This window comes from Lycorma delicatula, chromosome 1 (assembly GCF_047948215.1).
Source record: "Lycorma delicatula isolate Av1 chromosome 1, ASM4794821v1, whole genome shotgun sequence".
NCBI classification, from domain to species: domain Eukaryota; kingdom Metazoa; phylum Arthropoda; class Insecta; order Hemiptera; family Fulgoridae; genus Lycorma; species Lycorma delicatula.
Genome location: NC_134455.1, coordinates 255,661,276 through 256,778,498, shown reverse-complemented (window position 1 = coordinate 256,778,498; position 1,117,223 = coordinate 255,661,276). Strand labels below are relative to the sequence as shown.

The 1,117,223-nt window shown below is 32.2% G+C and overlaps 6 protein-coding genes, 2 long non-coding RNA genes and 5 pseudogenes across 11 annotated transcripts in view; 6 read left to right on the top strand and 7 right to left on the bottom strand.

Moving 5' to 3' along the window:
- Nucleotides 1–67,952, top strand: part of MFS17 (Major Facilitator Superfamily Transporter 17) — a 334,641-nt gene extending 266,689 nt beyond the window's left edge. For 2 of the 3 annotated variants that reach the window (XM_075376088.1, XM_075376081.1), the window contains exons 8-11: nt 1–132; nt 53,572–53,727; nt 55,789–55,874; nt 64,992–67,952. The exon at nt 1–132 is cut by the window's left edge and continues 1 nt beyond it. In XM_075376088.1, the coding sequence (XP_075232203.1) occupies nt 1–132; nt 53,572–53,727; nt 55,789–55,874; nt 64,992–65,204 (587 nt within the window). In that variant the 3' untranslated portion in view covers nt 65,205–67,952. The remainder of the gene's footprint in view (nt 133–53,571; nt 53,728–55,788; nt 55,875–64,991) is intronic. The other variant, XM_075376071.1, reaches the window with a different exon arrangement.
- Nucleotides 67,953–102,134: 34,182 nt separating this feature from the next.
- LOC142330631 (uncharacterized) lies at nt 102,135–128,020 on the bottom strand. Its single transcript, XR_012757826.1, has 3 exons — nt 127,831–128,020; nt 123,610–123,706; nt 102,135–102,347 (listed from the first exon to the last, which is right to left on the bottom strand). It is a non-coding gene; the product is annotated as an uncharacterized LOC142330631 (long non-coding RNA).
- Nucleotides 109,718–213,147, top strand: LOC142330624 (ethanolaminephosphotransferase 1-like). Its single transcript, XM_075376051.1, has 8 exons — nt 109,718–109,957; nt 131,520–131,588; nt 162,127–162,319; nt 176,580–176,842; nt 180,166–180,323; nt 189,940–190,120; nt 197,629–197,811; nt 212,778–213,147. The coding sequence occupies exons 1-8, from the start codon at nt 109,904–109,906 to the stop codon at nt 212,847–212,849; spliced, it is 1,173 nt and encodes a 390-aa protein (XP_075232166.1). The 5' UTR covers nt 109,718–109,903; the 3' UTR covers nt 212,850–213,147.
- Nucleotides 213,148–244,661: 31,514 nt separating this feature from the next.
- BORCS7 (BLOC-1 related complex subunit 7) lies at nt 244,662–291,473 on the bottom strand. The gene is made up of 3 exons (XM_075376036.1): nt 291,069–291,473; nt 260,016–260,078; nt 244,662–245,285 (listed from the first exon to the last, which is right to left on the bottom strand). The coding sequence occupies exons 1-3, from the start codon at nt 291,204–291,206 to the stop codon at nt 245,166–245,168; spliced, it is 321 nt and encodes a 106-aa protein (XP_075232151.1). The 5' UTR covers nt 291,207–291,473; the 3' UTR covers nt 244,662–245,165.
- A 5,179-nt stretch (nt 291,474–296,652) lies between these two features.
- Nucleotides 296,653–339,118, top strand: LOC142330608 (venom allergen 5.01-like). Of its 2 annotated transcripts, none has more exons than XM_075376021.1 (7): nt 296,653–297,107; nt 305,408–305,559; nt 316,147–316,234; nt 325,123–325,289; nt 333,818–333,918; nt 336,814–336,902; nt 338,967–339,118. In XM_075376021.1, the coding sequence occupies exons 1-7, from the start codon at nt 297,035–297,037 to the stop codon at nt 338,969–338,971; spliced, it is 675 nt and encodes a 224-aa protein (XP_075232136.1). In that variant the 5' UTR covers nt 296,653–297,034; the 3' UTR covers nt 338,972–339,118. The 2 variants fall into 2 exon arrangements, with proteins under 2 accessions (XP_075232136.1, XP_075232130.1); XM_075376015.1 differs by having other exon boundaries at nt 296,658–297,107; nt 338,964–339,118.
- Nucleotides 339,119–342,892: 3,774 nt separating this feature from the next.
- kl-3 (dynein heavy chain 8, axonemal kl-3) lies at nt 342,893–1,087,184 on the bottom strand. The gene is made up of 41 exons (XM_075354364.1): nt 1,087,073–1,087,184; nt 1,082,465–1,082,670; nt 1,075,987–1,076,209; nt 1,069,263–1,069,420; nt 1,065,610–1,065,808; nt 1,043,826–1,043,986; nt 1,037,911–1,038,087; nt 1,022,343–1,022,564; nt 588,676–588,924; nt 575,130–575,404; nt 569,212–569,425; nt 562,244–562,369; nt 551,853–552,076; nt 542,411–542,579; nt 538,265–538,351; nt 536,322–537,012; nt 532,849–533,090; nt 522,782–522,965; nt 512,319–518,626; nt 500,942–501,109; nt 490,569–490,784; nt 477,139–477,276; nt 467,325–467,621; nt 452,195–452,350; nt 427,983–428,138; nt 421,256–421,391; nt 420,624–420,775; nt 408,820–409,073; nt 405,288–405,478; nt 403,034–403,155; nt 395,694–395,809; nt 391,116–391,392; nt 381,166–381,352; nt 370,017–370,278; nt 367,971–368,210; nt 366,534–366,701; nt 358,186–358,327; nt 355,623–355,812; nt 351,544–351,665; nt 344,868–345,029; nt 342,893–343,434 (listed from the first exon to the last, which is right to left on the bottom strand). The coding sequence occupies exons 1-41, from the start codon at nt 1,087,182–1,087,184 to the stop codon at nt 343,309–343,311; spliced, it is 14,205 nt and encodes a 4,734-aa protein (XP_075210479.1). The 3' UTR covers nt 342,893–343,308.
- LOC142330604 (uncharacterized) lies at nt 976,567–993,713 on the bottom strand. The gene is made up of 2 exons (XR_012757818.1): nt 993,556–993,713; nt 976,567–976,665 (listed from the first exon to the last, which is right to left on the bottom strand). It is a non-coding gene; the product is annotated as an uncharacterized LOC142330604 (long non-coding RNA).
- Nucleotides 977,580–978,685, bottom strand: LOC142330583 (cytochrome b-like; annotated as a pseudogene).
- Nucleotides 984,833–985,699, bottom strand: LOC142330598 (cytochrome c oxidase subunit 2-like; annotated as a pseudogene).
- LOC142318528 (NADH-ubiquinone oxidoreductase chain 1-like) lies at nt 993,742–996,335 on the top strand (annotated as a pseudogene).
- Nucleotides 1,000,929–1,009,843, top strand: LOC142318527 (NADH-ubiquinone oxidoreductase chain 1-like; annotated as a pseudogene).
- LOC142318526 (cytochrome c oxidase subunit 3-like) lies at nt 1,013,419–1,014,189 on the bottom strand. The gene is given in 2 exon segments (XM_075355090.1): nt 1,013,419–1,013,886; nt 1,014,100–1,014,189. Coding segments are annotated over 2 exon segments (558 nt in total).
- On the top strand, nt 1,014,441–1,022,169 carry LOC142318525 (NADH-ubiquinone oxidoreductase chain 1-like; annotated as a pseudogene).
- Nucleotides 1,087,185–1,117,223: the final 30,039 nt, after the last annotated feature.

Below are 1,117,223 nucleotides of genomic sequence, written 5' to 3'. Positions count from 1 at the left end.
ACGGTTTGATGAGTGGCATCCCATTCCTGTGCAGTTACTTCTCATCAGTAGTTTTCTGCTATGCAGCTGACTTCCTTGTTAACCGGGATATCATGGGCCTGACAAATGTCCGGAAGGTGTTCACAGCCATGTGTAAGTCTTCTTTTTCATTATTCATTAAATATAATGCTTTATAAGTAGATTGTGCAAGTAATTTGAATCATTGTGGTTGGATGGTGTCAAGTTTATGAAAATTGTATGCAGTAATTATCAGAAGATGAACACTAGAGCAAAAGTATTTTTTTAAATAATAAATACTAATATGTCAATATAATTATTTAATTTATAATTTTAAAAGAATTACCATTAACATATTTATTTAAATATTAGGTAGCTTGTAATTAGATTTTAAATCTATTCAGGAAAAAAATTATTATTTTAAATTTATTTACAATAAACTTTAATTACTATACTTTGCCCCTTACACATACTAATAAATATAATTGTTGTGTGAGATTCAAAGGTGCTATTATTTACAATTTTTTGTTTCTCCCTCAAGTTAGCTTGCAATCACTAGGTTATTGTCATTTACAGAACATAGATAGAAACCATAGATAGATAGACCTTGATGTACTTTAGTGTTTAAACATTGTGTTTCCTCAATAAAGTGCCTTTAGATAAATAAAATCAATACTTGGCAAATTCCTTTTGATTTTTTCTTAACACAGTTCATACTATTCCTAAAAAAAATTTCCTTTGATCCAGTTTACATCTAATTTAAATTACTTTTTTATATTAATTTTATTTTGATTGCTTTATTAAGTGATCTTTAATTTTTTTTTAATTTTTGTTAATTTTAGTATTATTATGATTTGTAGTAAGAATTAGTTATAAGATTTATACATATTACTCATGCATATTGTTGCAGAATCCTGTAGTTTCTAAAAAATGAAATGTGTACTTTTTAAAAATCTACTTCATTTGTACTTTATTTAATACTTCACTTGGTGGATTTCAATAATGGTGGATTTCAATAATATTTTTTTTTGTTTTGTTTTGGAGAAAAAAGCATTAATTTGTGTTCTTCAAAGATTACTTACTTAGTGTCACTCATGAGATGATGATGAACCAGTTCATACCTATTTTATGAAAAATAGTGCTGCCTTACAGGAATTATGACGGGACTAATGAACAAACTTAACATAAATACTAATGAAACTGATTACTGTTTTCCTGAGGTAGTTGGTAAAAAAAATGTCATCCTCCCATACATCATATATATTGTATGGAAGGTCTGCTAGAATTATTGTTAGTTTATGTGTGAATTGTTGAATGACTGAAGAAAGTAAAGTACTTATATTTTGTGTAAAAAAATAAGAAATAAGCTGCAATGATCAATTAATATTTTGTTTATTTTGATGCTAAATTTTCTTTAGAATCTTTTTCTTTAATGGTATTAAGAAAAATGTTAACTATGTTGGTATTTTTACCATTTCTTTTATAACATTTAACATTTTTTTTAATTCACTTTTTTCTGTATTAAAAATTTGGTTCCATTAATTTCAGATACATGTTTAAATAAGCACTTAATGCATAAGATTCATTATCTATATTCATAATTTTCTATGCCAATTATTTTTAAAATATGTTCAGTTAAAAAAGAACAAAAATTAGTTACCTCCTTAGATTGTTTTGTTGCCGATAATCCAAATAATATTTTGCAGAATAAATAAGATCTCTTGTTAAATGAATAAGGAAAAATTGTGAATAAAATTTCTTTCTCCTGTCAAAATTTGTAATTAAATACATTTATAGAATGTTACCTATTTAAAATCTTTTAGACTCATTGTTTATAATTTTTTATTAAAAGATGTATAAAAGAGATCTTTAATGTTAAATTATGTTATTTTTAATTATAATTTAACAGAAATATAATTCCATATGATAAGTTGTTTGCATCTTCATACATTGCCAGCACATGGGTTGCTATATTATTTTATTGAAGTTTAAAAAGTTTTAAATGGATGCAGACAGAGAATGAGAGCATACAGGAATATTAAAGTGTAATTTAATGAGTAATATTTCAGATCTACACACCAGGCATAGTGTATGATAAGAATTGAAAATGTAGGTAGGGTATGTTGTATAACTTTTTCAATGTTTTTAAATCTAAATAAATAAAAAATTAATATAATCCACCTTACCAGCATGTTTGAGAAATTAGTTTTTAAATCTTTTTTTAGATTTTGATCAGTTGTAAATCCGAGCCATTAACAACTGTTGACTGATCCTAGAAATTAAAAGCTTTGTTTTGTAAGTGGTCTAAAAGATTGCCTTAGAACTCTCTGAACAAGACACAAGAACAATGTTATGTTTTAAAAGGATGAGGCACAGTGATTTTCATTGCTGTCACATGAAACAGCTTTGTTCTTCTTTCTAACTGGTGCTGCAGAGAAACATAAAAGCTTTAATATTAAAGATCTGCTCTTTATAGGAATTTAATAAGAATAAGCAGCTGATAATGCCCAACCTGAGGGAGGTAAAGTACCACAGCTACCATACAATACAATCTACACTCATCACAGTTTAACATCTACAATAAAAATAGCACAAGTATGTACAGTGTGACTAAAAAAACATTTCAAATTTCCCTTCATTATACCATTTTTAGCTCATTCTCGTAACAGTAAAACACAGTTTGTGGATTGGGCAGGACTAATTTATAAATCTGATCCTACTAACAGACCCTAGTAAATTGAGGCAATGTATATAAAATTGTTTCACTATAAAAGGGTTACATTAGTTGTTTATTTTACTATCATGACTTGCTTTTATTACTATGACTTTCTTATGACCATTTGATTATGGTACCTTTAGAAATTGAATTGTATATTTTTTATTAATTAACTGTTCTAAGTGTTTTAAATTAATTTTTTGTGTTATTCAAAACTATTATTGGTGAATTACAAGGATATAGTGCTGTAATGTATTTAAATTACTGCGCAAAAATTGGTAAACTAAAGAAATTAATATTTCCATCACAACTAATAATTTCTTCTTGATTTTCTCTTTTCAAACTTGATACTACATTATCTCAAAAACTGTGTTAAGAATAATTAAAATTTTTAGTGTTGTTATTAACTATTTATTACAAAGATAACTAATCTAAAATCAGAATGTTGTGAGTGCTAGTTTGAACACCTTTAGATCTTATAACTTTAAAAACCAAGTGGTTCCTCTGGGTTGAGTATTTTTTAGAATTTTTTACCAGAATTTCTTTTCTTCAGTTCCATATTTAGAAGGAAAGGTATATTTATAAGAAATTAATATTTCTTCACTTCTCCCCTTAATTTATGCATTTTGCTGCTAGTTATTGTCTTCAAGTACACATTACTTTTTGGAATAAAGGATGTCTACTCTTATATTGTCAGAAATTTATACAATTAAAATAAATATTTATATAAATGTAAAAATTTGTCTGTCTGTTTGTATCATGTGAAAACCAACTGATCGATTGTTTTCAAATTTTCAGGGTGTATTTGTGTTATTTGAGGGAAGGTTTTAAGCCATAGATTAAGGCCATAATCTCCTTGGAGATGAAGATATTAAAGATATTCATTAAAGAAACAAATATTAATTCTTTTACTTCATTATATTTGTCACCATGGCAACAGAAATCAGTAAAATGACTAATACTTTTTTCTTTAATGAATATCTATAAACTATTTAATATTCTTACCCCCATGAGGATAAATAACATGTCAGAGGTCCAGGGGGTGGAGCCTCCTCCCTGTACAGTCGAGCAAGAGAGCCCTGACTGGCTATAAACATGTTTGTTAAAACATTATTTTTTAATTCAGTTGAATACTGTCAATGATAAATAAGGTTTCATATGAGATTTGTTTTAAAGGTTTATTACGGTAAATTGCAATAGTTGCCCTGTTTTGAAACGTTCATTCATGTGTATTCTTTAAATGGTGAATTTATGAGCATTAAATCAGAGGTAAAATTGATAAATTGTGTGATATAATTTTTACTTGCTTTATTGCATGTGTAGATTTTTTATGTGATCTTGAAAAGTTAAAATTACATGATCTTCTTTAAAATGTGATAAGCTTATGTAAATTTCTAGAAGAAAAAAAATTGAATTGCATATTTAAACTTAGTATTATATATATAATTTATAATATGTGATAATACCAAATTTGCAGTTCAATTGTGGATATAATTAATTTTGACTTTTAAATTTCCACATTTATAAACTTACAGATGCTCATTGTATCATTTTTTGAATTAATTGTAGTCATCTTGATATAAAATCAGTTATCTGGCCATCGGTAATTTTATAAATTTTCATAAAATTTTCTTTATTTGTGATAATAATGTCCTCATACAACCAACCACATGTACATAATTAAAACATTATAGTCTTGCAAAAAATGTTCAAAGCCACAATAATTTTATCAGATAATGTTAAACTAATAAACTTGTATCATATGAAAAATGGTTCTGAAATACTTAAAAACAAAATTTTTAAATTTCAAAATAATGAGTTAATGATGTCTTTAAATATTAGATATATTCATAATCATTCCATTAAATTATGGTATTACTTAAGTTAAAAAAAAGAAAAAGTTATTAAAACATTGATCAGCATATAATGATGAATTGTAATAACACTAAAAGTTTTAAACATTACAAACTGCTACTCTTTATATAAATAAAACTTGTTTTTCCAAAAGACCTTTTGGAATCAACACCTTCTGTCTATATGTAAAGGACAAAAACAAAGATCTCAACACATTTAATATGAACTTTACAAATACACTTAATTTTCAAAAAAAACCAATGCACAATAAACGAACAGGAACAACGTAGTTTACATGTGTCATTCAATTTTATGCTAAAGGATTTTAATATTTATGATCAGTATCAGTAACAACTGCGTGATTAATAATTCCATTGAAGAATTGCATAATGCTTAAGTTTGATGTGGTCTTCTTTGTGTATCAATAGAACGTTAAGGCTATTGTTAATGTTGGTAGTATTATAATTTGGTTGATAACATTGACGTTATGTTACTGTGGAGTACTTTTAACTGTTGACTAAGTGCAATATGAGATTACTAACTTTACTTAATAGCTGCATCCTGTTTTTTAGTGTAATAATTTCTGTAGTTGGATTAGTGGAAATACACATCTTACATAACATAAATGTTTTCTTATTGCACACACAATAGAAAACTTACTTCAAAAATGCTTGAAATATAATATAGGATAAGGTTTTTTGGTGATTTTGTTCTCTGTGTAATGGTTTGGTTTGTATTTGGAAATCTACAGTGCTCCAGGTTTTCTTTTTTTATATTTGTGAGCTATTTTCTCTGTAAGTTTCTTTTGTTTATTTGTATTCCTCTTTTTGGTTATTTTTATTAATGGTTTGGTTATTTCATTTTGGATAATTTTATTTAGTTTCTGTTTTATTATAATATGAGACAATGAGTGTGGTAAACACACAAAAATACATAGCGTTCAATCTTCAGATCATAAAACAAAGATTACAAAAGAACAAATGTCCCTGGAATATGAAACATTAGTTTTTTCCACTGCACAGTATTCTATGTTATGCAGCCACAAGAATGCAGCTTCATACTAAGATTAAATGAATACTGAAAGCTTGTCATAGCAATAGAGAGTCAACATTTGCCAACAATCTCATGTACCTAAATTTACATTGATAATAGCCTTAATAATCCACATATACACTAAATAGGATTCCATCTTACACACTAAAAACATGAAATATACAAAAAACATAAAAACATACATTGGATATTTTGGTTTGGTTTTATGCAATTTATTATTGGATTCAATACAAATCTAACACTGTTTTTGACCACGTTCTAAATATGAGTTAACTTAACTCAAAAAACCTTCCAGTAGTAATATCAGTTGTAAGAACATCAGCACTAGTTAACAAGGTGGTTGTAAAGATGACTGAAAATGCTTTGAATCAGTTACATACAAATATTTTATTACAAAGTTTGGTCCATTTTGTCATATTTAAATTAAGTTTTAATAAAATCTGCCTACAGTTTTCACTGATACCATCATAGACAAAAAATCGCAAAACTAGGCTACACAAAAAAAAAAATGGTTCCATAACACATCTATAATGCAATATTTTAGACAGCATCAGCATATTAATTGTAATTGAAGCTTGACCGTTAGTGGATGCAACTGATCAGTTATTGTATTTTTATTTTTTTTATAAGATCCAATTTTTTCAAGTAAATGAGATCTATTTTTGTTATTAATTTCTGGTATTCATATATATTTCTGATTTGAAAATTCATTTTTGTTTTTTTTTAACATCATTAGAATAAAGTTTTTGTTTTCAAAAAACTTATAAATACTTAAATATTTACTGAAGTTTCTATTTGTCACTCTAATCTAATTTTTTTTTACAATTTCCTCATATTTGATTATATATAATCCTATTCTAATATAAAGTATTTGAATTTTATAGGATTTTATTATTAATCATTTTAATTAATTCTTCATTATTGTTTTTGTATGCAAATTTATGATAGTTTTCATTGTTATTAGTCATTTTTTTAATGTGTTAGAGTAATGTTATACTTTTAGTGTTGTAAGTTTGTTTATTTTGTTTCATGTGTAATTTTATATTTAACTCATCTCTTTCATATTGTAATTGTTATAACACATCTTTGCTATTTATATTTTATTACATTTAATTTTTTTTATTATTTTTTCAATTTAGTTATTAATGCAGAACAGTGGCAGCAGTTATTACTGAATAATCCTGTTCTTAATAATAATAATAATAATTGAAATATTCATTTACATTTACTTAACTATATTACATTTTAGGTACAAAAGTTTTCAAGTTACTGATTAAAACTACACCCTTGATCTAAGCAGTGAGAAATAAAGTGATTTTATATGTTTATATTAATACAGGTGTCGCTATTAAATAATGAGACTAATGAACTGTGCATGTGCCAGATTTGTACGACCGACAGCTATGTAGTATGAAGCCTTCCTTGTCTTTCGATTGTTGCCACTCCAGTTTCTGAAGACATATTAGTCTGGCTATGGCCTTTGTTTAGATAAAACTTGTTTTTTTTTGTTTTGCCTAAAAATGATAAGTGTTTTATTAGAGCAAACAATTATCGTGAAATTTCATATGAAACTTGGAAAAACCACTACTGAAATTCATCTTTTATTAAAAAAAAGTATGTAGCAGTGATTCAAAAACCTATGTGCATGGGTTTTTGAGTGGTTTAAGTGTCCAAGATGGCTGAGAAGATGTTGAAGATCATGTTTGCCCAGGTCGCCCTTCCACGTAAAAATGGATAAAAACATTGAAAAAATTGATAATCTGATCCGATCTGACTGTCAGTTAACTATTAGTGCGATTGCTGAAACTGTAGGAATTAACAAAGAATGCGCAAGGCAAATATTACATAACAATTTTAACATGCAAAAAGTGTGTGTGAAAATGGTGCCTAAAATTCTCACAATTGAACAAAAAGAAGCTCGTGAAAATGTTTGTTCTGACACTTTGAATGTTATTGAATATGACCCAGACTTCTTCGAATGAGTGATAACATGTGATGAATCTTGGTTTTTCATTTATGATCCAGAAACTAAGCGCGAATCCATGCAGAGCTAAAAAAGCTCGAATGAGCAAATCTGAATTCAAAGTAATGATGATTGTTTTTTTCTACATTCATGGAATTGTGTACCTTTACTGGGTTCCTGAAAATCAACCTGTTAATTAACATTACTACCTTGAGGTCCTTGCTCAACTCTGAGAAAAAAATAAGAAAAAACAATCTGAATTGTGAAAGAACAAGTCATGGGTTTTTCATCAGGACATTACTAACCAAGCATAACATCCCAGTGTTAGACCATCTGCCTTATTCATCTGACCTGGCACCATGTGACCATTATCTATTCTCCAAGGTCAAATCTGCATTAAAAGGAACAAGATTTCAGACTGTTGAAGCTGTGAAAGAAAAAAGCGGGGCATGCTTCATGAAAGAACTCGCAGAAGACTTCCAGTACTGATTTGAATGAATGAAAATTCACATGGAGTGTTGTAGGGATAAAGGAGGGGTGTGTAAAGAAGGGGATAATAACTAAATATATTTAAATTTAAAATAAAATAGTTTACAGGATTAGTGTTGTTATTTAACAGCCACACCTCGTAACAAACCCTGCAAGCAGTAGGAAAACCAGAGCTGAGGTTCTGTGTGAAGAGTATCATTTGTAATATATTCATTTTGGGTGCAGCTCAACGAGTCAGCATTCTTTTATATCTAATCACCATGTTAGTCAATCCTACAGTGCAAAAGATTGTCTGATTAGCATGTTTTTAATATTTAAAATTGTCTTTTAAATTTACCTTAGAAAACATTACTGTCTCTTTATGAACATTATGACCCCAATTCATGAGCCCTGAACCCAAAAAACCATTTGTAATGTTTAAGTTGCTTATTATATTTGGAATCAGATTATTCTTTGCTCTTTTATTATAACTGAAGGTAAATAAATATTATGGTATTTTTCATTAAATGTCTCCCCAAGATTTTTTAAGTTTTTTACATTTTGAGATCTGTGAAAAGTTATTTATTTGGTTAGAAAATTCTATGTTTGGATTCATGTTCAGGCAGGTGGTGCATTTAGTTCAACCAAAATAATAAACAAGAATTTCATTAAAACCATTTTTTCTTCAGGTTGCCTTTCAAGGTGAATCTGAGAGTTAAAATTTTCTTTTTCTTTTGATCCTTGCTTATTCTAAAATAAAGTGAACTTTTAGAACACTTCACACCTCGCATTAAGGAAATTCTTATAGATTGAGATTACTGGAAGTTTGATTAAAATATTATGAAAGTTTTCTTTTTTGTAAAACTTATATCCTTTCTTGTGTATTTCATTGCCTTTTATTTTTTTCACATTTTTAATGCTTAATAGAGATGTAATAGAGTAACCCCTTTTGTCCTTGTACTGCCCATATGAAAACATAAAGAAAAAATTATGTACTTTAAATTTTTTCCTCAGTTATCTATTTATGTAATCCAGGAAATATATACAGATGTTAAAACCTAAGTATTTTAAAGAAGCACAATCACTTACAACTCATCAGAAGATTTTGGTTTATATTTGTAGTGTTATGCTTATATAAACTTCACTGGAAAAGTATCAATCTCCAAGTAATTGAATTTCATAGAACTTTATATGTCTGATTTTTATTTACAACTTTTTGATAGTGACTTTTGCAGTAGTCATTAAATAAAATCAGTTCATTAAATTACACTGGGGAACAAAAAAGAATTTTTTTGTCATGGGAAGAAAAGTATGTGATTCTGATAGTATTTTTTCTCCTGTATCCAAATATGGTATCAGTTTTTCCCCATCATGCAAGGTTTCCAAGAGGCAGGCATTTATAATTTCAAACATTTTAATACTTTCTGCATTCTTAAATACACAATACTCAAACATTTGATTCACCTCGAAAGTAAGAAATGATGATCTTCTGCTATATTTCACCTGTGGAGCATCCCTCTTGATGGTCCAACAAAAATTGGTCAACATATTTGGATTCCATTTGCTTTGATATCTCTTTTCTGTATCTGAAATTTCCTGATGAAAGTGGCCCCATGCTCATCACTCGCTGTACCAAGATTTTCCGGGAAGAAAACTAGTGCAAATGCAGGAAGTGTACTTTTAAGGACAACAACCCAAGTTTTTATAAGACGTCATAAGATTGTTGACAATGTCACGGTAATTTTCACAGTAAACAAGGTTCAGATGACCTGCTTTGTTCAAAAGTTGTATCACCAAAATCTGTTTCTCTTTCTTCCATCAGACTCTGAGCTCTCTTCATCTAATGTCACATGTTCTGGAGGCTTTGGTGTGTATGGGCAATTCTTTGCAGTGTGGAAGTAGTCTCATTGCAGATTGCAAGTTAGGGTACACCATTGTTTGTTTTGATTTTGACGTAATCCCTTTAATGTTTGTTAAACAGAAATAACAGTCAGAAGAGTGATCTTTGGGTTCCTTCCAAATCATTGGGATAGCAAATGACATGTGGCGTGTGCCATGTTTCCATGCAGTGAGAAGTCTGAAACACGATAAACAACAGATATGTGGTGCTCAGGCTCTTGACTTTACACCCAAAATAAAGTTCATAACACTTTTTTACCAATTGAATAATGCCTTTGAGACTTGAGCATCATTTCACCACTTGCATAACAAAAATTGTTAGGATGATTTAAACAAACTAGGAATTTTGTAACTAATGACTAATTAAAAGAAACAAAGTTGTAAATATGTAATACATAACAATTCAGACACACAAAGCACTCACAATGACCTGTTTCTGGTTCACTACTATCTCACAACTGACATCGTTCTGATGAATGTGTGCTACACTAGATCACATTTGTACATGTCTCTGCACGTCTGAACCTGCACAACAATAGCAACGCTACCCTTTGAGTACCCTTTGGAGAGCTGCATCAAACCAGTCAAATGACTGAAGACAAACAAAACCCTTTGAGTTAGCTCATTCGATTCCATCATATTTACAATACTCTAGGAGCATTTACTTGACAATGCACAAATGGACAAAAAAACATTTAAAAAAATGAAATTAAAAAAACTGTAGGTGATAGAGAAATTTATTTCTTTTATTTTGTGGTTGATGGAGTACATATTTGAGAATGGGATAAAAAACTGCATTAAGTACATCTATTGGTACTCGCGAAACAAAAATCATTTCAACCAGTGTTATCTATAATATAAAAAGTAAGCCATGTAATTCTAGAGCTTACTTTTATATTTGGGTAGAAAGCAAAGTTTTATTTTTGTTGTTTTATTTCTAGTTTGTTATTCCTTTAAACACTTTGATAAATTAAAATACTTCATAGGAATTTTTTAAATGTTTATTATTATTTTTCATAGGTAAGTAATTTTTTTGGATAATGTACTCTTAGTATAAGAATACTATGGTAATTCTTGAAAAAATATTTTTATTTTTACTGTATGATTGTATTAAGTTTGATTGATTTTATTAATTGATTATGAAACAATTCTTTTACAATAAAAGTCTACTTCACATTTAAAGATAAAGCAGATCTTTGATTTTTTTTAAGTATTGATTGATTGATTGGCATGGCATTTCTCCCGCCACCACCCCATTTGGTCACCCTAAAGCATAAGACCGAATGTCTGTGCCACAAACAGCTACTGAGCCGCAAATCAGTTTAGCGACCAGTGTCTTAACTAGCTCATAGAGCTAACCTAATTGCGTGAGCGAACTAAGCATGATGCCACACACCACTTGCTTCATATCCCACCGCTTACTTGTCTTATATTCTAAAATGGGGAGCCGCACTCCATCAACTACCACAATATATATGGCATTCAATAAATTAAATTTATCACGTCAAGACAGCAATTTGCTGCTACACCTTAGTCGCTGAATGCCAGCAAGTACCTGTCCACCAATATTAGAATGCTTGGAGTTCTAATTGGCTGATGGCCTGCCATAACTGTCGGGTAGCTTCCCACAGCAGTGAGGTAGGTATCTTTCCCTTAAATAAACTACTGATGCCGGTTGAACAAAGCAACGGCATCAAGGAACACCCACATGGTCCGACAATGCGGCTCACGCCACAATAACTCGCCGCTTATGAGTGGCCAATTTTCCTCTTGACCTCTAAGTTTCAGGGTGGCCTGAGTTCTGGCTTCCCCAAGAGCTGGGGAGTCAAACATCATATGTTCATTCGACTGGACTTCCCCGCAGATGCACAGCTCATCAGCTGCCAGGTGGAACTGAAACAAATATTGGTTCAAGTTCGCGTTGTTGGAGAGCACCTGGGCACCCGTTACCCTTAAAAACAAAGGAGAGCTATACCTTACCCCCAAGTCCTGTATAAATCAATACAAGGACCTTTTCTTTGTCATGGTGTGCCATTCTTGCTGCCATGCATCCATTGTGAGGCTGTAAAGCCTTCTCCTCAGGTGGGAGATGGGCAACTGAACGAAATTTAGAACTGGTGCATTGTAATCAACTTTCTGCTTCGGTACAGGCCTGGCTCGAAACCGCATCCCAAATACCTCGGTCTCCCTGCAACTTTGCAACTTCCACATGGCTGCCCGAACTTTCACCCATAAATCAATTGGGAGAGTCTTTCCCAATAGGGTGGTAGCCTCGTAGGAGGTTGTTTTAAAAACACCAGTGCATACTATTAATGCTCTGCACTGAGCACTCCTTAAATTCTGAATAAGTGCTCTATTTCTGTCCAACCTATGTGCCCAAACGGATGCAGCATAAGAGGCCATACTTTTGAAGACACCTTGGTACACCATGTACAAATGACGGCCTGACAGCATGTAATCCTTCCGAGCAATCCTCCTAAGTTTGTGCATCACAGAGACGGCGTCCGCCGCTACTTGCCTAATGTGGTTGCTAAACAGCAACTTCTCATCAAACAAAACACCTAGGTACTTATGAACCCTAACTCAGCTAATCACACAGCCTTTACACTTAATACTGGTATTATGACTGTATGATAATTTGTCTGTACCCTTGAGAAGCATGAACTTAGTCTTGGGCACAGAAATCTTTAAATTTTGAATGTCCATCTAGCCCTTTGCAGTTGACAAGGCTGGCTTCTTTTAAGTATTATTTAAAGAAGTCTATTTTGATTTCATTAATTTATTTTTTGTATGTATTATCAATTTCTATGGTCATAAGCCACTTTTGAATACCAGCAGAATGCTGGGAAATTTCATCCAATTTTTTTTTTTGACTTTGTGATATACAGAAACCAATTTACAAAAATTGGATAGAAACTTCTTACATTAAAACTGATTTTGACTGTTTGAGATTTTATATTACATCACACCTATCAATTTCCAGAATATTATATGCTGCTTTTCGAGATGTTCCACATATTGTAGTATAACGAGATTGTAAGTATGCCGTTTACAATGTTACTATGGTAGATGGAGGACCATGGGAGTTAGCTGTCATCCTGGCCCTTTCTATCTGTAGTTTCTTGCTGGCAGATTCAATTTTCTAATGAAGCTCAGAAGCTTCATTAGCTTTATTGGGATTCAGTGGGATGGCAATCTCCTTGTGGGACTGCCTAAAGACTTGGTTTTCCAATCAGGTGGTTTCACATATAACCAAACTGCTAGCGGGGTTGCTTTCTGAGTAATACCAGGTCTCCTATGTCTAAAATTTTAATTTAACTGAATTATAACATACATAATTTTTGTAAGCCATCAGTGCTCCATCAGTGTAGAATTTTTAGACATTACAAAACTTAAAATTCAACTTCAGAAAACATTCCATCAGTTAAAAAAGATACTTAAAATCTATACTTACTTTTACTATTGAATTGGTTAATTCAGTTGTGGTTCCTACCACCATTTTTTTCAGGAATTTTTCACAGATATATTTTTCTCTAATTCATGTAAGAATCTCTTCAAATTCTGTGACTTAATTTTTAACATTTTTCTGCAACACCATACTTCAAAATCTTCTACTTTTTGGCTTTCTGGCTTAATCATTTTCTATATTATGCTTAATTAACACTTTGCAATTTGATTTGATTTTTTGTATTTTGTTTGTATAGATTAAAAAAAGAATGCACATAGAAATGAAATTGTAGTTTTGACTTTCAGTCCACTTTTTATATCTTCCTTATAGGATTTGGGTTTCATAATTTTGCTTTGTAATAATATATTTCTATAACTTATTGTATAATGTATTATCCTATTTAATATTTACTTCTGCAAATTCATCTTTATCTCATTTTGTTTCAGTAGTCTGTTTACATTGAAATTGAATTTTTGCTCTAGCATTGAATCTGTACTACTTACTTTTACAAAAAAATATTAGAAATAAATGTTAATGAGATGTATGGTCAGTGAATTCTGATGAATTCACCATATGATGAAGTCATCATATTATTAAAGTCACATTCTCAGTATTGACATGATTGATGTGAAAGCTGGTTTTTACGCTTTTGGAGTTAAGAGATGTTATAATCAGCTTATTAAAGTAGGGTAGTAGTACAGGAGGATGATAGTGAGACATAGCCAAACATTTATTTATTCTTATATCTGCATATTACAGAAATTAGTATTTATATTTGTGTATAGTATTTTCATTTGTGTAGTATTTTTATTTTTAGTATTTGTGTATATATGTGCCCATATATATATATATATATAATACACACACACACACAAACAAAAAATATACATAAACATATGTGTGTGTGTGTATATGTACGTGTGCAGGATGGAGCAGAGGAAACAGATGTTTTTAAAACTGCTAGTACTCAGTGCTGATTGGGGTATTAACCTTCAGCGATCTCTGGCGGACAGCTCAGACTTCGCAGTTTTAGTCTCGCTATGGAGCACTGGAGCATAGAAAATTGTGTGTTTGCTGTCAAGCAGTTTTTTTTAGAAACAATGTTTCTGTAGTCCAGCAGCTAACTGAAAGGGATTTTGTGCAACGCAAAGAATTTTGTGGCATAATGAACGCCATTCTTATGGAAGATGCAAATGCCCTAATAATGATGAGTGATGAATCCCATTTCCATCTGAATGGCTTTGTTAATATACAGAACTGTCGGTACTGGGTGTCAGAGAACCCACGTGAACTACACAAAAAACCTCACCACAGCTCAAAAGTAACAGTGTGGTGCAGTGTCTCCAAGAGAGGGATTGTTGGTACTTACTTTTTTGAAGAAGGGAAAACCGCAGTTACAGTGAGATCAGCGTGCTAAACAACTTCCTGTGTCCAGAACTGGAAAGGCGTTGGGTGAACATGAGAGAAGTGTGCTTCCAACAGGATGATGCCACAACTCACATGGCGAGAGCATTAATTGAAGTGGTTTGACAAATGTTGCCTGGACTTATCATGTCATGATTCGGCGATGTTTCTTGACCCCACACTCTCCCAATCTATAGATTTATGACTTTTTGTGGACTACCTGAAATGAAGAGTTTATATGAATAAGCCACACACAATTGAAGACCTGAAAATTTTCATTCATCAGGAAATTGAAGCTGTGTCCAATGAAATATTGGAGAAAGCCATGCATAGCTTTTAGAGAGGATTCGAATTTCTGTCTGACAAAAAGGATCATATTGACATTATTTTTCAAACCTAATTAAGGTATGTTGATTTCAAAAATACAATAAAAATTATTTAATATAAAACATTTTTTTCTACAATTAAATCAAATGAAGTTATTTACCAGTGAAAAAGATGCGTTTCCTCTGCTCCACTCTTTATATATATTCCCATTTTTATTCAATTTTTATAATAAAAAATAAATTAATAAAATCAGACGAAGAGAAAAAATTTGTAAATAATATTATAACAATAATTAGAAATATATGTAAACAAAATTATTTTGAATTTAATGGAACATGTTATACACAAGAAAATGTTTTGCCCATGGGATTTCCCTTATCTGCAATATTAGAAATAACTGGAGTACATAAATAACCTACCTCAAATGAAATCATTATAAACAAAAATTCTAACCACCCTTGGTTCCAAAAAATTAATATTTTTTAAAACATCATAAATAGAGCAAAAAATACATAAACTATAAACAGGAATTGTGTATTGAAATAAATTGTATAAAAGATATAGCTATAAAAAATGGATATCATATGTCATTAATTGATAATGTACATAAAAATATAATTCAGGATTTTTCAATAACACAGACATTACTACATTAATACCCATAAATAAAAATAAAAATAGTGAAAATATTTGTATAAAATACTCTTATACAAATAAAATTATAGAAAATTTGATTGACGCATATAATGATAAAAAATATAAACCTGATAATTGTATAATAAAACATTTAAATTATTATAATAATAAAAAATAAATATGATTCTTCCGGTATTTATAAAATAAATTGCAACAATTGCGAAAAGATATATATTGATAAAACGAATAGGTTCTTTAAAGATAGATTTAATGAACATTTTAGATCATTTAAAAAGAGAAAAATAGGTTTCTAAAATGTAGCTGACTATTTAATAAATAATAATCATAACATAACTAATTTAAAAATAATCAAAAAAGTAAATATTGAACATGAAAATACGAGGTGTGTAAGAAAAGTAATGAGACTGACTTTTTACTTACCAAAGTTTTTATTTTTTTCAAACAATATTATCCCCTTCAAAATAGTTCCCTTGGGCAGCTATACACCGGCGGAGTCGTTCCAACTCCTAGTAGCAGTGCTGGAAGGCTTCAAATGGTAGGGCTTTTAACTGGTTGGTCACAGTCTTTTGAATGTTCTGCAGAGTTCCAAAATGACGTCCTTTTAAGACATGTTTCAATTTCAGGAAAAGGAAAAAGTCACAAGGACTCAAATCAGGTGAATGGGGTAGTTGAGGAACTGTAGAAATGTGTTTTGTGATAAAAAATTCCCTGATGGAAATGGCCGTGTGACATGGGGCATTGTCATGATTAAGCATCCACTTGTCTGCAATGTCTGGTCTCACGTGAATCACTCTTTTCCTGAGCCTTTCAAGGACACCTTTGTAAAACATTTGGATGACAGTTTGTCCTGGAGGAACAAATTCTTTATTCATGATACCCCTAATGTCAAAAAAGCAAATCGACTTGGTTTTGAACTTAGAATTTGCTCATTCTACATTTTTTCGGTCGAGGAGATGATGGAGTGTGTGCCACTCTTCACTTTGTCGCTTTGTTTTAGGATCGTACTCAAATATACAGAATTCATTACCTGTGATCACACGATTGAAGAATTCTTGGTCGTTGTCAATCCTCTCAAGAATATCAACGCACATGTTTCTTCGATTGTCCTTCTGTTCTGTTGTGAGGTTTTTCGGCACCAATTTCGCACAAAACTTTCACAAGTCCAAATTGTCTCAAAATTTGATGTATGGTGAAAGTGTTTAAATTTAACTGTTCACTCATCATCCTTATTGTTAAACGACAGTCTGATCTCACAAGAACCCTCACACGCTCAATGTTTTCACCAAATTTTAAAGTTGAAGGTCTCCCTGAATGTGGTTGATCTTCAACGTGTTCTCGGCCTTCCAAAAATGATTTGTGCCAGCGAAAAATATGTACTCTTGATAAGCAGTGTTCCCCATAGGCCTGTTTCACCTTCAAAGGTCAAACTCTTGGATTTCCCAAGTTTAATACATAACTTGATTGCACAATGTTGCTCTAAATTCCGATGTTCCATTTTCATAACGCACAACAAAAACACAACTTCACTGATGGTGCAGTCAAAAATAATGTGTTGGCTGAACGGAGTTGAAACTCGTACTGAGCATGTAGGGATAAACAAACCGGTCTAGCACATACCAATGGACACAGTGTTGCCAGATCGCTCGCAGTGTTACCAATCTCATTACTTTTCTCACACACCTCGTACAAATAAAAAATTAGAAATTTTAGAAAAAATTATATGTAAATAGATATAAACGTAAATTCAGCCTTATAAATCTGCAAACAGAATTTGATTGTGGACATTCTTATTAAAATTTTTTAAGTTGGCATACAATGATAAGATTGATGAATTAATAGTTATTGCAATACTTTTTCATTCTTGACTGAACAAATTTTGTTCAACAAATATTTGTTTCAAATATTAGTTGAAACAAAGAGAACTGATAGAAAACCTTGGCTATCAAAGTATATATTACAGATATTAACAAATATATTAATATACTTAATATATATTAAGTATATATTAACAAATATATACTTAATATATATTAAGTATATATTAACAAATATTTGTTCTGAAATATTTAAAATGTTTTACATTTTATTAATAAACAATTATTACAAAATAAAATGTAAAAAGCTAAAATTAATGTGTAAATGTAAACAAAGAAGAGTTTATTAAAATAAAAATTTTACTGAAGATGGGCTTAGGCCCGAAAATGTTTAATGAACTTAAAAAAGTAAAGGTAAGAGTGTTTTCTAATTCTATATTTTGCAAAGGCCGAAAAAATATTACACGCATGCACGCATATGTTTTTTATGTGCGTGTATCTAGTTATACACAGTAATTTACACTATTTCTTGTAAATAATTGTGTTTAATATTAATTATAAATATTCAGTTGGTTAAGTTCAATATCTTTCTCTGTGAATCATGAGACCTTGACGATGGTGAGGGGGCTTGAGTGCTTAGTGAACAGAGAAGCTGGATCGGAGAAACAAGGTGTCAGATATTTCAGTGAAATTTAGAGAAGCTTGAGGATGAAGAGGTAAAGAAGATTTTTGAGGAGGACGTCACAAGAGGTCTGAGTAAACAAGGTAAGGTAGAAAATTTAGAAGAATGGGAGAATGTTAAAAAGGAAATTCTTAAATCAGCAGAAGCTGATTTAAACAAGAAACTTAGTTGAAACAAAGAGAACTGATAGAAAACCTTGGCTATCAAAGTATATATTACAGCTGATGGATGAACGTAGAAAGTATAAGAATGCTAGTGATGAAGAAGGTAAAAGGAACTATCGACAGTTATAAACAGGTAGTGCAAATTGGCAAAAGAAGAGTGGATTAAAGAAACGTGTTCAGATTTGGTAAGAGAAATGATCATTGGTAAAATAGACGGAGTATACATGAAGGTGAAGGAGAATTTTGTGGTACATAAATTAAAATCTAATAATGTAGCAAAGATGGTACACCGATTTATAATATGAAAGTAAAGGTTGATAGGTGGATGAAATATTTTGAAGAGTAATATGGAGGAAATGAATTATTTATAAGGAGAATTTTTTTTAAAAATAAACAAGAACAAATGAAAGTAATGAAATGTAGAAATAATTTAGATGGACCACTAAAATTAAAAAAAAAGAGAAAAGATTACGGAGATAGAAGAATTTTTGTTATTTGGGAAGTAGAATTACTAATGGAAGAAGCAGGAGTGGTATAAAATGCCGAATAGCACTGGTGAAACAAGCATTCAGTCAGAAATATATAACTTGCTTACATCGGAAATTATTTTAAATGCCAGGAAAACATTTTTTCAAAAAAAATTGACAAAATAAAATGAAAAATAAAGAGGTTTAGCAGCAAATTGATGAAGAAAGAAGCATTTGGAAAAATATAGTTGAAAAGAGAGACAGAACTATAAGGCCACATATTAAGGCATCCTGGAATAGTCGTTTTAATACTGGAAAGACATGTAGATGGGAGAAATTATGCAGGCAGGCAATGCTTGGAATATGTAAAACAAATTGTTAGGGATGTAGGATGTAGTGGGTTTACCAAAATGAAATGACTGACGCTAGATAGGAAATCTTGTAAAGCTGCATCAAACCAGTCAAATGACTGAAGACAATTTTTTCAGTTTTTTTTACAGGTGTATAATCTCTTTTTGCATTTTTTTCAAAATTTATTGCCAGCAACGCCACATGTATAGAAAATTTTTCAAAAAATCTGTTAGTCAATCCCGAAATTAATCAAAATACAGGCCAACACATGTACATATGTCTTACAGAAATTTACTTTTTTTGGAGTTAGGAATCTTGAAATATCAACATTTGCAAAAGCCCTGGTATCCAACATTTTGGGTATTCGCTATACTCTCCCTTTATGCTACTACGACTCTGAGAAAGCTACACTCAGAAAAGTAAAGATTGGATTAGATTGTTTGACTCCCATTAAGGTTTAAATGAAACACCAAACAAGAGTATGTTTGGAGGGTAAATTCTGAATTTTTGCCCAATGAAACATATCTAGTGTCAAACTCAAACTTGTTGGGTGTAAATATGCCATGCCTGTCAGGCATGGCATATTTACACGCTACAAATCATCCATCTCATCCTCTGAAGCAATACCTGATGGTTGACCCAGAGGTTAAACACAAAAAAAAGTGAGACTTCACTTATTTTGATCAAATGCTGTAACAAAGTATTGTTTAAATTTGAGAATATCTTGTCAATAAAATAATATTAGTATTATTTCTGATGAAAAATGTAACAGTTTTCAATAAGCTATCTTTCAAAATTTCATTTTAGCACTTGCCTTTTAGTGAAAAAGAATATGTTTAAGAACAAAAAAAAATAATTGTTTGAATTACTAGAGAAATTGTAAAATCTATGTGTATCCCCTAAGAAGCCACTGTGATATGTCAGTTAACTTTTCTAATGGCTTTTAAAATTATTTGAAAAAGTATGGCATTTTTTCTTCTCGGAAGCAATTTTGATGAAAAATTATTGTTTAAAAATCACATGTTTTTGCTGTAAAGCTAAAAATAAAAGATTAAAAACTAATTGTTTATCATAAAAATCAAAATTTTTTAATATAATGAAATCAACATAAAAGTTAATATTGTAAGTAACTGTTATCTAATTCATAACATGTAGTCTTTTTTACAGACTTTTTGAAAAAAAGTATGGTATTATTTTCAGTTGCACGGTGGAACTGGGGTTGAAATAGAATTTTCTTTACATTTTGAGGTATGAGGAATATGAAAATACCATTCCCTGAAAATGTAATTTCCTTTTATTTATATATATAAAACGGATCAGTTTCATTGAAATTTAGATATATTGTAGTAGTGTATCTGAAGTTGTACTTGTAAAAATTTTATGAAGATTGGTTTAGTTTTTTCTGAGTTACGCTCAATTTAAAGTTGACAACAGACAGCAATGTGAGTAACCTCAATTTAAGGTACTTTTTTGCTTGGATGTTGAAATTGGGAGATGAAAATGAGTTTTCTTTAGGTTTTGAGTTATGAGGATTTTTCAAATTTTGTGGTTATAAATCTCCAAAATACCATTCATAAATAAAATTTGGTGTCTTGAAAATCTCCAAAACTACCAGATCAATTTCATTGAAATTTAAGTATGCTGTAGTAGTGTATCTGAAGTTGTGCATGTGAAAATTTAATGAAGATTGGTTTAGTTCTCGAGTTACAATTGTTCCAAAAATTTGAAAATTGTTTGGGCTGAAAATCTCTAAAACTAATTGAATAATTACATTGAAATATAGATATTTTGTAGTAGTGTGTCTGAAGTTCTGCACGTGAAAATTTTATGAAGGTTGGTCTAATTGTTCTTCAGTTATGGTGAATTTAAAGTCAAAAACAAACTTTGTATTGGTGTATCTTTCACATGTGAGTATGCAGTAAGACAGTAGTGAGTGAATTTAAACTTTATGCTTGCTTGTGTGTAGGGTCTAGTCATTATCTTTAATTATTTCATCAAATTACAGTAATAGTAATTAATTTTCTCATTAACAGAAAATATATTTTAATATTAAATAAAAAGAATAAATAAGAAAGAATAAAAAGTTGGTCTTGTGAGAAATTCCACAAGAAAATTTCTTTTTTAGTCCAAATTTAGTATTATTCTTAAATGAATTTCCAATTTTAAATTAAATTTAGTGTTTAAAAATAACTTTTAAACTAAACTAATGTAAATTATTTAATTGGATTAATTATTGTAAATTTATTTTTTTTTTGTAAAAAATTATGTAGTATTTTAATTTTCCAACCACTTGCAATTGCACAAGTACAGCCTTATTTTGTAAATAATCACCTTGATAAAGTTCAGATGGTTGTGGAATTGTGAGCCTGTGAAAATCATGATGACAACTTATGCTATATGTTTCATGAGAATTGCATTGTATTGCTTAAATAGCCCTCATTTTGAAATTACAAGACCCTAGCAAAAAAATATATAAACTTAAAAAGATACTTTGATCCGTTTTTTGTATATGTATTTAAGGATTAATGTTATGAAGAAGGAAGTAGCAGAAATAAAATCTGATCTACTGTACTTTGTCTATTACAGTCTGTAGAGTAGGTTTTGAGAAACAGCATATTGAATCAATATTGCTCACTCTCGCTGATTTTTTTGTCCTAATACTAATATACTATCAGATTTGTTAAAAAATTCAAAAGTTGAGTTTTCATAACAAAGGAACTTTTTTTTAATTACACCGTGGTTTGCCAGTTAAAATAAAAAAAAAAGTATTCTAGGCTGTATATACTTTTCAGTATCCCATATTTACTAGAGTAACCCCTTCACAATAACCATTCAAGCCTTGCACCTGATTTTGTTATGATGAGATATAAAATAAAAAATATTTTTATTTTATAAAACATTTTTGTTTAAAAAAATAATCATTTCACCATACAGTTGACAGTTTAAATTTTTGCTAAAGAAATGGAAAATGAAAATTGTTTCATTCTTGTCCTGATTGTTGACTAGTTTGACCTGTAAGGTGGTGTCTGTGCTATATATAATAAGCCCTAATATAACCCAGAAAGCAAAAAATGATATTATGATATTATTTCCAAAAGAAAAAAAGGTAAATTATTGAAAGATGAAGATAGGGGATAAGATGCTCAGGAAATTACTATAGTCACACATTTATGAATTATTTACTCTGCGCCCAATTCATACATAAATATTTTTTATAATAGCTATATATAAAGGATTTTAATGTTTAGTTAATAGTTATTAAACGATCATAAATTAAAATATCATTAAATAAATCTTTCCTTTGTTAAAATCTAATGAATGTTTTACAAGTCTGTATTTTGTATGGTTTTAAATAACATTTTATCTCATTTATTTAAATATAATTTAGGCATCCCTTGGAATGCATTTCTTATTTTAATTAAACTTAAAAGGTTAAAAGATAAATTAACATTGTTTCTAGTTAAAATTGCAGTGTTAATATTCTTGGTTCCAAATTTAAATGCTCAGTTTTTGCATGATTAATACATGTATTTTGTATTTTTTTGTCATAATCTTATTAAATTATTAGAAATTGAACAAGTCAAATCCTTCTACCTGAAAAGCTATGAAATTGCAATGATTGTTTGGCCATTATAGATATGATTTATTACTCTTATCATTTAAATTCTTTTAAAAGTCATGTTATTTTCTCTTTAATCGCTGATAATTGACGAAATAACGAGGAAATAAAAAGATAATTAAAGATAATAAAAAGATTTTAAAGATCACTATCTAAGAAGCTTTCTATAGAAGTAATAAAAGCTTTGCCCAATTTACATCCCACAGATCTGTTCGTCTTTTACTTAATGACACTAAATGTTACCAAAGTTTGTTCCTGTATGATATCATCCTTATAACACAAATGAACTTCACAGCGAATTTTTTTTTAATTTCACTGCAAATCCTTGTGATTGAATGGTTGCAGATAAAAAATAATTGCACAAAATTGACATGATTTTTTTTGCAATAAGACAGTAAAAAATTCAGTTTATTTAAAATCAACTAATTTTGCATTATTATGGTTATTTTTTTTGTAATTTATGATCATTGTTACCAAATAAAAATGGTGATGTTTGGAAAAAGTCCATTGTTTATTAAATAAACATTACCACTCAAATAAAATTTAAAATTAAAATAAAAGTTTTAATGTGAAGAAGGTGGATTATAAGATTCTACATTCACCGAATTTAATATTGTTTGTATAAAAGAATCTGAGTACTAAGACACGCAGTCTTGATGAATTAATTTTAAAGAAATTTGGGTTACTTAAAATTCATTCATTTCTAAATTTGATTAATAATATATATAAAAAATGTTCATTTACATAATTACACCGCCGATGATCATAGCAGAAAATGGTGTCTGGCTTATTTGTTAGTAGTTTCCTATTGGGAGTTTTTCTATTTATTAATAAAATTACATGTATTACGAGAAAAGTTGTGAATAAACATTTGCTGTATGACTTAGTGCCCTGAAAGTTTTCCTATGTATATTTTTCACACAAAGCATACTTCAATTAAGGAAAACAATTCTTTAACACAGGCTGGAAATTATGTTCATAATTTCTAGCCTGTGGACGTTATCAGTACAGTTTCAGTGTTCCTGGATGGTGGCAGATATAAAGATATTGTATGCTTAATTATTTTTTAATATCTTTATTAGAATCTAATAAACTTCTTCAAATAATGGGGTCTAATTAGCTATGTTTGGATAAGTAAATATGAAAAAGGAGGTACTTTTTTTGGTTTAACAGAAACTTATGATGCAATAAATTTATGTTTACTTTGTTACTTCACAAATTAAATGATGTATTCGATAGAAATGTATCATCTCATAAAATTTATTTTCATTCTTGTGTAATTTTTTTTTATAATGAACACAAAATAATTTCTAAAAATAATTTAAATTATGAAAATGGAAAAAACCAGTTATTAATTTCATTCTAATTAGTGCAAAGTTAAAATTATTATCTTTATAAAAGGTATTTTATAACTTTCATAAGCATATATAATCCTTATAATACAGTTTTGCAGTAGACAAGATAATTTTTTTTTTTTTAATTTGGTTTCTTAATGTACTTTAGAGGTTGTAGAACAATTTTTACAGTATGAGATGGGAAAATTCAGACTATTGAATTGGAGTAGCACTTAGAAAGACTGTTAGAAATTCTGGAAAGATGCTATAATAATTATTTATCCCAGTTGATTCCATTTTATAGCTTCAATGAAATTTAAATTAGTGAAACTGACAACTCTGAAACTTAAATTGGTTATCTTCTTGTATTTTTTGTGAACAGGCACATTAGATACCATGCAAATATCATTTCACATTTTGACTCTCCTCTCTTCTTTCTTCTTTTTCCATACGTTTTTCATTCTTTTAGATTGAAGTGCTTTCCTTTCAGGAAATTCAGGCCATTTATTACCAGCATGTTTTTTTCTTACCTCCAAAAAAAACCTTAATCTTGTTGATGAATTTTCTAAATTCTCTATTTAAGCAGTCTTGGTCATTAATCTTAAGTTTTTGGAATTATTTGATTTTTTTTTTTTGAACTTCCTATACTTTTCATTTTTAATAGTTTTTCAAAAATTTGTTTGTTGATTCTGAAAGGGATCATTCATTCTATTCATGTATCCATATGATATTAGTATTCTCTTTTGCACTGTGGTTTCCAAGTTTTCTAGTTTTTCTTTGTTCAGTTGTAAATTGTATCCTTTTTTTCTGATTCTGGGTTCATAGATTCTTCTTAATTTTGTTTTGATTTTTAGAAGATTTTCTAGAACTACATAGTTGCTTAACTACATAGTTGTAATGTTAGATCTTGCCATTGGTGGGTAGGTTTTTCTTGTTATAAATATTCTTGGTTCCAAAATTTAGTTTATCTAGTTTGAGTTTCCTTGATTTGATTGTTGGTTTGTTTCCTACATTAAAGTTTATGTTCTAAATATTTAAATTGGCTTACCATTTTGATTTTTTAAATCTTGTTTGCGCTGTTTCTGGGTGTTCTCTGTGGCTAGTCATCATTTTGATTTTTCAGAAAGAGATTTTCAAGCTTGTACTCTCAGCAATTTCTTTTAGTTTGAGCAATTGCTTCTTGTTAGGTTTCTGCTAGCAGAACTAAGTCATCTGCAAAGGCACATTTGACTTTAAGACCCTTATTTTGAGTTCCTGTTGTAGCACCTGAGTTATTTTTCTCCAGAAAGCCTTCATAATTTTGTCTAGGACAGCATTGAAGAGTGTTAGATTTAACTTCAGAACTGTTGTTGGTTGGAGTCAATTTAATCAGGGTGGGTGCTTTCTGATCTACCCCATACTCTACTAGTATCTTAAATAAAGATTTCTGTCAGCTGAATCATATGCTTTCTGGAAATTAATGAAAGAGCCGTATATTGGGTCTCATGACATAGTATTTGAGAATTAAGTTAAATATCTGCTCCAGAAAAAATTTTTTGTCGTTTTCAAAATCCTCTCTGATATTCCCCCAGTTTGGTTTTGATTTGTGGTTCTAGCTTATTAAGTAAAAGTTTGGAAAAAATCGTGTAAGTCACAGATAATAAACAAATATCTTGGTAATTGTCAATATCAGTTTTAGATCATTTCTTATGTAAAGGATATATTAATTTACCAATCAGTCTTCTGGTATTCTCTTTTCTTCCCAGATTTTTTGGAGGAGTTCAGTGGTTCTATCTGAATTTTGATTTACATAAAAATCAATCAGAAGATGGGGCGAGGGTTTTTTGCATTCCTCAAAGTCTCATGGCCCAGGGACCCCATAAAACAAAATAAGTGGCGGGTAATGTTTGTACATCTGTAGGTGCATTGGCATGTTTGAAGCTTAATAACTTTTCATAAAAATGCTTTTTTATGAAAAAAAAGCTTTTTTTTCATAAAAATCATTTTATCAACTGATTTTTATGAAATTTTGTTCAAAGATTCATTTATACGGGGTGATTTGTTTGTAAAATTTTGGGATCAATATCTCCAGTGGATAGGGGGTAAATTTTCTCAAAATTTTGCAGACAATCCCACTTAATATTAAGCTCAGTACATGCGGGAATGCTTGTACCATTTAAAAAAATTTGCTTAACTACAATAGCTGTACAAATGAAATATGTCTTGTTTAATGTATACTGTATAATATAAATCTTGTTTAAGGATTATTGTTCTACTGTCTACAGTATAAAAATACGTAGGCTGTCATAAAACAAAATGTACTTTATTTAGAGGTTATTTAGTCTGGGTCCCCTTCAAAGTACTGTCCTTCCCGATGCACACACTTATCCCAACGGTGTTTCCACTTTTGGAAACAGTCCTGGAACACTTCTTTTTTGATGTTCTTCAGTTCCTTCATCACATTTTCCTCAATCTCGGGAATCGTGTCAAATCTTCTTCCTTTCAAAGGTCTCTTGAGTTTGGAGAAGAAGTCACAAGGGGCGAGGTCAGGTGAGTAGTGTAGGTGGGGAAGAACAGTGATCGATTGTTTGGCCAAAACTCACGAGTTCTGAGAGTTGAATGGGCTGGAGAGTTGTCGTGATAAAAAAAAACAGTTATCCACATTTCTGGCCTTTTCCGCCGGATAGCGTCCCGCAGACGTTTGAGAACGTCAATGTAGTAAGTCTGGTTCACTGTGGAGCCTTAGGGGAGGTACTCGTGGTGGACTACGCCCTGAGCATAAAAAAAAACTGTCAACATCACCTTCACATTAGAACGAACCTGGCGAGCTTTTTTTGGTCTGGGAGATGTTTCACCCACCCACTGAGACGATTGAACTTTTGTTTCGATCACCAAAGTTTCATCACCTGGTATGATCCTCGACAACAACTTTTCATCTTCTGAACGTTCAAGCAATTCTTGACAAATCCTGAACGCGATGAGCTGTTTAGTCGTCCGTCATCAGGCGTGGAACAAATTTCGCAGCAACGCGGTGCATCTTCAATTTTTCGGTCAAAATCTCGTAACATGATCCAGCTGATACCCCACACTCTTCAGCAAGCTCTCTGATAGTCAGACGTCGATTTGCGCAAACCAGGGTGTTGATTTTGTCTACGTATGAGTCGTCAGTTGACGTGGAAGGATGCCCAGGACGCTCATCGCCTTCAATCGACTGACGACCATCTTTAAAACGTCCATGCCACTTAAAACATGTCGCACGCTTCATAGCAACGTCGCCGTAAGCCGTCTTGAACGTATCAAAAGTTTCACTCGCAGATTTTCCGAGTTTAACACAAAATTTCACAGCAACTCTTTGCTTGTTCAGGTCACTCGTTCTAAAATTGAAACAAAAAACACGTCACAAACAATCATGTAGCTAAGCAATCAATAATATTTGCAATCAAAAAACTGCGTTGTAATCAGCTGATCTGTACGAACATGGCGACGCCAAGTGGAGTTGCCTGGAACCAACTAAACCCGAGCAATTCAAACAGTCTACGTATTTCTTGAAAAGTATACAGTGATTATTTTTATAATGTTATTATTTACAATGAAATTTATTTGACATTTTCAGTACTTATCGTATGATGATTTATGTTGTTAATTTATTTAGCGTATAAGTAAAGTGGAGTTTTGAAATTTGTGAAGTCTTTAAATAATTATTGTGCAATGGGTATTAATGGGTTTGCCAATAAAGTAATTTCATGTTTCATAAAAAAGGTTTATCTTGAAGGATTTCTGTCAATGTTATTATTTTTTCTTTTAGCATTTGATATCTGTCACTTAGCATACTTTAGAAGCAAATCGTGTGTAATTTAGTTTGCACCTGTTAGTTTACGGTTAATTTTAACATGGAGTGCAAAAACAAAAAAAAATTTGATATGTTTTATTTATGTTATACATATTCCGTTAAGGCAAGAAAGCTGCTGAGGTTCACAAAGAGATACATGAAGTTTGTAGTGTTGATTGCTAAACAGAACTCATGTCGGAATTGATTAAAAAAATGTTGTTTATCACTCAAAGATGACCAACCTACTGAAGTTTATGAAGCTAAATGAAACCCATAATTGAATCGGATCATTATGTAACTGTGAGAGAGATTGCTGAGAGGTTAAATGTATCGCATAACAATTGAAAATCACATCAAATGTCTTGGACTCATTAAGAAGCTCGATATTTAGGTTCTGCATGAATTGAGATTCACTTAAGACAGTGAATCATATTTATGATGTGGATCTCAAATGCCATGAAGTCAACCCTTTGTTGAAATGAATTATTGGTAATGAAAAATGGGGATCGTTTACTATAACAGTCAAAAACGATCATGATCCAAGTGTGATGAACAGCACAAGCCACTTCGAAAAATTAATTGCATCAAAAAAAAAGTTCATGCTGTCAATTTGATACAACTATAAATGTGTTGTGTATTTTTATCTACTTCCAAATTATCAGATTAGATGTTAACCTTTTAATTTTTTTGTTGATGAGGTGGGAACACCATTTACGTACGCCCCTGAAGGGGCAGTGATGGTTTCACGACAGATTCAGCTAGATGTTTCTATAGTGCTTATCTATTACTTGCACTCAACCGACTAAACAACCACATTACCAATCCCCCTCTCGGGACCGGCCTCGCAATTAAACACCCCGCAACCTCGGGAGGTGCCTTCGAGCTCAGGGAGATTCAGAGTCCCCGTCCATCATCATCCACGCAAGCGCGGACGCGCGGTGATTCTGCAGGGGGTCCAAGACGAAGTACATGCTTCTCAAGGGTGCAGACAAATGATCTTACAGTTGTAAACTCCATATTAAATATAAAGGCTGTGTAATCAACCGTTAGAGTTCATAAGTTACCTATGAACTGGTAAAAAGTTTGTTTGTTTGATGAAATGTTGCTGTTTAGCAACCAAATTAGTAAGTAGCGGCGGACACCGTCTCAGTGATGCACAAACTTAGGAGGATTGCTTGGAAAGACTATGGCTTGTCGGGCCGTCAAGTGTACATGGTGCACCGAGGTGTCCTCGAAAGCATGATCTCATACGCGGCGCCCGTTTGGGCGCATAGGTTTGATATGAATAGAGCTCTTGTTCAAAATTTAATGAGTGCCCAGCGCAGAGACTTAATTGTATGCACTGGTGTTTTTAAAACAACCTCCTACGAGGCTACCACCGTATTGAGAAAGGCTCTCCCAATTGATTTAGGAATGAAAGTTCTCGCAGCCGTGTGGATATTGCGAAGAGGCCGGGAGGGCGAGGTATTTGGGATGTGGTTTCGAACCGGGCCAGTACCGGTGATCACAATGCACTGGATCTAAATTTCGATCAGTTGCCCATCTCCCGCCTGCGAAAGAGGCTGCAGAGCCTCGCGATGGAAGCACGGCCGCTGAAATTGGACACCACGACTAAGGGATGATCCTTGTATAAGTTAATACAGGATCTGGTGGGGATGGTGTGTCTCGAGCTCGTTTTTAAGGGCAAAGAGTGCCAGGTGCTCACCAACCATTTTAATATAAACCAATATCTGTTTCAGTTCCGCCTGGCAGCTGATGAGCTGTGCGTCTGCGGGGGGGTCCAGTCAAATGAACACCTGATATTTGCCTGCCCTGCTCTTGGGGGGGGGGGGGGGCAGAGACCGGACTACCCTGGAACTTAGAGGTCAAGGGGAAAATTGGCCATTCACCAGCGTCGAGTAACGTGGCGAGAGCCCCATTGTCGGACCGTGTGGGAGTCCCTTGATGCGGTTGCTTTATTCAACCGACATCAGTAGTTTACCTAAGGGAAAAGACTCCTACCGCACTACTGTGTGAAGCTGACCTAGAGGTATATGTGGCTGACCACTAGCCAGTTAAGGCTCCAAGCGCTTTAATATGGTGGACAGGTACTTGCTGGCATTCAGCGACCTAGGCGTGGCAGCCAATTGCTGTTTAGACGAAATAAATCTTAATTTATGGATGTCATATATATTTTTAGTAGTTTATTGGGTGTGCCTACCCATTTTAGCAAATATATGACAAGTGAGCGCTTGGGACACGTAAACCAATGGTGAATAGCACCGCGCTTAGTCCGCTCATGCTATTAGGTAAGCTGTAGGAGCTATTTAGGATACTGGTCGCTAAACTGTTCGAGGCTCAGTCGGTCTTGCGCTTTAGGGCGACCGAATAGGGTGGCGGCGGCAGAAATTCCAATTAAACCAACCAATCATGTTTACCAGTCTTGAAGACCTTCCTACATTTCTTCTCATAAGCAGTCTTATCCAAATTAGTGTTCTGCTCGTATGAGAGTCAGAACCTTCTCATCAGATCGACTGCGGTTAATGTCGTAGACAATGACCCGGAGCTTACGTTTTCTTTGGGGTCCACTTTTACGTCAAGCTTCTTGACGGCCGAAGAGCCCGTCATGACTCGGACTTTCTCTTGATTATCTGCGACCACTACCAGTCCTTTGCTGGTCTCTTTTGTATCGCGGATTCTATGGTCTTTTCGGTTGTCACGAAGGGTCTGCCTGAAAGTCCTTCGATTTCGTGGAGCCTTATTCACGAACAAAACCTCGCGTTTCCTAACCGCCTGGCTGGCTTCTCGCCTACTTTTTACTACCCCAGGTAGGTCCCATTGGGGACCACAGTAAAAAAGGACCAATAGGAGCATCGAAACAAAAGTAAATTTTGTCATACTGATTACACAAAAATACATTTATTATTACCTTTAATAAATTACCTATAAAATTATAAGTCCATACATTTATAAGACGTGTGTATGAAATAAAATAAGGCAAAATCCATTGGATTAAATTTTATGAGGGAATCTATAATAGCAATTTTAGAAAATGACATCCAGAAACATGCGCACATAAACACAATAAACAAAAATATAGCATTTTACTGTTTCCATGAGTTTTAATGATATTTTGAAGTAATCTTGTTTTTCATATCACTTGTAAATAAATTCTGAATATAATTAAAAATTGATTTTTATACTTTTTTTAAACTAAGAAGCCTTTTTAAAAAAAAAATCCGTGTTTGATGGTGAAAAACTGAGATCATATTTGGATTCATTTCCCAAAAATACATAAGAAACAGCTACCAAATTGAAAACAGTTTTTCAAATTTTATGAAACGCAGGCCTTTGTATCAGAAAATGGAAAATATATGTAATTGATTTGTATTTACAATTAGTTTGTTTTTTATTTTTTAGATTTATTTCTTATATTTAGTTTAAAGAAACAATGATCTTGTTAACCAGAATTTAAATAAATTCTATCTAAACATATATAATTTATTAAAGTTCTTTCTTTATAAAATGAAAACAATCTGACAGCAAAGTTTTAATATTTGTCCTGGCGTTGGTTATTTATTTATTCTTATACGAGAGGTTATCTCTAAAGAAAAGATCATTTCATTGTAAAAAAATTTGTTCTGAAAACTTCTTAAATATTTTTTATTTCTCTTAAATTACATACCTTATACTATTTCTCTATGTAATCGCCACATGAAATAAGACGTTTATCGTAGCGATACACCAGCTTCAATGAACCCTCGTCGTATTCTTCTGCCGCCAGTCCATTTAGCCACTGATTAACAACATTTTTAAGTTCATCGTCATCCGTGAACTGCTTACCACTCAAAAATTCTTTCAATTTCCCAAACAAATAGTAATCAGAAGGAGCTAAGTCCGGACTATATAGTGGGTGATCGTAAATTTCCCATCCAATTGTTCTCGGTAAATCACGTGTTTTTTTTTTCTCTCAGCTCCCCTGGGCCGGACCGATTTGTTGGTATTACGCCACCCAGGGGAGTGTCTTTATACTCAAATAAGCCTTCCCGCCTACCAGCTATATACTGGCATGGCAGGTCGGCCTACCGGTAGCTCTTTTTGGGAGTAATCTTTTATTTTATATGCCCCTTTCAGACACCACGCCATACCTGGAGTGTCGTGACGTGTTGTCGAGGTCTTTTCTCTATATCTTGTGTTTTATTATTAAATCACGTGTTGGACCCGCAACATGTGGACGTGCATTCGTGGAGAAGGACGACGCAGTCGGTCAGCCACCCACGTTGCCGGTCTTGAATGGCGCGCCTCGACTCGTTTAACAAGTCCTCGGTGATTATCGAGGGTCTCCCCGAACGTTCTTCATCGTGCACATTAATTCTGTTATTTCTAAACCTTATACACCATTTTCGGACGTTCCTTTCTTTCATTACATTAACACCGTACACAGCAACCAACTGCCTATGAATTTCAGCCGACTTAACGTTTTGATGGTTTATAAAACATATGACTTCACGTGTTTCACAGTCGGCGGCAACATCGATTTGATGACAGCGATGCAGTGTGTACATTACTAGCTTGACCACAAACTACACAGGTTCGCCAACTTTAAGGAGAGAAATTTCCCAGTAATCCCTTGTGCAATTTTCGAAGCTATAAACCTAGTTAATTAATTTGTATATTTCTCCAACCTTCTTTATAGAAAGTCAAATTTAGTAAAATGTGACTTAGATTGAAAATGACCACTGACTACTTCTGAAAGGTTCCTCAGAAGGACCAATTTATATTTAATTAAGTGCTTTCTTTTTATTTATTTAATTACCGTTTAATTATTAATCATTTTTAAATTTTGAGCCCCAGAATTCTTGAAATTGTTTTTATAAACACTCATATATGTATATTGTATATGATTCAGGAGGAAAGTGGAAGAACCTCGGAACTGATCCTAGAGCTTGAATTAAGGAAAAATGTTCATACGAACATTTGTCTGAAAATGCTTTGTTATATACTTGTGGCTAGCGAAAAATTTCACCTGGATTTCTGTTACCCCGGTGAAATGAGGTCATACTGAAATTTTTAACACATTATATAAGGGGGGTAAACTTCATGTTTTCTTATGTTTATTGATCTGAAAAATTGAATGAAACTGGTCCCACAACTGTATTCTGAAATTTTTCATCATATCCAGTGTAAAACAGAAAAATTCAGTGATAAAAACATCTTTTTTTTATGTTTATGGTGCAATAACCTTGTTAAATGTGTAAATTTCATTATCAAAACTTTTAAAGAATTTAATTCAGAGAAAATGGATGTAAATAAGGTCTGTGAAAGTAAAGATTGTTGATTTATTCGGATTTGAATACTAGATCATGAATACCGGTGATCTGTGGTGGTTGGGGTTCAATTTACCACATGTCTCAGGAAGGGTCGGCCTGAGTCTATTCAAGACTATACATTTACAGGTACTTTACAGTTACACTCCATTCAGTTAATTAAGGTCACTAAGGACTTTAATTGTTCATGTGACTAAATAAAAAAGTCCATGAAAAACAAAAAAAGAAAAATCAGCTTTTATTACTAAAAACAAATCTTAACAGAAAAGTGTTATGAAATTGTAAAAATTAAAAACAGCTCTTTTTAGGATAATAAATCTAGATTTAAAAAAAATAAATTTTAACCAACTATGCTTTGAAATTGTTTTCAAAAAAATGAGTAATACTACTCATTGTTATCATAAAATTGTGGCTACATGTTAATAGTAAACAATAGGCGGTTTTATTGTTTTAATTGTGTTAAATTGTCTTTGAGAATTTAAAGTGTCTTTTGTTTGTTGTACTCTAAACTGTAACTACATTTTTACTTGTATGAAATAAAGGAAGTACTGTGATCGCGAAAAATTTCTGATTTCAATGGAAATATCAATTTTGATAGTCCCTGAATCCATTTTGACTAGTTTTGACATGACATCCATATATATATGTATGTATCTATCTATCTTGCATAACTCAAAAACGATTAGTTGTAGATTGTTGAAATTTTGGATTTAGGACTGTTGTAACATCTGTTGTACTTCATACCGTTTGATTGCAATCGACTGGAACGAAAGTGTCCAAAAACCCTAAATAAAAAGAAAATTTTCATTTTGGAATTTTTCTTAACTGCAGTAATCGGCCTTCGTTGAGAGCTTTCCATCGACATTATTAATTACTATTAATAATTATTAGATTTCATTGGAAGTCTCGTAAAACAATTTTTATGATGAATAATAATTTTAAAAAATAAAAATAATATTAACAAAAAAAAAATAAAAAAATATTAGAATAAGTTATTAATGAAATAGAATTTTATGTATTTTTCATTTTAAAAAAAATGTGTATATATGTAATTTAATAGGCATAAAGGAAGTCCACATCAGATTTTTCCAATTGAATTTGAATTTAAAAAAGTGAAATTTTGTTGAAAAATGCTGCATCTCTTCACTCATGCAATATGCTGATATGAATTTTTTGTCCTTTCTTGAAATGGAAGTACTCCAGCTGCAGTAGAAGAATACTGATGTTGGTTTTCTGGATGAGTAGTTCCAAACCGTATAATATTGTGTAGAAGTTTTAATAATCTTCATTAGAATGGTACACTTCCCTGCACTCATGTTTCATCTGAATGTCAACTGGTGTAGTGTGATGAAAGGGAAAGCATTCAGCCTAGTACAGCTAGTTGTGATATAGGTTAGTCCTACAACCAGCACGCAAAGAATTTCTACATGACTCAACATTCTTCAAAGTACAGTATGGAAGACATTAAATGCACATGGACTGCGTCTTTATCATGTTCAGAAAGTTCAGCACCTCCTGCTTGGTGACCATGCCAAACTGCAGCTTTTTCCAATGGTTTAACAATTTTGGATGAACCTACTTTTACCTGTAATGGCATAAACATCACATGGAATTTACATCGATGGTCTGAATACGGAATTTTATTATCACTGAGCTAATAAAATTTAATATTAAATGAAATATAAACCAAAATGTTTAAAACTATCATGTTACATCATTGTATATTACTTCATTTCATTACTGGATATCAGAAATTGCATATTTGCCCATAATAAATTAAAAAATTTTCAAAAAACTATTTCAACAAATTAACAAATCAAAAATAAATATCTTTTAATATATTTATAGAATTTAATAACTCAAGATGCAGGGATCCCGCAAAAGTCAGTTCATGGAATTATTATGGTAATATTAACTTATCTAGTTACTGTGTTTGGTGATTTATATTTCATTTAACATATATATATATATATGTTTTTATTTTTTGTTCACGGTTTGACAAAGTTATTGAGAGACTAACAAATAAAAATTTCTTACAAATACAATTTATTCCCCTTAAAACATAAATAAAGTAATAATATGTATCTGTAACAAACAAAATAGTAATTCAAATAAAAAGGAAAAGGTTTGTTTAAAGACAGATTTTGTTTAAATTATAAAATTAGAATACAGTCTTAACTTATTAGAAACGTTATTATGACTACTAGAACCTGATATTGTATTAACAACAAGATAATATTAAAAAAAGTCGAAAGTTCATACAATTCAATTTCTGCAAATATTATTACTTATACTGTTTACAATAGAGCTACCTTACACTTTATGAATGAATATAATACCGTCACTTTCATTACTGTTTACCTCACTGATCAACTGCTTGCATTCATCCAGTGTCAATGCTGGAATACTTGTGACATACTCTTCACTTGCTTGTTACCACACGCTTACTGATATCACCCTCACTGTAACCACGTCGAACTCGGACTTGCAAAACTACTCTGTTATCGCTAGTTATCATGGTTGCACTGAGCATGGCCTCGCAGAACTCCTGACCCTCTTCAGTGGTCCCTGGAAGTATTTATATTTCATGGCCTGCAGAACCACAGTACTTGTCTCAATCCTTAATTATTGAAGTGCAATAATTTTCATCTTCTGTGCTCTTACATATTTCTATAAAATTTTATTCCTAGTACATTATTTACATTAATTTATAAATAAAAACAAAGATTATTACATTTTTTATTTTTCTAAAAGTACCAAGATAGTTGAAAGGTCATTATTTATTTGAAAGAGACTAAATGTTCTGATGTATTCGCATTTCTAAAAATTCCTGATCAGTTATTTAAGCAGCTGATAAAATGGATTTTATTCCTATCTTACTGATAATGTGGCAGTCTAGTCATTACAAAGGTAAACAAATGAAGTAGACAAAATTTTAAATGAATGTGACCATTCCATTTTGAGACTTGCTTTATACCATTCTGAGCTCAAATCCAATGTATGATGTGGGCTGAAGTAAAGTATAGATTGTTGCGAATAATATCAATTCTTATTTCAGTGATGCGAAAGACTGTTCAATGAATAGTCAAAGGTAGGTAGTTCGAAAGGATTTTATTCAATTACTCCAGTTAACTGGAAGAAAAATTGTAAGTATGTCCACATAATTAAAAACAAATGCAGAAAAACTGAACGATTAATGAATGGCTGACAATATATAAATGAGAGTTATTCATTTATACTGGAAGTTGATTAGATTAATTCTAATGATCTCTTCAGAAAATATGAATGTGAATCAGAAATTTCTGTACATTAGATCAGTTTAGGCTACCAGCAAAAGTAAGGAGACTAACGTACACTTTTATGTTTTGGTATAAGTTGATGTTTTTGCAGTTAATGTATTATAATATTTTTCCATGAAATTAATCTTGACTCAAGTTTATCATTTAATGATCTGTTTACATTTGAAGAATAACAATTCTATTATACATGATATAACAAAATAATATAAATCCATTGTATAAACATTTGGTAAAAATTCAAGAATTAGCTTTTAGTTAAATATGGTAATCATATCATTATATTGTTTAGTCTACCTGATGGAGACTAGCACTCTATTTGGTAACTGAGCTGTTACCAACAGCTAATACAAATTTAAATTTACGTTAAGATAATATTATTAACAATCAGATAAATATCAGAAATGATAAAATGATCATGGTTGTGCTTCTGTTTATTGTAATTTTGCTATAATTCTGAAGTAAATTAGTTTTAGTATTACTAACTTATGAGTAACATACATTTTTATACAGTAACATAACATATTTTTATACATTTTTATGTAAGTATTTTTAATTGAATATATAGTTCTGAAGAAGGGGTGAATCCAGTAAAAAGATTAAGCCAGAGTGTAAAAGGTCAGTTAGCAAATTAAAGTAAAAGTTTCTTTATTATAATAAATAAAATAACAGGATGTATTGTAAAGATTTCTTAACTGAATATTAGTTTTAATTGCATTTTTTTTTTTAATTTGTTTTATGTTCACTATGTTCATTAATGTTATGCAGGTTACGTTCTTAAATTTTGTTACATTAACATTAAAGTCTTATGGCATTTTTCTAAGATTTATTTTAAATTAAGTGGTTACATGGTCCATTATATTTTACCATTTTGTTAAGGGTTTTGTTTTTATTTTTTTTATAATGTTTAAACATATTACTTGATATTCTTAATTCTTTATTTAGTTATGTAGACAGCTCTAGTGTAGATTATTTTGAGATATTATTTTGTTTTATTATATATTAGTATATTGGTGAATTGGACTTTTCTTTTAATTCTGTTTAAGATTAATTTAGTAATTAAATAAAATAGTATGTATGAAAAGTATCCATGAATAGAATAATCTCTCAGTTGTTTAATAGCTATTTATTATTATTATTATTAGATTTTAATAACGATTAAGTGACATCATGTGGTATAATTATTAGCCACTAATAAAATTAATACCATGTAGTGAAACTGCACTTAACACTGTTTAACTTGTAACTTGGGATGATTGAATTTTGTTCACACCCTTCAATTCCAGCCTTTTACTTTGTAAGACAGTCATGATGTTCCAAAACCATCAGATTATAAGCAATTCAATCCACTACAGTACCTAGGATCTTTTACCATTACAAAGGTAATTGTTAAGCTTCAAACTGATCAGAAAACAAACAACAGAAATTTTTTAAGTATTACATAAATTAATAATGAAAATGCTGCTATACATTTTTGATTTTATTCTTATAAAAATAATATTTTACTTTTTCTATACATCCTACTTGAAGAAACAATGACAATTTATACCATTATAGCATTTCTTACAATTTTTGAAGTGGGAGCTAGCAATTAAATGTAGATTAATTGCTTTTTTATCTTTTTCACAGATTATTTTTATTATAAAAATATGTTTTCACTGCGTATGATTTGTGTATATTATTATCATTCTTTTATTTTACCACATTACCTGTAATTTCCTTTTTTCATCCATGCTATGATAAAGTATTAATACTTCCATCTACACATATATCGCTAACAAATCTTTTTCATATCTTTGTTACATGCTAGTGTAGTTTGTGATTTGTCTCTATGTGGATCATTTATTTATGTCAATTATGATACAAAGTTAGTTTGATACAAGCTAGAATTTCCCCATCCCATTAAATAAATTATCCAAATATGGATACAAGGGCATTTATGTGTTTCAATCTGTATAATAATGATTAGTTGTAGATATGAGCAGTAAGATCTCTATAGAGACCAACACTTTGTAGAGCAATTGTTCAGTTTTGTGTACATTTAAACAGTGGTTCATTACATGTTCATTAATGGTTAAAGTGAGAGGGATTCAACATTTCATTTTTTCTACTTTCACAGTACCTAATTTTCCAAAATATATGGCATATGAGATATGTTCAAAAAGTATCCAACCACAGACTGTAATAAAGATAGCTTGCATAGTGGTTTCTAGTTGTAGTATCCTTCAAACTAGGCTTCTTATTCCTCACATTTAATCCATTGTTAAAAGCCTCTTTTGGAATGGCTATCAGCTGTACAGTTGTGTTTGTCATTATGTCCTCCTGAAAATGCCTTTTTCCACCTTCAGCTTGGAATACAACCAGAAATCACAAGGAATCATGTCTGGTGGGTAAGGAACCTGGAAACCTTAGGTTTTCCTGATAATGAAAAAATTGGATTAGATCTGCCATATGGGTGGATGCATTATTGTTATGCAACTTCCACTTGCATGATTCTCACAGGTCTGATTTCTTACTCTGAACTGTATTATGAGGACAATGTAGAGCTTCCAGATAATACAGTTGACAGTTTGTCCTTCTGTTGCATATTTGTGTTGCAAAATTCTATAATATCAGGAAAAGATAAACACTTTCTATTTCACATCCACTTTCTGTTTGCTTTTCACTTGTCTTGCTTTTGTCAGTTTTCGTCAGAAGTTAGGATTACTAATAGCGAACTCCAGCATGTCAAAATTGTAATTGGTTCTATTGAAAGTATTATGAAACAGAGTAATGTGTTAATGATCTGATATTCTTCATAATATGTGTGTATATGTTGGTTGGGACCTTTATACACACACATATATATATATATATGTATATGTATGCATATATTTTATTAATAATTATATTAATGTAAAGGTCACAACAGATACACAAATATAATGAACATCAGATCATTAAAACATTACTCTGTTTCATAATACTTTCAATAAAACCAATTACAATTTTGTCATGCTGGAGTTTGCTATCCAATATATATATATATATATATCAGGTCACAGAATAATACAGCACCGTGTCATGATGTCAACAGTACTCTGCAAAAATGCCAAGGCAGTTGTACACAGCCTGGCATGTAAGTTTAAATATACCGTAAATATATAGTCTTGAACAGATTCAGGTCATCCATTCCTGAGATGTGTGGTCAATTGAACCCCAATCACCAAAGAACACAGGTATCCACGATCTAGTATCCAAATCCATATAAAATCAACTTTGGTAGCAACCTAGAAATCAGTTGATTTACAATGATGAGTTCACCACTAGTCCAAACTGGTGGATTTTCTTTATTTTTCTTTTGTCATCTGAATTTGAAGTTAAACGACGTAGACATACACATATGTAAAAAAAATCATGAACAGTAATTTTCATTAAAAAAAATAAACTATTACAATACGATACACAGCAACTAAAACGTTCTTTAGTCGTAAAAAAACCAGCAATTTCTGATTTGGCAAATATAAAACATGAATACACCCCAAACTACGCAGAAAATTTAAAAATGCAACTAAATTACATTGAATGAATAGCTAGAGATTATGCTTGTAAAAAAGTAATGATCAATTAGCTCAATAAAACATAAACATAAACGCTGTTTTAAAAAATGACCACATACAAAACCCACAAAAAAAATAAAGAAATGAACATCTGCACAACTTTTAAATGTTATAGCAGAATTAAAAGAATGACAAATCCCTTCAAGAAAGAGTGTTATAAAGTAGCCTACACTCTTAGTAACTCCACACAAGATAACTGCAATCATTTTAGGTAGAACTAACAGTTCATTTAATATCACATTTAAGGAGCAATATAAAGCCTTAATTAATAATAAATAAAATTTGTGTCATCTAGGTAAATGTGTTAAAACATGAACCCAATATAATTAAAATAAAAAAAATATTGGTGTTTTAGAATCAAGCAACAATAAATTAAAAACAATTCAATTAGAAATATTAAACATTTATATGAACCGCCAAAAAGTATCTGACAAAAATAATTATTTTGAATTTGAACCAAATATAATAACAATTTTATATCACTAATGTCTGTTTATCTCATAAAATTGTAAAAATAAATTCAGAAAAAATGCAAGTATGTTAGAAAAAACTTACTGAGGACATCAATTATAATACTAATAAAACAGTTTTTGCCCCATGAATGAATTATTATGTTTGTAATGTAACTTTTAATATTGAATTCAAAAATGCAGTCAGATTTTTCTCTTCACCCACAATTTTTGTGTGATAACATTTTTTTAAATATTTCTTTTAGCGGAATTCTACAACCTTTTTTTAGGGATAACTTATATACATAAAAGAATGTTTTACATGATTTCTATCAGAGGGTAGGGTACAAAGTTAACATTATGAAGACAACAGCTGTATATTCATGATGATTCATTTATTGTAGATGTAGACATTTCAGCACAGAGAAATCTATTATCTGATTCATACATTTAGCATACCAGTATTGTTTAAATGCTTGTTGTGTATTGTGTTTTCACTCTGTTTTATGTTTTATAGTTACTATCTCAAGTAAGTTGTGTTAGTGATTAAATATGTCAAGGAAATGTGCAAATAATATGGATAATGTTTTGTTACATGTGTGGGGGGATTTGATGTTTAAAGAACAATGACAAATTTGACTCCAGTAGTTAAAAAAATGTTTAAAAATGACTATATTTGGTTGTGAAGTTGGGATCAAGGTAAGAACTGGGCCCCTCACATCTGCTGTTCACCAATTGTATGAAACATCTGACAGACTGGTTGAGGGGTAATTGGCACATGATTTTTACCATACCAGTGGTGTGTCGTGAACCACAAGACTATTTATTTGACTGTTATTTCTGTATTACGAAGATAGAATTAGTAAATCGAAACTCACAGTCCATAACCAGTTCTCATCCTATATTGAATTTTACAGGCAATGTGTATTATAGATTTATTTTACACTTCTGATATATGTTGTTTCATTAACCAAATAATCTACATTCAAGAAATGTTTTGGACTTCATTAGATCATGACCCCATGAATTATAGATTTTATAATGATAGATTTACATCTATAAAAACAAATCTGTTTGCAAACATTTCCCAGCAAATTTTGTATTTTTTCATCTGTTGTTTCATCACTCTCATCCTTGTCGAAACATGTACATATAAGCAAGTCGCAGGTTGAAGTATAATAAAAAAAGTGTGTGCATGTAAAAATTAATTTTATCCACTATCTATGTACAGCATAATTGTATAACTATATGTCACACTAAGAATAATAAATAATAATAATAAATGAAACAAAGAAACCAAATGTATACATTGTATTATAGTATGTCCTTTAAAAAAATATTGCTAAGGTTTATTATATTGCACCTTAGCAATATAATAAATAAATATATTCCCTTCTATACTAAAAGCATTTAGGGATGAGAAGTGACATAATAATAAAAGCAATGAAGAAATTAATAAGAATCCAGTTAAAAGAATAAAAATAAGGGAGCTGCCAACTACATAATAGTATAAAATCATGTTGTTCTAAAATACAGTATTGAAATTCCTAAATAAAAATACATACAATATTCATATTTTTAACAAACCCAATTTATAAATGCTTGAGTATTTTAAATATCTATTATCACTAAATCATTGTAATGACCTTGCTACATAAAGTTATTTCTTTTTAACGAAGCTTGTGTTTCCAAAATTATTCAATGGAAGTAACTTTGTGAAAAAATGGTGTAAGAATATATGAATAGTAAATTAAATAATAAAATCAGATATGTCATGTCTTAGATGTAAGTTCCATATTCAGTGGAACTTTTCAATGTGGTAACTTTTGAACATGCTTAAAGAACACTTTCTCATTTCTAACCCCTTTCTTATTCCTCTCGTATAACAATGTAATATATAACAGTATTGTGGTATATATATAACATAACAACTGGTATAGTGGTATTTCTATTTAATTCGTATAAATACTGTAAAAAAAATTTATAGCCCTTATTTGCTGTACTGTAAACATAATCATTGGTGGTTACACTTACTAATTCTTTTTCATTCTGTCATTTCATTCCCAGTGGTTACAAGATGTTTATTTAATTAGTTTACATTTTGGTGTGTTATTGGCCTAACAATAACAGTTATTATAATCCTATTGTTCAGTACTTTGCATTCTTATTCAAAGGTTTTTTTTTAAACTTTTGCTTACTGATAACTGATAAGAATTCTGAAGCTTAAGGAGTTGTTCTTTGCTTTGACAAATGGATTTGAGGTGCTTCCTTCTAAGCCAACTGAAGTCAAGGAGGTTTTAGGTTAAAGTTATAGGCGCAGAACCAGCACTGTGCCTGTTAAGGTGGAACAGAAACGTTACGCCGAGGTGCTTAAAGGCAAGCAGGAGGCCAGCTTATCCTGTAAGCAGCCAGAAGTAATCTTCCTAAACAGCAAGGAGGGCTCCACAAAAACAATTAAAGAAATTAGGGAGGAATTTCAGACTGCCCTTCAAGGCAAGAGGTCAAATTTGAAAATTAGGAACATAAAAAATACTAGGAAAGGTGTGGTTGTTGTAGTAAATAACAAAGAGACAGTTGAGAGTCATCTCAGAATTTATTGTTTGTAAAAAGTTGGAGGTCAAGGTGGATTATATACGGGTCATTGTCTATGATATAGATCATTGCCTGTCCAAGGAGGAGGTTGTATCTCTCATATGGGAACAAAACACAACTTGAGGCGACATTCAAGTCAGGTTTTTGTTCAAAACTTGTAGATGTGATGCCCAAAGATATCACGGTATATTCAAAGTTGGGCATACTCTGATTAACAAGTTATTTGCTGAGGGTAAGTTGTTTGTGGATTTCTCTTGTTGAGTCAAAGAGTACATTGATGCTCAGAGATGTTTTAAGTGTTGTAGATTTGGGCGTAGGGCTAAATTCTGTCAATATGGTGCACTTAATTCACTTTTGTGTCCTTTGTGGTGATAAGGGTCACAAGCGTGAAAAGTGCCCTAAAAAGTAAGCACTATGTCAATAGTAAGGACTATGGTTATTATTTGACGGGTATTGAGATGTATTTAAATTCATTGCATGGTTAAGTTAGGACAGATAAATTCTCAAGGTGCTTACATTGCTCAGATTGAGTTAGGTGAAATTTTTATGGGGTTCCTTCTGCATATGATATTGGGCGATCTGCCAGGTTTTAATGGTTAACAAAGATTTTATACTGGAAGTAATAATATGTCTGCAGTTCAGTTCTGTATAGGAGGACATTGGATTGTTTCATTTTGAGGCAGGTTTTTGATACTCATCATGTTGCTGTTAAACGTGTTGATTGTCTTTATTTTTGTATTGTTAGTTTGTATTTTCAATATAGAGATCCCACTGAGGAACATTTAGAAAAGTGGGATCATATTCTTGGTCTTGTTGATAACTGTCCTGTAGTGCTAGGTGCTGATGTAAATGCTAAGCTGTTTCTTTGGCATTGTGAATTAGTTGAAGCCTTTGTTGTGTAGTATGGAGAGGTCTTTAATGTTTGATGATTTACAAACACATCCTGGAATGGCAAATAGAAGGAGATTGTTTGCTAGAACTAATATTGATATTACTGTTTGTAGGAATATTCCTGGTAGGGTTGATGCTTGATCTTTTTTGATATTGTTCCAGTGATCATCGAATACTTATCTTTGAGCTGGTTAGGGAGTTGGTGAGTCATGTATAGATTCAATGTTCCTGTACATCAGGGGTAATCCCTACACAGGAAGGCAGACTGCCCTAAATCTGTTATTATTCTCTCTGTGTCTTAGATTGAAGTTTGAATGATAGTCAGTTAGAAGACCTGACAGAAAGATTTTCTCTGGCTTTCATTGATGCTGCTGAGAATTCAATTCCCTGTAGTTCAGGTCAAGAGAGAATTGCCTCTTGGTAGACTAGTCTTTGTTGAAACAGTCTGTGAACCATCTCAGGAGAGCTGCTCAGAGGGAGAGTGATCCTGAATGATGAGCGGTTTTGGTAGATAACTATCGAAGGCAGAGGTCTGAATATATATATTTTCATTTGGTCAAGACATCAAAAGTAGATTCTTGGGATTCTTTTCTTAGAGAGTAAGGAAATAAGGATCTTTGGGTTGTGTGTAGAGTCCTAGGGCATAAGCATAAGAAAAATTATTTTGTCATCTTGTTTCTATTGAAACCAAGATTTTAAAAATTGTATTGAATGATTTATTCCCAGATGATGTTGTGACTAATGAAATCTATTTTCATCCGTCAATCTGAGAGGCTGCTTTTTGCTCTGATGTTTTATTTGTGGAAATTACAGAGGCAAAGGTACATCAGGTAATTTGCAGTTCTGGTAGTAATAAAGCCCCGGGTTTCAATGAAATCACGGTGGAGCTCCTTGTCCATTTTGTCAGAGTTTGTGTTGGTACTTTCACTAGAATTTTTAATAGGATGCTCTTTGCTGGCTACTTCCCTGCTCACTGGAAAAATGTTTTAAAATTGTTGTTTAAAGGTGGTGACAAGGACCCAACTGCAAGCATTTTTAATGCTCCTGCCAGTTATTGGAAAGGGTTTTGAGAAGGTACTGTATCTTCGTGAAACTGAGAGATTGAATTCTAGAAATATGTTGATGGATAATCAGTATGGTTTTCACCCAGGCAGGGGCATGGAAGATGTTATTCTTAAGATAATGAACATTATTTCTTCTAGTGAGCCTGGGTGTCTTTTTGGATATATTAGGTGCTTTTAATAATTTGTGATGGTCTTGTGCCCTCTTTTAGCTACAGAAGCGTGATTGTATGCAGATTGAGCTGAATGTGTTGCGTAGTTATTTCAGCAATCAAGACGTTTCTTAAGACAGCATCTCAGAAGTAGGAAAAACACTACTTAAAGATTGTCTGCAGGGTGGTGTTTTAGAACTCCTGCTCTGGGTTGTTAAATTCAGTTCTTTAATGCAGTTGAGGTTACCTTGTGGATGTTGTGTTACTTTTTAAATGCTGTCTCTGACTGACTCAGTTGGAGGCGTGATTAATTTGTTGGCTTCTAGATCAGTTGGTTTCAGGCACGGGTCTGGCATTTTTTCTTCATCGTTTCATCTACCTCACTTTCCTTTCTAATAGAAGTGTAGCATGTCCGAAATCATACTAAAGTAAAATTCCTTTTTTTATTCTTTTGTATTGTTATATTAAAATGCTGTGTCATCACGTATGCAGATGATAAGCTTTTGCTGGTTAAAGGAGATTCAAGCAGTGAGATTGAATTCAGGGCAGCCCAGATTTGCAAGATATACCAGTTTTGGAGTTTGAATATAAAATTTGTATAGCCCACAGAAAACTGCAAAGAGTTTGCTCAAAGGCATACTAGCTGTTAATGATGACTTTGTGTATCAATGGCTGGTCATCGAATTAGGTATGTCACACTGCAGAAATATCTAGGTGTTAGCTTTGATAAGAAAATTCAATTCAAGGAGCACTTTCAGTATGCCGCCAAAAAAGCTTGTTCTACTTTTTTGGTGAGCAGTTCACCCCGATTGAGGGTTTAATTTCAGAACCATTCGTGTTCTACATAAGGGTATATGTGAAGTTATATTGCTGTATCCTACACCTGTCTGGGCTTATCGAATGAGATACAGATGTTATAGGAATATTTTGTTGAGAGCCCAGTGTATCCTATTTTTATCTGTGATTGGTGCCTATATGACTGTCTCTTGAGAGGTGGTCCTTGTTATTTCTGGTATTAAGCCCACTGATATTCTTGCAACTGAGCGCCAACTATGTTATGATGCAAGAAGGTACTTACCTCTCAGTGCATATTAGAAATATATGATGTAAGTTTCTATTTATGGCAGGTCGGGTGGACTGATTCGTCTGTTGGCCATTACACACATGGTGTTTTTCATGATCTGAGAAGTATATAGGTAGTTTGTGAATTTCCCTCAATCGACTATTACACAGTTTCTTTCTGGACATGGTGCTTTATGAGTTCCGTTGGCCAGATTTGGCTTGATTAATAAAGGCTTGTGTCCTGAGTGAAGGGCCACTGATGATATGCACCATGTCTTATATTTCTGCCACAGGTACGAAGCTGAACTTACCAAAGTAGCTGGAGAGCTTTCAAGGATCAATAGTTGTTAGCAAGGATAGTAAGTTGTGTAAATAAACTTATGGAAATGATAAACTGAAAGGGAATAGAACATTGTTGCTGGCTTCCTTAGCCCTGCAGAGGATGGCTGAGGGGGTCTCATGCCATTGCAGATGTGTAGATAGAATAGCAGCTTGACTGGCTAGGGGCCCACCTGGGTGCTTACTTTGCCAAGTTTGATATTTTGGCATCGAGCCCTGGTTAGCTGAGATATTCACTGTTAGGATGAGATTGGAAGTGTGAAGAACTCTGTGATTGAGCTACAGTGTGGGAGGGTTGAGGCATTGACCTCACTCCTGAAAGTGAACCAAAGTAAAACGAGATAGGGAATGTTTTCATTATATTCTTATTAATTTTGAGAATCTGTTTCTTGATTTTTAAGTAAATCAAGAGGATTTTGAATAAATTGAATTATAAGACAAAATTGTTGTTTTTGTGATAAACACTTTTCTCAGTATGAGGATAGTATTTTTGGTGTTAGTCAAGTAATGATCCGAGTGCAGAGTCTAATTGAAGTTAGATATAGGAAGAGTTTTTTTTTAAACCTTCAGTGTTAGAGGTAGGTGTGGGATTGTGCTTCTGCAAATTGGTTAATTTGATAGATGGGGGTTGTAAATTATGGTAGGATGTCGTGGTTGGAGAGACTGTACAAAGGCGATATTAAGTTGTATCAACACAACTTATGGAAATGTCTGCCAAGGCATTTGCATCAGTGGTATCCTGACAGAAGCCAAATTGATGACTTGCGTTATCAAGTTTAGAGAGTCAAAAAGAGGACCCCCAGTAAAATCCATCAGGGCTAGAAATGGTAAAGGTGGTGTGGTGACCAGGATTGTGTCTTCTATGACGGTCAGGATCTATTGATAACCCACCTGGTTGGTCTAGTGGTAAACACGTCTTCCCAAATCAGCTGATTTGGAAGTCAAGAGTTCTAGCATTCAAGTTCTAGTAAAGACACTTCTTTTATACGAATTTGAATACTAGATCATGGATACCAATGTTCTTTAGTGATTGGGTTTCAATTAACCACACATCTCAGGAGCGGTTGAACTGAGCTATATAAGACTACACTTCATTTACACTCATACCTATCATCCTCTGAAGTAATACCTGAATGGTAATTTCCAGAGGCTAAACAGGAAAAAGAAAGAAAGTTTGTATAGATAAGATTAATAATATAAATTTCAAAATGTGGGTTTTCATAAAAGGAATGATTTATTACACCATTGCAATTAATTCAGTGTCTTTTTTTAAAAAACTGATGTAGGATTTTTTAAAGTTTGGTTTATGTAAGCTCTATGTTTATTGTAAAATGGAAAGCCCGTGGTTGTGATTCAGCCTTTAAATTATCCCAGGTATTGAATTTATCAGGTTAGTCATTTTTAAATGTCAAAAAATTTCATTTGGAAGCTTCAGATGTTAATTAGTTATTAAAAAAGTTATGTTACAGTTTTGTGTGAAATTCATCTTGTAGATTATAGTTAAATCTTATGTTGATGTATTTTTTTTTCGTAAAAAGAAGTTTGTTTTAATTTAAAGGTTTAATTCATCCTTATTTTATATCATTTTAATAAGAAGGGTTTTTTTGTATAGTTTTTTTTTTTTTTTTTTTTTTTTTTTTTTTTGTTAATGGTGTTAATTAATCTTCTTTATTTAAAATATATATATTTTTTGGACTGTTTCAGTGCAAATTACATTAACTTTTTAATTGCTGTCTCTGACTGACTCAGTTGGAGGAGTGAATAATTTGTTCAGTTGGTCTCAGGCATGGGTCTGGCATTTTTTGCCAGACCCGTTTCATCTACCTCATCTTCCTTTCTAATAGAAGTGTAGCATGTCCAAAAATATAATATTAAAATAAAATTCCTTTTTTTATTCTTTTGTATTGTTATATTAAAATTTTTGTATTGTGTATTTTTGTGAAATTTTACAGGGGCCAGTTTTAATTTGTTCTAATACCAGTAGACATCTATTAATAAATACCAGATATATATATATATTTGTACAATAAATTTGTATATACCATCAAGAAAAGGTTAGAAAATAAGATATTTGTGGAAAAATTTCTCAATGAAGCTGAATAAAATTCAAGATTTAATTACATTTTTGCCATGGTGTATTGAGTTAGAGAGGAAAATGTTCTGTCATTAGTTGCAGGTGTAGATTGGAATGATGGAATGAATCCGAAACCTGAGACGGGTGATAGATGTCATTGGTTTACTGGTTAAAAGGGTTATCTATCTGGTATCATAATTAATTAATTAAATCTGGAACTTATATAAGTTCCTCGATCTGTCATTAACATAAAGCATAACAATGCTTTATTATTACTATGCATAATTATACTTTGTTAGTTTATGGTACAGTCAAGCCTGATAGTGTTGTGACGCTTGACAAAATCCAACAGGAAAATTTACAAATTATACACCTCTTTTCAATAAAATTAACAAATTTATAAAAGGATGAGTGAAGTTTATGCAGCTCTCAAATTTTATATACTATTTTTGTTTTAATCATTGTTGCGTGTTGAACATTTTTCCTCTCTCTGTTCATATCTATTTTTAAGTAAACTTTTCCTTGATTATACTATTGCAAGTTTTTTTTAATATTATGTTTAATTATTTACCTTCACCTTTTATGAATATTAATGTATTTTCTTTAGTTACAGGATTTTACTCATCTTCAGTTTGCCGTTTTGACAAACAAAATCTTTGTTTTTCTGTGTCTGACTTGTCTCCATAATTTTTTTTCTTATCAAAGTATACTCTGTTTCTGTTGAAATTTATGTTTTTAAATATCAGTTTTACGGTATTTGTGGTATCAGTTTCATTATATTTGATAAATTATTGTTAATTTATCAAATATAATGCTTAATTATGTGTTCTGAAATTTCAAATTTTTAATTTTCTCTTTTGAAACTTATTTATTATCAGTAGTGGTACTGCATTTATATATTCAGTGTCTGTTCAATAATAATTTTACAGTTCAAAAATTCTGTAAATTTCTCACTGGATATAATATATGCGTACAAACTACTTTGTAATTAAATTACTTCTGTTAATGAAAAATATTATGTTTTTATGGGTCACCAAAATGTAGCTGCTTAAATTTACTCTTAATTGCATGTTTATTGTTTGTAACAGATTACAAACATATTACTTATGTGATAATGTAAACATTTGATCAAAACAGCAGTGCATTTGGCAGCAGGCAGCAGTTTGTTTTTTTATCTGATTTTAATCTGTATACTGTTCCTTCAAAGTCCATATATTTCCTACAATCTTCACATACCAGTATAAATATTATTGTATTGAATAATTTAGATACTGTTACTCGGGGGCTTTACTGATATACCATTTGGTATATGATTGTGTACCATTCTCTTAATTCATGATCTCTACTGCCTGCAGTTTTTCTTCACGTAATCTAAATTCAAGAAAACTGTTATTACTTATAACGTTTTTAAGATTTTTGGTTTGGATAAATTTCTTACAGAAAAGCTGTGTATCTGTGTGAGATTCTTTACATAGAGATTTATTATATGAGATGATCTTGTTTTATTCTACCTTTTTTTTGCTGCTAATGTTTTTGAATCTTATGGTTCATCAACAGTTGATGGAATTAAAATATAAGAAATTTTATATTTACATAAAGAATCTGGTTATGAGTATACCTATTGGAGTTTTGTAAAATGTTTTACATTTTACCTAGTAAAAAATATTTGTCATTTTAAAAAAAACATCTTATTTGTAAATGTTCTTTTTCATTTGATCAACATTTATTTTTGAATTTAAGTATGTAATATTTTTCAAGGTATTCGAGTGTTTTGAATCGTAAAATGTTTTCATAATTTCTAAATAATTTTATATACCTGTAATAATAGTTTTAAAATTTATTTATGTGTAACTGCTTCTGTTTTTTCTCCATGTTTAGATCTTAATGCAGAGATAGTTCTGGCTTCATTCAGGCTCCTTTTTTTTTTAAAGAAAATTTATTTAAAATATTAAAATTTTAGAGAGGCATGTTTACTATCTTAGCTACTGCAATAAAATAAACTGATCTGCTGCCTAATCCATTTTTTATCAGTGGATGAGAGTGTAAAAGCAGTATGTGAGGAAAATTTAATTGTATAAGTAATTGTATCATATTCTCCTGATAGGATAATTTTGGAAAAGTATTGTGATATCTTTATTTTTAATTAGATGTTCATTTGAGATAATTTTATAATTATTTTCTTTCTAATTTTTATTATTATTATTAAATGTTCTAAAAATTTGGCTTTATATTATTTGTCTAAACCATTGCATATTTTATCACATTTAGTTTTGTATATATCTCTACAGCTTTTTGTCTGAATTATATTATTATTATTATTATTTGTAAAGTGAATTTTTGTAGATATACATGAAAATGTATATGGATCTTAATCATTGCAGAGCTTAATCATCACATGGCTCAACCAAACAGTGAAATGAAAAAGGGGAAAAAATAAGCGTGAAAATATTATATTTCAGTTCAATTAGATTAGTAATAAAGAATACTTTCAAAAAACACCTTGAATTTTGTTAGACAACGGTTTTTTTTTCATTGGATGAATCACGGGACTTGAATATGTCATTTTATTCATTTTTTTACGGTGACTTTATAAATCTTGCCGCTAGATAGCAGTACTTGATAGTACTAGGTAGCGTACAAAAACTTGATAATGTACTTGAAATAATAAAATTTAAAATAAAATATACTACAGCTTGTTTTAATAGTAAATGCTGTTATATAAATGAAAGTACTGAAGATGAAACAATTCTATTGGTAAAATCAAATTTAACGATAAAAATCTAGTTACACTTACAAAGTAGTAATGTCACGTATTTTCAATTCGTAAAGGTCATTATACTAGTTATATTAAAAATGAAAAAAATACGGCATGAAGTGAATGATAAGACTATCAACAAAAGAATTGGCTGTGAAATTCAATTTGTTTGTTCTAAGGCAATAAATTTTAATAATAAATACATAAGATAACAGTAATTCATAAAGGAATAATCTAATAAAATACAGTGATATCCAAAAAAATTAAAATGAAATTGTAAAATGTATGGTAAGAATCTCACAGACATCATTTCTTCCATTCAAAAAACAAAAATTTCTTTAATATAAACAAAAATGTTTTTAACAAAACGATACTGATATCAAAAAAGGTAAGACACTACATTTCTATTATCAAAATCTATTATTAATTAAGAATTTTCGTTAAAAAAAAAACTTGTTTAATATATGTAATAAACAATAAATATAATAATAAAAAAAAGAATAATACTAGGAAAAAAAGAAAACTTTGGTACAAAACTCTTACCGGCCCGATTTCATTTATTAAACAACAAATAATACATATCACATTTACAGAAATAATATAATTCTTATGATTATTCATTGTTTAATAAATGAAATGGATCTGAATCATATGTATTTACTTACTATTTTGCTTAAATTTATTATGTATATAATTATAAGTAATAACATTTTTTATATTTTTATTGGTAATTGTTATAATTTATTTTTTTTTTAAATTGATTTATAAATATCACTCCTAATAAATAATGAAAAAACTCATGCCTAGATACGTATTTCATAAAATGTTCAGTGTAAACTATATTATATACTAGGATATAATATATTCTAAATTATAAATCGTTTGATAAAAATAATTATCAGTGGAAAATAGTATTATCAGTTTGCTTGACATCCAGTTGTATGGATTTTGGCTTTTTACAGACATTTTGATAATGTCCATAAAAGAGAATGTTGATATTTTTTAGAGCATGATAGTGTAATATTTGTATAACCAAACACTGGTACTCCTAAGAATTAAACTTTCCTTGAAAATCACTGGATCTCCAGTTTTCTAGTTTTATATCTGTTTAATTTTATTTATTTCTGGAATTTATGTTTAATTTTATCTACATTAAAGTTAACTACAGAGCGACTGAAAAATAGATCCTCACAAGAACAATATTTTATTGCCGAATGGGTACAACGGCACGTGGCATTTACTAACCTCATGTTGGCCCTGAAAAGGGCCGTTTTTGTCGTCGAATGGCTTCGACGGTTCATATTTCATAACTTTGTGGTGGCCCTGAAAAGGGTCTTTTTTTTTGTTAGCTCTGAGAAGAGATGTTGGGTCCGGAAGCTGGTCTCTGGCAAGGTTGGAGTTGCGGCTCGTTCATTGAAGTCCAACCGAGCTTTCCCTCAGTGGCAATTGTGTCCCCACTACAGCGTGGCTGTGGTGGCCTCAGGGCCCCGCAGGTTCGGGTACTTGGGCCTCCCTTTAAGCAGCTCATTCCCCTATATACCCTCTCTAAAGAAGCAGGTGCTATCCACAGTCCAGTAAGCCAATAATTAGTTCTGTTGTGTTTTGTACGGTTAAAAATAAACATTGTTTTACTTACATTGTAATTTATGTTACAGTACAGTTAAGCAGCTAACATTACGTAAAATGAATCTGTATGTAAGTAGAATTGTAAATAAAATATAATCACATTATTGCCTTTAAGAAAAAATTGGTTTGTGTTTATGTTTAAAATAATGTGAATTATAAATAATAATATATAAGATTTAAGAAAATCATAACTAAATAATTCTTTATTTAGTTTCATTTTCATAATGCCAGTATTTTGCTCTAGTAGTTTTTTTCTGATTAGTGGAAAATGTTAATATGAAATTTCTCATGAAAGTATGTAAATTTCAATAAACAGACAGTAATTTATTTTTTATCTGTTGCAGCACAAGTTATCCCTGGCATATTGGTTTTGGTTATTGGATATCTTGGCTGTGATATTGTCATGGTGTTAGTGCTGTGGTTCTTGGCTGTTACATTAATAACTGCATCATATGCAGGTGCCATGGCTAATGTGGTTGATATTGGTCCAAATTTAGCTGGTATGTGTAGTAATCTGTATATTCCATATTCTATGAATTTGGTTTGATGGTTTTGATGTTTAGTTATTGTACTATTTTATCAGTGTTAATGTTACTCATATTACCTATAAGATAAAATAAGATTGATTACCTTTTACTTTTTTAGTTCTAAAAATATTCATATAATATTAATATTCATATAAATTTGTTCTTTATTTAGATGTTTGTGATATTAAGATGTTAAGAAAGAAGATCCTGTATCAAGAGAGAGTGTGTGTATGTGTATGTGTGCATATATATTTATTTCTTTTATATATATATATATATATATATAATTCTTTTAGGAACTGGGTTTCTCTAATTTATCTGTTCATCTGATTAATAATAAAGTTACAATATCTGATATTAGGACAAATTAAAAATGTTGGAAATTAGAAAATGTAATATGAATACAAATAGTAAGGGATTAGACATCTTAGAAAGTAGATGTTTATATATATATATATATATATATAAACATAAAAATAAATTCTATATGGTCAGCCTTCAGACAGCATACGAGGGTGACAGTATTTTGAAGCTGCAGTAGATGACACCACCATCTATTTTATTGTGATGTATAATTTAATATATTTCAGTCAGTATAGTTCAGTTAAATGGACAACATGCATAATTGCTTTACTTAAAATTATTTTAATTTGAATTATTGATGTTAATTTTAATTTGATTTTATGCCTTGACATCATATTTTATGCAAAGATTTTTACAATTTAATTTTTAATGTTAATTTTAATTAATTTTTCATATTTTTAAATTTTGCTGTAATTTTTTATTTAACTGAATAAAAGCTTAAAATAAAAAAAATAAACACATTAAAGGTTTTAAACAACATAAATAAATGCATGATATGTTATTATATTTAACGAAGTTTATAATGTAATATGAGATGAAAATATAATGCAGCTGGTGATGCAAGTAAATCGCAAAAACGCTCCTGCATATATAGTGGAATAAGGTAAGTCATCCTACTTTATTTATTCTGTACTTTGGTTGATTTAATAAAATAAATAAATAAATAAATAAATGTGTGTATATACAGGGTCATTCACGGGAACCGGATGTTTTTAAAATAATCATAAAAAATTGAATATTTACTTTAAAAAAGTTTTATTGGTACTGAAACACTTGTTAAATCAAAGCATTTGTTACTTATTCATGAACGAAAAATTATGTCCGGCAAGTGATGTCCATTTTGGGCAATACATTGTTGTAGCCTTTCACGGTAACTGGCCTCAATTATTTGCAACATGTCTACATCAATCTGGGTGACGTGATGACGAATTGCGATCTTTAGGTCCTCCAATGTACGCGGTTTATTGCCATACACACGTGATTTCAGAAACCCCCCAGAAAAAAATCACAACTACTCAAGTCGGCTAAATAAAATTATCCTGCCACTATTTTGTTTACAGGCATAATACCAACTTTTTATTTATATCATTTTTCTTGTCTCAAAGAGATCTTTAAAATGGTGTGTCTCACAAAGGGTGTTACCATTTAAAATATATGTGTTACAACCTCTGGGCCAACTCCCAAGAAGGGTTGAAATTCTATGTCTTGTCAAAAGGTAAAGTAGTTAACTGACACCTTATCCTGAAAGTTTCAATACTCTATCTGGAACAGATTTAAAGTTGTTGAGGAGTTTCCATACTTTTGACTTGCTCTAGTATTAGTATTGAAATAATTGCAAATATATTTGATTGACCTCAGATTAATCTGCTATTACTACTGGTTAGAACATACATTAATGGTCAAATTTCATACTGGAAAAATAATAAGTTAAATTTACATTGGTGTGATTATGTTTAGCATGTTCACTTTCAGTACATATTTTACACTTTCTCATAGAATATTTTATTCTTTTTGAAAGCAAATTGTATTACTTTCAAGTAATACTTTTAGCGTACACTTTCTGGACTGATTATAGATTTGTATTAAAATGTTGGTTGTAAAGGCTTGTTTACTCTATCTTTTATTGATATTTCCTAAGTGAAAAACAATTTATAAATTGGTTTTTTCTAGGTCCAATTCTTGCTTTTGCCCAAACAATCCACATGACTGCTAGCTTCTTATCACCTATTGTTGCTGGATTCCTACTCAAAGAAAGTGTAAGTTGCATTTTTTTAAACCGATTATGGTAATTTTCTGTAATTAGAATACTTTTTTATTTAAGGAAACTTTTGAATATTATTGAAATAATAAAGTACTATTTAATAATAGTTTTAAAATAATTGAGCATCTTTTAAGAAATCAACCTTTGAACATTATTTTAGACACGGAATGTTATTGAAAACTTCTATTAGAGTTAGCTTTTACTGTAGTTAAGCTTCTTTTAAAGACTACTGTTGGATTGTTATAGTGTTAAAATGTTCAAAATATATTTGTTTTAAAAGTTTGTGTAATATAAGATTGTATTTCTTCATTTGTAATGCTTTTTTTATGTGATTGTATTAATGTAATTTATATATTATATGTTTGAATTATGTGGTAAGGAATCTGTAACATATTGAGAGTCTTTATGAAATAAATTTTCATTATATTACAGGTGTTAAACCAATCAAAAGCAAATCGGTCATTGACCAGTCACAAGTAGGGGTGTTGTTTAACATATCAGATGTTTTTTTACTTAGATTTTAATCTGATTTAGTAGTAGAGAGAAATGTTTTTTTATATCAGAAACGGACCTTATTACGTAACTAAAAAAAATTATGAGAAAGAAGACTTACTTTAGAGTTCAATAAAAACATTATTTTTACTATACCAAATACAATATAGCATTTTGTTACAATTGAAATTAATGATTGTTCTACTGTCAAGTTATTTTCTTCTTCAGTTAACGTATGACATCCATAAAATTTTGTAATCCATGCATACAAATGCAAGAGAATGTACTTGTAATTCATTTGAATATGATTCTGACTTCAAAAACAAATTTCAAGATTCTATTGAGAACATAGTGGAAAATAATTTTTTCCTTGTAAATGAAATATGTTTATTTTTTTTACATGACTGCCCAAAAAGGTGTATAATGTATTTAGGGTGTATGTATGTATGTTTGTTTGTTTGTTTGTTTGTTTATTTGTTTGTTCCACCACCATAGCAGCTCAATGGTTCAAGAGCAATGTTTTTTTTTTTTAATTTGTGTTAATCTCTTAATTAATCTCTTGTTAGTTTTTAACTTTGTTGAAGGAGAAATATGGCCTAACCTACTAAAGAGACTGCTCATAAGAGACAAGAATGTTCACTTGAAACAAAACAAGCTCATTTAAAACAACTTAAAGGTTAGAGGGAATGAATGTGATATAATCACAATGAGTATAATCTATCCATGTGTCTGCTTTACTAACATAAAAAACATAGCAAACCACTAACTTTTCAACATAATTTGTTTCCCAAGATTTCAAAATAGTCAGTTTTATCATTGGAGCAGATATCGGAGAAAACTTTTTCGCTACCTATGACTTGAAAATAAAGCATTTCTGAACCTACATTTACATTTACAATATATAAATATTTCCATTATTTAATTAGAGTATACCTATAAAGTTTTCAACATTCTGTTTGTGGAGCAACTGAAAATATATATATAAATTAAAGATACATTTCAATTGTATGTATTTAATCTTTCTCATTTCACTGATTTGTAAAATAATAGTATGTATGTCATATTGCACTTTTATCTAAGAATAAAGTGTTTATTTTAATGGATTTTGTTGTTTTGATCATATATGACAAAGTCATTTAAGTAATTATAACTGCCTAGATTAGAGGTTTTCACCCAATACCGTTTTTAATGGTTCAGAACCATTCTGTAATGGTGTGGGATCATTCTACATTGTTTTAAAAAATTCATACAAGTTGGCGCACTTGGTGATAAGTAATACCCAGGCAAACAAACAAACTGAAAATATGTACCAGTTGAATTATGATCCTTCTCCTTTTCGAAGTAGTTAAAATAATTATCTTATTGTCAGTATGGTACAAAATGCAGGGAATTTGTGCAGTTCATCTACATTAACGTACTGTCAGAACTGTAGATAGTTTTGAAAAATATTAAAAAAGCCGAAAGCCCTGAAATCAAATTATGTATACAAGGCCAATGAGTCTTGTACTGCACCACAAAGATCACCAATACATAATGATAGGACTTGTCTAAGGAAAAGACTGTTGCAGTCAATGTGTGTTTAGGTTATGTGAATGATTTGATTATTTATTGTAAATCGGAATGATTCAAGGTTAGTTGGTTTATGTGTTCATTAGAGTAGTATTTGTACTGGCCACCAGTTACACCTTTAACTGGTTTATGCATACACACATATACAGGTTTGGCTATATTTTTGATAATATCTATTTGTGAATCCCACTTGAGAAAAACTAACCATTTCATTAATGATATAGTTATTTCAGCTGAAGCTAGGAGTGAGTTATAAGTATTGAGTGCTATAGATTTTTATATCCAGTGTAAAATTCTATTTGAAATCAAACAAAATTAATGAAACACTAGAGAAAGGAGGTAATGAAAAGTTAACTATTTTGATAGGAAAAAAGATTGCAAGAGAAATGTAGAATTTTTTTATTTGGTGGTAAAATTTTCTTATTTGCTTATAAGTGGTAGTAAGAATACCGTATTATTGTGATAAAAATAACATTAAAATGTTAATTAGGGTCAGCATCTTGGTGTTCCATACAAGTACTTTAGTGATGCTTAATATCTCTGTCTGAATTCTCCCTTATTTTCAGGATCTGAATTCTATTTGTTTTTCTAAATATACTTAGATTCTTACTAATTAACCTTAGTCATACTCTATACACAAAAGTAATTTTAACTTGACATTTTCATGTGATTATATCATTAAAAATAAAATAAAAAATATGTTATAAGTACAAATTATTAATCATATTATGATGTGCCAGAAAATTCTATGGTATAATTCATTAAAACTTCTAGGGTGATTATCTGACTGATAGCTTCAGTAACTATAAAAAATGTCAGTGGCCTCCATTATTTCATCAGTTTAATAAAAATTATATTAATATTTTTATTTAATCTATTCATTAACAAAATGAATCTTTTGGGTACTTTTAGTCATTTTCATAAAACTCCATGAGAATTATTTGAATCTTATCTTTACATACGTTACACTCAGGAATTTATACTTATTAAATAATCATAATTAATGTGAAAAATTTAGTTTGCGTTTTTGAAAAATCTTTTCTTTCATAATCACATGTTCTATCTCATTTTAAACTTCTATACTAATATTTTTCATTTTTCTTTTGCTTGATATCTCCACTTAAGCTTGAAACTTGGGCCTGAATATGGAAATTGAATTTTGTTGCATATGAAAAATTATCTTATTGTCAATACGGTGTGGAATGCAGGGGAACTTGTGCAGTATAATATCTGCTTATGCCAGTATTGTAGATAGCCCTGATACAAATCATAGATACAATCAAAATATTATCTATCTGAGAAGACAGAAAGTACTGAAGTCAAATTATGTATACAAGTCCCACAAGTCTTTTCTGTACCACAAAGATCACAAATACATGACATAGTACTTGTACTTTGATTTTATTATTTACTTATGAATTGGAATGGTTAATGGTGAATTGGGTTGTGTACTCATTACAATAATATTTGTGCTGGCTACCAGTTACTTTTTATTTGATTTATTTTTTGTTCTGTTACACACATACTCATGTACAGGTTTGGCTAGATTTATGATAATATCTACAAGTGAAGTTCATTTGAGAACAACTAAACCTGAAAAATATCAAGATGGTGCAATAACATTTTTGTAGAGAAAAAAATTTTATTCCAATTTTGTAGTTTACAGAAATGTTTGTTTTTCTTTTTTTTTACTTTGTACAAAGTAAAGGAAGTATTGTGATCGCGAAGAAATTTCAATAGAAATATTCATTTTGACCATCCCTGAATCCATTTTGACTAGTTTCGGCATATAACTCAAAAACGGTTAGCTTTAGAATGTTAAAATTTTGGATTTAGGACTGTGAACATCTAATTGAACATCTCGATAATTGAACGACTCTGAACATCTAATTGTGCACCTCCCTTTTTGATTGCAATTGACTGGACCAAAAGTGTTCAAAAAAGCCCAAAATCCAAAAAAATTGGATTTTGGACTACTTAACTTCAGTAATAAGCCCTCATTGAGAGCTTTTCAACGATGCAATAAGTGGTACTTATTTTCATTAGTTCCAGAGTTATAGCCAAATAGTTTTAATTAATGAAATATTTGGATCTTAGGGGAAGACAAATTGGTTAGAATCAGACTTCATCTCCTTTTTTTTTTTTAATTTAAATATATTGATTTATTTACTTATCATTGTAAACAAATTTTACGATGAATAATAATTCAATAAAAAAAAAAATCAGAAGTTATTTATGAAATAAAATTTTATGTAATTTAATAGGCGTACAAGGAAGTTATGTGGTGTCCACATCAGTTTTTGATTTTCAAAATTGCATTACTTTTCACTATAACTTCTCCTTTCCAGTCTCTATAAATGTGTACTGCAATATGTTCCACTTTCCCTCAGTGTCACTTTCCTTCCAAACTTCCTCTGCCTCAGCAAATCTTCCCATCAGTTCTTTTTCATTTTCCAGTTTAACCTACTCATCATTGTTAAAAATTAGATTGAATCATTCTTTTCTTTTCCTTCGCTTCTTTCTAGCCAGGTCAGTTCTTTTACTATATCCTTTATGATTCAGTAGCCAAAGTCAGCATCTGCAGATCTTCAACTTCTTGCATCAGTCATATTAGAACCATGTCTTTCATCTACAAAATTATAAACACTTTTATTCTTAGTTACAACATTCAGTGAGCACCAAGTGATTTTATAACTGACAATTTTTCTGCTGCCATTTTTTCAATCATTTGTTGTTATTCGTAATATTGATCAATCTGTTTCTATTTTTATTCCCTAATGTGTGCCTATGCTACGTCTTACTAGCTTAGTGTTTAGGTCTCTCGGTAAGCTGTACATGTCTAGGCACTCTATCATGCTTCAGCTCCAAATGAAAGTACAAATCCCACTTTGGCACATTTGATTCTTCAGTTGGAGGAGATACACCCAAAAGTGAAATGTTACAATTATTAATCCTTGATTCTTAATGCCCGTTATTCTTTCACAAGTTAGATCAAAACCTAGAATGGCTGGCTTCAGTTGTTTCTGCCATCACAAATGTAACTTCAGAATCATCATCTCATTTCTATTATGACAGAAAATATAGTTTCCTATATCACCATCATTCCCTTAGCCACTCCACATCATCTCTTGCAATGCCATTACCTTTCCAACTCATCCTTTAACCCTAGAACAGTCAGGCTGGATCTCAGCAGTTTTCATTTTCAAATATTTTTCTATTAAAAGTTATTGTTTTGAATTGAGCACTTATCTATCTTTCCAAAACATTCCCAAGAGGATGCTGATGTGCAATCTGGCAACACACCATGTCAGTTTGAGAATAAAAATTCAGTAAATTGCATGTGAGGCTGTAAAGTAATTGTACTGTTCGGTAAATTGTATGTGTAATATTAGCCAGTTTTGTAATGTACTGGGATTAGTATAAACTCTATTGATGTTCTGATAAACTTTGAAAATAAAATTGTAGGTGAATGAGTTTCCAGTAGTGAAATTGACAAAATGTTATATGACAATTAGTTCATCAAGTTCATGACATATAATCATCAAGTTAATTTGATGATTCTGATGCTGATCTGGACTTTAAACTATTTAGTGACTATAATAGCATACTGAATGTGAGCTTAGTGATAGAGAAAAAGAAACTAGAACCGGAAGTGCCTTCCATTTCTAGTGTTCCCATACCCATTTCGATTAATGCTGCTGATGCAGATTAAGATACAATGTCATCTATCTGGGTAGAGATAAATAAACCAAATGGACAAATAGAGGAAATAAGTTTTCCCAGAATATGTCAGAACTAGGCAGTACAACATAGTCTCCCATGCACTTACCTGGCAGTGTGTGACATTCAGTGAATATACACACACACTACTAGAATCGTGGGAATTTTTTTTTAATGTACACTTGATTGACTTAGTAGTCGAATCTACGAATATTTTTATTGATTGTTAAAACAAAATTGCCAAAGTAATCTAAATATGGCTAGACCAACTAACATGAACAAAATAAAGGCCTATTTTGGCCTGTTATACATAGCTGGAGCTCTTTATGGGAATAAAATGAATATTGAAGAGTTTTGGAATTCTGATGGGAAGGAGTAAAATTTTTTAGAGCAATTATATCTTTGAAGATTTAGATTTTTGACATGTGTTGAATTTTATAACATAAATACCAGAGAGGAAAGAAAACCAACAGATGATCTTGCTACTTTGAGGAGCCTTCTTGATGTCAATATCTGAAATTGTAATAAATATTTCATTCCTTCAGAAAATATGACAAGATGAAATACTTGTTCCTCACTACAGAGGTCGATGCAGATTTAAGATATAAATCCCAAATAAGCCTGCAAAATATGGGTTAAAGGTCATTTTAGCTTGTTCTAAGACCTTTTATGTAAAGCATGTGGAAGTGTATGCAGGTGTTTAGCCAGATGGACCCTTCAAAGTCTTGTGGCTTATAGATCCTGCAAAAGGCTCCAGATGAAATCTGACAATTGATAATTGGTTTAGCTCCAACAGTGTACTAAAATGTTGAAAAATGACAACAAACTCACCATTTTGGGGCCGTTAAAAAATCTCAAGTTCAACCAGAATTTCTAGCAAAAAAACAAAAGAACAATATTCTAGTATGTTTACTTTTCAGGAAGACCTCACATTACTTTCATACGTATCTAAATGTAACAAGTGTGTGTTACTTTTTTGTCAATGCATGATGACAATGAAATTGATCCTGAAAATAGTGATGTGAAAAAGGCAAGCATAATAATGTATTTTAACAAAACTAAAGGCGGTGTTGACATTGGTGATGGTATGTATAATGAAAGTACAAAACCTGTACAAAACGCATAGAGAATGAAGTAATGCTCGTTTTATCCATTTTGAATTTTTGAACATTGTGGCACATAATTGTTATGTTATACTCAGTTCAAACTTTGAGACTATGAAGAGAAGAAAATATCTAAAAACCTTGCAAAAGTCCTAAATAATGTCCACTACATAACAGAATCTTACATATTAAAATCAACATCTTGCTTCAAGCCTTTCTGGTGTAGAAGAAGTATGGAAAGTTGATCCACAGCAAGGAAAAGAGGAAGATGTTGTAAATGTAAAGACAATAAAACAAAGTATTTCTGTAAAAAGTGCAATGTGTGGTTGTGCCTGATGCACGTAGAAGTGTTGTATGAAGACTGCTTTGAAAAGTAAAAAATTTACTGATAAGTATTTTATTTATTTATCTTGCATTTCTCTTCTAATCTATGTCTAATTAAACCTTACAGTGTTATTTTTGTAGATATGCACTTAAAAGACATTAGAATATGGGTTTTAATTTTTTAAACAATTTTTCAAAATATTTACATTTTTACTATAAAAAAATAATACTAAAAAATATAAAAATAATAATTTTTACCATAAAATTACTGATTTTTTTTTTAAATTCCTTAAAAATAGTTAAACATTTTCAAAATTAAATAATATTTCTTATGAAATCTTGTCTCACTAGATATTTAAGATTTTTTGTAATTAAATGAATTTGATATTGATGTATTAATTTTTATGTGTTTTATTTCTTGAGTCCAACAGATCCAGCCGACCATTCTAGTAACTTTTTCACACCTGACCACCCTAGGTTAAGGCCCTTTCTTTATTAAATCCATTTTCTGTTTCTCAATTCTTTTTTCCCCATTCCACTTCAAATTCTGTTCTGCCTGACTGATTTCGAAGCTGTGTTCCAGGATTCAATGCAAGTGTAAATTTTTGTAATCCAATGCTCAACATCAACCTGAAGGACTAGTCATCCTTCTATTTGGGATAACCATACTCTGGTTGAGAAACCCAGATTCTCAGCTCAAAGGCTGGAACTTAGATTCAGATGCCAGGTGCTTGCACCCATTCTATTCGGATATGATTTGCTGTCACATAAACAGATTAATCTGTCAATTTTGTATTTCTTAACATTAATGGAATGGAACAATTACTAAACATCAGTACCCCCAAAGGCTCAGGAACAACAGCAATTTACCCTTCTCCATTCTGAATATAGACCTAGAACCAGTTTTAGTAGAGTTTTGATAAAAACATGGACTCTGCAAATGAAAATGTACTTTTTTGTAAGTTGTTATAATGTTAACACACACACTCATATATACCAAATTGGTTCAAGTTGATTGTTTTGTCACAATGAGGCATTTGATTTATTGATCTATCATCAGTTGAGTTAATAACTGATTTACTTTAGAATGACAGATTACGGTTGTCATCCAACTGTTTTCATGAAAGAGAAACTTTTTTACAGTCAGATAGAATTGAAATATGCGTCTCTAGTCACTGAACTTATTAATTTTAAAATATTTCCACAAAGAAATGGTTTTGTTTCATTTTTGAATTTTTGTCTTGGTTTTTTTTGGAATTTCCAAAAAGATATTGCAGTACATCCCTTTTAGACAATGATTTTTGTTACACTTTCACTGCTTGTTTTGAATTCAGTCAGAAACTCTATAGGGACAAAGAATAACTGAAAGAGATGCATATAGAAAATTTAATATATGTATTTTTCAAATTATTTGTGTGAGAAAAATGTTCTACCCTTATCTCATGGAAGAGTTTATTTACAACCAAACTACATCCAAAAATAGAATTCAAGTAAATTTGTCTATCTTTTTTTGTTTCAGTCTGTCAGCCCAAAACATTTCCTAAATAAGTTGATGGCGGGTGGGTTTGAAACCTTTATTTCCCAGTGTTTGTGCGAAATAAAATTTTAAATAAATTTTTTATTCAAATTGCCATTTAGGTTATTTTTGCAGGATCATCATAAAAGGATAGTGGGGCTTCAGTAGCTCAGATCAAGTTATTAGGGAAATTTTGAGAAACTGTGTTTATAGCATTGAAAGCCTCCTGCTGAAAAGCTTGTGTAACAGCCATTTTAACCACTGTAATAAATGTAAATATTTTTGTTCTTTTTTTTACCTATAATTTGACTTCTTATTTGTAATGCAAATGGTTAAAATAAAATATTTGTTTGCTGTATTATATTAGATCTCTTCTTTTTTCCATTAGACAAGTTTGGAACAGTGGAGGAAAGTATTTGCAGTAACATCAGTTATTGCTGTCGGCACATATTTTTTTTATCAAGCATTTGGAACAGCAGATGTTCAAAGTTGGAACTTTCCTGATGGAAGAATACCACCAGCACAAGTAGAAAGTGATTTACGGCTGTTAAAAGCCAAGAAAAGTCGAAGAAGAGAAAGTGAAGATGTGGCAGAGGGTTAAACATTTTTGAGTGAAATTCAAAATACTTTACATCAGTATTGTATGTATAACACTAAAAATGTAAATGAGAAGTGTGATAATTATACCTTAAGTTAATTGTTATGGTAAAAGATATTATGATTGATGTAACATTATTTCTGGGTCCTTTAAAGTGGGTTCATATGTTGATAAAAAGTAGTTGGTGAATATTATTTTGTGATTATTATTGTTGCTTAAGTAAGTTTTTTTCAAGTAGATTTAAAAATGTTCTATTTTATGTGATTTAATATTGTTTTTTCATAAATTAATAGTTTGCAGAATTAAACATTTAGCTTATCCATTGTATCTGTTAGTTTATTTATGCTTGTCAATGCAAAAATTCAGTTAACTTAATGATGTTTTTCTATTTGATCAGTTTTTCTTTGCTAGAATTTCAGATTTATTTTTTTTCTTCAATTTATTTTGCTTTAAAGAAATCTGTAATTATAAGATGAAGAAATTTTTTTTGTACATTGAAGAAATATATATATGTATGTATGTATCTTTGTTTAAATTTAGTCTGGTTACATAATAATGAAGATTTATTTGTTTTCTAATGGAAAGAAATGAAATTACTCTTGTGTGGATTTTAATTTGCTGAAAACATGGCTGATGAATGTTATAACTATTTTAATTTTTAGTTACGTAACTTAAAAATTATTTTTGTATAGTTCTATGATTTTATTTTAATAGAATTCATATGAATACTTTTTGTTCAATGTTTTACTAAAATCTCAATATATATCTCTACATCAAATAATTAAATATCTATTTGATAACAAATGGATTGATTATTTGTAATATATGTACTAATTTATTAATTTTGATGTTATATAATTTCCTTGTATTTAAAGAGCTTGTTATGTTAAATATTACTTCAGTTTCTTATGCAAGTCGTTAATCTGATCAGTACAGTGTTATTAAAATAAATTAGGAATATATTTGTTATTTACAATAGTCATATTATTTTAAGTGTAAGTATTTTTATTGAGACAATAACCATTATTCTAGGAACATTTAAAAAAAATTCATCCATTCGATTGAGAAAAATAAAATAGTATGCTTTAGTATATTGTTAACACATTTAGTTTCATAACAGTTTTGGTTATATCATTTAATTATAAAATGTGATAAAAATTAATCTTATTAGAAAGTGTGGTTTTCTGTATCCCTTTTACTCTCATTTTAGAAAATAAAATTACACATCATGGCATGAATTGTCTGATTATATATGTATATCGGCCAGTAACGTCCACGTTCTGTGTATGGTACATCTGTGTAGAAAACTATTATAAGAAAACATTTAATACATTATTATATAAACATAGTACAAAAGATTTTCACATGGAAGCTTGTATTACTGAATTAATGCAAATAATTTTCTATAATCGATATCAGTGAGTGTTATGAACATTATTAATTGGTTCAAATCCTTTAGCATATATGCTCTTCATAGCTGAAATTTATATAAAATAAGGTAAATATTTAATTGTATTAAGTATTAATTAAAATTATGTAACTTTGAATTATATATGCTCTCAATAATATTTTACTACTGTAAACATTATTGTTTTAGAATAGAATTTTTCTCTTTAATAAATGAGCGAGTATTGCAATACCCTGGTTCTGCCCTGTTTAATTGAACTGTATATTTAATGATCATTTTATTGATTTTATAAATATTTTATCAATTATGGAACTAACCATCCAAATATAATTTTATTTTAGACATCCACATATCTGGATGGAAGTAAGTCGTTTTTTTTGTACCATTAAATGCTTTCATCATTAAATCATTGTTAAATTAGTGGGAGAGATATATACTGTTACATTCCCACATAACCAAATAGTTTTATATTAAGCAAAACAAAAATTTGAATTGTTGATATAAATAATAATATTCCTTGCAAGATATTACAATCGAGAAAAATCATTTGTGTCACTTTATTTTTTTGTGATTCACCGATAATACGGTTTGTAATTTCTCGTAAAAGAAAAAATTCCATGTCGTTTTTACCTAAATTTATATTAGTGAAAGATGCTTGAAAACTATCAAATGGCTTTTATTGTGTGAAATCCTAGTCATTTGATCTAATTCATTTGGAATCGGGTAAAAATATTTATTTTTAAAAGATCATTTAAAGACTATTTTTATTAATTTAGCAGTAAAAAGTATATGTTTAAGTATCATTCTGATAAATACTGGGAGGCTGAAAAGAACTTCATCTCCCACTAAATTTTTTTATAATTGAGTTACCTAAGGGTTACTTCAGTGAATGTATATTTCATTCTTTTTGATTTTTGGGCAGCAGACAGGACAAGTCAAAAATTTCAAATAGAACCAATGATATTTTAAAGAGCTCAGTGAGACCAGAAAAATGATAAAATTAAAATTAAATTCTGATAACCCAACCAACAATATGTTTCATATAGGTGGAACTACCGGTGAATGCGCTACCTTTTAATTTTTTTATTTGAGGTACCTTGATTCTTCTTTGGAAATCTTCTCCAGTAAGAGAGGCTAACTCAGTAAGCCTAAATTTAGAATATTTGGCCTTCACAAGGGGTCAGGGGCAGGGGTGGCTCAAAAATTTTAAATAGGACATATTGTCATGTGATACTTTATTTTAAAGGTCTTTGCAATATGAGCAAAATGGTATCAAAACAATTAAATTCTGATTATTTAAACCAAAATGGCTATCACAAATGTCATTAATTTAATTAAAAATAGAAAAAATTAATTACTTAATAATTCAATTTTTAAATTTTTCAAATACTTCTTTTAATTAAACTTACGATCTTGAAGAATTTTAAGTAAATAATAGTTTGCAATTTAATTTTTTCAATTTTTAATTAACATGACATTTGTGATCATGATCATAATTTAAATGGTCATAATTTTTTTAATACTGTTTTGCTTGTATTGCAAAGACCTGTAAAACAATGTATCACATGTCCATATCTCCCATTTAAAATTTTTGAGCCACCCCTGCCCCCCCACCACCCACGGCACCCTATGAAGGCCAAATCCTCTTAATTAGGGCTTACTGAGTTAACTTCTCTTATCAGAGAAGATTTCCAAAGAGAGAATCAAGATACTTCAAATAACAAAACAATTAAAGGGGAGTATTCAAGTATAGTTCAGCTATCCGAATCATACATATTGTTGGCTGCCATTTTTGATCGGGTGATTAGAATTTTCTGTGTACATCAAGCTCTTTAAAATTATGTTATTGGTATCATTTGAAATTTTTGAGTTGCACCTTTGCTGCCCAAAAATCAAAGAGTGAGATATATGTTCATTGAAGTACCCACTCAGTACAAGGAAGAATACCACAAACCGCATCCAGTTATCTCAATTATAAAAAAAATTAGAGGGGAGTGTAACTTATTTTTCAGCCACCTGGCATATATATATATATTATTTTTTAAAAAAATATTTAAATACATTAAATACAGTTCAAATAAAAGGTAAGTACACTCTCCTCTTTGTAGCGCTTTCAGATTTTTTATTCATCATCATCTGATAAATTCTAGAAATGGCACACTATTATAAATTAAAATATATAGTTAAAATTTAAACAAAATTATAGGATGTATATACTAATGTCATAGTTAAAACTTCTTTTATCTACCATGATAAGATAATGAGTAGTATTTATTAAAATTATTTTTATGAGAATTTCATTTATGAAAATACTATTCTTTGTCTTATGGTGGTAGATATAAGTAGTTTTAACTATACTAATATATATATATATATATATTAGTATATATATATATATATTAATATATATATATTTAATATATATTAATATATATATATTATATATTAATGAAATTTTTTTATTTTTAACACATTCACTGCTGAATTTTTTCTCTACGTACCCTGTTTATGATTTTTTTTTATAATTTATTGAAATTAACAAAAAATGTTTTTGTATATTTACATTGACATTTATTCTTTTCTAGTAATAGTTTTCTGATATGCAATAAAAATGATAAAAATATTAGAAGATAAATGGTAATTAATTTTCATCTACTACAGTATACCTAGACCTACCAATAGTTATAAGAAGATAACTTTTTTATTAGGACATGTAACTATGTTTATTAAGATTACAGTTTATGAAAATAGAGCATTTGACAAAAAATATACTAACTAATACATATTTTTAGTAGCTTGTATTGTAAAAATAGTGAATTAATATACTATATTCTAACAATTATTTTTCAGATTGTCAAAAAAAATTTTGTAACATTTAAAAATAATTGTAAAAAAAAATAATAAAAGTGCATAAAATGATAAGTTAAAAGAACGTAAATTCATATTGAAAGGGCTAATAATATATTTTCTTGTTTAATGTAACCTGCTAATTACAATAAAATTATTTTCTTACAATTTATTCGGAATCCCAGCAATCTTAATGTATGCGTCAGTTCTTCCTCAGATTTAATTTTTTCTAGTTTTCTTTTGTGCAAGCTGCTGATTCCAGAAGTGGAAGGTTGAAATTCCATTATGAAACAAATAAAAATCAAAAACTAAAATAAAAAATTACAATATTGTTATTTTTAATATAATTTAATTAATTTTTTTTAATTTTAAAAGTTCTCAAATGTAAAGAGAAACTAAACCAATTAGAATATAATTATTAATATTTCGATATGAAATGAAAATTTAAATAAAATAAACATAAAAAATGAAGGCATATTGTATTACACGAGGCAATATTTTTTTCAAGATGAAAAGTTAGAGTTATGAAGTAGGCCCTAAAAATAAATTATGTCAAAACAAATTTCACAAAACTATGATTGAGTAACTTTATAAGTAAACTGGGCTTTTTTGAACTTTAATACAATTTCAATACTAAAAAAATAATTTTTTAGTTTTGTTATTTTCAGAGAATTTTTAAAAAAGAAATAATATTTTTTAAATATTTTTTTTACTAATAAAATATAATATTAAGCATTTTTAAAATAATAAAAATATAATGAATAGAATTAGGACAGAAATTAAAAAAACAATAGAATGAACAGAATTAAGCCATAAAAGAGTAACACAACAAAAGAGTATCACTGAACTACGCAACCAAACTGAAGAATCCTTTCTCTGTGCTAATACACAATAACAAGACCCAGATTGGTTGCTGAAAAAGAGTGGGAGAGGATTGAAGAATGCCTTAGCCTTAACACATAGGTGGTGTCACATGCATGAAATTGCTTTGTGCACAATTCTTATGATGTGGTGTCACATGCATGAAATTGCTTTGTGCACAATTCTTATGATACTACTGTGGCGTCATCAGCAGTGAATGTGTTAACTATATATTTTAATTTATAATTGTGTGTAATTTATAAAATTTGTCTGCTGATAATGGAGTAAAACTTCTGAAATCTGTACAGATAGTTCTTACCTTTTATTTGAACTGTATCTGATGGATTTAAATATTTATTTTTAAAATATTTTTGATTTATTATATTTAATATAGCAGTATAATAATGTTTGAAAAAATATATGGATATTTACATGTTTATACTCATACCACCCAAACACATATTTTTTGAAGGAAATTTATCTTTCACATTTCTCACATTAGGAGCATTACTTTAGTGATTCAACATTAGCTTTACTGAGGCTTCTGTTTGCAAAAGAATTTACTATATCTCTTGTTAAGATTTTTGCACATTTATATATTTCTGATGGCTTACTGTATGTAAAGAAGGTTGAAGAATCATTAATAGTTATTGGAGTTATAGTTTTATGAAGTGTTCTTTTTTTTTCATTGTTGCATTACAAAAAATACAACAATTATTTTTTTAATAATTGTAAATTTTATTTTTAAAGAGGATGTTCTAGGAATTTTCAAGAGAATTGTGAAGAACCTTCCACATATTACATTCTTATATGCTTTAGTGAAATAATTTTTGATATTTTATAAACTTCATTTATCTGTAATAGTCAATTTAGAAATGATAAAAGTTAATTTAGTTGTAACAATTTTATTTTATTAAATTTCTGAAAATTGTAAAACAGTTGAATTTTGCTTTAAAAATATTATTACACTATCTTAGTCTTCTAATCTTCAGTACGTAATCATACTTGATTTTATAGAGTGTATGTATGTATGTATATATATATATATATATATATATTTCAGGAATCCTCCTTGGTTCCCTTTCTTCTTTGATTTGTCCTTCAATATCATTTGAACATGAAAAATACATTTTTCATGTAATAAGAAATCAAGCTTTTCTAGGTTTTTATGTGAAGCACACTATTTCAGATTTCCTTAAATTAAGAGGCATAATAATATTTAATTAATTATTTTATTTTGTACTTGATCGCTTTCTTTAGCCATCTTCAAGGTTGATTATTTTCTTTATTCTTACAATTATGATCATTAGAATTATTACAATCGTTACAATTTAACTCAAAATATGCTTTATGCAAAAAATTATCATATGTTTATAAAACGAGTTTTATAGTAAATATAAAATCATAATATTATAAAAAAAGAAGATTGTATTCAAATCAGAATACATTAGAGTGATAGTTTCAACAAGCCAGTAATTATATTAAAAATAAGGAAAAATTATCTGCAGTAGGCACCTAATATTCGGTAATTACACAGCTAATCTATGCTATGGTTACATCAAACAGAAGGTTAATAAAGAGTAGCACCATTGTCATTGCACTAAAAAAGTTAAGTATTCTGCATTCAGGTTAAAAGCTAACCTTTTATAAACTACTTCATTATTTAGGGTAGCATGCCTTGAATGTTATGCATCAACTGATACTGAGGAATAAATAAAAGAATGTTTAAAAGATAATTTATAGTTCTACTTGCATAATTGTTGTAAATAAGGTTGGTCAGTAAAAAATTTTAATGCCATTCTACATCACCTAGAAATAGTATAGGGGTACTCCCTGCAGTACTTTTTACTACTACTGCTATATTTAATAGCTCTTACACTGGATGTAGTATAGATTGAGTAAAGAGGGTAGTGTTCCATAAATCCATCATTTTGAATAAATGAACATTTATTCCATATGTTTCGTTGAGTTAAAATAGCCTGCTTAATTGTATACTTGTCAATATATTCCCGTAATATATAATATTTTATCTTCCTTGCTTTATAAATATAGTTATAATAAAAAAGCAACACATTATAATTTCATGAAGTAGTTTTTTTTTTATGAAATAGCCTTAACATTTAGTGAACCAGCACCCAGCACTTGAAAAATGCTGTGCCAGTTAGCAGAGCTATACAAATGTGGAATGCCAATTATTGAATTTTGCATCGTAAAACTTTTTCTTCTCCAAAATTGTACTTAATTTTTAAATTAATTTTACTATTCCAGATTACTAAAAATACATAATCCTCACTGAAACTGGTTTTTTCTTTATTTTCAAGTGAATACAATTTACGTGAATAATATATATATTTACCATAGTTCTTCGAATTTAAGGTACAACCTAAATTTAGTAGCTAATTTCGGGAAAGAATAAAAATATCAAATAGAAATATTAAATTACTGTGTAATTTATTTATTATAAATTATGGTAAGTCATATAAGTATTTTATATACATCAGTATTTTTCATTAAGTTCATCCTGTTTTGAAAAATGAATGTAAAATAATTAAATATAAGCTACTTACAACAGTTTATTCAATAATCCAAATATGCTGTAAAACAACTAAATTGAAAGCACTCAACACTATATTTTGTATTATGGTACATCAGATGTAATGTACAAGTAGTTAGGAACGTATGTATTTAGCTTTATAAGTACGGTATTTTATCACTAATCAGAGTAATTTTTTGTGACTAAACCGTGTGTCCTGTTAGTTTCCTATGTTGTTATCATCAGTTTCATCAGAAACAGATGTTGAGTTGGATTCATTTGTGTCACTGTGGTTCCAAAGTACATCATCTTCAGAACTATACAATACATTAGACAAGGAGTACTTCAACAATGACTTTTTGACTTTCCAAGCTTTTGAAATCTATTCTACAATCTTAGCTGCTTATGCTCATTTAATTTTGCCGCTTGGTGTAAGTGGATGAGCATTTTCAGTCAATCACTGATTGTATTGTGCACGAATATGATCTTTAAAAGATTTATTAACCCCGACATCCAGTATTTGTACTTGACTTGTCATATCTTCAGAAATTACAACCAAATCACACTTTCCATTTGTCAATTTTGTTATAATGTTGTCAGACAAATGACAATGAAAAGCATCCAGCACTAACATTCTGTTCCGTTTCAGAAGTCCACCTAGTCTATGTTCCCATACACATTCTAACCAATCTTGCATTAGATCTCTCGTCATCCAGTCATTCTGTTTAGCTCGAAAAATTACACCATCACAGATCCTTTCTTTTGGCACAGTTTTCCTGTTCAGAATTACATATGGCGATAATTTATTTCTGACGACAATAGCACTCAACATAACAACACTTATTTTTACTTTCTCATATCCAGTTGTTTTTATCATTACTTGTTTTCATCCCTTCTCACTTCTGTAATTTGGTGACACGTCAAAGAAATAATAACTTCATCAGCATTACCAATTTGACTGAAACAGTATTGTTTCTTTAATCACAGATTAATTACGTAACGATATTGCAGTAATTTATGCTCATAATCTGATGGTTACTTCTGACAGATGGAGCGACACAATGACAGACATTGACTTTTCATGAATTTCTCACACCATCCACAGCTAGCTTTTAATTGAAGACTATTCCTGGCAATATCCCTGGTCTTTAATCTCAGTCCATCTCTTGTCACTGGAAGACCTTTTATGCAGAGTTCCTTGAAATAGGCCAACAAAGTAGCATTGATTTCTGAATAGTTTCCTTGTTTTGGTCCCAAAAAAGATTTCTTCATTCATTTACATGCAAATAATTTCTATTTCATACTGCCCCACCGATGCATAATCGCTTCCTTTACTTATAACTGTTTACCGGCAGCAGATTTCTGATCTCTTCAGCGTGTAAAATAACCTTGCATTTAAAGTCTGTGTTGTATGTGAAATGCTTTTCTATGATGATGAAGAAATGGTTAGAAAAACACAATAAATAAGTTAGAAGGGAACGGTTATGAAAAACGGGACTGATTTAAAACTACAGTAGTACACCGTATACCTCTTCATCATTGAATAGAGGTTAGACAGGTAACATGAAAGGACGTTTGTCATCATCCATGGAGCACTGGACAAATTCCAGAACAATGACTCATCATTAAATTATGATGTCAATAGCGATAAAGCTTATGAGATGTAAAGCTCTTTGAGATAAGTCATCTTTTTAGAAATTTGTGTATGTTCTATGCATGATGACAAATGTTCTTTCACATTTCCATTCGATCCCCATTCAATGTTGAACATGCATATGGATTAACTATATATTATGTTAAACGGCATTAGATCTCTAATTGAAGACGCACCTGACATTTTGTCCCTTTAATATGTAAAGAAAAGGTGCATCTTAATTTCTAAGCAATACAGTTTATATATATATTTCAATTCAGTTTATATATTTAATCAAAATAGAGAAAAACAGTTTCAATGAGGAAACTACTTTTAGGAAATATACATTGAAAAAATATATATACACAGAAAGATAGATGATCAAACGAAGGTTTATTCACATAAATTGATTGTTTTGGCAGGCTACTTACAGTCAAAAAATAAATAGTGTTAATCATGCACTAGGAGTCTTACCATTTGGAGGAATATAATTCCGAATATTAAATATATTTCAATCATTAAAATTTATTAAGATTCATGTTAACACCTTTAGAACAAGTAGAACCAGAGCTGCATTGATTTAAATGATCTTGACAGAGAAACAGTAAATAAGCTCTATATGTTTCTTTGTTAAAAAGGTAAATACTTCTAACATTCCCTTTACCTGTAGTGAAATGTATACCATTTTAAAGAATTAATATTTATAAACAATATATACAGTTAAATAAATTAATTCTTTACAGTCATGTCTTTGGAACAGAGCAAAAGCAATGTATTTTATTTGTTTATTAGATATTTTATTATTGTCAGTCTACTGTTACCATATGAATCACATATTAGTCAGAAAAGCTTTATCTGTTATTTAAAGAATGTCATTTAAACCTATGTACCAAGTAAAATCAGTACTTTTCAAGAAGAGTGGACTTTTTTTGGCATTAATTAAAAGCACTTTGTTTAATGGAGTTTCTGGAAGCACTGTTGGTAAGGCCTTTTTGGTTTTTACAAACTGAAGGTTGTTAAGCTTTTTATTTAATATGTTTAAAGATTGTGAAAGGACATTAACAATACTAGAAATTCCTCTATGAAGCAATCTGATGATTAGCTTCAAATTGCTGAATGAAGACTTACATTAATTTTAAAGTTAGTAATACATCATTTTTAATAATTGTTAAGTAATATCTTTTTAAAATATAATTGTAAAAAAAATATGTTCTTATTCCGTATTATTTGATATATTTTTCTTGTATAATGTGTTATAGATTGAAAATATTAAGTTAATAATATTTGCAAGAGCATACTTTTAGAAGCATTCCAGTATTATTTGTTTAATCAAAGAAATAGAACATAAGCTAAATTAACATTAATAAAGTTTTTACAATAATCTTAGTTCATACTATTCATTCCTTTTTATAAGTATGTGTTTAAAAACACTGCTGTTTATGTTTTACAAAACAAAACATATATTTTTAATTATGATTTTTATATTTTATGAAGTTAGTAAGATGATAAAAGAATGCTAATCTATATAATTTTTTTCTGAACCTTTTTTAAAATTAAACTTAAGTAATAAGGCTCAGCTTGTCATTAAACTTAATTGCATATGTTATTTCAATTTAACAATTTTTTGCTTTTTAAAATATTTAATATTGATATATATGCCCTATCATATAAGGTTAAGAACTAACTATGTTAAAGAAGTAAATTATAATTTGGAACTACAGGCATTTTAAATGCTGAAACGTACATGTGCTATATATAAGTTAAGCCACATTGTAGTGTATAAATAATTGCTAGCTGCTCGTAGAAACTTTGAAGTGCATATTTTATTAAAAATAAAATTGCAGGTTGACTAATATGTAATATGATATGTAAACCCTAATATGTAAACCCTATGATTATGTCTTTACAGATACCTACTTTATCCAGGCAGTTATTTCCTATTTTGAAAACAAACCTGTTTTAAAATAATAGTAAAAATTAGTTATACTGTAAATTGTAATTTTTATTATTTTTTGTGCTGTAATTTACGATGAGATATTATTTAACATTCTAAACAAATTAAGGTTACTGACTGATTTAAAGAAACACAAAACAATACAGCACTCTCAACTTTTAATTTCTAATTAGTGATTTCTTTAAAAATTACAAAACATTTATTTTAAAACTGTAATTCAAGACTAAATTTTTGTTGTACTTAAATTACTCATAACTTATATCTTTCTTATTCAGAACAAAGCTGAGTGCCAGATTTACTTAATAAGATTAATGAGAAGTGTTTAAATTTCTTGAACTATTATGATATTTTATTGCTATATGACTTAACTAGTATAAACCTTTCTTAATGTTTCATGCTGATGGCTGATTGTATTTAATCTTTAACATACTCTCATACCTACATTGAGATGCTAACACATTATTGATTGACTGACTGAGATGCACTGTTTTAACTCATTTAGTTTTTATTACATATGCAATAGCATAAAATATAATAATGGCCAAAGCATAATCCACAAGTTCTATTTTTGGTAGGTCTTATTATAAAATAATGTGTTTAGTAATTTTCATTCCCATAACACATTTATTAAAAGAGCTGTTTCTTTAATTGATTAACCTACTTCAACTTTGTTATTAATTTGATTAACTCCTTTTTTAGCAGCTCTCAAACTAAAACTATGTGTATCTTATTTATATGTTAAACTGCTTTTTCAAGTTTATATTTCTCTAGTGTTTCTACTAGAAACATCAATTTTGTATGCTTGGTTTTGTTATACCTATTATTGTTATTGTTAATCTTTTTCCCCTATATGTTAATATTTAATTATGTTTTTAAAAAATTTATAGTTGATAATTTCTCTTAAGAGAAAGAAATTTTAGCATTGTTTATAGCTTAGTTTTTATTAGTACTTAAAGAAAAGTTTAAATAGTGCCAGAATATTTGTTGAAAAATAAGTATTATAAGCACTTTTGTATAATAAGTTAGTTACACTGATTGTAGAAGTAAACCTTACATTTATAAACTACTTAACAAAAAAGAGGAATCCATGAAGATGTATTTGTAATAAGTATTCAGCTCAGATCTGATGATCATTAAATACTTTCATCCTGTATGATTGCTGCAGTTTTAAATGCTAAAATTTATCAGCACATTCATATAACTAACACATGTATGTACTTTCAGTTATGTAGAAATAAACAGTAACTTATACATTAATTTTTTTTTTTTAATTCTGGTGACCATTCATAATATGAATAACTGTAGTATTTTTTAAATCATATCTTGAAAAAATTGAGAAACAGGCTACAGTATAATAATTTATTGGTATAATATGTAAGTGTATAATAATTTTTCTGAAAATTCTACCTTAAATATTATTACTACTGTTGTCAGTTTAACTACAAATTTTAAATTCTTCAAATATCTCTACTTTGATTATGATTTATTTTTTGTATTCAGTTTCCTGGTATTACATGACAGTGTGTATACTATTAATTTTTTAAAGAATCACTTTCATTAGGCAGTAATTGTTATGTTGTAACAGTTGCTGTTGATTAAGAACTGGAACATTTATCTGTGTTATTTTTCCATTTTATTACTTACAGTATATAACATTTGATTCTAAGTCCTAGTAGTTCTTTATTGTGGATTGTTTCTTTCATTATTCTGAAAGTAGAGCTGTAAAACCAAGCATTATATATAAATATAATTGTATTCACTCTTTATGTGAAATGAAAGTAACGAATGGTAAGGTGTATTAAACTGATGGTTAATTTTGGTTTTTATAGAATAATTAATTTTCTGAAGAACTTTGAGGAGTACTTAAATTTTGTATTTTGCTGATAATTATGTGTATTTTCATTCTTGTTTATTTGTAAAAGAACTTAGTATAAGATGAAAATCTTTTATGCATAATCATTGTTATTACTTCTTATACTGATACTGTAGATTGAAGTTAGCGTATATTTAACAAAATATTACATATGTATTTAACAATTAGCACTTTGGAGTCTGGTAGATGATCACAAAATCTGTCAGAAAAGTAACATTTTTGTATTTATTTACTTTTACAAATCTTATGATTGAATTAATATTATATATCTTTTGTAGTTCTCTTAATTTAATTTTTGAAAATAAATGCTCCGTTAACCTGGAATGGTCAGCATCTTTTTAACAAGCTGTATGTAAGTGATAACAGATTTTTTGTTTATATAATGTTGAAATCACAATCTAACTACTATGGTTTGTACAGCTAGACACAAATTTATTGATTTTTAAAAGCTGTTCAAAAGAGGGGTATTAATGTTTCAAGGTTTTCTGTTTTGGAAAGCAAGACGGAAGAAAACGTTTTTCTGCTAATAACAGTCTTCTACTTCTGTGAAGGCGGAAATACTTGCTGTATGAATTATGTCACTGAGGCTCATTAAGGTTTTATTTTTAAATAAAGTATTAAAAAATCATGAAGGTTCTTTAGTCAGCCAGTTTGCGATTATTTTAAGATCATTTTATTAGCATTAAAACACATTGGGATATTACTATGACAGTACTTTATTGTTTGCGTTTGGTTTCTTTTACTTAACTATTTAAGAGATAAGTATTAAAAAAAACACATTATTATTATTATTTTTAATATTTATAAACACTATAAATTATTACAATTCTTTCAATTGCAATTATTTGTCTTAAAATATTTCATTATAATCAATTTGACACGGAAATAAAATTCTACATTTGGAGGTAAGGTTTTTATTATATAGATTCAATGTTTTACCATGCTATCATGTACATGACCTCTGTTTACAATTATTTGTTAAAAATTTCAAAAAAGTATTTTTTTACTTTTAATGTTATGTTTTGACTTTTACTCACAATGTTATTATTTTAATGAGAATTAAAGTAATAATATAATAGTAATTAATACAACAACAAAAAATGGATAACTGTTATGTCAAATTTTACTATTGTGAACAAAAACTTGAAACTTCACACATTTTAAAATTTGACTTTAAACATTATAAAAAAACACCAAAATGTTATTTAAATGCAAACCCCCAATACTGCTTTGGCTATTTGGGTTAGTTATACTATCTTTTTTTTTACACTTCTGTCTTTTTTGATAATTTTCTTTTTCTAAATCACTGTACCATTTACCTTAAAAGTTTTCTTTTTTCTTATTCATTTACATCCCTTTCTGTATTCCAAAATTCCTTTGGCTTTTCAATTATCTTTATAATTTTGGTCAATTCCTTTTTTTCTAATATTTCATTGGTTAATTACTCATAATTGCTTTTTTACTTTTTCTTTCTGTAGTCTTAACCTGCTGTTAGTCACATGTAAAATTGTCATGCCATTAGTCAGGTGTAGAGAAATTTTTTCATGTGATATTTAAAAAAAAATTATTTATTTTGTCCCAAATATGTTTAGTACTTGCAAGATATGATCACAAATAAGGTGTTAGACAATGAAACATCATTAGTAAAAGAAAAGGAAATGTACTATAAAAATTAGGCTTATGTAAAAATAGTGTAGTAGAAGTTACATGTAATCAATATACTTCTTGTTACTTGTGTATTACGATGATAAAAATATTTGCTTTACTTTACTTAAAAAAAACAAACATAATTGCTTATAGAATTGTTTTTTATTTAGTTACTGTCTTTATTGGCACATTTAGAGCAGACATAGACTGTCGTAGATATATGCTCCTTACAAATAGAAGCTCTGCACTTGATAGTGTACCTATTCTTTCTTCTAGGGCAGTACTTCCACTTTAGAGGCTTTAGGTTCAACAGGCTGATCTTCAACATTGTTGACAAGGTCTTCAGCATTTTCAAGACAGTTTTTAATTTTTTGTTGTGTGGAAATAGTAAGGGTTTTGATTATATTGTTCTCAGCAGCTGATTTTTCACTAATTCTTTTCTGAGGTCCATTAAAAACATTCCTCTTGTTATATTCACATTGGTGTTAGTTTTAAAAATAATAAAATAATCAGAGCATTAATAGCACTGACATTCAGCATACCATTAAAAATAGTAAACTGCCATCTTTGACTAATTCGTGATATACAATATTATTCAGTTTTTAGATGGTTAAAACGGCATCTACACCACCTTTAGTAACATTATTTATTATTTTGGGTTTCACCGCATCTCCACTACTTTCATCAATTTTATCATTATCATGGAGTGTAGAAAGCATAAAACAAATTCTTCCTTTCATATCCAGAATGTAAGAAATGATGAAACAATTGGGGGATTTGAAAAAGAAAACAACGATAAACACCTGGGCCTTTCTGAAACTCTGAAAAGCTCTCCTAGAATTTCCTGTTTATCTTTTTAGAGAGTCCCAACTACCGTTAGTGTGTGGTTGGAATAGAAATCATTTGCTAAAGGTATGAAGGTAAAAAAATCATCCGTAGTCACGTTTCTTCCTGTACCATCAGTTACATTGACGCAGCACTTGACTACACTTGGTGCTTCATTTGATACAGAAAAAAGGCTGTCCCTAGCTTGTTGACCTACGTACATCCATGTGTGTTGTGTAGAATGTTCTTGAATCTTCGGTAGCATAGATTTTTATTCCATATCAACTCATATATACTCTATTTTTACAGTTTATTCTTCATATATACTCTAAATTTACAGCACCCTCTAAAGGCTTCCATCATCTCATCAACCATGACATTCTCTCCTAAACTGTAACTTTCTCTACATATTTTTACAAATCCATCAAAAATATTATGAATAGGGCCAAATTATCAATTTTCTTTCTTTCAGCACGTGTAGAAATATGTTTGAATGGGTTGACCTTCAGGAGCACATGCACAAACAGAAGCATGATCAGCCCGACCATGTACAGCACCACGACCCCGTACAGCGCAATGACCATGAGTACCTCTTTGATGTTTGATGAACAGGAGTCAAAGCATCATTTACAAATTTCAAATTGTCAGTATTTTCAACAGGATGAGTAGAAGGCCTACGTCCTATTTCTATATATTCACTTGCACCAATGTGGGATATTACTTGATTGAAGAGGCTCAACTGGTAGTACAGGAGGGAGATATTGTTATGCCCATTGGAGCATTTTTGCTCCAATAGTACCATTACAATGGTACTGTCAACGTCATAACTACTAGTTATACCTGATGTTTCTGTGTCAGAACAGGGCATTTTAGAATTCCAGTTGTCACTATTGTGCTCACTAGGAAGATCAGAATCATTCAAACTATTGTAATTATCTGTCTCATTTAACCAACACAGCACCTGGGTTTCTTGTTCTTTGTCCATTTTTGCACTGCTTACTCAAAATAAATAACTTGGTAAAAAAAGTTACAAAAAAAATAAAATAATAACATGATTAGTTGAGCTATGAGAAAAGCACTTAATAACAAAAGAAATGAGGTCACACGTCTAGATGGGTGTAGAGCTTTCTTCTCACTGATGCAACTTCCCTCACTTCTAATCCCTACATCTCAGTAGTGTGGGGGGTATCAACTTCCTGCCACGACTACAACGCTTCTATTATCATTCTTGATAAATTCCTAGGATGGTTTTGTCTGCTTTCCAGTAGAGCAGAAATGGCATATAAACAAGTAAAAACTGAAATTTTTCTTACCACTCGACTAATGGTGGATCCTAGATGTCTTGAGTCATATTCAAATTGTTTGCTGTTTCTTTATTCACGCTTTTTCTGGATGGTTTGCATTGCATAATATTTAATTAATTTTACATTTTCTAATTCCTTCATGTAACATATAAAATTATTTAAAATGTTCTTTGTTTATCTCCTAATTTAGAGTTGTTGAGTGATGCTATAATATTTCTTGTATTAGATTTTGAAACAATTATAAAATTCTGTCTTTGTATTACTTTGTTATTTTTGTTTTGCCTTTATCATTACGCTTCTCATTTTTGTAATCAAATTTCTTTTATGCAACAGGCAGCCTCTGAATTTAGTAAAATAAGATGTAGATAATACATTCAGTCATCTTTAATTATATGCTAATTTTCCATGGAAGTATTCTAAAACAAAATATTTTGTGTAGTAGTAATGATTATTATTTTAGTTATTAACTGCATTAGTTAATGCAGTGGCCTAAAATCAATAACTTATAAGAGATGTTATAAGTTGAACTGAAATTGTTCATAGGAATATGTTGCCTGTAAACCAACAGTAGATACAAGTATGTAATTTAAGTTATTGATTGTTAAAACGCATGATTATTTTGGTCCTTTCTTTCTTTTTCCTGTTTAGCCTCTGGGAGTTACTGTCAGGTATTACTTCAGAGGATAAATGAGGATCCGTTATTACCTATTTAAAGACTTCCTTTCATAAACAAGTGAATTTTAACATCTTATTTTACAAAAGTTGTTAATTCTCAAATCTTGTCAAATTTACTGAGTATAAAAAAATCAGTAACTTTTAAAATAGCTGTAGTTTTATTACTTTTGGTTATTGTAAGTTGTGGGAACTGAGAGAATCCCATCTGATGCCTATACCTGTATGATAATTAAATCCTGTTTTCTCTTCATTACTTACAACTTGTTTATTACAATGTGAAGTTTTTCATGTGACTTCAACCTAGTGACCTCTTGCCAAGATATATATATATATATATATTATACAACTTAACATCACTTCATCAGGGACAATGCATTACATAGTTGTGTTTTGCAAATAAGAAATAAAAGTAATAATGGTAGACCTTCACTTCCAAGAATATATAACTTACTTTTAGATTATTTTGGAAATTTATCTTTTCTGTTGCAAATGAAATAATGAAAACTTATACATCATACATCCTTTATGGAATGAATTTATTAAAGGTTTTCTTAGCTAGTGCCTAGAACCTAGCCCATTGGGTAGGGGATTAAGTGAAACCATCTGAAACATTTCAATTTCCAAGATCCTAGAATTTGAAAGATATTGTGATGTGTAGTGAGTAAAAGAATTATTTTTATATAGAAGTGATAAATTTTATTCACACAGGATGTATACATCCTGTAGATATAATCTGTCAGTTTATAAAAAAGGAAAAAGTTTTCTCAATAAAATTAATTTTAAGTTAGGCCTTTTGGTTTATTTCATTTGACATATTTTAAAGTTAAATCCCGAATGAATATACCACAAAAAAAATAATTTGTTGTAACGTAGGACTATGGTATTTGTGATTTCAATTTTCATTCATTAAAATAAGCGTGAGTCACTGCAGAACGAGAGACTGAAAACTTTTATGTCATACAGGTTGAACTTCTACTTATCATTGGCATAGACTTTACTTATTGAGGGTACAATGTGCTGTAAATACCAACTATGAAAATTTTTTACTTGTTTGGTGGAACATAGAACATGTTTTGTAAATGTGTGATGCTATAAGTATATATACCATCATACATACATGTATTTTATATGTTTATATTTCAATTTTTTTAAATTTATTGGAGAAGGCCAGGGGATATAATATGGGAATTTTAATTTTTGGCTTGTGGCTTAAAAGACTGAAAATAAAATATTGCGTTTTTTAATGATCCTTAGAAACCAATATCTTTTTTAAAAAAAAAATATGTATTGCAGTATCTCAAGTTTGTTAAGTCAGTGGGGAAGAAGTTCAGGTTCAGTTACTGTTAAGTTTTGTACTTGTCTGTGATGGTAAACACATTTTGAAAAATGATTCTTTATTACAGTTTGGAAGACCTAAAATAACTAGTTTCCTCACAGACTTTCATTATTTGTGTATTTTTTAATCAATTTATGATCAAGCGGGAAACATACTTATTGTGAGCTTGTTTGTTAGAATTGAGCAATTAAAAAGTGAAGGAATTTTACATTTTGATTAGCAGCTCCCTTACTTAGGTGTGTGAAAAGTTCTGGCATCATATTTTTCTAAATTTTTCTTCAGTTAAATGAATTTTAGCCTTCAACCAGTTGATAAGTTAAAAATTATGGGTATTTATTATAACAATTGAACATCTTTTATCTTCCTGTTCATGTGCATCCAATTTATCTCACCTGAGTGGTAAATGTAATAGATAATGTTTTACCATTTCTTCTCTGGTTGCTAAGGGGAGTAGGAAATGTAATGTGAATCAATAGTCAATTTAACACCTAATTATGATTGATACCACATCCATGTTAATGTTGTTTTCTAGGATCTGCGTTGAACTTCAGATTTCTTTCAGTCACTTGAAAAAAATGTGTGAGTGGTACTCAATGTTCAGAATATATAGAATCTATGTTTGTCTATATGAATGCCCTAAGCATTAGCAGGTTTTTAAAAAAATCCATGTTTGGTTTAAAAATGTTAAGTAATGAATGTAAACTTAATTAAAACTATTTTCATTGTTGAACTACAAAAAAAAAATAATAATTTGGTGTAAAGGATGTTATAGTGAGGTGTAAGATATTTATATTTTGAAGTTCAAAATAACTGTCAGTGTAACAATCAGGATATTTTAGTTTATCATAAGGTGTTACAGAGAGCCCACTATTTAAGAAATTCCTGATTTTATTATGATTTCGTATTTAAGTAGATAGCTTCACATCTTACAAATTGTGTAAACAGGATTAGTAAATTTTATTGTGAAAATGGATAATTGCAATAGCTCAATTAAATCTAATAAAATGATAATATTAGGAAATACTGAAATATATGTTACAAATTTACAAAAATGGAAGAATTGTGGTAAATTCTTTTAATGTTAGAAATAAAAATTCTTATGTATATTTGATATTTTACGCAGACAAAAATATGAGTAAAGTGGGAATTTTACCAACTTAAGTTATGTGGTATCTATACAAATTAAAATTAACTTTGACGTTTTAAGAAAAAACTAAATTTTTCCAGAAAACCATTCCTATCCTTATCACACTTTGAGACACCAAATCAAAAGTTAAATAATATCACTGCTCATATGTAAGGAAGTTCTTGCCAAATTAAAGAAATGTTTGGTTCACTCCTAAGTTATTAATCCAAGTAGATGCCAATTCACATGCACACATGCACATAATGAACAAAGGGATTTTACATCATTTTTTTTGCATTCATCCATGTTTTATGACCCCTTTGAGCCCAAACTGGAGTGATAAATTTTGTTTCACTTAAAAAGCAACTTTAAACTCTTCCCTTTAGCCTTTCCTTCTGTTAAAGTATACATACACTGTGCTATAATAACTAACAGTAAAGTAAACTATTGATGCATTTGATTTTTTTTTTTTTTTTTAGTTTTTAATTCAAATCTGTGATAAAACAAAAACCCTGTTGAAGCTACACGATTCAGAATTGTTCAGACGTCCAAATGTTAGAATTAATCTGAGTTGTTAATTATATGAAAAGTATTCATTAACAATTGAAATATTTTAAAAATTTATTGAACATTTTTATAAGGATCTGTATAAACTTAGCTTTATTACTTTTACCTTAACTTATTTTTTTTCATGTAAATAATACAGGACAAAGTGTAAGGAGCAATAATTTACCACAATTTTTTTTGGGTTTCCCTGAAAGTTAATGGTTGCATAAAATTGGTAATTCTAATTACATGAGACAATATATAACAATTATATAGGAATCATTCTTTTTACATTTCCCTATGGTATAAGGGAACTGTTCTTTTAAGTTTTTTCTTACACGTTTCAGTGTCTAATAAAAACGATTCCCCTCATGTGCGTGTCTGTTCAGACTTAAAAAATTCAATTGTAAATTATGTTTAAATTAGATTTTATAAATGATATTCCCTCCTAATTAGGGCATTCCTCCAAACCTGACATCCAAGTGATCACCTTTCTCATCACTCCTTAAAAGTGATTTTGAAGAAACAAAGGCTGCATGAAAAAATTAAAGAATCAAAAATTACCATCAAAAACTTAATAAAAAGGATAAAATAAAACTACGAACCCAGTAATTAAAAAAAAGACCTTTAAAAAATATTTACAGTATTTTTTTGTTAAGAGTTGGGTTACATTAGATTGATTCTAATTTAATCTTAATTATTTAACATTTCACTGTATTTAAAGCTTACAGTGTTTACATAGCAGTTTAAGATACTTAAATTTAATTATGCTCTGAGTAAACAGCATTTAAGATAAGCAACTACAGTGAATTTGTGAAATTTTGCTCAATTACGTATTTTAAGCATAATTTTTTAACAGTATACAATCGGTACTTTACTACAGCTTGCATATGACCCCAAAGTGTTAATTAGTATTGTTATCATTCCTGAAGGTGTAATTATGTATGCATTTTTTTTATTTATAATTGTTTTTTTCGTTTTTTGTATTAAAGTAGAGTGCCTAAAATGTGTTAAAGTAAGAAATATTTATGGTAACTATGATTGTATATACAAATAATAAATTTATTGTAAGAATTTAAATTTTACTCATATACATGAACATTTTCATTATATAATTATTTCTTGTTCATTAAATATATATTTTTAAAAGAATTATTCATTTTGGTTGTTTTGTCAGTCCTACTACTAAAATAAATTTGTCTGTTATATTTTCCATTCACTTGGCAATACCCAAGGGATGTGTCCAAAAAGTTTTAATAGAAACATATAACACACATGATCTGTGAAAATGTAAACTTATTTTAATGTTTCAAATATATATATTTTAATCGATCAAGAAAACTTAAATATCTTGACCAGCCTGAGTTTGTACCAAGAAAAAATAAGAGGAATTCTATAAAGATGAGCTTTCTTTAATTTAAAGAAGTTATTTAGGTACTGGAAGCTTGAACCCAAATGCAAGAAAAAGAACATCTTGTATCACAGCCAAAAAAAAAACAATGAGAGGAGTTAACATTACTAGTTGTGTGACATATACACACTGTGTTTATTCAGCAGCATAATCCATGGTGTGTTATGGCCGAATTATTTGAACAAATCATGTTGCTTTTGCAAATGTAAGTAGTATTTTTCCTCCTGCCTTTTTTAGGTTGGGGATTTTTTTCTGAGATTTAGCTTTCAATTGCACTTTTTAAAGTGTATTTAGTGTTCATAATGTTTGTATATCATTTTACTGGATTTCAAGCGTAACATTTTTAGAGAGAATGGGTGAGTATTTTGCCCTCTTTAATAAATTGTAGTAATTCTGACATATTTTTTCTTGAATTATGCAGTAAAATATATTGGCATTTTTGTTTTCAAAAATTGTATTGCAGATTAGTTGTTATATTTTATGGAAACTTTTTACATATGTTTGCAATTTTATGATTCATTTTGAGTTCACCTAGATTCAGTTTAGAAATTTCACCCCCTTTGAAAATGAGATGGGGTTTCTGCTGATTATCATACTATTCTGTGGGTGATGTTTATCAAAATAGCTATATTTTCAATGATGTAATAAATGATTGTTTATATTTGCATAGTTTCCTTAATTTTCTGCAGGCTCATTTTATATAGTTTTTCCTTTTCCTTGTTTATAGCATAATTTCTTCAGATTTATAATTTTAATATACCAATATTTATTTTTTTTTACATCGCATGGAAAAGAAACTAGAAATAATATTTTTGTAAGAATATTTTAAATTACAATATCTTACACAAATGCCAATATGCCGAGCTGAGGACAATTATAAAGATTCTCATTGCATATTATGTATATTCCAGATTTTTAAAATACAACTAACATTTATTATTCAGTTATTATTATTATTTTTTTTTTATTTCTCTTATTATTTTGCAAAAGTATGGAAGTGTAAAATTTGGGCCTTTTACCTCTTTTAAGTGATTTTCTTTAATTTTCTGGTTCATACGTTGTTCACGATGCCGGGCAGTGCGGATCGTTGTCCTCTATGTGATGAGATTTTCTTTGGAGAACAGAAGTATTTTCGTTGTGTGGTGTGCAAAATTTGGTATCAGAAATGTTTAGGACTTTCGGCGGAGGAGGTTAGATTGTTTTCTCAGAGCAAGAATTTTAAATGTGGCTCTTGCATAAAGAAGCATGTCATTATCGATGATAACACTTCTGTTGGACACAACGTTGAATCTGATAATGGTACTGTTAGTGGTTCTATTCGGAGAGATATGCTGTCTGTTAAGAGTGTTGAATGTATTTTGAATGATACAGGTCTTTCAATGAATCCACCCGAGGTGGTTTGTGATAGCTGTTATAAGCAGAGCGATATCGTTGCTGGTAAGGATTTGCTTCAATCTCTACGGTCTGCTGTTGACGAGGGAGTTCTGGAAATAATCCGTGCCCTCCGGTCTGAACTTAATGATATAAGGTTTGAACTTAAACGTCTTCAATATGAGAATTCTGAATTGAAGTCTTTGATTAGCGAAATAAGAGGTGTAGTTACAACATGACTGGCATGGTTGTTCAAGATGGAAATTTACACAAGGATGTTCTTTCCTCTGGTTCTTCTCTTTTGCCTACTAACCTTATTCCTGATCCAGTTAGACCTCGTTGTGGTGACGATAATATTAACCTCTCCTTGCCATCTCACTGTGCTGCTTCTGTAGTTAATGCAGCTAAGAGGAATGGCAACATGGCACGAGTGCGGAGTTTTGATACTGGGTGTATTCAGGATGCAGTGAGGTCCTCCGGAAACGCTTCGCATGTGGATTTCGAAAATACTGAGGGGGCTTACTATAGTTGACGCTGTAAATAAATCCGCTAACCCTGTGAATGATGCTTTGACTGCAGCCTCCCATGATGTGGCTAAGAAAACTGTTTGGACTGTTGTTGGCTCTGAGAAGCGTAATGGACTGTTGTTGGCTCTGAGAAGCGTAAAGGCCCCAAAGTGGTCTTTTCTTGAGGGTTCCATTGCTCCGTCTAACCCTAAGAAAAGGGTGAGGTCTCGGAATGCTGTTTTTGGGAAAGGCGACGTATGCTGCGATTTGGTTAAGCCCAAGACTAAAGCTCTTTTTGTTTCGAGGTTTAACTCTTCAACCGGGGTTGGTGATATCACCAAGTTGCTTGGGGAACACAACTTTCAACATCTTCATTGTATTCGTCTGAAGACTACGTACGAATCGTACAGCTCGTTTCGAATTGAAGTTTGTGCTTCGGATTTTGACAGCTTAGTTCGTCCTGAGATCTGGCCTGTTGGTACGCTGTTGGCTACATTTTATGGTCCGTTGAGGCCTGATGCAGTGTTTGTAGAAAAAGGTTCACGGGAGGATAGATTGCAGCTCGGTAGTGATGGATAAATTGAGGATGATCTACCAGAATGTTCGTGGTTTGAGGACTAAGCAGGATGAAATTTTCGCGTCCTTGATTGATTTTCACTTCGACGTGGTTGCCTTGACTGAGACTTGGCTTAGCGATGAGCATTGTGATGTCAGTCTGTTTCCAGACTGTTACCATGTTTTTCGGGGTGACCGGGATTATGCTGCTTCTTTACTTCAGCGTGGTGGTGGTTCAGCTATTCTTGTAAAATCAAGCATTAGGTGTACGAGGAGGAAGGACCTCGAGACGTTTCCTGAAGCTGTGTGGGTTGAGCTAATTCGGCCAGGCATGAAGAATTTGTTGGTTTGTGTTATGTATGTTGCTCCGTTTTTAGCTTCAAGTCTCCTCGACCAATATTTTGATTTTCTGTGTAGGCACGTAGATATTTTAAGTTTTGATATTTGTATTGTGGGCGATTTTAATGTATCTGGAGTGTGCTGGTCTATTAGAAGTCTTCCTGCAAATATTGGGTTTTATGCTAAATGTAAGGCACGATCGGTTTTTGATTTTGTTGACATGATGAACTTGGACGTTTTTACACACGAAACAACGGATCCTTCCTTCTGCAATAACTGCAGGATTTTCACTAGAGATGCTGAGGCTCTTGTTTGCCCTGATAAGTTCCATCCTCCGTTTGAAATTGGGTTCCTTGAAGTCGCAACCGTTGATGTGGCGGAAACGGGCCTGGTTTTTCGCTATGATCGTGGTGACTATCGTGCGTTGTATGACGATGTGAGGTTTGCTGATTGGTGTAATGTTCTCTTGACCGTCGATTTGGAGGAATCGGTTCTGGGTTTACAGAAAATAATTACTGCAGCGATTGATAAACATGTTCCTGCATTTCGTCCTAAGTCAACCAAATTTCCACCTTGGTTCAATAGGAACATTGTTAATCTTCTCAAGAGGAAGAAGGCTGCTCATCGCAGGTTTAAATCTTCTGGTCTGTCGGATGATTATTTCTTATTTTCTCGGCTGCGTAGAGATGTTAAGTACGCGATAGCGGATGCCAGAGTGGTTTGGTCTTGGAACTGTGATCTGATCTTTGTTCTAATCCGAGGAATTTTTGGAAGTATATTTCTCGACAGAAGTCTAACTGTGTGAGGACTCCAGCCCCTATTGTCGATGGACGGACTATTTCTGATCCTCGGTTAAGTTGTCAGTATTTTGGTGAATATTTTCAATCAGTATACCAGGACTTTCCTACGCAGACTACGTCTGGTGGCGCCTGTATCAACAACCATCAGATTCTTGACATTCCGATGGTATCATCTTCTGATGTATCCAGTGCTATAAACATTCTTAACTCTAGATCGGCGGTCGGCTTAGATCGGATTCCTGCGTTTGTTGTCAAAGCCAGGATAGGAGAAACAATCTCAATTAAACCTTTGACAACAAACGCAGGAATCCGTTCTAAGCCGACCGCCGATCTAGAGTTAAGAATGTTTATACCACTGGATACATCAGAAGATGATTGTTTCTCCTATCCTGGCTTCCCTGTTTAATTGGAGCTTGTCGTCTTCTTTTCCTTCTCTATGGAAACACGCAGTTGTTACTCCTATACCTAAGCCTGGTGTCCCTTCCTTGGATAATTTCAGGCCTATTTCTATCATCGGTACCTTTTCCAAAGTCTTCGAGAGGATTCTATTTGGACATATTTATGACCATGTTCTCCCGATGTTATCGTCATTTCAGCATGGATTTATTAAAGGTCGTTCGCCAGCTTCTAATTTGGCCGACTTTTTGCAGGATTCAGTTAATGCAATTGAGCATAAGGGTCAAGTGGATGTGATATATTTTGATTTTACCAAAGCTTTTGACAAGATGCTCCATCATTTGTTGTTATCAAAGACCAAGGGTTTCGGCTTCAGCCATCGTTTTAAAGATTGGCTGTCCTCTTATCTTCGTGACAGGCGTTTTTCGGTGCGTTTTGGTGGACAGATGTCTGAGGAATCCTTCTTGGCTAAGTCTGGAGTGCCCCAAGGCTCTGCTTTGGGTCCCCTTCTTTTTATTATTTTTATAAATGATATCGGGGATCTTTTGACGTGCAATTTTCAGATGTTTGCGGATGACGTCAAAATATATTGTCCGATCAGGAATAGTATGGATCACCTGTTGCTACAATTGAATATTAACAAGGTTGTTGAGTGGGCTGACCGCAATTGTATGCCCTTGAATTTTCGAAAGACCAAACATTTGACTTGTCTCGTAAGACGTCGAGCTCTGTTTTCAGCTATAGGATTGGTACGCACGCTATTGTCACTGAGACATTGGTTGAGGACCTCGGGATTTTATTTGACACGAAGTTGTATTTTCACGAATATGTTGCTCGGATTGTCAATAAAGCACGCCGGGACCTTGGTCTTGTCCTTTGGATTTGTGGACGGTTTAACAATATTTCCACTTGTAACCTGCTGTACAAATCTTTGGTGAGGAGTCGCTTGCAGTACTCGACCGTGGTGTGGAATAGTACACGAGTTTTTGCTTCTGATCTGGTTGAGGGTGTTCAGAATAGGTTCTTGAACTGGATGCGTTTTAAGTTTGGAGATTCTTTTGTTGGCGCTAGTAGAGAGGATATGTTGAGGTGATTGGACCTTTCCAGGTTATCTGATAGAAGAACGCACTTTGACTTGGTTTTCTTTTATAGAGCTCTGCACAATAAACTTCCGACGCGTTACCATGTTGTCTTGCGGAACCAGGCCAGGTCGATGATGTCTTTTAGGCAATTTGTGACGCCGGTTGGTTCCACCGTGTCTCCAATTGAGCGGTGTACCAGTGTTGCAGTGGAGTTCCAGGATAAGCTAAGCTTTTGGGAAGATGAGACAACCTTCATTAAAAATTTGAGAGGGTTACGTGGCGATGCATTATTGTCCTTGGTGTAATGCTCACTTTCATGATTTTAAAATTATTTTTGTTTTTTTAAGGATTATTGCTTATAACTTGTTTTATTTGGAATGTATTAGTAATATTGTGTTTTTGTTTTTGTATGTTTTCATCTATGTGTTTTTATTATCACTCCATAGGTACCGTTTTTAAAGTTCTAATTGTTATTTTTTTTTGTATTTGATTGTATAATTATTATTATTTTTATTCTTGTTATTATTATTGTGTTTTGAATATTGTATTTTTAATTTATATGTGGGTTGTTGACTTGTGGCTGTTCTTTTGTGACTTTATGTGATATTGTGCAACATACAAAGGATTTGTATGACTGTTCTGTTGCACAAACAAAGCAAATAAAAATAAAAAATAAAAATTATTATTCAGTTAATTTATTATTCAGTATAAAACTATAATATTCAATTTTTTTTAATAAAAAAAACAATTGGTTCAGTCAATAGTAATGAATGAAAATTATTTAGGCTATAATAATACAAATCTAAAAAAATTATAAAATTACTGAAATATAAAATTAAGATAATCAATATAAATTTAAGGTAAAATATTTAATATAAATTAAGGTAAGACATGTCTTATTTCAGTACTCTGTAGTAGGTAGATTATTTTAAAGGATTTAAATATAATCAATATTAATATATTAATTTTTTTTGTCAGATATCAGGCACATATTTATCTATCACCATCAACTACCAGAGCATCTTGATACTAATGCAGCTTTTTTTTTGGGGGCAGCTTCATGACCTTTTTTGCAGCTGACTCATAACATTACATCTAACTGAATGTGTTTAATAAGAGCTCAGAAACAGCTTTGTGTGGTACCATCTGATCTTTCATATTTCCAAGAGGACAAGTAGCTTGCTAATTCTCAGTTAATTCTGAAACAACCTTTTCAGCAGGACTAACATTCTTTATGATTCTTGTGCGTATAAAATATTGTTTGTAATGCACAGTGTCCATAAAGTCTTTCCATGATTACAAATAGAATATTACAGTTACAGCTGTGCGGTTTGTGGCAAAAGAGAAAAAAATAATCAATTTTTTTTTTATTGGTTTGTTGCAAGTAGAGGATACTGTCAATTTTTTTATAAAATGGCATCAATCCAGGAAAAAGTGCAATGTGTATTGTGGTATCACGACTCGAAATCACCAATCATCTCGTAAACTAGGGATTCCCTGGTCAACAGTGCACAAGATTTTACACAAGAAGCTAATGTTGCACATGTATGAAGTTCAGATATTACAAAATCTGCAGCCAGATGACAGCCCTCGTCATGCTGCCTTTGCAACCGAGATTTTTTAACAGATTGATAATGACATTGAGTACCTGCAGTATTTGTGTTTTTCAGACGAGGCTACTTTTCACATCTCAGGGAATGTAAACAGGAATAATGTGAGAATATGGGACTCAGAAAATCCTTACTTTACCACGGAAAAAATTAGAGATTCCCCTAAAGTGAATGCATGATAAAGTTTGATGCACAACAGAATCATTGGTCCCTTCTTTTTCATTGAGCAATCAATAACAGCTAAAATTTACCTGGATATGCTGCAATACTTTGCTATTTCTCTACTAAATTATTTACAACTTAGGGTGGTTTTCCAGCAGGATGGCACATCACCAAATTGGGGATCACTAGTTCAAGATCTTCTGAATGAATCATTTCATGGCAGATGGATTGGGCACAACAGTCCTACTCTCTGGCCACCACAATCACCAAACATAACTCCCTTAGACTTTTTCCTCTGGGGTTATGTTAAAGACAGTCTATGCAATACCTGCACCTGATCTGGACGCATTAAGGTGGAGAATAACTGAAGTTGTTGCTAGTGTTACCAAAGAAATGTTGACCAAAACATGGCGTGAAATTGATTATTGGTTGGACATTCTACAAGTGACATGTTGAAGTTTATTGGCATGATAAAAAAAACTTTATAGTTTTTACTTTTACCACAAACCGCACAGCTCTAACTGTAGTAGTTTTTTTTTGTAATCATGAAAAGACTTTATGGACACTTTATATATCTAGTAAGATTACACAATCTAAAAAGTTTTATTCCAAATATAGGTACTTTATTAGGGATATACTTCCCAAAGAATAAGCGTCCTCTGAAAGAAATCATCAACAAACACTTCAGCAGGTGTGTATTCAGCAGTAAATAAATTGCAGACTTTTTAGACTTAATCTTGAGTTCATTTATTTTCCCATGTTTCACCATTTATTTACAGCTATGCATTTTACCTAACTGTGAACCAGTTTTCTCATTATATCAATAATGAATACCGGCTATCTTTCTTGATCCACATTTTCTTTTCATCCTTCAGTTAATTATAAATGATAAAATGAATACTCTTAATACTATTTAATTGCAAAACAAAGTGATAATTGCAGGCTGCCAAATCTGGTGAGTATGGAGGATGTGAAATAGGTTCAAATTTCAACTTCATTAGAGCCTCAGCTACGTGTAGTAGAGTATTATTGTGTTGCAGAATTATCGGTTCCTTGGATTCAAAATGTTATTTTGAATCAATTCATCCACCACGTTTCGGTGTTCTTCGTCAGTCAAAGAAACTGGTAAACCACTGACTGAAAGGTTAATCCTCAATATTTGCTTTACCAACTTTTGATGCACCTACTCAAAGTACTTTGATCTACAGTTTTATCACCATAAACAACTTTTAATTGACAATGAATGTCACTAGCGTTTACTTTTCCTACATTAAAAATTCAAGTACAGCATGTTTTAGATACGTTGACATAGCAGGCACACTCAACTGCATTACAATGATGATTGATGGAAAATGAGAGAGCATGAATCAACGAGTTTTGGAAACGTAGGTGAATGAAACTACAAGATGGCAGCAACTTTTATATTTTGCAATATTTTCTTCACTTATTACGATCCATTGTTCATTATATTTCATCAATCCCTCATGCATATCATGATCATACATATGTTGATGAGAGCATAGGTGATGAGACAGAAAAAAGTCACTTATAAAACTTAAACTCACGTAATTATTAATAAGCATCTCATGCCATGATATCTAAGGATTGTAAGAAATGAATTTGCTTGGAATTGTGTATAAAATGAATTTGCTTGGAATTGCTGTTATCATTAAGATGAATTTACTGCTGCATATCAGCAGGTCAAGCCCACTGAAATACAAGTGACACGTTCACTCAGCTCATCACAGGACTGGCTGTTTTATAAAAATTAATACTATTGTATAAAAATTAATACAAATCTGAGATGCGTTACATGTGTCTCGGTCAAAGAAAGGCTGTGTACTGTATACTGTAAAGCAACACAATGTAATTCTCTCTACAGAAAACAATTACATTATTGTACACGTTATATGTAATAACTCATAAGAGTATATTCATGTGGTAGGAGACTTATTTATTAGAAGTATGTAATAACTGCTACCTTTCCTGTGTATATAATATGCATTATAGTAATTTGATTGAAAGATATATCACCAAAATACGTAAGATAAATATTAAAAAAAAAAAACATTCTTGCCAAAAAAAAATTGCTCTTCAATACAGGATAATTAAAGAGCATACAAGTGACAATTTTGTATATAGTATAATCCTATTTTTTTTCGAATTTGAACTTATATGTATATACATATTTATATAGGCTACGACCACTCCCCGTAACGTAAGGATTCCAACGCGGGATCATATATCTAAATCAGTTCTGCCGCTGAGCTGCTACATTGGAACGAAATACATACATCCCAAATACGACGGTTATCTCTAACTAAAGACCGCTGAGAAAATTTCTTTCCTTAAGGTTGGCCAATCCGTGTCGTTCATGACCACGCTAGTAATGTACACACTGCATTGTTGTCGCGTTGTAGAATCTTTGATTATGTATGAGTTATTAGGTTATAAAATGAATAGGAAAATAGATGTTGCCACCGACTGTAAAATACGTGTAGTCATAAGTTTTATAAACCATCAAAACGTGAAGTCGGCTGAAATTCATAGGCAGTTGGTTGCTGTGTACGGTGATAATGTAATGAATGAAAGATAAGTTCGAAAATGGTGTGAAAGGTTTATAAATAACTGTATTAATACGCATGAAGAAGAACATTCCGGGAGTCCCTCTATAATCACAGAGAACTTGTTGAAACGCGTCGATGATGAAATCAGAAAGATCGTCGCTCAACGATTTTCGACCTGATCTTTCTTTTTCCTGATGTTTCAACAAGAGCAGTTATTGGTCGCATTGTTCATGACAATTTAGGCTTCAGAAAGGTTTGTGCACGTTGGGTGTTGCACATCTTAAAGGAACGTCACAAAAAAATCAGAATGGGATCTGCACTGGAATTTTTGATGCGCTGCACAGAAATAGGTGATGAGTTGATTAATTTAATTGTTACCGGCGATGAAAATTGATTTCGTATTACACGCCAGAGAGAAAACAGCAGTCAAGTGAAGACGGCGTCATGCTCGATCACCAACCAGACCAACAAAGGTGGTCTGGTTGGTGGTTCTACACAACCATTTAGACGGAAACTGATGGCCACAGCCTTTTGGGATCAGTTTGGCATATTTATGATTGATTTTATGCCACGTGGAATGACTATCAATGCAGAAATCTACTGCGAAACTCTACGTAAGTTACGGCGCGCCATTCAAAATCGGCGACGTGAGTGGCTTACCGACGGCGTTGTCCTGCTGTACAATAATGCACGTTCACATGTTGCAGGTTCGACTCGTGATTTACTGAGAACACTCGCTTGGGAAATTTACGATCACCCACCATATAGTCCGGACTTAGCTCCTCCTGATTACCATTTGTTTGTGAAATTGAAAGAATTTTGGAGTGGTAAGCAATTCGAGGGTGACAATGAACTTAAAAATGCTGCTAATCAGTGGCTAAATGGACTGGCGGCAGAAGAATACGACAAGGGTTCATTAAAGCTGGTCTATCGCTAAGATAAATGTCTTAATTCATGTGGCGATTATATACAGAAGTAGTATAAGGTATGCAGTATAAGCGAAATAAAAAACATTTATAAAGTTTTCAGAATAAATTTTTTACAATGAAACGATCTTTACTTTAGAGATAACCTCTCATAGAAGAATAAATAAATAACCAATGCCAGGACAAGCATTAAAACTTTGTTGTCAAATTTTTTTCATTTTACAAAGAAAGAACTTTAATAAATTATATGTTTAGAAAGAATTTTTCTTCTAGAAATCCCTAGAAGAGAATAAAGAGTTTTCCTATAGAAGGAGCAAGCATGACTGCATGAGTATCTGCAATCTATGAAACTTTTTTGGTGATTACTTTTATTAAAGTTCTTTTGTCTGATTCTTCTTTATATTTTAACTACTCACCCCAATAGCCAGCTGATTGCTGATAGATTATGAAATTCATTTGTTGATGGCAAACATTAAAAACTGATGTCTGATCTATAGAAAAGTAATAAGATGGCATTTTTATTGAACTACTGGCCACAGATTGTATTTTTTACTCTTTTAGAAAGTAGTTTACTGACAAAAATGGTGGAAAAACACCAACTGGAGTTTCTTGTTGGTGTGCTACATCTATGATCCTTCTTCCCTTTATAACTTCATTATGCTCTCTTTGGAGCAACCTTTAAGAGTTTTCTTTGATCATACTCATTGATCCCTTCTGAAATATCATTCTCCTCCTCCTCAACTACGGGAAAGTCGAGATTTTCCAGGATCATATAACTCATGATTTTCAAATCATTCTTGCCATGAACTAAATTTGTGAAGAATTAATCATAGCTTCCTCTAAAAATGATTACAAGAACACATTACATTTTACAATGCTTTTAAAATTGATTTAAATAAAAGTTCCACTCATGATGCTGTTAAAATTTAAATTTCAATAGCACCATACCTAGAAATTTGAAATTGTTGAATATTATTAACAGAAAATATATCAGATGGTTTTTAAGATAAAAATAGCAAATAGATCAATGTTTTGGGAAATTAAACTTTTTAAATCCCTTCACAAGCTACTAAAATTTAAATGTAACTTTGAAATTGTACTGGCCCTTTTCAAAAGGCTTTTAAAAGTATTTAAATTAAAAGAATAATCAATAGGTGGCCAAGTACAGATGATAAAAATAAGGTAATGTTGAAACATATAACTAAGGAGTTGACAACGTAGTTTATTTAAGGTGTTTTGAACTGCTCAGACTAAACCCATAATGAGTTAACAAAAAACTAGTGGGTTTGTTTTGATAGTCTGATTATTAAAATTGTATTTTAATTAAATTAATCGCAGTACAACATGAACAATTTGGCTTTAAAAACAAATAAAATAACAATGACTTTTAAGCACTTTGGAAAGGAAAAACTTTGTAATAAAATAAACTATATTCCAGCTACTGAGGATAATTACTCATTATGCAATATGACTAATTTTTTTTTCTGTGGAATAATTTCACATCACCTATCCTAATGTGAAACATTTAATCTCATGTTTATTAATCAGTGGTATATAAAATTGTAAAAATATAGCTTTTATTTACTTTTTCATATTACCAATAATGATTTAATTTGCTTACTAGAAACAGAGGTTTACAAATGGTTACCATTTGAAAAAACTTATTTTTATTATTATTATAATAAATACTTTGTTATTCAGAATCTGAAAATGAATAAACCAGTATTTTAATTTTTAAAACATTCATTCTTTACTGAAAAAAAAAACCATTACTTGAAGAATATTTAATATTTACAATACTGTCCGTTGGCATTGCTGAATGGGGACAAGATCAATGATAAAATATCTGTAACTGGGCAGTTAATCCAATTTAAATTTGATTTATTACAAGATTGTCCAAAAAGGAGTGTAATGTATGCAGGGTATATGTTTGTTTCACAGTAGCAGCTCATCAGCTGAACCAATTTAGATGTATGGCCCCACATTGGAATCCTTACATTACCGCATTGATCTCTATATAACTGGATAGGAGATCCTTATGGTGTAAAATACAATTAAATGTTCAATACTGAAGCATATTCCAGTGCTGCAGAATGAGTTGCTGGGAATAAATAAAACCATTGTATGCTTGTGCAATCTTTACATAATTGTGATAGTAGGGATGTTTATTTTACTCAAGTTTATCTCTGCTCTTTCACTTACCTCTGTGCATGCGCAGTTTCATTTTATTTAGTTCTACCACTCATTTAGTTGCTCTAGTTTATGCTTCAAATTTTACCAGTTCCATTACATGGGATCTGTAATATCCCATAATGTCATATTATGATATTAACCCAGTTAATATCTGTAACTGGGATCCAGTTATATAGAGATCAGTGCGTTACTGGGAGTGTCATAGGCTGTATATATTTAATAGTGGAAATTTGCCGATTGAAGTGCACACTTTAATGAATTGAATTAATGAACTGTGAACCTCTTTCACTGTGCAAGCTGGGTTTGAGCTGGATGATTCGAATCAATCGAATGAATAATATTACAAAAATTATAAAATTAGATTTACATTAAATAAAATAAAATAGAATAATTTAAAAAAATTTCTGTTTAATAATAATGGGCTTCCCGTAGGAACTCTGCGTGTAAGGCTAGAGTGGTGAGGTGATGCGAGCACCTCGTGCGAGGCTAGACCAGTCATCACTATCAACTGGTAACAAATGAAAGCTATTTTGGGAAGTGCAATGGGGTGCTATTATAATGCAATCGTCCACTAGTTACAAGGTGCTATTATAACATCGTCCAATTTTCAAAATCTAAACAGGGTATTTGTTAGCAGGTTGAAGGCTAGCTTTTGCATGGATTAGGTATGCTCTCGATCTAACAGATCACGATTCAGAAATGTCATACCTCTGCAACCAATCTTCTGATTTCAAAATTCAAACGTGGTATTTGTTAGTGTAATACTAATCATTATGGAACCAAGCCATATTAAAAATTAACTGATATACTCACAAATGGACCTTATTACATGACTACCAAAAAGGAGTGTAATGTATGAAATGTTATCTCTAAAGTAAAGATCTTTTTAACTCTAAAGTAAAACAATTTTCAAAATTTTAGCCTTTGAATGGTGAAGGTTAAAACATATCCTTTACCACACTTAGAAAGAAATCACCTTTTTTTTTTCCTGTTTAGCCTCCGGTAACTACCGTTTAGATAATTCTTCAGAGGATGAATGAGGATGATATGTATGAGTGTAAATGAAGTGTAGTCTTGTACATTCTCAGTTCGACCATTCCTGAGATGTGTGGTTAATTGAAACCCAACCACCAAAGAACACTAGTATCCATGATCTAGTATTCAAATCCATGTAAAAATAACTGGCTTTACTAGGACTTGAACGCTGTAACTCTCGACTTCCAAATCAGCTGATTTGGGAAGACGCGTTAACCACTAGACCAACCCGGTGGGTTAGAAAGAAATCACCTGGTTTCAAATAAAAGAATCTGGTAAAATTCTTAATGATTCATGAAATGTCAATCATTGGAAGTGAGATACTTCATCAGAATATTATAATATTGGTGACCCATAGTCAGTTAATTTTTTTATTATAATTTATTTTTGAGATTACAGGCAGTTAGTTCCTTTTTTACACGGACTTGAATACTAGATTGTGGATACCGGTGTTCTTTGGTGGTTGGGTTTCAATTAACCACACATCTCAGGTATGGTCGAACTGAGAATGTACAAGACTACACTTCATTCACACTCATACATATCATCCTCATTCATCCTCTGAAGTAGTATCTAAAACGGTAGTTACCGGAGGCTAAACAGGAAAAAGAAAGGAAGGCAGTTAGTTCCTGTTGAAAAGTCTTGTATTCTTCTCCTTTCTCAAAGAACATGTCCATGACAAGTCATTTGAAGGATTTTTGAGTTGAAAAATTCCTAAATTCCCACTGACTAAGAAGAATGGACATTATATTTACAAATGAGACAAAATCGTTTTCAAATGCGTTATAATTACTCCTGATGAATGCAGAAGCTGAAAAGTTGTTTAATTATTGCAGGATAATCAACTGCTAGATTGGTTTTGTAAAATCTCCTAGCTGTAGCCGCAAGTGCTCATGAAAACATTGCTTTGGGATTGCATGCTGTGCTTAAACTGACTATTGGGTGTAGAGTTAAGCTACAATCTGATGTGTGAATAAAAGGTGCCTTAGTATTTACTATGACCCCTTGACTTCTTTCTTATATCTTGGTTGAAATCAAATGGTACAATGGCCCCTTTCTTTATGAGTCTCTCTTTCCAGGTATTCTATAACTCAAACATGAACTAAGGAGGAACTGTCTACAAGCAGTTTTTTGTACTACTCTTGCTCATGCAGTAACAATGCAGAAGTCTCAATGACTAACCTTATCAAAAGTTGCTAAAGATCTAGGCTCTAGAGAATCTGCAAAAGGACTTAAATTAGACTAAGTAGAGTAAGAAAGTGTCAGATTTGAAAGGAATGATATTGGAAGGAACATATCATAAGAAAGGAAATATTCAATTTTCACAAAACTACTTCATTCAAATATATTATTAAAAAATAAAACATCTGCTTTGCATTAATAAATAAATAACATTTGTTCACTATTTTTTTTTTTTTACGAAGATGTTGGTTCTTCTCAATAGCAGTTGCATATAATCATGAGATATATTTTCTTTCCAAGAGAATTTAAAAAAAAATGCAGATATTGCTTTGGGTGCCAATGTAAGTGTTTAACATGTAAAATTTGATGCTAATTCATTCACTTCTTCAGATTCCACATCAATTGCATTTTCTAATGTTTATTATGTCTATGTACATTCTTACCTAAAATACAGAAAATACAAAAAAGAATATCAGGGTTTTAAAGCTATTTAATATTTCTTAACTTCTGATTTACTGTAATGAATCACAAATAAAATGAAAGAGTAATTGTTACAGTTTTTCTCTAAAAGTGTTCAATGTGAGCACCTTTAGTCATGCAGCATGAATCTAACCAATAGAAGAGTTCATTCCATAATTTGCTCAGCATGTCTGAAGTAACGGAAGTAACATCTGCTTCAATTTGTTGCCTCAAACCTGGTAGATCAGTAGATAGCAGAAGCATATGAAAAAGATCCTTTATAAAACCCCAAAGGAAATAACCACATGGAGTCAGATTGCGTGACCTTGGAGGCCACCGCAAACAAGCTTTTTCATCACGTTCTTTGTGAACGATCCAGCCATGGTCATGGAAAATGTCATTCAACCAATCACGTACAGAGTTGTACCAGTAAAGAGGTGTACCATCTTGTTCCCAAATAAAATTCTGTGGTCCATCTTGCTGTTGAGGAAAAAGCCATGTACAATGAACATAGCATATTAAATAAGCAACTTCTATTGTCCTTGCTTTGATTGCGAAGTCAGCATGCACAGTGTAGTCAGTAGGCCTTAAATCTGTAACATCTAAATGGTATGGACTCAAATGTAACTATTCCTTAAAACATACCACGTTATTATTACCGGCAATGCTAGTTCACAGTTGGTCTTCCTAACACATTAACAAAGGAAAGATTCCTTCATACATTCAATAATATTTTCTTCAGACACTCTTGGTTGTCCTGAAAACTCTTCTTTTTACACAGGCATCTTGTCGTTTAAACTGATTATGCCATAGATGAACGTTATTATCACTTTGTGATAATGATAACAGTAATTACAGATTTACATTTACCAAACTGCAAAACACAGACTTTCTGTTCAGGAGGCGCCAGTTTTACTAGCATTGTACTAGGTAATCTTTGGCCATGTGCTTAACCAAAACTGTCGTTTTTTCTTTTTGATTCTAGCCTTAAATATTATTTATACTAAATTAAAAATTCTAATATTTCTAATATTTTCCATTTTAATAATTCCAATATTTGCTAACATGCAACAACTTTGTTAAAAAAGGACATTGTTAAAAAGAAATAAAAATTCACTTTTATCTTATCAAACAAAACTATTCCCATAATATTTTCATAACAAGATCCATAAGAGACCTCATTATGGTTCAGTTTCTATTTTTTTGTAAACTGCCTAACAATCTAAATGATCTGAAAAATTGATTTATAATTTAAATTCAAAGTTTTTTTTCAGTAACAGTAGTACTCTATGAGTTTTTAAACTGTACTATATAGCAGGAAACTAAGCAAGATTGAATAAATATAAGCTAGTGTGTGTGGATCAATCAGTTACAAGTTTTCATTAATTGACAAGATATATTGAATGATAAAACTGAATACTTAAGATGGAATATTCCATCTTAAGTTTGTTCAATTAACAAATATTCATATTTGTTAGTCGATCCCCGTAGTTTTTCTGTTTAATTTATTATTACATTCTTATTTTGGGCCATAAACTGTTATAATTTTTTTGAAATTATGAAAGTTTTACATATGATTCATTTTTCATATTATATTCAGTATAAGGAATTGACACTGTAAATTACAGTACAGCTATATTAGTACAAAGAGCCTTAGCAGGAAAAATGTTTAGAATCCTTCAAAGATATCTAACAAGGAAAAACACAGAGTGGATAAGCGATATTATCTTGAGTTATCTTTGCTTTGAACTTTCCTTAAAACTGAGATTGCGAGTTAAATTGTCAACCAATGGGATTCTGAGTTAATTGCAGTCTCAGTATTGGTAATCCTGAAACAAAAATAATTATAAAAAAAATAAAAAATTAACAAATGGTTTCATTTTCATCTGATCTGAATCCCTGCCTCATATATACGTATTCCAGTTCTTACAGATTCAACTTGACTCATCTGTATTGAAATAAAGTTGGACATGAATAATTAATAATTTATCATATCAGCATATAAATGATGTCAATTTAGTATGACATGTCTCCTTTCTGTGTTTGAAGTTGGCAATTTGAATAAAATGTGCTAAAAATAAAAGATCAATGTATGAGGTAACATGTAAGGAAAAAAAAATTATTTTAGTGTCTTTGAAGTTCATGGTAGGTTTCTGGACAGCACATACATGTAATATAATATCATGGGGAATATCATGGGAATAGCATACATCATAGCCACATATATAAAGAAAGCAGTGTGGGATTTTATTTCTGTCATTCATGATAGGATTACTTTATTGTTCACACAATATATTTTACATACTACATGTGTATATTTGCCTGTATATGGTCTTGCCATATGCATACAGTTAATCATTGCTCTTGTTAACATGCCAAAAACATGCAATGAAACTGTGTCCAAATTTGTTTTGAGATCACTGGAAACTGATTTATAATAATTTTATCAAACATAATAATGATATATATATCTAAACATAAAATTAAACAATTTTATTAACATGTTTACACAGCTTAATGTTTTAGAATCATTAGATTCTATACTGCTGCACAGGGATGCAATTATCATTTTACTTAGGATGATTTGTATTTTTGTTATCCTGTATGTTGTAAAACATTTATAAAAACTTCGTCAAAATGCGAGTGTCCAAATCAAAAGACAATTTAACAAAATGAATCATTCATTTAAATTTTGGGGTGAATGAGATTTGTGGATCTTGATAAGACTAATTTTTTGTGGAAAAAGATTTCTTTGTTTGATGGACCTCTGAGGAGTAAATTTCGTAACGTACATCAACTTCTTGTCAGTTTCCAGGTCAGAAAACTGATTTAAAAAGTTATTAAAAAAACATAATTGTTTTTCATTATTGTGGTTCTTTATTCCCTCATTCAGGTTTGTTCAGAGCAAATAAAAAATGTATTTGCTCTGTGTTATTTCAGTTTATTCCAAATTGCTCATAAATAGAAATAAATACATTAATTTTATCTCATAAAACAATTAAAACGTTATTGGTTTCTAAAAAAAATAAAGTGTTTTTTTATAATTAAAATTGTTTTTTTTAAATAAAATCTAATGCAGAGAAAAAGAATGCATTAACAATTTGATTTTTAAAGATTTTTTTTTTAATGTGTACTTTCTGTCTATACATATCAAATCTTGCAATCTGTTTTTCATCCATTTTCCATTATGCGATAGACTTGAAATTTTGCTCATAAATTCATTCCTACTGATAGTTTAATAATTAGTTTTTATTAACTTCAAACAGTGGAGGATTTAGTGAAACACTAATAAAATAAATGTTAATACAAAACAAACGGTAAAAAGAAGCAACTTTATAATACTGGAAGTGTGATGTCATTAGTGTGTTACTTTATAAGCAATCATACTATCACGGAGTTTGTCACAACTTCGTCGATAAGAGGTGTCGAAGTCAACGAACTACGTTTACAGTTCTAAACATGACCTAACCTCCTTAACAGTGAAATGATAAAGTGGATAAAATAGCGTGAAAACATATTTCAGTTAAGTCAGATTAGTAATAAAGAATACTTTCCAAAAATATTTCGGATTTTGATAGACAACTTTTTTTCCACTTGATGAACCGCGGGACTAAAATAGGTCATTTATTTTTTTTTACAGTGACTAAGAATCGTGCCGCTAGCAGTACTTGATAGTACTAAGTAGCTTACAAAAACTTGATAATGTTCTTGAAATAATAAATTTAAAAGAAAATATACTAAAGCTTGTTTTAATAGTAAATGCTGTTATGTAAATGAAAGTAATGAAGATGAAACAATTTTTTTAACTCCCATCACTTCTTTAAAAAAAATAAATGAAAGTATTAGTTTACAAGAGATTATAGTAGTTTTTTAAAAAAGGAATAAATAAAACAGAAATATATTGGATTGCTAAAATAGAATTTAAGGATAAAAATCGAGGGTTACACTTGCAAAGTAATGTGCAATATTACCTCGCGGATTTTCGATTTGCAAAGGTCATTATATACAAATTTTATTAGAAAGGAAAAAATATGGTATGAAGTGAATGATATGATTATCAACAAAAAAAATTTGCCGTGAAATTCAGTTTGTTTGTACTAAGGCAATAAATTTTAATAACAAATCCATAAGATAACAATCAGTAATTCATAAAAGAATAATATAACAAAACGAAGTGATATCCAAAAAAAAATTACAATGAAATTGTAAACGGTACGGTAAGAATCTCGCAGATGTCATTTCTTCCGCTCAAAAAACAGAATTCTGTAATATAAATAAAACTGTTTTTAACGAACCGATACTGATATCAAAAAAGTTAAGACACTAAATTTCTATTATCAAAATCTGTTATTAATTTAGAATTTTGTTAAAAAAAAAATACATGTTAAATGTATCTAATAGACAATAGATAAGCAATAATAGATAATAAACAGTGTTGAGGCATTCCATATATTAAGCAAAAAAAATAAAAAAATTGTTACAAAACTTTCATCGACCCGATTTCATTTACTAAACAACGAATTATCAATACAATAAGAATTGTATTATTTCTATAAATGAGATATGTATTACATATAATTGAAATCGGACTGGTATGTTTTGTACAAATTTTTCTTTTTTTTGCTTATTATATGGAACGCTTAAACATCTATTATTTTATATTTATTGTCTATTACATATATATTTAACGTATATTTTTTTTAAACAAAATTCTAAATTAATAACAGATTTTAATAATAGAAATGTAGTGTCTTACCTTGTTGAGTTGTTTTTTATACGTCGAGAGTATAAACTATCTGAGATAGTTTCAAATTAGGAAAGAGTTGCAATACTCTTGACTTACTCTACGTATATACTCACACTGTCATTAATATTTGCAAATAGCACATCACAATTAATTGAATACTATTTTCATCTACCAGGCGTGTTTTTAAAATAAGGTTCGTGTTGAATTCGTGTACATATACGGAATGTAAACAGATGGCGCTTGCGTAGCACAGTCAAACTTAACCTACGCTCGCTAGTCAAGGCGCCGTCTAAGAACTAACTGACGCGTTGCGGGCATATAACGGATTTTGACCCAAATTAGTAATGGGTGGATAAATAAGGTACACGACAGATAACAAAAGGTACTCTCCCAACACTTGCCTGGATAGATAAAAGGAAACTATGATAAAACCTTGATCAGAGCAGTATCACAAGATATACAATTAATTATAAAATAAAAACATTCTTGCGCAGTACTGAGAAAGAAGGTAGACTTTTCGTTATTTTGTTTCCTTCATTTATAATTTTATTTATTTTCTTATTTCAATATAGCGTTTTAGTGGCGCCATCTAAGGACTAATTAACGGAAGCGTTGTGGGCATATAACGGATTTTGACCGTTTATATGTAAATAAGTGTAGGTTTTATGCGTAAGTAATAAAGTTTATTGATATTTTTCCAGTTTTGTTTTTATTTTAAAACGGACCTCACTTTAAAAACACGTCTCGTATTTATATATGACACCCTTTCCTCCTAATTTACTTCAATTACCATAAAAAGCATCAAATTGGGTGGTATGGAATAGTTAAATGCAAAATATAACCATACCCCAGTGTAGTGTTTCTCAACGTGGGGCCGGCGCCCCACGTGGGGCAATTTGATTGTTAAGAGGTGGCAATTCGACAATGGACTCTAAATTGGCGACTTTTAGCGGTACTCGAGCTGGGTACGTCCAGTGTAGGTAACTTCGTAGCCGTAATTTCACTATTAGACGCTGGGGAAGGTCGCCTGTTGAGTGCAGAGTTAAAAGGAGAATTTAAATAAAAATTTATTTAATATAAAAGAAGTGAAGGCATAACTTTATGAGAAAACAGAAATCAAATATCCAAATTCAACCGAATGAACAAGAAAACTATTGTTACTGTTTCCATCTTTATATTTAGCTGAATGTGGATTTAGTACCATAAATAATTTGCTGCTAAAAAAAAGAGTTTTTTTTTAAACTCCGGAAGTATTACCGTTAGGTATTGCTTCAGAGGATGTAGCGTGTGTGAAAATGTCATGTCTGACCGGGATTCGAACCCGGGATTCTCACTAAACTTAAATAATAAATTATTACAATAATTAAAATATAGAAAAATCTTTCATTAAGATTATTTCGTAGTTGAATTTCAGTTTTCCATTATATGTTTTGAAAGTTTACTCGATGTGTTTCCTCAACAGTTTACTAGTGATTTCTTTCTAAAATCTATCATTTAAGTTTCTTCAGTCAACTCAATTTTAGAAGATTAAAAATTATGTAGTGTTACATAAGGGGCATAAGAATTTAAACTTGGTAAATAATGCCCTAGTGTATCTACAAACAAATTATCTAAACGAAATAGTAACAAATTAAAAGTGTTGTAGATAATTGTACGTGGGAAATATTTTGGAAAATTACAAAATAATTTCAATATTTGAAGAGTTAAAAGAAATTGCATTTAATTTTACAGTTCCGGTTGAAACAACTATTTCAAATTAATTAAATTATAATTAAATTAATTATATCGCAATATATAATAAATATAAAAAAGAAAAATATTAGGGAAGAAATATCAAGACAGGAAGCAGCGGGTTGGTCTAGTGGCGAACGCGTCTTCTCAAATTAGAAACTACCAAGAAATCTTTCCGAAACCGACAACTAGAAAAAAAAGTAATTTCCATGTTGGCCATACCAAAAAAAGATGTACAAACTCTGAAATTATAGCATTTTGCATTTTTGTAAAGAAATTGGCCTATAAGTTCACATACTATAGTGTTATAGTATGTGAACTTATAGGCCAACGTCATTGATTTGTCTTCCTTTAGTAATCAGTCAGTTATTTATTGTGATAAACATTTTATGTTTATACAAACATATCGGAAAAAACTATTTTATAATTGTAGGGTTTAGTAGAAAATATATTTTAGATATTTTGAATTCTAATTTTGGATCAGAATGAAGTTAGAATTTAAACTTCATGTTTTAGGATTATAATGGAACTGATATAATTGTTTTCGTATTTTAATAAATAACTAAACAAATCAAGTATAAATGAGTAGTATTATAAATTTATAATTTTATATTTTAAAATAAACAACTGTATTAAAAAAAGTCTTTGATAAGGATTCATTATAAAATACTGCAGTAAATATGAAAATATATTTAAAAAAATAAGCTTATCATTATGTAAAGACCAAATAAAACCACTAATATCGGGCTACGTTTTACTACGTTTGTACACCAGTGTGCGTGGCCCAGTTGTGTACGAAAATTCATGTTTCCCTATTACGGTTAACAGCTCTGTTTTAGAGATTACTACTGTTATCCGTTCATAAGTAATAAATCCTTCCGTGAATGAGTGTTAGTCGGCGGGTTATGCTATAGTCGTTCAATATGGCCGTCACTACTGTGCATGTGTTCTGATAAGACATTTTAGGTTTTTAGTAATTTACTGTGATCTGTTTCTAGCTTTAGATTTTGTATCTGTTAAGTTGAATAATAATCTCCTATCGTTAATTTTTACAAGGGAATCATGCAGTCTGAATATTTAACGCCAGAACATCTGTCCGGATTTGAAAATTATAAAGTAAGTTAGGCTATTTGATTTCTAAAGATGTACTATTTGATATTGAATATTTTCGTCTTTTTATTTTTGTTATATTTTGCCTTATGCGATTATATTATAAACCTTTGTATGGTTATGTGTTCTTTAAAAATCAGGTCAAAGCTTTGGTTTATTCTACCCGTTTATTTTTGTTGGTTTCTTATTTCCCTACGTTTATATAATTATGTAGATTTTTATTACTACTGTACTCGTATACCATGGCTGAATAATAATTTCTGTTCTGCATTGCTGGGAATGTTCGTTGAAAGATAACCTCAAAAATTTGTATCGCAACTATACGTGGATTACATAAACCAAATGAGATAATTTAGTTTTTTCCAGTTTGAAAACAAGAATTAGTCATTTCAATTCAGAATCTGACTTTTAATGTAATTGTTCAATGCTGCTCATTTATCATGCTTGTAAATCAGCTGATTTAAAATAATTATTATTAAAATACATACATTTTCTGCTAAGATTGTCATAATTTTTATATTGAGTACATTTATCTACTTTTCTTTATGGAATGTATCTGACATGTGTCAATGTGTGATTTAATTATGATGAAGCAAAGTAAGGTAGATAAATGTTCAGGTGATTTACTTATAATATTTGCTTCTGTTAACTAACTGCTTCATAATTATGCCACCACTTCTGTATCTGTAAAGTGTAAAGATGATATTAAATAAATGAAAGATATTAAACAATATGGTTTGGGTGTTAGGGTCCTCAGACCAATAATGTCTGCAGGGGATTGAAAGTTGTAAATAATTCTCTGTAAGCTTTCAGACATACAAGTCCGTAATTGCCCTTTGTCACTCGTGATTTAGAAAATAGACAAGCACCTTTGTAAAATCAATATTTTCTTGATTGGCATTTATTTATTTTTTAGTTGAGAGCAACTTACCAAAATTTCAAAAAATTCCAAAAATGATTTTACATAAAACTTTTCAAGATTTTTAAAAAGAATAGAGTTGTCATTAATAATTATAATGTGAAAAAATATAGAACAATAAAGTTTGATTTTAATTAGGGGTTTCTTTTATAGTTGGGCTTTTGTTAATTTTCACCATCCTTTTTATCTAAAACAAAAAAAAAATGATGTACTTTGTTTGCATAAGTTAAATTCCTTTCGACAAACTATAACTTTAAATCGCATACAAGCTATAATTTGAAACTTTCTTCAGAAAGTTTGTTGTTTTGTGGCGTTATACTATTTCAAGTTATGTAGAAGTGATTTTTGAGCTGTACTTGGCTATTTAAATTTAAAAAAATTCTACAAAATGGTTGGGCTAAAAAAATGACAAGATTAAATTTTATTTGTAATGGTAAAGTTACCATAAAAAAAAGTCATTCAGGAAATAATTACTTCCTGAATGACATTCCAGAGTCACCTGAACTTTTAAGGTAAACTAGAGACCCAAGTGAATTAGTATTTTTTAACATTTTTCAGAAGGTAGGACATTGTTTCAATTTTTTTAGTTTTTGTTGGTTGTAAGTCAAGGAGGGTAAAGGCCTGGAGCTCTTCGATTTTTTTTAAAGGTAGAACACATGTTTATAAAGAGTTTGAATTTCAACAATTTCAGTTTTTGTTACTTGAGAGTGCTTGGAGACTAGAGGATCAGAACTTCTTGGCCAACATTATTTTTCAAATTCTTTTCTGAAGGTAAAACGTGTTTTGAAAATACGACTGGATTTAATATTGCATTTTTTAATTTTTGTTAGTTAAGGGGGCTAGGGGACAGTATCCTTCCAAAAAGGTGTACAGGGAACAAGAAAGACTGAATATTTTTTTCCCTCTAATTTTTAATTTTTTTTTTAGGCAAAAAAAGAAAAGTTTGGCTATGACAGTAATATAAATTTTTGTTTCCTAGGAAGCCAGGGTGGTAGAGGTTGGTGGGGTAGAGCAAAGCCTGAAACCTTTGGCCAACGTTACGTATTTAAAATTTTTTCTTTTTCTTTTTGGCACAAAAACACTTTGATTTCGTAATTTTGCAAATTTCATCGGCTTGATGAGGCTAGGGAACATGACATCTTTGAGACAAGATGGTTTTAACATCTACTTCTCCTGTAAGATAACAAACATACTCCGTATGTATCTTTGCTGTTTATTATTTAATGAACAGAGTTTATTCTTATGTTTGCCCTGTTAAATGTCAGTAATTACAGAAATGGTATGAAAAATTCCTACACTTTTTTAAAGTTTACTCTTTTTGAGTGTCTCAAAAAGATACTCAAATGTAGTACTCAAACATAGTACATAATTATGTGTCTCCCTTGCACCCTAAATTATTCCCTTTCTGAATTACAGAAAACTGACACTCTAAAAATTGATACTCTGACGTACAGAAAATTGAAATATTAAAACCTTTAAAAATAAACTCTATTTAAAAAAAAAATTAAGTAATAAAGTCGTTTAGGAAAAGAAATTGAGGGGCTTTTCGCGCCCCAAATTCTCATATCTCTATTTCTTTTCATTTAACAAAACTTGTTCATTACAATATTCAGGATGGATATGCCATATTTTAGGTTGACTTGTTTCAAATAAGGTTGTCTATGATTGAGTTTTTTTAATAACTAACAGAATTATACTTTAGCTTAATTACTCTCATTTTCAGTCTTCAAAATATTCTTATTGAAAATAAATAGCTGTAGCTCAGCTAAATAAATAAAAATTAATTTATAGTTATTGATTAAGATCTCTTATTGTTTGCAGTAATAAACTAATATTATGTATTACTCTCGAGTAACAAAAACTGAAGTTGTTGAAATTCTAACTCTTTATAAACATGTGTTCTACCTTTAAAAAAATCTAAGAGCTCCAGCCAGGCCTTTACCCTCCTTGACTTACTTTTTTTTTTTTTTTTGTCTTCAGTCATTTGACTGGTTTGATGCAGCTCTCCAAGATTCCCTATCTAGTGCTAGTCGTTTCATTTCAGTATACCTTCTACATCCTACATCCCCAACAATTTGTTTTACATACTCCAAACGTGGCCTGCCTATACCATTTTTCCCTTCTACCTGTCCTTCCAATATTAAAGCGACTATTCCAGGATGCCTTAGTATGTGGCCTATAAGTCTGTCTCTTCTTTTAACTATATTTTTCCAAATGCTTCTTTCTTCATGTATTTGCCGCAATACCTCTTCATTTGTCACTTTATCCACCCATCTGATTTTTAACATTCTCCTATAGCACCACATTTCAAAAGCTTCTAATCTTTTCTTCTCAGATACTCCGATTGTCCAAGTTTCACTTCCATATAAAGCGACACTCCAAACATACACTTTCCTTGACTTACAACCAACAAAAACTAAAAAAATTGAAACTTTTTTTAATGTCCTACCTTCTGAAAAATGTTAAAAAATACTAATTCACCTGGGTCTCTAGTTTACCGTTAGACCTTTAGCTGGTCTTCTACCAGCTAAATGTTGTTAGTAGAAAGAGATGCTTAGTAGGCAGACATTTTTAAAATATTTAAAAGTGATTTACAGTGTCAAGATATGTTGAAATAAGGAGTTACGATTCAATACATTTGATTATATATTATACTGTGCAGGTAAAAGTATGTACTCGTGCAGGGAAAAATGTTTTAGTGCCTTGATCTAGTTTTTAAAAAATTAATTTAGTAATCTTGCTTTTATTGCTCTATCTAAATGTAACATAAGCCCCAGATTATTAATCGATGGTCATGTTGAAAAGTATGATATATTTATTTCTTAGAAGGTATGTTACTTAAACTATTGCAGGACTAGTTTACATGTGCAAACTGATTTTATGTAGGTCTGTGAAACCATTTGCTGACATTTTCTAACTGTCATGTTGAGTAAATTTTGAAATACATTTTATGTTACAATTGTGAATTATTATGTTATAGATTGTTTTTAGAATAGTATATGATAATGCAGAAGAGATTATAATTAGGCTATTATATTTATTATTTTATTTTGTAATTTTTGCTATTTCAATTTCAGTTCCTAGAAATCTATTTTTCTGAGAATCTAATCAAGGAGATTTTGAAAATAAATTTTAAGCGTGTGTTTTATGGATTCTTAAATATTTGACGTTACTTTGAAAGTTATTGATCCTGCCTGAACTGATGCCAAGTATATGCTGCTGCAGCATTTGTGTAGCTATTCATTATCATAGGTCACTTGTAATATTGGATTTTTTTGTTATGGTTTAACATTTGGAAATCTCATTTCTAATAATTAAAAAAGTGGAAAAATTTAATTATGATTTTTTTTTTCTATTACAAGAATTGTACTAAACTAAAACCTAAATTTATAATATGTTTGAATATTTTTTAAATGATCATTTATTATTATATAATTCCAAAAAAATTGTATAAAAAAAGAATAAAGTTAGAAACTAATTCAGCATTGTTTTACTGGTACTTTACTTACTAGTTTTATTTACTACAAAGTTGTAATTTACAAGTATTTGGAGTTTATTACAATAAAAGTATACATTGAAAACTTAAAACACTCCAAACTTTATGTTAAAAAGTGACTATAAAATAAAAGCGACTATTAAATATTAATAAAGTCTTCCTGTGCTGTGTAGGGCAAACTAGAAACACAGTTACCCTCAATTCAAAGAACACATATACAAACATCATATACTATAACAATTAACTTAAAAATACACCTCATAGAAATAGACATAAATTACACTATACAAATTTTATTTGTAGCACATTAAAGCCACTAAGTCAATGTGATGACAATATGAAATATATGTCTATTTTGCGTAGTATATTGTTTCTCAGTCGAAATTTAATTTAAAACATCAATTTTATAAAGCTAGGTGAAAGTTATTTATATATGAAGCATATATATATATATATATATATATATATACAAAATATTGTGTATATATATATTGTGTATATATATATGTACACATATATATGTACATACATACATACATAATAGCATCCCCATCGCGGCTTCGCCCGCGCTGTATGGTTACTCGCGTTTCCAGTTGCGGTCAGCGTATGTTTAATCAGTTAGGTTTCCGTCTGGCCAGGGGGCTCTGCTCTCTGGACCCCTGTGAGTTTAAAACTCAGTTTCATTAAATTCATACATGTAGGAATAATAATGATAAATAAAAATTAAAGCCTGTTTAAATATTAAAAAAATATCAGTGTATTGAAATTTATTCAGAGCAACAGTATGGTCAGTACGGTACCAGAAACTTTGAGTGATCTGAATAATGCGGGTTTCAAAATAGTCGGCCTCCATTTTAAAAATATTAGTTACAGCTGGTTACCGTCCACATACTGGTAAAAATGTATTTTTACTGGTTATTAGCGTTACCCGACAAACAGCATTAGGAGGTGACCGGTTTTATTTTTTTTTGTAGCGAAGCTTCTTATTAACGCACGCTTCGAGAAGGGGAGTCAACTTTGAAAAAACAAGTATCACGAAAAGAGTCAGGCGCTAGACCAATCATATGCAGTAGTAGTATTAGTGGAGATTTGTCGGTTGAAGCACAGACTTTAATGAATTGAATTAATGAACTGTAAACTGAGAGCCTCTCACTGTGTTAGCTGTGTTTAAACTCAACGGTTCAATTCAATCGAATGAATAATATTACAAAAATCATTGTGTTTGTTGCGTTGCGTTATTTTACATTATTAACTATTCATACAGTATTGCGTAAGAAGCTTCGCTCCCGTCGTGTGTCCACGCACCGACGCTTTTGTTTTAATTTTTATTTTATTTTATGTTTTTTAGCTAAGTAACCGGAGACAGGTGTGGCCAGTCGCTTCGCGCTACAGTAAAAGGGTCAGTGACTGTGTTGGTTGAGCCACCGCACCACATCGTTTTGTACTCTAGAAATATTATATTTGTAATCTAGTGAGGGCAAATTTAGATTATCTTTTTCGCGTATATATATATATTTTTTTTTTGGTTGATTTCGCCATATAAGCTTGAAGCTTGTGCTTAGGGTATGGAAGTGGAATTTTTTAACTTATGAAACCGTCGCACATCTTAAAAATCCGAAAATGGTTTTTAGATATTTGATTGAAGAGTGTTTGCATGCACGAATCTAGTGAATATAATATTTAGTATAATCGGAAATAGGAAAAATTTGGACATTCAAAAGTCTATCTTTGTTCATTCACTCTTTTTGAGGTTGAATTTCGAAAAATCTAATAACTTCAAAAAATGGAGAAGGTTCTCAGTTCCACCTGTTTAATATTAATTAGATATTAATCATGTATATATATATTTGTTTTTTCTATTTATTTCTGAATGTTCAATTCTTAATAAAACAGACCAATTTTGATGACCCTTTTTGTTTATTGGAAGTTCCTGTAGTTTTGCTATAAGCTTCATGTAATAAAAGATGAATTTTTACTTCATATAATTAAAGATTAATTTTAGTAAAAATTATACTGTCTACTTAGATGATTTAATGTATTTTTCATTGTCATTATTTTTTGCTGTCTTTATTGTAACTTAATGTGATTATTCCAACGATTTTCATGTAAAAATTCTAGAAAATTAATTGTAAAATATAGGCTAAAAAAATTATATGCATTCCTGTATTCTACAGAACCTTAGTTTGCTAGGTAGCAATCTCTTTGCTTTTTCAGTTCCTATTCTTATTTTTATGTAGGCTCAAGTTCCTCTTTTTTTCATTTTTCTTGTAAACCTTTTTCGTAAGAGTAGTATTTTTATGCCCTCTTCATATTTACAACAAAACTGTAAAAAGTAAAATGTAATTTAAAGAATTTTAATAAAACTTTTAAAATATTTTTTAATGGACTATAAATTAAAAAGATTTTCAGTTCTTTAAAGTTTGTTTTTATTGAAATGGATGCTGTTATTTGTTTTATTGTTATTGATAGCTGTTTTTTTAGCCTTCAGCTTTAAAAGTCAAGATTTAAAGAATTGCAAAAGTAATATTTTTTTATTATTTACTTATTACTTATTACTTCGTACAAGGAAGTAAAAAGGATTAAAATTAACAACCCAAATAATAAAAAAAATATTACTTTTGCAATTCTTTAAATCTTGACTTTTAAAGCTGAAGGCTAAAAAAACAGCTATCAATAACAATAAAACAAATAACAGCATCCATTTCAATAAATCCTTTTTTACTTCCTTGTACGAAGTAAAAAAAGTATTGTGATCGCGAAAAATTTCGGTTTTCAGATTTCAACGGAAATATCCATTTTGACCATCTCTGAATCTATTTTGCTTAGTTTCGGCGTGACGTCTGTACGTACGTACATACGTACATACGTATCTCGCGTAACTATAAAACGACTAGCCGTAGGATGTTGAAATTTTGAATTTAGGACTGTTGTAACATCTAGTTGTGCATATTCCCTTTTGATTGCAGTCGACTGAACCAAAAGTATAAAAAAAGCCCAAAATCCCCAAAAAATTGGATTTTGAACTTTTTCCTAACTGCAATAATAAGCCTTCATTGAGAGCTTTTTAATGACATATAGGTGGTACTTATTTTCGTTGGTTCCAGAGTTATGGTTGGTTGCCATGTCTATGTGAGTGTGTATATATATATATATAAAATTGTGTGTGGGGATGCTTGTAATTAAAAAAACTAAGGATCGCTAAAAATTTAAGTTTTATTTTTAATGATAGATTATTAAAATAAAAAATCTGATGTTTATATAACTCTGGAACCAATGAAAATTGGTACACATATTATAACGTTGAAAAACTCTCAATGAGGACTTGTAGTTAAGAAAAAGTCCAAAATCCAAAACAATTTGGATTTTGGGCTTTTTTGGATAATTTTGCTCCAGTTGATTGCAATCAGAAGGGGAGGTGCACAACGAGATTATTACAGTCCTAAATCCATAATTTCAACATTCTACAGCTAGCCGTTTTTGAGTTATGCGAGATACATACATACGTATGTAGACGTCACACCGAAACTAGTCAAAATGGATTCAGGGATGGTCAAAATGGATATTTCCGTTGAAATCTGAAAACCGAAATTTTTCGCTATCACAATACTTACTTTACTTCGTACAAGGAAGTAAAAATTAATTTTTAAAAGGTGGAAGGGCCAATGATAAATAATTTTTTGAAATTATGTTTCTCAGTTCATTAATTTTTGGTTTATGAATCCACAATAAATTATTTTAAATTTGTTTTTCCTAAAAAAAACTCAGATTTTGAAGAAATGTGTGTAGGCTTGACCATTTGAAACTTTTATGCATACATATACAGCATTACTTTCATTTAATGGAGTAAACTCTTTTCGTAAAAATAAATGAAAATGCAAAGTATAACTCAATTAATGGAATTCAAAAGTCAACTGTAAATGTGAATTGTTGAAAATATTACAAAAATTTTTCAAAATTTGTAAAAACTTGCTTTGTACTTTTTAGTTATACTTATTATACAAAGTTTTTAGTTATACTATACAAAGTAACGAAATAGTTTAGTTTTTACGTATTGAAGTTTTGGTGAATATTTAATCAATAGGGAATGTCAGGAAGTATGTTAAATTATTACACCTATATCCTTAACTTTCACTGTTAATTTACTCCCGTACGGGGGAGATGTTTGCAAAAGTATTGTTACCCGACCTTAGTATCTGTGCAGAGTTTCATCAATAGGTAATATCAGGAAATATGTTAAATTAAGGATACAAGATTTGAGACCAAACAAAAAAAAAAACATAATGAGTTAAAGATAAGCAAGTAAAAATATATTACAGTAGTACATTTGAGAACAGATATAAAGTGGACAAACATAACATAGATCAGTTATTTATCACTGTTTGTTTAATTACTAAATGGGTTTTGCAACTTCTTACTGAAGAGTGAGTTTGATCTTATGACAGTGGCCAAGGCAATGGGATATTAGTATATCTTATCACTCATCATTTTGTTAACATTATTTTGTTTACTTATTCTCAATGTTTAAAAATAGGAAATCTTGTTTTGCGGTTATTTTAATCTATTAGAATGTTAATATTAATTTACCCTGATTCTTGCCGGATGCCTGATAAACTTTTGTTTTATTGTACTTAGTTTTACTGTTTTACTTTTTTCATTCTAATAAATGGTGCATGAACAGTGAGGATTTAAATAAACCATGCAAGTTTAATAAAAACAAATAATTTAGAAAAATTGAATTCATGCTATAAATTTAAGAATCAACTTGATTATAGTTTTTAAAAATCTTTTTGTATTGATTTTTCTAGGTTTGAAGTGATACAAATTACACTCATCAACAATGATTTTGTTAAATGAGAGTGAATAACTGGTTCTTATAGTATTTTTCATGCTGATTTCAAATATGAAATCAGAATTCTTCTATCAGGCTTAGTTTTTATTGTAACTACCATTCTTATTTTCAGGTAGTATTATGCATGAACTCCGTAAGCATAGTATTTTGTGAACATATTTTATTTTATTATTTATCAGTAAATAGCTTTTGTTTATTTATTACAGTCCCTTAATTGTTGTCACATGATTTGTTAGACATGTTTATTATTTAGACACTAATTAAAATGAACAAGAATGAAACTCATCCTTCGTATTTTCATCTTGCTATAAACATATCCACTCAGTTATTTCTGTCATTATATTTACTTATAAACTGTCGCGCAGACTTGAGAAATGATATTCTCATTCAAATGCGAGTTCGTATTTGAGGGTTTTTCAGTAAAGTAAGTGTATGCTTATTAAATTAGGTGTTAATAAAGTGTTTCTTTTTTGAACAATGTCAGTTATTGTAATGTATTAACAATGCCTTGTAGTTGTATTAATCATCCAAACAGTTTCTGCTACATCTGTGGTGAGGTAAGGTTGAAGTCTCAGAAAAAAATGTAACTCCACTGATAAAGACGTATGAACTGTACTTAGGATGTAAATTAGGTGTTCAGGACAAATCTTGAGCTCCTCATATTTGCTGTGCTTCTTGTGTAACATTGTTGACTGGTTGGTTAATTGAACTCGTCACATGCCATGCAATTCCATTGGTTTGGAGAAAACCGAAGGATCACACCACAGATTGTTATTTTTGTGTAATAAATAAATGCGGTATAATAGCTAAAACTAGTTGTACTGTTAAATACCTTGATATTCCCTCTGCCATCCAGCCAATGCCACATAGCCAGGAGCTTTCAATTTCAGTACCACCAGAGATATGGAACTTAGATGAAGATGAAAATGTCAAATCTTGTGCTGACTTATCAGGCGATGAAGAAAGAGATCCAAACATTTTAGAAAATAGATATACTGAACCCCATTTAATTAGTCAGTAAGAATTAAATGATCTAAGTTTATCAAAGAATTGAGCAGAAATAATGGCATCAAGACCGAAAGGATGGCATCTTTCACAACCAAACACTAAAGCAAGTGCTTTCTGTGACAGACACTCAAAATTTGAACATTTCTTCTCTTATTACGAAAACTTAGTATACTGTAATGATGTGGACTGGAAGTTTTGGGACATGTGTACCATCCTGACAAGTGGTGACTTTTTGTTGACTTGTCAAAGCTTAGGTTGAAAGCTGTTCTACTTCACGTTGGAAATAAGTACTACCACTATCAATACCATTAGCATACGCTGTTCACATGATACAGTCTTATGAAAATATGAGACTTGTGGAGATATGAAAGTAATAGCGCTTTTACTTGGACTGCAACTTGGATACAATAAGTTTCTTTTGCCGTTGCGTTTTGTGCGAGTGGGACAGCAGGGAGGGAAAAAACCATTACATAAAAGAGCAGTGGCCAAACAGAGAAGTACTGACTGTAGGAGAGAAGAATGTTAGTCAGGAAAAACCAGAAAAAGTTTATCTTCCGCCACTACACATTATGCTAGGTTTATTCAGACGTTTTATTAAAGTAATGGATCGTAATGGTTCAGGGTTTCAGTTTCTAGAAAACAAATTCCCTAATATAAGCGATGCTAAAGTAAAGGATGGTGTATTTGTTGGACCACAAATAAGAAAACTAATGAGTAATCCAGTGTATGAAGAATGTTTGAATGACTGAAGTTGCTGCATGAAAATAATTTAAAAATGTGGTAAACAACTTCCTTGGAAACTATAAGGCCATTAACTACAGAGAACTTGTGAGTGAACTTCTTCAAAACTGCAAAGAACTTGTGTGTAGTTGTAGTTTTACAGCATTTTCACAGAAAATCCATTTCTTACATTTACATTTGGATTCTTTCCTTAACAATCTCGGCGCTGTCAGTGATAATCATGGAGAATGCTTTCACGAGGAGATATCTACAATAGAAACACGATACCAGCGAAAATGGAACCCAAAAATGTTAGCTGACTGTTGTTGGAATCTAAAGAGGGGTCTACCTACAGCAAATTACAGCAGAAAATCCAAAAGAAATAGATTTTAGGCGAGTGCAAAATGCATGTAATGTATTATTATATCACATTCACCATACATTTTTTGTTTCAAAAGAAATTTCAATTCCAAAAATCTGAGCCCGGTAGAAAAAATCTATTAACATATATGAAATCAGCATAAAAAATACTATAAGAATCGGCCGTTCACTCTCGTTTAACAAACAAAAAATAAAATTTTGTTGACCAGTGTTATTATGCACAAATATTTTTTAATTTTTAACTGTGTAATTACAAATGTGAGAATTAGTGAGAATTTAAAAAAAATAAATTTTTGGTAGTTACAAAAATTAAAATTAACTTTCAAATCTTACATATATTTATCAAAAAGGTTCATGAATAAACTTGATTTTAAAAAAAAAATATTTTTTATGATAGTTAACACATATGGTGAAAATAAAGCAATGTTGAAACAGAAACTTAGGCTTTGGATGAACACATGTGTGGATTTGAGATTGTTCATATCCCGTGATTAAAGAAATTATTTTTAGACCCCAGAAATTAATTCTTATTTATGTGAAGTGTATTAGAATAATTTTAAAACTGAGTGAATTTTTTTTCTATATGGATACTACTGACTTAGCCTTATTTTTATATCGTTTCATTTTTTAAAGAGTTAACAGGTGAAATTGAAAACGGTAAAATATGGAGCAATAATTTGTCAGAGATTTTTGGATATTCCCTGAAAGTTGACAAGTGTATAAAATGAATGTAATATTCTTACATTTTTTTGCCCTACTTTGGCTACATGGTGGAAAATATAATAAAATAATCTTGAAACTATCTGCTTTACAATATTTCTTCCTTATTTTTAAAAATAACTACATTATTTAAAATCCTTTTACATTTTTACTGCATGATAATATTGCCTTAATTCTTGGCTTTTGGCTTACCGATAATGCTTTACAATTTTTTATTTTTTCTAGCTCTAACATATTGCAATTTTATTTATATAAATTATCATCTTGGTGTCGAAAAGAAAAAGTAACCCGTGCGATGATCAGCTATGAAATTTTCAGTTAGTGAAGCTATCAGAAAGAGAAACTGAAAGAGACTTTCATCTTATAATTTTTCATAATTTTCTGTTTAGAATGACGGTCGTAGAAAAGATTGCTTTTGTCTGTTCGAGAGCTTTGCCCTTGAAAGCGTGGTGGCTGAGATGGAAAGTATAACTTTCAGAAGGAACATGACTGTGTCCTCCCATATTTTATAATCGGAAATGGATTGGACGGATGAAAAATAAGCTGAGGAAATTGAAATGATTTTCAATTAAAAAGTTAGAAAAATCGACTAATTTTAAACACTGAATTCTTTTTAACACATGTTCATGAATGCAGTTGTATTGTGAATGCAGATTCTGATTTTATCTGTGTTTTTAAAACCTGTTATTTTTTATATTGACAGAGTAGAAGGGATATGTTTTAGACACAGTTTGAATAACATATCATCTAATATGTTATTACGGATATAGATTTCACTTTAATTTCTTTTTGTATTGTCAATTTTTTTTGTAACCTTCTAAATAATTACTTGGGAGTGAAAAAATGTACGTTATGAAGAAAAGATTACGTAGTAAGAGAAGAACAAAGCTGATTTTCTTATCCCCGCATTCTTTTTATATAGTTTAATAATGTAACATTCTTAGAAAAGCCATAAGAATTTGTAATTGGTAAATGAAAATTTCATTGAAATTTATGCAGTAGTTTTTAGCTAGCTGATTATATACAAAATCGTAAATAACTTAATAACGTATGGACATTACTTTTGTATGTAATTTATTTATTTTTTATTACTAAAAAAAGAAGAGTTTTGACGTTTACTCTCAAGTCCAAAAGCCAATAAATTAATCCATTTTTTTGTTGTAAACTAATTTTATAAACTTTATTGCTCCAGATATCTGTTTTACTCCTTTTTTATGTGGTGACCTATGACTGTCAGATTTATATCATGAGTTCAGAGGACTTCTGTCCACGACTGTGTACTTCTGAGTTCTCGTACCGATATATTTTTTTAATTATAAGTAATTAATTCTTTTTCCATAATTTATTATAATAAATAGTATAATTAACCCTATTATATTATAAAATAAATATATTGTACTTATTAAAAAATAACTTTACATTTTACTCAACTGATTATGCGAGAAGCATCTGTTGTGAACAGATTCTCAGAAAAACAAACTTACAACTGCATTTATTAAAATTCTATAATTGTTTATTATATTAATTTTTTCTGATAATAATATAACATTTAAATGTTAGCTTACCATGAAGCCCTAGGGCCCGCAGAGGTGGGTTTACCCACCTCTGAGACATTCTGGCACTTTTGGTCGATATGTTGGTGGCAGTGGTGGATCTGGTTGTCTACAACAGTAGAAATTAGTTAAGCAATAGAATATTCGATTTAATATCTATAATCTTAAGCAGTAATCTAAGTTACAGGTAAAAAGAAACTAATTAAAAAATTAACTGTTTTTCAATATGGAAAACATCTCCAAAACTTTACGGTCATTTACACATTATTTTACTGAAAAACCAAGCCGTTTCAGGTAAGCTTTAATAGCCCTCTGCAATACAAGACAATATACTAATCATTAAACAAATTGTTTCATAACATAATTTTAACAGTCATTCTAATGGAATGATTTTATTATCTCTTTCACAGAGATTTGCCATCGTATTAAAATTTTTATAGATAAATTCTAAATAACATGAAATATTCATTAACATACAATTCTAAAATTACAAATTATTTATTATTAGTTTATGTACCTGCACACCCAAATAGTAAAGCCTAGAATTATTGTTGTTATAGTTATTAGAGTTAGCGTTCCTTTCATAATTACTCAAAAGGAACGCTAACTCTAATAACTATTTGAGTCTGGCGGTAATATTTATTTATTCAAAAGTAACTATGGAAATGTGTAAATTAAATTTTTATTTTTAATCGGTTACTACTTTGCATTTATTATTTTCATTGTTCTAATTTTTTCACTGAGATTTCACATCTTCCTGTAGTACGATAAAAAAATCTGTTTATTATTTTTTGTTACCTATTTTTATAGTACACTGTTAAACTATGCAGTTAATTAGACTTCATTAGAAGTAGGAGTCATGCTATACTTAATAGTTTTTTGTGCAACCCCCAGATAAGAGATATTTTGATAGTTCCAAGGGCACAAGCTTGGAACACCACATATGGAATCGGAGAATTGACATACTTGGCCCAACGAAGAAGGAAACAACTACAAGGAAAAGGTTGGGTAGAGTAAAGGGACAATCAAACAGACAGATGGACCACATCCAGATCAAGATAATTATAAGGGGAGGTTATGATTGGAATTTTATAAGAAACGCTATTTTTGTTAGGAATTTAGGCTTCCAAGAAATATTTTATTTATAATTAAATTAAAATTAACCTACTCATTTATGGTACAAATCATAAATTTACCGAATAGTTGGTGGACATGATTGAATTCCGCACCCACAAAAGACAACTTGTTATAGAATATTCAATTTAGCCATTTAAGTTTTAGAATTTAGATATCCTAAATATATACTTGCCATGTTAAAAGAAACCACAAACAATAACATCAACTCACACTAGGGTGAGAACAGCAGCTTAAAATTTCTGTTATACAATCATGTTATAACAATGTATATAATAATCTTAAAGCAGAGAACCTTTGAACCAATGTTTAATCCACAATGTACACTCCATGTGCAATTCTCAGCTGTATTTTAGTAATAAAAGGTAGGTAAATATGAACAAAATTATTAAGAGATGCAGCTGAGATTAACCATGCTGAACTGAACTCATGTTTAGAGTTTCTTTTTCTTGATGAGATTTTGAATATTTTATATACCAATCTTTTATAAGTCTGGATAAATGATGAAAATAGCTTTAGTTAATTTCACCTTATAATAAAAAATAGGTGATTTAAGCTTTAGGGAATTGAAATCGTTAAGATTTTATATTATTCCTAGGAACCAATGAAAAATATCACATAAATTACTACTACTAAATATCTTATAAGTTTGATTACAATTGTAAAAAATATTATAGCATATCTGAAAACGTAGTTATTGATGAAATGCTTGCTGCATTAAGATTGCAGTGTGGGGGGGGGAGTGTTTTTCATTTTTCCAGTGTCTGTGAAATATGCCACAAACACATGCCAAAGTGTAATAAATAAAATAGATGTTTTCAGAAGGGAAATCATCATTTACTGACAGACTGATATCTTTAATATTAGGAAGTGGGTGAAATATATGCAATAATTGGTTCTTAATAGTTTCACTTGGCAATGACTTACTGCATTAAACAATTGCACCCCATGGGGTTTCCCAGGGTGCGTGGTTTCTTTTACTGAAAAAAGGTGATCAAAAAGGTATTTATACGAAATTTGCTAAATTTAATTTTTCTATGTTTTACAGTATACGAGTTATTTAATGTTTTCCATACTCATGGAAATTCTATCTGCCATTGGATCATTTTATCCATCAATTGATAGAAAATGAAATTAAAATCTATTATGACAAGAAACCAAATGAAGAGATTAGAATTTTTTATTGTAAAAAAATGATCGCAAAAAAATTAAAAATCTAATCTGATAATGAAGAATTAACTTCATATTTAATTATTAGGATAAAATGTTAATATTTTTTATCTAATGGAATGAATTTGAATAATAACATTGTTACAAATGATTTATTTTTTATCATTTTTTTAATAGACATGTAACTGTTTAAATTACATCATTTTTAAAATAATATTTTCTAATTTTCACTTCTTGCAAAAAATAAAATAAGATTTTTTATTTAGTCCTATGAAGAATGTATAGATAAGATTAATAGTACAGGTAAGATTAATTAACAGTATGCATATGTTGGCCTCTGTGGAGCGAGTGGTAGCATCTTGGCCTTTCAACCGGGGGTCCCAGGCTCAAATCCTGGTCAGGCATGGCATTTTCACACTACAAAAATTGTCATTTATCTCATCCTCTGAAGCAATACCTAACGGTGGTCCCGGAGGTTAAAAAAAAGAAACAAAAAAACCTTTATGTATACATGAAATACAATTTTTTTTTAAACCAGATAATTTCACCGAAGACTTCACAAAAAAAAAGTTAACAGGCTAAAGCAGCTGACTTTCACTTTTTAATAAAATTTATTTATATTTTTAATTTTTACTTTCCCAGCTATAGCAGGAAATTACAGAATAATTGGTGTAAAAATGAATTGTTCTTTTTTAAGTTTTGTGCCTCAAGGATATAAAAAAATCAATAAATTATAAATAATGTGAGAAAAGTTTTTATTACATGCTCCCAAGCCCAAAAAACTTGTCAGACGGATGTTTGTGTATATGTACATATGAATAACCACCAAAAGCACCTACAAAGGTGCTTTTGGTGGTTAGAATAGAAAACCTTAAAATAATGAACAAAAATAAAACAATATATATATAACAATATAATTAAAAATATAAAAACCTTAAACAATACAAAAATTAAAAAACAGGTAAATAAGTCCTCCAACATAAATACATCAACTTACCGTAATGATATCAAGGGAAATAAATTTTCTTTTTTTTTGATAAACAATTGTTTTTATTGGTGATTTCTTTTTTATTTTTAAAAAAATCTTATTTGTATTTGGTTTTATAACTCTGGACCCTGCCGACCAATTTTTTTTAATCTTGTAGTCAGGTACTAACTTTGGGGGAAAGGAATGTAGTACAACTTTGCAAAAATTGGAAAAAGGGTGAGGGTGTTTTGGCCAAAATAAAATTTCAAATCTTTACTAGGAACTCTAGCAAAAGGTTTTTCTTAGAACTTTTTTTATCAAGATCATAAATTGCCAAAAATTTCACTTGATATTCATCCTCCTCCGGAAATTTTTAATTATTTTTTTTAAAATTATTTTTAAATTTAAATCCATCTCGCAATTTACCTATTGCATTTAAAATATGAAATTCTTAATTTTTTAATAGCCCTTACTCTTTCGTCTAATTTCTTGAAAAAAAAAAATTAGTCAAAAATGTTCACCTTCTTCCTAGAAAATTACAACTTGGTTACTTAGAATTATGGTTGTACCTTTGTATTTTCATAACACTTAAAAGTTCCTTTTTTTAAATTTTTTATCACTTATGGATTATTTTCTTAAAATCTAATTTTATCTCAATGCTTCCGCTTGAGTATGGGAATCCCCAAAATGAAAAAGAAAATTTTTTATTTTATCTTCTTTCAAGCAAGAAGATGAATTGCGTAGTTGACCAGCGTAGCCGAAAAAACTTAATTCATGATTTTTTTTTTACTGTCATGTCTTTTTTTTACTGTGTATTCATACAGCGACAGAAATAATTTTTTTTTGGAGATAAACAAAAAACTTTCCTTTTTTCTTCATAAAAAAAAAATTGGGTTATAAGCAGAGTGGTAACCACACTCTTTTTTCTACTTACAAACTAACAAATGTATAGTTTTACTTACCAAATTTAGTTGCATATTAATAGTAGGTGATCAATATTTTGGAATATTATCAAACAGGCTTATGTCTTTTATTAGCCACCACTACATGAATTCTGCAAAACAGCTGGGTGTTGACACCCATATCTGGATTTATGAAATATTTTGGCACTGTCTCATGACTAATACCTTGAAACAACTGTTAGGAGTAGCTTGTTCAGAATGGTATTTACAACTGGAGTTTCATCACTTTCATCTATTATAATTTCCCTGCCCATTAACAGTAGGACCTTGAGCAGCTTCAATACATATTTCTAGTATGTAGTTGTTATTATCTGTTACAGTATCTGTTGCTAGCTTGAGTTCATGATTACACCATTAAAAAGGAAACAACTTATGTATTCAATTGTAAATAAAACAAATAATAATGTGTGGTACTCATGTATTTTGTAACTGACTTATGATATGCACATATGGTTTTATTATGACACAAAACACAGTCAGTATAATGTAGTGTCATTAGATATTTTATGATATAAGAATTTGTTGGTCTTAGGTGAAATAAACAGCATCCTCTTCAGTTTGAAGCAAAAACCAAATTTTATATTCCAATTATTATTGTATAAAAAAAGGTAGTAATGAACATGTCAGTTGTCTTTTTTAATTAAAGGAGGCAACTAAACAGGCTATTTAGCCTGGTTTAGTTTTTAACCCTCAGGTTTAAAATAATAACCAATATTTTATTTAAAACATTTTATATATTTATTTATTCCTTTATATTACATTATTTTTTCAGGTGATTTCTTAAATATATTTATACATCTTTCTATATATGTGTATACGATTGGTGTGCCGTCCTTTAAACATTTAACATTACTGCTCCAACACATCAAAGGACCAGCCGTAACTGGATTTGGTTTCTTTTTATAGTTAGCTAAAAACTGACAGGGCTGCCATTCATATTTCCTGAACCTGATGGCAAATGCCCGGTCGTCAGGAAACACCGTCCTATTGCTTAATACAATAAGCGGTGTCTTTTCCAAAATTCGGGGCGGGTGATTTTTTCACCTGGACCTCTAACTGGTCGCCGGCCATAATTTGTTTTATGTCTTCGACATAATACGGGTCCAGTCGGGCCTCGTTCCAGATATTTATGCGACGGGCGAGTCCGCCCATAAAAGGGAACCTTTCGTGCCGGCTGGGGCTGATTATGTAGCCTGCGTTTAGGAAAAACGATGCTTCGCAATCAAAAAAGTAATTTTTACCAGAGTTTGGCGGCCCGTATATATACATTGTGTTGCATTTATTATAATCTGTGTCACATATTTTATATAGTGTTAAGAAACACTTTCATCTCGATTACGTTCATATTAAACTGAAACAATAACAATCCGACAAATGCGTAGACGCTGTCTACAGCGTCGTAATAGCATTTGTCGAACTCTCGTTTCGAGGGACAGTTAAATGGGACGTTCGGGCGGGGACATACTGCAATTTACGATAAAACTTACCAGCTCCTCGAGGGTTATTTTTTTCTTTTTCTATCATTTCTTCTATTCCGTCCATCACGGTGTTCAAGAAATGGGACATCATCTGGGTTCCCTCGTTCGAAATTATCTGGCCTCTCGCGGTGGCAGTCCGCCACCATTCCCGCGATGGTATCGACTGTATTCTGTCCATCGGATACAAGTGGAATTTTAGGAGGTGAGATCCAGTGATCGTCTTTGACGACCAAGAGTACGACTGTCCGGCCCTCTAAAAATAGATACTGGACGATATTAATCCAGTTCTTTGCTTCGAGCTGGCAGCACCGAACAGTGTGTCGATGTCTAACCGTCTTTTCATAATATTTGCGGATTGAACATCGACAACTGGATCTCTGAAAGCTGCAGGTATGGAGGATGTGGAGGTGGTCCGAGTCAGGATCATCTGCGACGCGCTTGCCGACGAGCATGAAGATATCGTCGCCGGGCCTGTACTTTCGGATACGGGCGAGCTGATTTCGAATTCCCGAAAGAATTCGATCGCACTCAGCATCGCTTCTTACCGGTACAATTTCTGAGTGCAGAAATGGCCTGGATGATCCTGAGGCAAGTCGTTCAATAACATTGTACCGGGGTACTGGTTTGATCGACTGACAGGAGGTCAATATTTGGTATAGGCCGGTCTCGAATGATATCTTCTTCATTCGGGCCACGTACACGTTTTTGATTTTTGTAATCAGTGAGTACGGTATTTGGGGCAGTAAAGTTATTATGGTTAGCAGGTCTAGAAGTTACTCCGGCGTCTTCCTTCTCTTGGATTGGTCTGCCGTCGACGGTCCTGCCGTATGTCTCTTCGAAGATTTTCTCGAGACTGATGTCGTCTTCTTGCTGCTCGATTTTGATTGTTGCTGTTGTTCCGCCGTCATCTCCATCATACGTTGTACGGCCTCCTGCGGCGGTTTCAGACATTGTAATCTGGCTAGATCGGCCGTCGGTGTGTCCTCCTCCGGTTCTGAATCCGTTTGATGTTCTATTATGTGTTGTGTAGGAATGATCGGTTGAGAATCCGGTAGCTTGGTGCACTCGTCGTCTTCGTCTGAGATCGGAGCCGTGATCGATTCCCGATCGGTGAGGTCTGCCAGGCAGTCTTGTATGTCTTGTGTTCCTGACGATTTAAAATGTACTGATTTTTTAACGGTCTTGTTATCCTCCTTACGTTGCTTGGTGATGTCGTCCGCTGTCCTCATGTTAATATAAGTATCGGTTGTTAAAGTGATTTTGTTGCTGCCAGGAACTACGGTCAAACGCAGTTGTTTCATGTGAAGATTAAGAACAGTATTTGAAGAACAGTAAGTATAGCATGCCGTCTCGCGGCTCGGTCATTTATAATGAGAGATTGACGTCAAAGAGGCGATAACAGAGATAAAAGAGAGCACGAATAAATTGTATAAAGATACAGAGTGGTAACGAACTATATACCAGATGGTAAAAACTGAAGATTTTACCATCTGGTATCATCCCTTTTATAAGAATATTCAATAATTATAGTGTGGAAGACTTACCTGAAGAACAAAATTATGAGACATGAACGTTGTATTTTTTCTTAAAAATTTCTGATTTGAGTCGGAAATAATTTAAATAGTTTTCATTATTATTATTATTATATTCTTTTTTTTTGTTAACTTATGCAACTTCAAATTTTTTATATTTAGTGTTATAGGAAATTAAATTCTTTAAATTGTGAATTAATTATATATATATATATATCATACTGATGAATTCACCACAGAAGTTTAGAGAGAAGCTTGTATGTGGGAATGTGAAAATGGAAATTTGTAGCGTATGAAAAATGGCATGCCTGACCAGGATTTGAACCTGAGACCTCAGATGAAAGCCCCTATTAATTAATTTTATTATTTTAATTCGTGGCTATAATAAATTTAACATTATTAAAACGCATATTAAGTTCTTAAAAAGAATGTGTTTACTTTCTGTTTTTGTTGTGCACTTTGAATTAAATAAAATTAAAATGATGTATTTAAATTTCTTATATATACGAGTACGAATCAATTTACATATGTATTTTTGTTTTTTTGATTATGAGTATAATACATGAACTAAACAATGACACAATAAAATATAACAAAATATTAAAATATTTTTTTATACTTAATTTTTTAAATTCTTTTTCCACATTCTGTTTAATTTATTTTAACCTTTTTTTTGCAGTACAGTTCCATAGACACAAGCCCGCTTAGTGTATATGTTATGCACCCATTTTGGGACAGAGTTGTTCAGGTATGTAAGTTTTTGTACATATTTTTATTGTTACTTGCTTCAAATACTAATTTTTGTGTTTTGTCATGTGCTAAATTGTACACTAATGTGTTAAATATTATAGTAAACGTTTTTACTGTAATATTTTATCATACATAATGGCAAGAGGAGGAAGAGGAAGAAGAGGTGAAAGAAAGGGATTATTAGTTAATATTTAGCAGTAAAAAAAGGGATTCCTTATTTAGCAGGAGAGAGTCATTGGTAAGCATTCGGCCGGCGTGTCACATGGTTCGCTGTATGCCAGCAGCAGCTGGACTGCCAACTAACAACCTCACACGAACACACACAAGAATAAATGAATAAGACGGCGTCTCCAAGCTAATTCCCTGTTATCAATATAGTTAGCGTTAAACATTATATTTTTATTAAAAACTATTAAATTCTATATGTACTCGCCCCTTAAGCCTATTTTAAATACAAAAACACCAAAATGATCGGAAAAATATTATCTACGTACTAATATTTCTGTTAAGTACTTAATGTTCTCACAAACATGAGGACACGAATGCGTTGAGGGTGTAGGGGGCAGAGCCCCCTGGCTAGACAGTCGGGCAAGCGAAGAGAGCCCTGAGTGAGTGACAGAAAAAAAAATAAGACCCATTATATGAAATTTATAGATAATTTATTCAATGTAAATAATTATTAAGAGGTATGTGTCTATTCAATAACAAGGCTGTTTCTATTTATTAGAGAAAGCATTAGTTCTATTAGAGAACTGATTGTGAGCTGTTGGGCATGAACATGTCTGAATCTGCATGACGTATTTCAGAACTCTGCCATTCAGTTGTTTGTGAGTGATTGTGTAGCGCAGTTGTATTTTATATTACGTAATGAAATAAAATCCTAAGTTCAAAAGTTGAACAAGATGTCAATTTGAAATTTTAGTGAAATTTAAGACCAACTGCTTTATTGCTAACTTCGGTTTATGGGGAAGACTGCATGTCTTGTACACATACGTTTGGCATAAAAATTTATTGAATGCCCTCAGAATATGGAAGAAGATGAACGTCCTTGGTAACCTTCCACTCCAAGAACCAAAGAAAATGTAGAAAAAAATCAGGTTTCATTTTTCATCAGGTCAGTGTGTCTGTTCACACAGTACGTTCTGTGACCATTTTTTGCCAGCAAACATTTCTTTTTGTTGTTTAGCCTCCGGGAATTACCGTTCAGGTATTATTTCAGAGGATGAATGAGGATGATATGTATGAGTGTAAATGAAGTGTGGTCTTGTACAGTCTCAATTCGACCATTCCTGAGATGTGTGGTTAATTGAAACCCATCCACGAAAGAACACCGGTATCCACGATCTAGTATTCAAATCCCTATAAAAGTACCTGCCTTTACTAGGACTGGGGACTCTCGACTTCCAAATCAGCTGATTTGGGAAGACTCGTTCATCACTACACCAACCCGGTGGATTCAGCATACATTACTGGACTGGAAAATTCTCCAGATTTCGCACCATGTGATCATTTTCTTTTCCCTAAGATGAAATGCTTGCTTAAAGAAACATAGTTGTTTTGAGTAAAATGATGCACTAAAGAAAAAGATTACATATATTAAAACCCCCGGAAAGAGATCTGTTCCATACCTTTTATCTGAAGAAAACAAACAATACTGCATCGGTATGCAAGTGCGAATAAGGACTGCATTGAAGGAAACGAGCATTAAAATTCTGATACGTTTAAAGAAACACGATTTATTGTACCACTCTGATTATTTAATAGAAACACCTCTTATAGTTGTCATTTTTTAATAATTTTTTTTAAATATTGTAACTGCTATAGAAGCTCCTAGTAATAGAGAATAAGAAAGACAGGAAATGAAGAATATAAATCGACATTTAAGTTTAAAAAGAGAAACTTTTACAAACAATAAAGAGGAACAGTGGAAAGAATTTCTAAAATATTGTAGAAGGTTCGGACATTAGATGTTTTGGAACCAATTTGCTTGAATGAAGAAAAGAATGGATCGGCTGCTGTTTCGTCGAGACAATCTGTAGGCCCGGAAGTACAAATACTGCCGTTCTTAGGGATGATTTTTGATGAATAGTTAACATGGGTTAAACAGTTAAAGGAGTTGAAAGTTAAATGTATGAAAACTTGTATTTGACTAAACCTGTTGGACTGATCGGGTGTGTATGTTATATTTCTATTGAACTGTAATTCAGTTCCGATTAGATTAAAGTTGTGTAATATATATTCTTCAGCACAAAGTACTTTAAAGATGTTTGACAGTAAAGATGTTTGACAGCATACATAACTTTTTCCTTTGCCTTCCTGGAGGTACCCTTTTCTCAAACCCTATGGCAAACTTATCGGTTGACTGCGGTGAGTTATTAGGTGTATGAGGCAGCAGTCATTGCCCTGCGAACCCGATTCAAACTCAACCAGAACATCCTAATTATGCCACTGTGTTGTCAAATGCTTTTTTTCACCTCTGAAGAGTATCCTAGATGCTCGGTCCTATTGATGTTAGGCTTTGCCGTCTGTTTCAGTTTTTAAATTTAAACTTGCAGTCAACTTTGCCTACGAATTAATATTCATTTCCACCTTGTGAGATATGCCCATTTAATATAAAGTCTACGTTAAGTTAATATAATAAATTTACAAATCAGTTGTTTACAATAGTAGTTTTATATAGGTTCAGCAGAAATGATTCCCCGATTTGAAATGAAATAAAAGTAAAATAGACATAACAACAAAATTATAGAAAAAATTAAATATATTTTGAAAGAATGGTGTTTGCCATATATTTCACGTACCTTTATTAAGTTTTAAAAATGATGTCGTTCGTATGTCGACCTTCACTATCTATACAGGTCTTTAACCTCTCCCTGAAATTCCGCATTACTTTTCATGTCATTTCCAACGGTATTGTAGCGATTTGTTGATGGATAACAGATTTTAAATGATCGAGGGTTCTTCGCTTCTGTTTAAAGATATTTCAGCCTTTAGATGTCCCCAGAGAAAAATTCACATGCTGCAAGATCGGATGACGTCCCATGACGTGCAGGCCATGGGATGTCTCGTTGTGAAGTAAAGACGTCCGGGAAATATTTCTCTGAGGAAATTCTTTGGTTCTCTTGCTGTGTGAGCAGTGGCTCCATCTTGTTGAAACCAGAAATTTTCGGCTTTATTTCTGAGTTCATTAAGTCTTGGTAGTAAGAAGTTGTGTAACATTTTTATATAACGTTCGGAAGTTACTGTAACCGATTGCCTTTTTTCTCAAAAATGTGTGGCCCTATTATTCCAAACTCGTCAACCGCGCACCGCGAGTTCAGAGGGTGCTCATGAAGTAGTAGGGGATTATTTTCTACCCAGTATCGAAAGTTGTGTTTGTTAACACAACCCGATAAATGAAAATGGCTTCGTCACTTGACAGCACGATCAAGTTCACCGGAACATTTTCCAGAATAGCCTGGCAAGAAGCAGTATGGCTAATCCAAACACGTTCATTTAGCCGCTGCACGACCATCATTTTGTAAGGATGAAACTGTAAGTCGGCGTGTAAAGTTCTCCTTATAGTCCGATTAAAAATTTGTAACGCAGCACCGTGTTTAAGAGCTGAGCGACGCGGAGTTTGTGAAACTGCTTATCTCACTGCTTCAATTTTTTCGGGTGCTCGAACGTGGCTTACCTTGCTGGTTTCTTCAAAGTTGAACTGGTAGCTCTAAAATTGGGCACCCATAACTCAATTGTCTTCTTAAGCTGGATTTACACTTGTATTATTCTACGCGAACTGTACCGCTACTGTGTCGTGACTATTTCAAATGAGAAACGGTCTAACCGATTTGAAATCCTTAGATAGGCTATTTTCAATTTACCCATGTAGGACCGTACGCATACCGTGCTCAGAGTGTACGCTCTTCGACTCGTTCGAAGAGGATTCGTCAAGGTCATGACAGATGACAGTAGTACATACAGTTAAATCGTTTTTTATGTCAGATTTATAACATTTCCGTTAATTTTTGCTTGAATTAGGGCCTCTTCTTGTCGCATCAGCTTGACATGGAACCATTCCTGGTCCTTCAAAATAATTACTGAATTTTCTACGAACTTCCACGGCTTCCGACATTTGGAATGAAAGTAGGTCAGATTCAAATCGTCAAACGAAAATTCAAAATTATTTTCGTGAAGGAAATTATGTAGAACACAAGCAGCGAGTGTAACTTTTCGTGTGAAGCCTTATTTCAGGCTTCATCTGAAAACGCCCGTAGAATACTCGGAATCTTTGCATCAGTTGGCCTAAAGCATTTTTTGAGCACAAGGATCTTGATAGACGATTATTAAATATTTTTTGATTTTCATTATTCTGCGAAGAAGATTTTGGGTAGGTCGCAGTAAATTTTTCTTAAGAGGAAAAACTTCGTCTCCCACCAACACAAAACGTAGTGGATTTGAAGTTCCTGTTAGTGGTTTTGGTGGAGGTAAGGTATATGCAGCGTCCCTTGTTCCAGATGTTGAACTAGATTTGAGGTTCTTAGAATACCGCCATCAATAGATTTCCCGTGTTCTCCTACATCCACGGCTACAAACTTGTAATTCGCATCAACTATAGCCAACAACACTATTGAAAATGAACCGTTGTAATTAAAGTACAGTGAACCGCTATTTGGAGGTGCTTGTATCACTGTGTGCTTCGTGTCAATTGCACCAATGCAGTTTGGGAATTGCCAGTAATAGTTCCAGTAATTCTTCTGCAATTTTCCTCTACATATTTTCTGATGCAGGTGGTAAAAATGATGGTGACAGTGACAGCGACAGCTTTGCCTAAATACAATTGCATGTTTCTACGATGATTTTATGAATGGTGCTAGGGAACATTCCGTAACTGTAACTTAAAGATACTTGATTATTTCCGGATGCTAAAAACCTGAAATTAATAAATATAAAAAATGAGTAATTTAGTGTTACCTGCACACAATACAATAAAATAATTCATTATTTTAATAAATAATTTCGCGATATAATTTCTATTCTCTAAAAATAATGTATTCGGCTACTTTAACTGTTCAAAGAACAATATATGGTCTAATCCTATAAATAAAGTGATAGGAAGAAACGTTTTTGTATTAAATTTAAAAAATCATGAAACCTCAATACTAATATTTCTTCTGGTGAAATGCACCGCCGCCATTTAGTGTTTTGCTTTGTAAGCTCAGGTCTTAATAACTCCACTAAAAATCAAATTTATGAACACATTCGAAAATAGTTTATAAACATAATAGAATCGTCTTTCAATTGATTAAATAACGTATGGAACTCTCCTTCCTCTTCTTTAGCACTGTATGAATTATGAACCCAGTAGGTTTTCCTTTTTTTTGTTTTCTTCCGTTGTTCTTGTACGAACTCATATAAGGAGCAGGCAGTCAGTGTACGTACTCTTCGCTCGATCCATGATACTACGTTTCCGTCTTCAAACGAGAGAGTACTGATGAGCTAAAAAAAAACAAGATGGAAGGAATATGCGCACAGTGTTTCAACAGTAATCGGAGTTTGGTACGAGCACAGTACCATATGTGTAAATTGAGACACGGTAGCGGTAAATTGAGACACGTGTATTTTATACACGGTAGCAGTACAGTACTACATGTGTAAATCCACCTTTATCGGGTATCGTGGGGTGTCGACCTAGCCGAAAGTGTGAACGAAATAATCGCTGCGTTTTAACAGAATCACCATTTTTAAAATACGTTTTAGTAACGATAGCACGACGCTCACCATTCCACATCATGGTTGTAACTGAAATGGCAAGACATCCGCTACAAATGGCGTGTAGACACCACGCCCTGAACTATTAGCGTTCCACCAGCAGCGGTGGGAAATGTTAGGGTTATTTCTGCTGAACTCTGTAGTATCATTAATGAAATTAAAACCAGCTATGCTGGTGATGTTCTTTTTCCCATCTCTTGGATTGTTACGTTTTGTTGCTATTTAATCTGTTTATTGTTTCTGTGTTTTTATTAACCGACTTCAACAAAAAAGGAGGTTATCAATTCGATAATTTCGACAATTCGAATTTTTTTTAATGTATGTTAACCAATATCTCCGACGTTAGTAAACCGATTTGATATATATATTTTTTTATTAATCGAAAGACTGTACTTTCGCAGTGATCCCATATAAATTTTAACCAAATCTGATGATAATTTTTGGAAAAATATCAAAACAACCGATCGGCTCGACACCCTTAGTCGCCGACCGCTCCACCAGTACAGTGTTGCTCTCTGTTCCCTGTATGACTAAGATATTAATAACAGTCTATATTATCGTTGTTGAGTCTCTGTGGAAATATTCATGGCATTTCTTTTTCTGTTTTCTTCCTTAAACTATCATTCCTCCTCTTTTCTTGGCTACTTTCCTCTTAACCCCATATAAACATTAAACTTACATTTAATATTTATATAAAATGGTGAAAAAGGGTATTATCCCTAATTGCAAAATTATAATATAAATATTTATATTTTGCAATAAAAAATCTGATTCTTAAATGTAAATAAATAGCTCCCAATTGACATCATCCTGTATGAAGCAAGTTAAATTATAATTTTGAAATAAGTAGTATTCTATAGGTTGTCGCCGAATCGCCTCGACGGCACGTAATTTATTACCTTCTGGTGGCTCTGAAAAGGGCAGTTATTTTGCGTTAGCTCTGAGAAGAGCTGTTGTTTCCGGAAACTGGTTTCCGGCGAAGTCGGGGAGTTGCGGCTCGTCCATTGAAGTCCGACCGGGCTTTTCCTGAGCGGCAGTTGGGTCCCCACTACAGCGTGGCAGTGGTTGCCCCTAGAGCTCCGCAGTGTCAGGTCGGCGTCAGTCGTCTTTCGCCGGCGCGGCGGTTCTCCCCGAGCGATCCCACGCTGGGGCGGCGAGCTGGAGGTGGAGCGGGAAGGTAGCGTCCGCCTCCAGCGACTCTCTAGGCGGGCCGGCTATGCCGGCTGCTTGGGCGGGGATGTTGGCATCCGCCGGGAGGTCCCACCTTGAACCGGCCAGGGAATTTCTATCATCTTCTTCTTGATCTTCCCCAGGTGGTGGTCGACGTTGAATTGCCAATTCATTCTCATGCACGCTATTTAATAGGAGCCTGAGAGTTGGGGGGCTGCAGCACCGCTATGGTTGGAGAAGTGTGTGGTGGGAGTGATGCTTGTATGAACGTGTCCATATACTGTGCACTTGCTCACATTGTTGCTACCGTTATCATCTGTCGATGTTAAATTAGGCATATATGTGGTAACAAGTTATTATAAACACTTTCTTAACTGGGTACTTGCAAATGTTGACCAGATGTCCACTTGCAATAGAAGCCTAAAAATTGGATAGATTATCCAATGATCTACTTTATAGAACCTTTATCATCATTTCTGTCAGAGGTTTCTTATCATGTTTTTTTTTTGTCTTCAGTCATTTAACTGGTTTGATGCAGCTCTCCAAGATTCCCTATCTAGTGCTAGTCGTTTCATTTCAGTATACCCCGTACATCCTACATCCCTAACAATTTGTTGTACATATTCAAAACGTGGCCTGCCTACACAATTTTTTCCTTCTACCTGTCCTTCCAATATTAAAGCGACTATTCCAGGATGCCTTAGTATGTGGCCTATAAGTCTGTCTCTTCTTTTAACTATATTTTTCCAAATGCTTCTTTCTTCATCTATTTGCCGCAATAACTCTTCATTTGTCACTTTATCCACCCATCTGATTTTTAACATTCTCCTATAGCACCATATTTCAAAAGCTTCTAATCTTTTCTTCTCAGATACTCCGATTGTCCAAGCTTCACTTCCATATAAAGCGACACTCCAAACATATACTTTCAAAAATTTTTTCCTGACATTTAAATTAATTTTTGATGTTAACAAATTATATTTCTGACTGAAGGCTCGTTTCGCTTGTGCTATTCGGCATTTTATATCGCTCCTGCTTCATCCATCTTTAGTAATTCTACTTCCCAAATAACAAAATTCTTCTACCTCCATAATCTTTTCTCCTCCTATTTTCACATTCATTGGTCCATCTTTGTTATTTCTAATACATTTCATTACTTTTGTTTTGTATTTATTTATTTTCATGTGATAGTTCTTGCGTAAGACTTCTTCATCTATGCCATTCATTGTTTCTTCTAAATCCTTTTTACTCTTGGCTAGAATTACTATATCATCAGCAAATCGTAGCATCTTTATCTTTTCACCTTGTACTGTTACTGCAAATCTAAATTGTTCTTTAACATCATTAACTGCTAGTTCCATGTAAAGATTAAAAAGTAACGGGGATAGGGAACATCCTTGTCGGACTCCCTTTCTTATTACGGCTTCTTTCTTATGTTCTTCAATTGTTACTGTTGCTGTTTGGTTCCTGTACATGTTAGCAATTGTTCTTCTATCTCTGTATTTGAACCCTAATTTTTTTAAAATGCTGAACATTTTATTCCAGTGTACGTTATCGAATGCCTTTTCTAGGTCTATAAACGCCAAGTATGTTGGTTTGTTTTTCTTTAATCTTCCTTCTACTATTAATCTGAGGCATAAAATTGCTTCCCTTGTCCCTATACTTTTCCTGAAACCAAATTGGTCTTCTCCTAATACTTCTTCCACTCTCCTCTCAATTCTTCTGTATAGAATTCTAGTAAAGATTTTTGATGCATGACTAGTTAAACTAATTGTTCTGTATTCTTCACATTTATCTGCCCCTGCTTTCTTTGGTATCATGACTATAACACTTTTTTTGAAGTCTGACAGAACTTACCCTTTTTCATAAATATTACACACCAGCTTGTATAATCTATCAATCGCTTCCTCACCTGCACTGCGCAGTAATTCTACAGGTATTCCGTCTATTCCAGGAGCCTTTCTGCCATTTAAATCTTTTAATGCTCTCTTAAATTCAGATCTCAGTATTGTTTCTCCCATTTCATCCTCCTCAACTTCCTCTTCTTCCTCTATAACACCATTTTCTAATTCATTTCCTCCGTATAACTCTTCAATATATTCCACCCAATTATCGACTTTACCTTTCGTATTACATATTGGTGTACCATCAACACATTATTAGATTTTAATTTATGTACCCCAAAATTTTCCTTAACTTTCCTGTATGCTCCGTCTATTTTACCAATGTTCATTTCTCTTTCCACTTCTGAACACTTTTCTTTAATCCACTCTTCTTTCGCTAGTTTGCACTTCCTGTTTATAGCATTTCTTAATTGTCGGTAGTTCCTTTTACTTTCTTCATCACTAGCATTCTTATATTTTCTACGTTCATCCATCAGCTGCAATATATCGTCTGAAACCCAAGGTTTTTTACCAGTTCTCTTTGTTCCACCTAAGTTCGCTTCTGCTGATTTAATAATTTCCTTTTTAACATTCTCCCATTCTTCTTCTACATTTTCTACCCTATCTTTTTTACTCAGACCTCTTGCGATGTCCTCCTCAAAAATGTTCTTTACCTCCTCTTCCTCAAGCTTCTCTAAATTTCACCGATTCATCTGACACCTTTTCTTCAGGTTTTTAAATACCAATTTACATTTCATTATCACCAAATTATGGTCGCTATCAATGTCTGCTCCAGGGTGTAAGTTTTGCAGTCAACGAGTTGATTCCTAAATCTTTGCTTAACCATGATATAATCTATCTGATACCTTGCAGTATCGCCTGGCTTTTTCCAAGTGTATATTCTTCTATTATGATTTTTAAATTGGGTGTTGACAATTACTAAATTATACTTTGTGCAAAACTCTATGTCTGTCCCCTCTTTCATTCCTTTTGCCCAGCCCGTATTCACCTACTATATTTCCTTCCTTGCCCTTTCCAATGCTTGCATTCCAATCTCCAACTATTATTAAATTTTCATCTCCTTTTACGTGTTTAATTGCTTCATCAATCTCTTCGTATACACACTCTACCTCATCATCATCATGGGCGCTTGTAGGCATATAGACGTTAACAATCATTGTCGGTTTAGGTTTTCATTTTATCCTTATTACAATGATTCTATCGCTATGCGTTTTGAAGTACTCTACTCTCTTCCCTATCTTCTTGTTCATTATGAAACCTACTCCTGCCTGCCCATTATTTGAAGCTGAGTTTATTATTCTAAAATCACCTGACCAAAAGTTGCCTTCCTCTTCCCACCGAACCTCACTAATTCCTACTACATCCACATTTATCCTATCCATTTCTCTTTTTAAATTTTCCAGCCTACCAACCTTTTTTAAACTTCTAACATTCCACGCTCTGACGTAGAATGTTATTTTTTAATTTTCTGGTGACCCCCTCCTTAGTAGTCCCCACCCGGAGATCCGAACGGGGGACTAGTTTACCTCTGGAATATTTTACCAAGAAGGCCTCCATCATTGCTATATGAAAATGCAGAGAGCCACATTTTCTTGGAAAAAAAGCAGCTGTAGTTTTCCATTGCTTTCAGCTGCGCAGTACTCAGAGGACTGAGTGTTGATATGGCCGTTAAGGTCGTTCTGACTCACGCCCCTACCAACTACTGAAAGAGCTGCTGCCCTCTTTCAGGAATCATTCCTTAGTCTGGCTCTCAACAGATACCTCTCCGATATGGTTGCACCTTCGGTCCAGCTACTCTGTATCACTGAGTACTCAAGCCTCCTCACCAACAACAAGGTCTCATGATTCATAGAGGAGGTCTTATCATGTAGTCTATGTAATTACTTATTTTGGTCCAAATCAGACAAGGCGATATCCTCTAAAGTTTTAACTTGACTAAGAGTGAAATAAATCTGCCCTTCTACAAATCTTTCTTGCCAAAGTCTACCATTGCCCTGTCAAGAGGTGTACCCTGCAGTTTGTGAACAGTTACAGTCCAGCTTAATATTAAAGGTAGCATTCTGCACTGCACATATCAGTATCCCTTTGTCGCTTGAATGCTGTACAAACTGTTGAAATGGTTACACAACCATCATTGTCTTTTATTCTAAGACCAATACTCTCATCATCAAATTTTATGAGTACAGCTTCTGGTAACTCTCCTTCCTCATGTATCAAGCTGAGTTGGTGAGATTGTTGCTCTTGCATTTTGTTTGATAAACATTTGTGTATTAAATTGACATGATGTGCACGACTCTAAACTATAATTCTGTAAGACTTTACTGTTGTCTGTTCTCATTTGTGAGAGTTAACATTCTTGTTGAGAAGTCTGTGTGAAAATATTCATGGCATTTCTTTCTCTGTTTTTCCTTAAACGATCATTCTTTTCTTGGTAACTTTCCTTTAAATGTTGCCTACCAATATTTTAATTATATATTTATATATTAAATAAAATATATATTATAATTGTGATGTGTTAAGTGTAAAATTTATACATAATGTGTAATGCTATACTTGTAATGTTATACAGAATATATATTTTGATACGTAAACATATATATATATATATATATATATATATATATTATATGTAAGTACTATATACTACTAAAAATTGTGAAATAAAATAATTTAAAAAATAAAAATAAAAACCAACTTCAAAAAATAATAGTACTAAAAAGTTATAAATATTTATATTATAATTTATTAACTGAAGTAAAAGTATTCATAACAAAAAACTATTTTTGAAGTTGTCAGCTAACACAAGTTGAAAAAAATCCTGTGATCTGTATAATACAAATCCTATTTCAAACAATGCAAAATTAGCAATAGAAATTTTACTACCATAAAATGAGATTATAGAAATATAGTATAACAATAAAATGTGACATACAAAAATATGTACCTCAACTGACTGCTAGGTGGCTAAAGTGGCTAAATGGGATTCCTTCACGTAAAATGGGATCTGAAGGGCATATAAGAGAGAGTATATCATGATCATACCTCATCTTGAGTTCACTTAGGTTTATGTACTTGGTGATAATATATGCACATAAGCATCTATTAAGTATTATTATATCATATAATTGTATGTTGTATTTTATTGTTTACTTTAGTTAATAAATAAAAATAAAATTTGTAAATCTTTTGTACTATTATTTTTTGAAGTCTGTTTTTATTTTTATTTTTAAAATTATTTTATATAGTTTATATTGGTTATGGGCCTCTACACCCTTACTATTCTTGTTATTTTATTTTAAGATCTTACCTGTGTTATTTTTTTCAGTTGCAGCTTTTATGTAGTGTTATTTATAATATTATGTATATGTACATGTAAATATGTATATTTATGTTTTATATATATTGATATGTATTTATTTTATATTTGTTATATTTGTATGTAACAAAATTCGTGTGTAAGCAATAATCTTATTTGTGTATTGTTTGCCATTATTGGTCTTTAATGGCTGCAATTTTTTACATTACTATATTGTTGCCAATTTATGAAGTTTGTTAGTTGTATTTATTGTTTAAAGTTCTGTATTTATGTTGCTAAAATAACAACATCTGTGTTTTATCATTTAAAGTTACTATTGTTGTTTTAGAATAGCATGACTAGATAATAATTACATTTAATGCTTTTATAAAATGATTTTTTTTTTAATTAATAAATACTCTTATTTTCATTCATATGATTTTATTATCTGAATTGAATTTCTTGATATTTGAATAACTGTATTCTGCTTTCTACTAGTTATAAATTAAAGAAAGAACAACTGAAAAATACATTCATAAAAAATGGATTTTTGTTGTATGATTGAATAGTGCAGCTAAGTCAACAAATTGCAATGATGCAATGATTTGGTCCAGAGACATACCTTTCATTTGTTTGATTGATTATCATAAACTTAAATTATTATAAAATACAGCCCTGGTGTGTATTTTTTAAAAATTTTAATAGATTATAACAGCAACAAGAATTATTAAATCTAATATACAAATGAATAATGTTGTGTATCCCCTCATTTGCTTAGTCTCAGTTATCACAACCAGAAATGTGAGTGTAGAAAAATTCAACTATTTTGTTGCTAATTGTATCAAGAGATATGTTTAAAAAAAAAACAGATTTAGTAATTTCTAATTTATATCAATAAAACTGACTTTATTTAGGATTTGAATATTTATTTTAAAAGAAGGTGAAGAATAATTCATACAATTTTTAATGATGAGAATTTCTTAGTTTGGATTTATCAGAGTAGTGTCATGGTCTGTTTTTTATTTTTGTTTTTTCATTGCCAGTTTGTACCCAATGTCACATTCAGGATTGGGATGAGAGTTCATATCGTATTTATTAATGTAATACTTATAATTATTTCAGAGTGTCCATACCATCATACATATTCTTAAACTATTGGTCTCCTTACAGTTGGGTAAACTTTGTTGGTACCATTGGCTGTATGTGTAGGATTGTCTTATTTTCGTAGATGCAGTCAGTTAACTTTGAATGGTTTCATTCTTTTTTACTATAAAAATATTTTTGCATTTTATTCATATCATTTGAACCATTTATATAAAAAAATTGACTAATTTTAAATTCTTGTAGTGGAACTGTTGCTATAGTGAGTTTACTAACCTGGAGATTGCATTAAGGGATTGGGAATATGAAAAAAAAACAAATTTAGTTGCATTTTATTTAGTTGCTTAAATATTCACTGTTCACCTGTTCAAAGGCTAGAACTAGAGCTAGTTACAAGATAATCATATTAAATACGGTAATATTATTGATAAAAATATCATTATTGTAAGTAAAGTGCAAAAAGTTTGTAATTTTATGTGTGGTCTGTAGCAAATTGTAGGATACACCTTTTTTTTGGGTAGAAAACAGAAATGGTTAAATATCTTCTGATGAATTAGAATGAATTGAAGTAAACTGTTGTTCAGACATTTAATACAGTTACTGAAAAGTAAATTCTTTGATGTGATCTTCAAACAGAAAATTAGTGGAGAAAAAGGTTTTTATTTTTTTTTTTGTCTTCAGTCATTTGACTGGTTTGATGCAGCTCTCCAAGATTCCCTATCTAGTGCTAGTCGTTTCATTTCAGTATACCCTCTACATCCTACATCCCTAACAATTTGTTTTACATATTCCAAACGTGGCCTGCCTACACAATTTTTCCCTTCTAAAAAGGTATTTACAACTAAAATAAACATATGTACAAGCAGAATATCAAAGTTATGACCTAGGTTTAACAAGGAAGACTTTATAGCGTAATACTCATAGCTAATTTTAACATGAGAATTTTATTGCTGATTTGAAAATTGATGATTTCATTTCAGTTGAATCCAGTTTCATCAGTGATTGTTTATCGGGGTGAAACATTGTTGATTATTTGTCAGTTATTTTGAGATTACCTCACAATATGTCCTTCTCAGCAGGTAGTTAACATTCTCATTAATTACATGCACTCTTGCTACATGAATTTAAAATTGTATTTGTCTTCTTGAAATCAGCAGCGTGCTTTTTCATTTGTATTTCTAGAAAGTGGTGGAATAGAGGGTTGGGAAATTAAGTTGACATAAGGTATCTGAACAGGATTGTAAATCCTGGATTTTATAAAGCAGAATACTCTAATATCAGATGGCCATCCGTACATTAGCTAATGACATTGCTAATACATTGCTAATGGCATTTAAAACTGATGACTTTACCAATTGCTTATTAATTCATAGTTCCAGATTGCTGAAAGGGCAAAGATATATAAAAAAGTAAGCTTAAAAATTCACTGTTCACCTGTTCAAAGACTAGAACTAGAGCTAGTTACAAGATAATCATATTAATTACAGTAATATTATTGATAAAAATATCATTATTGTTTATTTTGTATATTTTCAATATATAATAGTATATTTAAGCTAAGTTTATCATTTTATTCCATGTCTTATATACTTTTACATAGATTTACTAAAACATTGCAAAACCATTTTCATCTGCTATTTTCATTATTGTATTAATTTTCTTATTATTGAATGTAGTGCAGTTCTTATTGGTTTGATTTCTTAAAGAATAATTTTATACATAATTTAGAATAATAAATTTATCTTTGTGAATATTTAAAAATAAATTAATATTTAATTTTAATTAATTTAATCATTTATGTTTAATTTTATATTTAAAAAAACTTAAATTTACAAATAGATTGCTTATAAATTAACATTAATTAAATATAATATTGTATAATATTAAATATTATATTATTAATATAATATTGTATAATATTAAATATTATATTATTAATATAATACTATAAATATAATATTATAATTATATTGTTCCGTAACTTATACTTAATCATATAGGTATTCAATAATTCTGTACCAAAAAAGTATTATGAGAATGTTTATTTTTGATTCTATTTATTAAAATTAACAAAAATCTACAAAAAAAATTACAATTTTCTCATCAATTATGTAAATTTCATCAAAAATGTATTTTGAGATATTCATTTGAGATTGAGGAATCATTATTTGGTACACTCATTCACTGATTTTAAAAGGGGGTGGCCTTGCCAATTTTTTAATCTTATACGGGTGAGTAAAAAAAAAACGGGAAATTAAAAAAATTAAATAACATTAATGACAATTTTTTTGTAGAAAATGAATTTTATTTCATGTAATTGTACAAACGTTGCCATTTTAGGATACATACATTTTAGTTTATTTTTTAAAGATGACATCTTCCAGGTGACCTCCTCTTCTACGTAAACACTCACGAAGTTTCTTCGTTAAATTGTTCATGGTTCGACTAACATCTCAACTGGAATTTCCGCAATTGCTTCTCGGATCTTTGCCTTCAGTTCTTCCGTTGTAGCAGGTCTACTGTGGAACACTTTGCTTTTAAGGTGACCCCACAAAAAGTAATCGCAAACTGAGAGATCAGGTGATCTGGGAGGCCATCTAATGTCACCATTTCGTGAAATGACACGTTGTCCAAACAATCGGCGTAGAGCTGCCATCGATATTCGTGCAGTATGTGACGTTGCTCCGTCTTGTTGAAACCAGGCTGTGTTAAGAATCGGTGGAAATCTCTTTTGTTGTTCCACAACAAAGGTTTCAAGCATGGCTATGTAACGAGCTGACGTCACTGTAATCGCAAGACCGTTGTCATCTTAAAAAAAATAAGGGCCTATAACACCGTAAGATGACATAGCACACAACACGGTTACTTTCTGGCTGTGCAACGGACGCTGGTGTAGCTGCGTAGGATTTTCTTGTGCCTAGTATCGGAAATTTTGCTTGTTAACAAATCCACTGAGGTGGAAATGCGCTTCGTCTTCACAGTTCGTGAACAAACTCTTCGTTATCATTTATCTTCTGAAGCATTACATTGCAGAATTGTGCTCGCACAACTACATCGTTCGGTTTCAGTTCCTGGACGATCTGCAACGTGTATGGATGGTATTGCAAATCCTTCACTAACATTCTTCCAACACTTGAACTATGCAATTGTAAAGATGCTGAGAGACAACGGATTGACCGATGTGGACTTCGTGTGACAGCATCTTAAAGCTTGAACATTCTGTGGTGTACGGATGGTTCGCTCACGGCCTGGAGGTTTCTTTTTCATTGCCGAACCAGTTTCCTCAAATTTAGGTATCCATGTTTTAATTGCATATGCTGATGGAACACGGTTTAGTCCAGAAGACTCCCTGGGAAGTATTAGTGGTTGCCAGTTACGGTTTGGAGAGAATAGTTTTCCCCGCGTGTTGGAAAGAGGCCAGGGTGGTGCTCCTTCCTAAAGGTGCACCCATGGAGGAGGACGCCACTTACAGACCCCTGAGCCTATTGAATACCATGGGGAAACTCGTGGAAAAAATGCTGGCGGGCCGTATTATTCGGGAACTAGAACAGGGAGTCGGGATTAGCCCAAACCAGTCTGGTTTCTGGCGGGGGCGGTCCACTGTGAAGGCCATCTGTAGGATTTCGGACTGGGCTAATGAAGTCAGAAGAGGCACATGGTGCACAAGACGCATTCCATTAATGATTTCACTTGATATAAAGAATGCCTTTGGCTCAATCAGTTGGAGTCACATAAACAGGGCAATGGCTACAAAGGGATTGAGCCCTTATATATGTAGGCAAATCGAGGACTATCTTTCCGATAGAAGATGTTTGATTGAAGCCCAGGAAGGAAGAATTCATTTTGAGATGCAAGGTGGGGTGCCACAGGGATCGGTCCTAGGGCCACTGCTATGGTTGCTAGTTATAGATGATCTCCTGCACAGAATGTTCCCTGCTGGAGTTGAGGTTTTGGCATATGCAGATGATCTCGCTGTACTAGTTGAGGGCAGGATGGTAATTGAGGTCCAAGACAGGGCGAACGCGGCCACTCAGATCATTAATGAGTGGATGATTTCTAGGGGTCTGCAGTTGTCATTTGAAAAATGTAGGTGTATCGCTTTCACTGGAAGAAGAGTACTGGATCCTATTACTATTTTCATCAATGGCAAAGTTATAGAAGAGGTGCATAGTTTGAAATACTTAGCAGTTACCTTCCAGAGGAATTGTAGATACACTGACCATATAAGTAACATATGTAGGAAGGCTGAAGCAATGGTAAAGAGTCTTAACATTATAATGGCAACGCAGAATGGCCCTAGAGCATCAAAACGCAGATTGTTGGTGTCAACGATAGTATCCTCGTTGATGTATGCTGTTCCCGCATGGAGTCACGCTATAGATATCAGGCGTAACAAGGAGAAGTTAGCGAGGGTGCACAGGAGAGGGCTCCTAGGTGTGGTGGCCACGTATAGGACAGTGTCCTATGAAGCCCTTTGTGTTCTCGCTGGAGTACTGCCGATAGACCTCATCGCGAGATATAGAGTCGAAAGATCGAAGGGCAGAGCAGATCAAGAGGCCAAAGATGAAGTCAATACTACCTGGCAGGAGAGGTGGAATAATAGCGGTGTGGGTCGCTGGACAAGACAACTCATCCCGGAGATCGAACCATGGATAAGAAGAGGTGTTGGCGAGATGGATCACTTTTTAACGCAATTTTTCACCGGGCATGGCTCATTTAATAATTACTTAAATAAAGTAGGAAGGATAACAGAGGCAATCTGCATGTATTGCGAAGAGATCAACGTTGCAGAACATACAATTTTTTCATTACTTTGATACCAGATGACTTTTTCCTTTTTTTTTGCTTGATAATATTGCCGTATAAGTTTGATGCTCGTGTTTGGGTTACGGAAATAGAATTTTTGTTTCGCATGAAAAATGCCATGCCTGACTGAATTTAAACCCAGGAGCTCTGGATGAAAGACCAAGACAATACCATTCTGTCATGGAGATCAACTTGCTGTAAATAAATAACTTACTTACATTATAAAATGATAACTTTATTTATTTAAAAATAGATTAAAATACTAATTATTAAAAATGTAAACGCTTTCACCATTTTACAAGATCTACTTTTAACAATATCTAAGTGAGATTATTTATTGTTACATAAAAACAACAGGATTTAATGAATTTAAAAATTGCAATAAACAGTAGATTTATTTAGTAAAGTTTAGCTGATTTATTTAGGTAGATTTGAACAAACATAAATAAACAACATAGATATTAATTAGCCATCAATAATTGCACACCGTTTTTGGTTTCAGTTTCTCCAGAGCAAATGTTCAAAGGGATCAATATTGATGGCAATACACTTGTTGGCAACAATATAATGATTGCCCACACTTTAACACTGAAAATTGGAATTTTGTAAACCATACTTTTTAGTTGTCTGCTAAAGGTCAACCCCAAATCTATTTGGTTTAGATCAGGTGATCTTGTGGGCTGAGCTACTGGTCCTGCACGACTGACCTACTTTTTAGGCAGGGAATTAATCATCCAAATACTGGTGGAAATTGGTACTGAAGTCTGGTGAGTCACCAACCATGCATTAACCACATTCTCTTCTTAGTTACCAGATTTATTTACCCAAATAATTCAGTTGGAAGCTTTCTAGGAAATAATAATAATTTTTGGCAATTAAATTATGCTGGTAGTAAACATAAACCAATCAGTGGTATGCCATTGATACAACTCCAAAAATTTATTGTTTGAACTTAAAGTGATTGCTGAAACCTTGACTACATAATAGCATGAGGATTTTCTTGCCGATGTGAAAATTGATGATTCCATTTCAGTTGAATCTAGCTTCATCAGTGATTGTTTATAGGGGAGAGAAATTGTGGTTTAGTTGTTAGTTATTTTGAGATTACCTTACAAAATGGTGAAGTAATCTCAATGACCCTCTCAGAAGACAGTCATTTTCATTAATTGTTTACACTCTTTGTACATGGTAAGAATACAGCTGTATACCAACATTCTCTAATGAGAATGTTGGTGTAAACATATGTATCATATACTATAATGAATCCTCAATCCAATCATGAGATATAAGTTTCTCTTTAAAAAAACCTGAAACAGAATGTAAATGAAGGGAAAATCAGTATTTTTTTGTAGAATATTTTTTGTTCATTTTGTTAATTAGAGTTTGAAAGTGAGAGCCAGGTATACCACTTGTGCCAAGTGCTGTGGTGCAAGTGGTAGCATCTCGGCCTTTCATCCGGAGGTCCGTGGTTCAAATCCCAGTCAGGCATGGTATTTTTACATGCTACTTGTCATTCATCTCATCCTCTGAGGCATTACATATAACGGTGGCCCCGTGGTTAAAAAAAATTTTTTAAAATAAATAAAAAAAAATATTTTTTTTTCAGCCTGTATATATGTTATGTATTGTGTAAAATAAAATTTTATTATATACTCATACATATTACATATGATACAAAATTTTAAAGATTTCTATAGCAAATAAATAATTAGGTAATAACATCTATTCTTTAAAAACCTAATTAAGGTATAATTTCACAGTTTCTATATACAGACTTCATTGTTACAAGTGTTTAAAATTACATTGTTTAAAATATTTTTATTATTCTAAATACATATTAAGTTATAAAATTCTGTGAAAATAAAATAAAATAATTTTATGTACTATATAAACTAATTAATAAAAGTATTTTATCGTGTATTTTAGGTTGTATGAGCAAATTTAAATTCCATTGTTTGATGAAATAGAATAATTTAGATAAGACAGATAATTTGAAAAAGTAATTACTGGCACCATTTTATACACATACATATATTTGCATATACTACACTCACAATGACATAGTTATTATCAGTACTTATATTTTTTTTTACTGTGCTCCAGATTCTTCAGCCTTTAACTAGATTGAGTCTCCTCCTGTTCCCATCTATTTACCACATGCACTCATTCTTTTCCTCTTATTCTAATTCTACCTAACTTAATTCTAAAAAAAACGTTTTTCCTTCCACTCTAGATCTCTGCTGTACTATTTTTTAATCTGAAACTTTTTACTGAGTGGGAAAAGCTTTCAGTGACTTCTGCCCTTTTGCATCTTTCTTTTTTCAAGGTTCTATTTTTTCTAACTAATATTTTAAAGCCCCACTGTTATTAGACAATTTGATGAGTAGAGATTGTCTGCTTCTATTTATCTTTCCTACTTCTTTATTTTTCAAATTTAGGTCAGATATCTTATCTTGTGAAGCTGCAACAGGTTTAATGAGCTATCAGTGAATACAAAACATTACTTTGTACAAAGGTTAGTTAACAACAGTTATTAAAAAATAAAGCCCAGTAATCTTACTTAATAATCATATGAATGATAGCTCAACATTTGATTCACTCATTTCACGGTCAGAAAGAAAAATTAGATCTAAGGCAATCAAAGCAAACCAAATCCTAAGTTAAGTTTTGAATAGCGATTTTGAATATCATGGCTAATATTACGATTCGCAGAAATGAAAGGATGTGTACTAAATATAAATTTCAAACCAACCCAGCTCAAACTGTAGATTTTGTATTTGTTGAAGAGCAAGGTTAAAGCCATGTAAACTTTAGCCTAAAAGGGTTTTTGAATGCTGTCCTATTTGTCCTTTTTTATTCTTTTAGTTTTTAATTTGTTATAGAGCCTGATATACTGAATCTAAACTTTGCTTGGGAGAAATAGCACTCCAAATATTGTGTTTCTTTGATTCTGGAGCACCACTTCAGTGATAAATTTTGAGTCTTTTCAAAAAAGACCTAAAAAGACTGGGTATTCTAGTAATTGCTTAACACAATGTTAAGCAATGTTTATAATATTCTGTTTTTGCAATCTAAGTAAATCTAGTTAAATTTTTTATTGGATCCTTTAATGAAAACGGTGGAGTTAAGTTTTGGGAGTCAAGTTTATTTACTACCTCAGGGGATTTTTATTTGATTGTAATTTTAGTTTAATCCCAACTTAGCAGATCAGAGATAAAATGAATGGCTCTTTTGTTAAAAGTTTTAATGTAATGGACTGCAAACTGTCATATTAAAACTCATCCCTTGAAAATCTAATGGCAGTGAATTTGTTAAATAAGGAAAAGAGAAGTTTTTTCATTTCAAAACAATTAAAATGATTTAAACATGTACATTAACAACATTACTTTAAAGTTGAATGTTAACTCAAAATTTCTGACAAATCTTAGTTTTCGTAAACTATTTAGCTTCAGTAAACAATCTCAGCTTCAGTAAACATTTGTCATTGTACAGTGATGAATATCACTGACAAATCTCTGTTATTGGATCAGTGATTTATGTAGTAAATTGAAGTGTGGTATTATGTTCTTTAAAGCAGTTCTTTAGATTGATTGATCATAAATTAAATTAAATTATCATTGTGATGTTTTACATTCTATGTATGGAATTGATTTTTTTGGGATCTGATGTATCAAGAAGTTTCAAATCCCATTCATGTATGTGCCAAAAATACATGATTAATATGATCCATTTAATATGTGTATAGGATTTTGTTTCAGTTGATTAACGAACAGGAGTTGATTAACTAACAGTTCCCTGTTTAATATATGTATGTAAAATTTTGTACATTAAAAAAAATGAGGTGACTAATATAATACTAAGAATAAGAGAAAGTTACATTTGTGTTGTAATATGTTTTAAAAATTTTATTTAAAGGTCTTAATTATTGTGTATAAGTAAATTGTTTGTACTAAAGCTAATGCACATTTTTAAAAATGTGTTTTCAATTAAAAAAAAAAAAAAGATTAATTTTAGTATAAACAAATTTCAGCTTCATCCTGAATTTTGAAGAAATGGCCATTCAGTAGGACATTTTTTTCGTATTCTGTTCGTAACGAAATGAGTATATTACAACATTTTTTTTTACCTAATTCTTATTATGTAATTTTTTAAGTTAGTGTAAGTTAATTATATTTTTCTTTGAGATAAAAACAGGTGACGGAAGATAAACAAGGCTTACTGTTAATAATCATCACTGTTGTCTGTTTTGAAAAGAATAGGGGTCAGTACTGACTGTTTTGAAACAGCATATTATAAGGAGGTAGAATTCAATTAATTAATATTCTATGTGGTGTTATTAAATAATATTACATTGCATATTGTGATTTTGACTCCCAGTTCTACTTGTATTATTCTTAAGGTTTTTCAAACATCAACATATTTATCAAACATTTAGGAAGTTATATTGTCAACTGTAATCAGTTCAATGTTTAATCTAGCCAGAGAAAGTCATCTGAATTTGAAAATTAAAGTAAATTTTATTTTGGAAAGTATTGCATCTATCTTGGAACAAAGATATCCTGCCAATATATGCAAAATTCAAGCGTGAAATCCTGTAGTGATGAAGCTGTTATCTCAATAGTTGTACAGTAACATGATACAACGTCTGAATATTTAAAGTAGTTCTTAGTTGACTATTGTCAATTCATTGGCATTGGTCTGGATAAATAAAACTATAATGAATTGTGTGAAAAATGTACAAAAACTGACCTGGTTTGCTCTGAGAATGGCCACTCATTTTGTATATCAGTGCTTGGAAAGATTTTTTGTTTTGCGTCGGAGGAGGAAAAATCTGCATCCAGATGCCCAGCAGTCCGTACTGCTGGGTGTGCGGGGTTTCCCGCAGAAGGCGGTGACCCATTAAAAATCCTCCTCTATCCACGACATGATGACGGAAACCACCGAGTCAGGTATTCGTATAATGAATTGTGTGAGGTTGTTTCCCTATCCAATATGACGTTTTCAGTAGGCTAGTGAATTTAATCCATTACTACTATTCTTAATGTTATTCAGAAGCTAATGAAGTTTTCAATATGAATGTGTTTTTATAATCTTTTTCATTAAAAATACATAATCTAAATGATCTTCCATTGGATTTGAAAAAAACAAATATGTTGTATGTTTTGGCAACTCCTATTCATTTTAACTTGTTTAATAGGTTTTGTGAATTAAACAAATTTTATGACTGCAGTTTCAAAAATTGGAGTCTTATTTTTCAATTTTACTGAAGTTCAGAAAAATATTCTGTGTGGTGATTTCAGATTGATTTAATCTGAAGTTATCATTTAGTAATTGTGGATTTTTAAAATCTTCATATGCTGAATATTTAAAAAAATATCTGGTAACATGTGGCATAATTACAAGTAACTCTTTACCAATTAATTTAATGTTTAAATACAACCATGTTTTTAGTAATAAAAAGTACAGTGTTTGTGCGAGTTGTAACGAGTATTGCTTTTCCGTAATAAGTGTATTCTATCTTTATTTTAGCAATCATTTTATTAAAATGTATTTTTAATTATTGTAATTATGTTTGGAAACAATCTGTGAGTTATGAATTTTATGGAAATTTCTGGAATGACAGCTTTGCAAATTACTAATCCTGATCCCTGTGAATCTATGTTATAAAATGGAGTATAGACTAGAACTTGAAGAAAATTGTTACTGAACTGAAGTTAATATGCAGAAAACTTGCTATCTTACCACATCACTTTATAACAATTTATCAGAGGTTATGTGCAAAATTTGTATCAGACTTTCTTAAAGAAAATTGTTACATGAAGTATGAGGAATTACAACAAGCTAAGATTCTAGTAACAATAGTATTCCATATTTTGAAAAACAATTTATAGAAAAGAAAAATTTCAGCTCATAGGATCTGTTGCTGCTTGACTGCAGAACAGAAGAAGAATTGTCTGGACATTGGAAATTATTGAAACAAAGATTTGTCATTGAAGGTTACTTATTTTTGATAATTAAATGATACTTTGAATCTGGAATTGCAGTCAAACAAGTGGAGAAAACCATTCTCCTGAACTGAATCAAAGGTTAAGGAAATAATGTTTTGGTTATGATCACTGAGGAAAGAATCGTCATGAGAGATATGATTCTGTATGGAACAAATGTGGTAACATGTTACTTCAAGGAAAACAAACAGTGCCCAGAAAAATGTACAAAAACTGACCTGGTTTGCTCTGAGAATGGCCACTCATTTTGTATATCAGTGTTTGGAAAGATTTTTTGTTTTGCGTCGGAGGAGGAAAAATCTGCATCCAGACGCCCAGCAGTCCGTACTGCTGGGTGTGCGGGGTTTCCCGCAGAAGGCGGTGACCCATTAAAAATTCTCCTCCATCCACGACATGATGACGGAAACCACTGAGTCAGGTATTCGTCGCCATCACTCGTGTTAGCAGGTAAAAATATGTAGCCTTTGAGCCACAGCTTCAGGCGTTCCCCGAGGGCACCCAGCAGCGACAATCCCCGCTACCCACCCACGAAGGCTGCCCTTCTACCCCCGTTCTCCGGCAGATCACTACCTTATCGTTTCTCTTCCTCGATCATTTCCTTTGAAAGGACTTCTCGAAACCACTTGGAACACCGATCCCAGCTATCCTTAAAGAGAGCACACGTCTTCCGGGGTGATGCCCTCCCCAACCGGCCTCATAGCCTTCCAACGTGGGCAAGTCAGAAATGCATGCTCACATCATCCGTTAGATAACGTATTACCATCTCAGGCTCACCTGTGTTTCCTATGAGACACAGCTTCCAGTGTCCCCCGGGGGCCCAGCAGCAGCGATCCGGTAGGACCCCTATTACCCACCCCCCGAGCAGAGCACTACCCTGTCGATTCCCTTCCTTCATCATCTTCTGCGGAAGTACTTCTAGAAACCACCCGGAACACTGTTTCCAGCCTTCCCTGGAAGAGAGCATAGATTTTATTATGTCTTCTAGGGTGATCTCTTCCGCGAACGGCCTCATAGCCTCCCAACGTTGGCAAGCCAGAAATGTGTGTTCCACATCATTCAGAAGATCACATTATTGACATCTCGGGGTCGATCTTCTCCCTCTAGTTAGAGGTATTTGTTGAACGGTCCAACGGTTGGCAAGCCATTGGACCGTCCAGAAATCTATCTCCATATTTCCTATCAATCCATGTCTTGATGTTCGGGATCAACCTATCAGTCCAACTACCGGTGGATGCTCCATCCCATCTCTTGCCAGCGATGCAACAAAATCTTCCTTTCTTTCTTTCCTGTTTAGCCTCCGGTAACTACCGTTTAGATAATACTTCAGAGGATGAATGAGGATGTTATGTATGAGTGTAAATGAAGTGTAGTCTTGTACATTCTCAGTTCGACCATTTCTGAGATGTGTGGTTAATTGAAACCCAACCACCAAAGAACACCGGCATCCACGATCTAGTATTCAAATCTGGGTAAAAATAACTGGCTTTACTAGGACTTGAATGCTGGAACTCTCGACTTCCAAATCAGCTGATTTGGGAAGACGCGTTCACCACTAGACCAACCCGGTGGGTTAACAAAGTCTTCCTGGCCACCTCCCGCTCCACGTCATGATGTCGGTTACGTCTTTCTTCAGCAAGAAAATTAACAGGCAGCATCCCCGCAATCACCAACACTGCCTCAAGTGAGACTGCGACTGCGGTAAGCTTTCGCCACACGGAGCGCAAGTCGTCTGTAAATCCTCTTCATAATTCCACGGTTCCTTGCAATCCCTAGCGTCTCTACCCACACAGCGGCTGCATATAGCATGATCAAGGCCACAGTGGTGGCAGTGAGTCTTCTTTTAGAAACCTTGGGCTCCCCGACGTTCGCCATTACTCTGCAAACCGCCGAGGTAACCGTATCTGCCTTCTTCACCTCTCTTCTCAGTCAGATACCAAGATATTTTAGCCCGTCTCGAGAGGAGCACCTCCGTATCGTACAATTCAACAGAAAAGCGCGGGATCTGCCTCCGGCCCGTGATATGTACCATAACTGTCTTTTGGGCTGAGACTGTCAGCTCCTGACCTTCCCAAATATCGAGGCCCAGGGAGGAATTTCTGACTAGGATCTCGGATCAGAAAGATGGAGCTGAATTCGATTCATGGGGGGTATAGTAGAGGCCTGCGAAGGTCTTAGAAAACAGTGGTTACAGAACAAGAAGTAGGAGGGTATACTGTAGAGGAGTTGAGGAAAGTATGTATAGGATGCAGGAGGAGATTGGTACGCATCCGGAGACGGGACGTGGTGGGGTGTGAGATGGTGGCATCTAGCTTGAGACAAGCGAGAAAATCTCTCAGGAAGGCCATTGATAGGTCTAAAAGAGAAAAGTGGTTAGATTTATGTGATAAGCTAAACGAAAATCCCTTTGGAGATGCATATAAGATATTTATGGGTATGTTTGGGAGGGCTTTGCCCAGAATGCTTATGTCTCAGCTGGTGGAGGTTCTACGAGATCAGTTTCTAAAGGATTGAAATTGGAGGCGACGCGAGATGATTACGGAGGAGATCCTCGTTTTACGGTGGAGGAGCTGGAATACGCCGTGCGTAAACTCGGCCACACACTAGCCCGGGACCTGATAGGGTCACGGCCAAGTTCATGCGTGTTGTAGCGGATGCGTCCCCCCTGTCGTTGGAACCGTTCAATCAGGCCATATATCGTGAGAAGATTCCTAGGACGTGGGAAGAGGCCAAACTGATCATGGTTAAGATGGTCGGAGGGGGTTTTCGGCTGATTTTTCTAATCAATTCATTGGGGTAGTTGTTCGAGGTTCTCCTGACCAGGAGGCTGGAGGCGGAACTGGAGCGGAAAGGTGGGCTGTCTTGGAGACAGTATGGATTCAGGATAGATTGTGGACTGTGGACACGATTGGAAGAGGTAGTCAATACTGCGGTAGAGGGAACGCGATACACTAGACGGATACCGGTCGTGATTTTGGTCGACGTCTGAAATGCGTTTAATTCTATAACGTAGGATACGATTTTGGACAAGCTGATTGACAAGTAAGTGCCTCTTTACCTGTTCAGAATGATTCAGGAATACCTGACGGTAGGGAGATGAAGATTATGGCAGAGGATGGAGAAGAGTTCGTTGTGGCCATGGAGAGGGGGATCCCTCAGGGATCAATAATTGGCCCCTTGCTGTGGAATGTGGCCTACGACGGCCTCTTAGAGATTAAGGTTCCTTCCAGAGTTGACCTAGTCGCTTACAAGGACAACCTCGCCATTGTGGAGACAAGGAGAAATGTTCACAAGGTGAGGATCCATGCTAATGAAGCTGAGTTGTATAGTATGGTGGATTCTGACTCTTGACTCCTTGCACTCCCTCCTGTAACATTTTCATCATTTTCTCAGGGTCCTCGTCCTTGTCATTAACTCTGATCATAAATCCTCTCCTGGCCCCTTCCTGACAGAGAGAATCTCCCTCTTGCACACTCCCTTAACCTCCTTCAGTAGCTCTGCAAAGGTTTTCTTTCCTTGTTCCACCGCTCTGACCACAAGGGTTTTGGCCCTCTCTGCAGGAGCTTTGCTGGTGGATGTATCCCGTTTGGCTTTTTTTGCACCACTTTCTCCACATAAATACCAGTAGTTCAGTTGGTCCGCCTGCCCGCGTATTCTAAGATCTTCCTGGTTACTCCTGCCACTACTTCTTTCTCTACACCAAACACAACATTCATTTTGGCCTGGAGAAAGATTTCTTCTATGTTCTTTCTTAACTGGGTGATGTTCCCTTCTCCAATCGTGGAGTCTATCACCAATATGAATTTTCTTCTTTCATAGTTCTCCAGGTCTTCTCCCTAGAGGGTAGTTGCATTCTCTCTTCCACGCTAACAGGTAGCCCGTCCTCAACTAGCTCGCATCCATCAGATGTTTAACCCTCGGAACTGTTCTAAAAACCAATTCTGAGAACTTGCTGCTGTCTTGTTCAGGTCCAAAACAAAGGCAACATCCTTCTCACGCTCTCCAAAGATTGAGTCCCCCAATTCAACCGTCCGGATGAACCATTCTTTTTCCACCTGCTTCCCATGAGAGTATCAGTGTCTTTGTTCTTGACGGCCTCTTCCAGCTAGTGCAGCAGTTCATTTCCACTCAAATCAGTCATGGTTTGGCATGCCACCTCTTTCCGATCTGCTGTATTTTCAAATGGGTTTGTCTTAACAAATGCTCAAAAGGTGGTCACAACTTTAGCCATATCACCTGCTAACTCCTTCAGTTCTCTCGCCGTATGGCTTTTTTCAGCATGGTTAGACAGGATACCACTTACACTGATTAGTTCTCTAACATACTTCATCAGTTCCCCTTGCAGAGTACCTTCTAATACGTTATCTGTTCCCAGCCCAACTTCTGCCAAAACTGATCTAGCAGATCCGCTCCTCTTCCGATGTTCTTTTCTCATCTTGCTAGATGACCCACATCCGTGTCGACTCGCTTGCGTTCAATTCCCGCGATCTGTGTGCGAACTGTAGCACCTGCTGCTGCTGGCTTGGGCTTCTTTTGCTGATTGTGCTAGTCAGTCAGCTCTAATCAAAATTCAAACAACAAATTGAACTTCTCTGCCCAAAACCCTGTTCTTTGACACTCCACATGCTATATTTTTAAGTGATCAGGGGTGTCAGTGAGTAGGTAAAATGTATGGATCCAAATCCGGGGTTGGATTTATAGAAACACTAGTTAAAATAAAATATATATGTAAGTAAAAAAATAAAAGTGCATTATTTATGAATTCTTCATCATTTTACAAATCAAAACACAATACTATTTATTACAAATACACCTTCAGGAATAAATATTCTATTGTAATTTAAACATGTCAAAAATCTTCAACTTATTAGTTTTGAAGTGTTGAAGCTAATTTGTAAGTAAATATAAACTTCTTAATAATATTTTTTTATTTTAAACTTACAAGGGGGTACCCAAAAAAAAGCAATTATTTAATTTTTTTATTTAAGGTAACATCTTGAAAATATCAATCCCCTTCAAATTATTGCCCAATAAATGACGTGCACTTGTCCCAGTGGTTTTTCCACTGTTTGAAACATTTTTTTATATTCTTCTGAACTAATGCTGTTATATGGATCCAGCAATTTTTTCTTAACCTCTCCTATGTCCTGAAAATGCTTTCTTTTTAGGTTTCCTTCATTCTTGGGAATAAGAAGAAGTCACATGGGACTAGTAGGTCAGGCGAGTTAGGGGGTGTGAAAAACCATTGTCATGCTATTTTCATCAACAACTGGTTGATTTTCAATGCTATGTGGGCAGGAGCATTATCATGATGAAGCAGGCAGTCCCGCGATTGTCACAATTCAGGCTGCTTTTTTTCTCACTGTCTCATGCTATCTCCAGCACTTACAGCTAATAATGTTGGTTCACTGTGGTGCCCTGAGGAAGAAATTCAATGTGAATGACCCTTTTGTTGGTGAAACAAACCATCATTTCACTTTGATTTGACTTGCCTTGCTCTTTTTGTTCTGGGCAATGAAGTTGTCTTCCACTGGCTGGACAGCTGTTTTGTGTTTCAGGATCATAGTTGTAACACCAAGATTCATCTCTTGTTATACCTTTTGACAAAATATCCAAATCAGTTTGTGCTTGTTCTTTCAATTCCTGGCACACTTTAATAGTTCTGCCTCTAGTCATCAGAAAGCAGTCGTGGAACAGCTGCGATGTATCTGTGTTCAAATTTTCGGTTAGGATTCTTTGGCATGAATTCCAGGCAGTTATTTCCTCCAATTTATTGATTGTTCTGTACGATCAAACACAATGGCATTGCACACTTTTTGAACATTTCTATCTATTCTGGGAGTTAAGGGATGACCTAAATGGGGCTCATCTTCAGATAATGTTTGGTCACTTCTGAACTGGGAAAACCATTCATAAATTCTTGCCTGGCTTAGAGCTTCCTTCCCATAAGCTTCGCGAAGCATTAAATCTGTTTTTGCCGCTTAAGGTTTGCCATTGCAAATTCACTAAGAGCATTGAAAGGGGCTTAAGAAAACAATCACTCTTTTCGCTGCAATGATTTTGTGTAAACGCTGCTTGGCCAACTGAACAGGAAGAGTTGTCTAATAAATGTACCTAGTGGGAAAGGGCAGCAGTCAACCCATTTGCCTACAGAAAATAATTAAAGTTTTTATTTTAGGTTATTTACCCTCTCCATATGTAATGTTATGTGTTAAAAGTTGTTCAAAGCCCAAGCTGAGGAAATCAGAAAGTGTTGACAATGTTAATCTCATATTTTTTTTTAAAATAAATTAATAAAAATTTAAAGAAAACTTTATTTATTGGAGAATTTTTTTTATTTTCATTAGTTTGTTTCTTTGAAAATTATATTTTTTCCATTATAATTCATATTTCTATCCTCAGATGTGTTGTAATTCTATGGATTATAAGTTTTAAATTTAAGGTGTAGTATAATGTTTGGTAATATGTGGAACTTACGTTGATCTTTACATTTTTTATTTGTTACAGTATTGTCCAAGATGGGTAGCTCCCAATGTTTTGACATTTGTTGGATTCCTGTTTACTGCTGGTGCCTGTCTTCTGCTTTCTGTATATGATTATCAGTTTTATGCAAATAGCACTGATCATCTAGAATATCCTCCTATACCAAGATGGGTTTATTTAGCTACTGCTATCAGTATATTTGTTGCGTATACATTAGGTAGGTCTTACGTTTGTTATTATACTTAACATTGGGATGAGTTTCGTTGAATAAATTGTAAATAAAAATAGAAAAGTATATATATTTTAAAAAACAAAATTTTTAATTATTTCAGTTTGTAATCAAATTAATGCAGAGATTGTAAAAACAAATTTAATTGCTTTTAATGTGACAAGAGTAGAACTGTTTTTTAGTTGTACATAAAATAGTTGTATATTTTATTAGCAAATACTGTTCTTGGCTCATGACATAAACCTTAAATTCTATAAAAAAAATTTTTTAATTTAATATCTTTCAAAATTTTATTTTTATTCAGTTTTTCCCAGTTTTAATAAACATTATACATCTGTTTGATCAATTGTTTTTAAATTTTTTCAGAATTTAAAATTTTGTAATTTGTATTAAGAAAACCTTAAAATTTATACAGTTAATTATTTTCCAGGTAATTTACATTGGAATTGAGTTTTTTTTTTAGAAAACATCTAAATGAAATGTAAATAAATCTCACTGGAAAATTTGATTAATATGATTGAAAAGATTTTATTCACAATGAATGATACTGAACTAATTTATTTATTACATGCAGATAATTTCCAACATTCTTAATTTGTTTCAAATTACAGAACTACTTTTGCAGTGTGTTTCTTTTTGTATGTTGTAGTTTATGCACATCATTAAAGATACTAAATCTATTAAAAATGTAACAATGATAGAATGTTAGTAGTATTTAACCCTTTGGAGCCCAATTGGTTAGAAGTGCAGCTGAGAGAGTTTAAACGACAAAGGGCTGAAGCCCAGTTTACACATGACAGTAAGTCATGATAATTACAGTAACTACTCCATTTCAAAGAAAATAACTTTTGCCAAAATTCCATTATGCCAGTACTGTTACAGTCCTAATTGATTTAATGCATGATAGTGTGACAATAACACAATAGTCACATTATTACAACCATGTTAGCATACAAGTGGATGGCCCTGTTTTTGCAGTAGCAGATATGTTATGAGTTTGTTTTGAAGAGTTTTTTGTTGTCATTATTTGTATTGAAAAAGAATATCTGTGTTTTTAGTTCCAAACTATCATCTTATTCAACAGTTTTCTAATCTATTTTTGTTTAATTCCTCTTCTGAAAATGCTTAGAAATTGTAATAGTTGGAAGAGAGCTAGTAAAAGGTATTAACATTTTATGTAAATCTCAAAAATCAGAATCCTTACACATAAATACACTTATTATTTTTTAGAGTTAAGCAAACTACCAGTAGTGTGTAAGTACAGGTTGTTAAACAGTAAGGCCTACTGTTTATTGGCCTTAAAGGCTATAAGGAGGAACTGCTTGGTGACATCTGGTTTGTTTATACTGCTCATGTCAGAGGTTCTGTGAGGGTGTTAGAAGAGAGGTTAGATTTATCTAACTTATTTGGTTGTGGGTTAAGTTGTGTTTTGTACTTAACTTGTAGACTGAAAAATAAATAATGATGGGGTTTATGTACATACATGCACTTATGCGCACACATGATATACAGGTGTTTCACAAAGTTCTCTCGGGACCTATTGTACTGAACCTATTGTTCTAAAACTTATAGAGAATTTAATTCTGAACAGAATGGTAAGATAAGTTGAATAAAACAAAGAAATGTTAGAAAAATTTAAATTTTACTTACAAACTGTACAATAAACCAAAGTGCATTATACGTACCAGTTTTCAATAAATATTCAAAAATTAGACAACCATTTTCAACACTCACTTGCCGTACTTTTGTAGTTCAAGGTTTTCCTTCAGTTGCTCAGCTGCATCCATAATGCAGACAATTAATTCTTCATGAAAATGTGTTTTTGTTTTGTATACAATATTTATCTTCCATTTTCAGATGCAAAAATCTAAAGGTATTAATTAGGTGATCTTGGTGGCAGGAAATATGGACACCCACGACCAATCTATTTATCAGAGAAATATAGTTTAAGTGAGCGGCACAAGAGAAGTGGGGAGGCATCCCATTGTGCTGGAAGTATACTTTGCATCTCGGTGCTAAAGGAACATTTTCAAGCAGCTGCGACAATTCTTCTTGAAGAAAGTGAAACTAGACCTCAGTATTTATGTGGCGAGGTAATATGAATGGTCTAGACAGCTGAATGTGAAGATGGCTGCATTATACATAAATGCTAAATTGGTATTCCAATGAAATTGAAATTGCATTCCACATTTTCATGAGGATTTACTTCTGCCCATGTATGTTAATTATATAACTTGTTGACGCCATATTGAGTGAAATTTGTCACATTTGTAAACAAAACGTACTTGTAGAGGACCATCACGTGGGTGTAGATGTACTGGCTGTTTATGATACGGGTAAAACTTATTTTGGTTCTCCAAACCATCAAATGCAAAACTCCAATCCGCTTACAAAGACATGTGCTGATGTTTGGACTGCATTGATAATAATATCATCAATAACATTCTTACATTGAACATATAGTATCTAGCTGATACAGATACTAGGTAGTGAACTTGTTTCCCAAACAATGTAAAAAGTCACACTAATTGTTTTGGGATCTGGATTACTGCCATTTGGAAAATGTGTTTCGTACTCTACTGCAGCATTTACCATTACACACCCAAAATGAACACCATATCAGCGTATACCTCAGTTGTAAATAAGTAAAGCATTTCATCAATGGCAAACTGATAACAACAGCACAGTACTCTATATACTTGTGTACCTTACAGAATGAATTAAACACTAATACAGTATTGTGCAGTGTTGATCAGCTGTTGTTATTTTATTGCCAAATTTGGAATAAAAATTTTTCAAAATTATTGTTGTATTTCTGCTATTAATAAAAAAAATTTATCTAAGTAATTATTATTTATTTTAATTTTACAATTGTTGTGCAATTTCCATTTTTAAAATTTTTTAACAGCAATTTTTAACAATTGTAAAATTGTAAATTTTTTTTACAAATCTTTCACATCACCAAAAAGGAATTTGGTTTTTCTTTACATAAAAAAGTACTTTTCTGACAGATGTATTAGTGTACTGTTTCTAAATAGAATGTAGATTTTTCTAACTTTTCTGTTATATTCAACTTATCATACACATTTTGTTTAGAATTAAATTCTCTGCAAGTTTCTTTAAAACCTTCTTTTAATTTATTATCATTTAATAAAGTTATATGTCAAACATTAAAAAAAAAAAAAAAACAGCATTCTTTTTATCCCAGTTTATTGGTTTTCACCCGATTTCTCAAAAACTACACTGTAGATATGGTTCTGCAACCTATTTTATTCAATTTTTCAGATCGAAAACCATAAGAAGTCACTAATTCTGCCTCTTAATTAACATCCTAAAAATTTCAGTACAATCTAAACATTTTGTACTAAAATTTCAGTTCTAAAAATTTCAGCTTAAATCTGAGTGAAATCTTTCACTACCTGTAACCTGTAAACAAAGCATTTTAGAACATATGGTTGTATGAACCTTTTCTATTATTTTCATGAGTAGAAAGGTTATGAAGGACCTGGGAGAACTTTGTGGTATACGCACGTGCATGTGCACATGAGCGCACGTTTTTGTGTCTTGTGCAGTTGGAAAAAAATATTAAAATTGTCTTATTGCAGTTATTACTGGTAATAATTCAATTCTATTATGATACAATTATTTCAATATATTTTTAAATTTGTTTAAAAAAAAGAGTTTAGTCTGTTCAAGTTATTATAATTATCAAATCAAGTTTTTGTTTTTATATTTGAGTATATGAGGTATTTTTATATTTCATATATATATATGATATATTTCTTATTCCTTAACTAAATATATATATATATATATATATATATATGTGCCTTATACGTTTTTTTATTTTCTTTCAAGATTGGGTTGTTTCATTTAAAGTGTTTTTGACGTAATGAAATTAAACCTATTACAAAGTGTGTTTATTTGTTTATTTCAGTTGATATTTTATTCAAAGGAATTTGGCAGTGATACTTGATTTTTTCTGTGCTTTATTGTTGTTATTATTATTGGCATCATCTTTTTTATTGTACACATTTCAGTTTTGTTATTAAAATATTAAAGATTGTAAGTCAGTTTTTATAATATAATTTTACATTTGTAGATTGTAATTTTTATATTATTCTTTTGTCCAATTTATGGATTAATAGTTGCATTAATGGTAGCGAATTAATTGAGCGATACAATTTTTTCTGGTGATATTGACTGCTTCTGTGAATGATCAAGGGTGATATTGTTGTTGGTATTCCACTAAGGTATTGGATCAGAATTTTTTGTGGACATGTTCTTTGCTTACATAACATTTTGGATGTAGGTTTTCAATTAATAATGAAAATCTTTTCTGTGAAGATCTTTTCTTTACCAGCACCCCGTTTTTTTGTAATTCTTAATTATTCTCAATCTTTTCCGCTGATAGTAATAATATTTGTTAATTTAATAAGTTATAAATAATGTTAGTTGTTTTCTGCCTCTGAACATTTTTATTTTGTAAATGTTTTAAAAAATAAATATAATAGAGTTATGTTTACTATTGTCTTACCTATTTTTGTTCTTTATCTGTGTTTGTTTCATGACGCTCATGATTTCTTTCTGTTTATTTCATCTTGATTGTGTGTAGTTACTCTTATATGTTGATTGTAGAATTAGCTTGTATTGTTGATAGTTTAAAAAAAGGGCTTGATTTTCTTAGGAACCAAAAGATTTTACATTTTGTTCAATTGTGTGTGGATCAGCATGAAATACAGGTGTTTCTTTTTGAGAAGCAGGAGAGGTGCAGTTGCTGTAGGAGGCAGTGTAGATACGAAGTTGTTGGTCATTCATGAAAGGTGACATGGGTGGAGGGTAGTCATTTTTATTTGGTATATTTATTTATTTCAAGTAATCCTGGGTGAAAGAGTAGAGAACACATGTATGAAATTTTGTGCTGATAAATTTGAAATGATACAAGTGTTACTGATTGAAAAAATTATTTGCATGAGTATGGACTGATTCACCATTAAGTAATCAGAGAATTGGAGGTGTGAACAAAAATCAGGAAATATTGATGAATCTGTTTCAGTTGCAGAATATACGTCAACCATGTGTAAGCCATAACTATATATTTGGTGGTCTTTGCCAGGAGGATAAATAAAGTTTTTTTGGGTGTGGTTCCCAACTGTATGACTAATAAGTTGTTAAATGTGATTGGCATTGAACCTCTCGCTACTAAGTCTCGCATACGTGGAGAGGATTGGCAAGATAGATGTATTCCAAGTATGCATTTAAGGCATGAGGCAGGTAATCAGGTTTATTGTTGATTCAGTAAAATGTACTCGTACTCAAATTGTCAAGTCTTTGTGGACTTAGGCTATGTGGAGAAATTAGAAGGAATTTGGCATTAACAGCCAGCTATTAAACTTGTACTTGAGTGAGTTTTTGTGACGTATGCATTACTATGAGAATGACATGTTCAATCAAATTATGCAGAACATTGTGGTACTCTGGCCACTGTATAATAAACTTTTGAGAACATAAAATCAGGTTAGGTTTGGTGAAGTTTCTCTGTTGATGAGCAAATTAATGTACTGGAAGACTCTTTCAGAACATTTAACTTCCAGAATTAATCTTCTGGAAGACCGTTATGGAAGATAGTACTATGATGAGTGAAAGTTTTATGTTTTCATTTTTTTACTTTGTTTTTTCTTTTTGTCTTTTATTTTTTTATTAATTAGTGTTAAAAGTAAAGTTAAGAGGATTTTATGATAGTTAAGAATGTTGGGATATATTAGGGATGATGGAGAGCTACCATCTCTATTGTGGTAGAGTAACTGCAGTTGGTAAAAGTTGTCATCTTCTATGTTTTCAGTCATATACCCAGTTGTGTGGTAAAGTTTTGCTTTGTGTAAATGTGACCATAGATTCAGAACACAGCAATTCTTTAAAAAACAACTATTTATTGTAGAAACCAGGAAAAATCATGGTGTGAGGTTTTAGCAGAAAAGACCTAATAATCATTCTTATATACTGAAAGATAAAATTAGATATTAATCGTTTAGTAAGAGCCAAACACCAGAGGTTTAGAAAATTGCTGGGCCATGAGTTAAACAAAAGAAACAAACTGAATTTGCCCTGATAAGTTATGTTTAATTTTATTTTGATACTCGTAAATTAGGTATAATATGTTATTATGATTACTGTTACAATGTATATTGTAAAACATGTAAAAAAATTTTGAAATATATAAAAATACAAAACCTGCCGGGGTTTTGTAAAAAATAATTAACCCACCGGGGTAGTCTAGTGGTAAAACTTGTCATCGTATGTCAACTGATTTTGAAGTCGAGATTTCTAAGTTTCAAATCCTAATAAAGTAGTTGCTTTTATTTGGATTTGAATACTAGATCATGGATACTGGTATTCTTTAATGGTTGGGTTCCAATTAACTGCATGTCTCGAGAATGATTGGTCTGAGTTTGTTCAAGACTACATGTTTCCCAGTACATTCATGCAGATATTGATGAGTCGTTAATAACTTTAATTTTGATGCAACTATAAATAAAAATATTAAAAAAACAATTCAATTATTGAAAAAATATAATAGTTATTGTTTAAGAATAATAAACAGTATAATTGAATTTATAATTAATTAAATTAATATATATATATAAGTATATATGGAGTGTTCCAGGATGTATTTCTCCAACTTCAGGTACTGATTCAGGACACCAAACTGAGAAAAAATTTCATGTTGACATAAGTCTGACTTTGCTTTGTTTTCCTTCTGGACACCATTTTGTAATTAAAAAAAAAAATGATTTCTCAGGAACGGGTAAACCAACTTTAATTAAATTTGGCACATCTAAAACTATTGCCTGCCGTATTCTACAAAATAAAAAATCTTTGAAAACATCACCTTCAAAAATGTCAAAATGGTGGCCATCTTAATTTTTTAATCTTCAATATTTTTTTAATTATTTGTTTGATCAAATTTTTACTTATTACCAAATTTTTTAAGCCTTTTATTTTAAATAAAATGACATCTCCCGAATAAAATTAAATAACTTGATATGATCTCAACTGGAATAATTTTATTAATATTATCATATAATAAATTATAATAATTTAATAATATTGTAAATATTATAAAAGAATAAAAAAATTATTGAAATCATGAAAATATTATAATAATAAATAATGTAATATTGAAAATTAGTTTTCATTAAAACAGATGTAATTAACAAGTTGTAAATGTAAATAAAAAGTAATTTATTTTGTCTTTTGTTATTGACCGAGTGAATATATTGATCTTTGCTGTATGAGTTAATTAATTATTTTTTTTTACCTTTATTTTATTCACCATGGCAGGTATGTGAACTATATTTTTATCCTAACTTAGAAATGGCTGATGTGCATTTAATGTGTGGTCTCGCTCGTTGCAACACCTTTGAGGTCAGATAGCTGTATCAGGAACATTTTCCCAAGTGTTACCTTCTGACACAACGTTTTCATCCACTCATAGATGGCTCAGAGACGTAGTAAGTTTAAACCTGAAAAACATTATAAATCTGGGTGACCAGATTAATATATACATCCAAATTCGAAGAGGGTGTATTAGATGAAATACCAAACCATCCTGAAAAAAGTACTAGAGAGCTGGCCATGGAGTTCAATGAAAATAATGCAACAGTTTGGAAGGTTTTGCGTGAGCAGCAACTCCATGCCTATCACTAGTACAAGTAAGTACAAGCTACTTTACCTTGAGATTATACTCAACATGTTTTGCTATTCCAATGGCTTATTAAAAAATGTACTAATTGAATTTTTTGAATGATATTTTCTTTATTGATGAAACCAAATTTATAAGATTGACCATTCTTAACACTCATAATACGCACATGTGGTCAACTAAAAACCTTCATCCTTCATGCTATTTCACAGAACCATCACTAGTATCAGTTTTTGTAAACATATTGGCTGACATTCTGTATGACCTCTTTTTGTCTGTTTTCTACCTGAAACGCTCAATGGTGAAAGATATTTACATTTGTTGATGGTTAATCTACACTTTTACTTGAAGATTTATCATTAAACACATGTAACAAAATATGGTTCATGCTGGTTGGGGCTCCGACTTATTACAGATTACAAGTTTGAGATCACCTAAATGAAGCATATCCAAACAGATGGATTGGTTTATGAGACCCAATAGCATGGTCTGTAAGGTCTTCTGATCTCAATCCTCTTGACTTGTCTTATTTGGCCATGTAAATGACACTTCTATATGACATCCCCCATAGAAGAATTGCGCACAAGACTTCTAAATGGGATTGAGAGGATTCATTAGACACCTAGTATCTTTGAAGAATCAGGAAGTCAATGAAAAACCTCCTGGATGCTTGTATTTTGAATGAGAGCTTCCATTTTCAACAGCTATTGTAGTTTATTTTATTAATGTTTTATTATCTGATATAGTAATTTAATATTAAAGTAATAATAATTACATAATTTAGATAATACATTAATTAATTTAGTAAAATTTTAGTTGAAAAAAAAAACTGTTTAATAACCAATGTCTATTCATTAAACATAAAATGTAATGCAAATTATTTTTGAACATTAATATTGTTTATTATTATATTAGTTTCATGATTTCAATAACATTGTATTTTATTGTAATATTCTCAATATTATTAACTTTTTTATAATTTATTACATGGTAACATTAAGAAAATTATTCTGTTTGAGATCATTTCAAGTTATTTAGTTTTGTTTGGGAGAAAATGAAAACTGCTTTTTTTATCTAGAGTGTCTCATTATAAGAATTTTTGCCATAATTTTGTTATTTATAAATGGATTTGATTGAATAACATGTCATTTTCTTTGCCACAAAACACAACATTTTTGTAATTACATAATATCTAAATAAACCAGCGGTTGCAAAGATATTAACAATTAATTATTGTTATTATCTTAACAATAACTTATGATTATGTTTACATTGCCGTCATTTTGAAATTGGTTGAGAGATCAGATTCATCATTTTTATACAAGTAAAGCTCTAGGTACCCTAGCAGTATACAAAATTTCAGCTCAATATGATTAACCATTCCTGAGAAATAAACCTTTATGTTAAAAATACAAAGTGGCATGTAGCTGGTAAACTAAGCGTTTCTGGACAAATGTTCATATAAGGGGTTTTCTTTATATTTATGTGGGGAACCATCCCCTGAATTCTTGGAATGGATTTAATAAAAATTCTGTATATACAGGTGTATCATGTTCTTCTGGGACTTTTATAACCTATTCTACTCTTGAAAATAATGGAAAAAGTTCATATAAACGTATGTGCTAAAATGCTTTGTTTGTGAGTTATGGCTAGTGAAAGATTTCACTTAGATTTCAGCTACCCCAGTGAAATGAGATCAGACTGAAATTTTTGACCTGAAAAACTGATTAAAATAGGTAGCAGAACTGTATTTGCTATAGTTTTTGAGAAATCTGGGGTGAAAACCAATAAATTGGGGTTAAAAAATTGTTTTTTTTAAATGTTTGACATACAATAATTTTATTAAATGAATTACAAACACATAAAATTTTAAACAAACCTTGTAAAAATTTAACTCCCAAAAAAGTGGTATGATAAGTTGCAAACAAAGAAAAATTAGAAAAATTCAAATTTTATTTAGATGTAGTACATTATTAAATGTCAGAAAAGTACTATGTAATGTAAAAAAAAACAGATTATTTTATGATCATGTGAAAAATTTATAAAAACAGCTGTTAAAAATTTAAAAAAAATTGGAAATTGTACAATTCTAAAATAAAAATTATTAAAATTTACTTAGATAATGTTTTTTTTATTAATGCCAGAAATACAATAAATTATTTGAAAAATGATTATTTCTAAGTAAGCAATAGAATAACAACTCCTGGTCAATCATGTGCAATATTGTATTAGTGTTTGTCATTCTGTTTGGTAAATTAAGTATATCAGGTACTATGAACTTTGCTGTCGTTAGTGAAGGTTTTCTGTGAATTGCAGTTTGAATGTGATTGGTTTGCCATTGATGTAATGCTGTACTTATTTACAACTGAGGAATATGCAGATATGGTATTCAGTTTGGTGTGTAATGGTAATGCTATAGCTGCTGTCGTAGAGTATGAAATACATTTTCTTCGTAGGATTCCAGATCCCAAAACAATTAGTGCGACTTTTTACATTCTTTGAGAAACATGGACACTATATAATATTCGTACTAGCTACAATAATCTGTTCAGTATGACACTGTTATTGGTGAGATTATTATTGATGCAGTCCAGGAGTAAGTACACGATGTCTTTCTAAATGGATCTGTTTGATGGTTTGGAGAACACTTAAACAAAACAAATTTTGTCCTTATCATAAACAGCCAGTTCAACATCTACATCCATGTAACTGTCTGCTTCACATTGAGTTTTACAAGGGGTGGAATACAAATCGACAATTTTACAATTATATTTTGTTTACCAGTGAGATAAATTTCATGCGAGATGGCGTTAACAACTTACGCAATGAGTATACATGGGCAGGAGTAAATTTTCATGAAATGGTGCTAGGCAATTTTCAACACTAGTTTAGCATCAGTATATGGTGTAGCCTTTTTCACAGCTGTTTGGATTGTTCATATTACTTGACCACTTAAATGCTGACGTGTATTTGCACTTTCTTCAAGAAGAATTTTCTCAGCTGCTTGAAGATGTTTCTCTAGCATTGAGGTGCAAAGTATACTTTCAGCACTATGGTGCGCTTCCCCACTTCTCTTGTGCTATTTCCACTCACATAAACCACCACTTTCCTGAGAAATGATTGGTCATGGGGATCCACATTTCTGGCCATCAAGATCGTCTGATCTAATACCTTTAGATTTTTGCATCTGGGGATGGATGATAAATATTGTATACAAAACAAAAATACATTTTCGTGAAGAATTAATTGTCTGCATTATGGATGCAGCTGAGCAACTGAAGGAGAACTTTGAAGAACTAAAAAAAAGCAACAAAAGCAGTACAGAAATGTGCCAAGAGGAATGTTGAAAATGGCTGACTAATTTTTGAACATGTATTTAAGACTGGTATGTATAATGCACTTTGGTCTAGTGTACAATTTTTAAATAAGATTTTAATATTCCTAACTTTTCTTTGTTTTATTCAACTTATTCAATCATTTTCTTCAGAATTAAATTCTCTATAACTTTTGTTTAAACGTTTTTTTTTGTTTATTACCCATTTAACAAAGTTATTATACATCAAACATAAAAACAGGGTTTTTTTACACCAGTTTATTGATTTATACTACGTTTCTCAAAAACTACTGCAGATACGGTTCTGTAACCTATTTTATTCAATTTTTCAGGTAAATAACCATAAGAAATAACTAATTCTGGTTCTTAATTAATGTCCTAAAAATTTCAGTACACCCTCATTTCACCAGGGTAGCTGAAATCTGAGTGAAATCTTTCACTATCCGCTACTAGCAGATGAAGCATATGTCCTAAATGGACATATGTTTAAACATATTGATGTATGAATAATGTCCATTTAGTACATATGTTTAGAAACAAGTATCTTAAATAGACTCTTTCCATTATTTTCACAAGTAAAATCGGTTATGAAAGTCATGGGAGAACTTCGTGGTATATTTTATATATGATCTGAATATTAAAATGTATTAGTGTCATTTTCTGATTAAAAAATCTCCAACATCCATTGTAAACAAAAGAACTTAAGTGTGAGATCAACAGGACAACTTCCTTTACAAAATTAAAAAAAAAAAAAACAGTCATTTATTTGGTACATTGAGTGAAGATTAAGACTTGACCAAACACAAAAAAAATACATATACATTAGTAAAATTAGGAACCTCCTCCTCCTTTTTTGAAGTCCAAAAACTGTACAGTTGCGCCTATTCTAGCATTAACTTAAAACTTTTGCTATTTCTAGCAAAAACTTACTTTTTATTTAATTTTATTGTTTTCGTTACTTTGGATTTTTAATTATTAAGATAAAATGTTTACTGAAAAAATTTCAAACATTTATACAAATATATGTTTGTTATATCCATCCTGGCACATATTTTGTGCTATAATTTTAATTGGTCAGAATTTGTTTGTTTATCAGGCAAATTTTGAGTTATTATTCAATTGTACATTCTGTTAGTGTTATTCAAGTGTACATTCTGTTTTAAAATTAATTGTTGAGATGCATTGAGCTTTTAATCTTCTCAAAGTGGCTGGTCCCAAAAGATGTCATCATTTTTATAGAGTCTTCTATAATAAATTTTTTTTATCCTGCAATAACATTTTATAGATTTTTCTTGACTGCGATTACATAATTATATGTATAAAAATACTTTTTTTGTTAAAAATTCAGCAGCTGATATAGAAATTCAGTTTTTTAGTGTAGAAATATTATGCAGTCTTCTGTGTAGTTTGGAAGTAAATTTTATTTGTGATTCTGTTGAAATTGTTAACCTGCAGGTTGTATAATTGTGTTAAAAATTTTGTTTTGTTTGAACCTTCAGATAGAAAAGGAAGTATTAGGGTTTTTGAATTATAATTATTCTATCCAGAATTAAGTAATCAAAAAGAGACCAGATGTTAATCTTAATATGATTCTATAACATGATTTTTATAATGTAATTGACCAGAATTTTTTGAATTTTTTTTAAGTTATGCACTATAGTTTTTCAGTTAAGTCTTCAGTGATTACAAAATGTATAGAGGATTTTTTCTGTCATTTCATTGTTAGTAAAATCTTTTTGAATTGATTAATAGAAATTAAATTTTAGGAAAGAATATTTTGAACCATTTTTTTATATTTATGAGGTACAAATTTAAAATATTTACAATTTTTATTATTATAAAATGTTTTTTACTTTACATAGTTGGGTAAATTTCAAAATTTTATGATTTGTAAAATTCTAACTTGTTTCCATTTTATAATAATAATAAAAAAATTTTTTGGGCTCCTAATTCATGAAATTTTCTCCCAATTTTACATTAATTGATGATGGTGCAAGGGTGTTGACTAATGGAACTCTCAAAACCATTGATTACCTGAGTTTTCATGCATGTGACAGAAACATGAATTTTACCTTAGGACATATGCAAGAGGTTACATTTTAACAGATATGTGATGTACAAGGTCTGACAAAAAAATATGTGGAATTTTAGTTTTTCTCAAAAAATCTTAATTCATCAATATTAATTTTTTCACCTTCAAAGTACTTCTTTTCACCTTCAAAGTACTTCTTTTCAGAGACAGTACGTTTGGGCCAGCACTTTTTCCAATGTTTAAGGAACCTCTGGAATGCTATTTCGTATATGGCATTTAGCTCCCTCAGCAATTTTGTCTTTATCTCTTCAATGTTGGCAAAACATTGTCTTTCATGTTCCTTTTAGCTTGGGGAATAGGAAGAAGTCACATGGGGCAATGTCCGGCAAATATGGAGGCTGAGGCATCATAACAGCATTGGTTTTGGCCGAAAATTCATGAACAAGCAGTGAAGAGTGAGCAGGGTGCATTATTGTACTGGAATTGCCATGAATCCAGATGTTTTCTTTGGATTGTTTCATACAAACAACATAGAACTTCCAGTTAGTATTCCTTATTGACTTTCTGATACTGATTCGGCGATGTATTCATAATCATTTTCTTCACTGTTTTGACTTTTGTCATTGGATGATGTGCTGGGATGTCCAGGTGCTCATCATCTTCAATGTCTTCACAGCCATCTTGGAACCATTTGTTCCACTTGTAAATGGATGTTTCATTCATAGAAAAATTGCCAAAAGCAACATTCAAAATTTCCAATGTGGTGCTGCACTTTATTCCATTCTTAAATTAAAATTTAATGCAAATTCTTTGTTCTATTTTTTCCTCAAGTTAAAAACAATTGCTGACCATACCAAAACACGTGTAACCTTTTCAACAGCCAACAATAAACTAAGCATCCAATATGGCTACAAATGTAACCATATGTTAGGGACAAGTGTATCAAACAACAAAAAAAAGACTGCATATTTGGACTTATACAACCTGGGAAATTAAAAAATCCTGTGTATTTTTTTTATCAAACCTTGTGCATTATAACAAACTACTATTTTATGCTTGAAATATCTGGAATGAGTTTAAACTTGTGTGACATGTAAAATATTACAACTATGTTAAAGTCTTGAAAAAAGTTATAATTGCAGTTTATTATTACCTTAATTCTTGTTATTTATGTTTACAGATGGTATAGATGGAAAACAGGCTCGACGTACCAGTACCAGCGGTCCGTTAGGTGAATTGTTTGATCATGGTCTTGATTCATGGACTGCTGTTCTGATACCAGTTTGTCTTTATTCTGTATTTGGTAGAACAGATTTCTCCGTCCCGCCTATTCGATATTATTATATATGTTGGAATGTCTTCCTTACATTTTATCTTTCTCACTGGGAGAAATATAATACTGGTGTGCTTTATTTACCGTGGGGATATGATTTATCTATGTTGGTAAGTCATTTTGTTTTTTGCTGTAAATGTTTCATTTTTTACTATTCTGTGTATATAATTTTCATGTGATTAATGTTGCAGTCATATTGGGAAATAGTTAAAAAGTAGATTTTGTATAAACTAGAATATGAAATATTTCCAGGTATAACAATTATAAACTTTATTTATAACTAGTTAAATCTTATTATTATGTTTGTTGTAATAATGTGATATTTGAATGTTTCACTGAAAAATAAATGAATTCTATCGACAAGGACTAAAGTTCAACTTCATCATATTAAAGTGGTTTGGATTCGTTAGCATACAGGGCCTCAATTCTTTTTTAATTAAATAAATAAAAAAAGAAACTGAAATATCTTGTGTATTTGATATAGACTGGATATCATTTTTTTAGTGTTTTGCTTCTAGGGCCAGTAAAACACTGGTACCAGAAATTTGTAAGTTGTTTATGCCTGTATATAGGATTTCCCTTACCGTTTTCATTAATGAAAGTTGTAATTCTTTATTACTTAAGTTGACTTTCAAAATTCTCTTCATCAGGACAGTGTTTTCAATCCTCATACCACCCTTCAATTAATAGAGAAGTACTGAATTGGTTTAATATTTTTTTTTGTGAATTGTATAATTTTGGAACCATATTTAAATGTCAGTGGTGATAAATAGGTTTGGGCCCTTCTTGCCTCTCTGGGTCCCTGTAGTTATAAAAGTGTAATGGACCTTACAAGCAGCTTATGATTATAAATGTGAACAAATTAATTATTTTTTGAAATTTATACTAATAAAATAAAATTTTTTCTACTTATTCCTCTCAGTATTTTCTTTCCATTGTGTTTAAAAATATGCTGGAACCACCATTATATTTATATGTATTCACCCCATTAATTTTATTTGTTAGTTCTATGCTCATCATTTGAACAGTAGTACTGATTATAAAACATTTGATGTGGAACTTAATGTTAACCATGATTGATATATTCTATATTTTAACATTAAACATTTATGGGGATATTTCCAGATTTCATTATCTTTTTAAAATTAAATTTAATCCTTTGGAATATATTTTAGATAAACATTTATAACTGTAAAAACAAAGCACATAAAATTCATAGTAATAGTATTAGAAATATTGAAACAAGGTTTTGTTCTATCAGTTTAGTTAAACCTTTTTTTAATTTACATATTCAGAATTCGTTAAAAAAATGTGAAAAATAAAAAAAAATCTTAAATAATATTTTTGAAGGAAACTTATTTCACATCAAATTATTCCTCCTGTGCATAATGGTAATTAATATAAATTATGTTATGTAACTTTTTGATACTTTAAATTTTCTTTGTAGGAATAATATTAATCTCTTCAAGAGTTGGTAATTGTATTTATTATTGCGACTATTCTTACTACCATCATAATGGGACTCATGTTAATAAGAAAGTTTTAAATTTACTTGCTTTATTAATTGTGAATTCATGATGTGTGGAAAAAAAAATTTAACATGGTGATCACTTCCTGAAATCCTGTATATCAGAACTGTGCAGCAGGTTTTTACTGTAAAATTAGTTTGCTTCTATAAATCGATAAATATATGCTAAAAATTCTTGAAAAATTTGTCTGTTTAGAATACAAACCTGACAGCTAAGAGAGAGACCTGTTATGTTTAAAAATTCTTGAAAAATTTGTCTGTTTAGAATACAAACCTGACAGCTAAGAGAGAGACCTGTTATGTTAATATTGACTAATTGGTCTTTAGCAACTATCATGGGTCATATAAGAAAGGATGCAGGCAGAGAGGAATAATAGAGTTGAGATGTTGTAGCAGTCTTATTATTGACAATGATGTCGAGTGGGAACCTGAAATCAGATGCATGTTAGATTTTGATAGACTTTCCATAACACAGATATAATGTCATGACTGTGCAGTGAAGTCTGTTTACATTACCATTGCAGTCCTGATTAATTGCCAGTCCAAAACAATTCTTGTAAGAATCCTTTTAAGTTAGTCAGTGTGTGCCTAGCTCCAGCTGTGTCACTATCTGCTATATGTTGTTAGGCCTGCTTGATTATGATTGTTTGCTATTCTTTAAGGCAAGTCTTCAACACAGTAATCAGTCCACTGCTGCTACCACACAGCTCCCTATCTGGGACGGCAGTCTTAAATAATCAGGTTCTTCCTTAGCTGCACTATCAACTATTATGGGATTTGTTGTTAAATATCTTGAAAATTTTACTTACTAATTAATAATCCAATTAACTATTGCTAAAAACAGCAGTATTATTTCTTTGAAGCAGTCTTCTTTTGTTGTCTACCATCTCTGGGGTTAAGCATCTGACTGAATTGATGACTGCAGCAATTTGTGTAATGAATTTCATTTAAACAGGATGAACCAATCGCATAGGTTTGCTGCTGAAAGTAAAATTGCTTTGTTGCATTTTGCCTGTAAACAAATTGCCAGGGTTGCTTCAACATTTGTTATTACCCTATGTCTGTTTAACACTGGTTCTTGCCAAACAATATTTAATTTAACAATTTTAAATGCCCTCAGAAACGTTGGAAGTAATACAGTGGTTTATAATTATCTAAATTTATTTATTTCCATCATTTAACTAGCATTGTATCATCAACAGTAATTTTTGTTTAAAATTTAATTAGAAAGTAAGTAAATAAGAAATAAATATCATATAAGTATCAAAGTGGAACTCTTAATAAATTATGTTTCTTCAAATCATGTTTAAACAAATGAGTCATGTGCTGATTCAGTAAAATAATTGCATTTGTTTGATTTGTGTGTTCACACACACACACACACACACACACACACACACACACACACACACACACACACACACACACACACACACACACACACACACACACACACACACACACACACACACACACATACACACACACACACACACACACATACACATACACATACACATACACATACACATACACATACACATACACATACACATACACATACACACACACACACGCACATGCAGGGGGCATGTGCGTGCATGCATGTATGCATGCATTCACATACTATGCAATTGTATACATATCTTTTTTAACAATATTTGCTAAATTAGACCGTGAATGAAAAAGTTACTGAAAAATATTATTTTTTCAAGTGGGGCAGAGTCTTCAGATTATCTTCCAAGAAAAATATGTATCTCACAAAAGCAATCGTGCTTTGTTTCAAACCATTGTTAGTCATTTTTCTATGAAATCGTCATCAAAGAGACATATCAGCAGATCCACATGTTTATTATATATATTTGTATACTATCTTGACTGAAACGTAACTTTTTTTGTTAACAGGGTACAACTGGTGTATTTTTAATCACATTCTTTCTGGGTCATGAATGGTGGAAGTTCAATGTATATAACAATTTTTCCACTGGCCACCTTCTAGAAGTGTTATTTTATGTCAGTTCTTTATTCACTAGTTTACCTGTTGTAATATGGAATATTTACTTGTAAGTATGCTTATTACTAAACTGAACTTTTGGTTGTGTTTTGTTTATTTTTGGTCTGTCATTTAATTCATTTACTATAGCTGACTTAGTTCCTTTTCTGAAAGCTTGGAATTAATAAATGTTGTGTAAGGGCTTTGTTAACAGTTCCAAAATGAGTGATTTTAATGGTTTTACTTATTATTAGTTTTACTTCTTTTGCACTATTACATCATTATTAATGTTCATTCAGTGTCAAACTTGAAGTAAGAGTTGGACTAGGACACTCATAATTATAGATACCTTTTTTTTTGTAGTTAATGCTAATCTTGCACTATTTTGGCAGCTTTGTTTTGTTTTTAACGATATATTTTTTTGCACTGTTATTGAGATGGTTATCATACAAGGGTACAAATTTCTGAAAAAGCCACCTTTGAAGATAACCATTGCTGTCTTTTTTATGATTACTAAGCTATCAAAACGATGACAAGAAAAGAACTTCTGAAGAATAAACAGATAAAAGCCACTTGTGCTGAATCTTTATCCATTTAAGATGATCTGATTGTTCCTCACCAAAATGATGTTTTGGGAGCATGTGTTTGATTATTATTACATGGCTGAGTATTTCGTGAAGCAACAGTCATTCATGGCAGTTTGATTGAGATATGCCTTTATACATTGATTTGTATCACAACTGTTTTTCTTCTAGCAGTTTTGCCAATTGCTATGCTTTGAGAGGAGAGTCCAGTAAACAAAACGCATTTGTTTTGTTACTCTCCTTTAGTGGTGTGCTTTTGTACATGAATTTAACAAAGAGGATTAGGTAATTTAAATAAACCTGTGATGAAAACTGCCAACACTTTCCAGGAATTTGAAATCAGAGGTCAGCTTGTACAGAAACTGGTCAGCTAACTATTGCTCCAACTGGGTGGCTAGTTATCTTTTAACAAAATTTACACAAAATATCTGCTTGAGTACTTTTTTGATGATGATTTGTGCCTCCAATGAATAGACATAGTGATTCATATGATTTATGATTCCAGTCATGTATTCCATGCCTTATCACCAGTCAAGCAGTAAGGCTAAAGAACCTTGCTTTATGTATGTATGAGAAAGTTCAGAACTCTGCCGGCTTGTTCAGCTTTATGTTTTGAGAGTATCCAGCATAAGCCCAACATTTGGTGGTTCAAAAAATTCTATTTTCCTGATTACATAATTTCTGTTAGAGAAGTTCTGAGCATAAAATTGTGAACTTTTTCTGTGTGCCCTTATAAAGTTTTGGTTGACTTCATAGAGATAGCAATTAAACACAAGCACGTGACTTTTATCCCCATCTTACAGGTAGGTTTCATTACTTTTATTTAGTTATCTGACCCATTTCCTAACCATTCCACTACTCTTGATGTTTCCATTACAGATTTAATCTCTTTGATAGTGATTGTCAGCTGGTGGTATCACTTTATATGTTAAAGTATGAATAATGCTCTATATTTTACAGCAGCAGGTTGTTCAGAAGTCATGAACATTTGAAATAAGTAGAACTTGATGTAAACCAAAACTACTGTTCTTGTAATGGCATTTATGGTTTTCTACTAAATGATGGATTTGCGTCCTGTACTTCTGATATTGTGCAATGGTTCAATATTTGAGTGCAATATTTGATTGGTAGTTATCAATCAAACATGCTTTAACTTTTGTTATTTTTCAACTACCCTCAGAATTAGTAGCTACTGCCTCCTAAAAGAAAATACATTGAGATTATTAGTAATAGTCTTAAATAAAAAACGAGTTTTTTAACTAGTTAACATGGTCTGTATTTATTTTATGTTTGAAATCATATATATATATAAACAGTGTCCATTGAGGAAACTGACATACTTTGCTGGTGTATATCTCTCATAAAAATAATGAAAAAAGTTGACTTAACATGTTTGGAAATGCTTTGTTAGTGAGTTATGGCTAGCGAAATATTTCGCTTGGAATTCAGCACACCTGGTGAAATGAGGTTATACTGAAATTTTTAGGATGTTAATTGAGGAGTGAAATTAATGGTTACCTATGGTTTTTGACCTGAAAAATTGATAAAGTAGGTTCCAGAAATGTATCTCCAGTAATTTTCATGATATCCGAAGTAAGACTGAAAAGTGTATTGTTTGTAATACTTTTGTAATACTTTTTTAGGTTTGTAATACAGTAACTTTGTTAAATGACTAATAAATGCATAAATCATTATTAACAAAACTTGTAGAGAATTTAGTTCTAAAAATAATCAAGTAAAAAAAAAAATCATATTGGTCAAAAAAAAAACCAGAGTAAATAAACAGATAATTAAAAAAAAACAGTAAAACAGTAACAAACAAGTAAAGAAACAACTAAGGTAAATAAAAAAAAAAGATAACTACACTATCTAAAATGAAAATATATACATAACATGCACAAGTGAACATTAAGTAAGGGTAGTTCATATCACTTATCTCTTAGTATTGATATCATGAGCTCAATTATGATTACTTTAAAATTAATATCCATGCTTTGTGTTTGTAAGGATAAAGACAGAAAAAGATTGATTTATGAATAAAGGAAATTATCATCATAGATTGATAATTTTATCATTAATAGTTAATCCTTTCCTGTCAGCTGATGGGGATAAGTCTGTAATTGATCAATGATGACATATGGAAAGACATAAGTAATCATATAATTAAATATTGTCCAAATTGAAAAGTGTGGTTTGCAGTATTAAATGAATATTTTTTTTAATGTCAATAAAATAGTTGTTTAAAAAAATATTTATTTCTTGTTACTTATGGTAATATATCTCTAGATATTGATTTTGAAAAGAATGGAGTTTTTGTCATTATACAATGCTCATTGAAAAATACATTAACTCTTCAATCAATTCATCAATTAATTGATAAGAACAGTTAATTGAATTATTGTCATAACTCTGTAACTATAACTATAAATCAGTTTTTAAAGTCATGATTTGATGTTAAAAAAGTCACAACCCAGAGATTAAATAATAAAAAAAAAATTCATTAACAGAGATTAACTTTATAAAACAGCAGTGTTTTTCTTATAAATTCGTGTATGAAAAGCAGTTATATTTCATTTACTTTCTTATGTGTCTTTTTGTCTTTTAAATAATAGTAGTAATACAGTAACTTAAAACCAAGCACTTCTTATTTTGTAATTCTTTTTAATGAAAAATTAATTTTTACTTTTCATCAGTGGCAGTTGCTTTTTACTTGGTATCTATTTCTTATTTAGGTAATATTCATCAGAATTTTTTCAGTTAACTTCCAGTAATTTTTTGAAATATTCTCTTTATACTTTTGTTTAATATAGCCTAATGTATATAATAATACTTAGAAGAAAAATTATGTTTTAAGGTATGCAAAAGTATGCAACGTTTGATATTCTGAAATTTTGGTTAGCCCACTTTGAAAAGTTAGCTCTTCATTCAGTTTTTTCTTTTGAAAATATTATCTGATCTTTATAAATATCTTGTAATTTTCTTTTATTATTTTAGACGAATACTGCAGGAGAGGCTCACATGTTTACTGTAAAGTAAACAAGAAAATAATTAATACATCAATATAAAGGTTTAGTTCAAAATAAAATAAATCTTTTCTTTTCTTTTCCTAATGAGTATGTTGCATCAACTTGTGAACAATAAGCTACCCATGGCTCAACTAGATGAGGGTGGCATGCAAGATATGGAAATGATAGGCTTGTACAGTCTCAGGCCTATCACTCCTGAATATGTGGTTAATTGAATCTGACCACCATTGTGTACCAGAATCCACTGTCTAGTATTCAAATCTGTAAAAACGTAACTGAACCTATTGGGTTTTGAACATTAGAACCTTCGACTTCAAAAATTAGCTGTTACATTTATGACAACAATTTTACTGCTGGATCAACCAGTGAGCTATAAAACAAATAAATAAAAAATATAAATAAATATTTTGTTTGGCAAAATTTAATTAATTAAATTTAAAAAAAAAATTTATTTTAATTTTAATATCATTTTTTAGTATTTAGGATATCAATGTTTGATAATTAAGTTGAAAATTCCATTTTAAAAAGTCATTTTTAATAAACTTCTATAATTTATTCAGATTACTGATATTATGAGTGTTAGGTGCAGCCATCACTGCATGCTGTTAGTACTTATTGGTAAGACCAGTGACAACAACAGTCATTCCCACTTATTACAAAAAAATTAAAAAAGAAACATTAAGATTCACTTTTTAAATACCTGAAATTATCCTTCCAAAATATCTTTTCAGGACTGTAATTCTGTTTCAATCACATAAGATGATGAAATTATTAATTTTATTTATCTTAAAAGGGCAAGGAAACCTGTTTCATGTGTGGTTAAATGTTTATTTGGTCCGTTCTTTTTATTCATTAAGTATATTGTTTTAATAAAATTTATTGTGTGTAAATATAGTATTTTTCAAATGTTTTGAGTTCATGACTGACATGGTTTATAAAATTGTTATGTTTTGTATCAATGAGGTGATTTGCAGATGTCGATTTTAATAGTGGCTAGTACTTGCATGTTTTCTTTCTATGTGTGGGTTAATGTATATCCATTCTACACAGTATTTTGTTGTTATTACTGAAGTTAAATTTGAGTATTCCTTGGATGATGTGTTTACTGATATATGTTTATAATACAAAGTAATACAAAAATACAGGAATTTTTGAAATGCGTAGTGGCAGCCTTGTACAGTAGGCAGTACTGCTTTATGCAAAAGTAACCTTGCTACTCTGATACTCAGTTATCATGGAGCAGTGGAATTGTCAACAGCATGCATTCACTATAAAAATGTTTTACAAAACTTATGACAGTTTGGAAGATGTACAGAGGGAGTTCCAATGTCATTAAAATTTAGGGTATGTTCCATCAAAACACACAATAAAAACATGGATTAAAAACTTTGAAGAGAATGGATTGGCTCTGTAAAAGAAACTGACAGGATGACCAAGAAGTGCGAGTAGTGCACACAGTATTGAGGCTGTATGCATTTCAGTCGTACTCAGCCTGTGGCGTTCAATTCATAAACAAGCAGCTGTGGCTGGGTTGTCAAAGAGAGTGTTTGCTGACTTCTTCATTTTGACTTGAAATTTCATCTTTACAAGTTATAGATCATGCAAGAACTGAAGGAAGATGATCACCATTTCTGTTTTGATTTCTATCAAAAAATGATGGCAAATGTTAACAAAGACAACAAATTTCTGGACAAGCTATGGATGCCAGATGAGGCATATTTCTATCTCACAGGTTACATGAACAAGCAGAACTGTTGTTACTGGGTAGAGAGCAACTGCAATGAAGTTCACTAACACTCTTTACACAGCAGCAAGGTAACAGTATGGTGTGCAGTTTCATCATATGGGATCATCGGACCATGCTTTTTTGAAAATGAGGAGTGGATCACGACAACTGTCAGTTTGGATTGGTATGTTCACGTACTGCAACTTTTGCTGCACCTACATTGAACAATTTCCCACACCAGCTTGAAGCCTGGTTTCAACAGGATGGGGGCGATGTTGCACCCTGCTTGATAATCAATAGCAGCTGTCTTGAGAATTATTAGATAACCAAGTCATCTCATGATTAGGGGATATTCACAGTTCCCCTAGATCACCATATTTGCCAGTTTGTGATTTTTTCTTGTGGGGATACCTTAAAAATGTGGTCTGTAAGAGTCGGCCAAAGATATTGTGTGAACTGAAACAAGCAATTCAAGACAAAATTTGTGGCATCCCACCTGAGATGTTGCAGTGAGTAATGGGAAACCTCAACAGCAGATAGGCAGAGTCATACATAGAGGAAGATGTAATTTTCAGTAACTGATATTAGATATTTTGATATTTTATATATATATACATATATATTATACTTTTTAATTGTAATGGTTAGGTTTCTGTCATTAAGCTTTTTTGTTGTATCTCTCAAAAGTTCCTGTTTTTTTTGTGTCATCTGTATCTATTACTTGTATGTTATAAAAGGGTCATCAGAACATACCTTCATTTCTGAAAATGTTGGCATTTTGAATGAATGTTTATTAATATTTTTATTTTTGCTGATATTCGTTGTCTCATTTGTTGTTTAACGAAGAAATGGAAAGCATTTCAGGACTATGTATGAAAATAAAGAAAAAAGTTTTTATAAACATGGGTCCAAAATCCCATTGTTTTCAAGTTGTACCTTGTGAAAAATTTTACTTTTATTTCTGCTCCAAGAGTAAAATGAAGCCATAGTGAAATTCTTAGAACTTAAATAAAAATTTAAATTTGATTGTTTCATAAAATTTTCCATCTGAAAAATTGATTAAAAGTAGGTACCAGATGATTTTTTGTAGTTAACAAAATTATTGTAGAATACAAAAAATTGGTCTCTCAAAACACAATTTTTTAGATTTGACATACAATAAATAACTAGTTTGTATTGCCAATAAACAAATAAAATTTTGTATTGCAAACGACAGTTTTCCAGTATTTCAAACAAAATTTGCAGAAAGTAATTCTGAGAAAATTGTTTAATTACTGTCAACTAAATATGATAAAAGAGTTTAAAAAATTTTATTGAAAACAAAAGAGACTGAAACATGGGAGAAAAATACCATACTATTTGTTCTCCCTTGCAGTTTTTCATAAATCTTACATTCAAATAATTCCTAACTTTTTCTCAGAAATGAGGAGTACCATGCTGAAAAATCATTTCATTGCCTTGTTAGTAATGGAGTTTTTTCTAGAAGAATTGGTAGGAAATTATTTTCTAAGAAGTTGACACAATTCATATAAGGCAATCTAAAAAATAAAATGTAAAAATGACAAATATTAATGACAAGCAAAAATTTGCTTGTCAATAAATATCACACCAAACATTAATATAAAATCTGTGTTAGGAAATACTTTCTTTTATGGATTTAAAAAAAATTAATGATGATTATTTTGTGAATCATCTCCATATCTTGAAAAAAATGGCTTCATCAGTAAATAAAAAACTTTTGGTTGTCTTGAAGCCAGTGAGAAAAATTTAAATGCAGCAGAAACTTCTCTGGGCTGTAAGATTTGACTTTCCTGCAAATGGTGTGTGTAGAGATTATCTTTTTGAATTATTTATAATTCTGTATTGTGTGACAATTCAGTGCAATTTTTGAAGTTTATCTAATATTGAGCTCCAGGTTATGTCAAATTCTTCATTTGAAAACTGAAAAAAAACATTTTTAGAAAGTAGTATTCAAGTATTGTAATTTTCATTAAGCATACAAAACTATCGACATAATGCAATACCAAATTTCAGTTGTTCAACTGTGAATATTGTTAACTTAAACAATAAAATAATTCTTTTTTGCAAAGTTATTTCTAAATAATAGATTTTTATTTCTTAATATTTTTAATATAATACAATGACATTTAAATAATCATATCAAATTACATCTTACTTAGTATTTTAAAATTTATTTTTTATAATTGATTTTGTTTTTAGATGTTTTCCAATATTGAAATTATTCTTGTTTTAGTTTAAAATTATATTGCAGTATTCTGCTACATTTTAATCTATTTTGCTTTAATGAAAGTAAAATTTGTTAAATTCTTATTAAGTCGAGTTATTTATAGATTTTCTCATAGTTAAATTCTCTACAAATTTTTTTGCACAGTTTTATTTGTTTACTGGCAATTTAGTGAAGTTATTGTACTTCATACCTAAATAATTGTGTTTTGAAATATTAGTTTTTTGTTTTACAATAATTTTATCAGCAGTTTCTAAAGATATAGTTCAAGGTTCTGTTTTATTACATTTTTCAGGTCAAAGATTGTAATCTGAGTCAATCGGATTTGCCCCTTTATTTAAGTTCCTAGAATTTTAGTATGGCTTCATTTTAACCTTGGAGCCGAAATCAGGGTGAAATTTTTCACAAGTTACAAATTGAAAACAAAGTGTTTCTGGATGACCCTTGTTTATTTGAACCTTTTCTCAATTTCACTTGTAGTACATATCTTTAAATTCTTTCCATTTCTTCTTATATATATTTATATATAATAATTCATCAACATACTAATCACTGTGCCAAATAACCTCAAATAACAATGAAATAACCACCACCAAACACAGTAACAAATAAAATCACAGTAAATTTATTATCATTTCAATTGGCATTGAGTTATGTTGTTCAAGTTTTGTGGTTGTTAGGGTTTATGTTTTATAAATTTTTAAGTTTTTATTTATTTATTTTTTGTTTCTGTTTGGTGGAATTTTGTACTGACTGATGATGCAGATTAGTTTTGTACATTCTGTTACTGTGTTTGGTGATTATTTTATTGTTATTTGATAATATATATATATATATTTATACACAATATAATATTTTTTCAGCCTCCGAAAAGCACAGAGTTAGAGAAACACTCTTACCTTTACTTTTTTACTTTATCATAATGTTTTCAGGCCTAAGCCTATCTTCAGTGATATTTTTTATAAATTTATGGACAGTTTACATTTACACATTATTGCATTAGCTTGTTACAATTTGTAAAAATTGTTAGTTAAAATAAAAATGTTAAAAACTTTCTTAAAAACATTTAAAATAAATTAGAACAAATATTTGTTCAGTCAAGAATGAAAAAGAAATTTCTATAAAAACTAACTATACTAAGACTATACATGACTTTTTATAAGGACTATAAAAAATTTAACTTAAATATATATATATATATTATGTTGGGTTTACAAATTACTAAAATAACTTTATTTTTCACAAACTACTTATATGAAAATTGTTTAGTATACATTTCACTTTTTTGTCAGTTTATAGGATTTTTTTTTTATCCTATTTTGAGATATGGGCTATTTCACTGCATTTGGTCATCATATCGTTGATGCTTGTGTATCTTTCCCCTTCAGAGCATTTTTCAAACGAGGAAAAATGTAAAAAAAAAAGCTGATGTTAGGTTGGGAGAGAATTGTTTCTGCTTCTAAGTGTACTCTTTGACAAGCATGGTGGATTGATATGCCAGTGCATTTTCAAGCAAAAGAATTTAGTTCATTTGCTTCCCATTTCCAGGATACTTCTTTCTTACTGCATTCTTTTTATTTTTTTTATGTTTATATTTCTATTCTTTGAATACTTCTTTTTTACATTTTCATCAGTTGGTGAGTTAGGATATCCAACCCTTTCATTGTCTTCAGTATCTTTGTGGCCTTTTTGAAACTGTTTTTACCATTCATAAATCCTTAGTGTTGACCTATCAATCATTTTCAAATGAAATAAAGTATGTCCTAATTACTCAACTGTCAAATTTTAATTTCATGTCTAATATTGCTGAAAATATAGATATACATTATAAACAATGCTATCATCATTTGGGAAAAAGACAAACTGAGACAAAAAATACAGTGTCGAGAATTAAAAAATTCTTGTTATTTTTTGATCACACCTTCTTTGTGAAGGGGTGTGGTGTGTGTGTGTGTGTGTGTGTGTCTGTCTGTATACATTTATTTATATGTATAATATTTTATGTAGGGGAATTGCGTTTGAAATAGATATAAGCTTTATGTTTTCTTTCAGAGAAAAAAGTTATTTTTGTGTTTAATCTTTAATGATTTTTTTTTTGTTTACAGGTCATACAAAAACAAAACAGGAAAAATGAGGTCATTTACTGAAGCAAATCGACCTTTGGTACCACTTATAGTGTTAATACTTGTTTGTGGTCTGTGGGTCTACAATTCTCCATCTGATATCATATCTCGTGATCCAAGAGCATTTATTCTTTTCTCTGGAACTGTGTTTTCAAATATATGTGTCAGTTGAACTATTTCTTTTGAACAGAATGCATGATGTGACTAGTTTTAAGCATATAATAATCCCTTTTATCAGTGTAAGTAGTTGTTAGACATAAGGATGGTGTATAACATAGACTTTGCAAAAGAATTTTTTAGTCATTCGTAATTTAAGAAAAATACTGATATAAGATCTTCAAGAAGAAAATATTACCAGAAAATTGCTTAAATAAAATGAAAAAATCTTGCTTTCAGTGCTATGGATATAAATTAGATATAAATAAAGATAAATTACACGAGGGTTGTCTGAAAAGTTTTGAGCCTAACATAGAAAGACGTATTTTTTCTGTCAAATATAATTTTATTTTTCAACAAAGTCTTATTTCAAGTCAATACATGTTTTCATGTTCTAACCTCTTTAACCCTTCCAAATAGTAGCTGGCATCTTTCTCTGCAAAATAGGCGTTTATATATGCGATAACCTCCTCATCTGATGAAAATCTCTTTCGTCCAAGCAAAACTTAAGGTTAGGAAACAAGAAAAAGTTGCTTGGAGGCAGATCTGGTGAATAAAGTGAGTTGTCAACCAATTCAAAGTGCAGTATGTGAATTTTAGTCATGACAACTGTCAAAGTGTGAGCAGGCCCATTGTGTCCTGATGGAATAGCATCTTCTTCTTCAAATGTTATTTTTTTTGCAAATTCTGCCTTCAGCTTGTCAAGTAATGATGCATAATATTGCCCCATTATTGTTTTACTTTTTGTTCCTATCCCAAAAAAACAGTCGCCATCACCTTCCCGAGCGATGGAACTGTTTTCACCTTTTTTTGGAGCAGGTTCACTTTTTGCAGTGCACTGTTTTGACTGTTGTTTCATCTCATAAGTGTAGTGGTGGATCCATGTTTCATCTGCAGTTATGAATCGACCCATAAAATGTGACTTGTTTTGCTTAAACTGTTCCAGCAGGGCCTTGGAAATGTTCATTCGAATGCGTTTTTGGTCCAAAGTGAGCAAACGCAGGACCCAACGTGTGGATAGCTTTGCATATCCAATTCTTCAGTTAATATATGACAAACATGCTCTTTTGATATGCCCATAGCCTATGCTATCTCTCTAACTTTTAATTCATCAGTTGGCCAATACCATTTTGTGAACTTTTTTGATATCGGTGGTGATTGCAGTTTTTGGATGTCCCGAACACTCATCATCAACCAAGCTGGTAGCACCATGTTTAAATTCAGCTGCCCATCTTTTCACAGTGGCAATGATGGGACAGAGTCCCAGTAAATAGCGTCCAGCTTGGTTTTAATTTGTATAGGTGTATTGTGTTTCAAATGCATGTATTTAATTACGGCACAATATTCTATTTTTTCCATTTTCACAAAAATGCTAACAACGACTTACTCAAATGATTATCAAATAACATTTGAGCGTCCAAAGTGGCTGAAATTTTAATGACTACCTTTCAACACATGCGCAAATACATTCCCTAACTTTTGTTGACGAGTGCTACCATCTTCATGTTGAGGCTCAAAAGTTATCAGACAACCCTTGTATAACTGGATAAATACAAAATAAACTAAATTATAAAATAGATATGAATTAGACTTTTGTTAATGTTGTTTGTGTTAATGTTTTATTTGAAAGGATTCCAGGTAATTACAGTAGGATTTTGAAAATGATGAATGAATAGGTGGATGTGTTTCTACAAGTAATTAAAACAAGGTGGCCAAGTTGATAATTTATTTTTATAAACAAAAAGAATATAAACAAAAATAAACAAGTATTACAATTTATTGCTTAGATAATCATGTTATACTCACAAGGACAAATTATGTTTACAACAAATGTTGAAATATGTTGCACCATTAGCTAGAATATTCTATCATAATCATCATCTCTTTAAAATCTAAATTTTTTTTTTTGTTCAGAAAATTTATATATAGATTGTGGTAGTGAATCAGTTGATTAAAAGTACCCCATAAATAAGTAAAATTGTGTTATTACTTTAACTTTATTATATATATATATATTAAAAATGAAAAAAATATATATATATGAAATGAAAAAATTTATTTTTAAATTATTACTTAGTAACATCTCGAAGACAGCCATCACACATTCCAACAATTGTCTGTAGGTTACCGATGTCTGTAGGTTACATTTTGCAGCATATCCACATGAATTCCACCCACCTCTTCTCAGATTCTTTAAGGTCCTGGTTGCATGGTGGTGGTGGTGGTAGTGGTCTGAAAAGTAGAAATGAATCTCATCACATATTGGAAGGTTGTTTAGAAGGCCTGTATTAACATTTATCATATGTCCTTTAACCAAAGAATATATCTAGTGATGCTGTGTGCATCTGATTGATGTAGTTTCTTGTTGCTGTCTGGTAGGAGTTAGAGCAACCTCAACTTGCACAACAATTTCTGGTGCGTGCACAGTTTTAATGCTTCCAGTTACGAGGGCTGTCCAGAAAGTAAAATATGTAAAATGTGTAATGTATGATTTCAACCTCTAAAGAAAAAAATCATTTGCAGGCAGACTTAGTAATTTTGTGGGCCATAGATTATTCCCAATCTTTAAGGTGACGTGATTAGGAAAGAATTTCCTTCTATTATCATGGAAGCTGATGAAGTGTAGTACTTAATACCATCTTGTTGAAAGATCATGTAATTGTTAGCCAAATAAAGAGTTAATTCAGACTGAAGGAAGTTTTCTTACATGGTAACATAGTATTGTGAATTTATTGAAACTGCTTACTCGTCGTTGTTTTCAAAGAAATATGCCATATAATTCAAAATGATGAAATGGATACTAGTCTGTTACTTTGACACTATAGAGCAGCTTTTTGTGCACTTGATTTTCATTTGACTATTAACAAAGCTTTGGACATTGACAAAGTCTGAAAAGTAGAAATGAATCTCATCACATATTGGAAGGTTGTTTAGAAGGCCTGTATTAACATTTATCATATGTCCTTTAACCAAAGAATATATCTAGTGATGCTGTGTGCATCTGACTGATGGAGTTTCTTGTTGCTGTCTGGTAGGAGTTAGAGCAACCTCAACTTGCACAACAATTTCTGGTGCGTGCACAGTTTTAATGCTTCCAGTTACGAGGGCTGTCCAGAAAGTAACCTATATTTTGAAATAAAAAAAAAGAAATTTTATTATGTACATTTGAAAGGGACAATCTTAAACTATCTTTCTACATAGTCGCCATTTAAATTGAGGCATTTATCATAATGATGCACAAGGTTTTCAATTCCTTCTCTGTAGAAATCTGTTGCCTTAGATTTTTGGCACCCATCTTGTATAAAACTTGTGGTAACCAAGCTTTCTCGATACAGTTTCATGCAGTAAAATTCATGAAATTTGAGGGAAATGTAGCGATAGTTGTAATCGTGATGCGATGATTTTTGTGTTTTGATGCCAAGATGGCGGCACTATCCCTACCCATCTCCATGCTAGGCACAAATGTAACTTACTTTTTGGACCACTTACTTTTTGGTAGTCTTAGTGTGGAGCCGGTTTCTTCAAAGTTTTTAACTCATCTTTTAATGATACGGTCCGAAGGCCTGGATCCTCACAAGGAATATTGAAATGATTCTGAAACACCTGCTTTTTGGCCATGTAACTGTCATTGTTTTTATTGTCTGTTTTAAAAGCAAACAGTTTAGACATCCTTTAAACATACAGTCATACACACAACTATATGACTCTATATTTAGTGAGGTTTAAATCCAGAGCTAAAAGATAACAAAACTTTCATTCTCCATTCATAATGGGAGACTGTATCCAGTGTTGACAAATAGCCTGATTCACTGCCACACCTGTTATTTAATGTAGTTTAAATTCAGATGGATAGACTACATAGACATGTGTTAGATGGATAGACTCCATGGATAGACATGTGTATTACAATAACTTTCCAGGTGTACCATGATTCTCTTAGAACTTGGCAAGAGACAAAAGGGTCACTAATTGTTGGTTAATACTAATACTACTAATATAAAGTGTATTAATATAAAAAATAAATATAAAAAAAATAATTTAAAAAATCTGATGTAAACACCACATGACCTTCTTGTATGCCTATTAAATTACATATACACATTTTTTACTGCACTTCATGTAAACTTATTTCATTTGAAAGTGAGATACAATCCTCTCCAGTTCTTTAATAAAGTGGACAGTTTACACAGTTGCTTAAATATTAGTTTTTATTAACATCAAATGTTTGTACTATTAATTCAACAATCTTACATGAAATATTAGGATAGAGTAAAAGTCCCTTTATTACATATCTTTGTGAATTGCTGATTAACAAAAGTTTTAGATTTTTGGTTTGTCGTATATATAAAAGTTAATAATAATTAAACTCTTCTGTGTAGTGAACTCCTGCTTACTGGTTACAAATGTTAATTTTGACCTTACAGTGTCAGTTTTTAATACTGGATTATTTGGTGAATAATCAAAAATGAAAATGAAACAATCATATAGGAGAAAAAGGTAACATGAAGAGATATATCTCAAAAAAAACAACAAGGTAATGAATATGAAATGGAAGAAAATGTTAAGACCAAGGAAAGAGTAAAAAGATTAACAAAGGACGATGAATATAAAGAGAGAACATTTGAAAACTAGAGAACGTGTACATAAATTTAGATCAGAAGAATTATATCAAATCAGAGCGATTAAATGATTGACAACAAAAAACAAATAAACGAAATGATGATCAACTTCAACTTAGGGAGAATATTGTCTGACAATATCAGAGGAGTAATGAACTAAAAAATAAGAATTTTTTGCAATTTATTAAAGATCAGGCATGGATATCTCAGTGTATATGTTGCTCTTGTGAGGGTTTATTTTTCAGTCATTCTGTAGTTAACTTTAATGTAGATAAAATTGAACAGAAATTTCAGAATAATTAAACAGAAATTAAACAAGAAAACCCAAAAATAATACGTTTCTAAATTATAATTTTCAATTAATATTAAATAATCAGACGTTCACCAAATCTATTGCATATAAATGTATGTAATAATGCCTATTAAATTACATATACACATTTTTATAAGTACATAAAATTTTATTTCACTAATAATTTCTCATTTTTTTCATAATTTTATTTTTATTGTTAAATTATTATTTATTGTGAAACTTTTTTTACAATCATGGGTTAATAATTACTAAATCAATATATTTAAATTAAAAAAAAAAGAGTTAAAATATAAGTTTTAAAAAAAATTAAAAAAAGAAGTTGATGAAGTCTCTTTGAATTGATATGCCTTCCCTTGTAAGATACAAATATTTCAATATTTAAAATTTTATTTGGTTATAACTCTGGAACCAATGAAAATAAGTACCACTTATGATACGGTGTTGAAAAGCTCTCGATGAGGGCTTATTACTGCAGTTAAGAAAAAGTCCAAAATCCAAATTTTCAACATCCTACGGCATCTTTTTTGAGTTATGCGAGATACATATGTACATACATACAGACGTCACACTGAAACTAGTCAAACTGGATATTTCTGAAACCCGAAATTTTTTGTGATCATAATAGTTCCTTTACTTCGTACAAGGAAGTAAAAATTGATGTAATAGGAAGTAAAAAAATAAAACATTTCATCAATTTTCAAACTGAGTTTTAACCTATCACCTAATAGTATGTGCCTTTTCTCTCAAATTTTAACGTATTTAAAAAAAAAAAAAAAAAAAAAAAAAAAAAACATTTTAGAAGTATTATTAATGTATTATTTTTGTAAAATGTATTATAGTTAAAGGTTTTTGAGTGTATGTATGATCAAAAGAAAGCAACTGTCATGACCACTTTTTTTTGATTCACTAAAACCCCCCAATGGTTCTAAAATTTTATCATGCATTACAAGTGTCTAACCAGATGTTGAAGAGCATAACAGATCCATAAGTAAGCAAGTCTTGAGGAGCTCTTCCTTTATAAGGCTTATTGCGGTTTAGTTCACTCAACACCTTACCTGAAAATTTAAGCAGATAGTTTTCTCATTATTTCTCTCTTCATTACTAATGATGTGAGCAAACTGATTAGTTGTTTTACTACTTTAATTAAAAACTGGATTATTATAAAATCTCTTTGCAGAAGAATCATCATTCCATACTCTATAACATGAAAATTTCTCTCTAGTCTATTTTACTTCCTATGATACTGAATTTATATCCATCTTTGTTACTCAAATGGCTGTAAATATTTCTTCTTTTCTTTCCTTGATTCTCGTTTTTTTTTTAATATCATCACAAATTACCTATTTTCATTTATCACGCAGACATTCTTATCGTATACTATAGCCACGTAACAGAATATACAGAAAATTTTTTGCAACTCTCAGATTCATCACTCTTGTTGAACACTAATTGTCTTTTTTTATGAAAGTACTTCCACTACACCCAAATCTCAGGAGTTCAGAAGTATAGTAAGTACAACCAAATTACTTGTTCATTTAGTTGAATATTAAGAATTCTTTCATCTTAGACTTTTAATTAGTTAATATGGTAGCAAGTTTATTTTGTTATTAAATTTAAAATACCGAAGAGTCACCTGAGCATAAAAATCAATAATTCCAATATTTTATTTCTGTAACATTACATCATAATAGTAACATTATCTCATAACATTGCATTTGGTTTTAAAGTTCTCTTGTTTTTTTCTGTAGTTTATTACTCTTCTCAAACTTCATTAGTTCTAGACTACATAGCCAGCAAGTGCTCAAGATACACGGGTGATAAATGAAACAGAAACTAAAAAAATGTAATTGATGCTACATGAGTGGGTCCTAAACTCAGATCACATACCAAAGTTGAAAAAAAGAAGTTCTTATAGATTACGAAAACACAAATTTCCATATCAAACTGAAATTGAAAAATAAAGTATTTCACAAAAAATAAGGAACTAATTGTAGCTGTGTATACAAATTTAACAATTTACTTAAGTTTCTGCAAATTTGTTGCACGAAAGGATAGACTAAATTTTTTAAAGATCAGATTACAAAGTAAATTAATAGCTTTTTCTGAGCGTACAAATCATTGAAGCTAACTGTATCTAAAATATTAACCAAAAAATTTATTAACGTAAATGAACAGAGATACAAATTAGAAGGTGGGCTCATTAGAATTTAAAAAAAATTAACCTTTATTCAAAATTTTAATTTTATTTATTTTTCTATGCTAATCTTCTGAAGATTTTTAGAGATTTAGATTGAAAGATGCAGTATATATTTATATTAATGCCAAAAAAAATTAAAGAACATTTAATGGTTGGGTCTTCCAAAAATAAATGTTACTGGTTTATCTCCATACCAGTTAATGTCACTTACTTTATGATAAAGATTCTGATAGATAAAGATAATCTTACAGTTGTGAAACTAATTTAAATTCAACAGATCCTCTGTTCCCTTCTGTAATAATTCTGAAACAACTTACCACTCTTCAAAACTGTTTATTTCCAAATGTAAATTAAGTTAATTTTTCTTTTGTTTAATATTCATATAGTGTCGGCTGATAGTATCTCAAATGAGTGGTGTCAGGTGTGATGTGTGGAACTGGTTACTGGGTCCTTCACTTCTCTCTGTAGGATTGGCGATTTTATTACCATCCCAAAATTTAGAATTAATTTTGCTGTATTCTTTGTGGGCATTGTCAACTGCATCACATGTACATTATGGAACTACTGTTGTAAGTAAAAAAGTTAATGTTATTGTTTTAATTAACGATTAGGTTTATTATCTTTACTTGTTTTTTACTGTATATTTAACTACATCTAAATAAATTACATTTTTCTAAACTCTTTATGCTTTCGTTTCTGAAATCAAGCTTCTGAATCATATTTTGAAAAATGAACTTTGATATGACCATTAGTCTCTAAGTCTTAGCATTAAAAATAAAAGTGAGAATCTGAAGTGAAAGAACATACTTTGGATTCCAACTCTCTAATTTGTAAATAAATAAAATTTATATTATTGTATGTTTCAATATTTTTAGTATATCTTTCCTGTTAAACTAATTTGATCATTGTTTTTATTTATTTTACTTTCTTTGGAAATGTTTTTCCATTTTTCATTGAAATGTTTGGTAACTTGGTATTTCCAAGTAAATTATTAAAATTCCTTGAAGTGCATTTTCTAGGCACTTGTGTAAAATATTACATAAAGAACTGAAATATATACAAAATGAAAATGCACTGTAACACTGTCTCACCTGCATGATAATACTTAAGATAAATGAACACATAATTACAAAATTCAGTGTTAATTATCAGATAGGTTGGGGGGATGCCTCATCTATTTTATTAGTCTGTAATGACACACTACCCAACACCTGTTATTATTTGCTGAAAAATAAAAATTGCTAATAATGTTGGTGTAGATATTGTTGCCTTATGTAGATTGCTCGAATTTATATGTATTATTGATAAATAATAATATTTGATAAATACATTCAATTAAATGTAATATATAAATTAATTAAATATATATATATTCAATTATATTTTATAAATATAATTGATAAATTTGAGTCTTGTTCTGACAATTTGTGTCTGTAATGTAGTTAAGGAAATATATTTTTCTGATGTACATCTTTTTCAGTATCTAATTAATATAATAATGTAATTCTTCTGACTCCATCTACATGAATCTTAGATTCATATTTCATGGGTGATTAAATTAAAGTTCCGATCTCTGTGGTGAAGCGATAGTGTGTTTCAGCCTTTCATTTATATGTCCTGGATTTAAAGTCTGGTATGTCTTGGGTATCAAGCATGGGGTTTTTCATATGCTACAGAATTCCATATTCCGCAGACAAGCCTCAAGCTTTTTTGGCAAAATCATCAAGCAAAAAAAGTGGATATTAAAATGGCTAGCATGAAGCTTGAGTTGACTTATCTGTGATTTTAGTAACAACATATCTGTGTTCATGATTGATTATGTTTTTGTTAAGAATAATGTAAATATGATGATAAATTACAAACATTAGATGACTGCAGCAATTGCAAATAATCATAGAATGATTTTAGTCTAAGGTAATCATGATATAAAGAGCAGAAAAGTAAAACCATACAGCAAAAGTTTGTTTCCATTAAGAAACATTATTAATTAAAAATATGAACTAGAATCTACTTTATTATAAGTTGCTGGTTCAAGAACAACTTTGTCCTTTGACCTTTAATACAAATAGTTCAAGACTACTAAATTTTGACATTTAAATTATCAATTGTCAATCACATGAACATATTACAAATAATTAACATAATCTAATATTACTAAAAGAAGAACTAAGGGAACAAAAAGGGAATACATTGTACAATAAACATTTTGTTCAGTTGTTAAATACCATAAACTGGAAATGTGTACACTTGAAAAAAATATGCAGGATTAGTACACAAAAGAAAATAAACAAATAAGAAAAACAAAATTATATCCTAATATTTTGTTAATAATTTGACCAACTATAAGGTTTATTTCTTAATCATAGAACTTTAATAATTAAAAACAAATGATGTATGTATAAAACTGAAAGATTTATAATGTCAAAAAAAAGTTTAGTGAATTTATGCTTTTGCTTTACACGGATTAGCATCAAATTTTTTGAAATATATTGATCATGTTAGAAGATTTTTCAAAGAACAAAACCTACAGTTGGACATTACAAAGGTGTATACAAATAAAAGAAATGTCATTACTGAATCAAGATAAATTTTACAGTTAACCAAGGTTTACAATTATATGAAATACACTAACATTACTGAAGATTGAATATAGATTTTCAAAAATGGCCAGGATCATTTCTGCTGTCCAACTTTTAATGATAACAACAATTTATTAAAAACTGAAATTTTGTTACTTGTAAGTTTGTTTACAAACATTTAATCACTATCTCTTTACATGAGCACAGTCTGAGTACTACATTTTTTTTGGCACCAGAACTAACTTTTGATACTATATTTTTTAAAACTAGCATTTGGTTAAAATTTTTAACAGACATATGTACATGTCTATTGAATCTGGATGAGAAGCAGTGTGTCAGTCTGCGTTAAAAACATGTCATTACCAGCAAGTCAATTTATACGGAGTCACTATCCAGATCTATTTCAAAGTATTTATTCAGTTAACTTGTATAGTTGTGCTATGATTGCCAACAGTAATCAAGCTAGTGAAAATCACAGTGTTCACAAAAACTCTTTCTGCTAATAATCTTCTTCAGCCCTGTTATTTGAATCTGAGGATTTTAAATATGCGATATCATGCTCCTTGCATGTAGCATCCAGCAGATGTATTTCCTGGTTATCTCTTTCCACCTCTCTTCAAATTTGGTCGTGAACTACAATACTACTAGTTCTGTGGTATGTGTAGCTCTACAGGCAATAGATTGACATCTTTGTATATAATTGTTCCTACTGCTTTTTTTGCTAAATAATTCGTAGCAATTTTTGTAAGAACACTTAACAGACCGCTTCCTCTTCTTGAGCAGTACAATGGTACACTCATGCCATTTTGTACAACCTTCTCTACCAAGATAAGAATCGACAATGGTAATTTGTGATTAATCTTTTTTTTTAAATTATTTGTTTTCAGCTAATTTCTTAATACACTCACAAATTTATTTTGCCACTCATTGTAATTTTTAAATACTTTTTCTCCTCTCAACTGACAGTGTAAATAATAAAGATAATTAAATACTTACCCTTTGTTTACTGTTTCATGCAAACCATGACTATTGTCAACATTTATCAGTTTATAATTATGAAAATCACCCATGTGCTGTTGAGAATATTTTTATTAAAATGAATCACATCTTTATGTAACATATTTTTTTATATCACGCTCTCTTATTTTCATCGATAAGCTTCTTATAGTCATTCAACGTAACAGCATTTTTATTGTCTTCAGCACTGCCTAAGTTACAGATACAACGCTCTTTAACATTGATAAAATCCTCTAGAGTTTTGTCAAAGGGCATGCACCTGTGACAGGGCATCATCTGTTGACCCTCTCTGTTCAGAAGCATCATGAAAAATAAATACTTAGTTAAACGCATATCTCCTTTTATAATGCCTAGTTTTCACAGCTCTTTGACTTTTAAATTTATTTCATTCTGTTGACCAGTATGACTGGTGTCTTTTGAATCTATCGGCAATTTCAAACTTTCACCAAGCTCATTTGGATCATCAAAGTAGATGTAATCAGTTTTCACAATCTCATTAAAAAACCATCAGCATTCTTATCTCTCTACTAGTTTTTTCTGCGTTAGAAACAATTTTCTTATTATCTTCATTTATTTTAGACAAATATTCAATTTTATACTACTATATTCTTGAGTTTTGTGTTCTATGAGCATTAGCTCATAGAAAAAAGCAAATTGTATAATCCATTTGTGCCTTGGAAAATTGATATTTTCCAGGTCAGGATATATCTTGACCTGTTTCCTGTTGGTGTCTCAAGTGTTTTTTCAACTGTAAAGGATGAAATGTACTCTTCCGGTGAGAAGATAAGTCTTTTAGGTGTAAATCAGCAGATGATATAAATTCTGGTGGAACAGTCCCTTCAGTTTGCATCTACTTGTTCAACTCGGACTGCAAACGTTTACTTTCAACTGCATTGGTGGGTTCAATCATTTGTTTTTTTTTCTCATCATCCTAGCTCGATAATCATTCATGACGTCATCATCATTAATGCTTTTTGTTACACTGATTGACAAAAAAAAATTTTTTTATGTTTCTCTAAGTGTGATACCATTTCTTGAATTGATTTTTTGCGTACATTATAGATATGTAAATACAAATTTTCTATCACCCTTAGTTTTACATAAATAACGCATCAAAAATAATTAAGGGAAAATATAGTTAAAATCTGTAAAATTTATAATTTTGCATGGTCATACCACCTGTGTTAGAATGATTTTGCTGATGCTTTTCTTTTATAAATAGCCTCAGGCATATCTCGAATTAATATCCAACAGTAATCGGCTAGCAAATTAGTATTCCATTTCCCTTTATAGCGGCTTTCCATTACCAAAATGTCTTGGTGGTGGAAACGTTCACCATGTTGTTTGTCACTTATGTCTCCGAGGCTGTCCGGGAAAAAATTCAGATGTGAGTGGAGGAAATGTATTTTCAAAGACATGTTACATCCAGTAGTTCTGAAAGAAGTAAGAAGTTATGTTTGTGAGAAACGTTTTGCAGATGTCTTTAAATGAAGCCCAAGCTGCATTTTTTACATTATTTAACATTGACTTAAATACATCATCTTTGACCAACTTTCTTATTTGAGGACCAACAAATATTCCTTTCTGTCTAATGTTCATAAATCTGGGACTATCCTTCTTCATAGCTTTTACTGAATTTTTCATTAGTCCTAGCTTGATATGGAAAGGAGGTAAAAATATTTTTTTGGGTTCAACTAAGGGCTTCTGAATAATATTTTTCCTATTTGAAATTAATTTGTCTTGTTTCTTCCACTCTTTGGTAACATAATGTTTATCCCTAACTCGGCTGTCCCATTCGCAAAGAAAACACATGTATTTAGTATAGCCTAACTGCATGCCTAGCAAAGTAGCTATAACCACATATGTTAGCACATAATTACCATAATTACCACATATGTTACCACATAAGTAGCTATATCACCACATATGTTCCAGTTATGCTTTTATAATTTATTTTTTCAAGAACATCTTTCGTCACATTATATGTCTCTTTCAAATTAATACCATAAGTGATTGGTAGCAAAGGATATTTGTTACCGTTGTGTAATAAAACCACTTTTAAACTATACTTGACTGAATCTACGAAAAAATGCCAGTCCTCAGGTTTATGAATTTGTCCTAAGTGCATCATAAGCTCATCAATATTTGTGCAATAAACCAAATTATTTGTATCAAAAAACTATTGAGAAAGTTCTTTTTGTCGGCTTCGAAAGCCCAAAATTTTTGTATTATTTTGAAGTAAATTCCAACCTTGCATTCTTGATTCTAACAGTTAAGCTTGATTTTTTGATAAATTTAAATCCTTAACCAAATCATTTAATTCACCTTGTGATATAATATGTGGCTTACTAGAAGATAATTCAAAATCAAAATCATTGTTGTCTTCTTCAGTACTGCCCGATTCTTCATCGCTGCTTTTGAAACATACATTCACAGGCGGCTCAGGAACTGGAATAATTTCACTGTGAGGTACAGGCCTGATTGAAGATTGCAATGAAGAATATTTTACAGAATGTTTACATTTTTTAGAAATTCCAGACTTATTTGTTAAACAAAAGTAACTATTGTTACATGATCCTTTGATTCACGCCAAACCATAGGTACACCAAAAGGCAAAGCCCTTCGTGTACCTTTCAGCCATCCTCTTAAATATACAGAACAATTAGTGCATACTATATGAGGAGTCCACTTCTTATCCTGATCACCAACTTTACACTGAAAGTAGAAATGATGTGCCTTTTTAATTAAAGGTGTAATTTTTTTTCTATTTAATTTTATGGTAAACTGACCTCATACATAAGAAAAGGCATCCACATCATTTACACAATTTTGAGGCATTATGACACTGCACTGTTAACAAACTTAAGACAGCAATAAGACTGAACAAAATTAATTCATTCCTAAATCCAGTGCTTAATACAAACGACACAGCTGTGTTTTCAGCTACATGTTTTGACCTGTACAGACATGGTTAATCTTGTCCATGAAGGCTCACTCTTCAGTATTAGATATGATAACATAATATGTGACTATGATATGATTTAATTGTCCGTCTAGTATTGTTTATTCATAGCTTAAAAATTATGATAACAAAGTTAAACAATAAAAAAAATGAGCAAAAAAAAATACAATATAGGAACTATACTCAGAAAAAGGAAAAAATCCTTTAATTAAAATTTAAAAATTTTTCTAAAAATGGTGGTTGATAGAAAGATTCTTAGTTCAAATTCGTTTTCAGCATCAAAAAACAGATTAAAATAATGTATCGCATGTTAGGAAAAAAATTATGTTAATCAATGTAATTAGAGGATTGGAGACGAACAAAACACTGTGTTCAATTCAAAAGCAAACAAAATACTATTGATGTAATGGCAGGAGAGTACTGCTTAATGTAATGGTTGGAGGTGGCATTGATGCTTATGATGTTACAGACTGGCTACATGTTTTTTTAAAAATTTATATCTTAATTAAAATATTTTATATATTATTTTTTAAACTTAATTATATATTTTTTTTCCATTTGGATCTCAATGAATAGCATTCAATTTTATGCCCTTCCAATGTTTAATAACTCTTTCTTGGTGATACTTTCTTCTTTCTATTGGCCAGGCTAGGCTTTTTAAGATGCTCTTTTCCTCTGAAAAATTAACTTCTGAAATCAATGCTCTAACAGGAGATCTGTTCAGTACATTTCTTCTTTTGATATCTAAGGCAGTTTAAAATCTTTCTCAACTTCTTGAAACCATTTTGTTTTAGTTTTCATCTTTTCAGAAAAGTTCAATATTTGTTTTGTTAATCTATTGTTTTCCATTGCATACAGATGATTGTAAAATTTTAATCTTCGTTTCCTTAAAAGACGAGAAGTTCACTCTCAGTTTTTATAACGAACTTCCTCTTTTCAAAATTTATAGATTCCTTTCTCTAGAATTGGATCACAAAATTTTTCTTAATATCTTTTTTCTGTAAAGAAATTCAAGCATTCAGAACCATGAAGTTGCAGGTAAAATTACTGTCTTATAGTGCCTAAGTTTAGCATTTCTCATTGCTTTCTTATTATAAATTTATGCTGTTACATTATAGGCTTTTTCCATTTTTTGTACCATTGCGCTTTCATGCTTTCTACTTTTAGAACATTAGGAGAGATTACTTCTCCAAGGTATTTAAATTTAGGTTTTCTTTTAGTCATTTTATTAGGATATTTTAGTTATACTGATTGAGCTTTTTGTATTGGAAATCCATGGTTTTTTTTTGTATGGTATTAATAGGTATTAATTCAACCAGTTTAGTTTTTCCTTCTTTAGAGTTATTTTTAAAGATTACTAAATCATCCGCAGAAGTGAGATGATTGGTCGACTGATATTTATTTTTAGTACCAAATTTTACACTCTAAGCTTCTTGATCCATTCTCTCATAACATTTTCCAGATTACAATTAAACAATATTAAGACCATCTTCATGTTGTATATAGTTTTAATTTAAAAGGATCAGAAACTGCTTCTAGAAATTTTACTTCAGAAAAGGTTTTTGTTAACATTTGTTTAATAATATTTACAGTTCTTTGATTGACTAAATTTTTGGAGAACTTGGAAAAGTGTTTCATCATGAATTGAATTGTAAGCTTTTCTAAAGTCAATAAAGATTTCTACTAAATTTTGCTCCCTCTATGAATCATGAGACCTTGCTGATAGTGAGGGGGCTTGAGTGCTCAGTGATACAAAATAGCTGGACTGAAGGTGCAACCATATCGGAGAGGTATCTGTTGAGAGCCAGACTAAGGAATGATTCTTAAAAGAGGGCAGCAGCTCTTTCAGTAATTGTTAAGGGCGTAGGTCAGGACGACTTAAATGGCCATATCAACATCACTCAGTCCTCTGAGTACTGCGCAGCTGAAATCAATGGAAAACTACAGCTGCTTTTTTTTCAAGAAATTGTGGCTCTCTGCATTTTCATATAACAAATATGGAGGCGTCTTCCTTGGTAAAATATTCTGGAGGTAAAATTATCACCCAGGTGAGGACTGCTAAGGAAGGGGTCACCAGAAAATTAAAAAATAACATTCTATGAGTCTGAGCGTGGAATGTTAAAAGTCTAAAAAAGGTTGGTAGCTTAGAAAATATAAAGAGCAAAATGGTTAGGTTAAATGTAGATGTAGTAGGGATTAGCGAGGTTCGGTGGGAAGAGGAAAACGACTTTTGGTCAGTGATTTTAGAATAATTAACTCAGCTTCAAATAATGGGCAAGCAGGAGTAGGTTTCATAATGTACAAGAAGATAGGAAGAGAGTAGAGTATTTCAAAATGCATAGCGATTGAATCATTGTAATAAGGATAAAATCAAAACCTAAACCGACAACGATTGTTAACGTCTTTATGCCTACAAGCGCCCATGATGATGATGAGGTAGAGTGTGTATACAAAGAAATTGACGAAGCAATTAAACACATAAAAGGGGATGAAAATTTAATAATAGTTGGAGATTGGAATGCAAGCATTGGAAAAGGCAAGGAAGGAAATATAGTGAGTGAATGCGGGCAGGGCAAAAGGAATGAAAGAGGGGACCAACGTATAGAGTTTTGCACGAAGTATAATTTAGTAATTGCCAACACCCAATTTAAAAATTATAACAGAAGAATATACACTTGGAAAAAGCCAGGTGATACTGCTGGATACAATAATAAAGAGAACTGGTAGAAAACCTTGGATTTCAGACTATATATTGCAGTTGATGGATGAACGTAGAAAACAAGAATGCTAGTGATGAAGAAAGTAAAAGGAACTATCGACAATTAAGAAATACTATAAACAGGAAGTGAAAACAAGTGAAAGAAAAGTGGATTAAAGAAAAGTGTTTAGAAGTGTAAAGAGAAGTGAACATTGGTAAAATAGATGGAGCATACAGGAAAGTTAAGGAAAATTTTGGGGTACGTAAATTAAAATCTAATAATGTGTTAAACAAAGATGGTACACCGATTTGTAATATGAAAGGCAAACTCGATAGGTGGGTGGAATATAGGAATATATTGAAGTTATACGGAGGAAATAAATTAGAAAATGGTGTTGTACAGGAAGAAGAGGAAGTCGAAGAGGATGAAAGGGGAGAAACAATATTGAGATCTGAATTTAAGAGGGCATTAAACAATTTGAGTGCCAGAAAGGCTCCTGGAATAGACAGAATACCTGTATTACTGTGCGGTGCAGGTGAGGAAGCGATTGATAGATTATACAAACTGGTGTGTAATATTTATGAAAAAGGGGAAGTTCTGTCAGACTTCAAAAAAAGTGTTATAGTCATGATACCAAAGAAAGCAGGGGCAGATAAATGTGAAGAATACAGAACAATTAGTTTAACTAGTCATGCATCAAAAATCTTTACTAGAATTCTATACAGAAGAATTGAGAGGAGAGTGGAAGAAGTGTTAGAAGACCAATTTGGTTTCAGGAAAAGTATAGGGACAAGGGAAGCAATTTTATGCCCCAAATTAAAAGTATAAGAACGATTAAAGAAAAACATTCGAAAAGGCATTCGATAACGTAGACTGGAATAAAATGTTCAGCATTTTAAAAAAATTAGGGTTCAAATACAGAGATAGAAGAAAAATTGCTAACATTTACAGGAACCAAATAGTAATAACAGTAATAATTGAAGAACATAAGAAAGAAGCTATAATAAGAAAGGGAGTCTGACAAGGATGTTGCTTATCCCCGTTACTTTTTAATCTTTACTTAGAACTAGCTGTTAATGATGTTAGAGAACAATTTAGATCCGGAGTAACAGTTCAAGGTGAAAAGATAAAGATGCTACAATTTGCTGATGATATAGTAATTCTAGCTGAGAGTAAAAAGGATTTAGAACGTACAATTAACAGCATGGATGAAGTCCTATGCAAAAACTGCCACATGAAAATAAACAAGAACAAAACTAAAGTAATGAAATGTAGTAGAAATATCGGAGATAGACCACTGAATGTAAAAATAGGAAGAGAATAGATTATGGAGGTTGAAGAATTTTGCTATTTGGGAAGTAGAATTATTAAAGATGGATGAAGCAGGAGCGATATAAAATGCCGAATAACACAGGCGAAACAAGCCTTTAGTCAGAAATATAATTTGTTTACATCAAAAATTAATTTAAACGTCAGGAAAAGAGTTTTGAAAGTATATGTTTGGAGCATAGCTTTATATGGAAGTGAAACTCGGACAATCGGAGTACCTGAGAAGAAAAGATTAGAAGCTTTTGAAATGTGGTGCTGTAGGAGAATGTTAAAAATCAGATGGGTGGATAAAATGACAAATTATGAGGTGTTGCGAAAAATTGATGAAGAAGCAGCATTTAGAAAAATATAGTTAAAAGAAGAGACAGACTTATAGGCTACATATTAAGGCATCCTGGAATAGTTGCTTGAATATTGAAGGGACAGGTAAAAGGAAAAAATTGTGCAGGCAGGCAACGTTTGGAATATGTAAAATAAATTGTTAGGGATGTAGGATGTAGGGGGTATACCAAAATGAAATGACTAGCACTAGATAGGAAATCTTAGAGCTGCATCAAACCAGTCAAATGACTGAAGATAAAAAAAACTAAATTTTGGTTTTTAACTTTGTATTGGTTATTAACATGGTATTGCAGAATTGTTTTAAGACTGAACATTTATTTAGTACAACTTCTTCCTGGTTGAAAACCATTCTGATACTCTCCTAATTCATTATAAGGATTGGTTGACTTCTGTTTAATAGAACTTTGCTTAGAATTTTGAACGGTAGTGACAAAAAGAAGATCCCTCTATAGTTAATCAAATCTGCCTTACTGCCCATTTTATGAAGTGGATGTATTAGCACATTCTTCCAGTCATCTGATATTTTTCAGTAACCCAGATTTCTTTAAATATAGTTCTTAGTTTTCCACCTAAAGTATCAGGAGCAAATTTAAGCATCTCTGCAACAGTGTTGTCTTCTCTGCTTGCTTTGTTGTTTTTTGGAATTTTGATTACTTCCTTAATTTTTCTTTTGTTCACACTTGTTCCGAAAAGTGTCCTTTGTTCTTGGTTTTTAAATTAAATTTTTTCTGATGAATACAGGTAGTTGAATAGGGTTTCAAAATATTTTGCTTTGGCTTTAAACTTTTCTTCTGGATTCATTATTAGTTCTACTTTTTCATCTTAAAATTGCTACAATATGGTTGATATTCATTTATTTTAGATTTGAAAATCTGGTAGAAATCTCGAGAGTTGTTCTTTTAAAAGTTTTCCTCTAATTTAATTGATCATTATCATATTTTCATTTCTCATTTCAAATTATTTTAGACATTTCTTTTTTAATTTTGTTTCACCTTTCCGTATTAATTTTGGCTTTGAGTTGTATTCTTTCCATATTTTCTCTTTCTTTTAAAATTTCTTCACAGGTTTCATTCTATCAAACATGTTTCTTTTTTTTGTATTAGAAAGTATCTCTTCAGATACTTGTAAATTTCTGTTTTTTAAAAGGTCCCAATCATTTCTTTTATAGAAGCAAATTTGTTTTTAAATTCATTTAGAACATCTGTATTGTTCTACAGTTATTCTGTTTTATATTTCCTTATATTATTCTTCTGTTTTTTGAGTTGAAATTTTTATAAGGATCTGAATTTAATTTGCATTAGATAATGATCTTAATCAAAATCTGACTTTCTGACTATTACATTAAGAATTTCTTGCATTTTATTTTCTGAAATTGCCACATGTCTATTTGAAACTCCCCTAACAAATGGTTGAGTGATTTCCATGATTTTAATTTTCTTGGATGTTTTCGTAAATGTGTAGACATTAATTTTAATTTAAAAATTTTACACAAATTTATTTATCTTCTTCCATTTGCAATTGTCTTTCTATGAGCTAGATATTACCCCTTAATTTTATATCTTTTTTTTTTCTTTTCGATTTTGTGTATTAAAGTCACCCAGAAGGATTTTAATATGTTTAGGGTTTAGTTTAGAAATTTCATCTTTAACTGATGCCAACAGGTTTCCACTTTTTCCTTGTTTTTAGTGTTATCATGGATTATTGGTGCACGGCAGTCAATAAAATTGTTGCATTTATTTTTGCACTTAATTGTAAGGATTGAGATTCTATCTGAGAGAGATTTAATTCCTATAATGTTATTTTCATAAGATTTTTCCATTAGAAAATCTGTGGCAAACATTAGAAGGTTACTGGTAGACTTAATTATTTCTGCAGGTTTTCCTTTTAGAATTCTGAAGTTTTCATAAACAAAATTATTTTCACCACTAACTTAAATCTAGTTTCTTGTATAGTGAAAATTTTAATTTTAAATTTTCTTAAAAGTTTTGTTAGCTCTATAATTTTCCATTTTTAAAAGAATTAACACTTAGGGTGCCAGGAAATATTTTTTTAAATTTGAGTTTTGAAGTTAAGCTTCCAGAACGCTCTGATTGTTCTTTTTTTCAAATCCTGTCTCACAAAATCTGAGATGACAGGTGCATACTTTTAGCAGCTAACCTACCAACCTTTGAAATATTCTATTTGATATTTAATGTGTAAAAAATAATTAGGTTGGCTGTACCTTAAGGAAAGGGAATTTCCCACAGGGAAAGGGAATTTCCAAGATGAAAAATTATGACACTAGCACTTCCTGCAGTCAATCGGGGATACTAGTAATGCAGTACTGGCATTTAAGCACTATTAACTTGGATTGATTTTTAATTTCAATTGATATAAAATTATGCAATTTAGTGGTTGAATTACAATTGACTAAATTCTATGAATTGGGTTGAAACAATGCATCATCCCAACAGTTGTAATTTTATGTGATTCAGCTAAATGAAATAAAAAAAAATATTACTTTTATAAAAATGATTTTTATGTAGTGTTAAAAATTCATATTTGGTTTACATTATAGACCCCTATTCTGGATTCATATTCCAGTATGAACCTCCATGATTTTCTGTTTAAACCCACTTATGATATTTTCAATTCAGACGATCTTGAATCTGAATCTTTTTTTGTGGATGATAATTCTGTAAATTCTGAAGACTATAAGAATGGAAAAACTACACTTGTGTAGACCTATGATAAATATGATGGTTTGTTATGATAAATAGACTTAATGAAAATATAAATATTTATACCTAATAGAAATGATATGCATTATATTGTTAACTTTAAAAATGAAAATTTTATAAGATGTGGATAAGACGTTTTACAAAATTGACAAATGTAGATCATTACGTCATGTTTATGATAATGATAATCACGAGCTGTACACAGATCATTTATTGAATAAATTTTTAGGTTTCATACACTGGATCAAAGTAAAGTCTGAATAATGCAGTAAAAGATTTCATTAGATGGGATTTGGATTGAAGTTTGTGTTTTTATTGCTATCAAACTTTAAACATTTTTTTATCTAATAGAAATGTCATTGATAAAGGCAGTTATTACAAAGAAACAAGTTATTGAAACAAGAGGCTCATTCTAACTGTCCATCATGATGGACCAAATTTTATGAAGTTTTAATGATTTATATCAGGTGGATTTGGTGAAGATATTCTACGTGAATGTTAGAAGTGTTTGCAACACTTGTTGACAATCAACAGTTTTTTTCGATATTGTATTCATTGTTCAATTAGAGCCTAAAGCTAACTTTGAAATTTTGACCGTATAAGAAACAAAAATGAATTGAATCATACACAGACCATAATGGTAAAGTTTTATAACCATAATATTTTATAGTTATGTTAAAAGTTTGGTGAAAATATACATTACCATTCCTTATTTTATGAATACTGATAAAGCTGCTATTGTGTAGCATATTAATAGTACTGAAAAAAAATTCTGGATGAAATTTATGGAACAAGATTTATATGTGACCAAAATTAATGAATGAGCACAACACAATGCCCAGTACAATAAAAATAAAATTGAAAGATGTAAATAGAAATGTAATGCACATATAGTAATGTACAAGTTCAAATTATTGAGACCTACCAGTAAACCTGCAGTGTTTAGTGTTGATGACTGCATGTATATAATTAGATTCAAACAGTTGTTTGAAAAGTGTTATTTACTGAATTGGGTTTATGAGATAATGAATATATAGTGTTCATAACAACATCAGATCCCTGAGATCATTAGCATGCAAGATGAAGTTTTAAAGGATAAATTTTACAAAATTTGTCTAATTTGTCTATATTTACAATTTGCTTCTAAAATAAAACACAAAATGTGAATTTGATTTTTAAAAACCCCTGAAACAACAGTGATAAAACTTATGTAAACTAGTTAGGATTTGACTGCACATATGATTAATAATATTGACAATAATTAGTTTTTTCTTCTGTCCAATCGAGGATGTGATGGAAAAAAAGGCTTATACTAACTGTCCTAATCATGATAGCATTATAGTCTCTACTTTGGGTAGAGGCTTAATGCAATATCAGCGATCAAAAGTATAGTTTGCACTATGATATTTGTCATGCAGTAAGACAGACCTGCACAATTTTATGTGCATGAACTGTTGATGTATAAAAACCCAGATACAAAAAATATTCACAGAATTGATTTAAAAATTTGTAAGTACTTTAATAAAAAATGGTGCTCATCTAACATGATTTGGCACTATAATGATGTCATAAAAATTTTTAATTTTTTTAAAATTAATTATGTCAGGCTCTAAGTATACTGGTAAATTATTAGAGTTAGTTATGAAAGTAATAAGAAAACTAATATTTTACCTGATAAATGGATTTTGATTTTTTTAAAAGTACATGCATAAAAAATTATTTATTGATATTTTTATTCTCAACAAAAATTAATTAAAACATGGATAAACTAACTAGAGCATAACTCTAATATATATTGATGGTTTGAGTGCACGTTAGACTTCAACTGTGAAAAAGTGATACTTATTAGTCTTAAATACATTAATCTATGGTAATTTCTTGTTTCAGGTAAAGCAGATGTGTAAACATTTCCATATCAGTTGTTTCCGAATTAAACAAGCAACCCACCATAAAGAATGACTGCTGGAAGGTGGTGGTAACTTTTATTAAATAATCACTCCTATTTATGATCAGATTTAAAGTTTTCATTGTATATGAAAAAGAAGTTAAAAGTAGCTTTAAATTTCTTGTAAGAATTAATAACATTTATCTGTTATTATTTCTGTTTATTCTGAAATAATATTGTAGGTTGTGCATCATGTAATTTACAATTTATTATAGTTGGAACATGTAAAAGTTGGTCAGTTGGTTGATTGCATCACATGAATTATCATGTTTGTTCCTAAGGATAAAGGTAATTATATATATATATATATATATATATATATATATATATATATATGCTTGTAGAGTAGCCATTATTCATTATACATTCATGTATTCATTCCAGTCATTCAGACATTCATATGATTTGTTTAATTGCATTTTAAAGCATATGTATATTTGATATGTATGTTATATAGTTCATGTAGATAATTGAAACATTTGTTGGTCTATTAAGGGTTTTCCTACTTCAGGACACCAGATCTTATGAGCTCTCTTTTATTCATTTGTATTTTAGAAGATTTTTACAGGTAAAAGTAAATATTAGAATATTTTATTTAAGAAATTTTGGAGAGAAATTTCAAAGAGTATATATATTTCCTATTTAGTTTTTCTTCATTAGTAATTGCTTCAGATTATTAATTTTGTATATATATTTGCTGTTTTTTTTTGTATAATATTCATGCATGCTTTCAGGAAAGAATCTTTTATTCTGCTCAGTTTATCGTAAATAGGTAGAAAATGAATTATTAAACTTTTAAATAATTGTAATGTTTAAATAGTCATGTATATATACATTGTATTTATTATTTATTTATGAAGGAATGAATGAATGAAAGCAGTCTTTATTTAGTTTAGTGATATTTGTGAAGTTTGATTTTCATTTGAGATACTATTCATCTGTATATTGCGTTGATGCATTCTGTATTTAATAGAAATTATTTCTTAAATTAAAAACTAATTGTTACATATGATATAGTATAATAATTGCCTAATGTTTCTCATTACAATTCAGTAAAATGTGGTGTAAGGAGTACAGCTTTTGTAATGAAAACGGTTTAAAATAACATTGTTTTGGTACACTATCATTTTTTTTCAATTTTATGTGGAATTATTGTTTTGTAGATGAATGAAATAAAGCTATTTACATTTGCTGCTATCAGAGTTCTGGACAGCTGGTGTAATTTTTGGATTGTAAAAAAACAATTGAGAACAATTTTGAATCGACTTTAAACACTATGTACACATTTACACAGTGAAATGAAGTAAAGGTTCAGTGTGTGAAGAATATTTATGACACATATATGTGTGTATGTGTCCTGTAGATTAAGTTAATGTATGATATCATCCTTTAGTAGAGGAAAGATATTGGTAAAATCAGTTTCACTTATGAAAAAATATCTTGCATACAGTACCCCATATGAGTGAGTGATAAACACAGATTTATTCAGTATAAAAAGACATTTACCATTTCTTCCATTGCAAATTTTGCCTGTTGAAATATTTCTTATGCCATTCTGTTTGCTAGTATATATACTTGCTTTCTATTGGTATTGTTTGTGAACAGATTTTTTTTTGTTTACAGATATAAAAATTGTATAAATAATATTTTTACATTTCTTACTTTCACTTCCTCTGCATTTTTTCTTTCAAATCACCATTCACTGCATTTAGTCTGATATGAGGTTTTGTTTAGAAAGTATGATGACCATGCATGCCTATAATCAATAAAGGATAGTCAGTGATAAAAAGTTAAAAGTTTTTGTCTATTTCGTATTATCCAGTCATTTATAAATACTTATTATTTACTAACATGTCCAGTTTTATTTCATTGCCTAAATTTGGTACCAAAAAATTTAAGGAAAATTAAAGAAAAAATCCCCTCCATCCCCTATTAGAGTATTTTGGCTAGAACTTGATTTTGTTTTCTTAAAAACTCCTGAAAAAAATTCATTTATTTCCTTTTTCATAATTCTAGGACTCTTTCACATATATTTTATAAATTAAAAATACTATAACTTTTTTCCTGTGATCTAAATATTAAACCTTCTTAATCTGTTAACTTCCAGAACAAATTTTGTTTGGTGTTCATACTAACCACAAACAGCTCACCTATGACATAATTCACTAAATTTCATCAATACTCAGAGCATTACTTTTACCTACTTCTGCTCAAAAACAACTCAGTTTTTTTGTGAAATTATGCAAAATGAGTTTAATTAACAAATTAGATGAATTTCAGCTTGTTCTCATATATGATAACATAGGTAGTTCATAATTTTGTGCGCTCATATATGAAAACATGTGGGAAATACATGTAATTTTATAGTAATTTTAGTTTTTCTTCATACACTACCCACATGTATCAAATCTAATCACATTATGAAGTATTAGAAACAGTAAAGGTACAGTGAAATGAATAAGCAGAGCTGTGATAGTAAAAAAATGTAATAAGGTAATGTTTAATCATATAAAAGACAAAAAAAATTATTTATTGAGTATGATTCACAGAAGTTTTTTTACTTATTATAAAATATAGTTATAAAAAAATAACATAATTACTTTTTTGTAACTGTATTGAAAAAAGTCTTAACAGATTTTTTTTTATTACAATCTGAGCTGGTAGTTTTTTTTTGCTTTGTGTACATATGCTTTCTACAAGTTGTTTACATATGATTTCTTCCATATTTTTCTGCAAGTTTTTCATAACAAATATTGTATCTTGATCGGGTATGAGATCTAATTTGTGAATAACTGAACGGCATATTACTTCAGCAGGCACTGGATTAGCAATGTATTTTGCCCTTTAGTAAGTCCAATTGTAACCAGCTCTTGAAGAGTGGTGATTTTCATTTTTGGATAAATTTTATATTTATTCACAATACACACATTTGTAATTGTTTCAGTACCTACCTTTCTATACTATTTGAGTGATTTTCTGACAGGGGTTGTAAGATGCAGTCTGGTCTGTAAACCTGTTTAGTATTATTATAGTCAATTATGGTTGTCGGTATTATTACAGTACGTCCCCAACTTGTATCTACTTCAGTTAGTTCAGGTACTGATTCACTTGTAAGAAACAAGACGACGTCCCTCTTATCCTTCCATTTCCCAATTATCACATTTGTATCGCTTAATTACATTTTCATTTCCCCTTTTTTAGCTTTGCGCCAGTTACAGATTTTGGATTATGTTTTCTCTTTTTCCATAGAGTCCCAGTGAGATGAGTTTTCTTTATATTTAGTTCATGGGCTAGATTAACTGAACAGTAAAAAATCAGTTTAAAATGACCTACCAACTCCTAATAGTGCCGCCATTAGTTCCATCACTACATTTTTAGTTTTTTTTTTTTTTTAGGAGTGTTGTTTTTCCACTGTACATCATTCCTGTGTGTATGAAACCTTTCTCAATACAAACCTAGGCCTTTATACCTATGACGCTTGTTTGGTGTATACTGTTTATGCCCAAGCATTCTCTAAAAGAGATTATTGATTCATCAGTGCAAACCCTCTTGCCAACAGTACAAGCTCTATGAAAAATTTCATTAAGTTCGTCAATCAGATTATGTATTTTATGCAACCTGTCTCCAGGCCTGCAAGTTTCATTATCGGTAAAATGTAACATTGCCAACAGAATTTGAAATCGATTTTGGCTTATTTCACCAAAATTACTGAAAAAAATTTGTGTATAGAATGCTGTTGGACCAGTAATCTCTTATTGTTGGTTTGTTATCAAGGCCCATCCAGCAAAATATATGGCAAAATATGTAGCATTTCAGTGATACATGTATCAGACCATAATGTTAAATATGAATGCCATTTCCCAGTTTTTCTAATTATAATTGTTTGCAATATACACTGCTGTATGTATAGATTGGTTTTTTTTTACTATAAGTTCTAAAATGTCTTGGTTTATAAATAGTAATTAAGAGGATCCTTTCCCATAACCTCATGATGCAAATCTTTGTTGTATCCTCTCTCAATTATTAGATTTTCACTTAAGTCACAGAAATCATTGAGGTTTACAGTGACATCATTACAAATAACTTCGTCATCATCTACTGTTACATTAGAAATGATATCCCTTGTAGTTTTGTGTATTAGTACTTATACTATTACTGGATCTAGAATTATTCTGAGAAAATTTAGCTGGAGGACTGTTTAGGTAACCTTGGTTAAATTTGTTTGATGTACCTGGCTGACAGTTATGTGCAGCTGCTGTGTTGAGGTAGTCAGATTTATTTTGTAGTATATGGTTTGTTTTCTTGGTTATGTGGTCTTTTGATGTTTTGCTGATTGAACATTATCATCAAGAATTGTGCCTGGCTGTATAAGTGGTAGAGGTTGTAGTACTGTGTACATATTTTTGTGGCTATGATCTTTTGAAGTAACTGGCTGAAAATTATCTGCAACTGTTGTGTTTAAATTGTTTTGATTAATTTCCTGCAGTTTGTTTATTCAAACAATCTATTAATATAGTTCTTTATCAATAAGGTTTATTTTCAAACTATTAGTACTTTGTTTGAATAAAAGTATTTAGATTTTTGGATACACGTTCATTGTAGTTGCTAGAATCATCACTATCACTCAAACAAGATTCAGATTCAAAGGTTCTGTCTTCATCAGTATCATCTGTTTCTCTTTCACTTTTTTCATAAATGTCGTCTTCAGTTAATTGCTTTACTATAAAGGTATTGTATTTATTATGGTTTTTATTCCTTTCAGCTTGATCGGACAGTTATAAAGTTAATAATTTTGTTTATTAATATAAGTCCGTAAACTTATCTTAACACACAATATTCATTAATATTTAATTCATGAATTGTTGTTAAATATTTTGTTCATGAATTACTTGTATAAAAGTTTTAAATCAAATGTTCATAAACAGTGAAAGTGGGTAAATATAAGCTTATTTTTAATACAAACCAAATGGTTGTGGGGAAGAGTAATAGTAAACACTTTAGTGTTACTATTATTTTGAGTTCATAAACAACAAAAACCAATACACACAACATAAAACTAAATTTCTTTGTGAATAAAAATAATAAAAAAATAATGTGTATGGTTGATACAACTTATTTAGTTGTATCAACCATACAACTAAAATAACCCATATACGACACATAAAAATATCAGTGAGGAGTAGAGAAAGCATGCTGAAAATTCTCAGCTGACAATCAGTGTTGCCAAAACTGAAAAACCCAATGGTACTGCTTACTTATTCACAACCCAGAACACATATTGGAATAGAGGAAATCAGTGTATCTGTGTATTGTAAAGCAGTATGAACGTTAGAACTTGCCTTATGGTCATGCTCATATTGAATATACGCGAGTAGTGAAGTAAGACCAAGCAAGTATCAGAGATTATACATACGGGTCTGAGGAAATTATAAAACTGTTCTTATATGTGATACATGCGGCTGTAGAAGGAAATTTAAGTGCATTAAAAATGATGTACTTGTTAACATGTTCATTGCTGCCTCGAAATGACTTGATCATTCCAAAATAATCTATTAATGTTTTTTTGCTTGTTTAGATTTATTGGCATTAAAATGGTATTTTTATACACTATAGACAACATTAGAATAAAAAATAAATGTTATTTTAGAGATAAACTGAAAATGATGCATATGTGGTGCCAGGGGTCTGGTAAATGAGTTGTAATACTGAAGCAATGACTAGTGTATACATGACGGGCAGCTATTTTCACCAGCTGTCACTTATACAGCATTATTTTTTTGTTACAATATCATTTTAATTACATCACAGTTAATGATCGATGGATGCAACAAAACAAAGGAACATTTTATCTTAAAGAAAAACAACTTCATCAAAATACAGCTGTATAATTCATTTTTAAACTAAATCATAAACAACGAATGCTAAGTATGAACAACACTGATATACAGATAACATAAGTAACATTTTAATGAAATGAATAATTATAGGAAAACATAAATATGATAATGATATAAACTACTGATAAAAAAAAATCAGTTAATGACTTAAAATTAAATCAAAATATAAAATATACAAAGTTTTTATCATTTATCTTCAGCCAGTCTATTTATAAAAAATTATTTATACTGCTTGTAAATCAAAACTAAAAATACAGCTACCTTTTCCAACAAATTATCGATAAGAAATAATAAAATAAATTAAAATTAATATAATAATAATAATAATACTGTTCTCGCAGCCTTAAATGAAATAAAAAACTACAAAGCAAGCGGAGAAGACCAGCTTTTCGCAGAACTCTGGAAACTCTCATCAGTTTATTTAGTCAAAACTTCCCTACATCTATGCCTCGTGAAAATATGGAACGAAGAAACACTTCCAGAACACTGGACCACAGCCCTCATTCATCCATTGCATAAAAAAGGGGATAAAGCTAATCCAGAAAACTATAGAGGCATATCTCTCCTGGATTGCACATACAAAATCCTGTCGAGAATCATATACAACCGATGCAAAGACCAACTTGAACTGGAACTTGGGGAATACCAAGGGGGATTTAGGCCATGGAGAGGTTGCCCAGAGCAAATAATATCCCTAAAACTTATGATGGACTTATATAAAAGACAGAAAAAACAAATAATAATCACCTTCGTTGACTTTAAAAGGGCCTATGATTGTATACACCGACCATCCATGCTGACTATTCTGAGAAACCTGGGCCTTCACCCTAAACTCGTAAACATGATAAAATTAACTTTAACCAATACCCAATCCAGAGTGAAATTCAGAGGTGAACTCTCTCAACCCTTCTACATAAAAACTGGATTGAGGCAAGGAGACGGCCTCTCACCTCTCCTTTTTAACTGCGCCCTCGAATTTGTCATGAGAAAATGGTATGAAATAAATCCCAAAAATATAAAAATGGGTACTAAGAAAAACCCCATCATACTAAATTGCCTAGGATTTGAAGATGATCTTGCTCTTTTAGCAAATAATATTCAAGAAGCCAAAACACAAATCATGAGCCTTCAAAACCTAGCACAAAAGATAGGGCTTCACATTTCTTTCGAAAAAACTGAACTAATGGCCATAGATCCTCTGGTAATAGAGCACATTACGGTAAACAATCAGAAAATTAAAATAGTAAAACAATTTAAATATCTAGGGGAAATAATAACTTATAATTTAAATGAAAAAGTGACATGGCAAAACAGGACAAATAAAATGATTAAATCCCAAAAATTAACTTGGTCAACGTATAACAAAAAATTCCTTTCTGCTAAAATAAAACTTAAACATTATAAAACTGTAGTTCAGCCAGGAGTCACCTACAGAAGCGAGACCCTTTTCAAAATCACTCAGAAAAATCGAATTGATAAAATTCTGAAAATAGAGAGGAGAATTGTCGGAACGTGTATCAATAAAAAACACCAAAAAGAAGGCCAATGGTGGATTGTGCCAAATGAGGTGGTGTATCGAGAAATAGAGCCTGTTACTGATACTATGCGGAAAAAAAGAATCTCTTTCTTTGGTCATCTCATAAGGACACTGGAAACAAGACTGTCAAGAAATATAGTTGAAAAGCTCTGGTTCCAAAAGCTAGAAGTAGGATGGATCAAAGAAATTAGCGAAAATATGAAAGAATTGGGAATTTCCCTCACTGACCTACAGAATAAAACTGGAAAAATTAATATTACTGGGAAAGCTAAAAGACAAAAGCATTGGATTTAAACAAAGACAGACAAATGACAAAATACAACGAAGAGGGTGTTTACGGATGAAGAAAAGAAAGCAAGATCTGAACGGATGAAGAAATACTGGGCAGCTCGGAAGAGTAAAATAACACGCTTTTCTCAGAAAAGATCCAACTAAAATTGACTTAAGTGGTCCCATGTTGGCCGTAAAAGCATAATAATAATAATAATACTGTTAAAAAAGATTATTTATTCATACATAAATACCATCATTCATAAATAAGTAATATCAAATACAGTATTTATGTATGATAAAGTTCAAAACACAACCCAGGAGTGTCAGAACACATCTTGCAGTAGTACATTGTGTCCTTTCTTTTATTATTTTGAGCACATAGGTAACATTTTTTTCAGAGAATGCGACCTTTCTCAATAGCTTCACATTTACCCATAAAGTAATTTCCCACTACTGATGGACCTGGTTGTTTTTCTTCCTGTGAATCACTTTGTGGAAACAATTCTTCTATCACTGCTAATCTAAAATTATGGAAAGCTATTTTTTGTTTTCATTGTTTTATAATTAAGTTTATATGCATTGAATAGCATCATTTCAATAATATGAAATGCAAGCTTCTTGTATTAACAAATGGCTTTTCTAGTTATCGGGTAATAAGAAAGCATTTGTTCTTGTTGGAAAATACTGGACATATATTTATTATACTCAGCATTAGGCTTGGCTTTTCTTTAGTCAGCCCATTCCTGTTGATTACTTCCACATGCTCGTTTTCATGTTCAGTAGTAGTTATAAACATAATTTTTTTGTATCTTGCCACTTTCCAATTCCTATTCCTTCTGAATATTGGCAAACAGGTTGATCAGTTCTCAATTTTGTTTTAGGAACATGTTCAGGATTGTCTTTTCTGTTATTATGCAGAGTACCAGTTGTGTAAGTGTCAGGTTCTAATAACTTTTTAGATAAATGATAGGAGTTATAAAATTATCCATTTGTAGTGAAATGAATAATCCATGTTAATGAAATAAATAAACAGGTAAATATGAATGTGATAACAATGATATAAACTACTGATAAAAAAAATCAGTGAATGGCCTAAAATTAAATAAAAATATAAAATATACAAATTTTTATTGTTTATCTTCGGCCGGTCTATTTATAAAAAAAACACATGCTCGTTTTCATGTTCAGTAGTAGTTACATACATAACTTTTCTTTATCTCGCCACTTTCCAATTCCTATTCTTTCTGAATATTGGCTGTTTTTAAATTATTTATGTGAGAAGAATTCATTTGGTTTAGGAACAAGTAACTGGGATATTTTTCAAACCTGGTAGCTGGGATATTCATATAATGTATGCTTTTTTTATTAGTGTAGATTCAATTTTACTTTCATCAAGTGCAGAACAACATTAGCAGCATGACCTTTTCTGTCCATGTTATCCGAAACCCTGGTGTAACTTTTTCTTTTAAAATTATTCCTTCAGGTTCAGTAAGCAGATGCAACTTTATGCCGTATTTTTTTTTTTATTTTTGATATATTGCTGAAATATCAAACGACCATGCCACAAAATCATTGACTCATCAATGTAAAGTTCTTTATTCGGATAGTACAAGTTATTCATTTTTTATTGAATAACTTCAGTGAGGGTTTAATTTTGTACAGTCATTACAAGTTATTTCTTCTGGTTGATTTTGGCAAAAATGAAGACAATCAAAATAATCATGAATCTATTTCTTCCCATAAATTTGTGAAAACAAAGTATTTTATACAAGCGATGAGTGAACCAGTAATCTTTCAATCTATTTAGCTTAATGTTTCCCTTGTGTAGAACAAGTCCTAAAAATATTTGAAATTCATCCCTTTCTAGCGATTTCCACAGTGAAATTTGTGAGTGAGGAGAAATAATTTTTGTTTTTAAATTATTTGTGTAATTATTTCTTTCCACCAAAAGAAGCGAGAAGAATTCATTATCTGCTATTAGGGAAAAAAATCTATAGGCTTACCTTCATTTGGTAAAGGAATAAGTAAACCAGGATTTCCAGTAAATAGGATATTTTTCAAATCTGGTATCTGGGATGTCCATGTAATATTAGTTCGAGTAACTGGCGTGGTGTAGGATTTACTGTCAAGTTATCTGTGTCGTTGGTCGGGTTAATTCTGTTGTCTGGTTTGTTGTTTGTAATCAGATTATCACTGGTAAGAATAATGTCTTGTTTTTTCTTATATTATCAATATAAGAAAGTGTTTAAATTTAACTGTTCACTCATCATCCTTATTGTTAAACGACGGTCAGATCTCACAAGAACCCTCAACGTTTTCATCAGATTTTGAAGTTGAAGGTCTCCCTAGCGAGGTTGATCTTCAACGTGTTCTTGGCCTTCCAAAAATGGTTTGTGCCAGCAAAAAACTTGTGCTCTTGATAAGCAATGTCAACTTTTCAAAGGTCACACTCACAGATTCCCCAAGTTTAACACAAAACTTGATTGCATAACGTTGCTCTAAATTCCGATGCTCCATTTTCGTAACACACAACAAAAACACAACTTCACTGATGGCGCTGTCAAACATAATGTGTTGGCTAAACTGAATTGAAATATGTATTGAGCATGTGGAAGGCACATGCTCAGCATGTCATACCGGTCTAGCACAGACTGGTAGACACAGCGGTACCAGATTGCTCGCAGTGTTACCAATCTCATTACTTTTCTCACACACCTTGTATATCATCCTCTGAAGTAATGGTGGTTCCGGAGGCCAAAAAGAAAAGAAAAGAAACAGTTTATCAAAATCCGAAAACCATTTCATTTGTAATGTAATGAAATATAGGATTACTGAACTCGCACAACAATATTTCACTTGTACTAAGACCACCATTTGGTACTAAGACCATGACTCAGCAATGTACAGTGGAGTGATTAATGCATAAATCTCATTTTCATTAGTCTCTAATATACCACTGTATACTAGCGTAATGTTCTTACTGTTTTTTTAATTTCATTATTTATTTAACTTGCTATGGAACTTATTACCTGACGTAGAAGCAAAACATCCCAAGTTTCTTTTTCAGTTGTAATATTTTTTGCTTGACCAACATTTCCAGGTAGAAGAACTATTATGTTTCTTTTAGGAGTATGGCTTCGAACTGGTGGATCGGTGCTTCATCTATATTCATCCTTTCCTAATATTGATGCATCGCAAGGTGTTGGAATATCATCCTCATCACTAGAACATGAAATTTCAAATCTCTGTCAGACTGGATTTCTAAAACATCTTCATCATAACTGGCATTACCATCACTGTTGTATTCCTCATCCAATTCACTTTCGTCAAAACTTTCAAACTTACTTTTACTTAGATTCATAATAACAAATGAAAAAAATGCCAACGTTAACACAAAGAGAGGTGACACAGAACCCTGTATGATTACATTGTAACACATGTAACAAAACTGAAAGTGGAACTAGTGTACGTGAAGGTCAAACGAGCATAGAAGACTAGCTGGACATGCAGCAAAATTTATTGCACACTGTTTAAAATACAGACAAAAGAAGTTGTGGTGGGATGCTAAGAAAATCCATTTTGCATTCCAGGGTTAATGGCTGTATGGTGAAGATCACTGAAATCAATTCTAATCATTACCCTCATCACTTGAGTTTTACATACATCACAGCTATGAAAAAAGACTGACACAAATTGTGTAAAATACAAATTAATAGTATAATTTTATTGAAAAACAATACATTAAATTAATGTGTTTGGCTTCTACATGGTAGGAGGCGAAGTTGTATTATCTCATGACCTCCTTATGTGGTATTAGTCTGTCTGTTTGCTGATTTGATTACAGCATTATTTTAACTTTGCAATAATTTAAACAAGAAGATGTCATCAAGTTTTACAAAGAGCATATGGTTGCCTGGAGAATATAGTAGCAGCTTTCAATTGCATTCAGATGTGAAAACACTGTGAACCATATGCTTTACTTAATGTTTTAGTAATTAGCACCTTCAACAACTATTGAAAAGACTGTTGCTCCCTTTCTGGAATTATTTCAGTTTAGCCTTTCTATGGATACCTACATGTTATAGTAGCCATGGTGATTTCATTCAGCTTTTACGGATAATATTGCTGTTGTTGTAAGTTATAACTTTTATTCTTTACATCAGAATACATCAGTGCTGGGCTTTGAAGTCTTTACTGTGCAGTGTGTAAATTTAAATTTAAGTCTTTAATTTTGTGTTTGTTTGTATGTGTATAGTTTTAGGTCTCTTAAGTCCAATTTTAGTAATGTAATAGTTTCAGTAACATATAGAAATCATTTTGCTACACTGAATTTATTATGAATACCATGTTTTAAAATTAAACTTTTACAATTTTTTTTTTAGTATTATTATATTATAATAGTAAGTATTACTATTTTTTACATTCTTATTTAATTTTTTAACATTGATTGATAGAAGAAGTACAGTTTATTTCCTTCAATTTAATCTAATTATATAGCAGTTTACTCATTTTTCTATTGTAAGTAATATTATGAGAATTGATAATATCAAATTATTATTAAGTAATAATTAGTCAGTAGAAATTAGTTAAAATACTGACATTAGTTAATGGTCTTATTAATGACAATTAATGTAACTCAGTGTTATGTGTGCGCATGTGTGTATGTATGTGTGTGTGTGTACATTTTTTGCATGTTCATATGTGTCTTTTATTCTGTTAACTAATTCTTAGTAGTAGCTTGTAGCAATGGTAATAGTTGAAGAGGCAAGATTTGAAGGTAAGTGATGACCTTACTTTCAAGTGATTGAAAGTAAGTCCATCTTTTTTTAAAGTTGTGACATGAAATAATAAAGTTGGAGTGTGAAGAAATAATATGAAAGTATGCAAGGTAAAATTATATTTAGAAAACTACAAAAATTGTTTTAATTCTATTTGAAGAACAGCGTATGTAAACATAACAAATGTTGTAATGATGTTTTTTATTTAATTGTTCTTTTCCAAAGTAGTTTGGAACCATAACTTACTAAATAAATATATTTTAACCACTTATATTTATTTTTTAATTTATCAGTGTGATTTAATTCATAAAATTAATGGCAAGACTGTACTGGTAGTTCAGCTGAACGTTGAAACAGAGAAGTGTGTTAATTATGAAAAATATTTCATTACAAAGTTGTTAAGTCTGAGAAATGTAACTTAGGTATTAGATAATTTAAGTCATTGTGGGTAACCTGGCTATCAGCTAATACAGTTACTTCCAGTGTAGACTGGAATTTTTTCATGTATTTTCATTTTGCATTAGTATTATGGGTAAAATGTTATTATTAAGTCTCATTTTGTTTGTATCTGAGTGCACTTTCAAACCTATAATTTTTAGTTTTTGTTAGTTCTTATTTTAAATAACATTGAGAATTTTTTCATTTGTTCTGAGGAAAAACTGGTTTATAGTAATGTAGCAAATTGTGGCATGTTGATTTCATTTGTAAGAAAGTATGATTAATTGCCTCTTCATTTTCTTCAGCTTATTAGCTATGGTAACTCTAGTGCTAGTAAAAATTATCATAATGCTAACTATAATTTTAGTCACTTGTTATTTATTTATTAGGTTATTTTGTTTTTATTTATTATTTTTTTTAATTTTGTTTTATCATGATTTACCATTTTTATGTTTGTTTTTTATTGCTACTGTTTTCTGTTTTATTGTTATCAGGCAAATAAATACTTAAAAAAAATTATATTATTTTTATTTATTTATTAGAATATTTTACCAAAATTAGTTTAAACTTTTTATTAATTTGCTGAACAATCTTCTTGATATTTATGTAAATTAAAAATTGCACCCATGTCAATGTTTTTCAAGTGTTGTTACATTTAGTTTTTTTTAATTTACCTTATGAATTTTTACTGTATTCCTTTTTTTATTATCGTAACTTGTCATTAAATCTAATCTTAATGTTACATATTTATATTTTATAAAAAAAAATGTGTGTACAAATATATTGTATTAATTTTAATAATTTTTTTTTTAAATACAGTACAAAGCGGATTTAAATTTGGATGATAGAACTATTATCTGGAACACTTATTAAACGTAGTTTATTAAGTGAACAGTTCTATTCTTGTTTCTGTGTGTCCTTCCTTACCTTTCTATCAACTTAATTTATTTCTTTGGGCGAGCCTGATGCTGTCCAATATTTTTGTTACTATCGTTGCACTTCAATGAAGAAGTATAGATTATATTTCTGGATTTAACAACTAAGAAGGTTGGTTATTTCTGAACAGCTGACAACCAGATTATGTTTACAATTTGATAAATTTCATTATGTCAATTGAGTAGCAGTCTTGTTTCTTCATAGTCATTATATTTCATTAATTTATTTACATAAGAATTGGAATCATTAATTTTTTTAATTGAAATTCATCACTGGAGTTCATTGCTAGGATTTTACTTTGTTCTTTTATAATTTATGACTTATTTTCTAACAGATTAGCATGGTAAAATTTGGTTTAACCTATCATAAAAAAATAATTTATTAAGTAATTTTGGGAATTATTTCTTCTGTGTAGGGAACAAGTTGATTTTAAATTAATTTTGGCAAAAAAAATTTTGGCTATTGTGTGCAATGTAGAAGTTGAAATTTATCTACCAACTTAGTAAATTACAGAGCAAAGAGTTAATAGGAAAGTTTTGAAAAATTAGTTTTGAGAAGGATAGAAATAACAATTGACAAGAAAAATATAATGGATGTAAACCTAATTTTGGAATATATCTGTTGAATAAAGTTTAGTATTTAGATAGCAGTTCTTTATTTAATTTTCCTGAATTAAAACAATATTCAAATGAAGCTTGAAAGAATAGAGCTGGGGATAATAACAATCCTTTATTAACAAATTGAATGCTAAGTAACTTAACAGAAATTACAAATTTTTCAATTATTTGGTGAAAGATAGATATGCATTATCTTGTTTTTGAATTTAATAGTCATAAATAATTTATTCTAAAATTAGTAACAATGGAAGTAAATTTAAATAATTTAACGATGACATAAATGTTAGACACCAGTTAATGACACCTAAATAAAAATAAGAAAGTAAATTCTGCCACTTTATTAGTTATGATTTGTAAAATTTTCATTATAAATATTATATTAAAATAAGTTACAGTACTAAACAGTCATGCGTTTTATTAATATATAAAAAAATAACTACATAAAAACAAACACATTAGATTTATTTATGTTTAATTATCTGGTTCCTAAAATTTAATCTTTTGTCATATTCTTAAGGAGCACAGTTCCTTCTCAAATGCAATTCTGAGAGCTTGCTTATTACAATTCTACTATTAAATTACTGGATTGTCTCCTACTTGAATAGTGATGAATTCTACATGTGGTTGAATGTCCTTTTACATGAGTAGATTGATTAGTGATAAAATTTGTCTAGTGGTGTACTGGACAAAAAAAATGGGTGCCTTTTTTTTTACAATGCTGAAGATTAGATTTGACAGCAATTCTTGCTTAGTCTATCTTGTTCAGTAACCTTGACTGTAGAAGTAATATTAATTCTTCCCTTCTTATGTTTGCAATCTTTTTACCTTTGAGTAGCAAAAACCACTAGGTCACCCTTTAATTTCTTGCCCTATTTCAGATTAGCAGGAAGGTGTTTCTCCTCACAAAATTGTATACGTTAACAAAAGTAAGATTTTTCAAGTCAAATTGATAAGGAATCTATGTACTATATAACTTTTCCTGTCTTTTTACATTTATTCAATAACTTTTTTTAAAATCCTTGTCACTGAATCATTTTCAAGTACTTTTTCACTATTTTCTCTTGTGTAAGTAGAAAATTGCAATATAAACGTTTTTGAATCATAAAATGACCAACTTTTTAATCTCCAAATTAGAAAGTTTATAAGGTAGGAACTGTTTAATAAAACAGTATTAAATTTCACCATTGTTCCATGATACATAATGACTTCCTTAATTAAAAAATTCCACTTGTCTCATTTATCTTCTATTGGCGACTTAATTTTTTTTTTCAATACTTTGCTCCCATAATTTTTTTTCTTATACGCATTAGTAAAATGAGTAGGGATTCTCTCATTAGAAAATAACTTATTGGGTTTGTAATTGCCAAACTGTAATTTTAGTTTCAATCAGAATCCATTTTGCAAATACGAGGTAAGTTCACGTTGTATATAAGCCAGACATATATAAGTCTTTCATTTTTATGAAATTTTTGTTAACATCCCATAGATAATTATGAGAATGAGGGAGAAACCAAAGGTCTTGTACAAATATTGATTTGTTATAAAATGGTATATTCAGTGATATGGCTAAAAATATTCTCAGAGAAAACGTTTATAGGCATAATCTACAGGTTAAAAATAATTTGTCAATATTTAATGTCATTTTAAAATGTAGAATTTAAATCGGGTTTGATAGGATTCCCAAAGATCATTTATTTTTTTAATCATACTAAGAATTTTGTACTTCATTTAAATTATTAATTACATTGAGTTAAATTGTTTCAACTATGATGCCTTAATTATGAAATAAAAGAATAATTGCTTTCTTCTTATTACCCCTTTTAGAATAAGAATATTCATCCCTCAACATTTTCCAGTAGCAGTTTAAAAATTTATTACTTATAATTTGCAATATATTCCTAAATTTAAAAAATCTTATCTTATTAGATAATACTTATCTAATTATCTTATCTTGTTAGATAAGAGAATAACAGAATAATAAATTATATTTAAAGAAAGTGTCTTTAAATGCTACCACAACTGTTATTAATTGTATATGTGTGTATGCACACATATTCTTAGTTACTCTTTCTATGTAACCTCTTTATTCTTTTATATAAAGTTAAATAAAAATTTTCTTACTAAACAGACACGCAGCAAGTACTGAATTCTCTTCCTAGATGTTATCAGGTGTCCTGTGGAAGGCATTAAGAAAAAGAGGGAATTAAAATCAGTAGGAAGTGTAGGGAAACTCGAATTTCACAAATAATATCATATCTGGAGTTAATGACAATATAAGTAAGATCTCTTACTGAAATCTTGAATAGTGCATATTGAAAACATGGCATTGGAAAATTAATGAATATAACTAACTACTTTTAGCTGAACACAAATATTCTCTTTAAATTGTTAACATTATACACATTCAATAATATTACCTAATTACTTCAATAAATAGAATTTGAGTTTGTATTGATAATATATCCTATTAATAAGAGGAATTTGACAATTCACTCCCAAAATTGGTTAGTTACAGGGAAAAATAACAACTAGGTAAAAAAAGTATGAAATAAGATTAGTATAACAGATTCATCATACAATTTTGCTTCAGTTAGGTGTCATGCTTGCAAAATACAATTATTTGATGCTAATTATGAACAGGACTATAAAAAGACTAGTCAGATGACCGTAAACTATATGAAAAATTAAACCAATTTATATATTACTGTAAAATTTATATTAATCACTGCAAAATGTACCGTACAAACGTATTTTATTTCTATGTGAATATAATGTATTATGATATATATCATATTCAAATTCTCTGACGAAAGTAAATCTTATACTGATTTAGTGTTACACTTCATATTTTTCACTAGTATGCATTATAAACCTACTTTTGTTGGCTAGAGTTGATCTTTTAATAGACATGAAGTATTAATGTGTAATTTAATTAGTAAGCTTTTTTCTTGGTTATTCAATTTATTAAGCTATCCCCTTTCAGCACATATTATATCATGATTTATAATGAGCAGACATACGTACTATATTTTTGAGTCCATACTGGTCCAAAATTTCCACAGCTTTATATTTAATGGTTACCACTCTTACAAAGTGAGTAGTCACTTTAATAATTATTCTGTCTACATAAATCATTGTGTTACTTTTAATTTTATTTAATTGAAATTTGTAAACATAATTTAGTGAAAGAAATGAGTAAAAATAAATATAATTTCAGTAGAGTTAAAGTAAACATTTACTTATTAACTGTAATGCTATTTTCATTCAAAATACATTAATGTATTTTTTCAGCATTACCAAAGTATCATTGGTTTATTGTCATTATAACTATTATTGTAACAATTAAATGCTTAACACACTTGATGTATATGCTTAAATAGGTGGATGTGAATTTTATTGCAGCTGCATTTTAATTCAAATTGTTCATTTCAGAAAAATGCATTTGTAACAGTTTTTGTTTTATTTATTTTAGAATATTTCTTCTTGTGAAAATATTTTTTTTCTTATTAATGCCTGAATACTTTTTAATTGGATTTCATCTTTACTTTTTTAATCTGTGACAAAATAAATTTTGTTTGATCAATATGAAATAAAAAGTTTCTGCAAAAATAAATGTAATAAAATTTAATTATCAGTAATGTACAAAATGGGTTAAATCTCAAAAAGTAGTTTTGAGGTGAATTTTTTTACATCTACTAATTAACAGTTACATAGTGTTTAAAAAGTAGTTTTATGTATACACATACCATATTTTATTCTCTTTTACTTTTAATAATGATAAATTAAAAATAAATGACAACATGATGTGATGTTTGTGGCGGAAAGAAAATATTCATTAGCACTGAATGTAGAGAAATAAAAAACAATGAGCAATGCAAATTGTAAATATTTCATTTAATTATTAAAAAATTATTTTCAGTATACAATATGACCTTGCTATAGTGTGGCCAAAGTGATAAACTGAAAAAAAAAAAACAATCCCAATAGAGTTAATATTGTAACACAATTAAAAGATTACCAAATGTTAAAAATGAGATACTGGGATGAAATAAAATATTGAAAAATAAAAATACAATATGAGTATATATTTTATAGTACTTACATTTATGTACTGGATCTCATTTTAAAACTGTTTTTTTTTTTTGAGAATGTAAACTATGGTAATTGTACATTCTTATTATAAATATTTTCCCTTACAGTCTAATTGAAAATATAGTACTGAGTAATTGATTTGAATTCAAAAAACCATAAAGTAATATACATCACTGTTTTTATAACACATTACTATTCATACAATACATATGAATGTACATAACTTAACAATTAGATTTTAGACAGATATTTAAAATTGTAAAAACTTATTTTTATTTGCTTGGTGTTCATTTTTTTTTTTCTTATTTATATACTGTTTTATACTCTTAACTGTAATAGAGGAAGAGCATTACAACCGCTTTGTTGTTCCATCCACATCATAAGTGATTTATGCCTTTCAGAACTTGACTTATTTTGAGTGCATTAACTGTAACGACTTTATCAATGGCTTCCAGTTTGTCTTTAACTGGGTAGATTTTCATTTTGAAGACGTTTCAGAATTACAAAAAAATATAAAAACATAAAATTAAAATTGATTAAGAAACAGATCAACTAAATGTTGAAAACCGATACTGTATAGAATATTGTCATTTATACGTTTACTAAATTAATTTAAACAAAAATTAAAAAAACTTTAAAAATAGAACTTGAAAGAAAAACACAATAACATCAGCTGCAGATGTAAATGATTTACAAGTTTTACAAAACTGCACTTGTGGTAATGTAACTCTACAACTGTAGAATACGAAATGGTTATTAATTACATGTGGATATGTGAAAAATTTCTAATAAAATCAGATTACAAAATACTCCTATGTACTATATTGAATGTTGTCATGCTGTAACATAATTTAAAAAGTAAGTGCAGATACGGAGAAATGTGTCAAGATAAATTTAATGTCTTTGTCTTCCTATTTATGCAGTACAGCTATCTATAATTTCACAGAGCTAAATGTATTACTGTAATTATTTATTCTTTTCAATCTATTACTAAAATACATATGCACAATTGAAATACATTTCCGTGTACCTACTAAAAAGTAGAAAACATTTTTTTAAAGTTTTGGGTGAACATCCTTTTATCTGCATTATTAACATATCATCCTTTAAGTGGGGATGGTACTGTATTTTGCTATTATAAAAGTCAATTGAAGTTGTGCATAGTTTTATGTAAGTGAAATCGGTCTTTTCCTCAATAAAATACTGTTCTGTACTGCATCACAATTCAATTTTCTAATTATATTCATTTGACTGAATTTCTTAAACTTTAATGATTTAGCCAATCATTCAGTTATAGTAAACAGTCTTAATTCATCACTGTGTATGATTACATATAAATAATCAGGAACACTTTATTATCAAGGTTATGGTAAAGATTTTGTTTCAGTCTCATCCAATCCCTTCTGTACTGATATTTTTTCATATGGCTGGCTTCTAACCAGCTAAAACTGGTCATCCACTGTGCCATGCAACACATTTATTATACATTTCCAATACTACTTACACCATTTTCAAAGAAGTAGCTCCCAGGGAGTTTCTTGGAGAAGATTATTCTCCTCAAGTCTATAAGGAAAAAAAAATGTTAACCTTCGTAATGAATGTTCTTTGGCTTGATCTCTTTATCTGACCTTGGCAATTTAGTGTCTTCTGTACCTGCAGTGATTTTGGATAAAATCATACGTTAATTGTTTAATGAGCCTTCTGATTAGCCAAAGTACGTACAACATTCTGACTAGCTAAGACCAATGTACTTGATTATTCCTGTATAGGCAATTCTGTTTAAAAATGTTATGCTAGATAATAATTTTACAAACAAACCAGTTTACTTACAGTAGAATTATTTCAAGCTAAAAACCTATTTATTCTTTTTAAGATGTACAACATAAGGTGAAGCTGCTCTCTAAAGCAAGTAGAAAAGCTTATGTTTGTTTAAAAAGTAATCTATTGTTTATATTTTACATCACATCACAGCAATAAAATTAATTTTAAGGAAAAAAATGTTAATATTTTTTAAAAGTATTTATATATTATCAGTTTATTTAATTTAATAATACGACTTTGTGTATTATCAATGTATGAAATTAGATTAAGAGAATTGATTTTGATTAATTAAATTGTATTATTTGGTATTAATATAATCAGTGTGACTGGAAAATTTGATCTATATATATATATATATAAAAATTTACTTCAAAACATGTTGCTACATTTAAAAAACCATACATGTAATGCTTCAATCTATAGTAAGCCTATAGATTGAAGCCTTGCTATAGCTATAGTAAGCCTCTTTTGCATAGCATTAACATCTTGGGGCTTCATTTTTTGAGTGCTACTTAAAAATTTGCATAGGTTGCAAATTAAGAAGTCAAGGTGGCTTAACTAAAACTGATATGCTTCACTTAGTTTCTTAGAATAGAAAAATCAAATGAAAAACTATTATCCTTCTTTTTTAAAATATGATTTACATTAATGAAAACATGCAGAGCAGAATGGTTGCTTGAAAACTCTGTTTATTATGTATAAAAATTCAAGGTGATTTTTATGTCATTGATTTTCTAAAAAAAATCATTTTTGGTAAATACCGAATGAAAATGATGATATACTCAATACAAATTTTATGCATTATACTATATACATTTACTAGTATAATTCATATGCATTGCAAATGCTAGTATATATGAAATAAAATGAATACATTTTAATCAGAGAGATATTGATAAGAATAATATATTAATGAAAGCATAGTATGTTTAAACTTCCAGTCATATTATTAATAATGTATCATATTTATAGGAGATCATTTGAGTCAACTACTGGTATTTATAAATTAAAAATATATAATCAAAACTTGAAAATCATTGTATTTTATCTTAAATTCTTTTTCCACTTAAAAATGAACCGACTATTCCAAATAATATTTACAATTAAAGATATTATTAATTCTATTACATAGTTCTTAAATTTTTATTCAGTTTTTAGAAATTTGTTCTTCGGTTGTGTTTTTTATTTGTTCTTGTTTTTTAATGTACAATAAATACATTTGCTTATATACATATTCTGCCTATATTATTTAATATGCCAATTTTCTTCGCATTGTGATATGTTATCACAACTCAGCAGCCAGTTTAGATCTATTATATACATCTCCAGTGTTTGATCTGTTTTGCTGTTCCATTGCAGATTTTAAAAGTGGCAATTTTGATGTGATTTTACTAGGATGAATGTTGGTGTGATCAGGCAAATTCATTTTATTTCATCAAAGGATAAAACATTTTAATTATATCTCTGTAAATAATAATTTATCATAAAGTGATCACAACTTCCAAGGAAGTAAAAGAACAAAAGCACTGTATATTGTTGCTTTCATTCTGAAATACTCTCAATTTAATTGTAACTTGTAATTATATATTAATAAATAATATATTTTGAATAAAAAACTTTACAGGAGATAGAAGAATAACTGTTTCCATATAGTCTACAAAAACATTCTATATATTATTTTGTTTTGCAGAAATAGTTTAAGATTAGAAAGGCCAGTCATCATTTTGATGGTTTGCTAATTTAATATTCCTCATTCCTTAAATTTAGTCATTTATCATGACAGTCATTTTATGATATAAAAAATCTTGTAAAAATTTCATGAACAAAATATTTATTTAATAACCTACAAATTGTTTCACCCAATATTACTACGAACAGTCATTCTGATGCGTGACCATTCTTTATATAGTATTTCATTTCGTTCTGTTATGACAATATTTTTATATTACACAGAAATATAAGTTTACTACGAGGGTTATTTTTTTCAAGATCCGATCGGTCATGAAATTAAAACCACAGTGAAAATAAAATTTTTTTTTATTTGTAACAAGTACTTACATAGTTATGCTATTTCTCTACATAGTCGTCACTACGATTTAGACATTTGTCATAGCATGGTACCAACTTTCCAATACCCTCGTCATAGAACGGATCCGCCTGTGTTTTCAGCCATGTCTACGCTGGTCTGCAGCTCGATGTCTGTGCCAAAATGTTGTCCTCCTAGCCAGCGTTTCATGTGAGCAAAAAGGTGAAAATTGGATGGAGCCAAGTCCAGCCTGTGATCAAACACTTTCCAACGAAAACGCTGCAGGAGCTTCTTTGTTACAGCGGCAGTGTGCGGCTGAGCATTGTCATGGAGAAAGACAATGCCTGATAACAACATTCCTCTCCGCTTATTCTGAATTGCCCTTCGTAGACATTGAAGAGTCATGCAGTATGAGGCTGCACTGATGGTCGTGCCATGTTCCATGAATTCCACCAAGAGAACTCCATTCCGGTCCCAGAACACAGTAGCCATACACTTTTTTGATCCATGTCTCATCCCCTGTGACAATTTTGTTCAAAAAATCTTCTCCTTCATTGTGGTAGCACTGGAGAAATGTTAGGGAGGCGCCCATTCTCATTGTTTTGTGATGGTCAGATAGCATCTTGGGAACCCATCTCGCACACAGTTTGCGGTACTGAAGTCTCTCACCAACAACGGTGTAGAGAGCTGACCTTGAAATTTCAGGAAATTAATCACTCAATACAGAAATTGTGAACCAACAATTTTCTCGAATTGCCTCATCCACTTGCTCAACGAGATCATCGGTTGACACTCGCTTCCTTCCCTGACCGCCTGCATCATGAACATCTGCACATCCTGCTTTAAAGTTCCTGCACCATTGTCGCAATCTGCTGTCACTCATTGAAGTTTCACTGTATACATTATTTATTTGTCGATGAATTTCAGCTGCATTACAACCCTCAGCCTGAAGAAATCGAATTACCGCACGCACTTCACACTTGACAGGAGATGCTATTGTTGTAGACATGTTTACGTGCTAGCTGTGTGTTCAGAACTAAACGAAGTGACGCGGCGTGATTGAAGGCCATACTAGAGACGCTGCGGAAAGGATTATCCGATTTTTGTGTGGGTTTTTATTTCGCGACTGATCGGACCTTGAAAAAAAATAACCCTTGTATTATGTAAATAAAAAAACAGAAATAACATTTGTTTTTTATAAAGTCTTTTATTTATAAGAGTGTTATAACGTTATCAATAATCTAAAACAATCATTCTTAAAAATAAATTACTAGTAACTTAGCATTATTAATAATATTTTATTACTGCATTTACTAATATATTTATGAATATAATGATTTGATTATGTGCGAGTTGTAAAAGATACTGGAAGCCAGTTTTGAAAATCTTTTACTTTTTAGAAATGCTTATATCCATTCTGGTACATACGTTTAAATCTAATAATGTGTTAAATGAAGATGTTACACTGATTTATAATACGAAAGAAAAGGTTGGTAGGTGGGTGGAATATATTGAAGAGTTATAGAGATGAAATGAATTAGAAACTGGTGTTATAGAGGAAGACGAGGGCAGAAAGGGAGATACAATATTGAGATCTGAATCTAATAGAGCATTAACGGACTTGAATTGGAGAAAGGCTCCTGGGATAGATGAGATACCTGCAGAATTGCTGCGCACTGCAGGTGAGGATGCAATAGATCGATTACATAAACACGTGTGTAATATTTATGAAAAGGGGTAAGTTCTGTCAGACTTCAAAAAGAGTGTTATTGTCATGATACCAAAGAAAGCAGGAGCAGGTAAGTGAAGAATACAAAACAATTGGCTTAACTACTCATGCATCAAAAATTTTAACCAGAATTCTGTACAGAAGAATTTAGAGGAGAGTTGAAGAAGTGTTAGGAGAAGACCACTTTGGTTTCAGAAAAAGTATAGGAACAAGGGAAGCAACTTTAGCTCGTCACTTGTTAAAGAATGCGAAGGTCTGGCTATTTTTCAGGATCACTGCATTAAACTCTACTTTGAACTGATTAAATTCCCTTATAGTAACGATATTACCAAATTTCACTTTATTGAAAGGAAAAATGAAAGTTAGACACCTTCATAGATTATAAAACTAGAGAAAACCCTTAATACAAGCAACTATGCATTCCTAATAAAGCAATATACAGACACTAAAAGATGACATGAGCGCCAAGGATTAGGATTAGATATCTATAATGAATAATTTTTCAATAACAGAAGATTATGAGTTAAATCATAGATGGCAGTGTAGGTGTATGCTTCTGGCAACTGTCTGTGAAGGAATACAAACACACAGAATGTATATAGGTGCAGTTATTACAACTCTCTGCATGGAATGTATAGGTGTATGTCGCGCCGTCTTAAGAAAAGGAAAATGTCTAAAGAAAAAAAAACCAACATACATGGAATTTATAGAGTTAGAAAAGGCATTTTATAACTTAGACTGGAATAAAATGTTCAGCATTTAAAAAAATTTAGAGTTAAGGATAGAGATAAAACAATGTCTAATGTAATACAGAAACCAAACCGCAACAGTAATAATCGAACAGCACAAGAAAGAAGTTGTAATAATAAAGGGAGTAAGACAAGGATGTTCCCTATCCCTGTTACTTTTTAATCTTTTCATAGAACTAGCAGTTAATGGTGTTAAAGAACAGTTTAGATCCGAAGTAATTGTGCAAGGTGAAAAGATAAAGCTGCTACAATTTGCTGATGATATAGTAATTCTAGCTAAGAGTAAATAAGAACAGAAGAAAGTAATGAAATGTAGTACAAATAATGCAGGTGGACCACTGAATATAAAAATAGGATGAGAAAAGACTATGGAGATAAAGAATTTTGTTATTTGGGAAGTAGAATTACTAAAGATGGACATAGCAGGAGCGATATAAAATGCCGAATAGCATAGGCGAAATGAGCTTTCAGTCAGAAATATAATTTGCTTACATCAAAAATTAATTTAAACATCAGGAAAGCATTTTTGAAAATATATGTTTTAAGCGAAATATGGAAGTGAAACTTGGGTGATTGGAGTACGCGAGAAGAAAAGATGAGAAGCTTTTGAAATGTGGTGCTGTAGGAGAATGTTAAAAATCAGATGGGTGGATAAAATGACAAATTATGAGGCGTTGCGAAAAATTGATGAAGAAGCAGCATTTGGAAAAATATAGCTAAAAGAAGAGACAGACTTGTAGGCCACATCTTAAGGTATCCTGGAATAGTGGCATTGATATTCGAGGGACAGATAGATGGAAAAAATTGTGCAGGCAGGCTCTGTTTGGAAGCTTGACAAGTTTCATCAAAAGACTGAAGACAAAAAAAATATCCATTCTAAATTTGGAGTGTAATTACTGCTGCCAAGAAACAAACTCTGTGAAGTACAATTTGATTGGAAATCAGTAGTCAAACAGTTAATTTGTTCTGAATTTAGTAAATTCATTGAAAATTGCAAATTTACTATAGCAATTTGACAGTCTAACAGGTGAAGAAATATTCAATGTCTATAGACATTGAATATTGTCTATAGACTTAAGCTAAACAGCATTAACAATTAAATAGTTTAACTATATTTAGTTTCATATTAAGGTTTTTTTTTTTTTACAAAACAGTCTAGGATTTTTAATTATTTTTAACTATCAAATTACTTACTATGTTAATGACAGTATATGCAAAAGTGAATTATTACAATTTTCTTCAGCTTACAAATATATCCCAGCTTTGTGTACCTTAATGTAAAGTATCACATGTGAAATACATAACCTGTTAACAATGACTGCAAGCAATAATAAAAATGTCTAGCCTTTTTCTGTTATAAAAGTAGAGTTCCTTTATTCTTAACATAATTGTATAGATTCTTGCAGGACTTACAGCTTACAACAGTTAGTTTTGCTACATACAGTGTAGATGTGTAGGTGTCATTATGCCTCATTATTTTTGAACCCAGCTTGTTGGTTCAATTACTTTTAAAACCTTATGATGTAATTTTATAAATCAAACCTGCTAAATCATTACATTTGGTAAATTTGTGTTGACCAAAGTTTCAAACACATAAATACTAAATAGATTTTTTGTAGAAAAATCTGATTCTTGTGATAGCAGAACATCAAATTTTTTTATTAGAAAGTTATTTCTTCTTTTTGCTAATTAGGAATTTTTTTTTTAATTAATAGAAATACACAAAATCTAGAATTAAAAATAAAATATGTTCAATCAACAATAAAAATTATTTATTAACTTCACTAAACCAATAGGCAGAAAAATTATCAGACCTAAATTATTCCAGATTGGAAATTAAAGTAACTACATTGCATAAAAATAACAGAATAAAAGACTAAATAGAAAAATAAAAACCTGTATTTTTTACCATTCTGTAAGCTGTTTTTAAAAAAATGAAATAATTATATTTTAAAGGATTTCTTGCCAATCACAATACTGTGTATTGTGATTGGCAAGAAATTTAATATGACAGGCAGTTCAGTAATAATACAGACATTAACCTTAAGTAACAATGTATAATTTTTAAGCACATTCAATTTTGGTTTATTGTAGGAATTTAATTCCTTATATTATTATTAAACCTCAAAGTGCATATAAAAATTATGTTTCATATACCGGCTTAAAGAAGACGCATTACCTTCACCAAATTCGAAAGTTTTATCTTTATTTTTTGCCATGATTGAAATAAATAATACTCTGATTAATGGTGAAATTGATGTACTGGAACACTGATTTGCTAATCTAATTATCTGCATTAAAAAAAAAGTCATGAATATGGAGGGTACTCAAAGTTAGGCTGCTAAACAAACAAATCAATCACTTTGTTTACGATGTGTTGTTTTTCTATAATACCATATCAACTCAAATGAGATGTTATTATTGTTTTCCTCCTATATATCACTGCTTCTAATAGAAAGCTTTCAATTTTTTAATAATACTGAAAGTTGTATCATACTCAGAAATGTAGTGATTTCTTAGAGTTCAGTATGACGATTTTTTTATCATCAGTGCAATGTATTTTCTCATAAAAAAATAATTATTAAATTATTATTACCACTAATTCTAAGGAAAATGTAGTTTATTATTGTTAATTAATTTAAGGTGTAAACCGTACTTCTGTTAGTGCTATATGATTGTTATTGTTTTGGAAAAGAAAGAAACTGATTATTTTGACATTAATGAAAGTACATTACATTGTAAAATGGTAATACCTTGTAGAGCGAATAAACAACAGTAAGTTAAATAATTTATAGAGTTATTTATAGATAAAACTTTACTACTTTTTGAAAATAAAGATTCTAGGGACTTTAACCCATTATTTACCAAATTATTTTTTTCCCTCCAGATAAATAAAAAGTATGTATACTTGTTCAATTTTAATCCCAGATAAGAGATTTCAACATTAAAATTTAAAATGTTTACTCTAAGGCCCCTAGAATTGCTGTGCTATAAATAGGACAGTGGTTGATGAGTAATATTTAACTGAATTCAGTTCTTTACTTGTGATTTATAAATAATATCTATGATGTTTATAATTAAAACACGGAAGTAGCTTCATGAAACTTGCTCTTATATTCTTGTAAAAATTTATTACATAATACATTATAAAAACCATATAACACGCATTACAAAGAAGAAATTGTAGAACATTTTATATACAATGGAATTTTGATTTAAACATCACATACCGTATAACTAAATGTATTATTTATCAGTCAAGCTGAAAATGTTCAGTATTATTTCTACTTCGAATGGTATGGTCCAAAACATTTTGCACACAAGGTTACATTAAATTTTTTACAATAAGTCAGTGGTTTTGATTTGCATTGTTTCATCTGACATCTCCTTTGTTTATCCCTTTTAAATAGAAAATGATCTTTCCTGTCAAACCTTGAGTCATCAAATGGACTTGAAATCTGTGCACGTGGTGTAATTATTGGACGACCTACTGACAACCTAGTGTTCATTGATTTTAGATTGCTCACTGTGATACATATTCAAAAATTCAACAGAGTCATTGCATTTTCAGTTTGAATTTTTTTATGAATGATCCAGGCATTTACAATCGCCATATCTAGAATTCTAATTACTATCGGCCAATACCACTTTTTACGTTTAATATTAATTGAATATTTTGATGCCATCCAATCGTGCAACCCCCTCATTGACTGATTGTAGCTGTTAATTAATTTTGACATTGGCACTGGTATTTTCTTTTTTTCTTGCTTGCAATATCTATTTGCTGAACATAACGGTTCAATGGAATCATAGTTGGATGCTATAGTAACCACTGTTATCATGCCACCTTACTAAAATTATGTTATTTTTCACATCAGAACAATAATAGAAAACGCCCCTACCTTCCTTTTTTAAATCTTTGCTATTTGCTAATGGACAATTTTTCAAAAGCAAAGTTCCATCAGTACTACCAACATAAGATAAGCTTATTTACCACTGTCATATTTATAGGACAGGTAAATTTTATCAAATACTGTTAACAAAGGGAAAGATATTTGTTTACGATTTTATATTTATTAGATACCAGTATTATTAAGAAAAATGTAAACACAATAAATTTTCAATTTACTTATATAATTAAAGAGATATAATCTAGATTACGATTCATATACGGCAGGCTAAATTCCACATTTTTTGATATCATTAAAAAATTGTTTATACGCAAGAAAAAAGCCACTTTTTGGGGCCAACGTATAGAGTAGAATGTTTATAATTAATAGCAAAAAAAATTTTAGTCGCTTGTTAAAAACTTTTATTTTATTGCAAATTCCAAGTGTCCTATATATATGACTGTGGTAAAAAATGGGTTAAACAATTTTAGTATTGAAAAATCAAAGCCAATATGCAACAATACTCCCAAAATAGAATATAATCATATTACAAGGTCTTTCATCATTTTCAAATATATCTTAATGTATAATCTAGCAGCTCTTAATAAAAATTAACCTAGTTATATATAAAAAGGAATTCATCAACTGAACAGAAAACATTATTAGCTAAAAATGTCTGTTGATCTTTTTGATGACTTTTCATCCAACTTTTAGTTGGAAATTTTTGTAGTAATTTAGACATCAGCAATATCTAGTAAAGCAGACACCACCAATGCTTTTTTTCATTCTGTACAGCTTCTTGGACTCAAGATTAAAGCAAATATTCCAGAGATTAAAATAACAAATTCTTGACAAGTGAAAGTTTCATAGAAGAAATAATGTCTGCTCATATTGCTTCCCTAAAGAAATTGATCCCCATCCTTAAACACTGTAAAAATTAAAGTGGTGTAGCTTCTGTTCAACAACTAGAAAACTGCAATGTCTTTTGGGGATGCATCCTAGCATTGGTGGCCCTGCTACCCAGGAGAGAACTGGAGCTTTGTCTAAGAGCATTTTGATGAGTGAAAATGGACCACTCATATCACAGATGGACCCTGTGTCAAGCAAGAATTCCCAGCATTTATCAATGCTGCAATTAGTTGTAACTGAATACAGTTCTTGCTGAGGTTTTTTACTTCAAAAACAATAAAATGAAAGATCACAATAATAATCTTTAATTAAAGATATATAATGAAAATATTCTCTACTAAACTCAGAAACTCTTCAAGAACAGATTAGTTTTGGTGTTATTAGTTTATTTCTTCTTAGCATTAAGTATATTATTTTCTAAAAATAAACTTTAATACACAATTTGTGACACATCTTTTAAAATACTGATTTGCTTTACTTTAGAATAATATTTCTGTGGATTTTGGCTAAGTTGGTAAACTTCAACACCTTACAACCTGATTGTTCTGCAATACCTGGAACATCTACTACTCTCAAAGAGTAGCATATTGGAAACCGAAGGGTGTACAGTATATTACCACACAAGTTGAGAATGCTATATGCAGTTCTGTACATATTTTTTTTGCATTTTTTAGTGGCTCAGGACCAAATGGTGAAGACCATTTATAGGAAAGAATTGCTTTGATTTTGCACAAGTAAAATAACAAACCCTAGTGATATAAACATCTATACAATACTAATAGCTACTCAAATTCATATTCCATGAAGCACAATATGAAGAGTGTAGTACATGTACTGCAAGTTACACATGTATGCTAATGCTAATACTGCTTAAATATAAAAATTATTCAACTTTTGATTAATGCCTACAGGACTGGATTTCAATTTATCACCTCACTAATTTATTTACTGAACATTTCTTACTAAATTTAGTCTGCATTACAGAAACTATTACTACAAAGAAGGCTGTAGTAAAACATTACTAATAAAAACATACTGCCACTACTGTAATAACTTGTTTGTTACATAACTTCCAGCTATTCAGAACTGAACATATTAGTAGCCAACTAAAATTCTATCTACTAAAATTGAAATAAAAGTCTTAACTGGAAAAAACTCAATCTGTTTATAAAAAAAGTGTAGATGGCCAATTTTTTAAAAAATTTTCTAACATTACAGAAAAAAAGTTAAAACTTTGCACAACTAAGACATTGTTATTTCATAAAGTACTTCAAAAGTTTACACTTCACAATTTTAATTTCATCCAAAAATTATTGATATATTTTACTTTTTAGGATATTTTATTAAAAATCAAAAAATATAACTTTCTGTTATTTTATTTTCATGCTGCTGGAAACCGCAAATTTTTTTTCAACTATGGATGAAATGTTATCTATGCATAACTTAGCCAGTTGATAATTACTGTGAGTTCAAAAGCAGTAGGGCTGGACTAAAATAAAGCCCAATTATATTGAGGATATGAATTTTTATACTGAATCAGAAGAATTTCTGAAATAAAAAACTAATGACTTAATCTAGTGAAAAATGAGTGGTTTCCCACTCCCTTCTCTGAGTGGAATTTACTGGTGCATATCATCCCACCAAGGCCATAACAATGCGATGATATTCAGTCTTAAAGGCAACATCTTCACTATTCAACAGAGGCTGTGTAAAATACTACAATATTCTCAGGAGAACAGACTTGCATCTCAGATGCCTTACCTCATCATAGACATAAATTCAATCTTATTATGCATAATAAAGTCTGTAGTCATTTGCCACAGCCATTATTTTTTAATGCAATAGAAAGTAGAGTTTCATGTAAAACATCTTGAATCAATAGGAAATAAAATACAGACCAAATTTAGGAGATATCAGTAAAGAACAATGAAGACAAAAAGAGGTATTTTACAGATACTGTAAAGATTTCAAGATTTCATGACTCATCTTCATTTATTTCTTAATAAGTACATCAAGGAAATTTTTAACCTGAAGTAGTCAGGATGAAATTTTTATTTTGAATTAAAAGAACTTAAAATGTTTATGATAATTAAAAATAATGCAACAATTATTAAATAAAAAAATTACTTCAACATTTATAATAATTAAGCCAAAACGATTTACTTTATTAATGTAATATCTCATTTACTCTTCTGCGTTACATTCTAAATAACTCATCCACTTTAATGTTTACAGTCTCAGCTGTAATTTCAGTCTACTTGAGTTCCAATAATTTAATGACTGCAAATGTTTATCGTTTTAAAGTACATGTTAAGTAATTTTAAAAATTCTGTGAAATCTCATATTTGGACACCTCTTTCATCAGATCAATGGAATGAATTGAACCTGACTATCTAATTAACACCAATCAAGCAATTATCTACACACCACTCTACTTTCTGAAAGTGATGCAACAAATACTCATACACACAATATGTGCTCAAACATATCACTATTTAAAATGCTTGGTTGTGTAATAAAGGAGTTAAAAATTCTTCTAAAAAAGAATTATTTAAAATGAGAAATTTTAAACTTTTACAATCTTAACAGTTTTTTGATATTTTAATTTTCATAACTAGAAAATAAATAAGTACTAATTTCAACGTTGCATAGCTCTCACTTGTTCTTTTAGCTGTTCCAACATATAAGCATTACGAGCGTGTGATAAATCATGTTGATAGGCCAAATGTGTAGCAGTAACTTGCATTTTTTTAATATTCTGAAATAAGAAATAATTTAAAATCATGTAGTACAGTAAATAGAATATAATACTATTTATATCGAGAGAGATATCTTTCTTTATTCTACTACTCAGTATATAAAATGTTAATATTTTCAAAGTATATGAACATGTATGTGTATGAGTATATAAGATTTTAAATTCATTAAAATCTTTTTTAGAGATTTCTGTTTCTTCACAGCATTTTTTTACAATTAATACCATAATATAAAATATACAGTCAATCAAAAAATAACTATGCACCTGTCATGCACTACTACAATGTGTAATGTCGAGTTACCTTACAGTAATTCTTGGAAATGTTCCCCATGAACATCCAGACATATCTGCACACATTTCTTCTTGTTCTCAAAGAAAAATAGTTCATGAAGGCAAGTAGTTCATGTAAAATTACAAATAGCACTTTGAAGTTCCAGGAGGCTGTGGGGCTTTTTCGATAAAAATTACTTTTGCATAACCCTAGATGTAAAAATCCAGTGGGTTTGAGTCCAGAGAATGAGGGGTTTATGACCATCTCTTATGATTAACTTTAGAAATGATTCAATCTCTGAAAGCCTCTTGCACTAACTTCATTGACTGCCTGGCCATATGTGCGGCCGTACTGTCTTATTGAATCTAAGAATTATTAATTTTATTCTCCGTTAGCTCTCCCGTGAAGTGATAAATACTTTCATAAGTCCATCTGCGTGGACTTGTTAGGTTACCTGTATCTTAGGCTTCTGATGGGGACCTAATTTCTGAAGGATGCAATGCACTTCCTTCGCAGAGGGAGTTGCATCTGGTATATCAGTAGGATAATAATTTTAAAATGAAGGAAGGACAGTGAATCTAGATTGTGTAGCTTTTTCTATTTCTTCTTACATGGCCCAGTCCTGACTCAGCTGAGCCAAGGTAAAGTGAGCAATTTAAAACTGTTTTGACCAATCAAGTTAACAGTGAACAATCAAGTCATTCAACAATGATTTATAGAAGCATTCCATTAAAAAATGATAATTTTATCATTAGAAATCTATATCTATATGACTATACAGACAAAGAAACTGTTTCGTTCAAGGTAATCTTAAGAATTCCTAAACCAATATGAAATATCCCTGCATTATTTATAAAGCAAACACCTTCCAAAGTGCTGTAAGCTGTATACATAATTACATAAACTCCCTCATACAATCCAACTTCACTCCGTTTGGTACCCTTCATCATAATAAGATTAATAATGCATAGAAAAAAGTTAGTCTGATAGTAAGAAAACTATTACACATATAACTTTGGAATATCCTACTACAAGACCAGAAGCATACCATCATTATGGTTAAAAAGATTTTAAATGCCAATAATCTTCTTGCCTCCCTCCATTTACTCATATAAGAATAAAATTGAAATATTGCAATAATAACAAATTTCTTTATCAAAATGGTGCCCTATCTTCAGAAAACATAAAAATACTATTAAGGAGGAGATTTATTCTATCCTGCACTGATGGCTCTCTATCTGTAGCTATTAAATTAACAAAATTTTAATAAAACATAATATTTAAAAGATGAAACACATTTTCATCTTAAAAATAAGAAAAATTATAGGTGAACAAGAAGTTTACATTTCCTTGTTCCCATCCTACCAAAACTCTCATGGCTCCTAGCACTCCTCAATCAACAAAACTTCAAATAATAAAATCTTTTTTTAAAATGAGTTCTACCATAAGAAAAACTTAAAAATTAAGTGTCCAATAGGTTCTACCTACATTGCTTCGAGGGGCCTAGATATTTATCAATTAATAGAAAATGAAACTGGTGAAGTCCAAACTTCTCTTGAAAATAAATTTAAAAAGTCGGAAGAGGGGGTTTACAGCCTTCCCAAGAGCTCATGCCACTAATCCTTCTTGGTTAATTAATTTGAAACATTACACAGTATTCAAACTTCTTTTAAAATATTTTCTACCAAAAAAAAAAATTAAATTTGTGATATCTGAATCAATCTTTTTCAAAAATGTAATAAAAAAATTAAAACAAAACATGCATGTACATGTTAAAAACAAAGAGGTCATGGTTGCTTGCTCTCCAGAGAGCTACTTCAATTGATAATTAAATATTGCAAAATGGGATCCACTCTTTTTAAAAGATTTCTGGGAAAAAAATAATTCCATTAAATGCCATTTGCTGTCTACTTTGTGGTGAGGAGGAGAAAAAACCTAAACTGAACAACTGAAAATCCAAATGTGCCACCTAAGTGATAGTAGGTGGACCAGTCTTAATGAAGAAAGCTAACACTGGTATAAGATTTCAGACCTTGATGACTGTGATATAAAAACTGATGAAAATGTACATCTTTTTCACAACATTTATGATTTCACTTATACTTCTCAGATGTCCACTGAATCCCAACTTATTTGTCAAAATGAATTAAATGATCTGATGTGTGACTCAAGCCTAACAAAACAGCATGCTGAACTTTTCAGTTTTAGAGTGCAAGAATGGAATCTGTTGGCATATGGAACAAGCATTATATCCTTCAGAGAAAGAAATGCTGTTTCCTCAATGTTTTGTAAAATAAAGGGTTCTTTGTGTGAATGTTTTGATATTTCTGGGATAGTGAGGATCAATGAAAAATTTTGTAAAGGCCTTGCAAAGAAGGTGAAGGCTTGAAACATATGGGAGAAATTTTTCCACAAGTTCCACCAAACAACGGTATATATTGCAAGAGGGTATTAGAAAAAATTATTTAATTTCCTATTTTCAAAAAACATTTGTCAAAAGGAATTAGCAGCATGGAAATTGTATTTTGAAGTTGTAAAAGGATTTTTAGGCAACAAAAAAAGAAAATACTTCTCTTATTACGTCATAAGTTGTTGAATATTGCTAAAAATACATTCTCCACATTCATATTTCAGTTTCTTTTTCAGAAATTTTGGCAGTCAGTTAATGTGATAATGGTGATTTCACCATGACATTAGGACCATGGGGACCAAATCTTCCAGAAGACACAATGATGGGCGACTACTGCTGGTTTGTAAATAAATAATCTTTGATTCCACATTTGGGGTATTCCATTTTAATTCAACAAATTTTCCAAAAATTCATTGCATCAGTATTTTTCATTTTGATGATATTTGTTATATGATAATTACCCATCTTGTAGTGAACAAAAAATATTATTTCTTCAGTAATGGACTAATTTCTAACTAGTCAACAGGTAAAAACAGCCACTTTCGTCACTTTTCGTGAGCTGTAGCATTCTTATTTTACAACAAATAGAGGTCAAAAAGGCTTTTTGTAAAGAGTAAACATGGAACTTCATCTTAACACAAAATTCATTTTGTTTCATAACCAAATCTTGTAATGATTACTGAAGTTACATTTACAAACGGTTTTTTTTTTTTCAAATTTTGTGCCAAAAACAAATAATGAAGGGCTTAAGGTAACAGACTTGTTTTTTACCTTTTAACTCTAAGGTACTAGTAGTATTTATAAAAAAAAAAAATGAACTATTACCCAGTGTCCTTCATTTAAAAAAAAAATGGCCGCCAAATCATACGATTTTGAAAATGTCTCATTTTTGGAGCCCAAAAACCACATGTGTAACAAGTGGCGAAAATCTGAAATTTTTACAGCAGTAAGTACTTTTTATGTACTTTAAAACCATTTAAAACTTATTTTGTTCACAGCATGTATTTTTACGGATAATAATGTTGGCTTACTACAAAAAATATTTTGATATGTCTATAATGAGATAGCTTATATTCTACATAGTTTGTTACTTAAAGTATGGCTCATATACACAAACTCATGTTTAAATATGAAAGTGAATAGACATGCAAGGACAAGAATTTATGCGTAATCCTGAATGTAAACATTGTAGAAGACTCAGTTACTATTATGATTTCAATGTGATATGTTATATTGTTGCTAGTGTTAATACTGTGGTTAGGTAATGTATACGTGTTTATAAAGTAATTTTATTAGCAGTGAACTTCTCTTTTATGAGATATATTTTATTTTTCATTTTATTAATTAGAGAAATTTTTATTTTAGCTTTAGAGAAACTGGGATAAGACAAAGTGACGTGCAATTGGTAGTTTTATCATTTATACTAACTGCATTTTTATTGTAAGAACCCTTGTATTTTATAAAATCGGATTATGGAGTGTTCAATTGGCATTCACACTGAAACAGTATGTCACAAATTGAGTTACAATAGTTCTTCAGTATTGCAAGATATTTTAGAGTTTACAAAACAGCAAGTAACATTGATATCTTTAAGAAGTGAATGTACTAAAAACAAAAAATAACTGTAATTTTTCATAAAACTGAATACTTAGATAAATATTTTCATATTAATGGGAAAAGTTGCTCTGATCAATCTAGCTGTCACACTAAATTGGTTAAGAAATTCTTCGAGAAGTATCTTTGATACTTTCAACAAGCAATCCAAATTTAAAATAATTCCAGGCAGAGCACTGTGTACAAAATGCTCAAACAAAATACAAAAACGACAAGATGATACAGAAAGCAAACCAGAATGTTAAGATATATTTCAGCCTCAATGTGTTGTAGTCGAGTTGGTGAATAAAGCTTGTTCAGCATTTGGTATTTCCCCTGTTAATGTTCAAAAATTATTAAGCAGCGCAAAGGAACCAATTTTTAAAAATAAAGTTACAAAAATAGCCAAGTAATTTAACAGTAAATTAAATGATTGCTTTGATTTAAATACTTCTGCAGAAGAAACCAGTTTAGTACCACAAAATTATCCTGATTTAGGTAGGGAATACGAAGAATTATTCATTTAAATAAAGGATAAAATGAAATCAGTTACATCAACCCAGGAAAAAATTAATACTTTAAGTTTATTACCAAGCAGCTGGAGCGTTCAAAAAATTCAAAATGAGTAGTGTTAGTCAGTATTTAGCCCATCAATCCAGACAATTAGTTAAAACAAGTGGAATTTTGCCTCAAATTGGCAAAAAGAAACCCAGTCATGTAACTGATGAAAATGTTATTAAATATGTCCAAGATTTTTACCATAATGATGAGCACAGCCAAATGATGCCAGGCAAGAAAGATTGTGCCTCTGTAAGACAAGCTGACAGGAAGAAAAGTAATGTTAAAAAAAGGCTTATCTTATGTAACTTAAAAGAATTATACACAACCTTCAAAGAAAAACAGTGTTTAAAAATTGATTTTTCAAAATTTGCTGATTTAAGACCTAAATTTTGTGTTCTGGCTGGAGGGTCAGGTACTCACTATGTTTGTTTGTGTGTGTGTGTGTGTATGTATGTATGTGTGTGTCACCCACCAAAATGTATAACTCATGTTATCTGCTCTAAAAATGAAATTTGATTATAAAATTCTCCTTTCAACCATGTTATGTGTTATAGAAAATGAAACGTGCATGCTGTCACAGTGTGAAAAATGTCCAGATACTAATGAAGTGCTCATATTACTGTAAGGGAGCTGGGATAATTTTGATTCTGAAATTATCTTCAAATAATGGGTTTCTGTCGAACGTTGTGAACTAACTACTTAAATTTTCCATTTCAAGAGTACTTAGATAAACTTACTGCGAATTTAAATACTCTAAAAAGGCATCATTTTGTAGCAAAGAAACAAGCTAATTTCCTTAACATTAAAAAGGAAAACTTGTTGAAGGGTGAATGTATTGTAATGGGAGACTTCTCTCAAAATTTTCCTTTTTTGATAAGGATGAAGTCCAGTCATATCACTGGTCAAAAACTTACGCCACAGTACATCCATTTCTCATGTATTTTAAAAAAGAAGGAAAATTACATAGCCAAAGCTAGTATGTGATTAGTTGAGCACTTGAAGCGCAATACTACATTGTTCTGCTTCCAAAAGCAGGTTATAAATAAAGTAAAAACATTGTTACCACAAGTTAAACAATATTTTTATTTTTCTGATGGCTCCTCAGTCCAGTATAAAAACAAAGAAAGTTTGATAGATTTGTACTGCCATCAAGATTCTGAAATTGAAGCTGAATGGCACTTTTTGCCTCATACCATATGGAAAAGGACCATGTGATGATATTGGTGGAACTGTAAAAAGAACTGTACTAAAGCAAGCATCTTCTGAAATGTACAATTATTGCAAAGACAATATTAAAAATATAACATTTATTTTCTGCTCTAATAAAGATGTTCAAGACACTGAAGAATACCTCAGTTCTCATTATCAGGTAATCACAACAGTCACAAAAACAAGAACCTTTCACAGTTATGTTCCAACAAGTCAGAAATGTATTCTGAAAGTCTGGGAGATCTCTGAATCAGAAAAATGTACGTTGATATCAATTGATTTTGTTGATATATAAAATTTATGTCTGCTGCGATGGCAAGTGGTGGTTAGGTGAAGTCATTGAAGTCAAAATACATGAAAATGAAGAGGAATATCAAATACACTTTTTTCATCCACAGGGTCCTGGTATTTCATTCAAGAAATCATTGAGGGATAATCAAACATGGGTTCAACTAAAATTTTTTAAAGAATCTCATGCCTTTAGAGCTTTTTCTATCAACTACTGGAAGAGGTCACAACATTACACCAAAGATGAATGAGGACTTATCAGTTTTACTCAATAAAAAAATAGCAGGAACACAAGTTTTGTTAGTTAAGTTTGTTATCAAAAAGTGCAAGATTTATTCATAACTTCCATTAGCAGGAATAAAATAAGGTAAAAGTGAATTGAACAACTTGTTAATATATTTAAATTATCATTTTATAATTGACTATTTATTAATTATCAGTTTATTTATTCTATTGAGTTTAGCTGTAATTTTTATAATCTAAAAAAAATACATACATCAGTAGTTTTGGATACATTGTTTACGGTTAGAAGGAACAGTGTTTTTAACAGTTTTGCTGGCTTCATTACTCGTCAACCCCTTTGGGTAAAAAAATAAATTTTATTTGATTTTAAAGAACATAAAAAGTACTTACTGCTATAAAATTTCAGATATTTGCTACCTGTCCCACGTGGTTTTTGGGCTCCAAATATACAACATTTTCAAAATCGTACGATTTGGAGGCCTTTTTTTTTCAGTGAAGGACTCTCGATAACAGTCAAATTTTTTTTTTATAAGTACTTTTATTACCTAAAAGTTAAAAGGTAAAAAAACAGGCCTGTTTACAAACGCCCTTCATTATTTATTTATTTTGGGTTGAAAAAACAACAATTTGTTAATGTAACTTCAGTAAACGTTACAGGATTTGGTTATGTAAAAAAATGAATTTTGAGTACACTAAGATGAAGTTCCACCTTTACTCTTTCCAAAAAGCCATTTTTGACCCTCTCTACGATGTAAGATAAGAATGCTAATTAAAAAAGTGATGAAAATGGCTGTTTTTACCTGTTAGAGAATTAGAAAATAGTCTATTATTCACGAAAAAACTTTTTAAAAATATTTAAAAAAAATATTTTTTGGCCACTACAAGGTGGGTTAGTTATTATATACCAAATATCATAACAATCAAAAATAGTGATGCACTGATCATTTGTTGAATTAAAATGGAATACTTCATTCTCTTAAAATTTATCTTATAAAAAATTAGACAATGCTATTTTATTTAGGGTATGTTAATATATTTTCTTTTACTTTTGCACAGGGCTTTGAAGCGACCACTTTTTTCAGTTGCACCGCTCTGGCATCAAAGTATTTGCTCCAGCTCTGTTCCATGGTCTGGTTAAAATATTCTTATAGGAATTACATTAATTTTTTCTTTGATACGTAAGTACATATAAAAAAAACTTGTTTATTTACAATTAATTTATTTATTATTAAAAAAATTAACATACAACCTAAAATTTATTTGTTGTTAATTTTAATAAATAAAATGGCAGACAGCAAATCGTCCTTCATTGACTGCCTATTATCACCACCACATATACTAAATAATATCAGTGTTTTAAACTTATCAATGCAAAATATCAAATGAGCTGGTGAGAATGAAAGTGGCGTAAATCACTTTAAGGCTAATTGTTGAAATTTAATTTAATATTTAACGGTTTGTTAAAATTGTTATTGAAAAATCAAACGTAAAGAAATGAATATTAGTGCTGCTCCTAGTAGTGAATTTCTGTACTAATGACTAAGCCACCAATTTTTTAATTCTATGACTTATGCCACTTCCATTCTCACTGGCTCAAATATTAAAAAATATATATATATATATATATATATATATATATAGGAGCAGCAGATTAATACAAATTTCTGTGTTCCGGCTCTGCTCCTGCTTCGAGTAAAAATCCATTGCTTCACCTGCTCCAGCTCCACTCTAAAGCCCTTTTACATATCCTTAGTAGTTACATAAAATGTCAATTCATGATAAATAAAAATATATTCTTAATAAAATGAGTGTTATTATTCATAACAAAAACAAATATACATGTTACAGCTTTTTTACAGTTATTTTTAATTTTCCTCTGGAAAAACAAAATTAGAAATATACAATTACAATGATGTTAAAAGGTTTTTTTGAGCAGTGATTTTAGTAAAAAAAAAAAAAATCATTTTAAAAAAATTATTAAAATAAGTAAAAAAACATATTTGACAGTATTTTTGCCATTAATAACTGAAAGTAAAAATTGGAAAGTAAATGTAATTAAAAAAGTTAACTCTATTAAAAATTAGTAAATTTCTTCTACTGAATAGAAGAGAAATGTACTGTAATATTTCACCATCACTTTATTAAAATTATATTACTGAGCAAAGCTATGCTACATGTTGTTTTAATAAACAGAACATGCTCCAGAATCTTTATTTCCTTCTTACATGAAATAATTTTCTTATGTGGTCCTGTTTTTGGTTTACTGCTATTGTCATTTATTTGTTTCTTATTTACTGGTGTTCACTTTTTGACAAAGAAACCATTTCTACATCACTGTAATTCTGATGACTGAAATTTTCAGAATCATCTGTCAGTCATTTAATACCATGAACTTTACCTCCTCACAAACCAAAATTTGATGAATTGGCAGTAAAATACTGTTTTATTAAATGATTTATCTTGAGACAACTTTATATCACTGTAGTAAAATACCACAATTTTTGTAACATCAAATTTTATTCCTGTAATTCAGTTAAACAATAAATATCATCCTTTATCCTCACATTAAAAAATTTACTTAGTAAGATTAAATTCTGGTTTAGAAAATCATTTCAAAAAACAAACAATTTCTGAAACCACTTTTTACTTATTATATTAATCATTCAAACATTTCTGTGGTTTCTATAAAACACAGCAAGACATTTTTAGATTAATATAGAATTTAAGAATAATATCTTAAATGCTCTCAACCTGGTTTACTTAACAATAACTAAAGCCAGCTGGCTTTTTATTTGCACTCATAACATTACTGGACGTTGGAATGATTTTTTTTTGTCTTCAGCCATTTGACTGGCTAGTTGCAGCTCTCCAAGATTCCCTGTCTAGTGCCAGTCTTTTTTACTTCAGTACACCCCTTACATCCTACATCCCTAACAATTTATTTTACATATTCCAAACGTTGCCTGCCTGCACAGTTTTATCCTTCTACCTGTCCCTCCAATATTAAAGCGACTATTCCAGGATGCCATAATATATGACCTATAAGTCTGTCTCTTCTTTTAACTATATTTTTCTAAATGCTTCTTTCTTCATCGATTTGCCAAACCTCATAATTTGTCACTTTATCCACACATCTGATTTTTAACATTCTCCTATAGCACCAGATTTCAAAATCTTCTAATCTTTTCTTCTCAGGTACTCCGATTGTCCGAGTTTCACTTCCATGTAAAGCTATGCTCCAAACATATACTTTCAAAAATCTTTTCCTGATGTTTAAATTAATTTTTGATGTAAACAAATTATATTTCTGACTGAAGGCTTGTTTCGCTTGTGTTATTCGGCATTTTATATCGCTGCTGCTTTGTCCATCTTTAGTAATTCTACTTCCCAAATAACAAAATTCTTCTACCTCTGTAATCTTTTCTCTTCCTATTTTTACATTCAGTGGTCCATCTACATTTCATTACTTTCATTTTGTTCTTGTTTATTTTCATGCAGTAGTTCTTGTGTAGGACTTCATCCATTCAGTTGATTGTTTCTTCTAAGTCTTTTTTACTCGCAGCTAGAATTACTATATCATCAGCAAATTGTAACATCTTTATCTTTTCACCTTGTACTGTTACTCCAGATTTAAACTGTTCTTTATCATTTACTGCTAGTTCTATGTAAAGATTAAATAGTAATGGTGATAGGGAACATCCTTGTACGACTCCCTTTTTTATTATGGCTTCTTTCTTATGTTCTTCAATTATTACTGTTGTTGTTTCGTTCCTGTAAATTCTAGCAAATGTTCTTCAATCTCTGTACTTGAACCCTAATTTTTTTTAAATGCTGAACATTTTATTCCAGTCTACGTTATCGAATGCCTTTTCTAGATCTATAAACGCGAAGTATGTTGGTTTGTTTTTCTTTAATCTTCTTTCTACTATTAATCTGAGCCCTACAATTGCTTCCTTTGTCCCTATATTTTTCCTGAAACCAAATTGGTCTTCTCTTAACATTTCTTCCACTCTCCTCCCAATTTTTCTATACAGAATTCTAGTTAAGATTTTTGATGCACGACTAGTTAAGCTAATTATTCTGTATTCTTCACATTTATCTGCTCCTGCTTTCTTTGGTATCATGATTATAACACTGATTTTGAAGTCTTGACGGAACTTCCCTTTTTCAAAAATATTAAACACCAGTTTGTATAATCATAGATAGTTTCCTCCCCTGCACTGCGCAGTAATTTCTGCAGTTATTCAATCTATTCCAGGAGTCTTTCTGCCATTCAAATCTTTTAATGCTCTCTTAAATTCAGAACCCAGTATTGTTTCTACCCTTTCATCCTCTTCAACTTCCTCTTTTTCCTGTACGACATCATTTCCTTCGTGTAATCTTCAATATATTCCTATATTCTACCCACCTATCGACTTTGCCTTATAAATCTTTGTATTATAAATCAGTGTACCATTTATGTTTAACACATTATTAGATTTTAATTTATGTACCCCAAAATTTTCCTTAACTTTCCTGTATGCTCCGTCTATTTTACCAATGCTCATTTCTCTTTCCACTTCTGAACACTTTTCTTTAATCCACCACTCTTCTTTCACTAGTTTGCACTTCCTGTTTATAGTATTTCTTAATTGTTGATAATTCCTTTTACTTTGTTCATCACTAGCATTCTCATGTTTTCTACGTTCATCCATCAGCTGCAATATATAGTCTGAAATCCAAAGGTTTTCTGTCAGTTCTCTGTGTTCCGCCTAAGTTTGCTTCTGTTGATTAAACGTTTCCTTTTTAACATTTTACCACTCTTCTTCTACATTTTCTACTTTATCTTTTTTACTCAGACCTCTTACAATGTCCTCCTCAACAATTTTCTTTACCTCCTCTTTCTCAAGCTTCTCTAAATTCCATCGATTCATCTGACACCTTTTCTTCAGGTTTACTACTCAGTCTACAATTCATTATCAATGTCTGCTCCAAGGTAAGCTTTGCAGTCGACGAGTTAATTTCTAAATCTTTGCTTATGCTTAACCATGATATAATCTATCTGATACTTTGCAGTATCACCTGGCTTCTTCCATATGTATATTCTTCTACAGGGTGTCTCATATAAAATGCAACCCAACCTTATATTGGTAGGTATTGAAATAATAAAAAGCCATGTGTAAATGTAAATGTAATTTTTATTATTACCATCCATTACCTTACATTTAGAGTAAATGTTGGAAGTGGCCGCCATCTTCTTGAATACAAGCTTCAATTCTTTTTACAGCGTTTCTTGCAACTTTTTTCAAAGTTTGTGGCTGGATATTTAATACAGCTTGTTCAATATTGACTTTCAATTGTTCAAGTGTTCGTGGTTTATTGCTGTAGGCTTTTTCTTTGAGGTAACCCCATAGAAAAAAATCTGCCGCAGTCAAATCTGGAGATCTTGGTGGCCACAAGTCTCAATTAATAACATGATTACCAAAGAATTCCTCAACAAAATCAAAAGTTGAACCTGCGTAGTGCGATGTCGCACCATCATGTTGTAGCCAGCAGTGTCTGTCTTCCTCTTCCAAGAGTGCAATGAACTGAAATAAAATATTCTGATACCGTTCTACATTAATGGTATACTCGAATAAAATAGGACCAATTATTTTATTCTGCGATATCACGCACCACACGTCCAACTTCTGCGGGTGTAATTTTTTTTCGTGATAAACGTGGGGATTTTCAGCACTTCAAATTCTACTGTTTTGGCTGTTTACGCAGCCATCCAAATGAAACCGTGCTTCATCTGTGAAAAATAACGAATCCATAACATTAATTCCCTCACTCAGAAATCGACGGAACCATAGACAATATTGTAGCCGTTTTTCTTTGTCAGGCTCAAGAAGTTGATAAACCGTTTGAATGCGATAAGGTCGTAATTGTAATTGTTTGGTCGCCCGATGAACAGTTGATTTAGACAAATTAATTTCAGCAGACAAACATCTGATCGATTTATTTGGTGAGGCGAGTAATCCGTCCTTGATTTCAGTGACTGTATCTGTATTCAACACTGACGCATATCTTTTGTGTTCATTGTTATTAACAGAACCAGTCTCTCTAAATTTTGCAACTAACCTTAATACTGATGTTTTGTTAGGAGCTGGTTTATCTGGGTACTTATGGCGAAACAAATCTTGCACTGCAACCACTAATTTCGTACTGAAGTACGACTCAACAATGAAAACACGTTCATCTAGCGAAAATACCATCTTGTCTCTATCAATACACCGAACTTTATGATTGCATTGTTGTTACTATCGGTAGTGTTCTACTGCGTCGCCGCGATGTTCAGATGTTGGATGAGTCCATTTCAGTAACGAGTAGGGGAGTAAGCTTGACTTTTGAAATTTCATAGATGAATGATTGATGGGTTGCGTTTTATATGGGACACCCTGTATTATGATTTTTAAAATGGGTGTTGGCAAATTATACTTCATGCAAAACTATAGGTCCGTTACCTCTTTCATTCTTTTTGCCCAGCCCATATTCACCCACAATATTTCCTTCCTTGGCTTTTCCAATGCTTGCTTGCATTCCAATCTCCAACTATTATTAAATTTTCATCCCCTTTTATGTGTTTAATTGCTTCGGCAATTTCTTCATATACACATTACCCAATCATCATGAACACTTGTAGGCATATAGACGTTAACAATTGTTGTCAGCTTAGGTTTTGATTTTATCCTTATTACAATGATTCTATCGCTATGCATTCTGAAATTCTCTATTCTCTTCCCTATCTTCTTGTTCATTATGAAACCTACTCCTGTTTGCCCTCTATTTGAAGCTGAGTTAATTATTCTAAAATCACCTGAGTAATTTTCCTCTTCCTTCCGAATCTAGCTAATTCCTACTACATACATTTAATCTATTCATTTCCCCCTTTAAATTTTCCAACCTACCAACCTTTTTTAGACTTCTAATATTCCACGCTCCGACTCATAGAATGTTATTTTTTAATTTTCTGGTGACCCCTTCGTTAGTAGTCCCCACCCAGAGATCCAAAAGGGGAACTAGTTTATTCCCATTCTATACTAATTTTATTTTGTGTATTACATTTTTCACTATAATAATTACAGCCAAACCCTTGTATGGGAACATTTTCAAGTTTAGAACTGTTTCATCAACACTGTAACCTTGCTCTGAGAATAATTTTATTTTAAGGTTTCAAGATTTTAATTTACAATCAACAGTAACAATTTATCAAAAAATAAACTTTACTGTATATACCATGATCTTTCTTCCAGCAATCTGACTTGCCAATACTTGCAGTGAAGCTAGTATCTCTGTTTGGACAAGGATTAAACTCAAGATTCTTTGTTAAATAAGAGGCCAGCTTTATGAGGATTCCTTATTTTATTTTCCTCAGTAAACCACAGAACCCAGTGCCTTTTCTACTTTAATAAAATATGAAATTTTCACAGATTTTTCATGTTCTAAAGATTTAGTTGACTTAGATGCTGTAAATTATTCTATCCTGTTTTTTGCTTCTTCTAATTATTTCACCAATTCCAAACTCTGCTGCCAATTCAGTAGCATTCTGAATCAGTGTTTAATCAACACTTTTAATGGTCAAGGACTGTCTGTTTAACTTTTAAAAAATGATGTCTATGTTTTAAGACATTTTATAATATGGTAAAAAACGTTTCATAACAATAAGAGCAAAAACTGTATTTGGACTGAAAAATTATGAAATTAGAGAATTTACAAAGAAAATATTAACTGAATACTGCAACCAATAATTTCTTCATTCAATGGTACATATATGAAGTCTAAATAAAAAAAATAATTAAATAAAAAAAATAACAAGGCCATTTACACAAAAAAGAAGCTGATGAATGACCACTTCCACAAAACAATGACAGTGACTTCCATAAACATCCTGCTTAATCCAAATTTTTCATACTCTGAATACGCAAAAGTCTCAACTGGTCTGAATTAATAAGGTTATATGGAAGATTAACTATGAATTAAAATTATCAAAGTTTTACAAGGTTTTACAAGTTTTACAAAAGAATCAAATAATTATACTTTAATTTATAGAAAAAAAATTGACACTTGACACATCTTTTATCAGATGATTATTATTATTTTACCTTAAAATTTATTTGCATAATATAATACTCACACTTTCAGTGTTTTCCAAGGTATGTTCTTGAAGCGCAAAATTCCGTGCACAATGCATCAAAATCTAAAAAAAAAAACACATTACAAAATTCAGTTAGGTTTTGGGAAACTTAAACCAATTTAGTAACAGAACACATTAAATAAAAATATTAAATTTTACATAAATGCCCATTTAAGTTTATTAACATATTTATATTTTACAACTAAAATTACGAACAGAGAATAAATATTAAAAAAATGGAAAAATTTTTAAATTACACTTTTTTGAAAAATAATTTTTATGACAAATTTCACAGGTCTTATTTTAAGGGTGAAGGACTAATGAATGGCCTTGGTTTAAGCCATATAAATGCTGTACACAACACCTCAAATAACATATAAACACAATACACACTTTTCAAAATTAATCAGTACACTAAACAAATTAGATCACTTAAAATTTACATCAGTACTAAATTACATGTTACATTTCTTTCATCACATAAACATCTAAACAATTCCCAATAAGGGAATAATAGATTGCATAATCAGAGAGTTACAAACCAACCCCACTTCAAGGGTAGGTTTCCTTGAGCATTGCTTTTATGGATCCAAGCTTCAAATATTTAAATAAACAACAACTGACACAAATAATTACATGAGACTGAGATTATTCTTATAATCTCAATATATAAAGGTATAGAATTTTTATGCTAAATTATGACAGACAGCATGTAGAACTATACTGTAGCTGGTATAGAATTGTGACAAAAAGTGGTAGCACTACCATTCTGAAAAATATGTGAAAACTGAATGTTATACAATATTTGCCAAACATTTCCATGTCAGCCTTGCTATCAGTTCTAAACAAATCTAATATTGCAGTTAACAAGTGTTTTCATAAGACTGATCTAAAAATAAATATTCAAGGCAAACAACTATGAATGAAATTTTGACATAGGAGATGCACATCTAACTTGCTCCTAGTAAAATCTTTCAAGAAACAATTAAAATTAGGCTATCATGCTCTATGGTGAAGTATGCTTAAAAGAAACTGAATCTGCTAACTTATAGTAGTGCTGTTTTTCATTAACTCAGAAAACTATAAAGTAAAAACAGATTATGGTATTATCAATTGATGGTTTCTTGCACATGCTATAATAAACAACAATTTTAAATATAATTATATTTCACGGATCATCTGTTATACACATAATCTTTATGAATAACAATTTCCAAATTACATGTTTCATTTGGGTTGCAAATTAAGGAGTCAAACATCAGGATATTAAACTGCCAAAAATTCTCACACACAGTTTGATAGTCAAAAATTCAAATAAAATCACTGATGTGTGGTTTCTGTTTTATATTGTTCAACGTGGAACTATGAGTGAAGCTGATATATGGGAACAGTTTAGTGAACACGAAACTGTAGTAAAAAATCATACACAATGCTTTGTTTATTTTTCACAAACTAATACCTCAACACAGTGTATTACAATTAAACCTTATTTTAAAACACCTTGGGCATATTATCAAGCTGTGCTGTGGTAAGATTACATAAAGTAAGGTTCAAAAGATATGCCTTTTTTTTCTTCATCCATTTTGTCAGGAAGATATGCTTTTACTAAATCTTATTAAAAAATAACTTTTATACAACAGTTTTTCTTCTTAAGTCCTTTGGAATGGAACAGATATTTTTAAATAACAACTGAGTAAACAAACTTTGATTTTTTTGTCTGATCCTTTTTCTGCTCTAATAACACGGGATGCAAACAGCGTTCTTAACATTTTGCTAAAATTTAAAACTTAGCAGAAATATTACTGAATATAATCCATGCCATAATAACATGAAGAGATGCCTTCCAGTGAGTAACGTTGGCAATTGGCCAAAAAATACTAATGTATTCTTCAAATTTTTTTAAACTATCTTTCTTCCTAGAGTTCCTACATTTTTGTAACCCTTGCTTACTGTTATTGTTAATGGCTTACCTGATCCTCATCAAGTTTCTAAAATCTTGCATAATACCTTCTAGTGTCTTTTCTCTCAACACTGCATGTCACATTAACTACAACCACAGAGTAAATGAATCTGATTAAGATTTTCACTACATTATTTAAAATTTTCAGATATTCTCCTCACTAACTTTCCCTACCACCTGTATCGATCTCTTTCGTTTACCACCATATCACGTCTCCCTGAAAATTATGTATACGACAGTACTGTATACCAATCCTTATTAAATTTACAAAAAAAAAAAAAAATGCCAAACATAACTTTAACTCATTTTCTATCTCTTTCCCTCTCAGGTAGTAGAAAAAATAATATGTATTATATAGTAAGTTAGCATTCGACAGTAGAGGTATTACCAGTTTTAGAGTTAGTTGAAAGTTAGTTTTGATTTTATTTGTGAAAGAAATAAGGAGCAGATAAAATGGGGCTAATTTGCAACATAAAATAAATAAATCTTAAACATTTTATAAATTGTTTTAAAGAAAATAATTCTGGGTTGAACACCCGGTTTAGTAAAACAATATTGTTAGTAATACAACAAGAAAAATTCTACATATTTTTATTCTCCCATCATTATTTATAGTGGTAAATTCTATCCAATTTTTTATTACACTTTTTTACTATTTACATTATTGCAATGACTACTGTTTTAACTTGACATCTGTTTCCTTCATCCATTTTCTGTCTACATTGAGAACAGAATGAAACAGACTTACACCTGTGTTACCAGGAACAGACTTGTATTTTACAACTGGCTAGAAGTGTTGTTGAATTTCTAGATGATTACAACTCAATAAGAACACAACAGTACAGGGCGTTTCATAATGTTCTTCGGAGTTTCGAAAATTCATCAACAACTATTTCACTCATAAGAATAAAACAAGTACTGTACGAAAGAAAGGGTACTTCAAATAGTTTTTTTCCACATATACTATGCAGTTAGTAAACCATTTGCTTGCTAGGCATCGACAGTAGAGAAGGTGGTTGCCACGGGTAGGAGAAGTCATTTTGTGCATTAGAATTTCACTTGTCAAAGTCGGTAATTTCTGTGCAACGTGTGTTTTGGTTGAAATTTCATAAGAAGCCACCAAGTGACAATTCAATTTGTGCATGGTATAAACAATTTGGTGAAACTGGTTGCTTGTGCAAGCAAAAATCAACCGGTCGTCCATCAACCTCAGAAGTTAATGTTGAATGTGTGTGTGCAAGTTTCATTTGCAGCCTGTCAAAATCGACTGCAGCTGCAGGCAGAGAATTAGGAATTCTGAAAACAACAGTGTGGAGAGTTCTCTGTAAACGTTTATTATGCAAACCGTACCATCTTCAATTAATCCAGCGTCTTTCTGATTGAGATAAAACACGTAGGCTCGATATTTGTTTACAGTTACAGGAAAAGATGTTGTTATATGAAGGTTTTTTACACAAGATAATTTTCAGCAATGAAGCTACTTTCCATAACGTGCAAGTTTGGGGAACTGAAAACCCAGACGCTTAAGTGGAACACATTCGGGATTCTCCGAAAGTAAATGTTTTTTGTGCGATCTCTTGTGAGGCAGTGTATGGGCCATTCTTTTTTATGGAAACGACAGTAACCGACATGATATACCTGGATATGTTACAATTATGGCTTATGCCTCAGCTACTCGAAGACTTCATTTTCAAGCAAGATGGTTGTCCTGCCCATTTTCATAACAAGGTTCAACAGTACCTTAACACAACATTACCCCAGCGCTGGATAGGACGTGCGTCTGAAGAAGACCAACACATTATGCTGTGGCCACCAAGATTACCAGATCTCACGCCATGTGATTTCTTTCTCTGGGGTTACATGAAAGATGTTTATCCCACCAATGCCGCACGATATCGCTGAGCTAAAGGATCGCATAATCCATGCAATCAACTCTATCGAAAATGACATGTTAGAACGAGTTTGGCAAGAGACTTTCGTGTTGATGTGTGCCGTGTCACCAGAGGAGCACATATTGAACAATTATAGATTTTAACAAAAACTATTTTTTATAGTTATTTTTATAGTAGAGTCCCTGCATCACCTTGTACAACTTTTATTTAGGTAAGTGAAATACTTTTTTTGTACTGAATTTTTGTAACTCTTAAGAACATTATGAAACGCCCTGTATTTGCTTTTATGCAATTTTATGTGTAAACCAGTAAAGAGATAGGCTACAGATGTAAATATATCTTCATGTACACTTTGTCAGTGGATCAAAGGTACTAAATTCTTATTGGTTCACTTCTGAGGAGGTATGAAAGTGGAACCTGCACCATACTCTCAACATAAAGAAAAGTAGCATGAGATGGGGTCCTACAGCAGTGAAGGAGTTACTAAGGAAAGAAGCTTTTCCATTTACAGTTTCTGCAGCTTATTGATATTAATTCAGCAATTTCAGGAATAACATTTCTAAAGTGAGCCCATAATAAGCATTCTAATAAAATACTCAGAAATGTCTGAACAGGAGATTGATTCATAAAGGTCTTCATCAGAATCCCAAATTCAGTTGAGTAAAGCTGTTTAAAGATCCTGTTATTTATTAGTGATTTAAAAATACATTACCAGAGAATAGTAACAATCTATACACAACTACGGTTCTTATTAAAGCTACTATGACAATATTTATTTTAAAGTAATTTGATTTGTTAGTGCATACAGTAGTCTGGAGAATCATCTGAATGAAGTTTGCTTTAAGGTGTTAATAAATGACAGTCAACTGGTTCAAATAACTGGTTAACTGGTCCAAACTTGGAAGAGTGATATAAACAGAAAGGAAGGATATTTTTAATCAAATGAGACACCTATCAAATGTAAGTAATCAAATGAGAGTCAATGCTTGTGCCATCTTTAAAACAAGAGTTACAGAATGTTTTAAATTGTAGGAAATATCTCCAAAACTTCTGTTCCACGGTAAATTTCCTGGTACCACAGTAGTTGGGAATTGCTCGAAATCTTATAATTATCTAGAAAACCTGTTAGGGCAAAAAAATTTCCTTTAATGTATAGCTTACAATTAGTTAAATAAAAGTAATTAATTTAATATTGTCTATAAAGAAAAGGTTGAGGTTACAGGGAGAAAGTTCGAAGCTGAAATAATACATGTCTTCAATTTCCTTTAAGAAAGGCACAATAATAATAAATAAAGTTAACTGAAATCTGTGTTTTAACACTAAAATGAATAAATTCTAACAGCATTTTAAATAAATCTATCCTGAAACAATAACCTTCCAAGCTTATATACATAAACCAAAAGTCCCTACACACCCCATCATAAATTGATAGGATGTTCCTGTCCACAAAACTAGCCCAATTCAAGGAGGTCATCAGAAAAGACACATAAATATTAACAAATATATAAAAACACAAATTTTATAGACAAAATAAAAAACACCATTTCACTTAACAACCCTGTAAAAAATTCTCAAACACAACATAAGTACCAAAAAGGATATATTTCAGAAACAACTAAAGTATTACACATTATCACAAAACAAGTTACTTTACATTCCAAAACAGTATTATGCACAGTGTGAGTGATTTCCTATGAGTTCTCCATTTGTAGCACCCTATCTAAACTCTTTTTTCAATTCATAAACAAAAAAATTAATTTATAATTCTAATCAGTACATAATAATACATCAAACAGATCACTTCAGGAGTGAGTAGGTAGGTTCTATGGATAAACAAAGAAACTGTTCGAGCACTGTTCCAAGAATTTCATCAATGCAAAGTGAATGTTTGCTCTTTACATTTATTAATAAATTTTAACTTCCTAAGTAACAATGACTGATTCAAAAAAAGCATTCCAGTTGAAGAATAATTTTATTTCCAAATCTGGTTTCATCTTTAATAATTCTCTACACAATTGTAACTTTATTGTTTGAATTGCATATTACATTCGGTTGATTTAATGTTTTAGCATAACAAATCTTTTTAGGATAAATTTGTGAATACTTTTTGCAAACTCGAACTTTTATAAATGAATAATTTTAGAAGTTTTCTGACATTTTTTGGGATTCCTTAGCTAAGAACTAGATTTTGTGATTCCTTTAATAATCCATAATTTTTTTTTATATTTAAACTGTTTCTTTTCTACAAAAAAGTTAAAAAGGCCTTCTGAAAAACATTAAGAATATAGTTAAATTTTGTCAACTTTATTATTTTGACTATTTGTTTCTAACAATAAGGTTCTCAAATTTCTAAATGAATATTAACTGATCACTCTTTTAAAAAATAAAAGTAACTATTACCTTATTATATGCTTTCATTAATAAATGCTGCTGCTGCAGTTTAAACAAAGAAGTATTCACCAAAAACAAACAAGTTATTCACAAAATAATATGTAGTAGGGTTCATCTTGTGTACTAAGACAACAAGGACAGTGTAAATAACTATTAGCGTAGTCTACATTTATAAAATATACCACAAACTAAGTTTTTGCAGATGACTATGAACACAAACAAATAGATTTACTTGAGCTAGCCATGACAGATAACAATCACCAAAAACAAATTCAAAATTGATATAAAACCAACAATGGTAGAACATCTCATTCACAACACCTAAGGCCACCCAACCTTACTTAAACTACCTGCTTTTAATAGTTTGATCCAGACACAGTAATCATATTTTTTCAATCAAAATTCAGGACAGGTCATAATCGTGATTTGTATAAACATAGACATCAACCATGAGCCATTCCCCCTTACAGTTGGGTCTTAAGTACATTAGACATATTGTAATTATATTATCTTATATATAATTTACTATAACATTAAGTCTATAAAATTATTATATAAATATACTCTGTATTAATTACTATATTATTAAGACAAAAAGAATTATTAGGCCTAAATTAAAATCAGTAATAACATTTTTATAAAAAACACATTTTATTAATTTTTATTTTGATAATTAACATTATTTATATTAAAGTAACTATTCAATAAGAGTTTTATTCTTTGTTTTACATTAATTAATCTTTAAATAAAAGAGTCTTTCAAAGTTTATTACACTTTATTCCGAGGTTATTCTACTTAATTATTAGTTGACAATGTTTTGCTTGAATCATACTTTTCTGAAAAAGAAGTCAGTTTATTTATTAGTGTTTTATAATTTTTTTGTACACCACTGGAGAGAATTTAGAATTGTTCATCTGAATAATTAAAATGGACTGTACGCATTCGATTGTCACTGGACTTATTAAACCCCCAAAAATGATTAATTATTGAAAACGTCCTCTCAACGGAAGCACATCTCCAGAAATGCGAGCACGAATTCACAATTTTTTTAAGTTTGGAACAGTTATCTTACGTTTATTGAGGTCCTTAAGAACTTCTAACTATCTCTGTTCAGTTGTTAGTTTTTGCTTTGCCCAATGTGCCAAGTGATCACCAGACAGGTAAGATTTAAATACACAGAACTCACTGAACATATCGTCAAATGACACAAACACTAAAGCATTTTGAAACAGTTTCAAACTGTGCGCTAAATATCTTCCAACAACTTGAGCTGCTGTTTTAAGTTTACCCATGGCAGTTGATTAATGCTTTTCAGATAAGGTTTACCCAAATCAAAGTAACTGAAGCAATTTTCATAAAAAGTGCAGGCTGTTTTCTTTATAAGCTGCAAATCACAAACATTTTCTACTTCTGATATCTTTTTCTGGAGCTCTTTAACTATGAGAGGAAGAAAATATACCTTTTTTCATTCTAAGTTTGAAAACACATGCAAATATTTGTTAGCTGTCTCAGGGGCAGACACTTTGTCCTCTTCCATTCTCTTGACATTTTCATTGAAGATAACTGCAACACTGTGTAGAAACCATAACCAAAACTTTACATTTCGATCTTAAAAAACATTTTTGAGACTGCTGGGGGATTTTTCATAGACAAAAGTACGCTTTGGTTTAATCATTTGTAGTACTCATTCAGCAGGCAGAAGTTTAAGCCAACATGTGTTAAGGTATGAAAGAAGTTTTTTATACACAACCTCCACAGTATCACAAAATTCCTTCAACTGGGCCACACAAGCAGAGTAGAAGTGGATAATTAAAAAAGCTTCACAATTGTAACCACAGCATCAACTGAAAGGTTTTCTGCTTCATTATTGATGCAATCATTGAGAACATGGGTCATACAACTAATTCTAATTAAATTTTTTTGCAACTTAAAGATAATTTCAGAAAAAATTCTTCAACCCAATCCTTTTAGTGCCTCAAAAATTGGTTTTTATATTGTCTGCCGACAAGACAATAACTTTATCTACAAGACTTTATTTTTAAAAATTGAAAATGCATATTCATTTAATCAACTGCTATTCTCTCCTGATAACATTTCAAGCTGAACATTTTTATGTTAATGCCAGCAATCCATGAAAATATCTAGCTACCATGGTAATTAATTAATCAGCTCAATAATTCAAAGAGTTGATCATTATTTAAAAACATGAAATTTTTGCTAACTCTTCTAATGTTCTCCTCTGCGTTTCAGGAGCTAAAACATTTTTCACCGTTGTCTCACTTCTAGTGCTTGCCAAAGAAAATTTAGTTTGAATAATTTACAAAGAATTTTGGATATGCAAGCTAATGATCTAAAGCTACATTTGTGATTTATCATGTAATAGGCAATCACTGCTTCTTCTTCCACGAGCTTAGTTTTATGTGAATTATCTTTAATAATAAATTTACTCATTGAAGAACTTGAGGCTATACTGCTAACTGCCACTTGATGTTTCTTGGATCTGAAGTGGACCTTTTTACATCTTTGTGACTAAATATGAACAAGATTAATTTTGCTACTGCACCATGTGCAAAATACTGCGTGTAGATTATTATGTCTTTTAAGAAAGGGAAAGTCTTTTTGTACGGCATCATTATGTTCCTTGCCTTTGTTAACTTTGTTGGCCATTTTAAATAAAAACCACAGTAACATAATAATAACTTGCACAAGATAGTACACACACTAGTTAATTAAAATGACTAAAAAAACAACTGCACAACAAAGAGATACAGATGCAATTGATAAAACTAATGCGTGGAAATGAGACTTGTTGGATGTTTATTAGATAGCACTTCAGATCAGAATGAATTGCTGAAATAAATGCTAATGCTATGTAGTACTAGTTAAACAATTATATTAGTGTAGCTTGCAGTGGTGAGGACTGGCAAAGGCAATAAAACTTTCCTACCAAATTAGTTACGATTTAAAACATATAAAGGGCACTTTTCAATGAAATTCAGTTCTTTCAACAGTTTTTTGGGACATCAGAACAAACTCCTGAAATTCAGGACATATGGTTACCATATCCACAGATGACTCGAACACATCCATGTCACTTGAAAACCATAACACTACAAAATAACTACACATAACTGGAGATACAGCAACTCATTATACTCATATATATAAGAAATATAAATGTAAAACAATGATAAACAAAACAGAAAATATAACACATTTACATACATAAACAAAGAAAATAGCAGATACATCTTAAAAAGTCTGCATACAATGTAACCTTCAAACAATAAACAAAACAATGCCTCAGGAATATGTGAACTAAACTGTTCTGATTGTACAATGTTCTATATTGTTAAAGTGAGGCAGTTTCAAGCAAACATATAATGAATGAGTGCTTAAAATAACTTCACGGGTATATAAAGCCAATATTTGTTAACACTTCATGGCTATAAATCAATCAAAAACTTATTCCAAATAAATATACAAAAAAAGTACTCATCTTTATACTGCTCAATATTATGAATGAAATATATACATACAAATCAAATAGAAATGGCATATTAAATGAAGAAGCACAATTCTATCTACTTTCCTTTTAGATACCTGTTAGTAATATATTTTTTGTAGACTTTATATAATAAATAGTTGCTGTTGTGCCAAATTTATACGTTTCGACTTTAATCAATAATGGATTTTTAGTATGAACAAAAGGAGATCATATTTTTATGTGGTTTTTTTTATATGCAAAAAATAAAATAAAAAAAAACAATTAAGACTTTTAATAACTTTAATACGTTAAATATTAATCTGAATTCAGTATTATCCTTAATTCTGTTTTCAGGCATTTAAGTTTTTGAATTCAGGATTAAATGAGAGAAAATAAGTCTTAAATTCAGAAGAGTTTATATTTTTATAACCGTGTAAGAACAGCAAACCTCTCTAACGCCTTCGCATTCTCAAATGACAGTAAAAACTAAAGCTTTTTGATTTTACTAGTTGAATTTCATTTCAATCAAGATTTGGAAGTTTATATTAAGTTACTTTAAGGTAAAAAATATGGAATTTATTTTATGACCGTCATTTTTTTCTTAATAAATACTGTCTGAAATTAAAAAATAAAAACTAGAGGAAAAGTGAAGAAAATTACCAATTCTTATCACTTTTTAACTGTAATTCAACGTCGCCACATCCTACTGAAACGAGGAAAAATTTCTAAAAATATGTCTTATTAATTGCTAAAACAAAAACTTCCTCATTGACCTCGTCAAATTTAGCCGTTTTCGGACCAGTTGTTTTCCATTGTTGGTCATTTTTAAAGTAATCGCTATTTCAGATAGTACTGATTATTTTAAAACGATTAAAAAAAACATAAACATCTATACATATAAATATAAACATTCTTATTCAATTTATCACATTATTAATTTTTATTTTATTTTACGGGCATCGACTTTTAAGGTCATTAGCTGTTGCCACATTCTTAAAAAGAGGTTAATATCACCATTAGGGCTGTCATATATAAGGTTGTAAAGGGCCCTTACATTTTATTTAAAAGTACAAAGGTTCACGGAACATTTAATCACAAAACACTAAACCAACACTTACAACTGTGAGGGGCTTAAAATTTAAAAAATAAAACACAAGTATATATATATATATATAAATGGAAATGATACCAATATCTCCTTTTAACCTGTCTCGCAAATTTTATTTAAGCATCCTCGGTGGCGACCAGAACCGCCGTTAAGCAGCACATCTGTTGAGAGATTTTTTAACACAACTAGAATTTACTTATAGACTTTTAAGAGGTCCACTGGCGTGTAAATAAGCAACTATTTTTTCTTCACTTCTATTTTTCAAATCAGCAGCAATATTATTTCTTAGTGGGAACCTCTTTCCAAGGTCCTCATATATGGTACACTCTTCCATTAGATGCTTAACTGTAAGTGTTTTATTACAAATACCGCACATTGGTCTTTCTTCGCCAGTTAAAAAATATAAATTTGTTATTCGCGGGTGACCGATTCTAAGTCTGGTGACAACCAACAATCACTTGTTCTCGGCGAGTCAACTTCACGTCGCTTTTCCATTTATACGGAGAAGTTTTAACTGAGTTTAATTTTGTTTAAATCTTCTCCAATCAGTATTCCACCTGTTTCTTACTGTGTAAGACAATTTTTAACATCTGCCACCCGTGCAGGAATTATATCAAAGTTATCACAGACTGTCGCCTTTTTGGCAGCTTCGTCTGCGCTTTCATATCCTGCGATACCAGCATGCCCTGAGGTCCACACAAATATGCATCGCTTTCCTCGTTGATTTAAAACGTACAAAATGGACAGGATGTTTGCAATTAGGACGTTCTTAGTATTCTTGTTCCGATTTGTAACAAGTACACTTACAGTCGGATCATATTAGCACTCTCTTTTCGCAGTAGTGTTCCGTGTATCAAAGAACTTGCTGTATTACAGTAAATTCTGCCGTATAAACACTGGCATTATCTGGCAGTTTTTAATTTCCTAAGTAACAATGACTGATTCAACAAAAGCATTCCAGTTAAAGAATGGTTTTATTTCCAAATCAGGATTCATTTTTAATAATTCTCTACACAATTGTAACTTTATTGTTTGAATTGCATATTACATTCGGTTGATTTAATGTTTTAGCATAACAAATCTTTTTAGGATAAATTTGTGAATACTTTTTGCAAACTCGAACTTTTATAAATGAATAATTTTAGAAGTTTTCTGACATTTTTTGGGATTCCTTAGCTAAGAACTAGATTTTGTGATTCCTTTAATAATCCATAATTTTTTTTTTATATTTAAACTGTTTCTTTTCTACAAAAAAGTTAAAAAGGCCTTCTGAAAAACATTAAGAATATAGTTAAATTTTGTCAACTTTATTATTTTGACTATTTGTTTCTAACAATAAGGTTCTCAAATTTCTAAATGAATATTAACTGATCACTCTTTTAAAAAATAAAAGTAACTATTACCTTATTATATGCTTTCATTAATAAATGCTGCTGCTGCAGTTTAAACAAAGAAGTATTCACCAAAAACAAACAAGTTATTCACAAAATAATATGTAGTAGGGTTCATCTTGTGTACTAAGACAACAAGGACAGTGTAAATAACTATTAGCGTAGTCTACATTTATAAAATATACCACAAACTAAGTTTTTGCAGATGACTATGAACACAAACAAATAGATTTACTTGAGCTAGCCATGACAGATAACAATCACCAAAAACAAATTCAAAATTGATATAAAACCAACAATGGTAGAACATCTCATTCACAACACCTAAGGCCACCCAACCTTACTTAAACTACCTGCTTTTAATAGTTTGATCCAGACACAGTAATCATATTTTTTCAATCAAAATTCAGGACAGGTCATAATCGTGATTTGTATAAACATAGACATCAACCATGAGCCATTCCCCCTTACAGTTGGGTCTTAAGTACATTAGACATATTGTAATTATATTATCTTATATATAATTTACTATAACATTAAGTCTATAAAATTATTATATAAATATACTCTGTATTAATTACTATATTATTAAGACAAAAAGAATTATTAGGCCTAAATTAAAATCAGTAATAACATTTTTATAAAAAACACATTTTATTAATTTTTATTTTGATAATTAACATTATTTATATTAAAGTAACTATTCAATAAGAGTTTTATTCTTTGTTTTACATTAATTAATCTTTAAATAAAAGAGTCTTTCAAAGTTTATTACACTTTATTCCGAGGTTATTCTACTTAATTATTAGTTGACAATGTTTTGCTTGAATCATACTTTTCTGAAAAAGAAGTCAGTTTATTTATTAGTGTTTTATAATTTTTTTGTACACCACTGGAGAGAATTTAGAATTGTTCATCTGAATAATTAAAATGGACTGTACGCATTCGATTGTCACTGGACTTATTAAACCCCCAAAAATGATTAATTATTGAAAACGTCCTCTCAACGGAAGCACATCTCCAGAAATGCGAGCACGAATTCACAATTTTTTTAAGTTTGGAACAGTTATCTTACGTTTATTGAGGTCCTTAAGAACTTCTAACTATCTCTGTTCAGTTGTTAGTTTTTGCTTTGCCCAATGTGCCAAGTGATCACCAGACAGGTAAGATTTAAATACACAGAACTCACTGAACATATCGTCAAATGACACAAACACTAAAGCATTTTGAAACAGTTTCAAACTGTGCGCTAAATATCTTCCAACAACTTGAGCTGCTGTTTTAAGTTTACCCATGGCAGTTGATTAATGCTTTTCAGATAAGGTTTACCCAAATCAAAGTAACTGAAGCAATTTTCATAAAAAGTGCAGGCTGTTTTCTTTATAAGCTGCAAATCACAAACATTTTCTACTTCTGATATCTTTTTCTGGAGCTCTTTAACTATGAGAGGAAGAAAATATACCTTTTTTCATTCTAAGTTTGAAAACACATGCAAATATTTGTTAGCTGTCTCAGGGGCAGACACTTTGTCCTCTTCCATTCTCTTGACATTTTCATTGAAGATAACTGCAACACTGTGTAGAAACCATAACCAAAACTTTACATTTCGATCTTAAAAAACATTTTTGAGACTGCTGGGGGATTTTTCATAGACAAAAGTACGCTTTGGTTTAATCATTTGTAGTACTCATTCAGCAGGCAGAAGTTTAAGCCAACATGTGTTAAGGTATGAAAGAAGTTTTTTATACACAACCTCCACAGTATCACAAAATTCCTTCAACTGGGCCACACAAGCAGAGTAGAAGTGGATAATTAAAAAAGCTTCACAATTGTAACCACAGCATCAACTGAAAGGTTTTCTGCTTCATTATTGATGCAATCATTGAGAACATGGGTCATACAACTAATTCTAATTAAATTTTTTTGCAACTTAAAGATAATTTCAGAAAAAATTCTTCAACCCAATCCTTTTAGTGCCTCAAAAATTGGTTTTTATATTGTCTGCCGACAAGACAATAACTTTATCTACAAGACTTTATTTTTAAAAATTGAAAATGCATATTCATTTAATCAACTGCTATTCTCTCCTGATAACATTTCAAGCTGAACATTTTTATGTTAATGCCAGCAATCCATGAAAATATCTAGCTACCATGGTAATTAATTAATCAGCTCAATAATTCAAAGAGTTGATCATTATTTAAAAACATGAAATTTTTGCTAACTCTTCTAATGTTCTCCTCTGCGTTTCAGGAGCTAAAACATTTTTCACCGTTGTCTCACTTCTAGTGCTTGCCAAAGAAAATTTAGTTTGAATAATTTACAAAGAATTTTGGATATGCAAGCTAATGATCTAAAGCTACATTTGTGATTTATCATGTAATAGGCAATCACTGCTTCTTCTTCCACGAGCTTAGTTTTATGTGAATTATCTTTAATAATAAATTTACTCATTGAAGAACTTGAGGCTATACTGCTAACTGCCACTTGATGTTTCTTGGATCTGAAGTGGACCTTTTTACATCTTTGTGACTAAATATGAACAAGATTAATTTTGCTACTGCACCATGTGCAAAATACTGCGTGTAGATTATTATGTCTTTTAAGAAAGGGAAAGTCTTTTTGTACGGCATCATTATGTTCCTTGCCTTTGTTAACTTTGTTGGCCATTTTAAATAAAAACCACAGTAACATAATAATAACTTGCACAAGATAGTACACACACTAGTTAATTAAAATGACTAAAAAAACAACTGCACAACAAAGAGATACAGATGCAATTGATAAAACTAATGCGTGGAAATGAGACTTGTTGGATGTTTATTAGATAGCACTTCAGATCAGAATGAATTGCTGAAATAAATGCTAATGCTATGTAGTACTAGTTAAACAATTATATTAGTGTAGCTTGCAGTGGTGAGGACTGGCAAAGGCAATAAAACTTTCCTACCAAATTAGTTACGATTTAAAACATATAAAGGGCACTTTTCAATGAAATTCAGTTCTTTCAACAGTTTTTTGGGACATCAGAACAAACTCCTGAAATTCAGGACATATGGTTACCATATCCACAGATGACTCGAACACATCCATGTCACTTGAAAACCATAACACTACAAAATAACTACACATAACTGGAGATACAGCAACTCATTATACTCATATATATAAGAAATATAAATGTAAAACAATGATAAACAAAACAGAAAATATAACACATTTACATACATAAACAAAGAAAATAGCAGATACATCTTAAAAAGTCTGCATACAATGTAACCTTCAAACAATAAACAAAACAATGCCTCAGGAATATGTGAACTAAACTGTTCTGATTGTACAATGTTCTATATTGTTAAAGTGAGGCAGTTTCAAGCAAACATATAATGAATGAGTGCTTAAAATAACTTCACGGGTATATAAAGCCAATATTTGTTAACACTTCATGGCTATAAATCAATCAAAAACTTATTCCAAATAAATATACAAAAAAAGTACTCATCTTTATACTGCTCAATATTATGAATGAAATATATACATACAAATCAAATAGAAATGGCATATTAAATGAAGAAGCACAATTCTATCTACTTTCCTTTTAGATACCTGTTAGTAATATATTTTTTGTAGACTTTATATAATAAATAGTTGCTGTTGTGCCAAATTTATACGTTTCGACTTTAATCAATAATGGATTTTTAGTATGAACAAAAGGAGATCATATTTTTATGTGGTTTTTTTTATATGCAAAAAATAAAATAAAAAAAAACAATTAAGACTTTTAATAACTTTAATACGTTAAATATTAATCTGAATTCAGTATTATCCTTAATTCTGTTTTCAGGCATTTAAGTTTTTGAATTCAGGATTAAATGAGAGAAAATAAGTCTTAAATTCAGAAGAGTTTACATTTTTATAACCGTGTAAGAACAGCAAACCTCTCTAACGCCTTCGCATTCTCAAATGACAGTAAAAACTAAAGCTTTTTGATTTTACTAGTTGAATTTCATTTCAATCAAGATTTGGAAGTTTATATTAAGTTACTTTAAGGTAAAAAATATGGAATTTATTTTATGACCGTCATTTTTTTCTTAATAAATACTGTCTGAAATTAAAAAATAAAAACTAGAGGAAAAGTGAAGAAAATTACCAATTCTTATCACTTTTTAACTGTAATTCAATGTCGCCACATCCTACTGAAACGAGGAAAAATTTCTAAAAATATGTCTTATTAATTGCTAAAACAAAAACTTCCTCATTGACCTCGTCAAATTTAGCCGTTTTCGGACCAGTTGTTTTCCATTGTTGGTCATTTTTAAAGTAATCGCTATTTCAGATAGCAATGATTATTTTAAAACGATTAAAAAAAACATAAACATCTATACATATAAATATAAACATTCTTATTCAATTTATCACATTATTAATTTTTATTTTATTTTACGGGCATCGACTTTTAAGGTCATTAGCTGTTGCCACATTCTTAAAAAGAGGTTAATATCACCATTAGGGCTGTCATATATAAGGTTGTAAAGGGCCCTTACATTTTATTTAAAAGTACAAAGGTTCACGGAACATTTAATCGCAAAATACTAAACCAACACTTACAACTGTGAAGGGCTTAAAATTTAAAAAATAAAACACAAGTATATATATATATATATATAAATGGAAATGATACCAATATCTCCTTTTAACCTGTCTCGCAAATTTTATTTAAGCATCCTCGGTGGCGACCAGAACCGCCGTTAAGCAGCACATCTGTCGAGAGATTTTTTAACACAACTAGAATTTACTTATAGACTTTTAAGAGGTCCACTGGCGTGTAAATAAGCAACTATTTTTTCTTCACTTCTATTTTTCAAATCAGCAGCAATATTATTTCTTAGTGGGAACCTCTTTCCAAGGTCCTCATATATGGTACACTCTTCCATTAGATGCTTAACTGTAAGTGTTTTATTACAAATACCGCACATTGGTCTTTCTTCGCCAGTTAAAAAATATAAATTTGTTATTCGCGGGTGACCGATTCTAAGTCTGGTGACAACCAACAATCACTTGTTCTCGGCGAGTCAACTTCACGTCGCTTTTCCATTTATACGGAGAAGTTTTAACTGAGTTTAATTTTGTTTAAATCTTCTCCAATCAGTATTCCACCTGTTTCTTACTGTGTAAGACAATTTTTAACATCTGCCACCCGTGCAGGAATTATATCAAAGTTATCACAGACTGTCGCCTTTTTGGCAGCTTCGTCTGCGCTTTCATATCCTGCGATACCAGCATGCCCTGAGGTCCACACAAATATGCATCGCTTTCCTCGTTGATTTAAAACGTACAAAATGGACAGGATGTTTGCAATTAGGACGTTCTTAGTATTCTTGTTCCGATTTGTAACAAGTACACTTACAGTCGGATCATATTAGCACTCTCTTTTCGCAGTAGTGTTCCGTGTATCAAAGAACTTGCTGTATTACAGTAAATTCTGCCGTATAAACACTGGCATTATCTGGCAGTTTTTAATTTCCTAAGTAACAATGACTGATTCAACAAAAGCATTCCAGTTAAAGAATGGTTTTATTTCCAAATCAGGATTCATTTTTAATAATTCTCTACACAATTGTAACTTTATTGTTTGAATTGCATATTACATTCGGTTGATTTAATGTTTTAGCATAACAAATCTTTTTAGGATAAATTTGTGAATACTTTTTGCAAACTCGAACTTTTATAAATGAATAATTTTAGAAGTTTTCTGACATTTTTTGGGATTCCTTAGCTAAGAACTAGATTTTGTGATTCCTTTAATAATCCATAATTTTTTTTTTATATTTAAACTGTTTCTTTTCTACAAAAAAGTTAAAAAGGCCTTCTGAAAAACATTAAGAATATAGTTAAATTTTGTCAACTTTATTATTTTGACTATTTGTTTCTAACAATAAGGTTCTCAAATTTCTAAATGAATATTAACTGATCACTCTTTTAAAAAATAAAAGTAACTATTACCTTATTATATGCTTTCATTAATAAATGCTGCTGCTGCAGTTTAAACAAAGAAGTATTCACCAAAAACAAACAAGTTATTCACAAAATAATATGTAGTAGGGTTCATCTTGTGTACTAAGACAACAAGGACAGTGTAAATAACTATTAGCGTAGTCTACATTTATAAAATATACCACAAACTAAGTTTTTGCAGATGACTATGAACACAAACAAATAGATTTACTTGAGCTAGCCATGACAGATAACAATCACCAAAAACAAATTCAAAATTGATATAAAACCAACAATGGTAGAACATCTCATTCACAACACCTAAGGCCACCCAACCTTACTTAAACTACCTGCTTTTAATAGTTTGATCCAGACACAGTAATCATATTTTTTCAATCAAAATTCAGGACAGGTCATAATCGTGATTTGTATAAACGTAGACATCAACCATGAGCCATTCCCCCTTACAGTTGGGTCTTAAGTACATTAGACATATCGTAATTATATTATCTTATATATAATTTACTATAACATTAAGTCTATAAAATTATTATATAAATATACTCTGTATTAATTACTATATTATTAAGACAAAAAGAATTATTAGGCCTAAATTAAAATCAGTAATAACATTTTTATAAAAAACACATTTTATTAATTTTTATTTTGATAATTAACATTATTTATATTAAAGTAACTATTCAATAAGAGTTTTATTCTTTGTTTTACATTAATTAATCTTTAAATAAAAGAGTCTTTCAAAGTTTATTACACTTTATTCCGAGGTTATTCTACTTAATTATTAGTTGACAATGTTTTGCTTGAATCATACTTTTCTGAAAAAGAAGTCAGTTTATTTATTAGTGTTTTATAATTTTTTTGTACACCACTGGAGAGAATTTAGAATTGTTCATCTGAATAATTAAAATGGACTGTACGCATTCGATTGTCACTGGACTTATTAAACCCCCAAAAATGATTAATTATTGAAAACGTCCTCTCAACGGAAGCACATCTCCAGAAATGCGAGCACGAATTCACAATTTTTTTAAGTTTGGAACAGTTATCTTACGTTTATTGAGGTCCTTAAGAACTTCTAACTATCTCTGTTCAGTTGTTAGTTTTTGCTTTGCCCAATGTGCCAAGTGATCACCAGACAGGTAAGATTTAAATACACAGAACTCACTGAACATATCGTCAAATGACACAAACACTAAAGCATTTTGAAACAGTTTCAAACTGTGCGCTAAATATCTTCCAACAACTTGAGCTGCTGTTTTAAGTTTACCCATGGCAGTTGATTAATGCTTTTCAGATAAGGTTTACCCAAATCAAAGTAACTGAAGCAATTTTCATAAAAAGTGCAGGCTGTTTTCTTTATAAGCTGCAAATCACAAACATTTTCTACTTCTGATATCTTTTTCTGGAGCTCTTTAACTATGAGAGGAAGAAAACCATAACACTACAAAATAACTACACATAACTGGAGATACAGCAACTCATTATACTCATATATATAAGAAATATAAATGTAAAACAATGATAAACAAAACAGAAAATATAACACATTTACATACATAAACAAAGAAAATAGCAGATACATCTTAAAAAGTCTGCATACAATGTAACCTTCAAACAATAAACAAAATAATGCCTCAGGAATATGTGAACTAAACTGTTCTGATTGTACAATGTTCTATATTGTTAAAGTGAGGCAGTTTCAAGCAAACATATAATGAATGAGTGCTTAAAATAACTTCACGGGTATATAAAGCCAATATTTGTTAACACTTCATGGCTATAAATCAATCAAAAACTTATTCCAAATAAATATACAAAAAAAGTACTCATCTTTATACTGCTCAATATTATGAATGAAATATATACATACAAATCAAATAGAAATGGCATATTAAATGAAGAAGCACAATTCTATCTACTTTCCTTTTAGATACCTGTTAGTAATATATTTTTTGTAGACTTTATATAATAAATAGTTGCTGTTGTGCCAAATTTATACGTTTCGACTTTAATCAATAATGGATTTTTAGTATGAACAAAAGGAGATCATATTTTTATGTGGTTTTTTTTATATGCAAAAAATAAAATAAAAAAAAACAATTAAGACTTTTAATAACTTTAATACGTTAAATATTAATCTGAATTCAGTATTATCCTTAATTCTGTTTTCAGGCATTTAAGTTTTTGAATTCAGGATTAAATGAGAGAAAATAAGTCTTAAATTCAGAAGAGTTTATATTTTTATAACCGTGTAAGAACAGCAAACCTCTCTAACGCCTTCGCATTCTCAAATGACAGTAAAAACTAAAGCTTTTTGATTTTACTAGTTGAATTTCATTTCAATCAAGATTTGGAAGTTTATATTAAGTTACTTTAAGGTAAAAAATATGGAATTTATTTTATGACCGTCATTTTTTTCTTAATAAATACTGTCTGAAATTAAAAAATAAAAACTAGAGGAAAAGTGAAGAAAATTACCAATTCTTATCACTTTTTAACTGTAATTCAATGTCGCCACATCCTACTGAAACGAGGAAAAATTTCTAAAAATATGTCTTATTAATTGCTAAAACAAAAACTTCCTCATTGACCTCGTCAAATTTAGCCGTTTTCGGACCAGTTGTTTTCCATTGTTGGTCATTTTTAAAGTAATCGCTATTTCAGATAGCACTGATTATTTTAAAACGATTAAAAAAAACATAAACATCTATACATATAAATATAAACATTCTTATTCAATTTATCACATTATTAATTTTTATTTTATTTTACGGGCATCGACTTTTAAGGTCATTAGCTGTTGCCACATTCTTAAAAAGAGGTTAATATCACCATTAGGGCTGTCATATATAAGGTTGTAAAGGGCCCTTACATTTTATTTAAAAGTACAAAGGTTCACGGAACATTTAATCACAAAACACTAAACCAACACTTACAACTGTGAAGGGCTTAAAATTTAAAAAATAAAACACAAGTATATATATATATATATAAATGGAAATGATACCAATATCTCCTTTTAACCTGTCTCGCAAATTTTATTTAAGCATCCTCGGTGGCGACCAGAACCGCCGTTAAGCAGCACATCTGTCGAGAGATTTTTTAACACAACTAGAATTTACTTATAGACTTTTAAGAGGTCCACTGGCGTGTAAATAAGCAACTATTTTTTCTTCACTTCTATTTTTCAAATCAGCAGCAATATTATTTCTTAGTGGGAACCTCTTTCCAAGGTCCTCATATATGGTACACTCTTCCATTAGATGCTTAACTGTAAGTGTTTTATTACAAATACCGCACATTGGTCTTTCTTCGCCAGTTAAAAAATATAAATTTGTTATTCGCGGGTGACCGATTCTAAGTCTGGTGACAACCAACAATCACTTGTTCTCGGCGAGTCAACTTCACGTCGCTTTTCCATTTATACGGAGAAGTTTTAACTGAGTTTAATTTTGTTTAAATCTTCTCCAATCAGTATTCCACCTGTTTCTTACTGTGTAAGACAATTTTTAACATCTGCCACCCGTGCAGGAATTATATCAAAGTTATCACAGACTGTCGCCTTTTTGGCAGCTTCGTCTGCGCTTTCATATCCTGCGATACCAGCATGCCCTGAGGTCCACACAAATATGCATCGCTTTCCTCGTTGATTTAAAACGTACAAAATGGACAGGATGTTTGCAATTAGGACGTTCTTAGTATTCTTGTTCCGATTTGTAACAAGTACACTTACAGTCGGATCATATTAGCACTCTCTTTTCGCAGTAGTGTTCCGTGTATCAAAGAACTTGCTGTATTACAGTAAATTCTGCCGTATAAACACTGGCATTATCTGGCAGTTTTTAATTTCCTAAGTAACAATGACTGATTCAACAAAAGCATTCCAGTTAAAGAATGGTTTTATTTCCAAATCAGGATTCATTTTTAATAATTCTCTACACAATTGTAACTTTATTGTTTGAATTGCATATTACATTCGGTTGATTTAATGTTTTAGCATAACAAATCTTTTTAGGATAAATTTGTGAATACTTTTTGCAAACTCGAACTTTTATAAATGAATAATTTTAGAAGTTTTCTGACATTTTTTGGGATTCCTTAGCTAAGAACTAGATTTTGTGATTCCTTTAATAATCCATAATTTTTTTTTTATATTTAAACTGTTTCTTTTCTACAAAAAAGTTAAAAAGGCCTTCTGAAAAACATTAAGAATATAGTTAAATTTTGTCAACTTTATTATTTTGACTATTTGTTTCTAACAATAAGGTTCTCAAATTTCTAAATGAATATTAACTGATCACTCTTTTAAAAAATAAAAGTAACTATTACCTTATTATATGCTTTCATTAATAAATGCTGCTGCTGCAGTTTAAACAAAGAAGTATTCACCAAAAACAAACAAGTTATTCACAAAATAATATGTAGTAGGGTTCATCTTGTGTACTAAGACAACAAGGACAGTGTAAATAACTATTAGCGTAGTCTACATTTATAAAATATACCACAAACTAAGTTTTTGCAGATGACTATGAACACAAACAAATAGATTTACTTGAGCTAGCCATGACAGATAACAATCACCAAAAACAAATTCAAAATTGATATAAAACCAACAATGGTAGAACATCTCATTCACAACACCTAAGGCCACCCAACCTTACTTAAACTACCTGCTTTTAATAGTTTGATCCAGACACAGTAATCATATTTTTTCAATCAAAATTCAGGACAGGTCATAATCGTGATTTGTATAAACGTAGACATCAACCATGAGCCATTCCCCCTTACAGTTGGGTCTTAAGTACATTAGACATATCGTAATTATATTATCTTATATATAATTTACTATAACATTAAGTCTATAAAATTATTATATAAATATACTCTGTATTAATTACTATATTATTAAGACAAAAAGAATTATTAGGCCTAAATTAAAATCAGTAATAACATTTTTATAAAAAACACATTTTATTAATTTTTATTTTGATAATTAACATTATTTATATTAAAGTAACTATTCAATAAGAGTTTTATTCTTTGTTTTACATTAATTAATCTTTAAATAAAAGAGTCTTTCAAAGTTTATTACACTTTATTCCGAGGTTATTCTACTTAATTATTAGTTGACAATGTTTTGCTTGAATCATACTTTTCTGAAAAAGAAGTCAGTTTATTTATTAGTGTTTTATAATTTTTTTGTACACCACTGGAGAGAATTTAGAATTGTTCATCTGAATAATTAAAATGGACTGTACGCATTCGATTGTCACTGGACTTATTAAACCCCCAAAAATGATTAATTATTGAAAACGTCCTCTCAACGGAAGCACATCTCCAGAAATGCGAGCACGAATTCACAATTTTTTTAAGTTTGGAACAGTTATCTTACGTTTATTGAGGTCCTTAAGAACTTCTAACTATCTCTGTTCAGTTGTTAGTTTTTGCTTTGCCCAATGTGCCAAGTGATCACCAGACAGGTAAGATTTAAATACACAGAACTCACTGAACATATCGTCAAATGACACAAACACTAAAGCATTTTGAAACAGTTTCAAACTGTGCGCTAAATATCTTCCAACAACTTGAGCTGCTGTTTTAAGTTTACCCATGGCAGTTGATTAATGCTTTTCAGATAAGGTTTACCCAAATCAAAGTAACTGAAGCAATTTTCATAAAAAGTGCAGGCTGTTTTCTTTATAAGCTGCAAATCACAAACATTTTCTACTTCTGATATCTTTTTCTGGAGCTCTTTAACTATGAGAGGAAGAAAACCATAACACTACAAAATAACTACACATAACTGGAGATACAGCAACTCATTATACTCATATATATAAGAAATATAAATGTAAAACAATGATAAACAAAACAGAAAATATAACACATTTACATACATAAACAAAGAAAATAGCAGATACATCTTAAAAAGTCTGCATACAATGTAACCTTCAAACAATAAACAAAACAATGCCTCAGGAATATGTGAACTAAACTGTTCTGATTGTACAATGTTCTATATTGTTAAAGTGAGGCAGTTTCAAGCAAACATATAATGAATGAGTGCTTAAAATAACTTCACGGGTATATAAAGCCAATATTTGTTAACACTTCATGGCTATAAATCAATCAAAAACTTATTCCAAATAAATATACAAAAAAAGTACTCATCTTTATACTGCTCAATATTATGAATGAAATATATACATACAAATCAAATAGAAATGGCATATTAAATGAAGAAGCACAATTCTATCTACTTTCCTTTTAGATACCTGTTAGTAATATATTTTTTGTAGACTTTATATAATAAATAGTTGCTGTTGTGCCAAATTTATACGTTTCGACTTTAATCAATAATGGATTTTTAGTATGAACAAAAGGAGATCATATTTTTATGTGGTTTTTTTTATATGCAAAAAATAAAATAAAAAAAAACAATTAAGACTTTTAATAACTTTAATACGTTAAATATTAATCTGAATTCAGTATTATCCTTAATTCTGTTTTCAGGCATTTAAGTTTTTGAATTCAGGATTAAATGAGAGAAAATAAGTCTTAAATTCAGAAGAGTTTATATTTTTATAACCGTGTAAGAACAGCAAACCTCTCTAACGCCTTCGCATTCTCAAATGACAGTAAAAACTAAAGCTTTTTGATTTTACTAGTTGAATTTCATTTCAATCAAGATTTGGAAGTTTATATTAAGTTACTTTAAGGTAAAAAATATGGAATTTATTTTATGACCGTCATTTTTTTCTTAATAAATACTGTCTGAAATTAAAAAATAAAAACTAGAGGAAAAGTGAAGAAAATTACCAATTCTTATCACTTTTTAACTGTAATTCAATGTCGCCACATCCTACTGAAACGAGGAAAAATTTCTAAAAATATGTCTTATTAATTGCTAAAACAAAAACTTCCTCATTGACCTCGTCAAATTTAGCCGTTTTCGGACCAGTTGTTTTCCATTGTTGGTCATTTTTAAAGTAATCGCTATTTCAGATAGCACTGATTATTTTAAAACGATTAAAAAAAACATAAACATCTATACATATAAATATAAACATTCTTATTCAATTTATCACATTATTAATTTTTATTTTATTTTACGGGCATCGACTTTTAAGGTCATTAGCTGTTGCCACATTCTTAAAAAGAGGTTAATATCACCATTAGGGCTGTCATATATAAGGTTGTAAAGGGCCCTTACATTTTATTTAAAAGTACAAAGGTTCACGGAACATTTAATCAAACCAAAACAAACCAAAAACACTAAACCAACACTTACAACTGTGAAGGGCTTAAAATTTAAAAAATAAAACACAAGTATATATATATATATATAAATGGAAATGATACCAATATCTCCTTTTAACCTGTCTCGCAAATTTTATTTAAGCATCCTCGGTGGCGACCAGAACCGCCGTTAAGCAGCACATCTGTCGAGAGATTTTTTAACACAACTAGAATTTACTTATAGACTTTTAAGAGGTCCACTGGCGTGTAAATAAGCAACTATTTTTTCTTCACTTCTATTTTTCAAATCAGCAGCAATATTATTTCTTAGTGGGAACCTCTTTCCAAGGTCCTCATATATGGTACACTCTTCCATTAGATGCTTAACTGTAAGTGTTTTATTACAAATACCGCACATTGGTCTTTCTTCGCCAGTTAAAAAATATAAATTTGTTATTCGCGGGTGACCGATTCTAAGTCTGGTGACAACCAACAATCACTTGTTCTCGGCGAGTCAACTTCACGTCGCTTTTCCATTTATACGGAGAAGTTTTAACTGAGTTTAATTTTGTTTAAATCTTCTCCAATCAGTATTCCACCTGTTTCTTACTGTGTAAGACAATTTTTAACATCTGCCACCCGTGCAGGAATTATATCAAAGTTATCACAGACTGTCGCCTTTTTGGCAGCTTCGTCTGCGCTTTCATATCCTGCGATACCAGCATGCCCTGAGGTCCACACAAATATGCATCGCTTTCCTCGTTGATTTAAAACGTACAAAATGGACAGGATGTTTGCAATTAGGACGTTCTTAGTATTCTTGTTCCGATTTGTAACAAGTACACTTACAGTCGGATCATATTAGCACTCTCTTTTCGCAGTAGTGTTCCGTGTATCAAAGAACTTGCTGTATTACAGTAAATTCTGCCGTATAAACACTGGCATTATCTGGCAGTTTTTAATTTCCTAAGTAACAATGACTGATTCAACAAAAGCATTCCAGTTAAAGAATGGTTTTATTTCCAAATCAGGATTCATTTTTAATAATTCTCTACACAATTGTAACTTTATTGTTTGAATTGCATATTACATTCGGTTGATTTAATGTTTTAGCATAACAAATCTTTTTAGGATAAATTTGTGAATACTTTTTGCAAACTCGAACTTTTATAAATGAATAATTTTAGAAGTTTTCTGACATTTTTTGGGATTCCTTAGCTAAGAACTAGATTTTGTGATTCCTTTAATAATCCATAATTTTTTTTTTATATTTAAACTGTTTCTTTTCTACAAAAAAGTTAAAAAGGCCTTCTGAAAAACATTAAGAATATAGTTAAATTTTGTCAACTTTATTATTTTGACTATTTGTTTCTAACAATAAGGTTCTCAAATTTCTAAATGAATATTAACTGATCACTCTTTTAAAAAATAAAAGTAACTATTACCTTATTATATGCTTTCATTAATAAATGCTGCTGCTGCAGTTTAAACAAAGAAGTATTCACCAAAAACAAACAAGTTATTCACAAAATAATATGTAGTAGGGTTCATCTTGTGTACTAAGACAACAAGGACAGTGTAAATAACTATTAGCGTAGTCTACATTTATAAAATATACCACAAACTAAGTTTTTGCAGATGACTATGAACACAAACAAATAGATTTACTTGAGCTAGCCATGACAGATAACAATCACCAAAAACAAATTCAAAATTGATATAAAACCAACAATGGTAGAACATCTCATTCACAACACCTAAGGCCACCCAACCTTACTTAAACTACCTGCTTTTAATAGTTTGATCCAGACACAGTAATCATATTTTTTCAATCAAAATTCAGGACAGGTCATAATCGTGATTTGTATAAACGTAGACATCAACCATGAGCCATTCCCCCTTACAGTTGGGTCTTAAGTACATTAGACATATCGTAATTATATTATCTTATATATAATTTACTATAACATTAAGTCTATAAAATTATTATATAAATATACTCTGTATTAATTACTATATTATTAAGACAAAAAGAATTATTAGGCCTAAATTAAAATCAGTAATAACATTTTTATAAAAAACACATTTTATTAATTTTTATTTTGATAATTAACATTATTTATATTAAAGTAACTATTCAATAAGAGTTTTATTCTTTGTTTTACATTAATTAATCTTTAAATAAAAGAGTCTTTCAAAGTTTATTACACTTTATTCCGAGGTTATTCTACTTAATTATTAGTTGACAATGTTTTGCTTGAATCATACTTTTCTGAAAAAGAAGTCAGTTTATTTATTAGTGTTTTATAATTTTTTTGTACACCACTGGAGAGAATTTAGAATTGTTCATCTGAATAATTAAAATGGACTGTACGCATTCGATTGTCACTGGACTTATTCAACCCCCAAAAATGATTAATTATTGAAAACGTCCTCTCAACGGAAGCACATCTCCAGAAATGCGAGCACGAATTCACAATTTTTTTAAGTTTGGAACAGTTATCTTACGTTTATTGAGGTCCTTAAGAACTTCTAACTATCTCTGTTCAGTTGTTAGTTTTTGCTTTGCCCAATGTGCCAAGTGATCACCAGACAGGTAAGATTTAAATACACAGAACTCACTGAACATATCGTCAAATGACACAAACACTAAAGCATTTTGAAACAGTTTCAAACTGTGCGCTAAATATCTTCCAACAACTTGAGCTGCTGTTTTAAGTTTACCCATGGCAGTTGATTAATGCTTTTCAGATAAGGTTTACCCAAATCAAAGTAACTGAAGCAATTTTCATAAAAAGTGCAGGCTGTTTTCTTTATAAGCTGCAAATCACAAACATTTTCTACTTCTGATATCTTTTTCTGGAGCTCTTTAACTATGAGAGGAAGAAAATATACCTTTTTTCATTCTAAGTTTGAAAACACATGCAAATATTTGTTAGCTGTCTCAGGGGCAGACACTTTGTCCTCTTCCATTCTCTTGACATTTTCATTGAAGATAACTGCAACACTGTGTAGAAACCATAACCAAAACTTTACATTTCGATCTTAAAAAACATTTTTGAGACTGCTGGGGGATTTTTCATAGACAAAAGTACGCTTTGGTTTAATCATTTGTAGTACTCATTCAGCAGGCAGAAGTTTAAGCCAACATGTGTTAAGGTATGAAAGAAGTTTTTTATACACAACCTCCACAGTATCACAAAATTCCTTCAACTGGGCCACACAAGCAGAGTAGAAGTGGATAATTAAAAAAGCTTCACAATTGTAACCACAGCATCAACTGAAAGGTTTTCTGCTTCATTATTGATGCAATCATTGAGAACATGGGTCATACAACTAATTCTAATTAAATTTTTTTGCAACTTAAAGATAATTTCAGAAAAAATTCTTCAACCCAATCCTTTTAGTGCCTCAAAAATTGGTTTTTATATTGTCTGCCGACAAGACAATAACTTTATCTACAAGACTTTATTTTTAAAAATTGAAAATGCATATTCATTTAATCAACTGCTATTCTCTCCTGATAACATTTCAAGCTGAACATTTTTATGTTAATGCCAGCAATCCATGAAAATATCTAGCTACCATGGTAATTAATTAATCAGCTCAATAATTCAAAGAGTTGATCATTATTTAAAAACATGAAATTTTTGCTAACTCTTCTAATGTTCTCCTCTGCGTTTCAGGAGCTAAAACATTTTTCACCGTTGTCTCACTTCTAGTGCTTGCCAAAGAAAATTTAGTTTGAATAATTTACAAAGAATTTTGGATATGCAAGCTAATGATCTAAAGCTACATTTGTGATTTATCATGTAATAGGCAATCACTGCTTCTTCTTCCACGAGCTTAGTTTTATGTGAATTATCTTTAATAATAAATTTACTCATTGAAGAACTTGAGGCTATACTGCTAACTGCCACTTGATGTTTCTTGGATCTGAAGTGGACCTTTTTACATCTTTGTGACTAAATATGAACAAGATTAATTTTGCTACTGCACCATGTGCAAAATACTGCGTGTAGATTATTATGTCTTTTAAGAAAGGGAAAGTCTTTTTGTACGGCATCATTATGTTCCTTGCCTTTGTTAACTTTGTTGGCCATTTTAAATAAAAACCACAGTAACATAATAATAACTTGCACAAGATAGTACACACACTAGTTAATTAAAATGACTAAAAAAACAACTGCACAACAAAGAGATACAGATGCAATTGATAAAACTAATGCGTGGAAATGAGACTTGTTGGATGTTTATTAGATAGCACTTCAGATCAGAATGAATTGCTGAAATAAATGCTAATGCTATGTAGTACTAGTTAAACAATTATATTAGTGTAGCTTGCAGTGGTGAGGACTGGCAAAGGCAATAAAACTTTCCTACCAAATTAGTTACGATTTAAAACATATAAAGGGCACTTTTCAATGAAATTCAGTTCTTTCAACAGTTTTTTGGGACATCAGAACAAACTCCTGAAATTCAGGACATATGGTTACCATATCCACAGATGACTCGAACACATCCATGTCACTTGAAAACCATAACACTACAAAATAACTACACATAACTGGAGATACAGCAACTCATTATACTCATATATATAAGAAATATAAATGTAAAACAATGATAAACAAAACAGAAAATATAACACATTTACATACATAAACAAAGAAAATAGCAGATACATCTTAAAAAGTCTGCATACAATGTAACCTTCAAACAATAAACAAAACAATGCCTCAGGAATATGTGAACTAAACTGTTCTGATTGTACAATGTTCTATATTGTTAAAGTGAGGCAGTTTCAAGCAAACATATAATGAATGAGTGCTTAAAATAACTTCACGGGTATATAAAGCCAATATTTGTTAACACTTCATGGCTATAAATCAATCAAAAACTTATTCCAAATAAATATACAAAAAAAGTACTCATCTTTATACTGTTCAATATTATGAATGAAATATATACATACAAATCAAATAGAAATGGCATATTAAATGAAGAAGCACAATTCTACACACTTTTCTAGGAAACTACACAATTTTCAAATTCTAGGAATCTATACTCTTTTCACTAAGAATTAATTCAAACACAGCTGAAAACATATTGAAATACATCTTTAAAACTAATTACACTACACTTATATACACACTACTATACACTTACATATGATTTGTCTAATAACTGAATCTCAATAGAGTAAAAAAGAGAACACAAATCACTACTGGAAATAAAAATTAGAGCATATATGCTCTAACGTGGCAGTACAGTTATTAAAATTCTGTGAGCTCCTAATGTTATCCCAAAATAATTTATTGTTTGGATTAATATGCTAATAATATAATTAATATTATATTAAATTGGTATACAAATTATATATTAAATATATTTATTCAACTTAATTAAATAATATATTAGACAATTATTAATATTAAACGTCAGTTAATTGGCTTTTGGACGTTAACATCATTCAAATAATAAAACAATGCTTAAACTCACTTAATACGCTCAGTGAACAGAATCACGAAAATGAATAAAATCAGAATAGTAATAACGGTTTACGATACCTCATTCGATTTTGAACCTCTGTGAATTTGTCTTGCAACGGAGGCTATATTATTCACATTCACCTGCACTCTATCCGCCAGTCTTGACTTGGATTCATTGAAAAGAGATCTAGCACTAGTACTCGAGGCAGAAGCCATTATTCCAAATACCTTTACAATGAAATTATCAAATCAATATAAACCTCTTAATAACTGTTACTGTATTTAGTACATCAAGTATATTATCTCGGAGAAAACCCTTATAACATTAACTCAGGAAACGAAATATTTCTTAAAATAAACTGCATAACATCACAATAACTCATTTTTAATAAGTATATAGTTTCCAATAAATTGGTTTCAATAAAAATGTTAACTTAAAAATGCTGACTGCTGGCATTGATAAATAGTAAAAACATTGTTTTCGATAGGAATTTTTAAAAGAAATCATTTCGATTATCGATATAGATCCAGAAATGTTTTGTCAAACGAACATAATGATATTCAAAATAAAAGTCGTAAGCGGCATCGAGTTTAGAAATTCAGTTCGTGACCTTTATATCGATAAATATAAGAAGTAAATATATCGATTTTTTTCTTTCGATAAATTGATATTTTCAGTGACAAATTTTAGTAGGAGTAGCGCTGATAAATGTTATTTACTTTCTTTCTTTTTGTCACTAATTTACTTATCGGTTGTTGATAGAGGGTTTTTAGTTACTGCCTGTCTCTAAATAAACTTATTTTTTTAGACTTCCTACTATTAATTGACAAAAGCAAGTGTTAACCGCTATTTGTTAGTCAAATAGCGGTTTGACTAACATTAAAAGTTCAATATTTTCTATATTACTGCAAAAAAATGTTTTTGTTCAGGATGTTATTAAAAAACCATGCGGCTTTTAAATGCAAAACTTAGTATGCTTTACAAAAACGTTTCCTAAAATCTAAATGTCTAGTTTGTAAAACAATTATTACTGTATACTAACAAATTTATATAAAAAAGTGCAGATGACATAAATATTATTTTCTTTTTCTCTGTCATCGACTGACTACTGAAGTCCATTAGAACTCATCATCAAGTAATTTACAACAAAAATTCATACTTTAATAAGGGCTAGACCAACCAATCTTGTCATTATCAAATATAAAATGTATCTGCAAAAGCTTCATCAATTTAAAAATTTATCAACTATACATTCTGAAGAGACTGTAATAAGGGCCTTCAACATCAAGAAGACATCAATAAATATTCTTATAATGGAGTAACGTCACATAAATTCAAAACAGAAGTTACAGGTGTAAAGGGTCCGCAAAATACGCAACTATAAAATTAGCCATTACAACAAATGATTTTTCCTTGTAAAATTTGTATCAGACTTCCATCTAAATGGAATATCTTTTAATTCATTAATTTGTTTGCAAAATTCCTTCAGTCACCATGTCAGCCTCTTTTTACTATCGAAGTAAAAGTTTCGTTTCTTAATATTTTACATCCGAAGTGGTATTTGATCACCATTTTCTCCCACTGCTATCATTCTGGGTACCTCGTTTGTGGCTTCATTACCAGAGATACCACAGTGCCCAGGAATTCATATAAACGTGCATCTTTGCTCTATGTCATTTAAATGGTAAAGAGTGACTAACAGGTCTTTAATCAGAGTACCTGAGGGGAGAACATTTTTTTGTTGGATGAATTAAATTCATTAATTCAGAACAGAAGCTTTTGAAGTTTATACGTGGGAATAATGAAAATAGAATTTTGTAGCATATGAAAAATGTCATGCCTGACTGGAATTTGATTCCGGGACCCCCGGATGGAAGACCGAAACGCTACTACTCCGCTATGGGGATCAACGAATTTTGTAAGAAAATTATCACACTCGGCGAAACATAACAACTCTCCCTTCATTGTAATGTAGTATAAAACAAAGAGAGAGCTTGTCGGATAGCTATAACAGCTGTATAGACGCTACATCTATTATTAAATCTCCAAAAATGTGCATCGCCGTTTACTACTATGGAGCATCGAGTTCGATGTAAATAGGGTGTGATTCTGTATTTAGATACTAGCTCCATAAATTTATTCTGAACGATACGAGAATGCATCTAGATAGATGCATTCTCGTGTGTTCTTAGAAAGATCAGTTCTTACCATGACTTCAGAAATGAGCAATCGTGGTATTTTCGTTTTTGTAATATCTAATACGAGTAGAAGGACAATGTTGTATTTAATCATACTTTCAGCAACACGTATTCCTGCTGGCTGTGAATAGATCTTAAATATTTCATAAGCTTTGGCCAGTCTGTATTCAAAGTACAGTTTGAAATTTAGGTGAATTTTAAATGACCAAACATACGTTGCATATTTCAGTATAAGGATCTCTCTCATATAGCACAGAGGTGATACGCCTACTTCGGATAGGAGACTTAGTAATGGGCTTGTCGGAAACGCTTCCATGGCGTATCAAACTCCTGCTTGACAACGTCTAACTTTTTCAGATGACATAGATGAGTGGATGATAAACACCGCCACCATAGTCGACTTTAGTGTATTAGTGATTTGTATAAGTCTAGTAGAACTTGTCTGAGTCCCGATTAATATGTGATAGACATTTAACTACATTTAGGGCTTTCCGTCGTTTGGTCGCTTTTTCTTTGACATGAGTACGCCACAGTAGATATTTGTCGAAAGTAACACCTAAGAATCTCATATTATCTTTATACCTTATTTTATGCTACCTAAATAAAGTGTGACTTACGTGTGGTATCTTTTCTACAGAAGTGCACGCAAAATGAATTTTCTGGAGAAAAACGAAAACCATATCTTTTAGGTTCATTTACAAAGTTATTAATCGTTCACTCTAGTTTTCATCAACGCGGTGCGATTGCTCGCGTAGAACATTAATAAATTATCAAAATATAAACTTTTACAAACATCCACCGGTAAAGCGAGGATTAACTTATTTACGGCAATGGGGAACAGGGTGACACTTAACTGAACCCTGCGGGACTATCTTTTAAAACTTGAGAAGCGGATGTTTGATTATATTTCGTACTTTAAATATACAATTATTGCAAGTAATGATCAATGAAAATGGGTAATTCATCTGTGATTCCAATCGTATAACTGCTTCAATATGCTGAATCTCCAAGTCATATCAGAAGTGTTTTCTAGGTCGAAGAGATCGGCAACACAGTTTCTTTAATTTAAAACAATTTAGTGTATATTTTCTAAGTTCACAAGTTGGTTGGTGGTCGGAACTTTTTTTGATATGATGATAAACATCCATCTCGTTTTAGAATCAACGAGTCGTTAAATTATTAACCGCTCAAATATTTTAACGACAGTACATGTCAGCGATGTCGAAAGTAGTTCTGCGGATCTGTAACTGTTTTTCCTTTGTTATGCACCGGGACGGACGATAATGGCTTCTTTCCATTGATTAGGGTAACATCCACTTTGCCTTACTGTATAAAAGAGATCCAGAATACTGTATGCCGTCTGCATCCGCTGCTGAGTTGCCGACCTTTGCAAATGCCTAACTAAATCCTCTCATTGTAAAGATGGCAATATACGATAGATGACATTCGGTGTTACAATTTATCTCTGGTTTATTAGTAGGTTTTATGCTTGAAAATCATCATCATAATTATCAGTCAGACTTGATCTTTCAAACTGGCACAATAATACTTCAAGATCCATTCAACAAATTCATTAATATTATTTAATAGGATGGTCACAGGTTGGTAGTCAGACTACCCAGTTATACTTTCTTTTTTTTCCAGACATCACCGCAGTAGTTTTTATGTTAACAGATGAAAGATACGGTTGCGAAGATGTCTTTTTGACATTTAAGTTTGCTCTTCCACCTGAAGCTTTACATGTATTAAAGGTGATGAGATTTTTAACTGTCGGAGAACGTTTAAAGACGTTATATGGTTTCATCTTTATATTTATCGTTTCGTTTACGTCTGTATTCCAAAGGAACTGGTGGTCTATGCATTTTCCCCGATATTCTGGGAATGAAATTTGATGCCGAATCAAAAATGACTGAAGTCATCTGATCAATATGGTAATCGAGGTTTTCAGTTGGTTGCAGGATTTTAGCGTGTTTGGCGGAGTTTCTCAGTCAGCGTGATTATACAGCCATCTATTAGATGTTGTGTAGATGGTTCTGTGTATTTTCCTTGACACTTACATGAAAAAGTCAACCCATGCAAATGACTTCCCATGGAAAGTGACTTCCGTGTAAGTCATCAATCACTTTTCATTCCAGTCTGATGCTAACAATGGGGTAGACAATGCTATAAGTTAAATCAATGCAAGAAAATGACCCATCTCTGGCATTAAGATACATTTCTTTGTTTAATAATACTAAGTGTGAGCTCACAAGGAAATTTCCTATTACTCTGTCTTAGGATCGAGGCAATTTGTCCCTCAAAGAGGGTTATAAACTCCTCCGCTAGAATCGCTGGTTGAGGCTGATTAATGAGCTGCAATAAATCATTTATATTTCAGTCGTACTGCGGTAAATAAATATTACTGATAGTTACAGTAATTGGACGATGAATGCGGACTGCAACAGCTTGTATATTTATAATTATGAAAAGTGCTTCTATAACAAAATCAGGAGGATAACAAAACTATCGACATAAGTATAGCTACTTCTCCTGTAACTCTTATATTAGAAGGTTAGGAGGTTAAATACACTATACTCTTTCATTTGAAAGTTGTCATTTGCTTTTAAATGTGTCTTGTATGTAAACGCAAACCGGTACAGGACTTGTAAATTCTGCTTTGTGTCGTTCCACTGGACTGTGTTTAAAAACACCTTTTCCATAACTTTTATCAAACCTTTGTGCGCTATTTCACCGCACAAAGTATACGCAAAGAAAAGCAAATTACTGATGCTGATAACGGTAAGCACTATTTTTGAACTCGGAGAAAATATAAATGCCAAAAACTGTCACTAATTTAGATGGTTTTGGTGGTCGTGTAGTCAAGAAAAAGGAAATTGCAAGAGATTTTCAATTACTTGGGTAGCGTAACTAATTTGAGGACAGTATTATTGTACTCCTTAACGTTCAAAATAAGGATTAATAACAGAAAAGAAAATAATTATACTGTTGTAAGGATTACACAGCTGAAGTTTGTAAGTAAATATTTGTTTAATTTAATTGATGTTACTTATAAAGTACAACAAATTTCATTTTCTGAACCAAGACTGTTAATAATTAATTTACAGATGGCAGTAATAAAAACTAAATTTTTAGTTTTTATTACTAAAAAGAATTAAAAATTCTTAAGAATTTTTAAGAATTAAAAATTGCAAAAACATTAAATTTTTTAAATAAAAATGATTGTGGAGCTAGTCTTTTTAGGATGTATATATTATTGTGATAGGATATATATTATTATTATTATTATTATTATATATTCTTCTGCCTGCTGTATATTTGTAGAAGTTGGAGTGGGATGAAGATAAAGAAGAAAGGGGAAGTGTATTTTATTTTGTGGAAAATTACGTTTTTCTTATTACTATTTAAACGAGTTCATAATATAAATGGCTGCTTTACCCGCAATGTTATTGAGGATATTTATTATTTGCAGAAGATTTACCTCTTATTAGTTGGTATATGCTTATGAATGAATTGAAAATAAAATTCTTTTTCACGAACTTCTTTACCTTCGTTGTAGTAATATTATTTTTAACATACAGTACGTATTGTAAAAGGCTGTAATATATACGTAATGTAGTATGTGGTGTTATCAAATTAACAAATAATCCTGCACTAAAATAATTTTATTGTTACTGTAATTCACATTCAAGTGGAGGAAACCGCAATACTATAATCTTTTCCTTAGTGTGGAATATAAGTACCTATAGATAATTAAGATTTGATTTATACTTTATAAAGTATTGGGTCGTAGCATTTATAGTCTTTTATTCTCATCATTATCGTTCAGATTTTGCTGTTCGGTGAAAATGTATAAAGTTTTATTTCTCATATTTACTTTTCTGGCGGTTTCGTTTTGTTGCGAGGATGGCCAACTTATACGTAAGTAGATTTGTAATATTATAATTTTTGATACTTTTTTCATTATGACATCTTTCCAAGCATTTGTTATATTATATGTCGAATTACAGCTACGGCAGCAATAGCTTTCAGGTTAAAATATGTTCCAGTAAAAGTAGTAACTCCGTATAAGTATGTAATTGCACATAGAGACGATTCTCGTCTCTATGATTGACTGCTCGGTGAAACCAGACAACCGACTTAAAATAAATAAAATTCTATAATGCAACGCTGTTCTATTATTTACGGTTTGGGTATGACCGCTGTATTAGCACTGACGTTTTTAAGTGGCTTCCAATTTTTTCCATTCAGATACCCGTTAGTAATATATTTTTTGTAGCCTTTATATAATAAATAGTTGCTGTTGTGCCAAATTTATACGTTTCGACTTTAATCAATAATGGAATTTTAGTATGAACAAAGGGAGTTCATATTTTTATGTTTTTTTTTATATACAAAAAATAAAAAAAATAAACTAAAAAAAAAGAACAATTAAGACTTTTAATAACTTTAATAAGTTAAATATTAATCTGAATTCAGTATGATCCTTAATTCTGTTTTCAGGCATTTAAGTTTTTGAATTCAGGATTAAATGAGAGAAAATAAGTCTCAAATTCGGAGGAGTTTATATTTTTATAACCGTGTAAGAACAGCAAACCTCTCTAACGACTTCGCATTATCAAATGAGAGTAAAAACTAAAGCTTTCTGATTTTACTAGTTGAATTTCATTTCAATCAAGATTTGGAAGTTTATATTAACTTAATTTACGGTAAAAAATATGGAATTTATTTTATGACCGTCATTTTTTTCTTAATAAATACTGTCTGAAACTAAAAAATAAAAACTAGAGGAAAAGTGAAGAAAATTACCAATTCTTATCACTTTTTAACTGTAATTCAACGTCGTCACATCCTACTGAAACGAGGAAAAATTTCTAAAAATATGTCTTATTAATTGCTAAAACAAAAACTTCCTCATTGACCTCGTCAAATTTAGCCGTTTTCGGACCAATTGTTTTCCATTGTCGGTCATTTTTAAAGTAATCGCTATTTCAGATAGTACTGATTATTTTAAAACGATTAAAAAAAACATAAACATCTATACATATAAATACAAAAATTCTTATTCAATTTATCACATTATTAATTTTATTTTATTTTACGGGCATCGACTTTTAAGGTCATTAGCTGTTGCCACATTCTTAAAAAGAGGTTAATATCACCATTAGGGCTGTCATACATAAGGTTGTAAAGGGGCCTTACATTTTATTTAAAAGTACAAAGGTTCACGGAACATTGACTCACAAAACACTAAACCAACACTTATGGGTTGCTAATGTCTCTGGTAAAGCAATTTCATATTTTCTTGTTAATTCGTGATACCTTACTCCGGCTGGTCTGGAATAGGTAGCACGATGTTCATATAATGCAGCCAAAGGGTAATTTCTAAAGAGTTTGTTATTTATATGGGTAAGAAAGGCCCATATATTTGCTGCATATCTCTCTAGGATCTCTCTGTAGGATCTCTCTTCTATAATGCAATGGCATTATTCCGGCTTCGGACATTAGACTAGTCGCCGGACTTGTGCGAAATGCGCCTGTCGCGTATCTTATCCGCTGTTATGAATTACATCTAACTTTCTTAAATACGACTTCTTAGCTGATGAATACACAATATACCTGTAGTCGAGTTTCGATTGAACCAATACATTATACAGCCTTAATTGTATTTCTTTATCTGAGCCCCAATAATGTTTAGGCCTTTTTTGCATCTATCACTCAGGTCCTGTATATGTAATCCCCATGTAAGGGATTTATCCAATAACAGACCTAAAAATCTCACATTATCCTTATATTTTATGGATTGTGTCGGCAATCAAAACAGGACTATGGTGAGGAATTCTCTTCCTACAGAAGTCTACACAGCACGTTTTTTCTGGTGAAAATTGGAATCCATTATTCCTCACAACTTCATTAAGAGTTAATCGCTCGTTGTAATTTGTACTTCACCGTAGCTGTCTTGTTGCTGGCATACACAATTGCCAACTCATCAACATAGACACTTTTGCTGATTTCTACTGGAATAGCTAATATTAGTTTATTGAACTAATTTAGCTAGTCATACCTTGTTTGCCAGCAATCGTAAACAAGGTGCCGCGCTCAATGGCGAACCTTGTGGTATGCCATTTTCTAAGCTTTTAAGATGAATATTCTTTGTTGACGCGTACTTGGAAAGTACGGTCATTCACGTAGTTGCTGAGTAAAACTGGCAGATTGCCACGAATGCCCCATTTATGTATCTGGAGCATTATTCTATGTCGCCAGGTCATATCAAAAGCCTTCTGAAGATCGAAGAAGACTCCAACACAATGTTTTCTTGTAATAAAGCTGTGATATAAAATGTTCTCTAAGTTGATCATTTGATCAATGGTAGAGTGGTATTGCCGAAAACCAGCTTGATGTATGGATATGAGGTTTTCTTTTTCTAAAAACCAAACGAGTCGATTATTTATCATTTTTTCAAATATTTTCCCATAGCGCACGTCAAAGAAATAGGACGGTAACTATTGGGATCTGTCAAATTTTTACCTTTTTTTGGTACTGGAACAATATGTGCTTTTTCCACTGCTGCGGGTACATTCTATCCCACCATATCTGATTATATAATTCTAACAATCTACGTTTTGCAGCGGTATTCAGCTGTCTGATCATGTTATACTGAATTTCATCCGGACCAGCAGCTGTGTTATCTGCTTTCTCTAACGTTTTCACGAATTCTTCCATTTTAAAGGGTACATTATATGAGTAATTATACTCAGTTCTGAAATTTAGTAGACCTTCAAGTTCCTTTTTTTCGTCCGAAAATCTTCCTCGTCGTTAGCCGTTTTGCTGGCCTTCTCGAAGTGATTGGATAATAACTCTGCGATTTCGTTTGGAGTGTCCTTAATTTCATCTTCACTTGAAGGGTGGTTATAGGAGCAAAGTTTTTACGCCCACAAATCGCCTTCACTTTCCTCCAAACGTTTAATGAAGTAGTAGTTCTGTCAATGGATGAGACGTATTGCTGCCAGCATCGTTTCTTTGTATCTGTCATGAGTCGTTTTGCATACGGCCTGTATTTTTTAAAGGCAATCTGATTATCTATTGTAGGACTTTTCTTAAAGGCTTTATAGGCTCTTTTCTTCCTTTTTATAGCTTCACTTATTTCTTCGTTCCACCACGGAACGGGTCGCTTAGTAAGTTTCCCAGATATTTTGGGAATATATCTCGATGCTGAGTCAAGTATCGCATTTGTTATAGCGTCAACATCGTTTCCGATAACTTCAGTTGTTTCGGGGAATATCGTCTTGGCTGTGAAGCTCGTCCAATCTGCCTTATCAAACAACCATCTTTTAGAGATGGGGTATATGTTTCATGTAACATCAGTTACAATTTGCACCGGAAAATTATCGCTTCCATGTAGATCCTCTAAAACATGGAAGGTGTATCTCGGTGCTATCGATCCACTTATATGTGCTAGATCTATACAGGACGTCGATCCATCTCTGGCACTGAAAAAAGTTCCTGAACCATCGTTTAAAAGAATGAGATCAGAATTCAGCAGGAACTTTTCCAGTTCTCTTCTGCTGGAATCTTCTCGATCCGACCCCCAAAGAGAATTATGAGCATTGAAATCACCCACCAGTAATACTGGTGGGGAAAGCTGAGAAATTAATTCTGCTATGTCATATCTTTCCAATCAAAATTCGGGAAGTATATGCTGCAGACAGTGATCTGAAGCGGATGCTTCATTCTGATGGTGACCGCTTGTAGATTTGTGTTTAGATCAACAGCTTCGGCGGTAGCTCTAGTCGATGTTAATATGGCTACTCCACCTCTAACACTTATATTTGGCGGTTGATCTCGCCGAAATGTATCGTATCCTCTTAATTGAAAATTTTCATTTCGGCAGGAGTGTGTTTCTTACAGGCATATAGAAACTGGATCTACATCATGTACCAATCGTTGGAGTTCATGGATGTTTGATAAACATCCATTAATGTTCCACTAAAGAATCGACTAGCTAATTGTAAATTAATTTATGGCCTTGGTTTGCCTTTCGGCCAGTCTTTTTTTCTTTTTTTTCCATATTACGAACAGCTTTGTGATAGTTAAGAACAAGAATTATTATTATCATTATTCAATCATCCTTATCACATAAAGGATCATTCTTTATGTGATAAGGACAGTCTCTTACTTTAAAAGGAGACATTTAAAAAAATAACTTCAGAGTTATTTGATATAATGAGAGAGGGAAGTAGTACGTTAACTTATAAAAAAAGCATGTCTACAGAATAACAAAATAGCATCATAGTTTTAATAAAAGTAAGGAGTAATAAAACAAGAGTGTCTTAAAAAATTCCTTTGATTGCATGTACAGTCTGTGTTCGGAGGGCAACTTCCATTTCTAATACCACAGACAAATTATACAATCTGCGGGAAGCAACTTACTCAAAAAGATATTATTAGATATGATTTCAGTCACAGGTCTTACGTCAACTTTTTGCAGTAAGTGTGGTTACTGCCTTGCTATCTTCTTTTTTGTTACTAGCTGTGGATATTTTAGGTTTAATTTCATATGCTGCAGGTTATTTAAAAACCCGTTGAGAATGTAGAAACATTTTTGAAATGAAAATTTATTGTAAAAAAATATAAAAAAATAAGTGGAGTCAAGCTTGGACTCAGTTTGTTCATAAAATCTCAAGTTATAAGTATATTTTGTAAGTTTGTAATATGTGAAAAAGGTTTTTCATGAACTCTTGAATTATATTAATCAAAGAAGAGTATTTAATGTTGTTTGATAATGAATTTATTTTCATAGTATTAACAAAAATTCATTAGAAATGGAATGATGTTTTAGAAAGTGTTTTTATTATGTTATTTTATTTTTTGATTTTTTTTTTAAGTGGCAAGAGCCCTTTACATCATTGTCATGGTTTTTTTGGGGGGGGGTTTTGTAATTACAACTTGACAAGTCTATTTCTAGATGATCTGTTATGACAATACTACTCTATGGTCTATGTCGCTCATGCTTTTAACAGGGAGGGGAAAGTAATCTTTCTTTTTGATGTGAACCACAGCAGTTGATGCCTCTAAAACCTCAACAAAAAAAAATAAATAAAAAAATAATACTGATACTACTACCAATTCCAGCAACTAGTGCAATTAGCCACTGTACTGGATTGATTACAACAGGTTTTTTAATACTAAAACATGGAATGACCATAATGTGAAGAATATACATACACAAAAGGCTTTTTTTAAAAAAAAACAAAATATCGCTATAACTTTCTTAATTAGTAAAATATCGAATTCGCTTAATGTTTCTACTATTCTTTGGATAAGAGCCTAAAACATATGTAAAGAAAGTTTTTTGATATCACCAACCATTGGCCAAGAGGGTGGAAAATATTGGGTTTTGAAGACAATAATCATACTTCCCTTAATAGGCACAGTATCAAATCACTTTAAAATGGTTATTAGTCCTCTAAACATTAACTAACACTTTTGTCTGAAATAATTTTTTATATGATCAATCCTTACAGCAAGGGTTGGCCAAAATATTGCTGGAATTGTAAGAAAATAGAGGCTTGTCGTACGGTAAATATTTACATATTTAGCTTACGACAAGTGTTTGAAGAACGTGTATGATTTAGATTCTGTCTCATTTAGAATGATGCCTTTAAGTATTTCTGTACCCCTGTTTTTTTCACATGCAACCATTGTCATACTGAGTAAATTTTAAGTTTTTCTTAACTTTAAGGTGGAAATCTTTTTTATCCCCTACTATCACCGGTGAAATCTACCTCCACCTTCCGGCATGCTGAAAGGGAATTCTAATAACTGAAGGAGGCCTAGAAAGAATGGCCTGAACCTTAAGTATTTAGTGTCCTCTAACAACATTTTTAAAAAAAAAATTTGACAATATGTTTTGAAAATATCTCAGTACTATTTATTATTATTATTAATATATTTTTGAATAGTCAAAAAATCAGTTATTTTTTATAGATAGGCCAAAGAACCTATGGTATCTAGGTGGGCCAAAGGAGTTTTAAATTTGTATAGTATAAGGTTTTTAATTATTTCTACAAGCACAACACACTGAAGGATCAGACAATATATTTCAATATGTTAAATTACAGGGCTAGAGGCAAAGAATCCTAAACCACTTTAATATCAATTTGAGTTTGAATCTTACTTTTTCTTGAAAGTAAAAAAACAAATGTGAAAAAGTATAGTTTCAATAACACAATATTTATATTTACTTGAAGGTGCTAGGCAGCTGGAGGGGTAATGCAGTCTTGTAGTTATTTGATATCATTTTGTTTTTTATTTTTCTTTAAAATATTACTTTTTATAAAAAAAGGTTGGGTGGGGCAATTTTGTTTTTTATTATCTTAAGAGAGTTAAGAGGTTTAAGTGCCTAAGGTATTTCTGACAGAGTTTTTTACCAAATCTCCAAAAGTAAAAAGAACATTTAAATAGAATGGGTTCAAATGTGACTATGTTTGAATTTTTATACACTGAGGGCTAGGGAAGATAACAGGTCAACATTTTTGTCATAAAATGCTTAAAAATTTCTTTGAAATTAGAACACAATTTGATAATGAAATCTGAAGATCGCGTAATTAAAATATTTAAGTGAGGGAGCTAGAGGACCTGGAGAGTTAATTCATATGTAATGATAATTTTATATATTTAATAATTTCAAAAGAATATAAATTTTGTGATTCAAAAATTGATCTAAACTGGAATTTGTTTTATATCTTTGAGAAGTAATGGCAATTTCTAATACAATCAGTTTTAAAAATTTGTTGTAAATTAGAACAACCTTCTAATTACTTCATTTTTAATATGCGACATAATAAGAATATAAAAAAAAATTATTTAATTTTTCATCTTTAACTGAGCAATTTTTTTTAAGTATATGAATCTCATACTACTTTTCCTCATAAGTTATCTACATATTTAAACATGAAAGATATTTGTTGATGGTAACTCTCTAGATTCTAGAAATTTACAAATAACATTTTCATCTGGTGGATTATAATGGATTAGCCTGTTTAATTTTTGTAGTTGCTCATTACATTTATTTTCTAGGTTTGTATTTTTGTTATAGGTATGTATTTTCTTCATTTAATTTCAGTTAGTTTCTGCAGACATTTGCAGACAGTTTGTACTTAGGAATGGACAATTGATTTATTTTCTGCATGCACGACAACACTATCCTTCATTAAACTACTGCATAATTTATTGACGCAAATGAAAAATAAAATGAAACCTTAGGCTAAACTCTATGAAAGTTTCATTGCATAAAATATATGGTGACTAGGAAGTTAGTGATTTTTATAAAGCTAAAGGATAAATTATGCGTATGTTACATGCATGGAGCTCATTTACAGTGAAGTTAGTATCTTTTAAATATCAAATCCATTTTGTTGTGTATGTTCATTTTATTTTACATTTAAAGTTTTGCATGTTAACTGATAAAATCTAAAAACTCTCCAAGTAAATTTCATTAAGAAACAGTGACTTAATTATATAAAAACTGCTGTTATAAAAACTAGTAAAATTTATCATGTAATAAACTTGATCTATGAGAAATGTTTATGCAAAAATTATGGGTTAAAAATATGTTTATTTGAATGTAATTTTTAATACAGTGTAAAACTAAATACTACAAGTAAACTATGGTATTGATTTACAACTTTAGTTAACAGGATTGTTTGTTCATTGGAAGTTTGTTTTCTACATGTACATAAAAAATATACATGTTTTCATTCAAGTTTTAATTCAAATAGGATAAATATATTTTATTGTTTTTGTGTTTTCTGATTTTTGAGGTGAACCTTTTTTTATATTTTAAATGAAATTGACTGCTATGCCAGTAGTTACTACGATAAACTAGAATTGTGCAGGAAAGCAGCACTGTGAATTGTTGGATTTTTGTGATCGACAGAAATCAGTTTATTAATGACATTGATTACTAGCATTTTTCCTTATTCCACACACTTTTAACATTTGGCCTATTCCATTTCAGGTGTACAAAACTGTAGACTGAATGCAATTTATTGCCTTGTCCATAACTGACATGAATGTCTTGGCATGTTTTTTTACTAGTGCTTTTGTGAACTTCATTTGTTACTTAATTATTCAATTAAAATGAATTTTTTTTTGGTTGATAAATCCCAAGCTTGAAATCCTCATAAAATTAATATAATTAATTCTGTTTTACATTTTAGGGAAGGGTATGAGGAATGAAGATGCAGCTGCAGTAGTAAAATATCATAATCTGGCTCGATCATGTATTGCTCAAGGTCGCGGATCTACGGCTTGCAGGAAGTTAAATGCCAGCAACCAAATGCAGCCACAAGCAGCCAACTTAAGAGCAATGGTTTGATAGTAACTGTATTCATTTAATAAATGCATGTAAAATTAACTCAAAGCAAGATCGGTGACCCAGTGTATAAATGCTTAGGTATGTGAGAAAAAGGAGAACCTGAATGAGCCTTGATAGAAGATTGAGGAAGATAAATAAAATACCCTATTTTTATTTATATTCATTTTTCTGATGGATTACATTATTTTGAAATCTTTAAGTAGAAGGTTACATCAAGATAGTTCATCAAGACAGAACTGTTGATGTACCTACCTTGTGAAATGGTGTAAATTCTGCTGAAATTGATTAACTACATATAAACATTTTTAAAATAACTAATAAATTTTAATGCTAAGTGAAAGTTGTACAAATTTTACCTGAGTCAAGGCTTTTCTCTAAATTTACTTCTTCAGTGACAGGGGAGCTAGGAGTATTGGCTGTTATTATGCCTTTGGATACAGCATAGGAGTTTGGATTATGGTTGAAGCATCTTGGTAGTTTGTAACATGTTTGAAGAACGTGTATGAATTAGATTCTGTTTCCTTTAGAATGATGCCTTTAAGTATTTCTGTACCCCTGTTTATTATGAGTTGCTCTAATATATCTAGTTTGTTATATTAAACACTTATGTTTAAAAATTTCATCTTGTTTGATGAAACAACTTTGTTTCCAAGGTAGTTTGCAAATTCACATTCAGTCATAGAGTGAATGAATGCGAATTGCCATAATTTCATTGTAAAAAATGAACTAATTCTGCTTTCCATTATAGAAATTATTAGAGTTAGATTATTTCCAGATAAAAATGTAAAGCCCAGTTGAATTAAATTGTTAATTTGTCTGTGAGATTTTGTCTAAAGATTTGCATTTTCTTTCATTTTTATTTCTGTATGTGATGTGGAAGTCTTGCTTTTTGAATCTTTGGAAATTTTTTTTAGTATATTTGTTAATGTAAGTGAATTTTATTCTGAAATTTACATTGAATTATTCTGTTGCTGTTCTTTTCTAACTATTATCTTCAGCTAAATATTTTACAAAGTCTAGTTCATCTGGTTGATCTTTTGTGAACATTGAATGACTGTGTAATCTGTAACATTATTCTAATTAATAAAAGTCTATGTTGTCTGGGATCAAGGTTAAACTGTAAAAGTTTGTCTCAGTAAATCTTATTTCTGTTTACGATAACAGTGTGTGATGATGTCATGCAGTGATTGTATGATCAACTAAATAATTACTGAACATATAGTATGCCATGAAATATGACACTTGTCAGCTATAAACTCTTCTATCATTTTAAGAAAAAATTAAAAATATTAGAAGAATCTTCTATTTTCCTGCTTTAAAATAACTTTCATATTATATTAATGATGAGAAAATGATGAAACGGTATGGAAAAAAAATTATGGTTTTTAGCAGCACTCTGGAAATGTTAACTTTAATATTTACAAACAAAAATGGGTTTAAGATATTTAAGTATAATTTTGTGCATTCATTAAACATAATTTTTTTTACTTTTATTAAATATGTATTCAAATACTTTGATATTTGCAGCACTGTTAAGCATTTTACATGAACCTGTCAATGATAAGTTTACAATTACTAAGAGTCTTATTTATACCTTAGAAATCAACCATCATTAAAAAAAAAAAAATATCAATATGAATTTGTTAATATAAAATTGCTTTTTATATATGTAATCTAATATAATTATGTTTTCCTAAAAGCCTGTAGTTTAAATTTACAGTTTAAGTCCCAGCTTATTATTATTATATGAAGGTTTTTCTTAATCATAAGTTGGCTACACTATAAATGTATAAAATAGTAAATTAATAATTCTATATCTTTGGTCTAGCACATGCGACATATGCAGATCAGCATTGTACTTCAAAAATCACTTCTACAGTGTAGTCAAAAAGTCCCTTTACGTGTTAATAACATAGTACAGTTAGATATGTAGATAAACATTGTTATGAATACAGAAAAAAAAAAAATATATTTCAACATTTATGTCTGATTAACATAAATTTATACATTTACTGTGAGTAGTATTGTTACAAAGGTTCAAGTTTCATTTATTGGTTTGAAAACAGTTCATTTAGCCGTGTGCGGACACTCACAGCAAAATGTAGTGGAGCGCCATATTGTTGAAGTGTAAGCTGTTCTTCTTGCCGGTAATTTTGGAAGCAACCACATGTAAATCATGTAAAGATAGCTGTGCTGGTTTACAGAACCAACAAAGAAATATCTGCCCAAATCATATCATGCGCGGATTGCACTCGATTTCCTCATAAAAGTGCAGATTGTCTTTTGCCCAAAAAAAAGACGTTACGATTTAGTGAGCTACAATAAATCGCACAATAATCAAGAGAACATAAAGCTTTTTTGATCATTTGTATGTGGGAAGCGTACGAGCAGCATTTCACATGCATGCACGCGTTATTCCAAGTAACGATCACTCAACTCATTCACTGAGGATGGCCGAAACCAGGAAACATTCAAGTCTTTCGGCATGTGGTCTAGCATAGTTGATCGCGGGATATCTAATTCAGCAGTTCGCTTACGGGTTGACTTCATCGGCGATCGTTCAATTGATTCCGCCACAGCAACACAAGTTTCGGTGCGAGTAGTAGGGCTTCTGCTACGTGGTGCATTGAAAACACTTCCCGTCGCAAAGATTTTCTTCTCCCATGAGAATAACTTTGGTCGTGATGGCGGTGGTTTTCCAAACCGCATAGCGAAGTCCCTCAAAATGACTGTCACTGTCTTCTTTGTGTTCTGACGTTCGTGAACCCACACATAAGCTACCAAACGGTCCTCAACAGTAGTAATGGGAAGAATCGTGAACGAGTCGTTCCTTCGATTCGATTCTTTATACTGAACGAAAGAATCGAGAATCGGTTTGCAGGAGAAACCGATTCCTTTTACGATTCTTAACAATGAATTGGATAAGCGACAGGAAACCAAATCTTTCTCAATTACGATTCAATTCATAATAATCTTTCTTGTGCATAGCTTGTAGTGGGGGATCGTTTGTTTTCTTATAGCCACACTTGATGCATAACTTATTACATCACCATCACTAATGTTTATTGACATTCGGCAAATTTATTACTTCTGATTATAAAATATTTTCATTAACTGTGCTATTTAACTGAGTTAATCTTAAACTATTAAATTTTATCTGTAAGCCCCATAAAACATTTTTTGTTTATCATTAACTACAGCGAAATGAGAGACAAATATATATTTTTTCAACTCATTAAAAGTATTTATAACTTTTTTTCTTGTTAACTTTCGGAAGCACCATCAGAAATTACTTCAGAAGGTGAATAAGGGTGATATGTATGAGTGCAAATGAAGTGTAGCCATGTACAGTCTCAGGTCGACCAGTTCTGAAATATGTGGTTAATTGAAACCTAACCATCAGAGTTCACCGGTATCCACGATCTAGTGTTCAAATCCGTAAAAAAGTATCTGCCTTTACTAGGACTTGAACCTTAGAACTCTCGACTTCGAAATCAGCTGATTTGCTTAAACGCGTCCACCACTAGACCAACCCGGTGGGTAAAAGTATTTATAACTAGAAAATTTATCTTAAACTAATTTCTCTAAAGCTATAAATGACAAAATGAATAATTTAAAATAATATAGCTTGTACCGTACCTTATTTTTGAGCGAGCCATTGATTCCGTCTTAGTTTTTTTTATCACATCGATGTTACGATTTTATATTTACTTTGATGTTTTTACTAATACGCGCACAGTTACTTACACAGAGACACACAAACATTTTGTTTTTAAACATTTTTGGTTCTATTATCACAAAAAAATAATAATAAAAATTCATCAAAATAAATAATTAGTTAATACCTTTTAAATAAACTTTATAGTATTTTATATATTTACATGTAGAAATATAATTTTTTCGAAATTCTTTGATGCAAGTCTATTTCACCTTTTTGTTATTAACTATCCCGCTTTTGAAAAAATTCGTTCACAGGGAACAGAGGTTGCAGGAATGTAAAGTCTAGTTTGCATTATTTTGAATAATCTTGGATAAATTAACCGCCTTTCTTTCCATCAAGAGAGAGGATTTTGTGTTCTTGAGATGAGCAGTTAATTTATATATTAATCTAGCTCTAAAATTCCTGCTACTGTTGGGTTTGAATTAGTTAAAATTGGCGTTACTTTTTTATCAAAATCTTCCCGTGCGGTTGAAATGGAGGGTTCAATAATTTCTTGTTCGGTTTCAAACCTATCGCCTTGTTCGATCTACAGAAAGTTTTGTGTAAGTATTTTGGTAAGATGCCTCATCTTTAAAGCGTGGATCTAATAGCATGCTTTTAAGCATAATATTATTATTTTCAACATCTTAATATCTATGTTGCAGTTGGTCTAAGATCTTTTTACACACTTACTTTAACGATTTCAGAATTTTGAGTAGAAGATATAATCTTAAGTACATGTCTTATCGTCGCTCACCCCAATAAACAGATTTTTAAAATAGTGACAGTTTTTTTAGAACTTATTTCAATAGTTATCTCTTCAAACATTTACAATAATTTGCACATTTCAGCTGTAACTGTTCACTCATCAAATGTAATATTATTAAGAATAGGGTTCACCAAAGCGATAATCGAAATTAGTGGATCTTTTGTTTCTAATAATCTATTAAACATGGGCAGGAGTGAGTTCCATCGTGTAGGAACTTCCTGTTTTAATTTTAATTTTTTTAAATTCATTTGTCGCTGCATGTTTTGCAGTTTGGAGGCAGCGTGGAACTTCGTTTAAAAAATTTGACAATTGCCTTCGATTTTACCACAATTGTTTTACTTCAGCCACTGCTGTTTGGAGAATTAAATTAATTGTATGCGCTAAGCAAGGAATACGGTGTAGATGACAATTGCGAATAGCAGCTTTTAAATTTGCTGCATTGTCACTAACAACTGCTCCTATTTTGTCAATAATAGTCCATTCATTGAATTTACCTTGTAATTAAATGGCAATGTTTTCAGCGGAATGTTAACAACAGATTTCCATACAAGTAAGTAATTGGGTTTTTAAATTGGATCGTCGTCAATGAAATGGATAGTTATGGCCATATAATTATTATTTGAAACTTGTGTCCAACTGTCAATGGTTATTGCGCATGCTTCTATATTAATTATATGACTTGCGAATCTCACAAGAAATTCTATCATATAATTCTGGAATTAAACTAGTCGTAATTGTTTTCCGACAAGGAAGCGAATACCCAGGGTTTAACATGTGAACAAACTTCCTGAATTCTTCATCTCAACGAGTGAAATAGGTTGATATTCTTTAGTTATTAACCTTATTAATTGAATATCTATCGCTCGGCTTTTACTTTGAGGGACAGGTTTTATAACATAGTAAGGGAGAACTGTTCTGTTTTTTTGAGGACAAAGATGTTATTGGATGCACAGAAGAAGGATTAGGCGATTCAACAAGGTTTGTTAATTTAAGGGCTAATTGCTGCGATTCATTTGGTTCAGTTGCAATAGACGTAGTAGGATTTAAATTATAATGCATTTCTGAAACATAATCAGGTTTACTAAGAATAATTGTAAAATATATCTTGAGCATGACAGTATGCGCAAAAGAACGACAGTAATTAATATTGTGCAACATAGCTTCCCGCCCGAATGAAATTAAAAGAAAAAAGAATAATGATGTCATGTAGAATGTGTGCGTAACAGTTTAAAATTTCTCTTCTCTGTTTAGGGATGACGTTTGTTGATATAAGCTTGTTTTCGTAAAGGAATCGAGTAAGAGTTGAAATAAGGAGAATTGTTGGGTAGATGAATGGAATAAAGCATGAGTATTAGAAGTGATAAGCTACTAAATATCGTATTCAACCAAAAATGAATCAGATGCTTACTTAAGAGTCGAATAAAGTTGATAAGAGAAAAATCGAAGACATTTAGTAGGTATACATCAATTGAGTCGAACAGGAGTATGAAGAGAGATGAATCACTAAACATGGGTGAAGAGAAAGAGAGCATGCGCATTAGACGTGATAGGCTTCTAAATTTAACCCACCGGGTTGGTCTAGTGGTGAACGCATCTTCCCAAATCAGCTGATTTGGAAGTCGAGAGTTCCAGCGTTCAAGTCCTAGTAAAGTCAGTTATTTTAACACGGGTTTGAATACTAGATCGTGGATACCGGTGTTCTTTGGTGCTTGGGTTTCAATTAACCACACATCTCAGGAATGGTCGAACTGAGACTGTACAAGACTACACTTCATTTACACGCATACATATCATCCTCATTCATCCTCAAGTATTATCTGAAAGGTAGTTACCGGAGGCTAAACAGAAAAAGAAAAAGGCTTCTAAGTTTACTAAACATCGTATTGAATTGAAAAAGAATCAGATGTTTACTTAAGGAGTCGAATAAGAGTTGAAAAGAGAAGAATCGAAGGAGTCAAATAAGAGTTGAAAAGAGAAGAATCGAAGGAGTCGAATAAGAGCTGAAAAGAATCGAAGACATTTAGTATGTATGCATCAGTTGAGTCGAACAACAGTATGAAGAGATGAACCGCTAACTTGGCTGAAGAAGAGAAAGAGAACATGCGCATTACAGTTTACAGCTCTGGTGGTAGTGGGAAGGAAAAGAATCATTGAATCGGACGAACGATTATTTTTTACGAATCCTTTCTGAGAATCGAATCGATTCCTGAAAAAGAATCGTTTATTCCACCACTTCTCAACAGTGAAAGAATTTATATTATATCCGCTACGGTTTAACTCGAGACTGTCACGTCTTTCCCACACTAACCGAAGTGACATGCGCAGGATCAGCTTATGGTGGGAAACAATAATAAAGAGTCAATCTGCTCAACAATAGTAAAAAATAGACTGTCTTTTGTATCGTTTTGTATTCATAATAATGTTTATCTAATGTCTCTAACTGTACCATGCTATTAACATGTAAAGGGACTTTTCGCTCACACTGTTAGCAATAATATAATCACTGTTGTTACTATAATTTAGTTTTTCTCAATAACTACGTTTAATCTATGATTATAATTTATATAACATTTATAGTGTTCGAAAATATGGGTATCGTTTATAATTAAAAAAGATAAATAAATTCCACATATTTAACTGAATCAAAACTACTTCTCTGCCTGCAAGATTAGTTATGTTTACCTCAATATCTTTTCTCATATGATTATGCACATAATTTTGTCCCTGATCAAAACTTTCACTGTCTCGTGATCGGTTTCCATGTCGGGCGGATTACCGTCTTATATCAGCAAAATATTTTAGTTCATCTCAAAAATATTACATTCACGCTGTTATTTAATTATTATGTCACATCGTCATATGACTAACGGTTTATTAAGTGTATATTTTTCAAAACCCTTTTGCTGCTCACGAAGTGTCTCTGAGAGGACGTTTCTCAAATGCTTACTGTCACATCTGATTACTGCAAACATTCACAGTACAACTTTTTGTTTAAAATTCTGAATTCGGAACCGTCGAGCAGTAATCATCAATCTACCGCCTGATCTGAGATAGAATCGATGACCACTCTGAGACAGCTCTTAACATAGAAGCATCTTCTTTTCCATGTAACTAAAGTGTAGTTCGATTTCAGGAAGTAGTTCGAGGTGCCGAACTGGTCTAAACAAGTTGTTTAAGATTTAACAGATATGTTTGAAGCATAGGAAAAAGGGGTTGTTGAATTTAATTTTTGTGTGAAAAACCATAATGTCTGAGCAAGATATATTTTGACTTACTTTAGAATGGAATTTGGGTTTATGGTCCTTTTTTACGTATGTAAGTACTATTTTATTATCAGACGTTTAGGGATTCATTTACACTAATCCCTTGTTATTCTCGAGTTTGGCATTCACAGTTTTACTTATTCGCGGTTGCCTCATCAAATTTTGTAGAGTGACTTTTACTAGTATAACTGCAAATAAATAAAAAATAAAAATTTAGTACTTATCAAATGTTTTGTTATTACAGCACTACTTTTATCATTTGAAAATAATATTTTCATTCGTATTTGGGAAGAGGTTATCGGCATAGCAGGGTAATTTATAAATAGTAAATGTAACATTTATTTAATAACAAATAACATAACATATGTACACGACGCCTACGTGATGTGTATATTCTTTTGAAAATGTTTATTTTAATTGAAGCCTAATTATGACGAAAATACGGGTGCCGCCAGCTATTGTTCCGTTGCTGTTAACAATCTTGGCGTCAATGCTGAGAGTTATCTGCAAACTTCAGCAGTTGGCACGTGGGCTACTTATGTTGTGTGATGATTAGGTTGAAGATTGAATAAGTAAACGAATCCATATTGAGTTTATGTAGTATTTATTCATTTGTAGAATACATTTTTGATTAGATATATCTGGTAGTCTTGTTTGTTGTAGTTTGATTTCAGTTTAGTAATAACACATTGAATATTAATATTACACATAATATATTGAGTATTGAAGTATATTGAATCGAATTAACGTAAATGTATGTTATCGTCCCACTACATAACATCTTGCAATGTGTGTCCACACCCCGGACTGTGTAACAACGGAAGAGTGTACGCGTCTGGTCAGCCCTAGCGGCGTAACATGTAACTACAACAACAAGCTACTATTACAATATTTTGAATAAGAAGAAAACATGATATTAAAACTTAACATAACTGCCCGCCAAAATCGGCAGATTTTGAATATAAACGATTGAGTAATACATTAATAATTAAGTTATAAGAAAATTCATAGTATAATGTAATACAAATATGATACAGTTTTAAATATAATATATCTTTGACAAATAATACAATATTAGGTAATATCATATAATAGTTAATGAGATATACATAAGTAATAAAATGAATACATATATAAAAAAACATTGAATAAAAACCAATAAATTATTTATCTGATACAGGTAGCAGACACAATTTATGTATTGGTCTACATAATACACTATTTGATGTACGAATGTCAACAACTCTAACTAAATTATCAGAACCCATGAAAGCATGAGTAACAATTCCAGATTTCCAAAATAATGGAGAAGTATTGTCATCACAAATTAAAACTAAATCGCCTTCACACAGATTTCTATTGGAAAACGCCATTTATTGCGTTGTTGCAATTGATGCAAATAATCTTTAGACCATCTTTTCCAAATAACCTGAATAAATTTCTGCAATAATTGCCACCTACCTAAACGATTTTCTGGAATTTCGGAAAAGTCTGGGTCAGGAAATGAAGTAAGAGGAGAGCCGATTAAGAAATTGCCAGGAGTAAGTGATTCAGGATCTTTAGGGTCATTAGAAATAGCGAAAAGTGGGCGAGAATTAAGACATGCTTTGATTTGAGTTAAAATTGTATAAAATTCCTTGAAGGTAAGAATGGTTTGTCCAACGACACGGCGAAGATGAAATTTAACACTCTTGATTCCGCTTTCCCACAAGCCACCAAAGTGGGGCGCAGAAGGGGGGAATAAATGACCATTTGAAATTTTGAGAAAGATTGAATAGCCAAATTGAAGTCCTTTGATTCAAAGAATTGAAACAATTCATAAAGAGTGCACAACGAAAGTTAGTAGCGTTATCTGAATACATTTGATTACAAATACCCCTACAAGCAATAAATCGTTTTAAGGCAGCTATGAAGGATTCAGTTGTTAAATCTGAAACAATTTCTAAATGAATAGCTTTAGTAACTAAGCAAATAAAAAGCGCATATAGGCCTTTGAAAGAATTTTAGATTTCTGCCCGCCATGGCCATAATAGGGCCACCATAGTCAATAGCGCAACTAGAAAAGGCTTGCGAAGGAGTAATTCTAGAAGAGGGTAATTGACCAAGTTGCTGAGATTGCTTATCAGCATTAAAATGAAAACATTTTAGGCATTTTCAAACTATGGAACGAATAGCTAGTTTTGCATTTACAATCCAAAATCTTTGACGAAGAGAACTGTGAGTTAATTGCAGTCCAGCCTGTAAAAGACGTAAATGTTCACTGTGGATGATTAACCTTGTTATGTTTGCATGAGGATGTAGGATTAATACAAACAACACAGCTATGTTTTGACCTGCACAGACATGATTAATCTTGTCAATGAAGGCTTACTCTTCCGTATTAGATATGATGTCATAATATGTGACTATGATATGATTTAATTCTTCGTCTAGTATTGTTTATTATTTTAGCTTACAAATTATGTTAACTAAGTTAAACAATAAAAAATGAGCTAACAAAATACAGTATAGGAGCTTAAATTGTTAACTGTACGTTGAAAAATAAAAAAAAAAACCTTTAATTAAAATTTAAACATTTTTAAATAAATGGTGGGTGATAGAAAGGTTCTTAGTTCATATTCGTTTTCAGCATCAAAAAACAGATTAAAATCATATATCACATGTTAGGAAACAAAAATTATGTTTATCAGTGTTATTAAATTAAAATTTCCTTTAATTTTTCTATTCCTTAATATCTTTTATGGAAGTCATGAAACACAGCATATGTTAAAGTATAAAAAGTAATTACAAAATATTGTAAATATATTAAATATCTGTTCTAATAATTCTGTGATGTATTCTAATTACAGAGCTGGGATAATAAATTAGCTGCAAGAGCACAAGCTTGGGCAGATAATTGTGAATTTAGACATGATTCTCGAAACTCTCGTCATGATTGTAAGTAGTTAACATTTATATTTATTGTATTATTATTTTTTTAGATAGTGTTAACTGTATGAATTATCTTAACTATTGTACATGTATTGCAGTAACTTACATAAAATGGAAGAGAACAAATTGCTAATTGATAAGTTACAAGCTAGAAGAAACCTCTGCATTACATTAACAAAGATTAAAAAGCGAATACAACAGGAAAAAAGAAGTAAAGGACATTAATGAGAAATGGTAATAAATGAAACAAAATAAGTAAGAAAGGAGTGGATAAATATAAAACAATAGCTAATGGAAGATTTTTTGCATATGATAAAAGCAAAAAAAAAAATAGAAAATTTATCAAACCAGAAAAATAAATCAAGCATAAAACATAAAGAAATGATGTAAACTGAAAAGTTAGAGAAAGAAGTTTAATCAAAATAGAGGTAGATGGACAGAAGTAGAGAAATAAATATAAAAAAGAAAAACATGAAAGCTGGTTATGAAATGGTAGAAAGGAGCAATGGGAATCACAGGTAAAGGTGAAATCATGATGTGGTATTGAAGAAATGGGTGAAAATAAGCAACTACTCTTTGATGAAACACATTTACGAGGGACGGAAGAGGCTTTCTTTTACAGAGAAGAAATGGAAGAGGCAACTAGTGAACTATAAACAGTCAATGAGCAGGAGAAGGGAGAACCTATCATGAAGAGTAAAGTTTAATCAAACCTTGAGAAAATTGAAGGTTAAGGTTTCAAAAGCTGATGTTTGTTGAACTAATTAAAAAGAAGGAAAAAGTAAATAAATAAATATATATATATATTTCTCTTCAAATCATTCATTCCACATTAAACCAATAAAAGATTAATTATTATTAGTCTTGGAATAATTAAATTAAAATTTATGGAAGTCATGAGACTCAAACTTACGACTTTAGGCGTATGAGTAGTGTGTAAAAAAGTAATTTTCTTCTTAAAAATGCTTCCATTCTACAGTTTGGGCAAAAAATTGTATTAAACATACTTAGGTAAAGCATCTCTCTTCTTTATTACATCTTATAACAAAAAATTGAAACGAAATGTTTAAAATAAAAGTAAGGATGAGAAATTTGGTTTATTTTTTTACTGAATAAATGCTTGATGTAATAAATTACCTCCTCTATGAATCATGAGACCTTGCCGTTGGTGAGGGGGCTTGAGTGCTCAGGGATACAGAGTAGCTGGACCGAAGGTGCAACCATATAGGAGAGGTATCTGTTGAGAGCCAGACTAAGGAATGATTCCTGAAAGAGGGCAGCAGCTCTTTCAGTAGTTGTTAGGGGCGTGAGTCAGGACGACTTAAACGGCCGTATCAACATCACTCAGTCCTCTGAGTACTGCGCAGCTGAAAGCAATGGAAAACTACAGCTGCTTTTTTTCCAAGAAAATGTGGCTCTCTGCATTTTCACATAGCAATAATGGAGGCGCCTTCCTTGGTAAAATATTCCGGAGGTAAAATAGTCCCCCGTTCGGATCTCCGGGTGGGGACTACTAAGGAAGGGGTCACCAGAAAATTAAAAAATAACATTCTACGAGTCGGAGCGTGGAATGTTAGAAGCTTAAAAAAGGTTGGTAGGCTAGAAAATTTAAAAAAGGAAATGGGTAGGACAAATGTGGATATAGTAGGAATTAGTGAGGTTCGGTGGGAAGAGGAAGGCGACTTTTGGTCAGGTGATTTTAGAGTAATTAACTCAGCGTCAAATAATGGGCAGGCAGGAGTAGGTTTCGTGATGAACAAGAAGATAGGGAGGAGAGTGGAGTATTTCAAAACGCATAGCGATAGAATCATTGTAATAAGGATAAAATCAAAACCTAAACCGACAACGATTGTTAACGTCTATATGCCTACAAGCGCCCATGATGATGATGAGGTAGAGTGTGTATACGAAGAGATTGATGAAGCAATTAAACACGTAAAAGGAGATGAAAATTTAATAATAGTTGGAGATTGGAATGCAAGCATTGGAGAAGGCAAGGAAGGAAATATAGTGGGTGAATACGGGCTGGGCAAAAGGAATGAAAGCGGGGACCGACTTATAGAGTTTTGCACGAAGTATAATTTAGTAATTGCCAACACCCAATTTAAAAATCATAATAGAAGAATATACACTTGGAAAAAGGCAGGCGATACTGCAAGGTATCAGATAGATTATATCATGGTTAAGCAAAGATTTAGAAATCAACTCGTTGACTGCAAAACTTACCCTGGAGCAGACATTGATAGCGACCATAATTTGGTGATAATGAAATGTAGATTGGGGTTTAAAAACCTGAAGAAAAGGTGTCAGATGAATCGGTGGAATTTAGAGAAGCTTGAGGAAGAGGAGGTAAAGAAGATTTTTGAGGAGGACATCGCAAGAGGTCTGAGTAAAAAAGATAAGGTAGAAAATGTAGAAGAAGAATGGGAGAATGTTAAAAAGGAAATTCTTAAATCAGCAGAAGCAAACTTAGGCGGAATAAAGAGAACTGGTAGAAAACCTTGGGTTTCAGACGATATATTGCAGCTGATGGATGAACGTAGAAAATATAAGAATGCTAGTGATGAAGAAAGTAAAAGGAACTATCGGCAATTAAGAAATGCTATAAACAGGAAGTGCAAACTGGCGAAAGAAGAGTGGATTAAAGAAAAGTGTTCAGAAGTGGAAAGAGAAATGAACATTGGTAAAATAGACGGAGCATACAGGAAAGTTAAGGAAAATTTTGGGGTACATAAATTAAAATCTAATAATGTGTTAAACAAAGATGGTACACCAATATATAATACGAAAGGTAAAGTCGATAGATGGGTGGAATATATTGAAGAGTTATACGGAGGAAATGAATTAGAAAATGGTGTTATAGAGGAAGAAGAGGAAGTTGAGGAGGATGAAATGGGAGAAACAATACTGAGATCTGAATTTAAGAGAGCATTAAAAGATTTAAATGGCAGAAAGGCTCCTGGAATAGACGGATTACCTGTAGAATTACTGCGCAGTGCAGGTGAGGAAGCGATTGATAGATTATACAAACTGGTGTGTAATATTTATGAAAATGGGGAATTTCCATCAGACTTCAAAAAAAGTGTTATAGTTATGATACCAAAGAAAGCAGGGGCAGATAAATGTGAAGAATACAGAACAATTAGTTTAACTAGTCATGCATCAAAAATCTTAACTAGAATTTTATACAGAAGAATTGAGAGGAGAGTGGAAGAAGTGTTAGGAGAAGACCAATTTGGTTTCAGGAAAAGTATAGGGACAAGGGAAGCAATTTTAGGCCTCAGATTAATAGTAGAAGGAAGATTAAAGAAAAACAAACCAACATACTTGGCGTTTATAGACCTAGAAAAGGCTTTCGATAACGTAGACTGGAATAAAATGTTCAGCATTTTAAAAAAATTAGGGTTCAAATACAGAGATAGAAGAACAATTGCTAACATGTACAGGAACCAAACAGCAACAATAACAATTGAAGAACATAAGAAAGAAGCCCTAATAAGAAAGGGAGTCCGACAAGGATGTTCCCTATCGCCGTTACTTTTTAATCTTTACATGGAACTAGCAGTTAATGATGTTAAAGAACAATTTAGATTCGGAGTAACAGTACAAGGTGAAAAGATAAAGATGCTACGATTTGCTGATGATATAGTAATTCTAGCCGAGAGTAAAAAGGATTTAGAAGAAACAATGAACGTCATAGATGAAGTCCTACGCAAAAACTATCGCATGAAAATAAACAAGAACAAAACAAAAGTAATGAAATGTAGTAGAAATAACAAAGATGGACCACTGAATGTGAAAATAGGAGGAGAAAAGATTATGGAGGTAGAAGAATTTTGTTATTTGGGAAGTAAAATTACTAAAGATGGACGAAGCAGGAGCGATATAAAATGCCGAATAGCACAAGCTAAACGAGCCTTCAGTAAGAAATATAATTTGTTTACATCAAAAATGAATTTAAATGTTAGGAAAAGATTTTTGAAAGTGTATGTTTGGAGTGTCGCTTTATATGGAAGTGAAACTTGGACAATCGGAGTATCTGAGAAGAAAAGATTAGAAGCTTTTGAAATGTGGTGCTATAGGAGAATGTTAAAAATCAGATGGGTGGATAAAGTGACAAATGAAGAGGTATTGCGGCAAATAGATGAAGAAAGTAGCATTTGGAAAAATAGAGTTAAAAGAAGAGACAGACTTATAGGCCACATACTAAGGCATCCTGGAATAGTCGCTTTAATATTGGAAGGACAGGTAGAAGGGAAAAATTGTGTAGGCAGGCCACGTTTGGAGTATGTAAAACAAATTGTTGGGGATGTAGGATGTAGAGGGTATACTGAAATGAAACGACTAGCACTAGATAGGGAATCTTGGAGAGCTGCATCAAACCAGTCAAATGACTGAAGACAAAAAAAAAAGTAATAAATTAAAAAAGAACAAATTTATTATCAATAAAATAGCCACTGCTAGTACTGGTAATGATATTAACAATAAAACTGCAGTAATTAGAATTGATCAGAAAAACAGTTATATTTTTTCTATTTTTATTCCCTTTGATTGTATAGGATTCCCTTTAATTGGTGTTAACATAAAATTAATTTTTTCTATGACTGATTTAATATTTAAAAAAAGTTAATCAGACATTATTTCTTTTTTTAATTACTTTTTATTTAAATAGCATGAGTGATAAATCACTTGTATTATTACATCAAAGTAATCCTTTAATCATGCATCTTGCTTTAGTTTAAATATAATTTTGTTTTATTTTATTCTTTTTTTGTTTTGGTACTTTATTGGGGTTTTCCATTACTGTCTTGTGATTTATGCAGAATATTCATTTTCTCATTAAAATGGGGTGGCTGATTTAAATAGTAAATTTATTTTAGGTTAATATTTTATCTCTCATTTTATAAGTTGATATTTTGTCTAATATTCAATTAAGATACTGTATTGCAATTCCACCACATTATTCATGGTTATTCTTTATATTTATTTTCATGATTTTTTTTTGTATTGTTGGTGGTGAATCTAATTTGGGATAATTAATTTTAATTATCCTCTTGCGTTTCAAAAGAAATTAATAATTTAACAAATTAATTATACTCGATTAAGCTCATTTTCTTTGATCACATCCAACCAGTTCACCTTTTTGCAACTCTGTTTTAATTCTACTGAATTGCTTGAATGCAACTCTCAAAATTCTGTTCATTTAATATCAATTGTCTCTTTTCTGTCATTTACTGAAAACTCTATAACTTGATATCCATGATCTGATAAATAATTATTTTTTATTTTTTGAATCTGACAGTTAAATTTGTTAAAATGTTATCTGTTATTGTAGGAGATTTATTTGTAACTCTAATGTAATCATTCAAGTTTTAAGTATGCCCATGTTAACAATGTTTTACAATTTCCTACCTTTACTAGTATTTTACTATTGTCTAAAATTAAATCATTTAAAGTAATTATTATATCTTTCAGTGAGCCTATACAAATACAGTGAAAAGCTTTTAGCAAACCAACCCCAGTTTCTATTTTGAGAATGACACCATGTTATTTTCCTTTTTCGTGATAGAATTCCAGCAAGTTCAGCCTTTACTTCAGACATGAAGTTATTCACATGTTAATACACTTTTCTTTCATATTGTTAAAAGTAAATGGATCCACCAATATGTAATTTCTATAGTAATAATCAATTAATAAAAAATTAAATTGAGTAATTTTTTCCTGTTGCATCCCATACTTACAAATTGGTAATGTTGGCTAAGATTAACTTTAAAAACATTTGTTGTTTTGAAATGAATTGAATCTTTTCATTTTAAAATGAGTTGTTTCCTTATCAAAGATAAGCCAGGTGTCATTTCATAAAACAGTGGGTCAGTACTGAAGTAAAGGAAGTGTATCTTCTAAGAGTGCAAACATATTTTACCATTTAACCTTAAAGGTAAAACAAATGCAATTATTTTATCAGCAAGAATTTCAACCAATATATTCACAGAGAAACTGATATTGAATCAGTTTTGATCGTTGGTGTGCATATATCCAAAAAGATATGACTGTTGGAAGTTATGCATTTCCTTTGATGTTTGTGCATTTCAGTTTGGCAGTTGAACCTATGCATTTCCAATTAAGTGAGTTTAGCCATGGATTCAACTCTATTTGATAAATGAAGGTCAATAAAACTTTTCAAAAACCACCAACAAAGTGTTTCACATGATGATAATCATCCAGTAGAATAAAACTACATGTACATGATGTAACAGCTGTTTATGCAGGATTCTCTAGCCCTAACATGGTTCATATTAAATTGTCTTGCTACTTCTCTAGTCCTGGCTTCTGAAAATGTAAATATACAAAGAATTCTTCTTGAATATAGTTCTTTGTAAACATACAAAGAATATTTTTCTCTAATGTAAGTGGTAATTTTCATGTATTCATTATTTAAATATTTAATTTCAATTTTAAAATTATTTTATTTTTATTTTATTTATATCCTTAGGGCTAGATAGGGTTAACCCTTAGGGTTCCTTAGAAAAAAATGCACTTATCTTAGAAAAGATTTCTTTATCAGAGGAAATGAGAACTACCACATAATGAATTTTTTAGACTTCTGGCATAACTATCTCAAAGTTATATTTGAACAAATGTAATCCCATTTTGTTACAATACTCACTTGTTTTTCATTTTGTTCAAAATAAATGATTTGTTAAAATAAATATATAAGATGTATTAATAATTTAAAAATTGAATTTTTATCATTGCAAAATTTGATAACATAAATAGATTTATTTATTCTGTAAAGAATCAGCTGTTTGGATTTATAGGCTACAAAAACAGCTTAATCTTCAAAGCTTGGTCATCACTAATTTTCCCATTTTCAGTATGTCTAGAAATATGAAATTTTTGCAAGTAGGGTCTTAAGGATAAGTAAAAACAGTACTGTTCTGATTAAAAACCTTTAAAAGGCCAATAATGAGGGGTTAGAATGAGGTGTTGATATCATAAGGGTTAGAAATTTAAAACCTGGCAGTTTTAAAGTTCCCCTCAGGTAGTTAGCTGCTGACAAGATAGGAATTTTTATTTACTTATCAGATGAAAATGAAAAGCAAACCTAATTTTAATCCAACGTATCTCACTCCTTTGAGATGTCACACTTATCAGAATATTTACTTAAAGTTTAGTAATTTCATCCTTAAGCAACATTAAGGGGATAATGTTGCTTCCTTTATTTATCTGCATATTTTCTGAACCGGCTGTAATGAAAGCTTGAAATTCTGCAGTGATAATCCCAATATTCTACGAAAACATTTGGGTTTTTCTTTTTAATCATTCTGAAAAGAGAGAAGCTGAATTAAGGTTGAATTTGTAGATTTCGTATATTTTGCTATCTGATTTGTGATTGAAGACAGAATTTGCTATGAAATAACACTTTTTAGATGAAGGATATGTACCAATCTCAAACTTATCAAATAAAAAGACAAAATATCTCTACTCATTAATATATGTTGTTTTCAGTAACATATGGCAAAGCTGGTATATCGATATCAGCTTTTCTGTCAAATACTTTTTATTTGTGTGCCAATTATGCAATTATGATGTTTACCAGTTGTGTGGTTCATGATTATTTTTAAAAAAATTATTATTTCTACAATTTCACAGACTATTTCATTAGTCTCATTTTCCTTTTTAAAAAATGTGTAGACACATCGTGTCTATAAAAGCTAATGTTATTTTTTATTACTAGTAATATGTTGCTCAAAATTTAAAACTAATATGATAAACATTTTTTATTATTACTTACATATTGCAGGTATGATTTTTTTGTACAACTGATTTCAGGCTCAGCCCATTGTCAGATACATTATATTAATCCATAAATTCCACATATGTTTAAAAATTCATATGCATCATTAAAATCAGACTCTTTTCAAGATACTTAGATTCGTTGTTTTTTGAATGTAGGAAAGAGAATGCTCCCTATTTTATAACTGGGAATTCCACAGGTAATAATTCAGAAAGTTTCAAAAGAAAATATAAGCTACACTGAAGTCAAAACTTTTTTGTATTGTTACTTCTGAAATGCTTTTGAACATGTTTTAATAAGCAAGATGAGATGATAAATGAAATGATAGGTGAAAAAATAGGCACTTGCTGGCAATTGAATCTGAGACTAAATGATCTGGTTGCCAGCACACTACCCACTATACTATTTGGCAGTCTGACCTCTTTCAGGGAAGTAGCAAACTCATGGGTGGTGATAGTATTTAAACCATATGTTATCACAAAATATTTTGTTAATTTAAATATTGAAAAACTAAACAGATTACTGAAATATGGAAGCTGCGAAACTAAATGAAATAAAAAGTATGACAACACTCTTTTATTCAAAAGATAATCAAAAATGTTATCAGAACATAATTAATGAACAAGTACCTTGTCATGCTAGTCAGTCAGTACAAGTGTAATAGTGTTGTCCTAAAAAATAAAAGTATTATTCGTAATCTAGTAAGTATAAAACTCATATTAAAACAACTAACTATAAGACTGTAGTAAAACAAATCTGTATCCAATGTTAATTGTCAGTATGCAAGAAACTACAGTGTTTATTGGTGTTTAAAATTTCAATATTAATATTTTGATAAATATAAAAAAATGTAAGCATACTTTATTTTAAAAAAATCATGTGACTATTTTATACCTGAATAATAAAATAATGAAGATTACTAATTGCAGATTACTCATTATTATAATCTTTGTTTAAAAATAAATCGATTCTTGCAATCTTTATTTTTCCTTTTGTAAATAATGTTGGTAAACATTCATTATTTCAATTAAATGATTTCATCAAATATGTCTTAAATGTTTAATAAATTCTGAGCAAAGGTATGTCTGGTTTTTAGCTCGTTTTTCAGTTGGTCAGAACCTCGCAATAACTTCTAGTACATATGATGATGGTGGTCAGCCAGACTTTAAACATGCCATAAAACTGTGGTTTGGTGAACATAAATTATATCATTTCAGTCCTATTGGAATGAGTAACTCTCATGGTACTGGTCATTACACACAGGTAATATATGTAGTTCATGATTTAAATTTTTACAGATGATTGATTTTAATCAGTGAAAATTATTGTTAGCAAAAGGTGCGTGAAATTTATTAAGTTATCATTGTTTTGATCTTATAAAAATAATGATTTGTGAGAAAATACAATACACATTAGTTAACAATGCGTATTGTTATTTATGTATGTGCATTATTATTATTTTATGTTATTTATTATCAAATAAATATGTAAGATAAATTAAAACATTGTTCACAAAATCTAATTTGTTCATGACCAATTTTTTAGATAAGTAAGGAAATGGTTTAATATTGCCAAGAACTCTTAATGATTAAAAGATGCAAATGAAATACAGTTGTAAAATTGTACAGTAGATTTGAAATTTCCATTTGTTCTTGGATCTATCATCATCAATCCAAGTTTAAATTGCATAATGAAATGTGAAGTCTTTATCATATGAATATTTTATGAGAAAAATATTGCAAATTGTTTGTCAATAACTGCACCAGTTTTCAAGAAATTAGAAATGATTTATATATTTATAAAAAAAACAATAAAAATGGAACATGCTGTATTAAATTCCTATCTAATTTACACTAATTGAATGCTTTTTAAATTATGTTTGTAATTTAATATCAGGAACATTGCAAAACTATCAGATAATTTGTTTAAAAATTTGGAAACACTGTACAAAATTAAATATACGAGGGTTATTTTTTTTCAAGGTCAGATCGGTCGCGAAATAAAAACCCGTGTAAAAATCGGATGAACCTTTGCTCATATGTGTTGCACAGCATCACTCTCTCTCTTTTTTTTTCTGTTTAGCCACCGGTAACTACCGTTTAGATAATACTTCAGAGGATGAATGAGGATGATATGTATGAGTGTAAATGAAGTGTAGTCTTGTATACATTCTCAGTTCGACCATACCTGAGATGTGTGGTTAATTGAAACCCAACCACCAAAGAACACCGGTATCCACGATCTAGTATTCAAATCCGTGTAAAAATAACTGGCTTTACAAGGACTTGAACGCTGGAACTCTCGGCTTCCAAATCAGCTGATTTGGGAAGACGCGTTCACCACTAGACCAACCCGGTGGGTTATGCACAGCGTTTCTAGTATGGCCTTCAATCACGCCGCGTTACTTCGTTTAGTTCTGAACATGCAGCTAGCACTTATGCATGTCTACAACATAGCATCTCCAGCCAAGTGTAAAGTGCGTGCGGTAATTCGATTTCTTCAGGCTGAGGGAGAAACAGTTTGATAATTATCCAATTTCAGAAATCTGCCACTCAAGGAGATGGGTCTTCCATTTTTGTGAGGATAAGATGCTCAAATATATTAATCCGATTTTCATCTCTTTGCTCACATGAAACGCTGGCTAGGAGGACAACGCAGCTGTAATTCATTGACAAATAAGTAATGTGTACGGTGAAACTTCAATGAGTGACAGCAAAGTGCGACAATGGTGCAGGAACTTTAAAGCAGGACGTACAGATGTTCATGAAGTAGGCGGTCAGGGAAGGAAGCGAGTGTCAACCGGTGATCTCGTTGAGCGAGTTGTTGAGGCAATTCGAGAAAATTGTTGATTAACAATTTCTGTATTGAGTGATTCGTTTCCTGAAATTTCAAGGTCAGCTTTCTACACCATTGTGAGTGAGAGACTTCAGTACCGCAAACTGTGTGCGAGATTTGGTTCCCAAGATGCTGTCCGACCATCACAAAACAATGAGAATGGATGCCTCCCTAACGTTTCTCCAGCGCTACCACAATGAAGGAGAAGATTTTTTTAACAAAATTTTCACAGGGGACGAGACACGGGTCCATTTCGAAACTGAAGAAACAAAAGAACAATCCAAACAGTGGATGCATTCTCATTCTCCCAGTAAACCAAAGAAGTTCAAACGAACCTTCTCCAACAGAAAGTGTATGGCTACTGTGTTCTGGGACCGGAATGGAGTTCTCTTGGTGTAATTCATGGAACGTGACACGACCATCACTGCAGCCTCATATTGCGTGACTCTTCAACGTCTACGAAGGGCAATTCAGAATAAGCGGAGAGGAATGTTGTCATCAGGCATTGTCTTTCTCTATGACAATACTGGGCCGCACACTGCAACTGTAACAAAGAAGCTCCTGCAGCGTTTTCGCTGGGAAGTGTTTGATCACCCACCATACAGCCCGGACTTGGCTCCATCCGATTTTCACCTCTTTGCTCACATGAAACGCTGGCTAGTAGGACAACATTTTGGCACAGACATCGAGCTGCAGACCAGCGTAGAAACATGGCTGAAAACACAGGCGGATCCGTTCTATGACGAGGGTATTGGAAAGTTGGTACCACGCTACAACAAATGTCTAAATCGGATTGGCGACTATGTAGAGAAATAGCGTAACTATGCAAGTACTTGTTACAAATAAAATTTTTTTTATTTTCACTGTGGTTTTAAGTTTGTGACCGAACAGACCTTGAAAAACAAATAACCCTCGTACTTTGCAAGAATATTCTAAATTTAAATAACTTTATATTTGATTGATTAGATGAGATACTTGCCTTTTGAACAAGTAGTCATTTTTTTAAACCTTGTTTCGTATCTCTTAATAATTTCAAACTCTTGAAAATTTGTTGTACCTGCAAAACAGAATGCTGTTTGTATAGTGAAGTAGATTTGATCTCCGAACATAATGTATGAAAAAAAACATAATGTATGTAACAAAAAAAAAAAAAAAAAAAAAATGCAATTGTTGGTCAAGTATGAATATTCAATCTTAGTACAAAATACAAATATAAGAAATAAATTGAATACTGAAAGTATTTTTAAATTCAAACAAAAACTTTTTTATGTATTCTGTTTTAGTGAATACTAACAAAATCAAGATTAAATTACTTTTTCACGTACTCCACATTTTTGCAGGTTATCCAATTTCAGAAATGTGCAACTCAAGGAGATGTCTTCCATTTTTGTGAGGATAAGATACTCAAATATATTTAAATAGGGATGACTAAATCACTGACTGAATATCATTGATAGACCAAAATAGATTTTTTTAATGTTTCTCTAAATGTGATACCATTTCATGAATTTCTTTTTGCTTACATTACAGATCTATAAATACAATTTTTCTATCACCCTTAGTTTTAAATAAATTACTCTTCAAAAAAAATTAAGGGAAAATATAGTTAAAATCTGTAAAATTTAAAATTTTGCATGGCCATACCTGTATTAGAATGATTTCGCTGATGCTTTTCTTTTATAAATAGCCTCAGGCACTTCCCAAATTAATGTCCAACAGTAATTGCATATTAGTATTCCATTTCCCTTTATAGCGGCTTTCCATCACCGAAATATCTGGATGGAAACATTCACCTTGTACGTTACTTACATCTCTGAGGTTGTCTAGGAAAAATCCAGATGTGATTGAAGGAAATGCATTTTCAAAGACATATTACATCCCATATCTCTGTATGAAATAAGAAGTTGATTAACAATATCATGGTAATTGTCAGATTTTTATTTGCCGAGAAAATTTTTGCAGATGTCTTTAAATGAAGCCCAAGCCTCACTTTCTACATTATTTAACATTAAGTTAAATTCATCATCTTTGACTAACTTTCTTATTTGAGGATGAACAAATATTGATGTACAAAAATCTGGTACTATACTTCTTCATAGAAAATTTTTCATTAGTCCTAGCTTGATATGGCGAGAGGGCAAAAATATTTCTTTGGGTTCAACAAAGGACTCATTAATAATATTCTTCCATTTGGAGTTAAGTTATCTTGTCTCTTCCACTCTTTGGTAACATAATGTTTATCCCTAGCTCGGCTGTCCCATTCACAAAGAAAATACAGGTACGTAGTATAGCCTAACAAAATAGCTATAACTTTCAAATCACCAGATATGTTCCAGCTGTGCTTTTTATAATTCATTTTTTCAAGAATGTCTTTCATCACATTGTATGTCTCTTTCAAATTAATATCATAAGCAATTGGTATAGAAGGATATTTGTTACCGTTGTGTAGTAGAACCTCTTTTAAACTATACTTGGATGAATCTATGAAAAGGCGCCAGTCCTCAGGTTTATGAACTTATCCTAAGTTCAACATAAGCTCATCAATAGTTGTGCAATAAACCAAATTATTTTCATCAATAAAGTACTGAAAAAGTTCTTTTTTGTCTGTTTCGAAAGCCCAAAATTTTTGTATTTTTTTAAAGTAAATTCCAATCTTGCAGTCTTGATAATAACAGTTCAACTTTTTTTTTGATAAATTTCAATCCCTAACAAAGTCATTTAATTCACTTTGTGATATAAGATGTGGCTTATTGGAAAATAATTCAAAATCAAAATCATTGTTGTCTTCTTCAGTACTGCCTGATTCTTAATCGCTGCTTTTGAAACATACATTCACAGTTGGCACAGGAACTAGAAAAATTTCACTGTTAGGTATACCAATGGCCTTTCGTGTACCTTTCAGCCATCCTCTTAATTATATAGAACAATTAGTGCGTACTATACGAGGAGCCCACGTCTTAACCTGATCATGAATTTTACACTAAAAGTACAAATGATATGCTTTTTTAATTAAATGTGTAATGTTTTTTTTATTTGATTTTGCGGTAAACTCACCACATACATAACAAAAGGCATCGACATCATTAACACAATTTTCAGGCATTATGACACTGCACTGCTAACAAACTTAAGACAGCAATAAAACTGAACAAAATTAATTCATTCCTAAATCCAGTGATTAATACAAACAACACAGCTATGTTTTGAGCTACATGTTTTGACCTGTACAGACATGATTAATCTTGCCCATGAAGTATTAGATATGATATCATAATATGTGACTGTTACAAAAATTATGTTTATCAGTGATATCAGTATGTTTTACAAAAAATGTTTTTAATAATTATGGTGCAATATTGTTCATGAATATTCACATTCCAGCACCAATTATGCTTTATGCTTTGGAGTTGGTAGATAAATTGTTAGATTTAATTCACAAAGGAGGAAAGCTTCTCATCAGTCCTGGAGACTAAGTATTAATTACATGTTAAACTTTAATAATGGGAAAGTACTGGATTTCTTATTTAAATCTTTTGTTCTAGTAACAGATCCTATTAATATTATCTTTCCCAAACTAAAATAAACTATATCATATAGTCAACACTAGTCAACACTAGTCATATAGTGGTAGCCATATATAATAGTGGTACCACTACCACTTACTAAGTTTTTAGTAAACTTAGTTCTGATAATGAGCTGCTAATTATTTCAATAATTAGTTTGTCAATACTTGTTCTTTTGTTTTTAACAGCCTTTTAAACTTGATTTCTAATGTTGCAGAAACTTTACATTTATCCTTTTTCATGCTGTTCCTTCAACAAATTAAAACATTTATTTTGAATCAGTTTTCAGGGAAAGCATGTTTGTTATCGGATATCTTAAAAAATAAAACTTTTTTACTTGCATTCTTTGTCTTTTACATCAAATAAAATTATCTTGAAGGATTGCGAATAATGTGCTGTAACATATCTGTCAGTGACGGTCTTGTAAATGCATCAGTGGGTATAGTCAAGAAATTCAAATTTTCCTAAGAGCCACTCTTAGGAAAAAACCCTTAAAAAAAATTCACTTTGATATTATTGACTTTGATTATAACATTATTGGTAATCATGTGGAAAATCTAGATGGCTACATTTCAATCTCACTTGTCAGTGAGACTTTCAAACCACTAAAGAATATGGGGGCTTGAATGTCAAATGGTTCCATTAATTTTAAGCTGGTTGATGAAGGTACACAAAATATAAGTCAATTCACTTAATAAAGCTGCAATTGATCTTGTTGAAAAAAAATTTGTGAAAGGTCAAGTGTATGTTTGTCTAAGTTAAGTGAAGAGCTTACAAGGACTAGCTTGTGTGATTTGAAGCCTAACACAAAGTTCATGTATTACATAAATCATATAATTACAAATTACTGGCAGAGTTCCAAATATTACAAGCACTCTTACTTGATGTGATTTTTTTTTTTTTATCAAAGAAACATGGCTTTTTTATTTATATACGAGGTGCGACAATAAAGTAATAAGACTGATTTTTCTTTGCAAGATGTGACAACCCTGCAGCTTGCGTAGGCACACCATCTTTGACCTTGGTCTATAAGCTACTTCTAGTCCAAGCGGCACATTGATGCAACTGCTTAGTCGTGAGTTGTGCTGTAATAAGTGAACACGTAATTTTTGTCTCTCATCACAGAAATGAAACCGCAAAATATTGCTCAACGGTATGCCATTTATTTTTGCGTTAAATCGGGTGAAAACGCGACGACAACTTATGGTAAGCTTCAGAAGGCTTTTGGAGAGGAGGTTATGTCAAAAGCCCAAGTTTTTCGCTGGCATAAAATTTTTTGTGAAGGCAGAACGAATGTTGAAGATGAAGACCGCAGTGGACGACCATCAACCTCATGGACAGATGTCAACTTGACCAGGGTGCGTGAAATCGTACGATCTGATCGAAGATTATCCGTAAAAATGATTGCAGAAGAACTCAACATCAATCGAGAAATGGTTCGTCTAATATTAACTGAAGATCTTGGTATGAGAAAGATTTGTGCGAAAATGGTCCCCAAAAATCTCACAAAACAGCAAGAAACACGGAAAAATGTGGCAGCCGATCTGTTAGAGCAAACGGAAATCAATCCAGAATTGTTGAGCCGTGTTATTACTGGTGATGAAGGTTGGTTTTTTCAATACGATCCAGAGACAAAACGCCAAAGTTCACAATGGTGCTCAAAGGTTGCATGTCAAAAGTGAAATGCATGCTTGTGTGCTTCTTCGATTCCAAGGGAATTGTTCATAAAGAGTGGGTGCCTCCTGGACAAACAGTTAACCAATATTTCTACAAAGAAATTTTAGAAAGACTTCGTAAACGAGTTCTTCGTGTCCGTGCCAACATTGCTGATAATTGGATTCTGCATCACGATAATGCGCCATCCCATACTGCTCTGTCAGTACAGACATTTTTAACCTCAAAACAAATTTCAGTACTACCACAGCCACCTTATTCACCAGATATCGCTCCGTGCGACTTTTTTCTATTTCCAAGAGTCAAAATGGCGGTCAAGGGACACCATTTTCAAACAACACAAGATGTCCAAAAAGCTATGACGAGGGTCTTGGAGGATATTACAGAAGATGAGTTCCACAAATGTTACCATCAATGGCAGAAGCGCTGGAATAAGTGTGTTCAATCAGAGGGGAACTACTTTGAAGGAGACAACACTAAACATGACTAAAACGGTAAGCAACATTTTTTTCACATCAGTCTCATTACTTTATTGTTGCACCTCGTAGATACTAACTCACCCAAAAATGCACATTAACAAGGACATTCTTCAAATGCCATGATGAGAACCTAATAATAAGAATATTTTTTTGGTATTTGCTGAGTTTCTAAAAATGTTCTGAACCAGTTTTGATGAAAATGGTTTCCTTGTGATTACCAGGATAAAATTCCTTTCAAACAAAAAATATATAGTTTAAATATGTTAACTACATGAGATTATACATGAACATCACCAAAAAATATACATAGATAAATGGTGAATTGAAAACCTCCTCCTTTTTTGAAGTCTGTTAAAAAATAAATATTTTATTATTTATTCTCAGTGTACGTAGTCATGTTTTATTCATTAACATCATCTTCCTGTTAAAATACATGTTTTATTGCAATGTTTAAGTTATTAAGTAAATAAATAAACAAACACTAATGTGCCTAAAATAATAATTTTGGTTGTAGCTGAATTCATGAATGGTAGGTACTACTGTAGTCACTGAGGGATGATCACATAAATGTTTGAGCATACTGCAAAAAATATTAAATATAGATATTAATTCTAAAATTAGTTTGGCTTATAATTAATTATTTGTAATATTTTATGTTCTGTCATTCAAATTGTATGTCAGTAATAAATTTTCTTGCTTGTGCTTCCTACCTTGACAATAAGCATACAGTCCTACGTTTTCAACCCCCTTTTAACATAATGCACATGTTTTATGGATTTCTATAATTTCTTGTTCATTTCCTTTTACTTTATATGATCAATTCACTACCACTATATCAGCAGCAAGAATTGTTCCCTTCAGGTAACTAAATGAATGTACAACAAATCAAGCGTGCAGTAATAAATTGCTCATGAAATTTATTCACTTTTCAACAAAAATATTTACTAATTTTGTAATAAAAATGTTGAATTATTATAAACAACCAAATGATGCCTTATTTTGTATAAATCAAAATGTGTTATATATTTTTTTATAAATATTTTGTTTTAAATTTGAAAAGTTGTTAAAAATCAACCAAAGTACGCATTATTTTTAAATGAAAATAAAAACTGTTATCTTAGGTCTGAGCTGAGTATTATAATTGACTTTTTAAATTTTCAGTTCTTAAAACACAATATACCATGGATATAACAAATAAAAAGTTTTATCTAAGTCCTAAAAAATAAGTGAATTTTTTCAGATGATATGGGCTGACACTTTCAGAGTTGGTTGTGGTTTTTCATATTATACTAAAGGAGATGGATGGTTCCATAAATTGTATGTGTGTAACTATGGACCAAGGTCAGTGTTATGTAATTATGTTGTAAGATGTTATGTATATGTTAAGTTGTAAGATAATTAATTTCCAGACTGTATGTTAGGTTCATTTCTAACTCATTACATACATTGTCACATAAGTTAATTACATAATTTTTTTACTAAGTTTCTAAGTTTATTACTTAGTTTCAGAAATATCTTATATTTTCTGAATTTAATGATGTTACAAACAATGTGATTTTCAATGAATACTTTTAATGACATCTCGTGTTAAGGGAATATTAATTTTAATACCAGAAATTAACCTGGATGATGATAAAACTTTTATTATCCATCAAACAAATTTAACCGTAGAATACTAACAATGAGTAATTTTTACACATATTGCCCCTACTTCATTCCAGATCACCCCTTCACTGATTGTGTACCACCATCTAGCAGTACTATCTTTGGTTTTTGTAGTAGTACCTTGATATTAAAGTGCGAGTTTGTTGTTCTCTCTGTGTTCTATTGGCATTTTTCTGTAAGGTACTACATCTATTTTACACATAGAGTTATTAGAATATTTTATATGTAAAATTTACTCATGCTTGGTATTAACAGCACAAAAATTTCTGTGTAAAACTGATTCGTCATTAGTACTTAAACAGTATTACTTTATTATGAACTGAAATATTGTTATTTTATTACAGAAACATGGCAGATACACTTGATGAAGGTAAGATACCAAATTCTAAATGAGATGAAGATGATTATTCTGAAGTAGATAATATTGAAGAAATAATTAATTCCAATGATAGCGACTGTGATCCTGACTACTGTCCTCAAGATGAAGAATTTGAAAAATGTAAAAACTGGTGTAGAATTAATCCGGGAGATCGAAGTGAGAAGAAAAAATTATGAACAAAGGAATGAAACATAAAAAAGTAAAAGAAAAAGAAGGAAGGTAATTGAAGTAGCACTAGAACCCACTGCATCTTTTTCACTTCATGAAGAACAACAGGAAAGAGATCTCTGTATTATAGATTCTGAAAAAGATAAATTGTTTGGTAAAAATGGATTCAGATGGAAAACAAATGCCAATGATCCCAAAGACAAAACAAAATATAAGAATATTATACATATTTTTATCCTGGGCCAACAAAAAATTATTTGACCTGGGCTAACAAAAAACACAGAGCCTGAAGCAGGCAGTTGTTTCAGTTTATTTTTAGATGATAGTATACTGAATGAGATTGTTTTAAGAACAAATGAAGAAATAGAAATAGAAAAATTTTAGAATAAAAAATTTTACTGTGAAAAATATGTGTATTGAAGAATTTAAAGCTTTAGTTGGGATTCTTATATTTTCTGCTGCTTTGAAGGATAACCATTCATTTATTTGCTAAATTTTTATTTGATAATGAATATTGTGGAAAAAGATATCGTGCTATAATGTCCCAAGAATAGCTCATACTATTTTAATTGTATTAGATTTGACGACTCGCAAACAAGAGAAGTAAGAACAACTGAGAGTAAATTGGCTCCTATTAAAAATGTCTGGTGTAATTTCGTTAGTAATTGTAAACAAAATTTTAAACTTGGCTCCTATTGCATGATAAACGAGCAGTTTTGAGGCTGTTGTACATTCTGTATTTACATGAGTAACAAACTGAATAAATATGGAATAAAAATAATCATGCTATGTGAAAATGCTACAAAATATATGATCCAGGCTATTCCATACTTAGGTCTAAACCTAATGGGAATCTGTAGTAAGCTACTTTGTGGGAAAACTGGTTGACGGATTGAGAGGTAGTAACAGAAACATAACTTTTGACTATGGACTGACTGACAGTTGTTGGAAAAGTTAAGAAAAATAAACCAGAACTTCCACCAGAATTCACAGATTTGAAGTAACTCAAAGGAGATGTAGATAAATCTTGTTTTTGTACTCAGATGAAATGACTGCCCTTTCATATCAGCCATATCAGCCAAGAAACAAACTGGTAAAACTTCTGTCAAGTATGCATGAAATGCTTCTGTGTGGATCCGCTCTAAAAAGCCCGAAATCGTTCTTGTGTACAATCAGAAAAAAGGTGAAGTAGACACGGATCAAATGTACCTGAACACAAATTGTGGGAGGAAGACTCGTATAGGTGACCCTTGGGTATGTTTTACAATATTTTTAATACTGCTGCTATTAATGCATAAGTTATATATGTACATCAATTCTATAAAAAATCATCAGACTCCAACCAAAAACCAATGAATCGTCTTAATTTTTTTATAGTTACACAAAAACTTGACTACTCTATGGCAGATGCAGTGCATTAGTATTCTGATTCTTGGTAGAGAACTAACAGCTATAATTTGTAAGGTCCTTAAAATCAGTGAACAACTACAGCAGAATGCACTTGAAAAGGAGATTTATAAAAACTTATTGTGCTATGTTCAACATAGTGATCTGCAATGAATATCAAAAAAATTATGTCCTACATGCCCATAAAAAAAACACATTTTAACACTAAATAGAACTAATCTATTATATTAAAATAAACTATTTCATTATATTTAATGATTTAGCAGAATTGTATACATATATATTCTTTCAACAAATATTGATTCCTGAACAGTATCAAGTAAAATGTATACATTTATTTACAACAAAATTAACTAAACCTTAACTTTGTAACAAACTGGCAAGGCATGCAATCAGCAGGGGTATGATAGTCATACCCCTTGCCAGCCCCACACGTCTTCCTGGATAAGTGCATTCAGTCTTTATTATATGCAACTATTATGTTCTCTGATAGATTATGAGTAAAGTAAATAACCCAATTTCTAGGTGTTATTACTCAGCAACCATAAAGAAATTAAAAAATGCAATTTTTTTTATTGTAGTTACTAATAATAATTATTGTGATTTTTATTTTTCAGTGGTAATTTTATGGGACAGTTACCTTATGAAAGAGGCCAACCATCATGTAGCAGATTTAGTAACTATTATGATACTAAAGGACTTTGTGGTAAGTTATTTAATTTATTCATAATTTTAAAAATATATTCACTGTTGTGATATAACTAATACTTTTAAGAGCAATAAATATTTTAACAAAATGCAGTCTCTGAATAAAATAAGTTACTATCTTATTTTTTCTTTACAAAGTGTTTTGAAAATAATAGAGATAATAGGAATGGATAACACAGACTGACTGCTTAGTCAGATAATTATACTACTTAAATTATGTGTTCTAAAAATTAATATTTGGATTTACAAAATGATTCTTGGTAAATGCTGGATTAAAAAAAATAAAATAAGTTTGGATTTTGTCAATGAATATGAACTATATTAAAGATTTACAAGTTTTAATAACAGAATTCTAGAAAAAAACCAGTTCAAATAAAAACAAATTTATAACATTCACTTACATTAATAATCCCGAAAAAAATTGCATAGAAATGCAAAAAGAGTCAGTTCACATAGCTTACAAAACTACAAGTAAAACTAAATACAAATCTGATAAAAGTTACACAAACAGTTCAAGAAATTTGATTTACCTGGGCTATGCAAACTTGCCTACTTAGACTGTAATAGATTCTGTATAGAAAAAATAGGATGTTTCACAATGATATAAATAAAATAAAAGACTACTTTGCTCTGCTGCTGAATCAACTTTCATTAAGCCCATTGAAACAAACTGCACATAAACGGTGTGAGAAATCTTACAAATTACCAACAAAGGATGCAAATGTGACACTTTAGCAACTCCAAGTACACATACAAAAAAAAATGTATTATATGAACAAACAACATTTATACCACATTCATCCTTAAAGCAGATCATACACACAGTCATAAATACAAACATAAGACCTACATCCAACAATGCTTTTAGCCTGGTTGGCTCTTATCAGCCTAGAAAAGGCTAACTTAGAGCTATGTAACTTTTTACCTTTAAATTTTTTCAAGAAAACTGTGTAATTATATAACAATAAATTCTTTTATAAAATTGTGATTTTCATTAATTATTTTATTATTAAAGATCTTCACAAACATTTCAAGAGTACAGGTCTTATAATAAATTTAATCCAACAAAATTATATATTAAAAAAAAAACATGTAAAATTATAATTTAAAAAAAAAACAATAACAGTCTTCAGATAATTGAGATAAGACTGCTTAATAACTAACAGTTTCTAAGCAGGATATATTTACCTAAAAGGATCCACAGGATTTACAGGGGTTGACATAAATACAAGTAGAATCATCTCATTGTTGTTATATGTCCAATAAACTGATGTAAACTATAATGATATATGATGAAGAATAGGTAAAAATTAATTAATCGTGGTTAAAAAACTTTAGAAGAATACCAGTATAGCTTTCAGAATTGCATTATCAACAACTCTGAAATCTGAATAATTATGAAAAGATTTTTAATTTTTAGATACTTGAGAAATGCTATGATTTTAATTCAGACCTGTTATTGTAATACAGATCCAGAAAGAGCATAGATAGATACAGAATAAGGAAAATTTACAGAAAAGTTCAATTTATTTGATACATATCAAACCAAGAATGGGTTTGGTATGTAATCTTGAATAACACTTAAGTTAAAATGAAAAGTGAAATTGGTATAAAATGAAGAAAGAATTAGGCAGGGAGTTCTTGACAAGCTTTCTCCATATTTTTATTCAATGTTATATTGGATATACACAATGACAGAGAATTGTCTTACAATGTTTAGGAAATAATACATAGCAATAACTCTTACTGTCACTCTGAATGTAAGATTAACCACTTTATTTTTTGTTCATAAATGACTATTCAAATCAGCAATTATAAATTATGCACTGATAGCTTGACATTACCATTCTTTTATTGCCTTAAGGATGTATACTGCTGCTAAGAAGAGTTTCTTAATTAAATTTCTTGATATTTCTACTGTGAAACATAAGCAGTATTAACTATAGTTTATAATGAGTATTTTTAAGAAATGTACGTTTATATGACTACTGTATTTTTTTTTACATGATCTTAAAATATGAAGTATTGAAATTAATATGAAAATACAATTTTTTTCCAGAAGCATAGATAGAAAATCTATTTTCATTTCTTCATCTCAGGAAAGTTATATTTTTCAACTTCATACTTCACTGCTTAGTGTTTGTTAAATGTATATGCAATTAAATAAATTTGGATATCTGTGGTATTTTAATATTAATAAACAGTTTACATTAATGAGTTGTTTTATTTATTGTTTTAAAGTGTACCTTATTGCATGACTGCCCAAAAAGGAATGTATTGTATTTAGGGTGTTCACCATAGCCAAGGAACCGATTTAGATGTATGACCTTAGATGTTAGAACCGATTTAGATGTTAGAATTCATAGATTACCGGGAGTGTTGTAGGCTATATAAATATGCATTGAAATATATATGTAAGATATATAGCCTATATATCTTATGAATTGAGTTTTACAGGTGTCAATTTACAGTCTTGGAGTTTTACAGGCATCATCAACTAATGAAAAATGCCATTCCTGGCTGGGATTTGAATCCAGGATCTCTGTATGAAAGGCTCAGTGTTAAGAGTGCAGAATTCTCCAGCTTTTGATAAACTCAAACTAGCATTCTTGTCAGATAAAAAGAGTAACAATCTGTTATACCAGGGCTCTTGTTATACCACCACCTTCCCTACTCAGTTAAAAAAATTGTAGTAAAAAATTGTAGTAATAAAGTAATACACACAACAGTAATGCTGGTCACCTTCCATTTAATGATGGTGGCCTGAGATGAACATCAGTAAATGAGGAAATATTAATATTTACAGATGAAATATTTTTGATTAATATTTTTATATTAATATTTTTGAAATATTTTATGATTAATATTTTTGATCTTTTAACATCAATTCTTTTTTCTAATTTCCCTCTAACAATCAGCTTACTCATAGCTAAAAATTGACAAGATAATATCAATTTGTTTTGTAAATGAATACTGTGCGTACTTTGTTTAGTTACCATTTCTTGTTAGTATTATATTGGTTTAGGCTGAGGTGACGGAGATGTCATACGCTGAGGTTTAAAAGATGACCTCCAGTAAAGCCCATCAGGACTAGGTATATAGGGGGTGGTTGGAGAGTGTCTTCCCCTAGGAGATCAGCATAAGATAACGGGTAATTAAGTTACACACATTGGAGCATCATTTCTTCACAATATTGTGTATTTTGAGCAAAAAGTCACTCAACCTATAAGAAAAGAGAGTAGTGCCTTTTTAAAAATTATTATTCAAAAGTAATAATAATTACATCAATATAAGTGAATAGTGCTAGTAATTTATTAAATTAAATTAAGAAAGTTGAAACTTGCTCCTCAGATTTATTTAGCTTTGCTCCTTAGCTTTACTGTTTGTGAGTAAACACAATGATTAGCTTCAAGAGACTTGGTATATTCAAAAACTGTATTTGCTGCTTCACAGAACTTAATTGCTTTTACCACATTTTCCTGCGTAATCAAGTACTCTTGGAAAAATATCTTAATTTCACTCACTTCCCAGAAATTGACATGACCAGAAATGTTTTAAGGAATTATTCTTCTTCTGCATGTTGTAAAATCAAGAAAAACACATTGGTAGCCTCTAGGTTACCCATTCAGTAGGTTGTTTATTTATTTAGATTGCTCTCAGGGTTTGGGTTGTGACTGTTTGTTTTTATTTATTTTTTGGTTTTCATAAACAGTTGATGCAAGTGATGTGCACATCTTGATGCGAAGTGCCTTGCCATTGGCAAGGCATTGTGTTGTCTTTTACTGGACGATATATATTTCTTAGTTCTATTGATTTTTGTGTTGTGATAAGCAATAGTTTAATTCTGTAAAATGTGCACCCGATTCAGACAATGTCTGAAACAAGTGATATGGGGAAAAAGGGACCAAATGGGTGAAATCTGGGGAAGTTCTGGCTGGGGTAAGGCTTGATGGCTCCTCTTCCTCTTCTGGGGAGGACGAGTGATGGGCTGATCCTTCAGCCTGAACTTGCAAGCAGGTTAGCAATTTCATAAAGTCCAATACCTTCAGAGTCCTAGGAATACTTCTATTTCCATTTCTGTGCAGACCAGGATTATTCCTAAATTACATGAATTCAAAGCAACGATCGCGGCCTTGACTGAGGTTATGAAAAGTTACCTTCAAAGCCAGTTGAGGTGCAAGAAATGGTGTTCAGAAGAGGTCAAACCTGAAAATTCATAATATAAGGGAGACCAAAAAGGGGATAGTTGTCATTGCTGATGGTAAAGAGACAGTGAAAGTTATCTCTGACTCACTCGAGGTTGGTAAATCTGACATGAAAGTCACCCCTAAGAGGAAGTGGTGTCCTAGGGTCAAGGTAGTTTATGACATTAATCAACGTTTGTCATAGGAGGAAATTGAGAACTGGTTTGCTTGATATTTCTCCCACCACCCTAAAGCATAAAACCAAATGTCTGTGCCACAAACGGCTACTGAGCCTCAAAACAGTTTAGTGACACAGTGTCCTAACTAGCTCCTAGAGCTAACCTAAAAGCATGAGCAGAATAAACGTGGTACCATACACCAATTGCTTGCGTGTCCCGCTGCCCACTTGTCATGTAAAATGGATAGGCGCACCCTGTCAACTACTAAAACATATATAACTACAATAATTAAATTTATCTCATCAAAGACAGCAATTTGCTGCCATGCCTAGGTCGCTGAATGCCAGCAAGTACCTGTTCACCATTAAAGCATTTGGAGCCTTAATCTGGTTGGTAGCCAGCAGCCATATCTCTTGGTTAGCTTTCTACAGCAGCATGGTAGGAGTCTTTTCCCTTAGGCCAATGACTGAAATACATAAAGGCAATCTGTGTAAAGATCCTCCTGTTTGCATTAATTGCAAAGAGCATCATAATAGTCGATCAAGGAATTGCCCTGTATATAAAATGGAGACGGCAATTCAGGAAGTCGATTTTGCAGAAAGTAAGCTATCCTGAAGCGAGTAAAATCGTTAGTAGTAGATCAACTCGTCCGACAATGACATATGCTGAAGCAGCTGCTGCCCCTCCATCATCGAAAGTTAACGTGGAGCTGCTGCTTTCTACGCTTGCACCAAGTCTTGCGACCATGATAGAAACAATCATTGAAACAAAAATTGAATCTAGGCAGCGGAAGGAAATAATATCACCTCCGAAAACTCATTCGCAGATGGACGCTGAGATGGAATAGCCTCCATCAAAAGAAATAACAAATCCTGTGATAATGGGACCACCAACTGATGTTCATAAGAACAAAGCGATATCAGAAAAAGCTAAATTCATCGCTCCTTCAACCAGCCATAGGGTGAAGGAGGATGTGGTAAAGATGTAGAAAAAGCATGAGGATAGTGTCTAATGGAGGTGCAAGTATCAATGGAGATAGCACCAGATGTAGAACTTATCGAACAGACACCCACGGAACCTCCTGAAGCCCAGAGGGCATCAAAGGAAAGTACAAGTGCTTTACCCGGGCCTAGTGTATCGCTAGAGATTGAGTCGAGTTTGGAGTCAGTGACATCTATGCTGACTGCTCTGTCTAAGGTGTCATCACCTGATGTCAGTTGCTTGGCATCTGAAAGGGAGGAAGATGCCATGTCCGACGCTTCAGACACATTGTCATCTGAAGTCGAAGCTGTAAGGAGGATGGAGAAAAAACTCAAAAAAGGATGGTTGAAAGGCAAGCTGAGGAGGTAAACTTAATAACATCGATGAATATGTTAAAGAATCAAGAATTTTCATAAAGGTTCTCTAGTATGTGCATGTAAATCATGATTCAAATGACTGATTAATTCATGCAAAATGTCACATCCAATAATTACTTTCTATTGATGTGGGAAGGGGCTCATGACCAAAAGTAATTGATGCCCCGGGAAACCTCAAGGAAAAAAAATAATAATACTTTTTAATTTTAACAAGTTAATAAATAATCAAGTAGGTATAAAATTTATATATTTTTATAGCGTTTATAATTAATTATTAATAAAGAAAATAATATATTAGTTTGCAATATTATTAGACCAATAAATTAAAAATATAAATGGATAAAATAACTTATCATTAATGACAATTAAAATATTGTGATGTATAAGATACAGAAATTAATTTGTACGTATTGATTAGCCGAAGTATTTTCAAAATGTTGTAGTTATCAAAAAATGTTTTCTCATTTACTTCACAGAACAAGTACACATCTATAATATTAGTAATTACATGTTATTTACTGACTGCAACTGATTTAATAATAGTACTACATATAAAAAAAAGTCATTTATAAACAACACTTTGCAGCCAAAACAAATAGATTTTTATGTAAATTTAACCCCTTGCTTATCCGTGAAGATTAAATAATTAGGCATAGATCTATTTATTTCACATTTTTTAAAAACTATTTTGTATCACAAAGTAGTGCAACACCTCGTAGTACCCAATGATCAGGAGTAAATTTGCATGGCAACCAAAGTGGAGTGATAAATGTCAAGTCTGTCCTGTTTGGTTTCTTATAAACTGGGCACTGAAAAAAAAGTTTGAAGTAAATTAAAATACATAAACTGATATAGTTTATAAAATAATAAAGTACTACTTCATGATGTTACAAAATGATTTAATAATAATTTCCACAAACACACTCGCATAGAAAACTAAACTGTTTATTTAGTCTTAAGCGAAACAGTTAAGATTTAGAAGGTTTGGTGGTTCTTTCTTAATCATGTCACATCATACCATTATGAACAAAGTACATAATGTAAAAAAAAAAAACAAATGATTTTATCAAGACCATCAAAATGGGATTTACCATTCCATTTTTTATAATAAGAAATTAGCATCAGCTTCACAACTAACAAGTGGGCACTACATTAAATACTCCACTTTGTACACTAACATAAGATAAAGATTCCATTAGTATGGCAGACAACAAAAGAAGTATCCTTTGAAGAGTACTTCAAAAAGGTTTTTGAATGAAATTACCTGATTTTGGAAAATAATCGATATTTTTGTTTGTTACAAGAATACTAATAGCTGAATATTAAGATATTTTTTGTTGATTTAATATATGTAAATGGTTTCTTTCTTAAGGCATAGTTTTTTTTTTGTAATTACCATCTTTTGTAGAAGTAAAAAGCATGTGATGGTAGTATAATAATATTATATAAGCAATTTCTACATGCCTAAAATCTCTTTTTGGATTTTGTGATATAGTTTGCTGTAGGTACATCAGTCTTCAGATTTCAGTAGTAGTCTGCCAGCATTCTTTTTCCATTTTCCATGGATTTTATGTGATACTTTACTAATGGAAGAAGTAAGAATGAAAATAGTTTCTTGCTGTTTTCTTAAATATACATTTGTATAACTATATGCTAAGCACCTTTGAAATGCAGTTGGTGGTAAAAAAATTATGACTGACAATGGAACCTGACTTCTGTTTCTTGCTACATCTTATCATTTAATTTGAAAAAGGAAAATCTATGCATTGATTTCTTTCAGGTAAGCAGACCTTTATTTTTCAAAATTTTATTTATTAAAAACTACATTATAATAACAAAAATATTAAATAGAGGTTATTGATAATTTTCTTTTTATCATACTTCTATGTAGATTTCTGTGATTGCCAGGCTTTTGAAAGGCAATCCCAAACCTTGGTGAGAATGATTACCAAAACTGAGGTAGGGGATGATGATGTTTGAGAAGAACTCTTGACACTGGTGATTTAAGAAATGCAAGTATATTTTATCGAAGAGAAAATTTAATTTGAATTATGATAATCTGGTTGGTTGGTGGTGTTTTGCGGTTTAGTATGTTTCAATTTTTTGAAATTCTCAATTGTGTTCTAGTCTTATCACTTTTTCTATAAAATATTTGAGGGGAAACCTCATTACCATAAAAGGTGATTGGTAAAAGACTGAATGTTTGCTTAGTTGTGGTTAAAGATATGTCTGGTGTACTTACATGATATAGTTTAGGATCTTTTGGAGCTGTGCTGTTTATTGCATACAGATGAATCACTGGCATTTGCAATGATAAAACTTTAGGTACTGATTCCACCAGCCGATTATTTCTCTTATCCCAACCAGCACCTTCCAAAAATAATCCATAAACATACACTCCTTCCTAAAAATGAACAATAAATACATCTTACGTAAATAACATAAATAAACATAACTCATTTTCTCATTAATCTCCAGTATAATGAGAACAGTTAAGTATCTTTCAAAATAGATGAGAAAACAAACACTGATTCAGTTACGGCCAACTACTACAAAGTCCAGTGCAAAAAAACTGTAATATCTAATGTTAATGTGCACAAAGTGAGTTTTATGGCTCAAGTAACATAATTACACATGGAGCAAACAATGGGCTGCATAAAGTGTCTTATAGCTGTGAAATCACTGCTATTGTTTTTAAATACAAATTGCTAAATTGGATGTTGTTGTTGTGATTAATAAAATACTAAATTGCCGTAATAATAATCAGGATTGCTGATTATTTTAAGTTTGTATTTTCAGTAAAACAGTATTAACACATTGATTATATATTTCTGAAATACATAATAACAAAATGTGAGTACGGGGGGGAGTATCTATCTAATATCTTGATACTTCAAAATTCTTGAAAACAACTAATGTATTTTATTGCTTCACCTTATTTAGTGTCAATTCATACTACACTCAGTACAATTTTATATAACACATGCCTGTTGTACAACACCCTGTTCCTTTATATCCATTGTTCTTCTGGGTTTCAACTCTTACCTACTTATTATGCAAAAGTAAAGATTCCTCAGTCAAAATTTTTCATTCAAAAAATATTTATTTGCTTTGATTGTTGTCTTCTTTGATTGTAATGTTGTCTTCTTTTCTTTGATTGTAATCTTTAATTTTAATACACTCCCAGCAAGTAAATTGAAAAAAAATTGATAGTGTATAAAATCATTGTTCATCACTAAAAATGAAAAAGGAAATTTAAGGAGTTTATATTTTTATTTTATAAATTTATATTTTTCTCCACTGAAATTTTCTGTTCATGCAAATAAAAAAAAAGCAATGTATCAAGAGGGGAGCAGCAGATTTAATTTTCTTTAGTACTTTTTATTAAGTAAATGCATTTTTACTGAATATGTACCATTTACTTTTTGTCAAAAGAAGGCTGTTGTTCACTGTTAACTGTCTCAAGTGAAGACGAAACAGTCACAGCTAGATTTTTTATCATATAGATTGCTGCTATAACTGATAAAATAAATTTCCTCAGAACAACTTCTTCATTTCATTTATAATCCCATAAAAGAGGAAAAAAGTGTAAATTAAGATTATGGCTTAAGATGACAATGAGCTCGTACTGGAACAATGGGCTTTTAAGATGACAATGAGCTCATTCTGGAACAATGAGCTTAAGCTGTAACTAAATTTTTCTCAGTTTTATATAAAATGAAATATGAAAATAAAATACATTCTTAACAATTTATAGAAAAAACTTCAACAAATTTCTATTATGTTTCCAACAGTAAATTTTTTTACTAATGAAGTACGAGAGTAAAATATAGCCTATTTATCAAATTTCACTTCAATGAACTGTTGAGTTTTTTCAAAAAAAGTTGAGTTTTTAAGGAAACAATGATACAAACACCTAGAATATTCTGGTACATGCACAAATATTAAACTGTACTTCAAACAGTTAAATTATACCACTACTCCCAATTAAATAACAGTCTCAACTATTACATTAAATTGCAGTTTTAAAATATAATTTATCCCTGAATGCAGATTGTACAAATTGTCAGGCATTCTTCTGATTAAGTGATGTAAAAAATATTATGTTTTCATATAAAAATGATCTACCATTTTCACTTCCGATTTATAGTAATAATTATTTTTTACACCTCATCATTATTCCTATCTTCAATTAAAAAAAAAGTATATTGTACTGTGATTCCTCTTCCCATTCTAATACTACTTAATCACACATAATTTAACAGTAAATTAAATTTATCTTTTGTGTTTTTTAAAACTTTCCACATTTCAACTTCTGTAAAAAATATTAAAAAGATTTTCTTTTCCACATTCTGGAAGCTGCATAACTCAACTTCTCATTCCTAGTATGATTGATAAAATGGATATTTACTGATACGTTTTGACATTTTTAAAATTGGTATCTTAATTTAGCTAAGTTTTCTCATTCATAACATCAGTGTTACAATTCTTAGGAACTTAACAGCAGTTCTGGACTGCTCCTAATTTCATGGTAAATATTTTTATGTTAATGAATGAATTATCTAAAAAAAACATTTGCAACAAAATACCAACTATAAGTGGATGATAGAAACATGTTTGTAATTATCCAGAAAAGCTGAAAGAAAACACATAAAAAAAGGCAAACAAATTTTTCAAATCTACCATGCAGCAAATAAAAAAAGAAAAAAACACTAAGAGATTGAAAAGGGACTCTTTAGACAGGAGAAGAATTGATTGAATAAAGATCATTATTCAGGAACACAGACTAGCAAAACATGTAAGATAAAAAAATATCAATGCTTCTGTATACATTTATTCTATAAGCAATCTAGTGAGGAATTTGAAGGATTCCCTTCAATCAGCAACTGAAAAACTTATTAAAATTCACATAGAAGTCTAGCAGACTTAAAAAATTAGTAGTCTATTTATATAGTCTGCCTCATACCATTTTTTAACTGCAAACTTTCACCAACATCATATGATTTTCAACACAACATCAAGCATTTATAAAATTCTCAGTGCATAAATGTCAGCAATATATGTGATACCTTTAGTCATTTAATTATTTTATATATTCTTGAAAAAACAGCAGGTATATTATATATACTCAGTCTTCATTAAAATTTAGTATCAATTAGAAATTCAATTTAAAAAAAGCTAATGTGACATAAATTAGAAATTATTAACTAAAATAAAGTTGTCATAGAACACCTCTTACAAACTACCTTTTTAACTTAAAAATATATACTATCAATTACAAAAGGAATATCCCTCCACACAAATGCATATAGTGAGTATACTTAAATAACTATTATTCCAATACAAATACTAAAAAAAAATTTAATGGAGCAAATACTTATTTGTTTGTCTTTCTTCTTTTTCAAACCAAAAATTTCAACTCTTTTTAATGTTTTGGGAGGACAGCATAAAAAATTTTATGCCATTATGAGCATGCTATTTCCAAGGACTTCAATGTAATTCTTCTATGTATATTCTATATGTACATTCTTCCTTTTCTGGAAGTTAAATGAATGAAACTTTCAGAGGCAAAACTTTTTGGCTCTTTAGGTGTAAAGTATACAAGAATAAATATGTTAAGAAGAAAATGTCATTATTTTTAGAGTCCTTATAACATCCAGGGCATGACTAAATTGGTTTCAAGTTTGTTATTCTTAAGATTTTCAATTCATAAACCATTTTTTATTTCATTTATTTATCTTAAATTATTCATTTTTTAACCAGTTAAATAAAAACAACAGTAGAAATATTGGTATTAATGTATGGTCAGTCTTGAAATATATAGCTCAAGAATTGTTATTCTTCAGCTAGTGTGTTGGAAAGTAAAATTGGAATAAATAACTTTTAATAAAGACCATGATGAAAAGAAGATAAGAAGATTTAGTGGTTACGTAATATATCATTAGATTATAAAGCTATACTTTATATACTGCAAGCTTCTATACATTTAGATGCAAGCTTCTATAAATTTAGTGTAAACATGAGTAAAGGAGTTTCAAAATTAGTCATTCAGTTAAAATCACAAATTTATATTTAATAGCTTAGTTATTCTCTTAAATAAAATTACATAATAATGAAAAATTGAAAATTCTAAAACTGAAACTTAGTTAGAGCTGTAAGTTATTTACCATTATACATTATAACAAATAATTATTCATTATGAAACAAGCTATTTATATAAAAAAAGAAATAAATAATAAACACATAAAAATAACATATAAAACAAACTCTTTTACTTCGTGGATGTTTGACTTATAGAACATCCATTATTAATTAACTCGAAACTCGTAGAACCCTTATTATTTATCTACTTGAATATTCGCATATTAGAATTTCACAAATTATCTTACAGAATAAAATAGCAAATTCCAAATTCTCAATGTTTAAATCAGTTAAATACTCTTATTTAAAGAAAACTTAAACAGAGCTCAGCAGACACATATATTTGTTTTGACAGAAATTGTGGGTGTCAAATTAAAAATAAAAAAAAAAAGAAATTTTGATATGCATAATTGTTTTATTAATACTTATACTAATATGGAATTGGCCGTTCTAAAATTAATTCTAGTTGTAATTTTGAATATAATTTATCATTATAACAAGTATTATTTTTAATAGTTCTTTATTAAATAGTCGACGGATTAGTACTATTGTAATGGATCCATTGAAATATTATTGTGGAGTCGCCTTTAATAATAAAGTTTCTCACACCTGTATTCTCTTAGACAAAAGAACATAATATAAATTGCAAACCCCTTGAACAGTTTTCTGAACACCCCATGAACAAAATCACTGCACCGAAGTTCACACTGACAAATCTGAATATAACTGTGTTTTATCGATGGTCCCCCAGTCTAACCCCACTGAGCATTACTCAGTCTATGTGAATGCATGTACGCATACTAATGTAATGCTTTCTATGGAAAAAGTTTGTTCCCATTAGGAGTATGATGTCATACTATGATAAAATTTATTTTTAGCAAGAATGCGCGATAAGAATCGAATCATCAAAAAATAGTTTATTCTTATCTAATTATGCTGTGATTATCCACAATCAGTCTTCTCAAAATAAATCCATTTAACCTCGTATTTTTTTAAATCGTCTGTCGACATAATACAAAATTTATAAAATAGAATAATGCAAACAAAGTAACCAACTTAATTAAGCCCTATGAGCCTATTTTAGTCAAAATTTATAACGGTTACAATACAGAATAGTTAAAAATGTGGTATATTTATCTTTTACTAAACTGTACTGTGCATGAAATCAATCTGATCCACAAATTAAGAGATGTAGCTGAAATACTATTGTTATCACTAATGAGATAATATCTATGCAGTTGGCTATGTTGAAAACTATTCTAAAAGGTGAAAAATGAAAAACAAAAACATGAGTACATACATTGTAGCCCAAGAACCAAAACAAGTTAAGGAAAAAGAAAAATCTTTGTAGAACAATCAGAGAAATACACTTGTATATATTAAGAAAACTTACATGAAAGTTTATTGCTTAATTCTGCTTAAAAACTTGACTTAACAGAAACACCAATCTTGGGACTGGTGTAACTATATTTTTTTATATTTTCTTTTTGCCCCACATTGCAGTACTAAAATATTATGTAAATTCACAATTATGTTTTAAGCACCTAATTAAACCGCTTCAAATTTTTTTTTATTAGTAAAATAAAAATATAAAAAGTCAACTGATTTTTAAAAGAGGGTTTTCTGGTGTTGTAATAATTTTAAACACACTTTTTTAACAAAACAGTTTTATTTACAGCTAATTATGTAGGTATAATTGGCAAGAAAAAAATAATACATGATAGTACAATGTTTTTGTAAATAATTATAGAAATGTTCAAATATTTTTTTTTTAAATTCAAAAACATTTTACTTTTCATCTTTGAAAACAGTTTATGGAACACATTTATATGAAAAGAACATAATATGTTTTATAACTTATAATAAACTATGCAATTTTCAAAGTGCCTAGTTGTTGGTCCAGTGTTTTCTTTCAGTCTTTACTCACAATCTAACGCACATTCATGACAGATTTTTTTGCTGCATTCATCAAATGTGTCAATTGTCAAATCTCCTCTGTCTTGAATGTAACAAAGCAGCAGCATCTAATAAATGCACACAGAAATACCTGGTCATTCAAATTGGGTGACTTTCAGACATTGATAAACCACTGTCAAACATTGCCCTCAGACTATGTGAAAACTGGTTTGTTGTGGAGAAGGGTATGAAGGATAAGCTACTGAGCAGCCTAGATATAAAGATCATGCAGGTATGCTTGCCACACGAAAGTGAAATTTCTCCCTGGTCTCAGATACCAGTGTTTCAATAAAGGTATTAAAAACAAATATGTTACTATGAAAATAAAAATAAATTTGAACTGCAAAGGGGACCATTAAAAAAGCTAAAAAATTATACACATTAAAAATAATAATAGAAAGTACAAAGTTAAAGTAAAAATGTAGAGTTTGTGTCTGCGTTAACATAAAAAAGTAGGTAAAATAGAACAATATAATGATAAATAAGAAAAAGTGAAGCAGACCATCATTACATCATAACTAGCTTATTTTTCTATAAAAAATAGAACTGATTATAATTAAGTTCTGAAATTGACTAAATTTCTAGTTGGTTCTGCAAATGCAAATTAATTTTAAACTGTTTGCAAATACAAAACAAAACATTAAAATTTTCTCCCAATATAAATAAAATTGATTCTCTAAAGCTGTTGTGTTAAATTGGGTTTGAAAATTAAATAACAAATATATTTAAGTAATAGATAAAATTAAGTATTCCATAGCATAAATTAAATAAACAAAATAAAATTTAATTATCTATTTAAATTTAAATAGAAATTTAATTACAGGAGGAGGCGATCTGATCTCTTCTCTAGTGAACTTTGTAACATCATTGTGTAAAGTAACTGAATCCAGGGGCCAACCTTTGTGAGCTCGTGCTACTTCTTGTCGCATTGCTGTTAAAAAGCCTGAAAAGAAATTTAAAAAAAATATTAGTATACGAAAAATATCAGTAGAAGACAAAGATAAAACGCACTACTTTTCAAAAAGAAGGGCCATTGATGGGAAAGTAAAATTAACAACTATAATTGGGGAAGAAAAGTTACTAAATGCTGTGAATATTATCAGAGTAGCCACAAAAACACATTTATTTTTGTAATTTAATAACAAACAGTTACTTAGTTGGTAATTTTCTGAGTTTCTTAAATTACCATCTTTTTCAAACCAATTTGATAAAAAAAAAAAATCCATCTAAAATTAACTGTATTTAAAAAAAAACATTACAATATTAATATAAACTACAAAAACCTGGTATTTTTAAATATTTTTTTATGTACATTTCACAATAAAAAATAAGCAGAGATTTATTATTGTGGCAAAATAGGCACTAACATTTTATCTATTTAAAAAGATTATTAATTATTAAATAAGAAAACTACTTTAAAAAAATATGTGCTTCATTTATCTACATAAGTTATCAGTTAAAGTGGTGTAATGAGAATACTGAAAACAGCAGCTAACAATAGATGACAAAATGATAGTTGAACTCTTCTTATGAATAAATCTTACTTCTAGCATGATTTTGCTGCTGCTTCAAGCATCCCTTTACTCTCTCTGTCTACTCAACCATTTACTTCACACAGATGATTAGTTCTCAATATCTTTTTCTAATTTCAGTTGTAGTTATCCTTTTTAGTAGATCTATGATACAGGCATTTATTTTGACCACCTGGCCAAATTCATACCTATACCATACAAACTATGTTTTAACATGTCCCTCAGAGTTCACACTCACCCATGCCTGAATATATCCACTCTAATTTTCAAATCTTCTGTATTTTAAAATACTTCACGAAACAGTACCAAAACATTCGTCTCTAAAGCTAGCAATTTTTCTTGTTCTGTTCATTTATCTGTCACTATACAATAATACGAGGTCTGTAAATAAAGTAATGAGACTGGTTCAGAAAAAACTTTTTATTTACAGTCCAATTATGTATGGACTTATCACCTTTGAAATAGTTCCCTTGGGAAGCCACGCAATGCTTCAAACGGTTTTCCCACTCTTCATAGCAGTGTTGCAACTCGGAAATCGAAATATCCTTATGATGGTTGGTTACATTTTTTTAAATGTTTTCTACTCTTTAAAAATGGTGTCCTTTGAGATGTTTTTTTAAAGTTGGGAACAGGAAAATGTCGCAGGGATTCAAGTCAGGTGAATAAGGCGGTTGAGGAACTACAGGAATGTTTTTCTTTATTAAAAACTCATTAATTGAGAGTGTAGTGTGACAAGGTGCATTGTCATGATGCAGCATTATGAACCAAATCAAAACCATGCTAATTTATTTCTTCGATAGTAAGGCATTGTCCATAATGAGTTTTTGCCTACAGGACAGACTGTAAATCAATATGCTTACCAAGAAATTCTTGAAAGACTGTGGAGAAGAGTTGCCCGTGCGAGACCAGCCATCAAAGACAATTGGATGCTGCATCTTGACAATGCACCTTGTCACGCTACACTCTCAATTAATGAGTTTTTGGCAAAGAAAAACATTCATCACCTTATTTCTCAACCACCTTATTCACCTGACTTGAGTCCCTGCGACTTTTTCCTGTTCCCAACTTAAGAAAACACCTAAGAGGACTCCATTTTGGAACAGTAGAAAACATTAAAAAAATGTAACCGACCGTCTGAAGGATATTCTGGTTTCTGAGTTCCAACACTGGTATGAAGAGTGGGAAAACTGTTTGAAGCGTGTGTGGCTTCCCAAGAGAACTTTTTCGAAGGTGATAGAGTTCATGTATAACTGGATTGTAAATAAAAATTTTTCTGAGCCAGTTTCATTACTTTATTTACAGACCTCATATGTAGTAAATTACAGTTACTATAGTATACTTTTAAATTATATTTTTAACTTTCCTGTTAATTTATTCTACGGTAGCAAAAATATTAATAGCAGCTTTATCTTGCACATTTTTTATTATCGACATTTTCTTATGTAGAGAATTCTACCATAAATATTTAAAATTATTGCAACCTCCACAACATCTTTCTCCTATCACTATGTACTTTGTCTACCCACAAATTAGTTCCACTTCTTATTTCTCAAAAAAATGTGCTAACCACATAAGAAGCATCATACTCATAATTTCCAACAAGTATTTGATTTTCTGCAGGTAGTATAGTCCTCGAATAATGCAATTTCAACTCACAAGCACTTCCTCATCTAGGTTTTAAAAGGTCACCCTAATGCAATGTATATTCTAAACAACATGAATATCAATATAACACTTCTTCAGCCCCTTCTTTTTTCTAAGGGTTGCTGCTGTAAAGGCTCAAAACATCTTCATCTTCCTTTATGAGAAGTGTGATAGTTAAAATTCTAGTGATCAGCTCATCTTCTGTATTAACTTTGAGTTTATAATCTCACTTTTCATCTACTACCAAGCAATAACCTGATTGAGAGAGATTTGGAAGAGCAAGTTAAACAGACAAGGAAAGTTTTTTTGAAGAAAAGAAATATGAGAGTGTTAAATATATATTAGGGTTTAAAAAATATTTTTTTCTTGTTATTTAAGTTGATTGTAGTCCTTTATGGCAAGGAACATAGACAATAAAAGGACAACACTGAGAGCAAATAGGCAAAGAATAAAGGTTTCCAAGATATAATATTATTGAAAAACAAATTATATCTAGAATTAAGAAATAATATATATATAGATAAGATATCATATAGATCATAGATATTAGTAATATAGATTATAACTAATAGATTTAGTTAGTTATAGATTATATGGAGTGCTACCCAACATTTCATGAAATTTGAAAATGGTACATGAACATTACAGCTATGTGGTGTTAAGAGTAAGCTGCAGTTTTTGTTAACTAATCAGCTGGTTGTAGTGGTGGAGGGGGGGATCATGCTATATGGATATGTGATTTTTCTGTGACTTTGTAATGGAGCTTAAGTAATTCTGTGATTCTACAAAATGAAGTGAAAATTAATGAAAAAAAGCAAAAAATTCTGCTCTCAACTTTGCAAGAAGGATACAGAATGCTAAAGAAAGCATTTGATGAATATACGTTAAGTCAAACACAAATATAAGATTGGTTCAGGTATTTTAAAAACATATAAATCAGTGTTAACATTCTAATCATTGTTTGACTAAAAACATACCTCAAAGTTTACAAAAATCCATGAATCACTTTGTCAAACTGAAGGAGAACAATTCATAAAATTAGCAAGATTATAGACAGATCATATGGTGTAACACTTATTCTTAGCTACTAAGCTGCAAATAGAAATAGCAGTGTGTTTCAATCTGCTTGTGCTGAAAGAACTTTTAGAAAATAATCCAAACTTCATCTCCAGCATCATTAGATAGTAAATTATTAGAGTAACAGCAGCATTGGCTATGCTGTTTCCTTAAAGTGAATCAGCAGTCATTGCAATGGAAGAGTTCAATGCCACCATAGTCAAAGAAAGCATGACAGGTTCAAAACAACTACAAGTAAATGTTGAATTGCTATTATGACTCCATTATGTCATTTCTGATTCATAACGTTCTGGCATTTATTAATACAACAGTTATCTACTCTTCCTATCTGTCTGCTGTGACCTCTTTCTGCTTCTGAAGATGAGATTGAAACTTAAAAGATAATGTTTCAAGGGATGATGCTCTTCAAGAGTCTTTACCTCTTCAAGAAGAATTAAAGGCTGAATGGCAGGGGATTATAAATAAATTTAACAGAAATATTTCCAATAATGAAAAATTGGGATCGTAACATTTATACAGAAGGAGATTGTTTAGAAGATGATGAAAGCAAATAATTTTTAAGGACATTTGTGCTGCTCTTAATACATATAGAATAACATAAAGAGTTACGAGAAAAATAGTAAAAATTTTAAATTAAAATAAGTTGCCTTGAGGATTGAAGAAACCAGTCATCCAGAATTGTGCAGGACGTCCTTGAAAAATCCATGTTGCAAACTGTTGATTTCTTTCAAGCAACTCTGTGTACCAAAACCCAATGCTGGTGGATACCCAAGATGACCTTTTCCATAAGTTAGGAACTCTTGCATCATATATATTATCCAAAGCATCTCTCAGTGCCTGCAGTAATAAGGAATAGATAACATAAATTATAAAAATTCAATGGCAACAATATGGAGAGATACACAAAGGTGTATTTCAAAGTGGATTTGTTTCTAAGCAGTCCCATTCTTTTTATATTAGTTCATCCTCAAGGTAGTTTTTATAAAAGAAGTTTGGAATAAGAGAACCAAGATCCTTCTTTTATTTAAAAATAGATCTTGTAAATATATACTTAATTTGTAATATTGTAGTGGTGTTACGTATTTTTATATGCAAAACTGATGAAACATATTTGTGAATATTGTCATTCCCTGATAAAGTTGATACATTCATGTAGTGTAACTTTCTTATTTTCACATAATTTTATTTAAGACTAATTGTGTGGTTCTTAAAAGGAATTAAATTTATATACTTGAAAATTGGTTCCCAAAACTTGATATGATATAAATATATATATTTTTTATTAAAAATACATATATATTTTTAATTGTCTTACTATACATTAGTCAAAGTAATTTCCTATTTTTCACTACATTATTTTCCATTCTTCGTTACATTAATGTATAAGAGCGATTTGGAAAGTTTGCTACTTGATACAGAGATAGGGTTTGGGTTTGCTACCTGGTCAAAATCGTGATTTGTAGTTAATGTAATATCCATTAGATGGCATACTAAACAGTTTCCAACAAGTCTTCTCAGTTATTTAATTGTGGTTAAAAGGTAGTATAGATGAGTGTTGTTGTTTTGTGCAAAATGGATAGAATCAAAGATAGAGCAGTAATAAAATATTTTGTTGTGAAAGGTTCAAACCCAACAGATATAAAAAAGGAGATTCAAAATTAAATGAACCTTCTCCATCATTTTAGACAGTAAAAAAGTGAGCAGCTGAATTCAAACGCAGTTCAAACTTCCATCTTTGATAATGAACTTTCAGGCAGTCACCATAATTGATGAAAAAATCACAAAAATCAATAATGTGGTATATTAAAAAATCGACAATTGAAGATAAGCGAACTTTCAAAAATATCAGTAGACAATACTCACAACATCTTACAGGAGCATTTGTGTATGAGAAATGCTATCAGTGTGATGGATGTTGTGTTTGTTTGCTACTCACTTGAATGAACATTTCTCAGCAGTGTTTGGACTGTTCAATCGTAATTCAACTGAATTTTTGCAATGTTTCATTACTGCTAATTAAACATGGATTCATTATTTACAGCTTGAGATGAAACAACACTTAAAATAGTGGGTCGAAACCAGTAGAAGTGCTCCAAAGGCAAAAAGTGTTCGATCAGCGGGAAAAGTCATGGCTACTGTTTTTTGGGATGTTTGTGGTGTGGTGATGGAAAAAGGAAAAACAATCACTGCAGATTATTATGCAGCATTGTTGGAGCAACTGAAGGAGACCATTAAGATCAAACATACACATTTGGGCAAGAAAAAAGTGTTTTTTCACCATGATAATGCACCCATGCATGTCTTCTATTGTTGCTGCTAAAACTGATGAACTGGGCTTCGAATTACTTCCACATGCACCATATTCACCAGATTTAGCTCTAAGTGATTATTTCCTGTTCTAGAATTTGAAGAAATGGCTTGGTGGGTAAAGATTTGCCTCAAATGATGAAGTCATAGTTTAGACAGACACCTATTCTACAGAGCTTGAGAAGTCGTCTTTTAATGAAGGAATAAATAAGCTGGAAAAGTGATGGACTAAGTGAATTACATTAAAAGGTGACTATGTGAAAAAATTAAAAAAAATTTGCTAAGAGATGTTGTGTTTTCTTTCTTAACCCATGAACTTTCCATACTGCCATTGTATCAGCATCATCAGGGAATGACAATATTCACAATGTTTTGTCAGTTTTACATATAAAAAACACATATCATACCACAATTTTACAAATTAAAAAATATATCTACAAGCAATGCACAAGCAAATTGCTGTTTATCTGGTCAAAATTTAGGCCTGCACATATCCCACATAAATTTATATGTAAGTATATATAAATATACTATTATTTTGTAATCATAGAATTTTTAATTTTTCTTTATGGTTTTGTTAACAATAAAGATCTTGGTTAAAATTAATTTATAACATTAAAATTTTTTTTGTGGTTAATTTAGTTTGATGATCCTGAGAAATGATGACAAATAAATTAGAAACCATTTTATTTATCCATGAAAAATTTAATTAAAAATTTTCATAAATGTAAAATTCAGTTAGTATAAATTAAATAGGCAATTTTTCCTTTGTAAAGGGGTATTTGTGAATATAGAGTAATAATTAATGGTCAAAAATCCAGATCTCAAAATTTGAGGTAAGCAATGTTTACATGTTTTGTTCTATTTAATTACTTTGAATTATGCAATCATAAAATAACTTACATCATTCATAATAATTGTGCCCTCAATAGCCAACAGTAAGTCCTTCAAGGTTTTTCTTACAATGGATATTACTTTCTGCATTCTATCTATTTCCTGTCTTAAAAATATATTCATGGATGATAATATGCCCATAATCTTCAATCTGAAAAAGACATTAAACCAATAAATATGTGGCTAATTTTACTGATAACTTAATAAATTGAAAAAAAAAACAGTTGTTCAGACTGTGCTTCTTCTAATATAAGGTAAAAATGTAAAGTATGTAACAAAGAGATTTAAAATTCTTTCATTGTACTGAGTATTCCACCTAAGAAGGTTGCTATTTTGGGAGACAATTCTAAATCTAAAAATAAATCAATAAATATAGGTCCAGAAAAATACTCTGGTCTTGATTTAAAAATTTACACCTTCTGAAATATTTCAACCTGATTATTGCTCCTTAGGTGGTAAAATATATTAACATTTTTTGGACTCTAATTATGGTAAAAAAGTGTCTTAAAAATTGTTTGACTAAAAATTATTCAAAAAATGCATTTCAGAACTACACCTCAAATATTTTTTCAGAAAAATCAAATAAAACTAAAAAATATTCATTCAAAAAGTAATTTTTTGGATTTATCATATAATAACTATTAAATTGCAAAATTTGACTTCAATTAAAAGCAGAAAGAGTCAAGCAAATACAGAAAAGTCAGAATGCATTCTGATATGACATTTAAAATTATGATTATTATAACTTTTTTAATTGAATATAATTAATTTAAGCTACTAGTTTATATGATTGACCAAATAAATTGAAATTTTTAAAGTAGTCTATATTATTTTCCATACAGTACCAATGTACTGGTATCAATTTGGAAAATTTTGTCAACTGTGTTAACAATGCTTCACTTACTCATTTGTGCTGGATAAGTAGAGTATGTGTTTGAATTTTACAATGGAAATGCAAAAGCTTTTTAAAAAAATTATTTGTGAGTGGTACTCTTTCTAGTTAGTGCTAATATTACTAATAATAAGGTCATGAACAAGAAGATGAATTTGAAAATATTCATGTTACAAGTTTACAAAGACTATTTCTAAAACTTATGTTCAGCAAACATTGCATTTTCATGGATTCTAACATTTTATACATAGAAAGTGCAGAATCTTCAAACCAGGACCATTATGCTGCAGAAATGTAATTTTATGAAACACTGTATACCTTTATGAAGCTATTTTAGTCCATGATTGTAAGAACGATATCTGAAATTCTTATGAGTTGTCAAAAGAAAATCCACATGGTACTATGAATGTGTGGTATGGTATATGATGAACATAGTTAATTGGTCCTTTCATATTAGAACATATATGGCAAAGTTGCCAAGAACGTTTACAGAATGAATTCTTTTCTTTACTGCAAAATGTCCCACTAGCAAAATGAATGAGCATGTATTTTCAGTACAACAGAGCTCCTCCCAGTTTCACTTATCATGTCACACAGTTTTTAAATGAATAATTAGTGGAAAAATGGATTGGTTATGAAGAATCTGTTAGCTGGCCATCAAGAACTACAGACTTCACTCTCTGTTAAGACTATTCTTTATGAAATTGTATGAAAGGGAGATTTATATACTCAATGTTAATAAAGAAGAGTTGATCACTAGAATTTTAAATACTACCTGCACTCACTCATAGAGGAATATGGATATGTTTTGAGCCCGAGCAACATAAATATTAGTAAATAAACTAAGATGTGAATCAATTTGAATGACTGAGTTTTTTAACGTTTGATAAAGGCTAATGTAGTTAAATTTGTTTTATTTTCAAAAATATCTTCAAGACAAATCAATTAAAAACTTTTACTAGTTTGAATAATGATTCTGAATTTTTGTTTGACTGTTATTTAGAATTGCAAAAAGGTCTCTCTCACATTTTGCTTTTAAAGTCAAATTTCTCAAACTAGTATTTATTTTTTACTGAATCTATTTTAATTATTTTGACGGAATTATATTCATATAACAAACTGCTAGAGAATTACATCTCAATTATCCTTCTCTCAATACTTTGACTATTATTGAATATTCTAGTGAAGATTACATAACTCATGCATATCACACCATATGTAGAGTAATTTATAGTATTCTACAAGTTCTGTATTTCCTGTAACATATCAGACAAATGGAATGAATTTTGGATGTCCCAGGGATGTCATATGATGAATGGTAACTTGTCTTATCATTAAAAGAGCAGATCATGATCAAATGTGATATATGATGAATAAGTATAGTAGATTGTTAGTGGTACTAAAACTATTTGGTTAATTATTATTTTTAAAGGAAAGTACTGGATTGTGGTGTATATAAATGGCAAGTATACATAGTTTGTCTTAATATTGGATGCACAGCTTATTATCAGAAATTTGCAAAATTATAAGTTTTGAACGAATTAATATTTTCAAATTTAATTATTACCAAATGTTTAAATTATGGCACATTAACACCATCACACATAACTTTTGGTATAAAAGACAAGCACTCTAGTTTTTTAATTTTCAGAAAGTTAGATTAAAAAAAAAGATAACCAATTATGTATAAAAATTATTCAATTTTATAAGTATCTAACAAAAGGGGAAGATTATTTGTAGCTTTACACTACATATTTGTCCTGAATATTTCTTTTAGGTGTAACGTACATTTCTTTTGGACAAACATAGATTCTCTGAAGAAAAATTGCTAATCAGAGTTGGCTTCTCTTGAGAGAATGATCTTCACTGTAAATCTAGTCTCTATGATAAAGTGAGTGGAGCTATCACTTTGAGAAATGATTATCTCCACTGCCTTGGTAACATAGTATAGTGAAGTGCAACAATATGTTTGGCTCAGTGAAAGGCATCAGAAAAGCACTTTACACTTTCTGAAGTGAGCCTAACATGGGATGCTTGTTTTCTTAAAAATGGTTAGCTTGATATCTCTTGTCAGGTTATTTTTTTTTTATGGTGCTTACAATGTTGATCAATTTTTGTGCCTGTGTATAAATTAATAGTTATAATTCATTTTTTAATTTTTGTTATAATTAGAAGTAAAATATCATGTTTAAATAAATTAAGTGAAATATAAATGAAGTGTAAAATTATGCTTAATGTTTAATCAAATAGCATTTATTTGATTTGTGTTTTTAGATTTAGCAAACTTATTAAGAAAAAAGAAATCATAGTACGACAAAATTTATTTTATGAGCATTGCAGGAAATTATTCCTGATTATTTATTATTATAACTAATAAAACTGACTATTAAATAAAGTCATGTCTGAAATTAAATTATGTACTTGTGTTTATTACCGCACCGCCACTTTTCTTATTCAAATTCTTCAGATTTCATGAGAAAATGAATAATAACATTTATTTAAGGTGGAATAAGTATATTTTTTAAATGAAATATAAAAATTACAAAACACTTCAGATTATGTTGACTTCGTGTACTGACGAATTGTACGTATGTCAACATAACCTATGCCTGCTTTCCTCGTTTAATTAATGTCAAATAGCGTATAAGGCATATTTAACGTTAACTAGACAAGGTTAACGAGCATAGGTTAAGTTATGTTGATAAATGTTCGATTGGTCAGTACACGGACATATTCTAAAGGACAACATAATCTAAACAACCTACTCTCGCTTCGTTCACTTGCAGACATTTTTTTTTTTTGTTTAAAACACTGTAATAATACGTTTATACATTGTTTTTTGACAAAGATGTTGCATTAAAAAAAATGAAGAAGTGGTAGAGTGGTAACAAAAAAGTAACCTAAGTTGGACCAATTACAGCATTCCTAACTTTTCTTTTTTATTGTGATAGAGAAATGAATTTTGTAGTTTGTGAAAAAAATTAAAATTTAGTTATGAATAAAACTTGTGTTATTGTTAAGGATTCTATTGTAATAATAAAAGATGTTATATTTAACATTGTATTTCAATATGCAACACATCATATTCATGGTGAAACATGAAAACTAAAGAATGATTCCTTAAAATGACAGCCCAATTAAGCGTTACAAAGGCAATTGAGGCCCAAATTCTCAGGCTAAGTTGGGCCAAGAAAGAAGTGCAAGATTAGTCTTCTCTTCGATTATTCTGACTAAAAATTGATATATTTCTTACACTAATGAGAAAATATTTCAACTTAATCAATGTTTAATTACTTTCTTATTTTAACTATATTTACTTCTTTCATAGTTTCTTTTTAATTACCTGCAGCAAAGATTCCTGCAACTCACTATGGTTCCTGCTGACAATATAGGAAGAAATCATCTTAGTAGAAATTATAATTATTACAAACACCCAAGTTGAGTTTTGTTTCAGTTGGTAGCAGTAAGTGACCACATTATTTTCTAAATACAAGTGAGAGTAAGAAAAAGCATCTGCAAGAAGCTCAACATTATTCAGTTCTGATGGTACATCATACAGTGTTAGTCTTGTTTCTTTTAGAACTGAAATTGCCAATTCCTCTTTAATGCTCTTATGACTTTCAGGTAATCTTTTGTCATTGTACTAAGATACTGTGTATTCCTACCACTTCTTAGCCGTTTCTTCTAATAGCCCTTCTATTTGGATCTCAGAAATTTAGTGCAATATATTTTAACTAAACAAATAATAATAATATAATTATTTCATCAAAGGTAAAATAATTGTATCTTCATTCAGATACAATGTTTCTTATTTAATAAATCATTATTTTATACATTTAATACTTATTTCCTTCTCAAATTCATAGCATTTTTCCTTCAATTAGTTTCCCTTAACTGTTTTGTTTTTAACTTCAACATTTTTTATTTCTGATTATCTACAGTTCCTTCTTTAATCTTTTTACATTTTTAAATTTTATTTTGTGCTTTATGATTTTCTAAATTTTTTTATATTTTTTATTAACATTTTCCCTGTTGCTTATTTACTTCTTTTTACAGTTATTTAAATTAATAATTTAAAACATTTTGAATTAAAAATAATAATTTTTTTTTTTGTCTTCAGTCATTGAATGCAGCTTGATGCAGCTCTCCAAGATTCCCTATCTAGTGCTGCTAGTCGTTTCATTTCAGTATACCCTCTACATCCTACATCCCTAACAATTTGTTTTACATATTCCAAACGTGGCCTGCCTACACAATTTTTTCCTTCTACCTGTCCTTCCAATATTAAAGTGACTATTCCAGGATGCCTTAGTATGTGGCCTATAAGTCTGTCTCTTCTTTTAACTATATTTTTCCAAATGCTTCTTTCTTCATCTATTTGCCGCGATAACTCTTCATTTGTCACTTTATCCACCCATCTGTTGTTTAACATTCTCCTATAGTACCACATTTCAAAAGCTTCTAATCTTTTCTTCTCAGATACTCCAAGTAATTTATCATCCAAGTTTCACTTCCATATAAAGCGACACTCCAAACATATACTTTCAAAGATCTTTTCCTGACATTTAAATTATTTTTGATGTAAACAAATTATATTTCTTACTGAAGGCTCGTTTCGCTTGTGCTATTCGGCATTTTATATCGCTCCTGCTTCGTCCATCTTTAGTAATTCTACTTCCCAAATAACAAAATTCTTCTACCTCCATAATCTTTTCTCCTCCTATTTTCACATTTAGTGGTCCATCTTTGTTATTTCTACTACATTTCATTACTTTTGTTTTGTTCTTGTTTATTTTCATGTGATAGTTCTTGCGTAGGACTTCATCTATGCCGTTCATTGTTTCTTCTAAATCCTTTTTATTCTCGGCTAGAATTACTATATCATCAGCAAATCGTAGCATCTTTATCTTTTCACCTTGTACTGTTACTCCGAATCTAAATTGTTCTTTAACATCATTAACTGCTAGTTCCATGTAAAGATTAAAAAGTAATGGAGATAGGGAACATCCTTGTCGGACTCCCTTTCTTATTACGGCTTCTTTCTTATGTTCTTCAATTATTACTGTTGCTGTTTGGTTCCTGTACATGTTAGCAATTGTTCTTCTATCTCTGTATTTGAACCATAGTTTTTTTAAAATGCTGAATATTTTATTCCAGTCTATGTTATCGAATGCCTTTTCTAGGTCTATAAACGCCAAGTATGTTGGTTTGTTTTTGTTTAATCTTCCTTCTACTATTAATCTGAGGCCTAAAATTGCTTCCCTTGTCTCTATACTTTTCCTGAAACCAAATTGGTCTTCTCCTAACACTTCTTCCACTCTCCTCTCAATTCTTCTGTACAGAATTCTAGTTAAGATTTTTGATGCATGACTAGTTAAACTAATTGTTCTGTATTCTTCGCATTTATCTGCCCCTGCTTTCTTTGGTATCATGACTATAACACTTTTTTTGAAGTCTGACGGAAATTCCCCTTTTTCATAAATATTACACACCAGTTTGTATAATCTATCAATCACTTCCTCAGCTGCACTGCGCAGTAATTCTACAGGTATTCCGTCTATTCCAGGAGCCTTTCTGCCATTTAAATCTTTTAATGCGCTCTTAAATTCAGATCTCAGTATTGTTTCTCCAATTTCATCCTCCTCAACTTCCTCTTCTTCCTCTATAACACCATTTTCTAATTCATTTCTTCCGTATAACTCTTCAATATATTCCACCCATCTATCGACTTTACCTTTCGTATTATATATTGGTGTACCATCTTTGTTTAACACATTATTCGATTTTAATTTATGTACCCCAAAATTTTCCTTAACTTTCCTGTATGCTCCGTCTATTTTACCAATGTTCATTTCTCTTTCCACTTCTGAACACTTTTCTTTAATCCACTCTTCTTTCGCCAGTTTGCACTTCCTGTTTATAGCATTTCTTAATTGCCGATAGTTCCTTTTACTTTCTTCATCACTAGAATTCTTATATTTTCTACGTTCATCCATCAGCTGCAATATATCGTCTGAAACCCAAGGTTTTCTACCAGTTCTCTTTATTCCGCCTAAGTTCGCTTCTGCTGATTTAAGAATTTCCTTTTTAACATTCTCCCATTCTACTTCTACATTTTCTCCCTTATCTTTTTTACTCAGACCTCTTGCGATGTCCTCCTCAAAAATCTTCTTTACCTCCTCTTCCTCAAGCTTCTCTAAATTCCACAGATTCATCTGACTTTTTCTTCAGGTTTTTAAACCCCAATCTACATTTCATTATCACCAAATTATGGTCGCTATCAATGTCTGCTCCAGGGTAAGTTTTGCAGTCAACGAGTTGATTTCTAAATCTTTGCTTAACCGTGATATAATCTATCTGATACCTTGCAGTATTGCCTGGCTTTTTCCAAGTGTATATTCTTCTATTATGATTTTTAAATTGGGTGTTGGCAATTACTAAATTATACTTCGTGCAAAACTCTATAAGTCGGTCCCCTCTTTCATTCCTTTTGCCCAGCCCGTATTCACCCACTATATTTCTTTCCTTGCCTTTTCCAATGCTTGCATTCCAATCTCCAACTATTATTAAATTTTCATCTCCTTTTACATGTTTAATTGCTTCATCAATCTCTTCGTATACACACTCTATCTCATCATCATCATGGGTGCTTGTAGACATATAGACGTTAACAATCGTTGTCGGTTTAGGTTTTGATTTTATCCTTATTACAATGATTCTATCGCTATGCGTTTTGAAATACTCTACTCTCTTCCCTATCTTCTTATTCATTATGAAACCTACTCCTGCCTGCCCATTATTTGAAGCTGAGTTAATTATTCTAAAATCACCTGACCAAAAGTCGCCTTCCTCTTCTCACCGAACCTCACTAATTCCTACTACATCTACATTTATCCTATCCATTTCCCTTTTTAAATTTTCTAGCCTACCAACCTTTTTTAAACTTCTAACATTCCACGCTCTGACTCGTAGAATGTTAGTTTTTAATTTTCTGGTGACCCCTTCCTTAGTAGTCCCCACCTGGAGATCCGAGATCCGGGACTAGTTTTTCTCCGGAATATTTTACCAAGGAAGGCGCCTCAATCATTGCTGTATGAAAATGCAGAGAGCCAAATTCTCTTGGAAAAAAAAGCAGCTGTAGTTTTCCATTGCTTTCAGCTGCGCAGTACTCAAGAGGACTGAGAGATGTTGATATGGCTGTTTAAATCATTCTGACTCACGCTCCTAACAACTACTGAAAGAGCTGCTACCCTCTTTCAGGAATCATTCCTTAGTCTGGCTCTCAACAGATACCTCTCCGATATGGTTGCACCTTTGGTCCAGCTACTTTGTATCCCTGAGTACTCAAGCCCACTCACCAACAGCAAGGTCTCATGATTCAAGAGGAGGAAAAATAATAATAATAAAATAAAATGTAATAATCTAAGTGTAATAATTATGATTACATAATTTTATTGTGATTCACCTTTCTTTAACTTCAAATGGGTCATAATCTTTGGGTAGTTTGCTTAACATTTCAGTACTCTGCCTAGTAACTGCAGCCTCACGTGTCTCACCCCCTCCACCAGATGATTCCTTTGGTTGAATTGATATTATGGTATCCAGTAATGTCTTAGTTGTGTTACTTTGATACCTGAAATAAAAAAAAAAAATAAGAAAGTAAATACATAATAAAATTATTTAACTGAATCAGCACACATGATAAAAGTAAGAAATGACTGAAACTTTTACCCTGTAATTATCTAATATGGTACACACAACAATCACAATCAATCATATAAGAAATTATAATCCATCACAATAAGATATTGTATTTATTAACTGTAAATATTAAAGAATAAAACTGGGGATGGACAGGTGAAATTATAAGCAAAATTAAAAGAATTGCAACAATCACTGGACAGGTTTAAAGAACAATGACGAAACAAATATGCAAAAAATGTTCAGATTACAATTATTGTAGATAATTGTAGACATTTAATTTTAATGAAATATTTAATCTTAATTTAATATTCACCATTATTTTGCATGATCTACAATAAAAATTATAATCATATGATAATATATATATGTACAAATACGTTATTTTTAACAATTTCCTTGCTCAGGTGTTTTAATCTCATAATTGTTTTTGATCCCCAACTGCTGTGCAGTCTTCATCTAACAAAAACTGCTTGTAGAGAAATTCCTCTTCCTGGACTTTGGAATAAATTGTAATAAGTTCAGATATCAGAATATTTACTATTCATTTTGTAAAAATTCTATGATATTCATACAATAAAAAATATATTTTTTTGTTAATTTTAGATTGCCTATAAGGATTCACTTAATTAATGCAACATTAGTCCCCTTGAACTGAGACATAGTACTGCTTTCCTAGTTTACTTTAAACATATGGTGCATGGCAAGATGAGCAATGAGAACATTAATAATTTAGTTTAATGTAACAGCTAACCCTAGAATGGATCATATGCACTATATAATAAATTGGTTTTTGTAAGTTATGAAAATTATAATAATTTTATAATACATGCACAACCACATTAAAATAATCTGATAATTATTTTAAAACATAAAAACTCAAACATACATTTAAAAAAAATATTTTTTAGATCCTTTCTTCTAATATTCCCCTTGTAGATTTGATTAATCTATTTGGAAAAAAAAAGTAAAATTAAACTTTTGATATTGATTTTTCACATAGAATGGTACTTGTTGTCCAGTCTACAGTAATTTCAACCAAAATCAAATGAAAGTTTTGTCTTGTGATCAAAGACGAATTGTTTAATATCTTGTTTCATTAACATTTCTGCTGTTTACATGCTACAAGAGAGCAAACAAAAGAAACTGCTTATATACTCTAGCAATACATGACCTGGTAAAAATATAATAGAATACTAACGTTATATCAGCATTTGAATGTAGACCATAAGCACTAGGTGGATCAGTGGGGGACATTAGTTCAAATGCATCAAGATAATCACCGATTTGTTGGAACTGCATTATTTTATATCCAGGAGTGAAAAAGAATGCCTCTGAAAACATAGCGTCTGAAAACCAAACTTTGGCAAATGTAATTAGCAATCGCTTATCATAGTCATCGGTGACACGACCCCCATACTGGACTTCTCCTAACATATACCTATTAAAAATAAACAAAAATAAAATCAGTAATATAGTTATTAATCTAAATTTAATGTGTTAATGAACAGTAATTCCTGAAATGCTAATTTACTAATTATGATTACCAAAGAGTTTACCTTACTTGCTGCCAGAAAAATTTCACCTTTTTAACCTAATTTTTAACAACACAGTTATTATAAGAGCCATGCTTTAAGTGGACTTCCATATCTAGAAAACTGTCATTTTTAGAAATTAACAATAGATTCATATTCCACATTCATGAATAATGAAATATAAATAACATGAATAATAATTAAATTAATGAACAATTAGAAAATGACAATTGGCTCTCAAAAGTTTATTTTCATAGTTCATTCAATTCAATATTTCCCAGGCGTTTTATATAAACAATAATGTATAAAAAAGACAGTAGATGATGTTAAAAAGCAGAAAAATCAGGTAATCAATCATTTTTTAGTCAAACATAGCTAAGAGACTATGTTTGTTCTCAATGCTACATTAAAATAAATTTTAAACATTTACAAATTTTTAATAAATAATGTATCCGACTCTAATCTTATAATCTGATGAAATAGCAGTGCACTAGAAAGCACTTGTAATGAAAATGTAGAAAATAAGATCTTTTTTAAAGTATTTTAAAATGTTTATAGACCTATGCTGCTGTAATGTGATAAAATGTTTATCTTTAATGGAAATAATGGAGCTGTTCATTAATCAAATTGGCTGAAAAAATAAGATGCTTATTCTAATTTCATTCTTATTTTCTAATAAAAGAAAGTAGGAAAAAAAAATCATCTATCAGCGCAGAATTATTACTGCAATTTGAAACTTTAAAAAAGTAAAAACTACCAAGATTCAAAACAAGTCACACCACCTTTTAGGTAATTTTGTTTGCATTTATTGATATTAAATGATAGTTTTTTTTACAACTTTTTAAGTGTTATTTTGATGAGAAAGAAAAAAAGACACCATTTTCTTATCTTTCTGTAGTGAAGCTTGAATTTGATCCCTTACCATTAAATAACTACTGCACCAATCTTAATGACATTTTTTACACAAACCATTCTAATAACTTATCACACTTTCAAATTTCAGATTTATATCTTTTTTAAATAATTTTATCTTCATTCCTAATCAACATAGGAACATGGGTCTTCATGGTTATTTTAAATTGAATATGATATTTTATAAAAGTTATTGGTAACTTCAATTTTTTAATAGTGTTTTTTATATATGGAGAATAAAGTATTTTAAGTGAGCTGCTAAAAGAGTTAAAGATTGCGCTGTGGTCTATTCTTTCTCTGACTGTCTACCTGTGAATGTGATGTCAAACTTATAAAATTATTTAAAATGAAAATTCTAAGCCTACATCAATTTTACATGATGCATGTAATAGAATAAGTTGATTGAAGACCATTTTAAAATAATTTGGGACACTATCTCTTAAAAAAATTGAATTATGATTGTACAAGGTAGATAAAATAATATCATACCACATCACATAGATGGTAAATTATTAATTTCAAATTAAAATAGTGATCACAGAAAAATCTCACAAGTATTATTTAATACTTACAATTAACTATTCACAACCAAATAAATAACAATATGACATTTAAGTAGTGATATAGCACTAATATTTTTTAGCTCATTTCTAAAGCTGAAGAACTTGATTTCATCTAAACACAATTGCCACTTCTTTAATTTAAGAGTAATTATGTTCTGTACCAAAACATTACCAAATTCAAAAAAATAATGAATAAATTTTGTTAAAGATAAAAATAATAATTAAATTTAGAATTACCTCACTGTGGTCCAGCTGACGCCTACTTTTGGATCAATTTCATCCAGATGGTTTTGTATAAATAGGGTTGATGCATACCAGTCTGCATAATTAAATTCATACGGAATATTCCATCCAATCGGTCCAAATTTTCTTCGCTCCTGGACAACAGTGTGTAAGAATGACACTGCATACAACATTGGCAAGTACTGGAAGGCTCTGCTGAAATCTAACATATCTTGGCCCATTGTGCTGTAAGTACGTTTCAGACCAGCACGAACACCTTCAAAAACCACAAAGCAAGGTTAATCTCTATCCTTACAACATCATGAGAAAGTAGGTCACAGCAGTTATTTAGGTATTAACTGCAACATATGAAAAGGTCTTACATTACATCTTTTTACTTAATCTGAATATTGTTCTAATTCCTAGAGTTGTCATAACAAATTACTTTTTAATGCTATAGGTTTTGATTGAATCAGCATAGACTTTCTAATTTACCTTTCTTATTTTAGATAAAAATTTAATAGTGACTTTCCCAGTCGGAAAATACTCCAAGAAATAAAACCATTCACATGAGAAAATTGATTTGGTCATTGTCTTCTTTACTAAAAAAAATATCTTTATTTGACTGGGTCATTTGTTCCACCCCAAGAGACCGCTGTCCTTTAATTAGTATTACTTCTTCAGTAAAATTCTACCCTCTGTTTTTACACAGAAATTATCTAAAACACAGCATAAATTTTTGTATTCTTATATATGTGTTCTACAAATAGCCTATTGTAAGACAGCTTCTGCACATCTGTCATTCTCCTGATCTGCTTTTGCCATTAATTGATTTTCCGTTGAGACTTTTTAAGTGCCATATTTTTTTCTGAAACTTCAAAAATTAATCCATCTTAAGGCTCATATGAATGAATGCACAAAGTATTTAACCTTCATTTGCTTTGTGAATGATGTAGCAAAGATCAGAATTGTTTATTTTTTATTTTTATGTCTTGAAATGTAGTGAATATTAATCAGTTGGGGCTTATACTACTTTAACTTTTTATGACTAGCAGGATTGTTTATCAATCTACCATATTGTTTATTATGTTAACTTTTTTTAATAAATATAATTACGTGTGAACTATAGTGGATTAAGTGTCACACAACATCGATCGACTGTATTTTTTTACAAAAATACAGTTTATTCTGAGTTTGCCTTTTGTCTTTATCAACAAATTTGGACTTGGTTAGGTTATCTCATCACCTTCTCACAATCAAACAAGATCTGAACACACTCTCACTGTTAGAGATTAAAATATATTCTTGATATATGTTTAGCCAAAAATGATGCATTATTATCAACTCTACTTATTTTATTGATTACAGCTTAAACTAAAAATTAATTCAAAGTAAACTACATAAAAGTATCTTTACTTACGCAAAGACAAACATTTTTGGTCTACTACTGTGGTGGTTACTAAAACAGTTACTCCAATAAACAGAAAATTTTATGGAATTTTTTCTGTAATTATGAAACTGGTACTTTAAAAGCTGATTTTGTAAAATAGATCAATAAATAAAAAAAAACCGTTATTTCATAACGAAATGGATGGAATAAACAATTTTTTATAAAATATTTTGTTCAGATGATATACTTTTTAATGTCTTAAAAGTAAAATGTTTAAAATAAGAAGACTGGTTAAACCTGTCTGTTATATGTGACGATCATTAAAACTGTAACAAAAATTATTATCCACCTATTAATTAAAAAAAACATGTATATTTAATTTTATTGCTTTTGATAACTTATGTTACAATGCAGTTCTACATTATTTGCTTACAATTAATTATCCCATTGGATGATGATTCTTCTCAGACTGACGGAACTGTCAAAAGATGAATTAATACTTCAAAAGGCAGAACTCTAACTTCACACAGACATTTTCTTGTTGTGCACACACAGGAGATGGAGTGGACACAAAAGCCACTGACTGTAAACATTCTGCGGTGCAGTGCATTATTCTAACTGCACGTGTAAGTGGTTTTCTCTAGAATTGAAGTATTTTTCATGTTATATGTGCCTTGATAACTTTGATGACCAATAATTTTGAGGATAAAAGAATTAAAGATGCAAACTAGTCATCAGATTGAAATAATTCAGCTGAAGAAATTACAGAAAATTGAGGGCTTGTTGTAGAGAGTTGTTGTTCATTAGAGACTAATCAGGTTTCTGGTTAACTTTAAAAACTTAAGGCTTTTTTAATTGGTCATAGTAGTCAAGAAATACACAATAAAACTGTTATAATCATAACATTTGAAATGCTGGCAGTCTTCCAAAAAAAGTGTGGTTTTAACTGTCAGTCATGAGTATTCCAAGAAAACCTTCAAAGGTTTTAGCTCAAAGTTGGTGGCTCCAGTGAGGTAAGGATATTGTAGCATAATAATTCATACTCACAATTCAATTTCTCAATACCAGTAGTAAAAAAAGCTGATAAATGTGTAGTAAATAATCTTGAAAATAACAGTCAACTCTGTTATCTTTAGTGTACCAGTACAGATTCTAAATCCCTATCCTTGAATAGGGAATATATATTAGAAAATATATATAAAATTCACATATATATTAGAAAATATATTTGGCAGGAAATTTATCATTTACTTTTGGCCACAGTTTTGAAGAAACTGGTTTAGAAAGAACGCAAGTATCACAAATCAATTCAATTCAGATACTCCCTAAAAAATAAAATCAGTTAATATCATTTCATTCACTGTCTAGAATATGAATTATGAAAAAAAATCTGTATGTGATATAAAGCTAAAAAAGCATATAAGGAGTTTTTAGTATCATATAAATATTTTGCAAATGTGTCTCATAGTGTGAGTGTAGATCTGTAACTTGTATATGGTTTGAAAAAACTATAGCCCATTTGCATCCCCAGATGCAAATGTTCCTCTCTGAGGAAAGTTTTGGAGTTAGTAAAAGAGCAGATAACATTTGAAAGGAGCATTTGGGCTCTTTGTGTAGTCATGAAAAATTTAGGCTTCTGGTGGAAAAAAGCTTAAACAAAGATTTTGATTGAGAATTATGATATAAGAGATAAAAGATTGCATATCTGCGCTTCATAATGTGATACAGAAAAAAAAAAATCCAGTTATTTATATAGATGAAGCCTATATACATTATTCCCAAAGGGTCCAGAATGAACCATTGTTCATTCTGGAGTTTCATTGTTCTGCAGAAGGGCTGAACCCCGACGGGGAGTCTTATTCTTTAAGACTTTGGGGGTTGGCGTCTCCACAGGCCTAGCCTCTGCAGCTATTCTTCCCACTATACAGTGAGCTGCAGAACACTTTACATTATACACATATACTACACCAAGAACACTACATATATTACAACATACACACTCACACAATTACATAACAACATCCTACACTGATATTTCTTACATTAACACTCGGTGGTGTTGCGACATCTTTCGAAATGCAACCGTAACCCAAGGTGGGAACAAATCGTGCCGATGGGTGAATGGCTCTACGTAGTGAGTCTTGAACGATGTCCTCTGGGCACCAGGGCGAACCCAGTTGTACTTAGCTCTAGCTCCAGTACGCGTGCGCTCTGCTGGAGTGGTCCATTTTTCGCCGGTACTCGTGGGACCAAAATTTCTGATCTATATTAAATCCCAAGATGGTTGGTGGTCCATCTGAAAAAACCACCAAATTAAGTCTTGCGAAGAGACCTCGATCAGCTTTGTCTGACGAGGATAAAAGTCCTATGGAAGAGAACTACAAATCTTTAGACTTGAACACTAAAAATATTCGATTCGTTGTTCTCCGAAATAGTCAGGAAGGTGGCTCCCTCCAAAAGGTTTCACCTTTCCTAATAAATAAAACTGTAACAGGTGCAAGTGGCTCCCCGAAGAACATCAGGAAATTACGCGACGGATCGATTCTGGTTGAAACATTCAACGACGAACAGAGTCGATCTATCTTACGTCTCCGTAATATGGGTGGTATAAATATAAGTGCAGAATGCCACAAAACGTTAAATACGAGCCGGGGTGTAATTTTTTGTCGAGACCTTTTAGATATACATATCAATGAAATAGTTGACGAGCTTTGCCACCAAGATGTTGAAGTGAAACGTATTATGAAACGGCAGAACGGAACAGAAGAACCGACACCGTCTCTTATATTAACATTTAATCTCCCTGTTCCACCAGAAAAGATTAAAGTGGGTTACATCTCGGTTCGGGTACGACCATTCATACCTAACCCACGGCGATGTTTCAGATGCCAAGGTTTTGGTCACACTACAACATCTTGTACAAAAACTGAGATCTGTGCTCGATGTGCTAAAGAAGGTCACAATGACACTAATTGCGAAGAAAGTGAAAAATGCGGAAACTGCAGTGGTCCACATACAGCCCGCTCCCGAGATTGCCCAATCTTTAAAGAAGAAAAGGCAATTCTCAAAATCTGTACGGAGCAAAAGCTATCTTTTCCGGCCGCACGAAGAGAATACAAAAAGTTAAACAATTCACGGAACCTAGTTAAACCAGATGTATCTTTTGCCACCGCTACATCTAAACAAATTCCTACAAATGTTAATAATCAGCAGTGCGGATCCTGCAATGAGCTTAAAAAACTTGTTCAGATGCTTTCTGATCAAGTAGCTTCACTTACAGCCACTATCTCAGAGCTGACAAAGATGAAGAAAACGTCTTTCGTCGCAGTTAGTGAATCCAACAGTGTGATACACACGAAAGTTCCTGGCTCCCAAAGTCGTACCGGCACGAGTAGCGACTATCACAGCTGGCAGTAAGCCACCTAATACGCTCCCCGTAAAGGGAACCCACATTACCACCACCTCTGGGATGTTAACTGCAGCATCCCATTCAAATAAATCTCCTCCACCATCACCTCATTTACTGGAGGATATGGTTGAAGAACCACCCGACCCTAGGGCATCGGAGTTCTTTAAAATAAAAAATACAAAAAAGAAAAACCGAATCACCTACAACTAATTTTTATATAATTTCCGAAATTTAATTTTTTTATTTATTTTTTTACACTTATGAACATTATTCAGTGGAATGTTAGAGGTATTCGGTCCCGCATTGAAGATATTAGAGTACTAGCGCACGCACATGATCCACTAATCATGTGTTTCTAAGAAACTCACCTTCTACAACATGACCGAATTACACTCAGAGGATACTTCTGTGAGAGATACGACTGCCTAATAGACAGTAGGGAGAGTGGTGGAGTAGCGATTTTCATGAAGAATGGGGTGTCAGCTACAAGAATTCAACTAACCACTGTCATTCCTGCTATTGCAGTAAAGGTCTCTATTCCCTTCAAATTGCATATCTGCAATCTGTATCTCTTACCGAACATTGAGTTCAGTGCTTTAGATGTCTCAAATCTCCTCACGCAAATACCATCTCCATCGTTAATAGTAGGAGACTTCAATGCCCATCATATTTCCTGGGGCTCAACCTTCTGCTCCACTCGAGGAAATATGATAAACAGATTGAGACAAGATTTTGACCTTTGCCTACTGAATAATGGATCACACACATTCATGTCCTTATCAACTGGTACTGTATCTAACCTTGATCTTTCCATATGCTCACCGAATGTGCTCCCTCATTTTAATTGGTCTGTTTGTGATGACTTTCACGGCAGTGATCATAGACCAATTATTATTGGTTTCGGTGTAGACTGCGAGATTAAAAGAAGGCCACGGAGATGGATTGTTGAAAAGGCAGATTGGAACGGATACCATAAAGCATTCCAATCTCAGTATGACGATGGAGCGAACATCCTCGACCAATATTCTTCTTTTACGTCCATGATACTTGAGAATGCCAACAGATATATCCCACAAACATCGGGTAAGCCTAGACGCCCTTTCGTTCCATGGTGGAACGATGATTGCAAAAATGCTATTAGGAATCGACGACAAGCACTACGTAAATTTAATCGTAGGCATACAACAGAACATCTAAATTTATACCGCAGGGCTAGAGCGGTGTGCCGTCGAGTATTCTTGGACGCTAAGAGGAATTCATGGACGAAATACGTGAACACTATCTCACGCACTACTCCCACGTCTACTTTATGGAAGAAAATTCGTGCAATTTTCGGATCACCGAAACAATCTATTCTCGGTCTTATTGATGAACGAGAACTCCTTTCATCATCCTCGGAAGTGGCAAATAGTCTAGCAAAATCTTTCCGCTCGGTGTCTCTCACCTCATCATATAATAACGATTTTCAACGGTACAAGATACAAATAGAAGTATTATCGTTAAACATTGGTGATTCGGTTGGTGAAATAAACACTCCATTCGTATTTAAAGAATTGTTACATGCACTTAAAAATTCACGGGACACTTCCCCTGGACCGGACAACATTCGCCTTTCCATGCTTTCACACCTTCCTAATTCGGCACTACAACAACTTTTGAATATTTTCAACGGTTTATTCTCCGAACAAGTCTTCCCACCCGGCTGGTCAGAAGCATTTATTATACCAGTACTAAAACCTGGTAAAGACCAAACGAACCCCTCAAGCTACCGCCCTATTTCATTAACAAGCGTTTTGTGTAAAATAATGGAGAGAATGGTAAACCGCAGACTTACATGGTACTTGGAGAAACATGGCTTTCTATCTCCAGAACAGTGTGGTTTTCGTCAAGGACGATCTTCTATTGACCATTTAGTGTCACTAGAAACAGCCATACAAAACGCTTTCATAAATCGGCAGCACCTCGTCGCTATCTTCTTCGATATAAAAAAGACGTATGACACAGCCTGGCGACGTAGTATTCTTAACACTCTCAAAGAATGGGGAATCAAGGGCAATATGCTTGCTTTTATCCGGGGATTCGTAAATCACCGAACGGCTCGTGTTCGTGTGGATGATTCGCTCTCAGATAGTGTCATCTTGGAGAATGGAGTGCCCCAAGGTAGTGTATTAAGTGCCACCTTATTTTCTGTAGCCATAAACGATATTACCAAATGTGTGCAGGCTCCTGTCTCATGCTCTCTATTTGCTGACGACTTTGCTATCTACATTGCAAGCCGTTCAGCACCTACAGCAGAGAGACTACTGCAGAACACTATATCTCACCTTGAAGGTTGGTCCAGGATTACTGGTTTCACATTTTCATCCGAAAAAACAAAATGTGTAGTTTTTTCTCGGCTACGAAACCATTCTATTCCGCAAATATTTCTGAACGGAGAGACTATTACTATCTCTACTTACGTCAAGTTTTTAGGTTTATTTTTTGATAGCCGTCTTACTTGGGTCAAACATTTAAAAGAATTGAAAACAAAATGTTCCAAACTTCTAGATATGATGCGAGTCCTTACTAACACCAACTGGGGAGCCGATAGATCATGTATGATACGTTTTTACTATTCCTTTGTTCGCTCCCGTTTAGATTATGGTTGTGTCGCCTACTCTTCAGCTCGTCAAACCGTGCTTAAAATGCTGGAAAGTGTACATCATGCTTTCCTTCGGCTTGCCACAGGCGCGTTTACATCAAGTCCTGTCGCAAGCTTACTTGTAGACACTGTGGTGAACCATCACTTTGGGATAGACGAGACCAGCTCTTATTATCTTATTTTGCTCGTCTCAGAGGACAGCCAAATCACCCGGTTCTTGAGTCAGTCTTTAGAAATCCTAATCTAGGAAAGTATGAGGACCATCCACGTCGTACTGCACCTGTAGGTGTCCGTACCTGGCGTCTGCTGCAGCATATAAATGTTGACACACCGTCATTCTTTCCTATGTACCCTTGCTCATATCCTCCATGGAGAATAAACCTCATAAATTTTAATTTTGACCTGACTGCATACAATAAACAATCAACACCATCTATTGTCTTTCAACAAATGTTTCAGTGTGTTCTCTCCAAGATGAAACCAGACGCGGTTGTATACACTGATGGATCGAAACAAAACGATACAGTTGGGTGTGCATTTGTTGTCAATGAGAGAACTTATATGTTTGGTCTCCCCGGTATTACGAGTGTGTTTACTGCTGAACTATACGCTATAAATAAGGCTCTAAACATCATTAACCCTAAATAAAGAAAAATTCTTATTTGCAGTGACTCGTGTAATGCTCTCCATGCCTTAAAAAACTTTTATTCTAAACATCCTATCGTCATTGAAATTTATAACGCAATCGCTGAGTTGAATAATCGCAACACAGAATTAAGTTTTTGCTGGGTCCCTAGCCACGTAGGGATTCCAGGTAATGAACATGCAGATTCCGCTGCCAAAGAAGCATGTAACCAGCCTCCTTTCACCACCCGAGTTGCTACTTCTGATTTCATAAACTATGTAAAACAATTATGAAGAGCAAGGTGGCAAGGTGATTGGACGGCTACCATTGATAATAAACTCCGTCAGATTAAAGATTCTGTGTTACCATGGGACTCCTCATACAGAAAACCCCGGCGTGAGGAAGTAGTTCTCTGTCGATTGCGGATAGGACACACGAGGGTCACACACGAGTACCTGTTTACAAGAGGACAACCATCTCTATGCACACGATGCAACTGCCTTGTGACTGTGTACCACATACTCGTGGACTGCGTATGTTATGCGACATTACGTCGTAAATTTAAACTACCCAACATCCGTGGTATCTTGCGTAATGATAAAGAGGTTTTAAACCGGATGTTTCTGTTTTTACGTAGTATAGGGTTAATACAAAAAATTTAATTAGTATGTATTGTTTTGTAATTGTATGTATTGTCCTATGTATTGTTTTGTTATCCGAGTAGCGAGCCTTTTACACTCCCTATCGGAATTTTGTTTTTTATATATATATATATATATTCATATTTTTTTGTTTTTTTGTTTGTTTTTTAAATTCGTCTGTGATATTAGTTGTAAGATTTTTGTGATATTAGTTGTAAGACTTTAAACATAATAGTTTTAAGTTTTATTTCTTTTTAGGTTTAAGTTTTATTTCTTTTTAGTTTTAAGTTTTATTTATTTTTAATATAATAGTTTTTAACGTAGTTTTAAGTTACATGTTAGTGTTTTTGTTATCCGAGAATGGGCCTTTTACACCCATTCCGGATTTTGTTTCCTGTGATAGTAGTTTTAAGTTTTAATTTTATGTAACAATTTTAATTACTTTTATTTATTTATTTATTTTCCGGGCGATGATAACGTCCAACCGTTTTTCGCCCTAAAAAAAAAAAAAAAAAAAGGCTGAAAGCTCCTGTTTCTAAAGTGAGTCAAGCAATAATAGTTTGTGAGAGGAGAAGACTGTTTTATTGAAGTCAGTCAAAAAACAAGCGATTACAATGACAATATTAATTTTAATAATTTTCAAAAATGGGTTTTGTCTCAATTGCTACTGAATTTGTCACAGAGATCTGTAATGGTCATGCACAATGCACCATATCCCAATATTCAAATAAATCTAGCCTCTAATTTGAATTCAAAATACAAGACATGATCAACTGGATCATTAAAAACAAGATATCTTTTTCACATGAAATGTTCAAATCTGAATTGTGTACTCTGACAAACTACATAAATCATGATTTAGAATGTACAAAATAGATTCTTTGTTTGTTGAATCATCTCAAATTAAATGCTATTGAGAATGTTTGGGCATGTGTTAAAAATTACATTGCCCTAAAGAATGTAATATTCATTTAGAAAACACAATAGAACTGGCAAAAGAAAAATTAATTTAGAAAAATAAATCTAAACTTCAGGAAGGCAGTTTGCAAAAATGCCTTCCAGAAATTTATGGGAAATTATTTAAAAGTTGAACCGGTTAGATAAAATTTTAGAGCATTTTATTATAAAATTACATGAAACTGATTTCATCTGACATTTCTGTAGACAACAGTGATGATGAAGAGGAGAACATACTGTAATGTGTTAATTTAGCGAGTAGTAAAAATGATTTATGGAACCAATTTAGAAATGGTGTAGAATAATAATGTGATTAATTTTGGAATTACGGTAAGTCACTGGTTTTTAATAAGTTAATTTTTTACGTTACTATTAGCATCATGATGATAATATTTGGTAATGATTTTTTTTTATTAATTTGGTGACAAATAAGATTCTATTGACATCAACTGAGTTTAAGATTTATTAGATGATTTATAGCATATGTTTTATTTAATATATTTGATTTGCTTATAGTTTTAATTATGAATGTTGGACACATGGTAATGATTCTTAGAATTAAAAACTATCATGAATTAATGTTATCATCCAAGATCATATAGAACTAGGTTAAACTGAAGGTTTGCTCAATGCATTCATGTCTGCAGAGTGAAACTCTCTCTGTTACTGGATCGATCACAACTAAGAGTTCACGCAACTCATAAGCCACCATTTGCCAAACTGTAAATAATATTTTTAGCCAAAATCTAAGAATAAGAACAAAAATGATTAATAATGACTGTTGTTCTAGGCAATTCCAGTAAAGAATAAGTTATCAAAATCATTGAAAATCTTAGATAAAGTTGAAAGTTTTACTTATACAACCTATCAAAGATGCATGCATAAGTTTTGGTGGGCAACTGAATTGGAGGTTAAATGGTTTCAGTATTTTAAGACTACATTTATGCTTTCTACTAGGATTGTATAAAATGACAAATGTCATTTTGGATTTTTTCTTTTAATTTTTATTTAAATTCTGGCTAAAATGCTTGTTTTACAATGCATTCTTATTTTCTAATTTATTTCAATAACCATTTATTTCAATGCATTCTTATTTCCATTTATTTGTGACTAACTGCAGTAGTATGAGAACAGGATCTTGTATTGGTATTGTTTGTTCTTGTAAGATTTCAACATTTTTAAAGATATCTTATTCCACTGGATTTGTTATATTCTTGGATAAACACATACAATGCAAATGTACATCTCCAATAAATTGAAAATGATGTTTTCGTAAGCACAAAAAAATATATACCTCACAGTACTACAGCATAAAACTGTAATCTACATGTATCAGTAGGGTGTAATTAATTAATACAATCTTATTTTCAGAAATGAATGGCTTCATGCGTATCTAATACCAAAGTTTAATGTTAAATCAATATATCATGCAGAATTTTGTTGGATAGAATTACTTCTTTTATTTTATGTATAAAGTGAGAGACTAATTACTTAACAGTACCTTGAGGTGGTTCATTTGTGAATTTGAGTGATATTTGCAGCAGTGATATTGGAAACTTTGGATGTGGTTCAGTTGTAATCCATATTCTAAATTCTAGATGAGGGTTTTCAGCTTCAGATAATGCAATAAACAATTCATTCATATATTCTAGACCAAGATGACAATTCTGGAGCAGCACCCAACCACCCTTGGCAAAATAGAATTCTAGCAATATTATTATTGTAATGATATAGTTAATTAATCTCTGCATAAGATTATTGATCAAGTTACTACACTAAAAATCTACATTATTATTCTAATATATTAAGTAAATGAAAAAAAAAAAATTAGTAATATTCCATATTAACTCTCCATTACTTTTCTTGGCATGAAGAGGATACACAAATTTTGTTTTTGAACATTTTTTGAAAGCAGTGATATCCTTTATTATCCAGACAATGACACCCTTTTTACCTTCATTTCTACACTGTTAACAAACAAGTTTCAGTGTTGATCTTGTTGCTTTATGATGTGCTTGGTTAGTTTGTTAAACAAGAGAAGTGTCTGCTTTGCTAAATACACTATTGCATATGATATTTTCCGTTTTTTTTTTATTTTTACTTATTTGTTGTTTTATTTTTATAAAGTCCTAATTTCAGACTTTTTTGTTCTTTATCACAAAAATTAATAAATAATTTATAATTAGTTTTTTGTGGCTATTTGTGTATCACAAATATGATTTAGTTTATAAATGTGTAAGTATAATAGTGTTAAAAAAGGTTACCAATCAAAAAGAATAAGTATGAGTTGCAATAAGAACAGATGAATGAGGACTTTTCAGATGGTGACTAATAAGAAATAATTTCACCTTCATTACAAACTTCAGAATATAATTACTAAACTTTGCTGATCAAATGACTTTTGACTGTTAAATAGCAAGAACTAATTTTTATTTAGTGAAAAGTAGATTCATTAATTAGATCATAACAGTGGTGGATAAAAATCACTGCTAAAAATATTTTCAGATTTTTCAAATTTATCAAATACAGGCAATGTAACTAAACTTAACCTTTGTCTTAAACCAGCGTTTTTCAACCTTTCGAAAAGGATATGTATTCATATCTTTTCGGATATGAAAGGTTGATATTGTTATTGTGCCCCCCTCACAATAACAATATATACAATAATGATGTATTTTGAGTTCATATGACCTATAAGTATGTATTTTGTTTACTATGACCTTAATTACAAACCTTACAAATTTTCTAAGAATAAGTAAATTTATTGATATTTGGCAACACCGATCTGCTACATTGCAAACATTTATAAATGCTGCATCTCATTTAAGTTCAGCCAATCTCAGTCGAGTCGATCCTTCTATCAGTATCGAATTTATAGTGAATGTATATGTTTTTGGCTTTGGTTTGCTTGGCATTTCCCCCGCCACCACCCCATTCGGTCACCCTAAAGCATAAGACCGAATGTCTGTGCCACAAACGGCTACTGAGCCACGAAACAGTTTAGCGACCAGTGTCCTAACTAGCTCCTAGAGCTAACCTAAAAGTGTGAGTGGATAAGCATGTTACCATACACCACTCACTTGCGTGTCCCACCGCCAACTTGTCATATGTCACTAAATTGGGTAGGTGCACCTCGTCAACTACTAAAACATATATGACTCAATATAATTAATTTATTTTGTCAAGACAGCAATTCACTGCCACGTCTAGGCCGCTGAATGCCAGCAAGTACCTGTCCACCATTAAAGTGCTTGGTGTCTTAATCTGGCTGGTAGCCAGCCATATTTCTTGATTAGCTTTCTACAGCAGCGCGGTAGGAGTCTTTCCTTTAGGTAAACTACTGATGTTGGTTGAACAAAGCAACTGTGTCAAGAACTCCCACACGGCCCAAAAATACGGCTCTTGCCACATTGGCTCGCTGTTTGTGCCCAATTTTCCCCTTGACCTCTAAGTTCCAGGGTGGCCTGAGTTCTGGCGCCCCCCAAGAGCTGGGCAGTCGAACATCATGTGTTCGTTTGACTGAACCTCCCCGCAGATGCACAGCTCATCAGCTGCCAGGTGGAATCAAAACAAATATTGGTTTAAATTTACATCGTTGGAGAGCACTTGGGCTCCCATTGCTGTTAAAAACGATGTAGAGGGCTACCATCTCCCCAGATCCTGTATAAATCTATACAAGGACCTTCCCTTAGTTGTGGCGTGTCATTCTTGCTGCCATGCTTGTGCATCACAGAGATGGTGTCCGCCGCTACTTGCCTAATGTGGTTGCTAAACAACAACTTCTCATCAAACATAACACCTAGGTACTTATGAAGTCTCACTCGACTGATTACACAGCACAGCTGGTTATGATAATTTATCTGCACCCTTGAGAACCATAAACTTCGTCTTGGGCACAGAAATCCTTAAATTTTGAATGTCCATCCAGTCCTCTGCGGTTGACAAAGCCGCCTATGCTCGGTCTTCTAGCTGCTGTCGTGAATTACCATGAACTAACAGGAGACAGTCATCAGCAAAAGCCTGGGATATGACTCCTTTTGGGAATGTCAGTTCCAAAAATCCATCGAATACCAGGTTTTACATCAAGGGATTGAGAACAGAGCCCTGCAGGCTTCCTCTGGTGACTGACTTTTCCACAACTAGGTGCCCATGCTTAAACAGAGCCATGCGATCAGACAAGTAGTCTTGTACTATGGCCTGCAGGGCTACAGGAACATTGTGGCGTTCCAACTCATAGAGAACAGAACTCCAACACAAGGAAGGAAATGCCGCCTCTATGTCAATAAAAATTGCCAATACATATTTACAGTCGATGCTTTCCACCTCGGCAAGACCATTTAAGATGCAATCCTTGGTACCAGGCCCTTTTATGAAGCCATACTGGCCTCGATGTAGAAATGAGTTTAGATTTTGGCAGAGTTAGCTCACAGCAGCTCACCCCCCCCCCCCCCCCCCCTTCAGCACCACACCTAGCATTGGCAAAACAGATCATGGTCATGTCTCCCACTCCTGTGCAAAAGGTAAAATTAAGAAGCACAACTGCAACCAACTCGAACAGCTAAGGATGCCAATCTCATACTTCACAGGGAGTACTTTAGCAAAACCATTGCCTCACTGCCAGTGTAAGCAGAAGTACCGAAGTTCCTTGTCGTTGCCAGTTCCAGACATGTGGATAGATATTATCGCATTATTATTTTTTTTTTTTTTTGAGGTTTTTTAGGGGCATCGACTACTTTGGTCATTAGCCCCATCCCACTTCAAAAAAAAAAATAAAAAAAAAGGTTCAGTAATTCATTTTCATGAATCGAAAATGTCCAAAATTTCACATTCTTTTATAATTTCAAATCCAACAAATTACCGCCTAGGCTTTCCTTTCGGCCATCCTTTCTTGCGTTTTTCCATTCTGCGAACGGCCTCAACTTCCGATGACAGTGTGTCTGAGGCTTCGGACATGGCATCGTCTTCTCTTTCTGATGCCAATGACGTTCGCCGGCTTAAATCAGGTGATGAAAGCTTCAATGGTGCTGTGAGCATCGTTGCGATTGAATCTAAACTCGCAAGCGATGCACTTTCGGCGGCTGATGTACTTGATTCAATGTCTAAGGCTGTGCTTGGGCCGGCTGATACAGATGCTCTCGCCACAGTTGTTCTCTGAGCTTTTGGGGCCTCTGTACGTACAGTTTTATTATCGTCTGTGTCTGGTGCTTTTTCGATAGTTACTTGCACCTCCATTTTGTTTGACACAGATTTTTCCTGTACTCTTGTCACAGTATCCTTAGCTATATGACTCGTCATCGGAGTGATCTTTTGATCTTTGTCAGATAAATCAAGACTTTTCTTCATTACGTCTATTGATGGCATTATAATCAAAGATTTTGCCGGTTTTTTAAACTGCGCTGGTACGGGTCTTATGTCAGCGACGTCAGTCCGGGAATGACCCTTCTCATGTTTACTTTGTTGTTTCTGATGAGTCGACTCGATCTTGGAATCAATGATTCTTTCTATCATTGTCGCGAGACTTGGTGCCATCGTATTAAGCAACTGCTCCACGTTGATTTTAGATGTGGGGGGAAGAAGATTGACAATCTTCTTCGCTTCAGGGTAGCTGACTTTTTGAAGCGTTTTAACTTCCTGAATGGCTGTTTCTGATTTGTATACTGGGCAGTTCCTAGATCGACAGTTATGGTGCCCTTTACAATTAACATACTGGAGGGTCTTTACATGGATCACCCTCATGTATCTTCATTCCGCATATGCAAATTTCTTGCGTTTCACATCTAGCTGCAGTGTGTCCGAAACGTTGACACTTAAAACATCTCATCGGCTGCGGAATAAATGCCCGTACATCAAGCCGATGGATGCCAGCTTGTACCTTTTCAGGAAGATTTGGCCAATTGAATGCCAAAACATGCGAGGCCGAAGGAAGAATCTCACCATTTCGTCTCATAGTAAGTCTGCGACAATGTGTCACTCCCTGACTAAACATTTCCTGCACTATTTCTTCTTCAGTACAGTTAAGAAGATCACGGCAAACAACAACTCCTCTGGATGTATTAAGTGTACTATGCGGTTGGACAGTAACCGCAAATTTACCGATCTTCTTCAACGCCTGGACTTTCTGGCTTTGCATGTCATTGATAGTTTCGACATGTAATCCATTAAACGTCTTACGGATTTCCTTGACAGGACCACCAGCACAATTTGTAATCTCTCTAGCAATTAAGAATGGACTTACCTTTTGGAAGTTACCATTCTCTTTCGTAATGACCAAAAATCTTGGTTTGGGAACATTATTTCCAAACAAAGCTCTTCTTAAATCTTTACTGATTTTATCAGCATCTTTTCTCATCTTATCACTCTCCTTACTTTTTTTCCTCATCGCTTGTGGCGAATCGGCGGTTTCTAAACGAGAGTGTTTACGTGCACCCTCTGCCACGTTGGTTTGTTCAGGAATATTCATGAACATTTATCCCTTCTGTAGCAAGGCTAGCCGCCGGGGTACACCCCCACTCCAGGGCTACTAACCTTGGAGGTCCGATCCGGTACTCCGGTGGAACCGGCATATGTTCTGGCAGAGAGCAGATGCGCAATCTCTGCACTGACTCCAGGCTCCTACTCACCGAAGCTTTCAGAGCTCCCATGCACCGACATACATGGGCACCATTGCTACATGCTTGCCATCGCAGGGGGCATGTGGACAACGGAAGGGTCTCTGTTACACCTGCAATAACAGTGACCCTGGCCACCACATCGCCAGCTCTAAATTTGGTATGTGTACGCTTCCTAATCATTTAATTCTTCATATCCTGCAGGCAGCTAAAAAGTCCCATCCATCTGGTGACCTGAAGATGGAAACACGTCAAAAAGAGTAATGTATCCGAGGAATTATTCGGAGCCCCGTTAGCCAGCTATAAGTATTGTACATAAGTACAGCTTTTACCACCCTGGACGTGGGAACCTACCTCAGGGCATTATTATTATTATTATTATATTTTTTTTTTCTTAAAGGAGTACTTAGATAAAATAATGTAAATTATAATTTAAATAATGTAAATGAAGTAAGTCCAAAGTAAATTTTAACTATAAAAAAGTGATTATAAAAAATCTATTATTTAGTGTATTATAGATGCCATTATTTATAGAGGTAATTTTTCGGAAACAAATTTTTCTTCAAAACTAATTCTGACAGCATTTTTATTTTTAGTTTTTGAAACAATTGTATACATAATTTCGGAATTTTCAGTGATTGGATGGTAACAGACAGTTTCAAAACAGATAGTTTCAAATTTTTTGAATTGAGGTCCTCCAAGTAGAAAAATATCATTTGTATAAGAATGAACAGACAACAATGATTGGTTTAAAAAATCAGAACTTTATCCAGTGCCATTTCAAAAGCAAACAGCAACATGACACTCAGAGCAAATCTTGCTACTCATTTTCAATTCATAACATTATGCTAAGCATTAAATAAAGTTGTTAAAACTGATAATCCTTAAAAATGAAATGTGACAATTCAGAAATTACAGTTTACCTAGTTTACATTGTTCAATTTACAGGATAAATCTTAAAAATATGAAAAATTCAAAATTTTTTGTATGTTTCATCCTATGTATAACCAAACAAGTTGAAGGAAGGAACATCTTTTTTGCTTTCTGCAGTACATATTCTCTAGTTATCTTCTTTTATTTATTTCTTTTTTCTTTTTTATAATTTAAAAAGAATTGATTTTTAACTATATATTTTCACAATATTGAATGTTCACTTAGTTTAGTCTATAAATAATATTTTACTGGCAAACACTTGCATAATAATTTACAGAAGGTGTTGAAAATGTTATCCATTCAATTATCTGAACTTGTAAACTCATTTGACCATGTTCCTGGGTACTCTTGTCAGTTGTAGTACCACTATTCTTGTCTGTTGTCAGTTGATGGCATTGGTAATGTTTGTCTTCAATTCCTGCAGGGTGTGTGGATTGCTCCTATAAACAATTTCTTTTAATCAACCAAAGAAGTTTGGACTAGTCAGATCAGGGGACCTTGGTGGCCCCAATCCTTTTAGAAATGAAGCTTCCGTGAAAAAACCCTATGGCGTCTCCACACTAGAATAAGCTGTTTACCAAGTGGCACCGTCCTGTTGCAACTAGCAGTCATGCTCATCCTCTTGCTGTAAGTCTAAGAACTGTTGGATATTTTCTTTGTAAATGGCAGCATCCACAGTTTTTTTAAAAACTGGGGTCTTATTATACATCAACTTGAAACCCCATACTACACACCTTTTTGTAGGTGTAGGGGAAATTCAAAGAAATTGTGCAAGTTTTCAGAACCACAAGTCTGGTAGTTCTGACAATTAACATACCCTTTCTTTTTTTCTTGTTTAGCCTCCAGGAAATACTGTTCAGGTAGTACTTCAGAGGATGAATGAGGATGATATGTATGAGTGCAGGGTAGTCTTATACAGTCTCAGTTCGACCATTCCTGGGATGTGTGGTTAATTGAAATCCAACCACCAAAGAACACCGGTATCCACGATCTAATATTCAAATCTGTACTAGGTCTTGAATGCTGGAACTCTCGACTTCCAAATCAGCTGATTTGAGAAGACGCGTTCACCACTACAACAATTCGGTGGGTTCAATCAACATTCTCACCAGGGTGAAACTACACTTTATCTGTGAAAAACACTTGATCTAAAATGCCAATATTGCCTCCAATGAAGTTCTTAAACCATTGATAGTAATGAACCCTTTCAGCATAATGAGAATTAGTTAGCTCATGAAAAACCTGCACTTCATGCAAATAACATTTCAGCATTCTCCTCATTCAGTGTGAGCAGCCCAGTGAAATGTTGTTTTCCCAGCTTAGTTTCTGTAAAGATTTATGGGGAGATCTTGTAACTGCAACTTCAGTGTTCTGTACGATCTGTGTCGTTAAAACTGACCTATATCAGGCATGTTTCTGGTCTAAAACCAAACCTGTTTCACAAAATTTTATAATTAACTTCTGAATAACACTTTTCAATGATGCTTCCTTTTCAAATTTCTCCCTGCACTTTTGCAGACATACAACATGAGATTTAATCTCTAAATAAGTATCCATCACAAATTCACATTTTTCAACAGCAAATCGCATTTTAACAAACAACAACACACAATTACACAACATGGTACAAAATCAAATGCTTGACACAGACTAGCAATACTCAAATTTGCAGGCAATAAAACAGTCCTCCCCACTCCCAGCTTCAGTCATACCAACATCTTCCATATTATTTACCCATCTCACACCAATATATACATTTTAACAAAAATGTACATTTAGTATAAACCATTTAGAGATGAGGCCTCTTTTAAGTTGAATACTCTGTAGATGTGGCAACAATGGTTTTGTTTTTAATACAGAAATGTATAGACAAATAAATGTGATTATTAATCAAATAACTAACATTGTTAGTCAAAGTGTTTGATGATGACAAAAAAAGTTTCATAATCAGAAACACAATTTTATTTAAAATCTATAAACTTAGTGAATTATTTGTACTATATTTGATTCATATGAAAGCTCTTTTACACAACTTATATAGCAAAAATGTTATTCTATTAATAAAATAAAAATTACTTCATGGTTGATTAAACAGTGAACAATACAACTGTTTTTATTTGTATAAATATTGATGCATATCTTGGGTGCCACAACCTTTGTGATTAACACATGGCACTCACGAAAATGGTATGGCCAGTCTCAAGAATATAATAATAAGTATCCCATGACATACACACTAGAAAATGAGGGGTGAAATGATTTTCTACTGCCTCTTCACATAGTACACACATCTTTGTACGCCATCAAATACACTTAATTTTTTTTTATAAAAATGTTAATACCACTTACTTTTAGGGTGTTATTATTATATTGTTGTTTTGAACTATCTATCAATTGTTTTATTTAGATTTGTAAATAACTTAACCAAATGCACTATCAGAAAAAAAAATTTTACTAACATTTATAACAAAAAAATTTTTTTTTCTTAATTTTATAACAAATAAATATGTTATGGCCACTAATAATGTTTATAAAATTATTCGTTTTATACTGTTTAGCTTTGCTAGCTGAATGATAAATTAGATGACGAACATCAATTTATCAAGAACTGCACATCTTTGTAGTTTAATAGTTAATTTTACCTATATTTTGTCCATGACAATAAATGAAAAAAATTATTTAAAACTATAAAGTTTTAAACAAAACAAAATTTCTATGCTCTTACTGACTTAAGGACTTTTTCAGTCACTCTTGCGACCATGATTAAACTACTAACGTAGGAATTAAAGTAGTTTACTCTTTGGGAGATGTTCAGATTGCCAATCAAGATGCCAATGATTTCTGCTTGTTAATTTATGAATAAATTATGATTAACACATAAATTCAGCGATCACTCATGTACTCTTCCTTTTATAATAAAATAATATTACTCTTTAAAAACATCTTCACTTATTAACCTAAACAAGGGTCATAGTAATGAATTTTGTCCTCCTCACCAGATTATTTCATTATATTCTACCAATTGTTCAGGGGTCTGCTGAAGTAATTGTTTTAGTGATATCAATATTGGGTTCAACACCATGATTCATTCATGATATCTGTACATCATCATTGCTGAATTCATTACATTTCTGAATTTTCCCATATATTATGAACTAATCTCATTTGATAACCATTGCTGTTTATTGTACATTTAGTTGTAGCATATTCATTTCATTCAGCAGTAACAATGTTATGAGTCAGTATTTTGATTTGTTCCACATCAAAAGTATGCAACAGACTGTATCAGTGGTTATACAATCATATTTCTTCTGTAAAGGTCAATCAATTGCTATGCAAAAGTTGTCTGTTTGTTAACAATATTGTCAAGATAAAAATTTGGTTCATCAGAATAAAACAAATTGTTTAAAATTTCAAGGTTATACAGAAGATTTCACAGAATTGTCTGAATTTTTTAATGATTTTTATCTAATTACTATATCTTATCTTATCTATTTTTATCCTATTACTATACCCAAGTATTTGTCTTTCTTTATTACTTGTAAGAATGAAAAGTTTATCTTTAAGAATACTGAAACCAATATTTCTTAGAAGGTTCAAAGTCATATTATTGTTCAACATTGTGATTGGAATCCAGAAGATTAACCTACCTTCTGGTCTTTTAATGACAGAGTTTATATTTACAGAATGATTTTCCCTGGGCAATCAAATTTAAACTGCCTTGGTGGTTTTGTAACAAGTAGACTTTTTTTCATCAACTTTATATATCTACAATGTTTGCACGACAGAAACAAAAAGCATTTAATCATGAGAAAATAATATATCCTCTATATTCATATTTACTGTATAATAAGAAAAACTATCAGCAATTAAACAGATTATAAAGTCAATTAAATTAAAAAAAACTTACTTGGTGCATGAAAAGTGCTACAAGTTTACGAGCATGAATTTCCTGACCCTGACCCATAGATATAGTTCGACATTCGATCTCATGTCTTTTGCTTGCTGCTTCGATGAGTGGTGTTGGATCTGAACCCATACTAAGAAAACAAATCATTGGTGTTAATTGTCTTGATTCATTTATTAACTGATCAATATCCAGAATTACTGGTTCTGTGAAACGGACACCAAGTGAAGGACCCAAGTATTTTTTTGACTGAGCAAGAGCACGATCAGGACACCAAGCTCTGAAAATTAAAAGCTCTATTAAAGAGTTTTGAAATGAAAACAATGTTTTAACCCCTAACATATTACACTATTTTTCTTCAGTTATTATTTCAATAAATAACAACCAGACACACATTTCCTACAAAAACCTTTTGTAATTTTAGGCAAAAGATACAATACATCTAAACAATCAAAAATAATAATGATAATTTAATTATTTTCAAAAAATTGAGATACCTTTTGAAAAGGAATGCTCTTTTTTAAATTAGATTGCTTTCATTTTTTTTTTTTTTAAATTAATCATTATTACAGAATGTGATTTTTGATAATCTGATGTTTAGATTCAGTTATTAAATTTATTTTCCATTCTATTTAAAGTATGGAATGGTAGGAAATAATTTTTGTTTTTGGGGGTAAGGAAATTTTTTTCTAATTTTCCACAGAAATAAGGCTCATATTTCATTTTAAAATTCTTTCCAAAAGAAATATATATATTTTTTTGCTAATTCAACGTATAAACTTAAAGTTAATGCATCTCCAAAATTATTATTTTTTTTTTCATTTTTAACAGTTTTAAAATAATGCCACAAAATGTAAGTGTACAGCTGTTATTTTAATGAACAGTAATTGATAACAAAAAATTTTTTTAACATTATGTAAAATGAAACATAATGAAAATTTTTAATACTTTTTGGAAAAACCTAAAACAGGAATTTAGAAACACTTATCTTAACTTTTTTAAATGCACAACTAGTAGGGAAATAAACTTTTCAAAGAGCCAACCTGGGACACATTCTTTTCGTAATGAGTATGGGGAACTGGAGAAGGGAACATACATGTACAGTGTAAAAGGAAAAGAAACATTACTTTAATACATTACTGTTATTAAAGTTGTTTTATTTTATGAAACTAAGATAAGTCATCTTAAGTTCAGATGCTATTTTACTTTCCAATAATACTTTGCTGAGATACCTGCAGCTACCAACAGCTTTCTTTTCTTTTATATAAAAAAAATAAAAAAATAAAATTGAATATGTTCTAACTGAAAATTAATCCTAACTTAAAGTTCTACTTTTATGAAGCTCATGTTAAACCAGTTCCTTATATCATTCCAATGTGATGATATAAAGCTAAATATCGTCTCTACAAAACTATTTGAACAGGAAATACTAAGAATCTTACTAATAAATAATGTTAAATTTTTTAACTTGCAATGATTAGTCTCCAGAACTGCAAAAATATCCACCCGCTTTTTATCTACAGGCTTCTCTTGATGTTTCAACTGTTCATTAATTAAATCTTTCATATCTACAAATTCATTATAAAGACTGTCCATGCATAAAATGCCCCACTTGTTCAAACACGCGAAAGTACACTGAATAGAGTTTTGGTTAAAAATTTGATGAAATCCTGTTTTATTGGGTATTCATTTTTTTAGGTTTTTTTAAGTTTATTTGCAGTTAAGTAACCAAAAATGAATAATTTTTGCATTGAATGATTTTTGTTGCAGCCTGTTCATAACATCGAAAAACTCTGTTGCAATTAACTCATTTTTTCCAAGACTTACTTGGAAAATGTTTTGGAGAAACGGCAACTAAATTTATGTTTTACTATAATTCAGATTGTCATCATTGTCATTTTGAACATATTTCCACACTAAATCTGGACAATCTTCTTGTCCCATAGTTTGAAAATATGAAACTATGGCAGGTCTACTGCTGATAAAGAGTGAAAGCCATCTTGTTGGGACATGCCTAATGAGGGTATCTGTCTCTATTTCAACAAAATTAAAAAAAATCATTTAGAGCTTCTGTACGTTTAGTAGATATTGAAAAGTGAACAAATACTTTTAATACAAAAGCCTCAATATTACACGAAAGTGAATCACATCCTTTCTTGCAAGTGTTATGCACTAGGTGTGCCATACATTTGGCAGGTAAGATGTTTTTATTTTCTTTTTTGAAAAGTTGGTACACTAAATGAAATTTACCAAAATTTACATTTGCAGGGTTGGCTGAATATGCAGAAAGTCTAGAAATATCAATATTGTGTTCACTTAAAATATTCATAATGGTATGACTATTATTTACTCTGAAAGGATTAGTTCTACACTAAATGCAGCTAACAAATCTGTTACTAATGTTTCTACTTTTGTTCTCCCACAACACATTTTTGTTGCAATTTCTGATTCAGTAAATGTAAGTTTACTCAATTTCACATAACATTTTAGTGAACAATATGATAAAGCATAACTATTAATATGGTATGCCTATGCTAGCTCAGCAGCAGCTTTTTTTGACTGAGCATTAGTTTCTTTATGAATAACAAAGAATGTTTTTATCGACTTAAGTAGAGACTTGTTTCATCCCTGATTTATGCAATTCTGTGGTCGTATGAGCTTTCACATCATTTTCTGCGCCATACCCAACTCCAAATTCCTTTCTGCGTATTGTAAAATATGCTCTGTGAACATTGCTTACCTTTCTAATCAAATTAATCAAACACTCTTCTTCACATCCTCATTTCTGTAGTTACTTTCTTCTATATGAGTTACTTTCTGATTCACTTAAGGTATAATCCCAATAATCGCAATGAAATAATAATCAAAATTACTGATTACACTTTTGAAAATGTTAAATTGTTCAAAACAGTGATGGTACTAGGCACAGAACAACACATATGGTACTTATTTATGCCAAGTATTGATGTAAAGAAAACGAAGAAGATAGTTTGATATTGATGCGCATGTGCTGTCTTAACATTACAGGATACAAAGAAAAACAAAGTGGAAATGAAATTCTGGAGCTGACCGAGACAGAGGCTTAACATCTTAGATTCAACGTAGGCTTTTCCATTTCTATAGCTTGTCCTTAAAAGACAGCAATAAAAGTAAATGGGTTATCTCTCTCTCTTTCTAATCCATGCATGTTTCCAGCTCTGTCTTTTTCTACTCGGGCGGTGCATCCAAATTGCTAAGAAGATGATGTGACTTTTCAATCATTACAATTTCAGTTCTGTGCACGCTATCTGAGAGAGTGAATGAGAGATAGAGAGAGAAAATGCATGTATGTGCTAATACAATTAAAGGCTATTGTAATAGCCTTTAATTGTATTGTAGATATTTTCACTGCTTGGTGATGTATCAAAGTAGACTATAGTAACCTTAGTTGAGAGCATATACATAGATTACATATGGCAGCAGTGCACTCCATAAGAGCAAACTGTCATTTAAGGGTGAGACACTCATCGCCAAAACCAGGACTTTAAGCATCCTGGGAAGAGTGCTCGGGACCAGAAAACTTGGAGCCAAACTCGGGTAAAACCTGGGTAATCCGGGACTGTCGGTTTACTGCCCCCATTACGGTGATGGTTGGTCACCTTAATGAGAAGTCAATGGATAGCTCATTAAATTTGGCTCAGTTGTTAATTTAATTCTTAATTGTTCATAATGCTAACCGTTAACCTTGACATATACTTATATAATTTATAGTTCAGTGTTATATGTAATCCAAAATTTGCATAATTTTTTTTCTCGTTTTTCATAGACTTTATAAATCAATTTTTTCAGAATTAAATTCTGTAAGAATTGATGATAAAATTTACGCATTTATTAATCATTTAACAAAGTTATTATACTTCAAACCTAAACAAACATGTTTTTCGTCACGTTACATCATATATGATGTAAAAAAGAAAAATTCTATCATGAAAACTAAGAGATATATATAGTTCAGGGACCTGTTTTATTCAATTTTTCAGGTCGACAACCTTTTATACTTCTTAAAAATTTCAGTATAACTTCATTTCACTGAACTAAAGTCTGGGTGAAATCTTTCGGTAGCTGATAACAAAGCACTTTCGAACACATATTTGAATGAATTTTTTAACTTACTTCAAGCTCTGTTGCTGCTTTACAGTAAAGAGGTTACACTATGTAAAATCTGTTTTATCCATTATTATCTTACATTATAAACCACAAATTTCATGCAGATTTATTAAAAAACTATTTAAAATTTCAATTTATCAGGCATAATCTTGTCTCTGATATAAATGGAACTAGCCCAGTGTCTTTTAATAAACATATCCTTCTTCAATGAATAAAGTATATTGTACAATTTTACAGGGGACCTTTTATTGTTAAATGGCAAAAAATTAAGATTATCAGATTATGAGGAGGACCACTACCACTTTCATACAATATTTAATCTTTCATCAAGCATAAGTGAACTTTAATAATATCCTCGAGTTTTGACAACATACATATCTTAGGCATACAAAAAGTACTACCCTGTCAAATATTGTAATTGTTCGTAACACTGACCTTATAATTAGTAACTTTCTAAATGGATCAAGAATTTCATAATTATCAGGTATAACTTCTTCTTCTGGAGCTGGTTTATCATACCAAGCTTTCCAAGCTTTCTCACTGTGAGGAATCTACAAATAAAAAATAAAAAAATAAATAAAAACTTATTTAATATTGTAATACTCATATCCATGGTCTTAACTACAAATGAGAGTCTAATAGTAAAATCTAATATTTTTTTAAACAAAAGAAACATTAAAAGGTTTAAGTCTTTGTTTTAGAATCAATAGGCAGGGAGTTCAAAAGTGTCATCAGCATACAATATTAGTATAGAGAAAGATAAAACATACAAAAGGCACATCATTTACTATTAGAAAAAGAAATGAATAATGATGACAATAATTCTATTATTTAAAGTCTATTATTGATGTCAATAATTCTGAGTGCAATGGCCATGTAATAGCGTAAATTTATTGAGGACCTTTGACACCACAAATCATCAAATTACATGAAAAAAACGTCCTATTTATTCCAGCTACAAATCATACTCTCCAGTTACAAAATATTAGTGTAGTGTTCAAATTCACTTTGAAAAAACCTTGAAAGTTTTTATTATATCCCAGATAAGAACTCATAAATAATTCTCTTCTGTTTATTTAATACTTAACACCATTCTTTTTTCAGCTGATGATTTAAATGTTACAAATTAAATATGACACTGAGTGATGGAGCTGCAGAGATGGATATAAATAATTCAGCTCTGCAGTTACCATTACCAACAGTTATGTTATGCTACAGATTATAATAAGAATAAAATCCGATTTTATTATTCTGTAATAAATAATAAATTAAAATAATAAATAATAAAAATAAACCCAGCAACCACACAATTTAAATACAATGGGATCATAATCGATTGGTAACAAGATCAAGTTTGATGGCCATATTAGTCATATATGAAAAAAGGCATCTAAAATATGGTAGAGTATGTGCAATCTGAAAATCTTAAAAAACTGTTTGTACTCATGTACTAATTCTTGCTATTTGAATTTCACTTTCACACAACTGAATGTGTGCTAAAAATGTTTGTTAGATACATCTTCTATAAAATACAAATCCAAGATGAACAACAATAATCGTACTGATTCAGTGGATTATTTTGACTATGATTGTAAAAAATATATTTTCTTGTCCTAGATTCTACCTTACAAAAATTGCAGGTGTACCTAGTTTAATATTTTCAAAACCTTTTGAAATCCTGTGAGTGCCAAGAATGAAGTTGGGATTAAGATAGGATTGCAAAGCCATTTCATATTTGCTGTAATTTATAAAAATTAGTATCTTTATAAATAAAATGATATCTACATGATTTTTCTGCTCAGGAGAACAGGTATAGATTTTTGGATGATTATTTTATTAATGAAATATTTTAAATAAAAATAAATGTATTATTTACCACATTTGAAGGATATGACTACTAATAAAAATTATCATTAACTGATAAAAAGTTATTACAGGAATACAGACTATCTGAAAGTGGAAGTTTTCTTCTTATTGCAGGTTTCAGTTTATTTTCTAGTATGTCACAAATAGTACTTCCTTTTTATTGTACATTAATCTTCAATTGCAATAATCTGGACCTTCATAGACCCTAAACACAATCAGTATCACTACTTTACTGGCTGAAGCGTAGGTTTAGAATTTTTTCTTGACAGGTTAACCACCATTTTCCATTCCTACTCTGAAGTTTGGATTATTGCTAAAAAACAATGAATCCAAGTTTCATCACAAGTTATTATGCTCTCTAAAAAAGAGTATGCTTTTACCTTCTACTAAAAATTATTGCTTTTTTGAACAAATGTGAATTTGGGTGTCGATTATTTCAGAACCCTTCTTTAACAATGTTTACGGTAACTTAACATGAATAATGGAATAAATAGTGCTGATACTAACATTATAAATTGAGTAGTTTCCCAAATTTTTATGCATTTGACCTTACAAATAAGATCACTGTTTTGGAAAGTGTCAGTCGAATCTTCTACCAACTTCTGTTACAATAGAAATCTGTGACACTTGTTCTGCCAAGTTTAAACTGTTCAATCCACTTACAAAAATTTGCACAATTAATATACTTTTTACCATACTATTTTAATATTCGGGCATGAATTTCAGCCGGTTTACACTTAATAAAATAAAAATGTTATCATGTGCACTGTTCTTCCACTTACATATTTCAAGCAAAGTGTATATTCTAAAATAAATAAGAGATTATAATTATGAAAATTCTTTTCAAATCGCTGATATTTCTGTCAAGAGTGTCAACTGAATGACGGAAAGTTTCAGTTTATTCTATTAAATAGCTTTTCTTTCCTTGCCTTTTATATCTTTTCTTTATTGAACAACCCTCACACCTTATTTAAGAGACAAAAATAATTATGATATTTATTAAAACTCTATCATTAAAATTTTAATATGAAAAACTCTGTCAACTATCATAAAACAATATTTTTTTTAAATTAAAAAAAAAATAACAGTTTTATTAGCATAATTCTGAAAGGTTTGATAAAAATAAAATTTAAGATTTGTATTACTTATTTTTAAAATAGAAGAGTTCACTAACAATAACATTCACATCAGCTAGGCTTACATAGGAATAAATTGAAACATTAGTTAAATAAATAATTACCTTAGAGACATGAACAATTTATTGTTAAATAATATTTATGAGACTTGATTTTCTGCAAAGATTAAAGAATCATGTCACCCAAAGCTTACATCTGAACGTAACTGACACCATGTCATATATCAGAGTTGACTCAGAGATCAATAGGGCTGATATTCTCTGGGTAAAATACTTACATTGTGCAATAGCTGTAGTGCAGTCGTAGTAGTACTTTGTTCAAAATACTATAAATATATTTTTGGAAGAAATTGCACTGATCCATAACAAATTCATAAAAACCTATAAGAAATGCTTCGAGGGAAATCTTTTTTGCCTCGTTTGTATTAATAAACTTAATAAGTTTGTATTAATAAACTTAAAATTGAATCATTGTAAACTTAATTTAATAAAAAAATATTTATTGATGTTGATTTTACATAAGAAATAATTCAAAAAGAGGATTTACACATCTTTGATTAACAGACAATACAAGAATGTTGGCCTTAAAAAAAAATTGATACTGAAATAAAAGAAAAACAGAATCGTCTGCTAATGGAAATATTTAAACCTAGATGAAACTGAGAAAAATGAAATAAATTCTAAAATATTATCAGTTGAATATAAAAATTTAGCTGAAAATTTGGAAGAAAAGTGTGGTAGCTAGCAATGAAGAAAAAAGCAACGTTGTTAGTCTTTTACCTAGCTCTTAGTCTAAATAGAAAATATGTGATAGTAATAAAATACTTAGTAAGATTAACTAGGAGCTTAATGAAAACAACACAATTCTAGACATAGGAAAAAGTGAAGTAATAAACTGAGAGAAATAATTGTAAATAATGCAGATAACTTTTAATAGAATGAAGAAAATACAGTGCACAAAAAAATAATATTGAGGTTTTAAAGCTATTTAATATCTATCTATTAACTTTGACTTTCAATAATGAATAACAAATAAAATGAAAAACAAGTAATAAATAGAATAAATGAATGCAAATGAAACGTTGCAGATTTTCCATACAAGCTGTTCAACCCTTCATCACACGGCACACACCCAACTGATAGGAAAATTCGTCCCATACTTTAATCAACTTATGGATGCAACAGGTGCTTCAGTCCTTTGCCTCAAATCAGATAGCTCAGTAGATAGGACAGGTACAAACACAAGATCCTTTATAAAAACCTGAAAGGGAAAACTCACCTGGAGTCATATCGGGTTACCTTGAAGGCCTTGCAAACAAAATATGTCAGTAAGTCCATGCCAACCAATCCAGTGGTTGGAGAAAACTTCATTACTGTACTGAGTTATGCCAGTGAGGAAGCACACCAACTTCTCAAATAAAATTGTTTGTTTCATCTTGCAGTTGAAAAAAGAGCCACGTACACAACATTCCAAATAAATAACTCCTGTTACACTTGCTTAAGAAAAACAGATCAGACTGTAAACATGCTGCGACATTGTGTGTTAAATTTTTCACTAAGATGAAATGTTGACACATCACTAATCAACATAATATGATCAAGAAAGTTGTCATCTTCATGTTGCAAAATTTTGATTACGAGTTGGCATATACAGTATAGTCGGTAGGCTTCAAAGAGTGTAACAGGTTTAAACAATAAGGGCATATTTTAAACTCATATTTTTTATGATTATGCAGGAAAGACTACGTGACAGGTTCCGTACATTTTCTTCAGACTTCCTTGGTCATCCCAAGATCAAGGAAACCAAACCACTTGGTTCTTTGCTCTTGGTTTTGCCTTTACATAGACATATTGCCACTTTAAAATGATTATGCCATCGCCTAATTTTAATGTCACTTGGAAGATCACAATTAAACTTCTATGGAACACATGTTGAACTGTAACAACAGATTCACATTTACCAAACTAATAAACACAGACTTTTTCTTTCAGGAGTTGCCATCATTACTACTGGTGAATTGAGCACTATCAAGCAGAAAGATAGGGAATCATCAATCTACAGCCATGAATGCAATGAAATTGTATTTTTTGCTTTTAACCTTAAATCAACATTGTACATCTCATCGAAAAGATATTATTATAAATTAAAACTACAATTTTTTTTTATACACCCTTGTAATCTTTCCCTAGTAAAAAAGACTAAGTGGTCGGAAACATACACAAGCAAAAGAAACTGATCATGTTCACTTTAAATGAACTATTTCTAAGCTTGAAACAGAAATGATCTGATCTCAAAATTGGTAGTTCTGCTTCCTGAGTTTAAGGCCTAAGTGGTGTTTACTTTATGGTGCATATCTATCACACAGTTTATATGTTTGCAAGTTTTAAATTTTCATGGTGTATGCAAACATATAAACTGTGTGATAGATATGCACCATAAAGTAAACACCACTTAGGCCTTAAACTCAGGAAGCAGAACTACCAATACACCATGAAAATTTAAAACTAATGGTTGAGGAATTAAAACTCAATGGTGATTTAATGATTTATTAGATTTTCTGAAAATGGTAATGTATGATTCTGAAAATATTGAATGTATATTTGATGAATGTCAGTCTTGTCCACAAAAGGATTTCCAACTTTCAATTTTACACAATGGCATGACAGAAGAAATAATTTTCAAATAATGTGTTAGAACTGATGGACCTCAGTTTATAATTATTATTTCAAGTGATGAATTTTTTAGGCTTTGGTAAAAAAAGTTTGATGGTAAAAAACATCTTTTTATATCAAATTCTCAGTCAAAAAATCTAAAAGAAATAAAATAAGATTTTAACTAAAGATGTGTGATAAGCCTTGAGTAACTTTTCTCAAGTACAAGATAAATTTATTTTAGTGATACTTAAAGTAACAATTATAATAACAAAAAAACTTTACTCAATATTTGGCAACACTTCAATGACTGATGGTGAAGCTAAGTGGAACTTTTTTGCATCTTCCTGTAGAAAAAATACCTGTGTTGGGAATGGTGGCTTAACAGAATTTGCAATGGTCATTTAATGACTATATTCTAACAGACAATATATAAAATGCTTTGCTGAGATAACTTGAGAATAACATTTCTTTATGTTTCAACAGAAGAAGTAGAAGCAACAACTTGAAACTGGAGAAGAGATTTGATACTTGTAAGAAAGTTGCACGAACGAGGTTTTATTACAGATCATATCTCTAAGTGCAACAGAAATTAAGTATACAAATATGTAATATTTTTATTATGTTTTATTCAAGATAAATAAGATAAATTTTGTTGTGTACTTCAAGAGCAACTACAGGCCTATTTAAAAGAGTGACATTGCAGGTAGTTAGTGTGAGTTACCTTGCTACTAGAGTTGTGATTAACACTTTCTATCCTGACAGGATTTACAAGTCTCTGTAAAGTTACACGGCCATACAATATGTATTGTTTTTTTGGCTCTGAAATCCTGTTGGGATTTACATGTTATTTTATGATGGGAGTACTTATTTTATATTTTTTTTATTTTTCAGTAAACATTATAATTTCATATTTTGTTTGTTTGTAAATGATAGTATTTTTTTATATTTTGAGTTGAAATAGACAAGTCAGATTTTTCTGTTATTTGTGTGATTCTATGTTCTACATGATTCAACTAGAAAACCCCTGTCAGGGGTTTACAGGGTAGGTAACCTATCAGAAATAACCTACAAGACTTTGTGGTTTTTGTTTGTGTAGTTATTTGCTGAATATTGATTTTATAGTACCTTTTTTTATAATATGATATTTTAGCCACTGATATTTTTCTCAAATTTATTCAATCTGTTTTGGAAATTATAATTTATCACTTTAATTTGTATCAACCCAGAGAGGAAAATCCCAGTGACAGAAAATGAACTTCTTGCATTTATTGGAATGAATTTTGTTATGGGATATCAAAAAGTACCATCTAAACACCAGTACTGGTATTAGGCTCCAGAATTAATAATATCTATAGTAGCAGATACTATACCACGAGATTGTTTTGATGAAATATTGGCACTTTTGCATGTTAATGACAATCATTTGATTCCAAATGGGTGTACAGATAAATTGTACAAGTTGAGACCAATGATTCAAGGACTTAATCATTTTTCAATACTTATGATGGAACTATGCAGGTCAATGTTGACAAATCAATTGTCCTGTTCAAAGGAAGGATAGCAATGAAGCAATACAATCCTGCAAAACCCATAAAATGAGGGTTACAAATTATGATGTATTGCTGATTTGAAAGGCTTCATTTTCAACTTTGATATTTATCAGGGGAAAAATGAATTTCTACCAAAAGAATTTGAACATTTTGAGCTAGGTGAATGTGTTTTTTTGAATTTAACAAAAATGTTATTTTAATATTAACTACAATAGTAAACGCCAGATACCGCAACTGTTAATTTACACATGCAATTATAATATAATGCAATGTTTACTCTAATAACAATGCAAAAAACATTATAATTATTAAGAGAAATTTTAGTTTTGTAACCAGACATTTAATATAAGTTTGGAGAAATAGGAGTCTAACTAATTTTAACAGAATTTACTTATTACTATTTAATGAATTATGAATAACTTCGAGATGGTCTTTTCAAAACTAACTAAAAGTAAAGCATTAATCATTTTCATTATTTAATAAAATAATCATCATTTTTATCATGCTGATCAGTGAGAACTGACTGTCCTCATGCAGTGACAACTGCAATTATGTCTTTTAATATTTACCTGGCTCAAAATGAACTTAAAAGTTGGTAAAGCCGAGAGCTGAACAACATTTAGCCATGTCACATCAGTTATCCACTTACAAGGTTTAGCAGGACTAGTATTTAGATCCAAAGCTCCGCCACCTAATGTAAAACATAATTAATAAAATTTACTATTATAGTGATAATATGATGGTTTTAAAAATTCATCACAAATCAGCTAATTTCAAAGTTGAGAGTTCTAAGGTTCAAATCCTGTAAAGGCAGTTACTTTTATACGGATTTGAATACTATATCATGGATATCGGTGTTCTTTAGTGGTTGGGTTTCAATTAACCATACATCTCAGGAATGGTCGATTTGAGACTGTACAAGACTACATTTCATTTACATTCACACATATCATCCTCGTTCATCCTCTGAAGTAATGCCTTAACTGTGGTTTTGGAGGCTAAACATAAAAAACAGAGTATCACTGAACTCTCGTTTATATTCAGTAAAGATATCTATCCAAAGAGATGCCAGATTTTTTCTCTGATGAAGAAGTAGTTAGGTGCCTTGGCAATAAAGCCAACTATATTCCCATTATATCTGGCTGTTATTAGAGAGAAGCAACTTGGAAATAAAAGTTGTAACTAAGGTTAAAAACTAATAGCTAAAACAGTGTTTTAACAAACCAGTTCCTGCAGGTCACCAATATTATGTTTGAATGAATAACACCAAATAACTGACAATTTGTTCCTTATGAAAGATTTGTCAATGCTACTTAAACTTAGCAAAATGAAGGAAGGAGAATTTAGTAAATTATTGTTAAGAAATATACAATCTACATGTAGGAAGTAATGGAGCTCTTCATCTAATCTAAGAAACTCCTGAGTTCTTTAGCTGCACAAAATCTTCTTTGTTTAATATATTTTTTTGTGAATTAAATTTCTTCAAAAATATGTAATTTTTCATTACAAATGACTAAATAATTATGTAAACATTAAAAAAAAAAAAAAAAAAAAAAAAAAAAAACATTAAAAACTATATATTAAAATATTTTTGATAACTTCATAGTTTCATTTTCACAGTTAAAGAGTTACTATAGATTGTCACAAAGATAAGTGGGAACATTTTGAAGTATTAAAAATGCTTTATGATAAAATCTGGTTTGATCTGTTATTACAAAAGTTTATATTTTTAAATTACATATGATGCAATTGTAAATGTAAAGTAGTTACTGTATGCTGTTTTAAAAATCAAGCAACTGATTTAGATTGTCATTGAATACATTAATTTACTGCTTTTTTCTTATAGATTACAAATGCTTTTGGCTTTGAATTTAATCATTTTATTTATCTCAATTTTTATAATTATTATGTAGTCTTATTTGTGTAGATGTAATCTTTGTTTATCAGCAAAGCACATCATTGTTGTCTGACTAAGCATGTGTGCACACAAATGCTTGTTTACATACTTTATTGTTTCATGTTTTAGTTTATTTTGGCTTCAGGTTCAGATGAACGTAGATTTGACTCCAAATAATTATTTTAGATTATATTAAATGTAATTATGTAAGGAAAGGTTCAGACTGCAAATATCACTTTGATATCTGGGAACTGAAATTTAAAAAAGATATGGGTATAAAAGTATTCCATACATATTTTGGGTTGATTTGATGTAAATGACTGAAAGTTTCAAGGTATTAAAATAAAATTCTTATATAATTTTAGGTATTACCAACCCCCTAAAAAAAAAAAAAAAAAATAGTCCAATAGAAGCTTAATTGTAAAGGGTAATGAACTTTAGACAGATAAAAAGTGTAAATGGTGTTTATTACTGTAGGAACAAAGCACAAAATTAAAGGGAAGTGTCACAATACTGTTTATCTGTCATTATAATTCAATAGGAGAGTTAGCAGAAACATTCCTGAATTGTGAGTGAATTAGAAATAGATAGATTCTGGTGTGGACAACAAAGTAAAAATTTCTCAGTCCAGACTCTACTAGAAATAAGACTTGAAAGTTATTTTAGAAAATTTAGCTATTTCACTTAAGCCAGATGGATTAACACTATTTACAAAACTAGGCTAGGGCATTTATTTTACCTTGACTATATATACAGAATATATATAACTTTATATAACTAAATGTGAAAAAGTATTGCAAAGAAAATGTATTTTCTGGTTTAACATTTTATAGTTTAAAAGATATTGCTTTTAAACTCTTATAACTAAATTCTATTAATTTGAAATGAGTAAATTAATTAAATTTGAAGTTTTTAGAAAAAAATACCTTTAATAAAGTTTTGAAACTCTTCATAAGTTATGAAATTTCTTTGGAGATCAATTTTAAGAGCTAACAACAGTGTGAATAGATATTTGTGTTCTTCATATAGCCCTCTGCATTTATATTTAAATATTTCATATGTCAAATACTCTATAATGAACACAATTCTACGGCTTGCCACGACACTTTTCTCTGATCTATGAAAAAAGAATTCTTTATTAATTATATAAAAATCAAATAAATAGTTTAATTTGTTACATGAAAAATGTCATATTCTACTAATAACTTCAAATATCATATAAATATTTCAGTAATGCAATGTGTAATATAAAGCATATTTAGTTAATCAAAAAAATTAGATTACTTTCTTTTTAATGATTCTTACACAAGCTTGTGTGTAGGTAATGAGATGAAAATTCCTAGAAATAAGTAAAATGACAAGCTCGTGTCAGGAAGTTAACCCGGGATCTTTATTTATGAATATGAACTACCATTACTTTTACAGTTTAGTATAAATTTTAAATCATTATACCTTATCATTAAGAGGTTTTATATTAAGAGTGAAACAAGGTAGATAATTTTTACGTTTACATCCTACTTGGTGAGTAAATTCACTCAGAAGAGTTGAGGGAAAATTATCACATATCCATTATTATTGTTATTAATTCATGCAAAATATATAACACAGAAAACATATAGTACTGTGTAGAGACTTTTTTTTAAATTAAGTAAATGTACTGGGAAGGTTCTGTAATTACAAGCTGATCCTTAATTATTGAATGTACTGGGTAGTGTAATACTCAGATGCAAGTCACAATTCCTTACGCTTATTCAAGGACTTAAATCAATGAACCTTTTTCTTATTTTATGGTATATTTCACAAAAATAAGTTAAAATATCAGAGTAAGAACTAAATATTTAAACAAAAATTAACTGTTGTCTTGATTTATATTTACTTTAATAACTTTTACTTTTCCGTCTAGATAGCACTCTAGTAGACTGATTTTCTCAATTATTAATTTTTGTTTTCATTTTTTGAATTTGTGTTTGTTTTTATTATGACTTGATAACAAAAACTTACACCACTGAATTCCTGCTATAAACTCTTTTGTATAATTTTGTTTATTAAAAATAAATTAAGACAATATGAATATGATGAAATTTATTTCAAAAAGTTTTTTCTATTTTGTGAACTTTCTAAGTACAGTTTTAATTTTATTGATACTGTATCATTGAATCTACATTATTAGTATGAAAGAAAGAGCTTGTCTGAAGAATTTCTTAAGGACATGAAATGTATTCAGGCACCATGAATCATTAAGAGCCACAATCCTGACTCTGCTGTTACCGCAATATGTATTGCCATGTTGTTGACTGCTGAAATTTGAATAAATAGTAATATTTATAAAAAAATATAACTAATCCTGAGAATTTAAACTCTATAAAGAAACTTTTTTTTCAGGTGATACTTTGCCACTGCAGATCCTAAACTAACAATTTAAGAAATGCTAAAGAAATTCATTAGTAAAGGGTGCTATTATCCTAGAATAACTTAAACTGTATGTTTTGTTGATGAAAGCATTAGATGATTTAATGAGAATCATTCTTGGATTCACAGATTTTCCCAAATCAATCAATGAAGAAAAGCAGTCAGATTCTGATGAAGTTATCAGAATCTGTTGTCTTCATCAGTTGTTGTCTGATGAAGTTATTTGCAGAGAACATAGTAAACAAGGACAACATTAATTCACAAAACCAAGTCAAAGATGTTAACACAATCTTTCATCAACAATTTTCAACATTATAAATGTTTAGAAATTGTGTTAATCATAACTATTATCATTAGCTCTGCTGTACATAAAAAGTACGCCTGTTTACTAATTGGGATAATTTGACATAACTGATAGCAACTGTTACTTGTACATAAATTATTTGCTATGTTAAAAGCCCAACTAAATATTTGTAAATAATAACATTCTTGAAAAATGAATGGTTTTGACTGCATTATAAACAATTACTTTTTACTTATTAATGTTATAATTTTTGTTATTATATGGTAAATTATTATTTGTAGTCAAGTATTTAATAAAGTTATTTTTAAATACTGAAATTTAGATTTTTTATTATCTAATATTTGATAATCATAATTTCTCATTTCTAATTTTATTTATTTCTTAATGAAACAAATTTAATTTCTTAATTTGAAAACTGATTTAATTCAGACTGACTCATGCCAGTGATTTCCATTATAAATTAGTTATTTTAATTGCATAAAAGCAAATGCAATAGTATCATTTTCTTCATAATGAAATATTTAAAGTTTTTTTTTTATACTGAGTAAATAGTTACAGAAATATTAATGATTTAAAAACTAACACAGACACCATTTTGAAATCTGCTAATGAAAACATTTCATTTTTTTCAATGAGAATATTGGTTTTAACATTGATTATGATTCAAATATCTCAATTTATTCTTGAGCTATGAATTTATATTACAAAAATACAAGATGGTAAAGATCCATCTAATTTATGTTCATAATTATTATGAACTGTTTTTATTTTAATGTAAGGAATCTATTCTCAGTTTCCCTTTGGAGTTCACTTAAATAATTAAAACTAGACATATAAAAAATGTTTAAGTACTTTATATCTAATACTTAAATATACAAACTTATAGAATTTTCAAACATCCTGGTCCCATATCTGTTACATGCTGTAAGAGTTGAGATCCCCAATAATTGCTACTTACAGCTTGTGAAGCGTGTGTTGGTACAGAAGAATGTTAAACACATAAGTGAAGAAATATTTAGATGAATATAAGAGGAGAGAAGTTTGCAATAGAATCTTGTAAAAAGATGAACTACATGGGTGGAACAAATATTATGCCACCTAGGTTTAGTTAATTATAATGCAGAAGGTAAAAATTATAAAGGAGGACAGTTATTAGAGTATATAAGATAGATAATTGAGTAAGTTGTAATAAATATGTTGAAAAACAGATTAGCATAGAGGAAAAAGAAAGTGGAGAATAGCATCAAAATAATCATCTGAAAAAAAAGAATAAAGTTAAATAAAGTTAAATAAATTACTTGTAAAACAATACAGAAGCAATGCTTCACCAAAGAAACCCAAACAGCTTGGTTAAATTTTTAAATTTAATAAAAATCTTGGTTATTTTTAAATTTTATAATCTCACATAATGAGGAATATCCCTCACAGTAGAACAGGCAAACCATGTATGGTGAGTTGTTCATTTCTATCTTGCATCGTAATATGGTTGAAATTAGTTTAAAAAATGACATTTTCTCTATACCTGTTTTGTTTTATTAGCCATGTATTTCAATGAGATATAAGTAGAGTAATAAGAGTAGAGTATAAGTAATGCAGACATTAGTATAATGTCTGCATTTTTTATTATGTTACAGTAGATTATATTGGATGAGAAAATATTTATACATCTATGATGAGCTTCTCAGAGATAATTATAAGACATTTAAGTAAATTTGTAAATAAAACAACTACAGTGAGAAACATACCTGGCCATTGATAAATCAAATCTTTCAAGAAACTGTGCAAGTGAAGTTTGATACATACAGTTAACCATTGACATTTCAACTATTAAGAAATAAAGAACACTGCCTCTGGTTGCAACTGGTCGGAATTCTTCCCTTGCTGCATTTATTTTTTGTTCAGTCTGAACAGCTATCTTTAATTTTTCATTCACAGATATAGCTGTGTCTTTTGTAACATTCAATACATTTATAACGCTGTCATCATCAACAAGTGATCCCTGATACATGAAAAAGGAAATTAAGAACAAAATCCATAACTTCCTATATCCGTTTATTACAGATTTTAAACATTAGGTGATAAATGAATCCATTAGAATCCTTGAATATGCTTTTATAGACAAAAATCTCTATGTTAAAAAAAAACAAAAAAAACTGTAAATTGTAAAAAACGTTTTTTATATACATACATGACTATGCTAAATACAGTCTAAAAAAATTTTGGATTTTTAATTTTAAACTTTTACAAGCACTCAGTGCTAGACATTAAAATGCAGTCATAAAGTAATTTACTTGAAGTGATTTATCTAGATTTTTATAATTTCTTGCTCTACCTTGCTGCTCAAGCAGTGGTTAATATGCTGGAATGTTGTTTCAGTACTTCTATTTTGACTAGTGGTCTCAGATAACAGTATTTTATAGAAAACAAGAAAAATTTAATTATACATTTTTGTCATTTATCTGGTACTGAACCATTAATGACGAATTTACCAATTAAATAAATTGCATTAAGATATCACTTTATGAAAACATCATTACAGTTTGCATGAACTAGCATTGGTTGAGTAATGAGTACATTTGACAAGTTCTATTCATAATTTTTATATTTCATGTGGACAGAGTGTTAATGAAATTTGGAAAGCCTTAAATAACTTTTCAACAGCTAAACATAGAAAATAAATTTTAGCAAATGCTTATACCTCAAAACAAACAATCTGTAAGAAAATTTTACCCTACTACGAACCCTAACCAAAATGGCAGCCATTTAATATTTTTCAGAGCTGGTTTCACCTTTTATATAACTGCTCAACAGTTAAACACTAAAAAAATTAAATTAGCTAATGGTCCTCCTACCACAAAATGATACGATCACTATAATGGTACAAGATCATTATAGTGACAAGCAAGAATTCTACTTGCGGTGTAATACAGGCCTCTTTTGAAATTTTCTGTTAAAAATATTCATTTACAAAACATGTTATATGACAGATATATTAATATATTTCATTTTGAGTACAGTTGTAGTAGATCATGATTGTTATGCAGAACCTACCAGTTGGTCTAATGGTGAACTTGTCATCGCAAATTTGTTAATTTTGAAGTTAAGAGTTCTAAGGTTCAATTCCTAGTAAAGGTAGATACTTTCAAACAGATTTGAATACTAGATTACAGATACCAGTGATCTTTGGTAGTTGAGTTTCAATTAACTACACATCTCAGATTTCAGGAATGGTCGACCTGAGACTGTATAAGACTACAACACTTCATTTACATTTGTGCCTATCATCCTCTGAAGTACTGAAGTAATACCTTGCAGTGGTTCTATTGGTTAAATATAAAAAGAAAGGATTGTTAAGCAGAAGTTTTACTTTTCAATGTCCTTTAAAGTAATTTACACAAAGTTTCAGAAAGTTTCTTCTGTAATTCATATGGATACTCTTCTCGTAAAGTAATGAAAAAAGTTCATATTAACAGGTCTGGAAACATTTATTTCTACTAGTAATTTAGGAATTTTTTTTCAAAACTTAACATCTCCAGCAATTGTCATTTTTCAGTAGACAAAAAAAACCCACAGCTTAACAGCCTTAATACATTTTTACTTTTTTTTTTTGGTTGAAAATGTTAGTCATTTGTTCTTAATTCTGTACTCAAAAATTAAATTTTTTTCAACAAAATTTAAAATTGCTGAGAAATTAAACTGTTTGGAGGTGTGAACGTTTGGGAAAAAAAAACAAAAAATGTAATGTACAAAAAAAATTTACGCACAAGATGCTCATTCCAATTTTGTCCTGCGCAGCCATTACAAAATAACAAAACTGAATCAACTTTATTTAAAAGTGATCGCAAATGGTCAAGGAGAGCTGAACTTACCTCAGTGGCTTCTCTGCTTGATTGATTTTCAGTCCAAGTATAAAGTGTTGGATACTAAAACCTAGGTCTACATAACAAAATTAAAATAATTAACCTTTGGCAGGCGGAAACCCATATATGGGCTACCTGTACTTATGATGGAGAGCAAAAAGCCATATATAGGTTTCTGAATGTGACCGGTTATTTGTTTTCATCTAGTTACATGTAAATTCCAAGAGATGGTAAGAGATAATCTTTCAATCATTTTGAGGGAGGAATTCCTGATACGTGATTGGGAACCATTTTACTTCAGTTATCAGATGAGTTCAATGGCCGTGCGTATGTAACAAGACGTGTGCATTATTTTTTTCGTGTTTTTCACTCATTTTTAAGAAATTTGTTTACAAACTGTTCCTTTGAAAACTTCATTTTCAGCTTGCTTCGTTTGAATTCAAACAAAATTTTCGAGACAAAAATTCAGAAGGAAATGAATAAAAATATTTACACTATGATTATAATAAAACCATATTATACTATTCCTTGCCTATGTGCACTACTTCAAAATTGCTGTTTTTATATTACCATCAACATTAATACTGTTACTATTATTATTCAGTGTCTTTTACATGAAAAGAACTCAATGTGAAACTTAACCAAACTCATCACCTACAGTTTGCAAATTCGTGTGTTAATCGAGACTTGTTCCATTTTCCAGACTGGTGGCAGAATTCAGCAAAACACAATGTATATGTTGTTTTTATGCACGAATGCATGTTTTAAGTTACTTTAAATAGTTTTTGCATGAACTTAACATTTTTTTGAAAATGTCTTCCGCCTACAGCCGTAAAACATCATCGCCCACAAAGGGTTAAATTTATTTTAGGCATAGGATGAACTTGTAGGGCAAAAGCAAAAGAAGCAATGCTTTCATCATTATTTTGTGCTTTTTTCATCAAGTTATAAAAAGCACTGGCACACAATTCATGAATTCTTAATTTGTTTTTTTTTTTATTCAAAGTGGTTTCATTACTAACTTTTTTGAACAAACGTTCATTTTTTAGATAGGCACAAAGAGAGGAGGTGTCAGATACTGGATTATTGAATCCAATATTAAATCCAGATATATATATATAAGAGAATATAACCTTTAAATCTTCATTCTGATTGGCATTATATATTTCATATAATTTTGCAACAAATCTGAAGATAAGTTTTTTTTATTTTTATTATAGTGAAATCTCCCTCTATGAATCATGAGACCTTGCCGATGGTGAGGGGTTTTGAGTGCTCAGTGATTAAGCACTCAAGGCTCAATCATCTGAAGGTGCAACCATAGAGAGGTATCTGTTGACAGCCAGACTAAGAATGATTCCTGAAAGAGGGCAGCAGCTCTTTCAGTAGTTGTTAAGGACCATGTCAACATTACTCAGTCTTCTGAGTACTGCACAGCTGAAAGCAATGGAAAACTACAGTTGCTTTTTTTTCCAAGAAAATGTAACTCTGCATTTTCATATAACAAAGATGGTGGCCCTTTCCTTGGTAAAATATTCCGGAGGTAAACTAGTCCCCCGTTCTGATCTCCGGGTGGGGTCTAATAAGGAAGGGGTCACCAGGATATTAAAAAATAATATTCTACGAGTCGGAGCATGGAATCTTAGAAATCTAAAAAAAGGTTGGTAGGTTAGAAAATTTAAAGAGGGAAATGGATAGATTAAATGTAGATGTAGTATGTTAAATGTAGACGCGTGGTTCGTTGGGAAGAGGAAAACGACTTTTGGTCAAGTGATTTTAACACAGCTTCAAATAAGGGGCAGGCAGGGGTAAGTTTTGTAATGAACAAGAGTAGAGGGTAGGGAAGAGAGTAAAGTATTTCAAAATGCATAGTGACAAAATCAAAACCTCAGCTGACGATTGTTAACGTCTATATGCCTGCAAATGTCTATAATGATGATGAGATAGAGTGTGTATATGAAGAAATTGACGAAGTAAATAAAAAAAAGTAAGTAAAAATAAAAGGAATGAAAATTTAATAATAGAGATTGGAATGCAAGTATTGGAAAAGGCAAGGAAGGAAATATTGTGGGTGAATATGGGCTAGGCAAAAGGAATGAAACAGGGGACCGACTTATAGAGTTTTGCACAAAGTATAATTTAGTAATTGCCAACACCCAGTTTAAAAATCAAAACAGAAAAATAAACACATGGAAAAAGCCAGATGATACTGCAAGGTATCAGATAGAATATATCATGGTTAAGCAAGGATTTAGAAATCAACTCGTTGACTGCAAAACTTACCCTGGAGCAGATATTGATAGCGACCATAATTTGGTGATAATGAAATGTAGATTGAGGTTTAAAAACCTGAAGAAAAGGTGTCAGATGAATCTGTGGAATTTAGAGAAGCTTGAGGAAGAGGAGGTAAAGAAGATTTTTGAGGAGGACATCGCAAGAGGTCTGAGTAAAAAAGATAAGGTAGAAAATGTAGAAGAAGAATGGGAGAATGTTAAAAAGGAAATACTTAAATCAGCAGAAGAGAACTTAGGCGGAACAAAGATTACTGGTAGAAAACCTTGGGTTTCAGACTATGTATTGCAGCTGATGGATGAACGTAGAAAATATAAGAATTCTAGTGATGAAGAAAGTAAAAGGAACTATCGGCAATTAAGAAATACTATAAACAGGAAGTGCAAACTAGTTAAAGAAGAGTGGATTAAAGAAAAATGTGTTCAGACGTGGAAAGAGAAATTACCATTGGGAAAGTAGACAGAGCATACAGAAAGTTAAGGAATATTTATAGGTTATAATAAGATTTATAATACGAAATGAAAGATCGATAGGTGGTGGAATATATTGAAGAATTACATGGAGGAAATAAGTTAGAAAATGGTGATATAGAGGAAGAAGAGGAAGTCGAAGAGGATGAAAGGGGAGCAATAATACTGAGTTCTGAACTTAACGAGAGCATTAAAAATTTGAATGGCAGAAAGGCTCCTGGAATAGACGGAATACCTTCAGAATTACTACGCAGTGCAGGTGAGGAAGCGATATAAATAGATTATACAAACTGGTGTGCAATATTTACGAAAAACGGGAATTTCCATCAGACCTCAAAAAGAGTGTTGTAGTCATGATAAAGAAAGTTATAGTCATGACAAAGAAAGCAGGAACAAACGAATGTGAAAAATACAGAACAATTAACTAGTTTAAGTCATGCATCAAAAATCTTAACTAGAATTCTGTAGAGAAGAATTGAGAGGAGAGTGGAATTAGTATTAGATGACCAATTTGGTTTCAGGAAAAGTATAGGGTCAAGGGAAGCAATTTTAGCGCTCAGATTAATAGTATAAGGAATATAAAAGAAAAACAAACCAACATACTGTAGATCCAACATTTTGCAGACCTAAAAAAGGCATTCGATATCTAAATTGGAATAAAATTTTAAGCATTTTTAAAAGATTAGGGCTCAAATACAGAGATAGAAGATCAATTGCTACGATTTATAGGAACCAAACAGCAACAGTAATAATTGAAGAACATAAGAAAGAAGCCGTAATAAAAAAGGGAGTCCGACAAGGATGTTTCCTATCCACGTTACTTTTTAATCTTTACATGGAATTAGCTGTTAATGATGTTAAAGAACAATTTAGATCTGGAGTAACAGTACAGGTGATAAGATAAAGATACAACGATTTGCTGCTGATATAGTAATTCTCGCCAAGAGTAAAAAAAAAAATTATAAGAAACAACGAACGGTTGGATGAAGTCCTACGCAAGAACAATCGCATGAAAATAAACAAGAACAAAACGAAAGTAATGAATTGCAGTAGAAATAACAAAGATGGACCACTGAATGTGAAAATAGGAGGAGAAAAGATTATGGAGGTAGAAAAACTTTATAATTTGGGAAGTAGAATTACTAAAGATGGACGAAGCAGGAGCGATATAAAATGCTGAATAGCACAGGCAAAACTTGCATTCAGTCAGAAATATAATTCGTTTACATCAAAAATTAATTTAAATGTCAGGAAAAGATTTTTGAAAGTATATGTTTGGAGTGTCGCTTTATATGGAAGTGAAACTTGGATGATCGGAGTATCTGAGAAGAAAAGATTAGAAGCTTATGAAATGTGGTGCTATAGGAGAATGTTAAAAATCAGATTGGTGGATAAAGTGAGAAATGAAGAGGTGTTGCGGCAAATCGATGAAGAAAGAAGCATTAAAAAAATATAGTTAAAAGAAGAGACAGACTTATAGGCCACATATTAAGTCATCCTGGAATAGTCGCTTTAATATTGAAAGAACAAGGTAGAAGTATTACAGGTAGAAGGGGAAAATTGTGCTGACAGGCAACATTTGGAATATGTAAAACAAATTGTCATGGATGTAGGAGGTATACCGAAATGAAACGACTGGCACTAGATAGGGAATCTTGGAGAGCTGCATCAAACCAGTCAAATGACTGAAGACAAAAAAAATAGTGAGATTCATGGTAAGTTGTTTAAAAATTTTATTGTGTTTTATTTTTTAGGTTTAAATTTGTTAAACTTTCTATTACACCACGGTTTCATTAGGAACATGACTTAAATTGATAACTTTACCAACTCTAGTATTGTAGAAGCTGGCAGAACCAAAGCAAAACAAAAAAAAACTTCTTACAAACTGTTACAATTTTCAGTTTTTTAGTTTTCAAAAATGTAAATTAATGAAACTGTCTTAGTTTTGTTCAGTATTTTTATCTTTTTCTCTTAGGATCACTTTTTCTGTTTCATGTTTAGCCTCCGGTATACCGTTTAGATAATTCTTCAGAGGATGAATGAGGATAATATGTATGAGTGTAAATGAAGTGTAAGTCTTGTACATTCTCAGTTCGACCATTTCTGAGATGTGTGGTTAATTGAAACCCAACCACCAAAGAACACCGGTATCTACGATCTAGTATTCAAATCCGTGTAAAAATAACTGGCTTTACTAGGACTTGAAAGCTGGAACTCTCGACTTCCAAATCATCTCTTAGGATCACTGGAAGTAATATACTTAACGTTTTATCTTAATTAATCTAACCTTCAGCTGCGAAAATCTGATTCCGCTTTATTGATGTACCTGAATAGGCTACATCACTTTATTACATTTAAACGAACTTACTATCATGGTTTCACGATCGTGCTTTATTTTTAGGAAACGTAAGGTTAGGATCATTGTCGCCGTACGTTTTATGCTTTTCTACCACCTTTTTTGTACACCACGGTTTATATTGCACACAAGATAGTAATTCCATATAAAAAAAAAATCTTATTCACTTTTACTTAAATAAATAAGCTTTATTCAGTTAAATACACGCACCTACCAACATTCAAACTAAGGAATAACGCTTCATGTGTTAATAACCTCTACGCAGAGCTGATGTAGCAGGAGTTAGCGCGCACAGTTTCCACCAACATTACTTTTCTGTAATATGTTCTACTAAGTGGTTCTACTTAAAGAAAGTACAAATGTGCCAAAATCTGGTGGGATATTTTAGAAATCGAATTAAAAAGACTTTTAATGGATATGTTAATTATTGAAAAAAGAATTGCATATTCCGATTATAAACTGCATTGGATATGTTTGATACAAATAGCTGCACAATTTCAACAGACTGGAGATGTTAACTACTGTCGAGAACGTGTATTTAAACAGTTACTTTAATGCATTTCTTAAGTTTTGTTAACAAAACGATACATTAGCTAATAGATGCCAACAGCTCTACTGATCATCATAATCTCGATTATGTCCGCTAGTGAGATGGTTAAATTAAAAAAAAATCAACAATTAAAACACGCAATATCATAACAAAAAATATTCATCATACAGTACAGCATATATGTAAGTACCTATGCCGTATGCTAAAGGCGAAATAAAACCACAATGAAGTACAATAAAAATTTGTTTGGAAAGCGTTATGGATAACAGATTCGAGGGAAATTACATGATCGATTAGACGATCTGCCTTGGCGGAAATTGCATAGCTCGGAGGCAATTACGGGGTTACTCTTAAGATTTCGTGCTAGACGACGGTTTACCATTCTTTCCATCAACTTACGCAGGGGTACTGGTAGGGATAAGATGATAATTTGAAGGGCATAACAGATTTCAGTATATGAATGACCAGTGCTTCTGACCAAAAAACTGTAAAACTAGTCAGAAAATAATTTATTGTAATTAAACAAAAGATTTCGTAATTCAGTATCCGGGAGATAAGAACATAATATAATACAACCCCATTTAACCGCGCTTCCGGATTATCCGGACCGATATCGGGAAAGGCAAAATTAAAAAAAATATATATGTATTGTAAATAGTATTTAGTAAATTAAATAAATAAGTATAGTAGTAGGTCTACTGTATAATGTATCCATTTTATTGGCAGTTAGGTTGTATTACAGTTTTTACGTACTGTAGTACTTATTAAAAATACGTAGATATTCCGTTTTAGATAATAACTCATTTAGGCATATAAGGAAGTCATGAAGTGTCCACATCAGATTTTTTAATTGTTAATAAATTTGTCTCAGACGACTTACCGTAAACATTTACTTTTTCTGAGAATAGAGGTGTGTAATATTTTTGTACAGCAGTTATACTGATTAATGTTCCCAAAGTGTTTATTTACAAACATAACTGCCAACGCTTTATCGCTCATTCTAAGAATAGGGTGACATAATGCTAGACCGGATGTATCTGCCTACCCACCGGGTTGGTCTAGTGGTGAACGCGTCTTCGCAAATCAGTTGATTTGGAAGTCAAGAGTTCTAGCGTTCAAGTCCTAGTAAAGGCAGTTAATTTTATACGGATTTGAATACTAGATCGTGGATACCGGTGTTCTTTGGTGGTTGGGTTTCAATTAACCACACATCTCAAAAGTGGTCGACCTGTGACTGTACAAGACTACACTTCACTTACACTAAGACATATCATACTTATTCATCCTCTGAATGGTGTAATTTAGTGGAATGGCAACTAAAAGAAACAGGGTACTCATTTCTATGGAAAAAACTTCATGCGCTATTTCATATAAATATGGGGAATGTGTAAAACGATTTGTGATGAATTAGGTGTAGGAAAGCAAACTGAATGGAAAAAACATAGAAAAGAGATTGAAGATGTTTGTTCAAAAATGTTGGCTAAAAATAGTTTAGGTAACAGGGCAACGATCAGAATGGCAAAAAAATAGTCACCTAGACTAAGTTTTATTGATGTGTTTTACCCAAAAGAGGGAGCAAGGAGTTCCTATATCAGGTGCCATTTTATAATCTAAGGCTTTAATTTTAAATAAATTAGGTGGTAATCTGTCATTCACAGAAAGTTCAGGTTTGTTAGATAGGTGGAAGGCTTGCTACGGAATATGATAGTTCAATCTAGCAGAGCATCATGCTGCTATCAAAAATTATAAAATGGCATTTTCAAAATTTATAAAAGAAGAGTATTTATCACCATCTCAGATTTTCAATGCTGATGAGACAGGATTTATTTTTTAAAATGCTGGCTAAAAAACTCTTGCCTCAAAATTGGACTCGCTGCTGGGGCATAAAGTTTGTAAGCAAAGGGTGACAATATTTTTATGCAGTAATGCGTCAGGCAAGTTGAAGCTCTCACTTCTTGTGGTACGAAAATTGGCTAAACATTGGCCACTGAAGAATATTAGTAACTTGAATACATTTTGATGCATATACAGGTCACAAAAATCAGAATGGGTTTCTTCACTCTTCATCCCTTAAGTGAGGAGATTTTTAAAAGAAGAAGAGCTACCATAAAAAGCTGTTTTATTTATCGAGAATGCTCCCTGTCATCCAGATGCAGATAACTTGAGAGATGGTTACGTCTTTGTAAAATTTTTACTTCCGCAAACAGCAGCACTCATCCATCCAACCTTTACACCAAGGTGTAATAGAAGCCTTCAAATGACATTAAAGAAATAAATTACTTATAAAACTTATTGAAAGAATAGTAAGGAAGCTGGCGTAAATGTTTTTGATTTACTTAAATTAAAATTCGAACAGTAAGTTCAAGTTCATAAGTTACAAGTGTGCTTCAGCATGGAACGATATTGATGCTTCTACTTTGAAAAATGTGGCAAAAAAAATCTGAAACCTGAATCCAACAATTTATTCATCTTTTAGAAGATTCATGTATTGTCGAAGATGAAGACGTAGCTGAATGGATGGACTACGAAAATGATGTAGATTTCCAGCGTTTAAGCGATAATTATATCGTGTTAGCGTGTTCCTCAAACCCACATCCTGATATTGAAAACACATTAGTCAGTTCAGTTCTCTATAATCTCATGGAGAAGCTATAGATATGCTTGGAAAGCTGATGTCATATTTTGAAAATCAAAATGAAACGTCTGCCATCAACTGCTTACCCTAAAGTGTTTACAAGATCAAGCAGAAAAAAACCGACCATCATCAAAGCAAAAAACTAAAAGTTTTTTTTAAAGTAAATAATCATTGACGTAGCTGTAAGTAAAGTTTGAATTTGTATTTCACACATTGTGTTTTGATTTCTATACAAGTTATTTGTTAATATGTACGAAGTTGAATTTAAGTTTCAACTTATTACATTAATACTGTAGTGATTTCATTAAGCTGTAGTGTACATATATTATACATTTCTGTATTATCCAGACTTACGTCCATCAGGACAATGTCAGGTCCCATCTAGTCCGGTTAAACAGGGTTGTACTGCATTATCATTTCCAGAGTAAGTATAGCAGGAATTTTTCAAGGCAAACATTAACTCTCCAAAAGAAAAAGGACGTTTAATTCATTTTACCAGTCTCCAATGGGATAAATTTATTTGCAACTTATACCTCAAACTCAGACAATATGGCAATGAAATGGAAACTGACTAATATATTTCCAAACATGTCTGCCACATCAGTTGGCAAGGTAATGAGGATGCTGTTGTTTTCCATTCCAATTGCAAGCAGAGACTGAGGTGATCCTCACATGACTCATACTTTTCTCCACACAACCAATGCTGGAGTTGCCTGAGAAATGGTATCGATATAATTCAGCCCTGATTTCCATTTAGCATTTAACAAAACACTTGATGGCACACAGCTCTCGCATTCCAGAAGGTGCGGAGCAATTCTATCGTAGGCTTTCAATTGAAATTATGTACAGCCCTTCTATAATACCTTAGTGCACTACTGCAGTCTTTGTCCCACCAAGGGACAGCCCTTGCCTTGGAAAGCCTTGGCTTTCCAGATGTTAGAGGATACAATTTCTAGCGCAAGTTTTTCCTCATCTCACTTCTTCCATAATTTTATTTTTTTGTTGCTGATAAAAAAATGCTTTTCACCATTGTATTTCCCAAGGTTTCTATTAAAATCATACCTCACTTGATCATCTTATTATTTAGAAAATTTGAAGTTGATTTCAAGATGGTGGACAGGAATTTCATTCTTTCTGGGAAATATTTTTTATTTACATATACTTGTACACTTGGTTTTATCATGTAGTCTCACTCTCACTTTTTGAATACAAAACTGTTTCTAGAACATTCTAACACTGTATAATATATATTCATAAAACAATTTGCTAGATAACTTATTGTAATAACTACAATTAAGGAAGAACATCTTAATTAATCTTAACTTAAAAAATTTAGGCGATTATGCATTACTTTCAAACAATATAATAAGTAACTTCATTTTCTACCTGTACTGTAGTCAACTTTATCAGCAAGTTTTGTTCTAGATCTTTCATTTTTCGTTTATTTGATGTCACTTCTTGTATTAATGAAGTTCTTTCATTCTCCAGTTCTTTTTTTTCAGTCAGTATCACCCGACCTAACAGTTGGTCTTCTAGACCTATGTAAATGAAATAATATTATTTTCTCTCATTTATGGATAATTATCCTCCTTACTTGATAAAATTTATATTTACTAAACTTATTACGGTAGCATCAGTTGTAACATTCACTATTAAATGTGTTTACATAAAATAAATTAATTTTTATTACTATTAAATAAAATTAAAGAAGTATTAATATTGTAGAAGAATAATACGCCTAATATACACAGGAACATTGCAATAATTGTACAATTGTAATACAAGTCTAATGAACTGGTGCAAGGTTAATAAATTTTCAGTTAAGTATATTTACATATACTTGTGTACATGTTTATATAAAAACACGTATGTAAAATTATAATATATTCTATATTTTACTTTAGGCTTAGACTTTGATTCTTCCCAACAAGAAAATCTTTAATCTTCATTCTAATTAAATTAGAGTAATTTAGTAACTTACACCAATATAATAAAACTGATTCATACCATAATCTTACCTTTCATGGTCACAGCAAAATCAATTATTGATGTCTTGGCTGTCACTTCAGGAGTATATGACGGATTAGATAGTTTAGTAGTTATGTACAAACGAAAATCTTTATGAAAATCCATTTCCTTATCACCAACTTTAACCTAAGTAAAATAATTCATGAAATTTTGCCTGAAGTACTCAAAAATTTATAATAGAAAATACTATTAAAACAAAAACAGAAAATAATCCCAACATATTTATTATTTATAAAATTATAATTTAGTGACTGTCAGTGTAGAACCTTTCACAAGATGTTGCCATGGTTTATTATGAACTAATCACAGTTTTTTCAACCCCAGTTATTCTAAGAAAATACTCAAATAATATCTTTTAAGCTGAACTGTAAGCGTCTCATGTAGTAAAACTTGAAATGTACTTGAAATGTTCTTGAAAATGGCAAATTAAAACTAAAAATCGCACAAATTAAAAGAAAACAAAATGTACTCATGCATGGAGTTAGATTTCCTAATGTAGTTAGTCCATACCCACTTGTTTTAAGAATTATTCTGAACTGATTTCCATTTGCTAACATATGTGGAAAAGTTAAATTCTAGGGAGAAATCAGCTAACCATTCCAAACCAAAACAGGATTAAGACAGGGAGAAGGTCTGTCACTCATACTTTGCAATATTGCATCGGATAAAACTATTAAAACATTCTGGGGAAAAAATAAAGGAATAAGATTGGACACCAAAAAAGGAGAAAGAGGAGGATAAGAGTTAAATGTTTAGCTTTACTAGTGGGATCAGAGGAAGATGCAATTGTCCAAATTAATCTTAAAAGATTATAAATCTTAAAAGATAGCTGAACAGGCTGATTTACAAATTTTCTTTATTAAAATTGAATTCATGACAAATTTAAAAAAAAAATCATACAAATTTGTAAATATTAAAACAACTAAAAACTTAAATATTTAGGGGAAATAATCAGCTATAATGGAACAGACGAGGCTTCTTTAGAAATAAACTAACAAATTTTAATTAAATTTAACTAAAGAATTTTTAATTAAAAATAACTATAAAAAGAAAAATTTATCTATCAATTCCAAAATTACAAACTATAATACTCAGAAAAATGTGGTACTTATAATTAAAAGAAAAGTACTAAAATATCAGTACACTAAAAGCAGATTTTTAATAAAAGAGGAGTAAGATTTCTTAAATATGTGATGAAGATAAATGGATCTAGAGTGAACAAATAAATCTTTGATAAAATTTTGAAACAAAAACCAGCAAGCTTATACTAAACAACTGAAAATAGAAATGCAAAAGTTACTCAGGAAAAGTTTTTCAAAACAGAGGTGAATTTATAAAGTTCTTGTACAGTCTGAACATGCCTGTGAAACAGATAAAACCCATGTGGACTGAAAAAGAAAAAAAAAAGGTTAAGTAAGAACAGATGAAGAAACTGGGAAGAAAAGATAAGAAAAAGATTGGTCAAAAAAGTGATATTTGAATGATTCTTTGATGGTTATTCGTAAAAAAATTAAAAACAATGAAAATAATTTCAATTGCTATAAGAAATTCAGCTTTGATATTCTAGTGATTGTACCTTATCATGCAGAAATATACACTGGGCTTGGCATGATTTTACTTTAAGAAAAACAAAACCAACACACAGTTACACTAAGTTTCTCATCTGTGTTATGATAAATGAAATCCATATAAAAAATCTCTTTCAGCACGCTGGAAGAGGGAGGTAGATTTCCGCGATGCTAAGTAGGGAATAAAAAAAATTTCCACCTTAAAAGTTAAGAAAAACTTCAAATTTACTCAATACGACGATGGTTGCATGTGAAAAAAGTATCACACAAGTCCTTTTTTTTTACAATTCTAGCAACATTTTGGTCATTCCTTTGTTTCAGATAAAAGTTTTAGGTAATGTTTAAGGAGGACTAACGACCACTTGAACAGATTCGATACTTGCCTTTTAAGGAAGGTATGAATTTTTTGTCTTCAAAAACCCCACTTTTTCCACCCCCTGGGTCAATGGTTGGTGATATCAAAAAACTTTACTTAGAAGTTAGGCCCTTACCCAAAGAATAGTAGGAACTTTAAATGAATTGGATATTCTACTTCATAAATAAGTTATAGCAATTTTTTTTCAAAAATGCCTCTCCATTTCCACCACTATGGTTCGATTTTGGCCATTAACAAGCTCGACTAAGATTTTGGGTCGAGTTATTTTTAGGGAACAATTTGAAAGTGATTGGCGCAAAATTACGGCAGTTATCACGAAAGTGAAATATATATATCAAAGGTATGTACTTTTTAGCTGACGATGGTTTTGGGGTCTGGGGGATGTGAAACGAGATGTCCAAATTTCCCGCAAATCGAATAATGGCACCATTACAATAGGTAGCTTTCTTATGAAATCTACCTAAAATCCAACTGAGTAATTGCAGAAATGATACTGTGTGTTAGATGTACTTCTCAAAGCAGAATTATGTAAGTGGTATTTCAATAAATTCTATTTTGTTAAAATATTTTCAATATTATTAAATTATTATATTTTATTACATGATAACGTTAATAAAATTATTTCAGTTGACATCGTGTCGAGTTATTTAATTTTATTCCGGACGAAACGAACAGTCACTTCAAGAATTTTTGCCATAAATTTGTTATTTATCAACAGATTTGGACAAATAAGGTGTCACTTTTTTTGTTATAAAACGCTTAACAATTTTTGTAAAACATAATCTTTAAATAGACCAACAGTTGCAAAGATATTAACAATTAAACAATTTTCATGGCCGACATTTTGAAAAGAATTTGCAGATCAGGTTCATTATTTTTATAAAAGTAATCCTCTAGGTACACTAGCAGAACACGAAATTTCAGCTCGATTCAATTAACCCTTTTTGAGAAATAATTTTTATGTTAAAAATAAAATGGCCGATACCCGATAAACTTAGCATTTTCTGTCATATGTTGATATAAAAATGTTTATTACAATGTTGGGACTTTTTTTTTTTGTCTTCCGTCATTTGACTGGTTTGATGCAGCTCTCCAAGATTCCCTATCTAGTGCTAGTCTTTTCATTTCAGTATACCCTCTACATCCTACATTCCTAACAATTTGTTTTACATATTCCAAACGTGGCCTGCCTACACAATTTTTCCCTTCTACCTGTCCTTCCAAAATTAAAGCGACTATTCCAGGATGCCTTAGTATGTGGCCTATAAGTCTGTCTCTTCTTTTAACTATATTTTTCCAAATGCTTCTTTCTTCATCTATTTGCCGCAATACCTCCTCATTTGTCACTTTATCCACCCATCTGATTTTTAACATTCTCCTATAGCACCACATTTCAAAAGCTTCTAAACCTTTTCTTCTCAGATATTCCGATTGTCCAAGTTTCACTTCCATATAAAGCGACACTCCAAACATACACTTTCAAAAATCTTTTCCTGACATTTAAATTAATTTTTGATGTAAACAACTTATATTTCTTACTGAAGGCTCGTTTAGTTTGTGCTATTCGGCATTTTATATCGCTCCTGCTTCGTCCATCTTTAGTAATTCTACTTCCCAAATAACAAAATTCTTCTACCTCCGTAATCTTTTCTTCTCCTATTTTCACATTCAGTGGTCCATCTTTGTTATTTCTACTACATTTCATTACTTTTGTTTTGTTCTTGTTTATTTTCATGCGATAGTTCTTGCGTAGGACTTCATCTATGCCGTTCATTGTTTCTTCTAAATCCTTTTTCTTGTCGGCTAGAATTACTATATCATCAGAAAATCGTAGCATCTTTATCTTTTCACCTTGTACTGTTACTCCGAATCTAAATTGTTCTTTAACATCATTAACTGCTAGTTCCATGTAAAGATTAAAAAGTAACGGAGACAGGGAACACCCTTGTCGGACTTCCTTTCTTATTACGGCTTCTTTCTTATGTTCTTCAATTGCTACTGTTGCTGTTTGGTTCCTGTACATCTTAGCAATTGTTCTTCTATCTCTGTATTTGAACCCTATATTTTTTAAAATGCTGAACATTTTATTCCAGTCTACGTTATCGAATGCCTTTTCTAGGTCTATAAACGGCAAGTATGTCGGTTTGTTTTTCTTTAATCTTCCTTCTACTATTAATCTGAGGCTTAAAATTGCTTCCCTTGTCCCTATACTTTTCCTGAAACCAAATTGGTCTTCTCCTAACACTTCCTCCACTCTCCTCTCAATTCTTCTGTATAGAATTCTAGTTAAGATTTTTGATGCATGACTAGTTAAACTAATTGTTCTGTATTCTTCACATTTATCTGCCCCTGCTTTCTTTGGTATCATTACTATAACACTTTTTTGGAAGTCTGACGGAAATTCCCCTTTTTCATAAATATTACACACCAGTTTGTATAATCTATCAATCGCTTCCTCACCTGCACTGCGCAGTAATTCTACAGGTATTCCGTCTATTCCAGGAGCCTTTCTGCCATTTAAATCTTTTAATGCTCTCTTAAATTCAGATCTCAGTATTGTTTCTCCCATTTCATCCTCCTCAACTTCTTCTTCTTCCTCTGTAAAACCATTTTCTAATTCATTTCCTCCGTATAACTCTTCAATATATTCCACCCATCTATCAACTTTATCTTTCGTATTATATATAGGTGTACCATCTTTGTTTAACACATTATTAGATTTTAATATATGTACCCCAAAATTTTCCTTAACTTTCCTGTATGCTCCGTCTATTTTACCAATGTTCATTTCTCTTTCCACTTCTGAACACTTTTCTTTAATCCACTCTTCTTTCGCCAGTTTGCACTTCCTGTTTATAGCATTTCTTAATTGCCGATAGTTCCTTTTACTTTCTTCATCACTAGCATTCTTATATTTTCTACGTTCATCCATCAGCTGCAATATATCGTCTGAAACCCAAGGTTTTCTACCAGTTCTCTTTATTCCGCCTAAGTTTGCTTCTGCTGATTTAAGAATTTCCTTTTTAACATTCTCCCATTCTTCTTCTACATTTTCTACCTTATCTTTTTTACTCAGACCTCTTGCGACGTCCTCCTCAAAAATCTTCTTTACCTCCTCTTCCTCAAGCTTCTCTAAATTCCACCGATTCATCTGACACCTTTTCTTCAGGTTTTTAAACCCCAATCTACATTTCATTATCACCAAATTATGGTCGCTATCAATATCTGCTCCAGGGTAAGTTTTGCAGTCCACGAGTTGATTTCTAAATCTTTGCTTAACCGTGATATAATCTATCTGATACCTTGCAGTATTGCCTGGCTTTTTCCAAGTGTATATTCTTCTATTATGATTTTTAAATTGGGTGTTGGCAATTACTAAATTATACTTCGTGCAAAACTCTATAAGTCGGTCCCCTCTTTCATTCCTTTTGCCCAGCCCGTATTCACCCACTATATTTCTTTCCTTGCCTTTTCCAATGCTTGCATTCCAATCTCCAACTATTATTAAATTTTCATCCCCTTTTACGTGTTTAATTGCTTCATCAATCTCTTCGTATACACATTCTACCTCATCATCATCATGGCTGCTTGTAGGCATATAGACGTTAACAATCGTTGTCGGTTTAGGTTTTGATTTTATCCTTATTACAATGACTCTATCGCTATGCGTCTTGAAATACTCCACTCTCCTCCCTATCTTCTTGTTCATCACGAAACCTACTCCTGCCTGCCCATTATTTGACGCTGAGTTAATTACTCTAAAGTCACCCGACCAAAAGTCGCCTTCCTCTTCCCACCGAACCTCACTAATTCCTACTATATCCACGTTTACCCTATCCATTTCCATTTTTAAATTCTCTAGCCTACCAACCTTTTTTAAGCTTCTAACATTCCACGCTCCGACTCGTAGAATGTTATTTTTTACTTTTCTGGTGACCCCTTCCTTAGTAGTCCCTACCCGGAGATCCGAACGGGGGACTAGTTTACCTCCGGAATATTTTACCAAGGAAGGCGCCTCCATTATTGCTTTTGAAAATGCAGAGAGCCACATTTTCTTGGAAAAAAAACACAGCTGTAGTTTTCCATTGCTTTCAACTGCGCAGTACTCAGAGGACTGAGTGATGTTGATATGTCCATTTAAGTCATTGTGACTCACGCCCCTAACAACTACTGAAAGAGCTGCTGCCCTCTTTCAGGAATCATTCCTTAGTCTGGCTCTCAACAGATACCTCTCCGATATGGTTGCACCTTCGGTCCAGCTACTCTGTATCCCTGAGTACTCAAGTCCCCTCACCAACGGCAAGGTCTCATGGTCCATAGAGAAGGATGTTGGGACTATCCCATGAATTATTCAAATGGTTTTTATAAACACTGTACATATAGGAGTAGTTTCAGGCTACATCCAGAGTTCAGGAAAATGTGATAATCGTGAATCAGCAAAATATAATTTTTAATAGGCAAAATATTGAAATGTAATTTTTATACAAAGAAAACTTTTTATCATCCCAATTTGATTGCTAAATTATTGACTTATAATCCTTTTCAGCTGTATAATTGCATCACCAGTTAACAGAAAAAAAAAATATATAAACGAATATATTTCAGTTTATTTATTTTTTTGAACAAGATGAATAAATGCATTTTGTTAACACTTTTATTCTGTTTGACACAGCAACGATAAGTCAAACTGAATTTCTTTCCATGAACAAGAAAATCCTTGAAAAAATTTTTGCTGTTAATAACAGAGAACCAAGTTTAAACTATTTTTGTCACCTTAAGAGAAGTACCGATTTTTATAAAATTTTTTTCCAGTATATTGTCTAAAGCTGGGTCCAGCTCCTCTAATACATCCTCTATTAGTAATGGACGACCGAATGAGAGACAATCTTCAATGTGATTCCTAAAATATTTGTGGTTTAAAGAAGTTACCTGTCAACAATGAACATGAATGCAGATGATTAGTTAGTAGTAAAAATGTAAATCTACATAAATAGCAACAATTCTATCCCACTTCTTTCACACAAAATGCAAACAGATATTATGTTACATTTTTGTATACAGTGTACATGAAACAAGATAGCAAAAATCTGATTAATGTAAAACTAGAACTGTGGATCACATTTTCAAATTTATAAATAGGAGTTTGTTTCAACAGTGAAATAAGCATTTAATTAGAATCTAGTAACAATTAACTATCTTTTTAATTAAAATAACTATTTTTAATAGTTTTTAAAACAGCTATAAAACAATGCTTTGCTTTCACAAATAATTTTGACAAAGTTATTCCAGAGATTCTACTGTTATTTATGTCATGTTGCCTTACTAATAACAAATTTAAAAAAATAAGCATTTTAAAAAAGTTCATTAGAATGCATATATTGAGTTTTGAGTTTGCGTGGCAGTCTTGTTATGAATGCTATGTTAGCTGTACAGGTAACAACAAAATTGCAGAGCCAAGGGAGAGAAAAGATATGAGAGCCTGCACAATGCCAAACAATAATATGGGCAAAAGTTGCTACATTCCTGAATTGAGACTATGTAATTAATTAACTATATTAATTTGTTGCTTCATACCTGAAACAATTTATTGCTTCAGTCTTTCTAACAACATTTCTTTTAGCAGAAATAACACTATTTAATACAGATTCTATAATATACTGTTTAGTAATGTTTTTTTAGATTCTTCCTGAACCATACCACCAAACAGGTAATTTACCCTCGTATATAAAAAAGGGTAATTTTCAGTCTCATAAAACCATTCAAACACTTTTTTTATTATAACAGCTGTGGTTTATCTACATGATATTTATGAAATAATAATGCAATCCTAATTTTTCCCGTTATGCAAAATACTACAAAGCAACCATTTCCACATATTTTTTAATGGAATAGTTCTATTCTTCTTCTTTGGTGGATAAAAATGACAAAACAAAAATAATACTTACGATAAAATTATTTTGAAAAAATATAGTACACAAAAAAAAATGGAAATTTATCAAAAGTTACTTTAACATATTCTATTTGTTTTAATTGTAAAATAGTTACTGCAAATTTCCTATTTTAAGTTGAAAATAAAAATACATAAAAGATTGCCTGTTTAGTTTTCAACACAGACTTATTATGGAACACAACACAGTATTTCTTTTAATCAATTTTGTTTACAGTAAACATTATAGATAAGAAATGATGATTTGTGTCAAATAATATTATAAAATGAAGAAATAAAACCAGGATTATAAGTGGAATACAAAATGAAGACCTCATCAGAAATCAGGCTGATATTAAATTTTAATTTTCGGAACACTATTTTAAAAGTTGAAACTCAATTAAAAAAATTGTGTTGATCAATGAACTTAAGTTTGAACTGTAAAAAAAAATACACTTTAAATTCGGTTACTGAAGCCTTTCTAATGTAATTTACTAATTGAACATTTGAAAACTGTCAGGGCTACAAATTTTATTAGAAATAAAACTAAAAAGTAAAATTAACAAATTCAGCCAGTTTTCTCTGCTACATACTGATTAAATATAGTAAAATTTTAATATAATACTCTAACAATAAACTAATATTTTTATTTCTTCAGAAAAAATTTATTTTATGAATAGTCAATAACAAAAAACTGGTTCTGGACTTTAGATTTTAGCAGACTGGCTTGTTCTGTATCCATTTATTATGATTTCTGATGAAATATCAGCTTCTCAGTAGAATCAGATAATACTCGAGTTTGTAGAGAACATCTTTCTCTGCTTTAAACTAGTATCAATGTAGAGAATGTCTCATTTCTTGGGTAGGTCAAACTAATATTAAAGGTGTTATTTTAGTTTCTCTATATTTTCGTAATAGATTTTATGCATTACGTGTTTCTCACTAAATGTTTACATTTTTGTAACTCAGTAAAGGGACCCTCTTGAGCCTTCTTTAAGCTGTAATCTACCCTTTAAAAAAAGTTTACATCATAAATTGTTCATAAAGTTATATTTAACTTTATGAGGGCAGTTATGATCCTTTACATGTTTACAGGTAACTTGTCAGTTCCAATATGCTTTTATAGTTGAAATTCTTCATTTTGTTATTCTTTTCCTATAAATCGTGTACTTCACTCAATCACTCTGATAATGCTTGATCGTAACTCAATAATAAAATATACTGTTTAGGTCAGTGATTCCCACATTGCGCGGCGGCACCCTGGGGAGCCACAGCCTTTTCACAGGGATGCCACAAAATATTGTAAAAGCTTCATAACTAATTGAACCAGACATTTATAATTAATTATTAACTTGATGTTAATAAAGTAAAAAATTAATTAAGATACAAAGTTTTATTTATTTTCATCTCTTACGAGTAGTCATACTTTTACTTACGGTAGGGCACCATGGAAAAATTTTAATTGAAAAAGGGTGCCACGACTTAGAAAAGTTTGGGAACCACTGGTTTGGGTAGAGTTTTTTGTCATATTTAAACAAATCTACATTTAACTGGTATTACAGAAATTAGATGACCTAATTGTGATTATTATTTATTTCAGTAACAAAGTTCATTAAATTTGATTGTTTCTTGCCAACTTTTAGTAAGACAGCAGTTTTTTTATATTGACACAATCATTACTAGAACAAAAACTGAATTTCAGTAGTTAACTTTTGCAATTATAAAAAGGCATTCCACAGGTTATAAAAAAAAGACAAGGACCTTTTAATTAAACAAGGTTAAAAATACCAAAAAAGTATTTACACCCAAGTAAAGAATGCACAGTGGCCTTTGTGGCACAAGTGGTAGTTTCATCTGGAGGTCCCAGGTACAAATCGCAGTCAGGCATGGAATTTTTTCAAACGCTACAATTATCATTCATCTCATCCTCTGAAGCAGTACCTCAAGACATCCCCAGGCAATACTGAACAAGACAAGAAATCTAACATTGCTATAGTAATGCATGGGCAGAAGACAGCAGCAGGAAGCAGCAGCAGCAGACACCCTTTCCCCTGTCTAACTATGGCCTGCCTATATTACCTGTTGTTTTTTTAAGTATAATACATGTAAAATTCTTCAAAATGGCATGGTCATCACACATAAGTGTTGTTAGCCTGTTTTTCTCTTGCAGTGTTCAATTTCATTGGAAACAAGGTACATTAAAAATATTCACAGTATCTTTGAATTCAAGTTGGTAGTTTGATTTTAAGTTTACTTTACTTTCAAAAAAGTTTACTTTTTGTGGTTATCACTGTACATTGGTGTACTTGTAATCAAGTATAAAGGTAAATACAAAAAACTGAAAGAAACATATTAAGATAAAACCAATTTCAGTTTTAAAATTTATAAATAAAAAAAATGGGTATAAATAAAGCCACATTTTTTATTTGCATTATGTACTAAATGCTTTTATGATATATATGCATAGCATCAGAAGTGATGCTAGGGTTGGTAACACTAACATAATTCCCACTTGATGGTCTTAATCTATTTAAGTAAAAAGTATGTTTATTTACCTGTCTGTTTGTATGTTCTCACATCACATGAGAATCAACTGACAAATTGTTTTCAAATTTGCAGGATACATTCTTGTTATTCCAGCGAAGGTTTTAAGCCATAGATCAATGCCCTAGTCCCCATGGGAGTCAAGTTGTCAATTAAATTTGCTTATTAAAATAAAAATAAAAATTAAATTAATTTCTGTTAACATGGCAGCAAAATTAAGTCGGAAAGTTTTCCCTGTCAAAGATCTGTGTACTGAATATATTATATATGTACTGCATATATAGGTAGATCTGTGTAAAGCAATATTCTCAACATTGAATATTTCAACAGAGAAAGGGTGTTTAATAAAATTATGTACATGTTAAATAATCCTTAATTTACTAACTGTTGAAAGTTAGTTTTAATTTTGATTAGATTAAATTTTTTAATTAACTATTTCTCAGCAGTAATGCACTGTAGCAGTGAGTTATTTATCACAGTTACAATTATTCTGTCTTCTGTAATTTAGTTCCTTTTTCAGATATCTATAAAGCCTGAATAGTTCAATTGTTATTTATCAGTATTATTCTCACAACCATAAGGGTAATGGACACTGCAGGGATCCTGGCTAGATGGGAATCATCAGCAAAGTGAGTACTGCAGCCTTGAGAACCCTTGGGTTGGTGCTGGGTCTTGTAGGCGTATCATGAAGTTTTCCTAGCACTTTTATAACCTATTCTACTCATGAAAATAATGGAAAAAGTACATATAAACATATGCCTTAAAGTGCTTCATCTGCGAGTTACAGCTAATGAAAGATTTCGCTCTGATTTCAGCTTCCCTGGTGAAATGTCATATTGAAATTTTTAGGACGTTAAGTGGCAAAATTAGTGATTTCTTATTTCTAACCTGAAAAATCGAATAAAACAGGTTTTAGAATCGTAACTGCAGTAGCTTATGAGAAATTTGGGGTGAAAACCAATAAGTAGTGGTAAAAAATCCTGTTTTTTATGTTTGACGTACAATAACTTTAAGTGGGTAAACACATAAGATTTTTAAACAAAGATTTTAGAGAATTTAATTCTAAACAAAATGGTGTAAGGTAAATTGAATAAAAAAAAGAAAGAAAACTTCAAAATTTATTTAGAAACAGTACATTAGAGCAATGTGCATTATACATACCAGTTTACAATAAAATGTTTGAAGATAAGCCCACAATTTTCAACATATTTCTTGGCAAATCCAAACCCAAACGCGAAAATACAAGGCTGTTAGATCAAGCTATCTTGGATGTGGACTTCCAGGCCTGATTCATTTTTCAGCGAAATAATGTTACAGGCAATTGCTTACTGATGAGGTCTATTCATCCCTGCTATATGGCGCTGAGTAGTGGGCAGGTGTTGTTAGATTTGCCAAGTATAGGGGTAAATTGGAGTCCATCCATAGAAGGTATTGGATCAGAGTAGCAGCCGCCTATAGGACGGTGTCCAGGGAGGCGGTTGAGGTGATTACTGGATTCCCGCCTGTAGACTTAATGCGGCGTAACAGAACTAGGGAACTGAGAACACTCCCATTAGAGGAAAGGAAGTGTTCTGCTGAAGAACTAGAAGAAGAGATCGCACAAAAATGGCAGGAGGGGTGGGATCGGGTCACGAAGGGTAGGTGGACCCACCGCCTTATTGGGGTCATCAGGGCGTGGTGCAGGAGGACCCATGGCACGCTGAGTTTTGAGTTAACACAATTCCTGGGGGGTCATGAGGGATTCAGTTCTTATTTGTATAGATTTGGGCTCCATCAATCTGAAAATTGTCCTGAGTGTGAGGTGGAAGAGACCCCCAACATGTTTTCTTTTTGTGTCCGAGATTTGCCATAGAGCGTAGAGAGATGCTCGGCAAACTGAGACGTGAGCACATGTTTCGCCCTGAAGATACCCTACGAGTCCTATTACAAGGTGACGCACAGTGGAAGACTGTGGAAGATTCGTGAGGACGGTTATGAGGAAGCTTCAATTATATGGGGAGTCCCGCAGAGGAGAATGGGGGGAGTCCCGGCGGGCGCGGGGGCGGACAGGTCCTCGGCTGAGTGGCCTGGGGTAGCCTGGGTGCGATGAGGCCGGAGTCACTCGCTCGTGCGTCTTATGGTGGCTACTGGTAAGTGGTGTGACTATTTAAGAGTTCTATCTTGGCGGGTGTGTAACGCGTGGGTGTTGTGGATGTTAGTAGCTTGTCCTGTTTTCTGCAGGTTCTTGTGTGTTGATGTCGGTGTATGTATTTGACGTGCTGTATGTGTTGCTTTCAGTAGTGTTGTGTGACATGTTGGATTGTTATGACTGTGTGTGTGGGCGGTTCCCCCTTCTGATGAAATATTTTTATAAGCAGTCCCAGTAATGAGGAAGCCAGGGGTGAAGGTTTAGTCGGTAGTGCGCAGGTATACATACGCCCTTGGTTATAACTGTCGGAACCTGTTAGCGAGCCGTGCTGATACTTCAGCACGACAGCGCGCCAAAATTTATAAATAAATAAAGACATCCTCAAGACATAACAAATGTAAATACAGTCAATAAAAAGTAAATAAAGAGAAATAAGCAAATAAAAAGGTAAATAAATAAATAAAAACCTATTTGTTTTTTTATTGAAGCAAATCAGACGAAAAATAAACAGAAAATCGAATTATTCTGTACCTGATCCACATTATTCTTAATATAGCAATTTGATTTCTATTGTTATATGTTACACTTAAGTTTCAGTGTTAAAAGGAAATCTTCAAGCAGCTTCGGCAATCTTCTTGAAGAAAGTGCAAGTAGATCCCAGCATTTAAGCGGCCTGGTAATATGAACGGTCCAAACAGCTGATTGTAAAAAAGGCCGCACCATACATTGACGCTTAATCGGTGTTGAAAATTGTCTTCCACAGTTTGATAAGTCAATAACTTATGTTATTTATATATAATTATGATCTATATTTTATTATTATTTATATATAATTATGATATATATTTTATTATTATTTATATATATAATTAATATAAATATATATTATTATAATTATTATAACTTATGTTACATTAACCACAAATTTTGTCAATACGTATACTCATTGCATATCTTATTGTCATCATCTGGAGTGAAATTTGCCTCGTCGGTACAAAACATAATTTTAGAGTTGTCAATTTTTATTCCACAAATTGCAGACTCCAAGCGAAGCAGACCTAAGTGTATATGTTGAACTGGCTGTTTATGAAAAGGATGAAACTTGTTTTGTCCTCGTTGTTTTGATGTCTTGTACTGACGCCTGGACTGTGCTGAACTGCATCGATAATAATTTGTCAATAACAGCGTCGTGTTGGACAGATCGTTCGTAACTGGTACGAATACTAGGCAAGTGAACCTGTTCCCTAAAAGATTGCGAAAAATCGCGCTGATTGTTTTACAATCTTGAATCTTGCGATTCGGAAAACTTATTTTATATTCTACTTCAGCAGTTGTAGCATTACCATACACAAACCAAAAATTAATACCATACATTGTATTCCTATATTGTAAATAAGTACGGCATTACTTCAATGGCAAACCGATCACGTTTAAACTAAAATTCACAAAAAACCTTCGTTAACGACAGCACAGTTCACAGTAACCGGTATACTTAATGTACCTTACAAAATGATTTAAACACCCATACAGTATTAGGCACTGTTGATCAGCTATTATTTTATCACCAACTTTGAAATAATAATTTTTTTTTAACAGCAATTTTTAACAATCATTTTTTTTAATGCTTTTATTTACAGTCGCATCAACAATTATAGTCATTAGCGATTAAACAACAAAAATAAACAGTAAAGAAACAGGAACAATAAGGAATAAACATAAGACAGGTAACAACAATAAATACAAAATAAAATACATAAATCACGCAAAAATCACTAAATCGTATTCTTCATTACACTGTAGGAAAGGAACCGCAACAGACGTTTTACACCTTCATTCTGGTTTAACAGAAATTTCATATCCGAACCCAGGTCTAAAAGTTTTGTCGGATGGTTCCAAAGATTGAGCAATCAAAGAGCAGATGGTGCACGGACTATTTGATCTTGCAAACCTTACAGATCTTCTGAGGAGAGCCAAGTAGATTAGCGTGGGTAAGCCGGTGTGTTCAATCCTTAGCCGAGTTAAGATGACTTTATCTCTTCTGTTGCTCGGGGAGAGATGTTTCTCGAGCACATTCTCCCGGATGTTATGTAATGCTGTAGGGGGACTCAGCAGCCAGAACCTATTCTACTGATCCCGCAATTTTTTCTCCGACTGATCTCATGAAGTCTCTCTCACATGTCAATTGTATTCGGATGCGATTTGCAGTTCTCTTGGCAGCCTCATCGGCCCGTTCGTTCTCGAGGATGACACAATGGTCATACCAATACCACAGTCTTATTATTTATCCTTGAAAAGATAACATGAATAATCTGGACGATGAATTCAGAACGTTTTCAGCTCAAGCTCTCTAGTACATTCCTAGAGTCGGTAATTACTAGGAAGCTGTCATCACTACGAGTTTCGATAACTTTCAAGGCCAAGTAAGTTGCAAAGGCCTCGCAAAAGAACACAGAAGAACAGGCATTAAGTTTATATAATATCTTTGTGTCAGGGTGTACAATAGAACAGCCACATCCATCGGCCGAGACAGATATGTAATGCTGTAGGGGGACTCAGCAGCCAGAACCTATTCTACTGATCCCGCAATTTTTTCTCCGACTGATCTCATGAAGTCTCTCTCACATGTCAATTGTATTCGGATGCGATTTGCAGTTCTCTTGGCAGCCTCATCGGCCCGTTCGTTCTCGAGGATGACACAATGGTCATACCAATACCACAGTCTTATTATTTATCCTTGAAAAGATAACATGAATAATCTGGACGATGAATTCAGAACGTTTTCAGCTCAAGCTCTCTAGTACATTCCTAGAGTCGGTAATTACTAGGAAGCTGTCATCACTACGAGTTTCGATAACTTTCAAGGCCAAGTAAGTTGCAAAGGCCTCGCAAAAGAACACAGAAGAACAGGCATTAAGTTTATATAATATCTTTGTGTCAGGGTGTACAATAGAACAGCCACATCCATCGGCCGAGACAGATCCGTCCGTGTAGATGAGAGTGTACCCATAGTATTTCTTATCCATGTTCTTAAATTGGTCTCTAGCAGAATGGAAATCTGGGTTCCGTTTACGACTTCCATATTGTAGGTATACGATCTCTGGAAACGCGCGTAACCAAGGGGTGCCGCATTCTTTTCCCTTTTCAAGGATCTTTGAGGCAGGCAGATCTAATTCTTGGAGATAGCGAAGCAGCCTGAGGCTGAAAGACTGCGATAAGGACGTCCTTCCTTCAAGTAGCGAAGTGCGAGCGTGTCTGGTCATTTCCGTGAGCAGTTGATTGTTTGTTTGATAGTATTGTATTATTTCCTCCTGTAACGCAATGGGAGTTCATCGGATTCCACCAGTAAGCTTGGTATAGGGGAAGTGGCGAATGCTCCTATTGACATGCGAATACATGTTGTCAAGTATGCCCTTAATTATCATACAGTACAGATCCGTATTCTAACTTCGAAAGAACAGTTCTTCTGTACGTGTTCAGGATGAAGGATTTATCCGCACCTCAGTTGCAAAATGAAATAAGTTTAAGGACATTTATTCTCCTTAGACATTCAGCCTTGGTGTACTTAATGTGGCTCAAAGAGGTCAGTTTCTCATCAAAAGTTACACCAAGAAGCCTAATCTCGTTTGTTCTCTTTATCTCGTCTTCACCTAAGTGTAGTCTCACCAAATCTTTGAATCCGACTGGTTTCCTAAGAAAACAATAAATTTGGTTACCGACAATTTGAAACCACTACATTGTGCCCATTTGTGCACCGAGTTCAACGAATTCTGCATTATTTTCCTCGTAGTTCCAATTTCCTTACCTCTGCAGGTGATAGTGATATCAGCGAAGATATATTTCTTAACTAGCAGAGTGATAACATCAGCCACCCTATTGATAGCAGCCAAGAAGAACAGTACAGTTAGAACAGATCCCTGTGGGACTCCGTTTTCAATTTTGAAGATCTTTGAAAGAACTTCATTAGCCTCACGGATTGTCGGTTTACTCAGAAAATTAGCTATAAAGCGCAACATATTCCCGTTAGAATCGTTCTGTAACAAGGTAGCAATTATCCTCTCTCTCCAAGCCATTTCATAGACTTTTCAATGTATAAGATCACAGCAAGAAGATGTTCCTTGGAGGCGAATGCCTCACACACATCTGCCTGTATAAATATTAGGTGTTCCATGGTAGATCACTTTTCTCTGAATCCGAATTGGTATTGGGAGAAGAATTTGATTCTCTCCAAATGCCATTTCAGTCTGTTATTTATCATCTTCTCCATTACCTTGCAAAGGGTGCACCGTTAGAACAATCGGGCAGTAGTTCTCTGCTGAAGTGATGTCACGATTCGGCTTAGCCACAGGGATGACTATAGCCTCCCTCCAGACGTCCGGAAACACTCCTTCCTCCAAGATAATGTTGAACAGGTGTAAAAGGTGCTGAAGACTCTCATTAGAGTTCCCATATGAAGGCGTACAGTATTCCATCAGGTCCAGGGCTAGAAGACTTCAGACGTGCAAGTACTTATAATAATTCACTCAAGGTGAGAGGGGCGTTCAAATATTATTCCGTCGAAGTATGTCCTTTAAACTGAATTCAGGGCTGTTTTTAATCCTCAGAAAATTGTTATCAAGGTTTGAGTCGTTTGAGTTCCGTGAAAACCTCTCACCCAGAATATTCGCAATGTAGTAAGTGTTGTGAATTACGCGACTATTTTCAACCAGATCGTGTACATGATTGGTCTCATACGTTCCTTTGATTTTGTTGATCTTGTTCCATACCTCACTCATAGGAGTGTGTCTATTAAGCGAGGCTAGGAAATTGCACCACGCTAGACGTTTACTATCTTTATATGTCCTTCTAGCCTTCGAACGTTGTTTTTTATATTCGAGAAAGGTTTATTCCGAACGGCCTCATTCCAATGCCGTTTGTATCTGTTAAAAGCATTCTTTGACGCCTGCATCGTTAATTTGCATTCATTGTTCCACCAGGGAATACGTTTCTTACCAATGAATCCAGACGTTTTGGGTATACTTAGTTCAGCAGCACGCATCAAATAATCCGCAAAGCCCTTAACGTATTCATTTATTTGAGCTACGTCACCTGTCAAATGTAAATCTTCAACGTTTTCAGTATTCAGTTCCTTAAAGCTGTCCCAGTTAGCGTGCTGCAGTAGCCACCTAGGTCGCTCTTTTTGGAATACCTGTTATACTGCAGTGTTTGATCGCTATATCAATGGGGAAGTGGTCACTGCCGTAAGTTTCTGTAGGACTCTCCATTCGTAGAGATGAGCTGAGAAGGCATCACAAATTGTTAGATCAATGGCACTAAAAGTCCCATATGAGCTGTTGAGATGTGTATATGAGCCCAGGTTAAGAAAAACAAGATCCGGTCTCTCAAGCAATCTTTCCACTAACTTGCCTCTAGCGTCCAACTTATTACAGCCCCAGCTGATGCTGTGAGCGTTAAAATCATCTATCAGTAGAAATGGTTTGGGCAGTTGCCTAACTACCTCTGTCAGTTCCTCTACAGTAAAGTTCCGATGGCTGGGGAGATAGATATTACATACTGTAAACGTTCCAGGAGCAAGCGTCAAATTCACAGCTACAGCTTCAAGGCTAGTGTGCAGATAAATTTCTCTATAGGCTGGTTGATCATTAGTGAAGATGGCTACACCACCGCTGGCGTGGGAGACATCCAACCTGTTTTTGAGAACAACATTGTAACCTTTCAGAACTACGTAGTGGTTATCCTTAAAATTAGTCTCTTGTAGGCATATCACATAAAAACTGAGTCGATTGATTAGAAACTGTACATTTTCTCTCTGGAGGTGGAGTCCATTGATATTCTATGGTAGGATTGGATTACTGAGATGGTGAATTTTGTCTGTATATAAGAAATTCTCCGCAAGGGTTACACTAATATCAGTGAGCGGGCTACAGTTGAGAGGTAACTCGGCGGTAATGTCATTACAATCCTCATCAGACATGCTCGTAGCTAAAGCAGCGTAATTGACTCAGTAGTCGGTTCTTGCACGCGTGAACTTATTCTTAATACTTCATTCTGGTACTTTCACGTATGTTTCATCATACTGGTACGTATCAGTTCCATCGTATTAGATGTGTAATCTCGTGATAATTGTAGAACTGCTGAGTTACCCGTGCAGCGTTCCAGGAAGTTTTTTAAGTATACGTAGTTCAAGACATAAGGGTTATCCTTGGCTTGGAAGATCTTTAAAGGGGTTCCACACCCGCGTCAAGCCTGTCATCATCCTTTTTTGGCTTCTTGGATCTTGTATTGATGACAGTTCTCTGGTTAGGAGGATCAATCGGTGCCCCTGCTGCGTTCCCAATGTCTCCCTGATGATCGCCTGTGCTAGAGTTGGTGGACAATAACCTCTTCTGTGCCTTACTCGGAGCATCTGGAGGTTGGCAAAGGCTAGGAAAACCGGTCTCTGAAATCTGATGGTCTGTACTCCCTTGAGATGCTTCTAGGCTGCACGGGTTACTCTCTTGCAGGTTGCAATTTTTCGCTATATGCCCTGGTTGTTTATAGCTGGATACAGAATCGGTCGAGAGGTATATCCAGTATTGTGAATCATCGTTGATTAGGTCCATGGTGCTTGGTTACCTTAAGATCTTCAGGGTGTACAAATATGTGGCAACGAAAACTCAGGTCATGTTCGTAGCCCGGTTCTGAGACAACACGCAGGGAGGTAATAGCCGACCCAAGGCGGATGCCAGAACGCTTAAATTCTTCCTCTAATACTTCATTCTGGATAACTGGGCACACATTGGAGAGGACTACTCTTTTGAATTTAGTCAAAAAAGGGCGAATCTCCAGGAGATGGTTCCCAACATTAACTTTATTGTGCTTCTCGGTAATTGATTTAACAAGATCACTGTTCGCCAGGTATCACACACCCGGTTCATAGAGATCTTAGATGCATATAAAATATTTTTAGGAGTAACCAGTTTACCAATGGCCACGATTTACGCATTAATTTTGCTTTTAAAAAATAAACAATAAATTTTGTTTTTACAAAATTAAGAAGAAAACAATTTGATTTTTGTTTACCTATTAAGTACCTTTCCAACAAATGTAGTAATGTACTGTTTCCAAATAAAATTCGAATTTTTCTTACTTTTTCTTGTTTTATTCAACTTATCTTACAATTTTGTTCAGAATTAAATTCTCTACAAGTTTTATTTAAATGTTTTATGTGTTTATTGCCCATTTAACAAAGTTACTGTGTATCAAACATATGAAAAAGGATTTTTTATCATAATTAATTGGTTTTTACCCCAAGTTTCTCATAAGCTACTGCACATACAATTCTGAAATCTGTTTTATTCGATTTTTCAGGTTAAAAACCATAAGAAATCACTAATTTTGCCACTTAATTAACGTACTAAAAATTTCAGTACGACCTCATTTCATCGGGGTAGCTGAAATCCGAGCAAAACGTTTACTAGCAGTTATTCGCAAATGAACTTTTTCCATTATAATCACGATTAGAAAGGGCTATGAAAGTCTCGGGAGAACAATGTAATACACAAAGTGTTTCTAAAACGGTGGACTGGCTATACTTATTCGGATTCTTAAACAAAAAATATCCTTAGGAAAATGGCGACAACTCCTTCATTCTTCCTCTGTCCGCCATTTTGTTATTTTTATATAACAATTTATATTTCAAGTTCGGATTGACGAATCATATTAATATTTGGTAAGCGTCTTGGTAATAATGTTTTAAAATTAGAAAAAAATCAGTAATTAAATATCTTACAAATTAAAAAATGGCGGCCATATTTATTGTTAATCCCTCAGAAAAGGCCGGCTGAGATTATAAATTTGGTCAAGCAGATACATGATTTGGCAGCAGAAATTGGTGACAGATGTTCCTTTAGAGACCTAGCCCTAGCTCAGGGTGTGGACCCGTCGATCAAGCCAGGTGACATTGAACGTGACGTGTCAACTATACTGGGAACGGATAAAGTGGATATACAGAAGTGCAGGTATCGAGTATATTATAATTTAGCGGAAGGAGAACAAAGTTCTCTTTCTTTACTCCTGAATTTAGTTAGGAGAGTTATGCGTAGCTCCAAACCTTTGGTTTTTATTTTGCCTGGTGTTGGAGTTTGTTCCTACATCAAAAAGATGTTAATATACTTGTACAGAGGAAAAAAGAAACCGATGAAGGTGGTTGGGCCACAACAAAATCGTACACCTGACAAACAAGGGTCAGGATTGACAAGTGTAAAGAAGGCTACTCCCCCTGTGACAGAATAGGATCGTAGTTGTGAAAGCGGCAGGGAGGACTTACGCAGACTTAATCAAGACCATGAAGTCCACAATTTCCCGAGAGGAGGTGAAGTTATATCACTCAAGAAGGGCAATAATGATGAACTGCAAATTCAGGTTCAGGGTGCGCAGAATGCGAATAATCTTACAGCAACGTTACGTAACAAGGTTGCTGAATTACAGATTGATTTCAAAACACGAAGTGCGAGACGTACTGTGGTACATATTAAAGATGTGGAATCAGACGCTATAGAACAAGAGACAAAAGACACTGTAATACAGGCCCTAGGTAATGATGAATTCAAGGTCTCCTCAATAAGGCCGGCGTACGGAGAGACCAAACGTTTCACAGAAGTCACGTCGCTTCAAGGATCCGAATAGGATGGGTTCACTGCCGGACCCATATTCGTGAGGAGGCAGATAGTTGTTACCGCTGTTGGCATCCAGAGAACCGCAGATCAGAGTGTCGGGATCCAAACAGGGCGGACCTTTGTTTTAACTGTAGGGGAAGTGGTCACAAAATAGTAGCTTGTAAGGAAAACATGAAATGCCTGGATTGCGGGCTGTTGAATCATCGCACTGGAGACCTCGAATGCAAATACAACAAACATTAGATTTGTTGATTAGAATCCTGTTAATGAATTCCAATAAAAGCTCGCTATTTCACGACTTGGCCGGTGGGATAGCGGGCAGGCGTGGGGCTGATTTCGTCTGGCGACTGAGCCTAATAGGTACGTTTTTGCAGGAAGCGACTGGTGTGCAGACACAAGAGGTGATGTAGCTATTCGAGACATCAATGGACAGGTCGCTTGGCAATTCCTGGAAAGGAGGGATGGCATTGTTTCACTGGAATTGGTAGATGTGGTGGTAATTGAAGCCTATGTCTCCCCGAACTGTGCGCTGACTGAGTATCAGGCCTTTATAGATAATCTTCATGAGGTAATAACTAGATCGACTAAGAAGACAATACTGCTGGGAGATTTCAATTGAAAATCAGTGGCAGCAGGTAATGGCTACACTAATCGTAGGGATGAGTTACTGACGGACTTGACAGTAGTCAATGGTTTAAATAACACCATCCCCCATTCGAGGCTAGGGGTCACGCTTCAGTCCTAGATTTGACTATCCACTATCCTGGACGGCAGATGGGACCTGCACAAGTGTAATTGGTGTGTACACCGGGATGACATTGCCAGTTATTATCTGGCAACCTGGCAGGAGATTAGAGACGGATCGTTCAGAAAAAGAGATCGGGGACTGCTCCCAAGGCTGACAAATCGAAACAGTGTTCACAAACGTGGTCAGAGCTGCCAATGATGGAATTCAATTGACTCCTGAGGCCCTGCAGGCCATTATAAGACAAGAAATAAGCAAGATTCCAGTTGGATGGGGAGCATACAGGTTGGCCTACTGGTGGATCCCGCGGATTGCCCAGTTGTGCCAGGATATGCAGCGTTACAGATGGACTATACAGCGTCTCAGAAGATCAAGCGGGGAAGCGTGCCTCATTGCAATATACAGTTACAAAAGGAGCAGAAAAATACTCAATTATGAAATGAAGACAGAAAAACGCAGGAAGTGGTTGAACTTATGTGCAGACCTGGATCACGATCCCTGGGGGCAGGCGTATCGTACATTAATGAAGAAGCTAGGAAGATGCCTGCCCGTACTTATGGAGGAGAGTGCAATAAGAGAGGTCGAGAAACTTTTTCCCTGTCGGAAACAAGACATAGACAGACCATAGGACTTATAGACCATAGACCATAGGACCATAGGACCATAGGCACGCAGATTCACGATGGATGAGGTGACCTGGTCAATTGGTAGACTGGGTGACAAACGAAGTCCTGGACCTGATGAGATTCCTGCACTGATTCTCAAAAGCCTTGTGAGACGGATCTCGTAGGAGTTCATGGATGTGGTTAATAAGAATCTGGAGAGCGACTCTTTCCCGGTTTGTTGGAAGGAGGCACGGGAGGTCCTATTTGCCTGTTAAATACCATGGCTAAAGCGGTGGAAAGGATGCTGACAGTAAGAATAATTGATGAACTAAAAGCTGGGACGGGTATTCACCCAAACCAACATGGCTTCTGTAAGGAGAAGTGGACGACCAGGCGATCTCACGAAACTCGGCTGCAAGAGAAAGAGAGGGCACATGGAGAACGAGAAATATGCCGACGATGATTTTTCTGAAATGTAAAGAATGCGTTCAGTTCCATACTGTGGGGATCCATCACATACAGGCAAGGGGCAATTCTGCATTATCTTTAATTAACGAGTGGATGCAAACACATGGGCTGAAACTGGCGGTTAACAAACGTAAGTTCATAAGTCTAACTGGGAGACGCAAGTGGGGCCAATAGAACTGAGAATTGGTGACCACCTGTTACATCGGAGGAATAAGGTAAAATACCTTGGCTTAAAATTGATACAGCATGCAAATTCGTTGCACACGTCACAGAAGTCTGTAATAAGGCGGAAAGGTCTGTAAACGCCTTAAATAGACATATGTCTTCGCGGGCTGCTCCTGGTTTGGGTAAACAAAAAGTAAACATGTCTACCATAGCCTCAGTTGTTCTGTACGAGGCGCCGGCCTGAGGCAAGACAATTAACATCCAGCGAAATCTCGACAGGGATCGAAGGGTCCACCGGAGAGCATTACTAGAAGTTGTTACGGGTTATAGGACACTTTCATACGATGCTGCGTATGTTCTTTCTGGGGTCCCCCCGGTGGACTTACTCATCTCGAAGAGAACGGAGCGGTTTGCGGGAATGTGTAAGGTGGACGCCAGATTGTTTATTATTCGACGATGGAATGAGAGCTGAAGGGCTACTCTTAAAGCAAGCTGGACCAGAAGACTTATCCCTGACCTGGGAAAATGTCTCGCTAGGGAACACAGTGAATTAAATTACAATCTGACACAGTTCATGTCTGGACATGGCAATTTCGAGGGGTACCTGTGTAGAATAGGCAGAGGGGAATTACCAACGTGTATGTACTGTAACGAGCAAGACTCAGTGTAGCACACCGTGTTCCACTGCCAGAAATGGCAAAACTCTCGGGTCTGAATGGGAGTCGCTGACCTAACACCAGAAGAACTAGTAGATTGTATGCTGGCTTCAGCGGTTAACTGGAGAGCCGTTGACGGTTTGGTGAGGATGATTTTGTGAAAAATGATGACGAAGGACGTCGAAGGGGATTTTAATTTAGGGCAGGGCGGACCAGCATGCTGAGGTGTGTTGGCTCCGATGATCAGCTGGAGACTCCTAGGGTCTGTAGGCTGGGGAATCAAAAGACCAAGTCCCGGCTGCTGGATGGGTCCGGCAACGACATAATCGTGCTTGGTTTTTCCCTCTCCCTAGAAGTTAGAGGCAGGTGAGAAAATTTACAGACCGAGTCTCAGTCCTTGGAGAGGGGGGGGGGGCAGGAACGACGTACTCGGGCAAGGTTAACCTCTACCTGATGATTTGAGGCAGGCACTGATCACAAAAAATCCAACTAGAGAGCCGAATTGGAGGCTCAATTAAGTTTGAAGGACACTCCCCTGGACTGAGTTTTACTTCATTGTATGGCCGGCCCAGGGAGTAGGGGGGAAAAAGTAACATGTTATTGATAATATCAAGTGAAAATAGGGGGTGCTGCAGTTACACTCTACATGCGAGCCGCCAATGGTCCATTGTATGTTGGTCTATGCATCATCATAATTTGAGGATACTACTTATCAAAAATTATTTCTTTAATTTCATATTATTTTGTAAGGCATTTTCTTTTGTTTTATGATAGATTTCAATAGTTCTACCCAGTCCCTCACTAAGTATTCATCAACTTTTGTAACAGTAAATGGTACTGTACTGATTTTGCAATTTTTAAGTGACTGAAACCAATCTTCTTTCATTTCCATATTGTTTTTTTAAATTTATGATACCAAAGTTTTTATCACACTCCAAGTAAGAGTGTCCTCTTACTGGATATGTTACATTTATAGGATCAGAGTGGTTTGTGAAATGCACCAGATAATACATAAACTTAAAAACATTAACATTTTTTTGTTTTGTCCACACGCTGAGTCATAAAACACTTGAATGCAGATGTTAGAAATATTGAAGTGTTTTACGATTCAGCAGGAGGATACACAGCATTCAATACGTCATGCATAAATGATATAAAAATGAAATTACCTCACTGTTTCCCTTCTGTTTCAGGACATGTATAAAATAGACTCTTTCCAGATGACAATACATGTGTATTAAAACTATAAATCCTTATTTGTCTTCTGTAATACATGTCATTCATTAGTTGTAATTTTTGGTATATATTTTTTTGGTAATCCATTACAATTGCAGCAAATTTTTTGTCAGTTTTTGACCTAATCCTTGCCAATTTTTTATGCTTATAAAACAGCTTTGAATTTATGAAAATTATTCATTGTTTTCAGCTTATTTTTATAATTTTTAACAGTCTCTATTGATTGTTGCTGGTCCAATATCTTGATATGTGCAAGATTTTTGTAACATGTTCAACATCTATTAGATCGTGGGTACCCAAAAAGTTTTTTTTAATATTCTGTATGATTCATAGGACAACTTAATATTTTTATTTTAACTTTGGAACATTTTAAACATTTTGCTAACGTTCAGTTCTTGAGGCAGGTATATTTTTTCACTACTTTGCTAATGTCTGTCACTCATTTCATTCTTTTCAAGGTCTGTAATATTTTTAAAATACTTTTAAAACCTAGCTTATGTGACTGTACTCTTAATTATTTACCTATATCTATGATTCTACCTAGGTTAACCTTACATTTGGTAGGAGTATTTGGATGTTTTTCTTCATCACTATTGTCTTGAATCATTTTAAAATAATAAAAAGGATACAAAACCTTATTGAATTTATGATTAATCGACTAGAAACAAATGCACAGAGTTATCAGACTAATACAGGTTATGGCAATAAAAAAGGTGGGAAGCAAACAGCTGATGTGACAACATTTGTTTTTAATCAGTAAAACTGACATACCTGGTTTTTAGAGTGACCAACTTACCTTCACAGCTGTTTTTTTCTACCTCAAATCCTGCTATTATCCTGAAAAGATATTGCTTCTGATAGTACATATAAATATCTAGTATATGGCACCAATAATTCAGTTTCCAAAAAAAGTGACATTCCTTATTTTTTCCCTGTAGCCATCATATCTTCTTGTTGGCTCATTGTGTATTGGAAATCACCCTGAAATATGGAATTGTAGACATGAAGGAAATTGATAACCCCAAATATTTGGGCACATACCTTGACAGGAAGACGACGTGAAGAGTTATATCAAATGGATTGCTGGATTGCCAGTATGGTAAAGGATAAGTTAAGTATTCTCAAACGCTTAGCTGGTAAGAAGTGAGGTAGCTAGCTCACTGTCAGTTCTAATTGACCCCTTAGGATTTATATAGAATCAATGATCCTGTATGGTAGTGAAACCCTTATAACTGCTGACACATCTGGTCTTGAACTAGTTCAGAATCAGGACATGCGGAGAGGAGCTGTAAAAACAAATCCTATTCCAGCTCTTTTAGTTACAACTAAAAACATTTCTGTATATTCTGAAGTGCAGCGACTGGCTACGTTACAATATGTAAAACTTATTCAATTACCTTTCATCAGTTTCTGGCAAAGTTATTGGACAGGAAATCACTTAAAAACACAAAAAGGTTTTTTTCCAGTATGCCTCAGAATAAAGAGAAAGGTGGTTCTGTCCACTGCACAAGCAGGACCTCTGTTACTATCACTGTGCCCTTTAAACTGGGTCAGCTATGCTTGAAGTACAGAAATGGTGGTCAGGAAGCGAGACCTTAACCTCATTGTCTAGCAGAAGATTTCCATGAAACATGTAGTAACACTGTACCCCAAAATGAATGGCTGTGGGTGTACACTGATGGCTCATGTTCTGACCAGAAAAGTAATACTGGTGCTGGAATGTACTTCAAGCTCTTCTCTTTTTACTGTTCAATTGGGAAATACCATTCAAACTTTGATGGGAAGGTTACTGCAATCGATATTGCCCTTTGACAACTCTGGATGAATGAATATATGCCTTTGGTAAAGCTGTCTTTCTTTGTGACTCAAAAGCTGCTATTCTGGCTATCACTTCTTTCCAACATCCAACATCTTTAAATCTCTTAGAAATATGGACCTTGCTTAGACAGCTACAAGTTGCAGGAAAGGAGGTGATTTTTCACCGGATTTCATCCCATGATTTGATTTGGAAATGAACAGGCCAATTTCTTGGCAAAAGAATGTGTACAAATCTTGCTTCAGCAGCCATCTATATAATCATTCAACAAAGCTCTTTATTAACAACAAATTTAGAGTTTCTACTTGATTGTACTTTCTGTTGTGTAGTGAAAATAAAAGATGGTATTTGCTGGTAAAAAATGAAGTTATTATACATGTCAGTCCCAGAAGTGAGAGTGTAGCCATGATCATGATAACAGCTGGCAATGACTGTTTTGTGCCCATCTGCACTGAATAAATATATATCCCTACATCTAGAGTCATTTGTAAGGGGTTATGAACTGGGAGCATATAGTCAATAAATGTGATTATTTTAAAATTTGTAAAGAAATGTCAGTTGACTTTTATCAAAATTGGAGCGTTTATAAAAAATAAACTTTTAATACTATTATACATAGGTTATGAAGAGCGAGTCAACCATATTTAGGAGGCTAAAAAATCACTTAATTCTCTTTCCATTTTTTGTTTTTTTGTCTTCAGTCATTTGACTGGTTTGATGCAGCTCTCCAAGATTCCCTATCTAGTGCTAGTCGTTTCACTTCAGTATACCTTCTACATCCTACATCCCTAACAATTTGATTTACATGTTCCAAACGTGGCCTGCCTACACAATTTTTTCCTTCTGCTGTCCTTCCAATATTAAAGCGACTATTCCAGGATGCCTTAGTATTGGCCTATAAGTCTGTTTCTTCTTTTAACTATATTTTTCCAAATGCTTCTTTCTTCATCTATTTACCGCAATATCTCTTCATTTATCACTTTATCCACCCATCTGATTTTTAACATTCTCCTATAGCTCCACATTTCAAAAGCTTCTAATCTTTTCTTCTCAGATACTCTGATTGTCCAGTTTCACTTACATATAAAGCGACACTCCAAACATACACTATCAAAAATCATTTCCTGACATTTAAATTAATTTTTGATGTAAACAAATTATATTTCTTACTGAAGGCTAATTTCGCTTGTGCTATTCGGAATTTTATATCGCTCCTGCTTCGTCCATCTTTAGTAAATCTACTTCCCAAATAACAAAATTCTTCTACCTCCATAATCTTTTCTTCTCCTATTTTCACATTCAGTGGTCCATCTTTGTTATTTCTACTAGATTTCATTACTTTTGTTTTGTTCTTGTTTATTTTCATGCGATAGTTCTAGCGTAGGACTTCATCTATGCCGTTCATTGTTTCTTCTAAATCCTTTTTATTCTCGGCTAGAATTACTATATCATCAGCAAATCGTAGCATCTTTATCTTTTCACCTTGTACTGTTACTCCGAAAATCTAAATTGTTTTTTAACATCATTAACTGCTTGTTCCATGTAAAGATTAAAAAGTAACGGAGATAGTGAACATCCTTGTCGGACTCCGTTTCTTATTAAGGCTTCTTTCTTATGTTCTTCAATTATTACTGTTGCTGTTTGGTTCCTGTACATCTTAGCAATTGTTCTTCTTTCTCTGTATTTGAACCCTAATTTTTTTTAAATGCTGAACATTTTATTCCAGTCTACGTTATCGAATGCCTTTTCTAGGTGTATAAATGCCATGTATGTTGGTTTGTTTTTCTTTAATCTTCCTTCTACTATTAATCTGAGGCCTAAAGTTGCTTCTCTTGTCCCTATACTTTTCCTGAAACCAAATTGGTCTTCTCCTAACACTTCTTCCACTCTCCTCTCAATTCTTCTGTATAGAATTCTAGTTAAGATTTTTGATGCATGACTAGTTAAACTAATTGTTCTGTATTCTTCACATTTATCTGCCCCTGCTTTCTTTGGTATCATGACTATAACACATTTTTTGAAGTATGATGGAAATTCCCCTTTTTCATAAATATTACACACCAGTTTGTATAATCTATCAATCGCTTCCTCACCTGCACTGCGCAGTAATTCTACAGGTATTCTGTCTATTCCAGAAGCCTTTCTGCCATTTAAATCTTTTAATGCTGTCTTAAATACAGATCTCAGCATTGTTTCTCCCATTTCATCCTCCTCAACTTCCTCTTCTTCCTCTATAACACCATTTTCTAATTCATTTCTTCCGTATAACTCTTCAATAAATTCCACCCATCTATCGACTTTACCTTTCGTATTATATATCGGTGTACCATCTTTGTTTAACACATTATTAGATTTTAATTTATGTACCCCAAAATTTTCCTTAACTTTCCTGTATGCTCTGTCTATTTTACCAAAGTCATTTCTCTTTCCACTTCTGAACACTTTTCTTTAATCCACTCTTCTTTCGCTAGTTTGCACTTCTTTTTTATAGTATTTCTTAATTGCCGATAGTTCCCTTTACTTTCTTCATCACTAACATTCTTATATTTTCTACGTTCATCCATCAGCTGCAATATATCGTCTGAAATCCAAGGTTTTCTACCAGTTCTCTTTATTCCACCTAAGTTTGCTTCTGCTGATTTAAGAATTTCCTTTTTAACATTCTCCCATTCTTCTTCTACATTTGCTACCTTATCTTTTTTACTCAGACCTCATGCGATGTCCTCCTCAAAAATCTTCTTTACCTCCTCTTCCTCAAGCTTCTCTAAATTCCACAGATTCATCTGACACCTTTCCTTCAGGTTTTTAAACCCCAATCTACATTTCATTATCACCAAATTATGGTCGCTATCAATTTCTGCTTCAGGGTAAGTTTTGCAGTCAACGAGTTGATTTATAAATCTTTGCTTAACCATGATATAATCTATCTGATACCTTGCAGTATCGCTTGGCTTTTTCCAAGTGTATATTCTTCTATTATGATTTTTAAATTGGGTGTTGGCAATTACTAAATTATACTTCGTGCAAAACTCTATAAGTCTGTCCCCTCTTTCATTCCTTTTGCCCAGCCCGTATTCACCCACTATATTTCCTTCCTTGCCTTTTCCAATGCTTGCATTCCAATCTCCAACTATTATTAAATTTTCATCTCCTTTTACGTGTTTAATTGCTTCATCAATCTCTTCATATACACACTCTACCTCATCATCATGGGCGCTTGTAGGCATATAGACGTTAACAATCATTGTCTGTTTAGGTTTTGATTTTATCCTTATTACAATGATTCTATCGCTATGCGTTTTGAAATACTCTACTCTCTTCCCTATATTCTTGTTCATTATTAAACCTACTCCTGCCTGCCCATTATTTGAAGCTGAGTTAATTATCTAAAATCACCTGACCAAAAGTCACCTTCCTCTTCTCACCGAACCTCACTAATTCCTACTACATCCACATTTATCCTATCCATTTCCCTTTTTAAATTTTCTAGCCTACCAACCTTTTTTAAACTTCTAACATTCCACGCTCCCATTCTCTTTCCCATGAGAGCGATAATTGTTAAAGATGATTTTAACTAAACATTTCATTATTAAAATGAATTCAAGAAAGCCAACCATACAAAAATGCACAATGTAAAATGCACAACATATGCAATTGTGAAGGATGCTTCATGTTATATTAAAATGTGATGGATGCATAAAGAGATTATCCATCCGTACAAACTGCTCTTAGATCAGGAGATATTTGGAGCTTATAGCCCAGGACCAATGTTTTGTGATAACATGCAAACCTATTTTTCATTTGTAGGTATTTTTAATTATTTAAATTAGTTCAGATGTGCTGCACTTGATATATCTTCCAAAGGACATTTGATGTGTTAAATATTCATAATATTTTATGTTTCTTAAACTTACTGGAGGCAGAATTTACTAATAAGAGAAGCAACAAATAGCTTAGTTGTGTGTAGAGGGACAAACATAAATACAAGGAATTAAGATTAAGTTTTTCTATAAAAACACCATAAAGAATTTTAAAAAATAACCTGTAGTTCATAATCCTTTTCCTTATTTTTTATCCATGTAATGCCTTGGCTCTGAGGATCTATTAAAAGTGGAAATCGAGAAGCTTTTGTAACAATTATACCATTCTGTATTGATAGTTCATCATTAGGCAAACCTTGCAAATTCCATTCTCCTATCTGCCAGTAAACAGAAAATAAAGTTAAAGAACAATTGTTTAATCAAGTAATAACATTTATAATGTGATAAGGATAAATCATTACTGTAATAATATAAGCATAGAAGAAGTGATTAATTTTAACAGTTCTTCACTGCAAAAAATTCCTTTTCTATCTACCAGCTTGTGTGCTATATATGATAACATGACCATTGATAGTATTGATAATATATTGATAGTATTGCCATGGAACTCCGATGTGGATTTTTAAAGTGCAAGTCATGTACATCCAAGCTTGTACTACCTGTTTGATGATAAAAATTCAAAATTTTTTAAATTTTACTTTAAAATTTTATATTTTATTTGCAGCAAAAATATAAATAAGATTCTCTTCTAAATGAATTAATAGTGTTAATAAGACTGAGAATGGAATTCTGGAAATGCATAATTCACAGATATTGTGCAGTGTACATCACAGTACAGGAAAAACATCACTAAGCCATCTCAACATAACCTTTTCAGTTATAAAGCTTTGACATGGCTAAATACGTAAGAAGGAATGTGTTAACTTTTTCTTTTTGTTACTTTGTTTTATGCTTTTTCTTTTGTTATTGTAACAGAAGAAGCATCTTTAAACAGCTATACAGTTTTATGTTCATATTTTTATTTTCAAATACACATTTAGATGAAGCATGAATATTACGTACTTTTCCGTTATCTGTGAAGAAATATGAATTGCTGAAATTACTTAACCCATGATCACTCGCGCTGTTAGATTAAATCTAATATTTTAAATGTTTGTACAAATATTACTATTTAAACTGTTTATTTCTGGTCATCCTTTTGTCAATTCCTCAAAACAATAATTGTGTACATGTTTTCGCAAAGACTGGATAAATTAGGCAGGGTTGGTATTATTGGAGTGGAAGGAAGTGAGGATGTGCACTGTCTGTTAGTTCATTCTAACACGCAAGTTAGGATGGACCACATCAGGACCACATCACAGCCAGTTTTGATGGCCCGACCGATTTATAAGAGTACCCTCACCAAAGCCACCTTCCAGCAAGCCGGAAAGCAGCCCCAGCTTAGGCACCCCGAGAACAGTCTGCCAAGCGGCTCTCTTATGACAGGCAGCAGATGGTAAAGAATATCCGCGTCAAGTTGGTCAATCCCCGGTGCTTTCTTCAGTGCCATTCGAGAAACCACTCGGTTTATATCTTCGGGTTCCACGGTCCGAACGCCAGGGAATGGTGTTTCATCCACCCTAACGCCGATTTCCGCTTCACCCTCCGGAGCAGCTGGAAACAGAGTATCCAGGAACGCCCGGTAAGTCGCCACAGATGTTAATGTGTGGTCACGACAACCAAACCCGCACCGAACACTGGACAACACGTGCAATGGCTTCGGCCTGTAACAAGTCTTTGCGAGCTGCCAGGGATCGCGTTGCAACTCGCGCATGGAGTCCTTCCAAAACTTGAGTTTGGCTTCCTTGATGGCGTGAACGTATTGATTTCGGGCACGCCGGTAGATCAGAAGACGCTCAGCGCGCACGTTGTTAACAATGGTACCCGTTAGGGGGCAGCGCTGGTATCTTATCCTCGCGGATCTCACTCTTGCGTGCAGCACGTTCAGGTCAGAGGACCACCATTTCTTACCGGGTCACCGTCTGCTTTCACAGACGCCCCCCCCCCCCCGGAAATAGGGGTCATGACGGCTCCAGGCACTCTAAGATCAGCGGACTGGCCGTTTATGATGGGTCCAATCCAAAATTTTGATTTCATTTGGAAAATAACAATTTTAATGAGACAGTTATAGTCATTTGACAATAATTATTTATAATTTTGTTTCGTTGTTTATTTTAAGTACTAAAATTTGTTATTCAAACTTCTTATATTTCACATAATTTCAATGTTTTAGATTCTTGCTGTTTTAAATTTAAAATTTTAATCAATGTTAAACATTGTTTTGCTCAATCAAGTATTATATTATTTTTACAAACTTGATAATACAAGTCATTAACTTGAGAATGGCTAAGAAACTTAATTTTCAAGAAAGCTTGCTTACTTAATGAACTCTTTTTATATGATTACTTTTTTATACTGGAATATTATCGTGGCCTTTTTTATACAACTAACTAGAATTACATGTTTTAATTATTTAATGCTAAGTGTTTACGCTGTTTTAGCGTAAAGTTTCCGTTATTTTCTACGAATTCCAAGCTAGGGTGGGTCCCGTTGTTTTGTTACAGGAATGTTAAATTTCACTTTGTTTCGTATTTTTGGGTTTGTCAAAACTACCTGTTTTATTATTTGTTCTGGTGTTCGACCCTCCCTCCATCATCCTTAGTGACCGCGTCCATTCTTCTATCGAATTATTTTTGACTACCCTTTTCATACACCCGTTATTCTTTCGTCCCCTTACTAATACATGCACACATCTCTTGTCTTTTACACACACTCTCTCCTGTCCACTACCTGGATCTGGTTTCCCCCTTTTTCTTTCGCCATCTTTACGGCAGAGTAGATCCAACATCTCACCAGTGTAGTCGCCTATGGCCATACTCTCCTGCAAACTTTGTGGTAATATTCTCATTCAAGCAGAATCTCAAAACTCGTCACTACACATCTGTGATTCTACGCATCATTCTACCACTAAACCACATCACACCTCTGTATTCCTGATACACCAGTGCGGACTACGCCCAGGATTACATATGTATTCATATGTACTTCCTTTTGCGAGTTCATCTCTTGCTAATATTTGTGTGTGATACAGGCAAGTGCAAATTATTCATTATTATTCATATTAAACGTTTATGTTATCCTTGTTCATGTGTAGCCCATTTTATGGGTTATTAAATGCAAACTATCGTTCTTATCAAATCTGCTTTTAATTTAAACACTACTTCAGAATTATAAAACTTATGTGCGATATATTTCATATATTATTATTGATAACTATTATATTTCGTGTTGTTCATCAAAAGTTCGTGTTCAAACGTCAGTTACTCAGAGCAAATTACCTTTACTTGAAAGGTTTATTGCAATCAACTCTATCATTTAATCTAATTTAACTTGTTAATCGCCGAGATTGATTCTTATCTATTCATGCACTGAATTCATATTCTCTTAAATTAATCTAAAGAAAATTACTCCTGATATGAAGTTATGTTTTTGTACTTCTTTGTAACTTAATATTTTCAAGAAAGCTTACTATTAGAATAAATTCTATTTATATTATTATTTATTTTAATGTGATTATATTGTGATTTAACGCCTTCTATACTGAAATTATTGTAAAAAATTCTCTTATTTTCCGGCTCTGTTACACTGTGTATTTAAAAAGGTTTATTCATGTATTTTTGTATTTAACAGCATTATTCATTTGTTGATTCAGCTGATATGTTAAGTATTATTAAGTTATGTTAATTTCATAATTTCCTGTTATGTTTTAAGATTATGATTATAACATAAGTTCATTTGTTACACTTTCAATAAAGTCCAATTTCTTTTGGCAAATACTAGCTGTGTGTTTTTTGTTAACTTTACCCAACACTAAGTATGATGATGTTCATAATTCAGAAAAGGCCAGTGCCAATGATAAGAATTACTGTAGTTTATTTTTCTAAGTTAATAACATTTGTTCATTGCTAATTTTCATTATTACAGAATATGTTAGTTATGCAACAGTTTTCCAGTTACACTATGTTCTTTGATGTTATGTTTATAAGTATTTAATTGTAAAAAAAGGTGTTTTAAGTTCCTTTGTTTTCAGGTTTTGTTCAATTGTAGATTTTCAAAATAATTATTTGAAAAATGTATATTTATGTATTTGTCATTTATTATTACAATTGGTATGTTGATTTCAGCTGATATTTCTTGTATAAGTTCTGTTTAGGATTAAGTTAAGTTTATTTTGTAATTTCATTTAATTTTTTTAAGATTATGATTTAAGAAAAAGTTTAGTTGTTTTCTTTCTAATTAAAGTCCAATTTCTTTTGGCAAATACGAGCTGTGTGCCATTTTATTTTGTATTAACTTTACCCGACAAAGTCGGGAGGCCGAGGCATTTGGGATGCGGTTTCTAGCCGGGCTAGAACCGGAGCGGAACGGTGATCACAATGCACCGGAACTAAATTTCGTACAGTTGCCAATCTCCCGTCTGCGGAAGAGGCTATGAAGCCTCACAATGGAGGCATGGCAGCTTGAATGGCACACCACGACTAAGAGAAGATCATTGTATAGGTTTATACTGGATTTGGGGGTATGGTATGTCTCGAATTCATTCTTAAGGGCAGCGGGTACCCAAGTGTTCACCAACGATGTAAATTTAAAACTATATCTGTTTCGGTTTCGCCTAGCGGCTGATCATTGTGTGTCTGCGGGGAAGTCCAGTCGAACGTGCATATGATGTTCGACTACCCCACTCTTGGGGGGGGCCACAGATCGAGCCACCCTGGAACTTAGAGGTCAGAGGGAAACTTGGCCGCTCACAAACAGCGAGTCAGTGTGGCGAGAGCCGCATTGTCGGACCGCGTGGGAGTTTCTCGATGAGGTTACGACGCTCAACCGTCATCGGTAGTTTTAAAGGTTAGTATAATGTAATACGGCTTCCTACGGTGCTGCTGTGGGAAGCCTTTCTTGAGATAATGGCTAGCCACCAGCCAGATAAGTTCCAAACGCTGTTACTGGTGGACAGGTACTAGCTGGTATGCAGCGACCGAGGCGTGGCAGCTTAAATTGCTGTCTTTTATTTATTTAACTAACTCGATAGTTTTAATTGTAACAAGGGGTGCGCCTCCCCGATTTAGTTTTCATTTTGACAAGTGAGCGGTTGGAACACATAAGCGGGTGGTGTACAGCACCCTGCTCAATCCGCTCACGCTGATAGGTAGCTCACTAGGAGCTTATAGGAAATGAGGTCGCAAAACCGTTTTAGAGGCACAATAGCCGTTTCTTGGCAAGGACATTTGGTCTATGCTCTAGGGCGACCGAATGGGGTGGTGGCGGGAGAAATGCCAGTTAACCAAACCTTACCGCAACATCACCACAATATCATCGCAATGACTAAGCTAACCCTGAAAAAGTCCTGGACCCGAGGAAAGAAAATTTGTAGATTTCCCCGGTCACGAAAACGAGGGACAATGGCGTCGTATTTGAGGTCTACGATTTGCCGAGGGCAACGAGAATAGAGGAGCACGAAATCCTCCGGGCCATACACAAACAAAATCCTGTGTTGGGGAAGTCCTCCTTGAGGACTTCCTCAAGGAGACCAGGGTGGTCCAGCAGTTGGGGCGGAAAGAGGCCCCAAAAAGCCATTGGATAATTGAGACCTTGCCAAAGATACGGCAGGTCTTGGTGATCAGTGGTCAGCTGTTCCTTGGGTTGACATCTTGCAGGGTCGTCGATCATACAGAAGAACCCCGGTGCTTCAAATGTCAAGGCTTTGGTCACACCTCTCTCCGCTGTAGGGCACATCCGAAGATGTGTGGTCATTGCGCCCTTGCTGAGCACAGGGCAGATAAGTGCTTTAATAATACCGCGCCGGCAAAGTGCGCGCCTTGTGCCTAGGTGAAAGGCTTTGATGTCGGATACCGGCTCGAGGACAAACAATGTGGGTCGCACGACATAGCCCGGGTGAAGAAAGTGTAAAATACGGCATACGGCGACGTCTGAATTGAGGGAAGCTTTCGAGGACGGTCATCATATCGAACACTTGCGCCTGGGGCACTTAAACCTACATCATTCCCGGGTGGCCACCAATGAAGCCATGAGGATCGTTCAGGAGTACGAACTCTAGGTCCTCTTGGTTCAGAAGCCGTACGGTCAGGGATAGGATGATCGGCTTCCACGGGGTAGATGTTATTTACTCTCGTGGGAGACGTCCGTTCTCTGCAATCGTAGTCGTCTCGGTCTCTTTGGGTGTCTTCTGCATGCTCAGTAGTCTGATGAGGTATTCACCGTCGTGCGTGTCACGAGGGGTACGGCTGATATACTAGTTTCGGGATATTTTCAGCTTGGATGGAGTGTCGATGACTTGCTGGCGAAGTTGGGACGGATTCTGAACGATCGGGAGATCGTTCAGAATCCTTCCCATGATGCCTGGGAGGACATCAGAGTGCTGGTTGCTATGGCCAAGCCTTCTGCCTAGGGTTCACCACTCATTGACCCCAGAGGCGCTGGTCTCGCACAGTTCGTAGAAGACAGGAACTGCTGCTTGCTTAACAACGCAAAACAACCGCCGACTTTCTCTTCCGAACTCGGGGAAAGTTACATCGATGTCACATTGGTGACGGGCTTAGGGTGAGATCTGCTTAGGAGTACAAGTAGTTGGACTGTCTGGCCAGAGGCCAGTGTGAGTGATTATAATCTTATAACCTATGAGATCGCTTATGGAGAGCTCCAGATTCGGGTCGCTATAACCTAAGGGCCTGGTCAAGGCAGGCTGCGGCGCGAGTGTGCGACTGTCTTTCAGGGGTTGGAATGACACATGGAGCACAGGGAGAAGGTGGAATTGATGGAACAACTCGGCTCGGCCATGAAGACTGGTTACGATAGGGTCCTCTGGCGGCCTAGGCCAATGGACGGACCCTTGGGTAGTAGTCAGTCCGATGATTTGCGAGTGCCTGTAGCCGTCATGACCTCTGCTTCCGGGGAACCATCTATTAAACGAAGACGGAAACCCGGGAAAAAGTGGTGGTCCTCTGACCTGAGCTACGGCAAGAGTTAGAATTGCGCATAGTAGATACAAGCGTCGCCCCCTAACGGGGATTATCGTTGAAGCGCGCTGAGGGTCTGCGGATCTGCCGGCGCGCTCGTAGTGAGTACGTTCATGCTACCAAGGAAGCCAAACTCAAATTTTGGCAAGACTATGCGCGAATTGCAACGCAATCCCTGGCAGCTCGCCAAGACATGTTATCGACCAAAGCCATTGCACGTGCTCTCCAGTGTTCGATGCGGGTTTTGTGGTCGGGACCACACGATAACATCCATGGCTATTTACCAGGGGTTCCTGAATACTCTGTTTCCAGATGCTCCGAGGGTGAAGCAGAAGTTGGCGTAAAGGCGGGTGAGACATCATTCCCTGTCGTACGGGCTGTGGATCCCGTGAATATAGACTGAGTAGTTTTTCGAATGGCACTGAGAAAGGTACCGGGGATTGACTAGCTTGACCCGGATATATTCTATCACCTGCTGCCAGTCATAAAAGAGCTGCGTGGCAGGCTGTTCTCAGGGTGCTTCAGCTGGGGTTGCTTTCGGTCATGTTGGAAGGTGGCTTTGGTGACGGTGCTCTTAAAATATGGAAAGAATCCGAGTGAGGTCAGCAGTTATCGACTCTTCAGCCTCTGGCCGGTCATCGGAAAATTGAAAGGCTGGTTGTGGAACGGCTCTGGGAAAACATCGTTATGAACAGTTTTCTAAATCGAGGTCAATACGGCTTCATAAAAAGAGTTGGCATCGAGGATTTCATCTTAAATGCTCTTGCCGAGGTGGAAAGCGCCGACTGTAAGTATATTTTGGCATATTTTATTGACAGGCAACATTTCCTTCCTTTTATTGGTTTTCTCTCCTCTATAAGCTGGAGCGCCGCAATGTTCCCGTAGCCCTGCAGGCCGTGGTAGTGACAATTTTCTAACTGTACGGCTTTGTTTAAGAATTCGCACACATAGTTGTGGAAAAATCTGTCACCAGGGGAAGCACGCACGGTTCCGTTCTCGGTTCCTGGCTGTGGAACCTGGTATACGATAGATTTCTGAAAATGACATTACCAGAAAGGGTCACGACCCAGGTTTTCGCCGATGACTATCTCCTGTTAGTTCGTGGTAATTCACGATAAGACTGGGCGCAGGCGGCTTTGTCAACCGCAGAGAACTGGATGGACATTCAAAATTTAAGGATTTCTGTGCGCAAGACGAAGTTTATGCTTCTCGAGGGTGCAGACAAATTATCGTTGAGTCGTAACCCCCGCATTAAGTATAAAGGCTGTGTGATCAGCAGAGCTAATGTTCATAAGTACGTAGGTGTTTTGTTTGTTGAGAAGTTGCTGTTTAGCAACCACATTAGGCAAGCAGCGGCGGACGCCGTCTCTGTAATGCGCAAGTTTAGGAGGATTGCTCAAAAGGATTACAGGCTGTCATTTGTACATGGTGTATCGAGGTATCTTCAAAAGTATGGCTTCTGATGATGCGGCTGTTTGGGAGCATAGGTTGGACAGAAATAGAGCACTTATTCAGAATTTTAAGATTGCCCAGCGCAGAGCCTTAATAGTATGCACTGGTGTTTTTAAAACAATCTCCTACGAGGCTACCACTGTATTGCGAAAGGCTCTCCCAATCGATTTAGTGGAGAAAGTTCGGGCGGCCATGTGGAAGTTGTGAAGAGGCAGGGAGGCCGAGGTATTTGGGATGTGGTTTCGAGCCGGGTTTTTACCGGAGCGGAACAGTGATCACAATGCACCGATTTTAGTTTCTTCAGTTGCCGTCTCCCGTCTGCGGAGGAGGCTTTACATCCTCGCGATGGATCTATTGCAGCAAGAATTGCACAACACGACCAAGGGAAGGTTCTTGTATAGATTTATACTGGATTTGGGGGGATAGTATGTCTCCCCTTCGTTTTTTAAGGGCAACGAGTGCCCAGTGCTCTCCAACCACGCGAACTTGAACCAATATTTGCTTCGGTTCCGTCTGGCAGCTGATGAGCTGTGCGTCTTCGGGGAAGTCCAGTCAAAACAACATATGATGTTCGACTGCCCAGCTCTTGATGGGCAGAACTCAGGCCACCCTGAGTTCAAGGGGAAAATTGGCCACTCACAAGCGGCGAGTCAATAAGGCGTGAGCAACATTGTCGGACCCTGTGGGTGTTTCTTGATGCCGTTGCTTTCTTCAACCGGCTTGAAGAAAGTTATGGCTGGCCATCAGCCAATTAAAGCTCCAAGCGCTTTAACATTGATAGACAGGTACATGCTGGCATTCAGCGGTCTAGGTGTGCCAGTGAATTGCTGTCTTGACGAGATAAATTTGATTTATTGAGTGTCATATATATTTTAGTAGTTGACGGGGTGCGCCTACCCATTTTAGAATATATAACAAGTGAGCGGTGGTACATGATCCAAGTGGTGTTTGGCACCATGCTGGTTCCAAAACTGATTCGAGGCTCAGTAACCATTTGTCGCACAGGCATTCGGTCTTATGCTTTAGGACGACCGAATGGGGTGGTGGCGGGAGAAATGCCATGCAAATCAAAATCCTAACCACAGTATTTAATCACAATTGGTACTAAAACATCAATTTTGAATATATAAGTAAATTTAAAGTCACCTCGTTTGATTTCGTCACGTGGTCCTTATGAATCAAATTAAAACACTTAACGAACGAATTGTCTTTTTAAATTTATGGCTCAAAATACTCAACACACACAACACTAGCACATAAACCACATTCGAAAACCAAAAAACCACTCAAAATTACCAACAACTGACTCGGGCCACTTGATCAGTTTACCTACCTATTCAGCACCAACCATATTCTATAAGCTTAAGGGCTGTAGATGAGGTCGACAGATTGAAAACTGAATACTTTGTTACTAGGATAAGCAACGGATGGTGGTTTACAGTATTTTGTTCTTTTTTCAACATTGGGATCATAAACAGTCAGATAATCCTAAAGACTAACACAAATACTCCCATGCCACGATGAAAATGCTTGATTGAGCTGGCAAGGGCACTTGCGTTCCCTCACAGGACAAGACGATCCAGTTTTCAGGACAAGCTTTCAGAGTGCAGCTGCAGTTCTTCCAAAAGATTCAGACTAAATATTATGCCTGGATGCTTGTCAGATATTAAATGATAATGTAATATTTCTCATAATATTCCCGTGTTCATAACACACTAAGAAGTATATAATTTTGCGAGGCAATTTCTTTAACTGTTTTCTGACATGCTTTTATTTTTTACACTAATTTTTTTAACAAACTTTTTTTATATATGCTAAAACGTTAAAACATATTATAGTTAATGATTTTTTTTAATTTAATATGTCAAATAAATAATGATTTTTAACTGTATTACATATTTTCATTAATTTTTACGTATGCTAGATTTTCCTCAACAGATTTTATCCTCAAACAGGGTTACTCACCTAAACAATTGAATGCACATGGAGACTGGCGAAGAATCGAAATAAGAAGCAGTTCGGCACCCACAGTCAATCGATCGATTCTACCTGGCGGAGTTCATGTGGGATGCGTGATTTATTTATTAAAATATTGCCATTTACTGGTCATCTGGCTGACAGGTGAGAGTTAACAGTTTCATTTTTTAATTAATATTGAAAAGTATCAACTGATTTATTGTCATAAACTACAATTTCGTTTATGAACAATTTAATGAAAAAAGTGTTAAAAAAATTTTAAAGTAATATAAAAAATATATAAGTTTTACAAGTCAGATTTTCTTGATAGATAGTGTTTAAATACCGGAATATTGATACGACGTGTTAAGTTTATAAAAAATAAGATGTACTGCACTCTTCAAATTGTGTTTAATATTTTACTGTATTTTATGTGTAGGGAAGAGAGTAGAGTATTTCAAAATGCATAGCGATAGAATCATTGTATTAAGGATAAAATCAAAAACTAAACCGACAACGATTGTTAACGTCTATATGCCTACAAGTGCACATGATGATGATGAGGTAGAGTGTGTATACGAAGAGATTGATGAAGCAAGTAAACATGTAAAAGGAGATGAAAATTTAATAATAGTTGGAGATTGGAATGCAAGCATTGGAAAAGGCAAGGAAGGAAATATAGTGGGTGAATACGGGCTGGGCAAAAGGAATGAAAGAGGGGACAGACTTATAGAGTCTAAATTATACTTGCACGAAGTATAATTTAGTAATTGCCAACACCCAATTTAAAAATCATAATAGAAGAATATACACTTGGAAAAAGCCAGGCGATACTGCAAGGTATCAGATAGATTATATCATGGTTAAGCAAAGATTTAGAAATCAACTCGTTGACTGCAAAACTTACCCTGGAGCAGAAATTGATAGCGACCATAATTTGGTGATAATGAAATGTAGATTGGGGTTTAAAAACCTGAAGGAAAGGTGTCAGATGAATCTGTGGAATTTAGAGAAGCTTGAGGAAGAGGAGGTAAAGAAGATTTTTGAGGAGGACATCGCATGAGGTCTGAGTAAAAAAGATAAGGTAGCAAATGTAGAAGAAGAATGGGAGAATGATAAAAAGGAAATTCTTAAATCAGCAAAAGCGACCGTAGGCGGAACAAAGATTACTGGTAGAAAACCTTGCGTTTCAGACGATATATCGCAGCTGATGGATGAGCATAGAAAATATAAGAATGCTAGTGATGAAGAAAGTAAAAGGAACTATCGACATTTAAGAAATACTATAAAAAAGAATTGCAAACTAGCGAAAGAAGAGTGGATTAAAGAAAAGTGTTCAGAAGTGGAAAGAGAAATGAACATTGGTAAAATAGAGGATCATACAGGAAAGTTAAGGAAAACTTTGGAGTACATAAATTAAAATCTAATAATGTGTTAAACAAAGATGTTACACCGATTTATAATACGAAAGGTAAAGTCGATAGGTGGGTGGAATATATTGAAGAGTAATACGGAGGAAATGAATTAGAAAATGGTTTTATTGAGGAAGAAGATGATGAAATGGGAGAAATAATACTGAGATCTGAATTTAAGAGAGCATTAAAAGATTTAAATGGCAGAAAAGCTCCTGTAACAGACGGAATACCTGTAGAATTACTGCGCAGTGCAGGTGAGGAAGCGATTGATAGATTATACAGACTGGTATGTAATATTTATGAAAAAGGGGAAGTTCCATCAGACTTCAAAAAGAGTGTTATAGTCATGATACCAAAGAAAGCAGGAGCCGATAAATGTGAAGAGTACAATACAATTAGAGAATACAATACCTACAATTAGAAATGTAACAAAGTTACATATTCTGTGAAATTTGTACAATTTATGTATAATTATAATACATTTTATTAATATAATCCATAAATGATAATTATGTTTTATTACATGTTCTTTTATTGTAAATTTTTCTTTTGTTTGTTTATTTTCTGAATCAATTTCAAATATTTATCAAACAAGTTTACATTGTTTACACATCAATTTATCTTTAACTACCTATTTAGTTAATATGTTAATATTCATAGATTTACAATAAAATCTTAAAATTTAATTAAAATTTTTTGTTTTTATTTTTTATAATGTTTGCTCTGTTGTGGATTTCCTATAGTGTACTTTTTAAATTCCCTTTAATCACTTTTATTTGATATCATCTTGGATGAATTAAAAAAATTGTTCAAAAATCTACCTTTAACATTTTGAGAAATATATTTACCATTATCTACTCATATCTTAAAATTATTGCATCTCAGTGTCCATTAAGAAAATTTATTTATCACCTACATCTCAAGAAAATTAATAATTCCATTAAGGAAGTTACAAGGGTACTAACACAAACAAATGAGCTAACAACCTATAGTCTTTAGAAATTTTGAGCTAAATTTCTTTAGAAAATTTTTTTAAATAAAGTTGTAAATTTTTTAGAAGAAATGAAAAGGAAGATTGAACTGACAGTTATATTTGATTATAATGCAAATAAAAGTGATAATTCGTATGTAATGGAGAAAAAATTCTTGAAAAGTTGACAAATTCTTAATAAGTGATGTATAAATCAGAATTGTAGTTAAGAAAAACTGTGTGGAATACGCAATATAACTATAAATAGTAAATATTATATGTATGTAATCACAAAACCAGTTTTTCTTTTAAAATTATTTTTTTAATGTTAAGTTGAACAAAACATGAAAAGGTTTGAACAAGCTGGTTCAACATTGAAAAGCTGGTTTGAACATTGAAGGTTTAGAAAAAGCTGGATTTCATAACTTACCAGGTTCAAATCCTACTTAGGCTTGGCATTTTACGTTAATTTTAAAAACAAAATTTCCACACCTTACTGTCATGTACATAGCTTATGTAATTTATGCATAAATATTGAATTATAATTGAATACAAGAAAAAAATAATAGCATTCATTTAAAAAACTATTAATATCATACGTAAAACATATTTTAGGATATTTAAAGAAAATGGATTAGTGATTTTAAGTTTGACAGTTAAAAACATATTCAAGGTTTATTTTTCACCAAATATTGATTCTGATAATAATGATTTTTTCCTAATAACTTATATAAGATTTTTTAAAAGAAAAATTACATCATAAACATAACCTATTTGAATTCTTTCATTTTTTTTGTCATAATCACTGCTAAATTTCAGAATGTAACTGTGTTGTCATCTGTTGTATGATTCAAATTTTTTTCACTAAAAAATAAAGAAAATTATAAAAACATTTTCAGCAATGAAAATTTACACTTCCTTCAGTGAATCTAAGCTCACATTTAATAGCAGTCTCTACAATGTTTTTTTAGAGACTTTTTTGTTCTACATTTTTTTAGAGTTTCTGTAAAATATTTTGCCCAATCTGAAACAATTTAATACAAACAGGTTTCTATACAAGAATCTTTACTTTCCTTGTATCAGAAAATCACACAAGCACAAAACATCCTCACTTACACGTATACAACCAGAAATGAAATAACATTGTGTGACAACAAATGAATATAATTTCTAAAATATCCTTCTATGTGGAACTACTTTAAAAACTTGGTTTCTTTTTTGGATACACTCCATGCATAATAGAAAGTCAAAAGTTAAGAGAAGTTTTTATTTTTCTTCCGATCACGTCACACAACATTAACTATTCTGTTATAAAAATAACCTTCTTATCATGGGTTCATTGGAAATATTGTTTCAATGTTTACTGATTGTGGTTGCATTTAAAATGAGTTTTCCTTTTCAGAAATGCAAGCAGTGATATGTTTTCTCAATTCAGAAGGGCTGAAACTAGCATGGATTATTTATTTGTAGAATGCAACACAAATAGAATGAAAATTAGTTGTTTGAATGGAAGAAATAATTATTTATGAATTGATTACTTTAAAAAAGGTAAATGTCTTTCTTTATAATTAACAGCGATAAGGTAAGGCTTCTGCAGGAAATGATGATGATATTCTTAGTTACAGAAGGTCCAGTTTTTATTCACTTCAAATCTTGAAGTGGTGAACAGTGGAAACTACTATGAGCTAGTTTCCTAACTGTCAGTTCAATTAAGAGTTACTAATCACTGAGGCAAATATCATGTCAGTAAATTACAGTAAATGTTCAAAGGTGTGATTTTGTTTCAGGATAATACTAATCTCATAAAACTAAGTGCATAGATGTAGGAGGAAATTATGTTAAAAAATTATCATAATGGGTTTTTGTTAAGTGTGTGCATGCACACACACACACACACACACACAGAGAGAGAGAGAGAGAGAGACTCACAAACTCATGTATGCTTGCACGCACACACCTTTTGATCTGATTTTGTAGTATCTTATAACAGATGACGATGAATCCATTAGAATACCTTAAATAAATTGCTAAATTTAGATAACACATAGTACAGATGTATTCATTGGTGATTTTTATTGATTATTAATAATTGCAGTACATTAGAAATAAATATTTAATAAAAAAAAAATTAAATGTATGTTTTATGTTTATGTATAATGTACAACTTTAAACAATGATTCAATGTTAAAAGTGTTACATTATTAGCACGTACCATTAGTGTACGATAATTAGTAGAGGAAGAAACAAATTTAGAATTTCAGAGTTTAGAATGAAACTACAATGAGTTGACTAATGTTTATAGGACAAATTTTTGGTAGCTAATAGTAGAGAAAACTTGCAGAAACTAATAGTGTTATAAAATAGAAACATAAATATTACTCAATTAATACTTAATTAAGACTTATAACTCAATTTCTACTGTTGAGAAATTGTTTGTGTTATAAGTAATGCAGTTTTTAATGTTAAATATATACAAAATACTTACAGTAGGAGCGTCGGTTAGATTTTCAATAATATTTAAATCAACTGTTACAGGTATTTTCCTCTCTGAGAGCTGTTGAAACCAGGTTGTCTGAAGTATACTTCTATATTCCTGGTTAAATGGACCAGCATATGAAAGAAAACCAGTTAATATCAATACATCACCAATTAACCGATCTATTTCATCCTTAAACTGTGATGACTGCTCAGTCCATCGTTTCTGTTCACCAGAAAGCCCATTAATTAATGCTGTTGCTGCATCCATTTTTGCTTTACAACGATTTGCAACATCTAATACTTCCTAAATAGCACAAAAAATTAAAATAAATCATAAACAGTACTTAAAGAAAAATTATATATTAGTAGTTATTCTATGGTATTATACTGCTAATAAAGAACTTAGCATTTATTTTGTTTGTATTTAATTCATTTTGTTTGTCTTCTGGCAGTTTTCAAATATAATCCAATTTGATGAAATAACCAATAATATTATCAGTATGTGATAATACTCATGATACTCACTATGTAATACTCATGAAAGGCTGAGATGCTACCAATCCACCCCAGAGTTCCCAAGTTCCCATCAGCCATGGCATCTTTCATATGCTACAAAATTCCATTCCCATATTCCACGCACAAACTTCAAGCTTATCTGGTGATATTGTCAAAGAAAAAAGTGCACATTTGTATTTGGTGAAAGTTTTGGGTAACTCTATATTTGATTATGTATATAATATTATCAGAGAAAGTATAGAGGTGTATAAGGGAAAGCTTAAAAATAATAAATATAGTAAAATTAATGGTTTAATAAGAAATGATAACAGTTATAAGCATAATCATGACCATAATTATGATTCTAATAAAAATAATAATAGTATAGAATTGGGTTATTTCACTTGCAAGAAAATTAGTTAACAGATAATTATAATAATTTACAAATAGAAGAAACGCTTGCAAAACCAAGTTCTTTTCCTGATAAAAGTATTGATTTGAAGAATTAACAAATATGGAACTTGATTAAGGGTGAACAGGTGACAAGAATATTGTAGCTAATGTGTATAAGTTTAATTTAACAAAAAAATGATAAGAACGATATTATTAAGAATATTGTAGTGAATTCTGAAGTAAATATAAATAAAGCAAACACTAGTGATAGAGATATCTTATGAAATACAATTAATAATAAAATTATTAATATAAAACAAAGTATAAATTACTAACACTTTATTAATAAAAATATAATCTACAACCTGAAAAATAAATTAATTTATAATGATAGCATTATTTTAAAATCTGACAATACGAGTACACCGGTCATCATGTATTCTGATAAATATAAAAATTTAATGAAATAATATATAATAGGATAATGAGTTAAAAAGAGATAAATGACCCTACTAAAAAATTTCTAAAAGTTTAATAATGGAATTTTATATTTTTAATTATGAAAATAATTTAACTATCATACTAGTTTGCACCCTTATGAACCAAGCGCACCTATATTAACTAGTTTACCAAAATTACACAAACAGGTTATACCTATGCATCCTTTAATTAATTTTAAAACTGCTCCGATTTACATTATATCTAAAATAACAGATAAAATTCTCAGAAGTAAAATAAAATTAAAAGTATAAATATAATATAAGAAATGGTTATAAGTTGGTAAATAAAACTAAAGGTCTTAAATGTAAATGATAAAAGTAGGATGGTTAATTATGATATCTGTAATATGCATTCTAGTAACTCATAGAAGTAACTGTTAATATATTAAAGAAAAAATTAGTACAAAATCATGAAGATCCCTTATTTATTAAATACATCATTATTATTAATATATATATACTTATAAACATAAGAATAAATTTAATATGATCAATCTTCAGACAGAATACAAGGATGATGGTATTATAAAGGCTACAGTAGGTAGTACCACTATCTGTTTTGTTGAGTTGAATTATGAAGAAAAATATCATGATAATGTTATACATATATGCAGTATCATAAATACAAGCATTATGTTAACTAGTGAAAAAAAAAAATAATGGCATCAATGCCCTATATATATATATATATATATATATATATAAATAATCTGATAAAGTTTGTTCAAAGTCAGTCCAGTAGTTCTGGAGATATAAGGTGAATTAGAGGCTAACACTGAAGACACACATACATATGAACATTAATATCTAGAAAATTTCCATCCGTTTTTGGGGTTTCAAGAACCCCAAAATGTCAAGATATGGAGAAAACTACATATCCCCAAAGTGGACTGATTACAATAGTTTTCCTTTTAGAATTGTAGCTCTGCTATGGCATTATCTAGATGGGAAAGTAAAAATTATATATGTAAAAGTGTATATGACACTATACAATTGGCCAATAATTCAAATGTGCAACAAGCAATTAAAGTAGGTATTGGAAGTACTTATTTCCAATATATACAAATTGTGATTCCAGAAGATTTTTTCAGAGCTATTACATGAATTCAATTAAGATGGATGCTATTAATATAACAGTGCCATCTACAACTTTACTAACAGAGTTACAGCCGAACAAAAAATTACCTGAAAGCACAATTTAAAGTTTTTTTTAATTGAAACTTTTCATATTGATCAGCAACCTACTTACAACTCATTTTTCCTTTCTTTCCTTGATCCTGAGTATTACTATTCTATTTCACTATATGAATAAAAATAATATATTTTAAACACATAAATTTTATGCATTTTGAATAGGTCTAACAGCAACTAACATCATAAGTAAATATTTGGTGACAGTTAACATCAATTGCTAGCTAGTGCTAATTTTTTAAAAATTTATTTCTCAACTTTTTTGAGATAGGGGGTATATATCACTAAACAGAAATTTTTCTTGGATGAAGAAAAATCATATAATATTTCATAATTTTTTTCAGCTTGAATGTAACCTTTTTTAATTCTGAGGCACAGAGCTAATGTATTTTAATGACCTTATTTGCAAAAGTTATATATTTTTAAAAAAGTGTGAAATTTTCTTTTAATATAAAATGTTCTACTAGATGATTCATGTTGAAAATAAAAATTTAATCTGTTCAGCATCTTTGAAATTTTAACTTCAAGTGTGGTCAGTATTGCAAACCACCAAGCAAATATTCACTTTATGAAAGCTATGAGTGGTGTTCAGTTTAGCTAACCACCTTTTGAGATTAGTATAACTAGTACAACAATAAAATGTTCACATTAAAATGACAATAAGTAAACGAAATTAATTTTATTCTTGAAGATGCTTAGTAAAAAAATGTAAAAATATAAGTAAAAAAATTGAACAGAAAATTGACAATTTTTAAATTATGAAACAAAAAAGTTCTTATCTTTCCAAGCTCCAAAGCAACATTACACACAGAATAACTTCAAACTGATCATACTGGTTTTGCTTTCGTACTGCAATGGGGCACATACTTTATTGTTGAATATTCAGGCATGTGTAATGCTGACTCTAGACCAGTGGTTCTCACCTTTTTAACTTCAAGACCCACAAACAGTAAAAAAAATACATATATAATGAATATTTCCCATTCCCCCAAACCTAGTGAATCCTAGTTAAAACTATTTAGCTGTGTTGATAGTAACGGGCATGAATATGCATGTACGAAGTGCACAAACGAGCGATTTATCAGTTCCAACTTGTAGAGTACATGCTCCTTGTAATTTGGTCTGCTTGCATAATATTCGCTGTGGGAGTGTCATATTTGAACATGCATTAATACATTTGAATAATTTGCGCTCTCAGCAGTATAAAAGGGGCACAGGGGATTGCAGAACATCAGTTTAGTTTTGAATGCGAAATGTGCGTCTGGTGCCTTTTTTAAAAAAAAAAACAGTTTCATTGAAAATAATAATCATTGAGGTTTCAGTTTTTTAGTGTGCGATCAAACAGTATAACTTTCTATTTTTTCAGGTAGATTCTTATGTAAAAGGATAAATTTTTGAAAAAACAAAGTGAGCATCTACATCTAGAAATCGGTTGGTAAAAAGACAAGATTGTCAATGACAGTTATTTAAGTTATGGTTTTACTTCATTGGATGGTAAGCCACAGTGCGTTATTTGCTTTCAAATCCTCTCCAATAAAAGCATCAAGCCATCAACATTAATTCAACACTTTGAGACTAAACATCCAGATCATAAAAGCAAACCCTTGGGAATTTACATTTACAAAGAAATTTACATACTGGAGATCAACAAGCTTCTATTTGTAAATCACGCTATACTGATAAAAATACCCTTGTAGTGTCTTATCTCGTAGCATTAAGTGTAGCTAAGATGTTTAAATCCTATACAGTTCATATTGCCTGCTGCAATTGATACGGTCAGTGATTAAATAGGTGTAGAAGAAGCAAAAAGAAGAAGCTTTGAGGCGTTTAATAAATAAATTTAATGTAACCGAAAAATACGTAACTACTGTGAAGAGAATCGTTCTAAAAGCCTGCAAAAGTGAAATTAATTTCAGAGGGAGTGAAAGATCTTTAAGGAGAATATTACATAAAATGGGGTTTAGATGGATAAAACAGAAGATAACCGGAAAATAATGTTAGAACAGAATGACATTAAAATGCAAAGAATTAAATTTTTACAACAAATTTCCCTGTTTTATGAAGAAGGAAGAAACCTATATTCACAGTAGTCATGCGACACCAAAATTGTATGTAGACATAACAAACCTTCATGACGGACTGAAAACACCAGTATCCAAGGGCTCACTATTAATTAACAATACTTTGGATTCATTAGCAATACTTTACTTATGTACAAGTCAAATAAGAAAAAGAGATTATCACAAATTGATGTATTCTGAAAAGTACTCAAAATGGTTATGGGAGAAGTGGGAGAAGTCATTCCCAACTTGACACCTCGGTCGGTCATTGTACTAAATAAAACATTGTAATACAATGTTTTGCTACAAAAGCAGCCAAATTCTAACTTTAAAAAGTGATATGAACAAATGGTTAGCCGAACAATGAATTTATTGTTTTCCTGCTATGACGAGGCCTGAATTATATAATATTATAAAATTACACAAAAAAAAATCAAAAGAAATTTTTAATAGATGACATTTTCAAAAATTATGGTCACACAGTTCTACGATTGCCACCTTATCACCCTGACTTAAATGCCATTGAAATGATTTGGAGTCAGTGAAAGGGCAAGTAGTTAAAAGAAATAAAACTTTTAACATGTCAGTTGTTCTTAAGTTAGCTGAAGAGGATTTTCATAAAGTGCTTGAGGCTGAGTGGAACAATGTCAACGAGCATGTTTTCAATGTTGAAAGAAATACATTGAAGACATTTATATGATGTGTACATTGACAATTCTGTGATAAATGTGAATTCAGAATTCAGACCCCCAGGCTGAGAAATGCTGCTGTAGACAAATACTGCCATCAATGTGTTGTAATTCCTTATAACCCTCAGTATTCCTATAAACTTTGTTCTAAATTGCCTATTTAGCATCGTTCTAAATTCAAGTTTCTTTAACTTCTTATGGGTTTTGACAATTCATTAGTTCCTTATTAATAATGAAAGCATTTGTAATAGCTGCATCAAAAGTACCACTTTTCTATCCATTTTCTATCCAGAGCATATTCATTTTTTAAACAATAGAATTTATCACAACATAATTCATATTGGCATTAAAATCCTTTAAGATTACTCAGCATGAAATATCATTAACAGACTCATTCTTACTTTGTCTTTTCAACAGTGACATTGTCATTGGGTAGAAAATTATTACAACACCCTTGCTATCTTTCTGTTGAAAGAATGTAAGATCTTCCTTATATTGCCATCAGTCATACTCTCCTCTTTTCAGATTTTTGTCTTCTTTTACTATTGGCAATTTTTTACATTTTGGGCTGATAGTACCACAAGCAAAGAATGAATCCTTCTTTTTTCTAATATATCAACAAATCAGGAGAATTGAAATAGTTATCTACACACTAAATGATTTTTATGAAGAAAATCTTTCAGCTCCAGTTCCCTTTTCAACTTTGCCTGGTGTTTTCTTACCAGTGCAGACCTCAAACCCAACATTGTACCAACTTTCATCACACAACATGCACACTTTGAAGCCTCTTTTAATAAATTTGTCCTGTCATATTATTTCAAGGAACTTCGTTCCTTAAATCTGATCATTGTTCACCAATGACTAATCTTTTCTTATGAAAATAAATACTTCCTGAATGATTTTTGGATGTCATCATCAATCAGAGAGGTCTGGTTTTGTGCAATTTATCCCAATTTAGATCTCTGGGATCAGATCCCAAAGTATTATCATTAAAATGAATATGACATAAAAGTAAACCAAAGTGGTAGACAATCATTAGAATATATATAAACGAATCATTAAAATCTGATATGATTGTAGTTTTTTATATCCATGTAATATATTCATCCCAAGAAATAAATAAACTTCAACAGTAACAGTTGTAAAATTAATATTTTTTTTTTTTTTGGGTAGCTAAAAGGTTGGTATGAAATGGAATATGTTCAACCAGTGTTTGATTGAAAAATAATTTGAATAATTTCACAGGTGTTAGATTTTCCATGTTTCTTAAAATATTGCAAAATTACTAATAAAATCAATACTGTAGAATTTACTATAATATTATTCTCTGGCTTATCCCATTTTATAACAACTTTTGAAACAGCACAAATTGAATCAAAAGTTAAAATACCTCTACTGCCTGCTATATGTCACTTGCATTTCAGTTCCGCTGAGGGACATAAATGGAATATCTTGTGATAAGGTAGGATTAATAGGTGACAAAGGCCGGCCTTAAATTAAAAATTCACTAAAATAATCATTTTCTGAAATATCAGAAAATAAAATGCTAGAAGAATTTCTGGTTTTTGTCTTCTAGATGGCTAAAAAGATGGTTCTACATTGCTGCCATCTGATAGTCTACAGTCAAACTCTGTGGCGATTTTTCTTCTAAATATTCACAGATTTCATTTTCTTCCATTTTGTACCAAAGTATATTTATTTTATTGTAACTGTAAGTTGTAAGTAATGAATGGTAGGTTAAAATAATAGATTAAAATTTATGAAAAATAAAAGAAATTAATTTTAATCAAAACTCTTTCAAAAGTTTATATCACCATTTGTTTTCTGTTTAAGTTTGTAACATTAATAAATAGTTACAAATTGAAATAAAATTTTTTTTTCAGATTTTTGAAATAAAACAATACAACTTAAACTGGATTTTACAACACTAAACAAAGTGTTGTAAAATCACCAAACAAGTTTGTTTCACCAAACAAGGTGAACACCATAGCTAACTACCATAAAAAATTGTCAAAACTTAAAACTATTTTTTTTTTATCTGTATGTATATATTTTACTTTTTTTAAAAAATTATGAAACAAAATACTTTACTGAATAAAAAACCATATTAAGACCTTTTTCTATGAATTTAAATACAGAAACAAGATGCAACACAAACCCATGTACAAAAATCAGCTGACAAGTATCACTTTGCTAATAGCATCATTTCAAATAGGTGTTGCCATCTATAGACACTATAAGTAGTAGTTTACATGGTTACTACAGTTACACACCACACACATTTAACATGATTTTATATAATTAAAGGGTAGGAGTGCTACTGATATCACCAAGCATATTTGATAATTTATAGCAGCAGTTAGCTGCCATGACTTCCATACCCCACAAAGTTAAAACTGTATTCATTTACTTTTTTTGGACATATTAATAACTAATATCAACAAGAAAGATTTTTGCATTTGCTAATGTGCAATTAGATCTTACTAAATGGCTAATTACCAGTGTAATAAAAGATAAATTTTTGTTGATCTAGATTAAATATAAGCTGCTAAAAAAATTTGTAAGTAGTGTTAACAACTAGTAACTGAGGTAAGAGGTGAGATATCAATGAATCTCATACCTTTAACTCTTTGAAAAACATGTTGATCAATCACTAATTAAATTTTCATTTACATAAACTGCGCAATAAATTTTAACCTAAACAAATTATTGAAAGAAATGCTAATTAGTTCGGGTAACAAATTTTTCTTAATTAGTGAAATTTCTGAAACATGGACCCATATTGAAACATTTTTTAACATGTTGATGTGCTCTACAGGATATTATTATTTGTACAGACCAAACCAATTCGCAGTGGTTCTTCATTTATATGAACATTACTAATTAATTATTCTTTTTGTCACTTTCTAGTAATGATTTGTAAAGTTGATCTATCGGTGATACTGAAAAGTAGATGTACATGTGAAATCTCTTAACAGCACTGCTTAGTTATTGTATCTAATTTTTATGTTTTTTTTTTGCAACCTCTGGGAAATGATTTTCTTTGTATATCATGGCAGCCTACATATTAACTAACCATTATGAGATCTATTTATCCCTTGGTAACTAAATAAAGTCATCATGATATATATTTACCTCATTGTAGATTTTCTATTAATGTAATGCAGTTTTATTTGTGTAGAAATATGGCAACTTAATGATATCTATGCTCAAACTTTTACACTCATTAATAACTTGATAAAAGTTTGAAAGTTTGACTGCTGATAAATTGTCTTTTGATAAAAATTTTGATTATTGACCGTTTTAGGTAATAGCCCAATTAAAATACCCTATATAGTTTAGTGATTGTGTTATCCATATTAAAAACAGTCAATTGGTGGTAATTTTTATATTAATTAATTTTAATAAAACCAACAAAAATTTCATTTTACACACAGTAATTACTGTCAATATTTAAAAATGACCTGAACTTCACAATTTATTGTTACTTATTAATTTAAATTTTCCAAACACAAATTTAAAATAAAATTCATTTTCTGATTACATATGCTTCTACCATTTTAAAGTTATGGTGCAGATCTTTTATCATTATTGTTATAGGTGATCTACTATTGATTTATTTGTACTTCCTTGTACCAAGTAAAAAAAGTATGTGACTGAAAAATTTTGGTTTTTAGATTTCAGCGGAAATATCCATTTTGGCAACCCTGAATCCATTTTGACTAGTTTCGGTGTTATGTCTGTACATGTGTATGTAGATATGTACACGTACTTATGTATCTCGCATAACTCAAAAACAATAGCCATACAATGTTGAAATTTTGGATGTAGGCTGTTGTAACATCTTGTTTTACACCTCCTTTTTTGATAGCAATTAACCAAAATAAAAAAAAAACTGGATTTTGGATTTTTCTTAACTGCATTAATAAGCCCTCATTGAGAGCTTTTCAATGATATATCCTAAGTGGTACTTATTTTCATTGGAAAAAAGGAGACTTTATTTAATTAAAAAAAATTTTTTTTTTTAAATTTAAATATGTTTATTAATAATAAATATTATCCTCCAATTGTAAAAAAAAATTACGATAAATAATAATTTAATAATAATAAAATATATATATACGAGTATATATATGAAAAAAATATTGTAGGTTTTTAATGAAATAAAAGTTTATGAACTTTTCATTTTAAAAAAGCTATGTAATTTAATAGGCGTACAAGGAAGTCATCTGGTGCCCACATCACATTTTTAAAATTTAACATTCTGCCACGCCAATCAACAAATTTTTGAACATTTGAAATATTTTCCTTTATTTTTAATTTTCTCTGTAGAAAGATCTGTAGGTATATATAGGGATATATATATGCATATATTTAAGTATAAACATTATTTGATAAAATGTACTATTTTGCTTCTCTTCCTATAAACAAACAAATTACACAGAGAATAGTTTTAAAAAAATGCATTATTACTCTGAAAAAGCTTAATATACCTGTTTTGAAGCCATTGCAGAGTCAAACTCAGCTTGGGCGCTGGCTAACTCATTCTCTTTAGCCTGCAGTACTTGTTGGGCCTCTTTAAGCTCTTTTTCTGCTGCATTTAATCGGGTTTGTTGTACTGCTAGATTAGCCTAGTAATGTAAAAAATTGACAAAATTACTGAAATCATTTAGTAAGCTCATGCATGCACCCCTACTTCCCCCCCCCCCACAACACACACACACACAAAGAATGTGGACACTGTTTAACTGTAATTGAATATAATTATGTGTCTTTAGCCAAATACAAATCCCTATCTATTACAATTTTATATATTAAAAAGTTGCTATTTTGATTGACGCATTAGGTGAGGAGTAATGTAGTAAATCACTAAATATAAGTAACCTATGTAAATGAGAGTTGACTGGTGATGACCAATCAGAAAGTTAGTGCTGACTGGCAAAGTAGAATAAAAAGACTGAGGGAATCATGCTTGGAAAGAGGTTATAAGCAGGAAAGGCACGCTCATTCCCAAAGAGCACTGAGGCTTCAGCCTGTTATTAAGTATGGCAATAACACTGAAAAGAGAGAAATATTAAAAAATTCTTTTTGTCTAAGTGTGATACCATTTCTTGAATAACTTTTTGCGTACATTACAGATCTGTAAATACAATTTTTCTATCACCCTTTGTTTTAAATAAATTACACTTAAAAAAAATTAAGGGAAACTATAGTTAAAATCTTTAAAATTTATAATTTTGCATGGCTATATCTGTGTTAGAATGATTTCGCAGATGCCTTTCTTTTATAAATAGCCGATTTAAAGTCCAACAATATTCGGCTAGCAGTTAGTATTTAATTTCCCTTTATAGCGGCTTTCCATCACCGAAATGTCTTGGTGGAAACTTTCACCGTGTTCATCACTTACACGTCTCCGAGCTTATCCGGGAAAATCCAGATGTCAGTGCAGGAAATGTATTTTCAGACATATTACATCCCATAGCTCTGTATGAAGTAAGAAGTTGATTAAAAATATCGTGATAATTGTCGGCTTTTATTTGCGGAGAAAATTTTTGCAAACGTCTTTAAATGAAGTCTAAGTACTTCATATAAAATGAAGCTGCACTTCTACATAATTTAACATTGAGTTAAATAAATCATCTTTGACCAACTCTCTTATCTGAGAACCAACAAATATTCCTTCTTTAATTTTTCCTTCACTTACATTAGGCAATTTCTGCCTGATGTACAAAAATCCTGGACTATTCTTCTTTATTGCTTTTACAAAATTTTTCATTAGTACTAGGCTTTATATAGAGAGGGGATAAAGATTTTTTTTTTGAGTTCAACTAAGGCTCGTGAAATTTTTACGATTTTTGGTTAACGGACGGATTTTTTATTGTGATTTTTTGTTGTTTCGACCTTATTGTCACAGGCAATAAGGATTATCTCCAGCTGATAACAATAATAATATCAATGAGCGGTAATACAATTATTATGAATATTATTAACGATAATAGATAACATCGGTACCTACGGTAACTTTTCCCTACTATATATATATATATATATATAGTAGGGAATATATATATATAATTTTTTTTCCTTATCCGACTATTGTTATGGAGGAATCATCAGAAGGCATGAAGGAGACCAATACAGAGCCGACAACTTCGCGTGAGGCATACATAGAGGTATCCCTTGCGCAGAATACTGCTGGAGCGCATTTGGCACAAGTACTACATGAGGAGGGGCTCCCCCCTAGACCAACTATGGACATCAGGAGGGGAACCAAAAGATTGAAGGCGAGACAATCCTGCTCCTCCTTCGAGGAGGAGGAGGCGCATATAGAGATGGAGGGAGGACTTGGTTAGTAAATTAGAGCGCCTGGCCAAGACACTCCGCAAAAATATAGATAAAAATGTCAAAAAAGATAAAAAAACTGGAGGTGGACTTTAGTACTGCGGTTAAGGAGCTGCGAAGAGTGGTTAACAGCTCTCCTGACCGTAAATTCAAAGAGACAGAATGCGGAGGCAAACACTCAGGCGTGGGTCGCTACCGGCTGCCCAATCATGGATGCTCTGGATAACGGAGTACCCACAGCGCAAATGAGAAAGATTGGCCTCGGAGTGCATTTCGTAACACTAAAATTGGTGCTCCGGATATAAGAATGGGCGCACTGGGCACTGTTGCCATATTGGATATGCACGCTGTGAAGGAAGGCAGGGCCTTGGACACACACTGGCTTCTGGGCAAATCAGATATCAGAGCTAGAAGTGTTGTGTCGGCTACGTTGGAGACACGACTTACTGAACAAACTGGAGGAGATGTGACGCTAGTCTCAAATATTTCGTGTTGCCTGCGTTGATTCTGATGATGGAGGGGATATCTTGCTGGGGCTCTTGTGGACGTCTTTAACAGAGTCAGGATAAATAGTGGCTGCAGCCTGGGGCAAATACAAACGGAGATCTACGGGCGGAATACTGCGACCTACGTACGAAAGATACTAGAATGTGAGGGCAAAGCGTCTGGGCACTGTCTAGACATAATCGCGCCAGATGCTAGATTTCCATCTGCTTGGAGTATCGATTCCCTTCCTGATGCCTCCCACGGCCTGCATATTGGTGGACTGCCGATATAGCAAGGAAGCGAGAAGAATGCCACCGGGCTAGAAGGCGTACGATAAGGGCGTACTTGCATTCGGTAAAAGTCATTTACGCTGAGCTGTATAAGAAAAAGAGGAGAGAGCTTGCTAAGCTCATCGTACAGTCAAGAGAAAATGTTGGGCTCAATTAATTGAGGAGGTGGTGACGGACCCGCGGGGGAGGCCCTATGCGGTTCTAGTGAAGAAAGCAATAAGACCTAGAGCTACAGTTATGAGATGTCCGCAAGAAGTGCTGAACGTAGTTGATGGGCTCTTCTCCTCGGAGAACGAATTACTCCCAGAGGTAAGAGGTGCGGCTGAGACTTAACCGATGCAGAACTGGAGGCCGCAATCACACAAATATCGTCGGACAGGGCGCCTGGCCTGGATCTCCTGCCTAATATGGTTTTCAAGGTGGCGGCACGGGCTGAACCTTCGTGTCCCTTCTTACCTGCAACGGATGGTGCGAAATTACCTCATTGGACGTCAGATGATCTTTAGACTGCATGATGGGTATGTTGAGAAGAACCTCGATAGAGGGGTGCCGCAGGGGTCGGTCCTTGGACCGACCCTCTGGAACATGGCTTATAATGGAGTGTTTCTGGTTGTTCTCCCACAAACTGTTACATTATTTGGCTACGCAGATGATATAGCATTACTAGTGGAGGTGGAAACAAGGTATAATGCTCTAGGCAAAACAACTGAGTCGTATAAGGATTAGTGATTGGATGGCTTAGGTAGGACTGGAGTTGGCTCCTGAAAAGACGGAGATTGTGGTGATCTCTGCCGTCAGGAGGAGGCCAACTTTACGTCTGATCCTTGATAGTAGATAAATTGTGTCTCAGGTGGCCATAAAATACTTGGGAATCTGGATTGACTACAGACTAAGATTACTAGTACTCACGTACTCCGGGCTTGTGAGAAGGCGGAAAAAACGAGGAGGCTTATTACAAGAGGGGCCTCCCAACATAAGAGACAATTGCTTACTAGTGTGGTCTATTCAGCCCTACTATGGTGCTGAGTTGTGGGCGGGCGTTGTTAGATTTGCCAATTACAGGGGAATTAGAATCCATCCATAGGAGGTGTTGAATCAGAGTAGTGGCCGCCTATAGGACGGTGTCCAGGGAGGTGGTTGAGGTGATTTCTGGATTCCCGCCTGTAGACTTGATGATAATGCGGCGTAACAGAACTAGGGAACTGAGAACACTCCCATTAGAGGAAAGGAAACGTTCTGCTGAAGAGCTGGAAGAGATCGCACAAAAACGGCGGGATCGGGTCACGAAGGGCAGGTGGACCCACCGCCTTATTGGGGATGTCAGGGGGGTGCTGGAGAACCCATTGCACGCTGAGTTTTGAGTTAACGCAATTCCTGGTGGTCATGAGGGATTCAGGTCTTATTTGTATAGATTCGGGCTCGATCAATCTGAAAATTGTCTGGAGTGCGAGGTGGAAGAGATCCCCCCAATATGTTTTTTTGTGTCCGTGATTCGTCATAGAGCGTAGAAAGATGCTCTGCAACCTGAGACGTGAGCACATGTTTCGCCCTGAAGATACCCTACGAGTCCTATTACAAGGTGAGGCACAGTGGAAGACTGTGGAAAGATTCATCAGGATGGTCATGAGGAAGCTCCAATTATATGGGGAGTCCCGCAGAGGAGAATGGCGCCGGAGGGCGCGGGGGCAGACAGATCCTCGGCTGAGTGCGTACAGGCCCCCCTGTACGTCCGTACGTGCGGGGGGTTGTCTGGGTGCGATGAGGCCGGGGACAATCTGCTCGTACGCCTGATGGTGGCTAATGGTAAGTGGTGTGACTATTTAAGATTTCTGTCTTGATGGCTGTGCGGGTGTGTAACGCGTGGGTGTTGCGGATGTTAGTAGCTTGTCCTGTTTTCTGCAGGTTCTTGTGTGTTGTTGTCGGTGTATGTATTTGACGTGCTGTATGTGTTTCTTCCAGTAGTGTTGTTTGTGTGGTGTGTGATATTGTTGGATTGTTACGACTGTATGTGTGGACGATTCCTCTTTCTTCTGATGAAATGTTTTTATAAGAATTTCCAGGAAAGGAGAAGCCAGGGGTGGTACGCCCTTGGTTATAACTGGCGGAACCTGTTAGCGAGCCCGACACTGCTTAGGCGCACGTAAATTAAGTTCCTCCACCTCTTTAAAAAAAAAAAAATGCTCATGAATAATATTTTTCCCATTTGTAGTTAAGCTGTGTCATTTCTTCCACTCTTCGGTAACATAATGTTTATCCTTAGCTTTGCTGTCCCATTCGCAAAGAAAACCCATGTACTTAGTACAGCCTAACTGTAAATCTAACAAAATAGCTATAACTTTAAAATTCACCACATGTACTTCAGCTATGTTTTTAATAATTTATTTTTTCAAGAACGTCTTTCATCACGTCGTACGTCTTTTTCAAATACCGTACGCGATTGGTATCGGAGGATATTTATTAACGTTGTGTAGTAGTACCAATTTTAAACTATACTTGGACGAATCTACGAAAAGGCGCCAGTCTTCAGGTTTAATTGTCCTAAGTGCAACATAAGCTCATCAATATTTGTGTAATCAAATTATTTTCATCAATAAAGTATTGAGAAAGTTCTTTTTGTCGGCTTGGAAAGCCCAACATTTTTTATTATTTTGAAGAAAATTTCAAAATTGCCGTCTTGATCCTAACAGTTTAGCTTGATTTTTGATAAATTTAAATCCCTAACCAAATCATTTAAGATGTGGCTTATTGGAAGTTAATTCAAAATCAATATCATTGTTTTTTTCTTCAGTACTGCCTGATTCTTCATCGCTGCTTTCGAAACATACATTCACAGGTGGCTCAGGAACTGAAATAATTTCACTGTGAGGTACAGGCCTGATTGCAGATTGCAATGAAGGTTTATTTTTATACTTGTTAAGTTCCAAACACACTTCTTAGGCAAAAGTAACAATTGGTTACGTGATCCTTTGGTTCAAGCCAAACCATAGGTTCACCAAATGGCAAAGGCTTCCGTGTACCTTTCAGCCATCCTCTTAAATATACAGAACTATAAGTACATACTACATGAGGAGCCCAAGTCTTATCCTGATCACCAGTACAAATGGTATGCTTTTTTAATTAAAGATGTAATGTTTTTCTATTTGATTTTGCGGTAAACTCACCACATACATATCAAAAGGCATTTACACAATTTCGAGGCATTATGATATTCCAACCTCGTAGGGAGAAGGCACCCCCCACCTTGTAATGTTACCACTTGCCACACCACCTCCTCCGTTCCGAGCCCAGGGAGGCTTTACCGGAGGTCGTCTATAGATCCTCTTAACTGATTATAATTCACAGTCATCAGTCAGACCTCGGTCAGAATTCCACCGATGTAAATTCCTCGGCAGACATTTGCATCAGTAAAATACATATCAAATTTCGCCTTCACGTAGGCCTCAAACGGACATAGAAATAACGGCCTTACGCAACATAGAAATTCAGACCTACACCAAATTCGACTAATTTAGATCACCTAACAAGGGGAACATAACCTCAACAAGGTCCGCGCAGAAGCCGGGAACAAACCCCGCACCTACACTCGATCCATTCATGGTGTCTCGCGTGTCATTACCAAGTCACGATCAGGACCGCCACTGGCGGAGTGAGGCCACGTCCCCGGAAGTACGGGGATACCATACCCGGCGGCGCGGCCATCCCCACCAGAGGGAGCCCCAAATCGAACCACAAACAATATCAATATAACCGTGGCAGTACAGTGCGCTTACCTCCACCAATCCAGTGCCTAAGCCGGAACCCTAGCTAACCGGGATCCTACCACGATTAAACTCCCTCTGCAGACCTACACACCGCAAGGGAAGAAAACCAGCAACTACAGACCAATCCTCGCGGATCATCCAGTTAATACAGAGATCCAGAAAGGAATGTATTCTCTCCAGTTCCCTAACAGCTCGTGAACGTTCGAACTAATATTGAGGGCAGACGTAGAGGACGTGGTCCACTGTATCATCAGTCCCGCAATCCGGATACTGACTCGAATACATCAAACGAAACCTAGCCAAACTCGCCCGAAAAGCACCATGCCCGGAGAGAAACTGTGTGATATACCGATTGGGGAAGACCCATCCAATCGCACCTAAAACAGACACTATAGGAAGTATACCATGAGTGTAGAGACCTGTGGGGGATTCGTCCCACCTGACCTGCCAAGACGCAAGGCCCCGGTCTTCAATCTCCTGTTTTCGTTCTGACGTCAATAGGTTATTTACCTTGAAAATGTAGCGTACCTTACGTTCATTAGCCAAGATATCTATTGGCTGTAACACAAGACTGCCTCCCGCGAGACTGTTCTGTAACCGCCTATAATAGCCAGCAAGAGGAGTCGCTGGGTCCGCAGAAAAAAGTTCGCGCAATACCTAAAAGCCATGCGGTGAGTCCAGACAGGCGCAGCATACAGCATAATAGCTTCGCTGACACCTTTGTAGAGGATATGGATGGCACGGTAATTCAACGCCCAATCGGGATGAATGACACTACGGATTCCATAAAAAGAATCAGCGCCCTTTTTTGCTACATACTGTAGATGTTCCTTAAACCGAAAATTCTCATCAAGGATAACACCCAGCTATTTTCGAGCGGTAACATACTGAATAAGGAGACCAGCCATCCGAGCCCAGATTCGTCGGGAAGCAGCTAATTGGCCTTTAAGCAACATCATTGTTGTTTTCTCTAGGCTGAAAATCATCTTATGTTGGAGACTACACAGTCGGAGTGTCTCACAAGCATGAGCAGCTCGGAACTCGTTACGCGAATCCCCTTCAATCAGTAACAGTGCGTCGTCAGTATAAGCGACGACACGACAACAACATGGCAACTTTAAACGCAACATGGAATCGAATTCTATGATCGAAAGAAGGGGACTCCTTCTTGAGGGTTCCTTTAGTTAGGATCTTATGAACCTCCGAGCCACCATCACGCAGGAAAACGGTCCGATGACTGATATATCTTAAGAGCACTTCTAATTCATTTCGTGTAAACTTACGCTTCTGCATCTGAAACAGGGCAGAGGGCCACCATAAGTTGTTCAATGCCCCGGATATGTCCAGAAAAATCCCTAATACATATTTACATAAACTAGAGAAAGCTATATCCATCACCTTTAGTGTAGCATCCTCAGTGCTCTTGCTCGGTCGGAAACCATACTGGTTGTCCATTATCAAATAATCAGCGGCCAATCTAATATTAATACGCAAATATAGGACCTTCTCAAAAACCTTGCTAATCGCAGGAAAGAGCATTAGTGGATGGTAAGAACTAACAGTGGGATCTTCGCGACACCTTTGAACAACAACACGAAGTCTCCACGCTTCTGACACGCCGGAAATTGGTCGGCGAAGAGCAACCTATTTTATATTCTAGTCAGGGGACCAAAGACTACTGGACGAGGAGCTCCACTGTAATATAATCATATCCGGGGGCCTTGTGTTGTGCCATACTACAGATCACCTGGCGCACCTCCGCCTTAATGATCTCATAAGATTGTAAGTTGGATTTGAAAATCGTGACTTCCCTCCTGACACGCCGGTGATATGAAACCTCACCCACCATAGTGTCATCTGGGAGTAAATCATTCAGCAATTTATTATGGACACGGTCCTTATCAATTACCACACCCTCGCGGGTTGACAAAACTGACAAGAGGACATCTGTCCTGCGCTTACGTTCAAGAGCTCTATACACAACGCCCCAAGCATCTCTATTTCCTTGCTCCTGAAAGAAGAAGCCCCAGGAATTACGCTTGGTATTACCCCTGGACCTAATGGTATTAAAGCACCTAGCCCTCCTTCTGCGGTAATCCGCAGTTAGGGCCGCACGACGATCGGGATCACCGTCTCGTTGCGCAGCCCTTCTGAGTCGATTCACAGACTGCTTCATTGCTGCCAAATTCCGAGACCATCAACTAGATATACGTTCCCGGCCAGTGCCTCTAGGAATGGCGGCTATAGCCGTCGCCGCCACAACCGCAGAAGTGAAATTTTCTGCCAGGCATCTAATGGCAGGCCGGGTAACCCCCATGGCCTTCGCGCAGCTCATTCGCTATTTCAGAAAGTATCAACCGATGAACGGTAGAATAGTCATCGACCATAGACTAGTAAAGGACCCTGCCACGGATGTCCCTACCAATGGTGATGTCAATATTTGTACCTGAAAAGGCCCTTCGTCTGTTAACCGTACCCGTTAAGTGGCCAATTGGTCCGCAACATTTAAGACCTCGAAATTGTGCAGCGCTATGAAACTGTCAATTAAGCCACCGCCATGATCAGTGATCCCACTGTGCCAAAAAAGCGATATCACATTAACATTGGCACTAATAAGGATTGGACCATTACACGCAATACGAAGGATCCTATTCCATCTCGCTAGATGTTCCTCAGTGGGATCCCTGTGTTGGAAATATGAACTAACTGTAAGGTTCTGTCCGCAAATGGCAAGTCTGACCGCAACATGATGCGCGTCAGAAACCTACCGTATAAAGACACTATCAAACGACTTCCTGCACAGAATAGCACATACAGTTATGCCCTACATAAAACTTTTTCCAGCTGTGAAAGCCAGGCAGATCAACTCTAATTATATATGGGTGCTGCAGAAGGACAACATCGAGGCTTCGTCTCTCTACAACCTCACTTAACTCAAACTGGACTGCATAAGCACCCTGGGAATTTAGTTGACCGAACCAATCCATGTAAGGGATTGAAGTACAACGCAACAGCCCTTATGTAACAACTGGGTGCTCCTGATTCTTGTGCAACTTCTTACACTTAGGACAGACCGGACAGTCTCGGACCTATGCGAACAATCGTCAGGCTTGTGGCTCTCCTTTCCACAATGGGCACACAGCAAGGCAAACTTACAAAATTTAGCCCTGTGACCATATATGCAGCACTTGAAACATCTTTGGACATCCGGAAACAGTTTGCTTGCAGACGTAAATTCTTGAAAGAGACCAGAACCCACTTCAAAGATTCCGTGATATTTCTGGTTATCACGCCTACCCGTTTTAAAGACCAGCCTGCAGTCCCGCCGGAAGACGGCTTCATCCAAATCAGTGTTCAATGTGGGATAAGACATCTTCATTGGTAAGGCTACGGTCAATATAGACTGTAATGTGGGCCCTACGCGTTCTCTTCAGGTCTATTTTTACATTCAATCGCTTAACCCTAGTGGAGTCTCTAATTGTCTGAATGGTCTCTGTATCATTCGCTACCACAAATAATCCCTTGCCGGTGTCACTGATGTTACTGATTTTAAGACCTTTCCGGCCACCTCGAAGGGCAACCTGGATACCTACGCATACCTACACATACCTAGCACACCTACGCTGCTGCTACGGGGCCGGGGCAGGTTTCTGAACTACAGTTACTTTCTTAGTGTTTGAGAGCTATGAAAGCTGTTCGGAAGAATTCTAGACGAGGCAATAATCTCCTCTTGGTAGCTGCATTGGTACTCTTAGGGTTTGCTAGATAGGAAAACAAGCCATGGACCATTAGGGCAGAGATGCCAGGCCTGTTCCTGGTTTGTGAAAACTCTTCAATGAGTGGGGTTCATACCCTCCCGGGTGGTCACCCCTTTATCCACTTTCGAACCATCATTGTCAGAACCAGTGTTTGTGGAGGTGAAAGGAAAAAGCTCTGGCTCCCTCCTTCGGCTAGGCTTCTTACATGTCTCTCTAAAGTCTGTCATGGTCAGAAATTCCTTGACCTAACAGTATACGAACTACCTGCTCGCTGATTCTTCTATCCAGATATATTGGGCACAAGCCCACAAGTGTGACGACTACCTACGGGGAGCTGGAGACCTTCTGTATTCTTCTGCCACTTTTTGCACCTTTTCGCTGTTACTGGATCAAATGTGTGAAATCAAAGATTAACACAGAGTTTCAGATTACAACCCCCGCTCTAAAAGGGCGCGAGCAGGACTAAGGGTAAAGGCCTCTTTGATCGTAACAGGGACTTGCAACCAGGAGTCGTTGCCACTCTTTTCGCTGCGATGAGGCGGGTGCTTGAACAAATCGTGCACCAAATTTTCTGAATCCCTGTGAAAAGGATATTAATCGTCTTAACAGTAAGGGCACAAAACCGTTCTAGCAGTTCTCAGACAGCAAGATTGTGAAACTGGGGAAGGTAGACACTCTATCACCAGCTCAAAAATATCACTGGAAAAGACTTTATACAATGCAAATCTCTGCTCGTGAAAAGATACCAGAGATTGAGTCATTATGACACTGCACTTTAAACTTAAGACAGCAATAAGACTGAACAAAAATGAATTCATTCCTAAATCCAGTGCTTAATACAAACAACACAGCTATGTTTTGAGCTATATTAAGATTCTGAGTTCATATTCGTTTTCAGCATAAAAAACAGATTAAAATCATGTATCGCATGTTAGGAAACAAAAATTATGTTTATCATTGTAATAATTACTAGAATAACACGTAGTTGTTATATGTCTTGCTAAATCAATTCATTCTGAAAAGAAAGGATCAGCTAATTTTCTTCTTATAAAGTTGAAAGAAAATTCCTAACTGACTGGATAGTTGGTGTAATGGTCAGCTTACTGGTATCTCTTTTAGTTATTGGCATAGTTATTTATTTTATTATCTGCTTATTCATAAGTGTTGTACGCCACTCAGAACTGCATGATTATGAATACAATGTAACAATTAAAAATTTGGGCTATTGGCCAACTAATATCATACAGTGTAATTACATGGACTTGGGTAGTTGGCTATTATGATTCCAAGCATGATTTTCTAATTCTACTTTGCCTACAAGCAACAGTTTCTCTAATAATTTACTGTTATTATAAAGGAATTTATTCTTGGCCAGTTGCTAGATTTAACCCTACCGTTTGTCAGTTAAAATAAAAAAAATTTAATATTTAAAACTGCATTGAATATATATATTACATAAAATACAAATGTAAATGTATATTATACAGAATGATTTATTAGGTTGCAGATAAAAATTTCACCCATATTTCATTTCTTGCAGTGAAATGAAGCCATACAGAAATTCTTGGAACACAAAAATATAAGCTAATTTGATGGTTGTGTATGAAATCTGAAAATTGAAAAAATGAGTCCAAAAACTTTCTGGTGAAAAATGCAAAAAAATGGAGTCGAAACACACACCTTTTTATGTTTGACTTATAAAATTTAATTCTAAAGAAAATAGTGTAAGAAAAAAAGTGAATAAGAGTTAAATAAAATGGAATTTTATTTAGAGCAATACAGAGCTAAATTTAACTGGTAAATTGAATTTTAATGTTAAAAAAAAATAAAATTTATAAAAAAATTTCAGAAATCTTTCCACATCTCCATAATCAACTGATTATGAATAATCAAATATCATGCATTAATGGCAAATCGGTGTTAAAAGTTACATTCCAACACTAGCAGTGAATTGATTTTGAGATTCAAGATTTTTATCTCTATATTTAACATTCAAATTTTTAGTATATTAGTTGATTTATGCTGTTCTGATAGTAAGATTTTTTTTAGATGACTTACTTTTCTTATAAAAAAACATCTTTGTTATAGATCATATGTACATAGATTTCCTACCTACAGATTCTATAGTTTTAAAATACATGATAGTTAGATATTAGAAATTTTATCTCAGCAATCCCAACTAAAGTTGCTGATCAATCTGTCAAAAATTTTTAGGAATATCTATCTATCTAGATAATAAATTAATATATTCTGTGTAAATGTGGTACTACACAATGATAAAACTATGTGATTGATGGGTGTGGTAGCAGTGTTGTTACACAAAGTAGTTCATAATATAGAACTAGTTTTAAATTTATATTCTACATAATGAAAAATGATTTTTAATTTTGTCATAACAAGTGTAGTACAGGTTTATTATTTTTCAATATTTGTCAAAATGGTAGCACTACTTCACTGTGATTGGGCCTCACTTAGTTACTGAAATTTGACTTAATTTCTTCTTTTAGCATTTGCATAAAATAAAGGAATGATTGATGAAATTAAGAACCATATATGTGGTATGTACTGAAAAAATAGAACGAAACTACTGGCAACCAGATCACAGAAATTTCTTCTATTTTTTTTATTAGTCATTTATATGGCATATAACAAAACAAAATTAGCCCAATTAGGGTAAAATATCACAAATTATATGAGTAATTATTTTTGTAACATAGACCAAACTATGTAGCAAGAAAGAAAAAATAAAATAAGAGAAAGAAAAAAACAGCAATAATAGAATAATAATAGTAATACTATTTTGGAGACATATCATTACACTGATTAGTTAAACCATCACAAATTAAAAAAAACGTCAGAACATTTTGAAAAGAGTTTTCTCACAGTAGCATAAAAATGAAAACATTAATTGGCTTCCAGTTCAATGATGCTCACCAAATCAATACATGGAGATAAATAAATGGAGATAAAGACATTTACTCATTGAAAATCCTTGTGCCTCATTAAGGAACTTCATTAGAATCTTGTTGTTTGGGTCTCTTCTTGCTGGAGATTACTATTCAGTTACAGATTGCTATTCAATTACAGAAATAAAGTATAACATTCTTAAGGGGTTGCTTACTTATTTCAGCAACCATACGCATAATATTTGCATATTTTGTTTTGTGGATGGATGTGCATCCAGTCAGCCCAATATAGTGTTCTATACAGGCACAGCAGTTTGTTTATTATAGTTTCATAAGTATTAATGAAAAAAAAATTTACTTTATTTTAGAACAAAGATTACTTTTAATGGCAAAACTTCCTTGTTTATTTCATAGAAATCCCTCATAGATATTGTCCACTGTATTAAGCCAGCAACATTTCCACAAGCAACCTTAGCATTGTCGTAAGTGTACTGACTATAACTTAAATACGGTAACATCAAATCAACAGTTTCAGCATTTATCTTATCTTTTGGAAAATTTTGTAAATTAAACAAAAATCTAGTATCTGCCATCATCTGAAAATTAAAAAATTTAAAACTAAAACTTAAATATAAAACTAAAACTATTTAAATTAGCTTTCTATTTCTATGAAAGTAAATTTAATAGCTTTTTCCAATAAAAAAAGCAAGTAGACAAAATAGATAAGGAATAAAATGTGTAATTGTTATTTTTAAATTAAAATCTGTCAATTCTAAAAAAGAAAGATTTAATAACCCCATTTCAACATTTAAATATGACTGATGGTTGAAAAGATAATGAAAATGTTATAATCTTTTGAAATGTTTTTATTTACATATAGATTCTATACACACACATTTAATAACATTAAACAACACACAAAAAGTTGACAATATGTATTTAAAATATGTATATACTGATAAAATAGTTGAGCATATTACAAAGGTTTATGATAATAATAATCCTGCGTACCAGACAAATAACCACATAATAAAACATCTATTAAGTAATAAACATAATGATTCATCTGATTTATATAATATGAGTGGTATTTATAAAATTATATGTAATGCTTGTGACTATATTTGTATAGGAAAGACCACTAGATTATTTAAAGCTAGATCCTTGGGAAATTTTAGAAATTTAAAAAAGGTAAACTGGGTTTCTCTAATGTATCTGATTATGAATAAACATACAATATCTGATATTAGGACTAATTTAAAAATACAGGGAAATTATAAAATATAATATGAATATAAATAGTAAAGGATTAGATATTTTAGAAAGAATGTATATATATATATATATATATTTACACAATTTAATATAATCAACCTTCAGACAGAATATGAGGATGACAGTATTTTGAAAGCTGCAGTAGATGGCACCACCATCTATTTTGATAGCGATGTGTAATTTAACATATATTTCAATCAGTATAGTAAAGTAAGTTCAGTTAAATGAACAACATGCGTAACTGCTTCGCTTAAAATTATATTTATTCGATTTTAATTTGAATTTCTGATTTTTAATTTTAATTTGATTTTATGCCTTGACGTCATATTTTTACATATTTAATTTTTAATGTTATAATTTAACTGAATAAAAGTTTAAAATAAAAAATATAAAGATTAAAGGTTTTAAATTTTAAATAAAATAAGTAAATGCACATGATATGTTATTATATTTTAGGAAGTTTGTAATGTAATTTTAGATGAATATATAATGCAGCTGATGATGCCAGTAAATTGCGAAAGCGCTCCTTCATATATAGTGGTACCAGGTAAGTCATCCTACTTTATTTACTTTATTTATGTACATTGGTTGATCTAATAAAATAAAATATTTGTATATAGTACAGGGGAGTAAGATTCATAAGAGAATTGATTTTAAAAACATATATACAAAATTGTACCCTTGCTTTGTTGATAATACCATACTTTTGTAATTCTTTGTTCAATTTTTGATAATTATTATATTTGTCCAGGTGTTTTCACCCAGTTCATTTAACCAGGTTTTTTCTAGTTTGTATACATATTTTTTAGAAAAGAACTCTTTCCCAATGTGACCTATTTCCTCAGCAGTGTATAATTGACTGCATGGTTAACGTTTGTAGAATTAAAAAAAAATTACAACATTAATTCAATTAACAGTAATTAATATTTTTTTTGAGTAATTCTTCTATCAATTCACCACTAGCACCAATTAAAAAAAAATCATTCACTGTTCTGTATATTTGAAATCCTTCAAATATATAAGTAGTATTTATTTAAATTATTATTTGTGCTGAGCTAACACTATTTAGGCTGCTATTTCTTTTTGTATATACTAGCATTCTTGTCCCAACTTTGCCCACACTACTTGCATTTCCCATCATGATCAGGAGATGTTTAGTGTCAGTCAAGGCTCGGCTCAGTTCACTCACCCTTCCCATCTAGCCATAAACCTTTCTGCCCTCCTAATCTCCTCCTGTGTTCATTAAACTTGTGCGACGACGTCAATGCCCTGAGGTTAATCCCCACGTCTGGAACACAACATCTACATTCCACGTCCAGGGCGGCAACAGCTGTACTTACGTACAATACATGCAGCTGGCTAACAAGGTTCAGAGTGATCTTCCCGGAGATGATATTTTTCGGCCGAATTACATCTATAGGCCGTATCTAAGGACTGGATTTTGCGGCCACCTGCAGATACAAAAATTTCAATGATTAAGGACATGGATTGATACCGCCTTTAGAGCTGGCGATTTGGCGGCTACGGTCGAAGTGATTGCAGGTGTAATGGAGGCCTTTCGCTGTCCACATGCCCCCCGCGATGGCAAACATGTAGTTAAGGTGCCCATGTTTTTCACCGCTTGGGGCCACCCTGAAAACCTCGGTGTGTAGGGGTCTGGAGTCAGTGCAGTGGCAAGACATATGCCGGTTCCACCGAAGTACCGGAACGAATCTGCAGGGTTGGTAGCCCTGGAGTGGGGGTGTACCTGGCGGCTAGCCTTACTGCAGAAAAGATTAAAGGTCATGCAAACTGAACAACAACCAGCAGAGGGTTCACGTAAACACCCTTATTTAGAACCAGCCGTTTCGCCTGAGGCGAAACGGAGAAAGAGCGCAGAATCTCGTCGTATAGAAGTTGAGGCTAGGAAAAGCTTGCAAAAAGCTTTTTTTCAAGAGCAACGTACCGAAGCCAAAATATTTAGTCATTTCGAAGGAAAATAGTAATTTCTCGAGGGTGAGTCCCTTTCTCATTGCTCGAGAGATAACTTAATGTGCTGGAGGCCCTGTTAAGGAAATAAGAAAAAACCTTCACTGGACTTCATGTGGAGACTATAAATGATTCTCAGTCTCAGAAGATCCCAGGGCTCAAAAAGATTGGAGAATTGGTTGTACGCGTCGATCCCGACGGCACGCTCAACACCTCAAGGGGTGTTGTGGTCTGTCGGGATCAACTGTTCGAAGCAAGAAATTGTTGAAGAATTAGCATCACAAGGCTTAACAGAGTGTCGCCGATTGAACATTAGAAGAAACAGCGATGGCCTACCCTCAGCCTCTCATGTCCTCATTTTCAACCGGTCTACTTTGCCGGACAAGGTAAGAGCACGGGTTCATCGATTGGATGTGCGGGCATTTGTCCCACAGCCAATGAGATGCTTCAAGTGCCAATGCTTTGGCCACACGGCTCTTAGATGTGAAAAACCGCAAAATATGCGTGTGCAGTGATGCGGTGCATGAAGGAGACCCTTGTAAAGAGCCTCCCTCCTACATGTATCAATTGCAAGGGGGAACTTTTTTCAATGCCAGAGATGGTTCGACGTCCTGTATAGATCTTGCACTCATAAGCGGATCGATAGCACCGAGGTACACCATCCATGATTTAGACGACTTGCATGGAAGCGATTATTTCCCAGTGCAAATTATCCCTGATGTTGCAAGAAAAGCATACCCCATCTCTAAAAGATGGTTGTTTGATAACGAAGATTGGACGAGCTTCACAGCTAGGAGGATACTTCCCGAAACAACTGGAGTTATCGGAGCCGATGTCGACGCTATAACTAATGCGATACTTGACTCGGCATCGAGATATATTCCCAAAACATCTGGGAAACTTACGAAGCGTCCCGTTCCGTGGTGGAACGATGAAATAAGTGAAGCTATAAAAAGAAAGAAAAGAGCGTATTAGCCCTTTAAGAAACGTCCTACAAGAGATAATCTTATTGCCTTGATGAAATCAAGGACACTCTAAACGGAATTGCAGAGTTATTATCCAATCACTTCAAGAAGGCCGGCAAAACGGCTAACTACGATGAATATTTTCGGACGAAAAAAGCTTTAGTAGACTTGAAGGTCTACTAAATTTCAGAACTGAGTATAATTACACATACAATGTACCCTTTAAAATGAAAGAATTCGTGAAAGCGTTGGAGAAAGCAGGCAACACAGCTGCTGGTCCGGATGAAATCCATTATAACATGATGAGGCAGCTGAATACGACTGCAAAACGCAGATATCAAGCAGGTTTTCGACAATACCATTCTACCACTGATCAAATGATCTACTTAGAGAACATTATATACAACAACTTTATTACAAGGAAACATTGTGTCGGAGTCTTCTTTGATCTTCAGAAGGCTTTCGATATGACCTGGCGACATGGAGTAATGCTCCAGATACATGAATGGGGCATTCGTGGCAATCTGCCAGTTTGACTCAGCAACTATATGAACGACCGTACTTTATATTACGCGTACTATATGAAGTACTCCCCATCAATGAATATTCATCTGAAAGAAGCTTGGAAAATGGCAGACCACAAGGTTTGCCGTTGAGCGGTACCTTTTTACGATTGCCATTAATAAATTGATATTAGCCATTTCAGTAGAAATCAGCAAAAGCGTATATGTTGATGATTTGGCAATTGTGTATCCCAACAACAAGACAGCTATGGTGAAATACAAATTACACCGAGCGATAAATGCTCTAAATGAAGTTGCAAGGAATAATGGATTCCAATTTTCACCAGAAAAAACGTGCTGTGTACACTTCTGTAGGAAGAGAATTCCTCACTAAAGTCCTGTTTTGACAATCGGTAATAATCCAATACAATATAAGGACAATGTGAGATTTTTAGGACTGGTATTGGGTAAATCCCTTACGTGGGGATTACATATACAGGACTTGAATGATAGATGCAAAAAAGTCCTAAACATTATAAAATGTTTATCGAACATCAATTGGGGCTCAGATAAAGAAATATTATTGAAACTATATAAGGCATTGGTTGAATCAAAACTAGACTACGGATGCATTGTATATTCATCCGCTAGGAAGTCGCATTTAAGAAAGTTAGACGTAATTCATAATAGCGGAATATGATATCCGACAGACGTTTTCCGCACAAGTCTGGCGACTAGTCTAATGTACGAAGCCGGAATAATGCCACTACATTATAGAAGAGAGATCCTTTTGCTAAGATATGCAGGAAATATATGGGCTTTTCTTCCCCATATAAATAACAAACTTTTTAACAAACATCCTTTGGCTGCATTATACGAACATTGCGCTACTTATTCCAGACCAGCCGCAATTAGGTACCACGAATTAAGAAGAGAACAAGAAATTCCAGATACATTAGCAATTTCTACGAGAGAAATACCACCATGGCTCTTGCCAGCGGTAAATACAAGGTTGGATCTCTCTCAAGAAGAAATAAAAAAAAGCCAGCAGTGATCATCCAATAGGAATTTTTAGCCACCGTCAGTAGCTACGAAGAACGTATTAGAATATATACTGACGGTTCTAAAACCAAAAATAGTGTTGGATGCTCCATATATGTAAATGGAAAAGCCCACTTTTGGAAACTGCCAGATATGGCCAGTGTCTATACGGCAGAAGTTACTGCCATACAGCAAGCTCTTCAGTACACAGAACACTGTTGCGAAGAGAGAGTGCTAATATTTTCCGATTCTTTAAGTGCACTTGTTGCAATTCGGAACAAGAACATTAAGGATGTCCTAATCGCAAACATCCTGTCCATTTTGTACGTTCTAAATCAACGAGGACAGCGATATGTATTTGTATGGATTCCAGGGCATGCTGGTATTACTGGTAATGAAAGCGCAGATGAAGCTGCTAGAAAGGCAACAGTCTGCGATGTTTTGGATGCAATTCCTGTAAGGGTGGCAGATGTTAAAACTGTCTAACTAACATAGTAAGACACAAGTGGAATACTGGTTGGAGAAGTTAAATACAAAATTAAACTCAGTCAAAACTTCTCTGTATAAATGGAAAAGCGACGTGAAGTTGACTCGCCGAGAACAAGTGGCGTGATCGGACTTAGAATCGGTCACACGCGAATAACAAATTCATATTTGTTATTCGGCGAAGAGAGAACAATTTGCAGTGTTTGTAACAAAACACAATTAAGCATCTAATGCAAGAGTGTACCATGGATGAGGACCTCAGAAAGAGGTTCTGACTAAGAAATGATATTGCTGCTGATTTAGATAAGGGAAATGAAGAAAAAATAGTTGCTTATTTACATGCTTATTTACATGGTGGACTTCTTAGAAGTCCACCGGCATTTTTCACTTCTTAGAAGTGAAAAATTTAAAGCTGTGTTAAACAAACTCTAAGAGGTAGTTTTATATATATAAGGGAGTCTTGAAGCGTGGCATGCATAGTGACGGGATGTAGCCCTCTTGCGTAGACCACCCTGACTCGCCTGCATGCAAGAGCAGGGAGTCGGGGTGTGTCCAATGATGGCATGGGGGACCCTCAAGGGTGGACTAAGTGCGCGAGACTATGGGTAAGCGCAATGCATGCCTGTAGCCAAGTAGGTCGGCTTTTCGGGACTGTTTATAGAGGGAGTCAACTTCCACAGCATCCTGTGGCGACTGATATGCTGCTTAAAGGCGGTTCTGGTCATCCCGAGTGTGCTTAAATAAATAAATAAATGAGACAGGTAGAAAGAAAGAGATAATGGCATTGTATAGACTTATATTTTTTCTATTTATGTTCTTTGGGATATTATCTCAAATTTTAAGATCGGGGGCCCTTTACACCCCATAAGTGTTGATTGTTTTTTGTGCGGTTTAATGTTTTTGTGTACTTTGTGCTTTTAAATCAAAATATAAGGGCCCTTTACACCCTTACATATGACAACCCTGATGGTGATACTATCCTCTTTTTAAGAATGTGACAAGGGCTAATGACCGTAGCAGTTGATGCCTTTAAAACAAAAAAAAAAAAATAAAAAAAAAAATAATTTCAGTGTATAACAATTTTTTGATTTCCTTTTCCGGGTTCACTCGCATAAAGATTGATTGCATAAAGTGGCAAAGCTGTAAGAAACAATTTTGTTTTTTTAACTCTTAAAATTCCAAAAACTCGAAAGTGGTTTTTAGATATTTAGAGTATTTGCATGCCCTAATCGAATGAATATTTCATTTACTTTAATTGGAAATTGGAAAAAAATTTGGTATCATTTTTCAAAATTTATTATTCATCATTTTATCTTTCTTTACCACTTTCAAGTTCAAATTTAAAAAACATTTCTAAATTTGTGATAATATCAGAAATATAATGTTTATTGTTTATTAGATGGTCCTGCCATATTATATAAATATAATTTATTATTTTTCTGTAATTTTTGTAATTTTATGAATTCCACACAGACATTGATTTTTATTTATTATTATTTTTGTTTTTTAAATGTGGTTATTAGTTTTGTATGCTGGTTTAAATATTTTTTTATTATAAGTTTTAATATATTCAGTGATATAATACACTAATAATGTGTATAATATTAGTGTATAAATAATTTGTGTATATGCTTTTACTTTTTTGTGTTTTTATTATGTATTGGTTTTAAGGTTTTTAGTAATTTTGTTATTATGTTTTTTCAGCCAATATATGTTTGTGATATTTATTTCATTATTTAACTTTCCTTTAAAAGTCTAATCTAACAAATTAAATTTTTATAATGAAAATTTGAAATTCACATTTGAAAAAATAGAATGTTAAATTATTTAATGTTAATTTCAAAATGAAGTACACCCAAACTAAAACAGCAGTATTTACTATTTAAAAAACCTACATAATATTCATAAAAAAAACAAATCATCTTTGGTCTCATAAAACTAACATATACAGACATGATTAATAGACAAATCAAATACACACAAAATGACAAATAAAAATATTTTTTTTAATGTTAAATATGTAAATAACAATCTTGCAACTGAAATTAATAAATATTAAAAGGTTTTACATGACAACATTACCATAACATACCTTTCTTTCTTTTTTCCTGTTTAACCTCTGGTAATTACCTTTCAGATAATACTTCAGAGGATGATTGAGGATGATATATATGATATATGAGTGATATATATGATATATGATATGATATATATGAGTGTAAATGAAATGTAGTCTTGTACAGTCTCAGTTCGACCATTCCTGAGATGTGTGGTTAATTGAAACCCAACCACCAAAGAACAACGTTATCCACAATCTAGTATTCAAATCCGTGTAAAAATAACTAACTTTACTAGGAGTTGAACACTGGAACTCTCGACTTCCAAATCAGCCGATTTGGAAAGACGTGTTCACCACTAGACCAACCTGGTGGGTTTACCATAACTGTCCTTATAACTTTATAAAATATTTTATGAGGTTATTGAATGTTTATAATTTTTATACTTTCCAAATAGACATTGCCTTCAAAATTAGGAAACACAATTAGAAAAGAAATTAGGTATAAGGAAAAGTGTAAAAAATATTAATTAGTACACACAAAAAACCCAATCATTATAAATGAATCTGCATTTACATCAAAGCAATATTTTAAACAAAATCTAGTTCATCAGCAAAATACTGTTACATGAAGGTGAATACGATTTTATTGCAAAACTCTTTTTATTACAAAATTAAAAATTCAATTTTCAACTATATTTCTTGGAGTAAACATAACATTCTTTCCCCAACACTTCTTGGGACTACCAGGAATACCGCGATGATATTCAGACTACCCAGATAACTATATAACATGAAACATAATCTCATCAATAGGATCCTTAATTTCAATAATTAGAATTATAATATTTATATTCATCATATGAGAATCAATAGTATTCAAACGAATTACAATCTTCAAAAACAATAAATCATCATCAATTGAATGATTCTCTATTACTCCCCCCCCCCCATACACTCATTTAATGAACTACCATCAGTATCAAAGCCATTCTAAGAGTGGCAGAAAATTGCCATGAACTTAAAATTCATTAATAAATTAAAAAATTATTTCCTTAGAAATCTCATCATGAATAAAATTTAATATAATAAATAGAGCTAGACCAATTATAGAACAACTAAGTATGAAAATAATGAAAACAGAAGAAAACTATGTTATTTATTTCACAATTATCTATACTAATAGATTTTCACCATTCAAATAACACCGGATAATTTTTTTCTATTTAATGCATCATAACAACTATAAATACGAGGCATATTCATAAAGTTTGGTCATTAAAAAAAATTGTGAGAAATGATTTTCACTTACAGTTTTAGTTTACTACATATTTACTTCACTTTTCCACATAATCGGTATTCAGTTCTAAGCACTTTTTGTAACGGTTGCACCAGTTTCTTTAACCCCTCTGCATAAAAGTTCACTGCCTGGGAATTGAACCAATTGACAACAGCAGTCTTGAGTTCCTCGTTGTTTTCAAACTATTGCCCACCAAACCACTTTTTCAAGAAGAGGCAATTTGTGGTATCCGAGCTTTTCTGTAACAATCGTGTAGATAAAGGTGTATCCAACATGCGGAAATTCATCAGCTAGAGCACTAATTGTCAATTGCCGATCACATCGAAGCTTTCAGTTCACTTGTTCAATGATTTCATCAGTCTGAATATTGGGCCTCCATTCTTCATCATGCACATTTGTGTGAACATTTTTAAAGTCTCAACACCATTGTATAACCTTTACTTCACTCATTACTGTAGATCCATATACTAGGCACAACTCCCAATGAATTTCAGCAGCTAAGATACTTTTACACACAAAAATCAATTCGCAGCACACACTTCACAACTGGTGGGATAAATGACTGTTGCGGACATTGCGATCTGCATTCACTGGCAGGCAAACTACTACTTATTCAAAACAATAACTGTAGTGGCTTTGTAAATAGCCGATAGACGGCCCTGCATATGTGAAACTGTGTTCAGACCCACTAATATTTAAATATAAGCCGTCGGTCCTTACTTTATGAATACGTCTCGTAATAACTTCATGTAATAATTACAAAACTTTATCACAATCCATCCTAAAAAATTAAAGTGCTGATCAAACAAATCAAAGTATTAATCTAAGTTCAGTAATAAATATTGGGAAAAAGGAAGGAGATTATAATATAAAATTAAGCAATTAAGAAATTCAATTACTTGATTGTTTCCAGTAATTAATTTATATGAGTTAGCTTAAATAAGAACTAGAGTAAATGATTTCATATCAAAATTTTTAAATTTGTGACTGCGATTTCAAAATTGAGTACTACAGCTAGGTTATTTATTTAACTGTGTATTTCCTTTTTAAAGTTTCATCTACACTTTATTCAAAATATCATTAATATACTGAAAAAAAACTAAAATGTTCTAAAATTACAAAAAATTAAAATATTTAATACATAACAGCCTTAAGAGACCTTAAGAGACTCAGCCCAGTTTGGTATTAAGAAGGTTTTGTCAAGATCAGGATGAACTGGTTCAACTCTCCTCTGGAATAAGATCAACACACAATCCATTATTAATGTAATCAAATATGGTGGCTTACCAAGCTTTCTAACAGTTGCTATGTCAGCTCCTTTGATAGTCTGTAAAACAGAAAGTTTTAGTAAAATTACAGAAAGTTTTGTTATCAAATAGAATTATGTTAAGAATGGGTAGGTGTGATACTCCACAGCCAAAAAAATAAAATGACAGTGAAAGCATAGTAAGGTTTCTTTTGTAGTAGTTTAAAATATTTGGGTGTCATGCAAATTTCTACAGTCTGGTCTATCTACTTTTTTATAAGGATCCAAAAAACCTTTTTTTTATATGTATAGACCAATACTTTTTTGTGATTTTATATATACTTGTTTTTATATGTATAAACATGGAAATACTGGAGTTTTTATTGACCAAAAAATTAATTTGTTAAATTTTAATTTGTATACCTACCCTACCTTTGTAAAAAAAAAATGTAGAACAAAAAGTGTAGAATATTTTTTACTTGCTCTTGTGAATTTGGCTCACGTCTGCCCAAAAAGGAGTGTATTTAAGATTTATGTATGTAAGTGTTTGTTCCACTGTAGCAGCTAAAAAGCTGAACAGACTTAGATGTATGACCCCGAGTTGGAATCATTACCAGGAGTGTCAGAGACTATTTATATATAGCATAGCAGTGATTTGCTGGTAGAAGCAAAAATGTTAATGAATTGTGAACTGTGAGCCTCTATCACTGACCTGGAATTGAACTGAATGATTTGAATCAATTGAATAAATAATATTAAATAATAGAATTAAATTTATGTTAAATAAAATAATATTAAATAGATAAACAAAATTCAGTTTAACAATAAAGGACTTCCCATAGCGACTGAGTGTGAGGCTAGCATGGTGAGGTGATGCAAGCAACTCATGCGAGGTAAGACCAGCCATTGCTATCAACTACAACAGATGGGGTGACCCTGGGGCACTGTCTTGGCAGATGCAATGGAGTGTTCTTATAATATCTATTGCAAACAATTGTCTGATTTTTAAAATTCAAACGGGGGTATTATTTACTAGTATAATACAAGATCATGATGGAACCAAACTAGAACAAAAACTAACTGATATACTCAGTTAAGTAGACCTTATTTAGTGCTACATAACATACAAATATACTGTTTACAAAGCTACGTGTATTATTAAAAATTAATGTGAAAGCAGTATTTAATTAAATAAAATAATGGGTGACCAACTTTCAGACAGTTTTAATTTATTTAAATGTATTTTTCATGTTGTAGAAATAGCAGGCATTTAATGTCGACCAGATTCTCACCTGGTTGGGGAAGCTCTGAATAGCAATTATCCAAAAGAGCAGGACTGTCATAGGCTGTATATATATATATATATATATATATATATATATATATATATATATATATATATATATGTTTAAATAAATATTAATAAATTTGAAAAAAAATTTTAGCTCTTTAAATCTTTATTAAAAAGCAATATTTGTTATCAATGTTTTTTTTTTGGCAGTTGTGTTTTTTAATTTTTTATTTTTATCTCTCGTTCAGATTCTTTTGATGAAGGATTTTTTCATGATATTGGTTTACATAGCTATGAAGCATTGATATATTTCATAAAAAAGCAATCCTGAGCTACTTTTTCAGAATAAAATATTATATGAACATGATTGATAATTCTAACTGACAACTCATTTATAAGCATAGTAATATTTCTGTGACTGCATTCTGATATGAGAGGTGGATGAGATCTTGTCTGTAATAAGGAGAAACAAAATTTTTATAATATTTGTTTTTCAAATATGAGACAATATTTTAAGATTTACAATGCCAAACATCAATGATTGAAACTACCTCATACAAGTATTTTTAACAAAATAATATTGTTATAACTTAAGTAATTGACAAAATAAAGTGTGTTTATACTAATCTCTTTTTTTTTAAATCTTTTTTTGAAAAGATATAGAAATGAGAAAAAAAGGAAAAACAATGTCCATATGTTACAAAGTAATAATCGAGTGTAAAACCAAATCACTGGGTTACCCAATTCTTAAGAAATAAGACAACACTAAGACATGTTCATTATATGTAACAGTTTGTAGAAATTATAATTCTGCATTTATTTCATGTATTCCCAAACAAGAAGGACATGAGATAAAAAGATTAAGCCAAGCAGTTTTAGGATCATGTGAAATGATTTGCTTCACTACAGAAAAGAGTAAAAGTAATCTGTTGCTTTACAGCTATATATTCAAATATTTCTTATGGCTGTGAAGCATGTAAAGTACCCTAGTTACAAGAGGCACCAGTCATCAATGATTTCTCTGAAGGTATTGATAGTATTGAAAGAACTAAAATACACTTTACTGGTTCTTATTGCCCAGTGCAGACAATTTGTATCATCAATTTTCAATTATTGGTCGTTTTCAAGCTATTGCTTCTTCTGGTTAATTTCAGAGCTAATAATAATTAGTATTTCTGATTTCATACACTTAAAAAAAAACATCCTTAAAGTAAAGATGGTATTTAACAATATTAGAATAAGAATTCCCTTAAAAGAAAAACAACACATAATTCAGTCAAGAGTACTCTGTAATGGGCTCGAAATAGAAGTATAAAAATATATTTAAAATTAATAAAAATTCTGTATTAAATAATAGAAAAAATTAATTTATAAATTAATTTATAGTATAAATTAAAACAACAGTATTGATAATAAAAAAGTGTTGGCAGTTCCTTTTTTTAAATTAAAATGAATATGAAGATTAAATTAAATTAGAAAAGGGTGATGAAGGATGGTCACAAGAAACAGTTTTCCAGTTGTATCATGGTTAATTTGTTACTTTTGGTTATAGTTCATTGTTTTATGAAGAAAAACATATATATATATATGTATATATATATATATATATATATATATATATATATATATATATCGATTAGAGAAATAAATAAATATTATAAGTATAAATAATAATAACAAGTGCAAGTAATACATATTTAATAATATAACAAGTATACACCTGACACCATGAGACATATGCTAACGAATCTGGATTTTCCGCTAGTGATCGGAACATTCTGCTGCTTGTTATCTGAGCACATTATTACTTGCTATATGGAATAACATTACTCAGACTACTGGTGTTTTATGTGCTAAGCTACGGGGACGGACACACACACATACAAATGCCTTTTAGTAGGGTAGGATATACAGAAATATACAGGGTCCGGCATATAAATCTGACGATTTTGTAGTAATTGTTATGTTGGCACCACTGTCAATGAGAAGGCGGGAGTGTTGTATATCGACAGGTCTATTCATGCTATTTCAGTAGCCAACTTGCGTTTGTGATTGAAGCCTATTTTAAAAATAATGACTCGGTTATTGTAACAGCGTTTATTTCACTGACATTTCTATTTAAATCGACACGCGTCTGTTCCTAGTAGTTATACGATATTGTTGTGAATGAAGAATATTAGGAACACATAACTGCTTCAAAAATGAAACCAGCAGGACGTAAACGGACTGTGAGAACGCCTGAAAACATTAACGCTGTAAGGTTAGCTGTTATGCGGTCTCTATGACGTTCAGCAGCGAGACGTGCTGCTGCGCTAGCCATTTCTGATCGAAGTGTACGACGAATTCTTCATGCCGAACTGAAATTCCATAAGATGATTCCAATCATCTTATTCTATAAGATGATGTTAGTGCAGCAACTTAATGCAAATGATTGGGCGTCTCACAAAGCAGCTTGCGAGGTCATCCTCGAGGTCATCCTTAAAAGCTCACAAAGCTTTTAAGGCCATCCTTAAAATTCTTTTAAGTGACGAGGCGCATTTTCATCTGTCAGGATTTGTGAATAAACAAAATTACCGTTATTGGGCTTCTCATAATCCGCAACAAATTCTTGAAAAACCACTTCACAGTCAACATGTTACGGTGTGGTGTGCGGTTTCAAAGTTCGGCATAATTGGCCCATATTTTTTTGAGTTAAATCGCAGAGTAACAGTAACTTCTCATCGATACGTAAACATGTTGAATGAATTTCTGCGACCGAAACTGAATGACTTTCAAGGACATGAAATCTGGTTTCAACAGGATGGTGCCACCGCCCATACGGCGAGAATCGCAATGGATGTTCTGCGAGAAACGTTTCCTGGACGTTTGATTTACCGATTTGGCGACATTCCTTGGACAGCGCGTTCGCCTGATCTGGCTGTTTGTGATTTTTTTCTGTGGGGTATCTCAAACATAAAGTCTTCAGTAGTCGACCACAGTCAATTGCAGAACTCAAGAAGGCAATTCAACGAGAAATTGAAGCAGTTCCACAAGTGATGATTGAGCGAGCAATGTCAAATTTTAGAATGAGGTTAAGCGAGTGTGTGAGGAGTAATGGAAAACATTTGGACGACATAATATTAAAATAAATAAAAAATCTATATAACTAATTCACTATAAATTGCAAAAATTGATATTTAATTTGATATATTAAATGTTTTAATAGTACGAAACACAGTTTAATTATTATTCCTCAAAAATCGTCAGGTTTATATGCCGGACCCGTACCTCAGATATATCTCCCTATATAAATACAGAGTGATCATAAATTATTAATACTTGATTGATACACCTTACACTATGAATGTTACATTTTTGATTCTTCTTTTTAGTACATTAATGTTGATACAGCCCTCGGATGGGTATACCCTGTTTTTGACGAGCCCTCCAAAGAAAGAAATCGAGTGATGTAATGTCACAGGATCGAGGTAGGCAGGGAAGTAGTCCATCACAGCAATCAAACATTGAGGGAATATTCTTGATGTAGCTCCTAACATGAAAACCCCAGTTCGGTGGTGCACCATATTCTTGGAAGTAAACGTTAAGTTGCCAATGATATATTTGGCTCGGCGAAGAAGAAAGGTTCGATCACTACATAAGCAGTCAACGCACACCAAATTTTCAGGCCATCACGTTTTGTTTATCAAACGCCTCTCAGCCGTTTGATAAACGGCCTAACCCAAAACCAAGAATTATGACTGTTAACGTAACTAAAAACATGGAAAGGTAGCTTCGTCAGAAAAGGTTACTTTTCCTAAAAATGCTTTATCTTCGTTCACTTTATCAAGAGCGTCTACGGAAAAATCATAACGACATAGTTTATGATCTTCAGTTTCATGCATCTAATGAATTTTGAATGCATGAAATTTCTGGCGCTTGTTTAGAACTTCACAATTTTTGATAGCGGTATTTCCAGTTCTAAACTCATACAAGTTGAATTATCCGAGCGTCTTTTAAAAGTCTTTCTTACTCGATCCACTACTTCCTCGGAGAGGGAAGGTCTGCCAGCACCTTCATTGTGTAGTAGACTTCCTGTATCCTTAAACTACTTATACAAACGTTTAATAGTTATTAAGAGGATCACGGCCGTACTGTAAACAAAAACGTTTATGAACAATAATTCCGCTTTCATGAAAACATAGTACGCAAATTGCTTTCACCAGCACGGTAGCCATTGCTGAATTGACAATACCCCTGCGATTACATCTTGCCTGTAAAGCTTGCCAGTAACACACTTATATCTACATTAATTTTTGCTTTGTTCGTCTTTTAACCCCTAAAAATGTTCTGATCATTAGAATAGGGAAATAATTTGGGAATTCATTGTAGAGCTTGAAGTAAGGGAAAACATTCATATAAACATATGTCCGAAAACGCTTTGTTATCGAGTTAAGGCTATTGAAATATTTTGACCGGATTTCAGATATCTTCCGTAGTTTTCATGATACCCAACGTAAAGTAGAAAAATTCGATGACAAAAATACGTTTTTTTATGTATTTAGTACTATAATAACCTCACTAAATGATTAATAAATGCGTAAATTTTGTTATCATAAATTGTATAGAATTTAATTCTGAAAAAACTGATGTAATAGATATGAACAACGAAAAATTCAAATCTTATTTTTAAAAACAAAACAGAACGAAACTTACATAAAAATGTTAAGAATTTGTAAAAATCAATAAATTTAGACCTTCGAAAAGTTTTAGGCTGCTATGCTTCAAAATTAATTTGAATACTACTCATGTTCTTATAAAATTGTGGTTGGTTGCGTGTTATTAATAAACGTCGTTTATTTGTTGTTGATTGTGTAATTATTCTGGAGAATTAAGTTATGCAGTGATTCTGCGTTTTTGTACTCAGTTTTTCCAACTGCAGTACAGTTTTATATTTGAATTTATGTTTATTAAATGTTAAATTCCGTTTTGAAAACTTTATTTTGAAAAATTTTTCGTCTCCACTCTATGCTGATATGAGTTTTGTATACGACTTTTGCAATGTGAGGTGTTTCAGCTGCGGTGGAAGGACACCGACGTAGATGTCCTAAACGAGTAGTTTACAACTGTATTTTGAAGAATTTTAATGATTTTCGTGAGTATGGTTCACTTCCCAGCGCTCATCACTTTCCCAATATAGTGTTACCTTCTCACACAATATTTTCATCCACTCATAAACTATTGAGACATAGCTTTAAACTTTAAAAACATGGTAAATCAGAAAGACCATATCCAATATGTACCCCGAATTCGAGGAGGGTGTGTTAGTTGAAATATCTAACCATACCGGAAAAAGTACTAGAGAGCTGACCTTGGAGTTCATTGTTAGTAATGCAACAGTTTGGAAGGTTGCACGATCAACTATCATTATCACCCAGTAAAGCTATTTTATCTCGAGATTATGCTCACCGTGTTCGGATATGCCACTGGCTTATCCGAAAATGTACTAATCCGAATTTTTTAAATAATATTTTCTATACTGGTGAAGCCAAATTTACAAGATCGGTCATTCTTAACACCCACAACATGGACATGTCAATTCAAAATTCTCATGCTATTTCAAAGAACATTACCAGCAACAGTTTTTCTGTAAACGCACGTGCTGGTATTCTGGGGGTCATTTATTTGCCTGTTTTTTTTACCTGAAACGCTCAATGGTGAAAGATTTTTACATTTCTTGACAGCTGATCTACTTTTACTCTAAATTTACTTCAAGATTTTCCACTAAACGCAAACAACAAACAACATGGTTCATGCTGGATGGGGGTCCTGCTCATTACAGGATATAAATTCGAGATCACCTAAATGAAGTATATCCTAACAGATCGCGGGCCAGATAACGAGTCAAGGAGGCCCAGTAACATGGCCTGCAAGGTCTTCTGATCTCAATCCTCTTAAGGAGCCATTTAGAGACACTTGTAAACGACATCCCGGTGGATACCATAAAATGAGATGTACACAAGTGATTGAGAGGGTTCGTCAAACACCTTACATCTTTGAAAGATGTCCGGCAGTCATGAAAAAACGTCTGGATGCATGTACTTTAAATAAGGGCCACCATTTTGAACAGCTACTGTAGTTTCTTTTATTAATATGAATAATATTAATATTTATTTTTAGAATATTTTCACCATTTCAATAGTATTTTACTTTATTTCAATATTTTAAATTACAATTTATTATTATGTGATAACATTAATAAAATTATTCCAGTTAAGATCGTGTCGAGTTATTTAATTTTTCGGGAGGAACAGAAAACTAGTTTTTTAATCTAGTATCTCTCCAAGAATTTTTGTCGTATCTTTGTTATTTATGAATGGATTTGAATAAATAGGTGTTATTTTCTTAGTCATAAAACACTTACAATTTTTTTCTAGTGACAACATATAAATAGACTAGCGGTTGCAAAGTTATATATTGAAAAGTTTATATTGCCGCCATTTTGAAATGGATTGGGAAATTAGGTTCATTATCTTTATACAAGTAAACTTCTAGATCCCCTGGCAGTATACGAAATTTCAGCTTGATACTATTAACAATTCCTGAGAAATACATTTTTGTTAAAAATAAAAAAATTGCGAATAGCCGGTAAACTAAGCGTTTCCGGTTAAAGTTTTTTTTCTTTACTTCAATGAGGGTGACCATCCTTTGAATTAATGAAACCGTTTTTATAAACACAGTGTGTTTATGGTTCGTTGAACAAAGCAATTGGAAGCCACTTTATTTCTCACTTTTCATAGCAAGACTGACATAGGATCTTGTTATTCTTAAGGATGTCTAGATAATTTTTGCGGGTTATTTCTGATTGCCAGGTCACCTACAACTGTTTTCGTTATGGTGCTTAACATTCATTTATTTAGCATAAATACCAAATGGACATAAAATTGATTTTAATATCGCTATATACCTCTACAAAAATAAAATTGACTTTACAAAATTCAAAGAAGAAACATCCAAATTAACCAATATCAGTCTATAGAATTTACTAAACTGACAAATCGGAGTAATCCAATTAACATAAATCTGAAATAAATTATATTAAAAAAGCAAGACGAGCTGCCTCCAACTTCTCTTAAGTACAGCTCTATATCAACAGCAATAATATATAAATTTCTTTGGCTTTATTGGTTACAAAGGAAAATAGAAATATCAGATTGAAGATTAAAAAAAAAAAAAATCATACCGATTGTCACTAGTAGGAATTTTCTTATGATCCTTCTCTTCATTGTAGAAATTAAATAATTATGACTTCGTCTAGATCATTCTTCAGCAAACTACTTCGCAAGCACTTATTCAGAAAATTTATTCAATGATTCTAAAAATATCTTTATATGATTAACTAATTTGCTCAATTTTAACTTTCTGCTATTAAATGTACATTAAAGTATGCAAAATGTGAAAATTTTGTTAAGGTTTAATGTATAGTCACAGGGTAAATATTTAATATACAAGATAATCTAAAATATTATTTCTTCCTTGAAGAATTGTATATTACAAGGTGAGCAAAATATTTATTAATTTTGACAAAGTGAGGTGCACATTCGGAGAGTTTATGTACTGCTATGTACCATCACGTTCCAGTGGTACTAGTAAAGTAATTGCGACTTCTGCCGTGAGATTAGATTGCTGTTTTAACATACTGTCTGTGTGTATGGACGCAGATGCGTTATCATGATAGTATTACATAATATTATATTACGTATTAGGTTTTATTTATATTAATTTCATATTAATGAATTAACTGATGTCATTTTAATCTCAATGTTTAATAATAAAATATCAGTTTTTCATCTGCTTAATTACAGCTATTTTTGAATAAATAATGAATATTATCTTTTGCCTTGTTATTTTATAATAAGAGTAATTGTTTTCTTAGTGAAATATACTTTAAAACACAAACATGATGAAAATATATCATACTAAAAAACGTATACAAGTAAATAAAGTATAAATTTCTTACATCAATTATTTTGGTTTTAGTATGATAATGTGACGAACAGAGACGCGTGAGTCATAGAATTACGGGTTAAAAGTTTAAAATAGGCGTGTAGTTAAAAGCATTACGTAATTTATAGACGTGTACTAATTAAAACAAATATTCTCTGTTCTTTGCATTGGAAATTGCAGCAGTTGTTACTTAAAAGTCGTGTTAAGATGTCAAGTGAACACGGAAACTCTTTTCGTAGTCAAGGCGTCGTCTCGCGTTTAACGTTAGGATCACAAAAAAGGAAAAATGGATTATTTGTGCTTCTTTAGAAAGTGACGGCATATGCTTGCAGAACGCTAAACGTAAGTTTGTCTACAGTAATTGATATAAGGAAAATATGATGCGAAGAAGAGGCTAATTTCGACAGGTGTGATAGAAGAAAATTTTTCTTAAATATCTCGAATTTTCTGAGGAAAAATACCTACTATAAGAAAATTACATAATTTTTGTCACGAGGAACTGAATTTTACCGCTAGTAGGGAAACACTAAGGAAAATTTATTTAAAAAATTTAAGTGTAGAAACAATATACTGATTTTGTGTGAACAAGATGATGTAATCACGAAACATGCAATTTTTTTTAGGTATCAGCAAAAATACAATTTCTGAGCAAAAGAGACCAGTCGTATGCTAAGATGAAACTTGGGTGTACACACATTATACGGTAAAAAAGTGCTGGCAAAGTGACAATGTACCAGGTGTTTTTGTTAATTGTAGTGACTGTGACCGTTTAACTGTGGCTCAATCGGGTGGGGACATGGAATTTATTGATTGTAGTTTTTTAATGTATGATTCCAAGAGTAAAAAAGAAGATTATCATAAAGAAATTTCATTTCTGAAAAGCAAGTTATATCAGGACTACCGACAAATTGTATTTTAATTTTAAGAAACCTTACCACAATAAACAGAAAAAATAAACCTCCATTATCCAGTTCATTGAAAAATGATATTCAAGAATGGTTCCAAAAAATAACTTTAAAATAACTTTTAGAAGTTGTCAAACTATACCGCCCAGAACCTGCCCAGATTCTATAAATTAGATGAATACTAAATAAGAAAGGACAGTGCTTATATTGCCACCTTACCATCAAAATTGTAATCAAATTGAATTTATTTGGAATCTAGTTAAAAAAAATTTGGGACCGCAATACGTACCCACACATCATTGACAGAACTGAGTTACATTAGATGCAATTTCGTCAATTACTGTAGAAGACTGGAAAAGATCAGTGTCAAAAGTTCAGGAAATAATGGATTCTTACCAGAAAATAGATGAGTTTATGGAAGATGACATTGAAAACATAATTATAAATACAGAGATGGATGATGTTAAGAAATTGGTGGTGAATAAAAAAAATTTTTTTTATTCAGTAAACATGAATATGTTTAATGATGTTAATCAGCTTTGAATATAATGCTATGAACTATGAAACAGTTTTACTGAAAACATTTACTTAATTAAATTATTGTAACTAATTGCAGGTAAAATTTATTTCATTTATGAATAGAGTAATGTAAATTAATTTTTTTGATTGTGTTATTACCATAATCTGAAAGTGATTATAGGTTAAAAAAATACAGTAACCTATTTTAAACAGACAATATTTTTTGTCTATAGCCAAACAAAACAACAGGTCCTTCACGAATATGAACTTCACTTTGTTGACTTTTAATGTATTAATTTATTTGCTGCAGAATGCAATTACATGATATTTTCATTAACTTTATAGTCTAATCCAAACATCATACGTTATAATCTAGTTATTCTGATTTACTGAATTCTCTTCAAATTAAAATAACTTTTTCTGATAAAAAAGTTTTTTATTCCATTAAATTCTATTTAATGGAATAGAAAATGGATTAAAATAGAAAATGAATCTATTTAATTCTATTAAATGGATTATTCCATTTGGATTTGACTGTACCAGACGTATATATAGGAAATTACAATAATAATAATAATATAAAAAACTTTACCAACAAAGCAGCCTCTGCTGCTTCTAGTGCAGGACGAGCTGCCTCTAACTTTTCTTCAGCAAAGCCCTTATCTACAGCAATAACATCATAAATTTCTTTGGCTTTACTGGCCACAACAGAGACTTCTGCTTTAACCTTTTCTGCAGCACTAGCAACAACAGAAACATCTGCTAAAACCTCTTCAGCTTTTGCCGAAGCCACCACTATTTCTTTTTCTTTAATCACTAAATCTTTTTTTAATTCATCAACACCTTTGGCTGCCTCAACAAGTTTTTCCAAACCGGTATTCATTTGCTTAGCAAGAACATCAATGTTCTTATACCTTGTGAAATAAATATCTTTATAACCCGCCAGAAAGGACAAGTAAGATTTAGGTGTAACATATGTTTGTCTTCTAAATTTATCAAAATATTGCACACAAATATCTGCAACACCATCCTGAACAGCAGCCATCAATTTCATCAACTCATTTTTACTCTTTGGAGTACTTACTATATGAAAATTACTGATAAAATATTCAGAAACAGCTTCAAGTGCATCTACAGGCCATCTTGAGAACCAGTCAACTGTACAGCCAGATATCAATCCAGGAAACTTTAACGACCTTGAACGAAATTTTTCACCTACTGGAGAAAAGCAAAGAACAATATGTAGATTATATCTGGCCTGCGTAATAAAAAAATCATATAGATTATCACCAGTAGGAATCCTCTTAGGATCCTTCTTCTTCATTATGGGAATTAAATCATTTGTGATTTCATCTAGCTCATCTTTAGCAAATAAATTGGCTACTTCACCAGCACTTAAAACATTATTCAGAAATTCTAGAAACGCCTCATCTTTTATTTCATTGTCAGTAAATATAAATGAAATTCCTTTTCCTTGAAATCCTGCTACTCTGTATAGAAATTTTATATCATCCATAAAATTAGAAACATTATATGCTCTAGTTAATGTGATCTGATGAATTTTATAGTTGGCAATAAAGGATGAAAGTCGAGTCAGTGACTGCTTGCCAGATCCACCAACTCCAACCAACAATGCATTGCCACGTGGAGTCCTTATTATGCGTGATATGATCATTAAATGTACCATAGCATCTTTGAAAAATACCAAGTCCATCTTACCAGCAATTGTTATCTCATTGTATCCGACTACATATGACAATAATTTCTCTTTTAAAAAGTCCCAACTTGGAATCTCTTCGTATATTTTTGGCGGCTCAAAAACAAAATCCTCTGGTTCATCACCAGTAGCTTCAGGTATATCTCTTAAGAAATCTACAAAATAAGTTTCTTCTGGATCAAAAAGTGAAAAATCACTCTCTAAATAGTCCTCAGCTATTTTCAATAAATTTGACAAAAACCAGTCTTTGTCTGACTGATTGGTAAACCTATCAGATATAACACGGGTAACTTCATGTTTCCAGAGCTTTAGTAACATTGTAAGAGTCTGGCACTCTGCATCTTGAATATGAAGAATTCCTTCCCATATACGAGACAAATCTCGTAAATTAAATACATAATGAAATTTTGCAGGAGTTGGTAACATTTTAATTTTAGTTTGTTGCCACACTATCCTTGTTAAAGGTATAAGTTTTGGCAAAAATTCAACAATATCCCCTTTAAACCTTTCAAGACAAAAATATCCTTCACCTAAAACACTAAATATTTTATCCATTGAGCGTTCAGATGGTAGAGTACAATTAAAAATACAAAATCTTCTTTTCAGTCGAGGAGGAATATCATTTCTGCCACCACCAGGATGACACATGGCAGCAAGAAATTGTACATCTAGAATTGTTGAAAAATCCCCAGGCTTATCAAGAGAGTAAAATCCAGCCATTTCCATCAACTGCCTCACTATTTCATTTGTAACCTGGTCTCCCCACTCATTAATAACAGGCATATTAATATCATCTATAAATATTGTCATCCGTCTATTATTGGGAGGGCCATATGTAGTGCCTACTCGTTTATCTAAATAACTCTCTATTGTTCGTTGAAACATGTTTGGAGTAGTAGCAGATGAAAAATTTAAACTCTTACTGAGATGAATTTCTGGATCATAATTCTGCATGTAACTCTTAATCATAACTGTCTTAGCAGTACCTTGCTCACCTATTAGCAGTACTCCTTTCCTTTGTTTAGCTACATTATCAATCAGGAAACCAGTCCGAACATTGTCTACATTAGGCACCAATATACTTGAATACTCAGGCACTGAATCCTTTGGATACAAGTATTCCTCGACTTTAGATGTCCAGTGGTGCCATTCTCCACTCTCACCAACCAAGTAATCAAATATTGTGTCAAATTCTGATTCTAGTTTTGGCCAGTTCATTTTAGATTCGTGACGAAGTATAAAATTTTCCAATTTTTTTCTATCATCTAATTCAAGAACAGCACCGAGACTCCATATCATTGAAAACAAAAATAATCTTTCCATGTGGATACTACTGTGTATCTTTTCCTCTTGTCCACTTTTCTTTTCTTCTCCTCCGGTATCTACTAGGCCCATTATTATGTCAACACACTGTCTTATATACAAAGCTTCCAATATTTTCATTTTGGGTGTTAATTTAGTTTGAACAAACAGATGTACATCTCCATATATTCTATGGAACAAAGGTCTCAACTGGTCACTTTCATGCGGTGGTCGACTCTTAAACCATCCTTCCAAAATCGGTTCCCAAGTTAACACAGAAGCAGACATAAAAACCATTCCCATTCGAGAAATAGTTGCTGGTGATGCATTGTCTACATTATCAGGTTCAAAAACAAGCTTAGAATTAGGTGCCATCACTATTCTATCCCCATTTGCCAATGTTAGAGTTTTATTATCATCAAGAACTGAATTCAGATTCTCTATCCACACTGCGTCAACTGGACCATCCAGCACTATCCATACGTTTTCATTTTTTTTAATTTTAAGAGATCGACGCCAAAGAGTTGAAAATATTCCATCTGTCCAATCATTGGTAGCAGCATCTAACTTTCCAAACATCTGAGGTGCAGTGATAGCCTTTGGATTCATCCTCATTTCTTTATGTGGTCTTCCACATTCTGTCATGGCCTTCATTAATGCATGAATGCATTTAGTTTTGCCTGCACCTGTTGGACCTAAAGTCATCAGTCCATGACGTACCAAACTTGTCTCATACAACTGAATGATTTTGAGATTCCAAGGGGGGTGATTAATTAACACCATTTCTGTACATACAGTTGCAATAGCTTTCAGAACTTCTTTGTGTACAAAACTAGTTAATTTAAGGCCAACAAATAAATCTTCAATTAGAGATATAAAGAGTGGCTCATCTTCATCAACCAGTTTTGAAACATTCATATCCCTTAAAACTCTCATGACTGTGGAATCTTCTGTTTCAGTTGGATTTGCCCTCTTTTGTGCACCCAGTGTTCGCAAAACAGACAAAATATTGCGTAAACCAAAATCATAGTGAACCTGCTTACTCAGTTGTTCTTCACATAACTTATACAATACAAAAAATTTGCGAGCAAGATTAATATTATCCTTAAAACCACATGCAGCTAATTTTACACGCATTATTATCTGTCGATCAGGAACCATCATTGCAACACTTCTAAACATTATTTTTAAATTCTCAGGGAGCTCTTGCCGACCAGCATAACCTGGGTTCATAGTGATAAAAATCCCAAATTCAGGATTCATGGTAACAGTATCACCATCACTAAAGATAAAAGAACTTTTACGTTCTTTTCTAGCTGTAAGAACTATATATATCTGTTGTGCTGCAACTGATAGTACAGGTAATTCAATACGATTAAACTCATCAAAACAGCCCCATGAGCCAGATTGAGCTAAGCCTTTATATATCCTTGCTAAACCTCTAAAGTCCATTTGATCAGAGCAGTTGAACACAACCACATATTTTCCTAATGATTTACCCATATCTTTTACAGTCTCTGTCTTTCCAGTCCCAGCTGGTCCTGCTGGTGCTCCACCCATATTCATGCCTATTGCCTGAGCAAGAGTTATGTAACATCTGTCAGTCAGTGGTGTAATAACCAATCTATCTGTGCAGCCAAGGAATTCATTCTGATAAATAAAATCTACATCTGTAATCTTAACAATGCATTCATCTTTGTCTTCTACAAAATAAAAGCGTTCTTGTTTTAACCACTCAAAATCATCAGTTGTTTTTATTTTCAAACGGCACAAGTCATCAAATATATCTCTTTGATGAACATGTATAGTAACAAGAGTTTCAAATTTTACCCTTTCAAATTTGGTCAGGTCTCGAGTGGTCTGATCAATCAACATATTTAAAATATTCAAAAATAAATCATTTGTTGCTTTCATGATTGTCTTACTAAACTTAGCTAGTTTCAAAGCTTTTTCACTTTCTCTGGTCCAATATAATTGCATTCCTAGCAGTCCTACTTGAGCAGGGAACTTAGATACCATAGTTAGAATTGAAAAATCGGGTTCACCAAAGAACTGCCAACAATTACCAATGACAGAAGCTAAGGAGTATCGAGATGTAGAAAGCAGTGTACCCAGCCATACCTCAACACCTCCGACACAGAGCACAGATTTCTCTAGCTGAATTGTTTCATCTTCACGTGATATTATAGCAAGAATTCTGTCATAGTCTCTTTCATGAAATTGTACTCTTGCCACATTTTCAAACACATTAAGAAGATGAGCTTGTATAGTGTGTGAATCAGAGGCTTGTCCAAGTATTTCCAATAATGCAGGATCAGAAACAAAGAAAAATCTTGGGAAAATTAAACGTTTCTGTTCAAGATATCCAGTTAATGATTTCTGACAAGACTCCAGTTGTTCTAATAAGTGGGGTAATAACTGACGCATCATTTCATCACCGACACAGACTTCCACAACATTTAATACCTCACGTGCCCTGGTCATTATTTTAACCCATGCTCTATCTATGTTACTGAAACGTTTAGCTTCAGCTGGTAACTGTTTTGCTATATCCCCACCAACAAATACAGCTTCTAGATATACCCAAAGATTTTGAACTACCAACCAATTTTCTAGAATTTCACTAGTTGTTGATAGTCTCCAGACCCAGTTTTGTATTTCCTTCTTAAATGGTGCATTGTAACGATTAGAAGCAAGGGAATTCAGAACCATCAGACTATCTTCAAGAGCAGCGATTATTTCACCAGTTTCAGTTCCTTTTAATAATAATTCACCTCTAGTTTTGAAAGTAGAAAACTGTAAATCGACTATTGCCCAATCAGCTATAACTTGTTTTAGTTTACTTTCAATATCACGTTCTTTTACAGCACTCACACAGATATCCTCAACATCATCCTTAAATTTAAGCAAAGGAGCATCCATCACATGCTTTAATGTGAACATATCTGATTCAATATCAAACACACAGCCAGTAAGTTTTTCCAAACGTTTCCAGTGTCTCTCTTTCATTGCTTTATTAGCCATCATTTGCAATAGTGGACATGTCTCATTGAAATCATCTATCTTCTTCTTCAGCTCAATAAATGCTGGCCAATCTTTCATACCTTTTGGTAATTTACGACACCTGTTTTGGTACTCCTGTAATTCTGTCATTATAGCTTCTATATCAACTTCAGACCAGGCAAGCTCAAAGTACCCATTAACAGAATTGTTAACTTGTAGATATAAGCTGTACAACTTCTGCAATAAATTAAATTGTTTCTTTCTTTCATGAAGAATGGGATAATCACTGATCAGCATGCCAAACAACTTTTCACCACTGCTGTATACTTCAAACTTGTGCCATAGTTCATCAAATCGTGATTGAAATACAATAACTCTATCACTAGCTTCTTTGGCTTCAAGGCCTTCAATCATTGGTCCATTTTCCTCAAAATCGGTATCAAAAGTTTCTACATCCTTGGCAAACTGGCCAACAGCATGTAACAACTCTTTTTTCATTGGATCTTGGACTTCACACAATAGTGCCTGCACTGCTTTAGCAGCATTATTTAAATTAGAAAAACTGTATTGTAAACCATCAACTTTTTCAATATCTTCTGGTGGCACAGAAATCCCATATTTAGCAAAAATTGCATATGTCTCTTCAATAGCAATAAGAACTTGGTCAGTTTTTATAAAATTCTCTCTAACAGATTCAAGGCAATTCATAGCAATTCTAACATCATCTAAATCTTTAATCTTTCTTTGCAGTGTTACATTCTTATCACTTATAAAATTTACTGTCTCCAAGAGTTTTTTCCCATATTCTACAACTAATAATTTACCAAGTGTATACTTCCAACCTTTCCATTCCACAATTAGAGCAGTTTTAAAATTCTCTGAAACATGAAAAATGTTTTTAAGAATCTATAAACTGTTATTGTATAAAATTTACAAAAAAATACAATTACAGAGACGTTCCTTTTCATAGATTGGCATTACATTCTTTCTCTGTTAAAAATCACATGAAATTGAATGTTCTTGCTTCAACAAATTCTATGACCAAAATTTGATTGCTTCCTCTTGTATTGTGGATTTTATAGTATGTAAAGACACATACATTTACTACCAGAATGTATATGATCTGAAAAGGATGTATATGATATGTAAATAAAATACTTCCGTAATAGTTGATGTCACTTGCATATTGTTTATTTAGCAACATAATTTTGAAGCTTAATTAATACATTAATAGAATTATATTTTTATGATAAAAAATAAATATTTTATTTCTACACTATTACAAAGCATTAAGTTTACATTTAAGATAATGTATGTGTTCTACATAATAATACTATGGAAAAAAAATCCTTGACTGTATTTCATATTTTGCTAAATAATGGAGGAATTGATTAAATGCATTTATAAATCTGAAACTACATTAGAAATGGACAATTTACATTGACAAAAATGTATTAATCATCAATTAGATATGCTTAATTTTTTAACAAACAGTTTCTTCTATGTTACAACTTTTATTGCTGTTCCAACCAACTTTTTTTCCAGTTAAATTAAGTTTTTAAGCATTAATGATTAATCTAATGGATGATGGCCAATAATTTCATTCAGAAATTACTAAAATATCATGTTAAAACATCCCAATAGATTTACAACAAGCAGAAAATAAATGGTGTTAAAAGTGAGGAATATTTGACTTTAGTCAGACTAATATTATAGTCTAAAGGCAATAATATATTGGTTCTCTAAAATATGAGAACAAGGGAAAACATTTTGTTTACTCAAAATTACTAACATCACCGACTGTAAACTTATTAATAAAGTTTACAATCGGTGGTAGGTAAACTACAACCTTGTTAGTCCTTATAAGACAAATTATAAAATAAAATATATAAAATAAGTAGGTTAATAAACAGAATAATTTAGAAAATGGTGAAAAACTTCCAATTTAGCTGCATTTTTTAAATAGAAATGTATATTGTTTTTAAAGAAAAAAATTATGGTAATGTACTTTTTATTAAGTTTTCAAATATTTTTTTAAATTATCATTTGAAAAATTAAGTGCTACTATTTTGGGGAAAATTCATTTATAAGTATTAACACATCGAAATAGCATTATAAAAATCAGAATAAGTCAAGTTTTAGAACATTTAATTTTCAAGAAATATATATTAATTTTTTTTTTTTTTACTGTATTACACAGTAAGGCTGTACAGTGACAAATTGATATATCTACTGGCAATAAGTATATATTAATACATGCTATTATAATGCATCAGGTAAATTAAGCACTGAAATATTCAAAAAACTTATTTTTCTTCTAAAATTTTACAAATTTCTTTTTTAGAAAATTCTCTTGAAAACAATACATTTTGTTGACTAAAGAAAGGATATGTGCATGCTAATAACTTTGTATTCTTTGATATAACTAATCTATTCACTAATACCTATACAATAATCATTAAAAATATTTACACACCATTAAAATACAAATAATAATCCTAATGTACACCGTACCAAACAAAACTTTCTTACAGGATGGATGCAATTGTATATGAAATTTAACTCACATTCTGTCTGGATAACTGCTGGATTTAAAATAACTTATTACTAGCAGATTCTTCCAGTACATTTAATAGGCTACTGATATATATTTTTCTTACAATAAATTATTTAGTTTAGAGAAATACAGTCTTTGAAAAAGGTTGCAGCAATTTCATAAAATCAAACGAGAATAAAATACTCAAACGAGTATTTTTTTTTTTAAATGCATCACTTCACTGATTTTTCACTGTAGATAATATTTTTAACACATCTCCATAGAAAAATGGGTAGGGTAGTCAAACCTGGGTTTCTCGAAAACTAATGCACAGGACTGGCCCTTCCAATCTAACGATTAGGAAATCTTTCATTGAGAGTGCATCGAACACCTTACGTAAGGGGGCGCACAATCTTGATCAAATATTACAGCAACGTTACTTTCTTGTTCAATTAGGTCAACCTGCAGGAAAACGCACAATTATAGCATGTCTAAATAACATCCCTGTGATAGTAGGCTCATGAAAAAGGAATGGGCTAATTACACGATCAGACATCAAACTGCACCGAACGTTTATTTTTGGGGAATCTCTGACATACATTCTCATAATTACATTTGGTTGCTGAGATTCCCATATCCTACAATTACGCCCCATTTAAAAAAACGGATCACTGGTGCTATTGCTACAGTTACGCCTATGATGATCCAGCGGACCTGGGCACAAGTAAATTATCAGCTGGATGTTTAGAAAGCAACCACCAACAGAGCTCAAATTGAGACGTTTTAAGATATGTAATAAATCTTTTTGCATTTGATAATCAAACGAGTATTTTTTTTTTAAATTCACCATTTGATTATTTCTACTTAGTAGTGTCTGAGATACAATTTTTTTTTAATTACTGAAACCCTTTTTTGATGACCCTACATTGAAAAAGAAAATGAAACACAAGTATTTATAATGAAATACATCTTGCTCTTAAAATTGAAAATGGATTAAGATAAAGTGATACTATTTCACCAAAATTATTCTCAGTAGTTCTGAATGTGTAATGAGTCAATTGAACTGCAAAACAGGTGTTAAAAAGATGATGTAACTTAAACCATCTAACATTTCTAAATGATACAGTAAAACCTGAGTTAACGGAATTTCGCGGGACCGAATAATTTTCTATTGTGAACAGGATTCCGGTGAATACAGGGATGAGATAGCGGACTATACAATTAAAAAGATAAAATATGGTAGTGTACTTACCAGTACCATATTTCATTTTCAGCAGTGGATTGTACAGTAAAATTTCTATCTTATGTTAGCACGTACAGTACAATATACTGGACTGTAGAACAATTTTCCTATTTTAATTTAAAAATTCAATGTATTTAAGTTCAATACAACTCTTTTTTCGATGCCATACTTGATGGCATACTTGTTACACTAATACACAATATCCGGAAGAACACAAAACTAACAATCGAATTGTACAGTTCTGTACTTTAGGCACTGAACTGTAAATATGGATCAGTAAAAATAAACAAATTAAACTTAAAATGACAAATTCAAATTTTAAATTAAAATAATTTCAGCAAATGAACAGAAAATAGAAATGCATACATACGCACAGTAAACTGTACATTAGAGCTCATAAAAATCATTGAGGACTTATTCAGAACATTTCAAAATTAGATCTTAAAATGAATCTACAGAAACCAAAGGTGAGGGAAAATGAAGATCAATTAGAGCTTAAAAGGTTTAATATTATGTTACTTAAAAAGTAGACAGCGATATATGTTTAGGTCAGAAAGAGACCGAAGGAGGTTTGCAAAGAATGAGACTATAGTTGTGTTGTACAGTTTCTAGAAAATTAAAGAAATTATTGTTAAGTAAAATACATAAAGAAAAATTAAAATTTTTCTACAAAAATGTATGACATCTGTGTAACATAATATATGCATTAGAAATTTGGCATAGGGAATGTAGAAGGATCTGAAAAGCTATAGAAAGATCAATTTATAGATAAAGCTAAGGGGAAAAAAGAAAAGAGGTATTTAAGATCACAAACCAGGAAAGAGTTGTAGGAAAATTGAAGTGACAAAGATGGGTGGGATCATGTAGCAAGAATGGGCTCAAGAATGTAGCTAGAATACTTCAAAAATGGAGGCCCTAAAATAGGATATGAAAACTAGTTGAAATCATACAAATCAATCAAACATTTTACTTTATAACTACTGTATTGCATTTACTTTTTGTTTTCATTGATATGAATTTATGTACATTGTGTGCTATTTATTAAACAAGTTCTTTAATACCTCCATTCATTCAGACGTTTTTCTAGTTATCACATTTTTTCTAAACAGGTTGAAAACCAGATTATGAGAACAATCCAACAGCTTTTTTCATATAAATTATACTTTAAAAAAAATATAACATATCATACTTAATAAAACCTTACTAGCAAATAACAGGAAGATAGATTAAGGAAAGAAAGAATGAGTATATTACCTAAGTTCATTTCCAAAGGACCAACAATGTTAATACGTGGCAGGCCATTTATATCGTCATACATCTGTGCATACTTGATAAAACGGTCCCTGATATCAATTGTTAATGGATCAGAATCAACAAATGTCTTCAATTCTTCTTCTTTATCCGTTTCCCATAAATGTTTATACTTCAAGTGATAACCCTGAAAGAGAAATCAATATATTCATTCAGTCTTAATTCATGCCGTTATGTATTAATTTTAATTATTTATTGGTGAAATATACTGCAATTATTTTCTTTTTTCTTTTTAATAAAAATTTATTAGACAAGAAAATTGAAAAGGATGTAGAATGATACAGTTTGTACACAACCCAGTTATATCTTTTGTGCTTACCATATTTACAGTAGCATGCAATTCTACCTATCCTACATGTACTTTGTTGTTCTCATTTCAAGTCTTTATGTTTTTAAACGTGTTTATTGTTTATTGATAATGACAATGGTTCCAAAAAGATATTCGGAGATACAGTAGCATGTATCTGAACACAGGGAATTTGTTTATGTCTATGTTGTGGCTACACTCTTTGACCCCATCCTTTCTTTAAGTTGTCTGTGTAATGCAAGGTTTCTTTGGTTATTCAGAAATTTTCAAGTTATAATGTTATGTGAACATTTATTTCATTTTTTATTACAAAATCATTCTTTGTTGTTCTGTGTCTTGAAATATAATAATGGACATAACTCCAAGAAGATGTTCGAAAATTGTTTCTTACAAATAGCTTCTAAGGGTAGTGTTGGACTAGCGACAGTGAATGCATTTTAAAACAATTTAAAGAAACTGGCCCCATTTTTCCTTTGGCCCCATCCCCAAACACAGGATTGGTTATTAATGAGCAAAAGTAAATGATCTAAAATTATATGGCTGTGGACTTAAATCAAGAATTAGCAGCCAGTGGAACAAATTTATATGTGACAATTGTCAGATGCAGACTTCCTGCAGCTGGACAGAAAGCATATTGACCAGCTAAAAAGCAGATTTTAACACCAGCATTGTGCAGAAAAACTTTTTCAGGCCTAGAACAAATATTACAGTTCTATTTTAAGCAATAAAATAATTGAATAAAATATAAGCCTGGGCTCATTACATAATACTATTCAATTATTTAAACAATACTAATAAAAGTTATTAACTTTTTTATATTTTCTTGAAGATGTGTAGTTACTTTGTGTGCATTCATTAATTGTTTTGGTTATAAGTTATTATCTATTTCATTTTTATATTTCTTAAGTTAGATAACATAAGTTTAGCATAACATAATGGAAAACTTTTTGTCAATCTTATTGAAGGGAAACTACATAGAAATTACTAAGACTGTACAGTGAATTAGTTAATATATGTTGAAAGAAAATAGTATATCTTATGAGATTTCCTATAATAAATCTTTAAGAAAAATTCCAGGGGGCTGCAGTTTATTTTATTCAGGATGTACCACATTTTATCTAAAAAATTATATTGAGAGAATATATTACTATATTGAAGGTATTAACAATTGTGCAAGTAACTCTGTGGATCTGCTTGACATGTTACAATTCATAACAGACAATAATCTGTTAATTTCTTACATATTAAATAAGAAAATATTGGACGAGTAGTAGTTAGGAGGATTTTAAAAGAAAACAGAAGAAAAATAATTAATACAGGAGGAAAATCTGTATATGAGACTATCAGAAGAAAACAAAATACATATATTTTATGAAATAAGTTAAAAACAAACAAATTTTTAATATTTCCCGATTAGGACTGCAGCAATCCTTGACAATACATCCTACTACAATGTCAAGAAATCCTAATTATTGACAAAAAATCTCAAGAAGTGACAAATAGCCGATAAAAAAATATCATTTGAAAAAATTTTTAAAGGTGAATTTTTTTCAGCAATACAAAAATGGATAAAAATAATTTAGTTTGGCACTTTGATGAAAAAACACCAGATTTTTCATGTTTTCCAGACATTGGTTGATATATACAAGTGTAGTGGATGATTCAAAAAAGAACTTCACAATTTTAAAAGCATGTAAAAGTTTATTGAGATAACTTACAAATTCAGTTGAGGTCTCATTTCATAGCAAAATAATCAAATTTTGTAAAACATCACAAGACTCACATAGTTCATTAGTACCAGAATTCAGCCAACAGTGCTATCACCAGCGTTGTTAAAAATGGATACATTTAATGATGTGAAACGTGATTGCAGTGGGTTTTGGTTTTACAAGTTGAACAATTAGTTTCAGTTATTTGCAGTAACTGCAGTTCAACATAATTTTTCATAAAGAGTACGGTAGGGGGCCTCCTAGTAGACATACAATTTACTCTTGGCATCAAAACTTTGTTGAGACAGGTTGTTCCTTCTTCCAGACAGAACAGCCCTTTCTTCTTCCATTAGGCAACCATAAATGGTATTGTTTATCTGGAGATGCTTCAAAATTTTCTAAATTCTCAGTTAAACAATGATGATCAAGATGGACATCATTACCTTCAGCAAGACGGGGCACAACCTCATTACCGCCAAGAAGTCTGAGATTTTCTTGATTCTCGATTCCAAGGTTGATAGGTTGGTTGTGAACGTCCAATTGCATGGCCACCATGCTCCCCAGATTTGACCTCACTAGATTTTTGTGGGGTTTCAATAAAGATTGGGTTTATTACCTTTGCTTGCTGATCTTGTTGAGCTAAGACTTTGAATAAATTCTGTAGCTGCAAAGGTAACGGCTGACTTGCTGGCTACAATCTGGAATGAAATTGAATTCAGGTGGGATATATATCGCATTACAAATGGAAAGCACATTGAACCAAAGTAAATGTTGGGTGACAAATTTGATGTGTTTTTCTATGAAATGAGACCTCAACCAAGTTAAGATATCTTGTTAAGTGTTAAGTTATCTCAAATATGCTTTTAAAGTCCTGTTTGACTAACTAGTATATCTGAGCAAGGTAATTTCCAGCATGCTGAAGCTTTCTACAGAACTGCACATAAAAATGGCTAGTTTGAATATTTGTTAGACATCTTTAATAAAATTTGGAAATTGTATATTTAAAGAAGAAATTAATTCTGAATGCCATACCCTAAACTGAACTAAATTAATTATAAGTTGATTTCTACAAATCAAATTATGGATTATGGTTTAAATTATAACCAAATAGACAAAATCAATTTGGTTTAACTGATTTGGTTGATTAGTTGCTTTTTTTCAAATGGTCAAAATTACTACTTTGAATTTTTAGAATATCAATAAACGTTAAATTCAGTTTGAATAACAATAGTAATTCTATTGCCCGTAAAGTTTTTAGATGACCAATTCTCATGGTACTATATAATTTATTTCATTGATTTTCACAAAAAAATTAAACAATACTGTTTTGCTTTGAAGTATCTTAATAAAACACAAAGCTCATCATCATCATTTATTTATTATGCATTCTTATAATCCCATCTGAAATATCTCTTGGTTTCTTCAGTATGTCAAAAAAATTTCAAGATGGGCAATCATATTTTTTGGTGACTATAAAATTAATCATATAAATTATTGAAAATAAATTTTAAAATGTTTAAGTTAACCACATAGATCTTCCCATCAATTTATTTTAAGTAACATTAATAGAGGTGCACTTTCACTCTTGAGTTTTTAATAATTCTAATTATTACAAAATTACAAAATTTGTCAAATAATTTTCATCTGAACTGTATTTTATTTGAAAGTTATTTTTTAAATTGATATCTTCCTTTATTTAATTCATATATTTATGTTTTAAATTAATATGTACTCTTAACACCTCTTTGACTTTTTATTTTATAATAATTTTGTATTTAATGATGCTACTCAGATCAATGTTTTACTATAGATGCCTTGATAAATTAGGGTTCCGGGCATAATACCTTTTTTATCTTGAGTGGTACATACACATATTTCTGATATGATCTATTTATTTAATATATGTATTATTAAGCAACTATCAGAATAAAATAATTATTTTTAGTCTGACACCCTAGCTTTTCTTTACTGAACATCTAATTGTATAATATCTATCTCTGCTTCTTTGTAACCTTTCTTGGATAATTTTAAAATGATTTACCTAGCTTCACTGTGATTTTTTTTGTATTTTCACAAGATGATCACATAATGTAATTGATCTTTATTAATAAATTAAAAAAAAGGTCAGTAAATGACCTTATAATTACTTAAACTTACCTAGCAAAGCTAAACATGCACTTAACTAATGTTAAAACAAATCTGAACAATATAAAACAGAAAAATTCATTGTTATGAAAGCAATTTAACACTCTATAAACACATTGCAACAAATGAATGAACAGAATATAACATTGATTAAAAGTGGATCAGTAATGTTAAACAGTATATACTGAAAAGAAGACTGAGCAGTTCCCTCCAAAAACTGCTTAGCTTTTTGTCTTCTCTCAATGTCTAATAAGTATGAAAAACTAAAAACTTGAGTATAGAATTGAAATATGTGTTCAGCTTGTTAGCAAGAAGAAGAATATAATAATGTAAATACTTAATAATCTTATTCGCTTTAAAAAAAATTTATAATCATACTTGTAAGATAAAACTCTCATAAATCACCCACACCCACACCCACATCCACCAACAAACCACCCCCCCCCACACCCACACGCACACCCACCATCTACAGCAGATATTCAGGAATACTGCATGCATATTCCTCTAATGTAAATAAGTTTGGCATTACTTTAATGGCAAACTGATCATGCTCAAACTGAAATTCACAGAAAACCTTCCCTAATGATAACACAATTCACAGTACCGATATACTTAATGTACCTTACAGAATGATTTAAACACTGATATATATTCCACATTGCTGATCAGCTGTTGTTATTTTATTGCAACTTTGAAATAATAATTTTACAAATAGTTTATTGTATTTCTGTCATTAAAAAAAAAGTATCTAAGTAATTTTTATTTTACAGATATGTAATTTCCATTTTTTTTTTTAATTTTTTAACAGAAATTTTTAACAGTAAATTTTGTTTTTACAAATTTTTCGCATAACCAAAAAGAATTTGGTTTTTGTTTAGATTAAATTAGTACTTTTCTGACAAATGTACTGTTTCTAAATGAAATTCAAAATTTTCTAACTTTTCTTTGTTTTATTCTACTTACCTTCCACGATTTTTTTTAGAATTAAACTTTCTACATTTTTTGTTTAAAGTGTTATGTGTTTCATTACTAATTTAAAAAAATTATTTTATGTTAGACAAAAAAAAACAAGGTTCCTTTACCCCAATTAATTAGCTTTTACACCAGATTTTTTAAGCTACTGGAGATAAGATTCTGAGACCTATGTTATTCGATCTTTTAGGTCAAAAACCATAAGAAATCACTAATTCTCCTCCTTAAAATTATCATCCTAAAAATTTCGGTATGACCTCATTTCACTGGGGTAGCTGAAATCCGAGTGAAATCTTTCACTAGCTGTAACTTTCAAACAAGGCATTTTAGGACATATGTTTATATGTATTTTTTCCATTATTTTCTCAAGAAGAATAACTATTAAAGTATGAGTATCACAAGTCCTGGGAGAAGTTTGCGATAATCTGTATATATACTTGATATACAGAATGTCCTGGGAGTATTCTATTGAACTTCATAGGTTTTTTTCTCTAATGAGAGAAATATGCCTATGAAGTTTATATTATATATACATTATATTTACTCATGATTCATAGAGGAGGTATGAAGGAGACCTTGCCGTTGGTGAGGGGGCTTGAGTGCTCAGGGATACAGAGTAGCTGGACCGAAGGTGCAACCATATCTGAGAGGTATCTGTTGAGAGCCAGACTAAGGAATGATTCCTGAAAGAGGGCAGCAGCTCTTTCAGTAGTTAATAAGGGCGTGAGTCAGAATGACTTAAACGGCCATATCAACATCACTCAGTCCTCTGAGTACTGTGCAGCTGAAAGCAATGGAAAACTACAGCTGCTTTTTTTCCAAGAAAATGTGGCTCTCTGCATTTTCATATAGCAATGATGGAGGCGCCTTCCTTGGTAAAATATTCCGGAGGTAAACTAGTCCCCCGTTCGGATCTCCGGGTGGGGAGTACTAAGGAAGGGGTCACCAGAAAATTAAAAAATAACATTATACGAGTCGGAGTGTGGAATGTTAGAAGTTTAAAAAAGGTTGGTAGGGTAGAAAATTTAAAAAGGGAAATGGATAGGATAAATGTGGATATAGTAGGAATTAGTGAGGTTCGGTGGGAAGAGGAAGGCGACTTTTGGTCAGGTGATTTTAGAATAATTAACTCAGCTTTAAATAATGGGCAGGCAGGAGTAGGTTTCATAATGAACAAGAAGATAGGGAAGAGAGTAGAGTATTTCAAAACGCATAGCGATAGAATCATTGTAATAAGGATAAAATCAAAACCTAAACCGACAACGATTGTTAACGTCTATATGTCTACAAGCGCCCATGATGATGATGAGGTAGAGTGTGTATACGAAGAGATTGATGAAGCAATTAAACACGTAAAAGAAGATGAAAATTTAATAATAGTTGGAGATTGGAATGCAAGCATTGGAAAAGGCAAGGAAGGAAATATATTGGGTGAATACGGGCTACGCAAAAGGAATGAAAGAGGGGACCGACTTATAGAGTTTTGCACGAAATATAATTTAGTAATTGCCAACACCCAATTTAAAAATCATAATAGAAGAATATACACTTGGAAAAAGCCAGGCGATACTGCAAGGTATCAGATAGATTATATGATGGTTAAGCAAAGATTTATAAATCAACTCGTTGACTGCAAAACTTACCCTGAAGCAGAAATTGATAGCGACCATAATTTGGTGATAATGAAATGTAGATTGGGGTTTAAAAACCTGAAGGAAAGGTGTCAGATGAATCGGTGGAATTTAGAGAAGCTTGAGGAAGAGGAGGTAAAGAAGATTTTTGAGGAGGACATCGCATGAGGTCTGAGTAAAAAAGATAAGGTAGAAAATGTAGAAGAAGAATGGGAGAATGTTAAAAAGGAAATTCTTAAATCAGCAGAAGCAAACTTAGGCGGAATAAAGAGAACTGGCAGAAAACCTTGGGTTTCAGACGATATATTGCAGCTGATGGATGAACGTAGAAAATATAAGAATGCTAGTGATGAAGAAAGTAAAAGGAACTATCAGCAATAAGAAATGCTATAAACAGGAAGTGCAAACTGGCAAAAGAAGAGTGGATTAAAGAAAATTGTTCAGAAGTGGAAAGAGAAATGAACATTGGTAAAATAGACAGAGCATACAGGAAAGTTAAGGAAAATTTTGGGGTACATAAATTAAAATCTAATAATGTGTTAAACAAAGATGGTACACCAATATATAATACGAAAGGTAAAGTTGATAGATGGGTGGAATATATTCAAGAGTTATATGGAGGAAATGAATTAGAAAATAGTGTTATAGAGGAAGAAGAGGAAGTTGAGGAGGATGAAATGGGAGAAACAATACTGAGATCTGAATTTAAGAGAGCATTAAAAGATTTAAATAGCAGAAAGGCTCCTGGAATAGACGGAATACCTGTAGAATTACTGCGCAGTGCAGGTGAGGAAGCGATTGATAGATTATACAAACTGGTGTGTAATATTTATGAAAAAGGGGAATTTGCGTCAGACTTCAAAAAAAAGTGTTATAGTCATGATACCAAAGAAAGCAGGGGCAGATAAATGTGAAGAATACAGAACAATTAGTTTAACTAGTCATGCATCAAAAATCTTTACTAGAATTCTATTCAGAAGAATTGAGAGGAGAGTGGAAGAAGTGTTAGGAGAAGACCAATTTCATTTCAGGATAAGTATAGGGACAAGGGAAGCAATTTTAGGCCTCAGATTATTAGTACAAGGAAGATTAAAGAAAAACAAACCAAAATACTTGGCGTTTATAGACCTAGAAAAGGCATTCGATAACGTAGACTGGAATAAAATGTTCAGCATTTTTAAAAAATTAGTGTTCAAATACAGAGATAGAAGAACAATTGCTAACATGTACAGGAACCAATCAGCAACAGTAATAATTGAAAACATAAGAAAGAAGCCGTAATAAGAAAGGGAGTTCGACAAGGATGTTCCCCTATCTTCGTTTCTTTTTAATCTTTACATGGAACTAGCAGTTAATGATGTTAAAGAACAATTTCGATTCGGAGTAACAGTACAAGGTGAAAAGATAAAGATGCTACGATTTGCTGATGATATAGTAATTCTAGCCGAGAGTAAAAAGGATTTAGAAGAAACAATGAACGGCATAGATGAAGTCCTACGCAAGAACTATCGCATGAAAATAAACAAGAACAAAACAAAAGTAATGAAATGTAGTAGAAATAATAAAGATGGACCACTGAATGTGAAAATAGGAGGAGAAAAGATTATGGAGGTAGAAGAATTTTATTATTTGGCGAAACAAGCCTTCAGTAAGAAATATAATTTTTTTACATCAAAAATTAATTAAATGTCAGGAAAAGATTTTTGAAAGTATATGTTTGTAGTGTCGCTTTATATGGAAGTGAAACTTGGACAATCGGAGTATCTGAGAAGAAAAGATTAGAAGCTTTTGAAATGTGGTGCTATAGGAGAATGTTAAAAATCAGATGGGTGAACAAAAGTGACAAATGAAGAAGTATTGCGGCAAATAGATGAAGAAAGAAGCATTTGGAAAAATGTAGTTAAAAGAAGAGACAGACTTATAGGCCACATACTAAGGCATCCTGGAATAGTCGCTTTAATTTTGGAAGGACAGGTAGAAGGGAAAAATTGTGTAGGCAGGCCACGTTTGGAATATGTAAAACAAATTGTTAGGGATGTAGGATGTAGAGGGTATACTGAAATGAAAAGACTAGCACTAGATAGGGAATCTTGGAGAGCTGCATCAAACCAGTCAAATGACTGAAGACAAAAAAAAAAAAAACATGTGAATATTAACTTAAATGTAATTTATTTAATTTTATTTTCCTTTTGACTGGATAGAATTAAATTTAATAACAAGACATATTTTACTTAAAAATACTTAGAGAATTCTAAGTGAAAAGTAATGAATTTAATTTATAAGTTTATATAGTTGATTGGTTAACCCATGAGATTAATCAAGATAATATTTTTAAGTGAATAGTATGTTTTCTAAATTAAAATCGCCGATAGAAATAATCTACAAGACATTGTAGTATGCAGGATTCTGTCTAAAGGTTGTAATGTGGTGTAGATTGAACAAATATCTCAATACCTTAAGAAAAAAAATAGAAGCCCATAAATATAGAAAAAAAAAGTGACAATGCTCACAAAACATACAATAGAACATAAACAATTGTTCGATTTCAACAGCACAAAATATTAGACAAAGAACAAAGTAGATATAAAAGGACCACTCTAGAAATGATGTACATGAAGAAAAATACAAATGTTGTCAATAACAAAATGGACATAGCCGGATTAAGCAACGTCTATGTTAATTTAATTTAAAAAAATCATATTTATATTATAAATTTGGTTTTAAAGAAAAATAATTTTTAATGTTTGTAATTTTTGAGAAAAATATGTGGATGTAAAGGTTTCAATACACAGGAAATAGCAATCAGGTTATGTAAAAAGATACATATAATTATCTAAAGATAAGATGATACTGTATGAGTAGGGGGATCTATTACAACGATGGTGGGGATGAATTTTGTTATCTAGGAAGGGTATTTTGATTTATAAAAACTATCATTATTATTCATACAAGCATGAGTTTAATGAACACAGTGGTCTGGGGGGCAGAGCCCACTGGTCCAACTAATCTTACTACACAGGAAATGCAACTAACAATATAATGCAGGTGAAGCTGCGTCGAGGATGTTATTTAATGCTATACAAACTATATATATATATATATACATACTTTAAAAACTATATACTATAATATGTGTATAATATAATAGTCAGGTACATACTACAACTATTGTGTGTGTATATATATATATATATATATATATATATATATATATATATATATTTATATATAAACTCTAAGTACCTCCAAAACCTTTTGCACATTATTCTTGATTAATAATATTATCCCTTGCAAAGCCATAGTCTGCCTTATAACATCCTTATGTTCAGCTACATGCCTGAAGTAGTTTTTCCTTCCAATAGCAGATGGAGTTACAGTAGGAAGTGCAAGTCCAGTACCTGCACTAGATGCTCTACTAGTAAGCTGTACAGTTGCTTCTTGACAGTCAGTTTTGTTTGATTCACTCTGTTGATTGGATGGTAATTCTAGTTCACAGACATAGTAATTCCAGATATATATTAAAAAAATAAAACAAAAAATGCAAACAATGAAAATAATCTACAAATAACTAACAGAGCACTGTATTACTCTCCAAAGTAATGTACTGCTCTATATACAATACTCTGCTAACATTGGAGCAGCCATGCTTCTCTAGTGGACAGGAAAATTCTACAGATAATCCATAGCTCATTTCAATGATCTATAGTGCAGTCTTTTTGATGAAAATATTCACTCTCAAAATATTGGAAAAGATTGAAATAAATGTAAAATATTAAAATAAAATGTAAACACATGAAGTAAACACAATTTGAGATTTCAAAGCTGAGATGAGTCTTAGCAGTAAATAATGAAGATTTTTGTGAATTACTTCTCAAAATGGTCATTTGTCCATCTCAACTTTCACATATATTATATAGAAATTTAATAATAGCTTCATTAAGACAAGTTGTCCATTTTGTTTTCTTGCAACATATTAACTCTGGTCCAGGTTCCTGAGTACAACTTTATAAGTTAAAGCCGGCTCTTTTAAGTATTTTTAAATAGTATGTGCAAAACTATAATTGCCTGTAATTTTAGTTATATACAAAATTTCCAAATTTACAATTATCTATTTTTATGGAAAACCTTAATTAAAAAATTATTTCAATTCTTAAATGTCTACTACTGTTTTTTCAGACATCAGAGCTTAATTTTTACACTAATTTTAATTGTTGATATTTCTCACTTAAAACTATTAATGTTAACCAGGAATTAAGTAATTTTTGTCTTCCTCTATGAGATTGATGCAATACAATATGAAACAAGCTAGAAAGTAAATAACTGATTATTCATCAATATTATGGCTTTAAAGATATTGGATAAAGAACAATCTTTACTAAAATCTCATGCAATTTTGTGCAAGATTGTCTTTGTACAATATTAGGCCTTCAAAAACATTCTTGTAGTGGAAAATTTGATACTTTCTTTGTTATCGTCCTTTTTATTTTAAGACATTTCGACTTACTACTCAAGGCTTAAACATGACAGAAGTGAATGTTAAGTTAATGTACAGTACCATATGCAAATTAATCTGAACACAAGGAATCTTTTGCTTATTTTTATGTGGCCACATCCTCCTTTAAACAGACAAACTTAAAGCAGACAACTTAAAGAATGGATGTGGTCAAGGAGTGACCACATCCATTCTTTAAGTTGTCTGTGTAATGTGAGGTTCTTTGGTTATTTAGCAATTTTCATGTTATAAATAGTTTTTTGTGAACATTTATTTCATTTTTTGTTACAAAATCATTTTATTTTTTTTCTGTGTATCTTGAATTTATAATAGTTTAGTTTTAAAAAAGTTTGAAAATTGTTTCTCACAAATAGCTTCTTAGTGTGGTGTTGGACTAGGGATAGTGAATGCTATTTTAAAACATTTTAAAGAAACTGGTTCCATTTCACTTCAAAAGAAAGGCAAATGTGGCTGTAAAAGAAGAACTACTCCACCACAGGATTGGCTATTGGTGAGAAGTAAACTTAATGTTATTGGTGAGAAGTAAACTTGATCCAAAATTTCTGCTGTGAACTTAAAATTGAGAATTAGCAGTCAGTAGAAGAGATTTACAAATGACAACTCTTAGATGCAACTTCTTACAACTGGACAAAAAGCTTGTCCAGCAATGTGCAAAAATAGGTTCTTGTCTGCCAAAACACTTGCTAACTGGATAAAAGAAAACTAGAAAAATGTATGTTTTCTGACAAATCACATTTCCATGTTCGGGGCAAAGAGTTTTATATGTTAGAAAAGCATACAGTGAAAACATCACTGTCTCATATCAAACAATCAAATATCCTCAGAAAAAAAATGTTTTGGGGTTGTTTCACATTTGAAGGCCCTTGTTCATTATTTTCAGAAGATGGTATGTTGGAAAGTGATGGATATATCAAGATTCTGAAAGAAAGGGTTGTGACATTTCAAAATGAATTCCCACAATGCAACAGTGTTCCAACAAGATTTCATGCCATGCCATACTGCCGATAAAAGTGGAAAAAGTTTTCTAAGAACGCAACATTAAAGTGATCCCATGGCCAGGTAAGACCCCAGACTTAAAACCAATTGAAAATCATTGTACAATATTGAAAAAATAACTCTCAAAAATCAAGTGTACCACAAAAATAGTCCTCATTAAAGCAATAATATCAGAATAGTTTCATGATTATTAAATTAGAAAATGTCTCGTAAACTTGTTGAGTCGATGCCAAATTGTATACATGAAGTGATTAAGAATAAAGGAGGGCATATTAATTACTAGACAATTTCAAATTTTACAGGTATGATTTTTTTTCTAAATAAAGCTACTTTTTAATGAATAACATCTCTGTTTGGATTAATTTGGACATTACTGTACATCAACAATAAAGTTATGTTGGAATAACATCTTAGTTTGTTAATAAATAATTTTTTTGGTTCTTCCTTAAAAGATAAAAATAATGGTACTGAAATAAAATTTTTCTACTACTCCTTAATCTTAACATGACAAGCCATGTTCACATGTCACAAAATCTGTATCTGCAATAGTGGGGAAAAAAGAGAGAATGCATTTTTAGTTAATATCTGTCACTGTAGAGTTGTTTGCTGCAAAATATAACTAAGATAATGCCATCTTTTTTGTTATGTTATAGACTTTAGAAGAAAAAGTAAAATTTCTACAGATGGTGCATGGCCGACTTGGAGGTTTCACAGTCTTCTCATTAGCAGCACCCACACTTCAAATAACAGCAAGAAAAAGATAGGCAGATATGAGAATTCAAAGCACTGCTGCTGAAATAAGGACTTATTATTTGGCAATGAGCTATGTACAAGCTAAAATTAACTTCTAGCAAGAATAAATTTTTGAAAGTTTGAGCATTAAAATGATTATTAGATAAAAAACCAAATCTTTGGTTTTAAAATCTATTTGTAGCATTATTTCCAGTCCAAATTACCAAATAAATTATGATTTTGCATGATAAAATTCTAAATAAATTGAACTGAACATTTATTTTAATTCTTAATTTTTTTTATTCTACTAATTCTCCTTACTTTAATTTTTTTATGGTAGGGGTTTGAACATGAATACATTTAAATAGACCTGGCCCAATTTGGTCTTCTTTTTCAATTTGGTTTAGGGTTTAAAATTTTTGAATAATTAATAATAAATGATAATCTTTTAATTAAAATCAATTGCTGTACATACCTGAGGATTGTGCCCTAACACAAGTAGACATTTTTTGAAACTTTATATTTCTTTGGCCCCATTGAACAACAGCTTTTGGTACTTCCAAAACAGATTGCACAATATGACTGAAGTGAGTCTGCATGGTCTCAAGGGAAGGTGAGATATTGACATTTGGAATATGTAAAATTATATCAGCCAAAAGCATAGGCATAATATGGTTTGGATCATGTTTTGTTCTGCATAAAATACTAGAAGCACTTGCTCTTTTTCTTAAAACATCTAGTGATCGTTTAGTTGCTTTAACTAGAGCATCAATATTTTTTTGATTGAAATAACTATACACTTCCATGCAATCAATTTTTAGTTTATCTATATCATAATCATCAATATCAGATGAAAGTTGTGTTGCATCTGGATGAGATTTTATGCTTGGTTTAGGTATTTTTTCATAATTTAACCAAAAATACTTCTCTTCTTCATCAATTAATGGTGAGTGTATTGAGCTAACAAATTTATTAATCAGTTCAATAACAGCATCTTCTACAGCATTTGACCTCATTTCCATGTCTTGTGCAATTGTTTCTTGATATTCCATATTCTTTTTCCTTAAATCTATTGAAGGAAGGGCTTCAGAAGGTAAATAAATCATTGATGTTTTTGACATTACTTCTAGTACTTCATCAATACGTGCTTCTTTCATGTCCAAAGCCTAAAATTAATTATTAATACTCTTTATAGAATTATAGATTTAATAAGAAACTGTGAATTTTAAAAATAATTAATCTTCTACTTATTACATCAATAGAATGTAAATCATATATTCTGTTCATCTACATGAACAAACAGACTACACTTTGTTTATTACCAAATAATCATTAATTTTTAGTCTGAAAATAAACAACCAGGACAAAAATCGAAATTAATAATAAACGCTTAAATAATAGGTTTCTTCTATATCGCACATTTCAAGAAAATAAAGCAAATCTCATCTATTTTATTCATTCCTTCTTACTAAGTTGTATTTGAATATAATGTACCATATAATAATATCAAGATATATAACTTAATAGAGTAAGATCAAATAGTATTGTTTTAATACATACAGATACAAAAATGAAAAGAATATTAATATTATTAGTATTAAAATGAGAAATTTAATGTTATTGTCATACTTTTTGAAATTGAGATTTAAAACTGTAATGAAAAGTTGTTTGTACATCAATGTAAATAATTCAGATGACTCAGTATTAAACTTTACCAACATTTTCTTTTTACTTTGCTGTGGAATTGAGATGTTTTAGACTTGCTAATTTCTTGAAAAAAATTTATTAAATATTATAATTGTCTACATTATTATAAATTCAAAGAATTGATGAAATTTATTTTAATTTCAGATTCCACCATGTAGAGACAAACAAATTTTTTAAATCTTTTTAACTCAAATTAGAAACAATGAAGAAAATGTATTAGAAGATAAAAAACAAGATTCAGAAAACAAGAAATGAAAGATTAAACCTTTTTTTGGTCTTACCATATGATGAAAATGATGACTTTTAAAACAGTTGATACTGACTCTACTGCAGACATGGGGTCATTAGCACAACCTGAAGAGAATAATTTGGTTGCTGTTAATAAATTTAATAATGGTGAATTAATCTGAGAAGTCAAAAAAATTATATGACTGGTTCAGAATTTTTCTATAGTAAAATGAAATCTGGTTATTCAAATACTTCCCTCACTTTCATCAAGAAAGTGGTAGTAATAATGCTACCACCACCATAACAGTAGCATAATAATGATAGTAATGAATTAGTGTACATTGACTACTAGTGAAACTGAAAGTTTAGAACCTGGAAAAGAAATTGTACAAACAACAAAAGAAGTAATACAGAAAGAAGTAAATAAACTTTAGAGTAACTGGAGTGTATAGACTAAAGAGAAAGGGTTTTGGGAATAGATACCTTGCAATAAGACAACAATGGAAATAAGATCAAATGTACAAAAACTTGTAACGATCCTTCCAGCCATTTCCTATTATTATTGCAGTCCTGCACAATATGAAAACTTATAATAATTTACAATATAAAAGTATAACATCATAAATATAACATTCATAAAGTATAACATCTGCAAATGAAAGAATTTTTAAAAATATACTCAAAGAAAAAATTAATAAGGGTTTTCACTTTTCCAAGGATAGAAAGGATAGAAGGAGGGAATGAATCTGTGCTACTTAGTTTTAATTATTTGACAATGGTTGAAAATATTGTGATGTGACAAACATTTCTTTATTTCTGGTTTGCAATTAGTGTCCAAGAAAAAATGAAAATCACATGATTTTTACAATTATTTGGCTTCTATTGACAGCAATAAACACTGAAAACTGGAAATGAATCAATTACATTTCTTCAGCTTGGAAGAAATATGACACATATACCTGTGCATTCAGTATGTGTGACCATCATTGGAATTGCCAGCTCTAATAGTAAATGCTTGAGTAATTCCTGCTCCTTATAAAGGAAATTATCCTGTACTCTTGTCCACATTTGTCTCAGTAAGGAAAACGCATAAGAAAACATATACTACAAATGATGACAATAATTATTATTAAAATAATATTGTTATTTTATTTTTCCCCGCGTTACATGGGCATCTACTTCAGGGTATTAGCCATCATCACCTTGTTAAAAAAAAAGAATAAAGCAACAGCAGGATCATCAGATATAAGGCATTTTAATAAAACACAAAATAAAGCTAAAATATTAAACAAACAGTAAAATAAAATACATAACAAATATTGGACAATTCCATGTAAAGCAGAACTCTACAAACTCTAACTGCCTACTGACTTTCGTCGAAGGCTTACAATAAATGTGTTAGTAATCTGTTGGCATGTAGGTGTAAGCAACTATTTTTTTCTTCTTTGCAATTTTCTAAATTAGCAGCAATATTATTTCTTAGTCTATACCTCTTGTGAGATTTTCATACTTTTTCAAAAGATGCTACCCTGCACATTGATCTTTCTATGGTGGTTAACAGATATGAATTTTTTATTAGAGTTTCCCAGATTCTGAGTCTGGTCACCGCCACTTGTTCCCAGCGAGTTTTAATTGCGTTCAGTTTTGTGTTTAGTCTTGCCCATTGATTACTACATGTGTTTCTGTAACTGTTAATTAGATGATTTTTAATGTCTGCCACTCAAATAGAAATTATGTCCATATTCACACAAATTGTTGCTATTCTGATAGCTTGCCACTCTTTTCTACAGTGTAATGGCATTATGCCAGCTTCAGACATTAAACGAGTCACGAGGCTGGTACAAAAAGTGGATGAATATGTGATACACCTATAATCAAGCTTCGATTGAACAAATTGCTTTATATAATGCTAATATATTTTTTTGAGCCCCAATTGATGTTCAATAAACATTTAGTAATGTTTAGGGCTTTCGTGCATCTAACTCACAAATCCTTTATATGTAGTCCCCAAGGAAGGGTTGTATCTAATAGTAGACCTCAAAAGTATAGATTATCTTTTACACTCAATCGAGTGATCATATATGATCAAAACAGGACTACGATGAGGAATTTTCTTCCTAAAGAAGTGTACCCAGCATGTTTCCTCTAGTGAAAATTTAAATTCCGTTATTCCTTGCAACTTCCAGTTTATCATTTGTTTCAATTTATACTTCACCATAACTGAATTGTTACAGACATATTTGATTGCCAGATCAACATGTACCACTCAACAATGAGCCTTGTGTTATGTCATTTTCAAATTTTATTTTGATGACTATCATTATAAACCTTTAATTAAAAAGTACAGTTATTCATGTAGCTTGCGAAGCAGTACAGGTAATTTGCCTCAAGTGCACCATTCATGTACTTGAAATATTATTATTCCATGATGCCAAGTCAGTCATGTCTAAAGCCTTCATCAGTGATGTATATAGTATTTTCTAAATTGATCATTTGTTCAGTAGTCAAATGATACCTTTGAAAGGTACATTGTATGAAAAATTAATTTTGGTTTCAAAATTTAGGTGACCTTCAAGTTCTGTTTTGTTTAATGTTTTTACATATTCTTCATAATTGGTTGTTTTACTAGCTCCTTCGAATTGACTGGCTAGTATTTCAGCAATTCCGTTTGGTGAATCTACTAATCACCCTCAATTGAAGGCAAGTTATGAGAGTAAAGTTGTACGCCCACAGATAGCCTTCACTTTCTTCCAGACATGTGCCACAGTCATATTTTTTTACTAACAGACGACTCGTATTGTTGGCAGGATTGATTTTTTTGATAGTCAGAATTTTTTTGCATACATCCTGCGATTTTTTTAAAGGCAATTAGTTTTCTGATTGGACGTATCATTATCAATTATTTCATCACAGAACAGGTGGCTTCTTGAGTGTCCTTGATGTTTTGGAAATATATCTTGATGCAGAGTCAAAATATAGCATTAATTATAGTGTCAACATAATTTTCAATAACTCAGCTGTTTTGGTGATTTTAGCAGTGAAAGCTCATCCAATCTACCTTATCAAACTACCATCTTTTGGATGGGATAAATTTTTGTTGAGGGATCAGTTGAAATTTTCACAGGAGAATGACACTTTTGCAGAGGTCCTCTAAAACCTTTTAAGTTTAATTAGGTGCTATCAATGCACTTTGAAATATAAACAATATTTGTTTATATTGTTTATATACCACTCTGGTGGTAGTTCTAATCGACACTAATATTACTAATCTAACTCTAAGAGTTAAACTTTTAACTCTTTTTGGCTGTTTATCTGCCGATAAATATTACATCTTCTTAATTAAAATCTATATCTTGGTGGAAATGTGTTTCTTGCATACAAAATGTTGGAGCTCAATGATATTTTGACAAACATCCATTGATGTTCCATCGAAGAATCGACACACCGAGACAGTGACTAGAATGGCTAAAGTGTAGATTGGGACCTCTCTAAACATGCATTATCTTGTAACCGCCTGTTTCTTATTTTTTTTGTCAATTCCATCATATTGCAAAACTTTCCTAGCACCTGCCCTTGTATAATCATTTATTAACAGAATTTTTGCAAGTAATTAAGTGTGGGAACTCTTGCATTGAAGAATCCCAAATATCTTCAAAAAAATATATAGAATAAACAATTATTTTCAGAGAATAGAATTACTTTAATGTAAATTTACCAAAAAAGACTTATGATGTAAGGATGTAGCATGTTGGCAGTTTTATTTATTTCACATATGGATGATTTCGTACAGAAATGTTCTAATTATATGTGTGACTTGAAATATAAGGAACTTTTTTCATCTATGCTGATTGCATTGGTTATACACATTTTTGCTAATTCATAAGGTCAACTGCAAGAATTTTTATAAATTAATTAGATTAGTAGATAATATGAAAAACAATCACTATAAAAACTGGATCATAGTGTTAGAGGTAAGAATATGAGTGGAAGATTATATTCTTATAACATAATAATACAACAGGCATTCATATACTAACCAGGATGGGGAAGTTCAACAAAGTAAAATTGAAAAACTTAGTTACAACATTGATATCTAAGAGCTTGAGAATTAAAGTACAAAAAGAAACCTCAGTGAATTTTGAATTTTCTGGGATAAGAACTATAATTAATACTGTTTCAGTAGTTGTATAACAATAGATAATCAGATTCTTATTGGTGTTAAAAATTTTGTAAAATTCAACTTTGCTGATCCATTAATAAAATATTACCAAAAAATGTCTATGAAAACATGCCACAAACTTGAAATGACAGTTTTCATTTCTTAAAATTTTTCTGGTTTTATATAGTCGTAAAATATGGAGCTGACTGCATGAATCAATTACAGAGGACACTAAAAAAATTTAATCTCTTGATTTTTTGAAGTTTTCAACATAATTTATGATAGGTATAGTGTTCAAAACTAATGCATTTATGAGGATGAATCATAATAACAACTAGAATAAGACTGATTAACCTTTTTTTTTTTTTTGGTCAAATATCATAAAATGTTTAAGAGTTATGGTATAATGTATCATTATATATTAGATTATATTTTTGTGAACTCTAAAAATACACAAAATTTTAATTTACCTCTTTACAGAATATTTCCACCTCATCAAGGGTGTGCTCAATTTGTAGTAAAATATCAGGTATATTTAATGATGACCATGTAACTACAGAAAGACAGGGCAGGAATACTTTTTGTAATTTTAATAACTGTGATTTAGCTAGGTTTATGAACAAATATGGAATACCCTTCCTGTTAAATTAATACAACAGAATTATTATAAACATATAAATACTACCACAATAGTAAATATAAATATAAATATAAGTACCACAAATAGAGTTTCCCTTGTCAGGTTGCTTATAACTGCTGTGGTTATGTCACCTAAACTACGTTCACAGTATTAACAAGCAATAAAGGCTAATAAGAAGAAGAAACACTGCCTAGAAAAAAATATCACTAGCAGTACATGAACAAAGGGAGACATTATTTAATTACTCCTTTTTAAAGAAAAGTGCTGTTTCCAGGAGCCAGTAAAACAACCAGTGATATCATAGTTTGACTACCAGGCACTCGTATCACTTGATCCCTCTGAACAAAAATTAAAATACAGAGATACCATACTAGTATTTGAATAATTCTTTTCCATGAAGAACTCTATTTAAAAAATACTTAATGCTGTTGAAAAGGTTCAAAAACTCTCTTAGTTATCAAAAATAAAAATATATTGCAATACTTGAAAGTATTCTTTTAAAAAAATGTTCTGATTCTGGAAGCCAGAAATAAGTCAATTGGGTCATAGTTTTGAGGGCCTTATCTTCCAGGTACCATAACTTCCTTATCTACCATCACTTAACAAAAATTGAAATATTGAGATATTCAAATTCCTCTTTTAAAAAAAAAAAATTAGATCATTTTAAAAAAAATGGTCTTAGTAAATGAAAAAAATAAATTAAATTTATTTAATTTAAGATAGCTTAAATTTTAATTTGAGATAGCTTAAATTTTAATTTGAGATAGCTTCTCAGGTAGTACAACATTTAAATCCTGAAAATTAACAAATTTTAAAAACCATGTTACTTGAACCAAACCTTTTAAGAATAAAGCATTTATAAGGACAGGAAATGGATCAATGGTGTTAAAGGTTTTTAGGAACTTCTACCTCTCCAAAGTTTCTAGTTCTCTTAATTAAAACACTTTTATTAAACACTTTTATTAATCATTCTGCAACATAACAATCAAACATTCTGTCAAACATAAAAATTAAAAAGATAAAAACAAAACATTTAGCTGACTTTTACAAATCATACACAACAGAAATAAATGACATGCTCTGTGAATTGGCTAAACACATATTCAGTAAGATTGGCCCGTTCATTTCCTGGCTGGAATTTGTGGCAATTACCACATGGCCACAAATTCAGCAGGCACTAGTATTGAACTACTTAAATTAAATAATTTCAATGATTGAGAAAGGTTTTAGCTAGTTCATTGAAAAGAATACTGTATAATAACAAATGAACAACACTCTTTTACAAGATTTGTTATAAGTTGAGAAAATGATGTCTAAATTTTGAGGTCTTCATGAAATGTGGTATAGAAAAATTTTGGTAAGTTTAAATTAAAACTTATTTAGGCGCGCTGCGCACTATAGATGGGCATTGAAAAATTATGATCAGCCGGGCACTGAAGTGAAACTCTCATTCGTGTAAACTCGGGCAAGCCGAGTTATCCGAGTGAGGGAGAAAGTCAGCTAGGTAGTAAATATAATCTGTAAGACTGTTATGATACACTCGTTTGGGTAAAATCAGGGTAGCAGAATTTGTCCAAGCGAGAGAGAAACAGTCAGTTATGTGTGGCTACATTAAATACATTTATAATTGTTCAGTATACGTGTAATTATTCGTACAACTACTATCTTTTAGTATATACATTTAGTGCATCATTGTTCTAATACTGAAAAACTATTATTTAAGTGTTTCAGTTATTTTGTATGAAAGTAAATTTATATATTTCTCATTTTATTTGAAGTGCGAGATTGTAATATTTCAAAGCATACTTTTCACTATGGCCATAGCTAATTTCGTGTAAACACGCACGCGCGCGCGCACACACACACACGACATCGACATCCTCCTTCATACAGATTTGGAGGAACTCGCAGAGGGTTTGTCGGCGGCTTTCATTGATGCTGCCGAGTGTTCCCGTAGTTCCAGTCGGGAGAGTCATCATGGAGGTGTAGGGAATTGCCAGCCTTAAAAAGGGCTGTCTGTCGTTTATGGAGGGTGTCTCAGCATGAGAGTGATCCAGAACGGTGGGCAGTCCTTGTTGATGAATATAGAGATATCGGATATGTTATTATTTCCATAAAGTCCGGACTGCGAAGAGGGATTCCTGGAGTTCCTTTGTGCTTGAGCAAGGGAACAAGGATCAAAAGTCAAAGGAACAAGTCTTGGGACACAAACGACGAAAGGAAGTTCTTCTGTCTGCTCATTAGACCCGGTTTGGTGTAATTTCAGACATATCAGAAATTTTACACAGATTATTAAACGATTTACTGCCTGATGATGATGAAACTGGAAAGACCGCGCACCAATTGTGGGTGCGGCGGAAATCGCTTAATTTCGCAAGGGTGCAGTATCCTTGGAGATGACTGTAGGGTTAAGGCGCCAGATTTTGATGAAATAACAGCACGTGTATTTAATAAATTATTGTTTGGAGTATATTTCCCTGTGTTGGAAGAAGAAGATTGTGAAATTGTTTTTTAAAGGTGGCGACAAGGATCCCGCAGTTAGTTCGTTGTATAGGACACTGACGTTACTTCCGGTTATTGAAAAGGTCTTTGAAAAGATTCTGTACCTGCGTTTAAATGAGAGACTGACTTCGCAGAGCTTATTGATGGAGAATCAGTAAGGGTCTCATTCCAGAAAGGGTACTGAGGACGCCATACTTTGTTACGATGAGTTTGGTTAGTACCAGCGAGTTGAAATATGCCCTGGGGATTTTTCTGGAAATTTCAGAGTCATTTAACAATCTGTAGTGGTCCTTCGCCATTTTTCGACTCCAGAAAGAGAAAATGAAAAACTCCAGAAAAACTGTGAATGAATTACAGAGGTTATGCAAAGTTACGTCAGTCATTGGGATGTGCTGCTCCAGCCATGAGGTAGGCAAGACGCTGTCCCTAGAGGAGCGTGTTGGGTCCTTTGTTGTGAATGATGGAATTTGAGTCTCTTTATGGCTGAGGTTCCCCAGAGGATGTCACATATTGGTTTATGCTGACGATGGGCTCTTGCTAGATGAAGGATGCTTGCGGAAGGCGGTTGAGCTCTGAGCCACTCAGCCTTGCAGGATACTTGAGCAGTAGGGTCTTCAACATGATGATGTTCAGCCCAGAGAAGTCCACGATGATACTCCCCAAAGGCCGTTTGGCAGCGAGTTGGCGATTCCGAGTTTCGATGACAGGCCTCCGTATAAGAATGTTTAAATTCCAAAGTACGTCGGGGTGTTGCTTGATAAGAAATTGCAATTTAAGAAGCACCTTCAATACGTCGCAGGGAAGGTCTGAAATGACTTCTTTGGTATTTGACGTGTGGTCAATTTTGATTGGGGTCTTAATTTCATAATTATGAGTATCCTGTATAAGGGCGTGTGCGAGGCTATTATGCTATATGCGGCGCTTGTGTAGGCGAATAGGTTGATATTTAAAAGCTCTCGGGATATTCTAATGAAGACTCCATGCCTTATATTGTTAATGGTAATGGGTGGTTACCGTTCAATTTCACGTTAAGCGATCTTGGTAATTGCAAGGGTGAAACCGATAGATTATGTTGCAAAGAAGTCCGATGAGCTGACTTCAGAGAAAATTTGAACAACTTGACAATGCCTTGTGGCAGGCCAGATAGGATGAAGCAGAGGGTGGGCGTTATGTGCATGATCTCTTCCCAAATGTTGTTGGTTTGCGGGATGCCTCTTGGGTACACCCTATTAAGTACATGACGCAATTTCTTTCTGGCCATGGTGCTTTTCGGAACAGACTACAGAAATTTGGCCTGGTAGATTCCAGAATGTGTCCGCAATGTGGACAATTGGATGACGCTTACAATGTGTAATATCAATGTGTGAAGTACGAGCTGATGGGCACAGATATGACGTCTCGATATCATTGGGTGTGCACTAGATCTCCATGCTAATTGGAGGAACCGGGTCCAACGGGCCATTGTGGAAAATGTTATAATTTATCTTACAAAGGAAAGGACTGCTGAGGAGGTTTAGGGTTTGCTTGGGTTTTCCCGCTTTAAGTTTTGTTACTGTGTTATACGTATTATTTATTTTTTGTTGTTGTTTTTGTGTAATGTTGTGTCTTAATGTTATTGTTGTATGCTTTATGTTCTATGTTTTGTGTTGTGTGCTGAACTCACTTTTGCCTATTTCGGGTAGGTGGTTCAGTTCCTTTCTAACCGTGTAGTCCATTCAGTCTTATTTAAGACTTTGCATAATGTGTTTTGTTTACGAGTTCATGTTAGTTCGTAGTACAGCAATGGGAATGTCACTTCTGGCATTCACATTGGTGGTATCACGGTTGAGGCTAGACTGAAAGATCTCAATGTCGAGATATTGAAGATGACCTTCAGTAAAGCCCATAAGGGTTAGGTACGGAGGGGGTAGTGTGGTGACCGAAACCATCACATGGAGACCATTACATTCCCTTATGAATGGAAGTCCCTGCCTGGCTCACATTTTTACCGGAGAAGACTAATGAATTATCAATTTGCACCTCCTGGATTTTGGTAGCCTTAACCCGCTTCAGCTTACGTTTCTTTTCACTTTTGGACATGTTGCCAATTCAAACCTATCTGAATCTTGTTCTCTACGGGCAAGCCCACAATGTGATAACTGTCCACAGCGAGCCACAGACAGCTGGAGGCCTATAAATCCTCCTCTCATTCGCACCTCTTGGCCGCTGTTGGATCGGTTGCACAACAACTTGGATGAGGTGGATGCATGTCCAAATCTAAGCAAAATACAAATCGGCAAAGAAGAGCATAGAATGAGTTTAGTTCAAATAAATAAAAGTGGTTGCTGCAATACTTTAACACAATATTTGAAACCAGTGGTGATACACAAACAACCACTAGCTCAAAGAACCGCCAAAAGAAAGCTCAAAACAGCAACAATCTCTGGATGCATTGGGAGGACCAAAGGTACACTTGCTAAACAAGAGTTTTAACATCTATATTAAAATTAAAGTCAAAATACACAAATGAGATACATGATTTATACAAATTAAAATAGTCTTCAAATAGCTCATATAAAAAAGAAACAAAAAACTTATACCCCTCTGTGGGTTCGGGGGTCCACTCAAATGAGTTGTGGAAAAATCTAGGCCCACCATGTCTCCTGCCGGTCACAAAAGTTCACTAGATTGCAACTGTCCATTGATCTTAACTCACTATCCTTTCTTTCTTTCTCTCTCTTCCTTTTATCCTACCCTTATATCTCTTCTTATTGATCTCCTATCATGGTCATTGTGATGTGTAACTAACTGCAACCGTAACCCAAGGTGGATACTATCATGCGGATTGGTGGATGGTTCTACTCTCGAACAATGCCCTCTGGGCACCTGGGTGAACACAGTTATATTTAACTCTAGCCTCTAAAAATGTGGGCTCTGTAGAGGTGGTCCTATTTCCCTAGTACTTGTGTGACCAAAATTTCTAGTCCTTAAATAATCCTTATGATGGTTGGTGGTCCATCTGAAAAAACACCAGTGCTAGGCTCCAGTAAACATAACTTGTTCAGTGTTGTCTGACAAGGATAACACTGCTGTACAAGATAATAGCTTAAATTGTGATGCATCCCATCTACAATATAAACATTTTCGAAGTAATCAAGAATGTTGCTTCCCTTTTTAAGGTCTCGGCTTTCCTGATTAACGCAGTAGTAATGGGTTCAAGTGGTTCCCCGAATAACGTTAGGAAATTAAGATACGGATCAATACTGATGGAGTATTTAGTGATGAGGAGAGTCGATCGCTTCTACCAATATGGACGATATAAATGTAAGTGCAGTAAGCCACAAAATATTCAATACCATTGGGACTTTCTAGAGATGTTATCTGATCAAGTTGCTTCGCTCACAGCAGCCATTTTAGAGCTGACTAGGAAGAGCATGAAGTCAGTAATTGAAGCCAGTTAGTGGAACACTTTCAGAAGTTCCTGACCCTGAGGTTTTGTCTTCATGGACAGGAACCATTGTTTTCCATGCAGCTGGCACTAAGCCATCTAATAAGCTTCCTGTTAAGGGAACCCACAAAAATACAGGAGTATTTTTGTGGGTTGATGTATTTTTCAAAATCGCCCTATTTTAAAAATTTTCCCCTTCATCACCTCAAATACTGGAGGACAGGTTGAGGAATAGTTCGACCTCAGGGCATAGGCTTTTATTAAAATTCTAAAAAGAAAAACCAGATCATGATCACCTAAAATTATTTTATATATATATATATATATATATATATATATATATCTGTAATTCTATATCTACATTTATGTTTATTTACGTTTGTTTATGAACATTATCCAATGGAATGTTTGATGTCTTTGGTATGAATGCGTGCACAAGAACCTTTATTAATGTGCTTCCTAGAAATGCACCTCCTGCAGCAAGATGCAGTCACACTTTAGGGCTGAGAGATACGACTCTCCCATAGACAACTGAGAAAGTGGTGGAGTTGCTATCTTCATGGGGGATGAGGTTTCTGCTACAAGGATACCTACCACTAGCCACCCTCCTCCCAGTTGTTGCCATAAAAATTTCTGTTCCTTCAAATTATATATCTGCAACTTGTATCTCTCACTGAACTCCAGAGTTCAATGCTCTAGATAAATCAAATCTCCTCACACAAATTCATGAATGTTGAGGTTTTATTTTTCCTTATTTAGGATCCATTTGGATCATCTTCTATTCAGCGCTTCATAACATGCATAAGATGCTGGATGCTGTACATCACACTTTCCTTTGTCTTGCTACAGGTGCCTTTAGATCAAGATCTGTCAAATGCGTATTTGTTAATTGTGGTGAGCCATCACTTTGGGATAAGATGGAAAACCAGCTGCTAGCATCTTACTCTGCCTGTCTTAAAAGGACAACTGAATCACTCGGTTTTTAATGTAGTCTTTGCAAATTCTCATTTACAGCGATATAAAGGTAATCCATGTTATATAACACAAATGAGTGTTTGTACCCAGTGTTTGCTCTACCTTTTAAATTTTGACACACCTATTTTCCCAACCTATCCCTGTTCATATCCTCTGTGAAGACTCGACCCCATGAATTTTAATTTTGACCTTCCCATACACAATAAAAAATCTATAATTCTTATCTTCCAGCAAATGTTTTATAAATTTCTCTCCAAGACAAACCCAGATGCATTAGTATACACTGATGGATCAAAACAGAAGATACCATGGGATGTGCATTTGTCATTAATGGAACAACTTATATGTTCTTCTACCTAATATGACAAGTGTAATCACTGCTGAACTGTAAAATAGTCTTATCCTTATTTGTAGCAGCTCATGTAGTGCACTACAAGGTTTAGAAGATTTATGTTCTACACATCCTATTGTGATAACAAACTATGAGTTTCTGAAGGATTCCTAGCCACGTGGTAATGAACATGTGGATTTCACTGCTAAAGACACATGTAGTCAACCATTTTTTACCACTTGTGTTATTACTGCAGACTTTATTAATTGTGTAAACATGCTCTTCAAGCAAAGTGGCAAGGTGACTGGATTGCAACAGTAGATAATAAATACTGATATATCAAAGAAGATTTGCTGAGAGGAAGTGGTTCACTGCTGAATGCGGTTAGGACTTTGTTAAATTTTATTTATGTTTATATCTTTATTTAAATTTTATATTTTTTATGTTTGCATTTCATTTTATATAAATAGAGTTTATTTCTAATATTTCTACTGTGACATTAGTTTTAAGTGGTGATATTAGTTAAAGCTTTTTTAAAAATATTTTAGTTTTAGTTTTTTTTTGTTGTAATGTGTTTGTTAAAGTCAATGTTAAAACAAAAAAGCGTTTGCTGGCCTCAAAATAAAAAAGTTAATAAAATTAAATATATATATTTATATTTTACACAACTCTACATTTGCACTCTTGGATATAACCAATCTACTATGCTAACATACAAGAAATGATCACCAAACATAGTTAATAAAAATATACAACCACCAGAGCTCATAACTGATATTATAACATTACAAAACAAAACTACTTCATACAATCTCAGGAATTAACAATGCTCAGTCATGAGTTCATCCACCTCTAGTCTCATCATGAGGAACATGAAAAAATTGTTTTTACTGGTAATATTATAATGTAATTTACATTTCGCTGCAGAATATGAACACAAAAATTACTCAATTTTTTTACAATTTATCAAAATTTTTTATCATTTATCAAAAATAAGTCTAACCATTCTCGTGTTTTCTTACTCCTCTTACATCACATGACTTGTCAACTTCACACCCACATTGCAAAACACAATATAATAACATTTGACTTAAGTTAATGTTATTGTTGACCAATCAAGATCAAACACACAGTGACAAAAATGCATTTCACTAACATGCATCAACAGTGACTACTACAATTGTACATGAAGTATATTTCAGCAAAACCAAATTCACTAAAAATTTCATAGATTAAAGTAATAATTAACTATTATTTAATATTAAACAGCATCTAAAAAAAAAAAAATGTAAGGAATGTCAATAAAATTAAAAAACCTACCTAGAATAAATTTGAAATGAACATGTACAAGAACTTAAAAAAAAGATCATAATTCATTATGAGTGGTTACATGTAGCTAAAAAATACTGCCTCAGATTCTAAATGTTGGTTTGTTGATATAAAAAACGTAACCCATTTAAAATTTGGCGTGACAAATAATGGTGGATGTTGCTCTGACAATGTGGGAATGAATATAAGAGTAAACATATCAAACATTTAGTATGTTATATAGTTAGGGAATGTTTCTGAACTTTTACCATTAAAAATTTACAAGAAAATACACTAAAAAGGGTGCTGATAATTAGCACCAAAAACTTCCAGAAGTTTGAATAATTTACAAGCTAGTATCCAAATTAATTTATTTATTTAAAAAATAATATTAATAATAAAATAAATAAAATCTGTATGCAAGCAGTATCATGTATGGCCTGGCCTTTCCAGTAGCGAGTGGATAAAGGAAACTACAGAAGGAAACAGAGAAGGAAAATTAAGGCAATAAATAGAAATACATATTTTATAAATTAAAAAATAAAATCTTCAGAGATTACTTTGTAACTACTTAATTTTACTTTCATGCAATAAATAGAAATACATATTTTATAAATTAAAAAATAAAATCTTCAGAGATTACTTTGTAACTACTTAATTTTACTTTCATTGAAAAACAATAATAATTAACTGATAAATGTCAAAATTATTTCATATGAACATATTTACCTTATTTCCAAGTTACGCTTCATTAGAGCCTTCATTCTTTCTTTAATTTCTGACAATTTTTTCGAGTATGCCACTACTACTTGAGCTAAATCAGGCACATTCAACTTTAACCTTCTTAGAGTCTCTGTTTCTCGTATTAATTCAAGAATTCCAGGATGAAGGTTTAAGGTATATAAACCAGATTCTTCCTTACAAAGTAGAGGAATGCTAAGTGCTGAGTGAACCTGTTAGCATAAAATAATTACAAAAATATAAATACAAAATAATTACCCAAAGCAATTATTTTTAAAGTCAAACCAAAACAAATTTACAGTTTAAAAATTTTTAAGAATGATATGATATTAAGATTTACATGATAATTTAAAAAATTCTAATAATTGTCCTAGGCAAGGCGTTTAATATGATTCATATTGTTGCAAATATGTACACTTCCAGAGTCTTAACTTGTTCCAGCAAGTACTGCCAGTTTTGGTGATATGTTTCAGTAATGTAACTTCTCATTTATTAAAAATTTGGATTCTAGCATGCCTGCTGTTTGCAAAATTAGCCAGCAGCAGATCAGCAAATCTGCTGATAAATTGTGCCTTACCTGGTTATTGTTATTTAGTTAAATATGTCTAGTTCATATTTTGCGAACTATAGTTTGTTTTTTTATTGCATTCTGAAGAACTGGGATGTTAGTTCATTTATTAATGAATGAGTCTGAAAATGTTGTGGCACAGTTTTATGATGATTTTCAGTTAGATTTATTTTTTTAGTAAGAGAAGGGTAATGTGAATAACTTAGAGTAGCTTGAACATTTTGTGAAATAATTATCCTATGAAAGTGAGACTAGATAAATATACAAAAGACTGTAGATTATATATAAAATTTTCTGTAGCTGAGAAGGAATAAGAAACTAAAGGAAACTAAAGGAATAAAAGCATTATAATTGTGTTCTGCAACAATACTCTAATGAGAATTATTATAATTAGATTTCAGTGGGGACTTTATTAAGTCGTTTTATTAATAGAAATAATGTTTGTACTATTACTTAAATGTTGTTTTTATTATTTTTTTATATTTTGCTTTTGTACTTAAGATTTATTTTCATTTATTCCTCATTTTTTTGGAAATTCTTCATATAATTAGGTACTGACCATTTTCTTGTTTATCTCATTCACATAATAATTTAGCATTGTATTCTTATTAATAATAATCTTTGCATCCTTTTCAATACTGATTATTTATTTACAGTTTCAACAAATGTGCTGGTATAATTTACAATAGATGAAGTGAAATGAATGCTTATCACTGGTTTTTTTACTAATATTGAATTTAGAAGTATGTGTAACTTGGATAAGTAATTATTAATGTTTATTATTAATTTATTTGTTATTTAATCTAATTTGCATAAGTAATGCATGTTAGTCAATGTAAATCTAATAAAAATTTAATATTATATTACTGGTTGATGATGAGGTTAATTCAAATAACCAAAAATCTATTAAGTCCAAAAATATTAAATTTTCTTAAAAATCATTTTTTAGTCAACTTTGTGAATTAAAATATTAAACTTTTTAAATTCTTGTTTGGTGGGTACAACTTAAAAATTACAAAAAAAAACAAAGAAAATAATTTTTCTTTTAAATCTACCACTTCTATATTAACATCAATAACATCTAAAACTGTCTTCTATAGTTTATTGAGAATGTTTAATGCTAGTTTAAACTTGCATAATAAATTTGCTAAACAATTCTGATTTCTTTATCATACTGTAACCTTATTTGTTTGCACTTGCACTCCTGTATGCAACTTCAATATTTTATCAAGTTTTATGTGATATATTGTTTGTAGATATTTACAGTACAGTTATTGCGTCTGTGTATAATTGTATCCTATTATGTATCTAAATTTACTTATTCAGTCTGTTTTCTATTAGATATTTTTCTTAAATAAAATAAAATAAAATTTTTGTTGGTCTATTATATGTTGTAATATCAGTTTGCTATGACTGCTTAAACAAGACAATTACACTAAAAGACAAATTTAACATCATTCAAGAAAATCACAAAGGCCTAAAGCAGAAAGAAACTGCTAAAAAATATTAACTTCAATCCAACATCACATCATTTTAGAAAAAAGGAAGGAAATTTAAGAATTTATTAAGGTTTTTAGGACAATAATAAATTAAATTTAAAAAAAAAATTCAAATTGTTTATTTATTTTGGAGAAGTTTATAAGGAGTTATGTTTATAAGGTTTAAATCTTAAAATAATTATGCACTGACTTAAGGAGGGAAAGGTAATAATTGGTTATTGGCTAAATTTTTTTTATTATTTGAGAGGTAAATTATTTGACTTATTTTGTTAACTTTGATGGTAAAATATTTGCATTTATTTTATAATATATTATCACTATTTTATAATGTATTAAGTATTTATTATCTGTTATTAACTGCTAAGTTTCTTACATATGATGAATACTTGACGACAAATGGACGATAGATACATGACTGATGATAATGGATGACCGTGACAGTGATAATTTTTTTTTACTGTTATAAAGGGGGAAAAAATGCTTTATGCACAATCTCAGGGAACTGATTATATAGTTCTTCGTATGTGGGATTCCCACCCACTAAATATCCCAGCCTCTGTTCAAGGACAATTAATCCATCCCAGAACTGCTTATCGCTTTAGCTCAGAATGGTGACCTGACCTTGACTTGACATCTCATGCACCAGCTGTTTTCTCTTACTTATTTCATTCTGGTTCAGCTGTTCTTTAATCCAGGTTATTTTTCTTTCTTTGTAGGATCAATTGTAAAAATCTTGGATCTTCTGTCTACTACACTTGCTGGTGAGCATCTTCTACACCAGAGTTTCCAGAATTATTTCACAAATATCAAATTGCAGCTCTTTTCTGATGGTGCTCTTATCACATTCAAAAGAGGTGTGCTCCTCGTTATCTTTGGTATCATCCAGGATCATTTGGTTTTGTCCATCTTAAAAAGATATTTATTAAAATATACATGATCAAACAGGAGTTTGAACCATTTATCCAGGTCTGCCACCAGCATGGCAGTCCTTCTGCCTCTCCTCTCATGTTCCATCTCTCTTGCCAGTTTTTCATGGCTTTAGACCAGGTCAGTTGCCTAAATTGCTCCTTTGTTGCTTTGGTCCTTTTCAGAGAGGCTTCTCTTCTCTCCAATGCCAGTAGTCAAATGGGATCATTTCTGTTATTACCATTGTTGCTGGTTTTGACACTGTACGATGATGTGATCCTCAATGCTCCCTTCCTCAGTACTGATGCTATGTGTCTCCTATAAGCTTCCTTCTGTAGTGCGTCTGCCCATATTTAGTGGGTGACAGTCATTAGTAAATCTTCTTCGTTTTAGTTCATTAGTATTATTCTCTGTGTGGGTCTAGGCGGCTTAGTGCTGTCAGTGTCTTTGCTGCTTTAGTTGAGGCTTCCTGATTTGGTTTACAAATGTTAGCTTTGTGTTAAGTCTGACTCTCAGGTACTCAACTGCTTCTTTGCATTTGATTGTTAAAGTCTCTCTGATATCCAGCTCACTGTTAGTTGGGATCTGTCGTCCAGTAAGTAGAATCATCTTCATCTTCTCTGCAGCCAGTAGCAGGTCCATGTTCTTCCATGAACTGCAACAGGAATTGTAATAATAAAACCGATAGGCAAAAAAAAATTTAATGTTTCTCTAAGATACCATTTCTTGAATTCCTTTTTTGCATATATTACAGATCTGTAAATACAATTTTTCTATTACCTTTAGTTTTAAATAAATTATGCTTCAAAGAAAAATTACGGGAAATATAGTTAAAATCTGTAAAATTTATAACTTTGCATGGCCATACCTGTGTTAGAATGATTTCGCTGGTGCTTTTTTTCCAGATATGAGTGGAGGAAGTGTATTTTCAGAGATATATTACATAGTTCTGTAGAACTGTAGTTCTGTAGTTCTGTATGGGTAGATATACCCATAGTTCTGTATGAAGTAAGAAGTTGATTAACAATATCATAGTAATTGTCGGATTTTTTTTTTGCCGAGAAAATTTTTGCAAACTTCTTTAAATGAAGCCCAAGCTGCACTTCTACACAATTTAACATTGAGTTAAATACATCATCTTTGACCAACTCTCTTAGTTGAGGACCAACAAATATTCCTTCATTAATTCTTCCTTCACTTACTTTCGGAAATTTCGGCCTAAAGTACAAAAATCCGGGACTATCCTCCTTCATTGCTTTTACAAAATGTTTCATTAGTCCTAGGCTTGAGATGGCGGAATTTTAATATTTTTCCCATTTGGAGTTAACATAATGTTTATCCCAAGCTCGGCTGTCCCATTCGCAAAGAAAACACATGTACTTAATATAGCCTAACTGCATGCCTAACAAAACATCTACAACTTTCAAATCACCACATATATTCCAACTATGTTTTTTATATTGTTTTTCAAGAACGTCTTTCATCACATCGTATGTCTCTTTCAAATTAATACCATAAGCGAATGGTATCGAAGGATATTTTTTAACGTTGTGTAGTAAAACCATTTTAAAGTATACTTGGACGAATCTATGAAAAGGCGGCAGTCCTCAGGTTTATGAACTTGTCCTATGTGCAACATAAGCTCATCAGTATTTGTGCAATAAACCAAATTATTTTCATCAGTTAAGTACTGAGAAAGTTATTTTTGTCGGCTTTGAAAGCCCGAAATGTTTTTTTTTTTTAAATAAATTCTAACCTTGCAGTGTTGATACTAACAGTTCAGCTTTATTTTTTGATAAATTTAAATCTCTAACCGTCATTTAATTTACCTTGTGATATAAGACAAAATCAAAATCATTGCTTTCTTCAGTACTGCCTGATTCTTCATCGCTGCTTTCGAAACGTACATTCACAGTTGGCTCAGGAACTGGAATATTTCACTGTGAGGTACAAGCCTGATTGTAGTGAAGGATATTTTACAGTATATTTAGATTTGTTAGAAATTCCAGACACACTTGTTAAACAAAAGTAACAATTGGTTATATAGTTCACGCCAAACCATAGGTAAACCAAATGGCAAAGCCTTCCGTGTACCTTTCAGACATCCTCTTAAATATACAGAAGAATTAGTATATACTATATGTGGCGCCCACGTCTTATCCTGATCACCAATTTTACACAAATGATATGCTTTTTTAATTAAAGGTGTAATGTTTTTTTCTATTGGATTTACGGTCAACTCACTTCATACATAACAAAAGGCATCCTTGTCAACTGTGCAAAATTTACACAATTTCGAGGCTTTATGACACTGCACTGTTAACAAACTTAAGACAGCAATATGACTGATCAAAATTAATTCTTACCTAAATACAGTGTTTAATACAAACAATACAGCTTTTTTTTCAGATGTTTTGACCTGCACAAACACGATTAATCATGTCCATGAAGGTTCACTCATAGGTATTAGATGATGTCATAATATGTGACTATGGTATGATGTAATTCTTTGTCTAATATTGTTTATTTATAGCTTACAAATTATGTTAACAAAGTTAAAAAATAAAAAATGAGCTAACAAAATACAATATAGGAGCTTAAAATGCCAACTACGTTGAAAGATGAAAAAATCCTTTAAAATTTAAACTTTTTTCCAAAATGGTAGGTGATAGAAGGTTGTGAGTTCATATTCGCTTTCCTCATCAAAAAAAAAAAAAAAGATTAAAATCATGTATTACATGTTAGGAAATAAAAATGATGTTTATTAGTGTAATTACAATAATGCCCTGGATAAACCCAACCTCATATCCATGTAATAACATCTATGAACACATCCGGGGCAGACAACGACACGTTACGTTGGTACATCCGTGCTTATGTCTCCCAACGGAGCAATGGTTTTGCTCAGGAACTCTCCTGTGAAGTATGGGATTGGCGGTCCCAAGCTGGTTGTGGTTGTGCTTCTCGGTTTCACCGTTTGCAGCGTAGGCGAGGGACATAACTGTGATCTGTTTTTGCTGATGGTGGGCGGAGTACGGACGGGGAGTGCTCATCCCTCTTCACAGTGGTGGAGCCGGGTTGAGGGTGAGCTGATGAGAGGTTAGCTATGCCAAAGTCTTGCTCCGCTAAGTATGAGTCAGTTACACTTCGGTCCTTGGCAGGGACTTTTCCCATGGGTATTGGAGTCCCTGAGTTTGTTTGGCATTTCTCCCTTAAATTTTTCCTTAAATTTTTAACACGTGCCTCTATTCATATCCAACCACCTAAGTGCCCAAACCGGCGCGGCGTATGAGGTCATGCTTTTGAAGACACCTCGGTACACAATGTACATTTGATGGCCCGACAACCCAGAGTCCCTGAGTATTAGAAAAACATATTTCTTTGATCAGTTGCAGGCTTTTAGGGTTAAATGACCTTTTTTTCATAAATTTAGATAGTGCTTTCATGGCAGCCCACATCTTCAGTTGTAATTTTAATTTTTTAATTTTTATATCAAACTACGTATTGAACTCGAAGACATTTAAAATATATATAAAAATATTTTAATAATATATTGTAATTTCATTTTTGTATCAAGTTAAAATTGAAAATTAACAAATAAAATATTTAAAAAAAAATTGATACAGTACTGTAATGTTGGCTAGCCATGATACATAGTATATTTTATTCTATTTTCTATTTATTTTAATTTTATCAATTCTGACATCATATTTTATATATGTAGTTTTCAATTTTCATAATTTAATTTTTTTTATATATTTAAAAAAAAAGTTAAATTGTGATTTTTAAAAAAAGATTTTATATTTTAATTCTTAATTTTCAATTTATTTTGATAAAAAAATTAAATTACATATATTATCAAAATTGTTTTGTACACGTTTTAAATGTCTGAGTTTAATATGTAGTTGATATAAAAATTAGAAAAAGAAAATTACAACTGAATATGTGGGTTGCTGTGAAAGTGCTATTGTAAAATTATGAAACAATACGGAAATTGTCATCTTAATTACTTTTTAATTTCTGTACTTTCTGTGAATCAAGTTGGATAATATATACCATATATTAGTACAGAGGGATATGGGTCTTGAAAAAATTGTTGATTGACTATACATATATATTTTATTAGTTCACCCAAAGTACAGAATAAATAAAGTAGTTTGACTTACCTTATTCAACTATATTTGCAGGAGCACTTTTGCGATTTACTCGCATCATCAGCTCCATTACATATTCATATACCCACCTCAAATTACATTAGAAACTTCATAGAATATAATAACATATCATACATTTTTTTATTTAAAATTTAAAACCTTTAATCTTTTTTTTAAGAATTTAAACTTTTATTTAAAATTTTAACTTTAAAAATTAATTTAAAAAAAAATTAACATTAAAAATTAAATTGTAATAATTTGTTACATATGTAAAAATATGATGTCATGGCATAAGATCAAATCAAAATCAATTAATTAAAGCAATTATGCATGTTGTTCATTTAACTGATCCCATCTATTGCAGCTTTCAAAATACTGTCATCCTCATATTCTGTCTGAAGGTTGATCATAATAAATTAATTTTTATTTTTATATATATATAGTATCTTTCTCAAATGTCTAATCTCTTGCTATTTGTATTCATAATATATTTCTTAATTTCCAGTACTTTTAAATTTGTGCTAATATCAGCTATTATATGTTTATTCTTCATCAGATACATAAGAGAAATCCAGTTACCTTTTTTATAACTTCTAAAATGTTCCAAAAATCTAGCCTTAAAGGATCTAGTGGTCTTTTCTGCGAAAAATATTTCTACATTTGTTACATTCGATTTTATAAATACCACTCAAATTATATAAATCAGATGAATCACTATCTTTATAACTTATTAGGTGTCTTATTATTATAATTGTAATATAGTAATACTGTATAATTAAAATTTGACTGGTATTTATAAAATTCAATGCAATGATTGTAACCATATTTATATAGGAAAGACCACTAGATCCTTTAAGCCTAGATTCTTGGAACATTTTAGAAGTTATAAAAAAAGCAAACTAGGTTTCTCTAATATATCTGATTACCTATTAGTAATAAACATGCAGTATCTAATATTAGGACAAATTTAAAAATACTGGAAATTAAGAAATACAGAATGATTCAAAGAAACGGGAAATTCTAAAAATTAAATAACGTTAATGAAAAATTTTGTTAAGAAAATTAATTTTATTTCATGTAATTGTACAAATGTTGCCGTTTTAGAATACCTTCATTTTAGTTTATTTTTTAAAGATGACGTCTTGCAGGTGACCTCCACTTCTACGTATACACTCACGAAGTCTCTTCGTTAAATTGTTCATGGTTTGACGTAACATCTCAACTGGAATCTCCGCAATTGCTTCTCGGATCTTTGCCTTCAGTTCTTTCGTTGTAGCAAGTCTACTGTGGAACACTTTGCTTTTAAGGTGACCCCACAAAAAGTAACGCAAGCTGAGAGATCAGGCGATCTGGGAGGCCATCTAATGCTACCATTTCGTGAAATGACACGTTGTCCAAACAATCGGCGTACAGCTGCCATCGATATTCGTGCAGTATGTGACGTTGCTCCGTCTTGTTGAAACCAGGCTGTGTTAACAATCGGTGGAAATCTCTTTTGTTGTTCCACAACAAAGGTTTCAAGCACGGCTACGTAACGAGCCGACGTCACTGTAATGGCAAGACCGTTGTCATCCTCAAAAAAATAAGGGCCTATAACACCGTAAGATGACATAGCACACCACACGGTCACGTTCTGGCTGTGTAACGGACGCTGGTGTAGCTGCGTAGGATTTTCTTGTGCCCAGTATCTGAAATTTTGCTTGTTAACAAATCCACTGAGGTGGAAATGCGCTTCGTCTGACATCCACAGTTCGTGAACAAACTCTTCGTTATCATTTATCTTCTGAAGCATTACATTACAGAATTGTGCTCGCACAACTGCATCGTTCGGTTTCAGTTCCTGGACGATCTGCAACTTGTATGGATGGAATTGCAAGTCCTTCACTAACATTCTTCGAACACTTGTACTATGCGATTGTAAATATGCTGAGAAACGACGGATTGACCGATATGGACTTCCTGTGACTGTATCTTTAACATTCTGTGGTGTACGGACGGTTCGCTCACGGCCTGGAGGTTTTTTTTTCATTCCCGAACCAGTTTCCTCAAAATTAGATATCCATGTTTTAATTGCATGTGCTGATGGAATTTAGTAAATGACATATTTACTAAAGTTAAAGATGAAGGGGAAAAACCATTTTACACTCTTTAGATTCAGTAAAAGCCTTTGATTTTTTTCAAATTGTGGATTGCACAATTTAATAAAAACAATAGACTGCAATAAAGTGGTTTAGGAGTCATATATAACAGAAAACAAAGTTAAAATCAAAGCCTGTGAAAGTGACCTTTTAATGAATTTGCTGATGATGCTGTTTTGTTAACCAATGACATAATTTTAAGAATTATATTCCTCAAGTCATATGATTACCTGGTAGAATCTCTATTCTGCCAATATGAAATACTAATAGTAACTGTCAAATGATTAAATGCAAAAAACAAAATAATTAGAAATTCATCATTTTTCTAATAATAACCAAATAGTTTCGTATTCACCAAGAGCAAAACAACAAAAAGAGAAGGTGGTATTATTAAAAAAAAATTCATTTCTGCCCAAAGGAATATATTTATCTTCCCAAGCTTTTTAACACTCCACTATTTATTTGCAGTCAGTAATTATCAATAAAGTCTATAGTTAAGGTAAAACAAAGAATTTCTTAATGAGAGCACCAACCAATTGATGAAGTAATTAATTTATAAATAATTTTCTCTTTTGTTCTGTCAAACGTTTTTGTTATTCACATTAATCCCTTAGGCTTACTTGTTTAATTAATCTTTTAATATTTACTAATATTTTTAATTGAATTAATTTATCAATTGTAGTTTCCTAAAATTATGTTTTGATCACATAGAGGATATTAAGACAAACCTATGTATTAAGAAAAAATAATGGAAATAAACAATTAAAGAATGAATGAATGCACATTGTTTAGTGTATTAAATATTCCAAGAAATGGCAGCATATTTATTATTTGTCAACAAGCATGAAAGTAGCCAGAATGCTAAAAAATAATGATTACAGTAATAATATTAATAACAGTAATACAATAATGGCTACAGTATAAATATATTAGAAATGATTGTTCATTTTTGTCATCAGCACTTGTGTATTGATTTTATAATATATTTATTAATATGCACTAAAATTCTATCATTATAGAGGGACTTGCATTGTATTCAATATTGTTCTACAAAAGTTTCACTATATTTTGTGAGTTAGATGGAACAAGATTCAAATACCTATCAGAGGCTTACCTGAACACTAAAAGAGCACCAGTCCCTATGGTGCAACAATTCGTAATGTATAAAAACTCGTTGTAGTGAATTGTAATATATTATAATTTTCTGGGCTTTCTCAACTTTCATAACCTCATCCTTTTTCTGAAATCACATTTAAAATTACAAATATCAAAATAATTCTAGAATGAGATATCATTAATTCAGTTAATAAAAAATCAGTTTGGTATGTACTAATGAAATCCCTGCCAATATTTTAAAAGAAATCATAGATGCTGTTATTGCCCCTCTTTCAAATTTAATTAATGACAACTGACTATCTAAAACTAATTATTTAAAAAGATTTGAAAATTCTACATTAACAGTTCAAACGTTATTCACTGGATAGATTGTAAATATTTAATTTTAAATACGGGCAAAACCAGGATATTATCCTTCTCAGGTAGATATAACGCAGCAAATCACCTAGATAGAATTCTTATTAATGGTAATGTTAGTATAGTGCCGAACTGAAAACTTCGAGTGTTTTATTAGATGCCAAATTTCTTGGAATGATCAAATTAATCAATTTTGCAATAAAATCAAACATAGTGTTTTGCTATAAAGTGCTATGAAGCAAGGTTAATAACAGTAATACAATAATGGCTACAGTATAAATATATTAGAAAGGATTGTTCATTTTTGTCATCAGCACTGCATTAATTCTCAAAAGATTCAAGAGAAAAATTAGTTCCATACTTATAAATTATGTAAAATCATGCCATGAATGAGAAATGCAGTCAATTTTAAATAAAAAAAACTCTTCCAGCAGAACATTTAAATTTGTTAAACTTCATTCTTTTGAGAATAATGTAATTTGTTTAAACTAAAACAGATAAAAATCTATGTACCTATGATCTCACAGTGATGCCCATGGCAGTTGACATAAACCAGCGGATTCTGTGGGTCACAACAAGGAGAGATCTGATTTTAGTGCACAGCGCTACTGTCTGAATTTATGACATCCAAAACACTGCAATGGAGTCAGGATGAATGGACGAACATCCAGTATGAAAGCTAGCCTTTATTTGTTCGGGACACTTAGATTTGTTAAATATCAAGACATTTGACGCGGAGGATAAAAGTCTCCTGCACAGCCACCTCGTGGCTGTGCAAGATGTAAAAACCCTGCTAAAAGTCAGCTACTTCGGAGCAAAGAAGATAGTAAATGCCCGCAAACCTAGAGCAACAATAACCTATGCTCAGGCTGCGGCTGCTGTTCCTGCTCCAGTTGCTGTTGATGAGGCTCAAATTATTAAGAAACTTGCACCCACTTTGGCTGGCTTAATTGAAAGGATCATCAAAAACAAAATTAAGCCTTTCAGCAGTAAAGAAGTTGTTAAGCCAAAGATAGTAGTACAGCCTCCTGAAGATAAATCTCCAAAACAGAAAGCTGCTCCTGTAAAGAAGAAAACGGACGCCAAACGAGAATTCCAAGTTCGTCTTAGCGAGATACTTGATGATGACAGGAAGAAAGTGATTGCTACAGAGTCTGTTATGGAGGCTCTCAAGCCTCCTGCAACTCAGTTTGCCTCTAAACCACAGAGGCCACAAAAAACCAACAGGGGGGTAAGTGTCCCCTTCCACCGGCGGTGACTGGTGCGATTCCCGTGTCAGGAAGTCGCCGCCTCACAATCGGCGCCTATCCATATCCGTCGTCGTCGGCGGCTTCGGTGGTCTCCGATTCGGAGACCGGAATCTATCCGGGCGATGACGTTCTCCGCAAACACAAAGCTGTTCGCAATATGGAGAAAAAAAGGGTGGCCGAAAGGTAAACCTAGGCCATAATTTAATTTAAAATTAGCGAGTCGATTGTACAATGGAACATTAATAGATGTTTTTCAAACATCCATGAACTCCAACGCTTGGTACATGATATAGATCCGATTTGTATATGTCTGCAAGAAACACTTTACCGCCGAAATGGAAATTTTAAATTAAGAGTATGATATATTTCGGCGAGATCAACCGCCAAATGTAAAAGTTAGAAGTGGAGTAACTATGTTAACACCTACTAGAGCTACCGCCGAAGCGGTTGATCTAAATACAAACCTACAAGCGGTCGCCGTTAGAATGAAGCGTCCGCTTCAGATAACTGTCTGCAGCATATACTTGTCGAATTTTGATTGGTAGGACATAGCGCGATTAATTTCTGAGCTTCCCCCACCTGTTTTACTGGTGGGTGATTTTAATGCTCATAATTCTCTTTGGGGATCGGATCGAGTAGATACCCGCGGAAGAGAATTGGAAAGGTTCCTGATGAATTCCGAACTTAATCTTTTAAACGATGGGTCAAGAACCTTTTTCAATGCCAGAGATGGATCGACGTCCTTTTGTAGATCTTGCTCTCATAAGCAGATCGATAGCACCGAGGTACATCTTCCATGTTTTAGACGATTTGCATGGAAGTGGTCATTTCCCGGAGCAAATTGTAACTGATGTTACAAGAAAAACATACCCCATCTCTAAAAGATATTAGTTTGATAAGGCATATTGGACGAGCTTCACAACTAGGACGATATTCCCCGAAACAACAGTAGTTATCGGAGACGACGTCGACACTATAACTAATGCGATACTTGACTCGGCATTGAGATATATTCCCAAAACATCTGGGAAACTTACTAAGCGACCCGTTCCGTGGCGGAACGAAGAAGTAAGTGAAGCAATAAAAAGGAAGAAAAGAGCATATAACGCCTTTAAGAAACATCCTGCAATAGATAATCTTATTGCCTTTAAATATACAGGGCGTATGCAAAACGACTCATGACAGATACAAAGAAACGAAACTGGCAGCAATATGTGTCATCCATTGACAGAACTACTACTGCATCAGATGTTGGAGGAAAGTGAAGGCGATTTGTGGGCGTAAAAACGTTGCTCCCATAACTAGCCTTCAAGATGAAGATAAAATCAAGGACACTCCAAACGAAATTGCAGAGTTATTATCCAATCATTTCGTCAAGGCCAGCAAAATGGCTAACTACGATGAAGATTTTCGGACGCAAAAAGCAGAACTTGAAGGTCTACTAAATTTCGGAACTGAGTATAATTACACATACAATGTACCCTATAAAATGAAAGAATTCGTGAAAGCGTTGGAGAAAGCAGGCAACACAGCTGCTGGTCCGGATGAAATCCATTATAACATGATGAGGCAGCTGAATACGACTGCAAAACGCAGATTATTAGAACTTTATAATCAAATATGGCGGGATGGAATGTACCCGCAGCAGTGGAAAAAAGCACATGTTGTTCTAGAACCGAAGAAAAATAAAAATTTAACAGATCCCAATAGCTACCGTCCTATTTCTTTGACGTGCGCTATGGGAAAAATACTCGAAAAAATGATTAATAATAGACTCGTTTGGATTTTAGAAAAAGAGAACCTGATATCACCTTATCAAGCAGGTTATCGACAATACCATTCTACCACAGATCAAATGATCTGCTTAGAGAACATTATACAACAACTTTATTACAAGGAAACATTGTGTCGGAGTTTTCTTTGATCTTCAGAAGGCTTTCGATATGACCTGGCGACATGGAGTAATGCTCCAGATACATGAATGGGGCATTCGTGGCAATCTGCCAGTTTGACTCAGCAACTATATGAATGACCGCACTTTTCAAGTACGCGTCATCAATGAATATTTATCTGAAAGAAGCTTGGAAAATGGCATACCACAAGGTTTGCCGTTGAGCGGTACCTTTTTACGATTGCCATTAATAAATTGATATTAGCCATTCCAGTAGAAATCAGCAAAAGCGTCTATGTTGATGATTTGGCAATTGTGTATGCTGCCAGCAACAAGACTGCTATGGTGAAATACAAATTACACCGTGCGATAAATGCTCTAAATGAAGTTGCTAGGAATAATGGTTTCCAATTTTCACCAGAAAAAACGTGCTGTGTACACTTCTGTATGAAGAGAATTCCTCACCAAAGTCCTATTTTCACAATCGGTAATAATCCAATACAATATAAGGACAATGTGAGATTTTTAGGACTGGTATTGCATAAATCACTTACGTGGGGATTATATACACAAGACTTGAGGGATAGATGCAAAAAAGCCCTAAACATTATAAAATGTTTACCGAACATTAATTGGGATTCAGATAAAGAAATATTATTGAGACTATATAAGGCATTGGTTCAATCAAAACTAGACTACGGATGTATTGTATATTCATCCTCTAGGAAGCCGCATTTAAGAAAGTTAGACGTAATTCATAATAGCGGAATAAGATATGCGACAGAGGCTTTCCGCACAAGTCCGGCGACTAATCTAATGTACGAAGCCGGAATTATGCCACAGCATTATAGAAGAGAGATCATTTTGCTAAGATATGCAGGAAATATATGGGCTTTTCCTGCCCATATAAATAACAAACTTTTTAACAACCATTCTTCGGCTGCATTATACGAACATTATGCTACTTATACCAGACCAGCCGGAATTAGGTATCACGAATTAAGAAGAGAACAAGAAATTGCTATTCCAGATACATTAGCAATTTCTACGAGAGAAATACCGCCATGGCTCTTGCCAGCGGTAAATAAAAGGTTGGATCTCTCTCAAGAAGAAATAAAAAAAAGCCAGCAGTGATCATCCAACAGGAATTTTTAGCAACCGTCAGTAGCTACGAAGAACATATTAGAATTTATACTGACGGTTCTAAAACCAAAAATAGTGTTGGATGCTCCATATATGTAAATGGAGAAGCCCACTTTTGGAAACTGCCAGATATGGCCAGTGTCTATACGGCAGAAGTTACTGCCATACAGCAAGCTCTTCAGTACACAGAACACTGTTGCGAAGAGAGAGTGCTAATATTTTCCGATTCTTTAAGTGCACTTGTTGCAATTCGGAACAAGAACATTAAGGATGTCCTAATCGCAAACAACCTGTCCATTTTGTACGTTCTAAATCAACGACGACAGCGATATGTATTTGTATGGATTCCAGGCCATGCTGGTATTACTGGTAATGAAAGCGCAGATGAAGCTCCCAGAAAAGCAACAGTCTGCAATGTTTTGAATGCAATTCCTGTAAGGGTGGCAGATGTTAAGACTGTCTAACTAACATAGTAAGACACAAGTGGAATACTGATTGGAGAAGTTAAATACAAAATTAAACTCAGTCAAAACTTCTCTGTATAAATGGAAAAGCGAGGTGAAGTTGACTCGCCGAGAACAAGTGGCGTGGCCGGACTTAGAATCGGTCACACGCGAATAACAAATTCATATTTGTTATTCGGCGAAGAGAGACCAATTTGCAGTGTTTGTAACAAAACACAATTAAGCATCTAATGCAAGAGTGTACCATGTATGAGGACCTCAAAAAGAGGTTCTGACTAAGAAATGATATTGCTGCTGATTTAGATAAGGGAAATGAAGAAAAAATAGTTGCTTATTTACATGCCGGTGGACTTCTTAGAAGTCTGTAAAAGTGAAAAATTTAAAGTTGTGTTAAACAAACTCTAAGAGGTAGTTTTATATATATAAGGGAGTCTTGAAGCGTAGCATATATAGTGACGAGAGGTAGCCCTCTTGCCTAGGCCACTCTGGTTCGCCTGCATTCAAGAGCAGGGAGTCGGGGTGTGTCCAATGATGGCATGGGGGACCCTCAAGGGTGGACTAAGGGCGCGAGACTATGGGTAAGCGCAATGCATACCTGTAGTCAAGTACATCAGGACTGGGAAGGGTAGCCTCCCCGCCAATAGGCTTTTTATCTGTCCTGAACAGGTGGTCAGATTGCTCTTATGACGCTGGTAGGACCCTGATGAGTTTCGTCCTACGGGACTGTTTATAGGGGGGAGTCTGCCACAGCATCCCGGGGCGACTGATATACTGCATAACAGCGGTTCTGGTTGCCCCGAGGGTGCTAAAATTAATAAATTAACGAGGTAGGTAAAAGAAGATAATGGTATTGTATTGACTTATAATTTTACTTTCATGTTCTTTAAGAATTTTATCTCAAATTTTAAGATCGCGGCCCTTTACACCCCACAATTGTTGTTTTTTTGTTGTTGTGTCTTAATGTTTTTGTGTAGTTTGTGCTTTTAAATAAAATGTAAGGGCCCTTTACACCCTTACATATGACAACCCTGATAGTGATACTAACCTCTTCTTAATTGAGCATTGATAACGGGCATTGACCTTAGCAGTCAATGCCCGTAAAATACAAAAAAAAAAATAATAATAATAATAATGTGTAATTTAAATAATTTCTATAATTTCACTGTAGATTGAACAATTAGTACACAATTACACAATATTATAAAAATTATTCAAATTTCAAGTGTCTTCTTTGTTCTACAGTACTTTAATTTTTTATACATATAATTTCAAGTTTTTGCTTACCTACCTTTGTTGTGTGGAATTGTTTAAATAACTACTTGATAAAAACCATACTTTACAAATACTAGTATATGGAACTGAGTTGTCAGAAGGAGACCAAATTGTACATGTTTGCTTGTATTTTACAGAATTTTGATTTTAATTTATATAAGTTCAATGTATGTGTTATTGTTTTTTATTTTCTGGTTCTAGAAAGAACCACATATTAACTCACTTTATCATAATACCAGTAAAAGTACACAATATAAGTAAACAATTACAAATCTCCTTTTTTGAAAATTAACAACTCTAATTCCTTTTTACCTCTTAACATTTAGTTAAGTCATTTGTCAATAAAATTTACATTAGTTGGATAATTTTATTATCAGATAAAATTTACACAAAATTTCTTAAAACTGCTTATTTATTTAATCTTCCATTTTTCTTTTATTTTACATTCAAATTTGAAAGGAAGATTGTAATGGTGGATGAGTTATAACTATCACTCACTCCTGACGTATTAATATCTCAAATGTGAGATATTAATACCTGAGAATAAAAGTAAAGTACCAAGCTAACACAAAAATTTTTTTTTTCTTACTCTGACTATAGACATTGGAACTCTCATATGTTGATACAATTGCCTTATCCATGTTATTCTTCCTGATAAAGGTGGCATTGTCCAAGGTATTGCAGGCATTGTACGGTATTCATTATAATGGTCTCTGAGATTTTCTATTTCTCCTCTAAACTTGTCAATTGAATTTATATAAGCTTCAGTCATATTCAAACTCTCTAAATTGAGTTTATCAAACCTACACATAAAAGAAAACTGAATTTAACAGCCAGATTTTCCTTTGTTTTAAGAAAATAAAGCAAAAAAATATATGAATAGATTGTACATTTATAGTATGTTCAAGCAAATCAACATCAACAATTTACCCTTTAACATTAAAAAAAAGAGCTCAAGATAAATGCCAACTAGATTACAGATTTGTCTACAAATATCCTCCATTGCTGGACGGTGTCTGCTTAAATGGTTTAAAATTTTGCTGTATACTCTCAATACACCAGATGTTTTGGGATTGAAGGAAAATGTTTTGAATGGATAAAGGAAGTCGAGAAAACTTATTTAAGTCGAGAAAACCAGAAAACTTATTAAAAAAAAAATTATTAAACAAAACTATTAAAAATTAAACTGAAAACTGATGTTTAAAGTTAGCACCACTGCCAAAAAAATACCAGCAGTTTGAAAAAAATGTCCATTATTACAACCACTTATTTCAAAATGATGGCTCTCTGCTTGAATGTGTACAAAGGAAGAACAGTGTGCTATGATAAAACTTTCATTTTCCGAGTCAGCCGGTAAAGTGATGCTGCCGTGTTTTGGTACTATAAATACCCAACTACTTATTGTGATCATTTAGAAGAACGACGTACAATCAACATAGTCTAGATTTGTGACATGCTAGAAAATAAATATAAACTCTCACAATAAAAAGGAACATCCTGGTTGTAATTCCACATAATATGCTTGCCCCACCCATTGCTCAAAAGAGATGGGAGACATTCACCTTACAATCCCATCAGGCACAATCAGATTTTTTTTAGTCGTCTCAGTGCTGCTCATCCTCTCAACAACAAGCAGGCTAAAATAAAAGCTCACAGGAAGATGGCACTGTTGTATAAATGAAGCCGGGGAATAATTTGAAACGTAGCATCAAGTCATTGAATAAATAATGTTTCTTGTCAATTATCTCTAATTACTGAACGATCCTCGTATTTCAAACAATGTTTGTTAAAAAAATCTTATTCTTTAAGTTGATTTGTTAATTAGTGAAACTAATTTTGACTGTACTATTTGGAAAACAAATTTAAATGTAATTTCAGGTGTTAACTTAAGCAGAAGAATAATTAATTAACTTTACTTTTATTCTTCCTGTAAAATGCAGAACTACACTTAGTTGAAAACTTTATTTTCGACTTAAAAAAATAAAAAAGTGTTTGACATTCAACAACATGAATCAAATTCATTATCAAATTCACTTTGAAATGTTTAACTCTCAGAACAATAAAATAAATATTCATAATCTCTTTGTGACATTACGCTGTTACCTGATTTAGACCTGCTGAACATTATACAATGCTGACTGACATTTGAAAGGCTACCTTATAAAAAAAAAACAAAGATCATTTTGCACCAATGTTTCCATTAATTCAAAATTCAAGACAAACAAGTATATTTCTCATTTATAGTTTTTAGCTCCATCCAGGGACCTAAATCGTGTAATTTTATTGCAAATACATCTACTCAAAAATGGAAATTCCAAAAATCCATCAGCATAACATTTTATTAGGGGGCATTGGATACATATTTTTAAATATCGTGATAAGTCGTCTGTAGCCAATCATGTCAATTTATTAATATTTTACTAACAATTATTATTTAAATGAAATATCTCTTATCAATCACTAATCAAAAAATGTAGAATTTTGTTAGGACTTAATATGCACCGCCTTTTTCTGGTTAAAACGTTCGCGACGGCTGCCAAAATACCTAAGTTTTTTTATTTGCCGTAGTAATTTACACGTATACTTATAATAATCCGGAAATTTTCTTTTTAATTTTTTAGTTTATATTTGATGACATCTATATTAAAAACAAGCATAATCTCAAAGAAAAAAAATTTCAATCATTTTTTTTTAATTTTTTTTTTTACTATTTTTGCGTTCACCATGTCGGGTGTACTACGAGCCTTTGTTATGATATATAACTACTGGTGGTCGTGCACCCGCACGGGTACATGAGCTCTTATTCCTCTGAGCCTGCCGCTAGGAACACCACTAGTTGCGCAGACACCTGAATAATAATAAATATATTTACCTGAATAATATAGTTATTTGTAAACTTGTATTATATGGTCCTAATCATGACACTTCTAATATGCTGTTGTATGATTTTTAAACACCTACGGTACAGCCAGAACAAAAATAAATATTATAAGAAACTTGTAAAAACGTCTACCCCGTTGGGCGCACGACACGCTTTACTAATGGGATGAGTGCGCCCCTAAGGGTACACGACGTCATTTAAAAAAACTCGTGTACCCGTACGGGCGCACGACGTCGCGAACGTGTTAATAAATTTCAAAACCATTTTGCCAATTACACCACCAACTTTTATATGGCAATTATATTATAGTAACTGGCCAGTTCATTTTTAACTTTTCAATTATTTGATTGCGTACTTGCTTCGGCAGTACATATACTAAAATTTGAATTATTTGATTACAATGCAACCAAATTAAGTGTATAATCTTTGTTAAGTGTATTCTGTTCACTAACTTTCTGTTTGCATATGCAGATTAATATATCTTCTCGTCTAGGAAGCTATATACAGTGTTTTAAGTGGTGGGGTTGTATGCTTCAATACAAAACTACTGCCAGTACACTGTAAGAGAAATGCCAACATCAGTTGGCAACTAAAAAGTACTCCACAGATAATCCATCTGATCAATTGAAAATTTCTCCCTAATCTATGAAAACCTGCTGAAAATTGGTTGAAGAATAATGCATACAGATCTCTTTATTTTCCTGCATCAAAATCTTATGAGCATATTTTATTAGGAAAAAATAAAATGTTGCTAACTTGAAATAACCATTCTTCAAGAAAATGGAGTATGAGAAAGTTTATGGCATTCACATAGACTGCTTACAGCATAACACTAGAATTTTTACCAACAACAGTAATAAAAATTAAGAACAGCAGTGGATAAAATAAGTCCTTGAGTTCCAGATGTCATGCTGAACATGTTCAATAATGAGTGTAAATAAAAACAAACTGAAGAACTGTAATCAACAATGCTGTTTAATCTTTTATTTATTTATTACTGTTTAATCTTTCATTTTTACTGTCTGTGCATTTAATCTTCTTTTTCAGAAGATTTATAATCTGGCATTAGAAGATCCAATGCACAGACACTACATTTAATCTTCACATCCATATTCAGATTCAAATGCCCCTGACCTTTTTTTTTTTGTAGTTATTTCACTTCGATATAAAAGTAATTCAAACAATATTTTACAAGACACTTAAATAACCCCAACTTGCTACAATTGTTATTGTTTCTTCCTATTAAATGCATCCTTGGCTACTGTTTTTATGTTGTTCCAGGTTTTATTTCATTTTCACAATCTTTTCAAAGTACCTTTACTGTTTTTGATCAATTCTTTCTTCTTTTATAAAGAAATTCAGTAGCTTATTACCTAATATTTTCTTTACTTTTGTTTCTTAGTATTAATCTTCTTGTGATATTATGTCACATTTTCTAATTTTTAAATCTTTTGTTGATTACCCTAAATAAACCTTAGATGCAACATATCTTTGTTGCTTGTATAACTTTCAATTTTAGGATTGCTGCTCTCATTTCATTTTCTTTAAGATCACTTGGTTTTCTATTGGAGTAGTAGTTTGCCTATTCTTTTCACCCTTAAAATTCATCTTCTTTTTAGTATAACACTTTGCCAACTATATTTGCAACTTTTTTAGGGCTGAACTCTTCTTCCACTTCTCACTTTATGATGTTTTTACTTTTGTATAGATTTGTTTCTGTTTTTCTTTACTTTCTAAGTCTTTTATGTCTGAGCATTCTTCTGGAATGCTATTTTCCTTTGATTTTTGGTTATTTTCTTAATTCTTAATTGTTTATTCAATTGTTTTTAGAGCCTTCCTGTTCTTGTACATTCTTCTTCATCCCTCTTATGGCTGTTTGCTGTTTTTCATATGCAGAGAAATTTATTTACCAAAATTCTTTCCGTTAATATTTGATTGATTTACATCTGACTATTACCTCTTTTGAAATAAATTCTAGATCTGATTTATTTATACTCTTAGGCTCTTTTAATTCTTTTTTCCATAACCTAATGCTTGCTAACCTCGTTAATGTTAAATTGGCAGATTTAAAATGTAAAGAGAAGAGAATATTAATACAAATTCAAACATTATTCTCACTGACATAAGAATATTTAATTTTTTGATAATCGTTAAGTCAAAAAGTACAATAATACAACATTTTTTTTTGCAATCAATGTATTGAAAAGAACAATATAATTTACACCAGGATTATTGACTTTTGAATCCATGACATCATTCTAAATAATTTCAAAAATTAGATAACATTTACATATTAGTTGATATATATATATATCAACTATATATATACTGTATCCCAAAGGTGATTTACCAAACTGAAAAATTATAAATTTATTACTTACTAAAGTCTGCCTAAGTACAATGTTTTCTGGTCTTGTAGATAATTGTTTTGTTACACTTAGTATAGCAAGCATGAATTGCAAGCTGACGGTAGAGCAATACACATTTGTTCTAAAGCATTGCTGGAAATGAAAGAAAACTGACAAAATGAATTAGCTGTTTCAGGAAAAACTTCAAACAATCCAGAATCTACTAGACAAACCATCCATGATTTAACTAAAAGATCTGAGATCACTGGTAGGTAGTGTACATAATTTATCAAGAAATGGGAAATCCAAAATTGTTGCATCTGACAAAAAGATGTTATTCCTCAGACAGTTGTATACAAAGCTCTAGGAGGTCTGTGCTGTGCAAAAAAGAAGATGACTTTGACTTTTACTTTGAAGTAAAATTTTCAGGGTAGTTTTTAATCTGTTGAGAGGCAGAAACAGACTTTAAAAACTGTATTTTTGGATAGCTGAAACTTCCTTCAAAGTGAGAGGTTGTTTAATCACTATAACAGTGTCTGCTGGAGTAACTTACATCCTCATATTGTAATGCATCACAAGTTAAATGTTTCCAGTGTAAATCTTTAGGCAGGTTTTTGGTGTAGCATGAAGTATCATGTTGTTGTAGTGGGAGGATCGTGGATCATACTTTTAACAACACTGTAACTGGAGATTGATATCTTGAAATGTTACAAGATGTAGTGTTACCAGAGTTGTAAAAATACTCTGTTTATGGTTGAGAACAAATTTAAGTTCCTTCACATTACAGTTTAAGGGCACTGAAATTCCTCAATAACCATGTTTACTGAATGGATCAAACAGTAGGATATTTTGACTTCAAAGTTTATGTGATCTCATGCCACGTCATGTAACTTTTCATTTTTGAGAAATCATTAAAAATAATGTTTTTGCCACAGAAGACTAGAAATTTGGAAGATTTAAGGGGATCACTTAACTAGAACAAACAACACACTTTGTGCTATGCAATATTGTGAATAGTAAAAAGTAATGTTCTGAAAAAGTGCATTTAGGTGAGTCATACTTTTTGAGCAGCTTCTATAGGCTAAAGCAAATTTTGGGTTCTTGTATTATGTTTACACGCATAGACCTACTACACATAAATATAAGTAATGCCAAACTTATCTCATATACACAAATAGTAAAAACAATTAGTAATGTTGTCACATTAACACTTCACTTAAGTTTAATAAATTATTACATTTTGAATAATAGTTTTACCTTTGATGAAATAACACTGACCTATCTAACACTGTTAAAAGTATTTCAAATTTAGGTATTTGCCCTAAAGTTTGTTCCATGAATGCTTTTAATTCCTTTTCTGCATTAATTATTGATTCTTTAAAGATTTCATAGTCATTATCAAAATCTGGTTTACGATGATTTAGGGCATCATATGGCTTAGAAGAAATTATCTTGTAAATGCTATTAAATTTAGCCGCATATTCTTCAATGCCCTCAATCTTGCTGCTTTCTAATATAGAATATTTCAACGCAATCTCTAGCACATCAATTAACTACAAATAAAAATAAGTTAGATTAAGCACAACTGTATGTATGTACTGCATTCTTATTATTGTTTTTAAAGAAAACATATTGAAAATGATTATTGAAAGAATCTAGCACAACTGTAAAATTCAGCTGTCAGAGAGTGATTTATTCAAATCAATTCTCTATATAATTATTTAATTTAGTTTAAGAACTCTAATTACTTTAGAACTAGGTTTTAAATTAAATTTACTTTATTACATTTAGAATTACAAATTAATTTTTTATTACTTGAAATTTTTTTACGCCTCTTAACTCAATAATTGCACTGTATACAGCCCTGCAGATGTTAAACCAATAAAATCACCTCATTCCATACTCTAGTGAATATGAATCTCTTCCACAGCTGCTGTTATTCTTTGGCATAGGTGTCAATTGGCTGCTTTTTTCTTGGTATATGATATCTTATGTACCCTCAAAAGAAGAAATCAATTTATTTCAAATCAGGACTTTGCTGTGGCAAACAATGGGAGCTTTTCTGTATATTCAGCCTTCTGGGAACCTGTTGAGCATAGGACTGTGCTCAACAGGAACCTGTTGATGCACAATTTCTGCATGATTGGAGGGGCTACATCCTGTTGGAAAATTATGCCCTCCATATATTCAATCTGCTGAAACAAAGTTCTTTAACATGTCTGAGTACACTGTGCCCCATAATCTGCTCGTAGAAAAAAAAAGCTCAAAAATCTTATTATGCATTATACCACACCAGGCATTCACTTACAGACAGTTGTGGATAAATTCCACCAATTCACATGGATTTTCTAAGCTCCATACTTGACAATTATGGTGTTTCATCATAAATTGAAATCTACAGCTGGTAGTGTTCATCAGCAGAAATTGAACACTTTATGGTTTATCGTTAGGTTTAATTTCATGGATTAGCTGCACTTTATAAGTATGAAGTTTCAATCACGTGTGAACAAACAAAATGGACAGCAATTTTAGGACTGTTAAGTTGACAACTAACACTCCGAACTGAATATGTTGGACTTTGTTGGAAAGAGAGTTAAATGAAATTTCTGTGTTTTCAGCACTTGTTCTAAGCTTACCTAATGAGTGTTCTTTCAAAATTATTCCAGTTTCCAAAAACTGACTCGCATATAGTTTCTTTATACGGCAGTCACTGATTTTGTTTTTGAAAACCAGAAAACACAGTACTTTCTCTTGTGGCATTTGACAGCTTGGCCTGTGTAATAGCTATTATCTGACTGAGAATATGTAAACTAAAATTGGTTGTCACTTTAAGATTACATATAAAAACGCTGTTGAATGCTGAAAAATAAAAACTATATTCATTCTTGAAACCCTCAATTTCTTTTCGGACACCTGGTGTAAGTATTTAACCTTGCCTGGAACTCTTTTTCATCCATCAACATCCTAACCACAGCATTGTCTGCATCTATCGAGTCCACTATGCCTTCTATATCCAGCCACTGTATAATTGAGACATTGCCAAAGATCCGGCAGGTCTTGTTGGCCAGTGGTCGGCTGTTCCTTGGGTTGACCTCTTGCAGGGTTGTTAACCATATAGAAGTGCCCCAGTGTTTCAAATGTCAGGGCTTTGGTCACACCTCTCTTCGCTGTAGAACACAGTCGGAGGTGTGTGGTCATTGTGCACTTGCTGGGAACAGGGCAGCTAACTGCCCTAATAAGATAACGCCTGTGAAGTGCGCTCCCTGTGCCTTGACAAAAGACTTTGATGTCAGACACCGGGTTGAGGGCAAGCAATGCAGGTCGCACGACATAGCCCGAGCGAAGATCATGAATAATAAGGCATATGGTGACACCTGAGTTGAGGGTAGCTTTTGAAGATGGTCGTCACCATATCGAATGCTTTCGCTTGGGGCAGTTAAATCTGCATCATTCTCAAGCGGCCATGCGGATCATGGCTTCATTCTCAATGAAGCCATGAGGATCCTTGAGAAGTACTAACTTGAGGTCCTCTTGGTCCACAAACCGTACACTGTTGGGGATAGTGTGATCGGTTTCCACGGGGTTGATGCTATTCATTCTTGTGGAGGACAGCCGCTCTCTGCCATCGTGGTCGGCTCGGTTTCGTAGGGTGTCTTCTGATGAGCAATTCACCGTCCTTTTTTTTTCCCTCTACTCCCCTGGGCCGGACCGACTTGATGGTATTATGCCACCCAGGGGAGTGTCCATTATTCTAATTAGCCCTCCCCACCTACTGGCAATATACCGGCATGGCAGGTCAGGCTAACCAGTGGCTCTTTTGAGGTTTCTTTCATTTTTGTCCTTTATGGCACCACACCATACCTCAATGCCATGGTGTGGCCCATGGATCTTTTGTTATTTTTTATTCCTACCAAACACACCCAAGGAGTCCTCAGCAGATCATTGAAACCAGCACACCTCAGCATGCTGGCTCTCACTCCTGAGGCTGTCCACCCCACCTAACAAACTAGTACCCCATATTTCTTTCATCTATGCTCTTTTGCTTTAAAACTGTTCTTATGTAATCAGCAACCTTTTTCCATTTTACCTCACTATCAAGCATATAATCAACTGTTTCCTTCGGCATTTTCCCTCTAATACCTGCATACTGCCTTAACTCCTGCCATTTGTGGCACCTCAAAATAGTATGCTCAACATCATCTTGTTCTACACAGTACTTACACATAGGCTGATCTCTTTTGGCAATTTTATGAAGATATGCATTGAAACAACCATCCCTTGTTAAAAATTGTGTAACATAATAATCCATTTCACCGTGACGCCTACTTGTCCATATTAATATGTCAGGTATTAATAATCTAGTCCAATTAACTACCCCTGCATCCAGGGATCTTTGCTGCCATAAGTTATATATCTCTTCTTTTACCTCATTATCTGTTCTGCCAAAGTATTTCTCAACTCTGTATTTAGCGATAAGATCTATAGGGAAAACTCCAGAAAGGACACAGAGGGCCTCATAAGAGACCGTTCTGTAGGCCGATACAACTCCTAAGAGTACCTCTCTGTGTATCTTCTTCATTCTATCTCTATTCCTTCCAATATTGAATGCTGACCACCGTGCCGGAACGGCATACAACATTGCAGAAGTCACTGTCGACGCAAGAAGTCTTCTCTTCGAAGCCCTTGGTGCTCTCTTTTTTGACATTAATGCATTCAAACTTCTCATCATTCTTTCTGCACTATCACATATTTTTAAAACATGTTCTGTAAAACGACAGTTCTTCTGCAATGTGACTCCCAAATATTTTAGCATCTGTACTTCCTCTATTCTGTGACCATCGATGTGTATATCAACCGATTCTAGTACCCTACGTCCGGTGAACTTGACATATTTACACTTATTCACAGATAATTGTAACCCTCTTGTACGCAACCATCTAGCTACTATTTCTAGTGACAGGTTTGTCTTATCTTTAACTTCTTCCATTGTTTTAGCTTGTACGAGTACAGCTAAATCATCAGCATAAGCAATAACGGCAGAACAACCGCCGACTTTCTCGTTCAAACTTGGGGAAAGTTATATCGACGTCACCTTGGTGACGGGCGATCTTCTTAGGAGTACTAGTAGTAGGACTGTCTGGCCCGAGGCTAGTGTAAGTGTTCATACGCTTATAACCTATGAGATCGCTTACGGAGATGGTCTAAGAGCTCCAGATTCTGGTCGCTATAACCTAAGGGGTCTGGATAAGGACAGACTGCGGCGCGTGTGAGGCTGCATTACAGGGGTTGGAATGGTACATGGAGCTCAGGGGGGAGGTGGAATTGCTGGCTGAACAATTCGGCAGGGTCATCAAGACTGGCTGCGATAGGGTACCACGGCGGCTTCGGCCAATCGTCCACTGGCCGTCATGACCGTCATGAGTGCCTGGTGCCGTCATGACCTCCGCTTCCAGGGAGCCGTCTGTTAGATGCAGACGGAAACTCGGGAAAAAGTGGTCTTCTGACCTGAGTGTGCTGCGTGCAAGAGTTAGAACCGCGCATAGAAGATAGCAGTCGCCTTCTAACGGGGATTATCGTTGACAACGTGCGCGCTGGGTGTCTACGGATCTACCGGAAATAAGTACGTTCACGCTATCAAGGAAGTCAAAATCCAATTTTAAGCAACATTCTATGCGTTGAGTTGCAACGCAGCCCCGGGTAGCTAAGTAGCTAAGTCATGTTACCGGCCAAAGGCATTGCACGTGCTGTCCAGTGTTCGATACGGATTTGATAGTGGGACCACAAGTTAACATCTGTGGCGGCTTACCAGGCGTTCTTGGATACTCTGTTTCCAGATGCTCCGGATGGTGAAGCAGAAGTCGGCATTAGGGTGGGTGAGACACCATTCCCTGGCGTACGGGCTGTGTAACCAGTAAATATAGACCGAGTGGTTTATCGAATGGCACTGAGAAAGACACCGGGGATTGATCAGCTTGACCCGGATATATTCTATTATCTGCTGCCTGTCATAAAAGAGCCGCTTGGCAGGTGTTCTCGGGGTGCCTTAACTGGGGTTGCTTTCTGACTTGTTGGAAGGTGGCTTTGGTGAGGGTGCTCTTAAAATCAGGAAAGGATCCGAATGAGGTCGGCAGTTATCGACCCATCAGCCTCTGGCCGGTAATCGGCAAGTTGATTGAAAAGCAGGTTGGAACGGCTCTGGGAAAACATCGAATGAACGATTTTCTAAATCGAGGCCAATACGGCTTCATGAAAGAGATTGGCACCGAGGATTGCATCTTAAATGCTCTTGCCGAGGTGTATAGCACCGACTATATTTTTTTTCAATCTTTATTGACATAGATGTAGCATTTCCTTCATTATGTTGGAGTTCTGTTCTCTATGAGTTGAAACGCCGCAATGTTCCCGTAGCGCTGCAGGCTGTAGTACTAGACGTAAGAACGTTAGCCGTTGTCTAACCGTACGGCTCTGTAAAGATTGCGCACCTAGTTGCGGAAAAATCCATCAGTTTTATTAGACCACAGCTAGAAGACCGGGGGCAGGCGGCTTTGTCAACCGCAGAGGGCTGGATGGACATGAAAAATTTAATGATTTTTGTGCCCAAAACGAAGTGTATGCTTCTCAAAGATGCAGACAGATTATCGTACAGTCGTAAGCCCCATATTAAGTATAAAGGCTGTGTAATCAGCCGAGTTAGAGGTCATTAAGTACCTAGGTGTTATGTTTGATGAGAAGTTGCCGTTTAGCAACCACATTAGGCAAGTAGCAGCGGACGCCTGTCTATGATGCACAAGGTTAGGAGGATTGCTGGGAAGGATTACGGGCTGTCGGGCCGTCATTTGTACATAGTGTACCAAGGTGTCTTCGAAAGTATGACCTCTTACGCGAGTCCAATTGGGCGTATAGGTTGGAAAGAAATCGAGCACTTATTCAAAATTTAAGGAGTGCTTAGCGTAGAGCCTTAATTATATGCACTGGTGTTTTTAAAAACAACCTCTTACGAGGCTACCACTCTTTTGGGAAAGGTTCTCCCAATCAATTTAGTGGAAATAATTTGGAGGGCCATGTGGAAATTGCGAAGAGGCAAGGAGGCCGAGGTATTTGGGATGCGGTTTCGAGTTTCGAGCCGGGTCTGTAGCGGAGTGGAACAATGATCTCAATGCACCGGTTCTAAATTTCGAACAGTTGCCTATCTCCCGCCTGCTTTAGAGGCTTTACAGCAGCGCGATGGAAGCATGACAATAAGAATGGCACGCCACGACTAAGGGAAGGTCCTTGTATAGATTTATACAGAATCTGGAGGGATGGTATGCCTTTCCTTCGTTTTTATGGGCAACGGGAGCCCAAGTGCTCTCAACCATGTAAATTTAAACCAATATTTGTTTCGGTTACGCCTGGCAGCTGATGAGCTGTGCGTCTGCGGGGGAGGTCCAGTCAAACGAACAACATGATGTTTGAATGCCCAGCTCTGGAGGAGGTGGGGGGGTTAGAATTCAGGCCTCCCTAGAACTTACAGGTCAAGGGGAAAATTGACCATTCGCAAGCGGGGAGTCAGTGTAGCGAGAGCCGCATTGTCGGACCGTGTGGGAGTTCCTTGATGTGGTTGCTTTGTTCAACCGACATCAGTAGTTTACCTAAGGGAAAAGACTCTTATCGCGCTGCTGTAGAAAGCTAGCCGAGAGATGTGGCTGGTTACCAGCTAGATTAAGGCTCCACGCGCTTTAATGGTGGGCAGGTACTTGCTGGCATTCAGCGGTCTAGGCGTGGCAGCGAATTGCTGTCTTTGATATACAAGTGAGCGGTGGGACACGCAAGCGAGTGGTGAATGGTACCTCACGCTTTTAGGTTAGCTCTGGGAGCTAGTTAGAATACTGGTCGCTAAACTGTTTCGTGGCTCAGTAGCCGCTTGTGGCACAGATATTCGATTTTATGCTTTAGGGCGACCAAATGGGGTGGTGGCGGGAGAAATGCAAAGCAAACCAAATTACCACAATATCTCCTTGAAAACATTGCATCACAAGCTTTTTTGATGGTGTCAGTCAGATGAGAGGTTTTCTCTTCCGCTGAGTTTACTCCAGCGAGACCCCGCAAGTCGGGAGTCTTAGCCAATACCCCTGCATTGAGAGTTCTGCTACCGTATTCAAACCGAGTTCGCGATTGTAATTATCAAGTCACAACTATGGGTTGGTGGTCGCTAGCAGAGAACCCTCCCATACTCGCCAGCTACGGATCCATGCAGCCAATCCCGGTGAAGCGAAGTCGACCTCCTTCTGTATGTATATGCAGTACTTGTTAAGTCACACCATATCCAATGTCGCAATAATCTCCACCATTATTCTGCCTCATCCTGATCTACCCCCGTGTAGTAGACTAAGCGTTAAAATCGGTGTGCAAGGAGGTCTCTCGAAATAGACGTCAGGGTCTCAGTGTACCGTTCGATGGATGTATTAAGTGAAATATAGCACGCATAGAAGTACACGTTTCCTATCCGAAAGATACGGCTCTGAGATGAGCACAATAGCTCCACTCATCTCCAAGGCGTATCTCGCCAGCATATCATCGGCCAACCTGGCATGGTTTAGATTAACTTGTACAATCTTTAGGTTCATTGTTGTGACACACTCCGGCCGGTCCTCCTCCGGTTGGCACCGTCAGTCTTCCTCCCAGACCTGCTGGGACAGGTGAAAGAGCCCGTAAGGTGGTCCTTATCGCAGGTCATGCACCTTGAAGTTACGTCACAATTAATCGCCCTATGAAACACACTTCCACAATTACAGCAGGCTCCGGATCAGTTTATTCCGCAACAGTTCCCGGCAGCATGACTCATTTCAAAATAGCGGTAAAATTGTAGGAGTTGTTCTCTAACATCGACTCTACAGGAGACGAGGCCGATTCTCACATGACTCTTCTCTGCAATGAGGGCAGCCATGGTGGCCGGGAATCGGCAGATGGTAATCCTAGCCTCTCCGTATCCAATCCTCAACGTGTACTGTATGTTAACAGGCAGTTCGGAACCAACAACCTCGCGTAATCCTGCAGTTATATCCTCTTCCTGCATGTCGTTTTCTAGGTCTCTAATGCGCAGGGAAGTAGTTCTAGTTTTTGTCTTCACAGTTTCCTCCTTGATAATAGCAGTTGATGCCTGCTTAAATTCTCCCGCATTCTTCTTGTCTTCACGTATTTTTATCTCCATTCGTTCTCCGCCCTCCGAATGGAGAGAATCTCTGCAGCTGGAGGCACCGTAACCCCGGTAAGAACTGTCTTCAGCAGCTCTGCGTATGTAGCATTAGATTTCAGGATTATCGTTTCCGTTTCCGTTTTGCGTTTGTGAACAGACTGTACTTTACTATCCGCGAAGGGGAGTTTTCCTCCACGGGCAATTATATGAAATTGTGGAGATCACATGGCCATAAATCTCCGCCTTTATTTCAACCAACTTCCCGTCTTTAATCCTCCTGACCTTGCTAACGACGTCTATAAGATGCTGAGCGAGGTCGTTCCACAGGTAATCCACATACGCCAGGTGGAATAAGTTCTTAACGGGGACCCCTTTGTCATGTCTTCTCCAATGAATTTAGCTTCAAGGGAAGCCGTCTGAAAGTTCCCAACCTTAATTCCTGGACCGTTAAGTAGCTACATAATTTGCGGGTACCTTGCTCCCAGTTTCTCAAGGTGCTTATTCTGATATATCAACGATCGGAATGGTGTCCATTGCACCATCTCTTTTACTCGGTACTCCAGAGAAGGTATAACGGTACGATTTTTTAGACCATACATTTTTAATGAACTCCACCACTTGTGCGTCAGGAATTCCTTCATCTAGACCGTCTAAGATAGGGAGATAGCAGCCAGTGTTTATGTTACCACCACCACTGCCTGTTTTTTCCCCTCGTATGAGGGTACTATCGCTCATCAACCGTGAGTTCCTTCACAGTTTTGCTCAGCTCCTTGTCAACCTCCTTGATATTCTGTTTGACATTTTTATCAATACTCTTACAAATATCAGAGGCCAACCCATAGTATTGACTATGTTCTCAAGTTCCATAGTGAGATCTTCCTCCGCGAGGATTTGCTTCCCTTGGTCTTTTCACCCGTTTTTCATTGTCCTTGTCAGCTCTAGGGGACAGTCCAAGCCGTTCAACAGTCATCATCGGACTAGTGCTGGGGCCCTTGCAGTTGCGTCCTCTATCTATGTCATCCCGACGCTAAGAACGCTTCAGATTAGGGGAACTAGAGTCTGAATATAAGTCTAGGCCTCACTTCACATGCTGGGATACCACACACACCATATTCTGAAGAGCAAATATTTGAGATGGGAGGATATAGATGCAAAAAAAAAATTATAAGATTTGTTTTTTCGGTGGGGGGGGGATGGGGTGTGGACGCCGAGGGAAAAAATAAGTCAACATGGCTCGATTTGCGTTCACCACCAGAACAAGGAGATGTCTTGAAAGTGTGGATCTCGTTGGCTGGTACAAGAGTTGCTAAGTTAGCAACTCTGAATGTACTAGAAATTAAACCAACCAACTGGATGCTAACCAAGTTATCTGAGCACGTGGCTTTTATAGGTTAGCAATGTGCTCCCTAAAGTCTTACTTAATTAACAATCAAGTATTCTAACTTTAAAAACTACAGTTTATTAATCCTAACGACAGTATTTTACTACAATTGGTACTAAAACAGTATATTAACAGAAGTAAATCTAAAGTCACCTTGTTTGAGTTTGCCACATGGTCCTTACGATTAAAATTAAAACACTTATTACTTAAAAACTAATGAACCGTCTTTTGAAATTAATGGCTCAAAATACTCAATACACACAGCAGTAGCACAAACCATATTCGAAAACCAAAAAAATCAGTAAATACCACTCAAAATTACCAACAACCAACTAACGCCACTTGATCAGTCACAACACTTGCCAGATAACAACAATTGATCCATTTAGGTAAGCTCTAGGAGCTAATTAGGATATTAGTCGCTAAACCGCTTTGAGGCACAGTAGCCATTTATGGTACGGACATTTGGTCTTATGCTTTAGGGGATGGGGTGGTGGTGGGAGAAATGCCAGACAAACCAATGTCTTCTACCTTTCTCTCCTCTGAATCCCCCTCTGAATCCCCCTCCTAGCATTGGAAAAAGACATGATCAGGGGTATCGACCTCCCCACAATAGGGGCATTCTCTGTTCTCAGCTCTATGTCTCGCAAATGGGTACGAATCAAAGATACTGACAAAACTAAGTTTACTGAACAACCAGGAATAATGTGCTCAGTTGTGTCTTTAGACGGATGAAATAGTTAATGTAAAGGAAAGTACTCTCACAAAATAACTATATATTTCAAAGCGAATTAAATGATTTAGCACCATTATTGTTAAAATAAACACACAAAGGAAATCATGAATTTTATATTAGTTACCCAGGCATTCTGAAGCATTTTTTTGGGTAGATAATATTTTGAGTCTCTGACTACATCATTTTCTGTAAAATAATAACTACCTACATGGTTCCTTAAAATTGTAACCAACAATACATTTAATTGCATTTATCAATCAAGTAAGCTATCCAGGATATCAGTATTTTAAAAGTAATGTTTTTTGTTTACAATTTTTGTTGATAAGTTGAGAAATAATATTCTCTAATGAATTCAACATAATATAAAATCAAGCTCTTTATATCTTGAAGACATATTTTTTGAAAAGAATTATGTTAAATAAAGCAGGGGTTTTAAAAATTGGAAATTTAAATACAATCAATTCTTTACATTTTTTGGCTTGAAAATCTTTCAAAATAAGAACTGAATTTTTTTGTAATATCAAAAAGGTGTTTAGTTTGATTTCAAATGTATAACACATTTTTCTATCATCTCAAACCTTTTTTTTATTTTTTGTAATATCAATTTTGTAAAAATTATATTCTCAGCAATATTTGTTTATAAGCAATTTAATCAAATAAATTTACACCAAACTAAATGTCTCAGATTAGAAAATTTTGAGCTTAATTTTTTTTTCAATTGCAGATTGCAGTTCTAGGAACAATTTTAAAAAAATGTACAGGTCAAAAAACATAAAATCAATAAATTCCACCAAAAGAATTTTAGTATAATCTTATTTTACTCTTGGATCAGAAATCAAAGCAAAGTTTTTCCATTAGCAATAATCAAAAACTAAGCATTTCCAAACCTCTCACAGTGTGCAAGTGTGTGTGTTTTTCAATTATTTTATTTTATTGATTTTTTAATAATTATTGTTGTTTAGTGCTAATGCCTTTTCACCTTGGATTTGAGAATGATCTGATTCATGGCCTTTATATAGTTGTAGAATTATTTAACATAACACATACTTCTGTTGTTTAGTAAAAGTGGTGTTGAATTAATCTAAAAAGTATGTGCACTGTGGTGAAGGGAAGCAACATAGAATGTTGTTTAAACATATATGATAGTGTGAGTCAACAAAAAAGGGTACTAAGCCTCAGTAGGTGTGGAAGTATTTGTAATATGTTAATCTCTTAGTGGTTACAACAGGCATTGATCTCCACCCTCCTCTTAATTTTTCCAGATTCATTATTGCTGTAGGAATCTACTGCTGTTTGAGATCTACATAAAATTTTGGTTACTTTTCAAAAAATAATCAATAATTTCTTTAAATCTTTTCTCTTTTCTACATCTATAAATATATTCCAGAACTAGTCATAAAAGTAATTTGATCCAACAAGCATATGAATTAAGAAAAGATGATATTTCACTGTATATGATATATATATATATATATATATATATATATATATATAATATAATGACTTTTGGTCTTTAAAATAAAAAAAAATATTTTAAATGAACAAGTAAAATTTACAACAACATCTTCAAACACATAAACAAGAAAGATCTTTCAAAAGCAATTTTTAACCTTATGTACATCAAATGTCACTACAGTATACAGTGCTCCCAGCAGTGTCTCTGAGGAAGCTTAGCTTAAGATTAAAGATAGGTGAGACTTAGATGAAGTTTTTATACTTTTAGCAGTGCACTATTCTCAATTTTTTAAACTCAGGACATTATAAATATTGAAATCTAATATAATTTCTAGTGAGAAAAATATGTAAAATGTATTTAAGCAAATGGGATACAGTATAGTATGTGACACTATCCCAGTAACATTTATTAATAACAATGTCAACAAAATGAATGATTAATTTAAAAAATAAATAATTAACTAAAAATTTAATGATTAATTTTTGTTATTAATGATAAATTAATAACAAAATTAATTTTAGAAGTGTAAAAAGATAATATTTTTATAATTGCACTTACCTCGTTGCCTACCATGTTTATACTACCCAGCTCTAATACTAGAATTTTATGGTATAGTATAATTTTGGCGTAATACCAAAATTTCAGCTCTAAATCTTCTAACTTCATGGAAAACTTTAGTATTATACACTGTATGAAATTTAATATTAACAAATAACCATATGACAAATCATATATATGGTTATTCACTAGTATACTGACCCCAGAGTAACATTTTTTTTAATTAAAAATATTATTCAACATTTTAAACATTTCATATTTCAAGTAATTTCCACTTTATAAGTTCAAAAAATTTATATAAATTAAAAGTGAATTAATGCTAGTACATAAAAAAATTAACAAATTTTAAACAAAACACCTATCTAGAATATAACTAATCCTCTAAGGATTAACTCTCTTGGACAGAGACAGTGTCTGACCACAAGGTGTCATCCCAGAGATGTTTAATATTTAACATATTTAAGTGAGGTTGCTCTGTGAAATCAAAGTATTTTTTTTTTTTAGAAAATTCAATTACTTTGTAAAACTGAGTAATGATGTCTAGAAGATATTTACTAATAAATTAAGTTTTGAAGTAAGTGTAAAATATTAAAACCATTTTTTATTTGCAATGAATTTCAGATAACTTCAGATTTTAATGTCTTAAATAATGTAATGAACATAAGACAAATTAAAAAAAAATTAATTAAAAGAAGAAACCACTATTATAAAAATGTGTGTGTGTATATATATATATATTATATATATAAAAGATTTGTTATGGCAATTATCATCAGACTTGTATCTGATGTCACTTAAAATACTGAACACTACTTTAGGTTTGCCATTATTTTAAATGATGCATTAACATGCAAACTTCTTAATCTGTTTTAACTTATTTCACAATTTTTTCTAACTGTTTTCTTCAACAGTAATTTAATTTTTAACAAATATTTAATTTTATACAGCCCTGTGACTAGTGACATTTTACACTGCAAAATAAAATTGGGACAGTAAATTCTGGTTAATCCAGTCTTTTGTAGTTTTAGATTTCTACTAAGGAAGATTTTGACCATAAACCATAGCCTTCTCCAGTTTACTGTATCTTGACAGTTAATTCATAAAGGTTAATCAGTTTTAAAACAATTCAATAAATAGCCAAAACTTGCCTGGCAAAAAATCTTACTGGTAAATTATTTTATATATAAAATGTTTTTTATGTGCTACTTAGAAGAAAAAGCTAAATCTTTTGTTATGTTGTGTTCATTTTAAAACTATCAACGTCAGAAAATTATTTATAATGAAAGTATCAACTTGTTTCAAATAGTACAAATGATGCACATATCTTCTTACTGACAAAGGGGATTTGAAACGTGAAGATCATTAGTACAAATTACTCTGGTTGGTTTTTGTAGCTTCTTAGTTAAATTTCATATTTTGAAGAAAAGAAAAGGATTATTAATCTTAAATTATGAAATAATACTGAAAGAAACCATTTTCATTAGAAAAAAAACCACAGAAAACATCTTTAATACTTACTTGTTCTAGTCTAACTTTAAATGTTTCAAACTTTCCAAAAACAAACATTTCAGAACATTTTAGTTCGCTTTCATTTTCAGATTCCATATTCTCTTTTTTTGTATTTAAAAAACAACTATAATAATACTTATACAAACACAGGCAAACTTTCATTTTCTCTATAACACTTTTCTTCTTCTGTTGCCATATTGTTCTTGTCTTATTTACAGTCAAATAATTATAACAACTGTTCAGAATCTGATTTGTAACCTGCAGCAAAATAACTGTATAAACGACATGCATACTCACTTGTGCACATATACATAAGTTATACATATATTAAGTTTGTCCAAACAGAAAGCAAATGCATTCTCATGTGTATCTGTGGAACAACCTGCAGATTCCATAATAAATTTTATTTAATATCTTTTATTATTTGTAAATAGGAGCCTTTCAATTTTCAGAGACACAGAAAGAAGAATCAAACAAAGAGGAGGTTTGGGCTAATAATCCAATAATCCATATAATTATTGTGTTATGATTTATAGAAAAACTATTAAATAAGAAGAGCCAAATGCATTGTATTGTCTTCAAGGTGCTGATCCATGTTTTGCCTGTTCTTCCTCATTGTCTCCCTCAAATGTCACATTACTTCCAAATAAAACTCTATTGATGTTTGACCGTGTGTGATAAGTTGTTCATAATAGACACTATTCTAATTAATAAAAAAATAAAAAATCAAATTACCTTGCATTGACATTTGAACTACAATGACATGTGCTTAGTTACCATACATAATCATAAATTTGATTCACCCAGTAACAATCATATAACATTGTGTATGGGTCATAAAATCTCACTTTAGAAGCTTCTTTCAACATAGAGTTTTTGTAAATATCTTGTCCAATCTGAAAAAAGTCACACACAAATTGTGTTCTCCTGGAATCTTACTTTTTTGTATCAGAAAACTAGCAGTCACAGGACACAACATGCTCACTTGCGTATTTGGAAATTGGAAATGAGACAAAACTGAGTAACACAGCAACAAGAATATTATTTCTAAAGGATCCCTCAAAAGCTTCTTTTTATGGCAAATCCAGATACACTTCATTAGCAATTCACTTAATTCATAACACCCAGTTGACTGAACCTACTAACTTAATAGGATGGAGATTATTAGCCACCCAGGATGGCAAACATGTAGAGAGAAAGAGCTGGCCCAAGCAGCTCTTCCGATGAAGCCAGAGGTCAAGAATGATTGAGGGGGGACATCTGAATCCAGCAAACGCTATAGCACAGGGTTTTAGAGGATTTCAGGTAATGGCCCTGGCCTGAAACTGCAGGCCAGGGCTCAGATCATCAAATAAAATAAAGATTGCGCAATAAATTATATATATATGCTTAAAACTTTGCTTATATATATATGCTTATATATATATAACTTAAAAACTTTGTTATTGAAAAAAATTATCCCGGTCCTGTTTTGGTAAAACACTTATTTTATATAGTAATACGCTCAGTATGAATATATATATCTATATATGTATATATCCGTTATAGTGGAATACTATATTGGGATAGTTTTTGATTCGAATCGTGAAGTCAGGTTGAGGGGGTGGCTACGCCTCTTTAGGTGACCTACTGTTATCTTCATATTTGGGGTAGGTCTGAATTTTCATTTTGAATTAAACATATCGTAGATTAGTATGAGTCTTGCACTGATTTAAATTAAAACTAGAAATGTAATCAATCAGTTAAGGGGTCTGAAGACATCCTTCGAAAAAGCCGCACAAGGCACGGAACATCTACATGTTCCGTAGGGCTAGTTGGCCAGAAAAGTCACAGTGGGGGAGACTTCCCGTCTGACAGTGGTGTCAATGAACATTACCCTTAATCAAACCATCGTCTGAATCTGGAATTACAAGAATAACGGACAAATACTGCCATTTTATAGAAATCGCGCAACTTAAGCCTTTATAATCTCAATACAAAGGAAATGTAGTTGAAAAAAAACAAAACATTGTAAAGTTCCAAATAAATACGTATGAAAAGTGAAGTAATGATTAAAAATTTTATATTAGACACAAAAAATAGCTTTCTCTTTAAATTGGGAGATAATTATTTTTATTTCTCATAGTAAAATTGTCATTTTAGGCTAAAGTTAAAAAAAAAAAAAATCTCGTTGGTAAAAGCAAAAAAAAAAAAAAAAAAAAAAAATACGCGGCTATGGCCGGAAGCGAACTTGAGCTCCCGATGGTGTTACTCGCTTAATTAATTTGCAAGTAGTAAATTAACCACTACACCACCATCGCCGCTTGGCAATTGGGCATTACATTATATATATATATATATATATATATATATATATATATATATGTTGCAGTTTTTTTAACTTAAAAACTTTCTTATTGAAAAAAATTATCCCGGTCCTGTTTTGGTAAAACACTTGTTTTATATAGTTATACGCTCAGTATGAATATATATATATATATATGTATAGGGTCCGGTATAGTGGAATACTATATTGGTATAGTTTATGAGTCGAATCGTTAAGTCATGTTGAGAGGGTGGCCACGCCTTTTTAGGTGACCTACTATTATCGTCATATTAGGGGTAGATCTGAATTTTCATTTTGCATGTAACATATCGTAGATTAGTATGAGTCTTACACTGATTTAAATTATAACTAGAAATGTAATCAATCAGTTAAGAGGTATGAAGACATCCTGCGAAAAAGCCGCCCAAGGCACGGAACATGGAGGTTGGGCTAATTGGCCAGTAAAGTCACAGTGGGGGAGACTTCCCGTCCGACAGTGGTGTTAATGAACATTACCCTTAATCAAACCATCGTCTGAATCTGGAATTAAAAGAATAAAGGACAATTGCTGCCATTTTATAAAAATCGCGTAATTTAAGCTTTTATAATCTCATTTTAAAGGAAATGTAGTTGAAAAAAACAAAACATTGTAAAGTCCCAAATAAATACGTATGAAAAGTGATGTAATGATTAAAAATTTTATATTAGACACAAAAAATAGCTTTCTCTTTAAATTGGGAGAACATTTTTTTTTCTCATAGTAAAATTGTCATTTTAGGATAGAGTTAAAAAAAAACATCTCGATGGCTAAATCAAAAAAAAAAAAAAAAAAAAAAATACCCGGCTATGGCCGGAAGCGAACTTGAGCTCCCGATGGTGTTACTCGCTTAATTTATTTGCAAGTAGTAATTTAACCACTACACCACCATCGCCGCTTGGATATTGGGCAATACATTATATATATATGTTGCAGTTTTTTTAACTTAAAAATTTTCTTATTGAAAAAAATTATCCCGGTCCGGGTTTTGGTAAAACACTTGTTTTATATAGTTATACGCTCAGTATCAGAATATATATATATATATATATATATATATATATATATATATATATATTATATATAGGGTCCGGTATAGTGGAATACTATATTGGTATAGTTTTTGAGTCGAATCGTGAAGTCAGGTTGAGGGGGTGGCCATGCTTCTTTAGGTGACCCACTCTTATCGTCATATTAGGGGTAGATCAGAATTTTCATTTTGAATTAAACATATCGTCGATTAATATGAGTCTTGCACTGATTTAAATTAAAACTAGAAATGTTATCAATCAGTAAGGGGTCTGAAGACATCCTGCGAAAAAACCGCACAAGGCACGGAACATGGTGGTTGGGCTAATTGGACAGTAAAGTCACAGTGGGGAGACTTCCCGTCCGACAGTGGTGTTAATGAACATTACACTAAATCAAACCATCGTCTGAATCTGGAATTAAAAGAATAACGGACAATTGCTGCCATTTTATAAAAATCGCGTAACTTAAGCTTTTATAATCTCATTTAAAAGGAAATGTAGTTGAAAAAAACGAAACATTGCAAAGTCCCAAATAAATACGTATGAAAAGTGATGTAATGATTAAAAATTTTATATTAAACACAAAAAATAATTTCTCTTTAAATTAGTAGATAATTTCTCATAGTAAAATTGTCATTTCAGGATAAAGTTAAAAAAAAAAAATCTCGTTGGCAAAAGCAAAAAAAAAAAAAAAAAAAAAAAAAAAATACGCGGCTATGGCCGGAAGCGAACTTGAGCTCCCGATGGTGTTACTCGCTTAATTAATTTGCAAGTAGCAATTTAACCACTACACCACCATCGCCGCTTGGCAATTGGGCAATACATTATATATATATATATATATATATATGTTGCAGTGTTTTTAACATAAAAATTTTCTTATTGAAAAAAATTATCCCGGTCCGGTTTTGTAAAATACTTGTTTTATATAGTTATACGCTCAGTATGAATATATATATATATATATATATGTATAGGGTCCGGTATAGTGGAATACTATATTGGTATATTTTTTGAGTCGAATCGTTTTGTCAGGTTGAGGGGGTGGCCACGCCTTTTTAGGTGACCTACTATTATTATTTTGCATGTAACATATCGTAGATTAGTATGAGTCTTACACTGATTTAAATTATAACTAGAAATGTAATAAATCAGTTAAGGGGTATGAAGACATCCTGCGAAAAAGCCGCCCAAGGCACGGAACATGGAGGTTGGGCTCATTGGCCAGTAAAGTCACAGTGGGGGAGACTTCCCGTCCGACAGTGGTGTTAATGAACATTACCCTTAATCAAACCATCGTCTGAATCTGGAATTAAAAGAATAAAGGACAATTGCTGCCATTTTATAAAAATCGCGTAATTTAAGCTTTTATAATCTCATTTTAAAGGAAATGTAGTTGAAAAAAAACAAAACATGGTAAAGTCCCAAATAAATACGTATGAAAAGTGATGTAATGATAAAAAGTTTATATTAGACACAAAAAATTGCTTTCTCTTAAAATTGGTAGATAATTATTTTTATTTCTCATAGTAAAATTGTCATTTCAGGATAAAGTTAAAAAAAAAAAAAACATCTCGTTGGCAAAATACAAAAATAAAAAAAAAAAAAATACGCGGCTATGGCCGGAAGCGAACTTGAGCTCCCGATGGTGTTACTCGCTTAATTTATTTGCAAGTAGTAATTTAACCACTACACCACCATCGCCGCTTGGATATTGGGCAATACATTATATATATATGTTGCAGTTTTTTTAACTTAAAAATTTTCTTATTGAAAAAAATTATCCCGGTCCGGGTTTTGGTAAAACACTTGTTTCATATAGTTATACGCTCAGTATCAGAATATATATATATATATATATATATTTATATATAGGGTCCGGTATAGTGGAATACTATATTGGTATAGTTTTTGACTCGAATCGTGAAGTCAGGTTGAGGGGGTGGCCATGCCTCTTTAGGTGACCTACTGTTATCGTCATATTAGGGGTAGATCTGAATTTTCATTTTGAATTAAACATATCGTCGATTAATATGAGTCTTACACTGATTTAAATTATAACTAGAAATGTAATCAATCAGTTAAGGGGTATGAAGACATCCTGCGAAAAAGCCGCCCAAGGCACGGAACATGGAGGTTGGGCTAATTGGCCAGTAAAGTCACAGTGGGGGAGACTTTCCGTCCGAGAGTGGTGTTAATGAACATTACCCTAAATCAAACCATCGTCTGAATCTGGAATTAAAAGAATAAAGGACAATTGCTGCCATTTTATAAAAATCGCGTAATTTAAGATTTTATAATCTCATTTTAAAGGAAATGTAGTTGAAAAAAACAAAACATTGTAAAGTCCCAAATAAATACGTATGAAAAGTGATGTAATGATTAAAAATGTTATATTAGACACAAAAAATAGCTTTCTCGTTAAATTGGGAAATAATTATTTTTATTTCTCATAGTAAAATTGTCATTTCAGGATAAAATTAAAAAAAAACATCTCGTTGGCAAAATAAAAAAAAAAATACGCGGCTATGGCCGGAAGCGAACTTGAGCTCCCGATGGTGTTACTCGCTTAATTAATTTGCAAGTAGTAATTTAACCACTACACCACCATCGCCGCTTGGCAATTGGGCAATACATTATATATATATATATATATATATATGTTGCAGTGTTTTTAACATAAAAATTTTCTTATTGAAAAAAATTATCCCGGTCCGGTTTTGTAAAATACTTGTTTTATATAGTTATACGCTCAGTATGAATATATATATATATATATATATATATATATATATGTATGTATAGGGTCCGGTATAGTGGAATACTATATTGGTATATTTTTTGAGTCGAATCGTTTTGTCAGGTTGAGGGGGTGGCCACGCCTTTTTAGGTGACCTACTATTATCATTTTGCATGTAACATATCGTAGATTAGTATGAGTCTTACACTGATTTAAATTATAACTAGAAATGTAATAAATCAGTTAAGGGGTATGAAGACATCCTGCGAAAAAGCCGCCCAAGGCACGGAACATGGAGGTTGGGCTCATTGGCCAGTAAAGTCACAGTGGGGGAGACTTCCCGTCCGACAGTGGTGTTAATGAACATTACCCTTAATCAAACCATCGTCTGAATCTGGAATTAAAAGAATAAAGGACAATTGCTGCCATTTTATAAAAATCGCGTAATTTAAGCTTTTATAATCTCATTTTAAAGGAAATGTAGTTGAAAAAAAACAAAACATGGTAAAGTCCCAAATAAATACGTATGAAAAGTGATGTAATGATAAAAAGTTTATATTAGACACAAAAAATTGCTTTCTCTTAAAATTGGTAGATAATTATTTTTATTTCTCATAGTAAAATTGTCATTTCAGGATAAAGTTAAAAAAAAAAAAACATCTCGTTGGCAAAATACAAAAATAAAAAAAAAAAAAATACGCGGCTATGGCCGGAAGCGAACTTGAGCTCCCGATGGTGTTACTCGCTTAATTTATTTGCAAGTATTAATTTAACCACTACACCACCATCGCCGCTTGGATATTGGGCAATACATTATATATATATGTTGCAGTTTTTTTAACTTAAAAATTTTCTTATTGAAAAAATTATCCCGGTCCGGGTTTTGGTAAAACACTTGTTTTATATAGTTATACGCTCAGTATCAGAATATATATATATATATATATATTTATATATAGGGTCCGGTATAGTGGAATACTATATTGGTATAGTTTTTGAGTCGAATCGTGAAGTCAGGTTGAGGGGGTGGCCATGCCTCTTTAGGTGACCCACTCATATCGTCATATTAGGGGTAGATCAGAATTTTCATTTTGAATTAAACATATCGTCGATTAATATGAGTCTTGCACTAATTTAAATTAAAACTAGAAATGATATCAATCAGTAAGGGGTCTGAAGACATCCTGCGAAAAAACCGCACAAGGCACGGGACATGGTGGTTGGGCTAATTGGACAGTAAAGTCACAGTGGGGAGACTTCCCGTCCGACAGTGGTGTTAATGAACATTACACTTCGTCAAACCATCGTCTGAATCTGGAATTAAAAGAATAACGGACAATTGCTGCCATTTTATAAAAATCGCGTAACTTAAGCTTTTATAATTTCATTTAAAAGGAAATGTAGTTGAAAAAAAACGAATCATTGCAAAGTCCCAAATAAATACGTATGAAAAGTGATGTAATGATTAAAAATTTTATATTAAACACAAAAAATAATTTCTCTTTAAATTAGTAGATAATTTCTCATAGTAAAATTGTCATTTCAGGATAAAGTTAAAAAAAAAATCTCGTTGGCAAAATCAAAAAAAAAAAAAAAAAAAAAAAAAAAAATACGCGGCTATGGCCGGAAGCGAACTTAAGCTCCCGATGGTGTTACTCGCTTAATTAATTTGCAAGTAGTAATTTAACCACTACACCACCATCGCCGCTTGGCAATTGGGCAATACATTATATATATAAGTATGTTGCAGTTTTTTTAACTTAAAAACTTTCTTATTGAAAAAAATTATCCCGGTCCTGTTTTGGTAAAACAATTGTTTTATATAGTTATACGCTCAGTATGAATATATATATATATATATATATATATATATATATATATATATATATATATATGTATAGGGTCCGGTAGAGTGGAATACTATATTGGTATAGTTTTTGAGTCGAATCGTGAAGTCAGGTTGAGGGGGTGGCCATGCCTCTTTAGGTGACCTACTGTTAGCGTCATATTAGGGGTAGATCTGAATATTCATATCGTCGATTAATATGAGTTTTGCACTGATTTCAATTAAACCTAGAAATGTGATCTATCAGTAAGGGGTCTGAAGACATCCTGCGAAAAAACCGCACAAGGCACGGAACATGGTGGTTGGGCTAATTGGCCAGTAAAGTCACAGTGGGGAGACTTCCCGTCCGACAGTGGTGTTAATGAACATTACCCTTAATCAAACCATCGTCTGAATCTGGAATTAAAAGAATAACGGCAATTGCTGCCATATTATAAAAGTCGCGTAACTTAAGCTTTTATAATCTCATTTGAAAGAATATGTAGTTGAAAAAAAAACGAAACATTGCAAAGTCCCAAATAAATACGTATGAAAAGTGATGTAATGATTAAAAATTTTATGTTAGACACAAAAAATAGCTTTCTCTTTAAATTGGGAGATAATTTTTTTTTTCTCTTGTAAAATTGTCATTTTAGGATAGAGTTAAAAAAAACATCTCGTTGGCTAAATCAAAAAAAAAAAAAAAAAAAAAAAAATACGCGGCTTTGGCCGGAAGCGAACTTCAGCTCCCGATGGTGTTACTCGCTTAATTTATTTGCAAGTAGTAATTTAACCACTACACCACCATCGCCGCTTGGATATTGGGCAATACATTATATATATATGTTGCAGGTTTTTTAACTTAAAAATTTTCTTATTGAAAAAAATTATCCCGGTCCGGGTTTTGGTAAAACACTTGTTTTATATAGTTATACGCTCAGTATCAGAATATATATATATATATATATATATTTATATATAGGGTCCGGTATAGTGGAATACTATATTGGTATAGTTTTTGAGTCGAATCGTGAAGTCAGGTTGAGGGGGTGGCCATGCCTCTTTAGGTGACCTACTCTTATCGTCATATTAGGGGTAGATCAGAATTTTCATTTTGAATTAAACATATCGTCGATTAATATGAGTCTTGCACTGATTTAAATTAAAACTAGAAATGTTATCAATCAGTAAGGGGTCTGAAGACATCCTGCGAAAAAACCGCACAAGGCACGGAACATGGTGGTTGGGCTAATTGGACAGTAAAGTCACAGTGGGGAGACTTCCCGTCCGACAGTGGTGTTAATGAACATTACACTAAATCAAACCATCGTCTGAATCTGGAATTAAAAGAATAACGGACAATTGCTGCCATTTTATAAAAATCGCGTAACTTAAGCTTTTATAATCTCATTTAAAAGGAAATGTAGTTGAAAAAAAACGAAACATTGCAAAGTCCCAAATAAATACGTATGAAAAGTGATGTAATGATTAAAAATTTTATATTAAACACAAAAAATAATTTCTCTTTAAATTAGTAGATAATTTCTCATAGTAAAATTGTCATTTCAGGATAAAGTTAAAAAAAAAAAATCTCGTTGGCAAAATCAAAAAAAAAAAAAAAAAAAAAAAAAATACGCGGCTATGGCCGGAAGCGAACTTGAGCTCCCGATGGTGTTACTCGCTTAATTTATTTGCAAGTAGTAATTTAACCACTACACCACCATCGCCGCTTGGCAATTGGGCAATACATTATATATATATATATATATATATGTTGCAGTGTTTTTAACATAAAAATTTTCTTATTGAAAAAAATTATCCCGGTCCGGTTTTGTAAAATACTTGTTTTATATAGTTATACGCTCAGTATGAATATATATATATATATATATGTATAGGGTCCGGTATAGTTGAATACTATATTGGAATATTTTTTGAGTCGAATCGTTTTGTCAGGTTGAGGGGGTGGCCACGCCTTTTTAGGTGACCTACTTTTATCGTCATATTAGGGGTAGATCTGAATTTTCATTTTGCATGTAACATATCGTAGATTAGTATGAGTCTTACACTGATTTAAATTATAACTAAAATGCAATCAATCAGTTAAGGGGAATGAAGACATCCTGCGAAAAAGCCGCCCAAGGCACGGAACATGGAGGTTGGACTAATTGGCCAGTAAAGTCACAGTGGGGAGACTTCCCGTCCGACAGTGGTGTTAATGAACATTACCCTTAATCAAACCATCGTCTGAATCTGGAATTAAAAGAATAAAGGACAATTGCAGCCATTTTATAAAAATCGCGTAACTTAAGCTTTTATAATTTCATTTAAAAGGAAATGTAGTTGAAAAAAAACGAAACATTGCAAAGTCCCAAATAAATACGTATGAAAAGTGATGTAATGATTAAAAATTTTATATTAAACACAAAAAATAATTTCTCTTTAAATTAGTAGATAATTTCTCATAGTAAAATTGTCATTTCAGGATAAAGTTAAAAAAAAAAAATCTCGTTGGCAAAATCAAAAAAAAAAAAAAAAAAAAAAAAAAAAATACGCGGCTATGGCTGGAAGCGAACTTAAGCTCCCGATGGTGTTACTCGCTTAATTAATTTGCAAGTAGTAATTTAACCACTACACCACCATCGCCGCTTGGCAATTGGGCAATACATTATATATATATATGTTGCAGTGTTTTTAACTTAAAAACTTTCTTAATGAAAAAAGTTATCCCGGTCCTGTTTTGGTAAAACACTTGTTTTATATAGTTATACGCTCAGTATGAATATATATATATATATATATATATATATATATATGTATAGGGTCCGGTATAGTGGAATACTATATTGGTATATTTTTTGAGTCGAATCGTTATGTCAGGTTGAGGGGGTGGCCACGCCTTTTTAGGTGACCTACTATTATCGTCATATTAGGGGTAGATCTGAATTATCATTTTGCATGTAACATATCGTAGATTAGTATGAGTCTTACACTGATTTAAATTATAACTAGAAATGTAATCAATCAGTTAAGGGGTATGAAGACATCCTGCGAAAAAGCCGCCCAAGGCACGGAACATGGAGGTTGGGCTAATTGGCCAGTAAAGTCACAGTGGGGGAGACTTCCCGTCCGACAGTGGTGTTAATGAACATTACCCTCAATCAAACCATCGTCTGAATCTGGAATTAAAAGAATAAAGGACAATTGCTGCCATTTTAAAAAAATCGCGTAATTTAAGCTTTTATAATCTCATTTTAAAGGAAATGTAGTTGAAAAAAACAAAACATTGTAAAGTCCCAAATACATACGTATGAAAAGTGATGTAATGATTAAAAATTTTATATTAGACACAAAAAATAGCTTTCTCTTTAAATTGGGAGAACATTTTTTTTTCTCATAGTAAAATTGTCATTTTAGGATAGAGTTAAAAAAAACATCTCGTTGGCTAAATCAAAAAAAAAAAAAAAAAAAAATACGCGGCTATGGCCGGAAGCGAACTTGAGCTCCCGATGGTGTTACTCGCTTAATTTATTTGCAAGTAGTAATTTAACCACTACACCACCATCGCCGCTTGGATATTGGGCAATACATTATATATATATGTTGCAGTTTTTTTAACTTAAAAACTTTCTTATTGAAAAAAATTATCCCGGTCCTGTTTTGGTAAAACAATTGTTTTATATAGTTATACGCTCAGTATGAATATATATATATATATATATATATATATATGTATAGGGTCCGGTAGAGTGGAATACTATATTGGTATAGTTTTTGAGTCGAATCGTGAAGTCAGGTTGAGGGGGTGGCCATGCCTCTTTAGGTGACCTACTGTTATCGTCATATTAGGGGTAGATCTGAATTTTCATATCGTCGATAAATATGAGTTTTGCACTGATTTAAATTAAAACTAGAAATGTGATCAATCAGTAAGGGGTCTGAAGACATCCTGCGAAAAAACCGCACAAGGCACGGAACATGGTGGTTGGGCTAATTGGCCAGTAAAGTCACAGTGGGGAGACTTCCCGTCCGACAGTGGTGTTAATGAACATTACCCTTAATCAAACCATCGTCTGAATCTGGAATTAAAAGAATAACGGCAATTGCTGCCATTTTATAAAAATCGCGTAACTTAAGCTTTTATAATCTCATTTAAAAGAATATGTAGTTGAAAAAAACAAAACATTGCAAAGTCCCAAATAAATACGTATGAAAAGTGATGTAATGATTAAAAATTTTATATTAGACACAAAAAATAGCTTTCTCTTTAAATTGGGAGATAATTTTTTTTTTCTCATTGTAAAATTGTCATTTTAGGATAGAGTTAAAAAAAACATCTCGTTGGCTAAATCAAAAAAAAAAAAAAAATAATACGCGGCTATGGCCGGAAGCGAACTTGAGCTCCCAATGGTGTTACTCGCTTAATTTATTTGCAAGTAGTAATTTAACCACTACACCACCATCGCCGCTTGGATATTGGGCAATACATTATATATATATGTTGCAGTTTTTTTAACTTAAAAATTTTCTTATTGAAAAAAATTATCCCGGTCCGGTTTTGGTAAAACACTTGTTTTATATAGTTATACGCTCAGTATGAATATATATATATATATATATATATGTATAGGGTCCGGTATAGTGGAATACTATATTGGTATAGTTTTTTAATCGAATCGTGAAGTCAGGTTGAGGGGGTGGCCATGCTTCTTTAGGTGACCTACTGTTATCGTCATATTAGGGGTAGATCTGAATTTTCATTTTGAATTAAACATATCGTCGATTAATATGAGTCTTACACTGATTTAAATTATAACTAGAAATGTAATCAATCTGTTAAGGGGTATGAAGACATCCTGCGAAAAAGCCGCCCAAGGCACGGAACATGGAGGTTGGGCTAATTGGCCAGTAAAGTCACAGTGGGGGAGACTTTCCGTCCGACAGTGGTGTTAATGAACATTACCGTAAATCAAACCATCGTCTGAATCTGGAATTAAAAGAATAAAGGACAATTGCTGCCGTTTTATAAAAATCGCGTAATTTAAGCATTTATAATCTCATTTTAAAGGAAATGTAGTTGAAAAAAAACAAAACATTGTAAAGTCCCAAATAAATACGTATGAAAAGTGATGTAATGATAAAAAGTTTATATTAGACACAAAAAATAGCTTTCTCTTAAAATTGGTAGATAATTATTTTTATTTCTCATAGTAAAATTGTCATTTCAGGATAAAGTTAAAAAAAAAAACATCTCGTTGGCAAAATAAAAAACATAAAAAAAAAAAAAAAATACGCGGCTATGGCTGGAAGCGAACTTGAGCTCCCGATGGTGTTACTCGCTTAATTATTTTGCAAGTAGTAATTTAACCACTACACCACCATCGCCGCTTGGCAATTGGGCAATACATTATATATATATATATATATATGTTGCAGTGTTTTTAACATAAAAATTTTCTTATTGAAAAAAATTATCCCAGTCCGGTTTTGTAAAATACTTGTTTTATATAGTTATACGCTCAGTATGAATATATATATATATATATATATGTATGTATAGGGTCCGGTATAGTGGAATACTATATTGGTATATTTTTTGAGTCGAATCGTTATGTCAGGTTGAGGGGGAGGCCACGCCTTTTTAGGTGACCTACTATTATCGTCATATTAGGGGTAGATCTGAATTATCATTTTGCATGTAACATATCGTAGATTAGTATGAGTCTTACACTGATTTAAATTATAACTAGAAATGTAATCAATCAGTTAAGGGGTATGATGACATTCTGCGAAAAAGCCGCCCAAGGCACGGAACATGGAGGTTTGGCTAATTGGCCAGTAAAGTCACAGTGGGGGAGACTTCCAGTCCGACAGTGGTGTTAATGAACATTACCCTTAATCAAACCATCGTCTGAATCTGGAATTAAAAGAATAAAGGACAATTGCTGCCATTTTATAAAAATCGCGTAATTTAAGCTTTTATAATCTCATTTTAAAGGAAATGTAGTTGAAAAAAACAAAACATTGTAAAGTCCCAAATAAATACGTATGAAAAGTGATGTAATGATTAAAAATTTTATATTAGACACAAAAAATAGCTTTCTCTTTAAATTGGGAGAACATTTTTTTTTCTCATAGTAAAATTGTCATTTCAGGATAAAGTTAAAAAAAAAAATATCTCGTTGGCAAAATAAAAAAATAAAAAAAATAAAAAATACGCGGCTATGGCCGGAAGCGAACTTGAGCTCCCGATGGTGTTACTCGCTTAATTTATTTGCAAGTAGTAATTTAACCACTACACCACCATCGCCGCTTGGATATTGGGCAATACATTATATATATATGTTGCAGTTTTTTTAACTTAAAAATTTTCTTATTGAAAAAAATTATCCCGGTCCGGGTTTTGGTAAAACACTTGTTTTATATAGTTATACGCTCAGTATCAGAATATATATATATATATATATATATATATATATATATATATATATATATATATATTTATATATAGGGTCCGGTATAGTGGAATACTATATTGGTATAGTTTTTGAGTCGAATCGTGAAGTCAGGTTGAGGGGGTGGCCATGCTTCTTTAGGTGACCCACTCTTATCGTCATATTAGGGGTAGATCAGAATTTTCATTTTGAATTAAACATATCGTCGATTAATATGAGTCTTGCACTGATTTAAATTAAAACTAGAAATGTTATCAATCAGTAAGGGGTCTGAAGACATCCTGCGAAAAAACCGCACAAGGCACGGAACATGGTGGTTGGGCTAATTGGACAGTAAAGTCACAGTGGGGAGACTTCCCGTCCGACAGTGGTGTTAATGAACATTACACTAAATCAAACCATCGTCTGAATCTGGAATTAAAAGAATAACGGACAATTGCTGCCATTTTATAAAAATCGCGTAACTTAAGCTTTTATAATCTCATTTAAAAGGAAATGTAGTTGAAAAAAACGAAACATTGCAAAGTCCCAAATAAATACGTATGAAAAGTGATGTAATGATTAAAAATTTTATATTAAACACAAAAAATAATTTCTCTTTAAATTAGTAGATAATTTCTCATAGTAAAATTGTCATTTCAGGATAAAGTTAAAAAAAAAAATCTCGTTGGCAAAAGCAAAAAAAAAAAAAAAAAAAAAAAAAAAAAAAATACGCGGCTATGGCCGGAAGCGAACTTGAGCTCCCGATGGTGTTACTCGCTTAATTAATTTGCAAGTAGTAATTTAACCACTACACCACCATCGCCGCTTGGCAATTGGGCAATACATTATATATATATATATATATATGTTGCAGTGTTTTTAACATAAAAATTTTCTTATTGAAAAAAATTATCCCGGTCCGGTTTTGTAAAATACTTGTTTTATATAGTTATACGCTCAGTATGAATATATATATATATATATATATATATATATATATATATGTATAGGGTCCGGTATAGTGGAATACTATATTGGTATATTTTTTGAGTCGAATCGTTTTGTCAGGTTGAGGGGGTGGCCACGCCTTTTTAGGTGACCTACTATTATCATTTTGCATGTAACATATCGTAGATTAGTATGAGTCTTACACTGATTTAAATTATAACTAGAAATGTAATAAATCAGTTAAGGGGTATGAAGACATCCTGCGAAAAAGCCGCCCAAGGCACGGAACATGGAGGTTGGGCTCATTGGCCAGTAAAGTCACAGTGGGGGAGACTTCCCGTCCGACAGTGGTGTTAATGAACATTACCCTTAATCAAACCATCGTCTGAATCTGGAATTAAAAGAATAAAGGACAATTGCTGCCATTTTATAAAAATCGCGTAATTTAAGCTTTTATAATCTCATTTTAAAGGAAATGTAGTTGAAAAAAAACAAAACATGGTAAAGTCCCAAATAAATACGTATGAAAAGTGATGTAATGATAAAAAGTTTATATTAGACACAAAAAATTGCTTTCTCTTAAAATTGGTAGATAATTATTTTTATTTCTCATAGTAAAATTGTCATTTCAGGATAAAGTTAAAAAAAAAAAAAACATCTCGTTGGCAAAATACAAAAATAAAAAAAAAAAAAATACGCGGCTATGGCCGGAAGCGAACTTGAGCTCCCGATGGTGTTACTCGCTTAATTTATTTGCAAGTAGTAATTTAACCACTACACCACCATCGCCGCTTGGATATTGGGCAATACATTATATATATATGTTGCAGTTTTTTTAACTTAAAAATTTTCTTATTGAAAAAAATTATCCCGGTCCGGGTTTTGGTAAAACACTTGTTTTATATAGTTATACGCTCAGTATCAGAATATATATATATATATATATATTTATATATAGGGTCCGGTATAGTGGAATACTATATTGGTATAGTTTTTGAGTCGAATCGTGAAGTCAGGTTGAGGGGGTGGCCATGCCTCTTTAGGTGACCCACTCTTATCGTCATATTAGGGGTAGATCAGAATTTTCATTTTGAATTAAACATATCGTCGATTAATATGAGTCTTGCACTAATTTAAATTAAAACTAGAAATGATATCAATCAGTAAGGGGTCTGAAGACATCCTGCGAAAAAACCGCACAAGGCACGGGACATGGTGGTTGGGCTAATTGGACAGTAAAGTCACAGTGGGGAGACTTCCCGTCCGACAGTGGTGTTAATGAACATTACACTTCGTCAAACCATCGTCTGAATCTGGAATTAAAAGAATAACGGACAATTGCTGCCATTTTATAAAAATCGCGTAACTTAAGCTTTTATAATTTCATTTAAAAGGAAATGTAGTTGAAAAAAAACGAAACATTGCAAAGTCCCAAATAAATACGTATGAAAAGTGATGTAATGATTAAAAATTTTATATTAAACACAAAAAATAATTTCTCTTTAAATTAGTAGATAATTTCTCATAGTAAAATTGTCATTTCAGGATAAAGTTAAAAAAAAAAATCTCGTTGGCAAAATCAAAAAAAAAAAAAAAAAAAAAAAAAAATACGCGGCTATGGCCGGAAGCGAACTTAAGCTCCCGATGGTGTTACTCGCTTAATTAATTTGCAAGTAGTAATTTAACCACTACACCACCATCGCCGCTTGGCAATTGGGCAATACATTATATATATATATATATATATGTTGCAGTGTTTTTAACATAAAAATTTTCTTATTGAAAAAAATTATCCCGGTCCGGTTTTGTAAAATACTTGTTTTATATAGTTATACGCTCAGTATGAATATATATATATATATATATATATATATATATATATATATATATATGTATAGGGTCCGGTATAGTGGAATACTATATTGGTATATTTTTTGAGTCGAATCGTTTTGTCAGGTTGAGGGGGTGGCCACGCCTTTTTAGGTGACCTACTATTATCATTTTGCATGTAACATATCGTAGATTAGTATGAGTCTTACACTGATTTAAATTATAACTAGAAATGTAATAAATCAGTTAAGGGGTATGTAGACATCCTGCGAAAAAGCCGCCCAAGGCACGGAACATGGAGGTTGGGCTCATTGGCCAGTAAAGTCACAGTGGGGGAGACTTCCCGTCCGACAGTGGTGTTAATGAACATTACCCTTAATCAAACCATCGTCTGAATCTGGAATTAAAAGAATAAAGGACAATTGCTGCCATTTTATAAAAATCGCGTAATTTAAGCTTTTATAATCTCATTTTAAAGGAAATGTAGTTGAAAAAAAACAAAACATGGTAAAGTCCCAAATAAATACGTATGAAAAGTGATGTAATGATAAAAAGTTTATATTAGACACAAAAAATTGCTTTCTCTTAAAATTGGTAGATAATTATTTTTATTTCTCATAGTAAAATTGTCATTTCAGGATAAAGTTAAAAAAAAAAAAAACATCTCGTTGGCAAAATACAAAAATAAAAAAAAAAAAAATACGCGGCTATGGCCGGAAGCGAACTTGAGCTCCCGATGGTGTTACTCGCTTAATTTATTTGCAAGTAGTAATTTAACCACTACACCACCATCGCCGCTTGGATATTGGGCAATACATTATATATATATGTTGCAGTTTTTTTAACTTAAAAATTTTCTTATTGAAAAAAATTATCCCGGTCCGGGTTTTGGTAAAACACTTGTTTTATATAGTTATACGCTCAGTATCAGAATATATATATATATATATATATTTATATATAGGGTCCGGTATAGTGGAATACTATATTGGTATAGTTTTTGAGTCGAATCGTGAAGTCAGGTTGAGGGGGTGGCCATGCCTCTTTAGGTGACCCACTCTTATCGTCATATTAGGGGTAGATCAGAATTTTCATTTTGAATTAAACATATCGTCGATTAATATGAGTCTTGCACTAATTTAAATTAAAACTAGAAATGATATCAATCAGTAAGGGGTCTGAAGACATCCTGCGAAAAAACCGCACAAGGCACGGGACATGGTGGTTGGGCTAATTGGACAGTAAAGTCACAGTGGGGAGACTTCCCGTCCGACAGTGGTGTTAATGAACATTACACTTCGTCAAACCATCGTCTGAATCTGGAATTAAAAGAATAACGGACAATTGCTGCCATTTTATAAAAATCGCGTAACTTAAGCTTTTATAATTTCATTTAAAAGGAAATGTAGTTGAAAAAAAACGAAACATTGCAAAGTCCCAAATAAATACGTATGAAAAGTGATGTAATGATTAAAAATTTTATATTAAACACAAAAAATAATTTCTCTTTAAATTAGTAGATAATTTCTCATAGTAAAATTGACATTTCAGGATAAAGTTAAAAAAAAAAATCTCGTTGGCAAAATCAAAAAAAAAAAAAAAAAAAAAAAAAAAAATACGCGGCTATGGCCGGAAGCGAACTTAAGCTCCCGATGGTGTTACTCGCTTAATTAATTTGCAAGTAGTAATTTAACCACTACACCACCATCGCCGCTTGGCAATTGGGCAATACATTATATATATATATATGTTGCAGTTTTTTTAACTTAAAAACTTTCTTATTGAAAAAAATTATCCCGGTCCTGTTTTGGTAAAACAATTGTTTTATATAGTTATACGCTCAGTATGAATATATATATATATATATATATATATGTATAGGGTCCGGTAGAGTGGAATACTATATTGGTATAGTTTTTGAGTCGAATCGTGAAGTCAGGTTGAGGGGGTGGCCATGCCTCTTTAGGTGACCTACTGTTATCGTCATATTAGGGGTAGATCTGAATATTCATATCGTCGATTAATATTGAGTTTTGCACTGATTTAAATTAAAACTAGAAATGTGATCAATCAGTAAGGGGTCTGAAGACATCCTGCGAAAAAACCGCACAAGGCACGGAACATGGTGGTTGGGCTAATTGGCCAGTAAAGTCACAGTGGGGAGACTTCCCGTCCGACAGTGGTGTAAATGAACATTACCCTTAATCAAACCATCGTCTGAATCTGGAATTAAAAGAATAACGGCAATTGCTGCCATATTATAAAAATCGCGTAACTTAAGCTTTTATAATCTCATTTAAAAGATTATGTAGTTGAAAAAAAAACGAAACATTGCAAAGTCCCAAATAAATACGTATGAAAAGTGATGTAATGATTAAAAATTTTATGTTAGACACAAAAAATAGCTTTCTCTTTAAATTGGGAGATAATTTTTTTTTTCTCATTGTAAAATTGTCATTTTAGGATAGAGTTAAAAAAAACATCTCGTTGGCTAAATCAAAAAAAAAAAAAAAAAAAAAAAAATATGCGGCTTTGGCCGGAAGCGAACTTCAGCTCCCGATGGTGTTACTCGCTTAATTTATTTGCAAGTAGTAATTTAACCACTACACCACCATCGCCGCTTGGATATTGGGCAATACATTATATATATATGTTGCAGTTTTTTTAACTTAAAAATTTTCTTATTGAAAAAAATTATCCCGGTCCGGGTTTTGGTAAAACACTTGTTTTATATAGTTATACGCTCAGTATCAGAATATATATATATATATATATATTTATATATAGGGTCCGGTATAGTGGAATACTATATTGGTATAGTTTTTGACTCGAATCGTGAAGTCAGGTTGAGGGGGTGGCCATGCCTCTTTAGGTGACCTACTGTTATCGTCATATTAGGGGTAGATCTGAATTTTCATTTTGAATTAAACATATCGTCGATTAATATGAGTCTTACACTGATTTAAATTATAACTAGAAATGTAATCAATCAGTTAAGGGGTATGAAGACATCCTGCGAAAAAGCCGCCCAAGGCACGGAACATGGAGGTTGGGCTAATTGGCCAGTAAAGTCACAGTGGGGGAGACTTTCCGTCCGACAGTGGTGTTAATGAACATTACCCTAAATCAAACCATCGTCTGAATCTGGAATTAAAAGAATAAAGGACAATTGCTGCCATTTTATAAAAATCGCGTAATTTAAGATTTTATAATCTCATTTTAAAGGAAATGTAGTTGAAAAAAACAAAACATTGTAAAGTCCCAAATAAATACGTATGAAAAGTGATGTAATGATTAAAAATGTTATATTAGACACAAAAAATAGCTTTCTCGTTAAATTGGGAAATAATTATTTTTATTTCTCATAGTAAAATTGTCATTTCAGGATAAAATTAAAAAAAAACATCTCGTTGGCAAAATAAAAAAAAAAATACGCGGCTATGGCCGGAAGCGAACTTGAGCTCCCGATGGTGTTACTCGCTTAATTAATTTGCAAGTAGTAATTTAACCACTACACCACCATCGCCGCTTGGCAATTGGGCAATACATTATATATATATATATATATATGTTGCAGTGTTTTTAACATAAAAAATTTCTTATTGAAAAAAATTATCCCGGTCCGGTTTTGTAAAATACTTGTTTTATATAGTTATACGCTCAGTATGAATATATATATATATATATATATATATGTATAGGGTCCGGTATAGTGGAATACTATATTGGTATATTTTTTGAGTCGAATCGTTTTGTCAGGTTGAGGGGGTGGCCATGCCTCTTTAGGTGACCCACTCTTATCGTCATATTAGGGGTAGATCAGAATTTTCATTTTGAATTAAACATATCGTCGATTAATATGAGTCTTGCACTAATTTAAATTAAAACTAGAAATGATATCAATCAGTAAGGGGTCTGAAGACATCCTGCGAAAAAACCGCACAAGGCACGGGACATGGTGGTTGGGCTAATTGGACAGTAAAGTCACAGTGGGGAGACTTCCCGTCCGACAGTGGTGTTAATGAACATTACACTTCGTCAAACCATCGTCTGAATCTGGAATTAAAAGAATAACGGACAATTGCTGCCATTTTATAAAAATCGCGTAACTTAAGCTTTTATAATTTCATTTAAAAGGAAATGTAGTTGAAAAAAAACGAAACATTGCAAAGTCCCAAATAAATACGTATGAAAAGTGATGTAATGATTAAAAATTTTATATTAAACACAAAAAATAATTTCTCTTTAAATTAGTAGATAATTTCTCATAGTAAAATTGTCATTTCAGGATAAAGTTAAAAAAAAAAATCTCGTTGGCAAAATCAAAAAAAAAAAAAAAAAAAAAAAAAAAATACGCGGCTATGGCCGGAAGCGAACTTAAGCTCCCGATGGTGTTACTCGCTTAATTAATTTGCAAGTAGTAATTTAACCACTACACCACCATCGCCGCTTGGCAATTGGGCAATACATTATATATATATATATATATATGTTGCAGTGTTTTTAACATAAAAATTTTCTTATTGAAAAAAATTATCCCGGTCCGGTTTTGTAAAATACTTGTTTTATATAGTTATACGCTCAGTATGAATATATATATATATATATATATATATATATATATATATATATATATGTATAGGGTCCGGTATAGTGGAATACTATATTGGTATATTTTTTGAGTCGAATCGTTTTGTCAGGTTGAGGGGGTGGCCACGCCTTTTTAGGTGACCTACTATTATCATTTTGCATGTAACATATCGTAGATTAGTATGAGTCTTACACTGATTTAAATTATAACTAGAAATGTAATAAATCAGTTAAGGGGTATGTAGACATCCTGCGAAAAAGCCGCCCAAGGCACGGAACATGGAGGTTGGGCTCATTGGCCAGTAAAGTCACAGTGGGGGAGACTTCCCGTCCGACAGTGGTGTTAATGAACATTACCCTTAATCAAACCATCGTCTGAATCTGGAATTAAAAGAATAAAGGACAATTGCTGCCATTTTATAAAAATCGCGTAATTTAAGCTTTTATAATCTCATTTTAAAGGAAATGTAGTTGAAAAAAAACAAAACATGGTAAAGTCCCAAATAAATACGTATGAAAAGTGATGTAATGATAAAAAGTTTATATTAGACACAAAAAATTGCTTTCTCTTAAAATTGGTAGATAATTATTTTTATTTCTCATAGTAAAATTGTCATTTCAGGATAAAGTTAAAAAAAAAAAAAACATCTCGTTGGCAAAATACAAAAATAAAAAAAAAAAAAATACGCGGCTATGGCCGGAAGCGAACTTGAGCTCCCGATGGTGTTACTCGCTTAATTTATTTGCAAGTAGTAATTTAACCACTACACCACCATCGCCGCTTGGATATTGGGCAATACATTATATATATATGTTGCAGTTTTTTTAACTTAAAAATTTTCTTATTGAAAAAAATTATCCCGGTCCGGGTTTTGGTAAAACACTTGTTTTATATAGTTATACGCTCAGTATCAGAATATATATATATATATATATATTTATATATAGGGTCCGGTATAGTGGAATACTATATTGGTACAGTTTTTGAGTCGAATCGTGAAGTCAGGTTGAGGGGGTGGCCATGCCTCTTTAGGTGACCCACTCTTATCGTCATATTAGGGGTAGATCAGAATTTTCATTTTGAATTAAACATATCGTCGATTAATATGAGTCTTGCACTAATTTAAATTAAAACTAGAAATGATATCAATCAGTAAGGGGTCTGAAGACATCCTGCGAAAAAACCGCACAAGGCACGGGACATGGTGGTTGGGCTAATTGGACAGTAAAGTCACAGTGGGGAGACTTCCCGTCCGACAGTGGTGTTAATGAACATTACACTTCGTCAAACCATCGTCTGAATCTGGAATTAAAAGAATAACGGACAATTGCTGCCATTTTATAAAAATCGCGTAACTTAAGCTTTTATAATTTCATTTAAAAGGAAATGTAGTTGAAAAAAAACGAAACATTGCAAAGTCCCAAATAAATACGTATGAAAAGTGATGTAATGATTAAAAATTTTATATTAAACACAAAAAATAATTTCTCTTTAAATTAGTAGATAATTTCTCATAGTAAAATTGACATTTCAGGATAAAGTTAAAAAAAAAAATCTCGTTGGCAAAATCAAAAAAAAAAAAAAAAAAAAAAAAAAAAATACGCGGCTATGGCCGGAAGCGAACTTAAGCTCCCGATGGTGTTACTCGCTTAATTAATTTGCAAGTAGTAATTTAACCACTACACCACCATCGCCGCTTGGCAATTGGGCAATACATTATATATATATATATGTTGCAGTTTTTTTAACTTAAAAACTTTCTTATTGAAAAAAATTATCCCGGTCCTGTTTTGGTAAAACAATTGTTTTATATAGTTATACGCTCAGTATGAATATATATATATATATATATATATATGTATAGGGTCCGGTAGAGTGGAATACTATATTGGTATAGTTTTTGAGTCGAATCGTGAAGTCAGGTTGAGGGGGTGGCCATGCCTCTTTAGGTGACCTACTGTTATCGTCATATTAGGGGTAGATCTGAATATTCATATCGTCGATTAATATTGAGTTTTGCACTGATTTAAATTAAAACTAGAAATGTGATCAATCAGTAAGGGGTCTGAAGACATCCTGCGAAAAAACCGCACAAGGCACGGAACATGGTGGTTGGGCTAATTGGCCAGTAAAGTCACAGTGGGGAGACTTCCCGTCCGACAGTGGTGTAAATGAACATTACCCTTAATCAAACCATCGTCTGAATCTGGAATTAAAAGAATAACGGCAATTGCTGCCATATTATAAAAATCGCGTAACTTAAGCTTTTATAATCTCATTTAAAAGATTATGTAGTTGAAAAAAAAACGAAACATTGCAAAGTCCCAAATAAATACGTATGAAAAGTGATGTAATGATTAAAAATTTTATGTTAGACACAAAAAATAGCTTTCTCTTTAAATTGGGAGATAATTTTTTTTTTCTCATTGTAAAATTGTCATTTTAGGATAGAGTTAAAAAAAACATCTCGTTGGCTAAATCAAAAAAAAAAAAAAAAAAAAAAAAATATGCGGCTTTGGCCGGAAGCGAACTTCAGCTCCCGATGGTGTTACTCGCTTAATTTATTTGCAAGTAGTAATTTAACCACTACACCACCATCGCCGCTTGGATATTGGGCAATACATTATATATATATGTTGCAGTTTTTTTAACTTAAAAATTTTCTTATTGAAAAAAATTATCCCGGTCCGGGTTTTGGTAAAACACTTGTTTTATATAGTTATACGCTCAGTATCAGAATATATATATATATATATATATTTATATATAGGGTCCGGTATAGTGGAATACTATATTGGTATAGTTTTTGACTCGAATCGTGAAGTCAGGTTGAGGGGGTGGCCATGCCTCTTTAGGTGACCTACTGTTATCGTCATATTAGGGGTAGATCTGAATTTTCATTTTGAATTAAACATATCGTCGATTAATATGAGTCTTACACTGATTTAAATTATAACTAGAAATGTAATCAATCAGTTAAGGGGTATGAAGACATCCTGCGAAAAAGCCGCCCAAGGCACGGAACATGGAGGTTGGGCTAATTGGCCAGTAAAGTCACAGTGGGGGAGACTTTCCGTCCGACAGTGGTGTTAATGAACATTACCCTAAATCAAACCATCGTCTGAATCTGGAATTAAAAGAATAAAGGACAATTGCTGCCATTTTATAAAAATCGCGTAATTTAAGATTTTATAATCTCATTTTAAAGGAAATGTAGTTGAAAAAAACAAAACATTGTAAAGTCCCAAATAAATACGTATGAAAAGTGATGTAATGATTAAAAATGTTATATTAGACACAAAAAATAGCTTTCTCGTTAAATTGGGAAATAATTATTTTTATTTCTCATAGTAAAATTGTCATTTCAGGATAAAATTAAAAAAAAACATCTCGTTGGCAAAATAAAAAAAAAAATACGCGGCTATGGCCGGAAGCGAACTTGAGCTCCCGATGGTGTTACTCGCTTAATTAATTTGCAAGTAGTAATTTAACCACTACACCACCATCGCCGCTTGGCAATTGGGCAATACATTATATATATATATATATATATGTTGCAGTGTTTTTAACATAAAAAATTTCTTATTGAAAAAAATTATCCTGGTCCGGTTTTGTAAAATACTTGTTTTATATAGTTATACGCTCAGTATGAATATATATATATATATATATATATATGTATAGGGTCCGGTATAGTGGAATACTATATTGGTATATTTTTTGAGTCGAATCGTTTTGTCAGGTTGAGGGGGTGGCCACGCCTTTTTAGGTGACCTACTATTATCATTTTGCATGTAACATATCGTAGATTAGTATGAGTCTTACACTGATTTAAATTATAACTAGAAATGTAATAAATCAGTTAAGGGGTATGAAGACATCCTGCGAAAAAGCCGCCCAAGGCACGGAACATGGAGGTTGGGCTCATTGGCCAGTAAAGTCACAGTGGGGGAGACTTCCCGTCCGACAGTGGTGTTAATGAACATTACCCTTAATCAAACCATCGTCTGAATCTGGAATTAAAAGAATAAAGGACAATTGCTGCCATTTTATAAAAATCGCGTAATTTAAGCTTTTATAATCTCATTTTAAAGGAAATGTAGTTGAAAAAAAACAAAACATGGTAAAGTCCCAAATAAATACGTATGAAAAGTGATGTAATGATAAAAAGTTTATATTAGACACAAAAAATTGCTTTCTCTTAAAATTGGTAGATAATTATTTTTATTTCTCATAGTAAAATTGTCATTTCAGGATAAAGTTAAAAAAAAAAAAAACATCTCGTTGGCAAAATACAAAAATAAAAAAAAAAAAAAATACGCGGCTATGGCCGGAAGCGAACTTGAGCTCCCGATGGTGTTACTCGCTTAATTAATTTGCAAGTAGTAATTTAACCACTACACCACCATCGCCGCTTGGATATTGGGCAATACATTATGTATATATGTTGCAGTTTTTTTAACTTAAAAATTTTCTTATTGAAAAAATTATCCCGGTCCGGGTTTTGGTAAAACACTTGTTTTATATAGTTATACTCTCAGTATCAGAATATATATATATATATATATATTTATATATAGGGTCCGGTATAGTGGAATACTATATTGGTATAGTTTTTGAGTCGAATCGTGAAGTCAGGTTGAGGGGGTGGCCATGCCTCTTTAGGTGACCCACTCATATCGTCATATTAGGGGTAGATCAGAATTTTCATTTTGAATTAAACATATCGTCGATTAATATGAGTCTTGCACTAATTTAAATTAAAACTAGAAATGATATCAATCAGTAAGGGGTCTGAAGACATCCTGCGAAAAAACCGCACAAGGCACGGGACATGGTGGTTGGGCTAATTGGACAGTAAAGTCACAGTGGGGAGACTTCCCGTCCGACAGTGGTGTTAATGAACATTACACTTCGTCAAACCATCGTCTGAATCTGGAATTAAAAGAATAACGGACAATTGCTGCCATTTTATAAAAATCGCGTAACTTAGGCTTTTATAATTTCATTTAAAAGGAAATGTAGTTGAAAAAAAACGAAACATTGCAAAGTCCCAAATAAATACGTATGAAAAGTGATGTAATGATTAAAAATTTTATATTAAACACAAAAAATAATTTCTCTTTAAATTAGTAGATAATTTCTCATAGTAAAATTGTCATTTCAGGATAAAGTTAAAAAAAAAAATCTCGTTGGCAAAATCAAAAAAAAAAAAAAAAAAAAAAAAAAAATACGCGGCTATGGCCGGAAGCGAACTTAAGCTCCCGATGGTGTTACTCGCTTAATTAATTTGCAAGTAGTAATTTAACCACTACACCACCATCGCCGCTTGGCAATTGGGCAATACATTATATATATATATATGTTGCAGTTTTTTTAACTTAAAAACTTTCTTATTGAAAAAAATTATCCCGGTCCTGTTTTGGTAAAACAATTGTTTTATATAGTTATACGCTCAGTATGAATATATATATATATATATATATATATATATATATATATGTATAGGGTCCGGTAGAGTGGAATACTATATTGGTATAGTTTTTGAGTCGAATCGTGAAGTCAGGTTGAGGGGGTGGCCATGCCTCTTTAGGTGACCTACTGTTATCGTCATATTAGGGGTAGATCTGAATATTCATATCGTCGATTAATATAAGTTTTGCACTGATTTAAATTAAAACTAGAAATGTGATCAATCAGTAAGGGGTCTGAAGACATCCTGCGAAAAAACCGCACAAGGCACGGAACATGGTGGTTGGGCTAATTGGCCAGTAAAGTCACAGTGGGGAGACTTCCCGTCCGACAGTGGTGTTAATGAACATTACCCTTAATCAAACCATCGTCTGAATCTGGAATTAAAAGAATAACGGCAATAGCTGCCATATTATAAAAATCGCGTAACTTAAGCTTTTATAATCTCATTTAAAAGAATATGTAGTTGAAAAAAAAACGAAACATTGCAAAGTCCCAAATAAATACGTATGAAAAGTGATGTAATGATTAAAAATTTTATGTTAGACACAAAAAATAGCTTTCTCTTTAAATTGGGAGATAATTTTTTTTTTCTCATTGTAAAATTGTCATTTTAGGATAGAGTTAAAAAAAACATCTCGTTGGCTAAATCAAAAAAAAAAAAAAAAAAAAATACGCGGCTTTGGCCGGAAGCGAACTTCAGCTCCCGATGGTGTTACTCGCTTAATTTATTTGCAAGTAGTAATTTAACCACTACACCACCATCGCCGCTTGGATATTGGGCAATACATTATATATATATGTTGCAGTTTTTTTAACTTAAAAATTTTCTTATTGAAAAAAATTATCCCGGTCCGGGTTTTGGTAAAACACTTGTTATATAGTTATACGCTCAGTATCAGAATATATATATATATATATATTTATATATAGGGTCCGGTATAGTGGAATACTATATTGGTATAGTTTTTGAGTCGAATCGTGAAGTCAGGTTGAGGGGGTGGCCATGCCTCTTTAGGTGACCTACTCTTATCGTCATATTAGGGGTAGATCTGAATTTTCATTTTGAATTAAACATATCGTCGATTAATATGAGTCTTGCACTGATTTAAATTAAAACTAGAAATGTTATCAATCAGTAAGGGGTCTGAAGACATCCTGCGAAAAAACCGCACAAGGCACGGAACATGGTGGTTGGGCTAATTGGACAGTAAAGTCACAGTGGGGAGACTTCCCGTCCGACAGTGGTGTTAATGAACATTACACTAAATCAAACCATCGTCTGAATCTGGAATTAAAAGAATAACGGACAATTGCTGCCATTTTATAAAAATCGCGTAACTTAAGCTTTTATAATCTCATTTAAAAGGAAATGTAGTTGAAAAAAAACGAAACATTGCAAAGTCCCAAATAAATACGTATGAAAAGTGATGTAATGATTAAAAATTTTATATTAAACACAAAAAATAATTTCTCTTTAAATTAGTAGATAATTTCTCATAGTAAAATTGTCATTTCAGGATAAAGTTAAAAAAAAAAAATCTCGTTGGCAAAATCAAAAAAAAAAAAAAAAAAAAAAAAAAAATACGGGGCTATGGCCGGAAGCGAACTTGAGCTCCCGATGGTGTTACTCGCTTAATTTATTTGCAAGTAGTAATTTAACCACTACACCACCATCGCCGCTTGGCAATTGGGCAATACATTATATATATATATATATATATGTTGCAGTGTTTTTAACATAAAAATTTTCTTATTGAAAAAAATTATCCCGGTCCGGTTTTGTAAAATACTTGTTTTATATAGTTATACGCTCAGTATGAATATATATATATATATATATGTATAGGGTCCGGTAGAGTGGAATACTATATTGGTATAGTTTTTGAGTCGAATCGTGAAGTCAGGTTGAGGGGGTGGCCATGCCTCTTTAGGTGACCTACTGTTATCGTCATATTAGGGGTAGATCTGAATATTCATATCGTCGATTAATATTGAGTTTTGCACTGATTTAAATTAAAACTAGAAATGTGATCAATCAGTAAGGGGTCTGAAGACATCCTGCGAAAAAACCGCACAAGGCACGGAACATGGTGGTTGGGCTAATTGGCCAGTAAAGTCACAGTGGGGAGACTTCCCGTCCGACAGTGGTGTTAATGAACATTACCCTTAATCAAACCATCGTCTGAATCTGGAATTAAAAGAATAACGGCAATTGCTGCCATATTATAAAAATCGCGTAACTTAAGCTTTTATAATCTCATTTAAAAGATTATGTAGTTGAAAAAAAAACGAAACATTGCAAAGTCCCAAATAAATACGTATGAAAAGTGATGTAATGATTAAAAATTTTATGTTAGACACAAAAAATAGCTTTCTCTTTAAATTGGGAGATAATTTTTTTTTTCTCATTGTAAAATTGTCATTTTAGGATAGAGTTAAAAAAAACATCTCGTTGGCTAAATCAAAAAAAAAAAAAAAAAAAAATACGCGGCTTTGGCCGGAAGCGAACTTCAGCTCCCGATGGTGTTACTCGCTTAATTTATTTGCAAGTAGTAATTTAACCACTACACCACCATCGCCGCTTGGCAATTGGGCAATACATTATATATATATATATGTTGCAGTGTTTTTAACTTAAAAACTTTCTTAATGAAAAAAGTTATCCCGGTCCTGTTTTGGTAAAACACTTGTTTTATATAGTTATACGCTCAGTATGAATATATATATATATATATATATATATATATATATATATATATATATATATGTATAGGGTCCGGTATAGTGGAATACTATATTGGTATATTTTTTGAGTCGAATCGTTATGTCAGGTTGAGGGGGTGGCCACGCCTTTTTAGGTGACCTACTATTATCGTCATATTAGGGGTAGATCTGAATTATCATTTTGCATGTAACATATCGTAGATTAGTGTGAGTCTTACACTGATTTAAATTATAACTAGAAATGTAATCAATCAGTTAAGGGGTATGAAGACATCATGCGAAAAAGCCGCCCAAGGCACGGAACATGGAGGTTGGGCTAATTGGCCAGTAAAGTCACAGTGGGGGAGACTTCCCGTCCGACAGTGGTGTTAATGAACATTACCCTCAATCAAACCATCGTCTGAATCTGGAATTAAAAGAATAAAGGACAATTGCTGCCATTTTAAAAAAATCGCGTAATTTAAGCTTTTATAATCTCATTTTAAAGGAAATGTAGTTGAAAAAAACAAAACATTGTAAAGTCCCAAATAAATACGTATGAAAAGTGATGTAATGATTAAAAATTTTATATTACACACAAAAAATAGCTTTCTCTTTAAATTGGGAGAACATTTTTTTTTCTCATAGTAAAATTGTCATTTTAGGATAGAGTTAAAAAAAAACATCTCGTTGGCTAAATCAAAAAAAAAAAAAAAAAAAAATACGCGGCTATGGCCGGAAGCGAACTTGAGCTCCCAATGGTGTTACTCGCTTAATTTATTTGCAAGTAGTAATTTAACCACTACACCACCATCGCCGCTTGGATATTGGGCAATACATTATATATATATGTTGCAGTTTTTTTAACTTAAAAATTTTCTTATTGAAAAAAATTATCCCGGTCCGGGTTTTGGTAAAACACTTGTTTTATATAGTTATACGCTCAGTATCAGAATATATATATATATATATATATATATATATATATATATATATATATATATATATATATATATATATATATATATATATATATATATATTTATATATAGGGTCCGGTATAGTGGAATACTATATTGGTATAGTTTTTGAGTCGAATCGTGAAGTCAGGTTGAGGGGGTGGCCATGCCTCTTTAGGTGACCTACTCATATCGTCATATTAGGGGTAGATCAGAATTTTCATTTTGAATTAAACATATCGTCGATTAATATGAGTCTTGCACTGATTTAAATTAAAACTAGAAATGTTATCAATCAGTAAGGGGTCTGAAGACATCCTGCGAAAAAACCGCACAAGGCACGGGACATGGTGGTTGGGCTAATTGGACAGTAAAGTCACAGTGGGGAGACTTCCCGTCCGACAGTGGTGTTAATGAACATTACACTTCGTCAAACCATCGTCTGAATCTGGAATTAAAAGAATAACGGACAATTGCTGCCATTTTATAAAAATCGCGTAACTTAGGCTTTTATAATTTCATTTAAAAGGAAATGTAGTTGAAAAAAAACGAAACATTGCAAAGTCCCAAATAAATACGTATGAAAAGTGATGTAATGATTAAAAATTTTATATTAAACACAAAAAATAATTTCTCTTTAAATTAGTAGATAATTTCTCATAGTAAAATTGTCATTTCAGGATAAAGTTAAAAAAAAAATCTCGTTGGCAAAATCAAAAAAAAAAAAAAAAAAAAAAAAAAATACGCGGCTATGGCCGGAAGCGAACTTAAGCTCCCGATGGTGTTACTCGCTTAATTAATTTGCAAGTATTAATTTAACCACTACACCACCATCGCCGCTTGGCAATTGGGCAATACATTATATATATATATATGTTGCAGTTTTTTTAACTTAAAAACTTTCTTATTGAAAAAAATTATCCCGGTCCTGTTTTGGTAAAACAATTGTTTTATATAGTTATACGCTCAGTATGAATATATATATATATATATATATATATATATATATATATGTATAGGGTCCGGTAGAGTGGAATACTATATTGGTATAGTTTTTGAGTCGAATCGTGAAGTCAGGTTGAGGGGGTGGCCATGCCTCTTTAGGTGACCTACTGTTATCGTCATATTAGGGGTAGATCTGAATATTCATATCGTCGATTAATATGAGTTTTGCACTGATTTAAATTAAAACTAGAAATGTGATCAATCAGTAAGGGGTCTGAAGACATCCTGCGAAAAAACCGCACAAGGCACGGAACATGGTGGTTGGGCTAATTGGCCAGTAAAGTCACAGTGGGGAGACTTCCCGTCCGACAGTTGTGTTAATGAACATTACCCTTAATCAAACCATCGTCTGAATCTGTAATTAAAAGAATAACGGCAATTGCTGCCATATTATAAAAATCGCGTAACTTAAGCTTTTATAATCTCATTTAAAAGAATATGTAGTTGAAAAAAAAACGAAACATTGCAAAGTCCCAAATAAATACGTATGAAAAGTGATGTAATGATTAAAAATTTTATGTTAGACACAAAAAATAGCTTTCTCTTTAAATTGGGAGATAATTTTTTTTTTCTCATTGTAAAATTGTCATTTTAGGATAGAGTTAAAAAAAACATCTCGTTGGCTAAATCAAAAAAAAAAAAAAAAAAAAAATACGCGGCTTTGGCCGGAAGCGATTTTCAGCTCCCGATGGTGTTACTCGCTTAATTTATTTGCAAGTAGTAATTTAACCACTACACCACCATCGCCGCTTGGATATTGGGCAATACATTATATATATATGTTGCAGTTTTTTTAACTTAAAAATTTTCTTATTGAAAAAAATTATCCCGGTCCGGGTTTTGGTAAAACACTTGTTTTATATAGTTATACGCTCAGTACCAGAATATATATATATATATATATATATTTATATATAGGGTCCGGTATAGTGGAATACTATATTGGTATAGTTTTTGAGTCGAATCGTGAAGTCAGGTTGAGGGGGTGGCCATGCCTCTTTAGGTGACCTACTCTTATCGTCATATTAGGGGTAGATCAGAATTTTCATTTTGAATTAAACATATCGTCGATTAATATGAGTCTTGCACTGATTTAAATTAAAACTAGAAATGTTATCAATCAGTAAGGGGTCTGAAGACATCCTGCGAAAAAACCGCACAAGGCACGGAACATGGTGGTTGGGCTAATTGGACAGTAAAGTCACAGTGGGGAGACTTCCCGTCCGACAGTGTTGTTAATGAACATTACACTAAATCAAACCATCGTCTGAATCTGGAATTAAAAGAATAACGGACAATTGCTGCCATTTTATAAAAATCGCGTAACTTAAGCTTTTATAATCTCATTTAAAAGGAAATGTAGTTGAAAAAAACGAAACATTGCAAAGTCCCAAATAAATACGTATGAAAAGTGATGTAATGATTAAAAATTTTATATTAAACACAAAAAATAATTTCTCTTTAAATTAGTAGATAATTTCTCATAGTAAAATTGTCATTTCAGGATAAAGTTAAAAAAAAAAAATCTCGTTGGCAAAATCAAAAAAAAAAAAAAAAAAAAAAAAAATACGCGGCTATGGCCGGAAGCGAACTTGAGCTCCCGATGGTGTTACTCGCTTAATTTATTTGCAAGTAGTAATTTAACCACTACACCACGATCGCCGCTTGGCAATTGGGCAATACATTATATATATATATATATATATATATATGTTGCAGTGTTTTTAACATAAAAATTTTCTTATTGAAAAAAATTATCCCGGTCCGGTTTTGTAAAATACTTGTTTTATATAGTTATACGCTCAGTATGAATATATATATATATATATATATATGTATAGGGTCCGGTATAGTTGAATACTATATTGGTATATTTTTTGAGTCGAATCGTTTTGTCAGGTTGAGGGGGTGGCCACGCCTTTTTAGGTGACCTACTATTATCGTCATATTAGGGGTAGATCTGAATTTTCATTTTGCATGTAACATATCGTAGATTAGTATGAGTCTTACACTGATTTAAATTATAACTAAAATGCAATCAATCAGTTAAGGGGAATGAAGACATCCTGCGAAAAAGCCGCCCAAGGCACGGAACATGGAGGTTGGACTAATTGGCCAGTAAAGTCACAGTGGGGAGACTTCCCGTCCGACAGTGGTGTTAATGAACATTACCCTTAATCAAACCATCGTCTGAATCTGGAATTAAAAGAATAAAGGACAATTGCAGCCATTTTATAAAAATCGCGTAACTTAAGCTTTTATAATTTCATTTAAAAGGAAATGTAGTTGAAAAAAAAACGAAACATTGCAAAGTCCCAAATAAATACGTATGAAAAGTGATGTAATGATTAAAAATTTTATATTAAACACAAAAAATAATTTCTCTTTAAATTAGTAGATAATTTCTCATAGTAAAATTGTCATTTCAGGATAAAGTTAAAAAAAAAAATCTCGTTGGCAAAATCAAAAAAAAAAAAAAAAAAAAAAAAAAATACGCGGCTATGGCTGGAAGCGAACTTAAGCTCCCGATGGTGTTACTCGCTTAATTAATTTGCAAGTAGTAATTTAACCACTACACCACCATCGCCGCTTGGCAATTGGGCAATACATTATATATATATATGTTGCAGTGTTTTTAACTTAAAAACTTTCTTAATGAAAAAAGTTATCCTGGTCCTGTTTTGGTAAAACAATTGTTTTATATAGTTATACGCTCAGTATGAATATATATATATATATATATATATATATATATATATATATATGTATAGGGTCCGGTAGAGTGGAATACTATATTGGTATAGTTTTTGAGTCGAATCGTGAAGTCAGGTTGAGGGGGTGGCCATGCCTCTTTAGGTGACCTACTGTTATCGTCATATTAGGGGTAGATCTGAATTTTCATATCGTCGATTAATATGAGTTTTGCAATGATTTAAATTAAAACTAGAAATGTGATCAATCAGTAAGGGGTCTGAAGACATCCTGCGAAAAAACCGCACAAGGCACGGAACATGGTGGTTGGGCTAATTGGCCAGTAAAGTCACAGTGGGGAGACTTCCCGTCCGACAGTGGTGTTAATGAACATTACCCTTAATCAAACCATCGTCTGAATCTGGAATTAAAAGAATAACGGCAATTGCTGCCATTTTATAAAAATCGCGTAACTTAAGCTTTTATAATCTCATTTAAAAGGAAATGTAGTTGAAAAAAAACGAAACATTGCAAAGTCCCAAATAAATACGTATGAAAAGTGATGTAATGATTAAAAATTTTATATTAAACACAAAAAATAATTTCTCTTTAAATTAGTAGATAATTTCTCATAGTAAAATTGTCATTTCAGGATAAAGTTAAAAAAAAAAATCTCGTTGGCAAAATCAAAAAAAAAAAAAAAAAAAAAAAAAATACGCGGCTATGGCTGGAAGCGAACTTAAGCTCCCGATGGTGTTACTCGCTTAATTAATTTGCAAGTAGTAATTTAACCACTACACCACCATCGCCGCTTGGCAATTGGGCAATACATTATATATATATATGTTGCAGTGTTTTTAACTTAAAAACTTTCTTAATGAAAAAAGTTATCCCGGTCCTGTTTTGGTAAAACACTTGTTTTATATAGTTATACGCTCAGTATGAATATATATATATATATATATATATATATATATATATATATATATGTATAGGGTCCGGTATAGTGGAATACTATATTGGTATATTTTTTGAGTCGAATCGTTATGTCAGGTTGAGGGGGTGGCCACGCCTTTTTAGGTGACCTACTATTATCGTCATATTAGGGGTAGATCTGAATTATCATTTTGCATGTAACATATCGTAGATTAGTATGAGTCTTACACTGATTTAAATTATAACTAGAAATGTAATCAATCAGTTAAGGGGTATGAAGACATCCTGCGAAAAAGCCGCCCAAGGCACGGAACATGGAGGTTGGGCTAATTGGCCAGTAAAGTCACAGTGGGGGAGACTTCCCGTCCGACAGTGGTGTTAATGAACATTACCCTCAATCAAACCATCGTCTGAATCTGGAATTAAAAGAATAAAGGACAATTGCTGCCATTTTAAAAAAATCGCGTAATTTAAGCTTTTATAATCTCATTTTAAAGGAAATGTAGTTGAAAAAAACAAAACATTGTAAAGTCCCAAATAAATACGTATGAAAAGTGATGTAATGATTAAAAATTTTATATTAGACACAAAAAATAGCTTTCTCTTTAAATTGGGAGAACATTTTTTTTTCTCATAGTAAAATTGTCATTTTAGGATAGAGTTAAAAAAAAACATCTCGTTGGCTAAATCAAAAAAAAAAAAAAAAAAAAAATACGCGGCTATGGCCGGAAGCGAACTTGAGCTCCCGATGGTGTTACTCGCTTAATTTATTTGCAAGTAGTAATTTAACCACTACACCACCATCGCCGCTTGGATATTGGGCAATACATTATATATATATGTTGCAGTTTTTTTAACTTAAAAACTTTCTTATTGAAAAAAATTATCCTGGTCCTGTTTTGGTAAAACAATTGTTTTATATAGTTATACGCTCAGTATGAATATATATATATATATATATATATATATATATATATATATATATATATATATGTATAGGGTCCGGTAGAGTGGAATACTATATTGGTATAGTTTTTGAGTCGAATCGTGAAGTCAGGTTGAGGGGGTGGCCATGCCTCTTTAGGTGACCTACTGTTATCGTCATATTAGGGGTAGATCTGAATTTTCATATCGTCGATTAATATGAGTTTTGCACTGATTTAAATTAAAACTAGAAATGTGATCAATCAGTAAGGGGTCTGAAGACATCCTGCGAAAAAACCGCACAAGGCACGGAACATGGTGGTTGGGCTAATTGGCCAGTAAAGTCACAGTGGGGAGACTTCCCGTCCGACAGTGGTGTTAATGAACATTACCCTTAATCAAACCATCGTCTGAATCTGGAATTAAAAGAATAACGGCAATTGCTGCCATTTTATAAAAATCGCGTAACTTAAGCTTTTATAATCTCATTTAAAAGAATATGTAGTTGAAAAAAAACAAAACATTGCAAAGTCCCAAATAAATACGTATGAAAAGTGATGTAATGATTAAAAATTTTATATTAGACACAAAAAATAGCTTTCTCTTTAAATTGGGAGATAATTTTTTTTTTCTCATTGTAAAATTGTCATTTTAGGATAGAGTTAAAAAAAACATCTCGTTGGCTAAATCAAAAAAAAAAAAAAAAAAAAAAAAAAAAAAAAATAATACGCGGCTATGGCCGGAAGCGAACTTGAGCTCCCAATGGTGTTACTCGCTTAATTTATTTGCAAGTAGTAATTTAACCACTACACCACCATCGCCGCTTGGATATTGGGCAATACATTATATATATATGTTGCAGTTTTTTTAACTTAAAAATTTTCTTATTGAAAAAAATTATCCCGGTCCGGTTTTGGTAAAACACTTGTTTTATATAGTTATACGCTCAGTATGAATATATATATATATATATATATATATATGTATAGGGTCCGGTATAGTGGAATACTATATTGGTATAGTTTTTTAATCGAATCGTGAAGTCAGGTTGAGGGGGTGGCCATGCTTCTTTAGGTGACCTACTGTTATCGTCATATTAGGGGTAGATCTGAATTTTCATTTTGAATTAAACATATCGTCGATTAATATGAGTCTTACACTGATTTAAATTATAACTAGAAATGTAATCAATCTGTTAAGGGGTATGAAGACATCCTGCGAAAAAGCCGCCCAAGGCACGGAACATGGAGGTTGGGCTAATTGGCCAGTAAAGTCACAGTGGGGGAGACTTTCCGTCCGACAGTGGTGTTAATGAACATTACCGTAAATCAAACCATCGTCTGAATCTGGAATTAAAAGAATAAAGGACAATTGCTGCCGTTTTATAAAAATCGCGTAATTTAAGCATTTATAATCTCATTTTAAAGGAAATGTAGTTGAAAAAAAACAAAACATTGTAAAGTCCCAAATAAATACGTATGAAAAGTGATGTAATGATAAAAAGTTTATATTAGACACAAAAAATAGCTTTCTCTTAAAATTGGTAGATAATTATTTTTATTTCTCATAGTAAAATTGTCATTTCAGGATAAAGTTAAAAAAAAAAACATCTCTTTGGCAAAATAAAAAACATAAAAAAAAAAAAAAAAATACGCGGCTATGGCTGGAAGCGAACTTGAGCTCCCGATGGTGTTACTCGCTTAATTAATTTGCAAGTAGTAATTTAACCACTACACCACCATCGCCGCTTGGCAATTGGGCAATACATTATATATATATATATATATATATGTTGCAGTGTTTTTAACATAAAAATTTTCTTATTGAAAAAAATTATCCCGGTCCGGTTTTGTAAAATACTTGTTTTATATAGTTATACGCTCAGTATGAATATATATATATATATATATATATGTATGTATAGGGTCCGGTATAGTGGAATACTATATTGGTATATTTTTTGAGTCGAATCGTTTTGTCAGGTTGAGAGGGTGGCCACGCCTTTTTAGGTGACCTACTATTATCGTCATATTAGGGGTAGATCTGAATTTTCATTTTGCATGTAACATATCGTAGATTAGTATGAGTCTTACACTGATTTAAATTATAACTAGAAATGCAATCAATCAGTTAAGGGGAATGAAGACATCCTGCGAAAAAGCCGCCCAAGGCACGGAACATGGAGGTTGGACTAATTGGCCAGTAAAGTCACAGTGGGGAGACTTCCCGTCCGACAGTGGTGTTAATGAACATTACCCTTAATCAAACCATCGTCTGAATCTGGAATTAAAAGAATAAAGGACAATTGCAGCCATTTTATAAAAATCGCGTAATTTAAGCTTTTATAATCTCATTTTAAAGGAAATGTAGTTGAAAAAAAACAAAACATTGTAAAGTCCCAAATAAATACGTATGAAAAGTGATGTAATGATAAAAAGTTTATATTAGACACAAAAAATAGCTTTCTCTTAAAATTGGTAGATAATTATTTTTATTTCTCATAGTAAAATTGTCATTTCAGGATAAAGTTAAAAAAAAAAAAAACATCTCGTTGGCAAAATACAAAAATAAAAAAAATAAAAAATACGCGGCTATGGCCGGAAGCGAACTTGAGCTCCCGATGGTGTTACTCGCTTAATTAATTTGCAAGTAGTAATTTAACCACTACACCACCATCGCCGCTTGGCGATTGGGCAATACATTATATATATATATGTTGCAGTGTTTTTAACTTAAAAACTTTCTTATTGAAAAAAGTTATCCCGGTCCTGTTTTGGTAAAACACTGGTTTTATATAGTTATACGCTCAGTATGAATATATATATATATATATATATATATATGTATAGGGTCCGGTATAGTGGAATACTATATTGGTATAGTTTTTTAATCGAATCGTGAAGTCAGGTTGAGGGGGTGGCCATGCTTCTTTAGGTGACCTACTGTTATCGTCATATTAGGGGTAGATCTGAATTTTCATTTTGAATTAAACATATCGTCGATTAATATGAGTCTTACACTGATTTAAATTATAACTAGAAATGTAGTCAATCTGTTAAGGGGTATGAAGACATCCTGCGAAAAAGCCGCCCAAGGCACGGAACATGGAGGTTGGGCTAATTGGCCAGTAAAGTCACAGTGGGGGAGACTTTCCGTCCGACAGTGGTGTTAATGAACATTACCGTAAATCAAACCATCGTCTGAATCTGGAATTAAAAGAATAAAGGACAATTGCTGCCGTTTTATAAAAATCGCGTAATTTAAGCATTTATAATCTCATTTTAAAGGAAATGTAGTTGAAAAAAAACAAAACATTGTAAAGTCCCAAATAAATACGTATGAAAAGTGATGTAATGATAAAAAGTTTATATTAGACACAAAAAATAGCTTTCTCTTAAAATTGGTAGATAATTATTTTTATTTCTCATAGTAAAATTGTCATTTCAGGATAAAGTTAAAAAAAAAAACATCTCGTTGGCAAAATAAAAAACATAAAAAAAAAAAAAAAATACGCGGCTATGGCTGGAAGCGACCTTGAGCTCCCGATGGTGTTACTCGCTTAATTAATTTGCAAGTAGTAATTTAAGCACTACACCACCATCGCCGCTTGGCAATTGGGCAATACATTATATATATATATGTTGCAGTGTTTTTAACATAAAAATTTTCTTATTGAAAAAAATTATCCCGGTCCGGTTTTGTAAAATACTTGTTTTATATAGTTATACGCTCAGTATGAATATATATATATATATATATATATATGTATGTATAGGGTCCGGTATAGTGGAATACTATATTGGTATATTTTTTGAGTCGAATCGTTTTGTCAGGTTGAGAGGGTGGCCACGCCTTTTTAGGTGACCTACTATTATCGTCATATTAGGGGTAGATCTGAATTATCATTTTGCATGTAACATATCGTAGATTAGTATGAGTCTTACACTGATTTAAATTATAACTAGAAATGTAATCAATCAGTTAAGGGGTATGATGACATTCTGCGAAAAAGCCGCCCAAGGCACGGAACATGGAGGTTGGGCTAATTGGCCAGTAAAGTCACAGTGGGGGAGACTTCCCGTCCGACAGTGGTGTTAATGAACATTACCCTTAATCAAACCATCGTCTGAATCTGGAATTAAAAGAATAAAGGACAATTGCTGCCATTTTATAAAAATCGCGTAATTTAAGCTTTTATAATCTCATTTTAAAGGAAATGTAGTTGAAAAAAACAAAACATTGTAAAGTCCCAAATAAATACGTATGAAAAGTGATGTAATGATTAAAAATTTTATATTAGACACAAAAAATAGCTTTCTCTTTAAATTGGGAGAACATTTTTTTTTCTCATAGTAAAATTGTCATTTCAGGATAAAGTTAAAAAAAAAAAATATCTCGTTGGCAAAATAAAAAAATAAAAAAAATAAAAAATATGCGGCTATGGCCGGAAGCGAACTTGAGCTCCCGATGTTGTTACTCGCTTAATTTATTTGCAAGTAGTAATTTAACCACTACACCACCATCGCCGCTTGGCAATTGGGCAATGCATTATATATATATATATGTTGCAGTTTTTTTAACTTAAAAACTTTCTTATTGAAAAAAATTATCCCGGTCCTGTTTTGGTAAAACAATTGTTTTATATAGTTATACGCTCAGTATGAATATATATATATATATATATATATGTATAGGGTCCGGTAGAGTGGAATACTATATTGGTATAGTTTTTGAGTCGAATCGTGAAGTCAGGTTGAGGGGGTGGCCATGCCTCTTTAGGTGACCTACTGTTATCGTCATATTAGGGGTAGATCTGAATTTTCATATCGTCGATTAATATGAGTTTTGCACTGATTTAAATTAAAACTAGAAATGTGATCAATCAGTAAGGGGTCTGAAGACATCCTGCAAAAAAAACCGCACAAGGCACGGAACATGGTGGTTGGGCTAATTGGCCAGTAAAGTCACAGTGGGGAGACTTCCCGTCCGACAGTGGTGTTAATGAACATTACCCTTAATCAAACCATCGTCTGAATCTGGAATTAAAAGAATAACGGCAATTGCTGCCATTTTATAAAAATCGCGTAACTTAAGCTTTTATAATCTCATTTAAAAGAATATGTAGTTGAAAAAAACGAAACATTGTAAAGTCCCAAATAAATACGTATGAAAAGTGATGTAATGATTAAAAATTTTATATTAGACACAAAAAATAGCTTTCTCTTTAAATTGGGAGATAATTTTTTTTTTCTCATTGTAAAATTGTCATTTTAGGATAGAGTTAAAAAAAACATCTCGTTGGCTAAATCAAAAAAAAAAAAAAAAAAAAAAAAAAAAATACGCGGCTATGGCCGGAAGCGAACTTGAGCTCCCGATGGTGTTACTCGCTTAATTTATTTGCAAGTAGTAATTTAACCACTACACCACCATCGCCGCTTGGATATTGGGCAATACATTATATATATATGTTGCAGTTTTTTTAACTTAAAAATTTTCTTATTGAAAAAAATTATCCCGGTCCGGGTTTTGGTAAAACACTTGTTTTATATAGTTATACGCTCAGTATCAGAATATATATATATATATATATATTTATATATAGGGTCCGGTATAGTGGAATACTATATTGGTATAGTTTTTGAGTCGAATCGTGAAGTCAGGTTGAGGGGGTGGCCATGCCTCTTTAGGTGACCCACTCTTATCGTCATATTAGGTGTAGATCAGAATTTTCATTTTGAATTAAACATATCGTCGATTAATATGAGTCTTGCACTGATTTAAATTAAAACTAGAAATGATATCAATCAGTAAGGGGTCTGAAGACATCCTGCGAAAAAACCGCACAAGGCACGGGACATGGTGGTTGGGCTAATTGGACAGTAAAGTCACAGTGGGGAGACTTCCCGTCCGACAGTGGTGTTAATGAACATTACACTTCGTCAAACCATCGTCTGAATCTGGAATTAAAAGAATAACGGACAATTGCTGCCATTTTATAAAAATCGCGTAACTTAAGCTTTTATAATTTCATTTAAAAGGAAATGTAGTTGAAAAAAAACGAAACATTGCAAAGTCCCAAATAAATACGTATGAAAAGTGATGTAATGATTAAAAATTTTATATTAAACACAAAAAATAATTTCTCTTTAAATTAATAGATAATTTCTCATAGTAAAATTGTCATTTCAGGATAAAGTTAAAAAAAAAAATCTCGTTGGCAAAATCAAAAAAAAAAAAAAAAAAAAAAAAAAAAAAAAATACGCGGCTATGGCCGGAAGCGAACTTAAGCTCCCGATGGTGTTACTCGCTTAATTAATTTGCAAGTAGTAATTTAACCACTACACCACAATCGCCGCTTGGCAATTGGGCAATACATTATATATATATATATGTTGCAGTTTTTTTAACTTAAAAACTTTCTTATTGAAAAAAATTATCCCGGTCCTGTTTTGGTAAAACAATTGTTTTATATAGTTATACGCTCAGTATGAATATATATATATATATATATATATATATATATATATGTATGTATAGGGTCCGGTAGAGTGGAATACTATATTGGTATAGTTTTTGAGTCGAATCGTGAAGTCAGGTTGAGGGGGTGGCCATGCCTCTTTAGGTGACCTACTGTTATCGTCATATTAGGGGTAGATCTGAATTTTCATTTTGAATTAAACATATCGTCGAATAATGAGTCTTACACTGATTTAAATTATAACTAGAAATGTAATCAATCTGTTAAGGGGTATGAAGACATCCTGCGAAAAAGCCGCCCAAGGCACGGAACATGGTGGTTGGGCTAATTGGCCAGTAAAGTCACAGTGGGGGAGACTTTCCGTCCGACAGTGGTGTTAATGAACATTACCCTAAATCAAACCATCGTCTGAATCTGGAATAAAAAGAATAAAGGACAATTGCTGCCATTTTATAAAAATCGCGTAATTTAAGATTTTATAATCTCATTTTAAAGGAAATGTAGTTGAAAAAAAACAAAACATTGTAAAGTCCCAAATAAATACGTATGAAAAGTGATGTAATGATTAAAAATGTTATATTAGACACAAAAAATAGCTTTCTCGTTAAATTGGGAAATAATTATTTTTATTTCTCATAGTATAATTGTCATTTCAGGATAAAATTTAAAAAAAACATCTCGTTGGCAAAATAAAAAAAAAAAAATACGCGGCTATGGCCGGAAGCGAACTTGAGCTCCCGATGGTGTTACTCGCTTAATTAATTTGCAAGTAGTAATTTAACCACTACACCACCATCGCCGCTTGGCAATTGGGCAATACATTATATATATATATATATATATGTTGCAGTGTTTTTAACTTAAAAACTTTCTTATTGAAAAAAGTTATCCCGGTCCTGTTTTGGTAAAACACTTGTTTTATATAGTTATACGCTCAGTATGAATATATATATATATATATATATATATATATATATATATATATGTATAGGGTCCAGTATAGTGGAATACTATATTGGTATATTTTGTGTCTCGAATCGTTATGTCAGGTTGAGGGGAGGCCACGCCTTTTTAGGTGACCTACTATTATCGTCATATTAGGGGTAGATCTGAATTATCATTTTGCATGTAACATATCGTAGATTAGTATGAGTCTTACACTGATTTAAATTATAACTAGAAATGTAATCAATCAGTTAAGGGGTATGATGACATCCTGCGAAAAAGCCGCCCAAGGCACGGAACATGGAGGTTGGGCTAATTGGCCAGTAAAGTCACAGTGGGGGAGACTTCCCGTCCGACAGTGGTGTTAATGAACATTACCCTTAAGCAAACCATCGTCTGAATCTGGAATTAAAAGAATAAAGGACAATTGCTGCCATTTTATAAAAATCGCGTAATTTAAGCTTTTATAATCTCATTTTAAAGGAAATGTAGTTGAAAAAAACAAAACATTGTAAAGTCCCAAATAAATACGTATGAAAAGTGATGTAATGATTAAAAATTTTATATTAGACACAAAAAATAGCTTTCTCTTTAAATTGGGAGAACGATTTTTTTTCTCATAGTAAAATTGTCATTTCAGGATAAAGTTAAAAAAAAAAATATCTCGTTGGAAAAATAAAAAAATAAAAAAAATAAAAAATATGCGGCTATGGCCGGAAGCGAACTTGAGCTCCCGATGGTGTTACTCGCTTAATTTATTTGCAAGTAGTAATTTAACCACTACACCACCATCGCCGCTTGGATATTGGGCAATACATTATATATATATGTTGCAGTTTTTTTAACTTAAAAATTTTCTTATTGAAAAAAATTATCCCGGTCCGGGTTTTGGTAAAACACTTGTTTTATATAGTTATACGCTCAGTATCAGAATACATATATATATATATTTATATATAGGGTCCGGTATAGTGGAATACTATATTGGTATAGTTTTTGAGTCGAATCGTGAAGTCAGGTTGAGGGGGTGGCCATGCCTCTTTAGGTGACCCACTCTTATCGTCATATTAGGGGTAGATCAGAATTTTCATTTTGAATTAAACATATCGTCGATTAATATGAGTCTTGTGCTGATTTAAATTAAAACTAGAAATGATATCAATCAGTAAGGGGTCTGAAGACATCCTGCGAAAAAACCGCACAAGGCACGGGACATGGTGGTTGGGCTAATTGGACAGTTAAGTCACAGTGGGGAGACTTCCCGTCCGACAGTAATGTTAATGAACATTACACTTCGTCAAACCATCGTCTGAATCTGGAATGAAAAGAACAACGGACAATTGCTGCCATTTTATAAAAATCGCGTAAATTTAGCTTTTATAATTTCATTTAAAAGGAAATGTAGTTGAAAAAAAACGAAACATTGCAAAGTCCCAAATAAATACGTATGAAAAGTGATGTAATGATTAAAAATTTTATATTAAACACAAAAAATAATTTCTCTTTAAATTAATAGATAATTTCTCATAGTAAAATTGTCATTTCAGGATAAAGTTAAAAAAAAAAATCTCGTTGGCAAAATCAAAAAAAAAAAAAAAAAAAAAAAAAAAAAAATACGCGGCTATGGCCGGAAGCGAACTTAAGCTCCCGATGGTGTTACTCGCTTAATTAATTTGCAAGTAGTAATTTAACCACTACACCACCATCGCCGCTTGGATATTGGGCAATACATTATATATATATGTTGCAGTTTTTTTAACTTAAAAATTTTCTTATTGAAAAAAATTATCCCGGTCCGGTTTTGGTAAAACACTTGTTTTATATAGTTATACGCTCAGTATGAATATATATATATATATATATATATATATGTATAGGGTCCGGTATAGTGGAGTACTATATTGGTATAATTTTTTTAATCGAATCGTGAAGTCAGGTTGAGGGGGTGGCCATGCTTCTTTAGGTGACCTACTGTTATCGTCATATTAGGGGTAGATCTGAATTTTCATTTTGAATTAAACATATCGTCGATTAATATGAGTCTTACACTGATTTAAATTATAACTAGAAATGTAATCAATCTGTTAAGGGGTATGAAGACATCCTGCGAAAAAGCCGCCCAAGGCACGGAACATGGAGGATGGGCTAATTGGCCAGTAAAGTCACAGTGGGGTAGACTTTCCGTCCGACAGTGGTGTTAATGAACATTACCCTAAATCAAACCATCGTCTGAATCTGGAATTAAAAGAATAAAGGACAATTGCTGCCATTTTATAAAAATCGCGTAATTTAAGATTTTATAATCTCATTTTAAAGGAAATGTAGTTGAAAAAAAACAAAACATTGTAAAGTCCCAAATAAATACGTATGAAAAGTGATGTAATGATTAAAAATGTTATATTAGACACAAAAAATAGCTTTCTCGTTAAATTGGGAAATAATTATTTTTATTTCTCATAGTATAATTGTCATTTCAGGATAAAATTTAAAAAAAACATCTCGTTGGCAAAATAAAAAAAAAAAAATACGCGCTTATGGCCGGAAGCGAACTTGAGCTCCCGATGGTGTTACTCGCTTAATTAATTTGCAAGTAGTAATTTAACCACTACACCACCATCGCCGCTTGGCAATTGGGCAATACATTATATATATATATATATATATATATATGTTGCAGTGTTTTTAACTTAAAAACTTTCTTATTGAAAAAAGTTATCCCGGTCCTGTTTTGGTAAAATACTTGTTTTATATAGTTATACGCTCAGTATGAATATATATATATATATATATATGTATAGGGTCCGGTATAGTGGAATACTATATTGGTATATTTTTTGAGTCGAATCGTTTTGTCAGGTTGGGGGGGTGGCCACGCCTTTTTAGGTGACCTACTATTATCGTCATATTAGGGGTAGATCTGAATTATCATTTTGCATGTAACATATCGTAGATTTGTATGAGTCTTACACTGATTTAAATTATAATTAGAAATGCAATCAATCAGTTAAGGGGAATGAAGACATCCTGCGAAAAAGCCGCCCAAGGCACGGAACATGGAGGTTGGACTAATTGGCCAGTAAAGTCACACTGGGGAGACTTCCCGTCCGACAGTGGTGTTAATGAACATTACCCTTAATCAAACCATCGTCTGAATCTGGAATTAAAAGAATAAAGGACAATTGCAGCCATTTTATAAAAATCGCGTAATTTAAGCTTTTATAATCTCATTTTAAAGGAAATGTAGTTGAAAAAAAACAAAACATTGTAAAGTCCCAAATAAATACGTATGAAAAGTGATGTAATGATAAAAAGTTTATATTAGACACAAAAAATAGCTTTCTCTTAAAATTGGTAGATAATTATTTTTATTTCTCATAGTAAAATTGTCATTTCAGGATAAAGTTAAAAAAAAAAAAATATCTCGTTGGCAAAATAAAAAAATAAAAAAAAAAAAAAATACGCGGCTATGGCCGGAAGCGAACTTGAGCTCCCGATGGTGTTACTCGCTTAATTTATTTGCAAGTAGTAATTTAACAACTACACCACCATCGCCGCTTGGATATTGGGCAATACATTATATATATATGTTGCAGTTTTTTTAACTTAAAAATTTTCTTATTGAAAAAAATTTATCCCGGTCCGGGTTTTGGTAAAACACTTGTTTTATATAGTTATACGCTCAGTATCAGAATATATATATATATATATATTTATATATAGGGTCCGGTATAGTGGAATACTATATTGGTATAGTTTTTGAGTCGAATCGTGAAGTCAGGTTGAGGGGGTGGCCATGCCTCTTTAGGTGACCCACTCTTATCGTCATATTAGGGGTAGATCAGAATTTTCATTTTGAATTAAACATATCGTCGATTAATATGAGTCTTGCACTGATTTAAATTAAAACTAGAAATGATATCAATCAGTAAGGGGTCTGAAGACATCCTGCGAAAAAACCGCACAAGGCACGGGACATGGTGGTTGGGCTAATTGGACAGTTAAGTCACAGTGGGGAGACTTCCCGTCCGACAGTAATGTTAATGAACATTACACTTCGTCAAACCATCGTCTGAATCTGGAATTAAAAGAATAACGGACAATTGCTGCCATTTTATAAAAATCGCGTAACTTAAGCTTTTATAATTTCATTTAAAAGGAAATGTAGTTGAAAAAAAACGAAACATTGCAAAGTCCCAAATAAATACGTATGAAAAGTGATGTAATGATTAAAAATTTTATATTAAACACAAAAAATAATTTCTCTTTAAATTAGTAGATAATTTCTCATAGTAAAATTGTCATTTCAGGATAAAGTTAAAAAAAAAAAATCTCGTTGGCAAAATCAAAAAAAAAAAAAAAAAAAAAAAAAAAAATACGCGGCTATGGCCGGAAGCGAACTTAAGCTCCCGATGGTGTTACTCGCTTAATTAATTTGCAAGTAGTAATTTAACCACTACACCACAATCGCCGCTTGGCAATTGGGCAATACATTATATATATATATATGTTGCAGTTTTTTTAACTTAAAAACTTTCTTATTGAAAAAAATTATCCCGGTCCTGTTTTGGTAAAACAATTGTTTTATATAGTTATACGCTCAGTATGAATATATATATATATATATATATATATATATATATATATATATATATATATATATATGTATAGGGTCCGGTAGAGTGGGATACTATATTGGTATAGTTTTTGAGTCGAATCGTGAAGTCAGGTTGAGGGGGTGGCCATGCCTCTTTAGGTGACCTACTGTTATCGTCATATTAGGGGTAGATCTGAATTTTCATATCGTCGATTAATATGAGTTTTGCACTGATTTAAATTAAAACTAGAAATGTGATCAATCAGTAAGGGGTCTGAAGACATCCTGCGAAAAAAACCGCACAAGGCACGGAACATGGTGGTTGGGCTAATTGGCCAGTAAAGTCACAGTGGGGAGACTTCCCGTCCGACAGTGGTGTTAATGAACATTACCCTTAATCAAACCATCGTCTGAATCTGGAATTAAAAGAATAACATCAATTGCTGCCATTTTATAAAAATCGCGTAACTTAAGCTTTTATAATCTCATTTAAAAGAATATGTAGTTGAAAAAAAACGAAACATTGTAAAGTCCCAAATAAATACGTATGAAAAGTGATGTAATGATTAAAAATTTTATATTAGACACAAAAAATAGCTTTCTCTTTAAATTGGGAGATAATTTTTTTTTCTCATTGTAAAATTGTCATTTTAGGATAGAGTTAAAAAAAACATCTCGTTGGCTAAATCAAAAAAAAAAAAAAAAAAAAAAAAAAAATACGCGGCTATGGCCGGAAGCGAACTTGAGCTCCCGATGGTGTTACTCGCTTAATTTATTTGCAAGTAGTAATTTAACTACTACACCACCATCGCCGCTTGGATATTGGGCAATACATTATATATATATGTTGCAGTTTTTTTAACTTAAAAATTTTCTTATTGAAAAAAATTATCCCGGTCCGGTTTTGGTAAAACACTTGTTTTATATAGTTATACGCTCAGTATGAATATATATATATATATATATATATATATATATATATGTATAGGGTCCGGTATAGTGGAATACTATATTGGTATAATTTTTTTAATCGAATCGTGAAGTCAGGTTGAGGGGGTGGCCATGCTTCTTTAGGTGACCTACTGTTATCGTCATATTAGGGGTAGATCTGAATTTTCATTTTGAATTAAACATATCGTCGATTAATATGAGTCTTACACTGATTTAAATTATAACTAGAAATGTAATCAATCTGTTAAGGGGTATGAAGACATCCTGCGAAAAAGCCGCCCAAGGCACGGAACATGGAGGTTGGGCTAATTGGCCAGTAAAGTCACAGTGGGGGAGACTTTCCGTCCGACAGTGGTGTTAATGAACATTACCCTTAATCAAACCATCGTCAGAATCTGGAATTATAAGAATAAAGGACAATTGCTGCCATTTTATAAAAATCGCGTAATTTAAGATTTTATAATCTCATTTTAAAGGAAATGTAGTTGAAAAAAAACAAAACATTGTAAAGTCCCAAATAAATACGTATGAAAAGTGATGTAATGATTAAAAATGTTATATTAGACACAAAAAATAGCTTTCTCGTTAAATTGGGAAATAATTATTTTTATTTCTCATAGTATAATTGTCATTTCAGGATAAAATTTAAAAAAAACATCTCGTTGGCAAAATAAAAAAAAAAAAATACGCGCTTATGGCCGGAAGCGAACTTGAGCTCCCGATGGTGTTACTCGCTTAATTAATTTGCAAGTAGTAATTTAACCACTACACCACCATCGCCGCTTGGCAATTGGGCAATACATTATATATATATATATATATATATATATATATATATATATGTTGCAGTGTTTTTAACTTAAAAACTTTCTTATTGAAAAAAGTTATCCCGGTCCTGTTTTGGTAAAATACTTGTTTTATATAGTTATACGCTCAGTATGAATATATATATATATATATATGTATAGGGTCCGGTATAGTGGAATACTATATTGGTATATTTTTTGAGTCGAATCGTTTTGTCAGGTTGAGGGGGTGGCCACGCCTTTTTAGGTGACCTACTATTATCGTCATATTAGGGGTAGATCTGAATTATCATTTTGCATGTAACATATCGTAGATTAGTATGAGTCTTACACTGATTTAAATTATAATTAGAAATGCAATCAATCAGTTAAGGGGAATGAAGACATCCTGCGAAAAAGCCGCCCAAGGCACGGAACATGGAGGTTGGACTAATTGGCCAGTAAAGTCACAGTGGGGAGACTTCCCGTCCGACAGTGGTGTTAATGAACATTACCCTTAATCAAACCATCGTCTGAATCTGGAATTAAAAGAATAAAGGACAATTGCAGCCATTTTATAAAAATCGCGTAATTTAAGCTTTTATAATCTCATTTTAAAGGAAATGTAGTTGAAAAAAACAAAACATTGTAAAGTCCCAAATAAATACGTATGAAAAGTGATGTAATGATAAAAAGTTTATATTAGACACAAAAAATAGCTTTCTCTTAAAATTGGTAGATAATTATTTTTATTTCTCATAGTAAAATTGTCATTTCAGGATAAAGTTAAAAAAAAAAAAAACATCTCGTTGGCAAAATACAAAAATAAAAAAAAAAAAAATACGCGGCTATGGCCGGAAGCGAACTTGAGCTCCCGATGGTGTTACTCGCTTAATTAATTTGCAAGTAGTAATTTTACCACTACACCAACATCGCCGCTTGGCAATTGGGCAATACATTATATATATATATGTTGCAGTGTTTTTAACTTAAAAACTTTCTTATTGAAAAAAGTTATCCCGGTCCTGTTTTGGTAAAACACTTGTTTTATATAGTTATACGCTCAGTATGAATATATATATATATATATATATATATATATATATATATATGTATAGGGTCCGGTATAGTGGAATACTATATTGGTATATTTTTCGAGTCGAATCGTTATGTCAGGTTGAGGGGGAGGCCACGCCTTTTTAGGTGACCTACTATTATCGTCATATTAGGGGTAGATCTGAATTATCATTTTGCATGTAACATATCGTAGATTAGTATGAGTCTTACACTGATTTAAATTATAACTAGAAATGTAATCAATCAGTTAAGGGGTATGAAGACATCCTGCGAAAAAGCCGCCCAAGGCACGGAACATGGAGGTTGGGCTAATTGGCCAGTAAAGTCACAGTGGGGAGACTTCCCGTCCGACAGTGGTGTTAATGAACATTACCCTTAATCAAACCATCGTCTGAATCTGGAATTAAAAGAATAAAGGACAATTGCAGCCATTTTATAAAAATCGCGTAATTTAAGCTTTTATAATCTCATTTTAAAGGAAATGTAGTTGAAAAAAACAAAACATTGTAAAGTCCCAAATAAATACGTATGAAAAGTGATGTAATGATAAAAAGTTTATATTAGACACAAAAAATAGCTTTCTCTTAAAATTGGTAGATAATTATTTTTATTTCTCATAGTAAAATTGTCATTTCAGGATAAAGTTAAAAAAAAAAAAAACATCTCGTTGGCAAAATACAAAAATAAAAAAAAAAAAAATACGCGGCTATGGCCGGAAGCGAACTTGAGCTCCCGATGGTGTTACTCGCTTAATTAATTTGCAAGTAGTAATTTTACCACTACACCAACATCGCCGCTTGGCAATTGGGCAATACATTATATATATATATGTTGCAGTGTTTTTAACTTAAAAACTTTCTTATTGAAAAAAGTTATCCCGGTCCTGTTTTGGTAAAACACTTGTTTTATATAGTTATACGCTCAGTATGAATATATATATATATATATATATATATATATATATATATATATATATATATATATATGTATAGGGTCCGGTATAGTGGAATACTATATTGGTATATTTTTCGAGTCGAATCGTTATGTCAGGTTGAGGGGGAGGCCACGCCTTTTTAGGTGACCTACTATTATCGTCATATTAGGGGTAGATCTGAATTATCATTTTGCATGTAACATATCGTAGATTAGTATGAGTCTTACACTGATTTAAATTATAACTAGAAATGTAATCAATCAGTTAAGGGGTATGAAGACATCCTGCGAAAAAGCCGCCCAAGGCACGGAACATGGAGGTTGGGCTAATTGGCCAGTAAAGTCACAGTGGGGGAGACTTCCCGTCCGACAGTGGTGTTAATGAACATTACCCTTAATCAAACCATCGTCTGAATCTGGAATTAAAAGAATAAAGGACAATTGCTGCCATTTTATAAAAATCGCGTAATTTAAGCTTTTATAATCTCATTTTAAAGGAAATGTAGTTGAAAAAAACAAAACATTGTAAAGTCCCAAATAAATACGTATGAAAAGTGATGTAATGATTAAAAATTTTATATTAGACACAAAAAATAGCTTTCTCTTTAAATTGGGAGAACATTTTTTTTTCTCATAGTAAAATTGTCATTTCAGGATAAAGTTAAAAAAAAAAAAATATCTCGTTGGCAAAATAAAAAAATAAAAAAAAAAAAAAATACGCGGCTATGGCCGGAAGCGAACTTGAGCTCCCGATGGTGTTACTCGCTTAATTTATTTGCAAGTAGTAATTTAACCACTACACCACCATCGCCGCTTGGATATTGGGCAATACATTATATATATATGTTGCAGTTTTTTTAACTTAAAAATTTTCTTATTGAAAAAAATTTATCCCGGTCCGGGTTTTGGTAAAACACTTGTTTTATATAGTTATACGCTCAGTATCAGAATATATATATATATATATATTTATATATAGGGTCCGGTATAGTGGAATACTATATTGGTATAGTTTTTGAGTCGAATCGTGAAGTCAGGTTGAGGGGGTGGCCATGCCTATTTAGGTGACCCACTCTTATCGTCATATTAGGGGTAGATCAGAATTTTCATTTTGAATTAAACATATCGTCGATTAATATGAGTCTTGCACTGATTTAAATTAAAACTAGAAATGATATCAATCAGTAAGGGGTCTGAAGACATCCTGCGAAAAAACCGCACAAGGCACGGGACATGGTGGTTGGGCTAATTGGACAGTTAAGTCACAGTGGGGAGACTTCCCGTCCGACAGTAATGTTAATGAACATTACACTTCGTCAAACCATCGTCTGAATCTGGAATGAAAAGAATAACGGACAATTGCTGCCATTTTATAAAAATCGCGTAACTTAAGCTTTTATAATTTCATTTAAAAGGAAATGTAGTTGAAAAAAAACGAAACATTGCAAAGTCCCAAATAAATACGTATGAAAAGTGATGTAATGATTAAAAATTTTATATTAAACACAAAAAATAATTTCTCTTTAAATTAGTAGATAATTTCTCATAGTAAAATTGTCATTTCAGGATAAAGTTAAAAAAAAAAAATCTCGTTGGCAAAATCAAAAAAAAAAAAAAAAAAAAAAAAAAAAAATACGCGGCTATGGCCGGAAGCGAACTTAAGCTCCCGATGGTGTTACTCGCTTAATTAATTTGCAAGTAGTAATTTAACCACTACACCACAATCGCCGCTTGGCAATTGGGCAATACATTATATATATATATATGTTGCAGTTTTTTTAACTTAAAAACTTTCTTATTGAAAAAAATTATCCCGGTCCTGTTTTGGTAAAACAATTGTTTTATATAGTTATACGCTCAGTATGAATATATATATATATATATATATATATATATATATATATATATATATATATATGTATAGGGTCCGGTAGAGTGGAATACTATATTGGTATAGTTTTTGAGTCGAATCGTGAAGTCAGGTTGAGGGGGTGGCCATGCCTCTTTAGGTGACCTACTGTTATCGTCATATTAGGGGTAGATCTGAATTTTCATATCGTCGATTAATATGAGTTTTGCACTGATTTAAATTAAAACTAGAAATGTGATCAATCAGTAAGGGGTCTGAAGACATCCTGCGAAAAAACCGCACAAGGCACGGAACATGGTGGTTGGGCTAATTGGCCAGTAAAGTCACAGTGGGGAGACTTCCCGTCCGACAGTGGTGTTAATGAACATTACCCTTAATCAAACCATCGTCTGAATCTGGAATTAAAAGAATAACATCAATTGCTGCCATTTTATAAAAATCGCGTAACTTAAGCTTTTATAATCTCATTTAAAAGAATATGTAGTTGAAAAAAAACGAAACATTGTAAAGTCCCAAATAAATACGTATGAAAAGTGATGTAATGATTAAAAATTTTATATTAGACACAAAAAATAGCTTTCTCTTTAAATTGGGAGATAATTTTTTTTTTCTCATTGTAAAATTGTCATTTTAGGATAGAGTTAAAAAAAACATCTCGTTGGCTAAATCAAAAAAAAAAAAAAAAAAAAAAAAAAATACGCGGCTATGGCCGGAAGCGAACTTGAGCTCCCGATGGTGTTACTCGCTTAATTTATTTGCAAGTAGTAATTTAACCACTACACCACCATCGCCGCTTGGATATTGGGCAATACATTATATATATATGTTGCAGTTTTTTTAACTTAAAAATTTTCTTATTGAAAAAAATTATCCCGGTCCGGTTTTGGTAAAACACTTGTTTTATATAGTTATACGCTCAGTATGAATATATATATATATATATATATATGTATAGGGTCCGGTATAGTGGAGTACTATATTGGTATAATTTTTTTAATCGAATCGTGAAGTCAGGTTGAGGGGGTGGCCATGCTTCTTTAGGTGACCTACTGTTATCGTCATATTAGGGGTAGATCTGAATTTTCATTTTGAATTAAACATATCGTCGATTAATATGAGTCTTACACTGATTTAAATTATAACTAGAAATGTAATCAATCTGTTAAGGGGTATGAAGACATCCTGCGAAAAAGCCGCCCAAGGCACGGAACATGGTGGTTGGGCTAATTGGCCAGTAAAGTCACAGTGGGGGAGACTTTCCGTCCGACAGTGGTGTTAATGAACAATACCCTAAATCAAACCATCGTCTGAATCTGGAATTAAAAGAATAAAAGACAATTGCTGCCATTTTATAAAAATCGCGTAATTTAAGATTTTATAATCTCATTTTAAAGGAAATGTAGTTGAAAAAAAACAAAACATTGTAAAGTCCCAAATAAATACGTATGAAAAGTGATATAATGATTAAAAATGTTATATTAGACACAAAAAATAGCTTTCTCGTTAAATTGGGAAATAATTATTTTTATTTCTCATAGTATAATTGTCATTTCAGGATAAAATTAAAAAAAAACATCTCGTTGGCAAAATAAAAAAAAAAAAATACGCGGCTATAGCCGGAAGCGAACTTGAGCTCCCGATGGTGTTACTCGCTTAATTAATTTGCAAGTAGTAATTTAACCACTACACCACCATCACCGCTTGGCAATTGGGCAATACATTATATATATATATATATATATATATATATATATGTTGCAGTGTTTTTAACATAAAAATTTTCTTATTGAAAAAAATTATCCCGGTCCGGTTTTGCAAAATACTTGTTTTATATAGTTATACGCTCAGTATGAATATATATATATATATGTATAGGGTCCGGTATAGTGGAATACTATATTGGTATATTTTTTGAGTCGAATCGTTTTGTCAGGTTGAGGGGGTGGCCACGCCTTTTTAGGTGACCTACTATTATCGTCATATTAGGGGTAGATCTGAATTATCATTTTGCATGTAACATATCGTAGATTAGTATGAGTCTTACACTGATTTAAATTATAATTAGAAATGCAATCAATCAGTTAAGGGGAATGAAGACATCCTGCGAAAAAGCCGCCCAAGGCACGGAACATGGAGGTTGGACTAATTGGCCAGTAAAGTCACAGTGGGGAGACTTCCCGTCCGACAGTGGTGTTAATGAACATTACCCTTAATCAAATCATCGTCTGAATCTGGAATTAAAAGAATAAAGGACAATTGCAGCCATTTTATAAAAATCGCGTAATTTAAGCTTTTATAATCTCATTTTAAAGGAAATGTAGTTGAAAAAAAACAAAACATTGTAAAGTCCCAAATAAATACGTATGAAAAGTGATGTAATGATAAAAAGTTTATATTAGACACAAAAAATAGCTTTCTCTTAAAATTGGTAGATAATTATTTTTATTTCTCATAGTAAAATTGTCATTTCAGGATAAAGTTAAAAAAAAAAAAAACATCTCGTTGGCAAAATACAAAAATAAAAAAAAAAAAAATACGCGGCTATGGCCGGAAGCGAACTTGAGCTCCCGATGGTGTTACTCGCTTAATTTATTTGCAAGTAGTAATTTAACCACTACACCACCATCGCCGCTTGGATATTGGGCAATACATTATATATATATGTTGCAGTTTTTTTAACTTAAAAATTTTCTTATTGAAAAAAATTATCCCGGTCCGGGTTTTGGTAAAACACTTGTTTTATATAGTTATACGCTCAGTATCAGAATATATATATATATATATATTTATATATAGGGTCCGGTATAGTGGAATACTATATTGGTATAGTTTTTGAGTCGAATCGTGAAGTCAGGTTGAGGGGGTGGCCATGCCTCTTTAGGTGACCCACTCTTATCGTCATATTAGGTGTAGATCAGAATTTTCATTTTGAATTAAACATATCGTCGATTAATATGAGTCTTGCACTGATTTAAATTAAAACTAGAAATGATATCAATCAGTAAGGGGTCTGAAGACATCCTGCGAAAAAACCGCACAAGGCACGGGACATGGTGGTTGGGCTAATTGGACAGTAAAGTCACAGTGGGGAGACTTCCCGTCCGACAGTGGTGTTAATGAACATTACACTTCGTCAAACCATCGTCTGAATCTGGAATTAAAAGAATAACGGACAATTGCTGCCATTTTATAAAAATCGCGTAACTTAAGCTTTTATAATTTCATTTAAAAGGAAATGTAGTTGAAAAAAAACAAAACATTGTAAAGTCCCAAATAAATACGTATGAAAAGTGATGTAATGATTAAAAATGTTATATTAGACACAAAAAATAGCTTTCTCGTTAAATTGGGAAATAATTATTTTTATTTCTCATAGTATAATTGTCATTTCAGGATAAAATTAAAAAAAACATCTCCTTGGCAAAATAAAAAAAAAAAAATACGCGGCTATGGCCGGAAGCGAACTTGAGCTCCCGATGGTGTTACTCGCTTAATTAATTTGCAAGTAGTAATTTAACCACTACACCACCATCGCCGCTTGGCAATTGGGCAATACATTATATATATATATATATATATATATATATATATGTTGCAGTGTTTTTAACATAAAAATTTTCTTATTGAAAAAAATTATCCCGGTCCGGTTTTGTAAAATACTTGTTTTATATAGTTATACGCTCAGTATGAATATATATATATATATATATATATATGTATAGGGTCCGGTATAGTGGAATACTATAATGGTATATTTTTTGAGTCGAATCGTTTTGTCAGGTTGAGGGGGTGGCCACGCCTTTTTAGGTGACCTACTATTATCGTCATATTAGGGGTAGATCTGAATTATCATTTTGCATGTAACATATCGTAGATTAGTATGAGTCTTACACTGATTTAAATTATAATTAGAAATGCAATCAATCAGTTAAGGGGAATGAAGACATCCTGCGAAAAAGCCGCCCAAGGCACGGAACATGGAGGTTGGACTAATTGGCCAGTAAAGTCACAGTGGGGAGACTTCCCGTCCGACAGTGGTGTTAATGAACATTACCCTTAATCAAACCATCGTCTGAATCTGGAATTAAAAGAATAAAGGACAATTGCTGCCATTTTATAAAAATCGCGTAATTTAAGCATTTATAATCTCATTTTAAAGGAAATGTAGTTGAAAAAAAACAAAACATTGTAAAGTCCCAAATAAATACGTATGAAAAGTGATGTAATGATAAAAAGTTTATATTAGCCACAAAAAATAGCTTCTCTTAAAATTGGTAGATAATTATTTTTATTTCTCATAGTAAAATTGTCATTTCAGGATAAAGTTAAAAAAAAAACATCTCGTTGGCAAAATAAAAAACATAAAAAAAAAAAAAATACGCGGCTATGGCTGGAAGCGAACTTGAGCTCCCGATGGTGTGACTCGCTTAATTAATTGGCAAGTAGTAATTTAACCACTACACCACCATCGCCGCTTGGCAATTGGGCAATACATTATATATATATATATATGTTGCAGTTTTTTTAACTTAAAAACTTTCTTATTGAAAAAAGTTATCCCGGTCCTGTTTTGGTAAAACACTTGTTTTATATAGTTATACGCTCAGTATGAATATATATATATATATATATATATATATATATATATATATATGTATAGGGACCGGTATAGTGGAATACTATATTGGTATAGGTTTTGAGTCGAATCGTTAAGTCAGGTTGAGGGGGTGGCCACGCCTTTTTAGGTGACCTACTATTATCGTCATATTAGGGGTAGATCTGAATTTTCATTTTGCATGTAACATATCGTAGATTAGTATGAGTCTTACACTGATTTAAATTATAACTAGAAATGCAATCAATCAGTTAAGGGGAATGAAGACATCTTGCGAAAAAGCCGCCCAAGGCACGGAACATGGAGGTTGGACTAATTGGCCAGTAAAGTCACAGTGGGGAGACTTCCCGTCCGACAGTGGTATTAATGAACATTACCCTTAATCAAACCATCGTCTGAATCTGGAATTAAAAGAATAAAGGACAATTGCAGCCATTTTATAAAAATCGCGTAATTTAAGCTTTTATAATCTCATTTTAAAGGAAATGTAGTTGAAAAAAAAACAAAACATTGTAAAGTCCCAAATAAATACGTATGAAAAGCGATGTAATGATAAAAAGTTTATATTAGACACAAAAAATAGCTTTCTCTTAAAATTGGTAGATAATTATTTTTATTTCTCATAGTAAAATTGTCATTTCAGGATAAAGTTAAAAAAAAAAAATACATCTCGTTGGCAAAATACAAAAATAAAAAAAAAAAAAAATACGCGGCTATGGCCGGAAGCGAACTTGAGCTCCCGATGGTGTTACTCGCTTAATTAATTTGCAAGTAGTAATTTAACCACTACACCACCATCGCCGCTTGGATATTGGGCAATACATTATCTATATATGTTGCAGTTTTTTTAACTTAAAAATTTTCTTATTGAAAAAAATTTATCCCGGTCCGGGTTTTGGTAAAACACTTGTTTTATATAGTTATACGCTCAGTATCAGAATATATATATATATATATATTTATATATAGGGTCCGGTATAGTGGAATACTATATTGGTATAGTTTTTGAGTCGAATCGTGAAGTCAGGTTGAGGGGGTGGCCATGCCTATTTAGGTGACCCACTCTTATCGTCATATTAGGGGTAGATCAGAATTTTCATTTTGAATTAAACATATCGTCGATTAATATGAGTCTTGCACTGATTTAAATTAAAACTAGAAATGATATCAATCAGTAAGGGGTCTGAAGACATCCTGCGAAAAAACCGCACAAGGCACGGGACATGGTGGTTGGGCTAATTGGACAGTTAAGTCACAGTGGGGAGACTTCCCGTCCGACAGTAATGTTAATGAACATTACACTTCGTCAAACCATCGTCTGAATCTGGAATGAAAAGAATAACGGACAATTGCTGCCATTTTATAAAAATCGCGTAACTTAAGCTTTTATAATTTCATTTAAAAGGAAATGTAGTTGAAAAAAAACGAAACATTGCAAAGTCCCAAATAAATACGTATGAAAAGTGATGTAATGATTAAAAATTTTATATTAAACACAAAAAATAATTTCTCTTTAAATTAGTAGATAATTTCTCATAGTAAAATTGTCATTTCAGGATAAAGTTAAAAAAAAAAAATCTCGTTGGCAAAATCAAAAAAAAAAAAAAAAAAAAAAAAAAAAATACGCGGCTATGGCCGGAAGCGAACTTAAGCTCCCGATGGTGTTACTCGCTTAATTAATTTGCAAGTAGTAATTTAACCACTACACCACAATCGCCGCTTGGCAATTGGGCAATACATTATATATATATATATGTTGCAGTTTTTTTAACTTAAAAACTTTCTTATTGAAAAAAATTATCCCGGTCCTGTTTTGGTAAAACAATTGTTTTATATAGTTATACGCTCAGTATCAGAATATATATATATATATATATTTATATATAGGGTCCGGTATAGTGGAATACTATATTGGTATAGTTTTTGAGTCGAATCGTGAAGTCAGGTTGAGGGGGTGGCCATGCCTATTTAGGTGACCCACTCTTATCGTCATATTAGGGGTAGATCAGAATTTTCATTTTGAATTAAACATATCGTCGATTAATATGAGTCTTGCACTGATTTAAATTAAAACTAGAAATGATATCAATCAGTAAGGGGTCTGAAGACATCCTGCGAAAAAACCGCACAAGGCACGGGACATGGTGGTTGGGCTAATTGGACAGTTAAGTCACAGTGGGGAGACTTCCCGTCCGACAGTAATGTTAATGAACATTACACTTCGTCAAACCATCGTCTGAATCTGGAATGAAAAGAATAACGGACAATTGCTGCCATTTTATAAAAATCGCGTAACTTAAGCTTTTATAATTTCATTTAAAAGGAAATGTAGTTGAAAAAAAACGAAACATTGCAAAGTCCCAAATAAATACGTATGAAAAGTGATGTAATGATTAAAAATTTTATATTAAACACAAAAAATAATTTCTCTTTAAATTAGTAGATAATTTCTCATAGTAAAATTGTCATTTCAGGATAAAGTTAAAAAAAAAAAATCTCGTTGGCAAAATCAAAAAAAAAAAAAAAAAAAAAAAAAAAAATACGCGGCTATGGCCGGAAGCGAACTTAAGCTCCCGATGGTGTTACTCGCTTAATTAATTTGCAAGTAGTAATTTAACCACTACACCACAATCGCCGCTTGGCAATTGGGCAATACATTATATATATATATATGTTGCAGTTTTTTTAACTTAAAAACTTTCTTATTGAAAAAAATTATCCCGGTCCTGTTTTGGTAAAACAATTGTTTTATATAGTTATACGCTCAGTATGAATATATATATATATATATATATATATATATATATATGTATAGGGTCCGGTAGAGTGGAATACTATATTGGTATAGTTTTTGAGTCGAATCGTGAAGTCAGGTTGAGGGGGTGGCCATGCCTCTTTAGGTGACCTACTGTTATCGTCATATTAGGGGTAGATCTGAATTTTCATATCGTCGATTAATATGAGTTTTGCACTGATTTAAATTAAAACTAGAAATGTGATCAATCAGTAAGGGGTCTGAAGACATCCTGCGAAAAAACCGCACAAGGCACGGAACATGGTGGTTGGGCTAATTGGCCAGTAAAGTCACAGTGGGGAGACTTCCCGTCCGACAGTGGTGTTAATGAACATTACCCTTAATCAAACCATCGTCTGAATCTGGAATTAAAAGAATAACATCAATTGCTGCCATTTTATAAAAATCGCGTAACTTAAGCTTTTATAATCTCATTTAAAAGAATATGTAGTTGAAAAAAAACGAAACATTGTAAAGTCCCAAATAAATACGTATGAAAAGTGATGTAATGATTAAAAATTTTATATTAGACACAAAAAATAGCTTTCTCTTTAAATTGGGAGATAATTTTTTTTTTCTCATTGTAAAATTGTCATTTTAGGATAGAGTTAAAAAAAACATCTCGTTGGCTAAATCAAAAAAAAAAAAAAAAAAAAAAAAAAATACGCGGCTATGGCCGGAAGCGAACTTGAGCTCCCGATGGTGTTACTCGCTTAATTTATTTGCAAGTAGTAATTTAACCACTACACCACCATCGCCGCTTGGATATTGGGCAATACATTATATATATATGTTGCAGTTTTTTTAACTTAAAAATTTTCTTATTGAAAAAAATTATCCCGGTCCGGTTTTGGTAAAACACTTGTTTTATATAGTTATACGCTCAGTATGAATATATATATATATATATATATATGTATAGGGTCCGGTATAGTGGAGTACTATATTGGTATAATTTTTTTAATCGAATCGTGAAGTCAGGTTGAGGGGGTGGCCATGCTTCTTTAGGTGACCTACTGTTATCGTCATATTAGGGGTAGATCTGAATTTTCATTTTGAATTAAACATATCGTCGATTAATATGAGTCTTACACTGATTTAAATTATAACTAGAAATGTAATCAATCTGTTAAGGGGTATGAAGACATCCTGCGAAAAAGCCGCCCAAGGCACGGAACATGGTGGTTGGGCTAATTGGCCAGTAAAGTCACAGTGGGGGAGACTTTCCGTCCGACAGTGGTGTTAATGAACAATACCCTAAATCAAACCATCGTCTGAATCTGGAATTAAAAGAATAAAAGACAATTGCTGCCATTTTATAAAAATCGCGTAATTTAAGATTTTATAATCTCATTTTAAAGGAAATGTAGTTGAAAAAAAACAAAACATTGTAAAGTCCCAAATAAATACGTATGAAAAGTGATATAATGATTAAAAATGTTATATTAGACACAAAAAATAGCTTTCTCGTTAAATTGGGAAATAATTATTTTTATTTCTCATAGTATAATTGTCATTTCAGGATAAAATTAAAAAAAAACATCTCGTTGGCAAAATAAAAAAAAAAAAATACGCGGCTATAGCCGGAAGCGAACTTGAGCTCCCGATGGTGTTACTCGCTTAATTAATTTGCAAGTAGTAATTTAACCACTACACCACCATCACCGCTTGGCAATTGGGCAATACATTATATATATATATATATATATATATATATATATGTTGCAGTGTTTTTAACATAAAAATTTTCTTATTGAAAAAAATTATCCCGGTCCGGTTTTGCAAAATACTTGTTTTATATAGTTATACGCTCAGTATGAATATATATATATATATGTATAGGGTCCGGTATAGTGGAATACTATATTGGTATATTTTTTGAGTCGAATCGTTTTGTCAGGTTGAGGGGGTGGCCACGCCTTTTTAGGTGACCTACTATTATCGTCATATTAGGGGTAGATCTGAATTATCATTTTGCATGTAACATATCGTAGATTAGTATGAGTCTTACACTGATTTAAATTATAATTAGAAATGCAATCAATCAGTTAAGGGGAATGAAGACATCCTGCGAAAAAGCCGCCCAAGGCACGGAACATGGAGGTTGGACTAATTGGCCAGTAAAGTCACAGTGGGGAGACTTCCCGTCCGACAGTGGTGTTAATGAACATTACCCTTAATCAAACCATCGTCTGAATCTGGAATTAAAAGAATAAAGGACAATTGCAGCCATTTTATAAAAATCGCGTAATTTAAGCTTTTATAATCTCATTTTAAAGGAAATGTAGTTGAAAAAAAACAAAACATTGTAAAGTCCCAAATAAATACGTATGAAAAGTGATGTAATGATAAAAAGTTTATATTAGACACAAAAAATAGCTTTCTCTTAAAATTGGTAGATAATTATTTTTATTTCTCATAGTAAAATTGTCATTTCAGGATAAAGTTAAAAAAAAAAAAAACATCTCGTTGGCAAAATACAAAAATAAAAAAAAAAAAAATACGCGGCTATGGCCGGAAGCGAACTTGAGCTCCCGATGGTGTTACTCGCTTAATTTATTTGCAAGTAGTAATTTAACCACTACACCACCATCGCCGCTTGGATATTGGGCAATACATTATATATATATGTTGCAGTTTTTTTAACTTAAAAATTTTCTTATTGAAAAAAATTATCCCGGTCCGGGTTTTGGTAAAACACTTGTTTTATATAGTTATACGCTCAGTATCAGAATATATATATATATATATATTTATATATAGGGTCCGGTATAGTGGAATACTATATTGGTATAGTTTTTGAGTCGAATCGTGAAGTCAGGTTGAGGGGGTGGCCATGCCTCTTTAGGTGACCCACTCTTATCGTCATATTAGGTGTAGATCAGAATTTTCATTTTGAATTAAACATATCGTCGATTAATATGAGTCTTGCACTGATTTAAATTAAAACTAGAAATGATATCAATCAGTAAGGGGTCTGAAGACATCCTGCGAAAAAACCGCACAAGGCACGGGACATGGTGGTTGGGCTAATTGGACAGTAAAGTCACAGTGGGGAGACTTCCCGTCCGACAGTGGTGTTAATGAACATTACACTTCGTCAAACCATCGTCTGAATCTGGAATTAAAAGAATAACGGACAATTGCTGCCATTTTATAAAAATCGCGTAACTTAAGCTTTTATAATTTCATTTAAAAGGAAATGTAGTTGAAAAAAAACAAAACATTGTAAAGTCCCAAATAAATACGTATGAAAAGTGATGTAATGATTAAAAATGTTATATTAGACACAAAAAATAGCTTTCTCGTTAAATTGGGAAATAATTATTTTTATTTCTCATAGTATAATTGTCATTTCAGGATAAAATTAAAAAAAACATCTCCTTGGCAAAATAAAAAAAAAAAAATACGCGGCTATGGCCGGAAGCGAACTTGAGCTCCCGATGGTGTTACTCGCTTAATTAATTTGCAAGTAGTAATTTAACCACTACACCACCATCGCCGCTTGGCAATTGGGCAATACATTATATATATATATATATATATATATATATATATATATATATGTTGCAGTGTTTTTAACATAAAAATTTTCTTATTGAAAAAAATTATCCCGGTCCGGTTTTGTAAAATACTTGTTTTATATAGTTATACGCTCAGTATGAATATATATATATATATATATATATGTATAGGGTCCGGTATAGTGGAATACTATATTGGTATATTTTTTGAGTCGAATCGTTTTGTCAGGTTGAGGGGGTGGCCACGCCTTTTTAGGTGACCTACTATTATCGTCATATTAGGGGTAGATCTGAATTATCATTTTGCATGTAACATATCGTAGATTAGTATGAGTCTTACACTGATTTAAATTATAATTAGAAATGCAATCAATCAGTTAAGGGGAATGAAGACATCCTGCGAAAAAGCCGCCCAAGGCACGGAACATGGAGGTTGGACTAATTGGCCAGTAAAGTCACAGTGGGGAGACTTCCCGTCCGACAGTGGTGTTAATGAACATTACCCTTAATCAAACCATCGTCTGAATCTGGAATTAAAAGAATAAAGGACAATTGCTGCCATTTTATAAAAATCGCGTAATTTAAGCATTTATAATCTCATTTTAAAGGAAATGTAGTTGAAAAAAAACAAAACATTGTAAAGTCCCAAATAAATACGTATGAAAAGTGATGTAATGATAAAAAGTTTATATTAGCCACAAAAAATAGCTTCTCTTAAAATTGGTAGATAATTATTTTTATTTCTCATAGTAAAATTGTCATTTCAGGATAAAGTTAAAAAAAAAAACATCTCGTTGGCAAAATAAAAAACATAAAAAAAAAAAAAAAATACGCGGCTATGGCTGGAAGCGAACTTGAGCTCCCGATGGTGTGACTCGCTTAATTAATTGGCAAGTAGTAATTTAACCACTACACCACCATCGCCGCTTGGCAATTGGGCAATACATTATATATATATATATATGTTGCAGTTTTTTTAACTTAAAAACTTTCTTATTGAAAAAAGTTATCCCGGTCCTGTTTTGGTAAAACACTTGTTTTATATAGTTATACGCTCAGTATGAATATATATATATATATATATATATATATATATATATATATATATATGTATAGGGACCGGTATAGTGGAATACTATATTGGTATAGGTTTTGAGTCGAATCGTTAAGTCAGGTTGAGGGGGTGGCCACGCCTTTTTAGGTGACCTACTATTATCGTCATATTAGGGGTAGATCTGAATTTTCATTTTGCATGTAACATATCGTAGATTAGTATGAGTCTTACAGTGATTTAAATTATAACTAGAAATGCAATCAATCAGTTAAGGGGAATGAAGACATCTTGCGAAAAAGCCGCCCAAGGCACGGAACATGGAGGTTGGACTAATTGGCCAGTAAAGTCACAGTGGGGAGACTTCCCGTCCGACAGTGGTATTAATGAACATTACCCTTAATCAAACCATCGTCTGAATCTGGAATTAAAAGAATAAAGGACAATTGCAGCCATTTTATAAAAATCGCGTAATTTAAGCTTTTATAATCTCATTTTAAAGGAAATGTAGTTGAAAAAAAAACAAAACATTGTAAAGTCCCAAATAAATACGTATGAAAAGCGATGTAATGATAAAAAGTTTATATTAGACACAAAAAATAGCTTTCTCTTAAAATTGGTAGATAATTATTTTTATTTCTCATAGTAAAATTGTCATTTCAGGATAAAGTTAAAAAAAAAAAATACATCTCGTTGGCAAAATACAAAAATAAAAAAAAAAAAAAATACGCGGCTATGGCCGGAAGCGAACTTGAGCTCCCGATGGTGTTACTCGCTTAATTAATTTGCAAGTAGTAATTTAACCACTACACCACCATCGCCGCTTGGATATTGGGCAATACATTATCTATATATGTTGCAGTTTTTTTAACTTAAAAACTTTCTTATTGAAAAAAATTATCCCGGTCCTGTTTTGGTAAAACAATTGTTTTATATAGTTATACGCTCAGTATGAATATATATATATATATGTATAGGGTCCGGTAGAGTGGAATACTATATTGGTATAGTTTTTGAGTCGAATCGTGAAGTCAGGTTGAGGGGGTGGCCATGCCTCTTTAGGTGACCTACTGTTATCGTCATATTAGGGGTAGATCTGGATTTTTATATCGTCGATTAATATGAGTTTTGCACTGATTTAAATTAAAACTAGAAATGTGATCAATCAGTAAGGGGTCTGAAGACATCCTGCGAAAAAACCGCACAAGGCACGGAACATGGTGGTTGGGCTAATTGGCCAGTAAAGTCACAGTGGGGAGACTTCCCGTCCGACAGTGGTGTTAATGAACATTACCCTTAATCAAACCATCGTCTGAATCTGGAATTAAAAGAATAACGGCAATTGCTGCCATTTTATAAAAATCGCGTAACTTAAGCTTTTATAATCTCATTTAAAAGAATATGTAGTTGAAAAAAAACGAAACATTGTAAAGTCCCAAATAAATACGTATGAAAAGTGATGTAATGATTAAAAATTTTATATTAGACACAAAAAATAGCTTTCTCTTTAAATTGGTAGATAATTATTTTTATTTCTCATAGTAAAATTGTCATTTCAGGATAAAGTTAAAAAAAAAAAATACATCTCGTTGGCAAAATACAAAAATAAAAAAAATACGCGGCTATGGCTGGACGCGAACTTGAGCTCCCGATGGTGTTACTCGCTTAATTATTTTGCAAGTTGTAATTTAACCACTACACCACCATCGCCGCTTGGCAATTGGGCAATACATTATATATATATATGTTGCAGTGTTTTTAACTTAAAAACTTTCATATTGAAAAAAGTTATCCCGGTCCTGTTTTGGTAAAACACTTGTTTTATATAGTTATACGCTCAGTATGAATATATATATATATATATATATATATATATGTATAGGGACCGGTATAGTGGAATACTATATTGGTATAGGTTTTGAGTCGAATCGTTAAGTCAGGTTGAGGGGGTGGCCACGCCTTTTTAGGTGACCTACTATTATCGTCATATTAGGGGTAGATCTGAATTTTCATTTTGCATGTAACATATCGTAGATTAGTACGAGTCTTACACTGATTTAAATTATAACTAGAAATGCAATCAATCAGTTAAGGGATATGAAGACATCCTGCGAAAAAGCCGCCCAAGGCACGGAACATGGAGGTTGGGCTAATTGGCCAGTAAAGTCACAGTGGGGAGACTTCCCGTCCGACAGTGGTGTTAATGAACATTACCCTTAATCAAACAATCGTCTGAATCTGGAGTTAAAAGAATAACGGACAATTGCTGCTATTTTATAAAAATCGCGTAACTTAAGCTTTTATAATCTCATTTAAAAGGAAATGTAGTTGAAAAAAAACGAAACATTGTAAAGTCCCAAATAAATACGTATGAAAAGTGAAGTAATGATTAAAAATTTTATATTAGACACAAAAAATAGCTTTCTCTTTAAATTGGTAGATAATTATTTTTATTTCTCATAGTAAAATTGTCATTTCAGGATAAAGTTAAAAAAAAAAAATACATCTCGTTGGCAAAATACAAAAATAAAAAAAATAAAAAAAATACGCGGCTATGGCTGGAAGCGAACTTGAGCTCCCGATGGTGTTACTCGCTTAATTAATTTGCAAGTAGTAATTTAACCACTACACCACCATCGCCGCTTGGCAATTGGGCAATACATTATATATATATATATGTTGCAGTTTTTTTAACTTAAAAACTTTCTTATTGAAAAAAGTTATCCCGGTCCTGTTTTGGTAAAACACTTGTTTTATATAGTTATACGCTCAGTATGAATATATATATATATATGTATAGGGACCGGTATAGTGGATAACTATATTGGTATAGGTTTTGAGTCGAATCGTTAAGTCAGGTTGAGGGGGTGGCCACGCCTTTTTAGGTGACCTACTATTATCGTCATATTAGGGGTAGATCTGAATTTTCATTTTGCATGTAACATATCGTAGATTAGTATGAGTCTTACACTGATTTAAATTATAACTAGAAATGCAATCAATCAGTTAAGGGGTATGAAGACATCCCGCGAAAACGCCGCCCAAGGCACGGAACATGGAGGTTGGGCTAATTTCCAGTAAAGTCACAGTGGGGAGACTTCCCGTCCGACAATGGTGTTAATGAACATTACCCTTAATCAAACCAACGTCTGAATCTGGAATTAAAAGAATAACGGACAATTGCTGCTATTTTATAAAAATCGCGTAACTTAAGCTTTTATAATCTCATTTAAAAGGAAATGTAGTTGAAAAAAAACGAAACATTGTAAAGTCCCAAATAAATACGTATGAAAAGTGATGTAATGATTAAAAATTTTATATTAGACACAAAAAATAGCTTTCTCTTTAAATTGGTAGATAATTATTTTTATTTCTCATAGTAAAATTGTCATTTCAGGATAAAGTTAAAAAAAAAAATACATCTCGTTGGCAAAATACAAAAATAAAAAAAATAAAAAAAATACGCGGCTATGGCTGGAAGCGAACTTGAGCTCCCGATGGTGTTACTCGCTTAATTAATTTGCAAGTAGTAATTTAACCACTACACCACCATCGCCGCTTGGCAATTGGGCAATACATTATATATATATATATATGTTGCAGTTTTTTTAACTTAAAAACTTTCTTATTGAAAAAAGTTATCCCGGTCCTGTTTTGGTAAAACACTTGTTTTATATAGTTATACGCTCAGTATGAATATATATATATATGTATAGGGACCGGTATAGTGGATAACTATATTGGTATAGGTTTTGAGTCGAATCGTTAAGTCAGGTTGAGGGGGTGGCCACGCCTTTTTAGGTGACCTACTATTATCGTCATATTAGGGGTAGATCTGAATTTTCATTTTGCATGTAACATATCGTAGATTAGTATGAGTCTTACACTGATTTAAATTATAACTAGAAATGCAATCAATCAGTTAAGGGGTATGAAGACATCCCGCGAAAACGCCGCCCAAGGCACGGAACATGGAGGTTGGGCTAATTTCCAGTAAAGTCACAGTGGGGAGACTTCCCGTCCGACAATGGTGTTAATGAACATTACCCTTAATCAAACCAACGTCTGAATCTGGAATTAAAAGAATAACGGACAATTGCTGCTATTTTATAAAAATCGCGTAACTTAAGCTTTTATAACCTCATTTAAAAGGAAATGTAGTTGAAAAAAAACGAAACATTGTAAAGTCCCAAATAAATACGTATGAAAAGTGATGTAATGATTAAAAATTTTATATTAGACACAAAAAATAGCTTTCTCTTTAAATTGGTAGATAATTATTTTTATTTCTCATAGTAAAATTGTCATTTCAGGATAAAGTTAAAAAAAAAAATACATCTCGTTGGCAAAATACAAAAATAAAAAAAATAAAAAAAATACGCGGCTATGGCTGGAAGCGAACTTGAGCTCCCGATGGTGTTACTCGCTTAATTAATTTGCAAGTAGTAATTTAACCACTACACCACCATCGCCGCTTGGCAATTGGGCAATACATTATATATATATATATATATGTTGCAGTTTTTTTAACTTAAAAACATTCTTATTGAAAAAAGTTATCCCGGTCCTGTTTTGGTAAAACACTTGTTTTATATAGTTATACGCTCAGTATGAATATATATATATATATATATATATATGTATAGGGACCGGTATAGTGGATAACTATATTGGTATAGGTTTTGAGTCGAATCGTTAAGTCAGGTTGAGGGGGTGGCCACGCCTTTTTAGGTGACCTACTATTATCGTCATATTAGGGGTAGATCTGAATTTTCATTTTGCATGTAACATATCGTAGATTAGTACGAGTCTTACACTGATTTAAATTATAACTAGAAATGCAATCAATCAGTTAAGGGGTATGAAGACATCCTGCGAAAAAGCCGCCCAAGGCACGGAACATGGAGGTTGGGCTAATTGGCCAGTAAAGTCACAGTGGGGAGACTTCCCGTCCGACAGTGGTGTTAATGAACATTACCCTTAATCAAACCAACGTCTGAATCTGGAATTAAAAGAATAACGGACAATTGCTGCTATTTTATAAAAATCGCGTAACTTAAGCTTTTATAATCTCATTTAAAAGGAATAGTAGTTGAAAAAAAACGAAACATTGTAAAGTCCCAAATAAATACGTATGAAAAGTGATGTAATGATTAAAAATTTTATATTAGACACAAAAAATAGCTTTCTCTTTAAATTGGTAGATAATTATTTTTATTTCTCATAGTAAAATTGTCATTTCAGGATAAAGTTAAAAAAAAAAAATACATCTCGTTGGCAAAATACAAAAATAAAAAAAATAAAAAAAATACGCGGCTATGGCTGGAAGCGAACTTGAGCTCCCGATGGTGTTACTCGCTTAATTAATTTGCAAGTAGTAATTTAACCACTACACCACCATCGCCGCTTGGCAATTGGCAATACATTATATATATATATATATGTTGCAGTTTTTTTAACTTAAAAACTTTCTTATTGAAAAAAGTTATCCCGGTCCTGTTTTGGTAAAACACTTGTTTTATATAGTTATACGCTCAGTATGAATATATATATATATATATATATATATATGTATAGGGACCGTTATAGTGGATAACTATATTGGTATAGGTTTTGAGTCGAATCGTTAAGTCAGGTTGAGGGGGTGGCCACGCCTTTTTAGGTGACCTACTATTATCGTCATATTAGGGGTAGATCTGAATTTTCATTTTGCATGTAACATATCGTAGATTAGTACGAGTCTTACACTGATTTAAATTATAACTAGAAATGCAATCAATCAGTTAAGGGGTATGAAGACATCCTGCGAAAAAGCCGCCCAAGGCACGGAACATGGAGGTTGGACTAATTGGCCAGTAAAGTCACAGTGGGGAGACTTCCCGTCCGACAGTGGTGTTAATGAACATTACCCTTAATCAAACCATCGTCTGAATCTGGAGTTAAAAGAATAACGGACAATTGCTGCTATTTTATAAAAATCGCGTAACTTAAGCTTTTATAATCTCATTTAAAAGGAAATGTAGTTGAAAAAAAACGAAACACTGTAAAGTCCCAAATAAAAAATTTTATATTAGACACAAAAAATAGCTTTCTCTTTAAATTGGTAGATAATTATTTTTATTTCTCATAGTAAAATTGTCATTTCAGGATAAAGTTAAAAAAAAAAAATACATCTCGTTGGCAAAATACAAAAATAAAAAAAATAAAAAAAATACGCGGCTATGGCTGGAAGCGAACTTGAGCTCCCGATGGTGTTACTCGCTTAATTAATTTGCAAGTAGTAATTTAACCACTACACCACCATCGCCGCTTGGCAATTGGGCAATACATTATATATATATATATGTTGCAGTTTTTTTAACTTAAAAACTTTCTTATTGAAAAAAGTTATCCCGGTCCTGTTTTGGTAAAACACTTGTTTTATATAGTTATACGCTCAGTATGAATATATATATATATATGTATAGGGACCGGTATAGTGGATAACTATATTGGTATAGGTTTTGAGTCGAATCGTTAAGTCAGGTTGAGGGGGTGGCCACGCCTTTTTAGGTGACCTACTATTATCGTCATATTAGGGGTAGATCTGAATTTTCATTTTGCATGTAACATATCGTAGATTAGTATGAGTCTTACACTGATTTAAATTATAACTAGAAATGCAATCAATCAGTTAAGGGGTATGAAGACATCCCGCGAAAACGCCGCCCAAGGCACGGAACATGGAGGTTGGGCTAATTTCCAGTAAAGTCACAGTGGGGAGACTTCCCGTCCGACAATGGTGTTAATGAACATTACCCTTAATCAAACCAACGTCTGAATCTGGAATTAAAAGAATAACGGACAATTGCTGCTATTTTATAAAAATCGCGTAACTTAAGCTTTTATAATCTCATTTAAAAGGAAATGTAGTTGAAAAAAAACGAAACATTGTAAAGTCCCAAATAAATACGTATGAAAAGTGATGTAATGATTAAAAATTTTATATTAGACACAAAAAATAGCTTTCTCTTTAAATTGGTAGATAATTATTTTTATTTCTCATAGTAAAATTGTCATTTCAGGATAAAGTTAAAAAAAAAAATACATCTCGTTGGCAAAATACAAAAATAAAAAAAATAAAAAAAATACGCGGCTATGGCTGGAAGCGAACTTGAGCTCCCGATGGTGTTACTCGCTTAATTAATTTGCAAGTAGTAATTTAACCACTACACCACCATCGCCGCTTGGCAATTGGGCAATACATTATATATATATATATATGTTGCAGTTTTTTTAACTTAAAAACTTTCTTATTGAAAAAAGTTATCCCGGTCCTGTTTTGGTAAAACACTTGTTTTATATAGTTATACGCTCAGTATGAATATATATATATATGTATAGGGACCGGTATAGTGGATAACTATATTGGTATAGTTTTGAGTCGAATCGTTAAGTCAGGTTGAGGGGGTGGCCACGCCTTTTTAGGTGACCTACTATTATCGTCATATTAGGGGTAGATCTGAATTTTCATTTTGCATGTAACATATCGTAGATTAGTATGAGTCTTACACTGATTTAAATTATAACTAGAAATGCAATCAATCAGTTAAGGGGTATGAAGACATCCCGCGAAAACGCCGCCCAAGGCACGGAACATGGAGGTTGGGCTAATTTCCAGTAAAGTCACAGTGGGGAGACTTCCCGTCCGACAATGGTGTTAATGAACATTACTCTTAATCAAACCAACGTCTGAATCTGGAATTAAAAGAATAACGGACAATTGCTGCTATTTTATAAAAATCGCGTAACTTAGGCTTTTATAACCTCATTTAAAAGGAAATGTAGTTGAAAAAAAACGAAACATTGTAAAGTCCCAAATAAATACGTATGAAAAGTGATGTAATGATTAAAAATTTTATATTAGACACAAGAAATAGCTTTCTCTTTAAATTGGTAGATAATTATTTTTATTTCTCATAGTAAAATTGTCATTTCAGGATAAAGTTAAAAAAAAAAATACATCTCGTTGGCAAAATACAAAAATAAAAAAAATAAAAAAAATACGCGGCTATGGCTGGAAGCGAACTTGAGCTCCCGATGGTGTTACTCGCTTAATTAATTTGCAAGTAGTAATTTAACCACTACACCACCATCGCCGCTTGGCAATTGGGCAATACATTATATATATATATATATGTTTCCGGTTTTTTAACTTAAAAACATTCTTATTGAAAAAAGTTATCCCGGTCCTGTTTTGGTAAAACACTTGTTTTATATAGTTATACGCTCAGTATGAATATATATATATATATATATATGTATAGGGACCGGTATAGTGGATAACTATATTGGTATAGGTTTTGAGTCGAATCGTTAAGTCAGGTTGAGGGGGTGGCCACGCCTTTTTAGGTGACCTACTATTATCGTCATATTAGGGGTAGATCTGAATTTTCATTTTGCATGTAACATATCGTAGATTAGTACGAGTCTTACACTGATTTAAATTATAACTAGAAATGCAATCAATCAGTTAAGGGGTATGAAGACATCCTGCGAAAAAGCCGCCCAAGGCACGGAACATGGAGGTTGGGCTAATTGGCCAGTAAAGTCACAGTGGGGAGACTTCCCGTCCGACAGTGGTGTTAATGAACATTACCCTTAATCAAACCAACGTCTGAATCTGGAATTAAAAGAATAACGGACAATTGCTGCTATTTTATAAAAATCGCGTAACTTAAGCTTTTATAATCTCATTTAAAAGGAATAGTAGTTGAAAAAAAACGAAACATTGTAAAGTCCCAAATAAATACGTATGAAAAGTGATGTAATGATTAAAAATTTTATATTAGACACAAAAAATAGCTTTCTCTTTAAATTGGTAGATAATTATTTTTATTTCTCATAGTAAAATTGTCATTTCAGGATAAAGTTAAAAAAAAAAAATAAATCTCGTTGGCAAAATACAAAAATAAAAAAAATAAAAAAAATACGCGGCTATGGCTGGAAGCGAACTTGAGCTCCCGATGGTGTTACTCGCTTAATTAATTTGCAAGTAGTAATTTAACCACTACACCACCATCGCCGCTTGGCAATTGGCAATACATTATATATATATATATATGTTGCAGTTTTTTTAACTTAAAAACTTTCTTATTGAAAAAAGTTATCCCGGTCCTGTTTTGGTAAAACACTTGTTTTATATAGTTATACGCTCAGTATGAATATATATATATATATATATATATATATATATATATGTATAGGGACCGTTATAGTGGATAACTATATTGGTATAGGTTTTGAGTCGAATCGTTAAGTCAGGTTGAGGGGGTGGCCACGCCTTTTTAGGTGACCTACTATTATCGTCATATTAGGGGTAGATCTGAATTTTCATTTTGCATGTAACATATCGTAGATTAGTACGAGTCTTACACTGATTTAAATTATAACTAGAAATGCAATCAATCAGTAAAGGGGTATGAAGACATCCTGCGAAAAAGCCGCCCAAGGCACGGAACATGGAGGTTGGGCTAATTGGCCAGTAAAGTCACAGTGGGGAGACTTCCCGTCCGACAGTGGTGTTAATGAACATTACCCTTAATCAAACCATCGTCTGAATCTGGAGTTAAAAGAATAACGGACAATTGCTGCTATTTTATAAAAATCGCGTAACTTAAGCTTTTATAATCTCATTTAAAAGGAAATGTAGTTGAAAAAAAACGAAACACTGTAAAGTCCCAAATAAAAAATTTTATATTAGACACAAAAAATAGCTTTCTCTTTAAATTTGTAGATAATTATTTTTATTTCTCATAGTAAAATTGTCATTTCAGGATAAAGTTAAAAAAAAAAAAATATCTCGTTGGCAAAATAAAAAAAAAAAAAAAAAAAAAAAAAAATACGCGGCTATGGCCGGAAGCGAACTTGAGCTCCCGATGGTGTTACTCGCTTAATTATTTTGCAAGTTGTAATTTAACCACTACACCACCATCGCCGCTTGGCAATTGGGCAATACATTATATATATATATGTTGCAGTGTTTTTAACTTAAAAACTTTCATATTGAAAAAAGTTATCCCGGTCCTGTTTTGGTAAAACCCTTGTTTTATATAGTTATACGCTCAGTATGAATATATATATATATGTATAGGTTCCGGTATAGTGGAATACTATATTGGTATAGTTTTTGAGTCGAATCGTGAAGTCAGGTTGAGGGGGTGGCCATGCCTCTTTAGGTGACCTACTGTTATCGTCATATTAGGGGTAGATCAGAATTTTCATTTTGAATTAAACATATCGTCGATTAATATGAGTCTTGCACTGATTTAAATTAAAACTAGAAAAGTGATCAATCAGTTAAGGGGTATGAAGACATCCTGCGAAAAAGCCGCCCAAGGCACGGAACATGGAGGTTGGGCTAATTGGCCAGTAAAGTCACAGTGGGAGAGACTTCCCGTCCGACAGTGGTGTTAATGAACATTACCCTTAATCAAACCATCGTCTGAATCTGGAATTAAAAGAATAAGGGACAATTGCTGCCATTTTATAAAAATCGCGTAATTTAAGTTTTATAATCTCATTTTAAAGGAAATGTAGTTGAAAAAAAACAAAACATTGTACAGTCCCAAATAAATACGTATGAAAAGTTATGTAATGATTAAAAATTTTATATTAAACACAAAAAATAGCTTTCACTTTAAATTGGGAGATAATTTTTTTTTTCTCATAGTAAAATTGTCATTTTAGGATAAAGTTAAAAAAAAAAAAACATCACGCGGCTATGGCCGGAAGCGAACTTGAGCTCCCGATGGTGTTACTCGCTTAATTATTTTGCAAGTTGTAATTTAACCACTACACCACCATCGCCGCTTGGCAATTGGGCAATACATTATATATATATATGTTGCAGTGTTTTTAACTTAAAAACTTTCTTATTGAAAAAAGTTATCCCGGTCCTGTTTTGGTAAAACACTTGTTTTATATAGTTATACGCTCAGTATGAATATATATATATATATATAAATGTATAGGGACCGGTATAGTGGAATACTATATTGGTATAGGTTTTGAGTCGAATCGTTAGGTCAGGTTGAGGGGGTGGCCACGCCTTTTTAGGTGACCTACTATTATCGTCATATTAGGGGTAGATCTGAATTTTCATTTTGCATGTAACATAGCGTAGATTAGTATGAGTCTTACACTGATTTAAATTATAACTAGAAATGCAATCAATCAGTTAAGGGGTATGAAGACATCCTGCGAAAAAGCCGCCCAAGGCACGGAACATGGAGGTTGGGCTAATTGGCCAGTAAAGTCACAGTGGGGAGACTTCCCGTCCGACAGTGGTGTTAATGAACATTACCCTTAATCAAACCATCGTCTGAATCTGGAATTATAAGAATAAAGGACAATTGCTGCCATTTTATAAAAATCGCATAATTTAAGCTTTTATAATCTCATTTTAAAGGAAATGTAGTTGGAAAAAAACAAAACATTGTAAAGTCCCAAATAAATACGTATGAAAAGTGATGTAATGATTAAAAATTTTATATTAGACACAAAAAATAGCTTTCTCTTTAAATTGGTAGATAATTTTTTTTATTTCTCATAGTAAAATTGTCATTTCAGGATAAAGTTAAAAAAAAAAAAAATACATCTCGTTGGCAAAATACAAAAATAAAAAAAATAAAAAAAATACGCGGCTATGGCTGGAAGCGAACTTGAGCTCCCGATGGTGTTACTCGCTTAATTAATTTGCAAGTAGTAATTTAACCACTACACCACCATCGCCGCTTGGCAATTGGCAATACATTATATATATATATATGTTGCAGTTTTTTTAACTTAAAAACTTTCTTATTGAAAAAAGTTATCCCGGTCCTGTTTTGGTAAAACACTTGTTTTATATAGTTATACGCTCAGTATGAAAATATATATATATATATATATATATGTATAGGGACCGGTATAGTGGATAACTATATTGGTATAGGTTTTGAGTCGAATCGTTAAGTCAGGTTGAGGGGGTGGCCACGCCTTTTTAGGTGACCTACTATTATCGTCATATTAGGGGTAGATCTGAATTTTCATTTTGCATGTAACATATCGTAGATTAGTACGAGTCTTACACTGATTTAAATTATAACTAGAAATGCAATCAATCAGTTAAGGGGTATGAAGACATCCTGCGAAAAAGCCGCCCAAGGCACGGAACATGGAGGTTGGGCTAATTGGCCAGTAAAGTCACAGTGGGGAGACTTCCCGTCCGACAGTGGTGTTAATGAACATTACCCTTAATCAAACCATCGTCTGAATCTGGAGTTAAAAGAATAACGGACAATTGCTGCTATTTTATAAAAATCGCGTAACTTAAGCTTTTATAATCTCATTTAAAAGGAAATGTAGTTGAAAAAAAACGAAACACTGTAAAGTCCCAAATAAAAAATTTTATATTAGACACAAAAAATAGCTTTCTCTTTAAATTTGTAGATAATTATTTTTATTTCTCATAGTAAAATTGTCATTTCAGGATAAAGTTAAAAAAAAAAAAATATCTCGTTGGCAAAATAAAAAAAAAAAAAAAAAAAAAAAAAAATACGCGGCTATGGCCGGAAGCGAACTTGAGCTCCCGATGGTGTTACTCGCTTAATTATTTTGCAAGTTGTAATTTAACCACTACACCACCATCGCCGCTTGGCAATTGGGCAATACATTATATATATATATGTTGCAGTGTTTTTACCTTAAAAACTTTCATATTGAAAAAAGTTATCCCGGTCCTGTTTTGGTAAAACACTTGTTTTATATAGTTATACGCTCAGTATGAATATATATATATATATATATATGTATAGGGACCGGTATAGTGGAATACTATATTGGTATAGGTTTTGAGTCGAATCGTTAGGTCAGGTTGAGGGGGTGGCCACGCCTTTTTAGGTGACCTACCATTATCGTCATATTAGGGGTAGATCTGAATTTTCATTTTGCATGTAACATAGCGTAGATTAGTATGAGTCTTACACTGATTTAAATTATAACTAGAAATGCAATCAATCAGTTAAGGGGTATGAAGACATCCTGCGAAAAAGCCGCCCAAGGCACGGAAAATGGAGGTTGGGCTAATTGGCCAGTAAAGTCACAGTGGGGAGACTTCCCGTCCGACAGTGGTGTTAATGAACATTACCCTTAATCAAACCATCGTCTGAATCTGGAATTATAAGAATAAAGGACAATTGCTGCCATTTTATAAAAATCGCATAATTTAAGCTTTTATAATCTCATTTTAAAGGAAATGTAGTTGGAAAAAAACAAAACATTGTAAAGTCCCAAATAAATACGTATGAAAAGTGATGTAATGATTAAAAATTTTATATTAGACACAAAAAATAGCTTTCTCTTTAAATTGGGAGATAATGATTTTTATTTCTCATAGTAAAATTGTCATTTCAGGATAAAGTTAAAAAAAAAACATCTCGTTGGCAAAATCAAAAAAAAAAAAAAAAAAAAAAAGTACGCGGCTATGGCCGGAAGCGAACTTGAGCTCCCGACGGTGTTACTCGCTTAATTAATTTGCAAGTAGTAAATTAACCACTACTTCACCATCGCCGCTTGGCAATTGGGCAATACATTATATATATATGTTGCAGTTTTTTTAACTTAAAAACTTTCTTATTGAAAAAAGTTATCCCGGTCCTGTTTTGGTAAAACCCTTGTTTTATATAGTTATACGCTCAGTATGAATATATATATATATATATATATATATATATATATATATATATATATGTATAGGGTCCGGTATAGTGGAATACTATATTGGTATAGGTTTTGAGTCGAATCGTTAAGTCAGGTTGAGGGGGTGGCCACGCCTTTTTAGGTGACCTACTATTATCGTCATATTAGGGGTAGATCTGAATTTTCATTTTGCATGTAACATATCGTAGATTAGTACGAGTCTTACACTGATTTAAATTATAACTAGAAATGCAATCAATCAGTAAAGGGGTATGAAGACATCCTGCGAAAAAGCCGCCCAAGGCACGGAACATGGAGGTTGGGCTAATTGGCCAGTAAAGTCACAGTGGGGAGACTTCCCGTCCGACAGTGGTGTTAATGAACATTACCCTTAATCAAACCATCGTCTGAATCTGGAGTTAAAAGAATAACGGACAATTGCTGCTATTTTATAAAAATCGCGTAACTTAAGCTTTTATAATCTCATTTAAAAGGAAATGTAGTTGAAAAAAAACGAAACACTGTAAAGTCCCAAATAAAAAATTTTATATTAGACACAAAAAATAGCTTTCTCTTTAAATTTGTAGATAATTATTTTTATTTCTCATAGTAAAATTGTCATTTCAGGATAAAGTTAAAAAAAAAAAAATATCTCGTTGGCAAAATAAAAAAAAAAAAAAAAAAAAAAAAAAAATACGCGGCTATGGCCGGAAGCGAACTTGAGCTCCCGATGGTGTTACTCGCTTAATTATTTTGCAAGTTGTAATTTAACCACTACACCACCATCGCCGCTTGGCAATTGGGCAATACATTATATATATATATGTTGCAGTGTTTTTAACTTAAAAACTTTCATATTGAAAAAAGTTATCCCGGTCCTGTTTTGGTAAAACCCTTGTTTTATATAGTTATACGCTCAGTATGAATATATATATATATGTATAGGTTCCGGTATAGTGGAATACTATATTGGTATAGTTTTTGAGTCGAATCGTGAAGTCAGGTTGAGGGGGTGGCCATGCCTCTTTAGGTGACCTACTGTTATCGTCATATTAGGGGTAGATCAGAATTTTCATTTTGAATTAAACATATCGTCGATTAACATGAGTCTTGCACTGATTTAAATTAAAACTAGAAAAGTGATCAATCAGTTAAGGGGTATGAAGACATCCTGCGAAAAAGCCGCCCAAGGCACGGAACATGGAGGTTGGGCTAATTGGCCAGTAAAGTCACAGTGGGAGAGACTTCCCGTCCGACAGTGGTGTTAATGAACATTACCCTTAATCAAACCATCGTCTGAATCTGGAATTAAAAGAATAAGGGACAATTGCTGCCATTTTATAAAAATCGCGTAATTTAAGTTTTATAATCTCATTTTAAAGGAAATGTAGTTGAAAAAAAACAAAACATTGTACAGTCCCAAATAAATACGTATGAAAAGTTATGTAATGATTAAAAATTTTATATTAAACACAAAAAATAGCTTTCACTTTAAATTGGGAGATAATTTTTTTTTTCTCATAGTAAAATTGTCATTTTAGGATAAAGTTAAAAAAAAAAAAACATCACGCGGCTATGGCCGGAAGCGAACTTGAGCTCCCGATGGTGTTACTCGCTTAATTAATTTGCAAGTAGTAATTTAACCACTACACCACCATCGCCGCTTGGCAATTGGGCAATACATTATATATATATATATGTTGCAGTTTTTTTAACTTAAAAACTTTCTTATTGAAAAAAGTTATCCCGGTCCTGTTTTGGTAAAACACTTGTTTTATATAGTTATACGCTCAGTATGAATATATATATATATATGTATAGGGACCGGTATAGTGGATAACTATATTGGTATAGGTTTTGAGTCGAATCGTTAAGTCAGGTTGAGGGGGTGGCCACGCCTTTTTAGGTGACCTACTATTATCGTCATATTAGGGGTAGATCTGAATTTTCATTTTGCATGTAACATATCGTAGATTAGTACGAGTCTTACACTGATTTAAATTATAACTAGAAATGCAATCAATCAGTTAAGGGGTATGAAGACATCCTGCGAAAAAGCCGCCCAAGGCACGGAACATGGAGGTTGGGCTAATTGGCCAGTAAAGTCACAGTGGGGAGACTTCCCGTCCGACAGTGGTGTTAATGAACATTACCCTTAATCAAACCATCGTCTGAATCTGGAGTTAAAAGAATAACGGACAATTGCTGCTATTTTATAAAAATCGCGTAACTTAAGCTTTTATAATCTCATTTAAAAGGAAATGTAGTTGAAAAAAAACGAAACACTGTAAAGTCCCAAATAAAAAATTTTATATTAGACACAAAAAATTTTATATTAGACACAAAAAATAGCTTTCTCTTTAAATTTGTAGATAATTATTTTTATTTCTCATAGTTAAATTGTCATTTCAGGATAAAGTTAAAAAAAAAAAATATCTCGTTGGCAAAATAAAAAAAAAAAAAAAAAAAAAAAAAAAAAAAAATACGCGGCTATGGCCGGAAGCGAACTTGAGCTCCCGATGGTGTTACTCGCTTAATTATTTTGCAAGTTGTAATTTAACCACTACACCACCATCGCCGCTTGGCAATTGGGCAATACATTATATATATATATGTTGCAGTGTTTTTAACTTAAAAACTTTCTTATTGAAAAAAGTTATCCCGGTCCTGTTTTGGTAAAACACTTGTTTTATATAGTTATACGCTCAGTATGAATATATATATATATATATATATGTATAGGGACCGGTATAGTGGAATACTATATTGGTATAGGTTTTGAGTCGAATCGTTAGGTCAGGTTGAGGGGGTGGCCACGCCTTTTTAGGTGACCTACTATTATCGTCATATTAGGGGTAGATCTGAATTTTCATTTTGCATGTAACATAGCGTAGATTAGTATGAGTCTTACACTGATTTAAATTATAACTAGAAATGCAATCAATCAGTTAAGGGGTATGAAGACATCCTGCGAAAAAGCCGCCCAAGGCACGGAACATGGAGGTTGGGCTAATTGGCCAGTAAAGTCACAGTGGGGAGACTTCCCGTCCGACAGTGGTGTTAATGAACATTACCCTTAATCAAACCATCGTCTGAATCTGGAGTTAAAAGAATAACGGACAATTGCTGCTATTTTATAAAAATCGCGTAACTTAAGCTTTTATAATCTCATTTAAAAGGAAATGTAGTTGAAAAAAAACGAAACACTGTAAAGTCCCAAATAAAAAATTTTATATTAGACACAAAAAATAGCTTTCTCTTTAAATTTGTAGATAATTATTTTTATTTCTCATAGTAAAATTGTCATTTCAGGATAAAGTTAAAAAAAAAAAAATATCTCGTTGGCAAAATAAAAAAAAAAAAAAAAAAAAAAAAAAATACGCGGCTATGGCCGGAAGCGAACTTGAGCTCCCGATGGTGTTACTCGCTTAATTATTTTGCAAGTTGTAATTTAACCACTACACCACCATCGCCGCTTGGCAATTGGGCAATACATTATATATATATATGTTGCAGTGTTTTTACCTTAAAAACTTTCATATTGAAAAAAGTTATCCCGGTCCTGTTTTGGTAAAACACTTGTTTTATATAGTTATACGCTCAGTATGAATATATATATATATATATATATGTATAGGGACCGGTATAGTGGAATACTATATTGGTATAGGTTTTGAGTCGAATCGTTAGGTCAGGTTGAGGGGGTGGCCACGCCTTTTTAGGTGACCTACCATTATCGTCATATTAGGGGTAGATCTGAATTTTCATTTTGCATGTAACATAGCGTAGATTAGTATGAGTCTTACACTGATTTAAATTATAACTAGAAATGCAATCAATCAGTTAAGGGGTATGAAGACATCCTGCGAAAAAGCCGCCCAAGGCACGGAAAATGGAGGTTGGGCTAATTGGCCAGTAAAGTCACAGTGGGGAGACTTCCCGTCCGACAGTGGTGTTAATGAACATTACCCTTAATCAAACCATCGTCTGAATCTGGAATTATAAGAATAAAGGACAATTGCTGCCATTTTATAAAAATCGCATAATTTAAGCTTTTATAATCTCATTTTAAAGGAAATGTAGTTGGAAAAAAACAAAACATTGTAAAGTCCCAAATAAATACGTATGAAAAGTGATGTAATGATTAAAAATTTTATATTAGACACAAAAAATAGCTTTCTCTTTAAATTGGGAGATAATGATTTTTATTTCTCATAGTAAAATTGTCATTTCAGGATAAAGTTAAAAAAAAACATCTCGTTGGCAAAATCAAAAAAAAAAAAAAAAAAAAAAAGTACGCGGCTATGGCCGGAAGCGAACTTGAGCTCCCGACGGTGTTACTCGCTTAATTAATTTGCAAGTAGTAAATTAACCACTACTTCACCATCGCCGCTTGGCAATTGGGCAATACATTATATATATATGTTGCAGTTTTTTTAACTTAAAAACTTTCTTATTGAAAAAAGTTATCCCGGTCCTGTTTTGGTAAAACCCTTGTTTTATATAGTTATACGCTCAGTATGAATATATATATATATATATATATATATATATATGTATAGGGTCCGGTATAGTGGAATACTATATTGGTATAGTTTTTGAGTCGAATCGTGAAGTCAGGTTGAGGGGGTGGCCATGCCTCTTTAGGTGACCTACTGTTATCGTCATATTAGGGGTAGATCAGAATTTTCATTTTGAATTAAACATATCGTCGATTAATATGAGTCTTGCACTGATTTAAATAAAAACTAGAAATGTGATCAATCAGTAAGGGGTCTGAAGACATCCTGCGAAAAAACCGCACAAGGCACGGAACATGGAGGTTGGACTAATTGGCCAGTAAAGTCACAGTGGGGAGACTTCCCGTCCGACAGTGGTGTTAATGAACATTACCCTTAATCAAACCAACGTCTGAATCTGGAATTAAAAGAATAACGGACAATTGCTGCTATTTTATAAAGATCGCGTAACTTAAGCTTTTATAATCTCATTTAAAAGGAAAAGTAGTAAAAAAAAAACGAAACATTGTAAAGTCCCAAATAAATACGTATGAAAAGTGATGTAATGATTAAAAATTTTATATTAGACACAAAAAATAGCTTTCTCTTTAAATTGGTAGATAATTATTTTTATTTCTCATAGTAAAATTGTCATTTCAGGATAAAGTTAAAAAAAAAAAAAACATCTCGTTGGCAAAATACAAAAATAAAAAAAATAAAAAAAATACGCGGCTATGGCTGGAAGCGAACTTTAGCTCCCGATGGTGTTACTCGCTTAATTAATTTGCAAGTAGTAATTTAACCACTACACCACCATCGCCGCTTGGCAATTGGGCAATACATTATATATATATATATGTTGCAGTTTTTTTAACTTAAAAACTTTCTTATTGAAAAAAGGTATCCCGGTCCTGTTTTGGTAAAACACTTGTTTTATATAGTTATACGCTCAGTATGAATATATATATATAGGGACCGGTATAGTGGATAACTATATTGGTATAGGTTTTGAGTCGAATCGTTAAGTCAGGTTGAGGGGGTGGCCACGCCTTTTTAGGTGACCTACTATTATCGTCATATTAGGGGTAGATCTGAATTTTCATTTTGCATGTAACATATCGTAGATTAGTATGAGTCTTACACTGATTTAAATTATAACTAGAAATGCAATCAATCAGTTAAGGGGTATGAAGACATCCCGCGAAAACGCCGCCCAAGCCACGGAACATGAAGTTTGGGCTAATTTCCAGTAAAGTCACAGTGGGGAGACTTCCCGTCCGACAGTGGTGTTAATGAACATTACCCTTAATCAAACCAACGTCTGAATCTGGAATTAAAAGAATAACGGACAATTGCTGCTATTTTATAAAAATCGCGTAACTTAAGCTTTTATAATCTCATTTAAAAGGAATAGTAGTTGAAAAAAAACGAAACATTGTAAAGTCCCAAATAAATACGTATGAAAAGTGATGTAATGATTAAAAATTTTATATTAGACACAAAAAATAGCTTTCTCTTTAAATTGGTAGATAATTATTTTTATTTCTCATAGTAAAATTGTCATTTCAGGATAAAGTTAAAAAAAAAAAATACATCTCGTTGGCAAAATACAAAAATAAAAAAAATAAAAAAAATACGCGGCTATGGCTGGAAGCGAACTTGAGCTCCCGATGGTGTTACTCGCTTAATTAATTTGCAAGTAGTAATTTAACCACTACACCACCATCGCCGCTTGGCATTTGGCAATACATTATATATATATATATGTTGCAGTTTTTTTAACTTAAAAACTTTCTTATTGAAAAAAGTTATCCCGGTCCTGTTTTGGTAAAACACTTGTTTTATATAGTTATACGCTCAGTATGAATATATATATATATATATATATATATATATATATATATGTATAGGGTCCGGTATAGTGGAATACTATATTGGTATAATTTTTTTAATCGAATCGTGAAGTCAGGTTGAGGGGGTGGCCATGCTTCTTTAGGTGACCTACTGTTATCGTCATATTAGGGGTAGATCTGAATTTTCATTTTGAATTAAACATATCGTCGATTAATATGAGTCTTACACTGATTTAAATTATAACTAGAAATGTAATCAATCTGTTAAGGGGTATGAAGACATCCTGCGAAAAAGCCGCCCAAGGCACGGAACATGGAGGTTGGGCTAATTGGCCAGTAAAGTCACAGTGGGGGAGACTTTCCGTCCGACAGTGGTGTTAATGAACATTACCCTTAATCAAACCATCGTCAGAATCTGGAATTATAAGAATAAAGGACAATTGCTGCCATTTTATAAAAATCGCGTAATTTAAGATTTTATAATCTCATTTTAAAGGAAATGTAGTTGAAAAAAAACAAAACATTGTAAAGTCCCAAATAAATACGTATGAAAAGTGATGTAATGATTAAAAATGTTATATTAGACACAAAAAATAGCTTTCTCGTTAAATTGGGAAATAATTATTTTTATTTCTCATAGTATAATTGTCATTTCAGGATAAAATTTAAAAAAAACATCTCGTTGGCAAAATAAAAAAAAAAAAATACGCGCTTATGGCCGGAAGCGAACTTGAGCTCCCGATGGTGTTACTCGCTTAATTAATTTGCAAGTAGTAATTTAACCACTACACCACCATCGCCGCTTGGCAATTGGGCAATACATTATATATATATATATATATATATATATATATATATATATATGTTGCAGTGTTTTTAACTTAAAAACTTTCTTATTGAAAAAAGTTATCCCGGTCCTGTTTTGGTAAAATACTTGTTTTATATAGTTATACGCTCAGTATGAATATATATATATATATATATGTATAGGGTCCGGTATAGTGGAATACTATATTGGTATATTTTTTGAGTCGAATCGTTTTGTCAGGTTGAGGGGGTGGCCACGCCTTTTTAGGTGACCTACTATTATCGTCATATTAGGGGTAGATCTGAATTATCATTTTGCATGTAACATATCGTAGATTAGTATGAGTCTTACACTGATTTAAATTATAATTAGAAATGCAATCAATCAGTTAAGGGGAATGAAGACATCCTGCGAAAAAGCCGCCCAAGGCACGGAACATGGAGGTTGGACTAATTGGCCAGTAAAGTCACAGTGGGGAGACTTCCCGTCCGACAGTGGTGTTAATGAACATTACCCTTAATCAAACCATCGTCTGAATCTGGAATTAAAAGAATAAAGGACAATTGCAGCCATTTTATAAAAATCGCGTAATTTAAGCTTTTATAATCTCATTTTAAAGGAAATGTAGTTGAAAAAAACAAAACATTGTAAAGTCCCAAATAAATACGTATGAAAAGTGATGTAATGATAAAAAGTTTATATTAGACACAAAAAATAGCTTTCTCTTAAAATTGGTAGATAATTATTTTTATTTCTCATAGTAAAATTGTCATTTCAGGATAAAGTTAAAAAAAAAAAAAACATCTCGTTGGCAAAATACAAAAATAAAAAAAAAAAAAATACGCGGCTATGGCCGGAAGCGAACTTGAGCTCCCGATGGTGTTACTCGCTTAATTAATTTGCAAGTAGTAATTTTACCACTACACCAACATCGCCGCTTGGCAATTGGGCAATACATTATATATATATATGTTGCAGTGTTTTTAACTTAAAAACTTTCTTATTGAAAAAAGTTATCCCGGTCCTGTTTTGGTAAAACACTTGTTTTATATAGTTATACGCTCAGTATGAATATATATATATATATATATATATATATATATATATATATGTATAGGGTCCGGTATAGTGGAATACTATATTGGTATATTTTTCGAGTCGAATCGTTATGTCAGGTTGAGGGGGAGGCCACGCCTTTTTAGGTGACCTACTATTATCGTCATATTAGGGGTAGATCTGAATTATCATTTTGCATGTAACATATCGTAGATTAGTATGAGTCTTACACTGATTTAAATTATAACTAGAAATGTAATCAATCAGTTAAGGGGTATGAAGACATCCTGCGAAAAAGCCGCCCAAGGCACGGAACATGGAGGTTGGGCTAATTGGCCAGTAAAGTCACAGTGGGGAGACTTCCCGTCCGACAGTGGTGTTAATGAACATTACCCTTAATCAAACCATCGTCTGAATCTGGAATTAAAAGAATAAAGGACAATTGCAGCCATTTTATAAAAATCGCGTAATTTAAGCTTTTATAATCTCATTTTAAAGGAAATGTAGTTGAAAAAAACAAAACATTGTAAAGTCCCAAATAAATACGTATGAAAAGTGATGTAATGATAAAAAGTTTATATTAGACACAAAAAATAGCTTTCTCTTAAAATTGGTAGATAATTATTTTTATTTCTCATAGTAAAATTGTCATTTCAGGATAAAGTTAAAAAAAAAAAAAACATCTCGTTGGCAAAATACAAAAATAAAAAAAAAAAAAATACGCGGCTATGGCCGGAAGCGAACTTGAGCTCCCGATGGTGTTACTCGCTTAATTAATTTGCAAGTAGTAATTTTACCACTACACCAACATCGCCGCTTGGCAATTGGGCAATACATTATATATATATATGTTGCAGTGTTTTTAACTTAAAAACTTTCTTATTGAAAAAAGTTATCCCGGTCCTGTTTTGGTAAAACACTTGTTTTATATAGTTATACGCTCAGTATGAATATATATATATATATATATATGTATAGGGTCCGGTATAGTGGAATACTATATTGGTATATTTTTCGAGTCGAATCGTTATGTCAGGTTGAGGGGGAGGCCACGCCTTTTTAGGTGACCTACTATTATCGTCATATTAGGGGTAGATCTGAATTATCATTTTGCATGTAACATATCGTAGATTAGTATGAGTCTTACACTGATTTAAATTATAACTAGAAATGTAATCAATCAGTTAAGGGGTATGAAGACATCCTGCGAAAAAGCCGCCCAAGGCACGGAACATGGAGGTTGGGCTAATTGGCCAGTAAAGTCACAGTGGGGGAGACTTCCCGTCCGACAGTGGTGTTAATGAACATTACCCTTAATCAAACTATCGTCTGAATCTGGAATTAAAAGAATAAAGGACAATTGCTGCCATTTTATAAAAATCGCGTAATTTAAGCTTTTATAATCTCATTTTAAAGGAAATGTAGTTGAAAAAAACAAAACATTGTAAAGTCCCAAATAAATACGTATGAAAAGTGATGTAATGATTAAAAATTTTATATTAGACACAAAAAATAGCTTTCTCTTTAAATTGGGAGAACATTTTTTTTTCTCATAGTAAAATTGTCATTTCAGGATAAAGTTAAAAAAAAAAAAATATCTCGTTGGCAAAATAAAAAAATAAAAAAAAAAAAAAATACGCGGCTATGGCCGGAAGCGAACTTGAGCTCCCGATGGTGTTACTCGCTTAATTTATTTGCAAGTAGTAATTTAACCACTACACCACCATCGCCGCTTGGATATTGGGCAATACATTATATATATATGTTGCAGTTTTTTTAACTTAAAAATTTTCTTATTGAAAAAAATTTATCCCGGTCCGGGTTTTGGTAAAACACTTGTTTTATATAGTTATACGCTCAGTATCAGAATATATATATATATATATATTTATATATAGGGTCCGGTATAGTGGAATACTATATTGGTATAGTTTTTGAGTCGAATCGTGAAGTCAGGTTGAGGGGGTGGCCATGCCTATTTAGGTGACCCACTCTTATCGTCATATTAGGGGTAGATCAGAATTTTCATTTTGAATTAAACATATCGTCGATTAATATGAGTCTTGCACTGATTTAAATTAAAACTAGAAATGATATCAATCAGTAAGGGGTCTGAAGACATCCTGCGAAAAAACCGCACAAGGCACGGGACATGGTGGTTGGGCTAATTGGACAGTTAAGTCACAGTGGGGAGACTTCCCGTCCGACAGTAATGTTAATGAACATTACACTTCGTCAAACCATCGTCTGAATCTGGAATGAAAAGAATAACGGACAATTGCTGCCATTTTATAAAAATCGCGTAACTTAAGCTTTTATAATTTCATTTAAAAGGAAATGTAGTTGAAAAAAAACGAAACATTGCAAAGTCCCAAATAAATACGTATGAAAAGTGATGTAATGATTAAAAATTTTATATTAAACACAAAAAATAATTTCTCTTTAAATTAGTAGATAATTTCTCATAGTAAAATTGTCATTTCAGGATAAAGTTAAAAAAAAAAAATCTCGTTGGCAAAATCAAAAAAAAAAAAAAAAAAAAAAAAAAAAATACGCGGCTATGGCCGGAAGCGAACTTAAGCTCCCGATGGTGTTACTCGCTTAATTAATTTGCAAGTAGTAATTTAACCACTACACCACAATCGCCGCTTGGCAATTGGGCAATACATTATATATATATATATGTTGCAGTTTTTTTAACTTAAAAACTTTCTTATTGAAAAAAATTATCCCGGTCCTGTTTTGGTAAAACAATTGTTTTATATAGTTATACGCTCAGTATGAATATATATATATATATATATATATATATACATATATATATATATATATATATATATATATATGTATAGGGTCCGGTAGAGTGGAATACTATATTGGTATAGTTTTTGAGTCGAATCGTGAAGTCAGGTTGAGGGGGTGGCCATGCCTCTTTAGGTGACCTACTGTTATCGTCATATTAGGGGTAGATCTGAATTTTCATATCGTCGATTAATATGAGTTTTGCACTGATTTAAATTAAAACTAGAAATGTGATCAATCAGTAAGGGGTCTGAAGACATCCTGCGAAAAAACCGCACAAGGCACGGAACATGGTGGTTGGGCTAATTGGCCAGTAAAGTCACAGTGGGGAGACTTCCCGTCCGACAGTGGTGTTAATGAACATTACCCTTAATCAAACCATCGTCTGAATCTGGAATTAAAAGAATAACATCAATTGCTGCCATTTTATAAAAATCGCGTAACTTAAGCTTTTATAATCTCATTTAAAAGAATATGTAGTTGAAAAAAAACGAAACATTGTAAAGTCCCAAATAAATACGTATGAAAAGTGATGTAATGATTAAAAATTTTATATTAGACACAAAAAATAGCTTTCTCTTTAAATTGGGAGATAATTTTTTTTTTCTCATTGTAAAATTGTCATTTTAGGATAGAGTTAAAAAAAACATCTCGTTGGCTAAATCAAAAAAAAAAAAAAAAAAAAAAAAAAATACGCGGCTATGGCCGGAAGCGAACTTGAGCTCCCGATGGTGTTACTCGCTTAATTTATTTGCAAGTAGTAATTTAACCACTACACCACCATCGCCGCTTGGATATTGGGCAATACATTATATATATATGTTGCAGTTTTTTTAACTTAAAAATTTTCTTATTGAAAAAAATTATCCCGGTCCGGTTTTGGTAAAACACTTGTTTTATATAGTTATACGCTCAGTATGAATATATATATATATATATATATATGTATAGGGTCCGGTATAGTGGAGTACTATATTGGTATAATTTTTTTAATCGAATCGTGAAGTCAGGTTGAGGGGGTGGCCATGCTTCTTTAGGTGACCTACTGTTATCGTCATATTAGGGGTAGATCTGAATTTTCATTTTGAATTAAACATATCGTCGATTAATATGAGTCTTACACTGATTTAAATTATAACTAGAAATGTAATCAATCTGTTAAGGGGTATGAAGACATCCTGCGAAAAAGCCGCCCAAGGCACGGAACATGGTGGTTGGGCTAATTGGCCAGTAAAGTCACAGTGGGGGAGACTTTCCGTCCGACAGTGGTGTTAATGAACAATACCCTAAATCAAACCATCGTCTGAATCTGGAATTAAAAGAATAAAAGACAATTGCTGCCATTTTATAAAAATCGCGTAATTTAAGATTTTATAATCTCATTTTAAAGGAAATGTAGTTGAAAAAAAACAAAACATTGTAAAGTCCCAAATAAATACGTATGAAAAGTGATATAATGATTAAAAATGTTATATTAGACACAAAAAATAGCTTTCTCGTTAAATTGGGAAATAATTATTTTTATTTCTCATAGTATAATTGTCATTTCAGGATAAAATTAAAAAAAAACATCTCGTTGGCAAAATAAAAAAAAAAAAATACGCGGCTATAGCCGGAAGCGAACTTGAGCTCCCGATGGTGTTACTCGCTTAATTAATTTGCAAGTAGTAATTTAACCACTACACCACCATCACCGCTTGGCAATTGGGCAATACATTATATATATATATATATATATATATATATATATATGTTGCAGTGTTTTTAACATAAAAATTTTCTTATTGAAAAAAATTATCCCGGTCCGGTTTTGCAAAATACTTGTTTTATATAGTTATACGCTCAGTATGAATATATATATATATATGTATAGGGTCCGGTATAGTGGAATACTATATTGGTATATTTTTTGAGTCGAATCGTTTTGTCAGGTTGAGGGGGTGGCCACGCCTTTTTAGGTGACCTACTATTATCGTCATATTAGGGGTAGATCTGAATTATCATTTTGCATGTAACATATCGTAGATTAGTATGAGTCTTACACTGATTTAAATTATAATTAGAAATGCAATCAATCAGTTAAGGGGAATGAAGACATCCTGCGAAAAAGCCGCCCAAGGCACGGAACATGGAGGTTGGACTAATTGGCCAGTAAAGTCACAGTGGGGAGACTTCCCGTCCGACAGTGGTGTTAATGAACATTACCCTTAATCAAACCATCGTCTGAATCTGGAATTAAAAGAATAAAGGACAATTGCAGCCATTTTATAAAAATCGCGTAATTTAAGCTTTTATAATCTCATTTTAAAGGAAATGTAGTTGAAAAAAAACAAAACATTGTAAAGTCCCAAATAAATACGTATGAAAAGTGATGTAATGATAAAAAGTTTATATTAGACACAAAAAATAGCTTTCTCTTAAAATTGGTAGATAATTATTTTTATTTCTCATAGTAAAATTGTCATTTCAGGATAAAGTTAAAAAAAAAAAAAACATCTCGTTGGCAAAATACAAAAATAAAAAAAAAAAAAATACGCGGCTATGGCCGGAAGCGAACTTGAGCTCCCGATGGTGTTACTCGCTTAATTTATTTGCAAGTAGTAATTTAACCACTACACCACCATCGCCGCTTGGATATTGGGCAATACATTATATATATATGTTGCAGTTTTTTTAACTTAAAAATTTTCTTATTGAAAAAAATTATCCCGGTCCGGGTTTTGGTAAAACACTTGTTTTATATAGTTATACGCTCAGTATCAGAATATATATATATATATATATTTATATATAGGGTCCGGTATAGTGGAATACTATATTGGTATAGTTTTTGAGTCGAATCGTGAAGTCAGGTTGAGGGGGTGGCCATGCCTCTTTAGGTGACCCACTCTTATCGTCATATTAGGTGTAGATCAGAATTTTCATTTTGAATTAAACATATCGTCGATTAATATGAGTCTTGCACTGATTTAAATTAAAACTAGAAATGATATCAATCAGTAAGGGGTCTGAAGACATCCTGCGAAAAAACCGCACAAGGCACGGGACATGGTGGTTGGGCTAATTGGACAGTAAAGTCACAGTGGGGAGACTTCCCGTCCGACAGTGGTGTTAATGAACATTACACTTCGTCAAACCATCGTCTGAATCTGGAATTAAAAGAATAACGGACAATTGCTGCCATTTTATAAAAATCGCGTAACTTAAGCTTTTATAATTTCATTTAAAAGGAAATGTAGTTGAAAAAAAACAAAACATTGTAAAGTCCCAAATAAATACGTATGAAAAGTGATGTAATGATTAAAAATGTTATATTAGACACAAAAAATAGCTTTCTCGTTAAATTGGGAAATAATTATTTTTATTTCTCATAGTATAATTGTCATTTCAGGATAAAATTAAAAAAAACATCTCCTTGGCAAAATAAAAAAAAAAAAATACGCGGCTATGGCCGGAAGCGAACTTGAGCTCCCGATGGTGTTACTCGCTTAATTAATTTGCAAGTAGTAATTTAACCACTACACCACCATCGCCGCTTGGCAATTGGGCAATACATTATATATATATATATATATATATATATATATATATATATATATATATGTTGCAGTGTTTTTAACATAAAAATTTTCTTATTGAAAAAAATTATCCCGGTCCGGTTTTGTAAAATACTTGTTTTATATAGTTATACGCTCAGTATGAATATATATATATATATATATATATATATGTATAGGGTCCGGTATAGTGGAATACTATATTGGTATATTTTTTGAGTCGAATCGTTTTGTCAGGTTGAGGGGGTGGCCACGCCTTTTTAGGTGACCTACTATTATCGTCATATTAGGGGTAGATCTGAATTATCATTTTGCATGTAACATATCGTAGATTAGTATGAGTCTTACACTGATTTAAATTATAATTAGAAATGCAATCAATCAGTTAAGGGGAATGAAGACATCCTGCGAAAAAGCCGCCCAAGGCACGGAACATGGAGGTTGGACTAATTGGCCAGTAAAGTCACAGTGGGGAGACTTCCCGTCCGACAGTGGTGTTAATGAACATTACCCTTAATCAAACCATCGTCTGAATCTGGAATTAAAAGAATAAAGGACAATTGCTGCCATTTTATAAAAATCGCGTAATTTAAGCATTTATAATCTCATTTTAAAGGAAATGTAGTTGAAAAAAAACAAAACATTGTAAAGTCCCAAATAAATACGTATGAAAAGTGATGTAATGATAAAAAGTTTATATTAGCCACAAAAAATAGCTTCTCTTAAAATTGGTAGATAATTATTTTTATTTCTCATAGTAAAATTGTCATTTCAGGATAAAGTTAAAAAAAAAAACATCTCGTTGGCAAAATAAAAAACATAAAAAAAAAAAAAAAATACGCGGCTATGGCTGGAAGCGAACTTGAGCTCCCGATGGTGTGACTCGCTTAATTAATTGGCAAGTAGTAATTTAACCACTACACCACCATCGCCGCTTGGCAATTGGGCAATACATTATATATATATATATATGTTGCAGTTTTTTTAACTTAAAAACTTTCTTATTGAAAAAAGTTATCCCGGTCCTGTTTTGGTAAAACACTTGTTTTATATAGTTATACGCTCAGTATGAATATATATATATATATATATATATATATATATATATATATATATATGTATAGGGACCGGTATAGTGGAATACTATATTGGTATAGGTTTTGAGTCGAATCGTTAAGTCAGGTTGAGGGGGTGGCCACGCCTTTTTAGGTGACCTACTATTATCGTCATATTAGGGGTAGATCTGAATTTTCATTTTGCATGTAACATATCGTAGATTAGTATGAGTCTTACAGTGATTTAAATTATAACTAGAAATGCAATCAATCAGTTAAGGGGAATGAAGACATCTTGCGAAAAAGCCGCCCAAGGCACGGAACATGGAGGTTGGACTAATTGGCCAGTAAAGTCACAGTGGGGAGACTTCCCGTCCGACAGTGGTATTAATGAACATTACCCTTAATCAAACCATCGTCTGAATCTGGAATTAAAAGAATAAAGGACAATTGCAGCCATTTTATAAAAATCGCGTAATTTAAGCTTTTATAATCTCATTTTAAAGGAAATGTAGTTGAAAAAAAAACAAAACATTGTAAAGTCCCAAATAAATACGTATGAAAAGCGATGTAATGATAAAAAGTTTATATTAGACACAAAAAATAGCTTTCTCTTAAAATTGGTAGATAATTATTTTTATTTCTCATAGTAAAATTGTCATTTCAGGATAAAGTTAAAAAAAAAAAATACATCTCGTTGGCAAAATACAAAAATAAAAAAAAAAAAAAATACGCGGCTATGGCCGGAAGCGAACTTGAGCTCCCGATGGTGTTACTCGCTTAATTAATTTGCAAGTAGTAATTTAACCACTACACCACCATCGCCGCTTGGATATTGGGCAATACATTATCTATATATGTTGCAGTTTTTTTAACTTAAAAATTTTCTTATTGAAAAAAATTATCCCGGTCCGGGTTTTGGTAAAACACTTGTTTTATATAGTTATACGCTCAGTATCAGAATATATATATATATATATATTTATATATAGGGTCCGGTATAGTGGAATACTATATTGGTATAGTTTTTGAGTCGAATCGTGAAGTCAGGTTGAGGGGGTGGCCATGCCTCTTTAGGTGACCCACTCTTATCGTCATATTAGGGGTAGATCAGAATTTTCATTTTGAATTAAACATATCGTCGATTAATATGAGTCTTGCACTGATTTAAATTAAAACTAGAAATGATATCAATCAGTAAGGGGTCTGAAGACATCCTGCGAAAAAACCGCACAAGGCACGGGACATGGTGGTTGGGCTAATTGGACAGTAAAGTCACAGTGGGGAGACTTCCCGTCCGACAGTGGTGTTAATGAACATTACACTTCGTCAAACCATCGTCTGAATCTGGAATTAAAAGAATAAAGGACAATTGCTGCCATTTTATAAAAATCGCGTAATTTAAGATTTTATAATCTCATTTTAAAGGAAATGTAGTTGAAAAAAAACAAAACATTGTAAAGTCCCAAATAAATACGTATGAAAAGTGATGTAATGATTAAAAATGTTATATTAGACACAAAAAATAGCTTTCTCGTTAAATTGGGAAATAATTATTTTTATTTCTCATAGTATAATTGTCATTTTAGGATAAAGTTAAAAAAAAAAAATCTCGTTGGCAATTTAAAAAAAAAAAAAAAAAAAAAAAAAAAAAAAATACGCGGCTATGGCCGGATGCGAACTTAAGCTCCCGATGGTGTTACTCGCTTAATTAATTTGCAAGTAGTAATTTAACCACTACACCACCATCGCCGCTTGGCAATTGGGCAATACATTATATATATATATATGTTGCAGTTTTTTTAACTTAAAAACTTTCTTATTGAAAAAAATTATCCCGGTCCTGTTTTGGTAAAACAATTGTTTTATATAGTTATACGCTCAGTATGAATATATATATATATATGTATAGGGTCCGGTAGAGTGGAATACTATATTGGTATAGTTTTTGAGTCGAATCGTGAAGTCAGGTTGAGGGGGTGGCCATGCCTCTTTAGGTGACCTACTGTTATCGTCATATTAGGGGTAGATCTGGATTTTTATATCGTCGATTAATATGAGTTTTGCACTGATTTAAATTAAAACTAGAAATGTGATCAATCAGTAAGGGGTCTGAAGACATCCTGCCAAAAAAACCGCACAAGGCACGGAACATGGTGGTTGGGCTAATTGGCCAGTAAAGTCACAGTGGGGAGACTTCCCGTCCGACAGTGGTGTTAATGAACATTACCCTTAATCAAACCATCGTCTGAATCTGGAATTAAAAGAATAACGGCAATTGCTGCCATTTTATAAAAATCGCGTAACTTAAGCTTTTATAATCTCATTTAAAAGAATATGTAGTTGAAAAAAAACGAAACATTGTAAAGTCCCAAATAAATACGTATGAAAAGTGATGTAATGATTAAAAATTTTATATTAGACACAAAAAATAGCTTTCTCTTTAAATTGGTAGATAATTATTTTTATTTCTCATAGTAAAATTGTCATTTCAGGATAAAGTTAAAAAAAAAAAATACATCTCGTTGGCAAAATACAAAAATAAAAAAAATACGCGGCTATGGCTGGACGCGAACTTGAGCTCCCGATGGTGTTACTCGCTTAATTATTTTGCAAGTTGTAATTTAACCACTACACCACCATCGCCGCTTGGCAATTGGGCAATACATTATATATATATATGTTGCAGTGTTTTTAACTTAAAAACTTTCATATTGAAAAAAGTTATCCCGGTCCTGTTTTGGTAAAACACTTGTTTTATATAGTTATACGCTCAGTATGAATATATATATATATATATATATATATATATATATGTATAGGGACCGGTATAGTGGAATACTATATTGGTATAGGTTTTGAGTCGAATCGTTAAGTCAGGTTGAGGGGGTGGCCACGCCTTTTTAGGTGACCTACTATTATCGTCATATTAGGGGTAGATCTGAATTTTCATTTTGCATGTAACATATCGTAGATTAGTACGAGTCTTACACTGATTTAAATTATAACTAGAAATGCAATCAATCAGTTAAGGGATATGAAGACATCCTGCGAAAAAGCCGCCCAAGGCACGGAACATGGAGGTTGGGCTAATTGGCCAGTAAAGTCACAGTGGGGAGACTTCCCGTCCGACAGTGGTGTTAATGAACATTACCCTTAATCAAACAATCGTCTGAATCTGGAGTTAAAAGAATAACGGACAATTGCTGCTATTTTATAAAAATCGCGTAACTTAAGCTTTTATAATCTCATTTAAAAGGAAATGTAGTTGAAAAAAAACGAAACATTGTAAAGTCCCAAATAAATACGTATGAAAAGTGAAGTAATGATTAAAAATTTTATATTAGACACAAAAAATAGCTTTCTCTTTAAATTGGTAGATAATTATTTTTATTTCTCATAGTAAAATTGTCATTTCAGGATAAAGTTAAAAAAAAAAAATACATCTCGTTGGCAAAATACAAAAATAAAAAAAATAAAAAAAATACGCGGCTATGGCTGGAAGCGAACTTGAGCTCCCGATGGTGTTACTCGCTTAATTAATTTGCAAGTAGTAATTTAACCACTACACCACCATCGCCGCTTGGCAATTGGGCAATACATTATATATATATATATGTTGCAGTTTTTTTAACTTAAAAACTTTCTTATTGAAAAAAGTTATCCCGGTCCTGTTTTGGTAAAACACTTGTTTTATATAGTTATACGCTCAGTATGAATATATATATATATATGTATAGGGACCGGTATAGTGGATAACTATATTGGTATAGGTTTTGAGTCGAATCGTTAAGTCAGGTTGAGGGGGTGGCCACGCCTTTTTAGGTGACCTACTATTATCGTCATATTAGGGGTAGATCTGAATTTTCATTTTGCATGTAACATATCGTAGATTAGTATGAGTCTTACACTGATTTAAATTATAACTAGAAATGCAATCAATCAGTTAAGGGGTATGAAGACATCCCGCGAAAACGCCGCCCAAGGCACGGAACATGGAGGTTGGGCTAATTTCCAGTAAAGTCACAGTGGGGAGACTTCCCGTCCGACAATGGTGTTAATGAACATTACCCTTAATCAAACCAACGTCTGAATCTGGAATTAAAAGAATAACGGACAATTGCTGCTATTTTATAAAAATCGCGTAACTTAAGCTTTTATAATCTCATTTAAAAGGAAATGTAGTTGAAAAAAAACGAAACATTGTAAAGTCCCAAATAAATACGTATGAAAAGTGATGTAATGATTAAAAATTTTATATTAGACACAAAAAATAGCTTTCTCTTTAAATTGGTAGATAATTATTTTTATTTCTCATAGTAAAATTGTCATTTCAGGATAAAGTTAAAAAAAAAAATACATCTCGTTGGCAAAATACAAAAATAAAAAAAATAAAAAAAATACGCGGCTATGGCTGGAAGCGAACTTGAGCTCCCGATGGTGTTACTCGCTTAATTAATTTGCAAGTAGTAATTTAACCACTACACCACCATCGCCGCTTGGCAATTGGGCAATACATTATATATATATATATATGTTGCAGTTTTTTTAACTTAAAAACTTTCTTATTGAAAAAAGTTATCCCGGTCCTGTTTTGGTAAAACACTTGTTTTATATAGTTATACGCTCAGTATGAATATATATATATATGTATAGGGACCGGTATAGTGGATAACTATATTGGTATAGGTTTTGAGTCGAATCGTTAAGTCAGGTTGAGGGGGTGGCCACGCCTTTTTAGGTGACCTACTATTATCGTCATATTAGGGGTAGATCTGAATTTTCATTTTGCATGTAACATATCGTAGATTAGTATGAGTCTTACACTGATTTAAATTATAACTAGAAATGCAATCAATCAGTTAAGGGGTATGAAGACATCCCGCGAAAACGCCGCCCAAGGCACGGAACATGGAGGTTGGGCTAATTTCCAGTAAAGTCACAGTGGGGAGACTTCCCGTCCGACAATGGTGTTAATGAACATTACCCTTAATCAAACCAACGTCTGAATCTGGAATTAAAAGAATAACGGACAATTGCTGCTATTTTATAAAAATCGCGTAACTTAAGCTTTTATAACCTCATTTAAAAGGAAATGTAGTTGAAAAAAAACGAAACATTGTAAAGTCCCAAATAAATACGTATGAAAAGTGATGTAATGATTAAAAATTTTATATTAGACACAAAAAATAGCTTTCTCTTTAAATTGGTAGATAATTATTTTTATTTCTCATAGTAAAATTGTCATTTCAGGATAAAGTTAAAAAAAAAAATACATCTCGTTGGCAAAATACAAAAATAAAAAAAATAAAAAAAATACGCGGCTATGGCTGGAAGCGAACTTGAGCTCCCGATGGTGTTACTCGCTTAATTAATTTGCAAGTAGTAATTTAACCACTACACCACCATCGCCGCTTGGCAATTGGGCAATACATTATATATATATATATATATGTTGCAGTTTTTTTAACTTAAAAACATTCTTATTGAAAAAAGTTATCCCGGTCCTGTTTTGGTAAAACACTTGTTTTATATAGTTATACGCTCAGTATGAATATATATATATATATATATATATATGTATAGGGACCGGTATAGTGGATAACTATATTGGTATAGGTTTTGAGTCGAATCGTTAAGTCAGGTTGAGGGGGTGGCCACGCCTTTTTAGGTGACCTACTATTATCGTCATATTAGGGGTAGATCTGAATTTTCATTTTGCATGTAACATATCGTAGATTAGTACGAGTCTTACACTGATTTAAATTATAACTAGAAATGCAATCAATCAGTTAAGGGGTATGAAGACATCCTGCGAAAAAGCCGCCCAAGGCACGGAACATGGAGGTTGGGCTAATTGGCCAGTAAAGTCACAGTGGGGAGACTTCCCGTCCGACAGTGGTGTTAATGAACATTACCCTTAATCAAACCAACGTCTGAATCTGGAATTAAAAGAATAACGGACAATTGCTGCTATTTTATAAAAATCGCGTAACTTAAGCTTTTATAATCTCATTTAAAAGGAATAGTAGTTGAAAAAAAACGAAACATTGTAAAGTCCCAAATAAATACGTATGAAAAGTGATGTAATGATTAAAAATTTTATATTAGACACAAAAAATAGCTTTCTCTTTAAATTGGTAGATAATTATTTTTATTTCTCATAGTAAAATTGTCATTTCAGGATAAAGTTAAAAAAAAAAAATACATCTCGTTGGCAAAATACAAAAATAAAAAAAATAAAAAAAATACGCGGCTATGGCTGGAAGCGAACTTGAGCTCCCGATGGTGTTACTCGCTTAATTAATTTGCAAGTAGTAATTTAACCACTACACCACCATCGCCGCTTGGCAATTGGCAATACATTATATATATATATATATGTTGCAGTTTTTTTAACTTAAAAACTTTCTTATTGAAAAAAGTTATCCCGGTCCTGTTTTGGTAAAACACTTGTTTTATATAGTTATACGCTCAGTATGAATATATATATATATATATATATATATATATGTATAGGGACCGTTATAGTGGATAACTATATTGGTATAGGTTTTGAGTCGAATCGTTAAGTCAGGTTGAGGGGGTGGCCACGCCTTTTTAGGTGACCTACTATTATCGTCATATTAGGGGTAGATCTGAATTTTCATTTTGCATGTAACATATCGTAGATTAGTACGAGTCTTACACTGATTTAAATTATAACTAGAAATGCAATCAATCAGTTAAGGGGTATGAAGACATCCTGCGAAAAAGCCGCCCAAGGCACGGAACATGGAGGTTGGGCTAATTGGCCAGTAAAGTCACAGTGGGGAGACTTCCCGTCCGACAGTGGTGTTAATGAACATTACCCTTAATCAAACCATCGTCTGAATCTGGAGTTAAAAGAATAACGGACAATTGCTGCTATTTTATAAAAATCGCGTAACTTAAGCTTTTATAATCTCATTTAAAAGGAAATGTAGTTGAAAAAAAACGAAACACTGTAAAGTCCCAAATAAAAAATTTTATATTAGACACAAAAAATAGCTTTCTCTTTAAATTGGTAGATAATTATTTTTATTTCTCATAGTAAAATTGTCATTTCAGGATAAAGTTAAAAAAAAAAAATACATCTCGTTGGCAAAATACAAAAATAAAAAAAATAAAAAAAATACGCGGCTATGGCTGGAAGCGAACTTGAGCTCCCGATGGTGTTACTCGCTTAATTAATTTGCAAGTAGTAATTTAACCACTACACCACCATCGCCGCTTGGCAATTGGGCAATACATTATATATATATATATGTTGCAGTTTTTTTAACTTAAAAACTTTCTTATTGAAAAAAGTTATCCCGGTCCTGTTTTGGTAAAACACTTGTTTTATATAGTTATACGCTCAGTATGAATATATATATATATATGTATAGGGACCGGTATAGTGGATAACTATATTGGTATAGGTTTTGAGTCGAATCGTTAAGTCAGGTTGAGGGGGTGGCCACGCCTTTTTAGGTGACCTACTATTATCGTCATAATAGGGGTAGATCTGAATTTTCATTTTGCATGTAACATATCGTAGATTAGTATGAGTCTTACACTGATTTAAATTATAACTAGAAATGCAATCAATCAGTTAAGGGGTATGAAGACATCCCGCGAAAACGCCGCCCAAGGCACGGAACATGGAGGTTGGGCTAATTTCCAGTAAAGTCACAGTGGGGAGACTTCCCGTCCGACAATGGTGTTAATGAACATTACCCTTAATCAAACCAACGTCTGAATCTGGAATTAAAAGAATAACGGACAATTGCTGCTATTTTATAAAAATCGCGTAACTTAAGCTTTTATAATCTCATTTAAAAGGAAATGTAGTTGAAAAAAAACGAAACATTGTAAAGTCCCAAATAAATACGTATGAAAAGTGATGTAATGATTAAAAATTTTATATTAGACACAAAAAATAGCTTTCTCTTTAAATTGGTAGATAATTATTTTTATTTCTCATAGTAAAATTGTCATTTCAGGATAAAGTTAAAAAAAAAAATACATCTCGTTGGCAAAATACAAAAATAAAAAAAATAAAAAAAATACGCGGCTATGGCTGGAAGCGAACTTGAGCTCCCGATGGTGTTACTCGCTTAATTAATTTGCAAGTAGTAATTTAACCACTACACCACCATCGCCGCTTGGCAATTGGGCAATACATTATATATATATATATATGTTGCAGTTTTTTTAACTTAAAAACTTTCTTATTGAAAAAAGTTATCCCGGTCCTGTTTTGGTAAAACACTTGTTTTATATAGTTATACGCTCAGTATGAATATATATATATATGTATAGGGACCGGTATAGTGGATAACTATATTGGTATAGGTTTTGAGTCGAATCGTTAAGTCAGGTTGAGGGGGTGGCCACGCCTTTTTAGGTGACCTACTATTATCGTCATATTAGGGGTAGATCTGAATTTTCATTTTGCATGTAACATATCGTAGATTAGTATGAGTCTTACACTGATTTAAATTATAACTAGAAATGCAATCAATCAGTTAAGGGGTATGAAGACATCCCGCGAAAACGCCGCCCAAGGCACGGAACATGGAGGTTGGGCTAATTTCCAGTAAAGTCACAGTGGGGAGACTTCCCGTCCGACAATGGTGTTAATGAACATTACTCTTAATCAAACCAACGTCTGAATCTGGAATTAAAAGAATAACGGACAATTGCTGCTATTTTATAAAAATCGCGTAACTTAGGCTTTTATAACCTCATTTAAAAGGAAATGTAGTTGAAAAAAAACGAAACATTGTAAAGTCCCAAATAAATACGTATGAAAAGTGATGTAATGATTAAAAATTTTATATTAGACACAAGAAATAGCTTTCTCTTTAAATTGGTAGATAATTATTTTTATTTCTCATAGTAAAATTGTCATTTCAGGATAAAGTTAAAAAAAAAAATACATCTCGTTGGCAAAATACAAAAATAAAAAAAATAAAAAAAATACGCGGCTATGGCTGGAAGCGAACTTGAGCTCCCGATGGTGTTACTCGCTTAATTAATTTGCAAGTAGTAATTTAACCACTACACCACCATCGCCGCTTGGCAATTGGGCAATACATTATATATATATATATATGTTTCCGGTTTTTTAACTTAAAAACATTCTTATTGAAAAAAGTTATCCCGGTCCTGTTTTGGTAAAACACTTGTTTTATATAGTTATACGCTCAGTATGAATATATATATATATATATATATGTATAGGGACCGGTATAGTGGATAACTATATTGGTATAGGTTTTGAGTCGAATCGTTAAGTCAGGTTGAGGGGGTGGCCACGCCTTTTTAGGTGACCTACTATTATCGTCATATTAGGGGTAGATCTGAATTTTCATTTTGCATGTAACATATCGTAGATTAGTACGAGTCTTACACTGATTTAAATTATAACTAGAAATGCAATCAATCAGTTAAGGGGTATGAAGACATCCTGCGAAAAAGCCGCCCAAGGCACGGAACATGGAGGTTGGGCTAATTGGCCAGTAAAGTCACAGTGGGGAGACTTCCCGTCCGACAGTGGTGTTAATGAACATTACCCTTAATCAAACCAACGTCTGAATCTGGAATTAAAAGAATAACGGACAATTGCTGCTATTTTATAAAAATCGCGTAACTTAAGCTTTTATAATCTCATTTAAAAGGAATAGTAGTTGAAAAAAAACGAAACATTGTAAAGTCCCAAATAAATACGTATGAAAAGTGATGTAATGATTAAAAATTTTATATTAGACACAAAAAATTGCTTTCTCTTTAAATTGGTAGATAATTATTTTTATTTCTCATAGTAAAATTGTCATTTCAGGATAAAGTTAAAAAAAAAAAATAAATCTCGTTGGCAAAATACAAAAATAAAAAAAATAAAAAAAATACGCGGCTATGGCTGGAAGCGAACTTGAGCTCCCGATGGTGTTACTCGCTTAATTAATTTGCAAGTAGTAATTTAACCACTACACCACCATCGCCGCTTGGCAATTGGCAATACATTATATATATATATATATGTTGCAGTTTTTTTAACTTAAAAACTTTCTTATTGAAAAAAGTTATCCCGGTCCTGTTTTGGTAAAACACTTGTTTTATATAGTTATACGCTCAGTATGAATATATATATATATATATATATATATATATATATATATATATATATATATATGTATAGGGACCGTTATAGTGGATAACTATATTGGTATAGGTTTTGAGTCGAATCGTTAAGTCAGGTTGAGGGGGTGGCCACGCCTTTTTAGGTGACCTACTATTATCGTCATATTAGGGGTAGATCTGAATTTTCATTTTGCATGTAACATATCGTAGATTAGTACGAGTCTTACACTGATTTAAATTATAACTAGAAATGCAATCAATCAGTAAAGGGGTATGAAGACATCCTGCGAAAAAGCCGCCCAAGGCACGGAACATGGAGGTTGGGCTAATTGGCCAGTAAAGTCACAGTGGGGAGACTTCCCGTCCGACAGTGGTGTTAATGAACATTACCCTTAATCAAACCATCGTCTGAATCTGGAGTTAAAAGAATAACGGACAATTGCTGCTATTTTATAAAAATCGCGTAACTTAAGCTTTTATAATCTCATTTAAAAGGAAATGTAGTTGAAAAAAAACGAAACACTGTAAAGTCCCAAATAAAAAATTTTATATTAGACACAAAAAATAGCTTTCTCTTTAAATTTGTAGATAATTATTTTTATTTCTCATAGTAAAATTGTCATTTCAGGATAAAGTTAAAAAAAAAAAAATATCTCGTTGGCAAAATAAAAAAAAAAAAAAAAAAAAAAAAAAAATACGCGGCTATGGCCGGAAGCGAACTTGAGCTCCCGATGGTGTTACTCGCTTAATTATTTTGCAAGTTGTAATTTAACCACTACACCACCATCGCCGCTTGGCAATTGGGCAATACATTATATATATATATGTTGCAGTGTTTTTAACTTAAAAACTTTCATATTGAAAAAAGTTATCCCGGTCCTGTTTTGGTAAAACCCTTGTTTTATATAGTTATACGCTCAGTATGAATATATATATATATGTATAGGTTCCGGTATAGTGGAATACTATATTGGTATAGTTTTTGAGTCGAATCGTGAAGTCAGGTTGAGGGGGTGGCCATGCCTCTTTAGGTGACCTACTGTTATCGTCATATTAGGGGTAGATCAGAATTTTCATTTTGAATTAAACATATCGTCGATTAATATGAGTCTTGCACTGATTTAAATTAAAACTAGAAAAGTGATCAATCAGTTAAGGGGTATGAAGACATCCTGCGAAAAAGCCGCCCAAGGCACGGAACATGGAGGTTGGGCTAATTGGCCAGTAAAGTCACAGTGGGAGAGACTTCCCGTCCGACAGTGGTGTTAATGAACATTACCCTTAATCAAACCATCGTCTGAATCTGGAATTAAAAGAATAAGGGACAATTGCTGCCATTTTATAAAAATCGCGTAATTTAAGTTTTATAATCTCATTTTAAAGGAAATGTAGTTGAAAAAAAACAAAACATTGTACAGTCCCAAATAAATACGTATGAAAAGTTATGTAATGATTAAAAATTTTATATTAAACACAAAAAATAGCTTTCACTTTAAATTGGGAGATAATTTTTTTTTTCTCATAGTAAAATTGTCATTTTAGGATAAAGTTAAAAAAAAAAAAACATCACGCGGCTATGGCCGGAAGCGAACTTGAGCTCCCGATGGTGTTACTCGCTTAATTATTTTGCAAGTTGTAATTTAACCACTACACCACCATCGCCGCTTGGCAATTGGGCAATACATTATATATATATATGTTGCAGTGTTTTTAACTTAAAAACTTTCTTATTGAAAAAAGTTATCCCGGTCCTGTTTTGGTAAAACACTTGTTTTATATAGTTATACGCTCAGTATGAATATATATATATGTATAGGGACCGGTATAGTGGAATACTATATTGGTATAGGTTTTGAGTCGAATCGTTAGGTCAGGTTGAGGGGGTGGCCACGCCTTTTTAGGTGACCTACTATTATCGTCATATTAGGGGTAGATCTGAATTTTCATTTTGCATGTAACATAGCGTAGATTAGTATGAGTCTTACACTGATTTAAATTATAACTAGAAATGCAATCAATCAGTTAAGGGGTATGAAGACATCCTGCGAAAAAGCCGCCCAAGGCACGGAACATGGAGGTTGGGCTAATTGGCCAGTAAAGTCACAGTGGGGAGACTTCCCGTCCGACAGTGGTGTTAATGAACATTACCCTTAATCAAACCATCGTCTGAATCTGGAATTATAAGAATAAAGGACAATTGCTGCCATTTTATAAAAATCGCATAATTTAAGCTTTTATAATCTCATTTTAAAGGAAATGTAGTTGGAAAAAAACAAAACATTGTAAAGTCCCAAATAAATACGTATGAAAAGTGATGTAATGATTAAAAATTTTATATTAGACACAAAAAATAGCTTTCTCTTTAAATTGGTAGATAATTTTTTTTATTTCTCATAGTAAAATTGTCATTTCAGGATAAAGTTAAAAAAAAAAAAATACATCTCGTTGGCAAAATACAAAAATAAAAAAAATAAAAAAAATACGCGGCTATGGCTGGAAGCGAACTTGAGCTCCCGATGGTGTTACTCGCTTAATTAATTTGCAAGTAGTAATTTAACCACTACACCACCATCGCCGCTTGGCAATTGGCAATACATTATATATATATATATGTTGCAGTTTTTTTAACTTAAAAACTTTCTTATTGAAAAAAGTTATCCCGGTCCTGTTTTGGTAAAACACTTGTTTTATATAGTTATACGCTCAGTATGAAAATATATATATATATATATATATATGTATAGGGACCGGTATAGTGGATAACTATATTGGTATAGGTTTTGAGTCGAATCGTTAAGTCAGGTTGAGGGGGTGGCCACGCCTTTTTAGGTGACCTACTATTATCGTCATATTAGGGGTAGATCTGAATTTTCATTTTGCATGTAACATATCGTAGATTAGTACGAGTCTTACACTGATTTAAATTATAACTAGAAATGCAATCAATCAGTTAAGGGGTATGAAGACATCCTGCGAAAAAGCCGCCCAAGGCACGGAACATGGAGGTTGGGCTAATTGGCCAGTAAAGTCACAGTGGGGAGACTTCCCGTCCGACAGTGGTGTTAATGAACATTACCCTTAATCAAACCATCGTCTGAATCTGGAGTTAAAAGAATAACGGACAATTGCTGCTATTTTATAAAAATCGCGTAACTTAAGCTTTTATAATCTCATTTAAAAGGAAATGTAGTTGAAAAAAAACGAAACACTGTAAAGTCCCAAATAAAAAATTTTATATTAGACACAAAAAATAGCTTTCTCTTTAAATTTGTAGATAATTATTTTTATTTCTCATAGTAAAATTGTCATTTCAGGATAAAGTTAAAAAAAAAAAAATATCTCGTTGGCAAAATAAAAAAAAAAAAAAAAAAAAAAAAAAATACGCGGCTATGGCCGGAAGCGAACTTGAGCTCCCGATGGTGTTACTCGCTTAATTATTTTGCAAGTTGTAATTTAACCACTACACCACCATCGCCGCTTGGCAATTGGGCAATACATTATATATATATATGTTGCAGTGTTTTTACCTTAAAAACTTTCATATTGAAAAAAGTTATCCCGGTCCTGTTTTGGTAAAACACTTGTTTTATATAGTTATACGCTCAGTATGAATATATATATATATATATATATGTATAGGGACCGGTATAGTGGAATACTATATTGGTATAGGTTTTGAGTCGAATCGTTAGGTCAGGTTGAGGGGGTGGCCACGCCTTTTTAGGTGACCTACCATTATCGTCATATTAGGGGTAGATCTGAATTTTCATTTTGCATGTAACATAGCGTAGATTAGTATGAGTCTTACACTGATTTAAATTATAACTAGAAATGCAATCAATCAGTTAAGGGGTATGAAGACATCCTGCGAAAAAGCCGCCCAAGGCACGGAAAATGGAGGTTGGGCTAATTGGCCAGTAAAGTCACAGTGGGGAGACTTCCCGTCCGACAGTGGTGTTAATGAACATTACCCTTAATCAAACCATCGTCTGAATCTGGAATTATAAGAATAAAGGACAATTGCTGCCATTTTTAAAAATCGCATAATTTAAGCTTTTATAATCTCATTTTAAAGGAAATGTAGTTGGAAAAAAACAAAACATTGTAAAGTCCCAAATAAATACGTATGAAAAGTGATGTAATGATTAAAAATTTTATATTAGACACAAAAAATAGCTTTCTCTTTAAATTGGGAGATAATGATTTTTATTTCTCATAGTAAAATTGTCATTTCAGGATAAAGTTAAAAAAAAAACATCTCGTTGGCAAAATCAAAAAAAAAAAAAAAAAAAAAAAGTACGCGGCTATGGCCGGAAGCGAACTTGAGCTCCCGACGGTGTTACTCGCTTAATTAATTTGCAAGTAGTAAATTAACCACTACTTCACCATCGCCGCTTGGCAATTGGGCAATACATTATATATATATGTTGCAGTTTTTTTAACTTAAAAACTTTCTTATTGAAAAAAGTTATCCCGGTCCTGTTTTGGTAAAACCCTTGTTTTATATAGTTATACGCTCAGTATGAATATATATATATATATATATATATATATATATATATATATATATATGTATAGGGTCCGGTATAGTGGAATACTATATTGGTATAGGTTTTGAGTCGAATCGTTAAGTCAGGTTGAGGGGGTGGCCACGCCTTTTTAGGTGACCTACTATTATCGTCATATTAGGGGTAGATCTGAATTTTCATTTTGCATGTAACATATCGTAGATTAGTACGAGTCTTACACTGATTTAAATTATAACTAGAAATGCAATCAATCAGTAAAGGGGTATGAAGACATCCTGCGAAAAAGCCGCCCAAGGCACGGAACATGGAGGTTGGGCTAATTGGCCAGTAAAGTCACAGTGGGGAGACTTCCCGTCCGACAGTGGTGTTAATGAACATTACCCTTAATCAAACCATCGTCTGAATCTGGAGTTAAAAGAATAACGGACAATTGCTGCTATTTTATAAAAATCGCGTAACTTAAGCTTTTATAATCTCATTTAAAAGGAAATGTAGTTGAAAAAAAACGAAACACTGTAAAGTCCCAAATAAAAAATTTTATATTAGACACAAAAAATAGCTTTCTCTTTAAATTTGTAGATAATTATTTTTATTTCTCATAGTAAAATTGTCATTTCAGGATAAAGTTAAAAAAAAAAAATATCTCGTTGGCAAAATAAAAAAAAAAAAAAAAAAAAAAAAAAAATACGCGGCTATGGCCGGAAGCGAACTTGAGCTCCCGATGGTGTTACTCGCTTAATTATTTTGCAAGTTGTAATTTAACCACTACACCACCATCGCCGCTTGGCAATTGGGCAATACATTATATATATATATGTTGCAGTGTTTTTAACTTAAAAACTTTCATATTGAAAAAAGTTATCCCGGTCCTGTTTTGGTAAAACCCTTGTTTTATATAGTTATACGCTCAGTATGAATATATATATATATGTATAGGTTCCGGTATAGTGGAATACTATATTGGTATAGTTTTTGAGTCGAATCGTGAAGTCAGGTTGAGGGGGTGGCCATGCCTCTTTAGGTGACCTACTGTTATCGTCATATTAGGGGTAGATCAGAATTTTCATTTTGAATTAAACATATCGTCGATTAACATGAGTCTTGCACTGATTTAAATTAAAACTAGAAAAGTGATCAATCAGTTAAGGGGTATGAAGACATCCTGCGAAAAAGCCGCACAAGGCACGGAACATGGAGGTTGGGCTAATTGGCCAGTAAAGTCACAGTGGGAGAGACTTCCCGTCCGACAGTGGTGTTAATGAACATTACCCTTAATCAAACCATCGTCTGAATCTGGAATTAAAAGAATAAGGGACAATTGCTGCCATTTTATAAAAATCGCGTAATTTAAGTTTTATAATCTCATTTTAAAGGAAATGTAGTTGAAAAAAAACAAAACATTGTACAGTCCCAAATAAATACGTATGAAAAGTTATGTAATGATTAAAAATTTTATATTAAACACAAAAAATAGCTTTCACTTTAAATTGGGAGATAATTTTTTTTTTCTCATAGTAAAATTGTCATTTTAGGATAAAGTTAAAAAAAAAAAAACATCACGCGGCTATGGCCGGAAGCGAACTTGAGCTCCCGATGGTGTTACTCGCTTAATTAATTTGCAAGTAGTAATTTAACCACTACACCACCATCGCCGCTTGGCAATTGGGCAATACATTATATATATATATATGTTGCAGTTTTTTTAACTTAAAAACTTTCTTATTGAAAAAAGTTATCCCGGTCCTGTTTTGGTAAAACACTTGTTTTATATAGTTATACGCTCAGTATGAATATATATATATATATGTATAGGGACCGGTATAGTGGATAACTATATTGGTATAGGTTTTGAGTCGAATCGTTAAGTCAGGTTGAGGGGGTGGCCACGCCTTTTTAGGTGACCTACTATTATCGTCATATTAGGGGTAGATCTGAATTTTCATTTTGCATGTAACATATCGTAGATTAGTACGAGTCTTACACTGATTTAAATTATAACTAGAAATGCAATCAATCAGTTAAGGGGTATGAAGACATCCTGCGAAAAAGCCGCCCAAGGCACGGAACATGGAGGTTGGGCTAATTGGCCAGTAAAGTCACAGTGGGGAGACTTCCCGTCCGACAGTGGTGTTAATGAACATTACCCTTAATCAAACCATCGTCTGAATCTGGAGTTAAAAGAATAACGGACAATTGCTGCTATTTTATAAAAATCGCGTAACTTAAGCTTTTATAATCTCATTTAAAAGGAAATGTAGTTGAAAAAAAACGAAACACTGTAAAGTCCCAAATAAAAAATTTTATATTAGACACAAAAAATTTTATATTAGACACAAAAAATAGCTTTCTCTTTAAATTTGTAGATAATTATTTTTATTTCTCATAGTTAAATTGTCATTTCAGGATAAAGTTAAAAAAAAAAAATATCTCGTTGGCAAAATAAAAAAAAAAAAAAAAAAAAAAAAAAAAAAAAATACGCGGCTATGGCCGGAAGCGAACTTGAGCTCCCGATGGTGTTACTCGCTTAATTATTTTGCAAGTTGTAATTTAACCACTACACCACCATCGCCGCTTGGCAATTGGGCAATACATTATATATATATATGTTGCAGTGTTTTTAACTTAAAAACTTTCTTATTGAAAAAAGTTATCCCGGTCCTGTTTTGGTAAAACACTTGTTTTATATAGTTATACGCTCAGTATGAATATATATATATATATATATATGTATAGGGACCGGTATAGTGGAATACTATATTGGTATAGGTTTTGAGTCGAATCGTTAGGTCAGGTTGAGGGGGTGGCCACGCCTTTTTAGGTGACCTACTATTATCGTCATATTAGGGGTAGATCTGAATTTTCATTTTGCATGTAACATAGCGTAGATTAGTATGAGTCTTACACTGATTTAAATTATAACTAGAAATGCAATCAATCAGTTAAGGGGTATGAAGACATCCTGCGAAAAAGCCGCCCAAGGCACGGAACATGGAGGTTGGGCTAATTGGCCAGTAAAGTCACAGTGGGGAGACTTCCCGTCCGACAGTGGTGTTAATGAACATTACCCTTAATCAAACCATCGTCTGAATCTGGAGTTAAAAGAATAACGGACAATTGCTGCTATTTTATAAAAATCGCGTAACTTAAGCTTTTATAATCTCATTTAAAAGGAAATGTAGTTGAAAAAAAACGAAACACTGTAAAGTCCCAAATAAAAAATTTTATATTAGACACAAAAAATAGCTTTCTCTTTAAATTTGTAGATAATTATTTTTATTTCTCATAGTAAAATTGTCATTTCAGGATAAAGTTAAAAAAAAAAAAATATCTCGTTGGCAAAATAAAAAAAAAAAAAAAAAAAAAAAAAAAATACGCGGCTATGGCCGGAAGCGAACTTGAGCTCCCGATGGTGTTACTCGCTTAATTATTTTGCAAGTTGTAATTTAACCACTACACCACCATCGCCGCTTGGCAATTGGGCAATACATTATATATATATATGTTGCAGTGTTTTTACCTTAAAAACTTTCATATTGAAAAAAGTTATCCCGGTCCTGTTTTGGTAAAACACTTGTTTTATATAGTTATACGCTCAGTATGAATATATATATATATATATATATGTATAGGGACCGGTATAGTGGAATACTATATTGGTATAGGTTTTGAGTCGAATCGTTAGGTCAGGTTGAGGGGGTGGCCACGCCTTTTTAGGTGACCTACCATTATCGTCATATTAGGGGTAGATCTGAATTTTCATTTTGCATGTAACATAGCGTAGATTAGTATGAGTCTTACACTGATTTAAATTATAACTAGAAATGCAATCAATCAGTTAAGGGGTATGAAGACATCCTGCGAAAAAGCCGCCCAAGGCACGGAAAATGGAGGTTGGGCTAATTGGCCAGTAAAGTCACAGTGGGGAGACTTCCCGTCCGACAGTGGTGTTAATGAACATTACCCTTAATCAAACCATCGTCTGAATCTGGAATTATAAGAATAAAGGACAATTGCTGCCATTTTATAAAAATCGCATAATTTAAGCTTTTATAATCTCATTTTAAAGGAAATGTAGTTGGAAAAAAACAAAACATTGTAAAGTCCCAAATAAATACGTATGAAAAGTGATGTAATGATTAAAAATTTTATATTAGACACAAAAAATAGCTTTCTCTTTAAATTGGGAGATAATGATTTTTATTTCTCATAGTAAAATTGTCATTTCAGGATAAAGTTAAAAAAAAACATCTCGTTGGCAAAATCAAAAAAAAAAAAAAAAAAAAAAAGTACGCGGCTATGGCCGGAAGCGAACTTGAGCTCCCGACGGTGTTACTCGCTTAATTAATTTGCAAGTAGTAAATTAACCACTACTTCACCATCGCCGCTTGGCAATTGGGCAATACATTATATATATATGTTGCAGTTTTTTTAACTTAAAAACTTTCTTATTGAAAAAAGTTATCCCGGTCCTGTTTTGGTAAAACCCTTGTTTTATATAGTTATACGCTCAGTATGAATATATATATATATATATATATATATATATATGTATAGGGTCCGGTATAGTGGAATACTATATTGGTATAGTTTTTGAGTCGAATCGTGAAGTCAGGTTGAGGGGGTGGCCATGCCTCTTTAGGTGACCTACTGTTATCGTCATATTAGGGGTAGATCAGAATTTTCATTTTGAATTAAACATATCGTCGATTAATATGAGTCTTGCACTGATTTAAATAAAAACTAGAAATGTGATCAATCAGTAAGGGGTCTGAAGACATCCTGCGAAAAAACCGCACAAGGCACGGAACATGGAGGTTGGACTAATTGGCCAGTAAAGTCACAGTGGGGAGACTTCCCGTCCGACAGTGGTGTTAATGAACATTACCCTTAATCAAACCAACGTCTGAATCTGGAATTAAAAGAATAACGGACAATTGCTGCTATTTTATAAAGATCGCGTAACTTAAGCTTTTATAATCTCATTTAAAAGGAAAAGTAGTAAAAAAAAAACGAAACATTGTAAAGTCCCAAATAAATACGTATGAAAAGTGATGTAATGATTAAAAATTTTATATTAGACACAAAAAATAGCTTTCTCTTTAAATTGGTAGATAATTATTTTTATTTCTCATAGTAAAATTGTCATTTCAGGATAAAGTTAAAAAAAAAAAAACATCTCGTTGGCAAAATACAAAAATAAAAAAAATAAAAAAAATACGCGGCTATGGCTGGAAGCGAACTTTAGCTCCCGATGGTGTTACTCGCTTAATTAATTTGCAAGTAGTAATTTAACCACTACACCACCATCGCCGCTTGGCAATTGGGCAATACATTATATATATATATATGTTGCAGTTTTTTTAACTTAAAAACTTTCTTATTGAAAAAAGGTATCCCGGTCCTGTTTTGGTAAAACACTTGTTTTATATAGTTATACGCTCAGTATGAATATATATATATAGGGACCGGTATAGTGGATAACTATATTGGTATAGGTTTTGAGTCGAATCGTTAAGTCAGGTTGAGGGGGTGGCCACGCCTTTTTAGGTGACCTACTATTATCGTCATATTAGGGGTAGATCTGAATTTTCATTTTGCATGTAACATATCGTAGATTAGTATGAGTCTTACACTGATTTAAATTATAACTAGAAATGCAATCAATCAGTTAAGGGGTATGAAGACATCCCGCGAAAACGCCGCCCAAGCCACGGAACATGAAGTTTGGGCTAATTTCCAGTAAAGTCACAGTGGGGAGACTTCCCGTCCGACAGTGGTGTTAATGAACATTACCCTTAATCAAACCAACGTCTGAATCTGGAATTAAAAGAATAACGGACAATTGCTGCTATTTTATAAAAATCGCGTAACTTAAGCTTTTATAATCTCATTTAAAAGGAATAGTAGTTGAAAAAAAACGAAACATTGTAAAGTCCCAAATAAATACGTATGAAAAGTGATGTAATGATTAAAAATTTTATATTAGACACAAAAAATAGCTTTCTCTTTAAATTGGTAGATAATTATTTTTATTTCTCATAGTAAAATTGTCATTTCAGGATAAAGTTAAAAAAAAAAAATACATCTCGTTGGCAAAATACAAAAATAAAAAAAATAAAAAAAATACGCGGCTATGGCTGGAAGCGAACTTGAGCTCCCGATGGTGTTACTCGCTTAATTAATTTGCAAGTAGTAATTTAACCACTACACCACCATCGCCGCTTGGCATTTGGCAATACATTATATATATATATATGTTGCAGTTTTTTTAACTTAAAAACTTTCTTATTGAAAAAAGTTATCCCGGTCCTGTTTTGGTAAAACACTTGTTTTATATAGTTATACGCTCAGTATGAATATATATATATATATATATATATATATATATATATATATATATATATATATATATGTATAGGGACCGGTATAGTGGATAACTATATTGGTATAGGTTTTGAGTCGAATCGTTAAGTCAGGTTGAGGGGGTGCCACGCCTTTTTAGGTGACCTACTATTATCGTCATATTAGGGGTAGATCTGAATTTTCATTTTGCATGTAACATATCGTAGATTAGTACGAGTCTTACACTGATTTAAATTATAACTAGAAATGCAATCAATCAGTTAAGGGGTATGAAGACATCCTGCGAAAAAGCCGCCCAAGGCACGGAACATGGAGGTTGGGCTAATTGGCCAGTAAAGTCACAGTGGGGAGACTTCCCGTCCGACAGTGGTGTTAATGAACATTACCCTTAATCAAACCATCGTCTGAATCTGGAGTTAAAAGAATAACGGACAATTGCTGCTATTTTATAAAAATCGCGTAACTTAAGCTTTTATAATCTCATTTAAAAGGAAATGTAGTTGAAAAAAAACGAAACACTGTAAAGTCCGAAATAAAAAATTTTATATTAGACACAAAAAATAGCTTTCTCTTTAAATTTGTAGATAATTATTTTTATTTCTCATAGTAAAATTGTCATTTCAGGATAAAGTTAAAAAAAAAAAATATCTCGTTGGCAAAATAAAAAAAAAAAAAAAAAAAAAAAAAAAATACGCGGCTATGGCCGGAAGCGAACTTGAGCTCCCGATGGTGTTACTCGCTTAATTATTTTGCAAGTTGTAATTTAACCACTACACCACCATCGCCGCTTGGCAATTGGGCAATACATTATATATATATATATGTTGCAGTGTTTTTAACTTAAAAACTTTCATATTGAAAAAAGTTATCCCGGTCCTGTTTTGGTAAAACACTTGATTTATATAGTTATACGCTCAGTATGAATATATATATATATATATATATATATGTATAGGGACCGGTATAGTGGAATACTATATTGGTATAGGTTTTGAGTCGAATCGTTAAGTCAGGTTGAGGGGGTGGCCACGCCTTTTTAGGTGACCTACTATTATCGTCATATTAGGGGTAGATCTGAATTTTCATTTTGCATGTAACATATCGTAGATTAGTACGAGTCTTAAACTGATTTAAATTATAACTAGAAATGCAATCAATCAGTTAAGGGGTATGAAGACATCCTGCGAAAAAGCCGCCCAAGGCACGGAACATGGAGGTTGGGCTAATTGGCCAGTAAAGTCACAGTGGGGAGACTTCCCGTCCGACAGTGGTGTTAATGAACATTACCCTTAATCAAACCATCGTCTGAATCTGGAGTTAAAAGAATATTGGACAATTGCTGCTATTTTATAAAAATCGCGTAACTTAAGCTTTTATAATCTCATTTAAAAGGAAATGTAGTTGAAAAAAAACGAAACACTGTAAAGTCCCAAATAAAAAATTTTATATTAGACACAAAAAATTTTATATTAGACACAAAAAATAGCTTTCTCTTTAAATTTGTAGATAATTATTTTTATTTCTCATAGTTAAATTGTCATTTCAGGATAAAGTTAAAAAAAAAAAATATCTCGTTGGCAAAATAAAAAAAAAAAAAAAAAAAAAAAAAAATACGCGGCTATGGCCGGAAGCGAACTTGAGCTCCCGATGGTGTTACTCGCTTAATTATTTTGCAAGTTGTAATTTAACCACTACACCACCATCGCCGCTTGGCAATTGGGCAATACATTATATATATATATGTTGCAGTGTTTTTAACTTAAAAACTTTCTTATTGAAAAAAGTTATCCCGGTCCTGTTTTGGTAAAACACTTGTTTTATATAGTTATACGCTCAGTATGAATATATATATATATATATATGTATAGGGACCGGTATAGTGGAATACTATATTGGTATAGGTTTTGAGTCGAATCGTTAGGTCAGGTTGAGGGGGTGGCCACGCCTTTTTAGGTGACCTACTATTATCGTCATATTAGGGGTAGATCTGAATTTTCATTTTGCATGTAACATAGCGTAGATTAGTATGAGTCTTACACTGATTTAAATTATAACTAGAAATGCAATCAATCAGTTAAGGGGTATGAAGACATCCTGCGAAAAAGCCGCCCAAGGCACGGAACATGGAGGTTGGGCTAATTGGCCAGTAAAGTCACAGTGGGGAGACTTCCCGTCCGACAGTGGTGTTAATGAACATTACCCTTAATCAAACCATCGTCTGAATCTGGAATTATAAGAATAAAGGACAATTGCTGCCATTTTATAAAAATCGCATAATTTAAGCTTTTATAATCTCATTTTAAAGGAAATGTAGTTGGAAAAAAACAAAACATTGTAAAGTCCCAAATAAATACGTATGAAAAGTGATGTAATGATTAAAAATTTTATATTAGACACAAAAAATAGCTTTCTCTTTAAATTGGTAGATAATTATTTTTATTTCTCATAGTAAAATTGTCATTTCAGGATAAAGTTAAAAAAAAAAAATACATCTCGTTGGCAAAATAAAAAAAAAAAAAAAAAAAAAAAAAAAATACGCGGCTATGGCCGGAAGCGAACTTGAGCTCCCGATGGTGTTACTCGCTTAATTATTTTGCAAGTTGTAATTTAACCACTACACCACCATCGCCGCTTGGCAATTGGCAATACATTATATATATATATATGTTGCAGTTTTTTTAACTTAAAAACTTTCTTATTGAAAAAAGTTATCCCGGTCCTGTTTTGGTAAAACACTTGTTTTATATAGTTATACGCTCAGTATGAAAATATATATATATATATATATATATGTATAGGGACCGGTATAGTGGATAACTATATTGGTATAGGTTTTGAGTCGAATCGTTAAGTCAGGTTGAGGGGGTGGCCACGCCTTTTTAGGTGACCTACTATTATCGTCATATTAGGGGTAGATCTGAATTTTCATTTTGCATGTAACATATCGTAGATTAGTACGAGTCTTACACTGATTTAAATTATAACTAGAAATGCAATCAATCAGTTAAGGGGTATGAAGACATCCTGCGAAAAAGCCGCCCAAGGCACGGAACATGGAGGTTGGGCTAATTGGCCAGTAAAGTCACAGTGGGGAGACTTCCCGTCCGACAGTGGTGTTAATGAACATTACCCTTAATCAAACCATCGTCTGAATCTGGAGTTAAAAGAATAACGGACAATTGCTGCTATTTTATAAAAATCGCGTAACTTAAGCTTTTATAATCTCATTTAAAAGGAAATGTAGTTGAAAAAAAACGAAACACTGTAAAGTCCCAAATAAAAAATTTTATATTAGACACAAAAAATAGCTTTCTCTTTAAATTTGTAGATAATTATTTTTATTTCTCATAGTAAAATTGTCATTTCAGGATAAAGTTAAAAAAAAAAAAATATCTCGTTGGCAAAATAAAAAAAAAAAAAAAAAAAAAAAAAAATACGCGGCTATGGCCGGAAGCGAACTTGAGCTCCCGATGGTGTTACTCGCTTAATTATTTTGCAAGTTGTAATTTAACCACTACACCACCATCGCCGCTTGGCAATTGGGCAATACATTATATATATATATGTTGCAGTGTTTTTACCTTAAAAACTTTCATATTGAAAAAAGTTATCCCGGTCCTGTTTTGGTAAAACACTTGTTTTATATAGTTATACGCTCAGTATGAATATATATATATATATATATATGTATAGGGACCGGTATAGTGGAATACTATATTGGTATAGGTTTTGAGTCGAATCGTTAGGTCAGGTTGAGGGGGTGGCCACGCCTTTTTAGGTGACCTACCATTATCGTCATATTAGGGGTAGATCTGAATTTTCATTTTGCATGTAACATAGCGTAGATTAGTATGAGTCTTACACTGATTTAAATTATAACTAGAAATGCAATCAATCAGTTAAGGGGTATGAAGACATCCTGCGAAAAAGCCGCCCAAGGCACGGAAAATGGAGGTTGGGCTAATTGGCCAGTAAAGTCACAGTGGGGAGACTTCCCGTCCGACAGTGGTGTTAATGAACATTACCCTTAATCAAACCATCGTCTGAATCTGGAATTATAAGAATAAAGGACAATTGCTGCCATTTTATAAAAATCGCATAATTTAAGCTTTTATAATCTCATTTTAAAGGAAATGTAGTTGGAAAAAAACAAAACATTGTAAAGTCCCAAATAAATACGTATGAAAAGTGATGTAATGATTAAAAATTTTATATTAGACACAAAAAATAGCTTTCTCTTTAAATTGGGAGATAATGATTTTTATTTCTCATAGTAAAATTGTCATTTCAGGATAAAGTTAAAAAAAAAACATCTCGTTGGCAAAATCAAAAAAAAAAAAAAAAAAAAAAAGTACGCGGCTATGGCCGGAAGCGAACTTGAGCTCCCGACGGTGTTACTCGCTTAATTAATTTGCAAGTAGTAAATTAACCACTACTTCACCATCGCCGCTTGGCAATTGGGCAATACATTATATATATATGTTGCAGTTTTTTTAACTTAAAAACTTTCTTATTGAAAAAAGTTATCCCGGTCCTGTTTTGGTAAAACCCTTGTTTTATATAGTTATACGCTCAGTATGAATATATATATATATATATATATATATATATATATGTATAGGGTCCGGTATAGTGGAATACTATATTGGTATAGTTTTTGAGTCGAATCGTGAAGTCAGGTTGAGGGGGTGGCCATGCCTCTTTAGGTGACCTACTGTTATCGTCATATTAGGGGTAGATCAGAATTTTCATTTTGAATTAAACATATCGTCGATTAATATGAGTCTTGCACTGATTTAAATAAAAACTAGAAATGTGATCAATCAGTAAGGGGTCTGAAGACATCCTGCGAAAAAACCGCACAAGGCACGGAACATGGAGGTTGGACTAATTGGCCAGTAAAGTCACAGTGGGGAGACTTCCCGTCCGACAGTGGTGTTAATGAACATTACCCTTAATCAAACCAACGTCTGAATCTGGAATTAAAAGAATAACGGACAATTGCTGCTATTTTATAAAGATCGCGTAACTTAAGCTTTTATAATCTCATTTAAAAGGAAAAGTAGTAAAAAAAAAACGAAACATTGTAAAGTCCCAAATAAATACGTATGAAAAGTGATGTAATGATTAAAAATTTTATATTAGACACAAAAAATAGCTTTCTCTTTAAATTGGTAGATAATTATTTTTATTTCTCATAGTAAAATTGTCATTTCAGGATAAAGTTAAAAAAAAAAAAACATCTCGTTGGCAAAATACAAAAATAAAAAAAATAAAAAAAATACGCGGCTATGGCTGGAAGCGAACTTTAGCTCCCGATGGTGTTACTCGCTTAATTAATTTGCAAGTAGTAATTTAACCACTACACCACCATCGCCGCTTGGCAATTGGGCAATACATTATATATATATATATGTTGCAGTTTTTTTAACTTAAAAACTTTCTTATTGAAAAAAGTTATCCCGGTCCTGTTTTGGTAAAACACTTGTTTTATATAGTTATACGCTCAGTATGAATATATATATATAGGGACCGGTATAGTGGATAACTATATTGGTATAGGTTTTGAGTCGAATCGTTAAGTCAGGTTGAGGGGGTGGCCACGCCTTTTTAGGTGACCTACTATTATCGTCATATTAGGGGTAGATCTGAATTTTCATTTTGCATGTAACATATCGTAGATTAGTATGAGTCTTACACTGATTTAAATTATAACTAGAAATGCAATCAATCAGTTAAGGGGTATGAAGACATCCCGCGAAAACGCCGCCCAAGCCACGGAACATGAAGTTTGGGCTAATTTCCAGTAAAGTCACAGTGGGGAGACTTCCCGTCCGACAGTGGTGTTAATGAACATTACCCTTAATCAAACCAACGTCTGAATCTGGAATTAAAAGAATAACGGACAATTGCTGCTATTTTATAAAAATCGCGTAACTTAAGCTTTTATAATCTCATTTAAAAGGAATAGTAGTTGAAAAAAAACGAAACATTGTAAAGTCCCAAATAAATACGTATGAAAAGTGATGTAATGATTAAAAATTTTATATTAGACACAAAAAATAGCTTTCTCTTTAAATTGGTAGATAATTATTTTTATTTCTCATAGTAAAATTGTCATTTCAGGATAAAGTTAAAAAAAAAAAATACATCTCGTTGGCTAAATACAAAAATAAAAAAAATAAAAAAAATACGCGGCTATGGCTGGAAGCGAACTTGAGCTCCCGATGGTGTTACTCGCTTAATTAATTTGCAAGTAGTAATTTAACCACTACACCACCATCGCCGCTTGGCATTTGGCAATACATTATATATATATATATGTTGCAGTTTTTTTAACTTAAAAACTTTCTTATTGAAAAAAGTTATCCCGGTCCTGTTTTGGTAAAACACTTGTTTTATATAGTTATACGCTCAGTATGAATATATATATATATATATATATATATATATATATATATATATGTATAGGGACCGGTATAGTGGATAACTATATTGGTATAGGTTTTGAGTCGAATCGTTAAGTCAGGTTGAGGGGGTGGCCACGCCTTTTTAGGTGACCTACTATTATCGTCATATTAGGGGTAGATCTGAATTTTCATTTTGCATGTAACATATCGTAGATTAGTACGAGTCTTACACTGATTTAAATTATAACTAGAAATGCAATCAATCAGTTAAGGGGTATGAAGACATCCTGCGAAAAAGCCGCCCAAGGCACGGAACATGGAGGTTGGGCTAATTGGCCAGTAAAGTCACAGTGGGGAGACTTCCCGTCCGACAGTGGTGTTAATGAACATTACCCTTAATCAAACCATCGTCTGAATCTGGAGTTAAAAGAATAACGGACAATTGCTGCTATTTTATAAAAATCGCGTAACTTAAGCTTTTATAATCTCATTTAAAAGGAAATGTAGTTGAAAAAAAACGAAACACTGTAAAGTCCGAAATAAAAAATTTTATATTAGACACAAAAAATAGCTTTCTCTTTAAATTTGTAGATAATTATTTTTATTTCTCATAGTAAAATTGTCATTTCAGGATAAAGTTAAAAAAAAAAAATATCTCGTTGGCAAAATAAAAAAAAAAAAAAAAAAAAAAAAAAATACGCGGCTATGGCCGGAAGCGAACTTGAGCTCCCGATGGTGTTACTCGCTTAATTATTTTGCAAGTTGTAATTTAACCACTACACCACCATCGCCGCTTGGCAATTGGGCAATACATTATATATATATATATGTTGCAGTGTTTTTAACTTAAAAACTTTCATATTGAAAAAAGTTATCCCGGTCCTGTTTTGGTAAAACACTTGATTTATATAGTTATACGCTCAGTATGAATATATATATATATATATATATATGTATAGGGACCGGTATAGTGGAATACTATATTGGTATAGGTTTTGAGTCGAATCGTTAAGTCAGGTTGAGGGGGTGGCCACGCCTTTTTAGGTGACCTACTATTATCGTCATATTAGGGGTAGATCTGAATTTTCATTTTGCATGTAACATATCGTAGATTAGTACGAGTCTTAAACTGATTTAAATTATAACTAGAAATGCAATCAATCAGTTAAGGGGTATGAAGACATCCTGCGAAAAAGCCGCCCAAGGCACGGAACATGGAGGTTGGGCTAATTGGCCAGTAAAGTCACAGTGGGGAGACTTCCCGTCCGACAGTGGTGTTAATGAACATTACCCTTAATCAAACCATCGTCTGAATCTGGAGTTAAAAGAATATTGGACAATTGCTGCTATTTTATAAAAATCGCGTAACTTAAGCTTTTATAATCTCATTTAAAAGGAAATGTAGTTGAAAAAAAACGAAACACTGTAAAGTCCCAAATAAAAAATTTTATATTAGACACAAAAAATTTTATATTAGACACAAAAAATAGCTTTCTCTTTAAATTTGTAGATAATTATTTTTATTTCTCATAGTTAAATTGTCATTTCAGGATAAAGTTAAAAAAAAAAAATATCTCGTTGGCAAAATAAAAAAAAAAAAAAAAAAAAAAAAAAAAATACGCGGCTATGGCCGGAAGCGAACTTGAGCTCCCGATGGTGTTACTCGCTTAATTATTTTGCAAGTTGTAATTTAACCACTACACCACCATCGCCGCTTGGCAATTGGGCAATACATTATATATATATATGTTGCAGTGTTTTTAACTTAAAAACTTTCTTATTGAAAAAAGTTATCCCGGTCCTGTTTTGGTAAAACACTTGTTTTATATAGTTATACGCTCAGTATGAATATATATATATATATATATGTATAGGGACCGGTATAGTGGAATACTATATTGGTATAGGTTTTGAGTCGAATCGTTAGGTCAGGTTGAGGGGGTGGCCACGCCTTTTTAGGTGACCTACTATTATCGTCATATTAGGGGTAGATCTGAATTTTCATTTTGCATGTAACATAGCGTAGATTAGTATGAGTCTTACACTGATTTAAATTATAACTAGAAATGCAATCAATCAGTTAAGGGGTATGAAGACATCCTGCGAAAAAGCCGCCCAAGGCACGGAACATGGAGGTTGGGCTAATTGGCCAGTAAAGTCACAGTGGGGAGACTTCCCGTCCGACAGTGGTGTTAATGAACATTACCCTTAATCAAACCATCGTCTGAATCTGGAATTATAAGAATAAAGGACAATTGCTGCCATTTTATTAAAAACGCATAATTTAAGCTTTTATAATCTCATTTTAAAGGAAATGTAGTTGGAAAAAAACAAAACATTGTAAAGTCCCAAATAAATACGTATGAAAAGTGATGTAATGATTAAAAATTTTATATTAGACACAAAAAATAGCTTTCTCTTTAAATTGGTAGATAATTATTTTTATTTCTCATAGTAAAATTGTCATTTCAGGATAAAGTTAAAAAAAAAAAATACATCTCGTTGGCAAAATAAAAAAAAAAAAAAAAAAAAAAAAAAAATACGCGGCTATGGCCGGAAGCGAACTTGAGCTCCCGATGGTGTTACTCGCTTAATTATTTTGCAAGTTGTAATTTAACCACTACACCACCATCGCCGCTTGGCAATTGGGCAATACATTATATATATATATGTTGCAGTGTTTTTAACTTAAAAACTTTCATATTGAAAAAAGTTATCCCGGTCCTGTTTTGGTAAAACACTTGTTTTATATAGTTATACGCTCAGTATGAATATATATATATATATATATATATATATATATATGTATAGGGACCGGTATAGTGGATAACTATATTGGTATAGGTTTTGGAGTCGAATCGTTAAGTCAGGTTGAGGGGGTGGCCACGCCTTTTTAGGTGACCTACTATTATCGTCATATTAGGGGTAGATCTGAATTTTCATTTTGCATGTAACATATCGTAGATTAGTACGAGTCTTACACCGATTTAAATTATAACTAGAAATGCAATCAATCAGTTAAGGGGTATGAAGACATCCTGCGAAAAAGCCGCCCAAGGCACGGAACATGGAGGTTGGGCTAATTGGCCAGTAAAGTCACAGTGGGGAGACTTCCCGTCCGACAGTGGTGTTAATGAACATTACCCTTAATCAAACCATCGTCTGAATCTGGAGTTAAAAGAATAACGGACAATTGCTGCTATTTTATAAAAATCGCGTAACTTAAGCTTTTATAATCTCATTTAAAAGGAAATGTAGTTGAAAAAAAACGAAACACTGTAAAGTCCGAAATAAAAAATTTTATATTAGACACAAAAAATAGCTTTCTCTTTAAATTTGTAGATAATTATTTTTATTTCTCATAGTTAAATTGTCATTTCAGGATAAAGTTAAAAAAAAAAAATATCTCGTTGGCAAAATAAAAAAAAAAAAAAAAAAAAAAAAAAATACGCGGCTATGGCCGGAAGCGAACTTGAGCTCCCGATGGTGTTACTCGCTTAATTATTTTGCAAGTTGTAATTTAACCACTACACCACCATCGCCGCTTGGCAATTGGGCAATACATTATATATATATATGTTGCAGTGTTTTTAACTTAAAAACTTTCTTATTGAAAAAAGTTATCCCGGTCCTGTTTTGGTAAAACACTTGTTTTATATAGTTATACGCTCAGTATGAATATATATATATATATATATGTATAGGGACCGGTATAGTGGAATACTATATTGGTATAGGTTTTGAGTCGAATCGTTAGGTCAGGTTGAGGGGGTGGCCACGCCTTTTTAGGTGACCTACTATTATCGTCATATTAGGGGTAGATCTGAATTTTCATTTTGCATGTAACATAGCGTAGATTAGTATGAGTCTTACACTGATTTAAATTATAACTAGAAATGCAATCAATCAGTTAAGGGGTATGAAGACATCCTGCGAAAAAGCCGCCCAAGGCACGGAACATGGAGGTTGGGCTAATTGGCCAGTAAAGTCACAGTGGGGAGACTTCCCGTCCGACAGTGGTGTTAATGAACATTACCCTTAATCAAACCATCGTCTGAATCTGGAATTATAAGAATAAAGGACAATTGCTGCCATTTTATAAAAATCGCATAATTTAAGCTTTTATAATCTCATTTTAAAGGAAATGTAGTTGGAAAAAAACAAAACATTGTAAAGTCCCAAATAAATACGTATGAAAAGTGATGTAATGATTAAAAATTTTATATTAGACACAAAAAATAGCTTTCTCTTTAAATTGGTAGATAATTATTTTTATTTCTCATAGTAAAATTGTCATTTCAGGATAAAGTTAAAAAAAAAAAAATACATCTCGTTGGCAAAATACAAAAATAAAAAAAATAAAAAAAATACGCGGCTATGGCTGGAAGCGAACTTGAGCTCCCGATGGTGTTACTCGCTTAATTAATTTGCAAGTAGTAATTTAACCACTACACCACCATCGCCGCTTGGCAATTGGCAATACATTATATATATATATATGTTGCAGTTTTTTTAACTTAAAAACTTTCTTATTGAAAAAAGTTATCCCGGTCCTGTTTTGGTAAAACACTTGTTTTATATAGTTATACGCTCAGTATGAAAATATATATATATATATATATATATATATATATATATGTATAGGGACCGGTATAGTGGATAACTATATTGGTATAGGTTTTGAGTCGAATCGTTAAGTCAGGTTGAGGGGGTGGCCACGCCTTTTTAGGTGACCTACTATTATCGTCATATTAGGGGTAGATCTGAATTTTCATTTTGCATGTAACATATCGTAGATTAGTACGAGTCTTACACTGATTTAAATTATAACTAGAAATGCAATCAATCAGTTAAGGGGTATGAAGACATCCTGCGAAAAAGCCGCCCAAGGCACGGAACATGGAGGTTGGGCTAATTGGCCAGTAAAGTCACAGTGGGGAGACTTCCCGTCCGACAGTGGTGTTAATGAACATTACCCTTAATCAAACCATCGTCTGAATCTGGAGTTAAAAGAATATTGGACAATTGCTGCTATTTTATAAAAATCGCGTAACTTAAGCTTTTATAATCTCATTTAAAAGGAAATGTAGTTGAAAAAAAACGAAACACTGTAAAGTCCCAAATAAAAAATTTTATATTAGACACAAAAAATTTTATATTAGACACAAAAAATAGCTTTCTCTTTAAATTTGTAGATAATTATTTTTATTTCTCATAGTTAAATTGTCATTTCAGGATAAAGTTAAAAAAAAAAAATATCTCGTTGGCAAAATAAAAAAAAAAAAAAAAAAAAAAAAAATACGCGGCTATGGCCGGAAGCGAACTTGAGCTCCCGATGGTGTTACTCGCTTAATTATTTTGCAAGTTGTAATTTAACCACTACACCACCATCGCCGCTTGGCAATTGGGCAATACATTATATATATATATGTTGCAGTGTTTTTAACTTAAAAACTTTCTTATTGAAAAAAGTTATCCCGGTCCTGTTTTGGTAAAAAACTTGTTTTATATAGTTATACGCTCAGTATGAATATATATATATATATATATGTATAGGGACCGGTATAGTGGAATACTATATTGGTATAGGTTTTGAGTCGAATCGTTAGGTCAGGTTGAGGGGGTGGCCACGCCTTTTTAGGTGACCTACTATTATCGTCATATTAGGGGTAGATCTGAATTTTCATTTTGCATGTAACATAGCGTAGATTAGTATGAGTCTTACACTGATTTAAATTATAACTAGAAATGCAATCAATCAGTTAAGGGGTATGAAGACATCCTGCGAAAAAGCCGCCCAAGGCACGGAACATGGAGGTTGGGCTAATTGGCCAGTAAAGTCACAGTGGGGAGACTTCCCGTCCGACAGTGGTGTTAATGAACATTACCCTTAATCAAACCATCGTCTGAATCTGGAATTATAAGAATAAAGGACAATTGCTGCCATTTTATAAAAATCGCATAATTTAAGCTTTTATAATCTCATTTTAAAGGAAATGTAGTTGGAAAAAAACAAAACATTGTAGAGTCCCAAATAAATACGTATGAAAAGTGATGTAATGATTAAAAATTTTATATTAGACACAAAAAATAGCTTTCTCTTTAAATTGGTAGATAATTATTTTTATTTCTCATAGTAAAATTGTCATTTCAGGATAAAGTTAAAAAAAAAAAAATACATCTCGTTGGCAAAATAAAAAAAAAAAAAAAAAAAAAAAAAAAATACGCGGCTATGGCCGGAAGCGAACTTGAGCTCCCGATGGTGTTACTCGCTTAATTATTTTGCAAGTTGTAATTTAACCACTACACCACCATCGCCGCTTGGCAATTGGGCAATACATTAGATATATATATGTTGCAGTGTTTTTAACTTAAAAACTTTCATATTGAAAAAAGTTATCCCGGTCCTGTTTTGGTAAAACACTTGTTTTATATAGTTATACGCTCAGTATGAATATATATATATATATATATATATATATATGTATAGGGACCGGTATAGTGGATAACTATATTGGTATAGGTTTTGGAGTCGAATCGTTAAGTCAGGTTGAGGGGGTGGCCACGCCTTTTTAGGTGACCTACTATTATCGTCATATTAGGGGTAGATCTGAATTTTCATTTTGCATGTAACATATCGTAGATTAGTACGAGTCTTACACCGATTTAAATTATAACTAGAAATGCAATCAATCAGTTAAGGGGTATGAAGACATCCTGCGAAAAAGCCGCCCAAGGCACGGAACATGGAGGTTGGGCTAATTGGCCAGTAAAGTCACAGTGGGGAGACTTCCCGTCCGACAGTGGTGTTAATGAACATTACCCTTAATCAAACCATCGTCTGAATCTGGAGTTAAAAGAATAACGGACAATTGCTGCTATTTTATAAAAATCGCGTAACTTAAGCTTTTATAATCTCATTTAAAAGGAAATGTAGTTGAAAAAAAACGAAACACTGTAAAGTCCCAAATAAAAAATTTTATATTAGACACAAAAAATAGCTTTCTCTTTAAATTTGTAGATAATTATTTTTATTTCTCATAGTAAAATTGTCATTTCAGGATAAAGTTAAAAAAAAAAATATCTCGTTGGCAAAATAAAAAAAAAAAAAAAAAAAAAAAAAAAATACGCGGCTATGGCCGGAAGCGAACTTGGGCTCCCGATGGTGTTACTCGCTTAATTATTTTGCAAGTTGTAATTTAACCACTACACCACCATCGCCGCTTGGCAATTGGGCAATACATTATATATATATATGTTGCAGTGTTTTTAACTTAAAAACTTTCATATTGAAAAAAGTTATCCCGGTCCTGTTTTGGTAAAACACTTGTTTTATATAGTTATACGCTCAGTATGAATATATATATATATATATATGTATAGGGACCGGTATAGTGGAATACTATATTGGTATAGGTTTTGAGTCGAATCGTTAGGTCAGGTTGAGGGGGTGGCCACGCCTTTTTAGGTGACCTACTATTATCGTCATATTAGGGGTAGATCTGAATTTTCATTTTGCATGTAACATAGCGTAGATTAGTATGAGTCTTACACTGATTTAAATTATAACTAGAAATGCAATCAATCAGTTAAGGGGTATGAAGACATCCTGCGAAAAAGCCGCCCAAGGCACGGAACATGGAGGTTGGGCTAATTGGCCAGTAAAGTCACAGTGGGGAGACTTCCCGTCCGACAGTGGTGTTAATGAACATTACCCTTAATCAAACCATCGTCTGAATCTGGAATTATAAGAATAAAGGACAATTGCTGCCATTTTATAAAAATCGCATAATTTAAGCTTTTATAATCTCATTTTAAAGGAAATGTAGTTGGAAAAAAACAAAACATTGTAAAGTCCCAAATAAATACGTATGAAAAGTGATGTAATGATTAAAAATTTTATATTAGACACAAAAAATAGCTTTCTCTTTAAATTGGGAGATAATGATTTTTATTTCTCATAGTAAAATTGTCATTTCAGGATAAAGTTAAAAAAAAAACATCTCGTTGGCAAAATCAAAAAAAAAAAAAAAAAAAAAAAGTACGCGGCTATGGACGGAAGCGAACTTGAGCTCCCGACGGTGTTACTCGCTTAATTAATTTGCAAGTAGTAAATTAACCACTACTTCACCATCGCCGCTTGGCAATTGGGCAATACATTATATATATATGTTGCAGTTTTTTTAACTTAAAAACTTTCTTATTGAAAAAAGTTATCCCGGTCCTGTTTTGGTAAAACCCTTGTTTTATATAGTTATACGCTCAGTATGAATATATATATATATATATATGTATAGGGTCCGGTATAGTGGAATACTATATTGGTATAGTTTTTGAGTCGAATCGTGAAGTCAGGTTGAGGGGGTGGCCATGCCTCTTTAGGTGACCTACTGTTATCGTCATATTAGGGGTAGATCAGAATTTTCATTTTGAATTAAACATATCGTCGATTAATATGAGTCTTGCACTGATTTAAATAAAAACTAGAAATGTGATCAATCAGTAAGGGGTCTGAAGACATCCTGCGAAAAAACCGCACAAGGCACGGAACATGGAGGTTGGACTAATTGGCCAGTAAAGTCACAGTGGGGAGACTTCCCGTCCGACAGTGGTGTTAATGAACATTACCCTTAATCAAACCAACGTCTGAATCTGGAATTAAAAGAATAACGGACAATTGCTGCTATTTTATAAAGATCGCGTAACTTAAGCTTTTATAATCTCATTTAAAAGGAAAAGTAGTAAAAAAAAAACGAAACATTGTAAAGTCCCAAATAAATACGTATGAAAAGTGATGTAATGATTAAAAATTTTATATTAGACACAAAAAATAGCTTTCTCTTTAAATTGGTAGATAATTATTTTTATTTCTCATAGTAAAATTGTCATTTCAGGATAAAGTTAAAAAAAAAAAAACATCTCGTTGGCAAAATACAAAAATAAAAAAAATAAAAAAATTACGCGGCTATGGCTGGAAGCGAATTTGAGCTCCCGATGGTGTTACTCGCTTAATTAATTTGCAAGTAGTAATTTAACCACTACACCACCATCGCCGCTTGGCAATTGGGCAATACATTATATATATATATATGTTGCAGTTTTTTTAACTTAAAAACTTTCTTATTGAAAAAAGTTATCCCGGTCCTGTTTTGGTAAAACACTTGTTTTATATAGTTATACGCTCAGTATGAATATATATATATAGGGACCGGTATAGTGGATAACTATATTGGTATAGGTTTTGAGTCGAATCGTTAAGTCAGGTTGAGGGGGTGGCCACGCCTTTTTAGGTGACCTACTATTATCGTCATATTAGGGGTAAATCTGAATTTTCATTTTGCATGTAACATATCGTAGATTAGTATGAGTCTTACACTGATTTAAATTATAACTAGAAATGCAATCAATCAGTTAAGGGGTATGAAGACATCCCGCGAAAACGCCGCCCAAGCCACGGAACATGAAGGTTGGGCTAATTTCCAGTAAAGTCACAGTGGGGAGACTTCCCGTCCGACAGTGGTGTTAATGAACATTACCCTTAATCAAACCAACGTCTGAATCTGGAATTAAAAGAATAACGGACAATTGCTGCTATTTTATAAAAATCGCGTAACTTAAGCTTTTATAATCTCATTTAAAAGGAATAGTAGTTGAAAAAAAACGAAACATTGTAAAGTCCCAAATAAATACGTATGAAAAGTGATGTAATGATTAAAAATTTTATATTAGACACAAAAAATAGATTTCTCTTTAAATTGGTAGATAATTATTTTTATTTCTCATAGTAAAATTGTCATTTCAGGATAAAGTTAAAAAAAAAAAATACATCTCGTTGGCAAAATACAAAAATAAAAAAAATAAAAAAAATACGCGGCTATGGCTGGAAGCGAACTTGAGCTCCCGATGGTGTTACTCGCTTAATTAATTTGCAAGTAGTAATTTAACCACTACACCACCATCGCCGCTTGGCATTTGGCAATACATTATATATATATATATGTTGCAGTTTTTTTAACTTAAAAACTTTCTTATTGAAAAAAGTTATCCCGGTCCTGTTTTGGTAAAACACTTGTTTTATATAGTTATACGCTCAGTATGAATATATATATATATATATATATATATATATATATGTATAGGGACCGGTATAGTGGATAACTATATTGGTATAGGTTTTGAGTCGAATCGTTAAGTCAGGTTGAGGGGGTGGCCACGCCTTTTTAGGTGACCTACTATTATCGTCATATTAGGGGTAGATCTGAATTTTCATTTTGCATGTAACATATCGTAGATTAGTACGAGTCTTACACTGATTTAAATTATAACTAGAAATGCAATCAATCAGTTAAGGGGTATGAAGACATCCTGCGAAAAAGCCGCCCAAGGCACGGAACATGGAGGTTGGGCTAATTGGCCAGTAAAGTCACAGTGGGGAGACTTCCCGTCCGACAGTGGTGTTAATGAACATTACCCTTAATCAAACCATCGTCTGAATCTGGAGTTAAAAGAATAACGGACAATTGCTGCTATTTTATAAAAATCGCGTAACTTAAGCTTTTATAATCTCATTTAAAAGGAAATGTAGTTGAAAAAAAACGAAACACTGTAAAGTCCGAAATAAAAAATTTTATATTAGACACAAAAAATAGCTTTCTCTTTAAATTTGTAGATAATTATTTTTATTTCTCATAGTAAAATTGTCATTTCAGGATAAAGTTAAAAAAAAAAAATATCTCGTTGGCAAAATAAAAAAAAAAAAAAAAAAAAAAAAAAAATACGCGGCTATGGCCGGAAGCGAACTTGAGCTCCCGATGGTGTTACTCGCTTAATTATTTTGCAAGTTGTAATTTAACCACTACACCACCATCGCCGCTTGGCAATTGGGCAATACATTATATATATATATATGTTGCAGTGTTTTTAACTTAAAAACTTTCATATTGAAAAAAGTTATCCCGGTCCTGTTTTGGTAAAACACTTGATTTATATAGTTATACGCTCAGTATGAATATATATATATATATATATATATATATGTATAGGGACCGGTATAGTGGAATACTATATTGGTATAGGTTTTGAGTCGAATCGTTAAGTCAGGTTGAGGGGGTGGCCACGCCTTTTTAGGTGACCTACTATTATCGTCATATTAGGGGTAGATCTGAATTTTCATTTTGCATGTAACATATCGTAGATTAGTACGAGTCTTACACTGATTTAAATTATAACTAGAAATGCAATCAATCAGTTAAGGGGTATGAAGACATCCTGCGAAAAAGCCGCCCAAGGCACGGAACATGGAGGTTGGGCTAATTGGCCAGTAAAGTCACAGTGGGGAGACTTCCCGTCCGACAGTGGTGTTAATGAACATTACCCTTAATCAAACAATCGTCTGAATCTGGAGTTAAAAGAATAACGGACAATTGCTGCTATTTTATAAAAATCGCGTAACTTAAGCTTTTATAATCTCATTTAAAAGGAAATGTAGTTGAAAAAAAACGAAACATTGTAAAGTCCCAAATAAATACGTATGAAAAGTGAAGTAATGATTAAAAATTTTATATTAGACACAAAAAATAGCTTTCTCTTTAAATTGGTAGATAATTATTTTTATTTCTCATAGTAAAATTGTCATTTCAGGATAAAGTTAAAAAAAAAAAATACATCTCGTTGGCAAAATACAAAAATAAAAAAAATAAAAAAAATACGCGGCTATGGCTGGAAGCGAACTTGAGCTCCCGATGGTGTTACTCGCTTAATTAATTTGCAAGTAGTAAATTAACCACTACTTCACCATCGCCGCTTGGCAATTGGGCAATACATTATATATATATATATGTTGCAGTTTTTTTAACTTAAAAACTTTCTTATTGAAAAAAGTTATCCCGGTCCTGTTTTGGTAAAACACTTGTTTTATATAGTTATACGCTCAGTATGAATATATATATATATATGTATAGGGACCGGTATAGTGGATAACTATATTGGTATAGGTTTTGAGTCGAATCGTTAAGTCAGGTTGAGGGGGTGGCCACGCCTTTTTAGGTGACCTACTATTATCGTCATATTAGGGGTAGATCTGAATTTTCATTTTGCATGTAACATATCGTAGATTAGTATGAGTCTTACACTGATTTAAATTATAACTAGAAATGCAATCAATCAGTTAAGGGGTATGAAGACATCCCGCTAAAACGCCGCCCAAGGCACGGAACATGGAGGTTGGGCTAATTTCCAGTAAAGTCACAGTGGGGAGACTTCCCGTCCGACAATGGTGTTAATGAACATTACCCTTAATCAAACCAACGTCTGAATCTGGAATTAAAAGAATAACGGACAATTGCTGCTATTTTATAAAAATCGCGTAACTTAAGCTTTTATAATCTCATTTAAAAGGAAATGTAGTTGAAAAAAAACGAAACATTGTAAAGTCCCAAATAAATACGTATGAAAAGTGATGTAATGATTAAAAATTTTATATTAGACACAAAAAATAGCTTTCTCTTTAAATTGGTAGATAATTATTTTTATTTCTCATAGTAAAATTGTCATTTCAGGATAAAGTTAAAAAAAAAAATACATCTCGTTGGCAAAATACAAAAATAAAAAAAATAAAAAAAATACGCGGCTATAGCTGGAAGCGAACTTGAGCTCCCGATGGTGTTACTCGCTTAATTAATTTGCAAGTAGTAATTTAACCACTACACCACCATCGCCGCTTGGCAATTAGGCAATACATTATATATATATATATATGTTGCAGTTTTTTTAACTTAAAAACTTTCTTATTGAAAAAAGTTATCCCGGTCCTGTTTTGGTAAAACAGTTGTTTTATATAGTTATACGCTCAGTATGAATATATATATATATATGTATAGGGACCGGTATAGTGGATAACTATATTGGTATAGGTTTTGAGTCGAATCGTTAAGTCAGGTTGAGGGGGTGGCCACGCCTTTTTAGGTGACCTACTATTATCGTCATATTAGGGGTAGATCTGAATGTTCATTTTGCATGTAACATATCGTAGATTAGTATGAGTCTTACACTGATTTAAATTATAACTAGAAATGCAATCAATCAGTTAAGGGGTATGAAGACATCCCGCGAAAACGCCGCCCAAGGCACGGAACATGGAGGTTGGGCTAATTTCCAGTAAAGTCACAGTGGGGAGACTTCCCGTCCGACAATGGTGTTAATGAACATTACCCTTAATCAAACCAACGTCTAAATCTGGAATTAAAAGAATAACGGACAATTGCTGCTATTTTATAAAAATCGCGTAACTTAAGCTTTTATAATCTCATTTAAAAGGAAATGTAGTTGAAAAAAAACGAAACATTGTAAAGTCCCAAATAAATACGTATGAAAAGTGATGTAATGATTAAAAATTTTATATTAGACACAAAAAATAGCTTTCTCTTTAAATTGGTAGATAATTATTTTTATTTCTCATAGTAAAATTGTCATTTCAGGATAAAGTTAAAAAAAAAAATACATCTCGTTGGCAAAATACAAAAATAAAAAAAATAAAAAAAATACGCGGCTATGGCTGGAAGCGAACTTGAGCTCCCGATGGTGTTACTCGCTTAATTAATTTGCAAGTAGTAATTTAACCACTACACCACCATCGCCGCTTGGCAATTGGGCAATACATTATATATATATATATATGTTGCAGTTTTTTTAACTTAAAAACTTTCTTATTGAAAAAAGTTATCCCGGTCCTGTTTTGGTAAAACACTTGATTTATATAGTTATACGCTCAGTATGAATATATATATATATATATATATATATATATATATGTATAGGGACCGGTATAGTGGAATACTATATTGGTATAGGTTTTGAGTCGAATCGTTAAGTCAGGTTGAGGGGGTGGCCACGCCTTTTTAGGTGACCTACTATTATCGTCATATTAGGGGTAGATCTGAATTTTCATTTTGCATGTAACATATCGTAGATTAGTACGAGTCTTACACTGATTTAAATTATAACTAGAAATGCAATCAATTAGTTAAGGGGTATGAAGACATCCTGCGAAAAAGCCGCCCAAGGCACGGAACATGGAGGTTGGGCTAATTGGCCAGTAAAGTCACAGTGGGGAGACTTCCCGTCCGACAGTGGTGTTAATGAACATTACCCTTAATCAAACCAACGTCTGAATCTGGAATTAAAAGAATAACGGACAATTGCTGCTATTTTATAAAAATCGCGTAACTTAAGCTTTTATAATCTCATTTAAAAGGAAATGTAGTTGAAAAAAAACGAAACATTGTAAAGTCCCAAATAAATACGTATGAAAAGTGATGTAATGATTAAAAATTTTATATTAGACACAAAAAATAGCTTTCTCTTTAAATTGGTAAATAATTATTTTTATTTCTCATAGTAAAATTGTCATTTCAGGATAAAGTTAAAAAAAAAAATACATCTCGTTGGCAAAATACAAAAATAAAAAAAATAAAAAAAATACGCGGCTATAGCTGGAAGCGAACTTGAGCTCCCGATGGTGTTACTCGCTTAATTAATTTGCAAGTAGTAATTTAACCACTACACCACCATCGCCGCTTGGCAATTGGGCAATACATTATATATATATATATATGTTGCAGTTTTTTTAACTTAAAAACTTTCTTATTGAAAAAAGTTATCCCGGTCCTGTTTTGGTAAAACAGTTGTTTTATATAGTTATACGCTCAGTATGAATATATATATATATATGTATAGGGACCGGTATAGTGGATAACTATATTGGTATAGGTTTTGAGTCGAATCGTTAAGTCAGGTTGAGGGGGTGGCCACGCCTTTTTAGGTGACCTACTATTATCGTCATATTAGGGGTAGATCTGAATTTTCATTTTGCATGTAACATATCGTAGATTAGTATGAGTCTTACACTGATTTAAATTATAACTAGAAATGCAATCAATCAGTTAAGGGGTATGAAGACATCCCGCGAAAACGCCGCCCAAGGCACGGAACATGGAGGTTGGGCTAATTTCCAGTAAAGTCACAGTGGGGAGACTTCCCGTCCGACAATGGTGTTAATGAACATTACCCTTAATCAAACCAAAGTCTGAATCTGGAATTAAATGAATAACGGACAATTGCTGCTATTTTATAAAAATCGCGTAACTTAAGCTTTTATAATCTCATTTAAAAGGAAATGTAGTTGAAAAAAAACGAAACATTGTAAAGTCCCAAATAAATACGTATGAAAAGTGATGTAATGATTAAAAATTTTATATTAGACACAAAAAATAGCTTTCTCTTTAAATTGGTAGATAATTATTTTTATTTCTCATAGTAAAATTGTCATTTCAGGATATAGTTAAAAAAAAAAATACATCTCGTTGGGAAAAAAAAAAAATAAAAAAAATAAAAAAAATACGCGGCTATGGCTGGAAGCGAACTTGAGCTCCCGATGGTGTTACTCGCTTAATTAATTTGCAAGTAGTAATTTAACCACTACACCACCATCGCCGCTTGGCAATTGGGCAATACATTATATATATATATATATGTTGCAGTTTTTTTAACTTAAAAACTTTCTTATTGAAAAAAGTTATCCCGGTCCTGTTTTGGTAAAACACTTGTTTTATATAGTTATACGCTCAGTATGAATATATATATATATATATATATATGTATAGGGACCGGTATAGTGGATAACTATATTGGTATAGGTTTTGAGTCGAATCGTTAAGTCAGGTTGAGGGGGTGGCCACGCCTTTTTAGGTGACCTACTATTATCGTCATATTAGGGGTAGATCTGAATTTTCATTTTGCATGTAACATATCGTAGATTAGTACGAGTCTTACACTGATTTAAATTATAACTAGAAATGCAATCAATCAGTTAAGGGGTATGAAGACATCCTGCGAAAAAGCCGCCCAAGGCACGGAACATGGAGGTTGGGCTAATTGGCCAGTAAAGTCACAGTGGGGAGACTTCCCGTCCGACAGTGGTGTTAATGAACATTACCCTTAATCAAACCAACGTCTGAATCTGGAATTAAAAGAATAACGGACAATTGCTGCTATTTTATAAAAATCGCGTAACTTAAGCTTTTATAATCTCATTTAAAAGGAATAGTAGTTGAAAAAAAACGAAACATTGTAAAGTCCCAAATAAATACGTATGAAAAGTGATGTAATGATTAAAAATTTTATATTAGACACAAAAAATAGCTTTCTCTTTAAATTGGTAGATAATTATTTTTATTTCTCATAGTAAAATTGTCATTTCAGGATAAAGTTAAAAAAAAAAAAACATCTCGTTGGCAAAATACAAAAATAAAAAAAATAAAAAAAATACGCGGCTATGGCTGGAAGCGAACTTGAGCTCCCGATGGTGTTACTCGCTTAATTAATTTGCAAGTAGTAATTTAACCACTACACCACCATCGCCGCTTGGCAATTGGGCAATACATTATATATATATATATGTTGCAGTTTTTTTAACTTAAAAACTTTCTTATTGAAAAAAGTTATCCCGGTCCTGTTTTGGTAAAACACTTGTTTTATATAGTTATACGCTCAGTATGAATATATATATATATATATATATATATATATATATGTATAGGGACCGGTATAGTGGATAACTATATTGGTATAGGTTTTGAGTCGAATCGTTAAGTCAGGTTGAGGGGGTGGCCACGCCTTTTTAGGTGACCTACTATTATCGTCATATTAGGGGTAGATCTGAATTTTCATTTTGCATGTAACATATCGTAGATTAGTATGAGTCTTACACTGATTTAAATTATAACTAGAAATGCAATCAATCAGTTAAGGGGTATGAAGACATCCCGCGAAAACGCCGCCCAAGGCACGGAACATGGAGGTTGGGCTAATTTCCAGTAAAGTCACAGTGGGGAGACTTCCCGTCCGACAGTGGTGTTAATGAACATTACCCTTAATCAAACCATCGTCTGAACCTGGAATTAAAAGAATAAAGGACAATTGCTGCCATTTTATAAAAATCGCATAATTTAAGCTTTTATAATCTCATTTTAAAGGAAATGTAGTTGGAAAAAAACAAAACATTGTAATGTCCCAAATAAATACGTATGAAAAGTGATGTAATGATTAAAAATGTTATATTAGACACAAAAAATAGCTTTCTCTTTAAATTGGGAGATAATTATTTTTATTTCTCATAGTAAAATTGTCATTTCAGGATAAAGTTAAAAAAAAAAAAATATCTCGCTGGCAAAATAAAAAAAAAAAAAAAAAAAAAAAAATACGCGGCTATGGCCGGAAGCGAACTTGAGCTCCCGATGGTGTTACTCGCGTAATTATTTTGCAAGTTGTAATTTAACCACTACACCACCATCGCCGCTTGGCAATTGGGCAATACATTATATATATATATGTTGCAGTGTTTTTAACTTAAAAACTTTCATATTGAAAAAAGTTATCCCGGTCCTGTTTTGGTAAAACACTTGTTTTATATAGTTATACGCTCAGTATGAATATATATATATATATATATATATATATATATATATATATATATGTATAGGGACCGGTATAGTGGAATACTATATTGGTATAGGTTTTGAGTCGAATCGTTAGGTCAGGTTGAGGGGGTGGCCACGCCTTTTTAGGTGACCTACCATTATCGTCATATTAGGGGTAGATCTGAATTTTCATTTTGCATGTAACATAGCGTAGATTAGTATGAGTCTTACACTGATTTAAATTATAACTAGAAATGCAATCAATCAGTTAAGGGGTATGAAGACATCCTGCGAAAAAGCCGCCCAAGGCACGGAACATGGAGGTTGGGCTAATTGGCCAGTAAAGTCACAGTGGGGAGACTTCCCGTCCGACAGTGGTGTTAATGAACATTACCCTTAATCAAACCATCGTCTGAATCTGGAATTATAAGAATAAAGGACAATTGCTGCCATTTTATAAAAATCGCATAATTTAAGCTTTTATAATCTCATTTTAAAGGAAATGTAGTTGGAAAAAAACAAAACATTGTAAAGTCCCAAATAAATACGTATGAAAAGTGATGTAATGATTAAAAATTTTATATTAGACACAAAAAATAGCTTTCTCTTTAAATTGGGAGATAATGATTTTTATTTCTCATAGTAAAATTGTCATTTCAGGATAAAGTTAAAAAAAAAACATCTCGTTGGCAAAATCAAAAAAAAAAAAAAAAAAAAAAAGTACGCGGCTATGGCCGGAAGCGAACTTGAGCTCCCGACGGTGTTACTCGCTTAATTAATTTGCAAGTAGTAAATTAACCACTACTTCACCATCGCCGCTTGGCAATTGGGCAATACATTATATATATATGTTGCAGTTTTTTTAACTTAAAAACTTTCTTATTGAAAAAAGTTATCCCGGTCCTGTTTTGGTAAAACCCTTGTTTTATATAGTTATACGCTCAGTATGAATATATATATATATATATATATATATATATATATATATATATGTATAGGGTCCGGTATAGTGGAATACTATATTGGTATAGTTTTTGAGTCGAATCGTGAAGTCAGGTTGAGGGGGTGGCCATGCCTCTTTAGGTGACCTACTGTTATCGTCATATTAGGGGTAGATCAGAATTTTCATTTTGAATTAAACATATCGTCGATTAATATGAGTCTTGCACTGATTTAAATAAAAACTAGAAATGTGATCAATCAGTAAGGGGTCTGAAGACATCCTGCGAAAAAACCGCACAAGGCACGGAACATGGAGGTTGGACTAATTGGCCAGTAAAGTCACAGTGGGGAGACTTCCCGTCCGACAGTGGTGTTAATGAACATTACCCTTAATCAAACCAACGTCTGAATCTGGAATTAAAAGAATAACGGACAATTGCTGCTATTTTATAAAGATCGCGTAACTTAAGCTTTTATAATCTCATTTAAAAGGAAAAGTAGTAAAAAAAAAACGAAACATTGTAAAGTCCCAAATAAATACGTATGAAAAGTGATGTAATGATTAAAAATTTTATATTAGACACAAAAAATAGCTTTCTCTTTAAATTGGTAGATAATTATTTTTATTTCTCATAGTAAAATTGTCATTTCAGGATAAAGTTAAAAAAAAAAAAACATCTCGTTGGCAAAATACAAAAATAAAAAAAATAAAAAAATTACGCGGCTATGGCTGGAAGCGAATTTGAGCTCCCGATGGTGTTACTCGCTTAATTAATTTGCAAGTAGTAATTTAACCACTACACCACCATCGCCGCTTGGCAATTGGGCAATACATTATATATATATATATGTTGCAGTTTTTTTAACTTAAAAACTTTCTTATTGAAAAAAGTTATCCCGGTCCTGTTTTGGTAAAACACTTGTTTTATATAGTTATACGCTCAGTATGAATATATATATATAGGGACCGGTATAGTGGATAACTATATTGGTATAGGTTTTGAGTCGAATCGTTAAGTCAGGTTGAGGGGGTGGCCACGCCTTTTTAGGTGACCTACTATTATCGTCATATTAGGTGTAGATCTGAATTTTCATTTTGCATGTAACATATCGTAGATTAGTATGAGTCTTACACTGATTTAAATTATAACTAGAAATGCAATCAATCAGTTAAGGGGTATGAAGACATCCCGCGAAAACGCCGCCCAAGCCACGGAACATGAAGGTTGGGCTAATTTCCAGTAAAGTCACAGTGGGGAGACTTCCCGTCCGACAGTGGTGTTAATGAACATTACCCTTAATCAAACCAACGTCTGAATCTGGAATTAAAAGAATAACGGACAATTGCTGCTATTTTATAAAAATCGCGTAACTTAAGCTTTTATAATCTCATTTAAAAGGAATAGTAGTTGAAAAAAAACGAAACATTGTAAAGTCCCAAATAAATACGTATGAAAAGTGATGTAATGATTAAAAATTTTATATTAGACACAAAAAATAGCTTTCTCTTTAAATTGGTAGATAATTATTTTTATTTCTCATAGTAAAATTGTCATTTCAGGATAAAGTTAAAAAAAAAAAATACATCTCGTTGGCAAAATACAAAAATAAAAAAAATAAAAAAAATACGCGGCTATGGCTGGAAGCGAACTTGAGCTCCCGATGGTGTTACTCGCTTAATTAATTTGCAAGTAGTAATTTAACCACTACACCACCATCGCCGCTTGGCATTTGGCAATACATTATATATATATATATGTTGCAGTTTTTTTAACTTAAAAACTTTCTTATTGAAAAAAGTTATCCCGGTCCTGTTTTGGTAAAACACTTGTTTTATATAGTTATACGCTCAGTATGAATATATATATATATATATATATATATGTATAGGGACCGGTATAGTGGATAACTATATTGGTATAGGTTTTGAGTCGAATCGTTAAGTCAGGTTGAGGGGGTGGCCACGCCTTTTTAGGTGACCTACTATTATCGTCATATTAGGGGTAGATCTGAATTTTCATTTTGCATGTAACATATCGTAGATTAGTACGAGTCTTACACTGATTTAAATTATAACTAGAAATGCAATCAATCAGTTAAGGGGTATGAAGACATCCTGCGAAAAAGCCGCCCAAGGCACGGAACATGGAGGTTGGGCTAATTGGCCAGTAAAGTCACAGTGGGGAGACTTCCCGTCCGACAGTGGTGTTAATGAACATTACCCTTAATCAAACCATCGTCTGAATCTGGAGTTAAAAGAATAACGGACAATTGCTGCTATTTTATAAAAATCGCGTAACTTAAGCTTTTATAATCTCATTTAAAAGGAAATGTAGTTGAAAAAAAACGAAACACTGTAAAGTCCGAAATAAAAAATTTTATATTAGACACAAAAAATAGCTTTCTCTTTAAATTTGTAGATAATTATTTTTATTTCTCATAGTAAAATTGTCATTTCAGGATAAAGTTAAAAAAAAAAAATATCTCGTTGAAAAAAAAAAAAAAAAAAAAAAAAAAAAATACGCGGCTATGGCCGGAAGCGAACTTGAGCTCCCGATGGTGTTACTCGCTTAATTATTTTGCAAGTTGTAATTTAACCACTACACCACCATCGCCGCTTGGCAATTGGGCAATACATTATATATATATATATGTTGCAGTGTTTTTAACTTAAAAACTTTCATATTGAAAAAAGTTATCCCGGTCCTGTTTTGGTAAAACACTTGATTTATATAGTTATACGCTCAGTATGAATATATATATATATATATATATATATATGTATAGGGACCGGTATAGTGGAATACTATATTGGTATAGGTTTTGAGTCGAATCGTTAAGTCAGGTTGAGGGGGTGGCCACGCCTTTTTAGGTGACCTACTATTATCGTCATATTAGGGGTAGATCTGAATTTTCATTTTGCATGTAACATATCGTAGATTAGTACGAGTCTTACACTGATTTAAATTATAACTAGAAATGCAATCAATCAGTTAAGGGGTATGAAGACATCCTGCGAAAAAGCCGCCCAAGGCACGGAACATGGAGGTTGGGCTAATTGGCCAGTAAAGTCACAGTGGGGAGACTTCCCGTCCGACAGTGGTGTTAATGAACATTACCCTTAATCAAACAATCGTCTGAATCTGGAGTTAAAAGAATAACGGACAATTGCTGCTATTTTATAAAAATCGCGTAACTTAAGCTTTTATAATCTCATTTAAAAGGAAATGTAGTTGAAAAAAAACGAAACATTGTAAAGTCCCAAATAAATACGTATGAAAAGTGAAGTAATGATTAAAAATTTTATATTAGACACAAAAAATAGCTTTCTCTTTAAATTGGTAGATAATTATTTTTATTTCTCATAGTAAAATTGTCATTTCAGGATAAAGTTAAAAAAAAAAAATACATCTCGTTGGCAAAATACAAAAATAAAAAAAATAAAAAAAATACGCGGCTATGGCTGGAAGCGAACTTGAGCTCCCGATGGTGTTACTCGCTTAATTAATTTGCAAGTAGTAAATTAACCACTACTTCACCATCGCCGCTTGGCAATTGGGCAATACATTATATATATATATATGTTGCAGTTTTTTTAACTTAAAAACTTTCTTATTGAAAAAAGTTATCCCGGTCCTGTTTTGGTAAAACACTTGTTTTATATAGTTATACGCTCAGTATGAATATATATATATATATGTATAGGGACCGGTATAGTGGATAACTATATTGGTATAGGTTTTGAGTCGAATCGTTAAGTCAGGTTGAGGGGGTGGCCACGCCTTTTTAGGTGACCTACTATTATCGTCATATTAGGGGTAGATCTGAATTTTCATTTTGCATGTAACATATCGTAGATTAGTATGAGTCTTACACTGATTTAAATTATAACTAGAAATGCAATCAATCAGTTAAGGGGTATGAAGACATCCCGCTAAAACGCCGCCCAAGGCACGGAACATGGAGGTTGGGCTAATTTCCAGTAAAGTCACAGTGGGGAGACTTCCCGTCCGACAATGGTGTTAATGAACATTACCCTTAATCAAACCAACGTCTGAATCTGGAATTAAAAGAATAACGGACAATTGCTGCTATTTTATAAAAATCGCGTAACTTAAGCTTTTATAATCTCATTTAAAAGGAAATGTAGTTGAAAAAAAACGAAACATTGTAAAGTCCCAAATAAATACGTATGAAAAGTGATGTAATGATTAAAAATTTTATATTAGACACAAAAAATAGCTTTCTCTTTAAATTGGTAGATAATTATTTTTATTTCTCATAGTAAAATTGTCATTTCAGGATAAAGTTAAAAAAAAAAATACATCTCGTTGGCAAAATACAAAAATAAAAAAAATAAAAAAAATACGCGGCTATAGCTGGAAGCGAACTTGAGCTCCCGATGGTGTTACTCGCTTAATTAATTTGCAAGTAGTAATTTAACCACTACACCACCATCGCCGCTTGGCAATTGGGCAATACATTATATATATATATATATGTTGCAGTTTTTTTAACTTAAAAACTTTCTTATTGAAAAAAGTTATCCCGGTCCTGTTTTGGTAAAACAGTTGTTTTATATAGTTATACGCTCAGTATGAATATATATATATATATGTATAGGGACCGGTATAGTGGATAACTATATTGGTATAGGTTTTGAGTCGAATCGTTAAGTCAGGTTGAGGGGGTGGCCACGCCTTTTTAGGTGACCTACTATTATCGTCATATTAGGGGTAGATCTGAATGTTCATTTTGCATGTAACATATCGTAGATTAGTATGAGTCTTACACTGATTTAAATTATAACTAGAAATGCAATCAATCAGTTAAGGGGTATGAAGACATCCCGCGAAAACGCCGCCCAAGGCACGGAACATGGAGGTTGGGCTAATTTCCAGTAAAGTCACAGTGGGGAGACTTCCCGTCCGACAATGGTGTTAATGAACATTACCCTTAATCAAACCAACGTCTGAATCTGGAATTAAAAGAATAACGGACAATTGCTGCTATTTTATAAAAATCGCGTAACTTAAGCTTTTATAATCTCATTTAAAAGGAAATGTAGTTGAAAAAAAACGAAACATTGTAAAGTCCCAAATAAATACGTATGAAAAGTGATGTAATGATTAAAAATTTTATATTAGACACAAAAAATAGCTTTCTCTTTAAATTGGTAGATAATTATTTTTATTTCTCATAGTAAAATTGTCATTTCAGGATAAAGTTAAAAAAAAAAATACATCTCGTTGGCAAAATACAAAAATAAAAAAAATAAAAAAAATACGCGGCTATGGCTGGAAGCGAACTTGAGCTCCCGATGGTGTTACTCGCTTAATTAATTTGCAAGTAGTAATTTAACCACTACACCACCATCGCCGCTTGGCAATTGGGCAATACATTATATATATATATATATGTTGCAGTTTTTTTAACTTAAAAACTTTCTTATTGAAAAAAGTTATCCCGGTCCTGTTTTGGTAAAACACTTGATTTATATAGTTATACGCTCAGTATGAATATATATATATATATATATATATATATATATATGTATAGGGACCGGTATAGTGGAATACTATATTGGTATAGGTTTTGAGTCGAATCGTTAAGTCAGGTTGAGGGGGTGGCCACGCCTTTTTAGGTGACCTACTATTATCGTCATATTAGGGGTAGATCTGAATTTTCATTTTGCATGTAACATATCGTAGATTAGTACGAGTCTTACACTGATTTAAATTATAACTAGAAATGCAATCAATTAGTTAAGGGGTATGAAGACATCCTGCGAAAAAGCCGCCCAAGGCACGGAACATGGAGGTTGGGCTAATTGGCCAGTAAAGTCACAGTGGGGAGACTTCCCGTCCGACAGTGGTGTTAATGAACATTACCCTTAATCAAACCAACGTCTGAATCTGGAATTAAAAGAATAACGGACAATTGCTGCTATTTTATAAAAATCGCGTAACTTAAGCTTTTATAATCTCATTTAAAAGGAAATGTAGTTGAAAAAAAACGAAACATTGTAAAGTCCCAAATAAATACGTATGAAAAGTGATGTAATGATTAAAAATTTTATATTAGACACAAAAAATAGCTTTCTCTTTAAATTGGTAAATAATTATTTTTATTTCTCATAGTAAAATTGTCATTTCAGGATAAAGTTAAAAAAAAAAATACATCTCGTTGGCAAAATACAAAAATAAAAAAAATAAAAAAAATACGCGGCTATAGCTGGAAGCGAACTTGAGCTCCCGATGGTGTTACTCGCTTAATTAATTTGCAAGTAGTAATTTAACCACTACACCACCATCGCCGCTTGGCAATTGGGCAATACATTATATATATATATATATGTTGCAGTTTTTTTAACTTAAAAACTTTCTTATTGAAAAAAGTTATCCCGGTCCTGTTTTGGTAAAACAGTTGTTTTATATAGTTATACGCTCAGTATGAATATATATATATATATGTATAGGGACCGGTATAGTGGATAACTATATTGGTATAGGTTTTGAGTCGAATCGTTAAGTCAGGTTGAGGGGGTGGCCACGCCTTTTTAGGTGACCTACTATTATCGTCATATTAGGGGTAGATCTGAATTTTCATTTTGCATGTAACATATCGTAGATTAGTATGAGTCTTACACTGATTTAAATTATAACTAGAAATGCAATCAATCAGTTAAGGGGTATGAAGACATCCCGCGAAAACGCCGCCCAAGGCACGGAACATGGAGGTTGGGCTAATTTCCAGTAAAGTCACAGTGGGGAGACTTCCCGTCCGACAATGGTGTTAATGAACATTACCCTTAATCAAACCAAAGTCTGAATCTGGAATTAAAAGAATAACGGACAATTGCTGCTATTTTATAAAAATCGCGTAACTTAAGCTTTTATAATCTCATTTAAAAGGAAATGTAGTTGAAAAAAAACGAAACATTGTAAAGTCCCAAATAAATACGTATGAAAAGTGATGTAATGATTAAAAATTTTATATTAGACACAAAAAATAGCTTTCTCTTTAAATTGGTAGATAATTATTTTTATTTCTCATAGTAAAATTGTCATTTCAGGATGAAGTTAAAAAAAAAAATACATCTCGTTGGCAAAATACAAAAATAAAAAAAATAAAAAAAATACGCAGCTATGGCTGGAAGCGAACTTGAGCTCCCGATGGTGTTACTCGCTTAATTAATTTGCAAGTAGTAATTTAACCACTACACCACCATCGCCGCTTGGCAATTGGGCAATACATTATATATATATATATATGTTGCAGTTTTTTTAACTTAAAAACTTTCTTATTGAAAAAAGTTATCCCGGTCCTGTTTTGGTAAAACACTTGTTTTATATAGTTATACGCTCAGTATGAATATATATATATATATATATATATATGTATAGGGACCGGTATAGTGGATAACTATATTGGTATAGGTTTTGAGTCGAATCGTTAAGTCAGGTTGAGGGGGTGGCCACGCCTTTTTAGGTGACCTACTATTATCGTCATATTAGGGGTAGATCTGAATTTTCATTTTGCATGTAACATATCGTAGATTAGTACGAGTCTTACACTGATTTAAATTATAACTAGAAATGCAATCAATCAGTTAAGGGGTATGAAGTCATCCTGCGAAAAAGCCGCCCAAGGCACGGAACATGGAGGTTGGGCTAATTGGCCAGTAAAGTCACAGTGGGGAGACTTCCCGTCCGACAGTGGTGTTAATGAACATTACCCTTAATCAAACCAACGTCTGAATCTGGAATTAAAAGAATAACGGACAATTGCTGCTATTTTATAAAAATCGCGTAACTTAAGCTTTTATAATCTCATTTAAAAGGAATAGTAGTTGAAAAAAAACGAAACATTGTAAAGTCCCAAATAAATACGTATGAAAAGTGATGTAATGATTAAAAATTTTATATTAGACACAAAAAATAGCTTTCTCTTTAAATTGGTAGATAATTATTTTTATTTCTCATAGTAAAATTGTCATTTCAGGATAAAGTTAAAAAAAAAAAAAACATCTCGTTGGCAAAATACAAAAATAAAAAAAATAAAAAAAATACGCGGCTATGGCTGGAAGCGAACTTGAGCTCCCGATGGTGTTACTCGCTTAATTAATTTGCAAGTAGTAATTTAACCACTACACCACCATCGCCGCTTGGCAATTGGGCAATACATTATATATATATATATGTTGCAGTTTTTTTAACTTAAAAACTTTCTTATTGAAAAAAGTTATCCCGGTCCTGTTTTGGTAAAACACTTGTTTTATATAGTTATACGCTCAGTATGAATATATATATATATATATATATATATATATATATATATATATGTATAGGGACCGGTATAGTGGATAACTATATTGGTATAGGTTTTGAGTCGAATCGTTAAGTCAGGTTGAGGGGGTGGCCACGCCTTTTTAGGTGACCTACTATTATCGTCATATTAGGGGTAGATCTGAATTTTCATTTTGCATGTAACATATCGTAGATTAGTACGAGTCTTACACTGATTTAAATTATAACTAGAAATGCAATCAATCAGTTAAGGGGTATGAAGACATCCTGCGAAAAAGCCGCCCAAGGCACGGAACATGGAGGTTGGGCTAATTGGCCAGTAAAGTCACAGTGGGGAGACTTCCCGTCCGACAGTGGTGTTAATGAACATTACCCTTAATCAAACCAACGTCTGAATCTGGAATTAAAAGAATAACGGACAATTTCTGCTATTTTATAAAAATCGCGTAACTTAAGCTTTTATAATCTCATTTAAAAGGAATAGTAGTTGAAAAAAAACGAAACATTGTAAAGTCCCAAATAAATACGTATGAAAAGTGATGTAATGATTAAAAATTTTATATTAGACACAAAAAATAGCTTTCTCTTTAAATTGGTAGATAATTATTTTTATTTCTCATAGTAAAATTGTCATTTCAGGATAAAGTTAAAAAAAAAAAAAACATCTCGTTGGCAAAATACAAAAATAAAAAAAATAAAAAAAATACGCGGCTATGGCTGGAAGCGAACTTGAGCTCCCGATGGTGTTACTCGCTTAATTAATTTGCAAGTAGTAATTTAACCACTACACCACCATCGCCGCTTGGCAATTGGGCAATACATTATATATATATATATGTTGCAGTTTTTTTAACTTAAAAACTTTCTTATTGAAAAACGTTATCCCGGTCCTGTTTTGGTAAAACACTTGTTTTATATAGTTATACGCTCAGTATGAATATATATATATATATATATATATATATATATGTATAGGGACCGGTATAGTGGATAACTATATTGGTATAGGTTTTGAGTCGAATCGTTAAGTCAGGTTGAGGGGGTGGCCACGCCTTTTTAGGTGACCTACTATTATCGTCATATTAGGGGTAGATCTGAATTTTCATTTTGCATGTAACATATCGTAGATTAGTATGAGTCTTACACTGATTTAAATTATAACTAGAAATGCAATCAATCAGTTAAGGGGTATGAAGACATCCCGCGAAAACGCCGCCCAAGGCACGGAACATGGAGGTTGGGCTAATTTCCAGTAAAGTCACAGTGGGGAGACTTCCCGTCCGACAGTGGTGTTAATGAACATTACCCTTAATCAAACCATCGTCTGAACCTGGAATTAAAAGAATAAAGGACAATTGCTGCCATTTTATAAAAATCGCATAATTTAAGCTTTTATAATCTCATTTTAAAGGAAATGTAGTTGGAAAAAAACAAAACATTGTAATGTCCCAAATAAATACGTATGAAAAGTGATGTAATGATTAAAAATGTTATATTAGACACAAAAAATAGCTATCTCTTTAAATTGGGAGATAATTATTTTTATTTCTCATAGTAAAATTGTCATTTCAGGATAAAGTTAAAAAAAAAAAAATATCTCGCTGGCAAAATAAAAAAAAAAAAAAAAAAAAAAAAAATACGCGGCTATGGCCGGAAGCGAACTTGAGCTCCCGATGGTGTTACTCGCGTAATTATTTTGCAAGTTGTAATTTAACCACTACACCACCATCGCCGCTTGGCAATTGGGCAATACATTATATATATATATGTTGCAGTGTTTTTAACTTAAAAACTTTCATATTGAAAAAAGTTATCCCGGTCCTGTTTTGGTAAAACACTTGTTTTATATAGTTATACGCTCAGTATGAATATATATATATATATATATATATATATATATATATATATATATATTGTATATATATATATATCTGATATATATATATATATATATATATATATATATATGTATAGGGACCGGTATAGTGGAATACTATATTGGTATAGGTTTTGAGTCGAATCGTTAAGTCAGGTTGAGGGGGTGGCCACGCCTTTTTAGGTGACCTACTATTATCGTCATATTAGGGGTAGATCTGAATTTTCATTTTGCATGTAACATATCGTAGATTAGTACGAGTCTTACACTGATTTAAATTATAACTAGAAATGCAATCAATCAGTTAAGGGGTATGAAGACATCCTGCGAAAAAGCCGCCCAAGGCACGGAACATGGAGGTTGGGCTAATTGGCCAGTAAAGTCACAGTGGGGAGACTTCCCGTCCGACAGTGGTGTTAATGAACATTACCCTTAATCAAACAATCGTCTGAATCTGGAGTTAAAAGAATAACGGACAATTGCTGCTATTTTATAAAAATCGCGTAACTTAAGCTTTTATAATCTCATTTAAAAGGAAATGTAGTTGAAAAAAAACGAAACATTGTAAAGTCCCAAATAAATACGTATGAAAAGTGAAGTAATGATTAAAAATTTTATATTAGACACAAAAAATAGCTTTCTCTTTAAATTGGTAGATAATTATTTTTATTTCTCATAGTAAAATTGTCATTTCAGGATAAAGTTAAAAAAAAAAAATACATCTCGTTGGCAAAATACAAAAATAAAAAAAATAAAAAAAATATGCGGCTATGGCTGGAAGCGAACTTGAGCTCCCGATGGTGTTACTCGCTTAATTAATTTGCAAGTAGTAAATTAACCACTACTTCACCATCGCCGCTTGGCAATTGGGCAATACATTATATATATATATATGTTGCAGTTTTTTTAACTTAAAAACTTTCTTATTGAAAAAAGTTATCCCGGTCCTGTTTTGGTAAAACACTTGTTTTATATAGTTATACGCTCAGTATGAATATATATATATATATGTATAGGGACCGGTATAGTGGATAACTATATTGGTATAGGTTTTGAGTCGAATCGTTAAGTCAGGTTGAGGGGGTGGCCACGCCTTTTTAGGTGACCTACTATTATCGTCATATTAGGGGTAGATCTGAATTTTCATTTTGCATGTAACATATCGTAGATTAGTATGAGTCTTACACTGATTTAAATTATAACTAGAAATGCAATCAATCAGTTAAGGGGTATGAAGACATCCCGCTAAAACGCCGCCCAAGGCACGGAACATGGAGGTTGGGCTAATTTCCAGTAAAGTCACAGTGGGGAGACTTCCCGTCCGACAATGGTGTTAATGAACATTACCCTTAATCAAACCAACGTCTGAATCTGGAATTAAAAGAATAACGGACAATTGCTGCTATTTTATAAAAATCGCGTAACTTAAGCTTTTATAATCTCATTTAAAAGGAAATGTAGTTGAAAAAAAACGAAACATTGTAAAGTCCCAAATAAATACGTATGAAAAGTGATGTAATGATTAAAAATTTTATATTAGACACAAAAAATAGCTTTCTCTTTAAATTGGTAGATAATTATTTTTATTTCTCATAGTAAAATTGTCATTTCAGGATAAAGTTAAAAAAAAAAATACATCTCGTTGGCAAAATACAAAAATAAAAAAAATAAAAAAAATACGCGGCTATAGCTGGAAGCGAACTTGAGCTCCCGATGGTGTTACTCGCTTAATTAATTTGCAAGTAGTAATTTAACCACTACACCACCATCGCCGCTTGGCAATTGGGCAATACATTATATATATATATATATGTTGCAGTTTTTTTAACTTAAAAACTTTCTTATTGAAAAAAGTTATCCCGGTCCTGTTTTGGTAAAACAGTTGTTTTATATAGTTATACGCTCAGTATGAATATATATATATATATGTATAGGGACCGGTATAGTGGATAACTATATTGGTATAGGTTTTGAGTCGAATCGTTAAGTCAGGTTGAGGGGGTGGCCACGCCTTTTTAGGTGACCTACTATTATCGTCATATTAGGGGTAGATCTGAATGTTCATTTTGCATGTAACATATCGTAGATTAGTATGAGTCTTACACTGATTTAAATTATAACTAGAAATGCAATCAATCAGTTAAGGGGTATGAAGACATCCCGCGAAAACGCCGCCCAAGGCACGGAACATGGAGGTTGGGCTAATTTCCAGTAAAGTCACAGTGGGGAGACTTCCCGTCCGACAATGGTGTTAATGAACATTACCCTTAATCAAACCAACGTCTGAATCTGGAATTAAAAGAATAACGGACAATTGCTGCTATTTTATAAAAATCGCGTAACTTAAGCTTTTATAATCTCATTTAAAAGGAAATGTAGTTGAAAAAAAACGAAACATTGTAAAGTCCCAAATAAATACGTATGAAAAGTGATGTAATGATTAAAAATTTTATATTAGACACAAAAAATAGCTTTCTCTTTAAATTGGTAGATAATTATTTTTATTTCTCATAGTAAAATTGTCATTTCAGGATAAAGTTAAAAAAAAAAATACATCTCGTTGGCAAAATACAAAAATAAAAAAAATAAAAAAAATACGCGGCTATGGCTGGAAGCGAACTTGAGCTCCCGATGGTGTTACTCGCTTAATTAATTTGCAAGTAGTAATTTAACCACTACACCACCATCGCCGCTTGGCAATTGGGCAATACATTATATATATATATATATGTTGCAGTTTTTTTAACTTAAAAACTTTCTTATTGAAAAAAGTTATCCCGGTCCTGTTTTGGTAAAACACTTGATTTATATAGTTATACGCTCAGTATGAATATATATATATATATATATATATATATATATATGTATAGGGACCGGTATAGTGGAATACTATATTGGTATAGGTTTTGAGTCGAATCGTTAAGTCAGGTTGAGGGGGTGGCCACGCCTTTTTAGGTGACCTACTATTATCGTCATATTAGGGGTAGATCTGAATTTTCATTTTGCATGTAACATATCGTAGATTAGTACGAGTCTTACACTGATTTAAATTATAACTAGAAATGCAATCAATCAGTTAAGGGGTATGAAGACATCCTGCGAAAAAGCCGCCCAAGGCACGGAACATGGAGGTTGGGCTAATTGGCCAGTAAAGTCACAGTGGGGAGACTTCCCGTCCGACAGTGGTGTTAATGAACATTACCCTTAATCAAACAATCGTCTGAATCTGGAGTTAAAAGAATAACGGACAATTGCTGCTATTTTATAAAAATCGCGTAACTTAAGCTTTTATAATCTCATTTAAAAGGAAATGTAGTTGAAAAAAAACGAAACATTGTAAAGTCCCAAATAAATACGTATGAAAAGTGAAGTAATGATTAAAAATTTTATATTAGACACAAAAAATAGCTTTCTCTTTAAATTGGTAGATAATTATTTTTATTTCTCATAGTAAAATTGTCATTTCAGGATAAAGTTAAAAAAAAAAAATACATCTCGTTGGCAAAATACAAAAATAAAAAAAATAAAAAAAATACGCGGCTATGGCTGGAAGCGAACTTGAGCTCCCGATGGTGTTACTCGCTTAATTAATTTGCAAGTAGTAATTTAACCAATACACCACCATCGCCGCTTGGCAATTGGGCAATACATTATATATATATATATGTTGCAGTTTTTTTAACTTAAAAACTTTCTTATTGAAAAAAGTTATCCCGGTCCTGTTTTGGTAAAACACTTGTTTTATATAGTTATACGCTCAGTATGAATATATATATATATATGTATAGGGACCGGTATAGTGGATAACTATATTGGTATAGGTTTTGAGTCGAATCGTTAAGTCAGGTTGAGGGGGTGGCCACGCCTTTTTAGGTGACCTACTATTATCGTCATATTAGGGGTAGATCTGAATTTTCATTTTGCATGTAACATATCGTAGATTAGTATGAGTCTTACACTGATTTAAATTATAACTAGAAATGCAATCAATCAGTTAAGGGGTATGAAGACATCCCGCTAAAACGCCGCCCAAGGCACGGAACATTTAGGTTGGGCTAATTTCCAGTAAAGTCACAGTGGGGAGACTTCCCGTCCGACAATGGTGTTAATGAACATTACCCTTAATCAAACCAACGTCTGAATCTGGAATTAAAAGAATAACGGACAATTGCTGCTATTTTATAAAAATCGCGTAACTTAAGCTTTTATAATCTCATTTAAAAGGAAATGTAGTTGAAAAAAAACGAAACATTGTAAAGTCCCAAATAAATACGTATGAAAAGTGATGTAATGATTAAAAATTTTATATTAGACACAAAAAATAGCTTTCTCTTTAAATTGGTAAATAATTATTTTTATTTCTCATAGTAAAATTGTCATTTCAGGATAAAGTTAAAAAAGAAAATACATCTCGTTGGCAAAATACAAAAATAAAAAAAATAAAAAAAATACGCGGCTATAGCTGGAAGCGAACTTGAGCTCCCGATGGTGTTACTCGCTTAATTAATTTGCAAGTAGTAATTTAACCACTACACCACCATCGCCGCTTGGCAATTGGGCAATACATTATATATATATATATATGTTGCAGTTTTTTTAACTTAAAAACTTTCTTATTGAAAAAAGTTATCCCGGTCCTGTTTTGGTAAAACAGTTGTTTTATATAGTTATACGCTCAGTATGAATATATATATATATATGTATAGGGACCGGTATAGTGGATAACTATATTGGTATAGGTTTTGAGTCGAATCGTTAAGTCAGGTTGAGGGGGTGGCCACGCCTTTTTAGGTGACCTACTATTATCGTCATATTAGGGGTAGATCTGAATTTTCATTTTGCATGTAACATATCGTAGATTAGTATGAGTCTTACACTGATTTAAATTATAACTAGAAATGCAATCAATCAGTTAAGGGGTATGAAGACATCCCGCGAAAACGCCGCCCAAGGCACGGAACATGGAGGTTGGGCTAATTTCCAGTAAAGTCACAGTGGGGAGACTTCCCGTCCGACAATGGTGTTAATGAACATTACCCTTAATCAAACCAAAGTCTGAATCTGGAATTAAAAGAATAACGGACAATTGCTGCTATTTTATAAAAATCGCGTAACTTAAGCTTTTATAATCTCATTTAAAAGGAAATGTAGTTGAAAAAAAACGAAACATTGTAAAGTCCCAAATAAATACGTAAGAAAAGTGATGTAATGATTAAAAATTTTATATTAGACACAAAAAATAGCTTTCTCTTTAAATTGGTAGATAATTATTTTTATTTCTCATAGTAAAATTGTCATTTCAGGATAAAGTTAAAAAAAAAAATACATCTCGTTGGCAAAATACAAAAATAAAAAAAATAAAAAAAATACGCGGCTATGGCTGGAAGCGAACTTGAGCTCCCGATGGTGTTACTCGCTTAATTAATTTGCAAGTAGTAATTTAACCACTACACCACCATCGCCGCTTGGCAATTGGGCAATACATTATATATATATATATATGTTGCAGTTTTTTTAACTTAAAAACTTTCTTATTGAAAAAAGTTATCCCGGTCCTGTTTTGGTAAAACACTTGTTTTATATAGTTATACGCTCAGTATGAATATATATATATATATATATATATGTATAGGGACCGGTATAGTGGATAACTATATTGGTATAGGTTTTGAGTCGAATCGTTAAGTCAGGTTGAGGGGGTGGCCACGCCTTTTTAGGTGACCTACTATTATCGTCATATTAGGGGTAGATCTGAATTTTCATTTTGCATGTAACATATCGTAGATTAGTACGAGTCTTACACTGATTTAAATTATAACTAGAAATGCAATCAATCAGTTAAGGGGTATGAAGACATCCTGCGAAAAAGCCGCCCAAGGCACGGAACATGGAGGTTGGGCTAATTGGCCAGTAAAGTCACAGTGGGGAGACTTCCCGTCCGACAGTGGTGTTAATGAACATTACCCTTAATCAAACCAACGTCTGAATCTGGAATTAAAAGAATAACGGACAATTGCTGCTATTTTATAAAAATCGCGTAACTTAAGCTTTTATAATCTCATTTAAAAGGAATAGTAGTTGAAAAAAAACGAAACATTGTAAAGTCCCAAATAAATACGTATGAAAAGTGATGTAATGATTAAAAATTTTATATTAGACACAAAAAATAGCTTTCTCTTTAAATTGGTAGATAATTATTTTTATTTCTCATAGTAAAATTGTCATTTCAGGATAAAGTTAAAAAAAAAAAAAACATCTCGTTGGCAAAATACAAAAATAAAAAAAATAAAAAAAATACGCGGCTATGGCTGGAAGCGAACTTGAGCTCCCGATGGTGTTACTCGCTTAATTAATTTGCAAGTAGTAATTTAATCACTACACCACCATCGCCGCTTGGCAATTGGGCAATACATTATATATATATATATGTTGCAGTTTTTTTAACTTAAAAACTTTCTTATTGAAAAAAGTTATCCCGGTCCTGTTTTGGTAAAACACTTGTTTTATATAGTTATACGCTCAGTATGAATATATATATACATATATATATATATATATATATATATATATGTATAGGGACCGGTATAGTGGATAACTATATTGGTATAGGTTTTGAGTCGAATCGTTAGGTCAGGTTGAGGGGGTGGCCACGCCTTTTTAGGTGACCTACTATTATCGTCATATTAGGGGTAGATCTGAATTTTCATTTTGCATGTAACATATCGTAGATTAGTACGAGTCTTACACTGATTTAAATTATAACTAGAAATGCAATCAATCAGTTAAGGGGTATGAAGACATCCTGCGAAAAAGCCGCCCAAGGCACGGAACATGGAGGTTGGGCTAATTGGCCAGTAAAGTCACAGTGGGGAGACTTCCCGTCCGACAGTGGTGTTAATGAACATTACCCTTAATCAAACCAACGTCTGAATCTGGAATTAAAAGAATAACGGACAATTGCTGCTATTTTATAAAAATCGCGTAACTTAAGCCTTTATAATCTCATTTAAAAGGAATAGTAGTTGAAAAAAAACGAAACATTGTAAAGTCCCAAATAAATACGTATGAAAAGTGATGTAATGATTAAAAATTTTATATTAGACACAAAAAATAGCTTTCTCTTTAAATTGGTAGATAATTATTTTTATTTCTCATAGTAAAATTGTCATTTCAGGATAAAGTTAAAAAAAAAAAAAACATCTCGTTGGCAAAATACAAAAATAAAAAAAATACGCGGCTATGGCTGGAAGCGAACTTGAGCTCCCGATGGTGTTACTCGCTTAATTAATTTGCAAGTAGTAATTTAACCACTACACCACCATCGCCGCTTGGCAATTGGGCAATACATTATATATATATATATGTTGCAGTTTTTTTAACTTAAAAACTTTCTTATTGAAAAAAGTTATCCCGGTCCTGTTTTGGTAAAACACTTGTTTTATATAGTTATACGCTCAGTATGAATATATATATATATATATATATATATATATATATATAGGGACCGGTATAGTGGATAACTATATTGGTATAGGTTTTGAGTCGAATCGTTAAGTCAGGTTGAGGGGGTGGCCACGCCTTTTTAGGTGACCTACTATTATCGTCATATTAGGGGTAGATCTGAATTTTCATTTTGCATGTAACATATCGTAGATTAGTATGAGTCTTACACTGATTTAAATTATAACTAGAAATGCAATCAATCAGTTAAGGGGTATGAAGACATCCCGCGAAAACGCCGCCCAAGGCACGGAACATGGAGGTTGGGCTAATTTCCAGTAAAGTCACAGTGGGGAGACTTCCCGTCCGACAGTGGTGTTAATGAACATTACCCTTAATCAAACCATCGTCTGAACCTGGAATTAAAAGAATAAAGGACAATTGCTGCCATTTTATAAAAATCGCATAATTTAAGCTTTTATAATCTCATTTTAAAGGAAATGTAGTTGGAAAAAAACAAAACATTGTAATGTCCCAAATAAATACGTATGAAAAGTGATGTAATGATTAAAAATGTTATATTAGACACAAAAAATAGCTTTCTCTTTAAATTGGGAGATAATTATTTTTATTTCTCATAGTAAAATTGTCATTTCAGGATAAAGTTAAAAAAAAAAAATATCTCGCTGGCAAAATAAAAAAAAAAAAAAAAAAAAAAAAAAATACGCGGCTATGGCCGGAAGCGAACTTGAGCTCCCGATGGTGTTACTCGCGTAATTATTTTGCAAGTTGTAATTTAACCACTACACCACCATCGCCGCTTGGCAATTGGGCAATACATTATATATATATATGTTGCAGTTTTTTTAACTTAAAAACTTTCATATTGAAAAAAGTTATCCCGGTCCTGTTTTGGTAAAACACTTGTTTTATATAGTTATACGCTCAGTATGAATATATATATATATATATATATGTATAGGGACCGGTATAGTGGAATACTATATTGGTATAGGTTTTGAGTCGAATCGTTAAGTCAGGTTGAGGGGGTGGCCACGCCTTTTTAGGTGACCTACTATTATCGTCATATTAGGGGTAGATCTGAATTTTCATTTTGCATGTAACATATCGTAGATTAGTAAGAGTCTTACACTGATTTAAATTATAACTAGAAATGCAATCAATCAGTTAAGGGGTATGAAGACATCCTGCGAAAAAGCCGCCCAAGGCACGGAACATGGAGGTTGGGCTAATTGGCCAGTAAAGTCACAGTGGGGAGACTTCCCGTCCGACAGTGGTGTTAATGAACATTACCCTTAATCAAACAATCGTCTGAATCTGGAGTTAAAAGAATAACGGACAATTGCTGCTATTTTATAAAAATCGCGTAACTTAAGCTTTTATAATCTCATTTAAAAGGAAATGTAGTTGAAAAAAAACGAAACATTGTAAAGTCCCAAATAAATACGTATGAAAAGTGAAGTAATGATTAAAAATTTTATATTAGACACAAAAAATAGCTTTCTCTTTAAGTTGGTAGATATTTATTTTTATTTCTCATAGTAAAATTGTCATTTCAGGATAAAGTTAAAAAAAAAAAAAATATCTCGTTGGCAAAATAAAAAAAAAAAAAAAAAAAAAAAAAAATACGCGGCTATGGCCGGAAGCGAACTTGAGCTCGCGATGGTGTTACTCGCTTAATTATTTTGCAAGTTGTAATTTAACCACTACACCACCATCGCCGCTTGGCAATTGGGCAATACATTATATATATATATGTTGCAGTGTTTTTAACTTAAAAACTTTCATATTGAAAAAAGTTATCCCGGTCCTGTTTTGGTAAAACACTTGTTTTATATAGTTATACGCTCAGTATGAATATATATATATATATATATATATATATATATATATATATATATATATATGTATAGGGACCGGTATAGTGGATAACTATATTGGTATAGGTTTTGAGTCGAATCGTTAAGTCAGGTTGAGGGGGTGGCCACGCCTTTTTAGGTGACCTACTATTATCGTCATATTAGGAGTAGATCTGAATTTTCATTTTGCATGTAACATATCGTAGATTAGTACGAGTCTTACACTGATTTAAATTATAACTAGAAATGCAATCAATCAGTTAAGGGGTATGAAGACATCCTGCGAAAAAGCCGCCCAAGGCACGGAACATGGAGGTTGGGCTAATTGGCCAGTAAAGTCACAGTGGGGAGACTTCCCGTCCGACAGTGGTGTTAATGAACATTACCCTTAATCAAACAATCGTCTGAATCTGGAGTTAAAAGAATAACGGACAATTGCTGCTATTTTATAAAAATCGCGTAACTTAAGCTTTTATAATCTCATTTAAAAGGAAATGTAGTTGAAAAAAAACGAAACATTGTAAAGTCCCAAATAAATACGTATGAAAAGTGAAGTAATGATTAAAAATTTTATATTAGACACAAAAAATAGCTTTCTCTTTAAATTGGTAGATAATTATTTTTATTTCTCATAGTAAAATTGTCATTTCAAGATAAAGTTAAAAAAAAAAAATACATCTCGTTGGCAAAATACAAAAATAAAAAAAATAAAAAAAATACGCGGCTATGGCTGGAAGCGAACTTGAGCTCCCGATGGTGTTACTCGCTTAATTAATTTGCAAGTAGTAAATTAACCACTACACCACCATCGCCGCTTGGCAATTGGGCAATACATTATATATATATATATGTTGCAGTTTTTTTAACTTAAAAACTTTCTTATTGAAAAAAGTTATCCCGGTCCTGTTTTGGTAAAACACTTGTTTTATATAGTTATACGCTCAGTATGAATATATATATATACATATATATATATATATATATATATGTATAGGGACCGGTATAGTGGAATACTATATTGGTATAGGTTTTGAGTCGAATCGTTAAGTCAGGTTGAGGGGGTGGCCACGCCTTTTTAGGTGACCTACTATTATCGTCATATTAGGGGTAGATCTGAATTTTCATTTTGCATGTAACATATCGTAGATTAGTACGAGTCTTACACTGATTTAAATTATAACTAGAAATGCAATCAATCAGTTAAGGGGTATGAAGACATCCTGCGAAAAAGCCGCCCAAGGCACGGAACATGGAGGTTGGGCTAATTGGCCAGTAAAGTCACAGTGGGGAGACTTCCCGTCCGACAGTGGTGTTAATGAACATTACCCTTAATCAAACAATCGTCTGAATCTGGAGTTAAAAGAATAACGGACAATTGCTGCTATTTTATAAAAATCGCGTAACTTAAGCTTTTATAATCTCATTTAAAAGGAAATGTAGTTGAAAAAAAACGAAACATTGTAAAGTCCCAAATAAATACGTATGAAAAGTGAAGTAATGATTAAAAATTTTATATTAGACACAAAAAATAGCTTTCTCTTTAAATTGGTAGATAATTATTTTTATTTCTCATAGTAAAATTGTCATTTCAGGATAAAGTTAAAAAAAAAAAATACATCTCGTTGGCAAAATACAAAAATAAAAAAAATAAAAAAAATATGCGGCTATGGCTGGAAGCGAACTTGAGCTCCCGATGGTGTTACTCGCTTAATTAATTTGCAAGTAGTAAATTAACCACTACTTCACCATCGCCGCTTGGCAATTGGGCAATACATTATATATATATATATGTTGCAGTTTTTTTAACTTAAAAACTTTCTTATTGAAAAAAGTTATCCCGGTCCTGTTTTGGTAAAACACTTGTTTTATATAGTTATACGCTCAGTATGAATATATATATATATATGTATAGGGACCGGTATAGTGGATAACTATATTGGTATAGGTTTTGAGTCGAATCGTTAAGTCAGGTTGAGGGGGTGGCCACGCCTTTTTAGGTGACCTACTATTATCGTCATATTAGGGGTAGATCTGAATTTTCATTTTGCATGTAACATATCGTAGATTAGTATGAGTCTTACACTGATTTAAATTATAACTAGAAATGCAATCAATCAGTTAAGGGGTATGAAGACATCCCGCTAAAACGCCGCCCAAGGCACGGAACATGGAGGTTGGGCTAATTTCCAGTAAAGTCACAGTGGGGAGACTTCCCGTCCGACAATGGTGTTAATGAACATTACCCTTAATCAAACCAACGTCTGAATCTGGAATTAAAAGAATAACGGACAATTGCTGCTATTTTATAAAAATCGCGTAACTTAAGCTTTTATAATCTCATTTAAAAGGAAATGTAGTTGAAAAAAAACGAAACATTGTAAAGTCCCAAATAAATACGTATGAAAAGTGATGTAATGATTAAAAATTTTATATTAGACACAAAAAATAGCTTTCTCTTTAAATTGGTAGATAATTATTTTTATTTCTCATAGTAAAATTGTCATTTCAGGATAAAGTTAAAAAAAAAAATACATCTCGTTGGCAAAATACAAAAATAAAAAAAATAAAAAAAATACGCGGCTATAGCTGGAAGCGAACTTGAGCTCCCGATGGTGTTACTCGCTTAATTAATTTGCAAGTAGTAATTTAACCACTACACCACCATCGCCGCTTGGCAATTGGGCAATACATTATATATATATATATATGTTGCAGTTTTTTTAACTTAAAAACTTTCTTATTGAAAAAAGTTATCCCGGTCCTGTTTTGGTAAAACAGTTGTTTTATATAGTTATACGCTCAGTATGAATATATATATATATATGTATAGGGACCGGTATAGTGGATAACTATATTGGTATAGGTTTTGAGTCGAATCGTTAAGTCAGGTTGAGGGGGTGGCCACGCCTTTTTAGGTGACCTACTATTATCGTCATATTAGGGGTAGATCTGAATGTTCATTTTGCATGTAACATATCGTAGATTAGTATGAGTCTTACACTGATTTAAATTATAACTAGAAATGCAATCAATCAGTTAAGGGGTATGAAGACATCCCGCGAAAACGCCGCCCAAGGCACGGAACATGGAGGTTGGGCTAATTTCCAGTAAAGTCACAGTGGGGAGACTTCCCGTCCGACAATGGTGTTAATGAACATTACCCTTAATCAAACCAACGTCTGAATCTGGAATTAAAAGAATAACGGACAATTGCTGCTATTTTATAAAAATCGCGTAACTTAAGCTTTTATAATCTCATTTAAAAGGAAATGTAGTTGAAAAAAAACGAAACATTGTAAAGTCCCAAATAAATACGTATGAAAAGTGATGTAATGATTAAAAATTTTATATTAGACACAAAAAATAGCTTTCTCTTTAAATTGGTAGATAATTATTTTTATTTCTCATAGTAAAATTGTCATTTCAGGATAAAGTTAAAAAAAAAAATACATCTCGTTGGCAAAATACAAAAATAAAAAAAATAAAAAAAATACGCGGCTATGGCTGGAAGCGAACTTGAGCTCCCGATGGTGTTACTCGCTTAATTAATTTGCAAGTAGTAATTTAACCACTACACCACCATCGCCGCTTGGCAATTGGGCAATACATTATATATATATATATATGTTGCAGTTTTTTTAACTTAAAAACTTTCTTATTGAAAAAAGTTATCCCGGTCCTGTTTTGGTAAAACACTTGATTTATATAGTTATACGCTCAGTATGAATATATATATATATATATATATATATATATATATGTATAGGGACCGGTATAGTGGAATACTATATTGGTATAGGTTTTGAGTCGAATCGTTAAGTCAGGTTGAGGGGGTGGCCACGCCTTTTTAGGTGACCTACTATTATCGTCATATTAGGGGTAGATCTGAATTTTCATTTTGCATGTAACATATCGTAGATTAGTACGAGTCTTACACTGATTTAAATTATAACTAGAAATGCAATCAATCAGTTAAGGGGTATGAAGACATCCTGCGAAAAAGCCGCCCAAGGCACGGAACATGGAGGTTGGGCTAATTGGCCAGTAAAGTCACAGTGGGGAGACTTCCCGTCCGACAGTGGTGTTAATGAACATTACCCTTAATCAAACAATCGTCTGAATCTGGAGTTAAAAGAATAACGGACAATTGCTGCTATTTTATAAAAATCGCGTAACTTAAGCTTTTATAATCTCATTTAAAAGGAAATGTAGTTGAAAAAAAACGAAACATTGTAAAGTCCCAAATAAATACGTATGAAAAGTGAAGTAATGATTAAAAATTTTATATTAGACACAAAAAATAGCTTTCTCTTTAAATTGGTAGATAATTATTTTTATTTCTCATAGTAAAATTGTCATTTCAGGATAAAGTTAAAAAAAAAAAATACATCTCGTTGGCAAAATACAAAAATAAAAAAAATAAAAAAAATACGCGGCTATGGCTGGAAGCGAACTTGAGCTCCCGATGGTGTTACTCGCTTAATTAATTTGCAAGTAGTAATTTAACCAATACACCACCATCGCCGCTTGGCAATTGGGCAATACATTATATATATATATATGTTGCAGTTTTTTTAACTTAAAAACTTTCTTATTGAAAAAAGTTATCCCGGTCCTGTTTTGGTAAAACACTTGTTTTATATAGTTATACGCTCAGTATGAATATATATATATATATGTATAGGGACCGGTATAGTGGATAACTATATTGGTATAGGTTTTGAGTCGAATCGTTAAGTCAGGTTGAGGGGGTGGCCACGCCTTTTTAGGTGACCTACTATTATCGTCATATTAGGGGTAGATCTGAATTTTCATTTTGCATGTAACATATCGTAGATTAGTATGAGTCTTACACTGATTTAAATTATAACTAGAAATGCAATCAATCAGTTAAGGGGTATGAAGACATCCCGCTAAAACGCCGCCCAAGGCACGGAACATTTAGGTTGGGCTAATTTCCAGTAAAGTCACAGTGGGGAGACTTCCCGTCCGACAATGGTGTTAATGAACATTACCCTTAATCAAACCAACGTCTGAATCTGGAATTAAAAGAATAACGGACAATTGCTGCTATTTTATAAAAATCGCGTAACTTAAGCTTTTATAATCTCATTTAAAAGGAAATGTAGTTGAAAAAAAACGAAACATTGTAAAGTCCCAAATAAATACGTATGAAAAGTGATGTAATGATTAAAAATTTTATATTAGACACAAAAAATAGCTTTCTCTTTAAATTGGTAAATAATTATTTTTATTTCTCATAGTAAAATTGTCATTTCAGGATAAAGTTAAAAAAGAAAATACATCTCGTTGGCAAAATACAAAAATAAAAAAAATAAAAAAAATACGCGGCTATAGCTGGAAGCGAACTTGAGCTCCCGATGGTGTTACTCGCTTAATTAATTTGCAAGTAGTAATTTAACCACTACACCACCATCGCCGCTTGGCAATTGGGCAATACATTATATATATATATATATGTTGCAGTTTTTTTAACTTAAAAACTTTCTTATTGAAAAAAGTTATCCCGGTCCTGTTTTGGTAAAACAGTTGTTTTATATAGTTATACGCTCAGTATGAATATATATATATATATGTATAGGGACCGGTATAGTGGATAACTATATTGGTATAGGTTTTGAGTCGAATCGTTAAGTCAGGTTGAGGGGGTGGCCACGCCTTTTTAGGTGACCTACTATTATCGTCATATTAGGGGTAGATCTGAATTTTCATTTTGCATGTAACATATCGTAGATTAGTATGAGTCTTACACTGATTTAAATTATAACTAGAAATGCAATCAATCAGTTAAGGGGTATGAAGACATCCCGCGAAAACGCCGCCCAAGGCACGGAACATGGAGGTTGGGCTAATTTCCAGTAAAGTCACAGTGGGGAGACTTCCCGTCCGACAATGGTGTTAATGAACATTACCCTTAATCAAACCAAAGTCTGAATCTGGAATTAAAAGAATAACGGACAATTGCTGCTATTTTATAAAAATCGCGTAACTTAAGCTTTTATAATCTCATTTAAAAGGAAATGTAGTTGAAAAAAAACGAAACATTGTAAAGTCCCAAATAAATACGTAAGAAAAGTGATGTAATGATTAAAAATTTTATATTAGACACAAAAAATAGCTTTCTCTTTAAATTGGTAGATAATTATTTTTATTTCTCATAGTAAAATTGTCATTTCAGGATAAAGTTAAAAAAAAAAATACATCTCGTTGGCAAAATACAAAAATAAAAAAAATAAAAAAAATACGCGGCTATGGCTGGAAGCGAACTTGAGCTCCCGATGGTGTTACTCGCTTAATTAATTTGCAAGTAGTAATTTAACCACTACACCACCATCGCCGCTTGGCAATTGGGCAATACATTATATATATATATATATGTTGCAGTTTTTTTAACTTAAAAACTTTCTTATTGAAAAAAGTTATCCCGGTCCTGTTTTGGTAAAACACTTGTTTTATATAGTTATACGCTCAGTATGAATATATATATATATATATATATATGTATAGGGACCGGTATAGTGGATAACTATATTGGTATAGGTTTTGAGTCGAATCGTTAAGTCAGGTTGAGGGGGTGGCCACGCCTTTTTAGGTGACCTACTATTATCGTCATATTAGGGGTAGATCTGAATTTTCATTTTGCATGTAACATATCGTAGATTAGTACGAGTCTTACACTGATTTAAATTATAACTAGAAATGCAATCAATCAGTTAAGGGGTATGAAGACATCCTGCGAAAAAGCCGCCCAAGGCACGGAACATGGAGGTTGGGCTAATTGGCCAGTAAAGTCACAGTGGGGAGACTTCCCGTCCGACAGTGGTGTTAATGAACATTACCCTTAATCAAACCAACGTCTGAATCTGGAATTAAAAGAATAACGGACAATTGCTGCTATTTTATAAAAATCGCGTAACTTAAGCTTTTATAATCTCATTTAAAAGGAATAGTAGTTGAAAAAAAACGAAACATTGTAAAGTCCCAAATAAATACGTATGAAAAGTGATGTAATGATTAAAAATTTTATATTAGACACAAAAAATAGCTTTCTCTTTAAATTGGTAGATAATTATTTTTATTTCTCATAGTAAAATTGTCATTTCAGGATAAAGTTAAAAAAAAAAAAAACATCTCGTTGGCAAAATACAAAAATAAAAAAAATAAAAAAAATACGCGGCTATGGCTGGAAGCGAACTTGAGCTCCCGATGGTGTTACTCGCTTAATTAATTTGCAAGTAGTAATTTAATCACTACACCACCATCGCCGCTTGGCAATTGGGCAATACATTATATATATATATATGTTGCAGTTTTTTTAACTTAAAAACTTTCTTATTGAAAAAAGTTATCCCGGTCCTGTTTTGGTAAAACACTTGTTTTATATAGTTATACGCTCAGTATGAATATATATATACATATATATATATATATATATATATATATATGTATAGGGACCGGTATAGTGGATAACTATATTGGTATAGGTTTTGAGTCGAATCGTTAGGTCAGGTTGAGGGGGTGGCCACGCCTTTTTAGGTGACCTACTATTATCGTCATATTAGGGGTAGATCTGAATTTTCATTTTGCATGTAACATATCGTAGATTAGTACGAGTCTTACACTGATTTAAATTATAACTAGAAATGCAATCAATCAGTTAAGGGGTATGAAGACATCCTGCGAAAAAGCCGCCCAAGGCACGGAACATGGAGGTTGGGCTAATTGGCCAGTAAAGTCACAGTGGGGAGACTTCCCGTCCGACAGTGGTGTTAATGAACATTACCCTTAATCAAACCAACGTCTGAATCTGGAATTAAAAGAATAACGGACAATTGCTGCTATTTTATAAAAATCGCGTAACTTAAGCCTTTATAATCTCATTTAAAAGGAATAGTAGTTGAAAAAAAACGAAACATTGTAAAGTCCCAAATAAATACGTATGAAAAGTGATGTAATGATTAAAAATTTTATATTAGACACAAAAAATAGCTTTCTCTTTAAATTGGTAGATAATTATTTTTATTTCTCATAGTAAAATTGTCATTTCAGGATAAAGTTAAAAAAAAAAAAAACATCTCGTTGGCAAAATACAAAAATAAAAAAAATACGCGGCTATGGCTGGAAGCGAACTTGAGCTCCCGATGGTGTTACTCGCTTAATTAATTTGCAAGTAGTAATTTAACCACTACACCACCATCGCCGCTTGGCAATTGGGCAATACATTATATATATATATATGTTGCAGTTTTTTTAACTTAAAAACTTTCTTATTGAAAAAAGTTATCCCGGTCCTGTTTTGGTAAAACACTTGTTTTATATAGTTATACGCTCAGTATGAATATATATATATATATATATATATATATATATATATAGGGACCGGTATAGTGGATAACTATATTGGTATAGGTTTTGAGTCGAATCGTTAAGTCAGGTTGAGGGGGTGGCCACGCCTTTTTAGGTGACCTACTATTATCGTCATATTAGGGGTAGATCTGAATTTTCATTTTGCATGTAACATATCGTAGATTAGTATGAGTCTTACACTGATTTAAATTATAACTAGAAATGCAATCAATCAGTTAAGGGGTATGAAGACATCCCGCGAAAACGCCGCCCAAGGCACGGAACATGGAGGTTGGGCTAATTTCCAGTAAAGTCACAGTGGGGAGACTTCCCGTCCGACAGTGGTGTTAATGAACATTACCCTTAATCAAACCATCGTCTGAACCTGGAATTAAAAGAATAAAGGACAATTGCTGCCATTTTATAAAAATCGCATAATTTAAGCTTTTATAATCTCATTTTAAAGGAAATGTAGTTGGAAAAAAACAAAACATTGTAATGTCCCAAATAAATACGTATGAAAAGTGATGTAATGATTAAAAATGTTATATTAGACACAAAAAATAGCTTTCTCTTTAAATTGGGAGATAATTATTTTTATTTCTCATAGTAAAATTGTCATTTCAGGATAAAGTTAAAAAAAAAAAATATCTCGCTGGCAAAATAAAAAAAAAAAAAAAAAAAAAAAAAAATACGCGGCTATGGCCGGAAGCGAACTTGAGCTCCCGATGGTGTTACTCGCGTAATTATTTTGCAAGTTGTAATTTAACCACTACACCACCATCGCCGCTTGGCAATTGGGCAATACATTATATATATATATGTTGCAGTTTTTTTAACTTAAAAACTTTCATATTGAAAAAAGTTATCCCGGTCCTGTTTTGGTAAAACACTTGTTTTATATAGTTATACGCTCAGTATGAATATATATATATATATATATATGTATAGGGACCGGTATAGTGGAATACTATATTGGTATAGGTTTTGAGTCGAATCGTTAAGTCAGGTTGAGGGGGTGGCCACGCCTTTTTAGGTGACCTACTATTATCGTCATATTAGGGGTAGATCTGAATTTTCATTTTGCATGTAACATATCGTAGATTAGTAAGAGTCTTACACTGATTTAAATTATAACTAGAAATGCAATCAATCAGTTAAGGGGTATGAAGACATCCTGCGAAAAAGCCGCCCAAGGCACGGAACATGGAGGTTGGGCTAATTGGCCAGTAAAGTCACAGTGGGGAGACTTCCCGTCCGACAGTGGTGTTAATGAACATTACCCTTAATCAAACAATCGTCTGAATCTGGAGTTAAAAGAATAACGGACAATTGCTGCTATTTTATAAAAATCGCGTAACTTAAGCTTTTATAATCTCATTTAAAAGGAAATGTAGTTGAAAAAAAACGAAACATTGTAAAGTCCCAAATAAATACGTATGAAAAGTGAAGTAATGATTAAAAATTTTATATTAGACACAAAAAATAGCTTTCTCTTTAAGTTGGTAGATATTTATTTTTATTTCTCATAGTAAAATTGTCATTTCAGGATAAAGTTAAAAAAAAAAAAAATATCTCGTTGGCAAAATAAAAAAAAAAAAAAAAAAAAAAAAAAATACGCGGCTATGGCCGGAAGCGAACTTGAGCTCGCGATGGTGTTACTCGCTTAATTATTTTGCAAGTTGTAATTTAACCACTACACCACCATCGCCGCTTGGCAATTGGGCAATACATTATATATATATATGTTGCAGTGTTTTTAACTTAAAAACTTTCATATTGAAAAAAGTTATCCCGGTCCTGTTTTGGTAAAACACTTGTTTTATATAGTTATACGCTCAGTATGAATATATATATATATATATATATATATATATATATATATATATATATATATGTATAGGGACCGGTATAGTGGATAACTATATTGGTATAGGTTTTGAGTCGAATCGTTAAGTCAGGTTGAGGGGGTGGCCACGCCTTTTTAGGTGACCTACTATTATCGTCATATTAGGAGTAGATCTGAATTTTCATTTTGCATGTAACATATCGTAGATTAGTACGAGTCTTACACTGATTTAAATTATAACTAGAAATGCAATCAATCAGTTAAGGGGTATGAAGACATCCTGCGAAAAAGCCGCCCAAGGCACGGAACATGGAGGTTGGGCTAATTGGCCAGTAAAGTCACAGTGGGGAGACTTCCCGTCCGACAGTGGTGTTAATGAACATTACCCTTAATCAAACAATCGTCTGAATCTGGAGTTAAAAGAATAACGGACAATTGCTGCTATTTTATAAAAATCGCGTAACTTAAGCTTTTATAATCTCATTTAAAAGGAAATGTAGTTGAAAAAAAACGAAACATTGTAAAGTCCCAAATAAATACGTATGAAAAGTGAAGTAATGATTAAAAATTTTATATTAGACACAAAAAATAGCTTTCTCTTTAAATTGGTAGATAATTATTTTTATTTCTCATAGTAAAATTGTCATTTCAAGATAAAGTTAAAAAAAAAAAATACATCTCGTTGGCAAAATACAAAAATAAAAAAAATAAAAAAAATACGCGGCTATGGCTGGAAGCGAACTTGAGCTCCCGATGGTGTTACTCGCTTAATTAATTTGCAAGTAGTAAATTAACCACTACACCACCATCGCCGCTTGGCAATTGGGCAATACATTATATATATATATATGTTGCAGTTTTTTTAACTTAAAAACTTTCTTATTGAAAAAAGTTATCCCGGTCCTGTTTTGGTAAAACACTTGTTTTATATAGTTATACGCTCAGTATGAATATATATATATACATATATATATATATATATATATATGTATAGGGACCGGTATAGTGGATAACTATATTGGTATAGGTTTTGAGTCGAATCGTTAAGTCAGGTTGAGGGGGTGGCCACGCCTTTTTAGGTGACCTACTATTATCGTCGTATTAGGGGTAGATCTGAATTTTCATTTTGCATGTAACATATCGTAGATTAGTATGAGTCTTACACTGATTTAAATTATAACTAGAAATGCAATCAATCAGTTAAGGGGTATGAAGACATCCCGCGAAAACGCCGCCCAAGGCACGGAACATGGAGGTTGGGCTAATTTCCAGTAAAGTCACAGTGGGGAGACTTCCCGTCCGACAGTGGTGTTAATGAATATTACCCTTAATCAAACCATCGTCTGAACCTGGAATTAAAAGAATAAAGGACAATTGCTGCCATTTTATAAGAATCGCATAATTTAAGCTTTTATAATCTCATTTTAAAGGAAATGTAGTTGGAAAAAAACAAAACATTGTAATGTCCCAAATAAATACGTATGAAAAGTGATGTAATGATTAAAAATGTTATATTAGACACAAAAAATAGCTTTCTCTTTAAATTGGGAGATAATTATTTTTATTTCTCATAGTAAAATTGTCATTTCAGGATAAAGTTAAAAAAAAACATCTCGTTGGCAAAATCAAAAAAAAAAAAAAAAAAAAAATACGCGGCTATGGCCGGAAGCGAACTTGAGCTCCCGACGGTGTTACTCGCTTAATTAATTTGCAAGTAGTAAATTAACCACTACTTCACCATCGCCGCTTGGCAATTGGGCAATACATTATATATATATGTTGCAGTTTTTTTAACTTAAAAACTTTCTTATTGAAAAAAGTTATCCCGGTCCTGTTTTGGTAAAACCCTTGTTTTATATAGTTATACGCTCAGTATGAATATATATATATATATATATATATATATATATGTATAGGGTCCGGTATAGTGGAATACTATATTGGTATAGTTTTTGAGTCGAATCGTGAAGTCAGGTTGAGGGGGTGGCCATGCCTCTTTAGGTGACCTACTGTTATCGTCATATTAGGGGTAGATCAGAATTTTCATTTTGAATTAAACATATCGTCGATTAATATGAGTCTTGCACTGATTTAAATAAAAACTAGAAATGTGATCAATCAGTAAGGGGTCTGAAGACATCCTGCGAAAAAACCGCACAAGGCACGGAACATGGAGGTTGGACTAATTGGCCAGTAAAGTCACAGTGGGGAGACTTCCCGTCCGACAGTGGTGTTAATGAACATTACCCTTAATCAAACCAACGTCTGAATCTGGAATTAAAAGAATAACGGACAATTGCTGCTATTTTATAAAAATCGCGTAACTTAAGCTTTTATAATCTCATTTAAAAGGAAATGTAGTTGAAAAAAAACGAAACATTGTAAAGTCCCAAATAAATACGTATGAAAAGTGATGTAATGATTAAAAATTTTATATTAGACACAAAAAATAGCTTTCTCTTTAAATTGGTAGATAATTATTTTTATTTCTCATAGTAAAATTGTCATTTCAGGATAAAGTTAAAAAAAAAAAATACATCTCGTTGGCAAAATACAAAAATAAAAAAAATACGCGGCTATGGCTGGAAGCGAACTTGAGCTCCCGATGGTGTTACTCGCTTAATTAATTTGCAAGTAGTAATTTAACCACTACACCACCATCGCCGCTTGGCAATTGGGCAATACATTATATATATATATATATGTTGAGTTTTTTTAACTTAAAAACTTTCTTATTGAAAAAAGTTATCCCGGTCCTGTTTTGGTAAAACACTTGTTTTATATAGTTATACGCTCAGTATGAATATATATATATATATATATATATATATATATATATGTATAGGGACCGGTATAGTGGATAACTATATTGGTATAGGTTTTGAGTCGAATCGTTAAGTCAGGTTGAGGGGGTGGCCACGCCTTTTTAGGTGACCTACTATTATCGTCATATTAGGGGTAGATCTGAATTTTCATTTTGCATGTAACATATCGTAGATTAGTACGAGTCTTACACTGATTTAAATTATAACTAGAAATGCAATCAATCAGTTAAGGGGTATGAAGACATCCTGCGAAAAAGCCGCCCAAGGCACGGAACATGGAGGTTGGGCTAATTGGCCAGTAAAGTCACAGTGGGGAGACTTCCCGTCCGACAGTGGTGTTAATGAACATTACCCTTAATCAAACCATCGTCTGAATCTGGAGTTAAAAGAATAACGGACAATTGCTGCTATTTTATAAAAATCGCGTAACTTAAGCTTTTATAATCTCATTTAAAAGGAAATGTAGTTGAAAAAAAACGAAACACTGTAAAGTCCCAAATAAAAAATTTTATATTAGACACAAAAAATAGCTTTCTCTTTAAATTGGTAAATAATTATTTTTATTTCTCATAGTAAAATTGTCATTTCAGGATAAAGTTAAAAAAAAAACATCTCGTTGGCAAAATCAAAAAAAAAAAAAAAAAAAAAGTACGCGGCTATGGCCGGAAGCGAACTTGAGCTCCCGACGGTGTTACTCGCTTAATTAATTTGCAAGTAGTAAATTAACCACTACTTCACCATCGCCGCTTGGCAATTGGGCAATACATTATATATATATGTTGCAGTTTTTTTAACTTAAAAACTTTCTTATTGAAAAAAGTTATCCCGGTCCTGTTTTGGTAAAACCCTTGTTTTATATAGTTATACGCTCAGTATGAATATATATATATATATATATATATGTATAGGGTCCGGTATAGTGGAATACTATATTGGTATAGTTTTTGAGTCGAATCGTGAAGTCAGGTTGAGGGGGTGGCCATGCCTCTTTAGGTGACCTACTGTTATCGTCATATTAGGGGTAGATCAGAATTTTCATTTTGAATTAAACATATCGTCGATTAATATGAGTCTTGCACTGATTCAAATAAAAACTAGAAATGTGATCAATCAGTAAGGGGTCTGAAGACATCCTGCGAAAAAACCGCACAAGGCACGGAACATGGAGGTTGGACTAATTGGCCAGTAAAGTCACAGTGGGGAGACTTCCCGTCCGACAGTGGTGTTAATGAACATTACCCTTAATCAAACCAACGTCTGAATCTGGAATTAAAAGAATAACGGACAATTGCTGCTATTTTATAAAGATCGCGTAACTTAAGCTTTTATAATCTCATTTAAAAGGAAAAGTAGTAAAAAAAAAACGAAACATTGTAAAGTCCCAAATAAATACGTATGAAAAGTGATGTAATGATTAAAAATTTTATATTAGACACAAAAAATAGCTTTCTCTTTAAATTGGTAGATAATTATTTTTATTTCTCATAGTAAAATTGTCATTTCAGGATAAAGTTAAAAAAAAAAAAAACATCTCGTTGGCAAAATACAAAAATAAAAAAAATAAAAAAAATACGCGGCTATGGCTGGAAGCGAACTTGAGCTCCCGATGGTGTTACTCGCTTAATTAATTTGCAAGTAGTAATTTAACCACTACACCACCATCGCCGCTTGGCAATTGGGCAATACATTATATATATATATATATGTTGCAGTTTTTTTAACTTAAAAACTTTCTTATTGAAAAAAGTTATCCCGGTCCTGTTTTGGTAAAACACTTGTTTTATATAGTTATACGCTCAGTATGAATATATATATATACATATATATATATATATATATATGTATAGGGACCGGTATAGTGGATAACTATATTGGTATAGGTTTTGAGTCGAATCGTTAAGTCAGGTTGAGGGGGTGGCCACGCCTTTTTAGGTGACCTACTATTATCGTCGTATTAGGGGTAGATCTGAATTTTCATTTTGCATGTAACATATCGTAGATTAGTATGAGTCTTACACTGATTTAAATTATAACTAGAAATGCAATCAATCAGTTAAGGGGTATGAAGACATCCCGCGAAAACGCCGCCCAAGGCACGGAACATGGAGGTTGGGCTAATTTCCAGTAAAGTCACAGTGGGGAGACTTCCCGTCCGACAGTGGTGTTAATGAACATTACCCTTAATCAAACCATCGTCTGAACCTGGAATTAAATAATAAAGGACAATTGCTGCCATTTTATAAGAATCGCATAATTTAAGCTTTTATAATCTCATTTTAAAGGAAATGTAGTTGGAAAAAAACAAAACATTGTAATGTCCCAAATAAATACGTATGAAAAGTGATGTAATGATTAAAAATTTTATATTAGACACAAAAAATAGCTTTCTCTTTAAATTGGTAGATAATTATTTTTATTTCTCATAGTAAAATTGTCATTTCAGGATAAAGTTAAAAAAAAAAATACATCTCGTTGGCAAAATACAAAAATAAAAAAAATAAAAAAAATACGCGGCTATGGCTGGAAGCGAACTTGAGCTCCCGATGGTGTTACTCGCTTAATTAATTTGCAAGTAGTAATTTAACCACTACACCACCATCGCCGCTTGGCAATTGGGCAATACATTATATATATATATATATGTTGCAGTTTTTTTAACTTAAAAACTTTCTTATTGAAAAAAGTTATCCCGGTCCTGTTTTGGTAAAACACTTGTTTTATATAGTTATACGCTCAGTATGAATATATATATATATATATATGTATAGGGACCGGTATAGTGGATAACTATATTGGTATAGGTTTTGAGTCGAATCGTTAAGTCAGGTTGAGGGGGTGGCCACGCCTTTTTAGGTGACCTACTATTATCGTCATATTAGGGGTAGATCTGAATTTTCATTTTGCATGTAACATATCGTAGATTAGTACGAGTCTTACACTGATTTAAATTATAACTAGAAATGCAATCAATCAGTTAAGGGGTATGAAGACATCCTGCGAAAAAGCCGCCCAAGGCACGGAACATGGAGGTTGGGCTAATTGGCCAGTAAAGTCACAGTGGGGAGACTTCCCGTCCGACAGTGGTGTTAATGAACATTACCCTTAATCAAACCAACGTCTGAATCTGGAATTAAAAGAATAACGGACAATTGCTGCTATTTTATAAAAATCGCGTAACTTAAGCTTTTATAATCTCATTTAAAAGGAAATGTAGTTGAAAAAAAACGAAACATTGTAAAGTCCCAAATAAATACGTATGAAAAGTGATGTAATGATTAAAAATTTTATATTAGACACAAAAAATAGCTTTCTCTTTAAATTGGTAGATAATTATTTTTATTTCTCATAGTAAAATTGTCATTTCAGGATAAAGTTAAAAAAAAAATACATCTCGTTGGCAAAATACAAAAATAAAAAAAATAAAAAAAATACGCGGCTATGGCTGGAAGCGAACTTGAGCTCCCGATGGTGTTACTCGCTTAATAATTTTTGCAAGTAGTAATTTAACCACTACACCACCATCGCCGCTTGGCAATTGGGCAATACATTATATATATATATATATATGTTGCAGTTTTTTTAACTTAAAAACTTTCTTATTGAAAAAAGTTATCCCGGTCCTGTTTTGGTAAAACACTTGTTTTATATAGTTATACGCTCAGTATGAATATATATATATATATATATGTATAGGGACCGGTATAGTGGATAACTATATTGGTATAGGTTTTGAGTCGAATCGTTAAGTCAGGTTGAGGGGGTGGCCACGCCTTTTTAGGTGACCTACTATTATCGTCATATTAGGGGTAGATCTGAATTTTCATTTTGCATGTAACATATCGTAGATTAGTATGAGTCTTACACTGATTTAAATTATAACTAGAAATGCAATCAATCAGTTAAGGGGTATGAAGACATCCCGCGAAAACGCCGCCCAAGGCACGGAACATGGAGGTTGGGCTAATTTCCAGTAAAGTCACAGTGGGGAGACTTCCCGTCCGACAGTGGTGTTAGTGAACATTACCCTTAATCAAACCAACGTCTGAATCTGGAATTAAAAGAATAACGGACAATTGCTGCTATTTTATAAAAATCGCGTAACTTAAGCTTTTATAATCTCATTTAAAAGGAAATGTAGTTGAAAAAAAACGAAACATTGTAAAGTCCCAAATAAATACGTATGAAAAGTGATGTAATGATTAAAAATTTTATATTAGACACAAAAAATAGCTTTCTCTTTAAATTGGTAGATAATTATTTTTATTTCTCATAGTAAAATTGTCATTTCAGGATAAAGTTAAAAAAAAAAATACATCTCGTTGGCAAAATACAAAAATAAAAAAAATACGCGGCTATGGCTGGAAGCGAACTTGAGCTCCCGATGGTGTTACTCGCTTAATTAATTTGCAAGTAGTAATTTAACCACTACACCACCATCGCCGCTTGGCAATTGGGCAATACATTATATATATATATATATATGTTGCAGTTTTTTTAACTTAAAAACTTTCTTATTGAAAAAAGTTATCCCGGTCCTGTTTTGGTAAAACACTTGTTTTATATAGTTATACGCTCAGTATGAATATATATATATATATATATGTATAGGGACCGGTATAGTGGATAACTATATTGGTATAGGTTTTGAGTCGAATCGTTAAGTCAGGTTGAGGGGGTGGCCACGCCTTTTTAGGTGACCTACTATTATCGTCATATTAGGGGTAGATCTGAATTTTCATTTTGCATGTAACATATCGTAGATTAGTACGAGTCTTACACTGATTTAAATTATAACTAGAAATGCAATCAATCAGTTAAGGGGTATGAAGACATCCTGCGAAAAAGCCGCCCAAGGCACGGAACATGGAGGTTGGGCTAATTGGCCAGTAAAGTCACAGTGGGGAGACTTCCCGTCCGACAGTGGTGTTAATGAACATTACCCTTAATCAAACCATCGTCTGAATCTGGAGTTAAAAGAATAACGGGCAATTGCTGCTATTTTATAAAAATCGCGTAACTTAAGCTTTTATAATCTCATTTAAAAGGAAATGTAATTGAAAAAAAACGAAACACTGTAAAGCCCCAAATAAAAAATTTTATATTAGACACAAAAAATAGCTTTCTCTTTAAATTGGGAGATAATTATTTTTATTTCTCATAGTAAAATTGTCATTTCAGGATAAAGTTAAAAAAAAAAAAATATCTCGCTGGCAAAATAAAAAAAAAAAAAAAAAAAAAAAAAATACGCGGCTATGGCCGGAAGCGAACTTGAGCTCCCGATGGTGTTACTCGCGTAATTATTTTGCAAGTTGTAATTTAACCACTACACCACCATCGCCGCTTGGCAATTGGGCAATACATTATATATATATATGTTGCAGTTTTTTTAACTTAAAAACTTTCATATTGAAAAAAGTTATCCCGGTCCTGTTTTGGTAAAACACTTGTTTTATATAGTTATACGCTCAGTATGAATATATATATATATATATATATATATATATATATATATATATATATATATATGTATAGGGACCGGTATAGTGGATAACTATATTGGTATAGGTTTTGAGTCGAATCGTTAAGTCAGGTTGAGGGGGTGGCCACGCCTTTTTAGGTGACCTACTATTATCGTCATATTAGGAGTAGATCTGAATTTTCATTTTGCATGTAACATATCGTAGATTAGTTCGAGTCTTACACTGATTTAAATTATAACTAGAAATGCAATCAATCAGTTAAGGGGTATGAAGACATCCTGCGAAAAAGCCGCCCAAGGCACGGAACATGGAGGTTGGGCTAATTGGCCAGTAAAGTCACAGTGGGGAGACTTCCCGTCCGACAGTGGTGTTAATGAACATTACCCTTAATCAAACAATCGTCTGAATCTGGAGTTAAAAGAATAACGGACAATTGCTGCTATTTTATAAAAATCGCGTAACTTAAGCTTTTATAATCTCATTTAAAAGGAAATGTAGTTGAAAAAAAACGAAACATTGTAAAGTCCCAAATAAATACGTATGAAAAGTGAAGTAATGATTAAAAATTTTATATTAGACACAAAAAATAGCTTTCTCTTTAAATTGGTAGATAATTATTTTTATTTCTCATAGTAAAATTGTCATTTCAAGATAAAGTTAAAAAAAAAAAATACATCTCGTTGGCAAAATACAAAAATAAAAAAAATAAAAAAAATACGCGGCTATGGCTGGAAGCGAACTTGAGCTCCCGATGGTGTTACTCGCTTAATTAATTTGCAAGTAGTAATTTAACCACTACACCACCATCGCCGCTTGGCAATTGGGCAATACATTATATATATATATATGTTGCAGTTTTTTTAACTTAAAAACTTTCTTATTGAAAAAAGTTATCCCGGTCCTGTTTTGGTAAAACACTTGTTTTATATAGTTATACGCTCAGTATGAATATATATATATACATATATATATATATATATATATATGTATAGGGACCGGTATAGTGGATAACTATATTGGTATAGGTTTTGAGTCGAATCGTTAAGTCAGGTTGAGGGGGTGGCCACGCCTTTTTAGGTGACCTACTATTATCGTCATATTAGGAGTAGATCTGAATTTTCATTTTGCATGTAACATATCGTAGATTAGTTCGAGTCTTACACTGATTTAAATTATAACTAGAAATGCAATCAATCAGTTAAGGGGTATGAAGACATCCTGCGAAAAAGCCGCCCAAGGCACGGAACATGGAGGTTGGGCTAATTGGCCAGTAAAGTCACAGTGGGGAGACTTCCCGTCCGACAGTGGTGTTAATGAACATTACCCTTAATCAAACAATCGTCTGAATCTGGAGTTAAAAGAATAACGGACAATTGCTGCTATTTTATAAAAATCGCGTAACTTAAGCTTTTATAATCTCATTTAAAAGGAAATGTAGTTGAAAAAAAACGAAACATTGTAAAGTCCCAAATAAATACGTATGAAAAGTGAAGTAATGATTAAAAATTTTATATTAGACACAAAAAATAGCTTTCTCTTTAAATTGGTAGATAATTATTTTTATTTCTCATAGTAAAATTGTCATTTCAAGATAAAGTTAAAAAAAAAAAATACATCTCGTTGGCAAAATACAAAAATAAAAAAAATAAAAAAAATACGCGGCTATGGCTGGAAGCGAACTTGAGCTCCCGATGGTGTTACTCGCTTAATTAATTTGCAAGTAGTAATTTAACCACTACACCACCATCGCCGCTTGGCAATTGGGCAATACATTATATATATATATATGTTGCAGTTTTTTTAACTTAAAAACTTTCTTATTGAAAAAAGTTATCCCGGTCCTGTTTTGGTAAAACACTTGTTTTATATAGTTATACGCTCAGTATGAATATATATATATACATATATATATATATATATATATATGTATAGGGACCGGTATAGTGGATAACTATATTGGTATAGGTTTTGAGTCGAATCGTTAAGTCAGGTTGAGGGGGTGGCCACGCCTTTTTAGGTGACCTACTATTATCGTCGTATTAGGGGTAGATCTGAATTTTCATTTTGCATGTAACATATCGTAGATTAGTATGAGTCTTACACTGATTTAAATTATAACTAGAAATGCAATCAATCAGTTAAGGGGTATGAAGACATCCCGCGAAAACGCCGCCCAAGGCACGGAACATGGAGGTTGGGCTAATTTCCAGTAAAGTCACAGTGGGGAGACTTCCCGTCCGACAGTGGTGTTAATGAACATTACCCTTAATCAAACCATCGTCTGAACCTGGAATTAAAAGAATAAAGGACAATTGCTGCCATTTTATAAGAATCGCATAATTTAAGCTTTTATAATCTCATTTTAAAGGAAATGTAGTTGGAAAAAAACAAAACATTGTAATGTCCCAAATAAATACGTATGAAAAGTGATGTAATGATTAAAAATGTTATATTAGACACAAAAAATAGCTTTCTCTTTAAATTGGGAGATAATTATTTTTATTTCTCATAGTAAAATTGTCATTTCAGGATAAAGTTAAAAAAAAACATCTCGTTGGCAAAATCAAAAAAAAAAAAAAAAAAAAAAATACGCGGCTATGGCCGGAAGCGAACTTGAGCTCCCGACGGTGTTACTCGCTTAATTAATTTGCAAGTAGTAAATTAACCACTACTTCACCATCGCCGCTTGGCAATTGGGCAATACATTATATATATATGTTGCAGTTTTTTTAACTTAAAAACTTTCTTATTGAAAAAAGTTATCCCGGTCCTGTTTTGGTAAAACCCTTGTTTTATATAGTTATACGCTCAGTATGAATATATATATATATATATATATATATATGTATAGGGTCCGGTATAGTGGAATACTATATTGGTATAGTTTTTGAGTCGAATCGTGAAGTCAGGTTGAGGGGGTGGCCATGCCTCTTTAGGTGACCTACTGTTATCGTCATATTAGGGGTAGATCAGAATTTTCATTTTGAATTAAACATATCGTCGATTAATATGAGTCTTGCACTGATTTAAATAAAAACTAGAAATGTGATCAATCAGTAAGGGGTCTGAAGACATCCTGCGAAAAAACCGCACAAGGCACGGAACATGGAGGTTGGACTAATTGGCCAGTAAAGTCACAGTGGGGAGACTTCCCGTCCGACAGTGGTGTTAATGAACATTACCCTTAATCAAACAATCGTCTGAATCTGGAGTTAAAAGAATAACGGACAATTGCTGCTATTTTATAAAAATCGCGTAACTTAAGCTTTTATAATCTCATTTAAAAGGAAATGTAGTTGAAAAAAAACGAAACATTGTAAAGTCCCAAATAAATACGTATGAAAAGTGAAGTAATGATTAAAAATTTTATATTAGACACAAAAAATAGCTTTCTCTTTAAATTGGTAGATAATTATTTTTATTTCTCATAGTAAAATTGTCATTTCAAGATAAAGTTAAAAAAAAAAAATACATCTCGTTGGCAAAATACAAAAATAAAAAAAATAAAAAAAATACGCGGCTATGGCTGGAAGCGAACTTGAGCTCCCGATGGTGTTACTCGCTTAATTAATTTGCAAGTAGTAATTTAACCACTACACCACCATCGCCGCTTGGCAATTGGGCAATACATTATATATATATATATGTTGCAGTTTTTTTAACTTAAAAACTTTCTTATTGAAAAAAGTTATCCCGGTCCTGTTTTGGTAAAACACTTGTTTTATATAGTTATACGCTCAGTATGAATATATATATATACATATATATATATATATATATATATGTATAGGGACCGGTATAGTGGATAACTATATTGGTATAGGTTTTGAGTCGAATCGTTAAGTCAGGTTGAGGGGGTGGCCACGCCTTTTTAGGTGACCTACTATTATCGTCGTATTAGGGGTAGATCTGAATTTTCATTTTGCATGTAACATATCGTAGATTAGTATGAGTCTTACACTGATTTAAATTATAACTAGAAATGCAATCAATCAGTTAAGGGGTATGAAGACATCCCGCGAAAACGCCGCCCAAGGCACGGAACATGGAGGTTGGGCTAATTTCCAGTAAAGTCACAGTGGGGAGACTTCCCGTCCGACAGTGGTGTTAATGAACATTACCCTTAATCAAACCATCGTCTGAACCTGGAATTAAAAGAATAAAGGACAATTGCTGCCATTTTATAAGAATCGCATAATTTAAGCTTTTATAATCTCATTTTAAAGGAAATGTAGTTGGAAAAAAACAAAACATTGTAATGTCCCAAATAAATACGTATGAAAAGTGATGTAATGATTAAAAATGTTATATTAGACACAAAAAATAGCTTTCTCTTTAAATTGGGAGATAATTATTTTTATTTCTCATAGTAAAATTGTCATTTCAGGATAAAGTTAAAAAAAAACATCTCGTTGGCAAAATCAAAAAAAAAAAAAAAAAAAAAAATACGCGGCTATGGCCGGAAGCGAACTTGAGCTCCCGACGGTGTTACTCGCTTAATTAATTTGCAAGTAGTAAATTAACCACTACTTCACCATCGCCGCTTGGCAATTGGGCAATACATTATATATATATGTTGCAGTTTTTTTAACTTAAAAACTTTCTTATTGAAAAAAGTTATCCCGGTCCTGTTTTGGTAAAACCCTTGTTTTATATAGTTATACGCTCAGTATGAATATATATATATATATATATATATATATGTATAGGGTCCGGTATAGTGGAATACTATATTGGTATAGTTTTTGAGTCGAATCGTGAAGTCAGGTTGAGGGGGTGGCCATGCCTCTTTAGGTGACCTACTGTTATCGTCATATTAGGGGTAGATCAGAATTTTCATTTTGAATTAAACATATCGTCGATTAATATGAGTCTTGCACTGATTTAAATAAAAACTAGAAATGTGATCAATCAGTAAGGGGTCTGAAGACATCCTGCGAAAAAACCGCACAAGGCACGGAACATGGAGGTTGGACTAATTGGCCAGTAAAGTCACAGTGGGGAGACTTCCCGTCCGACAGTGGTGTTAATGAACATTACCCTTAATCAAACCAACGTCTGAATCTGGAATTAAAAGAATAACGGACAATTGCTGCTATTTTATAAAAATCGCGTAACTTAAGCTTTTATAATCTCATTTAAAAGGAAATGTAGTTGAAAAAAAACGAAACATTGTAAAGTCCCAAATAAATACGTATGAAAAGTGATGTAATGATTAAAAATTTTATATTAGACACAAAAAATAGCTTTCTCTTTAAATTGGTAGATAATTATTTTTATTTCTCATAGTAAAATTGTCATTTCAGGATAAAGTTAAAAAAAAAAAATACATCTCGTTGGCAAAATACAAAAATAAAAAAAATACGCGGCTATGGCTGGAAGCGAACTTGAGCTCCCGATGGTGTTACTCGCTTAATTAATTTGCAAGTAGTAATTTAACCACTACACCACCATCGCCGCTTGGCAATTGGGCAATACATTATATATATATATATATGTTGAGTTTTTTTAACTTAAAAACTTTCTTATTGAAAAAAGTTATCCCGGTCCTGTTTTGGTAAAACACTTGTTTTATATAGTTATACGCTCAGTATGAATATATATATATATATATATATATATATATATATATATGTATAGGGACCGGTATAGTGGATAACTATATTGGTATAGGTTTTGAGTCGAATCGTTAAGTCAGGTTGAGGGGGTGGCCACGCCTTTTTAGGTGACCTACTATTATCGTCATATTAGGGGTAGATCTGAATTTTCATTTTGCATGTAACATATCGTAGATTAGTACGAGTCTTACACTGATTTAAATTATAACTAGAAATGCAATCAATCAGTTAAGGGGTATGAAGACATCCTGCGAAAAAGCCGCCCAAGGCACGGAACATGGAGGTTGGGCTAATTGGCCAGTAAAGTCACAGTGGGGAGACTTCCCGTCCGACAGTGGTGTTAATGAACATTACCCTTAATCAAACCATCGTCTGAATCTGGAGTTAAAAGAATAACGGACAATTGCTGCTATTTTATAAAAATCGCGTAACTTAAGCTTTTATAATCTCATTTAAAAGGAAATGTAGTTGAAAAAAAACGAAACACTGTAAAGTCCCAAATAAAAAATTTTATATTAGACACAAAAAATAGCTTTCTCTTTAAATTGGTAAATAATTATTTTTATTTCTCATAGTAAAATTGTCATTTCAGGATAAAGTTAAAAAAAAAACATCTCGTTGGCAAAATCAAAAAAAAAAAAAAAAAAAAGTACGCGGCTATGGCCGGAAGCGAACTTGAGCTCCCGACGGTGTTACTCGCTTAATTAATTTGCAAGTAGTAAATTAACCACTACTTCACCATCGCCGCTTGGCAATTGGGCAATACATTATATATATATGTTGCAGTTTTTTTAACTTAAAAACTTTCTTATTGAAAAAAGTTATCCCGGTCCTGTTTTGGTAAAACCCTTGTTTTATATAGTTATACGCTCAGTATGAATATATATATATATATATATATGTATAGGGTCCGGTATAGTGGAATACTATATTGGTATAGTTTTTGAGTCGAATCGTGAAGTCAGGTTGAGGGGGTGGCCATGCCTCTTTAGGTGACCTACTGTTATCGTCATATTAGGGGTAGATCAGAATTTTCATTTTGAATTAAACATATCGTCGATTAATATGAGTCTTGCACTGATTCAAATAAAAACTAGAAATGTGATCAATCAGTAAGGGGTCTGAAGACATCCTGCGAAAAAACCGCACAAGGCACGGAACATGGAGGTTGGACTAATTGGCCAGTAAAGTCACAGTGGGGAGACTTCCCGTCCGACAGTGGTGTTAATGAACATTACCCTTAATCAAACCAACGTCTGAATCTGGAATTAAAAGAATAACGGACAATTGCTGCTATTTTATAAAGATCGCGTAACTTAAGCTTTTATAATCTCATTTAAAAGGAAAAGTAGTAAAAAAAAAACGAAACATTGTAAAGTCCCAAATAAATACGTATGAAAAGTGATGTAATGATTAAAAATTTTATATTAGACACAAAAAATAGCTTTCTCTTTAAATTGGTAGATAATTATTTTTATTTCTCATAGTAAAATTGTCATTTCAGGATAAAGTTAAAAAAAAAAAAAACATCTCGTTGGCAAAATACAAAAATAAAAAAAATAAAAAAAATACGCGGCTATGGCTGGAAGCGAACTTGAGCTCCCGATGGTGTTACTCGCTTAATTAATTTGCAAGTAGTAATTTAACCACTACACCACCATCGCCGCTTGGCAATTGGGCAATACATTATATATATATATATATGTTGCAGTTTTTTTAACTTAAAAACTTTCTTATTGAAAAAAGTTATCCCGGTCCTGTTTTGGTAAAACACTTGTTTTATATAGTTATACGCTCAGTATGAATATATATATATACATATATATATATATATATATATATGTATAGGGACCGGTATAGTGGATAACTATATTGGTATAGGTTTTGAGTCGAATCGTTAAGTCAGGTTGAGGGGGTGGCCACGCCTTTTTAGGTGACCTACTATTATCGTCGTATTAGGGGTAGATCTGAATTTTCATTTTGCATGTAACATATCGTAGATTAGTATGAGTCTTACACTGATTTAAATTATAACTAGAAATGCAATCAATCAGTTAAGGGGTATGAAGACATCCCGCGAAAACGCCGCCCAAGGCACGGAACATGGAGGTTGGGCTAATTTCCAGTAAAGTCACAGTGGGGAGACTTCCCGTCCGACAGTGGTGTTAATGAACATTACCCTTAATCAAACCATCGTCTGAACCTGGAATTAAAAGAATAAAGGACAATTGCTGCCATTTTATAAGAATCGCATAATTTAAGCTTTTATAATCTCATTTTAAAGGAAATGTAGTTGGAAAAAAACAAAACATTGTAATGTCCCAAATAAATACGTATGAAAAGTGATGTAATGATTAAAAATTTTATATTAGACACAAAAAATAGCTTTCTCTTTAAATTGGTAGATAATTATTTTTATTTCTCATAGTAAAATTGTCATTTCAGGATAAAGTTAAAAAAAAAAAATACATCTCGTTGGCAAAATACAAAAATAAAAAAAATACGCGGCTATGGCTGGAAGCGAACTTGAGCTCCCGATGGTGTTACTCGCTTAATTAATTTGCAAGTAGTAATTTAACCACTACACCACCATCGCCGCTTGGCAATTGGGCAATACATTATATATATATATATATGTTGAGTTTTTTTAACTTAAAAACTTTCTTATTGAAAAAAGTTATCCCGGTCCTGTTTTGGTAAAACACTTGTTTTATATAGTTATACGCTCAGTATGAATATATATATATATATATATATATATATATATATATATATATATGTATAGGGACCGGTATAGTGGATAACTATATTGGTATAGGTTTTGAGTCGAATCGTTAAGTCAGGTTGAGGGGGTGGCCACGCCTTTTTAGGTGACCTACTATTATCGTCATATTAGGGGTAGATCTGAATTTTCATTTTGCATGTAACATATCGTAGATTAGTACGAGTCTTACACTGATTTAAATTATAACTAGAAATGCAATCAATCAGTTAAGGGGTATGAAGACATCCTGCGAAAAAGCCGCCCAAGGCACGGAACATGGAGGTTGGGCTAATTGGCCAGTAAAGTCACAGTGGGGAGACTTCCCGTCCGACAGTGGTGTTAATGAACATTACCCTTAATCAAACCATCGTCTGAATCTGGAGTTAAAAGAATAACGGACAATTGCTGCTATTTTATAAAAATCGCGTAACTTAAGCTTTTATAATCTCATTTAAAAGGAAATGTAGTTGAAAAAAAACGAAACACTGTAAAGTCCCAAATAAAAAATTTTATATTAGACACAAAAAATAGCTTTCTCTTTAAATTGGTAAATAATTATTTTTATTTCTCATAGTAAAATTGTCATTTCAGGATAAAGTTAAAAAAAAAACATCTCGTTGGCAAAATCAAAAAAAAAAAAAAAAAAAAGTACGCGGCTATGGCCGGAAGCGAACTTGAGCTCCCGACGGTGTTACTCGCTTAATTAATTTGCAAGTAGTAAATTAACCACTACTTCACCATCGCCGCTTGGCAATTGGGCAATACATTATATATATATGTTGCAGTTTTTTTAACTTAAAAACTTTCTTATTGAAAAAAGTTATCCCGGTCCTGTTTTGGTAAAACCCTTGTTTTATATAGTTATACGCTCAGTATGAATATATATATATATATATATATGTATAGGGTCCGGTATAGTGGAATACTATATTGGTATAGTTTTTGAGTCGAATCGTGAAGTCAGGTTGAGGGGGTGGCCATGCCTCTTTAGGTGACCTACTGTTATCGTCATATTAGGGGTAGATCAGAATTTTCATTTTGAATTAAACATATCGTCGATTAATATGAGTCTTGCACTGATTCAAATAAAAACTAGAAATGTGATCAATCAGTAAGGGGTCTGAAGACATCCTGCGAAAAAACCGCACAAGGCACGGAACATGGAGGTTGGACTAATTGGCCAGTAAAGTCACAGTGGGGAGACTTCCCGTCCGACAGTGGTGTTAATGAACATTACCCTTAATCAAACCAACGTCTGAATCTGGAATTAAAAGAATAACGGACAATTGCTGCTATTTTATAAAGATCGCGTAACTTAAGCTTTTATAATCTCATTTAAAAGGAAAAGTAGTAAAAAAAAAACGAAACATTGTAAAGTCCCAAATAAATACGTATGAAAAGTGATGTAATGATTAAAAATTTTATATTAGACACAAAAAATAGCTTTCTCTTTAAATTGGTAGATAATTATTTTTATTTCTCATAGTAAAATTGTCATTTCAGGATAAAGTTAAAAAAAAAAAAAACATCTCGTTGGCAAAATACAAAAATAAAAAAAATAAAAAAAATACGCGGCTATGGCTGGAAGCGAACTTGAGCTCCCGATGGTGTTACTCGCTTAATTAATTTGCAAGTAGTAATTTAACCACTACACCACCATCGCCGCTTGGCAATTGGGCAATACATTATATATATATATATATGTTGCAGTTTTTTTAACTTAAAAACTTTCTTATTGAAAAAAGTTATCCCGGTCCTGTTTTGGTAAAACACTTGTTTTATATAGTTATACGCTCAGTATGAATATATATATATACATATATATATATATATATATGTATAGGGACCGGTATAGTGGATAACTATATTGGTATAGGTTTTGAGTCGAATCGTTAAGTCAGGTTGAGGGGGTGGCCACGCCTTTTTAGGTGACCTACTATTATCGTCGTATTAGGGGTAGATCTGAATTTTCATTTTGCATGTAACATATCGTAGATTAGTATGAGTCTTACACTGATTTAAATTATAACTAGAAATGCAATCAATCAGTTAAGGGGTATGAAGACATCCCGCGAAAACGCCGCCCAAGGCACGGAACATGGAGGTTGGGCTAATTTCCAGTAAAGTCACAGTGGGGAGACTTCCCGTCCGACAGTGGTGTTAATGAACATTACCCTTAATCAAACCATCGTCTGAACCTGGAATTAAAAGAATAAAGGACAATTGCTGCCATTTTATAAGAATCGCATAATTTAAGCTTTTATAATCTCATTTTAAAGGAAATGTAGTTGGAAAAAAACAAAACATTGTAATGTCCCAAATAAATACGTATGAAAAGTGATGTAATGATTAAAAATTTTATATTAGACACAAAAAATAGCTTTCTCTTTAAATTGGTAGATAATTATTTTTATTTCTCATAGTAAAATTGTCATTTCAGGATAAAGTTAAAAAAAAAAATACATCTCGTTGGCAAAATACAAAAATAAAAAAAATAAAAAAAATACGCGGCTATGGCTGGAAGCGAACTTGAGCTCCCGATGGTGTTACTCGCTTAATTAATTTGCAAGTAGTAATTTAACCACTACACCACCATCGCCGCTTGGCAATTGGGCAATACATTATATATATATATATATGTTGCAGTTTTTTTAACTTAAAAACTTTCTTATTGAAAAAAGTTATCCCGGTCCTGTTTTGGTAAAACACTTGTTTTATATAGTTATACGCTCAGTATGAATATATATATATATATATATGTATAGGGACCGGTATAGTGGATAACTATATTGGTATAGGTTTTGAGTCGAATCGTTAAGTCAGGTTGAGGGGGTGGCCACGCCTTTTTAGGTGACCTACTATTATCGTCATATTAGGGGTAGATCTGAATTTTCATTTTGCATGTAACATATCGTAGATTAGTACGAGTCTTACACTGATTTAAATTATAACTAGAAATGCAATCAATCAGTTAAGGGGTATGAAGACATCCTGCGAAAAAGCCGCCCAAGGCACGGAACATGGAGGTTGGGCTAATTGGCCAGTAAAGTCACAGTGGGGAGACTTCCCGTCCGACAGTGGTGTTAATGAACATTACCCTTAATCAAACCAACGTCTGAATCTGGAATTAAAAGAATAACGGACAATTGCTGCTATTTTATAAAAATCGCGTAACTTAAGCTTTTATAATCTCATTTAAAAGGAAATGTAGTTGAAAAAAAACGAAACATTGTAAAGTCCCAAATAAATACGTATGAAAAGTGATGTAATGATTAAAAATTTTATATTAGACACAAAAAATAGCTTTCTCTTTAAATTGGTAGATAATTATTTTTATTTCTCATAGTAAAATTGTCATTTCAGGATAAAGTTAAAAAAAAAATACATCTCGTTGGCAAAATACAAAAATAAAAAAAATAAAAAAAATACGCGGCTATGGCTGGAAGCGAACTTGAGCTCCCGATGGTGTTACTCGCTTAATAATTTTTGCAAGTAGTAATTTAACCACTACACCACCATCGCCGCTTGGCAATTGGGCAATACATTATATATATATATATATATGTTGCAGTTTTTTTAACTTAAAAACTTTCTTATTGAAAAAAGTTATCCCGGTCCTGTTTTGGTAAAACACTTGTTTTATATAGTTATACGCTCAGTATGAATATATATATATATATATATGTATAGGGACCGGTATAGTGGATAACTATATTGGTATAGGTTTTGAGTCGAATCGTTAAGTCAGGTTGAGGGGGTGGCCACGCCTTTTTAGGTGACCTACTATTATCGTCATATTAGGGGTAGATCTGAATTTTCATTTTGCATGTAACATATCGTAGATTAGTATGAGTCTTACACTGATTTAAATTATAACTAGAAATGCAATCAATCAGTTAAGGGGTATGAAGACATCCCGCGAAAACGCCGCCCAAGGCACGGAACATGGAGGTTGGGCTAATTTCCAGTAAAGTCACAGTGGGGAGACTTCCCGTCCGACAGTGGTGTTAGTGAACATTACCCTTAATCAAACCAACGTCTGAATCTGGAATTAAAAGAATAACGGACAATTGCTGCTATTTTATAAAAATCGCGTAACTTAAGCTTTTATAATCTCATTTAAAAGGAAATGTAGTTGAAAAAAAACGAAACATTGTAAAGTCCCAAATAAATACGTATGAAAAGTGATGTAATGATTAAAAATTTTATATTAGACACAAAAAATAGCTTTCTCTTTAAATTGGTAGATAATTATTTTTATTTCTCATAGTAAAATTGTCATTTCAGGATAAAGTTAAAAAAAAAAATACATCTCGTTGGCAAAATACAAAAATAAAAAAAATACGCGGCTATGGCTGGAAGCGAACTTGAGCTCCCGATGGTGTTACTCGCTTAATTAATTTGCAAGTAGTAATTTAACCACTACACCACCATCGCCGCTTGGCAATTGGGCAATACATTATATATATATATATATATGTTGCAGTTTTTTTAACTTAAAAACTTTCTTATTGAAAAAAGTTATCCCGGTCCTGTTTTGGTAAAACACTTGTTTTATATAGTTATACGCTCAGTATGAATATATATATATATATATATGTATAGGGACCGGTATAGTGGATAACTATATTGGTATAGGTTTTGAGTCGAATCGTTAAGTCAGGTTGAGGGGGTGGCCACGCCTTTTTAGGTGACCTACTATTATCGTCATATTAGGGGTAGATCTGAATTTTCATTTTGCATGTAACATATCGTAGATTAGTACGAGTCTTACACTGATTTAAATTATAACTAGAAATGCAATCAATCAGTTAAGGGGTATGAAGACATCCTGCGAAAAAGCCGCCCAAGGCACGGAACATGGAGGTTGGGCTAATTGGCCAGTAAAGTCACAGTGGGGAGACTTCCCGTCCGACAGTGGTGTTAATGAACATTACCCTTAATCAAACCATCGTCTGAATCTGGAGTTAAAAGAATAACGGGCAATTGCTGCTATTTTATAAAAATCGCGTAACTTAAGCTTTTATAATCTCATTTAAAAGGAAATGTAATTGAAAAAAAACGAAACACTGTAAAGTCCCAAATAAAAAATTTTATATTAGACACAAAAAATAGCTTTCTCTTTAAATTGGTAGATAATTATTTTTATTTCTCATAGTAAAATTGTCATTTCAGGATAAAGTTAAAAAAAAAAAATATCTCGTTGGCAAAATAAAAAAAAAAAAAAAAAAAAAAAAAAAAATACGCGGCTATGGCCGGAAGCGAACTTGAGCTCCCGATGGTGTTACTCGCTTAATTATTTTGCAAGTTGTAATTTAACCACTACACCACCATCGCCGCTTGGCAATTGGGCAATACATTATATATATATATGTTGCAGTGTTTTTAACTTAAAAACTTTCTTATTGAAAAAAGTTATCCCGGTCCTGTTTTGGTAAAACACTTGTTTTATATAGTTATACGCTCAGTATGAATATATATATATATATATATATATGTATATATATATGTATAGGGACCGGTATAGTGGAATACTATATTGGTATAGGTTTTGAGTCGAATCGTTAGGTTAGGTTGAGGGGGTGGCCACGCCTTTTTAGGTTACCTACTATTATCGTCATATTAGAGGTAGATCTGAATTTTCATTTTGCATGTAACATAGCGTAAATTAGTATGAGTCTTACACTGATTTAAATTATAACTAGAAATGCAATCAATCAGTTAAGGGGTATGAAGACATCCTGCGAAAAAGCCGCCCAAGGCACGGAACATGGAGGTTGGGCTAATTGGCCAGTAAAGTCACAGTGGGGAGACTTCCCGTCCGACAGTGGTGTTAATGAACATTACCCTTAATCAAACCATCGTCTGAATCTGGAATTATAAGAATAAAGGACAATTGCTGCCATTTTATAAAAATCGCATAATTTAAGCTTTTATAATCTCATTTTAAACGAAATGTAGTTGGAAAAAAACAAAACATTGTAAAGTCCCAAATAAATACGTATGAGAAGTGATGTAATGATTAAAAATTTTATATTAGAAGCAAAAAATAGCTTTCTCTTTAAATTGGGAGATAATAATTTTTATTTCTCATAGTAAAATTGTCATTTCAGGATAAAGTTAAAAAAAAAACATCTCGTTGGCAAAATCAAAAAAAAAAAAAAAAAAAAAAAGTACGCGGCTATGGCCGGAAGCGAACTTGAGCTCCCGACGGTGTTACTCGCTTAATTAATTTGCAAGTAGTAAATTATCCACTACTTCACCATCGCCGCTTGGCAATTGGGCAATGCATTTTATATATATGTTGCAGTTTTTTTAACTTAAAAACTTTCTTATTGAAAAAAGTTATCCCGGTCCTGTTTTGGTAAAACCCTTGTTTTATATAGTTATACGCTCAGTATGAATATATATATATATATATATATATATATATATATATATATATATATATATATATATATGTATAGGGTCCGGTATAGTGGAATACTATATTGGTATAGTTTTTGAGTCGAATCGTGAAGTCAGGTTGAGGGGGTGGCCATGCCTCTTTAGGTGACCTACTGTTATCGTCATATTAGGGGTAGATCAGAATTTTCATTTTGAATTAAACATATCGTCGATTAATATGAGTCTTGCACTGATTTAAATAAAAACTAGAAATGTGATCAATCAGTAAGGGGTCTGAAGACATCCTGCGAAAAAACCGCACAAGGCACGGAACATGGAGGTTGGACTAATTGGCCAGTAAAGTCACAGTGGGGAGACTTCCCGTCCGACAGTGGTGTTAATGAACATTACCCTTAATCAAACCAACGTCTGAATCTGGAATTAAAAGAATAACGGACAATTGCTGCTATTTTATAAAAATCGCGTAACTTAAGCTTTTATAATCTCATTTAAAAGGAAATGTAGTTGAAAAAAAACGAAACATTGTAAAGTCCCAAATAAATACGTATGAAAAGTGATGTAATGATTAAAAATTTTATATTAGACACAAAAAATAGCTTTCTCTTTAAATTGGTAGATAATTATTTTTATATCTCATAGTAAAATTGTCATTTCAGGATAAAGTTAAAAAAAAAAAAAACATCTCGTTGGCAAAATACAAAAATAAAAAAAATAAAAAAAATACGCGGCTATAGCTGGAAGCGAACTTGAGCTCCCGATGGTGTTACTCGCTTAATTAATTTGCAAGTAGTAATTTAACCACTACACCACCATCGCCGCTTGGCAATTGGGCAATACATTATATATATATATATGTTGCAGTTTTTTTAACTTAAAAACTTTCTTATTGAAAAAAGTTATCCCGGTCCTGTTTTGGTAAAACACTTGTTTTATATAGTTATACGCTCAGTATGAATATATATATATATATATATATGTATAGGGACCGGTATAGTGGATAACTATATTGGTATAGGTTTTGAGTCGAATCGTTAAGTCAGGTTGAGGGGGTGGCCACGCCTTTTTAGGTGACCTACTATTATCGTCATATTAGGGGTAGATCTGAATTTTCATTTTGCATGTAACATATCGTAGATTAGTATGAGTCTTACACTGATTTAAATTATAACTAGAAATGCAATCAATCAGTTAAGGGGTATGAAGACATCCCGCGAAAACGCCACCCAAGGCACGGAACATGGAGGTTGGGCTAATTTCCAGTAAAGTCACAGTGGGGAGACTTCCCGTCCGACAGTGGTGTTAATGAACATTACCCTTAATCAAACCATCGTCTGAATCTGGAATTAAAAGAAAAAAGGACAATTGCTGCCATTTTATAAAAATCGCATAATTTAAGCTTTTATAATCTCATTTTAAAGGAAATGTAGTTGGAAAAAAACAAAACATTGTAAAGTCCCAAATAAATACGTATGAAAAGTGATGTAATGATTCAAAATTTTATATTAGACACAAAAAATAGCTTTCTCTTTAAATTGGGAGATAATAATTTTTATTTCTCATAGTAAAATTGTCATTTCAAAATAAAGTTAAAAAAAAAAATCTCGTTGGCAAAATACAAAAATAAAAAAAAAAAAAAAAATACGCGGCTATGGCCGGAAGCGAACTTGAGCTCCCGACGGTGTTACTCGCTTAATTAATTTGCAAGTAGTAAATTAACCACTACTTCACCATCGCCGCTTGGCAATTGGGCAATACATTATATATATATGTTGCAGTTTTTTTAACTTAAAAACTTTCTTATTGAAAAAAGTTATCCCGGTCCTGTTTTGGTAAAACCCTTGTTTTATATAGTTATACGCTCAGTATGAATATATATATATATATATATATATATATATATATGTATAAGGTCCGGTATAGTTAGATTACTATATTGGTATAGTTTTTGAGTCGAATCGTTAAGTCAGGTTGAGGGGGTGGCCACGCCTTTTTAGGTGACCTACTATTATCGTCATATTAGGGGTAGATCTGAATTTTCATTTTGCATGTAACATATCGTCTATTAGTACGAGTCTTACACTGATTTAAATTATAACTAGAAATGCAATCAATCAGTTAAGGGGTATGAAGATATCCTGCGAAAAAGCCGCCCAAGGCACGGAACATGGAGGTTGGGCTAATTGGCCAGTAAAGTCACAGTGGGGAGACTTCCCGTCCGACAGTGGTGTTAATGAACATTACCCTTAATCAAACCATCGTCTGAATCTGGAGTTAAAAGGATAACGGACAATTGCTGCTATTTTATAAAAATCGCGTAACTTAAGCTTTTATAATCTCATTTAAAAGGAAATGTAGTTGAAAAAAAACGAAACACTGTAAAGTCCCAAATAAAAAATTTTATATTAGACACAAAAAATAGCTTTCTCTTTAAATTTGTACATAATTATTTTTATTTCTCATAGTAAAATTGTCATTTCAGGATAAAGTTAAAAAAAAAAAATATCTCGTTGGCAAAATAAAAAAAAAAAAAAAAAAAAAAAAAAAAATACGCGGCTATGGCCGGAAGCGAACTTGAGCTCCCGATGGTGTTACTCGCTTAATTATTTTGCAAGTTGTAATTTAACCACTACACCACCATCGCCGCTTGGCAATTGGGCAATACATTATATATATATATGTTGCAGTGTTTTTAACTTAAAAACTTTCTTATTGAAAAAAGTTATCCCGGTCCTGTTTTGGTAAAACACTTGTTTTATATAGTTATACGCTCAGTATGAATATATATATATATATATGTATAGGGTCCGGTATAGTGGAATACTATATTGGTATAGTTTTTGAGTCGAATCGTGAAGTCAGGTTGAGGGGGTGGCCATGCCTCTTTAGGTGACCTACTGTTATCGTCATATTAGGGGTAGATCAGAATTTTCATTTTGAATTAAACATATCGTCGATTAATATGAGTCTTGCACTGATTTAAATAAAAACTAGAAATGTGATCAATCAGTAAGGGGTCTGAAGACATCCTGCGAAAAAACCGCACAAGGCACGGAACATGGAGGTTGGACTAATTGGCCAGTAAAGTCACAGTGGGGAGACTTCCCGTCCGACAGTGGTGTTAATGAACATTACCCTTAATCAAACCAACGTCTGAATCTGGAATTAAAAGAATAACGGACAATTGCTGCTATTTTATAAAGATCGCGTAACTTAAGCTTTTATAATCTCATTTAAAAGGAAAAGTAGTAAAAAAAAAACGAAACATTGTAAAGTCCCAAATAAATACGTATGAAAAGTGATGTAATGATTAAAAATTTTATATTAGACACAAAAAATAGCTTTCTCTTTAAATTGGTAGATAATTATTTTTATTTCTCATAGTAAAATTGTCATTTCAGGATAAAGTTAAAAAAAAAAAAACATCTCGTTGGCAAAATACAAAAATAAAAAAAATAAAACAAATACGCGGCTATGGCTGGAAGCGAACTTGAGCTCCCGATGGTGTTACTCGCTTAATTAATTTGCAAGTAGTAATTTAACCACTACACCACCATCGCCGCTTGGCAATTGGGCAATACATTATATATATATATATGTTGCAGTTTTTTTAACTTAAAAACTTTCTTATTGAAAAAAGTTATCCCGGTCCTGTTTTGGTAAAACACTTGTTTTATATAGTTATACGCTCAGTATGAATATATATATTTATATATATATATATATATATATATGTATAGGGACCGGTATAGTGGATAACTATATTGGTATAGGTTTTGAGTCGAATCGTTAAGTCAGGTTGAGGGGGTGGCCACGCCTTTTTAGGTGACCTACTATTATCGTCATATTAGGGGTAGATCTGAATTTTCATTTTGCATGTAACATATCGTAGATTAGTATGAGTCTTACACTGATTTAAATTATAACTAGAAATGCAATCAATCAGTTAAGGGGTATGAAGACATCCCGCGAAAACGCCGCCCAAGGCACGGAACATGGAGGTTGGGCTAATTTCCAGTAAAGTCACAGTAGGGAGACTTCCCGTCCGACAGTGGTGTTAATGAACATTACCCTTAATCAAACCATCGTCTGAATCTGGAATTAAAAGAATAAAGGACAATTGCTGCCATTTTATAAAAATCGCATAATTTAAGCTTTTATAATCTCATTTTAAAGGAAATGTAGTTGGAAAAAAACAAAACATTGTAAAGTCCCAAATAAATACGTATGAAAAGAGATGTAATGATTAAAAATTTTATATTAGACACAAAAAATAGCTTTCTCTTTAAATTGGGAGATAATAATTTTTATTTGTCATAGTAAAATTGTCATTACAGGATAAAGTTAAAAAAAAAACATCTCGTTGGCAAAATCAAAAAAAAAAAAAAAAAAAAAAATACGCGGCTATGGCCGGAAGCGAACTTGAGCTCCCGACGGTGTTACTCGCTTAATTAATTTGCAAGTAGTAAATTAACCACTACTTCACCATCGCCGCTTGGCAATTGGGCAATACATTATATATATATATATGTTGCAGTTTTTTTAACTTAAAAACTTTCTTATTGAAAAAAGTTATCCCGGTCCTGTTTTGGTAAAACACTTGTTTTATATAGTTATACGCTCAGTATGAATATATATATATATATATATATATATATATGTATAGGGTCCGGTATAGTGGAATACTATATTGGTATAGTTTTTGAGTCGAATCGTGAAGTCAGGTTGAGGGGGTGGCCATGCCTCTTTAGGTGACCTACTGTTATCGTCATATTAGGGGTAGATCAGAATTTTCATTTTGAATTAAACATATCGTCGATTAATATGAGTCTTGCACTGATTTAAATTAAAACTAGAAATGTGATCAATCAGTAAGGGGTCTGAAGACATCCTGCGAAAAAACCGCACAAGGCACGGAACATGGAGGTTGGACTAATTGGCCAGTAAAGTCACAGTGGGGAGACTTCCCGTCCGACAGTGGTGTTAATGAACATTACCCTTAATCAAACCAACGTCTGAATCTGGAATTAAAAGAATAACGGACAATTGCTGCTATTTTATAAAAATCGCGTAACTTAAGCTTTTATAATCTCATTTAAAAGGAAATGTAGTTGAAAAAAAACGAAACATTGTAAAGTCCCAAATAAATACGTATGAAAAGTGATGTAATGATTAAAAATTTTATATTAGACACAAAAAATAGCTTTCTCTTTAAATTGGTAGATAATTATTTTTATTTCTCATAGTAAAATTGTCATTTCAGGATAAAGTTAAAAAAAAAATACATCTCGTTGGCAAAATACAAAAATAAAAAAAATAAAAAAAATACGCGGCTATGGCTGGAAGCGAACTTGAGCTCCCGATGGTGTTACTCGCTTAATAATTTTTGCAAGTAGTAATTTAACCACTACACCACCATCGCCGCTTGGCAATTGGGCAATACATTATATATATATATATATATATGTTGCAGTTTTTTTAACTTAAAAACTTTCTTATTGAAAAAAGTTATCCCGGTCCTGTTTTGGTAAAACACTTGTTTTATATAGTTATACGCTCAGTATGAATATATATATATATATATATATATATATATATATATGTATAGGGACCGGTATAGTGGATAACTATATTGGTATAGGTTTTGAGTCGAATCGTTAAGTCAGGTTGAGGGGGTGGCCACGCCTTTTTAGGTGACCTACTATTATCGTCATATTAGGGGTAGATCTGAATTTTCATTTTGCATGTAACATATCGTAGATTAGTATGAGTCTTACACTGATTTAAATTATAACTAGAAATGCAATCAATCAGTTAAGGGGTATGAAGACATCCCGCGAAAACGCCGCCCAAGGCACGGAACATGGAGGTTGGGCTAATTTCCAGTAAAGTCACAGTGGGGAGACTTCCCGTCCGACAGTGGTGTTAGTGAACATTACCCTTAATCAAACCAACGTCTGAATCTGGAATTAAAAGAATAACGGACAATTGCTGCTATTTTATAAAAATCGCGTAACTTAAGCTTTTATAATCTCATTTAAAAGGAAATGTAGTTGAAAAAAAACGAAACATTGTAAAGTCCCAAATAAATACGTATGAAAAGTGATGTAATGATTAAAAATTTTATATTAGACACAAAAAATAGCTTTCTCTTTAAATTGGTAGATAATTATTTTTATATCTCATAGTAAAATTGTCATTTCAGGATAAAGTTAAAAAAAAAAAAAACATCTCGTTGGCAAAATACAAAAATAAAAAAAATAAAAAAAATACGCGGCTATAGCTGGAAGCGAACTTGAGCTCCCGATGGTGTTACTCGCTTAATTAATTTGCAAGTAGTAATTTAACCACTACACCACCATCGCCGCTTGGCAATTGGGCAATACATTATATATATATATATGTTGCAGTTTTTTTAACTTAAAAACTTTCTTATTGAAAAAAGTTATCCCGGTCCTGTTTTGGTAAAACACTTGTTTTATATAGTTATACGCTCAGTATGAATATATATATATATATATATATGTATAGGGACCGGTATAGTGGATAACTATATTGGTATAGGTTTTGAGTCGAATCGTTAAGTCAGGTTGAGGGGGTGGCCACGCCTTTTTAGGTGACCTACTATTATCGTCATATTAGGGGTAGATCTGAATTTTCATTTTGCATGTAACATATCGTAGATTAGTATGAGTCTTACACTGATTTAAATTATAACTAGAAATGCAATCAATCAGTTAAGGGGTATGAAGACATCCCGCGAAAACGCCGCCCAAGGCACGGAACATGGAGGTTGGGCTAATTTCCAGTAAAGTCACAGTGGGGAGACTTCCCGTCCGACAGTGGTGTTAATGAACATTACCCTTAATCAAACCATCGTTTGAATCTGGAATTAAAAGAAAAAAGGACAATTGCTGCCATTTTATAAAAATCGCATAATTTAAGCTTTTATAATCTCATTTTAAAGGAAATGTAGTTGGAAAAAAACAAAACATTGTAAAGTCCCAAATAAATACGTATGAAAAGTGATGTAATGATTCAAAATTTTATATTAGACACAAAAAATAGCTTTCTCTTTAAATTGGGAGATAATAATTTTTATTTCTCATAGTAAAATTGTCATTTCAAAATAAAGTTAAAAAAAAAACATCTCGTTGGCAAAATACAAAAATAAAAAAAAAAAAAAAAATACGCGGCTATGGCCGGAAGCGAACTTGAGCTCCCGACGGTGTTACTCGCTTAATTAATTTGCAAGTAGTAAATTAACCACTACTTCACCATCGCCGCTTGGCAATTGGGCAATACATTATATATATATGTTGCAGTTTTTTTAACTTAAAAACTTTCTTATTGAAAAAAGTTATCCCGGTCATGTTTTGGTAAAACCCTTGTTTTATATAGTTATACGCTCAGTATGAATATATATATATATATATATATATATATATATGTATAGGGTCCGGTATAGTGGAATACTATATTGGTATAGTTTTTGAGTCGAATCGTTAAGTCAGGTTGAGGGGGTGGCCACGCCTTTTTAGGTGACCTACTATTATCGTCATATTAGTGGTAGATCTGAATTTTCATTTTGCATGTAACATATCGTATATTAGTACGAGTCTTACACTGATTTAAATTATAACTAGAAATGCAATCAATCAGTTAAGGGGTATGAAGATATCCTGCGAAAAAGCCGCCCAAGGCACGGAACATGGAGGTTGGGCTAATTGGCCAGTAAAGTCACAGTGGGGAGACTTCCCGTCCGACAGTGGTGTTAATGAACATTACCCTTAATCAAACCATCGTCTGAATCTGGAGTTAAAAGGATAACGGACAATTGCTGCTATTTTATAAAAATCGCGTAACTTAAGCTTTTATAATCTCATTTAAAAGGAAATGTAGTTGAAAAAAAACGAAACACTGTAAAGTCCCAAATAAAAAATTTTATATTAGACACAAAAAATAGCTTTCTCTTTAAATTTGTACATAATTATTTTTATTTCTCATAGTAAAATTGTCATTTCAGGATAAAGTTAAAAAAAAAAAATATCTCGTTGGCAAAATAAAAAAAAAAAAAAAAAAAAAAAAAAAAAATACGCGGCTATGGCCGGAAGCGAACTTGAGCTCCCGATGGTGTTACTCGCTTAATTATTTTGCAAGTTGTAATTTAACCACTACACCACCATCGCCGCTTGGCAATTGGGCAATACATTATATATATATATGTTGCAGTGTTTTTAACTTAAAAACTTTCTTATTGAAAAAAGTTATCCCGGTCCTGTTTTGGTAAAACACTTGTTTTATATAGTTATACGCTCAGTATGAATATATATATATATATATATATGTATAGGGTCCGGTATAGTGGAATACTATATTGGTATAGTTTTTGAGTCGAATCGTGAAGTCAGGTTGAGGGGGTGGCCATGCCTCTTTAGGTGACCTACTGTTATCGTCATATTAGGGGTAGATCAGAATTTTCATTTTGAATTAAACATATCGTCGATTAATATGAGTCTTGCACTGATTTAAATAAAAACTAGAAATGTGATCAATCAGTAAGGGGTCTGAAGACATCCTGCGAAAAAACCGCACAAGGCACGGAACATGGAGGTTGGACTAATTGGCCAGTAAAGTCACAGTGGGGAGACTTCCCGTCCGACAGTGGTGTTAATGAACATTACCCTTAATCAAACCAACGTCTGAATCTGGAATTAAAAGAATAACGGACAATTGCTGCTATTTTATAAAGATCGCGTAACTTAAGCTTTTATAATCTCATTTAAAAGGAAAAGTAGTAAAAAAAAAACGAAACATTGTAAAGTCCCAAATAAATACGTATGAAAAGTGATGTAATGATTAAAAATTTTATATTAGACACAAAAAATAGCTTTCTCTTTAAATTGGTAGATAATTATTTTTATTTCTCATAGTAAAATTGTCATTTCAGGATAAAGTTAAAAAAAAAAAAACATCTCGTTGGCAAAATACAAAAATAAAAAAAATAAAACAAATACGCGGCTATGGCTGGAAGCGAACTTGAGCTCCCGATGGTGTTACTCGCTTAATTAATTTGCAAGTAGTAATTTAACCACTACACCACCATCGCCGCTTGGCAATTGGGCAATACATTATATATATATATATATGTTGCAGTTTTTTTAACTTAAAAACTTTCTTATTGAAAAAAGTTATCCCGGTCCTGTTTTGGTAAAACACTTGTTTTATATAGTTATACGCTCAGTATGAATATATATATTTATATATATGTATAGGGACCGGTATAGTGGATAACTATATTGGTATAGGTTTTGAGTCGAATCGTTAAGTCAGGTTGAGGGGGTGGCCACGCCTTTTTAGGTGACCTACTATTATCGTCATATTAGGGGTAGATCTGAATTTTCATTTTGCATGTAACATATCGTAGATTAGTATGAGTCTTACACTGATTTAAATTATAACTAGAAATGCAATCAATCAGTTAAGGGGTATGAAGACATCCCGCGAAAACGCCGCCCAAGGCACGGAACATGGAGGTTGGGCTAATTTCCAGTAAAGTCACAGTAGGGAGACTTCCCGTCCGACAGTGGTGTTAATGAACATTACCCTTAATCAAACCATCGTCTGAATCTGGAATTAAAAGAATAAAGGACAATTGCTGCCATTTTATAAAAATCGCATAATTTAAGCTTTTATAATCTCATTTTAAAGGAAATGTAGTTGGAAAAAAACAAAACATTGTAAAGTCCCAAATAAATACGTATGAAAAGAGATGTAATGATTAAAAATTTTATATTAGACACAAAAAATAGCTTTCTCTTTAAATTGGGAGATAATAATTTTTATTTGTCATAGTAAAATTGTCATTACAGGATAAAGTTAAAAAAAAAACATCTCGTTGGCAAAATCAAAAAAAAAAAAAAAAAAAAAAAATACGCGGCTATGGCCGGAAGCGAACTTGAGCTCCCGACGGTGTTACTCGCTTAATTAATTTGCAAGTAGTAAATTAACCACTACTTCACCATCGCCGCTTGGCAATTGGGCAATACATTATATATATATGTTGCAGTTTTTTTAACTTAAAAACTTTCTTATTGAAAAAAGTTATCCCGGTCCTGTTTTGGTAAAACCCTTGTTTTATATAGTTATACGCTCAGTATGAATATATATATATATATATATATATATATGTATAGGGTCCGGTATAGTGGAATACTATATTGGTATAGTTTTTGAGTCGAATCGTGAAGTCAGGTTGAGGGGGTGGCCATGCCTCTTTAGGTGACCTACTGTTATCGTCATATTAGGGGTAGATCAGAATTTTCATTTTGAATTAAACATATTGTCGATTAATATGAGTCTTGCACTGATTTAAATTAAAACTAGAAATGTGATCAATCAGTAAGGGGTCTGAAGACATCCTGCGAAAAAACCGCACAAGGCACGGAACATGGAGGTTGGACTAATTGGCCAGTAAAGTCACAGTGGGGAGACTTCCCGTCCGACAGTGGTGTTAATGAACATTACCCTTAATCAAACCAACGTCTGAATCTGGAATTAAAAGAATAACGGACAATTGCTGCTATTTTATAAAGATCGCGTAACTTAAGCTTTTATAATCTCATTTAAAAGGAAAAGTAGTAAAAAAAAAACGAAACATTGTAAAGTCCCAAATAAATACGTATGAAAAGTGATGTAATGATTAAAAATTTTATATTAGACACAAAAAATAGCTTTCTCTTTAAATTGGTAGATAATTATTTTTATTTCTCATAGTAAAATTGTCATTTCAGGATAAAGTTAAAAAAAAAAAAACATCTCGTTGGCAAAATACAAAAATAAAAAAAATAAAACAAATACGCGGCTATGGCTGGAAGCGAACTTGAGCTCCCGATGGTGTTACTCGCTTAATTAATTTGCAAGTAGTAATTTAACCACTACACCACCATCGCCGCTTGGCAATTGGGCAATACATTATATATATATATATGTTGCAGTTTTTTTAACTTAAAAACTTTCTTATTGAAAAAAGTTATCCCGGTCCTGTTTTGGTAAAACACTTGTTTTATATAGTTATACGCTCAGTATGAATATATATATATATATATATATATGTATAGGGACCGGTATAGTGGATAACTATATTGGTATAGGTTTTGAGTCGAATCGTTAAGTCAGGTTGAGGGGGTGGCCACGCCTTTTTAGGTGACCTACTATTATCGTCATATTAGGGGTAGATCTGAATTTTCATTTTGCATGTAACATATCGTAGATTAGTATGAGTCTTACACTGATTTAAATTATAACTAGAAATGCAATCAATCAGTTAAGGGGTATGAAGACATCCCGCGAAAACGCCGCCCAAGGCACGGAACATGGAGGTTGGGCTAATTTCCAGTAAAGTCACAGTGGGGAGACTTCCCGTCCGACAGTGGTGTTAATGAACATTACCCTTAATCAAACCATCGTCTGAATCTGGAATTAAAAGAATAAAGGACAATTGCTGCCATTTTATAAAAATCGCATAATTTAAGCTTTTATAATCTCATTTTAAAGGAAATGTAGTTGGAAAAAAACAAAACATTGTAAAGTCCCAAATAAATACGTATGAAAAGTGATGTAATGATTAAAAATTTTATATTAGACACAAAAAATAGCTTTCTCTTTAAATTGGTAGATAATTATTTTTATTTCTCATAGTAAAATTGTCATTTCAGGATAAAGTTAAAAAAAAAAAATACATCTCGTTGGCAAAATACAAAAATAAAAAAAATAAAAAAAATACGCGGCTATGGCTGGAAGCGAACTTGAGCTCCCGATGGTGTTACTCGCTTAATTAATTTGCAAGTAGTAATTTAACCACTACACCACCATCGCCGCTTGGCAATTGGGCAATACATTATATATATATATATATGTTGCAGTTTTTTTAACTTAAAAACTTTCTTATTGAAAAAAGTTATCCCGGTCCTGTTTTGGTAAAACACTTGTTTTATATAGTTATACGCTCAGTATGAATATATATATATATATATATATATATATATATATATATATATGTATAGGGACCGGTATAGTGGATAACTATATTGGTATAGGTTTTGAGTCGAATCGTTAAGTCAGGTTGAGGGGGTGGCCACGCCTTTTTAGGTGACCTACTATTATCGTCATATTAGGGGTAGATCTGAATTTTCATTTTGCATGTAACATATCGTAGATTAGTATGAGTCTTACACTGATTTAAATTATAACTAGAAATGCAATCAATCAGTTAAGGGGTATGAAGACATCCCGCGAAAACGCCGCCCAAGGCACAGAACATGGAGGTTGGGCTAATTTCCAGTAAAGTCACAGTGGGGAGACTTCCCGTCCGACAGTGGTGTTAATGAACATTACCCTTAATCAAACCATCGTCTGAATCTGGAATTAAAAGAAAAAAGGACAATTGCTGCCATTTTATAAAAATCGCATAATTTAAGCTTTTATAATCTTATTTTAAAGGAAATGTAGTTGGAAAAAAACAAAACATTGTAAAGTCCCAAATAAATACGTATGAAAAGTGATGTAATGATTAAAAATTTTATATTAGACACAAAAAATAGCTTTCTCTTTAAATTGGGAGATAATAATTTTTATTTCTCATAGTAAAATTGTCATTTCAAAATAAAGTTAAAAAAAAAACATCTCGTTGGCAAAATCAAAAAAAAAAAAAAAAAAAAAAAATACGCGGCTATGGCCGGAAGCGAACTTGAGCTCCCGACGGTGTTACTCGCTTAATTAATTTGCAAGTAGTAAATTAACCACTACTTCACCATCGCCGCTTGGCAATTGGGCAATACATTATATATATATGTTGCAGTTTTTTTAACTTAAAAACTTTCTTATTGAAAAAAGTTATCCCGGTCCTGTTTTGGTAAAACCCTTGTTTTATATAGTTATACGCTCAGTATGAATATATATATATATATATATATATATGTATAGGGTCCGGTATAGTGGAATACTATATTGGTATAGTTTTTGAGTCGAATCGTGAAGTCAGGTTGAGGGGGTGGCCATGCCTCTTTAGGTGACCTACTGTTATCGTCATATTAGGGGTAGATCAGAATTTTCATTTTGAATTAAACATATTGTCGATTAATATGAGTCTTGCACTGATTTAAATTAAAACTAGAAATGTGATCAATCAGTAAGGGGTCTGAAGACATCCTGCGAAAAAACCGCACAAGGCACGGAACATGGAGGTTGGACTAATTGGCCAGTAAAGTCACAGTGGGGAGACTTCCCGTCCGACAGTGGTGTTAATGAACATTACCCTTAATCAAACCAACGTCTGAATCTGGAATTAAAAGAATAACGGACAATTGCTGCTATTTTATAAAGATCGCGTAACTTAAGCTTTTATAATCTCATTTAAAAGGAAATGTAGTTGAAAAAAAACGAAACACTGTAAAGTCCCAAATAAAAAATTTTATATTAGACACAAAAAATAGCTTTCTCTTTAAATTTGTACATAATTATTTTTATTTCTCATAGTAAAATTGTCATTTCAGGATAAAGTTAAAAAAAAAATATCTCGTTGGCAAAATAAAAAAAAAAAAAAAAAAAAAAAAAAAAATACGCGGCTATGGCCGGAAGCGAACTTGAGCTCCCGATGGTGTTACTCGCTTAATTATTTTGCAAGTTGTAATTTAACCACTACACCACCATCGCCGTTTGGCAATTGGGCAATACATTATATATATATATGTTGCAGTGTTTTTAACTTAAAAACTTTCTTATTGAAAAAAGTTATCCCGGTCCTGTTTTGGTAAAACACTTGTTTTATATAGTTATACGCTCAGTATGAATATATATATATATGTATATGTATAGGGTCCGGTATAGTGGAATACTATATTGGTATAGTTTTTGAGTCAAATCGTGAAGTCAGGTTGAGGGGGTGGCCATGCCTCTTTAGGTGACCTACTGTTATCGTCATATTAGGGGTAGATCAGAATTTTCATTTTGAATTAAACATATCGTCGATTAATATGAGTCTTGCACTGATTTAAATAAAAACTAGAAATGTGATCAATCAGTAAGGGGTCTGAAGACATCCTGCGAAAAAACCGCACAAGGCACGGAACATGGAGGTTGGACTAATTGGCCAGTAAAGTCACAGTGGGGAGACTTCCCGTCCGACAGTGGTGTTAATGAACATTACCCTTAATCAAACCAACGTCTGAATCTGGAATTAAAAGAATAACGGACAATTGCTGCTATTTTATAAAGATCGCGTAACTTAAGCTTTTATAATCTCATTTAAAAGGAAAAGTAGTAAAAAAAAAACGAAACATTGTAAAGTCCCAAATAAATACGTATGAAAAGTGATGTAATGATTAAAAATTTTATATTAGACACAAAAAATAGCTTTCTCTTTAAATTGGTAGATAATTATTTTTATTTCTCATAGTAAAATTGTCATTTCAGGATAAAGTTAAAAAAAAAAAAAACATCTCGTTGGCAAAATACAAAAATAAAAAAAATAAAACAAATACGCGGCTATGGCTGGAAGCGAACTTGAGCTCCCGATGGTGTTACTCGCTTAATTAATTTGCAAATAGTAATTTAACCACTACACCACCATCGCCGCTTGGCAATTGGGCAATACATTATATATATATATATGTTGCAGTTTTTTTAACTTAAAAACTTTCTTATTGAAAAAAGTTATCCCGGTCCTGTTTTGGTAAAACACTTGTTTTATATAGTTATACGCTCAGTATGAATATATATATATATATATATATATATATATGTATAGGGACCGGTATAGTGGATAACTATATTGGTATAGGATTTGAGTCGAATCGTTAAGTCAGGTTGAGGGGGTGGCCACGCCTTTTTAGGTGACCTACTATTATCGTCATATTAGGGGTAGATCTGAATTTTCATTTTGCATGTAACATATCGTAGATTAGTATGAGTCTTACACTGATTTAAATTATAACTAGAAATGCAATCAATCAGTTAAGGGGTATGAAGACATCCCGCGAAAACGCCGCCCAAGGCACGGAACATGGAGGTTGGGCTAATTTCCAGTAAAGTCACAGTGGGGAGACTTCCCGTCCGACAGTGGTGTTAATGAACATTACCCTTAATCAAACCATCGTCTGAATCTGGAATTAAAAGAATAAAGGACAATTGCTGCCATTTTATAAAAATCGCATAATTTAAGCTTTTATAATCTCATTTTAAAGGAAATGTAGTTGGAAAAAAACAAAACATTGTAAAGTCCCAAATAAATACGTATGAAAAGTGATGTAATGATTAAAAATTTTATATTAGACACAAAAAATAGCTTTCTCTTTAAATTGGTAGATAATTATTTTTATTTCTCATAGTAAAATTGTCATTTCAGGATAAAGTTAAAAAAAAAAAATACATCTCGTTGGCAAAATACAAAAATAAAAAAAATAAAAAAAATACGCGGCTATGGCTGGAAGCGAACTTGAGCTCCCGATGGTGTTACTCGCTTAATTAATTTGCAAGTAGTAATTTAACCACTACACCACCATCGCCGCTTGGCAATTGGGCAATACATTATATATATATATATGTTGCAGTTTTTTTAACTTAAAAACTTTCTTATTGAAAAAAGTTATCCCGGTCCTGTTTTGGTAAAACACTTGTTTTATATAGTTATACGCTCAGTATGAATATATATATATATATATATATATATATATATATATATATATATGTATAGGGACCGGTATAGTGGATAACTATATTGGTATAGGTTTTGAGTCGAATCGTTAAGTCAGGTTGAGGGGGTGGCCACGCCTTTTTAGGTGACCTACTATTATCGTCATATTAGGGGTAGATCTGAATTTTCATTTTGCATGTAACATATCGTAGATTAGTATGAGTCTTACACTGATTTAAATTATAACTAGAAATGCAATCAATCAGTTAAGGGGTATGAAGACATCCCGCGAAAACGCCGCCCAAGGCACGGAACATGGAGGTTGGGCTAATTTCCAGTAAAGTCACAGTGGGGAGACTTCCCGTCCGACAGTGGTGTTAATGAACATTACCCTTAATCAAACCATCGTCTGAATCTGGAATTAAAAGAAAAAAGGACAATTGCTGCCATTTTATAAAAATCGCATAATTTAAGCTTTTATAATCTTATTTTAAAGGAAATGTAGTTGGAAAAAAACAAAACATTGTAAAGTCCCAAATAAATACGTATGAAAAGTGATGTAATGATTAAAAATTTTATATTAGACACAAAAAATAGCTTTCTCTTTAAATTGGGAGATAATAATTTTTATTTCTCATAGTAAAATTGTCATTACAGGATAAAGTTAAAAAAAAAACATCTCGTTGGCAAAATCAAAAAAAAAAAAAAAAAAAAAATACGCGGCTATGGCCGGAAGCGAACTTGAGCTCCCGACGGTGTTACTCGCTTAATTAATTTGCAAGTAGTAAATTAACCACTACTTCACCATCGCCGCTTGGCAATTGGGCAATACATTATATATATATGTTGCAGTTTTTTTAACTTAAAAACTTTCTTATTGAAAAAAGTTATCCCGGTCCTGTTTTGGTAAAACACTTGTTTTATATAGTTATACGCTCAGTATGAATATATATATATATATATATATATATATATGTATAGGGTCCGGTATAGTGGAATACTATATTGGTATAGTTTTTGAGTCGAATCGTGAAGTCAGGTTGAGGGGGTGGCCATGCCTCTTTAGGTGACCTACTGTTATCGTCATATTAGGGGTAGATCAGAATTTTCATTTTGAATTAAACTTATTGTCGATTAATATGAGTCTTGCACTGATTTAAATTAAAACTAGAAATGTGATCAATCAGTAAGGGGCTGAAGACATCCTGCGAAAAAACCGCACAAGGCACGGAACATGGAGGTTGGACTAATTGGCCAGTAAAGTCACAGTGGGGAGACTTCCCGTCCGACAGTGGTGTTAATGAACATTACCCTTAATCAAACCAACGTCTGAATCTGGAATTAAAAGAATAACGGACAATTGCTGCTATTTTATAAAAATCGCGTAACTTAAGCTTTTATAATCTCATTTAAAAGGAAATGTAGTTGAAAAAAAACGAAACATTGTAAAGTCCCAAATAAATACGTATGAAAAGTGATGTAATGATTAAAAATTTTATATTAGACACAAAAAATAGCTTTCTCTTTAAATTGGTAGATAATTATTTTTATTTCTCATAGTAAAATTGTCATTTCAGGATAAAGTTAAAAAAAAAAAATACATCTCGTTGGCAAAATACAAAAATAAAAAAAATAAAAAAAATACGCGGCTATGGCTGGAAGCGAACTTGAGCTCCCGATGGTGTTACTCGCTTAATTAATTTGCAAGTAGTAATTTAACCACTACACCACCATCGCCGCTTGGCAATTGGGCAATACATTATATATATATATATATGTTGCAGTTTTTTTAACTTAAAAACTTTCTTATTGAAAAAAGTTATCCCGGTCCTGTTTTGGTAAAACACTTGTTTTATATAGTTATACGCTCAGTATGAATATATATATATATATATATATATATATGTATAGGGACCGGTATAGTGGATAACTATATTGGTATAGGTTTTGAGTCGAATCGTTAAGTCAGGTTGAGGGGGTGGCCACGCCTTTTTAGGTGACCTACTATTATCGTCATATTAGGGGTAGATCTGAATTTTCATTTTGCATGTAACATATCGTAGATTAGTACGAGTCTTACACTGATTTAAATTATAACTAGAAATGCAATCAATCAGTTAAGGGGTATGAAGACATCCTGCGAAAAAGGCGCCCAAGGCACGGAACATGGAGGTTGGGCTAATTGGCCAGTAAAGTCACAGTGGGGAGACTTCCCGTCCGACAGTGGTGTTAATGAACATTACCCTTAATCAAACAATCGTCTGAATCTGGAGTTAAAAGAATAACGGACAATTGCTGCTATTTTATAAAAATCGCGTAACTTAAGCTTTTATAATCTCATTTAAAAGGAAATGTAGTTGAAAAAAAACGAAACATTGTAAAGTCCCAAATAAATACGTATGAAAAGTGATGTAATGATTAAAAATTTTATATTAGACACAAAAAATAGCTTTCTCTTTAAATTGGTAGATAATTATTTTTATTTCTCATAGTAAAATTGTCATTTCAGGATAAAGTTAAAAAAAAAAAATACATCTCGTTGGCAAAATACAAAAATAAAAAAAATAAAAAAAATACGCGGCTATGGCTGGAAGCGAACTTGAGCTCCCGATGGTGTTACTCGCTTAATTAATTTGCAAGTAGTAATTTAACCACTACACCACCATCGCCGCTTGGCAATTGGGCAATACATTATGTATATATATATGTTGCAGTTTTTTTAACTTAAAAACTTTCTTATTGAAAAAAGTTATCCCGGTCCTGTTTTGGTAAAACACTTGTTTTAAATAGTTATACGCTCAGTATGAATATATATATATATATATATATATATATATATATATATATGTATAGGGACCGGTATAGTGGATAACTATATTGGTATAGGTTTTGAGTCGAATCGTTAAGTCAGGTTGAGGGGGTGGCCACGCCTTTTTAGGTGACCTACTATTATCGTCATATTAGGGGTAGATCTGAATTTTCATTTTGCATGTAACATATCGTAGATTAGTATGAGTCTTACACTGATTTAAATTATAACTAGAAATGCAATCAATCAGTTAAGGGGTATGAAGACATCCCGCGAAAACGCCGCCCAAGGCACGGAACATGGAGGTTGGGCTAATTTCCAGTAAAGTCACAGTGGGGAGACTTCCCGTCCGACAGTGGTGTTAATGAAAATTACCCTTAATCAAACCAACGTCTGAATCTGGAATTAAAAGAATAACGGACAATTGCTGCTATTTTATAAAAATCGCGTAACTTAAGCTTTTATAATCTCATTTAAAAGGAAATGTAGTTGAACAAAAACGAAACATTGTAAAGTCCCAAATAAATACGTATGAAAAGTGATGTAATGATTAAAAATTTTATATTAGACACAAAAAATAGCTTTCTCTTTAAATTGGTAGATAATTATTTTTATTTCTCATAGTAAAATTGTCATTTCAGGATAAAGTTAAAAAAAAAAATATCTCGTTGGCAAAATAAAAAAAAAAAAAAAAAAAAAAAAAAAAAATACGCGGCTATGGCCGGAAGCGAACTTGAGCTCCCGATGGTGTTACTCGCTTAATTATTTTGCATGTTGTAATTTAACCACTACACCACCATCGCCGCTTGGCAATTGGGCAATACATTATATATATATATGTTGCAGTGTTTTTAACTTAAAAACTTTCTTATTGAAAAAAGTTATCCCGGTCCTGTTTTGGTAAAACACTTGTTTTATATAGTTATACGCTCAGTATGAATATATATATATATATATATATATATGTATAAGGACCGGTATAGTGGAATACTATATTGGTATAGGTTTTGAGTCGAATCGTTAGGTCAGGTTGAGGGGGTGGCCACGCCTTTTTAGGTGACCTACTATTATCGTCATATTAGGGGTAGATCTGAATTTTCATTTTGCATGTAACATAGCGTAGATTAGTATGAGTCTTACACTGATTTAAATTATAACTAGAAATGCACTCAATCAGTTAAGGGGTATGAAGACATCCTGCGAAAAAGCCGCCCAAGGCACGGAACATGGAGGTTGGTCTAATTGGCCAGTAAAGTCACAGTGGGGAGACTTCCCGTCCGACAGTGGTGTTAATGAACATTACCCTTAATCAAACCATCGTCTGAATCTGGAATTATAAGAATAAAGGACAATTGCTGCCATTTTATAAAAATCGCATAATTTAAGCTTTTATAATCTCATTTTAAAGGAAATGTAGTTGGAAAAAAACAAAACATTGTAAAGTCCCAAATAAATACGTATGAAAAGTGATGTAATGATTAAAAATTTTATATTAGACACAAAAAATAGCTTTCTCTTTAAATTGGGAGATAATAATTTTTATTTCTCATAGTAAAATTGTCATTTCAGGATAAAGTTAAAAAAAAAACATCTCGTTGGCAAAATCAAAAAAAAAAAAAAAAAAAAAAAAGTACGCGGCTATGGCCGGAAGCGAACTTGAGCTCCCGACGGTGTTACTCGCTTAATTAATTTGCAAGTAGTAAATTAACCACTACTTCACCATCGCCGCTTGGCAATTGGGCAATACATTATATATATATGTTGCAGTTTTTTTAACTTAAAAACTTTCTTATTGAAAAAAGTTATCCCGGTCCTGTTTTGGTAAAACGCTTGTTTTATATAGTTATACGCTCAGTATGAATATATATATATATATATATATGTATAGGGTCCGGTATAGTGGAATACTATATTGGTATAGTTTTTGAGTCGAATCGTGAAGTCAGGTTGAGGGGGTGGCCATGCCTCTTTAGGTGACCTACTGTTATCGTCATATTAGGGGTAGATCAGAATTTTCATTTTGAATTAAACATATCGTCGATTAATATGAGTCTTGCACTGATTTAAATAAAAACTAGAAATGTGATCAATCAGTAAGGGGTCTGAAGACATCCTGCGAAAAAACCGCACAAGGCACGGAACATGGAGGTTGGACTAATTGGCCAGTAAAGTCACAGTGGGGAGACTTCCCGTCCGACAGTGGTGTTAATGAACATTACCCTTAATCAAACCAACGTCTGAATCTGGAATTAAAAGAATAACGGACAATTGCTGCTATTTTATAAAAATCGCGTAACTTAAGCTTTTATAATCTCATTTAAAAGGAAATGTAGTTGAAAAAAAACGAAACATTGTAAAGTCCCAAATAAATACGTATGAAAAGTGATGTAATGATTAAAAATTTTATATTAGACACAAAAAATAGCTTTCTCTTTAAATTGGTAGATAATTATTTTTATTTCTCATAGTAAAATTGTCATTTCAGGATAAAGTTAAAAAAAAAAAAACATCTCGTTGGCAAAATACAAAAATAAAAAAAATAAAAAAAATACGCGGCTATGGCTGGAAGCGAACTTGAGCTCCCGATGGTGTTACTCGCTTAATTAATTTGCAAGTAGTAATTTAACCACTACACCACCATCGCCGCTTGGCAATTGGGCAATACATTATATACATATATATGTTGCAGTTTTTTTAACTTAAAAACTTTCTTATTGAAAAAAGTTATCCCGGTCCTGTTTTGGTAAAACACTTGTTTTATATAGTTATACGCTCAGTATGAATATATATATATATATATATATATATATATATATATATGTATAGCGACCGGTATAGTGGATATTGGTATAGGTTTTGAGTCGAATCGTTAAGTCAGGTTGAGGGGGTGGCCACGCCTTTTTAGGTGACCTACTATTATCGTCATATTAGGGGTAGATCTGAATTTTCATTTTGCATGTAACATATCGTAGATTAGTATGAGTCTTACACTGATTTAAATTATAACTAGAAATGCAATCAATCAGTTAAGGGGTATGAAGACATCCCGCGAAAACGCCGCCCAAGGCACGGAACATGGAGGTTGGGCTAATTTCCAGTAAAGTCACAATGGGGAGACTTCCCGTCCGACAGTGGTGTTAATGAACATTACCCTTAATCAAACCATCGTCTGAATCTGGAATTAAAAGAATAAAGGACAATTGCTGCCATTTTATAAAAATCGCATAATTTAAGCTTTTATAATCTCATTTTAATGGAAATGTAGTTGGAAAAAAACAAAACATTGTAAAGTCCCAAATAAATACGTATGAAAAGTGATGTAATGATTAAAAATTTTATATTAGACACAAAAAATAGCTTTCTCTTTAAATTGGGAGATAATAATTTTTATTTCTCATAGTAAAATTGTCATTTCAAAATAAAGTTAAAAAAAAAACATCTCGTTGGCAAAATCAAAAAAAAAAAAAAAAAAAAAAATACGCGGCTATGGCCGGAAGCGAACTTGAGCTCCCGACGGTGTTACTCGCTTAATTAATTTGCAAGTAGTAAATTAACCACTACTTCACCATCGCCGCTTGGCAATTAGGCAATACATTATATATATATGTTGCAGTTTTTTTAACTTAAAAACTTTCTTATTGAAAAAAGTTATCCCGGTCCTGTTTTGGTAAAACCCTTGTTTTATATAGTTATACGCTCAGTATGAATATATATATATATATATGTATAGGGTCCGGTATAGTGGAATACTATATTGGTATAGTTTTTGAGTCGAATCGTGAAGTCAGGTTGAGGGGGTGGCCATGCCTCTTTAGGTGACCTACTGTTATCGTCATATTAGGGGTAGATCAGAATTTTCATTTTGAATTAAACATATTGTCGATTAATATGAGTCTTGCACTGATTTAAATTAAAACTAGAAATGTGATCAATCAGTAAGGGGTCTGAAGACATCCTGCGAAAAAACCGCACAAGGCACGGAACATGGAGGTTGGACTAATTGGCCAGTAAAGTCACAGTGGGGAGACTTCCCGTCCGACAGTGGTGTTAATGAACATTACCCTTAATCAAACCAACGTCTGAATCTGGAATTAAAAGAATAACAGACAATTGCTGCTATTTTATATAAATCGCGTAACTTAAGCTTTTATAATCGCATTTAAAAGGAAATGTAGTTGAAAAAAAACGAAACATTGTAAAGTCCCAAATAAATACGTATGAAAAGTGATGTAATGATTAAAAATTTTATATTAGACACAAAAAATAGCTTTCTCTTTAAATTGGTAGATAAGTATTTTTATTTCTCATAGTAAAATTGTCATTTCAGGATAAAGTTAAAAAAAAAAAACATCTCGTTGGCAAAATACAAAAATAAAAAAAATAAAAAAAATACGCGGCTATGGCTGGAAGCGAACTTGAGCTCCCGATGGTGTTACTCGCTTAATTAATTTGCAAGTAGTAATTTAACCACTACACCACCATCGCCGCTTGGCAATTGGGCAATACATTATATATATATATATATGTTGCAGTTTTTTTAATTTAAAAACTTTCTTATTGAAAAAAGTTATCCCGGTCCTGTTTTGGTAAAACACTTGTTTTATATAGTTATACGCTCAGTATGAATATATATATATATATATATATATATATATATATATATATATATGTATAGGGACCGGTATAGTGGATAACTATATTGGTATAGGTTTTGAGTCGAATCGTTAAGTCAGGTTGAGGGGGTGGCCACGCCTTTTTAGGTGACCTACTATTATCGTCATATTAGGGGTAGATCTGAATTTTCATTTTGCATGTAACATATCGTAGATTAGTACGAGTCTTACACTGATTTAAATTATAACTAGAAATGCAATCAATCAGTTAAGGGGTATGAAGACATCCTGCGAAAAAGGCGCCCAAGGCACGGAACATGGAGGTTGGGCTAATTTCCAGTAAAGTCACAATGGGAAGACTTCCCGTCCGACAGTGGTGTTAATGAACATTACCCTTAATCAAACCATCGTCTGAATCTGGAATTAAAAGAATAAAGGACAATTGCTGCCATTTTATAAAAATCGCATAATTTAAGCTTTTATAATCTCATTTTAATGGAAATGTAGTTGGAAAAAAACAAAACATTGTAAAGTCCCAAATAAATACGTATGAAAAGTGATGTAATGATTAAAAATTTTATATTAGACACAAAAAATAGCTTTCTCTTTAAATTGGGAGATAATAATTTTTATTTCTCATAGTAAAATTGTCATTTCAAAATAAAGTTAAAAAAAAAACATCTCGTTGGCAAAATCAAAAAAAAAAAAAAAAAAAAAAAATACGCGGCTATGGCCGGAAGCGAACTTGAGCTCCCGACGGTGTTACTCGCTTAATTAATTTGCAAGTAGTAAATTAACCACTACTTCACCATCGCCGCTTGGCAATTGGGCAATACATTATATATATATGTTGCAGTTTTTTTAACTTAAAAACTTTCTTATTGAAAAAAGTTATCCCGGTCCTGTTTTGGTAAAACCCTTGTTTTATATAGTTATACGCTCAGTATGAATATATATATATATATATGTATAGGGTCCGGTATAGTGGAATACTATATTGGTATAGTTTTTGAGTCGAATCGTGAAGTCAGGTTGAGGGGGTGGCCATGCCTCTTTAGGTGACCTACTGTTATCGTCATATTAGGGGTAGATCAGAATTTTCATTTTGAATTAAACATATTGTCGATTAATATGAGTCTTGCACTGATTTAAATTAAAACTAGAAATGTGATCAATCAGTAAGGGGTCTGAAGACATCCTGCGAAAAAACCGCACAAGGCACGGAACATGGAGGTTGGACTAATTGGCCAGTAAAGTCACAGTGGGGAGACTTCCCGTCCGACAGTGGTGTTAATGAACATTACCCTTAATCAAACCAACGTCTGAATCTGGAATTAAAAGAATAACGGACAATTGCTGCTATTTTATAAAAATCGCGTAACTTAAGCTTTTATAATCTCATTTAAAAGGAAATGTAGTTGAAAAAAAACGAAACATTGTAAAGTCCCAAATAAATACGTATGAAAAGTGATGTAATGATTAAAAATTTTATATTAGACACAAAAAATAGCTTTCTCTTTAAATTGGTAGATAATTATTTTTATTTCTCATAGTAAAATTGTCATTTCAGGATAAAGTTAAAAAAAAAAAATACATCTCGTTGGCAAAATACAAAAATAAAAAAAATAAAAAAAATACGCGGCTATGGCTGGAAGCGAACTTGAGCTCCCGATGGTGTTACTCGCTTAATTAATTTGCAAGTAGTAATTTAACCACTACACCACCATCGCCGCTTGGCAATTGGGCAATACATTATATATATATATATGTTGCAGTTTTTTTAACTTAAAAACTTTCTTATTGAAAAAAGTTATCCCGGTCCTGTTTTGGTAAAACACTTGTTTTATATAGTTATACGCTCAGTATGAATATATATATATATATATATATATATATATATATGTATAGGGACCGGTATAGTGGATAACTATATTGGTATAGGTTTTGAGTCGAATCGTTAAGTCAGGTTGAGGGGGTGGCCACGCCTTTTTAGGTGACCTACTATTATCGTCATATTAGGGGTAGATCTGAATTTTCATTTTGCATGTAACATATCGTAGATTAGTATGAGTCTTACACTGATTTAAATTATAACTAGAAATGCAATCAATCAGTTAAGGGGTATGAAGACATCCCGCGAAAACGCCGCCCAAGGCACGGAACATGGAGGTTGGGCTAATTTCCAGTAAAGTCACAGTGGGGAGACTTCCCGTCCGACAGTGGTGTTAATGAACATTACCCTTAATCAAACCAACGTCTGAATCTGGAATTAAAAGAATAACGGACAATTGCTGCTATTTTATAAAAAACGCGTAACTTAAGCTTTTATAATCTCATTTAAAAGGAAATGTCGTTGAAAAAAAACGAAACATTGTAAAGTCCCAAATAAATACGTATGAAAAGTGATGTAATGATTAAAAATTTTATATTAGACACAAAAAATAGCTTTCTCTTTAAATTGGTAGATAATTATTTTTATTTCTCATAGTAAAATTGTCATTTCAGGATAAAGTTAAAAAAAAAAATATCTCGTTGGCAAAATAAAAAAAAAAAAAAAAAAAAAAAAAAAAATACGCGGCTATGGCCGGAAGCGAACTTGAGCTCCCGATGGTGTTACTCGCTTAATTATTTTGCAAGTTGTAATTTAACCACTACACCACCATCGCCGCTTGGCAATTGGGCAATACATTATATATATATATATGTTGCAATGTTTTTAACTTAAAAACTTTCTTATTGAAAAAAGTTATCCCGGTCCTGTTTTGGTAAAACACTTGTTTTATATAGTTATACGCTCAGTATGAATATATATATATATATATATATATATATATATATATATATATATATATATATATGTATAGGGACCGGTATAGTGGAATACTATATTGGTATAGGTTTTGAGTCGAATCGTTAGGTCAGGTTGAGGGGGTGGCCACGCCTTTTTAGGTGACCTACTATTATCGTCATATTAGGGGTAGATCTGAATTTTCATTTTGCATGTAACATAGCGTAGATTAGTATGAGTCTTACACTGATTTAAATTATAACTAGAAATGCAATCAATCAGTTAAGGGGTATGAAGACATCCTGCGAAAAAGCCGCCCAAGGCACGGAACATGGAGGTTGGGCTAATTGGCCAGTAAAGTCACAGTGGGGAGACTTCCCGTCCGACAGTGGTGTTAATGAACATTACCCTTAATCAAACCATCGTCTGAATCTGGAATTATAAGAATAAAGGACAATTGCTGCCATTTTATAAAAATCGCATAATTTAAGCTTTTATAATCTCATTTTAAAGGAAATGTAGTTGGAAAAAAACAAAACATTGTAAAGTCCCAAATAAATACGTATGAAAAGTGATGTAATGATTAAAAATTTTATATTAGACACAAAAAATAGCTTTCTCTTTAAATTGGGAGATAATAATTTTTATTTCTCATAGTAAAATTGTCATTTCAGGATAAAGTTAAAAAAAAAACATCTCGTTGGCAAAATCAAAAAAAAAAAAAAAAAAAAAGTACGCGGCTATGGCCGGAAGCGAACTTGAGCTCCCGACGGTGTTACTCGCTTAATTAATTTGCAAGTAGTAAATTAACCACTACTTCACCATCGTCGCTTGGCAATTGGGCAATACATTATATATATATGTTGCAGTTTTTTTAACTTAAAAACTTTCTTATTGAAAAAAGTTATCCCGGTCCTGTTTTGGTAAAACCCTTGTTTTATATAGTTATACGCTCAGTATGAATATATATATATATATATATATATATGTATAGGGTCCGGTATAGTGGAATACTATATTGGTATAGTTTTTGAGTCGAATCGTGAAGTCAGGTTGAGGGGGTGGCCATGCCTCTTTAGGTGACCTACTGTTATCGTCATATTAGGGGTAGATCAGAATTTTCATTTTGAATTAAACATATCGTCGATTAATATGAGTCTTGCACTGATTTAAATAAAAACTAGAAATGTGATCAATCAGTAAGGGGTCTGAAGACATCCTGCGAAAAAACCGCACAAGGCACGGAACATGGAGGTTGGACTAATTGGCCAGTAAAGTCACAGTGGGGAGACATCCCGTCCGACAGTGGTGTTAATGAACATTACCCTTAATCAAACCAACGTCTGAATCTGGAATTAAAAGAATAACGGACAATTGCTGCTATTTTATAAAAATCGCGTAACTTAAGCTTTTATAATCTCATTTAAAAGGAAATGTAGTTGAAAAAAAACGAAACATTGTAAAGTCCCAAATAAATACGTATGAAAAGTGATGTAATGATTAAAAATTTTATATTAGACACAAAAAATAGCTTTCTCTTTAAATTGGTAGATAATTATTTTTATTTCTCATAGTAAAATTGTCATTTCAGGATAAAGTTAAAAAAAAAAAAAACATCTCGTTGGCAAAATACAAAAATAAAAAAAATAAAAAAAATACGCGGCTATGGCTGGAAGCGAACTTGAGCTCCCGATGGTGTTACTCGCTTAATTAATTTGCAAGTAGTAATTTAACCACTACACCAACATCGCCGCTTGGCAATTGGGCAATACATTATATATATATATATGTTGCAGTTTTTTTAACTTAAAAACTTTCTTATTGAAAAAAGTTATCCCGGTCCTGTTTTGGTAAAACACTTGTTTTATATAGTTATACGCTCAGTATGAATATATATATATATATATATATATATATATATATATATGTATAGCGACCGGTATAGTGGATAACTATATTGGTATAGGTTTTGAGTCGAATCGTTAAGTCAGGTTGAGGGGGTGGCCACGCCTTTTTAGGTGACCTACTATTATCGTCATATTAGGGGTAGATCTGAATTTTCATTTTGCATGTAACATATCGTAGATTAGTATGAGTCTTACACTGATTTAAATTATAACTAGAAATGCAATCAATCAGTTAAGGGGTATGAAGACATCCCGCGAAAACGCCGCCCAAGGCACGGAACATGGAGGTTGGGCTAATTTCCAGTAAAGTCACAATGGGGAGACTTCCGGTCCGACAGTGGTGTTAATGAACATTACCCTTAATCAAACCATCGTCTGAATCTGGAATTAAAAGAATAAAGGACAATTGCTGCCATTTTATAAAAATCGCATAATTTAAGCTTTTATAATCTCATTTTAATGGAAATGTAGTTGGAAAAAAACAAAACATTGTAAAGTCCCAAATAAATACGTATGAAAAGTGATGTAATGATTAAAAATTTTATATTAGACACAAAAAATAGCTTTCTCTTTAAATTGGGAGATAATAATTTTTATTTCTCATAGTAAAATTGTCATTTCAAAATAAAGTTAAAAAAAAACATCTCGTTGGCAAAATCAAAAAAAAAAAAAAAAAAAAAAATACGCGGCTATGGCCGGAAGCGAACTTGAGCTCCCGACGGTGTTACTCGCTTAATTAATTTGCAAGTAGTAAATTAACCACTACTTCACCATCGCCGCTTGGCAATTGGGCAATACATTATATATATATATATATGTTGCAGTTTTTTTAACTTAAAAACTTTCTTATTGAAAAAAGTTATCCCGGTCCTGTTTTGGTAAAACCCTTGTTTTATATAGTTAAACGCTCAGTATTAATATATATATATATATATATGTATAGGGTCCGGTATAGTGGAATACTATATTGGTATAGTTTTTGAGTCGAATCGTGAAGTCAGGTTGAGGGGGTGGCCATGCCTCTTTAGGTGACCTACTGTTATCGTCATATTAGGGGTAGATCAGAATTTTCATTTTGAATTAAACATATCGTCGATTAATATGAGTCTTGCACTGATTTAAATTAAAACTAGAAATGTGATCAATCAGTAAGGGGTCTGAAGACATCCTGCGAAAAAACCGCACAAGGCACGGAACATGGAGGTTGGACTAATTGGCCAGTAAAGTCACAGTGGGGAGACTTCCCGTCCGACAGTGGTGTTAATGAACATTACCCTTAATCAAACCATCGTCTGAATCTGGAATGAAAAGAATAAAGGACAATTGCTGCCATTTTATAAAAATCGCATAATTTAAGCTTTTATAATCTCATTTTAAAGGAAATGTAGTTGGAAAAAAACAAAACATTGTAAAGTCCCAAATAAATACGTATGAAAAGTGATGTAATGATTAAAAATTTTATATTAGACACAAAAAATAGCTTTCTCTTTAAATTGGGAGATAATAATTTTTATTTCTCATAGTAAAATTGTCATTACAGGATAAAGTTAAAAAAAAAACATCTCGTTGGCAAAATCAAAAAAAAAAAAAAAAAAAAAAATACGCGGCTATGGCCGGAAGCGAACTTGAGCTCCCGACGGTGTTACTCGCTTAATTAATTTGCAAGTAGTAAATTAACCACTACTTCACCATCGCCGCTTGGCAATTGGGCAATACATTATATATATATGTTGCAGTTTTTTTAACTTAAAAACTTTCTTATTGAAAAAAGTTATCCCGGTCCTGTTTTGGTAAAACCCTTGTTTTATATAGTTATACGCTCAGTATGAATATATATATATATATATATGTATAGGGTCCGGTATAGTGGAATACTATATTGGTATAGTTTTTGAGTCGAATCGTGATGTCAGGTTGAGGGGGTGGCCATGCCTCTTTAGGTGACCTACTGTTATCGTCATATTAGGGGTAGATCAGAATTTTCATTTTGAATTAAACATATTGTCGATTAATATGAGTCTTGCACTGATTTAAATTAAAACTAGAAATGTGATCAATCAGTAAGGGGTCTGAAGACATCCTGCGAAAAAACCGCACAAGGCACGGAACATGGAGGTTGGACTAATTGGCCAGTAAAGTCACAGTGGGGAGACTTCCCGTCCGACAGTGGTGTTAATGAACATTACCCTTAATCAAACCAACGTCTGAATCTGGAATTAAAAGAATAACGGACAATTGCTGCTATTTTATAAAAATCGCGTAACTTAAGCTTTTATAATCTCATTTAAAAGGAAATGTAGTTGAAAAAAAACGAAACATTGTAAAGTCCCAAATAAATACGTATGAAAAGTGATGTATTGATTAAAAATTTTATATTAGACACAAAAAATAGCTTTCTCTTTAAATTGGTAGATAAGTATTTTTATTTCTCATAGTAAAATTGTCATTTCAGGATAAAGTTAAAAAAAAAAATACATCTCGTTGGCAAAATACAAAAATAAAAAAAATAAAAAAAATACGCGGCTATGGCTGGAAGCGAACTTGAGCTCCCGATGGTGTTACTCGCTTAATTAATTTGCAAGTAGTAATTTAACCACTACACCACCATCGCCGCTTGGCAATTGGGCAATACATGATATATATATATATATGTTGCAGTTTTTTTAACTTAAAAACTTTCTTATTGAAAAAAGTTATCCCGGTCCTGTTTTGGTAAAACCCTTGTTTTATATAGTTATACGCTCAGTATGAATATATATATATATATATATATATATGTATAGCGACCGGTATAGTGGATATTGGTATAGGTTTTGAGTCGAATCGTTAAGTCAGGTTGAGGGGGTGGCCACGCCTTTTTAGGTGACCTACTATTATCGTCATATTAGGGGTAGATCTGAATTTTCATTTTGCATGTAACATATCGTAGATTAGTATGAGTCTTACACTGATTTAAATTATAACTAGAAATGCAATCAATCAGTTAAGGGGTATGAAGACATCCCGCGAAAACGCCGCCCAAGGCACGGAACATGGAGGTTGGGCTAATTTCCAGTAAAGTCACAATGGGGAGACTTCCCGTCCGACAGTGGTGTTAATGAACATTACCCTTAATCAAACCATCGTCTGAATCTGGAATTAAAAGAATAAAGGACAATTGCTGCCATTTTATAAAAATCGCATAATTTAAGCTTTTATAATCTCATTTTAATGGAAATGTAGTTGGAAAAAAACAAAACATTGTAAAGTCCCAAATAAATACGTATGAAAAGTGATGTAATGATTAAAAATTTTATATTAGACACAAAAAATAGCTTTCTCTTTAAATTGGGAGATAATAATTTTTATTTCTCATAGTAAAATTGTCATTTCAAAATAAAGTTAAAAAAAAAACATCTCGTTGGCAAAATCAAAAAAAAAAAAAAAAAAAAAAATACGCGGCTATGGCCGGAAGCGAACTTGAGCTCCCGACGGTGTTACTCGCTTAATTAATTTGCAAGTAGTAAATTAACCACTACTTCACCATCGCCGCTTGGCAATTGGGCAATACATTATATATATATGTTGCAGTTTTTTTAACTTAAAAACTTTCTTATTGAAAAAAGTTATCCCGGTCCTGTTTTGGTAAAACCCTTGTTTTATATAGTTATACGCTCAGTATGAATATATATATATATATATTTGTATAGGGTCCGGTATAGTGGAATACTATATTGGTATAGTTTTTGAGTCGAATCGTGAAGTCAGGTTGAGGGGGTGGCCATGCCTCTTTAGGTGACCTACTGTTATCGTCATATTAGGGGTAGATCAGAATTTTCATTTTGAATTAAACATATCGTCGATTATTATGAGTCTTGCACTGATTTAAATTAAAACTAGAAATGTGATCAATCAGTAAGGGGTCTGAAGACATCCTGCGAAAAAACCGCACAAGGCACGGAACATGGAGGTTGGACTAATTGGCCAGTAAAGTCACAGTGGGGAGACTTCCCGTCCGACAGTGGTGTTAATGAACATTACCCTTAATCAAACCATCGTCTGAATCTGGAATTAAAAGAATAAAGGACAATTGCTGCCATTTTATAAAAATCGCATAATTTAAGCTTTTATAATCTCATTTTAAAGGAAATGTAGTTGGAAAAAAACAAAACATTGTAAAGTCCCAAATAAATACGTATGAAAAGTGATGTAATGATTAAAAATTTTATATTAGACACAAAAAATAGCTTTCTCTTTAAATTGGGAGATAATATATTTTATTTCTCATAGTAAAATTGTCATTACAGGATAAAGTTAAAAAAAAAACATCTCGTTGGCAAAATCAAAAAAAAAAAAAAAAAAAAAAAATACGCGGCTATGGCCGGAAGCGAACTTGAGCTCCCGACGGTGTTACTCGCTTAATTAATTTGCAAGTAGTAATTTAACCACTACACCACCATCGCCGCTTGGCAGTTGGGCAATACATTATATATATATATATATATATGTTGCAGTTTTTTTAACTTAAAAACTTTCTTATTGAAAAAAGTTATCCCGGTCCTGTTTTGGTAAAACACTTGTTTTATATAGTTATACGCTCAGTATGAATATATATATATATATATATATATATATATATATATATATATATATATATATATATATATATATGTATAGGGACCGGTATAGTGGAATACTATATTGGTATAGGTTTTGAGTCGAATCGTTAGGTCAGGTTGAGGGGGTGGCCACGCCTTTTTAGGTGACCTACTATTATCGTCATATTAGGGGTAGATCTGAATTTTCATTTTGCATGTAACATAGCGTAGATTAGTATGAGTCTTACACTGATTTAAATTATAACTAGAAATGCAATCAATCAGTTAAGGGGTATGAAGACATCCTGCGAAAAAGCCGCCCAAGGCACGGAACATGGATTTTAGGCTAATTGGCCAGTAAAGTCACAGTGGGGAGACTTCCCGTCCGACAGTGGTGTTAATGAACATTACCCTTAATCAAACCATCGTCTGAATCTGGAATTATAAGAATAAAGGACAATTGCTGCCATTTTATAAAAATCGCATAATTTAAGCTTTTATAATCTCATTTTAAAGAAAATGTAGTTGGAAAAAAACAAAACATTGTAAAGTCCCAAATAAATACGTATGAAAAGTGATGTAATGATTAAAAATTTTATATTAGACACAAAAAATAGCTTTCTCTTTAAATTGGGAGATAATAATTTTTATTTCTCATAGTAAAATTGTCATTTCAGGATAAAGTTAAAAAAAAAACATCTCGTTGGCAAAATCAAAAAAAAAAAAAAAAAAAAAAAGTACGCGGCTATGGCCGGAAGCGAACTTGAGCTCCCGACGGTGTTACTCGCTTAATTAATTTGCAAGTAGTAAATTAACCACTACTTCACCATCGTCGCTTGGCAATTGGGCAATACATTATATATATATGTTGCAGTTTTTTTAACTTAAAAACTTTCTTATTGAAAAAAGTTATCCCGGTCCTGTTTTGGTAAAACCCTTGTTTTATATAGTTATACGCTCAGTATGAATATATATATATATATATATATATGTATAGGGACCGGTATAGTGGATAACTATATTGGTATAGGTTTTGAGTCGAATCGTTAAGTCAGGTTGAGGGGGTGGCCATGCCTCTTTAGGTGACCTACTGTTATCGTCATATTAGGGGTAGATCAGAATTTTCATTTTGAATTAAACATATCGTCGATTAATATGAGTCTTACACTGATTTAAATTATAACTAGAAATGCAATCAATCAGTTAAGGGGTATGAAGACATCCCGCGAAAACGCCGCCCAAGGCACGGAACATGGAGGTTGGGCTAATTTCCAGTAAAGTCACAATGGGGAGACTTCCGGTCCGACAGTGGTGTTAATGAACATTACCCTTAATCAAACCATCGTCTGAATCTGGAATTAAAAGAATAAAGGACAATTGCTGCCATTTTATAAAAATCGCATAATTTAAGCTTTTATAATCTCATTTTAATGGAAATGTAGTTGGAAAAAAACAAAACATTGTAAAGTCCCAAATAAATACGTATGAAAAGTGATGTAATGATTAAAAATTTTATATTAGACACAAAAAATAGCTTTCTCTTTAAATTGGGAGATAATAATTTTTATTTCTCATAGTAAAATTGTCATTTCAAAATAAAGTTAAAAAAAAAACATCTCGTTGGCAAAATCAAAAAAAAAAAAAAAAAAAAAATACGCGGCTATGGCCGGAAGCGAACTTGAGCTCCCGACGGTGTTACTCGCTTAATTAATTTGCAAGTAGTAAATTAACCACTACTTCACCATCGCCGCTTGGCAATTGGGCAATACATTATATATATATATATGTTGCAGTTTTTTTAACTTAAAAACTTTCTTATTGAAAAAAGTTATCCCGGTCCTGTTTTGGTAAAACCCTTGTTTTATATAGTTATACGCTCAGTATGAATATATATATATATATATATATGTATAGGGACCGGTATAGTGGATAACTATATTGGTATAGGTTTTGAGTCGAATCGTTAAGTCAGGTTGAGGGGGTGGCCATGCCTCTTTAGGTGACCTACTGTTATCGTCATATTAGGGGTAGATCAGAATTTTCATTTTGAATTAAACATATCGTCGATTAATATGAGTCTTGCACTGATTTAAATTAAAACTAGAAATGTGATCAATCAGTAAGGGGTCTGAAGACATCCTGCGAAAAAACCGCACAAGGCACGGAACATGGAGGTTGGACTAATTGGCCAGTAAAGTCACAGTGGGGAGACTTCCCGTCCGACAGTGGTGTTAATGAACATTACCCTTAATCAAACCATCGTCTGAATCTGGAATTAAAAGAATAAAGGACAATTGCTGCCATTTTATAAAAATCGCATAATTTAAGCTTTTATAATCTCATTTTAAAGGAAATGTAGTTGGAAAAAAACAAAACATTGTAAAGTCCCAAATAAATACGTATGAAAAGTGATGTAATGATTAAAAATTTTATATTAGACACAAAAAATAGCTTTCTCTTTAAATTGGGAGATAATAATTTTTATTTCTCATAGTAAAATTGTCATTACAGGATAAAGTTAAAAAAAAAACATCTCGTTGGCAAAATCAAAAAAAAAAAAAAAAAAAAAAAATACGCGGCTATGGCCGGAAGCGAACTTGAGCTCCCGACGGTGTTACTCGCTTAATTAATTTGCAAGTAGTAAATTAACCACTACTTCACCATCGCCGCTTGGCAATTGGGCAATACATTATATATATATGTTGCAGTTTTTTTAACTTAAAAACTTTCTTATTGAAAAAAGTTATCCCGGTCCTGTTTTGGTAAAACACTTGTTTTATATAGTTATACGCTCAGTATGAATATATATATATATATATATATATGTATAGCGACCGGTATAGTGGATAACTATATTGGTATAGGTTTTGAGTCGAATCGTTAAGTCAGGTTGAGGGGGTGGCCACGCCTTTTTAGGTGACCTACTATTATCGTCATATTAGGGGTAGATCTGAATTTTCATTTTGCATGTAACATATCGTAGATTAGTATGAGTCTTACACTGATTTAAATTATAACTAGAAATGCAATCAATCAGTTAAGGGGTATGAAGACATCCCGCGAAAACGCCGCCCAAGGCACGGAACATGGAGGTTGGGCTAATTTCCAGTAAAGTCACAATGGGGAGACTTCCGGTCCGACAGTGGTGTTAATGAACATTACCCTTAATCAAACCATCGTCTGAATCTGGAATTAAAAGAATAAAGGACAATTGCTGCCATTTTATAAAAATCGCATAATTTAAGCTTTTATAATCTCATTTTAATGGAAATGTAGTTGGAAAAAAACAAAACATTGTAAAGTCCCAAATAAATACGTATGAAAAGTGATGTAATGATTAAAAATTTTATATTAGACACAAAAAATAGCTTTCTCTTTAAATTGGGAGATAATAATTTTTATTTCTCATAGTAAAATTGTCATTTCAAAATAAAGTTAAAAAAAAAACATCTCGTTGGCAAAATCAAAAAAAAAAAAAAAAAAAAAATAGGCGGCTATGGCCGGAAGCGAACTTGAGCTCCCGACGGTGTTACTCGCTTAATTAATTTGCAAGTAGTAAATTAACCACTACTTCACCATCGCCGCTTGGCAATTGGGCAATACATTATATATATATATATGTTGCAGTTTTTTTAACTTAAAAACTTTCTTATTGAAAAAAGTTATCCCGGTCCTGTTTTGGTAAAACCCTTGTTTTATATAGTTATACGCTCAGTATGAATATATATATATATATATATATGTATAGGGACCGGTATAGTGGATAACTATATTGGTATAGGTTTTGAGTCGAATCGTTAAGTCAGGTTGAGGGGGTGGCCATGCCTCTTTAGGTGACCTACTGTTATCGTCATATTAGGGGTAGATCAGAATTTTCATTTTGAATTAAACATATCGTCGATTAATATGAGTCTTGCACTGATTTAAATTAAAACTAGAAATGTGATCAATCAGTAAGGGGTCTGAAGACATCCTGCGAAAAAACCGCACAAGGCACGGAACATGGAGGTTGGACTAATTGGCCAGTAAAGTCACAGTGGGGAGACTTCCCGTCCGACAGTGGTGTTAATGAACATTACCCTTAATCAAACCATCGTCTGAATCTGGAATTAAAAGAATAAAGGGCAATTGCTGCCATTTTATAAAAATCGCATAATTTAAGCTTTTATAATCTCATTTTAAAGGAAATGTAGTTGGAAAAAAACAAAACATTGTAAAGTCCCAAATAAATACGTATGAAAAGTGATGTAATGATTAAAAATTTTATATTAGACACAAAAAATAGCTTTCTCTTTAAATTGGGAGATAATAATTTTTATTTCTCATAGTAAAATTGTCATTACAGGATAAAGTTAAAAAAAAAACATCTCGTTGGCAAAATCAAAAAAAAAAAAAAAAAAAAAAATACGCGGCTATGGCCGGAAGCGAACTTGAGCTCCCGACGGTGTTACTCGCTTAATTAATTTGCAAGTAGTAAATTAACCACTACTTCACCATCGCCGCTTGGCAATTGGGCAATACATTATATATATATGTTGCAGTTTTTTTAACTTAAAAACTTTCTTATTGAAAAAAGTTATCCCGGTCCTGTTTTGGTAAAACCCTTGTTTTATATAGTTATACGCTCAGTATGAATATATATATATATATATGTATAGGGTCCGGTATAGTGGAATACTATATTGGTATAGTTTTTGAGTCGAATCGTGATGTCAGGTTGAGGGGGTGGCCATGCCTCTTTAGGTGACCTACTGTTATCGTCATATTAGGGGTAGATCAGAATTTTCATTTTGAATTAAACATATTGTCGATTAATATGAGTCTTGCACTGATTTAAATTAAAACTAGAAATGTGATCAATCAGTAAGGGGTCTGAAGACATCCTGCGAAAAAACCGCACAAGGCACGGAACATGGAGGTTGGACTAATTGGCCAGTAAAGTCACAGTGGGGAGACTTCCCGTCCGACAGTGGTGTTAATGAACATTACCCTTAATCAAACCAACGTCTGAATCTGGAATTAAAAGAATAACGGACAATTGCTGCTATTTTATAAAAATCGCGTAACTTAAGCTTTTATAATCTCATTTAAAAGGAAATGTAGTTGAAAAAAAACGAAACATTGTAAAGTCCCAAATAAATACGTATGAAAAGTGATGTAATGATTCAAAATTTTATATTAGACACAAAAAATAGCTTTCTCTTTAAATTGGTAGATAATTATTTTTATTTCTCATAGTAAAATTGTCATTTCAGGATAAAGTTAAAAAAAAAAATATCTCGTTGGCAAAATAAAAAAAAAAAAAAAAAAAAAAAATAAAATACGCGGCTATGGCCGGAAGCGAACTTGAGCTCCCGATGGTGTTACTCGCTTAATTATTTTGCAAGTTGTAATTTAACCACTACACCACCATCGCCGCTTGGCAATTGGGCAATACATTATATATATATATGTTGCAGTGTTTTTAACTTAAAAACTTTCTTATTGAAAAAAGTTATCCCGGTCCTGTTTTGGTAAAACACTTGTTTTATATAGTTATACGCTCAGTATGAATATATATATATATATATATATATATATATATATATATATATATATATATATATATATGTATAGGGACCGGTATAGTGGAATACTATATTGGTATAGGTTTTGAGTCGAATCGTTAGGTCAGGTTGAGGGGGTGGCCACGCCTTTTTAGGTGACCTACTATTATCGTCATATTAGGGGTAGATCTGAATTTTCATTTTGCATGTAACATAGCGTAGATTAGTATGAGTCTTACACTGATTTAAATTATAACTAGAAATGCAATCAATCAGTTAAGGGGTATGAAGACATCCTGCGAAAAAGCCGCCCAAGGCACGGAACATGGAGGTTGGGCTAATTGGCCAGTAAAGTCACAGTGGGGAGACTTCCCGTCCGACAGTGGTGTTAATGAACATTACCCTTAATCAAACCATCGTCTGAATCTGGAATTATAAGAATAAAGGACAATTGCTGCCATTTTATAAAAATCGCATAATTTAAGCTTTTATAATCTCATTTTAAAGGAAATGTAGTTGGAAAAAAACAAAACATTGTAAAGTCCCAAATAAATACGTATGAAAAGTGATGTAATGATTAAAAATTTTATATTAGACACAAAAAATAGCTTTCTCTTTAAATTGGGAGATAATAATTTTTATTTCTCATAGTAAAATTGTCATTTCAGGATAAAGTTAAAAAAAAAACATCTCGTTGGCAAAATCAAAAAAAAAAAAAAAAAAAAAAAGTACGCGGCTATGGCCGGAAGCGAACTTGAGCTCCCGACGGTGTTACTCGCTTAATTATTTTGCAAGTTGTAATTTAACCACTACACCACCATCGCCGCTTGGCAATTGGGCAATACATTATATATATATATGTTGCAGTGTTTTTAACTTAAAAACTTTCTTATTGAAAAAAGTTATCCCGGTCCTGTTTTGGTAAAACACTTGTTTTATATAGTTATACGCTCAGTATGAATATATATATATATATATATATATATATATATATATATATATATATATATATATATATATATATATATATATGTATAGCGACCGGTATAGTGGATAACTATATTGGTATAGGTTTTGAGTCGAATCGTTAAGTCAGGTTGAGGGGGTGGCCACGCCTTTTTAGGTGACCTACTATTATCGTCATATTAGGGGTAGATCTGAATTTTCATTTTGCATGTAACATATCGTAGATTAGTATGAGTCTTACACTGATTTAAATTATAACTAGAAATGCAATCAATCAGTTAAGGGGTATGAAGACATCCCGCGAAAACGCCGCCCAAGGCACGGAACATGGAGGTTGGGCTAATTTCCAGTAAAGTCACAATGGGGAGACTTCCGGTCCGACAGTGGTGTTAATGAACATTACCCTTAATCAAACCATCGTCTGAATCTGGAATTAAAAGAATAAAGGACAATTGCTGCCATTTTATAAAAATCGCATAATTTAAGCTTTTATAATCTCATTTTAATGGAAATGTAGTTGGAAAAAAACAAAACATTGTAAAGTCCCAAATAAATACGTATGAAAAGTGATGTAATGATTAAAAATTTTATATTAGACACAAAAAATAGCTTTCTCTTTAAATTGGGAGATAATAATTTTTATTTCTCATAGTAAAATTGTCATTTCAAAATAAAGTTAAAAAAAAAACATCTCGTTGGCAAAATCAAAAAAAAAAAAAAAAAAAAAAATACGCGGCTATGGCCGGAAGCGAACTTGAGCTCCCGACGGTGTTACTCGCTTAATTAATTTGCAAGTAGTAAATTAACCACTACTTCACCATCGCCGCTTGGCAATTGGGCAATACATTATATATATATATATGTTGCAGTTTTTTTAACTTAAAAACTTTCTTATTGAAAAAAGTTATCCCGGTCCTGTTTTGGTAAAACCCTTGTTTTATATAGTTATACGCTCAGTATGAATATATATATATATATATATGTATAGGGACCGGTATAGTGGATAACTATATTGGTATAGGTTTTGAGTCGAATCGTTAAGTCAGGTTGAGGGGGTGGCCATGCCTCTTTAGGTGACCTACTGTTATCGTCATATTAGGGGTAGATCAGAATTTTCATTTTGAATTAAACATATCGTCGATTAATATGAGTCTTGCACTGATTTAAATTAAAACTAGAAATGTGATCAATCAGTAAGGGGTCTGAAGACATCCTGCGAAAAAACCGCACAAGGCACGGAACATGGAGGTTGGACTAATTGGCCAGTAAAGTCACAGTGGGGAGACTTCCCGTCCGACAGTGGTGTTAATGAACATTACCCTTAATCAAACCATCGTCTGAATCTGGAATTAAAAGAATAAAGGACAATTGCTGCCATTTTATAAAAATCGCATAATTTAAGCTTTTATAATCTCATTTTAAAGGAAATGTAGTTGGAAAAAAACAAAACATTGTAAAGTCCCAAATAAATACGTATGAAAAGTGATGTAATGATTAAAAATTTTATATTAGACACAAAAAATAGCTTTCTCTTTAAATTGGGAGATAATAATTTGTATTTCTCATAGTAAAATTGTCATTACAGGATAAAGTTAAAAAAAAAACATCTCGTTGGCAAAATCAAAAAAAAAAAAAAAAAAAAAAAATACGCGGCTATGGCCGGAAGCGAACTTGAGCTCCCGACGGTGTTACTCGCTTAATTAATTTGCAAGTAGTAAATTAACCACTACTTCACCATCGCCGCTTGGCAATTGGGCAATACATTATATATATATGTTGCAGTTTTTTTAACTTAAAAACTTTCTTATTGAAAAAAGTTATCCCGGTCCTGTTTTGGTAAAACCCTTGTTTTATATAGTTATACGCTCAGTATGAATATATATATATATATATATGTATAGGGTCCGGTATAGTGGAATACTATATTGGTATAGTTTTTGAGTCGAATCGTGATGTCAGGTTGAGGGGGTGGCCATGCCTCTTTAGGTGACCTACTGTTATCGTCATATTAGGGGTAGATCAGAATTTTCATTTTGAATTAAACATATTGTCGATTAATATGAGTCTTGCACTGATTTAAATTAAAACTAGAAATGTGATCAATCAGTAAGGGGTCTGAAGACATCCTGCGAAAAAACCGCACAAGGCACGGAACATGGAGGTTGGACTAATTGGCCAGTAAAGTCACAGTGGGGAGACTTCCCGTCCGACAGTGGTGTTAATGAACATTACCCTTAATCAAACCAACGTCTGAATCTGGAATTAAAAGAATAACGGACAATTGCTGCTATTTTATAAAAATCGCGTAACTTAAGCTTTTATAATCTCATTTAAAAGGAAATGTAGTTGAAAAAAAACGAAACATTGTAAAGTCCCAAATAAATACGTATGAAAAGTGATGTAATGATTAAAAATTTTATATTAGACACAAAAAATAGCTTTCTCTTTAAATTGGTAGATAATTATTTTTATTTCTCATAGTAAAATTGTCATTTCAGGATAAAGTTAAAAAAAAAAATATCTCGTTGGCAAAATAAAAAAAAAAAAAAAAAAAAAAAAAAAAATACGCGGCTATGGCCGGAAGCGAACTTGAGCTCCCGATGGTGTTACTCGCTTAATTATTTTGCAAGTTGTAATTTAACCACTACACCACCATCGCCGCTTGGCAATTGGGCAATACATTATATATATATATATGTTGCAGTGTTTTTAACTTAAAAACTTTCTTATTGAAAAAAGTTATCCCGGTCCTGTTTTGGTAAAACACTTGTTTTATATAGTTATACGCTCAGTATGAATATATATATATATATATATATATATATATATATATATATATATATATATATGTATAGGGACCGGTATAGTGGAATACTATATTGGTATAGGTTTTGAGTCGAATCGTTAGGTCAGGTTGAGGGGGTGGCCACGCCTTTTTAGGTGACCTACTATTATCGTCATATTAGGGGTAGATCTGAATTTTCATTTTGCATGTAACATAGCGTAGATTAGTATGAGTCTTACACTGATTTAAATTATAACTAGAAATGCAATCAATCAGTTAAGGGGTATGAAGACATCCTGCGAAAAAGCCGCCCAAGGCACGGAACATGGAGGTTGGGCTAATTGGCCAGTAAAGTCACAGTGGGGAGACTTCCCGTCCGACAGTGGTGTTAATGAACATTACCCTTAATCAAACCATCGTCTGAATCTGGAATTATAAGAATAAAGGACAATTGCTGCCATTTTATAAAAATCGCATAATTTAAGCTTTTATAATCTCATTTTAAAGGAAATGTAGTTGGAAAAAAACAAAACATTGTAAAGTCCCAAATAAATACGTATGAAAAGTGATGTAATGATTAAAAATTTTATATTAGACACAAAAAATAGCTTTCTCTTTAAATTGGGAGATAATAATTTTTATTTCTCATAGTAAAATTGTCATTTCAGGATAAAGTTAAAAAAAAAACATCTCGTTGGCAAAATCAAAAAAAAAAAAAAAAAAAAAAGTACGCGGCTATGGCCGGAAGCGAACTTGAGCTCCCGACGGTGTTACTCGCTTAATTAATTTGCAAGTAGTAAATTAACCACTACTTCACCATCGTCGCTTGGCAATTGGGCAATACATTATATATATATGTTGCAGTTTTTTTAACTTAAAAACTTTCTTATTGAAAAAAGTTATCCCGGTCCTGTTTTGGTAAAACCCTTGTTTTATATAGTTATACGCTCAGTATGAATATATATATATATATATATATATATATATGTATAGGGTCCGGTATAGTGGAATACTATATTGGTATAGTTTTTGAGTCGAATCGTGAAGTCAGGTTGAGGGGGTGGCCATGCCTCTTTAGGTGACCTACTGTTATCGTCATATTAGGGGTAGATCAGAATTTTCATTTTGAATTAAACATATCGTCGATTAATATGAGTCTTGCACTGATTTAAATAAAAACTAGAAATGTGATCAATCAGTAAGGGGTCTGAAGACATCCTGCGAAAAAACCGCACAAGGCACGGAACATGGAGGTTGGACTAATTGGCCAGTAAATCACAGTGGGGAGACTTCCCGTCCGACAGTGGTGTTAATGAACATTACCCTTAATCAAACCAACGTCTGAATCTGGAATTAAAAGAATAACGGACAATTGCTGCTATTTTATAAAAATCGCGTAACTTAAGCTTTTATAATCTCATTTTAAAGGAAATGTAGTTGAAAAAAAACGAAACATTGTAAAGTCCCAAATAAATACGTATGAAAAGTGATGAAATGATTAAAAATTTTATATTAGACACAAAAAATAGCTTTCTCTTTAAATTGGTAGATAATTATTTTTATTTCTCATAGTAAAATTGTCATTTCAGGATAAAGTTAAAAAAAAAAAAAACATCTCGTTGGCAAAATACAAAAATAAAAAAAATAAAAAAAATACGCGGCTATGGCTGGAAGCGAACTTGAGCTCCCGATGGTGTTACTCGCTTAATTAATTTGCAAGTAGTAATTTAACCACTACACCACCATCGCCGCTTGGCAATTGGGCAATACATTATATATATATATATGTTGCAGTTTTTTTAACTTAAAAACTTTCTTATTGAAAAAAGTTATCCCGGTCCTGTTTTGGTAAAACACTTGTTTTATATAGTTATACGCTCAGTATGAATATATATATATATATATATATATATATATATATATGTATAGCGACCGGTATAGTGGATAACTATATTGGTATAGGTTTTGAGTCGAATCGTTAAGTCAGGTTGAGGGGGTGGCCATGCCTCTTTAGGTGACCTACTGTTATCGTCATATTAGGGGTAGATCAGAATTTTCATTTTGAATTAAACATATCGTCGATTAATATGAGTCTTGCACTGATTTAAATTAAAACTAGAAATGTGATCAATCAGTAAGGGGTCTGAAGACATCCTGCGAAAAAACCGCACAAGGCACGGAACATGGAGGTTGGACTAATTGGCCAGTAAAGTCACAGTGGGGAGACTTCCCGTCCGACAGTGGTGTTAATGAACATTACCCTTAATCAAACCATCGTCTGAATCTGGAATTAAAAGAATAAAGGACAATTGCTGCCATTTTATAAAAATCGCATAATTTAAGCTTTTATAATCTCATTTTAAAGGAAATGTAGTTGAAAAAAAACAAAACATTGTAAAGTCCCAAATAAATACGTATGAAAAGTGATGTAATGATTAAAAATTTTATATTAGACACAAAAAATAGCTTTCTCTTTAAATTGGGAGATAATAATTTTTATTTCTCATAGTAAAATTGTCATTTCAAAATAAAGTTAAAAAAAAAACATCTCGTTGGCAAAATACAAAAATAAAAAAAATAAAAAAAATACGCGGCTATGGCTGGAAGCGAACTTGAGCTCCCGATGGTGTTACTCGCTTAATTAATTTGCAAGTAGTAATTTAACCACTACACCACCATCGCCGCTTGGCAATTGGGCAATACATTATATATATATATATGTTGCAGTTTTTTTAACTTAAAAACTTTCTTATTGAAAAAAGTTATCCCGGTCCTGTTTTGGTAAAACACTTGTTTTATATAGTTATACGCTCAGTATGAATATATATATATATATATATATATGTATAGCGACCGGTATAGTGGATAACTATATTGGTATAGGTTTTGAGTCGAATCGTTAAGTCAGGTTGAGGGGGTGGCCACGCCTTTTTAGGTGACCTACTATTATCGTCATATTAGGGGTAGATCTGAATTTTCATTTTGCATGTAACATATTGTAGATTAGTATGAGTCTTACACTGATTTAAATTATAACTAGAAATGCAATCAATCAGTTAAGGGGTATGAAGACATCCCGCGAAAACGCCGCCCAAGGCACGGAACATGGAGGTTGGGCTAATTTCCAGTAAAGTCACAATGGGGAGACTTCCCGTCCGACAGTGGTGTTAATGAACATTACCCTTAATCAAACCATCGTCTGAATCTGGAATTAAAAGAATAAAGGACAATTGCTGCCAATTTATAAAAATCGCATAATTTAAGCTTTTATAATCTCATTTTAATGGAAATGTAGTTGGAAAAAAATAAAACATTGTAAAGTCCCAAATAAATACGTATGAAAAGTGATGTAATGATTAAAAATTTTATATTAGACACAAAAAATAGCTTTCTCTTTAAATTGGGAGATAATAATTTTTATTTCTCATAGTAAAATTGTCATTTCAAAATAAAGTTAAAAAAAAACATCTCGTTGGCAAAATCAAAAAAAAAAAAAAAAAAAAAAATACGCGGCTATGGCCGGAAGCGAACTTGAGCTCCCGACGGTGTTACTCGCTTAATTAATTTGCAAGTAGTAAATTAACCACTACTTCACCATCGCCGCTTGGCAATTGGGCAATACATTATATATATATGTTGCAGTTTTTTTAACTTAAAAACTTTCTTATTGAAAAAAGTTATCCCGGTCCTGTTTTGGTAAAACCCTTGTTTTATATAGTTATACGCTCAGTATGAATATATATATATATATATATGTATAGGGACCGGTATAGTGGATAACTATATTGGTATAGGTTTTGAGTCGAATCGTTAAGTCAGGTTGAGGGGGTGGCCATGCCTCTTTAGGTGACCTACTGTTATCGTCATATTAGGGGTAGATCAGAATTTTCATTTTGAATTAAACATATCGTCGATTAATATGAGTCTTGCACTGATTTAAATTAAAACTAGAAATGTGATCAATCAGTAAGGGGTCTGAAGACATCCTGCGAAAAAACCGCACAAGGCACGGAACATGGAGGTTGGACTAATTGGCCAGTAAAGTCACAGTGGGGAGACTTCCCGTCCGACAGTGGTGTTAATGAACATTACCCTTAATCAAACCATCGTCTGAATCTGGAATTAAAAGAATAAAGGACAATTGCTGCCATTTTATAAAAATCGCATAATTTAAGCTTTTATAATCTCATTTTAAAGGAAATGTAGTTGGAAAAAAACAAAACATTGTAAAGTCCCAAATAAATACGTATGAAAAGTGATGTAATGATTAAAAATTTTATATTAGACACAAAAAATAGCTTTCTCTTTAAATTGGGAGATAATAATTTTTATTTCTCATAGTAAAATTGTCATTACAGGATAAAGTTAAAAAAAAAACATCTCGTTGGCAAAATCAAAAAAAAAAAAAAAAAAAAAAAATACGCGGCTATGGCCGGAAGCGAACTTGAGCTCCCGACGGTGTTACTCGCTTAATTAATTTGCAAGTAGTAAATTAACCACTACTTCACCATCGCCGCTTGGCAATTGGGCAATACATTATATATATATGTTGCAGTTTTTTTAACTTAAAAACTTTCTTATTGAAAAAAGTTATCCCGGTCCTGTTTTGGTAAAACCCTTGTTTTATATAGTTATACGCTCAGTATGAATATATATATATATATATGTATAGGGTCCGGTATAGTGGAATACTATATTGGTATAGTTTTTGAGTCGAATCGTGATGTCAGGTTGAGGGGGTGGCCATGCCTCTTTAGGTGACCTACTGTTATCGTCATATTAGGGGTAGATCAGAATTTTCATTTTGAATTAAACATATTGTCGATTAATATGAGTCTTGCACTGATTTAAATTAAAACTAGAAATGTGATCAATCAGTAAGGGGTCTGAAGACATCCTGCGAAAAAACCGCACAAGGCACGGAACATGGAGGTTGGACTAATTGGCCAGTAAAGTCACAGTGGGGAGACTTCCCGTCCGACAGTGGTGTTAATGAACATTACCCTTAATCAAACCAACGTCTGAATCTGGAATTAAAAGAATAACGGACAATTGCTGCTATTTTATAAAAATCGCGTAACTTAAGCTTTTATAATCTCATTTAAAAGGAAATGTAGTTGAAAAAAAACGAAACATTGTAAAGTCCCAAATAAATACGTATGAAAAGTGATGTAATGATTAAAAATTTTATATTAGACACAAAAAATAGCTTTCTCTTTAAATTGGTAGATAATTATTTTTATTTCTCATAGTAAAATTGTCATTTCAGGATAAAGTTAAAAAAAAAAATATCTCGTTGGCAAAATAAAAAAAAAAAAAAAAAAAAAAAAAAAAAATACGCGGCTATGGCCGGAAGCGAACTTGAGCTCCCGATGGTGTTACTCGCTTAATTATTTTGCAAGTTGTAATTTAACCACTACACCACCATCGCCGCTTGGCAATTGGGCAATACATTATATATATATATGTTGCAGTGTTTTTAACTTAAAAACTTTCTTATTGAAAAAAGTTATCCCGGTCCTGTTTTGGTAAAACACTTGTTTTATATAGTTATACGCTCAGTATGAATATATATATATATATATATATATATATATATATATATATATGTATAGGGACCGGTATAGTGGAATACTATATTGGTATAGGTTTTGAGTCGAATCGTTAGGTCAGGTTGAGGGGGTGGCCACGCCTTTTTAGGTGACCTACTATTATCGTCATATTAGGGGTAGATCTGAATTTTCATTTTGCATGTAACATATCGTAGATTAGTATGAGTCTTACACTGATTTAAATTATAACTAGAAATGCAATCAATCAGTTAAGGGGTATGAAGACATCCCGCGAAAACGCCGCCCAAGGCACGGAACATGGAGGTTGGGCTAATTTCCAGTAAAGTCACAATGGGGAGACTTCCGGTCCGACAGTGGTGTTAATGAACATTACCCTTAATCAAACCATCGTCTGAATCTGGAATTAAAAGAATAAAAGGACAATTGCTGCCATTTTATAAAAATCGCATAATTTAAGCTTTTATAATCTCATTTTAATGGAAATGTAGTTGGAAAAAAACAAAACATTGTAAAGTCCCAAATAAATACGTATGAAAAGTGATGTAATGATTAAAAATTTTATATTAGACACAAAAAATAGCTTTCTCTTTAAATTGGGAGATAATAATTTTTATTTCTCATAGTAAAATTGTCATTTCAAAATAAAGTTAAAAAAAAAACATCTCGTTGGCAAAAAAAAAAAAAAAAAAAAAAAAAAATACGCGGCTATGGCCGGAAGCGAACTTGAGCACCCGACGGTGTTACTCGCTTAATTAATTTGCAAGTAGTAAATTAACCACTACTTCACCATCGCCGCTTGGCAATTGGGCAATACATTATATATATATATATGTTGCAGTTTTTTTAACTTAAAAACTTTCTTATTGAAAAAAGTTATCCCGGTCCTGTTTTGGTAAAACCCTTGTTTTATATAGTTATACGCTCAGTATGAATATATATATATATATATATATATATATGTATAGGGTCCGGTATAGTGGAATACTATATTGGTATAGTTTTTGAGTCGAATCGTGAAGTCAGGTTGAGGGGGTGGCCATGCCTCTTTAGGTGACCTACTGTTATCGTCATATTAGGGGTAGATCAGAATTTTCATTTTGAATTAAACATATCGTCGATTAATATGAGTCTTGCACTGATTTAAATTAAAACTAGAAATGTGATCAATCAGTAAGGGGTCTGAAGACATCCTGCGAAAAAACCGCACAAGGCACGGAACATGGAGGTTGGACTAATTGGCCAGTAAAGTCACAGTGGGGAGACTTCCCGTCCGACAGTGGTGTTAATGAACATTACCCTTAATCAAACCATCGTCTGAATCTGGAATTAAAAGAATAAAGGACAATTGCTGCCATTTTATAAAAATCGCATAATTTAAGCTTTTATAATCTCATTTTAAAGGAAATGTAGTTGAAAAAAAACAAAACATTGTAAAGTCCCAAATAAATACGTATGAAAAGTGATGTAATGATTAAAAATTTTATATTAGACACAAAAAATAGCTTTCTCTTTAAATTGGGAGATAATAATTTTTATTTCTCATAGTAAAATTGTCATTTCAAAATAAAGTTAAAAAAAAAACATCTCGTTGGCAAAATACAAAAATAAAAAAAATAAAAAAAATACGCGGCTATGGCTGGAAGCGAACTTGAGCTCCCGATGGTGTTACTCGCTTAATTAATTTGCAAGTAGTAATTTAACCACTACACCACCATCGCCGCTTGGCAATTGGGCAATACATTATATATATATATATGTTGCAGTTTTTTTAACTTAAAAACTTTCTTATTGAAAAAAGTTATCCCGGTCCTGTTTTGGTAAAACACTTGTTTTATATAGTTATACGCTCAGTATGAATATATATATATATATATATATATGTATAGCGACCGGTATAGTGGATAACTATATTGGTATAGGTTTTGAGTCGAATCGTTAAGTCAGGTTGAGGGGGTGGCCACGCCTTTTTAGGTGACCTACTATTATCGTCATATTAGGGGTAGATCTGAATTTTCATTTTGCATGTAACATATTGTAGATTAGTATGAGTCTTACACTGATTTAAATTATAACTAGAAATGCAATCAATCAGTTAAGGGGTATGAAGACATCCCGCGAAAACGCCGCCCAAGGCACGGAACATGGAGGTTGGGCTAATTTCCAGTAAAGTCACAATGGGGAGACTTCCCGTCCGACAGTGGTGTTAATGAACATTACCCTTAATCAAACCATCGTCTGAATCTGGAATTAAAAGAATAAAGGACAATTGCTGCCAATTTATAAAAATCGCATAATTTAAGCTTTTATAATCTCATTTTAATGGAAATGTAGTTGGAAAAAAATAAAACATTGTAAAGTCCCAAATAAATACGTATGAAAAGTGATGTAATGATTAAAAATTTTATATTAGACACAAAAAATAGCTTTCTCTTTAAATTGGGAGATAATAATTTTTATTTCTCATAGTAAAATTGTCATTTCAAAATAAAGTTAAAAAAAAACATCTCGTTGGCAAAATCAAAAAAAAAAAAAAAAAAAAAAATACGCGGCTATGGCCGGAAGCGAACTTGAGCTCCCGACGGTGTTACTCGCTTAATTAATTTGCAAGTAGTAAATTAACCACTACTTCACCATCGCCGCTTGGCAATTGGGCAATACATTATATATATATGTTGCAGTTTTTTTAACTTAAAAACTTTCTTATTGAAAAAAGTTATCCCGGTCCTGTTTTGGTAAAACCCTTGTTTTATATAGTTATACGCTCAGTATGAATATATATATATATATATGTATAGGGTCCGGTATAGTGGAATACTATATTGGTATAGTTTTTGAGTCGAATCGTGATGTCAGGTTGAGGGGGTGGCCATGCCTCTTTAGGTGACCTACTGTTATCGTCATATTAGGGGTAGATCAGAATTTTCATTTTGAATTAAACATATTGTCGATTAATATGAGTCTTGCACTGATTTAAATTAAAACTAGAAATGTGATCAATCAGTAAGGGGTCTGAAGACATCCTGCGAAAAAACCGCACAAGGCACGGAACATGGAGGTTGGACTAATTGGCCAGTAAAGTCACAGTGGGGAGACTTCCCGTCCGACAGTGGTGTTAATGAACATTACCCTTAATCAAACCAACGTCTGAATCTGGAATTAAAAGAATAACGGACAATTGCTGCTATTTTATAAAAATCGCGTAACTTAAGCTTTTATAATCTCATTTAAAAGGAAATGTAGTTGAAAAAAAACGAAACATTGTAAAGTCCCAAATAAATACGTATGAAAAGTGATGTAATGATTAAAAATTTTATATTAGACACAAAAAATAGCTTTCTCTTTAAATTGGTAGATAATTATTTTTATTTCTCATAGTAAAATTGTCATTTCAGGATAAAGTTAAAAAAAAAAAAAACATCTCGTTGGCAAAATACAAAAATAAAAAAAATAAAAAAAATACGCGGCTATGGCTGGAAGCGAACTTGAGCTCCCGATGGTGTTACTCGCTTAATTAATTTGCAAGTAGTAATTTAACCACTACACCACCATCGCCGCTTGGCAATTGGGCAATACATTATATATATATATATGTTGCAGTTTTTTTAACTTAAAAACTTTCTTATTGAAAAAAGTTATCCCGGTCCTGTTTTGGTAAAACACTTGTTTTATATAGTTATACGCTCAGTATGAATATATATATATATATATATATATATATATATATATGTATAGCGACCGGTATAGTGGATAACTATATTGGTATAGGTTTTGAGTCGAATCGTTAAGTCAGGTTGAGGGGGTGGCCACGCCTTTTTAGGTGACCTACTATTATCGTCATATTAGGGGTAGATCTGAATTTTCATTTTGCATGTAACATATCGTAGATTAGTATGAGTCTTACACTGATTTAAATTATAACTAGAAATGCAATCAATCAGTTAAGGGGTATGAAGACATCCCGCGAAAACGCCGCCCAAGGCACGGAACATGGAGGTTGGGCTAATTTCCAGTAAAGTCACAATGGGGAGACTTCCGGTCCGACAGTGGTGTTAATGAACATTACCCTTAATCAAACCATCGTCTGAATCTGGAATTAAAAGAATAAAAGGACAATTGCTGCCATTTTATAAAAATCGCATAATTTAAGCTTTTATAATCTCATTTTAATGGAAATGTAGTTGGAAAAAAACAAAACATTGTAAAGTCCCAAATAAATACGTATGAAAAGTGATGTAATGATTAAAAATTTTATATTAGACACAAAAAATAGCTTTCTCTTTAAATTGGGAGATAATAATTTTTATTTCTCATAGTAAAATTGTCATTTCAAAATAAAGTTAAAAAAAAAACATCTCGTTGGCAAAAAAAAAAAAAAAAAAAAAAAAAAAATACGCGGCTATGGCCGGAAGCGAACTTGAGCACCCGACGGTGTTACTCGCTTAATTAATTTGCAAGTAGTAAATTAACCACTACTTCACCATCGCCGCTTGGCAATTGGGCAATACATTATATATATATATATGTTGCAGTTTTTTTAACTTAAAAACTTTCTTATTGAAAAAAGTTATCCCGGTCCTGTTTTGGTAAAACCCTTGTTTTATATAGTTATACGCTCAGTATGAATATATATATATATATATATATATATATGTATAGGGTCCGGTATAGTGGAATACTATATTGGTATAGTTTTTGAGTCGAATCGTGAAGTCAGGTTGAGGGGGTGGCCATGCCTCTTTAGGTGACCTACTGTTATCGTCATATTAGGGGTAGATCAGAATTTTCATTTTGAATTAAACATATCGTCGATTAATATGAGTCTTGCACTGATTTAAATTAAAACTAGAAATGTGATCAATCAGTAAGGGGTCTGAAGACATCCTGCGAAAAAACCGCACAAGGCACGGAACATGGAGGTTGGACTAATTGGCCAGTAAAGTCACAGTGGGGAGACTTCCCGTCCGACAGTGGTGTTAATGAACATTACCCTTAATCAAACCATCGTCTGAATCTGGAATTAAAAGAATAAAGGACAATTGCTGCCATTTTATAAAAATCGCATAATTTAAGCTTTTATAATCTCATTTTAAAGGAAATGTAGTTGAAAAAAAACAAAACATTGTAAAGTCCCAAATAAATACGTATGAAAAGTGATGTAATGATTAAAAATTTTATATTAGACACAAAAAATAGCTTTCTCTTTAAATTGGGAGATAATAATTTTTATTTCTCATAGTAAAATTGTCATTTCAAAATAAAGTTAAAAAAAAAACATCTCGTTGGCAAAATACAAAAATAAAAAAAATAAAAAAAATACGCGGCTATGGCTGGAAGCGAACTTGAGCTCCCGATGGTGTTACTCGCTTAATTAATTTGCAAGTAGTAATTTAACCACTACACCACCATCGCCGCTTGGCAATTGGGCAATACATTATATATATATATATGTTGCAGTTTTTTTAACTTAAAAACTTTCTTATTGAAAAAAGTTATCCCGGTCCTGTTTTGGTAAAACACTTGTTTTATATAGTTATACGCTCAGTATGAATATATATATATATATATATATGTATAGCGACCGGTATAGTGGATAACTATATTGGTATAGGTTTTGAGTCGAATCGTTAAGTCAGGTTGAGGGGGTGGCCACGCCTTTTTAGGTGACCTACTATTATCGTCATATTAGGGGTAGATCTGAATTTTCATTTTGCATGTAACATATTGTAGATTAGTATGAGTCTTACACTGATTTAAATTATAACTAGAAATGCAATCAATCAGTTAAGGGGTATGAAGACATCCCGCGAAAACGCCGCCCAAGGCACGGAACATGGAGGTTGGGCTAATTTCCAGTAAAGTCACAATGGGGAGACTTCCCGTCCGACAGTGGTGTTAATGAACATTACCCTTAATCAAACCATCGTCTGAATCTGGAATTAAAAGAATAAAGGACAATTGCTGCCAATTTATAAAAATCGCATAATTTAAGCTTTTATAATCTCATTTTAATGGAAATGTAGTTGGAAAAAAATAAAACATTGTAAAGTCCCAAATAAATACGTATGAAAAGTGATGTAATGATTAAAAATTTTATATTAGACACAAAAAATAGCTTTCTCTTTAAATTGGGAGATAATAATTTTTATTTCTCATAGTAAAATTGTCATTTCAAAATAAAGTTAAAAAAAAACATCTCGTTGGCAAAATCAAAAAAAAAAAAAAAAAAAAAAATACGCGGCTATGGCCGGAAGCGAACTTGAGCTCCCGACGGTGTTACTCGCTTAATTAATTTGCAAGTAGTAAATTAACCACTACTTCACCATCGCCGCTTGGCAATTGGGCAATACATTATATATATATGTTGCAGTTTTTTTAACTTAAAAACTTTCTTATTGAAAAAAGTTATCCCGGTCCTGTTTTGGTAAAACCCTTGTTTTATATAGTTATACGCTCAGTATGAATATATATATATATATATATATATGTATAGGGTCCGGTATAGTGGAATACTATATTGGTATAGTTTTTGAGTCGAATCGTGAAGTCAGGTTGAGGGGGTGGCCATGCCTCTTTAGGTGACCTACTGTTATCGTCATATTAGGGGTAGATCAGAATTTTCATTTTGAATTAAACATATCGTCGATTAATATGAGTCTTGCACTGATTTAAATTAAAACTAGAAATGTGATCAATCAGTAAGGGGTCTGAAGACATCCTGCGAAAAAACCGCACAAGGCACGGAACATGGAGGTTGGACTAATTGGCCAGTAAAGTCACAGTGGGGAGACTTCCCGTCCGACAGTGGTGTTAATGAACATTACCCTTAATCAAACCATCGTCTGAATCTGGAATTAAAAGAATAAAGGACAATTGCTGCCATTTTATAAAAATCGCATAATTTAAGCTTTTATAATCTCATTTTAAAGGAAATGTAGTTGGAAAAAAACAAAACATTGTAAAGTCCCAAATAAATACGTATGAAAAGTGATGTAATGATTAAAAATTTTATATTAGACACAAAAAATAGCTTTCTCTTTAAATTGGGAGATAATAATTTTTATTTCTCATAGTAAAATTGTCATTTCAGGATAAAGTTAAAAAAAAAACTACTCGTTGGCAAAATCAAAAAAAAAAAAAAAAAAAAAAAAATACGCGGCTATGGCCGGAAGCGAACTTGAGCTCCCGATGGTGTTACTCGCTTAATTAATTTCCAAGTAGTAATTTAACCACTACACCACCATCGCCGCTTGGCAATTGGGCAATACATTATATATATATATATATATGTTGCAGTTTTTTTAACTAAAAAACTTTCTTATTGAAAAAAGTTATCCCGGTCCTGTTTTGGTAAAACACTTGTTTTATATAGTTATACGCTCAGTATGAATATATATATATATATATATATGTATAGCGACCGGTATAGTGGATAACTATATTGGTATAGGTTTTGAGTCGAATCGTTAAGTCAGGTTGAGGGGGTGGCCACGCCTTTTTAGGTGACCTACTATTATCGTCATATTAGGGGTAGATCTGAATTTTCATTTTGAATTAAACATATCGTCGATTAATATGAGTCTTGCACTGATTTAAATTAAAACTAGAAATGTGATCAATCAGTAAGGGGTCTGAAGACATCCTGCGAAAAAACCGCACAAGGCACGGAACATGGAGGTTGGACTAATTGGCCAGTAAAGTCACAGTGGGGAGACTTCCCGTCCGACAGTGGTGTTAATGAACATTACCCTTAATCAAACCATCGTCTGAATCTGGAATTAAAAGAATAAAGGACAATTGCTGCCATTTTATAAAAATCGCATAATTTAAGCTTTTATAATCTCATTTTAAAGGAAATGTAGTTGAAAAAAAACAAAACATTGTAAAGTCCCAAATAAATACGTATGAAAAGTGATGTAATGATTAAAAATTTTATATTAGACACAAAAAATAGCTTTCTCTTTAAATTGGTAGATAATTATTTTTATTTCTCATAGTAAAATTGTCATTTCAGGATAAAGTTAAAAAAAAAAAAAACATCTCGTTGGCAAAATACAAAAATAAAAAAAATAAAAAAAATACGCGGCTATGGCTGGAAGCGAACTTGAGCTCCCGATGGTGTTACTCGCTTAATTAATTTGCAAGTAGTAATTTAACCACTACACCGCTATCGCCGCTTGGCAATTGGGCAATACATTATATATATATATATATGTTGCAGTTTTTTTAACTTAAAAACTTTCTTATTGAAAAAAGTTATCCCGGTCCTGTTTTGGTAAAACACTTGTTTTATATAGTTATACGCTCAGTATGAATATATATATATATATATATATATATATATATATATATATATATATATATATATATGTATAGGGACCGGTATAGTGGATAACTATATTGGTATAGGTTTTGAGTCGAATCGTTAAGTCAGGTTGAGGGGGTGGCCACGCCTTTTTAGGTGACCTACTATTATCGTTATATTAGGGGTAGATCTGAATTTTCATTTTGCATGTAACATATCGTAGATTAGTACGAGTCTTACACTGATTTAAATTATAACTAGAAATGCAATCAATCAGTTAAGGGGTATGAAGACATCCTGCGAAAAAGCCGCCCAAGGCACGGAACATGGAGGTTGGGCTAATTGGCCAGTAAAGTCACAGTGGGGAGATTTCCCGTCCGACAGTGGTGTTAATGAACATTACCCTTAATCAAACCATCGTCTGAATCTGGAGATAAAAGAATAACGGACAATTGCTGCTATTTTATAAAAATCGCGTAACTTAAGCTTTTATAATCTCATTTAAAAGGAAATGTAGTTGAAAAAAAACGAAACACTGTAAAGTCCCAAATAAAAAATTTTATATTAGACACAAAAAATAGCTTTCTCTTTAAATTGGTAGATAATTATTTTTATTTCTCATAGTAAAATTGTCATTTCAGGATAAAGTTAAAAAAAAAAAATATCTCGTTGGCAAAATAAAAAAAAAAAAAAAAAAAAAAAAAAATACGCGGCTATGGCCGGAAGCGAACTTGAGCTCCCGATGGTGTTACTCGCTTAATTATTTTGCAAGTTGTAATTTAACCACTACACCACCATCGCCGCTTGGCAATTGGGCAATACATTATATATATATATATGTTGCAGTGTTTTTAACTTAAAAACTTTCTTATTGAAAAAAGTTATCCCGGTCCTGTTTTGGTAAAACCCTTGTTTTATATAGTTATACGCTCAGTATGAATATATATATATATATATATGTATAGGGTCCGGTATAGTGGAATACTATATTGGTATAGTTTTTGAGTCGAATCGTGAAGTCAGGTTGAGGGGGTGGCCATGCCTCTTTAGGTGACCTACTGTTATCGTCATATTAGGGGTAGATCAGAATTTTCATTTTGAATTAAACATATCGTCGATTAATATGAGTCTTGCACTGATTTAAATTAAAACTAGAAATGTGATCAATCAGTAAGGGGTCTGAAGACATCCTGCGAAAAAACCGCACAAGGCACGGAACATGGAGGTTGGACTAATTGGCCAGTAAAGTCACAGTGGGGAGACTTCCCGTCCGACAGTGGTGTTAATGAACATTACCCTTAATCAAACCATCGTCTGAATCTGGAATTAAAAGAATAAAGGACAATTGCTGCCATTTTATAAAAATCGCATAATTTAAGCTTTTATAATCTCATTTTAAAGGAAATGTAGTTGAAAAAAAACAAAACATTGTAAAGTCCCAAATAAATACGTATGAAAAGTGATGTAATGATTAAAAATTTTATATTAGACACAAAAAATAGCTTTCTCTTTAAATTGGTAGATAATTATTTTTATTTCTCATAGTAAAATTGTCATTTCAGGATAAAGTTAAAAAAAAAAAAACATCTCGTTGGCAAAATACAAAAATAAAAAAAATAAAAAAAATACGCGGCTATGGCTGGAAGCGAACTTGAGCTCCCGATGGTGTTACTCGCTTAATTAATTTGCAAGTAGTAATTTAACCACTACACCACCATCGCCGCTTGGCAATTGGGCAATACATTATATATATATATATGTTGCAGTTTTTTTAACTTAAAAACTTTCTTATTGAAAAAAGTTATCCCGGTCCTGTTTTGGTAAAACACTTGTTTTATATAGTTATACGCTCAGTATGAATATATATATATATATATATATATATATGTATAGCGACCGGTATAGTGGATAACTATATTGGTATAGGTTTTGAGTCGAATCGTTAAGTCAGGTTGAGGGGGTGGCCACGCCTTTTTAGGTGACCTACTATTATCGTCATATTAGGGGTAGATCTGAATTTTCATTTTGCATGTAACATATCGTAGATTAGTATGAGTCTTACACTGATTTAAATTATAACTAGAAATGCAATCAATCAGTTAAGGGGTATGAAGACATCCCGCGAAAACGCCGCCCAAGGCACGGAACATGGAGGTTGGGCTAATTTCCAGTAAAGTCACAATGGGGAGACTTCCCGTCCGACAGTGGTGTTAATGAACATTACCCTTAATCAAACCATCGTCTGAATCTGGAATTAAAAGAATAAAGGACATTTGCTGCCATTTTATAAAAATCGCATAATTTAAGCTTTTATAATCTCATTTTAATGGAAATGTAGTTGGAAAAAAACAAAACATTGTAAAGTCCCAAATAAATACGTATGAAAAGTGATGTAATGATTAAAAATTTTATATTAGACACAAAAAATAGCTTTCTCTTTAAATTGGGAGATAATAATTTTTATTTCTCATAGTAAAATTGTCATTTCAAAATAAAGTTAAAAAAAAACATCTCGTTGGCAAAATCAAAAAAAAAAAAAAAAAAAAAATACGCGGCTATGGCCGGAAGCGAACTTGAGCTCCCGACGGTGTTACTCGCTTAATTAATTTGCAAGTAGTAAATTAACCACTACTTCACCATCGCCGCTTGGCAATTGGGCAATACATTATATATATATGTTGCAGTTTTTTTAACTTAAAAACTTTCTTATTGAAAAAAGTTATCCCGGTCCTGTTTTGGTAAAACCCTTGTTTTATATAGTTATACGCTCAGTATGAATATATATATATATATATATATGTATAGGGTCCGGTATAGTGGAATACTATATTGGTATAGTTTTTGAGTCGAATCGTGAAGTCAGGTTGAGGGGGTGGCCATGCCTCTTTAGGTGACCTACTGTTATCGTCATATTAGGGGTAGATCAGAATTTTCATTTTGAATTAAACATATCGTCGATTAATATGAGTCTTGCACTGATTTAAATTAAAACTAGAAATGTGATCAATCAGTAAGGGGTCTGAAGACATCCTGCGAAAAAACCGCACAAGGCACGGAACATGGAGGTTGGACTAATTGGCCAGTAAAGTCACAGTGGGGAGACTTCCCGTCCGACAGTGGTGTTAATGAACATTACCCTTAATCAAACCATCGTCTGAATCTGGAATTAAAAGAATAAAGGACAATTGCTGCCATTTTATAAAAATCGCATAATTTAAGCTTTTATAATCTCATTTTAAAGGAAATGTAGTTGGAAAAAAACAAAACATTGTAAAGTCCCAAATAAATACGTATGAAAAGTGATGTAATGATTAAAAATTTTATATTAGACACAAAAAATAGCTTTCTCTTTAAATTGGGAGATAATAATTTTTATTTCTCATAGTAAAATTGTCATTTCAGGATAAAGTTAAAAAAAAAACATCTCGTTGGCAAAATCAAAAAAAAAAAAAAAAAAAAAAATACGCGGCTATGGCCGGAAGCGAACTTGAGCTCCCGATGGTGTTACTCGCTTAATTAATTTCCAAGTAGTAATTTAACCACTACACCACCATCGCCGCTTGGCAATTGGGCAATACATTATATATATATATATATATATGTTGCAGTTTTTTTAACTAAAAAACTTTCTTATTGAAAAAAGTTATCCCGGTCCTGTTTTGGTAAAACACTTGTTTTATATAGTTATACGCACAGTATGAATATATATATATATATATATATATATATATATATATATATATATATGTATAGGGACCGGTATAGTGGATAACTATATTGGTATAGGTTTTGAGTCGAATCGTTAAGTCAGGTTGAGGGGGTGGCCACGCCTTTTTAGGTGACCTACTATTATCGTTATATTAGGGGTAGATCTGAATTTTCATTTTGCATGTAACATATCGTAGATTAGTACGAGTCTTACACTGATTTAAATTATAACTAGAAATGCAATCAATCAGTTAAGGGGTATGAAGACATCCTGCGAAAAAGCCGCCCAAGGCACGGAACATGGAGGTTGGGCTAATTGGCCAGTAAAGTCACAGTGGGGAGACTTCCCGTCCGACAGTGGTGTTGATGAACATTACCCTTAATCAAACCATCGTCTGAATCTGGAGTTAAAAGAATAACGGACAATTGCTGCTATTTTATAAAAATCGCGTAACTTAAGCTTTTATAATCTCATTTAAAAGGAAATGTAGTTGAAAAAAAACGAAACACTGTAAAGTCCCAAATAAAAAATTTTATATTAGACACAAAAAATAGCTTTCTCTTTAAATTGGTAGATAATTATTTTTATTTCTCATAGTAAAATTGTCATTTCAGGATAAAGTTAAAAAAAAAAATATCTCGTTGGCAAAATAAAAAAAAAAAAAAAAAAAAAAAAAAATACGCGGCTATGGCCGGAAGCGAACTTGAGCTCCCGATGGTGTTACTCGCTTAATTATTTTGCAAGTTGTAATTTAACCACTACACCACCATCGCCGCTTGGCAATTGGGCAATACATTATATATATATATGTTGCAGTGTTTTTAACTTAAAAACTTTCTTATTGAAAAAAGTTATCCCGGTCCTGTTTTGGTAAAACCCTTGTTTTATATAGTTATACGCTCAGTATGAATATATATATATATATATGTATAGGGTCCGGTATAGTGGAATACTATATTGGTATAGTTTTTGAGTCGAATCGTGAAGTCAGGTTGAGGGGGTGGCCATGCCTCTTTAGGTGACCTACTGTTATCGTCATATTAGGGGTAGATCAGAATTTTCATTTTGAATTAAACATATCGTCGATTAATATGAGTCTTGCACTGATTTAAATTAAAACTAGAAATGTGATCAATCAGTAAGGGGTCTGAAGACATCCTGCGAAAAAACCGCACAAGGCACGGAACATGGAGGTTGGACTAATTGGCCAGTAAAGTCACAGTGGGGAGACTTCCCGTCCGACAGTGGTGTTAATGAACATTACCCTTAATCAAACCATCGTCTGAATCTGGAATTAAAATAATAAAGGACAATTGCTGCCATTTTATAAAAATCGCATAATTTAAGCTTTTATAATCTCATTTTAAAGGAAATGTAGTTGAAAAAAAACAAAACATTGTAAAGTCCCAAATAAATACGTATGAAAAGTGATGTAATGATTAAAAATTTTATATTAGACACAAAAAATAGCTTTCTCTTTAAATTGGTAGATAATTATTTTTATTTCTCATAGTAAAATTGTCATTTCAGGATAAAGTTAAAAAAAAAAAAACATCTCGTTGGCAAAATACAAAAATAAAAAAAATAAAAAAAATACGCGGCTATGGCTGGAAGCGAACTTGAGCTCCCGATGGTGTTACTCGCTTAATTAATTTGCAAGTAGTAATTTAACCACTACACCACCATCGCCGCTTGGCAATTGGGCAATACATTATATATATATATATGTTGCAGTTTTTTTAACTTAAAAACTTTCTTATTGAAAAAAGTTATCCCGGTCCTGTTTTGGTAAAACCCTTGTTTTATATAGTTATACGCTCAGTATGAATATATATATATATATATATGTATAGGGTCCGGTATAGTGGAATACTATATTGGTATAGTTTTTGAGTCGAATCGTGAAGTCAGGTTGAGGGGGTGGCCATGCCTCTTTAGGTGACCTACTGTTATCGTCATATTAGGGGTAGATCAGAATTTTCATTTTGAATTAAACATATCGTCGATTAATATGAGTCTTGCACTGATTTAAATTAAAACTAGAAATGTGATCAATCAGTAAGGGGTCTGAAGACATCCTGCGAAAAAACCGCACAAGGCACGGAACATGGAGGTTGGACTAATTGGCCAGTAAAGTCACAGTGGGGAGACTTCCCGTCCGACAGTGGTGTTAATGAACATTACCCTTAATCAAACCATCGTCTGAATCTGGAATTAAAAGAATAAAGGACAATTGCTGCCATTTTATAAAAATCGCATAATTTAAGCTTTTATAATCTCATTTTAAAGGAAATGTAGTTGAAAAAAAACAAAACATTGTAAAGTCCCAAATAAATACGTATGAAAAGTGATGTAATGATTAAAAATTTTATATTAGACACAAAAAATAGCTTTCTCTTTAAATTGGTAGATAATTATTTTTATTTCTCATAGTAAAATTGTCATTTCAGGATAAAGTTAAAAAAAAAAAAAACATCTCGTTGGCAAAATACAAAAATAAAAAAAATAAAAAAAATACGCGGCTATGGCTGGAAGCGAACTTGAGCTCCCGATGGTGTTACTCGCTTAATTAATTTGCAAGTAGTAATTTAACCACTACACCACCATCGCCGCTTGGCAATTGGGCAATACATTATATATATATATATGTTGCAGTTTTTTTAACTTAAAAACTTTCTTATTGAAAAAAGTTATCCCGGTCCTGTTTTGGTAAAACACTTGTTTTATATAGTTATACGCTCAGTATGTATATATATATATATATATATATATATATGTATAGGGACCGGTATAGTGGATAACTATATTGGTATAGGTTTTGAGTCGAATCGTTAAGTCAGGTTGAGGGGGTGGCCACGCCTTTTTAGGTGACCTACTATTATCGTTATATTAGGGGTAGATCTGAATTTCATTTTGCATGTAACATATCGTAGATTAGTACGAGTCTTACACTGATTTAAATTATAACTAGAAATGCAATCAATCAGTTAAGGGGAATGAAGACATCCTGCGAAAAAGCCGCCCAAGGCACGGAACATGGAGGTTGGGCTAATTGGCCAGTAAAGTCACAGTGGGGAGACTTCCCGTCCGACAGTGGTGTTAATGAACATTACCCTTAATCAAACCATCGTCTGAATCTGGAGTTAAAAGAATAACGGACAATTGCTGCTATTTTATAAAAATCGCGTAACTTAAGCTTTTATAATCTCATTTAAAAGGAAATGTAGTTGAAAAAAAACGAAACACTGTAAAGTCCCAAATAAAAAATTTTATATTAGACACAAAAAATAGCTTTCTCTTTAAATTGGTAGATAATTATTTTTATTTCTCATAGTAAAATTGTCATTTCAGGATAAAGTTAAAAAAAAAAATATCTCGTTGGCAAAATAAAAAAAAAAAAAAAAAAAAAAAAAAAATACGCGGCTATGGCCGGAAGCGAACTTGAGCTCCCGATGGTGTTACTCGCTTAATTATTTTGCAAGTTGTAATTTAACCACTACACCACCATCGCCGCTTGGCAATTGGGCAATACATTATATATATATATATGTTGCAGTGTTTTTAACTTAAAAACTTTCTTATTGAAAAAAGTTATCCCGGTCCTGTTTTGGTAAAACCCTTGTTTTATATAGTTATACGCTCAGTATGAATATATATATATATATATGTATAGGGTCCGGTATAGTGGAATACTATATTGGTATAGTTTTTGAGTCGAATCGTGAAGTCAGGTTGAGGGGGTGGCCATGCCTCTTTAGGTGACCTACTGTTATCGTCATATTAGGGGTAGATCAGAATTTTCATTTTGAATTAAACATATCGTCGATTAATATGAGTCTTGCACTGATTTAAATTAAAACTAGAAATGTGATCAATCAGTAAGGGGTCTGAAGACATCCTGCGAAAAAACCGCACAAGGCACGGAACATGGAGGTTGGACTAATTGGCCAGTAAAGTCACAGTGGGGAGACTTCCCGTCCGACAGTGGTGTTAATGAACATTACCCTTAATCAAACCATCGTCTGAATCTGGAATTAAAAGAATAAAGGACAATTGCTGCCATTTTATAAAAATCGCATAATTTAAGCTTTTATAATCTCATTTTAAAGGAAATGTAGTTGGAAAAAAACAAAACATTGTAAAGTCCCAAATAAATACGTATGAAAAGTGATGTAATGATTAAAAATTTTATATTAGACACAAAAAATAGCTTTCTCTTTAAATTGGGAGATAATAATTTTTATTTCTCATAGTAAAATTGTCATTTCAGGATAAAGTTAAAAAAAAAACATCTCGTTGGCAAAATCAAAAAAAAAAAAAAAAAAAAAAAAATACGCGGCTATGGCCGGAAGCGAACTTGAGCTCCCGATGGTGTTACTCGCTTAATTAATTTCCAAGTAGTAATTTAACCACTACACCACCATCGCCGCTTGGCAATTGGGCAATACATTATATATATATATATATATATGTTGCAGTTTTTTTAACTAAAAAACTTTCTTATTGAAAAAAGTTATCCCGGTCCTGTTTTGGTAAAACACTTGTTTTATATAGTTATACGCTCAGTATGAATATATATATATATATATATATATATATATATATATATATATATATATATGTATAGGGACCGGTATAGTGGATAACTATATTGGTATAGGTTTTGAGTCGAATCGTTAAGTCAGGTTGAGGGGGTGGCCACGCCTTTTTAGGTGACCTACTATTATCGTTATATTAGGGGTAGATCTGAATTTTCATTTTGCATGTAACATATCGTAGATTAGTACGAGTCTTACACTGATTTAAATTATAACTAGAAATGCAATCAATCAGTTAAGGGGTATGAAGACATCCTGCGAAAAAGCCGCCCAAGGCACGGAACATGGAGGTTGGGCTAATTGGCCAGTAAAGTCACAGTGGGGAGACTTCCCGTCCGACAGTGGTGTTGATGAACATTACCCTTAATCAAACCATCGTCTGAATCTGGAGTTAAAAGAATAACGGACAATTGCTGCTATTTTATAAAAATCGCGTAACTTAAGCTTTTATAATCTCATTTAAAAGGAAATGTAGTTGAAAAAAAACGAAACACTGTAAAGTCCCAAATAAAAAATTTTATATTAGACACAAAAAATAGCTTTCTCTTTAAATTGGTAGATAATTATTTTTATTTCTCATAGTAAAATTGTCATTTCAGGATAAAGTTAAAAAAAAAAATATCTCGTTGGCAAAATAAAAAAAAAAAAAAAAAAAAAAAAAAATACGCGGCTATGGCCGGAAGCGAACTTGAGCTCCCGATGGTGTTACTCGCTTAATTATTTTGCAAGTTGTAATTTAACCACTACACCACCATCGCCGCTTGGCAATTGGGCAATACATTATATATATATATGTTGCAGTGTTTTTAACTTAAAAACTTTCTTATTGAAAAAAGTTATCCCGGTCCTGTTTTGGTAAAACCCTTGTTTTATATAGTTATACGCTCAGTATGAATATATATATATATATATGTATAGGGTCCGGTATAGTGGAATACTATATTGGTATAGTTTTTGAGTCGAATCGTGAAGTCAGGTTGAGGGGGTGGCCATGCCTCTTTAGGTGACCTACTGTTATCGTCATATTAGGGGTAGATCAGAATTTTCATTTTGAATTAAACATATCGTCGATTAATATGAGTCTTGCACTGATTTAAATTAAAACTAGAAATGTGATCAATCAGTAAGGGGTCTGAAGACATCCTGCGAAAAAACCGCACAAGGCACGGAACATGGAGGTTGGACTAATTGGCCAGTAAAGTCACAGTGGGGAGACTTCCCGTCCGACAGTGGTGTTAATGAACATTACCCTTAATCAAACCATCGTCTGAATCTGGAATTAAAAGAATAAAGGACAATTGCTGCCATTTTATAAAAATCGCATAATTTAAGCTTTTATAATCTCATTTTAAAGGAAATGTAGTTGAAAAAAAACAAAACATTGTAAAGTCCCAAATAAATACGTATGAAAAGTGATGTAATGATTAAAAATTTTATATTAGACACAAAAAATAGCTTTCTCTTTAAATTGGTAGATAATTATTTTTATTTCTCATAGTAAAATTGTCATTTCAGGATAAAGTTAAAAAAAAAAAAACATCTCGTTGGCAAAATACAAAAATAAAAAAAATAAAAAAAATACGCGGCTATGGCTGGAAGCGAACTTGAGCTCCCGATGGTGTTACTCGCTTAATTAATTTGCAAGTAGTAATTTAACCACTACACCACCATCGCCGCTTGGCAATTGGGCAATACATTATATATATATATATGTTGCAGTTTTTTTAACTTAAAAACTTTCTTATTGAAAAAAGTTATCCCGGTCCTGTTTTGGTAAAACCCTTGTTTTATATAGTTATACGCTCAGTATGAATATATATATATATATATATGTATAGGGTCCGGTATAGTGGAATACTATATTGGTATAGTTTTTGAGTCGAATCGTGAAGTCAGGTTGAGGGGGTGGCCATGCCTCTTTAGGTGACCTACTGTTATCGTCATATTAGGGGTAGATCAGAATTTTCATTTTGAATTAAACATATCGTCGATTAATATGAGTCTTGCACTGATTTAAATTAAAACTAGAAATGTGATCAATCAGTAAGGGGTCTGAAGACATCCTGCGAAAAAACCGCACAAGGCACGGAACATGGAGGTTGGACTAATTGGCCAGTAAAGTCACAGTGGGGAGACTTCCCGTCCGACAGTGGTGTTAATGAACATTACCCTTAATCAAACCATCGTCTGAATCTGGAATTAAAAGAATAAAGGACAATTGCTGCCATTTTATAAAAATCGCATAATTTAAGCTTTTATAATCTCATTTTAAAGGAAATGTAGTTGAAAAAAAACAAAACATTGTAAAGTCCCAAATAAATACGTATGAAAAGTGATGTAATGATTAAAAATTTTATATTAGACACAAAAAATAGCTTTCTCTTTAAATTGGTAGATAATTATTTTTATTTCTCATAGTAAAATTGTCATTTCAGGATAAAGTTAAAAAAAAAAAAAACATCTCGTTGGCAAAATACAAAAATAAAAAAAATAAAAAAAATACGCGGCTATGGCTGGAAGCGAACTTGAGCTCCCGATGGTGTTACTCGCTTAATTAATTTGCAAGTAGTAATTTAACCACTACACCACCATCGCCGCTTGGCAATTGGGCAATACATTATATATATATATATGTTGCAGTTTTTTTAACTTAAAAACTTTCTTATTGAAAAAAGTTATCCCGGTCCTGTTTTGGTAAAACACTTGTTTTATATAGTTATACGCTCAGTATGTATATATATATATATATATATATATATATGTATAGGGACCGGTATAGTGGATAACTATATTGGTATAGGTTTTGAGTCGAATCGTTAAGTCAGGTTGAGGGGGTGGCCACGCCTTTTTAGGTGACCTACTATTATCGTTATATTAGGGGTAGATCTGAATTTCATTTTGCATGTAACATATCGTAGATTAGTACGAGTCTTACACTGATTTAAATTATAACTAGAAATGCAATCAATCAGTTAAGGGGAATGAAGACATCCTGCGAAAAAGCCGCCCAAGGCACGGAACATGGAGGTTGGGCTAATTGGCCAGTAAAGTCACAGTGGGGAGACTTCCCGTCCGACAGTGGTGTTAATGAACATTACCCTTAATCAAACCATCGTCTGAATCTGGAGTTAAAAGAATAACGGACAATTGCTGCTATTTTATAAAAATCGCGTAACTTAAGCTTTTATAATCTCATTTAAAAGGAAATGTAGTTGAAAAAAAACGAAACACTGTAAAGTCCCAAATAAAAAATTTTATATTAGACACAAAAAATAGCTTTCTCTTTAAATTGGTAGATAATTATTTTTATTTCTCATAGTAAAATTGTCATTTCAGGATAAAGTTAAAAAAAAAAATATCTCGTTGGCAAAATAAAAAAAAAAAAAAAAAAAAAAAAAAAAATACGCGGCTATGGCCGGAAGCGAACTTGAGCTCCCGATGGTGTTACTCGCTTAATTATTTTGCAAGTTGTAATTTAACCACTACACCACCATCGCCGCTTGGCAATTGGGCAATACATTATATATATATATATGTTGCAGTGTTTTTAACTTAAAAACTTTCTTATTGAAAAAAGTTATCCCGGTCCTGTTTTGGTAAAACCCTTGTTTTATATAGTTATACGCTCAGTATGAATATATATATATATATATGTATAGGGTCCGGTATAGTGGAATACTATATTGGTATAGTTTTTGAGTCGAATCGTGAAGTCAGGTTGAGGGGGTGGCCATGCCTCTTTAGGTGACCTACTGTTATCGTCATATTAGGGGTAGATCAGAATTTTCATTTTGAATTAAACATATCGTCGATTAATATGAGTCTTGCACTGATTTAAATTAAAACTAGAAATGTGATCAATCAGTAAGGGGTCTGAAGACATCCTGCGAAAAAACCGCACAAGGCACGGAACATGGAGGTTGGACTAATTGGCCAGTAAAGTCACAGTGGGGAGACTTCCCGTCCGACAGTGGTGTTAATGAACATTACCCTTAATCAAACCATCGTCTGAATCTGGAATTAAAAGAATAAAGGACAATTGCTGCCATTTTATAAAAATCGCATAATTTAAGCTTTTATAATCTCATTTTAAAGGAAATGTAGTTGAAAAAAAACAAAACATTGTAAAGTCCCAAATAAATACGTATGAAAAGTGATGTAATGATTAAAAATTTTATATTAGACACAAAAAATAGCTTTCTCTTTAAATTGGTAGATAATTATTTTTATTTCTCATAGTAAAATTGTCATTTCAGGATAAAGTTAAAAAAAAAAAAACATCTCGTTGGCAAAATACAAAAATAAAAAAAATAAAAAAAATACGCGGCTATGGCTGGAAGCGAACTTGAGCTCCCGATGGTGTTACTCGCTTAATTAATTTGCAAGTAGTAATTTAACCACTACACCACCATCGCCGCTTGGCAATTGGGCAATACATTATATATATATATATATGTTGCAGTTTTTTTAACTTAAAAACTTTCTTATTGAAAAAAGTTATCCCGGTCCTGTTTTGGTAAAACACTTGTTTTATATAGTTATACGCTCAGTATGAATATATATATATATATATATGTATAGCGACCGGTATAGTGGATAACTATATTGGTATAGGTTTTGAGTCGAATCGTTAAGTCAGGTTGAGGGGGTGGCCACGCCTTTTTAGGTGACCTACTATTATCGTCATATTAGGGGTAGATCTGAATTTTCATTTTGCATGTAACATATCGTAGATTAATATGAGTCTTGCACTGATTTAAATTAAAACTAGAAATGTGATCAATCAGTAAGGGGTCTGAAGACATCCTGCGAAAAAACCGCACAAGGCACGGAACATGGAGGTTGGACTAATTGGCCAGTAAAGTCACAGTGGGGAGACTTCCCGTCCGACAGTGGTGTTAATGAACATTACCCTTAATCAAACCATCGTCTGAATCTGGAATTAAAAGAATAAAGGACAATTGCTGCCATTTTATAAAAATCGCATAATTTAAGCTTTTATAATCTCATTTTAAAGGAAATGTAGTTGAAAAAAAACAAAACATTGTAAAGTCCCAAATAAATACGTATGAAAAGTGATGTAATGATTAAAAATTTTATATTAGACACAAAAAATAGCTTTCTCTTTAAATTGGTAGATAATTATTTTTATTTCTCATAGTAAAATTGTCATTTCAGGATAAAGTTAAAAAAAAAAAAAACATCTCGTTGGCAAAATACAAAAATAAAAAAAATAAAAAAAATACGCGGCTATGGCTGGAAGCGAACTTGAGCTCCCGATGGTGTTACTCGCTTAATTAATTTGCAAGTAGTAATTTAACCACTACACCACCATCGCCGCTTGGCAATTGGGCAATACATTATATATATATATATGTTGCAGTTTTTTTAACTTAAAAACTTTCTTATTGAAAAAAGTTATCCCGGTCCTGTTTTGGTAAAACACTTGTTTTATATAGTTATACGCTCAGTATGAATATATATATATATATATATATATATGTATAGGGACCGGTATAGTGGATAACTATATTGGTATAGGTTTTGAGTCGAATCGTTAAGTCAGGTTGAGGGGGTGGCCACGCCTTTTTAGGTGACCTACTATTATCGTTATATTAGGGGTAGATCTGAATTTCATTTTGCATGTAACATATCGTAGATTAGTACGAGTCTTACACTGATTTAAATTATAACTAGAAATGCAATCAATCAGTTAAGGGGAATGAAGACATCCTGCGAAAAAGCCGCCCAAGGCACGGAACATGGAGGTTGGGCTAATTGGCCAGTAAAGTCACAGTGGGGAGACTTCCCGTCCGACAGTGGTGTTAATGAACATTACCCTTAATCAAACCATCGTCTGAATCTGGAGTTAAAAGAATAACGGACAATTGCTGCTATTTTATAAAAATCGCGTAACTTAAGCTTTTATAATCTCATTTAAAAGGAAATGTAGTTGAAAAAAAACGAAACACTGTAAAGTCCCAAATAAAAAATTTTATATTAGACACAAAAAATAGCTTTCTCTTTAAATTGGTAGATAATTATTTTTATTTCTCATAGTAAAATTGTCATTTCAGGATTAAGTTAAAAAAAAAAATATCTCGTTGGCAAAATAAAAAAAAAAAAAAAAAAAAAAAAAAAATACGCGGCTATGGCCGGAAGCGAACTTGAGCTCCCGATGGTGTTACTCGCTTAATTATTTTGCAAGTTGTAATTTAACCACTACACCACCATCGCCGCTTGGCAATTGGGCAATACATTATATATATATATATGTTGCAGTGTTTTTAACTTAAAAACTTTCTTATTGAAAAAAGTTATCCCGGTCCTGTTTTGGTAAAACCCTTGTTTTATATAGTTATACGCTCAGTATGAATATATATATATATATATGTATAGGGTCCGGTATAGTGGAATACTATATTGGTATAGTTTTTGAGTCGAATCGTGAAGTCAGGTTGAGGGGGTGGCCATGCCTCTTTAGGTGACCTACTGTTATCGTCATATTAGGGGTAGATCAGAATTTTCATTTTGAATTAAACATATCGTCGATTAATATGAGTCTTGCACTGATTTAAATTAAAACTAGAAATGTGATCAATCAGTAAGGGGTCTGAAGACATCCTGCGAAAAAACCGCACAAGGCACGGAACATGGAGGTTGGACTAATTGGCCAGTAAAGTCACAGTGGGGAGACTTCCCGTCCGACAGTGGTGTTAATGAACATTACCCTTAATCAAACCATCGTCTGAATCTGGAATTAAAAGAATAAAGGACAATTGCTGCCATTTTATAAAAATCGCATAATTTAAGCTTTTATAATCTCATTTTAAAGGAAATGTAGTTGAAAAAAAACAAAACATTGTAAAGTCCCAAATAAATACGTATGAAAAGTGATGTAATGATTAAAAATTTTATATTAGACACAAAAAATAGCTTTCTCTTTAAATTGGTAGATAATTATTTTTATTTCTCATAGTAAAATTGTCATTTCAGGATAAAGTTAAAAAAAAAAAAACATCTCGTTGGCAAAATACAAAAATAAAAAAAATAAAAAAAATACGCGGCTATGGCTGGAAGCGAACTTGAGCTCCCGATGGTGTTACTCGCTTAATTAATTTGCAAGTAGTAATTTAACCACTACACCACCATCGCCGCTTGGCAATTGGGCAATACATTATATATATATATATATGTTGCAGTTTTTTTAACTTAAAAACTTTCTTATTGAAAAAAGTTATCCCGGTCCTGTTTTGGTAAAACACTTGTTTTATATAGTTATACGCTCAGTATGAATATATATATATATATATATATGTATAGCGACCGGTATAGTGGATAACTATATTGGTATAGGTTTTGAGTCGAATCGTTAAGTCAGGTTGAGGGGGTGGCCACGCCTTTTTAGGTGACCTACTATTATCGTCATATTAGGGGTAGATCTGAATTTTCATTTTGCATGTAACATATCGTAGATTAGTATGAGTCTTACACTGATTTAAATTATAACTAGAAATGCAATCAATCAGTTAAGGGGTATGAAGACATCCCGCGAAAACGCCGCCCAAGGCACGGAACATGGAGGTTGGGCTAATTTCCAGTAAAGTCACAATGGGGAGACTTCCCGTCCGACAGTGGTGTTAATGAACATTACCCTTAATCAAACCATCGTCTGAATCTGGAATTAAAAGAATAAAGGACAATTGCTGCCATTTTATAAAAATCGCATAATTTAAGCTTTTATAATCTCATTTTAATGGAAATGTAGTTGGAAAAAAACAAAACATTGTAAAGTCCCAAATAAATACGTATGAAAAGTGATGTAATGATTAAAAATTTTATATTAGACACAAAAAATAGCTTTCTCTTTAAATTGGGAGATAATAATTTTTATTTCTCATAGTAAAATTGTCATTTCAAAATAAAGTTAAAAAAAAACATCTCGTTGGCAAAATCAAAAAAAAAAAAAAAAAAAAAAATACGCGGCTATGGCCGGAAGCGAACTTGAGCTCCCGACGGTGTTACTCGCTTAATTAATTTGCAAGTAGTAAATTAACCACTACTTCACCATCGCCGCTTGGCAATTGGGCAATACATTATATATATATGTTGCAGTTTTTTTAACTTAAAAACTTTCTTATTGAAAAAAGTTATCCCGGTCCTGTTTTGGTAAAACCCTTGTTTTATATAGTTATACGCTCAGTATGAATATATATATATATATATATGTATAGGGTCCGGTATAGTGGAATACTATATTGGTGTAGTTTTTTAGTCGAATCGTGTAGTCAGGTTGAGGGGGTGGCCATGCCTCTTTAGGTGACCTACTGTTATCGTCATATTAGGGGTAGATCAGAATTTTCATTTTGAATTAAACATATCGTCGATTAATATGAGTCTTGCACTGATTTAAATTAAAACTAGAAATGTGATCAATCAGTAAGGGGTCTGAAGACATCCTGCGAAAAAACCGCACAAGGCACGGAACATGGAGGTTGGACTAATTGGCCAGTAAAGTCACAGTGGGGAGACTTCCCGTCCGACAGTGGTGTTAATGAACATTACCCTTAATCAAACCATCGTCTGAATCTGGAATTAAAAGAATAAAGGACAATTGCTGCCATTTTATAAAAATCGCATAATTTAAGCTTTTATAATCTCATTTTAAAGGAAATGTAGTTGGAAAAAAACAAAACATTGTAAAGTCCCAAATAAATACGTATGAAAAGTGATGTAATGATTAAAAATTTTATATTAGACACAAAAAATAGCTTTCTCTTTAAATTGGGAGATAATAATTTTTATTTCTCATAGTAAAATTGTCATTTCAGGATAAAGTTAAAAAAAAAACATCTCGTTGGCAAAATCAAAAAAAAAAAAAAAAAAAAAATACGCGGCTATGGCCGGAAGCGAACTTGAGCTCCCGATGGTGTTACTCGCTTAATTAATTTGCAAGTAGTAATTTAACCACTACACCACCATCGCCGCTTGGCAATTGGGCAATACATTATATATATATATATATGTTGCAGTTTTTTTAACTTAAAAACTTTCTTATTGAAAAAAGTTATCCCGGTCCTGTTTTGGTAAAACACTTGTTTTATATAGTTATACGCTCAGTATGAATATATATATATATATATATATATATATATATATATATGTATAGGGACCGGTATAGTGGATAACTATATTGGTATAGGTTTTGAGTCGAATCGTTAAGTCAGGTTGAGGGGGTGGCCACGCCTTTTTAGGTGACCTACTATTATCGTTATATTAGGGGTAGATCTGAATTTTCATTTTGCATGTAACATATCGTAGATTAGTACGAGTCTTACACTGATTTAAATTATAACTAGAAATGCAATCAATCAGTTAAGGGGTATGAAGACATCCTGCGAAAAAGCCACCCAAGGCACGGAACATGGAGGTTGGGCTAATTGGCCAGTAAAGTCACAGTGGGGAGACTTCCCGTCCGACAGTGGTGTTAATGAACATTACCCTTAATCAAACCATCGTCTGAATCTGGAGTTAAAAGAATAACGGACAATTGCTGCTATTTTATAAAAATCGCGTAACTTAAGCTTTTATAATCTCATTTAAAAGGAAATGTAGTTGAAAAAAAACGAAACACTGTAAAGTCCCAAATAAAAAATTTTATATTAGACACAAAAAATAGCTTTCTCTTTAAATTGGTAGATAATTATTTTTATTTCTCATAGTAAAATTGTCATTTCAGGATAAAGTTAAAAAAAAAAAAATATCTCGTTGGCAAAATAAAAAAAAAAAAAAAAAAAAAAAAATACGCGGCTATGGCCGGAAGCGAACTTGAGCTCCCGATGGTGTTACTCGCTTAATTATTTTGCAAGTTGTAATTTAACCACTACACCACCATCGCCGCTTGGCAATTGGGCAATACATTATATATATATATGTTGCAGTGTTTTTAACTTAAAAACTTTCTTATTGAAAAAAGTTATCCCGGTCCTGTTTTGGTAAAACCCTTGTTTTATATAGTTATACGCTCAGTATGAATATATATATATATATGTATAGGGTCCGGTATAGTGGAATACTATATTGGTATAGTTTTTGAGTCGAATCGTGAAGTCAGGTTGAGGGGGTGGCCATGCCTCTTTAGGTGACCTACTGTTATCGTCATATTAGGGGTAGATCAGAATTTTCATTTTGAATTAAACATATTGTCGATTAATATGAGTCTTGCACTGATTTAAATTAAAACTAGAAATGTGATCAATCAGTAAGGGGTCTGAAAACATCCTGCGAAAAAACCGCACAAGGCACGGAACATGGAGGTTGGACTAATTGGCCAGTAAAGTCACAGTGGGGAGACTTCCCGTCCGACAGTGGTGTTAACGAACATTACCCTTAATCAAACCAACGTCTGAATCTGGAATTAAAAGAATAACGGACAATTGCTGCTATTTTATAAAAATCGCGTAACTTAAGCTTTTATAATCTCATTTAAAAGGAAATGTAGTTGAAAAAAAACGAAACATTGTAAAGTCCCAAATAAATACGTATGAAAAGTGATGTAATGATTAAAAATTTTATATTAGACACAAAAAATAGCTTTCTCTTTAAATTGGTAGATAAGTATTTTTATTTCTCATAGTAAAATTGTCATTTCAGGATAAAGTTAAAAAAAAAAAATACATCTCGTTGGCAAAATACAAAAATAAAAAAAATAAAAAAAATACGCGGCTATGGCTGGAAGCGAACTTGAGCTCCCGATGGTGTTACTCGCTTAATTAATTTGCAAGTAGTAATTTAACCACTACACCACCATCGCCGCTTGGCAATTGGGCAATACATGATATATATATATATATGTTGCAGTTTTTTTAACTTAAAAACTTTCTTATTGAAAAAAGTTATCCCGGTCCTGTTTTGGTAAAACACTTGTTTTATATAGTTATACGCTCAGTATGAATATATATATATATATATATATATATATATATATATATATATATATATATATATATATATATATATATATATGTATAGGGACCGGTATAGTGGATAACTATATTGGTATAGGTTTTGAGTCGAATCGTTAAGTCAGGTTGAGGGGGTGGCCACGCCTTTTTAGGTGACCTACTATTATCGTCATATTAGGGGTAGATCTGAATTTTCATTTTGCATGTAACATATCGTAGATTAGTACGAGTCTTACACTGATTTAAATTATAACTAGAAATGCAATCAATCAGTTAAGGGGTATGAAGACATCCTGCGAAAAAGGCGCCCAAGGCACGGAACATGGAGGTTGGGCTAATTGGCCAGTAAAGTCACAGTGGGGAGACTTCCCGTCCGACAGTGGTGTTAATGAACATTACCCTTAATCAAACAATCGTCTGAATCTGGAGTTAAAAGAATAACGGACAATTGCTGCTATTTTATAAAAATCGCGTAACTTAAGCTTTTATAATCTCATTTAAAAGGAAATGTAGTTGAAAAAAAACGAAACATTGTAAAGTCCCAAATAAATACGTATGAAAAGTGATGTAATGATTAAAAATTTTATATTAGACACAAAAAATAGCTTTCTCTTTAAATTGGTAGATAATTATTTTTATTTCTCATAGTAAAATTGTCATTTCAGGATAAAGTTAAAAAAAAAAAATACATCTCGTTGGCAAAATACAAAAATAAAAAAAATAAAAAAAATACGCGGCTATGGCTGGAAGCGAACTTGAGCTCCCGATGGTGTTACTCGCTTAATTAATTTGCAAGTAGTAATTTAACCACTACACCACCATCGCCGCTTGGCAATTGGGCAATACATTATATATATATATATGTTGCAGTTTTTTTAACTTAAAAACTTTCTTATTGAAAAAAGTTATCCCGGTCCTGTTTTGGTAAAACACTTGTTTTATATAGTTATACGCTCAGTATGAATATATATATATATATATATATATATATATATATGTATAGGGTCCGGTATAGTGGAATACTATATTGGTATAGTTTTTGAGTCGAATCGTGAAGTCAGGTTGAGTGGGTGGCCATGCCTGTTTAGGTGACCTACTGTTATCGTCATATTAGGGGTAGATCAGAATTTTCATTTTGAATTAAACATATCGTCGATTAATATGAGTCTTGCACTGATTTAAATAAACACTAGAAATGTGATCAATCAGTAAGGGGTCTGAAGACATCCTGCGAAAAAACCGCACAAGGCACGGAACATGGAGGTTGGACTAATTGGCCAGTAAAGTCACAGTGGGGAGACTTCCCGTCCGACAGTGGTGTTAATGAACATTACCCTTAATCAAACCAACGTCTGAATCTGGAATTAAAAGAATAACGGACAATTGCTGCTATTTTATAAAAATCGCGTAACTTAAGCTTTTATAATCTCATTTAAAAGGAAATGTAGTTGAAAAAAAACGAAACATTGTAAAGTCCCAAATAAATACGTATGAAAAGTGATGTAATGATTAAAAATAGCTTTCTCTTTAAATTGGTAGATAATTATTTTTATTTCTCATAGTAAAATTGTCATTTCAGGATAAAGTTAAAAAAAAAAAAAACATCTCGTTGGCAAAATACAAAAATAAAAAAAATAAAAAAAATACGCGGCTATGGCTGGAAGCGAACTTGAGCTCCCGATGGTGTTACTCGCTTAATTAATTTGCAAGTAGTAATTTAACCACTACACCACCATCGCCGCTTGACAATTGGGCAATACATTATATATATATATATGTTGCAGTTTTTTTAACTTAAAAACTTTCTTATTGAAAAAAGTTATCCCGGTCCTGTTTTGGTAAAACACTTGTTTTATATAGTTATACGCTCAGTATGAATATATATATATATATATATATATATATATATATATATATATATGTATAGCGACCGGTATAGTGGATAACTATATTGGTATAGGTTTTGAGTCGAATCGTTAAGTCAGGTTGAGGGGGTGGCCACGCCTTTTTAGGTGACCTACTATTATCGTCATATTAGGGGTAGATCTGAATTTTCATTTTGCATGTAACATATCGTAGATTAGTATGAGTCTTACACTGATTTAAATTATAACTAGAAATGCAATCAATCAGTTAAGGGGTATGAAGACATCCCGCGAAAACGCCGCCCAAGGCACGGAACATGGAGGTTGGGCTAATTTCCAGTAAAGTCACAATGGGGAGACTTCCGGTCCGACAGTGGTGTTAATGAACATTACCCTTAATCAAACCATCGTCTGAATCTGGAATTAAAAGAATAAAGGACAATTGCTGCCATTTTATAAAAATCGCATAATTTAAGCTTTTATAATCTCATTTTAATGGAAATGTAGTTGGAAAAAAACAAAACATTGTAAAGTCCCAAATAAATACGTATGAAAAGTGATGTAATGATTAAATATTTTATATTAGACACAAAAAATAGCTTTCTCTTTAAATTGGGAGATAATAATTTTTATTTCTCATAGTAAAATTGTCATTTCAAAATAAAGTTAAAAAAAAAACATCTCGTTGGCAAAATCAAAAAAAAAAAAAAAAAAAAAAAATACGCGGCTATGGCCGGAAGCGAACTTGAGCTCCCGACGGTGTTACTCGCTTAATTAATTTGCAAGTAGTAAATTAACCACTACTTCACCATCGCCGCTTGGCAATTGGGCAATACATTATATATATATATATATGTTGCAGTTTTTTAACTTAAAAACTTTCTTATTGAAAAAAGTTATCCCGGTCCTGTTTTGGTAAAACCCTTGTTTTATATAGTTATACGCTCAGTATGAATATATATATATATATATATGTATAGGGTCCGGTATAGTGGAATACTATATTGGTATAGTTTTTGAGTCGAATCGTGAAGTCAGGTTGAGGGGGTGGCCATGCCTCTTTAGGTGACCTACTGTTATCGTCATATTAGGGGTAGATCAGAATTTTCATTTTGAATTAAACATATCGTCGATTAATATGAGTCTTGCACTGATTTAAATTAAAACTAGAAATGTGATCAATCAGTAAGGGGTCTGAAGACATCCTGCGAAAAAAACGCACAAGACACGGAACATGGAGGTTGGACTAATTGGCCAGTAAAGTCACAGTGGGGAGACTTCCCGTCCGACAGTGGTGTTAATGAACATTACCCTTAATCAAACCATCGTCTGAATCTGGAATTAAAAGAATAAAGGACAATTGCTGCCATTTTATAAAAATCGCATAATTTAAGCTTTTATAATCTCATTTTAAAGGAAATGTAGTTGAAAAAAAACAAAACATTGTAAAGTCCCAAATAAATACGTATGAAAAGTGATGTAATGATTAAAAATTTTATATTAGACACAAAAAATAGCTTTCTCTTTAAATTGGTAGATAATTATTTTTATTTCTCATAGTAAAATTGTCATTTCAGGATAAAGTTAAAAAAAAAAAAAACATCTCGTTGGCAAAATACAAAAATAAAAAAAATACGCGGCTATGGCTGGAAGCGAACTTGAGCTCCCGATGGTGTTACTCGCTTAATTAATTTGCAAGTAGTAATTTAACCACTACACCACCATCGCCGCTTGGCAATTGGGCAATACATTATATATATATATATGTTGCAGTTTTTTTAACTTAAAAACTTTCTTATTGAAAAAAGTTATCCCGGTCCTGTTTTGGTAAAACACTTGTTTTATATAGTTATACGCTCAGTATGAATATATATATATATATATATATATATATATATATATGTATAGCGACCGGTATAGTGGATAACTATATTGGTATAGGTTTTGAGTCGAATCGTTAAGTCAGGTTGAGGGGGTGGCCACGCCTTTTTAGGTGACCTACTATTATCGTCATATTAGGGGTAGATCTGAATTTTCATTTTGCATGTAACATATCGTAGATTAGTATGAGTCTTACACTGATTTAAATTATAACTAGAAATGCAATCAATCAGTTAAGGGGTATGAAGACATCCCGCGAAAACGCCGCCCAAGGCACGGAACATGGAGGTTGGGCTAATTTCCAGTAAAGTCACAATGGGGAGACTTCCGGTCCGACAGTGGTGTTAATGAACATTACCCTTAATCAAACCATCGTCTGAATCTGGAATTAAAAGAATAAAGGACAATTGCTGCCATTTTATAAAAATCGCATAATTTAAGCTTTTATAATCTCATTTTAATGGAAATGTAGTTGGAAAAAAACAAAACATTGTAAAGTCCCAAATAAATACGTATGAAAAGTGATGTAATGATTAAATATTTTATATTAGACACAAAAAATAGCTTTCTCTTTAAATTGGGAGATAATAATTTTTATTTCTCATAGTAAAATTGTCATTTCAAAATAAAGTTAAAAAAAAAACATCTCGTTGGCAAAATCAAAAAAAAAAAAAAAAAAAAAAAATACGCGGCTATGGCCGGAAGCGAACTTGAGCTCCCGACGGTGTTACTCGCTTAATTAATTTGCAAGTAGTAAATTAACCACTACTTCACCATCGCCGCTTGGCAATTGGGCAATACATTATATATATATATATATGTTGCAGTTTTTTAACTTAAAAACTTTCTTATTGAAAAAAGTTATCCCGGTCCTGTTTTGGTAAAACCCTTGTTTTATATAGTTATACGCTCAGTATGAATATATATATATATATATATGTATAGGGTCCGGTATAGTGGAATACTATATTGGTATAGTTTTTGAGTCGAATCGTGAAGTCAGGTTGAGGGGGTGGCCATGCCTCTTTAGGTGACCTACTGTTATCGTCATATTAGGGGTAGATCAGAATTTTCATTTTGAATTAAACATATCGTCGATTAATATGAGTCTTGCACTGATTTAAATTAAAACTAGAAATGTGATCAATCAGTAAGGGGTCTGAAGACATCCTGCGAAAAAAACGCACAAGACACGGAACATGGAGGTTGGACTAATTGGCCAGTAAAGTCACAGTGGGGAGACTTCCCGTCCGACAGTGGTGTTAATGAACATTACCCTTAATCAAACCATCGTCTGAATCTGGAATTAAAAGAATAAAGGACAATTGCTGCCATTTTATAAAAATCGCATAATTTAAGCTTTTATAATCTCATTTTAAAGGAAATGTAGTTGAAAAAAAACAAAACATTGTAAAGTCCCAAATAAATACGTATGAAAAGTGATGTAATGATTAAAAATTTTATATTAGACACAAAAAATAGCTTTCTCTTTAAATTGGTAGATAATTATTTTTATTTCTCATAGTAAAATTGTCATTTCAGGATAAAGTTAAAAAAAAAAAAACATCTCGTTGGCAAAATACAAAAATAAAAAAAATAAAAAAAATACGCGGCTATGGCTGGAAGCGAACTTGAGCTCCCGATGGTGTTACTCGCTTAATTAATTTGCAAGTAGTAATTTAACCACTACACCACCATCGCCGCTTGGCAATTGGGCAATACATTATATATATATATATGTTGCAGTTTTTTTAACTTAAAAACTTTCTTATTGAAAAAAGTTATCCCGGTCCTGTTTTGGTAAAACACTTGTTTTATATAGTTATACGCTCAGTATGAATATATATATATATATATATATATATATATATATATGTATAGCGACCGGTATAGTGGATAACTATATTGGTATAGGTTTTGAGTCGAATCGTTAAGTCAGGTTGAGGGGGTGGCCACGCCTTTTTAGGTGACCTACTATTATCGTCATATTAGGGGTAGATCTGAATTTTCATTTTGCATGTAACATATCGTAGATTAGTATGAGTCTTACACTGATTTAAATTATAACTAGAAATGCAATCAATCAGTTAAGGGGTATGAAGACATCCCGCGAAAACGCCGCCCAAGGCACGGAACATGGAGGTTGGGCTAATTTCCAGTAAAGTCACAATGGGGAGACTTCCGGTCCGACAGTGGTGTTAATGAACATTACCCTTAATCAAACCATCGTCTGAATCTGGAATTAAAAGAATAAAGGACAATTGCTGCCATTTTATAAAAATCGCATAATTTAAGCTTTTATAATCTCATTTTAATGGAAATGTAGTTGGAAAAAAACAAAACATTGTAAAGTCCCAAAATAAATACGTATGAAAAGTGATGTAATGATTAAATATTTTATATTAGACACAAAAAATAGCTTTCTCTTTAAATTGGGAGATAATTATTTTTATTTCTCATAGTAAAATTGTCATTTCAGGATAAAGTTAAAAAAAAAAAAACATCTCGTTGGCAAAATACAAAAATAAAAAAAATAAAAAAAATACGCGGCTATGGCTGGAAGCGAACTTGAGCTCCCGATGGTGTTACTCGCTTAATTAATTTGCAAGTAGTAATTTAACCACTACACCACCATCGCCGCTTGGCAATTGGGCAATACATTATATATATATATATGTTGCAGTTTTTTTAACTTAAAAACTTTCTTATTGAAAAAAGTTATCCCGGTCCTGTTTTGGTAAAACACTTGTTTTATATAGTTATACGCTCAGTATGAATATATATATATATATATATATATATATATATGTATAGCGACCGGTATAGTGGATAACTATATTGGTATAGGTTTTGAGTCGAATCGTTAAGTCAGGTTGAGGGGGTGGCCACGCCTTTTTAGGTGACCTACTATTATCGTCATATTAGGGGTAGATCTGAATTTTCATTTTGCATGTAACATATCGTAGATTAGTATGAGTCTTACACTGATTAAAATTATAACTAGAAATGCAATCAATCAGTTAAGGGGTATGAAGACATCCCGCGAAAACGCCGCCCAAGGCACGGAACATGGAGGTTGGGCTAATTTCCAGTAAAGTCACAATGGGGAGACTTCCCGTCCGACAGTGGTGTTAATGAACATTACCCTTAATCAAACCATCGTCTGAATCTGGAATTAAAAGAATAAAGGACAATTGCTGCCATTTTATAAAAATCGCATAATTTAAGCTTTTATAATCTCATTTTAATGGAAATGTAGTTGGAAAAAAACAAAACATTGTAAAGTCCCAAATAAATACGTATGAAAAGTGATGTAATGATTAAATATTTTATATTAGACACAAAAAATAGCTTTCTCTTTAAATTGGGAGATAATAATTTTTATTTCTCATAGTAAAATTGTCATTTCAAAATAAAGTTAAAAAAAAAACATCTCGTTGGCAAAATCAAAAAAAAAAAAAAAAAAAAAAAATACGCGGCTATGGCCGGAAGCGAACTTGAGCTCCCGACGGTGTTACTCGCTTAATTAATTTGCAAGTAGTAAATTAACCACTACTTCACCATCGCCGCTTGGCAATTGGGCAATACATTATATATATATATATATGTTGCAGTTTTTTAACTTAAAAACTTTCTTATTGAAAAAAGTTATCCCGGTCCTGTTTTGGTAAAACCCTTGTTTTATATAGTTATACGCTCAGTATGAATATATATATATATATATATATGTATAGGGTCCGGTATAGTGGAATACTATATTGGTATAGTTTTTGAGTCGAATCGTGAAGTCAGGTTGAGGGGGTGGCCATGCCTCTTTAGGTGACCTACTGTTATCGTCATATTAGGGGTAGATCAGAATTTTCATTTTGAATTAAACATATCGTCGATTAATATGAGTCTTGCACTGATTTAAATTAAAACTAGAAATGTGATCAATCAGTAAGGGGTCTGAAGACATCCTGCGAAAAAAACGCACAAGGCACGGAACATGGAGGTTGGACTAATTGGCCAGTAAAGTCACAGTGGGGAGACTTCCCGTCCGACAGTGGTGTTAATGAACATTACCCTTAATCAAACCATCGTCTGAATCTGGAATTAAAAGAATAAAGGACAATTGCTGCCATTTTATAAAACTCGCATAATTTAAGCTTTTATAATCTCATTTTAAAGGAAATGTAGTTGAAAAAAAACAAAACATTGTAAAGTCCCAAATAAATACGTATGAAAAGTGATGTAATGATTAAAAATTTTATATTAGACACAAAAAATAGCTTTCTCTTTAAATTGGTAGATAATTATTTTTATTTCTCATAGTAAAATTGTCATTTCAGGATAAAGTTAAAAAAAAAAAAAAACATCTCGTTGGCAAAATACAAAAAAAAAAAAAAATAAAAAAAATACGCGGCTATGGCTGGAAGCGAACTTGAGCTCCCGATGGTGTTACTCGCTTAATTAATTTGCAAGTAGTAATTTAACCACTACACCACCATCGCCGCTTGGCAATTGGGCAATACATTATATATATATATATGTTGCAGTTTTTTTAACTTAAAAACTTTCTTATTGAAAAAAGTTATCCCGGTCCTGTTTTGGTAAAACACTTGTTTTATATAGTTATACGCTCAGTATGAATATATATATATATATATATATATATATATATATATATATATATATATATATATATGTATAGCGACCGGTATAGTGGATAACTATATTGGTATAGGTTTTGAGTCGAATCGTTAAGTCAGGTTGAGGGGGTGGCCACGCCTTTTTAGGTGACCTACTATTATCGTCATATTAGGGGTAGATCTGAATTTTCATTTTGCATGTAACATATCGTAGATTAGTATGAGTCTTACACTGATTTAAATTATAACTAGAAATGCAATCAATCAGTTAAGGGGTATGAAGACATCCCGCGAAAACGCCGCCCAAGGCACGGAACATGGAGGTTGGGCTAATTTCCAGTAAAGTCACAATGGGGAGACTTCCGGTCCGACAGTGGTGTTAATGAACATTACCCTTAATCAAACCATCGTCTGAATCTGGAATTAAAAGAATAAAGGACAATTGCTGCCATTTTATAAAAATCGCATAATTTAAGCTTTTATAATCTCATTTTAATGGAAATGTAGTTGGAAAAAAACAAAACATTGTAAAGTCCCAAATAAATACGTATGAAAAGTGATGTAATGATTAAATATTTTATATTAGACACAAGAAATAGCTTTCTCTTTAAATTGGGAGATAATAATTTTTATTTCTCATAGTAAAATTGTCATTTCAAAATAAAGTTAAAAAAAAAACATCTCGTTGGCAAAATCAAAAAAAAAAAAAAAAAAAAAAAATACGCGGCTATGGCCGGAAGCGAACTTGAGCTCCCGACGGTGTTACTCGCTTAATTAATTTGCAAGTAGTAAATTAACCACTACTTCACCATCGCCGCTTGGCAATTGGGCAATACATTATATATATATATATATGTTGCAGTTTTTTAACTTAAAAACTTTCTTATTGAAAAAAGTTATCCCGGTCCTGTTTTGGTAAAACCCTTGTTTTATATAGTTATACGCTCAGTATGAATATATATATATATATATATGTATAGGGTCCGGTATAGTGGAATACTATATTGGTATAGTTTTTGAGTCGAATCGTGAAGTCAGGTTGAGGGGGTGGCCATGCCTCTTTAGGTGACCTACTGTTATCGTCATATTAGGGGTAGATCAGAATTTTCATTTTGAATTAAACATATCGTCGATTAATATGAGTCTTGCACTGATTTAAATTAAAACTAGAAATGTGATCAATCAGTAAGGGGTCTGAAGACATCCTGCGAAAAAAACGCACAAGGCACGGAACATGGAGGTTGGACTAATTGGCCAGTAAAGTCACAGTGGGGAGACTTCCCGTCCGACAGTGGTGTTAATGAACATTACCCTTAATCAAACCATCGTCTGAATCTGGAATTAAAAGAATAAAGGACAATTGCTGCCATTTTATAAAAATCGCATAATTTAAGCTTTTATAATCTCATTTTAAAGGAAATGTAGTTGAAAAAAAACAAAACATTGTAAAGTCCCAAATAAATACGTATGAAAAGTGATGTAATGATTAAAAATTTTATATTAGACACAAAAAATAGCTTTCTCTTTAAATTGGTAGATAATTATTTTTATTTCTCATAGTAAAATTGTCATTTCAGGATAAAGTTAAAAAAAAAAAAAACATCTCGTTGGCAAAATACAAAAAAAAAAAAATAAAAAAAATACGCGGCTATGGCTGGAAGCGAACTTGAGCTCCCGATGGTGTTACTCGCTTAATTAATTTGCAAGTAGTAATTTAACCACTACACCACCATCGCCGCTTGGCAATTGGGCAATACATTATATATATATATATATGTTGCAGTTTTTTTAACTTAAAAACTTTCTTATTGAAAAAAGTTATCCCGGTCCTGTTTTGGTAAAACACTTGTTTTATATAGTTATACGCTCAGTATGAATATATATATATATATATATATATATATATATATGTATAGCGACCGGTATAGTGGATAACTATATTGGTATAGGTTTTGAGTCGAATCGTTAAGTCAGGTTGAGGGGGTGGCCACGCCTTTTTAGGTGACCTACGATTATCGTCATATTAGGGGTAGATCTGAATTTTCATTTTGCATGTAACATATCGTAGATTAGTATGAGTCTTACACTGATTAAAATTATAACTAGAAATGCAATCAATCAGTTAAGGGGTATGAAGACATCCCGCGAAAACGCCGCCCAAGGCACGGAACATGGAGGTTGGGCTAATTTCCAGTAAAGTCACAATGGGGAGACTTCCCGTCCGACAGTGGTGTTAATGAACATTACCCTTAATCAAACCATCGTCTGAATCTGGAATTAAAAGAATAAAGGACAATTGCTGCCATTTTATAAAAATCGCATAATTTAAGCTTTTATAATCTCATTTTAATGGAAATGTAGTTGGAAAAAAACAAAACATTGTAAAGTCCCAAATAAATACGTATGAAAAGTGATGTAATGATTAAAAATTTTATATTAGACACAAAAGATAGCTTTCTCTTTAAATTGGGAGATAATAATTTTTATTTCTCATAGTAAAATTGTCATTTCAAAATAAAGTTAAAAAAAAACATCTCGTTGGCAAAATCAAAAAAAAAAAAAAAAAAAAATACGCGGCTATGGCCGGAAGCGAACTTGAGCTCCCGACGGTGTTACTCGCTTAATTAATTTGCAAGTAGTAAATTAACCACTACTTCACCATCGCCGCTTGACAATTGGGCAATACATTATATATATATGTTGCAGTTTTTTTAACTTAAAAACTTTCTTATTGAAAAAAGTTATCCCGGTCCTGTTTTGGTAAAACCCTTGTTTTATATAGTTATACGCTCAGTATGAATATATATATATATATATATGTATAGGGTCCGGTATAGTGGAATACTATATTGTTATAGTTTTTGAGTCGAATCGTGAAGTCAGGTTGAGGGGGTGGCCATGCCTCTTTAGGTGACCTACTGTTATCGTCATATTAGGGGTAGATCAGAATTTTCATTTTGAATTAAACATATCGTCGATTAATATGAGTCTTGCACTGATTTAAATTAAAACTAGAAATGTGATCAATCAGTAAGGGGTCTGAAGACATCCTGCGAAAAAACCGCACAAGGCACGGAACATGGAGGTTGGACTAATTGGCCAGTAAAGTCACAGTGGGGAGACTTCCCGTCCGACAGTGGTGTTAATGAACATTACCCTTAATCAAACCATCGTCTGAATCTGGAATTAAAAGAATAAAGGACAATTGCTGCCATTTTATAAAAATCGCATAATTTAAGCTTTTATAATCTCATTTTAAAGGAAATGTAGTTGGAAAAAAACAAAACATTGTAAAGTCCCAAATAAATACGTATGAAAAGTGATGTAATGATTAAAAATTTTATATTAGACACAAAAAATAGCTTTCTCTTTAAATTGGGAGATAATAATTTTTATTTCTCATAGTAAAATTGTCATTTCAGGATAAAGTTAAAAAAAAAACATCTCGTTGGCAAAATCAAAAAAAAAAAAAAAAAAAAAAAATACGCGGCTATGGCCGGAAGCGAACTTGAGCTCCCGATGGTGTTACTCGCTTAATTAATTTGCAAGTAGTAATTTAACCACTACACCACCATCGCCGCTTGGCAATTTGTTCAATACATTATATATATATATATATGTTGCAGTTTTTTTAACTTAAAAACTTTCTTATTGAAAAAAGTTATCCCGGTCCTGTTTTGGTAAAACACTTGTTTTATATAGTTATACGCTCAGTATGAATATATATATATATATATATATATATATATATATATATATATATATATATATATATATATATATATATATATGTATAGGGACCGGTATAGTGCATAACTATATTGGTATAGGTTTTGAGTCGAATCGTTAAGTCAGGTTGAGGGGGTGGCCACGCCTTTTTAGGTGACCTACTATTATCGTTATATTAGGGGTAGATCTGAATTTTCATTTTGCATGTAACATATCGTAGATTAGTACGAGTCTTACACTGATTTAAATTATAACTAGAAATGCAATCAATCAGTTAAGGGGTATGAAGACATCCTGCGAAAAAGCCGCCCAAGGCACGGAACATGGAGGTTGGGCTAATTGGCCAGTAAAGTCACAGTGGGGAGACTTCCCGTCCGACAGTGGTGTTAATGAACATTACCCTTAATCAAACCATCGTCTGAATCTGGAGTTAAAAGAATAACGGACAATTGCTGCTATTTTATAAAAATCGCGTAACTTAAGCTTTTATAATCTCATTTAAAAGGAAATGTAGTTGAAAAAAAACGAAACACTGTAAAGTCCCAAATAAAAAATTTTATATTAGACACAAAAAATAGCTTTCTCTTTAAATTGGTAGATAATTATTTTTATTTCTCATAGTAAAATTGTCATTTCAGGATAAAGTTAAAAAAAAAAAATATCTCGTTGGCAAAATAAAAAAAAAAAAAAAAAAAAAAAAAAATACGCGGCTATGTCCGGAAGCGAACTTGAGCTCCCGATGGTGTTACTCGCTTAATTATTTTGCAAGTTGTAATTTAACCACTACACCACCATCGCCGCTTGGCAATTGGGCAATACATTATATATATATATGTTGCAGTGTTTTTAACTTAAAAACTTTCTTATTGAAAAAAGTTATCCCGGTCCTGTTTTGGTAAAACACTTGTTTTATATAGTTATACGCTCAGTATGAATATATATATATATATATATATATATATATGTATAGGGTCCGGTATAGTGGAATACTATATTGGTATAGTTTTTGAGTCGAATCGTGAAGTCAGGTTGAGGGGGTGGCCATGCCTCTTTAGGTGACCTACTGTTATCGTCATATTAGGGGTAGATCAGAATTTTCATTTTGAATTAAACATATCGTCGATTAATATGAGTCTTGCACTGATTTAAATAAAAACTAGAAATGTGATCAATCAGTAAGGGGTCTGAAGACATCCTGCGAAAAAACCGCACAAGGCACGGAACATGGAGGTTGGACTGATTGGCCAGTAAAGTCACAGTGGGGAGACTTCCCGTCCGACAGTGGTGTTAATGAACATTACCCTTAATCAAACCAACGTCTGAATCTGGAATTAAAAGAATAACGGACAATTGCTGCTATTTTATAAAAATCGCGTAACTTAAGCTTTTATAATTTCATTTAAAAGGAAATGTAGTTAAAAAAAAACGAAACATTGTAAAGTCCCAAATAAATACGTATGAAAAGTGATGTAATGATTAAAAATTTTATATTAGACACAAAAAATAGCTTTCTCTTTAAATTGGTAGATAATTATTTTTATTTCTCATAGTAAAATTGTCATTTCAGGATAAAGTTAAAAAAAAAAAAACATCTCGTTGGCAAAATACAAAAATAAAAAAAATAAAAAAAATACGCGGCTATGGCTGGAAGCGAACTTGAGCTCCAGATGGTGTTACTCGCTTAATTAATTTGCAAGTAGTAATTTAACCACTACACCACCATCGCCGCTTGGCAATTGGGCAATACATTATATATATATATATATATGTTGCAGTTTTTTTAACTTAAAAACTTTCTTATTGAAAAAAGTTATCCCGGTCCTGTTTTGGTAAAACACTTGTTTTATATAGTTATACGCTCAGTATGAATATATATATATATATATATATATATGTATAGGGACCGGTATAGTGGATAACTATATTGGTATAGGTTTTGAGTCGAATCGTTAAGTCAGGTTGAGGGGGTGGCCACGCCTTTTTAGGTGACCTACTATTATCGTCATATTAGGGGTAGATCTGAATTTTCATTTTGCATGTAACATATCGTAGATTAGTACGAGTCTTACACTGATTTAAATTATAACTAGAAATGCAATTAATCAGTTAAGGTGTATGAAGACATCCTGCGAAAAAGCCGCCCAAGGCACGGAACATGGCGGTTGGGCTAATTGGCCAGTAAAGTCACAGTGGGGAGACTTCCCGTCCGACAGTGGTGTTAATGAACATTACCCTTCATCAAACCATCGTCTGAATCTGGAATTAAAAGAATAAAGGACAATTGCTGCCATTTTATAAAAATCGCGTAATTTAAGCTTTTATAATCTCATTTTAAAGGAAATGTAGTTGGAAAAAAACAAAACACTGTAAAGTCCCAAATAAATACGTATGAAAAGTGATGTAATGTTTAAAAATTTTATATAAGACACAAAAAATAGCTTTCTCTTTAAATTGGGAGATAATTATTTTTATTTCCCATAGTAAAATTGTCATTTCAGGATAAAGTTAAAAAAAAAACATCTCGTTAGCAAAATCAAAAAAAAAAAAAAAAAAAAAAAAAAATACGCGGCTATGGCCGGAAGCGAACTTGAGCTCCCGATGGTGTTACTCGCTTAATTATTTTGCAAGTTGTAATTTAACCACTACACCACCATCGCCGCTTGGCAATTGGGCAATACATTATATATATATATATGTTGCAGTGTTTTTAACTTAAAAACTTTCTTATTGAAAAAAGTTATCCCGGTCCTGTTTTGGTAAAACACTTGTTTTATATAGTTATACGCTCAGTATGAATATATATATATATATATATATATATATATGTATAGGGACCGGTATAGTGGAATACTATATTGGTATAGGTTTTGAGTCGAATCGTTAGGTCAGGTTGAGGGGGTGGCCACGCCTTTTTAGGTGACCTACTATTATCGTCATATTAGGGGTAGATCTGAATTTTCATTTTGCATGTAACATAGCGTAGATTAGTATGAGTCTTACACTGATTTAAATTATAACTAGAAATGCAATCAATCAGTTAAGGGGTATGAAGACATCCTGCGAAAAAGCCGCCCAAGGCACGGAACATAGAGGTTGGGCTAATTGGCCAGTAAAGTCACAGTGGGGAGACTTCCTGTCCGACAGTGGTGTTAATGAACATTACCCTTAATCAAACCATCGTCTGAATCTGGAATTATAAGAATAAAGGACAATTGCTGCCATTTTATAAAAATCGCATAATTTAAGCTTTTATAATCTCATTTTAAAGGAAATGTAGTTGGAAAAAAACAAAACATTGTAAAGTCCCAAATAAATACGTATGAAAAGTGATGTAATGATTAAAAATTTTATATTAGACACAAAAAATAGCTTTCTCTTTAAATTGGGAGATAATAATTTTTATTTCTCATAGTAAAATTGTCATTTCAGGATAAAGTTAAAAAAAAACATCTCGTTGGCAAAATTAAAAAAAAAAAAAAAAAAAAAAAAAAACGCGGCTATGGCCGGAAGCGAACTTGAGCTCCCGACGGTGTTACTCGCTTAATTAATTTGCAAGTAGTAAATTAACCACTACTTCACCATCGCCGCTTGGCAATTGGGCAATACATTATATATATATATATGTTGCAGTTTTTTTAACTTAAAAACTTTCTTATTGAAAAAAGTTATCCCGGTCCTGTTTTGGTAAAACCCTTGTTTTATATAGTTATACGCTCAGTATGAATATATATATATATATATATATATATATATGTATAGGGTCCGGTATAGTGGAATACTATATTGGTATAGTTTTTGAGTCGAATCGTGAAGTCAGGTTGAGGGGGTGGCCATGCCTCTTTAGGTGACCTACTGTTATCGTCATATTAGGGGTAGATCAGAATTTTCATTTTGAATTAAACATATCGTCGATTAATATGAGTCTTGCACTGATTTAAATTAAAACTAGAAATGTGATCAATCAGTAAGGGGTCTGAAGACATCCTGCGAAAAAACCGCACAAGGCACGGAACATGGAGGTTGGACTAATTGGCCAGTAAAGTCACAGTGGGGAGACTTCCCGTCCGACAGTGGTGTTAATGAACATTACCCTTAATCAAACCATCGTCTGAATCTGGAATTAAAAGAATAAAGGACAATTGCTGCCATTTTATGAAAATCGCGTAATTTAAGCTTTTATAATCTCATTTTAAAGGAAATGTAGTTGGAAAAAAACAAAACATTGTAAAGTCCCAAATAAATACGTATGAAAAGTGATGTAATGATTAAAAATTTTATATTAGACACAAAAAATAGCTTTCTCTTTAAATTGGGAGATAATTATTTTTATTTCTCATAGTAAAATTGTCATTTCAGGATAAAGTTAAAAAAAAAACATCTCGTTGGCAAAATCAAAAAAAAAAAAAAAAAAAAAAAAAATACGCGGCTATGGCCGGAAGCGAACTTGAGCTCCCGATGGTGTTACTCGCTTAATTAATTTGCAAGTAGTAAATTAACCACAACTTCACCATCGCCGCTTGGCAATTGGGCAACACATTATATATATATGTTGCAGTTTTTTTAACTTAAAAACTTTCTTATTGAAAAAAGTTATCCCGGTCCTGTTTTGGTAAAACCCTTGTTTTATATAGTTATACGCTCAGTATGAATATATATATATATATATGTATAGGGTCCGGTATAGTGGAATACTATATTGGTATAGTTTTTGAGTCGAATCGTGAAGTCAGGTAGAGGGGGTGGCCATGCCTCTTTAGGTGACCTACTGTTATCGTCATATTAGGGGTAGATCAGAATTTTCATTTTGAATTAAACATATCGTCGATTAATATGAGTCTTGCACTGATTTAAATTAAAACTAGAAATGTGATCAATCAGTAAGGGGTCTGAAGACATCCTGCGAAAAAACCGCACAAGGCACGGAACATGGAGGTTGGGCTAATTGGCCAGTAAAGTCACAGTGGGGAGACTTCCCGTCCGACAGTGGTGTTAATGAACATTACCCTTAATCAAACAATCGTCTGAATCTGGAGTTAAAAGAATAACGGACAATTGCTGCTATTTTATAAAAATCGCGTAACTTAAGCTTTTATAATCTCATTTAAAAGGAAATGTAGTTGAAAAAAAACGAAACATTGTAAAGTCCCAAATAAATACGTATGAAAAGTGATGTAATGATTAAAAATTTTATATTAGACACAAAAAATAGCTTTCTCTTTAAATTGGTAGATAATTATTTTTATTTCTCATAGTAAAATTGTCATTTCAGGATAAAGTTAAAAAAAAAAATACATCTCGTTGGCAAAATACAAAAATAAAAAAAATACGCGGCTATGGCTGGAAGCGAACTTGAGCTCCCGATGGTGATACTCGCTTAATTAATTTGCAAGTAGTAATTTAACCACTACACCACCATCGCCGCTTGGCAATTGGGCAATACATTATATATATATATATGTTGCAGTTTTTTTAACTTAAAAACTTTCTAATTGAAAAACATTATCCCGGTCCTGTTTTGGTAAAACACTTTTTTTTATATATTTATACGCCCAGTATGTATATATATATATATATATATATGTATAGGGTCCGGTATAGTGGAATACTATATTGGTATAAATTTTGATCGGAATCGTGAAGTCAGGTTGAGGGGGTGGCGACGCCTCTTTAGTTGACCTACGGTGTTCGTCATATTTAGGGTAGGTGTGAATTTTCATTTTGAATAAGGCATACCGTAGATAAGTATGAGTCTTGCACTGATTGAAATTAAAACAAGAAATGTAATCAATCAGTTAAGGGGTCTGAAGACATCCTCCGATAAAGCCGCACAAGGCACGGAACATGGTGGTTGGGCTAGTTGGCCAGAAAATTCACAGTGGGGCAGACTTCCTGTCCGAGAGTGGTGTCAAACAACATTACTCTTAATCAAACTATCGTCTGAATCTGGAATTAAAAGAATAACGGACAATTGCTGCCATTTTATAGAAAGCGCGTAACTTAAGCTTTTATAATCTGATTAAAAATGACATGTAGTTGAAAAAAAACAATACATTGTAAAGTCCAAATAAATACGTATGAAAAGTGAAGTAATTACTAAAAATATTATATTAGACACAAAAAATGGCTTTCTCTTTAAATTGGGAGATAATTTTTTTTCTCATAGTAAAATTGTCATTTTAGGATAAAGTTAAAAAAAAAACATCTTGTTAGCAAAATCAAAAAAAAAAGAAAAAAAAAAATACGCGGACATGGCCGGGAAGCGAACTTGAGCTCCCCATGGTGTAACTCGCTTTTATTAATTTGCAAGTAGTACTTTAACCACTACACCAGCATGCCGCTTGGTAATAGTGCAATAAATTATATATATATGCTGCAGTTTTCTTACCTTAAAACCTTTCTTATTGAAAAACATTATTCCGGTCCTGTTTTGGTAAAACACTTATTTTATATATTTATACGCTCAGTATGTATATATATATATATATATATATATATATATATATATATGTATAGGGTCCGGTATAGTGGAATACTATATTGGTATAGATTTTGATCGGAATCGTGAAGTCAGGTTGAGGGGGTGGCGACGCCTCTTTAGTTGACCTACGGTGTTCGTCATATTTAGGGTAGGTGTGAATTTTCATTTTGAATTAAGCATATCGTAGATAAGTATGAGTCTTGCACTGATTGAAATTAAAACAAGAAATGTAATCAATCAGTTAAGGGGTCTGAAGACATCCTCCGATAAAGCCGCACAAGGCACGGAACATGGTGGTTGGGCTACTTGGCCAGAAAATTCACAGTGGGGGAGACTTCCTGTCCGAGAGTGGTGTCAAACAACATTACTCTTAATCAAACTATCGTCTGAATCTGGAATTAAAAGAATAACGGACAATTGCTGCCATTTTATAGAAAGCGCGTAACTTAAGCTTTTATAATCTCATTAAAAATGACATGTAGTTGAAAAAAAACAAAACATTGTAAAGTCCCAAATAAATACGTATGAAAAGTGAAGTAATGACTAAAAATATTATATTAGACACAAAAAATAGCTTTCTCTTTGAATTGGAAGATAATTATTTTTCTCATAGTAAAATTGTCATTATAGGATAAAGTTAAAAAAAAACATCTTGTTAGCCAAATCCAAAAAAAAAAAAAAAAAAAATACGCGGACATGGCCGGGAAGCGAACTTGAGCTCCCCATGGTGTTACTCGCTTTAATTAATTTGCAAGTAGTACTTTACCACTACACCACCATGCCGCTTGGTAATTGGGCAATAAATTATATATATATGCTGCAGTTTTTTTACCGAAAACCTTTCTTATTGAAAAACATTATCCCTGTCCTGTTTTGGTAAAACACTTTTTTTATATATTTATACGCCCAGTATGTATATATATATATATATATATATATATATGTGTGTGTGTATAGGTCCGGTATAGTGGAATACTATATTGCTATAGATTTTGATCGGAATCGTGAAGTCAGGTTGAGGGGGTGGCGACGCCTCTTTAGTTGACCTACTGTGTTCGTCATATTTACGGTAGGTCTGAATTTTCATTTTGAATTAAGCATATCGTAGATAAGTATGAGTCTTGCACTGATTGAAATTAAAACATGAAATGTAATCAATCAGTTAAAGGGTCTGGAGACATCCTCCGATAAAGCCGCACAAGGCACGGGACATGGTGGTTGGGCTAGTTGGCCAGAAAATTCACAGTGGGGGAGACTTCCCGTCCGAGATTGGTGTCAAAGAACATTACCCTTAATCAAACCATCGTCCTAATTTGGAATTAAAAGAATAACGGACAATTGCTGCCATTTTATAGAAAGCGCGTAACTTAAGCTTTTATAATCTCATTAAAAATGACATGTAGTTGAAAAAAAACAAAACATTGTAAAGTCCCAAATAAATACGTATGAAAAGTGAAGTAATGACTAAAAATATTATATTAGACGATAAAAATAGCTTTCTCTTTAAACTGAAAGATAATTATTTTTCTCATATTAAAATTGTCATTTTACGATAAAGTTAAAAAAAAAACATCTTGTTAGCAAAATCAAAAAAAAAAAAAAAAAAAAATACGCGGACATGGCCGGGAAGCGAACATGAGCTCCCCATGGTGTACTCGCTTTAATTAATTTGCAAGTAGTACTTTAACCACTACACCACCATGCCGCTTGCTAATTGGGCAATAAATTATATATATATGCTGCAGTTTTTTTACCTTAAAACCTTTCTTATTGAAAAACATTATCCCGGTCCTGTTTTGGTAAAACACTTATTTTATATATTTATACGCTCAGTATGTATATATATATATATATATATATATATATATATATATATATGTATAGGGTCCGGTATAGTGGAATACTATATTGGTATAGATTTTGATCGGAATCGTGAAGTCAGGTTGAGGGGGTGGCGACGCCTCTTTAGTTGACCTACGGTGTTCGTCATATTTAGGGTAGGTGTGAATTTTCATTTTGAATTAAGCATATCGTAGATAAGTATGAGTCTTGCACTGATTGAAATTAAAACCAGAAATGTAATCAATCAGTTAAGGGGTCTGAAGACATCCTCCGATAAAGCCGCACAAGGCACGGAACATGGTGGTTGGGCTAGTTGGCCAGAAAATTCACAGTGGGGGAGACTTCCTGTCCGAGAGTGGTGTCAAACAACATTACTCTTAATCAAACTATCGTTTGAATCTGGAATTAAAAGAATAACGGACAATTGCTGCCATTTTATAGAAAGCGCGTAACTTAAGCTTTTATAATCTCATTAAAAATGACATGTAGTTGAAAAAAAACAAAACATTTTAAAGTCCCAAATAAATACGTATGAAAAGTGAAGTAATGACTAAAAATATTATATTAGACGAAAAAAATAGCTTTCTCTTTAAACTGGGAGATAATTATTTTTCTCATAGTAAAATTGTCATTATAGGATAAAGTTAAAAAAAAACATCTTGTTAGCCAAATCCAAAAAAAAAAAAATACGCGGACATGGCCGGGAAGCGAACTTGAGCTCCCCATGGTGTTACTCGCTTTAATTAGTTTGCAAGTAGTACTTTAACCACTACACCACCATGCCGCTTGGTAATTGGGCAATAAATTATATATATATGCTGCAGTTTTTTTACCTTAAAACCTTTCTAATTGAAAAACATTATCCCGGTCCTGTTTTGGTAAAACACTTTTTTTATATATTTATACGCCCAGTATGTATATATATATATATATATATATATATATATATATATATATATATATATATGTATAGGGTCCGGTATAGTGGAATACTATATTGGTATAAATTTTGATCGGAATCGTGAAGTCAGGTTGAGAGGGTGGCGACGCCTCTTTAGTTGACCTACGGTGTTCGTCATATTTAGGGTAGGTGTGAATTTTCATTTTGAATTAAGCATACCGTAGATAAGTATGAGTCTTGCACTGATTGAAATTAAAACAAGAAATGTAATCAATCAGTTAAGGGGTCTGAAGACATCCTCCGATAAAGCCGCACAAGGCACGGAACATGGTGGTTGGGCTAGTTGGCCAGAAAATTCACAGTGGGGCAGACTTCCTGTCCGAGAGTGGTGTCAAACAACATTACTCTTAATCAAACTATCGTCTGAATCTGGAATTAAAAGAATAACGGACAATTGCTGCCATTTTATAGAAAGCGCGTAACTTAAGCTTTTATAATCTCATTAAAAATGACATGTAGTTGAAAAAAAACAAAACATTGTAAAGTCCAAATAAATACGTATGAAAAGTGAAGTAATTACTAAAAATATTATATTAGACACAAAAAATGGCTTTCTCTTTAAATTGGGAGATAATTATTTTTCTCATAGTAAAATTGTCATTTTAGGATAAAGTTAAAAAAAAAACATCTTGTTAGCAAAATCAAAAAAAAAAGAAAAAAAAAAATACGCGGACATGGCCGGGAAGCGAACTTGAGCTCCCCATGGTGTTACTCGCTTTTATTAATTTGCAAGTAGTACTTTAACCACTACACCAGCATGCCGCTTGGTAATAGTGCAATAAATTATATATATATGCTGCAGTTTTCTTACCTTAAAACCTTTCTTATTGAAAAACATTATTCCGGTCCTGTTTTGGTAAAACACTTATTTTATATATTTATACGCTCAGTATGTATATATATATATATATATATATATATATATATATATATATATGTATAGGGTCCGGTATAGTGGAATACTATATTGGTATAGATTTTGATCGGAATCGTGAAGTCAGGTTGAGGGGGTGGCGACGCCTCTTTAGTTGACCTACGGTGTTCGTCATATTTAGGGTAGGTGTGAATTTTCATTTTGAATTAAGCATATCGTAGATAAGTATGAGTCTTGCACTGATTGAAATTAAAACAAGAAATGTAATCAATCAGTTAAGGGGTCTGAAGACATCCTCCGATAAAGCCGCACAAGGCACGGAACATGGTAGTTGGGCTAGTTGGCCAGACAATTCACAGTGGGGGAGACTTCCTGTCCGAGAGTGGTGTCAAACAACATTACTCTTAATCAAACTATCGTCTGAATCTGGAATTAAAAGAATAACGGACAATTGCTGCCATTTTATAGAAAGCGCGTAACTTAAGCTTTTATAATCTCATTAAAAATGACATGTAGTTGAAAAAAAACAAAACATTGTAAAGTCCCAAATAAATACGTATGAAAAGTGAAGTAATGACTAAAAATATTATATTAGACACAAAAAATAGCTTTCTCTTTGAATTGGAAGATAATTATTTTTCTCATAGTAAAATTGTCATTATAGGATAAAGTTAAAAAAAAACATCTTGTTAGCCAAATCCAAAAAAAAAAAAAAAAAATACGCGGATATGGCCGGGAAGCGAACTTGAGCTCCCCATGGTGTTACTCGCTTTAATTAATTTGCAAGTAGTACTTTACCACTACACCACCATGCCGCTTGGTAATTGGGCAATAAATTATATATATATGCTGCAGTTTTTTTACCGAAAACCTTTCTTATTGAAAAACATTATCCCTGTCCTGTTTTGGTAAAACACTTTTTTTATATATTTATACGCCCAGTATGTATATATATATATATATATATGTGTGTGTGTATAGGTCCGGTATAGTGGAATACTATATTGCTATAGATTTTGATCGGAATCGTGAAGTCAGGTTGAGGGGGTGGCGACGCCTCTTTAGTTGACCTACTGTGTTCGTCATATTTACGGTAGGTCTGAATTTTCATTTTGAATTAAGCATATCGTAGATAAGTATGAGTCTTGCACTGATTGAAATTAAAACATGAAATGTAATCAATCAGTTAAAGGGTCTGGAGACATCCTCCGATAAAGCCGCACAAGGCACGGGACATGGTGGTTGGGCTAGTTGGCCAGAAAATTCACAGACTTCCCGTCCGAGATTGGTGTCAAAGAACATTACCCTTAATCAAACCATCGTCCTAATTTGGAATTAAAAGAATAACGGACAATTGCTGCCATTTTATAGAAAGCGCGTAACTTAAGCTTTTATAATCTCATTAAAAATGACATGTAGTTGAAAAAAAACAAAACATTGTAAAGTCCCAAATAAATACGTATAAAAAGTGAAGTAATGACTAAAAATATAATATTAGACGAAAAAAATAGCTTTCTCTTTAAACTGGGAGATAATTATTTTTCTCATAGTAAAATTGTCATTTTACGATAAAGTTAAAAAAAAAACATCTTGTTAGCAAAATCAAAAAAAAAAAAAAATACGCGGACATGGCCGGGAAGCGAACATGAGCTCCCCATGGTGTTACTCGCTTTAATTAATTTGCAAGTAGTACTTTACCACTACACCACCATGCCGCTTGCTAATTGGGCAATAAATTATATATATATGCTGCAGTATTTTTACCTTAAAACCTTTCTTATTGAAAAACATTATCCCGGTCCTGTTTTGGTAAAACACTTATTTTATATATTTATACGCTCAGTATGTATATATATATATATATATATATATATATATATATATATGTATAGGGTCCGGTATAGTGGAATACTATATTGGTATAGATTTTGATCGGAATCGTGAAGTCAGGTTGAGGGGGTGGCGACGCCTCTTTAGTTGACCTACGGTGTTCGTCATATTTAGGGTAGGTGTGAATTTTCATTTTGAATTAAGCATATCGTAGATAAGTATGAGTCTTGCACTGATTGAAATTAAAACAAGAAATGTAATCAATCAGTTAAGGGGTCTGAAGCATCCTCCGATAAAGCCGCACAAGGCACGGAACATGGTGGTTGGGCTAGTTGGCCAGAAAATTCACAGTGGGGGAGACTTCCCGTCCGAGATTGGTGTCAAAGAACATTACCCTTAATCAAACCATCGTCCTAATTTGGAATTAAAAGAATAACGGACAATTGCTGCCATTTTATAGAAAGCGCGTAACTTAAGCTTTTATAATCTCATTAAAAATGACATGTAGTTGAAAAAAAACAAAACATTGTAAAGTCCCAAATAAATACGTATGAAAAGTGAAGTAATGACTAAAAATATTATATTAGACGAAAAAAATAGCTTTCTCTTTAAACTGAAAGATAATTATTTTTCTCATAGTAAAATTGTCATTTTACGATAAAGTTAAAAAAAAAACATCTTGTTAGCAAAATCAAAAAAAAAAAAAAAAAAAAATACGCGGACATGGCCGGGAAGCGAACATGAGCTCCCCATGGTGTACTCGCTTTAATTAATTTGCAAGTAGTACTTTAACCACTACACCACCATGCCGCTTGCTAATTGGGCAATAAATTATATATATATGCTGCAGTTTTTTTACCTTAAAACCTTTCTTATTGAAAAACATTATCCCGGTCCTGTTTTGGTGAAACACTTATTTTATATATTTATACGCTCAGTATGTATATATATATATATATATATATATATATATATATATATATATATATATGTATAGGGTCCGGTATAGTGGAATACTATATTGGTATAGATTTTGATCGGAATTGTGAAGTCAGGTTGAGGGGGTGGCGACGCCTCTTTAGTTGACCTACGGTGTTCGTCATATTTAGGGTAGGTGTGAATTTTCATTTTGAATTAAGCATATCGTAGATAAGTATGAGTCTTGCACTGATTGAAATTAAAACCAGAAATGTAATCAATCAGTTAAGGGGTCTGAAGACATCCTCCGATAAAGCCGCACAAGGCACGGAACATGGTGGTTGGGCTAGTTGGCCAGAAAATTCACAGTGGGGGAGACTTCCTGTCCGAGAGTGGTGTCAAACAACATTACTCTTAATCAAACTATCGTTTGAATCTGGAATTAAAAGAATAACGGACAATTGCTGCCATTTTATAGAAAGCGCGTAACTAAAGCTTTTATAATCTCATTAAAAATGACATGTAGTTGAAAAAAAACAAAACATTTTAAAGTCCCAAATAAATACGTATGAAAAGTGAAGTAATGACTAAAAATATTATATTAGACGAAAAAAATAGCTTTCTCTTTAAACTGGGAGATAATTATTTTTCTCATAGTAAAATTGTCATTATAGGATAAAGTTAAAAAAAAACATCTTGTTAGCCAAATCCAAAAACAAAAAAAAAAAAAATTCGCGGACATGGCCGGGAAGCGAACTTGAGCTCCCCATGGTGTTACTCGCTTTAATTAGTTTGCAAGTAGTACTTTAACCACTACACCACCATGCCGCTTGGTAATTGGGCAATAAATTATATATATATGCTGCAGTTTTTTTACCTTAAAACCTTTCTAATTGAAAAACATTATCCCGGTCCTGTTTTGGTAAAACACTTTTTTTATATATTTATACGCCCAGTATGTATATATATATATATATATATATATATATATATATATATATGTATAGGGTCCGGTATAGTGGAATACTATATTGGTATAAATTTTGATCGGAATCGTGAAGTCAGGTTGAGAGGGTGGCGACGCCTCTTTAGTTGACCTACGGTGTTCGTCATATTTAGGGTAGGTGTGAATTTTCATTTTGAATTAAGCATACCGTAGATAAGTATGAGTCTTGCACTGATTGAAATTAAAACAAGAAATGTAATCAATCAGTTAAGGGGTCTGAAGACATCCTCCGATAAAGCCGCACAAGGCACGGAACATGGTGGTTGGGCTAGTTGGCCAGAAAATTCACAGTGGGGCAGACTTCCTGTCCGAGAGTGGTGTCAAACAACATTACTCTTAATCAAACTATCGTCTGAATCTGGAATTAAAAGAATAACGGACAATTGCTGCCATTTTATAGAAAGCGCGTAACTTAAGCTTTTATAATCTCATTAAAAATGACATGTAGTTGAAAAAAAACAAAACATTGTAAAGTCCAAATAAATACGTATGAAAAGTGAAGTAATTACTAAAAATATTATATTAGACACAAAAAATGGCTTTCTCTTTAAATTGGGAGATAATTATTTTTCTCATAGTAAAATTGTCATTTTAGGATAAAGTTAAAAAAAAAACATCTTGTTAGCAAAATCAAAAAAAAAAGAAAAAAAAAAATACGCGGACATGGCCGGGAAGCGAACTTGAGCTCCCCATGGTGTTACTCGCTTTTATTAATTTGCAAGTAGTACTTTAACCACTACACCAGCATGCCGCTTGGTAATAGTGCAATAAATTATATATATATGCTGCAGTTTTCTTACCTTAAAACCTTTCTTATTGAAAAACATTATTCCGGTCCTGTTTTGGTAAAACACTTATTTTATATATTTATACGCTCAGTATGTATATATATATATATATATATATATATATATATATATATATATATGTATAGGGTCCGGTATAGTGGAATACTATATTGGTATAGATTTTGATCGGAATCGTGAAGTCAGGTTGAGGGGGTGGCGACGCCTCTTTAGTTGACCTACGGTGTTCGTCATATTTAGGGTAGGTGTGAATTTTCATTTTGAATTAAGCATATCGTAGATAAGTATGAGTCTTGCACTGATTGAAATTAAAACAAGAAATGTAATCAATCAGTTAAGGGGTCTGAAGACATCCTCCGATAAAGCCGCACAAGGCACGGAACATGGTAGTTGGGCTAGTTGGCCAGACAATTCACAGTGGGGGAGACTTCCTGTCCGAGAGTGGTGTCAAACAACATTACTCTTAATCAAACTATCGTCTGAATCTGGAATTAAAAGAATAACGGACAATTGCTGCCATTTTATAGAAAGCGCGTAACTTAAGCTTTTATAATCTCATTAAAAATGACATGTAGTTGAAAAAAAACAAAACATTGTAAAGTCCCAAATAAATACGTATGAAAAGTGAAGTAATGACTAAAAATATTATATTAGACACAAAAAATAGCTTTCTCTTTGAATTGGAAGATAATTATTTTTCTCATAGTAAAATTGTCATTATAGGATAAAGTTAAAAAAAAACATCTTGTTAGCCAAATCCAAAAAAAAAAAAAAAAAATACGCGGACATGGCCGGGAAGCGAACTTGAGCTCCCCATGGTGTTACTCGCTTTAATTAATTTGCAAGTAGTACTTTACCACTACACCACCATGCCGCTTGGTAATTGGGCAATAAATTATATATATATGCTGCAGTTTTTTTACCGAAAACCTTTCTTATTGAAAAACATTATCCCTGTCCTGTTTTGGTAAAACACTTTTTTTATATATTTATACGCCCAGTATGTATATATATATATATATGTGTGTGTGTATAGGTCCGGTATAGTGGAATACTATATTGCTATAGATTTTGATCGGAATCGTGAAGTCAGGTTGAGGGGGTGGCGACGCCTCTTTAGTTGACCTACTGTGTTCGTCATATTTACGGTAGGTCTGAATTTTCATTTTGAATTAAGCATATCGTAGATAAGTATGAGTCTTGCACTGATTGAAATTAAAACATGAAATGTAATCAATCAGTTAAAGGGTCTGGAGACATCCTCCGATAAAGCCGCACAAGGCACGGGACATGGTGGTTGGGCTAGTTGGCCAGAAAATTCACAGACTTCCCGTCCGAGATTGGTGTCAAAGAACATTACCCTTAATCAAACCATCGTCCTAATTTGGAATTAAAAGAATAACGGACAATTGCTGCCATTTTATAGAAAGCGCGTAACTTAAGCTTTTATAATCTCATTAAAAATGACATGTAGTTGAAAAAAAACAAAACATTGTAAAGTCCCAAATAAATACGTATAAAAAGTGAAATAATGACTAAAAATATAATATTAGACGAAAAAAATAGCTTTCTCTTTAAACTGGGAGATAATTATTTTTCTCATAGTAAAATTGTCATTTTACGATAAAGTTAAAAAAAAAACATCTTGTTAGCAAAATCAAAAAAAAAAAAAAATACGCGGACATGGCCGGGAAGCGAACATGAGCTCCCCATGGTGTTACTCGCTTTAATTAATTTGCAAGTAGTACTTTACCACTACACCACCATGCCGCTTGCTAATTGGGCAATAAATTATATATATATGCTGCAGTATTTTTACCTTAAAACCTTTCTTATTGAAAAACATTATCCCGGTCCTGTTTTGGTAAAACACTTATTTTATATATTTATACGCTCAGTATGTATATATATATATATATATATATATATATATATATATATGTATAGGGTCCGGTATAGTGGAATACTATATTGGTATAGATTTTGATCGGAATCGTGAAGTCAGGTTGAGGGGGTGGCGACGCCTCTTTAGTTGACCTACGGTGTTCGTCATATTTAGGGTAGGTGTGAATTTTCATTTTGAATTAAGCATATCGTAGATAAGTATGAGTCTTGCACTGATTGAAATTAAAACAAGAAATGTAATCAATCAGTTAAGGGGTCTGAAGCATCCTCCGATAAAGCCGCACAAGGCACGGAACATGGTGGTTGGGCTAGTTGGCCAGAAAATTCACAGTGGGGGAGACTTCCCGTCCGAGATTGGTGTCAAAGAACATTACCCTTAATCAAACCATCGTCCTAATTTGGAATTAAAAGAATAACGGACAATTGCTGCCATTTTATAGAAAGCGCGTAACTTAAGCTTTTATAATCTCATTAAAAATGACATGTAGTTGAAAAAAAACAAAACATTGTAAAGTCCCAAATAAATACGTATGAAAAGTGAAGTAATGACTAAAAATATTATATTAGACGAAAAAAATAGCTTTCTCTTTAAACTGAAAGATAATTATTTTTCTCATAGTAAAATTGTCATTTTACGATAAAGTTAAAAAAAAAACATCTTGTTAGCAAAATCAAAAAAAAAAAAAAAAAAAAATACGCGGACATGGCCGGGAAGCGAACATGAGCTCCCCATGGTGTACTCGCTTTAATTAATTTGCAAGTAGTACTTTAACCACTACACCACCATGCCGCTTGCTAATTGGGCAATAAATTATATATATATGCTGCAGTTTTTTTACCTTAAAACCTTTCTTATTGAAAAACATTATCCCGGTCCTGTTTTGGTAAAACACTTATTTTATATATTTATACGCTCAGTATGTATATATATATATATATATATATATATATATATATATATATATATATATATGTATAGGGTCCGGTATAGTGGAATACTATATTGGTATAGATTTTGATCGGAATTGTGAAGTCAGGTTGAGGGGGTGGCGACGCCTCTTTAGTTGACCTACGGTGTTCGTCATATTTAGGGTAGGTGTGAATTTTCATTTTGAATTAAGCATATCGTAGATAAGTATGAGTCTTGCACTGATTGAAATTAAAACCAGAAATGTAATCAATCAGTTAAGGGGTCTGAAGACATCCTCCGATAAAGCCGCACAAGGCACGGAACATGGTGGTTGGGCTAGTTGGCCAGAAAATTCACAGTGGGGGAGACTTCCTGTCCGAGAGTGGTGTCAAACAACATTACTCTTAATCAAACTATCGTTTGAATCTGGAATTAAAAGAATAACGGACAATTGCTGCCATTTTATAGAAAGCGCGTAACTTAAGCTTTTATAATCTCATTAAAAATGACATGTAGTTGAAAAAAAACAAAACATTTTAAAGTCCCAAATAAATACGTATGAAAAGTGAAGTAATGACTAAAAATATTATATTAGACGAAAAAAATAGCTTTCTCTTTAAACTGGGAGATAATTATTTTTCTCATAGTAAAATTGTCATTATAGGATAAAGTTAAAAAAAAACATCTTGTTAGCCAAATCCAAAAACAAAAAAAAAAAAAATTCGCGGACATGGCCGGGAAGCGAACTTGAGCTCCCCATGGTGTTACTCGCTTTAATTAGTTTGCAAGTAGTACTTTAACCACTACACCACCATGCCGCTTGGTAATTGGGCAATAAATTATATATATATGCTGCAGTTTTTTTACCTTAAAACCTTTCTAATTGAAAAACATTATCCCGGTCCTGTTTTGGTAAAACACTTTTTTTATATATTTATACGCCCAGTATGTATATATATATATATATATATATATATATATATATATATATATATATATATATATATATATGTATAGGGTCCGGTATAGTGGAATACTATATTGGTATAAATTTTGATCGGAATCGTGAAGTCAGGTTGAGGGGGTGGCGACGCCTCTTTAGTTGACCTACGGTGTTCGTCATATTTAGGGTAGGTGTGAATTTTCATTTTGAATTAAGCATACCGTAGATAAGTATGAGTCTTGCACTGATTGAAATTAAAACAAGAAATGTAATCAATCATTTAAGGGGTCTGAAAACATCCTCCGATAAAGCCGCACAAGGCACGGAACATGGTGGTTGGGCTAGTTGGCCAGAAAATTCACAGTGGGGCAGACTTCCTGTCCGAGAGTGGTGTCAAACAACATTACTCTTAATCAAACTATCGTCTGAATCTGGAATTAAAAGAATAACGGACAATTGCTGCCATTTTATAGAAAGCGCGTAACTTAAGCTTTTATAATCTCATTAAAAATGACATGTAGTTGAAAAAAAACAAAACATTGTAAAGTCCAAATAAATACGTATGAAAAGTGAAGTAATTACTAAAAATATTATATTAGACACAAAAAATGGCTTTCTCTTTAAATTGGGAGATAATTATTTTTCTCATAGTAAAATTGTCATTTTAGGATAAAGTTAAAAAAAAAACATCTTGTTAGCAAAATCAAAAAAAAAAGAAAAAAAAAAAATACGCGGACATGGCCGGGAAGCGAACTTGAGCTCCCCATGGTGTAACTCGCTTTTATTAATTTGCAAGTAGTACTTTAACCACTACACCAGCATGCCGCTTGGTAATAGTGCAATAAATTATATATATATGCTGCAGTTTTCTTACCTTAAAACCTTTCTTATTGAAAAACATTATTCCGGTCCTGTTTTGGTAAAACACTTATTTTATATATTTATACGCTCAGTATGTATATATATATATATATATATATATATATATATATATATATATATATGTATAGGGTCCGGTATAGTGGAATACTATATTGGTATAGGTTTGATCGGAATCGTGAAGTCAGGTTGAGGGGGTGGCGACGCCTCTTTAGTTGACCTACTGTGTTCGTCATATTTACGGCTGGTCTGAATTTTCATTTTGAATTAAGCATATCGTAGATAAGTATGAGTCTTGCACTGATTGAAATTAAAACATGAAATGTAATCAATGAGTTAAAGGGTCTGGAGACATCCTCCGATAAAGCCGCACAAGGCACGGGACATGGTGGTTGGGCTAGTTGGCCAGAAAATTCACAGTGGGGGAGACTTCCCGTCCGAGATTGGTGTCAAAGAACATTACCCTTAATCAAACCATCGTCCTAATTTGGAATTAAAAGAATAACGGACAATTGCTGCCATTTTATAGAAAGCGCGTAATTTAAGCTTTTATAATCTCATTAAAAATGACATGTAGTTGAAAAAAAACAAAACATTGTAAAGTCCCAAATAAATACGTATGAAAAGTGAAGTAATGACTAAAAATATTATATTAGACGAAAAAAATAGCTTTCTCTTTAAACTGGGAGATAATTATTTTTCTCATAGTAAAATTGTCATTTTACGATAAAGTTAAAAAAAAACATCTTGTTAGCAAAATCAAAAAAAAAAAAAAAAAAATACGCGGACATGGCCGGGAAGCGAACATGAGCTCCCCATGGTGTACTCGTTTTAATTAATTTGCAAGTAGTACTTTAACCACTACACCACCAAGCCGCTTGCTAATTGGGCAATAAATTATATATATATGCTGCAGTATTTTTACCTTAAAACCTTTCTTATTGAAAAACATTATCCCGGTCCTGTTTTGGTAAAACACTTATTTTATATATTTATACGCTCAGTATGTATATATATATATATATATATATATATATATATATGTATAGGGTCCAGTATAGTGGAATACTATATTGGTATAGATTTTGATCGGAATCGTGAAGTCAGGTTGAGGGGGTGGCGACGCCTCTTTAGTTGACCTACGGTGTTCGTCATATTTAGGGTAGGTGTGAATTTTCATTTTGAATTAAGCATATCGTAGATAAGTATGAGTCTTGCACTGATTGAAATTAAAACAAAAAATGTAATCAATCAGTTAAGGGGTCTGAAGCATCCTCCGATAAAGCCGCACAAGGCACGGAACATGGTGGTTGGGCTAGTTGGCCAGAAAATTCACAGTGGGCGAGACTTCCTGTCCGAGAGTGGTGTCAAACAACATTACTCTTAATCAAACTATCGTCTGAATCTGGAATTAAAAGATTAACGGACAATTGCTGCCATTTTATAGAAAGCGCGTAACTTAAGCTTTTATAATCTCATTAAAAATGACATGTAGTTGAAAAAAAAGAATACATTGTAAAGTCCCAAATAAATACGTATGAAAAGTGAAGTAATGACTAAAAATATTATATTAGACACAAAAAATAGCTTTCTCTTTGAATTGGAAGATAATTATTTTTCTCATAGTAAAATTGTCATTATAGGATAAAGTTAAAAAAAAACATCTTGTTAGCCAAATCCAAAAAAAAAAAAAAAAAAAATACGCGGACATGGCCGGGAAGCGAACTTGAGCTCCCCATGGTGTTACTCGCTTTAATTAATTTGCTAGTAGTACTTTAACCACTACACCACCATGCCGCTTGGTAATTGGGCAATAAATTATATATATATGCTGCAGTTTTCTTACCTTAAAACTTTTCTTATTGAAAAACATTATTCCGGTCCTGTTTTGGTAAAACACTTATTTTATATATTTATACGCTCAGTATGTATATATATATATATATATATATATATATATATATATGTATAGGGTCCGGTATAGTGGAATACTATATTGGTATAGATTTTGATCGGAATCGTGAAGTCAGGTTGAGGGGGTGGCGACGCCTCTTTAGTTGACCTACTGTGTTCGTCATATTTACGGTAGGTCTGAATTTTCATTTTGAATTAAGCATATCGTAGATAAGTATGAGTCTTGCACTGATTGAAATTAAAACAAGAAATGTAATCAATCAGTTAAGGGGGCTGAAGACATCCTCGGATAAAGCCGCACAAGGCACGGAACATGGTGGTTGGGCCAGTTGGCCAGAAAATTCACAGTGGGGGAGACTTCCCGTCCGAGAGTGGTGTCAAACAACATTACTCTTAATCAAACTATCGTCTGAATCTGGAATTAAAAGAATAACGGACAATTGCTGCCATTTTATAGAAAGCGCGTAACTTAAGCTTTATAATCTCATTAAAAATGACATGTAGTTGAAAAAAAAGAAAACATTTTAAAGTCCCAAATAAATACGTATGAAAAGTGAAGTAATGACTAAAAATATTATATTAGACACAAAAAATAGCTTTCTCTTTGAATTGGAAGATAATTATTTTTCTCATAGTAAAATTGTCATTTTAGGATAAAGTTAAAAAAAAAACATCTTGTTAGCAAAATCAAAAAAAAAAAAAAAAAAAAAAAAAAAAAATACGCGGACATGGCCGGGAAGCGAACTTGAGCTCCCCATGGTGTAACTCGCTTTTATTAATTTGCAAGTAGTACTTTAACCACTACACCACCATGCCGCTTGGTAATAGTGCAATAAATTATATATATATGCTGCAGTTTTCTTACCTTAAAACCTTTCTAATTGAAAAACATTATCCCGGTCCTGTTTTGGTAAAACACTTTTTTTATATATTTATACGCCCAGTATGTATATATATATATATATATATATATATATATATGTGTGTGTATAGGTCCGGTATAGTGGAATACTATATTGCTATAGATTTTGATCGGAATCGTGAAGTCATGTTGAGGGGGTGGCGACGCCTCTTTAGTTGACCTACTGTGTTCGTCATATTTACGGTAGGTCTGAATTTTCATTTTGAATTAAGCATATCGTAGATAAGTATGAGTCTTGCACTGATTGAAATTAAAACATGTAATTTAATCAATCAGTTAAAGGGTCTGAAGGCATCCTCCGATAAAGCCGCACAAGGCACGGGACATGGTGGTTGGGCTAGTTGGCCAGAAAATTCACAGTGGGGGAGACTTCCCTTCCGAGATTGGTGTCAAAGAACATTACCCTTAATCAAACCATCGTCCGAATTTGGAATTAAAAGAATAACGGACAATTGCTGCCATTTTATAGAAAGCGCGTAACTTAAGCTTTTATAATCTCATTAAAAATGACATGTAGTTGAAAAAAAACAAAACATAGTAAAGTCCAAAATAAATACGTATGAAAAGTGAAGTAATTACTAAAAATATTATATTAGACACAAAAAATGGCTTTCTCTTAAAATTGGGAGATAATTATTTTTCTCACAGTAAAATTGTCATTTTAGGATAAAGTTAAAAAAAAAACATCTTGTTAGCAAAATCAAAAAAAAAAAAAAAAAAAAAAAATACGCGGGCATGGCCGGGAAGCGAACTTGAGCTCCCCATGGTGTTACTCGCTTTAATTAATTTGCAAGTAGTACATTAACCACTACACCACCATGCCGCTTGGTAATAGTGCAATAAATTATATATATATGCTGCAGTTTTCTTACCTTAAAACCTTTCTTATTGAAAAACATTATTCCGGTCCTGTTTTAGTAAAACACTTATTTTATATATTTATACGCTCAGTATGTATATATATATATATATATATATATATATATATATATATATGTATAGGGTCCGGTATAGTGGAATACTATATTGGTATAGATTTTGATCGGAATCGTGAAGTCAGGTTGAGGGGGTGGCGACGCCTCTTTAGTTGACCTACGGTGTTCGTCATATTTAGGGTAGGTGTGAATTTTCATTTTGAATTAAGCATATCGTAGATAAGTATGAGTCTTGCACTGATTGAAATTAAAACAAGAAATGTAATCAATCAGTTAAGGGGTCTGAAGCATCCTCCGATAAAGCCGCACAAGGCACGGAACATGGTGGTTGGGCTAGTTGGCCAGAAAATTCACAGTGGGGGAGACTTCCTGTCCGAGAGTGGTGTCAAACAACATTACTCTTAATCAAACTATCGTCTGAATCTGGAATTAAAAGATTAACGGACAATTGCTGCCATTTTATAGAAAGCGCGTAACTTAAGCTTTTATAATCTCATTAAAAATGACATGTAGTTGAAAAAAAAGAATACATTGTAAAGTCCCAAATAAATACGTATGAAAAGTGAAGTAATGACTAAAAATATTATATTAGACACAAAAAATAGCTTTCTCTTTGAATTGGAAGATAATTATTTTTCTCATAGTAAAATTGTCATTATAGGATAAAGTTAAAAAAAAACATCTTGTTAGCCAAATCCAAAAAAAAAAAAAAAAAAAATACGCGGACATGGCCGGGAAGCGAACTTGAGCTCCCCATGGTGTTACTCGCTTTAATTAATTTGCTAGTAGTACTTTAACCACTACACCACCATGCCGCTTGGTAATTGGGCAATAAATTATATATATATGCTGCAGTTTTCTTACCTTAAAAACTTTCTTATTGAAAAACATTATTCCGGTCCTGTTTTGGTAAAACACTTATTTTATATATTTATACGCTCAGTATGTATATATATATATATATATATATATATATATATATATATATATATATATGTATAGGGTCCGGTATAGTGGAATACTATATTGGTATAGATTTTGATCGGAATCGTGAAGTCAGGTTGAGGGGGTGGCGACGCCTCTTTAGTTGACCTACGGTGTTCGTCATATTTAGGGTAGGTGTGAATTTTCATTTTGAATTAAGCATTTCGTAGATAAGTATGAGTCTTGCACTGATTGAAATTAAAACAAGAAATGTAATCAATCAGTTAAGGGGTCTGAAGACATCCTCCGATAAAGCCGCACAAGGCACGGAACATGGTGGTTGGTCTGGTTGGCCAGAAAATTCACAGTGGGGGAGACTTCCCGTCCGAGAGTGGTGTCAAACAACATTACTCTTAATCAAACTATCGTCTGAATCTGGAATTAAAAGAATAACGGACAATTGCTGCCATTTTATAGAAAGCGCGTAACTTAAGCTTTTATAATCTCATTAAAAATGACATGTAGTTGAAAAAAAACAAAACATTGTAAAGTCCCAAAAAAATACGTATGAAAAGTGAAGTAATTACTAAAAATATTATATTAGACACAAAAAATGGCTTTCTCTTTAAATTGGGAGATAATTATTTTTCTCATAGTAAAATTGTCATTTTAGGATAAAGTTAAAAAAAAACATCTTGTTAGCAAAATCAAAAAAAAAAAAAAAAAAAAAAATACGCGGACATGGCCGGGAAGCGAACTTGAGCTCCCCATGGTGTAACTCGCTTTTATTAATTTGCAAGTAGTACTTTAACCACTACACCACCATGCCGCTTGGTAATAGTGCAATAAATTATATATATATGCTGCAGTTTTCTTACCTTAAAACCTTTCTTATTGAAAAACCTTATTCCGGTCCTGTTTTGGTAAAACACTTATTTTATATATTTATACGCTCAGTATGTATATATATATATATATATATATATATATATATATATATATATATATATATATATGTATAGGGTCCGGTATAGTGGAATACTATATTGGTATAGATTTTGATCGGAATCGTGAAGTCAGGTTGAGGGGGTGGCGACGCCTCTTTAGTTGACCTACGGTGTTCGTCATATTTAGGGTAGGTGTGAATTTTCATTTTGAATTAAGCATTTCGTAGATAAGTATGAGTCTTGCACTGATTGAAATTAAAACAAGAAATGTAATCAATCAGTTAAGGGGTCTGAAGACATCCTCCGATAAAGCCGCACAAGGCACGGAACATGGTGGTTGGTCTGGTTGGCCAGAAAATTCACAGTGGGGGAGACTTCCCGTCCGAGAGTGGTGTCAAACAACATTACTCTTAATCAAACTATCGTCTGAATCTGGAATTAAAAGAATAACGGACAATTGCTGCCATTTTATAGAAAGCGCGTAACTTAAGCTTTTATAATCTCATTAAAAATGACATGTAGTTGAAAAAAAACAAAACATTGTAAAGTCCCAAAAAAATACGTATGAAAAGTGAAGTAATTACTAAAAATATTATATTAGACACAAAAAATGGCTTTCTCTTTAAATTGGGAGATAATTATTTTTCTCATAGTAAAATTGTCATTTTAGGATAAAGTTAAAAAAAAACATCTTGTTAGCAAAATCAAAAAAAAAAAAAAAAAAAAAAATACGCGGACATGGCCGGGAAGCGAACTTGAGCTCCCCATGGTGTAACTCGCTTTTATTAATTTGCAAGTAGTACTTTAACCACTACACCACCATGCCGCTTGGTAATAGTGCAATAAATTATATATATATGCTGCAGTTTTCTTACCTTAAAACCTTTCTTATTGAAAAACCTTATTCCGGTCCTGTTTTGGTAAAACACTTATTTTATATATTTATACGCTCAGTATGTATATATATATATATTATATATATATATATATATCTATATATATATATATATATATGTGTGTGTGTGTATAGGTCCGGTATAGTGGAATACTATATTGCTATAGATTTTGATCGGAATCGTGAAGTCAGGTTGAGGGGGTGGCGACGCCTCTTTAGTTGACCTACTGTGTTCGTCATATTTACGGTAGGTCTGAATTTTCATTTTGAATTAAGCATATCGTAGATAAGTATGAGTCTTGCACTGATTGAAATTAAAACAAGAAATGTAATCAATCAGTTAAGGGGGCTGAAGACATCCTCGGATAAAGCCGCACAAGGCACGGAACATGGTGGTTGGGCCAGTTGGCCAGAAAATTCACAGTGGGGGAGACTTCCCGTCCGAGAGTGGTGTCAAACAACATTACTCTTAATCAAACTATCGTCTGAATCTGGAATTAAAAGAATAACGGACAATTGCTGCCATTTTATAGAAAGCGCGTAACTTAAGCTTTATAATCTCATTAAAAATGACATGTAGTTGAAAAAAAAGAAAACATTTTAAAGTCCCAAATAAATACGTATGAAAAGTGAAGTAATGACTAAAAATATTATATTAGACACAAAAAATAGCTTTCTCTTTGAATTGAAAGATAATTATTTTTCTCATAGTAAAATTGTCATTTTAGGATAAAGTTAAAAAAAAAACATCTTGTTAGCAAAATCAAAAAAAAAAAAAAAAAAAAAAAATACGCGGACATGGCCGGGAAGCGAACTTGAGCTCCCCATGGTGTAACTCGCTTTTATTAATTTGCAAGTAGTACTTTAACCACTACACCACCATGCCGCTTGGTAATAGTGCAATAAATTATATATATATGCTGCAGTTTTCTTACCTTAAAACCTTTCTAATTGAAAAACATTATCCCGGTCCTGTTTTGGTAAAACACTTTTTTTATATATTTATACGCCCAGTATGTATATATATATATATATATATATATATATGTGTGTGTATAGGTCCGGTATAGTGGAATACTATATTGCTATAGATTTTGATCGGAATCGTGAAGTCATGTTGAGGGGGTGGCGACGCCTCTTTAGTTGACCTACTGTGTTCGTCATATTTACGGTAGGTCTGAATTTTCATTTTGAATTAAGCATATCGTAGATAAGTATGAGTCTTGCACTGATTGAAATTAAAACATGTAATTTAATCAATCAGTTAAAGGGTCTGAAGGCATCCTCCGATAAAGCCGCACAAGGCACGGGACATGGTGGTTGGGCTAGTTGGCCAGAAAATTCACAGTGGGGGAGACTTCCCTTCCGAGATTGGTGTCAAAGAACATTACCCTTAATCAAACCATCGTCCGAATTTGGAATTAAAAGAATAACGGACAATTGCTGCCATTTTATAGAAAGCGCGTAACTTAAGCTTTTATAATCTCATTAAAAATGACATGTAGTTGAAAAAAAACAAAACATAGTAAAGTCCAAAATAAATACGTATGAAAAGTGAAGTAATTACTAAAAATATTATATTAGACACAAAAAATGGCTTTCTCTTAAAATTGGGAGATAATTATTTTTCTCACAGTAAAATTGTCATTTTAGGATAAAGTTAAAAAAAAAACATCTTGTTAGCAAAATCAAAAAAAAAAAAAAAAAAAAAAAATACGCGGGCATGGCCGGGAAGCGAACTTGAGCTCCCCATGGTGTTACTCGCTTTAATTAATTTGCAAGTAGTACATTAACCACTACACCACCATGCCGCTTGGTAATAGTGCAATAAATTATATATATATGCTGCAGTTTTCTTACCTTAAAACCTTTCTTATTGAAAAACATTATTCCGGTCCTGTTTTAGTAAAACACTTATTTTATATATTTATACGCTCAGTATGTATATATATATATATATATATATATATATATGTATAGGGTCCGGTATAGTGGAATACTATATTGGTATAGATTTTGATCGGAATCGTGAAGTCAGGTTGAGGGGGTGGCGACGCCTCTTTAGTTGACCTACGGTGTTCGTCATATTTAGGGTAGGTGTGAATTTTCATTTTGAATTAAGCATATCGTAGATAAGTATGAGTCTTGCACTGATTGAAATTAAAACAAGAAATGTAATCAATCAGTAAAGGGGTCTGAAGACATCCTCCGATAAAGCCGCACAAGGCACGGAACATGGTGGTTGGGCTAGTTGGCCAGAAAATTCACAGTGGGGCAGACTTCCTGTCCGAGAGTGGTGTCAAACAACATTACTCTTAATCAAACTATCGTCTGAATCTGGAATTAAAAGAATAACGGACAATTGCTGCCATTTTATAGAAAGCGCGTAACTTAAGCTTTTATAATCTCATTAAAAATGACATGTAGTTGAAAAAAAACAAAACATTGTAAAGTCCAAATAAATACGTATGAAAAGTGAAGTAATTACTAAAAATATTATATTAGACACAAAAAATGGCTTTCTCTTTAAATTGGGAGATAATTATTTTTCTCATAGTAAAATTGTCATTTTAGGATAAAGTTAAAAAAAAAACATCTTGTTAGCAAAATCAAAAAAAAAAGAAAAAAAAAAAATACGCGGACATGGCCGGGAAGCGAACTTGAGCTCCCCATGGTGTAACTCGCTTTTATTAATTTGCAAGTAGTACTTTAACCACTACACCAGCATGCCGCTTGGTAATAGTGCAATAAATTATATATATATGCTGCAGTTTTCTTACCTTAAAACCTTTCTTATTGAAAAACATTATTCCGGTCCTGTTTTGGTAAAACACTTATTTTATATATTTATACGCTCAGTATGTATATATATATATATATATATATATATATATATATATATATATATATGTATAGGGTCCGGTATAGTGGAATACTATATTGGTATAGGTTTGATCGGAATCGTGAAGTCAGGTTGAGGGGGTGGCGACGCCTCTTTAGTTGACCTACTGTGTTCGTCATATTTACGGCTGGTCTGAATTTTCATTTTGAATTAAGCATATCGTAGATAAGTATGAGTCTTGCACTGATTGAAATTAAAACATGAAATGTAATCAATGAGTTAAAGGGTCTGGAGACATCCTCCGATAAAGCCGCACAAGGCACGGGACATGGTGGTTGGGCTAGTTGGCCAGAAAATTCACAGTGGGGGAGACTTCCCGTCCGAGATTGGTGTCAAAGAACATTACCCTTAATCAAACCATCGTCCTAATTTGGAATTAAAAGAATAACGGACAATTGCTGCCATTTTATAGAAAGCGCGTAATTTAAGCTTTTATAATCTCATTAAAAATGACATGTAGTTGAAAAAAAACAAAACATTGTAAAGTCCCAAATAAATACGTATGAAAAGTGAAGTAATGACTAAAAATATTATATTAGACGAAAAAAATAGCTTTCTCTTTAAACTGGGAGATAATTATTTTTCTCATAGTAAAATTGTCATTTTACGATAAAGTTAAAAAAAAACATCTTGTTAGCAAAATCAAAAAAAAAAAAAAAAAAATACGCGGACATGGCCGGGAAGCGAACATGAGCTCCCCATGGTGTACTCGTTTTAATTAATTTGCAAGTAGTACTTTAACCACTACACCACCAAGCCGCTTGCTAATTGGGCAATAAATTATATATATATGCTGCAGTATTTTTACCTTAAAACCTTTCTTATTGAAAAACATTATCCCGGTCCTGTTTTGGTAAAACACTTATTTTATATATTTATACGCTCAGTATGTATATATATATATATATATATATATATATATATATGTATAGGGTCCAGTATAGTGGAATACTATATTGGTATAGATTTTGATCGGAATCGTGAAGTCAGGTTGAGGGGGTGGCGACGCCTCTTTAGTTGACCTACGGTGTTCGTCATATTTAGGGTAGGTGTGAATTTTCATTTTGAATTAAGCATATCGTAGATAAGTATGAGTCTTGCACTGATTGAAATTAAAACAAAAAATGTAATCAATCAGTTAAGGGGTCTGAAGCATCCTCCGATAAAGCCGCACAAGGCACGGAACATGGTGGTTGGGCTAGTTGGCCAGAAAATTCACAGTGGGCGAGACTTCCTGTCCGAGAGTGGTGTCAAACAACATTACTCTTAATCAAACTATCGTCTGAATCTGGAATTAAAAGATTAACGGACAATTGCTGCCATTTTATAGAAAGCGCGTAACTTAAGCTTTTATAATCTCATTAAAAATGACATGTAGTTGAAAAAAAAGAATACATTGTAAAGTCCCAAATAAATACGTATGAAAAGTGAAGTAATGACTAAAAATATTATATTAGACACAAAAAATAGCTTTCTCTTTGAATTGGAAGATAATTATTTTTCTCATAGTAAAATTGTCATTATAGGATAAAGTTAAAAAAAAACATCTTGTTAGCCAAATCCAAAAAAAAAAAAAAAAAAAATACGCGGACATGGCCGGGAAGCGAACTTGAGCTCCCCATGGTGTTACTCGCTTTAATTAATTTGCTAGTAGTACTTTAACCACTACACCACCATGCCGCTTGGTAATTGGGCAATAAATTATATATATATGCTGCAGTTTTCTTACCTTAAAACTTTTCTTATTGAAAAACATTATTCCGGTCCTGTTTTGGTAAAACACTTATTTTATATATTTATACGCTCAGTATGTATATATATATATATATATATATATATATATATATATGTATAGGGTCCGGTATAGTGGAATACTATATTGGTATAGATTTTGATCGGAATCGTGAAGTCAGGTTGAGGGGGTGGCGACGCCTCTTTAGTTGACCTACTGTGTTCGTCATATTTACGGTAGGTCTGAATTTTCATTTTGAATTAAGCATATCGTAGATAAGTATGAGTCTTGCACTGATTGAAATTAAAACAAGAAATGTAATCAATCAGTTAAGGGGGCTGAAGACATCCTCGGATAAAGCCGCACAAGGCACGGAACATGGTGGTTGGGCCAGTTGGCCAGAAAATTCACAGTGGGGGAGACTTCCCGTCCGAGAGTGGTGTCAAACAACATTACTCTTAATCAAACTATCGTCTGAATCTGGAATTAAAAGAATAACGGACAATTGCTGCCATTTTATAGAAAGCGCGTAACTTAAGCTTTATAATCTCATTAAAAATGACATGTAGTTGAAAAAAAAGAAAACATTTTAAAGTCCCAAATAAATACGTATGAAAAGTGAAGTAATGACTAAAAATATTATATTAGACACAAAAAATAGCTTTCTCTTTGAATTGGAAGATAATTATTTTTCTCATAGTAAAATTGTCATTTTAGGATAAAGTTAAAAAAAAAACATCTTGTTAGCAAAATCAAAAAAAAAAAAAAAAAAAAAAAAAAAAATACGCGGACATGGCCGGGAAGCGAACTTGAGCTCCCCATGGTGTAACTCGCTTTTATTAATTTGCAAGTAGTACTTTAACCACTACACCACCATGCCGCTTGGTAATAGTGCAATAAATTATATATATATGCTGCAGTTTTCTTACCTTAAAACCTTTCTAATTGAAAAACATTATCCCGGTCCTGTTTTGGTAAAACACTTTTTTTATATATTTATACGCCCAGTATGTATATATATATATATATATATATATATATATATGTGTGTGTATAGGTCCGGTATAGTGGAATACTATATTGCTATAGATTTTGATCGGAATCGTGAAGTCATGTTGAGGGGGTGGCGACGCCTCTTTAGTTGACCTACTGTGTTCGTCATATTTACGGTAGGTCTGAATTTTCATTTTGAATTAAGCATATCGTAGATAAGTATGAGTCTTGCACTGATTGAAATTAAAACATGTAATTTAATCAATCAGTTAAAGGGTCTGAAGGCATCCTCCGATAAAGCCGCACAAGGCACGGGACATGGTGGTTGGGCTAGTTGGCCAGAAAATTCACAGTGGGGGAGACTTCCCTTCCGAGATTGGTGTCAAAGAACATTACCCTTAATCAAACCATCGTCCGAATTTGGAATTAAAAGAATAACGGACAATTGCTGCCATTTTATAGAAAGCGCGTAACTTAAGCTTTTATAATCTCATTAAAAATGACATGTAGTTGAAAAAAAACAAAACATAGTAAAGTCCAAAATAAATACGTATGAAAAGTGAAGTAATTACTAAAAATATTATATTAGACACAAAAAATGGCTTTCTCTTAAAATTGGGAGATAATTATTTTTCTCACAGTAAAATTGTCATTTTAGGATAAAGTTAAAAAAAAAACATCTTGTTAGCAAAATCAAAAAAAAAAAAAAAAAAAAAAAATACGCGGGCATGGCCGGGAAGCGAACTTGAGCTCCCCATGGTGTTACTCGCTTTAATTAATTTGCAAGTAGTACATTAACCACTACACCACCATGCCGCTTGGTAATAGTGCAATAAATTATATATATATGCTGCAGTTTTCTTACCTTAAAACCTTTCTTATTGAAAAACATTATTCCGGTCCTGTTTTAGTAAAACACTTATTTTATATATTTATACGCTCAGTATGTATATATATATATATATATATATATATATATATATATATATGTATAGGGTCCGGTATAGTGGAATACTATATTGGTATAGATTTTGATCGGAATCGTGAAGTCAGGTTGAGGGGGTGGCGACGCCTCTTTAGTTGACCTACGGTGTTCGTCATATTTAGGGTAGGTGTGAATTTTCATTTTGAATTAAGCATATCGTAGATAAGTATGAGTCTTGCACTGATTGAAATTAAAACAAGAAATGTAATCAATCAGTTAAGGGGTCTGAAGCATCCTCCGATAAAGCCGCACAAGGCACGGAACATGGTGGTTGGGCTAGTTGGCCAGAAAATTCACAGTGGGGGAGACTTCCTGTCCGAGAGTGGTGTCAAACAACATTACTCTTAATCAAACTATCGTCTGAATCTGGAATTAAAAGATTAACGGACAATTGCTGCCATTTTATAGAAAGCGCGTAACTTAAGCTTTTATAATCTCATTAAAAATGACATGTAGTTGAAAAAAAAGAATACATTGTAAAGTCCCAAATAAATACGTATGAAAAGTGAAGTAATGACTAAAAATATTATATTAGACACAAAAAATAGCTTTCTCTTTGAATTGGAAGATAATTATTTTTCTCATAGTAAAATTGTCATTATAGGATAAAGTTAAAAAAAAACATCTTGTTAGCCAAATCCAAAAAAAAAAAAAAAAAAAATACGCGGACATGGCCGGGAAGCGAACTTGAGCTCCCCATGGTGTTACTCGCTTTAATTAATTTGCTAGTAGTACTTTAACCACTACACCACCATGCCGCTTGGTAATTGGGCAATAAATTATATATATATGCTGCAGTTTTCTTACCTTAAAAACTTTCTTATTGAAAAACATTATTCCGGTCCTGTTTTGGTAAAACACTTATTTTATATATTTATACGCTCAGTATGTATATATATATATATATATATATATATATATATATATATATATATATATGTATAGGGTCCGGTATAGTGGAATACTATATTGGTATAGATTTTGATCGGAATCGTGAAGTCAGGTTGAGGGGGTGGCGACGCCTCTTTAGTTGACCTACGGTGTTCGTCATATTTAGGGTAGGTGTGAATTTTCATTTTGAATTAAGCATTTCGTAGATAAGTATGAGTCTTGCACTGATTGAAATTAAAACAAGAAATGTAATCAATCAGTTAAGGGGTCTGAAGACATCCTCCGATAAAGCCGCACAAGGCACGGAACATGGTGGTTGGTCTGGTTGGCCAGAAAATTCACAGTGGGGGAGACTTCCCGTCCGAGAGTGGTGTCAAACAACATTACTCTTAATCAAACTATCGTCTGAATCTGGAATTAAAAGAATAACGGACAATTGCTGCCATTTTATAGAAAGCGCGTAACTTAAGCTTTTATAATCTCATTAAAAATGACATGTAGTTGAAAAAAAACAAAACATTGTAAAGTCCCAAAAAAATACGTATGAAAAGTGAAGTAATTACTAAAAATATTATATTAGACACAAAAAATGGCTTTCTCTTTAAATTGGGAGATAATTATTTTTCTCATAGTAAAATTGTCATTTTAGGATAAAGTTAAAAAAAAACATCTTGTTAGCAAAATCAAAAAAAAAAAAAAAAAAAAAAATACGCGGACATGGCCGGGAAGCGAACTTGAGCTCCCCATGGTGTAACTCGCTTTTATTAATTTGCAAGTAGTACTTTAACCACTACACCACCATGCCGCTTGGTAATAGTGCAATAAATTATATATATATGCTGCAGTTTTCTTACCTTAAAACCTTTCTTATTGAAAAACCTTATTCCGGTCCTGTTTTGGTAAAACACTTATTTTATATATTTATACGCTCAGTATGTATATATATATATATATATATATATATATATATATATATATATATATATATATATGTATAGGGTCCGGTATAGTGGAATACTATATTGGTATAGATTTTGATCGGAATCGTGAAGTCAGGTTGAGGGGGTGGCGACGCCTCTTTAGTTGACCTACGGTGTTCGTCATATTTAGGGTAGGTGTGAATTTTCATTTTGAATTAAGCATTTCGTAGATAAGTATGAGTCTTGCACTGATTGAAATTAAAACAAGAAATGTAATCAATCAGTTAAGGGGTCTGAAGACATCCTCCGATAAAGCCGCACAAGGCACGGAACATGGTGGTTGGTCTGGTTGGCCAGAAAATTCACAGTGGGGGAGACTTCCCGTCCGAGAGTGGTGTCAAACAACATTACTCTTAATCAAACTATCGTCTGAATCTGGAATTAAAAGAATAACGGACAATTGCTGCCATTTTATAGAAAGCGCGTAACTTAAGCTTTTATAATCTCATTAAAAATGACATGTAGTTGAAAAAAAACAAAACATTGTAAAGTCCCAAAAAAATACGTATGAAAAGTGAAGTAATTACTAAAAATATTATATTAGACACAAAAAATGGCTTTCTCTTTAAATTGGGAGATAATTATTTTTCTCATAGTAAAATTGTCATTTTAGGATAAAGTTAAAAAAAAACATCTTGTTAGCAAAATCAAAAAAAAAAAAAAAAAAAAAAATACGCGGACATGGCCGGGAAGCGAACTTGAGCTCCCCATGGTGTAACTCGCTTTTATTAATTTGCAAGTAGTACTTTAACCACTACACCACCATGCCGCTTGGTAATAGTGCAATAAATTATATATATATGCTGCAGTTTTCTTACCTTAAAACCTTTCTTATTGAAAAACCTTATTCCGGTCCTGTTTTGGTAAAACACTTATTTTATATATTTATACGCTCAGTATGTATATATATATATATTATATATATATATATATATCTATATATATATATATATATATGTGTGTGTGTGTATAGGTCCGGTATAGTGGAATACTATATTGCTATAGATTTTGATCGGAATCGTGAAGTCAGGTTGAGGGGGTGGCGACGCCTCTTTAGTTGACCTACTGTGTTCGTCATATTTACGGTAGGTCTGAATTTTCATTTTGAATTAAGCATATCGTAGATAAGTATGAGTCTTGCACTGATTGAAATTAAAACAAGAAATGTAATCAATCAGTTAAGGGGGCTGAAGACATCCTCGGATAAAGCCGCACAAGGCACGGAACATGGTGGTTGGGCCAGTTGGCCAGAAAATTCACAGTGGGGGAGACTTCCCGTCCGAGAGTGGTGTCAAACAACATTACTCTTAATCAAACTATCGTCTGAATCTGGAATTAAAAGAATAACGGACAATTGCTGCCATTTTATAGAAAGCGCGTAACTTAAGCTTTATAATCTCATTAAAAATGACATGTAGTTGAAAAAAAAGAAAACATTTTAAAGTCCCAAATAAATACGTATGAAAAGTGAAGTAATGACTAAAAATATTATATTAGACACAAAAAATAGCTTTCTCTTTGAATTGAAAGATAATTATTTTTCTCATAGTAAAATTGTCATTTTAGGATAAAGTTAAAAAAAAAACATCTTGTTAGCAAAATCAAAAAAAAAAAAAAAAAAAAAAAATACGCGGACATGGCCGGGAAGCGAACTTGAGCTCCCCATGGTGTAACTCGCTTTTATTAATTTGCAAGTAGTACTTTAACCACTACACCACCATGCCGCTTGGTAATAGTGCAATAAATTATATATATATGCTGCAGTTTTCTTACCTTAAAACCTTTCTAATTGAAAAACATTATCCCGGTCCTGTTTTGGTAAAACACTTTTTTTATATATTTATACGCCCAGTATGTATATATATATATATATATATATATATATGTGTGTGTATAGGTCCGGTATAGTGGAATACTATATTGCTATAGATTTTGATCGGAATCGTGAAGTCATGTTGAGGGGGTGGCGACGCCTCTTTAGTTGACCTACTGTGTTCGTCATATTTACGGTAGGTCTGAATTTTCATTTTGAATTAAGCATATCGTAGATAAGTATGAGTCTTGCACTGATTGAAATTAAAACATGTAATTTAATCAATCAGTTAAAGGGTCTGAAGGCATCCTCCGATAAAGCCGCACAAGGCACGGGACATGGTGGTTGGGCTAGTTGGCCAGAAAATTCACAGTGGGGGAGACTTCCCTTCCGAGATTGGTGTCAAAGAACATTACCCTTAATCAAACCATCGTCCGAATTTGGAATTAAAAGAATAACGGACAATTGCTGCCATTTTATAGAAAGCGCGTAACTTAAGCTTTTATAATCTCATTAAAAATGACATGTAGTTGAAAAAAAACAAAACATAGTAAAGTCCAAAATAAATACGTATGAAAAGTGAAGTAATTACTAAAAATATTATATTAGACACAAAAAATGGCTTTCTCTTAAAATTGGGAGATAATTATTTTTCTCACAGTAAAATTGTCATTTTAGGATAAAGTTAAAAAAAAAACATCTTGTTAGCAAAATCAAAAAAAAAAAAAAAAAAAAAAAATACGCGGGCATGGCCGGGAAGCGAACTTGAGCTCCCCATGGTGTTACTCGCTTTAATTAATTTGCAAGTAGTACATTAACCACTACACCACCATGCCGCTTGGTAATAGTGCAATAAATTATATATATATGCTGCAGTTTTCTTACCTTAAAACCTTTCTTATTGAAAAACATTATTCCGGTCCTGTTTTAGTAAAACACTTATTTTATATATTTATACGCTCAGTATGTATATATATATATATATATATATATATATATGTATAGGGTCCGGTATAGTGGAATACTATATTGGTATAGATTTTGATCGGAATCGTGAAGTCAGGTTGAGGGGGTGGCGACGCCTCTTTAGTTGACCTACGGTGTTCGTCATATTTAGGGTAGGTGTGAATTTTCATTTTGAATTAAGCATATCGTAGATAAGTATGAGTCTTGCACTGATTGAAATTAAAACAAGAAATGTAATCAATCAGTAAAGGGGTCTGAAGACATCCTCCGATAAAGCCGCACAAGGCACGGAACATGGTGGTTGGGCTAGTTGGCCAGAAAATTCACAGTGGGGGAGACTTCCTGTCCGAGAGTGGTGTCAAACAACATTACTCTTAATCAAACTATCGTTTGAATCTGGAATTAAAAGAATAACGGACAATTGCTGCCATTTTATAGAAAGCGCGTAACTTAAGCTTTTATAATCTCATTAAAAATGACATGTAGTTGAAAAAAAACAAAACATTTTAAAGTCCCAAATAAATACGTATGAAAAGTGAAGTAATGACTAAAAATATTATATTAGACACAAAAAATAGCTTTCTCTTTGAATTGGAACAAAATTATTTTTCTCATAGTAAAATTGTCATTATAGGATAAAGTTAAAAAAAAACATCTTGTTAGCCAAATCCAAAAAAAAAAAAAAAAAAAAATACGCGGACATGGCCGGGAAGCGAACGTGAGCTCCCCATGGTGTTACTCGCTTTAATTAATTTGCAAGTAGTACTTTAACCACTACACCACCATGCCGCTTGGTAATTGGGCAATAAATTACATATATATGCTGCAGTTTTTTTACCTTAAAACCTTTCTAATTGAAAAACATTATCCCGGTCCTGTTTTGGTAAAACACTTTTTTTATATATTTATACGCCCAGTATGTATATATATATATATATATATATATATATATGTGTGTGTGTGTATAGGTCCGGTATAGTGGAATACTATATTACTATAGATTTTGATCGGAATCGTGAAGTCAGGTTGAGGGGGTGGCGACGCCTCTTTAGTTGACCTACGGTGTTCGTCATATTTAGGGTAGGTGTGAATTTTCATTTTGAATTAGGCATACCGTAGATAAGTATGAGTCTTGCACTGATTGAAATTAAAACAAAAAATGTAATCAATCAGTTAAGGGGACTGAAGACATCCTCCGATAAAGCCGCACAAGGAACGGAACATGGTGGTTGGGCTAGTTGGCCAGAAAATTCACAGTGGGGGAGCCTTCCTGTCCGAGAGTGGTGTCAAACAACATTACTCTTAATCAAACTATCGTCTGAATCTGGAATTAAAAGAATAACGGACAATTGCTGCCATTTTATAGAAAGCGCGTAACTTAAGCTTTTATAATCTCATTAAAAATGACATGTAGTTGAAAAAAAACAAAACATTGTAAAGTCCAAATAAATACGTATGAAAAGTGAAGTAATGACTAAAAATATTATATTAGACGAAAAAAATAGCTTTCTCTTTAAACTGGGAGATAATTATTTTTCTCATAGTAAAATTGTCATTTTACGAAAAAGTTAAAAAAAAAACATCTTGTTAGCAAAATCAAAAAAAAAAAAAAAAAAAATACGCGGACATGGCCGGGAAGCGAACATGAGCTCCCCATGGTGTACTCGCTTTAATTAATTTGCAAGTAGTACTTTAACCACTACACCACCATGCCGCTTGCTAATTGGGCAATAAATTATATATATATGCTGCAGTTTTTTTACCTTAAAACCTTTCTTATTGAAAAACATTATCCCGGTCCTGTTTTGGTAAAACACTTTTTTTATATATTTATACGCCCAGTATGTATATATATTTATACATATATATATATATATATATATATATATATGTATAGGGTCCGGTATAGTGGAATACTATATTGGTATAGATTTTGATCGGAATCGTGAAGTCAGGTTGAGGGGGTGGCGACGCCTCTTTAGTTGACCTACGGTGTTCGTCATATTTAGGGTAGGTGTGAATTTTCATTTTGAATTAAGCATATCGTAGATAAGTATGAGTCTTTCACTGATTGAAATTAAAACAAGAAATGTAATCAATCAGTTAAGGGGTCTGAAGACATCCTCCGATAAAGCCGCACAAGGCGCGGAACATGGTGGTTGAGCTAGTTGGCCAGAAAATTCACAGTGGGGGAGACTTCCCGTCCGAGAGTGGTGTCAAAGAACATTACCCTTAATAAACCATCGTCCGAATTTGGAATTAAAAGAATAACGGACAATTGCTGCCATTTTATAGAAAGCGCGTAACTTAAGCTTTTATAATCTCATTAAAAATGACATGTAGTTGAAAAAAAACAAAACATTGTAAAGTCCAAATAAATACGTATGAAAAGTGAAGTAATGACTAAAAATATTATATTAGACGAAAAAAATAGCTTTCTCTTTAAACTGGGAGATAATTATTTTTCTCATAGTAAAATTGTCATTTTACGAAAAAGTTAAAAAAAAAACATCTTGTTAGCAAAATCAAAAAAAAAAAAAAAAAAAAAATACGCGGACATGGCCGGGAAGCGAACATGAGCTCCCCATGGTGTACTCGCTTTAATTAATTTGCAAGTAGTACTTTAACCACTACACCACCATGCCGCTTGCTAATTGGGCAATAAATTATATATATATGCTGCAGTTTTTTTACCTTAAAACCTTTCTTATTGAAAAACATTATCCCGGTCCTGTTTTGGTAAAACACTTTTTTTATATATTTATACGCCCAGTATGTATATATATTTATACATATATATATATATATATATATATATATATATATATGTATAGGGTCCGGTATAGTGGAATACTATATTGGTATAGATTTTGATCGGAATCGTGAAGTCAGGTTGAGGGGGTGGCGACGCCTCTTTAGTTGACCTACGGTGTTCGTCATATTTAGGGTAGGTGTGAATTTTCATTTTGAATTAAGCATATCGTAGATAAGTATGAGTCTTGCACTGATTGAAATTAAAACAAGAAATGTAATCAATCAGTTAAGGGGTCTGAAGACATCAACCGATAAAGCCGCACAAGGCACGGAACATGGTGGTTGAGCTAGTTGGCCAGAAAATTCACAGTGGGGGAGACTTCCCGTCCGAGAGTGGTGTCAAAGAACATTACCCTTAATAAACCATCGTCCGAATTTGGAATTAAGAGAATAACGGACAATTGCTGCCATTTTATAGAAAGCGCGTAACTTAAGCTTTTATAATCTCATTAAAAATGACATGTAGTTGAAAAAAAACAAAACATTGAAAAGTCCCAAATAAATACGTATGAAAAGTGAAGTAATTACTAAAAATATTATATTAGACACAAAAAATTGCTTTCTCTTTAAATTGGGAGATAATTATTTTTCTCATAGTAAAATTGTCATTTTAGGATAAAGCTAAAAAAAAACATCTTGTTAGCAAAATCAAAAAAAAAAAAAAAAAAAAAATACGCAGACATGGCCGGGAAGCGAACTTGAGCTCCCCATGGTGTAACTCGCTTTTATTAATTTGCAAGTAGTACTTTAACCACTACACCACCATGCCGCTTGGTAATAGTGCAATAAATTATATATATATGCTGCAGTTTTCTTACCTTAAAACCTTTCTTATTGAAAAACATTATTCCGGTCCTGTTTTGGTAAAACACTTATTTTATATATTTATACGCTCAGTATGTATATATATATATATATATATATATATATATATACATATATGTATAGGGTCCGCTATAGTGGAATACTATATTGGTATAGATTTTGATCGGAATCGTGAAGTCAGGTTGAGGGGGTGGCGACGCCTCTTTAGTTGACCTACGGTGTTCGTCATATTTAGGGTAGGTGTGAATTTTCATTTTGAATTAAGCATATCGTAGATAAGTATGAGTCTTGCACTGATTGAAATTGAAACAAGAAATGTAATCAATCAGTTAAGGGGTCTGAAGACATCCTCCGATAAAGCCGCACAAGGCACGGAACATGGTGGTTGGGCTAGTTGGCCAGAAAATTCACAGTGGGGGAGACTTCCCGTCCGAGAGTGGTGTCAAAGAACATTACCCTTAATAAACCATCGTCCGAATTTGGAATTAAAAGAATAACGGACAATTGCTGCCATTTTATAGAAAGCGCGTAACTTAAGCTTTTATAATCTCATTAAAAATGACATGTAGTTGAAAAAAAACAAAACATTGTAAAGTCCCAAATAAATACGTATGAAAAGTGAAGTAATTACTAAAAATATTATATTAGACACAAAAAATGGCTTTCTCTTTAAATTGGGAGATAATTATTTTTCTCATAGTAAAATTGTCATTTTAGGATAAAGCTAAAAAAAAAACATCTTGTTAGCAAAATCAAAAAAAAAAAAAAAAAAAAATACGGAGACATGGCCGGGAAGCGAACTTGAGCTCCCCATGGTGTAACTCGCTTTTATTAATTTGCAAGTAGTACTTTAACCACTACACCACCATGCCGCTTGGTAATAGTGCAATAAATTATATATATATGCTGCAGTTTTCTTACCTTAAAACCTTTCTTATTGAAAAACATTATTCCGGTCCTGTTTTGGTAAAACACTTATTTTATATATTTATACGCTCAGTATGTATATATATATATATATATATATATATATATGTATAGGGTCCGGTATAGTGGAATACTATATTTGTATAGATTTTGATCGGAATCGTGAAGTCAGGTTGAGGGGGTGGCGACGCCTCTTTAGTTGACCTACGGTGTTCGTCATATTTAGGGTAGGTGTGAATTTTCATTTTGAATTAAGCATATCGTAGTTAAGTATGAGTCTTGCACTGATTGAAATTAAAACAAGAAATCTAATCAATCAGTTAAGGGGTCTGAAGACATCCTCCGATAAAGCCGCACAAGGCACGGAACATGGTGGTTGGGCTAGTTGGCCAGAAAATTCACAGTGGGGGAGACTTCCTGTCCGAGAGTGGTGTCAAAGAACATTACCCTTAATAAACCATCGTCCGAATTTGGAATTAAAAGAATAACGGACAATTGCTGCCATTTTATAGAAAGCGCGTAACTTAAGCTTTTATAATCTCATTAAAAATGACATGTAGTTGAAAAAAAACAAATTATTGTAAAGTCCCAAATAAATACGTATGAAAAGTGAAGTAATTACTAAAAATACTATATTAGACACAAAAAATTGCTTTCTCTTTAAATTGGGAGATAATTATTTTTCTCATAGTAAAATTGTCATTTTAGGATAAAGCTAAAAAAAAAACATCTTGTTAGCAAAATCAAAAAAAAAAGAAAAAAAAAAAAATACGCGGACATGGCCGGGAAGCGAACTTGAGCTCCCCATGGTGTAACTCGCTTTTATTAATTTGCAAGTAGTACTTTAACCACTACACCACCATGCCGCTTGGTAATAGTGCAATAAATTATATATATATGCTGCAGTTTTCTTACCTTAAAACCTTTCTTATTGAAAAACATTATTCCGGTCCTGTTTTGGTAAAACACTTTTTTTATATATTTATACGCCCAGTATGTATATATATATATATATATATATATATATATATATATATATATATATATATATATATATATATATGTGTGTGTGTATAGGTCCGGTATAGTGGAATACTATATTGCTATAGATTTTGATCGGAATCGTGAAGTCAGGTTGAGGGGGTGGCGACGCCTCTTTAGTTGACCTACTGTGTTCGTCATATTTACGGTAGGTCTGAATTTTCATTTTGAATTAAGCATATCGTAAATAAGTATGAGTCTTGCACTGATTGAAATTAAAACATGAAATGTAATCAATCAGTTAAGGGGTCTGAAGAAATCCTCCGATAAAGCCGCACAAGGCACGGAACATGGTGGTTGGGCTAGTTGGCCAGAAAATTCACAGTGGGGGAGACTTCCCGTCCGAGAGTGGTGTCAAAGAACATTACCCTTAATAAACCATCGTCCGAATTTGGAATTAAAAGAATAACGGACAATTGCTGCCATTTTATAGAAAGCGCGTAACTTAAGCTTTTATAATCTCATTAAAAATGACATGTAGTTGAAAAAAAACAAAACATTGAAAAGTCCCAAATAAATACGTATGAAAAGTGAAGTAATTACTAAAAATATTATATTAGACACAAAAAATTGCTTTCTCTTTAAATTGGGAGATAATTATTTTTCTCATAGTAAAATTGTCATTTTAGGATAAAGCTAAAAAAAAAACATCTTGTTAGCAAAATCAAAAAAAAAAAAAAAAAAAAAAATACGCAGACATGGCCGGGAAGCGAACTTGAGCTCCCCATGGTGTAACTCGCTTTTATTAATTTGCAAGTAGTACTTTAACCACTACACCACCATGCCGCTTGGTAATAGTGCAATAAATTATATATATATGCTGCAGTTTTCTTACCTTAAAACCTTTCTTATTGAAAAACATTATTCCGGTCCTGTTTTGGTAAAACAATTATTTTATATATTTATACGCTCAGTATGTATATATATATATATATATATATATATATATATATATATATATATGTATAGGGTCCGCTATAGTGGAATACTATATTGGTATAGATTTTGATCGGAATCGTGAAGTCAGGTTGAGGGGGTGGCGACGCCTCTTTAGTTGACCTACGGTGTTCGTCATATTTAGGGTAGGTGTGAATTTTCATTTTGAATTAAGCATATCGTAGATAAGTATGAGTCTTGCACTGATTGAAATTAAAACAAGAAATGTAATCAATCAGTTAAGGGGTCTGAAGACATCCTCCGATAAAGCCGCACAAGGCACGGAACATGGTGGTTGAGCTAGTTGGCCAGAAAATTCACAGTGGGGGAGACTTCCCGTCCGAGAGTGGTGTCAAAGAACATTACCCTTAATAAACCATCGTCCGAATTTGGAATTAAAAGAATAACGGACAATTGCTGCCATTTTATAGAAAGCGCGTAACTTAAGCTTTTATAATCTCATTAAAAATGACATGTAGTTGAAAAAAAACAAAACATTGTAAAGTCCCAAATAAATACGTATGAAAAGTGAAGTAATTACTAAAAATATTATATTAGACACAAAAAATGGCTTTCTCTTTAAATTGGGAGATAATTATTTTTCTCATAGTAAAATTGTCATTTTAGGATAAAGCTAAAAAAAAAACATCTTGTTAGCAAAATCAAAAAAAAAAAAAAAAAAAAAAATACGCAGACATGGCCGGGAAGCGAACATGAGCTCCCCATGGTGTAACTCGCTTTTATTAATTTGCAAGTAGTACTTTAACCACTACACCACCATGCCGCTTGGTAATAGTGCAATAAATTATATATATATGCTGCAGTTCTTACCTTAAAACCTTTCTTATTGAAAAACATTATTCCGGTCCTGTTTTGGTAAAACACTTATTTTATATATTTATACGCTCAGTATGTATATATATATATATATATATATATATATATATATATATGTATAGGGTCCGGTATAGTGGAATACTATATTTGTATAGATTTTGATCGGAATCGTGAAGTCAGGTTGAGGGGGTGGCGACGCCTCTTTAGTTGACCTACGGTGTTCGTCATATTTAGGGTAGGTGTGAATTTTCATTTTGAATTAAGCATATCGTAGATAAGTATGAGTCTTGCACTGATTGAAATTAAAACAAGAAATGTAATCAATCAGTTAAGGGGTCTGAAGACATCCTCCGATAAAGCCGCACAAGGCACGGAACATGGTGGTTGGGCTAGTTGGCCAGAAAATTCACAGTGGGGGAGACTTCCCGTCCGAGAGTGGTGTCAAAGAACATTACCCTTAATAAACCATCGTCCGAATTTGGAATTAAAAGAATAACGGACAATTGCTGCCATTTTATAGAAAGCGCGTAACTTAAGCTTTTATAATCTCATTAAAAATGACATGTAGTTGAAAAAAAACAAAACATTGTAAAGTCCCAAATAAATACGTATGAAAAGTGAAGTAATTACTAAAAATATTATATTAGACACAAAAAATGGCTTTCTCTTTAAATTGGGAGATAATTATTTTTCTCATAGTAAAATTGTCATTTTAGGATAAAGCTAAAAAAAAAACATCTTGTTAGCAAAATCAAAAAAAAAAAAAAAAAAAAATACGGAGACATGGCCGGGAAGCGAACTTGAGCTCCCCATGGTGTAACTCGCTTTTATTAATTTGCAAGTAGTACTTTAACCACTACACCACCATGCCGCTTGGTAATAGTGCAATAAATTATATATATATGCTGCAGTTTTCTTACCTTAAAACCTTTCTTATTGAAAAACATTATTCCGGTCCTGTTTTGGTAAAACACTTATTTTATATATTTATACGCTCAGTATGTATATATATATATATATATATATATATATGTATAGGGTCCGGTATAGTGGAATACTATATTTGTATAGATTTTGATCGGAATCGTGAAGTCAGGTTGAGGGGGTGGCGACGCCTCTTTAGTTGACCTACGGTGTTCGTCATATTTAGGGTAGGTGTGAATTTTCATTTTGAATTAAGCATATCGTAGTTAAGTATGAGTCTTGCACTGATTGAAATTAAAACAAGAAATGTAATCAATCAGTTAAGGGGTCTGAAGACATCCTCCGATAAAGCCGCACAAGGCACGGAACATGGTGGTTGGGCTAGTTGGCCAGAAAATTCACAGTGGGGGAGACTTCCTGTCCGAGAGTGGTGTCAAAGAACATTACCCTTAATAAACCATCGTCCGAATTTGGAATTAAAAGAATAACGGACAATTGCTGCCATTTTATAGAAAGCGCGTAACTTAAGCTTTTATAATCTCATTAAAAATGACATGTAGTTGAAAAAAAACAAATTATTGTAAAGTCCCAAATAAATACGTATGAAAAGTGAAGTAATTACTAAAAATACTATATTAGACACAAAAAATTGCTTTCTCTTTAAATTGGGAGATAATTATTTTTCTCATAGTAAAATTGTCATTTTAGGATAAAGCTAAAAAAAAAACATCTTGTTAGCAAAATCAAAAAAAAAAGAAAAAAAAAAAAATACGCGGACATGGCCGGGAAGCGAACTTGAGCTCCCCATGGTGTAACTCGCTTTTATTAATTTGCAAGTAGTACTTTAACCACTACACCACCATGCCGCTTGGTAATAGTGCAATAAATTATATATATATGCTGCAGTTTTCTTACCTTAAAACCTTTCTTATTGAAAAACATTATTCCGGTCCTGTTTTGGTAAAACACTTTTTTTATATATTTATACGCCCAGTATGTATATATATATATATATATATATATATATATATATATATGTGTGTGTGTATAGGTCCGGTATAGTGGAATACTATATTGCTATAGATTTTGATCGGAATCGTGAAGTCAGGTTGAGGGGGTGGCGACGCCTCTTTAGTTGACCTACTGTGTTCGTCATATTTACGGTAGGTCTGAATTTTCATTTTGAATTAAGCATATCGTAAATAAGTATGAGTCTTGCACTGATTGAAATTAAAACATGAAATGTAATCAATCAGTTAAGGGGTCTGAAGAAATCCTCCGATAAAGCCGCACAAGGCACGGAACATGGTGGTTGGGCTAGTTGGCCAGAAAATTCACAGTGGGGGAGACTTCCCGTCCGAGAGTGGTGTCAAAGAACATTACCCTTAATAAACCATCGTCCGAATTTGGAATTAAAAGAATAACGGACAATTGCTGCCATTTTATAGAAAGCGCGTAACTTAAGCTTTTATAATCTCATTAAAAATGACATGTAGTTGAAAAAAAACAAAACATTGAAAAGTCCCAAATAAATACGTATGAAAAGTGAAGTAATTACTAAAAATATTATATTAGACACAAAAAATTGCTTTCTCTTTAAATTGGGAGATAATTATTTTTCTCATAGTAAAATTGTCATTTTAGGATAAAGCTAAAAAAAAAACATCTTGTTAGCAAAATCAAAAAAAAAAAAAAAAAAAAAAATACGCAGACATGGCCGGGAAGCGAACTTGAGCTCCCCATGGTGTAACTCGCTTTTATTAATTTGCAAGTAGTACTTTAACCACTACACCACCATGCCGCTTGGTAATAGTGCAATAAATTATATATATATGCTGCAGTTTTCTTACCTTAAAACCTTTCTTATTGAAAAACATTATTCCGGTCCTGTTTTGGTAAAACACTTATTTTATATATTTATACGCTCAGTATGTATATATATATATATATATATATATGTATAGGGTCCGCTATAGTGGAATACTATATTGGTATAGATTTTGATCGGAATCGTGAAGTCAGGTTGAGGGGGTGGCGACGCCTCTTTAGTTGACCTACGGTGTTCGTCATATTTAGGGTAGGTGTGAATTTTCATTTTGAATTAAGCATATCGTAGATAAGTATGAGTCTTGCACTGATTGAAATTAAAACAAGAAATGTAATCAATCAGTTAAGGGGTCTGAAGACATCCTCCGATAAAGCCGCACAAGGCACGGAACATGGTGGTTGAGCTAGTTGGCCAGAAAATTCACAGTGGGGGAGACTTCCCGTCCGAGAGTGGTGTCAAAGAACATTACCCTTAATAAACCATCGTCCGAATTTGGAATTAAAAGAATAACGGACAATTGCTGCCATTTTATAGAAAGCGCGTAACTTAAGCTTTTATAATCTCATTAAAAATGACATGTAGTTGAAAAAAAACAAAACATTGTAAAGTCCCAAATAAATACGTATGAAAAGTGAAGTAATTACTAAAAATATTATATTAGACACAAAAAATGGCTTTCTCTTTAAATTGGGAGATAATTATTTTTCTCATAGTAAAATTGTCATTTTAGGATAAAGCTAAAAAAAAAACATCTTGTTAGCAAAATCAAAAAAAAAAAAAAAAAAAAAAATACGCAGACATGGCCGGGAAGCGAACATGAGCTCCCCATGGTGTAACTCGCTTTTATTAATTTGCAAGTAGTACTTTAACCACTACACCACCATGCCGCTTGGTAATAGTGCAATAAATTATATATATATGCTGCAGTTTTCTTACCTTAAAACCTTTCTTATTGAAAAACATTATTCCGGTCCTGTTTTGGTAAAACACTTATTTTATATATTTATACGCTCAGTATGTATATATATATATATATATATATATATATATATATGTATAGGGTCCGGTATAGTGGAATACTATATTTGTATAGATTTTGATCGGAATCGTGAAGTCAGGTTGAGGGGGTGGCGACGCCTCTTTAGTTGACCTACGGTGTTCGTCATATTTAGGGTAGGTGTGAATTTTCATTTTGAATTAAGCATATCGTAGATAAGTATGAGTCTTGCACTGATTGAAATTAAAACAAGAAATGTAATCAATCAGTTAAGGGGTCTGAAGACATCCTCCGATAAAGCCGCACAAGGCACGGAACATGGTGGTTGGGCTTGTTGGCCAGAAAATTCACAGTGGGGGAGACTTCCTGTCCGAGAGTGGTGTCAAAGAACATTACCCTTAATAAACCATCGTCCGAATTTGGAATTAAAAGAATAACGGACAATTGCTGCCATTTTATAGAAAGCGCGTAACTTAAGCTTTTATAATCTCATTAAAAATGACATGTAGTTGAAAAAAAACAAAACATTGTAAAGTCCCAAATAAATACGAATGAAAAGTGAAGTAATTACTAAAAATACTATATTAGACACAAAAAATTGCTTTCTCTTTAAATTGGGAGATAATTATTTTTCTCATAGTAAAATTGTCATTTTAGGATAAAGCTAAAAAAAAAACATCTTGTTAGCAAAATCAAAAAAAAAAGAAAAAAAAAAAAATACGCGGACATGGCCGGGAAGCGAACTTGAGCTCCCCATGGTGTAACTCGCTTTTATTAATTTGCAAGTAGTACTTTAACCACTACACCACCATGCCGCTTGGTAATAGTGCAATAAATTATATATATATGCTGCAGTTTTCTTACCTTAAAACCTTTCTTATTGAAAAACATTATTCCGGTCCTGTTTTGGTAAAACACTTTTTTTATATATTTATACGCCCAGTATGTATATATATATATATATATATATATATATATATATATATGTGTGTGTGTATAGGTCCGGTATAGTGGAATACTATATTGCTATAGATTTTGATCGGAATCGTGAAGTCAGGTTGAGGGGGTGGCGACGCCTCTTTAGTTGACCTACTGTGTTCGTCATATTTACGGTAGGTCTGAATTTTCATTTTGAATTAAGCATATCGTAAATAAGTATGAGTCTTGCACTGATTGAAATTAAAACATGAAATGTAATCAATCAGTTAAGGGGTCTGAAGAAATCCTCCGATAAAGCCGCACAAGGCACGGAACATGGTGGTTGGGCTAGTTGGCCAGAAAATTCACAGTGGGGGAGACTTCCCGTCCGAGAGTGGTGTCAAAGAACATTACCCTTAATAAACCATCGTCCGAATTTGGAATTAAAAGAATAACGGACAATTGCTGCCATTTTATAGAAAGCGCGTAACTTAAGCTTTTATAATCTCATTAAAAATGACATGTAGTTGAAAAAAAACAAAACATTGAAAAGTCCCAAATAAATACGTATGAAAAGTGAAGTAATTACTAAAAATATTATATTAGACACAAAAAATTGCTTTCTCTTTAAATTGGGAGATAATTATTTTTCTCATAGTAAAATTGTCATTTTAGGATAAAGCTAAAAAAAAAACATCTTGTTAGCAAAATCAAAAAAAAAAAAAAAAAAAAAAATACGCAGACATGGCCGGGAAGCGAACTTGAGCTCCCCATGGTGTAACTCGCTTTTATTAATTTGCAAGTAGTACTTTAACCACTACACCACCATGCCGCTTGGTAATAGTGCAATAAATTATATATATATGCTGCAGTTTTCTTACCTTAAAACCTTTCTTATTGAAAAACATTATTCCGGTCCTGTTTTGGTAAAACACTTATTTTATATATTTATACGCTCAGTATGTATATATATATATATATATATATATATATATGTATAGGGTCCGCTATAGTGGAATACTATATTGGTATAGATTTTGATCGGAATCGTGAAGTCAGGTTGAGGGGGTGGCGACGCCTCTTTAGTTGACCTACGGTGTTCGTCATATTTAGGGTAGGTGTGAATTTTCATTTTGAATTAAGCATATCGTAGATAAGTATGAGTCTTGCACTGATTGAAATTAAAACAAGAAATGTAATCAATCAGTTAAGGGGTCTGAAGACATCCTCCGATAAAGCCGCACAAGGCACGGAACATGGTGGTAGAGCTAGTTGGCCAGAAAATTCACAGTGGGGGAGACTTCCCGTCCGAGAGTGGTGTCAAAGAACATTACCCTTAATAAACCATCGTCCGAATTTGGAATTAAAAGAATAACGGACAATTGCTGCCATTTTATAGAAAGCGCGTAACTTAAGCTTTTATAATCTCATTAAAAATGACATGTAGTTGAAAAAAAACAAAACATTGTAAAGTCCCAAATAAATACGTATGAAAAGTGAAGTAATTACTAAAAATATTATATTAGACACAAAAAATGGCTTTCTCTTTAAATTGGGAGATAATTATTTTTCTCATAGTAAAATTGTCATTTTAGGATAAAGCTAAAAAAAAAACATCTTGTTAGCAAAATCAAAAAAAAAAAAAAAAAAAAAAAAATACGCAGACATGGCCGGGAAGCGAACATGAGCTCCCCATGGTGTAACTCGCTTTTATTAATTTGCAAGTAGTACTTTAACCACTACACCACCATGCCGCTTGGTAATAGTGCAATAAATTATATATATATGCTGCAGTTTTCTTACCTTAAAACCTTTCTTATTGAAAAACATTATTCCGGTCCTGTTTTGGTAAAACACTTATTTTATATATTTATACGCTCAGTATGTATATATATATATATATATATATATATATATATATATATATGTATAGGGTCCGGTATAGTGGAATACTATATTTGTATAGATTTTGATCGGAATCGTGAAGTCAGGTTGAGGGGGTGGCGACGCCTCTTTAGTTGACCTACGGTGTTCGTCATATTTAGGGTAGGTGTGAATTTTCATTTTGAATTAAGCATATCGTAGATAAGTATGAGTCTTGCACTGATTGAAATTAAAACAAGAAATGTAATCAATCAGTTAAGGGGTCTGAAGACATCCTCCGATAAAGCCGCACAAGGCACGGAACATGGTGGTTGGGCTAGTTGGCCAGAAAATTCACAGTGGGGGAGACTTCCTGTCCGAGAGTGGTGTCAAAGAACATTACCCTTAATAAACCATCGTCCGAATTTGGAATTAAAAGAATAACGGACAATTGCTGCCATTTTATAGAAAGCGCGTAACTTAAGCTTTTATAATCTCATTAAAAATGACATGTAGTTGAAAAAAAACAAAACATTGTAAAGTCCCAAATAAATACGAATGAAAAGTGAAGTAATTACTAAAAATACTATATTAGACACAAAAAATTGCTTTCTCTTTAAATTGGGAGATAATTATTTTTCTCATAGTAAAATTGTCATTTTAGGATAAAGCTAAAAAAAAAACATCTTGTTAGCAAAATCAAAAAAAAAAGAAAAAAAAAAAAATACGCGGACATGGCCGGGAAGCGAACTTGAGCTCCCCATGGTGTAACTCGCTTTTATTAATTTGCAAGTAGTACTTTAACCACTACACCACCATGCCGCTTGGTAATAGTGCAATAAATTATATATATATGCTGCAGTTTTCTTACCTTAAAACCTTTCTTATTGAAAAACATTATTCCGGTCCTGTTTTGGTAAAACACTTTTTTTATATATTTATACGCCCAGTATGTATATATATGTGTGTGTATAGGTCCGGTATAGTGGAATACTATATTGCTATAGATTTTGATCGGAATCGTGAAGTCAGGTTGAGGGGGTGGCGACGCCTCTTTAGTTGACCTACTGTGTTCGTCATATTTACGGTAGGTCTGAATTTTCATTTTGAATTAAGCATATCGTAAATAAGTATGAGTCTTGCACTGATTGAAATTAAAACATGAAATGTAATCAATCAGTTAAAGGGTCTGGAGACATCCTCCGATAAAGCCGCACAAGGCACGGGACATGGTGGTTGGGCTAGTTGGCCAGAAAATTCACAGTGGGGGAGACTTCCCGTCCGAGATTGGTGTCAAAGAACATTACCCTTAATCAAACCATCGTCCTAATTTGGAATTAAAAGAATAACGGACAATTGCTGCCATTTTATAGAAAGCGCGTAACTTAAGCTTTTATAATCTCATTATCAATGACATGTAGTCGAAAAAAAACAAAACATTGTAAAGTCCCAAATACATACGTATGAAAAGTGAAGTAATGACTAAAAATATTATATTAAACGAAAAAAATAGCTTTCTCTTTAAACTGGGAGATAATTATTTTTCTCATAGTAAAATTGTCATTTTACGATAAAGTTAAAAAAAAAAATCTTGTTAGCAAAACCAAAAAAAAAAAAAAAAAAAATACGCGGACATGGCCGGGAAGCGAACATGAGCTCCCCATGGTGTACTCGCTTTAATTAATTTGCAAGTAGTACTTTAACCACTACACCACCATGCCGCTTGCTAATTGGGCAATAAATTATATATATATGCTGCAGTTTTCTTACCTTAAAACCTTTCTTATTGAAAAACATTATCCCGGTCCTGTTTTGGTAAAACACTTTTTTTATATATTTATACGCCCAGTATGTATATATATTTATACATATATATATATATATATATATATATGTATAGGGTCCGGTATAGTGGAATACTATATTGGTATAGATTTTGATCGGAATCGTGAAGTCAGGTTGAGGGGGTGGCGACGCCTCTTTAGTTGACCTACGGTGTTCGTCATATTTAGGGTAGGTGTGAATTTTCATTTTGAATTAAGCATATCGTAGATAAGTATGAGTCTTGCACTGATTGAAATTAAAACAAGAAATGTAATCAATCAGTTAAGGGGTCTGAAGACATCCTCCGATAAAGCCGCACAAGGCACGGAACATGGTGGTTGGGCTAGTTGGCCGGAAAATTCACAGTGGGGGAGACTTCCCGTCCGAGAGTGGTGTCAAAGAACATTACCCTTAATAAAATATCGTCCGAATTTGGAATTAAAAGAATAACGGACAATTGCTGCCATTTTATAGAAAGCGCGTAACTTAAGCTTTTATAATCTCATTAAAAATGACATGTAGTTGAAAAAAAACAAAACATTGAAAAGTCCCAAATAAATACGTATGAAAAGTGAAGTAATTACTAAAAATATTATATTAGACACAAAAAATTGCTTTCTCTTTAAATTGGGAGATAATTATTTTTCTCATAGTAAAATTGTCATTTTAGGATAAAGCTAAAAAAAAAACATCTTGTTAGCAAAATCAAAAAAAAAAAAAAAAAAAAAATACGCAGACATGGCAGGGAAGCGAACTTGAGCTCCCCATGGTGTAACTCGCTTTTATTAATTTGCAAGTAGTACTTTAACCACTACACCACCATGCCGCTTGGTAATAGTGCAATAAATTATATATATATGCTGCAGTTTTCTTACCTTAAAACCTTTCTTATTGAAAAACATTATTCCGGTCCTGTTTTGGTAAAACACTTATTTTATATATTTATACGCTCAGTATGTATATATATATATATATATATATATATATATATATATATATATATGTATAGGGTCCGGTATAGTGGAATACTATATTTGTATAGATTTTGATCGGAATCGTGAAGTCAGGTTGAGGGGGTGGCGACGCCTCTTTAGTTGACCTACGGTGTTCGTCATATTTAGGGTAGGTGTGAATTTTCATTTTGAATTAAGCATATCGTAGTTAAGTATGAGTCTTGCACTGATTGAAATTAAAACAAGAAATGTAATCAATCAGTAAGGGGTCTGAAGACATCCTGCGAAAAAACCGCACAAGGCACGGAACATGGAGGTTGGACTAATTGGCCAGTAAAGTCACAGTGGGGAGACTTCCCGTCCGACAGTGGTGTTAATGAACATTACCCTTAATCAAACCAACGTCTGAATCTGGAATTAAAAGAATAACGGACAATTGCTGCTATTTTATAAAAATCGCGTAACTTAAGCTTTTATAATCTCATTTAAAAGGAAATGTAGTTAAAAAAAAACGAAACATTGTAAAGTCCCAAATAAATACGTATGAAAAGTGATGTAATGATTAAAAATTTTATAATAGACACAAAAAATAGCTTTCTCTTTAAATTGGTAGATAATTATTTTTATTTCTCATAGTAAAATTGTCATTTCAGGATAAAGTTAAAAAAAAAAAAAACATCTCGTTGGCAAAATACAAAAATAAAAAAAATACGCGGCTATGGCCGGAAGCGAACTTGAGCTCCCGACGGTGTTACTCGCTTAATTAATTTGCAAGTAGTAAATTAACCACTACTTCACCATCGCCGCTTGGCAATTGGGCAATACATTATATATATATGTTGCAGTTTTTTTAACTTAAAAACTTTCTTATTGAAAAAAGTTATCCCGGTCCTGTTTTGGTAAAACCCTTGTTTTATATAGTTATACGCTCAGTATGAATATATATATATATATATATATATATGTATAGGGTCCGGTATAGTGGAATACTATATTGGTATAGTTTTTGAGTCGAATCGTGAAGTCAGGTTGAGGGGGTGGCCATGCCTCTTTAGGTGACCTACTGTTATCGTCATATTAGTGGTAGATCAGAATTTTCATTTTGAATTAAACATATCGTCGATTAATATGAGTCTTGCACTGATTTAAATTAAAACTAAAAATGTGATCAATCAGTAAGGGGTCTGAAGACATCCTGCGAAAAAACCGCACAAGGCACGGAACATGGAGGTTGGACTAATTGGCCAGTAAAGTCACAGTGGGGAGACTTCCCGTCCGACAGTGGTGTTAATGAACATTACCCTTAATCAAACCAACGTCTGAATCTGGAATTAAAAGAATAACGGACAATTGCTGCTATTTTATAAAAATCGCGTAACTTAAGCTATTATAATCTCATTTAAAAGGAAATGTAGTTGAAAAAAAACGAAACATTAAGTCCCAAATAAATACGTATGAAAAGTGATGTAATGATTAAAAATTTTATATTAGACACAAAAAATAGCTTTCTCTTTAAATTGGTAGATAATTATTTTTATTTCTCATAGTAAAATTGTCATTTCAGGATAAAGTTAAAAAAAAAAAATACATCTCGTTGGCAAAATACAAAAATAAAAAAAATAAAAAAAATACGCGGCTATGGCTGGAAGCGAACTTGAGCTCCCGATGGTGTTACTCGCTTAATTAATTTGCAAGTCGTAATTTAACCACTACACCACCATCGCCGCTTGGCAATTGGGCAATACATTATATATATATATATATATGTTGCAGTTTTTTTAACTTAAAAACTTTCTTATTGAAAAAAGTTATCCCGGTCCTGTTTTGGTAAAACACTAGTTTTATATAGTTATACGCTCAGTATGAATATATATATATATATATATATATATATATATGTATAGGGACCGGTATAGTGGATAACTATATTGGTATAGGTTTTGAGTCGAATCGTTAAGTCAGGTTGAGGGGGTGGCCACGCCTTTTTAGGTGACCTACTATTATCGTCATATTAAAGGTAGATCTGAATTTTCATTTTGCATGTAACATATCGTAGATTAGTACGAGTCTTACACTGATTTAAATTATAACTAGAAATGCAATCAATCAGTTAAGGGGTATGAAGACATCCTGCGAAAAAGCCGCCCAAGGCACGGAACATGGAGGTTGGGCTAATTGGCCAGTAAAGTCACAGTGGGGAGACTTCCCGTCCGACAGTGGTGTTAATGAACATTACCCTTAATCAAACCATCGTCTGAATCTGGAGTTAAAAGAATAACGGACAATTGCTGCTATTTTATAAAAATCGCGTAACTTAAGCTTTTATAATCTCATTTAAAAGGAAATGTAGTTGAAAAAAAACGAAACACTGTAAAGTCCCAAATAAAAAATTTTATATTAGACACAAAAAATAGCTTTCTCTTTAAATTGGTAGATAATTATTTTTATTTCTCATAGTAAAATTGTCATTTCAGGATAAAGTTAAAAAAAAAAATATCTCGTTGGCAAAATAAAAAAAAAAAAAAAAAAAAAAAAAAATACGCGGCTATGGCCGGAAGCGAACTTGAGCTCCCGATGGTGTTACTCGCTTAATTATTTTGCAAGTTGTAATTTAACCACTACACCACCATCGCCGCTTGGCAATTGGGCAATACATTATATATATATATGTTGCAGTGTTTTTAACTTAAAAACTTTCTTATTGAAAAAAGTTATCCCGGTCCTGTTTTGGTAAAACCCTTGTTTTATATAGTTATACGCTCAGTATGAATATATATATATATATATGTATAGGGTCCGGTATAGTGGAATACTATATTGGTATAGTTTTTGAGTCGAATCGTGAAGTCAGGTTGAGGGGGTGGCCATGCCTCTTTAGGTGACCTACTTTTATCGTCATATTAGGGGTAGATCAGAATTTTCATTTTGAATTAAACATATCGTCGATTAATATGAGTCTTGCACTGATTTAAATTAAAACTAGAAATGTGATCAATCAGTAAGGGGTCTGAAGACATCCTGCGAAAAAACCGCACAAGGCACGGAACATGGAGGTTGGACTAATTGGCCAGTAAAGTCACAGTGGGGAGACTTCCCGTCCGACAGTGGTGTTAATGAACATTACCCTTAATCAAACCATCGTCTGAATCTGGAATTAAAAGAATAAAGGACAATTGCTGCCATTTTATAAAAATCGCATAATTTAAGCTTTTATAATCTCATTTTAAAGGAAATGTAGTTGAAAAAAAACAAAACATTGTAAAGTCCCAAATAAATACGTATGAAAAGTGATGTAATGATTAAAAATTTTATATTAGACACAAAAAATAGCTTTCTCTTTAAATTGGTAGATAATTATTTTTATTTCTCATAGTAAAATTGTCATTTCAGGATAAAGTTAAAAAAAAAAAAACATCTCGTTGGCAAAATACAAAAATAAAAAAAATAAAAAAAATACGCGGCTATGGCTGGAAGCGAACTTGAGCTCCCGATGGTGTTACTCGCTTAATTAATTTGCAAGTAGTAATTTAACCACTACACCACCATCGCCGCTTGGCAATTGGGCAATACATTATATATATATATATGTTGCAGTTTTTTTAACTTAAAAACTTTCTTATTGAAAAAAGTTATCCCGGTCCTGTTTTGGTAAAATACTTGTTTTATATAGTTATACGCTCAGTATGAATATATATATATATATATATATATATATATATATATGTATAGCGACCGGTATAGTGGATAACTATATTGGTATAGGTTTTGAGTCGAATCGTTAAGTCAGGTTGAGGGGGTGGCCACGCCTTTTTAGGTGACCTACTATTATCGTCATATTAGGGGTAGATCTGAATTTTCATTTTGCATGTAACATATCGTAGATTAGTATGAGTCTTACACTGATTTAAATTATAACTAGAAATGCAATCAATCAGTTAAGGGGTATGAAGACATCCCGCGAAAACGCCGCCCAAGGCACGGAACATGGAGGTTGGGCTAATTTCCAGTAAAGTCACAATGGGGAGACTTCCCGTCCGACAGTGGTGTTAATGAACATTACCCTTAATCAAACCATCGTCTGAATCTGGAATTAAAAGAATAAAGGACAATTGCTGCCATTTTATAAAAATCGCATAATTTAAGCTTTTATAATCTCATTTTAATGGAAATGTAGTTGAAAAAAAACAAAACATTGTAAAGTCCCAAATAAATACGTATGAAAAGTGATGTAATGATTAAAAATTTTATATTAGACACAAAAAATAGCTTTCTCTTTAAATTGGGAGATAATAATTTTTATTTCTCATAGTAAAATTGTCATTTCAAAATAAAGTTAAAAAAAAACATCTCGTTGGCAAAATCAAAAAAAAAAAAAAAAAAAAAAATACGCGGCTATGGCCGGAAGCGAACTTGAGCTCCCGACGGTGTTACTCGCTTAATTAATTTGCAAGTAGTAAATTAACCACTACTTCACCATCGCCGCTTGGCAATTGGGCAATACATTATATATATATGTTGCAGTTTTTTTAACTTAAAAACTTTCTTATTGAAAAAAGTTATCCCGGTCCTGTTTTGGTAAAACCCTTGTTTTATATAGTTATACGCTCAGTATGAATATATATATATATATATATGTATAGGGTCCGGTATAGTGGAATACTATATTGGTATAGTTTTTGAGTCGAATCGTGAAGTCAGGTTGAGGGGGTGGCCATGCCTCTTTAGGTGACCTACTGTTATCGTCATATTAGGGGTAGATCAGAATTTTCATTTTGAATTAAACATATCGTCGTTTAATATGAGTCTTGCACTGATTTAAATTAAAACTAGAAATGTGATCAATCAGTAAGGGGTCTGAAGACATCCTGCGAAAAAACCGCACAAGGCACGGAACATGGAGGTTGGACTAATTGGCCAGTAAAGTCACAGTGGGGAGACTTCCCGTCCGACAGTGGTGTTAATGAACATTACCCTTAATCAAACCATCGTCTGAATCTGGAATTAAAAGAATAAAGGACAATTGCTGCCATTTTATAAAAATCGCATAATTTAAGCTTTTATAATCTCATTTTAAAGGAAATGTAGTTGGAAAAAAACAAAACATTGTAAAGTCCCAAATAAATACGTATGAAAAGTGATGTAATGATTAAAAATTTTTTATTAGACACAAAAAATAGCTTTCTCTTTAAATTGGGAGATAATAATTTTTATTTCTCATAGTAAAATTGTCATTTCAGGATAAAGTTAAAAAAAAAACATCTCGTTGGCAAAATCAAAAAAAAAAAAAAAAAAAAAAAATACGCGGCTATGGCCGGAAGCGAACTTGAGCTCCCGATGGTGTTACTCGCTTAATTAATTTGCAAGTAGTAATTTAACCACTACACCACCATCGCCGCTTGGCAATTGGGCAATACATTATATATATATATATATGTTGCAGTTTTTTTAACTTAAAAACTTTCTTATTGAAAAAAGTTATCCCGGTCCTGTTTTGGTAAAACACTTGTTTTATATAGTTATACGCTCAGTATGAATATATATATATATATATATATATATATATATATGTATAGGGACCGGTATAGTGGATAACTATATTGGTATAGGTTTTGAGTCGAATCGTTAAGTCAGGTTGAGGGGGTGGCCACGCCTTTTTAGGTGACCTACTATTATCGTTATATTAGGGGTAGATCTGAATTTTCATTTTGCATGTAACATATCGTAGATTAGTACGAGTCTTACACTGATTTAAATTATAACTAGAAATGCAATCAATCAGTTAAGGGGTATGAAGACATCCTGCGAAAAAGCCGCCCAAGGCACGGAACATGGAGGTTGGGCTAATTGGCCAGTAAAGTCACAGTGGGGAGACTTCCCGTCCGACAGTGGTGTTAATGAACATTACCCTTAATCAAACCATCGTCTGAATCTGGAGTTAAAAGAATAACGGACAATTGCTGCTATTTTATAAAAATCGCGTAACTTAAGCTTTTATAATCTCATTTAAAAGGAAATGTAGTTGAAAAAAAACGAAACACTGTAAAGTCCCAAATAAAAAATTTTATATTAGACACAAAAAATAGCTTTCTCTTTAAATTGGTAGATAATTATTTTTATTTCTCATAGTAAAATTGTCATTTCAGGATAAAGTTAAAAAAAAAAAATATCTCGTTGGCAAAATAAAAAAAAAAAAAAAAAAAAAAAAAATACGCGGCTATGGCCGGAAGCGAACTTGAGCTCCCGATGGTGTTACTCGCTTAATTATTTTGCAAGTTGTAATTTAACCACTACACCACCATCGCCGCTTGGCAATTGGGCAATACATTATATATATATATGTTGCAGTGTTTTTAACTTAAAAACTTTCTTATTGAAAAAAGTTATCCCGGTCCTGTTTTGGTAAAACCCTTGTTTTATATAGTTATACGCTCAGTATGAATATATATATATATATGTATAGGGTCCGGTATAGTGGAATACTATATTGGTATAGTTTTTGAGTCGAATCGTGAAGTCAGGTTGAGGGGGTGGCCATGCCTCTTTAGGTGACCTACTGTTATCGTCATATTAGTGGTAGATCAGAATTTTCATTTTGAATTAAACATATCGTCGATTAATATGAGTCTTGCACTGATTTAAATTAAAACTAAAAATGTGATCAATCAGTAAGGGGTCTGAAGACATCCTGCGAAAAAACCGCACAAGGCACGGAACATGGAGGTTGGACTAATTGGCCAGTAAAGTCACAGTGGGGAGACTTCCCGTCCGACAGTGGTGTTAATGAACATTACCCTTAATCAAACCAACGTCTGAATCTGGAATTAAAAGAATAACGGACAATTGCTGCTATTTTATAAAAATCGCGTAACTTAAGCTATTATAATCTCATTTAAAAGGAAATGTAGTTGAAAAAAAACGAAACATTAAGTCCCAAATAAATACGTATGAAAAGTGATGTAATGATTAAAAATTTTATATTAGACACAAAAAATAGCTTTCTCTTTAAATTGGTAGATAATTATTTTTATTTCTCATAGTAAAATTGTCATTTCAGGATAAAGTTAAAAAAAAAAAATACATCTCGTTGGCAAAATACAAAAATAAAAAAAATAAAAAAAATACGCGGCTATGGCTGGAAGCGAACTTGAGCTCCCGATGGTGTTACTCGCTTAATTAATTTGCAAGTAGTAATTTAACCACTACACCACCATCGCCGCTTGGCAATTGGGCAATACATTATATATATATATATATGTTGCAGTTTTTTTAACTTAAAAACTTTCTTATTGAAAAAAGTTATCCCGGTCCTGTTTTGGTAAAACACTAGTTTTATATAGTTATACGCTCAGTATGAATATATATATATATATATATATATATATATATGTATAGGGACCGGTATAGTGGATAACTATATTGGTATAGGTTTTGAGTCGAATCGTTAAGTCAGGTTGAGGGGGTGGCCACGCCTTTTTAGGTGACCTACTATTATCGTCATATTAGGGGTAGATCTGAATTTTCATTTTGCATGTAACATATCGTAGATTAGTACGAGTCTTACACTGATTTAAATTATAACTAGAAATGCAATCAATCAGTTAAGGGGTATGAAGACATCCTGCGAAAAAGCCGCCCAAGGCACGGAACATGGAGGTTGGGCTAATTGGCCAGTAAAGTCACAGTGGGGAGACTTCCCGTCCGACAGTGGTGTTAATGAACATTACCCTTAATCAAACCATCGTCTGAATCTGGAGTTAAAAGAATAACGGACAATTGCTGCTATTTTATAAAAATCGCGTAACTTAAGCTTTTATAATCTCATTTAAAAGGAAATGTAGTTGAAAAAAAACGAAACACTGTAAAGTCCCAAATAAAAAATTTTATATTAGACACAAAAATAGCTTTCTCTTTAAATTGGTAGATAATTATTTTTATTTCTCATAGTAAAATTGTCATTTCAGGATAAAGTTAAAAAAAAAAAATATCTCGTTGGCAAAATAAAAAAAAAAAAAAAAAAAAAAAAAATACGCGGCTATGGCCGGAAGCGAACTTGAGCTCCCGATGGTGTTACTCGCTTAATTATTTTGCAAGTTGTAATTTAACCACTACACCACCATCGCCGCTTGGCAATTGGGCAATACATTATATATATATATGTTGCAGTGTTTTTAACTTAAAAACTTTCTTATTGAAAAAAGTTATCCCGGTCCTGTTTTGGTAAAACCCTTGTTTTATATAGTTATACGCTCAGTATGAATATATATATATATATGTATAGGGTCCGGTATAGTGGAATACTATATTGGTATAGTTTTTGAGTCGAATCGTGAAGTCAGGTTGAGGGGGTGGCCATGCCTCTTTAGGTGACCTACTGTTATCGTCATATTAGGGGTAGATCAGAATTTTCATTTTGAATTAAACATATTGTCGATTAATATGAGTCTTGCACTGATTTAAATTAAAACTAGAAATGTGATCAATCAGTAAGGGGTCTGAAGACATCCTGCGAAAAAACCGCACAAGGCACGGAACATGGAGGTTGGACTAATTGGCCAGTAAAGTCACAGTGGGGAGACTTCCCGTCCGACAGTGGTGTTAATGAACATTACCCTTAATCAAACCAACGTCTGAATCTGGAATTAAAAGAATAACGGACAATTGCTGCTATTTTATAAAAATCGCGTAACTTAAGCTATTATAATCTCATTTAAAAGGAAATGTAGTTGAAAAAAAACGAAACATTAAGTCCCAAATAAATACGTATGAAAAGTGATGTAATGATTAAAAATTTTATATTAGACACAAAAAATAGCTTTCTCTTTAAATTGGTAGATAATTATTTTTATTTCTCATAGTAAAATTGTCATTTCAGGATAAAGTTAAAAAAAAAAAATACATCTCGTTGGCAAAATACAAAAATAAAAAAAATAAAAAAAATACGCGGCTATGGCCGGAAGCGAACTTGAGCTCCCGATGGTGTTACTCGCTTAATTATTTTGCAAGTTGTAATTTAACCACTACACCACCATCGCCGCTTGGCAATTGGGCAATACATTATATATATATATGTTGCAGTTTTTTTAACTTAAAAACTTTCTTATTGAAAAAAGTTATCCCGGTCCTGTTTTGGTAAAACACTTGTTTTATATAGTTATACGCTCAGTATGAATATATATATATATATATATATGTATAGGGACCGGTATAGTGGATAACTATATTGGTATAGGTTTTGAGTCGAATCGTTAAGTCAGGTTGAGGGGGTGGCCACGCCTTTTTAGGTGACCTACTATTATCGTCATATTAGGGGTAGATCTGAATTTTCATTTTGCATGTAACATATCGTAGATTAGTATGAGTCTTACACTGATTTAAATTATAACTAGAAATGCAATCAATCAGTTAAGGGGTATGAAGACATCCCGCGAAAACGCCGCCCAAGGCACGGAACATGGAGGTTGGGCTAATTTCCAGTAAAGTCACAGTGGGGAGACTTCCCGTCCGACAGTGGTGTTAATGAACATTACCCTTAATCAAACCAACGTCTGAATCTGGAATTAAAAGAATAACGGACAATTGCTGCTATTTTATAAAAATCGCGTAACTTAAGCTTTTATAATCTCATTTAAAAGGAAATGTAGTTGAAAAAAAACGAAACATTGTAAAGTGTCAAATAAATACGTATGAAAAGTGATGTAATGATTAAAAATTTTATATTAGACACAAAAAATAGCTTTCTCTTTAAATTTGGAGATAATAATTTTTATTTCTCATAGTAAAATTGTCATTTCAGGATAAAGTTAAAAAAAAAACATCTCGTTGGCAAAATCAAAAAAAAAAAAAAAAAAAAAAAAATACGCGGCTATGGCCGGAAGCGAACTTGAGCTCCCGACGGTGTTACTCGCTTAATTAATTTGCAAGTAGTAAATTAACCACTACTTCACCATCGCCACTTGGCAATTGGGCAATACATTATATATATATGTTGCAGTTTTTTTAACTTAAAAACTTTCTTATTGAAAAAAGTTATCCCGGTCCTGTTTTGGTAAAACCCTTGTTTTATATAGTTATACGCTCAGTATGAATATATATATATATATATATATGTATAGGGTCCGGTATAGTGGAATACTATATTGGTATAGTTTTTGAGTCGAATCGTGAAGTCAGGTTGAGGGGGTGGCCATGCCTCTTTAGGTGACCTACTGTTATCGTCATATTAGTGGTAGATCAGAATTTTCATTTTGAATTAAACATATCGTCGATTAATATGAGTCTTGCACTGATTTAAATTAAAACTAAAAATGTGATCAATCAGTAAGGGGTCTGAAGACATCCTGCGAAAAAACCGCACAAGGCACGGAACATGGAGGTTGGACTAATTGGCCAGTAAAGTCACAGTGGGGAGACTTCCCGTCCGACAGTGGTGTTAATGAACATTACCCTTAATCAAACCAACGTCTGAATCTGGAATTAAAAGAATAACGGACAATTGCTGCTATTTTATAAAAATCGCGTAACTTAAGCTATTATAATCTCATTTAAAAGGAAATGTAGTTGAAAAAAAACGAAACATTAAGTCCCAAATAAATACGTATGAAAAGTGATGTAATGATTAAAAATTTTATATTAGACACAAAAAATAGCTTTCTCTTTAAATTGGTAGATAATTATTTTTATTTCTCATAGTAAAATTGTCATTTCAGGATAAAGTTAAAAAAAAAAAATACATCTCGTTGGCAAAATACAAAAATAAAAAAAATAAAAAAAATACGCGGCTATGGCTGGAAGCGAACTTGAGCTCCCGATGGTGTTACTCGCTTAATTAATTTGCAAGTAGTAATTTAACCACTACACCACCATCGCCGCTTGGCAATTGGGCAATACATTATATATATATATATATGTTGCAGTTTTTTTAACTTAAAAACTTTCTTATTGAAAAAAGTTATCCCGGTCCTGTTTTGGTAAAACACTAGTTTTATATAGTTATACGCTCAGTATGAATATATATATATATATATATATATATATATATATGTATAGGGACCGGTATAGTGGATAACTATATTGGTATAGGTTTTGAGTCGAATCGTTAAGTCAGGTTGAGGGGGTGGCCACGCCTTTTTAGGTGACCTACTATTATCGTCATATTAGGGGTAGATCTGAATTTTCATTTTGCATGTAACATATCGTAGATTAGTACGAGTCTTACACTGATTTAAATTATAACTAGAAATGCAATCAATCAGTTAAGGGGTATGAAGACATCCTGCGAAAAAGCCGCCCAAGGCACGGAACATGGAGGTTGGGCTAATTGGCCAGTAAAGTCACAGTGGGGAGACTTCCCGTCCGACAGTGGTGTTAATGAACATTACCCTTAATCAAACCATCGTCTGAATCTGGAGTTAAAAGAATAACGGACAATTGCTGCTATTTTATAAAAATCGCGTAACTTAAGCTTTTATAATCTCATTTAAAAGGAAATGTAGTTGAAAAAAAACGAAACACTGTGAAGTCCCAAATAAAAAATTTTATATTAGACACAAAAAATAGCTTTCTCTTTAAATTGGTAGATAATTATTTTTATTTCTCATAGTAAAATTGTCATTTCAGGATAAAGTTAAAAAAAAAAATATCTCGTTGGCAAAATAAAAAAAAAAAAAAAAAAAAAAAAAATACGCGGCTATGGCCGGAAGCGAACTTGAGCTCCCGATGGTGTTACTCGCTTAATTATTTTGCAAGTTGTAATTTAACCACTACACCACCATCGCCGCTTGGCAATTGGGCAATACATTATATATATATATGTTGCAGTGTTTTTAACTTAAAAACTTTCTTATTGAAAAAAGTTATCCCGGTCCTGTTTTGGTAAAACCCTTGTTTTATATAGTTATACGCTCAGTATGAATATATATATATATATATGTATAGGGTCCGGTATAGTGGAATACTATATTGGTATAGTTTTTGAGTCGAATCGTGAAGTCAGGTTGAGGGGGTGGCCATGCCTCTTTAGGTGACCTACTTTTATCGTCATATTAGGGGTAGATCAGAATTTTCATTTTGAATTAAACATATCGTCGATTAATATGAGTCTTGCACTGATTTAAATTAAAACTAGAAATGTGATCAATCAGTAAGGGGTCTGAAGACATCCTGCGAAAAAACCGCACAAGGCACGGAACATGGAGGTTGGACTAATTGGCCAGTAAAGTCACAGTGGGGAGACTTCCCGTCCGACAGTGGTGTTAATGAACATTACCCTTAATCAAACCATCGTCTGAATCTGGAATTAAAAGAATAAAGGACAATTGCTGCCATTTTATAAAAATCGCATAATTTAAGCTTTTATAATCTCATTTTAAAGGAAATGTAGTTGAAAAAAAACAAAACATTGTAAAGTCCCAAATAAATACGTATGAAAAGTGATGTAATGATTAAAAATTTTATATTAGACACAAAAAATAGCTTTCTCTTTAAATTGGTAGATAATTATTTTTATTTCTCATAGTAAAATTGTCATTTCAGGATAAAGTTAAAAAAAAAAAACATCTCGTTGGCAAAATACAAAAATAAAAAAAATAAAAAAAATACGCGGCTATGGCTGGAAGCGAACTTGAGCTCCCGATGGTGTTACTCGCTTAATTAATTTGCAAGTAGTAATTTAACCACTACACCACCATCGCCGCTTGGCAATTGGGCAATACATTATATATATATATATGTTGCAGTTTTTTTAACTTAAAAACTTTCTTATTGAAAAAAGTTATCCCGGTCCTGTTTTGGTAAAACACTTGTTTTATATAGTTATACGCTCAGTATGAATATATATATATATATATATATATATATATATATATATGTATAGCGACCGGTATAGTGGATAACTATATTGGTATAGGTTTTGAGTCGAATCGTTAAGTCAGGTTGAGGGGGTGGCCACGCCTTTTTAGGTGACCTACTATTATCGTCATATTAGGGGTAGATCTGAATTTTCATTTTGCATGTAACATATCGTAGATTAGTATGAGTCTTACACTGATTTAAATTATAACTAGAAATGCAATCAATCAGTTAAGGGGTATGAAGACATCCCGCGAAAACGCCGCCCAAGGCACGGAACATGGAGGTTGGGCTAATTTCCAGTAAAGTCACAATGGGGAGACTTCCCGTCCGACAGTGGTGTTAATGAACATTACCCTTAATCAAACCATCGTCTGAATCTGGAATTAAAAGAATAAAGGACAATTGCTGCCATTTTATAAAAATCGCATAATTTAAGCTTTTATAATCTCATTTTAATGGAAATGTAGTTGAAAAAAAACAAAACATTGTAAAGTCCCAAATAAATACGTATGAAAAGTGATGTAATGATTAAAAATTTTATATTAGACACAAAAAATAGCTTTCTCTTTAAATTGGGAGATAATAATTTTTATTTCTCATAGTAAAATTGTCATTTCAAAATAAAGTTAAAAAAAAACATCTCGTTGGCAAAATCAAAAAAAAAAAAAAAAAAAAAATACGCGGCTATGGCCGGAAGCGAACTTGAGCTCCCGACGGTGTTACTCGCTTAATTAATTTGCAAGTAGTAAATTAACCACTACTTCACCATCGCCGCTTGGCAATTGGGCAATACATTATATATATATGTTGCAGTTTTTTTAACTTAAAAACTTTCTTATTGAAAAAAGTTATCCCGGTCCTGTTTTGGTAAAACCCTTGTTTTATATAGTTATACGCTCAGTATGAATATATATATATATATATATGTATAGGGTCCGGTATAGTGGAATACTATATTGGTATAGTTTTTGAGTCGAATCGTGAAGTCAGGTTGAGGGGGTGGCCATGCCTCTTTAGGTGACCTACTGTTATCGTCATATTAGGGGTAGATCAGAATTTTCATTTTGAATTAAACATATCGTCGATTAATATGAGTCTTGCACTGATTTAAATTAAAACTAGAAATGTGATCAATCAGAAAGGGGTCTGAAGACATCCTGCGAAAAAACCGCACAAGGCACGGAACATGGAGGTTGGACTAATTGGCCAGTAAAGTCACAGTGGGGAGACTTCCCGTCCGACAGTGGTGTTAATGAACATTACCCTTAATCAAACCATCGTCTGAATCTGGAATTAAAAGAATAAAGGACAATTGCTGCCATTTTATAAAAATCGCATAATTTAAGCTTTTATAATCTCATTTTAAAGGAAATGTAGTTGGAAAAAAACAAAACATTGTAAAGTCCCAAATAAATACGTATGAAAAGTGATGTAATGATTAAAAATTTTATATTAGACACAAAAAATAGCTTTCTCTTTAAATTGGGAGATAATAATTTTTATTTCTCATAGTAAAATTGTCATTTCAGGATAAAGTTAAAAAAAAAACATCTCGTTGGCAAAATCAAAAAAAAAAAAAAAAAAAAAAAATACGCGGCTATGGCCGGAAGCGAACTTGAGCTCCCGATGGTGTTACTCGCTTAATTAATTTGCAAGTAGTAATTTAACCACTACACCACCATCGCCGCTTGGCAATTGGGCAATACATTATATATATATATATATATGTTGCAGTTTTTTTAACTTAAAAACTTTCTTATTGAAAAAAGTTATCCCGGTCCTGTTTTGGTAAAACACTTGTTTTATATAGTTATACGCTCAGTATGAATATATATATATATATATATATATATATATATATATATATATATATATATATATATATATGTATAGGGACCGGTATAGTGGATAACTATATTGGTATAGGTTTTGAGTCGAATCGTTAAGTCAGGTTGAGGGGGTGGCCACGCCTTTTTAGGTGACCTACTATTATCGTTATATTAGGGGTAGATCTGAATTTTCATTTTGCATGTAACATATCGTAGATTAGTACGAGTCTTACACTGATTTAAATTATAACTAGAAATGCAATCAATCAGTTAAGGGGTATGAAGACATCCTGCGAAAAAGCCGCCCAAGGCACGGAACATGGAGGTTGGGCTAATTGGCCAGTAAAGTCACAGTGGGGAGACTTCCCGTCCGACAGTGGTGTTAATGAACATTACCCTTAATCAAACCATCGTCTGAATCTGGAGTTAAAAGAATAACGGACAATTGCTGCTATTTTATAAAAATCGCGTAACTTAAGCTTTTATAATCTCATTTAAAAGGAAATGTAGTTGAAAAAAAACGAAACACTGTAAAGTCCCAAATAAAAAATTTTATATTAGACACAAAAAATAGCTTTCTCTTTAAATTGGTAGATAATTATTTTTATTTCTCATAGTAAAATTGTCATTTCAGGATAAAGTTAAAAAAAAAAAATATCTCGTTGGCAAAATAAAAAAAAAAAAAAAAAAAAAAAAAATACGCGGCTATGGCCGGAAGCGAACTTGAGCTCCCGATGGTGTTACTCGCTTAATTATTTTGCAAGTTGTAATTTAACCACTACACCACCATCGCCGCTTGGCAATTGGGCAATACATTATATATATATATGTTGCAGTGTTTTTAACTTAAAAACTTTCTTATTGAAAAAAGTTATCCCGGTCCTGTTTTGGTAAAACCCTTGTTTTATATAGTTATACGCTCAGTATGAATATATATATATATATATGTATAGGGTGCGGTATAGTGGAATACTATATTGGTATAGTTTTTGAGTCGAATCGTGAAGTCAGGTTGAGGGGGTGGCCATGCCTCTTTAGGTGACCTACTGTTATCGTCATATTAGGGGTAGATCAGAATTTTCATTTTGAATTAAACATATTGTCGATTAATATGAGTCTTGCACTGATTTAAATTAAAACTAGAAATGTGATCAATCAGTAAGGGGTCTGAAGACATCCTGCGAAAAAACCGCACAAGCCACGGAACATGGAGGTTGGACTAATTGGCCAGTAAAGTCACAGTGGGGAGACTTTCCGTCCGACAGTGGTGTTAATGAACATTACCCTTAATCAAACCAACGTCTGAATCTGGAATTAAAAGAATAACGGACAATTGCTGCTATTTTATAAAAATCGCGTAACTTAAGCTTTTATAATCTCATTTAAAAGGAAATGTAGTTGAAAAAAAACGAAACATTGTAAAGTCCCAAATAAATACGTATGAAAAGTGATGTAATGATTAAAAATTTTATATTAGACACAAAAAATAGCTTTCTCTTTAAATTGGTGGATAAGTATTTTTATTTCTCATAGTAAAATTGTCATTTCAGGATAAAGTTAAAAAAAAAAAATACATCTCGTTGGCAAAATACAAAAATAAAAAAAATAAAAAAAATACGCGGCTATGGCTGGAAGCGAACTTGAGCTCCCGATGGTGTTACTCGCTTAATTAATTTGCAAGTAGTAATTTAACCACTACACCACCATCGCCGCTTGGCAATTGGGCAATACATGATATATATATATATATATATGTTGCAGTTTTTTTAACTTAAAAACTTTCTTATTGAAAAAAGTTATCCCGGTCCTGTTTTGGTAAAACACTTGTTTTATATAGTTATACGCTCAGTATGAATATATATATATACATATATATATATATATATGTATAGGGACCGGTATAGTGGATAACTATATTGGTATAGGTTTTGAGTCGAATCGTTAAGTCAGGTTGAGGGGGTGGCCACGCCTTTTTAGGTGACCTACTATTATCGTCATATTAGGGGTAGATCTGAATTTTCATTTTGCATGTAACATATCGTAGATTAGTACGAGTCTTACACTGATTTAAATTATAACTAGAAATGCAATCAATCAGTTAAGGGGTATGAAGACATCCTGCGAAAAAGGCGCCCAAGGCACGGAACATGGAGGTTGGGCTAATTGGCCAGTAAAGTCACAGTGGGGAGACTTCCCGTCCGACAGTGGTGTTAATGAACATTACCCTTAATCAAACAATCGTCTGAATCTGGAGTTAAAAGAATAACGGACAATTGCTGCTATTTTATAAAAATCGCGTAACTTAAGCTTTTATAATCTCATTTAAAAGGAAATGTAGTTGAAAAAAAACGAAACATTGTAAAGTCCCAAATAAATACGTATGAAAAGTGATGTAATGATTAAAAATTTTATATTAGACACAAAAAATAGCTTTCTCTTTAAATTGGTGGATAAGTATTTTTATTTCTCATAGTAAAATTGTCATTTCAGGATAAAGTTAAAAAAAAAAAATACATCTCGTTGGCAAAATACAAAAATAAAAAAAATAAAAAAAATACGCGGCTATGGCTGGAAGCGAACTTGAGCTCCCGATGGTGTTACTCGCTTAATTAATTTGCAAGTAGTAATTTAACCACTACACCACCATCGCCGCTTGGCAATTGGGCAATACATGATATATATATATATATATATGTTGCAGTTTTTTTAACTTAAAAACTTTCTTATTGAAAAAAGTTATCCCGGTCCTGTTTTGGTAAAACACTTGTTTTATATAGTTATACGCTCAGTATGAATATATATATATATATATATATATATATATGTATAGGGACCGGTATAGTGGATAACTATATTGGTATAGGTTTTGAGTCGAATCGTTAAGTCAGGTTGAGGGGGTGGCCACGCCTTTTTAGGTGACCTACTATTATCGTCATATTAGGGGTAGATCTGAATTTTCATTTTGCATGTAACATATCGTAGATTAGTACGAGTCTTACACTGATTTAAATTATAACTAGAAATGCAATCAATCAGTTAAGGGGTATGAAGACATCCTGCGAAAAAGGCGCCCAAGGCACGGAACATGGAGGTTGGGCTAATTGGCCAGTAAAGTCACAGTGGGGAGACTTCCCGTCCGACAGTGGTGTTAATGAACATTACCCTTAATCAAACAATCGTCTGAATCTGGAGTTAAAAGAATAACGGACAATTGCTGCTATTTTATAAAAATCGCGTAACTTAAGCTTTTATAATCTCATTTAAAAGGAAATGTAGTTGAAAAAAAACGAAACATTGTAAAGTCCCAAATAAATACGTATGAAAAGTGATGTAATGATTAAAAATTTTATATTAGACACAAAAAATAGCTTTCTCTTTAAATTGGTAGATAATTATTTTTATTTCTCATAGTAAAATTGTCATTTCAGGATAAAGTTAAAAAAAAAAAATACATCTCGTTGGCAAAATACAAAAATAAAAAAAATAAAAAAAATACGCGGCTATGGCTGGAAGCGAACTTGAGCTCCCGATAGTGTTACTCGCTTAATTAATTTGCAAGTAGTAATTTAACCACTACACCACCATCGCCGCTTGGCAATTGGGCAATACATTATATATATATATATATGTTGCAGTTTTTTTAACTTAAAAACTTTCTTATTGAAAAAAGTTATCCCGGTCCTGTTTTGGTAAAACACTTGTTTTATATAGTTATACGCTCAGTATGAATATATATATATATATATATATATATATATATATATATATGTATAGGGACCGGTATAGTGGAATACTATATTGGTATAGGTTTTGAGTCGAATCGTTAGGTCAGGTTGAGGGGGTGGCCACGCCTTTTTAGGTGACCTACTATTATCGTCATATTAGGGGTAGATCTGAATTTTCATTTTGCATGTAACATAGCGTAGATTAGTATGAGTCTTACACTGATTTAAATTATAACTAGAAATGCAATCAATCAGTTAAGGGGTATGAAGACATCCTGCGAAAAAGCCGCCCAAGGCACGGAACATGGAGGTTGGGCTAATTGGCCAGTAAAGTCACAGTGGGGAGACTTCCCGTCCGACAGTGGTGTTAATGAACATTACCCTTAATCAAACCATCGTCTGAATCTGGAATTATAAGAATAAAGGACAATTGCTGCCATTTTATAAAAATCGCATAATTTAAGCTTTTATAATCTCATTTTAAAGGAAATGTAGTTGGAAAAAAACAAAACATTGTAAAGTCCCAAATAAATACGTATGAAAAGTGATGTAATGATTAAAAATTTTATATTAGACACAAAAAATAGCTTTCTCTTTAAATTGGGAGATAATAATTTTTATTTCTCATAGTAAAATTGTCATTTCAATATAAAGTTAAAAAAAAAACATCTCGTTGGCAAAATCAAAAAAAAAAAAAAAAAAAAAAGTACGCGGCTATGGCCGGAAGCGAACTTGAGCTCCCGACGGTGTTACTCGCTTAATTAATTTGCAAGTAGTAAATTAACCACTACTTCACCATCGTCGCTTGGCAATTGGGCAATACATTATATATATATGTTGCAGTTTTTTTAACTTAAAAACTTTCTTATTGAAAAAAGTTATCCCGGTCCTGTTTTGGTAAAACCCTTGTTTTATATAGTTATACGCTCAGTATGAATATATATATATGTATAGGGTCCGGTATAGTGGAATACTATATTGGTATAGTTTTTGAGTCGAATCGTGAAGTCAGGTTGAGTGGGTGGCCATGCCTCTTTAGGTGACCTACTGTTATCGTCATATTAGGGGTAGATCAGAATTTTCATTTTGAATTAAACATATCGTCGATTAATATGAGTCTTGCACTGATTTAAATAAAAACTAGAAATGTGATCAATCAGTAAGGGGTCTGAAGACATCCTGCGAAAAAACCGCACAAGGCACGGAACATGGAGGTTGGACTAATTGGCCAGTAAAGTCACAGTGGGGAGACTTCCCGTCCGACAGTGGTGTTAATGAACATTACCCTTAATCAAACCATCGTCTGAATCTGGAATTAAAAGAATAAAGGACAATTGCTGCCATTTTATAAAAATCGCATAATTTAAGCTTTTATAATCTCATTTTAAAGGAAATGTAGTTGGAAAAAAACAAAACATTGTAAAGTCCCAAATAAATACGTATGAAAAGTGATGTAATGATTAAAAATTTTTTATTAGACACAAAAAATAGCTTTCTCTTTAAATTGGGAGATAATAATTTTTATTTCTCATAGTAAAATTGTCATTTCAGGATAAAGTTAAAAAAAAAACATCTCGTTGGCAAAATCAAAAAAAAAAAAAAAAAAAAAAAATACGCGGCTATGGCCGGAAGCGAACTTGAGCTCCCGATGGTGTTACTCGCTTAATTAATTTGCAAGTAGTAATTTAACCACTACACCACCATCGCCGCTTGGCAATTGGGCAATACATTATATATATATATATATGTTGCAGTTTTTTTAACTTAAAAACTTTCTTATTGAAAAAAGTTATCCCGGTCCTGTTTTGGTAAAACACTTGTTTTATATAGTTATACGCTCAGTATGAATATATATATATATATATATATATATATATATATATATATGTATAGGGACCGGTATAGTGGATAACTATATTGGTATAGGTTTTGAGTCGAATCGTTAAGTCAGGTTGAGGGGGTGGCCACGCCTTTTTAGGTGACCTACTATTATCGTTATATTAGGGGTAGATCTGAATTTTCATTTTGCATGTAACATATCGTAGATTAGTACGAGTCTTACACTGATTTAAATTATAACTAGAAATGCAATCAATCAGTTAAGGGGTATGAAGACATCCTGCGAAAAAGCCGCCCAAGGCACGGAACATGGAGGTTGGGCTAATTGGCCAGTAAAGTCACAGTGGGGAGACTTCCCGTCCGACAGTGGTGTTAATGAACATTACCCTTAATCAAACCATCGTCTGAATCTGGAGTTAAAAGAATAACGGACAATTGCTGCTATTTTATAAAAATCGCGTAACTTAAGCTTTTATAATCTCATTTAAAAGGAAATGTAGTTGAAAAAAAACGAAACACTGTAAAGTCCCAAATAAAAAATTTTATATTAGACACAAAAAATAGCTTTCTCTTTAAATTGGTAGATAATTATTTTTATTTCTCATAGTAAAATTGTCATTTCAGGATAAAGTTAAAAAAAAAAAATATCTCGTTGGCAAAATAAAAAAAAAAAAAAAAAAAAAAAAAATACGCGGCTATGGCCGGAAGCGAACTTGAGCTCCCGATGGTGTTACTCGCTTAATTATTTTGCAAGTTGTAATTTAACCACTACACCACCATCGCCGCTTGGCAATTGGGCAATACATTATATATATATATGTTGCAGTGTTTTTAACTTAAAAACTTTCTTATTGAAAAAAGTTATCCCGGTCCTGTTTTGGTAAAACCCTTGTTTTATATAGTTATACGCTCAGTATGAATATATATATATATATGTATAGGGTCCGGTATAGTGGAATACTATATTGGTATAGTTTTTGAGTCGAATCGTGAAGTCAGGTTGAGGGGGTGGCCATGCCTCTTTAGGTGACCTACTGTTATCGTCATATTAGGGGTAGATCAGAATTTTCATTTTGAATTAAACATATTGTCGATTAATATGAGTCTTGCACTGATTTAAATTAAAACTAGAAATGTGATCAATCAGTAAGGGGTCTGAAGACATCCTGCGAAAAAACCGCACAAGGCACGGAACATGGAGGTTGGACTAATTGGCCAGTAAAGTCACAGTGGGGAGACTTCCCGTCCGACAGTGGTGTTAATGAACATTACCCTTAATCAAACCAACGTCTGAATCTGGAATTAAAAGAATAACGGACAATTGCTGCTATTTTATAAAAATCGCGTAACTTAAGCTATTATAATCTCATTTAAAAGGAAATGTAGTTGAAAAAAAACGAAACATTAAGTCCCAAATAAATACGTATGAAAAGTGATGTAATGATTAAAAATTTTATATTAGACACAAAAAATAGCTTTCTCTTTAAATTGGTAGATAATTATTTTTATTTCTCATAGTAAAATTGTCATTTCAGGATAAAGTTAAAAAAAAAAAATACATCTCGTTGGCAAAATACAAAAATAAAAAAAATAAAAAAAATACGCGGCTATGGCTGGAAGCGAACTTGAGCTCCAGATGGTGTTACTCGCTTAATTAATTTGCAAGTAGTAATTTAACCACTACACCACCATCGCCGCTTGGCAATTGGGCAATACATTATATATATATATATATGTTGCAATTTTTTTTAACTTAAAAACTTTCTTATTGAAAAAAGTTATCCCGGTCCTGTTTTGGTAAAACACTTGTTTTATATAGTTATACGCTCAGTATGAATATATATATATATATATATGTATAGGGACCGGTATAGTGGATAACTATATTGGTATAGGTTTTGAGTCGAATCGTTAAGTCAGGTTGAGGGGGTGGCCACGCCTTTTTAGGTGACCTACTATTATCGTCATATTAGGGGTAGATCTGAATTTTCATTTTGCATGTAACATATCGTAGATTAGTATGAGTCTTACACTGATTTAAATTATAACTAGAAATGCAATCAATCAGTTAAGGGGTATGAAGACATCCCGCGAAAACGCCGCCCAAGGCACGGAACATGGAGGTTGGGCTAATTTCCAGTAAAGTCACAGTGGGGAGACTTCCCGTCCGACAGTGGTGTTAATGAACATTACCCTTAATCAAACCAACGTCTGAATCTGGAATTAAAAGAATAACGGACAATTGCTGCTATTTTATAAAAATCGCGTAACTTAAGCTTTTATAATCTCATTTAAAAGGAAATGTAGTTGAAAAAAAACGAAACATTGTAAAGTGTCAAATAAATACGTATGAAAAGTGATGTAATGATTAAAAATTTTATATTAGACACAAAAAATAGCTTTCTCTTTAAATTTGGAGATAATAATTTTTATTTCTCATAGTAAAATTGTCATTTCAGGATAAAGTTAAAAAAAAAACATCTCGTTGGCAAAATCAAAAAAAAAAAAAAAAAAAAAAAAATACGCGGCTATGGCCGGAAGCGAACTTGAGCTCCCGACGGTGTTACTCGCTTAATTAATTTGCAAGTAGTAAATTAACCACTACTTCACCATCGCCACTTGGCAATTGGGCAATACATTATATATATATGTTGCAGTTTTTTTAACTTAAAAACTTTCTTATTGAAAAAAGTTATCCCGGTCCTGTTTTGGTAAAACCCTTGTTTTATATAGTTATACGCTCAGTATGAATATATATATATATATATATATGTATAGGGTCCGGTATAGTGGAATACTATATTGGTATAGTTTTTGAGTCGAATCGTGAAGTCAGGTTGAGGGGGTGGCCATGCCTCTTTAGGTGACCTACTGTTATCGTCATATTAGTGGTAGATCAGAATTTTCATTTTGAATTAAACATATCGTCGATTAATATGAGTCTTGCACTGATTTAAATTAAAACTAAAAATGTGATCAATCAGTAAGGGGTCTGAAGACATCCTGCGAAAAAACCGCACAAGGCACGGAACATGGAGGTTGGACTAATTGGCCAGTAAAGTCACAGTGGGGAGACTTCCCGTCCGACAGTGGTGTTAATGAACATTACCCTTAATCAAACCAACGTCTGAATCTGGAATTAAAAGAATAACGGACAATTGCTGCTATTTTATAAAAATCGCGTAACTTAAGCTATTATAATCTCATTTAAAAGGAAATGTAGTTGAAAAAAAACGAAACATTAAGTCCCAAATAAATACGTATGAAAAGTGATGTAATGATTAAAAATTTTATATTAGACACAAAAAATAGCTTTCTCTTTAAATTGGTAGATAATTATTTTTATTTCTCATAGTAAAATTGTCATTTCAGGATAAAGTTAAAAAAAAAAAATACATCTCGTTGGCAAAATACAAAAATAAAAAAAATAAAAAAAATACGCGGCTATGGCTGGAAGCGAACTTGAGCTCCCGATGGTGTTACTCGCTTAATTAATTTGCAAGTAGTAATTTAACCACTACACCACCATCGCCGCTTGGCAATTGGGCAATACATTATATATATATATATATGTTGCAGTTTTTTTAACTTAAAAACTTTCTTATTGAAAAAAGTTATCCCGGTCCTGTTTTGGTAAAACACTAGTTTTATATAGTTATACGCTCAGTATGAATATATATATATATATATATATATATATGTATAGGGACCGGTATAGTGGATAACTATATTGGTATAGGTTTTGAGTCGAATCGTTAAGTCAGGTTGAGGGGGTGGCCAGGCCTTTTTAGGTGACCTACTATTATCGTCATATTAGGGGTAGATCTGAATTTTCATTTTGCATGTAACATATCGTAGATTAGTACGAGTCTTACACTGATTTAAATTATAACTAGAAATGCAATCAATCAGTTAAGGGGTATGAAGACATCCTGCGAAAAAGCCGCCCAAGGCACGGAACATGGAGGTTGGGCTAATTGGCCAGTAAAGTCACAGTGGGGAGACTTCCCGTCCGACAGTGGTGTTAATGAACATTACCCTTAATCAAACCATCGTCTGAATCTGGAGTTAAAAGAATAACGGACAATTGCTGCTATTTTATAAAAATCGCGTAACTTAAGCTTTTATAATCTCATTTAAAAGGAAATGTAGTTGAAAAAAAACGAAACACTGTAAAGTCCCAAATAAAAAATTTTATATTAGACACAAAAAATAGCTTTCTCTTTAAATTGGTAGATAATTATTTTTATTTCTCATAGTAAAATTGTCATTTCAGGATAAAGTTAAAAAAAAAAAATATCTCGTTGGCAAAATAAAAAAAAAAAAAAAAAAAAAAAAAATACGCGGCTATGGCCGGAAGCGAACTTGAGCTCCCGATGGTGTTACTCGCTTAATTATTTTGCAAGTTGTAATTTAACCACTACACCACCATCGCCGCTTGGCAATTGGGCAATACATTATATATATATATGTTGCAGTGTTTTTAACTTAAAAACTTTCTTATTGAAAAAAGTTATCCCGGTCCTGTTTTGGTAAAACCCTTGTTTTATATAGTTATACGCTCAGTATGAATATATATATATATATGTATAGGGTCCGGTATAGTGGAATACTATATTGGTATAGTTTTTGAGTCGAATCGTGAAGTCAGGTTGAGGGGGTGGCCATGCCTCTTTAGGTGACCTACTGTTATCGTCATATTAGGGGTAGATCAGAATTTTCATTTTGAATTAAACATATTGTCGATTAATATGAGTCTTGCACTGATTTAAATTAAAACTAGAAATGTGATCAATCAGTAAGGGGTCTGAAGACATCCTGCGAAAAAACCGCACAAGGCACGGAACATGGAGGTTGGACTAATTGGCCAGTAAAGTCACAGTGGGGAGACTTCCCGTCCGACAGTGGTGTTAATGAACATTACCCTTAATCAAACCAACGTCTGAATCTGGAATTAAAAGAATAACGGACAATTGCTGCTATTTTATAAAAATCGCGTAACTTAAGCTATTATAATCTCATTTAAAAGGAAATGTAGTTGAAAAAAAACGAAACATTAAGTCCCAAATAAATACGTATGAAAAGTGATGTAATGATTAAAAATTTTATATTAGACACAAAAAATAGCTTTCTCTTTAAATTGGTAGATAATTATTTTTATTTCTCATAGTAAAATTGTCATTTCAGGATAAAGTTAAAAAAAAAAAATACATCTCGTTGGCAAAATACAAAAATAAAAAAAATAAAAAAAATACGCGGCTATGGCTGGAAGCGAACTTGAGCTCCAGATGGTGTTACTCGCTTAATTAATTTGCAAGTAGTAATTTAACCACTACACCACCATCGCCGCTTGGCAATTGGGCAATACATTATATATATATATATATATGTTGCAGTTTTTTTAACTTAAAAACTTTCTTATTGAAAAAAGTTATCCCGGTCCTGTTTTGGTAAAACACTTGTTTTATATAGTTATACGCTCAGTATGAATATATATATATATATATATATATGTATAGGGACCGGTATAGTGGATAACTATATTGGTATAGGTTTTGAGTCGAATCGTTAAGTCAGGTTGAGGGGGTGGCCACGCCTTTTTAGGTGACCTACTATTATCGTCATATTAGGGGTAGATCTGAATTTTCATTTTGCATGTAACATATCGTAGATTAGTATGAGTCTTACACTGATTTAAATTATAACTAGAAATGCAATCAATCAGTTAAGGGGTATGAAGACATCCCGCGAAAACGCCGCCCAAGGCACGGAACATGGAGGTTGGGCTAATTTCCAGTAAAGTCACAGTGGGGAGACTTCCCGTCCGACAGTGGTGTTAATGAACATTACCCTTAATCAAACCAACGTCTGAATCTGGAATTAAAAGAATAACGGACAATTGCTGCTATTTTATAAAAATCGCGTAACTTAAGCTTTTATAATCTCATTTAAAAGGAAATGTAGTTGAAAAAAAACGAAACATTGTAAAGTGTCAAATAAATACGTATGAAAAGTGATGTAATGATTAAAAATTTTATATTAGACACAAAAAATAGCTTTCTCTTTAAATTTGGAGATAATAATTTTTATTTCTCATAGTAAAATTGTCATTTCAGGATAAAGTTAAAAAAAAAACATCTCGTTGGCAAAATCAAAAAAAAAAAAAAAAAAAAAAAAATACGCGGCTATGGCCGGAAGCGAACTTGAGCTCCCGACGGTGTTACTCGCTTAATTAATTTGCAAGTAGTAAATTAACCACTACTTCACCATCGCCACTTGGCAATTGGGCAATACATTATATATATATGTTGCAGTTTTTTTAACTTAAAAACTTTCTTATTGAAAAAAGTTATCCCGGTCCTGTTTTGGTAAAACCCTTGTTTTATATAGTTATACGCTCAGTATGAATATATATATATATATATATATGTATAGGGTCCGGTATAGTGGAATACTATATTGGTATAGTTTTTGAGTCGAATCGTGAAGTCAGGTTGAGGGGGTGGCCATGCCTCTTTAGGTGACCTACTGTTATCGTCATATTAGTGGTAGATCAGAATTTTCATTTTGAATTAAACATATCGTCGATTAATATGAGTCTTGCACTGATTTAAATTAAAACTAAAAATGTGATCAATCAGTAAGGGGTCTGAAGACATCCTGCGAAAAAACCGCACAAGGCACGGAACATGGAGGTTGGACTAATTGGCCAGTAAAGTCACAGTGGGGAGACTTCCCGTCCGACAGTGGTGTTAATGAACATTACCCTTAATCAAACCAACGTCTGAATCTGGAATTAAAAGAATAACGGACAATTGCTGCTATTTTATAAAAATCGCGTAACTTAAGCTATTATAATCTCATTTAAAAGGAAATGTAGTTGAAAAAAAACGAAACATTAAGTCCCAAATAAATACGTATGAAAAGTGATGTAATGATTAAAAATTTTATATTAGACACAAAAAATAGCTTTCTCTTTAAATTGGTAGATAATTATTTTTATTTCTCATAGTAAAATTGTCATTTCAGGATAAAGTTAAAAAAAAAAAATACATCTCGTTGGCAAAATACAAAAATAAAAAAAATAAAAAAAATACGCGGCTATGGCTGGAAGCGAACTTGAGCTCCCGATGGTGTTACTCGCTTAATTAATTTGCAAGTAGTAATTTAACCACTACACCACCATCGCCGCTTGGCAATTGGGCAATACATTATATATATATATATATGTTGCAGTTTTTTTAACTTAAAAACTTTCTTATTGAAAAAAGTTATCCCGGTCCTGTTTTGGTAAAACACTAGTTTTATATAGTTATACGCTCAGTATGAATATATATATATATATATATATATATATATATGTATAGGGACCGGTATAGTGGATAACTATATTGGTATAGGTTTTGAGTCGAATCGTTAAGTCAGGTTGAGGGGGTGGCCACGCCTTTTTAGGTGACCTACTATTATCGTCATATTAGGGGTAGATCTGAATTTTCATTTTGCATGTAACATATCGTAGATTAGTACGAGTCTTACACTGATTTAAATTATAACTAGAAATGCAATCAATCAGTTAAGGGGTATGAAGACATCCTGCGAAAAAGCCGCCCAAGGCACGGAACATGGAGGTTGGGCTAATTGGCCAGTAAAGTCACAGTGGGGAGACTTCCCGTCCGACAGTGGTGTTAATGAACATTACCCTTAATCAAACCATCGTCTGAATCTGGAGTTAAAAGAATAACGGACAATTGCTGCTATTTTATAAAAATCGCGTAACTTAAGCTTTTATAATCTCATTTAAAAGGAAATGTAGTTGAAAAAAAACGAAACACTGTGAAGTCCCAAATAAAAAATTTTATATTAGACACAAAAAATAGCTTTCTCTTTAAATTGGTAGATAATTATTTTTATTTCTCATAGTAAAATTGTCATTTCAGGATAAAGTTAAAAAAAAAAATATCTCGTTGGCAAAATAAAAAAAAAAAAAAAAAAAAAAAAAAATACGCGGCTATGGCCGGAAGCGAACTTGAGCTCCCGATGGTGTTACTCGCTTAATTATTTTGCAAGTTGTAATTTAACCACTACACCACCATCGCCGCTTGGCAATTGGGCAATACATTATATATATATATGTTGCAGTGTTTTTAACTTAAAAACTTTCTTATTGAAAAAAGTTATCCCGGTCCTGTTTTGGTAAAACCCTTGTTTTATATAGTTATACGCTCAGTATGAATATATATATATATATATATGTATAGGGTCCGGTATAGTGGAATACTATATTGGTATAGTTTTTGAGTCGAATCGTGAAGTCAGGTTGAGGGGGTGGCCATGCCTCTTTAGGTGACCTACTTTTATCGTCATATTAGGGGTAGATCAGAATTTTCATTTTGAATTAAACATATCGTCGATTAATATGAGTCTTGCACTGATTTAAATTAAAACTAGAAATGTGATCAATCAGTAAGGGGTCTGAAGACATCCTGCGAAAAAACCGCACAAGGCACGGAACATGGAGGTTGGACTAATTGGCCAGTAAAGTCACAGTGGGGAGACTTCCCGTCCGACAGTGGTGTTAATGAACATTACCCTTAATCAAACCATCGTCTGAATCTGGAATTAAAAGAATAAAGGACAATTGCTGCCATTTTATAAAAATCGCATAATTTAAGCTTTTATAATCTCATTTTAAAGGAAATGTAGTTGAAAAAAAACAAAACATTGTAAAGTCCCAAATAAATACGTATGAAAAGTGATGTAATGATTAAAAATTTTATATTAGACACAAAAAATAGCTTTCTCTTTAAATTGGTAGATAATTATTTTTATTTCTCATAGTAAAATTGTCATTTCAGGATAAAGTTAAAAAAAAAAAAACATCTCGTTGGCAAAATACAAAAATAAAAAAAATAAAAAAAATACGCGGCTATGGCTGGAAGCGAACTTGAGCTCCCGATGGTGTTACTCGCTTAATTAATTTGCAAGTAGTAATTTAACCACTACACCACCATCGCCGCTTGGCAATTGGGCAATACATTATATATATATATATGTTGCAGTTTTTTTAACTTAAAAACTTTCTTATTGAAAAAAGTTATCCCGGTCCTGTTTTGGTAAAACACTTGTTTTATATAGTTATACGCTCAGTATGAATATATATATATATATATATATATATATATATGTATAGCGACCGGTATAGTGGATAACTATATTGGTATAGGTTTTGAGTCGAATCGTTAAGTCAGGTTGAGGGGGTGGCCACGCCTTTTTAGGTGACCTACTATTATCGTCATATTAGGGGTAGATCTGAATTTTCATTTTGCATGTAACATATCGTAGATTAGTATGAGTCTTACACTGATTTAAATTATAACTAGAAATGCAATCAATCAGTTAAGGGGTATGAAGACATCCCGCGAAAACGCCGCCCAAGGCACGGAACATGGAGGTTGGGCTAATTTCCAGTAAAGTCACAATGGGGAGACTTCCCGTCCGACAGTGGTGTTAATGAACATTACCCTTAATCAAACCATCGTCTGAATCTGGAATTAAAAGAATAAAGGACAATTGCTGCCATTTTATAAAAATCGCATAATTTAAGCTTTTATAATCTCATTTTAATGGAAATGTAGTTGAAAAAAAACAAAACATTGTAAAGTCCCAAATAAATACGTATGAAAAGTGATGTAATGATTAAAAATTTTATATTAGACACAAAAAATAGCTTTCTCTTTAAATTGGGAGATAATAATTTTTATTTCTCATAGTAAAATTGTCATTTCAAAATAAAGTTAAAAAAAAACATCTCGTTGGCAAAATCAAAAAAAAAAAAAAAAAAAAAATACGCGGCTATGGCCGGAAGCGAACTTGAGCTCCCGACGGTGTTACTCGCTTAATTAATTTGCAAGTAGTAAATTAACCACTACTTCACCATCGCCGCTTGGCAATTGGGCAATACATTATATATATATGTTGCAGTTTTTTTAACTTAAAAACTTTCTTATTGAAAAAAGTTATCCCGGTCCTGTTTTGGTAAAACCCTTGTTTTATATAGTTATACGCTCAGTATGAATATATATATATATATATATGTATAGGGTCCGGTATAGTGGAATACTATATTGGTATAGTTTTTGAGTCGAATCGTGAAGTCAGGTTGAGGGGGTGGCCATGCCTCTTTAGGTGACCTACTGTTATCGTCATATTAGGGGTAGATCAGAATTTTCATTTTGAATTAAACATATCGTCGATTAATATGAGTCTTGCACTGATTTAAATTAAAACTAGAAATGTGATCAATCAGTAAGGGGTCTGAAGACATCCTGCGAAAAAACCGCACAAGGCACGGAACATGGAGGTTGGACTAATTGGCCAGTAAAGTCACAGTGGGGAGACTTCCCGTCCGACAGTGGTGTTAATGAACATTACCCTTAATCAAACCATCGTCTGAATCTGGAATTAAAAGAATAAAGGACAATTGCTGCCATTTTATAAAAATCGCATAATTTAAGCTTTTATAATCTCATTTTAAAGGAAATGTAGTTGGAAAAAAACAAAACATTGTAAAGTCCCAAATAAATACGTATGAAAAGTGATGTAATGATTAAAAATTTTATATTAGACACAAAAAATAGCTTTCTCTTTAAATTGGGAGATAATAATTTTTATTTCTCATAGTAAAATTGTCATTTCAGGATAAAGTTAAAAAAAAAACATCTCGTTGGCAAAATCAAAAAAAAAAAAAAAAAAAAAAAATACGCGGCTATGGCCGGAAGCGAACTTGAGCTCCCGATGGTGTTACTCGCTTAATTAATTTGCAAGTAGTAATTTAACCACTACACCACCATCGCCGCTTGGCAATTGGGCAATACATTATATATATATATATATGTTGCAGTTTTTTTAACTTAAAAACTTTCTTATTGAAAAAAGTTATCCCGGTCCTGTTTTGGTAAAACACTTGTTTTATATAGTTATACGCTCAGTATGAATATATATATATATATATATATATATATATATATGTATAGGGACCGGTATAGTGGATAACTATATTGGTATAGGTTTTGAGTCGAATCGTTAAGTCAGGTTGAGGGGGTGGCCACGCCTTTTTAGGTGACCTACTATTATCGTTATATTAGGGGTAGATCTGAATTTTCATTTTGCATGTAACATATCGTAGATTAGTACGAGTCTTACACTGATTTAAATTATAACTAGAAATGCAATCAATCAGTTAAGGGGTATGAAGACATCCTGCGAAAAAGCCGCCCAAGGCACGGAACATGGAGGTTGGGCTAATTGGCCAGTAAAGTCACAGTGGGGAGACTTCCCGTCCGACAGTGGTGTTAATGAACATTACCCTTAATCAAACCATCGTCTGAATCTGGAGTTAAAAGAATAACGGACAATTGCTGCTATTTTATAAAAATCGCGTAACTTAAGCTTTTATAATCTCATTTAAAAGGAAATGTAGTTGAAAAAAAACGAAACACTGTAAAGTCCCAAATAAAAAATTTTATATTAGACACAAAAAATAGCTTTCTCTTTAAATTGGTAGATAATTATTTTTATTTCTCATAGTAAAATTGTCATTTCAGGATAAAGTTAAAAAAAAAAATATCTCGTTGGCAAAATAAAAAAAAAAAAAAAAAAAAAAAAAATACGCGGCTATGGCCGGAAGCGAACTTGAGCTCCCGATGGTGTTACTCGCTTAATTATTTTGCAAGTTGTAATTTAACCACTACACCACCATCGCCGCTTGGCAATTGGGCAATACATTATATATATATATGTTGCAGTGTTTTTAACTTAAAAACTTTCTTATTGAAAAAAGTTATCCCGGTCCTGTTTTGGTAAAACCCTTGTTTTATATAGTTATACGCTCAGTATGAATATATATATATATATATGTATAGGGTGCGGTATAGTGGAATACTATATTGGTATAGTTTTTGAGTCGAATCGTGAAGTCAGGTTGAGGGGGTGGCCATGCCTCTTTAGGTGACCTACTGTTATCGTCATATTAGGGGTAGATCAGAATTTTCATTTTGAATTAAACATATTGTCGATTAATATGAGTCTTGCACTGATTTAAATTAAAACTAGAAATGTGATCAATCAGTAAGGGGTCTGAAGACATCCTGCGAAAAAACCGCACAAGCCACGGAACATGGAGGTTGGACTAATTGGCCAGTAAAGTCACAGTGGGGAGACTTCCCGTCCGACAGTGGTGTTAATGAACATTACCCTTAATCAAACCAACGTCTGAATCTGGAATTAAAAGAATAACGGACAATTGCTGCTATTTTATAAAAATCGCGTAACTTAAGCTTTTATAATCTCATTTAAAAGGAAATGTAGTTGAAAAAAAACGAAACATTGTAAAGTCCCAAATAAATACGTATGAAAAGTGATGTAATGATTAAAAATTTTATATTAGACACAAAAAATAGCTTTCTCTTTAAATTGGTGGATAAGTATTTTTATTTCTCATAGTAAAATTGTCATTTCAGGATAAAGTTAAAAAAAAAAAATACATCTCGTTGGCAAAATACAAAAATAAAAAAAATAAAAAAAATACGCGGCTATGGCTGGAAGCGAACTTGAGCTCCCGATGGTGTTACTCGCTTAATTAATTTGCAAGTAGTAATTTAACCACTACACCACCATCGCCGCTTGGCAATTGGGCAATACATGATATATATATATATATATGTTGCAGTTTTTTTAACTTAAAAACTTTCTTATTGAAAAAAGTTATCCCGGTCCTGTTTTGGTAAAACACTTGTTTTATATAGTTATACGCTCAGTATGAATATATATATATATATATATATATATATATATATATATATGTATAGGGACCGGTATAGTGGATAACTATATTGGTATAGGTTTTGAGTCGAATCGTTAAGTCAGGTTGAGGGGGTGGCCACGCCTTTTTAGGTGACCTACTATTATCGTCATATTAGGGGTAGATCTGAATTTTCATTTTGCATGTAACATATCGTAGATTAGTACGAGTCTTACACTGATTTAAATTATAACTAGAAATGCAATCAATCAGTTAAGGGGTATGAAGACATCCTGCGAAAAAGGCGCCCAAGGCACGGAACATGGAGGTTGGGCTAATTGGCCAGTAAAGTCACAGTGGGGAGACTTCCCGTCCGACAGTGGTGTTAATGAACATTACCCTTAATCAAACAATCGTCTGAATCTGGAGTTAAAAGAATAACGGACAATTGCTGCTATTTTATAAAAATCGCGTAACTTAAGCTTTTATAATCTCATTTAAAAGGAAATGTAGTTGAAAAAAAACGAAACATTGTAAAGTCCCAAATAAATACGTATGAAAAGTGATGTAATGATTAAAAATTTTATATTAGACACAAAAAATAGCTTTCTCTTTAAATTGGTAGATAATTATTTTTATTTCTCATAGTAAAATTGTCATTTCAGGATAAAGTTAAAAAAAAAAAATACATCTCGTTGGCAAAATACAAAAATAAAAAAAATAAAAAAAATACGCGGCTATGGCTGGAAGCGAACTTGAGCTCCCGATAGTGTTACTCGCTTAATTATTTTGCAAGTTGTAATTTAACCACTACACCACCATCGCCGCTTGGCAATTGGGCAATACATTATATATATATATATGTTGCAGTGTTTTTAACTTAAAAACTTTCTTATTGAAAAAAGTTATCCCGGTCCTGTTTTGGTAAAACCCTTGTTTTATATAGTTATACGCTCAGTATGAATATATATATATATATGTATAGGGTCCGGTATAGTGGAATACTATATTGGTATAGTTTTTGAGTCGAATCGTGAAGTCAGGTTGAGGGGGTGGCCATGCCTCTTTAGGTGACCTACTGTTATCGTCATATTAGGGGTAGATCAGAATTTTCATTTTGAATTAAACATATCGTCGATTAATATGAGTCTTGCACTGATTTAAATAAAAACTAGAAATGTGATCAATCAGTAAGGGGTCTGAAGACATCCTGCGAAAAAACCGCACAAGGCACGGAACATGGAGGTTGGACTAATTGGCCAGTAAAGTCACAGTGGGGAGACTTCCCGTCCGACAGTGGTGTTAATGAACATTACCCTTAATCAAACCAACGTCTGAATCTGGAATTAAAAGAATAACGGACAATTGCTGCTATTTTATAAAAATCGCGTAACTTAAGCTTTTATAATCTCATTTAAAAGGAAATGTAGTTGAAAAAAAACGAAACATTGTAAAGTCCCAAATAAATACGTATGAAAAGTGATGTAATGATTAAAAATTTTATATTAGACACAAAAAATAGCTTTCTCTTTAAATTGGTAGATAATTATTTTTATTTCTCATAGTAAAATTGTCATTTCAGGATAAAGTTAAAAAAAAAAAAACATCTCGTTGGCAAAATACAAAAATAAAAAAAATAAAAAAAATACGCGGCTATGGCTGGAAGCGAACTTGAGCTCCCGATGGTGTTACTCGCTTAATTAATTTGCAAGTAGTAATTTAACCACTACACCACCATCGCCGCTTGGCAATTGGGCAATACATTATATATATATATATGTTGCAGTTTTTTTAACTTAAAAACTTTCTTATTGAAAAAAGTTATCCCGGTCCTGTTTTGGTAAAACACTTGTTTTATATAGTTATACGCTCAGTATGAATATATATATATATATATATATATATATATATATGTATAGCGACCGGTATAGTGGATAACTATATTGGTATAGGTTTTGAGTCGAATCGTTAAGTCAGGTTGAGGGGGTGGCCACGCCTTTTTAGGTGACCTACTATTATCGTCATATTAGGGGTAGATCTGAATTTTCATTTTGCATGTAACATATCGTAGATTAGTATGAGTCTTACACTGATTTAAATTATAACTAGAAATGCAATCAATCAGTTAAGGGGTATGAAGACATCCCGCGAAAACGCCGCCCAAGGCACGGAACATGGAGGTTGGGCTAATTTCCAGTAAAGTCACAATGGGGAGACTTCCGGTCCGACAGTGGTGTTAATGAACATTACCCTTAATCAAACCATCGTCTGAATCTGGAATTAAAAGAATAAAGGACAATTGCTGCCATTTTATAAAAATCGCATAATTTAAGCTTTTATAATCTCATTTTAATGGAAATGTAGTTGGAAAAAAACAAAACATTGTAAAGTCCCAAATAAATACGTATGAAAAGTGATGTAATGATTAAATATTTTATATTAGACACAAAAAATAGCTTTCTCTTTAAATTGAGAGATAATAATTTTTATTTCTCATAGTAAAATTGTCATTTCAAAATAAAGTTAAAAAAAAAACATCTCGTTGGCAAAATCAAAAAAAAAAAAAAAAAAAAAAATACGCGGCTATGGCCGGAAGCGAACTTGAGCTCCCGACGGTGTTACTCGCTTAATTAATTTGCAAGTAGTAAATTAACCACTACTTCACCATCGCCGCTTGGCAATTGGGCAATACATTATATATATATATATGTTGCAGTTTTTTTAACTTAAAAACTTTCTTATTGAAAAAAGTTATCCCGGTCCTGTTTTGGTAAAACCCTTGTTTTATATAGTTATACGCTCAGTATGAATATATATATATATATATATATGTATAGGGTCCGGTATAGTGGAATACTATATTGGTATAGTTTTTGAGTCGAATCGTGAAGTCAGGTTGAGGGGGTGGCCATGCCTCTTTAGGTGACCTACTGTTATCGTCATATTAGGGGTAGATCAGAATTTTCATTTTGAATTAAACATATCGTCGATTAATATGAGTCTTGCACTGATTTAAATTAAAACTAGAAATGTGATCAATCAGTAAGGGGTCTGAAGACATCCTGCGAAAAAACCGCACAAGGCACGGAACATGGAGGTTGGACTAATTGGCCAGTAAAGTCACAGTGGGGAGACTTCCCGTCCGACAGTGGTGTTAATGAACATTACCCTTAATCAAACCATCGTCTGAATCTGGAATTAAAAGAATAAAGGACAATTGCTGCCATTTTATAAAAATCGCATAATTTAAGCTTTTATAATCTCATTTTAAAGGAAATGTAGTTGAAAAAAAACAAAACATTGTAAAGTCCCAAATAAATACGTATGAAAAGTGATGTAATGATTAAAAATTTTATATTAGACACAAAAAATAGCTTTCTCTTTAAATTGGTAGATAATTATTTTTATTTCTCATAGTAAAATTGTCATTTCAGGATAAAGTTAAAAAAAAAAAACATCTCGTTGGCAAAATACAAAAATAAAAAAAATAAAAAAAATACGCGGCTATGGCTGGAAGCGAACTTGAGCTCCCGATGGTGTTACTCGCTTAATTAATTTGCAAGTAGTAATTTAACCACTACACCACCATCGCCGCTTGGCAATTGGGCAATACATTATATATATATATATGTTGCAGTTTTTTTAACTTAAAAACTTTCTTATTGAAAAAAGTTATCCCGGTCCTGTTTTGGTAAAACACTTGTTTTATATAGTTATACGCTCAGTATGAATATATATATATATATATATATATATATATATATGTATAGCGACCGGTATAGTGGATAACTATATTGGTATAGGTTTTGAGTCGAATCGTTAAGTCAGGTTGAGGGGGTGGCCACGCCTTTTTAGGTGACCTACTATTATCGTCATATTAGGGGTAGATCTGAATTTTCATTTTGCATGTAACATATCGTAGATTAGTATGAGTCTTACACTGATTTAAATTATAACTAGAAATGCAATCAATCAGTTAAGGGGTATGAAGACATCCCGCGAAAACGCCGCCTAAGGCACGGAACATGGAGGTTGGGCTAATTTCCAGTAAAGTCACAATGGGGAGACTTCCCGTCCGACACTGGTGTTAATGAACATTACCCTTAATCAAACCATCGTCTGAATCTGGAATTAAAATAATAAAGGACAATTGCTGCCATTTTATAAAAATCGCATAATTTAAGCTTTTATAATCTCATTTTAATGGAAATGTAGTTGGAAAAAAACAAAACATTGTAAAGTCCCAAATAAATACGTATGAAAAGTGATGTAATGATTAAAAATTTTATATTAGACACAAAAAATAGCTTTCTCTTTAAATTGGGAGATAATAATTTTTATTTCTCATAGTAAAATTGTCATTTCAAAATAAAGTTAAAAAAAAACATCTCGTTGGCAAAATCAAAAAAAAAAAAAAAAAAAAAATACGCGGCTATGGCCGGAAGCGAACTTGAGCTCCCGACGGTGTTACTCGCTTAATTAATTTGCAAGTAGTAAATTAACCACTACTTCACCATCGCCGCTTGGCAATTGGGCAATACATTATATATATATGTTGCAGTTTTTTTAACTTAAAAACTTTCTTATTGAAAAAAGTTATCCCGGTCCTGTTTTGGTAAAACCCTTGTTTTATATAGTTATACGCTCAGTATGAATATATATATATATATATATATGTATAGGGTCCGGTATAGTGGAATACTATATTGGTATAGTTTTTGAGTCGAATCGTGAAGTCAGGTTGAGGGGGTGGCCATGCCTCTTTAGGTGACCTACTGTTATCGTCATATTAGGGGTAGATCAGAATTTTCATTTTGAATTAAACATATCGTCGATTAATATGAGTCTTGCACTGATTTAAATTAAAACTAGAAATGTGATCAATCAGTAAGGGGTCTGAAGACATCCTGCGAAAAAACCGCACAAGGCACGGAACATGGAGGTTGGACTAATTGGCCAGTAAAGTCACAGTGGGGAGACTTCCCGTCCGACAGTGGTGTTAATGAACATTACCCTTAATCAAACCATCGTCTGAATCTGGAATTAAAAGAATAAAGGACAATTGCTGCCATTTTATAAAAATCGCATAATTTAAGCTTTTATAATCTCATTTTAAAGGAAATGTAGTTGGAAAAAAACAAAACATTGTAAAGTCCCAAATAAATACGTATGAAAAGTGATGTAATGATTAAAAATTTTATATTAGACACAAAAAATAGCTTTCTCTTTAAATTGGGAGATAATAATTTTTATTTCTCATAGTAAAATTGTCATTTCAGGATAAAGTTAAAAAAAAAACATCTCGTTGGCAAAATCAAAAAAAAAAAAAAAAAAAAAAATACGCGGCTATGGCCGGAAGCGAACTTGAGCTCCCGATGGTGTTACTCGCTTAATTAATTTGCAAGTAGCAATTTAACCACTACACCACCATCGCCGCTTGGCAATTGGGCAATACATTATATATATATATATATGTTGCAGTTTTTTTAACTTAAAAACTTTCTTATTGAAAAAAGTTATCCCGGTCCTGTTTTGGTAAAACACTTGTTTTATATAGTTATACGCTCAGTATGAATATATATATATATATATATATATGTATAGGGACCGGTATAGTGGATAACTATATTGGTATAGGTTTTGAGTCGAATCGTTAAGTCAGGTTGAGGGGGTGGCCACGCCTTTTTAGGTGACCTACTATTATCGTTATATTAGGGGTAGATCTGAATTTTCATTTTGCATGTAACATATCGTAGATTAGTACGAGTCTTACACTGATTTAAATTATAACTAGAAATGCAATCAATCAGTTAAGGGGTATGAAGACATCCTGCGAAAAAGCCGCCCAAGGCACGGAACATGGAGGTTGGGCTAATTGGCCAGTAAAGTCACAGTGGGGAGACTTCCCGTCCGACAGTGGTGTTAATGAACATTACCCTTAATCAAACCATCGTCTGAATCTGGAGTTAAAAGAATAACGGACAATTGCTGCTATTTTATAAAAATCGCGTAACTTAAGCTTTTATAATCTCATTTAAAAGGAAATGTAGTTGAAAAAAAACGAAACACTGTAAAGTCCCAAATAAAAAATTTTATATTAGACACAAAAAATAGCTTTCTCTTTAAATTGGTAGATAATTATTTTTATTTCTCATAGTAAAATTGTCATTTCAGGATAAAGTTAAAAAAAAAAATATCTCGTTGGCAAAATAAAAAAAAAAAAAAAAAAAAAAAAAAATACGCGGCTATGGCCGGAAGCGAACTTGAGCTCCCGATGGTGTTACTCGCTTAATTATTTTGCAAGTTGTAATTTAACCACTACACCACCATCGCCGCTTGGCAATTGGGCAATACATTATATATATATATGTTGCAGTGTTTTTAACTTAAAAACTTTCTTATTGAAAAAAGTTATCCCGGTCCTGTTTTGGTAAAACACTTGTTTTATATAGTTATACGCTCAGTATGAATATATATATATATATATATATATATATATATATATATATATATATATATATATATATATGTATAGGGTCCGGTATAGTGGAATACTATATTGGTATAGTTTTTGAGTCGAATCGTGAAGTCAGGTTGAGGGGGTGGCCATGCCTCTTTAGGTGACCTACTGTTATCGTCATATTAGGGGTAGATCAGAATTTTCATTTTGAATTAAACATATCGTCGATTAATATGAGTCTTGCACTGATTTAAATAAAAACTAGAAATGTGATCAATCAGTAAGGGGTCTGTAGACATCCTGCGAAAAAACCGCACAAGGCACGGAACATGGAGGTTGGACTGATTGGCCAGTAAAGTCACAGTGGGGAGACTTCCCGTCCGACAGTGGTGTTAATGAACATTACCCTTAATCAAACCAACGTCTGAATCTGGAATTAAAAGAATAACGGACAATTACTGCTATTTTATAAAAATCGCGTAACTTAAGCTTTTATAATCTCATTTAAAAGGAAATGTAGTTAAAAAAAAACGAAACATTGTAAAGTCCCAAATAAATACGTATGAAAAGTGATGTAATGATTAAAAATTTTATATTAGACACAAAAAATAGCTTTCTCTTTAAATTGGTAGATAATTATTTTTATTTCTCATAGTAAAATTGTCATTTCAGGATAAAGTTAAAAAAAAAAAAACATCTCGTTGGCAAAATACAAAAATAAAAAAAATAAAAAAAATACGCGGCTATGGCTGGAAGCGAACTTGAGCTCCCAATGGTGTTACTCGCTTAATTAATTTGCAAGTAGTAATTTAACCACTACACCACCATCGCCGCTTGGCAATTGGGCAATACATTATATATATATATGTTGCAGTTTTTTTAACTTAAAAACTTTCTTATTGAAAAAAGTTATCCCGGTCCTGTTTTGGTAAAACACTTGTTTTATATAGTTATACGCTCAGTATGAATATATATATATATATATATATATATGTATAGGGACCCGTATAGTGGATAACTATATTGGTATAGGTTTTGAGTCGAATCGTTAAGTCAGGTTGAGGGGGTGGCCACGCCTTTTTAGGTGACCTACTATTATCGTCATATTAGGGGTAGATCTGAATTTTCATTTTGCATGTAACATATCGTAGATTAGTATGAGTCTTACACTGATTTAAATTATAACTAGAAATGCAATCAATCAGTTAAGGGGTATGAAGACATCCCGCGAAAACGCCGCCCAAGGCACGGAACATGGAGGTTAGGCTAATTTCCAGTAAAGTCACAATGGGAAGACTTCCCGTCCGACAGTGGTGTTAATGAACATTACCCTTAATCAAACCATCGTCTGAATCTGGAATTAAAAGAATAAAGGACAATTGCTTCCATTTTATAAAAATCGCATAATTTAAGCTTTTATAATCTCATTTTAAAGGAAATGTAGTTGGAAAAAAACAAAACATTGTAAAGTCCCAAATAAATACGTATGAAAAGTGATGTAATGATTAAAAATTTTATATTAGACACAAAAAATAGCTTTCTCTTTAAATTGGGAGATAATAATTTTTATTTCTCATAGTAAAATTGTCATTTCAGGATAAAGTTAAAAAAAAAACATCTCGTTGGCAAAATCAAAAAAAAAAAAAAAAAAAAAAAAAATACGCGGCTATGGCCGGAAGCGAACTTGAGCTCCCGACGGTGTTACTCGCTTAATTAATTTGCAAGTAGTAAATTAACCACTACTTCACCATCGCCGCTTGGCACTTGGGCAATACATTATATATATATGTTGCAGTTTTTTTAACTTAAAAACTTTCTTATTGAAAAAAGTTATCCCGGTCCTGTTTTGGTAAAACCCTTGTTTTATATAGTTATACGCTCAGTATGAATATATATATATATATATATATATGTATAGGGTCCGGTATAGTGGAATACTATATTGGTATAGTTTTTGAGTCGAATCGTGAAGTCAGGTTGAGGGGGTGGCCATGCCTCTTTAGGTGACCTACTGTTATCGTCATATTAGTGGTAGATCAGAATTTTCATTTTGAATTAAACATATCGTCGATTAATATGAGTCTTGCACTGATTTAAATTAAAACTAGAAATGTGATCAATCAGTAAGGGGTCTGAAGACATCCTGCGAAAAAACCGCACAAGGCACGGAACATGGAGGTTGGACTAATTGGCCAGTAAAGTCACAGTGGGGAGACTTCCCGTCCGACAGTGGTGTTAATGAACATTACCCTTAATCAAACCAACGTCTGAATCAGGAATTAAAAGAATAACGGACAATTGCTGCTATTTTATAAAAATCGCGTAACTTAAGCTATTATAATCTCATTTAAAAGGAAATGTAGTTGAAAAAAAACGAAACATTGTAAAGTCCCAAATAAATACGTATGAAAAGTGATGTAATGATTAAAAATTTTATATTAGACACAAAAAATAGCTTTCTCTTTAAATTGGTAGATAATTATTTTTATTTCTCATAGTAAAATTGTCATTTCAGGATAAAGTTAAAAAAAAAAAATACATCTCGTTGGCAAAATACAAAAATAAAAAAAATAAAAAAAATACGCGGCTATGGCTGGAAGCGAACTTGAGCTCCAGATGGTATTACTCGCTTAATTAATTTGCAAGTAGTAATTTAACCACTACACCACCATCGCCGCTTGGCAATTGGGCAATACATTATATATATATATATATGTTGCAGTTTTTTTAACTTAAAAACTTTCTTATTGAAAAAAGTTATCCCGGTCCTGTTTTGGTAAAACACTTGTTTTATATAGTTATACGCTCAGTATGAATATATATATATATATATATGTATAGGGACCGGTATAGTGGATAACTATATTGGTATAGGTTTTGAGTCGAATCGTTAAGTCAGGTTGAGGGGGTGGCCACGCCTCTATAGGTGACCTACTATTATCGTCATATTAGGGGTAGATCTGAATTTTCATTTTGCATGTAACATATCGTAGATTAGTACGAGTCTTACACTGATTTAAATTATAACTAGAAATGCAATCAATCAGTTAAGGTGTATGAAGACATCCTGCGAAAAAGCCGCCCAAGGCACGGAACATGGCGGTTGGGCTAATTGGCCAGTAAAGTCACAGTGGGGAGACTTCCCGTCCGACAGTGGTGTTAATGAACATTACCCTTAATCAAACCATCGTCTGAATCTGGAATTAAAAGAATAAAGGACAATTGCTGCCATTTTATAAAAATCGCGTAATTTAAGCTTTTATAATCTCATTTTAAAGGAAATGTAGTTGGAAAAAAACAAAACACTGTAAAGTCTTAAATAAATACGTATGAAAAGTGATGTAATGTTTAAAAATTTTATATTAGACACAAAAAATAGCTTTCTCTTTAAATTGGGAGATAATTATTTTTATTTCCCATAGTAAAATTGTCATTTCAGGATAAAGTTAAAAAAAAAAACATCTCGTTGGCAAAATCAAAAAAAAAAAAAAAAAAATACGCGGCTATGGCCGGAAGCGAACTTGAGCTCCCGATGTTGTTACTCGCTTAATTAATTTGCAAGTAGTAAATTAACCACTACTTCACCATCGCCGCTTGGCAATTGGGCAATACATTATATATATATGTTGCAGTTTTTTTAACTTAAAAACTTTCTTATTGAAAAAAATTATCTCGGTCCTGTTTTGGTAAAACCCTTGTTTTATATAGTTATACGCTCAGTATGAATATATATATATATATATATATATGTATAGGGACCGGTATAGTGGATAACTATATTGGTATAGGTTTTGAGTCGAATCGTTAAGTCAGGTTGAGGGGGTGGCCACGCCTTTTTAGGTGACCTACTATTATCGTCATATTAGGGGTAGATCTGAATTTTCATTTTGCATGTAACATATCGTAGATTAGTACGAGTCTTACACTGATTTAAATTATAACTAGAAATGCAATCAATCAGTTAAGGGGTATGAAGACATCCTGCGAAAAAGCCGCCCAAGGCACGGAACATGGAGGTTGGGCTAATTGTCCTGTAAAGTCACAGTGGGGAGACTTCCCGTCTGACAGTGGTGTTAATGAACATTACCCTTAATCAAACCATCGTCTGAATCTGGAGTTAAAAGAATAACGGACAATTGCTGCTATTTTATAAAAATCGCGTAACTTAAGCTTTTATAATCTCATTTAAAAGGAAATGTAGTTGAAAAAAAACGAAACACTGTAAAGTCCCAAATAAAAAATTTTATATTAGACACAAAAAATAGCTTTCTCTTTAAATTGGTAGATAATTATTTTTATTTCTCATAGTAAAATTGTCATTTCAGGATAAAGTTAAAAAAAAAAAATATCTCGTCGGCAAAATAAAAAAAAATAAAAAAAAAAAAAAAAATACGCGGCTATGGCCGGAAGCGAACTTGAGCTCCCGATGGTGTTACTCGCTTAATTATTTTGCAAGTTGTAATTTAACCACTACACCACCATCGCCGCTTGGCAATTGGGCAATACATTATATATATATATGTTGCAGTGTTTTTAACTTAAAAACTTTCTTATTGAAAAAAGTTATCCCGGTCCTGTTTTGGTAAAACACTTGTTTTATATAGTTATACGCTCAGTATGAATATATATATATATATATATATATATATATATATATATATATATATATATATATATGTATAGGGACCGGTATAGTGGAATACTATATTGGTATAGGTTTTGAGTCGAATCGTTAGGTCAGGTTGAGGGGGTGGCCACGCCTTTTTAGGTGACCTACTATTATCGTCATATTAGGGGTAGATCTGAATTTTCATTTTGCATGTAACATAGCGTAGATTAGTATGAGTCTTACACTGATTTAAATTATAACTAGAAATGCAATCAATCAGTTAAGGGGTATGAAGACATCCTGCGAAAAAGCCGCCCAAGGCACGGAACATGGAGGTTGGGCTAATTGGTCAGTAAAGTCACGGTGGGGAGACTTCCTGTCCGACAGTGGTGTTAATGAACATTACCCTTAATCAAACCATCGTCTGAATCTGGAATTATAAGAATAAAGGACAATTGCTGCCATTTTATAAAAATCGCATAATTTAAGCTTTTATAATCTCATTTTAAAGGAAATGTAGTTGGAAAAAAACAAAACATTGTAAAGTCCCAAATAAATACGTATGAAAAGTGATGTAATGATTAAAAATTTTATATTAGACACAAAAAATAGCTTTCTCTTTAAATTGGGAGATAATAATTTTTATTTCTCATAGTAAAATTGTCATTTCAGGATAAAGTTAAAAAAAAAAACATCTCGTTGGCAAAATTAAAAAAAAAAAAAAAAAAAAAAAAAAACGCGGCTATGGCCGGAAGCGAACTTGAGCTCCCGACGGTGTTACTCGCTTAATTAATTTGCAAGTAGTAAATTAACCACTACTTCACCATCGCCGCTTGGCAATTGGGCAATACATTATATATATATATGTTGCAGTTTTTTTAACTTAAAAACTTTCTTATTGAAAAAAGTTATCCCGGTCCTGTTTTGGTAAAACCCTTGTTTTATATAGTTATACGCTCAGTATGAATATATATATATATATATATATATATATATATATATATATATATATATATATATATATATATATATATATATGTATATATATATATATATATGTATAGGGACCGGTATAGTGGAATACTATATTGGTATAGGTTTTGAGTCGAATCGTTAAGTCAGGTTGAGGGGGTGTGAGGGGGTGGCCACGCCTTTTTAGGTGACCTACTATTATCGTCATATTAGGGGTAGATCTGAATTTTCATTTTGCATGTAACATATCGTAGATTAGTATGAGTCTTACACTGATTTAAATTATAACTAGAAATGCAATCAATCAGTTAAGGGGTATGAAGACATCCTGCGAAAAAGCCGCCCAAGGCACGGAACATGGAGGTTGGGCTAATTGGCCAGTAAAGTCACAGTGGGGAGACTTCCCGTCCGACAGTGGTGTTAATGAACATTACCCTTAAGCAAACCATCATCTGATTCTGGAATTAAAAGAATAAAGGACAATTGCTGCCATTTTATAAAAATCGCGTAATTTAAGCTTTTATAATCTCATTTTAAAGGAAATGTAGTTTGAAAAAAACGAAACACTGTAAAGTCCCAAATAAATACGTATGAAAAGTGATGTGATGTTTAAAAATTTTATATTAGACACAAAAAATAGCTTTCTCTTTAAATTGGTAGATAATTATTTTTATTTCTCATAGTAAAATTGTCATTTCAGGATAAAGTTAAAAAAAAAAAATATATCTCGTTGGCAAAATAAAAAAATAAAAAAAAAAAAAAAAAATACGCGGCTATGGCCGGAAGCGAACTTGAGCTCCCGATTGTGTTACTCGCTTAATTATTTTGCAAGTAGTAATTTAAACACTACACCACCATCGCCGCTTGGCAATTGGGCAATACATTATATATATATATGTTGCAGTGTTTTTAACTTACAAATTTTCTTATTGAAAAAAATTATCCCGGTCCGGTTTTGTAAAACACTTGTTTTATATAGTTATACGCTCAGTATGAATATATATATATATATATATATATATGTATAGGGTCCGGTATAGTGTAATACTACATTGGTAAATTTTTTGAGTCGAATCGTTATGTCAGGTTGAGGGGGTGGCTTCGCCTTTTTAGGTGACCTACTATTTTTGTCGTATTAGGGGTAGATCTGAATTATCATTTTGCATGTAACATATCGTAGATTAGTATGAGTCTTACACTGATTTAAATTATAACTAGAAATGTAATCAATCAGTTAAGGAATATGAAGACATCCTGCGAAAAAGCCGCCCAAGGCACTGAACATGGAGGTTGGGCTAATTGGCCAGTAAAGTCACAGTGGGGGAGACTTCCCGTCCGACAGTGGTGTTAATGAACATTACCCTTAATCAAACCATCGTCTGAATCTGGAATTAAAAGAATAAAGGACAATTGCTGCCATTTTATAAAAATCGCGTAATTTAAGCTTTTATAATCTCATTTTAAAGGAAATGTAGTTGAAAAAAAACAAAACATTGTAAAGTCTCAAATAAATACGTATGAAAAGTGATGTAATGATAAAAATTTTATATTAGACACAAAAAATAGCTTTCTCTTAAAATTGGTAGATAATTATTTTTATTTCTCATAGTAAAATTGTCATTTCAGGATAAAGTTAAAAAAAAAAAACATCTCGTTGGCAAAAAAAAAAAAAAAAAAAAAAAAAAAAAATACGCGGCTATGGCCGGAAGCAAACTTGAGCTCCCGATAGTGTTACTGGCTTTAATTAATTTGCAAGTAGTAATTTAACCACTCCTCCACCATCGCCGCTTGGCAATTGGGCAATACATTATATATATATGTTGCATTTTTTTAACTTAAAAACATTCTTATTGAAAAAAATTATCCCAGTCCTGTTTTGGTGAAACACTTGTTTTATATAGTTATACGCTCAGTATGAATATATATATCTATATCAAGGAAATGAAGTTGAAAAAAACAAAACATTGTAAAGTCCCAAATAAATACGTATGAAAATTGATGTAATGATTAAAAATGTTATATTAGACACAAAAAATAGCTTATTCTTTAAATTGGGAGATAACTAATTTTATGTCTCATAGTGAAATTGTCATTTTAGGATAAAGTTAAAAAAAAAAAACATCTCGTTGGCAAAATCAAAAAAAAAAAAAAAAAAAAAAATACGCGGCTATGGCCGGAAGCGAACTTGGGCTCCCGATTGTGTTACTCGCTTTAATTAATTTGCAAGTAGTAATTTAACCACTACTCCACCATCGCCGCTTGGCAATTGCGCAATAAATTATATATATATGCTGCAGTTTTTTTAACTTTAAAACTTGCTTATTGAAAAAATTTATCCCGGTTCTGTTTTGGTAAAACACTTATTTTATATAGTTACACGCTCAGTATGAATATATATATATATATATATATATATATATATATATATATATATATTTATATATATGTATAGGGTGCGGTATAATAAAATACTATATTGGTATAGTTTTAGATTCGAATCGTGAAGTCAGGTTGAGGGGGTGGCCACGCCTCTATAGGTGACCTACTGTTATCGTCATATTAGGGGTAGATCAGAATTTTCATTTTGAATTAAACATATCGTAGATTAGTATGAGTCGTGCAATGATTTAAATTAAAACTAGAAATGTAATCAATCGTTTAAGGGGTCTGAAGACATCCTGCGAAAAAGCCGCACAAGGCACGGTACATGGAGGTTGGGCTAATTGGCCAGAAAAGTCACAGCGGGGGTGACTTTCCGTCCGACAGTGGTGTCAATGAACATTACCCTTAATCAAACCATCGTCTGAATCTGGAATTAAAAGAATAACGGACAATTCCTGCCATTTCATAAAAATGGCGTAACTTAAGCTTTTATAATCTAATTTCAAAGGAAATGTAGTTGAAAAAAACAAAACATTGTAAAGTCCCAAATAAATACGTATGAAAAGTGAAGTAATGATTAAAAATTTTATTTTAGACACAAAACATAGCTTTCTCTTTAAATTGGGAGATAATTATTTTTATTTCTCATAGTAAAATTGTCATTTCAGGATAAAGTTAAAAAAAAAAAATACATCTCGTTGGCAAAATACAAAAATAAAAAAAATAAAAAAAATACGCGGCTATGGCTGGAAGCGAACTTGAGCTCCCGATGGTGTTACTCGCTTAATTAATTTGCAAGTAGTAATTTAACCACTACACCACCATCGCCGCTTGGCAATTGGGCAATACATTATATATACATATGTTGCAGTGTTTTTAACTTAAAAACTTTCTTATTGAAAAAAGTTATCCCGGTCCTGTTTTGGTAAAACACTTGTTTTATATAGTTATACGCTCAGTATGAATATATATATATATATATATATATATATATATATATATATATATATATATATGTATAGGGACCGGTATAGTGGAATACTATATTGGTATAGGTTTTGAGTCGAATCGTTAAGTCAGGTTGAGGGGGTGGCCACGCCTTTTTAGGTGACCTACTATTATCGTCATATTAGGGGTAGATCTGAATTTTCATTTTGCATGTAACATATCGTAGATTAGTACGAGTCTTACACTGATTTAAATTATAACTAGAAATGCAATCAATCAGTTAAGGGGTATGAAGACATCCTGCGAAAAAGCCGCCCAAGGCACGGAACATGGCGGTTGGGCTAATTGGCCAGTAAAGTCACAGTGGGGAGACTTCCCGTCCGACAGTGGTGTTAATGAACATTACCCTTCATCAAACCATCGTCTGAATCTGGAATTAAAAGAATAAAGGACAATTGCTGCCATTTTATAAAAATCGCGTAATTTAAGCTTTTATAATCTCATTTTAAAGGAAATGTAGTTGGAAAAAAACAAAACACTGTAAAGTCCCAAATAAATACGTATGAAAAGTGATGTAATGTTTAAAAATTTTATATTAGACACAAAAAATAGCTTTCTCTTTAAATTGGGAGATAATTATTTTTATTTCCCATAGTAAAATTGTCATTTCAGGATAAAGTTAAAAAAAAAAACATCTCGTTGGCAAAATCAAAAAAAAAAAAAAAAAAAATACGCGGCTATGGCCGGAAGCGAACTTGAGCTCCCGATGTTGTTACTCGCTTAATTAATTTGCAAGTAGTAAATTAACCACTACTTCACCATCGCCGCTTGGCAATTGGGCAATACATTATATATATATGTTGCAGTTTTTTTAACTTAAAAACTTTCTTATTGAAAAAAATTATCTCGGTCCTGTTTTGGTAAAACCCTTGTTTTATATAGTTATACGCTCAGTATGAATATATATATATATATATATATATGTATAGGGACCGGTATAGTGGATAACTATATTGGTATAGGTTTTGAGTCGAATCGTTAAGTCAGGTTGAGGGGGTGGCCACGCCTTTTTAGGTGACCTACTATTATCGTCATATTAGGGGTAGATCTGAATTTTCATTTTGCATGTAACATATCGTAGATTAGTACGAGTCTTACACTGATTTAAATTATAACTAGAAATGCAATCAATCAGTTAAGGGGTATGAAGACATCCTGCGAAAAAGCCGCCCAAGGCACGGAACATGGAGGTTGGGCTAATTGTCCTGTAAAGTCACAGTGGGGAGACTTCCCGTCTGACAGTGGTGTTAATGAACATTACCCTTAATCAAACCATCGTCTGAATCTGGAGTTAAAAGAATAACGGACAATTGCTGCTATTTTATAAAAATCGCGTAACTTAAGCTTTTATAATCTCATTTAAAAGGAAATGTAGTTGAAAAAAAACGAAACACTGTAAAGTCCCAAATAAAAAATTTTATATTAGACACAAAAAATAGCTTTCTCTTTAAATTGGTAGATAATTATTTTTATTTCTCATAGTAAAATTGTCATTTCAGGATAAAGTTAAAAAAAAAAATATATCTCGTTGGCAAAATAAAAAAATAAAAAAAAAAAAAAAAAATACGCGGCTATGGCCGGAAGCGAACTTGAGCTCCCGATTGTGTTACTCGCTTAATTATTTTGCAAGTAGTAATTTAAACACTACACCACCATCGCCGCTTGGCAATTGGGCAATACATTATATATATATATGTTGCAGTGTTTTTAACTTACAAATTTTCTTATTGAAAAAAATTATCCCGGTCCGGTTTTGTAAAACACTTGTTTTATATAGTTATACGCTCAGTATGAATATATATATATATATATATATATATATATATATGTATAGGGTCCGGTATAGTGTAATACTACATTGGTAAATTTTTTGAGTCGAATCGTTATGTCAGGTTGAGGGGGTGGCTTCGCCTTTTTAGGTGACCTACTATTTTTGTCGTATTAGGGGTAGATCTGAATTATCATTTTGCATGTAACATATCGTAGATTAGTATGAGTCTTACACTGATTTAAATTATAACTAGAAATGTAATCAATCAGTTAAGGAATATGAAGACATCCTGCGAAAAAGCCGCCCAAGGCACTGAACATGGAGGTTGGGCTAATTGGCCAGTAAAGTCACAGTGGGGGAGACTTCCCGTCCGACAGTGGTGTTAATGAACATTACCCTTAATCAAACCATCGTCTGAATCTGGAATTAAAAGAATAAAGGACAATTGCTGCCATTTTATAAAAATCGCGTAATTTAAGCTTTTATAATCTCATTTTAAAGGAAATGTAGTTGAAAAAAAACAAAACATTGTAAAGTCTCAAATAAATACGTATGAAAAGTGATGTAATGATAAAAATTTTATATTAGACACAAAAAATAGCTTTCTCTTAAAATTGGTAGATAATTATTTTTATTTCTCATAGTAAAATTGTCATTTCAGGATAAAGTTAAAAAAAAAAAACATCTCGTTGGCAAAATAAAAAAAAAAAAAAAAAAAAAAAAAATACGCGGCTATGGCCGGAAGCAAACTTGAGCTCCCGATAGTGTTACTGGCTTTAATTAATTTGCAAGTAGTAATTTAACCACTCCTCCACCATCGCCGCTTGGCAATTGGGCAATACATTATATATATATGTTGCATTTTTTTAACTTAAAAACATTCTTATTGAAAAAAATTATCCCAGTCCTGTTTTGGTGAAACACTTGTTTTATATAGTTATACGCTCAGTATGAATATATATATCTATATCAAGGAAATGAAGTTGAAAAAAACAAAACATTGTAAAGTCCCAAATAAATACGTATGAAAATTGATGTAATGATTAAAAATGTTATATTAGACACAAAAAATAGCTTATTCTTTAAATTGGGAGATAACTAATTTTATGTCTCATAGTGAAATTGTCATTTTAGGATAAAGTTAAAAAAAAAAAACATCTCGTTGGCAAAATCAAAAAAAAAAAAAAAAAAAAAAAAAAAATACGCGGCTATGGCCGGAAGCGAACTTGGGCTCCCGATTGTGTTACTCGCTTTAATTAATTTGCAAGTAGTAATTTAACCACTACTCCACCATCGCCGCTTGGCAATTGCGCAATAAATTATATATATATGCTGCAGTTTTTTTAACTTTAAAACTTGCTTATTGAAAAAATTTATCCCGGTTCTGTTTTGGTAAAACACTTATTTTATATAGTTACACGCTCAGTATGAATATATATATATATATATATATATATATATATATATATATATATATATATTTATATATATGTATAGGGTGCGGTATAATAAAATACTATATTGGTATAGTTTTAGATTCGAATCGTGAAGTCAGGTTGAGGGGGTGGCCACGCCTCTATAGGTGACCTACTGTTATCGTCATATTAGGGGTAGATCAGAATTTTCATTTTGAATTAAACATATCGTAGATTAGTATGAGTCGTGCAATGATTTAAATTAAAACTAGAAATGTAATCAATCGTTTAAGGGGTCTGAAGACATCCTGCGAAAAAGCCGCACAAGGCACGGTACATGGAGGTTGGGCTAATTGGCCAGAAAAGTCACAGCGGGGGTGACTTTCCGTCCGACAGTGGTGTCAATGAACATTACCCTTAATCAAACCATCGTCTGAATCTGGAATTAAAAGAATAACGGACAATTCCTGCCATTTCATAAAAATGGCGTAACTTAAGCTTTTATAATCTAATTTCAAAGGAAATGTAGTTGAAAAAAACAAAACATTGTAAAGTCCCAAATAAATACGTATGAAAAGTGAAGTAATGATTAAAAATTTTATTTTAGACACAAAACATAGCTTTCTCTTTAAATTGGGAGATAATTATTTTTATTTCTCATAGTAAAATTGTCATTTTAGGTTAAAGTTAAAAAAAAAAAAAATCTCGTTGGCAAAATCAAAAAAAAAAAAAAAAAAAAAAAATACGCGGCTATGGCCGGAAGCGAACTTGAGCTCCCGATGGTGTTACTCGCTTAAATTAATTTGCAAGTAGTAATTTAACCACTACTCCACCATCGCCGCTTGGCAATTGGGCAATAAATTATATATATATGTTGCAGTTTTTTTAACTTAAAAACTTTCTTACTGAAAAAAATTATCCCGGTCCTGTTTAGGTAAAACACTTGTTTTATATAGTTATACGCTCAGTATGAATATATATATATGTATAGCGTCCGGTATAGTGGAATACTATATAGGTATAGTTTTTGATTCGAATCGTGAAGTTAGGTTGTGGGGGTGGCCACGCCTCTTTAGGTGACCTACTGTTATCGTCATATTAGGGGTAGATCTGAATTTTCATTTTGAAATTAACATATCGTAGATTATAATGAGTCTTGCACTGATTTAAATCAAAACTTTTTTTAGTTTATTTTTTTAATTTTTATTAATTAAATTTTGTTGGGGTGACAAATAAAATTTTAATCTTTATTTTTTTTTTTACTTTTTTTTGTGTGTATTTGATCCTTTATTTTGATTTAAAGATTAAGATACCTTAGGGATAACAGCGTTATAAATCGGGAGAGTTCTTATTGATAGATTTGTTTGCGACCTCGATGTTGGATTAAAAGTTTCTGTGGGGTAGGTTTTACAGTTTTGGGTCTGTTCGACCTTTAAAATTTTACATGATCTGAGTTCAAGCCGGCGTGAGCCAGGTTGGTTTTTATCTTCTTTAAATTTATTCTAATTGGTACGAAAGGATTTTTGGTAATATAATAATTTATTTACTAATTTGGCAGATTTAAGTGCTTTAAATTTAGAATTTAATAATGTATTTTTTCAGTTAGTAAATGTTTATTCTTAGTTCTTTTTTTTATTTTTTTGGGTGTTGCTTTTTTTACTTTATTTGAACGTAGGATTTTGGGTTACATTCAATTCCGTAAGGGTCCTAATAGGGTTGGTTTATTTGGTTTTTTTACAGCCTTTTAGAGATGCTTTAAAGTTATTTAGAAGGGAATTTTATTTTCTTGTTTTTGGAAATTATTTGATTTATTTTTTTGTACCTATTCTGGGTCTTTCTGTTTCTTTAATTTTTTGGTTAATATTTCCTTTTAGTTTTAATTTTGTTCGATTTTCTTGTTGTCTTTGGTTTATTTTTTTTTCTTTTCCTTTATTTATGATTTTTCTTTCTTGTATTTTAGCTGAAACTAATCGTTCTCCATTTGATTTTTCTGAGGGTGAGTCAGAGTTGGTTTCTGGATTTAATGTTGAATATAGATCATTTAGATTCTCTTTATTTTTTTTATCTGAATATAGAAATATAATATTTATGAGATTTTTACTTGTTTAGTTTTATTATGGGGTGATTGTATAAATTTTTTTTTTTATTAGGGTTGTTTTTCTTATTTATTTTTTTGTATCGGTTCGTGATTCTTTTCCTCGTTATCGTTATGATAAATTAATATATATATGTTGAAAGAGCTATTTGCCTATTACTTTAAATTATATTTTGGTTTTTATTTTTTTTAGGATTTTTTTGTTTTTCATTATTTTAAGGTGAAAAAAAGTTAATAGTATTTTATACTTTCCTATAATTTCAAGTTATATTGCTTTGAGCTTATTAACTTGTAACTTATAACTTATCTCATATCTTTGTAGACATGGGATGGATGATAAAAAATGAAAAGTAAATTGTGGTTAGGATTTGTCCTGTGATAATATATGGTTCTTCTACTGGTCGTGCTCCAATTCATGTGAGTAAAATAAATGTATTTACTATAGTTCAAAATATTATTTTATTTATTGGGTAGAATGATCTTGTTTGGAATTTTATTTTTATTGAAAATGGTATTGATATAATAATTATAATTGATATTATCAGTGCTACTACTCCTCCTAATCTTCTAGGGATAGATCGTAGAATTGCATATGCGAATAAAAAGTATCATTCTGGTTGAATGTGTGGAGGTGTTCTTAGTGGGTTTGCTGGTGTAAAATTTTCTGGATCTATTGTTAGGAATGGATTTAAATTAATTATTATTGTAAAAATTATTATTGTTATTGCTATTCCTAAGATATCCTTTGTTGTAAAGTATGGGTGAAATGGAATTTTGTCAATATTGTTTTTTATACCTAGTGGGTTGGATGATCCGGATTCATGTAAGAATATTAAGTGTCACATTACTGTTATTGATAAGATGAATGGTAAAATAAAGTGGAATGTGAAGAATCGATTAAGTGTAGGATTGTCTACAGCGAAGCCTCCTCATACCCATTGTACTACTATTTCTCCTATGTAAGGAATTGCTGAAATTAAGTTAGTAATTACTGTTGCTCCTCAGAAGGATATTTGACCTCATGGTAGTACATATCCTATGAATGCGGTTGCCATTAATGTTAAAAAGAATTAATGATCCTGATATTCATGTTTTTTTAATTTAAATGATCCATAATATATTCCTCGTCCTGTGTGTATAAAAATTAGAATGAAGAATAATGATGCACCATTTGCGTGAATATTTCGAATCATTCATCCGTAATTTACCTCTCGGGTAATGTGTACAATTCTTTTAAAACTTTATCAATTCTTGGTGAGTAATGTATTGCTAGGAATAATCCTGAAATAATTTGAATTATTAAGCATATTCCTAAAAGTGATCCAAAGTTTCATCATAATGAAATATTTGATGGTCTTGGTAAATCAATTAAGAATGAATTAATTGGTCTTGATTTACGTATTGATTTAAACATAAGTTATTTTAAGAGGTCCTTCAAATGTTCTTACGATGTTGTTTACTGAAATTATTGTAATAATTAAGATAAATATTATTGTAATTGTAATGTTTATTTTATATATTCTAAAAAATTTTCTTGTTGATTTTTCTTCAGTTAATTCGGTTGTCATTTCCTTTATTTCATTAAGTTTAGTAATTATTTCTGTTGTTGGGTCTAAAATTTCTTACTATAATGGAAATTAATGTAACTAATATTCAGATTAAAAAAATTTTTGTTCTTGGTTTGAATTTTTCATTTGATGCAATTCTTGATATATATATATGAATATAATTTTTAGTCCTCCCACTGTTGTTAAGAATATAATGTAAAGATATCATGATGATTTAATTATAATTGAATTATTTCTGCACATTAGGGCTGTTTGAAAAATTATTATTGATCCTAGTGATATAGGGTGTTTAAGTATTGGAGATATAATATTTGATAAAATTAAATATTTTGTGAAAATTCAGTAAGTATTTTAATATAAAATATTAGTTTTGGATACTAAAGATGATTTTTTCTTTACTGATTTTGTTTAGATAAATTTTTTTAAATTATGATTTACAAGATCATTGTTTTTTTTAAACTATCCTAAACTTTACTTATGATAATTATTATTTTTTTGGTTATTTTTTTAGATTAATTATTTTTTTATTTGTTCGTAGGCATTTTCTTTTATGTCTTTTGGGGCTTGAATATTTATTACTTTATTCTTTTTTTTTATTTTTGGGTTTATAGGTTATTTTGATTTTGATTATTATTTTAATATGGTGTTTTAGGACTTTCTTTATTGGTTTTTTTAATTCGTAATTCTAGAAGAGATTATTTAGATAGAAAAAAAATAAATTTTAACATAAGGTCAATCTATCTAGGTTTTCTTTAATCCTTTTTTGTGTCTTAAATAATTGATTTGTGTATTTAGTGGGTTTGTTTGATTTTTTTGTTTCTATTTCTTATTTTTTTATAATTGATAGGGTTTCATATATTTTTTGTTGTTTAAGTGTTTGAATTTTTATTGTTGTTTTGTTATCTGTTTATTTACTTTATTATTTTGATTTGTTGTCTAAGATTTATATTTTTTGTTTTCATTTTTTATTATTTTTTTTATTTTTGGATTTTATTGTTATTGATTTTTTTTATTTTTATTTTTTCTTTGAGTGTAGACTGATTCCTTTATTTTTGTTGATTTTTGGGTGAGGATATCAGCCTGAACGTTTAAGCGCAGGATTTTTTTAAATTTTTTATACTCTTTTTGGTTCTTTCCCCTTTTTATTTAGAATTTTTTATTTAAATAGTTTTTATGGTTATTTTAATTATTTATTTTTTGATTTTTTACTGAATAATTATTTGATGTTTATTATTTTATTTTATTTTTTGATTAAGTTTCCTTTATTTGGGTTTCATTTATGGTTGCCTAGGGCTCATGTTGAGGCGCCTACTTCAGGTTTTATAATTTTAGCTGGTGTAATATTAAAGTTGGGGGGTTATGGATTTATTCGTTGTTTAGGTTATATTTATTATTTTTTATTTAATTATGGTTATTTTTTTGTTAGTATTTGTTTAGTTGGCTGTTTTTTTGTAAGAATATTTTGTATAATTCAAAGAGATTTAAAGGTGCTTGTTGCCTATTCTTCTGTTTGTCACATAAGTTTGGTTATTTGTGGATTATTTACTATATCCGGTCTTGGATTTATTGGTTCATTATCTTTTATAGTTGCTCATGCCTTTGTTTCATCTGGTCTTTTTTTTTTTAATTGGTATTAAATTATTTAAATAACCAATATTTAAATTGGTGATCGGTTAGGAAGCCGAAGATTTTTTATTGTTAGGGGGTTACTTAACTATTTACCTTCACTTAGTTTCTTTTGATTTTTGTTTTGTGTTATAAATATATCTTGTCCTCCCAGATTGAATTTATTTTCTGAAATTTGTTTATTTCTATTTTAAGATGAAGATTTTTTTCAGTTATTTTTTTGATGTTTATTTTTTTTTTCTGCTTGTTATAGAGTGATAATTTTTTCTTTAACTCAGCATGGTTTATATTCTGGTGATTTAATTTTAATTAATTCTTGTTGTGTTCGTGAATTTTATGTTCTTCTTCTTCATTGTTTTCCTATTTTTTATATAATGTTTGACTTATTTTTTTTTTTATTTTGCTTATTTATTTTAATTTAAAATTTTGATTTGTGATGTCAAAGATCTTTTTGAGGATAGGCTATGTTTTTCTGCTACAATCTTTTTTTTTTGGGGGGGGGGGGTATTTATTTGTTTGAGTATGATCTTGTTTTTTTTTTTGAGTGATTATTTTTTTTTTAATTCTTTTTCTATAAGTTTGATTTTTTTTTGATTGAATTTCTTGTTTTTTTATGTCTTTTGTATTTTTAATTAGAGGTTGTGTTTTATTTTATAGTTTAGGTTATATAAGGGGTGATTTAAATTTAGTTCGTTTTTATTATTTGGTTTTTTTATTTATTTTAAGTATGGTTTTTTTTATTTTAATACCTGATTTTATTTGTTTATTGTTGGGTTGAGATGGTTTGGGGCTGGTATCTTATTGTTTAGTTATTTATTATCAAAATAGAGTTTCTTTGTATTCTGGTCTTATTACTTTATTAATGAATCGTATTGGAGATGTATTTTTGATTTTGTGTTTGGGTTTATTTATAAATTTTGGTTCTTTTCATTATATTTTTTATAATAATTTTTTTAATAATGATTTTATTATTTTGGTTTATTTAGTTTTATTTGCTTCTTTTACTAAAAGTGCTCAGTTTCCATTTTGTGTTTGGTTGCCTTCAGCTATAGCAGCTCCTACTCCTGTCTCTTCTTTGGTTCATTCTTCTACTTTAGTAACTTCTGGTGTTTATTTAATTATTCGGTTTAATTATTTTATTTTATTTTGTGATACTTATTTTTTAATAATTATTTCTTTGGTTACAATAGTTTTATCTGGATTTGCTGCTTGTTTAGAAAATGATTTAAAAAAGATTATTGCCTTTTCTACTCTTAGACAATTAGGATTTATATTTTTTACTCTTTCTTTAGGTTCTTTGACTCTTTGTTTTATTCATTTGTTGATTCATGCCTTATTTAAGTCGTTACTTTTTTTGTGTTCTGGAATTTTTATTCATTGTTTTTTAGGTAGTCAAGATATTCGATTTATAGGTGGGTTGGTAAAGCAATGTCCCTATGTGAGTTCAGCATTTTTTGTTTCTTTAATTTGTTTATGTGGGTTTCCCTTTTTTTCTGGATTTTACTCTAAGGATTTTATTTTAGAGTTTTTTTTTTATTTGATTATAGAATTTTTTTTTTTTTTTTTGTTGGTGTTACTTTTATTTACAGTTTACGTTTAATTTATTATTTATTTTCTTCCAATTCTTTTTTTTCCTTATATTAATTTTTGTTACAGTTTTTTTATAAATATTTCTCTTCTTTTTTTATATTTTTCTTGTTTATTTGTTGGCTCTTTTATGTTTTGGTTATTTGAGGATGATTTTTTTTGTTTTGTCTTTTGATTTTAAGTTGATTCCTTTGTTTTTGTTTTTTTTTTGTTTTTTGATGTTTTGAGTTTTTTATATTTTTATTTTGGTTAATTTATTTTTATTTTTTCAGTTCTATGTGATTTTTAAGATTTTATTCTTCAGGGTTTTTTTAAATCGGTTTTTTAGTTTTTGTTATTTTAGTTATAGATTAGTTGATTCGGGTTGATTAGAATATTTTGTTTCGGGTGGTTTAGTTGGATTTTTGCAATGGTTAGGTTTTTTTTTTTGATAGCTTTACTTTAAATATTCTTAAGTTTTATTTTTTATTTTTTATTTTTTTTTTTTGTTCGGATAGCTTAATTAATAGCCTAACATTGAAATTGTTATTATGAATTTTTTCTCTGGACATTTATAAAATTTATTTATTTATACATTGAAAGTGTATTGTTTTTTTAAACTATATAAATAAGAATAAAGTGATTTCACTTGAAAGGTAGTTAGCGGCTCCTTTACTTTTTATTCTTTTAACTGGATATAATCAATTTTTTCATTAACAGTGAATAGCTTCTATTTAGCTTCAGTTAAATTGAGTATGAGGATTATCCTTAAAATTAAGTCGAAATTAATTGTAATTTTACTTCTTTACTCTATTTAAGAGAAATTGATTATTCAATAATTTTTATTTGCAAAGTAAATGTTATATTTAACTATTCTCCTTAATTTCTTCATTCTAGTATTCCTATTTTTCATTCATGTATAAGTCCTATAATTAGAATTAAGATTGTAACTGTTGATGAAATTAGTCATTCTTCTATAATTATTATTTTTGTTGAGAATATTGGTATGATTATTGAAATTTCAATGTCGAAGATTAAGAAGATTGTTGCAATTAGAAAGAAGTGAGTAGAAAACGATTTTCGTGTTGATGATATTTTTGAAAATCCACATTCGAATGGTGAGTTTTTTCTCGTCTTATTTATTTTTTTTTTAGAGATTAATATTGTGAATATTATTATTATAATAATGATTGATCTTAGTGAAATTATTGTTATTGTAATTTTGATTATCTTTTTAATTTTATTTAATCTATTAGTTGGAGGCTAATTATACTTTTTGTACTAAAAAGATTATTATTATTTTCCTCATCAGTAAATTGAAAGATATAGGAATAATCAAATTACGTCTACAAAATGTCAGTATCAGATTGCTGCTTCTAAACCTAGGTGATGTCTGGCTGAAAAATGTATCTTTATGCATCGTACCATTGAGATTATAATGAAGGTTGTTCCCACAATTACATGAATACCGTGGAATCCTGTAGTTAGAAAGAATGATGATCCATAAATTGAGTCTGCTATTGTGAAGGTGGATTGTTGATATTCTCATTTTTGTAGAAATGTAAAGTATTATCCTAAAATGATGGTTAGTATTAATGATTTGTTTGATATTGATAGTTTATTTAATAGGATTCTATGATGTGCTCATGTTACTGTAATTCCTGATGAGATTAAAATAATTGTGTTTAATAGGGGAACTTCTAATGGGTTAAATGGTTTAATAGATTTTGGTGTTAGATTTATTCCGATTTCAATTGATGGTGCTAGTCTTGAGTGAAAGAATATTCAGAAAAATGATGCAAAGAATATTATTTCTGAGACAATGAATATAATTATTCCTATTTTTATTAGTGATTTTACTTTATTTGTATGATTTTTTTGAAATGTTGCTTCTCGTGTGATGTCTCGTCATCATAATATTATTGACATTGTTGATAAGATTAATCCTAATATTATTAAGTTATATTCTTTTGTTTGAGTTCATTTTACAGTTCCTGTTAATATTGTTATTACGTTTATAGATAACATAATTGGCCACGGTCTTTTTGTTACTATGTGAAATGGATGATTTTTTTTCATAAGGTACTTCTCTAGAATAAAGAGTTACAAGTGTGGCAAATACGTATGCTTGAATTATTGAAATTGCTGTTTCAAATGCTGTTATGGTTATTTGAATTGGTATAATGAATACTAAGATTTTAATGGATGATGTGTTTCCTAATAGGGTTATTAGTAGGTGACCTGCAATTATATTAGCCGTTAGTCGAACTGCTAGTGAGATTGGTCGAATAAGATTTCCTGTGGTTTCGATTAGAATTATTATTGGTGAAATGGCTGAGGGTGTTCCTTTTGGTAGTATGTGCTTGAATATATCATTTGTGAAGTTTTTTCATCTGTATGTTGTAATTATGATTCATCTTGGTAATGCAATTGATATTGATACTACTAAATGACTTGTGGATGTGAATACATAAGGGATTAATCCTACTATATTTCTGATTATGATAAATATAAAGATTGATATTACTATGATTAAAATTTATTTTTGGTGAGTTATTAATTTAAATTCATTTATTAGTTTTTTTTAAATTATTTTTATTATTATATTTATTCGAGATTTTTTGGTTCAGTATCATTTTGGTAGAATTATTGTTGTTATTATTATAATTATTCAATTTCTTTGTAAAAGTTTAGTTATTGGATCAAATGTTGAGAATAGTCTAGTTATCATTTTCAGCTAATATTAAATTTTATTTATTTTTTTTTATTTGTGTTTAGGTTAGTTATAAAGAATAATTTTGTTATGTTTATTATGATTGTGGCTGTTGTTATTATTAATATGATGTTTCATATAATAGGAGATATTTGTGGAATCAAGATGCACATAAAATGTATTTTTTATTTGACAGTTAAATGTTTTTTTTAAACTAGCTTCTTTCATTAAGAGTATTCGATGTTTACTATATTTTGGTTTAAGAGACCATTACTTTCTTTCAGTCACTTAATGTTTATTAATTTTATGTTTTTATTCATTTAATGAATGATTTTATATTAATTCTTTCTATAGTGATTGGTATAAATCTGTGATTTATTCCACAGATTTCTGAGCATTGTCCAAAAAATACTCCTGGGTTTTTAGTTATTAGGCTGATTTGGTTAAGTCGTCCTGGGATTGCGTCTATTTTTACTCCTATTGATGGAATTGTTCAAGAGTGGATTACGTCAGATGATGATACAATTATTCGAATTTGTGTTGAGAATGGGATAATTATTCGGTTGTCTACTTCAATTAGTCGAAATGATGATAAGTCATTTTGTGGTTTTATATATGATTCAAATTCTATTTTTTTAGAGTCTGAATATTCATAAGATCAGTATCATTGATGTCCAATTGTTTTAATAGTAATTGATGGTTTAATTACTTCTTCTATTAGGTATAAGGTTTTAATTGATGGAATAGCAATAAAAATTAAAATAATTGCTGGTATTGTTCAGATTGTTTCTATTATTTGATTTTCTGTTAATATATTATTTGATAATTTATTTTTTGTTATTGTTGCTATTATAATTGTTACTGTTACTGTAATAGATAATAGAATTATTATAGTGTGATCATGGAAATTTAATAGTTGTTCTATAATTGGTCTGGCTCTATTTATTATGTTAAATTTTATTCATGATGATATTTCTAAGGAAATTTTTTTAATTTATTAATGAATTTTAAGTTCATGGCAATTTTCTGCCACTCTTAGAATGGCTTAGATACTAGTGGTAGTTCATTAAAAGAGTGTTCAGGGGGTGGTGTAATTGAAAATCATTCAATTGAGGATGATTTATTGTTTTTAAAGATTGTAATTCGTTTAAATGCTTCTCATATGATGAATATGAATATTATAATTCTGATTATTGAAATTAATGATCCCCCATTGATGAAATTGTGTTTCATGTCATGTAATTGTCTGGGTAATCTGAATATCGTCGTGGTATTCCCGCTAGGCCTAAAAAGTGTTGTGGGAAGAATGTTAGGTTTACTCCTAAATATATGGTTGAAAATTGAATTTTTAATCATTTTTTATTTATTCTTTTACCTGTTATTAGTGGAAATCAGTGAATGATTCTTGCTGTAATGGCGAATACTGCTCCTATTGATAATACGTAATGAAAATGGACTACAACATAGTATGTATCGTGTAAAATTACATCAATTGAAGAGTTGGCTAGAATTACTCCTGTTAATCCTCCAATAGTGAATAGGAATACGAATCCTATAGATCAAATTATTTGGGGTGATTTTTTTTTTGTTATTCCTTGTATAGTGGCCATTCATCTAAAGATTTTAATTCCTGTTGGTACTGCAATAATTATAGTTGCAGAGGTAAAGTATGCTCTTGTGTCAATATCTATACCTACAGTAAATATGTGGTGTGCTCATACAATAAATCCTAAAATACCAATTGCTAATATTGCATAAATTATTCCTAGATGACCAAATGTTATTATTTTTCCTCTTTCGTTTGTAATAATATGGGAGATTAATGCGAATCCTGGTAGAATTAAAATATATACTTCTGGATGTCCAAAGAATCAGAATAAGTGTTGATACAAAATTGGGTCTCCCCCTCCTGTGGGGTCAAAAAATGAAGTATTAAAGTTTCGATCTGTTAATAGTATTGTGATTGCTCCAGCTAATACTGGTAATGATACTAGTAGTAAAACTGCTGTAATTAGGACTGATCAACAGAAAAGGGGTATTTTTTCTATAGTTATTCCTTTTGGTCGTATATTTATTGTTGTTGAAATAAAATTAATTGCTCCTATGATTGATCTTAATCCTGCAATGTGAAGAGAAAAAATAGTTAGGTCTACTGAAGGTCCTGAATGTGCAATTTGGGCTGAGAGAGGAGGGTAAACAGTTCATCCTGTTCCTGATCCTGACCCTACAATTGATCTTGCAATTAAAAGTGAGATTGATGGTGGTAGTAATCAAAATCTTATGTTATTTATTCGTGGGAATGCCATGTCTGGTGCACACATTATTATAGGAACTAGTCAGTTTCCAAATCCTCCAATTATAATTGGTATAACCATAAAGAAAATTATAATGAATGCATGTGATGTTACGATGGTATTATAGATTTAGTCATTTTTAATTATTGATCCTGGTTGTATTAGTTCTAATCGGATAATTATTCTTCTTATTGTTCCAACTAGTCTAGCTCAGAGCCCAAAAATAAAATAAAGAGTTCTGATATCTTTATGATTTGTTGAAAATATTCATTTATTCATTAAGAATGGGATGGCTGATTTAGGTGATGGACATGTTTTTGTTAAATTTGTTTGAGTATTGATTTGGTTTAAAAAATTGATATTTTTTTTTAACGTGTTTATTATAGTTAAGTTGATTATGGTGTATATAATTAATAGAAGAATAAATTGTTGTTTTGAAATTATTAATGAAAAGATTATTACTGGTGAATTTGAGATTGATGAGTATGCTATTAATTTTTTTAGTGATGTTTGTTTTATTCCTGAGATTGGTGCCATAATTATTGATATAATTATTAGTTTAATTCTGGTTATTTGGGTTGCAATAATTGTGGGAATGATTTTTTGTATAGTTATCATTATTATACATATTTCTCATCTTATTATTTGCATAATTCTTGGTACTCATAGGTGAAATGGGATTATACCTATTTTTATTAAAATTCTCATTATTATTAAAATTCTTTCATTAATGGGGCAGTTAATGATAGCATTAATAATTATTGAGGTTATTATAATTGATCAGAATATTCTTTGAATAATTAAATATTTTATAGATTGTTCATTTATTTTATTTATTTTTTTTAAAAGGGGTAGAAAAGAAATTAAATTAATTTCTATAGATATTCATGAGAATATTATTCTGTTGGAGGATATTGTTATGATAATTCTTACGGTTATTGTTGTGATAAATATTGTTTTTGATAAATTTATTTTAATTAAAAAGAGAATTTATTCATCGATGGGGTATGAACCCATAGCTTAACTTAGCTTTTTTTATTGTAAAAGGATGTGTGATGCATTAAGAATTTTGATTTCTTCAGTTTCAGTTTAATTCTGGATTTTACAATTTAGCATGAGTGAGGTTTCACTTAATTTACTTCATCAAAGTAATCCTTTAATCAGGCATCTTGCTTGAGTATAAAAATCCATTGTTTTTTTTCCTTTTTTTTTATATATCATTTTTTTATACGGTACATTATTTGTTTTTTTTTATTTTTTTTTGCAATTTTTTTGCAATTTTTGAGTTTAATTTTTCAACAAAAATTTTTTCGTTATAATAAGATATTTATATTATATCATTCAATTGATTAATTATTATGTTACAAAAAAGAAAAAAGATAGTTATATTATAATATATATATATATATTTTTGTTTTTTTTTTTGAGGTTTTTAGGGGCATCGACTACTTTGGTCATTAGCCCCATCCCACTTCAAAAAAAAATAAAAAAAAGGTTCAAATTTTCACATTTTCATGTGTCAAAAAAAAAAATGATCAAAATTTTGCTTTTCCTTATAATTTCTGATCCAATTATACTACTTTCTAGGCTTTCCTTTCGGCCAACCTTTTTTACACCGCTTTTCCATTCTGCGAACGGCCTCAACTTCCGACGACAGAGTGTCTGAGGCTTCGGACATGGCATCGTCTTCTCTTTCTGACGCCAATGACGTTCGCCGGCCTACATCAGGTGATGAAAGCTTCAATGGTGCTGTGAGCATCGTTGCAATTGAGTCTAAACTTGCAACCGATGCACTTTCGGCGGCTGATGAACTCGATTCAATGTCTAAGGCTGTGCTTGGGCCGGCTGATACAGATGCTCTCGCCACAGTTGTTCTCTGAGCTTTTGGGGCCTCTGTAGGTACGGTTTTAATATCGTCTGTGTCTGGTGCTTTTTCGATAGTTACTTGCACCTCCATTTTGGTTGACGCAGATTTTTCCTGTACTCTTGTCACAGTATCCTTAGCTATATGACTCGTCGTCGGGGTGATCTTTAGATCTTTGTCGAATAAATCAAGATTTTTCTTCATTACGTCTATTGCTGGAGTTATAATCGAGGATTTTGCCGGTTTTTTAAACTGCGCTGGTACGGGTCTTCTGTCGGCGACGTCAGTCCGGGATTGAGCCTTCTCATGTTTACTTTGTTGTATCTGATGAGTCGACTCGATCTTGGAATCAATGATTCTTTCTATCATTGTCGCGAGACTTGGCGCCATCGTATTAAGCAACTGCTCCACGTTGATTTTAGGTGTGGGGGGAGCAGCAGCTGCTTCTGCGTATGAAGTCGATGGTCTAGGTGTACGTAGGTTTACAATCTTCTTCGCTTCAGGGTAACTGACTTTTTGAAGCGTTTTAACCTCCTGAATGGCTGTTTCTGATTTGTATACTGGGCAGTTCCTGGATCGACAGTTATGGTGCCCTTTACAATTAATGCAGACTGGAGGGTCTTTACATGGATCACCCTCATGTATCTTCATTCCGCATATACAAATTTCCTGCGCTTCACACCTAGCGGCAGTGTGTCCGAAACGTTGACATCTAAAACATCTCATCGGCTGCGGAATAAATGCCCGTACATCAAGCCGATGGATGCCAGCTCGTACCTTTTCAGGAAGACTTGGCCTATTGAATGTCAAAACATGAGAGGCCGAAGGAAGAATCTCACCATTTCGTCTCATAGAAAGTCTGCGACAATGTGTCACTCCCTGACTAGACATTTCCTGCACTATTTCTTCTTCTGCCGTGATCTTCTTAACTTACAGTTAAGAAGATCACGGCAAACAACAACTCCTCTAGATGAATTAAGTGTACTATGCGGTTGGACAGTAACCGCAAATTCACCGATCTTCTTCAACGCCTGGACTTTCTGGCTTTGCATGTCGTTTATAGTTTCGACATGTAATCCGTTAAACGTCTTACGGATTTCCTTGACAGGACCACCAGCACAATTTGTAATCTCTCTAGCAATTAAGAATGGACTTACCTTTTGGAAGTTACCATTCTCTTTTGTAATGACCAAAAATCTTGGTTTGGGAAAATTATTTCCAAACAAAGCTTTTCTTAAATCTTTACTGATTTTATCAGCATCTTTTCTTAACTTATCACTCTCCTTACTTTTTTTCCGCTTCGCTTGTGGCGAATCGGCGGTTTCTAAACGAGGGTGTTTACGTGCACCCTCTGCCACGTTTGAATGTTCAATGTTCATGAACAGTGGATCCCTTCTGTAGCAAGGCTAGCCGCCGGGGTACACCCCCACTCCAGGGCTACTAACCTTGGAGGTCCTATCCGGTACTCCGGTGGAACCGGCATATGTCCTGGCAGAGAGCGGATGCGCAGTCTCTGCACTGACTCCAGGCTCCTACTCACCGAAGCTTTCAGAGCTCCCATGCACCGACATACATGGGCACCATTGCTACATGCTTGCCATCGCAGGGGGCATGTGGACAACGGAAGGGTCTCCGTTACACCTGCAATAACATTGACCCTGGCCGCCACATCGCCAGCTCTAAGAATGGTATGAATCCATTTCCAAAATCGTTTGTTATTTCATTTCCTGCAGGTAGCCAAAAATCCAGTCCGTTTAGTGACCTGAAGTTGGAACCAGGTCAAACTTAGCAGAGCATAACCGAGGAATTTACTCGGAACCCCGTTAGCCAGCTATATGTGATGTACAAAGGTACAGCTGTTGCCGCCCTGGACGTGGAACATAGATGTTGTGTTCCGGACGTGGGGATTATCTACCTCAGGGCAATATATATATATTATATATAGTAATATATTTATTTAAATATATCTATTTCTCCCTTTATTATTTAATCTTATTAAGTATAATATCTTAATTCATAAGTGTTATATAAATTAAAAAAATTATTATATAATAGATAACCTCTTATATTTAAATAAAGATTTTAATATAATATAGATTTTTATTTTAATGTAAAATAGTTTTTGTAAAGATAATCATCTGAAATAAATTATTTAATTAAATGCATCAATAAGATATTTAATAAAAATCATTTTTAATTTTAATTAAATACTTATTTTATAAGAATTTAATTAAAATCAACTTTTAATTAAATTAAATAGGATTTTATTAAAAATAATTTTATTCATTTAAATAAATTTTAAAGTTTAAAAAACCTAAGGAATATAATTATATTATAATAAGTGTATTTAAAAATATATAATTATTAAAAAAAAAAAAACCTCATGGTTTAATTCTTATCTTAAGGTTTAGTTTGGTAAAATAATTACATATGTTTTATTTAAGTATTTATTTTGGTTCTTTAAAAACAAATTTATTATTATACTATTGTTATTTATGATGTTAAGATTATTGTTGTTTAAGTTTACTTTTATATATTTTGAACCATTGTTTTTTTTTTTATAGAAAATTATGATAATGTTAGGGGTAGCTTTATCTTATATTTGTGTGGCTTTTAGATATCAACTTTTAAGTTTACTTATATTTATTTTAACTACTGTTTTTTTATTTAAATTAGATAATGTTAGGGGTAGCTTTATTTAATATTTCGTTTTCTTAAATTATTAGCTTTTGATTTTATTGACTGGTTAAGCTATAATTTATTTAACTTCAGTTAGGGGTAGCTTGAAGTTGTATTTGCACAAGGGAGGAGATCCTTTTCTTAATGTAATTTGTTTAATTTGTTGTTTAGAATTTTGTAGTTAAGGTCCCCTTTAAATATAGTTTTAAAAAAATTTGATTTTTGTTTTAAAATTTGGCTTTAAATTTATAACGCATGTAAATTTTTGTTAGGTTAAATATCCTTAATGGTTAATTTTTATTTTCAGTGTTAAGATTTTTTAATTTAATTTTTTAATTTAAGTTATATTTTTTAGAACCAAAAAATGTTGTGTCAGCATTTGCGGTTATTCCTCAGGTTCAAGTTATTTTTTTAGAATTTAGTCTTATTTGGTTTTAATATTTTGTATTTAGGTGAAATTTATACAATAAATTTTTTTTTTCTATGTAAATTTGAATTTAAACCAGGATTAGATACCCTGTTATTCTTAATTAGTAATTTTTTTCTAAGGTAGTATATTTTTTATAATTGAAATTTAATAGATCTGGCGGTTTTTAAATCTTTTTAGAGGAACCTGTAATTTAAATGATATTCCACGTTTTTTTGTACCTTTTTTTTCTTGTATATCTCTGTCGTTGAGTGTAATGAAAATTTATTTTCTTTTTCTTTTTAAAGATTTATGTTAGGTCAAGATGCAGTTATAAGAAGGTTATTATGGGTTACATTAATTTTTGTTTTTTGATTTTTTAATTTGATTAAATCTGAATTTGAATTTAATAGTAATTTTTTTTAATAATTTTTTTGAATTTTGCTCTTAATTATGTACATAACGCCCGTCACTCTCATAAATTGAGATAAGTCGTAACAAAGTAGATGTACTGGAAAGTGTATCTAGAATCGCACTTCGGTTTATTCTTATTTACAATAAGATTTGTTACTGTTCAATTCAGTTGAGTCTTTTTTTTGTGTCTTTCTTTTTTTTTATTTGATTTTCTTTAATTTAGTTAATTGTACAGTATTGGATAAATAAATTTTATTTTAGAATAATAATTTTTTTTAGTACCTTTTGTATCAGGGTTAATTAATTTTTTTAATTAATTTTTTTTTTCCCGAATAGTGAAGATCTATCTTAATATGTATTTTATTGTGGAATAATTATTTATAAGTTTGGGATTGTTTCGATATGAAATTCATTTCTTTTTATATCTGGTTATCTGGTAGATTGATTTAATCGAGAATTTCTTTTTGTTAATTTTATTTTTTTATTCATTTTGAAATTTTATATTAAGGTGGATAAGCTCTTTTTTTATATATAATTTTTTTTTTCTTTTTCTTGTTGGATTAGAATCTTTCATCATTTAAAGTTCGTTGTAGATTAAATTAGGTTTTTTTTTATATTTATTTTTTTACTGGATTTTAATTAATTTTTTTATTTTTAATTATGATTAAATTAGTAGGTTTAAAAATTTTATTTATGAATTAGGCAAGAAATAATTTCGCCTGTTTATCAAAAACATGTCCTTTTGCAATTTATTTAAGGTTTGGCCTGCTCAATGATTTAAATAGCCGCAGTATTTTAACTGTGCTAAGGTAGCATAATAACTAGTCTTTTAATTGAGGTCTGGAAGAATGGTTTGACGAAAATTATACTTTATTTTTGAAATTTAATTTGAATTTTATTTTTAAGTTAAAAAGCTTAAATTTAGGAGAGGGACGATAAGACCCTATAAGATCTTTATTTTATTTAAAAATTTTTTTTTTTAGTTTATTTTTTTAATTTTTATTAATTAAATTTTGTTGGGGTGACAAATAAAATTTTAATCTTTATTTTTTTTTTTACATTTTTTTATGTGTATTTGATCCTTTATTTTGATTAAAAGATGTTGGATTAAAAGTTTCTGTGGGGTAGGTTTTACAGTTTTGGGTCTGTTCGACCTTTAAAATTTTACATGATCTGAGTTCAAGCCGGCGTGAGCCAGGTTGGTTTTTATCTTCTTTAAATTTATTCTAATTGGTACGAAAGGATTTTTGGTAATATAATAATTTATTTACTAATTTGGCAGATTTAAGTGCTTTAAATTTAGAATTTAATAATGTATTTTTTCAGTTAGTAAATGTTTATTCTTAGTTCTTTTTTTTATTTTTTTGGGTGTTGCTTTTTTTACTTTATTTGAACGTAGGATTTTGGGTTACATTCAATTCCGTAAGGGTCCTAATAGGGTTGGTTTATTTGGTTTTTTTACAGCCTTTTAGAGATGCTTTAAAGTTATTTAGAAGGGAATTTTATTTTCTTGTTTTTGGAAATTATTTGATTTATTTTTTTGTACCTATTCTGGGTCTTTCTGTTTCTTTAATTTTTTGGTTAATATTTCCTTTTAGTTTTAATTTTGTTCGATTTTCTTGTTGTCTTTTTTTTTTTTTTTTTGTTCTGGTTTGGGGGTTTATTTTATTATAATTGTTGGTTGGTCATCTAATTCTGTTTATTCTTTATTGGGTTGTATACGTAGAATTTCCCAAAGAATTTCTTATGAAGTTGTTTTTTTTTTAGTTATTTTTTGTTTTATTTTATATTGTGAGTCTTTTAATTTGAATTATTTTTGTTATTTTCAGTTGGATGTTTGGTTTATTTTTTTTTCTTTTCCTTTATTTATGATTTTTCTTTCTTGTATTTTAGCTGAAACTAATCGTTCTCCATTTGATTTTTCTGAGGGTGAGTCAGAGTTGGTTTCTGGATTTAATGTTGAATATAGATCATTTAGATTCTCTTTATTTTTTTTTATCTGAATATAGAAATATAATATTTATGAGATTTTTACTTGTTTAGTTTTATTATGGGGTGATTGTATAAATTTTTTTTTTTATTAGGGTTGTTTTTCTTATTTATTTTTTTGTATCGGTTCGTGATTCTTTTCCTCGTTATCGTTATGATAAATTAATATCTATATGTTGAAAGAGCTATTTGCCTATTACTTTAAATTATATTTTGGTTTTTATTTTTTTTAGGATTTCCATCCGGAATCCGGATCATCCATCCGGATTCATGTAAGAATATTAAGTGTCACATTACTGTTATTGATAAGATGAATGGTAAAATAAAGTGGAATGTGAAGAATCGATTAAGTGTAGGATTGTCTACAGCGAAGCCTCCTCATACCCATTGTACTACTATTTCTCCTATGTAAGGAATTGCTGAAATTAAGTTAGTAATTACTGTTGCTCCTCAGAAGGATATTTGACCTCATGGTAGTACATATCCTATGAATGCGGTTGCCATTAATGTTAAAAAGAATTAATGATCCTGATATTCATGTTTTTTTAATTTAAATGATCCATAATATATTCCTCGTCCTGTGTGTATAAAAATTAGAATGAAGAATAATGATGCACCATTTGCGTGAATATTTCGAATCATTCATCCGTAATTTACCTCTCTGGTAATGTGTACAATTCTTTTAAAACTTTATCAATTCTTGGTGAGTAATGTATTGCTAGGAATAATCCTGAAATAATTTGAATTATTAAGCATATTCCTAAAAGTGATCCAAAGTTTCATCATAATGAAATATTTGATGGTCTTGGTAAATCAATTAAGAATGAATTAATTGGTCTTGATTTACGTATTGATTTAAACATAAGTTATTTTAAGAGGTCCTTCAAATGTTCTTACGATGTTGTTTACTGAAATTATTGTAATAATTAAGATAAATATTATTGTAATTGTAATGTTTATTTTATATATTCTAAAAAATTTTCTTGTTGATTTTTCTTCAGTTAATTCGGTTGTCATTTCCTTTATTTCATTAAGTTTAGTAATTATTTCTGTTGTTGGGTCTAAAATTTCTTACTATAATGGAAATTAATGTAACTAATATTCAGATTAAAAAAATTTTTGTTCTTGGTTTGAATTTTTCATTTGATGCAATTCTTGATATATATATATGAATATAATTTTTAGTCCTCCCACTGTTGTTAAGAATATAATGTAAAGATATCATGATGATTTAATTATAATTGAATTATTTCTGCACATTAGGGCTGTTTGAAAAATTATTATTGATCCTAGTGATATAGGGTGTTTAAGTATTGGAGATATAATATTTGATAAAATTAAATATTTTGTGAAAATTCAGTAAGTATTTTAATATAAAATATTAGTTTTGGATACTAAAGATGATTTTTTCTTTACTGATTTTGTTTAGATAAATTTTTTTAAATTATGATTTACAAGATCATTGTTTTTTTTAAACTATCCTAAACTTTACTTATGATAATTATTATTTTTTTGGTTATTTTTTTAGATTAATTATTTTTTTATTTGTTCGTAGGCATTTTCTTTTATGTCTTTTGGGGCTTGAATATTTATTACTTTATTCTTTTTTTTTATTTTTGGGTTTATAGGTTATTTTGATTTTGATTATTATTTTAATATGGTGTTTTAGGACTTTCTTTATTGGTTTTTTTAATTCGTAATTCTAGAAGAGATTATTTAGATAGAAAAAAAATAAATTTTAACATAAGGTCAATCTATCTAGGTTTTCTTTAATCCTTTTTTGTGTCTTAAATAATTGATTTGTGTATTTAGTGGGTTTGTTTGATTTTTTTGTTTCTATTTCTTATTTTTTTATAATTGATAGGGTTTCATATATTTTTTGTTGTTTAAGTGTTTGAATTTTTATTGTTGTTTTGTTATCTGTTTATTTACTTTATTATTTTGATTTGTTGTCTAAGATTTATATTTTTTGTTTTCATTTTTTATTATTTTTTTTATTTTTGGATTTTATTGTTATTGATTTTTTTTATTTTTATTTTTTCTTTGAGTGTAGATTGATTCCTTTATTTTTGTTGATTTTTGGGTGAGGATATCAGCCTGAACGTTTAAGCGCAGGATTTTTTTAAATTTTTTATACTCTTTTTGGTTCTTTCCCCTTTTTATTTAGAATTTTTTATTTAAATAGTTTTTATGGTTATTTTAATTATTTATTTTTTGATTTTTTACTGAATAATTATTTGATGTTTATTATTTTATTTTATTTTTTGATTAAGTTTCCTTTATTTGGGTTTCATTTATGGTTGCCTAGGGCTCATGTTGAGGCGCCTACTTCAGGTTTTATAATTTTAGCTGGTGTAATATTAAAGTTGGGGGGTTATGGATTTATTCGTTGTTTAGGTTATATTTATTATTTTTTATTTAATTATGGTTATTTTTTTGTTAGTATTTGTTTAGTTGGCTGTTTTTTTGTAAGAATATTTTGTATAATTCAAAGAGATTTAAAGGTGCTTGTTGCCTATTCTTCTGTTTGTCACATAAGTTTGGTTATTTGTGGATTATTTACTATATCCGGTCTTGGATTTATTGGTTCATTATCTTTTATAGTTGCTCATGCCTTTGTTTCATCTGGTCTTTTTTTTTTTAATTGGTATTAAATTATTTAAATAACCAATATTTAAATTGGTGATCGGTTAGGAAGCCGAAGATTTTTTATTGTTAGGGGGTTACTTAACTATTTACCTTCACTTAGTTTCTTTTGATTTTTGTTTTGTGTTATAAATATATCTTGTCCTCCCAGATTGAATTTATTTTCTGAAATTTGTTTATTTCTATTTTAAGATGAAGATTTTTTTCAGTTATTTTTTTGATGTTTATTTTTTTTTTCTGCTTGTTATAGAGTGATAATTTTTTCTTTAACTCAGCATGGTTTATATTCTGGTGATTTAATTTTAATTAATTCTTGTTGTGTTCGTGAATTTTATGTTCTTCTTCTTCATTGTTTTCCTATTTTTTATATAATGTTTGACTTATTATTTTTTTTATTTTGCTTATTTATTTTAATTTAAAATTTTGATTTGTGATGTCAAAGATCTTTTTGAGGATAGGCTATGTTTTTCTGCTACAATCTTTTTTTTTTTGGGGGGGGGGTATTTATTTGTTTGAGTATGATCTTGTTTTTTTTTTTGAGTGATTATTTTTTTTTTAATTCTTTTTCTATAAGTTTGATTTTTTTTTGATTGAATTTCTTGTTTTTTTATGTCTTTTGTATTTTTAATTAGAGGTTGTGTTTTATTTTATAGTTTAGGTTATATAAGGGGTGATTTAAATTTAGTTCGTTTTTATTATTTGGTTTTTTTATTTATTTTAAGTATGGTTTTTTTTATTTTAATACCTGATTTTATTTGTTTATTGTTGGGTTGAGATGGTTTGGGGCTGGTATCTTATTGTTTAGTTATTTATTATCAAAATAGAGTTTCTTTGTATTCTGGTCTTATTACTTTATTAATGAATCGTATTGGAGATGTATTTTTGATTTTGTGTTTGGGTTTATTTATAAATTTTGGTTCTTTTCATTATATTTTTTATATTAATTTTTTTAATAATGATTTTATTATTTTGGTTTATTTAGTTTTATTTGCTTCTTTTACTAAAAGTGCTCAGTTTCCATTTTGTGTTTGGTTGCCTTCAGCTATAGCAGCTCCTACTCCTGTCTCTTCTTTGGTTCATTCTTCTACTTTAGTAACTTCTGGTGTTTATTTAATTATTCGGTTTAATTATTTTATTTTATTTTGTGATACTTATTTTTTAATAATTATTTCTTTGGTTACAATAGTTTTATCTGGATTTGCTGCTTGTTTAGAAAATGATTTAAAAAAGATTATTGCCTTTTCTACTCTTAGACAATTAGGATTTATATTTTTTACTCTTTCTTTAGGTTCTTTGACTCTTTGTTTTATTCATTTGTTGATTCATGCCTTATTTAAGTCGTTACTTTTTTTGTGTTCTGGAATTTTTATTCATTGTTTTTTAGGTAGTCAAGATATTCGATTTATAGGTGGGTTGGTAAAGCAATGTCCCTATGTGAGTTCAGCATTTTTTGTTTCTTTAATTTGTTTATGTGGGTTTCCCTTTTTTTCTGGATTTTACTCTAAGGATTTTATTTTAGAGTTTTTTTTTTATTTGATTATAGAATTTTTTTTTTTTTTTTTGTTGGTGTTACTTTTATTTACAGTTTACGTTTAATTTATTATTTATTTTCTTCCAATTCTTTTTTTTCCTTATATTAATTTTTGTTACAGTTTTTTTATAAATATTTCTCTTCTTTTTTTATATTTTTCTTGTTTATTTGTTGGCTCTTTTATGTTTTGGTTATTTGAGGATGATTTTTTTTGTTTTGTCTTTTGATTTTAAGTTGATTCCTTTGTTTTTGTTTTTTTTTTTGTTTTTTGATGTTTTGAGTTTTTTATATTTTTATTTTGGTTAATTTATTTTTATTTTTTCAGTTCTATGTGATTTTTAAGATTTTATTCTTCAGGGTTTTTTTAAATCGGTTTTTTAGTTTTTGTTATTTTAGTTATAGATTAGTTGATTCGGGTTGATTAGAATATTTTGTTTCGGGTGGTTTAGTTGGATTTTTGCAATGGTTAGGTTTTTTTTTTTGATAGCTTTACTTTAAATATTCTTAAGTTTTATTTTTTATTTTTTATTTTTTTTTTTTGTTCGGATAGCTTAATTAATAGCCTAACATTGAAATTGTTATTATGAATTTTTTCTCTGGACATTTATAAAATTTATTTATTTATACATTGAAAGTGTATTGTTTTTTTAAACTATATAAATAAGAATAAAGTGATTTCACTTGAAAGGTAGTTAGCGGCTCCTTTACTTTTTATTCTTTTAACTGGATATAATCAATTTTTTCATTAACAGTGAATAGCTTCTATTTAGCTTCAGTTAAATTGAGTATGAGGATTATCCTTAAAATTAAGTCGAAATTAATTGTAATTTTACTTCTTTACTCTATTTAAGAGAAATTGATTATTCAATAATTTTTATTTGCAAAGTAAATGTTATATTTAACTATTCTCCTTAATTTCTTCATTCTAGTATTCCTATTTTTCATTCATGTATAAGTCCTATAATTAGAATTAAGATTGTAACTGTTGATGAAATTAGTCATTCTTCTATAATTATTATTTTTGTTGAGAATATTGGTATGATTATTGAAATTTCAATGTCGAAGATTAAGAAGATTGTTGCAATTAGAAAGAAGTGAGTAGAAAACGATTTTCGTGTTGATGATATTTTTGAAAATCCACATTCGAATGGTGAGTTTTTTCTCGTCTTATTTATTTTTTTTTAGAGATTAATATTGTGAATATTATTATTATAATAATGATTGATCTTAGTGAAATTATTGTTATTGTAATTTTGATTATCTTTTTAATTTTATTTAATCTATTAGTTGGAGGCTAATTATACTTTTTGTACTAAAAAGATTATTATTATTTTCCTCATCAGTAAATTGAAAGATATAGGAATAATCAAATTACGTCTACAAAATGTCAGTATCAGATTGCTGCTTCTAAACCTAGGTGATGTCTGGCTGAAAAATGTATCTTTATGCATCGTACCATTGAGATTATAATGAAGGTTGTTCCCACAATTACATGAATACCGTGGAATCCTGTAGTTAGAAAGAATGATGATCCATAAATTGAGTCTGCTATTGTGAAGGTGGATTGTTGATATTCTCATTTTTGTAGAAATGTAAAGTATTATCCTAAAATGATGGTTAGTATTAATGATTTGTTTGATATTGATAGTTTATTTAATAGGATTCTATGATGTGCTCATGTTACTGTAATTCCTGATGAGATTAAAATAATTGTGTTTAATAGGGGAACTTCTAATGGGTTAAATGGTTTAATAGATTTTGGTGTTAGATTTATTCCGATTTCAATTGATGGTGCTAGTCTTGAGTGAAAGAATATTCAGAAAAATGATGCAAAGAATATTATTTCTGAGACAATGAATATAATTATTCCTATTTTTATTAGTGATTTTACTTTATTTGTATGATTTTTTTGAAATGTTGCTTCTCGTGTGATGTCTCGTCATCATAATATTATTGACATTGTTGATAAGATTAATCCTAATATTATTAAGTTATATTCTTTTGTTTGAGTTCATTTTACAGTTCCTGTTAATATTGTTATTACGTTTATAGATAACATAATTGGCCACGGTCTTTTTGTTACTATGTGAAATGGATGATTTTTTTTCATAAGGTACTTCTCTAGAATAAAGAGTTACAAGTGTGGCAAATACGTATGCTTGAATTATTGAAATTGCTGTTTCAAATGCTGTTATGGTTATTTGAATTGGTATAATGAATACTAAGATTTTAATGGATGATGTGTTTCCTAATAGGGTTATTAGTAGGTGACCTGCAATTATATTAGCCGTTAGTCGAACTGCTAGTGAGATTGGTCGAATAAGATTTCCTGTGGTTTCGATTAGAATTATTATTGGTGAAATGGCTGAGGGTGTTCCTTTTGGTAGTATGTGCTTGAATATATCATTTGTGAAGTTTTTTCATCTGTATGTTGTAATTATGATTCATCTTGGTAATGCAATTGATATTGATACTACTAAATGACTTGTGGATGTGAATACATAAGGGATTAATCCTACTATATTTCTGATTATGATAAATATAAAGATTGATATTACTATGATTAAAATTTATTTTTGGTGAGTTATTAATTTAAATTCATTTATTAGTTTTTTTTAAATTATTTTTATTATTATATTTATTCGAGATTTTTTGGTTCAGTATCATTTTGGTAGAATTATTGTTGTTATTATTATAATTATTCAATTTCTTTGTAAAAGTTTAGTTATTGGATCAAATGTTGAGAATAGTCTAGTTATCATTTTCAGCTAATATTAAATTTTATTTATTTTTTTTTATTTGTGTTTAGGTTAGTTATAAAGAATAATTTTGTTATGTTTATTATGATTGTGGCTGTTGTTATTATTAATATGATGTTTCATATAATAGGAGATATTTGTGGAATCAAGATGCACATAAAATGTATTTTTTATTTGACAGTTAAATGTTTTTTTTAAACTAGCTTCTTTCATTAAGAGTATTCGATGTTTACTATATTTTGGTTTAAGAGACCATTACTTTCTTTCAGTCACTTAATGTTTATTAATTTTATGTTTTTATTCATTTAATGAATGATTTTATATTAATTCTTTCTATAGTGATTGGTATAAATCTGTGATTTATTCCACAGATTTCTGAGCATTGCAATTTTTTGCAATTTTTGAGTTTAATTTTTCAACAAAAATTTTTTCGTTATAATAAGATATTTATATTATATCATTCAATTGATTAATTATTATGTTACAAAAAAGAAAAAAGATAGTTATATTATAATATATATATATATATTTTTTTTTTTTTTTGAGGTTTTTAGGGGCATCGACTACTTTGGTCATTAGCCCCATCCCACTTCAAAAAAAAATAAAAAAAAGGTTCAAATTTTCACATTTTCATGTGTCAAAAAAAAAAATGATCAAAATTTTGCTTTTCCTTATAATTTCTGATCCAATTATACTACTTTCTAGGCTTTCCTTTCGGCCAACCTTTTTTACACCGCTTTTCCATTCTGCGAACGGCCTCAACTTCCGACGACAGAGTGTCTGAGGCTTCGGACATGGCATCGTCTTCTCTTTCTGACGCCAATGACGTTCGCCGGCCTACATCAGGTGATGAAAGCTTCAATGGTGCTGTGAGCATCGTTGCAATTGAGTCTAAACTTGCAACCGATGCACTTTCGGCGGCTGATGAACTCGATTCAATGTCTAAGGCTGTGCTTGGGCCGGCTGATACAGATGCTCTCGCCACAGTTGTTCTCTGAGCTTTTGGGGCCTCTGTAGGTACGGTTTTAATATCGTCTGTGTCTGGTGCTTTTTCGATAGTTACTTGCACCTCCATTTTGGTTGACGCAGATTTTTCCTGTACTCTTGTCACAGTATCCTTAGCTATATGACTCGTCGTCGGGGTGATCTTTAGATCTTTGTCGAATAAATCAAGATTTTTCTTCATTACGTCTATTGCTGGAGTTATAATCGAGGATTTTGCCGGTTTTTTAAACTGCGCTGGTACGGGTCTTCTGTCGGCGACGTCAGTCCGGGATTGAGCCTTCTCATGTTTACTTTGTTGTATCTGATGAGTCGACTCGATCTTGGAATCAATGATTCTTTCTATCATTGTCGCGAGACTTGGCGCCATCGTATTAAGCAACTGCTCCACGTTGATTTTAGGTGTGGGGGGAGCAGCAGCTGCTTCTGCGTATGAAGTCGATGGTCTAGGTGTACGTAGGTTTACAATCTTCTTCGCTTCAGGGTAACTGACTTTTTGAAGCGTTTTAACCTCCTGAATGGCTGTTTCTGATTTGTATACTGGGCAGTTCCTGGATCGACAGTTATGGTGCCCTTTACAATTAATGCAGACTGGAGGGTCTTTACATGGATCACCCTCATGTATCTTCATTCCGCATATACAAATTTCCTGCGCTTCACACCTAGCGGCAGTGTGTCCGAAACGTTGACATCTAAAACATCTCATCGGCTGCGGAATAAATGCCCGTACATCAAGCCGATGGATGCCAGCTCGTACCTTTTCAGGAAGACTTGGCCTATTGAATGTCAAAACATGAGAGGCCGAAGGAAGAATCTCACCATTTCGTCTCATAGAAAGTCTGCGACAATGTGTCACTCCCTGACTAGACATTTCCTGCACTATTTCTTCTTCTGCCGTGATCTTCTTAACTTACAGTTAAGAAGATCACGGCAAACAACAACTCCTCTAGATGAATTAAGTGTACTATGCGGTTGGACAGTAACCGCAAATTCACCGATCTTCTTCAACGCCTGGACTTTCTGGCTTTGCATGTCGTTTATAGTTTCGACATGTAATCCGTTAAACGTCTTACGGATTTCCTTGACAGGACCACCAGCACAATTTGTAATCTCTCTAGCAATTAAGAATGGACTTACCTTTTGGAAGTTACCATTCTCTTTTGTAATGACCAAAAATCTTGGTTTGGGAAAATTATTTCCAAACAAAGCTTTTCTTAAATCTTTACTGATTTTATCAGCATCTTTTCTTAACTTATCACTCTCCTTACTTTTTTTCCGCTTCGCTTGTGGCGAATCGGCGGTTTCTAAACGAGGGTGTTTACGTGCACCCTCTGCCACGTTTGAATGTTCAATGTTCATGAACAGTGGATCCCTTCTGTAGCAAGGCTAGCCGCCGGGGTACACCCCCACTCCAGGGCTACTAACCTTGGAGGTCCTATCCGGTACTCCGGTGGAACCGGCATATGTCCTGGCAGAGAGCGGATGCGCAGTCTCTGCACTGACTCCAGGCTCCTACTCACCGAAGCTTTCAGAGCTCCCATGCACCGACATACATGGGCACCATTGCTACATGCTTGCCATCGCAGGGGGCATGTGGACAACGGAAGGGTCTCCGTTACACCTGCAATAACATTGACCCTGGCCGCCACATCGCCAGCTCTAAGAATGGTATGAATCCATTTCCAAAATCGTTTGTTATTTCATTTCCTGCAGGTAGCCAAAAATCCAGTCCGTTTAGTGACCTGAAGTTGGAACCAGGTCAAACTTAGCAGAGCATAACCGAGGAATTTACTCGGAACCCCGTTAGCCAGCTATATGTGATGTACAAAGGTACAGCTGTTGCCGCCCTGGACGTGGAACATAGATGTTGTGTTCCGGACGTGGGGATTATCTACCTCAGGGCAATATATATATATTATATATAGTAATATATTTATTTAAATATATCTATTTCTCCCTTTATTATTTAATCTTATTAAGTATAATATCTTAATTCATAAGTGTTATATAAATTAAAAAAATTATTATATAATAGATAACCTCTTATATTTAAATAAAGATTTTAATATAATATAGATTTTTATTTTAATGTAAAATAGTTTTTGTAAAGATAATCATCTGAAATAAATTATTTAATTAAATGCATCAATAAGATATTTAATAAAAATCATTTTTAATTTTAATTAAATACTTATTTTATAAGAATTTAATTAAAATCAACTTTTAATTAAATTAAATAGGATTTTATTAAAAATAATTTTATTCATTTAAATAAATTTTAAAGTTTAAAAAACCTAAGGAATATAATTATATTATAATAAGTGTATTTAAAAATATATAATTATTAAAAAAAAAAAAACCTCATGGTTTAATTCTTATCTTAAGGTTTAGTTTGGTAAAATAATTACATATGTTTTATTTAAGTATTTATTTTGGTTCTTTAAAAACAAATTTATTATTATACTATTGTTATTTATGATGTTAAGATTATTGTTGTTTAAGTTTACTTTTATATATTTTGAACCATTGTTTTTTTTTTTATAGAAAATTATGATAATGTTAGGGGTAGCTTTATCTTATATTTGTGTGGCTTTTAGATATCAACTTTTAAGTTTACTTATATTTATTTTAACTACTGTTTTTTTATTTAAATTAGATAATGTTAGGGGTAGCTTTATCTTATATTTGTGTGGCTTTTAGATATCAACTTTTAAGTTTACTTATATTTATTTTAACTACTGTTTTTTTATTTAAATTAGATAATGTTAGGGGTAGCTTTATTTAATATTTCGTTTTCTTAAATTATTAGCTTTTGATTTTATTGACTGGTTAAGCTATAATTTATTTAACTTCAGTTAGGGGTAGCTTGAAGTTGTATTTGCACAAGGGAGGAGATCCTTTTCTTAATGTAATTTGTTTAATTTGTTGTTTAGAATTTTGTAGTTAAGGTCCCCTTTAAATATAGTTTTAAAAAAATTTGATTTTTGTTTTAAAATTTGGCTTTAAATTTATAACGCATGTAAATTTTTGTTAGGTTAAATATCCTTAATGGTTAATTTTTATTTTCAGTGTTAAGATTTTTTAATTTAATTTTTTAATTTAAGTTATATTTTTTAGAACCAAAAAATGTTGTGTCAGCATTTGCGGTTATTCCTCAGGTTCAAGTTATTTTTTTAGAATTTAGTCTTATTTGGTTTTAATATTTTGTATTTAGGTGAAATTTATACAATAAATTTTTTTTTTCTATGTAAATTTGAATTTAAACCAGGATTAGATACCCTGTTATTCTTAATTAGTAATTTTTTTCTAAGGTAGTATATTTTTTATAATTGAAATTTAATAGATCTGGCGGTTTTTAAATCTTTTTAGAGGAACCTGTAATTTAAATGATATTCCACGTTTTTTTGTACCTTTTTTTTCTTGTATATCTCTGTCGTTGAGTGTAATGAAAATTTATTTTCTTTTTCTTTTTAAAGATTTATGTTAGGTCAAGATGCAGTTATAAGAAGGTTATTATGGGTTACATTAATTTTTGTTTTTTGATTTTTTAATTTGATTAAATCTGAATTTGAATTTAATAGTAATTTTTTTTAATAATTTTTTTGAATTTTGCTCTTAATTATGTACATAACGCCCGTCACTCTCATAAATTGAGATAAGTCGTAACAAAGTAGATGTACTGGAAAGTGTATCTAGAATCGCACTTCGGTTTATTCTTATTTACAATAAGATTTGTTACTGTTCAATTCAGTTGAGTCTTTTTTTTGTGTCTTTCTTTTTTTTTATTTGATTTTCTTTAATTTAGTTAATTGTACAGTATTGGATAAATAAATTTTATTTTAGAATAATAATTTTTTTTAGTACCTTTTGTATCAGGGTTAATTAATTTTTTTAATTAATTTTTTTTTTCCCGAATAGTGAAGATCTATCTTAATATGTATTTTATTGTGGAATAATTATTTATAAGTTTGGGATTGTTTCGATATGAAATTCATTTCTTTTTATATCTGGTTATCTGGTAGATTGATTTAATCGAGAATTTCTTTTTGTTAATTTTATTTTTTTATTCATTTTGAAATTTTATATTAAGGTGGATAAGCTCTTTTTTTATATATAATTTTTTTTTTCTTTTTCTTGTTGGATTAGAATCTTTCATCATTTAAAGTTCGTTGTAGATTAAATTAGGTTTTTTTTTATATTTATTTTTTTACTGGATTTTAATTAATTTTTTTATTTTTAATTATGATTAAATTAGTAGGTTTAAAAATTTTATTTATGAATTAGGCAAGAAATAATTTCGCCTGTTTATCAAAAACATGTCCTTTTGCAATTTATTTAAGGTTTGGCCTGCTCAATGATTTAAATAGCCGCAGTATTTTAACTGTGCTAAGGTAGCATAATAACTAGTCTTTTAATTGAGGTCTGGAAGAATGGTTTGACGAAAATTATACTTTATTTTTGAAATTTAATTTGAATTTTATTTTTAAGTTAAAAAGCTTAAATTTAGGAGAGGGACGATAAGACCCTATAAGATCTTTATTTTATTTAAAAATTTTTTTTTTTAGTTTATTTTTTTAATTTTTATTAATTAAATTTTGTTGGGGTGACAAATAAAATTTTAATCTTTATTTTTTTTTTTACATTTTTTTATGTGTATTTGATCCTTTATTTTGATTAAAAGATGTTGGATTAAAAGTTTCTGTGGGGTAGGTTTTACAGTTTTGGGTCTGTTCGACCTTTAAAATTTTACATGATCTGAGTTCAAGCCGGCGTGAGCCAGGTTGGTTTTTATCTTCTTTAAATTTATTCTAATTGGTACGAAAGGATTTTTGGTAATATAATAATTTATTTACTAATTTGGCAGATTTAAGTGCTTTAAATTTAGAATTTAATAATGTATTTTTTCAGTTAGTAAATGTTTATTCTTAGTTCTTTTTTTTATTTTTTTGGGTGTTGCTTTTTTTACTTTATTTGAACGTAGGATTTTGGGTTACATTCAATTCCGTAAGGGTCCTAATAGGGTTGGTTTATTTGGTTTTTTTACAGCCTTTTAGAGATGCTTTAAAGTTATTTAGAAGGGAATTTTATTTTCTTGTTTTTGGAAATTATTTGATTTATTTTTTTGTACCTATTCTGGGTCTTTCTGTTTCTTTAATTTTTTGGTTAATATTTCCTTTTAGTTTTAATTTTGTTCGATTTTCTTGTTGTCTTTTTTTTTTTTTTTTTGTTCTGGTTTGGGGGTTTATTTTATTATAATTGTTGGTTGGTCATCTAATTCTGTTTATTCTTTATTGGGTTGTATACGTAGAATTTCCCAAAGAATTTCTTATGAAGTTGTTTTTTTTTTAGTTATTTTTTGTTTTATTTTATATTGTGAGTCTTTTAATTTGAATTATTTTTGTTATTTTCAGTTGGATGTTTGGTTTATTTTTTTTTCTTTTCCTTTATTTATGATTTTTCTTTCTTGTATTTTAGCTGAAACTAATCGTTCTCCATTTGATTTTTCTGAGGGTGAGTCAGAGTTGGTTTCTAGATTTAATGTTGAATATAGATCATTTAGATTCTCTTTATTTTTTTTATCTGAATATAGAAATATAATATTTATGAGATTTTTACTTGTTTAGTTTTATTATGGGGTGATTGTATAAATTTTTTTTTTTATTAGGGTTGTTTTTCTTATTTATTTTTTTGTATCGGTTCGTGATTCTTTTCCTCGTTATCGTTATGATAAATTAATATCTATATGTTGAAAGAGCTATTTGCCTATTACTTTAAATTATATTTTGGTTTTTATTTTTTTTAGGATTTCCATCCGGAATCCGGATCATCCATCCGGATTCATGTAAGAATATTAAGTGTCACATTACTGTTATTGATAAGATGAATGGTAAAATAAAGTGGAATGTGAAGAATCGATTAAGTGTAGGATTGTCTACAGCGAAGCCTCCTCATACCCATTGTACTACTATTTCTCCTATGTAAGGAATTGCTGAAATTAAGTTAGTAATTACTGTTGCTCCTCAGAAGGATATTTGACCTCATGGTAGTACATATCCTATGAATGCGGTTGCCATTAATGTTAAAAAGAATTAATGATCCTGATATTCATGTTTTTTTAATTTAAATGATCCATAATATATTCCTCGTCCTGTGTGTATAAAAATTAGAATGAAGAATAATGATGCACCATTTGCGTGAATATTTCGAATCATTCATCCGTAATTTACCTCTCTGGTAATGTGTACAATTCTTTTAAAACTTTATCAATTCTTGGTGAGTAATGTATTGCTAGGAATAATCCTGAAATAATTTGAATTATTAAGCATATTCCTAAAAGTGATCCAAAGTTTCATCATAATGAAATATTTGATGGTCTTGGTAAATCAATTAAGAATGAATTAATTGGTCTTGATTTACGTATTGATTTAAACATAAGTTATTTTAAGAGGTCCTTCAAATGTTCTTACGATGTTGTTTACTGAAATTATTGTAATAATTAAGATAAATATTATTGTAATTGTAATGTTTATTTTATATATTCTAAAAAATTTTCTTGTTGATTTTTCTTCAGTTAATTCGGTTGTCATTTCCTTTATTTCATTAAGTTTAGTAATTATTTCTGTTGTTGGGTCTAAAATTTCTTACTATAATGGAAATTAATGTAACTAATATTCAGATTAAAAAAATTTTTGTTCTTGGTTTGAATTTTTCATTTGATGCAATTCTTGATATATATATATGAATATAATTTTTAGTCCTCCCACTGTTGTTAAGAATATAATGTAAAGATATCATGATGATTTAATTATAATTGAATTATTTCTGCACATTAGGGCTGTTTGAAAAATTATTATTGATCCTAGTGATATAGGGTGTTTAAGTATTGGAGATATAATATTTGATAAAATTAAATATTTTGTGAAAATTCAGTAAGTATTTTAATATAAAATATTAGTTTTGGATACTAAAGATGATTTTTTCTTTACTGATTTTGTTTAGATAAATTTTTTTAAATTATGATTTACAAGATCATTGTTTTTTTTAAACTATCCTAAACTTTACTTATGATAATTATTATTTTTTTGGTTATTTTTTTAGATTAATTATTTTTTTATTTGTTCGTAGGCATTTTCTTTTATGTCTTTTGGGGCTTGAATATTTATTACTTTATTCTTTTTTTTTATTTTTGGGTTTATAGGTTATTTTGATTTTGATTATTATTTTAATATGGTGTTTTAGGACTTTCTTTATTGGTTTTTTTAATTCGTAATTCTAGAAGAGATTATTTAGATAGAAAAAAAATAAATTTTAACATAAGGTCAATCTATCTAGGTTTTCTTTAATCCTTTTTTGTGTCTTAAATAATTGATTTGTGTATTTAGTGGGTTTGTTTGATTTTTTTGTTTCTATTTCTTATTTTTTTATAATTGATAGGGTTTCATATATTTTTTGTTGTTTAAGTGTTTGAATTTTTATTGTTGTTTTGTTATCTGTTTATTTACTTTATTATTTTGATTTGTTGTCTAAGATTTATATTTTTTGTTTTCATTTTTTATTATTTTTTTTATTTTTGGATTTTATTGTTATTGATTTTTTTTATTTTTATTTTTTCTTTGAGTGTAGACTGATTCCTTTATTTTTGTTGATTTTTGGGTGAGGATATCAGCCTGAACGTTTAAGCGCAGGATTTTTTTAAATTTTTTATACTCTTTTTGGTTCTTTCCCCTTTTTATTTAGAATTTTTTATTTAAATAGTTTTTATGGTTATTTTAATTATTTATTTTTTGATTTTTTACTGAATAATTATTTGATGTTTATTATTTTATTTTATTTTTTGATTAAGTTTCCTTTATTTGGGTTTCATTTATGGTTGCCTAGGGCTCATGTTGAGGCGCCTACTTCAGGTTTTATAATTTTAGCTGGTGTAATATTAAAGTTGGGGGGTTATGGATTTATTCGTTGTTTAGGTTATATTTATTATTTTTTATTTAATTATGGTTATTTTTTTGTTAGTATTTGTTTAGTTGGCTGTTTTTTTGTAAGAATATTTTGTATAATTCAAAGAGATTTAAAGGTGCTTGTTGCCTATTCTTCTGTTTGTCACATAAGTTTGGTTATTTGTGGATTATTTACTATATCCGGTCTTGGATTTATTGGTTCATTATCTTTTATAGTTGCTCATGCCTTTGTTTCATCTGGTCTTTTTTTTTTTAATTGGTATTAAATTATTTAAATAACCAATATTTAAATTGGTGATCGGTTAGGAAGCCGAAGATTTTTTATTGTTAGGGGGTTACTTAACTATTTACCTTCACTTAGTTTCTTTTGATTTTTGTTTTGTGTTATAAATATATCTTGTCCTCCCAGATTGAATTTATTTTCTGAAATTTGTTTATTTCTATTTTAAGATGAAGATTTTTTTCAGTTATTTTTTTGATGTTTATTTTTTTTTTCTGCTTGTTATAGAGTGATAATTTTTTCTTTAACTCAGCATGGTTTATATTCTGGTGATTTAATTTTAATTAATTCTTGTTGTGTTTGTGAATTTTATGTTCTTCTTCTTCATTGTTTTCCTATTTTTTATATAATGTTTGACTTATTTTTTTTTTTATTTTGCTTATTTATTTTAATTTAAAATTTTGATTTGTGATGTCAAAGATCTTTTTGAGGATAGGCTATGTTTTTCTGCTACAATCTTTTTTTTTTGGGGGGGGGGGGGTATTTATTTGTTTGAGTATGATCTTGTTTTTTTTTTTGAGTGATTATTTTTTTTTTAATTCTTTTTCTATAAGTTTGATTTTTTTTTGATTGAATTTCTTGTTTTTTTATGTCTTTTGTATTTTTAATTAGAGGTTGTGTTTTATTTTATAGTTTAGGTTATATAAGGGGTGATTTAAATTTAGTTCGTTTTTATTATTTGGTTTTTTTATTTATTTTAAGTATGGTTTTTTTTATTTTAATACCTGATTTTATTTGTTTATTGTTGGGTTGAGATGGTTTGGGGCTGGTATCTTATTGTTTAGTTATTTATTATCAAAATAGAGTTTCTTTGTATTCTGGTCTTATTACTTTATTAATGAATCGTATTGGAGATGTATTTTTGATTTTGTGTTTGGGTTTATTTATAAATTTTGGTTCTTTTCATTATATTTTTTATATTAATTTTTTTAATAATGATTTTATTATTTTGGTTTATTTAGTTTTATTTGCTTCTTTTACTAAAAGTGCTCAGTTTCCATTTTGTGTTTGGTTGCCTTCAGCTATAGCAGCTCCTACTCCTGTCTCTTCTTTGGTTCATTCTTCTACTTTAGTAACTTCTGGTGTTTATTTAATTATTCGGTTTAATTATTTTATTTTATTTTGTGATACTTATTTTTTAATAATTATTTCTTTGGTTACAATAGTTTTATCTGGATTTGCTGCTTGTTTAGAAAATGATTTAAAAAAGATTATTGCCTTTTCTACTCTTAGACAATTAGGATTTATATTTTTTACTCTTTCTTTAGGTTCTTTGACTCTTTGTTTTATTCATTTGTTGATTCATGCCTTATTTAAGTCGTTACTTTTTTTGTGTTCTGGAATTTTTATTCATTGTTTTTTAGGTAGTCAAGATATTCGATTTATAGGTGGGTTGGTAAAGCAATGTCCCTATGTGAGTTCAGCATTTTTTGTTTCTTTAATTTGTTTATGTGGGTTTCCCTTTTTTTCTGGATTTTACTCTAAGGATTTTATTTTAGAGTTTTTTTTTTTATTTGATTATAGAATTTTTTTTTTTTTTTTTGTTGGTGTTACTTTTATTTACAGTTTACGTTTAATTTATTATTTATTTTCTTCCAATTCTTTTTTTTCCTTATATTAATTTTTGTTACAGTTTTTTTATAAATATTTCTCTTCTTTTTTTATATTTTTCTTGTTTATTTGTTGGCTCTTTTATGTTTTGGTTATTTGAGGATGATTTTTTTTGTTTTGTCTTTTGATTTTAAGTTGATTCCTTTGTTTTTGTTTTTTTTTTTGTTTTTTGATGTTTTGAGTTTTTTATATTTTTATTTTGGTTAATTTATTTTTATTTTTTCAGTTCTATGTGATTTTTAAGATTTTATTCTTCAGGGTTTTTTTAAATCGGTTTTTTAGTTTTTGTTATTTTAGTTATAGATTAGTTGATTCGGGTTGATTAGAATATTTTGTTTCGGGTGGTTTAGTTGGATTTTTGCAATGGTTAGGTTTTTTTTTTTGATAGCTTTACTTTAAATATTCTTAAGTTTTATTTTTTATTTTTTATTTTTTTTTTTTGTTCGGATAGCTTAATTAATAGCCTAACATTGAAATTGTTATTATGAATTTTTTCTCTGGACATTTATAAAATTTATTTATTTATACATTGAAAGTGTATTGTTTTTTTAAACTATATAAATAAGAATAAAGTGATTTCACTTGAAAGGTAGTTAGCGGCTCCTTTACTTTTTATTCTTTTAACTGGATATAATCAATTTTTTCATTAACAGTGAATAGCTTCTATTTAGCTTCAGTTAAATTGAGTATGAGGATTATCCTTAAAATTAAGTCGAAATTAATTGTAATTTTACTTCTTTACTCTATTTAAGAGAAATTGATTATTCAATAATTTTTATTTGCAAAGTAAATGTTATATTTAACTATTCTCCTTAATTTCTTCATTCTAGTATTCCTATTTTTCATTCATGTATAAGTCCTATAATTAGAATTAAGATTGTAACTGTTGATGAAATTAGTCATTCTTCTATAATTATTATTTTTGTTGAGAATATTGGTATGATTATTGAAATTTCAATGTCGAAGATTAAGAAGATTGTTGCAATTAGAAAGAAGTGAGTAGAAAACGATTTTCGTGTTGATGATATTTTTGAAAATCCACATTCGAATGGTGAGTTTTTTCTCGTCTTATTTATTTTTTTTTTAGAGATTAATATTGTGAATATTATTATTATAATAATGATTGATCTTAGTGAAATTATTGTTATTGTAATTTTGATTATCTTTTTAATTTTATTTAATCTATTAGTTGGAGGCTAATTATACTTTTTGTACTAAAAAGATTATTATTATTTTCCTCATCAGTAAATTGAAAGATATAGGAATAATCAAATTACGTCTACAAAATGTCAGTATCAGATTGCTGCTTCTAAACCTAGGTGATGTCTGGCTGAAAAATGTATCTTTATGCATCGTACCATTGAGATTATAATGAAGGTTGTTCCCACAATTACATGAATACCGTGGAATCCTGTAGTTAGAAAGAATGATGATCCATAAATTGAGTCTGCTATTGTGAAGGTGGATTGTTGATATTCTCATTTTTGTAGAAATGTAAAGTATTATCCTAAAATGATGGTTAGTATTAATGATTTGTTTGATATTGATAGTTTATTTAATAGGATTCTATGATGTGCTCATGTTACTGTAATTCCTGATGAGATTAAAATAATTGTGTTTAATAGGGGAACTTCTAATGGGTTAAATGGTTTAATAGATTTTGGTGTTAGATTTATTCCGATTTCAATTGATGGTGCTAGTCTTGAGTGAAAGAATATTCAGAAAAATGATGCAAAGAATATTATTTCTGAGACAATGAATATAATTATTCCTATTTTTATTAGTGATTTTACTTTATTTGTATGATTTTTTTGAAATGTTGCTTCTCGTGTGATGTCTCGTCATCATAATATTATTGACATTGTTGATAAGATTAATCCTAATATTATTAAGTTATATTCTTTTGTTTGAGTTCATTTTACAGTTCCTGTTAATATTGTTATTACGTTTATAGATAACATAATTGGCCACGGTCTTTTTGTTACTATGTGAAATGGATGATTTTTTTTCATAAGGTACTTCTCTAGAATAAAGAGTTACAAGTGTGGCAAATACGTATGCTTGAATTATTGAAATTGCTGTTTCAAATGCTGTTATGGTTATTTGAATTGGTATAATGAATACTAAGATTTTAATGGATGATGTGTTTCCTAATAGGGTTATTAGTAGGTGACCTGCAATTATATTAGCCGTTAGTCGAACTGCTAGTGAGATTGGTCGAATAAGATTTCCTGTGGTTTCGATTAGAATTATTATTGGTGAAATGGCTGAGGGTGTTCCTTTTGGTAGTATGTGCTTGAATATATCATTTGTGAAGTTTTTTCATCTGTATGTTGTAATTATGATTCATCTTGGTAATGCAATTGATATTGATACTACTAAATGACTTGTGGATGTGAATACATAAGGGATTAATCCTACTATATTTCTGATTATGATAAATATAAAGATTGATATTACTATGATTAAAATTTATTTTTGGTGAGTTATTAATTTAAATTCATTTATTAGTTTTTTTTAAATTATTTTTATTATTATATTTATTCGAGATTTTTTGGTTCAGTATCATTTTGGTAGAATTATTGTTGTTATTATTATAATTATTCAATTTCTTTGTAAAAGTTTAGTTATTGGATCAAATGTTGAGAATAGTCTAGTTATCATTTTCAGCTAATATTAAATTTTATTTATTTTTTTTTATTTGTGTTTAGGTTAGTTATAAAGAATAATTTTGTTATGTTTATTATGATTGTGGCTGTTGTTATTATTAATATGATGTTTCATATAATAGGAGATATTTGTGGAATCAAGATGCACATAAAATGTATTTTTTATTTGACAGTTAAATGTTTTTTTTAAACTAGCTTCTTTCATTAAGAGTATTCGATGTTTACTATATTTTGGTTTAAGAGACCATTACTTTCTTTCAGTCACTTAATGTTTATTAATTTTATGTTTTTATTCATTTAATGAATGATTTTATATTAATTCTTTCTATAGTGATTGGTATAAATCTGTGATTTATTCCACAGATTTCTGAGCATTGCAATTTTTTGCAATTTTTGAGTTTAATTTTTCAACAAAAATTTTTTCGTTATAATAAGATATTTATATTATATCATTCAATTGATTAATTATTATGTTACAAAAAAGAAAAAAGATAGTTATATTATAATATATATATATATATTTTTTTTTTTTTTTGAGGTTTTTAGGGGCATCGACTACTTTGGTCATTAGCCCCATCCCACTTCAAAAAAAAATAAAAAAAAGGTTCAAATTTTCACATTTTCATGTGTCAAAAAAAAAAATGATCAAAATTTTGCTTTTCCTTATAATTTCTGATCCAATTATACTACTTTCTAGGCTTTCCTTTCGGCCAACCTTTTTTACACCGCTTTTCCATTCTGCGAACGGCCTCAACTTCCGACGACAGAGTGTCTGAGGCTTCGGACATGGCATCGTCTTCTCTTTCTGACGCCAATGACGTTCGCCGGCCTACATCAGGTGATGAAAGCTTCAATGGTGCTGTGAGCATCGTTGCAATTGAGTCTAAACTTGCAACCGATGCACTTTCGGCGGCTGATGAACTCGATTCAATGTCTAAGGCTGTGCTTGGGCCGGCTGATACAGATGCTCTCGCCACAGTTGTTCTCTGAGCTTTTGGGGCCTCTGTAGGTACGGTTTTAATATCGTCTGTGTCTGGTGCTTTTTCGATAGTTACTTGCACCTCCATTTTGGTTGACGCAGATTTTTCCTGTACTCTTGTCACAGTATCCTTAGCTATATGACTCGTCGTCGGGGTGATCTTTAGATCTTTGTCGAATAAATCAAGATTTTTCTTCATTACGTCTATTGCTGGAGTTATAATCGAGGATTTTGCCGGTTTTTTAAACTGCGCTGGTACGGGTCTTCTGTCGGCGACGTCAGTCCGGGATTGAGCCTTCTCATGTTTACTTTGTTGTATCTGATGAGTCGACTCGATCTTGGAATCAATGATTCTTTCTATCATTGTCGCGAGACTTGGCGCCATCGTATTAAGCAACTGCTCCACGTTGATTTTAGGTGTGGGGGGAGCAGCAGCTGCTTCTGCGTATGAAGTCGATGGTCTAGGTGTACGTAGGTTTACAATCTTCTTCGCTTCAGGGTAACTGACTTTTTGAAGCGTTTTAACCTCCTGAATGGCTGTTTCTGATTTGTATACTGGGCAGTTCCTGGATCGACAGTTATGGTGCCCTTTACAATTAATGCAGACTGGAGGGTCTTTACATGGATCACCCTCATGTATCTTCATTCCGCATATACAAATTTCCTGCGCTTCACACCTAGCGGCAGTGTGTCCGAAACGTTGACATCTAAAACATCTCATCGGCTGCGGAATAAATGCCCGTACATCAAGCCGATGGATGCCAGCTCGTACCTTTTCAGGAAGACTTGGCCTATTGAATGTCAAAACATGAGAGGCCGAAGGAAGAATCTCACCATTTCGTCTCATAGAAAGTCTGCGACAATGTGTCACTCCCTGACTAGACATTTCCTGCACTATTTCTTCTTCTGCCGTGATCTTCTTAACTTACAGTTAAGAAGATCACGGCAAACAACAACTCCTCTAGATGAATTAAGTGTACTATGCGGTTGGACAGTAACCGCAAATTCACCGATCTTCTTCAACGCCTGGACTTTCTGGCTTTGCATGTCGTTTATAGTTTCGACATGTAATCCGTTAAACGTCTTACGGATTTCCTTGACAGGACCACCAGCACAATTTGTAATCTCTCTAGCAATTAAGAATGGACTTACCTTTTGGAAGTTACCATTCTCTTTTGTAATGACCAAAAATCTTGGTTTGGGAAAATTATTTCCAAACAAAGCTTTTCTTAAATCTTTACTGATTTTATCAGCATCTTTTCTTAACTTATCACTCTCCTTACTTTTTTTCCGCTTCGCTTGTGGCGAATCGGCGGTTTCTAAACGAGGGTGTTTACGTGCACCCTCTGCCACGTTTGAATGTTCAATGTTCATGAACAGTGGATCCCTTCTGTAGCAAGGCTAGCCGCCGGGGTACACCCCCACTCCAGGGCTACTAACCTTGGAGGTCCTATCCGGTACTCCGGTGGAACCGGCATATGTCCTGGCAGAGAGCGGATGCGCAGTCTCTGCACTGACTCCAGGCTCCTACTCACCGAAGCTTTCAGAGCTCCCATGCACCGACATACATGGGCACCATTGCTACATGCTTGCCATCGCAGGGGGCATGTGGACAACGGAAGGGTCTCCGTTACACCTGCAATAACATTGACCCTGGCCGCCACATCGCCAGCTCTAAGAATGGTATGAATCCATTTCCAAAATCGTTTGTTATTTCATTTCCTGCAGGTAGCCAAAAATCCAGTCCGTTTAGTGACCTGAAGTTGGAACCAGGTCAAACTTAGCAGAGCATAACCGAGGAATTTACTCGGAACCCCGTTAGCCAGCTATATGTGATGTACAAAGGTACAGCTGTTGCCGCCCTGGACGTGGAACATAGATGTTGTGTTCCGGACGTGGGGATTATCTACCTCAGGGCAATATATATATATTATATATAGTAATATATTTATTTAAATATATCTATTTCTCCCTTTATTATTTAATCTTATTAAGTATAATATCTTAATTCATAAGTGTTATATAAATTAAAAAAATTATTATATAATAGATAACCTCTTATATTTAAATAAAGATTTTAATATAATATAGATTTTTATTTTAATGTAAAATAGTTTTTGTAAAGATAATCATCTGAAATAAATTATTTAATTAAATGCATCAATAAGATATTTAATAAAAATCATTTTTAATTTTAATTAAATACTTATTTTATAAGAATTTAATTAAAATCAACTTTTAATTAAATTAAATAGGATTTTATTAAAAATAATTTTATTCATTTAAATAAATTTTAAAGTTTAAAAAACCTAAGGAATATAATTATATTATAATAAGTGTATTTAAAAATATATAATTATTAAAAAAAAAAAAACCTCATGGTTTAATTCTTATCTTAAGGTTTAGTTTGGTAAAATAATTACATATGTTTTATTTAAGTATTTATTTTGGTTCTTTAAAAACAAATTTATTATTATACTATTGTTATTTATGATGTTAAGATTATTGTTGTTTAAGTTTACTTTTATATATTTTGAACCATTGTTTTTTTTTTTATAGAAAATTATGATAATGTTAGGGGTAGCTTTATCTTATATTTGTGTGGCTTTTAGATATCAACTTTTAAGTTTACTTATATTTATTTTAACTACTGTTTTTTTATTTAAATTAGATAATGTTAGGGGTAGCTTTATTTAATATTTCGTTTTCTTAAATTATTAGCTTTTGATTTTATTGACTGGTTAAGCTATAATTTATTTAACTTCAGTTAGGGGTAGCTTGAAGTTGTATTTGCACAAGGGAGGAGATCCTTTTCTTAATGTAATTTGTTTAATTTGTTGTTTAGAATTTTGTAGTTAAGGTCCCCTTTAAATATAGTTTTAAAAAAATTTGATTTTTGTTTTAAAATTTGGCTTTAAATTTATAACGCATGTAAATTTTTGTTAGGTTAAATATCCTTAATGGTTAATTTTTATTTTCAGTGTTAAGATTTTTTAATTTAATTTTTTAATTTAAGTTATATTTTTTAGAACCAAAAAATGTTGTGTCAGCATTTGCGGTTATTCCTCAGGTTCAAGTTATTTTTTTAGAATTTAGTCTTATTTGGTTTTAATATTTTGTATTTAGGTGAAATTTATACAATAAATTTTTTTTTTCTATGTAAATTTGAATTTAAACCAGGATTAGATACCCTGTTATTCTTAATTAGTAATTTTTTTCTAAGGTAGTATATTTTTTATAATTGAAATTTAATAGATCTGGCGGTTTTTAAATCTTTTTAGAGGAACCTGTAATTTAAATGATATTCCACGTTTTTTTGTACCTTTTTTTTCTTGTATATCTCTGTCGTTGAGTGTAATGAAAATTTATTTTCTTTTTCTTTTTAAAGATTTATGTTAGGTCAAGATGCAGTTATAAGAAGGTTATTATGGGTTACATTAATTTTTGTTTTTTGATTTTTTAATTTGATTAAATCTGAATTTGAATTTAATAGTAATTTTTTTTAATAATTTTTTTGAATTTTGCTCTTAATTATGTACATAACGCCCGTCACTCTCATAAATTGAGATAAGTCGTAACAAAGTAGATGTACTGGAAAGTGTATCTAGAATCGCACTTCGGTTTATTCTTATTTACAATAAGATTTGTTACTGTTCAATTCAGTTGAGTCTTTTTTTTGTGTCTTTCTTTTTTTTTATTTGATTTTCTTTAATTTAGTTAATTGTACAGTATTGGATAAATAAATTTTATTTTAGAATAATAATTTTTTTTAGTACCTTTTGTATCAGGGTTAATTAATTTTTTTAATTAATTTTTTTTTTCCCGAATAGTGAAGATCTATCTTAATATGTATTTTATTGTGGAATAATTATTTATAAGTTTGGGATTGTTTCGATATGAAATTCATTTCTTTTTATATCTGGTTATCTGGTAGATTGATTTAATCGAGAATTTCTTTTTGTTAATTTTATTTTTTTATTCATTTTGAAATTTTATATTAAGGTGGATAAGCTCTTTTTTTATATATAATTTTTTTTTTCTTTTTCTTGTTGGATTAGAATCTTTCATCATTTAAAGTTCGTTGTAGATTAAATTAGGTTTTTTTTTATATTTATTTTTTTACTGGATTTTAATTAATTTTTTTATTTTTAATTATGATTAAATTAGTAGGTTTAAAAATTTTATTTATGAATTAGGCAAGAAATAATTTCGCCTGTTTATCAAAAACATGTCCTTTTGCAATTTATTTAAGGTTTGGCCTGCTCAATGATTTAAATAGCCGCAGTATTTTAACTGTGCTAAGGTAGCATAATAACTAGTCTTTTAATTGAGGTCTGGAAGAATGGTTTGACGAAAATTATACTTTATTTTTGAAATTTAATTTGAATTTTATTTTTAAGTTAAAAAGCTTAAATTTAGGAGAGGGACGATAAGACCCTATAAGATCTTTATTTTATTTAAAAATTTTTTTTTTTAGTTTATTTTTTTAATTTTTATTAATTAAATTTTGTTGGGGTGACAAATAAAATTTTAATCTTTATTTTTTTTTTTTACATTTTTTTATGTGTATTTGATCCTTTATTTTGATTAAAAGATGTTGGATTAAAAGTTTCTGTGGGGTAGGTTTTACAGTTTTGGGTCTGTTCGACCTTTAAAATTTTACATGATCTGAGTTCAAGCCGGCGTGAGCCAGGTTGGTTTTTATCTTCTTTAAATTTATTCTAATTGGTACGAAAGGATTTTTGGTAATATAATAATTTATTTACTAATTTGGCAGATTTAAGTGCTTTAAATTTAGAATTTAATAATGTATTTTTTCAGTTAGTAAATGTTTATTCTTAGTTCTTTTTTTTATTTTTTTGGGTGTTGCTTTTTTTACTTTATTTGAACGTAGGATTTTGGGTTACATTCAATTCCGTAAGGGTCCTAATAGGGTTGGTTTATTTGGTTTTTTTACAGCCTTTTAGAGATGCTTTAAAGTTATTTAGAAGGGAATTTTATTTTCTTGTTTTTGGAAATTATTTGATTTATTTTTTTGTACCTATTCTGGGTCTTTCTGTTTCTTTAATTTTTTGGTTAATATTTCCTTTTAGTTTTAATTTTGTTCGATTTTCTTGTTGTCTTTTTTTTTTTTTTTGTTGTTCTGGTTTGGGGGTTTATTTTATTATAATTGCTGGTTGGTCATCTAATTCTGTTTATTCTTTATTGGGTTGTATACGTAGAATTTCCCAAAGAATTTCTTATGAAGTTGTTTTTTTTTTAGTTATTTTTTGTTTTATTTTATATTGTGAGTCTTTTAATTTGAATTATTTTTGTTATTTTCAGTTGGATGTTTGGTTTATTTTTTTTTCTTTTCCTTTATTTATGATTTTTCTTTCTTGTATTTTAGCTGAAACTAATCGTTCTCCATTTGATTTTTCTGAGGGTGAGTCAGAGTTGGTTTCTGGATTTAATGTTGAATATAGATCATTTAGATTCTCTTTATTTTTTTTATCTGAATATAGAAATATAATATTTATGAGATTTTTTACTTGTTTAGTTTTATTATGGGGTGATTGTATAAATTTTTTTTTTTATTAGGGTTGTTTTTCTTATTTATTTTTTTGTATCGGTTCGTGATTCTTTTCCTCGTTATCGTTATGATAAATTAATATCTATATGTGTTGAAAGAGCTATTTACCTGTTACTTTAAATTATATTTTGGTTTTTATTTAAAAAAAAAAAAAAAAAAAAATACGCTGCTATGGCCGGAAGCGAACTTGAGCTCCCGATGGTGTTACTCGCTTTAATTAATTTGCAAGTAGTACTTTAACCACTATTCCACTATCGCCGCTTGGCAATTGCGCAATAATATATATATATATATGCTGCAGTTTTTTTAACTTAAAAAATTTCTTATTGAAAAAAATTATCCCGGTCCTGTTTTGGTAAAACACTTATTTTATATAGTTATACGCTCTGTATGAATATATATATATATATATATATGAATAGGGTCTGGTATAGTGAAATACTATATTGGTATATACTTTTTGATTCAAATCGTGAAGTTAGGTAAAGGGGGTGGCCACGCCTCTTCAGGTGATCTAATGAAATCATCATATTTGGGGTAGGTCTGAATTTTCATTTTGAATTAAACATATCGTAGATTAGTATGAGTCTTGCACTGATTTAAATTAAAACTAGAAATGTAATCAATCAGTAAAGGGGTCTGAAGACATCCTGCGAAAAAACACCGCAAGGTCCAACTATTATCAATAGAGACTGATTAGTTTCAAATTCTTGTCATAGAAGTTTGTTCATGTTACTGATTATTTCATTCAGGTAGTAAGGTGTCAGCATAATTTCTTAACTACAAGTCATTTTAGTTTTATTTCTTTACTCTTGAAATTTACAAAAACAATGTTCATATCTTCATAAAAAAAAATGTATTATTAAAAAATTTCTAATTTTATAATTAAAACAAAATATACTATCAGTACATAATAAAAATAAATATTATATTATCAAGTATTACCTTTACTAGAAGTGCTGTTATGCGTTCAATTGTATTAAAATACCTTGATGTTGCATAAGCCATACGTATAGCAAACAACAAACTCTTTAAGTATTTTCCAATAGTAGTTGGTTCAGAACGGTACAAAGGTTCCCAATATTTTTCTAGTGCCTCTAAGTATTTTACATTATCTGTTGCTTCATAAACTGAGAATGTAATTCTATTATCCAGTGATTTCCATTTCTGTGACAATTAAAATTGCAGCAGCATTAAAAATAATCCAAATCAGCATAAAAGATACACTGTATAGAAAAAAAGTGTAAATGAGTGAACCTGATAATCATAAATAATATAGTTTTTCCAACATAGCAATTTACTTTTTTTCTTTTTTTTTACTGATTATTAATTTACCATAGAAGCTTTCAAAAAGAACCTTGTACAATTACAAGAAGCTTGCAAAAGGGAAATTTGTATAGTGTGAAAAAATACCATCCCTGACCAGGATTTGAACCTGGGACCTCTGGATCAAAGGTACTCTGCCACAGAGATCAACAATTATGCATAAATATTTACTTAGATATTTACTTATCTCACATTAAAGCTAACTGAAACAGCAAAATAATAATCAATAAAAAATAGAACCAAAGCTTTTTATTTTAAGCAAAGAATAACCACCAGTTGTTCACATTCGTTTTTTTATAAACTTTTATATTTTTTTATCTTCCAATAATGCATAATGACTAGTAAAAATTGTTACAACATTAATGAGATAGGAGATACTTATAAAAAATGGCAAAGGGTACAAATGCACCCTTAACATCTAGTTGATGTCTGCAAACCTGCTGGGAAGTGCCATACTATCAGAAAGAAAGGTAAAAGTGAGTGGAGAATACCAGTTTGAGGAGTAAAGGTACTCTAAAAACTGAAAGGTTTTCATAAAAAATTCTTTCATTGATGGGCAAGCAACTACACAAGAAAATAAGGAGATGTGTGTTTATGAGCCTGTGTTCTCTACCAAACAAGCTTACAAGAGTACACAATCCAGTTTAATGGCAAAGTAACCAGGTAGTCAAACACATTGAACTCATATACTTATTACTTCACATTATGGAGTGATACAATTATAGATTTAAGTGATCAGTGAAATAATATCTAAAAGAGATATAGTTATTATTACTACTGTTTTACATTGTCCTGAAGAAGAAGGTTGAAGTACTCACTCTGAAGGCAGTTCAGATTGAGTGGAACACTTCACGTAAGGGTAATTCCGTTATAAAGTCTTACCCAACTTTAATGGATGAACATCCATTAAAGACGTACTACCTGTAAGACCAATATTTGCTCAGGTTCTGTCCAATCATGGAAATTTTCCCCAATGTGCCATAGTTTTGGCTTAGCAGCTGAAGAATCTTGTGCTTATGATCCATTTGAACCTACATCTTGTGTTTGACTGCGATACTTTTGCAGGGTTACAGACTGAATTGTCAGAAACTTTAAATTCAAGGGAAACCAACCTCTCACTAACAGCAAGGGGTTTATGAACAAGCCACAAAGCTTCAATTAAATAATGATGTTAGCTATCACCATTATTGTAGGGGAAGCCTCAAATTTTTTCTGAAGTTGGACACTACCATCTAATCATTTATTTTGATGACTTTAGAGAACATGTAGTTACTGACATTAAGTATAAATTACTTAAAGAGGTGAAACTACCTCAGAGTTACATTAAATTTAACTTTTATTATTTTTATAATTGTACAAGAGGTTTAATTATTTAGTTTATACTAGGATGTGAGAATAAGAGATGAATTCTTAACTAAGGGCTGGTTAGACTGTATCCACCCTCAAATATTTAGTATAAAAATTTGGTTCTAGTAACTAGTTTTTACCTTATAATTTTAACATAATGTTAATGACTAAATTTATATTCTGAGAGTTCCTTGAAACTGACTGCTTCTATGTTAGTGACCAGAAGGTAAGTGACTGGTAAAATGCTAATAATGTTATCTAACATCCTATAGAAAGATTTGGAACTGAAGAAAAAATGATCCAAATTTCTTGGCTCATAAAACTGAGGGTTCATGGAGTTATTAGAGATTCTAAAGAAGCAAGTCTCAACTTGCTGGAAACTCAGACGTTGATAATTGTTCTAAACCAGCACCTTTTGTTTGCATGTTGATTTATTTGCTAGCTGGATTTAGTTTGGGTATCCAACCTCTTTAATGAATTGTTCTTTAGTATGTATATAAGAGGACACTCTTAATATAGTATTGTGTTTGAATACGTTCAACTATCTTGATCAGCAGATCATTTACTAAAAAGGGTGGTTGGAATCTTAGACAGTGTCCATGGTGGATCGATTCTATTAGTTATCAATGAAAATTCACAGTCTTCTGGGCATTTCCATTCATAATCCATTGAGTCATCTCCATTGATGGATACCACCACTTCCTAATCTCATCAAACACTTCCTAGAAGCCAGGAATCTTTACTGTGTCAATGAGGAAGACCAACAGTTAACTTTTTCCTTCAGAAGTGAAGGAAGTTTTATTGATGTTACTCTTTATAAGAATTAACTTACTATATAACACCTTTAAACTGGAATCTGACCCAAGGCTAACATTAGCAGTTGTAGCTCATAATCTATGAAACTGCAAATAACTTCATCCAAACTAAGGAAGGATGCACCATTTTTTACCGTAGAAAGGTTACACAACAGGTAGACTAATTGCTGAATGTAACCAGCAAATCCAGCAGTTAAGAATATGGAGTTTCAAGTGAATGATATGTCAGATTCAATCTTGCACATCATATTTGTTTGCTACTATGTACCATCTATATAAGAAAATGTGATGCCTTTTACTGTGTGAAATATAAACAACTACCTTAATTTCAAATCTCATTGCAGAGGAAATGGAAAATCCTTTGAGTTACATTATCTTATTGATTTGCAAAGAATTAACACCTGTTGGAGGTGATACTGAGGTGCTGTATGTCTTATAATATCAGAAAAGTACACCTTAATTATTGGTACAGCAGTAGAATCTGTAATATTGCCAAGCAGGAACCCAAAAGAAAGGCTCAACATAGGTCACTAGAGGAGAGAATCATGCAATATCAAACAGATTTTATATCAGCCAAGAATAAAATCAATTTTATAGTGTCATGATGTAGTGTTACAACAAACAGAGAATCCAAGAACGTTCAGAGCAGTACTGAATACTCTTTTTTCCCAATACTCATCTATTATTATTAGTAATTCACCACTGTATGGCTATAAGAAAGCAGAGAACATGAACCACCATGGAGGATGAATGTAAATTTAAAATACGTTAATATATAAATAAATTAAAAATAGCAAGGTTGTAGGCAAAGATGACCATTATGATGGACAAATCAAGAATGAATGTACATTGTGAGAAACATTTTTGAAAGAATCAAGAATAAAAGCCATATAAAAAAGAACATAGCACATTCACCTGAACCAAATGTTGAGTTCAGATAAAAGTATTGCATATATTGAAAAGTTTTTTATACAACTGCAGATGTTTGGGAGAGGATGGTTTGAAATTAGTAGCATTATAAGGAAACAACAAATTAAGTTGAAAGTTGATTTCAGTAATCATAAGAATTAGGGGTGAGAAAAAAAAGACTGTAGTTATTGATGACAGAGATTGTATGACCAGAGCATAAGGAAGGAAAGGCTGCAGTGGTTAAGCAGAGTTAACATCCTAGAAGTTTTAAAAAAAAAGATACTTCCACTTTCTTTCAATACAAAATATCCAGAATGTTTTAACAATACTAGTTTTGTAATATGATTATCTTGTTCAAGTGACCCTTTATTTTTTGGTCCTGTGTAAAAATAGTAAATTTCAAGTAACTGGTTGTAGGATCTAGTATTTCTTTTGTATATCATATTGAATGTTTGTCCCGTAAGTGAATCATATTTAGAGGTGAAATTTGAAAAGATGATAACTATAAAAATACAACTGAAAAAATCCAAGTAGGAGATGACTTACCTTATTCCACTATATATGTAATTGCTTTTGCGATTTACTCGCTGTGGATATATAACATGTTCATATACCCATCTCAAATTACATTAAAAACTTCATACAATATAATAACATATCACACATTTATTTATTTTATTTAAAATTTAAAACCTTTAATCTTTTTACTTTAAATTTTATTAATTTAAATTTAAAATATGAAAAATTAAAATGAACAAAAACTATTTACATATTTGTAAAAATATCAGTAAAAAAAAGTATTTCGAAATACTGTAAATGTTTTTTTTTTTTTTTTTTTAACTGAATTTTTACGGGCATCGACTGCTAAGGTCATTAGCTCTCATCACATTCTTTAAAAGAAATTATTATCTCCATCAGGATCGTCATATGTAAGGGTGTAAAGGGCCCTTACATTTTATTTAAAAACACAAACTTCACAATAAACATAAAAACATGAAAGACAAGGACAATCACAAACACTTACGGGGTGTAAAGGGCCCCAATATTAAAATTTGAGATAGGTTCTCAAAAGACCATGAAATTAAAATTAAAATTAATCTTATCAATACCATATCTTTCTTTCTTCTACGTAGTCTCATTTACAGTTTGTTTAAGCACCCTCGGGGCGACCAGAACCGCCGTTGAGCAGTATATCAGGTGCCAGGGTGCCGTGGCAGTTGAATCCTTCTTATATCAGGCCATAGGCATGCACGGCGTACACCCATAGCCTCCCGCCCTCAATCCACCCTTGAGGGTCCCCCATGCCATCATCGGACACACCCCGACTCACTGCTCTTGAATGCAGGTGAGCCAAAATGGCCTAGGCAAGAGGGCTACCTCCCGTCACTATACGTACCACGCTTCGAGACTCCCTTATATGTATTTATAAAACTACCGCTTAGAGTATCTTTTACCACAGCTTTAAACTTCCATTTTATAGACTTTTAAGAAGTCCACTGGCGTGTAAAATTGCAACTATATTTTCTTCATTTCCATTATCCAGATCAGCACTAATATTATTTGTAAGACGGAACCTCTTTCTGAGGTCCTCATATATGGTACACTCTTCTATTAGATGCTTGATTGTCAGTGTTTTATTACAAACACCGCACATTGGTCTCACTTCGCCGGTTAACAAATATAAATTTGTTAATCGCGTGTGACCGATTCTAAGTCTGGTCACCGCTACTTGTTCACGGCGAGTCAACTTAAAGTCTCTTTTCCATTTATAAGGAGAAGTTTTAACTGATTTTAATTTTGTATTTAAACTCCTCCATTCAGCGTTCCACTTGTTTCTTACTATGTTTGTTAGACGGTTTTTAACATCTGCCACTCTTACAGGAAATGCATCCAAATCATCGCAGACTGTTGCCTTTCTGGCAGCTTCGTCTGCGATTTCATTACCTGTAATACCAGCATGCCCCGGAGTCCATACAAATACGCATCGTTGTCCTCGTAGTTTTAGTACGTATAAAATGGACAGGATGTTTGCAATTAGGACATCCTTAATATTCTTGTTCCGAATTGCAACGAGTGCACTTAATGAATCGGAAAATATTAGCACTCTCTCTTCGCAATAGAGTTCAGTGTAGCGAAGAGCTTGCTGAATTGCAGTGAGTTCTGCCGTGTAGACACTGGCCACATCTGGCAGTCTCCAAAAGTGGGCTTCTTCATTTACATATATCGAGCATCCAACACCATGTTCGGTTTTAGAACCGTCAGTATAAATTCTAATATGTTCTTCGTAACTACTGACGGTTGCCAAAAATTCCTGCTGGATGATCACTGCTGGTTTCTTTTTTATTTCACCTTGAGAGAGATCCAAACTTGTATTTACCGCTGGCAAGAGCCATGGCGGTATTTCACTAGTAGAAATTGCTAGAGTCTCTGGTATAGCAATTTCATATTTTCTTCTTAATTCGTGGTACCTAATTCCGGCTGGTCTGGAATAGGTAGCACGACGTTCGTATAATGCAGCCATGGGATGAATCGTAAACAATTTATTGTTTATATGAGCAGGGAAAGCCCATATATTTGCTGCGTATCTTAACAAGAGGATCTCTCTTCTATAATGTAGTGGCATTATTCCGGCTTCAGACATCAGACTAGCCGCCGGACTTGTGCGGAAAGCACCTGTTGCATATCTTATTCCGCTATTATGAACTACGTCTAACTTTCTTAAGTGCGACTTTCTAGCGGATGAATATACGATACATCCGTAGTCTAGTTTAGATTGAACCAATGCTTTATACAATCTCAATAATGTCTCTTTTTCTGAGCCCCAATTTAAGTTCGATAAACATTTTATAATGTTTAGGGCTCTTTTGCATCTATCACTCAAGTCCTGTATATGTAATCCCCATGTAAGGGATTTATCCAATACTAGTCCTAAATACCTTACGCTGTCTTTATATTGTATTGGATTATCATCAATTGTCAACGCCGGACTTTGATGAGGAATTCTCTTCCTAAAAAAGTGTACACAGCACGTTTTTTCTGGTGAGAATTGGAATCCGTTATTCCTTGCAACTTCATTTAGAGCATTGATCGCTCGTTGCAATTTGTACCTCACCATAGCAGTCTTGTTGCTGGCATATACGATTGCCAGATCATCAACATAGACGCTTTTGCTGATTTCTACTGGAATGGCTAATATCAATTTATTAATGGCAATGGTAAACAAGGTACCGCTCAACGGCGAACCTTGCGGTATGATATTTTTCAATATTCTTTCAGATGAATATTCATTTTTGACGCGCACTTGGAAGGTACGGTCATTCATGTAGTTGCTGAGCAGTATAGGCAGATTGCCACGAATGCCCCATTCATGTAACTGGAGCATTATACCATGACGCCAGGTCATATCGAAAGCCTTCTGAAGATCAAAGAAGACTCCGATACAATGTTTCCTTGTAATAAAGCTGTTATATATAATGTCCTCTAAGCTGATCATTTGATCAGTGGTAGAATGGTATTGTCGAAAACCTGCTTGATACGGTGATATCAGGTTTTCTTTTTCCAAAACCCAGACGAGTCGATTATTAATCATTTTTTCCAATATTTTCCCCATAGCACACGTCAAAGAAATAGGACGGTAGCTATTGGGGTCTGTTAAATTTTTTATTTCTTTGGTACTGGAACAACATGAGCTTTTTTCCACTGCTGCGGGTACGTTCCATCCCGCCATATTTTATTATAAAGTTTTAATAATCTACACTTTGCAGTGGTATTCAGCTGCCTGATCATATTATAGTGGATTTCATCCGGACCAGCAGCTGTGTTACCTGCTTTTTCCAACGCTTTCACGAATTCTTCCATTTTAAATGGTACATTATATGAGTAATTATACTCAGTTCTAAAATTTAGTAGACCTTCGAGTTCTTTTTTGGTTCGAAAACCCTCCTCGTAGTTGGCTGTTTTGCTGGCCTTTTCGAAGTGATTGGATAACAGCTCTGCAATTTCGTATGGAGTATCTTTTATTTCATCTTCATCTTGAAGGCTAGTTATGGGAGCAAAATCATTACGCCCACAAATCGCCTTCACTTTCCTCCAAACATCTGATGCAGTAGTAGTTTTGTCGATGGATGACACGTATTGCTTTCAGGATCGTTTTTTCGAATCTATCATAAGACGTTTTGCATACGCCCTGTATTTCTTAAAGGCAACAAGATTTTCTATACTAGGACGCTTCTTAAAGGCGTTATACGCCCTTTTCTTTCTTTTAATAGCTTCACGTATTTCATCATTCCACCATGGAACGGGTTTCTTCATAAGTTTCCCAGATCTTTTGGGAATATATCTCGATGCCGACTCAATTATTGCATTTGTTATGGCGTCGACATCGTCTCCGATAACTCCAGTTGTTTCCGGGAGTATCGTTCTAGCTGTGAAGCTCGTCCAGTCTGCCTTTTCAAATAACCATCTTTTAGGGATGGGATATATTGCTCTTGTAACACCAGTTACAATTTGCACCGGGAAATGATCGCTTCCATGCAGATCGTCTATAACATGGAAGCTGTACCTCGGTGCTATCGATCCGCTTATAAGTGCAAGTTCTATACAGGACGTCGATCCATCTCTGGCATTGAAAAAGGTTCCTGATCCGTCGTTTAAAATAATAAGTTCTGAATTCATCAGGAACCCTTCCAGTTCTCTTCCATGGGGATCTACTCGATCTGATCCCCAAAGAGAATTATGAGCATTAAAGTCACTCACCAGTAAAACAGGTTGGGGAAGCTCGGAAATTAGTCTTGCTATGTCATTCTTATTCCAATCAAAATACGGCAAGTATATGCTGCAGACAGTGACCTGGAGCGGACGCTTCATTCTAACGGGACCGCTTGAAGGTTTGTGTTTAGAACAACCGCTTCGGTGGTAGCTCTATTCGATGTTAATATAGCTACTCCACCTCTAACTCTTATATTTGGCGGTTGATCTCGCCGAAATATATTAAATCCTTTTAATTTAAAATTTTCATTTCGGCGGAAATGTGTTTCTTGCAGACATATACAGATCGGGTCTACATCATGTACCAAGCGTTGGAGCTCATGGATGTTTGAAAAACATCCATTGATGTTCCACTGTACTATCGACTCACTAATTTTTAATTAAATTATTGTCTGGGTTTTCCTTTCGGCCATCCTTTTTTTCGCTTCTTCTCCATGTTGCGAACAGCAGCATGTTCGCGGAGAAGGTCGTCGCCTGTAAGGCTTCCGGTCTCCGTGTCGGAGACCACCGAAGCCGCCGACGACGACGGACATGGACCGATTGAGAGGCGGCAACCTGGCCACTCCCCGACACGGGGATAGCACCGGCAACCGCCTGTGGGAGGGGGGACACTCGCCCCCCCTGTGTGATTTTGTGGCCTCTGGGGTTTAGAGGCCAACTCAGTTGCTGGAGGCTTTGGAGCCTCCATAACAGTCTCTGTAGGTATTATCGTTTTCTTGTCATCAAGAATCTCACTAAGACGGACTTGGCATTCTGCTTTGGCGTCCGTTTTCCTCAGAGCGAGAGCAGCTTTCGCTGTTTTATCTTCGGGAGGAGGCTGTACTAATATCTTTGGCTTTATTGGATCTTTAATATTGAAAGATTTCATTTTATTGTCAATAATTCTTTCAATCATGTTAGCCAAGTTCGGAGCAAGTTTACTGATGAGCTGACTTTCATCTACAGCAATTGGAGCAGGAGCAGGAACAGTAGCCGCAACTTGAGCATAAGATGTTGTTGCTCTGGGTTTGCGGGCGTTAACAATCTTTTTGGCTTGGATGTAGCTGACTTTCTGCAGAGTTTTAACTTCCTGCACAGCTACTTCTTCTTTGTAGACAGGACAATTCCTGGATCTACATGAATGCTGTCCCTTGCAATTGATGCATGTAGGGGGCTCTTTACACAGCTCTCCCTCATGCACCTCTTCGCCGCACACGCATATTTGCGTTCTCTCACATTTGATGGCGGTGTGGCCAAAACGTTGGCACTTGAAGCATCGCATTGGTTGCGGGATAAATGCCCGCACATCCAATCGATGTATCCCCGCTCTAATCTTCTCCGGCAAGGTAGGCCGGTTAAATGTGAGAACATGAGAGGCTGAAGGTAGGACCTCGCCATTCCTCCTCATGTTCAATCGGCGACACTTTATGACTCCCTGCGTTGACAACTCCTCAACAATTTCTTGTTCCGTACAATTTAGAAGGTCCCGACAGATGACCACACCTCTTGAGGTGTTGAGCGTACCGTGGGCATCAACATGCACAGCCAGTTCTCCAATCTTTTTAAGCTCTAAAATCTTTTGAGACTGGACATCATTTACAGTCTCAACATGAAGTCCCATGAAGGTCTTCCTTATTTCTTTTACAGGGCCACCAGCGCATTTGGTTATCTCCCGAGCGATGAGAAAAGGACTCACCTTCGAAAAATTTCCACCCTCCTTGGTAATAACCAAATATTTAGGTTTCGGTGCATTATTGCTCTTGAAAAAAGCTTTTTGTAAGCTTTTTCTAGCCTCAATCTCTATCCTTTTAGTTTCCGCACTTTTTCTCCGTTTTACCTCAGGCGAAACGGCTGGTTCTAAACGAGGGTGTTTGCGTGAACCCTCTGCCACGTTTAATTGTTCAATTTGCATGAACAACAAATCCCTTCTGTAGTAAGGCTAGCCGCCGGGGTACACCCCCACTCAAGGGCTACCAACCCTGGAGGTCCGTTCCGGTACTCCGGTGGAACCGGCATATGTCCTGGCAGAGAGCGGATGCGCAGTCTCTGCACTGACTCCAGGCCCTTACACACCGAGGCTTTCAGGGCTCCCATGCTCCGAACAACATGGGCACCTTAACTACATGCTTGCCATCGCGAGGGGCATGTGGACAACAAAAGGTCTCCGTTACACCTGCAAATAACTTCGACCGTGGCCACCACATCGCCAGCTCTAAGTTTGGTATATGTCCACTTCCTAATCCATAAATTGTTCATATCCTGCAGGTAGCCAAAAAATCCAATCCATGAGGGGACCTGAAGGTGGAAACAGGTCAAAAGAAAAGCAAAGGCAAACTCAGATTATAATGTAATTAAAAATTAGCGAGTCGATTGTACAATGGAACATCAATGGATGTTTTTCAAACATCCATGAGCTCCAACGCTTGGTACATGATGTAGACCCGATTTGTATATGTCTGCAAGAAACGCATTTCCGCCGAAATGAAAATTTTAAATTAAAAGGATTCGATATATTTCGGCGAGATCAACCGCCAAATGTAAGAGTTAGAGGTGGAGTAGCTATATTAACATCGAATAGAGCTACCACCGAAGCGGTTGTTCTAAACACAAACCTTCAAGCGGTCCCGTTAGAATGAAGCGTCCGCTCCAGGTCACTGTCTGCAGCATATACTTGCCGTATTTTGATTGGAATAAGAATGACATAGCAAGACTAATTTCCGAGCTTCCCCAACCTGTTTTACTGGTGGGTGACTTCAATGCTCATAATTCTCTTTGGGGATCGGATCGAATAGATCCCCGCGGAAGAGAACTGGAAGAGTTCCTGATGAATTCAGAACTTATTATTTTAAACGATGGATCAGGAACCTTTTTCAATGCCAGAGATGGATCGACGTCCTGTATAGATCTTGCACTTATAGATCAAGCGGATCGATAGCACCGAGGTACAGCTTCCATGTCTTAGACGATCTGCATGGAAGCGATCATTTCCCGGTGCAAATTGTAACTGATGTTACAAGAACAATATATCCCATCTCTAAAAGATTGTTATTTGAAAAGGCAGACTGGACGAGCTTCACAGCTAGAACGATACTCCCTGAAACAACTGGAGTTATCGGAGACGATGTCGACGCCATAACAAATGCAATAATTGAGTCGGCATCGAGATATATTCCCAAAAGATCTGGGAAACTTATGAAGAAACCCGTTCCATGGTGGAATGATGAAATACGTGAAGCTATTAAAAGAAAAAAGAGCGTATAACGCCTTTAAGAAGCGTCCTAGCATAGAAAATCTTGTTGCCTTTAAGAAATACAGGGCGTATGCAAAACGTCTTATGATTGACTCGAAAAAATGATCATGGCGGCAATACGTGTCATCCATCGACAAAACTACTACTGCATCAGATGTTTGGAGGAAAGTGAAGGCGATTTGTGGGCGTAATGATTTTGCTCCCATAACTAGCCTTCAAGATGAAGATGGAATTAAGGATACTCCAAATGAAATAGCAGAGCTATTGTCCAATCACTTCAAGAACGGCCAACTATGAGGAAGGTTTACGAACCAAAAAAGAAGAACTCGAAGGTCTACTAAATTTTAGAACTGAGTATAATTACTCATATAATGTAGCATTTAAAATGGAAGAATTCGTGAAATCGTTGGAAAAAGCAGGTAACACAGCTGCTGGTCCGGATGAAATATGATCAGACAGCTGAATACCACTGCAAAACGCACATTATTAGAACTTTATAATCAAATATGACGGGATGGAACGTACCCGCAGCAGTGGAAAAAAGCTCATGTTGTTCCAGTACCAAAGAAAAATAAAAATTTAACAGATCCCAATAGCTATCGTCCTGTCTCCTTGACGAGGAAGGTTTACGAACCAAAAAAGAAGAACTCGAAGGTCTACTAAATTTTAGAACTGAGTATAATTACTCATATAATGTAGCATTTAAAATGGAAGAATTCGTGAAATCGTTGGAAAAAGCAGGTAACACAGCTGCTGGTCCGGATGAAATATGATCAGACAGCTGAATACCACTGCAAAACGCACATTATTAGAACTTTATAATCAAATATGACGGGATGGAACGTACCCGCAGCAGTGGAAAAAAGCTCATGTTGTTCCAGTACCAAAGAAAAATAAAAATTTAACAGATCCCAATAGCTATCGTCCTGTCTCCTTGACGTGCTCTATGGGATAAATACTCGAAAAATGATTAATAATCGACTCGTCTGGGTTTTAGAAAAAGAAAACCTGATATCACCATATCAAGCAGGTTTTCGACAATACCACTCTACCACCGATAAAATAATCAACTTAGAGAATATTATATATAACAGCTTTATTACAAGAAAACATTGTGTCGGAGTCTTCTTTGATCTTCAGAAGGCTTTCGATATGACCTGGGGTCATGGCATAATGCTCCAGATACATGAATGGGACATTCGTGGCAATCTGCCTATACTGCTCAGCAACTATATGAATGACCGTACCTTCCAAGTACGCGTCAACAAATAATATTCATGTGAAAGAATCTTGGAAAATGGCATACCGCAGGGTTCGCCGTTGAGTGGTACCTTGTTTACCATTGCCATTAATAAATTGATATTAGCCATTCTAGTAGAAATCAGCAAAAGCGTCTATGTTGATGATCTGACAATTGTGTATGCCAGCAACAAGACTGCTATGGTGAAATACAAATTGCAACGAGCGATCAATGCTCTAAATTAAGTTGCAAGGAATAACTGATTCCAATTCTCACCAGAAAAAACGTGCTGTGTACACTTTTGTAGGAAGAGAATTCCTCATCAAAGTCCTGCGTTGACAATTGATGATAATCCAATACAATATAAAGACAATGTAAGATATTTAGGACTAGTATTGGATAAATCCCTTACATGGGGATTACATATACAGGACTTGAGTGATAGATGCAAAAGAGCCCTAAACATTATAAAATGTGTATCGAACTTAAATTGGGGCTCAGACAAAGAGACATTATTGAGATTTCATAAAGCATTGGTTCAATCTAAACTAGACTACGGATGTATCGTATATTCATCCCCTAGAAAGTCGCATTTAAAAAAGTTAGACGAAGTTCATAATAGCGGAATAAGATATGCAACTGGTGCTTTCCGCACAAGTCCGGCGGCTAGTCTGATGTCTGAAGCCGGAATAATGCCACTACATTATAGAAGAAAGATCCTTTTACTAAGATACGCAGCAAATATATGGGCATATCCTGCCCCTAGAAATAATAAACTTTTCAATAACCATCCTATGGCTGCATTATACGAACGTCGTGCTACCTATTCCAGACCAGCCGGAATTAGGTACCACGAATTAAGAAGTAAATACGAAATTGCCTTTCCAGATACATTGGCAATTTCTACTAGAGATATACCGCCATGGCTCTTGCCAGTGGTAAATACAAGTTTGGATGTCACTCAAGGAGAAATAAAAAAGAAACCAGCAGTGATCATCCAACAGGAATTTTTGGCAACAGTCAGTAGTTACGAAGAACATATTAGAATTTATACTGACGGTTCTAAAACCGAACTTGGTGTTGGATGCTCAATATATGTAAATGGAGAAGCCCACTTTTGGAAACTGCCAGATGTGGCCAGTGTCTACACGGCAGAACTCACTGCAATTCAGCAAGCTCTTCGCTACACTGAACACTATTGCGAAGAGAGAGTGTTAATATGTTCCGATTCTTTAAGTGCACTTGTTGCAATTCGGAACAAGAACATTAAGGATGTCCTAATTGCAAACATCCTGTTCATTTTATACGTTCTAAAACAACGAGGACAGCGATGCGTATTTGTATGGACTCCGGGGCATGCTGGTATTACAGGTAATGAAATCGCAGACGAAGCTGCCAGAAAGGCAACAGTCTGTGATGATTTGGATGCATTTCCTGTAAGAGTGGCAGATGTTAAAAACCGTCTAACAAACATAGTAAAAAACAAGTGGAATGCTGAATGGAGGAGTTTAAATACAAAATTAAACTCAGTAAAAACTTCTCCTTATAAATGGAAAAGCGACTTAAGTTGACTCGCCGTGAACAAGTAGCGGTGACCAGACTTAGAATCAGTCACACGCGATTAACAAATTTATATTTGTTAACCGGCGAAGTGAGACCAGTGCGCGGTGTTTGTAATAAAACACTGACAATCAAGCATCTAATAGAAGAGTGTACCATATATGAGGACCTCAGAAAGAGGTTCCGTCTTAGGAATAATATTAGTGCTGATATGGATAATGGAAATGAAGAAAATATAGCTGCATTTTTACACGCCAGTGGACTTCTTAAAAGTCTATAAAATGAAAGTTTAAAGCTGTGATAAAAGAATCTTTAAGCGGTAGTTTTATATATATATAAAGAAAGAAATGGTATTGATAAGTTGAATTTTTAATTTCATGGTCTTTTGAGAACCTTATCTCAAATTTTAATATTGGGGCTCTTTACACCCCGTAAGTGTTTGTGATTGTCCTTGTCTTTTATGTCTTAATGTTTATTGTGAAGTTTGTGTTTTTAAATAAAATGTAAGGGCCCTTTACACCCTTACATATGACGATCCAGATGGTGATAGTAATTTCTTTTAAAGAATGTGATGAGGGCTAATGACCTTAGCAGTCGATGGCCGTAAAAATTCAGTTAAAAAAAAAATAAATAAATAAAATAATAATAATAATAATAATGAATAATAACACAATAAAAAAAATTAATAATAGAAAAGATTAAATTTGTTAATCGTAACATTTCCTACATGACCATCCCTCGATGGTCCAACAACTGAAAATAAAGTGCTATATCAAACAAATGAAATTATATCTGCATTTTGTTCATCGACAAAACAATATTCATCAATTTTATATTAATAAATTATGTACTGATCTGCTAATGTTTAATGATCTTATCAATTTTATATCTATTACTCAAATGTGTTTATTTATCCCTTTAGATGTTCATGTGTAAAAGTTTCATGTTGTAGTTAATATTTTTGTATGTTTACTGTAAAATTCTATGAGGTGATTTGTGAGGGATGATTCTGGTTGTATATAATGCTAGTATGAATTTTTGTATCTGCTGATGAATGCACACCCAGTCTACCAAATACATAATTTAATTCAATCACTATAGTTAATTTCCAAAATAATTTTATCTAATGTGGAAACCCATATATATGAAATAACAATTAGAAATAAAGACACATTCAAACTTGCCAACATGTTAAGGTAAATCATTAAAGGTACAATCATTAACATTCTCAGCCATTTATTTCACTGTCAAGGCTTTCATGGCTGTCAAGCATTCAATTCATGGATAAAGACGGAAAATGTAAAGTAAAAAAAAAATTACCTTAACAAGTTTTGAGTAAGCCTGTACAAGAAGTTGTACAAAAGTCTTACACTCTGGAGTTTTGAAATGTTCAACTATACTCGTAAATTTTGCCAAAATATAACGCCAGTGTTCAAGTTCTGCTTGCGGTGCAATATCTATTGGTTCCCTTCTTAACATTTCACTTTCTGTCAATACCTAATGAATAAGTACACAAAAAATTGAAACAATCAGATACAAGGTGATTCAATTACAAATGATTAATAATTATTTTGGCTAATGCAAATTAATTATTCCAAATAAAAAAATCTCTAGGTTACAACATAACTTTGATGTATACTACTATGCAAATAAATTGTTTAATAATTAATAAAATCATTAAGCTTTAATACTACGTATACTTTCATATATTTTACATTTTTAACACATCTATTTCATATATTTTAAAGGTTTTTTACAAAATCATTGTCACCAAAGTCATTATCACCAGCCTAAAATCATCTAGTAAAAGAAAACGTTTAATTTTATTTCAAATAGGAAACGAAGCTGGTCTTTTAAACAAATGTCTCTTATTATTTGTCAGATGATTATCACATGAAAATTTCTCACACATATCATGTGAAGGTGAAAAGGTGTCCCAGATGTTTCTATGCCAGAAAATGAGACCTCTGAACTGGTTGTAGGCATGAGGGAACAACATAGAGAGGACAGTACAGACACGGAGTTTACAGAGTTAGAAATCTTCATGAATGAGGTTGATGCCTTAGTGGACATGATTAAAGCTAATCGCTCAACCATGAAGACAATCAAAGATTCAGTGAATCGTCTTCAAAGTTGTGCCAAAGATTTGGCTGGCTGGGTGCAGGAGATCACGAGAGTAAGATCTACAGAAGACAAACAAACTCAAGACAGCCAGGACTTCATCCGGGGGTATTCTACTGTTGATGCTATTAACTACATGATGCGGTGGGCTGCAATCAAAGTCACTGGAACAAGGAGGAAGAGAAAGATTCACATGTTAATTTTCCTGAATGTATGGAAAGCATTTAATAGCGTTCTGTGGTGTGTGGTGTTGGATGCGCTGTGAGCAAGAGGGGTGAGCAGATACTTGTTGGCAGTTATCAACGGGTATCTGCACGAACAAACTCTACTGGTGGATACACAGGAAGGATGGGAAGAGTTTAATATGTTTGGTGATGTCCCACAGGGATCGGGTCTTTGGGCCAATACTTTGGAATGCGGCGTATGACGACCTTCTGCGCATGGAGTTACCAGGAGGGGGGCTCTTATATGGTTGCGTATGCCGATGACTTGACTCCCCTGCTGGTCGCTGAAAAACAGAGGAACAGATTGAAGAGTTGGCCAATGAAGCTATAAGGAGAATCAGTGGCTAGCTCAGAGAAAGGGGATTGAGTCGGCTCTCAATAAGATGATGTTGCTGATGGTTGGCCAACGGAAATTGAGGGATATGGCTGTTGTAGTAGACGGATAAATAATAAAGGATAGGATTTAAATACTTAGGGGTATACTTGAAGAGATCCATGAAATTTACTACCCATGCCAGGGAGGCTGTTTTAAAACATGGTGATTGTGTTGACACATGGGGACTCTGGATCCCCTTAGTCCAAAGGCTCCCATCGAGGCCATAGTAATGCTTCAATGCTCCAGATGAGAGAGTTGGTGAGGGGCTTTGGCTTTAGGTTTAGTCGGTAGGGTGCAGGAACACATACGCACTTTAACACCTTGGAAAACCTGTGGTGAGTCCGGCACTGCCCCTTATAGGGCGTATGTAACTGGTATTCCCCCAACTCACAAATAAAAAAAAAGTATAATATATTGGATAATGCATCGTACCATAGCATTAAGACTTGAATGAACTTGATTTGTATAACTATCCAACTACCCAGAGTATCCAGTAGGAGATGTAATATCATTAACTGGCTTCATGAAAAAATATCTTTGACAAACGTGACAAAGACTGTAATTCTGGCACCTTTAAAAGAAGAAGTTACTGATTACATAGTTGAGAAAGAAGACTGAATCCTATAAAATAAATTTGGAGTTGCGTAATACATTACCCACATTACCCCAAACATTGAAATTTTGTTATTAAATACAATAATACAATATTGAAATAGGCTAAAAACAAATGCATTTGTAATTTTATATTACAACACTTCACCTCTACTACAATATAAACCATTTTTGTAAATTTCTGGTTGTATATGCCTCTTTATTGTATTACTTCGCTTTGCTTAAATCAGGCTCAGATTATTGATGAACAGACTTTTCTTTAGTAATAAAAGAGGACAAAGATTATTATTGACATCCAATTCAGTGGTGTAATCTCGTTGAACATTTAAGCTCCTTAAATGTTTGAAATTTGGTTTGGATTACAAACAGCATAAAATAGCAGGTATGTTGCCATACATTTTTTACTGCCATTTTGTAAAACTATTCATCACCAATCATGATCGTGTTAGAAATTTTTCACAAATCGCAAATTTCAAAATTTGTAAAAGTTGAAAATTGTGAACATGTGATTGATGATGCTTTTTTTGTAATAATTTAATATAATGTATTCACTTTTTCAGCTTATATTATGTATTCTTACAGCTTAACAGTTGAGTGGTCAGAAGAGAATGGCACGGAGGGGTTCATTGACCCCTTAATTTCTACAATTGCCACAAAATAAGCCTGATTTCTATTATATTGCATTTTTAAATTAATTTATTTTTATTTATTTAATTCATTTTTATGAAATACTGTTCAAAAGGCAGTCCCTCTTCACCCACCCTTAATGACGAAGTATGTAAAATACTTAAAATTTTATTCCATGTGTCAAAGTTTCTTTGTACAGCTTACACACTGCTTCGTACTTTTCCTTCTATGTTCTCTACAGAGTTCATATCTTAGTGTAACATTCAGCAGTATTCTGCCATCATCATAGTAGCCCATATTCCTTGATACATTCTTTCCATTTCTTTCCTCCAAGCTCATGGAACAGCCTAAATTTTTGTACTTGTGAAGCATGTTCTCAAGGACTGATTTGAAGTTCGGATCCTTCTTATTGCCCAGAAATTTGGTTACTACATCTTTAAAGGCTCTCCAGGCTTCTTTCTCTGCAACTTTCATTTGTTTCTCAAAATTACCATCTTTGAGAAGTTTTCTAATGTCAGGACCAGTAAAGCACCCTCTTTAGTTTTAGTTTGGCGGTTGAAGACTGGGAATTTGTCACAGATGTATATAAAACATTTACCTTCTTTTGGTAAGGCTTTGACAAATTGCTTCATTAAGCCTAACTTTATATGCACAGGTGGAAGTAGAACTTTATTCAGATCTATGAGAACATTTCGAAGTACATTTTTGGTTCCAGGTTCTAATGAAGCTCTTTTTGGCCAATCTTTCCTTATCCAATGATTTTCTCTATCTCTGTTATCCCATTCACAGAAAAAATAAGGAAAAATTGTGTATCCTCCTTGCTGTCCTAGGAACATCAATATTATTTTGAGATTGCCACACGTAATCCATTTATAATTGTTGTATTTAATTTTATTGAGAAATAATCCCATTGTGAAGGAAAAGAGGCGTCTTTTTGATGAATTTATGAACAGTCTTCATCGGTACAGTACAATCGGTACTTTCATACTGAATGTTAAATAAAGTCAAAAGTTCACATACATCAGTGCAGAGGACTAACTCTTCTTCTTCAGAAAAATATGGAAGAAAATCCTTTTCTCTGTACCTGAACCAGAAAATGAGGTGACTGCTGCTAGCAGGTTCTTCTCTTTAAGACTTGAACCAAGTAGTTCTGAATTTTCTTTGGTCAGATATAAGTCTCGAATAAAATCATTTAGTTCACACTGTGAATAAAGCTCTGGTGCACAGCTATCTCTGGATTCATACTCCCTGATGTTATCTAAATCACTTCTGGAACTGTCTATTTCAGGTAAATTTTCTGGTGGAATTGGCACTGTACGTCTGGACCATGAGGAACTGAACATAAAGCAGATGCCATATTTGGATAGACAATTTGTTTTTTATTCTTCAACTGTGAACACCAGTTGAACAAAATTAACAATCATTGGTGTGATTTTGTGGCTCTTGCCACACCATTGGATCTCCAAATCTGAACGTTCTTGTTCACCCTTTGACCACAAAGTCCTTCAACATATGTGTAGCAAATGTAGTGGGGTGTTCAAGTTTTGTCTTGATCTCCTATTTTCACTACAAAATACGTGAGATACATTTGTTGAATGAAACTTGTAATTTCTTTTTTGCCTTTCCACTATTAACTCACCACAAATGTTAACAAAAAGATGTCTCTTGAAGCCATTTTTAAAACTGAAAGTTTGCTTTATCACCTGAAATATATTTTCCAACAAAAATATGTTTGATGATGGACAGAAACAGCATTGATGGTTGAAACAGCACTGATAGTAATTGCACGGAGCATGAGTGGCACAGATAGCTGCCAATAAACATGTAATATCTTGTTAAGTCTTGTCACACAATCTGTCAGCCAAGCTCTCCCACAATCTCATCATCTTTATCCTAAACCACCCCCCACCCTTCTCTTTAGACCACTCAACTGTTTAGCTACAAGAATGCATAGTACAAGCCAAAATTGTATATATTATATTACTTCATTATATAAAGAAAGTTTTATGTCTATTTTTTAGTACATAATTTTCTCTAAAACTTTACAAATTTTGAAATTTATGATTTGCGAAAAATTCTGACCAATGGAAAGAAATGAAAGTTATTTTCAGATTCAGTGCTAAAAAATACATAGGAATCAATTATCAAAACTTAAAAAACATTCCACAACACAAAATCATTTTCATTCTTGCTTAACCTGTTAAGCAAGAGGGAAAATCCCTAGAAATTATTTTTTTTTATTTACTAATGTTTATTTAAAGCTGGGGTAAACAATCACGTAGTGCTTAGTATTGTAAAATGAAATTCACTTAAAAAAAATCAAAGGCTGAAATCTCAAGAAAAAATAGATAGAAAATATACACAAACACAACAGAAGCAAATAGAGTAATTTGCTTTGATAAAGGAAATATGATGTTCACATCAGTAGTCTAATTTTACTGCATTTCACAATAGCATTGTAATTCAGTCTTATTCAACTAACAAACAACCCAAACAAGAAAATTAGGAAGAATGTTTTAATAATTTGTTTGATATTCATGAGGACTGAAAATTCTGCTCAATTTCTATTTAAAATTTTTCAAAATTTAAAAAGATTTAAAAACCACTACACTAATCAAGATTGATGAGTCTTTGAGCTCATCAATCTTGATTAGTGTAGTGGTTTTTATAATAAATCTTATTCTATTCTTTTCTTCTAAAGAAATAAATTTTTAGTTACTAAGTATTTTTTAAATAAATTATTTCTCTCTTGGATGACAGTAGTTTTTATAGCAACTGTTATTTCTTTTGGTACAGTACTTTCATAAATTTAAGTTAATATTTTTTCAGACTGTCGTCTGTCATCAAACTGTTCTAACTTTAATAATAGTGATATTTTTTTATAATTAGTAAAGTGAGATTCAAGTTGTACCTACAATTAAGAATATTTTTTAGAATAAATGTGGTATAAGTGTAGCAACTAACTAAAAATCATTTTATTTGATGTAAAATTGTTTTGAAGTCAGAAAACTGATGAGGAAATTAATTATTATTTTCTCTGCATTTTTTATCTTTTTCCTTTTTTTTTATTTTAATATATATATATATATATATATATATATATATATATATATATATATATATATATTATATTAAAACTAAATAAATACAAGTTGGAAGAAGTTATCACTATGGATTTTAATTATATCTCAAATTATTGTTTATAAAAGAAAAAGGAATTTAATCATAAAAAAGAAAACAGATTTTAAATTTAAAAAAAAATTATATCAACATACAGATTCCATTTTTCTAATCCATATTCTAACAACATTTTCGACTTCCATTACAGTGGCTGGATTCAGTGAAGCAGCAATCAGTGAATCATGATTACTAAGCATTTTATACAATTCTTCATTTAAATCAAATTTTACATAAGCACTAAGATTATCCTTTGTACCTTAATAAAAAATAAAAAGTATTAATTTATATATTGTGCGTGTATGTGCACATGCATATGTATAAAAATGAATAGCATAAATAAGTTATTTATATAAAATAGGAAGTGGTAATGGGAATGGTAAAGGGAAATGGTAAAGGGAAATGGGGAAGGGAAATGGGAAAAGAAAATGGGAAATAAGGAAATGGCAAAAAGGGAAAATGGAAATGGGGATGGGAAGGGGGATTGGCAAGGAGTGGGGGAAGGGGTGATGGGCGGGGGAAGGGTGGACAGGAAAGGGAGGGAAATGGAAAAAAGGAGGGAAATGGGGGATCGGGAGGGAAAAGGGGAAGGGGAGGGGAACAGGGCGAGTAATGGAAAGGGAGAAAGGGGAAGGGAAAGGGGGAAATGGAAAAAGAAATGGATGAAATGGAAAGGGAAAAGATAAAGTGGGAATGGTAAAGGGGAAAGGGTAAATTGGTATAGGAGAATGGAAAATGAGGAAATGGGGAAATAAGAGATAGGGAAAGGGATATAGGGGATATGGGAGATAGGGGAAATGGGAGAGGTTACATTTTGTGAAGTTTAATGTTCATTTTGTTAATGTTTTATCAAACTTTCAATTGGGTTCATTTAATCTATATATATATATATATATATATATACTCAAATCTAGCAATAGCGAAGCATTACCGGGTCTGCTAGTTTATAATATTTGTAATTTTTTTTTAATAATATTTATTATATTTATAATATTATAATTTATTTAATTAATATTAATTCAATTGCTATTATTTATATGGTACGACCAAACGACTTCCTTTATCTTTTGACAAATATAGAGATGACTAATAAAAATATAATTAACTTAATACAGGCAAATAGATACATACTTGTACTCCTGAAACTGTACAGAATCATGGATTAGCTAACAAATTTTCATTCTGCACTTTCAACAACAAATGTAATTAAAAAAATAATCATACAATGTGTTCTATAAATTTTTTTTATCCTCTACATATCCATGGCTAGAGCATGGTATTGATACTACTGACAAAGAAGATATTTAACAAATTAAAGGTAGGAAGATAATAATACAGACTAAAGGTGAACTTTTGGATAGAATTGATGAACTCATTACACAAAGAGATTAATTGATTATGAACAGATTTACAGTCAAAGGGGGGAGGAATCAAGGAATGATAAATATTATTAAATAATAATAAAGTATCAACCCTTTTAAAGCAATGAAATTCAACAGCTACACTTTTATTCATCCAAATACTACATTAGTAATGAACATACATTTTTCAACTGTTATTAAGGACCATATTGAGAACATAATAAAATATTACAACTTAAAAATATCCTCAAAGTAAATTTATTGTTCCCTTGTCTGATGAGTTGAAGAAGCAATATTAGATTTTAAAATTTTGTATTTAATTTTCATCTAAATAAAGTGAATTAATTTTCATATTCTAAAATATTTCACAGATACTTCACTCCCAGATTGCAAACTTTTAAGTCACAGATTGCTCTTTGGGGGTAAAACAAGCTTCAAAATTTAAATCTTTATTCTTCAAAAGAAAGCAATGACAATAACTCTAAAATACAAATGTTCTTTGAGGAAATTAGTATTCTGTCATTACTATCCTTTTACAGATTTTATTGTCATCTTCACTTGTTTAGTTGCAGGACTATTTAACTTTGGTCTGAAAAGAAACTGAAGATTTTAATATCTTTAAATAAATGTAAACTGTTCAAGCATTAGTTCACTTGTACTCTAGTAATAATTGATAGTATTTGCCAAATAATCAGCTATTCCTAATGTAGTAATACTTTTTTCTACTTGTTTCTTATATATTATAATTTTAATTAAGAGGCTGGAACCTGTATCATAGTGGGTCATTATGAAACAGATTTTCATTATGATACAGGTGTTTAACCAACCAAAGCCTACTCTTTTCAACCAATAACCAATCAAAAGCAGATATTATTATTGTTTAATGTACGAGCTGTTTTTTTTTTTACTTGATTTAGTATTTAGCAAGCGATGTTAATTTGAAAGTACACAAATAGATTTTTATAAAGCTTCTACATTGCATTGTTTATCCTTTGGTTAGTTATGTCAGATTCTGAGAAAGAAATGTCTAAACAGATTGATATTAAAGAAAAATAAAGAACCCAATGACTAATAACCCACTGCCACAAAAATCAGTAAACGTTATGTAAAATTATGTGGCCAGTTCATAAATTGGAAATAAGAACAACATAAACTCATTCTCAGAAAATGTATTGCTTGATTATTTTGAAGAATGAAGAGGAAAAAATTTAAAACACTTTCATCTGAAGAGATAAAAAAGAATTTAAATGAAGTGCCTGACAACCAGTTTCTTTTGAGAATGGTAAGTAACATTTTAATTAGTAACATTTTAAACATGCCTAGATAGGTTTATAATACATTCCACACTGTCTTTTTTTACAAAATGTTTTAATTTCAAAAATAAAATATTTCTGTGTTTTATGTTGTAAATGGTTTATTTATTTATGCATTTTAATTTTTTTAACAGGGATTATAGTGGAGGTTATATATCATTCTTTTTTAATATAAAGTTTGTTTTACAGAGCAGATGCCAATAGTCAAGTTGTTAAGAGCGGTTAAGATGCTGGGCCACTCATTAAGACCCAGCTGATGAACTCTTTTTTGAAAAAATTTACTTTTATTAATGTAATAGAAACTTACTAAATATTCATCAAATGTATTCCATGTATTCTTTCTAATCTGAGCATTCATGAAAGAATGCTCATTTCATGAAAGAATTGAATACAGTTTATTTTGTCCCAGGAAATACTGATTTTTAAAATAGCTTACCAAAAACAAGGATTGCACAACATAAAATTTAATGATTATAACAATTCTGCTTTCTTTTTAAACTATGTGAAAGGAAATGTGCGAAATGTCAGCATTAACAAAATTGGAAATGTGGGTAAGCAAATAGCTACATATCTGAATCTTCAAAATACAAACTCCTACAAAAGTCTTTTCAAAGAAGTTCTCTTAACTCTGTTGGTTAATAATGAAGGAAATATTTTGACCGTTATGACATGGGGGTACAAACTTCAGTAGTGGCTGAAGGATACATAGATGAGTCAATCAAAAATAAAATTGAAGTATCAAATAAAATACATGTTAAAAAAAAACAGTTTACTTGAATGTAAATGGCACACTACAAATGGTTAAAATTTATTTATGGAGATTGGAATTGGAATTTACTTGTAACAGTTTAGCAACACATAATATTTACATTGTCAAAAGACCAATTGCTGACATGCAATAGCTGTTTGTATTACACTATTTTATATAAGAAATAAATAAAGATATATATAACCTCTGGTTTACAGTATATATTTTTTTTTATAAAAAATATATACTGTAAACCAGAGGTCAGTAACCTTTTTGTCAGTAAGGGTGCAAAATAAATTCAAAAGTTACTGGGGGCTTATGAAAAGTTCCTGGGCGCGCACCCTATTATTACACAATAAGCAGATACATTTGCCTTAAAAAGTCAATAAAACATAACTGTTCATAACATTAAAACAATATATTCTTTTTCTTTTACAATTATTCATGATGGGTTATTTATAAAATCCATTTAACCAGTACGACACGTATTAGATAGTGAAAAGCGCGACTATCTTGGGTAATATGGTTACTAATAATACGTAATTAATAAAATATAGTATATAATAACATTCAAAGTACGTAGGGCTCAAGAATACGGTAAAATACTAAATTTATCAGAAGCGATAATTCCTACGTGCTAAATAGCAAGTGTGTCAGTGTATGAACTTTACTACTATTTATTGATAATGAGCTTGGGCAATTATATTGTCTTATATACGCGCGACGCCGATACTGTTAATGGGCTTAGTAGTTGTTTAAATATAGTGAAGGCATATAAAAATCTCATCGAGGGCGCCATGGCACCCGCGGGGGCCGCGTTGCTGACCCCTGCTGTAAACAATATATTCTATCAATAACTCAAATCAATAATCCCAATCTTTGTCAACAATAGAAAAAATACAGTATGCAACTTTCTATAATGCTATTAATACACTCTAGCGAAGTCTATAACACTCACCAAGGCTCATGTTGTAACTTACTTCGCACTCATTCATCAAAGCATAATTTTATAGGAACACACACATTGTAATTTAATTTAAATAGTTAAATAAATAATTTTAATAATTAAATATTGTAATTTAATTTTCAATAGTTATGCAGTTTTAGGTAAGATTTCATAAGAAAGCTACCTACTGTAATGGGTACATGATTCGACTTCGGGAAAATTTCGACATATCTTTGCGTTTCACATCCCCCGAGCTCAAACCACAGTCAGTTCAAAAATTTATATATATATATATATATATATATATATATATATATATAAATGGACTCATATATATCCACTTTATAGTGGACACGATAACTGCCGTAATTTTTTAATCACTTTCAAATTGATACACAAAATATAACGACGACACAAAATCTCGGTAGAGTTCGTTAATTGGCAAAATCGGACCATGTGGGTGGAAATGGGGGCCTATTTCGAAAAAAACAAATATCGCTATAACTTTATTATTAAGTAAAGTATCAAATTCGTTTAAAGTTCCTACTACTCTTTAGATAAGGGCCTAAAATTTATTTCAGTAAAGTTGTTTTATATCACCAACCATTGTCTCAGGGAGTGGAAAAAATGGGGTTTTGAAGATAAAAAAATTATACCTCCCTTAATAGGCAAGTATCGAATCGGTTCAAAGTGGTCGTTTGGTCCTATAAACATTACGTTAAACTTTTGTCTGATACAGTTTTTGACATGACCAACCCTTTCGGCAAAGGATGACCGAAATATTGCTGGAATTGTATATGGGGCTTGTCATATGCTAAACATGTGAAACTTTTATCACATCCAACCATTGTCGTATTGAGTAAATTTCATTTTTTTTTAATTTTAAGGTGGATATCTTTTTTATTCCCTACTTAGCAAGGCGGTGAAATCTACCTACGCCTTCCGGGGTGCCGAAAGGGATTTTTTTTCGTTCTTTAGAGATTCCTGACAAATTGTGAATTGAGATTCACTTATACTTAATTTTTTGGGGATTAGTAATTATTTTTAATTCGTTTTGGATTGTGATTACTTAAATTTTAGATTACCATATTTATTCGAGTACCCCCCCACACCCGAATAAGCCCCGCACCTCGATTTTCCGGACCGAAAATCTAAAAAAAAATCGAGTATATACCGGTATTTTAAAATGCAACAGATGTAATAAAAAAATACGAAAATATTCAGAAAGTAAAGCATTTAATTCGTTCATTTAAATTACAATATTAATATTACATTAATAATTAATTATCGTAAGTACTAGTTTAGTTCAGAATCAGTAGGTCAGTAAAATGAAAAGAAAGTATCATGTTGAAAAGGATCATTTCAATACACTTTTTCATATGGGATTTTATTTTTAATTAATCACTGTCACTGTCAATATCTATAGAAGAGTTACCGGTAGTCTCCACGTTGCTCTGCCAAAGATGATCGTCTTCACTACCATCAAGTTCATTAGATATTCCGCATTTTTTTAAACTTTTCCTTACTAATTCCGTGTTAATACCTTCCCAAGGATATTTTATCCAAACACAAATAAGGTTATAATCTGGACGTTTGATTCTTCCTGTAGGCGTGAGAAAGAAATTTTCATTAGCCATCCATTTACTGACATCTAGCGGTTGCAATAGAGATGTCAATCCGCCTGGAATTATTACTTGGTCTGTCCTACCCATTTTTAAAATGTTTTTCACTTTATCAGTCATATGCCCCCAATAACTATCCATTACTAGTATTTTTTGACAAATCATTTGGTGCAAAAAATCGTGTTATTCATCCACGGCTTGCTTTAAAATCAACTTCATTCAATGATTTAGCGATTTCACGAGCATATGATTAACGCATTTCTGTCGTGACAGCATAACCGCATTTCCTTTTTTCCATAACAAAGTCGTACAATTTTTTTTCTATGTCTGTGTACTTTGGTTTTAAGCCACAAAAAGCCCTTTTTGTGCCTTTACCAGTGCCTTTCACCAGAAGTTGTTTCTTCTTACGCCAGTCTCAATGCAGCTTTCATCTACGTCAAATTTTTTTCCGGCCGCCCGATTTCCAATTTTTTCAGCCTCTTCTATAACGCGAAGTTTTTCATTTACTGTAAAAGATCGTAACGCTGTCCTTTTGTACTCATTTTAATGCCGTAATTAAAATAAATCACCGTATTAAACTTTGCAAGACAAACTAAACAGATAAAATGCATACAACCGTCCACATATACAAACAGTACAATGACTATGACGAATAGACAAGACGACGATGGGTAACTGATACTGTAACTGTAGTGTCATTAGAACCGGATGCAGCCTATACAGAATGAATCAGTTTTATAAAAATACCGTCACTTCGTTCCTATCTATAATATGAACAGGATGTTAATAATTAAGGATGTATTCTGTATAATCAGGATGTAATGTTAATATAATTAGGCATCCGGTATTGATAAACGAAAGCCTAATGTAATTATATTTATGTGATTGAATTTAGGTACTAAAGAAAACGTTTACATAAATTATCCCGGCTAAAGGCTATGTTTCAAGTAAGCCCCGCACCCTTATTTTTCTATCCAATTCCAAGAAAAAAAGTGCGGGGAGTACTCGAATAAATACAGTATATTTAATTATTTTTATTCGTATAATTAATAAATAATTCTCTTCAAAAATTGCCAAGAGTTAGCATTGTTAAAGGTTTTTAAATTATAATATTTGTTTAGTTTTTAATTATATACTCTTTATTATGTATAAATGAATTATATAGTAAGAATCTATGTATATGTATTGTATTGTTTGCTGACTATGTCGGGAAAAATACAAAAAAAAGCGTATTTAGGTAAAAATATCTTGTTTTATGTTTTACGTACAATAAGTTTGTTATATGAGCAATAAAGCAATAAATCAATAAAACTGTTAGAGAAAACTAGTAGAGAATTTAATTCTGAACAAAATATTATAAGATAAGTTGAATAAAACAAAGAAAAGTTAGAAAAATTAGAATTTTATTTAGAAACAGTATATTTGTCAGAAAAATACTTATTTAATTTAAACAAAACCAAATTATTTTTTGGTGATCTGAGAAATTCGTAAAAACAAAAGTTACTGCTAAATATTTCTGTTAAAAATTTTTAAAACTGAAAATTACACAATTTGAAAATAAAAATAATAAAATTTTACGTAGATAATATTTTTCTTAATGACAAAAAAAAAAATTTGAAAAATTATTATTGGTTACCAGATCACTTTGGCTACCAAACCTCTCACCCTAACATTTACTTCCCTATCGGTCCTTTTAAACAGAAAGTTACCCCCCAGCCCAGATATATATTATTTAGTTTTTTTACGTTTATATGTTGCTTTATAATTGTATTTGATGATTTTGTAAATATTTGTATGTTTTTACATGTTTTTTTGTGTCCAAATCTGGTACACTTGTGCCGGGGATATTGTAAACAAATATTTGATCTTCTGGACCCATGTGTACGATATGTGGACCAATTATTAACATGAATTTTGACTGCAATAACATGTAAATATAGCTGAGCACAATAGAGAAAATCACTTCTACGTAACTATTGTAATTTTATAATGAAAAAAACATTACACATATTTCTTATCAGGATATCCACAACAGTTTGTAGTAACACATTTACTATTTTTTACGACATTGTTCCGCCCGTATGTTGCATAAAGTGATAACATATGGAACAGCGTACTCTTTGTTTAACAATTGTTAATCTATGTTTACCCTGCCCAACAGTTTTTTTTATTCATTTCCAAGAGCTACAAGACTTATATAACAACCTATATCAACTTTTTCCCAGTTACACGTTTATAAGCGATGCTTGCATTTATGATACAAAAGACATTAATGAACGTTTTTTACTGGTTATATTCCAAAGTGAAGGGCGGCTTTCCTATAAGGTGTGTCACCGTTCAGAAGTATTTGGTTGTAATCCTTGATGAGAAACTTCAAGGAGCACACCTTCAATTTGTCGCAAGGAAGGCTAAAGATGCTTTCTTTGGTGTTCATAGATTCATCCATCCCAATTGGAGTTGAATTTTCGTACCATGCGAATTCTTTACAAAGGTGTCTCTGAGGCCATAATATTGTACGCTGCGCCCGTCTGGGCTCATCGTATGCAATTTCAGTGTTACAGGGAGATATTTTATTGCGAGCCCAGCGTCTTCTGTTAGCTGTTGTCGGGAGCTAGGGAACTCTCTCGCGAGAGGCAGTCTCTGTGAGGCCGGCACAAAACCAATTGATAACCTAGCTAAGGAACGTAACAAGCGTTGTATTTCTAAGAAGAAGACCTTCTTATTCCTGCGCGTATGCGAGAGATTGAATACAAAGGTTTTGAATCTTGGCAAGTTAGATGGAATGAATCTTCTACCGGTTGATACACGCTTGGTATATTCCCAGATGTTAGAGGTTTGCGAGCGATTAGGTGAGTTTCCCTCAATCGGTATATAACACAATTTCTCTCGGAACAGGTTCCTTTGGGGAAAGTTTGGCTAGGTTTGGTTTGGTTGATTCGGGCTTCTGCCCGGAAACCACCGGGTTGGTCTAGTGGTGAACGCGTCTTCCCAAATCAACTGATTTGGAAGTCGAGAGTTCCAGCGTTCAAGTCCTGGTAAAGCCAGTTATTTTTACACGGATTTGAATACTAGATCGTGGATACCGGTGTTCTTTGGTGGTTGGGTTTCAATTAACCACACATCTCAGGAATGGTCGAACTGAGAATGTACAAGACTACACTTCATTTACACTCATACATATCATCCTCATTTATCCTCTGAAGAATTATCTAAACGGTAGTTACCGGAGGCTAAACGGGAAAAAGAAAAAAGGGTCTCTGCCCGGACTGTAGGGTCGATGATACTGTGAACCATATGTCCTTTATGTTTGTCACCGGTACGAGGCTGAACGTACCAAAATTGTTAGGGAGCTTGAGAGAGTACTTATTTCTGGATCTAAGGGTCTATTTGAAGGCTCTCAGAGAATGGACCATAATGGCTGGCTTCCTCAGTTTCCTCGTACTGCGCAGATCAGCTGACGGGGTATAGAGGTAGAGTAGTACCCCGGGTGGCTAGGGCTCCGCCTGCTCTGTTGATTGGCCGGAGGTAGGCGTATTGGCATCGATCTTCATTTAGTTTGAAGTATGTTTTTGAAGTAGTAGCAGAATTGCTGTCGGCGGAATGCTGATTGCACTACCAATGAGGTGGTAGTCCGTGTAGCCGAGAAGTGTAGCGCCATCTTGACGAGGGTAATTTATTATGTGATGAAGTAAATGTCACACGGGACTCTGCGATGGAGCTGAGCGGAAGAAAGAGGTCTGTCCTGCAATCCGCGGTAGACCAGACAACAGTCCGTAGTTACAGTTTAGTTAAAGGCTTAGAAATGATCATGTTAAGATCACCAAGGTGAAAATTCCGCTGTTGCGATCAACATTTTTGTAGTGTGCATTATTACTGATATAAACTCGTATATCTCGTTTATGAGACATTTACAGTCACTCGTAGCTTGTTAAAGTATAGGAGTAGGCACGGGAGTCGTTCTTCCGTGAGCTCGGTTAGCTAGTTCAGAGGGTAACGATGTAGGTTAGAAGAGAGAAGATGTCCGAAAGAAGCCTACAGCGAAGGCCAAGGCTGAGTTAAAATCCTCAGATGTAAATGTCTACAGAGGCATTTTCATTGGTGGCATCCCAACTGTGGTCTGGCTGATGACTATGGGATGTAATCAGTTAGAGGGTCAAAAGACGATCTCCGTTAAAGCCCATCAGAGTTAGGAACCGAGAGGGGTGGTGTGGCGACCGGAATCATCCGAGGTGTGTGTCTTCCCCTACGGGGGTTGGGATGGTTATATTCTAGTACTCTGTGATTTCCGAATTATTCTTCCACATTTACCATATCTGAAACATGTCTGGTTGTCAGAAAAAGTATATCCCTGCGGATCCTTCCATTTTTCAAACTATAACGTTTGAGTTGCTTTGTAAAGCCTTGACCTTACTTCCTTGAAGTTTTGCGTTGACTACCGGTACAGATAGATATTTTCTTGATTTTCTAGCTGTTCCGGTAAGGTGCGTCTCTCTTTAATCAGCTTATGTGCCAACTCAAGAGAAGTATAAAAGTTGTCTGTGTATAATTCACGTCCACATTGAAGAAATGAGACAACAAATTTATTACAACTTCTTGCGTAACAGGCCGACCAGTTGGCATAGTTTTCCATTTTCTAGCATAAAGAAAAGTACGACAGGTGAGGCCACCTTTACCACACAACTTAAAAAGTTTCAAACTATATTTGTGTCTCTTTCCTTTGATATACTGACAAAATCTTATCCCGGAAGGGTGTAACAGTTCCATCCGTCAATTCATAGGTAATTAGTTGCTGGGTGTATATGAATCGCTGAATATTTAGTTCACTGTGTCAATGAACCCCTGAAGTTTAAATAAACGGTAATGCGCTGGACATTCTTCATTAGAAAAATGTACCATGCTCAGTAAGGACTCGAATCGATTCCTAGACATGCCACATAATTTCACAATTTCATTTGCATACAACATATTTGTAGACCATTATTTTTTTGTTGATTGTTTATTAATTTTCATCCACATGAGCAAATCAAAAAATATTTTTATTCTTTCATATCTATATCATACACCATTTAGCTACAATGTAGTGTTCATATACAGTATCATTCAAGATACTTTGGATTATTTTCTGAAGAGCATAATCGTTTGTCTCTTTTACAGTTTTATTTAGTAATTCATTAGACACAAATAAGGACAAAATATTCAACGGTTCATCTCCTGTAGGTTTTGATAGAAATGTTGGGTGAAATCCAGTAACATTAGGTAGAAGAGAAGAACCCACCGGGGGTTGGTCTAGTGGTTAACGCGTCTTCCCAAATCAGCTGATTTGGAAGTCGAAAGTTACAGCGTTCAAGTCCTAGTAAAGCCAGATATTTTTACATGGATTTGAATACTAGATCGTGGATACCGGTGTTCTTTGGTGGTTGGGTTTCAATTAACCACACATCTCAGGAATGGTCGAACTGAGAATGTACAAGACTTAATTTACACTCATACATATCATCCTCATTCATCCTCTGAAGAATTATCTAAAAGGTAGTTACCGGAGGCTAAACAGGAAAAAGAAGAAGGTAGAAGAGAAGAAAAGACATATAATGTTCCGTTGATAAACTGATTGATGGTTTGGTTTAGCTGTTCGTTGGAATTTCCAGGAATGATAAAAATATCACTACTGTGCAATGTTTCAGTAACAGATTGAGTAAATGTTGATGGCCTATCCTCAGTTTCACTTTCGATCACTGACACTAGAGTAGGATTAATACTATTACACTTTTTGGCAAGATGTTAATAAATTCACTAGAATCTAAGGAATCTGTTTCATAATCATCCCAATTTGCATTCTCGTCGGTATTGTCAATAGATTCATCACGACTCTAAACAATGTATAATATCTTCGACTGACATAGAATGCATTATATTATTACGATCAATAAAATACACTACGCTGATTATTTTTAAAAAATTAAAAGTTATTTTTCATCTGAATTATTTTATAAGAGACTGTAAAGACAGAGTATATATGTATTTATTTTTTATTTTTTTATCTTCAGTCATTTGATTGGTTGGATGCAGTTCACCAAGATTGCCAATCTAGTGCCAGTTGTTTCATTTCGGTATACCCCCTACATCCCTAAAAATTTGTTTTAAATATTTCAAACGTTGCCAGCCTAAAAAATTTTTCTCATCTACCTGTCCCTCTTAACATCAACGCGACTATTCCAGGACGCCTTAATATGTGGCCCATAAGTCTGTTCCTTCTTTTACTATATTTTTCCAAATACTTTCTTCATGAATTTTCCGCAACTTCATTTGTCACTTTATCCACCCATCTGATTTTTAACATTCACCTATAGCACGACATTTCAAAAGCTTCTAATCTTTTCTTCTCAGGTACTCCGATCGTCAAAGTTTCACTTCCATATAAAGCTATGCTCCAAACATATACTTTCAAAAATCTTTTCCTGACGTTGAAATTCATTTTTGATTTGAACAAATTATATTTCTGACTGAAGGCTCATTTCGCCTGTGCTATTAGGCATTTTATATCGCTCCTGCTTCATCCATCTTTAGTAATTCTACTTTCCAAATAACAAAATTCTTCCTCCTCCATAATCCTTTCTCTTCCTATTTTTATATTCAATGATTCATCTACATTATTTCTACATTTCATTACTTTCGTTTTGTTCTTGTTTATTTTCATGCGGTAGTTCTTGCGTAGGACTTCATCCATACCGTTCATTGTATCTTCTAAATTTTTTTACTCTCAGCTAGAATTACTATATCATCAGCACATAGTAGCACCTTATTTCTTCACCTTGTACTATTACTCCGGATATAAATTCTCCTTTAACATCATTAACTGCTAGTTCTATACAAAGATTAAAAAGTAACGGCGACAGGGAGGGAACATTCTTATACGATTCTCTTTTTTACTACAGCTTCTTCCTTATGTTCTTCAGTTAATACTGTTGCTGTTTGGTTCCTGTAAATGTTAGCAATTCTTCTATCTCAGTATTTGAACTCTGATTTTTTTTAAATGCTTAACATTTTATTCCAGTCTACGTTATCGAATGCCTTTTCTAGGTCTATAAATGCCAAGTATGTTGGTTTGTTTTTCTTTAATCTTCCTTCTACTATTAATCTGAGGCCTAAAATAACTTCCCTTGTCCCTATACTTTTCCTGAAACCAAATTGGTCTTCTCCTAACACTTCTTCCATTCTCCTCTCAATTTTTTAAGATTTTTGATGCATGACTAGTTAAGCTAATTGTTCTGTATTCATCACATTTATCTGCTCCTGTTTTCTTTGCTATCATGACTGTAACACTCTTTTTGAAGTCTGCTTCCCCTTTTTCGAAAATATTACACAAGAGATTGTATATATCTATCGCTTCCCCACCTGCACTGCGCAGTAATTCTGCAGGTATTCAGTCTTTTTCAGGAGCCTTTCTACTATTCAAACCTTTTAATACTCTCTTAAATTTATATCCTAGTATTGTTTCTCCCTTCTTCCTCTTCTTCCTCTGTAACACCATTTTCTAATTCATTTCCTCCGTATAACTCTTCAATATATTCCATCCACCTATTGATCTTTCCTTTTGTATTATAAATCTGTGTACCATCTTTGTTTAACACATTATTAGATTTAATTTATGTACCACAAATGTTTCCTTAACTTTCCTGCATGCTTCGTTTATTTTACCAATGATCATTTCTCTTTCCACTTCTCAGCACTTTCCTTTAATCCACTTTCTTTCGCTAGTTTTCACTTCCTGTTTATAGTATTTCTTGATTGCCGATACTTCCTTTTACTTTCTTCATCATTAGCATTCTTATATTTTCTACGTTCATCCATCAGCTGCAATATATCCTCTGATTTCCAAGGTCTACCAGTTCTCTTTGTTCCGCCTAAGTTCGCTTCTGCTGAATTAAGAATTTCCTTTTCAACATTCTCCTGTTCTTCATCTACATTTTCTACCTTATATTTTTTACTCAGACTTCTTGCGATGTCCTCCTCAAAAATCTTCTTTACCACCTCTTCCTCAAGCTTCTCTAAATTCCACCGATTCATCTGACATCTCTTTAGGTTTTTAAACCCCAATCTACATTTCATTATCACCAAATTATGGTCGATATCAATGTCTGCTCCAGGGCAAGCTTTGCGGTCAACGAGTTGATTTCTAAATCTTTGCTTAACCATGATATAATCTATCCAATACCTTGCAGTATCACCTGGCTTTTTCCATGTGTATGTTCTTCTATTATGATTTTTAAACTGGGTGTTGGCAATTACTAAATTATACTTCGTGCAAAACTCGTGCAAAAGTCGGTCCCTTCTTTCATTCCTTTTGCCCAGCCCGTATTCACCCACAATATTTACTTCCTTGTCTTTTCCAATGCAATCTCTATTATTAAATTTTCATCCCCTTTTATGTGTTATTTGCTTCGTCAATTTCTTCGTATACACATACTCTACCTCATCAACATTATAGGCATTTGTAGTCATACAGATGTTAACAATCGTTGTCAGCTTAAGTTTAGATTTTGTCCTTATTACAATGATTTTGTCGCTATGCATTTTGAAATAATCTACTCTCTTCCCTATTTTCTTGTTCATTACGAAACCTACTCCTGCGTGCCCCTTATTTGAAGCTGTGTTATTCTAAAATCACCTGACCAAAAGTAGTTTTCCTCTTCCCACTGAAACTCGCTAATTCTAACTGCATCTACATTTAATCTATCCATTTCCCTCTTTAAATTTTCTAACCTACCAACCTTTTTTAGATTTCTAAGATTCCACGCTCCGACTAGTAGAATGTTATTTTTTAATTTCCTGGTGACCCCTTCCTTAGTAGTCCCCACCCGGAGATCCTAACGGGGGTCTAGTTTACCTCTGGAATATTTTACAAAGGAAGGTGCCTCCATCTTTGTTACATGAAAATGCAGAGAGTTACATTTTCTAGGAAAAAAAGCGGCTGTAGTTTTGCATTGCTTTCAGCTGCGCAGTACTCAGAAGATTCAGTGATGTTGTTGTGGCCGTTAAAGTCCTTCTGACCTTCGCCCTTAGCAACTACTAAAAGACCGGCTACTCTGTATCACTGAGCACTCAAGCCCCCTTCCCATCGGCAAGGTCTCATGATTCATAGCGGGAGTATAAATGTATACGTAAAGAGTATATATACACTAAACACAAAGAAAATTGTAATTTCCTTTACACTTTACCCATCCTACAAACAGCTGGTTTAGGAAGCGAATTTCCAATATGTTACAATATTGCCAATCTAACCCAATGGGATTTCCTTATCACTGTAGCCCAGTACAACATGTTATCTGCATTACAATTGCAGTCTATCTGCAAAATATAAAAAAGATGAAGAGTTCAAGTCATTACATTGTGTCCAAAAATTGTAGTAGCATGGGCTGGGGGAAAACTGAGTTATGTCCAGTAGTTGTACACATGGGCTGTGGAGAAAAATTATTGTGTTCAAATGTAAACCAAAAACCAGATTCTTTTTTGGTGATGTGTAAAATTCGTAAAAACAAATTTTAATGTTAAAAATTGCTGTTAAAAAAATTTAAAAAACTGGAAATTACACAACTGGAAAATAAAAATATTTAGATAATATTTTTCTTAATGACAAAAATAAATAAATTATTTGAAAAATTATTATTTCAAAGTTGGCAATAAAGATAACAGGTGACTAATAATTCGCACTACTGTACTGGTGTTTAAATCATTCTGTAAGATACATTAAGTATATCGGGTATTGGGAAATGTCGTTAGCGATGGTTTTCTGTGAATTTTAGTTTGAATGTTATCAGTTTGCCATTGAAGAAATTCCGTATATAATTATAAGAGAGATGTTCGCTAATACGGTATTCATTTTGGGTGTGTAATTGTGATGCTACTACTGCTGCATAATAACGTTTTCCGAATCGTAGGGATTCCAGATCCCAAAACATTTTCAATATTTGGGAAAAGGGTTCACTGCCTAGTATTCATACCAGCTTATGAACGATCTGTCCAACACGACGCTGTTATTGATTTAATTATTATCGATGCAGTTTAGTGCAGTCCAGGCGTCATAACATGACGTCCTTCTAAGCAGATAGGAGTTGTATTCGATGGTTTTGAGCACATTTAAACAAAACAAGTTTTATCGTTTTCATTAAGAGTCAGTTAAACATCTACACCTAGGAGACAATCCTCTTCGCTTAGAGTTCTGCAACTGGTAAAATACAGATCGACATCTCTACAACTGTTTTGTTTACCAATGAGGCAAATTTCACTCGAGTTTGTGTCTAACAACTTACACAATGAGCGTACATAGGCAGAAGTAAATACTCATGAAACGGCAGAAGTCAATTTTCAGCAAAGATTTAGCGTCAATGTATTGTACGGCTTTCTTCACAATCAGCTGTTTGGGCCGTTCATGTTACCTGGCCGCTTAAATGCTGAGGTTTACTTGCACATTCTTCAAGAAGAATTGCTGCAGCTGCTTGAAGATGTTCCTCTAGCACTGAGACGCAACGTATAGGTTCCAGCACGATGGCGTACCTCCCGACTTCTCTTGTGTGGTTTCCACTCACTTAAATCTTTTATTTTCCTGAGAAACGGATCGGTCGTAGAGGTCCACGTTTCTGGCCACCAAGATTGCCTGATCTAACACCAGATTTTTGCATCTGGGGATGGATGAAAATATGAAACAAAAATGCAATCTCGTAAGGAATTAATTGTCCGCATTATAGAACTTAAGACTCCACAGCCCTTAAGAACTAAAAAGAACAATAGAAGCAGTACAGATGCGTGCCAAGATATGTATTGAAAATGGAGGACTCCTTTTTGAATATTTATTATAAACTGGAACGTATAATGCACATTAGTCTAGAGTACTGTTTCTAAATAAAATTGAGTTTTTCTAAGTTTTATTTAACTTACACCATTTTGTTTAAAATTAAATCTGCAAGTTTTCCTTAAACGTTTTATGTTATTTTTTTACCCATTTAACAAAGTTATTGTACGTCAAACATAAAAAACAAGATTTCTTACCCAATTTATTGGTTTTCACTCCAGATTTCTCAAAACCTACTGCAGATATAGATCTGGGACCAATTTTGTTCGATACTTTAGGCCAGAAATCACTTATCTGACCCTTAATTAACATCCTAAAAATGTTAGTAGGACCTCACTTTACCGGGGTAGCTGAATACCGGGGTAGCCGTAACTCGCAAAGTAGCATTTTAGGGCATATGTTTGTTTGTACTTTTTCCATTATGTTCACGAGTAGAATAGTTTATGAAAGTCCCGGAAGAACTTCGTGGTACACCTGCAAATATACAGTGTCCCATGAAGAAACGAAGAAACTTTCCGGACATGTTCTACTGGTGAAAATAATTAAAACAGTTCTTGAAAATAGGTCTGGAAATGCTTTGTTTTCGAGTTACAGCTAGCGAACGATTTTGCCCGGATTTCAGCTCTTCTAATAAAAAGAAGCCCTACTGTAATTTAAGGGACCCAAATTAAGGTGTAAAGTTGGTGATTTCTTATGTAATTTGAGTATGGAATGAAGATAAAACAGGTCATAGAACTGTAACTCCAATAATTTTTAAGGTACCAGACGTAAAACACAAAATTCGGTGTCGAAAAAGAAGTTTTTTTAGGTTTGTAGTACAATAGCTTTGTTAAGTGACTATAAATGCGGAATATTTAATAACATAACTTGTAGAAGGTTTACTTCATACAGCTAATAAAATGTAAATAAAAAACTTTTCCAGAAAAAACGGACGAAAAATTGTATTATTCTTTCTGTTCCTAATAAACATTCTTTTTAAATATTATTTTAAAACATTCCTTGGTGTTTCAGCATTTATTAATGGAAGGGTCATTTCAACGTGTTTGTTTTCTGTTGAACGCCAAGTAAATCATCGTGTTAAATGATGAACATCGTGTGATTCAGCATATTCAGCGTAGCACAGGCTTTAGTATAAGGCAAATTTCATGTCATGTTGACTGATTAGTCAAAAAATAAGTGTTGCTCACACCTACGGAAAGAAAATCTTTATCCTTTCCGCCTGCATAAGGTTCAAAATTTGCGGCCAACAGATTACCCCCAGCAGATAAACTTGTGTCGCTGGCTTCTAGAAACGCTAACAAGGTAAATTCATTACAAATAATTTACCAGCACGATGGTGCAACAACACGTTTTTCTTTAGTAGCTAAAAATCACTTGAATGCTAATTTTTTAAACTAAATTAGACGTGGTGGACCAATCAATTGGACAACATGATCAGTTGACTTAATGCCGCTAGATTATTTCATTTGGGGCTATATAAAAACGATAATACTAAAATACAACAAATAGTTAATACTAAAAAAGAGTTACTCATTAAAATATGAAGTTCTATTGAATTTATACGAAAAGATCCTGAGATAAAACCAAAAGCCACCAGAAATATTTTACGCCGGGTAGAGTGCTGTGTACATTGTAAAGGTGGGAATTTCGAACAATTACTGTAACTGAGATTTATTATTTTGTTACCGTTTATCATTTTTTTGCATTTATAAATGCTTTTGTTTTGCTATATTAAGAATAATGTTTATTAGGTACAGAAAGAGTAATACGATTTTCTGTTTATTTTTCTTCTGTTTTGCTTCAATAAAAAACAGATTTTTAAAAGTTTTTATTGGGTGTATTTACATTAATTTTCTTAGAATTAGATTCTCTACAAGTTTTGTCACAAAATTTTCCTCATTTATTAGTTATTTAACAAAGCTATTGTACTATAAACCTACAAAACCAAAAATTACAGAATTAAAATATTTAATCATTTAATTAAAAATACAGAGTACCATCAATTTACACGTAATTTTTTACACGATTTCAGTTATACGCGTAAACAGTACACATGTGCAGTACATATTTTGATTGTGATGTTGATATCCACATATTTATCATTACATTTATCCTGTACTAACAAGAAATGCCTTAGCTCTCCAGCTGAGGGGTGCGTCGGCAGTCCAGAAGAGGGAGTTGGTGTGTCTCAATGAAGCTGGGGGAGATCCCGATGGGAAGCCCCTTGGAGGGGGCGTAACAGAGAGAGCAGAGACTGCTTCCACGACACTCCGAGACGAATACGCAGTGCCTAACGGCGGGCGCCAGTGCTCTTGGGAGGAGGATCGGTGAAAGAGGAGTTTTAATCAGTAGGGTGCAGGTATACACACGCTCATTAGTAACATCTAGAGGAACATGTGCGAGTCCGACACTATCCCATTTTAGGGGCGTGCGTAAATTGCATTTATCAGACTCGCCGAGAAAAAAAGAAAAATAAGTACCTTATTATAGCAATGAAAAATAAGTACCTTATTATAGCAATGAAAATAAGTACCTTTTATGATATATTTAAAAAGCTCTCGAAGAGGGCTTGTTACTACAGTTAAGAAAAAGTCCAAAATCCAAATGTTTTGGGATTTTGGACATTTTTAGTCAAGTCGATTGCAATCAAAAGGGGAGGTGCACAACTAAATGTTTACAACAGTCCTAAATCCAAAATTTCAGCATTTTACTGCTAATCGTTTTTTGAGTTATGCTAGATAAGTACATACATACGTACAGACGTAACTAGTCAAAATGGATTCAGGGATGATCAAAATGGATATTTCCATTGAAATCTGAAAACCAAATTTTTTTACAATCACAATGTTTCCTTTACTTTGTACAATGAAGTAAAAAGACTTAGTTGTGATAAAAATTATATCAAATTCTGATGTAAAACTTACTTTAAGAAGAACCTAGATGATATGATCTAAAACTATGAATGTATTCCAGACCTGCCTTCAACAATCATGTGAGGTAGGATGCAAACAACCATGGAGGTTGCCATTTCCAAGTTACTACAGTATTGCCTCTTGTGCAATCCACTTAGTTTTGCAAACCTCAACTACCAGTAAAACATATCAGGGAATTATCAAAGTCTTTTCCTTAATTTCATTTATGAATCATACCTAATTTTGTAGATATTAGGTAATATTATACTACATAATTTTAAAAGTATTTTAATATTAACCTAAAGAATTTCGTCACTCCCCAAATCGACCTTACGAGCCTAGTATTAAATATTAAAACATAATAAAGTTAAAAATGAGATACAAAGTATAATGATGCTAGTGGAAAGTTAAAAATGAGATACAAAGTGTAATGATGCTAGTGGAGGGAGGATGACCTTATGTTAATATAAAAAGAAGAACAGCTGCTAAGTGTTTCCCATCACTTTATATTATATCATTTCAGTTTAAACCAGTGTCAGAAAAACATATCTAAATCTGATCACTTTCATCTTCTCTTGGTATCATAGTCATGTTATGATAAATGTATTAAAAAAAGTTACTTATTTATCATAGGTCTAATAATGTTTCATTTTATAAAGTTATGAGAAGTTATATAGGAGGTGGTATACTTTTACCCAAAGGGGATGATCACTGCACTATCAGCTCCTTGATGTGAAAAGAAAAAAATTCTTTTCTCAATCTTTTAGAAATGTAGGAAAATGATTGGTACAGATATTATATTACATAATTCAAACATTTATTTCATCCAGCAGAGTGTAAGAAATTTTAATTATACCAATACAGGTTTTCAATGTATTTGTGGTTTGTTGAAAATATTCATTTATTCATTATTTAATGGGATGATGAACTAGTCCACATATGTTTTTTATCAATTTCATGACAAAATGTTTAAATGGTTCTTCCTGAAAACAATAATTTGGTTTTTTAGCTGCTTTAACCTAACATTCATTTTCAGAAATAGCTTTTTTAGATAATGTGTTTTTCTTGTTGATTTTACTGCATTGTTATTTATGATCTAAAAAAGTGATAAAACAACTTAAACCACTTAAATCATAAAAAAATATTAAAATAAGCACCAATTTACTTAATTTTGATTTTCATGAGGTAAGCATATTCATCTCTGTACAACAAAGGTAAAAAATTCAATCAAACCACATTTACTTTATTGAGGAACTGTTAAAAATACAAATACCAATCTTTGCATATAACATTCATCAAATTATTATAATATAAATTTAATTTTTACACTTTACAGTATTTATTTTATAGTTTATTGATGTTTTGTACACTGTGTATACAGTGGGTTCGAAAAGTTAATTATACACCTATAAAAACTGATTATATGTTGAGGGACTGTATCCCATGCGCTGTGAGTTGAGTAATGTTTTCTGCAAAGTTGGTAATCCTGTGTTGTGTGCAGTTTGCTTCTATGAGACAGACCTTAAGATGAGAAGGTATTTGATTGTTTGTTGTTCATCATGTGTTTGTTACCTTTGAACAATTGCAATTGTCTCTGTCCCAGAACAGTGAATATGTCTCGTTGAATAAATGTTCTGTGAGCATGGTGAATACTCACAAATAGTGAAAGCCAGTTTACTGATAGATTTTCAGATACACCAGTTTCTAATCAACATAGTGTAAGAGCTATAATTGAGAAATTTAGGGAAACGTGATCAGTAAAGGACCATGAGCAAAGTGATAAAGCATCAGTACTGAATGAAGTTTGTAAGAACCTCAGTCTCATCTAAAGTGAAAGCGGTTGTGGAAAGTGAATTCAGAACTGTGAATGGCAGATTCAGTAACAGTTTCTGGCAGACAAGTTATTGAGGAAACATTCACAACCTGCAGGAACTTGAACTGCTACTAATGATTTCACCAAGAGCATTTCTCATGAAGAGGTTATGAGAGTTTTTGTTAGCAAGTTAATGTATAATTATTTTTTAAATGTACTGTATTTACTGTTTAATCTAATAGACCCTGTAAAAAATAAAATAATCATATTGCAGATACAAAGCAAATAATTATTTACTATTATTCACAAACCACTACTCACTTTTCATGTAATGAACAAAATTTCTGATATCATATATGAAGCTGTTAATAATTTCTTTACCACCAAGTTGTTTATTCAAAGCTCCCCAGTTGGTATTAGCTTGAAGCACAGGATAGCAAACACTTGTAATAAAATTGTACAAGGCACAAACAACATTAGGGTAGTCATTATCAACATGTATTGAAGCATAACAATATTCCTACAAAAAAAAAAAATATATTATCACTGTGAAGAATATCTTCCACTTACCAAAAATAATACTTTGCGAATCAAAGAAGCTAAATTATCAATATTTTATTAGTTGTATTAAGACAAATCATGAAGTACAATTATTCTTTTGATCATTTGTCAAATGGCAGTATGCTCATTCTACTGAAACAACTGTGGTTCTGAGACACCTGAGGTGAAAATTCACTGTGCATTTAAGACCTAAGAACTCTGATGATACATTCTTCTAAACTTGCAAAAACGTAACAAAAAAGTACAGTTTCAAGAATTAATTGCTGATGAATTATTTTTTAGTAACTTCAAACTAATTTTATACATATTTAATATCGTACAAGATAATTCAGAGAGAAGCGAGTGATAAATCTTTAAGTTGAATTGTATCTCCATTAAAAATCACTTCAAGAAATCTTCAAAATCATCTTATTATCAAAATATTATTGGGTTATATCTTATTTTTATAATTTATTTTAAAGTGGACTTAATTATTTTGATTCAATTCATATTCCATGTAAAAGTAAAACACTGTGTTTCAATACTTAGAAATTAGCCATATTTAATTGTAAAATAATATGTGAAATTTTAGCAGTCTCTTAGTTCATTCGTTGTCTATAAGAAGTAAACATATAGGTACTTGGAGTAAACATATAGGTACTTGGAGTACAATAAATTCGTCAAGCAAAACCCCTTTTCGGTCCCAACAAACAGTAGTCATACGCTCGCTTCTTTGCTAAATGTTCTGGTTTCAACTTCTTCGGTATGGGAGATGATGAATTCTGCCATCTTATAGACCACTGCTTTGTATCGAAGTTCAAATAGGAAATATGGGTTTCATTTTCAGTAACAATGTGATTGAATATTCATCACCTTCCTTTTTGTAAAAAGAAAAAAAATTCCCATTCTACAGAAAGTTTTCCTGTGTTCGTGCGCCCGCGAGTACAATTGTTTATAGTGAGGTATTGATATCGCTCAAACTACAAACAATTGTAAGATTTCTAGAAACTCAGAAATTATATTAGTACTCTTCAAGTAGCGTTTCTTTATAATGGCTAATAATGTTTCACTGCTACCGGTTGGTACTGACTGAAAAACACTAGCTATTGTCCATTTCAGTTCCACTGAATATCCATTTGCCATCAAAAATTCTCCCCCAGTTATATTTCTGATGGGCAATTTTTGCCTCAATCTTAATTTTACCTACTCCTCCAAATTTTACCTGGGAACGACTACTGAACTGAAAAAGTACAAATTTCTCTTACATAAGAACATAGTCTAAACACATTCATGGTGATATTCCAATTTTGTTGCACAATAAATCCTGACATGGAGACTTCAAAATTATCCAAAAAGTCACTAATCGATAAATTTTTAGTTTTGTTAAATTATTTTTGATATATTGTGTACCTTTAAACTGTGTTATTCTCTTCTTTCATTGTTTTGTAATTTTTCTTTTATATATACCTACTATTTTCAGCTTTTTGTTATAATGAAAAATGTTATTTTTCTCCTAAATACATTGATTTCCACAATCTGACACTGTTTGGATTCAAGAAGAACCCCACGATTGTACAGAAATGTAAGCAACTGTTCATCATTTTCCAACAATATAACAAACTAAAACAATGTTAATTCATAACCAGCACAAGTAAAAGCCTGAACATAGAACTGCATGCAATCATATCGGAAACTGAATGGAACAGCGACAAATCTGATAAAATGACTTGAATTGAGGTCGAACAAATGAATTTGTAGGTGAATATATATCAATATAAAAGTAATTGCAGGTGATGCCATGAATTGTATACAATATTAGAATATAGTGTACTTAAGACAATAACTTATATATAACTTTTATTTTATTTACCTTTTATGTATCTTTTATTTAACATAGAAGAACAAATGTCTGTATGATCAAAAGTGCAGTATAGTAGTTGTACAGTTAAAAAAATAAATCATATTAATAATGTCTCCATCGCACAATAAGAGGGGAAAACTTATAAGTTAATTGAGTGATGCAGAAAAAGAAACTGGATACTGGATATGCTTGACAAATTATTAAAAAGCAATCATAACTCCTTAAAAAGCAAGTTAAAATGAAAGGCCTAAGAAGAAACAAGAGGCAACAGATGTTGTATTGGAGTAGTATTAGAATGCACAAAAATATGGGTGATAAATTGGGTGTTAAGAATATTCTAATGGGACTAATTTTCAAGTGGAGAAGAATAGAAGAGTATATGGAGATACTTGTATATGGTTGTATACAACCATATACAAGTATATGGTTGTATTTCTGATATGACCAGAAGTATAATGACTGTAGATGGGATATCAAAGAACAAGCTTAGTATTCCAGGTTTACTAGAGTAAGTGAAAAGTGAAGTAATTTCCTTTGTCTTCTTAAGTAAACTTGTTATGCTGATAAGTTTGCATATGTTGTACTGTAATAAGGTATCATATGACAAGAAGATTAACTAGAATGGAGCATTTACAAGTGTTACATGACATTCTAATTAGTAGTTTATGAAAAGAAAGGATAACAGATGTAAAAGTAATTTCAAGTGTAAGTTTAGATGGAACCTAAGATTGCTGTTTGGAGACTTCAGAGTACAATAAAAGTGATAAAAGCCACTTTGAAAGCTTTGAAAATGTACTGCACAATTAAAAAAGGAATAAGAAGTTACTTTATAAGAAAGATAAAACGTAGAAAAATAAAAGGAGCAAATGAAACAGCCTAGCATATCTTCAGAAATAAAGTTATACAGATATTGATTGATGTTAAAGTTTTTTATATTATTACTTAAAAGAGATGATCATAATTTACTTGAGTAATGACATCAGAGGATGGAAAAGAGTAAGTTTGAATTATTACAGGGACTGTATTTACAGGGACTATTTACAATAATACTGTACTATATTAAAGTAAGATTGAAAAGAAAAGGAAGCAAGAAAATAAATCACAATTGCATCACAACTAGAAAAAAAAAAATATTGGAGTGAAGATCAAAGATCAATCAAAATTATGATAAAAGATAAATTAAGCAGTGTCAGGTAAATTGACAATGAAAAAGGTATTAGTTCATATGAAATACTGGAAATTTGTTTAAAATTTAACATCAAAATTGATGGAAAATTTATGGTAGTTTAAAAAAAGTTGAACATTTAGTAGTATACTCCAGCTTTTAACCGACTTTAAACTTGAGCTTTTAACTAAAATGTTTTTTTAAAGATAATATTAAGCATAATAATTAATTGTATGGTCTTAATATAATTGTAGGTACACAGCTATAATAATAGGTAACCATTTTTACCTACGCTAAATGTTATTGAAATAGACTAAGAAAACAAATTTTGCTCCAAAAACTGTTTATAAAAATTATGCTTAAAATCTAAACATAATTTATAAGTTTTATCACAATAAAATATTTTACCTCATAAACTTGTTTCACTTCAGCATTAAAATTATTACGTGTTCTATAAACAATTACACAAATTCCATTCAGTGGTATATGAGGTGCATTTTTTACATCAACTACAGTCACTCTCTTCACTGATTGTGACTTTGGCATGAGATGAGATCTTCCTGATTCTAAACAATGATAAAAAAAGTTTAAACGATTATCATTTCAAACATTGTAACATTACGGTAAGGTATACTAAGACTGTAACAGATTAGATTGTTTGTTAGGAACAATAATTATAATTGCTTTAGGTCACCTGACATGCCAGGGTGGCGTATTCCACCCTGCTGTATGGTGTGGAGCTGTGGGTAGGTGCAGTTAGGTATGCCAGATACCACGGCAGACTGGAGGCATAGTACAGGAGGTGCTGCCTCAGGTTAATGTCGGCATACCGGACAGTCTCTAAAGAAGCTGCAGAGGTTAGCGGGTCACCTTCCAATCTACTTTATGATATCGTTGCGGAGGAGATTGACGGAACGGGGACGACTTTGCCACATATGGGTAAAAAACGGCTAGCCAATAACATAGAAGAAGAAGACCTAATAGACGATTGGCAGAAGCGATGGGACCGGTCCACGAAGGGACGGTGGATGCACCGGCTCATCGGAGTCGTCATGGATTGGTACAGAAGATCGCATGGCTCGCTGGGATACTATCTCACTCAGTTTCTGGCGGATCATGGCGGATTTAGGGTATACCTATTCTGATTCGGTCTAGACCACACCGACCTCTGTCCGGAGTGTGGACAGGAGGAAAGCCCCCTGCACGTCTATTTCAGAATGTTCACGTTTCAGGGAAGAGAAAAAGGAATTATTAGATACCGTGGGCTATGGAAATGTGTTCCAACCGGAAGACACTCAGCGAATATTAATGGGCGGAGAGGAAGAGTGGAGTGCGGTGGATCGATATGCTAGGAAGGTGACACACAAGCTCCATCTGTGGGAGGAATTCCGGCAGAGAATTCGGGGGTGCCAGGCTGGGCAGGTCTGCGGCTGAGTGCCTGGGGAACTCCTGCAAACGTGCGGGGGTCTCCTTGGCACGTTGAGGCCGTGTACACTCCGTTCCCGGTGCCTGAGCGTGTTGCCCTCATCAATGAAGCAACGACTGATGGCTGTTATGGGTATGTGAGTTGAGTGCATGTTGTGTTAGGCGTGTGTAGGTGTGTGTGCGCGGCGAGTTCGTGTGTGGTTGATGGACGCCTCTTTGGAAAGTGCTCTCGTGCTTGATATTTCTCTCCACTTAAGTTCTTGCGATGTCTATGTCTGTGCGTTGACAGGATCTGTACGTGTGTGTGTGTGAGCGTGTGGTGTGTGTGCTTGTGGAGGTCTCATGTGCCTGTGGGAGTGTTTGTGACTGGTTGGAATTGTGTTTGATATCCTTTTGTGATGTACTATGTTTTGTGATGCGAGTGATGATATGGGTTTGATATTTCCTTTAAGTGTGTGTGTGTGTGTGTGTGTGTGTGTGTGTGTGTGTGTGTGTGTGTGTGTGTGGGCGTTAACCCCCTCCCATGTAGTAATGCTGTACTAGTTGTTGCAGGGGGATGGTTGCCAGGGGGTGGAGGTTTAGTCGGTAATGCGCAGGTATAAATTTATTAACATCCTGCGCGGAACTTGTTAGCGAGCCTGACATTGCTTAGGCGCCCGTAAACGAGGTTCCTCCACCTCTAAAAAAAAAGGTCACCTAACATAAATCAACACCTAAAATAAAGTCAATCCCATAAACAGTCCTACCCCTACCCTGTCTCAAGAATAACCAGTGTTCCAGTAAGGTGGTTTCACATTGCCTTCTTCACTGACCATTATATACTGCTGTACCTCAGCAGCCAAGCCCACCGAAATGTAATAATATTCAGCCCTAAAAATGGCATTTAAAAGGTAGTTTTTTTGAAGTTAAATCCGGCATGTATAAATTTTTATATGGCAAATTTTGTCTTGGAAAAGTAATTCTGCGCTTTGTTTGTAGTAGTTACTTCATATGTACCACAACTACAAAGGAGACAAGGCCATATAGTGTAAAGCAGGCCTGGCCAAGCCAAATACAAAATGAATAAAACTTTATTGTTATACTACGATTCAATATAGTTAACTCTCGAATCTTAATTAATGTAATATTTGTTTGTTCTTTCTTTCACTTAATTTTTGTAAATCCATATTTATGTTCGACGTTGCACATCTTAGCTGGTATTCTAAATTGGCATCAGTTAATGAAGCGCGTGATGAACTCTTTGTAAATTTCATCTTCGAAAAAATGTTTCACAAACATATGTTAATCCAAAAGCATTTACAACTCGTTTTGAAAAATATCTTATAAGTTTTTAAACTTAATGTAAAAAGTGATCACTCGACACTTGAAAATTTGTAATAACTTTTATTTAATGTAATTTAATATAATTGATAAAAGTTATTATAAATTTTCAAGTGTCAAGTGATCACTTTTTACATTAACTTTAAAATACTTTTAAACTTAAAAACTTTTAAGATATTTTGAAAAACGAGTTGTAAATGCTTTTGGATTAACATATGTTTGTGAAACATTTTTTCGAAGATGAAATTTACAAATAGTTCTTCATCAAGTGCTTCATTAACTGATGCCAATTTAGATTAATTTAGATATTAAATTATATTTTACATTAAATACTTACTAGTTTTTAATTTCATTTGCATTAATTTTTACAATATACTCCCTGGAATAAATTTCATAATTTCTTTGGGAAAAAAATCTGATGTCTTCAGAAGTCACTTTTATTCACATGAACCAGTATTTTTTCACAGAGTTATTCACAGGACCAGTGTAAAATATATATATATATATATATATATATATATATATATATTTATTTATTATTAGAATTAAGATTACAGTCAAAATGAATTGTACTCTCCGTTCGCGTTCCTATCGTACATCTCTCTCGTTCAGCTCGCAAAACAACAGCTCATCGGTTCCTCACAAACAACCTGCTGCCCGCCGCTCGACGTTATCATTCACTCTCCTACATTACTAAGAGCAAAAATACGTGGACGGTTCTTTATTGCATAACAGAGCATACAAATTACTGATGAATGTTACCGATGGTTGTCTAACGAAACCGAATCCTTTCAGTAACATTTGGCGTTCGTGAATATCAAATACATAACAACTGGAGTTCGCAGTCGCACTTGCGCATTATAACAATGCCACATGCAAATTTTCGTTTAATATTTTTTGTATACATACAACGAGAAACAAAATTTTCAATAGAAATATAAAATCGCCCGGCAGGACGCACAATTTAACGTGGCGAGCCGCTTGTTTGCCAGACCTGGTGTAAAGCAACAATTACTTGCAAGTTCTTACTGTTATTTTCTGTAGAGTCCTTTCTATTATAAAACAATACATTAAAGTACTTCCTTAGTTCAGCAGTCAAACAGATCACACTAATTACAAAATACTCAGAAAGCCCCTTTAATTATGCAAAATCTGGAGACGTTTTGTTTTTTCACTGTTTCTCCCGACCCCCTGACCTTTTTTGAATTGAAAATTTAATAGCATTAATTTCCCTACTATAGAAATATTATAGCCAGGTGTAATGAAAATCGGTCGATGAAATATTTTGGAGATAAGGCGATTTACACGCCAACAAATATAAATACGTACGCACATTTTGTCCATTTATGCATACAGCGTCGCTACTTATGTTAGACGCGATATAGAAAACGCCACTCTCATCCCCACCTTCACGGGCAATGAGATTCATAATGTTGTAGGTAAAATCGCAAGTATAACAGTGTCCAATATCTATAAACCACCAGCTGTCTCGTGGCCAATCTTAGTAATCCAAATACAACCTCATCCTGCGGTATACTTGGGTGATTTTAATAGCCACCACGAGTAGTGGAAGTATAAGGATTGCGATACGAACGGTGAGGCTCTGGTGAGATGGGCTGAGGATAAAAATCTTAGTCTTGTCTTTGATGCTGAAGACCGATTTACTTTTAAATCAGCGGCTTGGAGGCGGGAGTATAACCCAGATCTATGTTTCACCTCAACTGACAGCATAGGTCGGCCGCTGCCAGTCACCCGAAAAGTTCCCTGCAACTTTCTCCACAGCCAGCACCGTCCAGTTATTGTAGAGGCAGGTAGCCAAATTTCATTCGTGACCTCTGTACCCCGCCCTAAATGGAACTTCAAAACGGCTAATTGGGAAAATTTTTCTAGAAATCTGAATAAATGCCTAGGCTGGATACCACCGATCAGCAAAACCTATAGCAGATTTATTGGAGCAGTATTAAGTACCGCTAAGAAGTGCATCCCTAGAGGGTTTCGCAGAGATTATATTCCAGGGTGGTCCCAAAACAGCGAAGTTCTCTATCGAAGCTTCCTTGAGACGGGCGATCAAGAGGTGGCAGACGAGCTTCTCCATAGCCTCGATGCTGCAAGACAACAGAAATGGTCAGAAACGGTGGAAGCCTGAACTTTCAGACCTCAATTCGTCATGCATGGACTCCACTAAGAAAATTAGGAAGCGGAACTCCTATTCAGAGACATAAAGCAAATGTCTCCCCAAACACCGTAGCGTCCCAGATAGTGCCCCAATGTCCAGAGCACCAAGAGACGGGGCGCACACAATTAAGATAAAACGTGAACTAAGAAACTTGTGGTGAGAGACAGGGTAGACTGAGTACGCTCACCCTTTTACACTTTTACAAGAAATTGAGTCGGCGCTCAAAGATGTCGCTCCAGGAAAAGCACCAGGATTCGATGGCATCAATCCGGAATTCCTATTAAACTGCGGAAAATATGCAAAACTTTGGTTGGCCAGGTTCTTCACTGATACAATGCAGACCAGTAGCGTACCCAGAGAGTTCAAACAATCGAAGGTAGCAATCTTAAAACCAGGTTAACCAGCAAACTTACCTAAGAGCTACAGGTCTACAGCATTGCTATCAGCGACATATAAATTACAAGAGAGGCTTATCTACTACAGATCTCAGAGAATATTTGATGTTATGTCGATTGAACAAGCAGGCTTTTTGCCAAAACGAAGTTGCGCCGACCAAGTTCTCTCACTCACAACGTATATTTAAGCGGGGTTCTAAAGAAATCTTGAAACCTCTGCTGCATTCATTGATTTATCAGCCGCTTACCACACTATTTGGAAAGAAGGCATGATTTGTAAGCTTCTCCGTGTAATCCTATGCAAACTAACAGCTTGCCTCCTTAATAACATGCTGAACGACAGAATGTTCCAAGTTATCATGAGATCCGATATAAGCTCACCAAGGAAACTCAAGAATGTCCTGCCACAAGGGTGGGTACTTGCGCCTCTCCTTTTCAGCCTCTATGTTACAGACATGCCTGAGACAAGATCTAACAACAAAAAGAGTCCGAGGAGATCCTGACGGCCGACCTGGAGAAACTGGGAAGGTACTTCCGAAGATGGCGTCTCCAACCAAATGCTAGTAAAACAGAGGTGTCATGCTTCCATATATGTAACAAGTTACAATATAATAAGGAGGAAGTTATAATATAATATAATAAGGAGGAATGTAATAGGGAGCTTAAAATTCTATTCGAGAATACATGGGTCTTTCACAATAGGACACCAAAATACCTAGGCGGGACATTTGATAGAACGCTTTCATTTAAGGAGCACCTAATGAAAACTGCAGAGAAATTGGAAGCGAGAAACAACATTATAAACAAGCTCTGTGGAAGTACGTGGGGAGCATCGGCTTCCACTTTGCGCACATCGGCTCTGAACCTCGTTTTCTTGGCTGCAGAACATTTTACACCAGTGTAGCTTAACAACAGTTATGTTCATAGAATTGATGCTCAACTTAATAACACTATGAGAATGATTGCCAGGATTATCAGGTCTACTCCTGTGGAATGGCTTCCAGGTATTGAGCCACATACCCCCAAATCTGCCCCGTATGAACACTCTTAAGAGAGTACAAGAAGATTATGGAAAATCGAAACCTACCAATACATGAGAACATTGAGGATACCAATCATAGTCGCCTGGAGTCAAGAATGGACCATACAAAGCACAATAACCAAATTCCATGTATTACTCAAAAGCCCCCGGGGTTTGACTTGCCAGATAAGACATGGTCAACGTTAAACAGAATACGAACTCAGCAAACTAGGTGCGCCTATTTCCTGCATAAAGAGGTAAAACACCGACGCCACTTTGCGAGTGTGGTGAAGATCAAACTGTTAAACACATCACAAAAGTTTTCCCCTAGGACAACTTATGAAGAGACTCCTGAAGATTTCCTGATGGCGACTTCAAAATCAATAGCTTATATTAATTTCTTAGATGTTTGTTTTTAATCTTTGACTGTAATTGGTGTTGTGTCTTGGTGCCATACGCTAAATAAATAAATATTAATTTTTAACTTACCAGCAAAACAATTTTATGCAATTACTCACAAATAAAGAAATATCATGGCACGAAAATAAAAAAAATCGGGGTTTTTCAGCTTTGTCTGTTGTGCTCTGTTAATGAAGCTAAAATATAATATAGAAAATTTAGGGTGATTTAACAAAATGATTTCATGTGAATCCTAGTTAGATTGAAATCATTTAAAAAATTATCTTTCTTTTTTAGAACTACCCAAAATTGACCCAGCACAATTATTTCAGTAAAAAAATTATAAACTACTAACTTCTATTACATCAGAAATTAAAAAGAAAAATAATAAATTACCAATGCCTGGAGGTGACAATTCCTGATAGTTAAACATGACAGCATGATTACCTCCTTCTATGAAAATAGTATCAAAGGTTTCTACATGATAATCAGCATCCAGCACACCTTCTTCAACCAAACCAAGCTCAATACCCATGTAAAACGCTACCATCTCCATCACAATGCGATGTGGGTTACGCAATCTTGCAGCCCTTTCTGCACGTGCCTCTTTTGCTTTGGCCTTAATAAATTCAAAGCAAAGTTCATTAATTGTAAATATTAAACGGCTAAAGAAAATGATAATTATTTGGTTTTATTTTTTTATTCAAACTTAAAAATGAGTTCATCAATAAAATCAACAATTTTAGTTTTAAAGCTAAAATTATTACATTGCTAGTTGTATTGATTTTTATTTTCTATTCAATCCATGCAAAAATACAAAAAAAATAATTTTTTTAAATGAATATTTCTCAAAATCTCGTTATCTGAATTTCATAAACATGTTTACGATTTGTTCAATTTGATGTGTTCATGATTATACAAACACAAAATGTCATTTGTAATTCAGATACAATTTAACAAAGATTTAACAGATATTTAAGTACTAGTTAAACAGACAAAGACAATAAAGTAATATATATTGTTTCTGTAAAACAAAATCTTTTAATTTATTTTCAATAGATTTTTTAGAAGACTTTTCTACATCTATAGATAATTTATTTTAAACGATTTTATAGTATACGTTCTCTTAGACAGAAGTACTATTCTGAATAACAAAACAATATATTAATATATTTTGTGTGTCCATCTGTACATTTTAAGTATTACAATGAAATGCTGGAAATAATGATATTGATAAATATATGATATTATAAATAATAAATAATAATAATGATGAAATGATGAAATAATGAACAAATCAGCAATATATGTGCATCTGATTTAAACGTAAAATAGAACTCCTCGACTTTTGTGGTACCAGGAGGAAGGATAGGAATTCTCATGCGAAAGAACGTAGGGTACGTGTACAAAAAACAAGAAACGACTGCTCTAAGCAAGACAATATGGGGGCGGGGATAGTGAGAGCCCCCTCCCCGATAGAAGAAAATAGAACGGTCGTGGTAAAAGCTGAGAGAATACGCATAACTTTTGAAAGCTGTGAAGTAAACAGTGACCAGAGAGGAGGCTGACGAGGTCCTCTCGATGAGAAGAGTAAATAACGAACTATGTATTAAGGTGAAAGGCATAGAGAAAGCTGAAAATTTTACGACGTTACTACGTAAAAGGCTGCAGACTGTCAGATTGACACTAGGACCCGTGGTGGAAGAAGAACTGTTGTCTATCTCAAAGATTTGGTCTATGATAAGATTTAGAAGAACAAGAGATAAGGGACGCTATAGCCCAATTTATTGGTGATCTTGATGACTTTCAAGTATCTTTAGTTAGACCTGCGTATGGGGAGACCAAAAACGCAACGCTAATAACGACATATAGAGCGGCGATGAAGTTAGTTGAATCCCGTATACGAGTCGGTTGGGTGCACTGCCGGGCGTATATCCGGGTGCCTGAAGAAAAACGCTATCGATGCTGGGGCTCAGGCAATGTGCCCGAATTGCAAAGGCGTAGATAGAACACGCCTCTGTTTCGATTGTGGAAAACAGGGGCATAGGTGTCCACAATGTACGAGCACTAAGGCGTGCGCGATTTTTGCGGCGGAGGGCCACTGGACAGTAAGATGAAGATGGTCAGCCGCAAAATCTGGTCTTGCAACTAAATACCAATCGCAGCCGCCGGGCTCATGACGTTGGGAGGTTGCTATGAAAACCAAAACTGACGTGGTCATCGTAGCAGAACCGAACATAGCGGTCGTCAGCAATCTAGAATGGATAACAGATGCAACTGGTGGTGGCGGCGATAGGTTTTTCTACAATGGGAACCCTAGTCGGGAAATGTGGAGCTGGTCGTGGATTTCTGTGGATAGACCTGGAAGATGTGATGATCTTTGCGGCGTACCATTCTCCGAACGCTGGTACTGGAAACTTTGTTGAATTTCTTTAAGAACTAGGTGAGCAGGTATTGAGTTTTAGAGGCAAGAAAACTCTTCTCTCGGGTGACTTTAATGCAAAATCACCTGAATTTGCGGAGACTGTTAGAAATATAAGAGGTCATTATTTGACTGATAAAGTCAGTGCCTGCGGACTAACATATGTAAATACGAATGAGCCTACCTTTTGGCGAAGAAAAGCGAGTTCTGCGACAGACCTGACGTTTATTTCGGAAGAACAGTTGGTAATGGTTCATAACTGGCATATACTGGAAGAGGAAACTCTATCGGATCATTTCCAAATAGGTTATGAAATAATGACAAGGCCATACTTTATTAAACTAGAAAAAATAGTGAGTGACCTCCAAAAGAGGATATATTAGGTTTGCGTTAACAGTAGAGGAAATGCTAACAAATGCCACAGATTCTGAAAAGTTAGTAGAATTCGTTAAAGAGGAGTGCGCAATGGCGAAAGTAATGGTAACGGTCCTGGATAGATGTCACGCATACTGGTAGGACTCAGACTGATGGTCGGCAAGAAGGAGATTACAACGAGCCAATAGAAGGAACTGTTTAATAAATACAGACACTGCTAGACAAGATTATGTGGTAGCCAGGACGGCATATACTGCGGCTATTAAGAAAGCGATTAGTAAATGCTGGAATGAGCTCTGTAATGACATAGATAATAACCCCTGGGGAAGGGATTATAAATTAGTTACCGGGAAACTGGGACGGTGTTTACCAGTTTGATGAAAAAAATTGCAGTTCTTTTTTAAGTTATTTTTTTTAAATTTTTGTTTCTTAACTGCCTTTACTAGGATTTGAACCTTAGAACTCTCGACTTCAAAATCAGCTGATTTGCGATGACGAGTTCACCATTAGACCAACCCGGTGGGTTGGTCTTGGATCCTGTTAACAGATTTTCTTCAAACGTAGTAGACAGGTACTAAACTAAATTTGGAGGGGAAATGTATTAAATTTTTCAAAAAAATGAAAAAGGGGAGGGTGGGAATGTTTTGTCCGAAATAAAATTTCAAATTTTATTGAAGCACTACCAAAACATTTTCATTAAATCTTTTTATCAAGATCACAAATTGCCATAAAAAAAATTGATCATAAATTGTTCACCCCCTTCCCAAAAGATGGCCATATATATTTTCTTTTTTTAGCTGTATCTTGCTTCAGAAAAAGCATGACTAAAAAATTTTTGCCCATCCCACTACAATTGTCTGTCTGGTGGTAACAAAAAATGTCTTTAGTTTTTAAATTCTTAATATCTTACAATTTTTATAGCACTTATCTTTTGTATTTTTTGAAAAAAATTAGCCAACATTTTTACCCTCTTCCTCGAAAATGACAACTGTTTGTTTAAAATTTTGTCTGTATCATTGAATTTTTTAAACAATCCTAAAAAGTTCTTTTCTTAATTTATTATCACCACTTAATTATAATGAATAATTTTCTTAATTAGTTTTACCTGCATGCTTCCTCTATCTATAGTAATGGGAACTCCCAAAATGAAAATTTTTCACAATTTCAAATTTTAATGCCTAAAAGATATTATTTTTTTAAACAATAAAGTCATTAAATTAACTTAATACCCCTCCCTTCTGAAGGGGTGGGGGCTGTAAATAAATAAACTTTTTTTTGTTTAATATTCGACTTTTTAGAATCAATTAGGATATATTTTAATAATTAAAAAAGCCATATGTCAATGAATAAATAACTACTTAAGCTGGCTACCTAAACATTTTTCGTTGTGTATTCACTTGGGCCTAACTACACTGGACCTTTTCCGTTAATTGGCAGCAATTGCGTTTGTGTTGGGATTAATGTAAACGACGCTCAGTATAAGCTAGAATGACTGTTGCATATTGCCGGCAACACCACAGTGAATAGCAAGGGGTAGCTTTAGTTATATTTTTTTAAAAAGAACAGAACCCAAAACAGTAGTCTCACCGTTCAACTTAGGTATATTAGTAATCAGTGTTTTTTCTATTTAAGTAACTAATCATAAATTTTGATATAAATATTTCTTCACATAAAAATGAAAAAAAAAGAATTCATGTAATTTTTATTATTGATTTTCAATAAAAAGGAATACCTTACAAATAAGAGTACAAAAAGTTATCATAAGATAATTGAATTATTTATGCAATTAATTTTCCCAGCTTCTTTATACTGCGATATCGTATACCGTCGTCGAATGGCTTCGACGGCACGTAATTCATAACCTTGCGGTGGCCCTGAAAAGGGCCGTTTTTTAGCGTTAGCTCTGAGAAGAACTGTTTGGTCCGGAAGCTGGTCTCCGGACGAAGTCGGGGAGTTGCGGCTCGTCCATTTAAGTCCGGCCGGGCTTCCCTCAGCGGCAGTTGGGCCCCCACTACAGTGTAGCAGTGGTGGCTCCCAGAGCCCCGCAGTGATGGGTCGGTCGTACTTCGCTGGCACGGCCGAGGCGGTTCTCCCCGAGCGTTCCCACGCTGGGTCGGCTCTTGCTGCTGAGCCTGGCGAGTTGGAGCTGGAGCTGGAGCGGGAAGGTAGCGTCCGCGTCCAGCGGCTCCCTCGGCGGGCCGGCCAGGCCTGCTGCTCCGGCAGGGATGTTGGCATCCGCCGGGAGATACCACGTTGAGCCGGCCAGGGAACTTCTTCCAACTTCCAACCTCTTCTTCAAGTGGTGGTCGACTCTGAGTTGCGGTCACGATGAGCCCCACCACTCTCAGGCACCAATAAAAGAGCGTTCACCTCGAGAGTGGTGGGGCTGCAGCGCCACTATGTTAATGTTATAAGAATATATTCTCAACAAGTATTATTATTACGTCAGCAGACAAATGCTAAATGATAAATTAACTAACATTATAATTGTCTGGCATATATAAATATAGTTTACAATTTATCGTGATTTTATTTATCGTAAAAACAAACACGGCCAAGGCAAATAAGAAAATGAATAACCCTCTCTTAGAATCATATTGTTTGCTGTATGCTCGTAGTTTTGAAATACAGCCAGGCCGTTGTAAAAATAAATAATTACCCGATACTGAATGCTTGAATATAATCTAATTAACTAGTTGTCCTGCATTTGTTGACCTGTAAGATAATTTGTACAAATTAGTTTTCTTTTTATTCGAATTTTGATTGAGAAATCAAAATTTACAATCAGAAATTTTACAATCAGTTGTGTATTTTTAGTGTTTTATAATTATGAGTGAAATTGACAATGTGAAGATAGCAGCTACGTGTGGAGTATATCACGATCTTTTAAGTCTAAGAGTGAGAAAGAAGGAAAAGCGGTTGCTAGAAAAATTAGCAGAGAATTTGGAGACTTCTTTCTCTACTCCGATAAAATACAAACCCCGTGAGATACCTACAACGGAAATAGATGACATTGAAAAATGTGTGGCGAGATGGACCGTAAACTATTTTCATGAAATTCATAAATAATTGCCGACTGTAAAAAAGTTAATTTTAGCGCTTAAAGATGCCATTGGTTATTTAGGAAAAGAGACGAGTTTGAGAAAAATAATACAAGAATTGGGCTTTAGGTGGAGAAAGACCGACAACAACAGGAAGGTTCTCACTGAGCGACATGACATAAGATTTAAGCGTATTTAATATCTAATTGCTGTAAAAAAATTTAAACTAAAAATAGCCCGATAGTGTATCTCCAATGAGTCGTATATTTTATCTTCTCGGACTACAAATAAAACACGGTGTAGTGATTTAGGTGACGGGATGAAAGTTCCTGATCAATAGTACAATTTGTTATTATTTCTTTAAGATAGTGAAAATGAAAGTGAAAGTGGCAGTGATGATTCTAATGACAGCAACCTCTTAAATTATTTTATTGCGAAGCATCAAGATTCGTTGCGCCGCCTGTACGTGTGGTGTTTGAAGGTGGCATGTTTGAACTTTTTTTCATATACCTTAAGAACATTTTGCCCCAAAGAAACCTACACTTCACTTAGAGAGAGGAGTAATGAAGAGGATATTCTTCAGAAACTGTAATTATATTTTCCCATTACTTTTAGTTTCTGCAGCTCATGTTGTTAATTAGTTATTTACTGTCATAATATTAACTCAGCTCACTTTCACCAATAATCTTTGAAATTTGCCTCTTCAGGGATATTAAACACCACTAAATGGTAGCATCTACTGTATGGTAACTCGCTTCTCAAAGGTGCGAATACTGCCTTAACTAGTTGAGAGTGTGAACTTAGAGGGAAGTGGATCACATCATGTATCTGCTCAAATAAGATACACTATTGTATTACAAGAGTAAAATATATTTCATTTTGAGACAATCATAGCATAAATGTAAATTTGGATAACTTTAATTGTATTATGAGATATCTAAAAAGTAATGTCTGAGATGTACATCTGTGTACCAATAACATATAATTATGTTATTTTATAGTAAATATTTGTTCATATAATATTAGGGGACATTACCATTTTCTGCCGCATTGTCTGTTGTTGTAATAACAGCATTTGTGATTTCTTTTTCTTTTTGGTTCCAGTATTTGACAAGTATGGGCAAACTGGTTTGAACCATGGTTCCACTTTTTCATAATGCGTATCTTGTACTTGATTAGTGTTGTTCTGTAATGGTTCTTGGTAGCCGATGACCGAAGATGGAATCAGAGAAGGAGCTAAATCTGAAAAATGGAATAATTAGATTTTAATTGGTTGAACATAATTCAACAATTTATTTAACATCGTAGTTGATACAAATGTGAATAATGCTCAATGCTTAATCAAAAAAAATAAACTGAACTAGAAATGATCACCTTACAGACAGATTACTGGAAACTAAAGCACCTAAAAGAAGCTATTAGTAAAACGATTAAAAAGCTATCATACTCCTATATCAGTTTAACACATCTTTCCACTTTCAGAAAGATCTGAAAGAAGTCTTTCATGCTGTCTAAGACTTTTATAATATTCTGTATATCATATTAACAAGCTATGGTCATAGTGAACTACCACAGCCACAACTTCTTGTCTTGACTATACCTATATTGCAGTGTTTCTCACCTGTGGGGCACAGTGTAGGGTTTCTCACTTTGGGAAGTGTGATAATACTAAAGGGGGTGGTGCGAGCATATTAAAAAGTAAATATTAAAAAAATCTGATGTGAACACCACATGATTTCCTTATATGTCTATTAAATTGCATATATACATATTTAAAAGCACATAAAATTCTATTTCACTAACAACTTCTGATTTTTTGTCATTTTTTTATTATTGAATTCATCATAAATTTTTTTTACAATGAGACATTAATAATTTCATTAATAAATCAATATATTTAAATTAAAAAAAAAAAAGTTAAAAAAAAGAGATGACGTCTGATTCGAACCGATGTGCCTTCACCTAAGATTTCCCAAATATTTCATTAATTAAAATAAAAATTTTATTTGGCTATAACTCTGGAACCATTGAAAATAAGGACCACTTACGATATATCGTTGAAAAGCTCTCAATGAGGGCTTATTACTGCAGTTAAGAATAACTCAAAAATCCAAATGTTTTTGGATTTTGGGCTTTTTTGGACACTTTTGCTACAGTCGATTGCCATCCAAAGGGGAGGTGCACAGTTAAATGTTAAATCCAAAATTTCGACATTCTATGGCTAATCGTTTTTTAGTTATATGAGATACGTACGGTCAGACGTCACGCCAAAACTAGTCAAAATGGATATTTCCGTTGAAATCTGGAATCCGAAATTTTTCGCGATCACAATACTTCCTTTATTTCGTACAAGGAAGTCATAATCTATTAATTTACTGAAAGGAAAGAAAAAAAATACATTCTGATATAATAAATAATAAAATACACATTTACATTGATACAATACACTTTAAATAGGATTGTATCAGTACTGCACACTGTATTTAATAAGTAATTTATCGATATTAAATTAAAAACAAGTTTAATATATATTAGTGGCTCTCCTGAGCCTGTCTTGTAGAGCAAAGTTTTTCGCAGGAAGGTTTAATATTAGAAATAGACAGAGTTCTTTTTCTATATTTAGCTGAGATCTATATTTTGACTTCAAAGCAGCCACCGCAGAAAATCCGGTTTTGCAAAGGTAAGATGTTGAAAATGGTAATAGTATACGAAATTTCTTGTTTTCAGTACATAAGACTCATCATCATCCACCCCTGCCCAAAATGCAAAGACACTAAATTGTCTTTTGATTTCGCAACTTGCGGTGAAATCCATGAAGATTTCTTCTTCGGCAGTTGAGAGCCCTTCGAGAGTATTTTGAATGGATCCCTAATACACTCGTAATTTGCTACCGTGTTGTAGTCAGCAAGAAAATACTTTTTAAGATTCTTTGCCAGCATGGGTAAATGATTTTCAAAGATCACAAAAACAACTTTCACATGTTGTTCTTGTAAGTTTTAACACATCCATCCACATTTGCAAACATTTCTAGGTTTTTTGCTTTAAATTTCTGCTCCACAACTCCCAATTTTCTATAAAAAGCATTAACTTGATCACTCGTATTCAACATATGTTTATTTGCTACTCAGACTTCAATAATCAAGGTATTTAATTTCCCGAGTATGTCGACCAAGTAGCTCAAATCCATCATAAATAAACCATAACGAAACTTCTCAGCTTCCGGTCGATTATCCTCTTCTAGAAAAATGGCGATTTCATCTCTTAATTCATAAACACGTTGCAAAAATTTCCCTCGTGATAACCATCTTGCCTCGCAACAAAATAGTAACGCTGAATGTACTGCACCCATCTCTACAAAGTACAGGAAAGTCTTGATTTTAAGGGTCTCATTTTTATATAATTTACTACGGTTACAACCGTCGTTAGCACAATATTCAGACCGGAAGCTTTGGTTTCTTTGGAAATCAGAGCTTCTGTGTGTATTATGCAATGCGACGAGACACACTGTGGAGATTTTTGTTTCACAAGTGCTTGTATAGTTTGAAATTTTCCAGACATTGAATGAGCTCGATGCATTCCCATGCAATTTTTCCACTCTACATTTGCCTCGTTTATAAAATTATTTAAAATAGCAAATAATGCGAATGCTATTGCTTTGAGTTCAATTGGTTTGCATAAAAGTAGTTTTACTGCTGACATATCACAAAATCTAATGTAGGCAATGAAATGAGCATCTTTGTTGCTACCTGTTGCCTCATCAAGCTGGATTTGGAAACAATCTCTTACGCAACTTCCCGAAAAGCTGATACTATACATCTTCAGCTCAACAGTATCATTTAATAGAGGTATTGACTGCAATTGTTTGGTAAAATTTATCTCTAAACGTAGTTTCTTCAATCTCAATTGCAGCTGGCAAAATAAAATAAGCTCTTCTCCAATGGTGTGAGGTTTTTTACATCTGGCTATTTTATATGAAACTTTGTAAGAGTGAACTACAGTTTTTTCATTCACAAAGTTTTTTTATTTTTTAAATGATGTTTGCTTTTGATATGATTTTACTATGAAGCGTACTCACTATGAAGCGTTTCCAAATGTCGTTTGAATATAAGCAATGAAATAAAATCATTTAAAATAGCAAATAATGCGAATGCTATTGCTTCATGCTGTCTGCTACCAAACACTTTTTGAGCAAATGACAGGGGGCATTTCTTCTTCATTTACTTCAGAACTGGTAAACCCAAAATTTAAGTATTCTTGAGAATATTTTCTTGATTTTATTTTCGGAACCAACGCTCTTCTGTTCACTTGTTGATACTCCACTATCGTCACTATTCTGTATAAATATATATATATATTCTGTATAAAATTTAGCCACTATTCTGTATAAATCTATTGCCGTGTATTGTAACTAATAGAAAGGCATAGATTCTGGTTTTGTCATTGCAGAGGATCGGTGTTGCCAAATATCAATAGATTTCCTTATTCTTTGTAATTTGTAAGGATTTTAATGAAGGTCGAAGTGTTGCTGTAGCGTCAAAATACCCAAAAATATGCTATTATTGTATTCATTATTATTGTGTACACCAGTTGTTCCCAAACTTTTCCGAGTCGCGGCGCCCTTTTTCAATTAAAGGTTTTCCTTGGCGGCATACCCTAAGTAAAAGCGGGACTACTCGTAAGTAAGAGATAAAATAAATAAAACTCTTATATGTTCATTATAAAACAATTTTTTTTTTACTTTACTAACATTAAATTAATAATTAATGTGATGGATGAGGCTGCAAATCGCTGCACATTTTCTTATATCGTGGAATTAAACTGGACACAGCCATCTCATTCCTTTCCAACGTTGATTTTTGCTCTACACTTGCTTTTTATTACAGCGACCGCCGAAAACCCAGCTTAGCACAAATACGACGTCGAAAATGGAATTAAAATCCGCTGAGCCTTATCACTTAGAAGGAGATGTTAATCTTTTATTGAAATCCAAAATTCTTTCAATTCCATACTGCCAAATTTGCTTTCAAACTGTTGTCGCAAGATAAAATGATAAGATTCTCTTTTTCCGCAGAAGTAAATTCAGACGAAGCACTGGTGTTAGATGGATCTTTAATCCATGCAAACCTATCAAAATGTTCATTTTGAAAGTATTTTTCACACCAGATAATTAGCTGTGATAAGTGCCCTTCAAACATGTTTTTTATATCTTTAGAAAGATCAAACTTGCATCATCAAAAATTGCTGCAATATTAAAAAACAATCTTTGCCTGCATCTTCATTCAATTTTCTTCTCCATAGTTTGAGTTTTTTTATAAAAGCTGTTTTTTTTTTGTTGGCTTCAAAAGGTGCATGTTTTTCTCTGCAGAAAGAGATTAAGGGAATTCAGCTTTTCAAAAAATGTCGCATATATATGCCAGTTTTATGAAAAAATCTGCATCGCCAAAATCTTCTGCATCTTTGTATCTTTTCTCTTTAAGGTAAATTAAAATTTCTTGCCGCAATTCAAAGGTACGTAATAAAACATTACTACGAGAGAGCCATCGTGAACTCCTATAGTACAACAAACACAAGCGTTCGGCTCCCATATCCTCACACAGTTTTTTAACGAAATTTGCTTTCAATGGAAGAGATTTTAAAAATTTACCACATTCTAACATCATGCTTTGCAACCACTTCTCTGTGAATAATGCAAAGCGTTCACAGTGAATTTGTTGCCTTTGAATAAGTGCCTGTAATCCTCTATAGCAGCCAGACATAGAGCGAGCTCAAAGTACAGAAACCAACGCACTTAGGCCACTTCAAATATTTTCAGATATGAATGTATCAAGAATCTTAAACAGGTCCTGAGCCTTCGCTTCTGCAATGATATATTTACAAAACAGAAGGTCATCTTTAATATTATTATCAACAACTATAAGCCGTACATAGCATATCAAATGAGTATCCTAATTATTATTCATAGCCTCATCTAGCTGTAATCCAAATTCCACTACTTTAAATTTTTCAATTAATTGATCGTTGATATCCTCCACCATATGTTGTATTTTCCGTTTAATTGTATTATTAGACAAAGGCAAAGGTTATTGGAAAACAGCTTTCCAGCAGACACACCAACCATGATATTCACCATTTCTACAGCAGCCGGTAGAATAAGTTCTTCGCGGTGGTATATGAGGCTTCTTGTATTTCACGATTCTGTAAGCTACCTTGTAAGATGCTAGCAAAGCGCTGTTTGGTATTGATGCAGTATTAAAAAATTTATTTTTTTTCTTTTCAATTCTTTTTAACTTCCTGGAAAAAAAAATAACGAGGTTTGTCAACCATACTGTGGTGATTAGCTTCTAAATGACGCTTCAATTTACTTGGAACCACATACTCCGCTGCCAAAACTTTCATACACAATGCACATTGTAGTCTCTTTCACCATTAATTTCTGTTAACGTAAAACCAAACTCTAAATAACTGTTATCATATTTATGATATTTTCGTTTCTTCACATTCGTGCCACTGGTTGAAGACATACTTTCTTAATCTGCACTATTACGTTTATTACTGTTCAAAAATCGGTCCATAATTAAAGATACAAGAGCAAAAAATCACAAAATTATTTATCAAAGACAATAAACAAAAAGTAATTTATTTATATATTTTATTTAAATTTATTTATATGAAGCGCCGAGTTTAATTTCACTAGATTTACATTATAAACCGACTGACTGAATTGAACCGGCAACGCTTGCTTATATACGTTCCGTAAGATCTTCCAGAACAGTCCTAATCTGTCGCGAAGGGTCTACGAACCTCGACATGTCTAGCGCATTCATATGACGTGATCGAGAAGGCGCAGCATTGCCGGTTCGCGTTCGCTAGAATATTCTGCGTCGGGTACTTTACTTTTATACAGAGTCAAGTAAAAACAAACCACACAAAAAATCTACATATTTTTAGCTTTTCACTTTTTTTAGTTAGGTTTTTGTTTAGTTAGACTAAATGTAAATGTAATTATGAAGCTTTTATAATGTTTCGCGGCGCCCCTGTGAAAGAGACGGTGACTCTCCGGGGCGCCGCAGCGCACAGTTTGGGAATCACTGGTGTACAATGTTATTGTATGAGAGGAGGTACGCGATGAAAATTATGATTGAAAATTGGGTTACAAATACTGAAATGTTGAGAAATGCTGCTATACTGTATACAGTTAATTTCAGAGTGAAGAATAAGCAAACGTCACGTTTGTGTGAGCGAGTTCGTTGTGATTTTGCCGAATCACATCCCGTGTTATCAGAACAGATTCACAACGCAGCCATATCTATATACACACTATAATCATTACTGACATTTGGTCACAGTATAGTAGTCATGTAATCAAACGTTAGTATAATGTTATGTTTTCTCAATTCTATTTAAACCTTCTCTTATGATCACTCTTTGGTCTCGTGTTCAATTTTTGTGTTTGTTATTTATTTAAAATTAGCAATGTTCATAAAGTTGATAAATTTCTTATGTTATTTAAAGTTACTATAATGCAATCTTTTTACTTACTTGTACTTCGTACAAGGGATGAAATATTTAGATCTAAGAGGAAGGCAGTTCGAATCAGACTTCAATCTCGATTTTTTTTTTAACTTTTTTATTTTATTTTAAATACATTGATTTATTAATAATTATTAACCTCTCATTGTAAAAAATGTTTTACATTGAATAATAATTCAATAATGAAAAAATAAAAAAATAACAGAAGTTATTAATGAAAAATGTTTTATGTAATTTTCATTTTAAAAAGTGTATTTTATGTGTATATGTAATTTAATAGGCGTATTAGGAGGTCATGTGGTGTCCATATCAGATTTTGTAAGTCTACTGGAACGTACGACGAGTTATACCATTATTATGACACCATGTCTGGTACCGATTCAGCTGCTAATAGTGCACGTTTATTGATGTCGCCGCGATAAAAGCCCTAAGTCGTGTGGAAAAACGTCACTTTTAATGCTTACAAAAGCGAATTACAGAGTAATCTAACGGTGTTGTGATTTCGGATGTCGTTAATAAAACTGCTAAACTAATTTTAAGTTTTGCTGTTACAGTGTATAATGTGATTTGCATGTATAAATCTACTAATTGATTACGGTCTCCTAAGGAAACAAAAGCCCGCAGGTCAATTGAATAAAAAGTTGACGTTAGATAAAAACGCGATTCGTAAAAATGTGCACGAATTTTATTTTCGAAACGTGTTGCCAGTTGTAAATGACTAACGATTCACCGGATTTTCGGTGAACAACTTTTTATTAACATTTTTTTAACAAAAACAATGAATTTTAAATACGAAAAACGAGGCAGGGAAAATGCTTTAATTGACAGAAAAGATATCATGGCGAAGACAATACCTCACTGAAATAAAGAAAATGAGGCAAGAAGGCCGTAGAATATATTATATATTGATGAAACTTGGGTCAGCGAAGGCCAAACGAAAAGTTTCGTTTGGAAAGATGAAGCTGTGAATTCGTCAAAAGAAGCCTTTGTGTGTGGCTTATCAACCGGTAATAAGGCTCCATCGGGTAAAAGTAGGTCTCTCATAATTTGCGGGGTTTGTCTGGGTGGTGGTCGAGAGGATTGCCCTCTTTAGCTGTTACGCCTCGCCAAATATCCCAATGTTCCATTTCGTTGAACTTATTGATGTCCTCTGAAATAAGGAAATGTAGAAGTATGGTGGTAATCTGCGGGGACTTCAACGCAAAGAGTCCAGAGCTGGGTAGTGAGGTGACGAATGGAAGAGGCAGGTACTTCAGCGGGGGCACTGAGTACAGACGTGTGTTCTTAGCTCTGCGTTTTTATGCTTTTTGACTGGTATTTTTGGATATTTTATTGGATTTGGACATTGGAATCTTTAGTGGTATGGTTAACGGACATATGTGTGAAATATTTTGAGTTTTGGTCACGGATTAATTAAGTTATTAGACTTTTTTCTTAAAAAACGAAGTTTTGAGAATAGTGAAGTGATTTTACAGTGCTGTAGAATTTTTGGATAACAGCGAAGGACCGTAGTGTAGTGGAATTGCTGGTAAGAGTAATAAGTCAATTCATACTTGTAGAGTGAGTTAAAAAATATTCTAAATAAGTATTTTTTAGTGTTTCAAGTCTACATATATTAGCTTATATACAGTGAAAATTTTATAAGTTGAATGACAAGCTTTGTCTTGCTCGTAACGTCATTGGCAAGCTAGTAAACAAGGACTTGGAGAACTTTCACAAACTTTATATTATACTGTCAGAATTTTTCTAAGTGTTTGGAAGCACTTTATACGGGCAATTCCTTTTCCTCTATATCTCCTACAGTTTATACAATAGAAGAAAAATTCCTTAACTTCTTTCCGAACCCAAAGATTTCCTACCCTTTGACACCACCCCAAAAATTGACCCCCCCAAAATTTTTGGACCTCAGATTTCGACAGATACATTTTACTTCCCCCCGACACCCCCCCCAAATTTTTGGGGGACACCTGCCCGTGTGGGGTGTCGTTGGATTCGGAATCGTCCCCTGATTCCGAATCCATACAATGAGGAGACGTAGCTCACTTCTCGTGGAAGATACAGCCTCCCAAGTCGCTGGGCACTCGCGGGGAAGTTCTGGAAGGAGGGAGAGCGTTACTGACGGTACAGAAGACATGGAGACCACAACACTAAGCCAAGATAAGGCCAAATGGAAGACAATAGAGGGTAGAGGTGCCAAGAGAGCAAGAGCGGGATCGTCCGAAGAAGAGGAGGCCCCTCCTAATCTAAAAGACGTCACCTATAGATTGGGAAATGCACTGTTGCAACTAAGACATTTGACCGGCAAGGCAAGTGCCACAGCGATAAAGGCCCATGACAGAGAACTTACAGAGATTTACAAGGAACTACAAAGGATAAGTGAGGAAGCACCTGACACGAATTCCCAGAGTACACAAACTGAGGGCTATCATAGGAATGAGATGTCGGATATATTGGACGTTGATTTGTCAGACGAACAGTTTATAGAAAGACTGCCCACTCGATGGTCAACTTGGGTGATGAATCGACTCACCCAAGAAAATACATTGAAACCGGTTGATGATAACTGCATCTTCGTAGACTTGAATGGACTGAGACCGAACAGCCAGTATGCTGGGACTACACCGGGAGCAATGGTGTTACAAGAATCTACGATCCTTGAGGAAGAGAAAATTACTACTAATGCTACAAAATATGTGGTGATTTACGTCTCCAGCGAGGGTGAGAAGGCTATGGCCTCTCACATCATAAAAGCTCTTCGAAGAGTGGTGGGAAGGCCTGAGTCAGCGGTTTTCGTCGTGCCCACTGGCCCGTCGGGTATTCTAGTTAGAAAAATTGTTATATACCTTATGAGGAAAAGTAAGACACTATCTAGAATGATACTCCCTAATCTGGGAGATCACGGAAGAGCGAGGTCCAGGTCTGCTTCAGCGAGAAGGGGAACCCCACCGGTTATAGAAAGTAAAACAGTGATAGTTAAGGCTCCGGGAAAATGTTATGCTGACCTCCTGAAGACAATGAAAGAGAAGGTCAAGGCGGAGGAAGCTGATGAAATATTGTCTATCAAGAAGGGTAGAGAACAGCAGCTTGAAGTCAGAATAAATGGATCGCAGAAAGCGGGGGAATTTTCCTCCCTACTAAAAAATAGAGCAGAGGAGTTAATATTACAAGTTAATATTAGAACAAAGGGGGGCCGCAGAACGGTGGTTCATGTAAAGGATATGCTGTGCGACACCGAGGAATGTGAGGTCAAGGAGGCGGTAGAAAAAGTATTGGGTACGGGGGAAAGTTTTCAGATTACATCCCTCAGGGAAGCGTATGGAAACACAATGAATTTACTGGGTTGTTACCACACAAAAGAATGCAGTAAAACTTACTGCATCAAGGCTAAGAGTAGGATGGGTGTGTTGCCGGACATACATCCGGACAGAAATCGAGAGGTGTTACCGCTGCTGGGGTACCGGGCGTAGTAGAAGAGAATGTCGAGGTCCAGACCGCTCGGACCTATGCTTTAACTGTGGGAAACCTGGCCATGAAATCAGAGACTGTAAGGAGGCAACACGATGCCTGGAATGTAATAGTATGTTGCACAGGACTGGCAGTACGAGTTGTGATAAAAGTCATGAATAGAGTGATCCTAATTAATAATAATAGAAGTCGCTTGTCTTGTGATCTGTCTGAAGAAATTGTAACAAGGTACAATGCCGACTTCTTGGTGGCCACGGAACCAAATGTGTACTTAGCGGCCAGGGGACAATGGGTGACTGACAGGAATGGGGAAGTAGCCATCAGGAGGATTGCAGGCAATGTGGACTACAACCTGTATCATAGGGGTGATGGTATTGTAGCCGTAGAGTTAAGCAATATAATATAATAATAGGAATTTACATTAGTCCTAAATGTACTACGGAAGCCTTTAAAAATAGACTTTTTGACTTACAGCAACTCCTGTAAGAGAACGCTTGTCGTAGGCGATTTCAATTGTAAGACAGCGCTAGCTGGTGCGGCCTACACGAATATTAGAGGAAGAATACTAGAGGAACTGCTTGAGGCTAATGGCGCGAATTGTGTTAACGACGGGACCGCCACTTATAGCGCAAGAGGACATAATTCGATAATTGATTTGGTTATAATCGACAGTAGGATCCGTACTGACTCAATTGACTTTGAGGTCCTTAACGAAGAAACTGCTAGTGACCATAGGGCCATTTTAGTCACCCTTAGAGAGTACCCACCAGGAAGAAGACAGTTAAACATCTTCAGTAGAATGACAGAACAACAGATTCACCGCGTTACCAACAACGCAGCAAACAGAATCAAACATTGTCCACAAATAACTCCTGAGGCGTTCCAGGATATAATTAAAGAGGAGATAACTAAAATACCGCCGAGTAACAATAAATATCACCCGGTTTATTGGTGGTCTGCAGAGATAGAAGAGCAGAGAAGAATCATGCAACGATATAAAAGAGTAGCTCAGAGATTACGCGCTAGAAATAGAATATATATATTGGGCCTGTGAAAATATACTGTGGAATATTTTTTATGACAAAATTTTTAGATTGGATTATCCCGAGGGGGTTTTTGTTGTTGGATATGCTGATGACATTGCTATCCTAGTGGAAAACAGAGAAGTTAATAACCTAGAGGATAAAGCAAATCAGGCGTTACGAATAATTGATGAATGGCTGGTAGGAAGCATGCTACAGATATCCCCTAACAAATCCTGTTGTTTGGTGTTTTCAGGTAGAAGACCTATTAGAAACCTCAATATAAACATTAGAGGAGAGAGAATTAAGGAGGTCAAAGAAGCAAAGTATTTAGGGGTTCTTTTGGATAAAAGCCTAAGATTTAGCAAACACGTAGAGATGATTTGTAAGAAGGTCACTCCTTTGATTAAGGCATTGAGGACTCTTTTCCAGAACCATGGTACATCGAAAATGGTAATAAGGAGAATGATAACTGCGGCTACCACGTCAGCAATTTTATATGCGGCCCCGATATGGGAAGATACAATGAATATTCAGAGAAATAAAACAAAATTAAAAAGAGTACACAGGCTTGCTTTACTGCGTGTAGCCGCGGGATACAGAACAGTGTCATACGACGCGTTGTGTATATTAACGAAGGTTATACCCATTGATTTACAAATTAAAGGAAGAACATTTAGATACAGGCGTATGTCCAAAGATGAGGTTGAACGGCTAATTGATCAAGAGTGGCAGGATACATGGACACACTCTAGAGTTGGGGATTGGACCAGGCGACTAATCCCCAACATAAATACGTGGACTAGTAATAGAATAGGTAATGTAGATTTTTATACGACACAACTGTTGACGGGGCATGGCTCGTTCGGCCATTATCTGTTTAGAATTGGAAAAAGACCTACCCCACAATGTGTGTACTGCCCAGAGACTGATGATGCGGAACACACTGTGTTTGTATGCCCAAGATGGGCTCCAAATAGAAGAGAAATTTCGGACAACGGACTTACACCTGAAAACCTCTTAAATTGGATGGTCTATAGTGACGATAACTGGGATTGGTTCCATAGGTTTGCCGGGGAAATCTTACGCACCAAGAAAGAAGAGGACAGAAGAAGGGGTTTGTGAAATTAGGGTAGGGAGGACAGCCCCTCCGTGGAGGGCCCGTACGCCGTGGTGTGCGGGTTCCTGAGACGGGGAGAAACTCCTGGGGAGTGTGGGACAAATAAAAGACCGAGTCCCGGTTGGCGGTGCCGCTCCTGCGGGTGCCTAGGCGCTTAGTGTGGACGGTACCGCTGATTAGAGGCAAAGGCATAATGACCGAGACCCGATTCCCTGCTGAGGGGATGGGAGGTGGCGTAGCCATACCCCATCTCCGAGGCAGGGGATTAGAGGCAGGCGAATAAAATAAAATTAAAGATCCGAGACCGGGGAGCTAACCTGCCGTGCCGGGTGTACAACCGGTGGGCGGGGGACGCTCCCTTAGAGTAAAAGGACACTCTCCCCGACTGAGTATACTTAAATGGATATCCGGTCGGGGAGAGTAGGGGAAAAATAAAAAAATAAAAAAATAAGGTACTTTAGCGGAGGAGGTGGCGGCCTTGGGGCTGATATGCATAAATGAATTTGGTGTGCCCACATTTTTCATAGAACAGGATCCCGTCACACTCTTGACTTGACATTTGTTAGTGGGTCGTGTGGCAGCGAGGTTGAGTGAAAGTTCTGGAGGGGCAAACGCTCAGCTACCACAGATGCATTGAAGTGGTCGTTGGGCGTCCTCAAGTCTCTCGGGCCGGTAGGGTGCTCCGTTGGCGGCTAGAAACACTGTTGGTGTTGAGATTACGAGAGGTGTTTCAGAGGAAATTGGGTGGATATAACAAACTGGAGCAGGAAGGACTGAATTAGGTCATTCTCGACACCTGTAGAGAGGTCCTGAGAAGACGAGACAAGGATAAGAGGCATAGACCTGTCTATTGGTGGTCTTCACAAATCGAAAAACTCCGGAAGAAGTGTATCAGGCTTCGCCGGTGTTTAGACTCTTAATCGGGAAATTCAGTACGAGAAAATCCCTAGAAGTTGGAAGTCTGGTGTTCATTCCGAAGGAAAAGGGGGAAATTCAGACCCATTGTCCTTACAAATACATTAGGGAAGGTCTTTGAGGCCCTATTGGCAAGACGTCTGGAAGTGGAATTGGAACGACGAGGAGGTTGGTCCAATAAACATTTTGGATTTTGTAAAAAGGGATCCACCTCTGATGCGATCAAAAAAGTGATGGGAATGGTGAATGAGGCGGCATCGAGTACTCGACATACGAGGAAGATTCCACTGGTAATATTAATCGAGATAAACGCATTTAATAGCGTGAGTTGGGAATCAATCATCCAGCTGATAAAGAAGAAGGTGGCTCCCTACCTGATCAGGATGGTTCAAGAATTCTTGATGGGTAGGGTGCTAAAGATCTCTTTGGAGGAAGGCAAGGAGGTCGTCATGGGCGTGGAGAGGGGCGTCCCCCCAGGGATCGGTACTGGGCCCCCGCTTGAGAAACGTGGTCTACGATGACCTGCTGGACAGGAGGATCTCTGTGGGAGTGGACTTCATGGTATATGCGGTCGGAGAGGTTAAAGCCTTGGCATAGAATGTACTGGCAGATTTGACGCGCTGGCTGCGGACGCGAGGTCTTAAAGTATCATATAGTATAAAAATATATCATAATATTCTTTAACACTTAAATAGTATTAAATAATAACTTTTATTTAAACAGCTGTGAATATTCCATTTTGTAAACTGTTGAGTTTTATTTCTTTTAATTTAGCTTTATCCCATTAAAAATTCAAAAAATAAATAAATCAAAATAAGTAAAAAGAATTGGAGCATAAATGCAACATTTTAATTCTAATAAAAATTAAAGGAAAATCGAGATGGTTAAAAAATAATAGAAATGAATATGAATCTACTTATTGAAAGGTGTAATTTGCAAGAAAGTCTCCTAAAAGGAATGTCTTAAGAAAATTTGAGTATACATAAGGATTTTTTTATATAGTCTCCAGAATCACCATTAGGTATTGCATCAGGGGATGTGAGGGGATGAGATGAAATAACAATTCTGTAGTGTGTGAAAATGCCATACCTGACGGATTCGAATCCGGGACTTCCGGATGAAAGACCAAGACGCTACCACTCGCGCCACGGAGGTAATAATTTAGGGTGCAAGAATAAGCAAAACTTGGTGGCACTCCCATAACAGCTGAAGTGATATAAGTGGCCAGTGCTTTTGAAGCTAAATGGATTCAATGCTACACTAAATGGATTCAATACCCATTTCTTTGAGAAATTGTTTTTATCTTCTGGGAAATACTCCACCAACTGAATTTTTAGCTCACGCAAATGCATCTTCATGCCATCCAAACTTCGGTGAATAATAGTGTCTTCTTCATCCAAATTCTTCACAATATAATCGGAAGAAAGTGGAAACATATGAAAATTTTTGCTTTGAAGGCAATTAAACCAATCAGGCTTCTTAATAAAAGCAGGAACTTTGTCATTAATAACATTTTTTATCCCCTCCTTGTAGATTCACAATCAAGTCGTTTAAATGCGAAAATATATTAGCTAAATAAGCCAACAGCAACTTTTACTCATTATTCTGTAAAAACAATGAGAATGGCGTTTGTTTATCTTGAAAAAATATTATTAATTCATTTCGCAATTCCAGTTACGAGTTAACACTTGCCCTCGCGATAGCCATCTGACTTCTGTAAGGAAAAGATTTTTTTCTTTTCACCCATTTCATTGTATAATTTAGCAAAAGCCTATTCTGTAATGGTTGACTTTTAATAAAATTAAGTATTTTTACATCATTACAATAATTTATTTGGGATTTTTCGACATATTTTTTTGTGGTATAGCATGTCTGTGAAGAAAGCAGTGCGTCCATTCGGTCCTTGGTATAAGACTATCTTTTAATTTTTTTCAGAAATCCACTGTTCTTTCCTGTTATTGCTTTTGCACCATCACTACATATTGCGATACAATTTGTCCAATCTACTTTATTGTTTTTATAAGTTTAACAAAAAAAAAAAATCTTTGTTTAGTAAAACAATCTAGAAGACGTTGTCCTGTTACATGACCAAGTACTGTGATTTAACCCACCGGGTTGGTCTAGTGGTTAACGCGTCTTCCCAAATCAGCTGATTTGGAAGTCGAGAGTTACAGCGTTCAAGTCCTAGTAAAACCACTTATTTTTATATGGATTTGAATACTAGATCGTGGTACCGGTGTTCTTTGCCTTGCTGTTCTTAAAGCCTTGGCATAGAATGTACTGGCAGATTTGACGCGGTGGCTGCGGACGCGAGGTCTTAAAGTATCTACGCATAAAACCGAAATTTTTCTGATGCCGGGTAGGAGATGGATGCCAAAGTTTTCGGTTAAACTGGAGGGTACAGAAGTCACCCTTGAGTAGAACCAAATACTTTTGTGTTTGGCGCGATGAGACAAGGGGGTTTACAACATACGTAACGTAGATGTGCTAAAAGGCCGAGAGATTGACTTCAGAAATCTCTTGGACTCATGAGAAATGTTAAGGTCCTAGAGCCTACAAAAGATGGATTATTGTGGCTACGGTGACCGCCGCAATCATTTATGCAGCACCGGTGTAGTGTGAAACCATTAAAATTAAGGTAAATAGACGTAGGATTAATAGTCTATTGACGGCTTGCACTCAGGGTGGCGCAGGCGTACAGATCAGTTTCGCTGGAGGCGGTGCTGGAAATAACGGAAATAACGGATAACGGATAACGGAAATGCCTCCGGTGGACCTGCTGGCGATTGAACGTCTAGAAAGATATGAGGGTAGAGACGCCGCGGTTGCCAGGAAAGACGCATATCGACAGTGATACCAGGTTTTTCAATGGTGGTCTCTGGATTTTTTAATCTAAATTTACTGGAAAGATGAACCACGTCTTTTGAAAATTGGTTTAGTAATGTCTTACCTCCTCTGGAAGATGATTTGGTTATTGTCTTAGATAACACCACTTATCATTCATGTAAAAAGGTAAAAATTCCATTCGTGTCTTGGAAAAAATGCTGCGTATGATTCATTCAAGACGAAGCAATTAAAAGAATTGTGATTAATTCTTCGGAAGTATAAATTTAATGCATTTAGTGGATTTTCATGCAGCAACCAGCTATCATAAAAGGCCAAGTGTTTCATCAGCCTTACCACTTAGCTCCAGCAGCACATTTATGGAGATTGTTTCCATTAATAGAACTTAAAAGAATATGCGACAAGGAAGCACAACTTTTATTCTCAATTCAACATTTGTTTTTCAATCCTAAATTCAATGCAGGTTGGAAAAATTAAATTTATAAAGAGAATGAATATTTTTTGTGAAGATTTGAATAGAAAAGATTAAAGAGCTAGATAAAGATTACTGGAAAATAGCTATGTGACAATGATGCATTAATGAAAATGTAGAGAATGCAACCACTATTATCCCATATTAGTCGTTTAAGATTAAACAGATAATCATAAATTAGTATTTTGTTGATAAAATACTCATTTACATTATTAATATTATGAATAACTAAAAAGATAAAAGTAAAATATTCTGTTGTAAGTTATAACAAGAAATGAAGTTTATTTATTGTTGAAAAATTACCATTAAAATGAATAATTTTATGTATGCCAAGAAATTACAACATATTTTAGAGCTATGCTGTGACTAATCAGAAAACTTTTGTTATAAAATAAATTTTTAATTGAATAATTTTATTCACATTAGGAAACTATGACCTAAAAATAAAAGTTAAATTGACTTTATTTAAAATGTGTAAAATAATGATTCCACTAAAAAGAAACAAATAATTTGTCAATTAGATTGACAAATTAAGGATAGATTGACAATTAAGGATTAGATTGACAATGGAAAGGATATTAAATTATTTTCTTTTAATATTAATCTATAATTTCATTTCACAAATAACTAAAGCGTGGGGTACCTTTAATGAAAATGTTTAGATATTTATTAATTACATTTATATGTAACAACTAATTTTATGTATACTAATCAGACAGTAATTTTAAACTTTCCAAAATCAGTTTTTATATATTAACGTGGGGGGGGGGGGGGACTCTAAGCACTGTTTTTAAGTTACGCTGTTTTCTGCGGCTATTTTGTATGTTCATTGGTGTATTTAGTTTAAATATAACTTTTGTTATTATTAAGTTTATTTTATTTACTTTTTAATACTTTTATTTATAGTCTCATCAACAATTAAAGTGATTAGCGACTTATCAATGGAATGTAACTACCGGTAAATTTGTAGTCTTGAACAACTCAAGTCTACTACTCCTGGGAGGTGTGGTTAATTGAAACAACCACTAAAGAACACCGGTATCCTCGATCTAGTATTCAAATCGAAACAAAAAGTTTATTATGATTTGAACCTGACAATTTCGACTTCGAAATTAGCTGATTTACGAATACGGGTTTACCACTAGACCAACACGATGGGTTTATTTAATTTGCATATTAAACGTTAATTGGACGAGTTTGGTGAGCAAAATGACGTAGTTATGTTGATGTAATTACGATACGTCAGTACAGGGAATTAACATAACCTAACTACACTGGACCTTTTCCGTTAATTGGCAGCAATTGCGTTTGTGTTGAGATTAATGTAAACGACGCTCAGTATAAGCTAGAATGACTGTTGCATATTGCCGGCAACACCACAGTGAATAGCCCGCTGCCCGCAACTCGGCGGCGCCAGATTATTGTCAAAGCAATTATAATTTTGTATTCAATTGATTGCAATATTATTTGTTACTTACTATTTTGAGATACGTGAGTACCTCAAAGTCTTACTACACTGGCGTTCCAATATATCTGATTGTTTTCATTAGGGTATTTAAAAACGTTCCGACAAAATTAAATTTGGGTGTTTATTCTGTATGAAAGTAAAGGAAATCAAAGTAACACTAAGCAAGAAAGTCAAGAAGGGTTAACTTTCACAAAGTTTATCAAGATGAATGATTACATTTATATTTAATTTCACTAGTCTTATGCTTACTATAAATTATTTAAAATTAATTTTCTAAGTTGAATAAAAGCGCAGCACAAAACAGCAATGCTACATATTGGTCTTAATGTTATCCCAAAATAACTGTTGATTAAAAAGTATCAATATCTCAGAATAAAAAAGTAGTACTAATGATGACAGCTTTTATAGATTATGTAATTTTTTCTGAAGATTACTTTCTAAGTATAAATTTTAAGTCAAAGATTACTTCTACCCCTTAATTACGTTTAAAAAAAGCTAACTTAAAATTAAACAATTATGGCTGGGGAATCTGTATTTTTACACAATTATTTTAACTCCTATCAGAACTTAGAATAGATTAAAATAAAGTAAAAATTCATACCCAAGACCTCTCAATTAACAAATAAACAGTAGTCATATGAAGATAATAAAAAGTCGGCTTTTAATAAAAATACATTAAATTTGTTTATGTTTATAACTAATATAGTTAACGAAATTCTTACCGTTCTGCTGATCATTAGCCATTTTAAACACAATGTAAACAAATCACATAAAAAATAACAATGCCGTTTCTTTTTAAAACAGAAATCACTCTCTTTTAACTTTAGTGCTTTTTATTAAAACATAAATAAAAATAAGAATATTTAATAATATTGTTAAATTGAATTATAAAAAATATTAACCAATTTATTAACTGTTTACTAAAAAAATATATCATAATATTCTTTAACACTTAAATAGTATTAAATAATAACTTTTATTTAAACAGCTGTGAATATTCCATTTTGTAAACTGTTGAGTTTTATTTCTTTTAATTTAGCTTTATCCCATTAAAAATTCAAAAAATAAATAAATCAAAATAAGTAAAAAGAATTGGAGCATAAATGCAACATTTTAATTCTAATAAAAATTAAAGGAAAATCGAGATGGTTAAAAAATAATAGAAATGAATATGAATCTACTTATTGAAAGGTGTAATTTGCAAGAAAGTCTCCTAAAAGGAATGTCTTAAGAAAATTTGAGTATACATAAGGATTTTTTTATATAGTCTCCAGAATCACCATTAGGTATTGCATCAGGGGATGTGAGGGGATGAGATGAAATAACAATTCTGTAGTGTGTGAAAATGCCATACCTGACGGATTCGAATCCGGGACTTCCGGATGAAAGACCAAGACGCTACCACTCGCGCCACGGAGGTAATAATTTAGGGTGCAAGAATAAGCAAAACTTGGTGGCACTCCCATAACAGCTGAAGTGATATAAGTGGCCAGTGCTTTTGAAGCTAAATGGATTCAATGCTACACTAAATGGATTCAATACCCATTTCTTTGAGAAATTGTTTTTATCTTCTGGGAAATACTCCACCAACTGAATTTTTAGCTCACGCAAATGCATCTTCATGCCATCCAAACTTCGGTGAATAATAGTGTCTTCTTCATCCAAATTCTTCACAATATAATCGGAAGAAAGTGGAAACATATGAAAATTTTTGCTTTGAAGGCAATTAAACCAATCAGGCTTCTTAATAAAAGCAGGAACTTTGTCATTAATAACATTTTTTATCCCCTCCTTGTAGATTCACAATCAAGTCGTTTAAATGCGAAAATATATTAGCTAAATAAGCCAACAGCAACTTTTACTCATTATTCTGTAAAAACAATGAGAATGGCGTTTGTTTATCTTGAAAAAATATTATTAATTCATTTCGCAATTCCAGTTACGAGTTAACACTTGCCCTCGCGATAGCCATCTGACTTCTGTAAGGAAAAGATTTTTTTCTTTTCACCCATTTCATTGTATAATTTAGCAAAAGCCTATTCTGTAATGGTTGACTTTTAATAAAATTAAGTATTTTTACATCATTACAATAATTTATTTGGGATTTTTCGACATATTTTTTTGTGGTATAGCATGTCTGTGAAGAAAGCAGTGCGTCCATTCGGTCCTTGGTATAAGACTATCTTTTAATTTTTTTCAGAAATCCACTGTTCTTTCCTGTTATTGCTTTTGCACCATCACTACATATTGCGATACAATTTGTCCAATCTACTTTATTGTTTTTATAAGTTTAACAAAAAAAAAAAATCTTTGTTTAGTAAAACAATCTAGAAGACGTTGTCCTGTTACATGACCAAGTACTGTGATTTAACCCACCGGGTTGGTCTAGTGGTTAACGCGTCTTCCCAAATCAGCTGATTTGGAAGTCGAGAGTTACAGCGTTCAAGTCCTAGTAAAACCAGTTATTTTTATATGGATTTGAATACTAGATCGTGGTACCGGTGTTCTTTGGTGGTTGGGTTTCAATTAACCATACATCTCAGGAATGGTCGAACTGAGAATGTACAAGACTATACTTCATTTGCACTCATACATATCATCCTCATTCATCCTCTGAAGAATTATCTAAACGGTAGTTACCGGAGGCTAAACAGAAAAAAGAAAGGTACTGTGATTTGTAAAAAACAACATATTTTCTTTGATTGATCTGTTCCTAACGCATTCATATCTGACAAAATACAAGAACTGGGAAATATTTACCACATATGTTGATTCATAAAATTAAATGCTAAAATATTCACTTGAGCTCACACGCTGAATTATCTGATCGTGAACACCGGCAGCCATGACATCTATTCGGCTTGATACTGTCGTTCTAACAATACTTTAAAAAAATTCCGCTTTCTAAAGTGCAATTTTTTCAATTTTTTATTTTATTTATTTTTTTGCTTCTTACACGCAGTTTAAAACACTGCTGACTGACCATTTCAGCAGGAAATATGAGGTTCTCTGGTATTGTATGGAGTTTGGACATCTTAGTAATTCTGGTCGAATTTTAAGGTAACTAGAAACATATGGTTGTCTTAAACTAAATGTTACACTTTTACTTTACTTGTATTATTATCATTCAATCTTATTTTATATGATTAGATTTTTTGGGGGAGGGGGTTAATTTCGTTTAATATTTTGAATATATTAGAATCTGGATTTTTGGTTAATTTTATTCTTAATATTACGAGATTAGATGCTTCAAGTGTGCTTTTATTAGTATGGCTTGATTTACAAGTAGAAGCAGTGACGGATTTACCATAAAGCAAAACAAGCAGCTGCTCGAGGCCTCACTTTGACAGGGGCCTCGAAGTAAAAAATGTTGAAAAATAAAAGTAAAATTAACAAAAAATAAAGAATATATTTATAATACTTTATGTATTACTTTTATAACTTATGTATAATTGTAATTGCTATCCTCAATTATGTAAAAGCTTCATTTATATTTATAGCATAGATTATAATGACAGTATATTTTAAAATTGGTTTGTAATTCAAACCATTTTTTCCGCGCGTCATTTCCATGTGTAACAAAAAGATGGCGCCTTGGTCAAACGTTTTGTTCGTCTTTGTCTAAACCGGCAGAGATTCTTGAAGCGTCTTGTTTCGTTGCTCGAGTCAAAGATACAAGGTATGTATTCGAATCACACTGTTTAAAAATTCAAACGAAAAATTAAGGTCAATAAAATTCATTAAAAAATGTGTCAGGTTGTGTCTGATTATTTCTGTTATCATAACCTATATGTTTATCAAATGAAATTTTGTAGGATAATAGGCAATTGGAACTTCCGGGGGGGCCTCATAGGGTGGAGGGGGGCCTCAAAAATATCTATTTGCTTAGGGCCTCGTCCAAGGTAAATCCTGCACTGAGTAGAAGTTTGTTGATTTCTCAAAGTACGTAAATTTCTTTCGAAAAATTCCAAGGATTAGCATATATAATCCGTATGTTTAGTTTCCAAGTGTCGAATTACTTTTGATGGCTTCATGCTTTTATCGAGAAGCCTTGAAAGCAAACAACGCAATGTGGCTTTACATCCGATGAGGTAAATCCATAATTTAAATTACTGTGATTGTACAATCTTGTCTTTTTACCTGTTGATTCAATGAATGTAGTTGGCTCATTTCGTTTTTTTCACAAATTTATCCATTTTGCATAAGAATCTAGTTGGAAAAAAAAACAATTACACCGTCTGATCGCACACTAAAAAACTGAGTTATTATTTTCAATGAAACTACGCTTTTAAAAACATAGAATGCACGCTTCTCATTCGAGACTAAACTGACGTTCTGCAATCGTCTCTTAATAAATACGACGACGTGTTCAAAACTATCATATGCATGTTACATGACGCTCTCACAGCGTATGAAATGGAAGCAGACTAAATTATAAGGAGCACGTACATATCAAGTTGGAAACTGTAAATTGGACATATTTCTACACTTCCTAAAAGCATGTTCATATCCGTCGCTGTCAACGCAGCTACATAGTTTTAACTAGAATTCATTCGGGTGGGTTTGGGGGTTCGAAAATATTCATTATATATTTTCTTTTTTTACTTTTTGTGGCTCATTTTGCTGAAAAGGTTGAGAATCACTACTATAGATTTTATTAAACCTTAAGGTGTCAGTAATTTCAGCCTGGAAAAATGAGGCAATTTAAAGATGTTTAATCAAAAGGAATTCCTTGAATAAATACTAACTATTATCTAATTGCTGACCCTGCAACCATCCTTTACAAATACACTCAGGTGTAAAATTCTCTCTGCTCAGAAAATTGAACCACGATTGAATAACGCTATCAGAAGCATATTATTTTATCAGATCACAAATCAAGAGAAGACACTAAGAGTATTATTTATGATAATGGAGTATCCAGCCTTCCCAATTCCATCAACAACCACCAGTGACCTGATAAGAATACAATTATATGAATGCATTTGTTCCTTTCAGTTTATTTTGTTAAAATATTCCCTAGAACCATTTCAAAAATTTATTTATTTACTTCTTTGCCTACCACATCAAAGTATCTCTCACTAGCATTAAAGTAACCAGCCAGAAGAATCATTTCTTCTTTGAAATTGATCTACACCACTGTATGTCTTCAAAATTATCCTTATCTACCATAGATGCCTTCTCATTTGAAACGTTTACACCAATCAAATCACAAGAACCACAAAATTATTATTATTTTCAATGGAATTACGCTTTTAAAAACATAAATAAAGGTATCAGACATTATAAAATGTCAGTTTTTTAATTTGTTTGGTTTTTTCCCAAAATTTGTTAAGTTTCATACTGATAAACTGATTAAGAATATACTTATAATAAACCATTATGACTGTAACATAGAACTTAGGATTTAATAAATAAAAATGTGATTTGATACTTTGAACCAGAGTGGGTGACCTTGTAAGAAATAAATGGTTTATGAACATGAGCAGCAGCAATGCACTCTATGTTATTACATAATGTTACAATCCCTTTCCATCCCAGTGTAACTAATTTTCTTTTTCACCATATTAAAACAATTATAACAGATCGTTATTTTTTGTTTTGTTTTTTCCCAAAAACTATTGTAAAATGAAAAATTTATTAGACTCAATGTGATTTATGGATGGAAAAGACATTTGTTCCAAAAACATCCAAATGGAAAAACATGATAAACTGATTTATGAGGCAGTTAATAAAGACATTTTTAGATATAGTATGCAGGTTTCATATGAGTTTAATCATGTTAAGATAAAATAGATGGAAAAAGGGTAATTTTCATTAGGTTTATTTCAGTTTTTTAAACAAATTTGATAAAATATATGAATTACATAGGTTAGTAGAAAAGAAAATTTAGGATAAAGTAAGATCTACCCACAACTTATTGTAATTATTATGAAGCAAGCTAATTTCCCTTACACTGAACTGAAGTGATATAATGAAACTAATGTAGATTATAATAATAATTTCTTATTTTATTTATATATAACATTTATGCACATAATTAACATTAAAATATGTATATGTTAATCTAATTAACATCATGTTTAATCCTGAATGTAAAATTCTCGCTCAGTCATTCATCGTTAATTTTCCCTATTTCTTAAATAGCAAGGAAAATGAAATGTGATAAAGTTTTTCTAATGGTGTTTTTAGGAAAAATACTTCTAATCAAAAACCCCTAATTTTTAAACTAAAATAAAAGTTGAATCTCTCTACCCAGGCAGGTTATCTTAAACTTAAAAAATAGTGATACAAAATAGGGAATCAAAATATTCAGTATTTATCTATTTGAAGCACAACTATTCAGGTAATTCTTTATAATATGCATTCTTGTCTTTGTCTAAATAAATCATATTACTTGTTACAAAGATAAACTATAACTATCCAAAAACTGTAAAATTATGGTGAAGATTTTAGGTCTATCTAACAATAGAACGAAATAACTTTGTTTTTATAATTAGTATCTATTTGAGAAAACTTAATAAATTTCAAGCATGACAAAAATAATTAGAACTGTAACTTAATAAAAAAAGACCAGTTGATGGAATTATAGTTTTAGCAGTTATTGTTTAGTTTTATATTGAATTATCTGCATATAAAGAGTTGTACTCTCAGAAAAGGAGGACCCTATCTCAATTACTGTTATATGTGATCATCACTCGAGACGTTTATTCGGTCTTCAAACTAAAAGAAAGAAATTGATTTTTTTTTTACTGTCTTCATATATAAAGATGAATGATTTTCTGTCATAAAAGAAATTTTTCATTCACTAATGAAAATACAAGAAAAATTATTGATTAATATGGATGACAAATTTTGTATGTAGCAAAACAGGTTAATAAAATATCAATTTTTTCTTTATGTTAAACCATATAGCCTATATAATCAAAATGAAAATTTAATAAATTACAAAAAAAAGAAAAAAAACAGGAGTAAACATTCTATAAAATACATATTCATAGTAAAATATTTTTATTTTTTTTGAGTAATTTATTTTTTTTTTTGAGTAATTTATTTTTTTACAATCGGTTGCCAAAATGATTGCAACCATCAGTAAAATTGTTTGGCTGAGAGTAACCAACCTGTCAGAAAACCAAACAAAGATAGCTCATCTCAAATACAATAACAATAATATCAATTACCTCTCATGACACAAAGCAGTTAGTAAATAAAAACGAAGATAACAAAGGTGACAAATAATAAATAGTAAAGTCAGATAAAGACAAATAATAATAAAGTCACAAATTAAAGTCATCCATATAAAGTGACAAATATTAGCGTCAGATAAAGACAGATAAAAATAGTATAGATTCTAAAAGTTTAAACTATTTTTAATATAATAATAACCATTGATAATCATGGGTCACACATTTCAATGATCATCCATGCCCTCAAATATCAGTAAGATTCAGTACAAGTAGCCTCCTCAATTGTCTTACTTCCTCACCATTGTGAAGCAAATTCAGCATCACAAGATTCACATGCTTGTCCAGGTTTGATATGTAATCCCTACTGATTCTCTATGTCTCCTTATGAACATGTGGCACCCCAATACCCGTGCACCTCATCATTTCTAATGAACCATAGAGTCCCTGATACCGTCTTGAGCACCTTGTTTTGAAACCACTGGATGATTTCAACATTATTATTGCAAGTAGTCCTCCATACTGTATGCCATATCTCCATACTGGTTTCAGGGAAACCTTATACAGCAATAATTTATTTGCTAAGGGAAATGAGATCATCTACCAAGGAGCCAGTTCATTCGTGCAAGTTGTCTCCTCTTCTCTCTGATGTGATCCTTTCAGGTCAATCGATGAACTAGAAGTAACCCTAGGTACTGTACCATGTCCACATCAGGGATGAGAATATTGTCCAGTTGAACAGAAGTGTTATTACTCTTCCTCATGACGAATAACTTTATTTTTTTATTTTTTGTTTAACCTCTAGGTCCACAGTTAAGCATTTTTTTTTTGTAGAAGATGAGATGGATGCTTTGTAGCTTGTGTGAAAAATGCCATGCCTGACCAGGATTTGAACCCAGGACCTCCGGGTGAAAGGCCAAGATGCTACCACTCGCGCCACGGAGGCCGGCTGCATGACTTTATTTGGCAGGATTAGCTTTCAACCTCCATTTACACAGCCATTCATTGATAAGGTAGAGTGCAGGTTGCAGTTTGCCCGAAGCAAGGCCAGGATCACCACCGAACGCTAAAATTGCTGTGTCATCAGCAAAGGACACTTCTGTCCTGGAAAGGTTTACAGTGTTATCAGATACAGAGTTGGTCTAAAACAGTAATCTATGAAATTCCTGACAGATTGTCTATGCAGACAGACAATTCCTGGTTATATTTGACTTGAGAAATTTGCCCATGTAGATAACTATGTAACACAAGATAGACCGGTTGAAGTAGGCTGACTTCAGTTTGAAAAGAAGACTGAGAAGCCAAACTTTGTCAAATACTTGTTGTACGTCTTGAAAGGCTACCAAAAAGTATTCCTTTCTTTCTAGGCACCCACTGAACAATTCCATGAGTCTGTTCGATGAACAAATGGCTGCCTCTGAAGCCAAACAGGTGACCAGGGATAACGTTACCTTCTTTAAGACTGGCCTTAATTTTTGAAGAAACAGCCTTTCAAAATCCTTTGAAACGATAGGAAGCAAGTTTATAGGCCTGTATAAAGACACGTCATTTACTGGCTTATTCAGCTTCAAATCCATAGTGACCTGTGGTACCTTCCATTCTGAGGGAAACCATCTAGTCCAAAGTATCGCATTGAACAGATGGGTTATATAAAACAATTTCAAAGACAGTAACAAGTACAACATTTTACCAGTCACCAAATCAAATCCTGGAGCCTTCCTTGAGCACTTCAATCTACCAATGTCTCGACATACTTCCGCAGCTCTAACAGGTCACAATGAGAAACATAAAACCTGGCTATCCAGGAACTTAAAAGATCTCTTCATCAGCACCTTCTGAATCATGTGGCTTCAACACATTGCATAGGTGTGCGACAAACAGTTCTGCATTTTGGCTGTGGCTGCAAGCCCATTTATTAGGTGATCTTATAGGTGGGAATGGCACTACCGGTGACCTTTTTTGAAATTCCTTGTAGCCCTCCACAACAAATGTTCACCTTCACCCAAGGGGGATAATCCTTCAACATAGTCTCTAAATATTTGGTTTCTGATTAATACCTTAGGGGAAACACAGGAACTAACGTTAACTGCCATATTTGTTGGTTTTAAATGAGCTATTAATATCATAAATAATAATAAATTATTTCAAAAATTATCCAACATTTGTGTAAAAATCAAAATGGTTAATAAAAAAATGTTTATTCTAAATAAAAAATAGCTATAAATGGTTGGAAGATTGACTAATAAAAGACATTTTGCTCGGTGACTTCATTTCATTCTGTTATTATTATCTTCAGATTTAGAATATTTTTTGTGCAGAACAGACTAGAGTAAATGTAAATCATAAATAGTCTACATTGTACTTATATCGCCACCACAAACATTTTATCATGAGTAGATATCTCCTCAATTGGTGTTTTAAGGTTCATGCTGCCTTCATTTTTCTTTTGATAAGTTTTATTCACAATCTATAAAAGAGGTGTTCACTAAATCGACATGAGCAGTCTAGATTGTTGGTTATAATATTAGACTTTCTAATGGAACAGCTTAAATTTTAAAATCCCAGCTATAAATACTTGTTTTAGAGTGTTATGTGAGTAGGTGTTTGTTAAATAATGTAATTCATTAGTTTTGTTTTTAATTTTTTTACATATATATAAGTAGGGAACAAAAAATAATTTTTTTTTCTCAGGAAGAAAATTATGTGATACAGACAGTAATTTTTTCTCCTGAATTCAAATCTGATATCAGTTTTTCCAAATTACGCAAGGTTTCCGAGAGACATGCATTTATAATTTCAAACATTTTCATACTTTCTGCATTCTTAAGTACAGAATATTCAAAAATTTGACTCGCCCAGGAAGTAAAAAAAGACGATTTTCTGCTATATTTCGCCTGTGGAGCATCCCTCATGATGGTCCAACATATAGGATTCCATTTGCCTTGATATCTGACGAAACTGTTCCCCGTGCTCATCGCGCCAAGATTTTCCGGGAAGAAATCTAGGTGCGAATGCAGGAAGTGTACTTTTAGGGACATTTACAAACCAAATTTTTATAAGATCGTTGAAATCCTAATAATTTTCTGTCATTCAATTTCCCAAAAACCTCTTAACATTTTTTAATGCTTGTTAAGCTGCTTTTTAGATTCAACAGTTCCTCAAACTTTTCATCATGCATTAGCGATTGTATTTGTGGATCTATAAATATCCCTTCTTTAATTTTTGCATCACGAATTTTAGGAAACTTCTGTTTTAAGTACATAAAACCAGTAGTAGTATTGTCCATGAAGCCTTGACGAAATTATTTATTAATCCAAGTTTGATAAGTAACGGAGGTAGATACACATTTTTATTTTTATACAATGGATCATGTTTCACATTTATCAGGAATGAGTGATTCGCGTTTACGCCATTCTTTTCTAATGAAATGGTTTTTTCTATCTCTACTATATCATTCACACAAAAACAACAGTACTTTGTGTAACCAAGCTGCAGACAAAGAATAAGTGCAATTACCTTCAAATCACCACAAATATTCCATTCATACACTGCAAATTGAAGCTCTTCCAATATAAAGTTTTCATATGTTTCTTTCATACCAGGAGAGTGAGCCACACGTACTGATGGGAATTTATTGTTATTATGCAGAAGCACGGCTTTTAAACTAACTTCTAACTTTAGAGGCATTTATGAACAATGGCCATTCTGTGGGGTTATGTTCATTACAAATAGTATTTAAATTCCTAGTAAAGGCAGTTACTTTAACACAGATTTGAATAATAGATGGTGAATAACGGTGTTCTTTAAAGGTTGGGTCTCAATTAACCACATATCTCAGGAACAGTCGAACTGGGGCTGTACAAGACTACATGTCATTTTCACTCATACATATTATCCTCTGAAATAATACCTGAATGGTAATTCCTGGAGGCTAAACATAAAAAGAAAGAAGTCTATAAATTCAGAATGAAGATTACGATAAGTAATAAGAACTTTGTATTCTTTTGAAGAAGATCTCCATCCTTTTAGCCAGGAAGCAAGCATTTCAGACTCTTTTTTGGATAACTTTAAATCTTGTATGAGATCGTTAAGATTTTTTTTAAGTCGGTAAATGAGGCTCAGATGAACTGCTTGGTTCAAAAGGTGTATCACCAGAATCTGTTTTTTGCTTCCTTATGTCCATCAGGGTCTGAGCTCTCTTCGTCTAATGTCACATGTTCTGGAGGCTGTGGTATGGGCAATTCTTCACAGTGTGGAACTAACTGGTCTCATTGCAAGTTGCAAGATGTACCTTATCTTGCAATCACTGCATACTTTGATTTTGATGTAATCCCTTTAATGTTTGTTAAGCAGAAATAACAGTAAAAAGGGTATTCATTGGTTTCCCTCCAAATTATAGGGTTAGCAAATGGCATCTGCCATATGCCATTTTTACATGCAGTGAGAAGCCTAGAACACGATAAACAACAGATATGTGGGGCCCAGGCCCTTGTTTGGTCCCTGACTTTACACCCAAAATAAAGTTCATGACACTTTTTAGGTAAATTTTGTAAGAAGCTACCTATTGTAATGACTACCATGATTTGGAAAATTTTGACATATCTTTGCGTTTCACATACCCCAGACCCAAAAACCACCATCAGTTCAAAAGTTTATATATAAATTTACATACATATATTTCACTTTCTTGTCGACATGATAACTGCCGTAATTTTGTGCCAATCACTTTCAAATTGATACATAGAATATAATAACCCAAAATCTTGGTCAATTTCATTAATGGGCAAAATTGGACTAACCAGGTGGAAATGGGAGGGGGCTTTATTGAAAAAAACATAATATTGCTATAACTTATATTAAGAAAAATATCGAATTAATTTAAAGTTCCTACTATTCTTTGGATAAGGGCCTAAAACTTATCTAAGTAAAGTTTTTTTGATATCACCAACCATTGGCCTAAGGGGTGCAAAAAATGGGAATTCAAAGACAAAAAAAATCATACCTTCCTTAATATCCACAGTATCGAATTTGATTAAAGTGGTTGTTAGACCTCTAAACATTACCTAAAACTTTTGTGTGAAACAATTTTTACTATGACCATCCCTTACAGCAAGAGATAACCAAAATATTGCTGGAATTATGAGAAGATTGGGTTTGTTGTATGCTAAACATGTGAACCTTTTCTTCACGTGCAATCACTGTCATATTGAGTAAATTTTAAGTTTTTCTTAACTTTAAGGTGGAAATCTTTTTTATCCTCTACTAGCACTGGTGAAATCTACTTCTGCCTTCCGACATATTAAAAGGGATTTTTTAATAGAGTAAGGCTTTGTCTTTGGGCCTGAGGAGCGTCACTTCACCACATACATAATAAAAATTATTAAGATGATTTAAACAAACTCTAGGCATTTTGTAACTAACGATTAATTAAAAGAAATAAAGTTGTAAATATGTAATACACAATAATTCAGACACACACAATGCAATCACAATGATGTGCTTACTGGTTCAGTACTATCTCGCAAGTGGCATTCTTCTGATGATTGTATTCTATCACTAGATCACATTTACACATGTCTATACACGTTTGAACCTGCACAACAGTAGCAACGCTATCCTATGAGTTAGCTCATTTAGTTCCCTTATATTTACAATGCTCTAGGAGCTTTTACTTGACAATGGATGAAAAAATATTTTTAAAAAATGAAATAAAAAACTGTGGTGATGAAGAAATTCTGAATACATATTTGAAAACTGGATAAAAAAATGCATTAAGTACCAAGTACCCTCACATCTCACGAGTAACCTATTGGTATTCGTGAGACAAGAATCATGTTGACCAGTGATTGTTTAACAACTGAAATGGTCATCCAGGTTAAGATTTTAAGTAGGATTTTGTTTTGTAAATGGTTTTTGGAGATGTACATCACAATTGGTTGTGTATGTTACAGGTCTCTTCTTCGTTGTCAGTTGTGAACTGCTCATGCTTCAGTGCAGTATGATCTTATTCTGTATAGTTAGATGTCATTTTCTACAGTCATATTCAATAGATGAAAGGGTTGCTATCGTGGAGAGTATATGCGTTCTACATTCATTTAAAAACATATCAAATGTTCACAAAAAAATTTCCAAATGCAGTATTCCAGCAAAGAGTAGCATATACAATTTGTTAAAAAAATGGTGTACAACAGTGGTGGTTTCAAATGCAAAACAAAATGGGCGCAACCTTCCATTAGAACTGCAGAGGACATAGCATATATTCAAAGAATTTCTGCCACTCAAAAAATATATATGCGAGTTACCACAAAACAGCAATGTACACTATTAATCTTGACATAAGATTCTTCACGATTTAAATTTGAAACCATACCTCATAACAACTTAAGAGAGCAAATTAAATTATCAGGAAACACGGAATAGCCTCCATCCCCAGATATGTCTAGTTGCAATTTTTTCTTTGGGGATATTTGAAGGAAAGAATTTAATTATCAAATCCTTACACTATTGATGAACTGAAAGCAAACATTCAACGAGAAATCGACGCATTGATAAAAATGTTTTGTGTCAGTTGACAAATATGATCACTTGACCACAAAAGTGCTAAGGCACTCACTTCAAACATCTTTTTTTTAAATACTCTTTTGCTAATGTAAATATAACATTTAATTTAATTTACGTTTTTATTTCATTCATAAAATATTACAAATTGCAACTGTGTTTAGTGTGTAACAGTGTTGATTTTAATTTGCTTTCCCAGTATATATTATAAAAATAGTATACTTTAAGAAAGTCCCCATCTCTATTTTTTCTGTAATTTCAAGAATCCTGAGTAATATAATTATTTTGGACATAAATATTATTTTCCAATCTATAAAATATTGGCCTCCATCTTGTTTTCATCTTATTAGTCAATTTTATTTTTTTAAATAGCAGTATGGTCTTGTGACACATCACTTTGATGTAAAGTTTATTGAAAAATTGATGGCAAAATCCACACATTTTATTTCTGTATCCATTTTCAAGATATTAGCCACTAAAAATCCTACTATGGCTGCTTATACATTAATTTTTGATACAAAGATTTTGAATATCAATAAATAAATCAGGTAAATAAGAATCACTTTGTTTTTCTGAATTGAAATCATTTTTATTAATTTTTAAATCTTAACTTTAATAAAAAATTCATAAGTATTTTAGTTCTTAGTTTGTTTATTAATAATATTATTAGGGGTGTAGATGGTCAAAATGGAATCCTCTAATCTTTAGGCAATAGAATATTCTACCTTCAAATGCTCTCCTTATATTTTCTAAGCATACGACATGTGTGAGAAAAGTAATGAGACTGACGTTTTACTTACCAAAGTTTTTAAATTTTCAAACAATATTATCCCCTTCATAGTAGTTCCCTAGGGAACTATACACCGGCGGAGTCATTGTTCCCATTCCTGGTAGCAGCGCTGGAAGGCTTCAATTGGTCGGTCACAGTCTTTTGAATGTTCTTCAGAGTTCCAAAATGATATTCTCTTAAGACATGTTTCAATTTCGGGAAAAGGAAAAAGTCGCAAGGACTCAAATCAGGTGAATAGGGGGGTTGAGGAACTGCAAGAATGTGTTTTGAGGTCAAAAATTCCTTGATGGAAATGGCTGTGTGATACGAGGCATTGTCATGATGAAGCATCCATTTGTCTGCAATGTTTGGTTTCACGCGAATCACTCTTTGTAAAACACTTGGTTGACAGTTTGACCTGGAGGAACAAATTTTTTATGCACGATACCCCTATTATCAAAAAAGCAATCAGCATGGTTTTGATCTTTGATTTGCTCATTCAACATTTTTTCGGTCGAGGAGATGATGGAGCGTGCCACTGTTTGCTTTGCCACTTTGTTTCAGGATCGTACTCAAATATCTTGGATTCATCATCTGTGATCACACAATTGAAGAATTCTTAGTCACTCTCAATCCTCTCAAGAAGATCAACGCACATGTTTCTTTGATTGTCCTTCTGTTCCGTTGTGAGGTTTTCCAGCAACAATTTCACACAAACCTTTGCATGTCCAAATCGTAGTCAAAATTTTATGTATGGTGAAAGTGTTTAAATTTAACTGTTCACTCATCATCCTTATTGTTAAACGATGGTCTGATCACATAAGAACCCTCACATGCTCAACGTTTTTGTTAGATTTTGAAGTTGAAGATCTCCCTGAGCGAGGATGATCTTTCAACGGCTTCTTGGCCTTCCAAAAATGATTTGTGCCAGCGGAAAACTTGTGCTCTTGATAAGCAATGTTCCCCATAGGCCTGTTTCAACTTTTCAAAGGTCACAGTCGCAGATTCCCCAAGTTTAACAAAAAACTTGATTGCACAACGTTGCTCTAAATTCCGATGCTCCAAAACACTACTTCACTAATAGGGCTGTCAAAAATAATGTGCTAGCTGAACGGAGTTAAAACTCGTACTGAGCATGTGGAAGGGATGAACAAACCGGTCTAGCACAGACCGGTAGACACAGTGTTCCCACATCGCTCGTAGTGTTACCAATCGCATTACTTTTCTCACACACCTCGTATCAAAAATAAGACTGACAAGCTCTGAAGATCATATTGCCTATTTCACTGATCTTCTATGATTTATCCAGTTTGCAGGAAATTCAGCATAAAATAATTCTCTTACTTCTCTATTAAAGTGATATAATGCAGCATCTTACTAGAAAACTCTTATGCCTTGCAGGAATTCTTTCCAGGTGATCAGCCATAATAATTCTTGATCACTTGCAGAATTTCCTCTCTTAACATCTGCAAATATACAGCTCCTGTAAGACTGCCACCAATTAATAAACATCTGATCACGATTACCTAGAATGACAACATAAACGGTAACCTTTTTGGGATACTAAGTATTAGTTTTAAGTAAAAAATGTAGATTACTGGAGTCCCAGTACCTAAAATCGCATTTAACAAATCCATGTTTAAGAAGATCTACACACACTGAAGCAAACAGTATTGATAAATTATGGGTTATACATCGTAATATTGTTCATTTCTTTGTAAAACTGAATCAGAATCATTTTCTTGAGTTCTTGATGTACCTGCTGCATTTTTTAAATATGGAACTTGTTAGTTTTAAAATGTTTCATAAGATACATTTCAGTTTTATATTTCTCATTACTAATATTTTTAGCAAAGAATACGGATTGAAATCCCTAAAAACTAGCAAAAAAAATACAAATTCTTTTACCATAATTTAGAGGGGGTTTGACCTATTTTATTGTTGATAACAAATTCCAGTTGTACTGAACTTATTTACTAACTTTTTAAAGAGCTTCTTGAAACAAGACAATAAGAAGAAGAGCATTAGTGTTTGTTTTTTTTTGGTAATAAAAGTAAACTTTCATTATAAAAATACATTATTGTTTAAACTAATCCAAAATGGTATTTAAAATATCAGCTAATTAAATCAATGCAGACAGCTTAGTTCAACTGGTTCAAAGGATTTTAAGATAAAAATCAGTGGTTGTAAAGAGAATCAATAAATTTTCATGATTCAAGTTGTTTTTGAGTATTGTTTAATTTTAAGACAGAGTTGTCCAAAGATACACCCTTAACCAGTCATCTTTTTAATGGCTATTATTTTAGATATCATGGTGAAAATTTCACTATTAAGTTATTCATTATGTATTACATTGAAATGATATGTCATATGACCACTGTGTCAGAAAAGAATAAATCTGAATTCAATGTGGTAGAAACAAGGTGCTGTCCAACATTTTAGAATAAG

What these genes read in the sequence shown, in the direction of transcription:
- BORCS7 (XM_075376036.1), bottom strand. Translation starts at nt 291,206, where the DNA reads ATGGCTTCTGCCTCGAGTACTAGTGCTAGATCTCTTTTCAATGAATCC. An exon ending in GAGGTTCAAAATCGAATGAG is followed by an intron (nt 260,079 to 291,068) that starts GTATCGTAAACC and finishes TTTTTTTTTTAG; the next exon opens with ATTTTGATGCATTGTGCACG. An exon ending in CCTTGGAAAACACTGAAAGT is followed by an intron (nt 245,286 to 260,015) that starts GTGAGTATTATA and finishes TTCTTATTTCAG; the next exon opens with AATATTAAAAAAATGCAAGT.
- LOC142330624 (XM_075376051.1), top strand. Translation starts at nt 109,904, where the DNA reads ATGCAGTCTGAATATTTAACGCCAGAACATCTGTCCGGATTTGAAAAT. An exon ending in TTTGGGACAGAGTTGTTCAG is followed by an intron (nt 131,589 to 162,126) that starts GTATGTAAGTTT and finishes TATTTGTTACAG; the next exon opens with TATTGTCCAAGATGGGTAGC. An exon ending in GTAATATGGAATATTTACTT is followed by an intron (nt 180,324 to 189,939) that starts GTAAGTATGCTT and finishes TTTTGTTTACAG; the next exon opens with GTCATACAAAAACAAAACAG.
- kl-3 (XM_075354364.1), bottom strand. Translation starts at nt 1,087,184, where the DNA reads ATGTCTGGCTGCTATAGAGGATTACAGGCACTTATTCAAAGGCAACAA. An exon ending in TAGCACTTTTCATGCACCAA is followed by an intron (nt 381,353 to 391,115) that starts GTAAGTTTTTTT and finishes TATTTTGCCAAG; the next exon opens with GGTGGTTGGGTGCTGCTCCA. An exon ending in CATTCAAATGCTGATATAAC is followed by an intron (nt 366,702 to 367,970) that starts GTTAGTATTCTA and finishes TTTTTATTTCAG; the next exon opens with GTATCAAAGTAACACAACTA.
- LOC142330608 (XM_075376015.1), top strand. Translation starts at nt 297,035, where the DNA reads ATGTATAAAGTTTTATTTCTCATATTTACTTTTCTGGCGGTTTCGTTT. An exon ending in CGAGGATGGCCAACTTATAC is followed by an intron (nt 297,108 to 305,407) that starts GTAAGTAGATTT and finishes TTTACATTTTAG; the next exon opens with GGAAGGGTATGAGGAATGAA. An exon ending in GTGTGTAACTATGGACCAAG is followed by an intron (nt 333,919 to 336,813) that starts GTCAGTGTTATG and finishes TTTATTTTTCAG; the next exon opens with TGGTAATTTTATGGGACAGT.